Source organism: Geotrypetes seraphini, chromosome 3 (genome assembly GCF_902459505.1).
Source record: "Geotrypetes seraphini chromosome 3, aGeoSer1.1, whole genome shotgun sequence".
NCBI lineage: Eukaryota > Metazoa > Chordata > Amphibia > Gymnophiona > Dermophiidae > Geotrypetes > Geotrypetes seraphini.
The window spans coordinates 55,006,054-55,988,846 of NC_047086.1; the positions used below are offsets into that span (position 1 = coordinate 55,006,054).

Consider the following 982,793-nt stretch of genomic DNA (forward strand, 5'->3'; position numbering starts at 1 on the left):
GTGGCGTACCTAGCATATGTAAATTATACACTTTCAATTGGAAACTGTTGAGATAAAATGATGTTACAGTTGTGCAGGGATAATGAAAGGCCAGTGAAGCTCAATGTTGGCTCAAAAAGAAGGAAAAAGCCTCAGAATGGGCCCTCCCACCACCACAAAGGTGGATATAATAGGTGGTTGAGCGATAATCTCACAGGCAAAACCTTCGTTTGAAATTGAGCACTGCAACACTTGAGCATAAACCGTGCTTCACATAAAAATATATATATCCAGACAGAGGAACAGATTCCACTTATCTTAATGCTGATTGGCACACCTAGCATATGTGACACCCGGGGCCCATCATTTTTTGGCACCCCCCTATCTATATGAAAAATATAATTTTTAGTAACAATCCACATATCGCACAACAAGAATGTACCTACGAAAAGGCAGCATCTTAAACACTGCAGTGAGCACTAGAACACCAACACATACATTGTAAAACTAAACAAGCCAGATCCTGTACAGTCAATTGATCCTGTACAGTCAATGCTATCAGAAAGCCATGCCCCTTTCATACACACAGAAAGATACACCCTCGCCCAATATGAAATAATCACAAACTAAAATAGAAATACAGAAGTCAAAAAACAGGTAATAAAGTCAGTTAGGAAATCCAGCAGTTGCCAGCTCTTAACTACGTCTTACTCTCAGCTTGCACGCCGCCGCCATTTTGACCCCCCCCCCCCTCACTGCAACCTTACATTTTCTCTTAGGAAACACTGATCAGTTCTATTTTCACATCAAGAGATTTCTTTTTTTTTTTGTAATTCTTTATTGATTTTCAAACTATAACAGTGCAATACAAATAAAAGAACAATAAATACTACATACATTGCACTATTAACTGTACAGGTAACATATATATCATTCAAAAATAGTTCAATTTTGTGTAACTATAATAATAATGTTTATTTATCTTTTCTTTCCTTCTGTTAAATTACCTTTACACATCCAGGGGGAGGGGGGTTGGAGGGTGGGGTTTAAATATTGATGGTGACATTTGAGTAACATTTTATTTTCATTTATATTATATAATAGGTTATGTTATTATTAATTGTACGGATTCTAGAAAATCTTAAATGATATATATGTTACCTATATAGTTAATAGTGCATTGTATGTAAAAATTATTGTTCTTTTATTTGTATGGCACTGTCTTCAATTAAAAATCAATAAAGAATAAAAAAAAGGAATCTAAGATGTACCGTCTAGAATAAGAAGGGAAAGAAGACATACGATTCAAAATTTTTGAATAACAGGCAGACTAGAACTAGAATGAAGAACTGAAAGAAGCATTTTCCATAAAAAGAATATATCAGGAACAAGTGAGCATCATATGAAAAAAGGAGATACATTCAAAAGCAATGTAAGGAAAACGCTTTTTGTTTGAGTGTGGCAGACACCTGAAACAGGCTTCCAGCAGAGGCTACAGGAGTCATACATAACAGGTTTACGATACAAGTGTTCATGGAAAAGGCACCGAATGAAGACGACCACAGTTCAAGACAAACCTGTAGCAGTAGAAGCAGACAGATTGGGTCAACCAAATGGTTCTTTTCAAACATGTACTGAGTAGCACTTTCAGAAATCTGTTTTCAAAACAAATGTCAAATTTCATGTTTCAATTTTTGACATTTTTTAGCACATATGTTGCTTCTTAGTCATATGCTGGCAAACCCAATAATTCTGGTTTAAAATCTTCCATGGACTTCAGTGTTAAGGTGGCCTCCTTTGTAAGATTTTGGTCTAGGTTTTCATCAGGAATCATAATACACTTCTCCCTCCCTCCGTATTCGCTGTGATAGGGGATTAACAGAACCGCAAATACAGAAAAAACGCAAATAACTTTTTCATATGTTATTCGCTGTTTTCTATTAAAAAACATCGTGAATGTGGTGAAACCGCAAATAACATGGTGGGAGACCTGGCCTGTTCCTCAAGGAGAGGCAAACCACGGTGAAGAAAGTGCTGGGAATCAGCAATTTTTCTCTGTAAACGCTTGGAATCAGCGATTTCTCTAGGTAAGCTGATGTCATTGGGGGAAGGGGGGAGGAGCCAGCAAGCTAAAAACCGTGACTAATCAAAACCGTGAATGCTGAAACCATGAATATGGAGGGAGAAGTGTATATGCTAGACACCTCAGTCAGGCAAACCTGAATACACCCACCATAAATTCAAAAAACTCAAGTTAAACATAGAGGAGCACCAATAAAAATAATGGAGAAAAAAAAGACCTCAGTTAAACAGCTTCATGGGTCTAAAGAAACCAACAGTTTAGGTGCAACAACTCAAAAAGAGTCCAATAAACAATGTTGAAATGTAGGTAAATCCATGTTATGATCACTGTTATCAAGCGGCCCCAGCACCATTACATCCCGTACCAATTCATGCACCCCACTAAGAACTAGGTCTAGAATTGTTTAGCCTTGTTGGTCCTTGATTTTATCCCTAGCATGCCCTGATGTTACATTTACCCAGTCAATATCAGGGTAGTTGAAATCACCCATTGTTATTGTGTTACCCAGTTTGTTAGTCTCCCTAATTTCTGAAAACATTTCAGCATCTGTCCATTCATCCTGATCAGGTAGACAGTACACTCCTATCACTATACTTTTACCCTTTACACATTAAATTTCTACCCATAGGGATTCCAAGGTGTGCTTCTGCTCCTGTAGAATTTTCAGTCCATTCAATTCAAGTCCTTCCTTAACATATAACACTACACCTCCACCAATTACTTGTAACTATGCATTTGAACTATGACCTAACTGTATTACTAGCAACCCTATTGAATGTCTGTGTTATAATTGTCCATTGTAACTTACTGAGTAACTGACCTTGAACTGAATAGGTAAATGTAGAATAGGTAAATGTAGAATAGAAAACCTGATTAACATATCACCCTATCACAGTGTCCCATTGGTAATCTTTTTCCACTAGGTCTCTGAGATGCCTATTATAGCTATCTTTTTATTTAATGCAATATATTCTAACTCTCCCATCTGGTTTCTTAGGCTTCTGGCATTTGCATACAGACATTTGAAACAAGGTTTGTCACATCTGTTTATAATTTGCTCAGCAGTTAGCATGGATAATTTGCAATCTTTCATATCAGCACCGGAAATGTAGATCTGTAAAAACCCTAGCCTCCATTTCTGGTGCCTATGGTCCTTGCTAGTTGTGATTCTTTAAGCGGTGCCTATCTGTGTTGGACATGCTGCAAGCATCACTTTTCTAGGTGTCTGCCACGTCAGGCATTGCCTACAGAATCAGCCCCTTAGAGGCCATTTCCATGCCAAAAGTTGAGCACTAGTATTTATGCCAGATGAAACTTGGTTGAAGTTCTGGTGCCCAACTAAGTGATTTTTGGTACAAAAATGGAGCTATTCTATAACTCTATGCATAACTTTTAGAAATGTCCCTGCTACTCAATGAGCCACACTACTTTTAGAGTTGTGCACTAGGGGATTTAGGTGTGTGCGGTTATAGAATAGAGTGTGGGGCGATATTATCTGAGGTCCTTGGCCCTCTAGACAGGGAGGAGACCACTGGGGAAATGGTCAGAACAATTACCACAGGACACACTGTCCTGTGAAAGCCTTTTTCGGCACACTAAGCCTGCTTTAGGGTTCAGTGCACCTTAGTAAAAGGGCCCCATAGGTAGTAACTAGACTGTACTGAGAATAATAAAGCGTGACTTCATGTGCATTAATACAGTTTAGTAAATCGAGCCCTAAGACTAAATTCTTTGGCCAAGACAATTCCTCCTATTCTTGAATATAACCTGCCTTAAGTTCCTACTGAAAAGATATGAATTAAATTCCAGTTAAACTAAAAGACATATTTTAACAAAACTGTCAACAAATTTACATGTACTACTACTATTTGGGTATGATTGTATGTGATGATCTTAAGGTGGCCAAACAGGTTGAAAAGGTGACGGCAAAAGCTAGAAGGATGCTAGAGTGTATAGGGAGAGGTATGGCTAGTAGGAAAAAGGATGTATTGATGCCCCTGTATAAGACTTTGGTGAGACCTCATCTATCTCTATCTATCTATCTATACAGTATATATAAAATCGGAGGTATGTATGTGTGTATGTATGTATGTGCCGCGATCACGCAAAAACGGCTTGACCGATTTGAACGAAACTTGGTATGCAGATCCCTCACTACCTGGGGTGATATGTTCTGGGGGTCTCTCGGCCCACCTGCACACATGGGCGGAGCTACAAACAGAAAATCAGATTTCACCCATTCATGTCAATGGAAAAAAAGTAAAAAGCTGCCAACGCAAAAACGGCTTGCCCGATTTGAACGAAACTTGGTATGCAGATCCCTCACTACCTGGGGTGATATGTTCTGGGGGTCTCGCGGCCCACCTGCACACATGGGCGGAGCTACAAACAGAAAATCAGATTTCACCCATTCATGTCAATGGAAAAAATGTAAAAAGCTGCCATTCTCACAGTAATTCCAACTACCTGGGGTGATATGTTCTGGGGGTCTCGCGGCCCACCTGCACACGTGGGCGGAGCTACAAACAGAACATCAGATTTCACCCATTCATGTCAATGGAAAAAAAGTAAAAAGCTGCCATTCTCACAGTACTTCAAAAACGGCTTGACCGATTTGAACGAAACTTGGTATGCAGATCCCTCACTACTTGGGGTGATATGTTCTGGGGGTCACGCGGCCCACCTGCACACGTGGGCGGAGCTACAAACAGAAAATCATATTTCACCCATTCATGTCAATGGAAAAAATGTAAACAGCTGCCATTCTCACAGTAAATCAAAACCGGCTTGACCGATTTGAATGAAACTTGGTATGCAGATCCCTCACTACCTGGGGTGATATGTTCTGGGGGTCTCTTCACCCAAGAATTTATATGTTCTTGCTCCTGGAGGTGAAACTAAAAATGTTGTTTATAATCAAGTTTTGTGTTTGTTGTATTGTATTCATTTTGTCAAATATTTCACATTATAATTTGAATATTGTACTTTTTATAAAGCTGTAAAAAAATAATTTCATTCACCACTATAAAGTATCTTTATTTGAATTCATTTACAGTGTTATTGCTATAATTAAATACCTGTGGAACGCCGGGGCATCAGCTAGTTTAGAATATTGTGTACAATTCTGGAGGCCGTACCTTCAAAAGGATATTAAAAGGATGGAGTCGGTCCAGTTGAAGGCTATGAAAATTGTATACTTGGAGGAAAGGCGGGAGACGTTTAAGTACCTACATAATACAAATGCGCATGAGTTGAGTCTCTTTCATTTGAAAGGAAACTTTGCAATGAGAGGACACAGGATGAAGTTAAAAGGTGATAGAATCTGGAGTAATCTAAGGAAATACTTTTTTTTATAGAAAGGGTGGTAGATGCATGGAACAGTCTCCCAGAAGAGGTGGTGGAGACAGCGACTGTGTTTGAATTCAAAAGGGCCTGGGATAGACACTTGAGATCTCTCGGAGAGCGAAAGAGATAATGGTTACTGTGGATGGGCAGACTAGATGGGCCATTTGGCCTTTATCTGCCATCATGTTTCTATACTAATCATTTCTGTAATGCTACTACATGTACACACTGCCTTAAGGAGAAGTGTGCTGTCCAGCTCAGAAATCCAGCTTTATCAGGCTGATTACTAAGGTAGGTATTGAGATCTACTAGTTCTTGAATAAATATGTATGCTCTAATCTAATCTAATCTAAACCTTAAGTTTATATACCGCATCATCTCCATGAGTATGGAGCTCGACACGGTTTACAAGAACTTAAATAATAGGTAGAGAAGAAGAAAAAGGTTTACATGAACTTATGTGTAGAAGGGGGGGAGGATAGAGTTACAATTTGATGAAAAGCCAAGTTTTCAGTTGTTTGCGGAATAATTGAAGGGAGCTCAGGTTCCGCAACGGGATGGTGAGGTCGTTCCAAAGACCTGTGATTTTGAAGAGAAGGGATTTTCCCAGTTTGCCTGCATAGTGGATGCCGCGTAGAGAGGGGAAGGCTAGTTTATACCTTTGGGCAGTTCTGGAGGAGTCGGGACTGGAGGAGTTGAAAGATAGTGGGATAAGGGGAGGGAGGATGCCGTGAATATAGAGATTGCTTATCTTTGCTAGAGCATTATCCAGTTGTGCCATTTTCAGGTAGACATTGTTTCTTAAGTTTCTCTAAGATACATTTTTGTTTCTATAAAAATTTACAATAATAAAATGTTCATATTAAAAGTTCCTTGTTAGGCTATGGTAGGTAACATAGAACCAACAGTCTAATCCAGTGATATGATCCCTCTTTATTACAGAATCAATTGCAACAAACTGAATCATGTTCTCAAAATAAATGTTATACAATATTTGTTAAACAAAAAACTACCAAAATAAATAAAACATTCTACAACAATCTGTTATCAGCCCAATACCACAGATATCATATTTAAAAATATATGTATAGAATTCATATTTCATATTTAATACAAGTACGGTATCTAAATTAATTATACACTATGGGCTCCTTTTACTAAGCTGTGATAGCGTTTTTAGCGCGCGCTAAACCCACGCTACGCGGCTAGAACTAACACCAGCTCAATGCTGGCGTTAGCGACTAGCGCGCGGGGCAATTCTGCATGCGCAAAAAATGCCATCGCAGCTTAGTAAAAGGAGCCCTATGATACGACAAGAAGAACAGATAAAACTGGTTAATAGATTTTCCTGAAAACTTCAGGCTGTCACTCAAAGTTAAGCATTATTACTGAGCTTTGAAACATGGAAAATAGTTCTCCAAGAGGTGAACATGGTTGAATCTCATTAGGAGAGAAAAATTGAGTATCAAATTATTTTTTGTCATTGAGCTGCAGCTAGAAATCAACATACTTGCAGAGCACCAATTAGTTCCTGCAGCCTAGTTAAGAGCTTTCCTGGTATCAAACACATGGATAATACACGTGAATTAAAATGCAAAGGTAATATAGAAGCTGAACTGTCAGGGCAATATTATCACTACATAACAAAGAAGAACACATCTAATTTTCTACATACACAGCAAAAGCAAGTCAGACATAATAGACATGCTTTAAAAATCAAAGAAAAGCATCTATTCTGTGAAATTTGAAGATTTTGAAATAAAAGGAAACTAAGCAGAACAATAAAACTCCACAAGACAGAATATAATGTCTCTCAAGCTGGTCCAAGCACTTCTTTTCTGTAGTACTGAGAAACAACCATTTTAGCATGAAATAGACTGACAATCTGTGCAAACAAAACATATTTCACTAAGAGCTCCTTTTACTAAGGCGTGCTAGCCGTTTTAGCGCGCGCTAAACGCTAACACGTTCATAGGATATAATGGATGCGTTAGTGTTTAGTGTCGCGCCTTAGGGCTCCTTTTACTAAGCTGTGCTAGCGCGCTCTGCATTGCCGCACGCGCTAGACGCTAACGCCAGCGTTGAGCTGGCATTTGTACTTGCCGCGTAATACGGGGTTGCAGCGCGCACTAAAAACACTAGCACAGCTTAGGAAAAGGACTCCTAAGAGTCACAGCCTACAATTAAAATTAGACTTGTTGACTGGATGATCTGCTGCAGTACTGATCTGAATGTGACCCCCCTCCCCACACTGTGGACATCACAGCAGATCCTTACTAAAAAAAAAAAAAAAAAAAAAAAAAAAAGGACTATTGTCCATTCAGTGCTCCCAGAAACATGTTTATTGAATTAGACTCAAGTTTCAAGTTTATTGAAATTTGGATTTAAACGCAATATCAAGTATTTTCAATGCGTATAACAATAATAATTTGTGGGGGACAAATAAAACAGTTTAAAACCATATACATACAATTTTATCCATAGTTACATTAAAGATACGTAAAGAATTAGAGGTTAAATTACATTTGATTTAAAATAAACAATTAAAATAACTGTTAAGGTGAGACCTGATCTAAAAGTAAATAGGAGAATCAAAAGAATTGTCTGATCTAAGATTCATAAGCATCTTTCTAAAGATAGCTTTTTAGATTACTTTTACATTTTTTTAAGGAGGTTTCAGATTGGAAGTTTGTTCCAAAGCTGAGGTCCGAAAATAGAAAAGGTTGTGGTTCTTCTGGTGCCAATTACTTTCAATGATGGAATGGTCAACAAATACTGATCTGTTGATCTAAGAGAGCTCATTGTTGTGAAAGCAACCATTACTTTTCTTATATTGCATTTTAATAAAAATGTACTTAGGGCTTATTTTACTAAGGTGTGCTAGTGTTTTTAGCGCACGCTACAGATTAGCACGCGCTAACCACGCGCTAAATGAAAAATACTAACGCAAGCTCTATGGAGGCGTTAGCGTTTAGCGTGTGTGGCATTGTAATGCGCACTAAAACCGCTAGCACGGTGATGGGATAATCGCACGCCAGACACCAGCGCGCCGACAAGCCAGCGCTGAAAATTCGGCACAAGAAAGAAGCGAGCCATGGAAAAACTTAATGTTAAAGAGCTCCGACGGGGTGTGTGTGGGGGGAACCCCCCCCCACTTTACTGCATCATGTTCGCGCTGCCGTTGGGGGGTGTGTGGGGGGTGTGAACAGTGGCTCGTGGACTGTAGGGAGCAATAGCTATGGAAAGTATAGTGTGCAGGATATGATGGTGCAGTATTTGTGGAGTTTTTCTACAAAAATGCCTGCTTTTTGTATGGTTCTGGGTAACTCTAGTTAGATACAAGTTTATGTGTTAGTTAAGGCCATGCCCAATAGAAGCGTATGAAAAGTTGGTGAATAAAAATCTGAATATGGATGTAGCCAAGGCCAGAAAAACACACTACAGATTAATATTAAGGAAAAGCATAATAATATTCTCTTTATGTATTTTGCCATTAAGCCAGATCATAGAGGAAATCAAGTAATGCGTAACATACATAAAGGTATTAAGAACTCCATCTTGTTTGATGACTCCATTTTGGGTTTTTCTGGTTTTCTGTCTTTCTGTAAGTAGCTTCTTCTTGGCTTTTACTCCATCTTGGTTCTCTGTGTTTCTTTGTTTAGTTTTTCCCACTTTGAGCCTCTTGGTTCTAATTGATAACAGATGTGCTTGAGCTGGTTAGGTGGAGCACAAACGTGGTATAGCAGAGAAAGTCTTCTTGTATTAAGTATGAATGCAATATACTTAATACAATGTTGTGTGTGAATGGTGCCCCGAATGAATGATGGATGTTATGAAAGATATGTGAAAGAATGGTTTGTACTTAATTTCCAATATTTTATATATTTTAAACCTGAAGAAACTCTAAGGAGAAATCCTGAGGCAACATCTGGAAATGGTTAAGTTAGAGCCAAAGACACTGTACCAGTTTTGCAGAGCTCAGTGCAGGGGGGAATAGCCCCTCCTCCTTCTCTGAAATAAGTTTGAGAATGACAAAAAGAGTATTGGGTATGTTATAATATGTTTATGCATATTCAGAAATTAATGTAAACAAAAATACGATTTTAAAAACTGCTTTTGAGTGTGAAAAACTATGTAAAGGAAGTTCTTTGTTTAAATTAAAGACAGCCTCCGTTAATGGATTGGCTGACAAGTGTGTCATACTGCCTTGTGAAAAATATAAAAGGAATGGACCAATATAGACTCAGAGAGACCATCAGGAGAGGTGCAAATTTCATGCCTGATGGGACTCCATCACACATATGATTTCTGAGACATGTAAGAATAACATTAATAAATAAATTATAATATTGAACTGGTAATATATGTGTGATTGCCATTACTCCTAAGCACCTCTTGGCGCAGAGCGCAGTAACATGCATTAATCGCTATTCAGGTGCAACCCCCCACATTATAGAGAAAACGGAACTTTTCCCCTCAAAAATCAGAAAAAGTTCCGTTTTCTCAATAATGGAGGATTCCAACCCCCCAACCCCCCCCAACAGCAGCATGAACACTATGCAGTAAAGTGTGTGTGTGGGGGGGGGAGGGAGGGTTCACCACTCACACCCCGCTTTGGAGCTCTTTAAAATTAAGTTTTTCCACGGCGCGCTTCTTTCTTGCGCCAAATTGTTAGCGCTGGATTGTCGGTGCATTGGTGTCTCACGCGTGACAGACTATGAACCACTAGCACACCTTAGTAAAAGGATCCCTTAGTGTGCTATGTACAGTATTTAAACACATAAGCATGAATAACCTATATAATAAAAAAAGGTCTCAAAACAAATATAAATAAACTGTAATCAGAACTAAAACCAACTTCCCTATTAAGATACATAAAACTAACATTATTTAAAGACTAGCCTGAAACATTTTATTGTCCTTTTGCTGGCTAAATAATATATGTCTATTCTTTGCTCGATAATTTCAAGAAAATTTACAAGGAACATAACTGAATAAACTGTAAAATGAGACTTTAATCGCCAGGAGTTAATTCACCCAATATCCTTTTGGTCTCTGGAAGGACAATAAAGTCATAAACTATTTGAGCCATAAACTATTTGAGCACCATAAAAAATATTGTCTTAGTCTGAAATATGGTATTTGAAATGTACAAGAGGAAGTATCACCATAAAACTTCTACAAATATCATTCATACTGTACACAAATTTGTCTACAAAAATATGAATAATGTGCATGTACATACATCTCACAGCATCAGTTTACCTTAAAGGAAGTAGTGGGCGGCTTCAGTGATTGAAGGAGATGGTAGCCAATAATTCTTCAGGAAGTTTTGTCAGCATTCTTTCAGAGTGATTGGATGTGGTGAGGGGGTATTTTGTCCCTTCCACCCTCTCACTGGGGTGGAATTATGGTGGGGAAGTTTGTCACAGCTTGGCAGATGTGGAAACATATGCCCTGGAATTATCCAGCAACAAGTGTTAATTGACAGTTGGGCATGGATTATGCATATTCGCTTGCATCACCGCTAGAGAATTAAATTTCTGCTATATTTATTATTTATGATGGCTTAAGATTCAATTGGTCCTTGGTGTCATCACGAGGGCCAAGGATAGTCAAAGAGAACAATATGACTAGGATGGTACCGTCCAGTCAAGCAGATATGTAATTAACAATTTATTTATTTTGGCTGGGAGGGCTAGAAATTTGGTATGTTACATTTATGAATTACAAGTTATGGTAATAAAGCTGTGGCCCAGTTATGCTATAGAATTTGTCTCTTTGTTGTTTTGGAAGGTGAGATGTGGTTGTGATTTGCACACGTTATAGATTGAAATAGTACTGTCCTCAGAGTGTCGGGAACAACCCCAATGCAAGGTAGATTTTTTTCACTTTTAAACTGTCTCCCTTACCTCAGGCATTCTGCTTCTTAGAAGACCAGACTTGGAAGCGAATTGCATGACTTCACTAATGATGACTGCCGATACCATTTGTGAAAGTAACCTTAATGTTTCATGCTTGCCATATTTTGCTCACAGGAAAAAAATCCAGTTGTGTGTACACTGAAAAACCTGCCATAATATGCAGTATATGGTTGAAAAAGTGTATGCTCAGAGACCCAAAGACCAGTTGTGGGACCCGCCCCCCCCCATGTGTTAGGTAGTGGAAACTTTGGTTCAAAGTATGAGGTATCTTGGTAAGTTCTGTTTTAAGGCAGCTATTAAGATACAATTTAAGAGAAGTTGTTGAGCACTTGCATATATTTTTTGTCATTTATGCTATTATTTTTCATTCACGGAGATCAAAGGTATTATAATTATTTTGAATTACTGAGTTGGGTTCCCTGAAGCAGCCTGTAAAGCATGGTCCATGTCGGGACCCAGGAAAACTTTTATGAGATGTGTTAGTTCCTAACTATGTCATATCTTTATGAATGAGAAATATTTAGAAAAGCGAACGAGATTTGCAATATAAATAAGAATCTAAAAGTACAGGGTACCATATGATATGGTCTGCTGGTCTTAGAGTCTGTATTTAATTTCATTGCTGGTACTGTGTTTGCTTTGCAATTTGTTATGCCTTGTTTACTATTATCTGATTGCCTTGGATTCCTTAAAAAAAAAGATTTAAAAAAAACAAAACAACACACTCCTTGATTTTAAATGGTTACAAAACCAAAATTTATTGGAATGCTCTTTCACCTTTGAGGCTACAGTTTTATCAACTCATAAAGTTTCATATGGTATCCGTTGATTACAGGATAAGAACCCACGGGACCAAGAACAAACAAAGCAAAGTGGGATCGGACAATGAGCACTCCAAAAACAAAAAATTAACAATCTTGTTTATTCCAAAACAGACGGATGAACATCATCTGTGGACTCGACACAGTACTGTGTTTCGGCGACACAAGTTGCCTACATCAGGGGTCACTAGCATAAAAATATAACAAGAACATCAAATTACAAAATATAACATAATATATTATAACCACATAAACATACACTTGATGTGCATCCCACCTGTTACTTGGCAAACATCAATGCGATAATCACGCTTGGACCAGACTTTCCTTAAGCATATCCAGCGTGATCGCGTTTATAGCTTCAGTGATGCGTTCCTGCAGATCATCCACAGTTGTGGATAGTGGAGATACCTACACTCTGTCTTTCACGTACCCCCAAAAGGAAAAGTCACAAACAGTAATGTCCGGTGATCTTGGGGGCCACTTGAGGAACACCTGGTCATTTTGTTGCATTGCATTGTCAGAAGATTGTAACTTCTGCACCAATTGCAGCTTAAAAGGGTGAACGTGCAAGCGATTGTGTAAGATCTTGCTAACCGTGCTTTTTGGGACTTGTATTTGCTGTCATCTTATTTATAAACATATTCCAATAAATTTTGATTTTGTAACTATTTAAAATCAAGGAGTGTTTTTGTGGGCACCCTATAGTATGCAATGATTGGATGGTGAGACTTAATACATGGGGGTGTTCCCCTAACTGGTCTTTGGATCTCTGAGCATACACTTTTCAACCATATTTTGCATATTATGACAGGTTTTTTAGTGTACACACAACTGGGGTTTTTTTCCCTGTGATCATAGCTATTTCCCAGTTTTCACTTTGCAGCGAGTATTTCTTATTGATTTTCCCTTGTATTTTTTTGACTGAAGTTGCTGTATTTTGCTGCCCCATTTCCTGCATAACTGTGCAATGTCTATCACATATGTCCCTTGTGCTTGTCAAAGGAAGCTCTTCCGTGATGCTTGAACTGAGCAGTGGCCTCTGCAGCTAATGATTTAATTGGGTGTTAATAAATGAGGAGTCCAATTGGAAGGCAACGTACAAAGCAGATCATCGTGTTGCTCCTAATGAACTTATATCTCCATATTACATGCAAGGGCTGAATGTCTTATAAGAACAATTGGTCTTCCCTTTTTCCCTCTGAATAGACTCAAAAGATTCAGCAAAAGAACATGGTAAACTGGCAAATAGGGGTCCTCTCTCTCACCAGAGGCCTGAGAAAACCCCATTTCCTTTTCCTCTTCTGATGGTAGTAGACTTTGAGGACTTGGATTCATTTCTTATCCTTGGTTTTAAAGTGACATCAAGGTGTGAATATGTTTACTCTAGTTACAGCTGTTAATTGCGGTAGAGGAGAGCAACTGCACATCAGGAACGATTCAAAGAAGTTCATGCATATTTTGTGAAACTGATTTTGTGTTATAAAATTGTGACTATGTGTCAAATTAAAATTTCAAAGAAGATGTGTTCTTTGTGTTTTCTGAGATTCCCATGGCCTTTCATTTATTGCTTTCAACCAAAGTGGTGATATTTTATTTCCTGATACCAAATATAAGAATAGCCTGACTGGGTCAGACTAATGGTCCATCAAGCCTAGTAGCCCGTTCTCACATTGGCCAATCCAGGTCACTAGTACCTGGCCAAAACCCAAGCAATAGCAATATTCCATGCTTCCCCCATGTCTTTCTCAATAATAGACTATGGACTTTTCCTCCAGGAAGTTGTCCAAACCTTTCTTAAAACCAGCTATGCTATCCGCTCTTACCACAAAGTGGATGAATAACTTCCTGCCGGAATTATTTATATATATTCTAAATTGGGTGAACTAATCCCTAAATTATTTAAATCATGATAATTGTCCAAATGGAAATAATAATGGGAATGCATGCAAACCAAGGAAACAAGTGTAAGATCCTTTGTATTGCTTAATAAAAATTCTGTGTCTATGCTGACAAGGCAAGCAAGATCAAGAAAATGTAAAAATATGCAAATAATGCAACTAAAGAAGTAAATCTATCATAGTTAGCCATATGCTTTAAAAAATACCAAATATGTTTTCTAGTGAATAAACTGAAAGACAAATTATGAAATTTGTGAAATATGTATTGAAAAATTTTATGACATTCAAGTGTATCAACATTGTGAAAACCCACAAGCTCTCTATCTGATAACAAAGCTAGCTAAAATCTAAAATTTCCATATATACATATACAGTAGCATCAGATAACTTACTAAATCAGTTTATGTTACGAGATAAATCAAACATTTTTCAAGGAAATCATTTTTCATTATAAGCTTATTCCAATCATGCAGAATCTCCAAAGACAGAACTTTTTTTTTTTGAATTATCACATAAAATACTCCAGCAAACAAACTCTCTCTTAAAAAGAATTTGGTGGAAAACCCATTAATCGACCAGACCCCACAAGCAGTTTATCAAAGAAAACTGCAAACCCTGTAAAGAATTGGGAGCACTGGAACAACTACATCTTCCATATCATTCAAAATGCATATTTGGGCCTCTACTGAGAGCTTCTCATGCCTGTAAGACTCAGATTTCAAAAGAATTCCTCCACTTTCATGTCTCTTGTGTCTGAGTTTCACAAACATTTTTTTGAAAAAATGGGGATGACTGGAAGAATAATTTGTGAATCCATGGAAATCCACTGTTAAAATCTCATAACACCTGCTTTGGATTTCTACACATTTTTAGATTTCCCCTGAGCTGTAGCAGATTATGACATATTTTGCCAAGATTCTCTGCAAAGGTTTGACAGTATTTTGAGCACATTTTCACAGGCTGTATAGGTTTTGGCAAACTCTAGCAATTTTTGTTGAACACAAACCAGGCTACAAGCTGCCTGGATCAAACTTGACTCATACTGTCAAAAAAGTTAAGAGTTTCAGATAAGTTTTAGGTTTTAGAAGTAAACGATTTCCAAGTACGATTTCCAAGTACGAGTATCTAAATTTGAAAGTATTAGCTCTTTGGAATCAAAATTGTAAGAGAATAATTAGTGTTTATAGATATACATTAGCCCTATATATCTCAAACTCTTTGAACTGACACTGCAGGTCTGAATTGAATCCCCCTTTTGCAGCCTGAAGGAGTTGAAACAAGGTTTCCTTGTGAATGTCTACTATTGAAATTTAAAATAACAGCAGGGTGGAGTGCATCTTAAAAAGATGGCATGGACTTTTTTCTAAAAATAATTCTGTAGCATTACAACATTGAAGACAATTTGCCTGGACTCTATCAACTCAGGAGATAAGGTGAAATTATTTCAAGAGTATATTGTATGAATAAATAAGTGCAATAGATTTATATAAGATTTGCACAGATAACTTTTTGAAAAAATAGAAACCGAATGGAGTGCTTTTAAGCAGTGATTCCCAGCCCTGTCCTGGAGGACCACCAGGCCAATCGGGTTTTCAGGCTAGCCTTAATGAATATACATGAGAGAGATTTGCATATAATGGAAGTGGCAGGCATGAAAATCTGCTCCATGCATATTCATTAGGGCTATCCTGGAAACCTGATTGGCCTGGTGGTCCTCCAGGACAGCGTTGGGAACCACAGCTTTTAAGGACACATGAAAGTCCTTTTTTTAATTTGGGTGTGAAGTCCTAGAATATCTGGTGTGAAGAGGAAGATTGTTCTATTTTATTTTTATCAAACTCTCCATCACCATTATACTGAATCCATATATACTGTGGGGTCTAGGTCCAATGGGATGACGATTTTTGACTGCTTCAGTTGTATCTACATTTCTCTCTTTTATAAAAGTTGCACTCTGTTTGCAGATTAAGAAATCTTAGCCAATAAATAGAAGATCCCTAACATACAGTATATGAGCTGAGGATGATTCAGTCACTATATTCAGGGGGGCCGGGGGCAACCATTTATGCAAAGATGATACTAGAAGCTAAATTTACTGTTAGGACACACAGGGGTTCCTATATTTAATCATCAACAACATAGCACATTGTAGTCTATTCTATAAAGAAAATTATGCATATATTTTTCTTTGGGAGTAACGTCTAAAACACTCATAAGATGTAGGCATAATTACACCAACTAAAGAGCAGGCCTAAATATTCACAACAAGATTGTGACAGAACGTGTGTGTAGACCATAGTGTTCTACAACCTATCAGGCTCGTAATAAAAAAACATAGATGTCCAAAATGCAACCTAATCCGGCACTTGGACGTCCTAATCGCCAGGACGTCCAAGTGCCGATAATCAAAACTGTCTTTCTGTACGTCTAGCGAGGTGTTCCAGCTTTTGTACGTTCAGAGCACGAGATGGTTGTGGTGGTGATGTGTTATGGGCAAGCTTTGGGCGGTCTCAAGAGCGGGTTAGACATTGACGTCTTGCAATGATAAACATTTTGCAGGACATCCTGGACGGAACTTATACGTTTGGAACTAGACCTGTTTTAGAAGGGTCTAAGTGCCACAAAGGTGCCCAAACTGACCAGATGACCACTGCATGCATCAAGGTAAGACACCCCCACACTCCCCCCATGCTCATGGACCCCCTCATACCCACAAAGATCAGAATACAAACGTACATACCTGTCTCTAGAATATCAACACCTGGTATAGGAAAGCCTAGTAGAGCTGCACACAGTTGTCTTAAGTAGCCTGATGGATGGGCTAGTGAACCATAGAAAAGAGTAGCAAGTCCTATAAACCACTCTAAGCACTACATTCACGGTGGAAAATGTGAGCCCACCAAAACCTCTCAAAATCCTATTCTACTGCCATATAGGTGCCACCTACAGCCATAAGGGCTATTGGAGTTGTAGACAGGTGGGTATAGTGGGGTTTTGGGAGCTCACCACAAACTATAAGGGAGCTCTGGTGAGATGTTTATCTGGCACCCTTTATGTGAAATTCACAGCAGTGCCCTCTAAGGTGCCCCACTGCTCTTTTGCCATGTCTGGGTGGCCAGTCCATTACAGGACTGAAACCTCCCATGTCTAAAAGGTCTTGTCCTGAGCATTTAGGACTTGGACAAAATTTTGGTAAAAAATGTGGTACAAAGATTGACATCCTGGCTATCTAGATGTCCCAATGGCCTGGCTGTCCAGATAGAGGATTTTCAAAAAAGAATTTCTAGACATATGGTGGATTGCCTTTCGAAAATAGGCATTTTCTTACTGCCGACTTTGATGTCTGTTTAGAATATGCCCCTCCACATGTATAAATGTGCCCTCTGCCCATATTTATGCCTGCCAACAAACTATGAGCTATCACATTTAGATACCATTTTATAAAATACTGCATAGCTCAAATATTAGCATTTATATGTGCGGTGGCTTGAGGACCTGGGGAACTGGATTTGATTGCCAGTGCAGCTTCTTGTAACCCTGGGAAATCACTTAGGGCCAGATTCTGTGATTGGCACCTAATAAAGATGGGTGCCTAAAGTTAGGCACTTAGGCTCAAATTCTGTTACCGGCGCCTAATGTTAGGCACCTGTTTTGGAGGCACCCAACTAGATAGACGCCTATCTAAATTGATTAACAAGATCAATTAAGCTTTTTAATCAACAATAATTGAAACGTAGGCGCCTATCAAGAAAGAGCGTTTCTGCAATAAGGCGCTTCTACAAATGTAGGCGGCCTTCAAAAAAATAGGCGCTGTGCACATTAGGCATGGGGGTGGCTACATGTTAGGTACCTTGTTGCAGAATCACTGCTCTTAAGCGTGCTTAAGAGCTCATATAGGCGCCTAACTTTTAGTTGTGCCTAGAGCTGGCCTATTTATTGAGTGCCTCCAAAATAGGTGCTGCTCAGCATGAATCATTAAACAGCATCCAATTTTACTTGACTCACGCTGAACAGTGCCTAATTCGGCGCTTAACTTTTGGGCACTTCTTATAGAATTTGCCCATTATTTTATGCCAATCACACTTAGGCGCCCCTTACAAAATCGTGCTTAGTGGTGCCTAAATGAAAACTTATGCACCTGTAATGTAGGCCAGGGTTTTAAAGGCCTACATTATAGATGCCTACATCCCTCATAGAATCACACCTAGCGGCGCCTAAGTCATTCTCCACCCCTAAACATGCCAATAGGCGCCTTTCTTATGTAGCATCGCACCTAAGATAGGCACCTATCTCCCAGGTAGATGCTATTTTTTTTTTAAATTATGAGCTTGTTAAAACTCATTAGTGAAGCCAAGTACTAATTAAGGCTCCCTTTTATCAAGCCGTGTTAGGGGTTTTTTAACGGCCGGACGCTGTGGTATAAGCTCCGATGCTCATAGAATTTCTTTCTTATAGAATCACTCCTTTAATGCTGTCAACACAGTTATTAGTAAATGGGTCGCATTGCAGAAATTGGGATCTGCAGTAAATAATGCATGTGCTTAAACCTGTAATGCAATTCTAGCCCTTAGATGCTCATTCGTACAAATGTTTCTAAAATATAAGGGATGTTCCTTCATTAAAACGCATTATGCTATCTATTTGGGATCAACTTAATAATTTATTAGAAAATCCAGTGGCACTATCATATGATACCATTTTATTTGGAACATCTATGAGGGCAAAAAGTCAAATTTCTGTTTATAATAATGGGGATTGCCATGTAGCTAATCTTAAAGAATTGGAAAAATTGGGATAGATTAAATTATTCATTCTGGTGGGAATCCCTATGTTATGTCTTTAAAATGGAAAAGTTTATGGCCATTCAGAAGGGATATTATAAAAAATTTATGGAAGTTTGGGAACCATTAACTAAATATTGTAAAGATTGATTGATTTATATAAATGAGGAAAACATACACATCCTGGGGAGAGGGGTATGTTTTGGCACTGTTTAAGAGGTATGGATAGGTTTTTACAGGTCATTTTATGAGTTGTTGGTCAATTGGAAAATAAGCCTTGTCATTATTTCTATTAACCTTTTCCTATTGTAATAAATTTTACGTTACGCTGGTTCCAATTGTAATTATCGCTACTGCCCGCTACATTTTCTGCATCAAAGTCCGAATCATTATCCAACTCAGACTCCGAACTACTTGGTAATAAATAGATGGGACAAATGATAGGTAGAAGGTGTACTGTATGTCCCATGCCATGGGACATATGATGGCAACAATATTTTTGGAATGTCCCGTCATCCGGGACACACGATAGGAAAAGGTTAAGTTTATTGTGCTATAATGTTTATATTTTATGTAAATGTATCATCTCTTGTGCACAACTGTAGTTTTAAAAATGAATAAAGAATTTAAAAACAAAAAACGTTCTGACAGGTCTTTAAAATTTTTTTTAAACAAAAATGTTTGAAACTAACAGAATAAATGTCCAAAAATCAGGAACAAAAGTTCAAAAATGACATGAAGAGCAACAACAAAAAAGTTTCCCATATACACCCTTATCAAATATATGTAAGTATGCATGTATTTATCTATTTATTATGATTTAATAACCACTTTTATGAAGAGATTCACTCTTTCAAATGCCCAGCTTTACAAACCTATTGTGTCTAACTGAATCCAGGAGTCAGATGTTCATTTGTTTGCTGATCGGCATAATTTTCAACAGCTTTTGGGGTGGCGTAGTGGGCAGCATGCTTGCCCCTCACCTCTGGGAGCAGGCTTTAAATTCAGCTTGAAGTCCCATATAAAATAAGGGTTGTAGTTCTAGAAAAATCATCTTTACAACGATTAGTAAATTACCAAAAGACACTCATATTAAGATTCCATTTAACATAGCAACGCAAAGAGGCACCTGGGTCAACTAACATGAATAATACGCTATATTTGCAGTACAACTCGTCCTTGAAAAATGTACAGTTTCCTTATACCTGACTTAATGAGAACATGCCTCAGACATGGTTGGACCTGCTGGCCTAGAGTCTCTGTCCTACTTCCTGTTACCTCTCACCAGCTAAGAGGGTCACAGGAGGCTATCACTTCAAGTTGCCTGATAAAACCAACCTTCGGTGTCAATGTCTGTTAATGCCTATAGTTTTATGGATACCAATATCCAAACCAAAATAGGAATAATCTTCTTACTTTTCCTCATGGTTAATTGAACCTTAAGCTTTTACTTCTACACCTTCTCTGCTCTTGGGTTATTTCATTTACGCCATGTTCCTACTAATCTGAACCGTTCTTCAGCTTTAAAGTGTTTGTAAAACTGTTGTACAATTTTGGCAGCAATAAATTCACATATATGCTCCCTCTCAGGTAGTTTTTGATGCATTCATACGGTAAATGATTGAGGTGAAGCATTTTGGTGATTGTACTTCAGTGCTGACATAAAGCATGGGCTTCTGTACTCGTATTGTCCCATACTAAAAACGCTTCTCTGATGCAGTCTGGCTCCTCTTTTGCAGCCCTGCACTCTCAGATAGGGAAATGTAAAAAAGAACCCTTCCATTGCTTATTTGCGCTCATTGATAATGTGAAAAAGAGTTTTCTCACAGCTTAAATTAGTTCCATTTGTACTTCAGATGTAATAAAAATCTTATTATAGAGAACACGCCTGAAAATGTTTTTTCCACCTTCAATGCAGCTGCCTGTATACAAAGGTCCACGTGAGACATTTTTCGGCTGAAAAGTCCCTTACGGACTGCACAAGTATGATGAAAACCTGCCTTGCTGCTACACTGCTACATTAAATTTTGACAGCAGACAGAATAAAGTTGGGGAAAGCAGTTCCTATTTTCGGAAGTCCACTTCTGTTCTGTTTATCACTGTGTAAAGTTTACAGTGGGGACACAAACCCTCCTCCAGGTCCAATTTGCATCACTTGGCAGAGACTGAAGGGCTATGATATGATTCACTCTGTCTTTGGATCAGTTGATTATGTTCCATTCATTTGGGACTGCGTTTGAGGCACAGAGTAGTGACAGTCTGCTGGATTGCATCTTCCATTTGGCCCTGGAGGGCCCTGTGAACCCATTAGTCCTGGAGAACCTGTAGGTCCTGGTAAACCTATACCTGTGGAAAAAAAATAAAGGGTCTATATCAGCTTAAAATATAATTACTAACCACTTTTTCCATCATATGATCAAAACGAATGCTAGGAAGTTCTTCTTTACCCAACGTGTGGTGGACACCTGGAATGCGCTTCCAGAGGACGTTATAGGGCAGCGAACGGTACTGGGGTTTAAGAAAGGATTGGACAATTTCCTGCTGGAAAAGGGGATAGAGGGGTATAGATAAAAGATTACTGCACAGGTCCTGGACCTGGTGGGCCGCCGCGTGAGCGGACTGCTGGGCGCGATGGACCTCAGGTCTGACCCAGCAGAGGCATTTCTTATGTTCTTATGAAAGTCATTGAAAATACTGCCAACTCCACTATCTCCTGATCTCTTCCTTCTGCTTCTTGGCCTTCCCATATATGGAAGCTTGATCCCTACTGGTAATACCACAGAATTGGGACTAGAGGTCTAGTTGGACATTTTGAACCAAAGAGCATTATGGCATGAGTGAATGGATTTCACTCCCACCCCAATAGACCTTGAAGACCCCTGATAAGATTGGGATTGGGATTTGGGAGTGGGAGGGGTGAGGGTGACCTGTTTGAGATGAAATGGAGGGGAAGGGCACTATGTGAGAAGAATATCCAAGGGGGTCATCAAGGGGTCTTCTATGGGGGGCTGGAAGCTGACATGGGGTGTTGGTGACACAGGGGATCATGGCTAGGGCCAGATCAAAGGGATATGGTGCCCTGAGCCAACTTTGATGGGGGCACCATACTCCCAAAGCTCAAGCTTTCTCCTATTTTCTCTCAAGTCTTTAGTCTGGCATTGCTTTCTCTCCTCTCTCCCTCCCTCCTTCTTAGCCCATGGTCCTCTAAACATTATGGGGCTCATAATAATAAAAAAAAAAGTCTAAAAAGTGGCCTAAATGGGTACTTGGCCGATCAAAAAGCCTGATCGTCCAAGTACCCATAATCAAAGCTGGTTTTAGACATATCTAAAACCAGCTTAGGCCTTTCCCCTGCCTCTAAATGCACAGAGAGAAAAGAGACATTTTTAGAGGAGGGGAAAGGGCGGGCGGTGGGTGGGAGGTGGGCCAACCTAGACCTAGGCGTGCAGCAGGTATAACCAAAACTTTAGGCAGGTTGCCTAGTCGGCACTTATACGTTTTGACTTAGACCAAGTCAAAATAGGTATAAGTGCCAAAAAGGGGCCGCTGAGCTGATCGTGGCTGCTGTGATCAGCTCTGCGGCCCCAGCAACCTGCCTACCCCCCTACAGCAATGATCGCGGCAGAAGAGATGACCCATCTCCTTTGCCGTGATCCAACCTTTCCCCACCCCACAATGATCAGGGCAGGAGGAAGCCCAAGCCCTCCTGGCCCGCGGCACCTTGACTACGTTCGGGGCAAGAGGGAATCCAAGCCCTCTTGCCCCAGCGGCACCCCGACTCCCTGACTATATTCGGGGCAAGAGGGAGCCAAAGCCCTCTTGCCCCGCGATCCCAACCTCCCCCAGGCTGAGTCCGTTGGGGCCAGGAGGGAGCCCAAGCCCTCCTGGCCCGGCGATCTCCCCCTCCCCCCCACGATCTTAGGCCCCTCCTGTGTGCAGGGCCTTAGGCACATGGACCCAACCGGCCCATATCCCTAAGGCCCCACCCACAGGAGAGGCCTAAGCGGGCCGATTCTGGTTGGCCCAGGCGCCTCAAGCCCCACCTGTGGGCGGAGTTTGAGCCACCTGGGCCAATCAGGCGCTAAGGTCAGCCATTCGGAGATGGCTGGCCTTTTGGACGGACGGGCTTGGCACCCATCCGTCCAACCAACATTTTGTAAGGTATGGGGAATGGGGTGGGGGTGGGGAGGTTGTGGGGTTGGCGGGGGGGTCGTGGGTCAGCGGGGGGGATGATTGGGTGTTCGGGGGGGGCGGTTGTGGGCGGGGGAGGTTGTGTCGAGGGAAGGAGGGCCTGGGATTCCTCCTGCCTGTATTTTAGTGGGGGGTGGGTGTTAGAGGGTGTCACGGGCCAGGAGGGCTTGGGCTCCCTCCTGGCCGGATCATGGGGGGGAAGGGGGCGAGATCGCCGGGCCAGGAGGGCTTGGGCTCCCTCCTGGCCCCAATGGACTCGGCCCGGGGAGAGGGGTTTGGGATCGCGGAGCAAGAGGGTTTGGGCTCTTTCTTGCCCTGAGCAGAGTCGGGGGGGGGGGGGAATTCTGTAACCGGTGTTGTTTTTGACAGACACCGGTTACAGAATCCAGCTTTTAGGCGAAGGACTGGCTCCTCCTTCGCCTAAAAGCCCTTGTTTTGGACGTTTGGGGCTTAGGCTTTTTTTAGGTTGATTATATGGTATAAGTTTAGACGTAGTGGTGGTCTGGGCGTTTAAACAGCTGAACATAGAGGCAAACCATTATCAAAAAAACCCTCCTTTTGGACGTTTTTTTGATAATGGACATTTGCCCTGCTTCTACTTTCAATGTTTAAGGTCTTAGGCCAAAAGGGGACTTAGACATTTTTTTTGATTATGCCCCTCCACGTTGCTTGCTGGTAACAATAGCATGCACAGAAAGCTGCTTTAGGCCAGCACTAGTTCTTACGTCTGCCAAGTCCCACAGACAGGAAATTGCAGGAGAGGAAACAATGCCAGACTTGGGATTGGAGAGAGACTGAGAAAGCTCTGGATCAGGTGAAGCACTGACAGTGAGCTCAGGGGCCAGGGATTTTGGCACCTTGTATCCTCAGCAGAGTCTCATCTGGTCCAATGGTTGAGCCAGTACTAGTCATGGCATTGGGGGTAGAAAGAAAGAGACTTGGAGGCAATCTTAGTTGGGAAAAGAGAGAGAGAGAGATGGAGTGATGCTGAATGGTAGGGAGAGAGAGTGACAGGGTGATATTGGATGTTGGGAGTTGGGGGGGGGGGAGGGGTAGAGACAGAAGGCCAATGCTGGATGAGGGTGGAAGAAAGAGACAGAGAAGAGAGATCCTTGATGGTTGGGAGAACAGAGAGATAGTGAGGGAATGCAATTAAAAAATGTAAGCATGATTAAACAAGTAATTAAAATATTTAATGAATGTGCAATCCAAATATAATCTAACTCATTTGGAAACACTGTCTGCCATAAGAGTTAGATAATTACCTGGTGGACCAGGAGGACCAGGATTCCCCGGAAACCCAATTCCAAATTCACCTCGTTCACCTTTCTGTCCTCTGAAACCTATAAACAAACAAACATAAAAAGATAACCATTTAGTGTGAACATGAAATTTCATGTTCACCATACTGTTGGCATTTAAAAACACAGAAAGACAAGGAAAAAATTAAAAACAAAAACAAAGCAGAGGCTCTTTTTTTCTGAACACTCATCTTTCTATTACAATTCTGCAGTCATAGTCTGTACAGTCCAGATAGATAAAAAGCTCAGAAGTTTTGTAAGCAGGTTGTCAATACTTGCACTTGTCAGTAGGCTCAGTCAGTTGTTCGTACAGGCTATTTATAGGACAGATTTCCAACATGTGCCTCTTTATAGAATTACATATAAAGTTATGTGCCAATTATATGCATATGTCATTAGAATAATGGTATAATACATGCTTATGTTACTGTTACATGGTTAGGTTACTGTTATAGTTGAACTGTTAAAGTTCAAGCTAGGATGTCTCTGCTTCAAAGTATTAAATGGTCTAGCCCCAAAATACATTACAGATCTCTTCTCATTCCCAACCAACAGACATGAAAGAAAAACACACATGAAATTTGTCTCTCCACCGGCTAGAGGGTGCAAATATAAGAGACACCATCAACAACTGCTATCATATCAAGCAGCCATATGGGGTAAAGACCTAGAAAAACTAATTGCACAAACAACTATGAAGAATTCAGGAAACACCTAAAAACTTACCTATTCTTGAAATACCTAGGCAACGAACCGGAACATCAACCCCCCCCCCCGTAACATCATCACATACCTGATCATACCTGATCATGCGAACTGTCAGACCCAACCCCTAACCACTAACTATGAACACTCTATTCAATTTACGGAATATTTCTACTTCTGTGCAAACAGCTTGGCACTTCCTGGCCTTGCAACACACAAACTGTTGCTAACATTATTAATATTATCAGATGTATACTGCTATACTCTTTAATCCATTGTACGAGATGTATACTGCTATACTCTTTAATTCATTGTACGTAAAGTTTCCCTTTATTGAATTGAGATGTACACTGCTATACTCTTTAATTCATTGTACGTAAAGTTTCCCTTTATTAAATTGAGATGTACACTGCTATACTCTTTAATTTATTGTACGTAAAGTTTCTCTTTATTGTATTTACATTTTCTTTCATTGTATTCACAGTTTCTTTTATTGTAAACCGCCTAGAAGTCGGTATATAAAAATAAAGTTATTATTATTATTATTATAGTTCCTCCCACCATTTTCTTTGTTTATGTTTTTTGTTTCTTTTGTTTTCTTTTCTTATTTAATTTGGTTTTATTATCTACATTATTATTTACTCTCCTGTAATTTTTTTCATTTTTTGTTGATCTTATTGTTTTGAATTTTGGAGCCTACTGTCTTTTTTTGACGGTTTGGCCCGCTTACAATGGTCTTAGGGGCCTTCTCCGGTGGTCAAGGTCGGAGGTCGGCAGCGACTGAGTTTAAGCGGCAAGTCATCTCCGCAGCAGCAGCGGCAGCCGAGGGACTTCAGTTACTTGAACCCGCAGTACCTGTCGCCCAAACCCGAACACAACGGCGAGCTGAGGCAGAACAGCACCGACAAGATACTGTCGCACATGGCCGACGAGCTCTCCGGCCATTGTGGTAGCGTCGCCGTCGATGTCCACCACCACTGCCTATCTGCAGGTCACAGCCAAGATCGCTCTGAAGCCCCCCGGGAATCACCTGCTGAGATGTGGCGGCGGGGGCTTAGGAAGCGCAGGTTTCAGCGGACTGCCGAGACAAGAGATGGCAGGCGGCCGGATGCAACGATCGAGCCAAACTCCTGAGGCAAGAGCAGCGCAGATGCCGCACTGCGATCGACGACCTGCAATTGGAGGAGCTGGAGGGAGATCCACTGTCTGGATGTGCCTGATGGATCGTACTGGAATGGGGAACTCGCCCCTGGTGTCCAGATTCGGCGCCCCTTGGTCATTGCGGTCCTCTTCGCCGACTCCGCTTGTCTCCTGCGCACCTGGTTTCAGCGGCGGCGGCCTGTTTGGCGCCAGCCTAGCCCGGAGTTTGAAGACTTCTAACCCGAAATCCCAGCGTCTCTAAATTTCCCCAGAGTTTCATGCCGGTGTCGCACAGTCCGTGCGTAGAGGGGAACGCAGCTACAGCAAGGCAGGGGGTTCCCTGTCAGCCCCAGCTCCTGCGGCACCAACGCACACCGAGATCACCGAAGCTGAAACAGTGGATTGAAAATAATGTTTTATTTTTTTTCCAGATTATGAATTATTTTTAATCTTATTCATTGTTTTGCCACTTGTTTTTGTTTTGTTCTATTTCTATCATTTAAAATTCACCAGAATTCTTTTGTCTAACGGTTCCTCCTTCTGCATCTATTCCTTTCTCTCCTCTCTTCTACCTTCCAAAATACTTAGTTCAAAACAGTCTTGTTAGAATGTTTACTTAATTATTTTTCCTCTATCTCTACTTTTCACTTCTTTATTACTCTCTAGGTACTTTAGTTAGATTGTGAGCCTTCGGGACAGTAAGGGAATTTCTAAGTACCTTTCTTTCTTATAATTTTAACGTATATTTTCTGTAAACCGCTTAGAACTTAACGGATGTAGCGGTATATAAGAAATAAATTACATTACATTACATTATGTGTGCAATACAGGCTTATAGGTTAAACTTCTACCTAAGCGCTATTCTATAAATATATGCCCACAGGTAGGCATACACATAGGCAGGGCTCACATTTAAATGTACAATTTGCAGAATACTTTAAAGTACACACATATCCTCAGAAGTTAGGCGCACACGATTACACCAGCTCTATGGCTGCCATAAAGGAAATGGGATGGGATTGGATATACTACTACTATTAATTATTTCTATAGCGCTACCAGACGCACGCAGTGCTGCACAGAGTCACAAAGAAGAAGAAAACAGTCCCTGCTCGAAAGAGCTTACAATCTAAACAGGCAAGACAGACAAACAGGATGTCATGGATACAGTTAAGGGGAATGGATAATCAGCAGGCTGGGTTGGATATACTGCCTTTCTGTGGTTACAATCAAAAAGATTTACATATTATATATAGGTGCCTATTTTGTACTTGGGATAATGGAGGATTTTGTGACATCGTAGAGTTTCAAGGAGATGCAGTGGGAAGTAAACCCAGTTTCCTATGTTCTCAGGACACTGTACTAACCATTAGGCTACTCCTCCACACTATATATGTGTGTCTATAAATTAGTGCTCATGCCTAAATTGTAGGCACCAGTGACATATCTAGGACTCGGTAGTCTCTGAGCGGAAGGACCAAAATGGACTCCTCCTCCTCCCCCCCCCAGCATGTGCCCCCTGGGTCTAGGCATCCCCCTCCCAGTGCTCAGCTAACTACCCATCCTCTGGGTCCTCCACAACAGAATCAGAGACAGTGCTAAAGTCTGCTTCTCTGGCCCCCGGGATTTTTCCTTTGCCGTGTTCTGCCTACAGGAAGTTGTATCAGCATGTCAGGATGCGGCAGAGGATAAGTGATATCGGCCAGTGACATCGGTCTCTAACGCTGTAGCTGTGGAGGACCTGGTGGGCGGGTAAGTAGCTGAGCACAGGGGTGAAAAGTTGCCCTACCTTGGCGCATGGAAGAGAGGGCTCAGCTGGTGCCAGCCCTGGGCATTTTGCCGAGCATGCTCAGTGGTATCTACACCCCTGATAGGCATATTTTCTTTGTTGTGAAGCTAGTGTTCTATGAAGAAAAGTAAGTGTCCACATTCAATTATATAATATGCACCACTCAGGTACCTTCTGGTGCTCATATACATAGGAGCACAGTTATAGAACTTTCCTCATTGTGTGCTGACATTGACAAACATCACCTGTTTAGTTTAGATCTATTATTCAGGCCTAAACTAAATGGATATTTTTGCTGGATAGTGGCTAAATATATCTGCTATTGTGCTAATTTTACAGCACCTTCTTGGCTATGTTCTTCCTCTGCATCTTCACTCAATGGATTACGTCCAGCCTGTTAGAGATGGCAATGAAGGTATTATTCTCTTTAGTATCAGCCTGATAGGTTTTCAAAACTATGTAATCAGAAAATTCTGTTAATTATATCTATGAGTAATCTGACAAACTATAGATGAAGTCAGATTCATGTTTGACATTTGTTAAAGCTTTTTAAAGTTAATATTTTGCTGCTTGAGTTAATACTTTATTTTCTGAATATCATCTTTTTTGCAGGTTATCAGATTTGTGCTGCTTTATTGAAGTAATGTAGTAGATGAATGGTTGAGATGGTATAATCTTATGATTTTTTGCTACTGTATGTGATTTTTATGTTGTGCAAGTCCTGAAAAGTGTATGTAATACTGTGGATTAAAAATGTTTTAAATAAATAAATAAATAATGAGGGGCTCGGTTCATACTTAGAATAAAATGTGTTTGGATGAAACAGTGAAATGTACTTGCACAGTCAGAGCTGATGTAATTTGTCTTGTTCATCCTCTTTCTTGCTACTCACTCATGAGTTTATATTGCAGCTATTAAGAAAGGAGTATCTCTAAACTCCAGATATCACATAAGCCTATTTTGGGACAAATCCTTAAAAGAAAAGTCCATAAATCAAATGAACACTTTTTTCCAAACATTGCATTAACAACATCCAAAATACATTAAAATAGGGCCCACCTATGTCTAGTCACAGTAGTTGAGCTGATTCTGATATTCCTGGATGAACAATCAAGTTGTTCCTCTAGTATGAAGTGAATTTGAAGCAAAGGTCTAAACATGCTGATGATAGAACTGTTGAAAAATCTCCAAGAGTTATTGAAAGATGCACACTGGAGAAAGGCTTAAGAACATAAGAACATAAGAAATGCCTCTACTGGGTCAGACCATGAGGTCCATCGTGCCCAGCAGTCCGCTCACGCGGCGGCCCAACAGGTCCAGGACCTGTGCAGTAATCCTCTATCTATACCCCTCTATTCCCTTTTCCAGCAGAAAGTTGTCCAATTCCCTCTTGAACCCCAGTACCGTACTCTGCCCTATCACGCCCTCTGGAAGCGCATTCCAGGTGTCCACCACACGCTGGGTAAAGAAGAACTTCCTAGCATTCGTTCTGAATCTGTCCCCTTTCAACTTTTCCGAATGCCCTCTTGTTCTTTTATTTTTTGAAAGTGTGAAGAATCTGTCCCTCTCTACTCTCTCTATGCCCTTCATGATCTTGTAAGTCTCTATCATATCTCCTCTAAGTCTTCTCTTCTCCAGGGAAAAAAGTCCCAGCTTTTCCAATCTCTCAGCATATGACAGGTTTTCCATCCCTTTTATCAGACGCGTCGCTCTCCTCTGAACCCTCTCGAGTATCGCCATATCCTTCTTAAGGTACGGCGACCAATATTGGATGCAGTACTCCAGATGCGGACGCACCATTGCTCGATACAATGGCAAGATAACTTCTTTCGTTCTGGTTGTAATACCCTTTTTGATGATGCCTAGCATTCTATTTGCCTTCTTAGCAGCCGCTGCACACTGTGCCGACGGCTTCATTGTCAAGTCCACCATCACCCCCAGGTCTCTTTCTTGGGTACTCTCATTTAAAAACATCCCTCCCATCGTATAGTTGTACCTCGGGTTTCTGTTTCCCACATGTAATACTTTACATTTCTCAACATTGAACTTCATCTGCCATCTCGTTGCCCATTCCCCTAGTTTGTTCAAGTCCCTTTGCAGTTTTTCACAGTCTTCTTTAGTCCGAGCTCTACTAAATAGTTTAGTGTCATCTGCAAATTTTATTATCTCACACTTCGTCCCTGTTTCCAGATCATTTATGAATACATTAAATAGCAGCGGCCCTAGTACTGAGCCCTGCGGGACCCCACTCGTGACCTTCCTCCAGTCCGAGTAGTGGCCCTTCACTCCCACCCTCTGTCTCCTACCCGCCAACCAGCTTCTGATCCATCTATGTACATCTCCTTCCACCCCATGGTTCTTCAGTTTCCGGAGTAGGCGTTCATGGGGCACCTTGTCAAAGGCTTTTTGGAAATCAAGATATATGATGTCTATGGGGTCTCCATTGTCCATCCGTTTGTTAATTCCTTCGAAGAAGTGCAATAAGTTAGTTAGGCAAGATCTTCCCTTGCAGAAACCGTGTTGGCTGGTTATCAGAAGTTTGTTTCTTTCAAAATGTTCATCAATTTTTTCTTTTATCAGTGTTTCTGCCATTTTCCCCGGTACCGAGGTCAGACTCACTGGTCTGTAATTTCCTGGGTCACCTTTTGATCCCTTTTTAAAGATGGGCGTAACATTGGCTATCTTCCAGTCCTCCGGGATCACGCCTGTTTTCAGGGATAGATTGCAAATTTGCTGCAGTAGTTCCGCTATCTCCTCCTTTAATTCTTTCAGAACCCTTGGATGGATTCCGTCCGGACCCGGGGATTTGTCTGTTTTTAATTTATCTATCTGCCTGTGTACATCTTCAAGGCTCACTTCCATGGTTGTTAATTTTTCTGCCTGATTTCCATTGAAGAATTGTTCAGGTTCCGGAATGCTGGATGTGTCTTCGTTTGTAAATACAGATGAAAAGAACGCGTTAAGTCTTTCTGCCACTTCTTTCTCCTCCTTCACCACTCCCTTCTTGTCACCATCGTGAAGAAAGTTTCATTGTATTTGAGTATACCTTGGGGCTCTGTCAGATCCATTATAGATCATTTTGATCCTGTTTCTCTAACTGAATTTTGTTCTTGTTTGAGTCAGTTGCAAAATGAAGTTGTTCTTAACTTCCTTAGACCAGGATAGTTAATAAAAAAAACAACTTCCTGGAATGAATGATGGAGCATTTAGGCCTCCTTTTACTAAGTGAGGAGTAGTGGCTCGTGGCCAGTAGGGGGTGATGTTTATGGGACAGTAATGGAATGGATATGATAGTGCAGTATTTTTGTGGAGTTTTTCTACAAAAGCGCCTGTTTTTCGTATGATTCTGGGTACTTCTAGTTAGATACAAGCATATGTGTTAGTTAAGGCCACACCCAATGGAAGCGTACGAAAAACTGGTGAATAAAAAAAAATCTAAATATAAATGTAGTTAAAGCCAGAAAAACACACTACAGATTAATATAAGGGAAAGAATGGTGTTCTTTTTATGTACTTTGCTGTTGGGCCAGATCATGAAGGAAACCAGAGGAATCCATTTTGGTTCTCTGTCTTTGCTATATTTCCTCAGTTTTTGGAATCCATTTTGTGTTTCCAGGTCTTTGTTCTCAGCATCGCGGTGTTAATTAATACCATATGTGCTTGCTTAGACTGGTTAGGAATAGTAACATGTCCCAAACTGAGATATAACAGGAATTAAATATAGTTTTGAATGAAAATTATTTATGTATGGAAGGCTTGGCCAAGCAAGTGCTGAAGTGAATTGTATGACTGTGTGTTGAACAAAAGAATGGGTTTTGAAAAAACATATTATATATATATTTGCAACCTAAAGAAATCCTAAAGCAACATCTGGAAGTAATTAAGTCAGAGACTCCTGCTCTAACATAGGAAGTGTGAAACTGTCAGCTTAGGGGAGGCCAGCCCCTCCTCCTCCTCCAGACTAAGGTTTCTGTGTAAGGCTATGTAATTTGAACCTGTCAGGAGAGCTTCTTTTTTCCTCTAAGGCTGAGAACTTTTCAGCATTTTTTTAACAAATAATTTATCTTAATATACTTTTGTGAATATTATGATTTATATTCAGAAACGACTATAAGCAAACAAATGTACTTTTCTAAAACTTTGTCTAACTTTGAAAACGTAGAGGAATTTTCTTTGTCTAACTTTTAAGACCACCCATATTACTTGTTATTGGTTGTCATACTGATGATGTCACTGAGCCAAAAGTATATAATAGAATGACCTGAGATATTAAGATGAGATCGTTATTAGAAGGCCAGCATTTGGTAACCATAACGATCTCCCATTAGCGCAACTGTTAAGCAATTATGCTGTATTCTTTTGATCTCATAATGGAAAAATAGAAACAATAACTCAATAAATCTTAATTATAATTTTTAAAACCTTGCGCTGGTGTCATTTTGCATGTTTTATTATTTTTCAAACCTTGAGCTTCATGAGGGCGTCAAAATTCCTATGCTCATAAGGTGTGCTAGCGTTTTTAGCACACGCAGGATATTACCCCGCGCTACGTGGCTAGAACTAATGCCAGCTCGATGTTGGAGTTAAGGTCTAGCGTGCACGGTAACTCAGCGAGCGCTATTCCGCCCGTTAATGCCCTAACGCAGCTTAGTAAAAGGAACCCTTAGTGTAGATGGTGAATGGCTTTTAGACAACAGTACACAGGCTCCTCAAGATATCCCTCCAACCTCGAATGCTTTGGCTTCTTATTTCAGTACCACAATTAGTAATTTAAGGTTATTTAGCTCAAACTCTGCAGAACTATATGCAGGAACTATAGAAAACCCCCAACATGCTGACTTAGTCTAGAATTCATTTGGACAACCTGACTGGGACCAATTTAGGCAATTATATACAAAATATGCCAACTCTTACCACTCTTTGGACCCTTGTCCTCCTGCAGTTATTAAATCTGCACCTTTAAAATTTCAAAGAGATCTATTCGAATAGTTGTCCTATATGCTTGAGTTAGGAGATTTTCCTGTGAGGGATAGGCTTATTATAATTACACCAATTATCAAGAACTCAAAAGAATCTCCTTCATCAGTTTCCAACTATAGGCCTATTGCATCAATTCCATTTTTTGTTAAAATAATGGAGGGCTTGATTTATCGTCAACTTTTAGATTACTTGGAGCAACATTCCCTTCTACATATGACTCAGTCAGGATTTTGCCTAGAATATAGTACTCAGACAGTGCTTGTTTCTCTTTTGGATCATTTGCACAATTTATTTAGTAAGGGCATAGGGGCATTGATTGCTTAGTTGTCTGGATGTTGTGACAGGCAGGACCCTGTCTCATTCAGAGACTCTGCTGCTAACCATACTCCAGTGCCTATTTCTAGGACCAGAAAGCAAACTGTAAGGTCTGGCAAGCAGACAGCTCACCCACTAGAAGGGCAGAGAATAGGACAAAGTGCAGCAGCAGCTCAGAATTCCTTTGATCAACCCTATTATTCCTTATTCAAAACTACTGCAGTAAAAACTCCTTTCAAACCTGCAGCTTTACAAGCTGACCTACAGAGGGTTAAGGAAAGGGGTGGAGTCAGCAGGGCTGACTTGTATCAAGCAGGGCTAGAGCTGGGAAGAATAAAGTTTCTACAGCTGAGAGCTGGAGGGAAGAGTGGCAGTAACAGGAAGAGCCAGAGCAGCAACAGAAACGGCAAAGCAGAGCTACACAGCTGAGAAGTCTGCCAGGCATGTTGGAAAACCCTGTTTCCATCCCAGTATCACTGCCTCATTTAGGGCTGCCGTCTGCAACTCCCAGATTAGCTTGGGAGGGGGAGGTTTCTGAGGAAAAGTTCAAGCAGGCTGGCTGTGAGACACAAGGTCTTTTACAGAGTGTGGGAGGGGAGCCTCATTGCAGAGAAGTAACTCCTATGGAGGTGAATGAACAAGGAGATGTTGATAATGATACTGTAGAATATAATATGGAGTATAGTTGTCTCCAATCTACTAATTATGACCCCAGACAACAAAATGTTCAGAAAAGAAATAAAGACTCTCCTTTTCAAGAAATTCCTGCAAATGACTTAATACCGCTAGCTCCTTCCCACTTCCCAATACCTTCCCGATTCCATGAAGCAACCTTTTCTACTCTTTATCTCCTCTAGAAATTACCAGATATCTTCTTTTTGTAATACGTATTTTGTAATTCTTTTGTAATCCGCCTTGAACCACAAGGCAATGGTGAAATAGAAATCTCTAATGTAATGTAATGTAATATTGCAGGGGAAGCCAGGTTTAAAACCAAGGCTTTTGCAAGTGTCAAAGTTTGTCTCTGTCGAGAGACAGATTAATTGGGAATACAGAAGGTGTACAGGGTCCATTTGTCTGTATTCAGATGGAGCTTGCTCCTACACCTAATGGCCTAGCTAGAGAGTAAGGTGAGAGAGCTCTTTGGAGCTAGGCACAAGAGAGTGCCCCTTAATTTGACTGTGGAGCAGAGTAGCAGTATGTTAATTTAGTGCAGGAGCACTGTTTGGAGTTGCCTGTGGGCTGAAGAAGCACATGGCCCCATTTGCAAAGGCTGCTTGGACTGAGAGAAGGAAGCAGCCCAGGGGAAAAAGCTGTAAAACCAATTTGCTGTTTTTTTGATTGGAAAAGAATTGAAATCCTGAACTGTGGGAGATTTGTAAAGTGGGCTTTATTTTTGAAGTACGAACTGAGTTGAAAGCCCGGATAGCGGATTTTTTGGCCAGTTGCCCTGTACAAAGCATTGTCAAGGAAAATAAAACTTTTTGATTTCCTTGACAATGAAAGAAAAGACTGTTTATTTGGGAAACCTACACACTTCATTGGTACTCTGTCGGGATTAGATCCGAGCGTGTTTGGCTGAAGCTTGACCCCGCCACAATGTGATAGGTATTTTTGTCAGTCTTTAGATAGTTTCAGGGTTTTTTTGACAATTCATACATACCAGGTGTGCTTCAATAATACTCTTTCTAGAGAATGGAGTAACCCCTGCAGTGTTGCCCAGGGTTCTCCTCTCTGCTTTTCAACATTTATTTGATCTCCTTGCGAACTAGACTGTCTAAATTGGACATCAAATTATATAGTTATGCAGATGATATAATTGTTGTAATTCCTATTACAAGCAACACAGTTAATATCAATAATTTCTACAATAGAACAATGGATGGAAGACTACAAACTGAAGCTTAATATTGACAAAACAAAATTTTTCCTGGCCATACCTGGCAAAAAGAAAGTAGAACTAGATGTAATTTTATACTCAACCCCACAATCAAAATTCTATAGATCATCTTAGATCAAGACTTATCAATGAAAGCTCACAAAAGTTCAAAAAAGTTTCCACACACTGTGGAAATGACGTTGTGTTTGAGCACACTTTAATACTTTTTTCTTTAAATTACTAGTGCAATCTTTGATTCTCAACACTTTGGATTATTGTAACATCACCTATCACGCAGGCCTTGAAAAATATCTTTATAGATTGCGAATGATTCAAAATACTGCTGTAAGATTAATTTTTAATCTAAAGAAATCAGACCATGTTACATCTTACTATTGAAGGTTGCACTGGCTTTCAATTGAGGCTAGAGTAACATTCAAATTTGGATTATTTTGTTACAAGATGTTACATGGTCTCATATCAAATTATATGGTGGATCATTTTACATTTGCCAACGCTAGACGTTCTCAACAGTCCCTCACATTTTATGCCTTTCCTTCAGTTAAGGACTGCCGGTACAAAAAACACTTTAATAGACTATTTTCATTTTAAGCAGCAATAAGAGATAAGGAGTTTAGTCATTTAATTGTTAATGCTTCATCTCATCATCATTTTAGGAAACTATTGAAAACTTATCTATTTGATAAATTTTTGAAAGATTAAGCATTGTAATTCCCTGAATTTGTTCAATCTCTTCAAATTGTAAACCACATAGAACTGAAGGGTAATGCGGTATCCTTTTTATGTTGTGTTATCATGCAGTGGTTCTTAACCCTTTAATTGGCAGATGATGAAACAGCTGCTTTATGTAACTTGATGTTGAACCTAACAGGCATTTGGAGATGCAGATCTCCTATAAGAGCCATAGAAGACATGTTGCTTCTGGGCAACAATGCCAAATAAAGAGTTAAATAAGCCATAATTAGATCATTGCTTAAAAAAAATCTCTTCGTGTACTGTATAAGAGGTAAGGATTTTTGTTCTGTTTTGATCCTAAGATTTCAATTAACTTAGACAAATAGGTAATCACCCAAAAGTTGAGAGATTTTTTTTTGAGGCATCACAGGATCTTTGCCCATCTTTGAGTCAGCCATTTAATCAGGTCATAGGTCAAGATGGTTTGGATCTATGTGAATGATATAGGGGCAGGTGTGGAGGGGTTTTGGCCCTCCTTAATTTTTTGGGCAGCTTTTAACAAGGCTTATTAATGATTTTATTTTTAGCATTGTCAGGGGTAGGAGATAAGGTCACAGGCTAGTTTACAGCCTCAGTGGATACTATAGATCTGCGGATGGGCAGACTAGATGGGCCATTTGGCCTTTATCTGCCATAATGTTTCTATTTTTTAAAGATTTGTTATTGGATTTGAATCATTGCAACAATGGCCACTGGATTTCCCTAGGGTTTCTTCCATCCTGTGCTGTATTGAATGTGTACCTTCAAATGCCAAGTGCTCTTATGAGCCATGGATTGAGGATGTATATTTAGTTATTTCATAAGACATATTAAATTAAATCAGAACATGCAAAAATAGTTCACCTAACAAAGTTCAACTAGCAAATATTTTTTTAAAGGACAATAGAAGCAGAAGGAAAGTGAGAATTCTTAGTAGAGGTTTCTGGGAAGGCATGAATTAATGATGAACATCACATAAAATTGGATGTAGGTTAATTGTTGAAAACTGAACAAAGATAAAACCAAGATCCTTTGAGGTTGTCATTGCATCACTTGTCAGAAGTGAAAAATGTAGGCATTTTTTATTGATTCAAAATTACTTTAGAGAATTAGGTGGCTGTGATTACTAATATAATGTTCCATAGATTAATATTTGTATCTCATCTTGAATTTTTCATCTCTGAAAACAATAATGCAGGGTTATTGTTTTTGACACAGGATTGCAAGGGAAATTGCTGGGGGAAACTTCAAGTGCTTAAAAATATACCTAGGAGAATACATACTGGGAAATGATTAAAAAAGAGCTATAATAATTTGACTTGCTCTTCATATTACAAGTGAAATTTAAAACATTAGCCCTTACCTACTAGGTCATGTGGAGAATAAGACTTTTGTATTTGACTGATATATGCCAACATGGCCCTTATGGTCTAGCCAAGGTTAACAACTGGAGATACTATCAGTTTGTAGTATAATATGTAGTCTAAATACAAGATATTTGATCTTATCAGGGGTGACACCAAGATTTGGAATGCTAGGCTCTGTCTATCAATGTATTAACTTACGGGCTCATTTTAGAAAGCTGCCGTAGAGGTTTCCATTGCAAGCTGGTGATGTAAATGCTCCAATGCTCACAGGAATTCTATGAGCATTGGAGCATTTACCTCAGTGGCCTGCGGTAGAAATTTCTATTGCAGCTTTGTAAAACATAGCATAAATGCAGTTTTAATGGGCTGAAAATGTATTGCTTACATATACTCGCACGCATACTCATGCAGAAGGTTTTGAAAGATTCACAAGCCGTCTTCACTGCTTTTATCTTAATTTTGGCTATTGGTTTTACTATCTAACACTAGCTGGCAGAAACAGGTTTTGGTGGCACAGTATTTGTTTGGATTCAAATCAGAAAAGTGCCAGTTCTGCTCATCATTGTTACATTATCACCTTGGATACTGACCAGTGGGGTACAACAGGGATCTATACTGTCACCAATTCTATTCAATATCTACCTCAGGTTTGCAGCTGAGCTGTTTCAGGTGATGTGTACAGAGGATGCTGGATGCTGATCTGCAGCCACTCATAGCCATAGAACCAGCTTTGAGTAAACTGACTGCCTGTCTAACAGCAACTCATGAAATGGGCAAAAAAACCCAATAAACTCCTTCTTAACCTAAGTAAAAAAAGATTTTATGGGTTCCTAACACAAGTAGACAGATGCCTGACATCAAAATCCTTCTTGAGAACTATGTACTCTTCCTGACATTGCAGGTTAGAAATCTTGGAATACTATTGGATTCATCACTTTGAGCCTCCAAATTAAGGCAACCTTTAAAAACTACTCTGAAATCTTTCTCCATATATCGAGAGTACGTATATTACAGTGGCCCATGGCAAGATGTCATCACTGGAAACTACTGTAATGCCTTGTATCTTCATTTGACCACAAAGAAAATTTTGGATTGACAGACTGGAAGGGCCATTTAGCCTTTACCTGTCATCATGTTTCTATGTTTCTAGACTGAACGTGATCAGGAAAAATAAATCTATAAAAAGCTCAAAGATCTTCATTGCATACTCATTTATCATTCAAAAAATAGGAAGATCTAACTTTATTGCACTATTGGGGATATAGACTGAGTGGTAGCATTATTTAGTGGTGAACTATAATTTGTTCCTGCTTACCACAATGAAGACCCATCTACAAATATAAGTAATAGCTTGATTGTTTGTTAGAGCATGAAAGGAGGTAGGCAGGAGGTGCTATGATGGTTTTAGGTTGTTATTACTAATCCGGATGGTATTAATCTTTCACTGAGCACCATATATATTTGTTATAGTAATCTATGTTCCTAACACATCTTCTCATAGTTATAAATTCACCCTGGTAGCTCAACTGGCTACCAGGGCAAATTTACAACTATTTCTCTGATTTTCAAGGCCAGAATATCTGAAGAACAATTTAATCCTCTACAAATCTTTGAGGCGTCTGAAGGAGCAAACCTAATTATACTCTCAACAAAGGAAATCATGTGATATGTTATCTGCCAATGAACCTCCTCAAAAGGAACTCATTTTCAAGGGACTATACCTTACCCAACACAACCTCTCTTGATACTTCTCCTAAGCATTTAGAGCAGGGATCTCAAAGTCCCTCCTTGAGGGCCGCAATCATGTTGGGTTTTCAGGATTTCCCCAATGAATATGCATTGAAAGCAGTGCATGCACATAGATCTCATGCATATTCATTGCGGAAATCCTGAAAACCCAACTGGATTGTGGCCCTCAAGGAGGGACTTTAAAACCCCTGGTTTAGAGGGACATTCTATAACTGGATACCTATAAATGGCACCTGGAGAGTGCTTGGTAGGAGCCTATTCTGTAAAGGAATATAGGAACCAACTTTCCTTTATAAAATACTAGTATAAGAACATAAGAATAGCCTTACTAGGTCAGACCAATGGTCCATCTAGCCCAGTATCCTGTCTTCACAGAGGCCAATCCAAGTCACAAGTATCTGGCATAAACCCAGATAGTAGCAGCATTCCATGCCACTGATCCAGAGCAAGCAGTGTATTCCCCATATTTGTCTCAACATCAGACTATGGACTTTTTAAAACCAGCATCCTCTGGCAATGCATACCAGAGCTTAACTATTCTCTTAGTGAAAAAATATTCTTCCTATTGGTTTTAAAAGTATTATTCTGTAACTTCATCAAGTCTTCAACTAGTCTTTGTAAATATTGATGCAGTAAAAAATTGATCCACTTGTACCCCATCTACAATACTCAAGATTTTGTAGACGTCAATCTCCCCTCAGCCATCTCTTCCAAGCTGAAGAATCCTAACCTCTTTAGTCTTTCCTCATATGAGAGGATTTCCATCTGATTTATCATCTTGGTCGCTTGTCTTTGAACCTTTTCTGTTGCCACTATATCTTTTTTAAGATAAGGAAACCAGAATTGAATGCAATACTCAAGGTGAGGTTGCACCATTGAATGATACAGAGGCATTGTAACATTCTTAGTCTTATTTACCATCCCTTTTCTAATAATTCCTAGCGTCTTGTTTGCTTTCTTGACCGCTGCTGAACATTGGGTGGAAGGTTTCAGTATATTGTCCACAATGACACCCAGATCTTTTTCTTGTGGACCCTAGCATCTGGAAACTATGATTTGGATTATTCTTCTCAATGTGTATCACTTTACATTTGTCCACATTAAATTCCATCTACCATTTGGACACCCAGTCTTCCAATTTCCTAAGATCTTCCTGCAATTTTTCACATTCCATATGTGTTTTAACTACTTTGAACAGTTTAGTGTCATCTGCAAATCTAATCACCTCACTCATAGTTCCAATTTCCAGATTATTTATAAATAAGTGAAATAGTGCTGTTCCCAATACAGATCCGTGTGGCACACCACTATTTAAAATATATATATACAGGAAATAAGAGAGAAGGTATCTAATTCTATGAAAAATACCTCTCTTTTATATTTTTTTATCTGTGTGTATTATTCTTTTGGAAGAAATGGCTCTAATGTATTGTTGATTATTCAAAAGGGGAACAGGGTCTAAGATCCCCATGTATTGTGAAGTATGTTAACTGAACAACCGCAGTAGAATGGAAGATACCTCATTGGCCCCACTCCTCCTCCTGCCTAATATAAATCGTTCGATGCTGGCTTACACTCTAATATGTTATGTCCTTGGAAACACTTAAATGCCACTATAGTAGATTTCTTTAGCGACATAATTACAGTTATCAGCTTAAATTTGATCATGTTATGATCACAGTTTCCCAGTGTACCTAACACAGTTACCTCCCTCACCTTTCTGGACATCAAGGTGTCCCAGCCTCTTTGCGTCTCGAGCTCATGATGGGCATGGTGGAGGTGTATTATGGGTGGGCTTTGGACATGCATAAGGGTGGGTTAGACTTGGACATCTTGCAGTGATAATCAAATGCTTTGCAAGACATCCTAAACAGAACTTAGAAGTTTGGAACTAGACCTGTTTTATAAGGGTCTAAGTGCCACAAAAGTGCCCAAACTGAGCAGATGACCGCTGCATGCATCAAGGTAAGAAACCTCCACCCCCCTTAGTGCTCACTGACTCCCACCACACAAAAATTAGAACAAAAAGGTATATACCTGGCTCTAGAACAGCAGCATCTAGTATGGGGAAGCCTAGTAGAAAATCAGGTGTGTAGAGTTACCTGGTGGTTGGGCTAGTGAACCATAGAGAGGAGGCCCGAGGTCCATAAGGTACTCTTGACATCTATAGTATTATGTATGAGCCCATCAAAACCTACCCAAATCCTAGTATACTGCTTATAGGTACCACCTGCAGCCATAATGGCTATTGGGGTGATACACAGGTGGGTATAGTAGTTTTTTTTTGGGGGGGTCACCATAAATTAAAAAGAGGTTATGGTGAGATATATATCTGACATCCTTTTTGTGAAGTTCACAGCAGTGCCCTCTAAGGTGCCACACTGTTTTGTTGGGATGTCTATGTGGCCAATCCATTACTATGCTGGTTCCTCCCATGTCCAAATGGTCTGGATTAGGACAATTTGACATCCTAAAGACCAAGATATTTTGACATCCTAAAGGCCAAGACATCCAAATAGGTCATTTAAATTTATTATTTTTTTTTTTATGTCTAGCAGTTTTGTAAATGGATGTTTCCTTGCCTACCAGTTGGCGAAACACTGGTTTAGAAAGATGTTGAAGACACAACTGTTTGTGGAGGCTTTTCTCTGAAATTATGTTGGTAGGCATATTTAATAAGAATCCTGAACTGTGATTGTTGCACTTTATTTTGTGGGGATGGTTGATATTATTTTAAGAGGATTAAATTACTATGCAATTGCAATCAAATTTGAAAGCATTTTGTAAATGTACTGTCCATGAACTATTGTGAATGTTTTAATTGTTAACCACTTAGTTAGAGGTGGTTTAGAAATTTTAGAAATAAATAAATAATAAAGTGTGGGGAGTTTTTGCACTTAATGCACTTTAATAGTAGAATTAGCACATGGCAAGTGCCAAGGCTCTGGGTTAATTGTTGGAGGCAGCCCAGCATGTCCTCTGCATTTATTGCAACAAAGTGTTCCATATCTTGCATTAAGACTATTTGCAATTAGCTTGGATTCACAAAAAAAATAATTCTGTAAACTGGGTGCTAACATTTACTCATTGCTCATGAGCTGTTTAGAATATCAGCAAATATTCATGTATATGCACACTTACTCATATATATGCCAGTATGCCACCTCAGTGTTATTCTGTAAATAAGTGATTATTATGCTTAGCACGTATTTGCAAGAGGTAGGCTTGGGCAGAAGATAGACGGGGTTCCCACTCATAGAATACTTAAGTTACACAAACATGTTCCTGCTACAATTAGGCACACACGCTTATGCCAGCTCAATCGCTGGTATATGAACATAAGAGTTGTCATTACTGGGTCAGACTGAAAGTCCATCAAGCCTAGTATCCTGTTTCCAACAGTGGCCAACCCAGGTCACAAGTACCCGTCAAGATCCCAACGAGTAAAATAGACTTTATGCAGCTTATCCTAGAAACGAGCAGTGGATTTCCCGAAATCCATCTTAATCACGGCTTATGGACTATTGTTTTAGGAAATTATCCAAACTATTTTAAAACCCTGCCAAGCTAACTGCTTAGATGTGCTGATATTGGGTTACACTAGAGTTTTATAGTGGAACCTGGGTACCTAGCTTCCATTATAGAATAGTTTCTTTCTACACAGTATTGGGACCTCTAAATGGAGGTGCTCAGTTACAAAATGACATCATTAATGCCTCCTCCTGTGTGCATGAACCAATGTTAACTGCACAAAAGACAGCACAGTATAAGAACATAAGAATAGCTTACTGGGTCAGACCAATGGTCCATTAAGCCCAGTAGCCCATTCTCACTGTGGCCAATCCAGGTCACTAGTACCTGGCCAAAACCCAAGGTGCAGCAATATTCCATGCTACCAATACAAGGCAAGTAATGGCTTCCCCTGTGTCTTTCTCAATAACAGACTATGAACTTTTCCTGCAGGAACTTGTCCAAACCTTTCTTAAAAACCAGCTACGCTATTTGCTCTTACCACATTCTCTGGCCATCCACACTCATTCTCCAACATAATCACCCAGCTCCTGCCCCCCCCCCCGAACAGCATGTACTAAATGCACAAATTAATGTGCGGAGTCAAGCTATCAGACAGACAATTTCTGTGTTCATGTGGTAGCAGTGCATGCTAATTCACATGTTAACTACTTAGCATACTTTACTAAAAGTGCCCCATAAAGACTGATTTGGCTCGCTAAATGTGAGCTTATAAATTAACACAGAAAAAAGAAGTGTAGAGGTGGACCAGACAAATTCCAGCAAAAGGGTTTTATTTTTAAAAGACTGCACGCTGTTTCTCTGCTGACCTGCTGCTTTTTTGAATAATAATCTTCACGGTGACTTTTTTGGATACAGCTTGTTCTTGTTTCTGCAGTTCATCTGTATGAATAGTGTATGCATCTATACTAAACTAAACTAAAACTTAGCTTTATATGCTAGGTCATCAACCAGAGGAAGCTCAACACGGTTAACAATAATTAATAAAAATAAGCTAAAATTGCAAGGAGATTAATTTTCAAAATTTTTAGCAAATAGAAAAGTTTTTAAAGATTTACGGAAAAATTGGAAATGACTAGGACATCTCAAAGTTAAAGGAAGTTCATTCCATAATTGAGAAAATTTAAAAGCCAAAGAAAGGCTAAAGTCCTTGATTCCTTTAATTCCTTTCCTAGAAGGAAGGGAAAGTTTAAATTGTTGAGTGCCTTTTGCATAAGAAAATCTGTAAACGTTCCATAGAAGAGGAACAAGAGGAATAAAAATACCATATAAATTTTTGAATATAATGCATATACATTTAAATTGAATTCTGAGATGAACCGGGAGCCATTGAATTGTTGACTCCTGAGGCAGACGCTTTTGTGCCAAAACGGAGATCTGTGTCTTGTCTTTTTAAACATAAAAACCCTTTGCTGGAATTTGTCTGGTCCAATTCTACTTTTCTCTTTTTTTTCTGTGGCTGCTATACTTAGAGGTTTGTCTTCTTCACCCAGAGAATGGTAGAAAACTGGAACACTCTTCCGGAATCTGTCATAGGGGAAAACACCCTCCAGGGATTCAAGACAAAGTTAGATAAGTTCATGCTGAACAATAACGTGCGCAGGTAGGGCTGGTCTTAGTTAGGGTGCTGGTCTTTGACTGGAGGGCCACCACGTGAGCGGACTGCTGGGCATGATGGACCACTGGTCTGACCCAGCAGCGGCAATTCTTATGTTCTTAATAACCTGCATGCTCATTTCAGCTCCCCCTCACCTCCACTTAATATTTGACCTTGAAAAAGTCACTCATTTTCCCTATGCCTATAAAAGCCTATTTTGCTCTGGTGTTGTCATTTTATCCCTTTCTTCATCTCACTATAATCTTGTTTCCAAGTTTATTTTGTATTTGATATACTGTCGATTTGCACAATCTTGAGGTTTTGTGTGCTAATTTGAACCTTCCATCCACATTAGTAAAAGGGGTAGCACCTGTTTAGGTTTTGGCAGGGTTGATTTAAGTATTCTAAGGCCTAGATTCACTAAACTAACTGATCTGGATTGTTGTTGGGCGATTCTTGGCCTAGTTTTGCTGATTGACCGATTCACTACAGATTCTTCATGCAAATGATCTGATTGGAAGCACGCCCTAGAGCGATCGAGACACATGCGCAGGTTATCCTTGTTGGTTGTAGATGTGATTTGCACATGCGCTTGCTCTTCACACAAACGAGGTCGAAATAAAGGGGGAGGGGTGGCTGCAGTTTACTTGCTGGCCCTACAATATTCGATATGTGAAAGGGAAGCAGCCAGCGAGGGAGGAGGTGGGACCTCTGGATGAGGGAGACAGGAAGGGAGTGGCGAAAGAGGAAAAAGAGGTGGCTGATAGACTAAACAAGTTCTTCTCGTCGGTCTTTACGAAAGAAGACACATCCAATATGCCGGAACCGGAAAAAATTTTCAAGGGGGATCAAGAGGGAAAATTATCATGCATGGAAGTAAGCCTCAAAGACGTTCTCAGGCAGATAGATAGATTAAAAACTGACAAATCTCCGGGCCCAGATGGAATCCACCCGAGAATACTGAAAGAGCTCAGACACGAAACGGCGGAGTTACTGTGGCATATTTGCAACCTATCCTTGAGACTAGGGGTAATCCCGGCGGACTGGAGGATAGCGAATGTTACACCGATCTTCAAAAAAAGTTTGAGAGGCGACCTGGGGAACTATAGACCGGTGAGCTTGACCTCTGTTCCGGGGAAGATGGCCGAATTACTGATCAGGGAAGGTATCAATGAGCATATAGAAAAAAATAATCTGATGAGAACAAGCCAGCATGGTTTCTGTAAAGGACGATCATGCCAAACGAATCTACTGCATTTCTTTGAAGGGATAAGCAAACAATTGGACCAAGGTGACCCCATAGACATCATATATCTGGATTTCCACAAAGCCTTCGACAAGGTACTGAAGAAACGGTGAAGCCACGAGGTGGAAGGGGACGTGCACAGATGGATCAAACATTGGCTGGCGTACAGGAAGCAGAGGGTAGGAATAAAAGGGCACTACTCTGACTGGAAACGGGTCACGAGTGGTGTCCCGCAGGGGTCAATGCTGGGACCGCTGCTGTTCAATATATTCATTAACGATCTGGAAACGGGGACAAAGTGCGAAGTTATCAAGTTTGCGGATGACACAAAACTCTCCAGCAGGATCAGAACTGTTGATGAATGCAAAGAACTACAGAGCGATCTGAACAAACTGAGTGAGTGGGCAAAAAGATGGCAGATGAGCTTCAATGTGGAGAAATGTAAGGTCTTGCACATAGGGAAGGGGAACCCCATGTACAGCTATACAATGAGAGGGAGGGTACTGGGGGTAGGCAACCTAGAAAAAGACCTGGGGGTATTGGTGGATAAAACAATGAAGCCGGTGGCGCAATGTGCAGCGGCCTCAAAGAAAGCGAACAGAATGTTGGGCATTATCAAAAAAGGTATCACTACCAGAACGAAGGAAGTTATCCTGCTACTGTATCGAGTGATGGTGCGCCCTCATCTGGAATACTGTGTCCAATACTGGTCGCCGTACCTTAAGAAGGATATGGTGTTTCTTGAGAGGGTCCAGAGGAGAGCAACAAGGATGATAAAGGAAATGGAGAACCTTTCATATGCCGAAAGGTTGGACAAGCTGGGGCTCTTTACCCTGGAAAAGCGGAGACTGAGAGGGGACATGATAGAGACTTACAAAATCATGAAAGGCATAGAGAAGGTGGAGAGGGACAGATTCTTTAGACTAGCGGGGACAACAAAAACAAGAGGTCATTCCAAAAAACTGAGAGGAGACAGATTCAAAACGAATGCAAGGAAGTTCTTCTTCACTCAGAGGGTGGTGGACACCTGGAACACGCTTCCAAGTGAGGTGATAGGGCAAAGTACAATACTGGGGTTCAAAAAGGGACTGGATGACTTCCTGGAAGCGAAAGGGATTGCAGGGTACAGATAGAGGGTTACTTTACAGGACATTAAGCGAATAGGGTATGAGCGTTTTAGGTTAGGATCACTAACAGGTCATGGACCTGGGGGGCTGCCACGGGAGCGGACTTCCGGGCATGATGGACCCCTGATCTGACCCGGCAGGGGCAATACTTATGTTCTTATGAATCATTTTAATTTGAACAGCCAGATTATGGAACAGAACACGCTTTGTGCAGCCAGACTTTTTGAACAGAACATGCTTTAATATCGCGGGTTAAAACCATGAGCTAGCAATACGTTTTTTTTTAATATAAAAAGGGAGTTCGTTTGCATATGTACAGTTTTATTTTCTATTGTGATTGTTGTTTTGTAACCTCGATACTGGGATTTCAGGGCGGTAGAGAGCAGGAGAGTTAGCAAGGACAGTAAGCGACTGGTCCTCAGCAGTCGCTTCATTTTGGATTGGCAAACCAATCGGTGTTTCTTCTTCTGCTTAATGAATCGATGCCTTCCTGCTTATGCATGCCATTTCCCCTCATTTGCATGGGCGGATTGGATTGGGTCGGATATTGATCGGGCAAAAGATTAGTGAATCAGGTCAGGGTCGGGGAACGATAGATCAGTTTAATGAATCTAGGCCTAAGATATGTAGTACAATTAGTAATTTTTTATGCTGAGTATTGCTTATATATCCTTTATACCTTTATATTGTTTGTATCTCATAGTAGTATAAAGTTGTTCCTATACATTATAATAAGTAAGGAAAGACAGACCATAGTTGACTATGAATTCTTTAAGATTTCCATAAGCTAATCAAGTTTCAAGTTTATTAGGATTTTATATACCGCCTATCAAGGTTATCTAAGCGGTTTTTACAATCAGGTACTCAAGCATTTTCCCTCTCTGTCCCGGTGGGCTCACAATCTATCTAACGTACCTGGGGCTATGGAGGATTAAGTGACTTGCCCAGGGTCACAAGGAGCAGCGCGGGGTTTGAACCCACAACCCCAGGGTGCTGAGGCTGTAGATCCAACCACTATGCCACACACTCCTCCACATAATCCATACTAAGCATGGTTTCCTGCATATATTAATTCTGAATCTCTGCTAGAATCACTGCTACTATTTTAATGGCTCTTCCTTTCATTAATGTTCACACTTTCTCCAAAAAGATAGCAACCACTAGGAGGTCATATAGTATCAGCAGGGGGCCATATCATACCACAGATATGGTATTGTAGAGGTACTGGTAACTATTATTTATATTGTCTTTCAATTATTATTTGACTTTATCACCCTGTGATATGGAAACACATATGGTGTATAAGTAATTCATGATACACATATACCCTATTGTGTTCTAATTCTTATAAGCTAAATGGAATGATCAGTCTATGCTTAAGAACATGATTGGCTGGAATGCAAGGCAGTCTTCAAGCACTTCACTTTAATGTTCATTTAAAACAACTCAGAAAAAGTAATTTTTTTCATTAAATGCATCATTAAACTTTCATGGAAAATGGTAAAAACTGCTAGCGTACATGGGTTTAGAACGATCCACAAAGCATTATCAAGGCAGACTGTGAAAAACCTCTGGGGGTAAGCAGCCTGGGATTTTGCTACTTTTTTGGTTCCTGCCAAGTACTAGTATAATCCTTGCGGTCTTTTGGTGGACTTTCTGATGTTTTCAGCGCTGCTGTGCAAATGACTACTTACACATTTTTCTATTATATTTCAATTTATTCAGATTAAGATGAAAATTTTTTAGAAAATTTAAGAAGCAAACTGAATTGTACTAGATTTTTTAATAATTCTCAACAGATACCAACATAACGACATTGTGCTGTATGTTTACATTCTGTTTACCATGTACTCTGCATGACCTTGGCTAAGTCATTTTGTCTCCCTGAACCTCAGTTTACTCAATGGCAAATGGAGTGTTTTTCTTTTGTTTATATACTTTACAAAATTTTTACCTGGACCAAATGTTATACCATACTTGACAGAAATAGCTATCTATATTTATCTGATTCACTACATTAGAACAGTGTCTCTCAAACTTTTTTAGCTCTGGCACACTATATGGAACAAATATTTTTTGCAGCACATTATAATTGAAATGATAAAATTGTAAAACTCACAAAAAATTAAATTTGAGCGTTATTTATTTAAAGTTCTTTAAGCTATGTATGGGTAATTATAACAACAGTGAAACTAAAGTAGATAGAATAGAATTGCTAATCAATGCAATGGATGTGCTTGTTTTTGAGTACAAATTAACTCAAAATGCAACTCGATAGTTGACAAGCACACACACATTTCATCATCCACCATCTGCAGTCATTCTCTTTTTTTTTCTATCTAATTTCTGTCAGAGCTGAAAATCTAAGTTCACAAAGATAAGAAGATCCAAACAGTAACAGAGCCTTGATTGCTTTGTTGCTCAAGTTTAGGATAACTACTGCATAAAGAATAAAACCAAAATTACTCGCCGTTAGTTTTCAAGGACTAATCATGTCAACGAATGATGCTTGTCTGGGCGGTTGTATCCTTACGCACACAGATGCTCATAACATGACATTCATGTAATTTATTCTAGTGTTTACTTATGGAAGGAATTTTTTGAAAATAAAGTTCTGGAATCTCTCATGGCACACCCAGACTCTCTTCAGAGCACACCATTGTGCCATAGCACACAGTTTGAGAGAGACTTAATTAGAAAGTAGACTGAGATCCTGTTTGAATGGAAGATGCTACAACTAATTCAAACTGCAATGATAACATCACATTGCTATAGGCATTATTGAATGGAATGGGAAAATGTAGGAAGTATTGCATATATTTTATCATCTATTCGATTTCACTTTAGATGGCTGCTTATGAAATTCGTACAGTCTGTGCAGATTCCATATAAATCAAGTTTGGAGACGAGGATATACCAAGATTTCTGAAGTATAATGTATAGTCAGAAACTGATTCACTGTTTTGTGTGGAAAGAAACATCTTTTCAATAAACTTCAATAACGAAACCTAAAAAACTAGCGTGGATATATCATTGAACAAGACCAACAGTTACATCTATATATAGTATACTCACTCTGTGATATTATGAGGCTTTTTATTTTATTAAATAGCACACACAATACACTTTTCAGAAGTCTGCAGATTAAAACATATTTAAGACTCATAGTATTAATACAAGATTTCTTTGACTGAATTTCCTATAAGTGTTATTTTTTTATTACATAATGTAAACAATAGTGAAAGCAGCTTGGTACTTAATCGATATAAATACATTTCTACAGAATTGAGTATTTAATAATTTAGCATATTTTACATGAGGTAAGTTTGGCTCATTAGAAGGAAGTTAATTTTTTCAATATGAAGCAGGATAAGGAATAGCTTTCTACTTGGAAATACTCCAAGGGTAGGTGAGGGATGAGGGTATGTAGAATACTGCAATGATTTAAGAGTGGTTAGTAAATTTAATTTGGAAAGGTGGTATAGAACTTTTCAAATAAATAAAAAAATAGTGGCCTGATCTGTCTTCTTCGGGTTATAATGATACTGTCATACCTTAGATAACACAGAAGTATATATGTACAATGCAAAAAAAATCACAGTATATGAGTGGGGGTGTCTAGCTCCAGAAGATGGGAACACAAACTTATTTTAATGATTTTCCAAATAACTGTATGAGAATGATAAACGTACTACACAGTTTGCTAAAATAGACATAAAGGGGGATAGGCTACAAACAGCACTGAAACTTAGGTACCAGTAGGCATCTTACCAGCATCTACGTTAATTGGAAAATGCCATTAGAAACAGAAAAATACAGCGAGGTTGAAGTGCCTACCAGCGCCTAAATAAAAGGCACCGGAATTGCACCTATGTAGGCGCTTTAGGCTGCCGAATGCCAAAGTAGGCATGGCCAACAGTGGAAGTGGCACCAGAAATGTAGGCCCAAAAAACCCTGGCTTATATTTCTGGTGCCTATCTTTGCCAGGGGATCCCAAAAATAGTCCACAGCTTGCCATCAGCTGATCGCAGCAGGGGAATCCCCGATCAGCTGAGCCGACAGGACTCCCTGAAACTGTGGCTTTGAGGAGTCCTGCCAACTCAGCTGATTTGAGATTCCCTTGCTACAATTAGCTGAATCATCAGGGAGATCTCTGATTCCTCTCTCCTTTCATCCCATCCACTCACTGATCCCCCCCCAGCACCGCTCCAAAGAGAGCACCCTCCCACCGAGCCCGATACCCCACACATCCCTCCATACTCCCCCAACATCCCCATACACCCCCCTTGTACCTTTGAATGGAAAACCAGCAAGAGGAATGACCACTCCCTCCTGCCGGCAAGCCCGCCTCTTCAAAATAGCAGGCCTTCCCTTTCCCAGTGCACCCTGGGATGCACTGGGAGGGGCCTAAGACTCAAATTGGCCCAGTGTAAAAATATAAGAAATGCAATGCATTAAGACAAAAATGATGGAAAGCCTAAGAATAAGATTTAAAAGGAAGTTAATTTGTCTGTTTTTGATGTACAAAATGTTATCTATTCCTTTAAGAATTCCATTTTAATACACTGAAATGTAAATCTCAAAAGATTAGTATATTTTTTTATCACAAAAGTAATTTTTTTAAATTGCTTATTTATTTTGGGATAATCAACTAATTATGTTGAAATTAGCAGAGTCGAACAATTACCCAAAGCTAAAGTTTTTTTCTGACTGGTGATTACACACTAACCCAATCTTCAGGAGAGCAATGAGACTCTTGTGTTAATTGATCCTGCTGAGGACGTTTTCTTCACAAATTTATCGGAAACAGAGGGGCTCTTTTACTAAGTTGTGGTAAAAAGTGGCCTTAGTGCACCTTTACCCTGGCCTTTCCTGGGCGCCAATGGCATTTTTACCGCATCAGTATAACGGCCGCTATTCCATAATTTGAATTAATGGTGATGAGCTAACATTACCATGAGTGCATGGCTATTAAATTTAATTAGTGCGTGAGCGATTATCGACACTTATTTTGTCAATGATCAGAGCTCTTGTGCTAATCAGTGCATGGTAATGTAGATGCACTAACTGATTTGTGCAGAAAGGCCCCAGAGCCCTGATCATGGCTAGACAGATAGAACAGTGCTGGCTACGGTTTGTGCCCTGAAAATGGCAAGATTAAGTATACTTCAAAATAGGAATTTGGCAAGGAAACTTCAAATCCCCTTTCAAAATCAACCTGACAATCAAAAAAATCATTATTAATAAAAGGACAAATCAGTATGGGCCCAAAAGGTTAAATAAGAAATACTTCGTACTTTTTCAGCCCCAGGCAGGAAACTCATAGGTGACCAGCACCAGGTTAATAACCTAAATAAGTCCTGCCCTGTAAATCATCTAGTCCTGTGAAAATGTGTATAAACTGCCAGTGAAAAGTTTTTAATCAATATTGAAAGGGGAAAAGAAAGAAAAAGGGCAGTTCAAAACCCCATCCCCTAGTGAAAAACTAATTAAAAAAAATAAAAAAAACTATGAAAAAATCAATATCCACAAAACAATGATATTCAAATAGTGTTGTCAAAAAACAGATATCCAAATATTGTAAATCCAAAAACTTTATCTGAAGCATAAAGAGTTCTTGTCACAGTTCGGTGCACGGGGAATTCCTGTCACGGCTCGATAGAGCTCCGTTTCTAAAACCTTCTGAATATTTCTCTCACCTCCAGACACCTGATCTCTATCACGTCCAGCAGTAGCAGCTGAGGAGAGCATACAGTGTTCTGCACCAGAAGAGGTACAGCAGCCCTGCGAAGAAGGTGCACTGCTTAGCAAGGTCTCCACTGTGGGAAACATTTGATGAGCAGAAGTAAATGGCTACCGCATGGTAACAACTTTGGAAAGTACATGGAAGGCTCTACAGAAACATGAAACAACAGTGACTAAATCTGCGAGTGAAGTCTTGGTTCTTGTGAGCAAAATGGACATTAACAACTAATACTGAGGGTGTCAAATGTGAGACTTCTACTCAAATTAAACAGATACAGGAAGAGGTTAAATTCTTGCAAAACTTGTCATCAAATTTTGTGAAGGATAAATGATTTCTACATTGAAAGATTGAACAAACTTTAATAGGAGACTTAATCATAGAAAAATTTTCCTAAATCCCTTGATGATATGTTCAAGAGATACCTGATTAATAATTTGGTTTTTTACCTCAGAAACTATTCCTCCATTTAATCGAATAAACAGCATTATAAGATTGATGTCTATATGAAACACCCAGGTGAAACATCAGGGGTGGACAACCAGGGACAAAAACTAGATTTGAATATTCTATCAGCTTTATTAGAAGAATCTTTGATTGAAGTAGAAGCTCATTTGACTCTAGTTATTTCTTGTTTTTGAACAAGATCTTAATGCAGTAATGAGAACTTATTTTCATGCCTCTCAGCTTATGTTTTATGGCCAGATGATTTGGATATATCCTGACATCACAAAGATGACTCAAGAATGCAGGAAAGCATTTCTGGCCATGAGACAAGAAACAAAAGATCTTGGCACAATGTTCTTGTTAAATTATCCCTGTAAATGTCAGGTGTGATATGCTGGGACTAAATATGTGTTTGTTTGTTTTCACTCCAGAGCAACTTAGAGCTTTTCTGGACTTGAAGAAGTTAACATAGAGGATATTAGGGTTGATATGGAAATGATGGATGATTATACACATTAAGGGCTCCTTTTACGAAGGCGCAGTAGCGGTTTAACATGCATAATAGCGTACTCTAAAACGCCAGATGTGCTAGCCGCTACTGCCTCCTCTTGAGCAGGCGGTAGTTTTTTGGATAGTGCGGGGGTTAGCGCGTGATTAAACGTCACGTGCGCTGAAGCCGCTAATGCGGCTTCGTAAAAGGAGCCCTAAGTCTGTTTGGTGTATTTTCTTTCCCTCTCCCTTTTCAAATTTGCAGTCTAAAAAAGAGAGGACAAAATGCTTATGTACTTTAATAATTAGGTGTCGTTTTTTCTCTCTGTGTTGCTTTAACAAGTGGATACTTGTGAGTGTAATTACTAAATATATAACAAAACATAAAAATATGTTTAGGAGAAGGAGTTTCTTTTCAGGATGACAGAGTCAATAGGGCCTTGAGTTTCAATTAAAAAAAAAACAACAACCTGGGCTATGATTAAGCTGTACAAAGACTATATTTAGAGCATGCATACTCGTACAGTGCTCCTCTGAATATTTTCCACATAGTACGAGAGAGAGAGAGACCTGGGCCAGAGGGGAGGGGAAGAAAGGGGGCAGATGCTGAACAGTGGGGTGGGGGAGTGGACAGAAGAGAGAATGAGAGAGAGAGAGAGAGAGAGAGAGAATGAGACACTGGACCAACTGAGGGAGAGAGAGAGAGATGCCAGACCAAGGAGGGTAGAAGTGTCTGGGATGGAGCTGCAGGAGAAAGGGATAAAAAAGGAGAGAATCTGGACATGTGGTAAGACAAGGACACAGAAGAGATGCAGGCAGTGGACAGTCTAGGGACAGAAATGCAGAGGGGCAATACTGTGCACAAAGGAATATCATGGACAGAGGGACACATAGGAGAGATACTGAACATGGAGAGAGGGAGGGTTTGGACAGGGACACAGGGGAAGACACTGATTAGGATGGATAAGGACAAACAGGAATGATTGTCAAAATGACAGGAGACCCTGGAAAGAGTTGAGAACAACAGAAGAGACATTTGGACCAAAACAATGTTTAGACAATTAGTGCCCATGTTTTCCAGTGCCCATTTATAGACTTCCCCTACTTAGGTGCATCTGAGGGTTATACCCCTAGATAGTTGGAACAATTGAATTATTTGGTCAATAGCTTCCCAGCATTGGCTAGGCCTAGTCCTAGAACCCAGAACCCAAATTCTAGGACCCAGAACACTCAACAGAAGGAAGCTCCAGGAGTCTGAACGTGTAGGAATTCTGCTGTCTTCAGTGGAGATGTCATGAGTGGGTGGAAAGGAACCCAATTACATATAGGGTTCAATCTAGTAAAGGGCCAATCCAGTAAATTAGATGTCCATTCTATAATGGCATTATTGTGCTTAGTTGATTTTATAGAATTCTACCATAAACCCACCTAAATCTAGGAATGGGCACCTATGCCATGTTTGCGCCCAGACATAGGCAGTAGCACTTGTAGGTGATGGTATTCTATAACTTAGCACTAGAACTCCATCTGGAGTTTGTGCTAATGATGTTGAAATATCTGAGAGTTCTAAATGTCTTGGAATTTTTGTGGACTCTTCTTTTCAAATTAAAATCTTGCCCTATTTAAAAAAAATTAAAGACGTTTAATCTTCTGATAATTTCAGGACAGTGTTAATATTTATTAGACTACTGTAACTCTTTATACCTTGATCTTCCCAACAATATGTTGAATGCTTTACAAGTGGCACAGGATGCTGCCATAAGGTTACTTAATAGCTTATCTCTCTTTGATTACATTACTCAATACTTGGTACTTAATGCCAATTTCATACAAATTAAAGAATTTAGTTACATGAGCTCTGTGTGCCCAATGGTTCTACCGACTTTTAGTGTCCTTTATAGAATCTGGGGGATGTTATACAGACTACATGCCAGCTAAATCATATGAGGGGGTACTGAAAAGTTCTCAGACCAACCAACCAACCAATTTTCTAAATTCTGAGCATTATTTTGCCAGTGTAGCTGAAAAGAGTGTGATCTTATTTTGTTAAGTGCCAATTTACAGAAACAAAATTCTCTTTTTTGGCATTGTTTCAGATCATTGATTGAACCATTATCCAAGTCATTCTCTTCTTGGTTGGGCTGAGAACCTTTCAGCACCTCCTCATATGTCATCTCAGAATACAAAATTAGGGGATTTTTGTTCTTTAAAGAAATTTAAAAAAAGCTTCCAAACAGTTTATAATTTTGCTGCCTTTCCTTTGCAAGGCTCTTGCCAATCTTTGTTATGATGTGAAGTATTAAAGTCTGGATGTACTCACACAAAATCACTATAAATAAACTAACTAAGCAATACTGACCCATCTGTTTTTCTGGGCAAAACCCCTCTGTGCCAGAAAGCAGGATGACAATAAAAAAATATATTCAAGTCTAGAGTAGTTAATTTCTCATATATTGTAGCTAGAGTGTACTGCTTTCCAATTAAACAAAATTTGATGTAGTTTTTAAGGTGATTTAGCTTGTATGCTACCCTGCATGGATGTGTTAGGAAATTATATGTTGTTTTTGTGCATTTTGTCTTTGAAATATACTGAATTGTTTTCATTTTCTAGACTTTTAGGGCTCCTTTTACTAAGCTGCGTTAGTGTTTTTAGTGCACGCAGCATTTTAGCGTGCGCTAAACCCATGCTACGGGGCTAGAACGAACACCAGCTCAATGCTGGCATTAGCGCCTAGTGCGCGTGGCAATTTAGCGTGCGCTATTCCATGTGTTAATGCCCTAACGTGCTTTAGTAAAAGGAGCCCTTAGAGAAGTTTTGCTAGCTTGCATAATATGGACACATGATCTACATAGATTGATACCTTACATTGGCCCAAATTGAAAATGATCTAAACCGTTATTGAACATGGACTTTTAAGGCTACATGGATCACATCTTACATAAGAACATAAGCAAAATGTTTGTCTAGTTTTCGTATTAGTTCAGCACATGGTGTGATAACTCTTGAAGGATCCAGATTTGCTTAGGACATCTATTATTCTAATACTCTTTACAGTGATATGTTGAAAATAAAACAGAAATACAGATATAAAAGAACTTGGCTTCCAAGAGTTCTTTGCTTACTTTTCAAATGAACAGATACTTTCCATATTTTCTGGAATACCATGTTGCTAAGTTCACACTGCCCTACTGTTCTTCTTCTATATATACGAAAGCAAAAACTAATTTAAGACTTTGTCATGCTAATCAAGTAGACCCAAGTTTCTTAAGACTACAACTTGCAATAACCTGAGAATGACTCTTCACTTTTAGAACTGTGGTATTTTTTTAATAGGCTGCTATTGGGATTTATTAGCTAGTAAAATGTGACATCAAAAAAGACTGTGGGCTCCTTTTATTAAGGTGCGCTAGCGTGATTAGCGCGTCGGACATTTCATCACGCGCTAACCCCCGTGGCAAGCCAAAAAACTAACGCCTTGTCAATGGCGGCGTTAGCGACTAACGCGGCAGCCGGTTTAATGCGCGGGATTCCGCGCGTTAAACCCCTACCGCACCTTGATAAAGGAGCCCTGTGTCTTAATTCCTTGTCCTTTATCCATATTTCATATTTTTCTAACAATTGTGTTTTCCTCTTTTGCCAGTGCAAATAAGAATGACTGCCACACTTATCTGACATAGTGTTTGCACAAAGGAAATAAACCATATAGCATAAAACATGGGGATGAACCATTTACAGCACATAAAAATGGATAATACGTACAAGCAAAATACTTACCACCCCAATATTCAAAACCATTTAACTGGACAGGAACAGCTCCTGGCCAGTTATATACTATTCTGGTGTCTAACCATAGATATTCAATGTGAAATAACTGGCTATCTCTCGCTGAATATTTGTGGCTGGCTACTAAGCGGCTATATTGCATCAGTCTGCTAAACACAGATATTTAGCACCAAATCAGCTATATTTAGCAGCTAAAATAGGTCACATACAGAGCAGACCTCTCTTTAACCGCTAAGCACTTATTGGTTAGCATTGAATATTGGCCAAAAATGAAACTGAATATTCAACGTCGCTTGATAGAATGACTCATTATTGAATATCTGGGCTTAATGCTAGTGGTAGACAGCAAGGCCCTAATTCTAAAAAAGATGCCACAGTTAGGTGGCTAGATCAATTGCCTGACCATTTTAGGCACCTAACTTACCCTTTAACAAAGCTGCGCTAGGCTCTTTTATATCGCCGACCACATTGGTATTAGCTCCAATGAGTGTCGGAGCTAATAGCACCACAGCCAGCAATAAAAAAGCCTAACATGGCTTTGTAAAAAAAAGGGGGGAGGGTTAATTTTGTTTAATTGGCTTAATCAGTGCAGATAATTGAAAGTGCTAGTAAAAACTAATTAAAATGATTAAAAAAATGAATTTGCTAGTAGGCGCCTACCTAGGGTTACCAGACATCTGGATTTCCCCAGACAGGTCCTCCTTTTGAGGACATGTCTGGGGGTGTGGACGGCTTTTCAAAACCCAGCACTTTGACCGGGTTTTGAAAAGCCTCCTCTCAATTGAGTCAGGCAGGAGGCACTGGGTGGGACTGGGGTAGAGATGGGAGGACGATCGTAAAATCTGGCAACCCTACGCCTACCACTTCGATATAGGCATCTACACCAAGGTGTCTACCAGCAAGTAGATGTGGTTAGGGTTGGATTCAGCGCAGATCTGAGGCAGGGTTTGGCTGTGGACTGTGTTAGGCGCCAGTAGGCACCTATCTTAAGTGCACTCATTTAGGCCAAGAAAACCCTGGCCTAAATGGCAATGTGCCTATAGATTTAATACCTACTGGCACCTAAGAATGTTAGACCGTTTATGCATGAAAACTGAATTCCTTTAAATGAGACTTGTGAACTAGAAACTAAATTTGAGCTTCAGTTTTAAAACGCAAACCTCGTGTCTAATATGGGCTTGATGGGAAGTACTCACTGTCTTCAAAGATATTCCAGGCTCTCTGCTACATAAACTCTCATTAAGTGATCAGACAGTGACACGAATGCCAGCCATTTCCATTAACAGAAGCCTTCATATAAGGAACAAATGATTAGTTCCCGTTATACAAAGCAACATAAGCATATAGTCTCTGTTTTCTTTGTTCACTCTGGCTATTCCAGTCTTTTCTTGTTCTCCTTTTAAACTCATAAAATTTTCAGGCTTCATTCCAGGGTTTGTCATATCAGTATCAATCTTCACAAAGCTCTAGGTTCCAGGTATCTTCATTGGGGCTTTTCTTCATTCCAGTCTGACTTACTCTATCCCAGAGCAGACCAAACTAACAAGAGATAATAAATAAGAACTACCTACAGTATACAGAAAATAAGGAAATGTTTGCGATATAAAACAACAGCTATAATTCATTTGCTCAATTCTCTTGAGTTTATTATTTTAGTCATGTTCCATTAGTTTATCAATAAAGAATTCCACAACAGAGGGACAAGCTATACATAAAACTCAAACATACTAATTAGCTTGCTCTTTAGAGTGTTGCATCAATCGCAAACCATCTCAACTATGAGACCCGTTTATTCTCATCAGTTCCCTACAGTCGACATTGTCTCCTAAAATAGCCTCTGTTATTAGTAAACACTGGAGAGTGGTGTCTACACATGAAAATCTAGCCCAGTTGGACTGCCAACTTTCTTATGCTTACAACAGAAATTTAGCGGATAGTTTAGGTAAATCTTATTTTTGGACTAATTTAAACTTTGCTAATACTAGGCACTATAAGTGTGGGAAATGCTTGATTTGTGACATGAAGATGGAAGGTAACACTTTTACGTGGGGTCAGGATCAATAGATGATGACTATACTTACTTGCATTCCAAAAATGCCCCTGCGATTTATGACATTTGGGACAAACTTCTTGGATATTCAGAATCCAAATGATTGAACATTGCTCATGTGTCAAAAATAAGAGACTGGAAACCCCTTTAGATTGGCACTGTGTTTAATATGAACAAATACAAAATACTACTACATGATAAAAATTCTCAATAATTTGTGCACACAGTAATGAACCACTACTAATGAGTATACTATAAGACTTGAATCTACATCTCTGTGTATAATAGTGTTAAATAGGGGTGAGCACTCGTAGCACATCAAACTGAAAAGAGATTCAATATCCACATCCTGAAGCAGCTGGACTAGTGAAACGCTGGCCATCATCTGTCCACATCCTGAAGCAGCTAGAATAGCGAAAAGCTGGCCATCATCGATGTGACAGATTCCTTTTTCAGATAAGTATCTGGGTGTATTTTCTTATTGACGTATGAGTCACTTGCATTGCACAGGGCCTGATACAAAATAGTGAATACTGAAGGAGGATTTTTAGGCCAATGTGTTTCTCTTCACTAAGTTAACGATCCTCCTTGTCACACTATTTAACACAATTATACACAGAGGCTGTGCTTATTTAGATGTAGACTCTGAGGGCTAGATTCTCAAAACGTCGCAGTAAAAACCGATGGGCCACTGTCACAGCCGTTATTGTATTGATTCCAAAAAGGCAAGTCATTCTCAAAAAACTGTGCATGCAAATGAGGTCGGCAGAGAGTAGTGAAGGTTTGCTAAATTTACATAACATAGCATAAATTTTTATTTATATACCACAAAAGCCTTTCGGTTCTATGCGGTTTACAAAAGAGTTGGGTTGACCATTGTCAGTGAGCTACAATAGATAGAATATTGACATCAACGAGTTAACAATAGTATCACATCAGTATGCTGCTTTGAAGGGATTACAAGAATTTTGAGAACATTTGGGTTTTTAATAGCTTTCTAAAATGCACATATGATGTTGATATTCTAACTATTTGGCCCGTTTCAGGATCCCTGGAAGTGGCTTGGTATGATAAGAGTTGGTTAACGAATCTTTTCCGAGTATAGCCTTTGACTGAATGGTAGGTAAAAAATTATTGGGAACATGTGGAGTGGCTTGGCGATGAGAACAAGAATTGAGCAGTTAGGTAGTTAGGCAGTAGGCCATTCAGGGCTTTGTAGACAAGGCATCCAAATTTGAAGAGAACTCTTCCCTCGATAGGAAGCCAATGTAGTTTTTGGTAGAATGGAGTTATGTGGTCAAATTTTTTTCAGGTTAAAGATTAGTACTGCTAGGTATGAAATGTTGCAATAGTTCAGGAGGCTTAACACTAGTAATTGGACTAGTAATCGGAAAGGTGCAAGTTCAAATAATTTTCTTATGGATCCTAGTTTCCAAAGCATGATGAAGCCTTTGCATACAATTTGGTCCACCTGAATGGTCATAGATAGCTGTCTATCAAGGTGAACTCCCAGGATTCTAATTGAAGGGGTGATGGGAAAGGTATTTCCTCTGAGAATTAGGGAGTCCAAGGTGCAGTTGGTAGAGGTAGCTAGAAAAAACTTTTTTTTCCAATGTTTAGTTTTAACTTGAAGTGTGACATCCACCCTTCTATAGAGGATAAGACCGAATCTATTCTTTGAATCTCTGCAGGTGGTAGGCAGGTGACAGGGAGGACAATAATAATGTTGTCAGCATAACTATAGTGGGTAACATTTAAGATTTTTAGATGAGCTTCCAGGGAGGATAGATAGACATTGAAGAGAAGGGGTGATAGAAGGGAGCCTTGAGGAACACCACATTTGCTGGTCCATTTGTCAGATAGGGTACCTCCAGACTGCACTTGGTAGCTGTGACATTTTAAGAAGCCTTGGAACCATTGGAGGACATTTCCCAATAGTCCAAATGAGTCTAGGCAAAGCAGCAGTAAGTCGTGGTCCACTAGGTCAAATGCACTACTGAGGTCTAGTTGTATCACTAGTGTATTTAGACCTTTACTCAGTATGTCATACATACCATTCAAGAGGGAGGTAATTACAGTTTCAGTACTGAATGATGGTCTAAAGCCTGATTGAGAATCATGGAGTAGGTGAAACTTTTCTATGTGGTTAATTAGTTGGAATTGAACTAGTCCATCCAATAGTTTTATGAAGAGGGGAGTTATGGCAATGGGTCTGTAGTCCTCAATCTGAGCGATTGGTTTCTTCATGTTTTTCAGGATAGATCTGATGATGATGTGGACTCTTTCTTTGGGAAACTCATCTTTATTTAGCGTATCTACTAGCCAAGTGTAGAGATCAGCTAGAAACTTGGATGAAGCCTTAGACATTAGTACTGGGAGGCAGGTGTCGTCAGGAGAGTATGCGTGCACATATTTTTTTGAATAGCTGGTGAAATTATGTTCAATTTGGTTCATTGAAAGAGCTCCATGTCATGTCAGCATGGAATGTATTTTCCATCATATTTACTGGATTGATGTAGCAGGTGGGTTTATTGCTAAGCGAGTTTCTTAAGGCTTGTATTTTTGATTGAAAGTAGAGGGCATGAGCATCCGAGGAGGGATGAGATGAGTTGCCGGTGATAGTGATCGGGATATGCGTACAATACACCACGAAAGAGGCATAAATGTGTGCATGTGCCGGGAAAAGCAATGCCTAAGCGGTGTGTCAATCATGGGCGTGCCAGAGCTATTGGATGAAGGGAAGGGAGGGGAGATGCAACTTTGGCTTTCAACAATTGCCCATAAGATATGCCTTTTCTCCCCCATAAACTGCTATAATTCATGTAAATCTTGTAATTTGTTTTTAATGTAAAATTTTATCATGAACCACAGCCAGAAACAACACATAAGACATGGCTATAATACATGTGCTGAAGAAGTGTGCTTTTCTTCAACCCCCCTTCCCCCACAAAAGACTATAACTTATGTGAATTATGTAACTTTTTTTTTTTTCATGAGCCACAGCCAAAACATGTCAGAGATGCGCTTTTCACAGTACTGGCACCCCCGGACCAGTCGCTGTTCTTGGAGAATCACTTGGCGATGATGATGAATCGATCAGAGTGCTCATTTAAATATTGATGAGCCCAATTGCATGGCAGAATTGGAGATTGCTAGGAAGCTCGGAAAAGACCAAGGTAAGAAGTTTTGATAATTCGCTGCTAAAATACATGCATGTTAAACCGGCTGGACAAAGTTTAGCAACCGCATTAAAGGCAACCTTAAGTTTTAAGAATCTGGCCCTGAGTCTTATAGTCATTAGCAGTGGTTCATCACTGTGCACACAAATAATTGAGAATGTTTATCAAGTAGTAGTGTTTTGTATTTGTTGTAATTAAATTTCTACTTTCTTGAGTGTACAAACACTGTCATGCTTTTGAACAGTTATGTCGCATTGTGATTGACCAGTCAAGATTCAAGTTTATTTGTAGTTTGATATACTGACCATCATAAGTATCTAGTTGGTTTACAATAATAGAAATTAAAAAAGATATTTAAAATATTAAAAATTGCATAAAAAAGGGGGGAAGTTCAGGACAAGACATAGTAACATAGTAACATAGTAGATGACGGCAGATAAAGACCCGAATGGTCCATCCAGTCTGCCCAACCTGATTCAATTTAAAAAAATTTTTATTTTATTTTATTTTTTTTAATTTTTCTTCTTAGCTATTTCTGGGCAAGAATCCAAAGCTTTACCCGGTACTGTGCTTGGGTTCCAACTGCCAAAATCTCTGTTAAGACTTACTCCAGCCCATCTACACCCTCCCAGCCATTGAAGCCCTCCCCTGCCCATCCTTCACCAAACGGCCATACACCGACACAGACCGTGTAAGTCTGCCCAGTAACTGGCCTAGTTCAATATTTAATATTATTTTCTGATTCTAAATCTTCTGTGTTCATCCCACGCTTCTTTGAACTCAGTCACAGTTTTACTCTCCACCACCTCTCTCGGGAGCGCATTCCAGGCATCCACCACCCTTTCCGTAAAGTAGAATTTCCTAACATTGCCCCTGAATCTACCACCCCTCAACCTCAAATTATGTCCTCTGGTTTTACCATTTTCCTTTCTCTGGAAAAGATTTTGTTCTACGTTAATACCCTTCAAGTATTTGAACGTCTGAATCATATCTCCCCTGTCTCTCCTTTCTTCTAGGGTATACATATTCAGGGTTTCCAGTCTCTCCTCATACATCTTCTGGCGCAAGCCTCCTATCATTTTCGTCGCCCTCCTCTGGACCGCCTCAAGTCTTCTTACGTCTTTCCCCAGATACGGTCTCCAAAACTGAACACAATACTCCAAGTGGGGCCTCACCAATGACCTGTACAGGAGCATCAACACCTTCTTCTTTCTACTGACTACGCCTCTCTTTATACAGCCCAGCATCCTTCTGGCAGCAGCCACTGCCTTGTCACACTGTTTTTTCGCCTTTAGATCTTCGGACACTATCACCCCAAGGTCCCTCTCCCCGTCCGTGCATATCAGCTTCTCTACTCCCAGCATATACGGTTCCTTCCTATTATTAATCCCCAAATGCATTACTCTGCATTTCTTTGCATTGAATTTTAGTTGCCAGGCATTAGACCATTCCTCTAACTTTTGCAGATCCTTTTTCATATTTTCCACTCCCTCTTCGGTGTCTACTCTGTTACAAATCTTGGTATCATCTGCAAAAAGGCACACTTTTCCTTCTAACCCTTCAGCAATGTCACTCACATACATATTGAACAGGATTGGCCCCAGCACCGAACCCTGAGGGACTCCACTAGTCACCTTTCCTTCCTTCGAGCGACTTCCATTAACCACCACCCTCTGGCGTCTGTCCGACAGCCAGTTTCTGACCCAGTTCACCACTTTGGGTCCTAACTTCAGCCCTTCAAGTTTCAGCCCTTCAAGACAAGGACATAATTGAGACGGGTGGGTGACAAGAGGAAGGGGGGGAGAGGGAGGTTTCTAATTACATTATGTAAATAAATAAATAAAATAAAAAAATAAAAGGAAGGAAAAAGGGAAGGGATAAAACAGGAGGGGAAGGGGAATGTCGCTTCTTGAAAGCGTTTCTCTATTTATCTATCAGTGGGGAAGTAATTTGGTTTTAAGACAATATGAGCAATGATGGATTTTGAAATTGAACTCTGTTGAGCCAAGGGGACTTAATCCCTTTATTGAATTGAATGCTTTCTATTAAGAGCTATATGCCTTTAAAAGTTTGGATTTTTCTTGATTGGCTGTTTATATCTTAGCATCTTTAAGAATGTTGATATCATTTTCCCTGCCCTGAGCAGCTTTTGAAAGATGTGGATTGTAAGCTCATCCACGTGAAGATGTTTTATGACTTTAGCATCCTGATGCAGCTACAAGCAAAACAAGGGGCCCTTAGCAGGGTTGTCGATCTTTAATGAATATAAAATCTGATGGTAATCATTTCTGGTTGAAGGATCTGTAATAAGAATATAAGAATAGCCTTACTACCATGTTTCTCCTAAAATAAGACAGAGTCATATATTAATTTGTACTCCAAAAAACACACTAGGGCTTATTTTCGGAGAAACACGGTATCTATCTTTGACACTTGCCATGTTAAACCTATCCCTCCCTCCCATCCCTTTGTGTAATGGAACCCCACTGACCCTCCCAACATGTTATACCTATCCCTCCATCCTATCCCTTTGTGCATTGGAACATCACCGGCCGCCTTACATACCTCAGAAGCCTCAAAACCAGTGGCTGCTTCGTGGCTTTCCCTGCCGGGGCCTTCCCTCTTCCGTATCACTGATGACATCATCAGTGATGATGCAGAGGGAAGGCAGTGGCGTGGAAGGCCGTGAAGCAGCCCATTCAGAGCGCTGCACACAGGGATGAGAGGGAGAGATAGGTATAACATGGTCGGAGGGTCAGTGGTGTTCTGGTGCGCAAAGGGATGGGAGGGATCTTAACTAGAGCTTATTTTTGAGGTAGGGCTTATATTAGGACCTACCCCGAAATTCAAGCTAGGGCTTATTTGGGGGTAGATCTTATTTTGGGGGAAACACGGTAAGTCAGACGAATGGTCCATCCAGCCCAGTATCCTGTATTCACGGAGGCCAATCCAAGTCACAAGTACCTGGCAAAAACCCAAATAGTAGCAGCATTCTATGCCACCAATTCCAAGGCAAGCAGAGGCTTCCCCCATGTCTGTCGCAACAGCAGACTATGGACTGGAAAAGCTCCGGTGGAGAAATCACATCTGAGAAGATAAGTACAGATTTTTTTTCAGTCTTTTTTGTGAAGTTTTGGAGAGATTTTTTTACTTTTATGAAGAAGTATGTGCATGATTTATGTTTTTTATTATCCAGTCAAAGGTTTTTTGAGGACAGTTATTTTTTCTAATGGTAATTTGGAAGTTTTTTTAACCTGTCCTTTTTTTTACTATCAACTGGAGGAAAGAGACAAGAATAAACGGGTTTCTGCTGAGATGGTTTGCAATTCATGCAAAACTCTTTGAGGTCTCTATTTATTTTTTTGTTATATTGTACCCTTGCATAACTCTTTAAATTATGGCAAGCTGATTAGAGTGTTTGAGTTCCATTAGTTTATCAGCTATTTTTTCTTCCACTAGGATTATTTGTGTTGATATTTGTGCTCTGCCTTTCTTTATTTCCTGCACTTTATTAATATTTTATTGGTTTTGATTTTCAGTCATAGGAGGTGCAGTATGCATTTTATTGATTGCTTTTGCATATGGTTGGGGGACAAAGGCTAATAGGGATTCACTTCAGAGTTTTAATGTTGGCATAAATCTTATGCAGGTTTATAGCCATAACCCCTAATTTTCTATGGTAACTCAGGAGTAGATTTTATAGTACAAATTAGAAAATTCTGTGACAACATTTCTGAAATTTTATAACGAACTGTAGCATTCAGTTTTCAACCTAGTTCTCGGGGACCACCTGGCCAGTCAGGTTTTCAGGAAAACAATGATTATGAATGAGAGATATTTGCATGCAGTAGAAGAAATGCATGCTAAGATATTTCATGCACATTCATTGCAGATATCCTGAAAACCCAATTGGCCAGGTAGTCCCGGAGAGGTTGAATACTACTGATGTAGCATGCTGATGTGGAGTTGGAGAGGAAAAGGAGATCTCATGGTGGAGAGATAAGAGAGAAGACTACTTGAGGACAGGGAAAAAAGAATGGGGAATTGGGGATGGGACAACAGAAATATAGGAAAGGGAAGCGACAGAAGATTGGAGATGAAGATGGAGAAAGAAATATTGGACTAGAGAGGAAACAACGGAATAAAATAGAGGTTTAGGAATCTTGGAGTACATGAAATGGAAGGAGGGTCAAGGATCTTTGGAGGTATCTAAGAAAGGTGATCCTCCCCTACTCTAGTCTTGCTCTTCATCAACCAATTAACCCTTTATCTCACTTCTCCTCCCAAATTCTTACTACTTCCCATGACCCACTTTTTCATGTGTTTCCCCTCTATCCACAACCCTTTTTCCATGTGCTCATACAGACAATCTCACTTGCTCCCACTCAGGTTCTATGTTCAGCTATACAACCCCCAAGGTTCTTTACACAATTCTCCCATTCTTTAAGTCTTTCTTTCACACAATTCTCCAATTCATTTCAGATAAATCCACATTCATCCCTTTTGTACACATCTCCATCCCCAAGCCCTTTACATAATCCTTTCACCTTTTCCATGCAATATCACCTCCCATAACCGTGTTGATCAGATGGCAGGAAGGAGAGCAGCACCAGCTTGGGCCACATTCATATCTGATATATAGGGCCTCACTGCTTCTTTGGACCATATGGAATACCATATGACCATAGGATTTAGATGTTAGTTTCAGTTCAAAGTAATTAAATTTTGAAAGACAGGTGGTAGGACCCTTCCAAAGAGCGCTTACAATCTAAGTAGCACCTGTGACAATGGAGTGTGAGGTTGTTTGCCCAAGGTCTCAAGTAATATGAGTGGGAGAAGCAGGACTTGAAGTCTGATTCCCTGGTCTTTAGCCTGTGGCTTTAACTCGTAGACTGCTTATCCATTCCAGAGAGGCCTCATGTGGCAAAAGATGATATAGCCTGAGGCACTGACACTCTCCCCCTCAAGTTTCTGCAGTCTGATGAATGTAGGATGGGAAAAGATGTTATAGATGCATCGTTGGGCAGCTTCTGCTTCCAAGACCTAGTTTGGTTCCCAGTCCCCATGTGATTCCACAGGAGCTGACCAATTCCATGAGAAAGGTCAGATTTTATAGTCTTTCCTGCATCCATGAGTTTACAGCAGACTAGTGGACCTGTTTATTGCCTTCAGATCCTATAGGATCAAATTGAGCCAGAATATACAAGTTTCAGCCAACTCTGATTAACAGCCTACATATGGATAGGAGGCTAAAGAAAAAGTTGCTAGAAAGAGGAAGCATGCTCTGGACAGGAAGCAGTCAACCAGTCATTTACAGAGGGACTACTAATACTCTGAACTTGCAGAAGTTCAACAAAAGGCAACAAAGGACTTTCAGATGATTTGAGCTGATTAGTCCTTAATTAATGCAAAATATACACTACAGTCTTTTGGGCCAGAAGCATGATGTGGATTAGTCCAGAATGGTTAATTTTTAAAAACAGCTGGGAGTATGCTGTTTTCCAGTTATTCAAAAGATGATTTGATGGCGGTTAAGTAATTACAAGCTGGGTAATGTACTGCCCTTGATGTGAAGATCCATCCCTATGGACCTAGTCAGGACAGAATCATGCCTTATAACATACATGTGAAATAATTATCTTCTGTCTCTTCTAACAATCAGATGTACTGATTTGCATTTCAGAAAACACATTAATAATCAATAACCAATACCTAGTCCAAAGTATGGCCTAAAAAAATGAATCACTGGGATGTTACTTCACACAAATTTGTTTTCTGATTTCGGTATTAAGTCATAAGGAAATTTTGCTAGAATATCCTACCTTGAGGTCCCTGTGACCCTGGATCTCCTGGTGGCCCTGGCAATCCGTCCTTTCCTGGTGGGCCAGGTACAGCATACCCTCGAGCAGCTAGCAGAGCAGCTGGGGTCTTCAACTGGGACAATATCTCAGCCATTCGGTCTACATCAGTGAAGGACATTACAAAAATACAGTTACACATGTAATTGTATAAAACAAATTAGCTAACATTTCTTCCTTATTCTGAATAGGACAGAAATAATTATATTACAATTTTTTGGTACAACCTCAAAATAATGAGCTTGAAAATCAATGCAAATAAGAAATATTTGGTTATGCTGGTATTCTCTGCTGCTGTTTTTACATATCTTCTGTCTTCTGTATGACAGGTAAGCAATTTTATATCTAGTACTTGCAAGTATTTATTAGTTCCAGGTTCAATATTTGTATTGAAAAATTCAAATACATAAATCCCTGACCCACAGGATATCTTTCTCAAATAATTGAGTTCCCAGCACAAACATTAACAAGTTAACAAAAAACATCCAATGGGGTCACACCCTTTAAAATGCTGAAAGTTACATCTCTTAGCAACAATCACTATTTCATATTTATGAATCAAACAGACAACATTCCACCAGGCATTCACTGATAAAGCAGTACTATCTTTCCATTCTGATAAAACCAGTTCAAACTGTAGCTAACCTAAGGCTGCCAACTGGATCAGATTTGCAGAACAGGGTTGATCCAGTCCTTTGTTTACCAGGTTGCATGCAGGGACTTATAGGTGAAGAATATTTATAGCCTGCCAAATCCCCAAACAAGGTTTACATGTCAGAAACTGACTCATTAATTAGGAAATTGAACAAAATTAAACAGTCATATACCAAAAGATCATAGAATCAAAAAACACACATAAAAATTTAGAAAATATACAAGCACGCAAATTCGTGAAGCGTTCCATATAAAAATAATAATAATAATAATAATTCAATATCTTGCAAAATTGAAAATAATTTGAACACATCAAAATATTCACCAACACTATATGGGTTTATGCCAGTACTGTGACCTGGATTGGCCACTGTTGGAAACAGGAAACTGGGCTAGATGGACCATTGGTCTGACCTAATATGGTTGTTCTTATTTTCTTAATGTATCCCAGCTTTGACCAGCTGATATTTAAAATACTTTTCATATAGAGATACTGTAATTTCTTTATGCCTTTAAAAATAGGATATTGCAAAGCAGAATAACTGCAAGCACGCTTATGAATTTCAAACAATTGTGCAGTAGTTGTGGTTCTGATTTCCCCATTGCATGCCCTACGAAAAGCAAGACTACAAGTCCCAGCATACATTGGGGTAAACCCAGGACTGGGTAAACCCTGTCCTGCAAATCTGGATCTAAAACATAAGAACATAAAAATAGTCTTACTGGATCAGACCAATGGCCCATCTAGCTCAATAGTCCATCTTCACAGTGGTCAATCCAAGTTACTAGTACCTGGCAAAAGCCCAAATAGTACAACATTCCATGCTATTGATCCAGGGCAAAAAGTGGATTCCCCCATATCTGTCTCAATAACAGACTATGGACTTTTCCTCCAGGAATTGTCCAAACCTTTCATAAAACCAGATCTAGTTGGTAGCCTTTAGCTAACTCCATAAGTATATCAAACAACATAGCTTTATCCTTGCTCATAAGAGGAGATAAGACTGCTCATTGCATAACTACTTTTTTATATATGAATTCAATCTGAATATCCTGCACAGTTGTAATCCTTTCCCAAATTAAATCCTTTTTCATGTTTTTCACTTCCTCCAGGGTGTCCACTCTTACAAATCTTGGTATCATCCACAAAAAGGCAACCTTACCTTCTAACCCTTTAGCAATGTTGTTCACAAATATATTGAACAGAACTGGATTCAACACTGATCCTTGTGGCACTCCACCACTCACCTTTCCTTCCTCCAAGTGAATTCCATTAACTGCCACCCTCTGGCTTCTATCCTTCAACCAGTTTCTAATCCAGTTCACCACTTTGGGTCCTAAATTCTGCCCATGTTTATTCAAGAGCCTCCTACTGAGGAACTGTGTCAAAGGCTTTGCTGAAATCTAAGTAAATTACATCTAATGCACAACCTTGATCCAGTTCTCTGGTCACCCAGTCAAAGAATTCAATCAGGTCTGTTTGATACAATTTACCTTTAGTAAAGCCATGTTGCCTCAGATTTTGTAACCCATTGGATTCTATCCTTTCCTTCAGCAGCACTTCCATTATTTTTCTAACAACTGAAGTGAGGCTTACTGACATGTAATTTCCCACTTCATCTTTGTGACCACCTTTGTGAAGAGGGACCATATCCTCTCTTTTCCAGTCCTGCGGAACATCTTCCATCTATAAGGAGTTATTGAACAAATCTTTTAGAGCAGTGTTCTTCAACCTTTTTACACTTATGGACCAGCGGAAATAAAAGAATTATTTTGTGGACCAGCACTGGTCCATGGACTGACGGTTGAAGAGCACTGGGTTAAGTCGTAGGCCAGACCCTGCCCATCTCCGCCCCAGTCCCCGCTCCCATAATAGCACTAATTGTAACACTATTTTTTCCATTCATTTTTCATATATACACACACAATATAATCTTATTAACAACACATAATGGTTAACCACAAAATTAAACTACACAAAACATACTGTATGCTTCTCAACATTCATTCCTACCAGAACACAGATAACCCCTATGCAAATACGGGACCACAAACTAAAAGTACTAATATAATCAAACGAAACCCTAAGATTCAAGACTCTGTATGCAGTACAACCCCAGAGAAAAAGAAACAAATGCACTTCTTCCTGGACAGTGCAAAATATACCGTAGACAGCAGATGAAAATTCTCAAAATTGACACAATTCAATCACAAAATTGAAAATAAAATCATTCCCCTTACTTTGTTGTCTCCCTCCCTCCATGCTGTGCCTCAATAAGATGTCTCCCTCTGTACGCATCTGCTTTCTGACCTCCTTGTCAACGTGCCATCCCTTTATCACGGCAGTTGGGTGAGGCTGGGTGTCCTGCCATCTCTTGTTTTTAAACGCTGCCTTGAGAAAGCCAGCTGTCTCTCTTGTCTTCCTCCCCCTCTGCAATAAACATGCCAGCTCTCCCACATGGCCGTTTTATGCTGCCTGCGGCCAGCTCCCTCTTCCTCAATGCTCTCACTACCTGCAGCCAACTCCCTCTTCCTCACTTCTCCTCTTCCTCACAGCCACAGTTTGCACAACGCCATGTGTGGCGGCTCCTCGCACCTCATCCGGAAGCCTTTCCTCTGACATTGCGACGTCAGAGAGAAGGTTGCCAATTCAGGTGCAGGACATGCGTAGGAGCCACCGCCTGCAGCTTTGTGCACTGATCTCCTCAGGCCCGAGGCATGTGCTGGCTGCGGACTGGCAAGAAATTTCTGCAGACCGGCACTGGTCCGCAGACTGGCAGTTGTAGAACACTGTTTTAGAGGTTCTATCAGAATCTCTTTGAGCTCCCTCAATATCCTGGGATGGATGCTGTCTGGTCCCATGGCTTTGTCCCAGCAACCGTCTATCCCCTTTGTGACCCGATTTTACTTCGGCTCGATTCACTTACCTTTGTGCCGATCCGATTCTGATCCGTGCATGGAATTGAAGGGAACGGCATGCAAAGTAGGTAAGGACACAATTCACTAAAGACACTTTTGAAACCGACTGGGCTGGCCAATCAACACAGGAAGTGACTCCTGGGGACCAGTCGCAAATGTCCTTTCTGACTGTCCTCGGGCCTGAAATCCCAGCCCTGCAGCCCATCTCTGCCACTCTGCTCTCTGCCCTTTCCAGCTGAGCCCTGCTCTTGCCGCCCGACTCTCTTGCTCTCTGCCGCCCTTCCCTGCAGTGCGTGCTCATGTTTTTAAAGCGGGGCTGCACTGCAGGGAAGGGTAGCAGAGAGCAGGAGAGTCAATAATTGTCTGCTTTTAAAAGTCTTGCATCAGCTAAGGGGACTCTCTTGTTCTTATGTTCTTTTATTTATCAGCAAAGTTTGTTCTAAAATACTTATAGAAACATAGAAACATGATGGTAGATAAAGGCCAAATGGCCCATCCAGTCTGCCCATCCGCAGTAACCATTATTTCTTCCTTTCTCTGGATCTCACGTGCCTATCCCACACTTTCTTGAATCCAGACAGACTGTCTCCATGAGCTCCTCCGGGAGACTGTTCTGGACCGTCCTATCCTGGACTTCTCAATTTTGACTTCTATCTCCTGTCTAAAATGGGGCTGCTCATGTCACACTGAAAGGTTTCTGATTTTTAAATGTAATATTAGGCAAAGGGAAACTGAGTAAGCACAAACTGTAACACAATTTTAAAATTGTTACATCATTTATCTGTAGAACAAACTTATCTAACACCCATATCACTCATGTGAAAAAGTAACTGCACCCTAAAGTAATAACTAGTTGCACCACCTTTAGCAGCCAAAATTACAACTGAACTCTGAGGACTTTCTTAGAGAACAGATTCCACAGGTGACCCTTGGGAGGAGGAATTCTGGCCTAGTGCATAACCCCCAGTAAACCTGGTTCTAAGAGAGAGGTTGTAGAGGCTCAGCAACCTGTCAACTATTTTCTGCCTCTGTCCACCCACTCACGCCTAGGACCATATTACTCTTATACTGCTCTTAAATTACCCTCCACATTTCACAAGCTGATCTTAACAAGGACAATCTCCACAAACCTAAAACACCTAACCCCCCAAATCTCACACCAGATATGGAAATTCACCCTTTCCCCACATCTGAAGAGAGACTGAGGGAGGATCTGCTCTGCTAAGGAGAAGAAACATCCACTGGAATATTTTGCCTACTGACATTCAAATTTGGGAAAAGTAAACTTGGGTTTCAGTAGGTCATTGCAGTTCCCTTTTTTAGCTCAGCAAAATCAGTTAGGCAATAGTGTAGCTTTAGAATCTCGGTTAAGGTTTCATACAAAACCATGTTTTAGTCTAGATCAGTATTTTAGGTTGTATTTCAGGGCATAAAACCAGATTAGGGCACAAATAGCTGTTGAGGAAAGTCTCTGTTTGGTTTTAATTCCATCCCACTCACCCCAAGGGGCGCTTTTTGATTTATAGGCTCTTCAGCCAACCAGGAACAGGGCATTGTTTGGTAGGATTTTTCTACTCTTTCTTTATTCTTCCAGGTGTAAGTACTTCTGCAGCCACAGTATGACTGGGAAACATGTCACCAAAGCTGTTGCTCAGGTTACAGCTTCTGTCTCTGTGCAGACAGAAAATGCTACCCAGGTAAAGGGAGTGGTTCCATGTGCAAGCTGTATTCAGCTTGAATCCCTCATGGAGGAAGTAAAGGAACTGAGAGAGAAGGTAGCAAGACTGAGAAGCATCCATGAGCATGAGAGGTACATCGATGAAATGGTTCATGAGGCAAAAAGATTTCCAGCAGTGGGGAAGAACAGCTGTCATGAGTGAAGACAGTTGGACTCAAATTACGGAACTCTGCAAGACTGATACTATGACTCTACCCACTCTTGAACTGAAGAACCGGTATGCTGTCCTGGAAGTGGAGGAGTTGAGAGTATCCCAGGGAGAGGAAGGGCCAATGCTTGAAATCCCCCAAATTACTGGATTCGTGACCACTAGGAGGCATAAGGTAGTGGTGGTTGGCGATTCCTTTCTGAGAGGTACAAAAGTGTCCATCTGCAGACCGGACATGATGTCCTGGGAGGCTTGCTGTTTGCCTTGTGCCAAAATCCAACGTTATGGCGAGCTTGCCGAGACTCATCAAGCCTGATGATTATTATCCGATGCTGCTTATCTATATTGGCACTAATGACATTGCCAGGTACCCCTGCAAATATATCAAAAGTGACTTTGTGGCTCTGGGAGAAAAGGTGAAGCATAGATGGTATTCTTGTTCATCCTCCCTGTCGAGGGTAAAAGCCAAAGCAGAGAAACTCATATCCTGGACATGAATGCGTGGCTATATGGATAGTGTTGTCAAGAGCATTTTGGCTTCCTAGACCATGGGATGATTTTCCAAGGGCTGCTGAGCAGGGATGATGTGCATCTATCAAAGAAAATAGGAACTGTGTTCGGCAGCATGCTGGCTAATCTGTTGAAGAGGGCTTTAAACTAGAAGCGATGGGACCAGGGCAGGATTAATTCTTTGAGGGCCCCTAAGCACACAAGTACACTGGGCCCCCCTGGCCTTGGCCCATCTCTGCCCTGCCCCCCCATTTATCTGTTTTCTTATTTACTTCTTTATTTCCACTTGTATTTTTTTCTTTTTTAATTCAAAACAAAGATAAGCATACCAGTGCACAGTTTTTCTTCTATGCCACCCCCAAACATCTCTGAACATATTCCCCTTCCATCCCTTCCCACCTACTTACCCAGGACTTTAACTCTGAACCCTTTCCATATGTATATAAAAGTGTTCAAATATATTGTAAAGCAGTAATACTATCCGAAATTTAAGTCTATATTAATAACCAAGTTTACAACACCTCTCAACTGCCTCACTCTATGTCGACCAACTATAACTCATATGTATGTATAAACAACCAAATCTGTAACTCCTCTAGTACGTTCCACTCCATGTATGTTAACTTGTAATGAAACAACAAGCCAATCAGTCCACCAAACAATCCAACATGAAACAAAATAAGATCGGCAGACAATAAGGAGATTCAAATCAGGTTTATTCAAGGTGCTCCCAAGAACCATGCTTGATGCATTTCGTCAAACAAGGCTGGTAAACGCTAACAGAAAACCATGTTTCATACACACAGAACACAGATACACCCTCACCCAGTATGGAATAAGTAATCACAAACTAAAAATAGAAATATGTAGATAAAGGTTAAATTGAACAGCCAAGAAACCATACTGCATACAGTGAAACACCACAGAAACAATGACACATAACCTTTTAATACTGTGCAAAATATAAATATAGCAGATGTAAATTTGAAGAAACTGACACATTTTGATCACTATTGAAAATAAAATCATTTTTCCTACTTTTGTTGTCTGGTGATTGCATGAGTCTCTGATTGCACTTCCTTCTGACTGTGCATCCTTTCTTTCTTCCTCCTGCATGCTTCCTCTCCTCCAGAACTCATCCCAACCAACATCTCTCTCTGTCCCTCCATGAGTCCAACTTTTTCTTCCTCTCTCCCTGCCCCCTCCCCTTTCTTTTTTTCTTTCTTTCTCTCTCTCCCTGCCCCTCCCTTTCTTTCTTTCTCTCCCTGCCCCCTTTCTTTCTTTCTTCCTGTCCCCTCCCCTTTTTTTCTTTCTCTCTCTCCATCCCACCCCCCGTGGTCACCGCCACTGCTGCTGATTTCACCATTGATTTCTCCCTGCTTCCCGACACGACGGGCCCACAAGCCTTTCCACCTGACGTCAATTCTGATGTTGGAGAGGAAGTTCCGAGCCAGCCAATTGCTGCCTGGTTGGCCTGGAACTTCCTCTCTGATGTCAGAATTGACATCGGGGGCGGGGAGGGAAGACTTGTGGGCCCGTCATGTCGGGGAAACAGGGAGAAAGCAGACAACCATCGCGGCCCAAAACAGAAGGCATGGGCCCAGGGCAGCTGCTCTCCTTGCTCCCCCCTAATGCCGGCCCTGCCTGCCAATACAGCCGAGAAGGGGGAAAGATGAGGTGTTCCGGCCAGCAGGGGAGGGAAAACTGAACAGTACAGGGGAGGAGGCAAGGCAAGAGATTGCTTATCCCCAGCAGTCAAAATTGTCCTTTTCAGAGGGGCTCTGACACGGCAGCTGTTCTCACAAGCTGCTGGCGGCTGCCCCTGAGTTTTCCCTCTGCAGCAACTTCCCGTTTCCGACAGGGCAGATCGTGGCAGAGGGAAAACTTCGGGGCAGCCACCGGTAGCTTGTGAGAACAGCTGCTGTGTCGTGGTCCCTCTGAAAAGGACAATTTAGGAGTTTAACAAAAAAGTTCAGACCGCGGGGCCCCCTGGATCTGTTGGGCCTAGGGCAGCTGCCCTGTTTGATCCCCCCTAACGCCAGGCCTGGGGCCCCCCTGACAATTCTGGGCCCTAGGCACGTACCTCCTGGGCCTACTCTTTAATCCGGCCCTGGATGGGGCAGGGTGATCAAAGCCCCTGGGAGAGTATAAGCCTTCGGGTAAGTAAATCACTAAATGCCTCTACATGGATGGGAAAAGGGGTCAATGTCTAGAATGTAGTATATACTAATGCTCGAAGTATGGGAAACAAGATTCTGGATCTAGAAGCTGTGATGGAAGAAGATGAGTTGGATATGGTGGAGATCGAGGAGATGCGATTCACAGGGAACCATGACAGGGATATAGTTATATCTGGCTATAATCTGTTCAGGAAAGACAGGGTAGAAAGAAAAGGAGGGGGAGTAGCGTTATATGTTAAAGATTATATTAAAGTCACACAATCACAGGATCTGCAGAATAAGGAAGAGGCACTGTGTATCAATTTGGAAAGAGGGAATGGTAAATATATTTACATTGGTGTGATACCCAGGCCTCCTTCACAGATGGAAGAAGTGGACAGAGATTTAATAGTAGACATTCAGAATACTGTATATCTAAAAAAGGGGAAATTTTACTAATAGGTGATTTTAACATGCCAGATGTTGATTGGGGTATCCCTATTGCGGGGTCTTCTAGAAAGAGGGAGATCCTGGATTATCTACAAGAAGCACTGTTCCAGCATTTGGTAATAGAACCCATGTAGTACTTACAAATGGGTAAAGTGTTTCTGATGTTACAGTGGGTGATCCTCTGGCAACAAGTGATCACTGCATGGTACGGTTTAATATTAAGATGGGTATAGAGAGGGTTTATTCAAAAGTAAAGGCTCTAGACTTTAAAAAGACTAACTTTGTTTAGATAGGGGATGATGTCAAGGAATTGTTATCTGGATGGGAACATCTGGAAGGAGTAGAAATGCAGTGGGCAAAACTGAAAGGCATTATTGTAAGGGCAACAAACTTTTTTGTGAGGCAAGTAAGTAAATGTAAGAGGAAAAGAAGGCGGCTTTGGTTCTCAAAAGTAGTAGCTGAGAAGGTAAGGAATAAGAGGATAGCCAAAAAAAGCAAAGATACAAATGGAAGAAAAAATAGCTAACATGGTAAAATGGAGAGAAGACATTTTTTTAGATATATCAGCAGGGCAGGATTAATTCTTCAAGGGCCCTTAGGCATACAAGTACACTGGGCCCCCTAGCCCCACCACACCCACGCTCCACCCATGCCCCACCCATGCACCGCCCATGTCCCACCCCCAATTATTTACCTGTTTTTTTATTTACTTCATTTCCACTTGTATTTCTTTTTTCTTTTATTATAAAATTCAAAACAAACAACAAACATTACCAAACCCATGCCAATGTACAGTTTTACTTCTATACAAGCCCCAAACATCTCTGAACAAATCCCCCCTTCCTACCCTTCCCACTTACTTGCCCAAGACTTCTGAACCCTTTCCATACGTATATGAAAGTGTTCAAATGCATTGAAAAGTGGTAATACTATCCGAAACATAACTCTATATTAATAAGCAAATTTGCAACTCTTCTCAGCTGCCTCACTCTATATCATCCAACTTTAATCTATATATATGTATAAATAACCAAATTTGTATCTTCTTTAGTACGTTTCACTCCATGTATGTTAATTTGTAACAAAACAACAAGGCAAGCGGTCCACCAAAGAATCCAACATGGAACAAAAGAAGATCGTCTGACAATAAGGAGATTCAAATCAGGTTTATTCAAGGTGCTCCCAGGAACCATGCATGATGCATTTCGCCAAATAAGGCTGGTCAATGCTAACAGAAAACCATGTCTTTCATACACACAGGACACAGAGCCACCCTCACCCAGTATGGAATAAGTAATCAGAAACTAACCCCCCCCTCCCCCCTTTTTTTTTACAAAAGCACAAGAAGAGGTTTTTAGCACTGGTTGGTGAGCTGAATGTTCTGCGCTGTTCTGACAATCATAGGAATTCCATGACCATTGGAGCAGTGCAGAGCATTCAACATGCTGGCTTGTGTTACAAACTGAAGGAACAGTAAAGTTTAGGGGGTGAAGAAACAGTGATGCATATCCCCCATTACTGAACAAAATATAAAGATAGCAGATGTAAATTTGAAAAAAGAGAAATAACAAATCACTTTACAAATAAAAATAAAACAAAAATGGAAAATAAGATAATACCATTTTATTGGACTAATACATTTTTAAATTAGCTTTCAGAGGTCAAAACCTCTTTGCTTAGGTCAGTATTCTATCCTGACCTGGGTAAGAATTTGGTTTCTGAAAGTTAGTAAAAAATGTATTAAAATTAGTCCAATAAAAGGATCACAATTTCTATTTCTAACCATTTATCAAAACAGCTACAATATTACTTTATCCTAAAGCAATAAAACAAAAAAAAGAATTTTTTCTACCTTTGTCATGTGGTTTCTGCTTTCCTCATCTTCTTGTCATTCTCTTCCTTCCATCCAGTGTCTGTCCCTTCCAGAAAATATCTACCTCCCTCTGCATCTCTCCTCCTGCTTCCCCCCCCCTTGGTCTAGCATCTATCAACTTCCCTCTGTTCCCCTCATGGTCTGGCATCTCTCTCCTTCTATCTCTCCTTCTCTCCCCCCTGTGATTTTTAGCATCTCTCTCTTCTCATTTCCTCCACTCAGATCTGATATCTCTGTCTCCTTCCCCGTTTTCTGGCAACCCTCCCCTCTCTTCCCTTTTTCTTCTCTGGTCTTCCTTCTCTATTTTCTGCCTCCGTCTAAATTTAAATTCTTTCTTACTATTCAGTCCTCAGTTTCCCTCTTTTCACTGTGTCTACTCACAGTTTGCCACCCCTTTCCTTCACCCCTCCACTATCTCATTAACTCTATCTTCTTCCCCCCATCTAGCATATGGGAAAGCAGCAGCAGTGGTGACCTCACCGCTGCTGCTTTCCCATATGTGCCTGATGCTGTTGGCACAAGTTCTCCCCACTTCCATCATCTGCCCCCTTCTCCAGTCCCCACTTCTATCATCTGCCCTGCCCTGCCCCGTCTTTCTCTCCTTTAAGTTCTCTCCACTTTCATCATCATCAAATCCCGACTGCAAGCCTACTTTTTCAAGGCTGCTCTTAACTTCCACTCACTTGTAAATTACCCATGCCTATTTTCTCATTCCCTCTGTCTGTTGTAATTAGATTGTAAATTCTACAGCACATGATAGAAATGTGTGTATGCTTGCTGTACTGGTAGAGAGGTTAGTGGGAGATGCTTGGGCAGTACCCTACTGTACCTATTTTTCATTGCACCATAATTCATTTAATCATATTGCCTTCTTCTCCATCCAATCCAGGATTGCTTACCTCCCCACTCAGGTCTTCCACTATCCCTAGGGAGGTACATACAAGCTCCCCTCCCCTTGCAAGTCTAAGAGTCCTTGGCCCTTGCCCTATCTAACACCTGATGCTTGCTTTAGATCCTGGAGTGGTTCCCATAGGCCTCCCCCAGTTAACTTGCTTGTTGGAGGGGTATCCGGTTTTTACTTTCTTTTTTCTGGGGCCAGGCTGAGAGATCAATTCCCAAATCATCAGTCTCCTGGCAGATGACGAAAGCAGCTATGTACCGGGACCCAGGTGGGGGAGGTGCTGCAGAATTTTCCGCCCACTCCAGTGTCTACACTTGGCTCACGCACCGGCTTCCAGCAGCTCCTCCTCCGAAAACTTTCCTCACCTCGGACACCACATCGAAAGTTCGCAGCTGGGCCAAAATGGAGATATACTGGGCAAATGGGATATCCGCGGGGTGAATCCCGCCCCGGATTGGGGGAGGTGCTAAAGGTGCCGTGTTGGAGCGTTCAGTTGGAGCGTTCAGACGTTTTGTTTTTGTTATGTGAATAAATGTGCATTTTCTGTCGCCCCCCCCCCCCCCCCGAGCGATGAAGAGTCAAAGTGGAGGGAGGAGATCCGGGGTTTGCTTTCAGAGGATGCCGGGGGGACCATTGCTGTTTGAAAAAAAAAAAAATAGCTGAGTCGGTCTTGTTACTTGTTTCTTCAGCGGGCTCCCCTGGCAAGTTTGGGCCCTAGGCACGTGCCTACTGGGCCTATTCGTTAATCCGGCCCTGTATATCAGTGCTGGGAGGAAGTGAAAAAGTAGCATTGTGAAACTGAAAGGTGAAGGGGAGAAATATGTAGAAGATGATTTAAAAAAAAAAAAAAAAAGGCTGAATTGATTAACTCTTCTGGATTCATGTCTGAAGCTCCAGGAGCTGAACCACAGAAGACAAACACGAATAGTGATGGAGGCGTGGTAGACCCTGATCGATTTTCAGAGGGTTTTGTTCATGAGGAGCTAGCTAAATTAAAGCTAGACAAAACAATGGGGCTGGTTGATGTACATCCGAGGGTGCTGATGGAACCTAAATTAGAGAATTTCTGGTGGCTCCATTGACTGATCTTTCCAATGCTTCTCTAGAGTCAGGAGTGGTACTGGAGGACTGAAGAAGGGTAGATGTGGTCCCCTCTCCACAAAAGTGGAAGTAAGGAAGAAGTAGGGAATTACAGGCTGGTAAGTTTGACTTCTGTTGTAAGCAAATTAATGGAAATGCTTTTAAAATGAAGAATGGTGAAGTTTCTGAAATCTGGTGGATTACAGGAACAGAGGCAACATGGATTCACTAGAGGTAGGTCTTGTCAGACAAATCTGATCAATTTCTTTGACTGGGTGACCAGAGAATTGGATTGAGGGAGTGTGCTAGATCTAGTGCAAGAAGTAATGATGCTGGGGCCAGTATAACAGTGATCATAACATGATCAGATTTGATATAATTTCTGGAGTAAGTATACACAGAAAATCCAATGTTAACATTTGACTTTCAAACAGGAGACAATGATAAAATGAGAAGAATGGTAAAAATAACAAAAATAAAAAATCCAAACTTAGAGGAGCAGCTTCAAAGGTCAAAAATCAGGCATGGAAGTTATTCAAGAATAGCACAACAAAAGAAAAAAGAGATCCAAGTATCCACAGAAAAATCAATCCAATGATGAAAACAAAAAACTGTGGATACTGATGTTCTGAAATGATTTATTATATACTCATACATAAAACTATAAAAACATAAAAATGCAAATGTAAAAGTCCAACCGGACCCTACACGGTCCATGTTTCAGTGAACACGCCTTCCTCAGGGGCCCAATAAATCTCAAATGCACAGATAAAGAAATGGACGGAAAACAGTCTAATTGTCTTTAAACCTAGACATAAAACACTGCAGGGACGCGTAAATGGCATGAAAAACAGCTATATGGAAGCCCAGACCAGATATATTCCATGTATTAAAAAAATAGGAAATAAAGCCAAAGAACAGCCAGCATGCTTAAAAAAAATGAGATGAAGGAAGCTGAGGTAAAAGAAAATCCTTCAGAAAATGGAAGGATCTGACTGAAAGTAATAGAAAAACAGCATAAGAAATGGCAAGTCAAATTCAAAATGTTGATAAGAAAGAAAAAAAGAAACTTTAAAAAGAAGATTGCATTGGAGGCAAAAATACTACTGAAAACTTGAGGTATATTAGAAGAAAGAAGTAAGTAAAAGAATCAGTTAGACTGCTAGATGACTTAGGGGTATTATTTGCTTTGGTCTTCACTGAGTAAGATGTGGGGGAGATAATGGTGCCAGAAATGGTATTCAATGCTGATGATTCATGGAAACTGAAGATGTAATGGGTCAATTTAACAAACTGAAGAAAAGTAAATTGCTCAGACTAGCTGGTATACATCCCAGAGTACTAATAGAATTGAAAAATGAACTTGCAGAGATATTGTTAGTAATACATCATTTATCTTTCAAATCATGCAAGGCACCAGAAGACTGGAGGGTGGCCAATTTAATGCCAATTTTTAAAAAGGGCTCCAGAGGTGATCTGGGAAATTATAGACTGGTGAGTCTGATGTCAGTGCCGGACAAAATGGTAGACTATTATAAACAACAAAATTACAGAGCATATAAAAACATGGATTAATGACAAATCAAAATAGATTTAGTCAAGGGAAATCTTGCCTCATCATTGCACTACATTTCTTTGAAGAGATGAATAGACATATGGATAAAGATGAGCCAGTGGATATTAAATATCTGGATTTTCAAAAGGTATTTCACAAAGTACCTCATGAATGACTCCTGAGGAAATTAGAATGTCATAGTATAGGAGGTTTTCTTCTATTATGGATTAAGAACTGGTTGAAAGTTAGAAAACAGAGATTAGGGTTAAATGGTCAGTATTCTGAATGAAGAAGGGTAGATAGTGGGGTTCCCCAGGGGTCTGTGCTGGGACTGCTACTTTTAAAATATTTATAAATGATCTAGAGATGGGAATAACTAGTGAAGTAATTAAATTTGCTGATGACAAAGTTATTCAAAATTATTAAATCACAAGAGGATCTTACAAGATAGATGATATTTAATGTTATCAAGTGGAAAGGGATGTGCGTATGTTGGAAAGAGGAACCCAAATAATACATAGTTATGTGAAGCAAGATTCCACATTAGGAATCACCACCCAGGAAAAGGATCTAGGTGTATTTGGTGATATGTTGAAAACCCTATACTTGGTGTGCAGAAGAAAGCAAATAGAAGCCTAGGAACTATTAGGGAAGGAATGGAAAAAAATGATCGAGAAAATAACTCCTTTGGGCATGGGGGGATGGGGGGGGGCTTTCAGCTCTAACAGTTCATGCCTATAAGGCCAATGTAATGAGTGTGCTGAAAAGGAATTCAGCAGTACGGATTGTTGTCTGAATTCTCAGTGCTTCTATCATAATCCATCAATAGAATAAAACTCTTTAACTGACCTCACATGTAGGCCTGCAGACTGGTTGTCCTTTATGTGAACCGTCTGCCTTATGCCACTCTCCAGAGAGTGCTGAAAGATGCAGGAAACTTGTAGAACAAGTGGGAGAATCTGGTGGTAGCAGAAACCCTTCTCTATAAAACTTGGACCCCTCCTTGAAACAGTGTCTCATGCCTTTGACCATCCCAGAGTTAGGGAGAGCCTTCCAGTCTGCCTTACCAATATCTGAGCTAGAAAATCTAATAGCTGTGTCACCCTGCCTGACCAGCAGAGCACTAAGTGCAAAAGAGATAGCTTGAAGTATGCAAGTGTCTGATCCACTGTCCTGTCTGAATATTAGAGGGGTTGGAGACCTCTTTACATCCTTTCATATCTATTCCAAATTAATGGGGAAGGAAAGATTGGCCTATTGGGATATCCAACAAGGCAGCTGAATCATAAATGTTTTAGTTCAGAGATGAAACATCTTATTGCTGAAGAACTAACATGCTTATCACCTCTGCAGGAGAATGTATAGGTTCCAGCACATATAAAGAGATCCTAATCAGAGACACTGTTTGGAATCCAGTCTCCTGGGGGGGGGGGAGGGGGGAAGGGGTTATCGGGAGAGGTGGGGGAGTTTCATCACAAGCATCAGCATAACTATAAGACAGCTAACTGCTAACAGTACCAATAATCTTCCTAGAGGGGACTGATAATTCTATCTGCGTTCAGCAACAGGAACTGTTCTAAGGAGAACTATGTTTGACCCTGCCACTATAGTGGTGGGAATTAGGAGTTTTAAAGAAGTGTGGCACAGTGGTTAAAGCTACAGCCTCAACACCCTGGGGTTGTGGGTTCAAACCCACGCTGCTCCTTGTGACCCTGGGCAAGTCACTTAATCCCCGCCATTGCTCCAGGTACATTAGATAGATTGTGAGCCTACCGGGACAGACAGGGAAACATGCTTGAGTACCTGAATAAATTCATGTAAACCATTCTGAATTCCCCTGGGAGAACGGTATAGAAAATTGAATAAATAAAATGAAATACAGAAGTGAAACACAGGAATGACTTTGTATATATTTCACTACTGTTTCAAAATTTTTGGGGATAGAAGTTGAATTATCTTGCCATTGTTGCAAATATAAATGATTTAAAAAAAAAAAAGACTTTAGTAAATTCTGGTTCAGAGCAACATCCTTGAAGCTGACTGAGTTATTGTGTGGAACATTTTAAAGTCTAAATTGCTTATTTGACCTACTGGATGTTGTGTAGTCTTAGCCTTAGTCTTGAAATCAATAAATTTGTTTATGAACCTGATTCCCACTCCAAGGGCCACACTTTAGGCAATTACCTAGGCAGAGATTCTTAACACCAGGATTTCAAATGTAATTTAGTAATGGAATGCACAGTGCAAAATAGTTAAATGATGCACTCCATTCTGAAGTAAATAAGGGGCATGTGTACTAGGCCATACTAAGCAGCTAGTACAGGTGTTAGTGTGGGTCAGATAACAGGACATACTAACAGTTAACTCACACTACAACTAACTATCATGGTATAAATCCTGTACTGTTTAGAGTGGATTGGGGTGGGGTCCAGATAAGTCATGGCCAGCCTTATAGGATTGCAAATATATCCTCAGATGTGTATCACCTGGGCAATTAAACATATACTCTGTTCTTCTTGGAACCTCAGAGAGTCATGCGATACCAGTGAGGAAGTCTGTTTGTGCATATTACACTACCACACGACTCTCTGAGGTTCCAAGAAGAACAGAGTATATGTTTAACAGCCTTTACAGGAAGCATGTGCAATATTTTTGCACACAAACTGTAAAGGCTGTAAGCATCATGGTGGAACTTAGCATCACCTTAAGAGATGGTGTTATGTAGCAGATACCAGGGTCCCATATATACCAGGATAAGTCACCTGATCTTCCTACATCAATCACCCCTCCTTCCACCTCCCTGAAGTGCATCATGAAAACCTCTCCCTTCTACTCTTCTCCACCAACAACCATTCTGGTACCTCCTGTTCATTCTTTGGTATCTAGGGTCTAAGCAGGGGTTTTTAACTCAGTCCTCGGGGCATACCCAGTCATTCAGGGTTATCAGGATATCCCCAAAGACTAATCTAATCTAATCTAATTCTTAGATTTGTATACCGAGTCAGTTCACACTAAGGTTAGAGATAGAAAAACTAACAACTAATACATCATCCATATATGAGACCAACCAAGTCCACCTTGCAAATAGTTGTATAAAATTGAGTTTAAAAAGTTTCAGAATGTAAAAAAAGTTGAGTTTTTAATGATTTTCTAAAAATTTGAAGGGACGAAGATATTCTAAACTAAACTAAACTAAACCTTGGGTTTATATACCGCATCTTCTCCACAACATGGAGTTCGGCACGGTTTACAGGAGTTGGGATAGAACAGAACTCCAATGGAATTATAGAAGTAAGTATAAAGAGAGGTTAGAGGGCTTAGTGAACCAGAGAGGGAAAGAAAAGTTACAATTTAGAGAATAGCCAAGTTTTCAGATGCTTACGGAATAGTTGAAGGGAGCTCAAGTTACGAAGTGGGGAGGTAAGATTATTCCAGAGCTCTGTGATTCTGATGGGGAGGGAAGACCCTAGTTTACCAACATGGGATATGCCTTTTAAAGAGAGGAAGGGTAATTTTAGTTTTTGGGCGGATCTGGTGGAATTTGGATTTGAGGAATTTCAGGATAATGGAATAAAAAGAGGAAGGATGCCGTGTAGGATCTTGAAGCAGGGCCGCCATCAGGGCAGTACTACCAGTCCTGCATTCAGGGGCCCGGAGCTGACAGGGAGCCCGGGCTCCCCCAGGGTCCTAGGCCACAGTCTAGGGAGGGGGCGGGCCGCCCCAGGTGCACAAGAGAGAGCTGGACGGTGAACCCGCGGAGTTCAATACATCTCAAGCCGCGAGGCTCGTCTTCTGTTCCTACCTGCCCTGCCGCTCACATATAGCCGATCTGAAGTGTTCCCCGATGTCAGTGCTGAAGTCGGAGGGAGGGCTTAAGCATAGCCTGCCCTCCGACATCAGCGCTGACGTCGGAGAATACTTCCGGTCGGCTATTTGTGCGTGGCAGGGCAGGTAGGAACAGAAGACAAGCCTCGCGGCTCGAGCTCCGTTTTGCTGAGAAAGTTGCAAAGACGGGCTGGGAGGCAAACGCGGAAAACAAAAGGGGGGAGGGAGTGCGTTTTGGACACAAGGCATGAACTTGGGAGAGAGGAAGGGAGTGAAAGAGATGCTGAGGTGGGGGAGGGAATGGGTTTTTGGACACAGAAGGCATGGACTTGGGAGAGAGGAAGGGAGGGAAAGAGATGCTGAGGTGGGGGAGGAAATGGGTTTTTGGACACAGAAAGCATGGACTTGGGAGAGAGGAAGGGAGGGAAAGAGATGCTGAGGTGGGGGAGGGAATGGGGTTTTGGACACAGAAGGCATGGACTTGGGAGAGAGGAAGGGAGGGAAAGAGATGCTGAGGTGGGGGATGGAATGGGGTTTTGGACACAGAAGGCATGGACTTGGGAGAGAGGAAGGGAGGGAAAGAGATGGTTGTGTACACGGGGAATAAAAGAAAGGAGAATTTTTGGTCATAGGGAGGGAGTGAGGTACAGATAGTGGCATACCAAGGTGGGGGAGGGTGGGGGGGCGGTCCGCCCCGCCCCGGGTTTACGTCCCAAGGGGGTGCACAGCTGGCCACCCTCCAGTGTTCTCCCTAGGCCGGCAAACTGCGGCTCTTTAGCCACTTGAGTGCCACCGCCGCCATCGGGAACAGGCCGGTGCCAAGTTCTCCCTGCTTTTCCCTTTGGGGCCGACCAACTCTCGCCACTCGCGTCAATTCTGACATCGGAGAGGACTTTCAGGGCCAGCCAATCGCTGCCTGGCTGGCCTAGAACGTCCTCTCCGACGTTATAATTGATGTCGGGTGGCGAGAGTTGGTCGGCCCCGCAGGGAAGAGAAGCAGGGCGAAGTCGGCGCTGGCCTGTTCCCAATGGCGGCAGTGGCAGCCTATTCCCCAGTGGTGGTGGCAGCATTTTCCCAATGGTGGTAGCATAGGGGAGGGCATGGAGAAAGAAAGAAAGGGGGGGACAGGAAGCCAGAAAGAAAGAAAGTGGGCAGGGTGAAACAAAGAAAAATGGGGCACGGAGAGAGAGAGAGAGAAAGACAGACATACAGAAAGAAAGGGGGTATGGAGAGAGAGAGAAAAAGAAAGAAGGGGCAGGGTGAAAAAAAAGAAAAAGTTTGGGAAGGGAATGAGGTCTGGAGGAGAGGAAGCATACAGGAGGCTGAAAGAAGGGAAGAAATATTGGATGCACAGTCAGAAGAATAAAGTGCAACCAGAGACTGATGAAATTCCCCAAGGTAGGAAAAATGATTTTATTTTTAATTTAGTGATCAAAATGTGTCTGCTTTGAGAATTTATATATGCTGTCTATATTTTGCACTATGGCCCCCTTTTACTAAACCGCAATAGCGTTTTTTAGCGCAGGGAGCCTATGAGCGTTGAGAGCAGCGTGGGGCATTCAGCACAGCTCCCTGCGCTAAAAACTGCTATCGCGTTTTAGTAAAAAGGGAGGGGGAATATTTGTCTATTTTTGTATAGTTGTTACTGAGGTGACATTGCATAAAGTCATCTGCCTTGACCTCTTTGAAAACCCGCGGAATATAAATGATAATTAACATTTTCTCTGCGTACAGCATGCTTTGTGTTTTAAAAATTTTATTGTTGGTAGATCATTTTGACTTGGCCACAAAGGTAAGGGGGAGGGAGGGAGGGGAGCTGCTGAAAGACATCTAGTAATCCTTGCAGGCTTGACTGTGCAGGGAATTATTTTGTAAAATCATGTTTTGTTATGTGACTGGCATTATTTAGACTTTAATTTCTATGAATGAATAGAATGAAAATGATATAAATTACTTGCTTGTTTTTATGTGCATGCGCTGAAGGAAAGTGGAGAGAGAGTGGGCTGAGGACACTGAAGGGAAATGGGAAAGAGAGAGTGGGGAGAAGACACTGATTTATAAATTGACAATTGTACAGAATATTGTTTCTTTTTTATATTCATCCATAGCTGCATGTTAACGATGTGCTCATATGCACTTATTTATCATCATAACATATACATCATCATTAACATGCAGCTGTGGATGTGTAAGGACAGGCTGAGGAGGATGGATGGGAAGAAAGGAAGGTGCACATATCAATATATAGTACATTTTTAACATGCATGATGCAGCTATAGGCAAGTTGAGGAGGATGGGATCATACAGATGTGTATGTTCAGATATGCGCTCAGATGTGTATGTTTAGATATGCGCTCAGATGTGTAGTTTTTTCTGATATATTTATTAAGCTTACAGTATTTATAAAAACACATTTAATACTTGTTACAAAAAATATTTTGCAATTGTGATCTACTTCTGGCCTACAAAGGTCAAAAGAAATCCTTAACAGATTTTACATTCAAAAGTGAATTATAACTACTAGCACTATTATTTATTAGTTATTTATTATGCAGATGTTTGTTAGTTTATTATTAGTTCAGTATTAGACATATGTTAGTTTAGAATAGATAGGTATAGATTAGTTTAGTTTAGGTTAGGTTAGGGCCCTGCTGAAAGAGTCTACCTTGAGTGGTTGCAGGTTTACAAATCTTTTGGTCAAAGAGTGCGGCGACATGTGTGTATGTGTGTATTCGGCCCATGGAAGAAGGGAGGATCGGGGGGGGGGAAGGGTTGCGTGGGGGGCCCAATAGGATTGCTCAGTAAGGGGCCCAGAAATTTCTGATGGCGGCCCTGTCTTGAAGGTTAGGCAGGCACATTTAAAGTGGATCCTGGAGATTACAGGAAGCCAGAGGAGCTTGGACAGGAGTGGTGAGACATGGTCAAATTTACTTTTTGAGAAGATAAGCTTATTCCAAATGGATGCAAATAAGTATGAAAAGGATCGAGAAATGTAACTTGTAACTTTTGATCTTCTAATGGAAGGAAAAGACAGTTTATAAATCTGAGATGTCCTAGATTTTAAGGACTGCAAAGAATTCAAAGTGATGTTTCCCAGAGGAATAAAAATACCATGTAAAATTTTAAATGCTATTGTTGCACATTTAAATTGAACTCTATAAACTGGAAGCCAGTTCAGTGCCTTTAAGAGGAGACATGTGATCATATTTCTTCTTTCTAAAAATCTACTAGGTTGAAAAACTATGATCTAAGGACATGAGTGATCTAACTTTGGTTTCACAATGGTGAACTTCATAAGAACATAAGAATAGCCTTCTCACGTTAGCCAATCCAGGTCACTAGTCACTGGCCCAAACCCAAGGAGTAGCAATATTCCATGCTACTGATCCAGGGCAAGCAGTGGCTTTCCCCCATGTCTTCATGGTAAAACTGCTAGGGAGCCAATCTTCCAAATAAGGCCAGTTGCTATTTTTTGTGGCAGGTTGAGCCCTAGTGGTAGCACCGTGAGATTACAACTAGGAGTCATTGACTATTTTGAAACCCAGCAGCAGAGGGGAATTGCTCCTGCCACACTCTGCTAGAATAGGGAGACCCCCCTCAGCTGAGTCCTGAGGAGGGTCAGGTTATGGTGTTTGAAAGACTTTTCTTCAAGGGGGGTTCCTGGTAGGGGATGATTCTGAGGGGGGGGTCTGATCTTGGGGGAGGGAGCCTAGCTTGTTGGCGGGTATTGTTCAGGGGCTCTTCACTGTGGGCAATATTTTCTGAGGGGGGCAGAAGAATACTGTCCAAGGGGTGTCTGGATCAGTGAATTATTTGTATGGAGAGTTTGTTTTTAAAATCTGCTTGCAGAGGACCCACAGAACCTGCCTTCCAGTAGTAGACCTGTACTTAATGCCTCTTCTTAAGTTGGCATTAAGTATAACCACACTATTGACATTTATGGCAGGTATTGCATAGTGGAAAGAAAGCACAAAAAGGCCTCGACAACGAGAGAAGCACAGCGCAACGGAGGAGTCATGAGGATAAGATGTCAATAATTCATCCATGGGTATACAGTACACTTTATTGGCAGTAGCACTGAGAAGATTCAAAGACTGGACACTGACAGAGTTTCGGAATCAATACCTTTGTCAAGAGTCTCGAAGAATGATTTCTCTATCGCATGAATAGTGCATTAGGCACAGGCAAATGTTTGTGACAAGGAGAGACAAAACCCAGTGTCCAAAAACAATGTTAATGGTCCGAGTAACCATTAGCATTGCTTTGGACAAAGGTTTGTGTCTCTGCTCATCACAACAGTCTGTTTTTGGTGTGTTCTGATAGGCTCACACTTTCCACCACAATTGTACTAGTTAGGGTAACATATGGGCCCCGAGTCCCCTTCTCTGCAGTCCACTGCACTGCCCACAGGACTTGCTTGCAGCTCTACTAGGACTGGCCATAGTATCTGCAGCTGTCATAGAGACAGATATGTAATGTTCCATGCAAATATTTGGGGGATGGGAGGGGGTTTGTGACCACTGGGGGAGCCATATTGTCATCCCTCCAGTGGTCATCTGGTCAATTTGGGTACCTTTTTGGCCCTTATTTTAAAAACATCCAAATTGTGCACTAATGTTTGATTATTGCTGTAAAACATCCAAGTGCTAATCCCACCCAAAACACACCTCTAACAGGCCCCTTAATATTTAGACGCACTGGAGACAAAATGACCAGAAAGACTTCTAAAAAAGTCAGTTTTGATAATGCCCACTTGGATGTTAATAATCAAAAAACTAAAACATCCAAAAAACTGCCTAAGTCATCATTCAGATGTCCTAATCACTGGGACATCCAAGTGCTGATAAATGAAACCGTTTTCCTGGATATCTAGCGAGACATTTCACTCACTGTGCATCCAAAGTTTAAGGGGGCATGTTAAGAGGTGTGCTATTGGTGGGCTAGACTTGGACGTCTTATGGGGATAAACATAAGAACATAAGAATAGCCTTACTGGATCAGACCAATGGTCCATCTAGCCCAGTATCCCGTCTTCACAGAGGCCAATTCAAATTACAAGTATCTGGTAAAAACCCAAATAGTAGCAGCATTCCATGACACCGATCTAGGACAAGCAGTGGCTTCTCCCAGATCTGGATGGAACTTAGACATTTTGGGCTAGACCTCTTTTGCAAGCATCTAAATGCCAAAAAGATACACAAACTGACTATTTGACCACTGGAGGGATTAAGTAATGATCCCCCTAAACACTCCCTCAGCGGTAACTGATCCTCTCCCACCCCCCTTAAATCTGAATGAATGAGTACATACACGTCTTTAAAACAGCAGTACCTAGTATGGGAAATCCTAGTAGAGTATCACACTGTAGCCAAGTGTGTGGGCTAGTGAAACATAGAGAGGAGGAGCCAGATACATAAGGCACTCTAACCACATCTATGGTGTTAAGTATGAGCTCACCAATACCTTACTATACTGCCATATATGTGCCTCCTGCAGCCATAAGGGCTATTGGGGTGGTAGACAGGTAAGTATTGTAGGTTTTGGGGGAGTTTTAGAGGTCACACCATAAATTATAAGGGGTATATGGTAAGATGTATATCTGGCATCTTTTATGTGAATTTCACAGCAGTGCCCTCTAAGATGCCTCACTGCTCTGTTAGCGGTAGTCCCTCCCATGTCTAAATGGTACTGATTAGGATGTTTCTAACTTGAATAGTTTTGTGGTTGACAGTGACATAGTTGGATGTCCTGGTGGCCAAGATGTCCAAGTAGATGATTTTAGAATAAAAAATTATTTGGATGTCCTGTTTAAAAATGGACATTTCTGTGCTTCAAACTTTGGACATTTAATGGGAAATGCCCAAGTTGGACTTAGATGTCTATCTTGAAAATGGCCCTTCATGACTAGTAAGACATCTAAATGCCGATTGTTGCCATCTTTTGGACATCTACAGTATGTTTTTCGAAAATAAGTCCCATAGAGGGGCATTTTTGATAGTGCATCGAAGTCCAACTTTGAACATTTCTGGTAAGACGTCCAAATATCAGGTTGGGGAAACATCTGTTTTCAAAGCTGCTAGATATTCAACTTTTTTTTTTTTTCAGAATGACTTATTTAAACATCGTGGCCTGTAGAACATCTAACTTTTATGGCCTTTTTTTGGATACATAACAACATAAGAACTGCCATCTCCGGATCAGACCCATGGTCCATTGAGTCCGGCGATCCGCACATGCGGAGGCCCAGTCAGGTGTACACTTGATGTAGTTTTAGTCACCCATATCCCTCTATGCCTCTCGTAAGGCATGCCTCTCGTAATGTCCATGTTCAAAATGTCCTAATCCAAACTATTTAGATGTGGGAGGGGTCAGCATAGTAATGGTTAGAATGGCTTTTGAGTCTCAGTCCTTCTCTCTGTGGTTCACCAGCTCACCCACCAGGCTACTTAAGACACCTGTTGATGTTCTACTAGACTTTCCTATATCAGATGCTGCTGTTCTAGAGCCAGTTATGCACCTTTTTGTTCTCATTTTTGTGTGGTGGAAGGGGTGTGTGTGTGTGGGGGTGTCTAACCTTGATGCATGCAGTGGTCATCTGGTCAGTTTGGGCAATTTTGTGGCAGTTAGATACTTCTAAAACAGGTCTAGCTCTGGACACTTAAGTTCTGTCCTTGATGTCTTTCAAGACGTTTATCACTGCAAGACATCCAAGTCTAACCCGCACTTATGCACATCCAAAGCCCACCCATAACATGCCTCCACTACGCCCATCTCAAACTCTGGATGCATAGAGGCTGGAAATCCAGAAAGGCAGTTTTGATTATTGGCACTTGGACATCCTGATGATTAGGATGTCCAAGTGCTGATTTAGGATGCTTTTTGGACGTTTATATTTTTTAATTATGAGCCCCATAGTGTGTACTTTTCCAATAATTTGCTTTACAGATGGGGTTTTTCTTGAAATAGCCCAGAAAGTGTTTAATTGAGTAGAACAATTAGTCATCTGATTGAGACCCGTCAGAAAAGTTTTGGGTGGATCTAGGTTACAGTTTTAGTATAAACTATTTTCCGAGATTAGGGTTTTGGGACATCACACTCGTGACAAATTTATACAAATTTTAGATTATATTATTCATCTTTAAAAAAATATTTTTATTTGTAAATTGACTTTTTGTGTTTCTTTGGTGGTACTATACACTTTTAAAAAAAAGCTTCATGTTCACTGTACCTTTTCTAAAATATTAGGGTTTTTCTTAAAATAACACGTACTTAAATATCAGTTTTATTGCCTGGATGTCCTATATGACGTTATCCTTATAGCCAAGGAAAGTTGGCTTATTTCATAGCACAGATAACAGGCTGATTTGGTTGGGGGTCTACTTTGGTAAATATGCTTCTGGAAAATGCATTTGTTTGCTTCTAAGGACACCATTACTGATTCCATTGCTATACTTAGAAACATAGAAACATGACATCAGCTAAAGGCCAAATGGCTATCCACAAAAACCTTTATCTCTTTCTCTCTCTGAGAGATCCCACGTGCCTATCCCAGGCCCGCTTTAATTCAGACACAGTCTCTGTTTCCACCACCTCTTCTGGGAGAATGTTCCATGCATCTACCACCCTTTCTGTAAAAAAGTATTTCCTCAAATTACTCCAGAGCCTATCACCTGTTAACTTCATCCTACGCCCTTTGATTGCAAAGTTCCCTTTCAAATGAAAGAGACTCAACTCATGCATATTTATATTATGCCTTTCTTCCAAAATATACAGATTGAGATCTTTAAGTCTGTCCCCATACGCCTTATCTCAAAGACCACACACCATTTTAGTAGCCTTCCTCTGGACCAACTCCATCCTTTTTATATCTTTTTGAAGGTGCAGCCTCCAGAATTGTACACAATATTCTAAATGAGGTCTCACCAGAGTCTTATACAGAGGCATCAATACCTCCTTTTTCCTACTGGCCATAACTCTCCTTATGCAACCTAGCATCCTTCTAGCTTTCACTGTCACCTTTTCAACCTGTTTGGCCACCTTAAGATCATCATATACAATCATACCCAAGTCCCACTCTTCCGTCATACATGTAAGTTCTTCACTCCCTAAACTGTACTGTTCCCTCTGTTTTTTGCATCCCAAATGCATGACCTTGCATTTCTTAGCATTCAATTTTAGCTGCCAAATTTCAGACCATTCTTCAACTTCGTCAGGTCTTTCTTCATGTTATTCACACCATCTGGCATGTCTACTCTATTGTAGATTTTGGTATCATCCGCAAAAAGGCAAATCTTACCCGACAATCCTTCAGCAATATCATTTATAAAAATGTTAAAAAGAACTGGTCCAAGAACAGAACCTTGAGACACACGACTGGTAACATTCCTTTCCCCAGAGTGATCTCCATTGATCACTACCTTCTGTCGCCTTCCACTCAACCAATTCCTGACCCAGCCTGTCACTTTGGGATCCATCCTAAGAGCACTCAGTTTATTTATTAGACGGCTGTGTGGAATATTGCCAAATGCTTTGCTCAAATCTAAATACACAACATCTAGCGCACATCCTCTATCCAATTCTCTGGTCACCCAGTCAAAGAAATTGATCAGATTTGTCTGACAAGACCTACCTCTAGTGAATCCATGTTGCCTTCAGACCTGTAATCCAGAGGATTCCAGAAATTTGACTATTCTCTGTTTTAAAAGCGTTTTTATTAATTTGCTTACCACAGAAGTCAAATTTACCGGCCTATAATTCCCTACTTCTTCCTTACTTCCACTTTTGTGGAGAGGGACCACATCTGCCCTTCTCCAGTCCTCCGGTACCATTCCTGACTCTAGAGACTCATTGAAAAGGTCAGTCAGCGGAGCCACCAGCACCCTCTTTCAGAACCCTCGGATGTACACAATCCGGCTCCATCACTTTGTCTATCTTTATTTTAGCTAGTTCCTCATGAACACAACTCTCTGAAAATTGATCTGGATCTATGTGAAAGTTATAGGCATCAGGCGGCACGACATGTTTTCTGTTGTGGCTTCCCAATCATGGAACCTCCTGCCTCAATACATTAGAGAATTAAAAGACTTATCTTTATTTAAAAAAATCTTAAAAACATATCTTTTCAAGGATGCATATGATTCTTTGCTTTTCATTTAATAATTGCTATTTATGAAGCTAAATTTACCCTCCCTTGTGTTCTTCCCATTCATGTTTTTCTTCCTCTTCTATTCAAAGATTGTAACTTCCTCCCTTTTTCCCACACGACTCTCGTCAGTTTTAACTCACATTGTCGATTCCATTCTGTACGTCAGCACTTATATGTTATTTGTATATTGTTATTACGTTGTACATCGCTTAGCAAACTAAATAAGCGATCCATTAAGTACGAATAAACTTGAACTTGAACTTGATCAATAGACCCTGATCGATTTTCAGAGGGTTGTGTTCGTGAGGAGCTAGCTAAAATAAAGGTAGACTGTGTACATATCCCTGTTGCCTAGGCCCCCCCTACCCATCATCCAGTGGTATAGTAAGAGGGGGGGGGGCTGACTTTGTTTGCTTCAAATTCCTGCTGGCCTCTTTCCAATCTACCCCGTCTCTTTACCACACTGCTTTACCACCTTGCTGACCTACAAATCCACCCTGTCTCTTTATCACGCTCAATGCTGTACTCAAAGTGCCCTCATTTCTGACTCCTCCTTCACTTTCTCCCCAGACCATGGCTGAATACTTCCATAACAAGGTTCACAAGATAAACCTTGAGCCCTAGACCGAATTGTCACCATCTCTACCTCCTCCTGTCTGTCCCACTGACCCTTTCCACCTTTTCTTCCTTCTCAGAAATCATGAAGGAGGAATATGCACATCATCTCTCCTCCTCCAAACATACTACCTGTTCCTCTGATCCCATCCCAACTCGTCTACTGATCACCATCTCTCCTACTGTCATCCCTGCAATCTGCCATATCCTCAATTTATTGCTCTCTATTGTGACTGTTCCTGTTGCCTTCAAACATGCCATAATTACACCACTCCTCAAAAAACTATCACTGGACTCTACCTGCCCCTCCAATTATTGCCCTGTCTCCTTCTTCCCCTTCCTATCCAAGCTATTTGAATGTGCAATCCTACGCTGTTGTCTTGATTATCTTTAATCTCAACCTATTCTTGACCCCCTTCAATCTGCCTTTCACCCTCTCCATTCCCACCCTTGCTAGAGTATCCAAGGATCTGCTCCTGTCCAAATACAAAGACCTCTACTCTGTCCTCATCCACCTTGATCTATCTGTGTTATTTGACACCATAGATCGCGCATACTTATTGATTTGCTGTCATCACTTGGATTCCAGGGCTCTGTTTTCTTTTGGTTCTCTTCCTATCTTTCCCATCACAGCTTTAGGGTATGCTCTGGAGGATCCTCCTCCACTGCCATTCCGCTATCGGTTGGCATACCGCAGGGCTCAGTCCTTGGACCTCTTCTTTTCTCCATCTACAATTCCTCCCTTGGTACTCTAATCTCCTCCCATGGCTTCCAGTACCATCTCTATACTGAAGACTTGCAAATATACTTCTCTATGCCCAAAATTTCTATAGGCTTCCAGATCTGAGTTTCAGCCTGCCTGTCTGACATTGCTACCTGGATGTCTCACCGCCACTTAAAATTAAACATGGCTAAGATTGAACTCATGTCTCTCCTCTTAAACCTGCCTCTCCCATTTCAGTAGATAACACTCTCATCCTCCTTGTCTTGTCAACTTGCGACTTTGGGATCATCTTTGACTCATCCCTCTCCTTTTCTACGCATATCCAACAAACTGCCAAAACTTGTCACTTCTTTCTATACAACATTGCTAAAATCCTGATCTTCCTATCTGAACATGCTGCCAAGACCCTCAACCATGCTCTCATCACCTCTTGCCTAGATTTCTGCAACATATTCTCACTGGTCTTCCACTAAGCCATCTCTCCCCCCTTCAATCTGTTCAGAATTCTGCTGCTCCTCTCATATTCCTCCAAGGTCGTTATGCTCATTTTACCCCCTCCTTGAATCACTTCATTGACTCCCTCTTCACTACCGCAATACAGTTTAAACTCCTTATACTAACCTACAAGTGTATTTGCTTTGTGGCTCCTCATAATCTTTCCTCTTATCTCTCCCTATACTCCACCCTGGGAACTCTGTTCATTTCATAAGTCTCATTTGTCTGCACCTTTCTCTACAGCCAATTCCAGACTCTATCCCTTCTGCCCTGCTGCACCATACACTTGGAACAACCTGCCTGACTTAGTACAATGAGCTCCATCTCTGGTGGTATTCAATTCCAGGCTGAAGGCTGAAACTGCATTTATCTTAATCTTAGAAATTTGTAAAGCACCACATTTGTTTGTCATTCACTCTGTAGCCCCCCCCTATCCTCTCTATCTCTTCTTCCTTTGCATTTCCCCAAATGAACAGCATATATTGATTTACCATTTTTGACCAGTGTGTCTTTCATAATTAGATTATAAGATATTTCAAGTGGGGACTGTCTCGTGTGTTTAATGTACAGTGCTGTGTGCTTCTGATAGTGCTATAGAAATACAAAATAGTAGTAGGGTACTGAGCCCAGGAAGAAAAGAAATAGCCTGCAAGTGACCAAGTTTCATGTGTGAGAGCTGGGAAATATCCTAAAGAATAGTGTAGGCAGGAGCAAATGAGCAGAACGGGTATGTGAAATAATTTTTATCTGCCAATCTGCCACCAAAATGTTATAAGTAAAGTCAAAACTGTTAAGAAGGTCCCATCAGAGTTCATTGTCATTCTTGTTTCTCACTTACTGATTGGTTTATATCATCTGTGCTGCATTTAAGTTTTAAAAATAGTATGGTATTTACTTTTAAAGCATATGGATGTCCCAAAATGGATGTCCATGTACTTGAAACATCCAAATCCTGATTTTGCAAAGGCGGGATTTGAACATCTGACACTATTGAACATCCAAATATTCAAGGAGGAATGTTATGGGTGTGTTTTGGATGAGACTACCGTATTTTCGCGGATATAACGCGCACCATTGTAAAACGCGCACAGGGGTATAGCGCGCAGAAATCACGATGATATGTACAAAAACTTTTCTATACCGCGCTCAGGCATATAACGCGCATGCTGCCCGACTCTCCTCTGGCCACCCCGACTCTCCTTTCGCTCTCCCCGACTCTCCTCTGGCCACCCCGACTCTCCTTTCGCCCTCCCCGACTCTCATCTGGTTGCCCCGACTCACCCTGACTTTCGGTGCACTGCCCCGACTCTCCTCTGGTTGCCCCGACTCACCCTGACTTTCGGTGCACTGCCCCGACTCTCCTCTGGTTGCCCCGACTCACCGTTCACCCGCCCTGACTTTCGGTGCACTGCCCCGCCTCTCCGTGCCTGTCCCCCTTGAAGTCCTGTCCCCCCTTGAAGGTCTGCCTGTCCCCCCTTGAAGGTCTGCCTGTCCCCCCTTGAAGTCCTGTCCCCCTTGAAGGTCTGCCTGTCCCCCTTGAAGATCTGCCTGTCCCCCCTTGAAGTCCTGTCCCCATCCTGAAAGCCTGATGCCCCCCCTCGACGTCCGATTCTTCTCCCCCCTCGGCAGGACCACTCGCACCCCCACCCCGAAGGACCGCCGACTCCCCGACAATATTGGGCCAGGAGGGAGCCCAAATCCTCCTGGCCACGGCGACCCCCTAACCCCACCCCGCACTACATTACGGGCAGGAGGGATCCCAGGCCCTCCTGCCCTCGACGCAAACCCCCTCCCCCCCAGCCGACCCGCGACCCCCCTGGCCGACCCCCACGACCCCCCCCCCCCCCTTCCCCGTACCTTTGGAAGTTGGCCGGACAGACGGGAGCCAAACCCGCCTGTCCGGCAGGCAGCCAACGAAGGAATGAGGCCGGATTGGCCCATCCGTCCTAAAGCTCCGCCTACTGGTGGGGCCTAAGGCGCGTGGGCCAATCAGAATAGGCCCTGGAGCCTTAGGTCCCACCTGGGGGCGCGGCCTGAGACACATGTTTGGCCCATGTGCCTCAGGCCGCGCCCCCAGGTGGGACCTAAGGCTCCAGGGCCTATTCTGATTGGCCCACGCGCCTTAGGCCCCACCAGTAGGCGGAGCTTTAGGACGGATGGGCCAATCTGGCCTCATTCCTTCGTTGGCTGCCTGCCGGACAGGCGGGTTTGGCTCCCGTCTGTCCGGCCAACTTCCAAAGGTACGGGGAAGGGGGGTGGGGGGGGGGTCGTGGGGGTCGGCCAGGGGGGTCGCGGGTCGGCTGGGGGGGAGGGGGGTTTGCGTCGAGGGCAGGAGGGCCTGGGATCCCTCCTGCCCGTAATGTAGTGCGGGGTGGGGTTAGGGGGTCGCCGTGGCCAGGAGGGTTTGGGCTCCCTTCTGGCCCAACTACACAAAGTACGGGGAAGGCGGGTGGGGGTGTCGTGGGGGTCGGCCAGGGGGGTCGCGGGTCGGCTGGGGGACGGGCGGAGGTTCTTGGGGGGGGGGCGGTCGTTGGGGGGAGGGGGTTTGCGTCGAGGGCAGGAGGGCCTGGGATCCCTCCTGCCCGTAATGTAGTGCGGGGTGGGGTTAGGGGGTCGCCGTGGCCAGGAGGGTTTGGGCTCCCTCCTGGCCCGATATTGTTGGGGAGTCGGCGGTCCTTCGGGGTGAGGGTGCGAGTGGTCCTGCCGGGGGGGGGATGTATCGGACGTCGGGGAGTCGGCCGGGCAAGAGGGCTTGGGCTCCCTCTTGCTCCGATCGTGGATGCGGGTGCGGGTGGGAGCGCGTGCGAGCGGTCGTTCGGGGTGGGGGTGCGAGCGGTCCTGCTGGGGGGGTGAATCGGGCGTCGGGCGGGGTGGGAACTATGTTTAAAAATTTTTGTATACCGCGCTCAGGCATATAACGCGCGAGGGGTATGCGCGGTACGTAAAATCACGTATAACGCGCGCGTTATATCCGCGAAAATACGGTAATAAGGGCCCAAAATCAGAACTACCAACATCAATTACTGAAAGGAAGGAAATGTCCAAGTCTAAAAGAATGACATACTTAGTCCTGTTTCAATCACAGCTTGGTGACAAAAAGTGCTCTGATTGAGTGGATGACCATTTCAGGGATTAAGGCGTGACGCCTCCTTAATCCCCCAGTGGTTGCTGTCCTCCTCCTCTGAATGTGAAACTGGAAAGGAATATCAGGCTTTTTGATAACGTCAGGAATTATGGGCAGCATGCAGATATTTCAGAAGCATTTACTGTTGACTGTTTGCTAATGCATTTGGTGTGGTTAGATTGGAACTATGAGCAGGGGTCTGCAGCCACAAAGAGTAAGAAGTACCTTTTTCTTTTCTATTCTGTTTTGATACCAGAGTTCCTTTCTGTCCTTTAGTTTTTGTTATTATTTTTGTTTATACTCTGCCTTGAAAGTTTGTCTCTGGGAATTTAATAAAATTCAATAAAACCTGAAACCTGAATAGCCTAGTAATGCAGTGGACTGTAGATCAAGGGGCCCAGGTTCAAACTGAGTTTTAACATCTTTTTAAAATTTTTTCTTTTAAATTGTGTGCCCTCTAGGAACAGAAATATACCTACTGGGCCTAAATACAGAGAGGGGCATAATCGAAAAGGACGTCTAAGTCCGTTTACGTCCAACTCGCAAGTCGTCCAAAGTAAAAAACAGCCTAAGACACATTTTCGAAAAATACGTCCAAAATTTTTTTGTTTTGAAAACCATCTAATTATACATCCTGCCAATCTGATCATCCAAGCCGCTAAATCGTCCATCTTTATACCACATTTCCATCCAACTTTTCGTCCAAGTCCAAAACGCCTAGAACAAGCCCTGTTGGACGTGGGAGGGGCCTGCAAAGTGATGGACTGCACACCCAGACATGCCACCTAAATAGTGGGGTACCTTACAGGGCACTGCTATGAACTTCACAAAAAGGGTGCCTTGTCTTCTCCTCACTACAGCTCCCTTATAGGTTACGGTGAGCCCCCCCAAAACCACCTCCAGATTCCCCTAGACCCACTTATCTACCACCCCAATAGTCCTTATGGCTGTAGTAGCCACTTATATGCCAGTAAAAAAAAGGTTTTAGGGGTATATAGGGGAGTGCACAGGTTTATGTATCAATGCAGTGATTACAGGGGCTTACAGGCATGGGTCCTCCTCTCTATGGGTCTCTAACCCACCCCCAAGACGACTTAAGCTGCCTCTGTGCTGGATGACTAGGCTTTCCTATGCCAGGCTGCCAGGTGATGATGGTCTGGAGGCTGAATTTTAAAGGTGTGATTAATATTTTTATGGGGGTGGGGGGGGGGTCGGTGATCACTGGGGTAGTGTGTGGGGGGTCTGTGTTATGTGTTTTCAGTGCTTTTCTGGCAAGGTTAGGTGGGTTTTTGTGACTTAGACCATGTTTTACATGGTTTAAGTCACAACGTCCAAGTTCCATCGATCGTGGGCCTGTATAACTTTCAGTTATACATGACGTATGAGGAGAGACTGGAAGCCCTGAATATGTATACCCTAGAGGAAAGGAGAGACGGGGAGATATAATTCAGACGTTCAAATACTTGAAGGGTATTAACGTAGAACAAAATCTTTTCCAGAGAAAGGAAAATGGTAAAACCAGAGGATATAATTTGAGGTTGAGGGGTGGTAGATTCAGGGGCAATGCTAGGAAATTCTACTTTACGGAGAGGGTAGTGGATGCATGGAATGCGCTCCCGAGAGAGGTGGTGGAGAGTAAAACTGTGACTGAGTTCAAAGAAGCGTGGGATAAACACAGAAGATTTAGAATCAGAAAATAATATTAAATATTGAACTAAGGCTAGTACTGGGCAGACTTGCACGGTCTGTGTCTGTATATGGCCGTTTGGTGGAGGATGGGCTGGGGAGGGTTTCAATGGCTGGGAGGGTGTAGATAGGCTGGAGTAATTCTTAACAGAGATTTCGGCAGTTGGAACCCACACAGTACTGGGTAAAGCTTTGGATTCTTGCCCAGAAATAGCTAAGAAGAAAAAATTAAAAAATTTAAATTGAATCAGGTTGGGCAGATTGGATGGACCTGCTACCTGCATTCCTGAAGGTTATTGATGTGGTGTGTATTCAGGTATAGTAGGGTTTTTTTTGTCTGTTCCTGGAGAACTCACAATTACAAAAAAAAAAAAAGAAAGAGTTAAAGTGGGATTTGATCTTGTTTTTCTTCAAGCTAAGAAGGAAATTAAAGTACATATTGGGGTCCCAGATGATAAAACATTGTAAGGGTGGACTTGGGTATTGGAGGTGGGGACGTGTCCTATGCTTTATGATTGTAATATTTAGAATTGATTTCATCTCCTGTATCTTGTATCCTATTTTCTTGTATGCGAATAGATATAATTATGCAATAGATTGTGTGTAAATTTCCTAAGGATTAACCATTTGCTTTTGTTTCTAATATCACAACTTGGCAGGTCTGTGATTAAAATTAAAATTCAATAAAATTAAAAAAATTTGATCCTGGGTCTCGTGGTTTACAGTCCACTGCATTAACTACTGGGCTGCCCTTGTGCTCTGCATGGATGTCTGTGTGGCCATTTTCTAAGAATGCTGCCATATAGATGTCCATGTTCCCTGTTTCTCTTGTTCATAATGTGGAGGTTCCTGTTTATAAAATGGCTGTTCATGCTTGATATCTGCAGCACATGGATGTATTTTCAAATAGGAAATCTTGACATATTTCTTGTTCGAAAATTTGTGTGAGAGATATCCATTTGGGATGCTCTCATGTGGATGCCCCTATTCTGATGTGGACATCCTTTTGAAAAGGTCCCTCTAAGTAATAAAGATACAAAAGTTAAATTTTCATCAACAACTCTAATTGTAAAGTCTACTGTAGTAGGAAGATGAATCTACCAATTAGATAAAAGATCCAAAGTAATGTAAACAAAAAAGTAAAAGTTCATGATTATAGTTAAATAAACCCCAGTCATTCTTAAGGTAGTGTACCTAAGATGGCCTAAAATGTTCTAGTCTCTGTTAAGCTGTCTTCAGAAACAGGAATAACATCTTTATTATTCCAAAACAAAGTCAATTGTGATAGCTCAAAAAATATACTTGGAACTCGTATTAAAACATACTCAGAGTACACTTACAGGAAAACTTTAAAAGAAAAAACAGGCCCCAAATTAAAGGAACTTAGGCTGAAACGAAAAAAAAACCTGTTTTACCTCCTCTGTGCGGCCTTAGCCACATTCAGAAATGCACATATTTGAGAAGCTAGAAAACACTGTTTCCTATGCCTAAAATAAAGTTTCAAAATATAATTTATATAAATGTTAGTAGTTCTACAGTCTAAGGCAAGCATAAAATATTTCTATGGATATTACATTTTATGGGGGTAATTGAATAAATGATTTTGGGAATTAGTTAAAATTCAAAGAAAGGGTAAAGGGGATGGGACTCTAACCACTGGGCCACTCCTCCACTGACTCAAGAAGTAAAAAATTGACTCTCTCTTCAAACATAAAAGTCCACAAATTTGTAATTTGTCTCATGCAAAATTAACCTGATTTGTATATTGAATGAGACAGTCACATGCCAAAATATAGTTTTTAAAGTTTATTTTCAGCTGTACATAATATGTCTATTACATATACACATATATTTCATATAACATTACAACTTGAATTGGGTTTCTAAACTTTCTAACATTCATTACTAACTGCTAGTTAAATCAGATTTAGCTCATAGCTCTGACACGTATAATGTGCTCAGGTAGAATTTAATACAAACTTGTTGACAGTTTTTGAGGTAATGTTTATACATTCTTATGTCAGGTAAGGGGCAATTCTATAACTGGATGTCTGCAGTTAAGCACCTAACGACACGCTGTAGGAGCCTATTCTATATAGGAACCTAGGCATCTAGATTCCATTATAGAATACTAATGTAACTGACTATCAATTGGCCTAAAATTTATTTATTCATTCAATTTTCTATACCGTTTTCTCCCAAGGGAGCTCGGAATGGTTTACATGACTGTATTCAGGTACTCAAGCATTTATCCATGGAGGGCTCACAATGTACCTGGGCAATGGGGGGATTAAATGACTTGCCCAGTGTCACAAGGAGCAGCCTGGGTTTGAACCCACAACCTCAGGGTACTGATGCTGTAGCTTTAACCATTGCTTGTACTTACACTAACTGAGTTATGCCCATTTCTACCACCTAAATAAGGTAGAAGTGGGCATAATCTACAGCTCCGTAAATCACATGATATGGACTATATTGGCACTGAAAAAAGCACTATGCTATAAACTGCGCATTTCATAGAATAATGCTTATGCCCAGGAACAGTGACTAAATTTAAGTATTGCCATTTGTACCAACGAAAATGTGGTGCAAATGCCTATGCCTACACTTAGGGCTCTTTTTACGAAGGCGCGCTAGCGGTTTAACACGTGTAATAGCACGCGCTAAACCGCCAGCTGCGCTAGCCGCTACCGCCTCCTCTTGAACAGGCGGTAGTTTTCCGGCTAGCGCGGGGCTTAGTGCTTGATTAAAGGCCGCTAATGCAACTTCGTAAAAGGAGCCCCTTAGGCACAGAGGCCCTAATTCTGTAATTACACATGCACTTTAAAGGAATGAACCAATCCGCCCATGGCCCACTTATTTCCACTCCCCATTTTTTGACTCATGCCCAAATTTACATATGTAATTCTTAATTGATTCTAATTAATGCCAATAATTGCTTGTTCAATTAAGTTACATGCGCAATTTGAGTACCTGACCAAAACTGCATGCGCAGGTTTGGCACTTTTTACAGAATTAGGGGATAGGTAGGAGCCCAGCCCATGCTCCACCCATATGCTCTCCCCCTTGCAAATCTGCACCGTTTATGTTAAAGGTTTTTTTGCAGAATAGCACATAAGTGCACAAATACTCGTAAAATTCTAGTGTTCTAAACGTTTATGTGCATAACGTACATCTTAATGTGAATGTCTAGGTTACAGAATTGCCCTAATACACTGTAGATCACTTACATTTCAGTACAGTTCTGCTTTTTACAATAATGCGATTATAGTGAATATTTTTTTGGTTTACATTCACAGCTTTAACAACATGTCCCCTTGCCCACTTATCATATTATTTATTGATGTGCAGAGGGTAATCATAAATTCCAGTGCACTGCTTCTCAATTACTGGAGCATCTGAGCACTTCTCATTTGTAAACAAAACTACATTACGTTCATGGTTCTCCCATTTAATCTGTTGGCAGAGTAGGTTCAAGTTTGAAAGCCATTGATTTTAGGTAATTTACTTTACAAAATGCATTTAAAGAAATGCCTAAAGCAGTAATTACCTCCTATTAGAATACTCGCAGAAATAATTATTTAGCACTAAGATCAGATTTATTTGGTAATTTTCTTCAATGCGCCACCTGGGAAGTAAATTATTTCAAGCACACTGCAATTTAGATACTACAATTAAGCACTACTATCATCATTTGCTGTTTTAAAAATGATTTTTGCTATTTTTTTTTTTATAAATCAGCTGTGAAATTTTATCAGCTACCATGTCCCTCCTCAAATTATTATGGAACCATGTCAGTATTTACAGTTCACTTAATGTGTTCTGTAATTAGTATGTCATTTTAGTACTGTATCCAAGGCCACTTATTGTCTTTTTGGTTATATCAGCCCTTTTATGCTGTACAGTACAGTCTGTGCACCTGTCACATCCTTCCCACCTATGTATAATGAGATCTACTCTGAAATACAAGCTATGACAATTTATAGTTTTCACCCATCACATTTTCTGGTGACATTTAACTCCCCCCTCCCACTTTTTAAAATAGATCTTTTGACAATTTGGATAAAAATGGTCAAGTGTTCAGTTTTTCTTATTAACTGACACTAATCACATTAGTTGTCAAGTATATTTTTTTATGATGAATAATTACGGTACAATATATTTGCTGAGTACTACAGAGATGCTAATAATTTTCCAAGGTGACTAATGGACTGGCCCTGCCAGTTGAATTAAGCTACTTCATCTCTGTCTTCATATTTTACTTAAGTGGCAGTGATTTTGCCACCGTCTGTATACAACACTGCGCTTTCTTAACATACAAATAGTCTTGATTTCACACCTCATGAGGCAAAAGCTTACAGGCCATATAAAACCTCAGGTACAATCTTGCCTTATGTTGAAGACAAGCGACCCTCCAATTTCATTGTGTTTTAACTTCTGCTAGGCACTTAGGAGGCAATTCTATATCAGGGTGCCACCATTTAGGGTCTCATATTACAGCAGTTAGTGAGCCGGTGCTATAAGAACACTTACACACATAAATAAACTTAGAATATTAGCATAAACTCACATCAAAGCGGCAAAATGTAGGTGTGAACATTTAATGACAAGTCTATCGGCTCCTTTCACTAAGCTGCGCTAGCATTTTTAGTGCGTGCGCTAACCCCGTGCTACACATAAAATACTAACGCCAGCTCTATGGAGGTGTTAGTGTATAGCGCTTGCGGGGCTTAGTAAAAGGAGCCCTATGACTTGTATAAATGCTAGCGCATAAGTGTGACAGTTACACTATGTAAATGTTGGCCCTGCCTATGTGCCCCTCTAACAATTTCATGCTATGCTATTTTAGTGCATAATTATAGAACACTTAGGCATTCTACTGCCATTTACACGTACCCGTATGAATGACAATATTCTATAAATTAAAGCATGCATAAAGATGTTTAAATTTAGACCATCTATGGGGAATTTAGGAAACACCTAAAAACATATCTGTTCCTAAAGTACGTAGGCAGCTGCACTGCAAAATCTTTCCCCACAATAACTGACCGCTAAACTTTAACTCTGTTAGTACTACTCAATCTGTAACATTTTTTAATTATTGTAAACCGCATAGAACTTCACGGTCCTGCGGTATATAAACTGTTATAATTATTATAGAATGGGGGAGTTAAGTCTGGTAACGAGCATTTTCCAACAGGAAATATCCAGTATATATAACACAAAAGTGACTAAATAATACATTACTTAATACTGTTAAATGGGAAATCAAGGCTTAATTTAATACAAGCCCTGACCATTAATAGATTCTTCTCATATTTCACCAACAGAAAATTATTGCTGTGATAAGAGTCCAAGATATAGATACCAATAGTCTGTATTAATTACATTAGTGGAAATTCTTACAACAGTTTTTTTTTAGGTGAGGCCTACAGAGATAAGTGGTCAAAGGTATTCAATATTGACATTTCATTGTGCAGCAAAGAACTTTCTTACCTTCAAAAACCCTGAGAACTTCTTGTTTGATATACTTTTTTATATCTTCAAATGAAACAGTGTCAGTCTAAGGGAGAAGCAAGGATCTGATGTTAGTCCTCAAAGATATAAAAATAAAAGAGCACAGATCACAACAGTATCAAGTCTCCAAGCACTGACCTATATTGAGTATCTGGATTTAGATTTAAGAGTTGGTAAGTCATCTTTCTAAATCCAAGCTCAAGAAGTGCAGGAATAACCTAATGGGTAGAGCAGGGGACTGTGATCCAGGTTCAATTCCCAGTCTGGCTTCTAATGAACTTGGGCAACTCACTTCACTCTTCACTGCTTCAGGTATAAACTTAAGGTATAAGCCCTCTAGAGACAGGGAAAATATCTTTTGCATTTGATACTACCACAGTCTATGCTGTAACTCACTTTGAGCTAACGTGGTGAAATGTGTAACCAAAGCCTGTAATCTAAAAGCGAGTGATAGGCACATCCTCATTTCATGATGTTTTGTTAAGTTTATTTTGTGCATGTCTTGTTTTCTTTCTTAAGATGTTTAGTTTTTTAGGCAGGGTATAACTTTTAAAAATGAATGAATGAATAAATATTGCTTTTGTTCACTTTCACACCTATTTATGCATGTTCTATAACAGTTGTCAGATAATGTTTGAGCACAGCACAAATGAATGCTAACCATAAAGAACTAGATTCAGTAAATGCCTCTGAAAAAACAGTGCCAAAAATGGCAAGGAACGCTATTCTATAAATGGTGCTCCGAGTTGAGTGTCCGTTACAGAACAGTGCTTGGAGTCAGTTTCTGTGCTGAATTTTGGTCATGAGAATTTATGCCAACTAAACCTGGTGTGCAAGTTAGGCACGAATTCTTCAGATTCTATAACACTGTGTGCATCTTGAAAGAATGCCCCAACCTGCCCAACCCCCTCCAATGGCCACTCCCCTTTTGGATTGTGTGTCATGTCTTTTGTATGCGCAATGCTAGAGGATAGGCTGCAGCAAGATGCATGTGTAAATCCCAATAGAGGAGAATTTGTCCTTGAAGAAGCCTTGTTCAGGGGAAAAACTGAAGGCCAAGGTAGATTTTGTTTTCAATATTAGGACTCTACAGGGTAAGGCAAATTAAAAAAGTAACCCCTTAGAGTTTTGTTCCTGCTTTCTCAGCACCCACTTGGAATTTCAAAGGAAAACATTTATGCTGAATGGAATGAGATAATCTTTAAAGACAGCAAAGTTACAGACTTTTTAGCATGACCACTCATCAATTTTTGTGCCATTAAAAATTTAAGTTTTGCACGGACGCCTAATGACTCCTACCTGAAAAGTCGGCATGGTCAGGAGTGGAGAATAGGCATGTTTGACTTAGGCATCGCTAGGCATCTGTGTTAGGTGCAGGTAAATTAGGCTAGGAAAACACTGGCCTAATTAATAGCACCTACCACTAGGACGTCTAGTGACCCCTAAGCCTGCTTAGGTGCCATTAGGTATCATTCTATGGTTGATTGACAACTGAGCCAACCAGCGCTCACAAGTTAGGCATCGTTTATAGAATGTTCATAGTGACTGCACGATCCTGATACACTGTTAATTGTAGTGACATTTTATTGTGTTTTAACTTGAACATTTTTAATACACAAAAATCACTAGGTAGTAATGCTAAAATGCCAGTAACATCAACACAGCTTAAGATAGTTAAATGTTGATCAATAGTAATACTAAATATGATGATTATATATGTATGTGAAATTCTTGTTTAAATCCAAAGTGGTGGCTTGCTGAGAAAATGGCAAAAAAAAAATGAACATTTACTTTGTTGCTGAAGATGGAAGATTCATGAGTGCCACTTTGGGGGACTAACCAATACAGATAAGTGCTTTTTTTGGTGTTTGTTAATATGTATATATGTGCTATGATACTAAATCACCTATTGTTAGGCTCACTTTGTTTAAGAGTAAAAGCAGTCAATGTTCACTGTGCAGAGATAACAGATCTCAAGTGTCTGCAGTTAAACCTCAGAGCGAATCTGCCTTACTGATTTTGAGTTGCGTGTGGAAAGCTATACCGCTGCTCGGCACTATGGCAGATCACTGATGGTCTGATAGTGATTATCTTTGACAAAATCCTTTACCTTCTAAAGAAGCCCGATATAATGTGATTTTGGGCGAAACGGAGATCTTCCGTCGGATCGGATTGTATTTACTGAGCGGGCTGGATTGAGACGTTCGACCCAAGTTAAGTACTTTTCTAATTTAAAAATAATTTAAGAAATAAATAACAACGTTAAAATTTTTTTTTTATATATATACAAGCACTTTAATATCAACAATAATTAAATCTGTTCACTAGAACTGTCTCTTTGGATTAACATATGATCAATGATAGTCTGCATATAAGTCCTTCTTTATGATTCGCTCTGAGGTTTGACTGCAGACACTTGAGATCTGTTTTCTGTGCACAGTGAACATTGACTGCTTTTACTCTTAAACAAAGTAAGCTTAACAATAGGTGATTTAGTGTGACTTAGCACATATACAGACTCTTCAAAATATTGTGTATGATAACATTTATCCTTTAAAGATATAAGGAGTCCATTTATAAAACTGCATCAGATGCTCACATATGCTTAATGCAGCAAAAAATACTGTGGGACATGCTCAGGCATCCTGAAATAACCTTAAACATCTGTGCACGCTGTGTGCCAAATCAAGTTTTTTAAAAATTGGATTAGGAGCTGATTTATACCATTGTTTAGTTTTATGCCCAGAGAGAGAGAGAGAGAGAGAGAAAGAGAGAGAGGGGGGGAGGGGCTTTCTTTAAATACTATTAAAGAGTTTAATTTACCTATATCCTGTGGGTTACCCGTATTTATGAAGACTAAGCCCTGCTCATGCTACTACAGTATTCATATTTTAGATGGATCATGAAGATTGCATAGAGACGGTCAGCACAAACATCTTCCTTATCTATTTAGATTTATGATGTTGGGAGAAGACAAGCCATTCATAAATTTGAACACTAATATTGCTTTAGGATTAGGAATCAAATATAAATCAGAATTTTAGACATTCTAATAATTTTGATGAACTAGCAGTAGAATGATCAAAAATGTCTCATATATGCTACTGCTGCAATAAATACTTCAGACAGAGAAACAACCTGTTATAATATATGGACCTGAAATCTGGGGCATTTTATGGGCTGTAACAGGGATAGACCATTTCATATGTTTTTAAGATCATTGCTAGGCCTAACTGTTTCTGCTTAGAATTCTTTTTCTGAGACTAGAAGCAGCATATACTTCAGTTTGGCAGTAGTCCAAAAATAACTCAGTGGTGGATGTATATAATTGTGCAGGAGTTATTCAGACTATCTGATTAGTGCTATACATAGAAGGTGAAGTACATGAAAAGACTTTCAAACCATCTGGCTGAGATAAATCTCTATGCTGAATTCAATATTACATAACAATCACACAATTTTAAACATAGTAATAACAGATAAAGGACATTTGGCCTACTTTGTCTATCCACTTGTCCCTGCTTATATATTTTAAGGATGTTTCTCAGCTATCAATACAAGCTGACCATTTGGTTCTAATCATCACCATTCTTCTCCTGTAATAAAGCATTTTTGTTGGGTTTTGGTATTTTTATTTACCGTATTTTCACGCAAATAACGCGCACCCGTGTAAAACGCGCACACGGGTATAGCGCGCAGAAATCACGATGATATGTACAAAAACATTTGTATACCGCGCTCACGGGTATACCGCGCATGATGCCCGACGCTCCTTTCGCCCGCCCTGACTTTCCGTGCGCTGTCCCGACTCTCCGTTCACCCCCCCTGACTTCCGTGCACTGCCCTGACTTTCCGTGCACTGTCCCGACTCTCCGTTCACCCCCCTGACTTCCGTGCACTGCCCTGACTTTCCGTGCGCTGTCCCGACTCTCCGTTCACCCCCCCTGACTTCCGTGCACTGCCCTGACTTTCCGTGCGCTGTCCCGACTCTCCGTTCACCCCCCTGACTTCCGTGCACTGCCCTGACTTTCCGTGCGCTGTCCCGACTCTCCGTTCACCCCCCCTGACTTTCCGTGCACTGTCCCCCCTTGAAGTCCTGTCCCCCCTTGAAGGTCTGTCCCCATCCTGAAAGCCTGATGCCCCCCCCGACGTCCGATACATCCCCCCCCCCCCGGCAGGACCACTCGCACCCCCACCCCGAAGGACCGCCGACTCCCCAACAATATCGGGCCAGGAGGGAGCCCAAACCCTCCTGGCCACGGCGACCCCCTAACCCCACCCCGCACTACATTATGGGCAGGAGGGATCCCAGGCCCTCCTGCCCTCGACGCAAACCCCCTCCCCCCAACGACCGCCCCCCCCCAAGAACCTCCGCCCGTCCCCCAGCCGACCCGCGACCCCCCTGGCCGACCCCCACGACACCCCCACCCGCCTTCCCCGTACCTTTGTGTAGTTGGGCCAGAAGGGAGCCCAAACCCTCCTGGCCACGGCGACCCCCTAACCCCACCCCGCACTACATTACGGGCAGGAGGGATCCCAGGCCCTCCTGCCCTCGACGCAAACCCCCCCCCCCCCCAACGACCGCCCCCCCCAAGAACCTCCGACCGCCCCCCCAGCCGACCCGCGACCCCCCTGGCCGACCCCCACGACCCCCCACCCCCCTTCCCCATACCTTTGGTAGTTGGCCGGACAGACGGGAGCCAAACCCGCCTGTCCGGCAGGCAGCCAACGAAGGAATGAGGCCGGATTGGCCCATCCGTCCTAAAGCTCCGCCTACTGGTGGGGCCTAAGGCGCGTGGGCCAATCAGAATAGGCCCTGGAGCCTTAGGTCCCACCTGGGGGCGCGGCCTGAGGCACATGGTCGGGTTGGGCCCATGTGCCTCAGGCCACGCCCCCAGGTGGGACCTAAGGCTCCAGGGCCTATTCTGATTGGCCCACGCGCCTTAGGCCCCACCAGTAGGCGGAGCTTTAGGACGGATGGGCCAATCCGGCCTCATTCCTTCGTTGGCTGCCTGCCGGACAGGCGGGTTTGGCTCCCGTCTGTCCGGCCAACTACCAAAGGTACGGGGAAGGGGGGTGGGGGGGTCGTGGGGGTCGGCCAGGGGGGTCGCGGGTCGGCTGGTGGGGCGGTCGGAGGTTCTTGGGGGGGGCGGTCGTTGGGGGGGGGGAGGGGGGTTTGCGTCGAGGGCAGGAGGGCCTGGGATCCCTCCTGCCCGTAATGTAGTGCGGAGTGGGGTTAGGGGGTCGCCGTGGCCAGGAGGGTTTGGGCTCCCTTCTGGCCCGATATTGTCGGGAAGTCGGCGGTCCTTCGGGGTGGGGGTGCGAGTGGTCCTGCCGGGGGGGATGTATCGGACGTCGGGGAGTCTGCCGGGCAAGAGGGCTTGGGCTCCCTCTTGCTCCGATCGTGGGTGCGGGTGGGAGCGCGTGCGAGCGGTCGTTCGGGGTGGGGGTGCGAGTGGTCCTGCCGGGGGGGGATGTATCGGACATCGGGGAGTCGGCCGGGCAAGAGGGCTTGGGCTCCCTCTTGCTCCGATCGTGGATGCGGGTGCGGGTGGGAGCGCGTGCGAGCGGTCGTTCGGGGTGGGGGTGCGAGCGGTCCTGCTGGGGGGGTGAATCGGGCATCGGGCGGGGTGGGAACTATGTTTAAAAACTTTTGTATACCGCGCTCACGCATATAACGCGCGAGGGGTATGCGCGGTAGGTAAAAACGCGTATAACGCGCGCGTTATATGCGTGAAAATACGGTATTTGATTTTGTTCCCCAGCTTGACTCCATTATTGTAGAAAGATTGGATATAAGCATGACATTTATCTTATTTGTCTTTACCTGGAAAATCCAACCAAGCTAGCTTGTGAACACTTCCAGGTAACCTGCCATCTTTCCCAATCATAACTAAAAAATATACAAAGCCCTGATACTGGTGGCATAGCCAGGACTGGTTTTTTTTTATAGAGCCTGAGATTAATATGGCTGAGCACATTTCATACGGATGTTGACACAACAAAACAAAAAGGAAGACCCAATGTTCCACAGTAAAAACAATCCAAAGATAAAAACAAAAGACTGTGGATGTGGATGTTCTGAAAGATGATTTATTATTCACTCTTCATAATAAAAATACAAATAAAAGGCTGAATTTGTAATACACATATGATTGTCCTGCCATACCCAACACGGTCTGTGTTTCGGCGAGACCACCTTCCTCAGGGGTCTAGATGATGTAGGGTACACAGATAAAAATATGAGCTAAAAACAATGTACGTGTCTTTGAGCAGAAAAACAAAGATGGCTTGAAGCAAGCAGAGTGGCGCGTAAAATCGTAGTGGATTTCTATGAACAATTCTAGGAATTCTATGAACATTGGAGCAGCATCCAAGCATTTAACACTCCAGGCCGTGGTAGAAACCTCTACCACAGATTAGTAAAAGTGAGATTTTTCAATGGACAGAAAAGTAGTGCTCCATGTGTAGAATCAGACAAATAATTAATCCTCTGATCTTTCATTGTAACTTGGTCCAGGTTTTTGAAGAGTAAATGTGTGAAGTTTGGAAAACAGCTCTTCATAAGAGGTTAAAATTTATTGTAGGGTTTTCTTTTGCATCCTAACTGGTACAGTTTTATTGTACTATTATGACACATACAAAATGAGTGAATATTTAATGCAATTAAAAATAGATTAGGTTCTTACCTTGAGAATATCTTTTCCAGTAGATAGGAATGGTTTGCTGAACCTTAGGGTACTCTGCCCATTCTCATGAGCATTCTGCAGAAAGAGATCAATCACAGCTTTTGAAACCTCCTCCTTCTCCCAGGAGTCTGCTGCCCACTTCAGTTCATTCCAAAGCATGCAAAAGCTCTAGACAAGATAAGGAGGGCCAGGGGAACTCCCTGAAACCATGGTTTTGATCTGCTTATATAATGCTATAATAGTCAATAATGAAACTGTAATGTATAAATAAATGAACATTAACACTGAACAGTAAAACCCATCAAATAAAAGCAATAGCTCAATTGTCAATTGGAGCTCAATTGTCTCTTTAGATTCTGTTACAAGCTAAATCTGAACCCATAGTCCAACCGACGATACCGGGGCTTTGTTGGGCTCTAGATTCTTCTTATTGCACCAATACTGAAAAGTATCCCACTATTTCTATGGCAGCCACCATTGAGCCCATAACCTGTAGGTAGTGCCACACTGTAGGTGCAGGTTGGGGCAGTAGGTTCGTAATTTTCCCCCAAAGATTCAGTCTGTGTGCCTCTGGTAGAAAAAGTCGACCTTCCACCATGTTGAAGAGAACTCCCATGTATTCCAAAGACTGAGTGGTAACTAATTGGCTCTTTTGAAAGTTTACAATCCAGCCCAGACTCTGTAAAGTTTGCACAACTGCCACCACTGCTCTGTCTCCCTCTTCTTAAGAGGGGGCTCTGAGCCAGCCATCTAGATAATGATGAATCAGCTAGCCCACCCTGTGGAGGTGAGCGCTACCACCACCATCACTTTGGTGAATGTTTGGGGTGCCATTGCCAGCCTAAATAGTAGCTCTGAGAATTGATAGCGATTCTCCAACACATGAAATCTCAGGAACTTTGTGTGCTGGGAAAATTGGAATGTGGAGATAAGTCTCTGTCAAATCCAGACTGGCTAGAAACTCTCCCCACTGGACCACTGCAATGACAGATCTCACTGTCTCTATATGGAAACATGGAACCCTCAGGATCACATTGAAATGTTTGAGATCCAGAATGGATCTCATGAGCACCACGAAGGAATACTAATGGCGCCTAAACAGCCTACACTCCAGCCCCTGACAAGATAGTATATTGAGTATCTGCCCAAGCCTGAGTTTTCTTCTAGAACTGGTTCTATGGCTTGAATATCCAGCAATCTCTTTAACGTTGCCTGGATTTGGACCACCCAATCTGGTTGACCTGCTGGAGAATCCACGAATCAGTCGGACAGAGGGTATACAAATTGTATTTTGTAACCTTCTCTGACAATATCCAAGACCTAAAGATCTGTTGTTATGCTTTCCCAGGCCTCCAGAAAGTCCTTGAGCCTACCCCCAATCTTCTGAAAGGTAGCTGGAGGCCTAGCATCATTGTGGCTTTTTGGCTGCCATGGTTACCTGGAACCTGCTTTTTCCAGCTTCTGGAATATCTCTGTCTGGAACCTTGATAGGTTCTCTGAATTGAGCTTCCTGAGGCATACTGGCAAAAATGTCAGGACCCCCAAAAGGAGCTCTGGTTCAGACTTTTAGCTGCTTAAGATTTGATGTCTGGTAAAAAGACTTGGGATGATGTTCTTGCACACTGGCCATAAGATCATCCAGGTCTTTGCCAAAAAGCATCTGTCCCTTGAAGGGGAGCCTGCTAAGTATAGCCTTGGAAGTTGAATTGCTTGCTCATTGTCTGATCCACAGCAAGGGTTCATGCGGACATAGAGTATGTAGAAACTCATACCATGACTCTAATTACATCATAAAATGCATCAGCCATATAGTCCACCCCTGCCAGCATGAGCTGAGGTAATGGCTCAGCTGCTGTCATGTCCAGGGTTTGCAGCCATGAATGGCAGGCACGTGCTATGAAAGAAGCAGCTGACACCACCTTAACTCCCAGGGCTAGGGCCTCAAACTGTCTCCTGAGGACCATATCCACTCTGCGGTCCTGTGTATCCTTTAGCACAACTCCTCCCTCACTGGATAAGGACATACATTTAGTCATCTGTGTCACCAGGAAGTCTACCTTTGGCACAGCAAACATTTGCTGGAACATTTTATCCAGAGGATACCCCCTAGTGATGGCTTTCACCCCTTTGACAGTGGCTTCTGGGACTTCCCAGGGCTCTAACTAGGAGTTTCATGTCTGGGTGCCACAGAAAGGACATGGACTAAGATTGGACCCCACTCAAAAGAGAACACTGAGATGACTGGGGCTGAGGCAGATCAATCTTGAGCTCATGCAGACTCATTAATAATGTCTGGCAAGGCCAAAGACTTGAACAGCTATCGTGTGGAGGGCTCCTTTCCCGGGTCCATTGCTGGGACTCCATCCTGATCCTCAACATAGGAGGCTGACTTTCCCATCAGGGATGCCTCACTTTGAGACAGTAATGAGATCAAGATTGAACTTTTGTCCCCCGAATCCCTGTCTGACTGAAGATCAGAGTTAGGGAAGAGCTCCGCTACCATAAAAGAAGCACTCTGAGGATTCTTAGAGCACTGAGGGTCGCTCTTCAGTGGACCTAAATTGTGTATTTTGGCAGAGCACATATGCCTGCCAAAGCAGATTAATGAGCTCTGGGGAAAGACCTAAGTAGGCAACTCTTCTTCCTCTTTAGAAGGGAGGAGACACCTCTTTGGCTGTGGAGCCTCTGTGCCACTTTTCCGGGGCTCCTGGAGAAATTTTCATTCCCCTAACAGGATCCAAATCTAAACTTGAATTTCCCACATCCCCGCTTCGCTCGACGCTTCACGTGGCACAAGGATCTTCCGACACCCATTGTTCTCAAACATGGAATGATATAGGGGTATTAGAGTCAATGGACTCCATCGCTGGCACTTTGGAAGCAAAATGAGGTATTTTGGAAAAATTTGATAACTTAGAAAAAAACAGCAGGAAAATCCAAGATGTTCACCACTGGTGAATTTTAGTGCTAAAAAACAGCTTAAAATCACCTCAGAGCTGACCAAAAACTTCAAAAAAAAAATAAGATTTTAGGGGAGGGGACCAACTATAGAAACAGTTAAAAACAGCTTTTGAAGATGCCCCTGGTTCTTCCTACAGGCTATCAAAACCTTACTCACAGACCATGTGCTGGGGAAATGGTGCTGCTGTTGCCTGCTTCAGCTCTTCTCAGGTGTAGCTGCTCTAGGAGAGGCCTTTTGCTTCCAGTTACTCAGTCATTTCACTGGGATCATCAAGCTGCTACTTGGACCTCCACGGACCAGCCTTCAACCCCCTGCACCCCACCCCCCCGGTCTCACAAAAACAGGGGAGACATAACACACCCCGAAGGAATGCTATTAGCGCCTAAACAGCCTGCGCTCCAGCCCTTGACCAAGTCAAAGGGGCGAGCAAACCCAGGGAAATGAACCCTGAGCTCCACTAAACTTCAGCAGGCTGACTAAAACAGACCCCCAAAGGATATACCTGCCAGCTGCAGATTTAAAATATGTTCCTTTCCCCACAGGCAGAGTAGATCCTTACCAAAAAGGATCTCTGAATTCACGAAATAGACCATGACTATAGCAAAATAAAAAAAGAAATAAACCAAGCAGATCAGAAGACACCTTTCATACTCACCTGCAAAAAAGAGAAACTGAAGGGGGCAGCAGACTCCTGGAGAAGGAGAAAGTTTTAAAAGCTGTGATTGGCATCTTTCTGTATGCTTGCGAGAACAGAGTATCCTAAGGTTCACTATACCATTCCTATTGCATTGGAAATAACAAATGTATGCTTTCTAATTACTTTTAAACACTGACGGATGCACAAGTACTTCTTTTAAAGTAGCAAAGATATTTCTTGAGTTAATGAATATTTTATTGCTAGACAACAAATACAGTTTACACTACAGTATGATCATCTGAATTTGGATTACATTACTAACCTTTTCGAAATCTAAGCAGGCCAATTGAAATTCAGGTGCTATCGTTATTTCCTTGTTCAAAGAGCTTACAGCCTATATTGTACATCAGAAGATGGGAGGTAAAATAATTTACTCAAATGGAAGGTGCAAGATTTGAATCCCGCCTTTGCTGTTCTCAGCATACGGCTCTACACTCTAGGCTATTCCTCCATACCACACACATTTACATGCGCACATTTGAACCATTATAATCTTGGTTATATCTAAGGAGAGTCTTATGAGATTATACTGATATCTGTGTGTTTTGTGGTTTGGGTATTGGCTATAGCTTAAGGTACATGCCTGAAATTTTGGGGATGCAAAACGACTTAGGAAGGGATGTGACTTTTGCACTTTGGATGCTTGGGAAATAATTAATGAAGTAGTATGTTGGAAAGAAATGGCGAGAGTAGGAGAATAAATTGGACTCTATGGAGAACTATAAAATCAGGGCAATTAGAATCTGTTAGTTTCTACTTGTATACTGAATATATATTGCTGGTCTGTAGTTATACATAATTATTTAATAACTGGCCTATATTAATATATTCAAGAAAAACCAAAAGTGATTTTTATCAAGTGGAACATATAGCACAGAGAGGGCAATTCTATAACAGTACACCTATATTTGGGGGAAGGTACCTACTTTTCCTGATAGAATACTAGCATGACAGTTAAAATACATACTTATTCCAGTAATAGAGCAGATGTAAATGCTCATGCCTAAACTGCTAATGCACTGGCATTAATCTTGTAGTATTACACATGTAATGGCACAGCCATATTTCACCCATGTGTATGTCAACCTGCAAAGTAAATGCCACGGAAGATAGGTGCATTTTTATAGAATAGCGCATAACCAGAATATTGTCATGTATGTGCGCACATCTGCAGATAAATGATGGTATTCTGGGCCATTACATGTGTACTTGAGGAGAAATTCTATAAACAGCACCCTAACTTAGGGGCTGGTAGATGCACTATTGGTGCCTTAACACAGAACACCATTTGAATTGCCAATTAACTTTAAATTCAAAGCACCTACTGACACCTAAACAAAAGTGCTGGAATTGGGCCTCTGGAGGCATCTACTGGCACTAACGTCACTATAGGCATGGCTAACACCATAACCTTCTGTGTCCTAAAATTCTAATAACAAACATTATGTTGGTTTTATTTTTCAGTGAGTGACCACATTTTCATAAAGATATAAGCAGTGGTACCAAAGCTACTTGTTAGTACTGTATCTTCATAGTATCTTGAAAGTTTAATTTTACCATGCATTTTCTTACCTGAGCACCTACAGGGCCTGGAGGACCTGCATGACCTTGTGGTCCTGGATAACCTCGCTCTCCTGGTGGTCCAAGAGGTCCCATAATTCCCTTTTCTCCTATTGGACCAGGTTTTCCTCTTTCACCCTGTGGTCCTCTATCTCCTGGTATACCTGGATCTCCCTATTCCAATTTAAGAAAATAATATGTAATAAGACAATAACTGTATTAACATGATTTAGTTAAAAGAAGAACTTGTACTTTTGTACTCACTTTGGTCACACCATTTGATATTTCATAGAAACATGATAGCAGATAAAGGCCAAATGGCCCATTCAGTCTGCCCATCTGCAGCATCCACTATCTTTCTCCTCTCCCTATGAGAGCCCACATGCCTTTCCCATGCTTTGTTGAATTTAGTCTTCATCTCTACTACCTCTACCAGGAGACTATTCCATACATCTACCACCCTTTCTGTAAAAAGTATTTTGTTTGGTTACTCCTGAGCCTATCACTTTTTAACGTCATCCTATACCTTCTCATTTCAGAACTTCCTTTCAAATGAATGAGACTCTCCTCATGTGCATTTATGTAGGTATTTAAATGTATCTATCAAATCTCCCCTCTCCCGTCTATCCGTCGATCTTTAACTCTGTCCCCTTATAACGAAGACCACTGACCATTTTTGTAGTCTTCCTCTTAACTGACTCCATTCTGTTTATATCTTGATGGTGCGTTCTCCAGAATTGTACATAAGAACATAAGAAGTTGCCACTGCTGGGTCAGACCAGTGGTCCATCATGCCCAGCAGTCCGCTCTCTCAGCGGCCCCCAGATCAAAGACCAGTGCCCTGAGACCAGCCTCACCAGCATACATTCCGGTTCAGCAGGAACTTGTCTAACTTTGTCTTAAATCCCTGGAGGGAGTTTTCCCCTATAACAGCTTCTGGAAGAGCATTCCAGTTTTCTACCACTCTCTGGGTGAAGAAGAACTTCCTTATGTTTGTACGGAATCTGTTCCCTTTTAACTTTAGAGAGTGCCCTCTCGTTTTCCCTACCTTGGAGAGGGTGAACAACCTGTCTTTATCTATTAAGTCTATTCCCTTCAGTATCTTGAATGTTTCTATCATGTCCCCTCTCAGTGTCCTCTTTTCAAGGGAGAAGAGGCCCAGTTTCTCTAATCTTTTACTGTACGGCAACTCCTCTAGCCCCTTTATCATGCTCTTCTCTGGACCCTTTCGAGTAGTACCTTGTCTTTCTTCATGTATGGCGAAAAGTGTTGGATGCAATATTCCATGTGAGGGCGTACTATGGCCCGGTACAGCGGCATGATAACCTTCTCCGATCTGTTTGTGATCCCTTTCTTAATCATGCCTAGCATTCTGTTCGCCCTTTTTGCTGCTGCCGCGCATTGCACGGATGGCTTCATCGATTTGTCGACCAGTACTCCCAAGTCTCTTTCCTGGGGGGGTCTCTCCAAGTACCGCCACGGACATCCTGTATTCGTGTATAAGATTTTTGCTTCCGACATGCATCACCTTACACTTATCTACGTTGAACCTCATCTGTCATGTCGCGGCCCATTTCTCGAGCGTGTTTATGTCATGTTGCAGATGTTCGCAATCCTCCTGTGTCTTCACTACTCTGAATAACTTCGAATCATCCGCAAATTTAATTACCTTGCTTGTCTTACCTAACATAGAAACATAGAAATAGACGGCAGATAAGGGCCACGGCCCATCTAGTCTGCCCACCGCAATGACCCTCCCCCACCTAACTCAGTGAATAGATCCCACGTGTCTATCCCATTTGGCCTTAAAATCAGGCACGCTGCTGGCCTCAGTGACCTGAAGTGGAAGACTATTCCAGCGGTCAACCACTTTTTCAGTGAAAAAGAATTTCCTGGTGTCACCGTGCAGTTTCCCTCCCCTGATTTTCCACGGGTGCCCCCTGGTTGCCGTGGGACCCTTGAGAAGGAAGATATCTTCTTCCACTTCGATGCGGCCCGTGAGATACTTGAACGTCTCGATCATGTCTCCCCTCTCTCTGCATTCCTCGAGTGAGTAGAGCTGTAATTTATCCAGCCTTTCCTCGTACGGGAGATCCTTGAGACCCGCGATCATCCGGGTGGCCATTCTCTGGACCGACTCTAGTCTCAGCACATCCTTTCGGTAATGCGGCCTCCAGAATTGCACACAGTACTCCAGGTGTGGTCTCACCATGGATCTATACAATGGCATAATGACTTCAGGCTTACGGCTGACGAAACTCCTGCGTATGCAACCTATGATTTGCCTTGCTTTGGAGGAAGCTTGCTCCACTTGATTGGCAGCCTTCATGTCCTCACTGACGATCACCCCTAGGTCACGTTCTGCTCCAGTTCTGTTAGGATCTCGCCATTTAGGGTGTAAGTCTTTCATGGATTTTGGCTGCCCAGGTGCATGACTTTGCATTTTTTGGCATTGAAGCTGAGTTGCCAGGACCTAGACCAGCGCTCCAGTAGTAGTAGGTCGTGCATCATGTTGTCGGGCATTGAATTTTTGTCTGTTGTACTCTTGGCCACTATATTGCTTAGTTTGGCGTCATCGGCGAATAATGTTATTTTACCTCGCAGCCCTTCTGCCAAGTCCCTTATGTAGATGTTGAACAGGAGCGGGCCCAGGACGGAGCCCTGCGGCACTCCACTGATCACCTCCGTCGTTTCGGAGGGGGTGCCATTCACCACTACCCTCTGAAGCCTACCTTCAAGCCAGTACCTATGTCCAGGTCATTTATAAAGATGTTGAAGAGCATGTGTCCAAGTACCGAGCCCAGCGGCACCTCACTGGTGACGCTTTTCAAGTCCGAGTATTGTCCATGTATTTCCACTCTGTTTCCTATGCTCCAGCCAGTTTTTAATCCACATGAGTATTTCACCCTTGATTTCATGGCTCGCAATTTTCCAAAGTAGTCGAACACCTTCTGAAAGTCTATATATACAATGTCCTCTAGTCCTACCATCTCTAAGTCTCTGAAAGAGTTTGTTTGAATATTAATACCTTACAAGTACTTAAAGGTCTGTATCAGATCACCTCTTTCTCTTCTTTTTTCCAGCATATACATATGCAAGTCCTCATGTTTCTTCTCATATGTTTAATGGCAGAAACCCTTATGGCCTTCCTCTGAATCGCCTCAAGTCCTTTTACATCCTTTTAGAGATATATCCTCTAAAATTGGACACAGTACTCCAAGTGGGGGGTCTCATAATACCTTGTACAGAGGCATCAGCACCTCCTCTCTTCTGCTGACTATGCTTCTGTAGCTGAGCATATTTTGGGAATGGCCACCACCTTGTCACATTGTTTCACCGCCTTGATATCTTCAGATGCCATCACCCCAAGGTCTATCTCTTGATCCATACATGTCAGTCTCTCACCTATTAGCACATACTACTCTCTTGGATGTCTGCACCTCAAATGCATCACTTTGTACTTTATTGTATTAAATCTTAGCTGCCATACATTAGATCATTCTTCTAATTTTTGTAGATCTCTTCTCATATTGTCCACACTCACCGAGAAGTCCATTCTGTTGCAAATCTTGGTGGCATCTACAAAAGGCAAACTTTTCTTATCAACCCTTCAGCAATGTTGCTCACAAATATGTTGAATAGGATCAGCCCCATTTCAGATCCCTGAGGTACTCCACTACTTACATTTCAATTTTCTGAAAAAACTCAATTTACTGCCACTCTCTTCTATCTGTCTGTCAACTAGTTCTCAATCCAGTACTTTATGTCCTAACTTTAATCCACTGAGTTTTTTTATGAGCTGCCTGTGAGGGACTGTGCCAAAAGCCTTACTGAAATCCAAGTGGACTACATCCAGTGCATGTCCACTATTCAATTCTTTGGTCACCCAGTCAAAGAAATCGATCAGATTTGTTTGGTATGTTTTTGCTATGGTGAAGCCATGTTGTTTTGGATCTTGTAACCCATTAGGTTTCAAGAAACTCACTATCCTTTCCTTGAGCAACACCTCCATTCCTTTCCAACCACCAAAGTAAGGCTAAGTGGCCTATTGCTTCCTGTCACTTCAGGAAAATGTTAAAGACATATTTCTTCTCTTTGTTGTTCTCCTGATTACCATCCAATTATAGATCCAGAATCTTACTTTAATTGCTCTGGAACCTCTGAAAAATCTTATTGTAAGCTGAATTGAATCCTTGTAGAAATTTTGCAGGATATAAGAAATTGTATGGTATGGTATAGTTTCCCACCTCTTCGCTGTCTCTGCTTTTGTAAAGAAGGATCAAATCCGCTGTTCTCCAAGCCTGTGAAATCTCCCTCATCTTCAAGGACCTACTAGAACCCCTCTGAGCTCTTTCAAGATTCTGGGTTGGATGCCATCTGGCGCCATGGCTTTGCCCATTTTCAGTTTTTCAAGTTGTTAATAAACACTTTTTTCCATAAATGGTGTAGTATCAACTTTAATTTCAGATGCACCTTTTAACAGATGATGGAGGTCATGCTCCTAGATTTTTCTCAATGAAGGCAGGACAGATGTATTTGTTAAAGTACCGCTGCTTTTTCTTCATTGCTATCCACACAGCAATTTACAGTATCTTTCAATCTCACAATTCATTTTCTAGCCTTCTTCCTTTCACTAATACACCTGAATATTCTCATCTTTTAAAAATGTTTTTAGCCATTTGTTCTTCCACCAGAGCCTTCACCAGCCTTATTTCTCTCTTGACTTTCAGTTTTATCTGGTAATCTCTTCTGTTTTCCTCATCTTGCATTCCTTTATATTACATGAATGCCACATTTTTGTTTTTATTTTGTCAGCAACTTTTTTGGTGAACCATATTGGTTTCCTTTTTCTCTTGTTCTTATTAACTTTCCTTATACGAGGGTAAATCAAAAAGTAAAGGCAAAATACATTTAATGACTTTAATAGAAGTAACTGTGAACAATTGAACATATCACTTTTCCTCAGTCCCCATGCAAAACATTTATATTCCACATATCCTACAATTCTATGCGGATTACAAATTTTTCAGGTACTCAAGCATTTTTCCCTGTCTCAGCAGGCTCCCACTCTATCTAATGCACCTGGGGCAATGGGGATTAAGTGACTTGCCCAGCTCTTTCTTCATGAAATGCCTCCATTTTAACAAGTCAGTATATTTAAAATCCAGGATTTTGAGTTTTGTATGACCACGTTCCACTTTAGTCTGTATATCAAACCATACATTGTGATGATCATTATTTGCCTGATGGGACCTACTCTGACATTGGACATACTGTTTACAAGTCAGTTTCAGTAGAAAAATTTCAGTGCTGTGCATGGATCTGACGCCATACTGCATGTTATGAAGGGCATCTACCTTATGTAGGTATTCTGTCAGCTGGGAGTTGGTGTAGAACTCAATCAGTTTAGCAGGACATGGGATTTCCACTACCAGTCTAAAGTTCTCTGGTTGGGTTGGGTCTGAGCCCACTGTTTTGGAGACAGGGGTCAGGGCAATAAGAGAAAGATTCCGGATAGTGACCTTGCTCTAAACTTGTATTGACAAGGTTGGTTAGCCACGCAACAAATGAGTGTGGTGCATGGGACAAGAGATGGGATAGGCAGCTGTTTAAACTGCTTTGCTTCTTCACTAGTCTATTTAGTAGGTCTGAAATAATCTCTGTGTTGACGGGATTAAATTTATCCCAGCCACTATCCGTTGGGATGCCTGCTTCATTGTCCTTAGTTGATTGATCTAGTTCAATGAAGTTTTCAGAAGCAGAACCGCAGAAGGCAAAAACGAATAATTTTCAAAGGACTGTGTGAGGAGCTAGATAAACTAAAGGTGGACAAAATTATGGAGTTGGATGGCATACATCAGAGGGTACTAAAGGAACTTAGGGAAGTTCTGGAGGCTCTGTTGGCTGACCTTTTCAATGCTTCTCTAGAGTCGGGAGTGGTACCAAAGAACTGGAGAAGGGTGGATGTGGTCCTTTTCCACAAAAGTGGAAGGAAGAGTTAGGGCATACAGGCTGGTAAGTCAGGTTTCAAGTTTTATTTAAACTTTGATTAATCACTTAATCTTATTTCTAAGCGATGTACAAAAAATAAAAGTTTTAATAACATTCAGGGTGGTACATACCAATACTTACATTGCCAATGGAGAAGGGAGGTAAGAAATACAATATAAATTAGGAAAGAAACGAATATGGGAAAAACATAAGGTAGGGATTTGAGAAAGGAAAAGGAGAAAATGAAAAGGGTTAAGAAATAGTGTTAAGATTGAAAAGGAGTTTATCCTAGCTTAGAGAGTCAGAGATCAAAGGCGTCCTTAAAAAGAAAACATTTAAGATTGCTCTTGAACCTGTTGAGAAGACATTTCTCTCTTAAATAAGTGGGAAGAGAGTTCCAAGTTTGAGGTGCAGTGACTGAAAAAATATATTGTCATTTTGTATTAATGACTTTGAGAGAGGGGACTGTTAATAATTGTTGATCATTTGATCTGAGTGATCAAATGGGAACATAAGAATTGACGCTGCTGGTTCAGACCAGTGGTCCATCCTGCCCAGCAGTCTGCTCAAGCAGTGGCCCTTAGGTCAAAGACCAGTGCTCTAAATGAGTCCAGCCAAACCTGCGTACGTTCCAGTTTAGCAGGAACCTGTCCAACTTTGTCTTGAATTCCTGGAGGGTGTTTTCTCCTATAACAGACTCCAGAAGAGCGTTCCAGTTGTCTACCACTCTCTGGGTGAAGAAGAACTTCCTTACGTTTGTACGGAATCTATCCCCTTTCAGCTTTAGAGAGTGCCCTCTCATTCTCCCTATCTTGGAGAGGGTGAACAATCTGTCTTTATCTACTATGTAGGATATCAGAAGTCTGTCAATGAAAGATGGGGCCTTGGCGAGAAGTGTTTTAAAAGTTAATAAACAGATTTTATACGTTATCCAATAGGATACTGGAAGCCAAAGGGCTTTCTTAAGAAGTGGAGAGGCATGATCAAACTGGTTGAGTGGAAGTTGACAGAAGGTAGTGATAAATGGGGATCACTCCAAGGATGTGCTGAAAGGTTCGGTTCTTGAGCCTGTCTTTTAAACGATATTGCTGAACGGCTGTCCGGTAAGATTTTCCTCTTTGTGGATAATACCAAAATCTGCAATAGGGTAGATACCTCTTATAGTGTGGATAAATGAGAAAGAACCCGGTGAAGCTTGAAGAATGGTCCAGAATTTGGCAGTTAAGATTTAATGCTAAGAAATACAAAGTCATGCATTTAGGCTGCAAATACTTGAAGGAACAGTACAGTTTATTTATTCAGTTTTCCTATACTGTTCCTCTAGAGGAGCTCAGAATGGTTTATATGAATCAATCATTTTTCCCTATCTGTCCTGGCAGGCTCACAATCTATCTAATATACCTGGGGCAATTTGGGGATTAAGTGACTTGCCTAGGATCACAAGAAGCAGCATGGATTTGAACCTACAACCTCAGGGTGCTGAGGCTGTAGCTTTAGCCACTGTGCTACATTCTCCCCCATAAAAGAGGAGCGGGATTTGGGTGTAATAGTATATGATTATCTTAAGGTGGCCAAACAAATAGAAAAGATGATGGTGACAGCAAGATGGATGCTTGGGTGCATTAGGAGAGGAATGGCCAGTAAGGAAGTAATGATGCCCCTGTGTAAGATTCTGTTGAGATCTCATTTAGATTATTGTGTACAATTCTGGAGACTGCATCTTCAAAAAGATATAAACAGGACGCAGTCAATACAGATGAGTTCTACTAAAATGGTCGGTGGTCTTCGTCATTAAGTTTATGGGGACAGACTTAAAGATCTCAATCTTTATAGTTGGAAGGAAGGCAGGAGAGGTGAGATATGATAGAGATGTTTAAATACCTATATGGCATAAATGCACAGGAGGCTAGTCTCTTTCATGAAAGGAAACTCTGGAATGAGGGGGCATAGGATGAAGTTGAAAGGAGATAGACTAAAAAGTATCCTCAGAAAATACTTTGTCATGGAAAGGGTGGTGAATGCATGGAATGGCTTCCCATTGAAGGTGCTTGAGACAAAAGTGTATCTCAATTCAAGAAAGCTTGGGACAAGTACATTGGTTATCTAAGGGAGAGGAAGATAGCATGAATAGGTAGACTAGATAGGCCATATGGTCTTTAACTGCCTTCATTTTTCTTACTCCACTGGAGACAGAATAACATTATAACCATGGCCAAAAGCAGAAGAAATAAACTTCCTATTAAACCCCAACCATGCCAAGAAACAAGCATGCCTTATTGTAACATCCTTTCAATTATGTTTCCTCTTCTGGTATCAAATAATGAGAGCGGGAGATATAAGGAAAAAGGAAAATAAATAATAAAAACTAACATACACGTTCTCCCTTGGAGCCTCTGTCTCCTGCTCTGCCTGGTGCACCCTGAAAAATAAAATTGTGAAGTTTGGTTGGTAAAGAGTACATCCCTGCTCACTTGTTCAGTGAGGAAATAAATTACGGCATTAATCTATACAAATGACTGGAAAGATTGTTCTACTACTTATCTGTGAAGCATGAAATAAATTAACAATTTAAATTTTACCGTCCTACCTGTGGACCTGGTAATCCATCTTTTCCATGTACTCCCTACAGAGAAATAAAAACATGTTTTAATGACAACTTGTGTTACTTCATGCATAAAAATAAGAAATGAGAAGGGAATAAATTTATCCACTACATTTGTTGTTCTGAAGATAATGGTGCTGCAGGTCACAGTGAGATATGGCAGTTCATATTCTGCTTGTACACCCCTACATATTTTCCTATATTTCTCCTGATGCCATCATCATTATTTCATTAAGCACTGCTTATTCTGTTTCAACCAAAGACAGTTACGTTGCTGAGATCTTAACCTTGGTAGGCAAATGAGTGCTTTCTGGAGAGCTGCTATCTACCCATTAGCCTATCCTGTAGGAGCATGTGTACACTGCAGTCAAATCCATCGAGGGAGTTGGAGCATGAAAAACTTGTTTGTGTGATTCAATTGTTTTCTGGTAAGATTGATGAGATAGCTTGTCACATAAAGAGCTTACAAGCGAGTAGAGGAGAAAATCTTGAAAAATACAGCAATGCTGCCGAGTTAAAGCACTGAATGAACCTTTTCTGAGAGTGACTACAGAAGAAAGTACATGACTTGGCTACTAACGATCTCTGCAGCTCGGTGTCAGAGTGGATTTTGTGAAATGTGTAAATTTCTCCATGCAGCAGACCGAATTCATTCCCTGCAGCTGGTGTACCTAGATACAGAATAGGCACTAATTGGGACATGTCACTGTCAGCAGAGATGAAGAATACAAAACAAGTGGGTAAATACGAGCTGGTGGTGGTGAGTGTTTTGCTGACCTCTCCTGGTGTTATTGCTGGATATTCAGTGCTGAACTGTGTCTAAACATTGGCAATGAATAGCCACTGGTCAATATTCGTAGCAATTTGGCCAGAAATGGTTGCTGACTGATCAAGTCATTTGCTGAAGGCTATCTATTACTTTGTAGTGACATTTAACCAGTTTTTGCTGCTGAAAATTAGTGGCTAGTGCCTAAGAAATAAACAACTATTTTGGGTGTGTCCGGAGGCAGAGTCAGCACTTGGCCAGTTAAGTGCTGATATTCAGCATAACTGCATAAATAGGACCATAAGAAAGTCAGTTCTATCTTTATCTGGTAATGTTGGATATTGACTTAACCAAATATGTGTTAGCCAGCTCTGTAAAAAATTGACATTTAGGCCTGGATTCTCTAACTGGCACCAAATTTTGGTGTCCAAACTCAGGAAAAAACACAGTTTAAATGTTGTTTTTGACTGAGTTTCAAGGCGCCTATAAATCTCGCCTCCATGGGTAATTTGGGCTGCCTAACACCACTGTGGGTATGGTTAATGCCGCAAGTGGTGTTAACCAGCCTAAAGCACCTATGTAGGCGCAATGCATGATAAAGATAGGTGACGGAAATGTAGGCCTGGAAAACCCTATCTTTCCCGAAGGCGCAATTTTTGGTTCATTCCTTTTCATAGCCCATTGGGACAGAGAGGGAAATTACTTAAAGTACCTGTATTCTTCCTAGCAACACCCAACGATAAAATCAAGGACACCACAATACAAGTGAATGGATCGGATTTTCCCCTAGAACAAACCTTAAAAGTACTGGGAGTCACTTTAGACAAACATCTAACCCTGGAGAAACACACCAATCTAATATTTAAGAAAAGCATCTCAGTGCTCTGGAAACTCCGCACCATAAAAAAATACTTCGACGACACCTCTTTTCGTCTGTTAGTACAATCCTCCATTCTCAGCATCCTGGACTACTGCAACATCATTTACCTGGGCTCTTTGAAGAAAACCATCAGGAGACTGAAACTGATTCAGAACACCGCCATCCACCTCATCTTTGGCTTGAACAAATGGGAACACGTCACCCCCTTCTACTATAAATCGCACTGGTTACCATTTGAATCCAGAGTCCTGTTCAAGTTCTCATGCTTCTGCTACAAAACAGTATTTGGCATGTCACCAAGATACCTCAACCCACACTTCAATTTAAACTACAACAATAAGAGCTCCCGCAGAATTCACCTGTTCACCTTCCCCTCACTAAAATTATGTCATTTCAAAAGGTTCCTTGACAAAACCAGGCGGCTAAACTGAACCCATTGCTAGCCCAAATTGTGCTCGATGCCCCCGCCTACCTTGACTTCATAAAGTAACTCAAAACACACTTATTCCACTGGACCGGATGGAATTCACCCGAGAGTATTACAGGAGCTGAAGGTAGAAATCGGAAAAATACTGCAAAACCTTGCCAACCTGTCAATTAGAACTGGACAGATACCAGACAACTGGAAGATAGGGAACGTCACCCCAATTTTCAAAAAAGGATCAAGAGGAGAACCGGGCAACTACAGACCGGTGAGTCTTACGTCTGTCCCTGGAAAGATAGTTGAGGCACTGATTAAAGATAGCATAGTCCGGCACTTGGATACACACGACCTGATGAGAGCCAATCAGCATGGCTTCAGGAAAGGGAAGTCATGCTTGATGAATTTACTAAAATTCTTTGAAACAGTAAACAAACAAATTGATAATGGGGAACCAGTGGACATAATATACTTGGACTTCCAGAAAGCGTTTGACAAAGTTCCACAGGAAAGACTTCTCAGGAAATTACAAAGCCATGGGAGACATACTAAGGTGGATAGGCAAATGGCTGGAAAATAGAATGCAGAGGATAGGCATAAATGGGAAGCTCTCAGACTGGGAGAAAGTGACTAGCGGTGTGCCCCAAGGCTTGATTCTTGGGCCCATCTTATTTAATATTTTCATCAACGATCTAGAAGAAGGAACGTCCAGTGAAATCATTACATTACATTACATTACATTAGTGATTTCTATTCCGCCATTACCTTGCGGTTCAAGGCGGATTACATTCCAACTAAAAAACAGGAATTACATACAAATTAAAAGGAATAGAATAAGCGATGACATAGAATTTTTTTAGGTAATAAACATTGGATAAAGAGTTACCAAAGGGAAGTGGAGGTCTTTAGGAGGTAAGAATATGGTGAAATTATGGGTTTTAGATAGCATTTGATAGGTAAATGTGTTGATAAGAGTAAGAGGTTTTAAGAGTGGGTGTGGTTAGGACTGTTTCAGGGCTTTCTTGAAGAGTATAGTTTTTATTTGTTTTCTGAAAATCTTGTAGTCTGGGGTGGTTAACAGTAGGTTGGAGATTTGGTTATCCATTCTTGCAGCTTGAGTGGCTAGGAGGCCGTCGTATTGTTTTGACCGTTTTACTTCCTTGATCGGGGGAGGTGTGAAAGGGGAGTGCGTTTTTCTATGTCTGGTTGAGGTAGCTTGGATGAGGCGATTGTTTAGGTAGGCTGGGCTGTATCCATTTAGGGTTTTGAATATCATGCAGTAGAATTTAAATAATATTCTTTCTTGGATTGGTAGCCAGTGTGAGTTGATGTAGGCTTCTGTGATATGATCATGTTTCCTCAGTGAGTAGATGAGTCTCAGAGCAGTATTTTGGATTGTTTGTAGTTGCTTGGTCATCGTGGCAGGGCAGGGGAGGTAGAGGATGTTGCAGTAGTCTAGCAATCCTAGGATTAGGGATTGCACTATGAGCTGGAATTGTGATCTTTCAAAGAATTTCCGGACTTGTCTCAGGTTTCTCATTATTGCAAAGGATTTCTGTATGGTTTGCAGACGACACAAAGCTATGTAGGACAATCAGATCACAAAAGGACAGCGAGGAACTACAGAGAGACTTGAGCCAGTTAGAGAGATGGGCAGAGACATGGCAGATGAAGTTTAATGTGGAAAAATGCAAGGTAATACATTTGGGCAGAAAGAACAAGGAGCACGAGTACAGCATGTCTGGTGCAACTCTGGGTAAGAGTGAACAAGAAAAAGACCTGGGGGTACTGATAGATAGGACCCTGAAACTGTCAGTACAATGCGCGGCGGCGGCAAAGAAAGCAAATAGAATGTTGGGCATGATAAAGAAGGAAATCACGAGTAGATCGGAGAGGGTCATAATGCCACTTTATAGAGCAATGGTCAGACCACACTTGGAATACTGTGTCCAACACTGGTCTCCCTATCTAAAGAAGGATATAAAACTGCTCGAGAGGGTGCAGAGGCGAGCAACGAAGCTGATAAAAGGTATGGAGAACTTGAACTACAAAGAACGACTAAGAAAACTGGGACTGTTCTCCCTTGAGGAGAGGAGACTGCAAGGGGATCTGATTGAGACTTTTAAAATAATAAAAGGAATCGAGAAGATAGAGCAGGACAAAAAGTTATTTACGATGTCAAATGTGACTAGGACAAGAGGTCATGGACTGAAGCTGAGGGGGGACAAGCCCCGGACAAATGCCAGGAAGTTCTGCTTCACACAGCGAGTGGTGGACACCTGGAACGCTCTCCCGGTGGAGATTGCTGTGGAACCCACCGTTCTAGGATTTAAGGGCAAGTTAGATGCACATCTCCTCGAGAGGCGCATAGAGGGATACGGATGACTAAGTTTTCACCAGGTTACACCTGGCTGGGCCTCCGCTGGAGCGAATCACCGGACTTGATGGACCCAGGGTCTGATCCGGAGATGGCAGTTATGTTCTTATGTTCTTATGACTGAACTCTTAATACACTTTACTTCTACTTTCTTTCACCACCACCCACTATGGCCAGGAATCTCTTCCTACTCCTTTTTTATTGTACATTCCTAACCGGTTAACTTCAATGACTTCATTGTTTGTACCTCTGATTAACTGATGTGAACTGCCTAGAACTCGCTGGGTATGGCGGTATACAAAATAAATTATTATTATTATTATTATTAGTTTTTATTTGTTTTCTTGTAAACCGCTTCAAAGCCAATGTGATTTAGTGGTATGTAAACTCTGGATTAAATTAAATCTCTGCCCACAGTTGTGGTAAACCCTACCATCTGAATTACCATGCAGTAAATCTTTTTTTACCACAGCGGCAAGTGCGGTGCACCTGCAGTATTGTTTGCCACATGGCATACTGCTCTCCAACTTCGGAAGAAGGTACTATCTTTCCAGACACAGTATTCTCTATTCATGAGGAACTCTTTGACCCAGTTAAGATTAGTTCCCTAATACCTAGTTCACTAAGTTCATTCAGAAGGAGCTTGTGATCAATTGAATCAAATGCAGCTGATATGTCAAACTGCAGGAGGATTGACTGTTGCCATTTACTGAGCATTTGTTGATGTTGGTGTTTAATGTGAGTAGTAGTAATTCAGTGCTGTGCTGGGGCCTGAAACCATACTGAGAGGGGTGGAAGCAAGAGTATTTTTCCAGGTAGGCAGGGAGGGAAGGAGGTAGGTAGGGAGGGAAGGAGGTAAGTAGGTAGGCAGGCTGGCTTCGGGGGTGGGACAAATTCTGGAAAGCAGTGAGGGGGACATGGAAAGGAGGCACTGGGGGCACTAAGGACATAGGAAAGAGGCAGTGAGGGCACTAAGGACATAGGAAGGAGGTACTTGGGGGAACTAAGGACATAGGAAGGAGTACTGAGGGCATATGAAGGAGGCACTGGGGGCACTAAGGCCACAGGAAGGAGGCACTGGGGGCACAAGGCCATAGGAAGGAAGGAGGGAAAGAATAGAAAAGGACAATTGTTGGGCCTGAGTGCAGGAAGAAAGAAATGAAAGGATATACAGAAGGAAACGCAACGAGAGACTCATGAAATCACCAGAGAGCAAAGGTAGGAAAAATGATTTTATTTTCAATTTAGTGATCAAAATGAGTCAGTTTTGAGAATTTATATCTGCTTTTTATATTTTGCATTATATTTGTCTATTTTTCTATAGTTACTGAGGTGACATTGTATATTTTAAAGTCATCTGCCTTGCCATCTTTGAAACCCCCCTAAATATGAAGATAATTAACATTTTCTCTGCGTATAGTGTGCTTTATAGTTTTGAAAAATTTTATGGTTATCATTATGAATTAATAAGATATGTGTGTATGAAAAATGAATGGAAGAAATTGGGGGCGGGACTGACAATAGATGTCCTGTTTTGATGATAAAAATAAATGGTCACGTTAGCAATGGAGGAATAGGTGATTCCATGGAATGTTAGAGGGGCTGAAGAAGTGGCAGGAGCTGGATTAAATGTTGCGCAACGTGTATTTAATGGTTATGCTGCATTGCAGCTAAAGTTTCAGATTAAAGCCCAGGATTGAGGGGGAAAAGTACTGCAATGGTGGAAATTGCTGGAAGCTGGGAATTTGAGTTAAAAAGAAGCTAAGAAGCTGCCTGGTAGTACCTTCTGAAGGTAAAGGTTAGTATTTAAAAGCTACTCAGGGAAGTCTGTTGAACACACTTTGGAAGTAATGCTGAAATAAAATGTTATAACCAAGAAAAGTTCAACTAGGAATTCTGATGTAGCACAATGACACTTTCTAATACATGACCTGTAGGGTTCTTGGGTGGCTACAATCCATTAGAATTATACAGAGAGGTCGAACCCGCTCCTCTGAGCAGTAAAGTCTCAAAAGAAGCATTAGCAGGTTTTTTTCTTGCTAGTGGAAATGGTGGAGTTTATTGAATGCCATCTTCACCATTTATCTGTGTGTTAGAGGCCTATGAGGGAATGTGTGTGTTAAGCCACAGACTAAATCTAGAAGACTGTTGAAATTGAGGCCTGCTTCAAGAGCAGAGGAACAGCAGAAGGATTTGGAACTGTGTAATTCCTGCCCAGGGGAACATAAGCAGTGACTTAGTAAAGCTATTTTCTAGAGAAGCTAATCACTTTAGTTTTATTTTTTTAGTTCATGACTGAGCTGTTGGGGCAAGTGCCCAAAAGGACTGAAAGCTTGAAGTTGAAAGCCAGAGGAACCAGGACCAATGGAGGAAAACTGAGAGTAAAGCCTTTAAGTAAAGATAAAAAGCTTTTCTAGTGAAAATAACTGTTTTCCTACATACACATTGATTTACAGTTTACAATAAAAAAAGAATTGTTCTAAGCAGAAGTGAATGGAATTCTTTTTCCTCTTGTGCATGCCAGTTTTATAGTCCTCTAGCCTCTAAAACTAACCGTTCGGTCTGATTTACCTGTGATCAAACTCTAGGTTGGGTAGTTGCCCAGCCTATACCCGGTCAGTGTGTGTGTGTAGAGAGAAAAAGGACTAATTTGGGGACAGGAAGCGATTAGAAGGGGGTACAAAAGGTAATACAGCCTCTCCTCTATCTGGATACTTCCAAGATTCCAAACCATCCCTCCTTCTTCCCCTCTCCCTTAGGTTCCAAACTCCTTCTCTGCTCTTCCCCCAAATCCCCTTCATATCATGTTCTTGAGCCTTTATCCTTCTCTCCTTCCAGAACTCGTCCTCATTCTTTCTCCTCTATCCATCCTTGATACCCACCTCCTCATCCTCAATCAGCCACATAATCTTTTCCCATTTGCATCCCCAAAACATATGAATAATATACAGATACACAGGAAAGGGTGCAAAACTACGTTCATTTTAAATGATTAACATGCAAAATCATGTAAATTTATGAACTGCACCATAGAATTGTTAAAAAATTTCAGAAACATTGCTACAGACTTTTCTAAATCTTGTTGCTCTTTACTCCTGAGTTGCTGCAGAAAACTGGAGGCTGTGACAGTAATGAACCTCATGCTTCCAGTAATGGTGAACGTTTGCTCTAACTGATAAATAATTCCTTAGATAATTATAGATATTAAAGTACAGTCAGACGTTTGCAGGAGTGAAAACAGACTATTTCCAAATTGCTTTCTCTAATAGCTTAAGGAGGAGTAAAACTTGAAATGAATGTCTTCTAATTGTCTATTTAATATGAGATTTATGTTTTTACATCTCATTGCTTTTGTTTCCACGCCAACACTTCTCAAATATCTTATCACACAATGTCATTTATGATCAGTCAGAAAAGTTTTACAAAGTCATTTCTGCCCTCCTAAAGTTAAAGTTCTGATGAGTTCATCTTTTGCCTTCTAGGCTCAGTTTAGGCTTTTGGAATAAGGCAGATGCTGTAATGTGCATAAAAAAGGACATCTTGACTTTAAACAAAGCTGACTACTGCTGTTCTCTGGAGATAAAGGAACTTACATTTTATCACAGCATATAGCCAGATTGATTGAAGTACAACATGGAGGCAGAAAGGGGGAGACTGTGAACTACCTCATCTCTCTTGTATAAATGGCTTAAAAATAAGCAATTTTGTTAAACCTTTTTTTTTAAAGTGGGGTTTCTAGGAAACCACAGGTTTCAGGTTCAGGATGTGTAGTCACTTTTCTAAATCAGCTAGATTCATTAGAAAACAGTTTGATCATGTACTAGGTAAGCAGCAAGGCATTAAGTGGGAAAGCTTTAGATAGATAGATAGATATAAAAAGTTCACTTCTTTCATGAGCTATCTGATTTTCCTTCAAAAAAATTTAGTAATAACCATTTATAAGCTGTAAAATCATTTTATCTGGCCATGTTTAAAAACAGAATATTCAATAAAGTAATACTCTCAGATGATATACAGTAATGTATATATAATACTGGAAAGCATCCTGGAAGTTGAACATGAAGCATATTGGCCACTAGATGGGGATAATTGCTCTGTACTAAAACCAAATGGACTTGGTGCCACAGTAGAACAGGAGACATACATTATTATTATTTTCTTGCAGCACAGAATTTCATTTTGTTTATAAAGGGCAATATATATTCTCCTTTTCAACCAATAGACATAAAAGAAGCTCCAACCTGCACTTCGTTTCCCCCCCAGTTAGAGGATGCAAATTAAAAATTCATCACCAATATCTTCTCTCTTATCAAGCAGCATTATGGGGCAACGATCTGAAACAACTACTTACGCTTGCCAATACATATAGGGATTTTAGGAGACGAATGAAAACATACTTGTTCTTAAAGTACATAGGTAACTGACTCGCAGAATATCTCTCTCAATACCAGACCTCCAGATCTGCTAAACAATAGACACTAACTATGTCAATTCTATTCAATTTGTAACATTCTCTATAATCATTGTAAAATGCATAGCACTTCACGGTCCTGCGGTATATAAACTGTGTTGTTATTATTATTATTATTATTATATGAGCAGTCTCTGCTCTTTGGGGTGGCTTTGTAGATTATATGTAGTTTAGCTAATAACTGTACCAGGTACTTGAGACCTGGATTGGCCACTGTTGAAAACAGGATGCTGGGATTGATTGACTTTTAATCTAACCCAGTGTAGCAGTTATTTTCTTATCACACACCAAAATCTGATCCCTGGCATTCTGTAAATTTGCTGTGGCACCAATGGCTACAGTGCTGAGATTGCCACAGAACTTGCACAGACTGGGAACAGCACTGAAATAAAATTAACAGCTAAAATGCATGCTATGAACATACTGTAAGGGAGCTTATATATTTTGTGTAGTTTCTCCTTTTCTCCCCCCAACACTTCTGGCTGCTTCTTACTCCTTCCACTGCATGTTCTGATGGGCATAGCAGCCAACTTTTCAAAATTGATGGGGGGGGGGGGGGTGTGTGGATAAACTCAATGGAAATTACCCTATCTTGGACACAGTTAAAGAATTTGTTCAATATTGGGGATGCTCAAGCACTCCTGGCACCCACAGAGCTCGCTCCTAGGCTGATGGTCAGAAGTGGTGATGTGCATCCTCAATGATTTGGATAAGAATATATCTTTTACATATTGCATATATTAAATTGTAAAAATATTACGTTCTTAGTAATTACTATTTAGAATCAGACGTTGATCTGTTATGTTCCAAAGTTTCCCTTTCATACAGTGCTATAATGAAATGTTTTGTAAGGAGACATAAAAGACCCAAGTTGTGGTGTTGTATAGTAACTAAGTGAATGTACTGTAACTAGCACATAGGCAGCAGAATGCTGTTTTGTTTGGTGGGGTGGGGAGCCCAAAGGCTCCACCCTAGCCAGCCGAATCCTGCGGCACATCCTCTCGCCACCTCTGGACTCCTCAACCCAATTCCTCCCGGTGCTATACTTTTAATTCTTCAGTCAGCTGCTGCGCAGTGTCAATGTGCAGACCAGCTCTGGAACCCTTCATTCTAATTCTGGGGCAGGCCTGCTCATTGCCACTGCGCAGTGGCTACCTGAAGATTTAAAAGTACAGCACCGGGAGGGGGTTGGGTGGGTGGCAACCGACCGGTGACCGCCAATCTTTGAGGAAGCCATGGCCCCTGTAGCCTTCCCTGTTCCGTGATGCCCATGAACTAGCTACTGTACTTAAGTAAACATTTTGTCACTTTTACTTGTAAAGAAGTACAGTACAGGATAACATTTCTTATTTTACTTAAGTAATATTAGTTTTACTACTTTTACTCAGTTACATCAGATGCTTGCAGGTAAAAGTAAAAGTGGAAGCAAGGTGCAAATGTTGATTTCTCAGTAAACCAGGCACAGGATTTTGCTATTGCAAACGTGATCACCCAGAGAATCATCTCATCCTAAATTTTGATGATAAAACAGTCTTTGCTATATGGAAGTCAAGAGTTTCAGAGATTCCCTCAATCAAAATCTGCAGACCCAGTCAAAAGACATTGGTAATATTGCAACCTGGCCCGATTAAAGAAACTTGTTATCAGACTGAACAATCCACTTTCTACTAGTGCAGTTGTTGAGTACCTTTTTAGTTATGCTGGATGACTGACTCAGAAGCACACTCATATGAGTGACAGTCATTTTCAAAAATGTAGTTTTACTAACAGCAAATAAACCTCTCCTTTGTCAAAAGCGTAGCGCTGGCCATGGTGTTAGTAGCTGCTACGCTCAAAGAAATTCTATGACCATCGGAGTTGTTACTGCCGCAACTGGAACTAAAAAATGTGTTATGCTTTTGTAATAGGGGGAGGGGAGACATTGAATTGTAACATTAACAATCATTGCATTCAATGCTGTAGCCATTTATGCTGTATATGTATTTACTCAAAGTATTTTATTAGGCAATTTTTTTTTACTTTCAGTGAAGTAACTTTTTTTCTGGTCTTCACTGTACTATTAAGTACAAAAACATACATTTATTTTTACTTTTTATTTAAGTACTTTTGACCAACACTACCCAGTTGAATGTAAAATAGATAGTAGTTTTCCTAAAGGCAGAAGGAACAAAATGTTTCCTACAGCTTGGAAAAGATTCTTATCAAGGCATCTTAGAAGGAACTTAGAATAGATCTTCAGAGTCAGAGTAGGAGATAGAGAGTGTGGGCTAGATTCACTACAGCTCACCTTGTTGGGCGATCCGTGGCCAAGTCTTGTTGGGTGACCGATTCACTACGTGTCCTCATGCAAATTAATTTGATCAGAGGCACGACCCACAGCGACCCCCATGGATCGCTGCAGAGTGATTCAGACGCATGTGCAGACCGCACAAGAAAGGTCAAAACAAGGGGGAGGGGGTGGGGTGATGGCTGCAGTTTTAAGTGGACAGAACACACTTTAGCCAGAACATGCTGCAGCTAGATGGAAGAGAACATGCTTTTAACCCATGGGTTAAAACCACAGGCTCACATTGCAGGGATGGGGAGGCAGAGAGCAAGAGAGTTGGCAGGAAAGGGGCGGCAGCGACTGGTCTTGAGTAGTCGCTTCTTTTTGGATCGACCAGCCCAATTGGTGTTTCTTCTTCTGTTTAGTGAATCACTGCCTTCCTACTTTGCATGCCATTTCCCCTCATTTGCATGGATGGATCGGATCGGGTGGGAGGTTGATCAGCCAGGAGGTTAGTGAATCGAGTTGGGGAATGCTCGTAAACTGGTCGGGACACAATTGGTAAGCTTAGTGAATCTAGCCCTGTGTCTGAATTCAAAAGGGCCTGGGATAGGCATATGAGATCTTTCGGAGAGAGAGAGAGATAATGGTTACTGTGGATGGGCAGACTAGATGGACAATTTGGCCTTTATCTGCCATCATGTTTCTGTTTCTATGTTTCCAAACAGAAGGGAGGATGCTCTTGCTTTCATAATCCTCAAGGAAGGGAAGGATCCCCTCCTTGAGTGTAGAGTTCTACTAGGATACAATAAAGAGGAGTAAACTGATCATCCAAACAGCATAACCTACTGTATATACTGCAATGCTATTCAATAAGGAGAAGAGCTGTACAGCATTTTCTTATCTGTAACAGGTGTTATCTGAGGACAGCAGGCAGATATTCTCACGTGTGGGTGATGTCATCCACGGAGGCCAGTATGGACAGTGCAAAAAGTGTACTGTCACTTTAAGAAATTTCAAAGTCTCGATTCTGCCTGTACTGTGCATGCGCTGGCGCCTTCCTGCCTGATGTCAGCTCATGGGACCTTCAGTTCATTAAAAAAGCTAAGAAGCCAACTAGGAGAGGAGGGGTGGTTTTCAAGTTTATTATATATTTGATATCCCACCTATCATTACGTCTAGGCCAGTGGTTCCCAACCCTGTCCTGGAGGACCACCAGGCCAATCAGGTTTTCAGGATAGCCCTAATAAATATGCATGGAGCAGATTTGCATACCTCTCACTTCCATTATAAGCAAATCTCTCTCATTCATTCTCATTCATTAGGGCTAGCCTGAAAACCCGATTGGCCTGGTGGTCCTCCAGGACAAGGTTGGGAACCAGTGGTCTAGGCAGTTTACAATAAAAATACAGGGTTATAACCAAAGGGGAAAAACAAAACAAAACCCATTACATAACAATACATCATACTAAAAAGTCAATTATAAAAGCAAAAGACAAGAAACATATAGGAGGGAAAGGGGGAAAAAATACAATATTCAAAAAAAGGAAAATAAAGGCCTGATACATTGGGAAGGGGAAAGAGTAATGAATTGCACTACCTACCGGAAGGAATTTCTTAAGAGGCAAAAGCATCCTTAAACAGAAAAGTCTTTAGATTTGTTTTATATATGGATAAGGATGTTTCACTCCTGATATGCCATGGAAGCATGTTCCATAGTGTCGGGGCCACCATAGAAAAATAGTCTTGTGTGTTGTTTCACAGAAAATATAATGAAGTGGTAGAATTAAAAGGAGAGATTTTTGGGAAGATTGTAATGGTCGGGAAGTAGTATGTGGGATCAACAGTTTGGTGATGAAAGCTCGTATGTTTTCTTGTTTTGTTTTGAAGACGAGAAATAAAATTTTAAAGGCGATGCGGTGGGAAATGGGCAACTAGTGTGTGTGTGTTTCAAGAGAGTGGTAACATGGTCGTATTTTTTAGCCTTATAGATGAGTTTTACCGCAGTGTTTTATAAAATCTGAAGGCTGATTTCTTTTTGATTTATATCATGGTAAAGAGAGTTACAGTAGTCCAGATGATTCAAGATCAGAGTGAATAAAGATATTGAGTGATTTTTGATCTAGTAAACTTGAGATGGAATGAATCATTTTTAACTTGAAGAAACATTTCTGGTCTACTGAGCTGATTGATAGAGATAGATCTGGATACTACTGACCTAGCATCTAAAGTGAATCTCTGTATATCAAAACTTCAAGCCTGGGCTCAGTCGGTCCTGATGAAGCTTAATACAATTAAATCCAAATTATTATGGTTAGGCCCAAAATTGGATTGTCTTTCCCTTTCTGTAGCTTTGGTTTCTGGATCCTCCTTACAGATTGAGCTTTCTGCCAAGTTTTTGGGAGTCCTCTTTGACTCCTCTCTCAAGGATCAAATTAACTCTGTGGTCAAGAAATGATTTTTTAACCTGTGTTTGTTGAGGAAGGTCAGACACCTCTTTCATCATCATCATTTTTCCATATTAGTTTAGTCAATTATATTATCTCGCCTTGATTACTGCAATGTTATCTACCTCAGTACCACAAAATCTTGCCTTTATAGATTGCAACTGATTAAAAATACTGCTGCAAAATTGATATTTGGGAAACATAAATTTAATCAAGTGACTCCATTGCTCTAAAGCAGGGGTGCCCAATAGGTCGATCGCGATCGACCGGTAGCTTGCCAAGGCAAAGTGAGTCGATCACCCAGGACTCATAAGAACATAAGAAGAGGTCCATCGCGCCCAGCGTTCCGCTCCCGCGGCGGCCCATCAGGTCTATGACCTGTGAAGTGGTTCCTGACCATTTCTATAACCTACCTCTGCTTCTATCTATACCCCTCAATCCTCTTATCCTTTAGGAACCTATCTAAACCTTCCTTGAACCCCTGTACTGTGCTCTGGCCTATCACAACCTCCGGAAGCACGTTCCATGTGTCCTCCACCCTCTGGGTAAAAAAGAACTTCCTAGCATTTGTTCTAAACCTGTTCCCTTTCAATTTCTCTGAGTGACCCCTAGTACTTGTGGTTCCCCACAGTCTGAAGAATCTGTCCCTGTCTACCTTCTCTATGCCCTTCAGGATTTTGAAGGTTTCTATCATGTCTCCTCTAAGTCTCCTCTTCTCTAGGGAGAACAGCCCCAGCATTTTCAACCTGTTAGCGTATGAAAAGTTTTCCATACCTTTTATCAGTTTAGTCACTCTTCTCTGGACCCCCTCAAGTACTGCCATGTCCTTCTTGAGGTACGGCGACCAGTACTGGACACAGAACTCCAGGTGCGGGCGCACCATTGCACGATAAAGCGGCATGATGACTTCCTTCGTCCTGGTTGTGATACCCTTTTTAATGATACCCAACATTCTGTTCGCTTTCTTTGAGGCTATCGCACACTGTGACGATGCTTTCAATGTTGTATCCACCATCACCCTCAGGTCTCTTTCAAGGTTGCTCACCCCTAGCAATGCTCCCCCCATTTTGTAGCTGAACATCGGGTTCTTTTTCCCTACATGCATGACCTTGCATTTCTCTATGTTAAAACTCATTTGCCACTTTTTTGCCCACTCTTCCAGTCTCGTTAGGTCCCTTTGTAGGTCTTTGCAGTCTTCCGTGGTTCTAACCCTGCCGCAGAGTTTGGTGTCATCAGCAAATTTAATAACCTCACATTTCGTCTCCGTCTCCAGATCGTTAATAAATATATTGAACAGGAGCGGTCCCAGCACTCACTTTGCCTTGGCGATCTATCAGGCCGATCAGTCTTCCTCTCCCCGACGTCAATTCTGCCATCAGAGAGGAAGTTCGGGCCAGCCAATCGCTGCCTGGCTGGGCGGAACTTCCTCTCCGAAGGCAGAATTGACGTTGGGGAGAGGAATGCTGGTCGGCCCGAAGCAGGGAGAGCTTGGGGTGGCGTCGGCGCCTGTTATCCATTGGTGGCGGTTTGGGTCCTGTTCCCCGATGGCAGCGGCAATGGCAGTGGCTTGGGGAAGGGCAGGGAGAAAGAAAGAAAGGGTGCAGGCTGGGAGACAGAAGGAAAGAAGAGAAACAGAAAAAAAGAAAAGGGGCATGAAGAGAGAAAAAAGAAAGGTCAGGGAGAGAGGAAGAAAAAGTTGGGGGAGGGAATGAGGTGTGGAGGAGAGGAAGCATACAGGCTGAAAGAAGGGAAGAAAGATTGGATGCACAGTCAGAAGAAGAAAGTTCAACCAGAGACTCATGAAATCACCAGACAAGGTAGGAAAAATAATTTTATTTTAAATTTAGCAAAGTGGAGGCAATATTACCACAGTTTTCAAAGGAATTTGCCCAAATAACTTAATAGTTAACTGGGTAAATTCCCAGAGATGAAAACTTCTCTTCACTTACTATGCACAGTTCTGAATTTATATCCGCTGTCTATATTTTACAATATGGTCCCCTTTTACTAAACTGCAATAGTTTTTAGCGCAGGGAGCCTATGAGCGTCGAGAGCAGCGTTGGGCATTCAGCGCAGCTCCCTGCGCTAAAAACTGATATTGTGGTTTAGTAAAAAGGGAGGGGGGTGGGTATTTGTCTATTTTTGTATGGTTGATACTGAGGTGACAGTGCATAGAGTCATCTGCTTTGACCTCTTTGAAAAAAACCCTGAATAGGAATGATAATTAACATTTTCTATGCGTACAATGTGCGTTGTGTTTTTTAAAATTTTATTGTTGGTAAATCATTTTGACTTTGTCATTTTAAAAGTAGCTCTTGAGTCAAAAAAGTGTGGGCACCCCTGCTCTAAAGTCTCCAATGGCTCCTGGTTTATGTTAGAGTTCAATTTAAATGTGCTTGTGTTGTTTTTAAAATCCTATATGGTATCTTTACTCCTCTCCTTCCTTTATCTTGGAATGCTTACGCTTACAGACTTTCTTTTGCAAGAGGTAACCAACAATTTAAATTATCTCTTCCTTCCAAAAAAGGGATTAAAGGAGTTTAGATTTTTAGTCAATCTCTGATCTTTAAGTTTTCTCAACTTTGGAATGATCTTCCATTTCTTTTAAGGAGTTCTGGCTCACTTCAATTTTTTCGCAAATCTTTAAAAACTACTTTATTTGCTAAACACTTTGAAAATTAATTTCCCGAAATTTAGTCTTATTTTTTATGGTTTTTATTTGTTAAGTTAATTATTGTAAACCGTTAGATTAGATTAGCTGATGTGTTTGTGATAAGATAATTTGTCATCTAGAATTACACCAAGTAGTTTAATGGTTGTGTCCCTTTCTTTAAAAAAAAAAATTCTTTATTTGATAATTTTAATACAATAATCTCAATGCAAGGCACAATTAGCTTATTGAATATAATTCATAAACTTAATAAGCTAATAAGAGGTTGTGTCCCTTTCTAAGTGCAATATATTTTATGCTAATTTGAGCCTGTATATTTATTTTTTAATTACAGGGGAAGATCATGGTCTTGGATTTAGAGATGTTCAGAGAAAGCATATCATTGAGCCAACAGCCTGCTGTCTTCGGATAACACCTGTTACAGGTAAGTAACTGTGCTTTATCCTAGGACAAGCAGGCAGCATATTCTCATGTGTGGGACTCCCTAGCTCAGGGGTAGGCAATTCCAGTCCTTGAGAGCCGGAGCCAGGTCAGGTTTTCAGGATATCCACAATAAATATGCATGAGATAGATTTGCATCTGAAGGAGGCAGTGCATGCAAATCCATCTCATATATATTCATTGTGGATATCCTGAAAACCTGATCTGGCTCCGGCTCTCGAGGACAGGAACTGCCAACCCCTGCCCTAGCTGAACTATAGGGTTGGTGGGTAGTTTACTTTTAAACAGCGAATACATTTTGTAGAACAGCTTGGCCGAATCAACTACCTCATCTGGAATAACTCTCTAAATAGTGAGATGGGAAAGTATGAACTGAGGACTAGGTAGCCACTTAACAGATGTCCTCAGTGGGAGTGGATCATAAGAACATAAGAATAGCCTTACAGGCTCAGTCCAATGGTCCATCAAGCCCAGTAGCCTGTTCTCACGGCGGCCAATCCAGGTCACTAGTACCTGGCCAAAACAGAAAGAGTAGCACCATTCCATGCTGCCGATCCAGGGCAAGCAGAGGCCATTGCTCTAATTTTATGTGCCATGACATGACCATCCAGTGTTAGCCCAGCCCAAGCATAGCAAAAGGATATGCAGTCCACTAGCCATGTGGAGATGGTTCTCTTGGTGACAGGAGTATCCAGTCTGTTAGGATCAAAGGACAGGAACAGTAGAGTGGAAGTTCTGTGAGGTTTTGTGTGATCCAAGTAATAAGCAAGAGCACGCTTACAGTACAAGCTATGTAGAGCCACCTCATCAGGATGGGAATGTGGCCTTGGGAAGAAAACAGGTAGAACTTGTTGAGATGAAATTCCAAGACTAATTTAGGGAGGAATTTTGGAAGGTTGCAAAGCAGTACTCTGTTATGGTAGAAGAATGGGAAAGGAGGTTCAGAAACTAGAGCTTGAAGCTTGCTGACTCTGCGTGCTGAGGTGATGCAGAATAGAAATACTACTTTCCAGGTTAAACATGAACGATATAGATGAAAGAAGTTTAAATGGTGATTTCATAAGGGCAGATAAGATGACATCAAGGTCCCAAATAAACTGGGCGTTGATTAGAGGCTTGGTGTGAAGAAGCCCCTTCATAAATCTAGACACCATTGGGTGTACTAGTAAAGGTTGGTTATCCAGAGAGATATGAAACACCATTATTGCATCGAGGTGAACGCTGACTGAAGTAGTTTTAAGATCAGAGTTAGATAAGTGTAAAAGGTAATCAAGTACTGAAGAAATAGGACATGAAACCGAATTAAGCAACTTGAGATTGCACCAGGTTAAATGATAACATCATTGTATGGATGGTCTTCTAGAAACTTCAATGATATCCATCAACAGCTTTGAGAGATCTGAAAGTTCTACTGGGTGGGCGACAGATACCATGCTGTTAGAGCTATGGAACCAAGGTTGGGATGTAGAAGAGAGCCCTTGTTCTACATCAGTAATGTTGGGAAGATTGATAGAGAGATGGAATCTTGAACACTGTATTTCAAGAGAAAAAAGAACCACGGCTGATGAGGCCACCATGAAGCTATTAGGATCATGGTAGATTGTTCTTGGTGACACTTGAGCAAAGACTTTATTAGTAAAGGAATTTGAGGAAATACATAAAGAAATTTGTTCTTCCAGTTGATGAGGAATGCATCTGACTCCAGGTAAACATAAGGGTAGATTCTGGAGCAAAATAGTAGAAGTTTTTAATTGAAGGGGTATGCAAATAGATCTATCTCCAGTGTTCCTATTTTTGGAAGATCTGACACAGAGTGTTGGAGTTGAGAGCCAACTCATGTGGTTGAAGTCTGCTCAATCTGTCAGTTAGGATGGTTTGTTTCTCTCTAGGTAAACTGCTTTTAAGAAAACATTGAGATGGATCACCCAAGTCCAGATTTGAGTTGCTTCCTGGCATAGTTGATGAAATCCTGTACTTCCTGTTTGTTCAGTTAGCACATGATTACTTGATTGTCTGTTTGAATCAATACTACGCAGTTGAATCGGTCCTGAAATGTGAGAAAAGCATTCTAAATAGCTTGAAGCTCCAGGAGATTTATGTGTAGAGATTTCTCTTGATTGCTCTAGGAGCCTTGAATGTGATACTCACATCGGTGTCTCCTCTCTCTGATGTCACTTCAGGGCCCCAAGTGACATCAGAGGGATAGCCGACACGACGCAGGCAGTAAGTTCGTGCTGTTGCTTGCACATGGAAAATTAAAAAGGTATGGGGGAAGGGGGGGGGGGCGCACACACAATATTGGGGGGGGGTCAGGAAGGAGCAGGGGCTTAGAGAAGAGGGCGGGGAGGGGCACCACTGCCCTGGACACCACTCACCCTTGCTACACAACTGGTTATCTTACATTGAATACATATTGGATGGGGGGGAAGCTAATTTAACATTAACTTTTACACCATATTAATTAATCATGCTCTTCCTTTTTTGGTTTCTTGCAGGTCTGGTCTCATAAGGACCAATTGGGGTGTGGGGTGGGGGGACATGAACCCTGCAGCATTCTTTTATTATTTGATAACACCATGTGGAATCAAACTGGCAAAATATCATTATGGCATAACGACAAAATAAGAATACAATGATTTTCCCTGAATTGGACATTATGGCAGACATGTGGAATCTGGATCATTCAGTACCTAATTAAGGACAATAAATGGATGTCTTACAATAAATGGATACTTACAATCTCCCTCTGATCCAACAATACAGATGTCTCCAACTGAGACTGCCTGAATTCTATCTACATGGATATAACTACATTAAAGGACAAACCAGACTTGGTATCCAAGATCTCATTGATTAATTTTAAAAAGGATGCTGCCGTAAATTGGTATGCTGAGCTGTAAACAACAGCTGACAACTCCTTAATGAACATGAGTGCTTGGCATAAAGACTTAGACTTGTTGTCTGGCGAAAAGTCTGGTTTTACATTTTTAAGTCTATCTGTTCGGCAAGTGTGTTTTTTTAATATATATATTTCTTATTACATAGAACACATTGGACCCTAACAAAAATTGCAAGAATCTCAAAAGATTCATCTAACCTGTGCTGGTCTTGTGGGAATCAAGAGGGCTCCCTATCGCATATGATATACTACTGTAGCCATTTAACCATATAGTGGGAAAAAGTATGGGAATCTATTTCTTCCATCTTAAATATTCAAGTTCTTCTGCAATTGAAAATCATCATACTTGGGCACTGTGGCCTTTCAAAAACCTTATCTGCTTATAATTTTAGACTGTTTAACATATTACTATATCTGGCTATTAAAAATATATTACACTGTTGGAAGGATCTGTCTAAAGTGGAATATGTTGTATGGTGGAACATGGTGTGCTTAACGACTAAATTTGAAAGCGTCATAGCGGAAAAACACAATGTTGCTCATACCTACCTTACAATCTGGAGCCCAGTTAACTCATACTGTCAAATGAGCCACTGATGTTCAGAACATGATTTATGCTACTTTGAAACTTAATGTCTCATTTCTCCTTGGTGTGAGTCTAGTACCTTTCAATGGGCCTCCTGTGGGCTATTTTTTACCTACCTTGCTGCAATTATATATTTCCTCTGAGACGTGCTGATTTTTCCTTTTCTGTCACATGGTAGACATTGCTCAGCTTGTTGTACCTTTTGCTACTGGAACGTTTATTATATAACATATTTTGTCACCACTTGTGCGATAGGCTGTGTCATGTCTATGTTATCAATTGTTCACTTTATTTCTTGTTGAAAATTAATAAAATCTTTTGAACTTAAAAAAACCCTGCAGCATAATCATGAGTCCTTTTCCTACTACTAGTATGATCCTCTCTTTTCCATGGCTCCTGCTTATTAGGAATACTGCAGACCAGTGACATAGCGAGGGTGAGAAGCGGCTGGAGCAGTGGTGCCCCTTCCCTTGTCTCCGCATCCCATGCTCCTTCCCTGATCCCGCCTGCCTCTCCTGCTCATTCCCCATTCCCACCTGCTTCCATTGTACCTCTAGTTGAAGTTGTTGCTTGTGGTGGTCAACAATGTGCTCCTCGTTACTTCCGACTTCACTTCCTTTGCACGGCACCCGGAAGTGATGTCAGCGGGAGAGCTGACAGGGTCGCAAAGAGCACGATATTGACCGCCATGAATAACAACTTCAACTAGAGATATGGGGAAAGGGATGGGGAGTGCGCATGTGAAAGGGAGGAATGGTAAGAGGCGGGGGGGCAGAGAGGAGGAAGGGTGCTGGTGCCCTCACCAACATGGCACTCAGGGAAGACCGACTCTCTTGCCCCTTTTAGTATGCCACTGCTTCAAGTTTATCCCCACTGAATGCAATACTTGTTGAATTGGAACCACCTAGTAACCACCATCTCTACTGGTTGAATTCACTCTGAAGTAGAGAATGACACGGTAACTGTTTCCCACGGCTAGCAGCAGGTAACCCACAGGAACGGGGGGAAGAAATCAACTGGTTGCTGCGGGTATGGGGACAAGGCCATTTACTGCCCCATAGAGCGGTGAATGGCCTTGTCCCCGCAGTAAAGGATCTGCCATGAGTTGCCTCCATTTCCACCCCTTCTAATCAGCAGCCCCCCTCGTGATCGTGGATGTAACAGCAGCCCCCCTTGCGAGTCCATCAGCCCTCCTCCAATAGCCCTCGCACAACAAACCACTAATGTATGTTAACAACACAGATAGTGCAGATACAGATAACTACATCTTTGAAAGTGTATTTTTACTCTATATCTACTTACCACTATTAGGTACGATTCTGTAATGAACTTAGATGCCTGCAATGTAGGCTAGTAAAACCTTGGCCTGCCTTGCAGGTGCTTAAGTTTTGTGATAGGCACCATAAGGCGTGATTCTCTAAATGACACCTAAGCCTGATTGACATGTGGACGGTGCCTTTTTTCAAGGTGCCTGCTGATTTAGGCACCATTTATAGAATATGGCCCCTTGTGTTCAACTTTGCAAGTCATGTTGTTCCATATCTCAGGAGCTTCAGGCTGCTAATGAGTGACCAAATGCTCTTCGGGGCATCTCAAAGGTGCCAGTGTCCCAAAAGCACCAGGCAGATCTCTTTCCTCAGCCAAGTCCCCATCTTTGACTTTCAGTCAAGCCCCTGCTCCCTCCTAAACATCACCCTCAGGATCTATGTAATTTTCCTAGCTTCCAGTGGCTAGTAGAAGAGCAACTGAACTGGACTGGACTGTTAATTTGTGGATTAGGTGGATCGACACTCCTTTTAAGAATCCTTTCTGATGATCTTTTCTCAGACTACTGATGCAGGCACTGTAGCTGAAACATGGCCTGTTTCAAGTCAGAGATTAGCAATAAAGAGACTACAAGTACCTTTATTGGCCCTGTTTATCATCTCCACTGTGTTGTTGCTGCTGTTCATGTGGTGTGTGGAGATTTGACTTTCTGGTTTGGTTGTATATTATGCTTATGAAATTAATACTTTAAGTGGCAAATATTGTGCGTTATTCCCTTAATGCTTATTAATAACTACACAGTAATTTAGATATTTCATACATTGGTCATCTTCTGAATACTGACCTCAGTATCTATTTTTATCTACAGTATAGTTTAAATAAAGGAGGGTTCTTCTGTAATTTGTCTAATATATAAATACTTACTGGTGATCCTGGATGTCCTTCAGGGCCAGCAAAGCCTATATCTCCTACAGGACCTCTCTCACCCTATAAAAAGAATACACACATCATGTTTATACATATATTGCAGGATTTCTTACATACAATCATGCCTTTTGTTTGCCTGAGGTTCTGCTTCTTTCTGCAAAATTCCTTCTCCTTCATATATGCAACCATTCTCCATTCACTGGCTAGCAGAAATGAAGTTAACCTTCTGAGTCAGTGACGTTATCCTTGTAGAACATGTGTTGAGTTGTCATAAGAGAGACCCCTATAAACTGACTGAGGGGAATATGGCTACAGTTGAGAGAAATATTTGTGCAGACATAGCTGTTTAGATTTGCTATTGAGAAATGTAAAATGATTTGGGTTTGTCTCTCAGTTCACCCGTTTCTGGAACATGACAGCTTAGGTGATCACCGATGCTGCTCCACCCCCCCCACTTGAACCGGCATCGCTCCCCCCACTCGAACTGGCATTGCTCCCACCTGCGAACGTGCCTTCCCCCCGAGAACCGACATCGCACCCCTGTGCTGGAAGCAGCATACCCCATCTGCCCAAACATGCCCCTTACCTCATCTGGCACTGGCACGCAGCACCAACCCACAGGACGTGCCGGTGCCAGTCAGCAAAGATCCCGCCTCTTGCCTGGGTTGGGCCTTGAGCATCTGCACATGCTCAAGGCCTTCTGGCTCTCGTTCTCTCCGAGATTCTCAGAGAGAACGAGAGCCATAAGGCAGAGAGAATGAGAGCCAGAAGACCTTGAGTATGTGCAGATGCTCAAGGCCCAGCCCAGTCAAGAGGTGGGATCTTTGTTGACTGGCACCGGCACGTCCTGTGGGTTGGTGCTGCATGTTGGTGCCAGATAGGGTAAGGGGTTTGTTTGGGAGGGTGGGGGTTGGTGCTTCCAGCACAGGGATGTGATGCCGGTTTTCAGGGGGGGCGTTCGCGGGCTGGAGCAATGCCGGTTTGAGCGGGGGAGGGGATGCGATGCTGGTTGAGCGAGGAGGGGGGGCATTTGCAGGTGGGGGAGAGCGATGCCGGTTTGAACAAGGGTGTGTGTGCTCGCAATTGAATCGACGTTCGGTTTGCAAGTCATGATTTACAAGAATGTTTTACTCGTCTTGCAAAACACTCGCAAATCGTGTTACTCACAAACTGAGGTTTGACTGTATTCCAGACAGGAGAGGGGAGATATGATAGAGACTTTTAAATACCTATGTGGCATAAATGCACATAAGTTGAGTCTCTTTCATTTGAAAGGAAGCTCTAGAATGAGAGGGCATACTTCATAGGATGAAGTTAAGAGATGATAGGCTCAGGATTATTCTAAGGAAATTCTTTTTTACAGACAGGGTGGTAGATGCATGGACTAGTCTCCCAGTAAAGGTTGTAGAGACAAAGTCTATGTCTGAATTCAAGAAAGCATGGAACAGACATATGGGATCTCTTAGGGTGAGGGGGAGATACTGGATGCTGTGGATGGGCAGACTGGATGGGCCATTTGGCCTTTATCTGCCATCATGTTTCTGTGGGTGAAGTGAAGAGGGAAACAGTGGACATTACTCCTCCTTCCCCCTTAATAAAATTGTCTGTCCCAGGCAACTGCTGTGACCCAAGAAAAGTAAAAGGGCCAATTAAGATCTATTTTGCAAAATGATATATTGTTTCTGTTCAAATTATGGTATAGTTAGGATTGTTAGGGGAAATTTTTGCCCTATATCAATTTTGTCAACATGTTGATACATCCATAATACAAATAAATAATGGAAACAAATATAGACAAAGCAACAGTGAATTCTGATTGGTATGCCAAATAATATTGAGTTTTTCATGACTGAATACAGACTCCTGAAGTAGCAAGATATGAAAATATGGCACTGTGTTGGGCATATTTTATAGAAGAATGGTGACCTTTTTGTGAAGCATGTATTATTTTAGTTGCATAACAAATGAGTGATGTTGGGCCCATAGAATTATACCATTTGAGCCTGGTGACAATCCACTTTAAAATAATCCTAAATTTTGTACATTGAATTAATATTCAGCATAACAATTAGTTTAAGAGCTGCCTAGGCCTTTAAGAGCTGCCTAGGCCTTTAGTTGGTATTGTATTAGCGCCTTTATCTTCACTTCCTATTCTTGAGGCAACAGATCAGGTTTTCAGGATATCCCTAATGAATATACATAAGAAATATTTTTATATAGTGGAGGTGGTAAGTAATCAAATTTGTCACATGCATAGTTATTACCAATATACACTATCTTTTGGGACTTATCAGTAAATATCATTAGCTTCAATATATATATATATATATATATATATATATATATATATATATATATAAATATATATATAAATAAATATCAAAAAAATGCAAAAAGCTAATATTTAATAACCTATTTCATTTATTATACATCAAAAATTTATTATATAACTTATCATTTACATCATATTCCACCCATTTGGAAATCTCAACCGCTTTAGCTGCCTGTTGACATGCTGGTATAATGAATAAACAGGAGTGGAGCAGCAACCAATGAAGCTCCTGATGACGCCTTTGTGGCGAAACACGGAAACATGTTGAGCGTGATTATTGTTCATGGCATCCAAGGATTTATGACATTATGGAATGAGAAATTGAATCATTTGAGGAATATCTACAATAAGAAACATCAAGTGCAAATATAGCTGCTGCTAATTTATGGACATATGGGTGAACATTTCTATGCACTTTAACAAGAGATTTTAATTGGGCTAAATGAACTGGAGGGCTCAGTCTTTTAAATGAATTTATGGGTGGAATATGATGTATATGATAAGTTAGTTAATAATTTTTTTTGATGTATAAAAATAAATACATAGTAACATAGTAGATGACAGCAGATAAAGACCCGAATGGTCCATCCAATCTGCCCAACCTGATTCAATTTTAATTTTTTAATTTTTTCTTCTTAGCTATTTCTGGGCAAGAATCCAAAGCTTTACCTGGTACTGTGCTTGGGTTCCAACTGCCGAAATCTCTGTTAAGACTTACTCCAGCCCATCTACACCCTCCCAGCCATTGAAGCCCTCCCTAGCCCATCCTCCACCAAATGGCCATATACAGACACAGACCGTGCAAGTACTGGCTTTAGTTCATTATTTAATATTATTTTCTGATTCTAGATCTTCTGTGTTCATCCCACGTTTCTTTGAACTCAGTCACAGTTTTACTCTCCACCACCTCTCTCGGGAGCACATTCCAGGCATCCACCACCCTCTCCGTAAAGTAGAATTTCCTAACATTGCCTTTGAATCTACCACCCCTCAACCTCAAATTATGTCCTCTGGTTTTTACCATTTTCCTTTCTCTGGAAAAGATTTTGTTCTACGTTAATACCCTTCAAGTATTTGAACGTCTGAATCATATCTCCCCCTGTCTCTCCTTTCCTCTAGGGTATACATATTCAGGGCTTCCAGTCTCTCCTCATACGTCTTTTGGCGCAAGCCTCCGATCATTTTCGTCGCCCTCCTCTGGACCGCCTCAAGTCTTCTTACGTCCTTCGCTAGATACGGTCTCCAAAACTGAACACAATACTCCAAGTGGGGCCTTACCAATGACCTGTACAGGGGCATCAACACCTTCTTCCTTCTACTGGCTACGCCTCTCTTTATACAGCCCAGCATCCTTCTGGCAGCATTAATATTAGCTTTTTACATTTTTGCATATACATATTTATTGGAGATATCCTGAAATCTGACCTGTTAGCAGCCCTTGAGGACTATGAGTGAAGACTAAGGTACTAGAGCAGTGGTTCCCAAGCCTAGTCCTGGAGGTACTGTCAGGTTTTCAGGATGTCCAAAATGAATATTCACAAAAGACTTGCATGCAGCAGAGACCATGTGTGCAAATCTCTCTTATGAATATTCATTGTGAATATCCTGAAAACCTGACTGGCTGGGGAGCTTCTCAGATCAGCTTTGAGAAACACTGTACTAGAGACTACCCCGTTATGGACTCTTAAATGATGAATATTTTTTTCAATAAAAACAGGAGCCGTAACTAGCACTCATGCCTACCGGTTCACCTGGCATTCCTGCAGGCCCAGGAGCTCCAGGCTTTCCCTGTGAAAGAGCAACATTTTAATTGATATAAAAAAGAAAATCTGTACTCCTTCAGACTGTTATGCAGAGATATTTAATACAAAATATTATTTTACTTTTAGTTAAATACACTGATGTCAACAAATGGAAACGTCAGGCATTATTTTATTTGAATCATTTTGAAGAGTCATTTAAAGTGTTGCCTCTTTTGCTCCATTCTGCCATATGTAACTTCTTAAAAATAGCCATTATACTTTGACTATCAGCCTATGAATATTAATCAACCTGTAAAATTAACACTCATTTCAATAAATCATTACTGTATTTTAAAGAAAAATGCATTTATTTCCTTAAACCAATAGTCATATAAATGTATAAATACTTTGCAGCTGTATCCTGCTCATTTGGTCCTTTAGCTAGACTGGTGTTAGTGCTGACATCCTAGTGTCAGCAACTTTCATTCACAGCTATCCAGGTAATTTTCCCATGGATTTCAAATCTTCTGTTCCCCGCCTTCCACCTTAATACACCTAGCGTGGTCATTGCCATGATGGTCCTAGGTTTGGGTTATGGCTGTTTATGTATTGTATTTATTCACTCTAGCTAAAAAGACGAGGGATATAATAAAAACATTAGAGCACAAAAATTTAGGGCTCCTTTTACGAAGGCGTGGTAGTGGTTTAACGCGTGTAATACTGCACGCTAAACCGCCGGATGCGCTAGCCACTACCGCCTCCTTTTAAGCAGGCGGTAGTTTTGGGCCAGCGCGGGGGTTAGCGCGTGATGAAAAGTCGAGCGCGTTAATCCCGTTAATGCACCTTTGTAAAAGGAACCCTTAGAGTTTATAAGCTCATGCAAACAAAAAACAAATCAACTCTTTCAGTGATCTGAAAAAGAGCCCTCTTCACTTACAAACCGAACCCCTGTTTTTAAAATTCAAATCCATCCTTAAAGCTTAATTTTGCACTAAAAAATTTGCCCGTGTTCCAAGATGACTATGATGTCCCCTTTTCTCAATTCTCTACCCTTGCAGTAATATTACCCTTTCACTACCTTGTTAATTTTCTTTCTTTCACTCCCTTCCCCACCTTGTTTCTCTCTTCAGATTACTTTTGCTTAAATTCTACTTCTCTCTTGGATTTTATTCAATTTCCTATGTAACCCAATTTACCTTATGTTTCCATCCTAATATTTAATTTGTAAACCATTTAGATCTTAGTTTTTATTTGCGGTATATCAAATATAATTAAACTGTGAGAAAGATCATACCATAGAAACATAGAGTATGATGGCAGAAACGGGCCGACGGCCCTCAAGTCTGCCCACTCAAGAACCCTCCCTCCTCAAGAAATCATCTTTTAAGCATTCCTCTGGAGAGACCCCACCTGATGGTCCCATCGTCCCTTGAAGTCGAGTGTTGTACTGGCCTCAACTACCTGGTGTGGAAGACCATTCCATTTATCAATTACCCTTTCGGTGAAGAAGTATTTCCTGGTTTCTCCATGAAATCTTCCCCCCTGAGTTTTAGCGGGTGCCCTCTTGTCACTATGGGACCCGTAAGATAAAAGATTTCTTCTTCCACTTCAATGCGTGATGTATTTGAAAGTTTCTATCATGTCTCCCCTTTCTCTGCACTCTTGGAGAGAATATAAACGTAGCCTGTTCAGACGTTCTTCGTATGGGAGATCTTTGAGTCCTGAGACCATCCCAGTGGCCATTCGCTGAATCGACTCCATTCTCTTCATATCCTTTTGATAATGTGGCCTCCAAAACTGAACACAGTACTCCAGGTGAGGTCTCACCGTGGATCTGTATAATGGCAGTATAACTTCAGGATTTCTAAACTAAACTAAACCTTAGGTTTGTATACCGCGCCATCTCCACAAACGTAGAGCTCGGCACGGTTTACAGAGTTAGGAAGAAAGGAACTCCAATGAAGGGTTATAGGAAAGGAAAAAGAAGAAAGAGAGGGACAAGGGTCTTAGCGAGCAGGAGGTGTTAGATTTTTTGAAAAGAGCCAAGTTTTCAGGTGTTTGAGGAAGAATTGGAGGGAGTTTGAATTTCTGAGTGGGGATGTAAGGTTGTTCCAGAGTTCGGCTGATAAAGCTTCTTCTAATGCATCCCAGCATTTGTCTAGCCTTTGCTGAAGCTTTCTCCACCTGATTGGCAACTTTCATATCTTCCCAGATGATTACTCCCAAGTCCCGTTCTGCTGCAGTTCTTGTTAGGTTTTCACTATTCAGGGTGTACGGTCTGCATGGATTTCTGCTATCAAGGTGCATTACCTTACATTTCTTGGCATTAAAATTCAGCTGCCAAGTACTGGACCATTGTTCTAGTAAAAGCAGGTCCTGTTCCATCGTGTCGGGCATGGTTGAACCGTCAGGTTCTGCTGCGCCGCCCACAACGTTGCATAGTTTAGCGTCATCAGCAAATAATATAATTTTGCCTCGAAATCCCTTACAAAGATATTGAATAGTATCGGGCCCAAGACCGAGCCCTGCGGTACACCACTGGTCACTTCTGCCATTTTTGAGGAAGTACCGTTTACCATCATCCTTTGAAGTCTGCCTCTAAGCCAGTCTTCTGCCCATGTCATTAGTATTTCTCCAAGGTCCATCGTGTTCTTCCCTAGTGTGCTTAAGCTTTGTTTCTCCTTCATGTCTGGTTTTTGCACATCCTGCTCCATGTCTCCTAAATGCACATCTCCTGCCTTGGGCTTAACTGTTTTTATCTAGCCTCCAGGTTAGGTGAGGTCCTGACAGCTTGTACTAGTCCAAAACTAGGGGATTAGGTCAAAATGGACTGTCACAGAGACTTTGAAAGCTCTCACAGGAGCCATGCAAGATCTGTGGATAAGGTTTCATACCCTTCAATATAGAGTGACATCCTTCCAGCCCATGGGACATTATTAGGAAGAAGAGGCTGATCCACTTTCAGACATGTCCATGCCAATACTGGAAAAGGTTTGATGACACCAGGGTGAAATTGTGTGGTTTTCTACAGTAGCATATACTCTGGTTATGATTCAATCCATACTTGTCTGATACCCTAAAAATCTAAGATTCATGAAGAAAGCCCTGGCATGGGTCACTTCCAGACTAGAACAGAACAGTACTGAGCTGAACAACCTGGAACACTTTCTGGCTACTCTTTCTCAGGCTTTTGTAGAACTTGATTGAGCTATGATGGCTGAGAACACCAATAAAATACTGAGTGAAGTGGAATGGGTAGACATGAATCACTTATATACTCTTTCCGAAAATACAAGGCTAGAGGGCATGTGATAAAGGTACTAAATAGTAAATTTAAAACAAATCAGAGAATATATTTCTTCACTCAAAATTAAATTAAACTCTGGAATTAGCTTAGGAGGGTTTTATAAAGTTTAGATAATTTCCTAAAAGAAAATCGGTAAGCCATTATTAAGATGGACTTGGGGAAATCCACTGCTTATTCCTAGAATAAGCAGCATAAAAAGCAAGGTTACTTACTGTAACAGGTGTTATCCAGGGACAGTAGGCAGATATTCTCACATATGGGTGACGTCGAAGACCTAATGCGGACAGCTTCCCAAGTAGACTTGCTTGAAGAACTTTTAGAAAGTTTACGACTGCCGCACCCGACGTAGGGCACGCGTCTCCTCAGTTCAGATACCTAGCTAAGAAGCCAACCAGGGGAGGTGAGTGAGTTGTGAGAATATCTGCCTTCTGTCCCTGGATAACACCTGTTACGGTAAGTAACCATGCTTTATCCCAGGATAAGCAGGCAGCATATTCTCACAAGCTAACCAGAATGGGGTGGTGGGAGTGTTGACATTCAGGAGAATAAATTTTGTAATACCTCCTGCCCAAAGTGGCCATCCCATCTGGAAAAAGAATCCAGACAATAATTTAATTTAATTCTTATATACCGCTATACCGTGAGGTTCAAAGCGGTTTACAAAAAAGATACATTAAAGATATAATAAAATAAAATAAATAAAGATAGGTACTTGGAAGTTCCCTTACTGTCCCGAAGGCTCACAATCTAGTTAAAGTACCTGAGAAAACAATTATGAATAGTAAAGATATAAAATATAAAGACAGAGGTAGAGATAGAGATAGATATGAATATTCCAACAAGTATTGAATAAGTAAGTTAAATTAGAATTAAAAAAAATAATAATAAGTAAAATAAATAAAAATAGAGATAAAAAATAAAATAAATAAATTCCAAAAAGCATTAGGATCTGATGTTAGATGATTATAAAGATTACATGCCAAAGAGAAAAAAAGCTGGAATGCTCCTTGAGGCCTGAAGTATGAGACCCCTCACAATAATTCAGCACTAGGTTTCACAGGATGTTAAAATTAGTGCCTAAAGGCAGTCTTGACAGTTGACAGAGAGGTGAATGTATGAACCGAGGACCAAGTGGCAACTTTGCAGATTTCCTCAATCTAAGGAAAGCTACAGATGCCGCCATGGCTCTAACTTTATGGGCTGTGACTCGACCCTCTAGATCAGACATGGGCAAATCTGGTCCTCGAGGGCCAGAATCCAATCAGGATTTCCCTAATGAATATGCATAAGATCTATTTACATGCACTGTTTTCAATGCATATTCATTGGGGAAATCCTGAAAACCTGATTGGATTCCGGCCCTTGAGGACCAGAGTTGCCCAAGTCTGCTATAGATGCAGTCCAGCCTGAGCATAGCAGAATGAGATGCAAGCAGCCAACCAGTTGGAGATGGTTCTCTTGGAAACTGGATGTTCCAACTTGTTTGGATCGAAGGAGACAAAAAGTTGAGAAGATCTTTGTGGCTTAGTCCTTTATAAGTAGAAAGCCAAAGCATGCTTGCAGTCCAAAGAATGAAGAGCTGTTTCTCTAGGGTGAGAATGAGGCTTTGGAAAAAACACTGGAAGTACAATGGATTGACTGAGATGAAATTCTGAAACAACTTTTGGTAACAATTTAGGATGAGTACGGAGGACCACCTTGTCATGATGGAATACTGTGAATGGTGGGTCCACTACTAAAGCTTGTAGCTCACTGACTCTGTGAGCAGATGTGAGAGCAATGAGGAAGACCACTTTCCATGCGAGATATTTCAGATGAGCCATAGACATTGGTTCAAATGGAGGCTTCATTAATTGAGCAAGAACCACATTGAGATCCCAAACTATTGGAGGCGGTTTGAGAGGTGGTTTAACATTGAAAAGTTCTTTCATAAATCTGGAAACCACAGGATGAGCAGAGAGGGATTTCCCCTCTAGTGGTTGATGAAAAGCAGCAATTGCACTGAGATAGACTCGATTGGATGTTGATTTGAGGCCTGATTGAGATAAGTGAAACAGGTAATCCAGAACTGAAGACAAGGAGGTAGACCGAGGCTCCTTGTGATACAGAGTGCACCAAGCAGAAAACCTAGTCCATTTCTGATTGTAACATTACCTAATGGTAGGCTTTCTGGAAGCCTCTAAAATGTCAGATTGAGAAAACTGGAGATTAGCAGTTAAGTTGAAAGGTACCAAACTGTCAGGTACAGAGACTGCAGGTTGGGATGAAGCAGAGAACCCTGACTCTGTGTAAGCAGAGACGGAAAAAGTGGTAGAAGTAGTGGCTCCCTGCTGCCGAGTTGAAGTAGAAGGGAGAACCAAGGTTGTCTGAGCCACTGAGGAGCTATCAGTATCATGGTGGCATGTTGGTGTTTGAGTTTGACAAGTGTCTTCAGAATTAGAGGGAATGGAGGAAACGCATACAGGAATTTGTTCGTCCATTCCAGGAGAAAAGCATCTGCCTCCAGGCAGTGAGGAGAGTAGATCCTGGAGCAAAACTGAGGCAGCTTGTTGTTGTGGGGAGACGCAAAGAGATCTATCTGAGGGGTTCCCCACTGAGAAAAAATGTGATGGAGAAGCGATGAATTGAGTGTCCATTTGTGAGGTTGTAGAAGACGACTCAATTTGTCCACCAGAAAGTTTTTCTCTCCTTGAATGTAGACCGCTTTCAGAAAGATGTTGTAAATAATTGCCCAATTCCAAACCTTCTGAGCTTCCTTGCAAAGGGGGAGGGATCCTCTTTCTCTCTGCTTGTTAACATAGTACATCGAAACTTGATTGTCTGTACGAATGAGGACTACTTGATTGTGAAGAAAATGTTGAAAAGCTTTGAGAGCATTGAGTTTTAACAGATTTATGTGACTCCGACAATCTGTGATGGACCAATATCCTTGAGTACAGAGACTATCGAGATGAGCCCCCTAAGCGTAGGTCAAGGAATCTGTCGTGAGGACCTTCTGATGAGGGGGCATTTGAAACAGTAAACCTCTAGAGAGATTGGAAGATAGCATCTACCAGTGGAGAGACTGTCTCAACGAAGGAGTCATTGTAATGTGCTTAGAGAGTGGATCAGAAGCCTGGGTCCATTGAGGAATTCTGAGGTGAAGTCTGGCAAAAAGAGTCACGTGAACTGTAGAGGCCATGTGACCTAGGAGAACCATCATGTGTCTCGCTGAGAGTGAATTGAGAGATGACACTTTGTGACAAAGTTGTATTAGAGTATCCTGACATTGTTGAGGAAGGAATGCTCTGAGTTGCACAGTGTCCAGTACAGCTCCAATCAACTGCAGAGTCTGAGACGGCTGTAGCTGACATTTTGGAAAGTTTATTTTGAACCCTAAACTTTGGAGGAGCCAAATAGTCCATTGGTCACTACAATAGCCCCCTGAGATGTGGAATCTTTGATGAGCCAGTCGTCCAGGTAAGGAAAAACCTGAAGACCATGGCTGCGCAGAGCTGTTGCTACTAAAATCAGCCATCTGGGAAAAACTCTGGGAGATGATGCCAGGCTGAAATCTGAGAAACTTGCGAGAGGCTAGATGAATGGGAATGTAAGTGTAGGCCTCTGTGAGATCTGGAGAGCATAACCAATCATTATGATCCAGAAGGGGATACAAGGATGCTAGGTCGCAGATCCTCTGTCTTCTTCGGGACAAGGAAGTAACATGAGTAAAACCCCATGCTCTGCTGTTCCAGAGGAACTTCCTTGATGGCACGGAGATGAAGTAGAGCTTGAGCTTCCTGAAGAAGAAGGGTGGTCTGCGATGGATCGGAAGGATACTCTCTTGGGGAAAGATCTGGTAAAACTTGAAGGAAGTGAAGAGAGTAGCCTTCCCTGATTATTGTGAGGACCCAGAGGTCAGATGTCATTAGTTCCCATCACTGATATAAATGATGGAGATGACCTCCTATGGGAAGAGGAGAGGACAGAGGCAGAATGATTGATGTTATGCTCTGTGCCAGATGATCAAAAAGGCTGCGTGGACTTGGGTGTAGCAGAAGTCTGAGGTTTACGCTGCCGTTGTTGTTGTTGTTGCTGTTGTTTCTTAGGAGGCGGCCTTGAATAAGGTGCTGACTTCTGAGGATAACGCCTCTGATAAGATGGAGGAGGCCTATAACTCTTAGCAGTGGAAGGCTTTGGCTTAACTAAAGAGGCAAACGATTTCTCAAGCTCAGACAAGCGTTTTGTAGCTGCTTCAATAGAGTCATCAAACAGCTCATTCCCCTGACATGGGATGTTGGCCAGTCGATAATGCAGATTTGGATCCATATCTATGGTGTGGAACCAGGCTAGACGGCGCATGGCCACTGAAAATGCCGTCACCCTGGAGGACATTTCAAAAGCATCATATGCATACGAAGTTGACCCAGAGTATGATGCATGTGTTGAAACTCTGGGAGTCGATGTTTAAGAAGATGTTAAAGAAAGTAGGCATGGCATTGACCCAATGCTTCAGATAGGATGTGAAGACAAAGTTATAGTTTAAAATCCAATTTGTCATTATAGAAATTTGATACAGACGATGGCCAAACTTGTCCATGGCCCTTCCCTCTCGGCCAGGAGGGACTGTGGCATAAACTTTGGCAGGATTGGTTCATTTTAAAGAAGGCTCCATGAGAAGAGATTGATGGGACAGTTGAGACTTCTCAAACTCTTTACAATGAACCATCTTATAATGGGATTCTAGCTTTGCTGGCACTGTAGGAATAGAATACGGGGTATCCAGATTTCTCTTGAAAGTCTGAGAGAGAATGCCATTCATGGGCAATTTGAGAGAATCCCTAGGAGGATTAGGCATACCCAGCTCTTACAAATACTCCTTAGAGTATTTTGAATCAGACTCCAAGGCGATGTTGAGATCTTTACTCATTTGACATATGAACTTAGTAAAGGACACTGGATCAGAAGAGGGATGGCTCTGATGAGGTGAAGGTGAACGAGAGCCCCTCCAAGTACCCCTTATGGCAGAAAAAGAAGGTGAAGCCTCTCTGGAATATTGGTACTGAAGATCTAAATTCATAGGCAAAGATGAAGATGAAAGTCCACTTCTGAAATGAGTAGAAGAAGCAGAACATTTTCGTTTTGAGGCAACAGCTGAAGAAAACCTTGCAGGAGAAGAACTCAACTGGCAAAAAACCTGTGGCTTCTGGAAGTGAGGTTCCACAGGAGATTTCCTTGACAAGGAAGTCATTGGCCTCGACTGTTCTTGATGCCTCGATAAATGAAGGATGCCTCGAGAAGAAGACCTGGGTCGAGACGAATGCCTCGACAGATGGTGTGGTGATGAACTATGCCTCGAAGAACGGAGCAGTGATCTTGAATCCAGCCTCGATGAGGAATGTCGAGGTGTCCTCGACCTGTTCCTCAAAGAAGGCAATGCCTTATGCTGTGAGGTAGGACTGGAAGTTGAAGATCGAGGTTGAGACACTTGCAAGGACTCAGCTCCTTTTATAGTGTGTTCAGATTGACCTCGAGGCACTATCAAGGACTCGACTCCTTGTAATACTGCTGAGTGCTCAGGCTGGACTGCAGGAAGCAGGGTCGAGGCAAGAGTCAATTTGGAAAGCATGTTACCAAACTCCTGATGCAGAATAGTTTCCAACATATTCTGCAGAGCCGGTACCAAGACCACTGGAGCAGGTACAATTGGTGTGGCTATAGATTCCAAGGAAGACGACCTCAAAGAAGAGTGTTTCCTTGATTTTGAGATACACTTCTTGGGAAGTCTCGAAGCAACCGGTCCCACAAAGGTCGCTGGTGGAATGGGCTGTGACTCATGAAGGACTGGCTTGGGTAGCTTACCTGATGGAGACACTGAGGATAATGGCCCCTCCGGACACGATTTTGAAGATTTCCCCGGGGTAAAGAGTACTTCTTCATCGAGGAAGGTTTCAGCGAGGTCGAGGTTGAAGCTTTGGGCCCAACAGAAGACTTCAACGTCGTTTGAGGGCTTGATTTAGAAGTATAGCACAGCGGGCGCACGACTCCGGTTGATGATCAGATTCTAAACACTGAATACACCAGTTATGTGGGTCAGTGAAAGAGATCGTGCGTTGACACTGGCTACACTTCTTGACCCCCTTGACCGGCCGGGACATGGAATGAAAAAAAGCCGCGGCCAAATCGAAGCCCGCAGGCTGAGGCCACGGAGTAGGCCCCGCCATGAAACAATGAAAAAAAAAATATTTTTCTTTAGACGCTACACAACGACCCTGTAAAATAAAAGAATCACACGAGCCACAGTAAAGAGAAGGCATGAGTTAAGAACTAACTCTCATGCAGAGCCTTGAAATGAGGGCTTCTCAACTCCGCGGAAAACTTAAAACTGAGGAGATGCTAAGGAGACGCGTGCCCTACGTCGGGCAGGATGGCACTTGCGCATACGCAGTACGGCAGTCGCAAACTTTCTAAAAGTTCTTCAAGCAAGTCTGCTTGGGAAGCTGTCTGAATCGGGGCTCCGTGGTTGACATCACTCATATGTGAGAATATACTGCCTGCTTGTCCTGGGATAATCTATTTTACTCTTTGGGATCTTGCTAGGTACTTGCAACCTGGATTTGCCTATGTTGGAAACAGGATGGATGGATGAGTGGTCTATCCCAGTAGGGCAATTCTTATTTTCTTATTAATCTGGGTGCCCAGTAGCCATTCCAGAATATTAGATTGGTGTTATTTATTTTAGTGCCTAAATTTTAGCAACTTTTATAGAATTGCCTCTTTTGAGTACCTAGTGATGCACTTTAGCTTAAGAAATGCCCCTATCTTTTAACACCTGGTCAATGAGATATTTTGGAACTTGTAAAATCCTGTTTGTAATTGCCCTCTTATAATATACAAACAATATCTGATTTAACGATGAGTGATTCAGTAAGATGACTTCAAAAACCAAGTCACTGTGTGCAGAGAAAGTTATTTCTCTCCATTCGATCGAGTCATCTTATTGAATCACTCATCGTTAAATCAGATATTGTTTGTATATTATAAGAGGGCAATTACAAACAGCATTTTACATTAAGGAAAAGACCCCTGAGGGTCTTAAGTGAATAAAAACACTGAGCACCACAGGTCTCCCCTTTTATTTTTCTTTGCACCTACCGTTAGTACATCGTGAGAAAATCTATCTTCCAGCACTTCACATAAAACTAGGTCTGCTGAAAAATTTTGTCAAGTCGATGGACAGAAATGGTGATGCGTTTCAGCACCTACGAAGTACGTTTAAGTTTCGAGAAAAGTGAAGCCAAAATCAAAGAAGGTGTTTTTGTTAGACCCGAAATCTGTTAACTGATCCTTGATGATGTGTTCAAACAGAAGCTGAACCCAGCTGAATCAGCGGCATGGGAAGCATTCATGCTGGTTGCTCAGAATTTTCATGGTAATCACAAATCAGAGAATTATGCTGAGTTTGTGGAGAACATGCGGACAGCATATCAGTTAATGGATGCCAGAATGTCACTTAAAATATACTTCTTACATTCTTACTTCGACTTCTTCCCACCCAATCTTGGTGATGTCAGCGATGAGCATGGGGAAAGATTTCATCACGATATCAAGGTGATGGAAAGCAGATATCAGGGAAAGTTCAATCCTAGTATGATGGGAGACTATTGTCGGTTCTTGATAAGAGAGACAAATATACAGTACGGACCGGATTCTGTAAACAGCATCCTGATTGTAGGCAGCCAACTGCTGCCTAATCAGCTAATCGGGCACACATAAAAAAACCCTCCCAAAGCAGGCTACCTATATTGGAGACTAGGGAGGCACGTAAGATATCTTCTACCTCATGGGACCCTCGACCACCAGGGGGCATCCGCTAAAAATCAGGGGAGGGAAATTCCATAGCGACTCCAGAAAATACTTCTTCACTGAAAGAGTGGTGGATCATTGGAACAAACTCCCACTGCAGGTGATTGAGGCCAACAGCGTGTTGGACTTTAAGAGAAGATGGGATATTCACAGGGGATCCCTAGAGGAGTGAAACCAGAGGGCGGGCATTTGGAATGGGCAGACTTGGTGGGCTATAGCCCTTTTCTGCCGTCTTTTTCTATGTTTCTATGTTTCTATGTTTCTAAGGCTAGGTGTGGGTGTGGCATGGCCTGGAAGTAGCCTTAAGTGGACCTAGGCAGCCATATGCGCCTCCCTAGACAGGGCCGCTGAGCTTATCATGGCAAGGGATCTCCCTACTGCAATAAATTTAACGGCCGCAGCTGCCCATCCCCCTTTACATCACCGGCAGGAGGAATGCCCAGTCCTTCTTGCTGAAACCCCACACCATACATCGCCAGCAGGCGGAATATCCAGTCCCTCCTGCTGAAACCCCCCCACCCTTTCCCATACATCACTGGCAGGAGGGATGCCCAATCCCTCCTTCCGGAACCCTCTCACCCCTACCGAACATCGCTGGAAGGAGGGATGCCCAGTCCCTCCTGCTGGAACCCCCCACCCTCCCTGTACATTGCCGGCAGAAGGGCTACCCAATCCCTCCTGTAGGAACCCCCCCACCCCTACCAAACATCGCCGGCAGTAAGGATGCCCAGTCCTTCCTGCCAGAACCCCCCCTACCAAAAATCGCTGGCAGGAAGGATGCCCACTCTCTCCAGCTGGAACCCCCCCCTACCCTACCCATACATTGCCGGCAGGAGAAATGCTAAGTCCCTTAGATTCATAATTAAGCCTTCAGATTGACCAGTGGCTACATGGAAATATTGAATATTATTTTGGAAATGTTCTTTTGTCTTGCAAAACCAATAATGTCACAGTCCATATGAAAATGAATGAAGTCATGCCTGAGATGGATCACTGGAAGCAAATCAATTGACATTTACAATTTTGGGAAAGATTTTATTGAAAGGACACATTTTATCAACTATCTAAAATCAAGGTGGACCTACATCTTCATGAGACTGTTGCTGCTTGACTTATTTGCAGCACAGATGGCAACAACTGAGCATGAGTTGATTTTTCAGTGGTTTACTGAGTTAGTGTTGAAAACTGATTCCAAATCATTTTTGATGTGGACAGTGTCAAATACTTTACATCGTCCCTTCATGACTTCCAATGACCTCAGGTTTAAAAAGGACAATGAACAAAAGGTACTATTAATAGCAGATCTTTTCATTTCACCAATTTGTAATTTAGGGCTCCTTTTACTAAGCTGCATTAGGGCATTAACGCGCAGAATAGCGCATGCTACAATACCACGTGCGCTAGACGCTAATGCCAGCATTGAGCTGGCGTTAGTTCTAGCCATGTAGTGCGGGTTTAGCGCGCGCTAAAATTCTGCATGCGCTAAAAACGTTATCACAGCTTAGTAAAAAGAGCCCTTAGTTTTACTGACAGAGCTTAAAATCTGATATGTTTAATTGTACATTCTAATATTTTGTAAACCGCATAGAACTTCACAGCCCTGCGGTATATAAACTGACTTATGTTATGTTATAGTAATAATTCATTCCAATATAACTTGTGCCTTGCACTTAAACACCACTGTATATGTAGGCTGCTGCTCGAGCCACACTTCTCATTTAAAAATTCCTCATAGACCTTTATAATAAAATAATTTCGTAATGGAACTCAAGCGCTCACAGTTACAATGCCGTTAATGTATTTTTGGGCATATAACTTTAATGTGAGCTATCATCGGTCCTTTTGTTTTTTTATTCTTATTAATTACTTAAAATTTTATTTTGTTTAATTTTAACTATTAACTGTAGCCATTTACTACAAAAATTTCCTTATATCGTTATTGTAATAGTACTTAGCTTGTGAATACTACACAGCCATCAAGAAACGACGGAAGATCTCCGTTTCGCTCTCTCACTGTAGAACAGAGCTTCTTCAGGTGCGCTATGATTAATCTTATCAGCACTTTTAGTGAAACATTTATTATACGGGCGGTTCAAAAACTCCGGACTCTCAGCCCTTGCTTCAGTTTACACAGCGTCTTTCATCACATCAATTACGAAATTCTTTTATTATAAAGGTCTATGAGGAATTTTTAAATGAGAAGTGTGGCTCAAGCAGCAGCCTACATGTTATGTTATAGTAAACATACTTACAGGTATTCCTGCGATTCCCGGGGCACCTGCCTGTCCTCGTTCTCCCTAGAAAGAAACAGCTTGTTGGGATTTCTTTTTTCCTAGTAATATATAGTCATACAAGTCAAGAAGTAAAACTACAGGTCAGTCCGATACCAAACCGTTAATACTACAATTTCAAGTTTACCACCTCTTTTACCCCTCTACCACGGCTCGGAGTATGAAATGCTCTGACACTGCTCCGACGCTCATAGATCTCGTCCCGGGACTGCTGTAACCTCTACCATGGCTTAGTAAAAGAGGGCCTCAATGAGGTTTATAAACACAGATGAAGAATGCATCTCCCCAGAGGAACAAAAATCCAAGAAAAACTGCATGAGGCAATTTCTTTTAAAGCAATATTTGTCTGTTTTGAATCCTTTGTGAAAGATTTATAGATATTCTGCTGGCTTGAACCAGAGCCAGGTCTCAGATATTAGGCAATGATTTTCATAGGACATTAGAGGTTCACTATCCTTTATTTTTCTTAGGACTAAAATATTGAGCAATAAAAAAAAGAAATGGGACTGACTTCACAAAACCTTGTGAAAGCCAGACAACACCTGTTAAGTTACAGCCCATTATTTTATGGGATGCCATGCTAGGGGTCCACATTTGGAGCTCCCACTGAGGAAAAGGAGTGAGGTATTATTGTGGCCTCTCAATGTCTCACAGAAAATTTACAGTGCCATAACAGAGCCAGATGCCACCGCATAATTTTTGCCACCCTAGACTTAAACCTAGTCCACTTAGTGACAGGGCCAGTTCTGGGTTTGCAAGCGGTAATAATAATAATAATAATTTAATTTTGTATACCGCCATACCCAGGGAGTTCCTGGCGGTTCACAACAGTCAGATGAAAATACATACAGTGCGGTTGGAATTGGAGAACAAAGCAACGCAATCAAAGAGGCAAATTAGTCTTACTTTTACAATTTAGGTGAGGGAAGGGCTATATACAGTGCATGCAGTAAGAGAATACATTGAATAGGAGAGGGAATAAATGCATAAAAAGTAGGATAGGGTAGGGTAGGATTCTGGATGTGTTATTTTTTGTGAAGAGGGGTTGGAGCAGAGGAACAGATACAAGTTTTGAGTATGGGTAGTTTTTTGTCATGGTAAATGGGTGGTGAAGCTGACAATGTTTTAACTGGTGGTACCAGGCACAGTTGGTCCATGCCATTATCATGTTATTTACCACAACTTCTCTTATATACTAATAACATGCAGTAATAGCATTTGCGTATGCTAACGAAATAACACATGTTTGTAACACTAGCTGTGAACTGCTTGTGGTATTGCGGTATACAAAAATAAAGTAATTATTATTATTATAAATACACGTAAGTTCAAAAAATGAGGACAATTACAGGCTGTGCTGAGCCTACGAATGAACCCTTTGGTGCTGTTGCTACAGTGTAGCCTGCTATCCTAGGCAGTGATATATGGAAAGAAGAGATGGATGAGAAATCTGACAGGAAATGAGATGAACATATTTCAGTGTGAGACTGATTGAACTGACCTCTAAAATGCTAAAGCAGGAATATGCTTAAACGGCATGAAAATGAAGATCAGTATGTGACGGCAAACATAACTGTGCATAAAAGTGTAAATCAAGACAGCAACATATAAATACTAGAGCAGCACTGTTAATACCTTCTCTCCTGGCAGTCCTTCTAGACCTGGTAATCCCATAGGACCTGGCTCTCCCTTGGGTGAAAAAAAACCATAATTTAGAATGAAATACTGTATTTGAAAGATGAAGTAAACCATGATTCATGCAGAAAAATATTCATTTTAACAGCTTCATATCTGTGGAACTTCTCAAGTAATAAAAAATAAAGTTTGGTAAAAACGTTTCCAGCTTGTAATTCTCAGAAGAATCTTTTCTGGTTTCTTGACTGTGATGATTTTAATTTCAGGATAACAATCACAGGAATTCTGCATTGTCTGTTACTTCCTACATCTGGGGAAATACACACATTAAGAAGATATAGAGCTCCTTTTACTAAGCTAAGGTAGCGTTTCTAGCGCACGCTGCAGATTAGCGCGCGTTAACCCCTGCGCTATGTGGAAAAACTAACGCCAACTTAATGGAGGCGTTAGCATCTAGCACACGCTAAAACTGCTAGAGCAGCTTAGTAAAAGGAGCCCATAGAGGGCCATTTTCAATTTGATATCCAAGTCCAAGTTTAGACATTTTTTACATGTACATTTATCTTTTTTAAACCATTAAAAAAAAAGAAAAAAATATCCAAAAGAAAACCACACAAAACAAGCCATTGGGATGTAGGAGGAGCCAGCATTTTTAGTAGACTGGCTACACAGACATCCCAGCAGAGCAATGGGGCACAATATGGAGCACTGCAGTGACCTTAACCTAAAAGACCCATGTACACATTTCACCATCTTCCCCTCATAGTGTACAAGGAGCCCTCCAAATCCCACCAAATATCTACTGGACCCAACTGTACACCACACTATTAGCCCTTATGCTTTCAAATGATATCTATATGTTGGCACAGTAAGGTTTTGGCAGATTTTGGTGGGCTCACACTTTCCAGTTCAAGTGTGATAGTGAGAGTGGGATATGGGCTTGGACCTCCTTCTTGGCAGTCCACTGCATTGACCACTAGGCTGTTCCAGACACCTACTTGCTTCTGTACTAGGACTGGGCATAAAATCTGCAGCTGCTATCCAAGCAGGCACTATGTACTATTTCATTTATATCTTTGGGGGATATGAAGGGTTCAGGGACCTTTGGGGGAGTGTGGCTAAGTCTCATTTAGCCTGCTATCTGCCATTTTTCAACACATGATAGCTGGCTATCTCTCACTGAATATCAGGCTTGCCTGCTTAGCCCGGTGATGGTCACTGGCTGGCCATGGCACATGGCTGGGGGAAGGGTTTACACTGGAATGGAGAGCAATATGCATGTGTATTCTTCTGCCTCATATCTGCTGCTTGCAGAAAGACCATGTGCAAAACATGCGAATACTTTGTACCTGCGCATATGGTAAACAGTTTCAAAGCAAAACCAACTGAATAATTTCCCTTTGGAAAATTAGCTATAGGGGGTTCAGGTAGTAAAGTATCCATACACCTGGCAGCTCTATGGGTTCTGATAATTTTCTCCTTTAGAGATAGAAAGATGAAAGGATAGATGCACTATTAACTTTTTATTTTCATTGGAAAAATGCTTAAAACATCAAATACTGAGGTATTTATTGTAACAAGGATGGTGCTATATATTTATCAATGATAAAAATCCATATGAAGAACAAGAACTCACAAATTCATCTGATGATACATGGCAAAGGAATAAATGATTTCATATGCAAGATGAAATATGATATAAAAAATATCTAATCTAATCAGAATTTCTGAATCACACTTATCCAGTACAGTTTGAAGGTGATTTACAAGATAAGAGGCCCCAATAGTGATATGGGGAAAGTTACATCACATTGAGGAGAACAGATACATTAAATGTGTTGCAGGAGGCTGTCCAGATAGAGTAAGACAGATTTACTATAAAATATGTGTTGAAAGTGTGTGTGTATGTGTGGCTTTTGTTTGGGAGGGTGAGGCATGTCTTACATTTTTCAAAAATTAAAAAGGGAAAATATTTTCTTCATATATAGGTAGGTCTTTCTGTCTGTTACTTGGTTGCACCTCAGTCTATATCTTAATTATTAGAAATGTATTAAAGATACTCCTGGTAGTTTCATGCATCTGCACCATACAGACCTTATACAACGTACTGGAGAGGGCCAAGTAGATAGGAGAGACAGCAGTGGAAGAGAATGGCTACATATTGGGTTCCTCTGCCATTCTTTTAAACCATGTGGGATACAACCACATGGTTCAAATCATCAGTCTGAATCCTCTCGGTAGGAGCAGATAATCTGCTTCTCATGCCACATGATCAGCATGGTGTGGGAGTTTACACAAAAAGTAAGCTAGGTATACTTGAGAAGTGGGGTGAAATTACACTATTTGTCGATGACGCTAAACTATGCAGCGTTGTGGGCAGGGCCTCAGAACCTGATAGTGCAACCAGGCCCAACACTATGGAGCAAGACCTGCTTGTATTGGAAAAATGGTCCAGTACTTGGCAACTAAACTTTAATGCCAAGAAATGTAAAGTAATGCACCTTGGGAGCGGAAATCCACGCAAAACATACACCTTAAACGGTGAAAACTTAACAAGAACTACTGCAGAAAGGGACTTGGGAGTTCTCATCCGGGAAGATATGAAAGCTGCTAATCAGATGGAGAAAGCTTCAGCGAAGGCGAGACAAATGCTGGGATGCATCAGAAGGAGCTTTATTAGCCGGAAGCCGGAAGTCATACTACCGTTATACAGATCCATGTTGAGACCTCACCTGGAGTACTGTGTCCAATTTTGGAGGCCACATTATCAAAAAGATGTGAAGAGAATGGAGTCGATACAGAGAATGGCCACTAAGATGGTCTCAGGACTTAAAGACATCCCATATGAAGAACGCATGATCAAACTGCGCTTATATTCTCTTGAAGAACGCAGAGAAAGGGGGGACATGATAGAAACATTTAAATACATCATGGGCCACATCAAAGTGGAGGAGGAAATCTTTTTTCTAAAGGGTCCTACGGCGACAAGAGGGCATCCACTAAAACTTAAGGAAGATTTCATGGTGACACCAGGAAATACTTTTTCAACGAACGGGTGATTGATCGATGGAATGATCTTCCCCACCAGGTGGTCGAGGCCAGTAGCGTGCTCGACTTCAAGAGTCGATGGGACAAACAGGTGGGAGTACTACGGAGTTATGCTCAATCGATAGATACTCCAGGGAAGAAGGGTCCTTGAGTAGGTAGACTAGTTGGAGGGAGGGTTCTTGAGTGGGCAGACTTGTTGGGCCATCGGCCCTTTTCTGCTATCTTATTCTATGTTTCTAAAAAAGCAGAGAGGGGGAAGAAAATTTGGGGACAAATTCTGGGAGGCAGAGACAGAGAAGCTGAAAGGGAAAGAGATGGTTGGAGGTCTTGCTGGGGGAAGAGGAGAGAGAACTATTTATTTATTCAATTTTTTATACCGTTCTCCCAGGGAAGCTCAGAATGGTTTACATCAGTGGTGTCCAACCTGCGGCCCCGTGAAGTATTTTGTGTGGCCCCGGTCGAAGCCGATGCAGTGTTTTCCTCTGCTGCACCCGGGTGTTTACCGTCTTGCTGGCTCCCTCCTCTGTCTTGCTGCAGTGTTTGCGTATTTGTGTGGCCCTAGAAACATTTTTTTTCGGCTAATGCGGCTCAGGGAAGCCAAAAGGTTGGACACCTCTGGTTTACATGGATTTATTCAGGTACTTAAGCATTTTCCCCATCTGTCCTGGTGGGCTCACAATCTATCTAATATATCTGGGGCATTGGGGGACCAAGTGATCTGCCCAGGGTCACAAGGCACAGAGAGCAGAAAAACACTGGGAATCTTTTTTGGGTGGTAAGGAGAGAGGGAGAGAGAGAGAAAAAAAAAAATTAGGTGGTAAGGGAAAAAAACTACAAAGCATAGAGATAAAGGTGGAGGTTGAACCTGCTTGGAGGAAAGAGAGAGGGAGATCATGTGTAGAGTTGGGATCAAGTTAAGCTGGGGAGAGAGAGCTTAAGGGGTTCATATCTTATGATGGGAAATTCAGCCCCAAAATTACAAATATAATAAGCAGAATTCTAATAATGTGATGAATTTTACATTTTTTTTATTTAAAAAATTCTTCCAGAATTAAGTTAATGTTCCAAAACCTAACACTACGCAAGAGTCTTCACATTGTTATTAACAATACAGATAGTTTAAGCATCTCAAGAGTCACATACCACTGAGCCTGGATCTCCTTTTGGGCCCTGTGGAAAAAAAGGAAATATCTGTTAGGATATTGTACGCATGTTAGTAAAGGTCATAATCTATTATACTTTAGATTTCCTTAAAACACTACATCATTTTTTTATTCCAGCTGGCAGCTGAGCAAAAAAATCATCCAATCTTTTTCCAAACTGAATTTCATTTTATCCTCTACTATTTAGTCTATCCCACCAATATCAAAGTAAATTTTGCCATGAACAAGCCATTGTTGCATCAACCTATATCAGAACCCTACAGACATGAACATAGTATAAATATGAAGATGGACATACAAGGGACATAGCTAAAGGAAGATGCCATAGGCTGAAGTCACCCAGCCTTGGTCCCAGAGCTCAGAACTTTAATGCAAATTCTTGAGCATGCATGGCCCTTCCCACATTAAGTGGTCTCCTCAACCATCAGAGAGTTGGGAGGGATTGTGTACCTTATAAATCCTTCTGTCTATGAAAAATATCCATTGTAGGCGAGAAATTATGCTTTTTCAGTTGATAAGGAAGACTGAGTCAGACACACAAATAGTTGACTCAAGTTTAGGGTTGCTCAACTTGATATTGCCTTAGAGGGGCATAATCGAAAGAAACGTCCAAGTCCGATTTGGATGTAGGGCACTAGTTGTCCTGTCAGCAGTCTCAAAAAGTCCATTCTCGAAAAGTACGTCCAAAAGATTTTTTTCCCCAAAAAATCGTCTCTTTGTATGTCCAGGCATTTGATCGACTAGACCGCCAGTACGTCTATTTTTATACCACATTTACGTCCAAATATTGGTCCAAGTCAGAAATGTCCAGAACAAGACTTTTTGGACATGGGAGGGGCATTGTGATGGACTTGCCACCCAGACATGGCAACAAAGTAGTGGGGGCACCTTAGAGGGCACTGCTATGAACTTTACAAAAAGGGTACCACATATACATCTCACCACAACTCCCTTATATGTCATGGTGAGCCCCCTAAAACCCACTATATCCACCTGTCTACAACCCCAATACCCTTATGGTTGCAGGTGGCAGTAGAGTGGGATTTGGGTTTTTTTTTTTGGTGGGCTTACATTTTCTACCATAAATGTAGTGGTTAGAGTGTCTTATGGACCTAGGTTCTTGGAGCTGGTGGAGCAACAGGAGGGTTAATTTCATTTTACTGAAATATGTAGTGCCTCTAAGCGCTATCTTCTACACCATAGGATCTGATCACTTTTCTTTTTGAATTCTATGAATAATTTTCAGTGGAAATTCCTTTGAGTCCTTAAATTGAGTGAAACAAACCCAAATCTTTGCAATAAGTAATTTGGACAGACAGCAATTATTATTTGACAGAAGAACTGCTGCTTAATTTCACAAAAGGAAGAACTATCCTTAAAACTATCTTAGCCCCTAAGATAATGCTAGGATCAAAAAAAATCTTGTCACTAATGCCCTATAAGGTTCTTTGCAACAGACACTACAGAACCGAACTAATAGGCTGTAACAATTGAATTTCAGTGTATGTTAACTTTTTAAAATTGTTTTATCTCTATAAGCAAATCTATTAGCCACATTCAGATGACATTTATAATTAACACTTTTCTATTGGGTTCAGATATTGCAAATATTAACTATTAAAATTCTGACACACTTACAGGAGGACCTGGGGGACCTGAGTAACCAACAGCTGCTCCCCCCTGTCAAAAAAAAAAGTTGAAATGTATTTAAAAGTAGGTTACTAAAAATAAAAGTACAAAATTTAAACCTTTTAATAATAACAAAATGACATACCTGTAGTTTATATAAACTGCCCATTCCATTTCTTTCACTGTTTTGCATACCCTTAAAATGATAGGAAGTTTTAGAAAACATTGGTCACCATTTCTTAGAGCCTCTGTGCAGTGTGTTATTTTGTTGTCAGCATGTAATCATGTCACATAAAACACATCATTTTTAAAGCACTGCTAAACATGGTAATAATGCAGAGTAACCTGTGTCTTACAATGGACATGAAATGCAGAGGGATCAAAATAAACTCTGAAGACATTAAGGAGTGGGGGTTGCACACTGATTACTGTGCACTAAGGGGGAAATTCTATAACCAGCGCCTAAATGTAGGCATCGGTAGGCGCCCTGCCAATGGTCAGAAAAGACAGGGTTGAAGCACCTACCAATGCCTAAATAAAAGACGGCTGAAATGGCCCCAGGAAGCATGGCTAGGAAGTCAGTTGAGGCCGTGGAATGCAAAAGTAGGCGTGGCCAATCCTTGGAGTGGTGTGAGGCGATCTAAAGTGACTGCCCAGCTGTGAATCACGCCAAGATAGGTGGCTGAAATGTAGGCCTGGGAAACCCTGGGGGAGGGGAATTCCCCTGCTGCTCTTGGCTGCTGCGATCTAGCGGCCAAGATAAGTGACTGAAATTTAGGCCTGGTACGATTCTGTAACCGATGCCCTGGAATGATTGACAGGCAATCAGCAGTCGCTTTTAAGGCAGCCACTGACTTGGGTGCTGGTTACAGAACCAAGCCCAGAATGTCAAAGATGTACATTATATTCCTATGGGCATCTTTAGCGTTTAGTCCATGCTAATCATTAGCATACACTAACATGGTAGCGACCATTAACAAATCCCCTCCTAAAGATGAAGATAAGCTGTCATATACCAGGTTTAAAACATGACAGAAATGATAGATGTAAGACATAGTAAACGTGATAGAAATGAAAATAGTTTTGTTTTGGGTTTTTTTTTAAATTCTGAGAGGCCCTTTTACTAAACCATATTAAGGGCCTGATTCTCTAAAAGTGCGTCCCGATTTTAGGCAGCTGTAGATGTCCTACAGCTGTCTAATCAGCCAATCGGGATGTACGTTTTTTTTTTTAAAAAAATGCTCCCCAGGCAGGCCGCCTATATTGAAGGCGAGGCCCGCAAGACACCTAGGCCCTGATTCTGTATAGAACGCCCGGGAGAGGCGTCCTATTCAGAATCGGCCTAAACTAGACACGGCCCGCTACACTTATCGTGGCAAGGGATCTCTCTGCCGCTATAAGTATAGCGGGCCGTGGCCTCCTGACCGATCGCTGGCAGGAGGGTGCCCAAACTTCCTGCCTAAAGACGCCCCCCCTCCCCGACACTACTGACCTCCCCCCCCCGACACTACCGACCGCCTCCCCCGACATTACCGATCTCCCCCCCCCGACAATATCGGTCGCTGGCAGGAGGGTGCCCAATCCCTCCTGCCCGAAGACGCACCCCCCCCGGCGCTAACAACCCCCACTTCACCAAACCTGTTCTTACAGATGGGTCTTGCACATCGAGCAAGCAGGCACGCCTCGTCGAAATGAGGTGGGCCCGCCCCTTCCCGGCCCATCCCGCTGAAGCCTAAGGCCTGATTGGCCCAGGCTCTAGAAGCCTGGACCAATCAGGCCTTAGGCATAGCGGGTCCGCCCATCCCTACTAAGTCTAAGGTCTGATTGGCCAACCTACTATAGAAAATATTGAGAATTTCTCCAATAGGTGCCATAGTAGATTTGCAGTTATTACAGAGTAATTTCCCATGACAAGCCACAGTAATTGCAAATTTTACCATAGGTTAGTAAAACGGCTTTCTATGGACAACATTTCAATATTCTAACTGCACAGCGCCCTGAATATATGACTAGACAAGTGTACTGGTAAAGAGGAGCGGTATTGCAATTGCACCGGAAGTGAAAAAAGAAGTACAAAAAAACGCAATCCACTTTATGACATTCGTAGAAATTTCATCTTTTTTTCTATCAATGCACAGTGAAGTCTGATGAAATGGCTGCTACTCATTTTCATTGGCGTGCGCATTTTCAAGAAAGAACAAAGAATGTGATGCTGAAAAATTATGGGTTTATACTACAAATGACCTAGGCTCTTGGCAGCCTTGATCCTTTGTAAGTGAAATCTACTTTAATTAATATCTTGAGTTTTAGAAAGTAAAACATGAGCAATGTGTTCACAGCTTGATTACTTTCACTAAGCTCCTTTAATAAGTGCCTTCAAATCCTGCTGATTTGTAGTGAATTTTGCTTTCTAACATCATGTTTTCACTCATTTTTCTTTCCTGTGCTGTTCTATACAGTTGGCCTGATACATTAAGGCTCTGTCCATTCTGGGTGTGATTTTACAAATGCACACATTAGTGAAAGTGCACATAAACTTTTCACTGCAGACACAGGCTTTGAGAAAATTGCCTTAAGAAAGCTTTGTATGTATTTACAATATATCTGCTACTTGGCGTGCATAATATTGGAAGGAAAATGTAAGAACTCTGCTATAAATCTCACACAACCTTAGGTCATCCGCTAAATGTATGTGAATGATCCTATAAAGGTAGAGGAAAAGAACTCAGAGGGTTTCTTGCTGAAATGTGTTCTTGTATGCTTGAGTCCTGAATTAAATCGGATATCTTCTAGTCATAGGTATCGGGGGGGGGGGGGGAGGGGGTAGGGGGGGTAGGGGGGTAAGGGGGGAGGTGCACAAAGACCATGGCCTCTCCAAAAATTGGCAATTGGAAATATGGCTCTTCCCCACCTACCATCTCCCCGCTGCTGTAATTTAAAATTTTCAGGTAGCCGGCAGTGCAATGAAGTTAACCTCCCACAATCAGTCTGCCCCGTATGTTTTCTTTCTACAGTGTCCTCCCTATGCAGGAAGAGGAAGTGCTAAAGAAAGAACATTTCTGGGAAAAGCCGATGGCGGAAGGCTCACTTTGTGGCACTGCCGGATGCCCCAAAATTTTAAATTACAGTGGCAGGGAGGTGGTAGGTGGGTGAGTCACTAACTGGGGAGGGAGGTCGCACCACAGGATCCAGCTGAAGAGGGGGTGCTGGGTTGTGAATGAGGGAAGGACGGATGCAACATGGGCTGTGGGAGATGGGACTAGGAAAGCAGGAAGGATAGATATTGTATGGACTGAAAGGGGTTTGGGAAGACAGGGATGAACAAATGCTGCATGGGCTGGGTGTTAAGAAGGGAAGGAAAGAGAGATGCATAGGTGGAGTGGTGGGAAGGAAGGGAGGGAAAGAGAGATGCCAATGAACAAGGGAAGAAAAAAAGAGAATTGTTGATGATTGTGTGTGGAGTGTGAAGGAAAGAGAGATGATATACATGGGAAATGGAAGAAAGAGGGAGAATTGTTGAACATGATAGTGGTGGAGAGGAGGGATGAAGAAATGTTACACTGGGAGGGAGGAAAGATGACTCAAAGAAGGGAGAGATGTCAGATTCCGGAGAAGGGTGATGGAAGGAGGGAAGAGAGAGATGTCAGACCCCTGGAATGGGAAGGAGAGAGAGATGCCAAACCACAGATTGGAAGGGAAGGCGGGGAGAGAGATATACCAGACTGCAGAAAGGAAAAATGCCAGACTGCAGGAAGGAGAAGAGAGAGATACCAGACCATGGAAAGGAGTGGAGAGAAGGAGAGAGATGTTAGATCATGGGAAGAGGGAAACAGAAACATGATGGCAGATAAAGGCCAAATGGCCCATCCAGTCTGCCCATCCATAGTAACCATTATCTGTTCCTCTCTCTAAGAGATCCTACATGCCTATCCCAGGCTTTCTTGAATTCAGACACAGTCTCTGTCTCCACCACCTCTTCCGGGAGACTGTTCCATACATCTACCATCCTTTCTGTAGAAAGGTATTTCCTTAGATTACTCCTGAGGTTATCACCTCTTAACTTCATCCTATGTCCTCTCATTCCAGAGCTTCCTTTCAAATGAAAGAGACTTGACTCATGCGTATTTACATCACATAGGTATTTAAATGTCTCTATCATATCTCCTCTTTCCTGCCTTTCCTCCAAAGTATATAGATTGAGATCTTTAAGCGGGACCAGGAAGTGACGTCAAAGGGAAAGCCAACACCGGCATGAATGCAAGCTAGAGAAGCTGCTTGTGCTGGTGAAGATTTAAAGAAGTACGGAGGAAGGGATGGTGTGAGTGTGGCTTGGGGGGCATGGAAAGGGGCATAGAGGAAGGCATGGGGCACCACTGTCCTGGGAGCCTCCTTCCCTCGCTATGCCACTGCTCTTAGTACAAGTACAGTTTCACATTTCATCTATCCTTTCCTCACTGAACCTTTACAGCAGGACCTCATGCCCTATGTGTCTCTATATTGATGAATCTGATCCATGTATTTCTTGTAATGTCTTGTCCATATTCCAACCAACACCAATAACAAAAACAATATTGTAAAATTTTTTTATCTTAAATCTTGTTCTTTTAAAATGTCATGATGTATGCAGCACATTAAACTTAGTTGGCACATTATTAATAATACATATAAAATAAAGCTGAACAAACATCTACATACTTAACTGTTTGGTAATTATATAAATATGAAATATGTTATGTACAGTTCTTCTGAGAAATGTGAAATAGTGGACTTACAGAAGATCCAGGTGGCCCAGGTCTGCCAGGAGCTCCTTCGTTCCCCTGTTATTATAAAACAAACATTAACTGTTCTCTGGTTTGCTGAACAATAGCCCCTTTCTCGGCATGAGTGCCCACTTTTGGTTATATACATAAAAGATATCAGTGTACATACTGTACATATTGGTAGTAATTCCATATTGAAATTAGAAAGTATGCAAGAAGTATCCACAGGAAACAGAGCATGGAAAATAAGGTATTAACCTATGAACCAATTTTTCAAACTATCAGCTGCAATAGTGAGAAATATCCAGAACTTTAGCCCCACTATCCAGAAAGTAGTAGATGCTGAGTATCTGGATATGGTGGGAAGCACCACAACTCACCTGGATAATGGCAGTACGGTGATACCTTGGAATCTAAACGCCCCAGAACTCAAACAACTTAGAATCCGAACAGAATGTACTGTTATTTTAACTTCTTTAGAAGTCTTGAGACTGCCCATACCATGCATGTGCGAGTGCCTTCCTGCCTGACGTTAGCTCACGGGACCACCAGTTCAGAAAACAAGCTAAGAAGCCAACTAGGGGAGATGGGAGGGTTGTGAGAATATCTGCCTGCTGTCCTTGGATAACACCTGTTACAGATGAAACTGTGCTTTATCTCAGGTCAAGCAGGCAGCATATTCTTACAGACAGGACTCCCTAGTTACCATAAATGGGATGGAGGAAAGTTGGTGACTAAATAGAGAATAAATTTTTTAGAACTGCTTGGCTGAACTGACTATGCCATCTGGGATTTGTCTCCAGACATAAATGGGATATGAAAGTATGGCTTGGGGACCTTGAGTCTGCTTCATAAATTTCCTCAGTGGGAGAGGAACAGAATGAATTACTGAGGCTGTCACTGTTGTTACTTTATGTGCTATAACATGACTTTGCAGTAGAAGCCCTGCCCGAGCAAGGCAAAATGATATATAGTCCGCTAACTATGGAGAGATTGTCATCTTGATTCAGGAGCTCCTAGTCTGTTGGAATTGAAGGACAGGAATAGACGAGTTGTAGTTTTGAAAGGCTTAGTTTGATGTAGATAGTAAGCTAAGGCAGGTTTACAATTCAGTAAGTGGAATACAGCTCTCCCAGGATGAGCATGTGGTCTGGAGAAGAAGGCAGGTAATTCTATAGACTGGCTGAGATGAAAATTTGAGACTACTTCTGGTAGGAAGTTGAGATGAGTGAGAAGAACAATTTTAACATAAGAAAATGTTATGTAACATATTAGAGATTGGAATTCACTGACTCTGTGTGTAGAAGTGATACAAAGTGAGAAGATTACTGTCTAAGTGAGGTGCTTGAGAGATGAAGTTGCAAATGTTCCAAATGGAGGCTTCACCAAGTGAAAAGGATAACATGTAGGATCCAAGAAACTGGAGGAGGTTGGATTGGAGGCTTTGATATCATGAACCCTTTCATGAAGTGTGAAATCAATGGATATGTAGCCAGAGGGTTGGTGCTCAAAGTCACATGTTAGACACTGTTGTAAAAGGTAATCCTGCAATGATGATATAGGACATATGTTTGGAGCTAAGTTTTGTAGGTGACACCAAAAGGTGAAATGTGTCCACATAAAGTGGTAGTATCACCATGTGGAGAGTTGTGCATAAGAAGTTATAGTGGTTGACACTGGAATAGAGAGATTGAAGTTATTATGCATGGGAGCCAGGAACCAGACTGCAAAGTGCAAATACTGTAGACTGGCATCTGTCGCTCTGAGTCAAGACAATTGAAAGGTTTGAAGAGGAATTGGTTCCTCGACATTGAGTTGAAGGAAAGGTAATCAGGGTTGTCTTGATCACCATGGAGCCACGAGAATAATGGTGGTTGGATTCTGTTGAAAACTGAAAAAAGATTTCCAAACCAAAGGAATTGGAGGGAGTACATGAAGTAACTTGTCTGTCCAGTTTGGAAGAAATTCATCTGATTCCAGACAATGATGAGAGAGAAGACAGGAGCAGAAGTACTAAAGTTTGTGATTGTTAGCAGATGGAAATGGATCTAATTGTGGAGATCTCCAAATGAAGTAGATTTGATGGACTAGAGATGAGCTACTACTCGTGAGGTTGAAGGAATCTAGTGAAAATGTCTGTTAGAGCATGCAATTTCCCCATTGGTTTTATTCATTTGGGTAAAGGATGCGAAGGAGCATTCAAGAAGAAAACTGTATCGACTCTCAGCAAGGAGGACGAGAGTCTGTACCTCCTTGCTTGATTCTTTAGTAGATGGCTACCTGAATGCTGTCTTGATCAGAATTAGTTGGTTCAAGATATGATCTTGATAGGAAAGAGAGGCAGTGAAAATGTCTCGAAGGTCCAACAAGGTAATATGGAGGGATGTCTCTTGTAGACTTCAAGTATCCTGAGTGTGGAGGCTGGTCAGGTGTGCTCCCTATGCATAACTGGAGGCATCTGTTGATCATATTTTCTGATGCAGATAACCTGGAATAAGAGGCTATGGATCACTGAAGAGATTGATTGAGTAGGGAGGCAACCTGGAGACACTATGAGAGCGGGTCCGTAGCCTATAACCATTGAGGAAAGAGAAAAAGTCTCTTTTTTCAAATCGTTTTCTTTAGTCACTCTATGGTATTTATTTAGAGTTTATTACCCCTCCAGTATTTTTTATAACCATTGAGGGGCTAGAATGCAGTGAGTAGCTTTTAGATGTAGTCATGGAAATAGGGCTGCATGAGTTGTGGATGCCATGCAATGTAACAGTTGTAAAATCTTTGTAGATCAGAGACTCGTATGGAAAAGTGATGCTGAATGTCTAGATTCCACTGAGGGAGTCCTTGTGAATTCTAGAGTCTTGGTTAGTTGGAGATAGGAATTCTCATAACTGAGTGCATCCCATAGAAGTTGCAAAAGATGTATTTTTAGATAGGTGGCTGATTAGATTGCTTGAGGTGATGACACCTTTTTCAACCAGTTGTTCAGATAGGGGAATGCATGAAAGCTGTAAGAGTGAAGTTTTGCAGCTACAACAACTAAATACTTTGAGAACACTATGAGTGCTGACACTGGGCCAAAAGTCAGTTCACTATAGGGAAGGTGATGCTGGCCTATTTGAAAGCACAGGTACTCCCTGTGGACTTACAGAATGGGGATGTGCATGAGATCTCAAGAGCATAGCCAGTCATTCTTGTCTTGAAGAGGATATGAGGTTGTTATAAAGAGTATGTAGAATTTATCCTTGACTAAGCATTTGTTGAGAACACAAAGGTCAATAATTAGTTGAAGATCCCCCCCCCCCCATCTTTCTTGGTATAAGGAAATACTAGCCCCTCTGTTGAGGAGGTATTGGCTCGATAGCATTGAACTTGCAGAAGGGCTGAGAATTTCTAAAGAAATGGGGAATTCTGCTGGGAATTGAAAGAGAACTTTACTTGTAGTTTGTATGGAGAGAGATCTGGTAGATGTAGCGTGTACCCTTATTTCATCACAGGTAAAATTGAAGTATCAGTGGTGGAGAGAAGTCCTCATTAGTGATAGAGAGTGAGTGGATTTCCAATGGGCCTGGAAGGTGGTTGTAGAACATTCCTGAAGCGCACCAAATGACAGAGTGAACTCCTGCTAAGTTTGAGATTTTTGAGAATATTGGTTTCTAGGGTATTTTAAAACCAGAGTTGTGGAAGATGTTGATGGCATAGTGTAGTGCCGTCTAAAGGATGTAGTCAACTGTTTAGGATCATTCAACTTAGAAGCTGAGGGAGAGATCATACTGTATTCATGCCTGGTGATCTTTTGCATAGCTCTTTCAATGTGATCACCAAAAAGCTTGTCTCCTAAACAAGAGGTATTTGCAAGACGGTCTTGGACAGTGGGGTCAAATGTGTTGCACACAATCATGCTTGCTGTCGTATTGCAATGGATAAGGCTCTGGATGTTACAGCATAATCATCAAAGAATGATCTTGACATGAATTTCCTAGTCTCAAGGAGATCATGTGTAGTCTGTTGAAAATCAGGAAACTGGTCTGCAGAGAGGAATTGTTTGAAGTGAGACAGGTATTGAACTAATTGCTTGAAATAGAAGTACATATAGAAATTGTAGTTGAGGATATGGCTGATAAGCATTGTATTTTGAAATAGCTTACAGTCAAACTTGTCCAAAGTATGACCCTCCCCACTCAGAGGAGTGCTGGCATATGATCTGGAACTAGACAACTTCTTCAAAACAGACACTACCAGGAGATATTGATACTGTAATTGAGGCTTATTAAAGCCAGGACATGATTGTACCCTGTAAAGGGATTCCAATTTTGATGGTGCCTCTGGAATAAGTGGGGGAATCTCCCTGTTTTTCAACATGGATTCTTGCATGTGTTTTAGACATTCCCTAGGGATTTGCTCAAAGTCAAGTGCATCATAAAGTGTAGCTCTTGCTTCTGGTTCAGATTCTATGTTCACAGGAAGAGCTTGACTCATTTGCCTTATGATTGTGGGAAAAGAAAGACTCTCCAGTGGTGACCTATCCCTAGATGGAAGATGAGAAGGATCTGATGAAATCCCATAGAATTCTGGTGCAGAATGTTGTGGGGCAGAGAAATATTGAAGGGATAGATCAAAGTCCTTTTGCTCTTTGACTAGAGATTTAAAAATTTTACTTCCAGAAAGAGTGTGACACTGTATGGTATGGTGGCTAAGGTGCTGATGATAGTGTCGGGAAGGACTCTTATGTCTCCTTTGATGACAGTCCAGAGTCGATGAGGAGGAAGTGCTCCAATGATGGGACCTGGATTTGCACTGAGGAGGAGACTTAGATCTGGTACCATGATGCCTCATTGAGCTGTGCTTGGACTAGGCTAGTACCGGAGGAGTCGATGCAGCAGTTGGCTTTGATTGGCTTTGAAGCATAGCTGCATGCTCCTTATGAAGCAGCTTGGTCCTGATTGTAAGTTGTGGTACTGAGAGAGAAGATGGTACCATTGGTGAAGGGTTTTGAGGCGTTGGTGACCTCGTTGTAGAGGCACGCCTCAGAGGAGACACTCTCTGTAATGATGGAGAGCAAGACTATTAATGACGCCATGTGGCATGCGTTGACTTACTTGATGCCAGAGATGGCGATGTTATGTGGCAAAAGCATGGGAATCCCTTTTAGTCTGTTTACTAGATGGTGTCAGTATTGGCATCGAGGAAGTCAACGCTGAATAATGCAGTGTTTGTGGTGCCAGCATCAACGTGACTTCTTTGACATCCTTGATGGATCTTGGGGGCCAAAAAGTTTCTCCTGCTGTAGATAAAGGGGCCATTATCCAGGTAAGTTGAGCCTTCAAAGAGCATTTTTGTAACTTTGAACAGTTTTTTATCGTCAGGTCACACTTTTTATTTACAGTTCTTGATTTTTATTTTTTATTTCTCTTTTTTTTTTAATCCCTCCCTATTGTAACATTCCTTACTCGTCTTATTTACTATCATACATTGTATTTCTACCCCCACTTCCCTTTCCGTCCTATTTATGTTATGTGATTTGTCTATGTTACTTGTACTGACTCCCCGAACTTGGTGATATATTATTTTTTTTAGATTTGTTCATCGCTTTGCATTAAGATTAAGCAATTCATCACATTTTAAATAAAACTTGATGACAAGAATCTACTCAGTGCTCAGGACCAAGACACTGAAGACATCAATTGTGCAGATCAGTGACTGATATGGCCTTGTTGTACTGAGAACATCTGTTGAAGCCGCTAGAAGAGATTGACATTGAAGGAAAAACCGCCAATGTGAGATTGAAGGAATCAATTTTTCCTCTGATGGTCGAGTGATTTTGAGACCAAAAAAGAGTTGATGCCACTGGCCAGAAATCCAGCTGAAGGAGAACCAAAGGCCCAAAACATGGGAAGAAAAATTTTTTGGGTGAGAAACTCCCAAGAAAATGAAATACTACAAAAGAAAAATAAAAGAAATGAAGAAAATGAACCAGGAAAGCACAAAAAGGAGAAAAATAGTGCAATTGGAGAAACTCTAACAACACATGTCTTCTTAGCTCTGTGGAAAACTAAGGATGGATGGTCCTGTGAACTAGAGAATGACACGGTGACAAAATTCATCACCGTTTCTGTCCCGCGGATAACCACTGGAAACCATCTTCATGTCATTCTTTAAGGAGAGAGGGAAGAATCAGAGTATAATTGGGCACAACCACTGACCCGTAAGTTTTGCTTTGAAGAATGCTGGTGTAGAAGGATTGAGGTTGAAATAGACACTAGAAAATGACATGGGATTATTTCCCACGGTTATCCGCGGGGACGGGAATGGTGATGAATTTTGTCACCGTGTCATTCTCTACTGTGAACTGAGATCAGGCAGGAACGCACTCACACATGTACTGTACGAGCGCTCTTGAGACTTCTAAAGAAGTTAAAATGACAGTACATTTTTGCACTGTCCTTACCGGGGCTCCGAAGATGATGTCACCCATCTGTGAGAATATGCTACTTGCTTGGACTAGGATAAACATTGTTTTTATAAAACAGATGAAACTCCCTCCCCCCCAAAAAATAAATACTCACTTATCTGCACTGGAAACTATGCAGACAAGGAACAGCTCATAGCTGGTTAAATAGTATTTAACCGGCTAACCGCTAATAGTAAGTGGGAGATAGCTCATTATCTCTGCTATTTACTGTTAGCAAATATTCAACAGTGCTGGCCAGCTAAGTTTGGCAGACAAACTAGACTGCATAAATAGCAGTCCTATGTTTGCCTGCTATTAACCGGCTAGCACTGAATATTTGCTTAGCCAACTAACCCCCTCTTTTACTAATGCATAGCATGGGTTTTAGTGCCGGCAGTGGAACTGCTCCGACACTCATAGAATTCCTATGAGCGTCGGCACACTAACCGCCGCTACCGGCGCTAAAACCCATGCTATTGCATTAGTAAAAGAGGGGGTAAGTTAGAGCTGGCTAAAAACCCCTAGATATTCAATGACAATTGCCAGAACAGCCCAGCATTGAATATCTGGGTTGAGCGCCAGCATGAGGTGGACAGTGTGCTGCCTGGCGCCAACTGAACATTGGCCTCTATGAATGTCTCTATTGTCTGTCTCCTATTAAGATTTATGTTAAGTAATTCTGAAAATGTGTGGATTTCAGAGCATATTTAATCAGCGGCTAGCATTGTTCTTATTGTAATGTAGTGGTACAAGCGTTTCCCTTTTGTATCAAATTTGCTAGTTTCTATGGTAAATATAGTGTAAATGGAAGTCTTCATAATAGGAAGTGCAATCTTCTAAATTAATTTCCTATGTTGTTACAGAAACAATAATTATTTTTATTTTAACAGTCAAGTTCTCACACGGATATAAAAAATTGTAACACCTGTCACAATAAAAGGTTATGTTGGCACTAAACATATGCTACAATAAATTAGTACAAGCTACATATAAACAGCAAATGCAGAATACTACAGCAGTAGGTTGGAAATGCCTAAAAAGAATTACGAGGGAGGGCTGAAAAGTTCTCAGCCCAACCGACAAACTTCCTAAATTCTGAGCGTTATTTTGCCACTGTAGCTGAAAAGAGTGTTATCTTATTTCATTAAGTGCCAATTTGCTGAAACAAAATGATATGTTTTTAGCATTGTTTCAGATCACTGATTGAACCGTATCCACATCATTCTCTTCTTGGTTGGGCTGAGAACTTTTCAGCACCCCCTTGTAATGCATAAAATTCATCAACACTTAGTTATAGCCAGAATTCAACTTATTTCCAGCTATTTAAGCAACCTTATTAAACCTCATCAGACCCTCAGTGGCACCACTCAGGGCTCAAACATCTCATCGTCCTGAGCTTTATGTGTCAGCTCGTCACTGGGTCTATTATATTCTTAATAGAGCTTAATTTTATATTTTTGTATTTTTGTAACTTTTCCTCTATTTATAAATTAATACTTAGCTTTAAATTGTGGCTAAGTCTTCTTGGCTAAAGATGTCAGCGCTAGTTAGGGATGTCAAAGCCGACATGTTTTGCCTAGATCGATTCCTCTCTCTCCCTCAATGACCACCTCAACTCCTTGGCAAAATCATGCTTTTTCAGCCTTCACATGCTGAGGAAAGCTAGATCCTACTTCAGCCAACAACACTTTGCCATCCTTGTCCAATCCATCATCCTCTCCAAACTAGATTACTGCAACGCCATCTACTTAAATCTATCAAAAAAAAGTACTCTAAGACTCCAGCTAATCCAGAATACTGCAGCCAAACTGATCTTCTCAAAACGCAAGTCTGACCATGCCTCCCCACTCCTTGCCAAACTTCACTGGCTCCCAATAATCTCCAGAATCCATTTCAAATGTTCCTGCCTGGCTTTCAAGATCATTCACGGAATCCTGCCTCCTCCTATCCCACTGTCTTTCAACTCCTCCAGTCCCAACTCCTCCAGAACTGCCCAAAGGCTTAAACTAGCCTTCCCCTCTCCACGCGGCATCCACTATGCAGGCAAACTGGGAAAATCCCTTCTCTTCAAAATCACAGGTCTTTGGAACGACCTCACCACCCCGCTGCGGAACCTGAGCTCCCTTCAGTTATTCCGCAAACAACTGAAAACCTGGCTTTTCAGCAAATTGTAGCTCTATCCTTCCCCCCTTTCTCTCCCCCCTTCTACACATAAGTTCATGTAATCCTTTTTCTTCTTCTCTACCCACTATTTTAAGTTCTTGTAAACCGTGTCGAGCTCCATTCTCATGGAGATGATGCGGTATATAAACTTAAGGTTTAGATTAGATTAGATTAGATCGCTTTTTCAAGGCTCCATCCCTATTTCCCACCGACAACCACTGTAACCGTGATGGTTACAGTGGTTGTCGGTGGGAAATAGGGATGGAGCCTTGAAAAAGCGATCTAGGCGAAACATGTCGGCTTTGACATCCCTAACTAGCGCTGACATCTTTAGCCAAGAAGACTTAGCCATAATTTTAAGCTAAGTATTAATTTATAAATAGAGGGTAAAGAATTGACGGTTATAGTGATATATGAAAATTGTTTGTATTATGTTTAATTCACTTGTTGTAAGAATTCAAAAATGAATAAATAAAAAAAAAAAAAAAAAAAAAGAAGTGCCACATTAGATTAGCAGTTAGCACATAGGAAAAATTCCACCATAAGCTGTGTTAACTGCAAATCTTAACATACTTTACTAAAAGGGCTCTTAAATTAGGAGCACAACCCCTTTGAATATTAAGCCCTCAAGTTGTAACTATTTTGGAAATAGTATCAGCAACTAGTGACATTTATTGTAGCCGTTGACCTGTTAGTTTATAAATTGTTTGATTGGCTCTTGTGATTGAATCTTTCCTATAATTTTAATGGAGTTTTTAAAAATCTACTTTTAACTTGTAAAACACTGATCTGTTAGCCAAAAATTACAGTACAGCATATTCATAAATAAACCATAAACATAAAACATTTTAGTCTTGCATTCTTATAAACCCAGTATCCAGTAAACAGTGTATTTGATAAATTTTTGCACCTTTTCTCCTCTTGGTCCCATTGGTCCTGGTTGTCCAGTTCTTCCCATTGGTCCCTGTGAACATAAGAATGATTTGGATTAAAAACAAATACTAGAACAATAAGCTTTTGAACTACAATTTAGGTGTGAAAATGAGGACTTTTTGGAAATCATTCTGTCCTAATTAAGGCCTAGATTCTCAAAAAAATGTGTTAAAAAATGACAGGCTGCAATTGTAGCGTGGCAGCAAGAGAGAATGGACATGTCTCCCATTGCTGGGGGGGGGGGGGGTGGAGGGTCTCATGGTGGCATGAGAGAGTGGGCATCACTATCACTGCAGGAGGGGTGTTGTTTGCGGTAGGAGAGATTGGGCATTTCTCCTGCTGCTGGGGGGAGGTCGCTTTGCAGCGGGAGAGATTGGGCATCTCTCCTGCTGCAGGGGAGGGGGTGGGGGAGGGAGGTTTGGGCATCTTTCCCGCTGCCGGGATTTTAAACAGTGCTGTCACTGTACCAGGACCCCTGTACCAGTTGCTGATTTTTGTTGACAAAAGCCAATGTCACTCTTGGAGAATGGCTCGACGATTTTTAAGAATCTACCAGAGTGTTCTTTTCAATATTGAAAAGTCCATTTGCATGGCAGTGTCAGAGACTGCTAGCAAGGTGGTATCTTTGTTTCCTTCCCCCTTTTCTCCCCCAGATCTGGTATCTCTCTCTCCTCTTTCTTACCTGGTCATCCTTCTCAATTTATTTTCTGCCTCCATTTAGATTAAATTCTTTCTTACTATCCAGTTCTCAATTTCCCTCTTTTCACGGTATCTACTTACAGTTTGCCACACCTTTCCTTCACCCCCTCCAGTATTTCACAACTCTAGCCTCTTTTCTTCATTCAGCATGCACCCTTTTTTCTTTATCTTCTCCTCTCCTTCCATCGTGTATGTGCCCTCTTTCTCCCATTCAGCATTTGTTCCCCCCCCCACTGACATCCAATATCTGCCTTCTTTTTTCTCTGCCTTTACTCTACTTCCACCATCTGCCAATTCCATCAAGTATCTTGCCTCACCCCAATTCCATCAAATATTCTGCCCCCTTCTCTCTCTCCCTCCCTCCACCCCAATTCCATTATGTATCCTGCTCCCTTCTCTCTCTCTCTCTCCTTCCATCTCAATTCAATCGAGTATCCTGCTCCCCTCTTCCTCCACTCCAATTCCATTCAGTAGCCTTCCCCCTCACCTCCCTTTCCCACCACTGCTTCTGCTTTCCCACATGCTCAATAAAGGTCAAGTGCCACGTAAACTCTTCCTCTTGTTGGCCCATCTCTCCCCCCCCTTCCCCTTACCTTTGCGGTTACTTTTCCAAATCACAATTTTATTTTTCGGCGGGGCCCCGGCATGGCAGCTGTTTTCATAAGTTGCAGGCAGCAGACTAATCCAAAGCTTTTCCTCAGATGTGATCCACCCAGGTGGTAACAGGAAGTTATGTCAGATGGGAAGTTTTAGGCCGGGCAGCCACCTGCAACTTATGAAAACAACTGCCGTGCTGGAGCCCTGCTGAAAAAGAAAACTGATTTGGAAAGGCAACCATGAAGATGAGGGGAGAGGAGGCGTGGGGAGATGGGCCAACAAGTAGAACAGATGCCCAGAATGCGGGGCCCCCAGGAGCTGTGGGGCCCAGGGCAGCTGCCCTCCCTTAAATTCCGACCCTGGTTGGAATTGTGACTGGTATCTCTTTCGAAGGACAAATTTCATTAAGCCGCACAGCAGCAGAGGAAGTGCCTGTGTATCTTGAGAGCACTGTTCTCTCTTAACTGAGCGGGAGTCCCCCACCTATAATCCTGCCAGTAGAGAGTGCTAGTTCTCTATCACATTTTCAGTAGTGAGAGACAGGAAAGTTCTTCAGGACTCCAGGGAACCTGCCTGTATCTAATGATGGAAGGCATAATATACAGGTTTAAGAGTATAGCTATGCTAGGATTGTTAACATTTACATGCATAACACACATGTAAATGTTAATATCTAGCTTATAGAATTGCTCCCATAGTGTCTTCAAAAATCAGTCATAAGGAATTTAGGCCACACTGCATTTCATTTGAACAACTTCACTCATATGAATTGAAATTTGTTCAGTAAGACTAGGGGACACTCGATGAACTTACAGAGAAATACTTTTAAAACCAATAGGAGGAAATTTTTTTCACTCAGAAAATAGTTAAGCTCTGGAACGCATTACCAGAGGTTGTGGTAAGAGCAGATAATGTAGCTGGTTTTAAGAAAGGTTTGGATAATTTTCTGGAGGAAAAGTCCATAGTCTGTTATTAAGAAAGATACGGGGGAAGCCACTACTTGCCCTGGATCAGAAGCATGGAATATTTCTACTCTTTGGGTTTTGGCCATGTGCTAGGGACCTGGATTGGCTACCGTGAGAATGGACTACTGGGCTTGATGGACCATTGGTCTGACTCAGCAAGGTGTTCTTATACTTACAGGAGGTCCAGAAGGACCAGGGAGTCCTGGAAATCCTTGGATACCCTGCAGATGGATATAAAATATGCCCATGTATTTCTTTAAAAAATACATTTATATCATGATTTTGACTGAAAAAGAAAAACATATCACAACCAGTACTGATAGTCTTTGTTTCAAGTGATCAATTTTGAGGTAAGAAGCAGAATTGACTGAGAAATAAACTTTGAAGATATACAAATCTGATGCACAATCGAGAGGGGTAGTTATTAAGCTGCAGTGAAATATCACATTTTATTACATACCTCAGCACTGCAGGATAGTAACTGACAGTAAATACTGTAAATAACACAACTGCAGATGGGGGGTCCAACATATTCATCCACTCAACAAACTCCTTCAGTTTATTCTCTACATAGAGTGGCTACCGAGGTGGGCCAATGTCACACTCATGGCCACCCCCTGCATTTGTTGATAATATTTTCTCCATACTAAAAATAGTTGTTTTTAATGACCTATTCAGTGAATGTAGTGTCTTTATACACTGGAATCCCACAAGATGGATCACTGGTAGTTATCAAAGAAGTGCTGGATAACAGAGAAGAGCATTTAAGATTATCTACAGGATTTCTGATGAAACTGGCTATATGTAGCATGGTTCGAGTCCACTTATATTTATGCCTCTCAATATTATACGAAAATGATGTTATGGAAAAGTTTTTTAGATGACATGTTTTTTTGTTTGTTTTTTTTGTTTATAATTTTTATTCGTTTTCAAATTTTACATAAAGTGTACAAAATATTAAAATATAATTGATGAATACACAATATCACTTTTATATCTAATACATCATATTATAAATATATTTTTATCCCCTCTCCCTCCCCCCACCCTTCTAGTACTTTCTTATCATACATTACATATTGTATATCATATTATGTAAAAATTATTTTCATCACCCTTCCCTTCATGTGTGTCATAAAGAAGATATTGAAAAGAAGAAAAGAAGAAGAGATGGCAGATGAAGTTCAACGTTGAGAAATGTAAAGTATTGCATGTTGGAAACAGAAACCCGAGGTACAACTATACGATGGGAGGGATATTATTGAATGAGAGCAACCAAGAAAGGGACTTGGGGGTAATGGTGGACATGACAATGAAGCCGACGGCACAGTGCGCAACAGCCGCTAAGAAAGCAAATAGAATGCTAGGCATAATCAAGAAGGGTATTACAACAAGGACAAAAGAAGTTATCCTGCCATTGTATCGGGCGATGGTGCGCCCGCATCTGGAATACTGCGTCCAATATTGGTCTCCGTACCTTAGGAAGGATATGGCGTTACTCGAGAGGGTTCAGAGGAGAGCGACACGCTTGATAAAAGGGATGGAAAACCTCTCATACGCTGAGAGATTGGAGAAACTGGGTCTCTTTTCCCTGGAGAAGAGGAGACTTAGAGGGGATATGATAGAGACTTATAAGATCATGAAGGGCATAGAGAGAGTAGAGAAGGACAGATTCTTCAAACTTTCGAAAAATAAAAGAACAAGAGGACACTTGGAAAAGTTGAAAGGGGACAGATTTAAAACGAATGCTAGGAAGTTCTTCTTTACCCAACGAGTGGTGGACACCTGGAATGCGCTTCCAGAGGGAGTAATAGGGCAGAGTACAGTACAGGGGTTTAAGAAAGGATTGGACAATTTCCTGCTGGAAAAGGGGATAGAGGGGTATAAATAGAGGATTACTGCACAGGTCCTGGACCTGTTGGGCCGCCGCGTGAGCGGACTGCTGGGCATGATGGACCTCAGGTCTGACCCAGCAGAGGCATTGCTTATGTTCTTATGTTAAGAGAAATCTTACTATTTATTCATTGCAATATTTTGTCAATGGCCCCCATATTTTTATAAATTTAGTATATGTCCCTCACATGTTTTTATATGGAAAGGAACAGAGAATAAACTCAAGGAGTCTGTTGAGTGGATGAATATGCTGGATCCCTAAATTGAACGGACCGGGTCATGTTTTCATACTGCACTATATCATAAACCAGTAGCAAGAAACACCTTGCTTCACTTTCTAAGTTTTCACCCATATAGACTTAAGTTTAATCTACCAGTTAGTCAGTATCTGAGAGCTAGAAGGATTTGCTCATCAGACTACAGTTTCAAAGAAGCGGCTTAAGTTTTGCAGAAACGTTTTCTACAAAGGGGATATCCCAAGAAAGCAATTAAACAAGCTTATTTGCGTGCTTGTTTGGCTCAGAAATCAATACTCCTACAAGACACATTGAAACCAACGGAAGAAGATAAGTTGATTTGTGTTCTTCCTTTTTCTGTAGCAGCTAAGAGGTTAATCTCGTTAATAAAGGACAACTGGCATCAAGTACAACTGCATGATATTTTTCCAAATTTATCTATTTTTGCGTTTACTAAAGGAAGATCGATAGGTCAGATGTTTAGTTGTACAAAATTTGATAAAGTTCAAAAAACACCTGGAAAGCATTCTAGAAGTGGCCGATGCCAGTGGTGTTCCTCCACAATAGAGGACGATGAATGGTCTGATCCACAGACTTGAAGACAAATACAGCTATACCAGAACACAGACTGCACCATAGCGTGTGTGGTCTATGTGCTTATCTGTCCTTGCGCTTTAATCTATGTATGACAGACTAACCGAGTACAAATCACATATACGAACAATGAATCTACAAGCCCCTATTGTTCAACATTGGGTACGTTAGCTAGATTGTGAGCACCCCGTGACAGAGAGGGAAAAATGCTTGAGTACCTGATTGTAAAAACCGCTTAGATAACCTTGATAGGCGGTATATAAAATCCTAATAAAACTTGAAACTTGAAAAACTTGAAAAAGGGCATACAATTGAGCAATTACGATGGAGAATTATAGATACGGTACAAAATGGAAATGAGGGTGAGAACATAGAAGAGAGGCTTATAGAGAACAAAAATGGATATATAAATTGAACACTGTTACACAACATGGTTTGAATAGTGAATTAGACTAGTACTCTGTAATACGATGCCTGTAGGGGAGATGGGATAAATTATTGATTACAAAAAATTAAGTGAAGAAAACAATAAGATGAAGTAATGTTTTGGGTCTGTTGTAGATGACCCTTTCCAGCTCAGTTATAGATACTGTGGAGAATTGTTTCTTCTCAGGGTTGTAAGTTAAAGTTAGGGTATGGGTAGTTTCACTTTAAATCTTTAGTGTTTCTTCTACACTTGGCACAGGAGGTTTCCTGTCGGTTTCAAAGCTTAGCCGTGGCAAAATGTTGGAAGCGACAGTTAGCTTTAATAGCAGAATTGTGAACGCTACCACCATTCTTGATCTTAAGAATATAGAGAGAATGGTGGTTCTACTAAATAGGTATGTTGTATTGGAAGTTTTTTCTTTGTTTACTTTTATGTGGCACTGTTAGTTTAGTTTGAGCTTTAAAAGAAAGTTTAATAGAAGTGTTTTTTGGTTTCAGGAAAAAGCCTTGAACAAGTGTATGCAAAATATGTCGGCTATATTTTAACCCCGACTGTGAAACCACAGATACTAAGCTAAGTCAAAGAATGCTTAAATGTATTATTAAAAAGATATAGAATATTTATATGAGAATGAATAAGAATTAATATGAATTAAGCTGAAAGCAATGATAGCTTGAACTTTGAATGGTGTCGCCGTGGTTCAATGAATTGAATGAGCTGTGAGACATGCTGGAGAATACTTATGCATGCATATATTACAGGTGCACTTAAGGCTACCTCAACTGCAACCTTATATGGAAGGATGACCCCCCAAAGTAATACCATCAGACTACCTTTAAGGATCATCTGTGTCATTGGGAACCAACTCCAGGATGGAACCGGGGGAGGAGGGGTTCTGCTCCTGTCTTGGACCACTAAATTAATAGTGAGACCCCTGGTTATGTGTCAGGCAGCTTGAAGGAGTGTCGGAGTGTAGGGGGTGTGGCTTTTTGAGTAGTACTCTGTGGGGGCACTTTTGAGAAGAGTTCAAAATGGATGTAACTGTTCTTTTTTTTTTTGGGGGGGGGAGAGGGGTTTCATACTTCTACTTTGAAATTGCCATAAGAAAACTACATACTTACATTTAAATCTGCTCTTTGGAACACACGATTTTTCAAGGCCCAAATTATGCACATGTGCTTGAATTTTCAAAATATGGCATGTGAAAGCTTGCTCTTACTTTAGTCACAGTAACACCTTTGCTACCTGCTGCCTTTGCTACCCAGATGGTGCACAGTAGGAACCTATTCTATAAAGAAGCCTAGATGCCTAGGTTCAGTGGCATATTGAGGGTGAGTGGCACCCGGGACAATGGCGCCCCTCCTCCGCCCTCTTCTCTGGCCCCCCTATTGTGCATGCATGCCCCTTCCCTTCAACTGTACCTCTTTAACTTTCCTAGCGTGAGCCACAATGGTGTCGGCTCTCTGTGTGACGTCACTTCCTAGGCATGGGACCTGAAGTGACATCAGAGGAAGAGCTGCCGCTGGCACGAGCAACAGGTTGGAGTTGCTGCTCGTGCCAGCGAAGAGCCAGAGGTACAATGGGGGTGGAGGTAGGGAAGTGAAGGCATGTGCGCAGTGAGGGGAAGAGTAGGAAGGAGCGGGGGTGGAGAGGAGATGTGGTGCCGGTGTCCCCACCAAGATAGCGCCCAAGGCAAACTTCCCCTCCGCCTCCCTTACTATGCCACCGCCTAGGTTAATTCATAGAACAAAAGATTAAGTTCTTACCTTTGTTAATATTTCTTGTAAATCCACACTTTATTCCGGGACCAGTGGGTTATTTCCGTCTACCCGCCGTCCTGTAGAAAGCCTCATAACCTCAGAGACTTAAACCTCTTTTCCTCTTACCTCATCACTGTCTCTGTACCCTCAGTCAGTCTTAAAGCAGCCAGGAACATCTGTAGAGGATGATAACGAGAGGGCAATGGGGAAACTCCCCGGCAAGTAAGTCAATTCTGCTCATATCAACAAATGCAAAACAGCAACAATGAAAAATGAGAGAACATGTTATGAAACCTTAGAAATCTGAATGACAAAACAGTGCTATAGGGAGATAGTCTGCACTGTCAGAAGGTGGCACCTGAACCAGGGACCCCCTCAACTAAGTGTTAAACCCATTATGATGGCAGTCTTATAAAGGCTGGTCAGAAAACAGAAATCCAGCTTACCAGTACTTGCAAAGGCAGACAATTGGTGCATCAGCAAGGTATAGGGTGGGTTCCCAGAATAAAGTGTGGATTTACAAGAAAGAAGATTAGCAAAGGTAAGAACATAATCTTTTGTTCTTGTACAATCCCACTTTATTCCAGGACCAGTGGGACATAACAGAGTAGTCCAGAAGCACCAAAAGCAGCATTCTACTTGACTGCCACTTTGATCCTGTAAAACTAGAACCTCATCTTCCAAAATTATTCTTTCATTGTTTGGTAATCTTCCTTCTGTAACCCGTATATACTGATATTCTCGACTGTATCCTGTCATCATTTGATTCTCTGCTATGTAATTCTTTTGGAAAAATCCAGATATCTTATAATTTATAATCCTCTACCAGACCATGTAAAGTACATGAATCACTGTTATGTAATTCTCTCGGTAATCATTGTTACGTAATTCTCTCGGTAATGTCCAGATCTCTTATAATTTGTAATCCGCCTAGAACCGCAAGGCACAGGCGGAATAGAAATTACTAATGTAATGTAATAGAAATCACTAATGTAATGTAATGAATGTAAGCAAAGAGGACCAGTTAGCAGCTCTGCAAATCTCATCCAGAAAAACAGCCAATGACTCTCTGCCCAAGAGGATGAAACATCTCTGGTAGAATGAGCCCATGCCACCGGGGGGGGGGGGGGGGGGAGGGTTTCTCTTCAGTTGCACAGATCCACCTGGAAATGGTGACCTTAGAAACAAGCCGATTGTTGCGGGCAGGAACTGCCAGAGCAAACAGGTGGTCAGAGAGGTGAAACTCATTGGGGACCTCCAGATACTGCAACAAAATGCTGTGCACATCCAAGGACTGCAACACCTGGTCCTGCTCCTTTGAACTAGAGGAAGCAAAAGCAGGAAGCTGGAGTTCCTGATTCACATGGAAAGCAGAAATCACTTTCAGAAGAGAGGAAGGAACAGTACGCAGCATCTGCGGAATCCATAATATGCAGAAAAGGATCCTGGCAGGAGAGAGCCTGAAGCTCTGAAACACCTATGGGCTGATGTAATAGCCACCAAGAAGACCGTCTTGATTGTGAGATCCATCAGGCATACCTGCTCCAGAGGCTCATATGGCAGATGAGTCAGAGAGCAGAGAACAGGATTAAGATTCCAGGTCGGACAGGGAAGGCCCAACGGAGGCCTAAGTTGCAGAGCGCCTCATAAAAAACAAGCCACATCTGGATGAGCTGCCAATGAGCCCCTCAGAGAAGGAAGGCCCATATATGAAAAACGGGCAATCTGCATCCGGTGCGAAGCTATCGCTAGGCTCTTCTTCAGGCCATCCTGCAGAAACTCCAGGACCCGAGGAAGCGATATAACAGACGGGTCCACCTGTCTTGGCACAGCAAGCTTGGTAACATCTCTTCGCATAGGCTACACTGTGGACTTCCTTTTGCTATAAAGCAATGTGGCAATAACAGATGGTGCACTCATGAGCCATGTCGTAAGACCAAAGTGGTCCAGATCCAACATCGCAATTGGACCCTGTGTGAGGAGGCCAAAATGACATGGTAGCTGGAACCCCTGATCCTGCTGGAACCGAATTAAGTCGGCATACCACAGCCACCTTGGCCAATCGGGCGTAACCAGGATCCTATCCACCTCAACAGATGCCCTATTATGGGCCACAGAGGTAAGACAGAGGAGACCTTCCCATGGCCAGGACTGAACCAGAGTGTCCAGGCCTGCTCTGCCGATCCGCTTTCTTGTTGGACGTAGTTGCCATGAGATCGAACATGGGACACTACTATGCAATCAAATGCTCTTTGAGACAGAGACCACTCTTCAGGGTCCAGCGTCTGAAATTGAGAAAATCTGACCACTCCTGCCATGTGCACTGCTGATAGCACCACAAGGAGTCTCTCTGCCTACCAGAAGAACCTCCACGCTCCCTTGCTGATTGATGTAAGCTACTACCGTGGCATTGTCCGAGAAGACACGGATGGCTCAATGACAGAGATGACCCTCGAAGTGGAGAAGAGCCAGCTGAATTGCCCAAAGCTCCAGACGATTGATCGACTATTTGCGCTCTGAGGGCTCCCACTGTCCCTAAACAGGTCATACACACTGTTCCCCAGACTCTGAGGCTCACATCTGTAGACAGAATCACCCAATCCAAGATCCGGAGGGTAAGGTCCCTTGAAAGTGAGAGGGGTCGCAACCACCATGCATGACTATTCCACGCCACAGTTATCCAGGGCAGGGGTGCATGTAATGGGTCCCACTGGAGATTCCAATGCGAAAGCAGAGCATCCTGCAGCAGACGCAGACAGGCTATGGCCCAAGGGACTATATCAATTGTTGCCACCATGATCCCCAGAACCTGGAGGTGCTGCCATGCCATTGGGACTGGAGTGGTAAGTAGGTCCCTGACAATTGGTGCCAATTAACAACAATTGAAGCCAATATTTGATTGTTAACTTCAATTAATAGCCAATTATTTAAAAAAAAAAAATTAAAAAAAATTAGGTTGTTTGTACAATTGACCTTATTCTAAAAATTGTGTGCCCAACTTTGCACTTTAACTATGCACAAAAAAATAGATGCCTGTCTCTTGTCAATCATACTTACTACCTCTTTTACTAAGGTGTGCTAACCAATTAGTGAGCACTAATCAAATTAGCGCACACTAAATACTAGCGCGTCCATAGACTAACTTGCATGCATTAGCGTTTAGCGCACGCTAGATTGATTAGGGTGCGCTAATCGGTTAGTGCACCTTAGTAAAAGAGGGCCTTAGTTGCCTATTACAGAATTGTGCCTAACATAAAACTTAGAGGAGCCTGTAATGTAGGCCAAGGTTTTAAAGGCCTACATTATAGATGCCTAAATCCTTTTGAGAATCGCATCTAGCGGTGCTCAAGTCCTTCTCCGCCCCTTAGCTCTGCCTACTTTGGAGTTAGGTGTCTATCTTTTGTAGAATTGCACCTAAGAAGATAGGCACCAATCACCAAATTAGATTTTTATTTTTCAATTATGAGCTTGTTAAAGCTCATAATTGAAGCCAATTTACTAATTACGTTAGGCGCGTAACTTTAGGTGCTTATCTTTAGGTACCTTTTATAGAATTTCCCTCTAGGCATAAAGTTGGGTGCCACATTAGAGGTAAATGACTAGAATATGTGTGCAAATATGTGTGTAAATGCCAAAATGCTGCTCTATAAATATGTCACTTCAATATCAGACGCCATGAAAAGCGCTTTGATAGAATTTTTCGATGAGTCCGTGAGAAAGTTGAAATTATAATATAAAGAATAAAGAGGACAGTGTTAATTTATCTACCACTCTGGACCTGATGAAGCTCTCTTAATATAAACGAGAGCGAAACGGAGATCTTCCGTCGTTATTGTGATTGTGGTCAGAGGGCCGGGTTTAAAAGACTATACCTGAGCTAAGTATCATTATATTCATATTACATTATAAAATTGAAATAAGGAAAAATTAACTTAATTAAGGATATTAAATAAGTCATACACTTTAAACTGAATAAAAAAAGATATAAGGACCGATGATCACACGCCAAGACTAGTTCTGTTAGCTGGTGACTGCGAGCGCTTGAAATCCTATTTCACTAAATATATTCAATTTAAATTAAAACAAGTGTATGGATAAAATTTCTTTAGGTCTAACATCAGTCTTCTTTGGAAGGCTCTATAAATACACACATACATTATATTCAACAGCATGTAATTACGATGTGAGCATTCACATGGGCAGAGTATGTGTGAGACACACACTTAACACATATAACTTATAGGATACTATGGCCCTGTTTGCTAAGGTGCGCTAATCGATTAGAGCGCGCTAATTGTATTAGCGAATGCTAAACACTAACGCATGCATGTTAGTCCATGGACGCGTTAGCGTTTAGCGTGCACTAATTTGATTAGCGCAACTTAGTAAAACAGGGGGTATAAGTTCAAGTGCTTATCTCAAATGCTAGCACAAGCACTTCAGTTATTTTAGTTTTTACTGTATAAAGCAGGGGTGCACCAATATATCGATCGAGATCGACCGGTAGATCGGGAAGGCAACGTGAGTCGATCACGGAGCCTATCCCGTGATAGACTCGTGTTGCCGTCCCGATCTACCGGCCGATCAGCCTTCCTCTCCCCGATGTCAAAGACGCTGCCGCCGGGCATCCAGTTTAGTCTGTTTTTGCCATTTCGGTGGGGGGGGAGGGGGGCGGTGGCGGTGGTGGCAGCCTGAAAAAGAAATCATCCTGGCAGGGGTCGGTGTCATGCTTTGGAGCTTCTACAGCCTTCCTATCTGACCCTCTCCCTTCTATTTGCATCCGGCCACACCCCCTGCTCCGCGGCTCTCTTCGGCAACTCAGCAGCAGCGATTGACACAAGCTTCTGATGTCGGGGCCTACCCTCTACAAGTCCCGCTTTTTTCAATTTCCTTTTTCTACAAAAGCGGGACTCGCAGAGGAAAGACCTCGATGTCGGCAGCCTGTCTTGATCACCGTTGCTAACGAGTTGCTGAAGAGGGCCGCAGGGCAGGGTGTGTGGCTGGATGCAGGTGGAAGGGAGAGGGCCAGATGCAGGACTCGTGGGTGAGGGAGGAGAACGAGAGAGAGAAAAAGAGAGGGGAGGGAAACAAAAGGAAATATTTCATACCGGGCTGGGCCGGAGTGGAGGGAGGGTGGAAAAATTCTGGCTACAAGAAAAGGGCCGAAAGCTGAAAATGGAGATAGTGACACAAAGAAGAGAAAGGGTAAGCAGGACCTACTGAATAAGGATAGAGATACAGAGGGGACATGAAGAGGAGGTGAAATAGAGACATAGAAGTAATGCTGAAAAAGGGGGGGGGAGATAAAGAGATTGAAAGGGCAAATGGTAAACATGGGGTAAAGACAAGGACAGAGACAAATGAAGATTCTGAAAAAGTGGTGAGATAGGGATATAGGTGAAATGGACACAAAGAAGGGTGATGCTGGAAAATAGGTGGAATGGTAATTCTGACAGACACAGAAGGGAAATGCTGGATCAAGGAGAGATGGGGCCCAGGCTGGATAGAATGGGGAGAAATGCCTGGTTGGCCTGGAACTTCCTCTCCTACGTCATAATTGACGTCGGGGAGCGGAATGCTAGTCAGCACAACGCTTTTGCAGGGAGAGCTTGGGGCTGCGGTGGCTTGGGGGCTATTCCCTGATGGCGGCAAACCAAGTGGCTTGGGGGAAGGGTAGGGAGAAGGAAAGAAAGGGGGCAAGCAGGGAGACAGAAAGAAGGGGGAACAGGGAAACAGAAAGAAAGGGAGGCAAGGAAACAGAAAGAAAAAGTTGGGGGAGAGAATGAGGTCTGGAGGAGAGGAAACATACAAGAGGCTGAAAGAAGGGAAGAAAGATTGGATGCACAGTCAGAAGAAGAAAGTGCAACCAGAGACTCATGAAATCACCAAACAACAAAGGTAGGAAAAATGATTTTATTTTCAATTTAGTGATCAAAATGTGTCCTTTTTGAGAATTTATATCTGCTGTCTATATTTTGCACTATGGCTTCCTTTTACTAAACCACAATAGCGTTTTTTTAGCGCAGGGAACCTATGAGCATTGAGAGCAGCGCGGGGCATTCAGCACAACTCCCTGCGCTAAAAACTGCTAGTGTGGTTCAGTAAAAAGGGAGGGGGTATATTTGTCTATTTTTGTATGGTTGTTACTGAGGTGACATTGCATAGATTCATCTGCCGTGACCTCTTTGAAAAACCCCCAGAATATGAATGATAATTAATATTTTCTCTGCCTTTCAGTGTGCTTTGTGGTTTTTTTTTTAAATTTCATTATTGGTAGATCATTTTGACTTGGTCATTTTAAAAGTAGCTCACAAGCCCAAAAAGTGTGGGCACCCCTGGTATAAAGGAAAGTAATGTCTACTTTCCCATATAGAACAGGCTTCACATAGATGCCCTCTAGGTTTCCTAAATACAGGTGCCCCCTTACAGAATTGTTTTTGTCTATACTTCTTTAGAAAATTGCCAAATGTTCACAAATTAAATGCTCTTTTTGTATTTTTCAAATAGTTTTGGCTGTTTGAGATTACAATAAATTATATTTCTAAGACCTGAACACGTTTACCTCATCACCTTTTTCTCCAGAGAGACCAGGAAATCCACGCTCACCTTTGGTGCCCTAATGGAATATCAAAATTAGAAAATCACTTTGTACCATTCACTATATGTAGATTAGTGTTCTCTCAATTCCTCCTACAACTAGCCTAGTGGTTAGTGAAGCAATCTGAGGACCTGGGGAACTGGGTTCATTTCCTGCTGCAGCTTCTTATGACTCTGGGCAAGTCACTTAATACTTCATTGCCCAGGGTACAAAATAAGTACCTGCATATAATATATCAACTGCTTTAATTGTAACCATAGAAAGGTAGTATATCAAGTCCCATTCCCTTCGCAGACACAGCATCTACTTCCCTTAAGCAGTAGTTGCAAAAGAAAGAAATTAAAACTGGGATGAATTCAACATACTAATAAAATCCCCAATCATTTTTTTCCAAAGACAGGCTTATATTTTGTGTGAAGCTTATCATTTCCACTGCAATCAATAGGTAACTATTGTACCTGAATATAACTGGCACTGAGTACCAACAAAAAAGGCATGAGCTAAATCCAAAGAAATAGGTAGGAAGATACCCTATTAGTAACTCACTTTATAAACTTACCTTTGGGCCCTCTTTCCCAGGGGTTCCTGAAGGACCTCTTGAGCCAGGATCACCCTAGAGTATAACAAAAGCAGACACCAGGGGTAATGAATTACATCAGGATTCTTTGCAGGACATGACATCTTTCCCTAGATCAATGTAAAAATGACCCAAAGTTGATAATAAAAATGAATTTTTGAGATCATATGGGTCTTTACTTTCCATCTAAGTTCACCTACAAAAACATTTTTCAATAGTTCTTCTGCTAATCCAACAATAAGTATCCTAAACCGCCACAGAAATCTAGAGGTAAATATTATATGGCAGAAGAACTACATAACTTTAAAAAAATCTGATATTAGGGAGGTGCATTTGTTTGAAATGTTTTCCATGTTGTTTAATGTTGTTTGAGAGCCAAAATGAGAGGAAAAAAGATCCCAAATTTGAGGTTATTTTTTATCCTTGTATCACTCTTTCAAAAGCAATATATAGAAATAAAACAAAATATAAAAGAACAAACCTGATACTTTTTATTGGACTAAATACAATTTTTATATGTTTTTGAAGGTAACCCTACTTCAGATCAGAACTAAGGAAATGATAAATATCAGAATACATAAGTGAAACATAAAAACATTCCAATGGCAGTCTCACAGGAAGAGAAAAGGGGTGGATAAGGTGAGAAACTTTCACTACCATTGTAAATCCGTTCACTTAATATCTCTCAACTTATCAGCAGCTTTCAACACCATTGATCATAACCTTCTCCTCACTCGCCTTAAAAATTGCAGAATCTCAGATTCTGCTCTTCTCTGGTTTACCTCTTATTTCAAAGACAGAAATTTCAAAGTCCATTCCAAAGGAACTTCCTCTCCCCTAATTATCTAATCCTACGGCATCACACAAGGCTCAATCCTTTCCCCCTTACTTTTTAATATTTTCTTGGCCCCTCTACTGCCCCTAGCCCAATCTATTGGATTCACTACTTTTACATATGCAGACGACATCCAACTTCTACATCCCATCAACCCCATTGACATACAGGAAATAAGCACTAAACTTGATAAAATCAGTGATTGGCTCAGAACAAACAGATTATCCCTCAACATAGTTAAAACACATGGTCTACTTTTTCCAATCAAAAATAATGAAACCTTAAAAGGACATTTTGCACTGAATCCTGTCCTATTCAAATAGAATCAAAAATAAAACTTCTAGGAGTCATCCTAGTTAAAGATCTTTCATACCATGACCAAATCAGCTCTATCACAAAAAAAATGCTTCTATAAACTTCGTCTTATCCATTCCTTAACTTCTGTTCTTGAAACTGCTTCTATCGAAACCATAATTCATTCACTAATCATCTCTCATCTGGACTATTGTAATTCTTTATATCACGGGATCACTCAAAAGGAAATACGTCGTCTGCAGCTTATTCAAAACACAGCCAAACTAATTTACAAAGCTAAAAAATACAACCATGTCACTCCTCTTCTCTGTGAAGTGCACTGGTTACCTGTCTCTCATCGCTCCACATATAAAATTCTTCTGCTCATCTTCAAAATAAAACTCATGCGCTCTCCAGCATTCCTCGATAAACACATCATTCCATATTCTTCAACTAGGGCCTTTAGAGCAGCAGACCAGAACTTACTAACTGTTCCTCCAATTAAAGAACTTTATTACACCAGAAATACAATTTTTTCTGCCACAGCCCCTGTCCTCTGGAATGCCATGCCTTCTCATCTTCGCCATGAAAATTTCTAGATAAATTCAAAACCAAACTCAAAACCTTTTTATTTGAAGACGCATTCCACAATACAAGCTAGTAACCACTCCTCAATCGTAGCATCATTTTATTATAAAGAACCGCTTCTATGTAGTGACCCCCATTCCATGCTGGTTTTCCCCTCCCCCGTACACTCCTTTACTTTTATTTTTATGATGCAATTATCAACTTTCCATACCCCTAACTCCTTTCATGTCCAGTTATGTCCATGTCTTTGTCCTCATTTTGTTTAATATTTGTCCCCATACATTTATTATAATATTTTTAGCATTGTAAACCGGTCATACATGTAGATGGTCAGTATATTAAATCTCTATATATAAAATCGGAGGTATGTATGTGTGTATGTGTGTGTGTATGTGCCGCGATCACGCAAAAACGGCTTGACCGATTTAAACGAAACTTGGTATGCAGATCCCTCACTACCTGGGATGATATGTTCTGGGGGTCTCACGGCCCACCTGCACACGTGGGCGGAGCTACAAACAGAAAATCAGATTTCACCCATTCATGTCAATGGAAAAAATGTAAAAAGCTGCCATTCTCACAGTAATTCAACGATTTGAACGAAACTTGGTATGCAGATCCCTCACTACCTGGGGTGATATGTTCTGGGGGTCTCGCGGCCCACAACTTTATGTTGATTGCTCAAGGGTGGATTCACCCAATAATTTATATGTTCTTGCTCCAGGAGGTGAAACTAAAAATGTTGTTTATAATCACGTTTTGCGTTAGTTGTATTGTATTCATTTTGTCAAATATTTCACATTATAATTTGAATATTGTACTTTTTATTTAGCTGTAAAAAAATAATTTCATTCACCACTATAAAGTATCTTTATTTGAATCCATTTACAGTGTTATTGCTATAATTAAATACCCGTGCATCGCCGGGCCATCAGCTAGTTATAAATAAACTTGGATAAGAGGACAACAAAGCATACTTTTATGAATTGTATTTCAACAGAAACCTCTGACCTTTGTTAAGTCCTATCTGATGGATGTCAAACTATTTTATCATTTTGATTTGAAAGGCTTTATGTTTCTGGATTGTCTTTTTTTTATATAAACTTTTTATTCATTTTTCATTTTACATCAAGTATACAAATAATTAAAACATTTGAAAATTGAATACATTACTTGAATTTCTTTCTATTATATCATTAAATACATAAATTTACTCCCTTCCCACCCACCCTTCCCACTAATATTTTAATCAGAGGTATCATATAAATATAAATATTCTTTTCTATTTAATTAAACCTTTAATAAGACTTAGATCATCCCCCCGTCCCGCATTGTAAATGTACTTTCAATGGAAAATGGCGTCTTTTCATTGCAATAAGTTGTCAATGGTCCCCAGATCTTTTTAAAGTTATTATACAGTGGTACCTCGGTTTACGAGTGCACCGGTTTGCGAGTGTTTTGCAAGACGAGCAAAACATTCACAAAATTGGCGCCTCGGAAACTGAGTGCGCCTCGATTTGCGAGCGCCCCCCCCCCCCCCGTGAACCGGCACCTTCCCCCCCACGTCGAACGTGAACTCTCAAGCCTTGAGCATGCGCATATGCTGATGGCCCAGCACAGGAGGCAGATCTTCGGGCACCGGCACCAACGCACAGGACATGCTGGTGCCGGTGCGGGTGCGAAGGCTACACCAAAGTAAGAAGAGGGTTTGGGTGGGTTGGGGGGACCTCAGGTCGCGGCGGGAGGGTGCCCGATGGTGGCGGGGGGGGGGGTGCCTGATGGTGGGGGGGGTGCCGGATTGCCGGGGGGAGGGTGCCGGTTCGCAGGGGGCCTTCGGGGGGAGCAATGCTCTCGTGGGGGGGGGGGGGGGGAGCAGCGGCTGGCCTTGGAGGAGGGGGTGGGAACATATCAAAGCAAATTTCCATTATTTCCTATGGGGAAACTCGCTTTGATAAATGAGCATTTTGGATTACGAGCATGCTCCTGGAAACGATTATGCTCGTAATCCAAGGTACCACTGTAATTCCCTCTTTGCATAGCAATAGTTCTTTCCATTTTATAAATGTGACACAACGAATTCCACCAGAAGGTATAGTTGAGTCTACTGTAATTCTTCCAATTACTTGTGATATGTTGTATGGCGACTCCTGTCATAATTAATAAAAGTTTATTATTGCTTGATGATAATCTGGATTGTCTTATAATTCCCTTTTAATATTTTCATCATAAAATCATTGATGTAGTGTTCTGGTTTTGTGAAATGTTGTCCTACAGAGGTGACATCCTGGTTGGAATAATGTTTAATATGATATCTCTGTAAATTGATTCTAGTCTTTTGCATCTGGCCTGTTTCTAATGCAGCACCCTTCTTCACACTTTTTGCATTAAATGGTATATACCACATTTGAAGATGAAACATAGAAACATAGAAAGATGACGGCAGAAAAGGGCTATAGCCCATCAAGTCTGCCCACCCTACTGACCCACACCTTTAGTCTATGCCCTAATAACCCAATTCCTTAACTTAACCTTCGTAGGGATCCGACATAGGCATCCCATTTGTTCTTAAAGTCTTGTACGCTGCTTGCCTCGATCACCTGCACTGGAAGCTTGTTCCAATGATCCACTACTCTCTCCGTGAAAAAATACTTTCTGGAGTTGCCATGAAATTTCCTGCCCTTGAGTTTGAGCGGATGTCCTCTTGTGGCCAAGGGTCCTTTGAGAAAGAAAATACCATCTTCTACCTCGACGCGTCCTGTGATGTACTTAAATGTCTCATTCATGTCTCCCCTCTCCCTATGTTCTTCGAGAGTGTAGAGCTGTAATTTGTTCAGCCTCTCTTCGTACGAGAGACCCTTGAGGCCTGTAATCATCCTGGTGGCCATCCGCTGAACTGATTCAATTCTGCGCACATCTTTACAGTAATGTGGCCTCCAGAATTGTACATAGTATTCCAGATGAGGTCTCACCATGGCCCTGTACAATGGCATTATGACTTCAGGCTTCCGGCTGATGAAACTTCTTTTAATACAGCCCATCATACGCCTTGCCTTGGATGAAGCCTTCTCCACTTGATTGGCAGTTTTCATGTCTGCACTGATGATTACTCCTAAATCTCGTTCTGCTGAAGTCCTAGTTAAAGTTTCTCCATTCAAGGAGTACGTCCTGCGTGGATTACCACTTCTGAGGTGCATGACCTTGCACTTCTTAGCGTTGAAGCCTAGTTGCCAGGTTGAGGACCAACTTTCCAAAGTAAGCAGGTCCTGCTCCATATTATTTTTTAAATTGCAATTGCCTACTATATTACATAGTTTTGCGTCGTCAGCGAATAATGTTATTTTACCTCGAAGCCCCTGAGTCAGATCCCCTATGAATATGTTGAAAAGGAGTGGACCCAGGACTGAGCCCTGTGATACCTCCTATGCATGCATTGGATCCCCATATGCTGAATGTTTTTACCATGTGAGTGACTATGAGATCCTGTGACATCTGTAGGCACAATTTACTGCTTGGCATATTGCAAGGACATGTAGTGTCCTCTTCTTTCTAAGCTTCTGTTAGGAGTTTACTTTTCACCAATTTTGTTTCAGATTAGATGCTGTCAGAAGGCCAGCACCGGTGGAACTAGGAATATTTCTTTCAGTAATTCATCCTCCTGGACTAGTGGCTATACATCTTTTATAACTTTCTCAGTTTTTGTAGATCTGGATTGTATATTACTATCAGAGGGACTCTCTCTGTGGGTTTCCTGTCTTTGTACAAGTGCAAGATCCTTTATCCGAAATTCCAAAACCCGATAAGCTCCAAAAACTGAAATTTGACATGGAACAGAAAGTAGTCAATTTCCCCGATGTAACACACGCTGAAACCAACACTGGTACATGCATTTATCCTGATCTCTGAGCAATTCAGGTTTGAGGGCTGGAAAGTGGAGAGCTGCAGATTCCAGGGTGACAGTGAGAAACAGAAAAGGTCGGAGGGCTGGAAAATGGCAGAGAGATGCAGATTCCACTTAGAAAATGAGAGCAGAACCATCTGTGGAAACCCTGTGGCAAACAGCTAAAGGACAAGGCCTATAATAAAATCAGGCCAAAAACAAAATAGATTCTATAAAAACTTCATCTCTTACCCAGATGCTGACAATATCCAAACAGCTACTGGGGAAATTTCCCTGCAGAAGTGCTAGTCACAAGATAGTGACTCATGCAGGACAACATGATGTGGCATGGAAAGATAGTCACAAGGCGGTGACAGAAGAACTCGTATGTTCTGAATACAGAACATGTTGAAAGTGCTGATAAAGGTAACACCCAAGAAGCAGAGGGAGAAGGTCACCAAGAGGGGAGGGGTCCATGTCCAGAGGGCTTAGAGGTCAGCATCAAGGACAAACTGCCAAGGGAGATAGGGAAGTTGTTTTAGACAACACCCAAGCCTTGTAGTGACCTTGTAATAACCTTGCAATGACATAAGCAAACATGTAAAGCAACCAATCAGAATAACACTTTGTAACACAATCAATCAGAATGACTGTGTAACCACCAATCAAAATGGCAAAGCAACATTCTAGGTAACAGAATAAAAGACCAAGAATGAGGAACAGGACTCTTTAGAGAGAACTGGATCTTCTCAGATTACTAGTCTCTGACTGATTCCGTCTCTTTGCACACTGCTGTATAATCATTTTGATGACAATCATGTAAGCTGACTATTGATTTATTGCTTATTAAAACCTCATTAGATACAGCATATGTGTTGTTGTTGTTGTTGTGTGGTCATTATCAAACAGTGAAAGGCAGCAGCCTCCTTTCAAAAGATAAGTTGATGTTAGTTTTACAGTGAGAGTTATGACCAGAAATCAATGAAAACCAGAAAAACACTGCTTAGGGCAAAAATTGAAGATTTAGATTGTGTCCTGAATGAGTGGGTTTGGCACAGAAGGCATGATGAATGCACGCCATTGATGGGTTTGATGGTAATGAAGCAAGCCAACAAAATACCATCAAAAACTGAACACTGACAGTGGTTATTTTATAGACCTCTTATCTTATCTACCCCGAGTCGTTTCTTCTCCAAGCTGAAGAGCCCTAGCCGCTTTAGCCTTTCCTCATAGGGAAGTTGTACCATCCCTTTTATCATTTTCATTGTCCTTCTCTGTACCTTTTCTAATTCTGCTATATCTTTTATTTAGCTAAGGCAAACAGAATTGTACACAGTATTCAAGGTGCGGCCATACCATAGAGCAGGGGTAGGGAACTCCGGTCCTTGAGAGCCGTATTCCAGTCGGGTTTTCAGGATTTCCCCAATGAATATGCATGAGATCTATGTGCATGCACTGCTTTCAATGCATATTCATTGTGGAAATCCTGAAAACCCGACTGGAATACGGCTCTCGAGGACCGGAGTTCCCTATCCCTGCCATAGAGCAATACAAAGGTATTATAACATTTTCGTCTTTGTTTTCCATTCCTTTCCTGATAATTCCTAACATTCTATTTGCTTTCGTAGCCACCACCACACATTGAGCTGAGGGTTTTAATGTATCCTCAATAATGACACCTAGATACTTTTCCTTGGCAGTGACTCCTAATATAGAACCTTGCATCACATAGCTATAGTTTGAGTTCCTCTTTCCCACATGCATACTTTGCACTTGCTCACATTAAAAGTCATCTACCATTTTGATGCCCAGTCTCCCAGTCTCACAAGGTCCTGTTGACAAACTGGAGTAGCAAATCACCTGGACTGGATGGTATACATTCTAGAGTACTGATAGAACTGAAAATAAAGTTGCAGAGATCTTGTTAATAATTTACAATTTATCTTTACTATCTAGCATGATATCCAAGAACTGGAGGATGGCCAATGTAATGCCAGTCTTTAAAAAGGGTTCCAGAGGTGATCTGGAAAATTACAGACTGATGAGTCTGATTTTGGTGCCAGGCAAAATGGTAGAGACTATTATAAATAACAAAATTACAGAGCATATACATAAGCAAGGATTAATGAGACAAAGCCAGCATGGTTTTAGTCAAAAGGAAATCTTGCCTAACCAATCTACTACATTTCTTTGAAGGGGTGAATAAATATTTTTTTTAAATTATATTAGGATTTATTTACCACCTTGTTGAAGGAGTTCACTCAAGGTGGTGCACAGCAAGAATAACTCAAACATAAGCAATAGACAATTACAGCAGTAAAAATAATATTAATATTACAATACAAAGTATGGAATTCTATGGGGCTCATAATCAAAAAACAAATACATCTAAAATCCCACGCAAATCAGCACTTGGATGACCTTAAAGACAGGTCGTCCAAGTGCCAATAATCAAAACAGGTTTTAGATGTATCTAAAAACTGCTTAGACCTTTTCAGTGCTTCTGTACGCCCAGAGCTGAAAGGGGCGTTTTAGGAGGAGTGGTGAGGGTGGGATTTGGGAGGGCCATGGGCTGACCTAGACTTATACTGCAAGTATAACTGAAATTTTAACTAGACTGCCCTAGACGGAACTTATACGTAGTGACTTAGACGAACTAAAAACATATCTAAATGCCCAGAAGGTATCCAAAGTGATAAGATAACCACTGCAGACACAAAGTACAGACCCCCACATACTCCCCCACTGATCACTGACCCTCTCACACTGCCATAAAAATCATACATACCTGCCTCCAGGACATCAGCACCTGGCATAGGAAAGCCTAGTAGAACTGCACAGAGGTTGCTTATGCAGTTTGGGGGGTAGGCTAGTGAACCATAGAGAGGAGAACCCAGACCCATAAGCCACTCTAACCACTGCATTCATGGTAAAACATGTGCACCCCAAAACCCCCCAAACCCTATTGTACTGCCATATAGGTGACACCTGCAGCCATAAGGGTTATTGGGGTGGTAGACAGGTAGGTATAGTAGGTTTTGGCAATGTTTTGGGGGGCTTATCAAGACCTGCAAGGGAGTTGTGATGAGATGTTTATGTGGCACCCTTTTTGTGAAGTTCACAACAGTGCCCTGTAAGGTGCCCCACTACTCTGTTGCCATGTGTGGGTATCCAGTCCATTACTTTGCTGACCCCTCCCATGCCCAAATTGTCCTCTTCTAGGCATTTTTTTACTTGGATGAATATTTGGACGAGAATAGGGTATAAAGATAGACAATTTAGTAGTCTGGACGATCAAATGGCTGGACGCACAAGTAGACGATTTTCGAAAAAAAAATAAAAAAATAAAAAATTTTGGATGTATTTTTTGAGAATGGACTTTGGGCAACTAGCAACTTAGGTCCAAAATGGACTTAGACGTATTTTTTGATTATGCCACTCCACGTTATATTATAGTGTCAACATAATGTGGGATATGTGGATAAAGGTGAGCTGGTTGATACTGTGTATCTGGATTTTCAAAAAGCATTTGACAAAGTCATGGGAAATTAGAAAGTCATGGGATAGCAGGTAAAGTCCTAATATGGATAAAAACTGGCTGAAAGACAGAACACCAAGAGTAGGTTTAAATGGTCAATATTCTCAATGGAGAAGGGTAAATAGTGGGCTTCCTAGTGGTTTGTGCTAGGACCATTGCTTTTTAACATATTTATCAATGATCTAGAGATGGGAATAACTAGTGAGATAATTTACAAAAGTGCAAAAGATGTTTTTAGTGCCGGCTGGCACTCTGAATGCTCTGTGCTGCTCCGACGCTCATAGGAACTCTATGACCGGCGAAGCAGTACAGAGCATTCAGTACACTGACTGGAGCTAAAAACCTCTTCTGCGCTTTTGTATAAGGAGGGTAAATTTTCTGATGGCACAAAGTTGTTCACAGTTATTAAATCACAAGAAAATTGTGGGAAAATTGTGAGAGGACCTTGTGAGACTGGAAGGCTGGGAATTAAAATGACAGATGATGTTTAATGTGAGCAAGTGTAAGGTGATGCATGTAGCAAAGAGGAACTCAACCTATACCTACCTATACCTAAGTGATGCAGGGTTCCACATTAGGAATCACCACCCAGGAAAAGGATGTAAGTGTCATAATTGAGGATATAATAAATCTCTCAGCTCAGGGTGCAGCAGTGACTAAGAAAGCAAACAGAATGTAAGGAATTATCAGGAAAGGAATGGAAAACAAAGAAGAAAATGTTCTAATGCCTTTGTATTGTTCAATGGTGCAGCCACACCTCAAATACTTTGTGCAATTCTGGTTGCCACATCTCGAAAAAGATACAGCAGAATTAGAAAAGGTACAGAGAAGGGTGATGAAAATGATCAAAAGGATGGGACGGCAAGAAAAGCTAAAGTGGCTAGGGCACTTCAGTGTGGAAAAGAGATGGCTCAGGGATGATATATTTATGCTGAGTACAGGGTGGTATATAAAGAACCTGAACAGAATATGATACAGATCTTTTGATTTAGTGAGTCATTCTATTCTGTTATCATGTCTTGAGTCATTGGGAATTACTGGTACTGTACTTAGTTGATTTCAATCATTTTTATCTAAAAGACATTCATCATCATCATCATCATCCTTTTTCTTCCATGTGGTGTACCTTAGGATTCTGTTCTTTCACCTTTTTATGATTCCCCTTGCTTTAAGGATGCAGGAACATCAGATTAAGAGCTATTTTTATGCAGATGATATTTTATTGATTTTTCCACAAAGTTTCCCTACCTCCGATTTAGGACTGCTACAATTATGCCTTGATATGATTGATGAATAGTCTGTAATGAATAAATTAGTATTGAATTTGCAGAAAACTACTGGATTGTGGATTACTTGTTTTGCTAGTGCTCTATCTAATGCTCCTCCTTTGTGTTCTCAACCTATAAGATTGCAGAATACTATGAAATATCTTGGTGTTCAACTAAATTCAGTGTTGATGTTTCATCAACAATTGAATTCAGCGATAAAGGACTTGTTTTTTTCATTATGTGAAATTTGATCAGTGCGCTTTTATATTGATAAATCCAGTTGTGAGACTCTTATGCACACATTGGTCAGCTCAAAGTTATATTATTATAACATCATTTATATGGGGCTTTTATCAGTAGTTATTAAAAGTTGCAAACTGTACAAAATACAGCTATAAGAATTTTAACCAATGCACATAGATATGATCATGTGACTCCTCTTCTTAAAGAGTTTCATTGGCTTCCTGTGAAATTTTGATTAATGTGCAAAGCCTTGACATTAGTATTTAAAGTGCTACATCGAGGTCAACCTGATTATTTGACTAAGCTTTTGGTTTCGTACAGACCAATACGTAATCTGCGATTGTCTGACACTCATCAATTGACTTTGTCATCTGTCCATTTAGTTAACATCTACATGTAATTCTGAGTTTAGAAGCTTACTGAAAACTTATCTTTTTGGTTTAACATTTCCATAAGATATTGAGGGAAGGGTTTCCTTGTAGTCATTTAGATTTTTTTCTCTTTTTGTTTTTAACTTTTCTTTACTATTGATATTGGCGTTCCTTTCTTATATGATTTCATTTTGTAAATCGCTTTGAAGTTAACGAGAATAGTGGTCTAAAAGCAACAATAAACATAAATTTTTATAAAATACTGAGTGGAGTGAGGTGGGTAGATATGAGTTGCTTGTTTACTCTTTCCAAAATTACTAGGACTAGGAGAAATGTAAAGAAGATATTAAACAGTAGATTTAAAGCAAACAGGAGAAAATATTTCTTCACTCAATGTGTAATTAAACTATGGAATTCATTGTCAGAGAACGTGGTAAAAGCAGTTAGGGAAAGAACTGGCTAACTTCTTAAATGAAAAGTCCATAAATCATTATTAAAATGGATTTGAGGAAATCTGTTGCTTATTGCTTGGACGAGCAGCATAAAATGTTTTACTTTGGGATCTTGTCAGGTACTTGTGACCTGGATTGACCGCTGTTGGAAACAGGATACTGGGCTTGATGGACCTGTGGTCCGTCCCAGTATGCAGCTCTTATGTCCTTAAGATTTATTTATGTATTGTTAATCTCATCCACGTTATTTACTCTTGTGCACTTCATTTGACAATGATTTCTGCTGTGCAATACTCTTCAGTTTAACACTGAATCGGTTCTAAACCTTACCTTTCTGCCTTCTTGTCCTTCAATGCCAGGAATGCCTACTGTCCCCTTTTCTCCTTTCATGCCTGGTAAGCCTGCAAGACCAGATTGGCAGTGGCTGCAGACATTCTGCTTGAAATACAAAAAATATTTATTAAAAACGCCAATGGCCACTTTGAAAAGTATATATTAAAGATAGACTTCAACTGGATATTGCATTTATGTTTATTTATTCAGGGTTAGATTTTCATCATGATTTAACCAGGCAGGAGAGGGCCTTGCCCAGTTAAACAACACTATCAAAGTCATAATCAGCAGTACTTACCAGAGATTGCCACTGAATATCTGCTCTGAGTGCTGTGACATTCTCTGATCAGTGCTAGGTAGTCTGTTGGCAGTCAGGGCACATCTGTAAATTATCTGGGCAGCACAGATATTCAGTGCTGCCCAGATAACCAACCTTGAAAGTACTGGAGACTTGTCAACTCTGTTCCCTCCACCTACAGTCCTGCCAGTGAAGGGTGCTGCTTCACTATCATATTTTCAGTAGCAAGGGGCAGGCAAGCTCTGCAGGACTACAGGGAACCTGCCTGTCCTTAGCAATTGAAAACACAATGACCCCCCCCTTCCGCGCCCCCCTCCCCAGTGCAGTTGGAGAACTCCCAGTCAGCTTAGATGAACAGTGCTTGCCAGCTATGTCTGATTGGTTATCCAGCTCCATCACTCAATATTAGTAGTAACTAGGTAACTTCTGGGCACCTTTGAAAACCCAGATATTAAGTGCTGGTACTTGGATTCGACCTGGCATTGACTATCTTACTCCAACTCAGACTTTGGTGGATATTTATTTAAAAATGTATAGCCCGCATATCCAGCAATTGTATGCGGGCAACAATATAACACACATAATAAAATTGCAACCAAAAAACACAAACAGCATACTATCAACAACATATAGCAAAACTACAAAACAATACGCATACACAATCATATACAATAACTTGAATGACAAACAACAACATTCACTTTTACAATTATATAAAATAATTAAAAAAAAACAACAACAAAATAGAAGGAAAAATTTAAAATCACTAACTAAAACCTCACTATAAAACCCTAATCAATGAGTCCTCTCAGAAATTAACAAACAAACAAAATGTCTCACACTCTGACTCATTTAACAAAAGTACATTCCAGCAACACAGTTTTTAATATCTTCCTAAACTGTAAGATACAGAATTGTAATGCTATGTTTTAATATTGTTTCAGATTATTGATTGAATCATATTAATGAAAAGTGTAGAATTCCAAGTCATCATGAAATTCCTATTCCTGCAGAAGAGAACTCCAAAGGAAATTCATGAATGTATGATGCAAACATTGAGTGACAAATGCCTATCATACTCCACAGTGAAGAAGTGGTGTGCAAACTTTCAGCATGGAGATTTAAAGACTGAAGATGCAGCAAGGTCTGGGAGGCCTCAAATGGTGTCAAATGGTGTCCTGAAATTGTTGACCATGTCCGTGGCCTGATTTTGGCTTATTGACAAATATCAGCTAAAACAATTGCTGAGACACTAGATCTATCCAGGGGACGTGTGGGGTGTATAATCCATGAGCAGTTGGGTATGCAAAAGCTGTCAGTCAAGCGGGTGCCTAAATTTTGAATGCTGACAAGAAATGACGTTGAGTGGACACTTCAAAGTTGATTTTGCAGCATTTTCTGTGAGCTGGTGCCAACATTTTGGAATGAATAGTTATTGTTGATGAAATATGGTTACATCAAACAACAGTCCGTGCAATGGTGGCACTCAGTTTCTCCAAGGTCAAGGAAATTCAAGATCCAAAAGTCAGCAGGAAAGGTCATGGCAGTGTTTTGGGCTCAGGAAGATATTGTAATGAGTGACTATCTTCCAAGGGGCCATACAGTTAATTTGCTGTGCTGATTAAAGGAGACATTGAAAAAAAAAGGAGAGGGAAGCTGCAGAATGTTCTTTTTTTGCAAGACAATGCATCTGCTCTCAAGGCTGGCAAACGATGGATGTCTTGATGCAATTAGGATTTCAGTGCATAGACCATCCACCCTACTCACCAGATCTTGCGCCATCTGACTATTTTCTGTTTCCAAACCTTAAAAAGAGTTCGAAAGGTAACGATTTTTGAGTGATTCGGAGGTGATTGCAGCAGGAGAGCAGTGACGAGGCATTAGAGTATTTTGGGGAAGGGTTATTGAAACTTCAGACACGATGTGACAAGTGTTTTGAACTTAGGGGTGAATATGCGAACATAAGAACATAAGAATAGCCTTACTGGGTCAGACCAATGGTCCATCAAGCTCAGTAGCCCATTCTCATGGTGGCCAATCCAAGTCACTAGTACCTGGCCAAAATCCATGGAGTAAATTTCATGTCTCCACGTCATTCCCTTCTTGGTTGGGCTGAGAACTTTTCTATATATAGTAATAAAATATGTTGGCAGAGATGGACTTTTTCTTCATCCGGTCTGCTTAGTTGCCTCTGAAAACATTGCTCTAATCATCACCTATACTTGGTAGTTCCATTTCCCTCTGGACAAATGAGATGCTCCATGTTTGCCAATAAACTTGCTGACCTGGAGCATCTTACTTAGTATCCTCTTCTCCATTAGCTTGGAGTGTAGCCACTCTATACTGCTACACTTGCCAGGAAGCAACCACTTTCTCCCTATTATACTTGAGAGATTGTATTGTCTGTATTGGACAGCTTTGTTACATGCAAATGGTTGAATATTAGCTACCACCATTGCATTACATTGATTTTTTTTTTTGTCTGCTTTCCAACTGTCATGTAGCAATATCTGTAAAAGCTGATGGTTAGCTTTGCTGGCAGGGCAACTTAACCATTAGTTTATGCGGTGTCAGGACTTACTTTGCAGCTGCTGTTTGTGATCTGCTTACTCCACAAGAAAGGGTCTGCAGCAATTTACAATAAGATAGCCAATACAGTAGATTGGGAAATTACATCTTTCCTGAAAACATTTCTGCAACATTAAAATTCTCCTTTATAATAAAAAAAAGAATGTTTTTAAGTGTTTATGAAAGGACAAATAAGACAGCTGCTGTCTAAGAGTCAGAGGAAGATTGTTTCAGCCTGAAAGAAAAGGAACTTTCAAGGCTTAAAAATGCTCAGATGCTAAGCCTGGTAAAACTTAAAACGTAGACAAGTTGTTTTAAAAATGACCTGGACCTGGACTGGGAGTCAGTGGACCTTTATCAGCAGGGGCGAGACCTTGTCAAGTTTCTTAGATCCAAATATCAACATAGCTGCTACATTTTGCAAAAGCTGGTTTCCTCTGCAATTTAGTACTACTGCTGCTACTATTAATTAGAAATCCTAGTGTAAAACAAGTTGTAATAATCCAAATGAAAAAGGATCAAATGTTGTTCTGACAACGAAAAATAACCTTCATCAAAACAGGACTGAACCAATCTGAGTTTAAACAAAGAAAATGTTCCTAAGTAAAGGTCCATTTCACTAAGCTGCAGTAAGCTCCAACTCCCTAAATTCGGAGTGTTATTTTGCCATTATAGTTGGCTGATTGCAGGTTAAAATGCGTTACCGCGGGGCTGCTTAGACATCCAATAGTAGTTTTTGCAGGTGCACATGCTAACCGTGCACTACAAAATAAAAATGATTTTTTTTTAATGCCAGGGGCATGTTTGGAGGCAGAGAGTTGGCACAGTTATGCTAATTGGTTAACACGTGGGCATTGCCACATGCTGATTAGTGCAGAATTAGCATGTGAGCTCCTACCACCTATAAAATAGGTGTTGATATGTGCTCATGAGGTAATGCTCCAAACACCTTGCATTTTTTGACTATTTCATATATTTTAATGTTTTTTTGTTTTTAAATATAGTATGTTTATATATTTACGCATTTTGAACACTCCTGATGCAGGCCATCTGGGCCGTACCACGTACATGTTGAGTCTATATTTGGATGAATAAACAATTATAGCAATATGGTTACTTTTGCTGTTTTCCCATAAGGTAATGGGCACATGCAAACAGGAAAATTAATGTGTGGCCATTATTGCAGAAATAGGAAATTTGGCCATTTACTGGCAGTGCTAAAAGTTACCTTCTTGTAGCAGGAAAGATCCGTGCTGAGGACAGCGCAGGTCACATTTTAGTACTGCTTAGTAAAAGGGTCCCTAAACTATTAATCTAAGATTGAAAAGACAAGAAAGAATTCCCAACTCTGGAGGTGTTCTCCGTTGGGAGACTTTCCTTGTCCCAAAGTAATGGCTGCAGATAAATTTTGTGCAGAGTTGCTTAACCACAGAACTTTAGTTTTGCTTGCATTCAATTTTAGTAAATTAGCATAAGTCCATTTTTTAATCTTATTGATGCATTTTGATATCTTAGCATATATGCACTTCACATCATCTTAAACTGGGACCAACATTAGAATATCATCTGCATTAGGATATAAGCATTCTTCATTATCCAAAACAATAGAATCTAGAGAACTCATGAAAAGGTTAAAAACCGTTGGACAGAGAAATGATTCTTAGAGAACACCATAGGGTGGCTGCCAAATTGAGGAACTTTCCCCATTCTTCAGTACACAATAGCTTTGATTAGCCAAAAATAACCAAACCCAAAACTCCTATTTCATTCAATCTTTGCAATAATAGAGTATGATCTAGTGTGTCAAAGGCAGCTGAAATATCAAAATGAAGGACAATTTGACTACCAAAATTTAATATTTTTCTAATCTGTTATTAGAGCAAGAAGTGATGTTCCCCATCACCCAATTCCCATAGCTGATATTATCAGCACTTAACTAGGAAAGTGAAAACCTTTTGTTCTATATTCAGACAGAGATGACAGAGATAAAGGCACTAGACAAGAAAAGTTGCTGAAGTATTCATGTTTGTAATCCACATAAAGCTATGGGGTATTGCGGACTAATATAAGAATTGTAATGGAATTAAGGATGATCTCTAATCTTCAGAAATCCACTATCCAAATTGAAACAAAAGTTGTCTGCTTCTTTCTCATGGACAGGGGAAAAGAAGGCAGTAAATCCAACAGAGTAGAATGGGAGGTGCTCTCAGTTCCTTACTAAAAAATGTAGGGAACAGATTTTGACAAATATAGAAGTTCTAAAAATTCTTAGCAGGCTAACAGGGAAAATTCTGAATTTCTCTAAGAATGTCCTGTTTCTCATGTGGTCTCTTGTGGCTGTACGTGTCTTATAATTTTTGAACTAAAGTACCATTGGTCCAAAGACTTTGAAAGATCAAATTCTATCACAGAGGGACCATTTGTGTTGATCGAGTCATTTAAGCTTTCTGTTTCCACTGATGATCTGAATCTGTTTTTCACAATATTAATTGAACTGAAAACCTCTTTCACAGCACACAGTGGAAACAGGCAGTAGAAGCATGAAGGACAACAATTTTCCCTAATCAGGAATCTTTCGTTACTAGTCAGTGCTAAATTTAGCATCTCACCAAGTTTTCTCCTTTAAAAGCTTACATTTGGAGTCGGATGACAGCAGCCACCCCGGGAGACCCTTGATAAAGTGCAACGGCGCGAAACATGTCGGGTCAGGCTCCCAGATGTTGGCCGATGCAGAGATAAGTGCATAGTATATATAACAAGATAATTGAAGTAAAATAGAAAATGCTAATTTATAAATCTTTATTCATTTTCTTATGTTACAACAAGTGTTTCAATAAACTCATTAGAAATTTGAATATACACACTTGATTAACTCATATACTAATATCAAATTTAACATTTCATTAGAAATTTAATATTATATAAAGTTATAGTATTATGCAAGAAATCAAAATTTATATAATTCTTATTGGATATAATAATTCCCTTTCCCTCCCTCCCTCCCAATCATTAATACATAAATCAATTTTATTGTAAATTCATTCAAATATTAAATTAATATATAATAATCAGAATTAAAAGCCCATCCCATTCCCCTCTATTCAAATATCTTATCTTGGGAAAAGTTAATCATCCATTAAAGAAATTTGTTAACGGTCTTCAGATTTTTCCAAATTCTATTCATGAGAAAATTTATCATTCTTTACAAAAATCTTTTAATGGTCCCCATATTTTTTGAAATTTATTCATATATCCTTTATGTGTTGCAATAGCGAGTTCCATTTTATATATATGGCATACAGAATTCCACCAGAACATATAATTCAATCTATCATGTTGTTTCCAATTGAATGTGATTTGTTGTATTGCTATTCCAGTTAGGATAAATAAAAGTTTGTTATTACTTGATGAAATTTGGCTTTTTGTTCTCATGGTTGTTCCAAATAATATAGTATCATATGTCAAGGCTACTGGATTTTCTAATATTCTATTAATTTGGGGCCAAATTGATTTCCAGAATGATAAGATAAATGGACAAAAGAATAAAAGATGATCTAATGTCCCAATTTCTATATGACAATACCAGCATCTATTAGACCTTGAGCTATCTATTTTTTGCAAACGAACAGGGGTCCAAAATGCTCTGTGAAGAAGAAAAAACCAAGTTTGTCTCATAGATGCTGATACCGTACATTTTAGCCTCCAAGACCAAAGTCGTGGCCATTGAGATGCACTAATTTGGTGTTTTATCTCAATGCTCCAAATGTCTCTAAGAGCATTTTTTGGTTTTTTATTTATAAATCCAGATATTATTTTATACCACTGTGCGGCTTTATGTCCTATTGAGTCCATCTGGAAACATAAGAATTCCAAACTGTGATATTTAGCGAGGTCTTTCCATTCAGGGAACCCTTTCTGAATAGATTGCTTCAATTGCAACCATTTAAAATATTGTGTTTTATTAAGACCAAATTTATGTTGCAATTGTGAAAACTCCAGCAATTTATCATTTTTTATTACATCACCCAAAGTACGAATGCCTGCTATCATCCAATGTTTCCAGATGACTTTAAAACCGCCAATTTTGATCTTGGGGTTTAGCCATATTGTTTGAGTAGTTGATTTACTAATTGGAATTTGAGTTAGATTACTTATGTATCTTAGAGTTTTCCAGGTATCCATAAATATTTTATGATCTTTGTATAACTTTGGCATTTTGATACTAATTACATGACTAAGACGTAATGGAAATATAAGTCTCCATTCCAGCCAGAACCAGTCTGGAATATTATCAGTGGGCTCTGGGAGGATCCAATACATACCATGATGTAAAATATAGGCTTGATGATACCTATAAAAGTTGGGAAAATTTACCCCTCCCTCCTTAATTGGTTTTTGCAACGACACTAAAGCAATTCTTGGTTTTTTATTAAGCCAAATAAATTTTGTCAAAATTCTATTTAATTTTGTATAAAAAGATTCTTGAAAGAAAATTGGTATCATCCCCATTTGGTAGCAAACTACAGGCAAAATCATCATTTTAACGGTTTGTACTCTTCCCCACTGTCACCTACCGGGGTCTTGGTACGGTTAATAAGACCCCCGATAGGGGGTAGTACACTCTTGACGCGGCTCCCAAAGGGGGAGACCTCACTGGTGTCTCACTATCCGGGCTTTGTTCCAAAATAAAGCACCGGGAGTCAAGTTGAACCAAACATAATGTGTAAAGTTTAATTAGGCACTTAACACACCAACTAGAAATCATATAAGCAGTTATTACAGTTCAAGTTTCCTGGCTTCTTCAAAACAGGGCAAAGAAAGAAAAACAAAAAAAAATGAAATACTTTTAACCTTCACCCGGTCCAGTGAAAGCACAGCAAGCTTTCTGTCAGGAATAATTCCAGTCCAGGTCTTAGTGCTTTCTCTACTTTGCCCCACACAGTCTTTAAGAAAAAAAACCCAAACACAGCACAAGTAGTCTCTTAAGAGATTATCAAGCCGTGAGCTTGAGTCCTGGGCTTACCAATCAACACAGTCCAGTTTCTTCACCAGGTATTTGTGTCCGTGGTTATAAAGTAAACTTTAAGCAGGAACCAAAAAGACAAAACTAAAGCTTTACTGCAGGCTCTTAAAGTGTCAGTCCTAATTAGCTCACAGTCCTGTAGTTCCCCTGGAGCCTCTGCACAGCTGCAGGGTAGCAAAACAATCAAGCTGTTGCAGCACTGCTCTAAGCTTGTTTGTACCTCACAAACAATCAGGATTTAGTTCTTCTAAACTCTTCTCCACTATTATTCAGGTGCAGCTTCGTACCTGCAGTGTTTAGTGGCAAGTTGTCAAGCCCACATCCATGGCTTCTCCCATAACGGTCTCCGGCATACACCCTGCATCCAGCTCCATGCTTTCTGGTGTGTCCAGCTGCTCTGCTGGTACCTGAGGTATTGAAGCCTCACACTTCATTGGCTCTGGAGTGAGGTCTGGCCTTCTCCTGGCCCGGAGAACTCTCTCTCCCAGACTCTCTTGGGCAGCCTCCTTTAATGCTCTGGAGAGCTGCTTAACAGGCTTAGGGCCACGCCCTACACTGGGTGTCTGTGTGCCTAGCTTGTGTGTTCTTGGGCTCCCCCTCAGGCTGCAGGGCAGAATATCACTGGGAACTTGCTTAACTTTCTTAGTGTGGCTGGAGGGTTTCCTGGTCCGTGGAGTTATCCTATATTCTGGGCACTGCTCTAGGTTAGAAGGCTCAGGATAGGCAGCTAGGCTTTCAGGATCTTCTTGCTGATCCTTTTCAGAGAGAGCCTGGTCTCGAGTAAGTGCTTGAGACCGGGGTTTTGCTTTGACATGACCGTCTCGGGGAGTGGAAATGTCACACCACCAAGATAAATGTAAAGGATTCCATTGCTCACACAATTCTGTCACTTTCTGTATTAGACATTTTTCATTAATTTTCATTGTTTCATCTACTGTTTTTGTTATCCAAATTCCAAGATATTTAATAGATTCTTCCTTCCAAACAAAAGAGAATGTATCAAATAAACCTTTTGTACAATATACATTTAGAGGAAGAACTTCTGATTTATTCCAGTTAATTTTATATCCTGAAAAACTTCCAAATTTCTCAATTAGTTCAAGTAGATATGGAATGGTAGATTCTGGATTCCTCAAATATAATAATAAATCGTCTGCATAAGCAGATATTTTATATTCTCTGTCTGAATGAGGTATACCTTGTATCTCCTTTGCTTGTTGGATAGCTAATATTAAGGGTTCTAAAACAATATCAAACAGCAAAGGAGACAAGGGACATCCTTGTCTAACTCCTCTCTGTAGATTAAATTTTTCTGAAAAAGTATTATTGATATATAATCTTGCAGAAGGGGAGCTATACAATGTTTGTATCATTTGTATGAATCCAGGACCTATACCAAACCATTCCATTGCCTGATACATAAAAGGCCATTCTACTCTATCGAAAGCCTTTTCTGCATCCAATGAAATAGCAAAAGTAGGTTCATTCATTTTTTTTGTTAAATATAGCATATGGAATGCTAATCTGGTATTGTGAGATGAATGTCTTTGAGCAACGAATCCTGTTTGATGCATACCTATAATGTGGGGGAGAGCATTAGCCAATCTTAACGCAAGAATTTTTGCTAATAATTTTCCGTCTACATTTATTAAAGATATTGGCCTATAGTTTGAGACCAAAGTGGGATCTTTATTAGGTTTTGGCAAAACAATAGTTAAAGATTCTGATATAGTGCCTTTAATACAACCTTTATTAAGTTGATATTGATAAAGATTTAGTAAATAGGGTAGTAAAAAATTTTGAAATGTTTTATAGAATTCAACTGTATATCCATCACCACCTGGAGCGGATCCAACTCTAAGGGATTTCAAAGCTGTTCCTAATTCTTTTATTGATATTGGTTCTTCTAAACTTCGTTTTATATGTTCAGGAATTTTTGGACCCTCTAACATTTTCAAAAATTCTAAACCATCTTTTTCTTTATTTGTATAAGTCTCGGAAGAATAAAGAGATTTATAAAATTTTAGGAATTGTTTTAATATAGGTTCAATTTGTGTAAATGTGTCTCCATTTTCATCTTTTATAGCTATTAATTTTGTTTTTCTTTTTTTTGTTTTAAGATAGTTTGCTAATATTCTTCCCGACTTATTTGAGTTACCATAATACAACGTTTGCTGAGAGAATAATTCTTTCCTAATCATTTTAGATGAGATTTCATTATATTTAACTTTTAGTTTTAATAATTCTTGTTGAATTGAATATTCCCATTTTTCTATTAATTTTATTTCCAAATTTTTAATCTCTTTTTCTAAAATTAAAAATTGTTTTTTATTTTGTTTTTTGAGAAAAGCCGAATAGGAAATTATTTGTCCTCTAATTGATGCTTTAAAAGCATCCCATAAAATTTCTCTATTAATCTCATCTTTATCATTCATTTGAAAAAATTCTTTCATTTTTATTAAAAGATTTTCACAAAAAATTGGATCAGCCAACAATGTATTATCGAACTTCCAAATTGGTCTATTATTATTTTGATCTATAATTTTAATTTTTATCCATACTCCACCATGATCAGATAAAATAATAGGATCAATGGCTGCTTGTGTCACTTGCTGTGCTAGATGATTTGAAATAAATATATAATCTATTCTTGAAAAAGAATTGTGAACATGAGAACAAAAAGAAAATTCCCGATCATTAAAATGAAGTATTCTCCAAATATCTGTTAAATCACAAGATTGTATCAAATTTTCTAATCCCATAGATTTCATAACTCTACTTGGGTTTTTATCTAATAAAGGATCCATTACAGCATTGAAATCCCCTGCTACTATTAGATTTGAAGTATCTAGTGGTAAGATCAGTTGTTGAAGGGTTTTAAAAAATTCATTTTGGTTCGAATTAGGGGCATATATATTAATCAACATCATGGTAGTATTTCCCATATTCATTTCCACTATTACCCATCTTCCATGAGTATCTGAAGCTTTTAATTTGAATGAAGCAGAACATTTTTTACTAACTAGAATAGCAACACCTGCTTTTTTCCCTATAGCTGGTGAGAAAAAACAGTGTTTGACCCAACCTCCTTCCAGCTTATTAGATTCAATATGTGAAAGGTGGGTCTCTTGTATAAAGCATATATCTGAATTTTGTCTCTTTAAAAATGATAGAGCTTTTTTCCTTATTATCATATGATTTAGACCATTAACATTTAAGGACATTATTTTAAAATCCATTTATTTTATTAAATTTTTTTTTTTTTTGGATAATATACAATAAATAATTTTAAGAAAATAAAAATTTCCCAATCTTTTATATATTTTATATCCTTTCCCTTCCCTAAATCCCTTATTTTCTTATATAATTCCCCTCTATTCCCTCCCATCCCTCCCTTCCCTCCCTTATTAATTACGAAAACTTGGATACGCAGATTGAGGTTAGATTTAAATAACTCCCCCAAGCTATTAATAATTTATCTAAATTACTACCTTTTTTTTTAAAATCAGAGGAGCTTATTAAAAACTTTGGTTAATATATATATATCATCTAATATATAATATATCATCATATTATATAAATGTTTGTATATATTATTATATATGATGAAACAATCTATTAAGATCAATATTTAAATATTCTCTAATATTTTTTTTTTCATATATTTCTATTTTAAAAATATTTGAGATAAAAAAGATTATTTTTATGTATCATTATAATTCTTCTAAATCATCAGAATTTTTCTTTATCCTCTGTTGCAATTTTTCTATATAAAGAATAAACATGGGCCCAATAGAATCCTCAAAACAAAACATATTTAAAACTTATTAGGCAAACTTGCGTCTCAAATTAAGATCTTTTTATTTATTTTTCCTAGTTTATCGTGTTTGAAACGCAATATTATATATTTGAAACGCAAGTTTAGCCGGAAGTACCGCCTTCCACAGGAAATAGCTTGATTGAACCAATCTCTCATTTCCTTCTTTTCTCCACCCCTAGCATTTTCTGTCCAATCAGCATGTCTCTTAGTCTTTTGTATAGGAAATCCTCCTTCGTCATCATTCAAGACGGATCTCTGTCCACTTCGCTTCTCTGCATGTAAGTCTGTTCCGTTTAAAATTCTAGAATTGAATCTTGTGTATTTCTTTGGATTTTTATTTCTTCTCTGCTTCTTAACTAGAATGTTATTTGTTGTTCAAATATTAATTTGATCCTCGTGTATTCTTCTTCCGTTGCTCTGAAAGTTCCAATTCTCAACCGAAGTTTTTAATTTCCTTATTAAAGTTTTGTCAGTCATATAAGTATATATATATTTGTATATATATATTTGTAATTTTTATAAAATAGTCATCTTATCCTTATGTTGTCATTGGTTGCTCATGTTGATTTAAAAATTCCTGTAGTTTTTTGGGGTCATTAAAGTTTTGAGTTTTGTTAGCGATAGTAACTTTCATTACTGCTGGGTAAAGGAGCCCAAATCTAGCTCCTAATGATCTTAGTTGTGGTCTCATGTCCAAAAATTGTTTTCTTCTCGTTGCTGTTTCTTTCGCGAAATCTGGGACAATGTGTATTTTTGAGTCCTGACATTTTAGATTTTTGTTTTCCTTGGCAAGTTGACATATTTCAATTGCTTGTTGATGTCTTAAAAGTTTAAATATTAAAGTTCTCGGTCCCGTTTGAGTGTTATTTCTTTGTGTTGGAATCCTGTGTGCTCTTTCTATTTCTAGTTCTGTTTTGAAATTTAGTGGCAATATTTTAGGTAGAAATTTCTCCAGAAAGGCAATCGGATCATTTTTTTCCACTCCTTCCGGTAATCCAATTATTCTCAAATTATTCCTTCGTTCGCGATTCCTGCTGTCTTCAAGATTTTTTTTGATTTCTGTCACTTCTTTCCATATGATTTTGCTGTAATTCATATCTATGTTTAATTGTTCTGTGTTATCTTCTAATGTTGAAATTCTATTTTCTGTCATGTCCACTCTTTTTGTAAGTATTGCAGCTTCTTCTATCGCTTTTTGTAGTTTTTTGTTACTATCTAAGACAATTTCTTTGATTTGTCTCAGTTCTTCCATCACGTCGAGGTTTTTTTCTGTTGGCAGCGGGGTTTTAGAGGGTGTACCTGGCTCTGGTTTCGACCTCTTGTTGCTTCCCGATATTCCGGCTCCCAAATCAGCTTTATTTTGCTTAGTAGAAGTCATGTTGTATTATATTTTTGTAATTTCTTAAAAAATATTGGTAGTATTTCTTATATATATGCTTGTCTATGTGGAGCTACTCGTTTATCCAACCATCCAAGTTCGCGTCCAAGCCACGCCCCCCCCCCCAAAAAAAAATGCTAATTTAAATGTATAAAATCTAGTCACTAATAGTGGAGCACTGGTTAATGCACATGAGCCAATGATGTAAGTCACCACGTAATTTCTTCCCGCGGTTTTAAATTATAACAGCGGTGGAGTGGTAGGACTGAGGCTTTTGTATTCAACCAACTACTACTTTCTGAGAGGATTTGTTATCTAGTCCTATTTCTTACTATCAAAGCCTCCTTTTCTTGGCATGAATAGTCAGAACAAAAAGGTGATCTGATACGCAATACTCATTGTTAATTTCGAGGTACCAGAGGGACACTCGCCTGACATAAAGCAAATGCAATGCTTTATTCTTTTACTTAAACCTTGTAGGGTGAAAAGCGGACAAACAGACTTCCTGATTGATGTGGAAGGCTGAGACTACTTTCAGTAAGAAGGATGGAACCATGTATAAGAAGACCCCTGTTTCTGTAATCCTAAGGAATGCCTTCCTGCAGGAATGAGTTTGTAACTCGGAAACTCGCCTTCTGTCATGATCATCAGTAGGAACACTGTTTTGACTGTAAGATCCAACAGGGAAGTCTTCCATAAGGGCTCATATGGAGCTGTACTGAAACCTTGCAACACGATGTTAAGGTTCCAGGAAGGGAAAGGGGAATGCACTAGAGGGCGCAACCTAAAAGCACCTTTAATGAACCGGGCAACATCTGGGTGAGAGGCCAGAAAGCCTCTTTCCCTCCTCCCCCTCCCCAAGCTTGGAAACAGGAAAGGCCTCCTATCTGCATTTTCAGTGATTTTACTGAAAGCCCCTTCTGAAGTCTCCCCTGCAAGAAGTCCAGCACTACCGAAATCGAAGCCTGCAATGGCTCTATATCCTTCACTGCACACCAGCGCTTGGAAGGGACTAGAGCCAGAGGTTCGCTGTCTCATATTCCCATTGAACCTCTGCCGTGACCACTGAAAGGATCTCTGCGTCACTTGATCTTGTACGTAAGGATGGAATCTTCAAGAGCCTCAAAAATTCCCACATCCCATACCCCGAGTTATCCGGGGTTTGCAGCTCAGAAAGGCCTTAGGGCGACGGTCCATAATGCTGGCCATCAGGTCATTTAGACCTTTGCCAAGGTCTCTTTAAGTTCTAATTTTATAACATAATGCTTATGTTAGAAGTCCAAGATAATATCTATTTTGTAAAATAAAACACAAACAACACCCCTCCCCCCAAAAAAAGAAGAAACAAAACCCAAAACCCAACCACCTAGAAACTTATGGATTCCTTTTAGAAAACCAACGATTCCTGTGTGGGAAATGAGATGAAGTCCATTCAGTTTCTATGGGCTTCGTCACTTGAGAAACACTAGCTCAGCCAAATAGCATCTGCCAAATAGCATCTGCCCTTGAAAGGGATGCCTGCTCAGAGTGGCTTTAGAGATTGAATCTCCTGCTTACTGCCTGATCCAGAGCATCATCCAAACATAGATGGCATAGGCTGACATCTTGCTCATAACTCTGATGATATCATACAGAGCGTCTGCTATATAAATTACCCCAGATAGGAGCATTTGGGAGGGATTGATGCCCTCCAAAGCTGGGACTTGAGACGGGTGTGACAAGCACATGCCATAAAGGAAGCCACAGCTGCTGCCTTAATCCCTAGGGCCAAAGCTTTACAGTGCCATTTGAGGACCATATCACTTTACGGTCCTGAATATCCTTTAAAATCACACCTCCTTCACTAGGCAAGGAGGTTTGTTTGGTAATCTGCGCTAGCAGTGAATACACCTTTGGCTGAACAAACAATTGCTGGAAATCCAGAGCCATTGTATAAAGCTTGGCCATAGACACTTACAGGGACCTTTCTGGTGACTCTCAGTGGTTCATGATCAGCTTCGTGTTGTCCGGATATGAGGGAAAGAACATGGTAGGAGCAACTGAGCTGCTCATAATTGAGCACTGTGATGAGGGGGCCGGAAGTACCTCCTGCTTCAAGTCTCATAGCAGGACAGAAATAATGCCAGAGAGCTCAAAGGCTTTGAACAGCAGGCGCACTGTGGGGTGTTTCCCCCTGGTCCAGGGCCACTACCACTTCTTGACTGCTGCTTTCATGCATAGAACCAGACTCTGCCAGAGAAACTGTATCCTCAGACAATACTGGCATGAAATCGCACTTTCCATCCTCCTAGTCTACGTCAGACTAGCCCAGTTCTGTGTCTTTGGCTGGTCAAGAAGCATGCTGAGGAGAGATCCCTTGTGCCACCATATCCTTACCCTGACAGCAGATGCTGAGGACCCTTGGCAGTTCATTCCACATAAGGCTCACAAAATCCAGGGTGAAACCTTGTACTGGGGGTCTCAAGGACCCCGGCAGGGACCCTCTGCTGGTCCTCCTAGGTTTTGTGTCCACTGCACATCTGTCCTTGGCCAATGCACCTTCAGGGGGCTCTGGAAAGAGTTTCTTCCCTTGAAAACATACCTCCTGCGGATCTCCAGCCATGAAGGAATTGCAGGAGGCTTAGCCCAAGGCTCTCACCCCTCCACACGCTCTATCACATGCAGGACATGGGTGCTCCTTTAGGGATCTGACCAATCGGAGTCATAGGCCATTCCCAATGCATCCCAGAATACACTGGGAAGGAAGCCTAAGACTCCGTTTGGCCCAGGTGCTCAAAGCCCCTCCTATGAGAGGGGCCTTAGGTGCCTGGGCCAATCAGGGCCTTAGGCCCCTCCCCGGTGCATCCTAGGATGCACCAGAAAGGGGAAGGCCTGCCATTCTGAAAAAGCAGGCCTGCTGGCCATAGGGAGTAGGCAACCCTCAGGTTGGCCTTGCTTATGAAGGTATGAGGGGGGAGGGGTCCGGGTGCACTTTGGGGTGTTGGAGGTCAGGGTTTCAGGGGGTGGGGGATTATGTGTTCGAAGGGTTATGTATTCGGGGGGTGCCAGCAGGAGGGAGTGGGTATCCCTCCTGCCGGGGATGTTGGGGGGTGCTGGCAGGCAGGAGTAGCCATCACCTCCTGCTGGGGATGTTGGAGGGGGGATGCCAGAAGGAGGGAGTGGACATCTCTTCTGCCGAGGATGTTGGGGGGTGGGGTTTCAGGGGTGGGGGTGTTATGTGTTCAGGGATGCCAGCAGGAGGGAGTGGGCATCTCTCCTGCTGGAGATGTTAGGGATTAGGCATTCCTCCTGCCGTGGACAGTGTGTGTGGTTCGGAGGTGGCGGCCTGTGCACTAAGTGAGGGCATTTGCTGACCACACTGGCGTTAAGCATGCCAGCTCTGCATTTACCATAAATTAAGTTTTGCACCACACATAGTAAATACAAAGGTTACCCACTTTAGTAAATAAGCCCTTAAATATGTTAAACTGAGTACATTTGTGGAACATGTCTAAAAAGCCCCTACCAAAGAATATTTACATTTGATTTTATGTTATTGTAGACAATTTACTTGACTTTATTGCCCATTTTTCATCTAACTTTAAATATTACATCAAGCCATTTAGTTGAATGGCAGTGTATACATTTGAATAGTAAATAATTTATGATCTTAAATGGAAAAATACTACCTTTAATAGCATGCCGACATCTCCCAAAAGAGGAAGTGCTATCTGAAACAAAAGATGACATATTGTAATAATCTATAGCAATAGTAACACAGTTCTTAAAAACAATCCTTCCTTTCTGCATCTATGATATAACTCTTTTGGGGACTAGATTGTTTGTATTTTTTTCCTCTTTCTGTACAATTGCTCTAAAACAGATCTATGAAAACTGCTTCGGTTCAGCAGAACACAGATACAGTCAAACCTCGGTTTGCGAGTAACGTGGTTTGTAAGTGTTTTGCAAGATGAGCAAAACACTCCAACAAACTTTAACTCGCAAGATAAACGCTGTCCTGATAAGCGAGCACATACGTGCATGTCACGTGTAAGCACGCACAACTTTGATGATGCGCTCATTGACATTGTGTGTGTTTATACATAATGTGCATGTACAAGATTGTTTATTGGGATGGCGCTCATCTCAAATACTGTATAGCAGCCCGCTCTTCAAATGCCCAGACCAGCTAGTGGCGTAGAAAGGGAGGCTGGTGGAGGACAGAGGCATCGCCCTGAAGCGCATCCATCAGGAGGGCAGTAACATGCAGCGCTGCCTGCAGCTCTATGGGGATCCTGAGGGTTGCCAGCGCCTAGCCACTTACAAACTGCTGAAGAGGCTGCAGCACCTGGGCATCATCCAGACAGGTACCCACCCCTAGGCTATCCCTCACCACTTCCTCTCAGTTCCTTATAGCACCCTTTTTGGGTTGTGGAACGAATCGTCTTGTTTCCATTATGTCCTATGGGGAAATTTGCTTTGATATACAAGTGCTTTGGATTAGAAGCATGCTTCTGGAATGAATTATGCTCGTAAAGCAAGGTACCACTGTATATGACTTGACCGTGTGAATTAGGATTGTGCATACCTTTTGGAAACAATACAACAAGATGTTTCACTTCTGTTTGTAATGAAAGAAAAGATACCACTAATGAAATATTGGGTGGGGTGAAGTGGTGGGGAAGAAGTTCATTTAATTTTGTTATCCTTTAAAATACTTTGGGAATTAAGGTGCATTTTTGAGTCCTAGTTAGATGGGGGGGAGGGGAGAATGGAAGGCGAAGAATCACTACTATTAATTTTTTTTTAGAGCGCTCACTACTGAGCAGTTTATCCATTACATTATCTTAGCTTCCCTATTAGTATTATCATTATTGGGGGGGAAGGGTTCTAATGGAAAAGAATGTAGTATATAAGGCAAAACTGAAATCTTTTTGAGTCATTTGTCTGTAGGATTAAAAAAAAAAAAAAAAAAATTACACACAACTGAAACTCCTGGTTTCTTGTTAGGTAAAAGAGATTCAGGCAGATACATAATATGCTAGGAAAATTTAGGGGGTACTTTTATTGGTCTGGTGGTCAAGAGGGGTCCTATGGGCAGGAATGATGCTCTGCCTACTGGGTCTTGTCATGGCTCCTTTCTCAAAATGGCTGCTGTGGCCTCTAACGGCAGCTTCGTGGTTCTAGCAAGTACTGTGAGACTGCTGCATTTTGAGAATGCAGCCACAATGGACAGGCATAAATGGACATCATTTCTGCGTGTAGGGCCCTGATAAACCACTAGGGATAGCTCTGAGGGACCTATGGGGATGGCAGAGGATTTGGGGAGATCAGGACATGTGCACATTGTGCGGGAGGTGCAGCAGGAATCCTTTAAGCCACTACCTGGGAGTTAACTGAACACTGGTTAGCTCCACAGATAAAGTTAGGACAACCCTTTTGCTGTCCTAACTTTATCTGCTTATTTAATTAATTGTCTGAATATTGCTGCTAACCAGTTAATTCAGATCTGCCATGTCTCTCACTTTCAGTAGGAGACTCCCGCTTTTGCTTGACTTCTCCCACATTCTCACTGATGAGCTGCGATCTCCTGCTGAGTTTTTCCCCATGCTATGGTAGCAGGAAAGACCTTTTGCTTCTGCCTGCAAACGGGTGGAGCACTTGGCCAGGAAGGGCAGAGCAATGGGCCGAGCTGGTTGGAGCAATGAATGGGGTGGGATGGAGCAGGCTGGTCTGGGCTGGACTGTGCTAGGGACAGACCCTGAATCTTTGAAAAATATAATAGTTTCAAAAAGATTTGGGGGCCATTGATTGCATATTCTAATGATTAGACACCTTGGACACCTTTTTATTACGAAGGACTATATTTAATGTGGGGATGGGGAGGTATGTTATGTGATTTAATGGGTTTATTCCTGATGAATGAGATGGGTGGGAGAGGGGTCTTTTTTTATATGCATTTGACAATAATTGTTAGAATGTCAAGTGATTTGTACGAATTATCTGATTGAATATTGTACACTTGTTGCAAGAGTTAAAACTGAATAAAGAATTTAAAAAAAAAGAAAAAGAAAAATACTCTTCTCAAAAAAATCTCAAAATTCTTAATCAAAATTATTCAGAGGTGTTATTCTACTGTGAAAAGCTCCGAAACACCTTAATCACTTTAAGTTATTATCAAAGGGGGCAGAGCCTCTGATCCCCATGTGTTGTGAAACCTTAACAATCACACTAGAAAGGGAATTAACCTCACTGTCTCATGCTCTCCCTCCTGCCCTTCTCTTAACTGTTGTTAAAACATAAATTTGTTCAAAGTTCTTAGAAAAAAACAAGGACTTAGCTTCAAATCCCGGGCAGGGTGTATTGAAAATATCACTCAATCAAGTAGTCCTTTTGCCAACGTTAAGCTAGCTTTCGTTTCGCCCTCAGGCTGCGTCAGGGCTGTGGACCAGTGTTGTGGCGTTATTTTTCACGCTCTACACGGATGGGAAAAGGGGGCAATGCCTGGAAAGCAGTATATACTAATGCTCGAAGTATGGGAAACAAGATTCTGAATCTGTGAAACTGTGATAGAAGAAGATGAGTTGTATACAGTGGCGATCACAGAGACGTGGTTCACAGAGAACCATGGCTGGGATGTAAATATACTGGGCTATAATCTGTTCAGGAAAGACAGGGTAGGAAGAAAAGGAGGGGGAGTAGCATTATATGTTAAAGATCATATTAAAGATAAGAAAAAGAAATCCTTAAAGAGTATATACCACAGAAAAATACTATAATATCAGAGCAATGTACTCAAATTACAAAATTAGAAATATTGTACATATTTATTAATTTAAAATTTGCAAAAATATCACAACATTTTCATAGAATAGCATACACAGAACACCATACAAACAGTGTGTTCTGTGTATGCTATTCTATGAAAATTTTGTGATATTTTTGCAAATTTTAAATTAATAAATATGTACAATATTTCTAATTTTGTAATTTGAGTACATTGCTCTGATATTATAGTGTTTTTCCGTGGTATATACTCTTTAGGGATTTCTTTTTCTTATCTTTGAGATTTACTTTTGAATCCCGTTGTTTATTGGTTGTAGCTCTGTTTTATTTTTTGTTTAAAGATCATATTAATCCACATAATTGCAGGATCTGCAGGGCAAGGAAGAGGCACTTTGGATCAATTTGGAAAGAGGGAATGGTAAATATATTTACATTGGTGTGATATAAAGGCCTCCTTCACAGACAGAAGTGGACAGAAATTTAATAGTAGACATTCTGAATATATCTGAAAAAGGGGAAGTTTTACTAATAGGTGATTTTAACATGCCAGATGTTGATTAGGGTATGCCTTTTGCGGGGTCTTCTAGAAGTAGTGAGATCCTGGATTCTCTACAAGGGAGATCCTGGATTCTCTACAAGGAGAACTCTTCCAGCAGTAATGGAATTAGTCATCAGTTACGTAAAGGGGAAGCGACCAGCGAGAGAGGAGGTGGGGCCGTTGGACGATGGGGATAGGAAGGGAGTGATAAAGGAGGATAAAGAGATAGCTGAGAGGTTGAACACGTTCTTCTCGTCGGTTTTCACGAGAGAAGATATATCTAATATACCGGACTCAGAGGAGCTCATGAGTGGGGAACAGGCTGAAAAACTGGAGCACATAGAGGTAAGTAAAGAGGATGTCCTCAAACAGATAGACAGGTTAAAATGTGGCAAATCACCGGGTCCGGACGGGATCCACCCAAGGGTTCTGAAGGAACTAAGACAAGAAATAGCAGACACAATCCAGCATGTTTGCAACCTATCCTTAAGAACTGGAGAGGTACCAGAGGACTGGAGATTGGCGAATGTCACACCTATCTTCAAAAAGGGAACGAGGGGTGACCCCGGGAACTACAGGCCGGTGAGCCTGACTTCAATTATAGGGAAGATGGTGGAAGCTATGATCAAGGACAGCATTTGCGAGCACATTGAGAGAAATGGCCTACTGAGAAAAAGCCAGCATGGATTCTGTAAGGGAAGGTCGTGCTTAACGAACCTTCTGTACTTCTTTGAGGGAATATGCAGTCGGGTGGACAATGGGGAACCCGTCGACATCATTTACCTCGATTTCCAAAAGGCTTTCGACAAGGTTCCACATGAAAGGCTGCTTAGGAAGCTGTGGAACCACGGGGTGGGAGGGGATGTGCACAGATGGATCGAGCACTGGTTGTCGGGTAGACTGCAGAGGGTCGGAGTAAAGGGCCAATTTTCTGACTGGCGGGGAGTCACGAGCGGTGTGCCACAGGGATCGGTGCTGGGGCCGTTACTCTTCAACATATTTATCAATGACCTGGAAAAGGAGGCAAAGTGCGAGGTTATAAAATTTGCAGATGATACCAAACTGTGCGGCAGAGTTAGCTCCAGGGAGGAGTGTGAGGACCTGCAAAGGGACCTAGACAAGCTGGAAGACTGGGCAAACAAATGGCAAATGCGCTTTAACGTGAAAAAATGTAAGGTCATGCATATAGGGAAAAAGAACCCGTTGTTCAACTACAAAATGGGGGGGGGCATTGTTGGGAAAAAGCAGTCTTGAGAGAGACTTGGGTGTGCTGGTGGATGCATCACTGAAGCCATATGCACAGTGCGCAGCGGCCTCGAAAAAAGCCAACAGGATGCTGGGCATCATAAAGAGGGGCATAACAACCAGGACGCGGGAAGTCATCATGCCATTGTACCGATCGATGGTGCGTCCTCATCTGGAATACTGCGTTCAATATTGGTCGCCGTACCTCAAGACATGGCGGTACTTGAGAGAGTCCAAAGGAGAGCAACGAAACTGGTAAGAGGGCTGGAACACTGCCCATACGCCGAGAGGTTGGACAGGCTGGGGCTCTTCTCTCTGGAAAAAAGGAGGCTCAGGGGTGATATGATAGAGACCTTCAAGATCATGAGGGGCATAGAGAGGGTGGATAGGGACAGATTCTTCAGGCTGAAGGGGACAACAGGTACGAGGGGGCATTCGGAGAAACTCAAGGGAGATAGGTTCAAAACAAATGCAAGGAAGTTTTTCTTCACCCAAAAGGTCGTGGACACTTGGAATGCGCTACCGGAGGAAGTGATCGGGCAGAGTACGGTACAGGGATTCAAACAGAGACTGGACAGATTCCTGGGGGATAAAGGGATCGTGGGATACTGAGAAAGTATAGAAACCCAACCAGGTCGTGCATGTGTAAGACCGGAGGGCTAGGACTTCGATGGGAAGATAAGATTCATCAGGAAACCAAGGTGGCATGGGGGCCCCTTCTGATGATTTAGACAGGTCATGACCTGTTTGGGCCGCCGCGGGAGCGGACTGCTGGGCTAGATGGACCTATGGTCTGACCCGGCGGAGGCACTGCTTATGTTCTAACAGAAAACAGAGGGTAGGGTTAAATGGCGATTTTTCTCAATGGAGGAGGGTACATAATGGAGTGCTGTAGAGATCTGTTCTGGGACTGGGGCTATTTAATGATTCCGCTGAAACAGCAATTGCCTTAATGCAGCAGTATAATTCAAGTCTCACAAAGAATGAGGAGAAGCAGGTCCTCTTTCGCCTTGTTCAGCACAGAAAGACCTATCCAACTTGCTCCAAAGCGACACTGATGAATACTGGCTGAACGAAGGACTACCGTTCAGCATTCACACATAATAAACATTTTGTATTTACTGTGGAATAATATAGAATATGTAGATAAAAATTACTCAGTTCCCCCAGTCTTCCTATTAGGGTGGGCCAAAAACATCATGTTCATGGGACATGACCACCACAAGTCTATATTTGTTCTGTGTCTGGCCACTGTAAATTGTGACAATTTCTAAGCCTTTTGGTAAACATTTAAAAGGTTGATCGACAATTTTTAATTTAATACATAAATGAAAGAACAGAATTTATATTAATTTTCTATCTAAAGCTGAATTGTGAGTAAATGCACATGGAAAGAAGTTAAAATACATACTGTGTTACAGCTGAAAATAGGCTTGTTGGCCTAATGATTTATTATCCATTGTTCAGTGGTGACTTGTAACATGTCATTTCTGTTCCTGAACAGCATGTTTTTAACAGTAATAAAAATTAAGATAATGTAGGTACATACTGGATCTCCAGGAGGCCCAGGCAATCCTGGTTTTCCATCTCTTCCAGGAATTCCCTAGAATCAGGAAGAATATTACATTTTATACAGTATAACAAAAATTTAACAGGAATACTACCGTATTTTCATGCATATAATGCGCGCGTTATACACGATTTTACAAACCGTGCATAACCATGCGCGTTATACAAATTTTTTTTTTTCATTCTGATCCGGCATTCCCCCTGTGAACCGGCATCCTCCCCCCCGCTCACGTCACCCCCCTCCCCCGCGATCCTACATCCCCCCAGCTCCGCAAAGTCAACTCTTACCCGATTGGGCACCGGCACCAGCACCAGCACCAATGCACAGGATGTGCCAGTGCCAGTGCCTGAAGATCCTCCCTCGTTGGGTTGGGCTGGGCTGGGCTGGGCGGTGCGAGAGAGATCCTCCTTCTTCCTGTGCCGGGCTGGACTAGGCTTTGAGCATTTGCGCATGCTCAAAGCCTAGTCCAGCCCGGCACAGGAAGAAGGAGGATCTCTCTCGCACCGCCCAGCCCAGCCCAGCCCAGCCCAACACAACGAGGGAGGATCTTCAGGCACTGGCACTGGCACATCCTGTGCACTGGTGCTGATGCCGGTGCCGGTGCCCAATCGGGTAAGAGTTGTCTTTGCGGTGCTGGGGGGGATGTAGGATCGTGGGGGAGGGGGGGTGAGGCGAGCGGAGGGGGGAGGATGCCGGTTCGGAGTAGGTGGGAGGAGGTTTTAGCATGCGCAGTATACGCGTGTGCGCGCTATATTAAAATTTTATTACATAAATTTCTGTTCCCCGCGCGCTATACCCGTGTGCGTGTTTTACACAGGTGCGCGGTATATGAGTGAAAATACGGTACTACTACTATAATATTCCTGGTCTAAAGAGCTATGACTTACATCATTGCCCGGGGCACCTTGAGCTCCTGGAAATCCTGAGGGACCTCTAAGACCCTAAGATAAAAAACATACGGGTATAATAAAAGATCTTTCCAAATGCTACCTGATAAACAAATTAAGGCAGGGGTAGGAAACTCCGGTCCTCGAGAGCCATATTCCAGTCGGGTTTTCAGGATTTCCCCAATGAATATGCATGAGATCTATGTGTATGCACTGCTTTCAATGCATATTCATTGGGGAAATCCTGAAAACCCGACTGGAATACGGCTCTCGAGGACTGGAGTTCCCTACCCCTGAATTAAGGGGTTCTTTTACTAAGGTGCGCTAACCGATTTATAATAATAATTTTATTTCTTATATACCGCCAAAGCCATAGTAGTTTGAGGCGGTTTACAACGAAGAAGGGCTGGACAATCAGCGAAAATGGTACAATGGTACAATCAGAGAAAATAGGAACAATCAGTGCGCACTAACCGATTTATTGTGCGCTAATTGATTTAACGCGTGCTAAAGATTAGAGTGCGCTAAATGCTAAGGTGCCCATAGAATATAATGGGCACCTTAGCATTTAGCGCATGTTAACTCGACCAGCGTACGCTAAATCAGTTAGTGCGCGCTAAATCGGTTAACGCGCTTTAGTAAAAGGACCCCTACATCTAAATCCAATTTTCAAAATTTCATCATATATAATTTACCTGAATACCTGGTTCACCTGGAAGACCTCTGGGGCCCTGTGAAATGCAAACCAGATGTTAATAAGTTAGAAAATACATTTTAACATGGTGGTTGGATATCAGTGAACTAGGGCAAATGACTGTCTCTAGCTGATAATCTGACTTACAGGAGGGCCTTCGGTGCCTATTCCTTGTTCTCCAATTTCTCCTGGGGCTCCCTGAACTCCCGGTAATCCTCTTTCACCCTATTAAGACCATATGAATGTTAGTACATGTGTTGTTAGCAGAAGAAATAACAGCTTTTTAAAAAATCAACAGTTTACCATATACCTTAGGCCCTCGTGGACCAGAAGCTCCAGGAACACCAGCTGGACCCTAAAATATAATGTATACCATAGTATAAAGCATAATCTGACTAAAGTTAAAACTTTGACAGATACTCATGGTTATGTACCAAAAATTTAATAAACAAAACAAACTGTTTGAAATCTGGTTATAATGCATTAAAACATTTAAAATCAATATTGGAGGAACAAAGATTTCTACATGCAATGGTTCTGTCTGTGTAAGATTATATATATATTTTTTTCTTTTCAGCTACCATGGTCTCTTTAAGTTCTAATTTTATAACATAATGCTTATGTTAGAAGTCCAAGATAATATCTATTTTGTAAAATAAAACACAAACAACACCCCCCCCCCCCAAAAAAAAAAGAAGAAACAAAACCCAAAACCCAACCACCTAGGAACTTATGGATTCCTTTTAGAAAACCAACGATTCCTGTGTGGGAAATGAGATGAAGTCCATTCAGTTTCTATGGGCTTCGTCACATGAGAAACACTAGCTCAGCCTTGTAAAAGGAGCTCCATACTTCTTTGCACAATAGGCTCCCAGTTCCAGCCCTGGTAGCACCTAAATGTTAACACACATTTACAACTGCTCGGAGTCAAGTGTAAATATGCTCTCAGAGATCCTGGAAGCAGCATACATTTAATTATGTGCATATACCACCAGTAAATTTTATAAAAGGTAAAAAAAAAAAAGCTGTATATGTGGGAGAACTTAGAAAATTATCCTCCCCCCACATGTATATTTTTGACTCCAAGTGTCCAAAAGGAAGCTGAGAACTTTTACCTGTGTCCCAGGTAGACCTACTCCTGGAGGGCCTGTCTCTCCTTTTGCACCAGATGGTCCAAGAGGTCCTTCAATCCCACCAGGTTCTCCCTGTAGAATACATCACTACTTTTATTTTTAAAAGTTTACTTGCACGAAATAATAATGCATGTCCACGATTTTTTTTTTCATGATTAGATCAGTATCATATCTTTCTAACTTACTACATAGATATAAACCACACATAAGAAACAATATCTAATGTACCAACTTGCAGGTTAGTGGCCTCCTTCACACATACAATATTTGCTCCCCATGTATATGAGTTGGGTGCTGGGTAGAAAATTTGCATGTGGACTTGAACTACCAGGATGGCCAGAAATAAATAACTTCACTTCACTGACATGTAGTTATCTTTCTTTGGCAAAAAATGTGACTCTGAAAAACATCTTTGCATGCTTCCACTGAATTTTGAGGTAATGAGGTGCTTAACTCAATAGTTCAGAGATTTGGTAAACTTTTTAACATATAGCATATTGCACATTAGCTTTACTTTTAAGTGGTGCCTTCACACAAAAAAGTTGTTCAAAGCCCAAAGCACTTGCATTTTTTGTGTTTAGCAAGTTGTTTTCCAATTTTAATATACATAGTTCCTGTCTGAAAAACTCCAGCAGTTTCATGTATTGACTTCCATGTTTTGGACATATTCATCAAAATGTGCATATTCATAGAATCAAATGCCATTAATGTTGAAAAGTGAATTTCCACACATAAATGTACAAAACATTAACATTAATTTACCTCTTTTAAAAAAGAGCAGGCATTAGGAAATGAAGCAAAAAAGGTACATTGTCAAGTTTTTCATTCATCTTTCAGAAACTAGTTGACTGATATTTGGTAGCAGCAAAGATAGTATTGACTTTTATGTGATCCTGACTGCCCAATTAGCTTTATGGGTACTAACATGAATCACACCAGTGCTTGCATAAGTGTCAGCTCTCCAAAACTTGGTTCACAGACTTCCCTGGCACATTCCACACAGTGCCACTGCAGTAATAGGTGATACTCAGTAGCACCATGCAGTTCAGTGTTTCTGAATTATCTGGTGATGGCCCATTTGTGCATCTTCTATAAATACTACTGGATTAATGATGGATCGTGGCTTGCCAATTAAACTATTCCAATTTGTGATGGATAGGGCACGTTTCAATGGAATACTTTTTTAGAATTTAAAAACACACAAAATAATAATCATATGTGTATTTTATAATAAGATTTGCCAAACTGACAAAGGCAGGCTGCACCTTATAGACTAACCAATTTATAAGGGCATGAGCTTTTGAGCATGAGAGCTACTCCATCAGATGAATAAGGTATAGTTCAGGGATAAATATAAATGAAGATTTCATGGGAGGAGGATACAGAGTATAGAGAAGGCATTTAGATTTCAGCAAAGTCTTTGACACGGTTCCTCATAGGATGCTCTTGAACAAACTTGATGGGCTGAAGTTAGGACCCAAAATGGTGAACTGGATTAGAAACTGGATGATGGATAGATGCCAAAGGGTGGTGGTTAATGGAATTCGCTTGGAGAAGGGAAAGGTGAATAGTGGAGTCTCTCAAGGATCGGTTCTGGGGCCAATCCTGTTCATTATGTTTGTGAGCGGCATTGCTGAAGGGTTAGAAGGAAAGGTTTGCCTTTTTGTGGATGATACTAAGATTTGTAACAGAGTAGACACCTAGGAGGGAGTGGAAAACATGAAAAAAGATCTGCAAAAGTTTGAGGAATGGTCTAATATCTGGTAACTTCAGTGTGAAGAAGTGCAGAGTAATGCATTTGGGGATTAGAAATTGGAAGGAGCCGTATGTACTGGAAGGTGAGAGGCTGATATGCACAGATGGGGAGAGGGACCTTGGAGTGATAGTGTTCAAAGATCTAAAGGCAAAGAAACAGTGTGACAAAGCGGTGGATTCTAGGCTGTAAAGAAAGAGGCATAACCAGTAGAAGAAAGAAGGTGTTGATGCCCCTGTACAGGTCATTGGTGAGGCCCCACTTGGAGTATTGTGTTCAGTTTTAGAGACTATTTCTGACAAAGAACATAAGAAAACTTGAAGCGGTCCAGAGAAAGGTGACAAAAATGGTATGAGGAGAGACTTGAAACCCTGAATATGTATACCTTTAGAGGAAAGGAGGGACAGGGGAGATATGATTCAGATGTTCAAATACTTGAAAGGTATTAACATAGAACAAAGTCTTTTCCAGAGAAAGGAAAATGGTAAAACCAGAGGGCATAATCTGAGTTTGAGGGGTGGTAGACTCAAGAGTAATGTTAGGAAATTCTTCTTTACAAAGAGGGTAGTTAATGCCTGGAATGTGCTTCTGAGGGAGGTATTGAAGAGGAAAATGGTGTGGGATGAACACAGAGGGCCTCTAATAATAAAATAATGGTATATATATCAAAGAACTAAGACCAGTACTGGGCAGACTTGCATAGTCTGTGTCCCGTATATGGTCATTCAGTTGAGGATGGGGTGGGATGGTTTAGATGAACTGGAGTGAGCTTTGACGGAGACTCCAGTAGATGTACAAGTTGATGGTTTTCTTAAAGGATCCAAAATATATGATATTACAGTAGTCTAAGGTGCTTAAGATTAGTGACTGAACCAGCAATCGAAAGGAGAGGAAGTCAAAGTAGTGTTTGATGGTACAGAGTTTCCAGAGAGTGCAAAAGCACTTTTTAATCTGGGCATTGGTATGGTCTTCAAATGTCAGGCATCGGTCCAGGATGACTCCTAGGATTTTGATGGTAGGACTGATTGGGTAGATTAGCCCGTTTAATTTCAGAGAGGTATTCGTTAGCTTGTGATTGGGACTTGCCAGGAAAAGCTTAGTTTTTTTAAAAAATTTAGTTTTAGTTTGAATTGAGTGGTCCATTGCTCTACCTTGGTGAGAACAGAAGAAGTGAGTTGTTCAGCCTCTTGTGTCAGTGAGGTTATGGGGATGATGATTGTAATGTCATCTGCATAAATGTATGATTTCAGATTTAGATTGGATAGCATGTGTCCCAATGTAGACGTTGAACAGAGAAGGAGAGAGAGGGGAGTCCTGTGGAACTCCTCAGGGGTTGCTCCAGGATTGGGAATAGGTTCCATTGCTGTGGACTTGGTAAGTGCATTTTTTTAAGAAGCCTGTGAACCAAGTTAGTCCCGAGATGCCAATAGAATCGAGGCATCTGATCAGAATGTCATGGTCGACAAGGTCAAAGGCACTGCTTAGGTCTAATTGAAGTACCAGTGCGCTTTTTCCCAGAGAGAATAAATGGAAAAGGTGATCAGTCAACGATGCTAAGACAGTTTCCGTGCTGTAATTTGTGTGAAATCCTGACTGAGATTCGTGTAGGACAGAGATGTCCAAAGTCCCTCCTCGAGGGCCGAATCCAGTCGGGTTTTTGGGATTTCCCCAATGAATATGCATTGAAAGCAGTACATGCACATAGATCTCATGCATATTCATTGGGGGAAATCCCGAAAACCCGACTGGATTCGGCCCTCGAGGAGGGACTTTGGACACCCCTAGTGTAGGATGTTAAACTTCTCTAGGTATTTCATAAGATCAAGATTAACTAGGCCTTCCAGTAGTTTAAGGAAGAGAGAAATATTGGCAATGGGTCTGTAGTTGGCAGCCGAAGAGACTGGTTCTTTGTGGGGTTTTGATGATAGGAGTCAAAAGAATATTGCCGAGTTCCAACAGGAAGTAGCCAGTGGACATGCAAAGAGAGACCCAGTTGAAAAGTTCAGCTTTGAATGGGAAGGGGGCTGTTTTCATCATAGTTGGTGGACAATTATCTAGTAGGCAGTTGGATTTTGCATATTTAGAGTAGAGCTTGAGGAATTGGTTCAATCTGAGTTTTTGAAATGATTCTAGATCATGTCAGTGGTTGAGCCTTCACTTTCTGGGACAGATAGATTGATTGAAGGGTCAGTGCTTGTAGTTACAAGAGACGTTTTCAGAGTGCAAATTTTTTGGGCGAAGTAGTCAGCTAGGTTTGCAGCGGAGGGTGGGAGATCTGTGTGGGAACATTTATGTAGATCAATATCAAATAGGGAATTGACTATTTTGAAGAGTTCTTTGCTGTTCAGCGAAGGAGAATTGATTGTTCGGGAGTAATGTTATCAACACTTTTCTTTAAGCATTCTTTTGTACTCTTTAACTTTTAATCGCCAATTGTACCTGTCGTTATCCTTTCCTGATTTGCACCATATTCTTTCTAATTTATGTATGTCACGTTTTAATGCTAGTAGGTGGTCATCAAACCAGCTGGCTGATATACGATGACATTTTACATGCTTTCAATGGTGGAATGTCGTTAAGAACCTGGTTACTGAAATTTTTCCATCCTAGGATGAAATTTGGGTCTAAATCAGGGATGGATATTAGGCTCTAGTGTGACCAAAATTCTACTGGTTTTACTTGTCCTCTAGTCCAAATCATTTTCTCTTTGTGATTGATCCTAGAGTTCCTTTTGGTTTGTTTTTTTGAGCCAGTGTAATTCAAAATTACATAGGAGGTGGTCTGACCAAGGGGTGTTGGTAGCTAAGGTTTGGTAGCACAAAATCTGAGGACAGAGTCCATGTAGCCAGACACTCCTACTGTGATAGTGCTGATGCCAGAAACAAAAGGGTGTCCGCGGTTCCTAAGTTTTTGTATTTGTTTAATAGAAAATGCAAGGTTGAGGCTCTGGGGTATGCCTGGGAAATCTGAGTACTTCAATAGGGAATCCTTTCTTGAAATTGGGTACTTCCTTCTGTTATTCTCCAGTGGGGCCTGAAGGCAAAGCTTTGAAGATGTTGAGTTGAAGAGTTGTCTCTATTGCTTTTCATGTGTAGTTAATCTGTTCATGGCAACCATGGTTTCTCCTTTATCAGTTTCTTTGATACTGATGTCAGAAGTAGAAGATTGGCCTAATGGTTAGCGAAGTGGGCTAAGAATTAAAAACTGGGTTCAATTCTCACTGTGACTCCTTGTGACCCTGGAAAAATCTTTTAACTCTCTATTGTCCAAAGTACATTAAAAAAAACCTTAAGATTGTGAGCCCACTAGTGACAAAGCATCAGTATATAATATGTAAAACATTTTGGTTGTACAATGGAAAGATGGTATATTAAATAAATGACTCAAGATTATTTTCAAAGCTGCAGATGGTGTCCTCTTCCATGTGCCTATGGTTATGGGACACATGGGGCTGTTTATTATCTCCGATTGGGCACAGTTTAGAAATCCAAGATGACAGATGCTAGCTGATCTCTGGTGGGATGTGTGGTTTCTCTGTTAGTTTTCTTTTATTCTTTCCTTGATTAAAGGGAAGTACAAATTTAGCAGCCTTCTTCTTCCTCTCAAATGACTGATCAACTTGTTATGGGCCCAATGGCTCCCCACATGGCTCAAGCTGTTAGTAACCCCTGAGTTGGCTTTGGTTCACATTCCACTGGTGCTGATTCTCCTGAGGGAATGGACAAGCCAACTTTGAGGTTTAATAATAATAATAATAACAGCTTATATACCGCAATACCGTGAAGTTCTATGCGGTTTACAAAAGATTAAGCAAAGGTACAAATTGACTGACTTCAAGAGGGGAAGAGGAAAGAGAAGTAATTAGACAGGAAATTCATTGTTGAGGAGAAAAGGGATCAAAAGGACAATAGGTTGCTATTGAGAGGAAAGAGATAAGAGCCCAAACTCTAGTTCCTCCTCCACGACCTTGTACAGAGAGTTTGCCAGTACCAAATGTCCCATTGCTGATGTGGATGGAAAGTTTAAATCATGGATGCCAGTGTAGCAGGTGTCATGGCAGACGGTGAAGGCTTAACTTTGCCATATCTGTTGGCAGGGATGGCACACCAAGGGGAAAGGGCTCCCCTAAAGCCCTTTGGGACTTCAGAAGGAATGTTGGTTGTTCCAGGTGGGGTGATTATCCCTATTAAAGTTTCATTGCCTTTGTATAACTACAAAAAGGCAGTATACAAGTCCCAATCCCTTTCCCTCTTTATTGCAAACACTTATTACTATGACTCTGGAGACTTATTAGGAAGCAATTACTGATGTGAGCAAAACCATGCTGCTTTTGTTCACTAACTTGGAAAAAAAGGTTAATTTCTAAGAATCTAAATTAGATCAACAATCTCCGGAACTAGAAGACTTTCATCAGTTATCTCAAGTAGAACAATAGCTATACATTCAACAGTCTTATCAAGCTGCAGTAACTGTGTTAACTTTGAGATTAAAACTGGAAGTCACAGATAATCTGACCTACTACTACTTATCATTTTTATAGTGCTACCAGATGCACACAGCACAGTACATTAACACAGAAGAGACACATTGGGCAGAAGATTTCATTGAGCTGGCGTTAGTTCTAGCCGCTTAGCATGGGTTTAGCGCGTGCTAAAATTCTGCATGTGCTAAAAACGCTATTGCAGCTTTGTAAAAGGAGCCCTGTGATTCAGGTTATTCTTCTCAATGTGCATCACTTTGCATCTGTCCACATTAAATTTCATCTGCCATTTGGATGCCTAGTCTTCCAATTTCCTAAGGTCCACCTGCAATTTTTCACAATCTGCATGCGTTTTAACAACTTTGAACAGTTTAGTGTCATCTGCAAATGTAATCATCTCAATTGTCTTTCCAATTTCCAGATCATTTATAAATAAGTTAAATAGCACCCGTCTCGGTACATACCCCTGCGGCACTCCACTATTTACACAGTACATCCATGATTCACCTAAATCTCAAGGGAGCATGTTGGGGCACATTTTAGGCAGGACTAGGACGGGCTTATGATTTGGACATTTTTCAGCGATGATGGAACATTGCAAAAATGTCTAGGGTAGAAATTAGGATGTCTTAGGTGTGACCAAAATGTCGATCGCGATCTATCGGTCGATCACAAAGTCAATGTCAGTGTTCTCCCTAGCATGTTCAGCATTTCCCCAAGGTCACTGTCTCACCTTTAAAGAAATTACGGCAGCCTACAGATTGAACATAGTAGGCTACCGTCAAACTCTGTAGCACGTTCCCTCTGCTGCGGGACCGCGGCAAAGGGAACGTGCTACAGACGCCGACAGCAGCCTGCTACGTTCGCTCTGCAGGCTGCCATAATTACTTTAAACTGTGTTAGTTAGACCCAGAGGGAAAAATGTAGGCAAGAACTGCTCGATGATCCAGTCTGAGGGAAGCAGCGGAGGTAAGGCCCCGCACATCGGAGTAAAACTGTGCCCATCGCAAAGGCCCCAGCGGGACGGGGGTTGGCTTAGAGACGCTGGATCTGGGAGAGGGGGGAAGACAAAAGGACCTTGAGGAGGGGTGGGAAAGCAGCCTTGAACTAAAAGGGAAGGGGAAGACAGGGCAGGTCCTGGACTACTAGAGAGGTTAAAGAAAGGAAATACCCTGAAACGAGGAGAGAGAGATGCCAGGCCCTGGAGAGGGGGAAGACAAAGAGAGTGTGAGAGACAAAGATCTGGACCAAAATTGGGAAGACTCAAAATGTTAGCAGAAGGAAGATAGAAAGAGGGAGAAACCTGAAACAAAGGAGAGGCAGAAGAGAGGGGGGTAGATGTTGGACTATGGGAGGTGTAGACAGAAGAGATAAGAACATAAGAACATAAGCAGTGCCTCCGCCGGGTCAGACCATAGGTCCATCCTGCCCAGCAGTCTGCTCCCGCGGCGGCCCAAACAGGTCACGACCTGTCTGAATCACCAGAAGGGGCCCCCTTGCCACCTTGGTTTCCCATTGAGTCCTATCTTCCCATCGAAGTCCTAACCCTCCGGTCTTGCACATGCACTACCTGGTTGGGTTTCTATACTTATTACCTGGTTAGCTTTCTATACCTGTGTTACATCCCAGCACCTCTCTCAGTATCCCACGATCCCTTTATCCCTCAGGAATCTGTCCAATCCGTGTTTGAATCCTTGTACCGTACTCTGCTTGATCACTTCCTCCGGTAGCGCATTCCAAGTGTCCACGACCCTTTGTGTGAAAAAAAACTTCCTTGCATTTGTTTTGAACCTATCTCCCTTCAGTTTCTCCGAATGCCCCCTCGTACCTGTTGTCCCCTTCAGCCTGAAGAATCTGTCCCTATCCACCCTCTCTATGCCCCTCATGATCTTGAAGGTCTCTATCATATCTCCCCTGAGCCTCCTTTTTTCCAGAGAGAAGAGCCCCAGCCTATCCAACCTCTCGGCGTATGGACAGTGTTCCAGCCCTCTTACCAGTTTCGTTGCTCTCCTTTGGACTCTCTCAAGTACTGCCATGTCCTTCTTGAGGTACGGCGACCAATATTGAACGCAGTATTCCAGATGTGGATGCACCATCGCTCGATACAATGGCATGATGACTTCCCGCATCCTGGTTGTTATGCCCCTCTTTATGATGCCCAGCATCCTGTTGGCTTTTTTCGAGGCCGCTGCGCACTGTGCAGATGGCTTCAGTGATGCATCCACCAGCACACCCAAGTCTCTCTCAAGACTGCTGTCTCCCAACAATGCCCCCCCCCAATTTGTAGTTGAACAACGGGTTCTTTTTCCCTATATGCATGACCTTGCATTTTTCCACGTTAAAGCGCATTTGCCATTTGTTTGCCCAGTCTTCCAGCTTGTCCAGGTCCCTTTGCAGGTCCTCACACTCCTCCCTGGACCTAACTCTGCCGCACAGTTTGGTATCGTCTGCAAATTTTATAACCTCGCACTTTGCCTCCTTTTCCAGGTCATTGATAAATATGTTGAAGAGTAACGGCCCCAGCACCGATCCCTGTGGCACACCGCTCGTGACTCCCCGCCAGTCAGAATATTGTCCCTTTACTCCGACCCTCTGCAGTCTACCCGACAACCAGTGCTCGATCCATCTGTGCACATCCCCTCCCACCCCGTGGTTCCACAGCTTCCTAAGCAGCCTTTCATGTGGCACCTTGTCGAAAGCCTTTTGAAAATCGAGGTAAATGATGTCTATAGGTTCCCCATTGTCCACCCGACTGCTTATTCCCTCAAAGAAGTACAGAAGGTTGGTTAGAGGGGGAAAGACCCTGAGGAAGAACCGAGAGATGCAAGATCATAACAGAGAGAGGGAGACATGTTGCCAATAGGAGTGGAGAAGAGAGGAAGAAAAGCTGGACTCCTGGAAGAATAGAGAGAGATGGTTGGGGAATGAAATGAGGCCTGGAGGACAGAAGAGGTGGGGGTCTTTTACTAAGGTGTGCTAGCCAATTTAGTGCACGCTAAATGCTAATGTGTCCATAGATTATAATGGGCGCATTAGCACTTAGCGCACGCTAAATCGGCTAGCACACCTTAGTAAAAGAGTGTGTATATGTTTAGTATTTTTATTGTTGGTAGATCATTTTGACTTGGTCATTTTAAAAGTAGCTTGCAAGCCAAAAAAGTGTGGGCATCCCTGGGCTAGACCTTTTTCAGATGACCACTGGAAGGATAAAGGTAGGAACCCTCTTAATCCCTTAGTGGTCACTGACTCCTTCCCCCCCCCCCCCACCACCGAGGTGAAAGTGACTGTGCATAACAGGCTGTATGAAAGTTGTAGATGTAATGGCCATTCCTCTTATAGCAGCGAGCAGGTCCTGATGTTTGGCTTTTTGTGCGCAATGCAGTATGCTTCAAAAGTTGTACTTTTATTGATGTTCTTTCAATCAAAATCAAAGTTAGACCCTCCCTCCCCCACTATAGGCTTAAAGAGGGAAATTCTATAAGGGCCGCCTAAAGTCAGGCATCGGCAGGCATCTAAATCATGTCAGCCGGTGCCTAATTTAATTGTTTTAGTCAGCTTTAAGTGGCATGATAGTTCATAGTTTATTAAAAATTTGATTAAACGTTTAACATAACATTCAAACAATTAAAAAGTTGTACAATTAAAAAGTTAAAATATAAAATGGGGGAACAAACAACATAAAGAGACTAAATCTTCATACAATTGAACAGACTTGAATTGGGAAAGGGCGATTGTAAACAAGAAGGAAAAAAGAGGAGAACTACAATTTTTAAGTAAAGTAAACATGAAAGGATAACACAATAGGTTAAGTAGGGATTGGCTTCAAAAATAAAAGACTGACGGATTGCAAGACTCATTGGTAGGCATCTTTAAACAGAAAATTTTTTAAACTACACTTGAATTTGTCCAAACTTTGTTCTGCTCTAATAAAAAGTGCCATTAAAAGCCAATTAAAACCAATTAAAAAAATAAGACCAGTGGCTAACACTTGTGTGCCTAGCAGTGCTTAGTGATGCCACACACCTAATTAGGCATGTTTAGGGGCAGAGTTGGCCTTAGGTGTCATTAAGCACCATTAGGTGTGATTCTACGATGAGCCTAGGCGCCAGAAATATAGGCCTTTAAACCCTGCATCCTAAGATTGTCATTAGGCCAGTAGCTGTGATTCTCTAAGTGGTGCTTGAACATGATTAACATGCGACCGACGCCATTTTTATAGGCACCTGCTCTTTTCAGGCACCACTTATAGAATCAGCCCCAAAATGTTTATTTGCAATGCCTTAGGCCCATAAATTGCATAAAATCATCCTTCTACTTTAAGTGGGAAGATGTGGGGAAAAAATTAAGACTGTGGGGATGGTGAGTAGACAGGAATGAAAAATGCGGGGATGGTGGCAGGGCAGGATTAATTCATCGAGGGCCCCTAGGCACACAAGTACACTGGGCCCCCCTGCCCCGCCCCACCCCACCATGCATCCAGGTGGAAACAGGAAGCTGCATCAGAGGGAGGCTTTTGGCAAGCAGCACCGCTTGCAAAATTACAGTTCCCGTTGCCTTTCTTACCCGCGTTGCTTGCTTGTCTTACTTTCCGTCGATGGGGGGGGGGGGGGGGCACGTTGCTGTTCGGTGGAGTGGCTCGTGTTGCCGATCGATGCTGGAGGGGCCCATCACTGTTTGGAAAAAACAATGTTGATGCCCTCCTTCATCGGGCCCCCCTGACCATTTCGGGCCCTAGGCACGTGCCTACTTGGCCTATTGGTTAATCCTGCCCTGAATGGTGGGGAGACGAGGATGAAAAATGTTTTTGTGCATTTCTTCCTTGGATGTTTTTTGTTTGAAAATGGCCCATAAAGAAAGCTACACTGAGCACAAAAATGTCTAAAATAGGGCAAGTTTTGAGCCCAAAAGATACATTTCTTGTTTGAAAATGTCCATGTTTGGCACTGAATTTTTGGAAGTTTTTTGCAAAGCATACAAAACAGGATTTGGACATCATATTGAAAATACCTCTCCATATCTACTATATTTTATACATGTTATATTATTGATAATGACAAATATATCACTGCCAACAAAATTTCAAACAAAAACACACCTTTTCCCCTTTCATTCCTGGTTTTCCGGGTATCCCATGTTCTCCTGGTAGCCCCTGGAAAATTCAAAAACATTGGTTTTATTTCAGCAACATTCCCTAGATACTTGTAACTATCAGGCACATAGAAACATGGTGGCAGATAAAGGCCAAATGGCCCATCTAGTCTAATCATCTGCAGCAACCATTATCTCTTTCTCTCTCTGTGCCTATCCCACACCTTTTTGAATTCAGACACATATCCCACTATAACTACTACACTTATGGTGGAATATGTAAGCCTTCCAAAACCCACCCCAAACCTATTAGACCAGACTAGATGGGCCATTTGGCCTTTATCTGCCGTCATGTTTCTATATTTCTATATAGGAACCACCTGCAGGTACAAGGACTATTGTTGTGGTATACAGTTGGGTCCAGTAGGTTTTGGAGAGCTCACCATACATTATAAGGGGGATAATCAGACCTTAGACTTAGTGGGGATGGGCGGACCCGTTATGCTTCTAGAGCCTGGGCCAATCAGGCCTTAGGCTTCGCCGGGAAGGGGCGAGCCCGCCTCATTTCGACGAGGCGGGCTTACCGGCTAGACGGGCAAGAACCGTCTGGCCTGAAGAACAGGTTAGTTTGGAGGTTTGGGGGTTGTTAGCGGGGGGGGGGGGTGCGTCTTCGGGCAGGAGGGATTGGACACTCTCCTGCCAGCGATCGGTAGTGTCAGGGTGGGAGGGAGATCGGTAATGTCGGGGGGGGGCGGTTGGTAGTGTCGGGGGGGCGGCGGTCGGTAGTGTCAGAGGGGGGGCATCTGATCGGACAGGCCGCAGCCTGCTATACTTATAGCGGCAGAGAGATCCCTTGCCGCGATAAGTATAGCGGGCCGTGACTAATCTAACCCGATTCTCTAACCAGCGTCTGTAACATGGACGCCGGTTACAGAATCGGGGTTTTAGTGTAGGCCGATTCTGAATAGGACGCCTCTCCCGGGCGTCCTATACAGAATCAGGGCCTAGGTGTCTTGCGGGCCTCGCCTTCAATATAGGCGGCCTGCCTGGGGAGCATTTTTTTTAAAAAAAACGTGCATCCCGATTGGCTGATTAGACAGCTGTAGGACGCCTACAGCTGCCTAAAATCAGGACGCACTTTTGGAGAATCAGGGCCTTAATGTCTCCTGCAGTACCTTATCATGCTGCTTAAAAACCTACAGACCATGGTCTTACCTGAATATAAATTCATTGCCGTCCTCCAGAGATAGATCCGAGTTACGGCACAAAACTGTTTGCTCTAAAAAAAACTACATGAAGAGGCTTCATATATTCTCAGCTCTTATCTCTATCTCTAGAGGAGGCCAAAGAAAAAACCAGACACAAAAGTGTAGTTTTTTCATTCAAGGCGTTGGGAGTTTCTTGGCATCCTACTAACTGATAGGAAATCAACCAAGAATCTCTCTCCGAATTACAACTGACTGACCATTTTATTGGGATTATGACATCATCAATTTATTTATTATTTATTATTACATATGTAGTTGGTACATCTTCCAAGTTAAGCTCTGGAACATGTTGCCAGAGGATGTGGTAAGAGAGGATAGCGTAGCTGGCTTTAAGAAAGGTTTGGACAAGTTCCTGAAGGCAAAGTCCATAGTCTGCTATTGAGCAAGACACGGGGGAAGTCACTGTAGCATGAAATGTTGCTACTCCTTGGATTTTGGCCAGGTACTAGTGACCTGGATTGGCCACTGTGAAAATGGGCTACTGGGCTTGATGGACCATTGGTCTAACCCAGTAAGGCTATTCTTATGTTCTTATGTTAATTAAATTACAATTGCTTCATTAGGATCCAATTACAAGTTGCATAATTTAGCAATGTTCTTATATGTTCTATTTAAGTCACATGGTTTCTGGTTAATCATACTTCATTAGTACTTTTCTTTAGCAACAATAATGACTTAGATATCATATGCTATTGGATCACGAGACATCCCAGCAGACCTATATGCAATACTGGGGATCTCAAGGTAAACAGCTAAGTTTTGCTTCCCAAGCATTGTTAAGGGAACAGTGTGAAACAGATATTACCAGGTCAGTCTGACCCCTAACCTGTTTTCTCTTATTTATAAGTTGTTTATGATTTTCAGCAATAGCCTACTGTTATGTCTGGCACATATTTTAGCCTCTTGCTTTTCCAGACATTAAACTATGACCAAAATCTGATATTTCTCTCTTCTTCACTGGTAACTGTAATGCCTATACTCAGCTGTGCCTATACTATGCCTATGAGCATCAGGAGCAGCGCGAGCCATTCAGCACGGCTCTCTGTGCTAAAAACTGCTAGTGCAGTTAAAGAGAAGAGGGGGATAGTTTTCTCTTTTCTTTTCTAGGGGTCAGTCAGCTTTGTGGGATTTTAAAATATGTTTTAATGACGTTTCTTAGTTTTGTACTTTTCTTGTATGTATTATTGTTTTTATTATGCATATTCCCTTTGTTTCTCACCTAGATTTGTGGATAGGCGGGTTATAAATACTTTTACACTTTTTTTTTTTAAATAAAATAAATAAATAGCAGCCACCTGCCCAGGAAAGTTGAAGCAGAGGGGTGAGATCTGGGGACTGGGAGAGTGGGGACAGACAAGGACAGAAGGAGAGACAGGCACAGAGCCATGCTCACACACTGACTCAACTGAGAAATTGGGAGGAGTTTGCAGCTATTGCCTTGGCAAACAAAACTGAAAGAGTTTTAAAGGTTTCAAAAGACTATCCATTAATGGTTTTCAATATCTGAATTACCGACTAATGTTGTTGAGTTAACTGCTTAAACCTCACTTTTTTTGCCTTGGCTTTCCAATCTGGTTTAGCCATCACTGTTTGGTTAGCTGTGGGAGAGTGGAAAGTAGGCTGGCAATGTATTTCTTCCTCTGTATGTGTCTGTATGATTGGAATCTTTTCTGTCAATTGATGGCATGCCATTTCTTTTTAACAATTTTACTATTTTTATTAATATAAACTGCTGAGATCCTTTGTTGGGAAAAGCGGTATATCAAATAGTAATAATAAGTATCGGTTTAAGTGAGTGAGTCCAGAAATTGGCGAAAGCTGTTTAGGAAAATCTGCTTTATAACGAGGCCTATGTAAAGAGTTAAATAAAACCTGTTTTAATTTATTAGCCAACCTTGTTTACAGAAGTCTTTTTGGATTTTTCCTGTAGGGAGAAGAAGGTAATCCCACCTGCTAACACTTCTTTTCCCCAGGTCGAGGCACAAAGTGCTAAATGAGTGAGGGACTGCAGTGGCGTATCTAGCATATGTGACACCCAGGGTCCATCTTTTTTGATACCCCCCTCATCTATATTGAAAACATGGATTTTTAGTAACAATTCACACATCGCACAACAAGACTGTACCTAGGAAAAGGCAACATCTTACATACTGCAGTGAGTAGAGCATCAATACACCCTTTGTAAAACTAAACAAGCCAGACTAGTACAGATTGATCCTGCACATTCAGTGCTAACAGAGAATCATGTCTTTCGAAAACACAGAACACAGAAAACACCTTCATCCAGTATGGAATATCCAATCACAAACTACCCCTCCCCCCTTTACAAAATCATAGCGTGGCTTTTAGCACTGGCCACGGAATTCCTATGAGCGTCAGAGCTGTTACCACACACTACACTACAGTTTTGTAAAAAAAGGGGGGGGGGGTTAAAATAGAAATATGTAGACAAAAGTTAAACTGAACCACCAAGATACTGGACTCTGCATACAATGCAACACTACAGAAACAGTGATGCATGTCCCTTAATATTGTACAAAATATAAAGATAGCAGATGTAAATGTGGAAAAACAGGGAAATAGCAATCATCACTTTACAATTAACAAATAACCCCCCCCCACCTCCTTTATATGAAGCTGTGTTAGGGATTTTTTATTGCAGGCCATGGCGGTAAAAACTCCAACGCTCATATCAATTCTATAAGCACTGGAGCTTTTACCACCGCAACCGGTGATAAAAAAAACCTCTAATCTGGCTTCATAGCCAACCCCCCACTCCCCAGTTTTATGAAGCCTTGTTAGACTTTTTTATCACCGGCTATGGCAGTAAAAGCTCTGGTGCTCATAGAATTCCTATGAGCATAGGAGCTAATAGCGCCGCGGCTGGTGATAAAAAAGCCTGCCTCTGCCCTCTCCTCCCTGCTTCCATAATGTGTGGGCTATTTTGAATGTAAAAGGGGTAGAGGAGAGCCAACAAATACTGTATGTTCCTACTTTGGGCCATGGCACCATTAACGGTTCTCGTCATTCATTCCTACCAGAACACCTGGCCTTGATCACACATGCAGCAGATCAACCCTATGCAAATACAGGACCACAAATTAAAAGTCCTAATATACACAAACGAAACCCTAATGCCAGACTCTGCAAGCATGTAGTACAACACCAGAGAAATAGAAACAAATGCATAGACAGCAGATATAAATTCTCGAAACCAACATATTTCAATCATTAAATTGAAAATAAAATCATATTTTCTACCTTTGTTGTCTGGTGATTTTATTTTCTACACATGCTTTCCCAGTCTCTAGTTGTACTTTCTTCTGTCTGTGCCCTTAACTCTATTTCCAGGGCCTTATCGATTTGCTGTTTCTCTCTCATTCACTTTCTGCCCTAAATCCAACTTTGGCATTAAATTTCAATATTCAACTTTCTTCAATTTTTCTTCTTACTTCTCAATTCTATCTACTGTTCCATATCTTCCCTTTCCATCTATCCATGTGCACCATCTCCTCCCTCTCTCTGCCCTTCCCCTCCTCTCCATCCATGTGTACCATATTCCCTCTCTTTCCTCTCCCCTATTCCCATCTTGTGAGTCCACCGGGACAGATAGGGAAAATGCTTGAGTACCTGTATGTAAACCGCTTTAAATGTGGTAAAAAAAAAGGCAGCATACAAGTCCCTATCCCCTTATCCCTTATCTTTTCTTAAACAACAATGTTTTTCCATCTATCTTCCCTTTCTCACCCCTCCCATTCCGGCACACCATTTCCTCCCTCTCTCTCCCCTTATTCTCCATCCCTGTGCAGAATCTCCTCCCTCTCTCTCTATCCCCCACTCCTCCTTACTCCTCTCCTTCCCCCAGTCTGGCCTCAATCACTCTCCCATCCTTCTCTTCCCTCATCCCCCTTTGTGGTCTGGCATCTCTTTGTCTTTCTCTTCTCCCTCTCCCCTCCCTCTCTCTCCTCCTTCTCTTCCCTGGCCTGGCATCTCTCTCTCTCCTTCCCTCTCTTTCCAGTAGTCCATCTCTCTCCTTCCTTTCCTCCCTTCTTGTTGTCTGGTATCTCTTCTTCTCTCCTTCTCCTTCTCTTTCCTGCTCCTCCTCTTATTCCCTACCATGATCTGGCATTTCTATCCTCCCCTTCCCTGTCCTGGAAGTCTGGCATCTTTCTTTTTTTCCCTCTCCATCCCTTTGGTCCAGCATTTCTTTAATGCCCCCCATGATCCCCCAGTGACCCGACCCCCCCTGCATTCCTCCCCTCCACAGGATCTGGTAAGGCAGCTACTCTCATCCTTTGGGCAGACAGCAGCACGAGTGAGCACACGCTACCTTCAGCGACCCATAAGCTTTCACTCTGCTACTGCTTCCCATCTTTGAGGAAACAGGCTGTCACAGTAGCAGAGAGAAAGCTTCTGGGCTGCCAAAGTTAGCGTGTGTTCACTCATGCTGCTGGCTGCCCGAAGGATGAAAGAACTGAAGAGATGGATCCTACGGAAGGGGGTGAGGGGTGGATGGAACCTGGGACTGCAGAGAGCAGCTGCTTGGACTGCTCAAGATACATCTTGGGAGGGAGACGGGAAGTGCTGCTAGCCAAGAGCTGGGCTCTGAAGAGAAGTGTGCAGCCATCACCTGCGCAGCTCATAGGGAACATTGCCCTCCACCTCAGTGCCATCCAGTATCATGCCCCCTCATCTCCCTACCACTGCGACATCAGTGAGAAGGCTTCCGGTTCAGGCACAGGATGCACATAGGAGTCGCTGTCCATGGCTTTGTGCACACTGCGGCAATGAGGAGGAGGGAGACAGCCAGATGATAACACCACACTGCAGGCCGCATAAAATGGGCAAGCGGGCCGGATTTGGCCCACGGGCCTTGAATTTGACACCTGTGTTCTACAAATAGTCCTAGAAATATTGATGATAAAGTAGAAATCATGAAATGCATAGCTTTCACTATAAGCTTTTCTTGAAGAAAGAATACTGTAACCAGTGCCCATCTTGCTTTTCCACACAGCTACTACTCACCAGACATTACATAGCTAGTGAGAATTAATTATTATTTATTATAACATGAGAGATTTTTTACATGTTCTGTCTGTTCACCATGCCCTTTTCCCCTACCCCAAGGTATATTAAATATTTTATCCTTTGGGACAGTAGAAAGTATGTAAATTAGCTTGGAGTTACAAAGGAAAATAAGCCACTGAGACAGACACTTTTTGCAAAGAAGAAAGTCATCTGAAAGCTGGCTCTGCTCAGAGCTGATGACTTCTTATGAACCCCAGAGAGCATCTTTCAGTAAATTGGGGCTATGTTTGACAAGCCTAGATTGGACTTGATGCAACATAATAAATGGTATAAATTGTTCTGGCTCCTAGGGGGGAGAATGGCATAGAAAGCCAAACAGAAATATAAATAGGTTCAATTCTCAGACCTGACCTCTACTTTCCAGGCTGACCTGCAATGGCTAGACTAGGTAGGGTATAATAAAACACAGAGCTCTTGGAGAGTTTAAATGAAGGCTCGTGGCACTGTAGCCTTAAGAGCCTGATTTTGTCAAAACTAGAAGTGCAGAGAAGTGGACAGTTCCAGGCCAATATTTTAAAGCAAACATTTTAAAAGTTTTCATTCACAAATATGCTTGAGACTTACTTTTCAGAATAGTTTCTATTATTTTTGTGACTTATGTTAAGTTGTTTTGCCATTCAGAAGAATATACAGTATTTTCAGTTTAGAGAAGTCAAAAGAGTATCTTTTAAGTGACAACAACTGAACCGAGATGCATATGAGCTTGACCAATGTTATACTTAATATCACTTACAATTAAACAACATAATTAAATAAAATAAATTGTAGTACAAAACATACAACTTACAACTTCTCCTTGTAGTCCCCTGGGTCCAATAGGTCCTTGTGGACCCTATAAAATAAATGTTAATTTGATATATGAAAAACAACAATATTTCTATAAGATCACAGTTATATCCAGAGAAAACCCCAAAAAATTAAAATGTAGGGCTCCTTTTTTCAAATCCGCGCTAGCGGTTTTAATGCACGCACCGGATTAGCGCGCGCTAGCCAGAAATCTACCACCTGCTCCAAAGGAGGCGGTATCGGCTAGCGCGTTCAGCAATTTAGCACGCTGTATTCCACGCGTTAAGGCCCTACCTCGGCTTTGTAAAAGGAGCCCGTAATGTATTTGTTGTGGATAGTAATTTGCATATTGTTACATATATTTCTGATTTGAAGAAAGTGTTTATTTCTAAAGCTAATAAAAATGTATTAATTTAGCCCAAGAAAAGGATATCATCATCTTTTCTGTTTAGTTTTATTTCTATTTATTATCTATATTGTTGACATACTAGCATCTCATTAAAACAATGAAAGTCACCAAATGTTTAACTAGCTATGAAGTGTACAAAGTAGCTTTCTAGCTTTTGCTCATTGAAATAACTCATAGGCAGTTTAGGGTCCTTTTACTAAGGGGCGCTAACAAATTTAGCACACACTAACAATTAGCATATGCTAAATGTTAAAAAGCCCTTTTTATACTTATGGGCTTCTTAGCATTTGATATAACACGGTAGCATAGTAAATGATGGCAGATAAAGACCTGAATGGTCCATCCAGTCTGCCCATTAGTTATTCTTATTAAAAATACATGATTAAATTAGCTTGTCTCTTCTTTGATATTTCTGGGCTATAGAGTAAAGTCCACCTGGTACTGTCCTAGATTCCAATTGCTGAAGTTATCATCTAAGCTCACTGCAGCCTATCCAACCATCCCGTTGTTTGCAGGATATCTACTGTAATGTCTGGCCAGTAACGTCCTCATGTTTCAAGTTAGTGGAGTTCTCACTGATGCCCTCCACAGCCCATCCTACACCAAATCACCATATATAGGACACAAACTATACAAGTCTGTCCAATAGAGGCCTTAGTTCTTTCATTTATCTCATGCTTTTTTTTTTTTTTAAATTCAATCACTGTTTTTCTCTCCACCACCTCCCTCAGGAGGGCATTCCAGGCATCCACCACCCTCTCTGTGAAAAATAATTTCCTAACATTACTCCTAAGTCTTCCTCCCTGCAACCTCAAGTTATGCCCTCTAGTTTTACCATTTTCCCTTCTCTAGAAAAGATTTGGTACTATGTTAATACTTTTGAAGTACAGCGGAACCTTGGTTTACGAGCATAATTTGTTCCAGAAGTATGCTCGTAAACCAAAGTGCTCATATATCAAAGCGAGTTTCCCCACAGAAAGTAAGGGAAACTCACTTGATTTGTTCCTGATCCCCAAAACATGCCTATATCTTTTTGTGGTCCAACACTTCTCCCACTCCCTGTTTCAGCATTTCTCCCTCTTCTCCCCTTTCTTTCCATTAACACAGACAATCTTTCCCTTTTCTTATTTCCCAATCATCTTTCTCTCTTCACTTCCCCCCATCCCTCCCTTTTTCTTCCTCACCTCCCTCATGAGTGCCAAAGGTAGCTGTCATTGTCTGGCCAGCAAGTCAAGCAAAAAACTGTCCAAACTGGTTGAAGTCGATGAGCGCCGGCATCCAGGAGCAGGAGCAGGCGCCGCAGCATGCGGCCATCATAATCGAGCAGTGGCAGGGGCGCTTGGGCAGAAGAGGGGGAGGTGGGGCTCGGGGGCAGGCAGCACTGAGCCATTCTCCGGCAGCACATCCTGGCATCTGCGGTCTGTGGCCATCCCGAGCCGGGTATGCTGTGGATTCACCCTCTCTCCTCCTGCTATGGCTTCTTAATCGGCGGCAGATGGCATGGAGGAGGAGGTGTGGCAGATTCCTACCCCCCTCACACCCGAACGAGAGCGAACGCCCAACTTGTACTCTCAAAGCATGACACTGCAGAGGAAAAGCTGCAGCAGGAGCACAGTCTGGCGCATGTCCTCAGCTGGGAAAAGTCAAGTTTGACTAGGAGAGAGAGAGTGGAGAAGCTTTTGGAATAGCAGCTGATGGACTTATCCGATTCCCACTTCAAAGTTCTAAAAGTTTATTTGGCTGTTGCAAGGAGAGAGATTATACGATTGCATGCCTCTCGGAAGTGGAAGGAGACCTGCAGAGCCGGCCTACAGACACACACCTCCCTTTCCGGCAGACCAGGTAGCTCGCTGATTGAGTCAATGCTTAGTTTGTGAGTTAAAGTTTGCTCGAGTGTTTTGCTCGTCTTGCAAAACACTCGCAAACCACGTTCCTCGCAAACCGAGGTTTAACTGTATTTAAATGTCTGTATCATATCTCCCCTGTCCCTCCTCTTCTCTACAGTATACATGTTTAGGTCTTCCAGTCTCTTCTCGTACTTCTTTTGGTTCAAATCCCTTACCATTTTTGTCATCTTCCTCTGGACCACTTCATCTCTTTTTACATCCTTCATCAAATATGGCCTCCAAAACTGAACACAATACTCCAAGTGTGGCTTCACCAATGACCTATATAAGAGCATCAACACCTCCCTTCTTCTGCTGGTTATACCTCTTTCTATACAGGCTAGCATCCTTCTGGCTACAGCCACCATCTTATCACACTCTTTAGATACCTTTAGATCCTCAGACACAATCACCCCAGAGTTCTCTCCATCTGTGCTTATCAGCCTCTCACCTCCCAGCACATATGGTTCCCTCGGATTTCTATTCCCCAAATGCATCACTCTGCACTTCTTTGCACTGAACTTTAGTTACCAAATGTTAGACTATTCTTCTAACTTTTGCAGATCTGTCTTTATGTTTTCCACTTCCTCCAGGGGCATCCACTCTGTTATAAATCTTGGTATCATCTGCAAAAAGGCTAACCTTACCTTCTAACCCTTCAGCAATGTCACTCACAAACATATTGAACAGAATCGGTATCAGCGCCGATCCTTGAGACACTCCACTACTAATGTGTGCTATAGTTAGCCGTGTGCTAAATCCATTAGCATACCATAGTAAAAGAGCCCTTAGTGAGTTACTTTAAACAGTTGTTCATACCTCTGGTCCAGGGTTCCCACTAGGTCCTTCTATACCAGGTTCTCCTTTTTCACCCTATGTGCAAAGTTTGAGAAAATGCTCCATTATAATCACATAATACAAAATATTGATCTGGGATCTAATGAGCAGCATATCATACAATACTTGTTAAACTCATAAAAGTCTCGTAAGATATAGTAACTTAAGTCAGTGTTTTTCATAGCAAGACCTGGGAGCAGAAGCGACCCCACTGACCATGTGTGACCCTTGACTCTTTTCCCTTGTACACTCTCTCTCTCTCCTTTTTGTCCCAAGATTTGCTGTTAGCACTACATTTATAACAGTTGTTCTGTTCTCTACCTGTGCCTTGTATCTCTGTAAGCTTGGTGCATGTACTTCCAGGGCATCATGCAGTTCAAATTCACTGGAAAGTCATCTAGTGCTAAAAGAGAATAGAATTGCTGTTCCAGAGGCCAAAAATCCTATTCAGAAAATATAGAAGGGAGTAATAAACTAGAATGAGGACCAGCTTGAAGGGGTAGAGACAGGATGATTAAGGCTGATTTGTGGGAATGGGAACTGTGACTGGTTGGAATTCAGTTTAAGAAGAGCGTGTTGTGAAGCGGAGCTGTGGAGAACATGTGGGGAGCAATGAACTGGGAGATGGGGATAGAGAATGTATGGAAGAATAGAAATAAAAGAATGTAAGTCACAGGCTGACCACATCTGAGGGGAAGCCACCAGGCCAGCTGTGCTGTTCACTTGGCTTGATGATGATCTTGATTCTCCCATGAAAAAATTTTTGTCCAAGTGGCCCCTGATAATCCCTGACGTATGATCTTCTTTATGTACTGTATAAAATTAGCAGGGTGTGCATGCCAAATCATTTTTAATGTAAGTGGTGACAATTATAGAGCATACTGGTGGTTAATGTGAAGGCACATCAATTATTAATATGTCAAAATATGTGCAGCCTACTACAGGCCCCATTATTTCAATGGGTCCATTTACTAATACCTGATTGAGGGAGGCAATACAACTGGTAATGACCCCCATCCAAATGTTGAAGAGTATGCTACAATGTTCTTAATAGCTGGAGTGAAAATGTGGAATGCACTATCAAGGAACCTGTGGCTCTGTGCCGATCGTGTAAATTTCAAGAAGTTGCTGAAAACAGTTATTTGTTAATACATTTATGTAATATTTCTTAGCAGTTAGTAAGGAAGATGTAAAGTAAGATGTTCTTGTCTTTGTAATGATATTTGTCTTAATGATATGTATGTTTAATTGGAAACTGCTTTGTAATAGGCGGTATATAAATTTTTAAAATAAATAAATAGATAAATACTTTAGGCATTATAATGCTTAAAGCACTTTCATGAATAGTGGCCTATATCTTCATTAATTAAGATGTTATTGGACATTGCTTCTTCTTTAAAAAAAGTCTCTAGTATATACAAGATGGCGGATTATAAATAAACCAATCCAATCCAATATGAAACCCTGGTTGAAACAAGCACTTTTAAAAACACATCTGTTCCTTTCAGATGGAGTGAAACCTGAAGTGGATATTTTTCTCCATACAAGTGTAATGCCTTTGTAGAATGGGGAATATCATATAGATTTCAGTTATACCCTTGAAATTTCTGCATGATATGGATCTCCATGTGTAAATAGCAGCTTTCTGAAATTGCTATTTGCACCTGATATAAACGTGTAAATGCCACTATTTACACATGTGGAACAAAAAGGGAGGAAGGTCCAACCTTGTCTACAGAAAAAACCAACCAGGAACAAACAAAAAAAGGAACTGCAGATATGTACAAGATGCAGGCGAAATTTATTGTGACAAATATAAATATATAAAAACCTTTTTACCAAACAAATGGACCCGACACGGTCCGTGTTTTGGACAAACCTTCGTCGGGGGTCCAAGATGAAAAAAGGTTTGGAAAAATATGCCACAAAAAATTGTAGAGTAAAAAATGTCATAAACTAAAAGGTCCGATGCGCCGAGAATCGCCAACTGCTTTAAAACGTCTCACACTTTAAAGCAGTTGGCGATTCTCGGCGCATCGGACCTTTTGGTTTATGACTTTTTTACTCTACAATTTTTTGTGGCATATTTTTCCAAACCTTTTTTCATCTTGGACCCCCAACGAAGGTTTGTCTGAAACACGGACCGTGTCGGGTCCATTTGTTTGGTAAAAAGGTTTTTATATATTTATATTTGTCACAATAAATTTCGCCTGCATCTTGTACATATCTGCAGTTCCTTTTTTTGTTTGTTACTATTTACACATGTATCTGTTTCTAAAATAATGGCCTGTTTACTTTTGTAAGACTAATTCTTGAAATGAAAGAAATGCTTTATTTTTTAATGCATTCATTAGGTCCAAATCCCAAATAAGCTTTTCCATGTAAAAAGTTATTTTTCAAGGATCAGAAATGCTTTTCCTGTTCAACATTAAAAAAAAAATGCTTTGGTCTTCCTTAATGCCAGTGTTAATCTATATAAAATACATGGCATATACCCTTTTCTATTTTGAGACTTAAAAATCCATTCAGTCATACCCAGAAGAGCGGAACTGTATGGACATTCTGAAGAATTATAGAAATGCAAATCCCTGTCAAGTAATATAGGACTAGTTTCTACTGCAAAATGGGGTTAGAGTGATATATTCCTAGATAAAGGCCTAATCTTATTTAGGATGAGAAAAGATGTACAACTGAAACATAAATCCAGCTCTAGATATGTATAAAAACTGGATGATTTGTTGCTGTTAGGTCCTGAAGAGATAATCTTCTTACAAATGTGTGCCAGAAAATTTGGAATGGTTTTCCACTTGATATTAATGGTATCATTTACTGAAATAACGTGTGAAAGAAACTTGTCTGCACTAGTTTATTAAGAATAGACTGAAAAGCTCTCTTCTTCCAAGACGTCAAGAGACTTTCATTCTAATGGCAACAGAGGAAAGCATTCTCATCAATCTTGATGTAAATTCAGTCATTGATAAAATGGTGAAACAGTGGGAACCTTTATTCAGACAGCTTTGTCTTTAGAAATAATCTACAGTCTTAGACATAAGATGTTACATACTTTATTAGGATTGCTTGATCCTGACAGACTTTATAGCTGCATTTCTTGTTTTTCAGATGTAATATTATAATTACACACAAGAGTAAAAAGGATGCATATACTTTTCACTTAATAGATTTGCCAGGTTTTCAAAGTGAAATATTCCTACCCTTTGAAATTACCCCAGCAAAACTATGCATGCGTATGTAACCCTTCTATTTGAAACATACAATTCTTTTGGGTTAAAATATGTACTGTACATACGTTCAAATTTCTAAAGCATGTGGTAAATACAATCCCCACTGTCCTCTTTTGGAAACATCTATTCAAACAGCAGGTAAACTAGAATGTACAAAATAGAACTGACTTACTTGTTCCAGAAGGTGTAGTTCATGACATGGTAATTGGAAACTAGGTGTTGTAAGAATACTGCTCCTGTCAGTGTTGGATATCACGCTGAGTCTGGGTCCTAAGGATTCTCTCCCCCACAACCTGGATTTCCAGAAAACAGTGAGCAGCGAGAAGAAGCTGCTCCTTGTGACCCCAGGCAAGTCACTTAATCCCCTGTTGCCCCATGTGCATTAGATAGAATAAGAACATAAGAATAGCCTTACTGGGTCAGACTAATGGTCCATCAAGCCCAGTAGCTCATTCTCACAGTGGCCAATCCAGATCACTAATACCTGGCCAAAACCCAAAGTGTAGCAATATTCCATGCTACCAATACAGGGTAAGCAGAGACTTCCCCCATGTCTTTCTCAGTAACAGACGATGGACTTTTCCTCCAGGAACTTGTCCAAACCTTTCTTAAAACCAGTTATGCTATCTGCTCTTACCACATCCTCTGGCAACGCGTTTCAGAGCTTAACTATTCTCTGAGTAAAAAAAAAATTTCCTACTATTGGTTTTAAAAGTATTTCCATGTAACTTCATTGAGTGTCCCCTAGTCTTTATAATTTTTGATGGAGCAAAAAATTGATCCACTTGTACCCATTCTACTCCACTCAGGATTTTGTAGACTTCAATCATATCTCCCCTGAGCTGTCTCTTTTCCAAGCTGAAGAACCTTAATCATTATAGTCTTTCCTCATACGAGGAGTTCCATCTCCTTTACCATCTTGGTTGCTCTTCTTTGAACTTTTTCTAGAGCCACTATATCTTTCTTGAGATAAGACGACCAGAATTGAACGCAATACTCCAAATGAGGTCACACCATGGAGCGATACAGGGGCATTATGACATTTTTAGTCTTGTTAACCATCCCCTTTTTAATAATTCCTAGCATCCTGTTTGCTTTTTTGGCCGCCGTCGCACATCGGGCGGAAGGTTTCATGGTATTATCTACAATGATACCCAGATCCTTTTCTTGGACGCTAACCCGCAAGGTGGACCCTAGCATCCAGTAACTGTGATTCAGGTTATTCTTCCCAATGTGCATCACTTTGCATTTGTCCACATTAAATTTCATCTGCATTTTCAATAAAAATTATTTTTTAAAAAATTTAATCTGCCATTTGAATACCCAGTCTTCCAATTTCCTAAGGTCCGCCTGCAAATTTTCACAATCTGCATGTGTTTTAACAACTTTGAACAGTTTAGTGTCATCTGCAAATTTAATCACCTCACTCGTCGTTCCAATGTCCAGATCATTTATAAATAAGTTAAATAGCACTGGTCCCAGTACAGACCCCTGCGGCACTCCACTGTTTACTCTCCTCCATTAAGAAAAATGACCATTTAACCCTACCCTCTGTTTTCTATCCGATAACCAATTCCTTATCCACAACTGAAGTTTCAAGTTTCAAGTTTTATTAAAATTTGATGTACACGCAATATCAAATATTTCAATGCGTATTACAAATTAAAAAGGGGAGAAACGATAAGACAATTTATTACAAAATAAAATATATACATACAAATTTATTACCGATACAAAAGGAAAGGGGGATGAACTACAATCATTAAAGAAACTTTGCCACCTATCCCATGACTCTTTAATTTTCTCAGGAACCTCTCGTGAGGAACTTTGTCAAAAGCTTTCTGAAAATCTAGATACACTATATCAACTGGCTCACCTTTATCCACATGTTTATTTACACCTTCAAAGAAGTCAAGCAAATTTGTGAGGCAAGATCTCCCTCGGCTGAACCCATGCTGACTCCATCTTATTAAATCATATTTGTCTGGGGGCGCTAGAGAGCCCATTCAAGATAGAGGCATAATCGCTCAGCTCCATTCCCCACGCTCAGATTAATTATCATTTGCTGCACTTATTGAGTCAGACTGGCTACCAACTCTATTCTAACTATGCCTCAACCAAAATCCGGCAAAATTGAGGCGGCATTTGGCATTAATACACACGTGAAGAGGTCTAAACAAGATCCGCTATCACCGCTGAAAGAATCCCATTTACCAACGCCGGAGGACAATATGGTGGAAATGATAGAACAACTTTGCCATATTTCCACAGTTCTTACTGAGAGTCAGACGGATATCAAAGATATCAAAATGGAAATATCTCATCTCACGGCGAAAATGAATACGTTGGATAGCAAATTGGTCACCCTTGAGAAAAAATATAAATTGTTAGACGACGTTGTGATGCAACAGAAGCAGGACGGTAAACTATTAGAGAAGATCTCGGCGTTTTGTGAAGATTTTGGGAATTGTAGTAGAAGAAATAATTTGCGCATTTCTGGACTTTATGAAAGAACTGAGGGAGGACATGCGGTTCTCTTTTTTGAGCAATGGATTCCTAAAGTTTTGAATCTTACCTTTGAGCGTCCGTTCAAAATCGAGCAGGCGCATCGGGTGCCTGCTCGTATGCCACAAGGCAATTAGAAGCTTTGCACGGTGGTGCTTAAGGTTTTGTGCTTTCCTCAAGTAGAGCAAATCCTCTCCAAAATGAAGGAACTTCAATTGGTGCAATGGCAGGGTCAACGTATTTATATTTTGGCTGACTACACCAAAGAAACATCTGAGAAGCATCAACAATTTCTAGCCCTGCGTCCACGTCTTAAGGCTTTGGAGGCCCGCTATGGGTTATTGGTGCCAGCCCAAATGAAAGTTACCTACCAGAATAAGACATCAACGTTTCTGGAGCCGAAAGCCTTACAACACTTCCTCAAAGAAAATAAAGCTCTACTTCAGATGGACACCAGTGCGGCTAGTACTTGAACAGTTTGGTATTTCCAGTTTTCTACTGCTCATACTTATAAGGTTTTCACTTCTTCTACAGATGGAGGGCTGTCTCTTCATATAACTCCACGATTTGTGTTGTGGGCACTTTGTTTAGTGTTTTCCACAATTGTTTTTGATGACTGCACAGTTTTCAGTTCTTCTTGTACTTTGTTTGCATTGCCTACTTTGTCTGTTACACATCTCTTTTGGCATTGTTATGCCTTATGAATACAGCCGTGTCTGCTATAGTATAATTGCCTGTTATGGCATGTTATTGTTGTGATCTCATTTTACTCCTCAGTAGAGGAATTCAATTCTGTCATGTTGCTAATGTTTCTGCTTTGATTTCTCTCACCCGTTAAACTACTCTTCTTTTTTTCTTTCTTCTCCCTAGGGTTTTCTTTTTCTTTACTTTTTCTTTATTCTGTTTTTGTCTATTCTTCGTCACCATGGTTTGCCATACAATTTATATCTAAGTGTGTGTGTGTGGGGGGGGGGGCTGGGTGGTTTGATATGTTCTCCTCTGGGATTTCTCCCTCCATGGGGGGTGCCTTTAGGTTGTATTTTTCCTGTCATTGGTGGGAGGGGGGAGGAAGTATGGTTGGGGGCGGTGGGGGGTTCTGTTGAGGGGGGATGTTTGTGGGATTTTTCCAATGTGGATTGTTTTGTTTATTTTACTGGTACTATTTCTGTTCTCTATTTTCCATACAGTGTTGCTTGGTGGGACAACCAGTCTCTGTATTGTCCTCACTTACAGATCTTTTTTCTTTTGCTTCTATGAGTGCCTACAAACTACTCTCCTTGAATGTAAAGGGTGTTTCTCATCCTATTAAATGAAAGAAACTTCTGTTATATTTTAAACATCTTGGTGCTGCTATTGTATTTATGCAGGAAACCCATTTAAATAGTTCAGAATCTAAGAAATTGCATAGAGATTGGGTTAAAAATTGTTTTTTCCACAGCTCAGGGTCATAAAGGTGGAGTAGCCATCTTATTGTCTAAGAACCTCTTTTACACTTACCATGCACATAGTCATGATGATCAAGGCAGATGGGTTATGGTCACAATTCTCATCAACTCCAACAACAAAGATGAAAAGAACCACAACGACAGCACTCAACTTCAGAAAAGGAAACTACAAGGACATGAGGAAAATGGTAGGATAAAAGCTCAGCAACAGCTCAGGGAAGGTGAGGACCGTAAAGGAAGCCTGGACACTGCTTAAAGGCACAGTGCTCGAGGCACAAGACCTGTGCGTCCCAAGGTTCAGGAAAGGGTGCAAAAAAAATCGAACTAGAAACCCAGCATGGATAACAACTGTAGTTAATAAGGCGATAAGCGACAAGAAATCATCCTTCAAGAAATGGAAAAAGGAACCAACAAAGGAAAACCAGGAAGAGCACAAAAGACACCAGAAAGAATGCCATCGAGAGGTCAGGAAAGCAAAGAGAGAATATGAGGAAAGACTGTCAGGAGAAGCAAGAAACTTCAAACCCTTCTTCAGGTATGTGAAAGGGAAACAACCAGCCAGAAAGGAAGTGGGACCACTGGACGACGGAGACAGGAAAGGAGCGATAAAGGAGGAAAAATATATAGCTGACAGGTTAAACAAATTCTTCTCGTCAGTCTTCACCAGAGAGGACACATCCAATATCCCAGAACCCGAGGTGATTATAAATGGAGAACACGACGAAAGGCTGGTACAACTAAAGGTAAGCAAAGAGGATGTCCTCAGACAGATAGACAGACTTAAGAGCGACAAATCACCGGGCCCGGACGGCATCCACCCAAGGGTACTAAAAGAACTGAGAAACGAAATAGCAGAAACACTTTGCCAAATATGTAACCTCTCCTTAAAAACTGGGGAGATCCCAGAGGACTAGAAAATAGCAAATGTCACACCCATCTTTAAGAAGGGATCATGGGGTGACCCGGGAAACTACAGGCCTGTGAGCTTGACCTCGGTTCCGGGAAAGATGATGGAAGCACTGGTTAAGGACGCAATCTGCGAACACATAGAAAACAATGGACAACTGAAGGCGAGCCAGCATGGCTTCTGCAAGGGAAGGTCGTGCCTCACGAACTTGCTGTACTTCTTTGAGGGAATAAACAGTCAGATGGATAAGGGGGAATCCATAGACATCATTTACATTGACTTCCAAAAAGCCTTCGACAAGGTACCTCACGAACGGCTACTAAAAAAGCTGTGGAACCACGGGGTGCAAGGGGATATCTACCGATGGATCAAACACTGGTTGGCAGGCAGGAAACAGAGGGTTGGAGTAAAGGGCCAATGCTCAGACTGGCAATGGGTCACGAGCGGAGTTCCACAGGGGTCGGTGCTGGGACCTCTATTGTTCAATATATTTATTAACGATCTGGAAACGGGGACAAAATGTGAGGTTATCAAATTTGCTGATGACACCAAACTCTTCAGCAGGGTTAGAAACACGGAAGACTGTGAAGCCCTGAAAAGGGACCTAATGAGACTGGAAGACTGGGCCAAAAAGTGGCAAATGAGTTTTAACGTAGAGAAATGCAAAGTCATGCATGTAGGGAAAAAGAACCCGATGTTCAGCTACAAAATGGGGGGAACACTGCTAGGGGTGAGTAACCTTGAAAGGGACCTGGGGGTGATGGTCGACACATCACTGAAACCATCGGCGCAGTGTGCGATAGCCTCAAAGAAAGCAAACAGAATGCTGGGCATCATCAAAAAGGGTATCACAACCAGGACGAAGGAAGTCATCATGCCGCTGTATCTCGCAATGGTGTGCCCGCACCTGGAGTACTGTGTTCAATACTGGTCACCGTACCTCAAGAAGGACATGGCGGTACTCGAGGGAGTGCAGAGGAGGGCGACTAAATTGACAAAAGGTATGGAAAATTTCTCATACGCTGACAGGTTAAAAACGCTGGGGCTGTTCTCCCTGGAGAAGAGGAGACTTAGAGGGGACATGATAGAAACCTTCAAAATCCTAAAGGGCATAGAGAAAGTGAATAAGGACAGATTCTTCAAACTGTGGGGAGCCACAAGCACTAGGGGTCACTCGGAGAAATTGAAAGGGGACAGGTTTAGAACAAATGCTAGGAAGTTCTTTTTTACCCAGAGGGTGGTGGACACATGGAACAAGCTTCCGGAGGAGGTGATAAGCCAGAACTCTGTACAGGGGTTCAAGGAAGGTTTGGATAGGTTCTTGGAGGATAAGGGGATAGAGGGGTACAGATAGAACTTGAGGTAGGTTATAGAAGTGGTCAGAAACCACTTCACAGGTCGCGGACCTGATGGGCCACCGCGGGAGCGGACCGCTGGGCAGGATGGACCTCTGGTCTGACCCAGTGGAGGCAACTTCTTATGTTCTTATTGGCAAATTTCTTAAAACGCAAACAGAGATCTCCTAAAATTCAGTCTTTGCAGGTGGATGGACGTTTAATCACCAAGACCTCTGAAATTGCAGATACTTTCTGTAAATTTTACCAGCAGTTGTACACGAGTGGGGTATCGCCTTCTCAGGAGCACATTCACTCATTTCTGTCCTTTATTTCAGCCCCTACACTCTCTGCAGAACATGTACAGATGCTTAATTCTCCTATATCTCTTGAAGATATTTTTTACATTACATTACATTACATTAGTGATTTCTATTCCGCTTGTGCCTTGCGGTTCTAAGCGGATTACATTAGAAGATGGCTGGTCATTTCCAGGCGATGACAATGCAATTCTTTGCATTACTTTACAAACTTTGCATACCTAACTTTACATAACTTTTCGTACATAACTTTACAAAACTTTACGTGGAATTACTTTGCATTACTTTACATTATCTTTACAGTACTTGCATAACTTGCATTAACTTTACATAACTTATCATACATAACTTTACAAAACTTTACGTGGAATTACTTTGCATTACTTTACATTATCTTTCCAGTACTTGCATAACTTACATTACATTATTTTACATAGCATAACTTTATATTACAGAAAAGCAGGAATCTGTTTTTAAGTTGTTATATCTGACGTTTTGAGATATTTGGAGGAAACAGTGTTTCCAGATAAGAATTGACTTATCGTCCATTGCGACTAGATTAGATGTTGCCTGTGGAGTGGAATTGCAGGAGGTTGCGAAGGGTGAGAGGATGATGGTAGATTATATTGTTGGGATGTGTTGGGATGTGTTTTTTCAGCTGTACACCATCTTAAATCGAAGAAAGCTCCAGGGAGCGATGGTTTCCTCAGTGAATTTTATAAAACCAATACGGACCTCTTGGCACCCAGATTACTGAAATTATATCAATCCTTTTTTAACACTCAATTCTTAGGAGGTACATTCACGGAAGCCATTATACACACCTTTCCCAAACCAGGTAGAAATTTATTACTTCCCAAGAATTATAGACCCATCTCACTCATTAATTATGATTATAAAATATTAGCAAAAATTTTGGTGGATCGGCTTGCCATCGTTATGCCGAGTTTGATATCTCCCTCCCAGAGTGGGTTTACTCGAGGGCGTATGGCATCTGATAATACCAGAATATTTAGTCATGCTCAATGATTTGCAGCACGATCTCACATCCCTATCTGTGTGGTGGCCCTGGATGCGGAGAAGGCCTTTGATTATGTGGAATGGCAGTACTTATTTGAAACGCTCAGTTGGTTTCATTTAGGGGACTCATTTATCAACATGGTCCAGTTATTATATTTAAAACCTGTGGCCCAAGTGTTTGTAGATGGTGCTCTTACAAAGACTTTCCCGCTAGCCAGGGGCATGAGACAGGGATACCCCCTTTCACCCTTATTGTTCAATCTGGCACTTGATCCCTTGCTACGACATATTCAGTCTAATATGCATATTCAAGGTCTCTTTCTTGGTAAGTCAAGTGGCCCTGAAATAAAATTGACGGCATTTGCGGATGATGTTCTCTTGTATTTGTCTTATCCTGATAAATCGTTACCGGAGGTATTGGCCTTGCTTGAACTGTTTGGATCCATTTCCAGCTATGTGATTAATAGTGAGAAAACAGAGGTCATGCTGCTTAATATTTATTGTACTTCCGCCATGATCTCTTCTATACCTATCCGTTGGAGTAAGGGAGGTCTTAAGTATTTGGGCATAACCTTTCACTCTATTTGGGAAGACACACTCCAAGTGAAACTAAGCAGTGTTAGCTAAGATTTGTGAGCTTTGTAAGTCGTGGTCTCCATTCTGGCTTACTTGGTGGGGTTGCTTGGAGGCAATTCGCATGATGATTGCACCCCAAATTTTGTTTTTGTTACAAATGTTACCCTATACATTCTGAGACTCCTTCTTTAAAACTGTAGATTTCATTCTTATTCAGTTCTTATGGAGTTTTAAGGTATCCCAAATTGCTCTCAAGACCTTGCAACGTTCTAGAATGGCTGGAGGAGTGAACTTTCCGGATTTTCGCACCTATGCTTTGGCTTTTCATTTACACTCTGCCTGCTGGTGGTTCTGGCAGTGATCCGGGGTTTCCCCTCCCTTATGGCTTTTGGTAAAATCAGACATCATTCAGCCTTATCCCCTAGTAGCCTTACTGGGAGCAGTTCGGATTCCCCATATCCAAAGCATTCCTATTTTCCAAACCGGAATTCGGGCTATACAATGTCTGGATCATCTTATGCCGAATTCTGTGAGAGATTCTTTACACTCTCCTTTATGGGGCAATCCTTCTATTTGTATTGGTGGAGTCCCGATCTATTGGAAGCATTGGGTGCTTAAGGGCATTATATTCATACGAGATATGCAAATTGATAACTGTGTGAAGTTCTCTGCTATCTTACAAGCCATGTATGGGCTTTCTTCTAGAAAATTCTTTCAATATCTTAAACTCACTCATAGTTTACAAAGATTCCTAACCGCTAGAGATACTTTACTCAGTGAATCTCTTCCACCTGTGCTTGATCTACTATGTTGTGTAGTGCACATTCCTCATGTAGTGTCCCACTTCTATAACATTTGTCGTATACATAGTACGGCTACCCCCTACCCTGTACAACTGCTGTGGGAACATGAATTGCTGTTTTCACTTTCCGGGAAGCAATGGAAATATTTTTGATCCTGTACTAATCGCCCAATAAATTCTGCACCGATTCTACAATCCTTATACTATTTAGCCCATAAGGTTCTCTGGACACCTATAAAGAATCAGCATGTGAAACAGTCCAATTCTGATCTTTGTTGGAATTGTCAGGGATCTTTTGGAACTTTCCAGCATATGGTGTTTGATTATCCTGGGGTGCGGAGCTATTGGATGGAATTGTGGTTGGTCTTCTCTGACATCTTTACTTTTACTATCCCTATCTCTTATGCTCTTGTTATTCTTAGGTCTCTTCTTTCTACTTCTTTCCTGTCTCCAAAGCATGCCCAATTATTAGATATCTCGTTAGCAGTGGCCCTTAAGGTAGTACTGTTACACTGGAAATCTACTACCCAGGCCATGGTGTCTCAATGGTGGAATCACATTACTCTAATTTATTCCTATCAATATCATCTTGCAGAACGTCAAGGATGTACACCTCGTCACATGGATTTATGGGCACCTTTATTGTCATATTGTTCAGCCCTACAGATTTCCCTCCACCATGGTTGCTGATCATTTTTTCTATTTATTCATTAAGTAGATGAGTACATGTACTCTTATTTATCCTACAGGTTTTTGCTTCTACAGATTAGTCTTTTAACCCAGTATAGGATATAGCACTTCTTGTTAGTTTCTTTCGTTCTGGTACCAGATCTTTTTTCTTGTTTTCATATATTCTGGTATTCCTTGGACAATAGTTGGCGGATCCCTTTCTATGCACTGTACAATCTCCTGTTTTGTATTTGCATGTAAATGCTTTGTATATTGAATTCCACATTTGTATGCATATGTTTACTTGCACATCATTTTGCTGCTGTTTTTCTTTTTTGTTTGCTATCTGTATCCTCTTATTGTATCATGGTTGTCCTCAATATAAGCTTTTTGAACTAAAAAAAAAAAAATCATATTTGTCTACGTGTTCCAAAATTTTATTTTTTATAATCGATTCTACCATTTTGCCCGGCACCGAAGTGAGGCTCACTGGTATGTAATTTCCCAGATCTCCCCTGGAGCTCTTTTTAAAAATCGGCATAACATTGGCCATTCTCCAATGTGAGCCCCCACCAGATCAGATAGGGAAAAATGCTTGAGTACCTGAATGTGATCTACTTAGGCTATAAGTGGTATATAAATACTAAAATAAAAATAAATAAATAAATACTGAAGAAGTTGTAACAACTTGTTTGGAAGGCAGGGTGGCAGCTGCTGTGGCTATTCCCACAATGGTTCCATCGAGTTTGATACGCATTGGTATGGTTTTGTTGTAAAGAGGAGCAGTGGAAGATCATGGTAGCTGTGTCAAAGAAGTTAAAATTGATACTGAAGGAATGGGAAAGTAGAGAAGAAAGAGATATGTGGAGCCATAACACTAAAGGAAATTTGAACTGCAATTGGTTCTATGGAAGGAAAACTGCTTACCAAAATTGATAAAGTTTTGGAAAGGAGTGCCTCTCTTCAAGCACAAGTTAATTCACAAAGTCAAATTTTGGATGCTCAGGAATTATTTGTTCGATTTTTATGTGAGCTTCAAAGGGTCTGTTATAGAAGCCCCCTACAAATTATATCTATATAAAGAAAGGTAAAGTCCAAGATAACATTATTTCTGAGAGGAGGAGAAGAAAAGACATATCTTTGGGAAGGTATACATTATTTTGCTCTGAGCTTTGATAGGTTTGAGGAGAAAAGCTCAATTTTTAGGTTCCCTTCTATAGACAGTTTGGATCTTAAAAGAACAAATCTTACTTAGCTAGTCTCCATAGGATAATACTTATAGTTCTACAGTTTTTTGTAAGATTGAACTTGCTGCTAGAGATAGTTTCTGGCAGGCAGAGCAGGGTCTGGCTTAGTTTCCATTCCCTCCCGCCCTCCCCTCTCCCACCCAACCCAGCTCATTTCTTTACTTATAGTCTTAATTTATTGTCAATTATTCTAATTAGGACAACAAGAAAACTCTTTATATTTCATTACCTGCAAAAAATCAAACACTAAATAAGCATACAATATAACCCTAAGACTATCTAAGCAACAAACACGAAATAAAGCATATTAATCAGCTTGATAATATGATGCAGACACCAGTCCAGCAGCAAGAGGGGTGCTATCCAGTCTTTTGCACTGAGTGTCACATGTATGATTTTCTCCTGGTTGGCGAGAAGGTATATGTGTATGCTTGCTGCAAAGAGCTCATAGCTCTCAGAGAACAAGTACATTCCCTTGAGGCTAGAGTAGCAGACTTGGAGGAGCTAAGGGAGACAGAGAAGTACATAGAGGAGACCTACAGGGATGTTGTAGAAAAGTTCAACTCCAGTCTAGTACCCCTGTGCTGCCTCGTAGGAGACAGCATCACACTGGTGAAGTAGGAAATAATCCTGTAGCTAGGGCCAATATCATCTCGCACTGAAGATGTGTCTCCAGGGGCTTCTGCCCAGTGGTAAAGGGTTAGGACAGCATTTAGATAGCTGGGTGGCTTGTGGGAATTAGGATTGTCTTGTCACTTGCCTGCCTGGTGCAAAGGTGGTGGACCTCATACATCATTTAGATAGGATTTTAGATAGTGCTGGGGAGGAGTCAGCTATCTTGGTACATGTAGGTACCAATGACATAGGAAAATATGGGAGGGAGTTTCTCGAAGCCAAATTTAGGCTCTTAGGTAGAGAGCTGAAATCTAGATCCTCCAGGGTTGCATTTTCAGAAATGTTCCCAGTTCCATACACAGGATCCAAAAGGCAGGCAGAGCTCCGAAGTCTCAAGGCATGGTTGAGACAATTGTGCAGGGATGAGGGATTTAGATTTGTTAGGAACTGGGCAACCTTCTGGGAAAGGGGGAGCTTGTTCCAAAAGGATGGACTCCACCTTAACCAGGATGGACTCAGGCTGCTGGCACTAATGTTTAAAAAGGAGATAAAGCAGCTTTTAAACTGAGATGCAAGGGAAACCCAACAGTCACCCAGGAGTGGATGGTTCGGTGTGAGGTATCCTTGAAGGATACTATTGAAACTGGATGTTTAGGGAGTTAAATGTTAAATGTTACATCGGGGAGTGCTAGGGAGGTAAAATTCCTACACGTCATAAATAACTAATTCTTGAAGCAACTGGTGCAGGAACCGACAAGAGGGGGAACTATTTTATATTTGGTTCTTAGTGGAATGCAAGGCATAGTACAGGAGTTAACTGTGTTGACTCCGCTGGGAAACCAGTGATCATAACGAGATCAAATTTGAGCTGATACTGGGAGTGACATCGCAAAAGAAATCTACTGTAGAGGTATTTAATGTTCTAAATGGCGACTATGATAAAATGAAGAAAATGGTTAAAAAGAATCTAAAAGGATCAATTGCAAAAGTTAAAATTGTAAACCACGCGTGCATGTATTTAAAAATACCATTGTGGAAGCCCAGACCAGATATATTCTATGTATCAGCAAAGGTGGAAACAAGAGGAAACAAGAGCCGGCATGGTTAAAAGGTGATGTGAAAGAGGCTATTAGAGCGAAAAACACATCCTTTAAAGAATGGAAAAAGGATCCGAATGAAGAAAATAAGAAGAGACACAAACACTGGCAAGTTAGATGCAGAGCTAAGAAAGAATATGAAGAGAAACTTGCAAAGAGGCAAAAACTCTTAACAATTTTTTTTAGGTACATCAGAAGCAGAAAACCTGTGGGACCATTGGATGATCAAGGAGCAAAAGGGGTGCTCAGAGAGGATAAGGCTATAGTGGAGAGACTGAATGAATTCTTTGCTTCAGTCTTTAAGGGTGATGATGCAGAGGATCTGAAAGAAACCTTGGTGAATCTGGAAGATGTACTAAGCCAAATCGACAACTTAAAAAGTGATAAATCACCTTGACAGGATAGTATACATCCCAGGGTATTAAAAGAGCTCAAACATGAAATTGCTGATCTGCTGTTAATGATCTGTAACTTGTCGCTAAAATTGTCTGTAGTACTGAAGATTGGAGGATAGCCAATGTTAAATCGATTTTTAAAAAGGGTTCCAGGGGAGATCTGGGAAATTACAGACCAGTAAGCCTGACTTCAGTTCTGGTCAAAATGGTAGAAACAATTATAAAAAATAAAACTGTGGAACACGTAGATAAACATGATTTAATGAGACAGAGTCAGCGTGGATTTAGCTGAGGGAGATCTTGCCTCGCCAATTTGCCTGACTTATATGAATGTGCGATTAAAGGTGAGCCAGTTGAGGTAGTGTATCTAGATTTCCAGAAAGCTTTTGACAAAGTTCCTCATGAGAGGCTCCTTAGAAAATTTAAGAGTTATGGAATAGGTGGCAAAGTTCAGTTGTGGATTAGGAATTGGTTATCGGATAAAAAACAGAGGGTAGGGTTAAATAGTCATTTTTCTCAAAGGAGGAGAATAAACAATGGAATGCTATTTAACTTATTTATAAATGATCTGGAAATTGGAACGACGAGTGAGGTGATTAAATTTGCAAATGACACTAAACTATTCAAAGTTGGTAAAACGCATGCAGATTGTAAAAAATTGCAGGCAGACCTTAGGAAATTAGAAGATTGGGCATCCAAGTGGCAGATGAAATTTAATGTGGACAAATGCAAAGTGATGCACATTGGGAAGAATAACCCAAATCACAGTTTGTTCAAAACAAACTAGACAACATATTTCTTCACTCAACATGTAATTAAACTCTGGAATTCGTTGCTAGAGAATGTTGTAAAAGCAGTTAGTTTAGCAGGGTTTAAAAGATGTTTGGATACTTCCTAAAAGAGAAGTTCATAAACTATTATGAAGATGGACTTGGGGAAAACCAATGATTATTCCTAGGATAAGCAATATAAAATCTGTTTTAATCTTTACGATCTTGCCAAGTACTTGTGACCTGAATTGGTTACTGTTGGAAACAGGATACAGGACTTGACGGACCTTTGGTCTGTCCCAGTATGGCAACTCTTATGCTATGTTTTTATAATAATTTATATTAAAATACTGAGGCCATTCCTTACCAGATCTCCCTTTTCCCCTTTTGAAAATGATTCACCCTGTAAAAGAGCACAAACCAGTATAAATATAAGTATTATAATTTAAGTTGCTATATCACACATAAGTGCAATCATACTTTCTCTTTTAAAAGCTATTGAACACACAGTGCCAGGGAGCAAAATAATATATATTTAAATATAATGCAGTTAGCAATAATAAATTAAAGAACATCATTTTGGCCAACCCTCAGTGTTGGGCTACAATTTCGCCAATAACAAAAAAACAAAGAAATTTTATAAGTTATCAGTTAGTAGAATGAAAATAAATCATATAAAGTACATATAAAGAACATATAAAGTACATATAAACACATAGTGCACATCTGAGCTATGGAATCTGTTGCCAGAGGATGCGGAATACAAATCTCACTGTGACATCTAAACACAGAATAATATGGACAGCTTTTCTTTCTAATTAGAGTTAATGATATCCAGAGAAGGCAAAGAAAGCTCAATGGGCCTCCAAGAGTGGATTTTACATCCAAACTTTAATAAAGAACCCAATATGGGCCATGTTCTGCCGGAACATCTGTGTAAGGGGTCCTCAATAGAATAACATGGGGATACCCTCTGTTAATTAAATGTGGAAGAACACTTCCAAAAAATGCAAAAGTGGAAACAGTACTTTTAGTTCTTTCTGAGTAAGCGTTTGCTGCCTTTATAGATGCAAAGATCTAACCTGGATGGCTTTTCCTGAGTCAAAGCTTGTACTCAGTTATGGGGGCATGTTGTGGACATCCAAACATACCTCCAACATATCCCTTAGCTATTTGGACATAAGGAGGTGTCAGATGTTCAAATCCTACCTTTGTGAAATCGAGATTTGGGCATTTTGAGCACATGGACATCCATTTTAGCATTTTGGGATGTTTCATAACAGAGTCCATCCTGGAGCTTTCTCTTGAAAAGTCTATTATGCTACAGGGTTGTGGAAGTATTCACCCTAATTCTTGTACTCACAATTGCATGTGCAAATATGGGCGTGTACCCAATTTGCATACACAGTTTGGTTAATGTACCAATTAGCATCAGTAATTAGGTACTAATAATCAGTTAGTGGTAATTGGCATTAAATGAAATTTGTATGCACATCTTTAGGATTTCGAGATATGCATATAAACTAAGAAAGAAAGAAAAATAAAAGTGAACATTAGGACAATGGGCTAGATTCACGAACCTGCCTGATCGGGCCCGTTTAGGGCAGGTCCGATGAATTCAGGAAATTTCAATATGTAGATGGGGGCGATCAGAGGAATGCCCCCATCTGCCTGCCCAGATCGCTCTATAGTGATCCCAGCGCATGCGCAGACCATCAGGGCCGGCAGCAATTTGTTTTCTTTTCTTTAATGATCTGAAGCCTGCCTTCAAGAAATTGGAGCATGGAAAACCACAGTGGGGGGCATTGTAGCATTTCTCTCCCTAATCTGGGCGGCAGAGGCACAGAAATGGCTAATGCTGTGCTGAATTGTTCCCCTCCACCACAAAACACAAGCGCGCTTTAAAGTGGAACGCACCAACACCGCTCTCCTTCTGCATTGCATCCAAGCTCCGGTGATTTACTGTTTGGAGACTGCAGATTTGCATAAGCTTTTCTTCGCCAGCATGTTTTCTCCCCGCTTCTTTCATAAGGGTGCACTACGCTTTAAGAACATCCCCAAAGCAGAAGACATGGAGAAAAAATAAAAGCCCAGAGACAGGATTAAAACAAGTCACCATGCTGGGGGGCAAGAGTAGAGCAGCGGGAGAGTAAGGGCTGTAGGCAGGAGATCAGGGCTGTGGGAGATCGGGGCTGATAGGGCAGAGAGCAGGGTGGCAAGAAGGCAGGGCAGTCAGAGAGGTCTTCAGGGACTAGTCCTCAGCAGTCGCTTGGGAGTGATCGGCCAGCCCAGTTGGTGTTGCACGGTTTAGGTTAATTGCGTCCCTGCCTACTTTGCATGCCGTTCCCCTCATTTGCATGCACGAATCGGAGGATGGTCGGCAGAGAGATAAGTGAATAGGGCTGGAGGGAAATCGGGTCGCTAAGGGGTCGCAAATCGATCTGTGCACGATCAGTTTGCTTTGTGAATCTAGCACAATGTGACTTACTAAGAATGTGTCAATCACTGTGAACTTAAGTTGATATGCAAACTCACTGAAGGCTTTTTGGTTAAGGGTATAGAAGTGAAAGAGGCTATCCTACATTATCCCAGCAGGAGGGATGCCCACTATCTCCTGCTGCTGGTGATTCCCACCCCCTAACACCCCCCAACAATACCCCCCAGCAGGAGGAATGCCCACTCCCTCCTGCTGCCAGTGATTCCCACCTCTGACACCTCCCAACAACCCCCAGGAAGGAGGGATGCCCACTCCCTGCTGCCACTGGTGATACCCACCCATTGACACCCCCTGGCAATACCCCCAGCAGGAGGGATGCCCACTCCCTCCTGCCACCAGTAATACCCATCCCTCAACACCCTCCTAACACCCCTGTACCTCTCAGTCCAAGGCTGGCCAAAGGGATGCTTACTCCCTCTGGCCAGTTGGCCCGCCTCTTCAAAATGTTGGGCCTTCCCTTCCCCAGTGCATTATGGGATGCATTGGAGAGAGACCTAAGGCTCTGATTGGTCCAGGTGCTTAAGGCTCCTTCCATAGGGCCAATCAGAGCCTTAGACCCCTCCTTGGTACATTCCAGGTTGCATCAGGGAGGGGAAATCCCACCATTTTGAAGAGACAGGCCTGCCAGCTGGAGGGAGTAGGCATCTCTTTGGCTAGCTTTTGACTGAGAGGTATGGGGGTGTCAGGGAGGGTATTGGGGGTGGGTATCACTGGTGGCAGGAGGGAGTGGGCATCCCTCTTGCTTGGGGGGAGGTGTTGTCAGGGGGTGGGAATCACCGCCAGAAGGTGGGAGTGGGCATCTCTCTTGCCGGGGGTGTTGTTGAGGAATAGGGTAAAATTTTCTGGCAGGTCTGAGCTGTCAAAAGCCTTACTTTCCTGTCAATGCCTGAGCCAATCAGCGTTCAGGCACTGATCAGAAAGTAAAGTTACGACAGCTCAGACCTACTGGAAAAATTTGCCCACAAATGTAGGATAATGAGATTAGGGAATCATCCGGTGATAATAGAGAGTCGCCTGGATTGCTCATTTAAATATTAATGACCTCATTGTAATACATTTGCATGGCAGAGTCGGAGTATACCAAGAAGGTCGAAAAAGACCACGGTGAGCCCTTTTGAAAACTGGTCGGTTGAATACTTCCACTTTTTACCGGCTGGAACTGGTTTAGCGACCATTGTTAAAGGCATGGTGGATTTTGAGAATCTTCCCCACAGTCTTGGCCATGTTCAGTTTTAGAAGGCAGTGAGAAAAATCCTTACATTTATTTTTAGATCAAATTCTCAAGCATGCTGTCTTGTTTGAAAGAAACATATTAATTCAGTTATGTCACTTGCAATAATTTAAGATGAAATGGGTTGTTTTAAAAGTCGAACATTTGGATGCATAAGCAGTACAGTAAAGCAAATGAGTTTAGCCTTTTGGCATTTGGCAGTGATATACTACAAATTAAAGCAATATTTTATGCTTACCATTCCTGATGGGCCAGGTAGCCCTATCGGACCAATTTCCCCCTAAAAATAAAAAGAAACAAAAATGTAAGTTGGCTTTAAACCTGATCATGGTGGATATACTGCAGAGCAAACACTCCAATGCCCATTAAATCCCTATGGGCATTAGAGTGATTTCCGCAGCAGCCGCCACTGCCGCTTTGTAAAAGAAGCTCATAGTTTGCTTTTCATCTCCATGCTCAGCAGTATATTTTTACAGAAGAGATTGAAGTGATATTTTGCAGCATTGATGTTTACAATAAAAGTTTCAGTAACAACTGCATCAGGTTAATATTTTAATTTACAGTATAGTATAAATAAGAAAGATTATAGAGTGGGATGGGTTTATATATAGTATAAATTTATAGATCATGAATAGCAATGATATTAAAAACAGATCCAGTATGTCTTTTCTTTTGTTGAAGGCTGCCTATAAAAAAAAAAAGTCTATATCTATATATCAGAGTCATTCACTCATGAGGAAAATTTTTGATCAAATTCAAAGTAGGCCAACTTCAGCTAAAAAAAATTGTTGCTCTTTGTCTAGTGAATGAGATTATATTTGACCAATTTAATGGGTATGACATGCGCCAGAGATTCGTTGATTCTCAGGAATTCACATAAAATTCACACAGAATTGTATAATTATAATTATCCCCACCCCCCCCTTTTACAAAACTGCGAAAATGGTTTTTAGCGCAGGCCGGCATGTTGAATAGTCTGTGCTGCTCCCGACACCCAGAGTTCCTATGGCCGTTGGGAGCAGCGCAGATCATTCAGCACACCAGCCTGTGCTAAAAAACACTTCCGCGGTTTTGTAAAAGGGGGTATATGTGCTGTTTTATAACCCACATAGATTTTTGGATATGCAGGATATAAATGTTTAAAATAAATATATAAAATAAAATAAATAAATTATCTCACGTCAATTGCATAAAATGGGGGAATGATTTTGGTAAAGATTTGTCTGTCTGGGGAATTAACATTCATGGCTTAATTCCTGGTGGAGTATTCTGTCATCCTTTTCTCTGGACTCCAAGCAGAACCTGTGATGTAGATCAGTTCTACTGTGCTTTCCAAGGAACCAGATATAGTTGGGTAAATATAATGGACCTTCAAACGTTTCCTCTTATAGTCATGGAACCAAAGTGGAATTGTCCCAATCAGATTGGTGTGCACTAAACAAAAGTGTCCTTCAACTCATCTGATAAATCCAAATGCCTTTATTCATCCAAAGCCTCATAAAATTCATCCAAATGACTCAATGACCCGACATGCACATGTTTCGGCCTAACCGGCCTGCCTCAGGAGTCTTTTGAGTCTTTTGTATTTTGAAAAATCTTATGGAATACAGAGATACACGCACCCTCAAAATGCGACTGCTAAAGTGAAAAGTCGTAAAGCAGTAAAAATTGCTGCGACCATGCTGGAAGACTTAAAAGACTCCTGAGGTAGGCCGGTTAGGCCGAAACATGTGCATGTTGGGTCATTGAGTCATTTGGATGAATTTTATGAGGCTTTGGATGAATAAAGGCATTTGGATTTGTCAGATGAGTTGAAGGACACTTTTGTTTAGTGCGCACCATTCTGGTTGGGACAATTCCACTTTGGTTCTGTGCTTTTGAGTTTGTGGTTTGGTTTCCCCTGTTTTATTTTGGGTTTTTGTCCTCTTATAGTCATACCATAACTTTATTGTGACTTATAGATCCTGCAGTATATCATCATAGGTCCAATGTACGCATATGAGGACTGAAAAAGTGCTACATACCTCATTGCTTTATATCACTATGGTCACCTTCGAAGTACTCCCCTTGGGAAGATATGCAATGATGCCAGCACCAAGTCCACCCTTCAAATCAATTTTGGATCTTTTTTCCTGGAATGCCCATCAGAGCTGTCATCATATTACCCTTGATGTCCTGAATGTCATCAAAATGTCTTCCTTTCAATATTTCCTTTATCTTTGGGTAAAGAAAAAAGTCATTGGGGGGCCAGATCAGGTGAGTAGGGAGGATGTGTTCCAATATAGTTATTTGCTTACTGGCTAAAAACTCCCTCACAGACAGTGCCGTGTGAGCTGGTACATTGTCGTGATGCAAGAGCCACAAGGGACCATTTTTGCACACATCTTTCTCATGCCAAGATTTTCAGTTAAGATTTTCCTGTTTCTCTATCAATGTTTATACTTGGTCTGCTATGCTTCTCACAGTCAGCTGACGATTTTGACACACAATTCGAAGTACAAATTTTATAAATATTGTCCTAAACATCGATTGAGAAGAATTTTTTTTTATGTTTATGTTTAAGTTTTTTTTATTGATTTTTTTTCATTTAACAACAAGTGTCATAAATTTTCATACAATTATCTTAATAATACACTTGATATTTCTATAATGTATTTTATACATAACATTTCTTATCTTATATTTCTTATGATTTTATATATCATATAACTGTAATTATTTTTCTTATAAAGTTATACAACATATATATTGTAATGATTTTATCAATTATTTTTTAAATTATTAACCTTTTTCCCCTCCCTTTATTACATTGTTTTCATGTAAGAATACCATCTATTAATAATATTTTATTTATAATTTATAATAAAGAGTATAAATCCCCCTCCCATATCCCCTCCCTCCCTTTCTTCTTTAACTATTTTCTTATTATGGGAAAATGAAATTCAATTATTACAATATTTTGTTAATGGTCCCCAAATCTTTTTGAATTTATCCATATATCCTTTTTGTGTTGCAAATGTATGTTCCATTTTATATATATGGCAAACTGAGTTCCACCAAAAATTATAGTTCAATCTGTCACAATTTTTCCAATTGTGTGTAATTTGTTGTACTGCTATTCCAGTCATTATAAATAAAAGTTTGTTGTTATTTGATGAAATTTGACTTTGAGATCTCATTGCAGTACCAAATAGAATTGTATCGTATGTCAAGGCTACAGGATTTTCTAACATCCTATTGATTTGGGGCCAAATTGATTTCCAAAATGTTAATATGAATGGACAATAGAATAAAAGATGATCTAATGTCCCTGCTTCAAGATGACAATGCCAGCATCTATTAGACTTAGAGCTATCAATTCTATGTAAACGTGTATTTTTTTAAAATTTTTATGCATACATTGGACTTGCCTTGTTGCTTTCCATTGGACCCATGAAGATATAGTACTCCTTTTACAAAGCCATGGTAGCAATTCCCGGTGCAGCAAATGTGACAGAGCCCAGAGGAATGGAATGGGCTTTGTCGCATTTGCTGCACGGGAATCATTACCATGGCTTTGTAAAAGGAGCCTATAAAGCTGAATCTATAAGCCACAGTAAGGCTGTATGATAGGCAATTTGAAGATCCATTACATTTTGTCAACTGATCTGCTTGTATGGACTACTGAATTGATTGAATGGATTTTGAAAATAGTTTTTAGTGAATTGATAGTGTTTATTGCAATATCATTAGAAGGAGCTTGTTTTTTGTCAATTTTTCCAAGGAACTAGAATACAGGTGGGGCTATAAATTAATTACATCTTCTTTTCTATCTGGAATAGACTTCCCGAGTCAGTATCTGAAGCTCCATCTCTGGCCACCTCTGGACAAAACACATAAATCCAGGGACAAGTTGCATGCCCTCCTACCCGTTCCCCTGAAGAAATGAGCAAAGCTAGCATTGATCACTTTGGGGGGGTGGGGGGGGTAGAGTTGGGGGAAGAGAAGGAAGAGGAGCCGATCTGGCAGCATGGGTAAAAGTGCTGTGGCTACAAGTTGATTGCAGCCTCACTGTAACTTGCGGTGTACGCTAAACAAATCTTGTTGCCTGGCACAAATGTTCCAAAAAACGCAATCTTGTGAAATGCTGCACCAATGCTGCACCAAGTTTTCTACTGTACTTGTTTTTTTTTCTTGAAATCTGGGCTTTTCTTTATACCCCTAAGGAAAGCCTTTTGGCCAAAACTGGGGTCCAGTGTACATCATAACCGAAGGACTGGGGTCCAGTATATACAAGGGACTTGCTAGATGCTTGCCACATCTTGCACTGATACATATGTGTATTTGTAATTTAAATTTGTAGATATTTCAATAAATTGATTGTCCTTACAGCAGTTTGAACAGTGTCCCTTCCCCACTTCATTTGTTCTCTATATTGGCAGAATATAAGTCATGCAGCAGAATTGAAAGGGAGAGAGATGATTTAGTAAGAGACCTGTGAGAAGCAAGTTGCAGTAATCTAAGTGTGAATTCAGTTCAGTGTTCAGTTTATTTGATATACTGCTAATATAAAACAAAGTTAAAACCTAAGCAGTTTACATGAAAAAGATTAAGGAGAGGGAAACAAACCAATAAAAACTTATGAGCACAACAACCAAGACAAGGCATAAGAGAAACACATAGGAGAATGCATAAGGAATATTTACAATAGTATCAATGGGCAAAAAAAGAGGGATGGAGAAAAACATAAGAGAGGTAGGGAAAGAAGATTTCAGCTTAAAGTGGTTTGATCATAAGGATGGTACAAGGTCTAGGTGCCAAATGCTAGTGAAAATAATAGGGCTTTAATTGAACTTTGAATTTTAGGGAAATGAACTTTCTGTTCAGAGACAGAGGGGAAGTGAATTCCATAGGATACCAGTCAAAACTGAAATGGACAAATTTCTATGGATGTCTAGGAATAATTGTCTGAAGGAGGGAACCACCAGAAGGTGTTGTTGGGAGAAATTATTGGCCCTTTGTGGGGAATATGGAACAAGAAACTGAACAGAAAAGAAGGAAGACTAGAGGACTGAATCTGAAGAGAGAGCATATTATATTTGATGAGAATACGGTAGGTAACTGGGAGAATGTGTTCGGCTTTTAAGAGAGGGGTAACGTCAAATTTTGAATGTTGATAGAATAGTCTGACTGCAGTATTCTGCATGAGCTGTAGTTAGTGACTCTGATAATTTGGAAGGCTAATGAGAATAGAGTTCTAGTAGTTGAGCTTAGAGAAGACTAGAGAATGAAGACAAATACATAAGAAACCTTGTTGGGAGGAGGAAACAAATTAAGCAAATATATCAAAGGGCAAGGAAAGCGGAGGAAACCACTTTGCAAATGTGAAAATGAAAGGTTAGGGTATTGTTCAATACTACTCCAAGAATCTTTGCTGATGTACTGAATGAGAGAATAGTGCCTTTCATGGCAAAACAGGGTGGGTTTGGAAGGGGGTTACTGGAAGAAAAGAGCTTTACTGCAGTTTTCTGAGAATTTATTTTTAGTTTATTAGCTGTTAATCAGTCAGTAACCTTGTTGAATTCAGTGGAAATGGAGGAATAACTGGAGGGTGGAAAGAGAAAGACTGAGGATATGACATAGAAGGGATGGCAGTAGGAGAGGTAGTGCTGAGTAGATGGATAGGAATAGGATCAGAGGAGCATAAAGTTATGTTATAATTTGGAGGAGGAAAGAACATGTGCAGTTTCCTCTTCAGTGATTTCAGAAATTGAAGCAAAGGTGACAAATTGAAGGAAGATTGACAGAATGGACTGGAGAAAAGAGTGGTGGAAGGGATTTGATTGAGAACTCAAGATTAATCTTGTGAACCTTGCAATAGAAGTATTCAGCCATAGTCTGGGGAGAGAGTGAAGGAGTGTGTATGTGTATGTGGAGGTGAAGGCACTTTGGCCCTGATTCTCCAAAGTGCGTCCCAATTTTAGGCAGCTGTAGGCGTCCTACAGCTGTCTAATCAGCCAATTGGGATGCACGTTTTTTAAAAAAATGCTCCCCAGGCAAGCCGCCTATATTGAAGGCGCCTCCGGGAGCCTAGGGAGGCCTGCAAGACGCCTAAGCTTGCCTAAGGGCCTTAGGCAGGCCTTAGACGAACCTAGGTGGCCCTATGCGTCTCCCTAGTAGAGGAAGAGACGCTTAAAATGTAGGCCAGCAAAATGCTGGTCTACATTGTAAGTAGACGCGACCGCTATACTTATGGCAGCAAGGGATCTCCCTGCTGCTATAAGTATAGCGGCCGTGGTCGCGGCCGCCTGTCCCATCGCTGACAGGAGGATGCCAATCCTCCTGTCGTAACTCCCCTGGAACCCCCCTCCCCCCCAAACTGGTAATTGGCAGGAGGATGCCCAATCCTCCTGCCGGAAAGCCCGACGACCCCTCCCTCCCCCAACTAACCTTTACATGTTAGTCGGCTGGACGGGTCTTGCTGCCGTCCATCCGACGGGTCCGCCTCGTGGAAATGAGACGGGCCCGCCCCTTCCCGGCCCATCCACGCTAAATCTAAGACCTGATTGGCTAGGCACCTGGGCCAATCAGGATTAGTGGGGATGGGCGGACCCGCTATGCCTAAGGCCTGATTGGTCCAGGCTTCTAGAGCCTGGGCCAATCAGGCCTTAGATTTAGCGGGGATGAGCCGGGAAGGGGCGGGCCCGTCTCATTTCCACGAGGCGGGCCCGTCGGCTGGACGGCAGCAAGACCCGTCCAGCTGACCAACATGTAAAGGTTAGTTGGGGGAGGGAGGTTAGTTTTGGGAGGGGGGTCGTCGGGCTTTCCGGCAGGAGGATTAGGCATCCTCCTGCCGGCGATTACCAGTTTTTGGGGGGAGGGGGGTTCCGGCAGGAGGATTGGGCATCCTCCTGTCGGTGATTACCAGTTTGGGGGGGAGGGGGGTTCCAGGGGGTTCCGGCAGGAGGATTGGGCATCCCCCTGTCGGCGATGGGACAGGCGGATATTGCAGCAGGGAGATCCCTTGCTGCCATAAGTATAGCGGCCGCGTCTAATTTAACCCGATTCTCTAACTGGCGTCTGTACCATGGACGCCAGTTACAGAATCGGGGTTTAGTGTAGGACCGATTCTGTATAGGACACCTCTTCTGGGCGTCCTATACAGAATCAGGGCCTTTGAGTAGAGAGTTCAATGTGGCAAAGAGACTGCAAGGCAGTGGCGTACCTAGGGTATGTGGCACCCGGGGCCCATCATTTTTTGACACACACCCCCTGTGTAAAAAAAATATTTTTTGTAATAACCATGAAACAGAATAAATGGTCAGAATAGAAGCAGGCAGTGAAAATTTTCTTTTATTGAACCTCATATATATAACCATTATTCCAAACATAACATAACATAAATTATGTCTGAATTATCATGACATTAGAAGTACATATGGAGTCGTTGCAGGTGATGCTTGGGACATTTTTGATTGTGTTAGTTCTGTTTTATGTGTTTTTTGAATAAAAGGGTTTTTATTTCTTTTTTGAAGGTTTTGTAGTCTGTGGTCGAGGTCAATAGGTTGTAGAGTTGGGGGTCGAGTGTTGCAGCTCGAGTGGCTAGGAGGTTGTCGTACAGTTTTTTTTCTTTTGACATTTTTGGATGGAGGGTGTGTGAATGGTGTGTGGGTTCTCCTATGTTTGGTTGAGGTGGATTGAACTAGTCGATTGTTCCAATAGGCTGGGCTGTCTCCATTTATTGCTTTAAATAGTAGGCAGGAAAATTTGAAGTGTATTCTCGCTTGTATTGGGAGCCAATGTGAGTCGTGGTATGCCTCTGTGAAGTGGTCGAATTTCTTCAGTGAGCAGACCAATCTTAGGGCTGTGTTTTGTATTGTTTGTAGTTGTTTTATCATGGTTGTGGAATCTTGACTGTTTTTCCTCCATTTTCTTTCTAGTTGCCTGCATTGTCTTTTTAGTAGGAGTAGTTCATTACTCTGGGAGTTGGTAAGTATGAGAGAGAAAGATGAATGTAGGCAAACTTGTTGGAGACAAAAGACTTTTCACAAGGTACATGAGAAAGAGAGGAGGAATAAGAATAAGATTGGAAAGGTGGCAATTTGAAACAGTGGGGTAAGAGTTAGGATTGGGACCGATAGCCCAAGCAGAGGAAAACAAACAAGAGAGAGAGTATGGAGAACAGAACGGAGATGGCTGAATGAAAAGACCAGTAAAAGCCATCACATTATTTCAGATCAACTGTGAAAAATATGATCTACTCTGGTATTTGCCAGCTACTTGTGATGCAGACTGCCCAAGGAACTTGGCTTGATATAGCAAGGCTTATCTTAAGAACATGTGAGGAAAGCGGATACTGGGAGTGGTGAAAGAAAGAGGAAGATAGGTATAAAAAAGGAGACATTAAAAAGTTTGGGAACCTCTATTCTAGGGATCCCATACTGTTAGTATATCCATTTTTAATGGCCTGGCATCTGAACACCAAAGTAAACTTATTTAGCTGAAGAAATTTGTTACCCCCCCCCCCCCACCACCACCACCACCACCACCACCACCATTCTACATACATTATTTCTCTTCCATTTTTGTTCCCATTATAAAAAACACTGATAAGTTCCCAGAAAAATAATACATTAAAATAAGAAGTGAAAACAAAGGCCCCTACAGATGAGAACATAACATAAGAATAGCCTAACTGGGTCAGACCAATGGTCCATCATGCCCAGTAGCCCATTCTCATGGTAACCAATCCAGGTCACTAGTACCTGGTCAAAACCCAAAGAGTAGCAACATTCCATGCTACCGATCCAGGGCAAGCAGGCGCTTCCCCCATGTCTTAATAACAGACTATGGACTTTTCCTCCAGGAATTTGTCCAAATCTTTCTTAAAACCAGCTACGCTATCTGCTTTTACCATAACTTCTGGCCACTTCATTTTTAAGCTTAGATCTTTCCTTCCAAACAGAGACCTTGCTAGATGTCAAATACAGATAATTCAAAACACAGCAATAAAATTAATTCATAAAGCAAAAAAATACGATCACGTCACACCCCTAATGATTAAATCACACTGGCTCCCTATTTCCCATCGGATTACATTTAAAATCATACTCTTAGTATATAAAACATTACTTTTTAATGAACCACAATTCATATCCAAAATGATTATTCCATACAGTACATCACGTTCATTACGTTCATCTTCTTCAAATCTTTTATCGATTCCCTCTTTGAAAATCATCGGCACAAGAAGAAACAACATATTTTCTGTTATGGCCCCAACATTGTGGAATTCTTTACCAAACTTTATTAGAATTGAAAAAGACCTTTTAACTTTTAAGAAACTTTTAAAAACTTTTCTGTTTCAAGATGCCTTTGATACATAGCATAATTCATATTAACCCCTTAAATTTTGACCAAGACTAATAAACATTCCAATCCCATTATTCCCTATTGTGTTTTTCCTTAATTGTTAATTTCAATATACAATGAATTGTAACTTTTCCCTCTTTTCCCTCTTATTCATGTTTGTCTCTTTCCATTGTTTAAAACGTCAATAGTTTGTTTTAAAAATTCTATGTGTAAAAACTATATATGTAACCACCATCTGATGGTTTTTAATTTGTACATCGCTTAGAAACTTTGTATAGGCGATTCATTAAATGCTAATAAACTTGAAACTTGAAATACAGCACAAGGTAACTTCACACGGACTTAGCTGTGCAGGAAATGTGAATCTCCCCATACACCCACCATATAGTGCAAAAATGTGCAAAGGTCTGTTTTTTTCTTTCGATCACTACATAGCCTAATGCCACACAAGCAGCGCTGTTACAAACATATTCTGAAGGTCAATGCTAAGGTTAACAAAGTTTCCTTCCTTGGACCACAAGGAGATACTGACAAACCACTGGAAGAGATCCCAAAACAACTACCCAGGCACAATACCCAAAGACCCACTCAGTGTGTGAACCAGTTGAGTGGACTAACTGGTGGGTGGAAATGGGCCTGGAGTTTGCTCAGCAGAATTTCCTCTTCCTCTCAAAACATTGACACGCTGCCACCACTACCACCACTAGGAACACCTCACTGGGTAGGCCAGCAATGCTTATAAACTTTATAAAACACTGGAGCGTAAATGGAAAAAATCGAAATCCCCTTCTGACAGACAATCCTGGAGAAACAATATCAAGTTCTACAACACGGTATTGACAAAAGCAAGAAAAAATTTCTATGGTGACAAAATCACCAGATCAAAAAACCAAACTAGTACTCTGTTCAACATCTGGAGTAGTCTAACCTCAAAAAACGACTCCACCACCCCCCTCTCTTTACCATCTGCTAACGACCTAGCCAAGTTTTTTAACGATAAGATAATTACCATAAGAAGCTCTTTCCCCCCAACTATCTCCTACAACTCTTTACCTGCCAACGACTCCAACCCTATCCCTGCTGATAGATCCTGGACTGCCTTTGAAATAGCCTCCGAATCCCAGATCTCTAAACTCTGTCACAAATTGAAATCATGCAAATGTATCCTAGACCCTTTCCCATCCTACCTTTACGATAACATTCCTGCGCAGGCCATCTCCTCCCTCACCAATCTTGTAAACACTGCCCTACTATCTGGCTTGTTCTCTACAGAAATGGGACACATTGCCCTATCCCCTCTATTGAAAAAAGCTGATCTCGACCCCTCCTCACCATCGAACTACCGCCCCATAGCAAATATCCCCCTCCTAACCAAACTGCTTGAGTCCATAGTCGCTACCCAGCTATCTTCTTATCTAGAGAGATTCTCCATTCTCTTCCCCTATCAACATGGCTTTAGACCCAGCTTCAGCACCGAGTCCCTCCTTGTCTCCCTAATATCAAAGGTGCAACAACTACATTCTCGAAACAAGTTCGCTGTTCTGTTACAATTTGACCTTTCTGCTGCTTTCGATGTCGTCCACCACGACATACTACTTTATCAACTTTCCGAGATAGGAATTGATTCCACCGTTCTTAACTGGTTTTCGCTCTCGCTCCTACACTGTCAACTCTAATGGCACCATGTCCACTCCTTGGTCTCCTTCTTGCGGGGTCCCCCAGGGATCACCCCTTTCCCCTATCCTTTTTAATATCTATATGTCCTCATTGAAGCTCTTCCAGCTTTCCCCCTTTGAAACAATATACACATACGCTGACGATATCCTTGTCCTTCTTGAAACAGACCAAAACCTCACTAACCTCCACGACAACATAACATCCTGCATAAGGAGACTCCACTTCTGGTCCCTCTCGGTACAGATGAAACTAAATGAATCAAAAACAAAATTACTCTGGCTTGGCCCAAAGTTAGAACACTTGCCCACCCTCTTCACACTGCCCTCAGGCTCTGCCTTACACCATGAGTTCTCAAGCAAGGTCCTCGGCATCATTATCGATTCCTCTCTCTCTCTCAATGACCACCTCAACTCCTTGACAAAATCATGCTTTTTCAGCCTCCACATGCTAAGGAAGGCAAGACCCTTCTTCCGCCAAAATCATTTTGCCATCCTTGTCCAATCCATCATCCTCTCCAAACTTGACTATTGTAATGCCATTTACCTTTGCTTAACAAAAAAAAGCCTCCAAAGACTCCAGCTTATTCAGAACACGGCAGCCAAGCTGATTTTTGCAAAACGTAAATCTGACCACGTCTCCCCACTCCTGGCCAATCTTCACTGGCTCCCAGTGATCTCCAGAGTCCAATTCAAATGCTCTTGCCTGGCTTTTAAAATTATTCACGGCATCCTTCCTTCCCTAATCCCACTTTCTTTTAACTCCTCGTACCCCTACTCCACCAGGACCGCCCACAAATCAAAATTATCCTTCCCCTCCCTTCATGGTATTTTCCATGCAGGTAAACTAGGAAAAATCACTTCTTTTCAAAATCACAGGTCTCTGGAATGACCTCACTATCCCGCTGCGGAACCTGAGCTCCATCCATTTATTCCGCAAGAAACTAAAAACCTGGCTCTTCTCTAACATGTAATTTATTTTCCCTTACTTTCCCACTCGATTTATAAACCTATGTAAACCTTTTCCTACCCTTTCTCATTTTAAGTTCTTGTAAACCGTGCCGAGCTCTACTTCCGTGGGGATGATGCGGTATATAAACTTAAGGTTTAGTTTAGTTTAGTTTATAAAACACATTATTATATTTTCTTAAAAAGCACATATTTTAACTGAACTCTCTGACATCCTCAGCCTTGTCATTTGCAAAAACAGAAGGAAGCAAAGTTCCCATTTCCTGCTGTCTCATGTCCCCGGCCTATACAATATTTTTCTTCTGCAGACCCTTCAAAAGTCTGACCAAATCCTCGTTTCACTTGCATTATAAAGTACTGAGGATGCCATCTGTCCCCATTCCCAGATCCTAAAATCTAAGACAGTAGTGCAAACTGGTGCTGCCCGATTCAGGAAAAAAATTTCAATTCGATTCAGCCTATTGAATTGGTTTTTCAATTTGATTCGATTTTCCTGCCCAATTGGGTGTTTTTTATCAAACATCCTGGTGGGTTTATTTTATAGCTTTTTCACCCCCTTTGGCTTCTCCTAACCACACTGGCGCTGTGGTGTAAACCAGTGGTTCCCAACCCTGTCCTGGAGGACCACCAGGCCAATCAGGTTTTCAGGATAGCCCTAATGAATATGCATGGAGCAGATTTGCATGCCTCTCACTTCCATTATATGCAAATCTCTCTCATGCATATTCATTAGGGATAGCCTGAAAACCCGATAGGCCTGGTGGTCCTCTAGGACAGGGTTGGGAACCACTATGCTAGAAGATAATAGTCCCTATGGGGAAGGGAGCTGCTGTGTGGAAACAGAGAAGAAGGTTCTCTTGGCATATTTATACAGTATAATAGATTTGATCATCCTTTTAGTACAGTACCCCTAGACCCTCCATCAGATCTATAAATGTGAATATAGTATTACAAAGATACTAATTTTCATATTACTAGACAGAATAGAAGATACATACAGCACTATAGTGAATCATGCCTAATGACGCCTATCTGGAGCTGACTAAAAAATAGGCCAGTTTTCAGGATGTTTAAGATGTAGGTTTCAATATACAGTATATGCCTAGCTGTGCCTATGGGGAACAATACTGTAAGAGGGCGCCTAACTACAAAATCTCGCCCACGCCTATCTCCACATGCATATGTTTTCTGTTATGGAACCTATAATTTCCTAGGTGACCTTTTACAAATTTGTTAACAGTTGATTGGGCTTATTATTCAATTAATATTGTGACCTAGATGGTTAGCTGCCTCCAATAACGACACCTATCGGTAGGTGCCGTTTATAGAATTTCCTCATTTGCGTCTTTGAGGGCCACAAACAGGTTGGGTTTACAGGCTATTTCTATTAAACCACTCATTATTCCTGGAATCAATAACTATTTGGGTTACTGCCAGGTACTTTTGACCTGGATTAGCTACTGTTGGAAGCAGGATACTGGGATAGACGGACTATTAGTCTGACATAGTATGGCTATCTTTCTGTTCTAAATATGCATGCAATAGACTTTCATGCCTTTAGGTAGTATCCATGCAAATCTATCTCATGAATATTCATTAGGGGTATCTTTTAAACCCAAGCTATTAGTGACCTTCAAGGACTGTCAGCAAATCTTTCTAAGGTGTTCCACATTGATATAAAGAATGCTACAAACGATCTGTTCATTAAAGTACTTAACTCCTTCTTTGGATGTTCCTTTAAAATACCTATTTAAGTGGATTAAAAAGGCAACCACATTTAATACTCATCCTTTGTTCTCGATCAAGAAGACAGAAATGGAATTAAACTGCAATTATCTAGATTGCTGGCAAACATTACTTTTAGGAATTAGCATTTACCTTTTCTCCTTTTGTACCATCTGCGCCAATTTCTCCTTTTTGACCCTAGTGAGAAAATCAATTACAATATTCATAAGCAATACCTTATTTTTTTATAGTGTGTTTGCTTTTCATTATTTATAAGTGCAAACAGAAGTGTCTGGTTTTCAGTAAAACTGTTCATCTTTTCGTTCCTTTCCTACCTTGGTGTGCATTGCAATTTATTCATTTAATACTTTTTCTTTGCAGATATCAAGAGCAACTTGTCTTATAGAGATGTATACAGAAAAAAAAAATACTGGCTCCTGTTTCAGTCATTTTAATTTTTGGATAGTTCAATAAAAACTTTTTAACATGTTTTAATTGACTTAACATGTTATACGAGGGTGGTTTGAAAAGTTTGATTTAAAAAAAAAAAAAAGTAAACAATGTAGTCTTCATCGAGGGCTATATACTGAGTCCAGTGAGTTTCCAGGTTTTTTTTTTTTGTACAATAGGAAAATTAGTTTAAGAAAAAACTGGAAACTCACTAGACTAACACCCCCTTTTACAAAAGCATAGCATGGTTTTAAGCACTGGCTGCGGCAGTAACAGCTCTGATGCTCATAGAATACCTATGAGATTAAGAACATAAGAAGTTGCCCCCGCTGAGTCAGACCAGAGGTCCATCTTGCCCAGCGGTCCGCTCCCGCGGCAGCCCATCAGGCCTAGTGCCTGAACAGTGGTCCCTGATTAATTTTGTAATTTACCTCTAATCCCATCCCTATAATCTACCTCTACTCTTATCTGTACCCCTCAATCCCTTTGTCTTCCAAGTATCTATCCAAAGCTTCTTTGAACCCCTGTAGCATGCTCCTGTTTATCACATCCTCTGGTAGCGCGTTCCATGTATCCACCACCCTCTGTGTGAAAAAGAACTTCCTGGCGTTTGTTCTAAACCTCTCCCCTTTCAATTTCTCTGAGTGCCCCCTTGTACTTATTGATCCCCTTAATTAGGAGCTGTTACCACCATGGCCAGCACTAAAAACCACGCTGTGCTTTTATATAGCCCTCTATGGAGACTACATTATTTAACTTGCTGTTTTACCAAACGTTTCAAATCACCCTCGTATTTCATGACGTAGGCTGGTCTCTGCATAGTGATACACAGCTTGCTTGTAACATTCCCATCCATGTGCTCTCTTTCAAGGATCTGAACCGCAATACTCTTAAGTGCTTTCTGATTTTTTATTCTTAATATCTCAATTGTCTGGCTTTAGGTTTATCTACCTATCTATTCTCTAGACTTTAATTGGTTATTTAATTTATGTTGACTGTGTATCAATATTGTGATGTACTGCTCTGTTTCTAATCTAGACCAAAAACTAAGAAATAATAATAAAAAACACTGTCCCTTTCTGTCTAGTTCTGATACTAGAAAGAATAGACATTTCAAACTGTCTCTTGCCTTTCAGACTGCTAACTCTTGCTGAAGTTTCCTAACTATGTGCAAGATTAGCAAAGATTTATTTCCCAGTGCCTGTCCTAAGTAAGAAAGTAGTTATAGTCTTACAGCTAGTTTAATTTGGAATTACAGATTACAGATGATTAAAGAAACTGCTATGTTTATTGGGAATATTTGGATCTAAAGGAGTAAAGTTAGATTCTAGCATAACTTGATTTTTATATCAAAGTGCCTTATTCCAATCATGCATTCCAAATAAAATGGATTATTAAGTCTCATTGGCCAATACTGCAATATCACTCAGTGTTTCAGGAGTTACTCCGCTTTGCTTACTCTAGAGGTCCAAATCTTAGACAAAAACTTATGAGATCTCAATTTTCATCTGCCGTGTTACCTGCACCTTTGGAAAGGAGTGGTGAGGGTCATTCCCCCTACAGACACTGTAAAATGGGTCAGTATAGTGTACACTATACAAATGCCTAAGTGGGCGCTCAGGTCGTGTGATAAGGGACTTTCTAATTGCAATACCAGTAGTGTGGTGTAAGTTATTCAATGTCCTTGTTTAAAATTATACTTAGGTCTTACCACTAGGAGCATAGAAACATAGAAAAAAAACATAGAAAATGACGGCAGAAAAGGGCCATGGCACATCTAGTCTGCCCACACTAATGACCCACCCCTTAACTTCCTCCGTGAAGAGATCCCACATGCTGATCCCATTTTTTTCTTAAAATCTGGCACGCTGCCGGCCTCAATTACCTGTAGTGGAAGATTATTCCAGCGATCTACCACCCTTTTGGTGAAGAAATATCTCCTGGTGTTGCCATGAAATTTCCCACCCCTGATTTTCAATAGACACATATTGATAAACACTTGAACAGAATTAAAATTCAAGTATTAGAAGCTCCTTTGGTATAACATTGGATCGAGTACCAACATACGCCAGAGGAAGTTCCCTATTTGACAAGAGGTGGTAATATGGCAGAATTTTTATGGAACAGAGAGCAGTGTTGGACTTATAAGTTGAAGACACTGCATCCATAGGGTTTTAACAGTGAGATCGAATGGCAAGCTTTTTTGGTATAAGGTTTCTTTGTAGCACTTTCCTTGGATTTTTCCAGTGTTTGTACAAGTTAAGCTAGTTGCCTTTTTATAATAATAATAATAACTTTATTCTTCTATACCGCCACAGTCGAAAAGACTTCTAGGCAGTTCACAACTGAAGAAGTCTGGACAATCAGCGAATTACAGGATGCAAGAAGAGACGATACAACTTATTATATAAGAGATAGATGAAAGGCTAAAAGGACAGCATATTACACCGAGATTGGTAGAGGGAAAAATACCATTGTAACATAGTAACATAGTAGATGACGGCAGATAAAGACCCGAATGGTCCATCCAGTCTGCCCAACCTGATTCAATTTAAATTTTATTTTATTTTATTTTATTTTTAATTTTAATTTTTCTTCTTAGCTATTTCTGGGCAAGAATCCAAAGCTTTACCCGGTACTGTGCTTGGGTTCCAACTTCCAAAATCTCTGTTAAGACTTACTCCAGCCCATCTACACCCTCCCAGCCATTGAAGCCCTCCCCTGCCCATCCTCCACCAAACAGCCATACACAGACACAGACCGTGCAAGTCTGCCCAGTAACTGGCCTAGTTCAATATTTAATATTATTTTCTGATTCTAAATCTTCTGTGTTCATCCCACGCTTCTTTGAACTCAGTCACAGTTTTACTCTCCACCACCTCTCTCGGGAGCGCATTCCAGGCATCCACTACCCTCTCCGTAAAGTAGAATTTCCTAACATTGCCCCTGAATCTACCACCGCTCAACCTCAAATTATGTCCTCTGGTTTTACCATTTTCCTTTCTCTGGAAAAGATTTTGTTCTACGTTAATACCCTTCAAGTATTTGAATGTCTGAATCATATCTCCCCTGTCTCTCCTTTCCTCTAGGGTATACATATTCAGGGCTTCCAGTCTCTCCTCATACGTCTACTGGCGCAAGCCTCCTATCATTTTCGTCGCCCTTCTCTGGACCGCCTCAAGTCTTCTTACGTCTTTCGCCAGATACGGTCTCCAAAACTGAACACAATACTCCAAGTGGGGCCTCACCAATGACCTGTACAGGGGCATCAACACCTTCTTCCTTCTATTGACTACGCATCTCTTTATACAGCCCAGCATCCTTCTGGCAACAGCCACTGCCTTGTCACACTGTTTTTTTGCCTTTAGATCTTCGGACACTATCACCCCAAGGTCCCTCTCCCCGTCCGTGCATATCAGCTTCTCTCCTCCCAGCATATACGGTTCCTTCCGATTATTAATCCCCAAATTCATTACTTTGCATTTCTTTGCATTGAATTTTAGTTGCCAGGCATTAGACCATTCCTCTAACTTTTGCAGATCCTTTTTCATATTTTCCACTCCCTCTTCGGTGTCTACTTTGTTACAAATCTTGGTATCATCTGCAAAAAGGCACACTTTTCCTTCTAACCCTTCAGCAATGTCACTCACATACATATTGAACAGGATTGGCCCCAGCACCGAACCATGAGGGACTCCACTAGTCACCTTTCCTTCCTTCGAGTGACTTCCATTAACCACCACCCTCTGGCGTCTGTCCGACAGCCAGTTTCTGACCCAGTTCACCACTTTGGGTCCTAACTTCAGCCCTTCAAGTTTGTTCAACAGCCTCCTATGAGGAACTGTATCAAAGGCTTTGCTGAAATCCTAGTAAATTACATCTAGCAAAAAATTCAATCAGGTTCGTTTGGCACGATTTACCTTTTGTAAAGCCATGTTGCCTCGGATCCTGTAACCCATTAGATTCAAGGAAGTACACTATCTTTTCCTTCAGCAACACTTCCATTATTTTTCCAACAACTGAAGTGAGGCTCACCGGCCTGTAGTTTCCTGCTTCATCCCTGTGACCACTTTTATGAATAGGGACCACATCCGCTCTCCTCCAATCCCCAGGAATCACTCCCGTCTCCAGAGATTTGTTGAACAAGTCTTTAATAGGACTCGCCAGAACCTCTCTGAGCTCCCTTAGTATCCTGGGATGGATCCCGTCTGGCCCCATCGTTTGTCCACCTTCAGTTTTTCAAGTTGCTCATAAACACCCTCCTCCGTGAACGGCGCAGAATCTACTCCATTTTCTCGTGTAACTTTGCCAGACAATCTCGGTCCTTCTCCAGGATTTTCTTCTGTGAACACAGAACAGAAGTATTTGTTTAGCACATTTGCTTTCTCCTCATCACTCACCATATATTTGTTCCCAGCATCTTTTAGCCTAGCAATTCCATTTTTTATCTTCCTCCTTTCACTAATATATCTGAAAAAATTTTTATCTCCCTTTTTTACATTTTTAGCCATTTGTTTATCCGCTTGTGCCTTCGTCAAACGTATCTCTCTCTTGGCTTCTTTTAGTTTCACCCTGTAGTCCTTTCTGCTCTCCTCTTCTTGGGTTTTTTTATATTTCATGAACGCCAACTCTTTCGCCTTTATTTTCTCAGCCACTAGGTTGGAGAACCATATCGGCTTCCTTTATCTCTTGTTTTTATTGATTTTCTTCACATAAAGGTCCGTAGCCATTTTTATCGCTCCTTTCAGCTTAGACCACTGTCTTTCCACTTCTCTTATGTCCTCCCATCCTAACAGCTCTTTCTTCAGGTACTTTCCCATTGCATTAAAGTCCGTACGTTTGAAATCTAGGACTTTAAGTATCGTGCGGCCGCTCTCCACTTTAGCCGTTATATCAAACCAAACCGTTTGATGATCGCTACTTCCCAGGTGAGCACCCATTCGAACATTAGAGATACTCTCTCCATTTGTGAGGACCAGATCCAATATCGCTTTTTCCCTTGTGGGTTCCGTCACCATTTGTCTGAGCAGAGCCTCTTGAAAGGCATCCACAATCTCCCTACTTCTTTCCGATTCCGCAGACGGAACATTCCAGTCCGCATCCGGCAGGTTGAAATCTCCCAACAGCAGAACCTCCTCTTTCCTTCCAAACTTTTGGATATCCACAATCAGATCCTTATCAATTTGCTGCGATTGAGTCGGAGGTCTGTAGACTACACCCACATAGATAGAAGTTCCATCTTCTCTTTTCAGAGCAATCCATATTGCTTCTTCCTCTCCCCAGGTCCCTTGCATTTCAGTCGCTTGGATATTGATCTTTACATAGAGAGCTACTCCTCCACCTTTATGACCATCTCTGTCCTTCCTAAAAAGATTATATCCCGGTATGTTTGCATCCCATCCATGTGATTCACTGAACCATGTCTCTGTGATAGCAACAATATCTAGATCTGCCTCTAACATCAGGGCTTGCAGATCATGAACTTTATTGCTTAGACTGCGAGCATTAGTGGTCATCGCTTTCCAGCTATTTTTCAGCGATAATCTCCTTTATCGTATGGATTTTTGTGTCGTTTCACTTTCCGTTGCAATACTAAGAAATGAGTTGCTGATATTGCTTATGTTGCAGCCTTTACTACTATCACATCTTTTCTGTTTAGGAGAAGAATTTGTCAAAGAGTGCAGTTTTGATTGATTTTCGGAATGCACCGTAGGTCAGCCTGGCTCCATTGATATAGGCACCCAGCCAGGACTGCTGTTTTTTTTCTTGGAACATGAAGGACCTGTCCAAGAAGGATTTGTATCTGCAGCCTGTGATCTTTGGGTATGTAAATATGTTTCGGCTTCTGGTTGGTCGTGTAGGATTGTGCAGTGTGAAATGAGGTAATAGGTAAAAAGGTGCTTGTCCCCAGGTTTGCTTGTAAAAAATACAGGCAAACTTGAACAGTATTTGCGCCTCCATTGGCAACCAGTGCAACCTTTTGTAGTAGGAGCTAATGTGATCGTTTTTCCTCAATCCAAAGATCAAGCGGACTGCAGTATTTTGCACTATCCTCAGTTTTTTTACTGTTTTCTTTGGGATTCCTAGATATACAATATTGCAGTAGTCAAGTATTGATAGGATCATAGACTGTACCAGCAATCTAAAGGATGTAGTGTCAAAGTATTTTCTAATGGTCCTTAGTTTCCACAGTGTGCAAAAGCATTCCTTCACCACTAAGTTCGTGTGATCAACCATGGTTAGATGAGTGTCTAGTGTGATTCCCAGTATTTTTATGGTTTTGAAGATTGGGTATTCATGGCCGTTTAGTTGTAACGATGTTCTGGTGACAGTGGCGTACCAAGAGGGGGGGCGGGAGGGGCGGTCCGCCCTGGGTGCCAGCCCTGAGGGGGTGCTCCCGGCCTTGCCGTTCAGTCCCCCCCACCCCCGAAGGACCGCTCGCCCCACTGACCTTCCTGCACCACCTGTGAAGCAGCCCGCAGTGTCAGCGATCCCTGAACTGCTTGGGCGCTGCTTCCTGTGCCGCGGTCCCGCCCCTCCTCTGATGTCAGAGGAGGGGCGGGACCACGGCGCAGGAAGCAGCGCCTAAGCAGCGCAGGGATCGCATCGCGATCCTGCTGCGGCTGCTTCATAGGTGGTGCAGGAAGGTCAGTGGGGCGAACGGTCCTTCGGGGGTGGTGGGGGGGGACTGAACGGCAAGGCCGGGAACATAGTTAGTGCTGCTTCATAGGTGGTGCAGGGAGGCCAGGGGGCGAGCGGTCCTTCGAGGTGGGGCGGGCGGGCAGGCAGGCAGGCTTTCAAGGGGGAGGGGGGTGACAGGCAGGCAGGCAGGCCTTCAAGGGGGGGGACAGGCAGGCCTTCAAGGGGGGAGGCAGGCCTTCAAGGGGGGACAGGCCTTCGGGGGGGTGTGCAGACCTTCAAGGGGGAGGGACAGGCCTTCAAGGGGGGGGCAGGCAGGCCTTCAATGGGGGGACAGGTCTACAAGGGGGTGGGACAAGCCTAAAAGGGGGTGGGACAGGCCTTCAAGGGGGGGGACAGGCTCTCGGGGGGGGTGCAGGCCTTCAAGGGGGGTGCAGGCCTTCGGGGGGGGGTGCAGGACTTCAGGAGGTGCAGACCTTCAAGGGGGTGCAGGCCTTCAAGGGGGGGACAGGCCTACAAGGGGGTGGAACAGGCCTTCAAAAGGGGTGCAGGCCTTCAGGGGGGGTGCAGGCCTTCGGGGGGGTGCAGACCTTCAAGGGGGTGCAGGCCTTCAAGGGGGGGGACAGGCCTTCAAGGGGGGGGGACAGGCAGGCAGACCTACAAGGGGGGACAGGCCTATAAGGGGGAGACAGGCAGGCAGGCCTTCAAGGGGGGGGACAGGCCTACAAGGGGGTGGGACAGGCCTTCAAGGGGGGTGCAGGCCTTTAAGGGGGGACAGGCCTTTGGGGGGGACCCTGGTTTAGAAGTACACGGAGGGAAGGGGGTGTTCAAAGAGACGTGCATATGCCAAACTTTGGGGGGGGAGGAAGAAATAATGGGTCTGAAAATAGAGGAGAGGGAGAGAGATGATGGACCATGGGATTTAGGGAGGGAAGGAACAGAAAGGGAGGGAAATTGGACACAAGGGATGGTGTGGAGGAGTGATAGAGATACTGGTTAGGAGGGTAATTGGGAAAAGAAAGGGAGAGATGGTGGACTCTGGGGTGGTGGGGAAGGAAGGAGAGATGCTGGATGAAAGGGTAGTTAAGAAAAGGTGGATCTGTGGAGGGAGATGAAAAAAAGGAAAGATACCAGACTTCCTGGGGAGGGAAGGGAAATAGAAAGGAAGGACAGAGTTGGCAGATGGATGGTTAGCATGCAGAAAGAAGAAAGAAGGAGACCCTGGCAAGCAAGTTATCAGAAGAAAACCAGAGCCTTGGACCAACAAGATTTGAAATATAACCAGACAACAAAAGGTAGAAAAATTAATTTTATTTTCTGTTTTGTGATTATAATATGTCAGATTTGAAATGTGTATCCTGCCAGAGCTGGTGTTGGACTGCAAACGTGAGCTAGGATTTAACAGAGAGGAAAAGTCCTTTTTGTTTCTTTATTTTATTTACACCATAGCGCCAGTGTGGTTAGGAGAAGCCAAAAGGCGTGAAAAAGCTATAAAACCCACCAGGAGTTTTGAAAAAAATCACCCAACTGGGAGGAAAATCGAATTGAAAAACCAATTCAATAGGCTGAATCGAATCAAAATTTTTTTTCCTGAATCTGGCAGCATTAGTTTGCGCTACTGTCTTAGACTTTAGGACCTGGGATTGGGTAGAGATTGCATCCTCAGTACTTTATAATGCAAGTGAAAAGAGGATTTGGTCAGACTTTTGAAGGGTCTGCAGAAAAAATATATTGTATAGGCCGGGGACATGAGACAGCAGGAAATGGGAACTTTTCGTCCTTCTATTTTTGTGAATGGAAAGGCTGAAGATGTCAGAGAGTTCAGTTAAAATATGTGCTTTATAAGAAAATATAATAATGTGTTTTATAAAGTTTATAGCATAGCTGGCCTACCCAGTGAGGTGTTCCTAGTGGTGGTGGTGGCAGCGTGTCAATGTGTTGAGAGGAAGAGGTGGTCTGGAAAATTCTGCTGAGCAAACTCCGGACCCATTTCCACCCCCCAGTTAGTCCACTCCACTCAACTGGTTCACACACTGAGTGGGTCTTTGGGTATTGTTTTGGGATCTCTTCCAGTGGTTTATCAGTATCTCCTTCTGGTCCAAGGAAGGAAACTTTGTTATCCTTAGCATTGACCTACAGAATATGTTTGTAACAGCGCTGCTTGTGTGGCATTAGGCTATGTAGTGATCGAAAGAAAAAAACAGACCTTTGCACATTTTTGCACTATATGGTGGGTGTATGAGGAGATTCACATTTCCTGCACAGCTAAGTCCATGTGAAGTTACCTTGTGCTGTATTTGACATCTAGCAAGGTCTCTGTTTGAAAGGAAAGATCTAAACTTAAAAATGAAGTGGCCAGAAGTTATGGTAAAAGCAGATAGTGTAGCTGGTTTTAAGAAAGATTTGGACAAATTCCTGGAGGAAAAGTCCATAATCTGTTATTAAGACATGGGGGAAGTGTCTGCTTGCCCTGGATCGGTAGCATGGAATGTTGCTACTCTTTGGGTTTTGACCAGGTATTAGTGTCCTGGATTGGCTACCATGAGAATGGGCTACTGGGCATGATGGACCATTGGTCTGACCCAGTTAGGCTATTCTTATGTTATGTTCTCATCTGTAGGGGCCTTTGTTTTCACTTCTTATTTTAATGTATTTTTTTTCTGGGAACTTATCAGTGTTTTTTATAATGGGAACAAAAATGGAAGAGAATTAATGTGTGTGGGATGAGGGGGTAACTAATTTCTTCAGCTAAATAATTCAATCCACTTCAAACAGACATAGGAGAACTCACGCACCATTCACACACCCTCCAACCAAAAACGTCAAAAGAAAAAAACTGTTCGACAACCTCCTAGCCATTCGAGCTGCAACACTCGACCCCCAACTCTACAACCAATTGACATCGACCACAGACTGCAAAACCTTCAAAAAGAAATAAAAACCCTTCTATTCAAAAAACACATAAAACCGAACTAACACAATCAGAACTGTCCCAAGCATCACCTGCAACTACTCCATATGTACTTCTGATGTCATCACAATTCAGACATAATTTATGTTATGTTATGTTTGGAATATAAGAAAATTTTCACTGCCTGTTTCTATTCTGACCATTTATTCCGTTTCATGGTCATTACAAAAAATATTTTTTTACATGGGGGGGGGGTGTGTGTGTCAAAAAATGATGGGCCCCGGGTGCCACATACACTAGGTACGCCACTATCTGGTGATTTTGTCTTTGGGGTTTGCCAGGAAGACTTTTGTCTTTTCTGTGTTTAGTTTGAGTTTGTAGCCGATTGTCCATTTTTCGATTTTGGTCATTGTGTGAAAAAGGTGATCTATGACTTCATTTGTTATGTCATTTAAGGGGATTAAGATGGATATATCATCTGCATATATATAATAGTTTAAGTTTAGTTTTTGCAATAGGTGACCTAAGGATGAGATGTAGATGTTGAATAGTGTGGGTGATAGAGGGGAGCCCTGGGGAACCCCTGAGGGGTTTTTCCATGGGTTAGAGTAATTCCCGTTGCTGGCCACTCGGTATGATCTGTTTGTTAGGAATTCCTGGAACCATTTCTTTACTTTTCCCAAGAGCCCCATTGCGTCTAGGTATAGTAGCATTATTTTGTGGTCTACTAGGAGGGTAGTGCTGCCGAGCATTCAGATGCCTTTCATTCAACTGTCATCCCAATTGGATTGACAGGATTTACGCCTTCACGTGGTTTTTACTTGAAAATGTGTCTTGCCCTTTAATAATATGTGACCAGTGGCATTTTTCACTGGTTGCATGCAAGTTGGAAGCTCAGCTTTTGAAATCCCTATTGAAATATTTTTTGTAAGTTGTTCTATGCTACAGATACCCTCCAATTTAACCTGAAGGATATGTAAGAGTTTTTGAGTCTGTTTAAGGATAAGTAATACCATTTTATATTTTTTTGTTGTAGCTCATAGAGTCCTGAGTTCATAAAAAAAATTTGACACTGAGTTACTATCATTATCCCTGAAGCAGGATCAAAATGTGGCCATCGGTAGCCTAAAGCAAATAAGTGTGTTGTTTTAAATCATTTTTGCTGTGCAATTTAAAGAGACTATTCACATTGAGTACCATGAAGAAATATGCAATGATTGGGTGGTGAGGTCACATTTGGGGCTTGTCTCCTTTGACCTCTAGGTCTCTGAGCATATATACTTTCACTACTCTACATTATACAAACAATTGATATAGTGAGAAGCATTTGTGAATATGTCTGCTTTTGTACAAGGGAGCATTCTTTAGCTGTTTTGTCATTTGAATTTTTCTCCCTTTTTCAAGAATTATTTCCCCTATTTTTGTGTGAATGGTCAGAAAACCAGGCATAAAGCTCTCCCTCTCCCTCTAGTGGGCAAGTTCAGGCAAGAATATCTGAAGGAACAGGAAGTAAGTAGGAATAAAAAGGGCAGGGCAAAAAGCAGAAAGAAAGAGCCCCAGGAGGACAAGGACAAAAGTAGCCTGAAGAAAGTGCTGACTAGTTTTCTTTTATTTGACTGCAGGACTGAGAGTGAAGTAGGCCTGTAGTTGGAAGCTGTGAATTGCTGGCTGTTCATTTTCTCTGATTTTTGGAAATTGCTTGAACTGCTTTTTTTTAAAATTTTTGGATTCCTGACTGCTGCTCTTGCTTTTAGAAGGCCTGAGCTGCTGTGTCCATTTGTTTATGGACTTTTGGCTTAGTGTTGTGCTTGAAATACTGTTTATTTTCTGATACCTGTTATAGTAAACTACTGGAATTCTGCTTCAGTTTATGAGCACAGTGTGATCTGCCCAAAGTTAGGAAATAAACACTGGTTTATACTAAGTGCTTGACTGTTGCAACATGTTTATTCACACCTTCAAAGAAGTCAAGCAAATTGGTGAGGCAAGACCTCCCTTGGCTGAACCCATGCTGACTCTGTCACATTAAATCATGTTTGTCTACTCTTTGATTGTAACCAAAGAGAAAAACAGTATATCAAATCCCATTCCCTTTCTTCTCTTAGACTCAGTTCTCCACTTACATTTCAGCAGTCCCCAGTCTCTGTTCCCATGTGTATATGTTTGTAATTGTGCAGGAAACTCCTTTCAGCAACTCAAAGAGAAACAACTGGCAGTGAAGTTTGCCTGCCTTCAAAACTGATTGGCTGAGAAAATACATTATGACATCAGTATCTTTTTATGATATCAAAACCGACAGACTCTGGCATTTACTACATGATAGGGTATTTATCACATAAACAGGAGTCTTGGAAAATTAAAATTTTTGGAAAAAATGTGCTATGCTGCCTACAGCAATATTGAAATAGTGATTCATTTAGCTCACCTCAAGTTTCTGTAATTGAAACATTAAAAAAACATTTGCAGCCTGGAAATGAAACATCAATCTGAAAGTTGTCTATCTAGTCTCATTAAATGACAAATTCTGACCTTTGCCACAAAGCTCCCTTTTGCCACAACAGGTACAAGCTGAAAATCATTTACAATTTTATCACTATTCCATTTAATATTTTAGTAGCCTGACAGTTTTGTGACATTAGGTCACATGCTTTGACAATGCATATGACATTTTTTTTTTCATTAATAGCATATCCTGAATAATAATTAGTGCTCAGCTCTACTTATTAAATTCAACCTACTGACCTGGAACCCAGAATAGTAACAAAGAGCGCTTTCTATGTTTTTAACAATTTATTCCAATCAAATATATGTTTGCTGCTATTTCTGAGACTGTTCTGAGATTTTGCTTAACTTCACTGGCTTAAATGATCTAAAGTCATGAAAACATCAGTTGGCAGAAATAAAATATACTACATTGCAGTTCTCCCAACTCTAGTTTCATTTCCATAGGGCTGCTAAAAAAATGACCTGTCTACTTCTAAGTGAAAGGCAATAGATGTTTTAGGATTTTGATGCTGAAAATATAGCCTGCACTCATACATCACAGTCTATTATTTATATTCCACACTAGGGGGCTCAGTTTCAAAACACACAGACATCTCAAAATGGCAACAATAACAACAAAACGTTCATCTGCCAAATTGCAAATGTGGAACTGCAGAATTTGGACATTCTACTCTGCGGTTCATTCAACGAGCAAGGGGACATGATGGGGGTGTCTTTTTGGGTGAGACTAGGGATAGCCCAAAATTAGGACATTCAGCAGCAATAACTGAATGGGGAGAAATTTCCAAGTCTAAAAAGAAAAGGGATGTTTTTATTTAGACCTGTTTCAAACATATCTAGGATGCCAAAAGGTGTCCTGATTGAGCAGCTAACCACTGGAGGGATTTTGGCATGAAGCCATCATGAATCTCCCAGAAGTTACTGTTCTTCTCCCTCTCTGCTGAAAGTGAAACCAAAACGGAATACCAGGCTGTAAGACAAGAATCAGGTATTATGAGCATTCTGAAGCAAAAACAAAACAAAATAGATTTGAGGAGGATGCGGGTTCAGTTCCCATTTCAGCTCTTTCTTTTCCACCTTAAATTGTAAGTCCTCCAGAAACAGGTGTATACCTATTGTACCTAAAGATTTATACCATTAGCATATCTGAAGGCTATTAAGGTGGTGCACAGAGAGGTACAGTAAGTACTTCCTGGAGGGTTCAGCATTTAAATAAAAGAGTTGTAGGGAGATATTAACCTACAGTAGATGCCCTGGTTTACAGTTCACTGCACTGACTAGGCTGCCCTTCTGCTCTGAAAGGATATGTATGGCCATTTCTTTAAAACTGCTGCCAGACAGATGTCTTTATCCTAGGAATTTTGGCGTTCATAATATGGACATTTCAGTTTGTAAAATTGCTATCCATTTTTGATGTTCTAGTGTACTTTTGAACAGGAATTGCCAAAGTATTTCCTACTCAAAAATGGCTGTGAGATGGACATGTTTTGGGACATTATAAGTAGGAGGCCCCAATTTTGACTTGGACAGAAGCAGATGGTTTGGTGTGGAGTATCCTTGAAGGATACTATTGAAACAGGATATTTAGGGAATCCCAACAGAGAGATTTCAATCATGGTGAATGAAAGCCAGGAGTGTTTAAGAGGAAGGCAGAATAAAGAACTCAAATTATCCCTGTCATCTTCTCAGCAGCCTTTAGAAACAAGGAAAAAACGCAATTTGAAGTGTCTGTATACAAATGTTAGAAGCCTAACAAATAATATAGGAGAGGTGGAGGGCCATTTTTGAAAAAGATGTTTAAGTCCGACGTGGATGTTTCACGTAAGACATCCAAATTCAGAAATGGAGAAACGTCTATTTTTTTTCAAGAATCATCTGCTTGGACACCTTGGCCGCCAGGACGTCCAACCTTAGGATGCCCTAACTTTATTCCCCATTTTTGACCACTAAAAAGTCTAAGTTGAAAATGTCCAAACCTAGACCATTTGGATGTGGGAGGAACCAGCATTGTATTATACTGGCCATATAGACATGCCAATAGAGCAGTGGGGCACCTTAGAGGGCACTGCTGTGAATTTCACATAAAGGGTGTCAGGTACATCTCATTATAACCCCTGTAAAATTTATGTTGAGCCCTCCAAAACTCTCCCAAAATCTACTATACCACCCCAATAGCCCCTATAGCTGCAGGTGGCACCGACAGTATATGATAGTATAGTAACATTTTGGTGGGCTCATACTTTCCACCATAAATATACTGATTAGTGGGGATTATTGGACTGGGTCCTCCTCTCTTGGGCTCATTAGCCCATCCACCAGGCTAAGACACCTGTGTGATGCTCTACTAACCTTTCCCATACCAGCTGCTGCTGTTCTATAGACAGGTACATACTACTTTATTCATATTTTAGGTGGATGGGAGGGGGTTAGTGACCACTGTATGGAGAGGTCATACCTTAATCTCTCCAGTGGTCATCTATTCAGTTTGGATACCCTTTTGGCACATAGATGGTTTGAAAAAAAGTCTACCTCAGAATGTCTAAGTTCTGTCCAGACATCTTGGGAAATGTTTGATTATAGGTGCAGGATGTTGGTATCAAAAATTTTATATACAAATACAGGATGTCCAGTGCAGTACTCGGAGAGACTCCCCAGGAAAGAGGCTTGGGAGTACCAGTAGACAAGTCAATGAAGCTGTCCACACAATGTGCGGCAGCGGCATAAAGGGCAAACAGAATGCTAGGAATGATTAAGAAGGGGTCACAAACAGATCAGAGAAGGTTATCATGCCGCTGTACCGGGCCATGGTACGCCCCCACCTGAAATACTGCATCCAGCACTGGTCACCATATATGAAGAAGGACATAGTACTACTCGAAAGGGTCCAGAGAAGAGCGACTAAAATGGTTAATGTGCTGGAGGAGATTAGAGAAACTGGGCCTCTTCTCCCTTGAAAAGAGAAGACTGAGAAGATAAAATGGATTTAAATAGAAACTTTCCAAAGAGATAAAACCTCATAGTAACAATTTTTTTAAGGTACATCAGAAGCAGAAAGCTTGTGAGAGAATCCATGGAACCATTGGAAGGAGCAAAAGGGGGTGCTCAGGGAGGATAAGGCCACAATGGAGAGACTGAATGATTTCTTTGCTTCAGTCTTTATGGAAAATGATGTATGAGAGATACCTGAACCAGAAATGGATTTCAAGAGTGATGATGCACCAGGAAGGAAGCCTAAGGCCCTGATTGGCCCAGGTGCTTAAGGATGGCCTGCCGGATGGGTGGGCTTGGCACCCGTCCATCCGGCTAACATTTAACAGGTATGGGGGGTGGGATTGTGGGTGGGGCGAGGCGGCGGGTCAGCGGGGGGGTCGTGGGTCGGTGGGGGGGGGGGGCCGATAGGGGGTTTGGGTAGAGGAGTGATGGCATCACGGTAGGGGAGATGAGGCACCTCTCCTGCCGTGATCATTGCTGTAGGGGGTAGGCAGGTTGCTGGGGCCGCTGAGCTGATCGCAGCAGCCACCATCAGCTCAGCGGCCCCTTTTTCAGCACTTAGACCTGTTTTGACTTCGTCTAAGTCAAAACGTATAAGTGCCGACTAGGCAACCTGCCTAAGGTTTTGGTTATACCTGCTGCACGCCTAGGTGTAGGTCGGCCCACCTCCCGCCCTTTCCCCTCCTCTAAACATGCCTCTTTTCTCTCTGTGCGTTTAGTGGCAGGGGAAAGGCCTAAGCTGGTTTTAGATACGTCTAAAACCAGCTTTGATTATGGGTACTTGGACGATCAGGCTTTTTGATCGTCCATGTAGCCATTTAGGCCACTTTTTAGACGGTTTTTTTTTTTTTTTTAATTATTATGAACCCCTCATTGTTTTTAATGAATATAATGGAAAAATGAAGAAGAAATTTAGCTGTAATTTTTAAGTGTTGTTATCTGCCTAGAATCTATTTTTGAGATTAGAACAGGTTGTAAATTTTATATAGTATAGTAGTCCCCTGTTCAAGGTTTAAGGCTATGAAACCAGAACTTTTTGATGAAGTATACTGCTTTCCACTTTACCTTATCTCCTTTCTGTCCAGATGATTCTTTGCCATCTTGTTTTCCCTGTTAAGGGTTAAGAGAGAAAACAGTATCAATCATGCGAGCAATATAGTCTGTTCCTGTAGAAGAAGGTAAAAGGATAAACAGATACAAGACAGATACAAATGCATGAAGAAATGAAAGTGAACTGCCTCACTAAGCTGCTGTTCTGAGAAACAGTGGGAATGTGCTGCTATAATGTCAACTCTGTGAGAAAGATATTGCCAGTCTCCATGTCTCCACGCCACCTGCATGTGAAGGCCACTCTCCCTCCTGATGTGCCCTCTATATTCTTCATGCTGTTCTAGCCTAAAATGGATATTTGTATACCGTGCACTTTAAATCAGAAAATATTTTTTTTTTCTTGTTCAGAACAAAGATAGTCAAAGCTTTAAAGAGCTAGGGGCTGTTAGCTTTGGATGTCTAAGGGCTCCTTTTACTAAGCTGCGCTACCGGTTTTAGTGCACGCTACAATGCCGCGCGTGCTAGACGCTAACGCCTCCACCGAGCTGGCGTTAGTTTTTCCGCGTAGCGCGTGGGTTAGCACCTGCTAATCTGCAGCGCGCGCTAAATACGCTACCACAGCGTAGTAAAAGGAGCCCTAAATGTGAACGCATTCGTAGCATATGGGAACCAAAGTACTTCTGTTTTATGGTGGTTGAACACATCTGAAAATAAAACTATCTCCCCGCATTATGGAAACGTGGAAATACATCCTATGATAGCTGACGAAGACACCCAGTCTGACAATTAGCCTATTCAAATACTGCAATGTTAATTTCCAATCATTGTGCATTTATTGGATTTATATACAACTTTTTGTAATCAAATCCGATAAAAAAGTGGTGCTCAACAAAGAATCATTTCCTACAATACAATAAAAAGCTAAAATTACAATAATTAAAACTTAGGGCATTTTTACTAAGCCGTGTTAGGTGCTAATGTGTACCTAACACAGCTTAGACTGGCATACCGCAGGATGCAATCGGGCATCCTGCAGCAAGTGTGAAATCTGCACATGCTAAAAATATTTATATATTTTGAGGGGGGAAAAAGTGGTCGTTCTAGACTAAACCCCGCTTTTACAAAGACGCACTAGCGGCTGCTGTGCAGCAACGGCCCCAAAGCTCTTTAAATCTCTACGGGCTTCAGGGCAGTTACCACAGCGGCCTGCGGTGTCAGGTCAAAAGTGCGCCGGGACAAAGGCGCGGAGGCGCGCGCCGTAGAAAATTACTGTTTTTAGAGCTCCAACGGGCGGGCGTGGGGGGGGGAACCCCCGCACTTTACTTAATAGAGATCGCGCCGCGTTGTGGGGGGTTGTAACCCCCCACATTTTACTGAAAACTTTACTTTTTCCCTGTTTTTAGGGAAAAAGTTAAGTTTACAGTAAAATGTGGAGGGTTACAACCAGTGTTCCCTCTAAGCGGGCGGGTGTTGTGAGCAAACTTTTTTCACTGTGAGCTAAAAATATCGGGCGCCAGCAAGTTATGAGCCAAATAAATATGTTGTCAAAGTTGCTGATACATGAGGACGAGGTATTCAAAGGAATTTTAGGCCTACACGCTAAATTAAATAACGTTAAATAATATTTTTAAGAACACAGAAATTGTAGGGATGAAATGATATCTTAATAAATGTTTTACAACAAATGTAGTTATGTCTGTTACATCCATATGTGTAAACTGTAAATTAAAAACAGTCCAGAAGACAATACGTTTGATGCTTTCAATTTCTAGACCAGTGTTTTTCAACCTTTTTTGGGCAAAGGCACACTTGTTTCATGAAAAAAATCACGAGGCACACCACCATTAGAAAATGTTAAAAAATTTAACTCTCTGCCTATATTGACTATATATAAAGTAATTCTCTTGAATAGGAATCAAATAAACACAAAGAAAGTATTTTATAATTACTTTATTATGAAATAAAAATTATAAAAATTATAAAATACTTTATTCAGTGCGAAACCTGGGCCTGTTTGGCTGAACACAAAGCTGATATTCTGGCTGGAATGGAAGAAAGACACACACGTAGCTCTTCGTCAACAGCTCTCAGTCTCTCTCTGTATTTGGTTTTTATAGCATACAAAAATAGACAAATATACCCTCCATCCTTTTTATTAAACCACAATAGCAGTTTTTAGCGCAGGGAGCTGCGCTGAATGCCCAGCACTGCTCTTGACGCTCATAGGCTCCCTGCGCTAAAAACCACTATTGCGGTTTAGTAAAAGGGGACCATATTGTAAAATATAGACAGCAGATATAAATTCAGAACTGTGCATAGTAAGTGAAGGGAAGTTTTCATCTCTGGGAATTTACCCAGTTAACTATTAAGTTATTTGGGCAAATTCCTTTGAAAACTGTGGTAATACTGCCTCCACTTTGCTAAATTTAAAACAAAATCATTTTTCCTACCTTGTCTGGTGATTTCTGGTTGCACTTTCTTCTTCTGACTGTGCATCCAATCTTTCTTCCCTTCTATCAGCCTGTATGCTTTCTCTCCTCCACACCTCATTCCCTCCCCCAACTTTTTCTTCCTCTCTCCCTGACCTTTCTTTCTTTTTTTCTGTTTCTCTTCTTTCCTTCTGTTTCCCTGCCTGCCCCCTTTCTTTCTTTCTCCCAGCCTCCTGTCCAGCAGTAACTCTCTTCCCTTCCTCCCCTCCCAGCAGCATCTCTCCGTCTCCCTCTCCAGTAGCAGCTGTCCCTTTTTTTTCCTAGCCCAGCAGCTTCCCAGATTCCTTTCCCTCCTCCCCTCCCAGAAGCATCTCTCCTTCTTCTCCTTATCCAGTAGCAGCTGTCCCTTTTTTTCCTGGCCCAGCAGCTTCCCAGATTCTTTTCCCTCCTCCCCTCCCAGAAGCATCTCTCCGTCTCCGTCTCCCTCTCCAGTAGCAGCTGTCCCTTTTTTTCCTAGCCCAGCAGCTTCCCAGATTCCTTTCCCTCCTCCCCTCCCAGAAGCATCTCTCCTTCTTCTCCTTATCCAGTAGCAGCTGTCCCTATTTTTCCTTGCCCAGCAGCTTCCCAGATTCCTTTCCCTCCTCCCCTCCCAGAAGCATCTCTCCTTCTTCTCCCTCTCCAGTAGCAGCTGTCCTTTTTTTTCCTGGCCCAGCAGCTTCCCAGATTCCTTTCCCTCCTCCCCTCCCAGATGCATCTCTCCTTCTCCTTCTCCCTCTCCAGTAGCAGCTGTCCCTTTTTTTTTCCTGGCCCAGCAGCTTCCCAGATTCCTTTCCCTCCTCCCCTCCCAGAAGCATCTCTCCTTCTCCCTTTCCAGTAGCAGCTGTCCCTTTTTTCCCCTGCCCAGCAGCTTCCCAGACTGATAGTGGTTTTCTCCCCTCCCAGCAGCTCTTCTTACTTCCCAGCGCAGCGATTCACGAAGGCAGCCTCGGGTCCTTTGTTGTGTCGCGCCGCCTCTGAGGAAAGAGGAAGTTGCATCATCAGAGGCAGCCGCGACTCAGCAAAAGCCCCGAGGCTGCCTTCGTGAATCGCTGCGCTGGGAAGTAAAGGAGAGCTGCAGAGAGGGGAGAAAGCCACTGTCGGAGGCTCCCCAAGATCTCTCCGGCCCAGCGCACGCTTCCGATGCTGATCTTGCAGAAGTTCAAATGAGTCAATCTTGCCGGTCCTGCGCTGTGACGAGAAACTTGTGCGCTGCGACCTAATATTTTGTGCGCCAGCGCACGCCAGCGCAGCTTAGCGGGAACACTTACGCCGGCACGATCTTTATTAAGTAAACTGGGGGGGCTCCCCAACAAAACCCCCCGTCGGAGCCCCTAAAAACTGTAATTTTCTTTGGCGCGTGCCTCCGTCTTGCGCTCAGTTGTCGGCGCACGCCTTTGTCTTTCGCGGGGTTGTCTATGAACCATGGCCTGCACTAAACGGCTTCATAAAAGAGGCCCTCGCTGGTTATCATAGCAACATTACCGCATGCCCACTGGTTATTGCATGGATACTGCATAAGTCTTTACCACCTACAAATTGGTGGTAAGTACACACATGGTAATTTTTCAAAATGGTCATGCACTAGAGAGGATCGTTGAAGCAGCGGCTCATTTTTTGTCAAAGAAATTCCCCTGATGCAGCACAGCCGCGAAACAGGGCTGTCGGGAATTTTTTGGCTATCTTCAGAGCTTTGTTAGACTAAATGCAACAGCACCGAGTGATTTGCTTCACTGCGCTGCAGTGATCTTGCCTATACCAGAGGACAAAAAGATATTCTTAAAGATAAGTGCAGTTTTTTACCTAAAAGTTTTTGGAAATAAATATTGTTGAAAATAATTTATTGAACGGAGTTTTTCAGACCAAGGATGTGTTTCATATGACAATTTTATAATTGCCATAGAAGTTCCCCGTGTTTGCCTCTTGGAACACTGAGGTCTTTTCTCTGTATATTCTAGATACCTGCTAGATTGAAGTCTCTGATAATGAGCTTTAATATATGAATATTTGTGTAGTGGTTCCATGCATTAACATCAACATTAGCACATGGCCATTAATCGTACAAAAAATTATACAGCTGTAGTAAAAATGGCTTTATTGCATGACAAAGACATGCTAATTCCAATGTTTACCACAGTTAAAGCTAGGCACCGTTAATGTCTGCCAGGATTTTAAAGGCCTACATTATTGGCATTTATCTTTGATGGAAAATCACACTAATGGTGCCTAAGGTCATTTCTGGCCCAAACCACACCCACTTTGACCTTAGGTGCATCTGTAGACATTATTCAGGTGACCTTTTTGTAGGTGCCTATATTTTTTTAACAATACTTTAATTGGTTTTTAATCAGCACAGTTAATTAGTGCACCAAGTAAACCAATTAAAACAGGTGGCAATAGGGGGTGACGGGACTAAGTCGCGCGAGACAACGGCGCGCCGACAACTGAGCACAAGGTTGATGGCGCGCCGAAGAAAAGCACTATTTTAAAGGGCTCCGACGGGGGGCGTGGGGGGGAACCCCCCCACTTTACTTAACAGACATTGCGCTGCCGTTGTAGGGGGTTTGGGGGGTTGTAATCCCCCCACATTATACTTAAAACTGAACTTTTTCCCTAAAAAACAGGCAAAAAGTTCAGTTTCAAGTATAATGAGGGTGGTTACAACCCCCCCACAATGCCAGCGCGATGTCTGTTAAGTAAAATAGGGGGGTTCCCCACCAACATCCCCCGTCGGAACCCTTTAAAATAGTGCTTTTCTTCGGCGCGCCATCAACCTTGCACTCAGTTGTCGGCGCGCCGTTGTCTCGCGCGATTTTGTCTATGAACCCAAAAGGGTGCCTACTGCTGCCTAACTTATGATGCCGTTTGTAGAATCTGCCTCTAAGGGCCCCTTTTACAAAGTTGCAGTAGTGATTCTCCCCTGGCACATGCACTGAAGCCCATATGAATTGAATGGGCTTCGCAGCATTTATCATGCCACCCTAAGTATGCATCCAACCAGGAGTTATTTTAATTATAAACATGTATATATGGTAACATACATGTGAAAATGACCTTATAAACTCACAACCAGTGTAAAAGTATGCACATTGTTCAAAGCCACATACTTTGACAGTGGGTGAATGCATGGGTGACATGGACAAGTACAAGCCTAAACTATAAAATACTTTAAATGTGTCTTCTTAACATCTAGATACAGGCATTTACACCAACTCTAGGGTTGGTGCAAGTGATCATGCCTTGAATTAAGAGCATGTTTTTGGTAACACAGTTTTGGTTATCTTTCTGTATAAAATAGGCTTGAAATAGGTGCTCTAAATGGTCATTTTAGTAGGCACCTTATAAAATTACCCTTGAACTGTGCAATATGTAGTTCATGGTCGTGCAGGTCCTTATATGTGTTACTAGGGTTACCAGACGTCCAGATTTTCCTAGACATGTCCGGGGATCCGGACGACTTTTCAAAACCTGTCACTTTGTCTGGGTTTTGAAAAGCTTCCCGACAAAATTGTATCAGGAAGGGGCATCTCCACGTGCACGGATGCAATGCGAAACTGGGCGATCCTGGGGGCGTGGCCATGGGTCCGGATTTTTATTTGGTGAAATATGGTAACCCTATGAACATATGAACATAAGTTTAGCCTTACTGGGTCAGACCAATGGTCCATCAAGCCCAGTAGCCCGTTCTCACGGTGGCCAATCCAGGTCACTAGTACCTGACCAAAACCCAAGGAGTAGCAATATTCTATGCTACCAATTCAGGGCAAGCAGTGGCTTCTCCCATGTCTTCCTCAATAACAGACTATAGACTTTTCCTCCAGGAACTTGTCCAAACCTTTCTTAAAACCAGCTACACTATCCACTCTTACAACATCCTCTGGCAATGCGTTCCAGAGCTTAACTATTCTCTGAGTGAAAAAAAAATTTCCTCCAATTGGTTTTAACTTCATCGAGTGTCCCCTAGTCTTTGTAATTTTTGACGGAGTGAAAAATCGATCCACTTGTACCCGTTCTATTCCACTCAGGATTTTGTAGACTTCAATCCTATCTCCCCTCAGCCGTCTCTTTTCCAAGCTGAAGAGCCCTAACCGTTTTAGTCTTTCCTCATAGGAGAGGAGTTCCATCCCCTATACCATCTTGGTTGCTCGTCTCTGAACCTTTCCTAGCGCCACTATGTCTTTCTTGAGATAAGGAGACCAGAAATGAATGCAATACTCCAGGAGAGGTTGCACCATGGAGTGATACAGGGGCATTATGACATTCTTAGTCTTGTTAACCATGCCTTTTTAAATAATTCCCAGCATCCTGTTTGCTTTTATGGCCACCGCCGCCGCATATTGGGCGGAAGGTTTTATCATATTGTCTACAATCCTTTTCTTGGGCACTAATCCCCAAGGTGGACCCTAGCATCTGGCAACTGTGATTCAGGTTGTTCTTCCCAATATGCATCACTTTGCATTTGTGAACATTACATTTCATCTGCCATTTGGACGCCCAGTCTACCAATTTCCTAAGGTCCGCCTCCACATTTTCATAATCTTTGAACAGTTTATTGTTATCTGCAAATTTAATCACCTCACTCGTGTTACTATGTGCATTATACTGGGCCGGAATCTTTTTAGGAAAGACAGGTTAAGAAGAAAGGGAGAGGAGTGGCCTTATATGTTAAAGATAATAGTAAAGCTAGTGTGTGGTGCAGTGGTTAGAGCTACAGCCTTAGCATCCTGAGGTTTGGGGTTCAAATCCTGCACTCCTCCTTGTTACCCTGGGCAAGTCCCTTAATCCCCATTGCCCCAGGTACATTAGTTAGAGTGGGAGCCCGATCAATGCATTTAAACATGTCCCTTGCTGTTTTCACTTATCTTTTTCATCATTCCTTCTGGGTTCTGATGCATTTCGCCAAAGGCTGCTTCAGAAAACCTGAATGCTGGAGAACACTCCATTAAATTAATGGTCTCTGTCTTAAACTAGTAACTAACTTAAAATAGTAACAAGCTCGTGTGTAGTGACAATAAAACCAAACAAAAACTGTTTCCCAGTTTTTGTTTGGTTTTATTATCACTACACACGAGTATCTTGGGAGACCGCCTAACGCTACAAAGATTCAGCTTTCTCCATACCAAGCTAAGTACAAAACATCCGTACTGATATTTTTTGGCGGTTCAGGACCCCTAAAGTGCTATGATGGTCCTGTTGCTATGTTAGCTCGAACTCATTGAGCACAAGGGTAAGGCCTGAGCACTTTATGCACAATAATATTTTTTATTGTTTTTACTTTATTTAAATATTATTGTTTATTGATTCTGTGTTTTTTTAGAATGTAAGTTTGGTTTCTATTGTTGCCTTCTAATAGTGTCCTTTTCTCATGTGGTAAGGGAATGGTGCTCATGGGTACAAACTCCATTTTATGTGGGCTACAGATCCCTTTTAAGATGATTGTGGTTTCTGCCATGTGTCATGGTCACTCCATCTCTCAGGGGAGAGGGGCTGTGTGTGGCCCAGTTGGCAGCTCGAGCATATTTTTGGGCCTCGGCTGTCAGACCTGTGCCTTTGGTGGCAGGTGTGTACCTCCTGTGTCTAGAGGGCTCCAGCTTCACATTGTCCCCTACTGCATTGCTTTGGCCAGGGGATTATAGTGCCTGCTCAGTCCTTACATTATAATGACATGTGTGAATGCTATGTCATCCAACAGCACAAAAAAGTCGGCAATATTGGAGAACGTGAATAGTAATGAAACTCAGAAAAACCTGCCACCCTTTCTCTTACACATCAATCAGTGGATTATATTTCTTGCTGGATCCATCAGAATATTTCAATATCTAACCCGTTTTGCATCATTCTGCAATTGGACAAACTCTTATTCATTATCAAACCAAATATTTATTTCTTCCTTACTCCTAATTTTTAATTACTTTCATGCCTAATTTTCTAATTTTATTTATATTAAATGTAAATAAAGGAGACATCTTTAAAATAGCAACATGAGGCAACTAATGCTAACATGAATTCATGTTTCGTGATGTGGCTACATCTTAGAGTGAACTGCGTGAGTGAACCTAGAAAACTGTTAAGTCAGGCCAAGCACATTTAACTTCATTGGGGTGTGAATTCTCTCACCCTAACCGAAAAGCGCTCCTCAAGGAGAGATCTATAGCTGGTTTCAGGCTCTTAGTTTGAGACTGAACTCTGAGGACTTTTTTAGAGATCAGACTCCACAGGTGACCCTTGAGGTTAATTCTCTCCTGCCCACCCCAAGACGGAGCTTTATTGGCTCTTCAGCCAACTATGAACAGGGCATTGCTTTGGTAGGATTTTTCTGCTCTTTCTTTATTCTTCCAGGTGTAAGTACTTCTGCAACCACAGTATGGCTGGGAAACATCGTGTCACCAAAGCTACTGCTCAGGTTAACACTTCTGTCTCTGTGAAGACAGAAAATGTTACCTAGGCAGAGGGAGTAGTTCCATGTGCAAGCTGTCTTCAGCTTGCATCCCTTATGAAGGAAGTAAAGGAACTGAGAGAGGAGGTGGCAAGACTGAGAAGCATCCGTGAGAATGAGAGGTACATCGATGAAATGGTTCATGAGGCGTCAATGATGATCACCCACTGTTACATCAGAAACATTTTCCCTCTTTGCAAGCACTAAGTCCAGTATGACCCCATCCCGCATGGGTTCCATTATCTTTAAAAAAAAAAAAAAAAAATTTATTTACCAACTGCTTGAACAGTTCTCCTTGTAGAGAATCCAGGATCTTCCTACTTCTAGAAGACTCCACAACAGGGATATCCCAATCAACATCAACAATAGCAATAGCTCTCAGTCAATGGCCTCTAAAAATAATTTCCTCTGGAACTTTGTGTACACCTCAAGTCTGGTCAGTGACTATTGCAGGATGGCTGAAACTCCCTCTCCTTATGGCTATAAACACTACGTGACAGAGTTAACAGAAATCAAATTTGGGATTCTTCAAACCTGGCCTTTTAGCATGACTGCACATGACACTGTCCCAAGGCCTTAGGCCACATTTTTGATAGCTTTTATTAAACCAACATATATATTCATGCTAGATTAACATAAATGACAGTTGACAGATGATCTTCAAATCATGTAAAACTATTAATAAAACTGAAGAGAAAAACAGAAAACACTCAGTTTCATCATATTTCTTCATACAAAGCAAGGTGGCTAGGAAAAGAACAAATTCTGTGGTAGCTATTGGTACAGCTCATATTTCAAGAGGCAGTAGAAATCTTTAAAATAAACATTTGTTTGAAGCAACAGTCATTGGCTTTGCTTTAAATGATGATCTTGGATATCGTTGGCAATTCCGCATTCACTAATATTTATCAACAATGCTCCATCTAAACTGGAGATGACAGAAGAGTTATATAATGTGATACTTTTGTATCATGGTACCAAAGAAAGAGGGCATAAATATATTGTGATGGATGGTTGAAAGCAGATTGATACAGCTCCCGAGCAAATAAAAGCACTCGTGAGTAATGGAGCTCCAACAATGACTGCAAAAACAAATGATGCAAGTACCTTGCTGAAATAACAAGAGAACTAATATGAAAGTCTTCACCTGACATTTTTCATCCCCAATTGCTTTCCGAGTTCTAACAAGAGTAGAAGAGGGTCAAAGTGCATCAAATGAACGATGAACAAAAAGCACGAAGAACAACAAGCACAAAGGGCCAACCAAGTATGGAGCAATCAAACCAAATTTTATTGTTGGACACAACACAGGTTGTGTTTCGGTATGAACTACCCGCATCGGGGATAATACAATTGATTGCATACAACAAAAGTGTAGCTCCATTGTGAAACTGTACAAAAGATATCAAAGAAAATAAGAACCTCTTTAGTCTGTGAGCAACCTCCCGATTGTAGAGCTGAAGGTGCCAAAGGGACATGAAATGATGACTTAAAATTATAACTGTGAATTTGATGATGTGCAAATGGCATTTGCAATTAGATCAAGCAGAGGAACAAAGCACAAAAAAATATCATAAAATGCATGCAACAGAAACAGAGAACAACTATTATCTAAAAGAAAAGATAGCTCCACAATCAAGAGGATGCTCATAAGCTACAGAGGTTCTTATTTCCTTTGATATCTTTGGCACGGTTTCACAGTGGAGCTACACTTTTGTTTGTAATCAATCAAGTTGTGTAATCCCTGACACAGGTGGGTCATGCAGAAACATGGCCTTTGTTGGGTCTAACAAGAAAATTTGGTTTGATTGCCCCATATTTGGATAGCCCTTTGTGTTTTCTGAATTCTAAATCAAGAAAGATGCAAAGAACAAATTGATCACAGATGTTATTTGGGGGCAGAAACTTTCCAAGCCTATGAGCAGGGTCCTTTAATTTTTCTCTTTTGCTTTAATAAGATATATTAAAGAGAATTATTATCTCTTCAAAATGTAAATCAGAGATATACTGTACATTTGATAACTCACCTTCCATTTATTATCACACCTTAAAAGATGTTAATGCATATTAAAAATGTTTTGTTAACATGAATATGTGAAATGTCCAAACATCTGAAAACAAATAGGTTCTTCAAAAATGGCACTGGCCGCATGTCAGATCACAGGTAGATACGGTTAACAGAATAGTGGCTACTGAAAAACTTAGGGCTCCTTTTACAAAGGTGCGCTAGCGTTTTTAGCGCACGTACCTCTATAGTAACATAGTAGATGACACCAGATAAAAACCCAAATGGTCCATCCAGTCTGCCCAACCTGATTCAATTTAAATTTTTAAATTTTTTTCTTAGCTGTTTCTGTGCAAGAATCCAAAGGTCTACCCGGTACTGTGATTGGCTTCCAACTGCCGAAATCTCTGTTAAAACCTACTCCAGCCCATCTACACCCTCCCAGCCACTGAAGCCCTCCCCAGCCCATCCCCCACCTAACGGCCATACATAGTGCGTGCTACCTGAAAAACTACCGCCTGCTCAAGAGGAGGCGGTAGCGGCTAGCGCGCACGCTAAAACCACTAGCACGCCTTTGTAAAAGGAGCCCTTAGGCATCGGTAATGTAGGCCAGGATTTTAAAGGCCTATATTACCAGTGCCTAAGTTTGATGGAGAATTGTGCATACAAGGTGTGATCAAATACACGGTGAATGCTGCTGCCGAGCATCATCCATTGGAAAGGCAGGGATCTTCAATACGGGAAGTGGCAAGTCAAACCTTAGTAACAGTGTGTGACAAGTTTCAACTTGTTAGGTGCAGTCAATTGGTTGTGAGCTACAGTTGAGAGAAAGTGTGTTTTAAAGAGTACCATAAATCATGGATCACAAACAGCATAAAATTTTGTTTAAAATTGCAAAAAAGTGCTAAAGAAACACACAAAATGTTAAAATTAGTTTATGGTGATGCAGCAGTGAACATGAAGACAATTTACAAGTGGTTTGAACGATTTCTTAAGGGTTGTGAATTGATTGAAGATAATATCAATATCATAAACCCAAGAGAATATTGAAAGAGAAAGGGAACTGATTCAATTAAACAGGTGATTGACTATTAGGGAAATTTCTGAGGATCTGAACATCGCTTATGGCTCCGTTCAAAACATTTGAACATTGAACATGAGGCAAGTGAGTGCAACCTGAGAAAGGGGCAAACGGTTTCTTTCTCCATCATGACAACGCTCCGTATCACACTTCGCTTCTGGTATGACAATTTCTGTCAAATAAATACATTATGGCGTGTCCTCACCAACCTTTTTCACAGGATCTGGCACTGTGCGACTTCTGGCTCTTTCCCACAGTCAAAATGGCCATGAAAAGTAAATGTTTTGAATCAATTCAGGATATCAAGCCAGCCATGACAGTGCAACTAAAGACAGCTCATGAAAGAGGACTTACAGAACTGCTTCAGAAAGTGGCAAGAATGATAAAATAAGTGTGTTCAATGTAAGTGGGAGTATTTTGAGGGGGATTAATAGCAATGTGTCTTTTACTGTAATAATTTTTTAAACTTTAAACATTCACCATATTTTTTTTATCACACCTTGTAGCGGTACCTAAGGTGATCTCCGCCTCTAACCATGTCTATTTTGAATGTAGATGTCGCTAGGAGCCATGCTTAGTTGCAATTCTGGTGCCAGCTACTTTTTTAAATTAATTTTTAATGGCATGGTCAATTTCTGTGCCAATTAAAACCAATTAAAGCAATTAAGTTAAGTGGTAGAAGGGCACCTACTGCTGCCTACCTTACAGTGTCATTTATAGAATCTAGCACACAATGCACGAACTTATAGTCTGATTCAAGGGTGTTATATCTATAATATCAATCTTCCAACCAGATAGTGTTTTTTTTTTTTTTTTGGTTTTTTTTTACTATCTGCTGCTTTGCAACCCTATATTTTTCATTTTTACATTTTTTCAGGATCCTCAGCGCCACCACTCAGAGCTCAAACAGGTCTCTGGCTAGGGGAAACATCACGCCAACATGTTTCGCTATTACAGCTTTATCAAGGCTTAACCCCTTAGTTTTTAACCGCCAAAATCTGCGACCACTCTAAGGGGTTTAGCCTTGTTAAAGCTATAATAGCGAAACATGTTGGCGTGATGTTTCCCCTAGTCAGAGACCACAAGATAAAAGCTAAGTACATGCTTAAATATTGATAAAATAATTAGATTATACAAAAGCAAATAAGCTCACATAATATATGAAAATTAGCTAAAGGACCCGATGAGGAGCTGGCACGTAAAGCTTAGAGCAATGAGATCTGTTTGAACCCTGAATGGTGGCGCTGAGGATCCTGAAAAAATGTAAAAATGAAAAATATAGGGTTGCAAAGCAGCAGATAGTAAAAAAAAACCCACTATCTGGTTAGAATATTTATAGAATCTAGGCCATAATGTTTTTCCTTTGCCAGAGTGGCAAATCTACAGAGGGGGGTTTTAAGCTAAGACTGTGCTGCATATGTCTAGCAGCGCTATAGAAATGCTAAATAGTAGTAGACAATGTATAGTATTGTAACTGCTTTAGCAGATTTGCAGTAATGAGCAGTCTTTGTGGTCATAGAGAGATCTTATCATTCAGCTTGATCCTAGTGCAGATATGCTCAATGCTCATGCTTCCCCAGCATCAGGCAGTTGCCCAGAATGGAGAGTTAGATAGTTAATGTTCCAGGTATTATAGACTGTGAAGGCCCTTCCCAGGGTGTGAATGTTCAGGTGAGTAGAAGAATCAAAAATAGGGATTATGGGGCTTTATGCTTTACTGATTGGGCCATAATCAAAACCTGAGATGTCCATCTCCTGAATGTTCAAATACCTGCAGCTGAGCTGTCCAGAAAATGCTAGATAAATGTCCTGTAGGGCAGTGGTCCCCAACCCTGTCCTGGAGGAACACCAGGCCAATCGACCATCTTCTCTTTATTAATGAGAACTCACTCCTTCTCCCCTCCTCGTGTTCTTCCCTTTTTATGTCTGCTTTTCTTGTAATTATTGTATTTCATCTATACTTGCCCATTGTTTTTGTGTCTAGTCAAAATTTGTCTTATCGATATGCCCTTGTAAGTCTCCCTCTTGTTTTTAACATTGAAAAAATGTGTGGAAGGGCATAATCGAAAGGAACATCTAGGTCCGTTTTCGTCCAAGTTGCAAGTCGTCCAAAGTAAAAAATAGCTTAGGACACATTTTTGAAAAATACGTCCACAATTTTTTTCGTTTTGAAAATCATCTAACTATACGTCCTGCTGATCTGATCGTCCAAGCCGTTAAATCGTCCATCTTTATACCACATTTTCATCCAACTTTTCGTCCAAGTCAAAAACACCTAGAACAAGCCCTGTTGGACGTGGGAGGGGTCTGCAAAGTGATGGACTGAACACCCAGCCATGGCACCTAAATAGTGGGGTACCTTACAGGGCACTGATGTGAACTTCACAAAAAGGGGGCCATGTCTTCATCTCACTACAGCTCCCTTATAGGTCATGGTGAGCCTCCCAAACCACCTCCAGAATCCCCTAGACCCACTTATCTACCACCCCAATAGCCCTTATGGCTGCAGGAGTCACTTATATACTAGTAAAAAAGGGTTTTGGGGTGTATAGGGGAGTGCACATGTTTCAGTATCAATGCAGTGATTACAGGGGCTTATGGGCATGGGTCTACCTCTCTATGGGTCCATAACCCACCCCAAGATGGTTTAAGACACCTCTGTGCAGCACAACTAGGCTTTCCTATGCCAAGCTGCCAGGTGATGATGTTCTGGAGGCACAATTTTCAAGTTGTGATTAATATTTATATGGGGGGGGTCAGTGATCACTGGGGTAGTATGTGGGGGTCTTTATTATGTGTTTGCAGTTCTTATTTGGTCACTTTAGGTGGGTTTTTGTAACTTAGACCATGTTTTAAATGGTCTAAGTCACAACGCCCAAGTTCCATCGATCTTGTGCTGTATAACTTTCGATTATACATGCAGTACGACTAAGTCTAAGCCTGCCCACGTCCAGCCCAAATCCCGCCCTCAACACTCCTCCTGAAATGCCCCATTTAACTATGGTTGTTCAGAGTCACTATGAAGGCCTAGGTCATTTAGAAATACGTCCAAAACCCAGTTTGATTATCGGCACTTGGACGTCTTTCGTTTATGATCATCCAAGTGCCGATTTAGGCCGGTATTTGGACGTTTTTCTCTTTCGATTATGAGCCCCTTAGAATTTATGATAGGCGTTTCAACAAATTTTAATAAAACTTGGAAACGCCCCTTCCCTTTCCTTGTTTAAAAGCAGACTGAAAACTCACTTTTTTGATTTAGCCTTCAATCCATAACCCTACTCCCCTCTGCCCACTGCTTACCACTCTAGCCAGCAAATTAACCATCCCTCCTAACTGTAACCCCTCCCTAGCATCCTGCTTGTCTGTCTTGTCTGTTTAGATTGTAAGCTCCTTTGTGACTCTGTACAGTGCTGCGTACATCTGGTAGTGCTCTAGAAATAATTACCGTATATACTCAAATATAAACAGATTTTTGGGCAAAAAAATTGGTCAAAAAATGAGGGTCTCGGTTTATATTTGGGCCAGCACCCAGCGCTCCCCCCTTCCTGGACTTGTTGCAGGCCTCAACCGGCCACCAGACTCTGTACCCTGTCTCCCCTCCCTGCTTTGTCCATTGTACCTTCTCTCTGCCAATATTCTGCATTCCAACGCGCCTTCCGCATGACCCACGTATCTGGAATCCCTGGTGCTCCAGAGGTGTAGCAGGCAGGAGCGAGTTTTCCATGTGCCTATCCCATTGCTGCAAGTTCTGGCGGGTCAGCTGTACCGAGCAGATGTGCGCTTCACATGCTGCTGATTAGCATTGAGCAGTTTTCTGAATGGCTGTGACGAGTCTCACGAGAATTTGCGGGAGCCATTTAGGAAGCCGCTCAGCACCAAGCAGCAGCACAGGAAGTATGTTCCTGCTCGGTACAGCTGAACCAGCAGAAATTGCAGTAGTGACTGACTCAGCAGTGGGACAGGAATGCTCCTGCCTGCTACACCTCTGGACCACCAGGGATTCCAGGTACATGGGTCATACAGAAGGCACAGTGGTATGCATGATATCGGCAGAGAGGAAGTACATTGGACAGGGTGCAGAGGCAGGGAGGGAAGGGGGACAGGATGCAGTGCCTTGCAGGGAGGGGGCTGGGTGCAGTGCCTGGCAGTTAGGGGGATGGGTGCAGAGCCTGAAAGGGGGGAGGAGGAAAGGGGGCTGGGTGTAGGGCCTAACAAGGAGGGGATGGTTTCAGAACCTGACAGGGGAGGGGGGGGGGGAGCGCTGGGTTAGGTTAATTTTTTATTTATTGTTATCTTTTTTTCACAAATAAATATAGTAGCTCAATTTGTTTTGGGAGCTCCCTCAAACTAACATGAGGGGCACCTTAACAGGAGCTGAGCCTCTCTCCTGAATCCTTTAAACTGAGAATGGGGAATCTAGCTGGAAGATTAATGTGGGGATGAGACTCTGGCACCTACCACTGCAGTGGAAAAGGACTCAGGAGAAAAGCGCAGTACTTTTGTGGCCAGTTTTTGTGACACAGGCACTACGGCTTATAGTTGACCTGCCCTTCCAGTCTTCAGAGATGTGGGTATTTGGGGAAGAAAAGGGATATGGCACGGAGAGTCGCAATTGTATGTGGAGGGTTAATGGGCAACATCTCTGAATTTGGCTTTTTATGGAAATTTAGGGTATCAGAATTAGCATAATAGGCCCATATACATCATTACTGTGGGATATTGGGGGAGGAGGGAAGAGGCAGCTGGCATAGTTTGACATTAGTGTGGGCTATGTAAGAGGTAGGGGCAGACATTACTAGGGATACCTCATTACAGACAGATCAAGATTGAAAAACTGTGCTGTGGATTGAGGGAGAGGAGACACAAGTTTAATTATTTGATGCTGAAGCTAGAAACAACCTGAGCAGTTAAAGAATAATTAGGAGACATACAAATGTGATCTATTAGTGTTGGTTTAATATTATGGAGATGTTAATAAAGTTGTAGCCAGTTTCATGTTACATCAGAGTTTTGTGGATGGATTGTGTGGGGGGGGGGGGGAAGGGGGGATTGGGGAAGAAGTTGGGAGGATGAATTCCTATGTTAAAGCGTTTTCCTTCTATATCAGTAGTTCTCATTCTAGTCCTCTGGGATGAAGAAATTTGTCCTTGAGAACAACAAATAGATCTGGTTCTCGAAACATTTACAATAACCATTCATGAGCACCCAAGAAGAAGATCTGAGTGTCATCATAGACAGTACGCTGAAACCTTCCACCCAATGTGCAGTGGTGGCCATAAAAGCAAATAAGATGCTAGGAATTACTTTAAAAAGTAAATAAGACTAGGAATGTTATAATGCCTCTGTATCGCTCCAAGGTGGGACCTCACCTTGAGTATTACGTTCAGTTCTTGTCTCCTGATCTCAAAAAAGATAGTGGCACTAGAAAAGGTTCAAAGAAGAGCGACCAAGATGATAAAGGGGGTGGAATTCCTCGTATGAGGAAAGACTAAAGAGACAGCTGAGGGGAGATATGATTGAAGTCTACAAAATCCTGAGTGGTTTAGAACGGGTACCGGTGGATCAATTTTTTACTGCATCATGATTTACCAAAAGTGAACACTTGAAGTTAAAGTGTAATACTTTTAAAAGCAATAGGAGAAAATATTTTTTCACTTAGAGAATAGTTAAGCTCTGGAATGCGCTGCCAGAGGATGTGGTAAGAGCGGTTAATGTAGCTAGTTTTTAAAAAGATTTGGACAAGTTCCTAGAGGAAAGGTCCATAGTTTACTGTTGAGACAGATATGGGAGAAGCCACTGCTTACCCTGGATCAGTAGCATGGAATGCTGCTACTATTTGGGTTTTTGACAGGTACTTGTAACTTGGATTGGCCTCCATGAAGATGGGATACTGGGCTAGATGGACCATTGGTCTGACCCAATAACGCATGAGGGGGCTGGGTGCAGAGCCTGTGTTCTTATGGTTGCTCTGAATGATTTTTATATGCTTGCTTCCAGCAAATAATAATTTCTCTTTCTTCAGGATCCTGAATATTACCAGGTTTTTTTTTCATTTAGAAGTCTATTTGACACTAAAAATAAATAAATAAATAAATAAAACAAAAATAATAATGTAGAAATACACACGGTGTGGCTTTCATTACAGCTAAGCACTCAGTATCCTCATCAGATTGATTAATGAGTAATTGCAGACTGAATAGCACACCCTTACCACTAGATGGGGAGCTTACATAACTCTTTCATTTTAGATAGACAACAAATATGTTCCCGAGTTTCCACAAATGTGAGCTTTATTTTCTCTGAGAAGTTCAGCCACTTAGCACTTTCCTTTTCCTATACTATATTTGCAGTAATGAAATTCAGGTCTTCACCATAACATTTCTAGAGCTTATGCAGTAACATAGTAAATGATACCTGATAAATACCAGCATGGTTCAGATACCTAGTCTACCTGCCCAGGTGTCAATCTGTGCAGATTATTCTCTATTTTGTTTTTGTAGTTGAATCTGCTGCTTTGTGCAGATTTCTCCTTTGTAAAGCATTTTTAAAAAATGTGAGTCACTAGATTTTTTTTTTAAAGTGGAAATATTGAAGCACTTGGCGAGACACATTATAAGAAAGCACAAGCAACAGCTATTTCAGAGGCGAGACCAAGCTTACTTTCCGTCCACAAATAAGTGCTCTGGTTAAAAACTGTTTTTACAAACTAAGAATGATTCGATCATTGGCCCCTTTTCTTGACACCAGTTCTCTTAACATTTTGATTCATTCACTCATAATTTCAAAAATAGATTATTGCAATTCGCTTTTAAAAGGCATATATCATAAAGATTTGAAACGTCTGCAGCTAATTCAAAATACGGCCATCAAGATAATTTCCAGAGCAAATAAGTATGACCATGTTACCCCTCTGCTAAAAGACGCCCACTGGTTACCAATCTCACACAGGATAACTTATAAGATAGCCCTTTTGACATTCAAAACTATGCAGACTAATTCCCCAGCTTTCATAGATAGAGTATTGATTCCATATGACCCACCGAGATCTTTGAGATCCATATCCCAGTCTAATCTAGTTATTCCTTCCTTAAAAATAATTGGCACACGTCGAACCTCCATTTTCTCCGTAACAGCTCCTACGATTTGGAACGCTCTTCCACTGTATCTAAAAACGGAAAATACTTTAAAAACATTCAAAAGCAACTTAAAATGTTTCCTTTTTAAAGATGCTTTTAACTAAAGTTTTATTATTCTTTTTTTTTTTTAAGCTGATTTTAACTAAAGTTATTTTAGTCTTCCTTTTTTCTATTAATTCCTGCCCTTTTGTGCTTACCCTTAATGTTTCTCTCATTTACTATAGCTATTGTATTTCTTCCCTTTTTCCTTCATGTGTCTTTTGTTCGTTCGTCCTTAATTAACCTAGTATGTGTAGTAGTTCGTCTTAAAGTTTTTTTTCGAAAGTATGTTATATTGTAATTTATGTTTGTTGAAATGTTATTTTATTTAATACTTTGTACAACGCTTTGCAGAATCGATAAAGCGTTTAATCAAAAACTAATTAAACAATAAACAATAAACAATACGATATCTGAGATTGTGTAAAGATGTGATGTTTTTTCAAAACAATTGAAGACTTATTTATATGTCAAAGCTTTTTATTAGCTGGGTAATGCTAGAACTGTTTTTAAAGCTCCGTAAAATAACATTTTTTTAATTTTTTTTTTTTTTAAATTAGTGTATGCTATTTTTAGCGGATTTGGTTAGGGTTGATGGAGAGGAGTCTGGAGGTCATATTTGTATGTTTTTGAATATGTATGTTTCTACTGTAATTTGCTTAGGTATTAAGCGGAGAAGAAATTTTTTTTATTTTTTTTATTAGTGTATGCTATTTTTAGCGGATTTGGTTAGGGTTGATGGAGAGGAGTCTGAAGATCATATTTGTATGTTTTTGAATATGTATGTTTCTACTGTAATTTGCTTAGGCATTAAGCGGAGAAGAAATTTTTTTTATTTTTTTTTATAATTATTAATTGGATTCTATCTCTTGCCATCTCTTCCATCTGTGTGCTATCTCATGGTTTTTGGGTTGTTTTTTTTTAAATTCTGTCTCAGCTTTTGTCTTCACCATCTACAGCTGGAGGGCTCTCCAGGCATCCACTACCCTTTCTATGAAGTACTTATAGTTCCTGTTTTCTTTGTTTCCCCTCAATAATAGGGGGAAGGTCAATAGTGGAGTATCACAAGGATCTGTATTGGGACTGGTGCTTTTTACATATTTATAAATAATTTGGAAATTGGAATGATAGTTGAAGTGATCAAATTTGCAGATGATATGAAAATATTCAAAGTTGTTAAATCACATGTGGACTTCAAGAAATTGCATGAGGACCTTGGGAGGCTCCAAATGGCAAATTAGGTTTTACATTGGGAGTCACCACTGAGGAAAAGGATTTAGGCGTCGTCATATCAATACATTGAAATATGTAGTAGTGTCCAACCCCCCCCCCCAAAAAAAAAATAAAAATAAATAAATAAAAATGTTAGGGATTATTAGGAAAGAAATAGGGTGGTGTCAGGGAATGGGTGTAAAAGCACTACTCAGCTAGAATGCTAACATTACCAGCACACACTAAGGGGGAACTTCTATAAGTGGCACCTACAATAATAAAATCAGTTTCAAAATTAAAGTTAATGGTGTAATTGAGTTTTAACAGGCTCATAATGACAAAAAGATTAATGTTAATTGGGTGGTAGGCACCTACATCCAGATGCTTAACACCACATAGACATGACTAGTGGCAGATGGGGGCATTTTATTTTAAGTTACTCGCTACTAGGTGTCATTAGGCACTGATAGGCATCTATATTAGGTGCCTCAATGCATGTGAGGTAAACCTTGGCCTACATTAGAGACACCTACAATGTAGGAATTCTGTTAGCAATACCTAACGTTTGATTGACACGTCTAGACATTGTAGGCGCCAACAAATGTAGGAGTCCTTAACAGAATCTGGCCCTAATTGATTACCTGCACTAAACACAGGAGCCCTTAAATAGGAAGCGCTAAGTGCTCCCATATTCATTTTTTTAATGGCCAAGTGCTAATGCTAATATTAGTGCAAAACAGAAATTCTACAAATTGAAAAAAAATCTATTTTATGAGTCACAGTAGAAATAGCATGTGCGAAAGTCCTGTATTAGGACACTCTAAGCCATTTACAAGCATAGCTAAGTAAAAGGGCCCCTAAGTTTCTAATAGGGCCTGATCAAAGGATCGGTGGTGCAAGGTATAAGCAGATCCTGAAGGAACACATGTCAAACAATGAGATCGGGGAGAAGAAAATGATCCAAAACATAAAGCAAACACAACAATAGAGTGGCTCAGTAAGAAGAAAGCAAATATCCTTGCATAGCTCAGTCAAGAGAGAAAGAGAGGAAGTCATAATTATGATAGAAGGTGGTCCTGATCCATGAAGAAGATGTCATAAATATGTGTCACTGAATACTTTTCATTTTTTGTGTATTCACATATTAGCTGAGCCTAGGTTGACTGTCAATCTAGAAGAGGTATGCAGGCAGATTGATATGCTTAAAAATGATAAATTCCCTGAACCAGATGGCATCCATCCGAGGATAATCAAGGAACTAAAAGGGGTTATAGCTGAACTGCTTCAACTAATAAGCAATCTGTCGATCAAATTGGGAAGGATTCCGGAAGATTGGAAAGTGGTGAATATTACGCCGATCTTCAAGAAAGGTTGGAGGGGAGATCTGGGAAACTACAGCCTGGTGAGTCTGACCTCAGTACCAGGAAAGATGGTAGAGGAGCTGATAAAGGACCACATCATTGACCACCTTGACGGACACAATCTGATGAGGACCAGCCAGCACGGCTTCAGCAAAGGAAGATCTTGCTTGTCGAACTTGCTGCACTTCTTCGAGGGAGTTAACAGGCAGATAGACAAGGGTGACCCAGTTGACATTATATATCTGGATTTTCAGAAGGTGTTCGACAAGGTCCCACATGAACGACTACTTCAAAAAATTGCGAGCCATGGAATCGAGGGTGAAATACTCACATGGATTAAAAACTGGTTGGCTCCTCTCTCTCTTTAAAGGATCAAATTAACTCTGTGGTCAATAAATGTTTTTTTAATCTACGTATGCTGAGGAAGATTAGACATCTCTTTCATCATCAACACTTTTCCACCTTAGTTCAGTCAATTATATTATCTTGCCTTGATTATTGCAATATTATTTACCTCATTATCACAAAAACTTGCCTTTATAGATTGCAATTAATTCAAAATACTGTTGCGAAATTGATTTTTGGGAAACGTAAATTTGATCACATGATGCCATTACTTCAGAGTCTTCATTGGCTCCTGGTTTGTCTTAGAGTTCAATTTAAATGTGCCTAACATAGAAACATAGAAGATGACGGCAGAAAAGGGCCATAGCCCAACAAGTCTGCCCACTCTATTGACCCACCCCCCTTGATTTTACCTCTTTAGAGAACCCACGTGTGTATCCCATTTCTTTTTAAAATCCGGCACACTGCTGGCTTCAATCACCTGAAGTGGAAGTTCATTCCAATGATCAACCACCCTTTCGGTGAAGAAATACTTCCTAGTGTCGCCATGGAATTTCCCACCCTTGTTTTCCCACCCTTGTTTTCAGCGGATGCCCTCTTGTGGCCGAGGGTCCTTTAAGAAAGAAGATATCATCTTCCACCTCGATATGGCCTGTGATATATTTAAACGTCTCTATCATGTCACCTCTCTCTCTACGTTCCTCGAGCAAGTATAGCTGCAATTTATTCAGCCTTTCCTTATATGGGAGATCTTTGAGTCCCGAGACCATCCTGGTGGCCATTCGTTGTACCAACTCAACTCTCAGCACATCTTTTTGGTAATGAGGTCTATGTTGTTTTAAAAATCCTATATGGTATTTTTACTCCTCTCCTTCCCCTATCCTGGAATGCTTATAGATTCTCTTTTGCAAGAGGTGACCAACAATTCAAATTATCTCTTCCTTCCAAAAAAGGGATTAAAGGAGTCAAGTCTTTTAGTCAATCTCTGATTTTTAAGCTATCCCAACTTTGGAATGATCTCCCACTTCTTTTAAGGAGTTTTGGCTCACTTCAAGCTTTTCGCAAATCTTTAAGAACAATCTCTGATCCCGTATAGGGAGGAGCGCGGCCAAATCGGCCGAAGCCAGAGCGGAAAAAATGGGAGGGGGAAGGGAGGAGAAGGAAAGGCCAATCAACGATGGAAGCGGGGAGGGGGTTAGGAGAAGAGTGGGAAGCAGAAGGGAGGTCGCCCTTTCCTGACGGAGATCCTAGGAGACAGACGCGGCTTCCCTCACCTGGAAAACTTTTCTCCCAATGGCCCATCTCCAGCGACTTTGCCGTATCGGCACTGACCCCTCTCCTGCGACTCGGCTACCAGCGTGTGCTCTCTCGAGGAGACACGCTCAGCGAGAGTAGCGTGAGCACGTCCCCCCCCCCTAAGCTACCGGAGAGTCCATAGTGCCTTGAACGGGCGAGGCCCACCGTGACACCATCCCAATCTGACCCAGTGTGCACCCAAGGAGCCGGTAAGTGCCACAGCAGATGCGGCCATTTAAATCCGCATTATCTCTGGTAGCTCACTATCGAGGGCTCCGGCGGGAATGGGAGGGGGTAGATTGTGCGCCACGGCCTGCTTTACGCCGCAGCACACGTGGCCATTTAAAGTGTATTTCTCGCCAGGGAGGGCTCCGGCGGCCGCGAGTGAACGGGAAGGGTCCGGTGAGCCATGATTGTGAAGACCTGCAACGTGACATAAACACGCTAGAGAAATGGGCCGCAACATGGAAAATGAGGTTTAACGTGCATGCATGTCGGTAACAAAAATCTTATACACGAATACAGGATGTCTGGTACGGTACTTGGAGAGACCCCCCCCCCCCCCAGGAAAGAGATTTAGGAGTACTGGTCAACAAGTCGATGAAACCATCCGCGTAATGTGCGGCAGCGGCGAACAGGGCAAACAGAATGCTAGGAATGATTAAGAAAGGGATCACGAACAATTCGGAGAAGATTATCATACTGCTATACTGGGTCATGGTATGCCCCAACTTGGAATACTGCGTCCAGCACTGGTCGCCGTACTTAAAGAAGGACACAGTACTACTCGAAAGGGTCCAGAGAAGAGCAACTAAAATGGTTAAGGGGCTGGAGGAGTTGTCGTACAGTGAGAAATTAGAGAAACTGGGCCTCTTCTCTCTTGAAAAGGACATGATTGAAACATTCAAGATAATGAAGGGAATAGACTTAGTAGATAAAGACAGGTTGTTCTCCCCCTCCAGGTAGGGAGAACGAGAGGGCACTCTCTAAAGTTAAAAGGGGATAGATTCCGTACAAATGTAAGGAAGTGTGGTGGAAAACTGGAACATTCTTCCGGAAACTGTTATAGGGAAAAACACCATCCAGGGATTCAAGACAAAGTTAGACAAGTTCCTGCTGAACCAAAACGTACGCAGGTAAGGCTAGACTCAGTTAGAGACTGGTCTTTGACCTAAGGACCGCCACGGGAGTGGACTGCTGGGCACGATGGACCACTGGTTTGACCCAGCAGCGGCAATTCTTATGTTCTCTTAGCTGGCATATAAAGCAATATAGGGAAAGAAACAAATGCAGTGAGCTTATGGTTGAACAAATATGAACAGCAAGACATTTTCAGCCTGAACATAATCTCTGACTGAAGCAGGGTATAAAAGTCAATAGGCTTTATGAAGTATAATTATATTGCATGTTTTAGGTGGTTTATACCATTTGGTTTACCAATTAAAATCTTCTTGTATAAATGGTTCACATTTGTGGAATCTCTTGAAAGATCCATTTTGATGTATCCATTGGAGATTGTAATACATTACATACAGCTCTTTCATCATCTCCTACTTCAACCTTGAAATAAAAAAAAAAATACTGTCATATTTTACCAAAAGCATTAGGAACCTGCAGAAAGTTTTATAGTATGAAAGCCTTAGCTTTCCTTCTATCTTTCCCATTAAACATCAGGTTGGTAGATCCTCCTCTCTCTGCATGCCCTGGATAGGTAGCATGGAATGTTGCTACTCCTTGGCTTTTGGCCAGGTACTAGGGACCTGGATTGGCCACCATGAGAACAGGCTACTGGATTTGATGGACTATTGGTCTGACCCAGTAAGACTATTCTTATGTTCTTATCATGACTGAACTTATATTTCCTCAGAAACTCACTTCTCTCTTTCTATATTTTTTCTGTATAATTCTCTCTGTCTCTCCTTGGCCCAGAATCTTGAGGTTGTCTTTGACTCTTCTCTTTTCTACTCACTTTCAAAACATTGTTAAAAATGTCATTAATTTCTGTATATAATATGAAATCTATCCTTTACTTTTTGAATGCACTACCAACTCTTAGTCACTTTCTTATTATCTCCGTTTTGGAACATTGCAACTTCCTCCTCGTGGGTTCTCAGTATTCCTCCTTTACAGCTTATCCAAAATTCAGCTGTACATCTTGTCTTCCTCTAGACTCATTATGATTATGCCTCTCTTCTCATAGTTCTACAGGTCACTTCACATTTTTTTGTTTGTTTTAAACATTTGTTTTAATGCAATTTTTCAAAATGCATGTTATAGTTTTCAGCTTACTTATTAAATGTAGAGGGGCATTTTCAATATGATGTCCAAATCCAGGTTTGAAACATAAAAAAAGCACAATGGGCCTTCAAGTTCTGGGTAATTCTGCTTTTATGATGGACCCAAAAGATCAAAAAGCTCAATAATCAAAATTTTTGCCCAAACTGGTGCCACAAAGATCTGAGCTGCACATGTGGAGGGGCATAATCAAAAAAATGTCTAAGTTCGATTTGGACATAGGGCACTAGTTGCCCCAATTTGGCAGCAGCATAATGTCCATTCTTGAAAAGTATGTCCAAAATCTTTTTTTTAATCGTCTATATGTCCAGGCGTTTGATTCTCCAGACTGCCATTAATGTAGTGGTTAGAGTAGCTTATGGGCCTGAGTCTTTCTCTCTATTGTTCAGTAGCCCACCCCCCAGACAACTTAAGCCATCTCTGTGCAGCTCTACTAGGCTGTGATGTCTGTGTGGCCAGTCTACTAAAAATGCTGGCCCCTCCAACATCCTAACGGCTTATTTTGTGCAATTTTAATTTGGATGTTTCATTTTTCAAAATTGGTCAAAAACTAAGGGCTCCTTTTACGAAGGTGCATTAGCGGTTTAACGCACGAAATAGCGCATGCTAAACCACCGGCCGCGTTAGCCGCCACCGCCTCCTCTTGAGCAGGCAGTAGTTTTTCGTCTAGCGTGGGGGTTAGCAAGTAATTAAAAGTCACGCGTGCTATCATTCTATACCTGTAAGATCCAAGATGGCGGAAGGGACGGTTAGCTGAGCATCTTGGCACAGGTGTTCGAGCGAGTATCTGCTTTTTTTTCGATCCTAAGAAGAATTTTATACCTTGCAATGCCGAAAAGAAGAGGCCATAGCGCTGCTGCAGCCTCGCAGCATCCCAGCCCAGCAAGATTCAGCAATATCAACGAACTTCTTCACCGGATGCAGGAAGTGTCGGTGGCAGCGTCGGCATCCCCATTGGAAGCACTCGGTAGCGAGTCAGAGGTGGTTTCCCCGGGACTGGAGATCTCGTTGAGCCCTGACGCCAGAGCACCTCCCCCTCTTCCTCAGACTGCTAGCTCCCCGTGGGTGTAGGAGCAATCGGAAGGCGGTGAGCTCTTCTCTCGGGAGGCTTTGGATATCAGAGGGGGGAGTTTGGAGCTGGATTCCCCTTTGAAGAGTCCCATGGAGCCTGAGGTTTCCAGCAACAAGAGGGAGTACTGCATACGGGAGAGTCGCCAACAGGAGGAGAGGTCAGTTGAACTGAATACAAAAAATGAGCCTGAAAAACTTTCCATAACAGAGAAACCCCGAGAAGTAATCCTAGATGCAATTTGGGATCTTGTGGCGGATCTGGCTAAATCTATTAAGCCTCAATTGTGTCAAATAGAACAAAAATTAAATACTCATGAAACATATATTAAAAATCTTCAAACTGAATTACAAGATCTTAAAAACTCAAATGTTGCCTCTAAACAGATCATAGAAACATTAATGAGAGATAATATAAATCTGAGAAGGAAATTAGAAGCATTAGACAATATTTCTCGTAACAATAATCTCAGATTAATTAACTTTCCTAGAGTTGCAACAATACCTCCGAGAGATATGTTAAAACGCTATATGATGGAAATACTGGAAATTTCAGAAGAACTGTTGCCACCGTTTACCCATGTTTATTATCTACCTATACGAAAAGAAGGACAACACCAAAAAACACAAAAATTACAAGAGGATCAACAGCCACTAAACATTTCAATGATGTTGGAACGTTCAGATAGGGAAATGGCGACACCAACAACATTGCTTCTTATAGTTGCCTTAGCACCAGATAAAAACTGGTTGCTGAGAATTTTCTTTAAAAATAAACTAAAAGAATTCTTGGGATACAAAATATGAATGTTTCCAGATCTGGCACGAGACACTCAAAAACGCCGTCCTGAATTTTTTATTTTAAAACCGGGAGTTATTGCTCTTGGAGCAACCTTTTTTCTGCGTCACCCATGTAAATGTGTGATATTGCATCAAAGGCAAAAATATGTTTTCTTTGATCCTACTCAACTGACAACCTTCTTGTCGGCTACACGTCTGAAAGCAGGGACATGAGTGCTTAATGTTTAATTTGGACACTTTCCTCAGATGATTGAATTCCCTGTTTTCTTCTTTTTTATATTTCTTTGATTTATATTTAGCAATGCTCGCTGATCACACTTCTTGGATCTACGAATTGAGGACTTGAGCTGAAGTTAAGTTTTATTTTCTTAAAAATCTCTTGACTGTGGTTATATATATAACTGGTAATATTTTGTTCTTTAATTAGCTTCATCTTTCTGTACAAGTGGATACTTGATATGTTTATGGAAAATATGATAAATAAATAATAATTAAAAAAAAAAAAGTCACGCGTGCTAAAGCCGCTAACGCGGCTTCGTAAAAGGAGCCCTAAGTGCAAACACATCTAGACAGGTCATTTTTTTTTAAAAAAGAAACATTTTGCAGTTTCAAAAATGACCATGTTACATAGAAACATAGAAACCTGATGGAAGATAAAGTCCAAATGGCCCATCCAGTTTGCCCATCCACAGTAACCATTATCTCTTCCTCTTTATGAGATCCCATGTGCCTATCCCATGCTTCCTTGAATTCAGACACAGTCTCTGTCTCCACCACCTATTCAGGGAGACAGTTCCATGCATCTACCACCTTTTTTGTAAAAAAGTATTTCCTTAGATTACTCTCGAGCATATCACTTCTTAACGTCATTCATAGCTTCTTTTCAAATGAAAGACATTCAACTCATGCTCATTTACGCCTCTTAGGTAAACATCTCTATCATATCTCCCCTCTCTCGCCTGGCTTCCAAAATATACATATTGAGATCTTTAAGTCTATCCCCATACGCCTTTTGATGAAGACCATGCACCATTTTAGTAGCCTTCCTCTGGACCGACTCCATTCTTTTTATATCTTTTTGAAGGTGCGGCCTCCAGAATTGTATACAATATTCTAAATAAGGTCTCACCAGAGTCTTATATAGGGGCATCAATATCTCCTTTTTCCTACTGGCCATACCTCTCCCTATGCACCCTAGCATTACAGTACATTACATTACATTAGTGATTTCTATTCCGCCAATACCTTGCGATTCAAGGCGGATTACATCAAAGTTTTCAGGAATTACATAAAAGTTTACAGGAATTGTGACATAGCATAAGAGATGTCATAAGAGTTAGATAAGAATTACCAAAGAATTGTCGAGATCTTAAGGTGATAAAAGTTGGGTAATTAGAAGTATATTAGAATTTGTAGGAAAATTAGAAGCATATTAGAGTATATTAAGGGTATAGAGTGAGTAGGTGGGGTTTGGGTAGGAACTGGTTGTGTTAAGTAGGTTTTATGTATTTTTTGAAGAGTAGGGTTTTAGTATCTTTCTTGAAGGTTTTGTAGTCTGTGGTTGATAACAGAATTGTGATTTGTCTGTCCAGTTTAGCTGCTTTGGTAGCTATTAGGTTGTCATATAGTTTTTTTCATTTTACATTTTTGGATGGTGGGTGTGTGAATAGTGAGTGGGTTCTCCTGTGCCTGGTTGAGGAGGATTGAGTTAGTCGGCTGTTCCAGTAGGTTGGGCTTTCTCCATTAATAGCCTTGAATAGTAAGCAGTAGAATTTGAAGTGTACTCTTGCTTGTATTGGGAGCCAGTGTGAGTCATTGTATGCTTCTGTGATGTGGTCATATTTTTTTCAATGAGTAGATGAATCTTAGGGCTGTATTTTGTATTGTTTTATCATGGTCACTGGGCAAGGGAGGTATAGTATGTTGCAGTAGTCTATTAGTCCAAGGATAAGAGATTGTACCAAAAGTAGGAATTGTTTCCTGTCAAAGAATTTTCAGGTTTCTCTTAGATTTCTCATGGTCACGAATGATGCTTTTATTACTTTGTTGATTTGTGGTTGCATGGTACAGCCTCTGTCAATTAGTACTCCCAGAAGTTTTAGTGTGGGTTGAATGGGGTATGAGATCGAGTTTATTACTAGATTTGTTAAGGTAGGAGTTTTATTGTTTTCTAGGAGGATGAAGTTTGTTTTGTCAGGGTTAAATTTTAATTTGTGCTCTGTCATCCATATTGCTACTGTTTCGAGTGTTCTGTGTATTGTGCTTGTCATGGTGGGATCTGGGTGGTTGAAGGGGAGGAGAATAGTGATGTCATCTGCATAGCTGTATGAGGTTAAGCCATGTTTGTCTAGGTAGGAGCTAGGGGGGCTATGAATATATTGAATAGTGTGGGTGATCCCTGGGGAACTCCGCAGGGGTTGATCCATGGTTCTGATTTTTTCTTGCTTTGTTTTAACCCTGTAGGTTCTGGATTGTAGGAAACCTTTGAACCATGAAAGTACCTTGCCTGAGATTCCTATGGAGTCTAGTGTTTGTAGGAGAATGTCGTGATCAACCAGGTCGAAGGCTGCGGAGAAGTCTAGTTGTATGAGCATGATTTTCTTGCCTGTACAAAAGTGTTGTCTGGCAGTGTCCATTAGTGTTCCTAGTAGGGTCTCCGTGCTGTAGTTGGCTCTGAAGCCAGACTGTGTAGGGTGGAGTAAGTTGTGTTTATCTAGGTATGAGGTTAAGGTTTTGGCTATGAGGCCTTCCATCAGCTTGATGTACAGTGGGATTGAGGCTATGGGTCTGTAGTTGGATAGCTGGTCCGTTGCTCCTTTGGGGTCTTTTAATATCGGAGTTATGATGATTTCGCTGAGCTCTTGTGGGAAATGACCCTCTAATAGTAAAGATTGTATCCATTGTAGAAGCAGGGAACAGAATAGTGTACTTGAGGTTTTCAGTAGGTATGGGAGGCAATGGTTAAGGTCGCAGGCTGAGTGGCTGTATTTATTATATAGATTGTTGAAGTCTGCCCATTGTATGGGTGAGAAATGGGATCAGGTTCTATCTGCTGCAACTGGTTCTTTTTCTGTGGGGGGAAATGAGGTCTCTTTGTGAGTGGGGATTCCGTTGAACGTGGCTCTGATGTTTGCTATTTTGTTTTTGAAGTATGTGGCTAAGAGGGTGGCTGATGGAGGGGGGAGTTGCTGTTGGCTAGGTAGGGTGTAGTGTCTGTGAGATCTTTTAGTAGCTGGAATAGCTTTTTTGTGTCTTGGGGTCCTTCTCCTATTTGTTTTGAGTAGTATGTCTTTCTTTTTTCTTTCAATTTTTGTTTATATTTTCGGTTTATTATTTTCCTTGCTGTTTTTGCAGACTCTTGGCTGCTTTTTCTCTATTTTCTTTCTAGTTGTCTGCATTGCCTTTTGAGTTGGAGTAGTTCATTGTCGAACCACTTGTCTGATTTTCTGTGGATTTTGGTTTTGGGTTTTTCTGGGGCTAGTTCGTCCAGGGTTGCAGTACTTAGATAGTTCCATTGTGAGATGAAGTCTTTGGGTGTGTAGTATTGGATTATGGTGTCTGTTTTTGTCCAGAATGTGGTGGGATCCATATGTTTGCGTGAGTTGTAAGTTGTTTGTTGAGTAATTGGAATGCTTTTGTTACTGGTCCAATTGATTTCGAAGGAGTATGTGTAGTGATCAGACCAAAGGGAATGGTTCCATTTTCCGTTTGACGTTTGGATCTCTTGTTGTGTGGGCTGTTGGGACATGTAGGCTGCGATGTCGAGTTGGTGTCCTTTTTTGTGTGTGGTTTGAGGATCTAAGATTTTATATGTTAAGGCCTCGAGATAAGCTAGTAAGGTTTCTACATTTTTGCAGGATTGGTTTTCAAGGTGGAGGTTGAGGTTTCCTAGAAGTAGGTTGTAGGTTGTCGTTAGAGAGTTTCGATATATAAATTCTTCAAATATTGGTTTAGCTGTGTTTCAGTTACTTGGGGTTATGTAGCATAGTATGCATGTTAGTGTTCCTTTAAGTGATGTGCTTGAAAGTTGACAGGCTAGTACAGGGGTAGGGAACTCCGGTCCTCGAGAGCCATATTCCAGTCAGGTTTTCAGGATTTCCCCAATGAATATGCATGAGATCTATTTGCATGCACTGTTTTCAATGCATATTCATTGGGGCAATCCTAAAAACCCGACTGGAATACGGCTCTTGAGGACTGGAGTTCCCTACCCCTGGGCTAATAAATCCATGTATTAGTTGGTTGTTTTGTCTTATATTTTTAGGTTTATGGTGTTTCTGGCTATGATGGCTATTCCTCCTCCTCTTTTATTTTCTCTGCAGATTAATGTTAATTTGTGGCTTTTTGGGCACACTTCAGTTATTCTGGGGTCAGAGTCAGAGGTAAGCCATGTCTTTGTGAGGAAAAGGCAGTTTTCCTCTGTGAGGAAAAGGTAGTCTAGCATCCTTCTGGCTTTCACCATCACCTTTTCAACCTGTTTGGCCACCTTTAGATCACTTACAATCACACCCAAGTCCCGCTCTTCTGTCGTGCACATAAGTTCTTTACCCCCTAAACTATACCGTTCCTTTGGATTTTTGCAGCCCAAATGCATGACCTTGCATTTCTTAGCATTACATTTTAGCTGCCAAATTTCAGAACACTCTTTAAGCTTCACTAGGTCTTTCTTCATGTTATTCACACCATCCGGGGGGGGGGGGGGGGGAGGGAAGGGGGGAGTCTACTCTATTGCAGATTTGGTATCATCCACAAAGAGTCAAATCTTAGCTGACAGCCCTTCAGCAATATCACTTATAAAAATGTTAAAAAGAACAGATTCAAGAACAGAACCTCAGAGTGATCTCCATTGACCACTACCCTCTGTCTTCTTCCACTCAACCAGTTCCTGTCCCAGCCCATCACTTCGGGGCCCATCCCAAAGGTACTCAGTTTATTTATTAGACGTCTGTGTGGTACACTGTCAAAGGCTTTACTAAAATCTAAAGACACCACATCTAGCACGTTCTCTCTATCCAATTCTCTGGTCACCCAGTCAAAGACTTTTGGACATACTTCACAAAATATTTAAATTTAGACTTAGGCGTCATATCGAAAATGCCCCGCCATGTGTTCCAACATTTAGGCATACACTATTTATGCCAGGGTTTTCGTGACCTAAATGCCTGTGCCTAATTTGTGAGCAAAACAGTGCCTATGTTAAAGACATGCGCCTAACTCAAAAACATGCCCACAATCTGCCCCTAACCATGAACACAAACTTTGAACTACGTGCATATGTTTTTATAGAACTGCACTTTATGAGTTCTGTACCTAACTTTAAATTAATGTCAATTATGAATTAATTACTTATAATCCACACCAATTAAGCCTTTCTAATTGTTAGGTACCTATATCAGCTAGACGTAATATAGGTGCTTAACTTTAGGCAGATTTTATAGAATTTGGAGGTTAGTGCCTTAATTGTTCCTGCTTTAATATTTTTGCAGGTCTCGTGCACTAATGGAAAAATTACTGTAGCATGGGATCTGCAAAAAGATAAAAGCCCTGTTTTACAAACACAATGGAAATGGGCTTAGCACAAAGGAAAGTCCCATGTTAAAATGCGCTAAGCCCATTTCTTAGCACATCTCAGTAACAGGTTGACTAACTGGTAGTATATTTTTTTTAACTAGGTAAAATCTGTCTTTTTGAAGTTTTGGCTGCTAAATAGTTGTGAATCCTTGAACAGTTAAAATTTATAGGAACACCGGAGAAAACATTTGGCTTCATACACAGTCAGATCAATAGAGGGAGCTACTGTCCTGCTAATCAAATTGTTGGCAGGGTTGTCTTCAATAAAAATTACTGTGCATTGAAGTGTGACAAGAAGGCACCCTGTTCAGCTAAGCTCTGTCACTGAAATAATGAAGACCATGCTCAAGCAAACATCAAGAATCATGTTCCACTGAAAAATAATACTACAAGAAAAATAGTGCACTTGCCAAAACAGCAAGCTTAAGATAACCATTGTTTGTAAAGATAGTCCAAAGGGAACATATGGGTCTTGGTGCTGCACACATGCAAAGGTTGGATGCGTGCAATTTGTTACACTTCCTGGCTGATGTAATACATTCTAAAATCCATTAAAACATATTTTAGTTACAATTACAGTGCGTCTGTAATTTTTAACAAAACAAAGGTAATATTAGCACTCATTTAGTAGCATTATAGTTAGGGATTCATAATTTCAAAATATAAATGGAAATATGAAAAATTATTAGGAAGAGATGAGTAGAGCACTTTGCCACAAAAATGTATCTTCAGAAATAACTATTTTTGCTTTTAGTCCCAGTTTAGTGTAAAAGTATAGGAGTATTGTATAAAAATGATGTTCCTAGTCTATACTCATGTTTTATAAAGCAATAATGCTGAAAGACTTTGGGATGAATCAATTTCTTTTCTGCTACCTGAAAATTTACATTTTATCTAGTGTGAAAAGGCAACTGGTATGCCAGTTTCCAGTTTACCATTCTCCTTCATCCTCATTAGAATTTGCATGAACATTGTCCTTCTCTAGGTGGTCTTTGAACAACTCTCAGCTCATATTAAACAGACGGGCTGGATTTTGAAACTGTTCTGGCCACCCTTCAAAGTGAACTTCATGCCACTGTCAATTCCTGCAATATTGCTGTAGTTGTTTCTCTTGATTTTTCTGTTGCTTTTGGCTTAGTTGATCACTCACTCCTGCTAACTCATCTATCTCAGACTGGGCTACCAGGGGCTGTTCTAAGCTGGTTCACCTCCTTTCTACAGGATCATGTTTTTACTGTCAATTTCTAATCTACTGACTCAATAGCTCATCTTATCACATATGGGTTTCTATTTTCTTATCACATATGGGATTCTATTTTATTTTATTTTTAAAATTATCTATTTTATCCTCCTGGCTATCCTGATCCATTCCCGTAATATTAAGACCTTTCTCTATGCTGACAATAGCAGTTGAGTGCCAAACAGCAAATGCTCCAATGCCCATTCAGTTCCTATGGGCGTTGGAGCATTTACCATGCCGGCCCGCACTGCCGGATTTAGTAAAAGAGGAGTGGAGGTGGTGGTGGTTATATTTTGCTAATTTTTTACAGTTCACTAATTCAAATTAACCTTGATTCCTTACAACTTTTTCTTGAATCCCTTGCCTCTTGGCTAAAAGACCATAGATAAGTTCGTAATTTTGACAAAATGTTACTTGTTGGGTAACCAGTCTCTTACCCCAACCATTTTTTTATCCCAGTTCTCCTTAATCTTCAGTTCCTACTATTGCCTATTTCCATTATCTCAACCTATTTCATTGCAGTCTTGACATACTATATCATTATAATTCAGCAGGATCTTCAGAGCGCTGTTAGAAGCTACAAAGTTTGCATCATACAGCCAAGGTCTTCATTGATCCAAATTACATGTCTTCATTTTAACATTTACAGTATATTTAAATTTTCAATTATTAATAAAGTGCTCTTCAAAAAAACTTTTATTTTTATAACTTATCTGAATTTCTTTGGAAAAATAGTTGCACCCCTCCCTAAGGAGGAAGCAGGGAGGGGTGCAACTCATTTTTCCAAGGAAATTCAGGTAAGTTGTATAAATAAAAGTTTTTTTGGAGAGCACTTTATTAATAATTGAAAATTTAAATATACTGTAAATGTTGAAATGAAGACATGTAATTTGGATCAATGAAGACCTTGGCTGTATGATGCAAACTTTGTAGCTTCTAACAGCGCTCTGAAGATCCTGCTGAATTATAATGATATACTCCCTCCTTTATAAAGCCGCGCTAGCAAGCATTTTTAGCACCAGCCGCGGTGGTAACAGCTCTAATGCTCATAGGAATTCTATGAGCATTGGAGCTGTTACCATGGCAGCCAGCACTAAAAACACTAGCATGGCATTGTAAAGGAGGGGGATAGTTTGTTAAGACTGCAATGAAATAGGTTGACAGTAAGTTGTTATATATATTAGTAGCCTTCTTTTTGGAAGTGTATCTTAGACTCCAGACTATTTTTTAAGTCTCATTTTTCCATGTGATCAAGCTTGGTATTCCTGCCCTATATAGACTATGGGGCTCATTAAAAAAAAAAAAACCCCAAAAAGTGGCATAAAGTGGCAGATGGATTGATTTTTTTTTCCCCTATGGTTTCAGTTAGATTCTCATTCATTGCTCTTCTCAACAAGGGGAAAATCATTCCCTTCTATCTAATATAATAAAATGCTAGGCCGCGCATGCGCACTAAAAAAAACGTGTTCCCTGATCCGTCCCGAAAACACGAGTGCGCATGCGCACGTTTTACGTCATCACCTACTCTCCACCTCGCGCCACCTATCACTGTCATCACCTGCTCTCCACCGATCACTGTTCCTCCTGCACCATGCCACAGACATGTCCGCAGCCGGCCTCGAGCTCCTGGGGGCCGGCGGCGCTGTGCTGAGGTCCCGCCTCCCGCTTCTGCACTACACGGCGCCGCCAGACCCGGCCCTACACTGAGATCCGCGATCGGGTTGCCATGGAAACCCCGCCGCAGCCTCGCAGCTAGGTAGGGGGACAACAATCGCGCTTATGTTCAAGCCGCCGCCACGACTCCCCTCTCGAACCGCACCAGGATCGAGAGAGGAGCTGCGGCGGGGGCTTGAGCATAAGCGCCATTGTTGTCCCCCTACCTAGCCGCGAGGCTGCGGCGGCCTTCCTCACCCGGCTCACATTGAATCCAAGTACACAACCGGGGCTGCCTAAAGAAACAAAGTTTCACGGTGCTTGGCCCGCAAAACAATTCCTGCCGTTGCCAAAATTTGGCCCACCGTTCCTTCCCTTCCTCCATCAGGTACAGTTCAGCTCCGCCTATGTTAAAAGGAGCTGCTTTGAAATTGGAGCCCTGCCGCCACCGTAACACATTCCCTCTGCCGCGGTCCCATATGTCAGAGAAGGGGCGGGACCAAGGCAGAGGGGAATGTGCTACAGCAGTGGCAGGCCTCCGATTTCGACGCGGCTCCTTTTAACATTGGTGGATTCACTGCACCTGATGGAGGGAGGGAAGGAAAGGTGGTTGGACGCTGTTGAGCCCCTCTTTAGCCTTAGACCCTCTCCTAACTGCTCCCTCCTGTTTCAGACCACTGGAGCACCTGATGGAGGGAGGGAAGGAAAGGTGGTTGTGTGCTGTTGAGCCCCTCTTTGCCCTCAGACCCTCTCCTAACTGCTCCCTCCTGTCTCAGACCACTGGGGGGAGGTGCCTGTCTTCAGCTGCAGGGATGGAGGGAGGGAAGAAGAAAGAAGGGGCCCTGGCAAGCGAGTTATCAAAAGCCAACCATAGCCTGGGACCCCTACATGATATGAATAATGACCAGACAACAAAAGGTAAGAAAAATAATTTTATTTTCTGTTTTGTGATTACAATATGTCAGATTTGAAATGTGTCTTGAGGGAGGCTTCCGCCGCGGCTTTGGACAGAGGGGTACCATTTTCGTGGGAGCCGGCCTTCGGAGAGGCTTGGGACACGGGGACGGATGCGGGAGGGGCTGCCGCTGCAAAGGGCTTTGGTGGGGGAGCCGGCCAGACCACAAGTGTGGGGACGTTGTAAGCGCGTATTGGTCAAGGAGCCGCCGCTGCTGAAGCTTTGAAATTGCTCTTCCACCGTCACTCCCTCCCGCCCCGGCTCTGCCTCTGCCCCTGCCCAGGTTCAAAAGCAGGAGACATCTAGCACCCGTTAATTTAACGGGCTTAAACACTAGTTACTTTATAATTCTGCACCAGATAGCCATCATCTCCAGATACTCTGCACATTGGCAAATTTTTGATTGTAGTCTCATATTTCCAAAGTGCTTATTAAACTGTTAAGGACTCTTTTGTCTCTGGTGCACCTAACGTATTCCTGCATCTCCTCATTTGACTTAATATTTCTGAAGCTCTGCCACTATATCTGTATTATTTCTCATGAGACACCCCTCATCTACAACTCTCTAATTTTGATTACTTTCTTCCCTCAACTTCCATGGCAGCAACTTATTTGACCCATTGCCATGTTCTAGAAAACCTCTCAGCTAATATTTTAATCTCTATGGCATATATAGTATTTTATCCCTTGTTTCCATCATCCTCCTGTATTGCCTATTACAGTTCTCTGTTGTTTCCCCTGCTACATTTTTATTTCAACGTGCCTCTTCCCTATCTCTTCCATCCTTTTTTTCTTCTTTCTTGTTGCTATCTTTATGTTTTGCATTCCAGACCATTCTTCCTGGGGTTTCTCCATTATTATTTATTTGTATATATCTCTCCCAAGCTTTCCAAAAGGCCTCTTTCACCTCTTTCTTCTGCAACAAATCCATATTCACTCACCATTTGTCCTCCTGGATTTCTCCTATTTTTTTTAATGTTATTTGTATGGTCCAATACCACAATGGGGCTAATGTTCACTCATTTCACTAGAGGTCCCATTTCCTTTTAACTAAAGGATAATACATTCATTAATATAATATATTATTCTGCAAGAGACAGGCAGTGTACATTCCCCTCCCTTTGGATTTTCCTCCTTCCATTTATCTATCAAATTCAAATCCACCGTATATTTCTTCAACTCTCCATTCTGTTTCCACCTTTTACTTGATATCTCAGCACATTCAATTTCCCTGCAGTACAATATATATTGCATCCCCCTGCAACAAGATGATACCAAACTGTCCAAAATGTTAAATTCAGAAAAAAAAAAATGAAAGTAGATAAAGATTATATAGCTTATCTAGTTTATCTGTTCCAGAGCTTAATTATTCTGTGGGTGGAAAAATGCTTTCTCCTATCGGTTTTAAAAATATTTCCCTGTAAACCTCATTGAGTATCCTCTAGTCTTTGTAGGTTTATTAAAGCAAGAAAATTGATTCACTTGAACCCGATCTACACCACTCATGATTTTGTAGACCTCAATTATATTTCCCCAAGCGGTCTCTTTTCTAAGCTGAGGAGCTCTAATCTCTTTAGCCCATCCTCATTGATGAGTTCCATCCCCTTTATCATCTTGGTCATTTTTCTTTGAACCTTTCCTAATTCCACTATATGTTTTCATGAAATATGGCAACTAGAACTGAACACAATACTCAAGGTGAGGTCACACTATGAAGTAATACAGAAGCATTATAATATTCTTAGTCTTATTTACCATCATTTTTCTAAAAATTCCTTGCATCGTATATGCTATTTTGGCCACCACCACATATTGGGTGGAAGGTTTCACTCTATTGTTTAGGATGACACCAAGATCTTTTTCTTTGGTGCTGACCCCTAAGATAGACCCTAGCATCTGTTGTTAACTATGATTTGTATTATTCTTCCCAATATGCATTGCTTTGCATTTGTCCACATTAAATTTCATCTGTCATTTGAGTACATAGATGTGTTATGAGAAAACTGCAAATATGATGCCACTTCGTAGGTTTGAGACCATCTGTAGTTCACACTGACAGCTTCGCACTCTGGCCTGTATTTGTTGATAAGAAGAGAAGATGCAAGTACCTAGGCTGTAATGGCACCCCAAAAGTCAAGTGTGAGAAATGTGATGTCTACTTGTGCTTTCCCCCAAGTCTGTTTCCAGAACTTCCATCAATATTACGGAACTAGCTTATGTGACTGCATAGATATATATGTGTAGGGCAGGGATCTCAAAGTCCCTCCTTGAGGGCCGCAATCCAGTCGGGTTTTCAGGATTTCCCCAATGAATATATATTGAAAGCAGTGCATGCACATAGATCTCATGCATATTCATTGGGGAAATCCTGAAAACCCAACTGGATTGCGGCCCTCAAGGAGGGACTTTGAGACCCCTGGTGTAGGGCATAGCTGCATGTTGTTGTCCTGAACCAACCGGAAACAAACAAAACAAGGTCCCTTGATTGGTAAAAGGGTTTTATATAATTTAAGTTTTTAATTTGTCACAAATAAATTTTGCCTGCATCTTGTACACATCTGCAGCTTGTTTTGTTTGTTTCCGGTTGGTGTTTTTAATGCAGATAAGTTTGGACCTTTCCCCTTTTTTTGTTTTTGTTGTCCTGAAGCAACACACCTAAAATTCTCATAATTTACAAAATTTTAAATATTTTAGGAAACAGAATTATGTTTTTGTTGTATTTTGAATATATTTATGGGTTCAAAAATGTTTTGTGTCAAACTATAAATTTCTGCACTATAGGGTTAATAAGTGACATGAAGAAAGCTATCAGGGCTAAAAGAAAATCCTTCAGAAAATGGAAGAATCCATTTGAAAATAATAGGAAACAGCATAGTAAGTCAAATTCAAGGCACTGGTAAGGAAAGCAAACAGACTTTGAACAGCAGATTGTGTTGGAGCAAACACACATAGTAAAAACATTTTGGGATACATTTATTAGAAGCAGGAGGCTGGTAAAAAAATAATTTAACCACTAGATGACTAAGGAATAAAAGGGGCACTCAGGGAAGACAAAGCCATAGCAGAGAGATTAAGGGGGGTAATTCATGAAAGAGCATTAAGCACATTAGTGCATACTAACTGCTAAAGATGCCCATAGAATATAATGGGTGTCTTTTGCAGTTAGCGTGCGCTAACGCAATTGTGCGTGCTAACACATTAGTATGCACTAATGTACTTAACGCCCTTTCATGAATCCCCCTATATGAATTCTTTGCTTCAGTCTACACCAAGGAAACCATGGGGAAGATACTAGTGCCAGAAATGGTTTTCAATGCTTGTCCTGGATCTCCCAGAGAATCCCAGTCAGTATAAACAATACCATTAAGTCAGAGAAGCTGAAACAAATCTCTGAAAACCTAGAAGATATAATGGGACAATTTGAAAAGTTGAAGAAAAGCAAATCACATAGATTGGATGATAGACATCACATGGATTGGATGGTACACATCCCAGTGTACTGATAGAATTGAAAAATGAATTTGCAGAGCATTTATTAGTAATTTGTAAGTTATCTCTAAAACCCAGGAAAATCATGAGGAAAAGCTAAAGCAGCTAGGGTTCTTCAACTTAGAGAAGAGATGGCTAACGGGAGATATGAGAAAGGTCTGGTCTATAAAATATTTACAGGAGTAAATGGGTAGAGGTGAATTGCTTGTTTACTCTTTCCAAAAACACTAGGACTAGGGGACATGCAATGAAACTCCAAAAATTCACACAGATAGAAATGCCTTAGGCAGCTGAGCCAATCAGGCCCTTAGGCCCCTCCCCGGTGCATCCCAGAATGCACTGGGGAAGGCCCACCATTTTGCAGTGGCAGGCCTGCCGGCAGGAGGGAGTGAGAATCACTCTTGTTGGCCATCAGATAAAGGTATGAGGGGCATTAGGAGGGGTGGAAGGGGGCATCAGGGGGATCTTAGGGGTTTTGGAAAGTTGTCAAGGTAGAGTCAGGGAGTGGCAGGGGGATCTTGGGGTTGTCAGGGTGGAGTCAGGGAGTGTCAGGGGGATGTTGGGGTGTTGGGGAGTGTCCGGGTGGAGTTGGGGAGTGTCGGAGTAGAATCGAAGAATGTTTGGAGGGGTTTGGGGGATCATGGGGCCAGTGGCAGGAGGGAGTGGGCATCCTTCCTGCCTTGGACTATTTCAGGAAGATTTGCTGTTGCAGCAGGAGGAATTGGGTACTCCTCCTGCCATGGACTGTTGGGGGGGGGAGGCTTCGGGGGTTCCAGCAGGAAGGAGTGGGCATCTCTCCTGCCTTGGACTGAGTTGGGAGGGTTTGTGCGGCAGGAGGAATTGGGCACTCCTCCTGCTATGAACATTCGGGGGGGGGGGGGCTTCAGGGGTTTTGGCAGGAGAGAGTTGATATCCCTCCTGCCAGCCGAATTTGTGGGGGGATGGGTTCCCTGCTATGGTCGCTCATCCGATTGCGACAGAGGAATTCTCCCTCCCCATCAGCTGGGCGGCAGGGACTCCCAAAAGCCGTGATTCTGTAACTGGTGCCCTAGATTGATTGACAGGCAATCCGACTTGGGTGCCGGTCTGGGTCTAAATTTCAGCTGCCTATCTTGACTGAATAGGTGTGATTCTGTAACCGGTGCCCTCAAATGATTGACAGGTAATCGGTGGCCACGGAGGCTACTGACTTGAGCGCTGGTTACAGAATCCGGCCCATACTGCCTGCTTGTCCTGGGATAAAATTTTCTTCACTCCACTTGTAATTAAACTCTGGAATTCATTGCCAGAGAATGTGATGAAAGCAGTTATCTTAGCAGGGTTTAAAAAAGATATGGATAATTTCCAAAAAGAAAAAGTCATAAGCCATTATTAAGATAGATTTAGGAAAATCAACTGCTTATTTCTAGGATAAACAGCATAAAATCTGTTTTATTCTTCTGGGATCTTGTTAACAATCCCACAAACCCCAAATATGCCCCTCAAATACCCCCGAGAGTGTAGCGCAATGGTTAGAGCTGCAGCCTCAGCACCCTGAGCATGTGGGTTCAAACCCCGTGCTACTCCCTGTAACCCTGGGCAAGTCATATTAGATAGATTGTGAGCCCACCAGGACAGATAGGAAAAATGCTTGAGTAGCTGTATGTAAACTGCTTTGCATGTGATTGTGTGACTACAAAAAGGCGGTATACAACTCCCTATCCCCTATCCCACCAACAAACCTGCCATATACTGCTCAAAAACAAAAAAATTCTACTAAACCGAACCTGCCCCAACAGCCCAATACTCACCCCCAAACCCTAAACACTGCCAAAATCCCAGTCACACCGATGGGCTTCCTAAATCCCCACAATCCACTTTCTCAGAGTATCCCAAATCTTGCCCATACTGCTGCACAAACCTTTCTCTTGCAGCCGACTAGCTCTTCAGCCGCAATAGCACCGAGACCCAACACTGCCAACATGCCACCGGTGCATGTCCAGGATCTGTACACGTGCACAAAGTAGGACTTCTCACATTGATGCACCTTTAGCCACTCCACCAGAAAACAACAACTGTGGTAATCACCAATCACACTACAAGCCTGCCCTGTTATTGAATCATATGGGCCCAATCGCCCCAATGTCAAATAAAATATCTGTCCCACTGTTACTCATTCCACCAGTCAACCTCCTGAGAGAACTACTGATTTCAATACCTGCACCTCTCCAGACCTCTGAAGAAGTCATCCCCCCCCAACACCCCCAGATAAGAAATCCACATGATTTGGAACAACAAATTCTGATCCCAATTCTCAAATTCCCTCTCCCCTCAGACTTCCCAAATTACCTTCTATCTTCCTTCCTCTCTCCATTTCCCCTTGCTCCTAACACCAAACATGGGCAACTCTGGTCCTCGAGAGCCGGAATCCAATTGGGTTTCCAGGATTTCCCCAATGAATATGCATTGAAAGCAGTGCATGCAAATAGATCTCATGGATATTCATTGGAGAAATCCTGAAAACCCAATTGGATTCCGACCATTGCCCATGTCTGGTCTAGCTCCACCAATCAGCTTCCCATATCACCAACTCCCCTACCTTCCTGTCACCTAACTCCTTTCTCATCTCTTCCTATCAAATCTCTCTCTTTTCTGGCCTTTCCTTTGCTCAATGTTATTAGCCACCCAGTTTAACCTGTATGATTCCCTTAACCTGGTTTCTTGTCTATGGAATCTGCCCTGAACTGTTAAGGTAGTAGTAGAATCGAAGACTAAACTAAACCTTAAGCTTATATACCATATCTTCTCTATAGAGATAGAGCTCGGCAGGGCATAACAAAACATTGCTTTAATTTGTTTTGCACCCTTATTTCTATGCTTCTATAGTCTCCTGGTAGAGGTGGTGGAGATAAAAACTGTGTCTGAATTCAAGAAAGCATGAGACAGGCACGTGGGATCTCTTAGGGAGATGAGGACATAGTGGATGCTGTGGATGGGCCATTTGGCTTTTATCAGCTGTCATGTTTCTATTATTGTGCTTCACATTTTAGGCATTGTCCAGAGTTCCCTCCTATTCTTCTGCCCTTTAGGTGCTAAGATTAAAAGGGATTTCAGATTCAGCCAGGAGCACTGCTTGTTAGTCTGCCAGACCAATTAAGTACAAAAGGGGACACATTTTATTTTAGTTTTAACTTAAAGCTTCACTGAGCCCAGAAAACCAGTTCTTACATCATTATCACAAAGCTTAGACCAAGTTTTTCAAATTAGTGAGCTCTGGATTTGTCATTCATTATCTAAACTTGAAATAGGAAATAATTGGAATAAAAAAAAGCTATAACCAGCTGTTCATTTTTCATATTTACTATAACCATTCAGAAGTACTTCTATTAACTAATTTAATCTGGAGTACAGGGATTCTTTCCATTATTTGCTAACAGTGTTAGGGTATAATCCTCTTAGGTCATTGGCAAGCTCACTGTGTATCTCTTTATCTTTCAAATTCCCCTTTGAGAGTGCATGCTATCCATGCTACAATTACAGAAGTAGTTTGAATTTAAAATGTCAGACCATGGAACATTTTACATTTGTTCCTATAAGTTACAATACAGCTAAAATTGAAACTTATAGACTGAGGAGGAGTCCGTTGCATTTTGAAGATGGCAAAGCTGTTTTACAGAAAGCAGAGAAATTTAGCTATTCTTTCTATAACTTATGTTTTCAAGTCAAAAAGCATGAATAGCAGATAAAGTATTATACAGCTTAAGAACATAAGAAGCGCCATCTCCGGATCAGACCTTTGGTCCATCAAGTCCGGCGATCTAGCAGTACACCCAGGTCCTTTTCTTGTTCACTCTTACCCAGAGTTGCACCTGACATTCTATACTCGTGTTCCTTATTCTTTCTGCCTAAATGCATTACTTTGCATTTCTCCACATTAAACTTCATCTTCCATTTCTCTGCCCATTTCTCTAACTGACACAATGCACTCTGGAGTTCCTCGCTATCCTTCTGCGATCTGATTGCCTGGCGTAGCTTTGTGTCTGCAAACTTGATGCTCTCACTGGATGTTCCTTCTTCTAGGTCATTGACGAAAATATTAAATAAGATTGGCCCAAGTACCGAGCTCTGGGGTACACCGCTAGTCACTTTCTCCCAGTCTGAGAAATTCCCATTCTCTGCTTTCTGTTCTCCAGCCATTTGCCTATCCATCTTTGTATATCTCCATCTATTCCATGGCTTTGTAGTTTCCTGAGAAATCTTTTATGTGGAACCTTGTCGAATGCTTTCTGGAATTCCAAATATATTATGTCCACTTGTTCTCCACTATCAATTTGTTTGTTCACGGTCTCAAAAAATTGAAGTAAATTCGTCAAACATGATTGCCCTTTCCTGAAGCCATGTTGATTGGCTTTCATCAGGTTGTGTGTATCCAAGTGCCAGACTATGCTATCTTTAATTAGTGCTTCAAACATCTTTCCAGGGATAGACTTTCGGGTGAATTCCATCCAGTCCAGGCGATTTATCACTTTTAAGTTTGTAGATCTGGTAGTCCAAGTCCACTTCTACGGTGGTGAGGCTGTCTTCTATTACTCCTTTGAACACTTCCACTGCTTCTGGTATTGTTAGTGTCCTCCTTCGTAAAGACGAACGCAAAGAAGGAATTTAGTCTGTCTGCAATTTGTTTGTCTTCCTTGATGTACCCTTTTCTTCCCTGGTCATCCAGCGGTCCCACCGCCTCTTTTGCGGGTTTTTTCCCTTTTACTTATCTAAAAAAGGGCTTAAAGTTTTTGGCCTCTTGCGCTATTTTCTCCTCATAGTCCTTTTTGGCATCCCTCACTGCCTTGTGATATTTCTTCTGATCATCTTTATGTTTGTTCCAAGCTTCGGTTGTTTTTGTGCATTTCCATTTTTTAAGAGTCCTTTTCTTTTATGGCTTCCTTCACCTGTCTGGTAAGCTATGCCGATTCTCCTTTGACTTTAGTTCTCCTTTCTTTGGAAATCGGCAGAATGTAGAGATTTTGTGCTTCTGTGATAGTATTTTTCAGTAGGGACCATGCCTGATCTACTGTTTTAACTTTATCCATCTTTTTCTTGAGCCGATGTTCCACCATGGCTCTCATGCGATCATATTTACCCTTTTTGAAGTTTAAGGTTGTGGCAGTGGCATACCAAGGGGGGGGGGGGGCGGTCCGCCCCGGGTGCATGCCCCAAGGGGGTGCACAACTGGCCACCCACCGGGGAATAGGCTGCCGCCGGGGAAAGGCTTCCACTGCCATCATCGGGAACAAGCAGGCCGAGTTCTCCCTTCTTTTTTTCCCTGCAGGGCCGACCAACTCTCGCCACCTGATGTCAATTCTGACGTCAGAGAGGACGTTCTGGGCCAGCCAATCGTTTCCTGGCTGGCCCGGAACGTCCTCTCCAACGTTAGAATTGACGTCAGGCAGTGAGAGTTGGTCGGCCCCACGGGGAAGAGAAGCAGGGCGAACTTGGAGCCAGCCTGTTCTCGATGGCGGCAGTGGCAGCCTATTCCCCAGTGGTGGTGGCAGCATTTTCCCAATGGCGGTGGCATGGGGGAGAGGAGGGGATGGAGAAAGAAAGAAACGGGGGGGGGACGGACAGGGAGCCAGAAAGAAAGGGGGCAGGGTGAAACAAAGAAAAAGAAAAAAATGGGGCATGGAGAGAGAGAGAAAAACAGAGAGAAAGAAAGAAAGAGGGCATGGAGAGAGAAAGAAAGAAGGGGGCAGGGTGAAAGAAAGAAAGAAATGGGGCACGGAGAGAGAGAGAGAAAAAGACATACAGAAAGAAAGGGGGCATGGAGAGAAAAAGAAAGAAGGGGGCAGGGTGAAATAAAGAAAAAGTTTGGGGAGGGAATGAGGTCTGGAGAAGAGGAAGCATAAAGGAGGCTGAAAGAAGGGAAGAAATATTGGATGCACAGTCAGAAGAATAAAGTGCAACCAGAGACTCATGAAATTACCAAACAAAGGTAGGAAAAATGATTTTATTTTCAATTTAGTGATCAAAATGTGTCCGTTTTGAGAATTTATATGCTGTCTATATTTTGCACTATGGCCCCCTTTTACTAAACCACAATAGCGGTTTTTAGCACAGGGAGCCTATGAGCGTTGAGAACAGCGTGGGGCATTCAGCGCAGCTCCCTGCGCTAAAAACCGCTATCATGGTTTAGTAAAAAGGGAGGGGGTATATTTGTCTATTTTTGTATAGTTGTTACTGAGGTGACATTGCATAAAGTCATCTGCCTTGACCTCTTTGAAAACCCGCGTACAGTGTGCTTTGTGTTTTTAAAATTTTATTGTTGGTAGATCATTTTGACTTGGCCACGAAGGTAAGGGGGAGGGAGGGAGGGGAGCAGCTGAAAGACATCTAGTAATCCTTGCAGGCTTGACTGTGTAGGGAATTATTTTTGTAAAATCATGTTTTGTTATGTGACAGACATTATTTAGACTTTAATTTCTATGAATGAATAGAATGAAAATGATATAAAATTACTTGCTTGTTTTTATGTGCGTGCGCTGAAGGAAAGTGGAGAGAAAGTGGGCTGAGGACCCTGAAGGGAAATGGGGAAGAGAGAGTGGGGAGAAGACGCTGATTTATAAATTGACAATTGTACAGAATATTGTTTCTTTTTATACTTTAATATAATAAGTTCAATATAAAACAATTCAAGGCTTGTGTGGATGGAATCAGGTGGTTTGCGGGGATGGGGACCAAGCTTATGGGGATTAGTCCAATAAAATGGTATTTTCTTATTTCTCATTATTTGTTTTATTTTTATTTGTTAATTTGTAAAGTAGTGATTGTTATGTATCAGTTTTTTCAAATTTGCTTCTACTGTCTTTATATTTTGCACAGTATTAGAGGACATGTATTACTGTTTTTGTGTTGTTGTAGTGTTGCATTGTATGCAGAGTCTGGTTTCTTGGTGGTTCAGTTTAACTTTGTCTACATATTTCTATTTTTAGTTTGTGATTATTCCATATTGGGTGAGGGTGTATCTGTCTGTGTGTACAGGATCGATTGACTGTGCAGGATCTGGCTTGTTTAGTTTTACAATGTATGTGTTGGTGTTCTAGTGCTCACTGCAGTGTTTAAGATGCTGCCTGTTCCTATGTGGATTGTTACTAAAAATCATATTTTTCATATAGATGGGGGGGGGGGTCAAAAAATGATGGGCCCCGGGTGTCACATATGCTAGGTAAGCCACTGGGTCGTGGTTAGGGTTTTGGTACGTTTCCCTTTCCCGATGTCAAGTTTAAAGTTGATCATGTTGTGATCACTCATCCCCAGCGGGACCGTGACTTCTACTTCTTTTATCGGTCCCGTAAGGCCATTTAGGACCAAGTCCAAGGTGGCGTTTCCTTTTGTCGGCTCTCTTACCATTTGTTCCAGGAAGCAATCACCTAGCACCTCCAGGAACTTGGCCTCCTTGCCGCAGTTGGAGGTTCCCAGGTTCCAGTCTATCCTCGGGAAATTGAAGTCTCCGAAGATTATTACATTGCCTGTCTTACATTCTTGTTTAATTTCCTCTATCATTTCTGAGTCTGTTTCCGTCTGTCCTGGGGGGCAATAGTAAAGGCCAATTTTTGTGTCCATGCCATTGTGTCTAGGAATCTTGATCCAGAGGGACTCCAGCTTCTCTTTCCTTTCCGTCGTAGCCTCTCCAACAGATTTTACTCCTTCCTGATCATATAGGACAATACCTCCACCTTTCAACCCTACTCTATCTCTTCTGTATAGTTTGTATCCTTGTAGTACTGTGTCCCATTTGTTTTCTTCATTCTACCATGTTTCTGTTATGCCAATGATTTCCAGTTCATCTTATCTTGCTATTGTTTTTAATTCACCCATTTTGTTTCCCAGACTTCTAGCATTCATATACATACATTTGAGTTCTCTTTGTGTTACCTTCTTGGACTTTCTAAGCTTAGCTGTCTCTACTGTTTCTTTCATGGTATCCTTTTCTGCTCCTGTGTTGTCTCCCTTATTTGCTGTGTGGTTGTCCCCTCCTGTGTCTGAGTCGTCCCTTCCTGCCTTGTCTCCCTTATTTGCTGTGAGGTCGTCCCCTCCTGTGTCTGAGTAGTTGTCCCTATTTCCTTCTTCTGGGCATCCTGTCGCCCGAGCCATCGACTGGTGGTCGTCTGTCGGCTATCTCCTGTCCTTTAGTTTAAAGCCTTCTCGATGGCCTTCTTCAGGTTGCCTGCCAATACTCTTGCTCCTTCATTGTTGAGGTGTAGTCCGTCCTTTCGGTAGTATTTGCTCTTTCTCCAGAACGGCGTCACACAAAGTCAAAGCCCTCCTCTTCACACCATCGTCTCATCCATACATTGATCGCTTGCAATTCTCCTTGTCTCTTTCCGTCCGCTCTTGGTACCGGGAGGATCTTGGAGAAAGTCACCTTCACCTCCCTGATCTTCAATTTTCTTCCTAGTGAGCGGAGCTGGCCCTTCATCTTTTCCCTGTCGTACTTCCGTCCACTCACATCATTAGTTCCCACGTGGATAAGCACAGCAGTGTCCTCTCCTCCTGCACTGTCTATTATCCTGGAGATCCTGTTGGCCACATCCTTCACTCTTGCTCCAGGCAGGCAGGTGATGATTCTGTCCTCTCTTCCTCCTGCGGTGTGGCTGTCCACATGACGTATAATGGAGTCGCCTACGATGATCCCCATCTTATTTATTCGGGGGTTACTTGGGGGTCGTAAGTCCACGTCCATGATGTAGAGCCTATCTTCTCCCTCCTGCGATACGCTTGAAATTTTTTTCAGCTCTTTGTGTGGGGGGAAGTCTTCCTGCATTCTCTCTCTTTCTCCTGGTGTGCAGTCGTTCCTTATCTCAGCTTCAGTTTCTTCTGAATTTGCAGGGGTGTCTTCTCTCCTCTTGTCCAGGCCATCTTTTTGGGTTGCTTGGGTACAGCTTTCTGGCCCTGGGATCTCCACAGTTTGCTGGTGAGCTTCCTCGATGAATCTTTCCAGTTCCTTGACCCCCTCGTTTGGACAGAACTCCACTAGAAACTTCTCCTGTTCGCGGATTCTATCTTCAAAGATGAGTTCTTTTAGTTCTGTCACTGTCTCCTCTAGTAGCCATACTTGCCGTTTCAAGCTATCCAGCTCCATGCACCGACTGCAAATGTATGCCCGGATCCCCGAAGGGAGGTAGTCATCCATATTGCAGCCGGTACAGAAGACAGGAAAGCTCATCTTCTGACTTCCTTGGACTTCCATTTCTTGCTTCCCTTCTGAGTTGTCCGAGTGATTTGTTGTGAACCTTCTGTCTCTGTTGACTGGTTGTTTTCTGACTTCCTGTCTGCTGTCTTCCTGTTTGTAGTGAGTCTGTTGGTGTTACTGTGTTGGGACCTTTGTGTGTTTGTTTCCCTTCTAGGTGTGTGGTACTGTGCCTGCCTCCCCCTTACCTTCCGTGCCTGCCACTTCCTTGCCTTGCTTGCCTTGCTGCTTTTCTTGTGTGTGCTGTCTTCGCTCTACCTTACCTTGATTCTGCTTGTGAGGGTTTGTTCCTTCTATGTCTGTCTCTTACCTTACCTTCTTGCTGCTTCTTTACCTTCCCGTCCTCCTCTGGTGTTCTTGGTTGTAGTGACTTGGCCTTTCCAAAGGCCCTTATAAAGGCCCTTCGCAAAGGCGCTCTCACTAAGGCGAGAGCCTTTGCCGCTTGCCTTTACTGCGCGCCGAATGGCTGCGTGCCGTTGGCTCCTCCCATTTTTAAGGGAGAGTCTGGCACTGCCTCTGATGCGGTGGGGGTGGGCGGAGCGTACTCGCCGCTTCCCCGAGTCTTCTGCTCCCTCCTCCCTCCTTCTCCTTTACTTTCCCCGAGTTCTTTCGCTTTCCCTGGCTACCTCAGCACGCTGCTCCTTTCTTCTCCTGTGCTCGGCACCAGCACTGCGTGTGCTGCGTTTGCTCCTCCCCTTTTTAAAAGGGAGTCCAGCGCTGCCTCTGACGTGGTGGGGGTGGGCAGAGCGTACTCTCGCCGCTTCCCCGAGCCTTCTGCTCCCTCCTGCCTCCTTCTCCTTTACTTTCCCCGAGTTCTTTCGCTCTCCCTGGCTACCTCAGCATGCTGCTCCTTTCTCCTTCTGTGCTCGGCACCAGCTAATTTATCCAAATGGAAAGCGATTTTATAATGGCACCTTTATGTCAAAGACTGTTTTCAGCATGTTGTATGAATACACATACGTGCCTATGTATCTTTCCTCTTGCTATCTCTATCAAATTTCTAGGAGTAACATTAGATCATCATCTAACTTTAGAGGATCATACAGAGTTATTGATTTAAAAATGTTATGCTCAAAAGTTTGGGCACTGGCACCGTCAACAAGCATGAAACATGTAATGGTGCACATAAAAACCGTTCCAGGTCAAACCAGGTTGGTGAGTCTTGGGTACTAGGGTTAATAATCCAATAGGCTCCATATTTGGCCAATGATGCGATATAATAAAAATGAAAATCTGGTACATTCAAACCCCCATTAATTTTAGAGGCTTTCAGCTTGTCGAGAGCAATACGAGGTTTTTTGTTATTCCACACAAAGTCAGATATTTTCTTATTCAACCAATGAAAAAATTTCTTCTTGCATAAGGAGGGAAGCATTGAGAGGGTATAGTTTATCTGAGGAGTAAGGGTCATTTTGATAGAAGCTATTCTGCCCCACCATGAAAGGAAGAGTGGAGACCAACGAGACAGGGTGTTAAGAACTAAACTTTTAATTTTAGATATGTTTAGATCTTGAGTTTGAATCGGATCTTTATGTATTAACACTCCCAAGTATTTTACAGCTCCGTGTGACCACGTGAAGGGAAATTGGGCGAGATCTGAGGGGTAAATGAGATCATTAAGAGGGAAAATTTCTGATTTTTCCCAGTTAACTGAGTATCCAGAAAGCTTGGAGTAATGAGAGACAATATTAACGAGTGAGGGAAGGGAAGCAACAGGATCTCGGATAAAGAGAAGGACATCATCAGCGTATGCTGCTAATTTGATATGACAATAAGTGGTTTCAATTCCTGTTATTGTTGGGCATTGTCGGATAGCAGAGAGGAGAGGTTCCAACGCTAAATTAAATAGCAGCGGCGACAGAGGGCAGCCCTGGCGAGTGCCTCTATGTAGGGAGAATTTGTTGGAGAGAGAATTATTAATTAAAATGCGAGCTGTGGGTTGATGATATAAAGTTTTAATCCAATCTGTATAGAACGGGCCAAAGTTGTACCACTTTAAAATTTGGAATAGAAAAGGCCATTCAACTCGGTCAAAGGCCTTTTCGGCATCTATGGCCAAACCGATTACGGGATCTGAGAGTGTTTTAGCATGGGCATTAATATGATGAAAGAGGCGTATATTGTCTCCTATAAACCTTTGTTTAATAAACCCCGTTTGATCTTTGTGAATAAGAGAGGGGATCACTTTGTTGAGTCTCAGTGCAAGAAGTTTTGCCATGATCTTGTAATCTAAATTAAGAAGAGAAATGGGGCGAAAGTTTTTAACCAAGGTAGGGTCTCTGTCAGGTTTGGGAATGACTACTATAGTGGCCTCAGTGAAGTTGAATTGTTTGTCTGGATCAGAGTGGAGGAATTCATAGTAAGAAAGAAGATGAGGAGCCAGAAGATTACGAAACTGCTTAAAAAATTCATTGGTAAACCCGTCAGGACCTGGGGCTTTGCCGGTAGGCATAGCTGATATTGCGGCTTCTATTTCAGATACAGTAATGGGAGAGTCCAGTTTCAATTTCACAGAGTCCGATAAGGTCGGATGAACCAAAGAAGCAAGAAAAGAGTCTATCCCCGATTCTGAAGCAGAAAAATCAGATTTATATAAAGTAGTATAGAAGTTTTCAAACTGAGAGGAGATCAGAGACCGGGTTTTAACCATCTGCCCCAATGGGTTTTGAATGGCTGTGATATGTAGGCGTTTGGATTTAGTTTTAAGATATCTAGCCAAAGGGCGTCCCATAAGGTTGTCTCCCATATAATGTCCAGAGGTTGAGATAAAAATATCCCGTCTAGCAGTACTGGAAACTAAAGTGTTAAATTCGTATTTAAGATTTTGTATACGTTGAAAAATGGATCATGTAAGTGGGCAGACATATGTTGTAGTTCTAACTCTTTGATAGAAGATTCTAAGTCTTTCTCTTTTTTCATGGATTGTTTCTTTTTCCAAGAGGCGAGATTGATAAGTTCACCCCTAAGGGAGACTTTATAAGCCTCCCAGACAATGGATGGGCAAATTTCTGGATCTTTGGAGTTAAGTTCGAAGAATTCAGCAGTGAAAGATTGAATTTTGTCAGCTATTTCTGAGTCTAAGAGTAAAGCATTGTTTAGTCTCCAAGAAGAAGATTCTTTGCGGGGGGCAGAGATAAGTAGGTGTAGGGAGGTGGCCGCATGATCTGTAAGAGAGATTGGGTGAATAACATTGTTTGCCAGGTCCTGAATGAGAGAGGAGGATATAAGAAAGAAGTCTATTCTTGAGTAGGTATTATGAGGTGGTGAGAAGTGAGAGTATTCTCTACCCTTTGGATTAAACAAACGCCATGGATCTACAAGGGAGAAGGCATCTTTAAGGGCATGTAAGGCTGTGAATGACTTGGATTTGGAGGGTTTGCAAGAAGATGATCTATCAATATAAATATCTTGAATTTGATTGAAATCGCCTCCAAGTACTAAAGGGCAAGAACTGTATTCTACTAACGCCATCTGAAGGTCTTGGAAAAATTCTGGGTGGTCTAGGACTGGAGCATAAATGTTAAGGAACACAAAGTTCACTGAGTGCAACGCAGCGTGCACCAAGCACCATCTTCCATCCTTGTCCGTCGTAGAAGAGTGAACTACAGGAGAGAGTTTATCATGGAAAAATATTGAGACTCCATTTTTCTTACGCTGGGTCGCAGGAGAATAAAAGTGAGAGGAGTATCCCTTTAATTGAAATTTTAAGGCAGCAGCGAGAGGCAGGTGAGTCTCTTGTAAAAAAACCACATCAGGGTGCTTATTAAAAATATAGTTAGCTATCTTTTTCCTCTTAATGGGATGATTTAGTCCATTCACATTAAAAGAAAAAATATGCAAGTCAGCCATAATCTTTTAAATACATTACTATATTGCAGTATATTTTGCACATGTTCAATGTGTGTATATAGCAAAGAGAATGTTTAAGGTAGACACTCCTGTCAGAAAGTAAAAGAAAGAGCATATAGGTAGTAGAGAAAAAGTAAAAAATGTCATCACAAAGGATCACATTCTCATACATAGAGTTAAAAATTTTTATGGGTGCTCCTGTGAGCATAAAGATATAACACAAATGGGAAAGCTAGCAAAGAACCCCACACCCATACAATATCAATAACTTGAAAATTGGTGTGCTTATCAATATTTGCGATATAACTGAGAAACAAGTGAGTATGTTTGCAGCAAATCATGTCAGCGCATTTTTAAAGATTCCAGAAATGCAACTAAGTCTTTAGGGTCAGTATATGAAGATGTGCGGTTGTTGTAGGTCACTTTCATCCTTGCTGGGTACATAAGACCATACTTGGCTCCTATATCTTTAAGCTCCTGTCGATGGGAAAGAAATGCTTTTCTCTTCAAGGCCGTGGATTTGGCCAGGTCTGGAACTATAAAGAACTTTCTACCTTGGTGGAGAAGTTGAGGTTTAGATTTTGCAGCTGTTATACTCCTTATTGAGTGCAACGCAGCATGCCCTTCATATACTAGACGTAATCGCAGAGATTTCAATTAAAGACAGTCCACTCTTGTCCATTTGGAATAACCCCAAAATCCAAATCAATAGTAAATCTCTTTCATGGAAAAGGTGGCAGCGGGCTGGTTTGTGGTCTCTCCATCAGATAACCACTCTCACTTCGTTTGTTCCCTTTGTCACAATTTGCTCTACTTACTCATTGTCTCCTTCTGCTTACTCACAGTGGCTTTCTCTTACTAAGACGTTATCTTCTATGTCTATACGCTTTGATTATATGACATCCATTCACACTTTGTATCACTGGTCCACATTGGCTATATCAAAAGGTAAAGCGATATCTCTCTTCTATAGTATTCTAAGAGATCACTCTTTCACATTTTCCTCTCATTCCATGAAACATTGGGAATCTATGCTGACAACCTCACTTACTGATGTTGACTGGGAACTCTTCTGGTCATCGACAAACCGACCTCTTTTATCATCCAGAGTCTCACAATCAATGTTCTTCATTATGTGGAATGCGGTATGGACACCCTTTCGGATGTGGAAAGCTAACCTAAAACAAGACTCTATATGTTGGAATTGTATGAAAGAAGCTGGGACTCTTGATCACATGCTTTTCCACTGTGCTAAAGTTCGTTCCTTTTGGACATGCATTTGGGACACCATAAAGTCTATTACCAATTGTTCAGAAGAAATTTCCTTTGACATTATAATTCTCCGATCTCAACACCCTTGTTTTACACAGTCTAACTGTCCTCCTAAACTCATTGATGCAATGTTTGTGACTGCCCTTATGCACATCTTGAAAAATTGGAAGTCCTCTTCATTACTAAACTATACCTTTTGGTGGAATTCTTTGAGCATGTATCATAAATTTGAATCATATGCTTATGAAAAGAAAAATATAATTCAACTTTCCAAAAGTTTGACACAATGTAAATCACCCTGGAAATTCCTAGACTCATATGTTCAATCTATTTCATAGACACTCCTCTCTTCTTCTTCTTCTTTTTCTTTACCTTCATCTTTTTCCTCATTTTATTCTTTTTCTTTCTTCCTTCAATTTCTCTTTCCTCTTATCTTTTCTTTTATTATCTTTTCATGAACAGTCCTAGTACTTTAGATCTTTTAAAACGATTCAATTCTACATTGCACAATATAACTGAATATTTGTTATACTAAATGTTTTGTTTTATTTTTTGATACCCTGTACTTGAACTGTTTCTTATATTTTTTCAAAAAACTCAATAAAAAATATTGAACTCAAAAAAAAAAAAAATGTTATGCTATTTTTTGGAAACTACGATCAAAAAATATTTTGATATAACATTGTTCAGATTAGTAGTTCAGACTTCTAGCCTATCAGTTCTTGATTATTGTTATATAATCTATTAAGGGTCCTATAAAAAGATTTGTCACAGATTGAGTTAAATACAAAATACAGCAGTTCATTTGATTTTTGGTCTGAGAAAGTTCGATAATGCGAGTCCTTTTTATCAAAAGCTACATTGATTGCCGTTCAAGGCGAGAATTCTGTTTAAAATTAGATGTATCTGTTTCAAGGCATTATTTGGCTTAGTCCCTGAATATCTTTCCTCTGAGTTTAAAGTACATATTTCTAATAGGAATACTTGAAATAATAACATGTTTATCCATCTTTAAAATCTGTTCGATATAAGAGATTTCATGAATGAACGTATGCTTTCCAAGCAGGGAAAATGAATGCTTAGTTGAGCTCTCTTATTCCTTTAGTCAATTCTTATTATTCTTTTAGGAAGATACTAAAAACTAAATTATTTGAAAAAAGTGAAATTTGATGAACTCTTTAACTATTTGTATGCTTTGCTGAATGTATAGCGTTCATTTTCATGTAAATTGATGTTTTTTTTAAATTATTTGTATGCATCACTAAATGTCTAGTGTTCTTTTATGTTAACGGCTCAGAACTTATGGTAAGGCGGTATATGAAAATAAAGTCATTTATTATTAATTATTATTATTAAATCCTGCAGGTCATGTATAAATGAACCCATGTACATTTACACCTGTTTGGCAGCAGATGTAAATGCTTGTATATATAAAAAGTGCACAGATTGAAAGATTAGGTTCTTACCTTTGCTAATCTTTCTTGTAAATACACACTTTATTTCTGGACCAGCGGGTTATTTCCGTCTACCCGCCAGGTCTTTGCAGGAAGCCTCAAACTTCAGAGGCTTAAAATCCTCCCCCTTATACCTCATCACTGTCCCTGTGAACATCAGTTAGTCTTAAAGCAGCCAGAATCACCTGTAGAGGATAAGAACAAGAGAGAAAGGGGAATAGGGACACACCTCGGCAAATAAGTCAATTCTGCTCATATCAACAAATGCAACAATGAAAAACGAGAAGAGGTCATAAAACATTAGAAAGCTGAACAATAGAACAGTGGTACAAGAAAACACAGCCTGTACTGTCAGAAAGTGATGACTGAATTATGGACTCCCCAAAACTAAGTGCTAAACCCATTCTGATGGCACTCTTATAAAGGCTGGTCAAAAACAGAAATCCAGCTTACCAGTGCATGCAAATGTAAACAATCGGTGAATCAGCAAGGTAAAGGGTGGGTTCCTGGAATAAAGTGTGGATTTACAAGAAAGAAGATTAGCAAAGGTAAGAACCTAATCTTTTGTTCTTGTACAATCCCACTTTATTCTGGGACCAGTGGGACATAACAGAGCAGTCCTGAAAATTCAGGGTGGGACTGATGAGCCCACTGCCAAAACAGAGGCACGAAAAGCAACATCCTTCTTGGCCATCACATCGATCCTGTAAAATTTGGTGAACGTATGCAAGGAGGACCAGGTATCAGCCCTGCAAATCTTGGCCAGAGAAACAGCTGACGACTCTTCCCAAGATGACAAAACACCTCTGGTAGAATGAGCTCAGAGACATGGGGGAAGCCACTGCTTGCCCTGGATCGGTAGCATGTAATATTGCTACTATTTGGGGTCTGCCAGGTGCTGGTGACCTGGATAGACCGCTGTGAGGCTACTGGGCTGGATGGACCATTGGTCGGACCCAGTAAGGCTAGTCATGTTCTAATGTTTTAGAGCTGGAGGAGTATCTAAGTATTGCAAATAGGCTACTGATGAAACCACGTGTTAATTGACACTTAATTGGCACGATGTTAATTGGCACTCAATACAGTGTGCCTAATCCATGGCAATGAGAGCAGCATGGGCATGTCAGGAGTGTTACAAAAAATTTTTGTGCACAGAGTGCTGGGTAAACGCACCTAACTTAGGCACCAGCATTTACACCAGGTTTCAGCAAGTGTAATTCTGGTGCCCATAGTTAGGCAAGAGATCTGTGTTTTTCTTTAAAGAGCTTAGCACCAATTTTTTTCAGTGTCTGATTTTAAGTGAATACTAGGGGCAAAGTAGCAGAAATTGTAACTAGACTGAAGCCAAGAAGCAGGCATAAAGGTAAGTAAAGTATGCACATACTAACAATGCTTGTAAATTGTAAATGTGCCCCAAATTTGGCCTAAACACATCTACATGCTGGTTGCATAAATGTATTTATGTATTCAATTTTCTATACTGTTCTCCAAGGGGAGCTCAGAATGGTTTACATGAATGTGTTCAGGTACTCAAGCATTTTCCCCTGTCTGTCCCAGGGGCTCACAATCTATCTAATGTAGCTGGAGCAATGGGGGCATTAAGTGACTTGTCCATGGTCATAAGGAACAGTGTGGCTTTGAACCCACAACTTTAAGATGCTGAGGCTGTAGCTTTACCCACTGCACCACACTCTCCCCTTCTTATCCTTTGCATGCAAAAAAAATCTCTTATAAAATTACCTCCACAGTACATAATAATATAAAGTATTTTTCCATGTAAACTAAACCTTTATACATGTATGAAAAGCAGGCATATTGAAACATGTGCCCAAATTTATGTGAGCTGTATGTAGGCATTCCCAGGGGCATAGTGTAGGTAGAGTTTGGGTGGGGCTGTGAAATACAGTATATACATATATGCACATGTAGAATACACATAAATAGAAGTATATCTTCTTTGAAGCAGCTATAAATTTGTGCAACAGTATTTGTGCCCTACCAAGGCTGATTCTGGGTGCCTGTTTTATAAAGGTATGCTGCCTTTATAGAAATAGATGGATGTTTTGGGGGATTTTTCATGTAGGTACCCATTTGTAAAATTTTCCCCTTGAAGTTATACAGATAGATTTGCTGATGACATTTGCATTTTTGTTCTCTATGAATAGATGCAAAACTTTACATGGATAAGTTAATCATTTAAACTTTTAAATATGGTACCATGCCGTTGACAGAACGAAACACCTGTTTCCCACATTTATTACAAGTCTATCCAACCACTTTACACACTACAAAATCATTTCTTCAAGGTGTTTTTCTGTTTAGTTATGTCTGGCTAATAATGTGACATAGCAAGGTATGTGGCAATGGGTAAGATGGTAAAAGTGCTTCTACTTACAGGTGGTCCTGGAGGTCCTGGGTTGCCAGGGGGTCCTGCTTTGCCACGTCTCCCCTTGAACCAAAACAAACAAACAAACAAACCTTCATAAGCATCATAATTCTACAAAAATTGATGGCTGTATTTAACAAGTAAAAATTCAAAATCTTTCTAAGCCATTATTCTATGTACCATATTTGTGATTCATTTGTTGCACAATTATAGCTTGAAAAATCAATAAAGATTTATTTTAAAAAAAATGCTATGTACCAATGACTGCGACGACTGTCAGCTCTCAGCTTCAGGACAATTCTCAGTAACTGTAGTAAGCAACACATTTGCAACAAAGCAAGTTTTTGGCAGATTTCTTCTATTTTGCATAATAATAATAGCTTTATTTATATTACATTACATTACGGATTTCTATTCCGCTTGTACCTTGTGGTTCTAAGCGGATTACATTGGAAGATAACTGGGCATTTCCAGGAAGTTACATTACATTGGGAGATAGCTTGACATTTCCAGGAAGATACATTGGAAGAAAGTTGGACATTTCCATGAAATGACATTACATTAGAAGGTAGTTGGTTTCAAGTTACATAGTGAGGTTTCAGGTTATTTTGTGACATAGAGAAGAAGATTCCAGCATGATGGGATTCATGTTAGGTTAGGTTAACCGAATATGTTTTTTGAATAGTAGTGTTTTTATTTCTTTTCGGAATGCTTTATAGTCTGTTGTTGTAGTCAATAGGTTGGATATGAAGGGGTCAAGCTTCTCTGCTTTAGTAGCTAGGAGGCTGTCATATAGTTTTTTGCGTTGGGTACCTTTGAGTGCTGGGTAGGAGAATGGTGTCTGGGTTCTCCTAATTCTGGGTGAAAGGTTTCGATTTAGGCGATTGTTTAGGTAGGTAGGCGCAGTTCCGTTTCTTACTTTGTATAATAGAATGAATAATTTGAATTGGATTCTGGCTTGTATGGGTAGCCAGTGTGAGTCTAGGTAGGCATTGGTGATGTGGTCAAATTTTTCGAGTGAATAGATTAGCCTGAGAGCTGTGTTCTGAACGGACTGTAGTTGTTTAATTAAGTTTATTGGACAAGGTAGGTAGAGGATGTTGCAGTAGTCCAATAGTCCTAGTACAAGGGATTGGACAATGATCCTGTATTGTTCAAGACAGTATACAGTAGTTGATAGTTGCAAAGTGGGATTTTGGGAACAGTTATCAAAATAGGTAAGGGGTAGGGAGTAGAGGGGAAGGAAGAGAGAGGTGGATGCAGAGGGGGGGGGAAAGGTGGGAGAGAAAAATGAGGGGAAAATGATAGGACATTATTATCAAAAAGATCAAGCTTCTTCATGTTAATCTTAGAAACAATTTGGATTTTTTTTCCCATTGTACAGGACAATGATTTTCAATTCTTGCTCTCAAGGGTTGTAAATGTTTTGGGTTTTCTGGGTATCTTTAATGAATGTGCATTAGATAAAGTTGCATAAAGTGGTAGTAATATGCATGCAAATCAATACCATGCATATTTATTCAAGATATCCTGAAAATTTCACTCTCAAAGATTAGATCTGACTATCGCTGGTCTGGAATATGTCAGCAAGACAGTAATCATCTTAACCATGTCCAGGAGCCCTATTCTCCTGCAGATTGTTACTTTTTAATGAAGCCCATTGGGCTCAGAGAGATCATGGTAGCAATCTTTGAAGCATTGGGCATTTTGGGATTGATTCTATAAAGGGCGCCTAGCAGCACCTAACTCCTATGCACCATTTGGTACAGTTGTCAATCAACCTCTAGGCATTATTTATAGAATCACACCTAGCGGTGCCTAACTCAAACTTAGGCACTGGTATATATTAGGTCAGGCCTAATTTAATGGCGCCTAACACAGATGCCTACTGACACCTAAGTCATATCTAGGGTTATCAGACGTCCGGATTTCTCTGGACGTATCCTCCTTTTTGAGGACAAGTCCGGGGGTCCGGACGGCTTTTCAAAATCTGGCACTTTGTCCGGGTTTTGAAAAGCTTCCCGTCAAAATCGTGTTGGGAAGGGGCATCTGCGCATGCGTGTATGCAACGCGGTGACATCATGTGCGTGAAAGCTGTCTGGGGTAAGGCTGGGGGCGGAACAGAGCATGGCACAGGCGGAACAGGTCGGAACTGGGTGGGCCTGGGGGGGCGTGGCCATGGGCCTAGACTTTCCTCTGGGAAAATCTAGTAACCCTAGTCATACCACACCTATTCTCTGCCCATAACCATGTCTACTTTTCAGGTAGGCACCTCGATGTAGGCGTCAGTAGGTGCTATTCTGAATTCCATCAGAATTCGGTTAGGTACCCTTTGGGCCTGATTCTACATATGTCGCCTACAAAATCAGCAGCAACTAGTGCAATATTAAGAGCAATTCTGTTAAAGTTATGTACACTATTTAGAATCATGCTTTCAGGGTTTTCTTGGCCTAAATGCCTGCACCTAAGTTGTGCGCACTTCAGCGCACAAGTTATTAACATGCATATAACTTGAACACAGTGCAACAGAAAGGCAAGGGAAGCGTCCTATCAGCCAACAAAACAGTCTTTATTTCTGTTGCACTGCTGATATTTCTTGTATAACTTGAACACACCCATGATCCGCTCCTAACCAAGTCCACTTTTAGGTACATGCCGTTGCGCTATGTGCCTACCAAGCTGTGTGCCTAACTTACAATTAACTCCAATTAAAGTCAATTATGAGTTAATTGCCAATTATCAGCACCGATTAAGCCTATTGATTAAGTTGTGTGTGTACATTGGCTACACACACTGATATATGCGTACAACTTTAGGCGCATTAGCTGTGAAGGCAAATTCTTGAATGATTTTTGATCACATGTCCTCAGATTCTGTATAGGTCAGCCAAATTTGGACGTGGATTCCAGATCTGCATTTTAACTAATTAATCAATTAGGAGTTAATAGAAACTTAATTTGTCAGTAATTAGGAATTAAGTGTAGATCTACTCTATGCTCTACTCTATTATGCATGCTGGCCTTACCATTTTTACGAAATTGTGTTGTACTATGTTAACCATGCTTTGTAGTACTATGTTTGCTGTGCTATGTTTCACCATACCATGTTTTGTCATATTATGTTTTACCATACTTTGTTAACTTATGTTTTGCCATCTCTGTCAGACAATGTTTGCCATTCTATCTTCTACCATACTATGTCTGAGTATGGCGCAGGGTACTGAGCTACAGCCTCAGCACCTTGAGGTTGCGGGTACGAACCCACACTGTTCTTTGTGACCCTGGACAAGTCACTTGGTCCCCTATTGTCCCAGATATATTAGATAGTGAGCCCGCCGGGACAGACAGGGAAAAATGCTTGAGTACCTAAATAAATCCATGTAAACCATTCTGCGCTCCCCTGGAAAAACGATATAGAAAATTGAATAAATAAATACATTTCATAGCATGCAACTCAAAGTGGGATATGGGCAAGTCAGGGATGCTTCTAGAAATTAGGTGCAATATTTATTCATTCTATACTGTTCTCCTAGGGGAGCTCAAAAACAGTTTACATGAATTTATTCAGGTACTCAAGCACTTTTCCTTGTCTGTTCTGATGGTCTCACAATCTATCTAATGTACCTGGGGCAATATTAAGTGACTTGCCCAGGATAACAAGGAGTAGCATGGGTTTAAACCCATAACTTCTGGTGCTGAGACTATGGGGCTCATAATCGAAACAGAAATACTTCTACAAACTGGCCTAAATTGGCACTTGGACGATCAGTAAGACAAGTCGTCCAAGTGCTGATAATTGAACCAGGTTTTAGAGGTATTTAAACAACTTAGGCCTTTTCAGTGCTGCTGTACACCCAGAGCTAAAAGGGGCATTTTAGGAGGAGTGGTGAGGGCGGGATTTGGGCGGGACGTGGGCCAACCTAGACTTAGTCGTGCTATAAGTATAACCAAAAGTTTAACGAGGCTGCCCAGACGGAACTTATACATAGCAATTTAGGCGATTGAAAACCAGGTCTAAGTGGCAAAAAGGTATCCAAAGTGACCAGATAACCACTGTAAGCACAAAGTACAGTCCCCCACACACTCTCCCAGTGATCATTGACCCATCCCCCCACCGTCATAACTATCGCAATAAAAACTTTATATATCTGCCTCCAGAACATCAGCACCTGGCATAGGAAAGCCTAGTAGAGCAGCACAGATGTAGCTTAAGTAGTCTAGGGTTATTGGGATTGTAGACAGTAGGTTTTGGGGGGGGTTCTCTGGGGGGCTCACCATGACCTATAAGGGAGTTGTGGTGAGATGTGTATATGGCACCCTTTTTGTGAAGTTCACTGATGTGCCCTGTAAGGTTCCCCACTATTGTGTTGCCATGCTTGGGTGTCCAGTCCATCACTTTGCTGGCCCCTCCCATGTCCAAAAGGTCTTATTCTAGGTGTTTTTGGATGAGAATGGGGTATAAAGATAGACGACTTAGTGGTGTGGCCGACCAAACAGCTGGATGTATACTTAGACGATTTTCAAAAAAGAAAAATATTTAGGATGTATTTTTCGGGAATGGACTTTAGACACTGCCAACTTTGGGCAACTAGCAACTTAGCCCAAAACGGACTTAGAAGGTTTTTTTTTATTATACCCCTCCACAGCTTTAACCACTGTACCACACTCTCTCCCTTATAGCATACCTGAATTTCCTTGCCAAAGTGCCATCATTTGGGTATAAATATTTACACCAGTTTTTATCAGTCAAAAGAGCTTGTATTCATAAGTGTGAGAAGTGCGCCAAGCTAGTATTCTGTAAAGGGTGCATTGTGTAGAGTGCCCTTTACAGAATACTATCTTAGGGTGGATCTTAACAGCATCTAACTTTGAGCACTAAAACATAGTATTACCATGTAACACATTCTGGGCTCCTTGAGGAACATAGGATATAAATTGAATTAAATAAATAAATAAATTATGGGAGCTGTCAGTATTGTAGCAGAAGACTAATCCACTATTGTGCATATCAACTTGGTTTTAATTCGAAAGTTTACGATTTTATATGACGCTGCACAGGATATAGGCAGCTGAAACACGGTCCTTGTTGGGTCCTTAGTACATCCATTCATCTGGATTTTGCTGCTTCATTTTTCATGTGGAGGGACATAATAATAATAATAAAAAGTCTAAGTCTAAGTTTCGGCCTAAGGTCTTAGGCGCCCAAAGTCGGCAGCAGGGAAATGTCCATTCTCGAAAAAAACATCCAAAATGATTTTTTGGTTTTGTTTGAGAATGGCCTACCTTTGCGTTCAGGCATTTAATTGCTCAGACTGCCACTAGGTCTATCTTTAAAACATATTCTCAACCAAAAATTTGCCCAAATCCCAAACACCCAAACCAAGACCTTTAAGGTGTAGGAGGGGCCAGTCCTTCACCTAACAGCATGATTCTCTAACCAGTGTCTGTCATAAGCACCAGTTAGATAATCAGGGAACCTGCCCTCCCCCCCCCCCCCGTGAAGAGTATAGCAAGAAGGATGCCCAATACCTCCTGCCGGACACAACTGATGCCACCCGCAATGGTTGCCGGCAAGAGAGATGCCCAATCTCTCATGCTGGACACCCCCCGAACTGTTGAAAGTTCGCTGGAAAGAGGGATGCCCCACCCTCCCAAAGGTAGCCCACCTGGACCCCCAAGCCCATCTGCACTGGACCCCCCCTAACCTTTTTTAAATGGCCGGCTGGATGGGCCCTTCCTGCGTTCGGCTGGAAAACCCATCTTCACTGGAATGACAGGCCTGCCCATCTCCCAATGCATTTTGGGATATGCTAGGAGTGGCCTACGATTCCAATTGGCCCAGGTGCCTAAGGCCCTTCTTATGGGAGGGGTCTTAAGTACCTGGGTCAATCAGGGCCTTAGCCCCTCTCCGGGTGAGGAAGAATAAGCCTACCTTATCAGGGGCATTCCAAGATGCACAAAGAATGGGCAGGCCTGCCATTCCAGTGAAGGTGGGCCTGCTGGCTGTACACAAGAAGGACCCATTCGTCCAGCCATCTAAAAAATGTTAGGGGGTCCGGTGGGCTTGAGGGGTTGGGGTGGGCTACTTGATTGTCTGTGCGACTAAGGAGTACTTGGTTGGAAAACTTTTCTTGAAACGTTCTTAGAGCAGGTTAATGTGGAATGTCTTTTCTTGAGCAGACCACTGACCCTGCATCTTGAGACCATCTAAATGAGCATACCAAGTGTGCCTGTGTTATTTTCAAAATTCTCTTTGGAATTTTCTCTTCACTAGTCCCTTTATCTTGGAATCTTTATAGATTCTCTTTCACAAAGGGCGATCAACAATTTAAGCTATCTTGTCCAACCAGTAAAGGTATCAAAAGAATCAAAGCTTTTGGTCAATCTCTGCCCTTCATGTTTACCCAACTTTGGAACGATCTTCCATTTTCTCTACGAAGTTTTAGTTCTCTTTCATCCTTTCATAAGTCTTTGAAAACCATTCTGTTTACCAAACACTTTGGTAATTAATTTCTTTTCCATCTCTGCTACACTGTTATTGGTATAATTTAATTCACTGTTTTATATTTTTATTATCTTATCAACCAAGTCGAGCTTTCCCAGGTTGAGGACCCGGTATACAAAACTAAGCATTACTTTACATTACATTACATGTACATGGTGAGTACTTTCTGATGTAGAGTAATGTGAAACAGCAGACCCCTGGAAAGATTTGACAAATCCATCCACTACTGAAGGGATTGACTAAGGCAGGGGTGTCCAATGTCGGTCCTCGAGGGCCGCAATCCAGTCGGGTTTTCAGGATTTCCCCAATGAATATGCATTGAAAGCAGTGCATGCAAATAGATCTCATGCATATTCATTGGGGAAATCCTGAAAACCCGACTGGACTGCGGCCCTCGAGGACCGACATTGGACACCCCTGGACTAAGGAGAGGTTACTGTGATCTTCGAGTTAAGGGATCAAGAGCTTGAGACCATTGAGATGCTAGAGTCTAATGAGCTGTTCTGAGATGAAGTCTTGTGAAGGGGGAAACATGAACTGTGGAGGCCATGTGACCCATAAATTGCATTTTCTGTCTTGCTGAGATGGATTGCAGAGTAGAGACTTGAGTGCAAAGATGAAGCAAAGTGTCTTGTCTTTATTGAAGTAGAAATTCTCTGACTCAAACAGTGTCTAACAGGGCTCTAATAACATAAGAACATAAGAACATAAGCAATGCCTCTGCTGGGTCAGACCTGAGGTCCATCATGCCCAGCAGTCCGCTCACGCGGCGGCCCAACAGGTCCAGGACCTGTGCAGAAATCCTCTATTTATACCCTTCTATCCTCTTTTCCAGCAGGAAACTGTCCAATCCTTTCTTAAATCCCAGTACCATACTCTGCCCTATTACATTCTCTGGAAGCGCATTCCAGGTGTCCACCACACGTTGGGTAAAGAAGAACTTCCTAGCATTTGTTTTGAATCTGTCCCCTTTCAACTTTTCCAGATGCCCTCTTGTTCTTTTATTTTTTGAAAGTGTGAAGAATCTGTCCCTCTCTACTCTCTCTATGCCCTTCATGATCTTATAAGTCTCTATCATATCCCCTCTAAGTCTCCTCTTCTCCAGGGAAAAGAGACCCAGTTTCTCCAATCTCTCAGCATATGGAAGGTTTTCCATCCCTTTTATCAGACGTGTCGCTTTCCTCTGAACCCTCTCGAGTATCGCCATATCCTTCTTAAGGTACGGCGACCAATATTGGACGCAGTATTCCAGATGCGGGCGCACCATCGCCCGATACAACGGCAGGATAACTTCTTTCGTCCTGGTTGTAATACCCTTCTTGATTATACCTAGCATTCTATTCGCTCTCTTAGCGGCCACTGCGCACTGTGCCGTCGGCTTCATTGTCATGTCCACCATTACCCCTAAGTCCCTTTCCTGGGTACTCTCATTCAATAACATCCCTCCTATCGTATAGTTGTACCTCAGGTTTCTGCTTCCCACATGCAGTACTTTACATTTCTCAACGTTGAACTTCATCTGCCCTCTCGTCGCCCATTCCCCTAGTTTATTCAGGTCCCTTTGCAATTTTTCGCAGTCCTCTTTAGTCCGAGCTCCACTGAATAGTTTGGTGTCGTCTGCAAATTTTATTATCTCACACGTCGTCCCTATTTCTAGATCATTTATGAATATATTAAATAGTAGTGGCCCGAGCACCGAGCCCTGCGGAACACCACTTGTGACCCTCTTCATTTTATATACCGAATCTACTCCCTAAGGAGCTCAACTTGGTTTACGGTTCGTTAAAAAATGAAACATAACCAGTAAAAACTGTGGGATAAAAACAGAAATTGGTTAGATTAGATGGATGGAAATAGTCAGAAAAAAGGTATGTTGAATTGCTTAAAATTATTATTCGACAGCTAAAATCAAATTAACTATTGTGAAAACAACCAGGTTTTTAAACTTTTTTGAAATTGATATAATTGATCTACCAGTCTTAGAGAATCTGGAAGTCCATTCCAAATTCTCACCAATTTAAATGTAAAAGATTTACTAAGCTTCCCAGTGCATTTAATACCTTTCAGAGAAGGAAATGCTAATTTGTGAATTGTTGTAATTCTTGAATAGCAGGATCTAAAGGAATTCCAACTAAGGTGAATCAAAAAGTCAAATATTCCATAAAGGAGTTTGAAAACCACACATGCACACTTGAACTGTATCCTATGAAAAGAAGCAGTTGAGAGTGTTGAAGCTGTGACTTTGGGAAGTTGACTTCGAACCCTAGCAGCTGAAGAAAAGTTATTGTGAACTATGTTGCCAATTGTACTGCTGGAGGAGATGTGACTTTTATCAGCCAGTCGTCCAGATATGGAAACACTTGTAATCCGTGAGATGAAGCCAGGCCAAATGGCAGAACTTTGTACTAAAAGTGTTGATGAGCTATCCGAAAATGCATAAATTTTCCATGATGAGAATTTATGGAAATGTGTGTGTAAGCCTCTTTGAAGTCTAGGAGAGGGCTTAATATCCCTAAAGATAGCATGCAAAACTTCTCTCTGACCAGATATTTTTTTTAAGTCTTGGAGGTCGAGAATTAGTCAAAGACCTCCCGTCTTCTTTGGAATTAGGAAATACCTGGAGCAGAACTCCTGATTTTTTCTGATAAGGGGGAACCAGTTTTATGGCATTTAATTGAAGCAAAGCTTCGATTTCCTGAAGAAGAAAGACTTCTGCTGTGGTACCATGAGCCGGCGTTGGGTGGGAAGGCATTCACATGAGTGGTGCAAGCAGTTGCAAACTTTCTAAAAATCTTAGTGGCAATACACTTTTACCACTGTCTGTACCGGGCTCTGTGAATGATGGCACCCACATGTGAAAATATGCTACCTGCATGTCCTAGGATAACATAAAATATATTTGTTTACGAATATTTTTGTATAATATTGATGGCAAGTGCTGTAGAATTGCACCAAATGTTATGCAGATTTAATTCAAGAAATCCATTTTATTAAGTTAGCTCTCATGTACAATTTGTAAGAAACTGTATTTAAAAAATGGAAATTACATGCTGGGAGACATGAGAAAAGCTGAAGACAACTGGTTTAAAACATTAAACAGAGGCAATTTAAACATCAGTGCAGGAGGCCTTGGACAATTACAGCAGAAGGATGCATAATATTGCAAATAATTTTAAGAACTGAATGATAAGGTAGGTAATGAGACAAAATAGACACGAGTAATTTGTGCTGAATTTTCTACTTACAAATGAATAGTTTGGGAAAATACTGGCTGATAAATTGATCTTTGTGAAGCTTATACTAGTAAATTACAATAAATGATTTGATTTTCTTCCAGGCTATAGTCCTGCAAGATTCAGTCTGGGGGGTATTACAAATACAATATCCAGATAATTGCACTGACAGGAATTGCCTGCAGATATTTAGCTTAACAGATTCAAAACTCACCCTGAAAGAGAGCTTTGTTAGCATTATATGAACCATTTGAATATATATATATATATATATTTATAGCTATCACAATTCTAACTTGATAATGATACAGTATATGATGGATCTTCAAAACAAAAATTGTTCCACCAATTACAGAGCTGTAGTTAAGGTATGGCTACCTGAAATCACAACTCCACCTCTCCAAAGCTCTAATATCCATCATTGATACTACCATCATACGAGATATATAAATGCCACAGTGTCCTATAATATTAAAAGCCACAGTGACAATGCCCAATATAAATGTATGTACCTGCCATATTGGAAACATGATGGAGAGGAGAGCATTCCATTTGAATTAGTGACAATGTATATAAGAAATGTATATAAATAAATATATTGAAGGGAATTTACTTAGTAGAGAAAGATCAATTGTTCACCCTCTTCAAGGTGGAGAGAACGAGAAGGGCACTCGCTAAAGTTAAAACGGGATAGATTCCGTACAAATGTAAGGATGTTCTTCTTCACCCAGAGAGTTGTAGAAATCTGGAATGCTCTTCCGGAGGCTGTTATAGGGGAAAGCACCCTTCAGGGATTCAAGAAAAGGTTGGATAAGTTCCTTCTGGAACAGAACATATGCAGGTAAGGCTAGACTCAAATAGGGCACTGGTCTAAGTCACAAAAACCCACCTAAAGTCACCAGATATGCAATGCAAACACATAAAACAGACCCCCACACACTACCCAGTGATCACCGACCTCCCACACCCCCATAAAAATATTAATCACACCTTTAAAATTCACCCTCCAGACCATCATCATCTGGCCGCCTGGCATAGGAAAGCCTAGTCGTCCAGCACAGAGGTGGCTTAAGCCATCTTGAGGGTGGGTTAGGGACCCATGGAGAGGAGGACCCATGCCCATAAGCCTTTGTAATCACTGCATTGATACTTAAACATGTGCACTCCCCTATACACCCCCAAAACCCTTTTGTACTGGCATATAAGTGGCTCCTGCAGCCATAAGGGCTATTGGGGAGGTAGATAAGTGGGTCTAAGGGATTCTGGAGGTGGTTTGGGGGGCTCACCATGACCTATAAGGGAGCTGTAGTGAGATGATGACATGGCACCCTTTTTGTGAAGTTCACAGCTATTTAGGTGCCATGTTTGGGTGTTCAGTCTATCACTTTGCAGACCCTTCCAACATCCAACAGGGCTTGTTCTAGGCGTATTTCATTGTACGAAAAGGTGGACAGAAATGTGGTATAAAGATGGACGATTTATCAGCTTGGACGATCAGATCGGCAGGATGTATTATTAGACGATTTTCGAAACAAAAAAAATTTTGGACATATTTTTCGAAAATGTGTCCTAGGCTGTTTTTTTACTTTGGATGACTTGCGAGTTGGACGTAAACTGACTTAGACGTCCCTTTCGATTATGTCCCTCCACATGTATTCAAAGATTAGCATCTTTGTTATGTATGTATAAAACTGAAAATTGTTTTCTAAGTTAAATAAATTTTTTGCATTAAATTTGTTTAATTAGTTATTTTTAAAAAACTTTTACATCATCAGTTTTATTTAAGAGGCAGCAAGTATGTTATAAGAACAAACAAAATCTTGCTCTTCTCCCTGCTGTGGATAAACTGAATCTAGCTAAATTGAGTTCATTGTGTTAAATAGTATTAGAGAGTCTTTAAGTCCCAGGAGAGCGGAGCTTATCTAAGATGGCAGCTTGATATCTTCGTGGAGAAGCTGCCGTGGTTTATTTGAAATCTTTTCCTATTTTACCTGATAGTAAAGAGAAAATCAAAGATCCAGGTTTTCCCGGATGAAGCTACTTTGCAGACCATTCCGATGGATGTTTTCATGGAGCGCAGCTTGCAAACAGCACAACCGGAGGTATCCTCAGCTGGAGAGAGCACGCATGCTAAGGTGCAGGAATTCTCCTTTGAGGTTGCCACTCTATCCCCAGAAGAGCACAGTCTGCCATTTCGTCCCGAGGCAACGGAGGAGTTGATGGGTGTGGTGCCAGCCTCGGGACGTTCTCTGGTCACCGTACATGAAGAAGGACACAATACTACTCAAAAGGGTCCAGAGAAGAGCGACTAAAATGGTTAAGGGGCTGGAGGAGTTGCCGTACAGTGAGAGATTAGAGAAACTGAGCCTCTTCTCCCTTGAAAAGAGGAGACTGAGAGGGGACGTGATTGAAACATTCAAGATAATGAAGGGAATAGACTTAGTAGATAAAGACAGGTTGTTCACCCTCTCCAAGGTAGAGAGAACGAGAGGGCACTCTCTAAAGTTAAAAGGGGATCGATTCCATACAAATGTAAGGAAGTTCTTCTTCACCCAGAGAGTGCTGTTATAGGGGAAAACACCCTCCAGGGATTCAAGATAAAGTTAGACAAGTTACTGCTGAACCAGTACGTATGCAGGTAAAGCTAGTCTCAATTAGGACACTGGTCTTTGACCTAAGGGCCACCGTGTGAGCGGACTGCTGGGCACGATGGGCCACTAGTCTGACCCAGCAGTGACAATTCTTATGTTCTTGCCAGCACAGCAGAGCGGGAGGACCGACCCTGGATGGAGGCAGGAGGAGTCTTTAAACCTACCATCTCAGCAATCGACAGACAGATCACAGCAAGCTCATGAAATTGCCTTGATAACCACTGTGGCTACAGGTACTTTGGTTGATACAGGGGGCTCCAGAACTGAGTTTACTCCCCTACAGAGTCTCGAGGTCTTCAATTTGGAATCAATTTCTCACTGGGGAACCAAATGCAGCAACTTTCCACACAGCGCACGATGGTACTTTCAGAAAATCTGGAACTTAAAAAGAAAGTAACAACCGTGGAAAGTAAATCTGGTGATTTTGAAACGTGGATAAAAGCTTTGGAAGCACAAGCTTGAACCTGGGTTAAGGACAGTGCTAGTTTACACTTTAAACAAGAAATGCTGGAAAACTCCATTAGAAGGTGTAATCCTTGGATTATTAATTTTCCAAAAGTTTTTCCTATAACTGCTCTAGCTAGGTTCAAAAGATATAGGAATGAAATTCTGAAGGTACTGGAAACCTTTTATCCACTTCTCTCAAAAATATATTATGTTCCTAGGTGAGTTAAGTCTCAAAATCCTAATCAGCAGAATTTATCTGCTGATAGTTTGGATTTATCCAATTTCCTGGAGAGGTCAGATACTGAGGTTCAGGTCTCTGCTACATTGTTAGTACAGTTTGCTATTGATTCTGATAGGGAATGGATGATAAATTCCCCGTTATATCTTCATGCCAATTGACTTGGTACTCTTTTTACAATAATAACAGCCATGAGTTCTCTAGGATAAGTTTCTTTCAACAACTTGGGAAAATATTTTTAAATTGCTGTATTCACTGATCAGCAATAGTTAGTGTCAGCTTATTTTGGAAATAAATAAGTATTTATATAAATAAAAATAAAATGAAAAAATAATAAAGCAAATAAATGTGTGGCATAGTGGTTAAAGCTACAGCCTCAGCACCCTGGGGTTGTGGATTCAAACCCACGCTGCTCCTTATGACCCTGGGCAAGTCACTTAATACCCCCATTGCCCCAGGTACATTAGATAGATTGTGAGCCCACCAGGACAGACAGGGGAAATGCATGAGTACCTGAATAAATTAATGTAAACCGTTCTGAGCTCCCTTGGGAGAACGGTATAAAAAATTGAATAAATAAATAAATAAAACAAATAAAGTTGTTTTTTAAACATTAAGATTTTCCCTTTCTGACAAATCCTATTAGAATGCTTCCTGATGTCTCTTGTCCCACCCAGAAGAGAAGGAAACAGTTTCTCATTTTGAGACCCAGGTTACTCAGTGGGGGGCAACTTTTGCTCTGAGATACTCCTGCAAGTGCGTTTGGGTATATAGAGAAAACAGATATGCTTTCTATGAGCCAGAGCAACGATCGAAATCTATTTCCGCTAAGAGAAATGTGTTGATTTCAACATGAGTATTTGCTGGTTTTCAGATAGCTCAGAAAGAATAAGGCAATAGTTCAAAGGCAGTCAGGACACATCTTTTCCTTTTTTCTTATTTGTTAAATAATTATTCAGCTTATCTTCGGCTCCGCTCTCATATACTCGTAAAGGGTAGACTAACTATACTCTGTAATATGATGTTTAAGTCACTCTTTTTTAATAGACATTGGGCTCCTTTTACTAAGGTGCGCTAGCGTTTTTAGTGCATGCAGGATTTTAGCGTGTAGTAACCCCGCGCGACGCTTCTAGAACTAATGCCAGCTCAATGCTGGCATTAAGGTCTAGCGCATGCGGCAATTTAGCGCACGCTATTCCGCGCGTTAACGCCCTAACGCACCTTTGTAAAAGGAGCCCATAATGACATATTAAACAGAAAATATTTTTTGCATTATCCCTCACAAAATATATAAATAGATTGTCTGATCAAATGAATCAAAGTTGCTCTGAGTATCTGAGTCGCTGTCCTGATCTGAACTATGCTAGAAGGGATTTGTTCATTTCTAGCTTCCCACAGAGAAAAGCAAATCAAAGATAACCTTGATAGGGGACTAGGGGCTCCTTTTACAAAGCCGCGCTAGGGCAGTAATGCATGGAATAGCACACTTTTGAGCAGGCAGTAGATTTCTGGCTAGCGCGTGCTATAGCGTGCACTAATCCGGTGCATGCGATAAAACCGCTAGCACAGCTTTTTAAATGGAGCCCTAGATGTCTCAAGGGACCTGGCATAGTATTATGAAGTCTTTCATCTCTCAGTCAGTAGCTCAATTGCATTTCAGGGTGCAGAGACTTAAAAAGGTAGACAGGTTCTAACAACCTTTTAAATTTGACTCCTCTACAGGGTCCATGGGAGCAACTAAAATTACGTTCTTCTTGATTATTTCTCAGCCTTTGCAAATGTAAGGCCTGAATCATGGGCTGAGAACAATCCCGTCTGCAACTTTGTCTGAGATTGAAAATTTGTATAACATGGGGATAAAGACGATGAGGTAACAGATAATACTTTCTCCCTTTCCCCTCAGCAACCTTTATTGACCCCCCCTCTTTTACTAAGCCGCAGTAGGGGTTTCTATCGCAGCCCAGAGCGCTAAATGCTCCGACGCTCATAGAAAGAGATTGTAAAGGGTCAATATTCAAAGGGGTTAAATTGAGCAGGAAAGGCCCACTGTTAAACCCAACTGAGCTGGATGGTTACAGATATTCAGCGGCACTTAACCAGATAGTGCCACTGAATATCATTGTTACTAGCTATCCCCTAACTGGTTAGGTTAGAAACAGTCCAGGTGCAGAGTTTGGGCAGGGCACACTCTATTTTTGGGGGGAAGATCATGTGTGAATGTACTTATTGCAAAATAAATAAATAAAAAATCTATGTATATAATGTGGGAGCACTTACCTCCTTCTTATGATGTGATAAGTGCTCTCATGTTAACCCTGTGTTATCCCATTAGTGCATGCTAATGTGAATGTATTAACTGGATAACACAGGAACGACGACTCTCTGCCTCTGACATGACCCATTTTGCAATAGCCCATTCTTCCCACACTTGTCACATATGCCCTTTAGCAGGAGGCCCCTATATGGTGATCATAGTGTATGTATATGCAGTGCCGCTGACTATCCAGATAGTGATGCTGAATATATATGGCAAGTATTTAAAAATATATGATCGCTGCTCAGACTGAAAATTGACCAATAAATTCTTATTATTACCTGATCCCACTGGGGACATGAAGCTGTTTCCATCCTTAGCAAACTGGGGGATTTAAACCTCTCATAAAAATAAGATTTTAACAGAATATATTTAGTTGCTTAAAAGCATTCTAGAGTATAATCTCAGTGGACTACCGTACTCTGTTTGGAATGTGCAATATATTACCCTAGGCCGACTGTTAGAATCAGTGTATGTGACTTTCTTAAACCAGATATAGGATATACAAAGTTACTGCAGACATGTGATTTTAAATGCAAAGATTACATTTAAAAATACAATGTTTCAGGATCACAACTCCAGTGGAAGAGACAGGCAAGGATTTACGAAGATGTGAAGCAAAGAAAAAAAAAGAAAGAGCAGGAAGAGTTTGGGAAAATGCACAGCTTCTGATAATGTTTGAAAGAGTTGAAGGCACATAGGGAAGGCTTTTACTTGTATAGGTATCATGCTCGTACATCATACAAACACTGTGTCTCCAGGTTGCTGTCTGGTAAATATTATGTTCTTTGATCCAGGCTTGGTTTTACTAGTGTGGGTCAAGACCACAAGTTCTTATAGACAGTTGGGTAAACCCAGAGTGAAGCAGCTTGTTCGTAAAAATGAAGCCAGCTGGCAACCTTAGGATTATAACATATCAGCCAATGAAGATAAACATCTTAGGCAGCAGAATGGAGTGGGTCACTGTGGCCACAGCCTAATATTTCATCCAACAATAGCATCAGTAATTAGAGATGCTATGAGGTGAGGTAGGAGATTGTTTGCTTGGCATCTCCAAAAGGTGCTCTACTGCCTCTGAGGAAACCAATAGCATGAGTGACTCTGCCAAGCGTTTTGTCAATACAAAGAAAGAGTTTGAACTTGAGCAATGCACTCACTTGCCTTTTAGTCTTGGCATTTAACTAGCTTGAAACATTTCTGAGTTTGCACTCTAGTTTTAGTTTGTCTCTCATGTTTAAAACTTCAAATTAACGGAGTATTTCATCAAACATCATTAGAGATTTCAGTCACGGTGTGGAGCACAAGAAGCAGCAACACTGGGTACATGAGGGAGATGTGATGAAATGAGGGAGGAGATGAGAGAGAGGATGACACTGGATGGAAAGGGGGAGACACTAGGAGATACTGATGGAAAGGGAGAGAGCTTTATAGAAAAAGGGACGCAATAGGGCAGATGGTGTGGGGAAGAGACAATCCCTCTCATCACACTTTTAACTGCTCATGCAGAAATCTCAAAAGGATCCAACTGAGCCTCCCCTCGACAAAAAATCTCAAGTACAAAAGAATCTTCCAATCCATGTTCACCTTCCTCGGAGTCACAATCTGGAACAACCTCATAGAGACTATAAGAACGGAAACCAGCCATACCCAATTTGAAAAGAAACTGAAAACTTCACTCTTTGGTAATTAATCCCCCTAATATCTTCTTAAGCATCTGACCCTATTTAACTCGCCCAAGTTTTAAGTTTCCTGTCCCTTCTTCATCCCTCCTCTCCTTCCTTCTACCTTGACCCTTCCCTTCCTTTTCCCCTTCCTTTCCTCCAGTCACCTAGAGCTTGTATAGGCTTGCGCGACTCACAAATATTAGATTAGATTAGAAAATGGAAGGGGTACTGAAAAGATATGCTGGTTGGGAAGGAGAGGGGGCATGGCAGAAATGGGAGTAGAGAGTAGAGATAAGAACATAAGAATAGCCTTACTGGGTCAGACCAATGGTCCATCTCACTGTGGCCAATCCAGATCACTAGTACCTGGCTAAAACCCAAGGAGTAGCAACATTCCATTCTACCAATACAGGGCAAGCAGTGTCTTTCACAATAACAGACATAGACTTTTCCTCCAGGTGGCCAACACTGGTTAAAAGGGTAGACAGACAGGAGGAAAAAATGGAAGAAAGTGGAGAGGGGGCAGGTGCTGTATAGAAGTGGAGAAGAAAGATTCTTGATAGAAACAGAGGACAGAGAGAGCAGATGGGGGGGAGACTGAGAAGAGGAAGATGACAGAAGGGAGGAAGAGAAAGGGGAAATGCTGGAAACCAGAGACTGGGTGGGGGACTAGTTGAAATATGCTAGACCATGGGGATGGGGAGGAAAGGGAAAGAGAATGATGTCAGACCTCCTGGGGAAGGAAGGAAAGGGAAGGAGACAAAGAAGCTAGAATAGGGAATGGAAGGGAAGGAGGGGAGAGACATATGCAAGACTGCAGGAAGGGGGGATAAGTAGGGAGATGTTGGACCACTGGAAGGGAGAGAGGGTAGGGAAGGAGAAAGAGATTCCAGACCAGGGAAGGACAGAGAGATGCCAGGTCACAGTAGGGGGGGGGGGGGGGGTGGAAAGAGAAGAAGGAGATGTCAGACTGTGGGAAGGGAAAAAAGGGAAGGAGAGAGATGTCTGACTACTGGAAGGGGGGGTGATGACAGAAGGATAGAGAGATGCCAGACCAGGGAAGGGAAGGAGGATAAAGAGATTCCAGACTAAAGTAGGGGAAAGGGGGGAGGGAAGGACAGAGATGCTAGATCATGGTAGAGAGGAGGAAGGAAGGGAAGGAGGGGAGAGAGATACCAGACCACAGGAAGGGAAGGAGAGAGATGTCAGACCATTTGAAGGGGGAGAGGGAGGGAAGAAGAGAGATGTCAGACCAGGAAAGAGAAGGGAAAAAGGGGAGAGAGATGCCAGACTGTGGGAAGGAGAGATGAAAGATAACAGATCATAGGGAGGAGACAGTGCACAAGGACAGGTGGGGAAGGGAAGATAGATGGGAATGGGGAGAAGAAATAGGGAGGAGTATTCAAATCCATGCGCAAAGCTCACTTCTTTGAAGCTGCTTTTCAATTCTTAACTCCAACTCATCTGCTAGCACCCATCTGCCTTTCATTCCCTTTGTAATTTCTCATCTGATCACTGTATATAGATACAACTTTTTTGCCCAGTTTGTCTGTCCTAACTAGATTGTAAGCTCTTTCATGCAGGGACTGTCTATTTCATGTTTGGTGTACAGCGCTGCTTATGTCTAGTAGTGCTACAGAAATGATAAGTAGGAGGAGGAAGAGATGATGCACATGGATAGATGAGAAGGGAAGTCTTAGAAAAATAGATAGATTTGAGAAGAAAGCAGAAAAAAATGGAAGAAAGTTGAACGGTAAAAATTAATGGCAAAGATGGATGTAAATCAGTGGTCTCAAACTCGCGGCCCGAGGGCCACAAGCGGCCCGCCAAGTGCTATTTTGAGGCCCTCGGCATGTTTATCATAATCACAAAAGTAAAATAAAAAAGTTTCTTGATCATATGTCTCTTTAGCTATAAATTACAATATCATTATTAACACTTAGCCAAAAGGAAAGATTTATAAACTATAAAGAGTTTTGCCTCATGCAAAATTGTCATTTCTTTAATAAGACATTAACTATTTTTTCTATGGCCCTCCAAGTACCTACAAATCCAAAATATGGCCTTGCCAAGGGTTTGAATTTGAGACCACTGGCCTATAGGAAGAGGAGATGCAAATGTTAAAAGCCTTAGCCAATAGGGAGAGGAGGAGATAGTGGATGCTCTGGATGATCCATTTGGCCTTTATCTGCCATCATAAAGTTCTATGACATCACAATGCAGGTGTAAAGAGCCTTAGCCAATAGCAGTGGTCTCCACTCGTGGCCCGCCAGGTACTATTTTGATGCCCTCAGTATGTTTATTATAATCACAAAAGTAAAATAAAAGAGTTTCTTGATCATATGTCTCTTTAGCTATAAATGACAATATTATTATTAAGACTTAGCCAAAAGGAAAGATTTATAAACTATAAAGAGTTTTACCTCATGCAAAATTATCATTTCTTTAATAAGACATGAACTATTTTTTCTGAGGCCCTCCAAGTACCTACAAATCCAAAATGTGGCCCTGCCAAGGGTTTGAGTTTGAGACCACTGATGTAGATGGATGTAAATTATATGGAGTTGACATCCCAGTATACATATAATATAGTACAACGTATGATTAATAGATTAAAAAGGATTACATGTTAAGAGCCAGTGATGAAAGGACACACAAAACGTATCACTATGAAAGTTTTTTGAGTGTCGCTGAGGCTTTGTTAGAGAGAGATCTTTATATGCATTATGGCGCTCATAATCAAAAAATAAATGTCTAAAAACCCACCTAAATCAGTACTTGGATGATCTAAAAGACAAGTCGTCCAAGTGCCGATAATCGAAACGGGATTTAGACGTACCTAAAAACTACTTAGGCCTTGTCAGTGCTGTTGACCCCACTCACATTCAAATGGTGTTGTTCTGGGTGTTTTTGACTTGGACAAATTTTTGGACTAGAATGGGGTAAAAACGATAGACGACTTAGTGGTCTGGACGATCAAATGGCTGGTCATCCAATTAGACGATTTTCAAAAAGAAATTATTTTGGACGTATTTTTCAAGAATGGACATTTTACTTAGCCAACTTTGGGTGACTAGTGACTTAGGCCAAAAACGAACTTAGATGTTTCTTTCGATTATGCCCCTCCATATGTTTTTGAACTTGGGGGAGTATTGGTGAATTATTGTTGAAAAGATTGATGTAGGGCAGAAAATGAAAGAGAAAAAAACAAAAACAGCAAATGGATAAGAAGGCCGTGGAAAGAGAGTTAAGTGTACTGACAGAAGGAAGTGCAACCAAAAATTAAGAAAAGATGCTTAGAAAAATAAAATGACTGGAAACCAAATGTAGGAAAAATAAATTTATTTTCAATTTAGTGATTGAAATGTGTCAGTTTTGAGAATTTTCATCTGCTATCTGAGAATATAAGAATAGCCATACAAGGACAGACTGAAGGTTCATCAAGCCCAGAATCCTATTTCTAACAGCGGACACCACCTAACTTCAGATAGGGAACCACATTACCAGACACTCCCAACTTCAAGCAACACCACACATATCAGCAAATACCACCCTGCTTAAGTCAACAGTGCCTCCCCCCACATCACCCGACACCCCTGTACACCCCTGCAAAATTGGTAGGAGAGAAGTCCACACCCTCCTGCCTAAAGGGCTGCATGCTGGGAACAACGGGCCTTTCCCCTCCCAATTGCCATTTTGAGCTAATATCACTTGCAAAAATGTTATAAAGAACAGGCCCTATAACTGAATCTTGAGGAACACCACTGGTAACATCCCTTTCCTCATAGTAATCTCCGCTGTCGTCTTCCACTCAACCAGTTCCTGACCCAGTCCATCACTTTGGGGCCCATACTCAAGGCACTCAGTTTATATATTAGATGCCTGTGTGGGACACTGTCAAAGGCTTTGCTAAAATCTAAATACTCCACATCTAGTGCACTTCCTCTATCAAAGTCTCTGGTCACCCAGTCAAAGAAATTAATCAGATTTGTCTAACAAGACCTGCCTGTAGTGAATCCATGTTACCTTGGGTCCTGTAATTGTATGGCATCAGTGATGGCACTTTGAACCACTGATAACTGTGTTTAGTGGATCAAGGGCTGGATTTCTATAGTTGGTATGGCTTGGGGATCCCTGTGAGCTACAGAAAGGTGTGTCCTACTGTTGGGTGGGCCTGAGGCAAAATTGGATTAACCCAGCCCACCTGTGACTATACACCTGCTATAGGACTTTAATATTTTCTTAGCCTGTCAAAACACCAACATGACTAATATAGGAAAAAAAACCTTTCAGTGCATTCTGTACAATCAGCTTGAATACTAATTTTGGGTGCTTCTCTCTCTCTTCATCAGGTGATATTTGGAATGTGTTTTTTACTTAGCCAAACTCTGCCGAATAGAACTTAAAAAGTAAAATGAATAATTATTAGATTGTTCAACATTGTCTTGATAATGAATCTGACTGCTGGGCAGACTTGATGAACCACGCAGAAGCTGCCGCCATTTACTATGTTACTAGGGGGCTCATTTTCAAAGCACTTAGACATACAAAGGACTGCAGGTTGCTGTGGTACTTTGTCTATCTAAGTGCTATGAAAATGAGCCCCTATGTTACTATGTTATGGGATCTTCCCCTCAACTGTGAACAATGAAGGTAATTTTATAACAAGGTGTCTGGGTTAAGTAAGCAGGAAGGTTCCTATGTTGGTGATTTTTTTTTAAACAGATGGAAGGGCATTTTCGATAAGTTGTTCAAATCTGAATTGGGCTGTTTTGCTCATTATATCCCTTAAAAAGTCCATCTTAGAGCCATTCTTCAACTGGAAAAACATCTGAGTTTCCATTTCAAAAATGGCTAAAAGATGGATGTTTTTCCAAAGAAGATGTCTAAAAGTAAGACATTTTCCAAAGTGACACATCCAACTTATAAATGCCAATAAAACAGGTAAAAGAACATCTGTCTGAAATTATTTTGAAATAAATAGCCACACACAAGTCCTCATAGACTTTTTCACAGTTTACAGCACTGACCACTAGGTTACTCCTGTAGAGTTGCTTGAGACTCTGTTGGGTATGCTCATAATACCTGATGCCTTAATCCCTCCAGTAGTCAGTAGGTCAATCAGTGTATCTTTTTATTACTTGGATGTGATTGAAACAGGTCTAAATGCAAACATACATAACATAACATAAAAACACAATTTTATACCGCAAAACTGTTAAGTTCTATGCGGTTCATAAAAGATTAAGGATCTACAAAATAAGTGGAATAAGGAAAATATATCTAACTTCCAAACGATTTAATAAAAGATAGGTTTTTAAAGCACGTCTAAATTGGTGATAGGTGTCGGAGGACCTAATTAAATGATTCAAGTCCCAAGAAGCTGCTTGAAAGGACAAAAGACGTTGATGAAACGTCCTTCTTTTTTGACATGGAGGTGTCTCCCTGTTCCATTACTGCTGAAAGATGTCCTAATTTTGGGACTGCCCTAGGCATGCCCAAAACATGTCTCCAGTACCCTTCCCCTCCCCCACTATACTATTTTGATGAACTCGGTGGAAAACGTCCAAATCCTGCCTTTTCAAAAATCATGATTTAGACATTTTCAGTGGATGGATGTTTTGGACTTTTTTTGAGACATCTGCTTTGAAAATGAGCTTCAGAGACACCTTTGTGACTGTAAAATGCTAGTGGGAAACCTACATTCAAGAATTAGACATTACACCTGCTGAGAGCAGATATAAATATTAGTGCATACTTTATGTACATGCATTGTGACTCTGCTCATGTTCTTCCTTAACTCTGTCCTTGTGAAAACCTACTGTAACAGTATGCGCTGTCTTGCACTACTTGTACTTTTAGGTGTAACCTAATTTTATAAGAGCTCATTTCCTAGTACAATAGGTGAGTCATTTTAGACATGCGGGTTATCTCCTAATGGCTGCGAGCCATTTGCAGAAGGAATCCATTCTGGATTTTTTTTCTCTGACCCTCCTCTACTTCACTGAGAGCTCTACTGCCACCTGTAGTTTTTCCCTTCTGCACTTGATCCAGAAGGAGCGGTTTGTTTGGGTTTTTTTTTTTTTTTGGGGGGGGGGTCTTGATCTTGAGGGTCGGTGAAGTCAGCCTACGCTAGATTTTTGGGACTGCTTTTGTATATCTCACATGTCTAGAATGACTCACCTGTTGCACTGGAAAGAGATTATGTCCTTACCTTTATAATATCTTTTCCAGTAGATAGGTAATTTTAGACTCCCGCCCTGTCTTTTTTTAACTGCCTGCTGTCGCATTCTGCTTCTCTAAGTTTGCTTCTTGGATGCCAAGCCAACCCCTTTTGGGCCTTGAAAAATTTTATAAACATGTTCAAAGCGCATGCAGGAGTACTTCCTGAGCTCCTTTGATGCATTTGTTGGCTGCTTGTTGTTGGTTCTTGAGAATACTCCTATTGGTGACCCTACTTCACATACCATTGTTGGAGCTCTTTATGCTTGGGTACTAACTACAGGGGTCAGTAGAACTATCAGTGAAGTAGAGGAGGGTCAGAGAAAAAAATCCAGAGTGGTTTCCTTCTGCAGATAGCTTGCGGCCATTGGGAGATAACCCACACGTCATTATCAAGGTAAGGACATAACCTGCCATTTCATATGCAAAACTGGTTTACAGTATAAAATTACTGTCAATGAGTATAAGTATAAAAGTCACATCTATAACTCACATACCTAGAGGATACGATCACAACAGAAGGTTTGGCCTTGTTTAAATAATAGATAGAGTTTCTATGCCTGTCCCTTGCACATGCATAGGTATGATATCTTGCCAAGGTCCAGTTTTACTGAGCATTTTGCTTACACCAAAAGAGAAAAATTATTCTAATTAGTTATACATGTGATTTGATTTTGTTATGAATTGCTAACGCCTGACTCATGGCTCACCATTCATAACTGATAGCTGTTCTCAACTCATAACATAAAAATATGGAGCAGCTGTCACCACTTAAAGCTCCCTAATTTTGTTATTAGCATATTTTACTTCCCACTGTTGGATAGTGTACTCCCTAGAAGGTGCATGTCAAAGAAATATGGTTCTTATAACTGAAGAAGGCTCATTACCATGACCTTCCCCTTTCACTCCAAACACAGAGCCATGTTGATAGCATATCAGGAAAGTAAACTTGCTCTACTACATCCTATTAACATATGAAGTCTAATTACAAAACTCTTTTCTTGTAGAAATAGAATAAAAGACAGGGTGGGGAGTATGTGGCGCAGTGATTAGAGCTATAGCCTCAGCACCCTGAGGTTGTGGGTTCAAATCCCATGCTGCTCCTTGTGACCCTAGGCAAGTCACTTAATCCCCTCTTGCCCCAAGTGCATTAGATAGATTGTGAGCCAAACAGGGAAAAATGGTTGAGTACCTGAATGTAAACCACTTAGGCTATAAGTGGTATAGAAATATTTAAAAAAATAAAGCAGAGCCTGAAAAACTTGGAATAATTACCATAATCTTTGGATTTTGGAGTCTGGCAATTTCTCTCTCTCTCTTTCTTTTGTGCTTCTGGTTCAATCAGAATTGATCTTCCTTTTGGGCCATGTACTTGAGGGTTTCCCCAGTTATTATATACCCCCCACCTCCAACTCTGCCCAGTCAGTGCAGCAACACTCCTTGTTCAGAAACCACATGCTACACTTCCCTCTAGAAATCAAGTAATATGAAGCCTAAGACCGAGGTTACTCACCTCCCAAAGGGGCTGTAACCATTGCCTTCATTTATCCCCTAGGACTACTGCCAAGCTAAACAGTACCCCTGGAACAATTTCTGCTCCTTACACAGATCTTCTGTGTCTGAATTCAAGAGGGCCTGGGATAGGCACGTAGGATCTCTCAGAGAGAGAAAGAGATCATGGTTACTGCGGATGGGCCGACTAGATGAGACATTTGGCCTTTATCTGCCATCATGTTTCTATGTGATTCAATAATCAGCTCTATGAAGCAAACAGTGAAGGAGAGAGAGGCATTGTCATCAGAGGGATACATTTTTCTCTCAATGTTACTCCCCTCCCCCATCCTGGTTTGGCGCTATAAACAAAAATTCAGCCTGTCCATTCCATGAAATGGTTTAGGCTTTCTCATCCTTAGCTAGCGCAGAGAACACAAGTCTGACCTGGGCATCAAATCCATGTCCCTCGCAACTACTGAGCTACTGGACAAATAAGTATTTGAATAAATCTTAAGTTGATGTATGAGAGAGACTGAAAGGGTGGCAGGTACACATTTCACATTGAGTTTAGCCTCATATAGTATCACAGCTTTTCTTCAGCAATATAAATAAGTGTCTAGGCCACAAATACACAAAGCTTCCTTCAATAGTAAATATACAAAGTGTATCGCTAAGAAACTCTAATTAGGAATCCAGCTTCAGCTGAATTCCAGCTGTTCTGTAATGCCAGAGGTATGCAATGCCAGACTAGTGCAAGTGGCAGGTTACTGATTAGAAAAATAACTGAATTATACAGTATGAACAAGCTGTACACTGAAGGGAGATTCTTGTTTTCTGTGACAGTTCAATAAAAGAAGCATAGGATTATGTTTTTCTATTTAACCCAAACAATACATTTTCCAGGGCTTCCCATTCCTTGCCTGGCAATCAGAGTTTCAGGATAACTATACTGATTATGCTAGACTCCACCTTGGGAATTAGCGCCCAAGAAAAGAATCTGGGTATCATCGTAGACAATATGATTAAACCTTCCGCCCAATGTGCGGTGGTAGCCCAAAAAACAAACAGGATGCTAGGAATTATTTAAAAAAGGGATGGTTATAATGCCTCTGTATCGCTCCATGGTGCGACCTCATCTGGAGTGCTACATTCAATTCCGGTCTCCTTATCTCAAGAAAGATATAGTGGCACTAGAAAAAGTTCAAAGAAGAGCGACCAAGATGGTAAAGGGGATGGAACTCCTCTCATATGAGGAAAGACTAAAACGGTTAGGGCTCTTAAGCTTGGAAAAGAGACAGCTGAGGGGAGATATGATTGAAGTCTACAAAATCCTGAGTGGAGTAGAATGGGTACAAGTGGATCTATTTTTCGCTCCGTCAAAAATTACAAAGACTAGACAACACTCTATGCAGTTACAGGGAAATACTTTTAAAACCAATAGGAGGACATTTTTTTTCACTCAGAGAATGGTTAAGCTCTGGATCGCGTTTGCAGAGTATGTGGTATGAGCGGATAGGATAGCTGGTTTTAAGAAAGGTTTGGACGAGTTCCTGGAGGAAAAGGCCATAGTCTGTTATTGAGAAAGACATGGGGGAAGCCACTGCTTCCCCTGAATCAGCAGCATGAAATATTGCTACTCATTGGATTTTGGCCAGGTACTAGTGACCTGGATTGGCCACCATTAGAACAGGCTACTGGGCTTGATGGACCATTGGTCTGACCCTGTAAGGCTATTCTTATGTTCTTAAATATGCATCACGCATGGACTACTGCTATTCAACGGTCTCACAACGAAGAACGTACAATATCTCTGACGTGTAAGAAATGCAGCAATCAGACTACTGAAAAACCTCCATACCCGTGACCCTCCTCTCACTGGCTACCCATAGCCAAATGTTGTGTCTTCAAATGCCTGATGCTAGCTTTCAAATCCTTACATGACCTGCCACCAGGCTACATGACAGCCAAGCTTGCTCAGTACGTCCCAGGATGAAATACGCCCCCTGGTTGTGCCCTTGAACTGCAAACTGCCAAAGGACGTTCTTACTCCCATTTCATACCGAACCACTGAAATCGACTGCTGCCACCGATCAGATCTCTTGAAGGACTCCTCAACTTTAGGAAAGCAGTAAAAACATAGCTCTTCACCTAACATGCACGCATTAGCATTTAGCGCGCGTTAATCAGTTAGAGCACCTTAGTAAAAGAGGGCCTAAAAGTGTTTGACAGTTTAAGGTTAAACCAGGCACATTATGCAGATACGGGGGTGGCTGCTTTCTCAGCAGCTGGTCTATTGTTATGGAATCAGCTGCCCGAATATCTGCATTTTTGTGCAAATTTGACTCATTTATTTCTTCTTGCTTATCCTAGCGTTTAAAAAGGGTATTTGTTAGTGCAAGTAGCATTGTTGCAGGATATTGTTAGTTCACAGTGGGGTATGTATTTGGCATATGCTGCAATGTGTGATGTTTGTATTTTCAATTATTGTTGTACTATGATCCACCTGGTTATAGGTGGAATAGAAATGCTAAAAAAATAAATAAGTATTTAAACTCTGTGGTCAGTGTTGCTTCAATAAGATGACCATGAAGTTTAATTGTATACCTGGCACTGAACATTGTCACAGGGAAACCTCTGTGAACCACTTTCAGACCCCAAAGTGGCAAATGCTAACAATAAGCAGCTGACTTCTAAGCCCAGACTCTCAAAGGAAAGGAGGCAAGAACAGGCTCAAGGCTAATACCTATTTATCTTTTTCTAGGGAAGCAGCTAGGTTCAGGTACGGCCCTAAAAGCTAAATAGGGAATTCCTGAACTTAAAGCTAACCAATGCCCTATCCTGAAAGCTGGGTCTAATTACTCCCCAGAAGTCCCACCAACGAGAGCAAAGCCCTCTCCTGAAGCTGGTCTTAATTACCCTAGCAAAGTAATCCAGAGAGACACAGTACAAGAAAGGAGCTGGAAGTAACAACACCCGCATGCCAAGCCTCACTGGTTAATGCCAAGGATAAAGCTGAGAAGGTCCAGGTATCTCATAGAGCCTAAAATAGACTGTCCAAAGGTAGAATACGAGGAAAACCACATGTTGGTGTGTCCTGAGAATGATATAATTGAAGATGAACCAATGGATGGCTGCAGTAGCTATGCTGAATGTATTCCTATGGAGAGCTGATTTAAAGTAGGAAAGACTACAATATTGAAATAGATGTGTTTTGCCAGAAGGAATGTTTGGAAAACATAAAGCACTGATTCTAGGGTGGAAACTGAACTGGTGGAGAAATTGCAGCCTGTGCAGTGGCTCAGTAGCTAATGTTGCAGCTGTGATTGACCAACACTTACCCCCGGTGTCAGGTCAAAAGAGCGCCGGGACAAAGGCGCGCCCAGACAATTGAGCGCAGTGCGTGCCGCTGCGCCGCTCTAAATTACTGTTTTTAGTGCTCCGACAGGGAGGCGTGGTGGGGGAACCCCCCACTTTACTTAGACATCATGCCGCATTGTGGGGGCGTTGTGGGGGGTGTGGGGGGTTGTAACCCCCCACATTTTACTGAAAACTTCACTTTTTCCCTGTTTTTAGGGAAAAGTTCAGTTTACAGTAAAATGTGGAGGGTTACAACCCCCCAAACCCCCCATAACGCCGGCGCAATGTCTATTAAGTAAACTGGGGGGGTTCCCCAACAAAAAACCCTGTTGGAGCACCTAAAAACTGTAATTTAGAGTGGCGCGTCAGCGTGCGCTTTTGTCTTTCGCGCCGTTGTCTATGAACCCTTACCCCCTCTTTTACAAAGAGATTTAAAGGGCTTGGGGGCTGTTGCTACGCGGCTTTGTAAAAGAGGGGGTTAGTTTAAAAAAGCTCCTAAAGTAAAAGGCTTGGAATAGGGCAGACTAGGCTCTGTATAACGTCCAAAGAGTATTCACATGGCAGTAATGAATTAGCACTTTGCTAGCTAACAGCTGAAGAGCGAAGCAAAAGAAAAGCATAAATTCCTTTAACCAGAAGACTACTTAATGATGATGTAGTAACATGAAGTTTTCTCACATTATAACCTGGGGGTTGGATGGGTTTACTACATCTAAGATTTTGGGTGGCAGGACCCCCCTCCCCCACCCTTGAGCTTTCTTTCAAAAGGGCTCAAGGGTGTTTTCAGGTTTGCTTAGTAAAGCAGCTGAACGAGACAGACTGGTGGTGGTTGTTGTGGAGAATTTGCCGCCACAGCTTAAGGAAGTACATTGGACTGGCTGAAGCCAGTGCCAAAGTTTGGCTGTGAGGCTACGAAGGAAAAGTGTTTTGAACTGTAAGTGTAAAGTGATGGCAGAAGCTTAGTTAAGCTGGTGGCCTGCCATTCCTTGTAAAGAGCCCAGAACTGGTTTAAGTCAAGGACACTGGCTCCTAAAGCCTAGCTGAAATTGAAGTGCTAGGTCGACAGCATAAAAGAAAGCTTTTGGGTTGTTTTTTTATTTTCTTTTTGGTTTTGTGACAATAGAAAGGCAAGAGGTAAAAAGGACTGATTGAAGCTCAGAGATATTGAGTAACATTATTTGAAGGACTACTGTGAGTACTGTCTCTCAACCATATATTTTGTTTGTCTTTAATAAAAAAAATTTGCTGCAGAAAGAACATTAGAAGTGCTGGAATTCTTTCAATAGGCTTACCTTTACTCTCTACCAGCCTCTTTTATCTGCTCGGTCAGTTGCATGTTCTGGATTGACCCTAGGCGCAGCTTCCAACTTGCCTATATGCCCGGTCACAATGTCCAGATATAAGTCACCCTCCCAGAACTTATCTGATATGGCATAAAGCTGCCCTAACTTATCCAGATGCTTTTCTGGATACTGCTGCTCAATACTTAGAAGTACATGGTTGGAAGGCTCTACCCTTGGCTCTACTCTTAACAGCTTTGGTGCTATCTAGATAGCACCGGGATGGTCAATAATGATTTTCATTGGTATACCACCACTAAAAATCAGTGGCTGCCCCAGTGAACAGCAGTTATCCAGGTAGGGGCCACTCCTACCAGGAAAAGGGCCTCTGAAAAGTATGAAAATTGTTTTGTAGAAATTGCACATTAGCAAAGAAGTTCTCCTTGTATAGATAGGAGGCAATTTTTAAAAAATGGTACCACTATTTAGGCATGCTGATGCCATGCGTTGGATGCCAATTTTATAATCTAATCTAATATAATAAAATGATAGGATGCGCATGTGCACTAAAAAAACGTGTTCCCTGATCCGTCGCAAAAACACGAGTGCGCATGCGCGGATTTTACATCACCGAACTCTGTTCCTCTTCCACCATGCCACGCCAGCCATGTCCGCTGCCGGCCTCGAGCTCCTGGGGGCCCCATGTCCGCCGCCGGCCTCGAGCTCCTGGGGGGCCGGTGGCGCGAGCCGCCCCTGCCGGTGCTGAGGCCCCACCTCCCGCTTCCGCCCTACACGCTCTTCAATTCCTCCAGGCAGTGGCAGACCAAACAGGACCCGATCGGACACCAGGATTCTACACACTCACGGAACCCATAATGTTCACAAAGAAGTTATTTTTAAGTTCAGCAGACCCCAAGGTAATGTTGTGGCCGAAGTTATTTTTTAAGTTCTAAGCCGCCGCCGCGGCTCTCACGAGCCGCACCTGCGTCGGAGAAGGCTTCCAACGCAGGCAGGGATCGTGAGAGAAGCAGAACTTAAAAATAACTTCGGACACAACTAAGGGAGTCATGGCTACAAAGCATTGGGCATTACTTGCGATCCCGGCCCTCCTCACACCCACTAGCCTGCAAAACAGCTTCCCACGAGGAAATAAACAAAATGGCCCTACACTCACAGACCCGCGAGCAGGGTTGCCATGGAAACGCACTCGCAAGGGTCAGTGAGAGGGGATCAGGAGCGACATGCACAGCAGGGGCTTAGAGGGCAATAGAGTTGCAGTTGGAGAGACTGAGGAAGGGAATGTTCAGATAAAGAACTGAGACTGAAGAAGGAATTAAAAAAAAAAAAAAGGAAGAGACACCTATAGGGAAGTTTGCAGGAATCAGGAACAGGACAGGGTAGGTAAAAGGAAGGGAGAATGGACAGGGGGAGCAGGCAAGGGGTGGTGGTGGACAGCCAAGGAAAAAGAAAGATAGAAAGCGCAAAGGACAGACAGAGAGAGAGAAAGAATTAAAGACAGACATAAACACATATATTCTAGCACCTGTTAATGTAACGGGCTATAAGACTAGTAATAATAATAACAGTTTATATACCGCAGGACCATGAATATGTTTATTAAAAACTTTATATACCACATAATAGCCAAAAAAGGATCCAAGCAGTTTACAATAATAGTGTAAATTGGCATTTATACCATATAAAAAGCAGGTGTAAATGGGTACACCTACATATACCAAGGGCTCCTTTTATCAAGGCGAGCTACAGGGCGCATCGGACATTTCATCACGGGCTAACCCCCTTGGCAGGCAAAAATCTTAACGCCTCATCAATTGAGGCGTTAGGTACTAGCGTGGCAGGCGGTTTAACATGCGGTATTCCGCCTGTTAAATCGCTACCGCGCCTTTGTAAAAGGACCACTAAGTGACATACATAAATGATAGTATTCTATAAATTATGTGTATCACTTGGAGAAATGCCCATGGCCCACTCACTCACCTTCTGCAATTAAGCACTATAGCATTAGAAGTGACTTTACAGAATAATGCCTACTGTACATTTGTGTATAACTACCAATTATTCACGCCTATGATATATGTAAGTGGCATGTACATCTAGGTGCTTATAGAACTACCTTCATAAAGAGTAAATACCCCAAGCTGTGTTATTATGCTATAGTACTAAATATATATTAATTTGTTTCAAGTTCTAGCAGCCATGTTGGTCCTGAACAAAACTGGATTTGTGAAACCTTTTAACTAATTCATTCATTCATTCAATCTTCTATACCGTTCTCCCAGGGAGCTCAGAACGGTTTACGTAGATTTATTCAAGATGGTTTTATTGTAGTATGTATTTCAAATGGATGATTCAGCCTAAACGTTCTAATACATGAACACTGCAGTCACATCTTTAGAAGTACCTGTACAGTCTTGATAGCTCATGCATGACAAGATCTTTTTTTACTGCCTTACTAAGGCTCTGTTATTTTTTAATGATATTTCACAATACTAAGTCCATTCATTGGTTGGTGCTAGAAGACTTTTTTTTTTTTTTTAGTAAAATTAACTTTCTTCCTGGTATAAAATCAATGAACTGGCATTCCCCTGCCATGACCATAGCCTTCCAGTTCATGTGAATGCACTCCACTTTTCAAAGGTCAACCTTGTCTATATAAATTTCATATGCTTGAAGGATGGAGATTTTCCCACTGGAAAGTGATGAAGCTATTTCACAGTAATTCCCAGTAGTGATGTGAGCAATGAGAAAGTATAAATTTGTCCCATGCTGTACCAATGATAAAGAAAGTGTTTTAAGGGGGAATGGGTGGGTCCTTTACTAAAATACATTTTAGCAAACTTTGTTTTTAAGATTTGCACTGTGATATTGCATTGTGATTAATTTTTGGTCTAAGAAGACATAAAAGTGTTGCATTAGCATATAAAAATTTTCATTGGTTAGCAGTTGAGAGGCAAATTAAGTTTAAATCGGCGTGCATAATTCATCATATATTACAGACTGACTCTTCAGATAATCTGATTTTGCTTTTTTCGCATTTGCATTCTTCCACCAGATTATGTGGTATTTTATTTCTACATTTTCCACAGATTAGAGTACAATATAAATGACAGCTCAACTCCTCTCTTGCTTATGCTGCCATTACAAATGGGAATAATCTACCTATTTACATTGGGATGGATATCAACGTTTCATGAAAACTTTTTTACATGACTTGTAATATTCATGTTATGATATTTTATTGATTACTTTTGTATTTTCCTGTAGATTTTATGGCCTCATTGAATGCAAATCGCCTTGAATCTTTTTAGTATAGTGCGATTAATAAATTGTAGATTAGATTAGAACAGCTTTCTGATATCTCATTGTTCTAACATCAACATTTAATTGGCTGCTTAATTTTTTCTTTAAGGGAAGTTCTCAGGTTGGATAATAAATCAAATAACTACTGAACTGGCTGGCCAAATGGCACTTTTAAAATTCAACACTTCATTCTCCTAGAATGGTGAAGAAAAACAACAGAGATGAGTTCAATGTGTATGACACGTGGCACAAGAACACTCTGGAGATGCTAAATTTGTGCAATCCTGACAAGAATTCATATCAGGAGAGCCCAAGGACTCCATCCCAGTTTTGAAGAAGCAGGGAGCTTTTGAAAAAAAAAGATTGCTAAAAATCTAAGATGACCACCGCTATGAAATTCACACCAAATCACAATATTTTTCATACTTAAAAAAACAAGATTTGGGGATTTTTCAAGTGGGGGTATATGTAGGAACCTTAAAAATCTCACTTTTCAGACCTCTCCCAAGTCACCTCACAGGCTGTATCAGCCTATACTCACTGTACCTGTTTGTAGAACTGTGCTGCAGCCTAACTCAGCTCTCTTGAAGTAGCTGAATCAGAGAATCACTGTCTCAAGCTGGGAATGCCTCTACAATGCTGATATTTGGGCTACCAGTCAGATCCTAAGCCTGACTGCACCTTCACCCCTGACGCCAGAATGGGCAGAGGTGAGAACATAAGAACATAAGAATTGCCGCTGCTGGGTCAGACCAGTGGTCCATCGTGCCCAGCAGTCCGCTCATGTGGCGGCCCCTAGATCAAAGACCAGTGCTCTAAATGAGTCAGCCTCACCTGTGTACATTCCTGTTTAGCAGGAACTTGTCCAACTTTGTCTTGAATCTCTGGAAGGAGTTTCCCCCTATAACAGACTCCGGAAGAGCATTCTAGTTTTCTACCACTCTCTGGGTGAAGAAGAACTTCCTTACGTTTGTACAGAATCTATCCCCTTTCAACTTTAGAGAGTACCCTCTCATTCTCCCTACCTTGGAGAGGGTGAACAATCTGTCTTTAAGTCTATTTCCTTCAGTATTATAAATGTTTCAATCATGTCCTCTCTCAGTTTCCTCTTTTCAAGGGAGAAGAGGCCCAGTTTCTCCAATCTCTCACTGTATGGCAACTCCTCCAGCCTCTTAACCATTTTAGTCGCTCTTCTCTGGACCTTTTCGAGTAGTACCGTGTCCTTCTTCATGTATGGCGACCAGTGCTGGACGCAGTACTCTAGGTGAAGGCGCACCATGGTCCGGTACAGTGGCGTGATAACCTTCTCCAATCTGTTCTTGATCCCCTTCTCCAATCGGTTCTGGCACCCTTCAAGACCCTGCAGAGCCTCTTAAGGGCAGCTAACAGTCTGTGCTCAACCCCCTTCTTAACAGAAGGTGAGACAACTTCAGGGACAGCCCTGAACTCCAAAGAAAACTAAGCAGGCTGGATAACAGGTATCCACTGGGATTGGTCTGTCAGCTACAGACTGAAGTCTGTGTGTTCTCAATGTAAAGCTGAAGAAATGCTTCAAGCACAAAAATCCCTCTAAAAAGACTAAAAACAAGAAATAAAACAATAAAGAAGAGAGAGCAGAACAACACATTCCTGCTAGCATGTGTGCAGAAGGAAAAAGCTGTAGGTGGAGCTAGTGAGCACAGTGAAGTGCAGCAGATGCACAGAGAAAAAAATCTGGTTTGGATTCCTTCTGCAGATGGCATGTGGTGTGATATTCACCCCATGCCTGCTAGCTGTGTCCCTGAGGCAGTGCACACACAGGAGCCTGACACCTATACCATTCCAGAATTTAAAACACCATTTAGACAGTCTTGAGGGAGTAGGAGTACAGGACTGCCTGAATCCAATAGTACAAATCATGCTAAAATTTTTCCCTCTAGTCACATTGGGGAAGAAACTAGAACTATCTGGGAATCTTCTTCACCTGGAGGTTTGGGGCATAGCTGTACCTGCTTGACACAAGAAAGCTGAGCAGCTAGAACAGAAAAATGCCTGGCTGGAAGAGCTGAGAGCTCTGAATGGCTTAGAATCACCAGAAGCCATGGAGCTGAGGTTGCATGAACAGGAAATGACTGAACCCGAGACCCTGATGGAACAGTTCATGGAGGTGGAGGTGGAGCCGGACGAGAGCCTACTAAGCCAAGAACAAGATATGGAGGTATGTTGTTCAGTAAAAGCCAGCAAGAAATAATGTTTAATTTTGAAAGGACTCTTCAAACTGTGTGTTTTTTATTTTCTGAAGAAGTTGAAAAGACTGTTGGTTTTATACTGGTAACCCTTGCTAAAGGCTGAGAACTACAAAACCTTGGAGAAAGCAGGGAAGGGTTGTTTTTTTTTTCCTTACTACTAACGTTTGTTTTCCCCTGTGTGAAGTGCGGGGTTGGGCAAGCGGAAGCCCGTTGTGAGAGATCACCTGCTGGTGTCCAGTGTCCAAAGACGGCCCCTACCATCTGGAATTCAGCACCAAATTATATAAGAGAAATTACATCCCTTGATAAATTTAAAAGTAACTTGAAGGCTTTTCTTTTTAAAGACGCATATGGTGTAAAATAGTCCTTTTAAGGACAGTAATGGAAATCTGTTCCTTGCCATCTTTTAATCATTTAAGCTTATTTTATATAATTCTAGACTTTTTATGTTTTGTTCCCCTTTATTTTGTCTTGATCCCTCTTCCCCTCTCTTTCTCTTCATACAAATTGTATTTCTGCCCTTCTCCATCTTGTAGCGGTAAGTTTATGTTCGTCAGGCTCCAGGATGGAGATAGCAAATTACAGACCAGTGAGCCTCACATCAATAGTGAGCAAACTAATGGAAACCCTAATCAAACGCCAATTGGATAGGATCATGGACGAGGAGAATCTACAGGATCCCCGCCAACATGGATTTACTAAAGGGAGATCCTGCCAATCCAACCTGATCAGCTTCTTTGACTGGGTGACGAGGAAGCTGGATGCTGGTGAGTCCCTGGACATCGTCTACCTGGATTTCAGCAAAGCATTATTTGACAGCGTACCACACCGTAGGTTGCTGAGCAAGATGAGTTTTTTAGGATTGGGCGACACATTGACCAAATGGGTTGGGAACTGGCTTGGAGGTAGGCTTCAGAGGGTAGTGGTGAATGGCATCCCCTCCGAAATGTCAGAGGTGATAAGTGGAGTGCACAGGGCTCCGTCCTGGGCCTGATCTTGTTCAACATCTATATAAGAGACTTGACAGAAGGGCTCCGAGGTAGCCACATTATTCGCCGATGATGCCAAACTAAGCAATGTAGTGAGCAAAAGCACAACAGACAAAAATTCAATGGCAGACGATATGATGCATGACCTACTTCTACTGAGTGCTGGTCTAGATCCTGGCAACTCAGTTTCAATGTCAAAAAATGCAAAGTCATGCACCTGGGGAGCCGAAATCCATGCAAGGTTTACACCCTAAAGGCGAGATCCTGACAAGAACTGAAGCAGAAAGAGATTTAGGGGTGATTGTCAGGGAAGACATGAAATCTGCAAACCAAGTGGAGCAAGCTTCATCCAAAGCAAGGCAAATCATAGGTTGCATACGCAGGAGTTTCGTCAGCCGTAAACCGGAAGTCATTATGCCACTGTATAGATCCATGGTGAGACCGCACCTGGAGTACTGTGTGCAATTCTGGAGGCCGCATTAGCGCAAGGATGTGCTGAGACTGGAATTGGTCCAGAGAATGGCCACCAGGATGGTCTCGGGACTCAAGGAGCTCCCATATGAGGAGCGGTTAGGGAAGTTGCAGCTCTACTCACTCGAAGAACGTATAGAGAGGGGAAATATGATCGAGACATTCAAGTATCTCACGGGCCGCATCGAGGTGGAGGAAGATATCTTCTTTTTCAAGGGTCCCGCGGCAACAAGGGGGCATCCATGGAAAATCAGGGGCGGGAAACTGCACGGTGACACTAGGAAGTTCTTCTTCACTGAAAGGGTGGTTGATCGCTGGAATAGTCTTCCACTCCAGGTTATTGAGGCCAGCAGCGTGCCAGATTTTAAGGCCAGATGGGATAGACATGTGGGATCTATCCGCAAAGATAAATAGGGAGGGTCATTAGAGTGGGTAGACTTGATGGGCCGTGGCCCTTATCTGCCGTCTATTTCTATGTTTCTATGTTTCTATGATTGTCTGTAATATTGTTTGTAATTTTGTTTTTAATATATGTTTTTATTATACTTTGTTTTTATATTATGTAAAACCACTTTGAATTTTTAATAATGCGGTATATCAAATTTTTAATAAACCTGAAATCTGAAACCTAAATGTTACACAAGCCTTACTTCAAACTGGGAAGGAACTGTTTCTTCACTGTTGTGAACTAGAGGCTTGCTGAAGCCGTTTAGAGCAACAAAACTTACCTGAATGAAAAGTGTTTAACCATTGTGGGGGTTTTTATTTTTCCTCTAGCTGAGGACAAAAGCAGGGCTGGATTGTGCATAAACTGAAGGACTCTTTTGAGAGCTTGTTTTCTAATTTGGGTTTTCTGAAAAGCCATTCATTATAAGGAACATTCTGACAAATTTGATTCCTAACAATTCTGTTTTGACTTTTTGATTTTGCTTTGCTGATGAACTGTGCATTGTGGTTTGTGAGCCAGAAGCCTTATTTTCCTTTTTATTTTGCTGAGAATAATAAAGAATCATCAGTACCAAACTGCACTTCTGGTAGTGTCTGAATTTTGTGCTCACCGTGCCTTCCTGAAATTCCTGTGGTCCAAATTGGCCCATAGGCAAACAAAATCATGTCACAGGTAGTCCTAAGAGCTGCTGCCCTGAAGGCGCCTGTGACATTACCCATTTGTCTAGAATATCTCATCTATTGCACTGGAAAATTTGTTACCTCATGAACACTGGAGATAAGATAAATACTTATAAATCTGTATGCTTTATTATGAGAATAAGATGTAGAATTGGGAGCAAAATTAAATCTTTTTGATGTTAGCCCTCTGAAACTAAACCGCAAAGGTCATCACAGTTTTCACTCCTATGTAAGTATGTTTTAATTTCTTCTTTACTTATTAGTTAATTATATACTATAGACCTCATATAAGATGACTCTATAAAACATAGGATCACTTATAACATAGTCAAAGGTTGAACTCTTTGTTTTATTATTAATACTACACTACACAGTAGACCTGATATACCTCAGAATCATTTATAAAGTGGCCAAATATTTTGGAACTGACGCCCATTAAATGGTGTCTATAGTATGTTTGGCTAGGCAACTTCATTGATAGAGCCAGATTGACTTACGGCGCCTTTCGGAAAATAATTAAGACTGCTCTGTTCAATAGATTTATTTCCTAGTCAAAATACTCCCTCCTTCTAAAACTATTACTCTTCATGCTGATACTACGCTCCCTCACCAATTATATTCTGTACTCTCTGTCTGTTCTGTGTCTTCTTCTCCATTTGTATTTTGTAATTCGCTGGTCATCCAGCCCCTTCACATGTTAATACTATATTATAGTTCGCTGATTGTTAAGATTGTAATTCATTGATCTTTAAGATTGTAATTCGCTGATTGTACAGCTCTCTTTACTGTGAACCGCCTAGAAGTCATATGATTATGGCGGTATAGAAAAATAAAGTTATTATTATTATATACCTATTTGTTTGTGAGAAGCCTAAGCAAGCTATATAGTGACATTGGACAACAAAATAACTTGGAATTCTCTTCCTGTAAATTAGACTTTTAGAACCATTTTTTAGAGCATCTTCAGTTAGATTTAGGGGGTTAGTTATTATGTGCATAAGGGCCCTGTTGCATATTATTTGCCCCTTAATGCCTGTTAAAAGACAATAACATGTTATATTATCATGAACAAAACTATATAAAAATATCTAAATCCACTCAAATGGAAAAGTGCATTCTATAGCAGCAAACCAATTTCTGCTCAATTGCACAGGAAAAGGCCTCAGAAATGGAGCCTACGCACAGTCATAAACTGAATAGATCAGCGTAGCTAGTCAGCTCCTTGCTCCACTCATTGGCCAAAAATCTGTGTACAGAAACTCTTCCTATCAACTTAACACTCGTGATTTTTACTAAACTTTTTTTATACTTTTTTATAGCTTTTTTTTTTTTAACTTTTTTAAAAATAAATAGTTATAAATACTATTCTTCAATAAACTTCTTTAAATGTTTAAAGCACTCATCCACTCCACTGAAAAAGGTGACTAAAGTCAATTATTTCAAAGCAATGTTGAAAACAGCCACTTATCTGAAAGCAGTTTTAGCCTCTGGAACTGCTGAGACAATATTCACTCAAAAAAAATGGTATTTTTTTTGAGTGAACATTGTCTCAGCAGTTAGGAAGTAGATATCTGGTATGATAAAGGAAGTAGATATCTGGTATGATAAATTTATGGGACATTGTGTATGATAAAAAAAAATTTTGTTTAAGGTTGGAATACTGACAATTTTAAAGAAATTGTAGATGTAAAAAAAAAAAAAAATGTTATCTGTAGACAAATTTATTTTTTCTTTTCAGCAAGGGCAAATATAACCATGGGTTACAAAATAAATATGTTATAGTTGACCCAGGGCAGGAGAGACCTGACAGAGGTTATTTTCCCCCTCCTAATATTTTAAAGTTTTTGTTGTTGTTGTCCAGCAAAGATAATGTTGTTTGCATGACTGATTGTTGGAATTCTAGACTGCTGAAGTCTGCAACAGGTCTGATGACCTCATGTAGAAGTCAGAAGTGCTGGGGAGGATTCTAAAACTGCCAGGGAGAGCAGTTGGGTGGTTATCAGTCTGGAAGACAGGTTGGTCTTGGTTGCCTGCGAATAGAAAAAGGTTTAAAAAATATATTTTATAGTGGATTTTTGGCTAATGTTAATTAAGTTCAAGTCTGGCCTATTTTTGTGGCAAGGGCTGTGTTTGGTTATGTCATACAGTGATTTTCTGTCACTTTTGTGTTGAGGTGCAGAGCTCTTGTATTTAAATGGAATGTAATACCAGTTAAATTAATTTTGTCCTGGTTAACATTAAGAAAACAGGATAGAAAGTATCTTTTTGAGGTTGTAAGAAGTAGTGCTGAGGAAACATATATTGATGAGTTCTGGTTATTTATAAAAACCAGTTGTGAACTGGAGTAAATTCTGTCACTAAAATATTTTGGTTTAGATAACCATTTGATTTATAACCTTGGAGATAAGCCTATGATGCATTGTGGGTGGGAAAAGGTTTAGGGAAATTTTAATTATCCATTATTTCTCTGGGTAGCTAGTAAAAAACAAAACAAAAACCAATTATAATTTTCAGGGAGTCATAGGGTTTTGCTTCCTTTGGGTTTTTTTTTAGTTAGGGAGTAGGTACTCCATTTATTGAAGCTGAATCTCCAGAAAGGAAGAAGAAGCGCTGGTATCCAAACAGCTCTGCAGAAAAAAAGAACACCTGAACCCTGTGATAAAGAGTTTACACCTGGATCCTGTGAGGAAAAAATTATTTCAAAGAACTAAATTCTTGGAGAAAGATTTTATATGGAATCTTATTCTAAAGTTATATAGATATATACATTTTGTTAGATTTGTAAAAATAAACTAACAAAAACTTTTTAAACCAGTATCTTTTATTTAGGGTAAATTTTATATTTTATGCTAACTTTTCCCTCTTTTTAGAAACATTCTCACTTTGGAACTTGTAAGGTAACCTGACTACAGAAGGTGAAGAGAGTGAGAATTGATAATCAAATAGGGAGGGGTTACATTTTGAACAATCATCTTCGTTATACTGGGGTGGATAGATTTAAGAAAACCAAATCTGCTAAGTTAGTATAAACACTGGCTGATTCTGGTCCAAAACTGTCACTGTCCCAAAGTATTAAAGATCAGCAGGAACTGAAGACCTCTGGATGATGTGCAATACAAGGACTGGAGATGCCAAAACCATACATGCAGTTCTAAAAGTAAAAATAAGAATTCATCATACTGGTACCAATAATCAAATACAGTGGTGCCTCACACAACGAACTTAATTGGTTCCAGGAGCAAGTTTGTTATGTGAAACGTTCGTTATGTGAAACGCGTTTTCCCATAGGAATACATGTAAAAAAAAATAATTCGTTCTGCAGCATAAAATATGCTAAGATGACATAAAAAAGATAAATTTTTTGTTATTATTTTTATTTAGATACATCTAAAAACATACATCTCCCTGTCCTTTTACTTCCACTATCTTCCTATCCCATCTCTATTCCCTTTTGTCCCTCTCCCCATGATCAATCATCTCACCACCTCTCTCTGCCCTCACCCTCAGGGTTCAAGATTGCTTCCACTCTTTTTCCTGTTGTTCTCTCTGCCTGTCACCCTATGATTTAGCATCCCTTCTGCCCTTGTCCAATATTTCCCCTTCTCTCCCTCCCTCTCATCCCCTGCTCCAACATGTGCTTTCAGCGGCCTTCTCCCCCCTTAAGCGTCTTTTCTTCTCCACTCCACCTTTCCTCCCTCCCTGCCTCCACCTTTGTGGCGCTTTTGCACCCGACCGACAACAGAACAGGCCCGGTCGGACAAATCTCCCTGTCCTGTAGCCGCGAATCTAAATTACCTTCTTACAGCAGCTGGATTATTGAAGCTGCTGTAAGAGGTAATTTAGATTCGCGGCTACAGGGCAGGGAGGTTTGTCGGCCGGGCCTGTTGTCGGTCGATCGGGGGACCTGACCAGCTGTGCACATTCTTCGGGGCGGACCGCCCCCTCCCCCCTCTTTCGTTCGCCATTGCCTTCTTCCTACCTGCCCTGCCGCAGCCGCACACAGCCGAACGGAAGTCTTCCTGATGTCAGCGCTGACGTCGGAGGAAGGGAGGGCTTTGCTTAAGCCCTCCCTCCGACGTCAGCGCTGACATCGGGAAGATTTCCGTTCGGCTGTGTGCTGCGACAGGGCAGGTAAGGAGAAGGAGACTACCCTCGCGGCTCGACCAACCCCGCTGCGATCCAACCCCGCAGGAACCCCGGACTTCGTTGTGTGAAACGAAGTCCGTTGTACGAATCAAGACATAAAGTTCGTTGTGCGCAGCGTTCGCTGTGCGAGGCGTTCGCTGTGCGAGGCACCACTGTACCACCAAACAATCATCAAAAAAACTCAAACACCTGTCCAGCAAACCAGATAAAATAAAATACCGCCAAACATGCAATTTAATAAATTCTGCATACAGTGTAGAGTCAACGCAAAGGCTAGGCGAAATAAAATTGCAGAGGCAAGCAAAAAGTCACAGTGGTTTGAACCAATTTGAAGGCAAGTTAGAACAAAATTGGAAAAGCCCACCAAAATCACCAAATTCTTGACACTTTGTTGTGTCTGCCCTAAAACATTTAATGAAAGTGAACTATAAAGCGACCAACGACCAATACGGTAAGTGTATTCAGGTAAAGCCTGGTGAATGGATATCACCCGGAATATAACACACTTCTAAGGGATGTTGGGGCGGGGGCAGGAATGGGTGTTTCTGAGAGGCAGGAGACTAAGTATGACGCCGGGCCTGTGGCATATCATCACGGGGCGTGGGCAGTGGCCCCCTGGGGTACCCACAAACTATTGACACGAAAACAACAAGCGCCCCAATACACCCACAGGCAGGGAAAAAAGACAGGCAAAGAATCAACAGTGGCAGCAAGCCCTCAGCAGACGACCTGCCAGCATGCACTCTCTCCTAGCGACGGGGCGAGCTGCTGGAGAGATGGAGCCAAGACATACTCTCCTGGTTCTGCAGAAGATGACTGATGGCCATGCACATGTGAATCAGGCCAGAAGGCAGTTGTGCATGCATAGTCGGATGCTGCTAGAACTTTCTTTAGCTAATACACAATGGACTGTGTTGGATGACATCACCCACATGTGAAAACACAACTGGCCTGCTTGTCCTTGGAGAATATTAAGTAAGAGAAACCTATGCACAGTAAAAAGATAATTTGGAATCAAAGATTTTTTTGACATAAACAAATACTAACACATTTTAACAATCAAAATAAGTATGGTACTTTTTGTGTTTAGGCCAGTATAACTTTGCATGAACAGGCTCTATAGAATTAATACATATTGTAATTATCTATTAAAGTTATTTTTGGAAGGAAGATATAGCTGTCTTTCTGGGAACGGAAATCTGGCCTCTGCTGTTCATTTCAATGCCCCTTCGTGCAGTTATACTTATTTTTTTAAAAGCTGCTATTTTGAGCATTTTGAGAAGCCAGGTCAGGCAGCAAGTGCTGCATATTTTTGGAAGTCTTGATGGAAAATTACTTAAACATTGTAGGGAAACCATGACTACTCTAAAACTGCTTTTCATTTGTTTTTTAAAGGCTGCCATTTTACCAAGCTACATTCAGACAAGAGAATGCAAGAGATGGTTCCACTATGAATAATAAAGCTGACTCATTTGATAATTTGTAGTCAACTAGGGGAAAAGATGCAGTGATAGCTCTAGCTGTTCAAAGTAAGGTACCAAGCCTTTACAGTTCCTTTCCCCCATGCATTGTTTACAATTGAATTCTTGAGGAACAAGCTTAGGGGAAGATTCTCCAAATATTTGCAGTAAAATTTAACGAGCAGCTGTTGCGGATGCTACTGTAACAATTTGAAAAGGTAAGTCATTCTTAAAAAAACACGCATGCAAATGTAGAGTCGTGGAGGGTTGCTAAATTTGCATGTGTCGATTGCTGGTGATAGTCTTCAAGGTACATATTACAGGTTTGCCATCCTATCTCTCCAGATATCTAACTCCTTACTGCCCCCTTAGAACAATAAGATCCTCACAACAGAATAGACCCATTGTACCATGCTTCTACAAAATTGTTTCAGATATCATACACAATTTCCATCTTTTCTGTACAAGGCCTCAAGCTGTGGAACGTTTCCACATCACCTCAGGCTACAGACGTCCCCTGGATAAGTTTTAAGGTCTGCCTTGAATTTTTCTTTACTAGCATGCCTATCACTGACCCTCCCCACCCTGCTTTATAAGAGCCATGTGAGCTTCCTGGATGCTCAACTTACCTATTGTCCTTTTCCCTCCCCCCACCATCCTATCAACTTGTTCTACCCCCTCCCCCACTACTCATCTCAAATTTTCAACATGACTCTTAAATATCATATAAGCTGTTTAAACATTTTATTACTAGTAGCATATGTAGCATATGATAAATACAGACTGACAATGGGGCTGATCCCTCAAGCTGTCAGGGTATTAAATGGCCAGAACCCCAAGCTAACGGCTAGATTACCTCTCCAGTTCTTCATTTGGTACAAACGGCACAACTAGAAATAATCTAGATCAGTTATCTTCATTTTAAGCTGGGGCTACTTTGGATTCTAATGAGCTAAAGGAGGGCTGCCAAATATCTTCCCATGTGAAGCCATGACACTGTGTCAATGATATCCAATGTTCCTATGTTCTTATCCCTGTCCACCTTCAAATTCCATTGAGAGGTATCCTAAAGGTTGTGAGTATTTCCAAATGCACTCTCTTTTGTCCATTGAGAGATTCCTTGTCCTTCAAGCATGCAGATCTTCACACCATCCACTTTTCCCTTTCTATCCTGAGTTGGTTAAGGAGGAAGAATTATATAAAAAAAAGACAATGGGAGCCACTACAGTGGTCCTTGGGGGCAGCCATTGGCCCCAGAATCTTGCATTGAAGAACACTGCTCTAGATTACTTGGCTTTATGAAACTTCACTGATAACTAAAGGGCAACACTTATCATTGATTCATACATGATCACATAGTTGAGGTTGATATTCAACTGGTGGCTTTATTCCTCGATATTCAAGGCCGGGCCATGTCTGGGGACACCATTATTAAATATCCAGGCATATGCAGTTGGCTAAAACACTGTTCTTCAACTGCCGGTCCGTGGACCGGTGCCGGTCCACAGAAATTTTCTGCCAGTTCACAGGGCCAGCACGTCCATCAGGCCGGCTCCCTGAGTGCTGCAGTGCGAAAAAGCTCCTACGCACGGCCTGCGCCTAACCTGGAAGCCTTCTATCTGACGTCGCAACCCCAGAGGGAAGGCTTCCGGAGGAGGTGCGGAATGCGCGTGAGGAGCCACTGCCCACAGCCCTCAGGGAGCTGGTGACCAAAGGCGGCCACTCTGCGTTCAATGCAGAAGTCGGGGCCTACCTGACCGAACCAAACATGAAGGTTCCTTTGACCCACACGCTTTCCCCTCACCATCTCAAAGCCTGAAGAGCCATTTTCCTTTTGGAAGGGGCCAGACTGGGCACGGCCCCAGAAATTCCTGGGAGGCAGCTCCCAGTATGGAGCAAACTGCTTGACTGTGGCCAGGGAGGGGGTCATTTCCTTTGGGTTTAGCCCCCCCACACACTCGCACCCTTGATCCCAAATACATTGACCACGGCTTTCTGAGTTTTGTCCTGGCTAGGTACAGCTAGCAAAGGGATGGAAGGGCCTTTGGGGGCTCAGATTGATTTCCCACATGTGATGGTGTGTCCCTGAAAACGAAGGGGAGAGCGGGATGACGCTAGCATTTACCGGGTACATTTTGCCCAGGATAATTGGACTATAGATTGGATTTATGAGCTGATTACCTCTTGGACAGGCCAGAAAGCAAGGCACAGCATGGAGGGAGAGAGACACCAACGGTAGGGGGAATGCTTTTATTGTTTTTATTTAGTGATTGATTTGTCTGTTCAGGAAGAAATTCATTTGTTTCTTTTCCTCGGGGGTTGTACTGCTTGAGGAGTCTTGCATCTTAGGGTTTGTTTGTAAATATTAGTACTTTTAGTTTTTGGTCCTGCATTTACATGGGGCTATCTGTTTTCTGGTAGGAATGAGTGTTGAAAAGCAAACAGTGTGCTTTGTGCATTTTAATTTTGTGGTTAATACAATTATATTGTGTGTGTATATATGAAAAATGAACGGAAAAAATGGTACAATTAGTACTATTATGGGGGCAGGGTCTGGGGTGGAGATGGGCATGACTTAGCCCAGTGTTCAACTGCCGGTCCGCGGACCGGTGCTGGTCCACAAAATAATTATTTTATTTCCGCTGGTCCATAGGTATCAAAAGGTTGAAGAATACTGGGCTAAAACATAACCAAATATTCAGTATGTAAATGGTAATGATGAACCACATAAAGATAGGATTATGTTTTATGCAGTCCTATTTATGCGGTTATCTTAGCCAATATAGGGCTTAAAAACTGGCAATTAAGTGGCTAAGAGGGCCATTTTCAAAAAGGACGTCTAAGTCCAAATTAGACATTTCCTGCAAGACGTACAAGGTTGGGGGGTGGAGAACTGTCCATTTTTGAAACTGCTGGACATCCCAAAAAAATTTTTCAAATATTGTTGACTTGAACATCTTGGCTGCCAGGGTGTCCAACCTTAGAATGCCTAACTTTATTCCCCATTTTTGACCACAGAAAAATCCAAGTTGAAAATATCCAAATCTAGACCATTTGGATGTGGAAGGGAACCAGCATTGTAATGATCTGGCCACATAGACATGCCAATACAGCAGTGGGGCACCTTACAGTAGAAGGCACTACTGTGAACTTCACATAAAGGGTGTCATGTGCACATCTCATTACAACACCTTTATAATTTATGACGAGCCCTCCAAAACTCCCCCCAAACCTATTATACCCAATAGCTCTTACCAATCAGCTGAAGATAAGTTGAAAATATTTTCTTCTATCTTTTTTTTCATTAAGCGAAGCACAGCATAAGGCTATAATTATATTGAAGGTTTTTTGCCAATGAGGTTACTGCTCAACCACCTTTAACTAACCACTTTGGTGTAGGTGGGAGGGCCCTTTTCTGAGGCTTTTTCCTTCATTTTGAGTTACTTAATAACCTATGCTGTCCTTTATATCATACCATAGGACATTACAGCATCAACCATTATTGAAAGTGTTTATTATTTTAAAATATGCAATGTCACCTCAGTAACTATAGAAAAATAGACAAATATAAATTCTCAAAACAGACATATTTTGATAACTAAATTGAAAATAAAATCATTTTTCCTACCTTTACTGTCTGGTGATTTATGAATCTCATGTTGTGTTTCCTTCTGACTGTGCATCCTTTCTTTCATTTCTTTCTTTCTGCACTCAGGCCCAACAGTTGGCCCTTTCTATTCCCTTCCTCCTTCCTTCCTATGTCCTCAGTGCCCTCAGTGCCTTCTTCCTATGTCCTTAGTGCCCCCAGTGCCTCTTTCCTATGTCCTTAGTGCCCCTTCCTATATCCTTAGTGCCTCGGTGCCTCCTTCCTATGTCCCCCTCACTGCCTTCCAGCCTTTGTCTCCACCCCCTCCCCTATGCTCTGGCATCTCTCTCTTCTCCTTTCCTTCCTTCCCACTCCACCCCATGGTCTGGCATCTCTATCTCCTTCCCATCTCTCTCCTCTCCTTCCATCTCCCCCTCCCACTCCATTATCTGGCATCTCTTCTTCCTTTCTCTCCTTCCTTCCTCCTGGTCTGGCATCTGTCTCCTCCCCCGCCCCCATGTACCCTGACATCTATCCCCCCTCCATGGTCTGGTAGCTTCTTTCCTTTCCCTCCCTCCCATGGTCTTGGCATCTCTTTCCTCTCCTCTCCCTTCCCTGGTCTTCCTTCTCCCCTCTCTCCCCAATTGGGTGCAGCAACAGCACTTCCCTTCCCCTATCCCCTCCCCAATTAGATGCAGCAGTAGTAGCACTTCTCTCCCCCCCCCCTGGGTACAGTAGTAGCAGCTTTTCTCTTCCCCCCTCGGGTGCAGCAGCTTTTCTCTTCCCCTCTCCCCCCTTGGGTGCAGCAGCAGCAGCTTTTCTATTCCCCCCTCTCCCCCTTGGGTGCAGCAGCAGCAGCTTTTCTCTTCCCCTCTCCCCCCCCCTTGGGTGCAGCAGCAGCTTTTCTATTCCCCCCCCTCCCCACCTTGGGTGCAGCAGCATCATTGCTCTTCCCATCCCTCCCATTGATAGAGTCGCAAGCTTCCCTCCATCGCTGACCTATCTTCCTTAGGTCAGCGATGGAGGGAAGCTTATAACTTGCTGCTCTTCCTTGCTTCGGGCCTTCCTCGTTGCCAAGTCCTGCCTTCGCGGAAACAGAAAGTAGGCAGGAATCGGACCCGTCAGTGAGGAAGGCCCGAAGCAAGTTGTAAGCTTCCCTCCATGTTTCCCTTAGTTTCCCTCCGTCGCTGCCTGTAGTGAACTCCTGCTTCGAGGTTCTTCTAACGTGTGCGTGCCGGTTTCCCTTCTCTTCTCCTCCCCCCGGGATGCAACTTCTGGTTTTGGAGGGAAGAGAAGGGAAGCCTGCACGCACACGTTAGAGCCCCAGCGCATGGGTTCAATTTGAATGCTGGAGTCAGCCCGGGAAGGAACATCAACGGCAGCAGCAGGATTAGGGCGCGGAGAAAATGGCAGGAAGGAGGCGCAGAGAACACTACGGGGGTTTGGCGCTGGACCGACCGTCCCCTTGTCTCCGCGCACAGCTTCGGGACGCTATCCCTGAAAACGGGACATTTTGGCATCCCGAAGCGGTGGCTCGAGATAACGGGATGGTCGGTCCAATAACAGGACTGTCCCGTTGAAAACGGGACATATGGTCACCTTACCTATACAAGCAATTTAAATGGTCAGGAGTTGTTTCTGGCTGTTTAACTCACTTTGAATATCGACCTTATTGAAAATAGTATGGACTTATTGACATCTAGGGATGCAATCAACTCTCTAGATAAGCAATGAATGCTGGTAGCAGGCTTGTTGTGAACATGATGACATCACAATCCTTCTTTATTTCTGGTTCATTTCCTAAAGTATGGGTAGGCTAAAACATCTGGTTCAAAATGAAAAAAAAAGCCCCTATTGTCTGACTGAGAAGAGCAGATTAAATTCCTGCATGCTTCCAGCTTTTGGCATTGTAATCCTGTGTGAGTCACTATGTCCTGCTTAGAGGGGGAAGGGTGAAGAGTGTTTAATATTTTTGCACAGTGATCCTCAATATCAATCCAAAGAGTGAAGACAGGCATCAAAATTCAAGAGAAGCAAAACCTCCAGTGATTTATCTCACTTTGCAATTCTCTATGGTGCCATTTGTGGCAGAAGAATTTATGAGCTACTGGTATTACAATAGCATGTTCTACTCTAACAGTAAAAGAAAAAAAACATGTTTCTAGCATTCATATTACAGATCTTTCTTAAGTTGAGGGAAGGGTTTAAAAACATTTGGAGTAAGGGGTTCTTTATGGTGACAGTTTTCAAGGAGGTAATCGCAGGAAAAATCTAACTGAAACTTGTCGCCTTCTATGTGGGGAAAAGCACATGCTCTGCTCCTAGCACACACAAGGGACAACATCAGGGGAGGGTGTTTAGGACATATCCATAATTAGGTGTGAGGTTTTCAAAGGGAAACTCTACTGGGAGTTTCACTTATCAGTTTACAGGTTTATGGGCAATTTTGAGCCTCTCTGGAGGCACAATGAGGAGACTCAATATTGATCCTCTATTGCAGTGTCTCGCAAACTTGTTTGAGCTGGGGCACATTAAACCTAGTGTCCCCAGCTCGAGACACCCGGAAGTGCGCTGGTGTCAGCGTGATGACATCATGCACATGTCAGCGTGCCGCCATTGGCACATGCGCAAAGGCCCTTCACACGGGCCTTGCACCGAGAGAAAGACTCACGCTGGAGAGAAGGGCCGGCAGAGAGAAGAGGTGCTGGTGTCGGGAGATTGCTTATAGGATGTGCCTATCTTCGCGAGAGGCACGTCCTGTAGACAGTCATCCAGTGCCGGCACCTCTCCTCTTCCCCAGTGTACTGCAACATACCAGAAATCTCAGGAGGCAAGCAGTTTGTGATGCACTGCTCTGTTGAATAGGATGTTAATTTTAAAACGTTCCAACTATTTCAGAAAATTTGTATAGTTGAAGTTTCCTGAGATTTTATCGAGTAGTGACTACTTCACATATTTGCAATGATGGTCTTTTCAGGGACCAAGACAGACAAGATTTTAAAACTAATCTATAAAAATTAACTGAGGAGCCAATGCAGAAAGCTATCATGGGCTACAGTGCACCCTTCATAAGCAGTTTATCTGCTTGTTAATGGCCGCTGCATGTTAAAAGGGATTCTGGGCTGAGGTTTACTCCTGTGGTAGATAGTGCACAACATATTAAAATGCATGCTAAAGAGCCTATTGGCTACCCTGCAACCTACCAGGTCTCAGCCTGACCATGCAGCTCCTGCGATCAGCATCAACCCCGTCTCTCTCCACCATATCAAAAAAGAATTTTGCTAATGCTTTTTCCCCTGCTGTGACTTGTGCCCTCCCTCCCTCCCCAGCTTCCCCACCTCGGATATTGTGTGCAATTCTGGTCATTTCATATCAAAAAAGATATAGCTGAATTAGAAAAGGTATAGAGAAGGGCAACAAAAATAATAAAGAGGATGGGAGGACTTCCCTATGAGGAAAGTCTAAAAAGGATAGGGCTCTTTAGCTTGAAGAAGAGATGTCTGAGAGGAGATAAGAAAGTGGCCTATTAAAATCCTGAGTGGAGGGCTAGGGGGTACATAATGAAGCTACTTAGTAATAAATTTAAAACAAATCTGAGAAAATATTGGTTCACTCAATGTGTAATTAAACTCTGGAATTCATTTCCAGACAATATGGTAAAAGCATTGACCGTAGCAAGTTTAAAAAAGGGTTGGATAATTTTCTAAAAGAAAAACCTATAAGCAATTTGGGATAAAGATTTTAGTCATTTGATAGCTAGTTCTGCTTCCTACCAGCATATTAGGAAATTGTTGAAGACCTATCAGTATCTATAATAATAAAACGCTAAGCGCGCATGCGCACTCTCGCCGCGTGTTCCCTGAGATCTAATCTGTTGGGATGTGGCCGGTAGGAGTGCGCATGCGCGCCAGAGAACATAAGAACATAAGAAGTTGCCTCCGCTGAGGCAGACCCTAGGTCCATCCTGCTCAGCGGTCCGCTCCCGCGGCGGCCCATCAGGCCCATTTCCTGAGCAATGGTCTATACCTATCTATACCCCTCAATCCCTTTTTCTTCTAGGAATCTATCCAAACCTTCTTTGAAACCATTTAATGTTTTCTTGTCTACAACAGCCTCTGGAAGCGCGTTCCACGTATTCACCACCCTCTGAGTGAAAAAGAACTTCCTAGCGTTTGTTCTAAACCTGTCCCCTTTCAATTTCTCCGAGTGCCCCCTTGTACTTGTGGCGCCCCTTAATTTGAAAAATCTGTCCCTGTCTACTTTTTCTATGCCCTTCAGGATCTTGAAGGTTTCTATCATGTCTCCTCTAAGTCTTCGCTTCTCCAGGGAGAAAAGTCCCAACTGCTTCAATCTTTCGGTATATGGAAGTTTTTCCATTCCCTTTATCAGTCTAGTTGCTCTTCTTTGTACTCCCTCAAGTACCGCCATGTCTTTCTTGAGGTACGGCGACCAGTACTGGACGCAGTACTCCAGGTGCGGCCGCACCATTGCACGATATAGCGGCATGATGACTTCTTTCGTCCTGGTTGTAATACCCTTCTTAATGATACCCAACATTCTGTTTGCTTTCCTTGAGGCCGTGGCGCATTGTGCTGATGCCTTCAGTGTTTCATCTACCATCACTCCCAGGTCTCTCTCCAGGTTGCTGACCCCTAGTGATGTTCCCCCCATTTTGTATGTGAACATCGGGTTCTTTTTCCCCACGTGCATGACCTTGCATTTCCCCACGTTGAAGCTCATCTGCCATTTTTCGGCCCACTTTTCCAGCTGTGTTAGATCCTTTTGAAGATCTTCGCAGTCTTCCCTGGTTTGAGCCCTGCTGCATAGTTTGGTGTCATCTGCAAATTTAATGACCTCACACTTGATTCCCGCCTCTAGGTCGTTTATGTAGATATTGAACAGGAGCGGTCCCAGCACCGACCCCTGCGGAACTCCGCTCGTGACCCCTTTCCAGTCTGAGTAGTGGCCCTTTACGCCAACCCTCTGCTTCCTGTTTGCCAGCCAGACCTTGATCCATCGGTGGACCTCCCCTTGTACCCCGTGGTTCCATATCTTTTTAAGCAGTCTCTCGTGTGGCACCTTGTCGAAGGCTTTTTGGAAGTCAAGGTAAATGATGTCTATAGATTCCCCTTTATCCACCTGACTGCTCACCCCCTCAAAGAAGTACAATAAGTTAGTGAGGCATGACCTACCCTTGCAGAAGCCGTGTTGACTCGGTTTTAGCTGCCCATTTTTTTCGATGTGCTCACAGATGCTGTCTTTGATCAGTGCCTCCATCATCTTTCCCGGAACTGAGGTCAGGCTTACCGGCCTGTAGTTTCCCGGGTCTCCTCTTGCGCCCTTCTTGAAGATGGGCGTGACATTTGCTATTTTCCAATCCTCCGGGATCTCACCGGTTTTTAAGGATAGGTTGCATATCTGTCGAAATGGCTCCGCTATTTCGTTTTTTAGCTCCTTGAGTACCCTTGGGAGAAGCCTCCCTGCTCTCCACCTTGCGCCGCTGCAAGGATTCCGAGGAAAGAAAAGATGGTGAGGGGAACCACCGTGGCAAATTCAAAATTAAAAATAAACTTCAGCACCACACTCGCACCAGGCGGGGATCGACAGAGGAGCTGCAGCATCTGCCGCCGCTGCACCTTTTCAAAACCTCCCCAGCACTGCCGCCATTGTTGGTAAGTTTTTAAAGTCCTGAAAAGCTGTCAGCCGTGAACTATGCAGGCGGCATACTTCACGGCCAATGGCTTTTCAAACCCCCCCAGCACCGCCGCCGCTGTCCCTTTTAAAACCCTCCACCCACCCCCAGCACTGCCGCCATCGTTGGTAAGTTTGTTTGTTTTTTTAACTTGGTGGTCCAGCGGTATCCCTACCTCGCTAGAAGCGCTGTGCCGGCATGAGTGCGCGGAGTGGCGGCTGCTGGGAGGAGGCTGTCGGCGATGCCGAAAAGGAGGGCAGATGCCGAAAAGGGCTAAGAAGCCGGCGGGAGCAGCGAAAGCACGCAAGGCATCGGGCCCCCCTACTCTCTACCTCACACCGCTGCAACTGAGGATAGCCACCATGGCAACTTAACATAAGAACATAAGAAATGCCCTCACCGAATCAGACCGAGGTCCATCAAGTCCGGCGATCCGCTCACGCGGCGGCCCATTTAGTTCTCTATTATGAAAACCTGAAATTACCGTATCCCTCAATATGATTTGCAAGAAGGTGTATATCCAACTTGTGCTTGAAACCCCGAAGAGTAGTCTCCGCCACAATACCCTCAGGAAGAGAATTCCAAGCGCCCACCACTCGTTGTGAGAAACAGAACTTCCTGGCATTCGTCCTGAACCTGCTGCCACCCAGTTTCAGGCTATGACCTCTTGTCCGTGTCACATCTGAAAATCTTAGTAATGCTGATTCTTGGTCTATGTCATCAAATCCTTTTAATATTTTAAAAGTCTCTATCAAATCGCCTCTCAGTCTTCTCCTCTCGAGTGTGAGCAGTCCCAGTTTCTTGAGGCGTTCTTCATAGCTCAACTTTTTCATACCTTTGACTAGTTTCGTGGCTCGCCTTTGCACCTTCTCCAACAGAGTTATGTCCTTCTTAAGATAAGGAGACCAGTGTTGGACACAGTACTCCAAGTGTGGTCTGACCATTGCTCTATAAAGCGGCATTATGACTTCTTCAGATCTACTCGTGATCCCGTTCCTAATTATACCCAATATCCTGTTTGCTCTCTTCGCTGCTGCCGCACACTGTGCCGATGGCTTCAGGGTTCTGTCAATCAGTACCCCCAAATCCCTTTCCTGTTCGCATTTTGCTAGTGTTACCCCAAACATTCTATACTCGTGTTCTTTATTCTTTTTTCCTAGATGCATCACCTTGCATTTATTAATGTTAAAATTCATCTGCCACTTTGTCGCCCATGTTTCCAGCTGTCTCAGATCCTTCTGAAGCTCCTCGCAGTCCCTTTGAGAGCCAACTGCCCGACATAATTTTGTATCATCGGCGAACTTTATTATATTACTTGTTGTTTCCTCCTCAAGATCATTTATAAAAATATTGAACAAAATAGGCCCAAGAACCGAGCCCTGGGGCACTCCACTAGTCACTTTCACCCAGTCCGAGAATTTCCCTTTTATGTTAACCCTCTGCATTCTGTTCTCTAACCATTTACCGATCCATCTATGCACTTCTCCCCCTATACCGTGGCTTAGTAATTTCTTCAGTAGCCTTGCATGCGGGACCTTGTCAAACGCTTTCTGGAAGTCCAAGTAAATTATGTCCACTGGATCTCCAGTATCCATATGTTTGTTCACTTTCTCAAAGAATTGTAGTAAATTTGTCAAACAAGACTTCCCTTTCCTGAAGCTGTGTTGACTAGCCCTTATTAGGTTGTGATCCTCCAAGTGTTACACAATGCTGTCTTTAATAAGTGTTTCAATTATCTTCCCAGGAACCGATGTGAGGCTCACAGGTCGGTAGTTTCCTGGATCACCTCTTGATCCTTTTTTGAAAATCGGGATGACATTTGCTGTCCTCCAGTCTTCTGGTATTTGCCCTGTTCTAATTGATATGTTAGCTACAGTTTGTAATAGTTCACCAATTTCCACCTTAAGTTCTTTTAATACTCTCGGGTGAATTCCGTCTGGTCCGGGGGATTTGTCGTTTTTTAGTTTGTCAATCTGAACGTATATCATGTCCAACGTCACATTTACCGTTTCGAGGTTGTCCTCTATGCCTCCGGCTAATATCCTCCCTGTGTCTGGCACTGATGAAATGTCCTCATTTGTGAAGACTGAGGCAAAGAATGAATTTAACCTATCGGCAATCTGTTTGTCCTCTTTGATTGACCCCTTCTTTTCTTGGTCGTCTAGAGGCCCCACTGTCTCTCTTGCTGGTTTCTTTCCTTTTATATATCTAAAAAGGGCTTGAAGTTTTTGGTTTCTTGTGCTATCTTTTCTTCATAGACTTTTTTGGCGTTTCTTACCACTCTGTGACACTTTTTCTGGTCAATTTTGTGACAGTTCCAGGCCTCCGTTGTTTTTTCCCTTTTCCATTTTTTAAACGAGTTTCTCTTCTCTCTCACTGCCTCTTTCACCTCTCTGGATAACCAAGCTGGTTCACCTTTGTTCTTTTTTCGCTTTCCTTTGGATATGCTCGGAATGTGTAGATTCTGTGCTTCTGTGATGGTGTTTTTCAGTAGAGACCATGCTTGATCGACTGTTTGGTATTCCGCTTTGCCCTTCTTGAGCCGTTTTCTGACCATGGTTCTCATGCTGTTGTAGTTCCCCTTTTTGAAGTTAAAGGCTGTGGATTTAGTCTTGATTGGTTTCCCCTTTCCGATGCCAATGGTAAAATTGATCATATTGTGGTCACTTGTCCCTAGCGGAGCCGTAACCTCTACATCCGCTGTCCTTCCAGTAATGCCATTTATGACCAAGTCCAGGATTGCAGTTCCTCTTGTCGGTTCTACTACCATCTGTTCAAGGTAGCAGTCTCCGATCATTTCCAAGAATTTTATCTCCCTTCCACAGTTAGATGTTCCCAATTTCCAGTTTACTCCCGGATAGTTGAAGTCTCCCATAATTGACACGTTGCCCGATTTACAATTACGAATAATTTCCTCCATCATTTCGTTGTCTGTTTCCTCAGTCTGACCCGGGGGTCGATAATAGAGGCCGATATGTATGTCTGCTTCTTTTTGTCCCGGAATCATTATCCAGAGTGACTCTAGTTTACCATTTTCTTCTGTATCTCCTTTTCTAACAGACTCTATGTCATCCTGGACACAGAGAGCAATACCTCCCCCTTTTTGCCCAATCCTATCTCTTCTGTATAGTTTATATCCTTGCATTGCTGTGTCCCATTCATTTTCTTCATTCCACCATGTTTCTGTTATTCCTATGATATCCAGTTGTTTCCTATTTGCTAATTCTTCCAGCTCGCCCATTTTGTTTCCTAAGCTTCTGGCATTCATATACATACATTTAAGTTCTATTCATGCCAATTTACTGAATTTAGTGGTCCTCACATCCTTTTTTGTATCCATTTAATCTTTTTCTTTGCCTCTCGTGTCATCATGATCTTGCCCCAGATCTGTGCTTGAATTTACCTCCTCCTGGTATCCTGGTGTCCGGGCCATCGACCGGTTGTCGACTGTCGGCTCTCCCCTGATTTTTAGTTTAAAGCCTTCTCAATGGCCTTTTTAAAGTTCTCCGCCAGGACTCTCACTCCCTCTTTGGCGAGGTGTAGTCCGTCCTTTCTATATAACCTGCTTTTACCCCAGAATGCCGTCCAGTTTTGCACGAATTCGAAGCCTTCATCCTCGCACCAATGCCTCATCTGCTGGGCCTTGAGCATCTGCATAAATCAAGCCATGCTTGGTTTCTGAAGCGCCGATTTTGCAAATGTTTTGCTCGTCCTGCAAAACACTCGCAAACCGGTGCACTCGTAAACCAAGGTACCACTGTACTTTTTGCTGTATTTGGAATCAACCTCCAAAGAAACATCCAGATCATATGCCATCTGTCGTAAAAATTTGGAAAAAGAAAGTTTTTCTGAAGGAGAAGAAGCTCTAATAGGTGAACGTCGAGGTGATCCAGAAGCAGAAGAGTCCACATTAGTAGTAGATGACATTTCCGGCTCAATATCTCCCAATAAATCTGAATCTCTGAAAAGAGAATGATGGGATCAGTGTCGAAGGTTCAGTGTCGAGGTCTCCAAATGTTTAGATTTACAAGAGACTTTGCCTGACCATGCCGGAGTAGCCTCTCGAGATGTAGGCGAGGAGGATCAGTGCCGAAGTGGAATGCTTGAGTCCTGCGTCAAGGATATCCACACCAGTATAGCAGTGAGAGGAGTGGTTGGTGCCTTGAGCAACTCAGACTGGACCGGCTCCTGGAGAGTCATAAGAACATAAGAATTGCCACTGCTGGGTCAGACCAGTGGTCCATCGTACCCAGCAGTCTGCTCACATGGCGGCCCCTAGGCCAAAGACCAGTGCCCTAACTGAGACCAGCCCTACCTGCATACATTCCGGTTCAGCAGGAACTTGTCTAACTTTGTCTTGAATCCCTGGAGGGTGTTTTCCCCTATAATAGCCTCCGGAAGAGCTTTCCAGTTTTTCACCACTCTCTGGGTGAAGAAGAACTTCCTTATGTTTGTACGGAATCTATCCCCTTTTAACTTTAGAGCGTGCCCTCTCGTTCTCTCTACCTTGGAGAGGGTGAACAACCTGTCCATATCTACTAAGTATATTCCCTTCATTATCTTGAATGTTTCGATCATGTCCCCTCTCAGTCTCCTCTTTTCAAGGGAGAAGAGGCCCAGTTTCTCTAATCTCTCACTGTACGGCAACTCCTCCAGCCCCTTAACCATTTTAGTCACTCTTCTCTGGACCCTTTTGAGTGGTACCGTGTCCTTCTTCATGTACGGCGACCAGTGCTGGACGCAGTATTCCAGGTGAGGTTGTACCATGGCCCGGTACAGAGGCATGATAACCTTCTTCAATCTGTTCGTGATCCCCTTCTTAATCATTCCTAGCATTCTATTTGCCCTTTTTGCCACCGCCGTACATTGCGTGGACAGCTTCATCAACTTGCCAACCAGTTCTCCCAAGTTTCTTTCCTTGGGGGTCTCTCCAAGTACTACACCGGACATCCTGTAGTCGTGTATAACATTTTTATTACTGGCATGCATCATCTTATACTTATCCACGTTGAACCTCATTTGCCATGTCGCGGCCCATTTCTCAAGAGTGTTTATGTCATGTTGCAGGTCTTCGCAATCCTCCTATGTCTTCACTACTCTGAATAACTTTGTATCGTTTGCAAATTTAATCACCTCACTCGTCATACCAATTTTCAGGTCATTTATAAATATGTTGAAGAGTATGGGTCCAAGCACCGAACCTTGTGGCACTCCACTCGTGATACTTTTCTAGTCTGAGTATTGTCCATTCACCCCCACTCTCTGTTTCCTACCCGCCAGTCAGTTTTTAATCCACGTGAGTATTTCACCCTTGATTCCATGGCTCACAATTTTTTGAAATAGTCATTCATGTGGAACCTTGTCGGTGCCATGCTTGCCAACAGGTGAGCCGGCGCCATAGGGTAAAGTGCTCTCCTAACTCCTCCCAAAGCAGGTTGTCAATTTTCTGCTTAAGGGAGAGTGCTGGTACCGTTTGCTTCTTTTTGGCTGCTACAGATGGCTTTTCAACACAGTCTGGAGATGATGAAGCCAAAGAGGAGGCACTCGCCAATATCAGAGCTGTGCATTTGCGGGACTTACGTGAGGTCAGCAGGACTTGACTCACTGCAGCTTGGACCTGCGTCCCAGAAAGGGTAGTGGAAGGCTTCTTAGCCGGCTTACCCAGAGTGAATTGTGACATCGGAGTCAAAGTTGGTGGATCCACCCTCGATGTTGTCTTGGTCGGTGCGCTCTTGGTCGGCGCAGAGGATGTCAGAGACGAACTGGGCTCTGCTTCCATTGTGGCACCGAAGAGCTGCTTTTGTTGAAGCAACCAATTCTTGAGAGTGCACTTCTGAAGGGACGAGCGGCGGGAGTAGAAGTCAGGACAGTGCTCGGGTCCCAGACAAGTGCCAGTGGCGAGGGTCGGTGACAGAAATGGCCCGAGCACAGCAATCGTACTTTTTGAAACCTGTTGGCGGGCGGGACATGGACCGGAAGACAGCTGTTGAGAAATTGAACTCGATGGCGAAAAAGAGTCCATAAGGCCCTGCTGGGCCAAAGCCCACGACGGCAAAAGAAAAATAAAAAAAAAATGTTTTAAAATTTTTTTTAGATGGATAAAAAATGGGAAAAATGAAAGAACTGTGACAAAACAGTCACAATCCGCGAGAGCAGGAAGGCGAGAGAAAAAATTCAGTAGGTGTTGAAAAACGTGTCTGACTAGCTCTGCAGAAACTAGAAAACTGAGGGACCGCACGCCTACGTCGGGTGGGAAGGCACTCGTGCATGCACAGTGCGGGCTAATCGTGAACTTTCTAAGCTTAAAGTTGCAATTCACTTTTCAAGTATCCGTACTGGAGCTCCATTGGTGACGTCACCCAAGTGTGAGAATATGCTGCCTGCTTGACCTGGGATGAAAATGGTATTACAATTACAGTAGTACTATTATGGGGACGGGGTCTAGGGCAGAGCTTGCTTGCTCCCCAAACAAAAAAGCATTCCGCTGCCTATGGTTGGTATTATATATTGTTAATAAGATTATATTGTATTTATATGAAGAATGAATGGGGGAAATGTCATTACAATTATTACTGAAAAAAGGAAAAGTGGGGAAGAGGCTGTATATATTAGCCTAGGACAATATGCTCTTGTATGTTAAAATATCAATTCAAGTTTATTAAGACAATAAAATATATATATATAAATATCAATATTAGAACAGAGTTTAAAAACTGTGAGCAATCTATATCTAATTGGATCAAAGAGTCCTAAAAAGTGCTGAAGCCAGTCTGTTTGGTGGATACTATGTTAAAGGCATGTGTTGTAGACCACAGGTATGTATCGTACACCTGACACGGTCTGTGTTACAGCACAATGGCCTGCCTCAAGGGCACAGTTAAAGTCTAGTAGATTGGAATCTTATAACTATGACCATTGGACATATGTCATGAAGGAATCTTAACATCTCTCCAGCATAAAACATTTGTTCAGCACGAAAAACTATTATACAGCATTTTTGTTGAAGGTAGACAGTAATGCTTGCACTTGGCTATTATTATGGGGTGGGATATAGGGCGAAGCTTGGACACCCCAAACAAAAAAGCATTCTGATGCCCCTGCGGTGGTGTATGCTGTTTTTTCTGTTATCAGATACTTAAGAATATAAGAACATAAGCAATGCCTCCACTGGGTCAGACCTGAGGTCTATCGTGCCCAGCAGTCCGCTCATGTGGCGGCCAAACAGGTCTGTGGAGTTTTGTGTAAAGCATAAACTGCTATTGATGGTTTATTTGAGTCTTAACCAAATGTCATTGGCTGTTCCTACTCAGGAGGCTATAACCAATATATTGCGTTCACCTCCTTCTTGAAATATTTTCCTATTTACTCTCTTTCCTTAGCTTTTAGTAGAATTACAAGGAGAGCTATCACATATCAGACTACATCCTTCTTTTGAAACATGGGATTCTACGTATCCAGTATGGTTGAAATTTATCAAGAGCTAGCAAAAGAAAAGGATGCAACCAAGCATGTGGCTACTCTCCTCTTTAGTTTCTTTTGTAGAAGAGAGAGAGAAGAGAAAGAAGGAGGGTAAGCTGGTGGAAAGGGTTGTATACATTTGCTTTCTTATGTCTGTATGTGCACAGGGGGATGCACTCCGAGTAGGAGAGGATAAAATAAGATGGCAAATTTTGGGAGAAGGGATCTGGGTGGAAGAGAGCTAATGCAGGTGGTGGAAGGCAGCTAATTCAGGCAAGTGGTGGCTGAATGGGAGAAAGCTGGCTAGTGGGGGGGGGGTATAAGTTGGCTGAAAGGGAGCTGATGTGGGCATGAAGGTGGGCAGGTGGGGGGAAGCAGGCTGGAATGGAGCTGATGCAAATATGTGGGCAGGTAGGAGTGGTGGAAGCTTTTTGAAAGGGAACTGATATTTGAAGGCAGTGGCTGAGAGTTCATAAAGTTAGGGACTGGGGTAAAACCTGGGTGGGTGGATGGATGAAAAGGATCCGAATAGGGTGGGGGCTGCAGATTGGGAAGCTAGTTGCAAGGGTACTGATTTGGGCAGGGGGTTGAGAGGAGCTGGCTAAATAGAAGCTGAAGCGGGTGCAAGGGGGTAAACATGGATAAGGGAGAGGGGAGGGATGCGAAGGCAAAAATTGGATGAGGGCATCACAACCCTTGGACTGGCCCTGCCAAAACATTTGAGAAAAAAGGATTGGGAAAAGTTCCTGGGTTATTTCCTGCCTGTATACAGGCTTTTACTTACATTTCTATGATTGGCTTTTCATTTAAGTTATTTCCATAAGAGTACTTGATCTCTTCTTTTTTTTCTTGGGTGTGGCTCTTAACATCTCAACACTGTGTTTTTCTCTGAGTAGATTTCTGGTGCATTTGAACTAAGATGACTACCAAGTATAAACTGCATTATTGCTTTAAAAAATCATCCAGAATGTCAAATAAACCTTATTGTGTGGAATATTTTACAAGGATTATAAATAGGTCTTCATATTTTAATGATTCTATTCTAGGTATAATGGTCTTTATGCATCAGGATGACTATGCAAGGAAAGAGGTTAATTAGAAGTGTCTCAAGCATATGTCATTGCATTTTGAACTTTTCCCTGGGGAGAGAATAGGAAGTCATGTATTAAGGCTTAACTACTTGAGCTATCTTTGATGAATGAGCAATCTGTCAACTGGCTGACTGAGGTAAAAGAAGATACCCTTGGAAAAGAGAAGCTTGATGATAAAGACTCCTTCTTCTTAAGTAATGCCGCAAGCAGCCTTTAGGTGAGAAAATGCATGCATTTTGGTAGATATCACCCACTGTATATTGTAAAGGAAAATGTCAAGATTATATGTGCCTGCCTAACATTGGCATTATGCAGATCTTATTACTGTGACATTTTCTATGACCCAATTACAAGCTACAGGCTGTGTTTTTACAGTAGTATGATTAAGAATGTGACTTTGGCTTTGGGAGAGAAGGTGAAGCAGTCAGGTGCGCAGGTGGTATTCTCGTCCATCCTCCCTGTCAAGGGTAAAGGCCAGGGCAGAGAAGCTCGCATCCTGGAGATGAATGCTTGGCTACGTGGATGGTTTAGTCGAGAGCATTATGGCTTCCTAGTACTGCAATCGCTCAGTACTATGTAGTCAAGATGGGCAATTTTGAATTGAGAGACAATCCCTGTATATTAGTAGCTCTTTGAAGCAATAATACTGCATGGTTTTGTTTGCCCTTACACTGCAACAGAAATGGTTTGAATTGTGGGGCACTTGGTATGATTCTCACTGCAGCTTCTTGTGACTCTGGGCAAGTTACTTAATCCTCTACTACCACCACAAAATAAGTACCTGTATATAATATGTAACCCACTTTCATTGTGTCCACATAAAGACAATATAACATAAGTGTTGCCATACTGGGGCAGCCCAAAGGTCCATCAAGCCCAGTATCCTGTTTCCAATGGTGACCAATCCAGGTCAGAAATACCTGGCAAGATCCCAAAGAAGTTAAAAAAAAAAAATCTCAAAACTTTTTTTTTTTTCTCCATTAATGTACCAGCTAGCTTCAAATCTGGGATACACAAGATTTAGAGGCAGCCACTTTCCAGGTGGAGTTATTCTAGGTCACAATTCTACCAAATAATATTCCATTTGCTACTCTAGTCTGTCTATCAGGGCAGGAATTTGAATAATATGCTATGTATATGGCTTTAAAAGGATGGAATCTTCATAAAGCTTTTGATATTGCTCCTCTTAAGAGGCTTAAGAATAAACTGGACTGGATGGTATACACCCCAGAGTACAGAAAAAGCTCAAACATGAAGGCTTGATGGTCCGCTGATAGTGATGTACAACCTGTCATTAAAATCATTCATCGTACTTGAAGATTAGAGGATGGCTAATTTAATGTTGATTTTTAGAAAGGGTTCTAGGATGATTCGGGAAACTACAGACTGGAAAGCCTGACTTCAGTTCTGGGCAAGATAGTAAAGAATACAATTAGAGAACATGTACACAAATACAGTTTAATGGGACAGAGTCAGCATGGATTAAGCCATAAGAAGTCTTGCCGCACCAATTTGTTTTATTTTTTTGAAGGCGTGAATAAGCATGTGGTTAAAGGTGAACCGGTTGATGTAGTGTATCTAGATTTTGACAAAAATCTTTATGAGAGACTCCAGAGAAAAATAAAATCATGGGATATTGGAAAAAGAAGGTAAATAAGACAAAGAATATTATAATTCAGGGATGGCAAAGTCCCTCCTCGAGGGCCGCAATCCAGTTGGGTTTTCAAGATTTCCCCAATGAATATGCATAAGATCTATTTGCATGCACTGCTTTCATTGTATGGAAATAGATCTCATGCATATTCATTGGGAAAATCCTGAAAACCCGACTGTATTGCGGCCCTCAAGGAGGGACTTTGACACCCCTGTTATAATGCCTCTGTATCACTCCATGGTGTGACTTCACTTTGATTCTAGAATACCCCCGCAAAATCGCAGTTCACAGTTCGCGCCTGCCCCGGCAACACCCCCAAACCTCCAGATCCCCAACACCCACCCCAAACCTCTAGACCTCCACCCTACACTCCTAAGACCATCCCAACATCCCTCACTCCCCTACCTTTAATGAAGAAAGGCTGGACAGAGGGATGCTTACTCCCTCCGGTCGGCAGGCCTTCCTCTGTAAAATGGTGGGCCTTCCCTTTTCCAGTGCATCCTGGAATGGAATGAGTGTAGCCCAAGTCTCTGCATGGTCTGGGAGGGGCCTTAGACCCCTCCCCAATGCATCCCAGGATGCACCAGGAAGGGAACAGTCCACCATTTTGCAGAAGCGGGCCTGCTGGCGAGAGGTAGTAAGCATCCCTCTGACTGGACTTTCTTTATTAAAGGTACGAGAAGTGTCAGGATGGTCTTAGGGGTGCGGGGTGGCGGTATTTAGGTTTGGGGGATGCTGGGGGATCTATAGGTTTGGGGGTGTTACCAGTTGAGGGTGGCAGGGGTTCTGCTTGGCTACTTTCCTGGGGTGATCAGAGGGTTCAGGGAGGTGCCAGCAGGAGTTAGTGGGCATCCTACCTGCTGGGCTACTTTCTGGAGGGGGCGAGTTCTGGGAGGTGGCAGAAGGAGGGAGTGGGCATCCCTCCTGCCTATTTTGGAGATACATGTTGGGGGGGTCCCCTGCTGCAGCTGCTCAGGGAGGCCTGCTGGATCAGCTGATCGAGGAATCCCTTGCCGCGATCAGTTGAGCCAACCATATCTACCTTTAGGTTTTGAAATGTAGGCCAACATTTTGCTGGTCTATATTTTGAGCGTCTGTTGCAGTCCTAGGGCCATTTAAGCTCACCTAAGGACACTTCCGGGCAAAACCACACCCAGCCTTTGGCAAGCTTAAGTGTCTCTAGGCATCTCCCTGCACTCACGATAAACGCCTACAGTGTAGGCTGCCTGCCATGGGTTTAAAAAAAAAAAAAAAAATCATCCATCCCAATTGGCTGCCATACAGCGATAGGACAACTACTGCTACCTACAATTTGGATGCCTGTTTATAGAACCTGCCCCTTAGTGCATCTGCTAGGGGAGCACATTCCGTTTGGTTTAGGTGCCTAAAAAGTAACTTAGGGCTCCTTTTACAAAGGCGCCCTAGGGCCTTAACGCGCGGAATAGCCACTTGCGCTAGCTGCTACCACCTCCTTTTGAGCAGGCGGTAGATTTTTGGCTAGCGCGCTAATCCAGTGGGTGCGGTAAAACCCATAGCGCACCTTCATAAAAGGAGCCCTGAATGCATAATTGATTTAATGAAAATTAGTCTACAAATCAAAGCAAATGCATTCAGTTTCAGTGGTTCAAAAAGTTCTAACATGAACCACATATCAAATTACATCATTTCCAATGCTATAATCGGGTCCAGAGAAAGGGTCAGTGGGATACCAGTATTTCAAAAAGTATTTCTTCTAAGTTAATCTGGCTCCAAATTAATTATTGCAACACATACATCCCAACTATTTGAATCCCCCAAACAGTTCAGTATAAACATACATGGAGTTACCTCTAGAATGTCTGAATTAAATCATATTATTGGCATCTAAATAGTCATATTTATATGCAAAATAGAGAAGGAAGAAGATATAAGTATTCTTTATGATATACAGTGGTACCTTGGTTTACGAGCATAATTCGTTCCAGACGCATGTTCGTAAACCAAAATACTCGTATATCAAAGCAAGTTTCCCCATAGGAAATAATGGAAACTCGCTTTGATATGTTCCCCCCCCCAAGACCTCCTCCAAGAACCAGCATTGCTCCCCCCTCGCCATCCCCCTCTCGTTTCACCCCTCCCGCAATCTGATGACACCCCCCCGTGATCCAGCAACCCCCCCCCGCTCGCGTCACACCCCCTCCCCACCACGATCCGGCATCCCCCAGGCATCCACCCACCCACCCGATCACATTTCTTACCCCCGTTTGATACCAGCACCCGAAGATCTGCCTCCGTGCTGGGCCTTGAGCATCTGCACATGCTCAAGGCCTTCGGGTTCCCATTCTCTCCGGAATCTCGGAGAGAACGGGAACCCGAAGGCCTTGAGCATGTGCAGATGCTCAAGGCCCAGTGCAAAGGAGGCAGATCTTCGGGCACCGGCATGTCCTGTGCGTTGGTGCCGGTGCCAACGGGGGTAATAAATGTGATCGGGTGGGTGGGTGGATGCCTGGGGGATGCCGGATCGCGGTGGGGAGGGGGTGCGGCGTGAGCAGAGGGTGCCAGATCGCGCGGAGGGGCACTCGTAAATCGAGGCATACTCAGTTTCCGAGGCGCCGATATTGTGAATGTTTTGCTCGTCTTGCAAAACACTCGCAAACCGGTGCACTCGCAACCCGAGGTACCACTGAAGCACAATAAGCTAAAACATGTACAAAATCTTGCAGATCATAGTATATTTAGACCTGCATTCGTAGAGCACTGATCTAACCCAAATGATTGTTTCTTTTTTGAATTCAATTTTAAGATATTTTTGAGGGACAATAAAGGTACCGGTAATTAGAACAATTAAAACAGTTGTGATTTTGTGAATGCTGTTGAAAATCCAACTGTATGCCGAATGGGGAAAAAGTTTGCTTGATAGCCCAGCAGTCATTGCCAAGCTTACCATCCACCATCCACCATCCATTAATACTGCAACCATATTAACTGTCAGCGCTCAATATTACTAAAACCATAACCCTGTAAAATTTTGCTGGTATAAAGATCAAGTGATCATCAATCATGCTCAAGTTAATCTATAAGCAGCATCTCATTTGTCTCCAATGCTGCAGAGCATAGTTTTGAAAATGACCAGACAACACACAGCTAGTGCTTTCTCTACCACTCTGAATAGTAAATATAATGCAGAATGTTCTAGAGTCACAGGAACATTTGACATGGTCCTCAGAATGCTGTAACATATCAATGGATGTGATAAAATCAGCTGAATTTAACTATGCCATTAAAATAGTAAACATTCACCTTATTTATAGATTTCCCATCACACATTTTTCTTTCATAGGAAATAATAGGGTTATAACATAATGGGTTATGTATTGGAAATGTTGGAAATTTACTAACTCTGCTTGTTTTATAGCTCTTGCGTCAATTTACTATGGATGCATTTAAGGCAATATGTATTTGGCTTTTTAAATCAAATTGAGTGTGAAAGGTTAAACCAGACTGGTATCAGTTTACAACCTTATTCTTCTATGAGGAACAACCAGCTTAAATACATATTGTGAAGAAAGATTGCATTCGATGTAACACTTGCAGTAATAGTTTAATAGCTCGGAAACCTGGCAAAATGAGTTCAGTCAGGGCTGGATAAAAGAGTAAGCAGCACTTGAAATGAAATTATAGACAGAAGTATCATATATCAACAGCTAGCAGGCTAACCGGCCTGTATGCCGGTGAATATGTGCCTAAAATGGAAGAGTGAGCCAAAACAACTCATTCGTGACCAGGAATGACTAAAGTCTTCACTACTTCCCCTCACTGTATGACCTACCCTTCTTTGTAAATCTCCTCGATCTACTTCACATTGATCAAGTTCTCCCAAAACCTTCACTGCTTACCCCTCTGTACGACCTGCTCCCCTTTGACTTACTCTTATTGTAAACCCGTCCCTACAAGGTTACCTTACTCTATACAAACAGCCATGTACTCAAAGACTTCATTATTTCTTTTTCGCTGTATGTCCAGCTCTTCTATACTGCACTGCATTGTATTGTACTCAAAGACTTCATTGTTTTTTCGCTGTATGTCCAGCTCTTCTTTATTGTAAACCGCCTCGAACTACCTTGGCTTTGGTGGTATATAAACAATAAATTATTAATATTATTATTATTATCATCTCATCAAGCAACAGTACTGGCTGGAGGAAGCACAGTTCTATAAAAGGTGTGCACTCCTTGTAGAATCACACTAAGCGCCATTCTAACGTTCTAGGTGCCATATATAGAATATGTAGGGTTACCAGATTTCCTCTTTAAAAAAAAAAAAAAAAGAGGACACGTGGCCCTGCCCAATTCCGCCTCCAGCTCTGCCCTCACACAAACCTCGTGTCTCATTCCATGAGCTCCAACCCGTGTCTGAAGGGCTTCTGAGCATGTGTGAATGTCAACCCAATGATATCACGCTCATGCATGACATCACATCAACATGCGCAGAGACCTCCAGATGTGACCCCGAGCTTGGGGTCTTCCAAAACCCAGACAAACTGCTGACAAATATCTTCCTACTTGGGGCCATGACACCAATAATGCTTCACAACATTCATTCCTACCAGAACACCTGACCTTGCCCATACATGCTGAACACAGATAAATCCTATGCAAATACAGGACCACAAGCTAAAAGTACTAATATACACTGTGACTGACTGCCTATCGGGGATGCAGATTCAAACCAAGACATGTAGTAGTAATTTTTCTAACCATCAGGAAGGGAGATGTAGAGCACAAAAGATCATATCTTCACCTGGAAGTTTGGGGCATGGCACACAGTTCTTACATAAGAACATAAGAATTGCCACTACTGGGTCAGACCAGTGGTCCATTGTGCCCAGCAGTCTGCTCACTTAGGTCAAAGACCAGTGCCCTAACTGAGACTAGCCTTACCTGCTTACGTTCTGGTTCAGTAGGAACTTGTCTAACTTTGTCTTGAATCCCTGGAGGGTGTTTTTCCCTAGAACAGTCTCCGGAAGAGCATTCTAGTTTTCTACCACTCTCTGGGTGAAGAACTTCCTTACGTTTGTACGGAATCTATCCCCTTTTAACTTTAGAGAGTTCCCTCTCATTCTCTCCACCTTGGAGAGGGTGAACAACCTGTCTTTATCTACTAAGTCTATTTGCTTTATTATCTTGAATGTTTTGATCATGTCCCCTCTGTCTCCTCTTTTCAAGGGAGAAGAGGCCCAGTTTCTCTAATCTCTCACTGTACGGCAACTCCTCTGGTCCCTTAACCATTTTAGTCACTCTTCTCTGGACCCTTTTGAGTAGTACTGTGTCCTTCTTCATATATGGCGACCAGTGCTGGACGAAGTATTCCAGGTGAGGGCGTACCATGGCCTGGTACAGTAGCATGATAATCTCCAATCTGTTCATAGCAGCAGAGAGGAGGCACTGGGAATAGGGCAAAGATTCCACAGCGCTGATGGACCCTGAAGTTGAGCTCCCTAAATTGATGTAAGTTGAAGAAGGTAAAGAGGAGACCACAACTTTTGAGAGTAACTCAAGGCAGCCAATGAAAGTGGATGTTGGCTCTGACCTGCTGAGCAATGGTATACAGAACATGCATACTATTTACCTGACTACTGAATGCATAGGAGGGGCCTTAAGCAACTTGGGCCAATAAGATCCTTAGATGCATCCAAGGATGCACTGGAAAGAGGAAGGCCTGCCATTTTGTAAGAGATGAACCTACTAGCCGGAACAGGAAGGCATTCTTCCAGCTAGACTTCCTGTACAAGGTAGGGAGGGGTGGGGAGGGGTCATTTGGGACATGGGGGAAGTTGTTGGGGGGGGAGTGACAGCGGGAGAGAGTGGGCATCTCTCCCACTGTGTGGGGTATGTGTGTATGTGTGTGTGTGTGTGTGTGGAGTCCGGGGCATGGGGGGAATTGTTGGGGGGATAGAGGCTGGAAGGCGGTGGGAGAGAGTTGGCATCTCTCCTACAGATTTTTTATTTTGGTTGTTTGTGTTTTTAAAAATTTGTGTGTGGGGGGGGGTGAGTCTGAGCTGTCATACCTTACTTTCTTATCAGTACCTGAGCCAATCAGCACTCAGGCACTGATCAGAAAGTAAGGCTAGGACAGCTCAGACCTGTCAGCAAATTTAGGCCGCAAATATGGCACAACGAGTTTAGGGGATCACTCGGCAATCATAGAGAATCGCTTGGAGTGCTCATTTTAATATTAATGACCTTGTTGTACTACATTTGTAAAGCAGTATTAGAGACTGCTAGAAAACTCGGAAAAGACCATGGTAAGCTGTTTTGATAATCTGGCGCTAAAATACATGCACGCTAAACCGGCTGGAACTGGTTTAGCGAGCACATTAAAAGCACATTTAATTTTGAGAATATTCCCCTGGATGTTTATAAGAGTGTACTTGAGAAAGAACTGTCTATCCCCAAGGTAGGACAATCCTTTTCAAGCGTTATTGACAACAAACACAGTTGTGAAGTGTGAAAGCAAGCCAGCTTAGATGCACGCATCTCTAAACTAAACTGAACTAAACCTTAAGTTTATATACCGCATCCTCTCCACGGAAGTGGAGCTCGGCATGGTTTACAAGAACTTAAAATATATGAAGAGAAAGGAAAAGGTTTACATGAGCTTATATACAGAATGGAAGAGTAAGGGGGAAAATAGAATTACATGTTAGAGAAGAACAAAAGAGCCAGGTTACCTACAATAACTGATTCTTGGACTGTCAGTCCAGGAGATGGATTGAAGTTGAAGCTTAAGAAAATACAGAAATAAAGCTTAAACTTTTGTGACATTCTAAATTAACAGAATCCTGGATAAGGGATTTTATGAAAACTTGATAGTATTGTTCTTTGTGTTGTAGATTTTACCTTTTATTATTCTTAGGTACATTTTGCTTGATGTAAGATGGGCCTAACAGTAATCAAAGGTGTATTATTTTTCTTTGTTTCTAAATTAACAGAATCCTGGATAAGGGATTTTATGAAAACTTGATAGTGTTGTTCTTTGTGTTGTAGCTTTTACCTTTTATTATTCTTTGGTACATTTTGCTTGATGTAAGATGGGCCTAACAGTAATCAAAGATGTATTATTTTTCTTTGTTTCCTACTGTTGTTTTGTTAGAATCTAACTGGATTGTTAAGGTTAATGATACATTGCATGAAATTTTGCATTTATCTGACTGTTGGTTGTATGTACATGGGCCACCATCATCCCATGCTGGCGTTCCTCTGATTAGTGTACCTTTGCATTCCTTTGAGATAGCTGGAGGGATACTTGCATGGGATCTAAAGAAATTGTCTAGTGTTATGGTGACTTGGAGTGAAGCCCTGAACAATACTCATGATTATTTTGACTTATTGGTTAGTCACACATTTAAAAAAAAAAAAAAAAAGGCTACATACTGCCAATATTTTTATGAAATAGTACTAATTATGTATGGACCACAGAACTAGATTATAACTGACTACATTGGAATGGAACTGAACTTATTCAATGGTGTGAATATTATTGATAAATACCAGGGGGGATTATTATAATCCATTGGGAAGTTATCCACCCCCTACTCCTAATTGGTACTTCTCTAGGACTTGAAGCATTGGCAGGACATTACTTTGTATGTGGTAATAAGACCTATACAAAGTTACCTCCAACACCTTCCACAGTCTCATTAGTCTAATGTCACCAGTTTAGTTGGGAATGTACCTCTGTAACCCTAATCCAATGGCTCCAGTATATTGTGAATGTGCCTCTGTAACCTACTCTGGACTCCTGGGGTGGACAGGCTATTAAACTAACTAACTAACTAACTAGGAGTTCGATATGTGATTTGAGCTATTTACTTCCTCCAATTTCCCTTTATCAGGAATTTTCTAGACTAGCGCCCAGTGCTACCTATCCTCCTTCTCAGAGTCAGAAGCAACAGGACCTGGAAGAAGCGCTTAGACTGATAACATAAGAACATAAGAGATGCCGCTGCCGGGTCAGACCAGTGGTCCATCGTGCCTAGCAGTCCAATCACATGGCGGCCCTTTTGGTCAAAGACCAGCGCCCTGAGACTAGCCCTACCAGCTTACGTCCTTGTTCAGTAGGAACTTGTCTAACTGTGTCTTGAATCCCTGGAGGGTGTTATCCCCTATGACAGCCTCCGGGAGAGCATTCCAGTTTTCCACCACTCTCTGGGTGAAGAACTTCCTTACGTTTGTACGGAATCTATCCCCTTTCAACTTTAGAGAGTGCCCTCTCATTCTCTCTACCTTGGAGAGGGTGAACAACCTGTCCTTATCTACTAAGTCTATCCCCTTCAGTACCTTGAATGTTTCAATCATGTCCCCTCTCATCACAAAACCATTGAAAGAAACATGATCATCAGAATCACTAATATTTATACCTTTTGGAACCACTGCTGCATTTTCAGCACATAGATGAGCCATAAGCAAGCTGCAGGTAACTATAGAGATTCTAGGTGAGGAAATGTCTAAGGATCTTGGTGCTTTAGCAGAAGAAGCTAAGCAGACAAGGAAAATAGTCCTGCAGATCAGAATGGCATTGGACTATTTGATAGCAGTCCAAGGGGGAATCTGTGGAGTGGTGAATGTCTCTAAATGCTGTGTGTACATCAATGATAATTATCAGCTGCTGAAGAATTCTGTGCAGTATATTCACAACCTAGTTTACATTCTGAGGCATGATTCTGCTAGAGGATGGGGATGGGATTGGTCCTGGTTGTTTGGTTTGTTATTTGATTTGGGCTCAAGGGAAAGAAAATTAGTTCAAATATTGGTAATAATAATTATAATTATTCTTATGCTTTGCTGCTATTGCCAGTGTTTCTCTGTCATAAGAATAGCCTTACTGGGTCAAACCAATGCTCCATCAAGCCCAGTAGCCCATTCTCCTGGTGGCCAATCCAGGTCACTAGTACCTGGTCAAAACCCAAAGAGTAGCAACATTCCATGCTACCGATCCAGGTCAAGCAGTGGCTTGCCCCATGTCTTTCTCAAAAATAGACTATAGACTTTTCCTCCAGGAAATTGTCCAAACCTTTTTTAAAACTAGCTACACTATCCACTCTTACCACAACCTCTGGCAATGTGTTCCAGAGCTTAACTATTCTCTGAGTGAAAAAATATTTGAGTGTCCCCTAGTCTTTGTAATTTTTGATGAGTGAAAAATCAATCCACCTGTGCCCATTCTACTCCATTAAGGATTTTGTAGACTTCAGTCGTATCTCCACTCAGCTGTCTCTTTTCCAAATTGAAGAGCCCTAACCATTTTAGTCTTTCCTCATATGAGAGGAGTTCCATCCCCTTTATCATCTTGTTCGCTCTTCTTTGAACCTTTTCTAGTGCCACTACAGTACCTTGGACTTTTCCTCTCTTTATATACGAGTGATTTGTAGGAGACTGCTACAACAGACCCTTTATGGGACTGCTACAATAGACTCTTTATGGGTAAGTGCATGACCACATTGCCTCAATTGTATACCTCAGAACAAATGAGTACTGCAGTAGTAAAAGTAGCTATTGATGAATTTAAGAGGTTAGCAACCTTGTTTGGTCCACAATGCTCTTTACCAGGCTTTTGTCCAGAATTCAGATCATACTATGTCTGCTTTTAAGACTTGTATGTTCTCATATATCGATATATTAATAAACAATTGTTAATTCAGAGCACAAGCTAGTGTTTATTTATTTAGAGTTTCCACATCTTGACTTTAACAAAATTCCTGCTGAAAGAGACATCTGATGCTTGAGTGCTCTGATTAAACAGAATAAACTAATATGCTAGATGTGTTAAACTTTTGCATTTGCTGGATTCCACTGATTTTTGTCTAGTCATTTCTGCTTGGTAAATGCATTCAATAACACAGCGATGCAAATTTTGCCCTTTGCAGGTCATTTTCAGATTACAGAATTTAGATTAATCTAATCTAATCTAATGTTCAGTCTTGTATACCGGATCATTCCCCTTGGGGACTCGACCCAGTTAACAAACTTTAAGTTAGTAATACATTAGTGAAACAGTAATAAAAATAATGAATATTAACATTCATCGATTAATTAGAGAAATTCTTAAAGAAACAACCTCTTTCAACTATCTGTTAGGAATTTCTTAAACAGATACGTTTTCAGAATTTTTCTGAAATGGGTCAAAGATAAAGAAATTCTAATGATTGAGGGAAGATCATTCCAAGCTTTCACCATAGTATATGCCAAAGAACGTGAGAATTTACCTAAAGTTTGAATCTCTCTAACAGAAGGAAATTTTAATTTAGATTTATGTAAATTCCTAATAGACTGAAGATGATGCGAGTTAAAAGAAAGAGGAAACAGTGGGGGAAAAAAATCCCATATAAACTCAAAAACAACATTAACACACTTAAACTGAACTCTCCAATAAATCATAATACAATGCAATGCCCTCAACAATGGTGTAGCATGGTCAAATTTATTTTTACCAAAAATCATTTTGGCAGTCGTGTTCTGAATAAGCTGTAATCTCTTCATATTACATTTGCTTAAACCGATGTAAAGAGAATTAGCGTAGTTTAAATACGCTAAAATTAGAGCCTGGACTAAAATAACAAAGTGATGCTTATGAAAGAAACAACAAACCCTCCTTAGCATCCGTAGATTCAAAAAACACTTTATAGATATGTCATTAATCTGATTAGTCAAAGAGAGGGTGGGATCTAAAACAAATTCAAGAATTCTAGATGAAAATTCAGTTTTTAAAGAATCACCCAAATTTAATCTTCTAGATAAAGGTAAATTATTTAGGGTAGGACCAAACCATAATAGTTTGGTTTTAGTGGCATTTAACTTCATACGCACAAAAGAGGCCCACTCTTGGAGTCGTGAAATACAAGAATTAATATCAGCTGTTAAATTTGATAATGATGGATCAACTTCAAGTAAGATAAAAATGTCATCAGCAAACGTAAAAATCATTTCTGAGGGTTTGGATTGTTTTCCTAATCATGCCCATGCCTGGCATTATTGTTACCACTGTAAATCTTTTACTCCTCACTAACATTTCTATTCAGTGATGGCACAGGAAATGCCTAAAAACATACCTGTTCCAGAAATACCTAAACAATTGACCCGCGCTCCCTCTCCCTCCCCCCTCCCTATTCCACCTGAACTTACAGCACTGTTATAAATATAACCTGCTATCTTCATCTTATCGTAACTTTACGTTGCTATTTATCCCCAACAGGTCCTGTCGGACATTACCTACTAAAATGTACATATTACATTTTCGCTCAGCAAATTGTATTTCTCTGATCTCTGTATTTCCTCTGAATATCTACTTATTGTATTTCGCTGAATGTCCAGCACTCTTGATTGTAAACCGCCTAGAAGTCGCAAGATTGTGGCGGTATAGAAGAATAAAGTTATTATTATTATTATTACTTTAGTTGAAATGAGTCAAAGGGTTTTCCTGTGTGTTCTCTTTCTTGTTATTCTTTATGCACCTGTTTTATTCATATGAATTCTGGAAATATTCTAAGTAGTACATATTACTTGCCCTTGTCAAGCATAAATTGAGAGATCACAGCATGGGGTTCAAAGCGATTGCATCTAAATCCATTTCTAACATGTCCCCATAACAGCTCACATTTGGCTTCCAGAAATGCAAACAAGAATTATAAGGCTATATATTTAGGTTTCTCAAATTTCCGTCTTACTGCTCTGTCCAGTCTCCCCCTCAGACATTTATATTTTTAACCTTTATAACACTAGGATTACTCAAATAATAACTCACAGTGCAAGAAATGTACTGCTTATAATTCAGATACAACCACTGTTAGCACATGCTTTAAAATAATTGCTTGACACATTCCCCTTGGATATAAAAAGGTAACATATGGTGTTTGTTCACCTCCTGAGCGTTTAAGCAGTATCAACACTATGTTTATCAATGTACAGCAAACATTTAACAGTTTGCTGTGTTCCAAATTGCAAATTTAATCAGAGAAAGTTCAAATGGTCACCGGAGAAGGGTTGGATACAGCCAAACAATGAGGCATCTTGACAGTGATATACTGGATAGAACTCCTTGCTAAATTAATTTGTAAAATCAGACACCCTCTCACCATCTGGATCATGGCTGGTTAAGTTTTGGGATTTTCCAGAGTAATATAGGGTGTCAGCCAGGCAGAGATATCAAAGGAGATTTATTTGATAAACTTGATTATTTGCCATTTGCAAAATAGCATCAATGTGTATTACAATGAATAAGACCAGTGTTACAATAAATATGCTGGAGTTCAGGACAGAATAAATTAAGGAGCAAGGTCCTGACCCTCAGTTCTCCCCTGTAATTTCCTCGCCTCCATATCCCCTTTCCTCTCCATCCCTTGCTGTAGTCACCACATGAAGGTCATTATTCAAAATGATTTAATGACAGAAATAGCCACTGACTAGCTAAATCACTTGTTGGTGGCTATCCAGACATATTCAGTGGTTATCTTAGCTGAAAATGATTAATTAACACCTAAGTGAAAACTGGCTATGTTGGGGGCATTCTGGGGCGGAGTCAGCATTTGTCCATTTAAGTTCTTATATTCAGAACTTAACCAGCCAGGTTTAGTGCATAAATATTAATGCAGAAATCATAGTCCTATCTTTATGTGCTCAACTATGGCTGGTTAAGTTCTGACTACTACTTCTACTATTAATTATTTCTATAGCGCTACCAGACACACATAGCACAGAGTCACAAAGAAGAAGAAAACGGTCCCTGCTCGAAAGAGCTTACAATCTAAACAGCCAAGGCAGACAAACAGGATGTCATGGATACAGTTAAGGGGAACAGTTGATCTGCTGGCTGAGTTGGAGGGCAGAGGGGAATACAGGACAATCAAGCCATTGTGACATCACTGATGAGGTTGGCTCTTATTAGTAGAATGAGACATTATGACATCACAATCTCAACTCTAGTTACCAGAGACAGAAACTTTTCACACTACTACTAATATTAATAATTTCTATAGCGCTACCAGACGTATGCTATGCTGTAGAGAGTCACAAAGAAGAAGACAGTCCCTGCTTGAAAGGGCTTACAATCTAAACAAGCAAGACAGCCAAACAGGATGTCATGGATACAGTTAAAGGGAATTGATAATATTGACTTAACTGGTTATGTGCTAGCCAACTAAAAAAATTCCCAGATATTCAATGCCAAAATCTGGACTCACCCTTGCTGTCTTCTTCTTGCTCCTTCTCAGTCCTCACTGTGACCCAGCTGTTCTCTCTCTATCCTTCTCCTCAATCAGCTTTCACAGTTCATCAATCCTTATTACTCTTACCAGCATCAGCAAACCCTTGCTGGCTGGGTGGAGTGTTTTAAATAGATATGTTTTGCCATACTAAGCTTATCATACTATGTCTCACCATACCATGTTTTGTCATGATATGTTTTACCATACTTCAACTATATTTTACCATCTTTGTCAGACAATGTCCTGCCATGCCATTTTTGCCATCACTTTGTATAAATACACTTTATTATGTATGTGACCTTGTAACCTGTTCTGAGCTCTCCTGGGAAGATAGGATATAAAACCAAATAGGTAAATAAACAGATAGATAGATGACAGCAAAGAAACTAATCAGCCCATCCCAAATTGTCCAATTATTCTGCTCATACTACTAAGGATTCATCTCCGTGTTCAATAAACATCCCCACATCTCAAATCTCACTATTCCCCCTCACCTTCCTTTGCTGAACAGAGGCAACGTTTCAGAGAAACTTTCTTCCTTCCTGCTCCTTACTGGTGGAAATCTAGTTGTATAGTACTCCTGTCCTAAAACAAATTATCCTAGGCTAGGTTGTAGTTCATCTTCCTTTCTAGTTTAATTTGTGGATGGGGCATGATTTTGGGACAAAGGCTGGAAGGCAGGGAGGGGAGCACAAACTCGGGATAGAGAAGGAAGGGAAGAGCCATGAACATGGGATACAGAAGGGAGGGAGGAAGGGGCACTAACTTGGGACATAGGAGGGAGGGAATAGAAAGGGAGAATTGTTGGGCATGAGTATATGAGTGAAAGGGAAAGAGATGGTGCACATGAGGAAAGGATGAGATGCATGGGGAAGAGAAGAATGAGAGAGAGAAATGTTGGGTATGATGGTGGATAGGGAACAGAGGGACAGATTGAAAGGGATGCAAGAGGAATGTTGGACATAATGATGGAGGGAGAGATGTGGCATGTGCTGGAGAGAGGTGATAGAAGGAGAAATGGGCATGGGGCTGGTGAGCAGTGGTGAAAGATGATATATATGATCTGGGGGATGAGAGAGGGAAAAATGTTGGATATGGCAGTAGAGGGAGTGGAAAAGATGCACCTTGGATCTCTCTCTTTCTCTTTTTCCCCACTCCCTTTGCAGCAAGGGAGGGATTGAAAGACATATGGACAGTGAGAGAGAGAGGGGGAAACATGTTGCTAATAGGGGTGGAAGAGAGAGGAAGAAAAGTTGGACTCTGGCTGGGGAAGAGAATGAGGTCCAGAGGAGAGGAAGCATGCAGGAGGCAGAAAGAAAGAAATATTGAATGCACAGTCAGAAGGAAGTGCAACCAGAAATTAATAAAATCACCAGACAACAAAGGTAGTGAAAATGATTTTATTTTCAATTTAGTGATCAAAATGTGTCAATTTTGAGAATTTATATCTGCTATCTATATTTGCACTATATTTGTCTATTTTTCTATAGTTGTTACTGAGGTGACATTGCATATTTTAAAGTCATCTGCCTTGACCCCTTTGAAAAAAACCCTGAATATAAATGATAATTAACATTTTCTATGCAATGTGTTTTTTAATTTTATATTTACCATTATATATTGTTAATAAGATTATATTGAGTGTGTATATGAAAAATAAATGGAAAAATTGCATTACAATTAGTACTATTATTATGGGGGTGGGGTCAGGGGCAAAGCTTGGGTGGGTCTAGGGTAGAGCTTGGATGGGGGTACTCTGTTGATATTTGTAAGACTTAGGGGGTACTTGGCTTGAAGAAGTTGAGAAACTCTGTCCTAGGGCCTCTGCTGCTGAGTGGCATCCCTGGGATTGCTGGAAAGAATTTGGCTGGAAAAGTGTACCTATGCTTTTGAGAGTAGTAGGACTTCTTTTGAGCACCACCCGAGAACCTCCAAGAAGTGGAAGCCACAGAAGGAAAGAGCCAAAAAAAGTGACTTCATGGTATCAGTTCTGTTCTGATGAGGTCAGCAAAAATAATGACATGGGAACAGATTTGTCCACTTCCTCTCAGGAACTCAATTTCCCCGTCCCGTCCCCATGAGTTTTGTCGCTGTCGCTGTCCCTGCCCCATTCCTGTAAGTTCTGCCTTAACCACACAAGCCTCAAACACTTATGATTTTAAAGTGTTTGAGGCTTGTGCAAATGAGGAAGGAGCTTGCATAAATGGGTCAGGGACAGGAAAAGAACTCATGGGGACAGGAAGGGAAAATGAGTTCCCGTGGGGATGGGGAAAAATTTGTCCTTGTGTCATTTTCGAATTGTCTCCTCAGTAAGGAACATCTTTTAGCTTTTCCTAAACTTCTGATTCTAGGTCTAACACATACAGCCAGGTGATTCTGTCCATTCCAATACCTAAGGCTAAAACTTTGGATGCCATATCAAAAGCATTATAAGTTGCCCAGGCCCAGTGCTTTCAACATTCCTTCTGCTTGGCTATTAAAGCACTGAGTTCTGCAGTTTTGTCTGAGCACAGATAGTCTGTAAACTCCGCTACACTATGCATCAAGTTCCACATGTAGATGCTCATGTAGAGCTGATAGGACTGAAAGCGGGCATAGAGCTCTGATAAATCTTCCTCTCAAAAGACTCTAGGTTCTAGCATCTCACCCCAGGGGCATCAAGGCAAGGATCCTAGAATTCTTAGCTTTCTTGAGATTATATTTGACTACCATAGAATGGTGCGGCAGCTGTTTTTTTTTTTTGAAACCAGGAGCCTTTTAGATTCTATACATAGAGATTGCCTTCTGAGGAACAGGCTGCACAGAAAGAGGGGTCTCCCTGTTCTTCTCTTTGTCTGCCAAAGGATGAAATGCTCGGGCACTTTTCCAGGAAGATCTTCATAATCAAGGACATCTAAAATCTTGGCTCTAGGCTTGTCCAACTTCCAAATCAAATGGGATAGCCTTAGCCATCTTCCTAAAAAAACAAACAAAAAAAAAACCCAACTGACAAGAGTTTCTGTAGTGGAAAGGGATCAGATGGTAGACCAAGGGAGCCATCTTCTGAGATCTTCTCTGGTTCAACTTCAGACCCCCAAGAGTGGTATGAATCAGACGCTGAGTCTGTGCCTACTTCATTCTATTGGACTCATGGCCAGACTCAGAATGAGAGTGCTGAAGGACAGACCCATTCCTGGACACCAGGAGAGTTTCCTCTGTCATGGACTGGAGAGGATCCCACCTCTACTGATACTGGTGATGGTACTGGTGTCGGTGAACAGGCAACAGACAAAGAGTGGGCCTCAATAATCGGTTGGGTTAGAGCCATATTCAGCATTGATACCCTCTAAGCTTTGGCATTTCATTGAGTTAAGATCCACTCCAGCTCATCCCGCAAGAGGACCCAGAGCGGTTTCTTTGTGCAGGCATAGGCAGGGTCAGCATCAGTAGGGGAACAGCCTATGAAGATAACAGAGCCAAAGAAAGTATCAAGGTGGGCAAAGATGGGTTGATTTACCACAAGTAGTGCTATTGTACCACAATTTTATACAATGAGGCCTAATTATTAATAACCCAGGTTAACAGTCTCTTTCAATTGAAAGGAAGCTCTGGAATGAGAGGGCATAGGATGAAGTTAAGAGATGAAAGGCTCTGGAGTAATCTAAGGAAATACTTTTTTACAGAATGGGTGGCAGATGTGTAGAACAGTCTACAGGAAGAGGTGGTGGAGACAGAGACTGTGTCTGAATTCAAGAGGGCCTGGGATAGGCACTTGGGATCTCTTAGAGAGAGAAAGGGATAATGGTTACTATGGATGGGCAGACTAGATGGGCCATTTGGCCTTTATCTGCTATCATAGTTCTATGTAAACCATTTTAATAGATTTATCAAGGTAGCCCACCTTGATAACTTCCCTCCTTATCATAAGGTTTTACAGTTAGCAATTTTTTCCACTATTAGATCAGTTGCTTTTCTTTCCACCAGGGCATATGCTTTGTTTTAGGATAGTAATTTGTTAAATATCTCATTATTGCATTACAGATAACACATGGACATAAATTTTCTATTATAACCCCTGAATGTTGGAGTTACCAGAGTTTTTAAGAGTAGATGGGCCTGCATGACTTTTGTAAAAATCTGAAATGTTAATGGTAGTTTGTAATTAATGGAGTTATAATGTTCCGGTTTTGTTGTATGATTACTATTCAGTGTATTGTAAACTGCTTTGAGTACATCTCTTCATGAAAAAGGTGGTTAATAGATCCCAATGCAATTTTGTGAATGCTTTTTTAATTTATTCTTATTTGCTTAGAACTCGATTGGTGGATTCTAAGAGGTACATAATCAAAATGAAAATGTGTCTAAAACCCTGCCTAAATCGGCACTTGGACGATCAAAAAGACAAAACATAACATAAGAACATAAGCAGTGCCTCTGCTGGGTCAAACCAGAGGTCCATCATGCCCAGCAGTCCACTCATGCGGTGACCCATCAGGTCCAGGACCCTTCTATCCCCTTTTCCTTCAGGAAATCATCTAATCCCTTCTTGAACCCCAATACCGTACTCTGTCCTATCACACCCTCTGGAAGTGCATTCCAGGTGTCCACCTTTGGGTGAAGAAGAACTTCCTAGCATTAGTTCTGAATCTGTCTCCTCTTAATTTTTCCGAATGCCCTCTCGTTCTTGTAGTTTTCAAAAGTTTGAAGAATCTGTTCCTCTCCACTTTCTCTATGCCCTTCATGATCTCGTAAGTCTCTATCATGTCCCCTCTAAGCCTCTGCTTTTCCAGGAAAAAGAGCCTCAGTTTCTCTAATCTTTCAGCATATGCGTCGCTCTTTTCTGAACCCTCTCGAGTATTGCCATATCCTTCTTAAGGTAGGCGACCAATATTGGACGCAGTACTCCAGATGCGGATGCACCATCGCCCGATACAACGGCAGGATAAATTCTTTCGTTCTGATTGTAATACCTTTCTTGATAATACCTGTGCACTGTGCCGACGGCTTCATTGTCTTGTCCACTATTACCCCCAAGTCCTTTTCTAGGGTACTTTCACCCATTACCAGCCCTCCCATCGTATAGCTGTACTTCAGGTTTCTGTTTCCTACATGCAAGACACTACATTTCTCTACATTAAACTTCATCTGCCATCTCGTCGCCCACTCTTCTAGTTTGCTCAGGTCCCTTTGTAAATCCTCACAGTCCTCTTTAGTCCCAACTCCACTAAATAGTTTGGTGTCGTCTGCAAATTTTATTACTTTGCACTTCGTCCCTGTTTCTAGATCATTTATAAATACATTGAACAGCAGCGGTCCAAGTACTGACCCCTGAGGAACACCACTCGTGAACCTCCTCCAGTCAGAATAGTGGCCCTTCACTCCTACCCTTTACTTCCTACCTGCCAACCAATTTTTGATCCATCTATGTACGTCTCCTTCGACCCCATGGTTCTTCAGTTTCAGTAGTAGGCATTCATGGGGTACCTTGTCAAAGGCTTTTTGGAAGTCTAAGTATACGATATCTATGGGGTCCCCTTTGTCCATTCGTTTGTTAATTCCTTCGAAGAAGAACAATAAGTTTGCTAGGCATGATCTTCCCTTGCAGAAGCATCAGATTATTCCTTTCTAGATGCTCATCGATGCTGTCTTTTATCAGCACTTCCGCCATCTTCCCCGGAACTGAAGTCAAACTTACTGTAGTTCCCTGGGTCACCTCTCGATCCTTTTTTAAACATGGGTGTAACATTTGCTATCTTCCAATCCTCCGGGATCATGCCTGTTTTCAGGGATAGATTGCAAACCTGCTGTAGTAGTTCCGCTATTTCCTCCTTTAGTTTTTTTAATAACCTAGGGTCCAAATGCCGATAATTGAAAAGGGGTTTTAGACGTATCTAAAAACAGCTCAGGTCTTTTCAGTGCTGCTGTACACCCAGAGTGAAAAGGGGTGTTTTTGAAGGAGTGGTTAGGGCGGGAGGTAGGTGGGATGTGGGCTGACCAAGACTTTCTTTTGAATTACGGGGGCATAGGATTGTCTTGGCTCCAGCATTTTTCGCTCTGCAAATTTGTATTTGATTACTAGCAACTGTATATCAGCGTTTATACATCAAGCACTTGTAAATAATATATCTTTGTGTTTGAAGACTCACCAGACTCCTGAGGCAGGCCAGTTTGGCCGAAATATGTACATGCCGAGTCATTGAGTTTTTTGAGCTATTGTTGGATAAATAAAAAGTATGTTTTAGAATCAAATTGTGTCCACCATCTTTTCAGGACATTTCCACTCCTAGTTTTACTTCTTTGAGTTTGTAGATTTGGTTCTCCTGTTTTATATTTAGTTTTTTTTTTGTTTTTTAGGCGATTTAAAAACAGGTCTAAGTGCCCAGAAGGTATCCAAAGTGACCAGATAACCACTACAGAGACAAAGTACAGACCCCCACATACACCCCCAGTGATCACTGACTCCCCCACCAACACCATAAAAATCGGAATAAAAAAGAACATACCTGCCTCTAGAACATCAGCACCTGACATAGGAAAGCCTAGTAGAGCTGCACAAGAGGTGTCTTATGTAGTCTGGGGGGTGAGCTAGTGAACCATAGAGAGTCCATCACTTTGCTGGTCTCTCTTACATCCTAAAGGTCTTGTTTTAGGTGTTTTTGACTTGGATGATTTTTTTGGACGAGAATTTGGTATAAAGATAGATGACTTAGTGGTCTGGACGATCAAACAGTTGGATATACCAGTAAACAATTCTCTAAAAATATATCTATATTGGACGTATTTTTTGAGAATGGACTTTGGACGTTTCTGACTTTGGGCGACTAGGCCCAAAATGGACTTAGACTTTTATTATTATTATTATTATGCTACTACACGTGTTTTAAAATAAATATCTAATTTTGGGACAACAGAAAACAAAGCAAAAGATTGTGCCTTGGCAATTAGATCATCTGCCTGAAGATGTATTTCTCCAGAGAACTACTTCACTACTAACTTTTCTAGTGTGTCTATTTTCTTCTCACATGAATTGTAAGTTCTTTAAGGATGTGAATTCCTTTTTTAATTGTTAATCTTTATGATCTATGGTAATTATGCAGTGTCCTTTTATTGACCAACTTATGTCCATTTTGTACAGAGTGGATTGTCTTTTCGGTATTATGTAATAATTATAGTGAAAGGAAACTCTCTCCTCCTCCTCTAAAATCCACCAGTAAACATGCTGTGAGGATTATGTAATAGTTTTATAAGGCAGCGTTCTTGATAACAGTGTTTATGGTTAATATTATCTGGTTTTCTTCTATACGCTCGCATAGTTGAAAGACTGGTGCCTACATAAATCCCCAAAGGCAAAGACGTTTGAAATTTCATCAGTAATTTGCAGAAAAGGGCACATAAATTATTATCCAGTTTGCTAACCATTGTGTTCTTCTCTATTAAAGAAAATTGCTGATCATATTATCTCATGATTTTTTTGTTCATGTAGGTATTAGTCCCAATTTTTTAGGTGGTTTTGTAATTATGCAGTGTCCTTTTATTGACCAACTTATGTCCATTTTGTACAGAGTGGATTGTCTTTTCGGTATTATGTAATAATTATAGTGAAAGGAAACTCTCTCCTCCTCCTCTAAAATCCACCAGTAAACATGCTGTGAGGATTATGTAATAGTTTTATAAGGCAGCGTTCTTGATAACAGTATTTATGGTTAATATTATCTGGTTTTCTTCTATACGCTCGCATAGTTCAAAGACTGGTGCCTACATAAATCCCCAAAGGCAAAGACGTTTGAAATTTCATCAGTAATTTGCAGAAAAGGGCACATAAATTATTATCCAGTTTGCTAACCATTGTGTTCTTCTCTATTAAAGAAAATTGCTGATCATATTATCTCATGATTTTTTTGTTCATGTAGGTATTAGTCCCAATTTTTTAGGTGGTTTTGTAAGTTATTTGGTATCTGAGTGATACTTTTGATTTGACCTTTCATTAAGAGGTATTAAATCCTCTATTCGAAATTCTGAAAAGCTCTGAAAACTGAAATCTGACACTCTATTTATGTTTGAAGGTATTGCTCCAGTTCCATAGTTTGGACCATGTTTGTGTTTGAAGTGTATGAAGTATTTAATGTTTGCCTTATTTTGAAATAAAAGTCTGGTGACAATTTTATGGTCTGTCTTTTTCAGACTTAACATTACCAATCCAAAAGTTCCAAAAACCAATATATGCCTGGTCCCAAGGATTTCGAATAAAGGATCTTGTACCTGTACCAATGCAAATTAACGAATATGCCCCTCCTTTACAAAGCTGTGCTAGCATTTTTAGTGCTATCCGCTGTGGTAACAGCTCTGACGCTCATAGAATTCCTATGAACATCTGAGCTGTCACCACCATGGCCGGCGCTAAAAACGCTAGCGTGGCTTTGTAAAGGAGGGGGGTATATTTACAGAATGCTTTTGTTAATTGAAAACTGGCCTATAAATGTAAAAAGAAAGGGATGCACACAGAAAAATAAGATAATTGTTGGACATATTAATGTTTTCTGTTTCTAAATCTGTTTCCCACAAGTAAGGATTTGTTTGATTTCCCATGACTCCTGGGATTTCAATAATTCAGAATATGTTTCAGCTTCAATTTTTATCCAATAACACAACTACCCGAAAGAGTAGAACAACTCAATAATGAATAAACACTTCTACTATTAACAATGCATGAGAAACGTGAGAATCGGAATGGAAACACAACTCTTCTAAACTCGAGCCTAAACGTGAACAAAATCTTGGAGGAAAAAGCCTCAGAATCCCGTTTCTATCCTACAGAGATTGGATGGTAAACATAATGGGGCAAAAACACCTCATGGGTATAAGAAAACCTCCAATTGTTTGAACACTGTTTGAAGGCTCTGTGCAATGCAAAGAAACATTATGTCCTAAATATATATGCTTTCTACTGTTACCCGCTTAAGTGTTAAGTAGGGAAGACATTTTTTAAATAAATAAATAAATTATCATATCAAGTGTTAAACATTGTGACCACCACTGGGGTCCGCACGGGACTCCCCAGCACCTCTAGTGGTCACAAGAAAAATTGCACTAGCGTGTGACCCGGCCTGGAGTCACCCTGCAGGCCTGGATTGACACCCGAAACACCAAAACAACATAATCCTTCCAAAAGGTAATAAATGCAAATGCTTCACTTTTATTCTTGGGGTAAAGCATAAAAGTCAGGTAATTATAGGTCCAAGCAAATCAGGAAAGTTGATCACAAAGTTTAAACAGTCCAAACTCAAAAGAAAAAAAACAAACAGTGCAATATAAAGTCCACACTGTTTTTCTTCCTCTTTCTTCTCCCCTGAAGATGGGGCTCACCTCAGAGCTTAAATCAGCCTGCTCCTGAGCAGAATATTTAGTTAAAAAAAAACAAAACAAAACACCATAGGGTTAAAGGCACTGTATACCCTATTCACAGTGCTTCAAGGTGAAGCCTCTGGCAGCCATACAATTCACTGCCAGGCAATGGAGAGTGCCTCAGGTTTGCTTTAAATTAGCTAATAATAGCCTCAAAATGCCCTCCCAGGTAATAGCAAACCTCTCCCAAGATAACAGACACTATCAGCTTCCACAAAACCCAAATGCAAAATAGTAAAGAAAAACCAAAAAATCCTCAAAGGTTCAGCTTCCATAAAATAGTCTCTCAAACAATTCAAGCTGAACAATACACTCACTGTTTCTTCAGTTAGCAGTTGCAGCTGGTGGAAAAGCCAACCTCCATGGCTTCTTCATCAAGACTTATTCCCTCAGGCAGGTTATCCAGCTCCATAGGGAGATCAGAAAAGGCTTCCTCCAGCACTTCCCCGGATTCCTGCACCTCCATAGGTGAGGCTGTGTCACCCTTGCTTGGCCCGAGGAGACTCTCAGGGAGGAAAGGTTTGAACCTACTCCCTAGCCTGCCTACTTGTTTGCTCTCGGCTGCTGGTTTATATATTCTAGGGCCACACCCTGGCTGACTCAGCAGGGAATAACTTAGCTCTAGGGCTCCTCCTGTGGTGACCTAGATATGGCTCTTCCAGGAGATCCTGGGAGATTTCAGGCTCCCCCTGGTGGTTAACCTGCAAATCACCCCTAGAACAATCCTTGTCCATTCCCTTCCGGGTTTTCTTTTGTACTTTTACCCCTGGCCTAACTGTGACCTTGGCAGAGCCCGGATCTGACTGGTCACAACATTTAAATAAAAATCACACTTCTATGTGCAGGATCTATACAGGATCTCTTCATACACTGACGACGGCCTATGTTGTGGAGGATTTTTATGCCTATGAGGTATCTTTGCCCCATTTTGTTTACTACTTATTCTCTGTAGGACAGAAACATGGTTCTGAGGCTTTTTCCTCCAAGATTTTGTTTGCGTTTAGGCTCAAGTTCAGAAGAATGGTTAGAGCAGAATTAGTTTCCATTCTGATTCTTACATCTTTCTCTTGTATTAATGATAAAAGTGTTTATTCATTCAGCTTCAATTTTTGCCAATCAGGGGGATGTCTGAGTTAAGGTATAGGGGCTTTCATTCAGAACCACCTCGCTATTCTCATTTAAAACCAGCCCACCATCTCTCTACAAGCTCCATGTCACAGAGAGAGAAGTTCTTTAGCCTAAAATCAAGGTTTACTTCTCCCCAGAGAATGCAAGACAAGCATGGTGGTAAACCAACTAGCAGGTATAAACTTATTGGAGAGCTCACAGCTTTCATGCTTTGTTTTCTTACTTTCATATACAGTGGTACCTTGGTTGTTAAATAAATCCAACCTTCAGAGTTCAAAGGTCTGATTATAAAATCTATCCCTCCCACTCAGCTGCTGGACTCTTCTCTCTTTTTGTTTGGAAAACACTTGGCAAGGTCAACCTCAACACTCATCAGCTGCTAACATTGTTTACTCACCCTCTGTCCCTCTCGTCCAGATGGACCTGGAGGACCTGCTGGCCCTTGAAGACCCTGTGACATAAATAATATAAATATCAGCAAATATAACTGCTCAAGTATATCATAAATGCATTTTGTCTGCCCTGTAATTTGTCACGCCTGTAATCAAATCTATAGTTCATCTCATGCAATAGTAATCGCATATCCCACAGCAAATGTCTTGGTCAAAGTTTCATTCTTTATATGATTAAGATTTACTAGTATTCTTAATTATGCTATTAAATCACCATTAAACTCTGGCATATAAAGGTAAATATGACTACATAGTTCCTGATTTCATTGTAGATTGTGTAAATGACAGCTATTTTACAGTCACTGTTGTAACTAAGGCCGCTCTTACGAAGACAATTTGGGAATAGTTTTCAAATACTCCACATTGGATCAAATTATGTATGTATTTATGCAAACATTGCATTCATTTTCAAAAGGGAGGTGTACACATACTTTATCTTTAAACATCTCAGGAGAACAAAGTACCTAAGATATTGGCACCTATTTTTTGTTTATGTAGTTTTTTTTCTTCTTCATGGAAAATAACACATATAGAATTTAAAATGCATTCTAAGCACATTTTCTTACCTCAGAAAAGGTACCTCTGGAATACCTCCTCTAAATGTGGCTGAAAATAGCCCTCCTGATATTAAAATGCTGTGGCCAGTTTTGAATTAAAATGCTGCCTAAGGTGTTTAAATCTCTACCCATCTATTAAGCGGTAACTGATACTGACTATGTATTAATTTAAATGGATAACTACTTTGTTATTTTTCAGTCAGTTGCATATCCTTGGGGGGGTGGGTGCCTTGAGGGGTTGGGCTGCTATTTTGGCTGGTGGGGGTCCCAAGTCCCACCAGCAGAAGTTCTACTCTATACAAAGCCATTTCTGGGCTGCCATCATGCTGCCCCCTCCCAATATAGGCTTATTTTTGTGAAACTAAGCATGTGCAAGGGAGTCCAGCCCCCCTCCCACGCTTATGCAAAGATTGAGCATGTACGGGGGTGGGGGTGGGCCTCTCGTGTACACACTCAGTTTCACAAAAAACAAGCATGCATGGATGAAGTTGCCAGTACAGCAGCGACCCAGAAAAAGTGTCACTAACTGCCAGGTTTAAGATAAAGAAGGGCTTCCATTGGTAGGGCTCAACTGCCGGTACCATTGGTGCAGCAGGTTATCTTGAAGTGGGCGATCTCGATAAGGATGCACACTGTGAAAGAGAGACAACCTGCGAAGCTAGAGTATGGTGGCGTATGTGTTTGGTCTGCATCAATAGACTCTATGCTGTAAAAACCTATGACGCTTTCTGAGAATGCACCATTACCAATAGCTCAACAGCCAGTTGATGCAGCAGGTTGCCTCGAAGTGGGTGACCTCGATGAGGATGCATACTATGAAGAAGAGACAACTTGCGAAGCTTGAAAACATTGGTGCCAATGTCTGGTCTGCATCAAGAGACTCAATGCTGTTGAGACCCTTGATGCTTGCTGGGAAGTGGATGGCTTCTGAGCTGGTTTCCTTGATGCTATTCGTTCTTCCGATGTTGATATGATGCATGAGTTTTCAATGTCGATGGCTCCGAAGATTTGGCGATCCATGGCCGAGCCAAAGAGCTTGTCCTGTTGAATACGATGAGCCTTGAAGAAGTGCTGTTGTAAGGTATAACATCGAACAGAAGACTCAGCTTGGTGTTCAGGACCCAAACACAGTAGACACTAACTAAGATTGTCGGTGATAGAAATAGGCCACTGCACCTAGAGCACTTCTCAAAACCTGTCAACGGTTTCGACATAGAGGGAAAATAATTTTGTCAGCGAGATTATACTCAATGTAAAACAGAGGGAGAGACCCATCGAGGAAAAAAATCGAGGAATGGCTTTGTATAGAGTAGAACTTCTGCTGGTGGGACTTGGGACCCCTCACCAGCCAAAATAGCATCTCATCGAAGCCTGAGTTTGAGAGAGAAAAAAAAGACGAAAATATATTTTTTAAAAAATTACATTTTCCTTTCTTTTTATAGTAAAGAGAGAGAACAATACTAATAAGAAAAAATATAGAAAAATGGCATGAGAGCAGGAAGGCAACACAGACTGAACAGAGTTCAGTCAAAAAAGTACTTTGCTCTGTGGAAAACAAAGAACTGAGGTACTGTGAGCCTACGTCAGGCGAGAAGGCACTTGTGCATGTGAAGTGCGGGAAGTCTCAAAGTTTCTTAAAACTTAAACGTGACAGTACACTTTTAATACTGTCCATACTGGGGCTCCATGGATGCTATCACTCACATGTGAGAATATGCTGCCTGCTTGTCCTGGGATAATTAAGAAATTCCTTCCTCTTTATCTGCGTCCATCTTGAGACATCAGGAAATATATATATAGCAGACCTGTTTAAGGTTATAATATAATTTTAAGACCATCTCTTTATCTTGACAAAAAATAAAAGAAACCAACAATGTTGGTCACCCAGAAAGTTTAATATCTGATGATTCTAACAAAGCAGATTCGTCTAACATTTTCCTATCCTCTTTAAGATCTTTCTATAGTTTTTTCAAATAATAAATCCTCTGTAATGGAGGAACGTCAGACTCCGAAATCTTTAAGATAGTAATCATGAAATTTTTGAAAAGTTCTTGAGGTGATATATCTGGAAATAGGGCAATTAAGAATTCTTAAGTTTAAACTTTTAGTTAGATTTTCAATTTTTCTCAAAATTAAAGCTTTATCTGTTATTTGTTGAACAGTAAAATTTTTCATCTCCATAGATGTTTTTTTCCAATCTTTCTAAAGCCACTGTGTTTTGCTGAGTTACCATCTCATCTTATGAACATAATAATAGCCATACTGGGTTAGACTAATGGTCCATCAAGCCCAGTAGCCCGTTCTCACGGTGGCCAATCCAGGTCACTAGTACCTGGCCAAAACCCAAGGTGTAGCAATATTCCATGCTATCAATACAGGGCAAGCAGTGGCTTCCCCCGTGTCTTTCTCAATAACAGACTATGGACATTTCCTCCAGGAACTTGTCCAAACTTTTCTTAAAACCAGCTACACTATCCGCTCTTATCACATCCTCTGGCAATGCGTTCCAGAGCTTAGCTATTCTCTGAGTGAAAAAAACTTTCCTCTAATTGGTTTTAAAAAATATTTCCCTGTAACTTTGAATGTCCCCTAGTCTTTGTAATTTTTGACGGAGTGAAAAATCGATCCACTTATACCCGTTCTACTCCACTCAGGATTTTGTAGGCTTCAATCAAATCTCCCCTCAGCCGTCTCTTTTCCAAGCTGAACTTGTTGCAGGTTAGTGGAAAGATTCAAGGAAATTGAGACAAAGTTTGTGCATACCAAGTGTAGGTTCTCAATGGCGTTCCAGAGTGAGTCAAGAGTCTTTCCAACGGTTGCTCCAGTAAGCACTGGGCCTTGTCTTCCCTCCTTCTCATCACCATTTGATGCAACTGGAGCTAATCACCCAGAAAGCACCGAAGCTGTAATTACCTTCAAGACATCCATCATTCCTCTGGGTACTCAGGGTGGATTAGATCCTCCTGGGTTCAATGAAAAATCATTGTCAAGGAGGGTTCTTCCCTTAACCCAGCAGCAGAACTGCCTGCCATTTCTGTGCTGACTGTATAAGCTGTTATATCAGTCTGGCATGGTGATGAGGTAGCAGGATTGGATGGAAGGGTTACTTTCTGCCTCCCTCTTCTTTTAGGCATTGAAGGAAACAAAATTCAGGCAAAATTCTAAAAGAATTATCCCATGAGCTGGAAGCTCTCATCTACACGCCCTGTTCAGACATCATCTTGTCCCCGTGTTCTTATTCAAATCACTTTTTTACTCATATTTATCAAATTGGAGGAAGGAGAACAACAACAGGCCACTATAGAAGCTTATAAAATCATGAGTGGGTTAATTGGTTAAATAGAGGTGGTGGTTTAACCTTTTGAGCAACACTAAAATAAGAGGAAGCTCCATGAAAATTAACCAGCATCAGACTGAAAACACATTGTAGAAAATATTTGTTACACAATGCATAAGCATCTGGTCCCAGATAATTTGGTCAAGGCAACTAACATAGAAGGGTTTTTAAAAGGTTTGTTCAAGTTCCTAGAGGAAAAATCCACAAAAAAAATTATTATCCATGTAAACTTGAAAAATCTATCCCTTTTCCCTGGAAATGAGCTATTAGAATTTGTTCTACTTTTAGAGATCTTTTAGATACTCGTGACCTGGACAGGCCACTTTTAGAGGACAGGATGACAGACTTTGTTGGCCTGGATCTGACTCAGCTTTGCTTATCCTCTGTTCTTAAACAATCTATTTCATCTCTTCTGAGGGTCCTTCTACTAAAACTCCTGCAAAAGTGGCCTTAGCATGCCCCATACACAGGTATTTCCTGTGTGCTAAGACCACTTGTGCTGTGGCTGGAAAAGGGCGCATTTTCTGAATTAGTGGCCATGTGCTGATTTTGCCATTAAAATATTAAATGTATGAGCCCCTACAACACCTATTTTGTAGGCAGTAAGGGGGAAATTCTGTAAATAGTTCCTAAAAAGATAAGTGCCTAACTTAAAACATATGAATGAAAATATCAAAAAACTGGACTAGTGCATAACAATTTCAATAACAATGCTTTCAATTTTTCATGAGTATGCCTCAGCCCCACCACTCCACCGCTGTGCTATCTTGTGACTGCGTGGAGATTTATGTGGCACTTCATCATCGGCTGCTCATATATTTTTGATTTTTATAGAATCGTGAAAAATCCTTCATATATACTTGAATACTTAAAAATGTTTTTCTTAATATAAAGAGTGGTGTAAATACTTAGCTCTTATCAGCCAACGTCTGGGACTCCCAGACGATGGCTGATAAGAGCTAAGTATTTACACCACCCTTTATATTAAGAAAAATATTTTTAAGTATTCAAGTATATATGTTAGTTATTGAAATTGTTATGCACTAGTCCAGTTTTTTGATATTTTCATTCATCTTCACATTTTGGGACTGGTACAAGTATTTACTACTTTAGCCATATTTCAGGTAACTTAAAACATAGGCACCTGTAATGTTAGCCAGGGTTTTAAAGGCCTACATTTTAGGCGCCTAAGTCCTTCTCCACCCCTAAACATGCCTACTGTGAAGTTAGTCACTGCTAGACGCCATGCAATAGATGCCTATGTTATGTCGAATCACACCTAAGAAGATAGGTGCCTATCGTGCAATTAATTTATATGTTTTTCAAATGATTTATTTATTTATTCAATTTTCTATACCGTTCTCCCAGGGGAGCTCAGAGTGGTTCACATAAATTTATTCATTTTGACCTGTTTGTCCCAGTGGGCTCACAATCTTATCTAATGTATCTAGGGCAATGGGGGGATTAAATGATTTGCACATGGTCACAAGGAACAGCTTGGGTTTGAACCCACAACCTCAGGATGCTGAGGCTGAAGCTTTAACCATTAATTAATTTAGGCGCCTAACTTTAGGCACCTTTAATAGAATCTTCTCCTTAGAGCCTATGCACTAATTCCATTTTAATCAATTAACATACATTTATACCTCATACACTGATTTAGCACTGTCACACCCATTCTCCACGCCTGAAGATGTCCTCTTAGAAAAAAGTAAAAAATATTTTTCTAGCATATAGGGCCTGATTCTGTATAGGACACCTGGTTTCAGCAGCTGCCTAAGCGGCTTTTGAGAATTGCACACTGGCGTCCTATATAGAATCACGTCTGCCCAACGGTCAGACCCCAATTCTCTAACTGGCATTTATATCACAGGTGCCAGTTAAAAAATCACAGTAAGGGAATCTCCCTGCCACAATCGGCTCAGCGGCAACTGCAGTGGCAAGGAAACACCCTTCCTCCCCCCCCCCCCTCGGCAAAGTCAGGTGGCAGGAGGGATGCCCACTCCCTCCTTCCGGAACTCCTCGAGCAACCCTCCTACCGGAACCTCCCCGAATCACCACCACCACGATAGGCAGGAGGGATTCCCACTCCCTCCTGCCAGAACACCCCCCAAAACCCCCTTTGTGGGGGGGATGCTTTGGGAGGGGGTGGCGAGTTCCCTGCCGCGGCTGCTTAGCTGATCATGACAGTGAGATTTCTTTGCCGCAATCAGCATAGCGGCTTTGTCTATTTGAAATGTAGACCAGCTTTTTGTTGGCCTACATTTCAGGCGCCTATTGCTGCCCTAGGGAGATATGTAGGGCCATCTAAGCTCGCCTAAGGTCACTTCCGAGTGAAACCACTCCCACGCCTAGCCTTAGGCGAGCTTAAGCATCCCTATGCGTCTCCCTCAACTGTGACAGATGCCTACAGTGTAGGCAGCCTGCCTTGGGGTGTTTTTTAAAAAACGTTCATCCCAATGGCTGGTTAGACAGCGGTAGGATGCCTACTGCCACCTACAATCGGGAAGCCGTTTATAGAATATACCCCATAGTGTACATGTACAGAAACATGAATTTATCGCAGGAAGCCAGTGCATGTCCCAAGGTAAGCCTTTTTAATTCGTAGTAAATGTGTACTATCAGTTACCACAATTTAGTAAAAGGACAACTAAGTCCTGCATTATTCAGATTCTGCTCACTCACCTTTTCCCCATCCTTGCCTGCCAGTCGAATCTACAAGAAACAAAAAAGTACAATCTGGTCAGAAAAAGGCTAACATTACCACAAAATTTATTGCACTATCTAAATTTATAGCTGCTTACATTTTTTCATACACTAGAAAATATCCCAAAACTCTAGTAGCGGGTAATTAACTTGTGTGTAACGTATAAACCCGCCTATAGTCCAACAAGATGGGAGGAATACAGGATACATTGCTACTAACTGTGAATAAATTGGAAGGGTTTCAATGAAGGACCATTCAGGTCCATAAGCAATCTATATAAAATGACCACAATTTCAAGAGGCTAAACATGTGAAATTAACTAAAAGTGTGAAAATGCAAAATTCAGATTTAAATCCTGTATTTAATCCCTCTTGGATAACTAAATAAAATTGTTTTCATAAAAATTCAGGGGTGCCTATCAATATTCAAAAGCAAAAACGGTATCTCAAAAATGCTGCACTGGCTCTTTTAAATATTGAAAAGCAAACATATGATCAGTAAATCATTCTATAGGACTCAACACTTATCTGGGAATATGTTGCTTTATTTATGTGGATGGCATCACAATTTACGGTATATTCCATTTGCTAGCTCCATTGAGAACATTGTTGGGGAAGGGAAGAGATAGTATTAGGGCAATTGAAATATGGATGAGCATTCATTGCCTGAAATTAAATAATAACAAAACTAACCCCCTCTTTTACAAAACTGCGATATCAGTTTCTAGCGCAGAGAGCCGCGCTGAATGGCCCGCGCTGCTCCCGACGCTCAAGGAACTCTATGAGCATCAGGAGCAGCACGGACCATTCAGCGCAGCTCCCCACGCTAGAAACTGCTATCGCAGTTTCATAACAGGAGGCCCAAATTGTTGGTATTAGGTAAGGTTCATAATATTGATCTTAGGGGTCCTTTTATTAAGGTATGATAATCGATGTAGTGCGCGCTAAAGATCAATGCACGCTAAATGCTTAGACATCCATTATATTCCTATGGGTGTCATAGTATTTAGTGTATGTTAAATTGGTTAACGTACCTTAATAAAAGGACCCCTTAGTCTCAAATTTATGCTAGATAATAAGTTATTTCAATTGGAATCTCATAAGAAAGTTTTTTTGAGGGGGTCACATTGGACAGACTTCTGAAAGTTGATAACATATTAAAAACATAACAGGGAACATAACATAACATTGTACTATCAAAGTTTGAAAATCAATAAAGATTTAAACAAAAAAAAAAAAAATACATAACAGGGAAGGTATTTGGGGTGCTGAGAAAATTAAGAAGAGTGATAAATTGTTAGTATGTAATAAATTATGATATCGAGCATTCTAGCAAGCTTGGCTTTTCTGTTCTCCATAGTATGTAAAATCTATTGTTAACTTTGGTTGCAGAGATAAGAACCTCCCTTAGCAAAAGACAGGCTACAGTTCTTTTATAATTTGTCATTTCTGCTGCTTTTGACACTATAGATCACCGTGTCATGATTTTCAGGCTGAATGAGTTAGGTATTATAGGAACCGTCCTGGCATGGTTGACTGAATTTCAGTGTAAATTATCATACAGAGTACAGAAGAAAAGTACGGTAAATTTTCTGATCTTTGGCAACCAGAATGTGGAGTTCCACAGGGCTCACTTCTTTCTCCTTTACTATTCAACATTTACCTAAGATCATTAGGAGACTTCCTAACTTCCTTAGGCCTATATGTATTGTCATATGCTAACGACATTTTCCTGCACTGGACTCGTACACCAAGACACTTGAATCTCTATCTAAGGCTATTGGAGTGGTAGACAGCTGGGCTACAGACAATTTTCTCTAACAAAGGGCCATAGAATAAAAGGGCCCAGGTATTCCACAGTGAAAGAACGGAAGTCCATTCATAAAAGAAGAAAAGACTGTGGAATGCAATGATCTTGACAAGGTGTTTAAGACAAGTCAAATAAATTAAAATAAAATGATCTCCACTTCATGAATGACGTATGATGTAATACGAACCCTACATGGTCCACGTTTCATCAAAAAGCCTTCTTCAGGGGTCCAGGTCAGTATTCACTCAATATTATAAAAGATAGATAACAAATATGGATAAAACCTTGTCCGCGAGTCGCTAAAATAAAGCACTTCTGCGAACTTAAGATCTTACTATTATAACTTCACATTGAGTCGGATGGCAGGAAAGGCTGCGGGAGACCCTTGATAAAGCATGGGGAAGTGAAACATTTCTCCTGAGTCATGTCAGCTTTAAAGATAAGTGGCTTTAAGTACTAAATGGTGCTAATAAAATCTTAAAGATATAAATAAATTAAAATAAAATAGACCAACATAAGAACAAAAATAGTACTAGTAGGCTGGTAATGAGATCCATGTAGTATTTGCCGGCGTATAAGACGACTTTTCAGTACCTTAAAATCCTCCCCAAAGTCGGTGGTCGTCTTATACGCCGGGTACTGTTTACATCACAGTTCTTCAACCGCCGGTCCGCGGACCGGTGCCGGTCCGCAGAAAATTCCTGCCGGTCCGCACAGGACCGGCGAGATGGACCCGTTAAATTTTCTGCTCCGATGGTGTTTGCAGAAATCTTCTGTTCCTCCCAGCCTCGGGCGATCAAGACAGGCGGTCATTCCCTCTGTGAGTCTCGCCTATGCGGAAACAGGAAGTTGAAACAAAATAGGCGGGACTCAGAGAGGGAAGGTCCCGACGTTTGCAGCCTGTCTTGATCGCTGCCCCTGCTGAGTCGCCGAAGAGGGCCGCGGGGAAAGTGCAGGCAGAGAGAAGATGGTCAGCGTGCGCGGGGAGGTCAGCGTGTCGATTGGGGCCATCAGCAGCGTTTGTGCTGAGTCTGCCCACGTGCAGGATGCGGCGGGTAGGGGCCTCCAACTCGTCTTGGGCGACTGGGCCTGCGGTGCAAAGCTGTTTTTGCCGGCTTGGGGGGGGGGGGGTCGCGAATGTGCAGGGCACAGCAGGAGTAAGATCATGGGGAGCCTTCAACAGTGGCTGTCTCCTCTCCTAGCAGCTCTGTACTTACCAGGGCAGCGATTCACTTTGGCAACTTCCCCTTTCCTCAGAGGCGGCAACGGACCCAAGGCTGCCTAAGGAAATCACTGCTGCAGGCAAGTACTGAGAGCTGCTGGAAGGAGAGGAAGCCACTGTTGTAGGCTGGGAAGCTGATGGATAAAGGGAGAGCTGCTACTGCACCTGGAGAGAGGTAGAAAGAGAGATGCTGCTGGGAGGGGAAGAGGGAAAGAGTTGGGAAGAGAGCTACTGTTGGATAGGGGGGAGGAGGGAAGGGAGAAGGTAAAAAGGAAGGAAACAGCTGGCAGGGAGATTAGAGGAGGGAAAGGGGAGAGACAGGAATGAGAAAGTAGAGAGAGATTGATGCTGGAAATGGGGTCAGCAGAGAAATGAGAGAGGGATAAAGATGCTAGATCTGGTGTAGGAGAGATAAAAATGAAGAAAGCAGTGAAGCTGGAATGAATGATGTAAAAAGGAGAGAGGAGGCACAGGCTGGATGGAAAGGGGAGAGGGACATAGAAAGAAGTCAGATACATATGGAAGGGGGAGAGGCCAGACAGTGGATGGAATGGGCAGATGCTGGAAGGAAGAGTGGAAAGAAGATGAAAGCAGAGACCACAAAAGGTAGAAAAAAATCATTTTATTTCTATTTTGTTATTACAATATATCAGATTTGAAATATATATCCTGCTAGAGACATAACTGTGGACTGCAAAGCCTAACACTATTCCTGTCATGTGTGACTGCAGTATTCTGTTAGCATGATATTTCTGTGTAGCATTCTGTAATAATTTGGCTTGTTCAGTTTTCTTGATAGTAGAGGGGATATATGTGAAGGGGAGGGGAGACAGGGGTTTTGTTGGTCCTTGTTCTGAATATTTATATTTATAAAATGACAATTGTACAGAATATTGTTTCTTTTTATACTTTAATAAAATACGTTCAATATAAAATCATAACTGAGGCTTGTGCAGATGGGATCAGATGGTTTGTGGGGACCGAGCTTGCGGAGATGGGGCGAAAATGTGTTTTTTAAAATTTCGATCTTAGTAGTTTGTCGGTCCACAAAATAATTATTTTATTTCTGCCGGTCCTCGGGTGTAAAAAGGTTGAAGAACACTGGTTTACATGCCCTTACTTTACATGCCCTAACATCTCCTTCCTTACCTCCTTACGGTGCTTACGGTACTAGTAAACCTGCCGGGACATCAGCGGGGCCATGGCGGGACATCAGTGTGACAAGGGTGCCAGCTCCTTCATCCTGCGCAGCGGGAAGCAGCGGCGCTCTGGCCCCACCCCTTTTCTCTTTACTACGTCTCTCGCACATGCGGCCGTGTGTGGAGTCTAGCCCTTAAGGAAGTTGCGGGGGCGAACAGGAGGCTTTTGAAGGCTTTTAAAGGGAAACTGTCATGCCAGCAAACTTGCTAGGGACTTGCCCGGCACTTGCTCTCTCCCTCTATGTGTTATCTTCCTTCTATCATTGACAGTTTCAGTTTGGTTAACAGTTTAGAAAACAAATAGCATGGCAGCTCCCATGGGTTTATTGTTCTATTCAGCTTTAGTGAATTAATTAAAATTGTTGAAATAAATTCTGATGTTCTTTTAAGTTTTATTTGTTGTGCAGAAGGTGTGCGGAAGAAGGGGTAGTCTTATATGGCGAGTATATAACAAACTCTATATTTTAACTGTAAAAGTTGGGGGGTCGTCTTATACGCCCAGTCGTCTTATACGCCGGCAAATACGGTAATTCTTCCCGCTACTAAGAGACATTTAGCTGTGGAGTGGTGGGGCTGAGGCTTTTAAGAATATTAAGTTTATATTCTTTATTCAGTATTTGGATTTGTATACTGAAGATTGTTGATACTATTCTGAATTAAACTTAGTTACACACTTTACATCATTATTAAAGAGCTTGGAGAAATGTGCATGTCTGATATCTTATATTTGGTTTCTATTTCAGTTTCTATGTACTGTAGATGCTTTGTGCATGTTTTGTTTATTAGTATTCTGGATAGGTTCCCTTTCTTTCTCTCCCACCCATGTCTCTTCTACCTTGGTAGAAATGGTATTAATGGCATCCCATCTTAATTCTTGCATTAGGGCTCATTGACTGGCTTATGTTACACATGGGTGTTAGCATCTAACTTAATACAGATATTCAATGCTACTACGTATATTGTATACATGAACAGTGGCATTGAATATTTGGAGAGTACATTGCAAGGTAAGCAGACCTAAATTAAATCTGTAATTTACTAAATACTGGCTGAATATTTCTGCAGTCTGGATAATTTATTAGTCTTCCTTTGCGCCATCTCTTTTACACAGACAGATTTTTGACTAGATATTGTCCACATAATATTTGAAAACATATGGCTATGCCAATTATATGCTCATTGGTGAATTATATGTTCAATGGTAAATGTGTAACTGTTTGAATAACTGTAACTTTCTAAGAAATGTATATTTAGGAGCTGAATTTGGAAAGAGCTACATAAGTACATGTAGATACAATCTGTATACACTTTTGAAGAGGCAAAGCACTAATTTAACACCTGAGATAACAAAACATTAACATCTCTTTTGAGATAGTAACATAAAACTATGTTTTATGTTACTATCTCAAAAGAATTAATGACATTAGAGTACTGAAGGAAGTATTTGTGGGTATGGGTAAGGATGGAGAAGATTAATTGTGAGGATAGATGAAGATGGAATGGATCTTAGTGGGTATGGGAGGGTATCTGTTAGATTCCATTAGAGACAGGCGTGGATGAGTGAAATTTCTGTGCCCCTGCAATTCTCTAATGTGAAATTTGCCAAGTTTATGCCATTCATTTCTTCAACATGTTTCTTTATTAAATGGCTGCTCCCACTGCATGTGATGGCACGGATAAGTTCACTCCTGCAACATTTAAAAAAAAAGGCTCTGTGTTGGTATATAATTTTGTAATATTCAGTGCAGTTATGACATTTGAAATACATATATTATAATTATTTTGGTTTCAGAATTAGGTATTGCTCTGCATAATATTCTGTTTAACTGCAATGGAAGTTGTATGTACATAGAGGCTGCCTTTCATTTTGTTATTTTTATATTTTTTGCCTTTATATCTATTCCACTAGAAGGGCAGTGACCATTACTAAAAATAAATCATATCATAAAAGTTTTGCTAAGTTCAAAATTATTATCTACTCTGATTTTTAACTATAAGTGCTTATTCTGATTATTAATGTATGCATAATTTCCTGCACTTTGTATTAGCCTTGAAAACTTAATAAAGATTTTTTTTTTTAACTATCTTTCCTTTATTTTCTGTTTCACAAAATTCCATAAAGTAATCCAAGCTGGGATGTCAGGGACAGCTGTTGTGTGTACAAACATTTGACAACTCAAATGCCAGCTGTAGAACTGTAAGGAAATACTGTCTATGACAGTACTTCTTAATTGAAGAAGACTTTGTGCAAAGCCCAACTCTGAAAATACTTAGGGACTGGCTCCTAGGGATAAGAGTGCTCTGGTTTCCATGCATCTTATCCTACAGACACATGATATGACAAGTGTGTTCAAAATAATACAAGACTTGGTGCTTGCTGTTTTTTCTTCTACCGTTATTAACCCCTTTCCTTTCCTTCCCTTCCTCCATCCTTCAGCTCTTTTGTGTAACACCTACATGTGCTTCTGGTTGTCACATATCTGAAAGAATGCATGTGGATAACCCCCTTCCTAGGGCGCCAGCAGTCACTGAAACCATCTTCATTTTCAGCTGATATGCCAGAGATAAAACGTTTAATGGGCCACAGGGGAGCAGGGTTTATGCTGGGTAATGAACCTTGATACTGGGAAGAGAAACAAATATTTGGCAAAGCTGAAAGCAGCTAACAGGATGATCTATTCCAAGCTTCTAAGGTTTCAGAAAGTGTGCCACATTTCATGCAGCTTGCAAATGTACAGGAGAAGGATCCTGGCATGTGCCTTTGAAATTATAAATGTTAGGTTAAAAATTTGCTTAGTTTTATCCCATATTTCAGTAATCAAAGGAGCTATATTTTGAACACATTCACAACACATGTGTTTTCTAGATCCATACCCCCAAGTCATTCCCAAACAAATACAGCAGTATTCATAAGTTAAACAAGGATAACACTATATAACAAAATAGGTAAAAAGTGTTCTTTCTTAATTGTCTCTGCCACAAAAGTATAGAAAAATGGCTATCATACCCCCAGACTTTGCTTTTCTGGCCAGGACATCGCCATTTTGAAATTTACCTTTTTTGCAGAATATTCCAGATCGATTCCAAGCTGAGTAAACTTAGGGGCCCTTTTACAAAGGTGTAGTAGGTTATTGCCATGTGGCAAACAATACCACAGGTTCATCATACTTGCTACTGCTGTAAAAATAGATTTAACATATGGCAATTCAGACAGTAAGGCTTACCGCAGCAGAGGGCAGAGAAGGGTGAAGGAAGGTGCGTGTTGTGGGAGTGCATACCCGCAATGCACAGGCATGCTACTGTATTACTACACGGCAAAAGACAGGCGGTAAGGGCTTTTCAGACACGCTGTTACCACAGCACGTGTGGGTGGATGCCTGCCTCTTGGCAAACACACTTATAAGCTGTGCTTTTCTGACCCATGGTAATTTCTGAATTGCCATGGGTCAAAATCGGCTAATTTTGCCTATATTCCTTAGTATAAGGGCCCCTTAAGAGTAACTTCATGAACTTTCTAGAACTTTCCATCGATATAAATAGTAGTACAGAATAACTATAGAAATCTTAAGCCCACCATCTCAGTTCAGTTCCAGCTTCCTAAGTGGTAACATATCTGCATTGTTTTAAATGGCATCCAGAGGCTGCAAACATCTGGCAGATGCATTTTGGTATGTATGCTACCAATTTATCAAGACAAGAGGGAAAAAGTAATATATAAAAGCATCTGCTAAGATGTGCGATGCCTACAAGGCATATTTTGGCATTGGGGATCAAGACAAACTTTGGGCACCTCACTTCACATGTGAGCCCTGCCAAAAACACTTTGGAAGGTAAGACAATTTGGTTTCTCACTAGGATGGTGGAATTTTCTGCTGCAAAATTTTTTAGAATGTTTAATTTTTAAAGATGTTTAAATTTTAAAATTTTCAGTGTTATTTGAAAATATATCATTCAGTTATCTGGCACCCATGGGGTTTGGTGTAGTTTCTGAGAGTTACTGTACAAATAATTTGTCTCCCTTCCTACCTCATTCTATCATCTCCAAACCAACATTTGTAGGTTCAGCATCTGTTCTTCCCTTCTTTCTGAGTCACTTTCTCTCCCCCCCTTTTCTCCCACAGTCTCCCCTCCCCCTTCTCCCCCCACTTATGGGTCCAGCATCCATCCATCTCCACTTCCCTGCTGGACCCTCCACCCACACACACTTCTGGTCCACCTCCCCCACCCCATCTACCTTCCCTCCCTCCTTCCGTGTGGGTCTGCCCCCCCCATTACCTACTGAAGTAGCAGCTGGTCAGCATAAGCAATGCTGAAAACAGGCTGCACAGAAATGACATGTCAGAGAAAAGACCCTGCTGGGCTGACTGTTTGTCACTGCTGCTTAGTCTCAGTTAGGGCACTGGTCTTTGACCTAAGGGCTGCTGTGGGAGCGGACTGCTGGGCAGGATGGACCACTGGTCTGACCCAGCAGCGGCAATTCTTATGTTCTTATGTTTGGTGAAGAAAAGGGGCTCAGGACTGCTGCTGTTATTTCGGGGCTGAAGGAAGGGCTGGATGGAGGGGGGTTCGTGGTTCAGGACGGCTGCCATTACTTCAGGGCTGGAGGAAGGTATAGAGAGAGAGGGTTCATGGCTCAAGGCCACTGTCACTGCTTCTTTGGAGACAATTTGTTTTGTTTTGCCAGTAATTTTTTTTGCTGGTTGGTTGAGAGTGCCGTATATGAAATATTTTGTGAGAATCTCATACACATTAGTCATAGGTGAAATAAACTTATTGTTTTCATTACCAGAATTTCATTTTATTCTCCTACAGGATGGTACAGAGGGGAAAAGAGAGCCATGAAGTTTGCTATTTAAAGAATTTGGCGAGATCCCACTGACTACTCAAGCAACTGCTGCTTCTGCATGGTGGATCCTTCCAAACGTCAAACTGACAAGCATGCATCTGCAATCACATATCCGGCCATTCCTTTATCCATCGCCCTAGTGTCTCATTGCACTGAGCTTCCCAAACCCACACATCCAGAGAAAGAGCAGCTGTCTTCAGAAAAGAGCAGCAAGTCAGAGAGTGAGGGAGACATTGTAGATCTAGTTTACAATATCAATGGTGCAGCTGATGAGAGAACCCATGCTATCCAAAACAAAAAGACGTCAATGACTTGATCACAGATCGTGGCCTCACCAAGTCCTATGCTGAGTTTTTGATGTGTAAGCTTAAGAAGTGGAACTTGTTGGATGAAAGTGTGCATATCACAGATCAGAGGATGCATCACCAAGCTTTTTCCCTCTTCTTCACCCATCAAGATAGGTTCTGCTTCTGACACAATGTGATCAGTTTCTTTAAGGCAATTGGAATCACTTGTAACCTGAAAGAGTGGCATCTCTTAATTGACAGCTCATCCAGGAGCATCAAAGGCATGCTGCTCCATAACAGAAACAAGTATCTCTGGCTCATTCAGTGCACCACAGAGGATTACAGCATCAAGGCCTTACTAGGCACCTTGAAGTATGATTAGCACGGCTGGGAGGTCATTGGAGACTTCAAAATGGTGTCATTCCTAATGGGTCTCAAAGGTGGTTTTACCAAGCTTCCCTGCTATCTCTGCTTTTGGAACAGCAGGAACACAAAGGTGCACAACCAAATGTGGGAGTGGCCACAGCAGTTGCAGAGAAACAACATCAAATGAGTCCCAAGTGAGGAGAAACAACATCAAATGAGAATCACTGGTGGACCCCTGGAAGGTGCTAATGACACCACTGCATATCAAATTGGTCTTAATGAAATAATTTGTCAGAGATCTAGATAGTCAACAGCCTTCAAGTACCTTCAATACATTTTCCCTAATCTGCCTGAGCCAAAAGTCAAAGCTTGTATCTTTGTCAGACCACAGATAAAGAAGATTATGGAGTGCAAGAAATTTCCCAAAAGATTATGGAGTGCAACTAGGAAGGAGAAAGCAGCTTGAACAGCTTTATCACAATGTTTTGGGGCATCCTGGGCAATCACAAGGTCAAAAACTACGTGGAGTTGGTTGAGAATCTGGTGAAGAATTATAGTAAAATGGACTGTAAGATGTCTCTCAAAGTCTATGTCCTTGATGCTGATCTTGAGACATTTAAGAAGAACACGGCAGTGGTGTACCTAGCATATGTGACACCTGGGACCCATCATTTTTTGACACCCCCCCATCTATATGAAACATATGATTTTTAGTAACAATCCACATATCGCACAACAAGAGTGTACCTACGAAAAGGCAGCATCTTAAACACTGCAGTGAGCACTAGAACACCACACATACATTGTAAAACTAAACAAGCCAGATCCTGTACAATCAATTGATCCTGCGCAGTCGATGCTATCAGAAAGCCATGTCCCTTTCATACACACAGATACACTCTCGCCCAATATGGAATAATCACAAACTAAAAATAGAAATATGTAGACAAAAGTTAAACTGAACCACCAAGAAGCCAGACTCTGCATACAGTGCAATACTATAGCACCACAAAAACAGTAATTATTGTAACCTATGTATATCTTTCCTCTTGCCAATTTGCACCATGTAATCACTGACCACCCAGTGACCTCTTCTTTATCTGTACACTGTAATTCGCTGACTGTATAGCTATTCTTCACTGTGAACCGCCTAGAAGTCGCAAGATTATGGCGGTATAGAAAAAATAAAGTTATTATTATTATTATTATTATTATTAATACTGTGCAAAATTTAAAGACAGTAGATGTAAATTTTAAAAAAACTGATACATAACAATCACCACTTTACAAATTAACAAATAAAAATAAAACAAATAATGAGAAATAAGAAAATACCATTTTATTGGACTAATCCCCGAAAGTTCGGTCCCCATCACCGTAAACCACCTGATTCCATCCACACAAGCCTTGAATTGTTTTATATTGAACTTATTATATTAAAGTATAAAAAGAAACAATATTCTGTACAATTGTCAATTTATAAATCAGCGTCTTCTCCCCATTCTCTCTTCCCCATTTCCCTTCAGCATCCTCAGCCCACTCTCTCTCCACTTTCCTTCAGTGCACGCACATAAAAACAAGCAAATAATTTTATATCATTTCATTCTATTCATTCATAGAAATTAAAGTCTAAATAATGCCAGTGACATAACAAAACATGACTTTACAAAAATAATTCCCTGCACAGTCAAGCCTGCAAGGATTACTAGATGTCTTTCAGCAGCTCCCCTCCCTCCCTCCCCCTTACCTTCGTGGCCAAGTCAAAATGATCTACCAACAATAAAATTTTAAAAACACAAAGTACACTGTACGCAGAGAAAATGTTAATTATCATTTATATTCCGTGGGTTTTCAAAGAGGTCAAGACAGATGACTTTATGCAATGTCACCTCAGTAACAACTATACAAAAATAGACAAATATACCCCCTCCCATTTTACTAAACTGCGATAGAGTTTTTTAGCGCAGGGAGCTGCGCTGAATGCCCCATGCTGCTCTCAATGCTCATAGGCTCCCTGCACTAAAAACCGCTATTGCGGTTTAGTAAAAGGGGGCCATAGTGCAAAATATAGACAGCATATTTAAATTCTCAAAACGGACACATTTTGATCACTAAATTGAAAATAAAATCATTTTTCCTATCTATGGTAATTTCATCAGTCTCTGGTTGCACTTTATTCTTCTGACTGCGCATCCAATATTTCTTCCCTTCTTTCAGCCTCCTGTATGCTTCCTCTCCTCCAGACCTCATTCCCTCCCCCAACTTTTTCTTTCTTTCATCCTGCCCCCTTCTTTCTTTCTCTCTCCATGCCCCCTTCCCTTTCTGTATATCTTTCTTTCTCTCTCTCTCTTTATGCCCCATTTCTTTCTTTGTTTCACCCTGCCCCCTTCTTTCTTTCTCTCTGTCTGTCTTTCTCTCGCTCTCTCCATGCCCCATTTTTTCTTTTTCTTTGTTTCACCCTGCTCCCTTCCTTTCTGGCTCCCTGTCCCCCCCCCATTTCTTTCTTTCTCCCTCCCCTCCCCTATGCCACCGCCATTGGGAAAATGATGCCACCGCCGCTGGGGAATAGGCTGCCACTGCCGCCATCGGGAACAAGCCGGCTCTGAGTTCGCCCTGCTTCTGTTTCCTGCGTGGCCAACCAACTCTTTGCTGCCCGATGTCAATTCTAAAGTCGAAGAGGACGTTCCGGGCCAGCCAGGCAGCGATTGGCTGGCCCAGAACGTCTTCTCCGATGTCAGAATTGATGTCGGGCTGTGAGAGTTAGTTGGCCCTGCAGGGAAGAAAAGAAGGGAGAACTCGGCTGGCTTGTTCCCGATGACGGCAGTGGAAGCCTTTCACCGGCGGCAGCCTATTCCCCGGTGGGTGGCCAGCTGTGTATCCCCTTGGGGCTTGCACCCGGGGCGGACTGCCCCCCCTTGGTACGCCACTGGAACACGGGAGCATACAAAGGAGCAAAGTGAGTGCTTCCACCAGGATATACTAGATTTTGAATGCCGCTCCAAAGGACAATACAATGACAACACGATGGGAAACTATATCCGGGGGCTGATTCATAAAAGCAACTTATAATTGCAAATCTCGAAAAACTATTCACTTCTAAATCTTCTGTGATCATCTTTGTATAACTTCAATATAAATGCATGTTAATTGTAATTCATATGTTGCTTTTTATGACTTTATAAGAATGAAAAGATAAAAATTCAGCGTTATTTAGGTAAATTGCATGATTTGATTATCCTATTCACAATCAGAGGCAGCAAATGCAAAAAGTGTATGATGGCCCACTGGCCACGCAGGCAGCGAAATTTGACCACCAACTATCCAATCTACTGATCACGACACCAGACTACAAAACTTTCAGAAAAGAAATAAAAACCCTGCTATTCAAGAAATCCATCAAGACAAACTAACTCCGCAGGAAGCATTTCAATCCCCCGAAGTAACTTGCTCAACTATGTAACTCTTCTGGAAATGTCCAGATAACCTCATATGTAATCCGCCTTGAACCGCAAGGTAATGGTGGAACAAAAGGCACTAATGTAATGTAATGTAAAGCAAAGTTTTATGGAAATAACATTTTCTATACTTTTGAGTCATGAGCAATTAGAAAATTACATTTACTGCCCAGAATCAATATTTATGTTACATAGTGCAAAGGAATAAAGTAGAAGTTATTCAAATGACTTTATCTTCAGCTTTTTTAAATCTATATAAAACATAGTTCTTTGCTCTGGCTTTACAGAATTAGGTCTTTAGCCAATGTGAGAGGCATTGCTACTATGATTTCACCTTTTTTAAAAATTTCAATTTTCATGTTTCTCATGAAGGATGCATAATGGAATGACAGTTAAATAAATCAAGACTGCTGTCTAATATCAAATAATCTGCTTTAATAAAAAAAAAAATCAAGTTTAGTTTTACTATCTTAAAAATTACTCAAAGTACATTTAGAAGATTTTGAAAGATAAGACAGGGAGATCTATGAACAGGATGTAATATGAGGAATGTTCACTAATTTATCTTCCCAAGTATGAAAGAAAGTAGCAAGTGTGTTAAAACAAGTTCATGCATGTTGTGACATGTCTCAAGGTTATTTATGCACAATTTCAGCTCAGTGCAAGTCTAAAATTCCAAGAGACAGGATGTTAGGAGATTCCTTTTGCAAATCAAGTATGAAATTGCTAGATTTGGAGCACTATTCAGTGATAAAATTTCTTACAAAAGGAGGGAAAAAGTCAAAGGAGATCCACGAACACATGACTGCAGTTTATGGTGAGTCTGCTCCATCATCATACAAAGCAAAATTTTGGAGCAAGTAATTTAAGTGACCCTCGCACTGGACAGCTTGTGGAAGCAACTTCCACAGAAATTTGCAAAACAGTTGAAGATTTAATTTTATCAGACAAATTAAGGTTTTACAAATACCTGAAGAAATGGGCATCTTAGCAGGTAGTTTGGAAAATAATTAATGAAAATTTGGGCATGTCCAATTTTAGTGCAAGATGAATTTCAAGAGTGCTGATGCCATGTCAGAAGGCCACAAGGCTCCTGTGCTGCCAGGAGAACTTGGAGATGCTGTGAAGACAAAGTGAATTTTTTCACTATTTGCTGACTGGAGATGAAACTTTGGGTCTATCACAGAGATCCTGAGTCCAAAATGGAGTCAATGCAGTGGAAACACAAATCATCCCCCTCTCCAAAAAAGTTCAAGACAGAAAAAGTCATGGCAACTGTCTTCTGGGATGATGAAGGACTTTTGCTTCTGGAGTTCATGCCAGAAAAGACAACAATAACTCGGAAGCATTATGCAAAAACAATGATTGCTTTGTGGGAGTCTATCAAGGAGAAAAAATGAGGAAAACTCACAGCAGGTGTGCTGCTTTTTCACAACAGTGCTCCGGTACATGTCATGATAATCATAGGCTGCCATTCGAGAATGTGGGTTTCAGCAGCTGAACCATCCACCCTACAGTCCTGACCTGGCTCGCTCAGATTATTTCCTGTTCCAAGTTTTGAAGAAATCTCTCCATGGACAGCAGTTTTCAAGTAATAAAGATGTCAACGAAGCTGTGAGGTTCTGTTGGGTTTTTTTTGCAATTGTTTATTTATGACAAGAAAAAACAGCACAGAAGAATTCTTTTCAAAGGGGTTAAAGTCATTGCAGGAAAAGTGGATGAAATGTATGGAGCTTTCAGGGGACTATATTGAAAAATAAAATAAAAATATTTTGAAAATTTGTTTCTTTCCTGAGATAAATAAATTATCAAATGCTCCTTATATTTGCATATCTGCCATCATGTTTCTATGTTTCTATATGGTTACTGTGGATGGGCAGAATAGATGGGCCATTTGGCCTTTATCTGCCGTCATATTTCTGTTTCTATATGGTTACTGTGGATGGGCAGACTAGATGGGCCATTTGGCCATTATCTGTCATCATGTTTCTGTGTTTTCTATATTAGACTGGGGGTAGAGGACTTATCAATTTGTACTACTGTTAAGATTTGTTATATTATTGTTAACCTTGGTTAATTGTAATGAGGTTTCATTTTATAATAGGGACCTGTGCTAAAATAGCATTGTTTGGAGGGGATTCATTAAAGTATGGTAAAATGTTCTCCTTTTACTGTACCTTGATGCTCTAAGAGATTCAGCAACCTGTGGGATGCTGAATTTTGTTTTAGAGGAATAATGCTGCAAAACACATGATAAAATAACGCCAGCTTTTTGCTGGAGCTATTTTACCATTCAGGAACATCCAGCCACAAAGCAATGGCCTAATGATCTTGGGGCTGTAAAGCTGTTCCACCAGGCGATGGTAAACCTCCCTGTCTTCAGCTAACCTCCCCAGAGGGGATACCTTTCAATTTCAAGTCATGTTAGGGTCCTTGCACAGTAATGAAAACATTCATTTGCATATTTTACATCTCATTACTGTGTAATCTGTGACAATTTTTCTTATCAAGCAGCATTAGGGCCTTGTGAATTCCCCCCTTAGTGGTAAATTAACATGTCTTAATGGTAGACCATGTTGATAATTTCCTGTATGAGTCACATTAAGGGCTGGATATATATGTATTGTGGCCCTTAAGTTGTAACATTTAAGAGGTCCCCCTTAATTAAGAAGGAAGTGAATTTTAGGTATAAAAATGTTACATATAGTGAAGTGAGGTCCTGTGCCCTGTGAGGCCCTAAGATATAGCTTGTCTGAATTATACCTAAATCAAGCCCAAGTCACATACACAAGGAAAATTTCACTTCCAATATTACACCAGATACAAAATATAACAGTTATTTACTGTTACACAAAATGCTACTGTTGTAATTTCTCCTACTGCTGAAACAAAATTCTGAAGCTAGAGATGTGTGAAAATTTGAGCGAGGAAAATGAAATTATAAGATGGCTTCATCTCTGTCCTTACAGTGGCTGCGTTGTGAGTAATGCCAAAGGGATGGCATTCTTTCCAGAAGATACCAGTCTTCCTGTAACTTAAAATTTTAAGGAAAACAAACTCATCACCTCATGATCTAATGCTGAAATGAAATTGACTCTTGGCAGCAGTACCCTCCAGTGTTTCTCACGTGTCTCCTGCCAACAAAACATCTGGATCACAAACTAGCAGTGAAAAAGACTGTAAAATAAAGTAGTGGATATGTGCAGAGAGGTCAAAAGCTTGTTTTTTAAACAGAATTGTACTAGATGGGCCATTTGGTCTTTATCTGCCATCATGTTTCTATGTATCCAACTTCATTTTGATTTCAACGGGGTAAAAAATTATTTGAGATTTGAATAATTTTTCCCCCTTTGAAATCAAAATGAAGTTGGATACATAGAAACATAGAAACATGATGGCAGATAAAGTCCAAATGGCCCATCTAGGCTGCTCATCCACAGTAACCATTAGCTCTTTCTCTCTCCGAGAGATCCCACGTGTCTGGGATAGGCAGACTAGATGGGCCATTTGGCCTTTATCTGCCATCGTGTTTCTATGTATCCAACTTCATTTTGATTTCAACAGGGTAAAAATTATTCAAATCTCAAATGGAAACTTTTTTAAGCACAGATCTGAGAAATATTCTACAACAACAACAAAAAGAATTGATAGTCAAGAGAAAAGGTATTTGGAATCTACAAGTGTCAAAATCATGATAAATGGTCCATTTACACCCTTCACTTCACCTAGAGGCATGCCTATAATACCTTATTACTCCTTTATTAATTTCCAGGAGCTATCAGACAGAAATTTATTTATAAATCTGCTTAAATATTACCTTACCAGGGGGTTCTTTTACTACGTTAGATGGGAGAAATTTGATGAAATCAATGTACAAGATATAGAACATGTTGTTAAATCTATGACTACCTGTCGTGCCAGTTTTCAGCTCAAGGAGGGGATTGTAAAAAGCTTTAAAGTGAGCCACACCGGTTCCTTGTTCTTTTTCCTCTTGGATCCCTTGTTGATTTGCGGTATATATAGATTTTGCACCTCAGTGACTGTATCCTTAAAAAGGGACCATGCTTGCTCTAGCGTCTTTACAGTGCTTATCCTCTTCTTTATCTTCTTCTCCACCATGAGTCTCATCCCTTCATAATTCCCTTTTCGGAAGTTCAGTGCTGTGGCCGTCGTTCTGGATCGATGTTTTGCCCCTGTGTCCAGGTTGAAGCAGATCATATTGTGATCACTGGTTCCCAGCGCCCCTTCAACTTCTACACCTTGCACCGGTCCTCGTAGTCCATTTAGAATTAAGTCCAGAATTGCATTTCCTCTTGTATTTTCCTTGACAAGTTGTTCCAGGAAGCAATCGCCTACAGCATCCAGGAACTTGGTCTCCTTACCATAGCCAGAGGTGCCTAGGTTCCAGTCTATCCCCGGATAATTGAAGTCACCCATGATAACTGCATTGCCTCCCTTGCAGTTGTATTTAATGTCGTCCGTCATTTCTCCATAAATTTCTTCAGACTGCCCTGGGGGTCGGCAGTAGATGCTGATCTTCGTTTCTGTTCAATTTGTTCCCGGAATTTTGATCCATAGTGACTCTAACTTATTCTTCATGTTCTCTCTGGTAGATAAAATTGCCCCACTTCTTACGAAGTTGGTGAATCAATCTTTCATTGAAGGCTTGTTTCCAGATAGCTGTAAGGTAGGCATGATAAGACCAATTTTGAAGAAATTAGATCTTGACAAACAGTTCATGTCAAGTTATCGGCCTATATCCATTCTGCTTTTTGTAGCTTGGGCGCTTGAGAAACTTGCATTAACTCAGTTAGAACAGTTTATTGAGCGAGCTGTCTGTTTAGACAAGAACTAATTTGGGTTTAGAAAGAATCATAGTGTGGAAACATTACTTATTGTGACCGTTGATGAGCTACTTTTAGGTGTTGATCAGGGTCATTGCTTTTGTGTAGTATCCTTTGATATATCTGCAGCATTTGACTTTCTTAACCACTGCAGGTTATTGGAAAGATTGAAAGAGATTGGGGTGGATGGCCGAGTATATGAGGGAATGCACTTTTGGGTGTTTCTTATAGAATGTATGCAGATGACATCCAGTTTTTCTTTAAAGTACAGGGATGGGGTGATCAATTGGTAAATGAGTTAAATGGATATATGGAAAAGATTATAAAATGGATGAAAGGTAGAGGCTTTGAGCTAAATGTTAGAAAAACAGAGATCCTGATTGTGGGTGAGATGAATGAGCATCTGTGGCCTAAAGAGATGAATGTTTGTGAACACTTGATTAAGATCTGTGAAGAAATTAAAGTACTTGGTGTGAAGGTAGTTGTGCCAAATTATTTTGCAAAATGCCTAACATTATATACTCCACCAGAGACACATCAAAGGGGAATATTTTACAACATGTATAGACCAAAAATTCATGTTTCTCTATAGCTGGACCATTTATGTGGAATTGCATTGTCTGGTACTTTACGGTTTTGTAGAAATCTATTGCAGTTTAGAAATTTGCTTAAGACTCATTTGTTTATTCAAGTTTTTTTAAGCTAATATTCTGCTTCTTGAGTTAATATTTTACTTTCTGAATATCATCTTTTTTGCAGGTTATCCCATCCCATTTCCCATCATGCAATTTGCCATAGGCTTAGTGCTTAATTTGTAGACAACAAAAGATGTAGAACTATGGAGACATGTAGAGGGCAGGCCAAGTGCAGGAGGGGGCTGGATTAAAGAACAGAGTAGCAAGGGCTGGCCTAATAATTAGGTAAGACTAGGCAATTGCAGTAGGTTGCTTTTTTATTGGGGGGTGGGGGGACGGAGCTGCTGCAGTCAAAGCAAATAAATGTGCCTTGATAGCCTTGGGCTCTTTAAGTACCATCAGCACTAGGGTAGGAATTTTTCAAATAGCCCATTTGCCCAGGTATATGATTTTTGGAAATAGCCCGGCAGCAGCAAATCTTATGTTCTTATGAAAGTTAATTGGAGAGATAGGGATAAGGTTAAGGCTGAAGGCTCACTTAGGAACATCAATACTATTATATCGGGCCTGTTAGCTCCAGGCTCCCCCTAACCCAATCTTTCCCTGATCTGCAAACTACCTGGAGCACAACACCCCTGAAGCTCCTTTTAGACTAGAGTCTAAAAAAAAGTGATAGATATGTCTTTCAGCTGTTTCTTAGAAATTAAGCCGTTCTCAAGCTTAATTAAAATCAATACGTATTACAGTGTGACACGGTAATGGGGAAAGTAGTATTACTCGCAGTAGTATCTTGGGTATAAGGATGAACTGCAGGGAATTACCATGGTATTAGAAATAATGAGTATGGTTTTACTACAAGGATGGAGAGCATTAAAGTGATAATACCTCCAAAAGGTCTGATTTGGGAATGGGGAAAATATTGTTAGGATGGGCAAAGAACGGGGACTATTTTCACTACTGTGCTACTCTCTATACTGTATCTGTTATAGCTTATGAGCTTCAGAATAAAGCTCTTTAGTATATTACAAGTACTGAGGCAAACATTAGCAGTACGTTTGAGAGACAGATCATACGCCAAATATCCTAGTTTAGGAGTGAGGTTCATTATCGCCATGGCAATAACAAAACTAACTAATTTGGAGGCATTGCTTCCAAAAGAAGTATGTAAAAGGATCCTGCTTTGAAGAATTATTCCTAGCTGTATTGAACTTCCATGAAAATAAAAGTATTTAGAAATCAACTGTATATATCTCCACTCTTAACAATAAACAGAACTCAGGAAAAAGGAGTGAGTCAACCAGCCAGCTGTTTTATCCCATTATTTTAATAAACAAAGAAAGCTTTCTGTTATTGAAATGCAACAAAACTCTCCTGTGTGTGGATCAAAAACAATATATATGTTATATATATATAATATTAATTATATAAACAGATAACACTGTCTGACTGATGTCTTACCACAGCTGCAAATGGCCTCAGAGAACATATCTTGACCTGAATAAGTAGCTAGCTCATTGCTGATAGAGAAGCATTAAGTCTAAATCTGTGTTTTCATTAAGCTTGATTTAACTATGCCATGAAGAAGTGGCATTCCAAGTATCTGTCTAGTAAACAAGCCTTGGCTAGCTCTGGTTTCATATGGCTAAGTATGTTATCATTTGCAAAAAGAGAGATGATCAGGGGAACACAGAAATGAACTCTTGTTCTCAGGAACTGAAGTGGCTGATTGGGTGTCAAAAGGAACAAGTTTCGTTTATTTTATAAGTAGAATTGCAGCACTACGTTATGTAACGTGACATTGTTTTGAACCTAGCAGTTTAGATAAATAAAAGAGCTATTTGAAACTTCCAACCATGTGTGCATGAACTAGAGCAGGGATTACACCACCTCATAATGTTTTGCAATTTTAAAGCTATTCATGAAGAGTACCCACCAAAAAGAAGATGCAAGTTTCTGTGGACAATTTTTCATTAGGCAATTTTCAAAATGAAAGTATACTTCTCCCTCTCTATTCACGGGGGTTAGGGGCAGAGCCGGCTCATGAATAGGGAAAATTCACGAATAACTTTTGGGCTGGCTCTGACCCACCCCCGGACCTTACCTGGCGGTCTAGCAGTGACACGGGGCAGGAGCGATCTTCCTACACTCCTGCCCCATGCAGAGCCAAGCTGTGAGTTTCCGTGGTCTCACGAGACTACAACAGGAACTCACAACTAGGCTCTGCACGGGGCAGGAGTGTAGGAAGATCGCTCCTGCCCCGTGTCACCACTAGACCACCAGGTAAGGTCCATGGTCCTGGGGCGGCTGCTCACCAACTCCGCCTCCGATCACTCCCCTCTACCTCCAATCGCCTCCTCCTCCAATTACCCCCCTCCTCTTCCTCCGATCGCCTCCCTCCTCACCTCGATCCAAGTCCCGGGGCTGTTTTTTTTCAATGCAGGCTGCCAACGAGTGATTCTCCGAGGGGGGAATTTGCGAATAATCAAAACAGCGAATAGGAAGGGAGAACTGTACACGCATACAATACTTTCACTTTGATATAATTGGTATGAAAACCACAGGTAAAAGTACCTATGAACTTTTCAGCCACTTGAATAGTTTGAAAACCACCTTCAAAAGAAGCAGCAACTACATTTGTCAGTTCACTCTGATATTCAACTGGAGATATGTATAAGCTCCTGGATTCTCTAAAGCAGTGGTTCCCAACCCTGTCCTGGAGAACCACCAGGCCAGTCGGGTTTTCAGGATAGCCCTAATGAATATGCATGAGAGAGATCTGCATATAATGGAGGTGTTAGGCATGCAAATCTGCTCCATTCATATTCATTAGGGCTACCCTGAAAACCCGACTGGCCTGGTGGTTCTCCAGGACAGGGTTGGGAACCACTGCTCTAAAGGATCAGCATGCAACTTGAGTGCTGATAGATAATTTAGGCACTCAACAGCTGGAAGTGAACTAAGTGGGATAGGTTTGTGTGCAGGCACATCAGAAGCAGAGGCAACAGAAGAAAGAGACAGAGGCCAGGTGCAACAAGTCTACAGGCCTAAGAACCAGATCCATAGACCTGTTTGATGAGCGATGTGTAGCTTGCTGCTACTTCAATAAGGAGACCATTATGCACTTGTGCCAGCAGATGGAAGAGGACTTGAAGCCTAGCATTTGGAGGGGCCCTGCCCTGCCATTGCATGTTAAAGTGATCACAGCCCTGGTCTTTATGTCAACTGGGAGTTTCCAAACATCTCTGGGAGCTGCAGCAGGTATTAGCACTGTATCTGACATTCAGGTGTGGCTGATTCAAATCCCACTACTCATTCAGAACACCACCATCTGCCTCATCTATGGCCTCAAAAAGTCAGACCATGTTAGCCCTTTCTACAGAAAACGTCATTGGCTTCCAATTGAAGCAAGGGTCATCTTCAAATTCGCCTGCCTCTGCTTCAAAACCTTAACCGGCTCATCCCCGATATACCTGTCACGCCACTTTGTGTTCCCAGGCTCCAACCGTACACGCAATGCCCACCTGTTTGCCTACCTATCCCCAAAAGGATGTATCTACAAAAGATTCCTGGATAAAACCCTCTCTTTGCAAGCTGGCAAATGGACTGACTGCCTGACTACCCTCATCTCTCTTGTCCCATCTTACCTATCCTTCAGGAAATCTCTCAAATCATACCTCTTTGATAAATTTCTCTAACTCCCTCCCCCCCAATTCACTAATCTCTACCCCGCCTCCCTTCCTTCCCTTCCTCTCCCTTCTTATCTACTTACCTCTTCTCCTCCGGTTTTTCCTCTCCTCTTTCTGCTCTCCTTTGCAAGTTATCAGATTATTATGGTTTTTAATAGAAAACAGCGAATAACATATGAAAAAGTTATTTGTGTTTTTTCTGTATTCATGGGTCTATTAATCCCCTATCACAGCGAATATGGAGGGAGAAGTGTAGTACCCTGAGAACCAGGGGAGCCATATTCAAATCCCACTGAAGTTCCTTGTGACCCTGGGCAGGTCACCCAATACCCCCCACCCCACCCAGCCCCAAAACAAAAGAATACTACTTACCTCCCCTTTTAATTGGCTTTGTAAATGAGGGCCTTAGATTGTGAGGCCATTAAGGATAGAAAAAGTACCCTTATATAATATGTAAACCACTTTGACTGTAACAACAGAAAGTTGGAATGTCAAATCCCATCCTCCTCATGTTAGATGGGATTTTAAATCCACTGGAGACATAACTGTATCTGAATTTAAGAAAGCTTGGGACAACTATTTAGGAAGTCCCTGATTGGTCAACGCAATAGCCAATCAGGAACTTCCTAAGGCTCAACTCTATGGAAGCTCCTGATTGGCTCAGGCGCCCCAGGCCCTTCCCAAGGAAGGAAAGAGGAGAGGAAAAACTGAGACAATTAGGGCCTTAGGCTCCTCCCCATGCATCACATGATGCAATGGGGCGGGGCCTAAAGCCCACATTAGCGGTGCATCATTGAGGAGGGCAGGAGCAGGAGGACTTTTCAGTTCCTCCTGCTCCCTGAAGACAGCACTGGAGGCCTAAGGATCAGGAGGGACTGAGCACCCCTCCTGCTCCCAACATGTAGGTACAGGGGAGGTGTCGGGTTGGACTGGGCCCGACCACAGGTGGGCCGATCAGGGGGGTGAGGTGGGCCGGTGGGGGGATCAGGCCTATGGAGCAGGAGGGTCTGAGAACCCCTCTTGCTTGCAACTTTTACGAATGGAGGGAATGTCGAGCCGGGGGTGGGTGGGCAATTTTTGATTCTCCTGCTCTCTGCCTCCCTTCCCCTCAGCGCAGCCCACTTTAAAACCACGGGCTCACAATGTGGGGAATGGCAGCAGAGAGCAGGAGAGTCAGGGCAGGCAGAGATCAGGTCTAGGCAGAAAGCAGGAGAGTCGGGGTAGGCAGAGAGCAGGTCTAGGCAGAAGTCGCTTGTTCTTGAATGGCCAGCCAGTCGGTGTGTCAGGAGAAAAGTTTAGTGAATTGCGTCCCTGCCTATTTTGCATGCGTTTCCCCTCATTTACTTGCATGGATTTGAAGTGGATCGCAGGACAGGTTTGTGAATCGGGCCGGAGGGAAATCTGCTCACTAAGGGCTCGCAAACCAATCGGTACACGATCAGTTTACTTTGTGAATCTAGCCCATAGTCTCTGTCTCCATCACTTCTTCTGGGAGACTGTTCCATGCATCTACCAACCTTTCTGTAAAAAAGTATTTCTTTAGATTATTCTGGAGCCTATCACCTCTTAACTTCATCCTATTCCCTCTCTTCAGGAGCTTCCTTTCCAATGAAAGAAATTCAACTCATGCACATTTACACCATGTAAGTATTTAAACATCTCTATCATATCTTCCCTCTCCCACTTTTCCTCTAATGTATACATATTGAGATCTTTAAGTCTGTCCCCCATACGCATTATGACGAAGACCACACACCAGTTTTTAGCAGCCTTCCTCTCGACCTTTTTATATCTTTTTGAAGATGCGGTCTCCAGAATTGTATACAATATTCCAAATGAGGTCTCACCAGAGTCTTATACAGGGGCATCAATACCTCCTTTTTCCTATTGGCCATACCTCTTCCTATGCACCCTAGCATCCTTTTAGCTTGTGCCATTACCTTTTCAACCTGTTTGGCCACCTTAAGATCATCACATTCAATCACATCCAAATCTTGCTCTTCTGTCATGCACATAAATTCTTCACCCCTACACTGTATCGTTCCTTCGGGTTTTTGAAGCTCAAATGCATTAAATTTTAGCTGCCAAATTTCAGACCATTCTTTAAGCTTCACTAGGTCTTTCTTCATGTTATTCACACCATCCGGGGCATCTACTCAATTGCAGATTTTGGTATCATACACATAGAAGCAAATCTTACCTGACAGCCTTTCAGCAATATCATTGATAAAAATGTTAAAAAGAACAGGCCCAAGAACAGAAACTTGAGGCATACCACTAGTAACATCCCTTTCCTCAGAGCAATCTTCTTTGATCACGACCCTCTGTCATCTTCTACTCAACCAGTTCTTGACTCAGCCAGTCACTTTGGGGCCCATCCCGAGAGCACTCAGTTTATTAGCTGTCTTTGTGGAACACTGTTAAAAGCTTTGCTAAAATCTAAATACACCACATCTAGTACACTTCCTCTATCCAATTTTCTGGTCAAAAAGTCTCATGCACTTTTACATTATGTAGGTATTTAAATATCTCTATCATATCTCCCCTCTCCTGCCTTTCCTCCAAAGTATACAGATTGAGATCTTTAAGTCTATCCCCATATGCCTTATGATGAAGACCAAATACCATTTTAGTAGCCTTCCTCTGGACCGACTCCATCCTTTTTATATCTTGTTGAAGGTGAGGCCTCCAGAATTGTACACAATATTCTAAATGAGGTCTCACCAACGTCTTATGCAGGGGCATCAATACCTCCTTTTTCCTACTAGCCATACCTATCCCTATGCAACCTAGCATCCTTCTAGCTTTCACTGTCACCTTTTCAACCTGTTTGGCCACCTTAAGATCATCACATACAATCACACCCAAGTCCCGCTCTTCTGTTGTGCACATAAGTTCTTCACTTCCTAATCTGTACCGTTCCCTCGGGCTTTTGCAGCCCAAATGCATGACCTTGCATTTTTTAGCATTAAATTTTAGCTGCCAAATTTCAGACCATTCTTCAAGCTTCGCCAGCTCTTTCTTCATGTTATTCACACCATCCGGCGTGTCTGCTGTATTGCAGATTTTGAAATCAACCGCAAAGAAGCAAATCTTACCCTTTAGCAATATTGTTTATAAAAATGTTAAAAAGAACAGGTCCAAGAACAGAATCTTGAGGCACACCACTGGTAACATCCCTTTCCTCAGAGCGATCTTAATTGATCACTACCCTCTGTTGCCATGGACACATTGACATTGTGAGCAGTGGCATGACCCTCCAGAGTCAGCCCAGCCTGGGCATAAGTAAAGGAGATGCAATCTGCTAGCTATTGAATAGAGTATGTTTAATGATGGCTGCCATCATCCTGTTTGGATCAAAACAAACAAAAGGCTAGGTGAACTGTCAATGGGCTTTAGCCTGCTTCACATAGAAGGCTATGATTTGTTTGCAGTCCAAAGTGTTCAGTGTGTTTTTCACCAGGATAGGCATGAGGATTCAGAAAAAAATGTTAAGATGATTGACTGATTAGGGTAGAAATCCAACACCATCTTAGGAAGGAATTTAGGATGTGTACAAAGAACCACTCTATTGTGATGAAATTTAGTAAAAGGTAAATCAGCTGCTAAGGCCTGAAAATCACTGATCCTGTATACTGAAGTGACCACAACCAGAAACACGTCCTTCCATGTCAAGAACTTCAGATGACAAGAGTCAAGTAATTTAAAAGGACCTTTCATCAGCTGTGTAAGGATGATGTTGAGGTCCCATGACATTGCATGAAATATGATAGTGGGCTTAATCAAAAACAAACCACTCATTAAATGGACATCTGGAGGATGAAGAGAAATGGGTTCACCTTCTATATGGTGATGGGATCATCTGCCTGATTCTACCCATTGAAATCAGTGCTGCAGGTCCCATAATGCAACAGGATGAGGCTGGCAGAAATCTAGGACTGGCCTAAAATCTCCCTCCTGAAACTGGTCACTTGGAAGCTCTGATATGTCATTAGAATTGTTTATGCTATCTAATATTTTACTTCGAAAGTTGTCTGTTCCAAAAAGCCAACTTTCTTACATTGACTGAGCTTGAGGATCAAATTAATAAAACACTTCCACATAATTGAGAAAAAGGAAACAATACAGATGTCACAATTGCTTCAGTTGTGGTAACATGATCATAGGCCATTGTCATCACCCTTGCAATGGAAAGCCCAATAAAATAAGATCAAATAAGTTATATAATTAAATTCTTCTATGGTTTGGTCTGGTTAGTGAAAACAACCAACACATTAACAGCAAGAAATAGTAAATACAAAAGCATAATTAGGACCAGAAAGAAAACTATTCTAAATGTGAACCATTCATTCTCTCAGTGAAATTTATAATTCTTTAGAAATTATTAAAATACATCTTTAGGCTGACAAACATTTGTTGCAGAGGGAAACATGCTAGATTTATGACTGGGGACAATAGTACAGGGAGGAATTAACAATAGTTTGGACCTCAGATATGTCCCTGAAAAGGTTAGAGTTGATATGGAGAGACTACTCATTTTAGGGAATGACCGTTTTACTGTAAAACAGTTTTTTGTACCTCATTTAGTAACCAAATTGAAACAAATTAATTGATTCCATAAGTTGTTTTAAGTAGACTCTCTTGGATATCTGTCCTTGGTTGTTTTAATTTTGAGAATAACTCACAGTATAAGAGATTAGTCCAAAAACATGACAAAGATTACAGATGCATCAAGCAAACATTCAAAAAGGAGAAAAAAAAAACCCTCTTTAATTGACCTTAGAATAGGTTTACTGAGTAGATGAATCAATCACCAGTTCTAAAAAAAAAAAAAAAAAAGGGGAGGGGGAGGGGAGAGGGGAATCAGTGATGTAGTGAGCCAGGAGGTAGCATTCCTCTAGAACAGTGTTCTCAAACTCAAACCTTTTGCAGGGCCACATTTTGGATTTGTAGATACTTGGAGGGCTTCAGAAAAAAATAGTTACATTACATTAGTGATTTTTATTCCGCCATTACCTTGCAGTTCAAGGCGGATTACAGAAGAGGATTTCTGGACATGTCCAGAGGTGTTACAGAGTAGAGCGGGTTGCTTCAGAGGAGTGAAATGTTTCATAAAGTGTTAGTCTTCATGGATTTCTTGAATAGCAGGGTTTTTATTTCTTTTCTGAAAGTTTTGTAGTTGCAATTAGTAGATTGGAGAGTTGGTGGTCTAGTTTAGCGGCCTGTGTGGCTAGAAGGCCATCGTACAGTTTTTTTCTGTTTGATGGGCTCTGATTGGAGGATAATGTGACCAATCAGGCTCCGGGCCTGCCAAGATCCCTATGAAAGCTGGAAGAAAGGGTGGCAAGAAGCCCAAAAAGGGGATTGCCAAGGCCAGCTCCCAGTACCAATCTGCCCCGCTTGAGGATGCCACCGACCCAGAATGGGGGGCAGATGAAGCCCTGCACAATCACTACCATCCACATAACAGAGCTAGGAACATAGATTTTAAACCTATTCCTAGGAATAGGGAGGAAGACTATTGCCCAAGTGTCCACCGGGGGAGTCAGAGAGAAGCCCAGGTGAGGGTAGGGCATGGCTCCCCTCTTGAAAAGCCAGTGGATGTTAGCAAGCTACTAGGCAGGTTAGGGAGGAAGCTCAGGTCTCTCCCTAAAGAAGAGCTTCCTAGCTCAAGCACAGGTAATACCTGTGACCCCCATGGAAGTGGATGAGGCTGGACCCACTTCAGAGTTGCTGGAAGCAGACCAGGAGATGCCCATGGAGTTGCAAGGAGAGCTGGCTCTTGAAGATTTGTATTCAACTCTTGAGCCGATGGAAGTAGGCTTGGCAGCCATTTGCAAGGACTGAAAAAACTGTGAGGTTTTTTTGTTGTTGTTGCTATTGTTGGCTGAGGATGTTTTGTTTTCCAGCCACTTTCATTGACTGCTTAAACTGTGGGATTGTTTTCCTATTTTGATTCTCTGCACATTTTGTTAAGAAGCTGGGAATGCTTTTGTGGGGAGAAGTTTGCTAACACCTGGGAGGGATTTTGAAAGTTGTTTTTTGAGCTTTTGTCAGGCAAACTTGAGGCACTCCCCTGGACCCAGCAGTACTATAAACTAGCTGGAGGCTGTCTTTTTTGTTGAGACTGATTGAATGTTGGTGTAGCATAGCAGAGAATTGAACTTACCTGGGACCTGCTAGGAGCAGGCTCTGATAGCCTCATTGCAAGAAGTTCTGTAGTAGATAAAATCACAGAGCAGATTATTGCCTTTGGTGAGGAGAAATCCTGAACTCACCCAGAGTTTTCTCTTTGGGATATTTTTGTTTTGCAAGTTACATTGATTTGGATTCGGCCATTTTGTTTTCTTTTTTGTTTGAACATTCTGACATTAAACTTACTTGTGAAAACTAAACCCTGGAACTTTGTGGATAAGTTTTTCTTTTCTTTGAATATAATTTACAGTGTCTGCAGGGTGACTCCACACTGAGTCACACACCGGTGACTCAGTAACCACTAGGGGCACTGAGGAGTCCCGTTGCTAGGCTCTAGTGCCAGTTACAATATGTGAATGGTTTCTGGGCTCTCCTGTGTCTGGTTATGGTGGTTTGGATTAAGCGGTTGTTCAAGTAGGCTGGGCTGTCACCATTTATGGATTTAAATAATAGACAGTAGAATTTAAATAGTATTTCTGCTTGAATTGGGAGCCAGTGTGAGTCGAGGTATGCCTTGGTGATGTGGTTGTGTTTTCTTAGTGAATAGATTAGTCTCATGGCTGTGTTTTGTACTGTTTGTAGTTGTTTTATCATTGTTGCGGGGCAGGGGAGATATATGATGTTGCAGTAGTCAAGGACACCTAGGACTAGGGACTGGATCATGAGCTGGAATTGTTTTCTGTCAAAGAATTTTCAAACTTGCCTTAGGTTTCTCATGACTGCGAATGATTTCTGTATTGTTTTGTTGATTTGTGGTTGCATGGTGCAGCATCTGTTTATCGTCATTACTATTGTATCTAGTATTTGTAGCATGATGTCGTGTCAAATGCTACGGTGAGATCTAGTTGAATAATCAGCTTTTTTTTGCTTGTGCTGATGTGTTGTCTAGCTGTGCCCAGAAGGGAGCCTAGTAGTGTCTCAGTGCTGAAGTTGGTTCTGAATCCAGACTGTGTAGGGTAGAGCAAATTGTGGTTTTCTAGGTAGTTGGTGAGGAGTTTAGCTACGAGGTCTTCCATTAGCTTGACATATATTGGAATTGAGGTAATGGGTCTGTAGTTGGATGGTTGATCTGTTGCTCCTTTTGGGTCTTTTAAGATCGGGATGACGATGATTTTGGAGAGGTCTTATGGGAAAAGGCCATCTGTGAGCATGGTTTGTATCCATTGCATGAGGAGAGTGTGGAATTTTAGGCTGGAGGTTTTTGATAGGTATGGAGGGCATTGGTTGAGGTCGCAAGCTGCATGCCTGTATTTTTTATAGAATTCATTAAGGTCAGACCATTGTATTGAGGAGAAGTGGGACCAGGTTCTATCTGTTTCAGCTGATTCTTTTTCTGTGTGTGTGGGGGGGGCATTGTGATCTCTTCTAGGTGGGTTGGGGTTCCTGCGAAGTTTGTCCTGGCAGTTGCAATTGTGTTTTTAAAGTATTCAGCTAAAAGGGTGGCTGAAGGGGGACGGTTGTCGTTTTTGGCTAAGTAGTGTTTGGTGTCTGTGAGTTCTTTTAGTAATTGGAATAGTTTTTTGGTGTCTTGGGCTTCTTTGCCTATTTGGTTTGTGTAGTATGTCTTTCTTTTTTCTTTTAGTTTTAATTTGTATTGCTGGTTTAGTTTTTTTCCATGTTGCTCTTGTGTGTTCTTGGTTACTTTTTCTCCATTTTCTTTCTAGTCGTCTGCATTGTCTTTTGAGTAGGAGTAGTTCATTGTCAAACCATTTGTCTGATCGTCTGCTGATTCTGTTTTTTGTTTTTATTGGGGCTAGCTCGTCTAGGGTAGTTGTACTTATATTGCAACACTGTGAGATGAAGTCTTTGGGGTCACATTCTTGGATTGTAGCGTCTGTTGTATTCCAGAATTTGGAGAGGCCGATATATGTACATGATTTGTAGGTTAAGCTTTGGGATTTTGGTTTGGTTTTGCCTTTGGCCCACTTGATATTGAAGGTGTATGTGTAATGGTCTTAATGTCTGATTAAAGAAATGACAATTTTACATGAGGTAAAACTCTTTATAGTTTACAAATCTTTCCTTTTGGTTAAGTCTTAATAATAATATTGTAATTTATAGCTAAAGAGACATATGAACAAGAAACTGTTTTATTTTACTTTTGTGATATGATAAACATACCGAGGGCCTCAAAATAGTACCTGGTGGGCCACGAGTTTGAGGCCACTGCTCTAGAGTGTAGAGCTGTGGACCACAACCCTATCCTGGAAGTTTTAGCCCTAATGAATATGCATGGGGCAGATCTGCATTCCTATCATCTTCATTACATGCAAATCTCTTTCATGCATATTCATTAGGGCTATCCTGGAAACCTGACTGGCTGGTCCTCCAGGACATGGTTGGGAATTACTGCTCTAGAGCTCTTAAAACCTCTCAAATAGCATAGTCCCTCTTGTCTAATTTCTGCCTATTTGGATCCCTCCTGGAGTGTTTACAAATGGGGAAGTTTCTATGGTCAAATTTCTTTGCAAAAGTCGCAGAAATGGCTACAGTTTTTCTCTGTTGGGATTAGAATTCAGTTCAGCGAATTGAGACAGCTTCCAGCTACATTTTTGTTCATCCTGTATTTTGGGATATGGGAATATGACATCAATTCTCCCCTTTCCCTTACCCCTTTTTAGTCCTAGATGGCATCTTGTAGCCACATTTATGAAGCAGCAAAATACCACTGAGATGGTTTTTGACAACATAGGTACGTTTTAGTGTTTTTCTCTTTACACAATCTCTTTACACAATACAATCAATATATATTTCAGCACTTATGTGTATGCTTGTATCAATTTTCTGAAAGCATTTTGGTCCTTGCTGCTAGGTCTGCGCAGTGTGTTCATACCCTGAAGTAGCCATGTCTGTGAAATGCTGGCCATCGTTGGTGTGGCAGACCTTTCCTAACGCAGATAAGCCTGCTATTTGTTAATCTTTGAAATTTCAGTGGATTTACTTGCATTGCACAGAGCACCAATTTAATTTGCATATAAGGAGGGGTTTTTTTTAATGCCTATGAGGTTTACCCTGCTGTATCTGCCACTGTAGGGTGTAGGTTGGGATCCGAGGTAGAGAATGACATGGTGACTGTTACCTGTGGATAGCCGCTGGAACGGGGAAAAAATCAACTGCTTACCGCGAGTACAGGGACAAGACCACTCACCGCCCCATGGAGCAATGAATGGCCTTATCCTCGCAGTAAAGGATCTGCCATGAGTTGTCTCCCTTCCAACCCCTCCAGGTCAGCAGCCACCATCCCTCCCTATCACGGATCAAAGATTCCCCCATTCTCGCACCTAATGCATTTGCCACTGCCGGGGATCCCATTTATAAACAGGCCTCCTTCCTGCCCTCCACCCGCATGCCCCCCTCCCCCCTGCCAAAGCCAACCCAGAAGGCTTCCCTACAATGTCAGAGCTGACATCAGAGGGAATCCTTCCATGTCAGCCGGGGATCCCAGTTACCTCACTCAACAGTTCTCCTTCAAGCTGGGCTGCTCCTTCCTGATTTCAGCTGTACTTGTTTGCAGGGACACACTGCAGGCAGTGGCTCTTGCACGCTACATGTGGCTGACACAGAAGTCATTGGCCCTGAAGGGAACAAGTAAGGGAGAGAGGGGATATCAACATGGGAGAAAGGGAAAAAGGGGGGGGGGGAAGGAGTGCGTTGGGACATGGGACGGGCATGAATTTGGGATAGTGGAGGGGATATTTGTGAAGGGGAGGGGCGACATAGGTTTTGTTGATCCTTGCCCTGTATTATTTTTGTTTATAAAATGACAATTGTACAAAATATTGTTTCTTTTATACTTTAGTAAAATACAGTAAGTTCAATATAAAATTATAACTATGTGAGGGTTGTGTGATGGGATCAGATGGTTTGCAGTGACGGGGACTAAGCTCGCAGGGACAATGGAGATGGGGACAAATTTTCCCCCCATGTCATTCTCTAATCTGAAGCTTTTTCCTCCTCAATTTTTATTTTATCGGTTGCTCTTTTCCTCTGAGCACTTTTTACAGTGCTCCTGTATTAGTGTTTGTTGTATAAGTATGTACCTGTTTTGTTTTTGATGACAAGTAGAAGTGTGTTTGGTTATTAAAGAAACAGTGAAAACAGATAAATACATACTTCAATGATTCCAAGATGGCAGAATTAGCAGCATAACACAAATGGATTCTGGCCCTCAAGGACCGGAGTTGCCCGTCCCTGTCCTACCCCCTCTTTTTAGAGATCTTTGACTTCAAAGTGCCTTCACAGTTAGACTACAGTCAATTGTTATTTATTGGCAATTTTATAGGGTATTCTGCAATTACGTCTGTTGAGTGTGATTGTGAATGTGATTGCAAGAGTGACTGTGACTGGGAATGGAATAGGGAGAGTTGTTTTCCAATATGGGGTGATATTTTTGTTTATCTTGGGTCTACATGGTTGAGAGGGTTAGAATGCATATACAGCAGTGATGTTCTATGTGATGGGTTACTGTTTGTCTGGGAGTTGGGAGAGGGAGGGAGGGAGAACACAAGGGGGTTCTAGGTAGGGTATTGCAGTAGCCAGGTATATGGACAGGCACGTGCTTAGTTGGTGAGGATGGAAAAATTGATTGGACATCACAGGGGTATAGGCTGGGGCCCCTCATGGGGATTTTCTTTGTAATATTATACACAATTGGGGATAACATTTTTATCGCTGACTTTACGTGACATCTAAACCAATAAGAGTAATAATGTCTTGGAATGTAGCTGGAGTTGGTTCACCTATCAAATGAAATAAAATTCCCAAGCACTCTGTAGACATAAGGCAGACATTGCTTCTATCCTTTAAATCTGCATCTCCTCATCTAAATACAACTACTTTGGCCTGAGATCGTATGTGCTCTGATTGTGGCCTGGGGGATCTTACTAGAATATTGCAGATAGAAAGCTAATTGGATGGTTTTCATAGTGCACAAACAATATTGAATAATCTATTTTTTTTTTTTTTTAAATCTTGAACTTCATTAATTTTATTATAAGACAAACAGGTTTGAGAACAACCCCAACAAGCTTCTAGTAAATCTTACAAAATCCTGAGTAAGACCACACTTCACTCCTGAATTAAAAGATAAAATAGGCTGCTTGCTTAATAAACCAGCTGAGCTAGAGAAAGTTTTCTTGTCATTTCATAAATCCTTATAAAGCTCAGAGGTCCATTGTACAGAAGGAGAAAGGGGTTTAACCTTCCAGATGTTTTCCCCGACCTATCACCTGAGACGCAGAAGCGTAGACGTGAGTTTCTTCTCCTTAAACCAGGTGTCATAGCTTTAGAGGCTACATTCTATTTAAGACATCCCTATAAGTGTATAGTGTATCACCGTGAAATCAAGTATGTTTTCTTCGAACCTTTTCAATTAACTACCTTCTTGTCACTATCTCGTTTGGAGAAAGAAAAATCTTCAGCTCTTTAGATTGATTTAGGCATTAGCTCTCAGCTCTATAGCCTTTGATATACTTTGAATATTTACCCATGTTTCTCGCTGTTTGTTAAATCTTGGATCCCATTAGAGGACTTGAGCAAAGTTAAACTTATGATTATGTTCTTCTTTTCTTTCATTGTTAAAGTGGCAACTTTAATGGAAATTGTTCCTGTTTAACTTCTTTCTGTACAAGTTATAATGCTTGATATTGATGTTTAAAAATGATAAATAAATATGACCTGCTGAGGTGGCTGGCTGGCTGTCGATATTCAGCGATACTCAACTGGGCAGTACTGCTAAATATCAGCTCTAACCGGTAATTTCCTAAGCAAGATAGTGACAATATTCAGTCTGCTAACCAGCTACATAAGTGAATAAAGTTAGGCCGGCAAAAAGGCTGTTTTAACCTTATCTGTCAACTTAACTGGACACAAGTCTGAATATTGTCCATTGCCCGTTTTAACTTCCAGGTTGCCAAACTAGCCTGGATATTCATTTCCGGAGGCTGAACATGTTCTGGCATTAAGTATCTGGGATTAATTCAGCCTGCAGCTGGGAGTGGGTTACAAGCCACTTACTGCTGCAAGCTGAATATAGGGCCCAATGATTTTAGCTGAGTCAACAAATGTTTAGGCGACTTATCCATAATCACCAGGTGCCACAATGGAATTTGAACTAGGTTTCCCTGGTTCTCAGCCCTCTTATTTAATCATTAGGTTATTCCTCCTCCATGTATGGACTTATAGTCCTGAATTCCCGATTAATTTCCTTAAAATGATGAGAACTGCAGGTCTATGAATACAATGGGGCAAAACTAGGGCTGGTTTAGCCTGTTCTTAAGGACCTGGAGTCATCTGGTCAGCGGCGTAGAGAGGGAGTGGGCAGAGGTGGTGGACCACCTTGGGTGCTGTCTTGGCAGAAGCGCTAGCACGTCTTCTCCTCTCTACCTACCTTTTCAATATCATTGGCGGTAGCAAGCAGCATCTCCTAACGGCTGCTCACACCAACCTTAGCTCTTCTTCTGATGTAGGACCAAGAAGTGATGTCAGAGGGAGAGCTGAGGTTGGTGTATGGGGCAGCTAGGAGATTTTGTTCACTGCCATTGAAGATTTTGAAGAGGTTTATGGGGGGAGGGGGCGCATTGAGGGGAAAAGTGCAGGGGGCTCACAACACCAGCTGTCCAGGTACCTCGTTCCCTCACTACACTACACTACACTATACCTAACGTGACCATTTATTTTTTTTCATCAAAACAGGACATTTATTAATTTTCAGTCCCGCCCTAGCCCCATCCAAATCCCACCCTAGCCCCGCCCCCATCCCACCCCCAATTTATTCCATTCATTTTTTATGTACACATAATATCTTATAAATTGATAATGGTAACCATAAAATTAAAAAAAAAACCACAAAGCACACTATATGCAGAGGAAATGTCCTTAGTGTCCCCAGTGCCTCCTTCCTATGTCCTTAGTGCTCCTTCCTATATCCTTAGTGCCCTCAGTGCCTCCTTCCTATGTCCTTAGTGCCCCTTCCTATTTCCTTAGTGCCCCCAGTGCTCCTTCCTAAGTCCTTAGTGCCCTCAGTGCCTCCTTTCTATGTCCTTAGTGCTTTCAGTGACTTCTTCCTATGTCCTTAGTGCCCCAGTGCCTCCTTCCCATGTCCTCAGTGCCTCCTTTCTATGTCCCCCCTCACTGCCTTCCAGCCTTTGTCCCACCCCCTACCTCAAAGCCTGCCTGCCTGCCTACCTCCCTCCCTGCCACACCAAAGCCAGCCTCCCTCCTTCTCTCCTGTGCCCGATTCAAACCCTTCCCCCTCGGGTCCGCTGCCGCTGCTTTCCAGCTTCTATCTTTACCTCCCTCCAGCGCCGATTCAACCCCTCTCCCCCCAGTCCGCTGCCGCTGCTGCTAGCCACCCAGAAGCCTGGCTGGCCCGGAACTTCCTCTCTGATGTCAGAATTGACGTCAGGAAGAGGGCTACTGGGCGGCAAGCAGTGGCAACGGACTGGGGGGAGGGGTTGAATCTGGCTGGAGAGAGGTAAGAGAGGCTGGCAAGCAGCAGCGGCTGCGGACCAGGGGGGGTTGAATCGGGCACGGCAGGGAGGGAGGGGCAGTGATCACCTGTCCCGTTGGCCCCGCGCACAGCTTTGGGACACTGTTCCTGAAGACAGGACATTTCGGCATCCTGAAGCTGTGTGCGGGGACAACAGGACAGAGGATCTAAAAACGGAACGGTCCTGTTCAAAATGGGACGTATGGTCACCTTATGCATACCTGAAATGGTACATATGTACATTAAGGGAAGTTGAATCAAAATTAACAAAGGTAAATAAATTAAATAGAAACCACTGTAACATGATGATTTAGCTATAAGGCAAGAAAGGTGGATTTACTATGTTACTATACAAATGGTATAAATTAAAGAACTAAGGCCGATAATGGACAGACTTGTATGGTTCGTGTCCCATATATGGTGATTCAGTGTAGGATGGGCTGGGGAGCGCATCAATGGGAACTCCACTAACTTGGAACATGAGGACGTTACTGACCATACTTTACAGTAGATATCCTGCAAACAACGGAATGATTGGATAGGCTGGAGTGAGCTTAGATGGCAACTTCAGCAGTTGGAACCTAGGACAATACCAGGTAGACTTTATGGCCCAGAAATATCAAAGAAGAGACAAGTTATCATGTGTTTTTAATGAGAATAACTAATGGGCAGACTGGATGGACCATTCAGGTCTTTATCTGCCGCCATTTACTATGTTACTAGAGGTTGCTTATATTTACTTAAGGTGTGACTCCTCCAAGGTTAGTGGTGAATAGGAATATCTCACTGTTCCAGCATGGACTGATTGGATCTGCCTATTATCCTGTTAATGGAGACCGTATGCTGTTCAAAGTGGTGTTAGTGCCTTTGCCAACAAGCAATGCCAGGAAACAAAACAAATGATACCATCTGTTTCTCTCCATGAATAAAAACAAGCTTATGTATGATTCCTCCAAGGAAATACAAACTAAATGTGACCATCACTAGGAAAAGGTGAGTTATAGCCTCAACACACTAAGGTTGGGGGCTCAAACCCACACTGCTTCTTGTGACCCTGGGCAAGTCTCTTGATCCCCCATTGCCCCAGGCATATTAGATAGGTTGTGAACCCACCGGGACAGAAAGGGAAAATGCTTGAGTACCTGAATAAATCCATGTAAACTGTTCTGAACTTCCCTGGGAGAACGATATAGAAAATTGAATAAATAAGTTCAAACATGTAACTTTTAGGACCCATAACATGAAAAATTGGCCATTCTCAACATTTTGGATCAACTGTGTTAGTCACCTTTCCTAGAGATGGTCACAAAGTCTTAGCCTTTGCAACCTACTTCCACAGAACCCCTAGATGTGCTGGTAGTTTCTAATTAGCTGACTGTTATAGTCATCTTATTTGAATAAAAAAAAAATATTGTTTCAGCTAAAATGGCATTAAATCATATTAACAAGGGCTATCTCATGGCAGATTTCTAGTTCTATAGCATTTGGTAAAATTAATCACTGCCAAGGCATTTATTTATTTAATTCATTTTCTATCCTGTTGTCCCCTAAGAGCTCAGAATATCAAACAGGTTAAACATATATAATTTCAGTACAAGTTTATGATACAAGTTTTTATCCAAACTTGATACACACTAGGGGGCTCATAATAATAATAAAAAAAAGTCCAAAAAGCAACCTAAACCAGTACTTGGATGATCAAAAAGACAGGTCGTCCAAGTTCCGATAATCAAAACTGGTTTTAAACGTATCTAAAACCAGCTTAGGCCTTTTCACTGCCTTTGTATGCCCAGAGTGAAAAGGAGAATTTTTGGAAGAATGGATAGGATGGGAGGCGGGTATGAAGTGGGGCGTCAATGAGCATTGGGAGCAGCACGGACCTTTCAGCTCGGCTCCCCGCACTAGAAACTGCTATTGCAGTTTTGTAAAAGGAGGCCTTAGTCATCTGGCAGCCATAATCAAAAATGTTTGATAGGTTGCCAGACAGAAGTAATATGTTTTGACTTAGACCGAGTTCCGAATTGGGCCGCTGAGCTGATCGCGGCTGCCGCGATCAGCTCAGTTGCCCAGGCAACCCATCCCCACACACCGGTAACGATTGCGGCAGGAGAGATGCCCAATCTCTTTGGCCACAATCCCCGTGACACCCCCCTCCGAATCTTCCCTGGCAGGATAGATGCCCAATCTCTCCTGCCGCGATCCCCCGCGACCCCCCAAATCTTCCCCGGCAGGAAAGATGCCCAATCTCTCCTGCCATGATCCCCCGAGACCCCCCCCCCCTGAATCTTCTCCAGCAGTAGAGATGCCCAATCTCACCAAAAGCCACAACCCCCCACCCCCACCCCCGAACACCCGCATGATCACCGGCAGAAGGGTGCAAGCAGTCAGTCTAGGAGGGGGGATGGAACAGGGGAGTAGGAGTGCCTAGCAGAGGAGGACTCGAATATAAATTGAGATCCCCATTTTTAACCCCCAAATCTCAGTTTATATTAGGGTATATATTGTATGAGTGTTTATATACTGTATATATGTATAGTGTATATATCATATATACTCGAATGAAGGTGTATTGGAAAAGAAAGAAATGATATAGGTTCACAGTCATGCCCACCTAGTGTCTAAGCTAAGAAGCTTAGGACTGAAACTGGCTAAAAAGGTTTTTGAAAGTGTTAAATTTGAACTGAGAGTTAAAGGTTCAAGAGACTACATACAAAGGGTTTGAATATCTTAGTAGTATATAAACGGTGTTGAATTAACTGCACTAGTATTGGTTTAAATGTGGAAGTATTGGTATTGTTAAAAGCTATTCTTGACAATTTGTTTTATGATTAGGCCTATGTACATAGTTCAAATAAATCAGTTTATCATCCAACCTTGTTTACTGAATTTTTTAAAAAAATTTTCCTGTGTGTGGAGGGGGATGAAGAGGTTGAATCCACCCGATAACACTTCTTATCCCTAGGTGGAGGCACTGAGGGACTGACAGAGACTGCCTTCAGTGGACCCCAGCCAGGTCAGTCCCCAGAGCCGCCCTAAAGGAGGCGTTACATATGGATCTCCAAATCTTTCTCTGTCTCGGATGCCTTCTCACTATACTAGATCTCAGTCTTTTTCTTGCTTTAGGCTTCATCGGTGGAATAGTATGCCTTTGCATATGAGGCAAGAACAAATGTACTTAACTTTAAAAAAAAAGCTAAAATTTGGTAGTTCATCCTAGCCTTATGCCCTCGTGTTTCTACCATGAGAAATACTGCAGGTTAAAGTTGTCTGAATTCTCACTGCTATTGCCTAATTCATTTCAGTGGCAGTGTTCTCACCAGTGGCCTATATAGGATGAGAAGCCAGCTAGCAGCACTATCTCTGAGGCATATCCTAGCTGTGGTCTGTTGCTGAAATCTGGTATTTTGTGCACTTGGCCAACAAAAACCTAAATATGTACCTCACTCGCTCCGCTCAACAGGTCCTGTTTCAATGCCCTCATCAGGAGGGAGGAATAATCACCGAAAAACATTAAATAAATGGATGTCCAAGGAACCAGAACTTAATCAAAGGTTCAAGACGCCCACGGGCAGCGGCATAATCACTTCTTATATTACATTTGATTGTGGACTCTTTCACATTTATACATTTTTCCTTTTTGGGGGGTACATTTATTCCGTTGTGCATTTTTTCATTATTTTTTTACTTTCTTGAGTTTTTCACTGGTTGTACTGTGTGGATTTTGGATTTCCGGGGGATTTTTTTGTTTATTTTTTGACCCCGGTCTTCAGTTTATGGTTATTTTTGGACTTATATATATTTTTATGAGAGTTCCCCTGGCAGGGCTCTTTCTATCATCTCCTTATATGTTGATATTTTCCCCTTCTGGTACCTCTTTGGTGGCGTTCATGCACTTGATTATTGCACCAGTTTATTTATTACATTTTATAAGTGGCATGATGATGTACGGGACAGAATTTATTTAGATTTCAGTCTAAAGTGCTTGTCACTCAATAAATACCTGCCTGGAGTCATTGGTCTTCTTAAGGATTCCTGCGGGCTCGTACTGAATAGTGCCTTTTCCTTGATTGAATTTTCCTAGGATTTAACTGGCAGTGCACTTACTCATACCATCGATGGTTAAGAATTGTACGGGGATCATATCATTTCTGTACCAGTTTTTAATGTTTTGATTTACATTTTGTGCACTTGTCAGGAAGGCATCAGTATGGCACCAGAGAGGAGTAGAACTGCAAAGAGCATTCAAGAGCTTTCTGTAAGCTGGTAGGAAAGAGTGCCTTATTATAATCAGAGGGAAGGGCCTAGTGGCAACATTAATCTCCCCTCCCCAACTATATACGACCACTCTGTGTTTCCAAAATTTGTCTTAGGGCCCATCTCCCACCTCTGACCTTCATTCAGAGGGAGATTCCTTCTACAATGCCTACAACAGCATCTTGAATGAGGAATCAGCTGTCATACTCCCAAGGCTTGGCAACACAAAGACACTTGCCTCAGAGCAAAGATTCAAAGAGATTAAGGACAAGAACCAGAACTTATACAGTTGCTGCCTTGTTTTAGTGTGCTGAAATGGGGAACTACTACCGGTATATCAGTGCAAAATTCTAAGATAGGAAAAGGAGGTCATTTCAAGGTTTTGTAAGCCAGGCACCTTATCTTCAAGGCAGAAGGGTTAACAGCTTCTATTAAATAATACCATCAAATGGGGGATCCAAGATGGTGGATGCATGCTGCAACACACTCTGATCTAACCTCTACCTGTTATTTCTTCAAATAGAAGCTGTCTGTTTGTGGTGAGGTATTTTGCCTCAAGTGATTTTTTTTTTTTTTAATGGGGAAGAGAAGAGGACAGGCTCATACTTAACCCACAGACAAGACTGCCCCAACAGTTTGCAGTGACTAACAGATGTTCCAGGTGCGTTGCAGCAGGAGGAGACGGGGAAAGGAGAGCCACCCTTCCTGCTTGAAACTGACACCTCGCTAAGTATGGAGTCAAGGGACCCACTGCAGAATCCAGCTGAACACCCAGAGAAGCATGGAGCAGCGCCAGAGCTAGTGAGAATATTTGATGCCTCTACTTCTCCATGAGTGACAGTGGAAAGGGAAATCTCGGCTTTTCAGCCGATGAAGGAGGCATCAGCTCCCTGCGGTTGGAAGGACTTGAGGCCTGCGGAGGACTCCTAAAATGACATTCAGAAAGCAGTACAGATTTTGGATGAACTGCATAGACCTGCATTGCCTGATAAACCTAAACTGATTACACTTGAATTATATGAGAGGCTTTAACCAAACTAGATATCGTACTTCTTTTACAAACAAGTTGGAACTTCTGGCTTCTCTATTATCTTATGATCAAGGTTCACTATTGGAGATTCAGAACAAGATTTCTAGTGTGAAACGGACTTAAATCCTCTTAAGTCAGTGTTAAAAGTTGTATCTGATACTCAATCTGGGTTAATTAAAGAAAATATGCTTCTAGATCACAAACTTAGAAAATTTATTGCATTGGAAAATTTTAAGATTTGTGAATTTTCCAAAAGTAGTTGCTGTGGCTCTATGATTATTATTAAAGTTATTTTTCTGAAGTTTTAAAAATACCGGAATAATCTTTTCCTCCAATTGCAAACACGTGATTATTTACCAAAGATGATAAAAAAAGGCTATGATATTGCACTTGGGATGGATATTTCCTTTGATGAATTACACGTGACTGAGATTATCACTGTTGAAGATCAAGAAGCTATTCCAGATACTTTATTTATTTTGTTTATATCTCATTTATCATTTACATGCAACAAGGCAAATTATGGAAGATGGAAAGAAATAAGCAATATATAATCATTCAATGTAATATACTGTAACAATGCATAACTAGGAAAAACAATTAAATCCATATTGTAGGATGACCAGCTCAGATGCTTATACTGCTAACAAGAAAATAGCCACACACACAAGTATATCCTACTATACCAACTTAAATGCTCTTTTTAAGGACTTCTCAGATATGACCACTGTCAATAAAAGTTCATACAGATTAACCTGGTCAAATATCACTTCCTCATGTTTCCAAAAAGCATTGTGAGTTCATCTTAGTCATGTGCATTTTATTTATCACAATTAGTTTTATAATTATTGTGCTTTAAGCTGAAATATTCAAAAATAGCAAAACATCTTATTTAATCATGGGAGAGCCATTTCTCCCTTCAGCTCTGAGTTGCTCTCCCATGCTCCTCCCCCCTCCAGCTCCATAGCTATTTTTAAATTATTATTTTGGCTGCTTTTGGCCCACCCTTAAGTACTTTGACCTAGTACTTTGAACAACACTGGTTGATAATACATTGAAACTCGCTGCTCGGTGCGCAGTGGTGGCTAAGAAAGCAAATAAACAAGTCCTTTTAAAAAGTCATGCAGGTGAGTGCCGCAAAACAAATGCTACAATGCCCATTCAATCTCTTTGGGTGTTGGAGTATTTACTCCGCCAGCCCGCGCTATCAGACATGGTAAAAGAGGGGGAGAATGTTCAGAATTATTAGGAAAGGAATGGAGAACAAAACTGAGAATATAACACTCTTGTATTGCTTGATGGTGTGACCACACTTTGAATATTGTGTCAATTTTGATATAGCAGAAATAGAAAAGGTAGAGAGAATGGCAACAAAAATGATAAAGGGAATGGGGTAACTTCCCTATGAGGAAAGGCTAAAGAGGCTAGGGCACATCAGCTTGCAGAAGAGATGGCTGAGGAGAGATAGAGGGCTCTAAAATACTGAGCGGAGTGGAACAGGTAGATGTAAATTGCTTGTTTACGATTTCCAAAAATACAAGGCTAAGAAGCAAGTAATGAAGCTGTTAAATAGCAAATTCAAAACAAATAAGAAAAAACTATTTCTTCACTCAACATGTAATTAAACTCTGGAATTTATCACTGGCGAATGTTGTAAAAGCAATTAGCTAAGAAGGATTTAAAAAAGGTTTAGACAAGTTCTTAAAAGTCCATAAGCCATTATTAAGATGGACGTGAGAAAATCCTCATATAAGCAGGGTAAAATCTGCTTTACTATTTTATAATCTTGCCAGGAGCTTGTGACATGGATTAGGAACTAAGGGGTTAATTCTACAAACGGTGTTCCGATTGTAGGTGGTGGTAGACGTTCTATCACTGTCTCACCAGCCAAACAGGATGCACTTTTTAAAAAATCCATTTTGCGAAGGACACCTACAATATAGGCATCTGACTCATGCCTACTAAGGCATCTAGGCATGCCTACTGTGCTCTGTGCAGTCCAGGAGTGCCAATTGAAAAGCTCTGCTTTCCTCAGCCCCTGAAGGTGAAATACTTGGCCATCATTGGTGGGGATAGGAGCCTGGCTGCCTTTTCATAGTTTATATAGTTTATTAAAATATGATTAAATGCTAAACATATAATTCAAAGCATTGTATATTAGAATAATAAATTGGGGAATTAATATTAAAACAAACATGACTTAGCATACATCTACTAACATAACATATGATAGGATATACAACAAGAGGAAAAGGGGGGAGAACTCCATTATAAAGAAAGTTTGTAAAAGCAGTTCTTAATAAGAACACTAATTTGGGGACGATAGGTTAGTTGATTGTCAGTGATGATACCTAAAATTTTAATTGATGAAACTACTTCGATTGGGGTATTTTGGATGGATAATGGAGCTGCAAGTTGAGGATTATCTTTCCACGGAAAAAGGACACTGCTGGTTTTTGTGATGCCAAGAAATAGCATATTGTTATTTAACCAATCTCAGATTTTTTCTAACTTAGAATTGATGGTCATAATATCATTGAGATTGGAAGGATCAATAGTGTGAAGAATTTGAAGACTGTCAGCGTAAGCAAAAATTGAGAAGCCAATTGATTGACAAAGAGTTACTAGCGGGGCAAGATAGATATTAAAGAGTAATGGAGATAAAATAGACCCTTGTGGAATACCGAAGTTATTTTGTAAAGGAGTAGAAATAGAATTATTGAAATGTACTGTTGAAGTCCTGCAAGAAAAATAGGAACGAAACCATTTACGAAATTGGTCTGTAATACCAATAGAGACTTTTTTTGAAATAAAAGTCGATGATCTAGAGCAGGGGTGTCCAACCTTTTGGCTTCCCTGGCCGCATTGGCCGAAAAAAATGTTTCTTGGGCCGCACAAACATGCAAACGCTGCAGCAAGACAGAGGAGGGAGCCGGCAAGATGTTAAACAAATAGGGGCAGCAGAGGAAAACACTGCATTGCCCTCGACCGGGGCTGCACAAAATACTTCACTGGGCCGCATGTGGCCCTCGGGCCGCAGGTTGGACACCCCTGATCTAGAGTATCAAATGCTGCTGCGAGGTCCAAAGAAATAATTTGATTTATGTTGATCAAGGTAGTATTGGATAGTTGTAGTAAGGCCCAAAAGAGATAAGTTGTTATATCTTTAAGGCAAACTTAGCTGTGGAGTCAGCAACTGCATGATTCATGTTCTGCAAGTCCCATATAGCATAAATTGGAGATATACAATGTAAAACTCAATAAAATTTCATGGGACAAAAAATAAAAATAAGTTATTATATCTTTAATATTTGGCACAGTGACTGCCTTGAATGAATAGTGCCTGTAAAGCATTTAACTGTTCTATTAACTGTTTGTGTACCTATTTCACTTGTCTTTGTGGTCAAACGGAGGTTTTATACCTGTGAGGTTATTTGCCCTTTCCAGTTAGAAGAGGGCTTCCTCCCTAATGGGGCTCTGAGGCTTTTCCTCCTAAACAGCTATGGACTTGCTATAGCTGGTTTTCACTATCAAGATTTTTCACAACTTTTTGTTTATATGTTTGATTGAATCTTAGCTGTGTAGGTTATTTGTTCATAAGATTTACTGAACCCCACTATTTACCTTTCTCCATTGAGTAAACCCACTCTCTGTTTTCTCTTTTGATCAGTTCTTAAGCCATAAAAGGACATTACCTCCTATCCCATGACTTTCAATTTCCTCAGGAGTCTTTCATGAGGTATTTTGTCAAATGCCTTTTGGAAAATCCAGATACATAATTACATTACATTAGAGATTTCTATTCTGCCATTACCTTGCGGTTCTAGGCAGATTACAAAAGAGTTAAAGAAGGTGGGTTACAGAAGAAGAACATTGGTCATTTCTAGTAGCAGTAAAGAGTAGATCAAGTAGTATCGGTGAGTCGGGAAGAAGATGGGAAGAGGAAGGTATTCGTGGTGTTAAGACTTTTTCAGGGATTTCTTTTCTGAACATCTTGTAGTCTGGGGTTGTTATCAGTAGATTGGAGATTTGGTTATCTAGTTTTGCTGCTTGAATGGCCAGGAGGTCATCGTATAATTTTTTTCTATATAACTTCTTTGATTGGAGAGTGAGTGAATGGAGTGTGTGTTTTTCTGTGTCTGGTTGAGGTAGATTGGATGAGGCGGTTGTTCAGGTATTGAATAATATAAATTGAAAAGAACTGAAAAAACTTATCTGTGTCTTGTGAGACAAATCCTCTGTCTGACAAAATGCTTTGTTGTAGTCCTTTCTCGGAGACAGAGAGAAAACTCTCACATACTGCATCAACATTCTCTGGAACCCGCCAGGAGCGTACCCTTACAACTCGTGTTTGAAGGCACCCATGACTGGCCTGCAACTTTTCTCCTCTATGAACTACATCTCTGTGATCACTAGTAAATTCACTACAACTTATAGATCCATAATTCTATTTCCTATACTACAAGCATTAGTATACACATCTTTTCAAGTTGTTGCTCCTTCCTCTCCCACCCCATGCCCACCCCCATTTATATAGAGGTATTTAATAATTAGAATTGGGTAAATCCCCTGTGTTACAACATGAATCAAAATAACTGAATTGCTAGACACAAGAAATGAAAACCAGGAAATATAATAGTAAAGCAAACAAAATCTTAATGCTTTTTATTGATAGTTAATATTTAATAACACTAATAAAGTTACATAAAACTATGATGGAGCAAACCAGTACACACATAACATAACAGAGTAAAGGGACATCCATCAATCCAGAAAAAACTGCCCTACCGGGCATACAGAGAGCAAAGGTCATAAACACAACCAAGATCAGATGTCTCAGGAACAAGAGGTGCGCAATACAAATTTCCATGTAAAACCCTCGGAAAACCCCCCCCAGGACATATCTTAGCACCCCAATACTATAACATACATTAGAATACACCGTAGAAAACCGGATCCACTGGTTTGCTCAATAAAGAAATATTATATATATTAAAAAAACTATGATGGAAAGCTATGTGATATCTTGAGATATTCTTGCCATTATACCCATGAAAATGAAATACAAAAATGTTCAAAATTGCTTTGTTAATGCTGCAGATTTCAAGAATTCCAAACTTACTGTTCAAATAATATTTCATATACCTCTGATAGATCAATAGTGTCTAAGAGCTGTTGGCTAACTTTTTTCTTCAAAACTGCAATAAGATAGCTTTAATTTGCTTTTCTTTTTAATTTTTTTTCTATTTTCTTGAAGTCTTTTTATTTAGCATTCAACTCAGTTTTTCTGGCAAGATGTATAAAGGGCCTGGATTCACCACTTTAACAAGTGCTTGTAACACATTAATACCTATAGTTTAACTAAGGGTTAGAGAACTGCAAAAATCAAAATATAATAAATTATTTGTAACATGATACTTACAGGTAAAGCAGCATGTCCTGGAGGTCCTACATCCCCCTGTTAAACAGGGGAAAAAAGGAAAAATAAGATGCATTATAGAAGAAAAAGCTAATTATGACATTTCACATTTCTATTGTGCTTTAGTTTCATTGTTAAAGTTAATGCATTTTATCATTTGACTGGTGGAAGACGAAACCTAACAGCAAAATTCTACAAAATGATACACATTTAGGGGTTGTTTTACTAAGATGTTCTAAGTGTCATACAACCTATGTTATGGGCTGCATAGTATTTAGCATGTGCTAAATCTGCTAGTGTGCCTTAATAAAAGGACCCCTTAGTCACTTGTTTTAAATGTTTTGAAGGAATTTCAGTTCCTGGTAGTCGAGTGATCTTCATGAAAGAAGCAATGCTCAATCATTTCAGGCTGGTTCTACTATTACAAATAATAATAATCCCTTCTGAAAACTTGTGAAACACACTATTAATCTTCAATAAAGCAGGCTGATGCTAGACCCCAAAAGTCTGTATACTTAAAATTAAATTGAATTAAACTGAGATTTTTTGGATCTCAAGTGCTCGCAACCATGTAGCCCGTTGAACTAGTCTTGGCTCATAACTATCTTGCGAGCTATCATCGGTCCTTTAAACTCTTTTTACGTTATTCCATTTAATGTATATGGAACTTTTATCTTTTTGTGTAATTCGCTTATACCGTATTTTCACCCATATACCGCGCACCCGTGTAAAACGCGCACACGGGTATAGCGCGCGGGGAACACAAATTTATGTAAAAAAAATTTAATATAGCGCACACACGCATATACCGCGCATGCTAAAACCTCTTCCCGCCTACTCCGAACCGGCATCCTCCCCCCCGCTCGCTTACCTGAGAGAGCATTTTTTTTTTCATTCGAATCCGGCATTCCCCCTGCAAACTGGCATCCCCCCCCCTGCTCGTGTCACCCCCCTCCCCCACAATCCTACATCCCCCCCCAGCATCTCTTACCCGATTGGGCACCGGCACCAGCATCAATGCACAGGATGTGCCAGTGCCAGTGCCCGAAGATCCTCCCTCATTGGGTTGTGCTGGGCTTATATCGGAGAGAGCGAGACCAGAAGGCTTTGAGCATGCGCAAATGCTCAAAGCCTAGTCCAGCCCGGCGCAGAAAGAAGGAGGATCTCTCTCACACCGCACCGCCCAGCCCAGCTCAGCCCAACCCAACGAGGGAGGATCTTCAGGCACTGGCACATCCTGTGCATTGGTGCTGGTGCCAGTGCCCAATTGGGTAAGAGATGTTTTGCGGTGCTGGGGGGGATGTAGGATCACGGGGGAGGGGGGGGTGCGAGCAGGGGGGAGGATGCCGGTTCGCAGGGGGGATGCCGGATCGGATTGAAAAAAAAAAAGTTGTAAAACGTGCTCACACGTATAATGTGCACGGTTTGTAAAAATCGTGTATAACGCGCGCGTTATATGCATGAAAATACGGTAATTCATTTTCATTTCAAGTTCCATATACATTAAATGGAATAACGTAAAAAGAGTTTAAAGGATCAATGATAGCTTGCAAGATAGTTATGAGCCAAGACTAGTTCAACGAGCTACATGGCTGCGAGCACTTGAGATCCAAAGAATCTCTTAGTTTAATTCAATTTAATTTTAAGTATACAGACTTTTGGGGTCTAGCATCAGTCTACTATTACAAATGGCTTCTGTTACCTCTATTGGCAGTCTTCTTGTGATGCAGTAGTATTGTAAGTCTGCTGCTAGAGGTTGTGGCACAGTGGTTAAAGCTACAGCCTTAGCACCATGGGGTTGTGGGTTCAAACCCACAGTACTCCTTGTGACCCTGGGCAAGTCACTTAATCCCCCCATTGCCTGGGAATAACCAACCTGAAAGGCTCCCCTAGTTTCAGGGGGACCACCCCAGAAATAAGCATCACGCCACTACCTGGCCGCCCGTGGCGCTCTTGGAGGGCACAGGTGTGACAGCACATAAGCTCTTCACTCCCTAATATGAGCTGATTTTGTGTTGACAGTGTATTTCTCTATTTTCCAATGTACTGTTTATAGAATTATTAATGCTAAAAGTTCTAATTAAAACATTTGTAATAAAAAAATAATAAACACTTATGCCAGGCAGCTTTTAGATGGCAACTAAAAACATGAGAAAGCATCTGTGTGACTCAGGATTGGAATTGGATGCGTTGTATAATTTGCAAGTCATTATATGCAATGCTAAAACCATAAATTTTACATTTCTTCTAATGCAGTTTTTCTCCAGGGTGGTAACAAGAAAAACAATTTGCCATTACAGTGCAAAGCTCTTGCTGTAAGTTAATTTGGCTCTACAGAGAAACAGAGCTGAGTTTAAGAAGATGGCCAGTCCAGGCACTCCCTTTGAATATGCGATGACTTACCTCAATCTCACTGGGAAATTCTAGTAACCCAGTGCTTAAGAGTTCCAATTCAGAATCTAAATCCAGATTTCCACAAGGTTTAGAACAATACATCTAGTAATTTATCTGATTGGTTGAAACTGAAGTAAACACGTGGAGGGGCATAATAAAAAATAATGTCTAAGGCCCTAGGTGCTCAAACTAGGCAGCAGGGAAATGTCCATTCTCGAAAAAACCATCCAAAATGTGGTTTTGGTTTTCAAGAATGGCCTACCTGTACATTCAGGTGTTTAATCACCCAGACCACCACTGTGTCTATCTATAAGTCCTATTGTCGAAAAAAAATTAGCCCAAGTCCCAAATGCCCCAAACAAGACCTTTTAGGTGTGGGAGGGACCAGTCTTTCACCTAAAACCATGATTCTCTAACTGGTGACTGTCATAAGCGCCGGTTAGAGAATCGTGTTCCCCCCCTCCCCGCAACAATCATGGCAGGAGGGATATTCAGTCCCTCCTGCCCGAACCTGCCGTGATCCCTCGCAATGTTCCCTGGCATAAGGGATGCCTAATTCTTCCTGCCCGAACCTGCTGCGACCACCAGCAGAAGGGATGCCCAATCCCTCCTGCCCGAACCTGCCGCGATCCCTTGCAATGTTCCTTGGCATAAGGGATGCCCAATTCCTCCTGCCTGAACCTGCTGCGACCACCAGCAGAAGGTATGCCCAGACCCTCCTGCTGGGCACCCCCAACCCTCCCACAAGCATCGCTGGCAGACCCACCTTCACCAAAATGGTGGGCCTTCCCCTTCCCAGTGCATTGTGGGATACACCAGGGAGGGGCCTAAGGTCCTGATTGGCCCAGGCGCCTAAGGCCTAAGGGATCTGGCCAATTGGAATCTTACACCACTAATAGCACATCCCAGAATGCACTGGGAATCAAGCCTAAGATTCCGGTTGGGCCAGGCACCTAAAGCCCCTCACTGGTACATCCCAAGATGTACCGTGGAGTGGAAGGCGCACAATTATGGTGAAGGCAGGAAGGGTCCCTCCTGCCTACAAAAGGTAGGGGGGGTTCAGGTGGGCTAGGGGAGGTTCAGGTAGGCTGGGTGGGGGGGGGGAGTTATGCTGGGCTGGGGTGTGGGGGTCAGGCAACCTACCTTGGCAGGGAGGTTTGGGGTATCCGGTAGGAGGGACTGAACATGCCTGCGGGGGATCGCGACAGGTTTGGGCAGGAGGGATTTCTCCTGCCGGGGAATGTTGCAGGGGATCGCAGCAGGTTTGAGCAGGGGTAGACTGGCCATCCTTCCTGCTGTGATCATTGCGGGGTGTGTGTGTGTAGGGGGGTTGGGGTAATGGGTTTCCTGGGCCACTGAACTGATCGTGGCAGCCGAGATCAGCTTAGTGGCCCAATCCAGAACTTATACCTGGTTTGACTTGGTCTAAGACAAAACATATAAGTTCTGTCCAGGCAACCAGTTAAACTTTTTGATTATGGCTACCAGACGACTAAGTCAAGGTCAGCCCACATCTAGCCCACCTCCCGCCCTACCCATTGCTCCACAAATGCCCCTTTTCGCTCTGAGCACACAGAGGCAGTCAAAAGGCCTAAGCTGGTTTTAGATACGTCTAAAACCCTGTTCGATTATTGGTCCTTGGACAACCTGTCTTCTTGATCATCCAAGTGCCGATTTATGCGGGTTTTAGACGTATTTTTATTTTGATTATGAGCCCCTTATTGCTTTTTATATGTGCTCTACCTACGAACTGTGATCATATAGCTTTTTAGCGTTTTATTTTGGATGGAGCATTGTTCTGCCTTCCTTTGCCCCTGACAATCTCCTCTAATAAATAAGATATAAATCTGTGTTCTGCTCTACAGTGTGTGGAAGGATGATGTATTTATTAAACAAAGTGGTTAATTATCTGCATGCGCTACCTTTTCTCCCTTGACACCAATGGGGCCTTGTAAACCTGGATCTCCTTTCAGACCCTGAGAGAAAGAAAATAAAAATATATTGAAATATAGATACTACAATAGATTAGTTCTTGAATTATTAACTTCAAACCAGTCATGAAAAAGATTTAGATGTGCAGTGCCCTCCAATTTCTATTCCATAGTTTGCTGTAAATGGAAGGATAGAAACAAACTGGCACTAAAGTGATAAGCAACATCTGTGCCATAGTAGGCACTGAAACATTAAATTTGTGAGTGTTCTAAATACTGCATAACTGTGCAACTTCACTTCCTGCTAAAATTACATCCATTTGCCATCTGGAAGTAACATCATTTAGAATTATATGAGCTCTTAAGTACCCACTTTGGATTAAATTTGTGAGTGTTGTAAATACCACTGATTTAGCTTTGATTTGGCTTTCATTAAGCCTGCCTAAAGAAAATCAAGAGTTAAAGCAGAAATATCATTTGTCCATCTTGAAAGTCTAATATGACATTAAAATGATCATGATTGACAGAAAAATGATAAGGATTACGAGGTTCTACCATATTGCCTGTCCTCGTGGTTATTTCTTCTATAGTTAATACATAATAAATAAATAAGACTAGTGCTTGGCCTCAAGGTTTGATACTTGGCCCTGTTCTTTTTAACATTTTTGGAAGTGATATTGCTGAAGGCCTGTCAAGTAAGATTTGCCTCTTTACAGATGATACCATAAGGCAGGAGAGGGGAGATACGACAGAAATGTTCAAATACCTATGTAATAACTTAAACAACACCTAAGTGCACACTAAAGTATAGTTAGCTGCAGCAGGATCTTCAGAATACCAGCAGAGTAATATAACTCCCACTGGCTGGACTCCTCATTGATCCTTATGCTGTATTATATCAATTTCATTTTCCAAACATGCTTATTCTTCTTTATTTTATATATGCTTTAAAAAAATTTTTTTTTTGATTTTCAAAATATAATATTTTCTGAATGGGGTTGTAATATTTAATCAATTACTTAGCTTTGCATCGCCACCTCCTCCTTGAAGAATGGTCTGAAATTTGGCAACTAAGATTGGTGCTAAGAAATGCAAGGTCATGCATTTGGGCTACAAAAACCTGAAGGAATGGAACAGTTTAGGGGGTGAATAATTTTTGTGCTTTACTTATGAATTTGAGGGTCATTGAGCAGTGCGGTTCCCGAAGAAGGGGGCGTTCACCCCCGAAACGGAGTCCGTTGGACGAAGACTTTGTTTGCTGCTTGTGGATTATCACCTCTACCACACACGGAGAAGCTAAGTTCTTTCAGACTGTGTATTTTTGAGTTTGGTTGGATTTGGACACTAACTTTCCTGCTTGGCCCCCAGCTTAGGGGGAAGAGATGAATTCCTTCTTTATTTTGATAGTGTGTGTTTTTTCCATTTGAGTTTTTCACTCATTGCACTTTATAGGCACTTTAATTATTATCCGGAGCAAGCCCGGGGATGTTTCGCAGTTAACACCTTTCTGGGTGCAAACCCGCGACAGCTTTTCTCTGGAGATTCCAGAGGTTGCTGTGTGACTGAGGGCTTGTCCGTTTAATACTCTTAAATTATAGATTTCTCTTTGGATTTACCTTAGTTTGGAGTTGGACTTCATCTCTTTCCCCTAACCTTTGTAGACTTCTTGGGGTGAGGGAGGTTCTTTATTTGTAACCTTGCGTTTTGTACCTCCTCGATTTAGGGTTCTACTTTTGTTCTATTTAGTAATGTGCAGCATGGTTCCTTTTCTGAGCCCATCCCCCACTATCACTTTTCTGTGGCTCCTCACCGTTTTTCTTTTAATCACAGCTTACTGGGTATGCTAACTTGTATGGCTTTTGACCTGTTAGTTTTTCAATTAGGTTTTCAATTTAGCCTCTTTATTGGAAGATCTCACCCCCTCTTTTTTACTGCATGGCCCCCTTTTTGCTATCATCTATATCTGGTTTAGGGTTTTAAAATATTCTACATAGCTTTGTTAAAAACATTCTATATGGCTTTGCTAATATGTTTAATCTTAAACTTGGTAGTAATATAGAGTTTTACATATGGTTTTAACTTCTGAAATTTTAAATTCAATATTATTTTAGTTTCCCACGTACACACTTTTATAGGACCCCCCAGGGTATGTATTCCTCTTCCTTTTTTGTCCTTTACAGTTCCCTTTGTGTCTTTCTAGTTTAAACATAAGTATTCACTGATCATTTGTTGAGCATGGTCTTCGCATGTTCACCATTTTTATAATGCAATTAAGTTTTTCACTCCACTCTGCATTTTGCATAGATCCAAATATTTTCTGTTTTCACATTTTTATGACATTTATCACCTTTTGTAACAGAATAGACACCGAAGAGGGAGTGGAAAATATGAAAAATGATCTGCAAAAGTTAGAGGAATGGTCTAATGCCTGGCAACTAAAATTCAATGCAAAGAAATGCAGAGTAATGCATTTGGGGATTAATAATAGGAAGGAACCGTATATGCTGGGAGGAGAGAAGCTGATATGGACGGACGGGGAGAGGGAACTTGGGGTGATAGTGTCCGAAGATCTAAAGGCGAAAAAACAGTGTGACAAGGCAGTGGCTGCTGCCAGAAGGATTCTGGGCTGTATAAAGAGAGGCATAGTCAGTAGAAGGAAGAAGGTGTTGATGCCCCTGTACAGGTCATTGGTGAGGCCCCACTTGGAGTATTGTGTTCAGTTTTGGAGACCGTATCTGGCGAAAGATGTAAGAAGACTTGAGGCGGTCCAGAGGAGGGCGACAAAAATGATAGGAGGCTTGCACCAGAAGACGTATGAGGAGAGACTGGAAGCCCTGAATATGTATACCCTAGAGGAAAGGAGAGACAGGGGAGATATGATTCAGACGTTCAAATACTTAAAGGGTATTAACGTAGAACAAAATCTTTTCCAGAGAAAGGAAAATGGTAAAACCAGAGGACATAATTTGAGGTTGAGGGGTGGTAGATTCAGGGGTATGTTAGGAAATTCTACTTTATGGAGAGGGTGGTGGATGCCTGGAATGCGCTCCCGAGAGAGGTGGTGGAGAGTAAAACTGTGACTGAGTTCAAAGAAGCGTGGGATGAACACAGAAGATTTAGAATCAGAAAATAATATTAAAGATTGAACTAGGCCAGTTACTGGGTAGACTTGTACGGTCTGTGTCTGTGTATGGCCGTTTGGAGGAGGATGGGCAGGTGAGGGCTTCAATGGCTGGGAGGGTGTAGATGGGCTGGAGTAAGTCTTAACAGAGATTTCGGCAGTTGGAACCCAAGCACAGTACCGGGTAAAGCTTTGGATTCTCGCCCAGAAATAGCTAAGAAGAAAAAAAAAAAAATTTAAATTGAATCAGGTTGGGCAGACTGGATGGACCATTCGGGTCTTTATCTGCCGTCATCTACTATGTTACTATGTTACTATGTTTTTCACCAACTCATTTTTATTAGTGCCATTTACATCACTGTGTCCTTTTATCACACATCTTTCATACTCTTTACATGCCAGATATCATTCACAGTTTCACATTTTATCACCACTACTATTCATAACTTACATGCATTCTTAATGTATCCCTCATTATTTATAGGACCCCTGAAGAAGACTTTTTGTCGAAACGCGGACCGTGTTGGGTCCTGTATCCCTAGCAGACTAGGTCCTTTAAGGCTCTTATGTGGATGATTTACTTTTTTGTGGATGGAATTATTTTATGTGGATGATTTTAGTGTACCTTTGGAACTTTGATACTTTCAAATAAAGTCCATTTAGGAACATCATCACTCCACAGAGTTTTTTTGGTTTGTTTTTTTTTGTTTTCTCTGGAACAAATTGCCCAAAATCTCTATGGTGGGCTCAGTCTCTGGCAGTGTTCAAGGCCCAGTTAAAGGCCCACCTCTTCAAGAGTGCTTTCAACTCTTAACTCCTCTCACCTTGGGTTCTGCATCTCCAACCCTATATGTCATGTCTGTCTGTCCAAGTAGATCGTAAGTTCTTCTGAGCAGGGACTGTCTATAAATGTCAATATGTACAGCACTGAGTATAAGTGATAAGTAGTAATAGTAATAGTAGTAGGATAGTTTAGAATGAGCCCTAGTAGCTCTAACACTCTCCTTCATTGTTCTCTTCACCAGCCAATCTTCTAGGTAGGGAAACACATGGATCCCCAGTCTGCGTAATGATGCTGCAACTACCACTAAAAATTTGGTAAAGACCTTGGTTGCTGATGCGAGGCCAAAGGGCAACGTGCAGTACAGGAAATGATGTGTTTCCAACTAAAATTGGAGATACTGTGGCTTGGAAATATTGGATTTGCATCCTTTAGTGCAAGCAGGTGGGGTTGGGTTCTTACTCTCACCCTTCTGTAGACTTAAACCTCTTCATCTACCTCATTCTCACTGCTTCTCCTCCTTTGAAGTCCACTCTGTCTTTCTAGTCGCTCCCTTTCCTATCCAAATTTATCAGCCTTCTCACAAATCACTTTCTCACTGGCCTTGATTCCTGGCTCTCCATCTTTCTTGAACCTTCGACTCCTTCCCTTGTCCTTGCTGATTTCAACATTAATACTGAGGACATCTCTGACTTCTACACATCAAAGTTTCTTGCTTTAATATCCTCATTCAATCTTCAGCTATGCTCCACCACTTCCACGTATGAGAATGGTCACTGCCTTGATCTTGTCCTCTTCTCTCATTCCTAAATTGCCAACTTCACCTCAATTCTTCCATCATCTGATAACCTTCACAGCTCAACATCTTCCCCCCTTGACATGTCTGATCCTCACTAAAATATTAAGGAATCCTCTACTCTAATTCCTAAATTGCCAACTTCACTTCAATTCTTCCATCATCTGATAACCTTCACAACTCGACATCTTCCCCCTAGTCTGATCCTCACTAATATATTCAGGAATCTTCAGGCTATTGACCCATACAACCTCTCTGCCAAGGTCTCCCCCTCCTCTCAAGTACTATACTATGCAAAGCTGTCAATGAAGAAGTCTCTTCTTATAATACTATTTTCCTCCTCTGCTCTTGACATCGTTGCTCCTCCCATGACATGTCCTCTAAGGCGCACCAAACCCCAGTCCTGTCTGACTTCTAAGATCCACTACTTATGTTCCTGTGCCCAATCTGCAGATGGCTGAAATCCTGCACTCATGCTTTGTTCATTTCAAATTATTGCTGAACTCCTTCCAATCTGCCCTTTCACTTGCAAATCAAGACTACTGAACCCACTTGACTGATTTTCTTGTATCCAACTCCTGCCAGCTCTTTACCATGCTCAACTTCCTTCTCAAAGTGCCCTTACTTCCAGTTCCTCTGCTTTCTCCACAGATCACGACTGAGTACTTCCACGACAAGGTTCACAAGATTAACCTTGAGTTCTCCACAAAATCATCTCCACCTCTCCCATCTCTTGTACATCCAGCTGATCCATGCCACCTTTTCTTCCTTCTCTGAAATCATGAAGGAGGAAACTACACATTTTTCTTCCTCCAAGCTCACTGCCTGTTCCTCTGATCCCCCACCTGTCTACTGATCACCATCTATCCTACTGTCATCCCCACATCCTTAATCTATTGCTGTCTGCTGTGATTGTACCTGATGCCTTCAAACATGTCATAATTATGCTGCTCCTCAAAAACCCATCACTGGATCTTACCTGCCCCTCAAATTATTGCCCCGTCTCCCTCCTCCCCTTCTTATCCAAGCTACGTGACCATGCTTGTGAGAGACTAACCCAGTTTTGCTGGCAAGCCTGGCTTGCCCAGAGAGGTCAGCACACATATAGCCAAGACATAATTGCATATAATGATAACACAGGTCAGCAAAAAACCTTTTGTAAAAGCTGTTTTGGTTATTCCACATAATCTTTATGTTTTTTAATGCGCTGAATCCAAAGATGACCTCTATTTTGTCATAGGACATCACGTTTCATGACAATTTAGGTAACTATGTTAAATAAGGCAATACCTCAAAATAAATGGAAATAGACTTCTAAAATTAAAGTTTTATTACAATTTTTTTCATGAAAATCCTTTTTTGAACTGAAATGAGCTCACCTACACACACTATACTCGATTCTTCTTCCCTGTGAGGCTCCTCTTGGTGCATTTACGCTTGTGAGTAGCATCTGGAATGCCTCTCTGAAGCATCCAACTGTAGTCTGCCATCATTATAATGCTCCATTTTCCCTGGTATCTCCTCTCCATCTCTTTAATGTCTTGATGGAATCGTTCACCTTGTTCCTCACTCACAACTCCCAAATTTTCAGGAAAGTAGTCAAGGTGGGACTGGAGGAGCGGGACTTCGATCCAAGATGGCGACTGCATAGGTTGGAAGTGAGTTTGCTCCTGACAACCTCCTCGAATTAGTGATTTTTTCTTTTAGCAACTTTATAATTACCTACTGAGAATGCCCAAGCGGAGAGGCAGAAACGTCGCTGGCACCTCGCGACGATCCGGGACTCCCGCGGTCGGCACTATAGAGGAGCTTATCCGGCGCATGCAGGGCACGTCAGTAGAGACAGGGCTGTCCCCGCTGGAGACGCTGCAGGGGAACGGCGTGCAGCAGTCCTCCTTGGGGCTTGAGACAACTTTCAGCCGTGAAACACGAGCACCGCCCCCACATCCTCAAACGGCCAGTACCCCGAGGGAGGGGGAGCTTCCGGGAGCCGGAGTGCTTCCCTCCTCAGAGGCAGCAGAGATCGATCCGGGGAATGGTGATTCAGGCTCCCAGCTTTTGCTGGGGAGCCTGAACATGGAGTTGGAGGCTTCAATGTCTGTGGGAGCTGGTTTAACACAGCCTGAACAGCAGCTGGAAGACTTGCCAGTGGGTGAGCATAAAACTTTACATTTAAAATTTCCTCAACTTATTAAACCCCAGGAAGTAATGTTGGACGCCTTGTGGGACTTGGTAGCTACTATACCTAAAACTATAACCTCTCAATTTAATCAAGTGGAAGAAAGGCTCAAAGAGCATGATAAAGAAATTTCGGGATTACAGAAAATTGCCTCTGACTTTAAATCACAATTTGAAACTCAACAGCAAAATATTAAATCCTCCAAAGTAATACAGGAGGCGCTAATTAAGGATAATACTAATTTAAGAAGAAAGCTTGAATCACTTGAAAATTTTTCAAGAAACAATAATCTTAGATTAATAAATTTTCCTAAGATCTCTACAATAACTCCTAGAGATATGCTCAAACGTTACTTAGTGGAAATACTTGAAATTCCTGAGTCTTCTATTCCACCGTTTACACAGGTTTACTATTTGCCTGTCAAAGATACCAGTGATCAAAAGAATTCTCAAGAAGTGAACCAAAAAGTGATTCAAGAACCTTTGAATATAACTGCCTTATTAGAGTCTTCAGACAGGGAAGTAGCCATTCCGGCTACTCTGCTTCTTTCAGTTGCACTTAATCTGGATAAAACATGGTTATTGAAGTTATACTTTAAAAATAAATTCAAAGATTTTTGGGGACTAAAAGTTCAAATGTTTCCTGATTTGGCTAGGGACACACAGAGGCGTAGAAAATAATTTTTGTTGTTAAGACCAGCAATTACTGCCCTGGGAGCTACCTTTTTTCTCCAATACCCTTGTAAATATATTGTTCATTATAAATTGCATAAATTTGTTTTCTTTGATCCTTCACAACTGACAACATTCCTGTCTCTGTCAAGGTTGGAGAAAGCTCATGACGAATAGATGACTGCCTCACTACAGTTTCAACGTATAATTGTTTTTCCTTTTTAACTGATTACCTTAAATTCCGTTTAATTTAATCTTGGATCTTATATGAGGACTTGAGCGAGATCTAAGATAGAATTATTTTTCTTATTGGAATGTATGTATTATGTTGGATGTTTTCTCTTTATTTCTTGGACCTTGCTTTCTGTACAAGTTTCACTTGATTGATTATATTTGAAAGTTTATAAACAAATAAAAAATAAATAAATAAATAAAAAAGGTGGGACTGGAGGAAATGCACTTTCAAACTCATCAGGCAACCTAAAGCTTGAAATGCTTTCAGCATTCGTCCGACGATCTTTTTGTAGTGAGGATCTTTGTTATTGCCTAAATATTTCTATACGACTTCTTTAAATGCATTCCACCCTTCTTTTTAAGGATCCGTCATGGTATTGACATACTCTTGATCAACTATAAGCCTTCTAATGTCTGGTCCGACGAACACACCTTCCTTTAATTTTGCCTCCGACAGGCCTGGAAACTTGGTGACCAAGTATTTGAAGCATTCTCTATCTCTTGGAAGTGATTTTACAAATTGCTTCATCAATCCCAATTTTATGTGGAGAGGCGGTAGAAGAACTTTATGGGAAGGTACCAAAGTTTCTCGGAGGACATTTTTTTTACCGACTGTTAGCACCCTCGGCTGCCAACTCTTCTTGGTCCAGTGATTTTTTTCAGTCTCGACTGTCCTATAGACACAGAAAACAAGGGTATTTGGTATACCCAGCTTGTTGCCCGAGCAGCTAACACAAGACCTTCAAGTCCCCACACACTTGCCAACCATGATCTTCGTATTTAAGTTTATGAAGAACCAATTCCAAGTTCTCTTAGATTTCCTTCAAGTGTACGGAATAACCTACAGGTATGGAAGTGTAAAAACCACCATTGTGGAGTAAAACTGCTTTGAGACTTCTTTTTGAAGAATCTATAAAAAGACGCCATTGCTTTGAATCATATTGAATTTTAAATTGACCCATCAGACCTTCAACATCGATGCAATAAGCCAACTTGTCTTCCTGGGTGAAGTAAGGAACGAACTCCTTTTCACGATGTCTGAACCATGAAGATGATACTCCTAGCAACAATAAATTCCTGCTTTTCAGCCTTGATCCGAGTAACTCAGCGGCATCTTTGGGAAGATTCAAGTCTCTTACCAAATCATTCATCTCCTCCCGAGAAAACAATTTTGGTCTTGTATCATCTTCAAAGTAAGAACTTGATTCATCATCTGGTTCAGGTATGACTTCACCTTCATCGGAGCTAGGTATCTCTTCCAAGGTAGCAGGGGACTTGGGTACTGGTATATCTGTGCCATGAGGGATGGGACGAATTGCTGAGTGAAGATTGGGGTATGAAATGGAATGCTTCCATTTGGAATTACACCCTTTCACATCGCATGAACAAAAGTAACAGTCGTTACTATGGTTCTTTTGTTCTTGCCATACCATAGGAATCCCATAACGGAAAGATTTTTTCTTACCCTTGAACCAGTTTCAGAGGTCCTCAACACACCGTTTGCACACTTTATGAGGCGCCCAAACTTTATCTTGATCTCCAATTTTTAGTCCAAAGTATGTGAAGTATACTTTTTTCACAAAGTCTGTAATATTCTGCTGTTGCTTCAACACTGTATATTCACCACAGATGAAACAGAAACTGTCTGGCGAATTAATACACTTTCGCAGAGCCATAACATAATGGTTGATGAATGACGAGTTAACACGAACTGCGATAAAAAAACCTAGCACCAAGAACCTGATGATGATTCGTGCACACGTGCAGGACAGGATTAATTTGTCGAGGGCCCCTAGGCACACAAGTACACTAGGTCCCCTGCCCTGCCCCACCCCACCATGCGCATGCTGTTGACAAGAATGAGTGCACTGGGGCTGGCCTTGTTTGGCAGGGCAAGAACAAGGAATATACCTACACCTTTGAAAGTAGTAGGATGTTTGCTTCTTCTTTTTTTTAATATCCTTTTTATTAGAATCAACTAGAGAAACAGGCATGATACAGTAAAAACAGATGCAATAAAGAAACAGCTGGTACTAGTTATTCAAAATCCTCCGAAATGAGGGAATAGAGAAGGTGCTCACTGGGAGAGAGTGTTGCTAGTATCATTATGATATTTGATAAGGTCTGCATCCTCTTTCACTTTCTCTCCAAAAGTGTTATTTCCTCAGCAAATAGCATCTGCCAATTCTAAGTCAGAGACATTCAGCCATGAGAGTCTGTGCATCGCTAAACTTTGTGCAGAGATCCAGGATGCCACATCAAAAGTATTATAGGTGCCCCTGGTCAAGAGATTTTTGCATATCTTCTGCTTTTTGACCAACTGATGAAGCAACCCAGCTTGCTCCGGTATAAATCTAGCATAATGTGCACTAAGAACTGCAAGTAGATGCTCATGTAGAGCTGGTATGACTAAATGCGAGACACCAGCATAGATGCCTGATATATCTTGCAACCAAACAAATCCAAAGTTCTAGCTTCCCTGCCTGAGGGCATCAATGTATATAGTCTCTAGAGTTCTTGGCTCACTTGAGCATAGATTCTACTACCAAGAAATGATGAGGCAACTGAAGTTTACCATATCCTGGTGGTACACTCTGAATCCGGTACATGGTGTCAATTTCTTTTAGGAAATACCGGGACCATCAGAGGGGACTCCCAATTTTTCACTTGAGCATCTTTTAGGATCCTGTGAAGAGGGACAATCGCAGCCTCTCTAGGAGGTGACTCATAGTCTAGGACAGGGGTAGGGAACTCCGGTCCTCGAGAGCCGTATTCCAGTCAGGTTTTCAATATTTCCCCAATGAATATGCATGAGGTCTATTTGCATGTACTGCTTTCAGTGCATATTCATTGGGGAAATCCTGAAAACCCAACTGGAATACGGCTCTCGAGGACCGGATTTCCCTATCCCAGTCTAGGACCTCAAACATCTCAGTCCTGAGCTCATCCTCCAACTCCAAAGGAATCAGGATAGCAGCCACCATCTCCTTGACAAAAGGAAGGAAAGGCTTCAGGTGGAGATCATCTTCTTTCCTCGGGAGGGGGTCTGAAGGTCTTCCATATACTCATCCTCCAAGAAGTAATGATAATATCCATCAGGCCCCCACAAATGATCCAAATGAGTGTCAGTCAAAACTTCCTCATGGGAAGGCTGATACCGTGTCTGCCTCAGCTTGGAGGATCAATGTCCTGTATTATAATGGCACTGAAAACCATGTTCTCTCCTGGACTCCAGCGAAGTTTTCTCTCTACCAATGTTGGAGTCCCGGCACAGGCTGTCATTGACGCCAACACTGTAAGTGATGCCGATGCTGAAGTCTGTATAAGTTGCATGGCTGGCACCAACACCCTTGATGCCAATGCCGTGTGCATAACTAGTAGACCCACCAAATGCTGCTGGAGCATGACACGCATCCATTTGTCAATGTCCATCATCAATGAAGGCTGAGGCATTGGTGTGGGAGCAACCTGCAAATTTGTAGGTGACACTGCAGGTATCTGATCCCAGCTAGCAGGATATCTACATATCAACACCTATTTAATGTAGGGGAGCAGTTCTCCTGGCATTGACACTTTTTGGGTACTGCTTGCATCAGTTCCCTGATACGCCTGGCAATGTGCATTGAGGGAGAATGATGCTTTTGCTTCTTGGCCTTCACCTGATGCACAGCATTAATGACCCTTGGTACCAATGAGGAGAACATTGAATCTCCATGCTAATCAGTTCTAGTGGCCCTGCTCAGTTACCAGCGTCAAGGCAGATGGAGACCTACTCAATGTGTGATGGCTGTGATCTGGCTCCAAACACTGAATATACCAGGAATGGGTGTCAGAATCAGAGATTGTCCTAGTGCATTAGGTGCAATGCTTGAAGCTACAGGGAACCTTTGATGGCATGGAAGAAAAAATGCCAATGGTTAAATCAAATGACTTGATGGTGAAAAAAGGGGACTCACTATATAAAAAATAATGTAAGGGGATACACTAGCTGATGCTCAGGTGTAAATGGGCTATGAGCCATAAAAAAGAAATGAAACTTAAAATATTGGGCAAAGTTCTAAAAAAGTAAGGGAAGGATAGAAAAAAGATCCTGAAAGAAAATCCTGAAGAAAATTAGATTGGAAAGGCATCCCATGACAAAAAATACATCTGTGAAAAACAGGGCTCAGAGGAGTCGCTAACTATGATGTCTGCCTCTCTGCAAGCAGAAAATAAAAACTGTGGAACTGATGATCTTGATAAAAACTTTATTTGATCAAGGTGCAAAAAATAGCAAAATAAAATATCCAATTACTCAAAGAAGGCCAGCAGAAAGGTACCTGTGCATGTGCAGTGAGATGCTGACTTCAACTTTTAAAGTGATACACATGCTATTCAGGTACGCATCTGGGGCTCTATGGATACATCATCCACATGTGAGATTTTACTGGTCTGCTTGTTCTTGGAGAATAAACAGTATCGGAAGAAAAAAGGAACTACATTCTCTGATAGGACAAAAATTAGAGAAAAGAGCAGATTGAAATAACTGTGCCTTGCAGATCCTAGCTTGACACATGCATTATGAATGTCCATGAATAATTGAGAAAGAGCACCACTGAAGAGATAAATAGGTAAAAACATAATTTAAGAGGAAATTCTTCAAGCCAGCTTTCAATTCAAGGCAGGTCTCTAGCTGTAGATAAAGTGGGAGGATGTTCCAAAGGGTGGAGCCAATAACACTGAATATGGTGCTCCAAGAGGTATTGTATCTAACCTGCTTAAAAGTAGAACTTATTAGACCATTTCCAGTTCCTGAGCAGTGGAGTAGGGAATCGGTGTGAACAAAAGGAAGAGTGGAAAACATGAATGATGGATTTTAAATACAAAGAGTATAATTTTATCTTGTTCAGCAGACTAAAGAGTCTACATAGGTCTTTTTCTGCTATCATCTACTATGTTACTATTAGGTGCATTTTCAAAACACAAAAATGTCCAAAACTCAGCACTTGAAATTTTTCTCTGCAAAACATCCAAGTGTTGATAATCAAAACAAAGAACTTAAGACATTTTACGGGACATTCATCCTCCAAAATGTCAAACTCAGAAAGGGCCATGTTAGACGTGTGTTTTTGGTGGGATTTGGGCGGACTGTGGGCTGGGCTAGACTTAGACATTTTGCAGTGATAACTGAACCTTTAACAAGAGGTCCTAGACAGAACTTAGACATTCTGAGCTAGACCTGATTTAGAAGCATCTAAGTACCAAAAAAAGGACCCAAACTGACCAGTTGAGCACTGGAGGAATTAAATAATGACTATCCAATACTCCCCAAGTGGCTACTAGCCCCCTCCCACCCTCCAAAATATGAATAAAACAGCAGGTTCTGGTATGGGAAAGGTTAATGGAACATCACACGGGTCTTAAGTAGCCTGGTGGATAGGCTAATGAGCCATAGAGAGGAAGACCCAGGCCCCAACCACTATATTTATAGTGGAAAGTGTGAGGCCACACACATTGAAAACGTCCAAATCTAGGCCATTTGGACGTGGGAGGGGCCAGCATTGTAATGGACTGACCACATAGACATCCTAATAGAGCAGTGGGTCATCTCAGAGGGCACTGCTATGAACTTCAGATAAAGGGTGCCAGATATACATCTCACCATAACCCCCTCATAATATATGGTGAGCCTTCCAAAAGTTCCCCCAAATCTACTATACCCATCTGTCTACCATTCCAATAGCCCTTATGGAAGTAGAATAGGATTTTGGTGGATTCACACTTTCCACCATAAATGTAGTGGCTAGAGTGCCTTATAGGCCTGGGTCCTCCTCTCTATGGCACATTAGCTCATCTACCAATATAACTTGACATTAGAGGAAAAGTGGGATTGAAAGTAAAGGGCATTATGAATTATAACACCAAATGCCTTAAGTGAATAAACAATAAAGACCTGGGGACCTGAAATAAGAAATGGGCCAGAGAAGACCATAATGCCTTATCCTGATATTAGGAGAGCTTTTGAATTATTTGGGTTAAGTTTCATACTATTCTTAGTCAGCTAATCAACAATAGTGATGAGCTCATTGTTAAGGCAATGAATTGCTAGGGAACAGAAAAATCCAGGCAGTTAAGAATTTGAATGTTGTCTGCATAAACATATAGAGTCAAGTTTAGGGGTTATATGAGAGGCAGTAGAGGGGCCAGGCAAATATTGAAGATAATTGGAATATGGAGTCCTTTAGGATTCCATGTGTTAGGTTGTAAGGCTCCAAGAGGGCATCTTGCCAGTGAACTAAATAAGCTCTGTTGGACAAGAAAAACCAGATAAGTACGCTTCTGATAGCCCTATATTTTGTTATCTATAGAGAAGAAAATAATGATCAATAAGATCAAATGATGCTGGTAAATTGATAAAAGAAGTTCCGGTTTTACTCCTTGGGATCTTGCCAGGTAATTGTGACCTGGGTTAGTCACTTTTGGAAAGAGGATGCTGGGCTTGATGGATCTTCGGTCTGTTCCAGAATGACAATTTTTATGTTCTCTAGGTGCAGGTTATCCTGATATAGGTTATATTGGATGAAGGCGGCAAAGTCTCTGCACTATGGTGCTGTCTGAAGTCTGTCTAGTTGGGGATGCAGGATATTTGTGTTTTTTTTAAATATATATATATATATAATTCAGTTGAGAAAGAACAATATTTTCAGTGATTTTGTAAATAAAAGGAAAGGTTAGCCATAGGACAGTAGTTTGAACAATTCTGAAATATAATAAAGGTTAAAACATTGTATGTACTTTATATCTAGATTTTCAGATTTTAGATTTTAACCAATAAAAGCCAAAAAAATTAACACCCCCCCCACCCCCACCCCCTTTTATGAAGCTGCTTGAAGGAGCTTTTACCACTGCGGATGGCATTAAAAAAAACCCTAATGCAGCTGCTTAAAAGGGGGGGGGGAGAGAGGGTAAAATAGGTGTTTATTGGCTAAACCCTACAAAAACACTACATCCTCAAATCATCACTCACCTCTCCCCTGACTTGTTCTTTATCCTCCACTCAGTTTATATGCCTTTTCTGTACTGACTCCTAAGTTTCACAAAAGTACATTTTTTGATGCCACTGGAAACAGTGCTATCGGTAGTACTTATGGCATGAAAACACTGATAAACACTCATTTTTGTTCTCTCAAAGAACACCTAATTAGCTGGAAAATAAACAACTATTTATACCCAACAGCTATTTATACCCAATGCTGGACCAAAATACATACTGCACATTTTGAGCACCGACAAAGCTTCCTATGTTATTTTTAATGAAATGTGCCTGCAAATATAGGCTGCCTCTAGAATACACTACAGGAGCTTCTCTTTACCAAGTAATTTTTTTTTTACATGCCTCAAACAGAAGAGCAATCTGGCCAAGAATAGATCTGTAGTTTTATCCCACAGCAGCTGTTCTGCTCCTGAATGTGGTGACTTAGTAGGGCTAGTTAATTGCCAATAGATATAGGACTGATTTTCAACACTATGACTTAACTTTAATTCTGCTGCATCAATTATCATGTTAGCAACTCCCCTTAGGGGAAAGTAATCAATTTCCGAGTACTGGATACATTACACAAACTCTATATATGTTACATGAACAGAAGCTGATTGTATTTTTGCATTGATTAAACAGCATGTTGTGTCAGTGTTTTAATTGGGATTTGTATAGTATCAGCAGTAGAGTAGGGAATTTTTTTTCTCATGGGAAAGTCAGTTCTGCATAACACTGGTTAAACTCTTTTTCTGCTTTTAACTCATCTTAATTTGCTGTCTGGGTTCTTATCTTGCCATATATTGTTCCGCCTGGGACAATTCCTCTGTATATACAGTATAATACTGAATACAGTTCTCTAATGCTCTCAACCTTTTTCCTAATCCACATATTTTAAAGAAGTCTCTCAAACTTTTTTAGCTCCAGCACAATAAATGGAGTAAATGGTTTTTGTGGCACACTAAACGGGGCAAATGTTTTTCGCAGCACGTTATAATTGGAATTATAAAATTGCAGAACCAACAAAAAATTTAATTTGAGAGTTATTTATTTAAAGTTATTTAAGCTATGTCTGGGTAATTGTAACAATGGTGAAACTAAAGTAGCTAGAATTGCTCATCAATGCGATGGATGTGCTTGTTTTTGAGTGCAAATTAACTCACAATGAGACTCGATAGTCGACAAGCAAACACGCATTCCATCATCCACCATCTACAGTCATTCTCTTTTTTTCAATTTAATTTCTTTCAGAGCTGAAAATCCAAGTTTGCAAAGATAAGAAGATCCAAACAGTAACAAAGCCTTGATTGCTTTGTTGCTCAAGTTAAGATAACTACTGCATAAAAAATAAAATTGCTAGCCATTAATTTTCAAGGACCAATCACATCAAAAAATTATGCTTGTCTGGGTAGTTGTATCCTTACGCACACAGATGCTAATAACATTGACAGACTCTTGCTTACTCAACGTACATGTCATCTATTCTAATGTATACTTATGAAGAGAATTTTTAAAAATAAAGTAAAATTCTGGAATTTCTCATGGCATACCCAGAATCTCTTTGGGACACACCACTGTGTCGTGGCATACAGTTTGAAAGACATTGTAAAAGCAAAAAAATAATGAAATATACTAGATGAAATGAACATTTGGCTAACTCAAACAATTTTTCACAAGAACAATAGATAGTAGGAGTTGCTGGCTAAAATGTTTATGAATCGCTAAAATGTATATGAATCGCAGGTATGTCATTCAATAATATATATTGAGGGAATAGGTCCTATTTTGGCAGATTAGATGGACCTTAAAGTATTTGTCTGCTCTCATATTGAATTGTGAGAGCTGCCAAAGGGCAAGAACCTACTCATTAATGCATATCCAACAGAAACACCAGATAACTCATCACCCTAGATTCTCTCTTAGATGATGGGGCATTTTATTAAATCCCAGTAGATGGTCAAAATCAAAATTCACAGTGGGGGAGGGGGAAATGACATCTTGAGCAAGGAATTCCAACTCCAGAGCAGTAAAATCAACAGAACACATGTACCCAAATGACAATCATGATTCTCTATTACTGGCTGAGACAGTCAGGTCGATCGAACAGCTTACTGAATGTTGATAGGTAAAGGCAAACCAGTGAATCTGATGGAGTTCTCCCTCATGTCAGCCAGGAGTGAGGTATGTGCAATGGGAGAAAAATGTGCAGAGAAACCAAAGCATGCAGCAGTCATCATGAGGCTGGAGAGCAGCGGGTCCAGCCTAGTGGGGCTGTGTGATGAATTACATGGCTAGCTTAAGGAATTAAAAAAGGAACTGACAGTGGTTAAAAGAGACTTGGCTGAGATGTTAAGAAGAGAGTCATTCAGATGTGGTAGAGCTAGGTAGCAGAGTGGAGGAGACAGAGTGGAGGGGAAATTGAGCAGCATGCAGAAGAGCACCAGTCTCAACCTAGTCCTCGGTACACATCCAATTTTCAGGATACCCACAATGAATATGCAAGAGGAAAATGAAGGTGGTGCATGCAAATTTATCTCTTGCATATTTATTGTGGATATGTTAGTAAAGATATCAGAAGTTTACTCCTCCATGCACCTTTGGGTCAACATACCTGTGAGCTTGGCATCTCCTTCCTCTGCTTCCATACTCAAAGGAGAACCAGAAAGCAGTCAGGCAGTAGCGAGGATTCAGCAGGTGATAAGCCAAATGTTTGAAAGACTGTTGTTAGAACACAGGGCTAGATTCACTAAGAGCATGGATCGGATCCAATCCTTGAGGAATCCGATCCGTGTCCAGGGGGCTGATTCACGAATCATGAGGGCGATCAGAATCACACACCCAACAGACTGAATCAGATTGATGAACAGTGATTCTTGAGCATACGCAGACCATCTGTGCTCGGCAGAGCAGGAAATTTCTTCTTTTTTTTTTTTTTTTTCCTTCCCACGGGCTTGCACTGCAGGAGAGTCGGGGCTGTAGGAGTTTGGGGCAGGCAGGAAATCGGGGCTGCAGGAATTCGGGGCAGAGAGCAGAAAAACAGGGCAGAGAGCAGGGCGGCATAAGGCAAGGCAGTTGGAAAGGACCTGAGAGACTGGTCCTCAGCAGTCACTTGTTTGTGATCGGCCAGCCCAGTCGGTGTTGCAGGTTTTGTGTTAGTGAATCGCTGCCTGCAATCATTTGAATGCCGTTCCCCCTCATTTACATGCGCGGATCGGAGGATGATCGGGACACAGCTTAGTGAATCGGGTCAGAGGAAAATCAGGTCGCAAAGGGGTCGCAAACCGATCGGTACACGATCGGTTTGCTTAGTGAATCTAGCCCATAGTTTATTGAACAATAGAATACCAGGCAGGCAAAGCTTAAGGGTGAATAAGGGTGTGAATGGGGAGAAGAGGGAATGATTAATGAGGGATGAATTATACATGAGGATGGCAGTAGAGAAGAAAAATCTAGGGTCCAGATAAAAGTCAATGGGAAGAGGCACAAGAAAAGACAGGTTTGCCCTCGGTTACACCTTTTATTTGTTTTATTATTAGAGCACTTTGGGGTAAAAATAAGGGAGGAAGGGCTGGATATCAAGAGCACAGATAAAACGGAGGAGGTATACAAAACAATGCTGTATGGAGAAGATATCCTGTCCTGTTTATTGTGATGCAACATAGGCTAACATTACTACTTTTGACACAGAGTACTCAGGATCGTGGTTAAATAGTGGAATTTAAAATTAATATCAGTTAAAAGCCCATCTCTTTGAGAGTCCTTTCGACTCCTAACTCCTCTCACCTTGGGTTCTGCATCCCCAACACTATATAATAATAATAATAATAATAACTTTATTCTTATATACCGCCACAATCTTGCGACTTCTAGGTGGTTCACAATGAAGAAAAACTGTACAGACAGCAAATTACAGAGTATAGCATTGAACATCTTGTGATAGTACAAGGAAAATTACAGGGTCAGTGAATTACACGGTTTCACAATGAGTAACTTTATACAATCGGCGGAAATTGAGAGCATAAGTAGGAAAGGAGAAAGGAGATTGCGCGGTCAATGAGTTACAAGGTGCAAGACTGAATAGATGATAAAGATAACTTAAGAATGTTGATGAGAACTAATTTGTTATCTTGGTACATTAACGGAGGACGGGCACCAGTGAGCAAACTGGTAACAATTAAAGGTGGAATTTTGGCTGATGAGGGTGGACAGGCTTCTTAGGATGGGAGGAGGCTCTGATTTTAGGGGGGGAAGTCTGGTTAGGTTATGAATTTCTGTCTCTCCAAATTAGATTGTAAGCTCTTCCGAGCAGGGACCATATATAAATATCAAATGTACAGCGCTGCAAATGCCTTTCAGCACTATATAAGTGATTAGTATTAGTTGTAGAAGAGAAGTTCCAGAGGAGGATGAAGTAATACAACGGGCATTCCCTTTCTAATGGCCACGAAGCTGTCTTAAATATATTGAACACCAAGCTGTTGTATAAATCCCGCTTTGAACCATTATTGAGAGGATTGCATAAGGTTCCCAACTCTGTCCTGGAGGACCACCAGCCAGTTGGATTTGAATATGCATGAAAGAGATTTGCATGTAATGAAGATGATAGGAATGCAGATCTGCCCCATGCATATTTATTAGGGCTATCCCGAAAACCCGACTGGCTGGTGGTCCTCCAGGACTGGGTTGGGAACCACTAGCATAAGGGACTGGAGAAATGGCAGGGTTTAATCTGACTTGGATGGGGAGAATAGCTATTATGAAGATATGTTCTACTCCCTCTCTACAATGATACCTAATTCCCCTCTGTGCAAGATAACATGTTAGGCTCACCTTGTACCTAGATCCTATGCCTATGGAATCTGTGCATTGTTCTTCGATGATAAATTGTTAGTCTTTAATATTGTACTTAGGTCCCCTTGTTATTCTCTTACCCTTGTGGTTTTTCTGTTAGTTCGTTCTCAGAATCTGTATTTCTTCTTCTGTTACCCAACCTGAGCTTTCTGGGAGGGTGGGAAATAAATCTAAATAAATAAATAAAATTATCCAGGGGCTGCAAAGAAGAGCGTGTGAGTTTATCTGGTGAAATAGACCACCACGAATGAGAAGAGAAGTGCTATATAGTGGTAGGGATAAGGGCTCAGATTCGGGCAGTATGGGAATGGAAAGGGGCAAAAAAAGGGAACAGATGAGGGTGAAAATGGAGCAGAAATACATCAGCATCACCCCTGTGGAGGAAATGATAGGGTTTCCAAGGAGGACAGTAATGTTTTTAAAACCAGTTTATCTATAACGGAACCTTCCTGCAAGGGAAGGTGCATAGAAGATTTGGGGCTTGGGAACAGAAGGAGATAAACAAAATAGATAAGATTTCTGCTGCAACCAGATGACCAACTTTGGAGTTTTGAAGGTCTATGCAGCTTTACATTTTGGTTTTTATGTATTACAAGCAGGTGTAAAATTAAATAGGAACAGAAAGAAGGCTACAGCCTACTTTAGGGAAAAGCATGACACTAGAAGAGTTATTTATGGAAGAGGTGGTGGAGACAGAGACTGTGTCTGAATTTAAAAGGGCCTGGGATAGGCACATAGGATCTCTCGGAGAAAGAAAGAGATGATGGTTACTGCGGATGGGTAGACTAGATGGGCCATTTGGCCTTTATCTGCCATCATGTTTCTATGTTTCTATATAGGCATGGGAATGGAATTTAAGAATAGAGTTGCAAAAGGAGAAGTGGGCAAGAATATTTTTGAGAGCTATGAAAATGAATGATTCCACTCAATTCCAAGAAAACTGATGTACAGTATTTTGGCAATGGGTGCTAGACGGGATGGGGTGTGAGGAGAACGGAGGCTTCCTACACATCTGGTGGACTTGCCTGAGGACACATCATTACTGGGATAGAAAAAAATACATGGAGTTAAGAACATAAGAATAGCCTTACTGGGTAAGACCAATGGCCAATCAAGGCTAGTAGCCCATCATCACGGTGCCCAATCCAGGTCATTACCTCACAAAAATCCAAAGAGTAGCAACATTTCACACTACCGATCTAGGACAAGCAGTGGCTCTTACAAGCACTTTAGAACTCAATTGAAAACTCATCTTTTTTCAAAATATTTAGTGAAGTAATTTAAATAATCCTTAGGTTATGTTATTTTTAATCTTTTGTTCACCGCATTGAATTTACGGTTATGCGGTTTATAAGTATGATGTTATGTTATGTGTTCCCCCATGTCTATGGACTCTTCCTCCAGGAAATTGTTCAAACCTTTCATAAAACCAGCTGCGCAATCCGCTCTTACCTCAACCTCTGTCAATGCATTCCTGAGCTTAACTATTCTCCGAGTGAAAAAAATTTCCTCCTATTGGTTTTAAAAAAGTATTTCCCTGTAACTTCATCAATTGTTTGAAAGACAACCAAAACTGTGTTTACTGATGTTAATACTGCTAGAGCATTCAAACACGGGGGTGAGCAAGTCCTTGACCTAATACATAGTTTTAGCAAGAGACCTAATAGCACGCCACTGGAAACACATTTCTACGTCGACACAGGAAAAGCTATTAGGCAGATTATGAGAAAAGCTTTATGGGTAAAACCACAGCAGCCAGATACCACAAACTCGGAAAGCACAGAGCTACGCAGGATTTGAAAACTGGCATAAGGAAACTCGAGTCCCTGGAGCAGGATGACAGGGTCATAATACGCTGCATTATGCTCTTTTTGTCTGGGTAGGATAAAGAGCATAGAGGGGGGAGCATGGAGTAGCTGTTAGTGTATGGCATTTGGGATTGGAGAGACAGCCTTCTTGCTGCTTTCTAGTGGGAAGTGGGCATATGGAGGATGAGAAGGGAAGTAATGGGGAGAATATGTTGAACAAAGATTGCAAGTTATCCCATGATCATTATGAAGCCATTATTGATGTTGGTTAAATTGTAGTGTGGCAGTTGAACTACAGTTTTGTGTAGGTTGGGGGTATATGCCCCAAACTGAGGGCTGTACATTATTGGCAAGTGAAGTTTATTGTGGCTAAAAGGATCGGACTTGATATACGTTGTGTGTTGTTTTTTTTTCTGTGTATTTACAATCACAGTGGTTTACATATTTTAGACAGGTACTTATTTTGTACCTAGAGCAATGAAATGTTAAGGGACTTGCCAAGAGTCACAAGAAGCTGCAGTGGGAATCGAGCTTACAACATCATAGTAGATGACGGCAGATAAAGACCCGAATGGTCCATCCAGTCTGCCCAACCTGATTCAATTTAAAATTTTTTTTTTTTTTTTCTTCTTAGCTATTTCTGGGCGAGAATCCAAAGCTTTACCCGGTACTGTGCTTGGGTTCCAACTGCCGAAATCTCTGTTAAGACTTACTCCAGCCCATCTACACCCTCCCAGCCATTGAAGCCCTCCCCTGCCCATCCTCCTCCAAACGGCCATACACAGACACAGACCGTACAAGTCTGCCCAGTAACTGGCCTAGTTCAATCTTAAATGTTATTTTCTGATTCTAAATCTTCTCTGTTCCTCCCCCGCTTCTTTGAACTCAGTCACAGTTTTACTCTCCACCACCTCTCTCGGGAGCGCATTCCAGGCATCCACCACCCTCTCCGTAAAGTAGAATTTCCTAACATTGCCCCTGAATCTACCACCCCTCAACCTCAAATTATGTCCTCTGGTTTTACCATTTTCCTTTCTCTGGAAAAGATTTTGTTCTACGTTAATACCCTTTAAGTATTTGAACGTCTGAATCATATCTCCCCTGTCTCTCCTTTCCTCTAGGGTATACATATTCAGGGCTTCCAGTCTCTCCTCATATGTCTTCTGGTGCAAGCCTCCTATCATTTTCGTCGCCCTCCTCTGGACCGCCTCAAGTCTTCTTACGTCTTTCGCCAGATACGGTCTCCAAAACTGAACACAATACTCCAAGTGGGGCCTCACCAATGACCTGTACAGGGGCATCAACACCTTCTTTCTTCTACTGACTACGCCTCTCTTTATACAGCCCAGAATCCTTCTGGCAGCAGCCACTGCCTTGTCACACTGTTTTTTCGCCTTTAGATCTTCGGACACTATCACCCCAAGGTCCCTCTCCCCGTCCGTGCATATCAGCTTCTCTCCTCCCAGCATATACGGTTCCTTCCTATTATTAATCCCCAAATGCATTACTCTGCATTTCTTTGCATTGAATTTTAGTTGCCAGGCATTAGACCATTCCTCTAACTTTTGCAGATCCTTTTTCATATTTTCCACTCCCTCTTCGGTGTCTACTCTGTTACAAATCTTGGTATCATCTGCAAAAAGGCACACTTTTCCTTCTAACCCTTCAGCAATGTCACTTACATACATATTGAACAGGATTGGCCCCAGCACCGAACCCTGAGGGACTCCACTAGTCACCTTTCCTTCCTTCGAGCGACTTCCATTAACCACCACCCTCTGGCGTCTGTCCGACAGCCAGTTTCTGACCCAGTTCACCACTTTGGGTCCTAACTTCAGCCCTTCAAGTTTGTTCAACAGCCTCCTATGAGGAACTGTATCAAAGGCTTTGCTGAAATCCAAATAAATTACATCTAGCATATGTCCTCGATCCAGCTCTCTGGTCACCCAATCAAAAAATTCAATCAGGTTCGTTTGGCACGATTTACCTTTTGTAAAGCCATGTTGCCTCGGATCCTGTAACCCATTAGATTCAAGGAAATACACTATCCTTTCTTTCAGCAACACTTCCATTATTTTTCCAACAACTGAAGTGAGGCTCACCGGCCTGTAGTTTCCTGCTTCATCCCTGTGACCACTTTTATGAATAGGGACCACATCCGCTCTCCTCCAATCCCCAGGAATCACTCAGGATTCTAGGGCAGCTGCTCTAACCACTATAAATGAAAACCAACAGAACTGTATAATTACTGAATTAAAAATAACTTTTTATACATGCATATTTTAGCCTTACGTTTGGCATTAAACATTCTAATTAATGCTGTGTTAAAAGAAAATCACAAAGTACTAATGCTACATGTGTTTCTGTAACTTTTGGCGATATACATGACTTTTCTTATGATATTTTAAAAGCAAAGTGGGCAATTTTATACAGATCTGCTTAGTTTTAGGAGCTAAGAAAGCAGACAAAGGTCAATGTGTCTGAAGTTTATTATTTATTTATGTGCTTAAATGGTCACCTGCACAAGATCAATTTCAAGTTCAACTTTATTTGATATACCACCATAGAGAGCATGCCCTATGCTCCCCATACAGCAGTTTACAATTTGCAAACAACAGGAGAAGTGCAGTAATGAGAGGAGCTTCAATTTAGATAGAAAACAAGAAACGATCAGAAAACTATTTATCTGCAGATATGCAATTAAGTTCAAAGAGGAAGAACTAGCAGACTCGGTGCACCAAGCAGAGTTCCCCCTCCCCCAAAGGCAAGGGCAAGGAAAGGAGGTTCAAATAGCCAAATTCAGGAGGCAGACTTAAATACTTCCCTAAATAGGTGAGTTTTAAGCATTGCCTTAAAATATGAGTGAGACTGTAGCACACACAGTCCAGGAGGAAGATCATTCTAAAGAACAGGGCCTGCAACATTAAACACTGTTTTTTCAAAAAACACTCAGAAAAATCGTATTAAAGGAGGGACTATACAAAACATGATGTTGCAAAGATTGAAGAGGGTATCCATAGGAATAGAGGATCAAGTTGTTTGCAAGAACTGGAGATTGACTCACAATGAATTTTATGGACAAGCATGAGGAGTGCTAATATAGTGGTAAGGATAATGGCTCAGATACAGGCAGTATGGGGTTGGAAAGGGGCAAAAGGGGAGCAGACATACATGGGCATCAACCTTGTGGACATTTTGGTAATCCCAATAGAGAGATTTCAACAATGGTAAAACAAAGCCAGGCATATTTAAGGGGAAAGCAGAGTAAAGGATGAAAATTATCCCTGACAACTTCTAGTGCAAGGAAATACACAATTTCAAATCTGTATACAAATGCTAGAAGTCTAAAAAATATGATGAGAGAGTTAGAGTATATAGCACTAAATGAATAGGTAGATATAAAAGGCATCTCGGAGATCTTGAGGAAGGAGGACAATCAATGGAACATTGTTTTATCAGGGTATGAGCTTTTGGGGCAATGATAGAGCATAGGAGTGGGAGTTGTGCTATATGTTAAAAATGGAATTGAGTCGAACAAAATAAACATTCTACATTAAATGAATATCAGTGTGGAATCCTTATGGATAGAAATTCCATGTGTGAAGGGAAGGAGTATATTGATAAGGCTGTACTACCATCAGCTGGGATAGAACGAACAGATAGATGCAAAAATTAGAAAAGCTGGCAAATTAGGTACAGTCTTATAGGATAGGAATGCTGCTAATGAGAATTGGAGTCATTTAGCATGAGGCCTTGGTAAATGCATTGGCAGGTGGTATGGATACACTTATCCTGAGCCAACCCAATTATTAGGCAACAGTAGGTGGTAGCCTAGGGAAGCCACTTCTGAAGGGTGGCACAAGAGTAGGTGCAGTCAAAAAGCAAAACAATAAGACCTGACAGTCATACAAAGGCAAAGAACCATCAGCACATTCCTATCGGAAGAGTAGGCAGTTTTCAAAAAGCCCTTTTACAAGCATAAATGACTTTTGGAAATTTCTCTCATTACACCCACACATACCATACAAATAAAGCAAACTTTAACATTTAAAAGTACTATGTCCAGGTGTGCAGTTTTACAGAATTCTGGTAGAATGGGATAATTATAAGTTTCAAATTTATTAAACATGTCAATGAGGCCTGAAATATAATTGAAAGGAAGGAAGGAGTTGTTTGCCTAGACCAACCAATACCCTTCTCTGTGTGGTAAATGCAAGGCAAATGCTGGGCACACCCCAAATATTAACTGCATAGGCCTTGCCCTTACTAGTGTTATTTTTTGCTGTTATCATATGGCTCCAGAAAAAGGAGGATAGATTGAGACACCGGGATTTACTTCCATTGCTTTCAATGAAAGTAAATTTTGGATCTCTCAATCCGTCCTCTTTTTTTCTGGAGCCATATGGCAACCCTAATAGTAAACAGGGTCCTAAGTACAGAAGCTTTGCACCTGTCTGCAGTTCTCGTAAAGGGTAATAGATTTGGTACACCACCTTGGTTCATTATTATATGCAGGTACTTTCTCAGTCCCTATTGGGTTTACGGTTAAAGAGGGAATCAAACCCAGTTCCTCAGGTGTTCGGTCTACTGCACTAATCACTCAACTACTGCTCTGCTTCTACAACCAGATGTTTGATTGTATTTATACCTTATCAGTTTCTTAAGAACCATTCAAAAGAGCAGAAATGTATATCAATAAACTTACATCTTTTCCATGAAGGCCATCTGACCCCGTTTCTCCTTTCTCTCCTTTTTCACCCTAGATAAGAAAGAATAGTTGATGCTTAAAAGAAATATGAATATTCATTTTAACAGTAATGTGATTTACATAAAAGGGGTAATTTTATAAATATTTTCCATACCTAGAGAAGGTTTTACATATAGAAAGCAGCTCTTATAAAATGGTGCAGGGATATCCTTGGCTATAAATGGTTGTGCTTTATTCATATAAACTATGCATAGATGTTCCTCTGACATAACTTGAAAGACCATGGGCATAATTGTGGCATAAATGCATGGAGGAGAATATTCGATAGGATGTCTAATTCTGACTTTGGACATTTCCTGGAAAATGTCCAAATATCGGGCATAAGAAATGGCCGTTTTCGAACCCACAAAACACCTTTTTTTTTTTTAAATGACCTGCTAGATGGCTTAGCCTAGCAAGACATCTATATTTTTTGACCATTTTTGAAAAATAGATGAAACACGTCCAATACAAGCTATTTGCATGTAGGAGGGAGCCAGCATTTTTAATGGACTGACCACACAAACATGCCAGCAGAACAGTGGGACACCTTAGATGACACTGCTGTGAACTTCACATAAATGGTACATCTCACCATACTTCTCTTAATACATAGTGAGCTCTCCAAAATTCCCCCCAAACCTACTATACCTACCTGTCTACCACCCCGATAGCCCTTAGGCTGCAGGTAGCACCTACTATATGAGAGTACAGTATATACTGTAGGGTTTCGGTGGAATCACACTTTCTACCATAAATATAGTGGTTAGAGTGAGATATGTGCCTGGGTCCCCCTCTCTATGGTTCACTATAGTGCCCACCAGGCTACTCTAGACACCTGTTTGCTGTTCTATAAGGATTTCCCACACCATGTGATGCTGTTATAGAGACAGGTATGTACTGTTTCATTCATATCTTTGGGAGTTGGGAGGAGGTCACTGACCACTGGGGGAATATGCGGGGGCCATATTTTCATCCCTCCAGTGGTCATTTGGTCAGTTTGGGTACCTTTGTGGCCCTTATTTATTTTAAAACAGGTAGGTCTAGCTCAAAATGTCCAAATTGTGCCCTGAACATTTTGTAAAATGTTTGATTATCGCTGTAAAGCGTTCAAGTGCTAAGTCCACCCTAATCCCACCAAAACACACCTCTACTGGAGACAAAACAACCAGATAAATGTCTAGAAAGTCAGTTTCGATAATGCCCATTGGGGCATTTTGACTAGTAAGACATCCAAGTGCTGGTTTATGCTGCCTTTTGGACATCTTTTTTCTTTTTTTAAATGAGCCCCGTAGTTTATACAATTTGCATGGACATGAAAGGACATGCAGATATTTACCTTTTTCAGAACAGGTGTAAATTTATGCCATAGAATTTATGTAAACTCTGATTAGCAAAAGTCTTATTTTTGACATAACACAAACAAAAAGATTAAGACCTCTATTTTCTAAGATTTTGCAATTATCATGCAGTAATTTCCAAAACTAATGAAAAGTAACTGCAAATCTCCATGTTAACTGTTGAGGGTTGTTCCAGCATTTTGGGGAAGTTTGCTATGCAGCTGACAACAAAGGTCACTACTGCACCTTAACTGTACAGGAGATAAGTAATGAAGTTAGCTATCCTTCTTGAAGTGTCATTAACTGCTCCAGATTATCTGCTTTGTTAATAGTTAACATGTGATAAGGACCTCTGTGTCAGCTGTAAGGTGTGGTCACCATCCATACTAGAACCAATCTATACCTCCAAACACTTGGATTTCCAAGGTGCCAGTGCTCAAAGGTTCATGGTAGAGTCCTCATTCTATCTCAGACTTGGTGGGAAAAAATAGTCATGGTATGCTCAAATTAATGAGTATGAAATTACTGCCTCGCTAAAATGGTGGCATTAATTTTTGGCTTAGTACAAAATGTCAAGTTTCTTGTCAGTGGTCATTGGATCATGCACTGACAGGAAATTTGACACATCCCCCCTCCCCCGCCACACACACATATGTTGTAAAATGGTTGGCCTGACTACCCCCCCCCCCCCAAATATTAAAAAAGATTCCCAAATGGTCTAATGGCCCTCAGGCCCCTTCTCTCCCAACTACACACAAATCACTAGTGTAGTGGTCTTCACTCCTCATTCTTTAACAAAACCCTCTTTCGTAGTTTAGTGCCCCTGCCATTCCCATAAAATACTTCCCTGGCAGATGCACTGGATGGGGTCTGTTTGACATATAAGGAAGAAACTCTGGTTCCTTTTAAAAATATACAGATAAGAAAATAGTGCATTGTCCATCTGACAGCCAACACATAATTAATTCCCTTTGAATATTGGACCCTGTGTTTTAAACTTTTTTCTAAAAATGTAATGTGTGTGACTTACTTTGTCTATGGAGTTAAAGATCATATACAAGGTTTGAAATGTTATTAGTTGTTTTAGTGTTGTTCTGCTATATATTTAATTTTGTCTTCCAACATTGCATTATTTACTACTGCCCTCTTCTCTCCAAATGATTTGCAATTATGAAAATTAATAGTACTTCCAGTACACAGAATTTTGCAGAAATTGAACTGAGCTGGTATTCAATCATATGCCACCCAGATGTTCCTTGACTATTCAGCTTAAATGTATCAGGCTGTTTGCTGTTTACCCTTAAGCTTGCTTGAGGCTGTTTACCACTTTTCAACAGATGGCAGTGTATTTGCACTTTTTTTTCTCTTCTAGGTAGGACATGTTCTGTAAATTATATCACTGGACTATTGTCTAGTAGAAAGATGGATTATTTAGGAATACATTAGTTTCATTATCTAAATCACACATGTCAAACACCGGGCAGTTTTATGTGGCCCTCAGTGACTGTGCTGCATCTAAGTGCATGACTGTGCAGCCCCGGTCCTAGTGGCGCTCCAAGCTTCTCACCGTGCTGCCTCAGTACCTATTTGCAGGTAGAAGGACCCAGTCCCAATGTAAAAGCTAGGTTGGAGCAGGGTGCTCCACACAAGTACCTGACCGTGCCACAGGTATCTCAGGGTGAGAAAGGATCTATATTTCTACTAAGACTAGGGGCTCCTTTTATCAAGATGCACTTCGGGAGTTAGCGCGTCAGGTGTTAGCGACTAGCGCGGCAGGCGGTTGAACGCACGGTATTCCACGCGTTAACCGCCTACCGCAGCTTGATAAAAGGAGCCCTAAGTATCTTAATAAAAAATTCAGCCCGCAACTTAATCTGTGTTTCAGATTTCGGCCCCTTATGTGATTGAGTTTGACACCCCTGATCTAAATGATTCACTGGATAAAAATCATTCATTTGGATTTATTTCACCACTGCAAGGTAGAATTTCTTTCTCAGGTAAATAATTCTACTTTGTGCAGTAATCTAATCTTAGCTGCACCTCTTTCCTTTTTCATAGTAATTAGATTAATTGGCCTTAAAATTGATCCAAAACAATTTGTAAAGTAAACAATTTTCTAGATACTTCATGTAGGCTAGAAATACAGTACCGAAATCCAGTTATTGGTGCAAGATGGTACTTTGAACGTCTTGATGGGTTCTACTGTTTCAGGACAGACAAATTCAATCCTGGTGATTTCATTTATTTAAAGCACTTGATATACAATATATCCCCTTGCTCACTGCCCACATAGGACCAGCTTTGATAAAGACTATTACATATCGCTCCTACTTGCAATAACATCATTATTACACTGTGCTCTGTTTTAATGTGGAAGCAACCTTTCACCATAATTATTAAACCCAGATCTAAGCACCAATACAATACTTGCCCTATGATTAAACCAGGGCTTATTAACCCTTCCAGGTGAACCCACAGTTAGATTTTCAGGAAATTAGCAAAGAATATGCATAAGATCAGTTTGCATACATACAATGGATACAGTGTATGCAAACCAGATGCACCTACAAATCCTAAATGGTGCCAATTAATGTCATTTGGTTGTTAGTGTCTAATTATTGCTCATTAATGGCTTGTTAGCCAAATAAGATGTGCATATATCTTGACAGCACACCCACATTTGGACATCATGCATTGAATCTGGGGGAAAATGATTTTATAGATTATTAGCATTTTAGGGGCCAGTGTTTAAAATGATTTAGCCAGCTGCTGACCAGTTAAATTGCTTGGTTGGGGCTATCTGCTAATATTCAGTGCCACTTAACCAGATAACACTGATTTTACTAAACGGCGCTAAGGTTTTAAATGGCCGGCTAGGTAAATGCTCCAATTCTCATGGGAATTCTATGAATGTCGGAGCATTTACCTTACTGGCAAGCATCTTGAGGATGAGAGGGATTGGAGGCAATGCATAGAGAAACTTGTGTGTCCAATCCAGAAGAAAAGCATCCGCTTCCAGACGGGGAGAATACTATCTGGAGCAATATTGGGACAGCTTGTGATTGTGGGGGATGCAAACAGGTCTATCTGAGGAGTCCCTCAAAGAGCGAATATGTGATTCAGAACTGCAGAGTTGAAAAAACCTGCTGAGTCTGTCTGCGAGAGAATTTTGTTCCCCTTCAATGTATACTGCTTTCAAAAATATGGTTGTGAGGTTGGATCTTTGATCAGCCAATCATCCAGATAGGGAAACACCTGCAGACCCTGAGCCCACAAAGCTGCTGCCACTACAACCAGGCACTTGGTGTATACTCTGGGAGAGGATGCAAGGCCAAAGGGTAGGACTCTGTATTGGTAATGGTGCTGTGCTACCTGAAATCTGAGGAATTTCCTGGAGGTCGGATGTACTGGAATATGACTATAAGCTTCTTTCAGATCTAGAGAGCATAGCCAGTCATTGCGATAGGATTTATTGTAAGGCCAGCCGCCCTCAGAGCTCCCAGGACTGCTGTAAGGTGTTGCAAATGTTGTTCCCAGTACCGGCATAGGTATTTGTCCACCAGTCGTAGGATTCAGCAATTGCGCCATCAATTGAGATTGCTGCTCCATAGCTCTCATACAGTCACTGTGATGACGTTCACTAGCCTCCTGGCTTGCCTGCCATAGTCCATGACTAGTCTCAAGAACTTTCTTTAGGTCCTCATTCTGCCGCTGTCGTTCTCCAGCCACCACTGCTAACGCCGCCGGCTCCATGTTGGCTCTGTAGGGAAATCACAAACACAAAATCCAAGTGCGATACCACTCAGTTTTTTCCCCCCAGAACTGTCTCCACCAGACCCTCTGTCAAGTATGCTTACCAGAGGTACTGAGTAAATATCACAGTCTGTTCTCTTTACATCAGTCGCCTTTCTATATCCAACAGTTTAATGACTGATGTCTCCCCACCTCTATAATAACTATTGGTGTTCATTTTTTGCATTTTTTAACGGGTTTCAGACATGCCATTATTGTACGCCCACATTTTTTGGCGATACAAAATCTTCCTTAGTGGCTATGGCTGTTGGCTTCTTCATTCACCCATGTTTTTAATACGTTTTTTTTATATACGTTTTTTTATATACGTTTTTTATCTTAAATTCTTAAAGTGCATGATATCCTCATAAATATTTGTGAATAAAAATATTCTTGCTATAAAATTCAACTTATCTTAAGCATTCTTTAGTTCCTTTATAGGATCAAATATCGGGTCGGGGCTTGTCACATCGACATGTTTCGCCGTGAAGGCTTTATCAAGATTATTACCCCCTTTTTTTGTTTGTTTTAACCGACCATCCCGATGTCAAAGTTTTCTGCTCTACCAAAGATTTAAGATAAAAAAACGTATTAAAAACATGGGTGAATGAAGAAGCCAACAGCCATAGCCACTAAGGAAGATTTTGTATCGCCAAAAAATGTGGGCGTACAATAATGGCATGTCTGAAACCCGTTAAAAAATGCAAAAAATGAACACCAATAGTTATTATAGAGGTGGGGAGACATCAGTCATTAAACTGTTGGATACCAGAGGTACTGATGCATCTTCGCCTGCGTGCTCATTACAGGGTGCACCACCCTTCTTCAGAGACCTCCTGGTCCCCCTCTGGTTCCTCGCCAGCTCCGGACGATGGCCTCGTCTCCTGGTCTGCTATCCGCACCTCCTGCAGCCGCCAAACTCAGGACACTGGAACCGATATCCTTGCAGTGTTAAGCCGCTTCCATACAGCAGAATTTGTAATCCCGGTTCCGATGAATCAATCAATGTTTCCAACCAGCACAGGTAAGATGCAATGGCAATCCACTCAAGCAGTTCACAACATAAAACCAAAACAGGAGTAGAATAATAAAAAAAAAATTTCCACCTTTGCACTCCCAAAACTTCACCTGAAGAGGTACCAGATCCGCACTCCTGATACCAAATCTGTCACCAACACTCCTCAGCGCAGAGCTATCGTGTGACAAACACTGGGATTCTGGCGTGTCCCCTTTAACCAGGGGTATCCTCAGGACTTTTTGGTTGGCACTAGGCGACTGCCTAGGCTGGGGAGAGAAAGGCAAGTATGACCTCATAAAACACCACCACTCAGACAAAATGCTCCAAGGCAAAAAATAAGGTGTTTATTCTGACCCCAGTGGTCAAAAAGGTGCAACATAAAACAAAGTCACTGTAGCATTTCATTCAAAACAAAGTCCATTGCAAAAATAAAGAAATACCAAAACAGAAATCTCATACAGGTGGTTTTGCCTGAGATCTTGTACTCTGATTCAGAAATGCACTTTATAATGGTGTTCAAACACAATTCAAATTTTCTCCCAACAATATTTGTTAGAGGCATGAAACAGATAATTTCAGCAGTCGGGCAAAGTTTAGAACAAAACCTTGCCACAGCTTTGCAAACAGCCCAGCGTTTCTTCAGCCACCTCATGGAAGGCAAAAACAAACAGCTGAGGGAGATAAGCTAATTAGCTTCCCAGGAACGGGAGCCACAGCAGGATTTTCACAGTTCAAAAATAAACTTAAATATTCAACCTTTAGGTTCTTTTGCTCAAACTTGGCTTTAAGTAAATCCAGTAGTCAGTATTCAGGTAAGTATTGTACTTAAACCAAAAATCATAATAAAGCCCAAACACATAGCAAATTCTTCAGGCTTTTTCTCACTCAGAAAGAAAGCATGAGAGAGGAAAAAAAAACCACCAACTGTTTCACAGTTACTCACTCTCTCTCTTTCTCATTCAATGGTCTGCCTGGCTCTCTATCACAGGACCAGCAGTTTGTACCTCCATGCTTTCCACACCATTAGGAAACTGGAAGCCTGAGATGGGGAGGAACTCTTCCACCTCCTGCATAGGCCAATCTGGAACTTCTGGCTCTGCTGCCTGACTCCACAGCTCCTGCCCTGCCTTGGGCTGTGGGAGTGACTCACCCTGGTCACTCGCTCCCCTCCCTGCTGCTTGCATCAGTCTGCTCTTAAGCAGCTCAGAGCCAATCCCCTTCAGCCTGTAGCGGGGGATGGGCTTTGGTTCTAAAGCAGCTTTTCTCTGCCTGGGTTTATTCAGTGCAGCTACATTCCTTGTGGCTTCTCTAGCTGCCCAAGGCTGCTGTTGCCAGTCTGTCTGCCTCTGTTCCATACCATTATCATTCTGAATATAGGGGCAAGAGAGGTCAGCCTCGAGTTGACCGCCAGAATCAACTTGGTCAGCTCTTCTGCACAGGATCTTACCAGAGTCAAGACTAGAGCTGATGCTGGGTTTGTCACACCAGCAGCCCCGAAAAGAAGCGATGGGTGTAGATATTTGGGGCATACACATTACAGAGCAACAGCTTGTGTCCCCAGAGCTCCCCGAGGACCAGTATATATCTGCCCTCCCCATTCTGAATGACCCTGTGCATGTGGAAAGGCAGTTGCCTATGAACCAAGATGGCTACTCCATGGAGCCGACCACTATACGAAAAGAAATACACCTCTCCCACTCAGTCCTGTCTCAATTTCTCATGTTCTACAATAGTGAGATGTGTTTCTTGAAGGAAGGCAATATCAACATGCTCCTTGCGAAACCATGTCAACACCTTCTTTCGTTTAATAGATGAATGGAGCCTGTCCACATTAGGTGTAGAAAGTTTTAAATTAACCATACTCTACTGGCCCATCAATAGAGAAGAAGAGAAAAAAGAAGAAAAGAAAAGGAAAAAAAAGAGTGTAGTCCCAGAAATATTGGGAAAGGGACCCCCCAGCCAGGCCCCCCTCTCCAAATAGCAATAAAAGCATGCAATCCAAAAAATCTCAGACTCCCAAGCAAAATTGTATGCACGCCATACTCTGCTCTCTCAAGCCGTCACACGTACACCAAACATTCTCCCCCCCAGTCAAACAACTCCAGACACTCCCCACCCGACTCACTCACCCCCACCCGCTCCCAACCGGTTCACCCTCCCAAAATCCCATCCACAATACAATCTCCTAATTCATCCTGCAAACTGAAACACAACTAGAGGCCCCCAAGCCCCCCTTCCTCCCCCCCACCCCCCTTTCAAAAAGAAATACAGTCTTGTCAGCAATCAAGAAGTCTGTCTCCCAAAGAAAACCAGTAGGAGGTACCTATAAGGAACATTGCCCTTCAAATCAGGCCTAGCTGGTCTCTCTAGAAAAATACACAGGGACTACATGGCCTAGCATCCCGGAGACAGTGATAGGTAGCGGCGCCCCTTCTAATCAGAACTGACAACACTGTCCAGAAAAACAAGGCCATTGGAAAAATCACAAGGTACTGGGTATCAAAGAATCGAAGGTTTCCCAGGGCCCCGGCACCACTGGAACAAGCTTCAACCAGGGATCACCATGCACATGGTTCACAGAACACCCCCTCACGGCGCTGGCAATTTGGCCAGGAAGGATTGAAGGTCCGCAGGGGTGTCCAAAGTAACAACCCCGTTGTTATGATGGATGCAGATTTTAGTGGGATATTGTAGAGCAAATTTAATCCCCTTGGAATGCAGCTGAGTGCAGTATGGTGTCAGGGCCTGGCAGCATTTGGAGAGCTGAGCAGAAAAGTCCTGGAATAGCAGTAACTTGGTGCCCTGGTAATCCAGGGTCCGAGTCCGCCGGTAAGCCTCCATGATTCGTGCCTTATTAGCATAGCTAAGGAAATGGGCTAGCACCGGTCTCGGTCTGGTATCCGCTGCCCGTGGAGCCCCGATGCGGTGGACCTGCTCCACGGGTACTGGGCCCAAAGAAGACGCCAGCCCCAGGGTCTGTGGCAGCCATGTTTCCAACAAAGCATGCAACTATGCATTTTGTACCATCTCCGGCAGCCCAATGATGCGGAGGTTGTTTCTGCGGCTATGATTTTCAGCATCCTCACCCTCTCCGCCAGGTTTTTCACTTGGGTCTCCAATGCAGCGATACAATGTGCTGCCTGCTAGATGCGAGGTGCATGGCCGGCTATGCTATCCTTCACTTCCTCTAGCACGGCATGGAGTTTAGATAGTTTTTCATCTAGCAGGGTAGAGAGGTGACGGACAGAGACCTGCATGTCGGCCTCATGCAGGGGCGTACCGCTAGGATCCGGAGCGGCAGCCGCCATGATGGAAGGCTTGGTGAGTTTTTCTTTTCCTGGCCACGACGCTTTAATAGAACTCTAGCCTTCCAAGCAGGTCATCTAAATGACTAGCTGTGCAATATTTTCTCACGCTCCTCATCCTACCTAAATTGCAGAAAATTATTAAAAACTAATCTATTTAACCGATTTGTAGCCCAAGACCCCTACCCTTGTCCCCTATATCTCCTTTCTCCTCCTACCCGCTCACCTTACTCTTGACCCCTTATATTGTACCAGCTCCCCTGCTTACATCTATTAATTGTATCTATTTTGCTGATTGTTCCCATTCACCGATTGTATTTGCTGATTGTACCCCTTCTCTGATTGTACCCATTCGCTGATTGTCCAGCCCTTCTTTAATGTAAACCGCCTCGAACTTCTATGGCTTTGGCGGTATATAAGAAATAAATTATTATTATTATTATTAATAGGCATAACTGCCTGGCCGGGACAGCGGAAGCTCCTCAAAGAAAGCGAGTGCTAATCAGGAAAAGAGAACGCTAAAAGAGTGCTGTAGTAAAGCTGACAAGCGCTACATTGGGGTTTTTTCTCGGAGGAGAGTCGGAGCTCGAGCAACAAGCATCCAATCAGAGTGTTGTCATCAAGTGACCACCCCCCTCCCATTTTCTTTGGAATGAGGAAATACCGGATATAAAATTCCCGATTCCTCTGGAGAGGTGGAACTTTTTCTATTGCTTTGTGAAGAAGAAGAGATTCTATCTCCTGAAGAAGAAGAAGAAGGGATGTCTGCTGAGGGATGATCTGGAGGCATAGTGATGAAGTGAAGAGAGTATCCCTCTTGAATGACTTTTAGAACCCAGAGGTCGGTGGTTATCATTACATTACATTATATTACATTAGTGATTTCTATTCCGCCAATACTTTGCGGTTCAAGGCGGATTACATAAAAGTTTTCAGAAATTACATAAAAGTTTACAGGAATAGCATAAGAGAAGTCGTAAGAGTTACATATGAATTACCAAAGAGTTGTTGAGATCTTAAGGTGATTAATGTTTGGGTAATAAGAATTACCAGAGAATTGTTGAGATCTAAGGTGGTAAGTGTTGGGTAAATAGAGGCATTTAGCATTAGTTGGGTAGTTGGGGGCATATTAGAGTATATTAAGGTTATAGAGTGGGTAGATGGGGTTTGGGTAGGAACTGGTCGTGTTAGATAGGTTTTATGTATTTTTTGAAGAGTAGAGTTTTAGTATCTTTCTTGAAGGTTTTGTAGCCTGTGGTCGATGACAACAGAATGGTGATTTGTCTGTCCAGTTTAGCTACTTTGGTGGCTATTAGGTTATCATATAATTTTCCTCGTTTAACATTTTTGGTTGGTGGGTGCCTGAATAGTGAGTGGGTTCTCCTGTGCCTGGTTGAGGTGGATTGGGTTAGTCGGTTATTCCAGTAGGTTGGGCTTTCTCCGTTGATAGCTTTGAATAGTAGGCAGTAGAATTTGAAGTGTACTCTTGCTTGTTATCAATTTCCAACAACAATAATACAATTGGAGCGGACTTCCGATTGATTGAGGAAGAGGCTGGGGAAGAGGAACAGCGGCTATGCTCTCTAGAAGTTTGTCAAAATGACTGAGCAGACTGTGCAGGAGTTTAAAAGATTTAGAAGTTGAAGGTTTAGGCTTGGATTTAACCAAAGCATCCCAATATTTCTCCTGGTCAGTGAGCTTTTGTGTAGTGTTTTCAATAGAGTCACCAAAAAGCTCATCTCCAAAGCAGGGAATGTTAGCTAATCTGTCCTGAAGATTAATGTCTACATCTGAGATTCTTAGCCATTCGAAACATCTCATGGCCACTACCATAGCTGAGACTCTGGAAGATAATTCAAATGCATCATAAGCAGATCTTGCCATATACCTTCTAGCTAAGGTAAGGTTGCGAAACATATGATGAAATTCTTGTAGAAGGCAATTTCTGAACTAGATGCATGATATAGCAGGAGATATAGAAATTGTAATATAGTACTCTGTTTGCCAACATGGAATTTTTGTACAGGTAACATCCAAATTTGTCCATAGTGCACCCTTAGGCCCTGATTCCATAAAGGGCGCCTAAGTCATGTCTAATGCTGAGCGGGACTTAGGCGTCCAAACTAAGTGGTTAATGAGCCATTTAAGGGTCTTAATGAGCTATAATTGGCACATGGATGTCCAAAGGATGTGGATGTCACTTTGTAGGTGCCTCCACAATTTCATGGACGCCCACTGGGAAAACTCACGCCTAATGGAATAGGTGTGGGCATGGAATTGGCGTGGTTTGGGCGAGGCTTCAATATGGGTGTCCTTTGATTCATTTGTATAATGCTGAGTGACCTAGGGTATCCATCTTATGCCTATATTGTATGCGAATGAAAACCAGGTCTACTTTTGAGTATAGTTTAAGCTTCAGATAGAACTGAGTTCTATGGATGGAAGTTAGGCTCAGTTTGGACATCCTTAATGCAATCTGCTAAATAGCTCTCTGGGTTTTTATTTTTGCTTTATTAAGCTCAAAATACATTTAATAAGGCCCCACATAAACAGGGCACATCAAAACAGATATATTGCTTGCAAAACCTTCTATTTTTATGGACAAACAGCAATGTTATTTGCTAATTAGAGGAAAACATCAATTAACTGAAGCAGAGCGTATGAAAAAAACACAGCTTTAGGTTTCTTGCTAAAAAACTACCCTTTTTTCTGACTAAACAGTGCTCTAATCAGCTCACTCTTGAAAGCAAAGAAAGTGCATGAAAAAATATATATGTTACATACATAACTTCATTTGCAAAAGCTTAACAAAAGAATAAATAGATACAGACCTTAGCATGGTGGCAAGTCAAATGCGCGCAAGACAAGTGAGCGCAAGACAGGTGAGTGTAAGACATATAAGCGCAAGACAAGAGAGCGTAAGATAACTGCACGAAGACATAAGCGCGCGAACAAATGGGAGCAGACAAATTAGCGCAAAGACAATTGAACGCAAGGCAAGTGAGTGCCAAGACATGTGTGCGCAAGACAATTCAGCGCCAATGATTTCTAGTAAAAAGTACAAGCATGACATTTGAACGCAAGACAAGTGAGCGCTGGCCACGTGCTTTTGTCCCGTCACAAGCTAATCTAGTAAGGTTTTCAATCAAATGCTAATGTAACCATGCCCCATTCAGTAAGTACTGTTATTTACATTATTCTTTTTTTTTAAAAAAATTATTTATTCATTTTTAAACTTTCAACAAGTGATTTATAATACAATCATATACACTCTAAAATCACTTTTAAATCACACATATATTGAATCATAATATAATTCCTTTCTTCCTCCCTCCCTCCCTCCCTCCAATATAACATTATAATTTCAAATATTTTAAAATTAAAACCCATCCTCCCCCCACCCTATACTTCAATAAATAAAAGGGGAACAAATAATTATTAAATATCATCAGTCATTACAGTAATTTGTTAATGGCTCCCAAACATCAATAAATTTTTTATAACGTCCCTGCTGAATAGCTAAAATTTTCTCCATTTTAAAAATATGGCACAATGAATTCCACCAGAAACTATAACTAAATCTATCATAATTTTTCCAATTTTTTGTAATTTGTTGAATGGCAACTCCTGTCATTATAAGTAATAATTTATTGTTTTTAGAGGATATTTGACTCTTTTTCTTCATTGATGTACCAAATAATATTGGATTTGTCTGCGCGCTTATGTCTTCGCACAGTTATCTTATGCTCTCTTGTCTTGCGCTTATATGTCTTGCGCTCATCTGTCTTGCGCTCACTTGCCTTTGTGCATTTGTCTTGCTGTTCCAACCACGTAAAAAAGGAGCTTACGTAACAATCACAAAGAGGCTAGCGGGCTGGCCTGAGCACGAGTCTTTGCGCTAATTTGTCTGCTCCCATTTGTCCGCGCGCTTATGTCTTCGCGCAGTTATCTTTGGCTCACTTGTCTTTGTGCTCATTTGTCTTGCGCTTAGATGTCTAGCGCTCACTTGTATTGGTGCTCAATTGTCTTGGTGCTCACTTGTCTTGCGCTGAATTGTCCACACCCATTTGTCTTGCGCACATTTGACTATGAACCCCTTAACATGGCTTCTACTTCATTGCAAATGGAGGTGTGCAGCCGCACAATGTTGACCTCATTGTGAAATCATCAAGGTGCACCTGCAAGGTAGAATGACACAATTAAAATATGTGCTGGGATTTGAACCCAGCACATTTGACCACTGGAAGATTGGAAGAGAGCTTTTACCCACTGAGCCACAGCAGCTTTCACTAATGTCCTTCTTCCTCACATCTGACATAATAGCTTAGGGATCTGCTAAGCTATGATCTTGTTCAGGTATTTTCACCTTCACATGGCTAGGATCACTAAGTTCTCATGGTAGGAATGCCTCTATTTTGTACAACTTGTGATAGACGTGGTGTGGGTTTGGATATAGCTCTGGTCAGCTTTCGATTATCAGCACTTGGTTGTCCTGTCTATTAGGACGTTCAAATGCCAACGTAGGCATTTTTTTTAGACATTTTAAAGTTTTGATTATGAACCCCTTAGCCTCTCCATCTGTGCATCAAATAAAAGCAAGCAGAGCTCAATCCATCCTGGATAAAATAGAGCCAGTTGGCAGTCCTAGTTGGGAAGCAGTTTTAGTGCCACAACAATATGCTTTGCCAAGCCTGTTTCTGAGTTTTACAGCCACTCCAGAGAAGGTTTGCCACTTAAATTGTTTCTTTTTTAATGTTTGTTTTCTACTCTGTATATATTTTTTATAATTTTATATTGAAATAGCCATTGCAATTCTATCAGGATTCCATCCTACTTAATTTGCTGTAGACAGAATCTTATCATAACATTTATATGCAGATTTGTTTTATTAGCTAATAATGAAAATGTGTCATGGTTTAAATGAAAGCAAATTAACTCTGTGCTGCTTTCTTGTGACTTTTTTTGTTCCACTGTTGTCTTGGAAGCAGCCATTTGAACCAGAGTATCCTTCACATCCACTGTGTCTTGGACATGAAGAAGCTCCAGTCTTTTTTTCACGACCTAATGATGATGAAATTACTACTGTCCATGCACTTGACCCTGATGTTCCACCAAATAAGAAAAATAAATGCAGGCAAGGCTTGCAGCTGTAGCCAGGAAACTTAATGCATAAAGCAATGTGTTACAATGTAGCAGCATTTTCTCAGATTTCTACTTTTAACAGATTTAGGGTACAAACTTCGCCTGCAGTTATTATTCCCCTTCAGAACTATAGATGTGCAAATCAGTTGAACTAGCTGAAACCTTAGAGTGGCATTTTCAATATTACGCCTAAGTACGAGTTTGGACGTTTTGTGAAGTGTGTCCAAAAATCAGGTAGAGAAAATGGCCATTTTTGAAATTGCAAAACATCTATATTTTCTTTTCTTTTTTTAAAAATATTTTTTATTCATTTTCAAGATTACATTAAGTGTTAAAATATATTCAATCATATAAACAATAAATACATCACTTAGAAATAATCATTGACACATCTTACAAATTCTTATACCCTTCCCTATCCCAACCCTCCCTCCCATATATTTCATTATCATATAAAACATGTGATATTAAAATACCCCCCTCCCTGCACCTTAAATTAACAAATAATATAAGGGAACCAATTTTAAATTAATCTTTACAATATTTTGTTAATGGTTTCCACACATTCTGAAACTTTTTAAGATAACCCCGCTGTATTGCAATAAACCTTTCCATTTTATATATATGGCATAAAGAGTTCCACCAGAAGTTGTAATTTAATCTCCTCCAATCCTTCCAATTAAATGTGATTTGCTGAATGGCAACTCCAGTCATTATAAGTAATAATTTATTGTTATTTGCAGAAATCTGACTTTTGGCTCTCATTTCCATACCAAATACCAAATATATATTTTCTTTTCTAAAAAATGTCATTCTAGATGTATTCACTCTTAGTGCAATTTATCTTTTTTTGACCATTTTTGAAAAACAAACATCCAAATGAAAAATGCACAAAACAAACCATTTGAAAGTAAAAGTCAGTATTTTTAGCAAACTGGTCACACAGACATTCCAACAGCGTAGTGGGGGCACCCTATAGGGCACTGCAGAAAACTTCACATAAAGGGTCCCAGGTATATATTTCAGCATAACTCCCTTACAGCATATGGAGATTCCTCTAAAACTTACCAACACCTACTGTACACAAAAGTATACTACTCCAATAGCCCTTATGCCTGCAGGTGTCACCTAAATGTCAGTATAGCACAGTTACTCACCGTAACAGGTGTTATCCAGGGACAGCAGGCAGAGTGTGGTGCAGTGGTTAAAGCTATAGCCTCAGCACCCTGAGGATGTGGGTTTAAATCCATGCTGCTCCTTGTGACCCTAGACAAGTAACTTAATCCCCCCATTGCCCCAGGCACATTAGATAGATTATGAGCCTGCCAGGACAGATAGGGAAAAATGCTTGAGTACCTGAATAAATTCATGTAAACCGTTCTGAGCTCCCTTTGGAGAACGGTATAGAAAATTAAATAAATAAAATATTCTCATATGTGGGTGACATCATCCACGGAGCCCCGATGCGAACAGCTGCAAAAACGCATTTGCTTTAAGAACTTTAGAAAGTTTGCGACTGACCACACTGCGCATGCACGAGTGCCTTTTCGCCTGACGTAGACACATGTCCCCTCAGTTCAGATAGCCAGCTTAGAAGCTAACCAGGGAGGTGGGTGGTTTGTGAGAATATCTGCCTGCTGCCCCTGGATAACACCTGTTAAAGTAAGTAAATGTGCTTTATCCCAGGACAAGCAGGCAGCATATTCTCACATGTGGGTGACCTCCAAGCTAACCAGAATGGGATGGTGGGAGTGTTGACATTTAGGAAAATAAATTTTGTAATACAGTTTGGCTGAAACGGCCATCCTGTCTTTAATAGAATTCCAGACAATAGTGGGAAGTGAAGGTATGAACCGAGGTCCAAGTAGCAGCTTTGCAGATTTCATGAATAAGGGTAGATCTAAGGAAAGCTGCTGAAGCTGCCATAGTTCTAACTTTATGGGCTGTGACTCGACCTTCCAGTGACAGCCCAGCCTGAGCATAATAAAATGAGATGCAAGCAGCCAACCAGTTGGAAATTGTCCTCTTAGAAACCGGATGCCCCAACTTGTTTGGGTCAAAGGAAACAAAAAGTTGTGGAAAAGATCTATGTGGTTTAGTCCTTTGCAAGTAGTAAGCCAATGCACCTTTGCAGTCCAAAGTATGATAAGCTGTTTCCCAGGATGAGAATGAGGCTTGGGAAAGAACACTGGGAGAACAATCGATTGGTTGAGATGAAATTCTGTAACAACTTTGGGTAAGAATTTTAAATGAGTGCGGAGTACCACCTTATCATGATCGAATACTGTAAATGGTTGGTCCGCTACCAAAGCTTGAAGTTCAATAACTCTGCAAGCAGATGTGAGAGCAATCAGGAAGACTACTTTCCAAGTGAGATATTTAAGATGAGCCGTAGACATTGGTTCAAATGGAGGTTTCATTAATTTAGCAAGAACAACGTATGGGGAATTTAGGAAACGCCTAAAAACATATCTGTTCCTGAAGTATTTAGGCAGCTGACCTGTACAATTCTTACTCTAAAATAACCGTTAATCAATACCTGTTAATCACTAGCTCTTAACTTTGTTTATTTCACCCAAGTTGTACCATCTTTTAATCATTGTAAACCGCATAGAACTTCACGGTCCTGCGGTATATAAACTGTTATTATTATTATTATTATTAATATCCCAAACCACTGGAGGTGGTTTGAGAGGTGGTTTGACATTGAAAAGTCATTTCTTAAATCTGGAAACCACGCGATGAGCAGAGAGAGGTTTCCCATCTAATGGCTTATGAAAAGCAGCAATTGCACTGAGATGGACTCTAATTGAGGTGGATTTGAGGCCAGATTGAGATAAATGAACTGAAGACAAGGAGGTAGACTGAGGCTCCTGGTGATGAAGATCACACCAAGCAGAAAACCTAGATCATTTCTGTGTATAACATTGTCTGGTGGTAAGTTTTCTGGAAGTATTCAAAATGTCTCTGACAGATTGAGATGGATGGAGCAAGTAGGATGGATATGTGAGTGTATGCTTCATTGAGAACTAGAGACCTAGAGAACAAAGCCAATCTCCCCTTTTTAAGAGAATCCTTCTTCCCGTATAAAACGTCTCCTTAATCAAGTACTTATTTAGACTTTGGAGGTTGAGAATGGGTCAATAGCCTCTGGTTTTCTTTGGTATTATAAACCACTTTGAATAGAGCCCTCAACCTCTCTCTTGAAATGGAATGGGCTCTATTGTTGAAATGGAATGGGCTCTATTGTATTTTGTTGGTGAAGGGTCAAGAGTTCCTGATGAAGGAGGGTCTTCTGGAGGGAGGGCAGATGCGAGGAGGCAGACCGAGCTTCAAGCAACAAATGGATGGCTAAGGCGATGGTGTGACGAGAAGGGTTTCCTCTTTGTACGGAACTGGTCAACCTTCCTGGGGAAAAGCAAGCTCTACAGGAGAGACGGATTGCATTTGAGCACGGCTGGGACGAGGATGCTGGCACGTAACATCCAGACCTGCATAGACTTGACTTTAAACTGATAACAAGGGGAAAGACAGACTAAAGAGCGACAAATCACCGGGCCCGGACGGCATCCACCCAAGGGTACTAAAAGAACTGAGAAACGAAATAGCAGAGACACTTCGCCAAATATGTCACCTCTCCCTAAAAACAGGGGAGATCCCAGCGGACTGGAAAATAGCAAATGTCACGCCCATCTTTAAGAAGGGATCAAGGGGTGACCCGGGAAACTACAGGCCTGTGAGCTTGACCTCGGTTCCAGGGAAGATGATGGAAGCAATCGTAAAGGACACAATCTGCAAACACATAGAAAACAATGGACAACTGAAGGCGAGCCAGCATGGCTTCTGCAAGGGAAGGTCATGCCTCACGAACTTGCTGTACTTCTTTGAGGGAATAAACAGCCAGATGGATAAGGGGGAATCCATAGACATCATTTACCTTGACTTCCAAAAAGCCTTTGACAAGGTACTTCACGAGCGGCTACTTAAAAAGCTGTGGAACCACGGGGTGCAAGGGGATATCTACCGATGGATCAAACACTGGTTGGCAGGCAGGAAACAGAGGGTTGGAGTAAAAGGCCAATACTCAGACTGGCAATGGGTCACGAGCGGAGTTCCACAGGGGTCGGTGCTGGGACCTCTACTGTTCAATATATTTATTAACGATCTGGAGGCAGGGACAAAATGTGAGGTTATCAAATTTGCTGATGATACCAAACTCTGCAGCAGGGTTAGAAACACGGAAGACTGTGAAGACCTGCAAAGGGACCTAACGAGACTGGAAGACTGGGCAAAAAAGTGGCAAATGAGTTTTAACGTAGAGAAATGCAAGGTCATGCATGTAGGGAAAAAGAACCCGATGTTCAGCTACAAAATGGGGGGAACACTGCTAGGGGTGAGTAACCTTGAAAGGGACCTGGGGGTGATGGTCGACACATCACTGAAACCATCGGCGCAATGTGCGACAGCCTCAAAGAAAGCAAACAGAATGCTGGGCATCATCAAAAAGGGTATTACAACCAGGACGAAGGAGGTCATCATGCCGCTGTATCGCGCAATGGTGCGCCCGCACCTGGAGTACTGTGTTCAATACTGGTCGCCGTACCTCAAGAAGGACATGGCGATACTCGAGGGAGTGCAGAGGAGGGCGACTAAACTGATAAAAGGTATGGAACATTTTTCATACGCTGACAGGTTAAAAATGCTGGGGCTGTTCTCCCTGGAGAAGAGGAGACTTAGAGGGGACATGATAGAAACCTTCAAAATCCTTAAGAGCATAGAGAAAGTGAATAAGGACAGATTCTTCAAACTGTGGGGAGCCACAAGCACTAGGGGTCACTCGGCGAAATTGAAAGGGGACAGGTTTGGAACAAATGCTAGGAAGTTCTTTTTTACCCAGAGGGTGGTGGACACATGGAACGCGCTTCCGGAGAATGTGATAGGCCAGAACTCTGTACAGGGGTTCAAGGAGGGTTTGGATAGGTTCCTAGAGGATAAGGGGATAGAGGGGTACAGATATAACTTGAGGTAGGTTACAGAAGTGGTCAGAAACCACTTCACAGGTCGCAGACCTGATGGGCCGCCGCGGGAGCGGACCGCTGGGCGAGATGGACCTCGGTCTGACCCAGTGGAGGCAACTTCTTATGTTCTTATGAGTTGAAAGGAGACTCTTTTATTGGAAGGTTGGGGGGATTTGGTGATCCAACATAGTGTGTAGCCTAGAGAAATGACCAAAAGTACCCACTAGTCCATGGTGATGATGCCAGCAATAGAGCTAGTACACTATGGGGCTCTTTTACTAAACACTTCAGAAAATAGGGAACAATGGGAAATATAACATCCAATACCAAAAGGACCCACTGAAATCAACTTCCCATCAATACCTGTAATGGTAAAAGCAAAATACATTTAATGGCTTTAATACAAGTAACTGTGAGTAATTGAACATATCACTTTTCCAAATAGTGCACATGCATGGCAATGCATTTGTTGTATCGTTCAACTAGCTTCTGCATTCCTGCAGAGAAAAATGTTTTCAGCTGCTCCTGAAGCCAGGTGAGCACTGCTTCCTTTACTTCATCATGCTTTGCCTTATACTCTCCGTGTCTTAGTAATGTGCCCATTTCTTATTGTCGGTGATAATTGTCTCCAGAATACTCGGATCTTCTTTATACCATCTCATGAACTGGGTCACAACCTTCACATGCTGTTCATTGTGCATATCAGTAGGCTTTCTTGTATCCCAAGTCATCATGCATTATAGCAAATGTAGATCCATAACTGATATCCAAAGTTGCAGCCAATTGAGACACCGTTATTCGTCAGTCTGCTCTAATCAAGGCATCTGCCCTGTCAATGTGCTCTTCTGTACGCAATAATAATAATAACAGTTTATATACTGCAGGACTGTGAATAATTAAAAGATGGTACAACTTGAGTGGAATAAACAGAGTTAAAAGCTAGTGATTACAGGTATAGATTAACAGTTATTTTGGAGTAAGAATTGTACAGGTCAGCTGCCTAAATGCTTTAGGAACAGATATGTTTTTAGGCATTTCCTAAATTCCCCATACGTAGTAGGCGTAAGCAATTGATCCAGATCTTTACCCCATAATGCTGCCTGATTTGAGAGAAGGTGTTGATGATGCAGCTGTGTTAGGGATTTTATCACCAGCCACGGCAGTAAAAGCTCCAACACTCATAAAATTCCTATGAGTGTCAGAGCTTTTACCACCATGGCCTGCGATAAAAAATCCTAATGCGGCTTCATAAAAGGGGGGCAGGGGTTAAACTTTTTTTTCAAATTATTTCATCTCTTGCAGCATACAATATCAATAATTTAGAGCTTTCACTTATCTTTCATAGTTGCAGCACCGAGCAAAAACATCTTAATCCTCTTTCACTCTCTTCTACTAATCTCTGATGCTGTAAGTTTTTTGCTATGTCAGGAAAAAATTCTCAAACTAATAAATGACTTCTCCACTGCAAAGCTCTTCATGGAAGTGCTCTTCAGCCACTTCACTCTCACTGCTATCACCAGGGGAGCAGTCAGTTATCAGACTAAGGATTTCTCCCTCACGAAGCGACCAAGGAGTGGCGAAATGCTGAGAGCGTCAGATGTTAGGAAAATAAGAAATGTAACCTTAGTGAACCCCTTATGCAAGCCTTTCCTGTGTGTTAAGGCCATTTTGTTGCAGCAGAAAATGGCTGATTTTTCCATTTTCTGAATTAATGTTCACATGCTAATTTTACCATTAGCGCACAACTATTTTTTAAAAAACCTTACTGACTGAGCCAGTACATCACCTATTTTATAGACAGTAAGAGTCCCCATTCTAACCCCATGCTAAATCAATTAGCATGCAACAGTGTCCCATGCTCTAACTGATTGATGTTATCATACCCACTCTCCACTCCTAACATGCCCCTTCCAAGAAAATTTAAAATATTTTTAGTGTGCAGTGCACATGTTCAAATTGGCCATTTTACTGCAGGACCCCAGCACACATCCTGCAGCAAACCTTTTTAAGGTACAGTAAACACATGCTAGTACATACCACAGTTTAGTAAAAGGACCCCATGTGAATTATGTGCAGAGATACAGAATAGCACTTAGATGGAATTTTGGTATTTACAGGCAGTTCCTGGGTCAAGAACAACCAACTTGTGTCAGATTCATACTTCCGAACCAGGGTCCTGCCTCTCTTTTCTGGTACTAACTCACCCCCTATTTCTCTCTTTCTGTCTAAACACAACCCTCTTCCTCCCTTCCGTGTCCCAACATGTCCTTCGTCATCCTTCCCTCCATTCTGCATCCCAAATTCGTTCTTCCCTCCCTCCTGTGGGTGTTTACCTCCACTGGCCAGCTGCCTCCTTCCAGCTGCACTTCTCTTCGCAAAGCCATGAGCAGCGGCCCATAGCTGACCTGGAAGCTTTCCCTCTGACATCAGAGGGAAGGCTTCCAGGTCAGATGCTGGATGTGTATAAGAACCGCAGTGATGACTTTTTGAAGAGAAGTGCATCTGGGAGGAGGGAGCCGGCCTGAGGAGGTAAGCACCCACGGGAGGGAGGCATAAATTTGGAACACAGAATGGAGGGAAGGATGACAAGGGGCACATTTGGATACAGAAGGGAGGAGGGTCATTTTGGGACAGGGAGGAAGAGGGAGTGCATTGGCACAGGAAGGAGGAGAGTTGCTTTGGGACACAGAAAGAAGGGAAGGAGCACAAACTTTGAACAAAGGATGGAAGGGAGGAAGAAAGTAGGGAAGGAACATGAACTTAGGACACCGAATGGAGGGAGGGAGGGATGGGGGCATGAACTTGGGACATAGGATGGAACAATGGATGTAGTGAGGGAAAGAGATGCTGAGGTGAGGAGGGAATAGAAAGGGAGAATTGTTGGCATGCATGTCTGAGTGAGAGTTAAAGAGAGATGGTGCACATGGAGAAATGAAATTGTTGGGCATAGGGAGGGAGAGAGAAATATTGGACATAGTGGTGGGAAAGGCGTGAGGTACAGATGCATGGGGAAGAGAGAGATGAGAGGGAGAAATGTTGGATGGGGAAATGGTGGAGAGGGAACAGTGGGGCAGATGAAGAACAAAAGTATGTGTAAACCTCTTATCTTTTCTTTCTATTTAAACTACAGTACTTTAATGTTTTTATAGACTGAATACTGTAAGGATCCAAGTTACATACAAATTCAACTTAAGAATGTTTTAAAAAATAGAACTTGTTCTTAACCCGGATGCCATCATTCTAAATCTTTACTTGTGTAATTGGCATGTAAATATTAGCACCCTTATTAGAGAATTACCCCTACATTGGCTATAAAATATTACAAATTATTTCAATGAATAAAAATCTGTTTTTCATGTAGAAATGGCTTTTACAATTTTTCTCCACATGTTGTTATCCCACTTATGGTCATAAGCGCTCACTGTCACACCACCATTCTGGCAAAGCACCAGATTCTTTTAAATGGTCTAAGAGGTCATGCCTGGTTATTAACAAAATCAGTTCTGCTATGTCAAATTGAAAAGTCAACCAGCTAATTTTCCTGTAAATGGATACATGTTTTTCTATTGTTAGTTAAAGGTCTTTCAGCTACAAGGAACACAGATCCATTCCCCTGCATAACTAACATAAATGGATGTCAAATAATCCCCCTGTGGATGCCTCACTTTGTCTGAAAAGTACAAGAATTCAGGTCAATCTGGGAGATGTGACAGGAGTCATTTAACAAAATAGAACAGTGGTTCCCAACCCTGTCCTGGAGGAACACCAGGCCAATTGGGTTTTCAGGCTAGCCCTAATGAATATGCATGAAGCAAATTTGCTTGCCTATCACTTCCATCATATGCAAATCTCTCTCATGCATATTCATTAGGGCTAGCCTGAAAACCCAATTGGCCTGGTGTTCCTCCAGGACAGGGTTGGGAATCACTGAAATAGAAAATACAGATAGCACTACAATGTATGTACCCAAGAGGTGAAAAGAGAGCAGAGAGGAAACGACAAAAATGTTCAAATAACCCAAGAACAAATCATATACAAAACTCAAACATTCTTTGATGGAAAGGATGTTCCAGAAAAAAAAGAGGTTATTGAAGAGTCACAACTTGGCATGTAATCACACAGGCCAAGTGTATTGCCTATTCCATCCGGATCCCCGTATTTCTCTTACATTATCATCTGTGCTCTGTTTCCCAGTACTGGGGGGGGGGGGGGGGGGTTAAACTTCTTCCCTCCTTCCCATATTAATCCTCCTTCCTCTCACTCTAGATCAGGGCTGTCAAAGTCCCTCCTCGAGGGCCGCAACCAGTCGGGTTTTCAGGATTTCCCCAATGAATATGCATGAGATCTATTAGCATACAATGAAAGCAGTGCATGAAAATAGATCTCATGCATATTGTGACAGGAAAGCCCCTGTCACTGGTTTAAAACCTGCCACTAAAGAAAATGTGCCTATTCCTAAGCCAAGGAAGCTGCCCATTAATCCTGTTCCCAGTGCTAAGATCAGACAGGCAGGGCAGAACAGAGAAGGGATGGCAGAGAGGAACAGAATACCTGTTCCAAGTAGAGAGTTGCGCGGGGACAGAAATCCCACCCGTCCCCGCCAAAATCCCACCCGTCCCCACCCATCCCTGTGAGGAATCTCTCCGTCTCCACCCGTCCCCGTGAGGAATCCCTCCGTCCCCACCCGTCCCCGCGAGGAATCCCCTCCGTCCCCACCCATCCCCGCGAGGAATCCCCTCCATCACCATCCTTCCCTATAAACTTCAGAAATAGTTATTTTATTTAATTATGCTACTGAATTAAAGGCTCTGGTAGAGACCCATCTAATATAATAAAATGCTAGGCCGCGCATGCGCACTAAAAAAAAACGTGTTCCCTGATCCGTCTCGAAAACACGAGTGCGCATGCGCACGTTTTACGTCATCACCTACTCTCCACCTCGCGCCACCTATCACTGTCATCACCTGCTCTCCACCGATCACTGTTCCTCCTGCACCATGCCATGCCAGGCATGTCCGCAGCCGGCCTCGAGCTCCTGGGGGCCAGCGGCGCTGTGCTGAGGTCCCGCCTCCCGCTTCCGCACTACATGGCGCCGCCAGACCCGGCCCTACACTGAGATCCGCGATCGGGTTGCCATGGAAACCCCGCCGCAGCCTCGCAGCTAGGTAGGGGGACAACAATCGCGCTTATGTTCAAGCCACGACTCCCCTCTCGAACCGCACCAGGATCGAGAGAGGAGCTGCGGCGGGGGCTTGAGCATAAGCGCCATTGTTGTCCCCCTACCTAGCCGCGAGGCTGCGGCGGCCTTCCTCACCCGGCTCACATTGAATCCAAGTAAACAACCGGGGCTGCCTAAAGAAACAAAGTTTCACGGTGCTTGGCCTGCAAAACAATTCCTGCCGTTGTCGAAATTTGGCCCACCGTTCCTTCCCTTCCTCCATCAGGTACAGTTCACCTCCGCCTATGTTAAAAGGAGCTGCTTTGAAATTGGAGCCCTGCCGCCACCGTAACACATTCCCTCTGCCGTGGTCCCATATGTCAGAGAAGGGGCGGGACCAAGGCAGAGGGGAACGTGCTACAGCAGTGGCAGGCCTCCGATTTCGACGCGGCTCCTTTTAACATTGGTGGATTCACTGCACCTGATGGAGGGAGGGAAGGAAAGGTGGTTGGGCACTGTTGAGCCCCTCTTTAGCCTTAGACCCTCTCCTAACTGCTCCCTCCTATCTCAGACCACTGGAGCACCTGATGGAGGGAGGGAAGGAAAGGTGGTTGTGTGCTGTTGAGCCCCTCTTTGCCCTCAGACCCTGTCCTAACTGCTCCCTCCTGTCTCAGACCACTGGAGGGAGGTGCCTGTCTTCAGCTGCAGGGATGGAGGGAGGGAAGAAGAAAGAAGGGGCCCTGGCAAGCGAGTTATCAAAAGCCAACCATAGCCTGGGACCCCTACATGATATGAATAATGACCAGACAACAAAAGGTAAGAAAAATAATTTTATTTTCTGTTTTGTGATTACAATATGTCAGATTTGAAATGTGTCTTGAGGGAGGCTTCCGCCGCGGCTTTGGACAGAGGGGTACCATTTTCGTGGGAGCCGGCCTTCGGAGAGGCTTGGGACGCGTGGACGGATGCGGGAGGGGCTGCCGCTGCGAAGGGCTTTGGTGGGGGAGCCAGCCAGACCACAAGTGTGGGGACGTTGTAAGCGCGGATTGGTCAAGGAGCCGCCGCTGCTGAAGCTTTGAAATTGCTCTCCCACCGTCACTCCCTCCCGCCCCGGCTCTGCCTCTGCCCCTGCCCAGGTTCAAAAGCAGGAGACATCTAGCACCCGTTAATCTAACGGGCTTAAACACTAGTTTACAAATAAGCAAAGAGACTTTATTAATTTGGAAATATTAATTGGGAAGAATACATACATTGTAAATGGGTTTCTACCAGAAGCTCTAATGTAAATATAAAATATAAATACTCAGCTAATGAGAACCCACAAACTGTCAGCTGAGGACTTCCTTTGCAGTTGGCCGGGGGTCCCTTTTGCCAAGCTTGGCAGGCAGCAGTAGCGTCCCTGAGTCACAGATGCTGGCACCTCAGTGGCTCATGGATGCTGCCAGCGACTGCTGCGCTTGGTGGTGGAGAGTTCTGGCCATCTCTAGAGGAGGTCCTCTGCTGGCGGTGCTTGGGGATCCCCACCAGACACAGCAAGGGTCAACAAGTACTTCAACACTGTAGAAATAAAACCAGAAATGCATTTCCTTTTCTTTTGAACACAAAACAAAGACATCTGCCATATACATTTCCCAAAGCTAACATATTTTAGTCAATAAATTCCGTTTTTTACCTTTGTTGTCTGGAGACTTATTTTTCCATAAAGTTGGTCCCAGTTTCTTTTTTCCGCTTTCCCATCTTCTGTAAATTCTTCTGTTGCTGTCCATTGGTTCCCCCTACCATGGTCCAGCATTTATCTCTTTCTCATCTTTCGTGCCTGCCCACCAGCCCCATGCCCAACATTTCTCCTTCTATCACCCCTCTCCAACACTATGCCACATCTCTCCCTCCATTCCCTTCACCACTGTCCAATATTACTCCCTCTTGCATCCCTTTCAATCTGTCCTATTGTTCCCTTGCCACATTTCTCACTCTCATCTTTTTCTTCCCTATCACATTCTGTACCTTCCTCCCTACGACCAAAAATTCTCCTCTTTCTTCCATTTGCCGTGTGTACACAACCATCTCTCTTTCCCTCTCATTGACACACCCACACCCAATTCTCTCTTTCTATTCCCTCCCCACCTCAGCATCTCTTTCCCTCCCTTCCTCTCTCCCCAGTTCATGACTTCTGTGTCCAAAAATGCACTCCCTTCCACCACTTCATTCGAGTCCAGATAACAGCAGGGGTTGGAGGCAGCCTGCAGCAAGCCATATGTAGCCGACCCAGAAGTCTTCCCCCGAAGTCAAAGCTGACATCGGAGGGAAGGCTTTGCATCAGTCTGGCGGTGGCTGAGGTGTCAGGTGGGAGGGGGTAGATACTGGATGTAGGAGGTGAGAGGAGACAGACTGTAGATAGAAATGGGGAGGGATCAGACACACTGGATGAAAGGGGAAAGATAAGACAAGCTGGGGAGAGAAAAAGACAGATGATGGATGTAAAGAAAAGGAGAAGGGAGGAAGACATTGAATGGAAAGGAGGATAAGGGGAGGATACAGATGGAAGGGAGGAAAGAGAAAGATGGAGCAGACACTGAATAGAAGGGGGAGAAAGAGAAATGAAGCAGATGCTGGGCTGAAAGGGGGGGAAAGATGGGCAGATGCTGGATGGAAGGGGGAGAAAGAAGGGTGGATGATGGATGGGATGACAGAGGGGGCAGAAAGGAGGAAGAGAGGAGACAGATCAGATGCTGGGCAGAAGCAGCAGACAGAGGGGCAGATGCTGGATGGAAAGAGGAGGAGGGGCAGATGCTGAATGGAAAGGGACCTCAGGTCAGCATCTGAATGGCCGTGCAAGTCTACATGGGTCCAAATGGTGCCACACACTGCTAGACCCCCCCCCCCCCCCACCAGTCCATTGTGCTTTCTAGAAGCCAGTATTGTGGTGCAGCCTGGTCCCTGCTAGGTTTTCTCCCCCTAGATTGGGACAGACTGTGCTTTTGCAGGCAGAGGCAGAGTGGTGAGCCTGCACGATGGCGCAAACTAGCCCTCCTCCCCACCCCACCCCACCCCACAAGTGTCCTCCACCCAGAACAGGACCGAATCTGGGTTCCCAGTGGCTGAGCAGTGAGCCTACCAAGGCATCCCCTACCGAGAATGGAACCAACTCTGCATTCCCGGCCTTTGTATGAGGGAGGTCTGGTGCCCCAGAGTAAGAAGACTTAGAGCAGGGGTGCCCACACTTTATGGGCTTGCGAGCTACTTTTATAATGACTAAGTCAAAATGATCTACCAACAATAAAATTAAAAAAAAACACAAAGCACAATGAAAGGCAGAGAAAATGTTAATTATTCATATTCCGGGTTTTTTCAAAGAGGTCACGGCAGATGACTATGCAATGTCACCTCGGTAACAAAATACAAAAATAGACAAATACACCCCCTCCCTTTTTACTAAACCACAATAGTAGGTTTTAGCACAGGGAGTTACGCTGAATGCCTCGCGCTGCTCTCAATGCTCATAAGCTCCCTGCGCTAAAAAACGATATTGCGGTTTAGTAAAAGGGAGCCATAGTGCAAAATATAGACAGCAAATATAAATTCTCAAAACAGACACATTTTGATCACTAAATTGAAAATAAAATCATTTTTCCTACCTTTGCTGTTTGGTGATTTCATGAGTCTCTGGTTGCACTTTCTTCTTCTGACTGTGCATCCAATCTTTCTTCCTTTCTTTCAGCCTCCTGTATGTTTCCTCTCCTCCAGACCTCATTCTCTCCCCCAACTTTTTCTTTCTGTCTCCCTGTTCCCCCTTCTTTCTGTCTCCCTGTCTGCCCCCTTTCTTTCTCCGTGCCCTCCCCCAAGCCACTCGGTTTGCTGCCACCGCCATCGGGGAATAGCCCCCAAGCCACCGCTGTCCCAAGCTTTCCCTGCAGAAGCATCACGCTGACCAGCATTCCGCTCCCTGACGTCAGTTCTGTTGTAGGAGAGGAAGTTCCGGGCCAACAAGGCATTTCTCCTCATTCCATCCAGCCTGAGCCCCATCTCTCCTTGATCCAGCATTTCCCTTCTGTGTCTGTCAGAATTATCATTCCACCTATTTTCCAGCATCACCCTTCTTTGTGTCCATCTCACCTATATCCCTATCTCACCACTTTTTCAGAATCTTCATTTGTCTCTGTCCTTGTCTTTACCCCATGTTCACCATTTGCCCTTTCAATGTCTTTATCTCCCCCCCCCCCACACTTTTTCAGCATTACTTCTATGTCTCTATTTCACCTCCTCTTCATGTCCCCTCTGTATCTCTATCCTTATTCAGTAGGTCCTGCTTACTCTTTCTCTTCTTTGTGTCACTATCTCCATTTTCAGCTTTCCCCCCTTTTCCTTTGTTACTGCACCCGGTAGCCAGAATCTTTCCACCCTCCCTCCACTCCGGCCCAGCCCAGTATGAAATATTTCCTTTTTTTTTCCCTCCCCTCTCTCTTTCTCTCTCTCTTCTCCTCCCTCACCCACGAGTCCTGCATCTGGCCCTCTCCCTTCTACTTGCACCTGGCAAAACCCCCCTGCTCCGCGGCTCTCTTAAGCAAGTCGTCAGCTGCGGTGATCAAGACAAGCTGCCGACATCGAGGCCTTCCCTCTACGAGTCACGCTTTTGTGGAAAAAGGAAGTTGAAACAAGCGGGACTCGCAGAGGGTAGGCCCCGAGGGTAGGCCCCGACGTCGGAAGCTTGTGTCGATCGCTGCTGCTAAGTTGCCGAAGAGAGCCACGGAGCAGGGGGTGTGGCCGGAAGCAGGTAGAAGGGAGAGGGAGATAGGAAGGCTGTAGAAGCTCCGGAGCATGACACCGACCCCGGCCAGGATGATTTCTTTTTCAGGCTGCTGCTGCTGCCGCTGCGTCAAGTTCGGTGTCGCAGCGGGAAATAGCCATGCTGAGCAGTGAGCTCAGCACGTACACAGATGAAAGCCTTGCTGATTGGTCCGGCGGCACGGCGGGGCGGGGCCGCCGGACCAATCAGCAAGCAAGGCTTTCATCTGTGTACGTGCTGAGCTCACTGCTCAGCATGGCTATTTCCCGCCGCGACGCCGGACTTGTAAGCTGCATGCCTGCATCGCCAGAATTTAGGTAGGCTGTTTTCATCCCCGTGGGAGTCCCGTGGGCCAGGGGGCGTCCCCGTGGGAGTCCCGTGGGCCAGGGGGGCATCCCCGTGGGAGTCCCGTGGGCCAGGGGGCGTCCCCGTGGGAGTCCCGTGGGCCAGGGGGGGAACCCGCGGGAATCCCGCGATCCCCGTTCCCGTGCAGACCTCTAGTTCCAAGTCACTATAATCCCTTTTATAAATCATCTGTTAATTCTCTAGCTAAACCTCTGGTCAGGCAATCTGACACAGTAAGGGTTAAGGAAAAAAGCCAGCTGAGAACACACACAAGCAATCAGGAACATGGAGGGAAAGACGTTCCTCACAGAACAGGGAACTGAAGGCTAGGAGCTCTGACTTACTGCCTTCTGCTAAGAAACTCCCTGTCCCACAGCACTTCCATACTAACAAAACTTTGCTTTCCAAGCAGAGGCTAATTGGAAGTGCAAAGCTCCATGAGCAGGGCTTGCCAAATGCTGCTTCAGAGGATAGCCTGTATCCAGCTTCAGAGAGTGAGGAATCTCTTATGGAGGTAGAGGGAGATATCTCTGAGGGAAATGAAATGGAATGCAGCCCTGAAGCTGTGGACTATATGTATGAATGCAGCATGAGTGAATAAGGTACTATATGGGGGAAGGGAATGAAAGTTTGTTCTATAACAATGGTCTAAAGTACTTATAAGGAACATTTCTGTCCTTAGGAGGGACTGTATAATGAATGAGAGTTTGATGTGTGAATTGAGGATTGCCTAACAGCAGAAATTAAACCAGAATTCCTGTATGCACACAAAGCATAGTGAGTGGGGGATGGGGAATGCTAACTAACCTTTAAAGGAGTGGATTCGGTGACCTGATATTTGCACATTCCTAATAGTGGGAACTTTTGGGAGGGGAATCTTAGACCATTAAAACAAGGGTGGATGGTTCCCAGCCCCCTGCCCAGAAATAAGAAGGGTAGTGGGGGTATTTATACTTCAGGTAGTCAGGTGGGAGAACTTCCTGAAGAAACAGTGGGCTCAATACGATAATTGTGCCAAGCCTGAAAAGAGTGGAGCTAAAGCACAGGGCTGGCTGGTCCACAAGGGCTCTTGTATATAAGTTCTTCAAATCAGAATGCTGCCCAGAACTGTGCAAAGCATGGCAGCTGAATTGTGAGAAAGAAATCCTGCTTTAAAGGAAAATATTTGGGGGGTATTTTTCTTTCCTGCTTGAAGCACGGATTTGCTATAAAAGAGAACTTTGGTTTATGATAAATCTTTTCCAAGCCTCTTCAGCCAGTGTGGCTGCCTTAGAACCAGTGCAATTGAACTGGATAATAAAACTTGGAACTAGCATTTATTAGTGGAAAGTTTTTTTTTCCTCTGCTGTGTTTATTCCAGAGTGGCCCTCCAAAAAGCACTAATACGTGCGCCTGGGGCGGGAGCCGAGTTGCCAGTGCTAGGCTTACCCCCTGGCCCCGTCAGAATATTCATTGGGGAAATCCTGAAATCCAGACTGGATTGCGCCCCTCGAAGAGGGACTTTGACACCCCTGCTCTAGATGATAGGAGGAGAGATTCCCCTCTCTTGGTTTTTATTAATTGTCAGCCTATTCTTGCATTTCAATCATTTTTCCACCACCAGAGTGGGTGTCCTTCCTGCTCACTTCAATAGTCTTCGATTATGCAACAACACTAGATAAGGGATGATCAAACTGCAGCCCACATGCCAAATGCTGCCTGTCATTGAATTGAGAAATATACACAGAAAACATCATTAACTAGAGTTTTGATGATTTTAAATACTGTCCTTTGCAAATATTTTCAGAACAGCCATTCTAGCAATTAGTTTCCATCGTTCTCAGTCACATTTTTACTTCTTTTTTTTTTTTTTTTAATCACAGAAGGTCTATGAAGTTCTGTACATTTCAAGTTCTGACATTATATAACGTTGTGGCCCACTAACAGCGGTACAGTCATTTATGCAGCCCCTGCACTAGGGAGTGGCAGACCCAGGGCTAATAAAAAATTTAAAAAAACACCAAATATTGTCCACAGAAAAGGTGGTGAGTATATGGAATAAAGTCTCAGTGGTGGCTCTGGTCGATGTCCTGAAATTTCAAAAGGCATATCACAAGGTCTTCCAAAATAAAGTAACCAAAAGAGAGAGTAACCCTGCAGCAAGATGTATGATTGGAGGGATTAGATGGAGTATATTCTAAATTGTTATATTATTTAAAACTGCTCATTTTCTAAATGGTTTATTTTCATTAATATAGTAAAAGTCTGTGTAGTAAGAAAATTACATGTCCACAGGGATCCCAAAGAAGCAATGAAATATACACAGCAATATAATTTATCCATCCATTTTAACAAATAGAATTTTGGAAATAATTCTCCTATAATTAATAGACACAGTGAAATTAGCATTACAATACAGGCTTAGGGAGGATAATTTTATAGCAGGGCTTCTAGGCAGGGAAAGAAAATAAGTACACATATTTGATTTATTTTATAAAGGCAATATATGTATAAAATTGCCTTCCTGAAAGCTCTTCTAGAAAGTTACACCTGCTCAAATTGCTTATAAAATTATTAGTATGTAAAGTCCTTTCAAACTGTTTACATTCTATGATTACTTTCCAAATTAACTACTGTACTGCTCTGAACTCCCATTGTGACTCATGTGCATGGGTTCTCCAGAACACTAAAAAAAAAAATCCTGAGAGAAAAAATGTATATAAATCATATAGATTCACAACTAATCAAACACATTAAATCAAGAGAATCCACTATTCAAAATAGCAATATAAATACATTTAGATGATGCAATAAACTTTATATCAGGCAGACTAAGAGGGCTATCAAAATTCGTATTGCCGAGCACTTAAGTTGTATCAGAACCCAGAAGACTGATTTTCCTTAAGTGGATCACTGGGTTCAATTCCATCACTCACTGTTTGATTTGCGATTCTGTGTTTTTAAACAATTTGTGTTAAGGAATGGTGGAGATATTTCTCGGCTGCTTACCTACCAGGAGCAGCGTCTGATCTTTTCATGGCATACAGTGATTCTTGATGGTCTCAACAGAGAGACTGAATGGCTGGTGTCCTACTGAGCCTTCTTTTTTCTCTCTTTTTTTTCAGCTGCTGGTTTAGATTTGCCTCTAATTTGTTGCAGCTGATTTCTACATCATTACGTAGATCATTATTTACATTTGAGTCCATGACGTTCTGGCGATAGTTCTGACTGCTGCTCCTGGTTATGCTAACTTCTACTTCCTACCTGGTATATTTGCCTTTATGCATTTTATCTTATGGATAATATATGTTGTTTTTGTAATTTCTGTCATTTTTTTGTTATGTGTTGATAGTTTGCTAGTGTTTGTGTGTTTTCTTCTCCCCAGCGCTGTTCTTCCTCTTGATAAAGAGTATTATCGAAACACGGCTCGTGTTGAGGGAGTTGAAATTGATATGGAATGTCTTTGTACTCAACATTCAATGTTTTTTATTGGATAGTTTCACCATTGATGTCTTTGAACATGATTTGATGATACGATCACATGATTGTTGCACCTGCACTTTATCCTGATACACCTAGGGATTTGATTGCAATGGACTTATGAATTATGAGGGAGTTGAAATTGATATGGAATGTCTTTGTACTCAACATTCAATGTTTTTTACTGGATAGTTTCACCATTGATGTCTTTGAACATGATTTGATGATACGATCACATGATTGGTGCACCTGCACTTTATCCTGATGATACACCTAGGGATTTGATTTCACATGGACTTATGAATTATGGACTGTGAACACTGACTTTCCTCGGATGGTTAAGGATCTCCATTGGCCTTTTTATATCTCCTTGGACTTTAGTTTGGAGTCTGAATGAATTCAAGTTAAGTGAGCTATTCTGGTATATGTTTGTATTGTTCATTGTTTATGCTCACTATTGTCCTCTTTGGAGATTTGCGAATGTGATGATAATTTGTATTCCTTCCTCTAAGTTTGGAATCTATTTTAATGTTTTTGTTTTGTTTGGTTATCACTAAATTATTGAATTAAAAGATTAAATTATTGCATCATGTAAATGTAATTCTCCAGAACACTTCCACTTAAATAGTTTATGGTCAATCAAGACAGGCTCCTGTCCCTGTGCTTCTGATAAAATCTCTTTTCACCAGAAATCAGCATATCTGTTCCTGAAGTATTTAGGCAACTAACCTGTACAATCCTACTCCACAATAACTGATCTCTAGCGCTGTTAATAACTAGCTTCTAACCTTGTTAATTCTACTTAATTTGTAACATCTTTTAACCACTGTAAACCACATGGAACTTCATGGTCCTGCAGTATATAAACTGTTATTATTATTATCATACAGAATGTACTGAACACTACGGAAAGATATCAGATCACCAAGGGAGCAAGTATAGAGAAAGAAGTAGTCTTGAGGTATACCAACTAATAATGTGATAGCAGTGGGAAAGGATCCACAAGAACTTTAAATTTTGATGATCATTTTAGAAGTGTTATTTATGCTTTAAACATCCCAATCCTGGCACACTATTAAGTAATAGCAGCCAAAACATACAAGTCAGTATTTTATAAAAGGGCAGAACAAAAACATTTAGGGCTCCTTCTACTAAGGTGCGCTAGTTTTTTTAGCGCACACACAAAATTACCACATGCTACACTGCGCGGTACACTTCTAGAATAATGCCATCTCAATGCTGGCGTTAAGGTCTAGCGCGTGCGGCAATTTAATGCGTGCTATTCTGTGCATTAAGGCCCTAATGCACCTTAGTAAAAGGAGCCCTTAAGCCACAAAAATGTAAACAGATGGTGGAAGCACATTGAGAGAATACAGTATCAAGGGTGGCACAGTCTCAGTGATGTGTATCCCTCATTCCAGATAGCACGCCAACGTACATACAATGCCAGATGAAGGTCAGGATTTAGACTACCTTTTAATCATGAATAAATGCCGCTTAAGCATGCTGCTGTGATAAATGAGATATGCCGCCGATGAAACTTCAATATCAGGATGCCTGACAATTTTAAATACTGTGTTTCACAAATATTTTCAGAATGGCCATGGTAGCAGTTTGTTTCCATCATTTCTGTTAGATTTTTACTTATTTATCACAGAAGATCTATGGAGTTCTGTATATAACCATGGTCTCACTCATACACAGTTTTGGGGCGCCGGTTAGCTCTTCAGGTTGGGAACCCATGACCAGGGCTTAGAAAAAGAAAAGTTTATTTATTTCTTGAGCCGGACATAGGCAAGAGCTGGACTTAATCCAGTAGGCTGAAGGATCACTTTTCTGGATTTAGTCACCACACTCAGTACTTCCTTAAACTCTTATCGAAGGAATCAAGCTGAGACTAAGGTACAGTTGATAACTAGAACTTTACCTGAACTTCATTGCAGAGTTAATTCAAAAACTATTTACAATTCACTCTTTTAGAATCTGACACAGTTTTTTAAATTTATGATAAAGAATTAAGGAACACTTTCCTTATGTTCCCCAATCTCTTCTTTCAACTCCTTTTGAATATGCAGTGAGTCATTCCAGGTCTCACCCTCTTTCCTCAGCCCAGCTGAAACATTCCACACCAGCTCTGCAATAAGCAGGGTCGCACACTCTCACAGTGGGAAAGCAATATCCCAATTAATTTCCTTGATGAGCCTCTCCAAGTCATAATCTCACTCTTCACACTCTGTTGTCTGCTCTTTTGGCAAATCTACATGGAGGAATTTAAGATGAGCTGGCGACATTGGTTCAAATGGAGGCTTCATTAGTTTAGAGAGAACAAACATAAAGATCCCAAGCCACTGAAGACAGTTTGATAGATGGTTTGATGTTAAAAAGACCTTTCTTAAATCTAGAAACAAGAGGTTGCAAAGCCAGAGATTTGTTGTTGATCTGAATATGGAACTCACTGATAGCACTAAGATGAACTCTGACTGAAGTAGTTGTAAGACCTGAGTTGGATAAATGCAGAAGATATTCCAACACTGAAGAAATGGAGGAGGATGAAGCATCATGATGATGATGAGCACACCATGCTAAAAACCATGTCCACTTCTGCTGATAACATTGCTGAGTGAAAGATTTTCTGGATGCATCAAAAATGGCTCTGACAGGATCAGAAAGATCATTGACTGTTGAAGTCATGCTGAAAGGTACCACTGTCAGGTATAATAACTGCAGATTGGGATGTAAAAGTGACCCTTGACTCTGAGTGAGAAGAGATGGGAAGATCTGCAGGGTTATTGGATCTTTGACCTTGAGCTGAAGCAGGAGGGAAAACCATGGTTGCCTGGGCCACTGAGGAGCTATTAGAATCATGGTGGCTGACTGTTGCTTGAGTTTGACCAGTGTCTTGAGAATGAGTAGAATTGGAAGGAATGCATAGAGAAACTTGTCTGTCCAATCCAGGAGAAAAGCATCTTCCTCCAGCCGATGAGGAGAGTATTGTCTGGAACAGAACAGAGGCAGTCAGTGATTGATGTGGGAATGCAAACAGGTCTATCTGAGGAGTTCCCCAAAGGGAGAAAACCTGATGTAAAAGTGAAGCGTCCACTTGTGTGGCCGAAGATATCTGCTGAGTTTATCAGCAAGAGTGTTTTGCTCTCCTTGAATATAGACTGCTTTAAGAAAGATATTCCGAGGAATCATCCAGTTCCAAATCTTCTCGGCCTCTTGACAGAGAGTTAGAAACCCATGCCTCCATGTTTGTTTATGCAATACATTGCGACTTGATTGTCTGTGCGAACAAGGAGCACGATATTAAATAATACTGTGTTGAAACGTTTTCAGAATATTTCAGACTGCTCTGAGTTCCAAGAGATTGCTATGGAGCTTCTGTTCTTGAGCAGACCAGTGGCTCTGTGTCTGAAGACCATTCCCATTCAGATGAGCACCCCACGCATATATGGAGGAGTCCGTGGTCAGAACTTTCTGATGCGGCAATATTTGAAATAAGAGCCCTCTGGAAAGATTGGAAGAATTCATCTACCACTGAAGAGACTGACACAATGATGGTAAAAAGGATAGAGAGCCTGAGACCATTGAGACGCTAGAGACCACTGAGCTGTTCTGAGATGAAGTGTCATGAAGGGAGTAACATGGACTTTAGAGGCCATATGACCCAAGAATCTCATTATGTGTCTGGCCGAGATGGTTGGAAGATGAGAAACTTGATTGAATAGTGGAATGAGGTCATCTTGTCTTTGCTGTGGTAGAAATGCCCTTAGTTGTATGGTGTCAAGCAGAGCTCCTCTAAACTGTAGAATTTGAGAGGGTTGAAGTTGTGATTTGGGGAAGTTGACCTTGAACCCCAAATGTTGAAGAAAAAGGATTGTTGACTGCGTTGCCAAGCGTATATCTTGTGGAAAAGCATCTTTTATCAGCTAATCATCGAGATAAGGAAAGACTTGAAACCCTTGACTTCTTAGAACAATGACAAGGCACTTGGTGAAGATCCTTGGAGAGGAGGCCAAGCCGAAATTCAGGATCTTGTATTGAAAGTGTTGGTTGGTATGTGGGTATATGCCTCTTTCAGATCTAAAGAGCATAGCCAATCATTGTGATATAGATATAGAGTTCCTAGAGATAACATTCAAAATTTTTCTTTTACTAGAAACTTGTTGAGATGTCAGAGGTTGAGGATGAGGCGCAGACCTCTTATCTTCTTTGGGACAAGAAAATACCTGGAATAGAATCCCTGATTTTTCTGGGAGGGAGGAACTACCTCTATAGCATTTAAATGAAGCAGGCCTCCATTTACCTTTTTCTGAAAAAGGACTCTCTCAGTGGATGATTTGGAGGCATGGAGAGAAAATGGAGAGAGTAACTGTCCTTGATTACTTTGAGAACCCAGGAATTGGTCGTTAGAGTCAAACGTTGGTAACAAATTTGCAGACGACATCTGACTGGTTGAGGAAGAGGCTGTGAGAGAGGAACAGTGGCTATGTTCTCGAGAAGTGCATCAAAAAGAATGAGCAGGCTTCTGAGGGGCTGCTGATTGAGACTTTTGAGTGCATTGTTGCCTTTGCTTCTTCTGAGGAGGCTGTCTAGAGGCAGGTTGTTTAGCAGTATAGCACCTCTGATATGAATAAGAAGGCTTGGTTGACTGCCTTGATGTGGAAGGTTTAGCCAAAGCATCCCAACTGGTTTCATGCAATGTTAACTTTTATGTAGCTGCTTCAATAGAATCTCCAAACAACTCATCTCCCAAGCATGGAATAATGGCTGATTGATCTTGAAGATTAATGTCCATATTATAAAGTTTTAGCCAAGCCAGGAGTCTCTTAGCAACTGATGTAGCCGATGCTCTGGAACACATTTCAAATCATAGGCTGACCTCGCTATATATTGTCTAGTTTGTTTAGAGTAGATATAATCTGATGATAGTGTGCAAGGCATTGAGAAGGAATATACTGGTCAAAATTAGGTAGCTGATTGACCAACTGTTTCAAATAACAGGGAAAATAAAAAATATAATTGAGTATCCTGTTAGCTATCATGGTATTTTGGTAAAGTCTATGACCAAATTTGTCCATAGTCTGACTCTCACGTCCTGGAGGTATCAAAGCATAAATTTTGGTAGTAGAAGGCTTCTTAAGGGTTGATTCCACCACTAATGACTGATGCTGAAACTGTGGTCTATCAAACCCAGGAGAAGAAACAATTCTGTATAAAGAATCAAGCTTCATTGGAGCCACCACAATAGATAAAGGTTTTTCCCAATTCTTAATCAGAGTCTCTTTGAGAATGCCATGAAGTGATAGCTTGAGGAGCTCTTTAATAGGTTCATCATAATCCAAAGCCTCCATGTTCTTCGCACTCTGGGCCGTATTAGCTTCCAGTTTAACAGGCAAAGCTTTGCCCAACTGCCTGATGTATTTGGCTCCAGATTACATATCCTCCCAATTTCAGTTATATAAGTCGAATAAAAATACTCAAAATGACTGTTTGATTATGTATCCATCTGTATGTTGGAATGTTACACAAAGGAAACACACACACGCAGTCTTAGAGTCAGGAAGGAGGCGCTAGCAGGGGCTAGCTCCGAGTTCCTTTTTATTATGCTTCTAAGCTAATGACATCATAGTTACTCCCTCGTTTACACATCTCATGATTGGTGGGTACAAAGGTACATGGTTTTACATTGGTGGATACAAAGATAGGTACATGCTTATACATCGTGATCACCCTCCCTTTACCTCGTGCTTTTGCCTCGTGATCATCCTCCAACTCAGCACTTAGTCAAGGGCCTGATTAACACATGAACAGAGCCTGAGTCTTTGCACGTCCTCAAGGCCTGTCAGCTGATGTCCTTTCCTAATAAGGACTGCTCAAATAAGATAAGCATGTGACAGTCCAAAGGTTATAATGCATACTTCTTAAGCTTTCTTGATTAGCCTTAAGTCAAGGCCTGCTCAGGCAGTCTGATTGTTGCCCATATAAAGGATGCTTAAACAAGATAAGGAATAAGGGTAAATGTGTGTAAGGTTAATATGTAACAGGAAGGGAGGAGGAATGCCTCAGCATTCTGTCACAAGGTGCAAACCTTGTCCTTGCTTAGAATGTATACGTGACAGGAGGGAGAGGGAATGAGAAACAGGGCCTCAGATCCAAACACAGGCCTAGATCCATACACAGGGCCTAGGGCAGTGTGCCAACCTGGCCTGGTTCCGAACTGCCTGTGTACTTGACCTTGCCTGTGTTCTGATGCCCTGGATCAGAACTTATCAGACTTCCATCCCTATATCTGTAAAAGCTTGTCATTATAAAACATGTTTAGATAAGACTTTTGCTTTCCAGTTAGGAAAAATGAATTCCTGGTTAAGTACTTTGATTCCTCAAACGCAATCATATTATACCTTCAGAAAGTTGTTCAAAACTTACTTGTTTGATAAGTTTGTAACATGATTATTGCTGTATCTCTATTTACATGTATGCTTTCACTGATTGTACAGTCCTTCTTGATTGTAAACCGCCTGGGCAGTATTCAAGAATGAAGATTATTATTATTATTATTTGGAAAAAGAAAGTCTCTCTGAAGGAGATTTCCTCTAAGGAGGTGATTACTGTGGAGACTGTTGTGGAGAAAAACTACACGAGTCAGGATCAGACAAAGTAGGTGAATAGTCTGAGAGACAACATAAATCTGAATCATAAAGAAGGTTTGGAGATGGAAAATGATGAGGACGATGGTCATGAGAACTCTTCCAACGTCGTCAGTACCAATTCCTCAAAGATGATGACGAGGATCGATGTATATTTCATTTGCGCTTTGATGCATGAGATCAATGAGAAAACCTTGAAGAGGAACGTCGATGTCTCAAATATGATGTTCAATGCCACAAAGATGAACATCAATGAGATGATCTGGAACGAGGAATAACGGTGCATCACAGGAGATGATTGATGCTCCACTGAACAGCTGGCATTGGTACCTTCAGGCTCAAGCTTGAACATACTATTCAGCTCCCTCTGGAAAGACTCATCGAGACTTTCCCAAAATAATGGGACCAGTACTGAAGGCTGAACAGCCAATATCAATGGTGCAGCAGGTTGCCTCGATGTGGGTGACCTCGACGAGGAAGCACACCTTGGAAGTGAGACAACCTGCGAAGCTGGGGAATGGTGGCATTGTTGTTTGGTCTGCATTGACTGACTCGATGCTGTAGAGACCTGTGATGCTTGTTGGAAAGCAGATGGCTTCTTAGCAGGCTTCCCCAATGCCGGTATATCCTGTGATGCCGATATTGATGCCGATGCCTTTGATGTCGATGACTGTGAAGACTTGGCATCTTCCATGAACACACTGTAAAACTGCTCTAGAAAAAATTGCAAATGAAGACAAAGAAAATGATGTGAACCGAAAAGCTATCAATCTGAAGAAATTTGATAACCCAATGTAACATCGTGAGCCCCCTACCGCTAAGGCGGGGGAGTACTTCCACGGAAAGGTTGTTGTTATTTTTTTTAAGAACCCCATCAAATTGAAGAAAAGAAATGTAGAAAAGTAAAAAGAAAATATATAGAGAAAAAAGATGTGAAGCAGGAAGGCAAGTCAAAAACTGAACAAAGTTCAGGAGAAAACTTCTTTACTCCACGGAAAACGAAGAATGGGGGAGCCTCACACCTTGGTGGGCAGAAAGGCATTCACGCATGCATGGTACGGGCAGTCATGAAGTTTTTCAAACTTAAAGTGACAATTCACTTATCAGACTATCCGTAACGGGCTTCTGTCACCCATATGTGAGAATATGCTGCCTACTTGTCCTAGGATAAATAGAAATAAATTATTGCTAAATATTTTTTTATGATCTTTATCATACTCATAAGGGCAAAGGTAGCCAACTTATCTTTGCTGAGTTTGTCTTTGCAACGGCACATCTTCTGACGTGATACACGTTTCAAGCTTTCTTCAGGGATACGGTGATTAGAATTTGTAATTGTGCATAGCACTAACACGTCTGTCTATGTGTTGCAAGTTTGCCTTGTTCATCTATGATCTAGGCACATCTCTAAACAGGTTGCCGCATCTTTTCTTTTTTTTAATACAGGAGAGCAAATGGAGGGGGATGCTCATATCATCAGCTTATTTAGTAATATTTATAAAACATAAGAACATAAGAACTGCCATCACCGGATCAGACCTTCGGTCCATCAAGTCCGGCGATCCGCACACGCGGAGGCCCCACCAGGTGTACACCTGGCGTAATTTATAGTCCACCATATCTTTATATGCCTCTCTTAAGGAGATATGCATCTAGTTTGCTCTTGAAGCCTAGGACGGTCGATTCCGCAATAATCTCCTCTGGGAGGGCATTCCAGGTGTCAACCACTCTCTGAGTGAAGCAGAACTTCCTGATATTAGTCCTGAACCTGTCCCCCCTCAGCTTCATTCCATGTCCTCTAGTCCGTGTCAAATTGGACAGTGTAAATAATCTTCTCTGCTCTATTTTGTCGATTCCTTTCAGTATTTTGAAGGTCTCGATCATATCCCCACGCATTCTCCTTTTCTCAAGGGAGAACAATCCTAGTGTTATAAGTCTATCCTCATATTCCAGTCTCTCCATACCCTTCACCAGTTTTGTTGCTCGTCTTTGCACCCTCTCCAGCAGTTTTATATCCTTCTTTAGGTAGGGAGACCAATGTTGGACGCAGTATTCCAAGTGTGGTCTGACCACAAATTGGAGAAAATATTCTTAAACTCAACCCATAGTTAAGCTCTAGAACTTGTTGCCAGAGGATAAGGTAATATCCATTAACATAGCTGTATTTAAAAAAAAACCCAAAAAAAACCAACCCAATGTTGAGAATTCCTGGATGTAAAGTTTATAAACCATCAAGGAAGGCCTGGGGAAAATCACTGCTTATACCTGAGGGTAAATAACACTGAATCTTGATCCATTTTGTGATTCTGCCATGTGTTGTGACCACTGTTAGAAGCAGCATTCTGCGCTAAAGACCCTGTATGGAAATTATTATCTCTAAGAATAAGAGAAAGAAAACAGGTAAGTATTATTAGAAGAGAGATTGGAATGTATCATCTTTGGCAATCTTACAGCTTAGTAATGGAAGAAATATATTTATGATTTTGTCAGTGTTCCATTACTCATTGTCTAGTGCTTTGGAATTTCCATTAGTTCTTGTCTTCATGTTTCTGTTTCTAATCTGTAGTTCACTATTATGTATTAGAAAGTGTTTGGTGTGTGTTCTCTGTGTTTGACTGAGGTATAGGAGTTCTGCTGTGTAGGGATCTGCGGAGGTTTGGTGTGTTTTCTTTTCATAGTAGAAGGTGTATCGGGATTCTATGGCCTGATCTAATTTTTGCTTTGCTGCCTTTTCATAAACATTTCTGTTGGCTGAGGGTCCAATGCAGTACACTGCACTCTGCTTCAGCACAACATAAGAACAAGCAATGCCTGTGCTTGGTCAGACCTGAGATCCATCAGTCTGCTCACGCGGTGGCCCATCAGGTCCAGGACCTGTGTAATAGCCCTCTATCCCTTATATCCCCTTTTCCTTCAGAAAATTGTCCAAACCCTTCTTGAACTCCAATACCGTACTTTGTCCTATCACTCCCTCTGGAAGTGCGTTCCAGATGTCCACCACCTGTTGAGTGAAGAAGAACTTCCTAGCATTGGTTTTGAATCTGTCCCCTTTCAACTTTTCCGAATGCCCTCTCGTTCTTGTAGTTTTCGAAAGTTTGAAGAATCTGTCCCTCTCCACTTTCTCTATGCCCTTCGTGATCTTGTCTCTATCATATCCCCTCTAAGTCTCCGCTTCTCCAGCGAAAAGAGCCCCATTCTCTCCAGTCTTTCAGCATATGAAAGGTTTTCCATACCTTTTATCAAATGTGTCGCTCTCTTCTGAACCCTCTCGAGTATCGCCATATCCTTTTTTAGGTACGGCGACCAATATTGGACGCAGTACGCCAGATGCAGGCGCACCATCGCCCAATACAACGGCAGGATAACTTCTTTCGTTCTGCTTGTAATATCCTTCTTGATTATTCCTAGCATCCTATTTGCTTTCTTAGCAGCCACTGCACATTGTGCTGACGGCTTCATTGTCATGTCCACTATTACCCCCAAGTCCCTTTCTTGGGAACTCTGACTCAATAACAGCCCTCCCATCGTGTAGCTGTACCTCGAGTTTCTGTTTCCTACGTGTATGATTTTAGATTTCTCACTGTTTTTGCTCCTAAAGCAGAAAGACTTCTAGCTCTGAAAATATAAGAACCTGTTTTAAACCCAGATATACTAACTGTTGCTACCACATGCTTCGCAAATGAGTTCCAGAGCTTAATTATTCATTGAGGAAAACAAACATTTCTTCTATTTGATTTAAAAGCAATACCATTTTAAAGCTGTGGCAAACACACATTAGTGCTTACCGCTGCTTAGTAAAAGGGCCCCATCAATGCCAGTGATATAGTCTGAGTGATGTCCTCTGTTCTTTCAAAATCAATGCCAACACACATAAAAACATAAAAACTAGAGAACACAAAAGGAAATTTAAATTAAGAGGTTGAAACCAATTACAATAAAATGTATATATAAAATAAAATAAAAGGTAGAAGCTGATTAGCATAAAATAGGAATAATTAGGAATAATACTGCCTGAATTTCTATACTTATATAAAAAATTTTACTCCTCACCTCTCCTTTTTACAAAACTGTGCAAGAGATTTTTAGTGCTGGTTGACGCACTGAATGCTCTGCACTGCTCTGACGTTCATAGGAACTCTATGACCACTGGAGAAGAGCAGAGCATTCAGCATGCCAGCCGGCACTAAAAACCTCTTGCGTGGTTTTATATGGGAGCGAGGTTAATTTGGAGATTTTTACATTTATATAAGGCTTTAGAAAGAGACTGGACCACATGAAGTGAACAAAAGGCGTGAGAAAATCATTTAAATGCAAAAATATTGTGCCAGTCCAAGAAATGTGCATACAGATAGAATGAGAAAAATGAAAAATAGACTGTTTCAAAAATATAACCTTACCAACATTGTCTCACAAGTAAGGACAACATCACTACCAGGGCTGCCTATCAAAGTAATAAGTACAGGACAAACTTAAGAAATTTGAATATTAAGTCCTGAGGAAACAGGGTTTAAACAAAGCAAACAATGTAGGGTCGATATTCAGTGCTATTTAGCCACCTGGGAACAGCTCCCGGACGTCTAAATAGCACATAGCTGGCTATCCGCCAGTATTCAGCTGAGGATAGCCAGCTATCTTACAAAGAATATGCCAGACAGTCTTTGGATTGGCTGGTCACCAGCTATGTCATGCACCATACCCAATCACTGCCAATATTCAGCGGCTCGCCAGCTAAGTTCAAAGGTCAAAGAAAACTACCTGATAGGGTGATATATCTATGGCTACTGAGACTCAGCTGGCTAACTGGCTATTTCCTGGTGAGCCAAATAGATGGGAAATTCAATGCCGTTGAGCGGATATGGCGCCAGCATTGAATTTTCTTCCAGTATCGCTATGAACTGCAGGAGATCACCAGTAATCTCCTGCGGTCTGAATATGATAAGAACAGAAGAATTGCCATATTGGGACAGACTGAAGGTCCATCAAGCCCAGTATTCCATTTCCAACAATATTTGAAATGCATTATTAAAAATCAAAAGGGATAATGGTTTAGAACCCCCATAAGAGGGAAATCTCTCTCACACAAGGTGATTGGAATGCTATGAATAACAGTTGAACAGTAACAAAAATGACCTGATGCAACAATTCAATAAAAACCTCTATTTTCTAAAACCTACATTTAAACATTACTAAAGAATAGCACTCTAAATTAAAATTAAAAAAAGTTATTAAACATAATAAACAAATGATGACTACACTTTTTGCCACTGTAGCACTTAGCTTTAGCCCAAACCTTTCTACATAATCCCTGAAGCACTCCAGTAATTAGTCATCTTTTCACAGTGTCATCTGTTAACCACCATCATCTGTTGTCATTCACTTCTGTGGGTTTATTTTCTCCATCAACAAATCAGGGGGCCTCAGAGAAACAGGATACATAAACAGGTTCCCAGGGGAAAGAAACAAGTTATAGAAAGTAAAAAGAGAAAGAGAATCCAGCAGAGCTCTGAGAAGTAGAGCTTTAAAAAGAGGATGGGCCCATAACACTCAAACCATTTATAGAGAACTAGAAACAGAGAAGAATAGAAAGTTAGGGGAACCGATAGGGAAAGGGGGAGAGAGGAAATGGAAGGAAATGTAAAATATAGAACCAATCTAATAAGGTAAGAAGCTTTCAGGTGGACCACCTTACATACTTAAAAATGTTAGAACTGCCTAGACGAGCAGCTTTTTCCCTGGGTAAAGAGAGGAAAGAAGCTGAATTTATCACCTTGGGCAATAAGAACTCCACCCATTTGGGAATATTAGCTTTTGACAGTAGGGTAATGGTACAAATAGATCAAAACTGGCTGAGGAGAATCCCAGGATAATGATTGGAGCAGCTGGTAAGTGGCCAACTAAAATAGGGTTACCATATAGCTCCAGAAAAAGGAAGACGGATTGAGACATCCGGGTTTTACTTCTGTTGAACACAACTGAAGTAAACCCAAATGTCTCAATCTGTTCTCTGTTCTTCCATTGCTTTCAATGGAAGTAAAACCCAGTGGCAAGCCTTTTTCTGGAGCCATAAGGTAACCCTACACTAAAAGCTTTATTTAGTTTAAATAATTATATTTATTTAATATTCTGCTTTTTCCTAGGGACAATCAGAAACAGGACTAGAACCCTTGAAAGCAGCTACTGCCTCTCTCACAATCATATCTTCTGAAACACAGCATACCAGTTCCACTCCCTGTAGTGTTGTATGATAGATGCCTAGGGGAGTTCTTATGGAACCTTCAAAATGGTTCAATCAGCTCCTAATCTCATCCTTCACTTTGAAGCACACCCCCTAGGCTGCTCAGTTTAGGTGTTTCAATCAAGATGAACATGATGGCCACATTTCCTGGGCAGTGATCAGCTGAGTGCATTCAACCAATTAAAGGACAACCTATACAGCATGCCTCCATATTGGCATAGTGGTTAGAGCTAAAGCCTTCAACTCTCTGAGGTTGTGGTTTTAAACCCTGTGCTGCACCCTGTGACCCTGGGCAACTCACTTAATCTTTCACTGCCCCAGGTAGATGTGATTGTGAGCCCACCAGGACAGATAGGGAAAATGCTTGAAGTACCTTTCTATAAATCACTTTGAGTGTGATTCTATAACTACAAAATGGTGGTATGCAAGTCCCAATCCCTCCTCCCCCCCCCTATATGTATTCATCCTACTATACTTTTGGTGCATGATGACTGTGGATGCCACACAAGCCAGACTCCAATTGGTGAATACATCAAGCATGTACTTTTATTAAACTTTCTGTCAACCAGACACACCGGGAGATGAAAGGAAAAAGGCTGGCTAATCTACTAAAGAGGGCTTTAAACTAGAAGTGATGGGGCAGGGTGATCAAAGCTCCCGGGTGAGTATAAGCCCTCAGGTAAGTAAATCACTTAATACTTTTTCACGGATGGGAAAAGGGGGCAATGTCTGGAAAGCAGTATATACTAATGCTCGAAGTATGGGAAACAAGATTCTGGATCTAGAAGCTGTGAAGGAAGAAGAGAAGTTGGATATAGTAGCAATCACAGAGACATGGTTAACAGAGAACCCTGACAGGGATGTAGTTATTCTGAGTTATAATCTGTTCAGGAAAGAGGGTAGGAAGAAAAGGGTAGGAAGAAAAGGAGGAGGAGTAGCGTTATATGTTAAAGAACATATTAAAACCCAGGAAAGAGACACTAAGGATCAATTTGGAAAGAGGGATGTGATATACAGGCCTCCTTCACAGATGGAAGAAGTAGATAGAGATTTAATAGTAGACATTCAGAATATATCTTAAAAAGGGAAAGTCTTGCTAATAGGTGATTTTAACATGCCGGATGTTGATTGGGGTATCCCTATTGCAGGATCTTCTAGAAGTTAGGGAGATTCTGTATTCTCTACAAGGAGAACTGTTCCAGCAGTTGGTAATGGAACCCAAACAGGATTGGTTCATACTGGACTTAGTGCTTACAAACGGGGAAAGTGTTTCTGATGTTACAGTGGGTGATCATCTGACATCCAGTGATCACTGCATGGTACAGTTTAAAATTAAGATGGGTATAGAGAGGGCTCATTCAAAAGGAAATATTCTAGACTTATAAAAAATCTAACTTTGATTTATATCAAGGAATTATTGTCTGGATGGAAACGTCTGGAAGGAGTGGAAATGCGGTGGGAAAAACTGAAAGGAGCGATTATAAGAGTGACAAACCTTTTTGTGAGGCAAGTAAGTAAAAGTAAGAGGAAAAGAAGGCCACTTTGTTTCTCAAAAGTAGTAGCTGAGAGGGTAAGGAATAAGAGGTTAGCTGTCATAAACTGCAAAAGATCGCAGAAAGAGGAAGACAGGCAAAAATATCTGGAAAAGTTAAGAGAGTCTGGTCTTGTAGTCAGGAAAGCAAAGATGCAAATGGAAGAAAAAATAGCTAACATGGTAAAACAAGACATTTTTTAGATATATTACTGATAGGAACAAGTGCAAAAATGGCATTGTGAGACTCAATGGTGAAGGGGAGGAATATGTAGAACTTGATAAAGAAAAGGCCGAATTGCTTAACAGATATTTATGTTCTGTGTTCACAGCTGAAGCGCTGGGAGCGGGACCACAGAAGACAAACGTGAATAGGGATGGAGGAGTAATAGACCCTAATCGATTTGCACAGGGTTTTGTTCATGAGGAGCTAGATAAAATAAAGGTAGACAAAGCAATGGGGCCGGATGGTGTACATCCTAGGGTGCTGAAGGAACTTAGGGAAGTTCTGGTAGCTCCGCTGACTGACCTTTTCAACGAGTCCTGAGGACTGGCAAAAGGCAGATGTGGTCCCTCTCCACAAAAGTGGAAGTAAGGAAGAAGTAGGGAATTACAAGCCGGTAAGTCTGACTTCTGTGTAAGCAAATTAACGTAAACACTTTTTAAACAGAGAATGTCCAAGTTTCTGGAATCACTAGTGGTAGGTCTTGTCAGACAAATCTCTGGTGACCAGAGAATTGGATAGAGGATGTGCTCTAGATGTGGTGTATTTTGGTTTTAGCAAAGCCTTTGACAGTGTTCCACACAGACGTCTAATAAATAAACTGAGTGCCCTCGGGTTGGGTTCAAAATGACAGGCTGGGTCAAGAGCTGGTTGGGTGGAAGGCAACAGAGGGTAGTGATCAATGGAGATCGCTCTAAGGAAAGGGATGCTACCAGTGGTGTGCTTCAAGGTTCTGTTCTTGGGCCTGTTCTTTTTAACATTTTTATAAACGATAGGCACATCGGCTCTCTCGAAAAAGAGATAATGGTTACTTTGGATGGGCAAACTTGATGGGCCATTTGGCCTTTATCTGCCATCATGTTTCTATGTTTCATTGTTCTATATAGTGCAGGAGAATACCGCCAGAACAGTGCTGAAAAATAACTTTCTTATGTTCAGCACTAATAGCGTCCGGTATTGATGTAATTTCTTCAAAAGTTACATCCGTTGTGCTCCTCATTCTGAATAGTTTTACCCAGATCAGCGGCACTACCTCAGACTTAAAAACTTTCACTGTCTGAGGATTTTCGTCACTGGATCTTTGATTAATGTTTATTTATATTTTTTTATTTTTATTATATGTTTAATCTTTAACTTATAACTTTATACTTATATACTTTATGAGTACTAAGCTTTATGGTCTTTTAACTTAGGGATCATTGAACCAAAATATTTCACCATTTAGTTTTTCTCAAGGCTTTCATCCCTGAAAAAGAGAACCGAATAACTATCTTGCAGTTCCTTTAACAAAAACAGCTACAAACTTATTTCAGTCTTGTTAACAAGTATAAGTTGATACTACTTAAGTATAGGTTAATATTAACAACTTTTACTGGATTAAAGTCTTACCCAAATTTTTCACACCAGCTCCACAGACCATAATGGCCAACAAAGATGGCGGGAACTTTTTCAAAGTAGTGTAAATACCCCCACCAGCCTCTCAGCTGGGACCATTTCTCCTTTTATCACTCCTCTCCAGCACCATGCCACATCTCTCCCTCCATCACTGTGTCCAACATTCCTCCCCTCCTTGCATCCCCTTCTATCTTTCCCTATGTTCCCACTCCTTCACCATATCCAACATTTCTTCTTCTCATCCTATTCCCCGTGCATGTCTACCTAACTCCTCTCTCTCTATGCCCAATTTTCCTCTTTCTTCCTTTTCCCGTGTGCACCATTTCTTTCCCGCTCACTAACAGACTCATGCCCAACAATTCTCCCTTTCTATTTCCTCCCTCCTATGTCCCAAGTTAGTGCCCCCTTTCTCCCTCCCTTCTGTGTCCCATGTTCATACCCCCTCCCTTCCTTCTGTGTCCCGAGTCTGTGCCCCAACCCTGCCTTCCAGCCTTTGTCCTATAATTGTCCCAATGCACTCCTCTCACCTACATCCTTTCACCCTTTGTCCCTGAAAGATCATGTCCTCTTACTTGCCCGAGTCGCACTCACTCCTTCTGCCTTCAGCGGCACTTGGAGGGACATGCAGGCAGCGATTAACACACTGCATGTAGCTGACATCTGAGGGAAGGTTTGTGGGTCAGCCACGTGCAGCAGGCGTAGGGTTCTCAGTTACCTCCTTGTTTGAGCTGCACTCGCTCCTTCTGCCTTCAGCAGCACTTGGGGGGATGCACAGGTAGCGATTAACATGCTACACATAGCTGACGTCAGAGGAAAGGTTTGTGGGTCAGCCACATGCAGCGTGTTAATCACTGCCTGTGTATCCTCCTCCCAAGTACTGCTGAAGGCAGAAGGAGCGAGTGCGTCTCAAGCAAGGAGGTAACTGGGAACCCCACCCCTGCTGACCCAGAAGCCTTTTCTCTGATGTCAGCTCTGACATCGGAGGGAAGCCTTTGGGGCCAGGCAGGAAGGAGGGATCCCCACCAGTGGCATTTTTACGGACGGGCAGGCAGGGAATATTCTCTGCAGTAGCCAGGCTGCGTACCTCCAACAAGTGGCCCACATATCCCTAAAGATACACATAAAACGTGTTGAGAAACAGTGCTGTAAATTATTCTTCTATGATAATGTAACTGTAATTCCTCATTTTTTTATGGTTCTCTTAGTTGTAAATTGATATACTTGATATCTCCCCACAATTATGTAACTTTACTTATTAAGATAATGTAACTGTAATTCCCTAGATTACTATATGGGCTTTTTAGCTTATAAATCGCCTTGAACCTGTATTGAATAAGTGTGATACAGAAATTTAGATTAGATTAGTAACATTAGTAATATATCCCTCAGTGATATGCCATAATAAGGAATTCTTCAAATTCTGGATGCAATTGCAAAATTTGTCAATTACAAATGGATTGCACAGTCAGATGTAAATGAGAGGAGTATAGCAACATAAAGATTAATCTACCCACAAGTTCTGTTGATGCATGCTATATAATAAAAGCTCACGGTTAGCATATCTGGCCCTTTGGCATGCACATTTTAATACTACTGCTGGATAGTCCTTACTTTACCTTCCTATTCAAAATCCCCCTTCAATGTGTAAATCTGTCTACTTTGCAAAAAAATTGACTGATTGGTAAGCTTGTCTTCAAATAAGGATAACTCTAGAATCAAAGATAATTATTATGGTCTGAAATCATCTTGTACAAGGTGGCCACAAAATGAGTCTCCCATTTAAAAATACTAAGGTTCAGAAAATCTGTACCGCTCTGATTACAAAAGATGGTAAATATTCAAACTCATTCTTAGTACTGTTCCAAATGGAATAAACATCAATCAGAAACCTCTTTCAGAGTACTATTTTATTAAACATCGCTATAGGATATAAATAGTCGCCTTCAAACTTCACCATCACCACATAAAAAATGGCTAATGAGGGGTTAATAATGTAGCACCCATAGTTAATCCATGCTGTTGTCCATAAAACTGGCCTTTGTTGAATTCAGCTGGGTTGGTTTTACTGGTTTGGGCCAATTTACAGATCTTTCTGAAATGTTCTCCTAAATTTTGATGGTCCTATTAAGAGAGTTAGCTGAAGAGTATAGGACTGGCCTTAATATAATAGCTGTCTTTTTTTCAGATATTTCACATAAATGTAGTGTTATGAAATGACTCTTTGTATGAATTTCCCCTGAACATACCTTATAATTATTTTCATTGAAAGTGCATAAATATGAAGTACTAACACATGCAGCAGATATTGTGAAAGATCCATTGCCTTTATCATCATAATATAGAAAGAGTTGTATTTATTATTTTCTACTTTGTGAATTTTTGTGTTAGTGCATAAAAATTGTAGGGTTGTATTAAATCACTCTAATAAGAAGGCATAATAAAATATGTCAATATGGTTAATGCATCCTGATATTTCTTGCAATTTATTACCGTTGAGTGGATTTTTCTGGTAAGAAAGGAGACCTGAATAAGTTGAAACTGATGGTGGTTCTTGTAACATTTATAAACTGATGTACTAAAGGTTCCTGAATTGTAAAACTTGCAGAATTGTAGCCCAGAGCTTAGCAAATACATGCTTATCTTTTAATATTATTTCTGCAGACCTACAAGATCACCTCAGCAAGCTATTTCATTGAAGCAGAGAAAAAACCTGGCATAAATGATCATGTCCACCAGGCCTATTCATTTGTCTTTCTACTTAGCAGTCACAGGACTTACTCTATCTGTGGTCATCCTTTCAGATCCCTTTCAGTCTATCCTTTGCACACTTGAATTTAACCAGTGTGTTGGCTCCTATAACCTGCACCTAAGAAATGTTTTGCAGGAGTCCAGTGTTCTGTTTTCCTCACCTTCCTTTTGAGCTTTCCTCTACATTGGAAGATTCGATTCTAAAATACCAAGGGAACTTGAGAAGTCCTAAACTAGATTCTCAATTCCAAATTGTATGTCTTTTCTAAAATGCTGCTCTATACCTGATAATTGACAAATTTGAACAATAAAAGTATTCTTCCCGTGTATCTTTGCCCCTGTAATTAGAGCCATAGTTGGAAACTTAACACTGTCATTGTTTTCCTTGTAAGATGATAGCACCTCCCAGCCATTGCAATATCAGTTAGGCAATTAAACTGCAATTCTCTCCCTTTTTCTCATTAGGCTGGTGACATGTTTAGTCTCATTATTTCCCCACTGTGACTCTAGAAACCCATCGGTGCAGCTAATTTTCATTATAACCGGGCATAATAGAAATGTCTTTAATGCTTTTTTTCTCCAGGGCTGTGGTGGTATGTGCATTCTTATTATTTCTCAAACCTCTTAGAGCTTATACAATTTCTTTTTCTTGAATTAATTATTCTGAGATGAAGAAAACAAAAAGGTGTGGCAGAAAGTGCTGTGCTCTTTAGCTGCAGTGGCAGACCAATTAAGGACCCGTTGAAACATTTGCTCTCATTGTTAAGGACATCACTTCTGTGTTCAGTTGAAGATAAGGAAAACAAAATATTGCGCAACCTAAAATCCTTCACATTTAAAACAATAATTTAATATCTATAAGAGCTGCATCTTCAAAGATGCATGCAGTAAACTCTCACATCATATTTTTGGGAGTAACCACATTGCAATCGTCATTGATCCATTTTTTAAATTACTCATTATCATAATCTCTTTTAAGAGATTTTTAAGTTTTTCAAGAATCAACACTTATCCTTCATTTATTAAATTGCTGTCAACTAAAGCCGACATGTTTCGCTGTGAGGCTGTATCAAGGCAACAAAATATTCTGTGTTACTACATTCCAAATAATTCTTACAATTCCACCGATATCATTGTTTTAAATCACCACAGTAAAACTTTCTTAAATTCAGTATCTCTGTAGCTAATCATACTGCGTACTGCCGTCTCAAATATCTATGCTCTAAACCTCTTCCTCCTTTCTATTCAACACCCTTACTCTGTAATTTCCTTGCATCCTCTATATAAGCATCCCCTGCTTCTACTATGTAATCATCCCCAAAAAAGGCAACTTCTTGGCAATGTCCAGCTACCTTATGCTGTAAATTGTAACTTCCTGGAAATGTCCAGCTACCTTATACTGTTTTCCATCTATCTTATACTGTAAATTGTAACTTCATTGGAAATGTCCAGCTACCTTACTCTGTAATCCGCTTAGAACTGCAAGGTACAGGCGGAATAGAAGTCACTAATGTAATGTAAGATGGCAGTGGCGTTGAAGTCTATGCATTAGTCTAGTTTGATACAATGGTTTGTAAAACCAGCTTTGCAGGGTAAACAATTTTTCTGTCCTGCAGGTCGATATTCAGAACCTAACGCAGGTGCTAGAGGCAATCAATGCTGGACTTTGGCCGGCACTAGCTTGCGCACATGTTCAGCGTGCATGAGCGCAGGGAACAGTTTGGGAACTGAAGATCAGAACAAATATCATGTAAATCAGTGGTTCCCAAACCTGTCCTGGAGGATCCCCAGGCCAGTCGGGTTTTCAAGATAGCCCTAATGAATATTCATGACAGAGATTTGCATATAATGGAGATGCCAGGAATGCAGATCTGCTCCATGCATATTCATTAGGGCTATCTTGAAAACCCGACTGGCCTGGGGGTCCTTCAGGACAGGTTTGGGAACCACTGATATAAATGAAGTCAAATGAGCTACTTAGCCATTCCCTCCCAATACTCAGAAATAGTGACCCTGCAGAAACTGCCCTACTGTGGGAAACCTAATGCCAGCTTGGATCCCTAAGACTCATCCCTAGATCCTATTTGGCTGACATCATGGGAACTGCATTGCCACATCAGCTCACAACCCCCCTCCCCCCCCATCCCCACCACTACCTGGGCAAGCACATAAGAGCTTTGCTAACGGCGCAGCTCTCCTGTTAGGGATACCAGACATCCAGATTTCCTCGGACATGTCTTCTTTTTGAGCACATGTCTGGGGATTACATTACATTACATTAGGGATTTCTATTCCGCCATTACCTTGCAGTTCAAGGCGGATTACAAAAGAATTATCCAAGATGTATTACAACAAGAACTTACAGAAAAAAAAAAAAAAAATTGGTCATTTTCAAAGAGAGTAAGAAATGGGTAAGGTTATTTGTTTGGGGTAGTTGGCTTTAGTGAGAGGTGGAGTTTGAAACTTGCGGTATTATTTCTTTTTTCAGAGTTTTCTTGAAGAGTATGGTCTTTATTTCTTTTCTAAAATTCTTGTAGTCGAGGGATGCCATCAGTAGATTGGTGATTTGGTTGTCTAGTTGGCTGCTTTGGGTTTTGGCACTTTGGGTTTTGAAAAGCTTCTGGCAATGAGCGACATCGGGATGGCATTTGCGCATGTGTGAATGCAACATGGTGATGTCACACACATGCGCATGACTTCATCGTGTCACACCAATGCATGCGCGAATGCCATTCGATGTTGCTCGTTGCTCATGAAGGTCGAGGGGGATGGGGCGAGGGGCAGGCCTGGGGGCAGAACAGAGTATGGCCAGCTGGAACGGGGCAGGGCCATAGGTCTGGATTCTATGTTTGGAAAATCTGGTAACCCTTTCTCCTGTGTATGAGCCAGGCTGGTTATGAAAAATAACTTCCCAATGCTCAGCACTAACAGCATACAAATCATATGCACGCTATTAGTGCTGGACAATCAAATTATCTTGTAGCACCTAATTTTCACAAAATAATCTTTATGAGGACACTATTATATCATCTGTTATTGATGTAATTCCTTCAAAAGTTACATCCGTTGTGCTCCTCATTCTGTATAGTTTTACCCAGATCCTCAGCGGCACTACCTCAAACTCAAAAACTTTCACTGTCTGAGGATTTACATGTCTTTTCGTCACTGGATCTTTGATTAATGTTTATTTATATTTTTAGTATATGTTTAATCTTTAACTTATAACTTTATACTTATATACTTTGAGTACTAAGCTGTATGGTCTTTTAACTTAGGGATCATTGAGCCAACATGTTTCATCATTTAGGTTTTCTCAAAGCTTTCATCCATGAAAAAAAGAACATAAGAACATAAGATTTGCCGCTGTTGGGTCAGACCAGTGGCCCATCGTGCCCAGCAGTCCGCTCACGCGGTGGCCCTTAGGTCAAACACCAGTGCCCTATTTGAGTCTAGCCTTAACTTCATATGTTCTGGTCCAGCAGGAACTTATCTAATATTTTCTTGAATCCCTGAAGGGTGCTTTCCCCTATAACAGCCTCTGGAAGAGCATTCCAGATTTCTACCACTCTCTGGGTGAAGAAGAACTTCCTTACATTTGTACGGAATCTATCCCCTTTTAACTTTAGCGAGTGCCCTCACGTTCTCTCCATCTTGGAGAGGGTGAACAATCTCTACTAAGTCAATTCCCTTCAATATCTTGAATGTTTCGATCATGTCCCCTCTCAGTATCCTCTTTTCAAGGGAGAAGATGCCCAGTTTCTCTAGCCTCTCATTGTATAGCAACTCCTACAGTCCCTTAACCATTTTTGTCGCTCTTCTCTGGACCCTTTCGAGTAGAACTATGTCCTTTTTCATGTTCGGCAACCAGTGTTGCACGCAGTATTCCAGGTGGAATAAGGACATAGTATGAAGTTAAGGGTTGACAGGCTAAGGAGTAATCTAAGGAAATACTTTTTTATAGAAAGGGTGGTAGATGCGTAAAACAGTCTCCCAGTCGAGATAGTGGAGACACTGTGTCTGAATTCAAGAAAGTCTGGGATAGGAATGTGGAATCTCTTAGAGAGGAAGAGATAATGATTACTGCGGATAGACAGACTGGATGGGCCATTTGGCCTTTATCTGCCATCATGTTTCTATGTTTCTTTTCCTCTTACTTTTACTTACTTGCCTCACAAAAAGTTTTGTCGCTTACAATTACTACTTTCAGTTTTGCCCACTGTATTTCTACTCCTTCCAGTTGTTCCCATCCCAACAATTCCTTGAGGTAATCCCCCATCTGAACAAAGTTATTTTTTTTTAAAGTCTAGAACCTTTGCTTTTGAATGAGCCCTCTCTATACCAATGTTAATATTAAACTGTACCATGCAGTGATCACTGGATGCCAGATGATCACCCACTGTAATATCAGAAACACTTTCCCTGTTTGTAAGCACTAAGTCCAGTATGACCCCCATCCCGTGTGGGTTCTATTACCAACTGCTGGAACAGTTCTCCTTGTAGAGAATCTGGAATTTCCCTACTTCTAGAAGACGCCACAATAGGGCTACCTCAATCAACATCCGGCATGTTAAAATCACCTTTTAATAAAACTTCCCCTTTTTTAGATATATTCTGAATGTCTACAATTAAATCTCTGTCCACTTCTTCCATCTGTGAAGGAGGCCTATATATCACACCAAAGTAAATATATGTACCATTCCCTCTTTCCAAATTGATCCACAGTGTCTCTTCCTTTCCCTGTAGATCCTGAAATTGTGTGGCTTTAATATGATCTTTAACATATAACGCTACTTCCCCCTCCTTTTCTTCCTACCCTGCCTTTCCTGAACAGATTATAGCCGGGTATAACTACATCCCATTCATGGTTCTCTGTGAATCACGTCTCAGTGATCACCACTATATCCAACTCATCTTCTTCCATCACAGCTCTCGATCCAGAATCTTGTTTCCAATACTTTAAGCATTAGTATATACTGCTTTCTAGACATTTCTCCCATTATCCATCCGTGTAGAGGTATTCAGTGATTTACTTACCTGAGGGCTTATATTCACTTTCAAGAAGCAATTGAAAAGTCACCTATTCGACAAATCCCTTTCAATATAATATTACTAACTTATCCCAGACAATGAAGATATACTCCACAGCCATCTTGGCAACCTCCCTGTGAACAAATGTATCTTTCTTCCTTAATGTAAATTAGTAAGACTAGTATAACTCTTCCCCCCTCTGAAGATGTTTACTTGAGGCTACTGTTGATTTCAGAAAATCACGTCTGTTTGATAAGTTTTAATTCTTATATCATGTTATTGTTTTAACTTATCATGAATTCTAAAAGCTGTTTATATCTTAATTATGCTCCTGTCTTAACGTTTAGATTTTAATCAGATGTATTTTTAATGTTTTATTGCATTTTAGACTGATTGTTTTATTTTGTACCCCAAATATTTATTGTATTTTTTCTGTTGTGAACCGCTTCGAACTTCTGGTATAGCGGTATTTAAGAAATAAATTATTATTATTATTAACTTCCTCCCATGACTCTGCATTGGATTCTCTCCTTGTAAATCACCTTCTGGAAAAGTGTGATCAGGAAATCCTGATTAGATTAAAATACTGTGATAGTTGTAAACATCCAGACATGAACACCCTTTTTTCTACCTAAATAATTTATACAAAATCAGCTTTTCCACTATTCAGGATGTTTGTAAAGACCAACATTATCATACCCATTTTTGATTCAAAAACATTTAATCAAGGAAATTAGCAAATCAAAATTCCAGCAATGCCTTCTTATTAATGCATTAAAGATTCCTACTTACCAATTCACCCTTATCTCCTTTAGTACCATCAAAGCCACGTTCTCCCTAACACAGAAAAAGGACACTTATTTTAATGATAAATTTTTCATGTTAGAAATTTTTTTTTCAAATTCTTTATTCATTTTTTAAAAATTTACAATGTGTAACAGCATTTATAACATTTTAAACTCAAATACAACACTTAATATTCTGTTAAAATCCTTATCAAAATGTATCTCCCCTCCCCCCTAACCAATAACTATGCCCAAGTGAAGCAGGAAACCAATAAAGAGTTAATAACTATTAAACAAAACCAAGACCAACTGGTTAAAGATAACTTAATTATGAGGAGGTAATTGGAACCTCTGGAGAACAATACTCGGGCTAATAACTTGCGGATTATAAACTTTCCTAAGATTCTATCAATTTCCCATCGAGATATGATAAAATGATATTTTATGGAGATACTTAAGATACCTGAAAATTCTCTACCTCCCCTTACAAGGGCTTATTACCTTCCTGCTAAATCCCAAACTCTTCTAAAAAAAAAAGTTGAGGAACCTCAGGAACATCCATTGGATATTTCCGCTATATTGGAACAATCGGACAGAGAAATGGCTACACCAGCCACTTTTTTGCTGACCGTGGCTCTGGCTCCAGATAAGGACTGGATCCTAAATCTTTACTTCAAGAATAGATCCAAGGATTTCCTGGGTCTCCATATTCAAATTTTCCCAGATATCTCTAGAGAGACTCAAAAAAGAAGAAGAGAATTCCTAAATCTGAAACCTGGAGTGACTCAAATTGGAGTTTTTTTTTCTTTTTAAGATACCCATTTAAATGTGTCGTTAGATATCATTCTTTAAAATATGTATTTGTAGATCCATCTCATTTGATAATATTTATCTCAATGAAATGCCTTGAGAATGAAGTAACAACAGCGCCTATTGATAATTAGTTCTTTGTTCTCTGTTCAGTAGTAGTTAATGTGCTTCTGTATAATTGTTTGAATTTAATTAAGCTACTCTTTAAATCTTGGATCTAATCGGATTTAGAGGACTGGTGTGTGATCAGCAAGAGTGAAAGGTAAGACCTCAACAAAACCAATGTATATGGAAGCTGTGAAATAGAAAATAACCTCAGAGTGACAGGCAAAACTAAGACTAGGAGAGGGAGATATCAAAAAAATCTAGGAAGAAACAGTAGATTGGATACTGGAAAGAGGCACTAATAAGAGCGACCAGATCAAGAAACTAGTTGAAGCCATTCTTGTCCCAGGTCAACAAAGATGGGAAATGAAAGGGAAAAAATGGCAAAGCAATGAAAATGTGGTTCCCATTGATAGAATAATGTTGTAGGAAGAAATAGAAAAGAAAAAACATAGGAAGGAGAAAAACTCTGCAACTATGGATGGGAGGATGTGGAAGAAGTTGGAAAGGAAGAGTGGCTGACTGGGGGTAAGGCCCTATGTCAGCAGTACTCCCCCTAAAGGTTGTCTGAGAGCTCTGGTATGTCTTATAAAGTGAATAGAGCCAGAGTTCAAGGTTTATCGAGTATTAAGAGTGCAAGGAAAGAAAAGAAGTAGTAGTACTTCTCAAGAAGTTACTGAAGAAATAGTAAAGTGGAGATAGAAGTCATTGAATGCTTCCGTTAATGAAGTAAAAAAAGGAAGCTCAGAGAGAAGAATATAAGAACATATGAATAGCCTTACTGGGTCAGACCAATGGTCCATCAAGTCCAGTTGCCTGTTCTCATGGTGGCCAATCCAGGTCACTAGTACCTGGCCAAAACCCAAAGAGTAACAACATTCCATGCTACTGATCCAGGGCCAGCAGTGGCTTTCCCCATGTCTTTCTCAATAACAGACTATGGACTTTTTGTTCAGGAAATTGTCTATAACCTCTAGCAATGCTTTCTAGAGCTTAACTATTCTATGAGTGAAAAAATATTTCCTCCTAATGGTTTTAAAAATATTTCCCTGTAACTTCATCGAGTGCCCCCTAGACTTTGTAATTTTTGATAGAATGAAAAATCGATCTACTTGTACACATTCTACTCTACTCAGGATTTTATAAACTTCAATCAAACGACTGGCTGCGAGGATGGTGCAAGGAGATGAACTTCGGGTTCCTGCACCATGGAGAAGCTTTGCAAGGATTACAGGGACACGACGGCTTACACCTGACCAGAAGAGGGAAGAATGTCCTTGGACACCGTCTAGCCCGCCTACTTCACAGGGCTTTAAACTAGGTAAGTCGGGGGAGGGTACAGACACAAACAACATACCTGGCGAACTAAACTGCAAATACTGTTTTGAGGATGTGGTAAGTAGTCACCGAAAGTCTGGGTCAGGGGCGAGTACACACACCTTCGAGTCGGGGGTAGGTTCACATCATAAGTATGGGCCACATTGTAATTCTGGGTCTTTGGGGAGTACACATTGTAGTTCTGGGTCCAGGGGGAACATATACAACGCAAATTATGCTGAAGGTGTTCAAGTAGCTCAAGCAGGTATATCCCCACTGATACATAACAAAAATACAACTTGGAGGGCTATGTACGTCAACGCACACAGTTTGGGAAACAAGATCCTGGAGTTGGAAAAAATCAGAGGCGGGAAACTACGAGGTGACACCAGGAAATTCTTTTTCACTGAAAGGGTGGTTGATCGTTGGAATAGTCTTCCACTGCAGGTGATTGAGGCCAGCAGCGTGCCTGATTATAAGGCCAAATGGGATCGACACGTGGGTTCTATTCACTAAGCAAAGGTAGGGGAGGGTCATTAGGGTGGGCAGACTAGATGGGCCGTGGCCCTTATCTGCCATCTATTTCTATGTTTCTATCATATCTCTCCTCAGCCGTCTCTTTTCCAAGCTGAAGAGCCCTAATGTTTGTAGTATTTCTTCAAATGAGTGGAGTTCCATCCCCTTCATCATCTTTATCACTCTTCTTTGAACCTATTCTAGTGCAGCTATATCTTTCTTGAGATAAGGAGACCAGAATTGAACACAATACTCCAGGTGAGGTCACACCATGGAGCAATACAGAGGCATTATATCATTCTTAGTCTTGTTAATTATCTCTTTTTTTAATAATTCCTAGCATCCTATTTGCTTTTTTGGCCACCACTGCACATTGCGCAGAAGTTTTCATTGTATTGTCTACATACAATGACACCCAGATTCTTTTCTTGGGCACTAACCCATAGCATCTGGTAACTGTGATTCGGGTTATTCTTCCCAATGTGCATCACTTTACATTTGTCCACATTACATTTCATCTGCCACACAATTTCTTACAGCTGAAGGTAAGCTTTCTTCCTTTCAGGCTCTCTGGGCGTCCTGGTCCTTGAGTGCTACTGATCATTTCACCTACCGGCAACTCTCTCACTCTTTGGCCTCATTGTCTGAGGGGTCCCTTAGCAAGGACTTTCTTGCTACTCTGCAAGATTTATTTATTGATGTTAACTGGGATTGGCTTTCGGTATCTCGGTATCATCGCCGAGAATGATGTCAATGTAGACATTGATGTACACCAGTACTAAAATGAATCAGTGCCACAGAAAAGACCAATTTGCTGTGTACAGTTAGTATTGAATATGGTGAAGTGGATGCACCGGTACCGTATGCTTTGAAGCCATACCATAGATGCAGCGGGGTGTTGAAGCGTTGGTAACCCCAAGAAGAAGCACACTTCAGAAATGACAACCTGTGTCAATGGATGATGGCATCAATGCAAGTGAGTCGATGCTGAAAATGCCTATGACGCTAATGATAATATTGATGACGATGTCTATGTCCACCGGCCCCAATAGGAATTGGTACTGCATAGAAGTCCAATATGCTAGGTACCCGACCCCAGGCCTAATGTTTTCTTATAAAGAAAAATATGAAGAAACAAAAACAAAACATTTTGGTGTTTGTTGGCGAGTTGTTGTTTTGGGTTTTTTTTTTGATAGCCTTGGAAGAATGGGAATAGTTCCAGCAGGAAAGGAAAACTATAGAGCACCACGGATCGAGGTAAAAGAAGGCTGAAAAGTCATTGATGCCAGAGGTAGAGGCAAATGCTTCAAAACTGCTTACAGGCCCCAAGGTGAACATAAGGAATTTTTGATTAGAAAATAAAAGGATTTAAAAGAAAAAACAACTAATAAGAAGACAATGAAATAAGTAAAAAATGAAGTGGGAAGGTAAACTTGACTGGACGAAGTCCAGATACGTCTTCTTCCCTCCACAGAAAACAAAAAACTGACCATCTTGTGAGCCAGCATCAGGTGGGAAGGTACCCTTGCATGAATAGTGCGGGCAGTCTTAAAGCTTTCAGAAGCTTAAAGTGATGGTACACTTTAGCACTGTCCGTACCGGGCTCTGTGAATTTTCATTATTCTGCCCAATTATACATACAGTATAGTCATGATATTCAGCCCCAATATCTGTAGAGCTAAGAATTGAGGTTTATTGCTATCCTAAATTAAACAGCTTAGCTCTGTACATAGCTAACAAAATATCATTGATATTTCTAGAGCGGCTTATATTTAACCTCACCATTTCTATGGATAGCAGCATTGAATATTCCTAGACTATTTTAAGCACTGTCTGCAGTATTCGAATAACTGGCCAATAAAGTAACTCCAGTATGAAGGGGTGCTGAAAAGTTCACAGCCCAAACAAAACTAGAATGACATGGATATGATTTAATCAATGATCTGAAACAACGTCAAAACATAGAATTTATTTTCTGCACATTGGCATTTAATGAAATAAGATAACACACTTTCTAGGTACAGTGGCAAAATAACATTCAGAATTTAGGAAGTTGGTTGAATGGGCTGAGAACTTTTCAGTACCCCCTCGTAAATGGCAGATAAAGGTCCCAGTCTTTCCAACAATCACATTCTTTATCAATTCATGATTGAACTAACAATCCAACAGTATTACTAACAACATTTTACTTGTATTCCAGTTTAAAATGTTTTCTCCTCCTCCTACTAATCATATCTATAGTGCTACTAGCCATGCACAACACTGTACATCAAAACATACATACGACATATATACAATATGAAAATATACATATTTGATCCTGATTTAGCCTTGCCATTTTTAAGGCTTAGACTGTATAAGTCTGCCCAGAGGTAGTGAGATCAAATCCTGGTGCTGCTCCTTGTAACCCTGGGCAAGTCACTTAATCTAGTGCCCACCGCTTTGAATGTCAGCTTTGAAATGCCAAAGTGCAAAAAGGCAGTATACAAGTCATCATTCCCTTTCCCTACTTCCCAAATAATGGACCTAGAGGTTCATATTCAGTATGGGTCGGATTCTATAAATTGCACCATCAGCATTGGCCACCTAAAAACAGCCACTGATCACGTGTCAGTCATGCAACAGTGCCATTTATAGAATCACGGCTTTGTGAAAGGTAGGAACCAGAAATATAGGTCAAGGTTTTCAAGGTTTTCATGTGAATCGTGGCTACGATGCCTAATGCCACTTCTAGCATTAGCCACGCCTTCAGTGGCATTACATGTTATAAAGTGTCTCCAAAGCCACGATGCTGGTGCTGATTTTTGTAGGCACCAATAGATGCCTACATATTTTTTTTTAAATGATATTGTTTTTAAATGGTGTTTTCCACTTAAGTTAGGTGCAAGTAGAGCACCCACCAGCGCCTAACTTAAGGCACTGTTTATAGAATATGGCCTAAGTTACTAAGTAAGAAACTTTTTCCAGTTAACTTTTTCCACATGTTCAGCTTTTATCCACAGACAGATAACTGGAAAAAATTCCATGCAACAAATGTGACATTGCCCATTCAATGGAGGGTGCGAGCATGGTGTGGAGGAGGCGGCAAGGTGCCAGCACCCCAATCAAAGACGGTGTCCAGGATGGTCCCCCCACCCCTTTACTATGCCACTAATTGGAGTCAAGTATAGCATAATAAAAGAATCTTTCCTCTTACTAATGGAGTGGGAAGAGAGGAGGGATGCTGGTCCTCAGCGGGGTAAGAGGTAGGGTGACTGTCTTTCTGCGCTGATTAGTGTATGGCAGTGGTCTCAAACTCGTGGCCTAGGGGCCACATGCGGCCCGCCAGGTACTATTTTGAGGCCCTCAGTATGTTTCTCATAATCACAAAAGTAAAATAAAATAGTTTCTTGATCATATGTCTCTTTAGCTATAAATTACAATATTATTATTAAGACTTAGCCAAAAGGAAAGATTTATAGTTTGAGACCACTGGTATATAGAATACACAACTCTAGATATGGCTTAGTGATTCAGCCACAAATAAGAGGAAAATATTGGTTCATCCAGTCCAAATATTTTAGAAAGTTGTGCATAAATAAGATATAACAGCCTTCTATATCATGAATGTATATTTAAAACAAAACTAGAAGATTACACCATAAAAGTTTTTTTGTGTGTTTTTTTACCTTTGGTCCATTGAAACCAGGATGTCCAGGAGCACCCACTAAACCAACTTCTCCCTGAAAGATAAGTAAAAATAAAAATATATTTCCATATTTGAAATCATCCTAGAAATATCAAGTTAATGCTGTATGCATTTTTATTTAAACAATAGCCCCAGCAAGTTGAAAAAAATTGTTGTATTAGGGTAGTGGTGTGTTAACTACCATATATACTTGAATATAAGTCGACCCCCAAAAAGGACCTAACACCTAAAACATAGATATTGCAAAAGCAGTTCTACTTTTGAGCGTGAATTGGCCTAAGTTCTGGCTTCAGCCGCTGTCCACCTAACTCAAGCCTATTTAGCATCCGATTCACACACAAAATTAGAGCTGCTTTTGCAAGGAGTCCTCTTTCCACCAAAAAATAGAAGATTTACCCCCTCTTCTACAAAGCCGTGCTAGCAGCTGCCGAGCAGTAACGGCCCCAAAGTCCTTAGTAATTTATAGGGATTTGGGGCTGTTGCCGCACAGCAGCCTCTAGCACGGCTTTGTAGAAGAGGGTTTTTTTCATGTTCTTTGATTGAGGAATATAGAGGCCAAAAGAAGAACTGGACAAGTGTTGAAGGTACATGTTTTATATTTATCCTAGAGAAATGACTGCTTATAAATCAAGAGGATATAAGCTTGGCTTTGGAATTGACAGCAGTTTACTATCTGAGTGTGTAGTACAGTGGTTAGAGCTACAGCCTTAACACTAGTTAGCAGCTTCATCGCATTCCCCTAGTCCTAATATGTTTGGAAATCGTAAACAAGAGATTCACATCTACCTTTTTCACTCCACTCAGTATTTTAAAGACATCTAATATATCTTTCCTGAGTTGTCTTTTCTCTAGGTTGAAGAACCCTAGCTGCTTTAGCCTTTCCTCATGGGGAAGTCGCCCCATCTCTTTTATCATTTATGGCGCCCTTCTCTTGAAAAGAAGGGATAATCAAGATTTTGGGAGAGGAAGGGAAGGAGCATCATGGCTGTATTAGGAGGGAGTAGAGCACATATAACTGACAGGGAGGGAGAATCTGATTTTTAAGAAATGGGAGAGTAAGGAAGGGTTGGGGGAAAAAAATCAAGTCTGTCAAGACAGAGAGGGTTGAGAAACATCATAAGTGTCACAGGAGATAGAGAAGGTATTATAGCTGTCAAGAGGAGAGAAGCTCAGGAAGGTGCCATAAGTGTCTGAGCAGGAGTGGTCAAGCAGTTAGAACTACTGTCTCAGCACTGTGAGGTTATGGGTTTGATCCCAGTGCTGCTCCGTGTGACCCTACGCAAATCACTTAATCTTCTTATAGTTGGATTGCGAGCCTGCCATGACACAAAGGGAAAGGCTCTGACTACTTGATCAATGTAAACTACTTAGGCTATAACATAACATAAAAATGTACTCCTATACCGCAATACAAATACAGTCCACACTCCTGCTAAAGTGCCACAATACAAATACAGTCCACACTCCAGTTAAAAGCCTTACAGTTTCCCAACTAGAATTCACATTTATTTTATATATTTTTCTACCTTTTTCTTTTCTATTTTACAAGGAGGAAAAAGGCCTCAGAAGCCATGGGGATCAACGATGTCCCAGGGCTATGTGGGAGGGAGGTATGACAAACGCATTAACTCCCCTGCACACTTTAGTCACTGGCTGTAAAAAACCTCCTTTGAATCTTAAATACTTTAGCGTGTGACAACTATAGAAAAGTGCATATCTTAATGAAGTTCCATTCAGGATCAGTTTTCACAGTGCTTTGCCATTTAACTTGCTTCAGCCTGTGTTCATTTTCAGCCAACAGTGGCCATCGTTTCACAGTATGACAAACCGTTTCTTCAGGGCACGCTGCAATGCTTTATGCTCAGCACTTTAACTGGAGTGTGGACTGTATTTGCCTTTGTGTACTCCAGTTCCTCCTAGTTATTTAAGGTTTGTTTCTATACCGCAGTACCATTAAGTTCTATGTGGTTTACAAAATATAAACAATTACCTATCTGATTCTAACAAATGTTGGCATTGTAGGGATAACTTAGGTGACTTGCAACATATGATTTATGATTGTCCAATTATTCAACCGTTTTGGTGTTCTGTCTGGAAGACTATGGGCCTCTTCTATCAAGCTGCACTAGCAGTTTGTAGTGCGGTGAGCAGTGCTAAATGACCCGCCCTGCTCCCGACGCTCATAGAGTTCTTATGAGATATATAGAGATTGAACTGCTCCATTACTTGTTCAGCAAACATTATGTATAACAGGCTTAACGTCGGTGAGCAAATGAGAGAATCTCAGAGCTCCATTTATAAATATGGACCCAGTGTTTTTCACAGCTTAAATCAGCACCTGCTTTGGAGCCAAAACACCTTCACTAATCTCAAAAGCCTCTCTGAATATATTACTACCCATGAAGTGTAAAACAATGGCAACTTCGACTGCCAAATCTAAGGCAAGCTGCCAATGAACTTCAGATAATAACCACATACCTCAATGCCAACTGGATGAAAACAAACCTTCCATTGAGCCAGACAACTATGGAGAAAAGGCAGGTATCCCACAGAAGAACAAAATGTTCTCTAACTCACCAGCGACTATGTTGCTTCTCCTATGAACATGTTTATACAGTACATTCTTTTACTGTATTTGATGAATTATGGTAAGTTACAATTGAAATTTTCTTGATATATATTTTTTTATGGTGACGTAGAAATAAGGCTAAGGTGAAAATTAAAATGATTCATAGGAATGAGATCCTGCCAGAAGGATTTTTCATTTCATTATATTTGATACCACCTGCTGCCATAAAAAGCATATAGGTGACTTCAAAATAAAATGTAAATGGAGGCCATTGTGTCATGTTACAGACCAAGGCCAATATGTATTTTACACAGTTTCTTTCTTTTAGAGATTAAGACAGGGGTGCCCAATAGGTCGATCGCGATCGACTGGTAGATCGCCAAGGCAAAGTGAGTCAATCGCGGAGCCCATCCCGGGCTCCATGATAGACTCGCATTGCCTTCACAATCTACCGGCCAATCAGCTTTCCTCTCCCCGACTGCCTGGTGAAGACAGCTTCCCTCCCTTCAATTCACACGCTGTCCTCTTGCCCACAAGCGAACTGAACTCAGGCTGCGGGGCTCTAACACTGCGTGCGCTGGCTTTCCTTCTCTGAAACAGGAAGTTATGTCATTCCTGTTTCAGAAAAGAAGGGAAGCCGGCGCGCGCAGTGTTAGAGGCCCCCCTTGCGTGCTCCGAAACAAGAATGATGCACCCTGCAAACTCTGGCCTCGGGACGTGACACTCTCGGTAGCTGGCTGCAGCCGCAGATGCATCCCGCGTGACCACAGTGGCATGTATCTGGACTGCCAAAGGAGCAGGGGCAGGACGCGGCAGCCCTGCTCTGAGCATCGCCTTCCCTCCCTGTGTAAAGTTTCCGCTCATGTCCGCCCCCAAGGAGAGCACCGCTGAACATAAATGGGTGAATTCCTCTCTCCCCACCAACTTTTCTGTCACCCTATCCAGCATCCCCAGAGCCAGAGAAGGCAAGAGGCTGTGTCCCGTTCCTTCACTGGGGCTTCTCCAGAAGGCAGGGCAAATAGGGATTAAAAATAAAACAAAAAATATTATAATGCATCTATATTGCTTGGCCACTAGCCGGCAAGTCTGAGACGTCCAAACTGGACCTTGTAACATGTGGGGTGATGCCGCCCTTTACCTCTAGCCTGGCTACCAAACACGGAGGCAGCAGCAGAAGCACAGTAAATGCCACGGGCTTCTGAGAGAAGGGGAAGGAAAAGAGAAACCAGACCATGGAAGGAGACAGATGCTAGACCAGTGGCAAGGAAGGAGAGAAAATGCCAGATAATGGAGGGGGGAGGGAGAGATAGAAGAGAAGGAGAGCAGAAAGATGCCAGGGCATGGGGGGAGGGAAGGGAAATTAAGGAGACAGATGTCAGACCAGAGAGAAAGGAAGGAGAGGAGATGCCAGGCCATGGGGTTGAGTAGGAAGGAAAGGAGGCATGAAGAGAGAAAAAAAAAAAAGAAAGGGAGGCAGGGAGAAAGAAAGGGCAGGGAGAGAGGAAGAAAAAGTTGGGGGGGGGGGAATGAGATCTGGAGGAGAGGAAGCATATGGGCTGAAAGAAGGGAAGAAAGATTGGATACACAGTCAGAAGAAGAAAAATTGGAGCAAATACAAAACTGGTTGAATACAAATAAACTGGCCTTAAACATTAACAAGACCAAATCAATCCTTTTTAATTGGAAAAAAGACATTTCACTCATAAATCCGTTTTTCTTTAATAACACAATAATAAGTATGGTCCCTTCAACTAAAATTCTTGGAGTTGTAATAGATGATAAGCTAACTTATCACGAACATATTTCCTCTATTGTTAAAAACTGCTTTTTCAAACTACGGCAGATAAGATCAATTGCCAAATTTCTTTACCCATCATCTTTAAAAATATTGATTCACTCCTTTATTATAGCTAAAATTGATTACTGCAATGCTTTACTTTTAAACATTACCCAAAAAGAAAAAAGGAGACTTCAAATTATCCAGAATACATCCATCAAACTGATTTATAATGCAAAAAAATTCGATCACGTTTCCCCATTATTGATAGACGCTCACTGGCTACCGATTAGCCATAGGATCCTATATAAACTTATGTTTTTAATTTTCAAGACCCTTTCCTCTAGCGAACCGCAATTTATATCAAAATCTTTGATTCCTTATAAAACTCAACGATCTCTGCGTTCCTCTGAGCAAAGTTTATTAACAGTTCCTTCATTAAGGACCATAGGGACACGTAGGGCTGACATGTTTACTGTCGCTGGGCCACAATGGTGGAATACTCTCCCCCAGTACATTAGAACAGAACAAGATATGGCAAAGTTTAAAATTTTTTTAAAAACCTATTTATTTAAGGATGCTTTTAATCTCTAAATAACAGATGATTACGAAATGTGCTTTGGTAAATTTTATACCCCTCCTTTTGTTCTTCCCTTTTCTCACCATACCCAAAAATGTAACTTTACCCTCCTTCCTATTACTCATGTCAGTCAGAATTGGAAAACATTGTTATTTTACTAAAGTTTCTTTATAGTATTTTATTGTACCTTGTACATCGCTTAGAAATTAATATAGGCGATTAATCAAAAACAGAAATAAACTTGAAACTTGAAGAAAGTGCAACCAGAGACTCATGAAATCACCAAACAACAAAGGTAGGAAAAATAATTTTATTTTCAATTTAGTGATCAAAATGTGTCTGTTTTGAGAATTTATATCTGCTGTCTATATTTTGCACTATGGCCCCCTTTTACTAAACCGCAATAGCAGTTTTTAGCACAGGGAGCCTATGAGCATTGAGAGCAGTGCAGGACATTTAGCGCTAAAAACTGCTATCGCAGTTTAGTAAAAAGGGAGGGGGGTATATTTGTCTTTTTGTATGGTTGTTACTGAGGTGACAGTGCATAGAGTCATCTGCCTTGACCTCTTTAAAAAACCACGGAATATAAATGATAATTAACACTTTCTCTGCGTACAGTGTGCTTTGTGTTTTTTTTTAATTTTTTATTGTTGGTAGATTATTTTAACTTGGTCATTTTAAAAGTATCTCGCAAGTCCAAAAAGTGTGGGCACCCCTGCTGTACAGTCTTTACTGCATTGTTTTGCAAGTGTACGCTTGTGGCTTTTAGCAAGACTGGACCCCGGAAGAAGGTCATTGTCACGACCAAAACACGGCCCTTGTCGGGTCTATGCCACATTCACATTAGGTCCTTTGTATTATTGTACATTTTATTGCAAATGTTTTCTGCACCATTTTTCAAATTAATTGTATATCAAGATCATCTGTTCCACATTCTTTTGTGTTTTGCTCTGCGATAGTTGTTGTGGAACTTCGGTGGACCTTGTTTGTGTTTTCTTTCCTATGTGACTCATTGACCCTCTCCTGACTTTTATTCATTCTATATTTAAAGTAGTCTTTCCTTTAATACTCTCCCATTCACCTGGAGTAGACCTTGTTTTTTTCTTGCCTTAAAATTCTAAGACAGAAGTCCTTTCACCTTCTAATTACTGCCCCTTTTCTAACAATCCTTTCCTAGCAAAATTAATTGAAAGGATTGTTCTTCACATTTGTCTGACTACTTGGATAAAACCAATACACTGCACCCAAGAGAAACTTTTTCATATTCTACTGAGTCTCTTTCATTTGAAAGGATGCTCTGGAATGTAGTAGTAGATGTGTGGCACAGTCTTCCGGAAGCGGTGGTGGAGACAGAGACTATGTCTGAATTCAAGAGAGCATGGGATAGACACGTGGGATCGCTTAGGAAGAGGAAGAGATAATGGTTACTGTCAATGGGCAGACTAGAAGAGCCATTTGGTCTTTATCTGCCATCATGTTTCTATGTTTCTATACCTTCATTGGTCTTTAGGATTTTGAACAATTATACCTTGATAGTGGTAATGTTCCTCTGGTTTTCCTTGATCTCACTGCAGCTTTCAATATGGTCAATCATGATATTCTTTTTGCAGCATCATCGACTGATATTCTCTTGGTTCTGTTCCTATCTTGCACCCAAATCTTTATAACCTCTGGTGTCACTCAATGATCCATCCTTGGACCTATACATTTTAACATCTACCGGGCTCCCATTGCACTTATCATCCAGTTACTGGACTTTACCATTTTTATATGGTTGATATTCAGTTATTTTACCCCCCTTCTAGCCCATTCTTCTGGCTGTATGACTGATGTTTCTTCTAAATTCACCCTCATGATCACAATGACCTTCTAAAATAATTGGTTAAAACTCAATTCTGCTGAATCTGAATATATTATCTTCTTTTGGTATTCTCTTACCACAATATCACAGAAAAAGATATATTAAGATTCAGAGTGTCATTTTTGATGAGGTCTTAAATTTCTAATTTCACAAAGAAAAGTTTTTATGCTCTCAAATAAATCCACTCTTCATTCTTTGTGTACTACACTTAATACTGGTTATTTTAAAAAATAGATTACTCTAACTCTATCTACCAAAGCTGGCCCAGAACCATCTCTCTGATGTCAGAATTGACATTGGGAGGAGGGCAACTAGCCTGTGTCTGCCTGGAGTTGTGACGGCGGCGGGTGTGTGTGTGTGTATGTGGAATGTGTCAAATGGCAGGGTTGGCTTCGGGGATGGGGGGGTGTAGTGGGCGGGGAGGCAGAGAGGAATCGGTGGAGGCATGGGTGGGTCTGGGGCGGAGATTGGACGGGTCTGGGGTAGAGCTTAGGTGGGGGAACTCGGTTGGTATTTGTTAGGCATAGGGGTTACTTGGCTTGATGAAGTTGAGAAACACTGCTATAAATGACACTCAATAAATGGACACTGAAAAAAAATTGACACTAAGGGCTATTTTCGAAAGGGTGCACACAGTTTATACAATACTGATTGCTGCCCATTCCTGTACCCTGTACTCTACCTTTGTACAGCTGGTGTAAATACTAGCAACCAAGTTGGGTACACTGACTCAGTATGCCATAATTATACATGTAACTTTTTGGAATGCCATGCACCTCCAATGGCCATGTCCTCTGAGATATTCTCTATGGTGCTCTGCCTTATAGAATAGTGTGAAGCCAGGTGCAAGTGCAAATTTTAACAGGTACCAATTAACATCAATAATTGGCTGTAAGCATCCAGTTACTGATGGTTCAGAGATCATTATCCAAATCATTTGCATGCAAATCTAAGTACCACATATAGGCCTGGATGCACTAAAAGTACCAACTGGATTGCTGTTGGCCGATTCTGGATGAGCGATCGATGCACTACCAAGTTTGCATGCAAATGATTTGTGCAGAGGTGCATATAATTTGCATGCAAACCCAACAGATTAATTGCTCAGTGAGTGTTTGACACATGTGCAGAGCCCTAACAGTAGTGACAGGAGAAGCATTCTTTTTTTTAATGGCACAGATGTGTGTGTGTTACACATGCACAATATTCCCTGTTAAAAAAAAAGAAAAAACCGGCACACTGATGGCCCTCCACAACAACCCTCCCATGAAATGGCACCGCACTCCACCACAGTAGTGAAAATGGCAGGAGGGATGCCTACTCCCTCCTGCCTGGCCGAATACCCAATGCCCCCACCCAGTCCTGGACCCCCTTTTCCACCAATCCCCCCCAACCATCCCCTACCCCCCCTTCCTCCTGAAAAAATTCAGGAGAGCTGCCCACTCCCTCCTACCACCAAATGCTCCCCCAAACCCTGATCCCACTCCCCAACCCCCCTTCCCCTGTACCTTTGTTAAATGTTGGGAACTGGAGGGAAGCACAGTCCCTTAAGCTCCGAGTCCCACATGTTGAAAATGACAGGCCTTCCCTTCTCCAATGCAACATATGATGCACAGGGAGGAGCCTAAGGACCTAATTAGCTCAGATTAGGAGGGGGTCTTAGGTATTTCCTCCCTCTGTATCCCAGGCTCCTCCCTCTGTATCCCATCTGATGCACAGGGCGGGGCTTAAGGTCTGACATCTGAGCAAATCAGGGGAGGGGACTTATGCATCTGAGCCAATCAGGGCCTTAGGCTCCTCCCCATGCATCACATGGTACACCAGAGAGGGGAAGGCTTGCCATTTTCAATAGGCGGGAGTAGGACCATGCTTCCCTCCAGCTCCCAATGTTTAACAAAATACCGGGGGGGGAGCATGGGGTGAGGGTTGGAGGAACATCCAGTGGCAGGAAGGAGTGGGCATCCCTTCTGCCTTTTTTGGGGGGGAGGAAGATGGGAGGGTAGAGGATAGTTTGGGGGGCCCTCCATTGGCAGGAGGGAGTGGGCATCCCTCCTGACAATTTTCTCTCTGGGAGGAGGGGGAGATTTCCAGTGCCGCATTCGTCAGGGAGGGCTGTCTTCAGTGGTGGGGGAATTTTTTTCTTTTGTTTTTATGTGACAGATATTTTGCATGTGTAACACATGTAAAATATATGTGCCATTAAAAAAAAAAATAATAAAATAACAATACCCCTGGCAGACCTATCGGTAATACAGTTACTGACAGGTCTAGCTAGACCTGTCTAGCTGTCTAGGTCTAGCTAAACATGTTGGTTTTTCTGATTGCTAAAACCCCCATTTTTAACATTTTTTAATTTTTTTGAATAGCCAAGCGATGTTAATGCATCAATTGCTTGGCTATTTTGCATGGAGTTTTACCTAATTTGCATGGCCAGATCAGAAAATGGGCGATTGAGGGGAAAAACACACGGTGGAAAGTTTTGTGCACTGGGTCAGTAAAAGTGATCGTAGCTAAAGCTGTGAAAACAGGTTTAGCGACGATTGCTGACTTTAGTGCATCTGGCCCATGGAATCTTGGGGGATAGCATATAGCAATGTCAATATTAAATTTTTAAAGTGTCACAGTCAAAAAACGTGAAGAAAATATTCACATACCTTCTCTCCAGAAGGACCTAAATTCCCCTTTTCTCCCTGGATACCTTTTTCACCCTAAAAAGCAAAGTAAAATTATAAAATGTTTCCTTCAACTATTCAGAATTGCAGGGTCTGCTTAATCACTAGGCAAAATGGTTGGTCAATTAACACAGTAGCTTCTGGGATGTGACAAAGAGTAGCTGCAGTCAAAGTAAAACAATAAGGTCCTAATGGTCAAACAAACACTCAAAATATCAGCACAGATCCATGGTGAGATCTCATCTGGAATATTGTCTACAATTCTGGAGACCGCATTATCAAAAAGAATGGAGCGAATGCAGAGAATGGAGTCGGTTCAGCGAATGGCCACCAGGATGGTCTCAGGACTCAAGGATCTCCCGTATAAGGAAAGGCTGGGTAAGTTGCAGCTATACTCACTCGAGGAGCATAGAGAGAGGGGAGACGTGATTGAGACGTTCAAATATGTCACGGGCCGTATTAAGGTAGAAGAGGATATCTTTTTTCTTAAAGAACCTACGGCGACAAGAGGACATCTGTTGAAACTCAGGGGTGGGAGATTTCATAGTGATACCAGGAAGTACTTCTTCACCAAGAGGGTGGTTGATCATTGGAATAGTCTTCCACTGCAGGTAATTCAGGCCAGCAGCATGCTGAACTTTAAGAGAAAATGGGATAAGCATGTGGGATCACTTCAGGGAAGAATTTAGAGGGTGGGTCATTAGAGTGGGCAGACTTGTTGGGCCGTGGCCCTTTTCTGCCGTCATCTTCTATGTTTCTATACCTGACCCTCAGGAAAAGAAGGGACTCTCCTATTCCTCATACACCCCCACAACAACAACAAAAAAACCATATTTATCACCCTTATAAATGCAGACCAGTAAATAACAAAGACATCACACTAAAAGACCTCACAGATAAAAACTGGGACATATTCCTGACTACTAAAACCTAGCATAAAGACAATGATAGTTACACCAGGTTACACTATCACATTTTAGCAGGATCCTGTATGCACAAAGGAGTAACAGCCTTTACCTCCCCATGACAAATAGATTGCAGAGAAATGCATATTGGTACTAGATCTCAATATGTGTCACATTAGGTTAAAAACTTATAATGAAAAAACATGCACTGCCAAAGGATAACCTGGAAACTCTAGTATCAAGCTAGGATACAACCTTGTATAGTAAACTTGTTCTGTAATTATGTCAAATTGTAACCTTTCAACTATATTATTATCATCTTTGGTAATTTACTATTTTTAATCAATTCATTTCTGATAAATTCATTGTGAACTCATGATTCTAATGTAAACTGATTGTCTTAAACTGAGTTTTTTTACCTAAAAAATCAGCGGATGTTCGCCATTTTTCACAGCAGCGCATCGAGGGAGTTCATCTCCCCGTAGGGCGATTTAGGCGGAGCATGAGGCTAAAGTGAGTAACTAATTAATATGGTTAAAATTTGGTTAACTTTAGGCATTTTAACCTTAAGCATGTCAATTGCAGTGGTATGTTTGCTCAAGTAGGCATTAACATATAAGGGAGCTGGCTATTAGTAGGTTTTAATTTGATTTCATTCAATTTATTTCATTACAATGTACAAAATGAGAGTGGATCCTTTTAGCTTAAACCAGGTTTGCCCTTTGTAATGGATGGTTTCCTTTTTCTAATAGTGATGGCTAAATGAGAATGAACCACTAGCTTGTAGAGCTGAATATCTCCTGAGAAAGCTCTTATTTGAGTGAAATGGAGACGCTCCATTGAGCGAAGCATAATACAGCAAGGAACCCAGCTGAGAGCTGTTAATATCAGCTGAGTTATCCCCAAAGCCATTCTGCATAGCTAAGTGCTGCCAGTACTGCTACTACAAAAAAGCTAAGTACTTTAGGCTTCAAGAAGTTATTAAGCCTGAATATTAAAGCAATCCCTATTATGATTCAGTTCTGGCTATTTCACTAAGGGCCTGTTTTACAAAGCCACGTTAGCGGCTGTGCTGTGGTAACGGCCCCGAAGCCCATAGAGATTTAAAGGGCTTCTGGGTCATTGTCGCGCGGCAGCTTCGTAAAACAGGTGGTAAGTTTTGAAATTTGAAATTTAAAAGTTTTTAAAACAAAGATATTAATTAAAAAGACTTCAATAGTGATAAGAGATAATATAAAAAGAAAGGTAAATGAGACTAATGATAGTTCACAGATGGCCCCTCTGACAGGACTTGTTCCAAAGGCAAATGGCCATGAACACTTGAGGTCTTTCCACCTTTCTAAAAAAGTATATATATATAAAAAAGTACATAAAATATTACCATTTATGGTTAAGAAGATCAAGAAGTTTTATGAAAAAGATTCCTTTTTATATTCAACATAATTGCAGGGTTATTGGACTATATAATATGTACAGTATGTTTCCAGCATTTCTCTCCTTCCCAACTCCCCCTTCCCCCTATCTCCAATATCTTCCTCTTTCTAGCTCCCCTGAAATGGTTAATTATGTTACTTCCCTCCCCCAAGCAGCAACCTCCAATGGGCATAAAACAAAAGCATTGGGAAGTTCAAAGCTGGAAGGAGCCAGAAAAGCTTTGGGTGTGGAGCACTACGCATCTGCATATGTTCACCAACCCCAACTGATGCTGCAGGATGTTAATCCAGTTGGAGCATCGCCATTCTAAGGGAGGAAGCTAAGAAAGAAAACATCTCATTGAGAAGGGGGAGTTGGAGAGAAGGACATTTTGGAGATGCCATGGTACCCGTGGCTCCCCCTGTTCTGATGCTTACAAGGGGCCTCTGAAAAGTTCTCGGCCCAACCAGGAAGAGAATGAGGTGGAGCCATGAAACTTACAAGTTATTCCACACTTTTCTTGACACTTAATTTCAGTGATATGAAATGAAACAAAATGTGTCAAGAAAAGTGTAGAATAACTTGTAAGTTTCACGGCTCCACCTCATTCTCTTCTTGGTTGGGCCGAGAACTTATCAGCGGCACCGTGTATGCAATAGATGTATGTATCTATCTCAATTAAATATTTAAAAGTAGAAAGGGCGATTAAAATAGGGCATAAGTGTACAAAATATTGTACAGCATAACACCTACGTGCTGTTCCATAATGTTGGGCTTAAATGGCATAATGTGTAAATGCAAGGGGGTGTCTACATGGGTGGATCATGGGGGGGCATGGCAGAGCTAACATATATATTTATGTGTTTTCACAGGATTGATCTAAGAGGGGTAGTTGTTGAGGTAATCCTGTTTTTTTAGTTTATCAAAATCTCTTACTTTCTCTCTTGAAGGGCCTCACAGGGAACATTATTCATTTTTGTGAGTCAGTAGACTCCTTTAATTAAACCAGCTGTACATTTCTATGAATGAATGAGATGGTGTAAATTTTCAGCATCATTTATCTAAGTAGCATGTCCTGCTATCCAGATATAGTACGTAACACTGACCAGGTTTGTGTCCATATTTTCAGCAGCATTAGTCAAATAATGCCACTGAAAATAATAATAATAACAGTTTATATACCGCAGGACCGTGAAGTTCTATGCGGTTTACAATGATTAAAAATGTTACAGATTGAATGGAATAAACAAAGTACAGACTTAGTGATTGATAGTTTTAGCGATCATTTGTTGAGGACTAAGATTGTATAGGTTGGTTTCCTAAATATTTCAGGAACAGATGTGTTTTTAGGCGTTTTCTGAATTCCCCATAGGTAGTAGGCATGAGCAATTGTTCAAGGTCTTTACCCCATAATGCTGCTTGATGTGCGAAAAGATGTTGGTGATGACTTTTAAATTTACAACCTCTAACTGGTGGAGAAACAAAGTTCGGGTGTGAGCTTCGCTTGTGTCTGTTGATTGTGAAAGAGAAAAGGTCTGTTATGTATTTAGGGGCTAAGCCATAAAATACCTTGAAGCAAAAACAACCAAACTTGAATTTCACACGTGCCTCCAACGTCAGCCAGTGTAAAAGTCGATAGGAAGGTGTCACGTGATCAAACTTCTTCAGTCCACAAAGTAGTCTAACCGCTGCATTTTGAACTAGTTGCAATCGCCGCATATATGCCAAGTAGGTGATGTTACAATAATTGAGTTGACTCAGTATAAGGGATTGTACCAGAATTCGAAATGATGAGACATCGAAGTAAGCTCTGATGGACCGAAGCTTCCAGAGGATGAGAAAGATTTTTCTGATCGAGGAGTCTACCTGGTCTTTTATGGTCAGGTTCTGGTCCAGTGTTACTCCCAATATCTTCATAGTGGGTTGAATGGGATAACTAAGGTTATTGATGCACATTGGTGCTTTAGTGTCAAGTGGGTATGGCGATGCTATGAAAAATTTTGTTTTCTCTGAATTTAGTTTTAGTCTGAATTCAGTCATCCATTCAGATTGTCCTGGATTTATTAAGATAGCATTAGGGTGAAATGGGAATTAGCCAGGGACCAGCAATATTCAGCACTGGTATAAGGATGCCTCAATTATCTGGATAAAACCAAAAGCAAAAAAGTACTGTGGAAGGTATTTATTCAGTCAATAAACGATGAAATCAACAGTTCTCAACAAAGGAATTTGCATATACAATAAAAGCTGTGGACCTTTCAGGCATTTATTCAGTCAATAAATGAACAACATCCATTTCCACAGGATTTTTTTGCTTTTGGTTTTACCATTTTACTCTGGAACCTTTGGGTTTTCCTTTTGCTTTAAGTTATCTGGATAATCATGATTCTGTTCCTTATACTCAGTGGGGGAAGTTACTTCTTCATGGGATCAGTAGCATAGAATATTGCTACTATTTGTGTTTCTGCCAGGTACTTGTGACCTGGACTGGCCATTGTGGAAACAAAATACTGGACTAGATGGACAATTGGTCTGACCCAGTATGGCTAGCTATTCTTATGTTCATATTCAGGCCCAATATCAAGATAATTAGTGGCGTACCAAGGAGGGGCGGTACGCCCCGGGTGCACGGCCCAAGGGGGTGCACAGCTGGCCACTCACCGGAGAATAGGCTGCCGCCAGGGAAAGGCTGCCATTGCCGTCATCAGAAAGAGGCCGGCGCTGAGTTCTCCCTCTCTGCTTCTCTTCCCCGCGAGCCAACCAACTCTAGCCGTCCGACGTCAATTCTGACGTCGGAGAGGAGGTTCTGGGCCATCCAATCGCTGCCTGGCTGGCCCGGAACATCCTCTCCGACGTTAGAATTGATGTCGGGAAGCGAGAGTTGGTCAGCCCGCGAGAAAAGAAGCAGGGGGAACTCGGCACCGGCCTGTTTCCGATGGCCAGTGGCAGCCTTTCCCCAGTGGTTGTGGCAGCAGTATGTTTCTCAATGGCGGTGGCATGGGGGAGAGCAGGGAGAAAGAAAGAAAAGGGGGGGTAGATAGGGAGCCAGAAAGAAAGAAACGGGGGGGACAGGGAGCCAGAAAGAAAGAAAGGGGGGACAGGGAGCCAGAAAGAAAGAAAGGGGGCAGGGTGAAAGAAAGAAAAAAATGGGGCAAGGGGAGAGAGAGAGAAAGACAGACATAGAGAAAGAAAGGGGGCATTAAGAGAGAAAGAAGGGGGTAGGGTGAAAGAAAGAAATGGGGCACGGAGAGAGAGAGAAAGACAGACATACAGAAAGAAAGAGGGCATGGAGAGAGAAAGAAAGATGGGTACAGGATGAAACAAAGAAAAAGTTGGGGGAGGAAATGAGGTCTGGAGGAGAGGAAGCATACAGGAGGCTGAAAGAAAGGAAGAAATATTGGATACACAGTCAGAAAAATAAAGTGCAACCAGAGACTGATGAAATTACCAAACAAAGATAGGAAAAATGATTTTAGTTTCAATTTAGTGATCAAAATGTGTCCGTTTTGAGAATTTATATATGCTGTCTATATTTTGCACTATAGGCCCCTTTTACTAAACCGCAATAGCAGTTTTTAGTGCAGGGAGCTTATGAGTGTCGAGAACAGCGTGGGGGCATTCAGCGCAGCTCCCTGCGCTAAAAACGCTATCGCAGTTTAGTAAAAAGGGAGGGGGTATATTTGTCTATTTTTGTATAGTTGTTACTGAGGTGACATTGCATAAAGTCATCTGCCTTGACCTCTTTGAAAACCTGCGGAATATAAATGATAATTAACATTTTCTCTGTGTACAGTGTGCTTTGTGTTTTTAAAATTTTATTGTTGGTAGATCATTTTGACTTGGCCATGAAAGTAAGGGGGAGGGAGGGGAGCTGCTGAAAGACATCTAGTATTTCTTGCAGGCTTGACTGTGCAGGGAATTATTTTTGTAAAATCATGTTTTGTTATGTGACTGGCATTATGTAGACTTTAATTTCTATGAATGAATAGAATGAAAATCATATAAAATTACTTGCTTGTTTTTATGTGCGTGCGCTGAAGGAAAGTGGAGAGAGAGTGGGCTGAGGACGCTGAAGGGAAATGGGGAAGAGAGAGTGGGGAAAAGACGCTGATTTATAAATTGACAATTGTACAGAATATTGTTTCTTTTTATACTTTAATATAATAAGTTCAATATAAAACAATTCAAGGCTTGTGTGGATGGAATCAGATGGTTTGTGGGGATGAGGACCGAGCTTATGGGGATTAGTCCAATAAAATGGTATTTTCTTATTTCTCATTATTTGTTTTATTTTTATTTGTTAATTTGTAAAGTGGTGATTGTTATGTATCAGTTTTTTCAAATTTACATCTACTGTCTTTATATTTTGCACAGTATTAGAGGACATGTATTACTGTTTTTGTGATGTTGTAGTGTTGCATTGTATGCAGAGTCTGATTTCTTGGCAGTTCAGTTTAACTTTTGTCTACATATTTCTATTTTTAGTTTGTGATTATTCCATATTGGGCGAGGGTGTATTTGTCTGTGTGTATGAAAGGGACATGGCTTTCTGATAGCATCGACTGTACAGGATCAATTGACTGTGCAGGATCTGGTTTGTTTAGTTTTACAATGTATGTGTTGGTGTTCTAGTGCTCACTGTAGTGTTTAAGATGCTGCCTTTTCCTAGGTACACTCTTGTTGTGCGATATGTAGATTGTTACTAAAAATCATATTTTTCATATAGATGGGGGAAGGGGGGTGTCAAAAAATGATGGGCCCCGGGTGTCACATAAGCTAGGTACGCCACTGCAGATAATGGACAAGTATAACTTCTAACACCATAGCTAGCATTTAAATTGAACACCAACAGTGGAGTGTGAAAATTGATCCAATTCAGTTTAACAAGTCTTGGGTAGCTTTCTCTTTAGTCATGATTCTCTAAGAACAAGAATCACAAAGAAATTGTTCTTTCCTTACAGAACCTCTCTCTTCCATTATTAATGCCTGGGAAGGAACATAAATCAGTCTTTAGGCCTTTGAAGCTGCCTGTGTTTTTCTGCATTATTTCTGTGTAGATGAAATACAAAACATTCTCAGCTGAATAAGTTTTTTCTTTAATATTTCTCATATTTTTGAGTTGTAGAATAGTAACTTTTGCTCCCATTACTGATTCCTTCAAACTTTTGTTCTTTTTGATTTGTGTATGTACCTTATAACTCTCTTTGGTTAAAATGTCACATGCAAATGGGCTCTTCAACATTGAAATGAGCCCTCTGGTGTATTCTTAAAAAATGCCAAGCCATTTTCTAAAAGCGTTGTTCACTTTTGGCGACAAAAATAAGTAACTGCTCCGGGGGTACCGGTCAGTGTCAGAAACTGCTGTGTTGTGATGCAGCGGGATAGATGCCCATTCTCTCCTGCTGCATCACAATACCCCTCCCCTATAATGGAGGCGAACACCCCCCTTCCCCCCCAGAACAGTGACACCCCCCTGCAGTGGGAAAGATGTCAATTTTTTCCTGCTCTGAAGAAATCTATGCTACCAGCGAACACCCCCCCTCCCCAGAACAGCAGTGATTCTCCCACCTGCATTGAGGGAGATGCCGATTCTCTCCCACTGCAAAGAAACCCATGCTGCTGGAGAACATCCCCATCTGGAACAGCAGTGACACCTCCACTTGCAGCAGCAGAGATGCCCACTCTCCCCTACTGGCAAGTGACCCCCCTCCCCTGCCATAGAACACCTCCCCCACCTCCAACGCCCCTTCCCCTTACTTCCAAATAGATGCACGAAGAGATGCATTTTGGAATGCACTGGGGAGGGGCTTAAGACCTTGATTGGCCCAGGCACCTAAGGCCCCACCCATATGGAGCCCTAGGTACCTGGGCCAACCAGGGTCTTAGGTCTCCTTCCCTCTGCATTCTGGGATGCACTAGGAGTGGCCTAAGACTCCGATTGGCCAGATCCCTAAGGTCATCCCCTTGTATATATAGCAACCCTCAGAAACTACAGAATTTCAGTCACTAGGTGCTACCATACAAAATAACCATATAGACAAGTATGGACCATTATTTTAGAAACATATCCACATATAAATAGCGGCATTTATCACACTAGGGTTACCATATGACTCCAAAAATGGAGGTCAGATTGAAATGTCTGGGTTTTACTTCCATTGAAAGTAAGAAGGACAGATTGTAACATCTGGGTTTTACTTTTATTAAAAACAATGGAAGTAAAACATGGATGTCTCAATCCATCCTCTGTTTTCTGGAGCTCTACAGTAATCGCAAATACATGTAATTCTGATTTCAAAAAGCTATTATTTATATGTAGAAATCCATATCATGCAGAGATTTTAAGGGGATATAGTTTGATTATGGTTTGGGAATGTTTTTTGTTTTATTTTCAGTTGATCTAAACTCTATACATGTATTCTCCATTTATAAAAGTACCGCTCCATAAGACACACTTTTTCCCCTCCCAAAATGGGTGGAAATAAGGGTGCATCTTATGGAGGGAATACCCCCCCCCCCCCTCAGCATCAAAAAGCACAGCTCCAGTCGTCGAAGCAGGGAGGAAGGAGCCCTCTCAGATTATCTGAGGGAACAGCATTGACCGGCAGCCAGCGGAGTCCATTGCGAGGCGTGTCCGGCCTGATTTCCATTGATTGTGACCCACAACCACTGCCCACCTATCTCCATCTGCCTCCACTTGGCATTCATACCGGCGCATGAGCGACCATTGGGAGAGGCTTCTGCAGCTGATGCCAGGTCTGAGCTAGCCCTCGTGGCTTTCTCGCTCGGCCCATGAGGAGGAAGAAGAGGTTATGGTAGTAGGGGGAATGGCACCAGGCACAGGCAGCACCAGTAGGCTAAGGCTTGGAGGGGGGCACAGCGCCTCTATGATGAAGTTTAAGCCTAACCAGACTCGGACTTATGACCAGGAAGGCTTTAAGAAACAGGTGGCCTGCCTGCGTTTCAGTAGAACTGAGCAACCATTCAGAAGTGGCGCCTGCCCACGCAGCAGCCCCGATGTGCCAGTAATCAGCAGGCAGCAGCCCTGCGAAGCACCAGCGACCAGCCCAATTAGGGAAGCGTCCGGGCCCAGGCATTAGCGTGCTTGTGCGCTGCGGGCCCCGACAAGCAACAGGCAGCTGTCCACCGACATCCAGCATTTATAGGTACCGCTGGGGTTTTTTTTTTTGTGTGTGTGTATTTGCTTCATAAGACGTACCTTTATTTCCGCCCACTTTTTTGGGGGGAAAAAGTGTGTCTTATGGAGCACAAAATATGGTAGTATTGAAGTATGGCCATATCACAGAGTGATACAAGGGCATTATAACATTTTCATCTTTGTTTTCCATTCCTTCCCTGATAATTTCTAACATTCCTTTCTTAGCCACCTCTGCACATTGAGTTGAGGGTTTCAACATATCCTCAATAATGACACCTAAATCATTTTCTGGGCAGTGACTCCTAACGTGGAATTCGGCATCCCATAGTTATAGTTTGGGTTACTCTTTCTCATAAACATCACTTTGCACTTGCTCACATTAAATGTCATCTGCAATTTTGATGCCCAGTCTCCTAGTCTCCCAAGGTCCTCTTGCAATTTTTCATAATCCTCTACCGATTTAGCAATTTTGAACAGCGTTGTGTCATCAGAAAATTTAATTATCTCACTAGTTATTCCCATCTCTAGATCATTGATAAATATGTTAAAAAGCAGTGGTTCCAGTACAGATCCCTTGGGAAACCCAACTATTTACAACCTCTCTCTGATGACATTCAAAAAGTATGTAAACCCCCAATCATTCAAGTCCCGACTCTTTTAGGGATAAGAAAAGTTAAAGAAGAAAATGGTTAAAGATGGAAGGTAGGCAATCAAATTTAAAGGAGCCATCAAAACACAGCGTATTGAAAGGCATTCAACTGAAACAAAATGGAGTAAAATGTACACCAAGGAGAAGTTTTCAAGATACTGTAAATAACAAGATTCTATGAACATTTTAAACAGATTAAGCATTTGATGGTGTGCATTCAATATAATAATTAAGAAGGGGATGGCAATAGGAGGTTGTTGTTTTTCAGTCAATGATGTTTGTTCCATTTCTAGTCTGTGTGCATGATTCGTTCAGGCAGCAGATGGGGATCTGAGGCTTTTTCTTCTTTTAAATATTGCCTACCTTCCATCTATAACCATTTTCTTCTTTAACTTTTCTCATTCCTAAAAGAGTCAGGACTTGTATGATTGGGAGTATACATACTTGTTGAATGCCATTAGAGAGAGGTTGTTTTGATTTATAGATGATTCTGAATCTCTCAATCTGTATTGGTTGCTTAAACCCCATTATTTACCCATCTCCATTGAAAATATTGACCATTTAAACTAACTGTTTTCTGTCTTTCAACCAGTTCTTAATCCATAATAGGACATGACCACTTATCCCATGACTTTCTAATTTCCTCAGAAGTTTTTCATGAGGTACTTTGTCAGATGCCTTTTGAAAGTCCAAATACACAATATCAACTGGCTCACCTTTATCCATATGTTCATTCACCCCTTCAAAGAAATGCAGCAAATTGGTGAGGCAAGATTTCTCTTGACTAAATCTGTGTTGGCGTTCTCTCATTAATTCATGTTCTGTCATTTTATTCTTTATAAAATAGTCTCTACCATTTTGTCAGGCACCAACATCAGACTCTCTGGTCTATGATTTACTGAATAACCTCTGGAACTCTTTTTAAAAATCGGCATCACATTGGCCTACCCTCCAGTCTTCCAAGTTCTATGCTGGATTTTTAAGAAAAAATTACAAATCACAAATAATAGCTCTGCAAGTTCATTTTTCAATTCTGTCAGCTCTCTGGGAGGTATACCATCTGGTCTAGGTGATTTGCTACTGTTCAATTTGTCAAATTGAACCATTACATCTTCCAGTGTTACAGAGATTTGTTTGAGTTTCTCTGATTTATCAGAATTGAATACCATTTCTGGCACTGGTAAATCCACCACATCATCTTCGGTGAAGCTCAAAGCGAAGAATTAATTTAATCTCTCTACTAAGGTCTTGTCTTCTTTGAGAGCGCTATTATCCCTCAGTCATCTAGGAGGTACAACTGATTCTCTTCCTGGTTTGTTGCTTTTAATATACCTAAAAAAAGTTTTACTGTGTGTTTTTGCTTCCAATGTAATCTTATCCAGGTCTCTCTTTGCCTTCCTTATTAGTACCTTGTATTCCTTATTAGTACCTTGTATTCCTTGTGCGGTTTACAATTATTTTAAGTACCATCTGGTCTAGGTGATTTGCTACTGTTCAATTTGTCAAATTGAACCATTACATCTTCCAGTGTTACAGAGATTTGTTTGAGTTTCTCTGATTTATCAGAATTGAATACCATTTCTGGCACTGGTAAATCCACCACATCATCTTCGGTGAAGCTCAAAGCGAAGAATTAATTTAATCTCTCTACTAAGGTCTTGTCTTCTTTGAGAGCGCTATTATCCCTCAGTCATCTAGGAGGTACAACTGATTCTCTTCCTGGTTTGTTGCTTTTAATATACCTAAAAAAAGTTTTACTGTGTGTTTTTGCTTCCAATGTAATCTTATCCAGGTCTCTCTTTGCCTTCCTTATTAGTACCTTGTATTCCTTATTAGTACCTTGTATTCCTTGTGCGGTTTACAATTATTTTAAGTACCATCTGGTCTAGGTGATTTGCTACTGTTCAATTTGTCAAATTGAACCATTACATCTTCCAGTGTTACAGAGATTTGTTTGAGTTTCTCTGATTTATCAGAATTGAATACCATTTCTGGCACTGGTAAATCCACCACATCATCTTCGGTGAAGCTCAAAGCGAAGAATTAATTTAATCTCTCTACTAAGGTCTTGTCTTCTTTGAGAGCGCTATTATCCCTCAGTCATCTAGGAGGTACAACTGATTCTCTTCCTGGTTTGTTGCTTTTAATATACCTAAAAAAAGTTTTACTGTGTGTTTTTGCTTCCAATGTAATCTTTTCCAGGTCTCTCTTTGCCTTCCTTATTAGTACCTTGTATTCCTTATTAGTACCTTGTATTCCTTGTGCGGTTTACAATTATTTTAAGTTGGATCCTTCTTCTACTCTTTGAAGGATTTTCTTTTAGCTCTAATAGCTTGTTCACTTCACTTGTTAACTATACCAACTGCCTTTTTCTCTTCCTTCCTCCTTTTTTAATACATGGAATATATCTAGTCTGGGCTTCCAGGATGGCATTTTTGAATAACATCCATATCTGACGTAAATTTTAGAACTTCTGAAAATGCTATCCTAGAGGTTCTGGAATTTAACTTCCTACCTAAGAGTCAAAATTTGGTTCCAGAACTTCCCTACCACATTTCCCTATGTCATTGGTACCCACATGTACTAAGACAGTAGGCTCCTCCCCAGTACTGTCTAAAATCTTAACTTGCTGACACATGAGGTTTGGCACCTTTATACCAGGCATTTAAGTGTCGAAGCAATCTTCATGTCCACCAGCCACCCAGCTATCTACATGCCTAGTGATTGAATCTCTCACTATATTAGCTGTCCTAGCCCTTCCCTACAGGGTAGAAGCCTCTGGAGACACATCCTCTGTGCGAGAGGACATTGCATCCCCTGTTGGGAAGGTCCTGGCTTTAGGATTGCTTCCTAATTCATCAGGATGATGCTTTCCTTTAAGAAGACTTCCCCTCTCTGAGGAAGCACAGAGGCTGTCAGACTGGAGATAGGACTACTCTACAATATTCCTTTAGGTCTCCTCTGTGTATCTCCCTGTCTCTCTCAGCTCCTTTAAGTCTGTTACTCTAGTGTCAAGAGATTGGACCCATTCTCTGTGTGATAGGAGCTCTTTGCACTGAGCACACACATAATTCAGCTGTTCGCCTTCCCCTCCTTAAAACTATGTCAGCTCAAAAGATTCCTCGACAAAACCTTCGCCTTCCATGCTGCTAAGCTGAACCCTTGGTTAGCCCAATTGATTCTCGAGGCCTCGACCTACCTCGACTTTAGAAAACTCCTCAAAACATACCTTTTCCGCGAACAGGATCCTTAACCCTCACTCCCCTGCTATAAGCCAACTCCCGCCCTCCCCCCCCCCACTCTCCTCCCCCCCTGTGCTTCTCTCTCCCTCCCTCTTCCAGGCCAATCCAACCTGTCGCCGCCTGTAACTTGGATAAATTTCTGCTAAAATGTACCTACATTCCCTTCCTCGTCGCTTGCAACGCCGACAAAATGATGTAAATCTGTGTGCAGATCGGATCCTAATTAATTGATGTGAACCGCCTAGAACTCACTGGGTATGGCGGTATACAAGAACATAATAATAATAATAATAAGACCTCTCACCAACTGTAAGATAATCTAACTTGTGACACTCAGTGTAAAAAAGACTGAATAGCCTCCATATTGCTGCTGGCCTGCTTCCTGCTTGCTGCTAGACTGCTTCCTGCTTACTTTGTTAAGTTGATAAGGAAGTTGGAAAATGTACAAAAAGGTCCACTAAGATTGGTAGTTAAATATTAGGTTATGTATTTCTGCAGTTTTCCCAGTGGCATACCAAGGGGGGGGGGCAGGGGGGCGGTCCACCTCGGGTGCAGCCTTAGTGGGGGTGCACAGCTGGACAGGTCCGGAAAATTCCTGGGTTGTGACAGCACTCAGCGGCATCGGTGTCCCCCCCCCTCCGCGACGGCACTCAGCAGCATCGGCCGCCCCCCCCCCCCCCCGCCCTGCGACAGCACTCAAGTTCAGCCTCCTTCTCCTGGCATCAGCAGGACTTCAGATTGGCAACAGGTGCTCAGTCAAAAGCTTCCCCTGACTCAGCTTTTTGTTTCCGCCCAGGCAGTTCAGTCAGGGGAAGCTTTTGACTGAGCACCTGTTGCTGATCTGAAGTTCTGCTGATGACGGGAGAAGGAGGCCGAACTTGAGTGCTGTTACGGGGCAGGGAGGGCGCTGATGCCGCAGAGTGCCGTCACGGAGGGGGGGCGCCAATGCCGCTCAGTGCCGTCGTGGGGGGGGGGGCTTTGCCGATCTTGTTGCCAAAATCGGAAAGGTGAGGGAGAAAGATGGGCCTGTGGTGGATGGAGAGATTGAGAGAAGGGGACACATGATGGAAATGGGCAGAAGGGGCAGATGATGGAAGTGGGGAGAGAGAAGAGGGCAGATGATGGAAGGAGGGGGGAAAGAGAGAGAAGGGGCAGATGATGGAAGTGGAGAGAAGGGGGAGAGAGAAGAGAGCAGATGATGGAAGTAGGGGAAAAGAGAGAAGGGGCAGATGATGGAAGTGGGGGAAGAGAGAGAAGGGGCAGATGATGGAAGTGGGGAGAAGGGGCAGATGATGGAAGTGGAGAGAAGGGAGAGAGAGAAGAGGGCAGAGGATGGAAGGAGGGGATAAATAAAAGGAGGGCACATGATGGGAGAAAAGGATTGAGTTAGGGAAATATTGGAGGGGGTGAGGGAAAGAGGTGGCGAGATGTAGGTAGACAGTAGAAAAGGAAATTGATGAGAGGGTAGTAAGAACGTAATCTAGATGGATGCAGAAAATAAATTGAAAAGGAAAATGAGGGAAGAAAGGGATTGCAGAAGAGAGGTGTGGGAGAGGGAAGGAGAGGAGAGAGATGCCAGACCAATGGGGGTGAAAGGAGAGATGGAAGGGGGAGGCATACAGTTTCTGGAAGGGGCATAGAAGGAGAGAAGATGCCATATAGGGGCAGAGAGATGGCAGACAATGGATGGAAGGAAGAGAGTAACAAGAAGATAAGGAAAGCAGAAACCAGAGAAGACAAAGGTAGAACAAAAATTTTCTATTTATTTGTTGCTTTAGGAGACATGTGTCACTGTTTCTGTGGTGTTGCATTGTATGCAGAGTCCAGCTTCTTGCTGGTTCAATTTAACCTTTGTCTATGTATTTCTATTTTATCCCCCCTTTTACAAAACTGTGGAGCATTTTTTAGTGCCAAGCCGTGGTGGTAGCAGCTCTGATGCTCAGAATTCTATGAGCGTCAGAGCTGTTACCACCGTGGCTAAAATCCACACTACAGTTTTGTAAAGGAGGGAGGGGTTAGTTTGTGATGACATATTCCATACTAGGTGAAGGTATTTTCTGTGTTCTGTGTGTTCGAAAGACTTGGTTTTCTGTTAGGATTGACGGTGTAGGATTGATCTGTACTAGTCTGGCTTGTTTAGTTTTACAATGGGTGTATTGCTGTTGAACTGCTCACTGTATATGTAAGATGCTGCCTTTTCCTAGGTACTCATGTGTGACGTGTGGCTTGTTACCAAAAATCATGTTTTTCGTACAGATGGGGAGGTGCCAAAAAATGATGGGCCCCAGGTGTCACATATGCTAGGTATGCCACTGAGTTTTCCTACCTGGGCTGTTGTGGGAGGTCTGGATTTGATCATTGGGGGTACAAAGAGACTGGGTTTGATCATTAGGGGTGCGGGGGTTTCCAAGTTTATTAAAATTTGATATACAGTACTGCTTATATAATGTCTAAGCAGTGTGCATAATTAAAAAGACTAAAATATATGCAGAAGAGTGAAACAAGTGGGATACCCCATGAAGTTGAAGGTGTACCTACTATATTTTACACCCAGGTCTAATCATGTTTAACACCTCCCTTCACTATATAAAATATTATTTTTAATAATAATCTAAGAGTCACAAAACAAGAGTGCACCTAGGAAAACGCAGTGTCTAGTGCTCACTGCAGTGTTTAAGAACTTTAACTAAACAAGCCAAATTAATACAGATTGATCCTGCAGAGTCAATGCTAACAGAAAAGTGTGTCTTTTTCATACACACAGAACACAGTTATACCCTCACCCAGTATGGAATAAGTAATCACAAACTAAAAATAGAAATATGTAGACAGAAGTTTAACTGAACTGTCAAGAAGCCAGACTCTGCGTAAAATGCAACACCACAAAAACAGGAACAGTAATATGTTCCTTAATGCTGTGCAAAATATAAATGCTGTCTTTTAGTTTTGTAATTTCTAAGAAAAATATTCGTAGATTTGGTTGGCTTTATTTTCCTTCAGCAAATGCATGTCATTACAATAATTTTTTGGGATAGGACCTTAGCATTCCAAGCAAGTTTAATGAATTCATGTTTGAATCTTCTTGTTTCTCCATTTCTTACTTGCCATCAATTTCAAAAAGATCTTAAAACCCACTTCTTTAAACAATATAATATACATTATTGATTTTCATATTATCATGTAGTTATAATGTACTTTTTATCAATACTTATTTTAGTTTATATTGTGTTTTCCTAATTCATTAGTTTTAATGCTTGTATTAGCTACTTAGAATTTTATTATGTATGATGTTATTATTATAGTGCATGCCGAGTACCTACTGTGTAAACTACTATTAACTGCTGGTTAGGCAGTATAAAAAAATAAATAATTATTATTATTTATTATTATTATTATTACACCATGGTAGAGCTTCTCACCATGGGCCGGCAAGTTAAATGCTCCGATGCTAGTAGTATAATGGGTACACCTCATGTCAAACTGATTGACAGGTGAGATAAGATAAGGATCGACCAATCAGCGTTCACTTCTGGGTTAAGCCCCGCCCATTGTCCCGCCTTAGTCTCCGCCCATGGCCCCGCCCCCACCCATGGCCCCGCCCTAGTCTCCGCCCATGGCCCCGCCCCTCCCATAGGAATGAATGGTGGTAGCCCCGCCCATGGCCACACACCCCCGCCCATGGCCCCACCCCACCCTTCACCTAAGCCCCGCCCCTCCCATAGGAATGAATGGTGGTAGCCCCGCCCAGAAAAGAAGCGTCTTTATTTTAACAGTTTTTAGTTAAAAGACAGGGTTTAAGAGCTCACAGATAGAGCAGATCACAAAACAAAAGGCATTCACAAAATCTTTCCTGTTTTTAAAACAGAGTAGGGGCAGAAACAAACGAGAAAAAAAAAAAAAGTTGCATTTGCTTTTAACACCCTTTTCAGTAGGAATTCTGAGCTAATGGTTAATGGGTCAGCTCCCCTATTGTCATGGTAACAGCTGATAAGACCCTTGCAACACCCCTCCCCCTGATAAAACCAAGGGGAGAGATGTGGAAGTGTGTTTAAACATGTCTGAACTTGTCCCGGCCCCCCTACTGTTGTCTTAACAATCTGAAAAAAAAAAAAACAACACAAAAGCAGCTGTCACCTAACAGGGCTCTGTTAAAAAGGCAAAAGTCTTTATTGAAGCAAATTTATTATGATCCACACGCGGCAGGAAGCTATGGAGGCATTAACCCTCTACTTCAAGCGGCTAAAAAGAGTGATATAACAGTCCGGAGAAAAGATGTGGTGGATTGGGTCACCGGTCAAAACGCATACAATTTACACAGACCGGCTAGTATCCATTTAAAAAGAAATAAAACAAATGTGTCGGAAGTTGACAGACAGTGGCAAAGTGACTTAGTCAACATGTCAGCCTTTGCCCCCTTATAACAACGGTTACAAATACATCTTAACGGTAATAGATAACCTGTCAAAATATGCACGGGTCGTTTCTTTAAAAACAAAAACCGGTCATGAAGTTACCGAAGCCTTTGAAACAATATTTAATTTAGGGCGTACACCTGAAAAACTTCAAACAGACAAGGGTAAAGAATTTTTAAATAAGTCTCTGAAGAATTTATTAAAACAAAAAGGTGTTAGCCGTTTTGTGACCCATAATGATGTTAAAGCAGCTGTAGTGGAAAGATTTAACAGGACTTTAAAATCCAAAATGTGGAGATATTTTACAGCCCATAATACCTTTACTTACCAAGACGTCCTACAGGCTATAGTGCACATCCGTATGGGAACACGTTTCCTGTTGCCGCACGTCGGCACACGCACGGCACAAAGGAAACATAAGTTTACACCCCACCCTGACAGGTAACACCCCGGAAATACGTTTTCTGATGACATAGGTGGAAATAGGGTAAATGACGCGGCGGAAATGCGCTTTTCTGATGACATAGGCGGAAATAGGGTAAATGACACGGCGGAAATGCGCTTTTCTGAACACGTAGGCGGAAATAGGGAAACAGACTTAGTCAAAACCCCCACCCGGAAATGAAGTGGGGTTTAAGAGCTCACAGATAGAGCAGATCACAAAACAAAAGGCATTCACAAAATCTTTCCTGCTTTTTAAAACAGAGTAGGGGCAGAAACAAACGAGAAAAGTTGCATTTGCTTTTAACACCCTTTTCAGTAGGAATTCAATGTCTGTCACGAAGGCTCGTAGATTGAGTTACTTTCTTAAAGATCGTGATGTAGAAAAAGAGGGTTACCCAAAGACCGAAAAACTGTACGAATCAGACAAAGAAAATATGGATCCCTTTAACACGCAGGTAACTGAAAAAAGGCCTACCAAGAGGCCTCGTAACTTTCTTAAAGACTGTAATGCGGAGAAAGAGGGTTCCTCACCGTCTGAAAAACCGATTGACTTGACGGCAGATACCGGGGAGCATACGCACGAATTAACAGATTCTGAAATACAAGAGTTTCCAGATGCTCAAAAGCTATATGATTCAGACATAGAAAATGAAGATGTAGGCTATGAACTACCAGAGGATAATGCTTCAGATATTGAATTTTATGAAGCCGCTGCTGAAGCCGAAGCAACAGACATGTTGGAAAAGCCAGGATCTTTCACGGTAAGAGAGAGAGACACACACACGCACTTTTTATTACCAGTGGTCGTTGAAGGGGTTTATGAAGCTGTATGTGTTCATGTGTTTTAAAAAGGAAAATTTATTTCTGTATGTTTGTTTTTTTTTGTAGGGAAGTGGCGGATCTTCACGATCACAGAAACCTATGGACAAGGCGTACATGCCGATGATAAATCTATCATGTTTGTGTTTTTTCTGCTCGTTTCAAAGAGAACCGGCGGGGAATGTGCGTAAACCTGAAGATTCTTGTGATTATGGACTGTGGACCGGCATAGGCCTTTCCAAAACACCAACAGAACTTAAATCAGTTATAAAGGTCGTTGTATACTGCATTCTAAATAAATGTCTGCAAGGCGTGAAGGATGAAGATTGTGGAGCCTGCTTAATACGTGCTGGGGGGCAAAAACACCACGATTGCTTGATATGGGGACATAAGGAAATACAGCAGAAACTCAAAAAAACTTGTGACATGCTATGCCTAGGACGTGTGGTAAATGTAGTCACATTTGTAGGCTATAAAATGAAAATATTGATGCTTTGTAATGAAAGCATTAATATAATCATTGATTTAATCAGAGATATTAAAGCCTCTATAAATGGGCCACGGCTACTCAACAGATTGGTCAATGTCATGAGAGATGGTACATATGTAGAGATTGTAAATGATTTAATCCGTGACACCGATTATAAATCATTCTTCAAAAGAAATGCTTTTTAAAACATGTTTTGTTTTTTTATTCTCGGGATTGTGGGAAAAATACAATGTGTAATGGTATGTTTGTTTGTATAAAAGTTTAAACATTTTATTGTTGTAAAATAAAGATTTTCTTAAAAAAAAAAATATATATATAAAATGTGTGGTGTGTTTTAGAAATGTATTATCAACCCAAACTAAAACAATAGAAGGTGTGACAGGTTATAAGGAACTAGGTTCTAGACACGTAGGGGTCATTTTGGTGTCTAAATTGACTAACCAAGACAAACAAGTTCTATCAGAGGTCTTAGACATACAATAAAGCCTTTGTGAACGGATAACCTCTATAGAGGGGATTGTAAGTGTATAAAATAAACTATGAGAAGACCAGCAAGCATTCTGGTTTTTGTGGGTGCTACGCCGGGCCCCCGGATGCATCAACTGCTAACATGGTGTGTAGAAAAGGGGCTTTTATTTTTGGTTTTAGGGATATCGTTTTTTCTTTCTCTGAATCTATCATTGCATTTAAAAACAGGAACGGGGATCTGATGGTAGAAATAAAACTATCTCTTACCAGAAAAAAGACAACAGATATTAAACAGTAAGTGACAAATGTATTATATGGCACATATGTTGGTTTTTAAAAACAGCATCTACAAAACATTCTTTTTTCGTTATGATTAGACCAAGAAAACGGCTGGAGAGCCGACACCTTCTACATCGACAAGTTCTAACCAACAACCGGCTCCTTACCGGAAGCCAAAAGATAAACGAAATAGTAGGTATCCTGGTTTTGTAAGGAGACTAGGGTTAAAAGAAAATGTCATTACTTTTATAATGGTTGATAGGGAAAAAGTATTAACGGTTATGCTATGTTATAAAAATGTAGATCGGGAAAATGTTAGAAAGTCGCAAGCAGATACCATGAACCTGACGGAAAAGTATAACAGGAAAAGATCGCATAGTAAAAGCTTCTTACACGGGGAACCAGAGTCCAAAGCTGCTTACAGGAAACCAAAAGATAAAACGAAATAGTAAGTATTCTGATTTTGTAAGGAGACTCGTGTAAAAGAAAATGTCATTACTTTTATAATGGTTGATGGGGAAAAAGTATTAACGGTTATGCTGTGTTATAAATTGTAGATCGGGAAAATGTTAGAAAGTCACAAACAGACACCGTGAAGCCGACAGAAAAAGTTTAACAGCACAGAAGCACAGCCGGACAGCACAGAAGAAGGAGAATGTTATGAAGTTGATAATTATTCTGATAGCAGCAAAGTGTCAGAGGATGGTTCAAATAAGGGTGCATTAGGTCCTTCTGAAGATTCAGAACCAATCAACTATGTCCATTTTGTGAAAAGATGGGATCGTAAACTGGACAAGTTTCATGGTGTGCTTTATTCAGAAGAATTTCGTTTCATTAATTTAGACAGGATAACATCATTAAGTGATGCTCAAAATGCTATACGCCAAGGCATCCAACATATCCTGGACGATGTTAGCAGCAGTGTATCGCCCGGTGACTACGTACAAGTGTACCTACATTCGTCACTTTTTTCACAACTCCTTGTTTTCTGGTAAATTAAATCCCCGAATCGCTAGATGCTGATGATTTCTTAGACCAGGTTGCTAAAACTCCTTCAAAGTCACAGAGAAATACAGGTCTGTGATTTATTCCGTGTTGTTGTACTTGTAATAAGAAACAAGGGTGGTGGGGGGTCGTAGGGTGTTAAAATCTATACTGTTTAGCCAGTTTTTGCAGAAAAAAGGATGTATTTAATAGATTTGAATAACACAGGCAATAACCTGTGTTTTGCCGGTAGCCTTACAGCCCTTATATCCCCCGTAAAACTCACAGATGCTGAACTGTTAATAGGTGCTGAAAAGCTACATAATGATTTGGGGTGGTCGGTACATAAAAAAGTCATGCTCGATGATGTAGCAACCATAGAACAACATTTAAAGATAAATATAAGAGTTGTGTTTTATACAAACTCGTGGTGTTGCTTTAAAACATCAGACCAGCCCATTTATCCAAAAACGGTTTTCTTATTGCTACATGACGATCATTTCTACGGCATAACCGATGTCAAAAAATTCTATGGGGAGCGTAATTTCTGTACTTTTTGCCAGAAACCCTATAGTCACGACCACTCCTGTACATTATGGTGCCGTCTTTTGTTCGACACAGACATGTTTGAACAATGACGGTATACAGCAGAGGTGTCCTAACTGCAAGATGTGTTGTCGCTCTAAAGACTGTTTAGATAGACATACGCAGCTGGCACAGAAAAAAGAAGTGGAGTGTTTATCTAAAACACTGTGTCTGAAATGTGAGTCCTATGTGAACGAAAAACATAAATGTAAGGGTAGGATGTGTAAGCTATGCCGTGAACCCTTAAGCGGTGATGACATACACTTATGTTTTATGACACCCATCGATAAACTCAAAACATCTGAAAAGTATATTATTTACGATTGCGAATGTATGCAGGAAACAGGCTGGCACATTCCTAATTAAATATATGCCGAGGACTTTTACGAAACAAGAAAATGGGAATTCAAGGGTCTAGAGTGTATTTTTGCTTTTATACAGGTTTTTTGTCACATTCGCAATCGTAAATAATATACTTTTCAGATGTTTTGTCACAAAAAACCTGTATAAAAGCAAAAATACACTCTAGACCCTTGAATTCCCATTTTCTTGTTTCGTAAAAGTCCTCGGCATATATTTAATTAGGAATGTGCCAGCCTGTTTCCTGCATACATTCGCAATCGTAAATAATATACTTTTCAGATGTTTTGAGTTTATCGATGGGTGTCATAAAACATAAGTGTATGTCATCATTATTTTAAGTACCATCTGGTCTAGGTGATTTGCTACTGTTCAATTTGTCAAATTGAACCATTACATCTTCCAGTGTTACAGAGATTTGTTTGAGTTTCTCTGATTTATCAGAATTGAATACCATTTCTGGCACTGGTAAATCCACCACATCATCTTCGGTGAAGCTCAAAGCGAAGAATTAATTTAATCTCTCTACTAAGGTCTTGTCTTCTTTGAGAGCGCTATTATCCCTCAGTCATCTAGGAGGTACAACTGATTCTCTTCCTGGTTTGTTGCTTTTAATATACCTAAAAAAAGTTTTACTGTGTGTTTTTGCTTCCAATGTAATCTTATCCAGGTCTCTCTTTGCCTTCCTTATTAGTACCTTGTATTCCTTATTAGTACCTTGTATTCCTTGTGCGGTTTACAATTATTTTAAGTACCATCTGGTCTAGGTGATTTGCTACTGTTCAATTTGTCAAATTGAACCATTACATCTTCCAGTGTTACAGAGATTTGTTTGAGTTTCTCTGATTTATCAGAATTGAATACCATTTCTGGCACTGGTAAATCCACCACATCATCTTCGGTGAAGCTCAAAGCGAAGAATTAATTTAATCTCTCTACTAAGGTCTTGTCTTCTTTGAGAGCGCTATTATCCCTCAGTCATCTAGGAGGTACAACTGATTCTCTTCCTGGTTTGTTGCTTTTAATATACCTAAAAAAAGTTTTACTGTGTGTTTTTGCTTCCAATGTAATCTTTTCCAGGTCTCTCTTTGCCTTCCTTATTAGTACCTTGTATTCCTTATTAGTACCTTGTATTCCTTGTGCGGTTTACAATTATTTTAAGTTGGATCCTTCTTCTACTCTTTGAAGGATTTTCTTTTAGCTCTAATAGCTTGTTCACTTCACTTGTTAACTATACCAACTGCCTTTTTCTCTTCCTTCCTCCTTTTTTAATACATGGAATATATCTAGTCTGGGCTTCCAGGATGGCATTTTTGAATAACATCCATATCTGACGTAAATTTTAGAACTTCTGAAAATGCTATCCTAGAGGTTCTGGAATTTAACTTCCTACCTAAGAGTCAAAATTTGGTTCCAGAACTTCCCTACCACATTTCCCTATGTCATTGGTACCCACATGTACTAAGACAGTAGGCTCCTCCCCAGTACTGTCTAAAATCTTAACTTGCTGACACATGAGGTTTGGCACCTTTATACCAGGCATTTAAGTGTCGAAGCAATCTTCATGTCCACCAGCCACCCAGCTATCTACATGCCTAGTGATTGAATCTCTCACTATATTAGCTGTCCTAGCCCTTCCCTACAGGGTAGAAGCCTCTGGAGACACATCCTCTGTGCGAGAGGACATTGCATCCCCTGTTGGGAAGGTCCTGGCTTTAGGATTGCTTCCTAATTCATCAGGATGATGCTTTCCTTTAAGAAGACTTCCCCTCTCTGAGGAAGCACAGAGGCTGTCAGACTGGAGATAGGACTACTCTACAATATTCCTTTAGGTCTCCTCTGTGTATCTCCCTGTCTCTCTCAGCTCCTTTAAGTCTGTTACTCTAGTGTCAAGAGATTGGACCCATTCTCTGTGTGATAGGAGCTCTTTGCACTGAGCACACACATAATTCAGCTGTTCGCCTTCCCCTCCTTAAAACTATGTCAGCTCAAAAGATTCCTCGACAAAACCTTCGCCTTCCATGCTGCTAAGCTGAACCCTTGGTTAGCCCAATTGATTCTCGAGGCCTCGACCTACCTCGACTTTAGAAAACTCCTCAAAACATACCTTTTCCGCGAACAGGATCCTTAACCCTCACTCCCCTGCTATAAGCCAACTCCCGCCCTCCCCCCCCCACTCTCCTCCCCCCCTGTGCTTCTCTCTCCCTCCCTCTTCCAGGCCAATCCAACCTGTCGCCGCCTGTAACTTGGATAAATTTCTGCTAAAATGTACCTACATTCCCTTCCTCGTCGCTTGCAACGCCGACAAAATGATGTAAATCTGTGTGCAGATCGGATCCTAATTAATTGATGTGAACCGCCTAGAACTCACTGGGTATGGCGGTATACAAGAACATAATAATAATAATAATAAGACCTCTCACCAACTGTAAGATAATCTAACTTGTGACACTCAGTGTAAAAAAGACTGAATAGCCTCCATATTGCTGCTGGCCTGCTTCCTGCTTGCTGCTAGACTGCTTCCTGCTTACTTTGTTAAGTTGATAAGGAAGTTGGAAAATGTACAAAAAGGTCCACTAAGATTGGTAGTTAAATATTAGGTTATGTATTTCTGCAGTTTTCCCAGTGGCATACCAAGGGGGGGGGGGCAGGGGGGCGGTCCACCTCGGGTGCAGCCTTAGTGGGGGTGCACAGCTGGACAGGTCCGGAAAATTCCTGGGTTGTGACAGCACTCAGCGGCATCGGTGTCCCCCCCCCTCCGCGACGGCACTCAGCAGCATCGGCCGCCCCCCCCCCCCCCGCCCTGCGACAGCACTCAAGTTCAGCCTCCTTCTCCTGGCATCAGCAGGACTTCAGATTGGCAACAGGTGCTCAGTCAAAAGCTTCCCCTGACTCAGCTTTTTGTTTCCGCCCAGGCAGTTCAGTCAGGGGAAGCTTTTGACTGAGCACCTGTTGCTGATCTGAAGTTCTGCTGATGACGGGAGAAGGAGGCCGAACTTGAGTGCTGTTACGGGGCAGGGAGGGCGCTGATGCCGCAGAGTGCCGTCACGGAGGGGGGGCGCCAATGCCGCTCAGTGCCGTCGTGGGGGGGGGGCTTTGCCGATCTTGTTGCCAAAATCGGAAAGGTGAGGGAGAAAGATGGGCCTGTGGTGGATGGAGAGATTGAGAGAAGGGGACACATGATGGAAATGGGCAGAAGGGGCAGATGATGGAAGTGGGGAGAGAGAAGAGGGCAGATGATGGAAGGAGGGGGGAAAGAGAGAGAAGGGGCAGATGATGGAAGTGGAGAGAAGGGGGAGAGAGAAGAGAGCAGATGATGGAAGTAGGGGAAAAGAGAGAAGGGGCAGATGATGGAAGTGGGGGAAGAGAGAGAAGGGGCAGATGATGGAAGTGGGGAGAAGGGGCAGATGATGGAAGTGGAGAGAAGGGAGAGAGAGAAGAGGGCAGAGGATGGAAGGAGGGGATAAATAAAAGGAGGGCACATGATGGGAGAAAAGGATTGAGTTAGGGAAATATTGGAGGGGGTGAGGGAAAGAGGTGGCGAGATGTAGGTAGACAGTAGAAAAGGAAATTGATGAGAGGGTAGTAAGAACGTAATCTAGATGGATGCAGAAAATAAATTGAAAAGGAAAATGAGGGAAGAAAGGGATTGCAGAAGAGAGGTGTGGGAGAGGGAAGGAGAGGAGAGAGATGCCAGACCAATGGGGGTGAAAGGAGAGATGGAAGGGGGAGGCATACAGTTTCTGGAAGGGGCATAGAAGGAGAGAAGATGCCATATAGGGGCAGAGAGATGGCAGACAATGGATGGAAGGAAGAGAGTAACAAGAAGATAAGGAAAGCAGAAACCAGAGAAGACAAAGGTAGAACAAAAATTTTCTATTTATTTGTTGCTTTAGGAGACATGTGTCACTGTTTCTGTGGTGTTGCATTGTATGCAGAGTCCAGCTTCTTGCTGGTTCAATTTAACCTTTGTCTATGTATTTCTATTTTATCCCCCCTTTTACAAAACTGTGGAGCATTTTTTAGTGCCAAGCCGTGGTGGTAGCAGCTCTGATGCTCAGAATTCTATGAGCGTCAGAGCTGTTACCACCGTGGCTAAAATCCACACTACAGTTTTGTAAAGGAGGGAGGGGTTAGTTTGTGATGACATATTCCATACTAGGTGAAGGTATTTTCTGTGTTCTGTGTGTTCGAAAGACTTGGTTTTCTGTTAGGATTGACGGTGTAGGATTGATCTGTACTAGTCTGGCTTGTTTAGTTTTACAATGGGTGTATTGCTGTTGAACTGCTCACTGTATATGTAAGATGCTGCCTTTTCCTAGGTACTCATGTGTGACGTGTGGCTTGTTACCAAAAATCATGTTTTTCGTACAGATGGGGAGGTGCCAAAAAATGATGGGCCCCAGGTGTCACATATGCTAGGTATGCCACTGAGTTTTCCTACCTGGGCTGTTGTGGGAGGTCTGGATTTGATCATTGGGGGTACAAAGAGACTGGGTTTGATCATTAGGGGTGCGGGGGTTTCCAAGTTTATTAAAATTTGATATACAGTACTGCTTATATAATGTCTAAGCAGTGTGCATAATTAAAAAGACTAAAATATATGCAGAAGAGTGAAACAAGTGGGATACCCCATGAAGTTGAAGGTGTACCTACTATATTTTACACCCAGGTCTAATCATGTTTAACACCTCCCTTCACTATATAAAATATTATTTTTAATAATAATCTAAGAGTCACAAAACAAGAGTGCACCTAGGAAAACGCAGTGTCTAGTGCTCACTGCAGTGTTTAAGAACTTTAACTAAACAAGCCAAATTAATACAGATTGATCCTGCAGAGTCAATGCTAACAGAAAAGTGTGTCTTTTTCATACACACAGAACACAGTTATACCCTCACCCAGTATGGAATAAGTAATCACAAACTAAAAATAGAAATATGTAGACAGAAGTTTAACTGAACTGTCAAGAAGCCAGACTCTGCGTAAAATGCAACACCACAAAAACAGGAACAGTAATATGTTCCTTAATGCTGTGCAAAATATAAATGCTGTCTTTTAGTTTTGTAATTTCTAAGAAAAATATTCGTAGATTTGGTTGGCTTTATTTTCCTTCAGCAAATGCATGTCATTACAATAATTTTTTGGGATAGGACCTTAGCATTCCAAGCAAGTTTAATGAATTCATGTTTGAATCTTCTTGTTTCTCCATTTCTTACTTGCCATCAATTTCAAAAAGATCTTAAAACCCACTTCTTTAAACAATATAATATACATTATTGATTTTCATATTATCATGTAGTTATAATGTACTTTTTATCAATACTTATTTTAGTTTATATTGTGTTTTCCTAATTCATTAGTTTTAATGCTTGTATTAGCTACTTAGAATTTTATTATGTATGATGTTATTATTATAGTGCATGCCGAGTACCTACTGTGTAAACTACTATTAACTGCTGGTTAGGCAGTATAAAAAAATAAATAATTATTATTATTTATTATTATTATTATTACACCATGGTAGAGCTTCTCACCATGGGCCGGCAAGTTAAATGCTCCGATGCTAGTAGTATAATGGGTACACCTCATGTCAAACTGATTGACAGGTGAGATAAGATAAGGATCGACCAATCAGCGTTCACTTCTGGGTTAAGCCCCGCCCATTGTCCCGCCTTAGTCTCCGCCCATGGCCCCGCCCCCACCCATGGCCCCGCCCTAGTCTCCGCCCATGGCCCCGCCCCTCCCATAGGAATGAATGGTGGTAGCCCCGCCCATGGCCACACACCCCCGCCCATGGCCCCACCCCACCCTTCACCTAAGCCCCGCCCCTCCCATAGGAATGAATGGTGGTAGCCCCGCCCAGAAAAGAAGCGTCTTTATTTTAACAGTTTTTAGTTAAAAGACAGGGTTTAAGAGCTCACAGATAGAGCAGATCACAAAACAAAAGGCATTCACAAAATCTTTCCTGTTTTTAAAACAGAGTAGGGGCAGAAACAAACGAGAAAAAAAAAAAAAGTTGCATTTGCTTTTAACACCCTTTTCAGTAGGAATTCTGAGCTAATGGTTAATGGGTCAGCTCCCCTATTGTCATGGTAACAGCTGATAAGACCCTTGCAACACCCCTCCCCCTGATAAAACCAAGGGGAGAGATGTGGAAGTGTGTTTAAACATGTCTGAACTTGTCCCGGCCCCCCTACTGTTGTCTTAACAATCTGAAAAAAAAAAAAACAACACAAAAGCAGCTGTCACCTAACAGGGCTCTGTTAAAAAGGCAAAAGTCTTTATTGAAGCAAATTTATTATGATCCACACGCGGCAGGAAGCTATGGAGGCATTAACCCTCTACTTCAAGCGGCTAAAAAGAGTGATATAACAGTCCGGAGAAAAGATGTGGTGGATTGGGTCACCGGTCAAAACGCATACAATTTACACAGACCGGCTAGTATCCATTTAAAAAGAAATAAAACAAATGTGTCGGAAGTTGACAGACAGTGGCAAAGTGACTTAGTCAACATGTCAGCCTTTGCCCCCTTATAACAACGGTTACAAATACATCTTAACGGTAATAGATAACCTGTCAAAATATGCACGGGTCGTTTCTTTAAAAACAAAAACCGGTCATGAAGTTACCGAAGCCTTTGAAACAATATTTAATTTAGGGCGTACACCTGAAAAACTTCAAACAGACAAGGGTAAAGAATTTTTAAATAAGTCTCTGAAGAATTTATTAAAACAAAAAGGTGTTAGCCGTTTTGTGACCCATAATGATGTTAAAGCAGCTGTAGTGGAAAGATTTAACAGGACTTTAAAATCCAAAATGTGGAGATATTTTACAGCCCATAATACCTTTACTTACCAAGACGTCCTACAGGCTATAGTGCACATCCGTATGGGAACACGTTTCCTGTTGCCGCACGTCGGCACACGCACGGCACAAAGGAAACATAAGTTTACACCCCACCCTGACAGGTAACACCCCGGAAATACGTTTTCTGATGACATAGGTGGAAATAGGGTAAATGACGCGGCGGAAATGCGCTTTTCTGATGACATAGGCGGAAATAGGGTAAATGACACGGCGGAAATGCGCTTTTCTGAACACGTAGGCGGAAATAGGGAAACAGACTTAGTCAAAACCCCCACCCGGAAATGAAGTGGGGTTTAAGAGCTCACAGATAGAGCAGATCACAAAACAAAAGGCATTCACAAAATCTTTCCTGCTTTTTAAAACAGAGTAGGGGCAGAAACAAACGAGAAAAGTTGCATTTGCTTTTAACACCCTTTTCAGTAGGAATTCAATGTCTGTCACGAAGGCTCGTAGATTGAGTTACTTTCTTAAAGATCGTGATGTAGAAAAAGAGGGTTACCCAAAGACCGAAAAACTGTACGAATCAGACAAAGAAAATATGGATCCCTTTAACACGCAGGTAACTGAAAAAAGGCCTACCAAGAGGCCTCGTAACTTTCTTAAAGACTGTAATGCGGAGAAAGAGGGTTACTCACCGTCTGAAAAACCGATTGACTTGACGGCAGATACCGGGGAGCATACGCACGAATTAACAGATTCTGAAATACAAGAGTTTCCAGATGCTCAAAAGCTATATGATTCAGACATAGAAAATGAAGATGTAGGCTATGAACTACCAGAGGATAATGCTTCAGATATTGAATTTTATGAAGCCGCTGCTGAAGCCGAAGCAACAGACATGTTGGAAAAGCCAGGATCTTTCACGGTAAGAGAGAGAGACACACACACGCACTTTTTATTACCAGTGGTCATTGAAGGGGTTTATGAAGCTGTATGTGTTCATGTGTTTTAAAAAGGAAAATTTATTTCTGTATGTTTGGTTTTTTTTGTAGGGAAGTGGCGGATCTTCACGATCACAGAAACCTGTGGACAAGGCGTACATGCCGATGATAAATCTATCATGTTTGTGTTTTTTCTGCTCGTTTCAAAGAGAACCGGCGGGGAATGTGCGTAAACCTGAAGATTCTTGTGATTATGGACTGTGGACCGGCATAGGCCTTTCCAAAACACCAACAGAACTTAAATCAGTTATAAAGGTCGTTGTATACTGCATTCTAAATAAATGTCTGCAAGGCGTGAAGGATGAAGATTGTGGAGCCTGCTTAATACGTGCTGGGGGGCAAAAACACCACGATTGCTTGATATGGGGACATAAGGAAATACAGCAGAAACTCAAAAAAACTTGTGACATGCTATGCCTAGGACGTGTGGTAAATGTAGTCACATTTGTAGGCTATAAAATGAAAATATTGATGCTTTGTAATGAAAGCATTAATATAATCATTGATTTAATCAGAGATATTAAAGCCTCTATAAATGGGCCACGGCTACTCAACAGATTGGTCAATGTCATGAGAGATGGTACATATGTAGAGATTGTAAATGATTTAATCCGTGACACCGATTATAAATCATTCTTCAAAAGAAATGCTTTTTAAAACATGTTTTGTTTTTTTATTCTCGGGATTGTGGGAAAAATACAATGTGTAATGGTATGTTTGTTTGTATAAAAGTTTAAACATTTTATTGTTGTAAAATAAAGATTTTCTTAAAAAAAAAAATATATATATAAAATGTGTGGTGTGTTTTAGAAATGTATTATCAACCCAAACTAAAACAATAGAAGGTGTGACAGGTTATAAGGAACTAGGTTCTAGACACGTAGGGGTCATTTTGGTGTCTAAATTGACTAACCAAGACAAACAAGTTCTATCAGAGGTCTTAGACATACAATAAAGCCTTTGTGAACGGATAACCTCTATAGAGGGGATTGTAAGTGTATAAAATAAACTATGAGAAGACCAGCAAGCATTCTGGTTTTTGTGGGTGCTACGCCGGGCCCCCGGATGCATCAACTGCTAACATGGTGTGTAGAAAAGGGGCTTTTATTTTTGGTTTTAGGGATATCGTTTTTTCTTTCTCTGAATCTATCATTGCATTTAAAAACAGGAACGGGGATCTGATGGTAGAAATAAAACTATCTCTTACCAGAAAAAAGACAACAGATATTAAACAGTAAGTGACAAATGTATTATATGGCACATATGTTGGTTTTTAAAAACAGCATCTACAAAACATTCTTTTTTCGTTATGATTAGACCAAGAAAACGGCTGGAGAGCCGACACCTTCTACATCGACAAGTTCTAACCAACAACCGGCTCCTTACCGGAAGCCAAAAGATAAACGAAATAGTAGGTATCCTGGTTTTGTAAGGAGACTAGGGTTAAAAGAAAATGTCATTACTTTTATAATGGTTGATAGGGAAAAAGTATTAACGGTTATGCTATGTTATAAAAATGTAGATCGGGAAAATGTTAGAAAGTCGCAAGCAGATACCATGAACCTGACGGAAAAGTATAACAGGAAAAGATCGCATAGTAAAAGCTTCTTACACGGGGAACCAGAGTCCAAAGCTGCTTACAGGAAACCAAAAGATAAAACGAAATAGTAAGTATTCTGATTTTGTAAGGAGACTCGTGTAAAAGAAAATGTCATTACTTTTATAATGGTTGATGGGGAAAAAGTATTAACGGTTATGCTGTGTTATAAATTGTAGATCGGGAAAATGTTAGAAAGTCACAAACAGACACCGTGAAGCCGACAGAAAAAGTTTAACAGCACAGAAGCACAGCCGGACAGCACAGAAGAAGGAGAATGTTATGAAGTTGATAATTATTCTGATAGCAGCAAAGTGTCAGAGGATGGTTCAAATAAGGGTGCATTAGGTCCTTCTGAAGATTCAGAACCAATCAACTATGTCCATTTTGTGAAAAGATGGGATCGTAAACTGGACAAGTTTCATGGTGTGCTTTATTCAGAAGAATTTCGTTTCATTAATTTAGACAGGATAACATCATTAAGTGATGCTCAAAATGCTATACGCCAAGGCATCCAACATATCCTGGACGATGTTAGCAGCAGTGTATCGCCCGGTGACTACGTACAAGTGTACCTACATTCGTCACTTTTTTCACAACTCCTTGTTTTCTGGTAAATTAAATCCCCGAATCGCTAGATGCTGATGATTTCTTAGACCAGGTTGCTAAAACTCCTTCAAAGTCACAGAGAAATACAGGTCTGTGATTTATTCCGTGTTGTTGTACTTGTAATAAGAAACAAGGGTGGTGGGGGGTCGTAGGGTGTTAAAATCTATACTGTTTAGCCAGTTTTTGCAGAAAAAAGGATGTATTTAATAGATTTGAATAACACAGGCAATAACCTGTGTTTTGCCGGTAGCCTTACAGCCCTTATATCCCCCGTAAAACTCACAGATGCTGAACTGTTAATAGGTGCTGAAAAGCTACATAATGATTTGGGGTGGTCGGTACATAAAAAAGTCATGCTCGATGATGTAGCAACCATAGAACAACATTTAAAGATAAATATAAGAGTTGTGTTTTATACAAACTCGTGGTGTTGCTTTAAAACATCAGACCAGCCCATTTATCCAAAAACGGTTTTCTTATTGCTACATGACGATCATTTCTACGGCATAACCGATGTCAAAAAATTCTATGGGGAGCGTAATTTCTGTACTTTTTGCCAGAAACCCTATAGTCACGACCACTCCTGTACATTATGGTGCCGTCTTTTGTTCGACACAGACATGTTTGAACAATGACGGTATACAGCAGAGGTGTCCTAACTGCAAGATGTGTTGTCGCTCTAAAGACTGTTTAGATAGACATACGCAGCTGGCACAGAAAAAAGAAGTGGAGTGTTTATCTAAAACACTGTGTCTGAAATGTGAGTCCTATGTGAACGAAAAACATAAATGTAAGGGTAGGATGTGTAAGCTATGCCGTGAACCCTTAAGCGGTGATGACATACACTTATGTTTTATGACACCCATCGATAAACTCAAAACATCTGAAAAGTATATTATTTACGATTGCGAATGTATGCAGGAAACAGGCTGGCACATTCCTAATTAAATATATGCCGAGGACTTTTACGAAACAAGAAAATGGGAATTCAAGGGTCTAGAGTGTATTTTTGCTTTTATACAGGTTTTTTGTCACATTCGCAATCGTAAATAATATACTTTTCAGATGTTTTGTCACAAAAAACCTGTATAAAAGCAAAAATACACTCTAGACCCTTGAATTCCCATTTTCTTGTTTCGTAAAAGTCCTCGGCATATATTTAATTAGGAATGTGCCAGCCTGTTTCCTGCATACATTCGCAATCGTAAATAATATACTTTTCAGATGTTTTGAGTTTATCGATGGGTGTCATAAAACATAAGTGTATGTCATCACCGCTTAAGGGTTCACGGCATAGCTTACACATCCTACCCTTACATTTATGTTTTTCGTTCACATAGGACTCACATTTCAGACACAGTGTTTTAGATAAACACTCCACTTCTTTTTTCTGCGCCAGCTGCGTATGTCTATCTAAACAGTCTTTAGAGCGACAACACATCTTGCAGTTAGGACACCTCTGCTGTATACCGTCATTGTTCAAACATGTCTGTGTCGAACAAAAGACGGCACCATAATGTACAGGAGTGGTCGTGACTATAGGGTTTCTGGCAAAAAGTACAGAAATTACGCTCCCCATAGAATTTTTTGACATCGGTTATGCCGTAGAAATGATCGTCATGTAGCAATAAGAAAACCGTTTTTGGATAAATGGGCTGGTCTGATGTTTTAAAGCAACACCACGAGTTTGTATAAAACACAACTCTTATATTTATCTTTAAATGTTGTTCTATGGTTGCTACATCATCGAGCATGACTTTTTTATGTACCGACCACCCCAAATCATTATGTAGCTTTTCAGCACCTATTAACAGTTCAGCATCTGTGAGTTTTACGGGGGATATAAGGGCTGTAAGGCTACCGGCAAAACACAGGTTATTGCCTGTGTTATTCAAATCTATTAAATACATCCTTTTTTCTGCAAAAACTGGCTAAACAGTATAGATTTTAACACCCTATGACCCCCCACCACCCTTGTTTCTTATTACAAGTACAACAACACGGAATAAATCACAGACCTGTATTTCTCTGTGACTTTGAAGGAGTTTTAGCAACCTGGTCTAAGAAATCATCAGCATCTAGCGATTCGGGGATTTAATTTACCAGAAAACAAGGAGTTGTGAAAAAAGTGACGAATGTAGGTACACTTGTACGTAGTCACCGGGCGATACACTGCTGCTAACATCGTCCAGGATATGTTGGATGCCTTGGCGTATAGCATTTTGAGCATCACTTAATGATGTTATCCTGTCTAAATTAATGAAACGAAATTCTTCTGAATAAAGCACACCATGAAACTTGTCCAGTTTACGATCCCATCTTTTCACAAAATGGACATAGTTGATTGGTTCTGAATCTTCAGAAGGACCTAATGCACCCTTATTTGAACCATCCTCTGACACTTTGCTGCTATCAGAATAATTATCAACTTCATAACATTCTCCTTCTTCTGTGCTGTCCGGCTGTGCTTCTGTGCTGTTAAACTTTTTCTGTCGGCTTCACGGTGTCTGTTTGTGACTTTCTAACATTTTCCCGATCTACAATTTATAACACAGCATAACCGTTAATACTTTTTCCCCATCAACCATTATAAAAGTAATGACATTTTCTTTTACACGAGTCTCCTTACAAAATCAGAATACTTACTATTTCGTTTTATCTTTTGGTTTCCTGTAAGCAGCTTTGGACTCTGGTTCCCCGTGTAAGAAGCTTTTACTATGCGATCTTTTCCTGTTATACTTTTCCGTCAGGTTCATGGTATCTGCTTGCGACTTTCTAACATTTTCCCGATCTACATTTTTATAACATAGCATAACCGTTAATACTTTTTCCCCATCAACCATTATAAAAGTAATGACATTTTCTTTTAACCCTAGTCTCCTTACAAAACCAGGATACCTACTATTTCGTTTATCTTTTGGCTTCCGGTAAGGAGCCGGTTGTTGGTTAGAACTTGTCGATGTAGAAGGTGTCGGCTCTCCAGCCGTTTTCTTGGTCTAATCATAACGAAAAAAGAATGTTTTGTAGATGCTGTTTTTAAAAACCAACATATGTGCCATATAATACATTTGTCACTTACTGTTTAATATCTGTTGTCTTTTTTCTGGTAAGAGATAGTTTTTATTTCTACCATCAGATCCCCGTTCCTGTTTTTAAATGCAATGATAGATTCAGAGAAAGAAAAAACGATATCCCTAAAACCAAAAATAAAAGCCCCTTTTCTACACACCATGTTAGCAGTTGATGCATCCGGGGGCCCGGCGTAGCACCCACAAAAACCAGAATGCTTGCTGGTCTTCTCATAGTTTATTTTATACACTTACAATCCCCTCTATAGAGGTTATCCGTTCACAAAGGCTTTATTGTATGTCTAAGACCTCTGATAGAACTTGTTTGTCTTGGTTAGTCAATTTAGACACCAAAATGACCCCTACGTGTCTAGAACCTAGTTCCTTATAACCTGTCACACCTTCTATTGTTTTAGTTTGGGTTGATAATACATTTCTAAAACACACCACACATTTTATATATTTTTTTTTTTTTTTAAGAAAATCTTTATTTTACAACAATAAAATGTTTAAACTTTTATACAAACAAACATACCATTACACATTGTATTTTTCCCACAATCCCGAGAATAAAAAAACAAAACATGTTTTAAAAAGCATTTCTTTTGAAGAATGATTTATAATCGGTGTCACGGATTAAATCATTTACAATCTCTACATATGTACCATCTCTCATGACATTGACCAATCTGTTGAGTAGCCGTGGCCCATTTATAGAGGCTTTAATATCTCTGATTAAATCAATGATTATATTAATGCTTTCATTACAAAGCATCAATATTTTCATTTTATAGCCTACAAATGTGACTACATTTACCACACGTCCTAGGCATAGCATGTCACAAGTTTTTTTGAGTTTCTGCTGTATTTCCTTATGTCCCCATATCAAGCAATCGTGGTGTTTTTGCCCCCCAGCACGTATTAAGCAGGCTCCACAATCTTCATCCTTCACGCCTTGCAGACATTTATTTAGAATGCAGTATACAACGACCTTTATAACTGATTTAAGTTCTGTTGGTGTTTTGGAAAGGCCTATGCCGGTCCACAGTCCATAATCACAAGAATCTTCAGGTTTACGCACATTCCCCGCCGGTTCTCTTTGAAACGAGCAGAAAAAACACAAACATGATAGATTTATCATCGGCATGTACGCCTTGTCCATAGGTTTCTGTGATCGTGAAGATCCGCCACTTCCCTACAAAAAAAAACAAACATACAGAAATAAATTTTCCTTTTTAAAACACATGAACACATACAGCTTCATAAACCCCTTCAACGACCACTGGTAATAAAAAGTGCGTGTGTGTGTCTCTCTCTCTTACCGTGAAAGATCCTGGCTTTTCCAACATGTCTGTTGCTTCGGCTTCAGCAGCGGCTTCATAAAATTCAATATCTGAAGCATTATCCTCTGGTAGTTCATAGCCTACATCTTCATTTTCTATGTCTGAATCATATAGCTTTTGAGCATCTGGAAACTCTTGTATTTCAGAATCTGTTAATTCGTGCGTATGCTCCCCGGTATCTGCCGTCAAGTCAATCGGTTTTTCAGACGGTGAGGAACCCTCTTTCTCCGCATTACAGTCTTTAAGAAAGTTACGAGGCCTCTTGGTAGGCCTTTTTTCAGTTACCTGCGTGTTAAAGGGATCCATATTTTCTTTGTCTGATTCGTACAGTTTTTCGGTCTTTGGGTAACCCTCTTTTTCTACATCACGATCTTTAAGAAAGTAACTCAATCTACGAGCCTTCGTGACAGACATTGAATTCCTACTGAAAAGGGTGTTAAAAGCAAATGCAACTTTTCTCGTTTGTTTCTGCCCCTACTCTGTTTTAAAAAGCAGGAAAGATTTTGTGAATGCCTTTTGTTTTGTGATCTGCTCTATCTGTGAGCTCTTAAACCCCACTTCATTTCCGGGTGGGGGTTTTGACTAAGTCTGTTTCCCTATTTCCGCCTACGTGTTCAGAAAAGCGCATTTCCGCCGTGTCATTTACCCTATTTCCGCCTATGTCATCAGAAAAGCGCATTTCCGCCGCGTCATTTACCCTATTTCCACCTATGTCATCAGAAAACGTATTTCCGGGGTGTTACCTGTCAGGGTGGGGTGTAAACTTATGTTTCCTTTGTGCCGTGCGTGTGCCGACGTGCGGCAACAGGAAACGTGTTCCCATACGGATGTGCACTATAGCCTGTAGGACGTCTTGGTAAGTAAAGGTATTATGGGCTGTAAAATATCTCCACATTTTGGATTTTAAAGTCCTGTTAAATCTTTCCACTACAGCTGCTTTAACATCATTATGGGTCACAAAACGGCTAACACCTTTTTGTTTTAATAAATTCTTCAGAGACTTATTTAAAAATTCTTTACCCTTGTCTGTTTGAAGTTTTTCAGGTGTACGCCCTAAATTAAATATTGTTTCAAAGGCTTCGGTAACTTCATGACCGGTTTTTGTTTTTAAAGAAACGACCCGTGCATATTTTGACAGGTTATCTATTACCGTTAAGATGTATTTGTAACCGTTGTTATAAGGGGGCAAAGGCTGACATGTTGACTAAGTCACTTTGCCACTGTCTGTCAACTTCCGACACATTTGTTTTATTTCTTTTTAAATGGATACTAGCCGGTCTGTGTAAATTGTATGCGTTTTGACCGGTGACCCAATCCACCACATCTTTTCTCCGGACTGTTATATCACTCTTTTTAGCCGCTTGAAGTAGAGGGTTAATGCCTCCATAGCTTCCTGCCGCGTGTGGATCATAATAAATTTGCTTCAATAAAGACTTTTGCCTTTTTAACAGAGCCCTGTTAGGTGACAGCTGCTTTTGTGTTTTTTTTTTTTTTTTCAGATTGTTAAGACAACAGTAGGGGGGCCGGGACAAGTTCAGACATGTTTAAACACACTTCCACATCTCTCCCCTTGGTTTTATCAGGGGGAGGGGTGTTGCAAGGGTCTTATCAGCTGTTACCATGACAATAGGGGAGCTGACCCATTAACCATTAGCTCAGAATTCCTACTGAAAAGGGTGTTAAAAGCAAATGCAACTTTTTTTTTTTTTCTCGTTTGTTTCTGCCCCTACTCTGTTTTAAAAACAGGAAAGATTTTGTGAATGCCTTTTGTTTTGTGATCTGCTCTATCTGTGAGCTCTTAAACCCTGTCTTTTAACTAAAAACTGTTAAAATAAAGACGCTTCTTTTCTGGGTGGGGGTTTTGACAAAGTCTGTTTCCCTATTTCCGCCTATGTGTTCAGAAAAGCGCATTTCCGCCGCGTCATTTACCCTATTTCCGCCTACGTGTTCAGAAAAGCGCATTTCCGCCGCGTCATTTACCCAATTTCCGCCTATGTCATCAGAAAAGCGCATTTCCGGTAGGGGCAGGCACTCCCATTTCCGGTGATGTCATCAGAAAGCGTATTTTTGGGGTTAAACACGCCCCCATTTCCGGTGATGTTATCAAAAGTGCATTTCCGGGGCGGGACATGAGGGGGCGGGGTTATGGGTGGGGACGTGGCTTGAGGGGGGTGGGGACAGGGGTGGGGGCGGGGCTTGAGGGGTGGGGCCATGGGCAGGGGTGTGGCCATGGGCGGGGCTACCACCATTCATTCCTATGGGAGGGGCGGGGCCATGGGTGGGGGCGTGGCCATGGGTGGAGACTAAGGCGGGACAATGGGCGGGGCTTAACCCGGAAGTGAACGCTGATTGGTCGATCCTTATCTTATCTCACCTGTCAATCAGTTTGACATGAGGTGTACCCATTATACTACTGATGCTCATAGGAATGGAATGAGCATTGGAGCATTTAGCTTCCCAGCCCACTGTTAAAACCTCTATTGTGGTTTAGTTAAAGGTGCCCAAAGATAGTAAATGTAAATTTGAAAAAACTGAAAAACATCAAATCACCACTTTATAAATTAACAAATACTGTAGAATTAAAGTAAAAAATGGAAAATAAGAAAATACTATTTTATTGGACTCATTTTTTTTCAATTAGCTTTCAGAGGTCAAATCTTCTTCTTCAGGTTAGTACAATATTCTGCTGTTATGGTATCCTATCCTGACCTGATGAAGGGTGTTTTGATCTCCAAAAGTTAGTAAAAAAAATGTATTAAAATTAGTCAAATAAAAATATTATCTTATTTCCATTTTCTAATTATAAATGTTTATCAATACAGCTACAATACTATTTTAAAATAAAAAATATATATATTTTTTCTACCTATCATTATCTCTGGTTTCTGCTTTTCTCATCTTCTCTTCCCTGTCCTTTCCATCCAGCATCTGCCCTCTCTCTTCCCCTTCCATCCACTGTCCACTATCTTCCCTCTTTCTATGCCCCTTCCATAAACTGTCTAGCTTGTGCCCCTTCTATCCTTTATACATGATTCATTTCAGCTTCACCCCCTCTCCTTTTTTCTCTCTGTCTCTACTTCCCCATGCTCTGGAATCGCTCTTTATTTCCTTTCCTTCCTTCCCTCCATTCCATACCACCCCATGCTCTGGCATCTCTGTCTCTTTCCCTCTCTTCCCCCCATATCCTGGAATCTCTCTCCTCTCCTTCCCTTCCATGTTTCCCTTTCCCTCCCCTTCCATACTCTGGCTTCTCATCTCCTTTTCCCTCCCTTCTTCATGGTCAGACATTACTCTCTCCTCTCCTCTCCCTTCCCTTCCTTCTCCCTCCCTCCCCCCCCCCCCAATTGGATGTTGTTCTTCCTTATCACTCCCTCCCTCCAATCAGGTGCAGCATTTCTCTACCCCCCCCTCTCAATGAGTACCTTTCTCTCTCATCATCGGCAGCCTTTACAACTCATCACTCTTCAGGCATCGGGCCTTCCTCTCATGCCGGGCCCCACCTACTTCCTGTGTCTGTGAAAGCATCATCCGGCAGAGAGGAAAGCTCGATGCTGACATAGTAGTGAGTTGTGAAGATTGCTGCTACCAAAAGGGGACATTCCCAGACCATGACACTGTCCCCTGGGAGCCCCCCTTATGGCCTGCACCCGAGGCAGACTGCTTCATTTCCCCTTGGTATGTCACTGGGTCACGCCCATGCTATATGCATCTGATTTAATGCAGTGCTGTGCAGTAAGCATCTGCCCTGTGTGGTAAATAAAGAGCAGATGCTGCACATGTCCACTGCATTTATTGCAAAAGCTTTGCAGTTACTACATGTTAATTTTTACATTAAATGTGTAGCAACTGCAAAACCTAGTGCACTTTAGTAAAAGGGCCCCTAAGTCTCATTGCATCAAATCTGACCTATGCTAATATAGCATGACTTACTATAAAATAAAGTATCTTAATGGAGGCCCATATTGATAACTACTCCCTTTATAACTTTAGGAAGGAAGTTACAAACATGGATTATTGTTAAGTATGGTTATTTTACTGCTAACCCCAGTTATTAATATAATGAGACCTGTGATAAAACATCATCTCTTAATTGTGGTTCATATTGATAACTATGTCCCTATGGATTATAAATTTTGGAATTTAATTAAATTGTTCCCAAATTTATCTACCCCAGTCCTGCAGTTCTAATATGTTAATGAACATGTTCTGCTTCTTTCAGTTAATTGTATAATTATGGATTACAATAAATATAATTTATTAGTTAATGTTGCAATTTTGAGGCTTCATATCTGACTCCAGTTCTAGAACTGCAGTTCTAGTTCACTTCCACTCATTACTCCAGCTTATACCATTTGCAAGAATAAACAATCATTCCCTCTTTATCTGTTCCACCCCACAAGTTTTATCGATATTATTAATATCCCTCTTCAACCATCTCTTCTCCAAACTATAATTTATTTATTAAGATTTATTAACTACCTTTCTGAAGAGATTCGCCCAGGGGGATAAGCAACTGGGGAAACACAGCTTACTTTGAAGTAACAGTATAGCTAACATAAAATAGGCAGGATAGGGAATGTGCAATTTGGACAAATAGCAGTGGTTCCCAAACCCGGAAACCTGGAGGCACGCCAGCCAGTCAGATTTCCAGGATATCCACAATGAATATTCATAAAAGAGATTTGCATGCAGTGGATGCAAAACATCAGTCTTTATTATAATTCCTTATAGTATCTGTATAACTCATCATTCTATTAAGGTCTCCTCTTAAAGTTACAAAAGAACAGCAGAAGAAGGGGGCTAGCCTCGAGAATAAAGCCAAAACAACAACAAAAAAAGAGGCAAGAGAGATGTCTAAACCAACCAACAGTTACATTTATTCAAGGCTACGATCATTTAAATATAGTCCTAGGTCTTTGAAAAGACCATATGAAGTCCCAAAAAGTGGAATCCTAGGAAAGTCCCAACCAGGATCCAGGATTCAGCAACCAAAGTTGCCTTTCTCAGGGGACAACAATGCAAAGAACATCAATAAATCAGTCGTGGGCCCACACGCCGGCGATGGATTTATTGATTTTCTTCGCATTGTTGTCCCCTGAGGAAGGCAACTTTGGTTGCTGAAACCTCGATCCTGGTTGGGACTTTCCTAGGATTCCACCTAGTCAAGCAAATTGGTGAGGCATGATTTCCTTCGGCTGAACCCATGCTGATTCTCATTAAATCATATTTGTCTGTGTGTTCCACAATTTTATTTTTTATAATTATTTCCATCATTTTGACTGGCACTGAAGTCAGGCTAACCGGTCTGTAATTTCCTGGATCTCCCCTAGAACCCTTTTTAAAAATCAGCAAAACATTGGCTACCCTCCAATCTTCAGGACTACAGATGATTTTAGCGACAGGTTACAGATCACTAAGGGTCTCTTCTATCAAACTGTGCTAGCAGTAGCGAGCCATGTTGAATGTCCTGCTCTGCTCCTGATGCTCATAGGAACTCTATGAGCATCGGGAGCAGCGTGGGCCATTCAGCGCGGCTCCATGCGCTAAAAACTGCTAGCACAGTTTGATAGAAGAGGGCCTAACAGCAAGTCAGCAATTTCATGTTTGAGTTCTTTTAGTACCCTGGGATGTATACCATCCAGTGCAGGTGAGTTATCACTTTTTAACTTGTCGATTTGGCAGTATCTTCTCAGTAACTGACCCCTCTTTATGTAACCAACTCCCTTCTTATCCTAGATTGGAACCATCATTACCTCGATTTAAAGCAGCCCTTAAAACATTTTTATTTAAGAATGTCCTCTCCTTAGATCACTCCCCTCCCACCTTCATTAGATGAGATTTATAACAGCTCTTAAAACTTTTTTTTTATTTCAAATTAAAGATGCCATGAACTAAACTTCATCTTCTTAGTGCTCTCCCTTCTCTCTCTCCTTCAGGTGCAACCGTGATCACGACCTGCACAGACTACCTATACTGCTTTCTTTCTGTCCTAACCATTGTTGTAGTTTCTCTCTGTCTACTAATTCTGTCCCTATCACTTTCCTCCTATTACTTTCAAGCATAATTGATTGTATGTAAACTGCACACATGCTTTGTGATGTGCAGTATATCAAGACTAAATAAACTTGAAAGTTGAACTCGAGCAGTGCACAAAACAAGCTATTTAAAATAACCTAGACCAGGGGTCTCAAAGTCCCTTCTCGAGGGCCGCAATCCAGTCGGGTTTTCAGGATTTCCCCAATGAATATGCATGAGATCTATGTGCATGCACTGCTTTCAATGCATATTCATTGGGAAAATCCTGAAAACATGACTGGATTGTGGCCCTCAAGGAGAGACTTTGAGACCCCTGGTCTAGACAGACCCTGGAAAAACTGCAATTCCCAACAGACATAAACATGCATTCTGAAATGGGGAATGCACATGTATATACTGTAATAGCCCCACACTAATATAGCCCATAATGCACCTCAACTATACTCCCTTGCTATATGCATTTATTCATGATCTGGACCTATGTATCCTTGCTTTCTAAAATCAAGATTTAGATGTATGTGAGATATGCATGCCTAAATACTAGTTTATGCCTATCCAACTTATGAATAAGGATTCTAACAATAATTACTGTAGTATCCGATATTATTAATCTTCAACCTCATTTTTTTACACTTCTGGCGTTCTTGTATAAGCAATTTAATGTATTTTATTTGTATTCACAACCCGCCTAGCAGTTGATAGAAGTAATTTAGAGCCATTCACATTTGTCTTCTCTTTATATATGTGAATCTGTCTATGCTATTCCACCCTTTATCAAAACATCTCCATCAGGATATTAAATGGAATCCCTCCTGTCTCTAAAATATTTCCAATTTCTAAGAAATCTAAAGTTCTCTTTCTTGTACTATTATCTCAACTATACATTTAGATGGAGCATTTCTGAAAATGCAACTCTAGTGTTTCTGGTTTTCCCTTTTTAAAAATCTGTAAGTTTGAATTTGGTTTCCATATCCTCCCTGCTAAACCTTTCTTGCTATTGGTACCCACATATACAATTTCAACTGGCTTTTCCCCAGTATTCTGTAATCCTATTTAGCAGTGTTTCTTCAAGCCAACTTTTTCAAGCCAAGTATCCCCTAAGTATAACAAAAATCATCCAGGTACCCCTGTCCAAGCTCTGCCTCAGATCCACCCAAGTTCTACCCCCAGACCCCGCCCCTATAATAATAGTACTAATTGTAATGTGATTTCTTCCATTCATTTTTTAAATACACACAATATAATCTTATTAACAATACATAATGGTAACCATAAAATTAAACAACACAAAGCATACTGTATTCAGAGAAAATATTAATTATCGTTTATATTCTGGTTTTTTCAGAGATCAAGGCAGATAACTTTAAAATATGCAGTGTCACCTCAGTAACAGTTACAGAAAAATAGGTAAATATAGTGCAAAATATAGTCAGCAGATGTAAATTCTCAAAACTGACACATTTTGATTACTAAATTGAAAATAAAATCATTTTACCTATCTTTGTTGTCTGGTGATTTTATTTTTCTAATCATCCTTTCTCAGACTCTGGTTGCAGTTCGTTCTATGTTCTTAACTGTGTTTCCAGGGTCTTCATATTCATTGACTGTTTTTTTCTCCTTCACTTTCTGCCCTGCATCCATCTTTGGCATTAACTTTTAACATTCAACTTTTTTCCATTTTTCTGCTTTCTTCTCAAAATCTACTTTTCCATGACTTCCCTTCCCTTCCTATTTCTGTCCTCTCCCATGGTCTGGCATCTCTCTCTCTCCTTCCCTCCCCATTTCCATGATCCAACATCTCTCTCCTTCCCTCCTTCCCCCAGTAGTCTGACATCTCTCCTTCCTTTCCCCCTTCCCACAGTCTGACATCTCTTTTATCTTCTTCCCACAGTCTGGAATCTCTTTCCTCTCCTTCCTGCAGTCTGACATCTCTCTCACCTCCTTCCTTTCCATTTCCTGTTCTGGCATCTCTCTCTCCTTCCCTCCCCATTCCCCTTCCATTGGTTTGACATCTAATCTAATCTTTTTCTGTGTCGCTCATACCTAGGCAGGCTCAAGGCGACTTATAAAGATGGGCAGGGATGGAGAAGGGAGAGGAGTGGAAAGGGAGAAGAGAAGAGGTAGGAAGGAGGGTGTGTGTGGAGGGGGAGAAGAGGGTATGGTGATTAAGTGTCAAATAGATGAGTTCCGGAATATGGTGTGATTAGGTTCTGTTCTGGTCGTTTCTGTAAGGTCATTCCAAGTATTTACTCCTAGAAAGGTGAACATGGAGTGGAAAACATGTTTGTATTGAAGATTTTTTGTGGAGGGGAGATTTAGAAGTATTCTGTTGAGGGTTTTGAGGGAAGTAGACCATGCCTTGGAGAAGAGCTGGATGAGAGGAACAGCGGAGTTTCCATAAATTATGTGGTAAATGATGCATGAAATTTTGAAGGTTATTTGTGATGGGATGGGTAGCCAATGCAGTTGCCTGGTGAAGGCTTTAATCGAGTCATATTTTCTCAGGTTGAAGATTAGTTTAACAGCAGTGTTTTGTATGAGTTGCATTTTGTGGATTAGAGCAGTGTTGATTCCCATGTAAATGGAGTTGCAGTAGTCCAGTTGTACAATTAAGGAGAAGTGGTGTTGGTGAAAGTATGGTCTGATTAATCTTAGTTGTCTCAAAGTATAGAGGGATTTCTTTCAGAGACTGGAGATTTGTGGTTCCATGGTAAGTGTGGAGTCCAGTATGCAACCTAGGATTTTGAAGGATTCTTCTACAGGGAATATCTTGCCCGATCGAAGAGTGATGCTTGTAGGTGCCGTCTCTTGAGGTGTGTGGAAGTATAGAACTTTGGTATTGGTTGTGTTTAATTTTAGTTTGTTGGTAGTTGCCCAGATTTTGATTCTTTCAATCCCTCCTAGGTCTCTGCACCTCTTATCCTTCCCTCCTCTCCAACCCATAGCCAAGGCTTTCTCCTCTCTCCAGGCCCCAACCCTAAAATCTCCCTCCTAAACTCATGATTCCTCTCTCCCCCTAGGCCTACCAAGGTACCTGGTGGTACAGTGGGGCTCTTTGTGGCAGAAGCGTAGCCCATTCACTCCTGCCTCCTCATGGCTGCCTTCTAAAATGGCTGCTGTGACTTCTCAAGGCAGCTTGCGGTACTACAGGAAATGCCGTGAGCTGCTGTGAGAGGTCACAGCAGCTATTTTAGAAGACAGCCACTAGGAGGCAGGAACGAGAGGACTGTGCTCCTGCCACAAAGATTCCCGCTGGACCACCAGGTACCTCGGTAGGTCTGGGAAGGGAGTTGGAAGGGAGATTAAGAGGTCGGGGCCTGGAGAGCGATTACATCAGGCAGCCTCAGGGCCTTTGCTAGGCTGGCCGCCTCCGAGGAAAGAGGAAGTTGCATCATTGGAGGCAGGCCAGCCTAACAAAGGCACCAAATTTGCTTGATGGAATTGCTGAAGTAACGCTAGCAGCAGCTGTGTGTGGAGGCTAAGACCATAGTGAGCTGCCGCTGCTAGTCTGGGAGGACTGGGGCGAAGATGATGGTGATAAAATATGCAACAGCAGAAGGAGGGTGGGGGACTTACAGCCGCACCGCATACCCCCTGACAATGGTATGCATACCTCCTGTGGTATGCGTACCATGTTGAGAACCTCTGCTATATAATCAATGCATAAAGTTCATTACGTTTTTACTTTGCAAGCAGGCTACTAAGCATATTTTACTCAATTAGCTATCTACATTCTTTATGATCAAATTGCCGATTACAACTGCATTCTTAATCCTTCATTCCTGGAGACATGGTCCTAGAGACACATTCTTGGTGCAAGAGGATACTTGGAGGGCAGGTTCGAGCTCAAGAATCAGTTCCTTCTGTATCAAGATGATGCTTTCTTTTCAGTTGATCTTGATCTTCTAAAAACAGCACAGGAGCAGCCAAATAGGAGATGCAACCATTCTACATTGACTTTAAGGGCTCCTTTTACAAAGGGGCGCTAGGGCCTTAATGTGCGGAATAACGCAAGCTAAATTGCCACATGCGCTAGCTGCTACCGCCTCCTTTTGAGCAGGCGGTAGATTTTCAGCTAGCACATGCTATAGCGTGCGCTAATCCGGTGCGTGCGTTAAAAACACTAGCGCACCTTTGTATAAGGAGCCCTAAAGGTTTTCTCTGTCTGAATCAGCTCTTCCAAGTCTGCTCTTCTAGAAACCAGAGATGATGCTAATTCTTTGAGAGCTAAGAACTCTGCTCCAAGTGCACACACAATAATCATAAATATGTACTCACAACCTCTCATCAATAAGTACGTAATCATAAAACATGGCATTTGATGTACAAAAAAAAAAAGGATAGCTCCACCAATATCTCGCCATTTAAAAAGAAGCAATCTCCTTCCCATGAGAACGGGCTACTAGGCTTGATGGACCACTGATCTGACTCAGTAAGGCTATTCTTATGTTCTAAATATTTGGCTGTTTAGGTTTTTCAACTTAAGGGAAGATTCCAGGCCTCTACTAGCCTTCCAGCACTGAACCAGTTGCATTCTCTGGATTTGTAACCTATTGTTGGCTGCCCCATGGCCAGTGGTATCACTAGGTTATGCTTCCTTTTTATATCTTCTGGCCCCAGGGAAATATAACTGCAGCAGTTACCTGAATTGTTTCACATAGCCATAGCTATCTGAAAATATTCATCAGCAGTGGTTAAAGCTACAGCTTCAGCACCCTGAGGTTGTGGGTTTAAATAGAGAATGACACGGTGAGAAAATTCATCACCGTTCCCGTCCCCGCGGATAACCGCGGGAAATAATCCCATGTCATTTTCTAGTGTCTATTTCAACCTCAATCCTTCTACACCAGCATTCTTCAAAGCAAAGCTTGCGGGTCAGTGGTTGTGGCCATTCATACTCTGATTCTTCCCTCTCTCCTTAAAGAATGACATGAAGATGGTTTCCCGCTGTTATCCGCGGGGATGGGAACGGTGATGAATTTTGTCACCGTGTCATTCTCTAGGTTTAAACTCATGCTGCTCCTTGTAACCTTAGGAAAGTCACTTAATCTCCCCATTGCCTCAAGTACATTAGAAAGACTGTGAACCCACTAGGACAGACAGTGTAAAATGCTCGAGTAGCTGAATAAATCCATGTAAACCATTCTGAGTTCCCTTGGAAGAGTATTATAGACAATTGAATAAATAAATTAATTATCTGGACACTGAATAACCTTACAGACCACCTTGGCACTATTCTGTTATCTGGAACTATCCCAGGTGTCTGGTTAGAAATGATATCTTGTCCACTAGTCAGATAAAGATAAGCCAGTAAAAAGTCTGTCCTAACTTTAACTTTATAGCCATCTGGATAGAAGACTGAATAAAGCCACTGACAAGATAACAGTAGTGTTCATAGCTCTGTCCAGATATCCAGGGCTAGCCACAAATCAGATATTGGCATTAAATATCCAGATTTATTTTGACTACTGCTGCTGGATTTTAAGAAAAATACCTGCTGTGTTTCTTCTAACCTTGTTGAATTATATCTAGTCACCATCATCTACATGCTGGCACTGACTTGGATGTACTGTATTTGGAGGAGTTTTAACTTATTAATACCAATGTAGCTACCCCATGGCTTTTATTACTAAATCATGCTTATTTTGTCTGCCCCTAATTTTTTTTTTTTTTTTTTACTACTTTGCAGGATGATAACTTACTGCTAGCATTAATGTAGCTTGTTTCTGATGAGTTTAAACCTGCTGATATCAACCTAGTTAATTTCTGAAGTCTTGTAGTATGCTGAATCTAACCTGGCTACCCTCAGGTTATACTTCCTATATTAGTCTGTTGTTTTCTATATATCTCATTTCCCCTTGCTTCAAGGAAGTGAAAAGTAGAATTTTTGCAATACTGTTATCCCCAAACCCTTCCCTTACTATTTCTTCTAAATCTGCTTGTAGCATGTTTGAACTGTTTCAGTGCTTATTTTAAAATCTCTATTGGAAGGTTATTCCAAGTAGAGAATGACACGGTGGCGGTTTACCCGCGGCCACCGCATTTTAGCCGCGGGTCACCGCCGAAAACGGGGAAGAAAACTAGCAGTCGCTGCGGCGACGGGGACAAGGCCATTCACCGCCCGCGGGGCGGTGAATGGGTCTTGTCCCCGCAGTGAGGCATGAAGGATCGCGCGGTCCCCGCAGCTCACACCCGCCTGCCCAATCGATTCTAGTGTTTAGCCAGCTCTCTCCCTTCTCCTCACCTTAGTTTGTAGATTTTCTTTTTCGGCGACCCGCACGCTATCAGAGAGCCGCGCACCCGCTGCTGCTCAGTTTCGATCTTCTGCTCTGACGCAACCGGAAACAGGAAGTTGCAGCAGAGCAGAAGATTGAACACTGAGCAGCCGCGCGTGTGTGGCTCTTTGGGAAAGCGTGCAGGTCGCTGAAAAAGAAAGCCTGCAAATTAAGGTGAGGAGAAGGGAGAGAGCTGGCTAAACACTAGGATCGATTGGGCAGGCGGGTGGGGGCTGCGAGGACCGTGCGATCGCTAGTGTTCCCGGCTCAGACTGTAAGGAGGGAGTGAAAGGGAAAAGGATTCTGGGCCAAGGTGATGAAAACGGAAAGAAAAACCCACAGCAGGAAAGAAAGGGAAGGACAGGCAGGTGAGCCAGATGCTAGAAGCAGGGGGGGGAAGAAAGAGGGAAAAAAGCTAGATGGGGTTGAAAAGAAGAGACACACTGGTATGGAAGAGGAAGATAGGGGAAATCTGGACACAGGAAGGTAACAGAAAGAGGGGAAATTATGTGCATTGGGGCATAGGGACAGAGACAAAAAGGGGACATGCCATGTGGATGGAATATGGACACAGGGGGGGGCAATGGCAGATACATAGGGGAGATATTAGAAAAGTATATAAAATCGTACCCGTTTGAGGCTTTTATGTATGCAGCAGTGACGGTGACGGGGCGGTGAATGGGATGGCAGTGGCGGTGACGGGGCGGTGAAGAGGATGGTGAGACGGGGACGGGGCGGTGACGGGGAAGGTGAGACGGGGACGGGGCGGTGACGGGGATGGTGAGACGGGGACGGGGCGGTGACGGGGACCAATTTTTTCACCGTGTCATTCTCTAATTCCAAGCATCCACCAGCTTCTCAGTATATATATATTCCTTATGGGTCCTCTAAACCTCTCTCCCTCCAGTTTATTCAGAGCATTCCTGCTATGGGAGCTATAGTGGTTGGAATGACAGTTGGTCCATTGTTCAGGTTGCTAGGTAACAAAGACAAGAGTGAGACAGGACTGTTTATAGAGAAAAGGATGATCTTTTGTAAAAGAAGTGATTGAGACCATCTTTGGAGATTTCTTCCAGTGGGAGAAAGGGAGTAAAGGGGGGAAAGAGATGATAATCCATGAAAACATCTCCAACCTAGTCAGTGGCTGCAAGTATTTAGACATGGGAGGGATTTGGATGCTGGACTTTTAAGAAATAATGAGGGAGACAAAAGTATCCATAATGGCCTACCAGTATAGGTTGTACAGATCAGGACAGATATGGAGAGCAATGGTAGGAACAGAATAGACAGTTTGGTGGACTCTTGGATGATTTGGAAATGGAATTCATAGGTTTCTCTATCCAAAATAGTTTTAATAGAGCTGAATACCTGAAAAGGGATCAAGAGGTGACCCAGGGAATTACAGACCGGTGAGTCTGACCTCAGGTCCGGGGAAAATGGCGGAAGCGCTGATAAAAGACAGCATTGATGAGCATCTTGAAAGAAATAAACTTCTAATCACAAGCCAACATGGCTTCTGCAAGGGGAGATCATGCCTAACAAACTTACTACACTTCTTCGAAGGAATTAACAAACGGATGGACAAAGGGGACCCCATAGACATCGTATATTTAGATTTCCAAAAAGCCTTTGACAAGGTACCCCATGAACGCCTACTTTGGAAACTGAAGAACCAAGGGGTGGAAGGAGATGTACATAGATGGTTGGCAGGTAGAAAGCAGAGGGTAGGAGTGAAGGGCCACTACTCGAACTGGAGGAGGGTCACAAATGGTGTTCCGCAGGGGTTGGTGCTTGGACCGCTGCTATTCAATATATTTATAAATGATATAGAAACAGGGACGAAGTGCAAAATAATAAAATTTGCAGACGACACCAAAGGTGCTCGGACTAAAGAGGACTGCAAAGAATTACAAAGGGACCTGAACAAGCTAGGGGAGTGGGCGACGAGATGGCAGATGAAGTTCAATATAGAGAAATGTAAAGTATTGCATGTAGGAAGCAAAAACCCGAGGTACAGCTATACGATGGGAGGGATGTTATTGAGTGAGAGTACCCAAGAAAGGGACTTGGGGGGAATAATGGATAAGACAATAGAAACATAGAAACATAGAAAGATGACGGCAGATAAGGGCTACAGCCCATCAAGTCTGCCCACACCATCGACCCTCCCTTTTAAGTCTAATGTCCCCTTCAAGTAGAATAGTAATAATGCCATTCTACTGACCCGCTCTTTCAAGTCTATACCCTAGTGATCCTATCCTTTGGCTGACCCTCGTAGTGATCCTACATAGGTATCCCATTTATTCTTGAAGTCTGGGATGCTGTGTGCCTCTATCACCTGCATTGGAAGCTTGTTCCAATGCTCAATCACTCTCTCCGTGAAGAAGTACTTCCTGGCGTCTCCACGAAACTTCCCTCCCCTGAGTTTGAGCGGATGACCTCTTGTGGTCGAGGGTCCCTTCAGGAGAAAGATATCATCTTCCACCTCAACCCGTCCCGTGATGTACTTAAATGTCTCAATCATGTCTCCCCTCTCCCTACGCTCCTCGAGAGAGTAGAGCTGCAACTTGCTCAGTCTGTTCTCGTACGGGAGACCCTTTAGCCCCGAGACCATCCTGGTGGCCATCCGCTGAACTGATTCAACTCTGAGCACATCTTTACAGTAATGTGGCCTCCAAAATTGCACACAGTATTCCAGATGAGGTCTCACCATGGCTCTGTACAATGGCATCATGACTTCAGGCTTCCTGCTGACGAAGCTTCTCCTGATACAACCTATCATCTGCTGCGCTTTAGATGAAGCCTTCTCCACTTGAGTGGCAGCTTTCATATCAGCACTGATGATTACTCCTAAGTCTCATTCTGCCGTAGTTCTGGTTAAAGTTTCTCCATTCAGGGTGTAAGTTCTGCAAGGATTTCTGTTTCCGAGATGCATGACCTTACATTTCTTGGCGTTGAAGCCCAGCTGCCAGATCGAGGACCAGCTTTCTAAAGTACGCAGGTCTTGCTCCATAGCATCCTTTAGATTATAGTCGTTTACTATATTGCATAGTTTGGCATCATCAGCGAATAAGGTTACCTTGCCTTGAAGCCCTTGAGTCAGATCCCCAATGAATATGTTGAAGAGGAGAGGGCCCAGGACTGAACCCTGTGGCATTCCGCTAGTCACTTCCGACATTTTAGAGAGGGTACCATTAACCACCACCCTCTGAAGTCTGCCACTAAGCCAATCTTTGACCCATGTAGTTAGAGTCTCTCCCAACCCCATCGATTTCATCTTGTTCAGCAGCCTGCGGTGTGGGACGCTGTCAAACACTTTGCTGAAGTCCAGGTACACGACGTCCAAAGACTCGCCTGAGTCCAGTCTTTTTGTTACCCAGTCAAAGAAGCTGATAAGATTGGACTGGCATGACCTACCCTTGGTGAATCCATGTTGGCTGGGATCCCGGAGATTTTCCTCATTTAGGATCATATCCAATCTATACTTAACCAGTGTCTCCATGAGTTTACACACTATTGAGGTGAGGCTTACCGGTCTATAGTTCGCAGCCTCAGCCTTGCAACCCTTTTTATGTAGAGGAACGACGTTGGCAGTTTTCCAGTCCAATGGTACTTTCCCCGTGCTTAGTGAAAGATTGAAGAGCACTGCCAACGGTTCCGCCAGAACATCTCTCAATTCTCTGAGCACTCTTGGGTGTTGATTGTCCGGTCCCATGGCTTTGCTCACCTTGAGTCTTGCCAGTTCGTTGTAGACGTCCCCAGGTGTGAACTCAAAATTCTGAAACGGGTCATCCACGTCTTGTTTCTCTTTCAACTGTGGTCCATGTCCTGGTGCCTCGCAGGTGAAGACTGAGCAGAAATGAAGCCATTGGCACAGTATGCAGCGGCTGCTAAGAGAGCAAATAGAATGCTAGGTATAATCAAGAAGGGTATTACAACCAGAATGAAAGAATAATAATAATAATAGTTTATTCTTATATACCGCCATACCCAGCGAGTTCAAGGCGGTTTACATCAAATTAGATTAGGATCTGCATAGACAGGCAGATTTACAATTATTTATCAGAAATTACAGCTTTAATCGAACAAGACAGAGGATGTGGAAAGTAGGGAAAAAGGGAAGGCCTCATGAGGGAGGCGGAGTGGGAGGCGGGGAGTTATTGTCGGGGGGGGGAACAATTCGGATCTTGTTTGCTGAATAGGTAGGTTTTAAGTAATTTTCTAAAGCCAAGGTAAGTGGGGGCCTCGAGTATCATTTGTGCTAGCCATGGGTTCAGCTTAGCTGCTTGGAAGGCGAAAGTTTTGTCCAGGAATCGTTTGAGGTGACAAAGTTTGAGCGAAGGGAAGGCGAACAACTGAATACGACGGGATTTCTTGTTGGTGCGATAGAAGTTGAAGTGGGGGTTGATGTAACTTGGTGAGGAGCCATTTACAGCCTTGTAGCAGAAGCATGCGAATTTAAAAAGGACTCTAGACTCGAATGGCAGCCAGTGAAATTGGTGGTAGAAAGGGGTGACGTGTTCCCATTTCTTTAGGCCAAAGATGAGGCGCACGGCGGTATTTTGGATTATTTTAGTCTCCTGGTTGTTTTCTTCGTGGTGTTAAGGTATATGATGTTGCAATAATCTAGAATGCTGAGGATGGAGGATTGTACAAGAAGGCGGAAAGAAGTGTCATTGAAGTATTTTTTTATGGTGCGAAGTTTCCAAAGTACAGAGAAGCTTTTCCTGACGATGAGGTCGGTGTGATTTTCTAAGGAAAGATTTTTGTCCAGCGTGATTCCCAGGATTTTTAAGGTTGGTTTGAGGGGGAAGGTCATTCCTTTCAGTTGAATTATAGCTTCCTTGATTTTGTCATTGGGGGTGGCTAGGAAGAATTTTGATTTGTCGGGGTTTAGTTTCAATCTGAATGATAGCATCCAGAGTTCAATCTGGTTGAGAATGTTTGTAATGTGGTCGAGTATTTCTTGTGAGAAATTGGTTAGTGGGATGGATATTGTGATGTCGTCTGCATAAATGAAAATTTGAGCTTGAGGTTATGAAGAAGGTTACCTAGGGAGGCCAGGTAGATATTGAATAGGGTGGGGGATAGGGGGGAGCCCTGCGGGACCCCGCAGGTGTTGTCCCAGCTATAAGAGAAAGAGTTGTTTTTGCATACCTTGTAGGATCTATTTCTTAGGAACCCCTGAAACCAGTTAAGGACCTGGTCTGAGATGCCAATGTGAGCCAGGCATTCAAGGAGAATGGTTTGGTCTACCAGGTCAAAAGTGCTGCTCAGGTCAAGTTGTATGATCAAGGCACTTGAGCCCTGACTAAAGAGCGTGTGGAGGTGGTCGAGAAGGGAGGCTAAGATGGTTTCAGTGCTGTGGTCCGTGCGAAAGCCTGATTGATAGTCGCTTAGAATGTTAAATTTATCTAGGTATGCAGAGAGTTCCGCCTTTACCAGCCCCTCCACTATTTTGGTGAATAAGGGGATACTGGCGATCGGTCTATAATTAGATGGGGAATTAGGTGGTTCTTTCGCATTTTTTATAATAGGGGTGATCATAATATGACCTTGCTCAGACGGGAAGTTTCCTGAGGATAATAGGTAATTAACCCATGTCATCATTTTTGCTTTGAAGTGGGGGGGTGCAGTTTTCATGATATTTGGTGGGCATGTGTCCAGTTATCCTGCTGTTGTATCGGGCGATGGTGCATCCAATATTGGTTGCTGTACCTTAAGAAGGATATGGCGATACTCGAGAGGGTTCAGAGGAGAGCAACACGTTTGATAAAAGCTATGGAAAACCTTTCATACACTGAGTGCCTGGAGAAACTGGGGCACTTTTCCCTGGAGAAGAGGAGAATTAGAGGGGATATGATAGAGACTTACAAGATCCTGAAGGGCATAGAGAAAGTGGAGAGGGACAGATTCTTCAAACTTTCGAAAACTACAAGAACTACAAGAGGGCATTCGAAAAAGTTGAAAGGGGACAGATTCAAAACCAATGCTAGGAAGTTTTTCTTCACCCAACGGTGGTGGACACCTGGAATGCGCTTCCAGAGGGTGTGATAGAACAGAGTACAGTATTAGGGTTCAAGAAGGGATTGGCCAATTTTCTGAAGGAAAAAGGGATACAGGGGTACAGATAGAGAACTATTACACAGGTCCTGGACCTGTTGGGCCGCCATGCAGGCGGACTGCTGGGCACGATGGACCTCTGGTCTGACCCAGCGGAGGCACTTCTTATGTTCTTATGGATCTACTTGTCATTATCTGTTCTCATTAATATATATAGGGCTCATTTTATGAAGCCGCACTAGTGTGTTTAACACACGTGATTTTTCATCACGCGCTAACCCCCGCGCTGGCCGATAAACTACCGCCTGCTCAAGAGAAGGCGGTAGCAGCTAGCACGGCCGGCGGTTTAGCGTGCGTTATTACGCACGTTAAACCGCTAGTGTGGCTTTGTAAAAGGAGCCCATAATTTTATATATATATATATTTTTTTGCTGGAAAGCTCGCAATTGATAGAGATAATTTTGTTTTGATAATTCACTGCAAAAATATGTACAGGCTAAAAAATGTAACGCCGTTGGTAAACAGTTTAACAACAGCATTAAAGTTTTGAGAATCTGGGCCTAAGTGACTTGCTCATGGTCACAAAGAGCAGCATGGATTTAAACCCACAACCTCAGGGTGCTGAGGCTGTAGCATTAACTACTGCACCACACTCTCCCTATTAAATCCAAATTATGACCTCTCTTATGTGATTTGGCAAACTTTGAAAGAACATAATCTAATGATAGAAAAAATTCTTTCACATCTCTTACAGCTACATCATCCTCAACTTCTAAATGCAGATTAATATCTCCTAGTAATTTAGAGTTGCATAAAACAAACTCAAAAATCATCTTGTGCATTTACCCAACTACCTGGCGTTACATAAAATAAAATGCACGTTAAACAATCTTTCAAATTCAGATTACTTAATTTACAGGATAAAGTTTCCAAATCCTTGGTCTGCCTTGAATCCAAAAGAGTGAATTCAAAGCAGTCTTTTATAAACTAAACCACTTCCCCATTTATTTTCTCTGCATAAAGAAATAATTCTATAGCCAGGCGGTAACAAATCACCTATTATAGGATTATTCTTAGATAATAACCAAGTGTCTGTTATAAATAAACAACCTGTTTCTCAGCAAGCCAATCCCTGATTAACGATGCTTTGTTTCTTACAGATCTAAAATTTTAATAGGCACAATGGATATTGTTGAAATCAGCAATAGATGGTACATTTATACATTTTACTGATTTCAGCTCTCACAAACCTTTAAAACAGCATATATAGCTCAATGCTAAAAGTGTCTTGACGTAGAAAAAAGGCAGAGCTTGCTCTCATGCCCGAACAGACGCTGGACAGGACAGAGTGACAGGAAAGAGATGGTAAAGTTCTCCCACTCTGATGATTTAAATGCTCTAAGTGTCTGATGTAGATAATAGGCAGAGCTTGCTAAACTAAACTAAACTAAACTAAACCTTAAGTTTGTATACCGCATCATCTCCATAAAGATGGAGCTTGGCATGGTTTACAGGTAATTCAATAAATGAGGGAAGGACGTAATAAGAAAATAGAGGTTATAAAGAGGATAGCTAGCTTTACATTTTAAATAGATAGCTTTACATTTTGGAGAAAAGCCAGGTTTTCAGATGCTTTCGGATGCTCCCATGCTGTATAGGTCAAAGTGCCCTGGATGTTTTCTACAATGTTTGATTATTGCAGAAAAATGTCTAAATCATAAGCCTGCACTAGTCCCGTCCAAACTACCCCCTTCAGATTTAGATGCCCTGCAGACACCCACCCTAGGAATCTGTCGGGGTTTTAGCTCTGGCTGTTGAGGTATATGCTCCGAAGCTCATAGGAATTGAATGAATGTCAGAGCATTTACCTCACTGGACAGCGCTAAAACGCTCTACCGCAACTTGATAAGAGGGTCTAAGTTTCCCTAAATTTCTTTTGTCATTTAGCTAAATTATAATATCTTTTCAAGGCCCTAGTGATTCCAGATGAAATGCTACTCTCAATCGTTAGATGTTATTAATTCCCAGTGAATAAAAGAGTGAGCGATGAAGCCAGTGAGGTGATGGAGATCTGTGTATAAACAGTCAGAACCTCATATAGAGTTTAGAAAGGTCATTAGAGAAGACTTCTTGGAATCAGATCAGACATGGTCCTTAAACTATTTTTGTTAAGAAATAAATGGAAGCTGTTTTGGAGCTGCAAAGTCTGAATATGCAGAAGCCTGGAAAAATTACACTAAAGAAGAGGAAACAATTTTGTTAATGTGCCAGGAGATCCTTTTCTTGGGTGTGGATTTTTCTTGTAAATGTCCGATTAAAGTAGGTAGGAAATAGTTTTATTTTGTATGAGCCTATTTAGTTAAGAGATTTTCTCGATTCCCATGTACAGAATGCTGTTAGCTAAGCTTGATTTGATAATACATACATGTGGTTGGACATTATCAAGTTTATAACACAAAGTCTTAGTGGTATGTCTACTAAAGTGCCCTAGTAAATGGACGTGAAGGGGCATTTTCAATATGATGTCTAAATTCAAGTTTAGATGTTTTACAGAATATGTACAAATATACAGAAAACAAAGTGCCAGTCCCTATGGTTAAGCCCCAAGATCATGACAGGCATTCAAAGATCCTTTGGAAACATGGCTAAAAACAGGCATTCGAACCTTAAATGATGTCATTACGGATGATAATTTGGTCTCTTTAATTCAATTACAATCGTTTAATATTTCAAAAACTCAAGGTTTTAAGTGGATGCAATTAAAACCAGCCATTCAGAAAGGGATACCTGAATGGCATACTTTGGTAAGCCAACACAGTCTGCCAGCCATATGTTTCCAAGTGGATTTTCAGGGTCATCAGGCTGCCAAATGGTATAAATTAATATGTGAATATCTTTCGAAAACACCAAAAACAAGCTTAAGAGATATTTGGAGCATAGAAACACAGCAGAATATTTCCGCTATTCAATGGTCACGGATTTGGACCAGACAGATGAGTTGTACAGCTTCAGCATCTATGAGGCAAAATTTATTTTTCTGTTATATAGAAGATTTTGGACTCTAGTTCGATTGCAAAAATTGGATAGTACAAAATCTAATAGATGCTGGCACTGTCATCTTGAAATTGGGACATTGGACCACCTTGTATTTTATTGTCCGTTGATACTTAACTTCTGGAAGTCAATTTGGGGAAAAATTAATTTTGTTCTAGGAGTGAATATTCTGTTGTCATATGATGTCATTCTATTTGGAACATTGTTAACATCTAATAGTCCAATTGATATACATAAAAGTAGACTTCTTATAATGACTGGGGTGGCCGTTCAATTGATCACGAGAAATTGGAAAAATTTGGACCATTTAAATTTTACCTTTTGGTGGGAAACACTTTGGGCTCCTTTTACAAAGGTGCGCTATGGGTTTTACCGCACGCACCAGATTAGTGCGCGCCATAGCGCACGCTAGCCAAAAATCTACCGCCTGCTCAAAAGGAGGCAGTAGCGGCTATCACACGCAGCATTTTAGCGTGCTATTCCATGCATTAAGGCCCTAGCAAGCCATTGTAAAAGGAGTTCTTTGCTTATACTATCGTTACAAAAGAATGTTAAATGGAACAATTTGGGAAAAGTAAAAACTTTAAAGAAATTTGGAGTCTATTAGAGTCCTTTGTTAAACAAATTAATGATTAGTAATTCATTAGATTAAGTTTTCTTTGCACACACATCCAGGGAGGGAGGGTGGGATGGGTAATTTATTTTAGTAATTTGCAAGTATGTAAGTGCTGTTTTGTTATATTTTTAAAATTATGTGAATGTATACTGTTTGCACTTTTTATCTGCTTAGAAAATCAATAAAGATTTACAAAAAAAAATCCAATATGTACAAATATCCAATACCAAACATGCCTATCTTATTTTTTCAAAAATAGATGCACTAAGCACAAACGCATCCATCTTTTTGAAATATTTTTTTTAAAAACCAACACATCAAAAAGAAAACCACAAAGAACAAGCCATTGGGATGTAGGAGGGGGCCACACAGATATCCCAGCAGAGCAGTGGCGCACCCTAGGGGGCATTGCAGTGAACCTCACATAAAATGTCCCAGGTACACTACGCATCTCACCATAATTTCCCTATATCATATGGTGAGCGCTCCAAAACCCACCGAAAATCAACTGTTTGCAACCGTATACCACATCAATTGCCCTTATGCCAGCAGGTGATATCTATATGTGGGCACAGTGTGATTTGTATGGGGTTTGGAAGGCTCACTTTAACCTGCTTTGCAGTAAGCATTTACAAGTATGATGAGTGTGTGTCAGGGCTTAATCCCCTTTAGAAAACATATCCCTTGGAGTTAATTTATTACTTTGCTAAATATTCTAAGCTTCCTTGAAGACCTCCGCCTTTAATCTTGAGGAGCTGCATATTTTATTTTGATTGTTGCAGTTGTCTGGGTCTTGACATGTCTAAGTAAGTGCCATCAAGCTACGGACCTGAAGAAAGCAAAACCTGGACAACCACAACAATCATTACGCCAACCGAAGAAGACTAAGATACCATATTTTATTGTGCTTTGTTGTTTTGCTTTTCATTTTTTCCAATAGAGGACTTGTTCACTTTTTCTTTTATGTTGATTCCTTTTATTATTCTCATTTGGCTGTGTGATGATCTCAGTATTGAATAGAAATATCACTTCTCCCCCTAAAATAAATTTTGCACGTGCTTTTTGTCATCTTTTTGCAATCCTTTTATTGGAATTGGCACATTTCCAGAAAGTAGCCATATCTTTAGACAGAAGCTGATAAGGTTTAAGCAGGGAGGTCTTTCTAATAATATGAAACAGCAGGCTAAATTTAGCCTGGACAAGCAGATACTGACACATGTTTGAACTCCTTGACATAGACTTGCATGGACTTAAAACATATAGTACATTTCAATATCCCATTGAAATGAATTACAAGACCCAGATTCTTAAAATACCTAAAATAAAAAATAAAAATAGTGTACAAAATGAAATATGATGGCATTTTCATTTTCTGGGTGATTAGACAACCTAGCACACAGAGTGAAAATCACCCTGTTCTAAATCCTCATATTGCTGATGGCTTGATGCTATCCATATATTACGCCAAGGATAAAAATAGCCTACCCCAGCCTTACTCCCGAAAACACGTTTATTTTCATAAGAGCTGATTCCTGCACAGTCTTTTATAAAGCTTTTTCTTTTTAAAGGAACACTTTGTGGTTTTATGTTTTGCATGTTTCACTCACTTAGTATGTAAGAAGACTGGGCCAAGCCTGTTGGCCGGCTCTTGTGCTAAATGAAGTTAGTTTACTCTAAGTGTCTGGCCAGATGAAGTGGTGGGAGGTGAATGGCAGAGCTATTGAAACAGTTCTGGCCGACAGAGCAGAAATATTACTAGGATCAAAAGAAAAATAACAATGAGAAAGAAAGCCCCTTTTTTATTTTTAAAAAACCCAAAACACTTATATTTGTAGAAAAACTTGGGGGGGTGGGGGAGGTAAAGAGGGTACATATCCTTACAACATGTCATTTTATATTCTGACAAAATTTATTACACATTTCTTATTTGGAAAATAAGATATTCTACACACGTGGAGGGGCATAATCGAAAAGGATGTCAAAGTTTGTTTACGTCCAACTCGCAAGTCGGTCAAAGTAAAAAACAGCTTAAAACACATTTTTGAAAAATACGTCCCAATTTTTTTTTTGTTTCAAAAATCGTCTAATTATACGTCCTGCTGATCTGATCGTCCAAGCCGCTAAATCGTCCATCTTTATACCATATTTTCGTCCAACTTTTCGTCCAAGTCCAAAACGCCTAGAACAAGTCCTGTTGGACGTGGGAGGGGTCTACAAAGTGATGGACTGCACACCCAGACATGGCACCTAAATAGTGAGGTACCTTACAGGGCACTGCTGTGAACTTCACTAAAAGGGTGCCATGTCTTCATCTCACTACAATTCCCTTATAGTTCACGGTGAGCCCCCCAAAGCACCTCCAGAATCCCCTAGACCCACTTATCTACCACCCCAATAGCCCTTATGGCTGCAGAAGCCACTTATATGTCAGTAAAAAAGGATTATGGGGGTCTATAGGGGAGTGCACATGTTTAAGTATCAATTCAGTGATTACAGGGGCTTATGGCTTAGGGCCTCCTCTCTATGAGTCCTTAACCCATTCCCAAGATGACTTAAGCTGCCTCTGTGCTGGATGACTAGGCTTTCCTATGCCAGGTGGCCAGGTGATGATGGTCTGGAGGCTGAATTTTAAAGTTGTGATTAATATTTTTATGGGGGAGGGGTCGGTGATCACTGGGGTAGTGTGTGGGGGTCTTTTTTTATGTGTTTGAGGTGCTTATCTGGTGACTTTAGGTGGGTTTTTGTGACTTAGACCATGTTTGGTACCTGATTGTCCCAGGTACCAAAGGCCTTCCTATGGAATGTAGGCGTCCTTCCTTGCCTGAGTTTATTTAGAAAAACGTGCATCATGATTAGCTGCCAGATGGCAGTAGGATGCCTACAATTGCTTAAAATCAGGATGCACTATTAGAGAATCATGCCCATAGTTAATTTTTGAAAGCAAAAATGGTTTATAATTTGGTTAGAATGCTTACCAAAATTAAGGGGTCCTTTTATTAAAGCTTAGCACACACTAATGGGCATTATCATGTGGTAAGTGTATTGTGGCCCTCAGATATCAAATAGGACAGTGGTTCTCAAACTTGCTCTGAAGGACCATCAGCAAGTTAGGTTTTCAAGATAGCCCTAATGAATATGCATGAGGAATATTTGCATATAATGGAGGTGACAGGCATACAAATCTGCTCCATTCAAATTCATTAGGGCTATCCTGAAAACCTGTCTGAGTGGTGGTCCTCCAGGTCAGGTCTGAGAACCAATGAAATAAGACATGCAGCATTTAGCATGCTCTAATGTCGATTAGTGCACGCTAAGGTTTAGTAAAAAAAATGGCCCCTTAGTGAATGAAGCTCAATGTAAATTATCCAGCACATTTCCATATCTTTTTAACATTGGGTATAATGTCTATTCTGATCATATCTTTCCTGGACACTAAAGACTCAGACTGCAAAATATTAGCACACTCTTTCCCGCTCTCTCTGTCCCCTAGTCTCTCTGAAGTAATATCTATACAGACCAAAGATGTTTCTTCAAAAGAGATTGCTTAATTATTTAAAACAGAGTGGTAGAAATCCATGCACAAGAGAAATAAAACTGTATTAATTGTGGAAAAACAAAAGTAAGATTTTTTGATCTTGGATGGCAAAATAATATATGGCAAAATACTAGATGCTAATAATATACTGTGGTCTGCAGCAAAGTACTAAGGGAGTGTTCTTGTAATATGGAATAGCATGGACTAATAATATATCCTGTTTAAGTTAATCAGATAACTTGTCCCAAAAAACTAACCAGATACATCTTCTGAATATGAACTTCATGGTGTCTAAACACTAGCTCCCTCATTCTATAACACTAAATGCAAGTACCAGTTGTGTATGCAAGTTACAGAACAGAACTATGTGTGAGGCTGTTCCAGTTCAACAGGCACGTGCTAAATGGTGTCCTGTACTTTTAGAGCACAGGTGTCAAAGTCGGTCCTTGAAGGCCACAATCCAGGCGGGTTTTCAGGATTTCCCCAATGAATATGCATGAGATCTATTAGCATACAATGAAAGCAGTGCATGCAAATAGATCTCATGCATATTCATTGGGGAATTCCTGAAAATCTGACTGGATTGCGGCCCTCGAGGAGGGACTTTGACACCCCTGCTTTGGAGCAAACTTACATAGGGCCTGATTCTATAAAAGGCACTTGCCATACATAAAATCATGCTTAGAGGCTGAACGCAACATAACATCTAGGTGCACCCATTTAGGCCAAGAAAAACCAGGCCTAAATGCCGACACTCAAGTTGTGTGCAGATCAGGTGTTTTCTGTAAAAGTGTGCCTAACTTTTAGATTGCCCACGATCCACCTCTGCTCCTCCCAGTGGCATACCTAGGGTATGTGGCACCCGGGGCCCATCATTTTTTGTAATGACCATGAAACAGAATAAATGGTCAGAATAGAAACAGGCAGTGAAAATTTTCTTATATTCCAAACATAACATAACATAAATTATGTCTGAATTGTCATGACATCAGAAGTACATATGGAGTAGTTGCAGGTGATGCTTGGGACAGTTCTGATTGTGTTAGTTCGGTTTTATGTGTTTTTTGAATAGAAGGGTTTTTATTTCTTTTTGAAGGTTTTGCAGTCTGTGGTCGATGTCAATTGGTTGTAGAGATGGGGGTCGAGTGTTGCAGCTCGAATGGCTAGGAGGTTGTTGAACAGTTTTTTTCTTTTGACATTTTTGGTTGGAGGGTGTGTGAATGGTGCGTGAGTTCTCCTATGTCTGTTTGAAGTGGATTGAATTATTTAGCTGAAGAAATTAGTTACCCCCTCATCCCACAAACATTAATTCTCTTCCATTTTTGTTCCCATTATAAAAAACACTGATAAGTTCCCAGAAAAAAAATACATTAAAATAAGAAGTGAAAACAAAGGCCCCTACAGATGAGAACATAACATAAGAATAGCCTAACTGGGTCAGACCAATGGTCCATCATGCCCAGTAGCCCATTCTCATGGTAGCCAATCCAGGACACTAATACCTGGTCAAAACCCAAAGAGTAGCAACATTCCATGCTACCGATCCAGGGCAAGCAGACACTTCCCCCATGTCTTAATAAAAGATTATGGACTTTTCCTCCAGGAATTTGTCCAAATCTTTCTTAAAACCAGCTACACTATCTGCTTTTACCATAACTTCTGGCCACTTCATTTTTAAGTTTAGATCTTTCCTTTCAAACAGAGACCTTGCTAGATGTCAAATACAGCACAAGGTAACTTCACATGGACTTAGCTGTGCAGGAAATGTGAATCTCCTCATACACCCACCATATAGTGCAAAAATGTGCAAAAGTCTGTTTTTTTCTTTCGATCACTACATAGCCTAATGCCACACAAGCAGCGCTGTTACAAACATATTCTGTAGGTCAATGCTAAGGATAACAAAGTTTCCTTCCTTGGACCAGAAGGAGATACTGATAAACCACTGGAAGAGATCCCAACACAACACCCAAAGACCCACTCAGTGTGTGAACCAGTTGAGTGGAGTGGACTAACTGGGGGGTGGAAATGGGCCCGGAGTTTGCTCAGCAGAATTTCCCAGACCACCTCTTCCTCTCAACACATTGACACGCTGCCACCACCACCACTAGAAACACCTCACTGGGTAGGCCAGCTATGCTATTAACTTTATAAAACACATTATTATATTTTCTTATAAAGCACATATTTTAACTGAACTCTCTGACAACCTCAGCCTTTCCATTCACAAAAATAGAAGGAAGAAAAGTTCTCATTTCCTGCTGTTTCATGTCCCCGGCCTATACAATATTTTTTTTCTGCAGACCCTTCAAAAGTCTGACCAAATCCTCGTTTCACTTGCATTATAAAATACTATGGATGCCATCTCTCCCCAATCCCAGGTCCTAAAGTCTAAGACAGTAGCGCAAACTAATGCTGCCAGATTCAGGAAAAAAAATTTCGATTCGATTTAGCCTATTGAATTGGTTTTTCAATTCGATTTTCCTGCCCAGTTGGGTGATTTTTTTCAAAACTCCTGGTGGGTTTTATAGCTTTTTCACCCCCTTTGGCTTCTCCTAACCACACTGGCGCTGTGGTGTAAATAAAATAAAGAAACAAAAAGGACTTTTCCTCTCTCTGTTAAATCCTAGCTCACGTTTGCAGTCCAACACCAGCTCTGTCAGGATACACATTTCAAATCTGACATATTATAATCACAAAACAGAAAATAAAATTAATTTTTCTACCTTTTGTTGTCTGGTTATATTTCAAATCTTGTTGGTCCAAAGCTCTGGTTTTCTTCTGAAAACTTGCTTGCCAGGGTCTCCTTCTTTCTTCTTTCTGCGTGCTAACCATCCATCTGCCAACTCTGTCCTCCCTTTCCATTTCCCTTCCCTCCCCAGGAAGTCTGGTATCTTTCCTTTTTTTCATCTCCTTCCACAGATCCACCTTTTCTTAACTACCCTTTCATCCGGCATCTCTCCCTCCTTCCCCACCACCCCAGAGTCCACCATCTCTCCCTTTCTTTTCCCAATTACCCTCCTATCCAGTATCTCTATTTCTCCTCCACACCATCCCTTGTGTCCAATTTCTCTCCCTTTCAGTTCCTTCCCTCCCTAAATCCCATGGTCCATCATTTCTCTCCCTCTCCTCTATTTTCAGACCCATTATTTCTTCATCCCCCCCCAAAGTTTGGCATATGCACGTCTCTTTGAACACCCCCTTCCCTCCGTGTACTTCTAAACCAGGGTCCCCCCAAAGGCCTGTCCCCCCTTAAAGGTCTGCCTGTCCCCCCTTGAAGGCCTGCACCCCCCTTGAAGGCCTGTCCCACCCCCCTTGTAGGCCTGTCCCCCCCTTGAAAGCCTGTCCCTCCCCCTTGTAGGCCTGTCCCCCCACCTTGAAGACCTGCCTGCCTGTCCCCCCCTTGAAGGCATGTCCTCCCCCTTGAAGGTCTGCACCCCCCGAAGGCCTGCACCCCCCTGAAGGCCTGTCCCACCCCCTTGTAGGCCTGTCCCCCCCTTGAAGGCCTGTCTCCCCCTTGAAGGCCTGTACCCCCCCTTGAAGGCCTGCACCCCCCTTGAAGGCCTGCACCCCCCTTTGAAGGCCTGCACTCCCTTGAAGGTCTGCACCCCCCGAAGGCCTGTCCCCCCCTTGAAGGCCTGCCTGCCTTTCCCCCCTTGAAGGCTTGTCCCCCCCTTGAAGGCCTGCACCCCCTTGAAGGCCTGCACCCCCCCAAAGGCCTACATCCCCCCGAAGGCCTGCACCCCCCCTGAAGGCCTGCCTGCCCCCCCTTGAAGGCCTGCACCCCCCCCCCCGAAGGCCTGTCCCCCCTTGAAGGCCTGCCTGCCTGCCTGTCACCCCCTCCCCCTTGAAAGCCTGCCTGCCTGCCCGCCCGCCCCAACCTGAAGGCCTGATGCCCCGCCCCACCCCGAAGGACCGCTCGCCCCCCTGGCCTCCCCGCACCACCTATGAAGCAGCCGCAGCAGAATCGCGAAGTCAGCGTCAGCGATCCCTGCACTGCTTCCTGCGCCACGGTGCCGCCCCTCCTCTGATGTCAGAGGAGGGGCGGGATCGCGGCACAGGAAGCAGCGCCTAAGCAGCGCAGGGATCGCTGACGCTGACTTCGCGATCCTGCTGCGGGCTGCTTCACAGGTGGTGCAGGAAGGTCAGTGGGGCGAGCGGTCCTTCGGGGGTAGGGGGGGACTGAATGGCAAGGCCGGGAGCACCCCCTTAGGGCTGGCACCCGGGGCGCACCGCCCCCCCGCCTCCCCCTTGGTACGCCACTGGCTCCTCCCCTGGCAATGCCCCCTTTTGGGATCCGCACACTAGAACTAACATGCACAACAGAACCTACTCAAATGACCACAGAACATATACATAACCATGGATTCATGAGATAAAGCCAACATGGGTTTAGTCAAGGGAAATCTTGCCTCACTAGTTTGCTACATTTCTTTGAAGGGATGAATGAATATGTGTGATAAAGGTGACCTGGTCAATAGTCTGTATTTGGATTTTCAAAAGGCATTTGACAAAGTACCTCATGAAAGACTTCTTAGGAAATTAGAAAGTCATAAGATAGGAGGTAGTGTATCCTATTATGAATTAAGAACTGGTTGAAAGACAGAAAACAAGAGTAGGTTTAAATCAGTGGTTTTCACTAATTTTTAAGTGAGGGCCATTTTGGGGCCGAAAAGGGCTGATGGAAAGCCGGCATATATCTTCCTACTTGTGGCCATAAGACCAATGAGGCTTCTCGACATTCATTCCTACCCGAACATCTGGCTTTGGTCACACATGCAAAACACAGATAAACCCTATGCAAATACAGGACCAAAAACTATCCCCCCTTTTTTTTACTGAGCCACGCAGCCCGGGCACTAAATGCTCCGACACTGCTCTGATGCTCATAGAATTCCTATGAGCGTTGGAGCATTTAGCACTCTGGAACACAGTAGAAACTCTACCAAAGAAGGCCTAAAAGTCCTAATATACACAAATGATGCCCTAAGATTCCAGACTGCTTGTAGTACAACAGAGAAATTGAGAGAAATTTCTTCCTGAGCAGTGCAAAATATAGATAGCAGATATAAATTCTCAAAACTGACATATTTCAATTACTAAATTGAAAATAAAATAATTTTTACTACCTTTACTGTCTGGTGATTTTATTTTTCTAGTCATCTTTACACTGTTTCTGGTGTTTCCAGAGCCTTCTTATCCATTTGCTGTTTTTCTCTCCTTCACTTTCTGCCCTACATCCATTTTCACCATTAACTTCAAACATTCATTCTTCCAATTTTCGGTTTCCTTCTCAAATCTACTTTTCCATGTCTTCCCTCCCCTCTCCTCCATCCATGTGTAACATCTCCTCACACTTTCTGCTCTCCTATTCCCATCAATTAATAAACAGCATTTCTTCCATCTCTCTTCCAATCCCTACCCCTCCCATCCCTGTGCACCATCTCTTCCCTATCTCCCTTCCCCCTTTTTCCTTCCTGTGGTCTGGCATCTTTCTTCTCTACTTCCCTCAGTCTGGCATCTCTCCCCCCTCCTTCACTTCCCTCCTGCTCCCTACTATGATCTGGCATTTCTCACTCCTTCCCTCCCCCTTCCCCTTCCAGTAGTCTGACATCTCTCTCCTTCCCTCCCCTCCCCCCTTCCTGTGATCTGGTATCTCTCTCCTTCCCTTCCCCCTTCCTGTGGTCTGGTATCTCTCTCCTTCCCTTCCCCCTTCCTGTGGTCTGGTATCTCTCACCTCTCCTTCCCACAGTATGGCATATCTCTCCCCCTTCTTCTCTTCCCTCCTTCCCCTACTGTGGTCTGATATTTCTGTCCTTCCCTTCCCCTTCCCCATAACTTAATCTGGAATCTCTCTCTCTTCCTTCCCTAGTCTGGCATCTTACCTCCAGTGGTCCCACATCTTTATCCTTCCCTTTCTCTCTTCCTGTGGTCTGGTATTTCTCTATCCTTCCCTTCCCCCTACCTTAATTTAGAATATTCTCTCCTCCTTCCCTGGTCTGGCATCTCCCTCTCCTTACCTCCACCTCTCTTCTAGTAGTCCCACATTTTTCTCCTTCCCTTCCCCCCTTCCTGTGGTCTTATATCTCTCTCTCCTCCTTCCCTTTCATTCTCTGGTCTCACATCTCTCTCTCCTTCCCTTTCCCCCTTCTGTGGTTTAGCATCGCTACCCTCCCCTTCCCTTTCTTCCCCAGAGGTCTGGTATCTTTTTCTTTCCCTTTCCTCCCCATCCCCATGGTCCAGCATCTCTCTACTACCCTTGAGGACAGGAAGCTGTAGCAGAGGGAAAGCTTCTGGGCTGCCAAAGGCAGCATGTTTTCTTCACTCATGCTGCCCATGGCCTGAAGAGTGAAAGAGTGCAGTGCCGCTGAGAACAGGAAGAGAGATATTATAGAGGTCTATACAATACTGAGTGGAGTGGAAAGAGTAGATGTGAATTGTTTGTTTATTCTTTCCAAAAATACTAGGACTGAGAGGCATTCAAGCTACTAAATTGTAGATTTAAAACACCCAAAAAGCCAACAGAACTGGGATCAATAGTTCTTTATTTTGATCCCTTTTTTGTGTTGGACGTAGATTTAAAACAAACCAGAGAAAATATTTCTTCACTCAACTTGTAATTAAACTCTGGAATTCATTACCAGAGAATGTGGTGAAATCAATTAGTTTAGCAGAGTTCAAAAAGGTTTGGATAATTTCCTAAAACAAAAGTCCATATGCCATTATTGAGATGGACTTCAGAAAATTAATTGCTTATTCCTAGGATAAGCAGCATAAAATCTGTTTTACGCCTTGGAGTTTTGATAGGTACTTGTGACATGTGTTGGCAACTGTTGGAAACAGGATATGGGGCTTGTTAGACCTTTGGTCTTTCCCAGTATGGCAACTCTTATGTTCTTATGTATGCTTTATAGAATGTACCTACCAAGTCGTGCACATTACTTCCATTTAGTGCCAACTATGAGGTATTAATTCCCAATTAGCAGTGATTGGTCTTGTTAATAAAGTTATGCATCAAATCAGCAATGCAGGTTAAGGGCTAGATGCACTAAAGTCAGTGATCGTCACTAAACCTGCATTCATAGCTTTAGCGACAATCGCTTTTACTGACCCGATGCACAAAATGGCCCACCGTGTGTTTTCCCCCTCAATCACCCATTTTCCAATCTGGCTATGCAAATTAACTATAACCCCATGCAAGGTAGCCAAACGATTGATGCACTAACATCGTTTAACTATTCCAAAAAAAAGGGGTTTTAGCAATTGAAAAAAACGACTGATCTAGACCTGTCGGTAACTGTGTCCTTTGGTATCCTGTGTCCCTCAGTATCTTGTGTTACACACGCAAAATATATGGCTCATTAAAAAAAAATTTAAAAAAGTCCCCCCACTGCCAATGAAGGCCCTTCCCGATGATCCCTGACAAATGTGGCATGAGAGAAAATTGGAAGGAGGGTGCCTACTCCTTCCTGCCATGCAAAACACCCCTGCGCCATGGCACAGTGTGCCAGGCACCCCCAAGCCACTGTCCCTCCACTCCAAACCCAATAAAAATGACAGGAGGGATGCCCACTCCCTCCTGCCACTGGACGTCCCCCCATTGAACATAAGAACTGCCATCTCCAGATAAGACCTTCAGTTCATCAAGTCCGGCGATCCGCACACGCGGAGGCCCAGCCAGGTGTACACCTGGCGTAATATTAGTCATCTATATCCCTCTATGCTTCTCATAAGGAGATGTGCATCTAGTTTGCTTTTAAATCCTAGAATGGTGGATTCTGCAATAACCTCCTCTGGGAGAGCATTCCAGGTGTCCACCACTCATTGCATGAAGCAGAACTTCCTGATATTTGTCCTGGACTTGTCCCCCCTTAGCTTCAGTCCATGTCCTCTTGTCTGTGTCACATTGGACATTGTAAATAATTTTTTTTCCTGCTCTATTTTGTCGATTCCTTTCAGTATTTTGAAAGTCTCGATCATATCCCCTCACAGTCTCCTTTTCTCAAGGGAGAACAATCCCAGTCTCTTAAGTCATTCCTCGTATTCCAAGTTCTCCATACCTTTTATTAGCTTTGTTGCTCGTCTCTGCACCCTCTCCAGCAGTTTTATATCCTTCTTTAGATTGGGAGACCAATGTTAGACACAGTATTCCAAGTGTGGTCTGACCATTGCCCTATAAAGCGGCATTATAACTTTCTCCGATCTACTCGTGATTCCTTTCTTTATCATGCCTAACATTCTATTTGCTTTCTTTGCTGCTGCCGCGCATTGTGCCAACGGTTTCAGGGTCCTATCTATCAGTACACCCAGGTCCTTTTCTTGTTCGCTCTTACCCAGAGTTGCACCTGACATTCTATACTCGTGTTCCTTGTTCTTTCTGCCTAAATGCATTACTTTGCACTTTTCCACATTAAACTTCATCTGCCATTTCTCTGCCCATTTCTCTAACTGACACAAGTCACTCTGGAGTTCCTTGCTATCCTTCTGCAATCTGATTGCCCGGCATAGCTTTATGTCGTCTGCAAACTTGATGATCTCACTGGATGTTCCTTCTTCTAGGTCATTGATGAAAATATTAAATAAGATGGACCCAAGTACCAAGCACTAGTGTACACTGCTAGTCACTTTCTCCCAGTCTGAGAACTTCCCATTTATGCCCACTCTCTGCTTTCTGTTCTCCAGCCATTTGCCTATCCATCTTAGTATATCTCCCTCTATTCCATGGCTTTGTAGTTTCCTGAGAAGTCTTTCATGTGGTATAATCAAGAAGGGTATTACAACCAGGACAAAAGAAGTTATCCTGCCGCTGTATCGGGCGATGGTGCGCCCACACCTGGAATACTGCGTCCAGTTTTGGTCGCCGAACCTTAAGGATATGGCGTTACTCGAGAGAGTTCAGAGAAGAGCGACACGACTGATAAAAGGGATGGAAAACCTTTCATACGCTGAGAGATTGGAGAAACTGGGTCTCTTTTCCCTGGAAAAGAGGAGACTTAGAAGGGATATGATAGAGACTTATAAGATCATGAGGGGCATAGAGAGAGTAGAGAGGGTCAGATTCTTCAAACTTTCAAAAAATAAAAGAACAAGAGGGCATTCGGAAAAGTTGAAAGGGGACAGATTCAATACAAATGCCAGGAAGTTCTTCTTTACCTAACGTGTGGTGGATACCTGGAATGCGCTTCCAGAGGACGTTATAAGGCAGAGTACGGTACTGGGATTTAAGAAAGGATTGGACAATTTCCTGCTGGAAAATGGAATAGAAGGGTATAAATAGAGGATTTTTGCTCAGGTCCTGGACCTGTTGGGCCGCCGCATGAGCGGACTGCTGGGCAAGATGGACCTCAGGCCTAACCCAGCAGAGGCATTGCTTATATTCTTATGCTTATGTTCTTAACCTTGTCAAATGCTTTCTGGAAGTCCAAGTATATTATGTCCACTATCAATTTGTTTGTTCACGGTCTCAAAAATTGAAGTAAATTTGTCAAACATGATTTCCCTTTCCTGAAGGCATGTTGACTGGCTTTCATCAGGTCGTGTGTATCCAAGTGCCGGACTATGCTATCTTTAATCAGTGCAAACTTGATAGTGCATCGATCGCTGCTTGAGAATCGGCCAGAAAATCAGCCAACAGTGATCCAATCTTGTGATAGCAGGAGGATATTAACGTCCATGAAGGGAGTACGGCTCAAACAATTGGTATTAGAACCCACTAGGGCCCAGGCCATCCTGGACCTGGTACTTACGAACGGGGAAAGCGTCTCAGAGATCTCGGTGGGAGAACCACTAGCCACCAGTGACCATAACATGGTATGGTTCAACCTTAGGAAAGGCTTCCCTAGATCACAAACAAAAACAAGGGTACTCAATTTCCGGGGTACTGACTTCACACACATGGGAGACTTCGTTCATCAGATGCTTCAGGTTCAAGAAGTAACGGATAATGTGGAGGTTATGTGGTCAACCTTGAAATCGACCCTTCATGAGGCAACTATCCGCTACATAAAATCAGTAACTAAACAACAAAGAAAAAAGAAACCCCAATGGTTCACTGATGAGGTCTCGTACCTCGTCAAGGATAAGAAAAGAGCGTTTCTCTTGTACAAACGCACGGGGGAAAAAGAAGCAAACATTGAATACAAGACAAAGTCTGCAGCGGTCAAAACAGCAGTCAGGGAGGCCAAACTTCGAATGGAAGAAACTCTAGCGAAGAACATTAAAAAAGGGGACAAATCCTTCTTCAGGTACATTAGCGACAGGAAAAAGAAAGCAGACGGGATAGTACGCCTTAGAACGCCAGACGGGAATTATGTGGAAACAGATTCTGAAAAAGCCAAACTACTGAACGATTACTTCTGCTCAGTCTTTACCTGCGAGGCACCAGGGCACGGGCCACGGCTGGAAGCAAAAGAAAGCAAGGAAGACCCATTTCTGAATTTTGAGTTCACACCAGCTGATGTTTACAGAGAACTTTCAAGACTCAAGGTGAACAAAGCCATGGGACCGGACAATTTGCACCCAAGAGTGCTCAGAGAGCTGTGCGATGTTCTGGCGGAAACCGTTAGCCATGCTCTTCAATCTCTCCCTAAGTACGGGGAGAGTCCCCCTGGACTGGAAAACAGCCAACGTCGTTCCTCTGCACAAAAAGGGTTGCAGAGCAGAGGCTGCAAATTATAGACCAGTGAGTCTCACATCAATAGTGTGTAAACTCATGGAAACTCTACTTAAAGGTAAATTAGACACGATAATGGATGAAGGGAATCTAAGGGATCCCTGTCAACATGGATTCACCAGAGGCAGGTCATGCCAATCCAATCTTATAAGCTTCTTCGATTGGGTGACAGGAAAGCTAGACTCGGGAGAGTCTCTGGACATAGTGTACTTGGATTTCAGTAAAGCTTTCGACAGTGTCCCACACCGTAGACTATTAAACAAGATGAAATTGCTGGGTTTGGGTGAGAAACTAACTGCATGGGTCAGTAATTGGCTGAGTGGAAGACTTCAGAGGGTGGTGGTCAACGGCACCCTCTCTGAGACATCGGAGGTGACTAGCGGAGTGCCGCAGGGCTCAGTCCTGGGACCATCCCTTTTCAACATATTCATAGGGGACTTGACCCGGGGGCTTCAGGGTAAAGTAGCACTGTTCGCCGACGATGCCAAACTGTGTAACATAGTAAGTGAAAGCAACCTCCAGGATAGTATGACACAAGATCTGATCACGTTGGAAAGCTGGTCCGCGACATGGCAGCTAGGCTTCAACGCTAAAAAATGTAAGGTCATGCATCTCGGCAGCGGAAATCCATGCAGAACATACTCCTTGAATGGAGAAACACTAGCTAGGACTTCAGAGGAACGGGACTTGGGGGTAATCATCAGTGCAGACATGAAGGCTGCCAAACAAGTAGAGAAGGCCTCATCAAAGGCAAGGCAAATGATGGGATGTATCAATAGAAGCTTCGTCAGCCGTAAACCTGAAGTCATAATGCCACTCTACAGAACCATGGTGAGACCCCATCTGGAATACTATGTGCAATTCTGGAGGCCACACTACCGGAAAGATGTGCTTCGAGCTGAGTCGGTCCAGCGGATGGCCACTAGGATGGTCGTGGGGCTCAAAGGTCTCTCATACGAAGAAAGACTGGGCAAACTGCAGCTCTATACCCTAGAGGAGCGCAGGGAAAGGGGTGACATGATTGAGACATTTAAGTACGTCACGGGTCGTGTCGAGGTGGAAAACGATATATTCTTTCCCAGGGGACCCTCGGTCACAAGAGGGCACCCACTCAAACTTAGAGGAGGGAAATTTAGTGGTGACACCAGAAAGTATTTCTTCACAGAAAGGGTGGTAGATCACTGGAACAGACTTCCGGTGCAGGTGATAAAGGCCACCAGCGTGCTCGACTTTAAGACTAAATGGGACATCCACATGGGATCCCTACGAGGGTCGAGTTAAGGAACTAGGTCATTAGCATTCAGACTTAATGGGGTGGGTCAATAGAGTGGGCAGACTTGATGGGCTGTAGCCCTTTTCTGCCGTCATCTTTCTATGTTTCTATGTTTCTATCTGTATCTTTAATGCATCTAGCCCATTGATTTGTGCACACAATTTATGGTGCTACATATAGAATTTGGGGATTTGTTTGTAAATGTAAGAGGGCATGCACAGGAAGGAGGCACATAGCTTGGTCCTACATTTTTACATGTAACTTATAGAATACTGTAAGTTATTGCTAAAGTTCCACATTTAAGTGCATGAATTTATGATTCCTATGGACATGTCTACATTCTACAACAGAATCTGGTTACTCATATGCTATTTTAGAAATGACACTTAGGGCTCCTTTTACAAAGCTGCGCTAGGGCCTTAATGCGCTAGATTGCCGCACGCGCTAGCTGCTACCACCTCCTTTTGAGCAGGCGGTAGATTTCCGGATAGTGCACGCTAATCCGGTGCGTGTGATAAAACCGCTAGCGCGGATTTGTAAAAGGCCCTGTAGTGTACTGTATCGTGATATCTAACCTTTGGAGACCTTTATAGTATTGCACCCTTTCGGCTAAATAATCAATAAAGATATTTGGTAGCCACATATTTGGCTAAATTTAGGAACATTTTCAGTCCCAAGCCAGCTTGCTTGGTTTTTGGTTGAAAATTACCCTTAAGTTAGCATAGCTGCCTATAATCTAGCTAGTTAAGGTTCTGTCTAAAATCTGGATTATGCAATCACCTTTGCAGCCTTCAACACCTGATCATCTCTCTTTGTTTCTTTCCCCCACTATACTAGACTGGCAGTCTGCTGAATATATGACAAGTACATAAAAATAATATACTGGATGAAACCATTGGCCAATCAAACTCAGCAAACTGTCTGTGGCAAACTGGAGTGACCTTAGGTATGTGGCCAATCTGAGACTTAGGCCACTCCCAGGGAAGGAGGCCTAAGACTCCGGTTGGCCCAGGTGCCTAAGACCTCTCCATCCCAGGATGCAGGAAAGGGAAGGCCTGCCATTGTTAAGAGGATGGCCTGCCAGCCAGAGGGTGTAAATATCCCTCTAGCTGGCCTTACAGCCAAACATACATGGGGATAAGGGGGTCGGGGGTATCAACATTTAGGGGGAAGTCATGGGTTCAGGGGGGAGGAGCTTTGGGGTATCGGCAGTTGGGGTGGGTCATGGGTTGGGAGGGCCTGCAGGTAGGAGGGAGTAGGCATCCCTCCTCCTATCATGTTTGGGTGCTTTAAGGGTTCTAGCAGGAGGGAGTGGGCATCCCTACTGACGATGGCAGGGGATTCCCCCCGCCCCCCCCGCCCCAATATACAGTAAATCCCACCAAAGGGTGTTCAAAAGAGATCGTGGAGGAAAATGGTCTCAGAAACCTACTTGGATACGAATATTCCAATCCGAGGATATTTTAATCCAATGCCAAGTTAAGGTTTATAACTTCCATCACTGACCAAATTACCTCCACCTCCCTATTTGTGTAAACCAAATTGTGCTGTATCATACATTAATTTTGGTTTTTTTTTTCTTTTCTTACAAACAGCAAAACATCACTTATCTTTAAAGTGTGCAGAGCACTGCTTTAGGGGTTCTGGCTGGAGGGAGTGGGCATCGGGGAGCACTGCTGGCTCAGCTGATCGGGGATTACTTCCCCTCCACGATCAGTTTATGGTTGCTGCGGCCTGACTTTAGGATCCTGCGGTGGCATAGATAGGTGGCTGAAATGTAGGCCAGGGTTTTCCAGGCCTACATTTCAGCCGCCTATGCTGGCTAAATTTAGGCACGATTCTGTAACCGGCACTGTTGTGTGATTGACACACGATTGGCGGCCACTTTTTATGCGGCCATCAACATAAGTGCTGGTTACAGAATCCAGCCCTTAGGCGCTATTCTGTAAGTGGGCATGCAAGTGTCTTTTCTCTCTGATCTGCAGTTTCTGTCCTGTTTCAGTGCCTTGCATCCATTAGAATGCTTTTCCATGCCAAATATTTGGCACAGAAGTAACGCCTAATGTTCAGTGCTATATAGAATTTTCCCATTAATGCAAGGACTAGCATGCACTAACTTCTAAACTACCATGGGAACAGTTAGTGCACTTATGAGTCAGCAGTTATACAAATTTGCAGGTTAACTGCTCAAAATACTTTAGTAAAAGAGCCCCTAAATTAACTCCATTTTGTATAAGAAATGCATGTTGAATTGTAGTATTATGTGATAAAACTGCTCACTGTTTGGGATTGTAAACATACGGTAGTTCTGGATGAAGGTTTCCTCTATAAAGTCCTATACATCCTTTGGGAATGGGTAGATTAGTGGCAAAGTTGATTCATTTTGGAGTAAACATAGAGACATATTTAAGTTACAAGAACAGATTGATAGAATGCAACTGATTGGATCAGTGTGTTCTCTAGACTTGCAAAGAAAAAGGAATTATGTTGGACAACACACAAGATGAGAATTTAAAGTCAGATTGACTGTGTCAATGGTGGTATGTTTTTAAACAAGGGGTAGAATCGACTGAAATTATTCCTGGCACAATTATAAAGTGTTGTGTCCTATATTCCCCAAAAGATATAAAAGGTTTGTGGGAGGGTAGCAAAGTAATGTATGAGGGGGAGGAATTTGTCTCCTACTAAAAGACTATTGGTTTTATTTTTGTTTTGATGGCTGAATAGAGACATGGCTAAATTGTACAAATATGTTAAGAAGTAAATCACAAATCTTGCAGGGAATCAGTTTATCCCAAAGCTAGTAACAGAACAAAACCATAATTAGAGAGAAATTAGAAAGAATTTTTATCATTTCCAGGAAAAGGATATATATAAAATAAATGGTAGAATAAACTTGGCTAGATCTTTGGACAGGTTTAAAAGGAAATTGCAGAACTTTATGGAGGACAGAAAGATCAGCAAACATGAAGATCTCCACAAGTTTTAGGGCCAGTTCCAAGTTATTATTTTAGAGTTAAGAAAACAACTCTTTCACAAGGAGACAAGAACTGACATTCAACTCTGGATCACATATCAGCTGCTGAAAAAAGTAAAATACAAACTGAATATAGAGCAGGGGTCTCAAAGTCCCTCCTTGAGGGCCTCAATCCAGTCGGGTTTTCAGGATTTGTCAGGATGCTTTCAATGCATATTCATTGGGGAAATCCTGAAAACCCAACTGGATTGCGGCCCTCAAGGAGGGACTTTGAGATCCCTGATATAGAGAGACTAATTTTCAAAGTGATTTCCATTGATACATAGAGCATGTATTCATATAGAGAAAGGATCTTTAAAAATGTATCTGCACCCTCAGTGGCAAAAAACAGATAGGTTGGGAACAGTACTAAAGCAACCCCAGAAAGGCAAGCACAGAGATTTCATTTTGAATTCTCCATGCCTGTTTTTCATAGACTTAACCTTCATGCTTTTCACCTGTACCTGGTTTAATAACAAATTGGTAGTAAGAATATAAGAACTGTCTGAGAGATTCAGGGGTTTTCCCTCACTGAAGATGCAGTTATAACCCTGGGCAGCAGGGGGTGTTAAACAAATCTGGAGGAACTACCTGTCCCAGAATGCACTGAATTTTGCAGCTCAGGGCTAAAACCCATTAAGGATGTAATACAGCCCTGTTGAGTCAGAGGGGCGGGACTCAAGCAAGGAGAAAGATATATGCCTAGCTTAGAGTTATTCAGGTGAGGTCATTGAGAGAGGAGGTCCCAGGAAGCTCAGTAAGAAAAAACTTTTCCCTAGCTAAGGGCTGAGAAAACTGAGAAAAGGCTGCCTGAGGAGGAAGCCACTAAAGTGATGGAGTTGACACAGCAGCAACAAGAGGTCCAGGAGTTGACAGACCAAGTCAGCCTGTTGACATTCCCAATCGAGCCTGGCTAGAGTGTGCCAGGCTATTGTAAGTGATTGGGTTACTGGCTCAGCAGTTGGCAGATCTGCAGGAGATAGAAGCTCTGTGAATGTAGTGCTCAGAGGAACCTTAGCACAAAAGGATCTGGAGGTTATCAGCCGGGTAAACCAGATGACTCTGATGGGATCATCACTAGAAAAGTTGACAACAGAACTGGAAGGGAAGAAATGGACAGAGTGCCGAACTGCAGGAGCTCTGAGAGAGGAGGGTAGTGCTAGAGAGCACTGTACAGACACTGCATGGCCAATTGGCCCAAGTCAAGCACAGATGACCTAGATGAAAGTCTTCAGGGGAAAGATTTTAAAAGAGTGGAAATATATGGTTACCCAGCACCAGAAAAAAGTTCATAAAAGAGTGCATTTAGAGAAACATCTTAAGGGTATTTTGAAGAGAATGATGAAGGAGCAAGTAGAAAGAACCCAGGCTGTGGCCCAAACCTGAGACATGTCTTTGCAGGTGACAGACTTACAGAGACAACTAGACAAAGAGTATGAAGTTAAGAAGGCCATGGTGGGGACCTTACAGATGAGCAGCTGAGGCCTGAATCAGGTCCAAATAGAGTAAGGGCCAGAGATTAGGACCAGGCACTAGGAGTTGCTAGATCACATAGTCATAGAAGTGGCTCAGTGGCAAACCATGTAGGACCCAAGTGAGCAGTCAAGAATGGAAGGCCACAGTGAATAGAGAATATCATATCCCATTTTGAGAAGAAATGGCAGTTCAGTGTCCCAGAATTCTGGAAAACTGTCACTAGGAACACAGAATCCCTTAGGGAGCCATCAGGAAGCAACAAACGAACATTACCATGAAGCACACAGATAATGGGGAACCAATGAGCTTTGTGTTGGTGGTTCACCCAGAGCCTATACAAGATTTGCAGGGTAAAGAAGGACAAGTAGCAGAGGCACAGGCTGCTAGCCCAGAGTTTACGCTTCCTCAAGAATGCTATATGATAGGACCCAGAGAGCACCTGGGTATTGCAGACCCAACATCAAGGATATCTGGATGAAGAGGAGAAGCCACAGTATTCTTTGCTCAAGGAGTTAGCAGACTGCAGGACAGTGATTGCCTCAGTTCCTGGGAGCAGAAGAACTGGATTTGGACGGAGCTACAATGTCCCAGGCGAAGGTGCCTCAAGAACAGATGAGAGGGTCAGCGAAGACAGCAGCAGAGGATCTTGGAGTGCTAGGAATCAGAGGAAGCAACTCCCAAGGGGGTCGATGAACAGTCAAAACCAAAGATTGCAAAGCCATTGATGTGACGGGGCCCAATGGCTGCTGTGTTTACGTTGCCTGTTCACACAGGTGTGCTTGAGGCAGGATGTGGGCTGGCTGGTGATGTGACTGTGGTCCTGGCATCTTGGAGATTTCTAGTAGTGATTAGGATCTTAGGTGCAGAAACAGGTACTCAGCCTATTAGGGGTTTTCCCTCACAGAAGTTGCAGTTATACCCCTGGACAGCTGAAACCCATTAAGGAAGTAATACAGCCCTGCTGAGTCAGAGGGGGCAAGACTCAGGCAGGGAAAGAGATATATACCTAGCTCAGAGTTTATTTGTTTATAGTGTTTATAGCCTAAGTGGTTTATATTCAGGTACTCAAGCATTTTCCCTATCTGTCCTGGTAGGCTCATACTATTTAATGTACCTGGAGCAATGGGGGATTAAGTAACTTGCCCAGGGTCACAAAGAGCAGCATTGGACTTGAACCCACAACCACAGGGTGCTAGAGCTGTAGCTCTAACCACTGTGCCAAATACTCTCCACACTCCATTCAGGAGAGGTCCCTGAGAGAGGAGGACCCAGAAGGAACTCAGTAAGAGATAACTTTTCCCTAGCTAAGAGCTGAGAGGAGCCTTAGGAAACAATGGAGTGAGTGAGAGAGTGACAAGGTGAGACTGCTGGTGATTAAGTGGCTGAGATAAGCCCAACCTTATTATACTGAGGATTGTGGAATATGGGACCAGCCCTTAAATATTGCTTAAGAAAAACTGTTTATCTTTCAGCTGAGAAAGGGTTTTGCCTTACCAGAGCCTGTGAGGTAACAGTTTCAGGTCTGTATTTATTTTTTTTTTTAAACCTATTATACTTGCACAAGTGTCCAAGCTGTTGTTGAGAGTGGACATAGGGTCCAGGGGAACCCAGACATACTGTCATAATGGGACAGACTGAAGGTTCATCAAGCCCCATATCCTGTTTCCAACAGTGGCCAACCCAAGTCCCAAGTACCTAGTAAGATCCCAAATAGTAAAACAGATTTTAATCTGCTTATCCTAGGAATAAGCAGTGGAGTTCCCCAAGCTATCTCAATAATGGCCAATGGGCTTCTATTTTAGAAAATTAGCCAAGCCTTTTTTAAACCCCACTAAGCTAACTGATTTTACCACTTTCTCCGGCAATGAATTGCAGAGTTTAATTACATGTGTGAAGAAATATTTTCTCTAGTTTGTTTTAAATCTACTACTTAGTAGTTTCATCGCATGCCCCCTAGTCCTAGTGGTTTTTGGAAAGAGTAAACAAGCAATTCACATCTACCCTTTCCACTCAGTATTTTATAGGCCTATATCATATGACTCGAGCTATCTCTTCTCCATGCTGATGAGTCCTAGCAACTTTAGCCTTTCCTCATAGGGAATTCATCCCATTCCTTTTATCATTTTCGTCGCCCTTCTCTACCTTTTCTAATTCCGCTATATCTTTTTTGAGATACGGCGACCAGAATTGCATATACCGTTTTAAAAATTATTTGTTGATTCATTTCTTTGAGCATTTGACCTATTGCAAGGATTGAATCTTTCTGCTTTTGTTTTTTTTCTGTTCAGACCTGTTTCAATATTTTATATATGTAACTTTATTGTAAACTGTTTTGGAATAAAATGGTATAGGATTTTTAAAAGTGCTCATTTTCAGTATCCACTATTCCCTGGGGCCTCATCCCATTTCCTCCTTCATTCCTAATCCCACCCTGAAGATTCCTTTGGTATTTTATGTCATCAGCAATCTGTAAAGGAAAAAGGAATGCTCCTTGTCAGTTCACTATGCTAAAATGGCACTGACTGACCCAAGGCTGGTATTGTTTTCAAGAAAGTGCATTCTTGGATCAGCCAGCACCTTTTCCTATACAAAACTAGTGACACTAGGGGCTCCTTTTACTAAGCTGCATTAAATCATTAACACACTGAATTGTCCCGCGCGCTAGACCTTAACGCCAGCATTGAGCTGGCGTTAGTTCTAGCACGCGGTGTAATGCACGGTAATATCCTGCGTACGCTAAAAACGCTCACGCACCTTAGTAAAGGGAGCCCTAGGTGTTACCATACAAAATAACCATAAAGACAAGTATGGACCATATCCACATATAAATATCAGCATTTATTACACTAGGGCGACTCCAGAAAAGGGAGGTCAGATTGTAACATCTGGGTTTTACTTTTGTTAAAAACAATGGAAGTAAAACATGGATGTCTCAATCCATCCTCTTTTTTTCTGGAGCTCTACAGTAATCGCAAACACATGTAATTCTGATTTCAAAAAGCTATTATTTATATGCAGAAATCCATATCTTGCAGAGAGGGGATATAGTTTGACTAGTCTTTAAGCCCGTTACATTAACGGGTGCTAGAAAGCAACCCCCTTTCCCTCTCCCCCTCCAGTTCCTCCCTAACTGTCTCTCCGTAGCCCCCTTTCTGTCTTCCCCCCCTAAGCAAAATGATCTGCCTCCCAGCACACCCCTCCCCCCGAAGCAGCCCCCTTTCCCTCTACCCCTCCAATTCCTCCCTGACACTGTCTCCGTGGTCCCCCTTCTGTCTCCCCTCCCAAGCAAAGCTGTCTGCCTCCCAGCACACCCCTCCCCCCAAAGCAGACCCCTTTCCCTCTACCCCTCCAATTCCTCCCTGACTGTCTCTCCGTGGCCTCCCATTTTGTCTCCCCCCCCCAAGCAAAGCTATCTACCTCCCAGCACACCCCTCCCCCAAAACAGACCCCTTTCCCTCTGGCCCTCCAGTTCCTCCCTGACTGTATCTCCGTGGCCCCCCTTCTGTCTCCCCCCCAAGCAAAGCTGTCTGCCTCCAAGCACACCCCTCCCCCAAAGCAGGCCCCTTTCCCTCTTCCTCTTCCTTCTTCCCAGTTCCTCCCTGTCTCTTCGTGGCTCACGCGATTTTCTCTTCTCGCGGTCTGGCCAGCTCCCCTAGTCCCTTGCCGCCGCCGCCACGCACTTCCCTTCCCGCAGTCGACAAACCTCTTGCCTCCAGCAGCTGCCGCAGCACTGTAAACACGCTGCTTCGCGGCCTCTACTGCCCCGATTTGTTCTTCCGTGTCCCTGATGACGTCATCAGAGAAACGGAAGAGCAAATGAAGGCAGTAGAGGCCGCAAAGCAGCGTGTTTACAGTGCTGCGGCGGCTGCTGGAGGCAAGAGTTTTGTCGACCGCAGGAAGGGAAGGGGGTGGCGGCGGCGGCAAAGGACTAAGGTAGCCGGCCAGACTGCGAGAAGGGTGGGCTGAGAGGAACCCGGGACCGTTGCAGAGGCTCGTTGCACAGTGTAAATACAGTTGCTCAGTGTGAGGCTTCCTTCGCTCTTCCGGGTCTGCATTATGACTCCTCAACGCACCATCTAGCGCATGCGCAGTCATGTGGCCACATCCCGATAGAAAAGGGATCAGGGAACACGTTTCGCTACTGCGCATGCGCGGGCTAGCATTTTATTATTTAAGATTATGGTTTGGGAATGTTTGTTTGTTTTTTTCAGTTGATCTAAACTCTATACATGTGGGGATTGTTCCTGCCAACTTTAAAGATCACAGATGAGGTAAGATTGTTGGAAAGGAAGCAGCCCAAATACCTGGGGAGACAGTAGCAATAGGACATTTTGATCATTTTGGCAGTACAATACTGTAAAATAGTGTGCAATATAAACCAAACAAAATGAAAAAAAACTAGAGAAAACAAATTGAAACAGAAAACAAAATATAAATGAAACAATAAAAGGCCTGTATACCCATAAGTAAAACAGAATAACTCATTCTATGCCAAAATAATTTCTCAAACCACAGTAATATAGTTCAAGTTTCAAGTTTTTTTATTTTTGATATACCGTCTATCAAAACAAGTGTCTAAATAGTGTACAATCTGCTCAGTTTTAAACATGAATATTAATGAGTTGCCCATGTCATATAAATCAATCATATTGCGTTCCTCTAATCCAGATATATCAATACCACCGTTATATAAAAAAAATATTTGATTTCATGATTGCCTTAGCTATCCATCATATTGTTTCCAATTGGAAAGACAATTCTAGGTGGTGGAATCACCTTGGAATAGCGCACGCGAAAATGCCATGCAGGCTAGCCGCTACTGCCTCCTCTTGAACAGGTGGTAGTTTTTCAGCTAGTGCGCGTACTAATCCGGTGCGTATGCTAAAAACGCAGGCGCACCTTCATATAAGAAGCCCTATATTTTGCATATTATTATGCACATTTTGGTATCTGCAGCTTATTGGTTTGTTTTATTCTTATACTTTTGTATTCGTAAAATTTCAATAAATAAATAAATGGTGCAAAATATAATGAGGTTAAAAAAGAAATAAAAGAGGTACATTAAAAACAATATCTTATCAAATATTAAATATTATATTGTTTAGACATAGTAGATGACAGAAGAAAAGATCCCCTTGTATGGTACTTAGGATTCTAATTGTTGCTTCATTCAGGCTAACCCTCACATAGATTAAGCAACACGCAAGCATACACACAAACATTTATGTCTTTGCTCACCTTTTCTCCCGTTTCTCCCTTGGGACCAGGTAACCCTGATGCTCCTGGTATGCCTTGTTCACCCTGAATGAGAAAAAGGTTGAGAAAACAAAAAATATCAGACTTTCCCATCACAAAAACTAGGTTGTCATGACTTAACTGTAAGCCCTCACGGAATAAAGTGACACAATGATGTTATCTGCAACCACAAATCACCAGCGTTTATCAACCCTGCCTCATGATATGCGCTTGCAGGCCTGCACGTTTATTTATTTCTTTGGTTTACTATCCTGTCCTCCCAGGACGTTTTTATAAGCGATATTGCTGAAGGGCTGTCGGGTAAGATTTGCCTCTTTGCGGATGATACCAAAATCGGCAATAGAGTAGACACGCCGAATGGTGTGAATAACATGAAGAAAGATCTAGCGAAGCTTGAAGAATGGTCTGACATTTGGCAGCTAAAATGTAACTCTAAGAAATACAAGGTCATGCATTTGGGCTGCAAAAACCAGAGGGAACGGTACAGTTTGGGGATGAAGAACTTATGTGTATGACAGAAGAGCGGGATTGTATATGATGATCTTAAGGTGGCCAAACAGGTTAAAAAGGTAACAGCGAAAGCTAGAAGGATGCTAGGGTGCATAGGGAGAGGTATGGTCAGTAGGAAGGAAGAAGGAGGTACTGATGCCCCTGTATAAGACTCTGGTGAGACCTCATTTAGAATATTGTGTACAATTCTGGAGACCTCACCTTCAACAAGATATAAAAAGGATGGAGTCGGTCTAGAGTAGAGAGTTGCGCGGGGACAGAAATCCCACCCGTCCCCACCCGTCCCCGCCAAAATCCCACCCATCCCCACCCGTCCCCGTGAGGAATCCCTCCGTCCCCACCCGTCCCCGTGAGGAATCCCTCCGTCCCCACCCGTCCCCGCGAGGAATCCCCTCCGTCCCCACCCGTCCCCGCGAGGAATCCCCTCCGTCCCCACCCGTCCCCGCGAGGAATCCCCTCCGTCACCATCCTTCCCTATAAACTTCAGAAATAGTTATTTTATTTAATTATGCTACTGAATTAAAGGCTCTGGTAGAGACCCATTTACAAATAAGCAAAGAGACTATTAATTTGGAAATATTAATTGGGAAGAATACATACTTTGTAAATGGGTTTCTACCAGAACCTCTAATGTAAATATAAAATATAAATACTCAGCTGATGAGAACCCACAAACTGTCAGCTGAGGACTTCCTTTGCAGTTGGCCTGGGGTCCCTTTTGCCAAGCTTGGCAGGCAGCAGTAGCGTCCCTGAGTCACAGATGCTGGCACCTCAGTGGCTCATGGATGCTGCCAGCAACTGCTGCGCTTGGTGGAGGGGAGTTCTGACCATCTCTAGAGGAGGTCCTCTGCTGGCGGTGCTTGGGGATCCCCACCAGTCACAGCAAGGGCCAACAAGTACTTCAACACTGTAGAAATAAAACCAGAAATGCATTTCCTTTTCTTTTGAACACAAAACAAAGATATCTGCCATATACATTTCCCAAGGCAGATGACTCTATGCAATGTCACCTCGGTAACAAAATACAAAAATAGACAAATACACCCCCTCCCTTTTTACTAAACCACAATAGTAGGTTTTAGCACAGGGAGTTACGCTGAATGCCTCGCGCTGCTCTCAATGCTCATAGGCTCCCTGCGCTAAAAAACAATATTGCGGTTTAGTAAAAGGGAGCCATAGTGCAAAATATAGACAGCAGATATAAATTCTCAAAACAGACACATTTTGATCACTAAATTGAAAATAAAATCATTTTTCCTATCTTTGCTGTTTGGTGATTTCATGAGTCTCTGGTTGCACTTTCTTCTTCTGACTGTGCATCCAATCTTTCTTCCTTTCTTTCAGCCTCCTGTATGTTTCCTCTCCTCCAGACCTCATTCTCTCCCCCAACTTTTTCTTTCTGTCTCCCTGTTCCCCCTTCTTTCTGTCTCTCTGTCTGCCCCCTTTCTTTCTTTCTCCGTGCCCTCCCCCAAGCCACTCGGTTTGCTGCCACCGCCATCGGGGAATAGTCCCCAAGCCACCGCTGTCCCAAGCTTTCCCTGCAGAAGCGTCGCGCTGACCAGCATTCCGCTCCCTGACGTCAATTCTGACGTAGGAGAGGAAGTTCCGGGCCAACAAGGCATTTCTCCTCATTCCATCCAGCCTGAGCCCCATCTCTCCTTGATCCAGCATTTCCCTTCTGTGTCTGTCAGAATTACCATTCCACCTATTTTCCAGCATCACCCTTCTTTGTGTCCATCTCACCTATATCCCTATCTCACCACTTTTTCAGAATCTTCATTTGTCTCTGTCCTTGTCTTTACCCCATATTCACCATTTGCCCTTTCAATGTCTTTATCTCCCCCCCCCCCCACTTTTTCAGCATTACTTCTATGTCTCTTTTTCACCTCCTCTTCATGTCCCCTCTGTATCTCTATCCTTATTCAGTAGGTCCTGCTTACCCTTTCTCTTCTTTGTGTCACTATCTCCATTTTCAGTTTTCCCCCCTTTTCCTTTGTTACTGCCAGAATCTTTCCACCCTCCCTCCACTCCGGCCCAGCCCAGTATGAAATATTTCCTTTTGTTTCCCTCCCCTCTCTCTTTCTCTCTCTCTTCTGCTCCCTCACTCACGAGTCCTGCATCTGGCCCTCTCCCTTCTACCTGCACCTGGCAACACCCCCCTGCTCCGCGGCTCTCTTAAGCAACTCGTCAGCAGCGGTGATCAAGACAAGCTGCCGACATCGAGGCCTTCCCTCTACGAGTCCCACCTTTGTGGAAAAAGGAAGTTGAAACAAGCGGGACTCGCAGAGGGTAGGCCCCGACGCCAGAAGCTTGTGTCGATCGTTGCCGAAGAGAGCCGCAGGTAGAAGGGAGAGGGAGATAGGAAGGCTGTAGAAGCTCCGGAGCATGACACCGAACCCGGCCAGGATGATTTCTTTTTCAGGCTGCTGCTGCCGCTGCCGCTGCCATCCCCCACCCGAAATGACAAAAAACAGCCTAATGCCCGCGTCGGGAAATAGCCATGCTGAGCAGTGAGCTCAGCACGTACACAGATGAAAGCCTTGCTTGCTGATTGGTCCGGCGGCACGGTGGGACGGGGCCGCCGGACCAATCAGCAAGCAAGGCTTTCATCTGTGTACGTGCTGAGCTCACTGCTCAACATGGCTATTTCCCGACCCGACGCCAGACTTGCATCGCCAGAATTTAGGTAGGTTGTTTTCATCCCCGTGGGAGTCCCGTGGGCAAGGGGGCGTCCCCGTGGGAGTCCCGTGGGTCAGGGGGGCATCCCCGTGGGAGTCCCGTGGGCCAGGGGGCGTCCCCGTGGGAGTCCCGTGGGCCAGGGGGGGAACCCGCGGGATCCCCGCGGGACCCGCGGGATCCCCGCGATCCCCGTTCCCGTGCAGACCTCTAGTCTAGAGGAAGGCTACTAAAATGGTATGTGGTCTTCATCATAAGGCGTATGGGGACAGATTTAAAGATATCCATCTGTATACTTTGAAGGAAAAGCGGGCGAGAGGAGACATTTAAATACCTATGTTGTGTAAATGTGCAGGTGTCAAGTTGCTTTCATTTGAAAGGAAGCTCTGGAATGAGAGGACATAGGATGAAGTTTAGAGGTGATAGGCTGTGGAGGAGTAATCAAAGGAAATACTTTTTTACAGAAAGGGTGGTAAATGTATGGAACAGTCTCCCTGAAGAGGTGGTGAAGATAGAGACTGTGTCTGAATTCAAGAAAGCATGGGATAGACACTTGGCATCTCTTAGAGAGAGGATGAAATAATGGCTACTATGGTTGGGCAGACTGGAAGAGCTATTTGGCCTTTATCTGCCATCATGTTTCTATGTTTCTAAGTTCACATACATAACAAAAACATAGCAAACATGACAAACATGGTATGGTGTGACAGCATGACGAACATTGTATTATATATACAAGCGTGTGTGTCAGTGTATTGGCTGTATCTGTGATTGGCAGAAGAGAGAAGAGAGGGGCTGGGGCACCTTGAAAAGGACAGTTCTCCAAGCAGCTGTGTTTCACTTTATCAATGTTTCTCTGTTAAAGGATCTGGAACTCTCCCCTAGAAAAATGCAATAGGCCATATTTGGGGATTTTTATTTCTCTTGAACTTGCTGTTCAAACTGGCCAATGTTCAAGCTCGGTGTGTTTTTCCCCTGATTTTTTTTTCCCACACTCTAAATTTGTTCCCATGCCATTAAGTTTTTGAAGTTATTTTGCCCCCAGAGAGATGGCAGAAGAACAGAGAGGTACTTTTGAAGTGCTATGTATAATTTCTTTCCAACATTCCATTGGGTTAGAGATAGTAAATAATGAAAAGCGTACACCAATCAGAAATAGCATGCTTGATATTATTATGTTACACTATAAGACCTTTATACTTAAAGGGTGTTAAGCATTAATGTACACTTGGGGATAAATTCTATAAATGATGCCTATAAACCAGTGCCGAATAAAGCTCTATTCTATAAGTCATGCTTAAAGGTAGGCATGGTTTATAGAATAGCGTTTTATGCCCAGAAACTGAACCTTACTTTAGGCACAGATTGCCCTTATTCTATAACGATGTGCATAACTTACATGCGTAACTTGTAATCAGTTCTAATTAGTGCAAATAATTGCTTGTTGAAATACCAATTATTGATACCAATTAGTTTGTTTAAGTTTGTGCTGTCAAATTGGCCAAACATCCAAATATCAGCACTTTTTATAGAATAGGGAGTTAAGCCTGGATTCTATAAATGGCGCTGTTATTGACGGCCACCTAAAATACGGCCACCAATCATGTGCCAATCATGAACAGCGCCATTTGCAGACTCGCAGCTGCATGAAAGGTAGGCACCAGAAATTTAGGCCACGGTTGTAAAGTCCTACATTTCCGATGTCTACTTTTCACAAGAATCGCACCTATGGAGGCGCCTTACGATGCCTAACGCCTCTTTCAGCATTAACCATGCCTACAATGACATTAGATGTTATAAGGCACTTCCGTAAGCAGGATAACGGTGACCTTTTCGGATGCACCCTTAGGCACCATCATTTTTTTAAAATTGAGTTTTAATTGCTTTATAATTGGCACAGCTAATTAGTGCACCAATTAAACCAATTAAAGCTAATTAAGTTAGGTGGTTGTAGGGCATCTAACTTTGGGCGCTGTTTTTAGAATCAGGCCCTTAGTGCACAAGAATGTATTTTGCAGTAATAACTAAACTAGACTAAACCACGGAAGTGGAGCTCGGCACGGTTTACAAGAACTTAAAATTTAAGAAGAGAAAGGAAAAGGTTTACATGAGCTTATATATAGAATGGAAGAGTAAGGGGGGGAAATAGAATTACATGTTAGAGAAGAGCCAAGTTTTCAGTTGCTTGCGGAATAGTTGGAGAGAGCCCAGGTTCCGCAACGGGATAGTAAGGTCGTTCCAGAGACCTGTGATTTTGAAGAGAAGAGATTTTCCCAGTTTACCTGCATAGAGAATACCGCGTAGAGAGGGGAAGAAGGATAGTTTATATCTTTGGGCGGGTCTGGTGGAGTCAGGACTCGAGGAGTTAAAGGATAGTGGGATTAGGGGAGGAAGGATGCCGTGAATGATCTTTTTTTTTTTTTTTTTTTGTAAATTATCTTTATTAACAACTGCAAAAGAACAAGCCAGGCAGGAGCATTTGAAATGGATTCTGGAAATCACTGGAGCCAGTGAAGATTGGACAGGAGTGGGGCGACATGGTCAGATTTGCGATTTTCATAACCCCTGAACTGCACACTAACCACATGTTTTGTAATATATATTTGTAGAGGGGGTATGTCATGGGCATAGAATGGAACATTAACCAGCTAGCTTGTTCTCATTAGCATCCAGTAATTGGTTAATGCTGTGTTAACGTGGAAGGACTAAGCACCTCCTAAATAAGAGGCAGTAAGGGCCAGGTTCTATAAACAGCGCCGAGCAGCACTGTTCAGCACGATTGTCAATCAAAAACACGGCACAATTTATAGAATCATGCCTAGCTACGCCTAAGCAGACTTAGGCATCGCTAGACATTCTAGATATAGGTGCCATTCCATTAGGCCAGCTTTTCACTCGCCTAATTTGGCAGCATCTATATCAGATGCCTAATGACGCCTAACTCAACCAAGCCTATTCTCTGCCCATAACCATGTCTACTTTTTAACATAAGCGGCGTTAGGTGTCATTAGGTATGGGAGAGCGCCTCAACTTAAGCATCATTAGGTATTGTAAGAGTTCGGCGCTCAAATTGCTTAATTTTTTTTTAAGTGCCTGAAAACTGGTGGGGTTAATTACCATGCCAATTAAGTCAATTAAAAAATAAAAGTTAGGTGCCAATCTCAAACTTAGGCATCGATTGGTGGCACCTACAGCGCCTAATATAGGTGCTGTTTACAGAATTCATAAGAACATAAGAATAGCCTTACTGGGTCAGACCAATGGTCCATCAAGTCTCACTGTGGCCAATCCAGGTCACTAGTACCTGGCCAAAATCCAAGGTGTAGCAATATTCCATGCTGGAAAAAACAAGCCAAAACTGCAGATATGTACAATGATGTAGGCAAAATTTATTGTGACAACCAAACTATATGTTAAAACCTTTTTACCAAACAGCGATTACATAACATCAGTTTGGCTTTATTATATACATTTGTTGTGACATATGTTTTTTTTCCTTTTTCTACCATGGACCCCTTATGAAGGTTGTCCGAAACACGGACCGTGTTGGGTCCCCTGTTTGGTAAAAAGGTTTTAATATATAGTTTGGTTGTCACAATAAATTTTGCCTACATCGTTGTACATATCTGTAGTTTTGGCTTGTTTTTTCCTGGTTGGTTTTTTCACTGCAGACAAGGTTGGACTCCCCTCTTTTTGTTTCTGTTGCAATATTCCATGCTACCAATACAAGGCAAACAGTGGCTTCCCCCATGTCTTTCTCAATAACAGACTATGGACTTTTCCTTCAGGAACTTGTCCAAACCTTTCTTAAAACCAGCTACGCTATCCACTCTTACCACATCCTCTGGCAACGCGTTCCAGAGCTTAACTATTCTCTGAGTGAAAAAATATGTCCTCCTATTGGTTTTAAAAGTATTTCCCTGTAACTTCATCAAGTGGAGGGAGCAGCACAGAGCGTTCCAAACCAATCCAATCTTTTGGTTTATATACCTGATCATCCTCCAGTCAACAGAGGCTCGACTCGGTTAACACAGTAAGAGGTTGTAATAGTTTCTTCAAATAAAATTACTTATATAACAATTTTTAGCCTGCGCTAAAAACTGCTTCCACGGTTTTGTAAAAAAAGGGGGTAAGTGTGTCCCATGGATAGGCTAATAACTGCTAGTCTAGATTTCTCAAAATAGCATTTCATTTGCATTTCTATATTTTCATTCCTTTGCAATCTTCATTTTTTTTTTTATCCCAATGCTTTACATTTACTGGAACAGCTAAAATAAAATAAAAACTCCTCAGCAATATCATCAGTTGCTTATACTCTGTGAGCCTGATAACCAAAGGCTTTTAGTGCATCCCATACTAGGCCATTTTTGCCATTTTAAATGTTCATTAGTGCTTAATACAGCTTAATAAAAGGACCCTAATACTGACCCTTTTGTTTGCATGAAGTTTTAACATATTTCTGCCTTCATAAAACACAAATGGGAACAAAATAGGCGATCTGAGTGGCAACTATCAATTAAATAACTTCTCCCATAGTATTTAAAACTGTATATTATCAACATAAGCTACCATTACAATGTGTTATTTTATTGTTGACCCCCAATTATTAGCAACGGTCTCACTGCATAAAATGGGACCTGAACTAAAATAACATGAGGTAGTGGTAAAATGGGTGTTAATGAAAACTGGTTGGTTTGTTTTTAAACAAGTTCTGCATGTATAAAAAATTATTTGTAGAAATAAGTTCTCCTACCTTGTTTGCAGGGCACTGGCATTTGTCAACAGGCTCCTGAATTTCCAATGGGAGCGCTTCTATTTTGCCAAAATGATGAGTTATAGTAATAGAAGTATTAGTTCTGAAACTGTCTTCTGGTGGGCACTAAAATCAAGACAGAATAGTATGAAATATTAGTTAACTCAGGGTGGTAATCACTCAGTAAAAATTTAGCTTTGGCTTGTTGGTGCTTCTATTAGAGGAACATAGCAATTACTATCTTTTTCGTACTATAAGACACACCAGACCATAAGTCATACCTAGGCTGAGAGGAGTAAAACCAAGAAAAAAAACATTATGAATCAAATTGTGTACTAATGTATTTAATAAAATATACCATGCTCTGCACCCAGCCACCCTCACTCCTTGCCAAGCTCTGCACCCTGTCCCCCCTCCCTACCAGGCTCTGCACCCTGTCCCTCTTCCCTACCATGCTCTGCACCCTGTCCCCCCTTCCCTCCCTCCTTGACAGCAGCCATTCAGGGAGCGGCATGGGGCCAGGCTGGAGTGCAAAAAGCTCGCTCCTTTCTTGTACGCCACAAGATATGATGAGGCAGCCATCCAGTGAGGGAGGGGAAGAAGCATGGAAAGCTCACTCCTGCTAAGCAGAATTTTAAAAGGTACTGGGGGGGTGTTAAAAAATTATTATATTTGCTCCATAAGACGCACAGACATTTTCACCCACTTTTGGGGAAAAAAGTGTGTCTTATGCAGCGAAAAATACAGTACCTACGGAGATATACAAAATGTTTATAGTCTAATACTTCCTAGCATATCCCTACCAAACACTCCCCCCCCTTACTAAGCCACAATAGAAGTTTATACCATGGCCCAGAGTGCTAAATGCTCTGACCCTCCCAGAATAAGCAGTGGATTTTTTGTTTTAGGAAATTAGCCAGACCTTTTTTTAAACCCTGCTAACTGCTTTCACTACATTCTTCAGCAATGAATTCCAGGGTTTAATTATGCATTGAGAGAAGAAATATTTTTTTCGGGTTTGTTTTAAATACACTACTTAGTAGCTTCATTGCATGTCCCTTAGTCCTAGTATTTTTGGAAACAGTAAACAAGCAATTTATATCTACCCTTTCCACTCCACTCAGTATTTTTAAAGATCTCTATTGTATCTCCTCTGAGCTGTCTCTTCTCCAAGCTGAAGAGCCCTAGTTGCTTTAGCCTTTCTTCATAGGGAAGTTGTCCCTTTCTTTTTATCACTTTTTTCATCCTTCTCTGTACCTTTTCTAATTCTGCCATTTCTTTTTTGAGATATGGTGACCAGAATTACACACAGTATACAAGGTACGGCCGCACCATAGAGCGATAAAAAGGTATTATAAAATACACATACAAGTTTACTAGATGTTTATATACCACCTATCAAGGTTTATCTAAGTGGTTTTACAATCAGATACTCAAGTATTTTCCCTATCTATCCCAATGTGCTCACAATCTATCTAACTTACCTAGAACTATGGGTACCTAGAACTATGAGTGACTTGCCCAGGTCACATGGAGCAGTGCGGGGTTTGAACCCATAATCCCAGGGTGCTGAGGCTGTAGCTCCAACCACTGCGCCACACACTCCTCCATGAGGAGAAGATTAAAAAATTAAGGTGAATTTTTACTGCTGTGATGCTATACTTAAACTGATCTTATTAACTGACTCCCCATCTTGAATATGTATAAAATAGTACCATACAACCCCCCTCTTGTACAAAGCCGTGCTAGTGTTTTTAGCACCAGCTGTGGCGATAACAACTTGGACGCTCATAGGAATTCTATGAACCTCAGAGCTGTTACCGTGGTGGCCAGCGTTAAAAACCCTAGCGTGGCTTTGTAAAGGAGGGGTAATGTGTTTTGAGGGAGTAGAAAACTTTAAACTGTTCTACAGCTTTTTCAATGCATTCTTTTCTACAATTAAACTGATAATAGACTACTCCATGTATAGAGTTAACTTTTTTAAAGGATACCATCTCATTTAATAATTGACACTTGGAAACTTATGTATACAAAAAAAAACAACTACCGTGTTTCCCTGAAAATAAGACCTACCCCGAAAATAAGCCCTAGCATGATTTTCTGGGTAAATCTTAATATAAGCTGTACCCCTGAAAATAAGCCCTAGTCGCTGGCAGCAGCGCATCTCCCCACTCCCACCCCCCAGCACGCCCCTGCCAACCCTTTCATCTCTCCCTCCCATGTGAGCCCCGACTGCAAGCCAAAATACCTGGATACAAACGGCAGTGTCAGCAGCACAGTCTGGATTGTGGCCTGACCTTCTCACGCCCGGCTGTTCTGTGCTGCGTAGCTGATGACATCATCAGTGATGCGGCAGAGAAACGCCCGGACGTGAGAAGGGCAGGCCACGATTCAGCCTGTGCTGCCGATACTGCTGTTTGGTTTCAGGTATTTCGGCTCATGGTCGGGGTTCTCATGGGAAGGAGAGATGAAAGGGTTAGGGGGGGGGAGTGCGCGGTGGCGATGGGTGGGATAGAAAAATGATGCACAGCGGGATGGGAAGAAGGGATGGATAGAAGCTTCAAGGGTTCTGCTGCTCAAGGGATGGGAGGGAGGGATGGGAGGGATAGAAGCTGCAAGGGTTCTGCTGTATAAGGGGAGGAATAGAAGCTGCAAAGGTTCTGCTGCACAGGGGGCTGGGAGGGAGGAAGGGATAGAAAGATAATGCACAAGGGAATGGGTGAGAGGGAAGGAAAGATGCTGCACATGTAGGGGAGCGAAAGGAAATAGGAAGAATTGGGGTGGAGGAGAGGAAGGGAGAGATGATCATTGTACATGAAAAAAAAATAAGACCTACCCCGAAAATAAAACCTAGTGCCTTTTGTGGGCCCCAAATTAATATATGACAGTGTCTTATTTTCGGGGAAATATGGTAACAGTTGAGATTACTTTCACAATATCAGTTTCTATCATTTACACAGAGAAGCAACACATGGTACATACCTTATTTATTGTTATGCAAAGGTCAAGGATAAACATCTCACAATTCTAACTTAGCCCCTCAAACAAAAAGCCTATCATCTCAAAATCTTCTCTCAGAAAATCAAATCCTCAATCAAAATTCCCAGGGAAAACCTAGTAAATGCAAGAGAACTATCGTAAAATACAGCCCAAAGCAGAAAAGACTCCCCCCCCCCCTTTTTATGAAGGTGCGTTTGCATTTTTTTTATCACCAGCCGTGGCGGTAAAAGTTCTGATCCTAATAGTAATTCTATGAGTGTTGGAGTTTTTACCACCGCAAAGATCGTATTTTGTCTTGTATTTATTATACTAAGTGATGGAATTATTAGAAGGTTTTTGTCTTCCGATCTCAAACTTCTAATAGGAATATATGGAATAATATACCTTTCTAGGAATGATGGAGCTTTAGTTGTTAATATTTTGAATGTTAATAGTGCTATTTTATAGGAGATTCTGTGGACAATTGGAAGTCAATGAGCTTCTTTGAGCAGAGGTGTCACATGGTCAAATTTTTTCTTATTTGTTATAATTTTAATTGCGGTGTTTTGAATTAGTTGTAGTCAACAGATTTCTTTAAGAGCGATTCCTTTGTAGAGCGAGTTGCAGTAATCTAACTTTGAAATGATCAGTGAATGTACAAGGATATTCAGTGACGATGAGTCCAAGAATGGAGCAATTGATCTGATCATTCGTAACCTTTGAAAACACCCTCTCACTACTGCACTAATCTGATTGTGATATGTAAATTTTTGGTCAAGAATAACCCCCAACACTCTAATCTTAGTGACTTTCTGTAATTGGATATTATTTACAGTGGAACCTCAGTTTGTGAGTAACCCGGTTTGCGAGTGTTTTGCAAAACGAGCAAAACACTCAGCAAACTTTTGCCTCGCAAACCGAGCATGTTCCGATATGCGAGCACCTCCCCCCGTTCTAACTGGCAACGCACCCCCCGAACCGGCATCGTGACCGCCCCCCCCCCCACGAGAACCGCATTGCACCCCCGTGCTGAAAGCGGCATCCGCCCGCCCTTCCTCTCAAAAATGCTCCTTACCCCTTCTGCTGGTTGTGAGAATGAAAGCAAGCTCCCACCTCTTGCCAGGGCCGGGCCTTGAGCATCTGCACATGCTCAAGGCCTTCTGGCTCTCGTTCTCCTATGGGGAAACTCGCTTTGATATACGAGTAACTTGATTTACGAGCATGCTTCTGGAACGAATTATGCTCGTAAACCAAGGTTCCACTGTATTTTGATTGGGGCAGTGAGTTTTAATCCTTCTTTCCAAGGGAAGTGTATTATTTTTGTTTTGTCTGTATTCATTACTAGTTTATTTTCGTCAAGCCAGTCTGAGATTATACTTAATTTCTTATTGACATTTTGGAATTCCTCTGTGGAATATGAGTCTAATGGAAGTAAAAGTTGAAGATCATCCACGTAGGCAAATGCTGTAAACCCAATAGACTGACAGAGAGTTAGCAGAGGGGCTAAAAAGATATTAAAGAGTAGGGGGGGATAATATTGACCCTTGCGAGATGCCAAAGTTGGTAGATATCATGTCTGAGGATGAATATGCAGGAGACGCTCTTGGTGTTCCACTTTAAAGTCTGATCAGTCGAGATACACCCTGAGGCAGCAGATTTGTGAAATGCTGGCCACCATTGGTGTACCGATCAGCTGCAGATAAGTGGAAAAGTTTTTCTTCTATATTTTGTTTTTTTGTTAGCAAAGCACAGCATAAAGCTTTTACTTTACTGAAGGTTTTTTGCCAATGAGGTGACCGTTCAACCACCTTTAGCAAACCACTTTGGTGGAGGTGGGAGGGCCTTTGTCTGAGGCTTTTTCCTTCAGTTTTAACCATTTAATAGCTTATGCTGTTCTTATACTATACCATTGGACATTTCAACATCAGTTGCAATTGAGAGTGTATATTATTATATATATATTGTTTTTTCATGATATCTGAGTTATTTTGTGCATTTAGGCCTGTGGTCTTAAAACTTGTGGCCCGGGGACCATATGCGGCCTGCCAGGTACTATTTTAAGACCCTCGGTATGTTTATCATAATCACAAAAGTAAAATAAAACAGTTTCTTGATCATATGTCTCTTTAGCTATAAATGACAATATTATTATTAAGACTTAGCCAAAAGGAAAGACTTATAAACTATAAAGAGTTTTACCTCATGCAAAATTGTCATTTCTTTAATAAGACATTAATTATTTTTTTGGAGGCCCTTCAAGTACCTACAAATTCAAAATATGGCCCTGTAAAGGGTTTGAGTTTGAGACCACTGATTTAGGCCATAAATGGTATAGAAATTCTTAAAATAAATAAATAATGGCAGATTGTGTAGGCAGCCTTGCACTCTCTTCTTTGAGAACAGCAACCCTGCCCAGAGTTTCAACTGATTCCCAAAGCAGTTCATCTTGAACGCAGCAGGGACAAGTTCCACTCGCCAGTGATGCAGCTATACTATTTTGAAAAATGGTGGTGCCTGATCCCTAGCAGTAATTTAGGCATGCATCCATAGGAGTCAGGTGCTGCCATTTTCAAGATGATGGCACTAGAGCACTATTTAACTGGCTAGGGGCCATTCCTGGCAGGCTAAATAACACAATATCAGACGGTCTAAAAATGTTTAAAGAAAATATTGTTTATTGAAAAAAATAATCATATATTCTACGTTATCTCAAAAAATTCTTAGCAGATTACACATTTACATGTATAAATAACTTACTGGGCCTTCTGGTATCTCACAGCAAATCTCTTGAGCAACAAAGCTTGGGTTGCAATATACCGTTATCCTGAGAAGTTCAATCTAATCAAAAGGAGAAAGTACAACTTTATTATGTATAAACATGGATTTTTTTTGCACATTATGATACCTTCTTTTTTTAATTTAATTTTTATTGATTTATCGTAAAACTACTTTCTCCAGAAATTCAGAGTCATATCCAAACTTAAACATTCCATCAAGAAACAATATTTAAAAGAAAAGGAAAAAAAAAAAAAGCATTTGAATTTTAACTCTTCCTTAGACCACAATGTTCAACGTGAGAGAGAAATAGAAATTAAAGAGAGAAAATTATAATAATACAATTCAAGGCAAAGGCTATTATATGGCTAAAACCCCTTGGGTTGTTATAATTTACTGGACCCACAAAAGAAGAAAATAAAGATGCTGTAGCCCATGAGCTTTAAAAGACCAAATTCTTCAGATAGAACCCTTAATACTAAGCAGTTACTATTCAGCGACAGCGATTCCTACACAATTAACTTCTGCTGAACAGGTCCCCACATGACATTCAGCAGCAGCTAACTTGACAGTGCCACTGAATGTAATGTCTGCCGCAGCATTATTTGGTTAATTCCAGGGTGGTCCAGAGGCGGAGGCAAAGCATAGGTGGAGCCAAACGTTATCTGGACCCTGCCACTATTCTGTCCATTGCCCAAATAACCGTCTGGGCACGTAGTACCACATAAATAGCATTCTCAACTTGCTCAGATAACTATTGGGTACTGGCCCTGAGTATGGATGGCACACAGATAACGTCCAAAAACTGGATGTTCAGTGCTGCCTGGCTACTGATAGTCAATAAACCTGTCTTCCAGAAATCTGTCCCGGCCTTTGTTAAATCTTCCAATGTATTAACTTGGACTATACACTACAGCTTAATAATCTATTGGTAGAAAAAAATAGTTAACTCCTCCCTCCTCCCCCCCCCCCCCCTTTTATCAAGCAGCACTGCTGAGCAGCATGAGCTAAATGCTGAGTCACCCATAGGAATAGCATGGGTGGCTCAGCATTTAGCTTGTGCTGCTTGGCAACCCTGCTTGATTTAAGTGGGGTATGTTTTAAAGCAGCTACTACTCAATTTCATGTTTTATCCCTTAGTTCTCATGGGGTTAGCATTCAAAAACTTTGTCTAGATAACTCTGAGACATACCAAGATAATTCTTTAAATCTGAAAAATGAGGCTCACATGCCGGTTAAATTTTGTCTGGATAACTCATAGGGCTCCTTTTACTAAGCCGCGTTAGGGCATTAACGCGCGGAATTGCGTATGCTAAATTGCCGCGCGGTAGAAGCAAACGCCAGCATTGAGCTGGCGTTAGTTCTAGCTGCATAGTGCTAAAAACACTAACGCAGCTTAGTAAAAGGAGCCCATAATCTGGAAGAAATACAGATATGCCAAGCCTACCTTACTATGGCTATTTGACTATACCGCTGCAACTATTTGGTGATTATTTTTTTTTTTAATCCCCAATAGTTTAGGATGTGTGTGCATCACTTTTCTCTGTATTCAATTTTAACTGGCATTTAGATGCTCAGTTTCCCAGTCTTGCAGTATCCTCTTGTTTAAACTATGTTGCCTAATGTTGGTGTCCACAGTATATAAGTGGAGGAGGAACATACAGACAGATGAGACAGAGTAACAGGAGTTACAAATGGAAAATAAGGGTGACTAACTTAAGGAAAAATAGCAAATAAAATCAGAAAAGGTGCAAGAAAATGATCTCAACTATACTAGGAGTAGATAAGCAAGTTCTGCTACAGAATGTATAGCTTATGCATATACCGTATTTTCCAGTGTATAACACACAAACCCTTTTAAGAAAAAAAACAATTTTCTACATTCCTCTCTGCTGCCCCGTTTCCGTGTTCTTTAGCATACGCAATCACTCGTAGCTTGAATGCAATATCATAGCAGAATCTGCATTGTTTTTGAGCCATATTTTACCGAGATATCTCAACATAAAATATCACAGAGCACCGATGTTCTGGACAAATCTACCAAGTTCAAAGTACTGTACTGTACTATAGAACAGTCAGCATTAGAAAGAGAGCAGAAACAATGTGGCGTGTGTGTACAGTGCGTACTTGTGACACCTCACATTGTCCGAGAGAGAGCAGAAACAATGTGACAGTATATTAATATAAACCAGAAGTTTTAGAATGATTGAAATTTCAGCTCATAATTTTGATTACCGGTAAGACGCACCCCATATTTTAAGAGTATTTTGAGGGGAAAAAAGTGCATCCTATATGCCAGCAAATACGGTAACTAGCTTGTTAGTTGCGTATGCTGTTAAAGGTTTGTGGAGAAGAACCAAGCTTTCACCTGCTTCCTAATATAGATATAGTCTTGCATTAAGTGAAGCCCTCGGTTCCGGGGAAAATGGCAGAAGCACTGATAAAAGACAGCATCGATGAGCATTTTGAAAGAAATAAACTTCTAAACACAAGCCAACATGGCTTCTGCAAGGGGAGATTGTGCCTAACGAACTTACTGCACTTCTTTGAAGGAATTAACAAAGGGATGGACAAAAGGAACCCCAAAGACATCGTATATTTAGATTTTCAAAAAGCCTTTGACAAGGTACCCCATGAACACCTACTTCGGAAACTGAAGAACCATGGGGTGGAAGGAGACGTACATAGATGGATCAGAAATTGATTGGCGGTAGGAAGCAGAGGGTAGGAGTAAAGGGCCACTACTCGGACTGGAGGAGGGTCACGAGTGGTGTTCCGAGGGGTCGGTGCTTGGACCGCTGCTATTCAATATATTTATAAATGATATAGAAACAGGGACGAAGTGCAAAATAATAAAATTTGCAGACGACCCCAAACTATTAAGTGGTGCTCGGACTAAAGAGGACTGCGAAGAATTACAAAGGGACCTGAATAAACTAGGGGAGTGAGCGACGAGATGGCAGATGAAGTTCAATGTAGAGAAATCTAAAGTATTGCATGTAGGAAGCAGAAACCCGAGGTACAGCTATACGATGGGAGGGATGTTATTGAGCGATAGTACCCAAGAAAGGGACTTGGGGGTAATAGTGGACAAGACAATGAAGCCGTCGGCATAGTGTGCAGCTAAGAGAGCGAATAGAATGCTAGGTATAATCAAGAAGGGTATTACAACCAGAACGAAAGAAGTTACCCTGACATTGTATTGGGCAATGGTGCGTCCGCATCTGGAGTACTGCGTCCAATATTGGTCGCCGTACCTTAAGAAGGATATGGTGACACTCGAGAGGGTTCAGAGGAAAGCGACACGTCTGATAAAGGGTATGGAAAACCTTTCATACACTGAGAGACTGGAGAAACTGGGGCTCTTTTCCCTGGAGAAGAGGATAATTAGAGGGGATATGATAGAGACTTACAAGATCATGAAGGGCATAGAGAAAGTAGAGAGGGACAGATTCTTCAAACTTTCGAAAACCACAAGAACAAGAGGGCATTCGGAAAAGTTGAAAGGGGACAGATTCAAAACTAATGCTAGGAAGTTTTTCTTCACCCAAAGGGTGGTGGACACCTGGAATGCACTTCCAGAGGGCATGATAGGACAGAGTATGATATTAGCGTTCAAGTAGGGATTGGACTGTTTTCTGAAGGAAAAGGGGAAAGAGGGGTATAGATAGAGGACTACTACACAGGTCCTGGACCTTTTGGGCCACCGCGCGAGCGGACTGCTGGGCACAATGGACCTCTGGTCTGACCCAGCAGAGGCACTTCATATGTTCTTATGCTCTTTCTGGGACTACATTCCATAGTATAGGGGTTTCTCTGGCGAAAGTTCATTGGTCAATGTCGCATCACATCATTTCCTTTGGAAATGGTATGGTGGTTAGGGAGGACCTTAGTGACCTTGGAGATACATAGAAGGGGATCCTGTTCTGAAGTACCCTGACTTATTCACTTTAAGAACCTTGACAGTTAGAATTTTTAAATGTAGCCTTATATTGTACTGGTGCCAATGAAGTTTTTGCCAAAATGGATTGATGTGATCATGACACTTACAACCTTCCATCAATCACGCTGCCACATTTTGAATCAATTGAACCTGGTGCAACCCCTTTGTAGTTAGACCCATGTAGAATGCATTACAGTAAGGTTTAGGGTTCATTAAATGTTATATTCTGCCTTTCATCATTATAAGTAAATAGTCAGTTTACATTTGAAAAGAATGAAAAAGTATCATCAGTATACAGAAGAGAAAGATACACATAGCAAGACAAGTTATAGTAGGAATCACAGAGAGAGAAAGAGGAAAAAAAGGTCATTAGTCCAATAGAAGAGAGAAACTGGAGAGGAAGGACCAAGATATCATGTCCCTGAGTGCCGCTCACTACCAGCTGAGGAAAGAAAAGCGTGGAGAAAAAGGTATGTTTTAACAACATCTCTAAATTTAGAAAACGATAGTTCCAGGTGCAATTCTCTAGAGAGAGAATTCCATAGAGAAGATACAATCCCCCCCCCCCCACACACACACACACACCCAACAACAACAGAAGATCAATTACCAAGTAGACCGGTGGGAGAAATAAATAAACTTTATGTAACAAACATTAAGTTCTAACAGGGCATAAACAAATGTTGATAACCTCCTTTCAGTTCCTTCTTTAAAAATTATAGGCTCAAGGTGCAATGAAATTTTTTCATTCACCACACCCCAGCTTTGGAATCTATATTAGTCAAATTTAAGTCGTCTTTTAAAACCTTCCTATTTAAGGATGCATTTGAAACCTAATTCTACTTTCCTTTAGTATATGAAGTCTACCAATTATGTTGTTCCATCGTATTTTTCTGCTATTCTTCAAATGTTACTTTCATTCAGGCTTGTCCCCCTCCTTTCATTCTTCCCTTTCATGTGATCTTTCTTTATTATATTGTAGTTCTGCCCCTCCATTCCATTTGTACCAGTGAGTCGCTGTCGACCAAATGTTACTTAAGTCTTCTGTATCTAATGAAAATTGTTATGCTCTGTGTGACTATTGTAGTTGATTGCGTATATCTGCTTCTGTAATGTTACTTATTACAAAAAAAATAAAACTTTTTGAACTTAAAAATAAAATGTACATTTTTGTGAACTTTTTGTACCACCATTTTAAATTGTACAGCGCTTAGATTTTCTTAAACGTTTTTATCAAATGTTAAATAAACTGTAAACTGTAGATAAGAAGGTGTCTGTTATATAATATTTTGTGGGTAAGTGTTAACATTTTAAATTGAACTCTACAACAAGTGGGAAACCATTGGTATTGGATCAACAGCAGGTTGGCATGATCTTATTTCCTGTGGAACTCTTTGGTGGATTTGTTTGCTTGTTTTGCGCTCATGATCTTATTTATTAGCATTAGAGAGAATCATTGGTGAAACACTGTCAATATCCTAGGAATTAAAAAAAAAAACAGGAGATAATTACTTCCCAAAATTTGGAAACTGGAAAACATACTGCGAAGACGACTCTGGTACTCAATGTCTTTTATTTATATATCGTGACGATATATAAATTAAAGACATTGAGCACCAGAGTCGTCTTCGCTGTTTGTTTTCCAATATCCTAGGAATGCCTTATTTTCTTCATTTGTCAACTGCATTGTACTCATGCGGCTTGTGTAGGACGTAAATATCTGATATAATGTAACGTAATCCTAACTGATGCATTTTCCACTGTTTGGAGTCATGTTAGTTAGGTACAGGGGAAGACCAGAGTAAATGGCATTGAAGTAATCAGATGCTACTAAAGCATAGAGGAAAGTCAGTTGAGAACTTGATGTAATAACAACATACTGTTTTGAATTGGTGGAGGATGAAGAAGCATTTTTTTTTTTCACTTTCATCAAGATTTGATATTCAAAAGAAAGACACTGACCAAGGTAAACTCCGAGATATTTAAACTGCTCCAAGCGAGTAATAGGTTTCCCATCAATCAATACAATATGTAAGGTGAAGATGCACAAGAGGAGTTCCATCCTCTTTATCATCTTGGTCACTCTTCTTTGAACCTTTCCAATTCAGATATATCTTTTTTTGAGATATGGTGACCAGAATTGAACCCAATACTCAAGGTGAAATTGCAGCATGGAGCGATACAGAGGCGTTATAATATTTTTAGTCTTATTTACTATCCCTTTTCTAATAATTCCTAGCATCTTGTTTGCTTTTTTGGCTTCCGTTGCACATTGGGTGGAAGGTTTCAGTGTATTACTCTACTTGTCAATTTGTCTCAGTATATCTTCCAGGTTCATGAAGATTTCTTTCCTTTCCTCTGCATTGTCACCCTTGAAAAACATTTCTGGTTCAGGTAGATATTTACATCTTCTTCTATAAAGACTGAAGCAAAGAATTAATTTAGTCTCTCCACTATGGTCTTATCCTCCCTAAGTGCCTCTTTTGCTAATTGATGATCCAACGGTCCCACAGATTCCCTCACAGGCCTTCTGCTTTTGATATAACTGAAAACGTTTCTACTGTTGTAACCCCTGGCCTCCTATGGTTGGTTATATGCAAAGGAAGCAGGCTAGAAGGACAGTATAAGTTAACAAGAGGCTGAATAGAACAAATTTCTCCTTTACCAGTATATCGGGGTTCTGGGACAATGATTCCCAGAGCTGTATGTATAGAGGTAGATAGCTATTTAGAGAAATTTTCTGCCAGCTCCCACTAAACTATTAAACAGAGAGAAACAGGTTGTTTCTCCCTACTCCAAACTGCTCCTTTCTCCTTCTCACTTCTCATGTCAACTGTTCTCTGTGTTTTTGGGGTTTTTTTTTCCTCTACACTGTTTCTCAGGCTGATTAAAAAAGAAACTCTGGATCTTTCAAAACAGCCAATAATAGCTTTCTGCTCTTGGCCATGGGAGGGGTCCATATAATATACAGACAGTTTTCCTGTTGCTATGACATTACAGGCCTGCAGTGGCGTACCAAGGGGGGGGCGGGAGGGGCGGTCCGCCCCGGGTGCCAGCCCTGAGGGGGTGCTCCCGGCCTTGCCGTTCAGTCCCCCCCCACCCCCAAAGGACCGCTCGCCCCACTGACCTTCCTGCACCATCTGTGAAGCAGCCCGCAGCGTCAGCGATCCCTGAACTGCTCGGGCGCTGCTTCCTGCGCCGCGGTCCCGCCCCTCCTCTGACATCAGAGGAGGGGCGGGACCGCGGCGCAGGAAGCAGCGCCTAAGCAGCGCAGGGATCGCGTAGTGATCCTGCTGCGGCTGCTTCATAGGTGGTGCAGGAAGGTCAGTGGGGCGAACGGTCCTTCGGGTGGGGGTGGGGGGGGACTGAACGGCAAGGCCGGGAGCATAGGTAGTGCTGCTTCATAGGTGGTGCGGGGAGGCCAGGGGGGCGAGCGGTCCTTCAAGGTGGGGCGGGCGGGCAGGCAGGCAGGCTTTCAAGGGGGAGGGGGGTGACAGGCAGGCAGGCAGGCCTTCAAGGGGCGACAGGCCTTCAAGGGGGGGACAGGCAGGCCTTCAAGGGGGGAGGCAGGCCTTCAAGGGGGTGACAGGCCTTCGGGGGGGTGTGCAGACCTTCAAGGGGGAGGGGCAGGCCTTCAAGGGGGGGCAGGCAGGCCTTCAAGGGGGGGACAGGTCTACAAGGGGGTGGGACAGGCCTACAAGGGGGTGGGACAGGCCTTCAAGGGGGGGGGACAGGCCTTCGGGGGGTGCAGGCCTTCAGGGGGGGTGCAGGCCTTCGGGGGGGTGCAGGACTTCGCGGGGTGCAGACCTTCAAGGGGGTGCAGGCCTTCAAGGGGGGACAGGCCTTCAAGGGGGGGACAGGCCTACAAGGGGGTGGAACAGGCCTTCAAGGGGGGTGCAGGCCTTCAGGGGGGGTTCAGGCCTTCGGGGGGGGTGCAGGCCTTTGGGGGGGTGCAGACCTTCAAGGGGGTGCAGGCCTTCAAGGGGGGGACAGGCAGGCAGGCCTTCAAGGGGGGGGGACAGGCCTACAAGGGGGTGGGACAGGCCTTCAAGGGGGGTGCAGGCCTTTAAGGGGGGACAGCCCTTTGGGGGGGACCCTGGTTTAGAAGTACACGGAGGGAAGGGGGTGTTCAAAGAGACGTGCATATGCCAAACTTTGGGGGGGAGGAAGAAATAATGGGTCTGAAAATAGAGGAGAGGGAGAGAGATGATGGACCACGGGATTTAGGGAGGGAAGGAACAGAAAGGGAGGGAAATTGGACACAAGGGATGGTGTGGAGGAGTGATAGAGATACTGGATAGGAGGGTAATTGGGAAAAGAAAGGGAGAGATGGTGGACTCTGGGGTGGTGGGGAAGGAAGGAGAGATGCCGGATGAAAGGGTAGTTAAGAAAAGGTGGATCTGTGGAGGGAGATGAAAAAAAGGAAAGATACCAGACTTCCTGGGGAGGGAAGGGAAATGGAAAGGAAGGACAGAGTTGGCAGATGGATGGTTAGCATGCAGAAAGAAGAAAGAAGGAGACCCTGGCAAGCAAGTTATCAGAAGAAAACCAGAGCCTTGGACCAACAAGATTTGAAATATAACCAGACAACAAAAGGTAGAAAAATTAATTTTATTTTCTGTTTTGTGATTATAATATGTCAGATTTGAAATGTGTATCCTGCCAGAGCTGGTGTTGGACTGCAAACGTGAGCTAGGATTTAACAGAGAGAGGAAAAGTCCTTTTTGTTTCTTTATTTTATTTACACCATAGCGCCAGTGTGATTAGGAGAAGCCAAAGGGCGTGAAAAAGCTATAAAACCCACCAGGAGTTTTGAAAAAAATCACCCAACTGGGCACGAAAATCGAATTGAAAAACCAATTCAATAGGCTGAATCGAATCAAAATTTTTTTTCCTGAATCTGGCAGCATTAGTTTGCGCTACTGTCTTAGACTTTAGGACCTGGGATTGGGTAGAGATTGCATCCTCAGTACTTTATAATGCAAGTGAAACGAGGATTTGGTCAGACTTTTGAAGGGTCTGCAGAAAAAAAATATTGTATAGGCCGGGGACATGAGACAGCAGGAAATGGGAACTTTTCGTCCTTCTATTTTTGTGAATGGAAAGGCTGAGGATGTCAGAGAGTTCAGTTAAAATATGTGCTTTATAAGAAAATATAATAACGTGTTTTATAAAGTTTATAGCATAGCTGGCCTACCCAATGAGGTGTTCCTAGTGGTGGTGGTGGCAGCGTGTCAATGTGTTGAGAGGAAGAGGTGGTCTGGGAAATTCTGCTGAGCAAACTCCGGGCCCATTTCCACCCCCCAGTTAGTCCACTCCACTCAACTGGTTCACACACTGAGTGGGTCTTTGGGTGTTGTTTTGGGATCTCTTCCAGTGGTTTATCAGTATCTCCTTCTGGTCCAAGGAAGAAAACTTTGTTATCCTTAGCATTGACCTACATAATATGTTTGTAACAGCGCTGCTTGTGTGGCATTAGGCTATGTAGTGATCGAAAGAAAAAAACAGACCTTTGCACATTTTTGCACTATATGGTGGGTGTATGAGGAGATTCACATTTCCTGCACAGCTAAGTCCATGTGAAGTTACCTTGTGCTGTATTTGACATCTAGCAAGGTCTCTGTTTGAAAGGAAAGATCTAAACTTAAAAATGAAGTGGCCAGAAGTTATGGTAAAAGCAGATAGTGTAGCTGGTTTTAAGAAAGATTTGGACAAATTCCTGGAGGAAAAGTCCATAATCTGTTATTAAGACATGGGGAAGTGTCTGCTTGCCCTGGATCGGTAGCATGGAATGTTGCTACTCTTTGGGTTTTGACCAGGTATTAGTGTCCTGGATTGGCTACCATGAGAATGGGCTACTGGGCATGATGGACCATTGGTCTGACCCAGTTAGGCTATTCTTATGTTATGTTCTCATCTGTAGGGGCCTTTGTTTTCACTTCTTATTTTAATGTATTTTTTTTCTGGGAACTTATCAGTGTTTTTTATAATGGGAACAAAAATGGAAGAGAATTAATGTATGTGGGATGAGGGGGTAACTAATTTCTTCAGCTAAATAATTCAATCCACTTCAAACAGACATAGAAGAACTCACGCACCATTCACACACCCTCCAACCAAAAACGTCAAAAGAAAAAAACTGTTCGACAACCTCCTAGCCATTCGAGCTGCAACACTCGACCCCCAACTCTACAACCAATTGACATCGACCACAGACTGCAAAACCTTCAAAAAGAAATAAAAACCCTTCTATTCAAAAAACACATAAAACCGAACTAACACAATCAGAACTGTCCCAAGCATCACCTGCAACTACTCCATATGTACTTCTGATGTCATGACAATTCAGACATAATTTATGTTATGTTATGTTTGGAATATAAGAAAATTTTCACTGCCTGTTTCTATTCTGACCATTTATTCCATTTCATGGTCATTACAAAAAATATTTTTTTACATGGGGGGGGTGTCAAAAAATGATGGGCCCCGGGTGCCACATACCCTAGGTACGCCACTGCAGGCCTGTTTGCTGAATTTCTGCACTTTGAAAGATTCAGTGAGCACAGAAATCCTCCTCCTCACACTCTCCCTCTGCTACAATTGGATGGGTTCCCACATCCACATTTAAGGCAAGTGTGGTAAGCACTGACTAGCCAGTTGAACAGATTTACTCAGAAAGTCAAGAACTTTCAACCTATCAGCAGAAATTTGTATAGACTGATTAGAAGAGGTATCCAATTCATCATAAACAAGTTTTGTGACTGGCTTATGAGTCCTGTCTGACCTGCATACCACTACAATATAATCAGCATGCTGACCAAATGAGTCGTCTAAAATAGTAGGCATATTTTTACTATCAGCTGTATTTTCCTCAGTTATACCAATTAAAGGTATGGGAATATTAATATCTGCCAATATTCCCATGTAAGGACTGTTATCATAGGCTTGTTTGTTGAATTTCTGCACTTTGAAAGATTCAGTGAACACACTGAGTTTTTGCCTCTTTATCAAGTTTCTCTTCTAATTTTTTTTTTTTAGCCTTCTTTATCAATGTTTTGCATCTAACTTGCCAGTGCCTATGTTGCTTCGTATTTTCTTCATTTGGATCCTTTTTCGATTATTTGAATGATGTTCTTTTGGCTCCAATAGCCTCTTTCCCTCCTCCATTTAACTATGTTGTTTAAAAAAAACCAAAAGATCAATACTATGGAAAGGAACTACAATATAAATAGGAAAGAAAAGAGGGAATGCAGAGAAAGGTGTTGCATAAACTTTGAAACAGTCTGAGGATTTAGAGGAAAAGGCATATGAAATGGGTGAACTCAGAAATGGTGTACGGTAATCAAATGTAGAAGGCAGCAAAAAAGATATGAGGCTTAAGCTGAATCATCTAGGTGAAATTACTTCAGATTTTCAGGAAATAGTACAAGAGATCAGGGGAACAAGAGGATGACCCAGAAAAATTAAATATGCTGGAATTTCAAAAGGTCCACAAGGTTCGGGACTCCAAAGATACGATTTGACCATGGCATATTCTAGCCTGTTTTGCTAAATCTAATCTAATCCTTAGGTTTGTATACCGCATCATCTCCACGTTCGTAGAGCTCGACGCGGTTTACAGTAGGAGAAATAGGAAGGAATTACAACAGAGGGTTAGAGGTAGACGTGTGAAGAAAATTTAGAGGACTTGGGATATCAGAAAAAGAGACTGTGCTGCTGGCAACTTGACTAAAGGGTCTCTTACCTGGGAGAGCACTGAAATAGAGATTTTCACAGATATTTATTTACCACTTATATCCTAAGTGGTTTTACATTCAGGTACTTTATCATATTTCTCTATCTGTCCTGATGGGCTCAAACTTTATCTAGTGTACCTGGTGCAATGAGGGGATTAAATGACTTGTCCAAGGAGCAATGAGTGATTTGAACCCACAACCTCAGGGTTCTAAAGCTATAGCTCTAACCATTGTGCCACTTAGTCCCACTGGATATCTCTTCCAGAACTCTGTGCAGGCAAAGGGAACATAAAGAGAGTATGTAGAGGTTGCAAGAAGAACATGTTCTCTACAAGCGTTTATCTTTGATTTGGTCTCAGCTTCTTGATTAAAAGACAATGATATAAAACGACTTCAGTGGCAGAAGCCATGCAACAGCTTCAAAACACTAAGATAGCTGGATCCCACCGTACAAATTCTGCATTGTGCACTAAGAAGATAATAATTAATTTAATCCGCTAGAGCACAGGTGTCGAAGTCGGTCCTCGAGGGCCGCAATCCAGTCGGGTTTTCAGAATTTCCCCAATGAATATGCATTGAAAGCAGTGCATGCACATAGATCTCATGCATATTCATTGGGGAAATCTTGAAAACCCGACTGAATTGCGGCCCTCGAGGACCGACTTCGACACCCCTGCGCTAGAGGAACAGGTGGTAAATGCTTGAAACCATAATTCCCAGTGGGGATTTTCTAAACACTACTCCAGTGGTGGTTGTAGAGACAGTTCAGCAGGGCTGGAGGATATCAGATACACATTAAAGTGCAAAACCTGATTAAGTGGGCACTTGTGGAAAAGTATAGTTTGGACAAAAGACTCACTGTTACTTGGGACTTGTAGAGTGCTTTGGTTTTACTTACACTGCAGAGTTATAGCTGTATAATTAATAATGTGGGAACAGTTGGGTAGGGCAGAAAGGAGGTGCATCAATTCTCTGGATGGATGAGGAATACAAAGGCTAGCATATATGTGGGAAGGTGGTTGGGAAGGGGTGGGAGCTAAAGGAGAGGAAGGGAAGGATGGAGTGAATGGTTAGTGAATTGTGGGGTTCTTTTACTAAGGTGTGGTAGCGATTTACCGCACACTAAAAATCAGTACATGCTAAATGCTAATGCGTCCATTATATTCTATGGACGCGTTAGCATTTAGCACGCGCTAAATCAGCTACTGCACCATAGTAAAAGATGGGGTGTGGGTATGGAGAGTGAGTATATAACTATTTACCAGCATGGAAATTTAAATTGTTATAACTGCTTATGTAAGTTTCCATGAAATTGAGGGGCCTAAATGCCCCTACAAAGAGACAAATGTAGTTTAGACAAATTACATAAGAACATAAGAATAGCTTTACTGGGTCAGACCAATGGTCCATCAAACCTAGTAGCCTGTTCTCATGGTGGCCAATCCAGGTCACTAGTACCTGGCCAAAACCCAAGAAGTAGCAATATTCCATGCTACCAATACAGGGCAAGCAGTGGCTTCCCCCATGTCTTTCTCAATAACAGACTATGGACTTTTCCTCCAGGAACTTGTCCAAACCTTTCTTAAAGCCAGCTACGCTATCCGCTCTTACCACCTCATCTGGCAACGCGTTCCAGAGCTTAACTATTCTCTGAGTGAAAAAAAATTTCCTCCTATTGGTTTTAAAAGTATTCCCTTGTAACTTCGAGTGTCCCCTAGTCTTTGTAATTTTTGACGGAGTGAAAAATGGATCCACTTGTACCTCTTTCTACTCTACTCAGGATTTTGTAGCCAATCATTGACCCAAACTAACGGCATGGGTCAATGATTGGCTGAGTGGAAGACTTCAGAGGGTGGTGTTCAATGGCACACTCTCTAAGACATCAGAGGTGATTAGCGGACTGCTGCAGGGCTCAGTCCTGGGACCATCCCTTTTTAACATATTCATAAGGGACTTGACCTGAGGGCTTCAGGGAAAAGTAGCGCTGTTTGCCGACGACGCCAAACTGTGTAATATAGTAGGTGAAAGCAATCTCACGGATGGTATGGTGCAGGATCTGATCAAGTTGGAAAACTGGTCCTCAACATGGCAGCTGGGCTTCAACGCAAAGAAGTGTAAGGTGATGCATCTCGGCAGCAGAAATCCATGCGGAACATACACCTTGAATGGAGAAACACTAGCTACGACCTCAGAAGAACGGGACTTGGGAGTAATCATCAGTGCAGACATGAAGGCTGCCAAACAAGTAGAGAAGGCCTCATCCAAGGCAAGGCGGATGATGGGATGTATCAATAGAAGCTTCGTCAGCCGTAAACCTGAAGTCATAATGCCACTGTACAGGACCATGGTGAGACCTCATCTGGAGTACTGTGTGCAATTCTGGAGGCCACATTACCGTAAAGATGTACTTCGAGCTGAGTCAGTCCAGCGAATGGCCACTAGGATGGTCTCCGGACTCAAGGGTCTCTCATACGAGGAAAGACTGGGCAAGTTGCAGCTCTACTCTCTAGAGGAGTGCAGGGAGAGGGGTGACATGATTGAGACATTTAAGTACGTCACAGGTCGTGTCGAGGTGGAAAACGACATATTCTTTCCTAAGGGACCTTCAGTCACAAGGGGGCACCCGCTCAAACTCAGAGGAAGGAGATTTGGTGGTGACACCAGGAAGTATTTCTTTACAGAAAGGGTGGTGGATCACTGGAACAAACTACCGGTGCAGGTGATCAAGGCCACTAGCGTGCTCGACTTTAAGAATAAATGGGACATACACGTGGGATCTCTACGTGGGTCGAGCAGCACTCTGACTTAATGGGGTGGGACAGTAGAGTGGGCAGACTTGATGGGCTATAGCCCTTTTCTGCCGTCATCTTTCTATGTTTCTATGACTTCAATCATATCTCCCATCAGCCATCTCTTTTCCTAGCTGAAGAGCTCTAATCTTTTTAGTCTTTCCTCATACGAGAGGAGTTCCAACCCCTTTATCATCTTGGTCACTCCTCTTTGAACGTTTTCTAGCACCACTATATTCTTCTTGAGATAACATTTTATATATTTTTTAACATGCATAACTTGTTCTTTCTTAAAAAATACTAGCTGGGGTACAGAAAAACATGCACAGTAAAAATAAAAATAGACAAAACATAAAAATATCATCAAATGACATCAAGAACAGTTCAGTTTAGCTTTCACTTGCTGCTACTGTCATCCATTTAGAAAAAGAATTTAAATTTCATCAAAAGCTTGCTGAAATAAGAATGTTTTGAGGAATGTCTTGTAAATAAGTTTTTAATAGACCTCATATTAGCAGATAAATTGTTCTATAAATTTGGGCCCACTATGTAAAAAATAGAATTCTGATATTCATTCAAGACCTAAGGAGCTTGGTCAATCAATATGTACATAAGCTTGAGACAGTTGCAACCAGGGTGGTGTTAATTAGAGAAATTAGTATACCTGAGTCAGTATGTCAAGCTCCATCCCTGTCAGTATTCAAATCCAGACTAAAAGCCCACCTTTTAGAGACTGCTTTTATCTTCTAACCCCCTCTTGCTTGTATAGTATCCAAGCACGTCCGATCTTATAGAGCAGTGGTTCCCAACCATGTCCTAGAGGACTAACAGCCAGCCAGGTTTTCAGGATAGCCCTCATGAATACGCATAAAAGAGATTTGCATGTAATGAGGATGATAAGAGTGCAGATCCACCCCATGCTAGGGCTATCCTGAAAACCCAACTGACTAGTGGTCCTCCAGGATAGGGTTGGGGACCTCTGTCTTAGAGAGAGGAAGAGATAATGGTTACTGCGGATGGGCCATAAGGCCTTTATCTGCCATCATGTTTCTATGTTAAGCCTGAGATACTCCTTAACTCCCTACTTATCTGTTTATTAAACTGTAAGCTCTACTGAGAAGAGGCTATCAATTGAATGTTTTAATGTACAGCGCTATAGAAATAAGTAGTAGTAGTAGTAATGCCATAGAAATTTCCATGGATAATTTGTGATTCTAAACATCTTAAGAGAAAAACAAGTAGGGTAGGAATAATTATTGCTTAGAATATACCTTGTAAAATAAAACAAATAATCAAGAATAAAGAGGGTAGATAATAAATAGTTATAGTTTCCATGTATGAACAAATATTCCAGTGGTCTCCACTTCTATCTAAAATTACAATTTAACATAGAAATGCAGCTCACATCTACAGGTTTGCCATCGGCAACATTGGCGGCAATAAGAGTCCTTCCTTGCATGTCAATGGGGGCCTTTTTATCCGTCTGTCTTCTTTCAATTAAATTGCAGTCCATGTATAGCGAAATCACTGTTGATTGAACACCGATGCCAAGTTTGTGCCACTGTCGATCAAACAATGAGTGAAGTTCACGATTTTTGAACATGTAGTGTAACATATTTCCTTGATCATCTTTGGCAATAAAGTTCACAGCTTTCTTTGTGCCATCAACAATTATGGACATCTGCAAAAAAAAAAAAAAAGCAAAATGATTCCTTAAATGCAAAATGTTAATCAGCTAGAATCAAGTTTAAGCTTTATTTCATATGTTCATAAAATTCTGTATACTTTAGCATCAGAATATCTTTCCTGATTTTATCTCTCTGTAACTCAGGTTTAGGTTTCAAGTTTATTTAAAAATTTGATATACCGCCTTATCAAAATTCAAAACTAAGGGCTCCTTTTACTAAGGTACTTTAGGGCTTTAACGCACGGAATAGCGCACTAAATTGCCCCGCGCGCTAGACCTTAACGCTAGCATTGAGCTGACATTATTTTAGAAGCGTACTGCATAGTGTAGCGCGTGGTAATTTTGTGCGTGCAATAAAAACAATAGCACACCTTAATAAAAGGAGCCCTAAATCTCTACATTCATCTCAGGAAATTTGTTTAACAATTCCTTCTAACTCTCTGAGTCAGAAAGCAACTACTAGACTAAAAACTATAGTAGTCAGAGGACCTAAATTATGGAATATGCTCCCATGAACTATCAGAGAAATTGATGATTATTTTACATTTAGATGACATTTGAAAACCCATTTATTCAACCAGTATTTATTCAACAATAGCTTTTTGATTATTACATGAAACTCTTGGGACTTCTGGCTTCTTGATTATTATATCTAAATTGCACCCTTGGAACTTTGCCCGTTTGTTTTCCTATCTTATTGTGATCCTCCTTGAGCTGTTTTGAGGTTAAGAGGAATATAAGCAATTAGTTAGAAAACATAAAACTTGGATCACTATCCAAATTAAGATAAACCCAAAAGCAACCTCTCTTGTCCTAGCTCAAATGTCAAATATCGCAAAGTTGGGCAGACATATTTTATCCATACAATAAAAATATGGCTTACCTCAGTTGTGCTTGTTCGACTTAAGCTCTGCCATATGTACCACCGTTCTTTTTTGGTGCTTCTTCTTACACGGAATGTGGCTACTAAAGAATATTCTTCTGGAAGACCATATGAAAATATATGTCTATAAAAGGAAAGCAAAACCTGATGTAGCTCTGATATTTAAGGAACAGATGTTTAAAAAGGGGGGGTAAAGAGTGTGTGAGAAGGAGTGATAAACAAGATGGGATATAGCAAGGATTCAGCATTATTTTTAAACTCGTCTGTACAAATTTCTTCCCTAAAAGGTTTTGCTCCTCTTGCTAGGGGGTATTTTCCTAAAAGAGGTATTTTGCAAAAGGACGTTCTAGGCTAAGGGTTTTGATAGTCCAGGACACCGAGACACTGGCACTGTCTTATGATTAGAGGTGTTTTGTGAGTGCATCTCACAGGGCTTACAGGCAGACATTTGCAGTTGCTTGGCCAGAGACCCAGAGGAGAATGGAGAAAGAAAGAAAAAGGAATTTATCCAAGAGGATACCATTTCTTGTTTGAGGACCTTGAACTAAGACTGCTTTTCCTGGATTTTGATATTTTACTCTGCATTAATGTTGTATATACCTACTTTGGAGATCACAAATAATGATATTTATCTGGTGTCTTATCTGTTTTTTGAAATGGGTTATTTGTGTAACTCACTGTAGCTTAGGCCTTGAGAGTTTTCTTCTTCTCAGCCACCTAGATCCCTTAATTTAAAATGCACCCGCTAATTTTACTGCTCCCTCTCCCCTGTTTTATATGTGCCAGTATTTCTCTCTCACGTAGTGCCTTTGTAGTCGCCCTCACTCTCTTATAGAGAGGTGTAGCTATATTACCATTTCCTATTCCTATTCATGTTTCTTCTAAGTGTTTTTTTTTCTCAAAGCAGAAGTGCCCTAACCTATATTGTCTTCATCATAACATAATTGTTCCATCCGTTTATGATCCTCTGTGCCTTTTCTTTTTCTTTTTCTTTTTTTTTTAATGTCTTTTCATCTAGCTAGGGTTACCATATAGCTCCAGAAAAAAAGAGGACGGATTGAGATATCTGGGGTTTACTTCCATTGAAAGCAATATAAGTAAAACCCAGATGTTTCAATCTGTTCTCTTTTTTCTGGACTCTCAGACTACACTCTCGACCTGGTTCACAGCACAGTGACCATATAAACATAGACAACCAGAGGAACCGTAGAGAAGATATTGAATGTTGCTGAGAACACTGGAAGTTGAAATCAAAAACGGACAACCCTCAGCCTGCACCCCAAAACACTTCTTCCCTGAAAATTATCATGAGGTAGGTAAAAGCCTCAGATCCCACCCTCCACCAAACCCAATAGTCCAGGTTATAAATAAATAGGTGGAGGCTAACCGGGGTATATTAAAGTCATTGGCATAAAATACCTCCTCAAATAGTATTTCACTATGTGAAAAAGCCTTGTGCAATGCAAGTGAGTGAGTGTCCGTTTAACATTCAAAGCACCATAAGAATAGGTAAACACCCGCGGAGGACTGGAAAATGCATATCATGGTTGTTATTGCTGTTGTATTTACTGTTGCTTAATAAAATAGATTTGAACATAAGAATAGGTAAACTACCAGTGCTCGCAGCAACACTAGGAGCAGAGCCCCACCAAGATGGAAAACAAAAGCACACCACACATCGACGATGGCCAGCGCTTTGCTAATTGTAAGCTGAGAGTATACTTGCTTTTTCGAGTGGGCTTGTGTTGTATTTGCTCCTTTTTCTGGAGCCATATGGTAACCATACTTCTAGTTCTTTTTTGAGGTGAGTAATCTGAAACTGCATATGGTACTCAAGATGTGGTTGCACCATAGATCTGTACAGCAACCATGCTTTTATCAGAGCGGTGGGTTGAGAACCAGTGAAATCAAGGTTTAAGTCATGCTTCTCCCACTGTTATTTATTTTGACCTAGGGCAAGTCCGGAGTAATCTGAGGAAATACTTTTTTATAGAATGGGTGGTAGAAGCGTGGAACAGTCTCCCAGAAGAGGTGGTGGAAACAGAGACTGTGTCTGAATTCAAGAGGGCCTGGGATAGTCACGAGAGAGAAAGAGATAATGGTTACTGCGGATGGGCAGACAGGATGGGCCATTTGGCCTTTATCTACCATTATGTTTCTATCTCAGATAGCAAAAAACAAAAGGAATTGACCCCAAAATATCCACAAAGAAGAAAATCCAGAGAAAACCAAAAAACTCTGTGGAGTGACGATGTTCCTAAATGGACTTTATTTGAAAGTGTCAAAGTTCCAAAGGTACACTGAAATCATCCACATAAAATAATTTCATCCACATAAAAATAAATCATCCACATAAAAGCCTTAAAGGACCTAGTCCGCTAGGGATACAGGACCTAACATGGTCTGCGATTCGACAAAAAGTCTTCTTCAGGGGTCTCTGGGGGTCCTATAAAGGTGAATACGTGGGAAACAATTATGTGGATTATTTATTTTTATGAAGGAGTTTTTTTGGTTTTCTCTATCTCAGATAGTACATTAGGGCCTAACTTTTTATAACATGAGTTAATGTGCATTAATTTAAGTACATACCCCCCATTTATCAAGCTGCGTTGCCAAGTAGCGCAAGCTAAATGCTGAGCTGCCCATTCTATTCCTCTGTGGCTCTGTACTGCAGCTTGGTACATGCCATCATGTTTCTATGTTTCTTTTACCATGTTACTGTGTTATTACACATTAACACCTACCCCTGAGCAGACATATGCCGAGTCCTGCAAACTAAGCATCATTTCTGCAGAATTTGTGTTATCTTATAAACACACATACTGTAGTTACTTACACGTCTTTATAAAATTCAGTCTAATACTGCATTTTGTTTTAAGATTAGAAAGCATTCAGTGTGATATAAGATGCAATAACAGGGGAAATCAGGAGGGGTGGGACTTTTTCACATCACTATAGGCTGCAAATAGATGCCTTCCTGCCCAATTAATCTAGGCACCCTGTTATAAATATGATCTAAATACTAATGAAAAAATTGGCTAAACCTCAGATTTTGGTAATATTATAGAGGAAGAAGCGACAGGTTTTAGCGATATGTTGTATATGATCTCACAGAAGGCAAGTTTATAACTATGTGGATGGGTAAAAAACACAAACATACTTTTTCTTTGTGGATTTACTACTACTAATCACTTATATAGTACTGAAAGGCATATGTAGCACTATACATTTTGACATTTATAGACGGTACCTTCTCAGAAGAGCTTACAATCTAACTTGGACAGACAGACATGACATATAGGGTTGGGGATGCAGAACCCAAGGTGAGTGGAGTTAGGAGTCAAAAACATTTTCAAAGAGATGGGCTATTAAATGGGCCTTGAATTCTGCCAGAGACGGAGCCCACCATAGGGATTCGGGCAGCTTGTTCCAAGCAAATGGTGCAGCAAGGCAGAAGGGATGGAGTCTGGAGTTGGCAGTTGAAGAGAAGGGCACAGATAGGATGGAACTACCAGCTAAGCACAGCTCGGGGGGATGGGGGTGGGGTGGGAGGGTATCATAGGGAGAGATAAGTGAAGAGAGATAGTGAGGGGCAGCTGAGTGAGTGTATTTGTAGGTCAGTAAGAGGAGTTTGAATTGTATTCAGAAATGGATGGGAAGCCAAATGAAGTGACTTCAGGAGAGGGGTAATGTGAGTATAGCCACTCTCCCGGAATATAAGTTGTGCAGCCGAATTCTGGATGGATTGGAGGGGAGAGAGATGGCTAAGCAGAAGGCCTAAAAGTAGCGAGTTGCAGTAGTCTAAGTGTGAGGTGATGAGGGTGTGGATAAGTGTTTTGATAGTGTGCTCAGAGAGGAAGGGTCAGATTTTGGTAATATTATAGAGGAAGAAGCGACAGGTTTTAGCGATATGTTGTATCTGGGTGGTGAAGGAGAGAGAGGAGTCAAAGATGACCCCGAGATTACAAGCAGACAAAACAGGAAGGATAAGAGTGTTGTCCACAGAGATGGAGAACGAGGGAAATGGAGAGGTGGGATTAGGCTTGAAGATGAGCAGCTCTGTTTTAGCCATATTCAACTTTAGATGACGATGAGACATCCAGGCGGCAATGTCGGACAGGCAGGCTGAGACTCTGGTCTGGGTTTCAGTAGAGATATTTGGTGCAAAGAGATAGATCTGGGAGTCAACAGCATAGAGCTGATACTGGAAGCCATGGGAAGAGATCAGTGCTCCAAGTGTGCAAGTGTAGATTGAGAAAAGGAGTGGTCCCCAGGATAGAGCGTTGAGATACACCAATTGATAGTAGGAAGGCTGTGGAGGAGGAACCACCATTGCATACACTGAAGGTGTGATGGGAGAGAGAGGATTTCACCAGATTTCTCAAAAATTAAAAGTATTAGAAAAGGCTATCATTTTGCAGTCATATAGGAACTGTCAATGACATACCTTGTGTCATTATATGTTGTTAACAAATGAAAATGAGCAGAAAAAAGCATGACATTTTGGACTAGATTCAATAAAAGGTGATTATAGTTAGGCACTGGGATGAACTGCACTAAGCAAATATTCTGTAAAGGGCAGGGCAGGATTAATTCGTCGAGGGCCCCTCGGCACCCTTCTATTCAAAAAACACATAAAACCGAACTAACACAATCAGAACTGTCCCAAGCATCACCTGCAGCTACTCCATATGTACTTCTGATGTCTTGACAATTCAGACATAATTTATGTTATATTTGGAATAATGGTTACATATATGAGGTTCAATAAAAGAAAATTTTCACTGTCTGTTTCTATTCTGACCATTTATTCCATTTCATGGTTATTACAAAAATATTTTTTTACATGGGGGGTGTCAAAAGATGATGGTCCCCAGGTGCCACATACCCTAGGTACGCCACTGCTGAGACCTTCATCTGAGGTAAGGAATAGACAAGAGACTTGCCTCATACCACAAGGAGCACCATTGGAATTGAAATTTGACTTCTTGGATCTAAGCCTACTGCTTTAACTAGTAGGCTACTCCTTTATTCAGTATAAGTGACATCTGCCAACAAGATACTCAGTTCTCCAATCTAGCAGGGAAGTTCCTCATAGTCTGTCTGTATTTTGACTACTGTGAATATTGATGTATAGTGCTGCTTTTTACATCTCACAAATGAATAAATTAAATATTGGTACCAGTACAGATCTTTGAGAGAGTGATATTTACCATTTTCCACTGGTTAGTCCTGCTCTGTTTCTCATCTTTAACTAGTGATTAATCCATAGTAAGACACTGCATCCTATTAGTAGAAACAGAGAAAATGATGGCAGATAAAGGCCCTCACCTGGAGTACTGCGTCCAGCATTGGTCGCCGTACATGAAGAAGGACACGGTACTACTCGAAAGGGTCCAGAGAAGAGTGACTAAGAAGGTTAAGGGACTGGAGGAGTTGCCGTACAGTGAGAGATTAGAGGAACTGGGCCTTTTGTCCCTCGAACAGCGGAGATTGAGAGGGGACATGATCAAAACATTCAAGGTACTGAAGGGAATAGACTTAGTAGATAAGGACAGGTTGTTCACCCTCTCAAAGGTAGGGACATGAGAGGGCACTCTCTAAAGTTAAAAGGGGATAGATTCCGTACAAACATAAGGAAGTTCTTTTTCACCCAGAGAGTGGTAGAAAACTGGAACGCTCTTCCAGAGTCTGTCATAGGGGAAATCACCGTCCAGGGATTCAAAACAAAGTTAGACAAGTTCCTGCTGAACCAGAACGTACGCAGGTAGGGCTAGTCTCAGTTAGGGCGCTGGTCTTTGACCAGAGGGCCGCCGCATGAGCGGACTGCTGGACCACTGCTCTGACCCAGCAGGGGCAAGTCTTATGTTCATAAAATGAATTTGGAAAACTCTATGCTTACTACCTAACCTAAAAACTTTAAAATGGAAAAATATTAAAGAAACAGTAATAGCAAAATATTTGATTAAGCAATAAGCATGGTGCTCAAGAAAAAGAAGATTTGAGGGGCCAGAGATTATATACTTAAATATAGGGGAAATATCAAATTTCAGTTACTTATGCACCCATATACAGTACTAATGAGTATTATAGTACATGCCCCTATTAAACACATTTTAAGGGCATTAAATGACACTAATGTACTAACTAAGCGCATGCATTAGCCAAAATATAGAACAGTGCCAGGAATTTTTAAGCAGCATTATACTACAGGAATATTTAGGGCTCCTTTTACTAAGGTGCACTAGTGTTTTTAGCGCGCACAGGATATTACTAACGCAGCTTAGTAAAAGGAGCCCTTAGCTTATGGGGGAGGAGATATGGCTTAATGCCAGGCATAAATATATCTTTTTCTTCTCTTGTCCATCCATTAACATATTTTTATTTCCACTGACTAAAGTGCACTATGGATTTTGTATAGTACAACCAAAGTTGTGCATGCAAATTTGTATGAATTGCCTGTTTGAGTGTGCAACTTTAATTAACAAGCTAACCAGTGCTGATAATTGGCAATGAGCAAGTAATAATTGGCACTGATTAGAATATACGCACATAACTTTCTAAGAGTTGTCTGGTGCACAGATCTCCAAACAGAGTGTGGCCAGAGGAGGAGCATGGGTGGGTTGTGGGCATTCCTAAAAGTTAGGGGCAGCTGGTTCTCTAAATATGACATAGAAGTGGCAGCCTTCTATAACTATTTGCAACATATGGACTAAAGTTGCCCTTTCTATTGCCTTTCTTTCTTTTTTTCTTTCCTATGGAAACCAGTATTCTTTTTTATATGAATTTTTTACTGCATGCTGTGAGCATGGACCAAATATGAAAGGATGTCTCAGTTACCATCAAACAAAGACTGATCACTGACATATTTTTAATTGCAACACCTTTGAGCTGTAATGCTGAAGAAGACTTCTACATATCCCATGGACAGCTAGGATCACCAACAAAGATGTTCCTGATCATATTTTTTTTAAAAATAATAATTTATATTCTGCATATCCTACAATTCTATGTGGATTGCACATTATTCAGGTACTCAAGCATTTTTCCCTAACTGTCCCAGTGAGCTCCTACTCTTTCTAATGTACCTGGGGCAATGGGGATTAAGTAATTTGTCCTAGGGTCACAATGAGTAGCGTGGGATTCAAACCCACAACCTCAGGGTGCTGAGGCTGTAGCTCTAACCACTGCACCACATACTCCCACAGTGTTGTTCCTGGAAGGCAAAATTACCAAACAGAAACTGACCTGATTCTGATTCCAGGAGAGAGAGGAGGAAGGGAGACAGCTATTGTCCCTCCTCTCTCCACTTGGGGATTCTCAGCTGAACTGAGTCCCCACCTTCTGGGCCTGATTAAGCAGCCCTTTAAAGGGCTGCATATCAGGTAGGCCTTCGCAAATGGCAGGCCAAGTAAGACCAAGCTAAAACCTCTGTCCAGCTTCATCCATAAGTAACAACAGTCTACAAAGCTGTTTAATTGAGGACCAATGAGGAAATCACTCTTCGAATCCACCTTCAAGTTTCAAGGCCCCAAAATTTGGAACTGTCTCCCAACCTGCTTACATCAGACCTCTTCCTATCTTCATAACATAAGAAAATAAAAATAGCTTCACTGGATCAGACCAATGGCCCAACAAGCCCAGTAGCCCACTCTCATGGTGGCCAATCCAGGTCACTAGCACCTGGCCAAAACTCAAGGTGTAGCAATATTCCATGCTACTGATACAGGGCAAGCATTGGCTTCCCCCGTGTCTTTCTCAATAACAGACTATGGACTTTTCCTCCAGGAACTTGTCCAATTCTTTCTTAAAATCAGCTATGCTATCCGCTCTTACCACATCCACTGGCAACGCGTTCCAGTGCTTAACTATTCTCTGAGTGAAAAAAAATTTCCTCCAATTGGTTTTAAAAGTATTTCCCTGTAGAGTTCCTTCTATAAATCCAAGGGAAATGATAAAAAGGTATTTCATAGAGATTTTGAATATTTCCGAGGACTCAATACCTCCCTTTACTCGGGTGTATTATTTGCCAGGTAGAGTATTAGAAAAGCAAGTGGAGGATCAGGCTGAGCAGGAACCTCAATTAGACTTGACCGCAATGTTGGAAGTATCTGATAAGGATTTGGCTAAACCAGCAACTCTTCTATTATCTGTGGCATTATTGCCAGATAAAGAATGGATATTAAAAATGTTTTTTAAAAATAAATTCAAGGAGTTTCTAGGTTTGAAAATCCAAGTTTTCCCAGATGTTAGTAAAGAAACTCAAAATCGTAGACGTCAATTTCTTTTATTGAAACCAGGTGTTGCTCAGCTAGGTGGTATTTTCTTCTTACGTTTTCCAAGTAAATGTGTAGTAAGGTACCGAGATAATAAATATGTGTTTTTTGAACCGGCTCAACTTACAACTTTCCTGACACTGAAACACCTGGAAAAGGAAGGAACAACAATGGCTAGCTAAAGTAGAAATATAAGCCCCTTGAATAAGCCACCAGATATCTCCTTTCTTATTTTGTTTAAAGTTTATTTTTTGAATTCACTCATAGAGTCTTGGATCAATTGAGGACTTGAGAATGTGTGAATAGAGTGAAGTTATTGAAATGAATTTTTCTTATTTGTCTTTATAAGGCGTTGTATTCATATAATCTTTCTGTACAAAATGTTTGATTTTGTTAAAATGTAAAACTGATAAATAAATTTTTTTAAAAAAAGTATTTCCCTGTAACTTCTTCGAGTAATTTTTGATGGAGTGAAAAATTGATCCACTTGTACCCATTCTACTCCACTCAAGATTTTGTAGACTTCAATCATATCTCCCCTCAGCCGTCTCTTTTCCAAGCTGAGGAGAGAAGTTCCATCCCCTTTACTATCTTGGTCACTCTTCTTTGAACCTTTTCTAGTGCCACTATATCTTTCTTGAGATAAGGAGACCAGAATTGAACGCAATCTTCAGTTTAGGAAGGTGCTAAAAACACATCTGTTTTCATTATACTCTTGCTATGATTCATAATGTCTTTGTTGCTAACCTTATTAATCTTGTGTAGGCCGCAATAATTCCCAGTTGTCATTTGTGGGGTATAAGAAACAATATGGTATGATATTTTGGACATATGATGAGGGTGAATTCACTAGAAAAGGAGGTGCTACTCAGAATGGTCACTATTAAAAGGAAGCAGGGGAGACCAAAGGCCCATTGGCTGGATACCATCAAGAATTACATGGAAATGAAAATCGCACAATTGAAAGAAGCTGTGGAAAACATGGAAACATGGCGAGGTCCGGCCTACAGAGTATCCAAGGGTCGGACATGATTGAATGGATAGTAGTAGTAGTAGTAGTTTTGGTATTATTTAAGGAAAGACAGTATATTTAATAATGCAAACTATAAACCATAGTCTCTTATCACATGATAGATCTTCCAAAACAGCATTCAACTGTCTACAGCATCATTTGTTGCTGAGAGGGTAATGAATGTGATACCAGCAATCTTACCTTTCTTAAAGCTATCCTGATAATACCGAATAAGACTCAACGACCTGACCTGTACATAACAAGCCAAGTTTGTTGCAGTTTCAGGGTCTTGCTGCTGCTGAAAGGCCCGGAAAATTGCAACAAGCATGAAGCTAGCCGCTGAAACCTAAGAGAATGTAACAAGTCAACGTGTTTCCTCGTGGGGCAACAGTTGGTTAGTTGTTTTTAGTCTGTAGCAAAAAGTTTGATTCTGCCACCTGCAATCTCATTGAGGGCCTATTCATATTTAGAGAATGTTTGAAAATTAGTAACTCTCCTTAATACACTTACAAACTCAAGCCTATAAGTCTGCAAAGAAAGTTTATATTTCACTGTAACTATCACTAATCCACATGTTTCTTCTAAAAACAGTAATAAATCCAAAGAACTACTGTATGTTCCATGTGCCTCGGAGGGCTCTTAGAGGTACAAAATTGCTTTCCATCTTTCCGCCAGCACCACCATAGAAGGAGGTCAAGTCCCCTGAGAAAAGAAGAGGCATTACTGAAACATTCCAGCATTCCAAGAAATTACAAATGTGAACTGGATTCACTCAAATTCTTTGTTAGGCTATTATGAATAGCAACTGTTGTTGTAAAAGAAGACATTCACAAGATATTTAACAAAAAAAAGAAAATGAAATGGTAAATGCCTGAAAAATGATATTCGAGAAGAGCTTTCTATTAACACCTTTGCTCTACCCATAAATATTTATTCACCACCAAGAGTCTTCTTCAGAAATGAAGGTATATCCAGGCTAAAGCACTCCAGTGTATAAACACTATAACATTGCTGTATCTGAAAGGCTGGGATCACAATCCTGACGTAAAACATAAGAATATATTGTCATATGGGTCAGATCAAAGGTCCATCTAGTACAGTATCCTTCTTCCAACAATGGCCAATTCAGGTCTCCAGCACTTGGCAAAATCCCAAGAAGCAGCAAGATTCTGTGCTACCAATCCCTAAGGATAAGCGGTGGCTTTCTCCAGATCGATTGAACAGAACATGAAAATCATGATGATTTTTTTTTTTACATATACAATAACTCTTTGTATGTAGAACACTGGTTCTGTGATATTCTCATGTTTTTTGTTTATGGTTTATGGACCTTAATATGATACTGAAGGCCAAAGTACCCCTCAAAAGCAATTATGCTGAGAAGGGAAAAAAGGGTCTGAAAGACTAGCAATAAGAAGGATCAATATAATCACAACAATAAATGTTCCATTAAAAAGCCTCACACAGCACAGGAGATGAAAACCAATGGAATTGGATGGAAACACTTTTTATTCAGTATCGCCATCTGACTCGACAAGAGTCGTGTTTCGACCAAACACCTGCATCATGAGTCCAACACTTGCGAATATTCAAGGATGTTCCAAGTTGTGATTGAACATCCTTGACTATTCCCAAGCTTTGGACTCCTGATGTAGGCCTTTGGCTGAAACATGACTTGTGCCATCATATTGTGATACTGAATACAACGTTCCCCCTCCAATTCCATTGGTTTTTGTCTCCTGCACTGTGCTTTTGTGTGCTTGTATTGTGCAAAGGATTTGTTGTTTTCTGTTTTTGTCCATCCATTAAAAAACCTCTACATACAGACAGAAGAAGGAAGATCTGGGGAAAGCCAATCTAAACAGTTATTAGGAGTCAGCTTCAAATTGACAGCAATTAATAATGTGATAGTAGTATTAAAAAAAATGCATGCTCATTTATATTGTATGAATTTTTTCTTAATACAACTTCTAGCAAGCACAAAACTGGTGAGCATCTACTTCTTCAGAATCTCAAGCCACTTAAGGGATAATGCATGTCCAACGCAGGAAAAATGGCCTAATGCAGAATACACTAAAGCGTTCTGATTTAACTTTGCCATCTGTGTGTGTTAGGCACATGGGGGCCTCATTTTCAAAGCACTTAGACACACATGGCACTAAAGGTTTTTGTGATACTTTGTAGGGCAGATTCTATATAGGACGCCAGTCTCAGCAGCCACCTAAGAAGTGGCTGAGAATTACACACTGGTGTTCTATACAGAATCGCATCTGCCCTAATGGACAGATACCTAACCCCACCTAACCAACCTAATTCTCTAACCGGCCCCCATGTCACAGGTGCCGGTTAGAGAATCACACCTGATCCCTTGCCATCAGCTGATCATGGCAAAGGATTCCCCTTGTGAGTAGCTGCAGCAGGGACCCCCCCACCCCCCGCAAAGGACCCCCCCCCCCCGCAAAGTCCCCTGGCAGGAGGGATGCCCACTTCCTCCTGCTAGAATGCTAAACCCCCTGGAAGTTCCTGCCCCCCCCCCCTGGCACCCTTAATTCCCCCATACCTCTGCAGTAGAAATTCTGGTTGGAGGGATGCTTACACTCGCTAGACAGCAGGCCCGCAACTCCAAAATGTCAGGCCTTCCCAGTGCATTCTGGGATGACCTGGGAAGGGGCCTAAGGCCCTGATTGGCTCAGATGCCTAAGTCCCCTCCCATAGGAGAGGTCTTGGGCCCTGGGCCAATCAGAGTCTTAGGCCTCCTTCCCAGTGCATCCTGGGATGCACTGAGAGAGGCCTAGGACACCGATTAGCTAGATATGTAAGGCCCTTCACATTCTGGCATTAGTACTATTCTTCAGGGGTGTATAAATGAAGCCCAGTAGATGGCACCAAAATGCAAAAAATGAAACCAAAAGGAATACTCTCGATGTCCAGTTAGGAACCTGCTGCCAGACACGATGCCTTAAAAATGCAATGTAGAAGAACGCTGCAAACTGAAAGGCGTCGCTGCTGAATCAGTTTGCAGCGTTCTTCTAGATTGTGTTTTTAAGGCACTGTATCAGGCAGCAGGCTCCTAACTGGACAGCGAGAGTATTCCTTTTGGTTTCATTTTTTGCATTTTGGCGCCATCTACAGGGCTTCATTCATACACCCCTGAAGAAGGCTACCTTAGCCAAAACACGAAACGTGTTGGGGTCCAGTATAAAAAATGATTGAAAGATTCCTTGTTATGCCTGCTTTGTTTTATGTAAATGTTCACATATGTATCATTGATTTATATTGTTAAAATAAATTGTCCCTGAAGTTGATTGACTGTGTCCCTTCCCCACTTCTTTTTTGGTTTATACTTTCACACGTTGTGTTGCGTTTTTTTCCTTTGTGTTGTAGGATACACTATTTTTTATGCACCATGAAACAGTACATCACAGTTTTGTATTAATTAATTTGAACAGCTCAGACTCATTTATATAAGAAGCTGAAGCTCTATGGCTTATAATGAGCACAGATACAATCCAGAAGTGCCATTATGAAACATATAGTACATTGTTTATTTTTAATTCTTCAGTGAAAAAAAGTGGCAGACAACCTGAGTAGCTATACTGTACATCAAGCATTTCAAACTCAAAGGCTGACACGGGTCAAATAAACAAGGTTTAAGTTATGGGGGCCATAAAAAGCAAAAACATCATTTTTCATAGAAACTTAGGTTTATTATGAAAAGTTGTTTTTTCCGGCAATTGAAGGAACTACAGAAGTTAGTTTTGACAGAGGTAAATTGTATTTTTGCAAAAGTTCAAAAACACAATTTAATATATTTTGTCCTGTTGTAGTGCCATGCATCGGTAACTTACCAGACAGAATAATTGCACAAATTAATAAGTGTAACATAAATAAACCTATACTCATATTTTTATTGTAATCCAAAGGCGAAATATTTCCTGTTAGGTGTACCAAGCAATTCAATACAAGATTAATGGCATGGTAAGTATTATTATCGTCTGATTGACTGCTAGTATTAGTTGGGGGAAATGGTGCATTATGACTAGAGCCAAGAACTTGTCTCAGGTATCAAAGGCATCCATATCATAGTTCTTAATAAGAATAAACAACTGGTTATACTCGTATATTGTATCGTTAGGCTGGATGGTCGACAGGGGTGTGTCCGGTAGGAGGGACTGGGCATCCTCCTTCTGGTGAAGAGCACGCCGGTTCGGGGGGGAGGGCAGGAGAGATTGAGCATCTCTCCTGCCGCAATCGTTATGGGTGTAGGGGGACGGGCTGCCTGGGCCGCTGAGCTGATCACAGAAGCCGCGATCAGCTCAGAGGCCCGATCCGGAACTTATACTTGTTTTGACTTTGTCTAAGTCAAAATGTATACATTCCTTCTGGTAGCTGTCAAACATTTTGATTATGGCTGCCAGATAACTAAGTCTAGGTTGACCTACATCCCACCCATCTGCCACACTATCCTCTCCTCCCAAAATGCCCATTTTCACTCTGGGCGTACAACAGCACTGAAAAGGCCTAAGCTGGTTTTAGATATGTCTAAAACCAGTTTTGATTATCGATACTTGGACGACCTGTCTTTTTGATCGTCCGAATACCGAATTAAGCCGGTTTTTGGACTTTCTTTTTTTGATTATGAGCTCCTTAGTGTGCAAAATCGATGTAAATGAAACCCATTCCGAAACAATTATATCAAGTATCAATAATCAAAACTGGTTTTAGACATATCTAGATATGCTACACACCATCATAGGACCACCAATGTGTGTGTATGGCGCTGCCTGGCTGGCCCAGGGCTTCCTCTTGGCATCGGGGTTGACGTTGGGGGGAGGGCTTCTGGGCCAGTGCCTGGGCGTGCCTTTCCTGCATTTGTTGGGCAGGCAGGAAGTAGCAGCGGGCACTGCAGCAGTGGCGGATGGGGGGAGCAGAAGAATCATCAGTAGGCTTCGGAGGGAGGGAGGCAGGCTTTGGAGGGAGGGAGGCAGGCTTCGGAGGGAGGAAGGCTGTTGGTTGCTGAGCTTTCTCATATTCGGCGTGGCAGGGAGGGAGGGATGCTGGCTGGCTTTGGGGGAGGGGTGGGACAAAGACTGGAAAGCAGTGAGGGGGAGGCAGGCAGGCAGGCTTTGGCAAGGGAGGGGTACTAAGGACATAGGAAGGAAGGAAGAAAGGAGGGAGGGAACAGAAAGGGACAATTGATGGCCCTGAGTGCAGAAAAAATGCATAGTCAGAAGGAAACGCAATCAGAGACTCATGAAATCACCAGAAAGCAAAGGTAGGAAAAATGATTTTATTTTCAATTTAGTGATCAAAATGTGTCAGTTTTGAGAATTTATATCTGCTGTCTATATTTTGCGCTATATTTGTCTATTTTTCTATAGTTACTGAGGTGACATTGCATACTTTAAAGTCATCTGCCTTGACATCTTTGAACCCCCCCACCAAATATAAATCATAATTAACATTAAAAAAAAAATAGTGAGGTAAATCAATCAATAAATAAACAGTGCTGGTGATATATACTTTTGAATTCAGACACAGTTTCTGTCTCCACCACCTCTTCTGGGAGACTGTTCCATGAATCTACCACCCTTTCTATAAAAACGTATTTCCTTAGATTACTCCGGAGCCTATCACCTCTTAACTTCATCCTATGCCCTCTCTTTGCAGAGTTTCCTTTTAAATGAAAGAGACTTGACTCATGCACATTTTTTATGTAGATATTTAAACTTCTCGATCATATCTACCCTCTCCCGCCTTTCCTTCAAAGTATACAAATTGAAATCTTTAAGTCTGGCCCCACATACCATTTTAGTAGCCTTCCTCTGGACCGACTCCATTTACACAATATTCTAAATGAGGCCTCACCAAAGTCTTATACAGGGGCATCAATACCTCCTTTTTCCTAAGAACATAAGAAACGCCCTCACCGGATCAGACCGAGGTCCATCTAGTCTGGCGATCCGCACACGCGGCGGCCCATTTAGGTACTCCTTTTTGGAGACCCGGATTTACCGTATCCCTCAATTTGATATGCAAGAAGGTGTGCATCCAACTTGCGTTTGAATCCCAGAACAGTAGTCTCCTCCACAACCTCCTCCGGGAGTGCATTCCAAACACCCACCATGCGCTGTGTGAAACAGAATTTCCTGACATTTGTCCTAAACCTGCTGCCACTCAGTTTCAGTCTATGTCCTCTTGTCCTCGTCACATCAGAATATTTCAGTAATGCTTCTTTTTGGTCTATTTTATCAAATCCTTTTAATATTTTAAAAGTCTCTATCAAATCCCCTCTTAGTCTTCTCTTCTCAAGGGTAAACAGCCCCAGCTTCCTGAGTCGATCTTTGTAGATCAAATTTTCCATTCCTTTGATAAGTTTCGTGGCTCGCCTCTGCACTTTTTCCAGCAGAGTTATATCTTTTTTAAGGTATGGAGACCAGTGTTGGACACAGCATTCTAAGTGCGGTCGGACCATTGTTCTATAAAGTGGCATTATGACCTCTTCCATTCTACTCGTAATCCCCTTCTTAATTATGCCCAACATCCTGTTCGCTTTCTTCGCTGCTGCCGCACATTGTGCCAATGGTTTTAGGGTACTGTCAATCAGTACCCCCAAATCCCTTTCCTGTTCGCTTTTTGCTAACTTCACCCCCAACATCCTGTACTCATGTTCCTTGTTTTTCTTTCCTAGATGCATCACCTTGCATTTGTTTATATTAAAGTTCATCTGCCACTTTATCGCCCACGTTTCCAGCTTGTTCAGATCTTTCTGGAGGTCCTCGCAGTCCCTTTGAGAGCCAACCGCCCGACATAGTTTTGTATCATCTGCAAACTTTATTATATTGCATGTTGTATCCTCTTCCAGGTCATTTATAAAAATATTGAACAAGATAGGCCCAAGAACCGAGCCCTGGGGCACGCCTCTAGTCACTTTCTCCCAGTCCGATGGCTATACATCTCCCTATGCAACCTAGCATCCTTCTAGCTTTCACCATCATCTTTTCAACCTGTTTGGCCACCTTAAGATCATCACATACAATCACACCCAAGTCCCGCTCTTCTGTTGTGCACATAAGCTCTTCACCCCCTAAACTGTACCATTCCCTCGGGTTTTTGCAGCCCAAGTGCATGACCTTGCATTTCTTAGCATTAAATTTTAGCTGCCAAATTTCAAACCATTCTTCAAGCTTCGCCAGGTCTTTCTTCATGTTATTCACACCATCCGGTGTGTCTACTCTATTGCAGATTTTGGTATCATTCGTAAAGAGGCAAATCTTACCCGACAACCCTTCAGCAATATCATTTATAGAAATGTTAAAAAGAACAGGCCCACCACTGGTAACATTCCTTTCCTCAGAGTGATCTCCATTGATTTCTACCCTCTGTCGCCTTCCACTCAACCAGTTCTTGACCCAGCCCGTCACTTTGGGACCTATCCCGAGGGCACTGTAAGTCAATATGATCGGCTAATTAAACTGTGCAATATCATTTATTTTTTGTTCAACAGAGCTCAGTTTCGAGAATCACCCCTTTATCAGGAACCCCCCAAATTTCCAAGTCAAGCCATAAGCAATTGTGAACTCTGTTAGCTCTATTACCCCTACCACCAACTCCCACTGTACTTCCCTTTTAATTTTTGTAAACCGTGTCGAGCTCTATATTTATAGAGAAGATGCGGTATATAAGCTTAAGGTTTAGTTTAATTGGTGGTAACAAGTGCTCCCGGAAAGATTAGAGAACTTTGTTGCTAATTGTCATTTAGAGTGTTCTTCAGCTGGGTTTTATTGAATTGATCAATTTACCTATTATTGGATTGTGAAAGCAGTGTATTAATTTTTTTAATTAAAGTTACTCACCCAGTGGCAGCAGGAGAAGGAGAATGGGTTGTTTTATTTTTGTGGCCCGGATGCCTTGCCTCTCTTTTGGGCTCCAGGTCAATGCTGTGTTCTGAGTCTTTTGGTTGGTTTTATTTCAGGGGCAGCCAAGGCCTTTGAATTTGTTGAAACCAGCCGCTGGAGGTAGAGGGGGTGGGGCCAACTCGCAATGCAACTCCCGGCAGCAGCATAATTGTTATGAGTGCCAGCCAGGAGGGAAGAGAGGAGCCCATTTACACATGTGCTGCGCAGAAGACTGGTGGATATGACTGGTGCGCCCGTAATGGGTGCACGCACCGGCATGCCGAAGATGGGGAGAAGGCCTGTAGACCAGGCAACGGAGCTGGGCTGCAAAGATATTTGTTGTGGGCTGCAAGTTTAACATGCTTGCTGTACATATTTCCATCACCCAAGTTTGGGTGGGTTCTGACTAGAGAATGACACAGGGACCATTTACCATGGTAAACCGTGGTCACCGCAGTAAATATGCAGAAATGGAGATATTTGCAACTGGTTTATTGCAGGACAAGACCTTTCACCACCCCGCGGGAATGGTGAAAAGTCTCGCTTCTGTGGTAAAAAAAATTGCGCCCGTGTCAGACTCGGCATCTCCTCCCCAGCTCCTCTTGTGCCTATTTTACCTTCAGGAGCCAGCCATGCCATTGATGAACACAGAAGGAACCCAAAACCAAAACCTGAGACCAATGTGATTTGAAGAATAAAATTACCAGACGACAAAAGGTAGAAAAAAATTAATTTATTTTATATTTTATGATTAGACTATTTCAGATTTGAAATATGTATCCTGCTAGAGCTGGTATTAGACATAACTGGGGACCGCAAATTCCAGGCTGTGCTTCTTTAGCTTCCAGTTGGCTTAGGGCTCTCTCTCTGACTAGGGAGATGTTGCCCTACTTGCACTCCCCTAACATTATTCCTGCCATGTATGACCGAAGTATTCTGTTAGCTTGATTTTTCTATGTAGCATTCTGTAGTAATTTGGTTTGTTCAGTTTACACAGTAGTGGAAGGGATATTTGTGAAAGGGAGGGGAGACAGTGTTTTGTTAATCCTTACTCTGTATTAATTTTGTTTATAAAATGACAATTGTACAGAATATTGTCTCTTTTTATACTTTAATAAAATAAGTTCAGTATAAAATCATAACTATTCAAGGCTTGTGCGGATGGAATCTGACAGTTTGCAGGGTGGAGATGGGGACTGAGCTCGCGGGGACGGGGCAGGGACGGGGACGAGCTCACGGAGATGGGGCAGGGACGATGATAATTTTTTCCCCTTGTCATTCTCTAGTTCTGACTACCCAGAACCCCAAAGGAATAGCACAAAGCTATTAGGTCAAAATACATAGAAGCCCTACCTTAAAAAGAAAAGTTCTGGAAGTCTACTCTGGAGAGAGGCAGTGTAGATAAATTTAATGCAATTGTGTTTCATTGATCTGTCCCAGTTCCAGAGGAACTACAGGACAGGAATCAATATGAGGAAATACCTATTTTAGCTAGCTTTAGAAAATGGAAAGCAGGATATTATATTGTTGGTTCATAGTATTTACAAGGAAAAGAGGGCATAGTTCCCACACAGAAATAATCCTTTACGAAATACATTGAAACAGCCTGAGGCTCATTCTTCTGGGTTTTTTTTTTTCTCTCTCTCTCTGTGAAAACAATGGGGCCTATTTACTACAGGTGTTTTCCCATTTTCTGTGTATGGGAAAATTTTTAGGCCATAGGGCCCTGTCTGCACTTCAAAGCATCCTGCTACGAGTTATGTTTTCCCATAGCTAGATAAAACAAGCGATTTTAAAGACGGATGTCACTTCATCCATAATGCAAGGTGATTCATGTCAAATCCCCTTTGTTACAGTCAATTTTTAAACTGTTTAGGTGCCCTACTTTGAAAGATAGGAATTAATTCTCGGAGAAAGTGGGAGCCAGAAGGCCTTGAGCATGCGCAGATGCTCAAGGCCCTGCAGCAGCCTAGCAGAGATCAGCGGCAGGCGTGCAGGCTCTTTCGGCAATGGCACGTCCTGTGGGTTGGTGCTGCGTGCCGGTGTCCTGTCCACTCTAGATAAGGGTTTGGGCTGCGGGTGGGGGGGAGGGGGACGAGGCTGGTTCTCGGGGGTGGGGGCTCGCATATCGAGTAACTGCTTGGTTTGCGAGTCAAAGTTTGCAGGAGTGTTTTGCTCATCTTGCAAAACACTCGCAAACCGTGTTACTCACAAACCGGTATTAGCATTTAGTAATTTCTTATTAGTTTATATACTTTATACATGGTAGCAATTTATATACATACAGAGAGAGGATAGATTCAACATTCTCCCTGAATTATCAGTGTCTTATAGGTTTGCTTACTTAATAAGAGGTAGCAGTTTACATGCATAGTAAAAGCAGTTTTAACAATTGCTAGTGGCTTAACATGGGTATTGGTTCAGTAACTTCTATTTTATGCAGTTTCTTTTACATATTGTGTCGCAATTCTGACATATTTCCACAAGCAACATAGATGGTGGGACGTGGTTTCAAGATAATTAACAGGAATGATGTACGTGAGTAAAGAGTTGTGGAAAGGCTGGTTCACGTTGGAGCAGGAGCAGTCTATGTGACTGTACTTGGAATGAAGTGGGTTTTACCAATTTCCTGAAGTTGAGCAGACTGATTATTGATCTGATGGCAGGGGGATTTGATCCATAACCAGGGAATTAAGTTAGAATAAGTGTGCCTGTGGGCAGTTTCCAGTTGGAGGGAGGTGCTGGTGGAATAGAGTCTTCTTAGAGGCCTGTTTAGGATATATGTTGATAGTTTTCCTGACATGTAGGCTGGGAGCATATTGTCGAGGAAATTGAAGGCTAGTGTTAGGGCTTTGAAGATGCATCAGTTTCTAATGGGTAACCAGTGTGCTGCGGCCAGTACTGGAGTGATGGAGTCACAGATATTTCAATTTTTGAATAGGCGAACTGCTACATTCTGCATACGTTGTAGTCATTGCATGATCTTTGTGGATAGCCCTGTGAATGATGAGTTGCAGTAGTCCTTACAGAATTATTACAAAGGCGTAGAGTAGTTGAGAGAATTTTGTTTCGGAGAAGTATGCTCTTATTTTTCGTAATTGGTGCAGGTAATAGAAAGAGGTTGATACAATCTGGGAGATATGACTTGTGCGTGCTAGGTCAGAGTCAAGAATAACTCTAAGGCTACGTATTTGGTTTTTGGCTGTGAGAGTTGTGCTATCCCAGGAGAGAAAAGGGTGAGGATGGGTACAGCTTTTCTTATGAATCCAAAGTAGTTCTGTTTTGGATGCATTTAGTTGAAGTTTCAGCACTAGGGACCTAATCAAGGGCCCCTTTTACTAAACTGTGGTAAAATTTGTAGTTACCATGGCTTAACTTGGGAATATAGGGGGGAATTCTATAAATGGTGTTTGAAAGTAGGTGCAGAAAAAAACGTGCATTAAATCCTATTCTAGAAAGGGTGTGTGCTATTTATTGAATTTCACATAGCGCCAGTGGCGTAGCAAGAGGGCGAGTTGCGCCAGGCACCATCTTTGGAGGGGGGGGGCACTGGCACATCTCCTCTCCACCCCCACGTACCTCTTTAAATGTTCTCTGGCATGAGCAGCATCTTCCACTTGCTGTTCGTGCCAGCCTCGGCTCCCTTCTGATGTCACTTCTGGTCACAGGACCAGGATGTGATGTCAGAAGGGAGCTGAGGCCAGCGTAAGCAGTGGGTGGAAGATGCTGGTGAACATTTCAAGAGGTACGCAGCAAAGAGTGGGGAAGAGTGGAGGGGGGCACCCAAGCGGTGGGAAGAATGGGGGCGTATGGCATGGTGATGCCGGGCATCACCCTCCCTCGCTATGCCACTGTAAAGCGCTGATTCCCAGACTTGTGCCTGCTGAAACCTAATGTAAATGCTGGTGCCCAAGCTAGGCTTTCTGAGGCAGTGTTCTTTAACTACATGCATAATGTTCTGAAATGCCCCCTTTTGAGATATATGCTAAAGGAGTTAGGCCCCCTGCCTTATAGAATAGCATGCAGCTAGATGCATGTACATAATTTAATGAGTGCTAATTCAATAATTGGTTTTTGGCAGCTTAGAGTAAGTTAACCAATTACTTTGGGTGCCATATATAGAAATTTGGGGGATATTGTGCGGTAGTTGCAGATTTTATACAACATCCCATGGGGGCTGAACCAGCAATTGTTAATGCTGGTCTTGCATTGAAGTGACAATTAGCATGTGGTCCCTGGTCACAGTTAATGTGGGAAGGTGTTTAAGTGCTCCTGCATTAACTCTGGGTGAGATGCACTAAAGCAGTGAATTGCAAACTGTATGCCGCTGCAAGATTCCAGGTGTGCATCTCTCCTCCTCTTTGCCCCCACATGAACCTCGTCTCGATTTCCCTGAGCTTGAAGGCCTCTGAGCATGTGTGGATGTTGATGGGATGTTGATGGGATGATGTGTGCATGCATGCAACATCATTGCATTGATGTCCATGCACGATCTTTTTCCATTCTATGGATTTTCACAACAAAACTCAAATTTCTGACCAACTGACTTTCCCGCCAAAATTCAAATTGGTAGACTGCCCTGTACCCAATCAGGTCATTGAACCCACTATTTACAAAGTCACACTGCAGACTTCAGAGCATAACCTGAAAAAAGCCGCAGCATGGTGACTGAAACATCAGTTTCTACCTGACAAACACACAGCGAGACCCGAATACTTGCAACAAGCAAAATGAGACAAGTTTCCTGTGGGGTGGGGCTGGGGGCTTGGAGTGGGGCGAGGTTGTGGGTGTGCCACAGAAAAACATTTCCTTTGTTAGTGTGTGCTGGATTAAAAGAAAGTGTGCGAGACACAGCACTAAAGTCTCCGATCATCACAAACTGGTTTAGCAACCAATCATATTTGCCAATACAATACACAAAACAGCTCACCGCATGTTTTTCCGATCTGGCCATGCAAATAGGTCATTAATATTAAAATGCCATGCAAACTAGTCAACCGATCAATGCTCTAACATCACTTCACCAAGCACAAAAAATAGCGTTCACTTCAACTGACCCGAAAAATACTGACAGGCTAGACCTGTTGGTAACTGACAGGTCTGCCATGTTTTGATTTTTTTCATTTTTTTAAATGGCACAGATGATGTGCCTGTGTTACATATATACAATATCTGCCTCATTTATAAAAAAAAAAACAAAAAAACCCCCATGAGCCAAGACACCCTCCATCTCCACTGATGATGAGCTGCTACACCCCCGACCACAACCATGGGCCCCGATACCATCCATGCACCCCCAGATGATGATGACTGCCCCGTGACAGCGATGCACCCAGAGAGACAGGAGGGATGCCCACTCCCTCCTGCATCAGCAACCCGGTTACGCATTGGTGCCACCTGGACCCCCCCGACACTCCCCCAACTCTCCCCCCAGGCACTCCCCCATGTTCCCCCTGATACCCCCCACCCTACTCCCCTCCCACCACCCCACCAACAAGACCCCAAAAGACAGCCCTGGTGGACTGGGAGGGGGTCAGCTCAGAATTGCTCCAACTCAAGCACCCCCCATCCCTTTCCCATACCTCATTGTAGAGATGGCAAGAGGGCAGACCCACTTCTTCAAAATGACGGGGCTTCTAAGTGCATCCTGGGATGCACCATGGAGGGGTCCAAGACCCTGATTGGCCTAGATACCTTAAGCCCCTCCTATGGGAGTGACCTTAGATACCCATGGCCAATCAGAATCTTAGGCCCCTCCCCAGGGAGGGGCTTAAGGTATCCAGAGCAATCAGGACCAACAGCAACCCACTTGGCTAAAGTGACAATTTTTAGTGCATCTAGTCCCTCTGTGTTAGCCATTAGCATGTGGTAAGTTTAATACACTAGCTGGCTAACACTTCCACACATACTCTCTATTCATATCCCACCCCCTGACAGAAACATTTTGAAAAAATTGAATAACATATGGTTAAACACAAGGAAACAGGCAAACTACTGAAAACCCCATTAACAAGAGCTGTGAAACATATTAGCCATATGTTTGCTTAATTCACTTTTGTGAAAGGGCCTCAAAGAAAATTTCAGACCTTAAGTTTCTAGTTTCCAACTTTTGGTGGTTTTCAGCTGGTTACTTTTTCCTGAAAAACTACTTTTTATTTTCCTAAATTTTTTGAAAATTCACCACATAGAAATTGCCTTTATATCACAGAAACAGAATTTATTGAAAGAAAAGATAGTAACATAGTAAATGACAGCAGATATAGACCCGAGTGGTCCATCCAGTCTGCCCAACCATCCATGCTCCATAAATGAATTATTTAGTTTAAATGGCCCTTTTTCTTAGATATTTCTGTGCCAGAAACTCAGAGCCCTGCCCTGTAGTGTGCTTAGGTTCCATCTACTGGAGTCTCCATCAAAGCTCACTCCAGTCCATCTTAACCATCCCAGCCATCGAAACAATCTCCAGCCCGTCCTCAACTGAATGTCCATACAAGGGACACAGGCCATGCAAGCCTGCCCAGTACTGGCCTTAGTTCCTGCAATGTATACCCATTATTTTCTGATTAGAGATCCTCTGTGTTCATCCCACACTTGTTTGAACTCTGTCACCGTTTTCTTCTCCACCACCATCTAGTCTGTCCAGTCTCATTCCCGAAGTGATCCCTGCCTTTCTTGTTCAGGAGAGATTACAATTACTGTAAGAATTTTATGTAAGAAAGCAATGTACAAGAAACATAAAAGGAGCATCTTCATACAGGTTTTCATGGTGCTACATATATAATAATTAACAACATCCATATGCATGCAGTATTTTGACAACTTTGAACAGTTTTGTGTCATCTGCAAATTTAATTACCTTACATGTTCCATATATAAGCCATTTTCCACATATAAATCTGCTATTTATTTATGAAAATAGTGCCTAAACTTACTCACATTACCTCCTAAATATCTAGCTAGTCACAACCAGGAAAGGGCCTACGAAGGAAAGCTGATGTCATAAGGAAAATGATTACTAATGGTAACAATACTGAAGTTCAAACCTGCTGCAACTTCAGTCTCCTGAAGCTTAAGAGAAAAGTACTAAATTCTCAGAAAAACTAGAGGCTACTGGCATTCCTGTCTTTCATGAAATTAAGTAACAATGAGGGACACAAGACAAAAAAAAAGCAATTTTTTTAGTTAAATCACATGTTTGCAAGGAGCCAATAATAAAAAGATTTGCCTCTAGTCCCATAGAAAAGCAAATCTTTCTCCTTTCTTGTGTGCAAATTTGAAATACCAAGAAAGTAAGAATGTGGTAATATTTTTAAAATGAATAGGAAGAAATATATTTTCACTCAATGAATAGTTAAGCTGTGGAACTTATTGCCAGAGGATGTGGTTACACTAGTTAAGTGGTTAGCATATCTGGGTTTAAAAAAGGTTTAGAGAAATTCCTGGAACAAAAGTCTCTAGTCTGCTATTGAGACATACATGTGGGAGCCACTGCTTGCCCTGGGGTCATGGAATCTTGCTACTATTTGGGATTCTGCCAAGTACTTGTGACTTGGCTTGACCACTGTTGGAAGCAGGATACTGGGCTAGACAGTATCATTAGTCTGACATAGGATGGCTATTCTTATATTCTTAATCTCAGCACACAGTCACCATCAGTGTAGTTTGCCTGCTACTTTTGGGGGGTATATGGTAAAGATATCATTCTGGAAGCAGGACAGGAGGATCATATCAGTATTAGTATCCACCGGTCCCCCATTCCCACTTCAAACTATAATCTGACAGTCACGATCAGGATCCTGTATGGACTTAGCCAAAGGAATGGCTCCATTTATCATTTCTCCTTGGTATTGTTCCATGAAAGCAGTAAGATTCATAAAGACAGTTGATATCCAGGGATCCTGTTCTACCATCCATCTATAAGATCTTTGAACTCTCCCCTTTGGCCTCCCCCCACCCTGATATATATGAGAGCCCAACAAAATGTGGGTAGTTTTAGCAGAAATTTTCAGTATCTGTCTCATATATTTTCCCAGCATGGCAGCTGAGGAGACAGTAATAGACCTTGGGAAGTTGATCAATCTCAAATTTCTTCTTCTGGAAGCATTCCCAGTTACTCAGTTTTCACATGGAGAGCCAAGTTATCCTTTACTAACACAGTATTACACTTCTGGGCCAAGGAAGCCTATTTCCCAAAAGTTGGGAGGGGAGTGTGGTGTAGTGTTTAGAGCTACAGCCTCAGCACCCTGAGGTTGTGGGTTCAAACCCCATGCTGCCCTGTGACCCTGGGCAAATCCTCCACTATCCCAGGTATATTAGATAGATTGTGAGCCCACCAGGACAGAGAGGGAAAAATTCAAGTACCTGTAGGTAAACCACAATAAATGTTTAGAAATAGAAACTGGAAATACGGTAATCATTTTATTGGACTAATTTTAATACATTTTGACTAACTTTCAGAGACTAAATTCTCCTTCCTCAGGTCAGGATAGGATACTGTAACAGTAGTATACTTTACTGACCTAAGGAAAGAGGGTTTGACCTCTGAAAACTAATTAAAAAATGTATTAGTCCAATAAAATGGTATCTTATTTTCCATTTTTTGTTTTATTTTTAGTTGTTAATTTGTAAAGTGATTCGTTATTTCTCTTTTTTTCAAATTTACATCTGCTATCTTTATATTTTGTTCAGTATTGGGGGATATGCACCACTGTTTCTTCACCCCTAAACTGTACCATTCCTTCGGTTTGTAGCACAAGCCAGCATGCTGAATGTTCTGCACTGCTCCGATGGTCATGGAATTCCTATGATCGTCAGAACAGTGCAGAACATTCAGCCCGCCAGCCAGTGCTAAAAACCTCTTCCATGCTTTTGTAAAAAAAAGGGGGGGGGGGGGCGGTTAGTTTGTAATTACTTATTCCATACTGGGTGAGGGTGGTTCTGTGTCCAGTGTATATGAAAGACATGGTTTTCTGTTAGCATTGACCAGCCTTGTTTGGAGAAATACATCTGGCATGGTTCCTTGGAGCACCTTAAATAAACCTGATTTGAATCTCCTTATTATCTTCTTTTCTTCCACGTTGGATTCTTTGATGGACCACTTGCTGTGTTGGTTTGTTGCAAATTAACATGCATGGAGCGGAACATACCAGAGGAGTTACAGATTTGGTTGTTTATACATACATATGGGTTAAAGTTGGACGATAGAGTGAGGCAGTTAAGAGGAGTTGCAAAATTGGTTATTAATATAGATTTATGTTTCAGATAGTATTACTGCTGTGGTGTCAGGTAAAAAGCGCGCCGGGACAAAGGCGCACGCAGACAATTGAGCGTAGCGCGGAGGCGCGCACCGCAGAAAATTACTGTTTTTACGGCTCCGACGGGGAGGCATGGGGGGAACCCCCCACTTTACTTAATAGAGATCGCGCCGCATTGTGGGGGCGTTGTGGGGGTGTGGGGGGTTGTAACCCCCCACATTTTACTGAAAACTTCACTTTTTCCCTGTTTTTAGGGAAAAAGTTAACTTTACAGTAAAATGTGGAGGGTTACAACCCCCCAAGCCCCCCACAACGCCGACGCGATCTCTATTAAGTAAACTAGGGGGGGCTCCCCAACAAAACCCCCGCCTCCGTCTTGCGCTCAGTTGTCAGCATGCGCCTTTGTCTTTCGCGGGGTTGTCTATGAACTGCTGTACAATGCATTTGAACACTTTTATATACGTATGGAAAGGGTTCAGAGTTAAAGTGCTGGGCAAGTAGGTGGGAAGGGAAGGAAAGGGGGATTTGTTCAGAGATGTTTGAGGCTTGCATTAAACTAAAACTACACTGGCACTGGTATGGTAATCGTGGTTGTTTGTTTTGAATTTTAAAAATAAAAGAAAAAAAGAGATACAAGTGGAAGTAAAGAAGTGAATAAGAAAACAGGTAAATTAATGGGGGTGGGATGTGGGTGGGGCAGGGGGTGGGATGTGGGCGGGGCAAGGCCAGGGGGGCCCAGTGTACTTGTATGCCTAGGGGCCCTCGAAGAATTAATTCTGCCCTGGTGATGTTTTTATATAGTGAGTTCCCTATTTACCTTTGTTCTCTTTTCTATTACAGTATTGTAATTTCTCCCCATGTTTCTTCTTATTTGCCTTCCTGTCCTCTTTTAACTCTTGTTATATTATCTCCCTAATTTATAATTCTTTTGTTTGATTTTTATTTTTTTTTTTAATAATTGTAAACCGCTCAGACATTTGATGTGCGGTATATCAAGACCAGAGGGTGGAATGCACTACAGTCAGGCACTGAAGGAGACTCTAGCTTAACTATGAGGCCATGGAGCATGAGAACACATTGCAAAGACCTGAATATGGAGATTTCTCTAAGCTCACCGGCTCATACTCCCCCATCATTACTGTCTGTTGATGCTATTTCAGGCACTTCCGTGATATGCATATGAATCCCAATCATGGGGAAAGTATACATTACTAAGGATAGAGTTCCTGGACTGTTTTGGAAAAACAGAAGGAATATCCCTCAGCTAGAGGTGGCAATAGTTTTTTTTAGGTATTGTGGGTCATATTCACACTGGAAACAATGGAGCAACAGGCAATATAAGTATGATTGTTGCTGTTTTTCGAGTCTCGCCGCAACTAAAGAAAACCACAGCATGATGACTGAAACGTCAGTTCTACCTACCCAGATGCGGTGAGACCCGGAAAACAGCAACAGTCATGATGCCAGCTGGGGAAACCAAGAGAACAATAGAAGTGCGAGTTTGTAGGTTTTCAAGGCTATGAACGTCATACTCCAGGAGATTATTGCAGTCCCAAGGGGAATCGGTATGGATTAGATCTGGTCTGTCATATGGATAATGTATCTTGATTCATATAAATGAGCTCTTACAAATTACTTTGGAGATTTCATCCACATTACAGCTTCAGGATTCTACCACTGTAACAAATAAGCCACATCAGGGGATGGAAAAAGGGACTGGAACTTGTATACCACCTTTTTGTAGAATTTTTTCACCCTTTGTCATGTGGTTTCTGCTTTCCTCATCTTCTTGTCATTCTCTTTCTTCCATCCACTGTTGGCCCCTTCCAGAAACTGTCTGTCTCCCCCTGCCATCTCTCCTCGACACCCTCCCCCCCCTTTGGTCTGGCACCCATCATCTTCCCTCTGTTCCCTCAAGGTCTGGTATCTCTCTCCTTTCATCTCTCTTTCCCTCCCCCCTGTAGTTTTTAGCATCTCTCTCTTCTCATTTCCTCCGCTCAGATCTGATATCTCTGTCTCCTTCTTCGTTCTCTGGCATCTCTCTCTCTCCTCTCTCTTTCCTTTCCTTCTCTGGTCTTCCTTCTTTATTTTCTGCCTCTGTCTAAATTAAATTATTTCTTACTATGCAGTCCTCAGTTTCCCTCTTTTCATTGTGTCTACCCACAGCATGCCACCCCTTTCCTTCACCCCTCCACTATCTCACTAACTCTATCTTCTTCCCCCATCCAGCATATGTCCTTTTTCTTTATCCTTCCTTCCATCTAGTATGTGTTCTCTTTCTCCACTTCCATTCAGCATTTGCTCTCCCTTCTCCCCACTTCCATCATCTGCCCTTTTTCTCTCTTTCCCCAACTTCTATCATCTGACCTCTTCTCTCTTTCCCACCACTTCCATAATCTGCCCCTTTTCTCTCTTCCCCCCACTTCCATCATCTGCCCTCTTCTCTTTCCCCCCACTTCCATCATATGCCCCTTTTCTCTCTTTCCCCCTCTTCCATCATCTGACCTCTTCTCTCTTTCCCTCCACTTCCATCATCTACGCCTTTTCTCTCTTTCTCCCACTTCATCATCTGCCCTTTTTCTTTCTTTCCCCCCACTTCCATCATCTGCCTCCTTTTCTCAATCTCTCCATCCACCACAGGCCCATCTCTCTCCCTTACTTTCACCTTGCTTTCCGATTTTGGCAACAAGATCGGCAACGGGCCTCCTCCTCCCCGGCACTCAAGATCGGCAACGCTCCCCCCCCCGGGCACTCAAGATCGGCAACAGGCCTCCCCCTGGCACTCAAGATTAGCAATGCCCCCCCCTCCCTGGCACTCAAGATTGGCAACGGGCCTCCTCCTCCCCCGGCATCAACATCACTTCAGATTGGCAACCCGGTGCTCAGCCCAAAGCTTCCCCTCTGACTCGAACTGCCTTTGGGCTGAGCACCGCATTGCCGATCTGAAGTGCTGTTGATCCCCGAGGAGGAGGAGGCCCGTTGCTGATCTTGAGTGCCAGGGAGGAGGAGGCCCGTTGCCGATCTTGAGTGCTGGGGTGGGGCCGTTGCCAATCTTGAGTTGCGTCGAGGGGGGCGGTGGCAATGCCGATGCTGCCCATCGCCGTTTAAAAAAAAAAGGCTCTCTCTTTGCCCTTCTTCAGCGGGTCCCCTAACAATTTCGGACTCTAGGCCCGTGCCTATTGGGCCTATCCTTTAATCCGGCCCTGAACATTACAAAGATCCAACTAAAATGCTTGCAGTTAATCCAGAATGCATCTATAAAACTCATCACTAATTCCAAAAAATTTGATGATGTGATGCCCCTTCTACAGAATGCCTACTAGTTGTCAATATCCCATCGGATTACTTATAAAATAATCTTGCTTTGTTTTAAAATACGATAATCAAACTTACTAGATAAACTCTTAATACCATATATAAGTGGTTGCAGTTGAAGCAGGCCATTCAGAAGTGGTTCCCTGATTGGTGGAATTTAAATAATCAGTATAGCTTGCCGAGCCTATGCTTCCAGACAGATTTGCTAGGGCATCAGGCCGCCAAGTGGTATAAATTAATCTCAGAATACTTGAATAAAAAACCAAAAACAAGCCTAAGGGACATTTGGAGCATTGAGACAAAACAACTTATTTCTGCTACTCAATGGCCACGGATTTGGACTTGGAGGATAAGATGTACAGCATCAGCATCTATGAGACAAACTTGGTTTTCTTCTGTTATATAGGATTTTTTGGACCCTGTTCATTTGCAAAAACTATATAGTACCTCCCATACCACAGAGAACTGAAACAGAAATGCCGAGCTCTGGAACGAAAATGGAAAAAATCTAAATCCCCTACAGACAGACACTCCTGGAGGGTCAATATTAAATTCTACAATACCATTCTAAAAAAAGCAAGGAAAAACTTCTACGGTGACAAAAACTTCTACGGTGACAACCAGAGTAGCACATTATTTAACATCTGGCATTCCTTAACCTCCAATAATGCCTCCATCCTCCCCTCCTCCCCCTCAGCCGATTCTCTGGCAAAGTTCTTCAGCGACAAGGTCTCCACCTTGAGGCGCTCCTTCCCTCCTACAATGTCCTACATTCTGATTCCAATCGACCCCAACCCTATCCTTACAGACTCCTACCCTATCCCAGCTGACAGATCCTGGTCTTCCTTCGAACTTGTTTCTGAATCCCTGGTCCATAATCTCTGCCTCAAATTGAAATCCTGCAATTGTACCTTAGATCCATTCCCCACCTACCTTTACGAGAACACTCCCCCTCAGGCCATCTCATCTCTTACCATTCTCATAAACTCCACCCTCCATTCAGGTCTATTCTCCCCAGAAATGGGCCATATCTCCTTAACCCCACTACTGAAAAAACCTGATCTAGACCCCTCTACACCATCCAGCTACCGACCAATAGCAAACATTCCTCTCCTTACCAAGATTCTAGAATCCATCATATCCACTCAACTATCTTCCTACCTTGAAAAATTCACCATTCTGCTACCCTACCAATACGGCTTCCATCCCAACTTCAGCACCAAATCCCTTCTGACCTCCTTAATCTCAAAAGTTCAACATCTCCATTCTCGCAACATGTTCGCTGTCCTTCTTCAATTCGACCTCTCTGCAGCTTTTGATGTCATCCATCATGATATCCTACTTTACCAACTCACCGAGATAGGCATTAACTCCATAGTCCTTGACTGGTTCTCAAAGTTCTTACACTCCCGCTCCTACACAATCAACATGAAGGGCACTTCTTCCTCCCCCTGGAACCCGATCTGTGGAGTCCCACAAGGCTCACCTCTCTCCCCTATCCTTTTCAACATTTATATGTCCTCCCTTAAACTACTCCATCTCTCCCCCCTTGAAGCACTTACGCAGATGATATCTTTGTCCTCCTTGAGACCGACTGGAACCTCACCAACCTCTCTGCGAACATATCCTCAAGTATATCGAACCTTCAATCCTGGGCCTACACTGTGCAGATGAAATTGAACGAATCCAAAACAAAACTTCTCTGGCTCGGTCCAAAATTGGACCAACTGCCCACCTCCATCCCTCTGTCCTCTGGCCCCACTCTGCATCTTGAATATTCAAGTAAAATTCTGGGAGTCATCATTGACTCTACACTTTCCTTAAATGATCACCTCAACTCCCTAATTAAAAAATGTTTCTTCAGCCTTCACATGCTGAGGAAAGTAAGAACCTGTTTCCATCAAAAACACTTTGCCGTCCTTGTCCAATCCACCATCCTTTCCAGACTGGACTATTGCAACTCTATCTACCTAAGCCTAACAAAGAAAAACCTCCAAAGACTCCAGCGGATTCAGAATGCCGCTGCCAAGCTAATCTTCGCAAAAAGCAAATTCGACCACGTCTCACCGCTTGTGTCCAAGCTCCACTGGCTTCCGATAATCTCCAGAGTTCACTTCAAATGTGCCTGCTTTACTTTCAAGATCCTACAAGGCCTCCTCCCCCCCCCCCTTTATTCCTCTTTCTTGGAATTCCTCTAACCCCAATTCTACCAGATCCACCCAAAAACTGAAACTCTCCTTTCCCTCTCTAAAAGGCATCTCCCTTGTAGGAAAACTAGGTTCCTCCCTCCCTTTTAGAATCACTGAGATCTGGAAGAACCTTACCTCCTCTCTTAGGAATCTGAGCTCCCTCCAACTCTTCCGTAAATATCTGAAAACCTGGTTATTCTCAAAAAGGTAACTCTTCCTCCCTCTCTGATTATTCTAGTCCTCTAAATTTCCTCTTCATCCTTTCCCTCATCTGGAATTCTTTTCTACCCTAACTCCTGTTAACCGTGTCGAGATTTGCGAATATAGAGATGATGCGGTATACAAACCTAAGGTTTAGTTTAGTTCAAAATCTAATAGATGCTGGCACTGTCATCTGGAAATAGGGACACTGGATCATCTGTTGTTCTATTGTCCCTTGATACTCAATTTTTGGAAGTCTATATGGAGTAAAATCAATATGATATTGGAAGCTTCAATTCCATTGTCATATGACATAGTATTATTCGGGACTGTCAAAACCTAAGAGTCCATTAATGCAAGTAAGAATAGATTACTTTTGATTATGACAGGAGTGGCTTTGCAACAAATTACAAAAAAATGGAAAAATTAAGATAAACTAAATTATATCTTTTGGTGGAAAACAGTATGCCAAGCTAATAAATATGAGCGAATGCACTTGGAACAATCAAAGAGATTTGGGATCCTTTAGCAAAGTTTGTAAAGAATTGATCTCTAGTATAAGCCTCTGATTTTTGAATGAATTTTACACACATCCAGGGAAGGGAGGAAGGAGGGGTGATATGTAATTATATTATTATTTGGTAGATATAAGTGCTGATTATTGTATCATTTGTTCATATATTCTATTGCACTTTATGTTTGTTTTTGAAACTAATAAAGATTTAAAAAAAAAAAAAAAAACCATATACACCACTGAGAACTTTATGATCTGCAGATCACAATTTATTTGTAATTCCCTCCCTAAAAGTCATTAATACTCGAAGAAATGAAATATTCACAATTTATGCTCCACAGCTATGGAATACTTTACTCTCTTATCTTAGAGAAGAACAAAAGCTCGATCGCTTTAAGAGCAGCTTAAAGTCTTTTTTATGTAAAGATGCTTTTCCCACTTAAGTATCAAATGTATGAGATTCCCCCTGTCAACCCTTTATGTGCTTCCCTAGACTCCTTTCTTTACTATAACTATTGTAGTTCAACCCCTTTCCCTGTTGTATCATGTTGGTCCTTGTATGATTTGAGATGCATTCTTATTTTATAATAATGTACCCGTTTTAAAGTGTACATCGCTTAGAAGTATTATAAGCGATATAATCAAATTTTAAATAAACCTGAAACCTTAAAAATAGGCATTCCTTATTTACCCCCTCCTTTTCAAAGCCACACTAGCATTTTTAGTGCCAGCCGTCGCAGTAACAGCTCAGATGCTCAAAGGAATTCTATGCTATAGTATTACTATCAGAGGCTATTCGTAGACCAGACTCTAATAATAGTTTCACTATATAATATCCAGTCTTTATATCATCATTATTCCCAATAGTTATTTATATAAACTTATCACGATCCTCAGAGGGCTAAAGAATCCCATTGGTCCATGTGAATCCAATCACTGAACCCAATCATCATAGAATCAAGAGTTTATATATTGTTTTGCAGTTATAAATTAATTATATTTTTCTAAAACCTTTTATAACTTATATTTAACTTTTTTTTACTTCATTATTATATTAACTTTTGCATAGTAGTATACTTAACTTAGCATTATTAATCAGCATTTAGGAAGCGCCTCTACCAATATGTACACGTTTCAAGATAAATTTTTCGTCAGGGTTGAGGATCCCATGATTGATCTAAAAACAAACATCAAAAATATTTCGTCTTAGCCAAATGGTATTCTATGAGCATCAGAGCAGTTGCCACAGCGGCTGGTGCTAAAAACGCTAGCACAGCTTTGTAAAGGAGGTGGTTAAGTAGATAAAATATTTTAAATAGCCTCATATGGCATATCATATGTATCTTTGAATAATAAGGCTTTAAGGTTGGATTTAAATCTGTCTAAGATAAAGACAGAAGAACGTTCTAAAGTGTAGGGGCCGTTATAGAGAATATAAATGCATGAATGGCATCGTAGTTGACGTGCCGAGCTGTGGGTATAATTAGAAGAATTTGTGGACTAGAACGAAGTGTCCTTGTTGAAGTATAAGGCAGGACAAATGCTGGGGTATGGTTTTGCCTAACTTTAAATGTCAATGTCAATCGATCTGTAATCGGGAACCAATGTGCCACAATCAAAAGTGGAGTGACATGATCATATTTTCTGGCTTTTTATATAAGTTCCACTGTGGTATTTTGCATTATCTGTAATCAGCGGCGCTCTTTTTGCTTCATACTCTGATATAGCACTTTACAGTAGTCAAGGTGAATGAATCAAATATTAATAGAAGAAGGGATGAAATTGATCGTATCATTCACAGTTTATAAAAGCATTTTTGAGCAATTGTGCCTATTTGTTGATGAAAAGTTAATTTATTATCAAGAGTTACTCCTAACACTTTGATAGTGTTTGCCTTCTTAACTGGAATAGTTTGAAGGTATATCGGGGTAATTAGTTTTTCTTTTTCACTGCAAGGAATAAAAGTGCTCTTGATTTGTCAATATTTAAAGAAAGTCTTACAACCAAGAGCTGATCAGTTCCAAACCTTGATTTATCTCTTATATGTCAAGAGTTTTGTGAATTTAAGGAGTGTAATAGTTTTATGGCATCGGCATATGCAAATACTGTAAATCCTATGGACTGAGCTAATATTAGAAGTGGTGAGAGGAAGAGATTAAATAGGATAGGGGATAGAATGGAGCCTTGAGGCATTTCAAAAGTACTAGATATTGATTCTTGATAGGTTCTGTTTGAGAAGTAAGAAGTAAACCAGTCAATGGCCATTTGAGATTAAGGTCCAAATTCTGTAACCAGCGCCTTAAGTTAGGAAACTAGATAGGCACCTATCTAAATTGAATAACAAGCTCAATTAAGCTTTTTAATCAGCACTGATTGAAACATAGGCGCCTATCAAGAAAGCGCGATTCTGTAACAAGGCGCCTCTAAAAATTTAGGCGGTCTTCAAAAAAATAGGCGCTATGCATGTTAGGTTTGGGCGTGGCTACATGTTAAGTGCCTTGTTGCAGAATCACTGCTCTTAAGCGTACTTATGCGCTCAGTTTCAAGTTTCAAGTTTAATAATTGTTTTGATTAATCGCTTAATCACATTTCTAAGCGATGAACAAATTAAAATTACAATTTATGGGAAACAATACATTACAGAACAATACATAATGACATTTGAAATTAAAAATTTAACTTTACAAACTTATATACACAAGGAAGGGGGGGAGATGAAATACAAAATCAATATAGAAAAGTAGAACAAAAAGGGAAAAATACAAAATGAGCAACAGAAAGACAATATAATATAGAACAATAAAATAATCTGAGCTGCGGAGAGTTTTGTTAATTACCAAAAGCATCTTTAAAGAGAAATGTTTTTAAATTACTTTTGAATTTCTCAAGATTCTGCTCTTCCCTTAAATAAATTGGAAGGGCGTTCCACAACTGAGGTGCGGTAACAGAGAAAATGAATTGTCGTCTTGTATTGATAACCTTAAGAGATGGAATAGTTAGTAAGTTCTGTTCGTTGGATCTCAGAGTTCTGTTTGGAGAATATGGAATTAATAGTTTATAAATAAATGCTGGGGTTTTATTAAGAAGGGCTTTGAAAGTGAGTATGCATAGTTTGTATGTTATCCGATGGGTGACTGGAAGCCAGTGCGCATCTTTTAAGAGAGGTATTACATGATCAAATTTCCTAGTTTTAGTTATAAGTTTAATGGAAGCATTTTGAATGATCTGTAAGCGTTTTATTTCATTTAAAGAGATTCCTTTAAAAAGAGCATTACAATAATCAATTTTGGAGATCACCAAAGTGTGAATAAGAATATTAAGTGATTTAGAACATAAAAATTTTGAAATTGATCGAATTTGTCTTAGTCTATAAAAGGTTGTTTTAATAATGTTACTAATGTGATCATGAAAATTCAATTTGTGATCAAAGATCACCCCTAAAATTTTAATATTACTAACTATTTTTAGGGGGACATTTTTTATAGAAATGGGAGCAACAAGGGAAGAACTGTCTTTCCAGGGGAAAAGCATCACATTAGTTTTTTTTTATATTAAGTGCTAATCTGTCTAGCCAATGGTAGATTTGATCGAGTTTCTCATTGATCGCCTATTTTTTGGGTGCCTCCAAAATAGGTTCCGCTCAGCAAGATTCACTAAACAGCACCCAATTTTACTTGAATCACGCTGAACAGTGCCTAATTAGGTGCCTAACTTTTGGGCGCTTCTTACAGAATTTGCATGTTTGATTGGTTTGTTCAATAAAATCAGAAAGTTGTGAGAATACCATCTTTTCTGTAAGTTTTGCTAAAAATGGAAGGTTAGCTATTGGCCAGTAACGTAAACATTCTGCTTGCAGTAGTTTTGGGTCCTTAAGTTTACGATGAATAGAAGCAGATTTCCAGGATGGTGGTACAATCCCTGTAGATAAACTTTTAGCAATTATACTTTGGATATATGGACAAAATATGCACCCCCTTTTACAAAACCGCAATAGCGGTTTTTAGTGCAGGCCGGCGCTCTGAATGCTCCGTGATGCTCCTGACACTCATAGAGTTCCTATGAGCATCGGGAGTAGCACAGAGCATTCAGCGCACCAGTGAGCGCTAAAAACTGCTATCACAGTATTGTAAAGGGGGGGGGGGGGATAGTGAAGTGATGTAGGGATGGAAAAAGAAGAGAAATTACTTACAGGCAAATGTATACATTTGATTGGGGAGTCAAACATTTGAGGGATATTATTAGTAGTGAATGTATTCCGTAGTCTCAGAGGTGTAAGTCCAGGATCTCCCTCTATGTTTAACCATGTTGAAAGTTAAAAATAGAGGTTAAAAAATGGGAAGATTCTATATTACCCTCTCAGCATTTCTGGTTTAATAAAGTCTGGCATATTGCTGGAATGGAAAAATTAATATGGCTTCAAAAATAGAAATTATGGAAATACGAATTGTTTTGGGTTCCTCTCTTTCAAACTACTTCAATGTCTCTAAATTCCTCTTAAATCTTCTGCATTATCTGCACTCTCCTTTAACCCGCTATATATGAACATAAGAATAGCCTTACTTGGTCAGACCAAAGGTCAGAACAATGGTCCATCAGGCCCAGTAGCCCATTTTTTTTTTGGGGGGGGGGTTGTTTTTGTTTTTTGTCCTTCTCTCTTCTTTTCTTTCCTATGATCTCTGGAGTACTGTTCCTGTTCTAACATTTACATGTGACCTTTTTATGATCCATTTCTTGGTTCCTGAGCTTGTTGCTCGATTATGGTCATTGACCTGATACTTTTATGCTTACAACTTTGCCCATTTGATATGGTCTGTATATTTGGTATATATGGTCTGTAGTTATTCAAACTGTGTATTTGACATATGTAATGTAATGTAATGTAATTTATTTCTTATATACCGCTACATCCGTTAGGTTCTAAGCGGTTTACAGAAAATATACATTAAGATTAGAAATAAGAAAGGTACTTGAAAAATTCCCTTACTGTCCCGAAGGCTCACAATCTAACTAAAGTACCTGTAATTGACAATTCACTATGTATTATGTAGTCTATATACTACAATAAAAATTATTTGAAATTGAAAAATAGAGGTAAAAATAAGACATTGAGCAACTGAGTGGAATTTGAGCAGTCAAGTGTGCTGGATTGTCAGCCATCTTGGATCTCTCCATTTTGAGTCACACAACATAAATGTGAAATATTTAGATGTCTTTTTGTTCACATCTGTCTTTTAGCTATTAGGCCCTCTTTTGTAAACCGCAATAGAGGTTTCTACCGCAGCCCAGGATATTTAAATACTCTATGTGCATAGGAATTCTCACAAAAAGCAACCTAAAGTTAGGCACCAGGATGATGAGCAGTAAAGCACTGATTCTATAAATAGTGCCTGAATTAGGCACCTAGATCGGTGTGCTTAGCTGATCTAGGTGCTTAACTTACCCCCTCGTTTACAAAACCACGATAGCAGTTTTTAGTGCAGGCTGGCATGCTGAATGCTCTGCGCTGCTCTCGACACTCGCAGAGAGCATTCAGCGCACCGGCCTGTGCTAAAAAACACTATTGTGGTTTTCTAAAAGGGGAGGGGTTAATTATTTGATTAGGCTTAATTAGAACCATTAATTGAAAAGTGTCATTAGAATGTAATGTAATTTTATTTCTTATATACCGCTAATCTGTTAGGTTCGAATCGGTTTACAGAAAATATACATTAAGGATACAATAAAAATAAGATAATTAAAGATAGGTACTTAGAAATTCCCTTACTGTCCCGAAGGCTCACAATCTAGCTAAAGTACCTGGGAAAAACAATTAGTAAATAGTAAAGAAGTAAAAATAAAGACAGAGGTAAAAATAAGATTTGAAACATCCTAACAAGAATATATTGATCTCTCTAAGGCCGCACTTTTAAAGCAAAATGTACATCCCAACAATAATATATTGGACAAACTAAAAATTAAATTAAAATTTTTTTGAATTAGAAATAAAATATGGAAATGTAAAAAGAAATAAATGAACTTTGGAAGTATGGAAAAAGGAATAGAGAGGGAATATGAATAGAAGGAGAAACCGTTAAACAATGGAATTCTAAGGAAATTTAAATGAAGAAATAAAACAAATGGGTAAAAAACAATAATAAAAAAAAAAAAAGATATAGTATACATGATAGTATAAGAGTCAGGAGGGTCTTAATTTCGCTTCAGTCAGACCATCAATATCACCATCCCAAGCGCATCAGCCGTTTCAGCCGGGCAACTGCCATCATCGACCTCTGCGCACCAGCCACAGGTCACCTCCCTCGGTGCAATGAGAAACATCCCTCGATCTCCAGATCACCGGCCATTGCACTGAACAGCTCAGCTTCCTCACAGTTCCTGCCGACTTCATTCCTCCGCTCCTTGGTCTGGACTGTGTATCTTTCTGCCAGCCCTCGTACTTGCTGACACCGCCCCTCACAACACCACTCCCATGTTGGTGGTGGAATATTGGACGTGGCGAGACTCCAGGCATGATGAAAAATTACTTTCTGAACCTCCCATCCTGCCGATGTCACTCTGCTAGGAGGAAATCTAGAGCTGCATCCATGCCGATAATTGGAGTTCGCGCCGAGCACCTCAAACATGGCGCATCCAGGTCTCGATAGCCACCGCCTCCCGATGTCTCAGTTACCCTCCACCGACATCAGCGCCGCTCCCCTTTTGACTCTCCATCACCAGTTTCACTTGATATGGCTCAGCCGCCAGGCACAGCTCAGACCTGCCAGAGGTGCAAGGAACATCAGGTAGGAAGGAGGCCTTTCGACTGATTAGACCAAAACCAATGGTCAAATCAGAAAGCAATCAGTCCAGATTTCAAGAGTGGAAGCCCAAAACCAATATAATAAGACAAAATAAGATTAATAAAAAATAGATCAAAACAAAAAATAAACAACTAAATAAAACAAAACAAAGCAATAAAAAAACAAAAATAAAAGGGAAAAGGGAGACAGTGCAGTTGATGACCTAACCGGCCACCATCTTGATGTTAGAAGTCCGCAGAGGCAACAAGCCAAGAAAAGAAAGAGGATCCAGCTGTCCCATCAGCTGCAAGCCGCATCAGCACCACCATCATCCTCGGCGCAACAGCTGCAGGTGCCGGCCGCATCTCCCCAGCACATTGGAAGCCCTCGCAGGTCACCTCTCTCCTCTCGGGCCAGATCTCGATCTCCACCGCAGCGCCAGCCGATCCTTGTTGGCACCCCCCCCCCCCAACATTAAGCGTTGCGCCCCGCTCGGCGGGCCAAACCTTGATCTCCCCACTGGCCTTCGCGTCCTGCTGCAGAAGGTATTAAGCATTTCCACTGCCATTAAGACCGTTAAGCCCGCAGAACCAACGGTCATTTGAGAGGCATGCAAGAAGATAGATAAATGAGTTTTAGGACCAAAATATAAGTCCGATCAAAAAACAAACCAAACTCAAAAGGGAAAATTAAAGAATAATGCTAAAATAAGCAGGAAAAACTTAGAAATAAAAGCAAAAAGAAAATAAGGGCTGGGAGACGGCACAGCTAATAACTTAACTGGCCACCATCTTGTTAGAATTTATTCTATGAATAATTCTATGAATGAGCATTTAGCACTCTGGACTGCAGTAGAAACCTCTATCGTGGCTTAGTAAAAGGGGGAGGGGGTTAATATTTTTGTAAAATCTCATATGTTCATGACTCTGATACAGATAAATTGTTATAGCCAGAACTGACTTCTGTGTTTCTGTGAGTATAATTCTTACAATTTGAAAGTTTAAAACTTTTCCAGTTTTTAATTTTTTTTTAAATTTCAAACAGGATTTATTGATAAGTTTTATCCCCCCCAAAAGAAGACAATATTCTGTACCAGTTTAAATTTTAAACTTTACTTTAAAACTTGGAAGCATTTTTAACATTAAACTTCTATTGTAAAGCAAATAATCTCTACTAACATTTATGAATATGGAATAAAAGCTTTCTGCCTTGACAATGTTTAGCATTTTATCTGTGCAGGAGGCTTTCTATTGTCTCATGTTCAGTACCGATGCAAATGGGAGTAGCATTTTATAATACAGCTTCCTGTATAGAAGAACCTTTCCTAGGTGCCAAGGACTTCTGTCATATGATATAAAGAGACCGTTCATAATTCATAACTAGAATCTATGAAATGCCAGAGTTCAATATCTATACATGACTAATGACCTTCTACATAGTCGCATAATGGAGTGTTATTTTATCCATGGAAAATTAGGAAAATGAAAAAGCAGTTATTGGAGGTTAAATTTAACTAATTCAGGGCTTAAATTTTAAGAAAATGCTTCCCTTTTTCCCTTTTTATAAAGGAACAGCTTATGTAAGGCAATCTGTTATTTATAATTTAGATTTGCTGCTATAATGCAGGTGATGGAAAAAAAAGATGATACTATTTTTAAATGTTCAGCGCAGGCCAGTCAACTAGTCTTTGCACGGAGAGGAAGAGCATGGCAAAGTTTAGGATGAACTTCCGTATTTACAAGTATCAATGGGGCCCATGACTTGCTAAATGTGTTCCAGGAAGAGAAATATAATCCAGTTTACATTTCCTGAGCGTGAAGTGAGAGATGCTTGGAGTTTATAAGTCATTTCATTTCCAGCTGACATAGACCATCATCTGTCAAGCAACAAATAATTTAATGACCAGTGTACTGAGGGTGAGCTAGAAACTCATGTCTTGTGATGGGTGATGATGTATTCGCTAGTGAATCCAGTGAGACACTGAAATCCATTTCATTGGGGTTACCTTCTATGTCTTCAGTGGCAAGATGCCTTATGCTCTTAAATGAGCAGCTTCCAGCTAAGGGTTATTCTGTTGGTATGCACTTTGTGGATGGGTGATCACAAGGGTGGAGTTTGGGCAGAATGCATAATTATGCCCGTTGATTAAAAAAATCTTATAATCTACAAATAGTCTTTCACAATCTAGATGTGAGCATTTGCACCAGTTCATTGGCTGGGGTTTTTGTACATTTTTTAGTTTAAGGGCTCCTTTTACTAAGGTGCGCTAGTGTTTTTAGCGCACAAAATTAGCGCATTACCGCCTGCTTAAAAGGAGGTGGTAGCGGCTAGCACACGTGGCATTTTAGCGTGTGCTAAGCACATGCTACAACCGCTAGCGCGCCTTTGTAAAAGGAGCCCTAAGTTTTCAAGTTTCAAGTTTATTAGCTTTTTTATATACCACCTATCAAGATTATCTAAGCGGTTTATACAATCAGGTACTCAAACATTTTCCCTATCTGTCCCAGTGGGCTCACAATTTATCTAACGTACCTGACCACTTATGCTGGCAGTCTACAGAACAGGCTTCATAAATCCATGGGCCTCCTTATAGAATTACTCCCATTATTTAGGCCCTGATTTTGCAAATGGCGTTCCTAGGTGCCATTCAGCATGGTTGTCAACCGCGAGATACCATATATAGAAATGCGCCTAGCAGTGCCTAAGCATTCTTAGACACCGGGAGCTATTTAGGTGCACTGCCATTTAGGCCGGGTTTTCACGACCTAAATGCTTCACCTACCGGCGCCTAAGTCATTCCATGTCCAAACTCCACCCTGAATGCATCCTTATCCACATCTAATTTCTGTGTAGGCACTGGTAGGTGTCTCAGTTTAGATGCCTACTTCAAAGTAGAAGGTGTCAACCGAGTTAGACACCTACCAGCAAATGAATTTTTTAAGCATTTTTTAAAATTGTTTTTTAATGACACTTTCAGCTCTCAGTTGTGATTAAGCCAGTTTTTAAAATTGACCCCCTCTTTTACTAAGGCGTGCTAGCTAAATGCTAATGTGTCCATAGAATATAATGGAAGCATTAGCATTTAGCGCGTGCTAATATTTAGTGCACGCTAAATCGGCTAGCGCGCCTTAGTAAAAGGGCCCTAATTTAGGTGCCTAGTTTGGATAGGCATGTCGACCAAGGCGCCTAACTTTAGACAACATTTAAAGAATCGGGGCCTTAATGTCTTAAACTTCTTGCAAGCTATAAAATGGTAGGGTTGCCAGATTATATTCCTGTAAATTCAAGACCCGTGGCCCCGCCCCCCCCAGGCACGCCCAGTTTCACACAGCCCCGCCCCCTCAACCTGTTCTTGTACTCAGAGCCGCGTCGGGAGGGCATCTGCACATGCATGGGTGTGACGTGATGACATCACATGCATATGCTCATGTGCGTGATGCTACCGTGTTGCATCCGCGCATGCGCCGATGCCCTCCCAACGCGGTCCCAAGCTGGAAGCTTTTCAAAACCCAAAGTGCTGGGTTTTGAAAAGTCATCCGGACACCTGAACATGTCCTCTAAAAAGAGGGAATCTGGGTAAATCTGGGTGTCTGGTAACCCTATTAAATGGTATTTTCCTGACTCCGGTGGGCTCACAATCTAAGTTTCTAACCGAGATAATGGAAGGTAATAACAAGAATATCAAGATTCGATCATATAACACCTTATCTCCAACAATTATATTGGCTGCCAGTTGCCCTCAGAATTCAATACAAAGTGGTAATGATTTGTCACCAATTCCTTTATGATATTATAGTACTCCCCCGATATTCACGGGGGTTCCATTCCAGGAACCTCCGCAAATCTTCAAAAACCGCGAATACGGTTTTTCGTGGGGGAGACTGAAGAGGGCAGCGGGAGAGGCAGGAAAGAGAAGCCAGAGCGCCAGCGAGTGAAGGAAATCACTCACTGTATGCTCCGACCGCCTCTTCCTGCACTAAAGTCGGGCCTGGCCAATCAGGAGCTGCGTGTCAAAGCAGCTCCTGATTGGTAAGGCCCAACTTTAGTGCAGGAAGAGGTGGTCGGAGCATATAGAGAGTGATTTCCTTCATTCGCCGGCGCTCCGGCTGCTCTCTCTTGTCTTTCCAGCTGTACTCTCCTGGTCAGCGGTTTGTGGTCAGAAAATACCGCGAATGACCGGGGGAACCGCCAACCGTGAATGACCGGGGGAACAGTGTATACCTGAATTATTCAAGAAAAATATGATTATTTATTTACCAAATAGTTCACTACACTCTGAGAATTCAGCCTTATTAAAGGCAAATGTTACACCAAGATACATTGAGACCAGGTCAAACCGTGGAATTCACTTGTGAGTCAAATCCGAAAATGTGGTGAAAAGGGCACATTTAGGAAATTACTAAAAACACAATTGTTTGTAAATGCCTTTTTCTAGATTCTGATTCTCCGTGATGTTAATCTTTGAGCTCCATAGGCCTTTTTAATATTGATTCCTTTATTGCCGATTCTCCGAGAATTAGTCTACTCATGTTTATGAGCTTTATTTTTTGTTCTACAAATTTAAATATGTATTATTATGTAAACCGTTTAGGTTTTAGATGGTATAGATATTTTTAAAATAAATGACTTGCTCAAAATCACAAAGAGCTGCAGTATGATTTTTCATTTTTTTTTTCCATTTGGGCTTCCCTTGTTCTCAGCCTGTTGCTTTACACATAATGCTACTCCTCCACTCCACTCCAAATACTGAGGGTAGGAAAAGGAATCATGGGAGCTGGCTCCACTGATCCCTCCCATTTTATAGAATGCGTGGAAATTCAAATTAATGCTGATAATTACAGTCAAACCTCGGTTTGCGAGTAACGCGGTTTGCGAGTTTTTTGCAAGACAAGCAAAACACTCCCATAAACCTTAACTCACAAAACGAGCACCGTCCTGATAAACAAGCACATACACGCGCATCACATGTAAGCACGCACAAAGTCGATGAGTGCTCTGTGCTATGCTCATTGATGTTATGCGTGCTTACACGTAATGCACGGGTACGTGATTGTCGGGATGGCGCTCATCTCAAATTGCCCGCCTGCCGTGTCGCACCAGAAGACCCCTTTCACAGTCCTCCATTGAGGAGTACACCAAAATGATGCCCTCCTATCCCTTCCTATGGGCAGCGCCCTAATGGCACTCTGCCTTCATGCCCACCCATTCATACCCCAATGAGTGTTTGCCCGACGGCTTCAGCAAGTTGTGGACCAATGGGGCCAACCCCAAACTTTCTGTGGAGAGCAACGAGGGCAAGCTGCCCTGTGCCGACTACATTAACATGTCCCCAGCCAGCGGTTCCATGACCAGCACCCCCTCCCGATTGCTACCTAAACCCAGCCGACCCGCACAAACCCGTCTACTCCTACTTCTCCCTTCCCTGCTCCTTCAAGCACATCCACCGCCAGAAGGCTCCGGACAGCCTGGACAGGGCTTCTTAACAGGGCATCATCGAGAGGGCAAATGAACGAGGACCCCGAGGGTTGCCAGTGCTTGGCCACCTGAAGAACATCACTCTGCTGAAGCGGCTGTGGCACCTGGGCATCATCCAGGGAGGTATCCACCCCTGGAATGAATCATCTGAGACCATAACAAGCGCCTTCCTAAAATTTCACAGATTACTGATCATTGGTGATATTAATCTCTACCTAGACGACAACACCAGCAAGGATGCAACTGAATTCAACAACTTTCTCACTTCTCCAGGTTTCCCCCTCCTTCATCCTCTCCAACCCACAAAAAAGGGCATACACTTGACATCATCAATTTCCTCAACTTTACCGATCACAAAACTACTGCCGAAGATGCTCATTGGGAACATGTCCCTTCGTCCGATCACTTTTTAGGTTCTTTCTGTCTCCTCATGTTCATTGGCTTTCCACCCCGTGCCACAAATTCCATTACCTTCCGCAATAAAACTGCAAGCGAACTGTTCTGGACCCAATTTCTTAACCAGCTTCCCTCCTATCCTAATCCTGTAGACCCAGAAACCAACTGGCACAACTGGGTAAACCTCTCTGAGACTACTTATTGTGCTCTTGCTCCTTTATCTACTAAATCTATCTCTTACTTCCACAAGGCCCCTTAGTATCTTCCATGCCACAGAGAACTAAAGCAGAAATGTTGAGCACTGGAGCGTAAATGGAAAAAAACTAAATCCCCTGCAGACAGACAGTCTTGGAGGGACAATATCAAGTTCTATAACACAGTACTAAAAAAAGCAAGGAAGAACTTCTATGGCGATAAAATCTCCAGATCCAACAACCAGAGTTGTTCAACATCTGGCGCTCCTTAACCTCTAAAAATGACTCCACCATTCCCCCCTCCTCCCCATCAGCAAACGACCTAGCAAAATTCTTCAACGAAAAGATCACTACCATAAGAAGCTCCTTCCCACCAGCAATCTCATACAATTCTCTGGTTCCCAGCGACTCTAATCCTATCCCAGCCAACTCTAACCCTATCCCAGCAGACAGATCCTGGACTGTCTTTGAGCACGTATCCGAATCCCAGATCTCTAAACTCTGCCTCAAACTGAAATCCTGCAAATGTGCCCTGGATCCATTCCCTTCCTACCTATACGAGAAAATTCTCGCAAAGGCCATCTCATCCCTCACCAGACTTATACTGCTTTACTATCGGGCCTATTTTCCACTGAAATGGGACATATTGCCTTGACCCCACTACTGAAAAAAGCCAATCTTGACCCTTCCTCACCATCTAACTATCGTCCCATAGCAAATATCCCTCTCATGACCAAAATGCTTTAGTCCATCATATCTACCCAACTCTCGTCTTACCTAGAGAGATTCTCCATTCTCTTACCTTACCAACATGGCTTCAGATCCAACTTCAGCACTGAATCCCTACTGGCCTCACTAATTTCAAAGGTGCAACAACTACATTCTCGTAATAAGTTTGCTGTCCTATTACTTTCTGCAGCTTTTGATGTTGTCCACCATGATATTCTAATTTACCAACTTTCCGAGATAGGCATTAACTCCACAGTTTTAGAGTGGTTCTCAAAAATCTTACAATCCTGTTCCCACTCTGTTTACACAAATGGCACCACGTCCTCTCCTTGGAAACCGACTTGCATAGTCCCACAGGGATCACCTCTATACCCTATTCTCTTCAACATCTATATGTCTTCCCTGAAACTCTTCCACCTATCCCCCCTTGAAACTCTCTATACATATGCTGATGACATCCTTGTCCTTCTCGAGACAGACTCGAACCTTACCAACCTCTCTGAGAACATAACATCATGCATAACGAAACTTCAATCCTGGTCCCTCACAGTACAAATGAAACTGAACGAGTCCCAAATGAAACTACTCTGACTCAGCCCAAAATTAGAACAGCTACCCACCCTCATTTCACTGCCTTCTGGCGCCACTCTGCAGCTTGAGTTCTCAAGCAAAATTCTAGGCAACATTATAGACTCTTCTCTTTTCTTCAATGCCCATCTTAACTCCTTGCTAAAGTCATGTTTTTTTAGCCTTCACAAGCTCAGGAAAGTGAGATCCTGCTTCCACCAACAACACTTTGCTGTCCTAGTACAATCCTCTCCAGACTAGACTACTCTAACTCCATCTATTTAAGTCTAACCAAAAAATGTCTCCAAAGACTTCAGCGAATTCAGAACACTGCGGCCAAGCTGATCTTTGCAAAAAGCAAATTTGATCATGTTTCCCCACTTTTGTCCAAACTTCACTGGCTTCCAGTAATTTCCAGGGTTCATTTTAAATGCGCCTGCCTAGCTTTTAAGATCCTACATGGCATCCTCTCCCCCTAATACCACTATCTTGGAATTCCTTGATTCCTGATACCACCAGATCCTCCCAAAAACTTAAACTATCCTTCCCCTCGCTAAATGGTATCCTCTATGCGGGAAAATTAGGGAAATCTCTCTTCTTCGGAATAACCTTACTGCCCCACTTCGGAATCTGGGCTCCTTCCAACTATTCCAAAAGCATCTAAAAACTAGGCTATTCACAAAAATGTAATGCTCTCTTCCACCCTACTCAACCTCAACTACTAAGTTGTTCCTTCCTTATATTAAGCTCTTGTAAACCGTGCCAAACTCTATAATTATGGAGAGGATGTGCTATGTAAATTTAAGGTTTAGATTAGATTAGATTAGTCTATGGGGAAATTTGCTTTGATATACGAGTGCTTTGGATTACGAGCATGTTTCTGGAACGAATTATGCTCGTAAACCAAAGTACCACTGTACTTGTTACTTACAATTATCGGCACTAACTAAGTGGTATGCACAAATTGGAATATGCACAGATTTGCACACACAACTTTAGTGGCAATATACAGAATCTGGGGGTAGCTGCCTTTTTATAGAAACGCAGATAGCTATATTATTGGCATTTATCAGTGTTGTTCATATAAGCATACATACACACATGTGTTATTCCGATCATATATGTGCATACTTTTAAAACCAATAAGAGGAAATGATTTTTTACTCAGAGAATAGTTAAGCTCTTGAATGCATTGCCAGAGGTTGTAGTAAAAGCAGATAGCATAGCTGGTTTTAAGAAAGGTTTAGACAATTTCCTGGAGGAAAAGTCCATAGTCTGTTATTGAGAAAGACATGAGGGAAGCCACTGCTTGCCCTGGATCGGTAGCATGAAATGTTGCTACTCCTTGGGTTTTGGCTGGTTACTAGTGACCTGGATTAGCCACCGTGAGAACAGGCTATTGGGCTTGATGGACCATTAGTCTCACCCAGTAAGGCTGTACTTGATGCTTAGGTGTTGCAATGTTAAAAATTCATGTACGAGGGGGTGCTGAAAAGTTCTCAGCCCAACCAACCAACTTCCTAAATTCTGAGCGTTATTTGGCCACTGTAGCTGAAAAGAGTGTTACTTTATTTTGTTAAGTGCCAATTTGCAGAAATGAAATTCTCTGTTTTGACATTGTTTCCGATCATTGATTGAAGCATGTCCACATCATTCTCTTTTTGGTTGGGCTGAGAACTTTCCAGCACCCCCTCGTACTTCCAGGACAGCAATTAGCCAGATTGTTGTAATTTGCAGGCACATGTGTTTATGCATGAACAGGCTGTCTATCATTATGCAGCTCTGTATAGAATTACAAGTACCTCCTAAAACTATTACTGAGATCACGAGGCATTCTTCAGTAAAGATGCAAGAAGAACAATTCTAGCTCAGCCAGTTTAAAGAAAGGATCATACGCTAACCCTATATAAAATAACCAGGCTCCAGAACTACTACTGCTACTAATTTGCATAAGTACATGGTGTTACTAGGTATATGATGTACTTTACAACTACACATTACTACTATTTATCATTTCTAAAGTGCTGAAAGGCATACACAGCGCTGTACATTCAGCAAGTAATAGATGGTCCCTTCTCAGAAGTGCTTACAATCTAATTAGGACAAACAGACTGAACAAATGGGAGAGATAGGGGTTGGGGAGCTCCTTGCAGAGAGGATGGCCATAGGGTTAAACCTGGAATGCTCCCACTTACTGCAAGATACCTATTTCAAAAACTGTTTTGTTTTTCACTCATGCTTAACTGAAGTAACATAAGAATATATTATTGCTATTAAGCAATATATAGCATTGCATGTATATAATATTGCATGTATATAACATTGCATATATAACATATATATAACATTGCATATATAACACTAAACCTGTTGTATTACTTATATGTCTAGTTACTCTCCACTGTGTATGTTCATTTGTAGACCGTTCTGAGCTACTGGGAGGACGGGATAAAAATCCAAATAAATAAATAAAATAAATAATAAATAAATTGCATGTATAAAACACATGCATAAAGTATAGTATATACTGTATATCATTAATACCCATAAACAGTGATACAAATTGTGTGATATATCAATAATGTAAATTCTATAAGCTCAGTCTTTTTGTGTTACATACAGCCTTAAACTATTTTCATTTGGAAAAGATTAGTAATGCAACAAAGTGATGATGCTTTAGGGCAAAGTATTTCTCTGCTGAACACTGATAAACCCTGATTTATCAGCTAAAGCCAACAGAAATAAGAAACAGCAACTATGCCAGCCGAAAGCAGTGCCATTTTGGCACCCAGTGCATGTTTACTGTATGAAATATGTCTCCCGCTGTTTGAGAATTTCATGCAAGTGGTTTTTGTAGGAAGACTTCAAATATCTTTAGCCATTTATATGTCGGCATGTTCTCCTGCTAGGAAAGGCGTTCCAAAGAACTGAGATATGAAGGTCAGTACAAGCTGTTTCTGTTGTTCTAAAATCTCTTGGAATAGTTTGGCACTATATAACAGTATTAATAAGTGCATTCAGTTGCAGTCACCTGGAAAAGCAGACAGTGTTGGCATTAGGTAGAGATCCTTAGTGATCAAGAACAATTGAAGCTCTGTAAATCTGACACAGGCAGACAGACACCAAAAGAGAGAGGCTGATAGTTTTAGCAGGATGTGATCAGTTAAACAATGTTTTGTATTGTATCGTAGCTTCTCATCGCTGAGGGATTATTAAAATTCTCACTGCATTATAATTCAAGCCATTCCAAATTATTAGGGTGAGTTTAGCTTTCATGTCTAACAAGGAAAGAGGCTTTTAGCTTTACCTGTTAGGGTTAAATAAATAAAAATATGTGCATATACAGTACATATAACTAATTTAGGGGTTCTTTTATTAAAAAGCATTAAGAAATGGGCTTACTGTGTTTTAATGCAAGACTTTTCCAAAGATTAAGACAATTTCTAATGTAGCCCAAAAATAGGGTTTGTATCAATTTTTTTTTTTTTTAAATCTTTGCAGATCCTGTGCTAATTCTTCCATTAGCATGTGAGACCTGCAGATATTAGCACGAGAGCACTTAGGGCCTGATTCTGTATAGGATGCCCAGTCTCAGCAGCCGCATAAGCGGCTTTTGCGAATCGAACAAGGGCATCCTATACAGAATCGCCTAACCACCCCAATTCTCTAAACAGCATCCATGTCACAGGTGTTGTTTAGAGAACGGCGTTGCCACTAAGCTGATCGCAGCAAGGGAATCTCCCTATCATGATCAGCTGAGCGGCAGCAGCAGGAAACCTCTTACCCCCCCTAGTTGGCCAACAGGAGGGATGCCCACTTCCTCCTGCCAGAACACCCCCCCCAACTGTCCTCAGCAGGAGGAGTGCCCAATTCTTCCTTCTGCCATTCCCCCGAAACATCGCCCCCCCAAGCATCCTCTGGCCACCCTGTGACCCCCCACCCCCCATCCAGGCCCCTACCCATCCACCTAGAGACCCCACTCGGCATCTCCTCTAACAGGAAGCCCACCCCTCCTCTTCTCCTCGTACATTTTAAAATGAAGGTCCAGCAGGAGGGAGGCATACACCCTCTGGCCGGCAGGCTCGCCACTGCAAAATGGTGGGCCTTCCCCATCCTAGTGCATTCTGGGATGCACCAGGGAGGAGCCTAAGGCCCTGATTGGCTCAGATGCCCAAGGCTCATCCCAGAGGGGAGCCTTAGGCACCTGGGACAACTGGAGTCCCATGGGAATGACTTTAGGGGTCTTGCCAATCAGAGTCTTAAGTCACTCCCAGTGCATCCCCAAATGCACTGGGAAATAGGCCTAAAACTCCAGTTGGCTCAGGTGCCTAAAATCCCTCCTATGGGAGGGGTCTTAGGCACCTGGGCCAATCAGGGCCTTAGGCACTCCCTGGTGTATCCCAAGCGGCGGGAGGAAGTGGGCATCCCTTCTGCTGGATGACTTACGGTGGGGTTCGGGGGTTCCCTGCCATGGCCACTCAGCTAATTGCGGCAGGGAGATTTCCTTGCCACAATCAGTTTAGTAGCCACGTCTATTTGAAATATAGGCCAGCATTTTGCTGGTCTACATTTCAGGTGCCTATTACGGCCCGAGGGAGACGTCTAGGGCTTTTTATGCTTGTCTAAGGCCACTTCCAGATGAAACCATGCCCACTTCCAGCCTTTGGGAAGCTTAAGTATCCCTTTGTGCCTCCCTGCACCCGCAACAGATGCCTACAGTGTAGGCGACCTGCCCCAGGTTTTGGAGTGTTTTTTTTAGAAAACATATGGCGCGATTGGCTGCTTAGACAGTGGTGTCAAAAAATTAGTCAAAAAACATTGCAAACATTCTATAAACAAACCAGAAATACAGGGGTGTCCAATAAGAATGCAAGATTTGAATTGGACGCCATTTCCATTGTGAAAGCAGGACTGAAAATTTCACAGCTGGCCTAAATTCTCAAAACTGCACCAAAAGGTAGGTAGCGGTAGGTGCCCTACCACCGCCTATCTTGTTTTAATTGATGATAAATGGCGCTGTAATTGATCACATCATTTAAAACTAATTAAACTTTAATTTTAAAAAATGTAGAAACTTATAAGCGCTTACAAATGATGGTGACCAACTCCCAACCAAAGTAAGCATGGTTTATGCCAGAAGTGGACATAGGTACCGGTAAGCATCTCTATGGTCATGATTCTCATCAAAAGTATGTACCAGAAATGTAAAACTGGCCGACATTTCCAGAGCTTACTTTTGATGTGGCCACAATTCTCTAAACAGTGCCATTGCATGATTAACATGAAATCAGCATCACTTTTCTAAATGGCCACCTCTAACGGCACCATTTAGAGAATCCAGCCAATTGTGATTAGTAGTCATGGATCACTACACGGACAAACGTGTTATTATTGTGAAAACATTGCGAATGTGGGGGAAAGTTTTGCTGAAATAGTTTGCAAACTGCCCACAATTTTCAGTCAACAAAATGGACCAAATCAGTCTACAGTTAAAAGATTGATCAACATATTCATGCAAACTGGTTCAGTTGTGGATGTGAAAATAGCAGGGCACCCTCAAACTGGCAGGTCTATTGAAAACATTGCTGCAGTTAGTGAAAGTGTTACTGAGTGTCCAGGAACATTAGCTTGCCATCGTTCACAGCAATTGGACATTTCGAGAAGTACCATGCAGCGAATACTCATGAAAGATCTGCATCTGCAGTCTTACAAGGTTCAATTGGCAAAAAACCGCAGCCAATGGACCACCAGGCATTTGTCAATTGGGTTTTGGAAAGCCAAGAAGTGGACAACAGTTTTTTGGGAGTAAATGATTTTTAGTGATGAGGTGCACTTTCACCTTCATGGATATATGAACAAACAAAACTACCGGATTTGGGCTGAAGAGACTCCTTGAAAAGACACTGTTTGGTGCGGATTTTGAGCTGGTGGAATGATGGAGCTGTACTTCTTCAAAAATGCAGCCGGCGATGCACTGACAGTGAATGGTGAAGGTTATCACAACATAATGAAGGAATTTCTATGCCCTCAATTGGATGGCATGGATCTAGAAGACATGTAGTTCTAGCAGGATGGCGCAACCTGTCACACTACATGTGAAACAACTGAGTTGTTGCAAGAAAAATTTCTGGCCGTGTCATCTCATGCAATGGCGACCAGAATTGGCCACCAGGATCATGTGATCGGACACCATGCGACTTTTTCTTTGTAGTTCTGCAAAGTCTCGCATCTATGCCAACAAACCAACAACAATTCCTCAGCTGAAGGAGGAGAATTGATGTGTCAGTGCAAGAATTAAGCCACAATTATGCAAAAATGTAATTGAAAATTTCATCAAAAGAACAAGAGTGTGCCAGCAGAGTCGTGGAGGACATTTGTCAGATATTGTATTTCACAATTAATCACAATGTGCGTACTTTATACAAAAACAAAAATATCAGCACTTTTCAAATAAATGAAAAATTAAATCTTGCGCTCTTATTGGGACATTCATTACTTCTGTGCATCTCTCTAGCTCACAGTAAAAGATGTCATGTAAAAAGAGTCTCTTTATTTGCTTGTATTCACATACTCCTCCCTTTCCTTCTAATCTTACCATCGAAACACAAATATTTGACATCAGATAAAGAGTCTTTTCTATAAGCAAAGAATGAGAAAAAGCTATTTCTGACTAGTGCCCAAGAGAAAAACATGGGATAAAATAAAAATCAGATGGCTACATTTTGGCAGAATGCCTGCATTATTGAGAATCAAGTATTCCTTAGCTAGTAGATCCAGAGTGAGTCAGTTACAGATTTTTGAATTTTAAAAAATCACTGTGCATGCTAGCAAGCAGATTCTGTAAACATTTGCCCCCCAGATTCTATAAATGGCATGCAAATTTCCACATGCAAAACTGCATGCTCTCTTGAGATGATCATGCAATTAAATTGGCCAAAGAGCCAATTTTCACCAATTAGATCTCAATAAGCGCTATAGTGCCTAACAGCAGATATTCAGTGGAAGATAAACAGTTATCTCTCACTGAATATCCCCAATTAGCAACTAGCCACTAACCAGCCATATTGCACAATTTATCTGGTTAGGTGCTGATATTCAGTACCTAACCAGATAAGTTTAGCGGTCAAATAGGTCCACATAAATAGCTGTCCTATCTTTAACTGCTAAAGTTAATTAGCATAACTAATTAACTTTTTAGTGGTTAAAAGAAACCCCAAAAATGCTGATCTGCTGAAATGGCCCATCATTCAATATCTGGGTTTAATGCAAGTGGTGCACAGCGAAAGCACTGCCTGCCACTGGCTGAATATTGAGCCCTGTGTGCCTAAATTGCTTAGAAGGGAATTCTATAAATGGCGCTCAAAATTTGGCACAGTAAAAAAAAATCAGCACTAAGCATAATTAGTGGAGAAGAAAATGGTGATGGAATTTTACAAAAGCATGGGATGAACACAGAGGACCTCTAATTAGAAAATGAATGGTATAAAATGAACTAAGGCCGATACTGGTCAGACTCGCACAGTCTGCATTCCGTGTATGGCAATTCGGTTTAGGATGGTCTGGAGAGATTTCAATAGGAACATAAGGACAGTGCTGGGCACTAAAATTCAGAAAACCTCTGTTTCGAAGTATTTTCAGAGAAATCTTAGCTTTCTCATCACAAGGAAAGATTATTTTATTATTGACTGTGCATGACTCTTCATGGTTATCAATTTCTACTCCTAAGGGATTGCAGTTTTAATGGAAAATATGTGTCATCTAATGCAGTGGTTCCCAACCCTGTCCTGGAGGAACACCAGGCCAATTGGGTTTTCAGGCTAGCCCTAATGAATATGCATGAAGCAGATTTGCATGCCTATCACTTCCATCATATGCAAATCTCTCTCATGCATATTCATTAGAGCTAGCCTGAAAACCCGATTGGCCTGGTGTTCCTCCAGGACAGGGTTGGGAATCACTGATCTAATGTAATCCTTGGAGTGTAGCATGGGTCAGGTGAGGATCCTAGACAAAGGAATTTGGTTATGTTCTTATTTAATTTGAGGTGGTAGGTTTGAGGCCCAGTTATCTATGATGTGGACAATAACACACATGGTTTACTATTGAACTAGCACTAAAGGGCTCCCTTACTCCCGCAATGCACATAAGTATCTACCCCCCTAAATGGGTAAAATTAGAACACAAACAGTTAATGTGCACCGACTGCCCCAGAAAGTCAAACTGGAGAACAAATAAAAAGTTATGCCATGTTGGTCCTCCCTTATCTTGAATCCCACCACTGTAGGTTTCATTCCACAAACACCCATTTGGATACTTGAGAGGAAAAATAGAGCAGGTTCAAAAACTTGAGCAATCCCTTAAAAAATCAGAAACTTTGACCCTTATTCTATAAAAGGCACCTAACATATAGGCGCTGAGGAGCGCAAAGGTCAATCATAAGCTAGGCACTGTTAGTAGAATCATGCCTAGCAGCGCCTAAAGTAGTCTTAGGCAATTGGTAGGCACTGAAATCATAGGTGCACTTCATTTATGTCAGGGTTTTCTTGACTGAAATGAGTGCACCTATGTTGGCCGCCTACTGATGCTTAAGTCAAAACATGCCCAAAATCCTCTTCTAACCACGTCTACTTTTTGCTAGGTGCCGTGGAGTAGACATCTGTCTCAAAATGGTACGCACTTACCATTTAATTAATTGCGATTTGTTTTTGTTTATTGTAATTTTCAACTAACGATACCGATTTTCAACTAATGGTGCTGCTTATATCAGGTAGCACTCTAGAAATATCTTATATCCCACCTAGAACCTAAGTGGGTTACAATAATACATACCTAAAAACAAATAAAATCAATAACTTAAAAACAATCACTGACATAAAATTCAACACCTTGCATCTGCTGCTCTTTATTAAACAGTAACATAGTAACATGGTAGATGACGGCAGATAAAGACCCGAATGGTCCATCCAGTCTGCCCAACCTGATTCAATTAAAAAAATTTTTTTTTTTTTTAATTTTTTTTTTTCTTCTTAGCTATTTCTGGGCAAGAATCCAAAGCTTTACCCGGTACTGTGCTTGTGTTCCAACTGCTGAAATCGCTGTTAAGACTTACTCCAGCCCATCTACACCCTCCCAGCCATTGAAGCCCTCCCCAGCCCATCCTCCACCAAATGGCCATACACAGACACAGACCGTGCAAGTCTTCCCAGTACTGGCCTAGTTCAATATTTAATATTATTTTCTGATCATATTTTTTTTTAAAAAAAAAAGCTTCCAATAGTAGTAATTAATACCCCCGCTCCCCTCCTTTTACTAAGCCACGCTAGAGGTTTCTGCCATGGCCCAGTGCGCTAAATACTCTAATGATCATAGAAATCTTATGAGGGTCGGAGCAGCATCAAAGCATTTAGCACCCCAAGCCATGGTAGAAACCTCTTAGTAAAAGAGGGGGTAAGTTAGGTGCCTAGGTCAGATAAGCATGCCAAACTTTAGGCATCTTTTATAGAATCTGGGTCTTTGTAATATTCTCAAACAAGGAGAAACTTAAGGTTTCTGGAATTTTCCAAAGTTTCTGTCAGTACTTGATGTTGATGTGCACTGTAAATGTAACTGTTATCATTATATTGGCTTTATAACCATTTGGGAACGTTAGAATAAGTTTTCTAGACAAATATATTAATAAATATATCAGATGTTCTCTTTGCAGCTTTTATATTTTACTCTTCATCCTGTGTAATGAAAGGTGAATTAAGGCAAAGGATAGGGAAGGCCCCTCAAGTCTCATTAGATGCCATTAACCTTTCCAAACCATCGGAGGAATGTAATGGTAACATGGCTAGCAGGCCTACCTTGAAAATCAATTTCATGTTACAGTCAGACAGGGAGTGATTCCCAAACATATATTTTTATCCTATGAATGGAATATTTATAAGAGTGCATGTTTGGGTATTCCCTAATGTTTCATGGTCGATACAAAAAAAGAGAAACTTTTTTTAGAACTTGAGCAAGAGGTTTACAATCAGGAACACTTTTTCTTTTGAAATTTCCTAGCAAATGTCTAATGGGGCAAGAGGGTAACTAAGCTTTTTTTTATTCATTTGTTCTAGAACAGTTAAATAAGATTGTGAGGGATGAGGCCTGTATAAATTGTGTTTTTCAAATAAGGCACACTCTTTCAAAACAATGCACCTTATGGTCACACCCCCTTTTGGGTTGTGAGCTAAGGGATTCAGGGACCAGCATTATAAAATAGTATACAGCCAGACGTGTGTGCAAATCCTAATTGTTGGCAATTCATGTCAATAATTGGTTGTTAGCATCCAATTATTGATGGTTAAAAGTTTGCTAGCCAGTTGAGTTGCATGCACATCTCAGGAGTGTGCTCAAATCTGAACAAAAAAATGAAAGGAAAAAGGAGCAGGGAATCAGACAAAGTCCCACAATATCACACAGAAGTGAGAAAAGAAACTACACTAGTCTCCAACAGGAGTCATAGGGCTAGATTCACTAACCTCCTATCCGTGCCCGATCCATGGCCAATCCTTGCAGGCCCGACCAATTCACAACACAAAAAAATTAAAATGAGGGCAATTGGAGGAGCGCCTCCCTCCAACTGCACAGATCACTAGTGTGCGATCCTGACGCATGCGCAGACCATCTGCTTTTCCTGCATATGGTCTGCGTATGCATTTTGTGTCTGGTTTGTTTGTTTTTTATGGGCTAGACTCTCCTGCTCTCCCAGGTAAGGGCAATCCCCGGAGGCAGCAGCCTCTTCCCCGTCGCCAACACTGCCAGAAGAATGCTGGGAGGCATAACCAGTAGAAGAACAAAGGTGTTGATGCCCCTGTGCAGATCATTGGTGAGATCCCTCTTGGATCATTGTGTTCAGTTTTGGAGACCATATCTGGCAAAGGTTTGAAGCGGTCCAGAGGAGGGCAACAAAAATGATAGGAGGTTTGTGCCAAAAGACATATGAGGAGAGACTGGAAGCCCTGAATATGTATGCTTTAGAGGAAAGGAGGGACAGGGGAGATATGATTCAAATGTTCATATACTTCAAAGGTATTAACATAGAACAAAATCTTTTCCAGAGAAAGGAAAATGTTAAAACCAGAGGACATAATTTGAGGTTGAGGGGTGATAGACTCAAGAGCAATGTAAGGAAATTCTTCTTTACGGAGAAGGTAATGGATGCCTGGAATGTGCTCCCGAGAGAGGTGGTGGAGATGAAAATGGTGACGAAGTTCAAAAAAGCGTGGGTTGAACACAGGGCAAACAGAATGCTAGGAATGATTAAGAAGGGGATCACAAACAGATCGGAGAAGGTTATTATGCCACTGTACCGGGCCATGGTATGCCCCCCCACCTGGAATACTGCATCCAGCACTGGTCGCCGTACATGAAGGACATTGTACTACTCAAAAGAGTCCAGAGAAGAGCAAGTAAAATGTTTAAGGGGCTGGTGGAGTTGCCGTACATTGAGAGATTAGAGAAACTAGGCCTCTTCTCCCTTGAAAAGAGGAGACAAAGGGGACATGATCGAAACATTCAAGATAATGAAGGGAATAGACTTAGTTGGTTGTTCACCCTCTTCAAGATAGAGAGAATAAGAGGACATTCTCTAAAGTTAAAAGGGGATAGATTTCGTACAAATGTAAGGAAGTTCTTCACCCAGAGAGTGGTAGAAATCTGGAACGCTCTTCCGGAGGCTGTTATAGGGGAAAACACCCTCCAGGGATTCAAGATAAAGTTAGACAAGTTCCTGCTGAACCACAACGTACACAGGTAAGGCTAGAATCAATTAGGGCACTGGGCTTTGACCTGGGGGCCGCCGCAGGAGCAGACTGCTGGGCACGATGGACCATTGGTCTGACCCAACAGTGGCAATTCTTATGTTCTTATGTTCACTGCCCGGTTAGATTCACTAGCTCAGCTCTCTGCCCCTTCCAGCGGAGCCCTGCTCTTGCTGCCCCGACTCTCCTGCTCTCTGCCCTCCTTTCCCGTAGTGCAGCCCCACTTTAAAACCATGGGCTTCCACTGTGGGAAAGGGTGGCAGAGAGCAGGAGAGTCGGGGTGGCAAGAGCAGGGCTCGACTGGTAGGGGCAGGGAGCAGAGCGGCATCTGCAAAGACCAGAAGGAAAGAAGTTAAAGCAAACAGACAACTCTGTGGACGGCATAACATGTGGTTCTGTTCTAAAACACCTGAATTGTGGAACTTCAAACCTCAGACAACTTCAAACCTCTGAGCCAATGCCAGACCCACGGCCTAATCTTAAGTACTAAACCAGCCACAGTTTCAATCCAAAATTCAGAACTGGCTGCCCAAGAGGGATTTCAGGCCAAGGACAGTGGGAAAGGACGTTTGCGACTGGTCCCCCAGCAGTCGCTTCTTGTGTTGATCGGCCAGCCCAGTCGGTTTCCTAGATTTCTTTAGTGAATCAAGTCCCTGCCTAGTTTGCATGTCGTTCCCCCTCATTTGCATGCACGGATCGGAATTGGATCGGCACAGAGGTAAGTAAATCGGGCTGGAGTAAAATCGGGTCACAAAGGAGTCGCAAACCAATCTGTACACGATCGGTTTGCTTAGTGACTCTAGCCCTATAGATGGTAATCCTTTATTGAGAAATACATGGAAGACTCGACACAGCCGTCTTTTGGCAAGAGTACCTGCATCAGGAGTCAACCCTAAAGGGAACACCGATATATTGTATATAAAACATAATGTGGAAAATAATTAATAAAACAATAAATAAATAGTTAAACACACCGACCAAGAGATAGATACAAAAAAGAAAAATATACTTATTGATGATATTAATAGGAAGCTTGAAAATGATTAAGAATTACGAGGGGGTGCTGAACCAAGAAGAGAATGATGTGGCCACAGTTCAATCGATGATCTGAAACAATGTCAAAACATAGAATTTTGTTTCTACAAATTAGCACTTAACTAAACAACACCCTATTCAGCTCTGAATTTAGGAAGATGGATGGTTGAGCTGAGTACTTTTCAGCACCCCCTCACAGCGCTAAACCAGACACTGAACTATAATAAACTATAATAAACCATTACATGAGAACAATTATAATAATATACAGCTTTAAGGCACTATACGGTTTAGCCCCTAAATATATAACTGACCTCTTCTCCTTCTCAACCAACAAACATAAGAGAAGCTCACACCCAAAGTTCGTCTCCCCACCAGTTAGAGGATGTAAATTTAAAAGACACTATCAACATCTCCTCTCTTATCAAGCAGCATCATGGGGCAAAGACCTGGAAAAATTACTTAGGCATACAAACAACTATGGTGAATTTAGATGAATTACCTAGGTAGCTGATCTGCACAATCTCTCCCACAACAACCGCTCTCATATTCTGTTAGTCACTAATCTTCAACTATGTAAGTTCTACTCAATTGTACATTACATTACATTAGTGATTTCTATTCCGCCTGTGCCTTGCGGTTCTAGGCAGATTACAAATTAGAAGAGATCTGGACATTACCGAGAGAATTACATAACATTGATTCATGTACTTTACATGGTGTGGTAGAGGATTATAAATTATAAGATATCTGGATTTTTCCGAAAGAATTTCATAGTAGAGAATCAAGTAATAACAGGGTACAGTGGAGAATATCAGTATATACTGGTTACAGAAGAAAAATTACCTAACAATGAAGGAGGAAGTTTGTTGGATACTGAAGGTAGATGCTTATTTAGGAATCAGAATATTTTTGGAAGGTAAGGTTCTAGGAGTTGACTAATGTGTTAGAGGGTGAGCTTGTGCGAAGGGGGAGGAGATTAGTTAGTGGGGACGTGTTTTTTAAATAGAAATGTTTTGATTTTTTTTTCGAAACACTTTGATGTCTGTTGTTTTGATCATCAGTTTGGTGATGGTGGGGTCAGCGGTATATAAACTGCTATTATTATTATTATTATTATTATTAAAGGTAAAATTTAAATACTTAAATGTCCCAAAGTGGCCCACTTCTGTGTTGATATTGACATTTTAATCTGGGCACCATATATTGAATCCAGGGGTATATAACTTTGCTATTACAATTAAATAGGTCCTAATGGAAGAGAAACTAATCAAATTCATCAATATACCTCTTGCAGTTCACGTTATTCACAAAACAAAATTCATGAAAAACACTTTCAGTCAGAGACTGTACTTTGTCAAGGGAAAAAGCTTCCGATCCCCGCACTCCACCAGAGCAAATCTTGTGGCGATGCTGGAAAGGAACGTTACATCATAGGCTGAAAAACCCCCAAAGAATTAATCTTCATTGATGTAATGCATTAAGGAAAATTAACTGACTTTGACTTAATAAAGAACCAAAACGACTTATAGGAAATCGATCGTGCTGCCGGGTTCACGCTGCTGTAATGTAGGTGTGGTTAATATATTCCTTGCCGATGAGGCATGCCACCATTTTGCTGCACAGTTATGTGCCGGATCAGACTTCCTGCCCTGACGCAGACGTGCAGTAAAACGGCGGCATACCTCATTGGCAAGTAATACATTAACCACACCACACCCTTTCCAGCACTGCCACAAGATTTGCTCTGGTGGAGTGCGGGGATCGGAGGCTTTTCCCCTTGACAAAGTACATTCTCTGATCGAAAGTGTTTTTCACTAATTTTGTTTTGTGAATAATGCGAATCGGAAGAGGTATATTATTGAATTTGAGTATATAACTTTGCTCCCATGATAACAAAAAAATTGCCAGATGAAAACAATCGAAGCACTGATTTCTGGAAATGATAGGGGAAACAAAACAAAACAAAACGAACATTTTCTAGCTGGCCATTTCTAAAATTACATTACATTGGTGTCTTCTATCTCGCCAATACCTTTCAGTTCTAGGCGGTTTACAACAAGAAATTAGCCTGGGTATTCCCAGGGAGATTACAAGGTTGATAGCTATAGTATGCGTCGGGATCTGGGAAGGGTCGATATGGTTTGGTTAGATCATTTGACAAATTTCTTGAATAGTATGGTTTTCAGTTCTTTCCTGAATATTTTGTAGTTGGGCGTCGTGGTCAGGAGAGTTGAGAGGTGACGGTCTATTTTCGCTGCTCTGATGGCTAGTAGGCCATCATTTTTTTTTTTTTTTTTTGCATGTCTTTGATTGGGGGATGGGCAAAGAGTGCTTGAGTTCTCCTTGGTCTGGATCTGTTTTTCCCGAGTAGGCGGTTGTTCAGATAGCTTGGTCCATTTCCATTTAGAATTTGTGTTGTACTTGTACTGGGAGCTAGTGCTTGTACTCGGAGCCAGTGTGAGTCTTGCAAAGCTGAGGTAATGTGGTGGTATTTTTTTCAGCAAGTATATTAATCTTAGGGCTGTATTTTGGACTGTTTGTAATTGTTTTAGCATGTTGGCGGGGCATGACAAGTAAAGTATGTTACAGTAGTCCAGGAGTCCTAGGATTAGAATGTAATGCTCTGTATTTATTTCACTTTGGGACTGGACTGCCATCTCAATAAATATCGTTGATCTTATTAATCAAAATTTGAGGTGTGAAAAAAGGAGTGTGATATTTCCAATAACACTGCTGCCAGCTGTGTTGGTGTCAATTTAACTGATGAAGATACAAAAAAGGAGGCAAAAAATGTCAATAAGGACTCTATGAGTGTGTCTATCAGCTAATCACTCCTAACAAACCAAACCACACAGGTACCAAATATCAATTGAAGAATAGGGGCGCCCCTATTCTTCAATTGATATTTGGTACCTGTGTGGTTTGGTTTGTTAGGAGTGATTAGCTGATAGACACACTCATAGAGTCCTTATTGACATTTTTTGCCTCCTTTTTTGTATCTTTTTAAGCACCTTTCGGCAAACTTAGAGGAGTTTATAGTTTAATTTAACTGATGAGGCATGCCATCATTTTGCTGTTTAGTTTATTTTTGAGATACTCCCCCTCCCCCTTTACAAAACCATGGGAGGACGTTTTTAGCACCAGCTGGTGTGCTGAATGCTCTGCACTGCTCCCAACACTCATGTCGGGAGCAGCGCAAAGCATTCAGCGTGCCAGCCTGCGCTACAACCTGCTTCCACTATTTTGTAAATGGGGGAGGGGGGTATTAGATATTTTGATTTCTTAGATACTTTTTTTTTTTTAATATTTATTCCTTTGTCTCTGCCATATTATTTGTAATTTGACATTTAAATTTTAAATGTAATAAATAATCATAAAGAAATCTTGAGCGACTATTAAGGCTGTACAGTCAACCTTGTCAGAGATTGCTTATACTAAATGCCTATACTGAACAATATTACTGCATAACCTTTCTTCTCAAAAGTATTAAAATGTTGTAGCAAAATTGAAGAAACTGAAAAATAGTATTGATTTAACATAAATCCATTTCTTTGTCATGGAGTCTTGTCTTTAAATTGGCATTTTTGACGCTTAAAACTTACTGTGACAGATCTAGATAACCTTCTGAGGAAGAGTTTATGCTTCAATGAAGCTTAGTATCTGACATCAATTGAATGCTAACATTTTTGCTCTTTTATTTTCTTCACTGTTAGGCAGTTTCATCCTTTAGCCGTAGGTATTAGTGTGGCCTGCTAAGAGTCTGCATTTATGGCTGATGCTGTCTCTATGTTGAGCTTCTCTGTTGGTGATAAGCTTTAAGAGAGATTTTCTTCCTCAGAAATTGTTTTTCTAGGATGTACAACTTAGGCAGAATACAAAGCACTGGGCTGAACACTAGTTCAAAGGTTCTTTCAGACTTACCCATCCTTAGAATTAAGGGACAGATGGATTCGAGCATTTTGCCCTGCTAAAAAGCATTGTGAGCCCGTGGTTTTAAAGGGCAGAACAGGGCAGGAGAGTTGGCAAGGATAGAAGCGACTGGTCTCCAGCAGTCGCTTCTTTTCTGATCGGCAAGCCCAATCGGTGTTACAAAAATTGTTTAGTGAATCGCTGCTTTCCAAAATTTGCATGCCATTTCCCTCATTTGCATCCACGCAATGTGCAACGGCGGCGAAAAGGACGAACAGAATGCTAGGAATGATAAAGAAGGGGATCACGAACAGATCGGAGAAGGTTATCATGCCGCTGTACCGGGCCATGGTGCGCCCTCACCTGGAGTACTGCGTCCAGCATTGGTCGCCGTACATGAAGAAGGACACGGTACTACTCGAAAGGGTCCAGAGAAGAGTGACTAAGATGGTTAAGGGATTGGAGGAGTTGCCGTACAGTGAGAGATTAGAGGAACTGGGCCTTTTGTCCCTCGAACAGCGGAGATTGAGAGGGGACATGATCAAAACATTCAAGGTACTGAAGGGAATAGACTTAGTAGATAAGAACAGGTTGTTCACCCTCTCAAAGGTAGGGACATGAGAGGGCACTCTCTAAAGTTAAAAGGGGATAGATTCCGTACAAACATAAGGAAGTTCTTCTTCACACAAGAGAGTGGTATAAAACTGGAATGCTCTTCCAGAGGCTCTTATAGGGGGAAACACCGTCCAGTGATTCAAGACAAAGTTAGACAAGTTCCTGCTGAACCAGAACATACTCAGGAAGGGCTAGTCTCAGTTAGGGCGCTGGTCTTTGACCAGAGGGCCACCACGTGAGCGGACTGGTGGGCACGATGGATCACTGGTCTGACCCAGCGGCGGCAATTCTTATGTTCTTATGCTACACATGTTAGTGAATTGGGTCAGAGGGAAATCGGGTCGCAAAGGGCTCGCACACCAATTGGTACACGATAGGTTTGCTTTGTGAATCTAGCCCCTTATGAGCATCTTAGCATTTATTCATGCTAATTGTTAGCATGTGCTAAATCGCTTAGCACCCATTGATGAGGAGCTCATGAGTGGGGAACAGGCTGAAAAATTGGAGCACATAGAGGTAAGTAAGGAGGATGTCCTCAAACAGATAGACAGGTTAAAATGCGGCAAATCACCGGGTCCGGACGGGATCCACCCAAGGGTTCTGAAGGAACTAAGACAAGAAATAGCGGGCACAATCCAGCATGTTTGCAACCTATCCTTAAGAACTGGAGAGGTACCAGAGGACTGGAGATTGGCGAATGTCACACCTATCTTCAAAAAGGGATCGAGGGGTGACCCCGGGAACTACAGGCCGGTGAGCCTGACTTCAATTATAGGGAAGATGGTGGAAGCTATGATCAAGGACAGCATTTGAGAGCACATTGAGAGAAATGGCCTACTGAGAAAAAGCCAGCACGGATTCTGTAAGGGAAGGTCGTGCTTAACGAACCTTCTGTACTTCTTTGAGGGAATAAGCAGTCGGGTGGACAATGGGGAACCCGTCGACATCATTTACCTCGATTTCCAAAAGGCTTTCGACAAGGTTCCACATGAAAGGCTGCTTAGGAAGCTGTGGAACCACGGGGTGGGAGGGGATGTGCACAGATGTATCGAGCACTGGTTGTCGGGTAGACTGCAGAGGGTCGGAGTAAAGGGCCAATTTTCTGACTGGCGGGGAGTCACGAGCGGTGTGCCACAGGGATCGGTGCTGGGGCCGTTACTCTTCAACATATTTATCAATGACCTGGAAAAGGAGGCAAAGTGCGAGGTTATAAAATTTGCAGACGATACCAAACTGTGCGGCAGAGTTAGCTTCTGGGAGGAGTGTGAAGACCTGCAAAGGGACCTAGACAAGCTGGAAGACTGGGCTAACAAATGGCAAATGCGCTTTAACGTGAAAAAATGCAAGGTCATGCATATAGGGAAAAAGAACCCGTTGTTCAACTACAAAATGGGGGGGGGCATTGTTGGGAGAAAGCAGTCTTGAGAGAGACTTGGGTGTGCTGGTGGATGCATCACTGAAGCCATCTGCACAGTGCGCAGCGGCCTCGAAAAAAGCCAACAGGATGCTGGGCATCATAAAGAGGGGCATAACAACCAGGACGCGGGAAGTCATCATGCCATTGTATCGATCGATGGTGCGTCCTCATCTGGAATACTGCGTTCAATATTGGTCGCCGTACCTCAAGAAAGACATGGCGGTACTTGAGAGAGTCCAAAGGAGAGCAACGAAACTGGTAAGAGGGCTGGAACACTGCCCATACGCCGAGAGGTTGGACAGGCTGGGGCTCTTCTCTCTGGAAAAAAGGAGGCTCAGGGGTGATATGATAGAGACCTTCAAGATCATGAGGGGCATAGAGAGGGTGGATAGGAACAGATTCTTCAGGCTGAAGGGGACAACAGGTACGAGGGGGCATTCGGAGAAACTGAAGGGAGATAGGTTCAAAACAAATGCAAGGAAGTTTTTCTTCACCCAAAGGGTCGTGGACACTTGGAATGCGCTACCGGAGGAAGTGATCGGGCAGAGTACGGTACAGGGATTCAAACAGAGACTGGACAGATTCCTGGGAGATAAAGGGATCGTGGGATACTGAGAAAGTATAGAAACCCAACCAGGTCGTGCATGTGCAAGACCGGAGGGCTAGGACTTCGATGGGAAGATAGGACTCATCAGGAAACCAAGGTGGCATGGGGGCCCCTTCTGGTGATTTAGACAGGTCATGACCTGTTTGGGACGCCGCGGGAGCGGACTGCTGGGCGTGATGGACCTATGGTCTGACCCGGCGGAGGCACTGCTTATGTTCTTATGTTCTTATGAATTCCCCCACTAAACCTGCGAATGCTGCTGAAAATGAATCCCCCTGAATACCACAGCAGCTTAGAATGGTTGGATAGTGGGGGATTTTTAATTTTTTTTTTTTTTAATAAATAAGCTTAGTACTAGAGTGGTCTGAGACACAGTCTAACTTTACCTGAGCAGTTATCTAGGCACCAATCTGAATTATTTGCAAGCATCCAGATATTCAGTGCCTGTGGCTGGATTAGGCCCACCATAGATGCATAGATGCAATTCACCAAATAAGGGTTAGTGTAGTGGCTGAGAACCAGGGGAACGGAGTTTGATTTCTTCTGCAGCTCCTTGTGACTCTGGGCAAGTCACTTAACCCTTTATTGCCCCAGGTACAAAATAAGCACCTGAATCTATATATATAAAATCGGAGGTATGTGTGTATGTATGTGTGTATGTGCCGCGATCACGCAAAAACGGCTTGACCGATTTGAACGAAACTTGGTATGCAGATCCCTCACTACCTGGGATGATATGTTCTGGGGGTCTCGCGGCCCACCTGCACACGTGGGCGGAGCTACAAACAGAAAATCAGATTTCACCCATTCATGTCAATGGAAAAAATGTAAAAAGCTGCCATTCTCACAGTAATTCAAAAACGGCTTGACCGATTTGAACGAAACTTGGTATGCAGATCCCTCACTACCTGGGGTGATATGTTCTGGGGGTCTCGCGGCCCACCTGCACACGTGGGCGGAGCTACAAACAGAAAATCACATTTCACCCATTCATGTCAATGGAAAAAATGTAAAAAGATGCCATTCTCACATTAATTCAAAAACGGCTTGACCGGAGGGGCGTGGCTTAGCGCGCACACAAAATGGTCGTGTGATCGCAGTGCTCCTCTTACCTGGGCAACCGTTGAATAAATAAAGATTTCCTTTTAAACTGTTTTCAGCTGAAAACATCGGAGAGGACAGCGGGAGCATGGTGAGCACCCGACAGAGTAAGAGTGAAACCGGAGGGGCTGTGAAAAGGCAGAAGCAGGATCAAATTACCCCGAGTAAGGTTCCTCTTCCTGCTGATGTATCAGAGGAGTTAAGCAAAGCTGAAGTTATGGGGGAACTGAAGCAAATCAAACAAATGCTGACAGAGACTGTGAGTAATATGGCAGAACTGAAGGAAGAAATCCTGAATATACACAGACAAATGGAAGTAGCTAATAAAAGAACAACAGAGTTAGAAGTTAAAATGGAGAGCTTAGAATGTGAAGGAAAAAGATGCAAAAATGACAGTTTGGAAATAATTCAATTGAAAAGTCAGCTGGAAGATTACGAAAACCGTGGAAGAAGAAAGAATATAAAACTTTCAAACAGCCTTTGGAAATAGAACGGGCACACAGGATTCCAATAAAGAGTCTGGAAAATCAAGGGAGACCAAGACCATTAATATTCAAGATGTTAAGATACCAGCAAGCAATAGAAATTTTAAATGCTGCCAAAAAAGATAAAAACTTAAACTATAAAGGATCCAAAATATGGTTTTTACCAGACTTTGCTAAAAGTACAGCAAATATTAGGAAGAAATTCCTTGATCTGAGATCTCAATTAAAGGAAAAAGGATATAAGTATGGGTTATATTACCCAGCAAAAATGAGGGTATCTTGTGGGGATAAATCTTTGTATTTTGTTGATCCGGAAAAACTAAAGACCTTTCTTTCAAAATCAGAACCTATGTCATTTTAGCACAATGGGTGTTGAAATGAAGGGATAAATACTAAGACTGGATTGGTGGATATTGAACAAAAAATTAAATATAAAGAACTATGGGACTTTTGTTTGTTGGAAAAAGAAGAATATGCAACAAAGAACAGGAAATAAAAATGAACAAGTGAAAAAGAAAATAAAAGAATGTAAAGAAGAAAGTAGAAAGAAGGATAGACTGGAAAGACATTAAAGTGAAGTTATTAGACTGAACTTTTAGGAGACTGAAAGATGGATGGTTGGAGTAAAGAATGAACAAGAAGGATTAAAGGACTGGACAAATTAACACAAAAGGAAAAGTGAAGACTGAATAGGAAAATAAATAGATGTGAAGAAGAAGAAAGCAGGACTGATAGACTAAAAGGATATTATTAAAAAAAAAAAATGAATGACAATTGGCAGTCAAAAGTCTTTAAGAGTGGATGGATGGAGATAAGAAATAAATATGAAAGTTCAGTTTATTTAATAAGTCAGAAAAGGAGAAAGTAAAGAATGAAAGGACAATAAGGAAAAGATTGCAGAATGGACTAATGATAGAAAGGACAAGTTATATGATATTTAAATGCAAGTAAAGGAAAGGAAAATGAATAATATAAAAGAATGATACATAAGAATTTATTGGTAGCTGAAGGAATGTAAAGATTGATGTTGTGATAATATAGTTTTAAAAAGATTGGATTTAATTTGGAGAAGAGGAAATATAAAAAGGGGGAAAAAAATTATTTTGAAAATGAAATACAAATGTTTAAATACAAATAGGGGATAAAAACTTATAAAATTGAATTTTTTTTTTTTTCAGAAATATATGAAGAGATGGATATTTGTTGTTGGATATTTAAAGGAGGATAGGAGAAGATGGATTAGATCACAGTTCTTCAACCGCCGGTCCGCAGGAAATTTTTGCCGGTCCGCACAGGGCCGGCAAGATTGACTCACTTCAACTTCCTGCCGGTCCGCGCAGGGCCGGCAAGATCAACATGTGAAGCGTGCGCTGGGCCGGAGAGATCTTGGGGAGCCTCCGACAGTGGCTTTCTCCCCTCTCTGCAGCTCTCCTTTACTTCCCAGCGCAGCGATTCACGAAGGCAGCCTCGGGGCTTTTGCTGAGTCGCGGCTGCCTCTGATGATGCAACTTCCTCTTTCCTCAGAGGCGGCGCGACCCAACAAAGGATCCGAGGCTGCCTTCGTGAATCGCTGCACTGGGAAGTAAGAAGAGCTGCTGGGAGGGGAGAAAACCACTATCAGAGTCTTTTACAGTGTTCCCTCTAAGGTGAGCGCATGAGCGATCGCTCACTATTTTCAGTGGCGTCGCTCATACTTCTTCTGGTGTCGCTCACTCGAGCGGAGGTGAGAGGAAGCGGCGGTGGTGGCGGTCTGCCCTGATCGCCTAAGATGCAGCAGCGGTGGTTCCTTTCATGATCCCCGTAATCAGTGGCGTATTAAGTGGGGGGCGGTCCGCCCCTTGTTCTCATTGGTGTAACGCCGGCCCTGCAGCTCCGGACTTCCCCACACCTGCCCCCCCCTTCGGATCGCTATTATTTTAAATGTTGGCGGCGCTGTATCCATCAGTGGAGACGTCTAACCTCGGCCTGCCCCGGAACTCTTACTGCAACAGTGACTTCCTGTTCCTGCCTAGACGGGTGGCTGCTGCAGTAAGAGTTCCGGGGCAGGCCGAGGTTAGACGTCTCCACTGATGGATACAGCGCCGCCGCTATAACATTTAAAATAATAGTGATCCGGGGGGGGGGGGAGTCTGGAGCTGCAGGGCCGGCGTTAGAGGGAGTAAGAGCTGATGGTGCCGCAGGGTCCCGCGGGGGGAGGGAGGAAGGAAAAAGAGGAACCGAAGCATGTCAATTTTGGGAGAGCAGGTGTGGGGAAGTCCAGAGCTGCAGGGGAGAGTGTTGCGGTACCCAGCTGGAGGGAGAAGGAAGATGAGGGAGGGAATGAAAGGAGATGCCAGGGCTTGGAGGGAAGGAGGAAGGTATGCCAGACTAAGGGAAAAGGAAGGGGGAGATGTGAGAGCATGGAGGGGGAGCGAAAGATGGAAGAAAAGGAAAGGAGATAGATGCCAGAGAATCAGGGAAGGGAAGATACCAGACTATGGGGTGCAAAGGAAAGAAAGGAGAAGAGAGAGATGCCAGAGCATAGGGGATGGGTGGTGACAGAGAAAAAAATGGAGAGGTGGCAGAGCTGGCTGGCTTTGGGGGTGGGCAAAATCTGGAAGACAGTGGGGGGACATAAGAAGGAGGCACTGGGGGCACAAAGGACACAGGAAGGAGGCACTGGGGGCACTATGGACACGGGAAGGAGGCACTGGGGGCACTATGGACATGGGAAGGAAGGAGGGAGGGAATAGAATTGAACAATTGTTGGCCTGAGTGCAGAAAGAAAGAAAGGATACACAATCAATTAATAGATGTCCCCTTTTGATGAAAAAAATAAATGGTCACGTTACCACTGACTTACTTTCTCTTCAGCAGAGTCAGCATCCGCACTGAGGTGCAGGAAGGTCCCGCGATGTCTCGTCTGCTGGTTCTGCTCTGGAAGAAGTAAGTTACGTCGGAGGGGGTGGACCCGGCAGACGCAGTCATTGCGGGACATTGCCGCAACTCCCTGCGTCTGCCGGGTCCACCCCCTCCAATGTAACTTACTTCTTCCAGAGCAGAGCCAGCAGACAAGTCATCGCAGGCCCTTCCAGCATGCGGCTGATGAGTCCGCTCTAGAGCAAATACGTCGGAGTGGGGTGGATTGGCAGCAGGCAGCTACAATCATCACGGGACCTTGCTGCATGAAGGGAGAGAAAGGAGCAGGACTGCTGGAATGGAAGAGTGGTGGAGGGAAAGAAAAGGGGCAGGGTGGTATGGAAGGGTGGTGCTGATGGAATTGATGTACAGAGATAGGGGAGAGACATAAGGGGGAAGGATATTGGAGGGAAAGAAAGGGGGAAGATGCTGATTGAAGAGGGGTGGATGGAGGGAGAAAGGGCAGACATTGGATGGTAGTGGGGAGCCTATGCTGGATGGAAGTGCAGATGGGAGAGATAAGGGAGCAAATGCCAGAAGGAAATGGGAGGAGAGAAAGAGGGGAGCAGATGCTGGATGGAAGTGGACAGAGAGAGGAGAAGGTACTAGATGGAAGGGTTGGAGAAAGAGGGTACATGATGGAAGGAGGGGATAAATAAAAGGAGGGCACATGATGGGGAGAAAAGGATTGAGTTAGGGAAACACTGGGGTGAGGGAAAGAGGTGGCAAGCTTTAGGTAGACAGTAAAAAAGGACATTGATGAGAGGGTAGTAAGAACATAATCTAGACAGATGCAGAAAATAAATTGAAAAGGGAAATGAGGGAAAAAAGGGAAAGGGATTGCAGAGGAGAGGTGTGGGAGAGGGAAGGAGAGGAGAGAGATGCCAGACCAATGGGGGTGAAAGGAGAGATGAAAGGGGGAGGCATACAGTTTCTGGAAGGGGCATAGAAGGAGAGAAGATGCCATATAGGGGAAGAGAGACGGCAGACAGTGGATGGAAGGAAGAGAGTTACAAGAAGATGAGGAAAGCAGAAACCACAGAAGACAAAGGTAGAAAAAAAATTTCTATTTATTTATTGCTTTAGGAGACATGTGTCACTGTTTCTGTGAAGCATTGTATGCAGAGTCCAGCTTCTTGCTGGTTCAATTTAACCTTTGTCTATGTATTTTTATTTTATCCCCCCTTTTACAAAACTGTGAAGCGTTTTTTAGCAGCAGCCGTGGTGGTAGCAGCTCTGATGCTCAGAATTCTATGAGCATCAGAGCTGTTACCTCCGTAGCTAAAATCCACACTACAGTTTTGTAAAAGAGGGAGGGGTTAGTTTGTGATTACATATTCCATAATAGGCGAAGGTGTGTTCTGTGTTCTGTGTGTTCAAAAGACATAGTTTTCTGTTAGGATTGACGGTGTAGGATTGATCTGTGCTGGTCTGGCTTGTTTAGTTTTACAATGGGTGTATTGATGTACTGTTCACTGCAATATGTAAGATGCTGCCTTTTCTTAGATACTCATGTGTGACGTGTGGCTTGTTACTAAAAATCATGTTTTTCGGACAGATGGGGGGGTGCCAAAAAATGATGGGCCCCGGGTGTTACATATGCTAGGTACGCCACTGCATTATGTAAAGATACCAGAAAGCTGGCGAAGCAAAAACTTTAAGTAAATTGTTATTCTTCTAAGTTTTGAGTATTTAACCCTCCCACAATCTCATGGGCACTCGTTTCAAGTTTCAAGTTTCAAGTTTATTGAGATTTTGATTTAAATGCAATATCAAATATTTTCAATGTGTATAACAAAAATAAATTTTGGGAAATAAATAAAACCATTTGAACAATAAACATACAAACATATCCATAGATGATTAAAAATACATAAGGAGTACAAGGATAAACTACATTTGTTTAAAAATGCGTCCTCCGTGCCTGCTCATAAATTTGTGGAATATGTAACTTGTCGCTCATGCATATTTTTTTTTGCACACACCTCATCAATCCTTAGAGGGAACATTGGTCTGGGAAGCTGCTGGGCAGGGGGAAAAAGGGACAGCTGCTACTGGAGAGGGAGAAGGAGAGATGCTGCTGGGAGGAGAGGAGGGAAATGAATCTGGGAAGCTGCTGGGCAAGGGAAAAAAAGGGACAGCTGCTACTGGAGAGGGAGAAGGAGAAATGCTTCTGGGAGGGGAGGAGGGAAAGGAATCTGGGAAGCTGCTGGGCAAGGAAAAAAAGGGACAGATGCTACTGGAGAGGGAGAAGGAGAGATGCTTCTGGGAGGGGAGGAGGGAAAGGAATCTGGGAAGCTGCTGGGCAAGGAAAAAAAGGGACAGCTGCTACTGGAGAGGGAGAAGAAGAGATGCTGCTGGGAGGGAAGGGAAGAGAATTACTGCTGGACAGGAGGAGGAGGAAAGGGAGAATGAAAAAAGGAAGGAAACAGCTGGCAGATAGATTAGAGGAGGGGAAGGGGAGACACAGGCATGAGAAAGTAGAGAGATTGATAATAGGAAGGGGTCAGCAGAAAAATAAGCAGAGAGGGACAACGATGATAGATCTGGTGTAGGAGAGATAAAAATGAAGAGAGCAGTGTTAACTGGAATGAATCATGTAAAAAGGAGAGAGGGGGCACAAACTGGATGGAAAGGGGAGAGGGGCATAGAAAGAAGACAGATACCATATGGAAGGGGGAGAGGACAGACAGTGGATGGAAGGGGCAGATGCTGGATTGAAGAGACAGAGAGGGCAGACGCTGGAAGGAAGAGAGTGAAAAGAAGATTGAAAGCAGAAACTAGAGACGACAAAAGGTAGAAAAAAATAATTTTATTTCTATTTTGTGATTAGAATATATCAGATTTGAAATATATATCCTGCTAGAGCTGGTGTTAGACATAACTGGGGACTGCAAAGCCCAGGCAGTGCTTCTTTAGCTTCCAGCTGGCTTAGGGCGCTCTCTGACCAGGGGGCAGTTGCCCTAGTTGCACTCCCCTAAAACTATTCCTGTCATGTGTGACTGCAGTATTCTGTTAGCATGATATTTCTGTGTAGCATTCTGTAATAATTTGGCTTGTTCAGTTTTCTTGATAGTAGAGGGGATATATGTGAAGGGGAGGGGAGACAGGGGTTTTGTTGATCCTGCTCTGAATTATTTGTATTTGTAAAATGACAATTGTACAGAATATTGTTTCTTTTTATACTTTAATAAAATACATTCAATATAAAATCATAACTGAGGCTTGTGTGGATGGGATCAGTTGATTTGTGGGGACCGACTCGCGGAGATGGGGCGGAAACGGGGTTTTTAAATTTTAGTCCTAGTAGTTTGCCGGTCCACAAAATAATTCTTTTTTTTCTGCCGGTCCACGGGTGTAAAAAGGTTGAAGAACACTGGATTAGATAATATAAGATTTAGGAAAATGATACTTTTTATTAAATATATGACTATGATAGAATTTTCTTGAATGAAATAAAATGTTGGGGGAATGAATTAGAGATTGGTGAAATGATAAAAATGCATTTATGGAATGTTAGGAAATAAATATGGTTATGTGACTAAAGGTTAAATAATAGATAGAGAAATTAATTACTTTAAAATGGAAAAAGAAAAAAAGAAAAAAGGTTTTATGATTAGAAGAGAGATATAATTAGATATATTGTGGAGAGGTAGTGAGTTTGTCTCAATAAAGGATAAAGGGGTTATTAATAAATATTGGTTGCCTGGGGGGGAGGGGGGAAGTTGGGATTACTGTCCAATGTGTGTCCTTAAGCAGTCATTATATTGGGGGGGGGAGGGGGGGAAAGAAGGTGGGTATTAAAGATATTACTAGGATGATTAAGGAAAAGATTAATAATGGATTGGGTAATTTGGAGATAAGAATGTGTGCCATGGGGAGAAGTTTTTTAGATCTTAGTTATAGAAGAAGGGAAGAGGAAGATTATGATAAGAGTATAAAATATATTATGTCTTTTAAGATATTTTCTATTAATGTCAATGGCCTGAATCATGTAATCAAAAGGAAAAAGGTATTATCATTTTTAAAGAAGCAAAACGCGGATGTTTATTGTCTGCAGGAGACCCATCTTAATATAAAGTAATCACAGAAACTAACGGGTGGGTTGGTGAAAGAATGTTTTTTTGCTCCAGCAGAGGGTAAAAAAGCAGGAGTAGCAGTTCTTATAAATAAAAAGTGTATGGCCAATTTTAAGATAGTAAATTCGGACCCACATGGAAGATGGCTACATGTTGATATAAGTATGGGAAATAATGCCCTGACGTTGTTCAATATATATGCCCCTAATTCGAATCAATCAGAATTCTTTAAAAAATTGCAGAGTATGTTGTTACCACTGGCTGCTTCTAATTTAGTGGTGGCTGGAGATTTTAATGCTGTAATGGATCCATTAATGGATAAAAAACCAGGTAAAAGTATAAAATCTTTAGGTTTAGATAATTTGGTTCAATCATGTGATTTGAAGGATATATGGCGTATTCTTCATTTTAATGATCAGGAATTTTCATTTTGTTCACAGGTTCATAAATCATTTTCAAGAATAGATTATATTTTTATTTCATCACATAAGGTGCAGCAAGTGATTAAGGCTTCCATTGATCCCATTATCATTTTGGATCATGCGGGAGTATGGATAGATTTACAATTAGATCAATTAGAAAATAGAAGACCTCTTTGGAGATTTGATAATGCATTGCTTGTGGATGAAAAAATTTTTGGAAAATTTTAAAACACAAATTAGTGATTTCTTTCAAATTAATTTAGTGGAAGATACATCTATTGAAAATGTATGGGACGCTTTTAAAGCGACTATGAGAGGTCATATTATATCATATTCGGCTTTTGTTAGGAAACAGATTAAAAAACAGTATATAGAGTTAGAAAAAGAAATTAAAATACTAGAAACTAAATTGGTAAGCAAATGGGAACATGATGTATTACAAGCTCTTTTGAAAGCAAAAGGTAAATATAACGAATTAGCTTCAAAAATGATAAGAAGAGACTTGTTTTCCAAACAGACAATGTATTATGGAAATTCTAATAAGGCGGGAAGATTATTGGCAAATTATCTTAAAGCAAAAAAAAGAAGAACTAACATTAATGGGATAAAAGATGATAATGGTATAATAGCCAATCAAACGGATATAATTTTAAAGCAATTTCTAAAATTTTATAAGGACATGTATTCTTCCGAGCCTTATTTGGAGAGGCAAAAAGATGGTAAAAAATTTTTAGATTTAATTATTGGACCTAAGGTTCCTGATCATATAAAACGGAGTTTAGATGAACCTATATCATTAAAAGAATTAGAAACAGCGTTGAGATCTCTTAGAGTTGGATCCGCTCCAGGTGGTGATGGTTATACAGTAGAATTTTATAAAACATTTCAAAATGTCCTTTCCCCATATTTACTAAATTTATATCAGACACAACTTATAAAAGGTGATATTAAAGGTACTATGGCTGAATCAATAGTAATTGTTTTGCCTAAGCCAAATAAAGATCCTACTTTGGTTTCAAACTACAGGCCTATATCTTTAATAAATGTGGATAATAAACTTTTGGCGAAAATTTTGGCTTTGAGATTAGCCAAAGCTCTCCCACGCATCAGACGGGTTTCGTTGCTAAAAGACATTCCTCTAATAACTCTAGATTATTGTTTCATATGTTAAATTTATCAAAAAAAATGGATGAACCGGCTTTTACAGTTTCCTTGGATGCAGAAAAAGCGTTTGATAGGGTAGAATGGAATTATATGTATCAGGCTTTAGAATGGTTTGGTATAGGTTCTGGATTTATACAAATGGTAAAAACATTGTATAGCTTCCCGATTGCAAGATTAAATTTTAATAATATGATATCTGATGGTTTTCAATTGCAGAGGGGAGTTAGACAAGGTTGTCCTTTATCTCCTTTGTTATTTGATGTTGTATTAGAACCCTTATTGTTAGCAATATAGCAAGCAAGGGGGATACAGGGTATTCCATATTCTGATATGGAATATAAAATTTCGGCTTATGCGGATGATATTTTACTTTATTTGAGGAATCCAGAGTCTACCTTATCTTGTCTATTGGAATTAATTGATATGTTTGGCAAATTTTCAGGTTATAAAATTAATTGGAGTAAGTCTGAACTTATACCTTTAAATGTTCATTGTGTAAAAGGATTATTTGACGCTTTTCCGTTCATATGGAAAGAAGAAGGATTTAAATATCTTGCCATTCAAGTTAAAAATACAATTGAAGATACAGTAAAAGAAAATGAAAAATTTGTATTGAAAAGAGTTACAGAGTTATGAGAGCAATGGAATCCGTTACATCTTTCATGGTGGGGGAGAGTTCAAACTATTAAAATGATGATCTTGCCTGTAGTTTGCTACCAAATGAGTATGATACCTATTTATTTTCAGGGGTCCTTTTATAGAAAGCTTAATAGCATTTTAACGAAATTTCTTTGGCTTGGTAAAACGCATAGAATAGCTTTGATATCTTTGCAAAAATCAATTAAGGAGGGAGGGGTAAATTTTCCAAATTTTTATAGGTACCATCAAGCCTATATTTTACGTCAGGGTATGTATTGGATCCTCCCAGAACTGATAGATAATGCACCGGATTGGTTATATTTGGAATGGCGCCTTATGTTTCCCCTAAATTTAGTTCATCTTCCAAGTATCAACATGCCTAGAAGATACAGAGAAAATAAGATATTAATGGATACTTGGAAGACGTTGAGGTTTATTAGTAAATTAACACCTGTCCCAATAAACAAGTCAACTAATCAGTCTTTATGGATAAACTCCAAGATTAAAATTGGCGGAGCTCAAATCCTTTGGAAGGACTGGATTATTGCAGGCATTAGATCTCTGAATGATGTTATTTCGGAAGGTAAACTGATGGAATTTTCACAATTGCAACATAGATTTGGTCTTAGTAAAAAACAAAGTTTTAAATGGTTGCAATTGAAGCAGGCCATTCAGGTTGGGTTCCCTGAATGGAAAACATTGAATAATCAATATAGTTTAGAGTTCTTATGCTTCCAAGCAGACTTCCTAGGGTATCAAGCCGCATTGTGGTATAAATTAATATCTGGATATTTGAATAAAAAACCAAAAAATGGTCTAAGAGACATTTGGAGCATTGAGATTAAGCATCAAATTACTGCATCTCAATGGCCACTAATTTGGTCTTGGAGAATGAGATGTACAGTGTCAGCATCTATGAGACAAACTTGGTTCTTTTTATTACATAGAGCTTTTTGGACCCCTACACGTTTGCAAAAATTAGATAGTTCTAAGTCCAATAAATGCTGGCACTGTAATCTGGAACCTGGGACGTTGGATCATTTACTGTATCATTGTCCCTACATTAAAAGTTTTTAGAATGCAATTTGGCCACAAATTAATAAATTGATGGAAAATCATGTAGCAATATCATATGATACAGTGTTATTTGGAATGATGATGAGAAAAAAAAGTCAAATTTCACCAGAAAATAACAAGCTTTTACTAGTCATGACGGGGGTTGCCATTCAGCATATAACCAATAACTGGAAGAATCATAGTAACCTTAATTATACATTTTGGTGGAATACAATTTGTCATATATTCAAAATGGAAAGAGTAATAGCAATACAAAGAGGGACATATCCTAAATTTATAAAAATATGGGGGCCATTGACAAAGTATTGTACTGAATGAATAGTAGGATTTATCTTCTTCTTTTTGTCTTCTTTATGGCACACATGGAGGGGGGGTAGTGAAAATAATTTTACATAACATGTTATAATATGGTATACAATATGTATAAGGTATTGGAAAGTACTTAAAGGGTGGGGGGTGGGAGAGGGGATAAAAAAATTTGTTCAGAATATTATGTAATAGATATAAAAGTGATATTGTGTTTTCATTAGTTGTAACTCAATATTTTGGACACGTCATGTAAAATATGAAAATGAATAAAGAATTATATTAAAAAAAAAAAAACCGCTTGACCGATTTGAACGAAACTTGGTATGCAGATCCCTCACTACCTGGGGTGATATGTTCTGGGGGTCTCGCGGCCCACCTGCACACGTGGGCGGAGCTACAAACAGAAGATCGGATTTCACACATTCATGTCAATGGAAAAAATGTAAAACGCTGTGGGACCGATTTGAACGAAAATTGGTATGCAGATCCCTCACTACCAGGGGTGATATGTTCTGGGGGTCTCGCGGCCCACATGCACACGTGGGTGGAGCTACAAACAGAATATCAGATTTCACCCATTCAAGTCAATGGAAAAAATGTAATAAGCTGTGGGACCGATTTGAACGAAACTTGGTATGCAGATCCCTCACTACCGGGAGTGATATGTTCTGGGGGTCTCGCGGCCCACCTGCACACGTGGGCGGAGCTACAAACAGAAAATCAGATTTCACCCATTCAAGTCAATGGAAAAAATGTAAAAAGCTGTGGGACCGATTTGAACGAAACTTGGTATGCAGATCCCTCACTACCTGGGGTGATATGTTCTGGGGGTCTCGCGGCCCACCTGCACACGTGGGAAGGGTGGGTTCACCCAAGAATGTATATGTTCTTGCTCCTGGAGGTGAAACTAAAAATGTTGTTTATAATCAAGTTTTGTGTTAGTTGTATTGTATTCATTTTGTCAAATATTTCACATTATAATTTGATTATTGTACTTTTTATAAAGCTGTTTTTAAAAATATTTTCATTCACCACTATAAAGTATCTTTATTTGAATCCATTTACAGTGTTATTGCTATAATTAAATACCCGTGCAACGCCGGGGCATCAGCTAGTATAATATGTAAACCTCTTTAATTGTAACCACAGGAAGGTGTTATATCAAAATCCATCCCCTTTCCCTTTAATCCAGGGATCTCAAAGTCCCTCCTTGAAGGCCGCAATACAGTCGGGTTTTCAGGATTTCCCCAATGAATATGCATTGAAAGCAGTGCATGCACATAGATCTCATGCATATTCATTGGGGAAATCCTGAAAAGCCGACTGGATTGCGGCCCTCAAGGAGGGACTTTGAGACCCCTGCCTTAATCCATTAAGAGGCTCGCTTAATATGCTGCATTAGATGTTAGGGAGGTTAGCACATGAAATGGGTGAAGAATGGGAACAGATTGAACAGGGGGGCTAGTTGTGCTTACAACATCACATTTAAGGCTACAAAATAAACCCTCCCCCATTTTTTTTCTTTTTAAAACTTCATGTACATTACTAATAGAACCTATTGTTCAGTTCTGCAACACCATTGGATGGTTGAATGTGTAAATAGGTCTGTTTATCTGGCCATGAAGTCATACAACCCTGTTGCCTGCTTTGGAGTATATCATCTTGTTGTTTTGGACGGGATACATCAGGACTAAAGTAAGTAAAAAGCTTGAAATATTTTTTTATGTGATCATTAATATGTGTAGATCATGCAGATTTTATGACATCATTGAATATACTGATTTTAAGAGATTTAGAGCTGGTTATTTCTATGTTGTAATTTTACAACAGTGGGTCAAAGTGATAGCAAGGTTTTGTCTGCACTCCCCTGAGACCCAGTGTTGTAATATTACAACATCACATTTAAGGCTACAAAATAAACCCTCCCCCATTTTTTTTCTTTTTAAAACTTCATGTACATTACTAATAGAACCTATTGTTCAGTTCTGCAATACCATTGGATGGTTGAATGTGTAAATAGGTCTGTTTATCTGGCCATGAAGTCATACAACCCTGTTGCCTGCTTTGGAGTAATGATGTCCATTCCCTCTGCACACCACTGGAGTACTTTCAGAAGTTTGTGACAGAAGATATGATCAACGCTCTGGCAGATAACACAAATCAGTACAGTTTTCAGAAGAAAGGATCATCTATAAACACAAACACAAAGGAAATAGAGCAGATGATTGGCATGTATCTGAAGATGGGTCTTGTCCAAATGCCTGGAGTCCGTATGTACTGGGAAGCAGACACAAGATACAGTCCTGTCGCTGATGTAATGTCACGAAACAGATTCCAGTCTCTGTTGACATCATTACATTTTGTGAACAATCTAACCGTGTCTGAGATGGAACAAAAAAGTGACAAACTCTGGAAACTCAGACCATGGCTTGATGCTTTCAGAGAGAAATGCCTAAAAGTGGTCCCTGAAGAACATAACTCTGTTGATGAAATGATGATCCCTTTCAGGGGGAAATTCAGCAGCATCAAACAGTACATGCGTGGCAAGCCAAACCCATGGGGGTTCAAGCTGTGGGCAAGGACTGGAATCTCTGGTATACTTTGTGATTTTGATGTGTACCAAGGCAGTGTGAATGGAATACGGGCAAGATCTGAACTTGGACTATCAGGGGATGTTGTGATGAAACTTGCTTCCACACTTCCACATAGTCACAACTACAAGATCTATGCAGACAACTTTTTCACCAGCATCCCATTGATAGTTAGGCTGCTGGATTGTGGAATTCATTACACAGGAACAGCCAGACAAGTGCGCCTTCCAAACTGTAATCTTGAGGATGAGAAAAGCTTGAAGAAAAAGGGAAGAGGAAGCTTTGATGTCAGAGTGGAGTCAAATCACAACATTTGTGCTGTGAAATGGTTTGACAACAGACAGGTTACACTTGTGTCTTCCTTTGCTGGCCCACAACCAGTGGAGAAGATTCAACGCTGGGACAAAACTGCCAAAAGATTTGTTGAAGTTGAGAGGCCTTATATCGTGGCTGCCTATAACAAATTCATGGGCGGAGTGGATTTGTTAGACTCATTTGCAGCAAAATACAAGTTTCCACTGAAGTCCTACCGCTGGTACCTTTACATCTTCTGGCACACCATTAACCTAGCTGTGATCAATGCTTGGCTCCTGTACAAAAGGGACTGCAAAGCTTTGGATATCCCAAAGAAACAGATGCTAAACAGGAGAATGTTTCAGGCCCAGTTGGCATCTTCTCTTATCCTGATCGGAACGGCTGGGTCAGTGTCAAAGCGAGGGCGACCATCTGCAAGCCCAGTTTCATCAAGAGGGGGCACCTTGACTTCCCAAAAGAGGCAGTTTACAGATGATGGAGGTTCTTCAGCTGCCATGACAGCCAAAAAGTCAAATGCACACCCTCCAAAGGAAGTTTGCAAGGACATGATTGGACATTTTCCCATCAAAGCCGATAGAGGACGGTGCCGACACTGTGCAAAAGGCTATACCAACACACTTTGCAGGAAGTGCAATGTTCGCCTGTGCTTTTCAGAGCAAAATAACTGTTTTTGGAACTACCATAACTGAATAAATGAACAAATAAAACATGCACATATAGGGCTCGATTCACAAAACCGTGCTATGAAGATAGCACAAGTGCTATTTCATAGCGTGGCCGTTTTTACCCGTATTTGCGCTAACATGAAATTTTTTGTGCAAAAACACGAAATTTCTTGATTACCGCTGATAGAAGTCAATGGGCGCTTCACAGGGAAAAATTTGCGTTTTTATATGATACTCATTTTTTGTATTAAATTGATAATAAAAATTACTTTTTTCTTTATTATACTATTGTTGTTGTGTATATACATAAACTTAGGTGGGTCTTTATAAGCTGTAAAGTACAAATAAACTTTTAATTATTCCTTACATGTGTTCAGAGAGAGAGTGACACTATTGAAATTCTGCTACCTTACAGGCCCAGCGTTGCAATTTTACAACATCCTCCCCAAAAGTTACTAAAATGTCAAAATAAAAAAAAAAAACACTGATTTAGGGATCACAAGCCTCCTATAACAACATGTGAACGTTCGAAAACATTTTTTTACGTTTTTTTCTATATTTGGGTCTCTGGGGGTTAATTGCTAACGCTGCAAATAACACGACACGGGGCCTGGTTCTTTATGTGCCAAACAAGCACACACATGATTGGAATAATAAGATATGCAAGTGTGCACATATGTGTGCAAATGCTAACATTCCATCTTAGTGCCATTCTGTAAATATGCACATATCTTACACAGACTATTTGACAGATGGGCATTTATATAGGAGGAGTCTGAGCGGATCTTGTGTTGGACTCACACTTATACACAAAGGCCTATATTCTATAAAGGACGCCTACCTATTTAGATGCGTCTAGACTCACTGAGCGCTGCTGAGCGCGATTCTCTATAGTGTGTCTATGAATTATAGAATCGCCCTCAGCTGGACTTCCAAACGACGCTTAAATGTAGACGTCCTTTACAGAATTTACCCCAAAAGGTCCGATATTCAGCAGGCATTGATCAGTGTTTTGTTGACTCCACCTGTGTTATCCTTGGAAATTCAGTGCTGGGCCATATCCGGGCTGCACATTGAATTTCCAGGTATACTGCAGTGCCAAAAGCATAGCCGGTTAAGTGCAATTTTTATCTTTTAACTGGCTATGGGTGACCAATTATGCAGCCCTATTTAAGTGGTTATTTTGGATGGTTAAGTGCTGACTCCACCCCATGAAAAAGGTCATACATTGGATCTTGTTGCTTTTGTAGATCATGCTATTCAACAAACCTCTATTGATATTGTTCGCTGGCAACAAGTCCCCTGGATGACCATTTTCTTGGAAAGAGCAAATTCGACCATGTGACTCCTTCGCTTTTCTCTCTCCATTGGCTCCCGGTTTATTTTAGAATTCAGTTTAAGTGTTTATGTATTGTTTTTTAAGATTTGACATGGTATCTTTGCTCCTCTTGTTCCTCTGCTATGGAATGTTTATAGATTTTCATATGCGAGAGGCATTCATCGATTTAAACTTTCTCTTCCTTCTAGGAAAGGAATTCAAGGAGTTAAGAATTTTAGCAGCTCTCTGGCGTTTAAATTTCCCCAATTATGGAATGAACTTCCCCTGACTTTGAGGTGTCCCAGTTCCTTCCAATTCTTCCATAACTTCTAAAAACTTTTTTATTCGCTAAACATTTTGAAAACTAACTCTTGTATTTCAGTTTACTTTATTTTTAAAAATTTATTGTTCACCACGTCGAGCTTCCTTTGGTTGAAGACCCGGTATATAAGGTTAAGTTTTAGTTTCGTTTAGTAACATCCCCAAAATAGCCAGTTTCAGATTGGGTGCTACTGGGACATTTTCAACAGCATTTTCCAGTTAGGTACTGCTCAATATGCCCAGTTAACCCCGGATAGGTTACTCTTGGAAGAATTCTGCACATGCAAGATAACGGTTCGCATAAACAGTCAAGTCTAAGCCAGCACAGGAGGAGGGCAAGACCCGCTGTGCAGTGGTTCACTTCCTCCTCTAGCGCCCAGGTCTGTACTAATTGTGCACCGCATTTGTAGAATTCTATGTGTCCCAATGGGGAGAGGAATTCTGCACAAACTCTGCACTTGCAGAATTTCACCTTTTTAAATGGCCAAAAGCCTTTATAGAATATTATAAATTAAGTACGTATCTCCAGCTTTTACGCTTATGCACTTTAACCGGTAGAGGGAGAACATGCAGTTTCTTTTTTGTTTGCCCATAAATACTATAACTTTAGAGTATAATTCACACCTTTCTTTAGGACGCTGTTTTGTCCCCCAACTTTTAAGCTTTTAGGATGCTTTTATAGAATAGATACTGTATTGACAAACTGTTATAGAACTATCCTCTTAATGGTAATAGGATAGATGCAGCAAAAGCATAACATTATCTGCAATGCAATTACCCCCCTTGTAGCATGTTTTTTAGCGCTGGCCACAGTGATAATAGCTCCAGCGCTCATAGAATTCCAACCGCGCTACAGTTTTGTAAAGAGGTGTGTGGGGGGTTTTAATGTACTATAATGACATTTGCCTTTACTTATTAGTAAAGTGTTGGGGATCCTCCCTCTCCCAATTGTCAACACTAATGTTTTGCAGTTACTGTTTGTTAATTTTGATGATTAAACATGTAGAACAGAACCTGAGTATTTTTCCCATGGGCACAGCAACAATGGGCCAAAAACAATGGCCAATCAGGGACTTCCTTATACTCCTTCATAAGAAAGTCCCTGATTGGCTGAGGTGTCCCCAGGCCCCTCCCAAGGGAGGTGGGGGAATAGTAGATATGGCAGGAGGGAGTGGGAACCCTCCTGCCATAAATTTAAGAGCTGCGGTTTAAGGTACGGGGAAGGGTGAGCCAGGCCCGGCTGGGCCTATGGCGGGTTTGCGATGGCAGGAGGGAGTTGAAATTAGAGAATGACACGGTAACAAAATTCATCACCATTCCCGTCCCCGCGGATAACCGCGGTAAATCATCTTCATTTCATTCTTTAAGGAGAGAGGGAAGAATCAGAGTATGAATGGCCACAACCACTGATCCGCAAGCTTTGCTTTGAAGAATGCTGGTGTAGAAGGACTGAGGCTGAAATAGACACTAGAAAATGACATGGGATTATTTCCCGCGGTTTTCTGCGGGGACGGAAACAGTGATGAATTTTGTCACCGTGTCATTCTCTAGTTGGAATCCCTCCTGCCATAATTTTAAAAGTGGCGTCGTATTTTTGGGTTCATGGAGGGAGGGGGGAAGGGGCACTTGTCAGGAGAGGGAGGGGGAGATAATATTTTTTTTTAATCGGGCTATTTTGCGTGTGTAAAACACGCAAAATATCCACCCGATTAAAAAAAAAAATTAAAAAGCTGGCAGAAGTCCTGACAGCAGTGACAGGAGGCTGCTTCTCCTGTCACTACTGTCAGGGCTCTAGCGATCCGTTCCGTCAGTTGGGAGCGTGTTAACGATTGTCTCCATTTGCATGCAGGCCTTTTGTGAATTTGTTGGCCTGCATGCAATTGGACATGGATCGGATACAGATCGGAGGTTTGTGAATCTAGCCTTATGTTCCTACAGGCATGTTTGCATTTAACTCATGTTAATAGTTAGCATGTGCTAATGCAATTAGCACGCACTAAATCACTTAGCACTTGATGAATTTCCCCCTAAACGGGCTACTGCTGCTGAATATGATTCCTGACTACCACAGCAGCTGTGTTCTAAGTTCACCCAGGCCTTTTGGGTGTTGCAATTTGGGCACCACTGTTAGGGCACTGGACTTATGACTGACAGACTTTTGACCATTGGACTTTTGGTCACCCAAAACATAGTATCTGAAAGTCATCTCTCTACTTCCCTCCCCCCCCCCCCCCCCCCCCCACACACACACATACACACTAACCTTCAGTACTCGTCAGTGGAGGTCACTCACTGTTGTGACTAAGGGGTCTTTGGAGAAGATGGGGAATGTGAATTGCCCCGGGTGGTGCCTGTGAGGGAGGATGGTTCTTCAGGGAACCTGTTTTGTCCTCCCTCACAGGCACCACCTGGGGCAGTTCACATCTCCCTTGTGCTCCAAGGACCCTGGGCTGAAGCGGCAAGCCCCATGGACCCTGCTTTTCCAGACCAGTAGTGGAGGCCAATGCAGAGAAGTAGAGAGAGGATACCACTATTTAGTCACCCAAAAGTCTGCCCCCCCCCCAATGGTGGCACCAAGAAGTCATGGGTGCCTATAAGGCAGCACCTAAATGGTGGTGACAAAACAGTGCCCAAAACTCACATTATGGCATAGAAATATAATGTAGGTCTAATTCAGACCTCCAAAGACAAGCATAGCCCCACTTCTCCACACAGGCAAATTTTTGCACTTTCTCTTCAAGCCCTTATTGGAAAAATATCTGCTATTCATTCAGTTCATGTTGGCACCAAGTGAAATCTTTTATCCTACCACAACAATTTGCTGTGCGTTATCATTTATTTTGTAAACAGTCTCAGGGAGTTCTGCCAGAGAAAATCAGAGCTAAACAGTCACTCCCAGTTCATGAGGAAATCCGGTAGCACAATCTATACTCCAGTAAAAAAGGCCTTTTCCATTGAAAGGATGACAGAAATCTTTAGTGAAAAGAGCTCTGTGAAAATAAAGAAAAACGGTCTGTGGTAGGTAGGTAGGTAAAGAACGGAGAAGCGTGATCATTTTTTTTATTTGCTCAACCCCCAAAGGCATACTGCAGAGGTAGAAATATCAAATATTAGAGTGGGGGAAAACATCTATTGATCGAAAGGCTTGATTCATGTTTTTGGTCAGGGCACTGGCTTCAATTCTCTAGCTCTGGGAAATGGGAAATTCTTTGTCAGCTGTCTGACAGCTTTCCATTATCCTCACAGTGCCTGACAGTGAAATGTATCCTAAATTGGAAGTGACTGTTGGACCTGTTCCTAGCATATCCATAGTGCCAAAAATGGAAATCATATTTTCATTAAAACAGATACACTGGAGCATGCACTTAGACCCACTGACCCATAAAGTGACTTGCAAGCATTTAAAAGAGATGTCATGCTTTTTCCCACTTTGGAATTAGGTTGAGTGTTAACGGCCTCTGGTGACAGCGAGGGAGCATTTCCTCCTGGCAGAGATTAGCATTATAGAATTCAGACGTAGGAAAATAGCTCCCATTTTAGCCTAAAAGTGCCACTTGCATTTCACCGCGATCATGTTTAAGATAGCTTATTTACAGACAGCTAAATAGGTGCAGCATTACCCTAGCTCCCACTGAAAGTCAAAATGGCACTGCAGAAAAAAATGAGTGATGATGGCTTAGCGTACTTTGAGCCCTAGGTTGACTAGATGCATGACATGTAACAAGAGATGTGAATGAGTACTTGACACTTGCTCAGTCAGCTCAATTAGATACCCGCCATTTCCTGTAGCAAGGCTACCTGTGGCCTGCCACCCACAGCTCAAAATGTCCATTTACATTTCCTCTGAGATAAATCTGTCACTCATATTGCTCTAGGGTATGCAGGAACATAACAGCAGAGCATGATATGAATTTTACCGAAATGAAACATTTTGCATACTCTGCCGTGTTAGTCCACTTTCCAAGGTAGTATAAAGAAATAGAAACCAAAGGAAATAAGATGATACCTTTTTTTTGGACTAACTCAATGCATTTTATGATGAGTCTTCATAGGTAACCCTTCTTCTTCAGATCAGAAATAAGCAAATGTTGACAAATATCAGTATTCTGTACATGAGGAAAACATGAAATCATTTTGGGGATAGGAAGAGGGAGGGTGGGTGGGAGACAGAAAGATGGCAGAGCAGTTGTGTCTTTATAGTGGGAAAGAAAGCCCAGATTTCTGTTAAGACCTATCTGGTAGGTTTCAAAATATCTTATAATTTTGATTTCAAAGGTTTTATGTTCTTCGATTGTCTTAAAGTTCTCTTTTAGTATTCTCACCATAAAATGATTGGTGCAGTGGTCAGTTTTTCCAAAGTGTTGTCCGACAGAGGTGACACACAATACTACCGCATCTGCCCTGGGAAAGACATTCAGCACAAAGGGATCCTTCACATGTTCATCTTCATTCAGTGCAAAGAGGCATGTTAAATCGGTGAAACAAGCCAAATGCTTAAGACCAGAATCAATCTACATAGATATCATATTAAGAATTGCAATACCAACCAGGAAGTCACCGCTGTCGGACAACACTTTGGAAAAACTGACCACTGCACCAATGATTTTTGAATTCCATCAACATTTTCCTCTCCAATTTATTGGACTAATACATTTTTCAATTAGCTTGCAGAGGCCAAAACTTATTTTCTCAGGTCAGTAAAGTATACTGATGCTGTGGTATCCTGTCCTTACCTGAGGAAGGGGGTTTAGGTCTCTGAATTAGTCAAAAACAAAATACAATTAGCCCAATAAAAGGATCACCTTATTTCCATTTTTTATTTATAAATATTTATCAACACAGCTACAATACTACTTTATCCTACAGCAAAAAAATAAATAGAAAATTATTTTCTTTGTCTTCTCTGGTTTTTGCTCTCCTCATCTTCTCGTCACTTTCTTCTTTCCATCCACTGTATGCCCCTTCTATATGGCATCTTCTTCCAGAAACTGTCTGCCTCTCCTTTCCATCTCTCCCTCCACCCCCATTAGTCTGGCATCCATCTTCTTCCCTTTCCTCCTCTCTCCCAATGGTCTGGCATCTCTCCCCTCTTCTTCCCTTCCCTCTACCACACCCCCATGCTCTGGCATTTCACTCTCTCCTTTCCTTCCCTTCCATCTCAATGACTCACCCCCATCGTCTGGCATTTTACTCTCTCCTCTCCTCTCCCTTCCCTTTCCTTTTCTTCCCTTGTCTTGTTTTAAATTTATTTTCTGCATCTGTCTAGATTAAATTCTTACTATCCAGTCCTTAATTTCCCTTTTCACTGTGTCTACTTACAGCTTGCCACCTCTCTCCCTAACCCCACCAGTATTTCACTAACTCTATCCTCTTCCCCCATCCAGCATGTGCCCCTTTTATTTATCTCCGTTCCCTCTTTCTCTCCCCCTTCCATCCAGCATCTTCTCTTCTCTTTGTCCATTTCCATCCAGCATCTTCCCCCTTTCTCCACTTCCATTTAGTGTCTGCTTCCCTCTTTCTGTCCATCCTACTTCCTTCCTGCATCTGCTCCCCTCTTTCTCTCTCTCCTCCCCACTTCAACCCAGCATCTGCACCCCTCTCTCTCATCCCCCCTTGCATCCAGCATCTACACCCCTCTCTCCCATCCCCACTTTCATCCAGCATCTAAAACCCTCTCTCCCATCCACACTTCCATTCAGCATAAGCGCCCTCTCTCCCTTTCCCACTAACATCCAATGTCTGCTCTTTTTCTCTTTCCAGCCACCCCTCTTCCATCAGCATCTTCCCCTTCTCTCTCCCTTCACCCCACTTCCATCAGCATCTATCCCCTTTCTCTTCCTCCAACCCAATTCCATTCAGTATCCTTCCCTCTTCTGTCTCTCTCTCCCTCTCCCTATATTCCAATTCCATAAGCATCTGTCCCCCCTCTTTCCCTCCATCCTACTTCCTTCTTCCTCCACCACCCTTCTATACCACTTCCTTCTTCCTCCACCACCCTTCTATACAAGTATTCTGTGCCCTACTCTATCCCACCACCCCAAAGCCATCCAGGATCTTGCCCCCTCACTTCCTCACCGCTGCTGTATGCTTCTCAGACCAGCAGCAGTGACTGTAAACTTAAATGCAGTCATCGCAGGACCTTGCTGCACCTCCCTGCGGCTGCTGACTCTGCTCCAGAATAAGGAAGTGACGGCGGAGAGGGTGGACCGACAGCCACCTGGAGGTGTAGGAAGGTCCTGTGATGACTGAATTTAAAGTTTACTGCCGCTGCTGCTGGTTCAGGAAAGCAGCAGTGGCAGAGTAGGGTGAAAGGTTCCAGACCCAGTATGCCAACTGTGCACCTACTTAAAGTGTGCACCTGGAGCAGACTGCCTCCCCCCCTCCTTGGTATGCCACTGATTGGGTAATAATCAGTAGACTGGTGGTGACTGAACCTTGGCTCACATTTCTCGCGCCTATGTTTGAGATAACCGCATTTCTACAAATGGCACTGTTGCGTGATTGACACACGACTGGCAGCTCTTTTTTAGGCAGCCGCCAATATCGGCACTGTTTGTAGAATCCAGCCCTTATTTTCCTGTTCATCCTCTACACAGATTAGGTTCTCTTCGACACCCATGTCTGAAAGACAATCCAATTACCTTCCCACTTGATGTAAAAACATAGGCAACTGAATCTTTGGGCAATTTGAACTAAAACCAGATAGAAATGGAAGGCTCTATTTGTGATTTATAAACCATTGTACAGAATTTTGCCCCTTTTTATACTTTAATAAAAATATTTAAATATAGAATCATAAGAGTTCAAGGCTTGTGCAAATAAGGACAGAGTCCGCAGGGTGAGGCAGAACTCACGGGGATGGGGTAGGGACAGAGATGGAGCCCGTGGGGACGGGACAGGGACGGGGACAAACTTTGTCCCCATGTCATTCTCTACTTCCCTAAGGGTGTACTTAAAGGAAGGTTGCTACATGCATGTCTATTGTCTAAAACATATAGGCACATGCACAAATGTACACCTTCTTCAGAACAGGTATGATCGGAGCCAGTTCTTAGTGCTTTTTTAATAAAGATGTACAGGTTCCTCTGCTGCCTTTATAAATAAGCACCTTTTTGTTACTTTGACATAAATGCTGTCTTCTAAAATTACCCCCAAGTAAATAATCCAATTATTTTTCTTACTCTGTAACTCTCATCAGAGGTGTACTTCCATGTTTAAAGCATGTTTTTTCACCTCCACAAGATACCTGCTTCAGGGAAAACCTTTCTGTAAGTTCATAGCCTGAAAAATGAGATAGAATGATGTTAGTTTTTAGTATTAAATATCTTTTGTCAGTCCAAGACAAGTTCAAAATTTTTAATAGGTTCACTGTTCTTTTCTATATTCTTCCAATAGCAATATTAAAAACATTTCCAGGTTTTATTTTATCAGTGAGCTATAAAAGCATAACTATGCGTGACTTAGAAACTTCTAAGCAGGGTTGCCACCTGGCTATTATTACACACAGGCTAATCCAGACCTGGCTTAACTCTGTCTGATTGGCTAATCCAGACCTGGTTTAACTCTGTCTGATTGGCTAATCCAGACCTGGTTTAACTCTGTCTGATTGGCTAATCCAGACCTGGTTTAACTCTATCGTAAACACTGATTTGTAAGGGAAAAAGGAAAAGAGAATGAGACTTTCTGTGGTAGATCTTAATTCTCTCATGGAACTCAGTAGGATATTTAAAGCTGCAAATCCGGTAGGATAAGACCAGGATCGTATTAGCCTCTTTCTTATGTCACGAGGTCAGCGTCATCCTACTTGTTGTTTTATGTTTTGTTTTTTTCATTTTATATAGAATTTACAACTCAAACAAATTAATTCCCTCTTATACTAACGGTACACAGGACAATAGCGCCCCGACAATTGCACGCACAGACAAGTGCACGCATGACAATGATGCCCCTTAAATTGCCAGAACTTCCAGAAGTGGATATCTGTAAGGCCCTGATTTGCTCAGACTCCTCAGGCCCCTCCCAAGGGATGGGGCCTGAGGAGTCTGAGCAAATCAGGGCCTTCCAGACATGAGTTATGTAAAGGGTTCCCATAATCATATGTACACCTTACCCTAAAATAAGATAGGAAGTGAATCTTGTAAGTGTAGTGTATGTGTGAGTAGGGGGGTCTCCCCTCAAAAAATAAGGTTACTTTGTAACCCTCAAAAAGACAAAATAGTATCTACCTTCGGGGCGCATTTGATGTGTGACCTCCCATTCAGTGCACGCATTTGTCCTGCACACAATTGTCGGGGTGCATTTGTTGGAGCACTATTGTCATGCGTGGGTTTGACTAACACATAGCGTGGGTTTTAGCACCGGCAGCGGTGGTAACTGCTCCAACGCTCATAGGAATTCTACGAGGGTCATTTCATAAATAATGCACACTATTTTTTTTTTTTTACATGTTTGTTTGTTTTTTTCAAGTATTTCATTACAATCCTTTGCAATGACAGAGTCCCAACATCCAGGAAGCTTCATTATTCCATCCAAGACACCCTTTTTGTTCAGTTGCCCGAATGGCTCGGGTACTGGCGGAGCCGGATCCTCCCACAATGCTAGACTCTGTCCCAGGCTCTTCGCCACCGAAGCACGCAGAAAGGACCCTCCAAGACTAAGCACATAATGGCGAAGTTGCATATAGCTAAAGGCATCCACTCGATCCAACCCATATAATAACGCCAACCCAGTAGTAGAGAGAAGTACCCCGCGATCATCGAGGACATCCCCCACCCTCTGGATCCCCCGTGCATGCCAAAGCCGAAAAACTCGATTATCACTGCCCGGACTAAACTGCAGATTCCCCACAAAGGGTAACATAGGGGAGACCCCATAATTAACCCCCAGATGTTTACAAAGCAATTTCCAGATAAGTCTCATATAAGATAAGTCTCATTTTCCAGAGATGCAAAACAATGTCCACGCATAGGTTGTTTCAACTTTGGAAAAAGGTTGAAGGCTGGTGGACTCATGTCTGGACTGTAGGGAGCATGAGGTAACACCTCCCAGCCGTATTAGCATAGTTTTTCAATGACGAGTGGAGAGCTCCATCTTCCCCACGACCAAAAAAATTTCAACGAGCTCAATCAAAAGTCAAACAAATGATGATTTTTGCTTATGATCATGAAAGCATCATCATCACAGACAAAGTTCCATGTGGAAGAAGTGTCACAGCAGTGTATTATGATTTTTTGCAAAAAAAATGCACAGAAAAATGCTCAAAACCCAACCTCAGTTGCTCTTGGCTTAACCAATCATTCTTCAGGACAACGTTCGCCCGCACATAGGGAATGTCTTTAAAAACTATATGAGTACGGCTGGGAGATGTTACCTCATGCTCCCTACAGTCCAGACATGAGATCTCCAGACTTTGACCTTTTTCCAAAGTTGAAACAACCTCTACGTAGACATCGTTTTGCATCTTTGGAAGAGCTTTCTTCCACCGGTACCCAAGCCATTCAGCAATTGAACTAAAAAGGTGTCTTGGATGGAATAATGAAGCTTCCCAGATGTTGGGACTCAGTCATTGCAAAGCAGGGAGACTATACTGAAGGATTGTAAAGAAATACTTGAAAAAAACAAACAAACATGTTAAAAAAAACATAAATAGTGTGCATTATTTATGAAATGACCCTCGTATGAGCATTGGAGCAGTTACCACTGCTGCTGGTGCTAAAACCCACACTATGCGTTAGTAAAAGATGGGGTAAAGCAGAATCACAAACCAGACAACGTAATTTAAAATATTAACTTTCAAAACTTGTCTAATTTACATAGGGTATTCATTAGAGAGAGAATAAGCAACTTCATTTGCAATAACTTGAAGTTACATAGGGTTCCGGAAACAACGGAGTATAAAAACTCAGAGGATGTGATCAAGAGATTGGCAAGATGGCTTGAGTAGAAAAATACCTTTAACCTACCTCTAGAGAGGGCACATTGACCTTTGGGACCCTGAGCAATTGACAAACCTAGGGATATTACAGTTTGTATCCAGAGTTTGCTGATGGTGAAAAATGGAAAATATTTGCCCCTTCCTTAGAGATTGCCTTTCTAAATATGCAAAGGGCTGGATGAGGAAAGGATAAGTTGTCCAGGAGGAATAGCAACACATATAGCCTTGGCCTCTAACTGGAATCAGTCTGATCCTTAGACTGGTGAAAGGAGGTAGTTAAATTGGATGATGGGTATGATAGATACAAATGACTGTGATTAAGCACAGTGTTGATAGATTCTTTGAAAGACACTGGATAGGCTTTCAGTTGTGGAAAAATAGTAACTCATATAGTGTGGGGGTGGGGATTAAAGTATCTAAATCTATATATAATTCCTATTGTTTCTCTTAAGGAGTGGGGAAGCTTTAAGGGTACTGCTTTAGTTTTGGAATATTCTAGCAGATACAGAAGAAATTACATATATTCACTGAATGCTACCAGCATTGTGTTGAAGATTATTTTGTATAATATGAAACAATAAAAATAAGAAGAAATAAATAAACAAATTAAACAGTCATTCCAAATAAGTATGTAATTATGTAATTTGTTATAGTGTGTCCTTGAAGTGTTTTGTATGACAAATAGAAATGTTTTATTTTGTATGTTAATATGTAACTCGCCCTGGATAAGAGCGGGTGAGAAATAAACAAACAAATAGGAAATTTTTGAGATGTATCAGGTCCAGTAAAACTTATTTCCTTTAATCAAGAGTAAATGTTTACAATGAATTTCTTTTTAAATTGCACTCAGGGCTCTTACAAGGCTTCAGCTGGAGGAAAGACTTCGTTTCAGCTTGTATTGCCTTTGGGAATGTTTCAGTTTCTGTTCATTGTGATTCTTATTTATTTATTTATTTACCTGCTTATACCTAAGCGGCTTATAACTGTACAATCATAATAATAAGACATACATACAAGTAACATACACTAATGTCTGTATACAATTAAATTATTTCATTTAAATACCTCCCCATCCAATAAAGTTAATATCTCCATAAAATATTAATTCTTGCTATTCCACCCTTCTGAAGGACAATCAGGGCAGTTTGCAGACCAGTGTAAAAGTCAGAAAGAAAGCATATCAATTAATAGGAAAGAGAAGGCATTAAATAAGGAAAGAGGGGGCAGGAGGGACTAGGCTGTTCCACTATAAAGGCCATTATTACCCTGAGACTGTCCCTGAGGGAAGTTCACAGAGAAGATGGATTTTAAGAGCAGTCTTGTAATTAGGGTAAGAATGCTATCTGTGAAGAGAAAGGGGGAGGGCATTCCAGAGAAGGGGGAAAAAGAAAGAAGAAAGAAATTTGTCATGTGAAGGCGAATTGGAAGTTAAAAACAGAGGAAATACAGCAACTGTGTTTGGTGTCAGAGCAGAGAGCCCTAGATGGGGTATAAGGGAAGATGGGGTATCCTCGGTGACTTCTTTTGACTCCTATATGTCCAAGATTCTCACTCTAACGTCCTCATATGACCTCCAGCTGTGCTCCATCGCCCCTATTCACCAGAAAGGCCACTCACTGCCTTGACCTCGTTCTCTCCTCTAACTGCTCTATCACCGAATTCTGTACCTCAATTTTTACCATCTCCGATCATCAGCTGTTAACCTTCACAACTCATCACCCTCCTCCCCAACCCCAACCGATCACTACCCATACATTTAGGAACCTTCAGGCTATTGACCTTGACACGCTCTCTACCACTGTCTCGTCTTTCCTTTCTACTACTATGTCAAACAAGTCTACCAATGAAGCTATCCTCTCCTATAACTCAATTCTCTCATCTTCTATCGATACCCTTGCCCCTCCCATCTCCCATCCTGTAATACGTGCCAAACCCCAGCCCTGGTTGACCCTGTGCTCCTGTGCTCGAGCTGCTGAGTGTCTTTGGCTTAAATCCCGCACACTTGCTGACTTCATTCATTTCAAATTCATGCTGACATCCTTCCAATCTATCCTCTCGCTTGCCAAACAGGACTACTACAACCATTCAACTAACTCTCTTAGTGCCAACCCTTGCCACACTCAACTCTCTATTCAAAGTGCCCCCACCTCCTATCCCCTCTTCGCTCTCTCCCAGACAATGGCAGAGTTCTTCCACGACAAGATTCACAAGATCCATCTTGAATTCTCAACAATGTCACCTCCCCCATCACCCCTTCTGACTGTCCACTCCATCAACCTCCATTCAACAACCCTTACAACCCTTTTATCCTTTTCTGAAGTTACGGAAGAGGAAACTGCTCATCTTCTCTCCTCCTCCAAACCCACCACCTGTTTCTCTGATACGATTCCTGCCTGCCTCTCATCCTCAACCTTTTGCTCTTCATTGCTACAGTTCCTGATGTCTTCAAACATGCTGTAGTTACACCCCTCCTTAAAAAGCCCTCACTAGACCCTATATCCCCTTTCAACTACTGCCCTATCTCCCTCCTCCCCTTCCTATCCAAACTACTCGAACATGCTGTTCACTGCCGTTGTCTGGAATTCCTTTCTTCTCATAATATTATTGATCCGCTTCAATCAGGCTTTCGCCCTCTCCACTCTACAGAAACTGCCCTTGCTAAAGTCTCTAATGACTTGCTCCTGGCCAAATCCAATGGACTCTACTCTATCCTCATTCTTCTCGATCTGTCTGCTGCTTTTGACACTGTTGATTACCACCTCCTCTTCGACATGGTGTCCTCACTGGGATTCCAGGGTTCTGCTCTCTCCTGGTTTTCTTCCTATCTCTCTCATCGTACCTTCAACGTAATATGGTAAATCCTCCTCTGTTGCCATCCTGCTGTCTATCAGTGTACCCCAAGACTCTGTCCTGGGCCCTCTCCTCTTCTCTATATATACCCACTCTCATGTTACGCTGATCTCCTCTCATGGTTTTCAATATCACCTCTATGCTGATGACTACCAAATTTACCTCTCCATACCGGATATCTCTACGGGAGTTCAGGCCCAAATTTCAGCCTGCCTGTCTGACATTGCCACTTGGATGTCTCACCACCATCTCAAACTGAATATGGCTAAAACTGAATGCCTTATCTTTCCGCCTAAACTTGCCTCCCCCTTCTCGCCATTCTCTATTTCTGTGGATAACGTTATCCTCCTCCCTGTCTCGTCGGCTTGCAACCTTGGGGTGATCTTTGACTCCTCTCTCTCCTCAGATCCAACAAACTGCCAAATCCTGTCATTTCTTCCTCTATAATATTACCAAAATCCATCCTCTTCTCTCTGAACACATGACCAAAACCCTTGTCCATGCTCTCGTCACTTCGCGCTTAGACTACTGCAACATACTTCTCTCAGGCCTCCTGCACATCCATCTCTCGCCTCTTCAATCCGTTCAAAATTCTGCTGCACAACTCATATTCTGTGAGAGCCGCTATTCTCACATTACCCCTCTCCTCAGATCACTTCATTGGCTCCCCATCCATTTCCAAATACAGTTTAAACTCCTCTTGCTGACTTACAAGTGCATTCACTCTGAAGTCCTCCAATATCTCTCTTCACTTATCTCCCCCTATGCTCTTCCCCGTGATCTCCGTTCATTGGGCAAGCTCTTCTTGTATGTACCCTTCTCTTCCACTGCCAACTCCAGACTCTGTCCTTTCTTTCTTGCAGCGGGCTGCCTGAATCAATACGTTGTGCTCCATCCCTAGCAGAATTCAAATCCAAGCTAAAAGCCCACTTTTTAAAATCTGTTTTCAACTCTTAACTTCCACTCACTGATGTCAGATACCTATACCCACTGTATCATTCCCTCTACCATAATCTCCCCAACCCTGAAATGTCCTGTCTAAATTAGATTGTAAGTTCTTCTGAGCAGGGACCGTCTATTGTATGTTAAAATGTACAGCACTGCGTACACTTTTCAGCGCTATAGAAATAATAAATTGTAGTAGTAGATGGCAGAGTTAGATAGAGTGGCAACCAAGTGTGTAGGGCTTTATGAGTAAGGGAAGACATATTTGGAAGATATTATATAACTGTGTGTCTATATAGTATATTAACATTCAAAGGTTGTCTGATAGGAACATATTCTATAAAGGAAAGTCAACACCTACTTTTCTTTATAGAATATTAGCGTAACTGGATATATATTTTAATGCACACTTAGATTTAAGTAATTACGGCAGCTGTAGAGCTGGCACAAGTATTTGCTTCTATATTCCAAAGACACACGTATAACTTATAGTATTCTATATGAAATATATGTAACTTTATGCCCAGTCTATGGTCTGTACAAATGCCACCCAGTATGCCCACATATAAACCATGGGCTATTAGAGATAAGTGTATAATTACAGAATAATATTTAGGTTGTTTATTGGCATAGATACTGTATATTGATGTGCAAAAGATTTACATGTGTCTGTGGCTTCAAAGAAAGAGTAGGGTCAGAAAGATGACATCACTTGTTGGTACAAAATCCAACAAGTCTAGTTTATTATATCATCCCATGAGGATTCATAACCCAACATGATACCATATTTTGGCAAAAGTACATCTTCTTCTGGGGTTAACAACTAGAATCTAATGCTATGTGCAAGCAGACATGTTCAAAAAAAGCTGGATAAAACCATCCACCAAAGGAATTAAGCAGCAGTTATTTGGTGGAACAGCTGATAGTTTTACCTAGCTTTTTTTTAAACATATCTTCTTATACACAGCATCAGATTCTAGTTGATAACCCCTGGAGAAGGCATACTTTTGCCAAAAACATGGTATTATGTTAGGTTATGAATCTACATAGGATGGTATGATAAACTGAACTTGTTGGATGCTGTACCAGGAGTTAAGTCATTTTTGACCCATTTCTTTGTAGCTGTGTGGATATACGTAGGGATATTGTTTTGTGTGTCCCCCCCCCCCCTCCAGCCTGTTTACATTACTGCCTCTGCAGGTCACTTGGTGGGCATTTGGATGACCAGATGTAGGAGGATGGGAAGTTAACAGAGAGAGAAAGATGCTGGACCTAGATGGGAAAGAGTGCATAGAGATGGGGAAGAGAAGGGGGAGAGAAGAGATGAGAAGCTGAACCTAAGAGAAAGGGGAGAGAAGACAGAGAGAGAGAGAAATATCTCTCCCTCTCCCATTCTTTGGTTTGACATATTTGCTCTGGTTTTTGAGGGGGCAGGAGATAGAGAGAAGGAGAGATACTGGACCTGGGGTATAAAGTGCAGGAGGAAAGGAAGAGAGGGGATAAGCTGGCCTTGGAAGGACCAGGGATGCTGAACATGGAGGGAAAAGAATGTCAGGGACACAGAAGGGCAATGCTGGAACAGGGACAGGGGCAGGGACACAAAGGGGAGATACTGGAAAGAATGAATAAGGGACACGGAGGGAAGTTGGATAAAGAGAGATGACGGAACTACAATCAATAAATGTATGGATGAGGAGATGGTACGAGGAAGAGGGGTTCCACTTCATGAGAAACTGGACAACGTTTTGGGGCAAGAATAAGCTCTTCAGGAGAGATGGACTACACCTGAGCACGGTGGGAACTAGACTTCTAGCAAGCAACGTCAGGAGAGGAATAGAGCAGGCTTTAAACTAAGAAGAAGGGGAAAGCCGACAGTCGACCAGGTGTCGATGATTCGGAAGAAGGTATCCCGAGAAGATACTGAATTGGAAAAATGCTGGGAAGACACAACAAGTTTCAAGTTTATTCGAAATTTGATGAATCGCTTATACGTGAAATACTAAGCGAATTACATTAAAATCCAAATTTATACATACATTAAAATAAAAATGAATGATTAGAGCAAATCAAAAAAGGGGGTAGACCTACAGACCAACAGACATAACTGGATGTGGAGGGATGAGGGGATACGGTTACAATATTAGTAATTTAAAAAAAAAGGAAAACAATAAAGGGAGACACATTAGGAAGGGTATCTCTTTTCTTTTTTTTTTTTTTTTTTGAAGGGTCTACTGCACTGTGACTTATCCATTCAGAGGGTAAAAGCATCTTTAAAAAGGAAAGTTTTTAGATTAGTTTTGAAACGGCTAATATGTTTTTCGTCTCTTATATATTGAGGAAGAAAATTCCATAGTTGGGGGGCTACAATCGAAAATATATCATGTCGTCTGGTGCCGATCACTTTTAAAGAAGGGATTACCAGGAGACCTTGGGTCGATGAACGAAGGGGGCGAGAAGAGTTATATGGAATAAGTATCCTGTTTATAAATTGCAGTTCGTTTGTTGATAAGGTTTTAAATACTAAAAGTAGAATTTTAAAGATAATGCGATGGTTAATGAGAAGCCAGTGTGAGGCAACCAGAAAGGGGGTTACATGGTCATATTTTTTCCCATTGTGAATAAGTTTAACGGCAAGATTTTGAATTATCTGTAGACGTTTCATTTCTTTTTGAGTAATGTTTAGTAATAATGAGGCAAACAACAAGAGCTGACGGAACAAGAGAACAATAAGAAGAACGTAGCACAGGGGGAAGACAAAATGGGCAAAAAACAAGAGCTGACAGGACAAGGAAAGGATAATAAGAAAAACGTAGCACAGGAAAAGAAAATGAAGACCAGAAAACACCAGGACTTCAATTGCATGCATACTAATTCAAGGAGCCTAAGAAACAAAATGGGAGAATTAGAAGTCATGGCCAAAAAAGAGAACCTAGACATTATTGGGGTCTCTGAAACATAGTGGAATAAAGAAAACAAATGGGACATAGTATTGCCGGGGTACAAACTCTATCGCGAAGACAGATCAGGTCAGAAAGGAGGAGGAATAGCCCTATACATAAAGGATAACATACACTCGACCAGAGTGGACACAGCAGCGACGATCGACAAATTGGAATCACTATGGGTTAAAATACCAGGAGGAAATGGGCCCAAAATAAAGATGGGCCTATACTATCGTCCACCTGGCCAAACCAAAGTAGACAACGAAAAAATGGAAGCCGAGATGAGGCGGGAATGCAAAAACGGTAACACCATTGTTATGGGAGACTTCAACTATCCCGGGATAGACTGGAGTCTTGGATACTCAAAATGCGCTAGGGAAACCGGATTCCTGGAGGCTATACAGGACTGCTTCATGGAGCAGCTTGTCAGAGAACTGATGAGAGGGAATGCCACTCTGGACCTAATCCTCAATGGGCTAAGAGGACCTGCAAAGGAAGTGGAAGTAGTGGGACTGTTAGGAAACAGCGATCACAATATGATCCAGTTCAAAGTCGAAGTAGGAATATCGACGGGGAAGAGAACCACAGCGACAACTTTTAACTTCAAGAAAGGAAACTACCAAGTGGTGAGATTAATGGTAGGAAAGAAATTTAGGAACAGCTCAAAAAAAATCACAGACTGTGGAGCAAGCTTGGTCTTTATTAAGGACACGGTGAGCGAAGCATAAAATCTGTATATCCTCAGATTTAGAAAAGGATGCAAAAAGAACAGACCAAAAGACCCGACGTGGATAACTAAAGAAGTAAAGAAAGCGATAGGAGATAGGAAAAAATATTTCCGGATGTGGAAAAAGGACAAAACTGGAAAGAGCACAGAAAGCATCAAAAAGAATGTCACTGAGTGGTTAGAAGAGCAAAAAGAGAATATGAAGAAAGGCTAGCTAGGGAAGCATGAAATTTCAAACCATTCTTCAGATATGTTAAAGGGAAGCAGCCGGCAAGGGAGGAGGTGGGACCGCTGGATGACGGAGATAGGAAAGGAGTAGTGAAGGAAGAAAAAGAAGTGGCGGATAGACTAAACATGTTCTTTTCGTCAATATTTACAAAAGAGGACACATCCAACGTGCCAGAACCTGAAAAAAATCTTCCAAGGAGATCAAGCAGAAAAATTAACATCCATAGAGGTAATCCTTAAAGACGTACATAAGCAGTTAGATAGATTAAAAACTGACAAATCTCCGGGCCCGGATGGAATCCACCCTAGGGTTTTGAAGGAACTAAAGAAGGAAATAGCGGAACTACTACAGCAGGTTTGTAACCTATCCCTGAAAACAGGAGTGATCCCGGAGGATTGGAAAATAGCTAATGTTACGCCCATCTTTAAAAAAGGATTGAGAGGTGACCCGGGGGAACTACAGACCGGTAAGTCTGACTTCGGTCCCGGGGAAGATGGCCGAAGCGCTGATAAAAGACAGCATCGATGAGCATCTAGAAAGGAATAAACTGATGCAAACAAGCCAACATGGCTTCTGTAAGGGAAGATCGTGCCTAACGAACTTACTGCACTTCGAAGGAATTAACAAACAAATGGATGAAGGGGCCCCCATAAACATCGTATACTTGGATTTCCAAAAAGCTTTCAACAAGGTACCCCATGAACACCTACTATGGAAACTGAAGAACCATGGGGTGGAAGGAAAGGTTCATAGATGGATCAAAAACTGGTTGGCGGGGAGGAAACAAAGGGTGGGAGTAAAGGCCACTACTCGGACTGGAGAAGAGTCATTAGTGGTGTTCCGCAGGGGTCGGTACTCAGACCGCTGCTGTTCAATGTATTTATTAATGACCTAGAAACTGGGACGAAGTGCGAAATAATAAAATTCGCAGATGATACCAAGCTTTTTAGTGGGGTTGGGACTAAGGAGGAGTGTGAGGATTTACAAAAGGACCTGAACAAACTGGGAGAGTGTGCAAATAAATGGCAGATGAACTTTAATGTAGAAAAATGTAAGGTCTTGCATGTGAGAAACAGAAACTCAATGTACAGCTATACGATGAGAGGGCTGGCAATGGGTGAAAGTAGACTAGAAAAGGACTTGGAGTACTGGTAGACAAATCAATGAAGCCATCGGCACAGTGTGCAGCGGCCGCTAAGAAGGCGAACAGAATGCTAGGTATTATCAAGAAGGGTATCACAACCAGAATGAAGGACGTTATTCTGCCATTGTATCGGGCGATGGCGCGCCCGCATCTAGAGTACTGTGTCCAGTACTGGTCACCGTACCTTAAGAAGGATATGGCGATACGAGAGAGAATTCAGAGGAGAGCGACACGACTGATAAAAGGTATGGAAAACCTTTCGTACACTGAAAGATTAGAGAAACTGGGCCTCTTTTCCCTGTTGAAGCGGAGGCTTAGAGGGGATATGATAGAGACTTACAAGATCATGAAGGGCATAGAGAAAGTGAAGAGGGACAGATTTTTCGAACTTTCGAAAGCTACAAGAACGAGAGGGCATTCGGAAAAACTAAGAGGGGACAGATTCAGAACCAATGCTAGGAAGTTCTTCTTCACCCAAAGGGTGGTGGACACCTGGAATGCGCTTCCAGAAGGTGTGATAGGACAGAGCATGCTATTAGGTTTCAAGAAGGGATTGGATGCTTTTCTGAATGGAAAAGGGGATTGAAGGGTATAGATAGAGAAATACTATACAGGTCTTGGACCTGATGGGCCGCCGCGTGAGCGGACTGCTGGGCGCGATCGACCCCTGGTCTGACCCAGCAGAGGCACTACTTATGTTCTTATGTTCTTATAATCGAAGACCCTTGAAAGTGAGTTAAGAAAAAAATGAAAATCAGTAAATCTAAAGCAATGCTAATACAACAAAGGTAGAAAAATGTATTTATTTCTGTGTTTATTAAATGGAATATGTCAGCTTTAGGAAATGTGCACTTTTGATATCTTATATTTCAGTTTCTATTTCTAGTTTTATGACATGTTTTTATATGCCTCGGGAGAGATGGTATTATAGGGAGGCCATCTTATTTTTTCCAATTCAGTCCTAACTATGTCACTGTGTGGCATCTAATATTAGGCAGCCACCATGCATGTATCCATAAAAATTCACATCTTTCTTCTAAAACTAAGGTTTCAGCACTCTTATATTTTCTAAAGCGAAAACACAGAGTAACTATAGTAGGAATTGCCTTTACTGAGGTCTTTAAGAAAAAAACATCTGGACTGGTTGGTACATTCATCATATCCAGCCCATTTTCAGCATCATTCCTTAGCAAAGTATTGAAAGAAACATTGGCATACCTATAACTAAGGTTTCACGAAAATTCAAAATGTCAAGCAATACCACATGTAAAGAAGCCCAGTATCCTGTTCCAAAAGTGGCAGTGGAACTCCTCCAAGTCCACCTTAATAATGGTTTATGAACTTTTGTTTTAGGAAATTATCCAAACCTTTCTTAAACCTTGCTATGCTAACTGCTTTCACCGGAGAATGTGGAGGGGAGCAATTAGCATAGCAGGGTTTAATAAGGTTTGGATAATTAAAAGAAACATCCATAAGCCATTATTAAGATAGACTTGGGAAAATCCACTGGGTTTTTTTTGCCAGGTTGGCCACTTTTGGAAACAGGATACTGGGCTTGATGGACCTTTAGGGCCTGATTCTCTTTAGGATACTGATCATGGTGGATACTTAAGAGGCAACCGCCGATCACATGTCAATCACGCATCAGTGACCTAAAGAGAATTGTGTCTGCATCACTGAATTTTGTAGGCTTATATTTAAGGCACCTGTCTCCCACCTATGGAGATGCATAGGGACGCTTAAACATGCCCAAGGCCACTTCTAAGTGAAACCATGCCCACATGCTTAAGTGTTCCTACACATCTCCATAGATGCGCGACACATGCCTTCAATGTAAGTGTCCTTCCACCACCACCACCACCCCCCCCCCCCTTTTTTTTTTTTTTTTTACATGCGTTCTAGTACATCTAGTACCGCCTACCATCAGGATACGTGTTTGTAGAATCAGGCCCTCAGTGTGTCCCAATATGGCAACTCTAAGTTCTTTTGTTGGTAATTTCTACTGACCATCCAAGAAAGTTTGACAAAAATAAATCATTTGCAAAATCCTAGTTGTTTTTTAGTTGCAAGTATCTATTCCAGGATAACTTTTGAAATCATGATAGAGAGAATGGCCTAAGTCTACTTTCATTAACAAACAAATGATCTTCTTATTACCTACCTGAGGTTTCAGCACTTTCTTTCTCACTCTGTCTGCGCTGAGACCTATCAGGTCTAATAACGGGACATACTGTAGCTGTAAGGAAACACAAAATAACATAAGCAATTACATGTATTCAAGTTGGAAACAAATATATTAACACTGAACTATCCACTATCCTATTAATTACATATGTGATAATATCAATTGTATTAATACAGTAATCTGATATTAGCAATATGCAGGAGGTTTGGGCCTAGAACACATTTTTGGATTATGGAGTTGTCTGTCTTGTTAAATCTAACAAAACTGCAAATTTGTATGCAAACCATGTTGCTGATATAATAACTCAAATTAAATTAGCAACATCCATATGCTAATACCTTCATTTGCATGTAGAATATGATTTAATTTAAACAGGAAAATAACCCATAAAGAAAATAAGGTTATTACAACTGAACCTTTTCTTTTGTTACTGAATAAGTGCTACTAAGATAAATAAGGCACATTTTAAATTCCATTCCAAGGTCAGTGTCGGACAATAATTCTTAAAAGAATAAATTAAGAGTGCACAGAAAAATAAATAAGGCAACATTGGGCTTAAGAAGCTTACATTTATCTGGTTGCCTAATAGCCCTTTACTGATTATAGTTCATTATGCAAATTAAAATTTAGATTAACAAGAATAATGGCAAGATTTTTCATAGTCGTAAGCCAGCTAATATAGATTTGTGCTCAAAATAATTCCCCCAGCTCTCTTTTTACCCCTTTACCGAACGCTATCACTTTTTCTTCAGTTTCCCAATACTGTTTCCATCACTCTCTTGTAACCCCTCCCCCATCCCATCATCGCCAATTTTTCCCCCCCACTCAGTGCGTCTCCACCATTCTGTGTTTTGATCTCAACTTTCTCCGCCACTCTATCTCCTCCCCAAAATCTTTTCCTAGCCCACTCTTTGTGTTTAACTCCTTTTCTATGACAAGGATTTCAAACTGCAATATTGGAGGAATGCACTCCAGTCAGGTTTTCAAGAAATTCTTACTAAATATGCACAAAATGGAGGCAGGGCATGCAAATATTTCTCACGAGCATTCAGTAGGGACAGCCTGAAAACTTGCCTGCTTTGCAGCCCTCCAGGGTTACAATTTGAAATCTTTATCATAGAATAAGACTTGTTCTATGATATCGCTAACTTATTAAGGGACCCTTTTACAAAGCCGCGGTAGCAAGTCCTGGTATTGCAAATGTGACGTAGCCCTTAGGAATTGAATAGGCTACGTCACGTTTGACATGTAGGAATTGCTACTGCGGCTTTGTAAAAGGGGTAAGGTTCCTATTTATTAAGCATTTTCTCATAGAATTAAATGGGAGAAAACTTGGTACATAGACCCCCAAGGTGATTAGTTATCAAGATGCATTACACCTATTCCACAAATTACCTGTTCCTTAAGTTTTATTTATTTATTTATTTATTCAATTTTCTATACCATTCTCCCAGGAGAGCTCAGAACGGTTTACATGAATTTATTCAGGTACTCAAGCATTTTTCCCTGTCTGTCCTGGCGGGCTCCTGGGGCAATGGGGGGATTAAGTGACTTGCCCAGTTGAACCCACAACCCCAGGGTGCTGAGAATGTAGCTTTAACCACTGTGCCACACTCTCCCCTCATGTTACAGGGCTCATAATATAAGCTGTGGTGCCTCAACACAGCATAGCAAAGTTACTTACCTGTAGCAAGTGTTAGAAACATAGAAACAGGATGGTAGATAAAAGCCATGCTTTGCTATCCAGTCTGCCCATCCACAGAATCCACTATTTTCTCTTCTCCCTAAGAGATCCCACATGCCTGTCCCACGCTTTCTTGAATTCAGACATAGTATACAATCAAGAATCGATGATATTGGAACAATAACAACCCAGACAATACACATATGAAAGACCCAAGTAGGTGGATTTCTACAAAGCTGCACTGCTAAGCAGCACATGTTAAATACGAAGCTACCTATAGAAGCAGAATGGGCAGCCTTTGTAAAAAGACCCAGTAGTCAACATACAATAATATAACCTGAAGACAAAATACTGCGGGATACAAAAAGAAAGAAAACCAAATATAGAAACAGAGAAACATGAGGGCAGATAAAGGCCAAATGGCCCATCTAGTCTGCCCATCCGCAGTAACCATCATCTTTTCCTCTCCCTATTGGCTAAGGCTCTTAACATTTGCATCTCCTTTTCCTATAGGCTAAGGCTCTTTACACTTGCATTGTGATGTCACAGAGCTTTATGGTTATAGAAACAGAAATATGTTGGCAGATAAAGGCCAAATGGCCCATCTGTAGTAACCATTATCTCTTTCTCTCTCCGAGAGATCCCATGTACCTATCCAAGGCCCTCTTGAATCCAGACACAGTCTCTGTCTACACCACCTCTTCCGGTAATCTGTTCCACGCATCTACCACCCTTTCTATAAAAAAGTATTTCCTTAGATCATTCCAGAGCCTATAACCTCTTAACTTCATCCTATGCCCTCTCATTGAAGTTTCCTTTCAAATGAAAGAGACTTGACTCATGCACATTTACATTATGTAGGTATTTAAACGTCTCTATCAAATCTCCCCTCTCCCGTCTTTCCTCCACAGATTGAGATATTTAAGTCTGTCCTCATACGTCTCATTGATTGTGTACCAAAAGGAATTTTTATTTTTAATAAACTGAATGCACATACTCAACTGACGTATTCATTTGATAAATTGTATATTACTGTAACAAACTGCTATCATGATTTGAGAATTTGCCATCAGGATTACTAATCATAAATAAACAAAAGGAATTCATTAAAAATGATGGGGGGGGAGGGGGCTGGGGAAACTGTATAATCTGTCAGTATTGTCAGTTTGAAATTGCTCTGTTTTATTTATTGTAGAAATTTTATTTATATTTTAAAAGTTTTACCCCAATTGTACATTTTATGTAATTCGCTTAGAAAAATTAAGCGAACCATCAAATTTAAATAAAACTTGAAACTTGAAACTTGAAACTTAACAAAGATTACATTGTGATAGATGATAAACAGTGTTAGGTCATCATATACAGGTATTTGCCCATCTCTTGCTCATACTACTGTCACATTATAAATCTCACATTACATTAAATCTATTATTTCTTCATACGTTTGTATATTTTGAGGTTTTATAATGTTCTTCAATAGTGTGCCAGGCTCACCAGCATGCCAGAAAACATCATCTAGCACATTTCTGTCAATGACATGATTTAATGACTGCATTCCAAATTTTTACAAGAACAAGGTCTGTGATTTTTTTTTTTTTTCTTTCTTCTTTTGTACTTGGCCAGTCAGGCTGATATGTCAGGACAAAGTCAGCACCAGAAGGTTACTCACCACAATATCTCCCTATCGGGACTAGTGCTTGCTTGCATTTGTCAGTGTTTTTCAGCCTCCGGGAGTGTTCCTGCTTCTCCTGTGTTGGACAGTATGAGGTCCGCCCACTGTGACATCACAGTGCAACGACAAGGATATCAGGAAGTAGACAGCACTGGAGGCACAGCATGCCGGAGGTAACACATAGACTCTGTCACACCGATGAAGGAGCACGACAAAGGAGTGCTCCTTTGTGCTGACTTTGGAGGACTGAGGATGAATTGTTTTAGTGTTTGATTTTTCGAAATGCGGTTGGGATCAAGTGTAGAACTGTTTAAGATGGGTAACATTCCAGCTTGCATTGGGTACCCTTTTATTAATAAACGGATTAGGAAACAATATTCTGACTTGATTCAGGTCAAGGTTCAGACATTCCCTGCCTAGCACAATGTTTACATGCTTTGAATGTGTGTGTGGTTTTTTTGTTTTGGTTTTTTAATTAATGCATGATCTGTAAGAAACAAGGTACGGTAGATATTTTAGATGACCTTCTTCTGTCTTGTCGTCCTGATTTATCGTGCATTAACTGAATCATGGTTGCTTGATTCTGATGGGGTAGTGTTAAATCAACTGGTCATTTTGTACTATATGGCATTTTCTAGGCTGCGATTGGGAAAGAAGGGTAGCGATCTTTATATCTTCAACTGTAGACTTTGAGGGCCAGACATCTAAAATTTAGGCGTTGTTTAGACCTCCAGCAGTAGAATGCTGAGTGCGATTCTATAAGGCATAGATATATTATAGAGAATCGTGCTCAGCACAGCTCAGCAAGTCCAGACGCATCTAAATAGTTAGACATCCTTTACAGAATCGCCTTTTAGGCGTCACATAGTCGTCTTCATAACATCTATAATATTATCGTGTCTCATTATTATGACATCATTAGAATGGCGATTTTATATTTTTTTTCATTAAAATTGTATGCAGTGAAATGCTGGCACCACTGTTATATTTTATTTATCTTTTAATCCTTTTTTAAATTATTTTGCTTCTGTCATAGGGAGTAGAGTGAGATTCGAATTAACAATGTCAGGGTGCTAAGGTTGTAGCTTTAACCATTGCACAACACACACTCAGATAGTAATAAACCACATGTCAGTTCCAAAGCCAAGCTTATATCCTCTTGATTTATAAGCAGTCATTTCTCTAGGATAAATATTAAACATGTGGCTTCAACACTTGTCCAATTCCTCTTTTGGCCTCTATGTTCCTTAAAGTACAAGAATAAATAAATAAATATATATATTGCATACTAAATCCTCTATTTTTTCATAAGAGAACCACTTGGAAAAGCAGGTCTACTATTGAGGATGAGTTGGGCGCTAGATAGGCTTCATTTAGGAAGATGTGATTTAGGCATCACGTAGGCGTGCTTAAGGCGTCCACATATAGGTGAACGGGACTTCTATTTTTTTATGTTTAATAATGCATTACTTAAGAATTTGACCCTGAATGCATTAGTGGTTTTGAATTTCTGTTTCACAGCTCAAAACAGTTCAATATTTTGTTGATTTATTGTCCCCCTGGGTCTTTACTCTTAAACTTTTCTACTTTTGTGGACTTATTATTGTCTAATAAGATCAATTCTTGTAATACTGCGTTGCTAGGCGATTTTAACATTCATGCAGATCTAGCAGATTCTGACCCTGAAGTTGCTACTTTTTTGTGCCTGTCCTAGAAGGTCTAGGTTGGTCTCAGATTTTACATGACTCTACATCAGGCAGGGTATATTTTAGATCTATGTTTTGTGGATTCTATAATTGCAAATTATTCTGGCTTGTCCACTCAAACTGATTCTGTCCCATGGTCCAATTACTGTTATAGGGGAAAACACCCTCCAGGGGTTCAAGACAAAGTTGGACAAGTTCCTGCTAAACTGGAACGTACGCAGGTGAGGCTGAACTCATTTAGAGCACTGGTCTTTGACCTGAGGGCTGCCGCATGAGCAGACTGCTGGGCAGGATGGACCACTGGTCTGACCCAGCAGCGGCATTTCTTATGGTCTTATGCTTAATTCAAGTTGATTCTACCATTGAGTAGTTGAAGATCACATCATTCTGAAACATCTAGTTGTTTTTTTAAAGATGGATCAAATTCAGAGAAGTTAAAACAAATTTGGCTCCCAAAGTTGGAAAACCTGAGAGCCTTGACATTATGACCTGGTTTGATACCTTATTGAACTGTTTGGACTTATTGGTACCCTTAAATGAAGTAAGGGTAAAGCAAAGAAATGATGTTCCCTGGTTTTCTGATCAACTTGGCGCAAGTATCCTGACAGATTTACATGACAGTATATAGAGATCAGTTGGACAAATATAAATGTGCTACCTTAGAAAACAAAAATTTATATTTTTCAAGAAAATCAGGGAAGCAGCATCTTCTAGAGAACTGTTTAAGGTTGTCAGGAAATTGACTACAGTATCTCCATCACTTAATGGTTGTTCCTTTTCAAGTCAAACTTTTATTTTCTCATTCTCTGCAAAAGTGAGGAATATCTGAAATCCCAAGATGTACCATTATCTGCTGTATCTTGAACTGTTATTGAACGTTGGACAGAATTTAAATCTGTTTCCATTAAACAGCTCGAGACAATTATTTACTATTTAAATAAGTTATCATGTTCTCTTGATCCTTGCCCGATTGGAATACAGTATATTTGTCCTTGAAGGAGGTATTATTATCATTGCTGACTGTTGTGACTAGTTCACTGAATGAAGATTGTGTAGACAATGACACAGTGACAAATATTCCACGTCCCTGCATAATCTATCTATCCCTGCCCCATTACTGCAAGCTCTGTCCTCATCTGCACAAGCCTCGAACACTTTATAATCATTTGTGTTTAAGGCTTGTGCAGTTAAGGCAGAGCTTGCAGGAATGGGACAGAGACATAACACACGGGGACGGGATGGGAATATTGAGGTCCCGCAGGGAGCTATTGTTCATCCTTTATTAAAGAGCCTGCAAAATGCTAATGTTATTTCAAATTATCATCCCATTTCCTCATTAGGATTTCTTGCGAATATCCTTGAGAAGGTTGTATTGCTTCATCTTCAGGATTTTGGGAATGAATATAGTATTTTGGATGATTATCCATTTGGATTTCGCCCTAAGCATTCAACTGAGTTGTTGCTTTTGTCCATTCTCAATCTGATATGGATATGATTTGATCATGGGGAATGCTATTTGATGATTTTCTTAGACATTTCAGCAACATTTGATACTATCAATCATCAGATTTTGTTGTTGAGGTTAAGATCATTGAGCATTGATGGATGGGTGTAGGAGTGGCTTAGTTCTTTTCTATCAGATATGAGTTTTCAGATCCAGTTGTCTGATTGTTCCAATTGGTTCCCAGTTTCTGGAGGCATGCCCCTTTGGATCAGCTTTGTCAATTACCATTTTCAATATTTATTTGGTACCCTTTTGCCAGGTTCTTTCCCAGTTGAGTATTAGCCATCAGCTTTATGCCAATGACATACAGTGTTTTGTCCCAATTGGGAATTCAATTTCTTGTAGTTAATGATTGGTTGTTTATAAACCAGAAACAAAAACATTTTCGCCTTTCCTAAAATTACTGGCTGCAAATATAAATCCTACCTTGACAGAACCTTCATGTTCCAAGCTAACAGACAACAATCCTGGCTGGGAAACTACATAAATAAAACCAGACAGACCTACAACGCATTCCGAAAATCTATCAAAACCACTCTGTTTGACAAATTCATCACCTAAACAGCCCAATCCGCGCTCTCTACGCTTTTTCCCCCTACAAATCCGAAGCAATCTTCAGGCAATTCCTATCCCTCTCACTTTCCCTCCCCCTTTCATCCCCTCTTACATTCCCTCCCCTACAACCCTTTTCTTCTATAACTTTCCCCTCATGCATTTGTAATTCACTGAATGTCCAGCCTTCTTTCGATGTGAACTGCCTAGAAGTCGTCTGGCTATGGCGGTATAGAAAAATAAAGTTATTATTATTATTAAATCATCTAAAGCTTAATGTAGGTAAGACTCAGATTTTACATTTAGGATGGAGTTCAAAGTTAGATGAGTTTCCTTCAGAAGTAGTTTTCAATGATGCTAAAATACCTGTACATGCTCAATGCAGATATTTGGGAATAGTTCTTCACTCGACTCTCATTTAAGCCCCAGATAAAAGCAGCAGTATCTAAGGCTTTTCTTCAGCTGAGAATTTTGAGGGAGCTAAAAGACTATTTATCTGTAAGTAATGCCACTGTGAGTAATACCACTAATTCATGACTACTGCAATTCCATATATTTTGGCTTGCCAAAATATGTGCATTACCCCTCTGAAAAATGCCTCTGCCATAGAGACAGTCAGTGGATTTTTCAGGAGGACACTAAGGGCTCCTTTTACTAAGCCGCGCTAGTAGTTTTAGCACGTGCTTAGTGCACGCTACAATGCCACGCGCGCTAGATGCTTACACCTCCAGTGAGCTGGTGTTAGTTTTTCCACGTAGCGTGGGGTTAGCTTGCGCTAAAAAAGCTACCGCAGCTTAGTAAAAAGAGCCCTAAGTGGTGAACTAGGCAAGCCAGTCTAGTAGGAGGTGTAGGAGATCTCTTTTCCCTAGTGGGGATAGGGGATATATAAAAGGACAGGACAAGCAGAAATCAAGGCTTATGCTTATCCCGTGCTCCTGCCAAAGTGGTTTACAGACAAATAAGTTTAGAGAAAAAAGAAAGGGTTATAGAAGCACTCCAGGGCTCCCACCAGAGCCCTGTATACTGAGGGAGCCCCCCCACCCCCTTTTTGACCCTGGTAGGGGGAGGGGGGAAGGACCGAGACTGAATATTTGAAAATGACAGAAAGAAGAATTGAGAGTAAGAAATTGGGAGAACTGCTATGAAAAGTCTTTTGCATCTGCTGAGTGCTAAGCATCCGAGAAGAAATTGTAAATAGTTCTGCAGTTGACTTAACATCAAAGTTTAATAAAGAGTTCAGCTACATCTTGGACTTAGGCTATTTCTTCAGCTTGAGAGCAGTGCCTGGCCTGAGGGAGGTGACTGATCCTTGGGATTACGCCTCCTCCGGGCTACCAGATCCTTCCCTGGCCTACACCCAAGCTCAGTAAGAACTATGAGACTGTGAGGGCCTTATTCTGTATAGGATGCCGGTCTCAGCAGCTGTCTTAGAAGCAGCTGAGAATTGTGTATTGGCGTCCTATGCAGAATAGCTTCTGCTCTAACAAAGACACCTAACCTCCTGATTTTCTAACCAGCATCCAGTGTTGGTTAGAGACCTTTACCCATCCTAAAAGTAGACACAACTGGCTGAGATGATCACAGCACAGGAATCTCTGATCAGCTGAGCCAGCAGGACTTCCCAAAGCCACGCTTCAGTCCTGCTGGCTCAGCTGATTGGGGGGAAAATACCCCTGCCATGATCAGCTGAGCTGGCTGAGGCATAGCCCCACCCCCCTACATGCACCCCTAAAATCGGCAGGAGGGATGCCTATTCCCTCTTTCCTGACACTACCTGACCCCCCCCCCCCCATTACAATTGACAGGAGGGATGCCCGCTCCCTCCTACCACCAGTCCCTTTGACCCCCCCAACCCCATCCCCCAATCCGAAATTGGCAGGAGGGATGCCCAATTGGGGTTGGCCAATCGGGGTCTTAGGCTATGCCCTTTGCATCACAGAATGCACCAGGAAGAAGACCTAAGGCCCTGATTGGCCCAGGTGCCTAAGGCCCCTCCATGCCCAGCCTTGGGCGAGCTTAAGCATCCCTACCCTTCTCCCTAGACCTGCAACAAACACCTAAAGTGTATGTGTCCTGCTTCAAGAAGTGTTTGTCTAAAAATGCAGCAAAATCAACTTGGAAGTGTCCACTCAATGTCATTTCTCATCAGCATTCAAACATTTGGACACCTCTCGGATGACAGCTTCTGCATACCCAGCTGCTCGTGGATTATACACCCAACACGTCCCCTGGATATCTGTAGTGTCTCAGCAATTGTTTTAGCCAATATTTGCCAATAGGTCAAAATCAGGCCATGGACATGGTCAACAATTTCAAGAGTTGACACAATTTGAGGCTTCCCAGATCTTACTGCACCTTCAGTCTCGAAATCTCCACACTGAAAGTATGCTTACCAGTTCTTCACTGTGGCATATGATGGGCATTTGTCACTCAATGTTTGCATCATACATTCATGGATTTCCTTTGGAGTTTTCTTCTGCAGGAATAGGAACTTCATGACAGCTCGGAGTTCCACACTTGAAAATTCCACACTTTTCGTTGACATTGTTCAATCAATGACTTGAAAAAAATGTCAAAACATAGCATCACAATTCTGCAAATTGCCACTTTGCAAAATAAAATAACACTCTTTTCAGCTACAGTGACAACATAATGCTCAGAATTTAGGAATCTGGTTGGGCTGAGAACTTTTCAGCACCTATACATTTTAATAAAGGAGCTGGAAAATGAAATGATGGGTGAAGGGGTCACATCTGCAAATGACACAAAGCGGTGAAAATGCATGCAGACTGTGTAAAACTGCAGAAGAACCCTGAGAGTTTGGAAGATTGGGCATCCAAATGGTAGATGAAAATGAATGTGGACAAGTGCAAATTGATGCACATTGGGAAGAGAAACTCAAATTATAGCTACCTGATGCAAATTTCCACATTAGGAGTCAGCACCGAGAAAAAGGATTTAGGAGTCGTCATGGAAAATACATTAAAATCTGCTGCTCAGTGTGTGGCAGTGGCCTAAAAAACCCCAAACAATGTCAGGAATTATTAGGAAAGATAGAAAATAAATCAAGAATATCATAATGCCTCTATATTGCTCCTGGGTGGGAACACAGCTTGAATATTGCATGCAGTTCTGGTCACTGAACCTGAAAAAATAAAAGTGCAACTGAGAAAGCTACAGAGAAGGATGACCAAAATGTTTTAGAGCAGGGGTGTCAAAGTCCCTCCTCGAGGGCCGCAATCCAGTCGGGTTTTCAGGATTTCCCCAATGAATATGCATTGAAAGCAGAGCATGCACATAGATCTCATGCATATTCATTGGGGAAATCCTGAAAACCTGACTGGATTGCGGCCCTCGAGGAGGGACTTTGACACCCCTGTTTTAGAGACTGGAAATACTTTCATAGGAGGATAGGCCAAAGAGGTTAGGACTCGTCATCTTGGAGAAGAGATGGCCAAAGGTGAGACACAATAGAGATCTATAAAGTCCCGAATAGAGTGCAAAGAGTAAACATGAATCAATTATTTACTCTTTCAAAAAAATACAATGACTAGGGGACTCTCCATGATGTTACATAGTAGCACAATTAAAACAAACTGGAGAAAATATTTTTTTTCACTTTCCCCCTCTTCTACAAAGCCGCGCAGCAACTGCCCCAAAGCCCTTTCAATTTCTATGGGCTTCGGGGTCGTTACCACGCGGTTTTGTAGAAGAGGGGGGTTAATGATAGTTAAGCTGCGGAACTCATTGCCAGAGCAAGTAGTAATGAAGCTGGGTTTAAGAAAAAAAATTGGATAAATTTCTGAAGGAAATTTCAATAAATCATTATTAAGGTAGATCTGGAGAAAGCTACTACTTATCTTTGGGACTTTGCCAGATACTTCCTGCTGTTGAAAACAAGATGCTGGTTTACATGGATCCCTGCTCTGACTCAGTAGGGCAGCTCTTATGTTTTTAGGATGATGGTATTGATGCGTTATTACTGGTATGCCTCAGTATGACATCATTTATATTACTTTATTAAAAGTTGTATAGGATTAAATAAGGACACAATGGGGTAGAGAATATGAAAACACAGTAATTTGTGGACTGTTATTCTTCAATAGAATGATTTGGAATGCTCTCTGTACAACTATCTATTATTTATAAAGCGCTACCAGTTGCATGCAGTGCTGTACAACAAGCATGCAAGAAATGGTCCCTGCTTGAAAGAACTTACAATCTAATTAAGTGGTAGGGCAAAAACAGTGATGGAATTGAAAAAGGTATAGGGTAAACTCAGAAAAATTATAGAGCAAGAGGACAAAATCAAAACAAAAACAGATGACTTTCACATTTACCCCCTTTCCCTCCCCCCAGCAAAAAAAAAAAAAGGCATGAAAGAGGTAATATGCAAGAGCAGCAGGTATGACTCTAGCCACCTTGCTGGGCAGATTTGATGGTTCATGCTGGTCTTTATCCTCCATATCTTATCAATCTACTATGTTAATGAAAAGGGGTCTCTTCTAGTTTTACATTATATATATCAAGTTAGTAGCAAGCCTAGTTCACGTTTATCCTAAGATTTCTCTCTTTCATTATTTATCTAAAAAATTAATTACCTGCTGCATCCAGCAGTTCTTTGCGGGTTACAAAAATGCATATAATAAAATCACATAACATCACATCTTAAAAAAAAGAAACAAATACAGATTTCAATCATATAATTCACTGGTGAGTATGATCAAAAAAGAGCTCCGGGATATAAATTGAAATAAATAAAAAAAATAGCCCCTCCCCCCCTTTTACAAAACCATAGCATGGTTTTTAGCGCTGGCCGTGGCAGTAACAGCTCCCCACTCTCCCCTTCACTTTTCAATATCTACATGGCATCATTGGGAAATATGCTATCTGATTTAAAATTGAAATCATATATATATGCGGATGACATCACAATAATTATTCCCATAACCTCAATAACCCAAGAGACAAAACAATTCATCTCACCTGTCCTTACAAAGGTAGAACACTGGACTATGCAATTTAAACTAAAACTGAATCTAGAAAAAACTAAGTTTTATTTGGCAAGTCCCAATAACAAGATCACAAACACTTCTCTGAGATTAAACGGGTCAGCCTACCCAATTAACTCTACAATCAAAATCTTTGTTGTCATCTTGGAACAAAGTCTGACTTTTGAGGATCACACCAACGCTCAAGTTAAAAAATGTTTTTTCGCCTTATAGAAACTTCGTACCATTAAACATTACTTTGATTTCCTCTCTTTCGACTGCTGTCACCTTCCACTCAACCAGTTCCTAACCCAGCCCATCACTTTGGGACTCATTCCAAGGGCACTCAGTTTATTTATTAGATGCCTGTATGGAACACTGTCAAAAGCTTTGCTAAAATCTAAATACACCACATCTAGCACGCATCCTCTATCCAATTCTCTGGTCACACAGTCAAAGAAATTGATCAGATTGGTCTGACAAGACCTACCTCTGGTGAATCCATGTTGCCTCCGGTCCTGTAATCTACAGAATTCCAGAAACTTCACTATTCTGTGTTTTAAAAGTGTTTCCATTAATTTGCTTACCACAGAAGTCAGACTTACCGCCTGTAATTCTCTACCTCTTCCTTACTTCCACTTTCGTGGAGAGGGACACATCTGCCCTTCACCAGTCCTCTGGTACCACTCCCGAAATAGAAAATGGACGGAGCAAAATCTGGTGAGTAGGTTGGATGGTCTACGCACTGAAACCTCAATTGCATGAAAGCATCCATTGTTTTGACAGCCTTATGAGCAGGTGCATTGTCTTGCAAAATATAACGTCTTTCTGCAACTTCTCTCTCCTCTCCTTTTTTCTTTCAATGCTTCCTTTAATCTGCATAGCAAGTTACAGTAGTATTCTGCATTAACTGTTTGGCCCCTTGGAAGATAGTCAGTCATTACAACACCTTTCTGATCCCCAAAAACTGTGGCCATGACCTTTCCTGCTGACTTTTGTATCTTGAATTTCCTTGGCCATGGAGAACCTGAGTGCTGCTATTGCATGGGCTGTTGTTGTGTCTCAGGATCATAGTAGCATAACCATGTTTCATCAACAGTAACTCTGAGGAAAGGTATGTTATCAGTGGTTTGCCTCAAGGTTCTGTTCTTGGGCCTGTTCTTTTTAACATTTTTATAAATGATATTGCTGAAGGGTTGTCGGGTAATATTTGCATCTTTGCGGTTGATACCAAAATTTGCAGTAGAGTAGACACACCGGATGGTGTGAATAACATGAAGAAAGACCTGGCGAAGCTTGAAGAATGGTCTGAAACTTGGCAGCTAAAATTTAATGCTAAGAAATGAAAGGTCATGCTTATAGGCTGCAAAAACCAGAGGGAACAGTACAGTTTAGGGGGTGAAGAACTTATGTGCACGACAGAGCAGCGGGGCTTGATTGTATGTGATGATCTTAAGGTAACCAAACAGATTACATAAGAACATAAGACTTGCCGCTGCTGGGTCAGACCGGTGGTCCATCGTGCCCAGCAGTCCGCTCAAGTGGCGGCCCTCTGGTCAAAGACCAGCGCCCTAACTGAGACTAGCCCTACCTGCGTATGTTCTGGTTCAGCAGGAACTTGTCTAACTTTGAATCCCTGGAGGATGTTCTCCCCTATGAAGAGCATTCCAGTTTTCTACCACTCTCTGGGTGAAAAAGAACTTTCTTATGTTCGTACGGAATCTATCCCCTTTCAATTTTAGAGAATGCCCTCTCGTTCTCCCTACCTTGGAGAGGGTGAACAACCTGTCCTTATCTACTAAGTCTATTTCCTTCAGTACCTTGAATGTTTCAATCATGTCCCCTCTCAATCTCCTCTGTTCGAGGGAGAAGAGGCCCGGTTTCTCTAATCTTTTGCTGTACGACAACTCCTCCAGTCCCTTAACCATCTTAGTCACTCTTCTCTGGACCCTTTCGAGTAGTACCGTGTCCTTCTTCATGAAATGTGATGGCAAAAGCTAGAAGGATGCTAGGTTGGATAGGGAGAGGTATGGCCAGTAGGAAAAAGGAGGTATTGATGCCCTTGTATAAGACTTTGGTGAGACCTCATTTAGAATATTGTGTATAATTCTGGAGGCCACACCTTCAAAAAGATATAAAAAGGATGGAGTCGGTCTAGAGGAAGGCTATTAAAATGGTATGTGGTCTTCATCATAAGGCGTATGGGGACAGACTTAAAGATCTCAATCTGTATACTTTGGAGGAAAGGCGGGAGAGGAGAGATATGATAGAGGCATTTAAATACCTACGTAATGTAAATGCGCATGAGTCGAATCTCTTTAATTTGAAAAGAAACTCTGCAATGAGAGGGTATAGGATGAAGTTAAGAGGTGATAGGTTCCGGAGTAATCTAAGGAAATACTTTTTTACAGAAAGGGTGGTAGATGCGTGGAACAGTCTCCCGGAAGAGGTGGTGGAGACAGAGACTGTGTCTGAATTCAAAAGGGCCTGGGATAGGCATGTGGGACCTCTCGGAGAGAGAGATAATGGTTACTGCGGATGGGCAGACTAGATGGGCCATTTGGCCTTTATCTGCCATCATGTTTCTATGTTTATTACATTTTCCATGTTCAAGATTTCTTTCATGTCTTCCTTATCATTATCCTTAAATACCATTTCTGACACAGGTACATCCTCTTCAGTAAAAAACCAAACCAATAACTCCTATCTCCACCATGGATTTGTCCTCTTTTGAGCACTCTTTTTATCCCATGATGAATCTGATGGTCAAACTGAGTCCCTTAAAGGCTTTCTGCTTCTAATATACAGTACAAGAAAAAAAAAATCTCTAGGAGTGTTGGTTACTTTTTTATTTCTCCCTCAGTGGCTAGCGGTTTATAAATTTTTAAAATAAATAATAATAAATAAACCAAACCTAATAAGGAGCTACATTCAATGTTTACTCCCAGTTCTCTACAGTAAAGTGCTTTGTTTACTTAAGTCTACCAGACCAAGATGTCTAGAATAGGTCCAGTTAGTGAATGTTTCAGTAATATGATCATTGTGATACTGAAACTTCAAAAGGATTAAACAAAGGGGATTGCCCCTTTGGTAGAAAACTAGGAAGACTGAAGGTAGTGGCTGGAATATAAGGGGCTCAGAAAGAATTGTTTGGGAGAGAGTATATATCATTTGATTATGTGAGGCATAATAAATTGTTAGGGCTGTTTACTTTTTTACTTACTGTTTTATATTTTATTTGTTCAATTGATGTACAGTGCAGGTAAATTAAAATTTACCTGCTGTGAACCACCATGGGTTTATTATAATTTGTATTCAAATGGTTATTTTAAGTCTTTTATTTTTTTACTTTCCTTACGCTGATGAAGTTTATTTTCCTTTACATTTTGTAAACCGCTATAAACATAGTAACATAGTAGATGACGTCAGAAAAAGGCCCGAATAGTCCATCCAGTCTGCCCAACTTGATTCAATTTAAATTTTTAAAATTTTTCCTTCTTAGCTATTTCTGGGCAAGAATCCAAAGCTCTACCCGGTACTGTGCTTGGGTTCCAACTGCCGAAAACATAAGAATGAAAGATGTTTTATGTAGACATTTTCCAAAGTTATTTTTATTTTAGAGACTCAAAAAAGCCTTTGGACTTAGTAACCCTTTCTTTAGAACAATGAAAGAAAAATCCTAGCAAATGCTGCTTAATTAGATGCGCAAGACATTATTTACAGACACTCTGTTTTAAAAGCACTGAATTGTTGGTATTTCTCTGGTCCAATAAAACATTTCACAAGCTGCAGGGAATCCACTTTTGTCATTTAAAATCAAATATATCTTGGATCATTTAGTGTTACATTGTGTAGTCAAGCTTTTTTCTTTGAAAATAAATGTAGGCCTGAATGAACTGTCACTTTGCACTTAAAGATAGAATTAGTAAATATACCATTTTGTATTATCTAGGTCTTAAGATACTTGGAGAGGAAATGTAAACTTCTGAACCCACTCGAGAACTTGCTATCTGCCATGTGAATAGAGATTTGATGGGTTGTTTTCCTTGTTATTCAATTGCAAAAAGAAAGAAATTTCATCTTCTAAACACCATTACTGTGCTTGGCTAGATATTTTAAATATTGTAAAGAAGAAGATATATTTTATTACATTTTCTTGTTTAGTTCAATTACTTTATTAGCAAAGAAAACAAACAATACAGCCCCCCCCCTTTCCCCCCAAACAACCTAGGGTTATACCAATACATTAAGGGCTCATTTTATGAAGGTGCGCTACTGGTTTTAGTGCATTCAGAAGATTAGAGCGTGCTAGCTGAAAATCTACCGCCTGCTTAAAAGAAGGCGGTAGGGGCTAGTGCACGCTATTCAGCGCGTTAAGGCCCTAACGCACTTTCATAAAAGGAGCCCTAAATTGTCCCATATTACAAGTCAGCTGAGACACAATAAGGTCTATGTTGCTACAACCATAATAATAATAAATTTATTTTTATACCACAATACCTTACAGTTCAGAGCAGTTTATAACAAGAAAAGCTGTGAAAACACAGTGAAATTACATCAAAACATGTTATAATAAAAAAACCGTTGAATAATATAATTAAACAAATTTATCAAATACATAGGTTTTCAATGATCTTCTAAAAGCTTGATATGAGAGAAAATTCAAAATCAAATCACTTAAACTCCTATTCCATTTCCCTGCTTGGAAAGATAAAGTCCTATCGAGAAATCTTTTATAGATACCGCCTTTCAAAGATGGAAAAGAAAAAAAAGCGGCGATTAACCTCTGATAAATCAAAATGATTCAGGAGATAGTTCGGAGCAAGGCTTGAGTCTTGGTTTGAGTTTTTCCTGAGGGGGAGACAGCAGGAGGTGCTTATGGGTGAAAACCTGTCACGCCGTAAGGAGCTTAAAATAGGGGTGCCGCAGGGATCTGCTCTTTCTATGGCCTTGGTCAATCTATATTTTGTTCCGCTGTGGAACCTGGATGTATCATACCGACTGTACGCTGATGACATCCAATTCTTTTTCCCCATTGAAGGGGAGTTTGATGGGGTTTCAACACATTTACAGTCGATAGTGGTAGCGATTAAACACTGGATAAACCGTAACAGGTTGAAGTTAAGTATTCGGAGGACACGGGTGTTGTATGTTACAGGAACCCTGGGCGCTAATGTTCCAGAGACAGTTGAGTTGCTGGGGAACAGAGTATTGATAAGGCGTGAGGTGAAGTATCTTGATGTGCTTTTGGATTCAGAACTCACTATGAGAGGGCAGGTGCTTGCTGTAGTTCGGAAAGTGTATTTTCATCTTCGCTTAGTTAATGGATTGAGACCTTATGTAGCGGCCATATTGTTTAGAATGGTGTTACAGTCGATGGTTTTGTCCTTTTTTGACTATTGCAGTCTTGTGTTCTTGGGAGTACCAGAATCAGTCTTGGGGGCGCTTCAGGTGGTCCAAAATTCAGTGGTGCGCTCTCTGTTTAAATTGGACAGACGTGAGCATGTAACAGAATATTTTATAAGGTTGTATTAGCTGAAAGTAAAGGATAAGATCCAGTACAAGCTACTGGTGAATGTCTTTATGTTCTTACAGAAGTTGGCCCCTAAATACTTGGTCCAGAGCATCTTGTCGCATGAGCCGGCTAAACTGCTCTGCTCAGTTGAGCATTGTGATCTGTCTGTACCATCTGTACGGGAGTTAGAAACATAGAAACATAGAAGATGACGGCAGAAAAGGGCTACAGTCCATCAAGTCTGCCCACTCTGCTTACCCACCCCCCTGTCTATGCCCTAATGATCCAATTTCCTTATCTTGACCTTCGTAGGGATCCCACATGGGTATCCCATTTATTCTTAAAGTCTGGCACGCTGTCTGCCTCGATCACCTGCACTGGAAGCTTGTTCCAATGATCAACCACTCTCTCTGTGAAGAAATACTTTCTGGTGTTGCCATGAAATTTTCCGCCCCTGAGTTTGAGCGGGTGCCCTCTTGTGGCCTTGAGAAAGAAAATATCATCTTCCACTTCGACACATCCCATGAGGTACTTAAATGTTTTGATCATGTCTCCCCTCTCCCTACGTTCCTCAAGAGTGTAGAGCTGCAATTTGTTCAGTCTCTCTTCGTACGAGAGACCCTTGAACCCCGAGATCATCCTGGTGGCCGTCCGCTGAACCGATTCAATTATGCGCACATCTTTACTGTAATGTGGCCTCCAGAATTGCACACAGTACTCCAGATGAGGTCTCACCATGGCCCTGTACAACGGCATTATGACTTCAGGCTTTCGGCTGACGAAACTTCTATTGATACAACCCAATATCTGCCTTGCCTTAGATGAAGCCTTCTCCACTTGATTAGCAGTTTTCATATCTGCACTGATGATTACTCCTAAATCTCATTCTGCTGAAGTCCTAGTTAAAGTTTCTCCGTTCAAGAAGTGCGTCCTGCATGGATTTCCGCTTCCGAGGTGCACGACCTTACATTTCTTAGCATTGAACCCTAGCTGCCAGGTTGAGGACCAACTTTCCAATGTAAGCAGGTCCTGCGCCATATAATTATGTAAACTGCATTCACTTACTATATTACATAGTTTGGAGTCATCGGCGAATAGTGTTATTTTACCTTGAAGCTCTTGAGTCAGATCCCCTATGAATATGTTGAAAAGGAGTGGACCCAGGACCGAGCCCTGCGGCACTCCACTGGTCACCTCCGATGTTTTAGAGAGGGTACCATTAACCACCACCCTCTGAAGTCTACCACTCCAGAGGGTAGTGGTTAATGGTGGTTAAGGCTTTCCTCTTCCAGAAACAGTGTCTTTCACTGCATTGGCCCCTGGGAGTGGAATAATCTTCCAGGATACATTCGCCAACTGCAAAATGTTCAGAACTTTAGGAAATTGCTGAAAAGGAAATTTCTGTAAAATGAAATATAGGGTCTGAGTTTGGCTGAGGGAGAAGGAATGATGACTCTTGAGTGCTGGTCATTGAGGCGTTCGATGGTCTGGTTTGTTTTACAGTATTTGGTTTAATGATGTCTGTTATTGAGGCATCTTGTATAACTTATGGAATTTTATATTTTGATGTATGTGTGGATTTGGCCAGTTTTGGCCTTAAATGATATTTGTTGTTGATGCAACATGTATGTTATAGGTAATTTGTTATAGTGTGTCCTTGAAGTATTTTGTTCAATAATTGTAAATGTTTTATTTTGTATGTTAATATGTATCTCGTCCTGGATAAGGGCGGGGAGAAATAAACAAACCAAAAAGTCTTAACAATTTTTTTATAACATATGCAAGCAAATTTGAAAACTATTCTCACCTCCACTGGAAGCCAATGTAATTTTTTATAATATGGTGTTACATGTTCTGACTTTTTCAAACAAAAAAATTAAATGTATTACTGTAGTTTGAATAATTCTCATCCTCTTAATAGTTTTCTTATAAGATCATAAAAAAATGATATTGCAATAATCTAAAGTACTTAGGGCCAAAAACTACACCAATAATCTGAAAGATGAAAATTCAAAATAGGATTTTATGGTGCAAAGTTTCCACAATATGAAAAAACTTTTTTAACCATAGCATCAATTTGAGCATCAAAGGTTAATGAACGGTCTAAAGTAACTCCTAGTATTTTAATGGTAGTATCAATAGGATATTCCATTCCATTCAGTTTCAAAGAAGTCTCTTTAATTCTGTTAGTTGGACTTGCCAAAAAGACTTTCATTTTTTCTGTGTTTAGTTTTAATCTAAATTCTTTAGCCCATTGTTCTACAAGCCCAAGTATAGATGATATAAAATGCTGTGTTTCTAAGGATAAGGAAATGATAGGAATTATGATGGTACTATTGTACGCATAACTATATAATTTCAAGTTCAACTTTGACAACTGTACAGTATATCCAATGACGCTGCATAAACGTTAAAGTGGAGAAAGTGGAGAATCCTGAGGAACTCCACAGGTATTATTTCAAACCTGAGAATATACAGTACTTTTTCGCTATAGACCAGATAGGTTTCATTTTTTTTTTTTAAACCTTCAAACCAACTTAACACACAGTAGTTAAACAATAAGCATTCCAAAAGTAGAAAGAAAAAAGATTTCACAAAAAGAGACAAAGACTTAAATCCAAAGATGATAAATAAGTGACCAACGAGAGAAAGAATAAACAATCCTCATCATCCCCCCCAACATACCGCATTACCAATCCCCAAACTGTAAAACATAAGATGCAGAAACAACAGCATTATCCTTTAAGGGGGGAAGGGGAAAGGTATCAATGCTGGCTACTCTTAAGACGTGTTATTATACTGTTAACCCTAGGTATTAGTAAGTAGGTCTTATTGCATATAATCAGACCTGAGCTAAAAAAAACAAAAACAAAAACATGAATTAGTGGCAAAATAACACTTCTTTAATGGTAGTCAGCATTAATAACTATAACCCTACATCTAACAAAAGCCTTTCTGTGGTAAAGATCATATTTTTCTTGATCCTGCACAGCTTGAGAAACTAAGCATTTTCAAGAAAACTTGAGGAAAAATGTTTCCCATAGAGAGACTAAAAGCAAAACAAAAAAAAAAAAAAGCCTTCCTGCACAGCTGAGTGGCTCATTGCATCCAGAAAAGTGTGTATATAACAGCTCCAGAAACACTGCATCCTTTTTGTTTTTGAAAGATGACCTCAAAACCAAAAGGTTTATCAGCCTCTGAGAACAAAAGTAACTCAGAATGTAGCCTTTGTTGTAATATTATACTGGGAATCCTATAGAAATCTTGACAAGTTTATGCAACCCTGAGGCATCAAAACATCCATCGTACGAGAACATATATCCAGTTCTCAAGTTTCAAGTTTTATTAAAAATTTGATATTCGGATTTTTAAGCGATGTACAGATAAATATATATTAAAAAGTAAAATCAGGGGACATGGACGATATGACAAACTGACATACTGGTACTCTAGGGAAGAGGGGTAGAACTACATGGCCTATAGGAAGCTCATCAGAAACTCATTGCTTATTAGGAATACGTATAATAACAACAGCTAGAGACAGGAAAGCTTTTTGCATGCTCAAGTGCTAAGACTTCCATTAAGGGCTCCTTTTACTAAGCTGCGCTATCGGTTTTAGCGCGCACGCTAGACGCTAATGCCAGCATTGAGCTGGCATTAGTTCTAGATGCGTAGCATGGGTTTCGCGCATACTAAAATTCTGCGTGTGCTAAAAACGCTATCGTAGCTTAGTAAAAAGAGCCCTACATATTTCTTAAGCAAAATCTGAGATGATAGTTACATTTTTCACATATCATATTACTTTTGTAAATGCTTGGCCCTTGATCTACCCTCAAATGACTCTAACTGTGCATGAAGAAGCAAAGAATCCATAGTAAAAAAGAAAAATTAGAGGCTGCCTGAACTGATGATATTTTAGCATCTAACATAGGCAAGCATTTATCGGTGACATTTAATTACTTATGAAACAATAGAAGACTGGGAGGTCCTTTTACTAAGGCGCATTAGCTGTTTTAGCACACGCCAAACGCTAACGCGTCCATTATAGTCTATGGACACATTAGCATTTAGCGCACGCTACTATTCAGCACGCACTAAAATGACTAATGGGGCTTAGTAAACGGACCCCTGAGATTCCAAAGAAATATATTTTTTTAATGGACCAGTTAATTAAAGTGTGACCAGATTCATAAATGTAGCAAAAACCCCAAGACAAAATATCCTTAAAAGACACCAAAATATAAGTTGGGCATGCCCTAGGGCAGTGGTGCCCAACCCTGGCCTGGAGGACCACCAGGCCAATCGGGTTTTTGGGATAGCCCTAATGAATATACGTGGAGCACATTTGCATGCCTGTCACTTCCATTTTATGCAAATCTCTCTCATGCATATTCATTAGGGCTATCCCAACCCTGTCCTGGTGGTCCTCCAGGACAGGGTTGGGAACCACTGCCCTAGGGCATTGCAGGAAAGCTAACTCCCTAGACTCCACCAAAAATATATAAACCTCAAATCTAAAATTTTAAGATAAGGAGCACCCTCAGCGTGAGTTTGAAAGCTTTAAAGAGCGACTCTTTGAGTCGCTCTTTAAAGCTTTCAAACTCACACTGAGGGTGCTCCTTATCTTAAAATTTTAGTGCTCCTTTTACAAAGGTGCACTAGCATTTTTAGCACACTCACCGGATTAGCGCGCATTACCTGAAACACTACCACCTGCTCAAGAGGAGGCGGTAGCGGCTAGTGCACGGAGCATTTTAGCGTGCGCTAAAACCACTAGCGCACCTTTGTAAAAGGAGTCCTTAGATTTCAGGTTTATATATTTTTGGTGGAGTCTAGGAAGTTAACTTTCCTGCAATGCCCTAGGGCACGCTCAGATTCATAAATGTGACAGCATGTGTAAAAATTATAAATATTCAGCTTGAAGTGATGAGCAACTTATAAGCTACTTCCAGCTGTGGGATGACATATGCCTGGAAATTCAATGTTGGAGCATGAACAACTCCAGGCACTAAAAATCCAGGTATGAGTGCCAACCTAAAAGTTAACTAGGCACCGGCTGATATTCAGATTGATGCTGACTGAGTTAATTCAACCTTCTTTCTATCCTAACTTTTGCCCCCGTTTATGAAGCTGTGTTAGGCTTTTTTTCTTTTTTTTTTAATCTTTATTAATTTTCAAAATTAATACAAAGTGCCAGGAATTATACAGACATTAATAATCAATGTAAGCACTTAAATTCTATCAATAACAATGCAGAAGAAAAATATCCCTCCCATCCAACAATTTAATCAAGAAATAAACCCCACCCGACCCGTCCTGAATATGAATAGAAATAAACAAAATAAATAAAAGACAACTATGTTGAAGTAACAAAGGATGTCAACGGGCCCATATGTTAGGCTTTTTTATTGCCGGCCGTGGCAGTATTAGCTCCAACGCTTTTAGGAATTCTATGAGCATCAGAGCTTTTACCACCATGACTGGTGATAAAAAAAAAGCCTAACGCAACTTCATAAAAGGGGTGGAGTTGGGGAGGTGTTTATGTAGTTACTTAGCCCTTACCTTATTTAAAAGCAGACTGAAAACTCACCTTTTTGATATAGCCTTCAAACATAACTCTACTCCCCACTTCCCACTGCTCATCACCCTAACCAGCAGATTAACCATCCCCCTAACTGTATCTCCACCCTGGCATCCTGTTTGTCTTTCTTGTCTGTTTAGATTGTAAGCTCTTTTGAGCAAGGACCGTCTCCTTTGTGACTCTGTACAACGCTGCATAAATCTGGGAGCGCTCTAGAAATAATTAACAGTAGTAGTAGTTATTGATAGCAATTTGAACTGTATGTGAAAGCGGATAGGGTGCCGGTGAAGTGATTTGAGGAGAGGGATGAGGTGAGTATAGCGAGGTTGGCAGAAGATAAGTCGTGCAGTAGAGTTTTGAACAGATTGGGGGGGGAGAGAGAGGCAGTTCAGCGGGAGATCTGTTATCGACTGATAACATTGAGAGTCGCATTTTTATAATTGTCTATCCATGACTCATATTCAAATCAAACTCAAGACACCAAATTGTAATTAAATAAGTGACAACGTATTGGCTGCAGCTCTGTCATTCATCAACCAAAACCATTTCATATAACATCTAATTCATGTAAATGCTTAACATTGTAAATATACAATTTTCCAGAGCAGTCTTTTACCTCCACCCCATGACTAGGTGGTAGCAAAGTCAAATTATCATAATTAACTAGGCAATAACATTAGTAACAGCATGACTTGTGGTTTCACCAAGTCAAGTAAAAATCAGTGGCTGTGGCACCCATGAGTGTCTCCCCCTCCCTTCCAATTACTATATTCTTTAACATTGATATTGTTTCCTTAGCCTCCCTTTGGCCTCCAACTGAACCACCATTCCCACCCACTCTCTAAGCCACAGGTGTCAAAGTCGGTCCTCAAGGGCCAGAATCCAGTCGGGTTTTCAGGATTTCCCCAATGAATCTGCATGAGATCTATTTGCATGCACTGCTTTCAATGCATATTCATTGGGGAAATCCAGAAAACCCGACTGGATTCCGGCCCTCGAGGAGGGACTTTGACACCCCTGCTCTAAGCTGTGACTTGTTCTAAGCCTCCCAACTCTGTGCACAGGACTACATAATGGATGCTGCAAACCAAGATAACTCATACTAGGTCTTCCATTGAAAAACCAACACATCTTAACATCAGAAAACAATTGAAGGAAGTTGGGATTAATTCTACAGTAATCCTCAAATCACTCCTATAACGTGACATTCAACAACACATCTAATGGATACACCAATACACACAAAATTCCACAGAGCTCCATATTATCCCTTCTTCTCTGCAATGTCTTTTTGGCACCACTAATGACACTTAGGGCTCCTTTTACAAAGGTGCGTTAGGGCCTTAATGCGTGGAATAGCGCATGCTAAAATGCCATGTGCACTAGCCTCTACCACCTCCTCTTGAGCAGGTGATAGTTTTTCAGGTTGCGTGCGCACCTTTGTAAAAGGAGCCCTTAGTCAGTCAATTGGATTCTCTGCATACTCATACGCGGATAAAATACAACTTTTGTATCCATTAGATACCAAAAGCCCTGAAGACATAAAGAGGATTAACCAGAAGATCAAAAAAATTAGTCAGAGGCTTAAAGACAACATGCTGGCCCTAAGCATATCCAAAATAAGAACCATGCTACTGTCATGGAAAGAAAGACCATCTATGATCTCTCCAATTCATCTTGAAGACACCCAATTACAAATGGTCACTAACATTAAAATCTTAGGTATTATCATCAACCAAAAACTCTCCTTTCATAATCAAATCAGTATAGTTGTCAAAAACTGGTTGATTAGATCATTAGCAAAGTTCTTAGAACCAACCTCACTAAACATCCTGATCCATTCTTTAGTAATCTCCAAAATAGATTACTGTAACTCGCTCTACAAGGGCATTACACAAAAAGAAATAAGAAGGCTTCAAATTATCCAAAATAAGACGATAAAAATCATTACAAATGCAAAAAAGTATTACCATGTAACACCTGTTCTTAAGAATGCACATTGGCTCCCAATTACCTGTAGGATAATGTATAAAATAGACCTAATTATCTTCAAAACTGCGTTTTTAGATAAACTCCTCATACCCTACTCTTCATCTAGATCAGGGCTGCCCAAGTCCAGTCCTCGAGATCTACTAGCAGGCCAGGTTTTCAGGATATCCACAATGAACACGCATGAGAGAGATTTGTATACCAAGAAGGCAGTGCAGGCAAATCTCTATGATAGAGCAGTGGACAATCAATTTTAAATTGAAACTTAATGCAGAAAAGACTAAACTTTTTCTAGTCAGCCCAAATGACAAAATAATTAAACCATCACTTTGTTTAAATGGCTATGACTACCTGATTTCAAAATCTATAAAAATATTGGGAGTCACATTAGACTGTCATCTAACCATGATAGAACACACTGATTCAGTGATTTAAAAAAAAAAAAAATGCTTCTTTGCACTATGGAAACCAAAGACTATAAAAAAAATACTTTGATCCTCTATCTTTCAGATTATTAGTGCAGGCATTAGTTCTATCCATACTGGATTATTGTAATATTGTTTATTTGGGAGCTCCAAAGAAAGTACTGAGAAAATTGAGAATAGTGCAGAATACGGCTGTTCGACTGATATATGATTTGAAGAAAAATGACAATATTAGTCCTTACTACCAATTGCTGCATTGGTTACAGGTGGAGGCGCGAATACTATTCAAATTTCCTTGTATCTGTTTTAAGTTGATTTGGGGACTGGCCCCAACTTATCTTTTATCTCAATTTGTGTTGTACAGTCCAACGAGGAAAACTAGATATTTTCATTTATTCGCATATCCAAAAATTACTGGTTGCAGATACAAGACTTTTTTTGGATAAGACTCTTGCATTTCAAGCGGGTAAGCAGCAGTCCTGGTTCGGCAAATGCATTGGTGGAGCTATGTTGTCTTATGGTGCATTTCAAAAAGGAATTAAGTCAGCGCTGTTTGACAAATTTATTTCCGAACTGTGGGTACTATTGTTACCAAAATTTTACACTATGTATATGTAAGAAACTTGTCGTATTTTTAATCAATTGTATTTCGCGGATTGTCTAGCCCTCTTCTGTGTAAACCGCCTAGAAATCGTTTGGTTATGGCGCTATAGAAGAATAAAGTTATTGTAACCCCTCCCTCTTTGACTTCCAATTCCCACTCTCTTAACCTTTAGTCTTAGGTTACCTAACAAGATAAAGTAAGAATTATAACAAAAAGAGGGAAAAGTTAACATCAAATATAAAATTGCCCTAAATAAAAAATACAAGGAATAAGAGTTTTTGTTGGTTTATTGTTACAACTCTAACAAAAGGTATATATCTAAATAACTTTAGAATAAGATTTCAGATAAAGTTTTCCTCAAAGAATTTAGTCCTTTCAAATAATTTTATCCTCACAGAGTTCAGATGTAAATTTTTCTCACAGGGTTCTGTTGTTTTATTACACAGCCGTTGGGTACTAGCGCTTCTTCTTTCCTCAATGGAGATTCAGCTCTAATCAATACTTCCTAACTAAAAAAAAATCAAAGGAAGCAAAACCCTATCACCCTGAAAATTATATTTGTTTCTTTATTTTTTTACTAACTACCCATACAAAAGAATGGATAATTGAAATTCCCTAAACTTTTTCCACCCACGATGCATCTTAAACTATTCTCAAGCAACCCCAAACCAACCTGTCTTCCAGACTGATCACTCCCCAACTGCTCTCTCTGGCAGTTTTAGAATCCAGACCAGCACTGCCACTTCTGCATGAGATCATCAGACCTGATGCAGACATCAGCATTCTAGAATTCTTACTGTCAGTCAGGAAGACCTGGGTAAACTATAACATATTACAAATTTATTTTGTAACCCATGGTTACATTATGTTATGTTAAGGGATGATACAGTTTTGGAGAGATTTAAAGGATCTCTACAAAACTTTTGAAACTTAAGAAATTAGATATGAATACTGTAGGAAACTTCTCCTTACATCTAGGACTATCTTTTATTCTAGTCTTATAGTTCTGGTTTCAAATCAATACCCCTCCTATTTGTCCTTCCCCTACATGTTCTTATATACTATATTTTATTGTAGTTCTTTCCCTTTACTTTCCTGATTGTGAAGTAAGTTTAGTATACGTCTGATTGTATTTGTTGATGTTTATTAATTTCCCCTTTTTTAAAATATTGTATATCGCTTAGATAACTGATAAGCGTTCATATCAAATTTTAAATAAAACTTGAAAACTACCTCACCTTACAACCCATATTCTCCCTATCTTACAGTTTACTCCCACTTCTTTCCAAAGACAAAATTTCACCTCCTACCCTTGCTGACTCACCACTTGCCCCACCAATCCAGTCCCTTCTTACCCTGGAATCATTCTTGTTGTTAACCTGCCATGTTCTGTACTTTCTTATTTCTCCTATCATCTTCTCCATCTCATATTTCACATCCTCCCCACCCTATACTTCCCTATATCTGAAAGTGTGACATAACATAAGAGCATAACATAAGCAATGCCTCCGCTGGGTCAGACCTGAGGTCCATCGTGCCCAGCAGTCCGCTCACGCGGTGGCCCAAAAGGTCCAGGACCTGTTCAGTAATCCTCTATCTATACCCTTCTATCCCCTTTTTCAGCAGGAAATTGTCCAATCCTTTCTAAAACCCCAGTACCGTACCCTGCCATATTACATCCTCTGGAAGCGCATTCCAGGTGTCCACCACACATTGGGTAAAGAAAAACTTCCTAGCATTTGTTTTGAATCTGTCATTCGTGTGGGGGCTCATCTGCCATTATCTGCCCTTTCCTTAGTACTGAAGGCACCCAAATCACCGCCAACCAGCTAAGTTTCCATTCCATCTTAAGTCCGCCTCCAGACTGCCCACAAACTAGCCAGTTTCAGGATGGGCAGTTAGAGAGGATAGTCAGTGGCTCTATGGCACTATCCAGATAAGTTCCACCATAGGCTTCAGGATAGGAGAGGCCACAGGGACCATTGCCTCCCCAAAAATTGGCTGTCAGAAGAGTCAGTTATGGCTCTATTCCCCCACCCACTTCCTCCCGGCCACTGTAATTTAAAATCTTTGGGCAGCCGCTACACAGTGTCATTGAAAAATGAAGACTTCTGGGGCAGGCCTGCTTGTTGATGCTGCGTGACGGCTGCCCAAAGATTTAAAATTACAGCAACTGGGGAAGGTAGGTGGGGGGAGTCGGGAGCTGGAGAGGTTGTGCCACAGGTTCCTGCTGAGGCTAGGGCGGAGCATTTGGGGCCCCCTCAAACCAAAAAGTGTTCTACTTCCTGAGTGCCACTGAATATTCCTGGATAGAAAAGTGATTTAAAGCATTGTGAATATTAATGGCTCTGTGAATATTAATACCTCTATGTTATTTGGCACTTTTGTACATGCCATTTCCCTATTGCAAACCCATTTGCAAAACTCACACAACTGCTAATGAACTGAGACATCATGCAAATCAGCTCATTGTTGATTCTGCATAAGCAAAATGTGTCTGGAAAACTCATGCAAATGGGCCATTTTTTGCCAACATTTGCTGTATCTCAGGAAAGTGTAGCTGTTCATGGAAATTTTAACAACCTCTCAAAACATTTTTGAATGGGCATCATCATGACAGCCATTTGCATACATGAACAAAACATCTCACAGTTCAGGCTATTCCTCTGGTTAATACATTAGTTTCTTGGTAGTGAAAAATCTGCATGGATTTTCTGGTATTTTTCGACTTTTCCTGTTTGTCTTTAACATAATACAGGGTGAAGCTTTGCATATTTTGTGCTGGCCACTATGAAGGCTATTGTGTCTCTTGATGGTATTTCAAAATGAGATCATTTCAAAGCTTAACTGTAGACAGGTGTGTTTACCTGTACGTTGATAAAATAGTTTCACTTGGAATTAAAGAGAGAGACGCTTTTAGTTCCAGGTTGACTCCAATCTATGAGGTAGTTAGGGATGGCCGCCAGTTAATTATATGCTAAATGGGGCAGCAAATTTAAAAATAAAACCCTGTTTCATAAGAAGAAAAGCAAGCAAGCCTCCAAGCCAGTCTATAAGACTAAGAAAGGGAACTTCCCAGAAGATAGCACAGGTGAAATCTGACAGAGCAGAAGTGAGTGCCAAAGAAAATCAAAACCTCCAGGTAAATCAAAGGAGGGTAAGAGCAAAGTCTAGGTCAAAGTACTCAAGTGAAAGAAAATGCCTGCTTAATACTTAAGAAAAAGTATAATACAGATAACACATTTTTTTTTTATTTAAGAAAAAAAAGTAATTGCCTATTATAGGGATCCTTTTACTAAACCATGGAAGAGCTTCTTATCGTGGGCCGGCGAGGTAATTGCTCCCACGCTCATTTAATTCCAAAGAATGTCAGAGCATTTACCTCGCCAGTCCGTGCTAAAAAGCTCTTCTGTGGTTTAGTAAAAACCCAGCAATAATTTTTGGAGTAAAACTACCATAACTACAATATGCAACTTCTGTCAATGATTTTATCCCAACTTTTATTGTTCTTAAATTCAATCCACTCATTTGTTTTCAGTCAAACTATATTAAATTCTAAAAATGACTGTCAATTATGTGGGTGCACTTGTCATTATTAGCACACCTTTCAAAGGCAATAAACAATTGCACTGGCAGGAAGTGTAATGTTCAGTTAGAAAAAAAGTTCCTCAAATCAGGTAAGGTGCAATCTGATTTATATCTTTTTGACTAGATCTGCAGGTACTGATCAAGGAAATCTCTTTGTGAAACATTTGTCTAACTTATTGCAAAGAATGCTTTATCATCCACTCTGCGTGAAACTTGGGATGGCAAAACTGTTGCTGCAATTGTATCAGAGTCGCCAAATAGATCAAAAAAGTGTTGAACAATTGCATTTTCTTGAATTCAGATACACTTTTTGCCTTCACCACCTTCACTGGAAGGCTATTCCAAGCATTCGCCACCCTTTCCTAAAAAAAGTAATTTCTGAGGTTACTTCTGAATCTATCCAATTTTACCTTCATCCTATGCCCCCTCGTTCAAGAGTTTCTTTTCAATTGAAAGAGATTCACTTCATTCGCTTTTATGCCACTTGGGTATTTAAACGGCTCTATCTTATCTCCCCTCTCCCGCCTTTCCTCCAAAGTACAGTGGTGCCTTGGTTTACAAGCATAATTTGTTCCAGAAGCATGCTCATAATCCAAAGCACTCGTATATCAAAGCAGCTTTCCTCATAGAAGATAATGGAAACTAAAACGATTCGTTCCACAACCCAAACAATGTAAGGCTAACTGCGTCTACCACTCTGTCTTGGGTCATCATTTCCTCTGTAATCCTTGCACACTATTTCCTAGTCTGCCCCCCTCCCCTCCCCCCCAGTCCTACTCCATCACGCTCTGGTACATAGAAATACCATCATCTTCATCCAAAACCTATATGATTTCCTCCAGAATGAAACACACATTCTGCCTGCGCGTTCTCTGCCTCTACTCACAACGCTCAACTTCACACCCCCCCCCCAGCCCGTGGGAGCGGTGCAGATCGCTTCATGCACTTACTGTCTTTATTAGCCATTCTCTCGCGCGCCGTCTCAGGCCTGTGTTCCCTCTCCTTCAGCACAGGATCTGTCTGCCGCCAGTGGCTGGGGAATGACAAGCCGGCCCAAGTCAGTCTTCTTCCCAGCTCAAACGTAGGTCATTCTGGAACCCCTCCCCAGATATCTGAGCTGATTTGAGTGCCACTTTCAACACACACCTCTGTCTGGTACGCTTCCAACTGCGCATGCACCCACAGAGCCAACATCGGGGGACGGATGCTCTCCACTAATCAGAGGCCGCCGAAAAAAAGGGCGCGAGAATTTGAAGGTGGGCTTCAAAGGGAAGGTGATAGTAAAGCGCGCATGTGACTTTTCTTTAATTGACCACGTTGGGAAATTTGACGCATGTGTCTTTTAACTCTTCTCTGTGGTTTGGAGGATTTGTTTACCGAGGCAACGCTCATTTTGCAAGACACAGTTTGCTGGAGTGTTTTGCTCGTCTTGCAAAACACTCACAAACCGAGTTACTTGCAAACTGAGGTTTGATTGTATTGTGATCTTTAAGTCTGTCCCCATAGACCTTATGACATAGACCACCAAACATTTTAGTAGCCTTTGGACCGACTCCATCCTGTTTATATTTTTGAAGGTGTAGTAGTCTCCAGAATTGTACACAATATTCTAAATGAGGTCTTCTAGAGTCTTATACAGGGGCATCAATTCCTCCTTTTTCTTACTGGCCATTCCTCTTCCTATGAACCCAAACATCATTCTAGCTTTTACCGCCACCTTTTCAACCACCTTACAGTCATCACATACAAGTCCTGCTCCTCTTTCATGCATAACATTTCTTCATCCCTAAACTATACTGTTCCTTTGGGTTTTTGCAGCCCAGATGCATGACCTTGCATTTCTTAGCATTCAATCTTAGTTGCCAAATTTTAGATCATTCATAAAGTTTTCCTAGGTCCTTCCTCATGTAATCAACACAATCAGGGATGTGTACTAATGCTGCATGATTCACAGATTTGAATCAATTCATTCTCTGAAAAAATTGCACTCACCAATTCAGTGATCACCCCCCACCCTCCCAACCCAATGAGACCTGACATATCTTTGGGCCTCCTAAAGCAGCAGCAGCAGTGTCTGCCAGCAAAAACAGCACTCTGAACAAGCTGGTGGTTGCAGCCTGCCCCACTGGTGCCTTACCTCTGCTGCGTCACTGATGATGTGGCATAGGGAAGCCCAGGCAGAACAGGCCACAAGCAGCCTTTTCAGAGTGCTGCCTCTGCTGGCTGGTCACCATCACTGCTGCTGCTTTAGGAGGCCCAAAGGTATGTCAGACCTCACGGTGGGGTGGGGTAGAGGAGTCAGTTGGGAAGTGCTGCTCAGGGAGATAGGAGAGAGGGAGGGAAAACTGCTGCACGGGGGGGGGGGGGAAGGAATAATTGTTGGACATAGGGTGGAGGATAGGAATGGGGAGATGCAATAAAGAGGTAGAAAGGGGTGAGCGGGAGAAATTTTGCATATATGATGGAGGGAAGGGAAACATTCATGGAGAAGAGAGCGGGAGAAATGGTGGACATAGGGTGGAGGGCGGGAAGAGAGAAAGAAATGTTATACATGATAATGGAGGAGAGGAAGGGAGAGATGCTGCATGGAGGGGAATAGAGAGGTTTGACCCAAGGCACAAGGCCAGGGATAGAGAGAAAAAAGAGAGAGAGATGGTAGATAGTGGGAAAGAAGCAGACATGTTGAATATGGCAGTGGAAAGGAAGATACAGAGATGGAAGATGGATGATGAGCATGGAGAAAGAAGAAAATGTCAAATGGGCAGGAGACACTGGCCAGCAAGTTAACAGAAGACGAACAGAAACCAAAGCCTGGGACCGACATGATTAGTACTCTAGTTCACCGCCTTGAGCAACAACTCGCGACTGTGTCATCTCTCCTGCTGACGTCAATTCCAGGTGCTGCGCTTAGAAAGTGACATCAGCGGGAGAGACGGCGGGGGTCACCAGGAACACATTGAAGTACTTGTTGCTCACGGCGGTTAACAACTAGAGGTACGGGGAAGGAAAGGGGAGACACGTGTGCAGCAGAGGGGATCAGGGAAGGAGTGGGGGGCGGAGTTGAGGGCAGGGGAGGGCGCCCCCGCCCCGGGCGCCTCTCACCCTCACTACACCACTGTAAAGTGCCACTGAAAATGCCTTAAATAACCAAAAGCCCCACAGTTACAACAGAATTGCTAACGTTTGGCCTCGGGAGCAGGGACAGGTTTAGACTTGGTGAAGCCCTAAGCTATAGAAAGTTTGGAGGCCTCTGTTAATAAGTTACATCTTATCATATACTCTAGAAACAATACATAAATTGTGGGGGGGGTTTATTCTTTTTGTTTAATTCTTTATTAATTTTCAAGCTTTGACAGTGTATTACAATTAATATAACTTTAACAGATTGCATAAAATACACCATATTACACACATTATTAAAGAAAACATCCATCTTCCCCTCTCCTCCCAATTATTAATATATTAAATCATATTATTTATTACAATATTATATTTAAAGATTTTTAAACTCTTCCAAATACTTTCCCCTCCCCTTCCCCTACGCAACAATACGTAAATTGAATTTTGAAAATAATTTTAATGTACACCGATACTTATTTATTTATTTATTTTTAAGATTTATATACCGTTTTATTCCCAAAATGGTTTACAAATAGTTACGTGCAAAAAATATTATAGAATTCAGACCAAGGTTAAAACAAGACAAACAGATTCAATCCTTACATAAAATCAGTTTCTCAGAGAAATGTATCTACATATAGGGCTCTTTTTACTAAGCTGTGTTAGGGCATTAATGCGCAGTATAGCGCACACTGAATTGCCACGCACGCTAGACCTTAATGCCAGCGTTGAGCTGGCATTAGTTCTAGCTGCATTGCGCACGGTGTAGCGCGTGGTAATTTCCGTGCTCTAAAAACGCTAGCGCACCTTAGTAAAAGGAGCCCATAATTGTGTTTTCAGCATTTTCCTAAATGAGCTCTTATCTCTACATTTTCAGGTTTGACCAACCAGGCTAGTCCACAATTTAACCCCTGCACATATATATTCATTACATATGAAGCCATTTTAAAAGTACAGATGAAAGTAATTGTACCTTGCGAATATTTAAATAAGTGTGATAAAAAGCCATATAAAATTTTCCGAGCTCCCCCCCCAAAATTTCTGAACTTTCGTGAGATGAGGCCTTAAGTTGAAGCTTATAAGTAAACCCAGCACTGCTCAGGAGAGGGGCTCTCGCTTTCTCCCAAATGATACACGATTGATGTCTGATGAAGAGATCCATGGGATCTCAAAGCCTCATATGCAACAACACCTTGCTGTACTCTTGTACCAATGCAGTCAATGATCCAAAGAACCATTTTTCCACAAAAAGCCTCTGATATTTCATTGTATTTGATGTCTCCACTTCCCTCAAGAGTATTTCCTGTGCGCATGTACACAATTGCAGAGAACAGTCAACTCCACTTAAGTGCGCGCCCTTCGGAGGGTGCGCTTAGTAGGAGTGGGGGGAGGGGAGGGGGAGGCTGTAGCTAAGCCGACTCAGTTTAAATATGGCGCGTGGGCTGCTGGAACCTAAAGTACTGGAAAGCTATGCCCTACAGCTTGAGTAGAAGCGGAGCACTCACTTTCCCAGCTGTCCCAGCGCTTAAGCTGCTGTGTGAAGCCTAGCCATTCCCGGTCAGAACGTGATTGCATTTAACCAGAAGGAAGATAATGTGAAAGAATAGAGGTGGGACCTATGACATTAATGCGCATAAGCGGATTGTGTGCTTATCCGAATTGCAAATATTCGGAGTTTACATCCATTAACTTTAATGTAAAAAATACGGGACTATGGTGGTAGGCTGCGGATAACCGAAGCGTGCGCTTAACCGACATGCACTTAGATGGAGTCGACTGTAGCTTGAAAAAAAGACCTTGAATGCAAAAATCCTATGTGCTATGGAATTTTCTACTGCAGAGTATACATGTTTCTAAATAAATCAGTAAATCAAGAAAGAAATATTAGGGAAACCAAGCCTAGAAAATGAGTAAAATGCCCTTATGTTAATGAATCAATAATTTGATGATATGAAAACAACCAGGAAAGGCAACTTGATCTGCAGAGTATCCTAGTTGAACAGAGATTGCTTTCGGCACTTGTCAGCCTTCGAGCTGTAATCCTATCTCTTATTTTTATTTTTAGACGTAATCGCTTTCCTCCTGTAAAATAGCTAGATACTTAGTACACCACCTACTGTGTGTAAATGAAAACTCGGTGATATTTTTAGCTTTTCTGGAGTATATGAAGGAAGAAAGGATCACCACAGTTATGCACCCAAAGCGATTAAGGTCCCCGTGGTATGTAGCTTGCAATCTGTTATTCAACGTGTTATCTTACAAAATCAACTTCAGGTCTTTCACGGAGAAGCATGTCCAGTCACAAGATTTGCTTCATAATCTCCCAAGCAATTCATTCTTCAGTTTTAAAGCATTAAAATTTATGATTATCTGGGTCTCAAGTGTATAAGGGCTGATATTACAGGACCTAGCCTAATGTTACATGACTCTCTCACTAGAGTGTCAGCAGTAAACAGGACAGCTCTTAAGAATGTGAAAGAGGGAAAGCAGGCCTATTGCCATGGCACCGGTGTCTCAGTAGGTCCCCTTAGCAAGGATCAGTGACATTACTAAGACAATAATAATAATAATAATAACTTTATTCTTTTATACCGCCATAAACTGGAAGAGTGGGCAAATAAATGGCAAATGCGATTTAATATAGAGAAATGCAAGGTCATGCATATAGGGAAAAAGAACCCGATGTTCAGCTACAAAATGGGGGCATCGGTGCTAGGGGAAAGCAACCTTGAAAAGGACTTGGGTGTGCTAGTGGATACAAGAAGGTAGACAGGGACAGATTCTTCAGACTATTGGGGACCACAAGTACAAGGGGGCACTCGGAGAAGCTGAAAGGGGACAGGTTTAGAACCAATGCTAGGAAATTCTTTTTCACTCAGAGGGCGGTGGACACCTGGAACGCGCTGCCGGAGGTTGTGATAGGACAGAGTACACTACGGGGTTTTAAAGAAGGATTGGATAAATTCCTGAAAGATAGGGGGATAGAGGGATACAGATAGAGGTAGAGATGGGATATAGAGAGAGTATAGATAGAGACCAAGGGGGATTTAAGGGTTCAGACAAAGATCACCGTACAGGTCATGGGCCTGATGGGCTGCCGCAGGTGCGGACTGCTGGGCGTGATGGACCTCTGGTCTGATCCAGCAGAGGCAACTTCTTATGTTCTAATAACCAAAAGTTCTAGGCGGTTTACACTAAAAAGAGTTTGACAATCAGTGAAATATAATAATACAGTAAAAAATACAAATATTTGTAAAACTGAATTTCAATAATAAAACTCACTAAGTAATAAACTTATTGAACAAAGTGGTCTTAATTAATTTCCGAAGACTGCAATAGGACAACATAGCTTGCTGAATACATTTACCTAACCAAGATTGTTGCCTACCAGCTTGAAATGCTAGGGTCCTATTTAAGAAGGTCTTATATCTAAACCCATTAATTTTTGGATAAGCAAATAAGTAGAAGTTTCTAGTTTCTCTTGATGGTCTATGCAACACAAAATGAGGAAAAAGTAAGCTGGAGACAATCCCGATATCAGCTTAAAGCAGATACAGGAAAATTTGAATAATACTCTTGCCTCCAAAGGCAGCCAATGAAGTAAAAGATGATATGGACTAATATGGTCGTTCTTTTTTAAACCAAAAATCAATCAAACAGCTGTATTCTCAATTATCCTTAATTTCCTTAGAATTTTTGGGGGTGCTCCTACATAGATGATGTTACAATAGTCTACACTAGATAAAACTAATGCCTGCATTCATTTCTATCCTGGGCCTCAAGGCAGTGGGGAAAGGAAAAGTGGGATTTTTTTCCTTTTGTACACTTGGATCTTAACCAAAAGGTGGAGAAGCCATAGGAACCTCACCTCACTGAGTCCATTCTATAGATCAGGGGTGGGCAACCTGTGGTCCACAAGCTGAATGCAACCCACGAGACCATGTAAAACATAACAAAGAAAATATCACGAATCACAGTTCGGGGGATTTTAAATGCAGTATTTCATAAATATTCTCAAAATAGCCACTCTAGCAGTTTGTTTCCATCATTTTTTAGTTAAAATTATTTCATAGGTGATCTATGGAGTTTTGTTGAAACCCTCAGTTCACTGTGCAGCAGCAGCAGCTAAGAAAGCAAATAGAATGTTAGGGATTATCAGGAAAGGCATGGAAAACAAAGATGAAAATGTTATAATGCCTTTGTAACACACAGCCACACCTCAAATACTGTGTGCAATTCTGGTCGCTTTATTTAAAAATATATATATAGCGGAATTAGAAAAGGTACAGAGAAGGGCAACAAAAAATTATAAAAGGGATGGGATGATTTTCCTATGAGAAAAGGCTACAGCGGCTAGGGTTCTTCAGCTTTAAGAAGAGACGGCTCGAGGTAGATGTAATGGAGATCCGTAAAATACTGAATGGAGTAGAAAGGGTAGATGTGAATCGCTTGTTTACTCTCCAAAGCTACTAGGACTAGGAGATATGTGATGAAGCTATTCGAGTAGTAGATTTAAAATAAACCGGAGAAAATATTTCTTCACTCAATTTGTAATTAAACTCTGGAATTCATTGCCAGAGGACGTGGTGAAATCAGCTTGCATAGCAGGGTTTAAAAAAAATGTTTGGGTAATTTCCTAAAGGAGAAGTCCATAAGCCATTATTAAGATACCTTGGAGAAATCCACTGTTTATTTCTAAAATAAGCAGCTTAAAATCTGTTGTACTCCATGGGATCTTGCCAGGCAAATGTGACCTGGGGTTGGACACCATTGGTAACAGAATACTGGGCTTTGGTCTGTCCCAGTATGACGACTCATGCTCTTAATGTTGCAGTCCGCTAGGAGTAGTGCTGACATTCATGCGGCCCTCTGTATATACAGGTTGCCCACCCCTATTATAGAAGTATTTATCAAAGCAATGTAAAATCTAAGAATTTGTGCGTTCTTCAAGGATGCAGAGCTTCGTTTTCATAGAGAATTACCTAGACATATGTACATGGCTCATATTTGCAAAGGAGACACATGGGGGGGAGCCTGGGCAGAGCATGGGATTGATCCACACTTAATCTTACAAAATCCTTCAAACCATGGCAAGTGCATGCAGTATAAAATGCATTTGTAACTCTTGTCACAGCAAGGTGTTGTACAGTAAATCAGTGATGTAGTAATTTCAGAAAAGAAATTAGCCAGCAGAGTCCACACTTTGTGTGCCCACCAACCTAGCCAGCAGATTAACCATTTCCCTTACTGTATCTATTGTTTGTTTAGATTGTAAGCACCTTTGAGCAGGGACTGTCTTCTTCGTGACTCTGTACAGCGCTGTGTATGTCTGGTAGCACTATAGAAATAATTAATAGTAGTAGTGATTGTGGAACAGTATCTCTTTTTCCAAAGCCAGAGTCTCTTACTTATTATGTGTGAGACAGACTTGACCCCCACCCAGCACAGAAATGGGCACTTATTTAATATTTACTAGCCACCCAATATTCAGCACTATTGAACCAGCCAGGAACGGCTCCAAGTCAGTAAAATAGCACTAGGCCGGCTAAGCACTAACAGTCAGCATGATATGGCTACTCAATATTAGCGGCTAGCCAGCTATCTGTGAAATTTAAAGTGCTAGCCAGATAAGTTTAGTGGCCAAATCGGGCCACTTAAATAGCTGGTCTATTTTTGTCCACTCTAAACTTACCCCCCTCTTTTACTACGGTGCGCTAATCTAATTAGTGTGCGCTACACGCTAATGCATCCATAGACTAACATGCACACGTTAGCGTTTAGCGTGCGTTAATCAATTAGCGCACCTTAGTAAAAGAGGGCCTTAGCCAGACAACTCTGAATATCAACTTAGACGGCTATGTTTAAAGCAGCCAAAAGTAAACCAGATATTCAGTGCCAGTCACCAGCAATGGCCCGCCATTGAATAACCGGGCTCAGCACTGACTGCAAGATTCAGTCCGGCTAACTCCTGCGATCTGAACATCGACTTCTAGCTGACTAGCTTTATCAAAATGTCCTGCAATGTTTTGCTCTTGATTTCCAAAATTTGCACGATCCATGCTCAAATTAATTAGTTTATGAGCTAATTAATTGCAATTAATTGATGTTAAAGGTCAATTATTGAAGATAATTGGCAATAATTGAAACTTGCATGCACATCTCGCCACACCCTATTCTATAACCCCATGCACGTTAAATTCCCCCAGTGTGCAACTGAAAAGGGGAAGCGGCCAGGGGAGTGGAAGGAACCGTATATGCTGAGAGGGGAGAAGCTGATATGCACAGACGGGGAGAGGGACCTTGGGGTGATAGTGTCCGAAGATCTAAAGGCGAAAAAACAGTGTGACAAAGTGGTGGCTACTGCCAGAAGGATGCTGGGCTGAATAAAGAGAGGCGTAGCCAGTAGAAGGAAAAAGGTGTTGATGCCCCTGTACAAGTCATTGGTGAGGCCCCACTTGGAGTATTGTGTTCAGTTTTGGAGACCGTATCTGGCAAAGGACGTAAGAAGACTTGAAGCAGTCCAGAGGAGGGTGATAAAAATGATAGGAGGTTTGCGCCAGAAGACGTATGAGGAAAGACTGGAAGCCCTGAATATGTATAACCTAGAGGAAAGGAGAGACAGTGGAGGTATGATTCAGACGTTCAAATACTTGAAGGGTATTAACGTAGAACAAAATCTTTTCCAGAGAAACATAATTTGAGGTTGAGGGGTGGTAGATTCAAGAGCAACATTAGAAAGTCTACTTTATGGAGAGGGTAGTGGATGCCTGGAATGCGCTCCCGAAAGAAGTGGTGGAGAGGAAAACGGTGACAGAGTTCAAAGAAGCTTGAGATGAACACAAAGGATCTAGAATCAGAAAATAATAGTAAATATTGAACTAAGGCCAGTACTGGGCAGACTTGCATGGTCTGTGTCTGTATATGGCCGTTTGGGGGAGGATGGGCTGTGGAGGGTTTCAATGGCTGGGAAGGTGTAGATGGGCTGAAGTAAGTTTTGATGGAGATTTTAGCAGTTGGAACCCAAGCACAGTACCAAGTAGAGCTTTGGATTCTTGCCCAGAAATAGTTAAAAAGAAAAAATTTAAATTGAATCAGGTTGGGCAGACTGGATGGACCATTCGGGTCTTTATCTGCCGTCATCTACTATGTTACTATGTAAGTGCTCCTAAAGTTCATATATCAAATCTCTTTCCTTTTTACAGTTTCTGGTTAGAGCATTGGTGTTACTGCACGCAGCTTGTTTTACACTTGTAAGAGATTGTAGCATATAAGCTACAAAACTTGTGGCAAAACTTGTGATTTAGGAGGAAAAAAACCACTAAACCAACATGCATGCTTTCTTAAAATTGTTGTGTTGCCATACAAACTGAGATTTGAAATACCATTTACACCAATCATCCAGATATTTTGAAGTGTTGGAACCCCTGATGCAGGCATTTTTGCCACAACTCAGCTGTGTTGGGTCGCTTTTAGAATAAAAGGTAACCTTGGTGATGATTTGGTATCCTTCCATCACTTTTCCTGGCTCCCTCTGTTTATGCAATTTGCTTTGTGCATAAAGCCAGGGAAAGCTGGCAAGCAAATTGTCCATTGGAGTACATGCAAACGAGCAATGCAATAAAGGGATTGAGTGTGAGCTTACCTTAAAGGCATAAATAGCTGCAATTGCATTCAAATGAGTGCATATGAGGCCATCAATTATGCCATAATGATACGCAAAAAAATAAAAAAAGATGGCCTCTGATGCACAGTTCCTGGGTGATTTTTTTTTTTCACCAGGTAGGACTTTCATTTAGGTGTATAACTTTCATAATACTGTAATTTATCACATATCACTGGAAAATAGGTACACATATTTACACCTTCTGTGACTAGGGTAACTGTATGTGTATGACTATGTATAAAATGGGCATGTAAATACCTACTTTTCTTTATTGAATGGGTGCCAACATAAGGTGCATTTAATAAATTAGCTCCATAGTTCAGATGTTCAATGGCCCAGACAAATGTAACCTGAAGCATCTTACTTGGATGTTCCAAGTTGTTCCAACTGTTCATTCAATTGCCCTGCCTACTGGATAGTATGTATAATTTGGAACTATTTAAATTAGGCATTTCAAAGTATATGAATCTGGTGCTGATGGCTACAGATAACATTGTCATAAAAACTTAAGAATTGCCATACTGGGTCATATCAATAGTCCATCTAGCCCAGTATCTTGTCTTCCCAGTGGCCAATCCAGATCACAAGTACTGTGCCTTGCAAAAACCCAGATTGTAACAACATTCCATGCTACCGATCCAGGGCAATCAGTGGCTTCCTCTATGTCTGTCTCAATAGCAGACTATGGACTTATCCTCCAGGAACTTCTCCAAGCATTTTTTTAAAACCAGCCATATTAACTGCTCTTACCACATCCTCTGGCAATACATTCCAGAGCTTAACTACTCTCTGAGTGAAAAAAAACATTTCCTCCTATTGGTTTTAAAAGTATTTCCCTGTAACTTCATTGAGTGTCCCCTAGTCTTTGTAATTTTTGATGGAGTAAAAATCAATTCACTTATACCTGCTTTACTCAGGATTTTGTGGACTTCAATCATATCTCCCCTCAGCCATCTATTTTCCAAACTGAAGAGTCTTAACCTCTTTAGTCTTTCCTCATATGAGAGGAGTTCCATCCCCTTTATCATCTTGGTTGCTCTTCTTTGAACCTTTTCTAATTCCGCTATATCTTTTTTGAGATACGGCGACCAGAACTGAACACAATACTCAAGGTGAAGTCACACCATGAAACAATACAGAGGCATTATAAAATTCATAGTCTTGTTTACCATCCCTTTTCTAATAATTCCTAGCATCTTGTCACAATATACAGGCAAATTGTGGGCTAGACTACAATGGTGGTGATGTGATTCTTGTTTTCAAAGTTGTTTTTGGACAGCCAAATAGCGCTGAATATCAGGTGGTTTATCTGTGATTGTATCACAGAAAGGCAGTACACTTCTCCTTCTGAATCCATGAGGGTTAGGATCAGAGCCAGCCCGCGAATATGGAAAATCACAGATAACTTTTAGGATGGCTCTGACCCACCCCTACCTCCCTCCTATGTCCTGGACCTCCCCAGACCTTACCTGGTGGTCTAGCGGTGACATGGGGCAGGAGCGATCTTCCTACACTCCTGTCCCATGCAGAGCCGTCATCAAAAATGGCTGCCGTGAGTTCCCGTTGTAGTGTCGTGAGACTACAACTATGGCTGCTATGACTGGAACTCATAGCAGCCATTTTTGATGATGGCTCTGCACGGGGCAGGAGCATAGGAAGATTGCTCTTGCCCCACATCACCACTAGACCACCAGGTAAGGTCTGGGGAGGTCCAGGACGCAGTGATTCAGCCTTGTAAAATTAGGGGGAGGTCTGGGGCAAAAAATTGTGAATAACCGAATTCGCGGGTACTAAACCCACGGATTCGGAGGGAGAAGTGTATATCAAATCCAATTACCCTTACTCTTTGAACAAATTGGTATGGAAGTTTGGTTCAAATCATTTTTTTTTCAGGAAGACTGGAGAAAAAAGTTCTAAAACAATTATTTCAAACTTTGCTAAATTAATAGCTAACTGATTGTCTTGAATCCAGTCATAAATCTGAGATTAACAAAATTTAGATTTATTGAATTTATAAATCATCTTATAAGGGAAAAAAAAGAACAAAATATTGTCGTCATATAGCCAATAATATACCTTAAGATCTCCTGACAACTTACAAATTTGGTAGCATATATATAATGAACAATACAGCTGACAAACACAAGCCCTGAAGAATGCCAATAACAGTAAGAAGAATCTCTTCAGAAGAATCATCTGTCACATATTTTTGTGTCTTCTTGTGACCCTGGGCAAATCATTTAATCCCCCATTGCCCCAGGCACATTAGATAGAGTGTGAGCCTATCGGGACAGATAGTGAAAAATGCTTGAGTACCTGAATATAAACCACTTAGACTATAAGTAATAATAATAACAGTTTATATACCGCAGGACCGTGAAGTTCTATGCGATTTACAATGGTTAAAAGATGTTACAAATTAATTAGAATTAACAAGGTTAGAAGCTAGTTATTAACAGTGCTAGAGATCAGTTATTGTGGAGTAGGATTGTACAGGTTAGTTGCCTAAATACTTCAGGTGTATATAAATAAATACATACATACAAATATGACTAAAACCATTCCAAAACCATTCAAAATATCAAAGGCAACACTAATATCAAGTGCTACCAGTATAAACTCCTCAACTTATTCAAAACCAAGACTAATAAATTTTCTGTACTGTGGGACTTCCTGAACCCATGCTGATGGGAATCCAATGTTGCATTAGAGTTCAGGAAATCTATCAACTGTTTCAAAACTGTCTTCCTCAAAATGCTAAAGATGGCACTGAAGATATAGGTTGGTATGGTAACTCACCCGATCGTTCATATCAGAACTTTTTTAAGACTGGGCAAAACCATTGCTCTTATAAGCTGCAGTAGAACCTGCCCAGAGTACAGTAATACTAGCTATTAATCAAGCCCACATAAAAAGGGCAAGTTCTTCCTTTATAGGTTTTACAATACCAGAGGGACAACTGTCCAACAAAGAACTTTGGCACTGACAGAATCTATAACAGAAATTATGTCTGATGGCGATAAATATGTGGAAGGCCATAATCAAAAGAAACGTCTAAGTCCGATTTGGACGAAGGGTGCAAGTCACCCAAAGTCAGCACCGGTAAAATGTCTATTCTCAAAAAGTATGTCTAAACTATTCAGTTGTTTGAAAATCATCTATCTGTACGTCCAGACATTTCATCATCCAGACTGCAAGTATGTCTATCTTTATATTGCATTCTCGCCCAAAATTTTGTCCAAGTCCCAAACACCCAGAACAAGACCTTTTGGATATGGGAGGGGCCAGTATTGTGATGGACTGGCTACCCAGACATGGCAACAGAGCAGTGGGGCACCTTACAGGGCACTGCTGTGAACTTCACAAAAAGGGTGTCACATAAACATCTCTCCAGACACATAAACATATCGCCAGAACTCCCTTATAGGTTATGGTGAGCTCCTCAAAACACCCCCAAAACCTATTATATCCACTTGTCTACAACTCCAATAGCCCTTATGGCTGCAGGTGGCACCTATATGGCAGTACAGTAGGGTTTTGGTGGGCTCATATTTTCCACCATGAATGCAGAGTTAGATTGTCTTATGGGCCTGGGTCCTCCTCTCTATGGTTCACTAGTCGTCACCCCAGACTACATATGCCACCTCTGTGCAGCTCTACTAGGTTTTCCTATGCCAGGTGCTGATGTTCTGGAGGCAGGTATGTACAGGGCCGGATTTTCCTATATGCTAACTAGGCTAACTAGGCTTCAGCCTAGGGCCTCAAGATCCGTGTCACATTTTTTATAAAGGTTAGTACCAATAACACCCTATTGCTCAGATCTCTCTAACACCTAACTCCTAACACCTAACACCTAACTCTTCAACTTTACTCCTCAGAGGCCCTAACCTCAGAGGCCCTAACCTCACATACTCTCATACCATCTCTCATACTCTCATATTATCTCTCATACTCCCATACTATCTCTCATACCATCTCTCTCTCTCACATTTACTGTCTCATACTATCTCTCATACTCTCATACTATCTCTCATACTCTCATACTATCTCTTATACTCTCACATTTACTCTCTCCCTTTTTGTTGTTATGGCAGGGCGGACAAGGAGTGTGAAACCTACAAGCAAGGTCGGCATCCCCTGCACTGAGGTCATCCGGGAGATGACCTCAACCTACGTACAGACGGAGGAGAACACAGCACCAGGAAAGGACGTCTCCGTGCAGACCGAGACCATCCCACAGCAGTACATTACGACCTCCACACAGACAGAGGAGGTCAGCCAGCAGGATGACGACATCATGCAGGAACTCAAGAGCCTCAGGGAGGAGGTAAAACGTCTAAGAGGCATTAGAGAGGACGAGGCCTATATCGATGGGATAGTGCAGGAACTGTCCCAAATCACAGAACGGGCCCGTGACGGATCTCCCATGGTGACGCCAGGGCCGTCACCACAGAAACCAACTGTTGGAGTTCAGGAGATGGATGGAGACACTGACTCCTGGCAGTTGGTGACCTCATCCACAGGTAAATGTAGGAGACCCCGCCCCCAATTTACAAACTCTTCACCTTCTTACTCTTTCTCTCACCAGGACAGCTTCACATCGACTCCACATCTGAACCTGAAGAACAGATTCCAGGTCTTGCAGGAGGAGACTACCGACGTGGAGCAAGACCAGGATCAACACATAGCTCCTTCTCCGGGGACAATGGATCGACACACCCAAAAGAAGCGTAGAGTCATAGCCATTGGGGACTCCATGTTGAGGGGCACCGAGGGACCAATATGCAGACCAGATATGCAGTCGAGGGAAGTCTGCTGTCTTCCTGGAGCCAGAATACGAGATGTGACCACCTGTCTTGATAGACTTCTCAAGCCCCAGGACTACTTCCCCATGCTGCTCATCCACGTCGGAACGAATGACACTGCCAAGAACACCCTGGAGGACATAGCCAGAGACTTCGGAGCTCTGGGAAAGAGGCTGAAGCAGACAGGAGCACAGGTAGTATTCTCTTCAATTCTTCCTGTTAGGGGCAGAGGAAGGGACAGGGACGAACGTATCGTGAAGACGAATGAGTGGCTACAACGATGGTGCCGGGAGATGAACTTCGGATTCCTGAATCACGGAGAGACACTACAGGGACTACAGGGACCAGACGGACTCCACTTGACCAACAGAGGTAAGAACGTCTTCGGACACCGACTAGCCCACCTACTTCGAAAGGCTTTAAACTAGGTAAGTCGGGGGTGGGTACCCACTTTTACACCAGAGCAGTAAGTAACAATCCTGATGTGGTGAACCAAAACTCCGCTTCTAAGTCTAAGGTAAGTACCCTTACTGCAAAAGAATTGCTAGGAGACACTTTAACTCAAATGGGTGGTTCTCTGCATGAGCTTAGTAAACAAAAAGAGTGGAGAGCTATGTATGTTAACGCACACAGCCTAGGGAATAAATTTCTAGAACTGGAAACAGAAATAGTTAATGCAGACCTAGACGTAGTAGCAATTTCAGAAACATGGTTCACAGACTCTCATGTGTGGGATATAACTATACCAGGATACAACCTGCTTCGCCAAGACAGAGAGGGTAAGTTAGGAGGAGGGGTAGCACTTTATATCAAAGAAAACATCAAGACAACCAGAATCACAGATATCAAGTATACTGGGGAATCCATCTGGGTAAACCTGGCCAGAGGCGGAGAAAAATGCCTGTATCTGGGTGTCGTGTACAGACCTCCAAGACAATCGGAGCACAAGGACATTGAATTAATTGAAGACATTGAGAATATCACCTTACGGGGAGACGTTGTTCTGTTGGGAGACTTTAACATGCCTGATGTAGATTGGAACACACTCTCAGCGACTACTTATGATAGCAGGAGGATATTAACGTCCATGAAGGGAGTACGACTCAAACAATTGGTATTAGAGCCCACTAGGTCCCAGGCCATCCTGGACCTGGTACTTACGAACGGGGAAAGCGTCTCAGAGATCTCGGTGGGAGAACCGCTAGCCACCAGTGACCATAACATGGTATGGTTCAACCTTAGGAAAGGCTTCCCTAGATCACAAACAAAAACAAGGGTACTCAATTTCCGGGGCACTGACTTCACACGCATGGGAGACTTCGTCCATCAGACGCTTCAGGTTCAAGAAGTAACGGAGAATGTAGAGGTTATGTGGTCAACCTTGAAATCGACCCTTCATGAGGCAACTATCCGCTACATAAAATCAGTAACTAAACAACAAAGAAAAAAGAAACCCCAATGGTTCACTGATGAGGTCTCGTACCTCGTCAAGGATAAGAAAAGAGCGTTTCTCTTGTACAAACGCACGGGGGAAAAAGAAGCAAACATTGAATACAGGACAAAGTCTGCAGCGGTCAAAACAGCAGTCAGGGAGGCCAAACTTCGAATGGAAGAAACTCTAGCGAAGAACATTAAAAAAGGGGACAAATCCTTCTTCAGGTACATTAGCGACAGGAAAAAGAATGCAGACGGGATAGTACGCCTTAGAACGCCAGACGGGAATTATGTGGAAACAGATTCTGAAAAAGCCAAACTACTGAACGATTACTTCTGTTCAGTCTTTACCTGCGAGGCGCCAGGGCACGGGCCACGGCTGGAAGCAAAGGAAAGCAAGGAAGACCCATTTCTGAATTTTGAGTTCACACCAGCTGATGTTTACAGAGAACTTTCAAGACTCAAGGTGAACAAAGCCATGGGACCGGACAATTTACACCCAAGAGTGCTCAGAGAGCTGTGCGATGTTCTGGCGGAACCGTTAGCCATGCTCTTCAATCTCTCCCTAAGTACGGGGAGAGTCCCCCTGGACTGGAAAACAGCTAACGTCGTTCCTCTGCACAAAAAGGGTTGCAGAGCAGAGGCTGCGAATTACAGACCGGTGAGTCTCACATCAATAGTGTGCAAACTCATGGAAACTCTACTTAAAGGTAAATTAGACACGATAATGGATGAAGGGAATCTAAGGGATCCCTGTCAACATGGATTCACCAGAGGCAGGTCATGCCAATCCAATCTTATAAGCTTCTTCGATTGGGTGACAGGAAAGCTAGACTTGGGAGAGTCTCTGGACATAGTGTACTTGGATTTCAGTAAAGCTTTCGACAGTGTCCCACACCGTAGACTACTAAACAAGATGAAATCAATGGGTTTGGGTGAGAAACTAACTGCATGGGTCAGTGATTGGCTGAGTGGAAGACTTCAGAGGGTGGTGGTCAACGGCACCCTCTCTGAGACATCGGAGGTGACTAGTGGAGTGCCGCAGGGCTCAGTCCTGGGACCATCCCTTTTCAACATATTCATAGGGGACTTGACCCGGGGGCTTCAGGGTAAAGTAGCACTGTTCGCCGATGATGCCAAACTGTGTAACATAGTATGTGAAAGCAACCTACAGGATATTATGACACAAGATCTGATCACGTTAGAAAACTGGTCCTCGACATGGCAGCTAGGCTTCAACGCTAAAAAATGTAAGGTCATGCATCTCGGCAGAGGAAATCCATGCAGAACATACTCCTTGAATGGAGAAACGCTAGCTAGGACCTCAGAGGAACGGGACTTGGGGGTAATCATCAGTGCAGACATGAAGGCTGCCAAACAAGTAGAGAAGGCCTCATCAAAGGCAAGGCAAATGATGGGATGTATCAATAGAAGCTTCGTCAGCCGTAAACCTGAAGTCATAATGCCACTCTATAGAACCATGGTGAGACCCCATCTGGAATACTGTGTGCAATTCTGGAGGCCACATTACCGGAAAGATGTGCTTCGAGCTGAGTCGGTCCAGAGGATGGCCACTAGGATGGTTTTGGGGCTCAAGGGTCTCTCATACGAAGAAAGACTGGGCAAACTGCAGCTCTATACCCTAGAGGAGCGCAGGGAAAGGGGTGACATGATTGAGACATTTAAGTACGTCACGGGTCGTGTCGAGGTGGAAAACGATATATTCTTTCCCAAAGGACCCTCGGTCACAAGGGGGCACCCGCTCAAACTCAGAGGAGGGAAATTTAGTGGCGACACCAGGAAGTATTTCTTCACAGAAAGGGTGGTAGATCACTGGAACAGACTTCCGGTGCAGGTGATCAAGGCCACCAGCGTGCTCAACTTTAAGAATAAATGGGACATCCACGTGGGATCCCTACGAGGGTCGAGTTAAGGAACCAGGTCATTAGCATTCAGACTTAATGGGGTGGGTCAATAGAGTGGGCAGACTTGATGGGCTATGGCCCTTTTCTGCCGTCATCTTTCTATGTTTCTATGTTTCTATATTTTATTATCTCTCATGTAATTTACAAACTTAAAAATGGGAGGTGAAAGGGCCTCATAAGTGGAATAGCCTAGGGCCACTTTTCATCTAAATCTGGACCTGGGTATGTACATTTTTATTCTGAGCTTTGTGGGGGTGCAACGGGGTCAGTGAACACAGGGGGGGGGAGTGGTGGTCTTTACTTTGTCTCTGCAGTGATTATCTGGTCACTTTCGATCACTTATACCTGTCTTTGCATTGTCCAACTCACAATGTATAAGCTTTGCCTAAGCTGCCTCAACAAACATTCAATTATCCCTGGAGGACGACTAGGGGCTCCTTTTACTAAGGTGCGTTAGGGCACTAACGCGCAGAATAGCGTACGTTGAATTGCTGGGCGCGCTAGACCTTAACGCCAGCATTGAGCTGGCGTTAGTTCTATCTACGTAGCGCACGGTAATATCCTGCATGCGCTAAAAATGCTAGCGTACCTTAGTAAAAGGAGCCCTAAGTCTACAAGTGGGTCGGCCCACATCCTGCCCACATCCCGCCCTAATCACTCTTCCAAAAACACCCTTCAGCTCTGAGCACACAGCGGGCTTCAGAGGCCTAAAATGTGCCTGGATACATCCAAAAAGTCATTTTAATTATTGGCACGTAGACAAACTGTCTTTTAGATCATCCAAGTGCCGACTTAGGCAGGTTTTTAGACGTATTTAAGTTTCAATGAAGAGCTCTAAACTGTATTTACAGTGTGCTGAAAATGGTACCAAAATACTATGGGGCATATATGAATACTAAGTAGTCTGGAGGGTGGGCTAGTGAACCATAGAGAGGAGGACCCAGGCCCATGAGCCACTCTAACTACTACATTCATGGTGGTGCCCACCAAGAGCCTCCAAAACCCTACTGTACTGCCATATAGGTACCACCTGCAGCTATAAGGGCTATTGGGGTTGTAGACAGGTGAGTATAGTGTATTTTGGGGAGGCTCACCATAACCTATAAGGGAGTTTTGGTGAGATGTTTATGTGGCACCCTTTTTGTGAAGTTCACAGCAGTGCCCTGTAAGGTGCCCCTCTGCTCCGTTGCCATGTCTGGGTGGCCAGTCCATCACAATATTGGCTCCTCCCATGTCCAGGGACTTGGCAAATTTTTGGTCAAGAATGTGATGTAAAGATAGACATAGTGGCAGTCTGAACGATCAAACGCCTGGACGTTCAGGTAGATGATTTTTGAAAAACATATTTTAGACATACTTTTTGAGAATGGACATTTTGCCACTGCTGACTTTGGGCAACTAGCGCCCTATGACCAAATTGGACTTAGATGGAGCTTTTTTTATTATTATGCCCCTTCACTTACTAAAAAAAAAATAAAATTCTAACCCAGTTAAATCTAAGCATGTTACAAAATACATACTTAATCATCAATAAATCAATACATCAACAGACCACACAAATTCATCTAAACACTCCCAAATAATATAATGATCATTCAATAGAAAGCTGCTATTAAACAGTCTAATTCTTTTGTTATGCTTTCTACAGGATCAAATACCTGTGTTATTAGATAGTATCATCGAATGGGAAGCAGGAAGCTGAATTTCCATGCAAAGCAAGACAATCCAGGTTATTGTAGACTTCATTGCTTCTGGGACTCATGTGACCTCGCATCCAAACACTTCTGCAAGAAAATTGGAAGTCATAAACCACCAACAGTGAATAGCGTCAAACTCTTTTTGTGGAAATGGTATGCAAAGAAAGAAAATGTGGTTATGCAAAGTGCAAAACTATGCAACAGGCTGGATTATCTATGGAAATTTGGGGTAAAACATTCCCACTGATTTGAATGCTGTTTTTCTGTGTTTGGTATTCTTTCCATCTTGAAGAACAAATCATTTTATTTCAGGCCATGAAGCTACCGTTAAACAGGCACCAATGGTGAACTTGGTAAGCAATGTCTATGCACTGCTGTATTGAAATCAACAAATTGTGCATTTGTTCAGTTCTGAATACTATAGTTTGACTATTTTTTTCATTATAATAACTGCTATAATAGTCATAAACTGAAAAGGAAAATTGAATTTATAAGCAAGAAGTAAACCAAACTTTTGCTTTGCTCCCTTCTCCCTACCAATTTGATTTCCTATCCAAGTTCAACTTCCAGTTCATGCCTCTATTTTTTTTATTTGCGTCTTGGTTATAATGATGAATTTGTTTGAAGCACAGAATCTATGGAAAGCTGTATTGTAATAAGCATGTAGAAATTTTTTGATTCACTCCTGTAACACCAAGCATTATTTACTGCTGCTCTCATGATTACTAAAGGAACCTATTCACTGATAAGAACATAAGAATATAAGAATAGCCTTACTGGATCAGACCAATGGTCCATCAAGCCCAGTAGCCTGTTCTCACTGTGGCCAATCCAGGTCATAGTACTTGGCAAAACCCCAAAGAGTAGCAATATTCCATGCTACCAATCCAGGGCATGCAGAGGCTTCCCTCATGTCTTAAAAACAGACTATGGACTTTTCCTCCAAGAATTTGTCCAAACCTTTCTTAAAACCAGCTACGCTATCTGCTTTTACCACAACCTTTGGCAATGCGCTCCAGAGCTTAACTATTCTCTGAGTGAAACAATATTTCCTCCTATTGGTTTTTAAAGTATTTCCCTGCAGTTTCATCGTGTGTTCCCCTAGTCTTTGTAATTTTTGACGGAGTGAAAAATTGATCCACTTGTACCCGTTCTATTCCACTCAAGATTTTGTAGGCTTCAATCCTATCTCCCCTTCAATCATATCTTTCCAAGCTGAAGAGCCCTAACCTTTTTAGCCTTTCCTCATACGAGAGAAGTTCCATCCCTTTTATCATCTTGGTCGCTCTTCTTTGAACCTCTTCTAGTGCCACGATATCTTTCTTGAGATAAGGAGACCAGAATTGAACGCAATACTCCAGATGAGGTCGCACCATGGAGTGATAGAACGGCATTATAGCATTCTTAGTTTTGTTAACCATCCCTTTTTCAATAATTCCTAGCATCTTGTTTGTATACTTGTTAGCATACTTGGGCCAGCCAGTGCACATTGAGTAGTTAATAGAGTCAACTAAAAGCATTTTTCTAGGAAAGCCTATGCATTGTACCGGTCGGTTCAGGGAGGAGCAGCTTTAGAGCACCAGGTTCTCAGTTCAAATCCTGCTGTTGCTCTTTGTGATCTTGGGCAGGTTGCTCAACGTTCTTTTGTTTCCACCAAGGATAGAGAAATACCAAATGTACATCATTGGGATTTACTTTGAGCTGCTGCTACTACCACTGAAAAAATAAATGTCACTCCTACTGAATGTATCAGGTTACAAACAAAGAGGCCCTTTTACTAAGCTAAATTTGGCACTAATCCACATCTAGCATAGAAAAATGGTTTAACAGAATAAGGTAAAGCATTTTGTATTAGTTTTGCCATCTATTTTTTTTTTTTTTTTTTTGGGGGGGAAGGGGAGAATCAGGGTTGGAGGATGAACGTGGATGTACTAATCAGCTAGTGCACTGATATTACCACTACACTAACTGGTTAGCCATCCATAACACAGGAGGCCATAGTGTCTCCTACAAGGGGGTGCTGAAAAGTTCTCAGCCCAACCAAGCAGAGAATGACATGCCTATTGTTTCAATCAATGATCTGAAACAACATCAAAACATAGAATTTTGTTTCTGCAGATTGGCACCTAATGAAATAAGATAACACTCTTTGCAGCTACACTGGCCAAATAACGCTCAGAATTTAGGAAGTTGGTTGGTTGGTCTGAGAATTTTTCAGCACCTCCTTGTAAATAGGAGGCAGTAATGGCCTGATTCTAAAAACAGTGCCACTCTGTGCATTTGTCAATCAACCACTAGGCATCCGTTATAGAATCACACATAATGGCACCTAACCGGACAGGCACCTTTAAGCATCCTAGAGGTGGGTGCCAGTATTTATTCAATTTTCTATACCATTCTCCCAGGAGAGCTCAGAACGGTTTACATGAATTTATTCAGGTTCTCAAGCATTTTTCCCCATCTGTCCTGGCGGGCTCACAACCTAGCTGATGTTCCTGGGACAATGGGGGGATTAAGCAATTTGCCCAGGGTCACAAGGAGCAGTGTGGGTTTGAACCCACAACCCCAGGTTGTTGAGGCTGTAGCTTTAACCACTGCGCCACACTGTCTCTAATTTCCCAGCTCCTACCTCAGCTTTTAGCAACGCCTAAGTCAACCACGCCTATTCCCTGCCCCTAACTACGCCTTCTTCTTAAGTAGGTGTCATTACACCTAGCAGGGCACCTCAACTTAGGTCAACATACCAACCACATAGGTTCTCTTATTACAGCAATGGAAATACAGTTAATTAACTCTGGAAGGAAAAGAACCTCAGAAACCCGCTTAGAATCCGGCACAAGGTAAACTTAGTCTGAGACTTATCGATTCCGGCTTTCTATCATAGATGCTGAAAAACCTTCCAGTATCTTAACGAATTAACGCAGAATGTGGTGAGGTATTTAATAAAATTTGGTCCCATTGACTAAATTTGTAAAAACATAATAATGTATTTTTCTTTTCTTTGGTTTATTTATCTTTACACATCCAGGGGGGTGGGGGGTTGGAGGGAGGGGAATAAATATTGATAGTGATATTTGGGTAACTTTATTCTTTATTTGTATTATATATTAGGATATATTATGATGTTATTATATGCAGGAAAATGAAATTATTGAATGATATTTATGTTACCTGTATAGATAATAGTATAATATGTGGAATATCTTTTGTTCTTTCATTTGTATGACACTGTTTTTGATTAAAAACCAATAAAGAATTAAAAAAATTAAAAAAGAAAAACCTTCCAGGATCTTTTTTTAAAAAAAATCTTTATTCATTTCAAATCTTAAATCAAGTATAATATTGATATTTATTGATTAAGCATTCAAATACACCAACAAGACCCATTTTGCTGAGCAAGTCGGTTCATCTGGGAAACCACGGAACAGCTTAATTCAGGGGTGTCCAACCTGCAGCCTGAGGGCCGCATGTGGCCCCGTGAAATATTTTGTGCGGCCCCGGTTGAGGGCGATGCAGTGTTTTCCTCTGCTGCCCCCGGGTGTTTACCGTCTTGCCGGCTCCCTCCTCTGTCTTGCTGCAGCATTTGCTCATTTGTGCGGCCACAGAATCATTTTTTTCGGCCAATGCGGCCCAGGGAAGCCAAAAGGTTGGACAGCCATGGCTTAATTCATTGCTATAATCAATGCAAGGAAATAGTTCAGTAACTTAAACCATTATTTGAATTCACCCTTTCCTTGCTGTATGTGGCACAGTTGAAAAATGGCGTCAATGGAAGTAGCATGAAGATAAATGCGATAAATAGTTTACCTCCTGTCCAGAAGTTCAAGGGCATGAAAGCAATATTAAGATTGTGTGATTTAAGGGTATATCCAATGTAGATATTTAATTTTTAGACGTGTGCATGTTAGATAAGCAGTGCTCTACACATTTTTAGGTGTTATATAGAGGAAACAGTTGTACCTCTATATATAAAACCCTAAGCGCGTATGCGCTGTTGAAACTGCGTGATTCCTTGTGCCATGAGGTATGCTTCTGTGGCAGTCCTCACGGCGCCTGCGCTAACTGGAGGCACGTGTGCCAGCGACTCCTCCCTCCCGCTGCCGCTCCTCTTCAAAGTGGCCTGCTGAGGTTCGCCAGCCGCTGTAGCGAACCTTGCAGGCCGCTCTCCACCTTCCCGACGGCGAGCAGTACTGGGGCAGGACGCCGGGCCTGCTGCACGATGATCTGGGCCGAGAGGACCAGCTCCAGTTGGAGGCATGGAGGGAGGGTAAGAATGGGAGGGGGGTGGAAACGGAAGGGGGCCACGGAGTAGGCAGGCATTGCACAACAGGGGACCAGGGGGAGAGGGAAAGGGGGCTGCTTTGGGGGGTAGGGGGCCACGGAGCACACAGGCATGATAGAACAGGGGACCAGGGGAGGGGGAAAGGGGGCTGCTTTGGGGGGAGGGGTGTGCTGGGGGCAGACAGCAATCATCGGGGGGGAGCAGAAGGGGGCCACGGAGCACACAGGGATGGCACAAAAAGGGGAGAGGGAAAGGGGACTGCTGGGCGGGAGGGGGTGTGCTGAGGGGTATAAAACAATTATGCTTTGCTCTGGGAAATGGGGGGACACAGAAGGGGGCCACGGAGATACAGGCAGGCATGGCGCAACAGAGAAATACAGGTAGGCAGGGGGCCAGGGAGAGACACAGACAGAACGAATGACATACAGACAGCATCCAAGGAGAGAGAAACAAAGAAAAACCCCCAGACAAGCAGACATCTCTAACACCCGTTAATGTAACGGGCTTAAAGACTAGTTTATTAATATTCTCCTATAAAAATTCACAGCATTGGTATAGTAAAAAACTGGAAGGTTTTTCAGGACTTATGATAGAAAGGCGGAACCGTTAAGTCTCAGACTAACTAGTCCTTTTACTAAGGTGTGGTAGCCAATTTAGTGCGCGTTAAATGCTAACGTGCGCCAATAGGTCCATAGGATAGCGCGTGCTAAAATGGCTAGTGCGCCTTAGTAAAAGGACGCTTAAGTTTACCTTGTGTCGGATTCTGAGCGGCTTTCTGAGGTTCTTTTCCTGCCAGTGTTAATTCACTGCATTTCCATCGCTGCAATAAGACAATGAAGGTATTGGGTGTAACATTGGACCAGAGCCTAACCATGAAAGACCAGGTGGACTCCTTAGTTAGAAAGGGCTTTTTCACTCTCTGGAAGCTTCGGTCCATTAGAGCATATTTTGATGCGTCATCAATTAGAATTCTGGTACAGTCCCTCGTACTGAGTCAACTTGATTATCGCCTATTTGGCAATTTCCCAGAAGAATATGCGGTGATTACAACTGGTGAAAAATTCCACGGTCAAGCTAGTCTAGTTAGGATAAAAACTTGTTCTGAAAAAAACTTTCGCTGTTCATGATAACTATGGCAAATTGTAACCTGTAAACTCTCTATTATGTTTATTGGTATTAGACCCCCCCTAGTATGTAGCGAATTAGGACACAACCTTGTTTCATAAACTTTATTCTTTATTTAAAATATTTGATTAAACGCTTATCCAACAATACAAAGCGTTGAACAAAATTTAAAAATTACAGAAAGACAGACGTATCTGCAATATTAAACATATATGTATTAAATTGTTAGACAAACAGGACTAAACAGACAAACACTAATCTTCAAAACAATAGGGAAAGGGGCGGAAATACAATTTTATAGCAAAAATATATTAAAGGGAAATACAATAGGAGAAGGGAATTAAAATCATGAAAAAGATTAGAAAATTAGTGGCCTGAAAATAAAAAACATTTAGATTTATTAAGGTAGGTAGCTAACTCATTAGCAATTATATGCATCCTTGAAGAGAAAACACTTGTACTGTAATTATGTCATATTGTAACCTGTTAACTATAATTTATGTATATTTAACCTGTAACCCTTTTTGAGCTCCTTGGGGAAAACAAGATAGAAAGCAAATTAACCCTCCCACCCCCTTTTACTAAATCACGATAGCGGTTATTAGTGCAAGGAGCTGCGCTGAATGCTCCGCGTTTCTCCCAATGCTCATAGAGTTCCTATGAGTGTCGGGAGCAGCGCGGAGCATTCAGCGTGACTCCTTGCGCTAATAACCGCTATCACGGGTTAGTAAAAGGGTGTGTGTGTAAATAAATAAATATGCAAAAACTAGAGTGGAATTGTCCTAGTCAGAATGATGTACACAGAAACACAAATGTCCTTTAACTCATCTGATGGTTCAAATGACTTTATTCATCCAATAACTCAATGACTCGACGTGTACATGTTTCGGCCAAACAGGCCTGCCTCAAGAGTCTTGAGAGTCTTCAAAGTTATATCGAATAATGTTATGAATGAATGTGTGGGCGTCGCTCATATGTTTGCTACAGAATGAGCACTTCTGGCACAATGCTTGGAGCCTAAAGACGTGTCAGGCGTTCTGTGGCAGAAGTGCGCATTCTGTAGCAAACATATGAGCGACGCCCACACATTCATTCATAGCGTTATTCGATATAATTTTGAAGACTCTCAAGACTCTTGAGGCAGGCCTGTTTGGCCGAAACATGTACACGTCGAGTCACTGAGTTATTGGATGAATAAAGTCATTTGAACCACCAGATGAGTTAAAGGACATTTGTGTTTCTGTGTACATCATTTTGATTAGGACAATTCCACTCTAGTTTTTGCATATTTGATCTTGTGGTTTTGTTTCCCCTGTTTTATTCCTAAATAAATAAACATAATGGCATGCCAAGCCCATTTCTTAGCGCAGCTTAGTAAGAGAGCCACAAAGAGAACCGTGTGAAAGTACCCTTGACTCTTTTGGGAAAGATGATTCATTATCCATGAGCGCATGAATATATATACTTATTTATTTAAAAAAATTATATACCGTCTAAAATGGTTTACATGACTTACATACACAGTGTTAAAATGACAACAAGATAAAAACAAATGCATAGTAAAATAGTCATCTAATAAAAGTAAAATTACATACAATCCTCAAGAAAATACCATAGAGTGAATAGCAGGGCTCTTAGATAATTCATCAATTTTAACGGCATCTACGAAAAGCTGCATCTTTAGTAATTTTCTAAACCTACCTTTTTCACAGCAGTTTCGTATCTGACCTACTAAGGAGTTCCATAACTTAACTCCTGCACAACAGAAAGTCCTTTTACTTGTCTCAACAAGTCTTGGATTAACGGACGTCTTCAGTAAGGACAAACTCTCAGAACGCAGAGATCTCATTGGTGCATAGCTGAGTATGTTACTTTTACATAGGTCCCATCTAGAGCATGTATGGCTCGCTGAAGCATGCACCTGCCTTTGTTTCATGAGGAATGGAAAGCACTGCGCCCACAGGCCGATAATGGAGTGTTAAACACAACAGTCTAAAAATCCCAAATCTCTTCTGGCAGCAGTCAATTCCAGCAAGTATCCCAGCATCCGTTACCATAAATATCTCTGAAATGTGATGGCAGGACAACTAGGCAGACAGGCATCGATCAAATACTGTTCTCACAAGATGTCACATGGAATGGAGGTGAATTCCCGAAACCTGAAATTCTCCCTGCCCTTTAATACTAATTCAAGCTGATCCAATCAGATAAATCACACATGAAACTGAGACAATACAGTTAAGGCAGAACAGTGAAACAGATTTTAATTCTATTAGTTTTTGAAAGTCAAGAAATGGCATACAGATTATTAAAGTAGTCCTAGCCAAGGAGTATCAGGTTCTGTAACACAGTAGAAGTATGAAAAGCCACAGGAGGGAAAAATGAGGTGAAGCTTATTCAATGACCCAGTATGGCTTATTTATTTATTTATTCAATTTTCTATACTGTTCTCCCAGGGGAGCTCAGAACAGTTTGCATGAATTTATTCAGGTACTCATGCACTTTTCCCTGTCTGCCCTGGCAGGCTCAAAATCTTTCTATTGTACCTGGGGTAATGGGGGGGGGGGATTAAGTGACTTGCCCAAGGTCATAAGGAGCAGTGTGGGTTTGAACCCACAACCTCAGGGTGCTGAGGCTATAGCTTTTAACCACTGTGCCACACTCAGCTGCTGTCTCTATGTGTAAGTTGTCACAACAACAGTCTCAAAAAAATTTACCAGGGTAGTTTTCAAATTTGGCTGTTTTTTTGTTAGAAGTTGCTTTATGGTATATTGCTATGTTATCTGACTGATCAATTTGCTTTCAAATATATTGAGGTACCCTTCATATTTTTCAGATTTTATTATGTTTCCTACTGTAATATGTGGAAAAGATGTTGGCTTTTACGGGTGCTATTTGGGAGAGAAAACTAGGCCCTATAATATGAGCATCTGTATCTTATGATCAGTAAAGAAAAATTTTAAAAACTTACTCATTTAATTGATTGGGGGGGGAATAATGTAGATGTAATATATGTTTCCATTGTTATGTTGTAATTCTTGGGGGGTCTTTTACTAAGGCGTACTAGCCGATTTAGCGTGCGCTAAATACTAACGCGTCCATGGAATATAATGGGCGTGTTAGCATTTAGTATGCGCTAAATCGGCTAGCGCGCCTTAGTAAAAAAAGCCCTATATGTTAACCACATAGAACTGCCAAGGTGTTTGCAGTATACAAATGGAGTATTATGTTATGTTCTCAATTTTTGAGGCTTAGTTCTGCAGCAATTTTGAAGAATTTGAAAAGCAAGTAAAAGAGATGAGTAAAAGATTTTCAAAAGAGGTTACTCTAACAGACATACATATAATGGAAGGCTTAACTACATAGTAACATAGTAGATGACGACAGATATAGACCCAAATGGTCCATCCAGTCTGCCCATTCCCTTCAGCGTCTTCTCCCCACTCTGTCTTCCCCATGTTCTTTCAGCGTCTGTTCCTCTCCACCCCCTTTCAGCGTCTGTTCCTTTCCTCTACCACCCTTCCCTCTTGCCACCTCACCGCCCTTCGGCACCCCTCGCGCGGCCCCCTCCCTCCTCCCTCCCACCTGAATCCATCTATCTCCCTCCTTCCCCCTCACCCTCCCGGCACACTTTGAGCAACCCCCACAAAGCCGTCGGAGCCCGCAAACAGCAGAGCTGCTGAAGAATTATTGATTTCAAAGAAAACAAACAAACAAAAAAAATCCCCTATGTTCTATGCACTTTGAGATTCTCTAGGTTTTTCAAAGAGATATATATATATATATATATATATATATATATATATATATATATATATATATATATTGCTTATACATTTGCACATTTTAGAAGAAGATGTATGCTTCCAAAACAAATCTTTGACAATAACCTACAATAGGGACAAAAATATTAGAGATATCATCGCTCTTTCAGCCTTAGGTCCTGTCATTTCTACGTCTTACTCAAGAAAGGGTCATATGACATTTGGCACTCGCACTGCTTCAGGCGCGCACACCCATCTCAAATCCCTTCAACACCTCCAGTAACGGATCCAGACAACTTTCTATAACATAAATATTTTTGGCCGCAGCTTTACTGAACACTTCCAAGTAACAAGTCAAAATTCAATTTACCCATCCTTGCAGAGTAGCTTCTTAATTTCCTTCCCTGTAGGCTAGTCGATAACAACCTAGCTGCCTGTCAAACCCAGTAAGTGTATTCACACTCATATTAAGCTAAATTCTACCCCCTCCCCCCAAGATCTGTGGTGTCACCCTTATCCCACACAAGTATACCGCAACAATAATTCTTTAAACTCTCACCCGATATTGTTGGCCACCTGAAGAACCTCCTTTTCTCCCCACAGCTGTGACCCCTCTACCCAACCCCAGCAACTCCATCAAAACCTTAACAAAATACACTCCATTCCCTCCCCAGCTTCCACCAACCCCAACTCTCCATCACACAAAACCAAAAAGAGGTGGGAATGGGCGGGCAAACTTTCGCACACCACCACCTCACTTTCCCACTCCAAAGCCCACAGAGCCTAACACACTGACCCCACAACCTCCCACCGCCCAAAACAAGAAAACTATAGCCTTTCCTTCTGAGAACAACTGTTCCCAGACCAATCGGAATTCTTCTCCCAACATCCACTTCTTACCTCTCTTTATCCCTAGCAACTACTGTACAAATCACAGCACACAAACCCCTGAAGTTGCCCCTTGCCATCCCTCTTGCAATCCTCCTGCAGCCCCTCCCCCCCCAACCAACCAGTTCCTTTAAATACCAGCCTTTGTCAGCAGCTCAGCTAATGTTCACAGCCCACTCCTCAGTTCATGGGCTTTCCATAAATGTGGTCAAAGTTCAGTTTGTTCAAATTCACTTAATACAGAACTTTTTTATTCATCCTGTTACTGGTAGAAAATATCCATTGAATTGTCTTTCAAAATGCAATTCACAAAATGTTGTTTATATTATCATATGTCCCTACAACCTACTATATGAGGGGCAGTGGAAAAGTTCTTAGTGCAACCAAGAAGAGAATGATGTGGAGCCATGAAACTTACAAAGTTATTCCACACTTTTCTTGACATTTTTTGTTTCATCTCATATCATTGAAATGAAAAGTGTGGAATGACTTGTAAATTTCATGATTCCACATCATTCTCTTCTTGGTTGCACTAAGAACTTTTCAGCGGCCCCTCATATGTAGGTAAAACAACAAGAAATAATTAAAAATCAGGATTCCGGAACGCAAGAGTAAACTCAACACAAACACAGCATTACGGATCAGCCATTGTCTGTCTCTGAAGCATAGGGCTCCTTTTATCAAGCCCTGCTAGCGGGGTTATTGCGTGTGACGTTTCATCACGCGTTAACTCCTGTGCTGGCCTAAAAACTACCGCCTGCTCAAGGGAGGCGGTAGCAGCTAGCGCAGCCGGCGGTTTGGCGCGCAGTATTATGCACGTTAAATCGCTAGCACGGCTTGATAAAAGGAGCCCATAGTTTTGCTGAATTAGGATTTGTTGTTTTCAAGACATTATTATATGCCTCTTGGAGAAGAGGCAACTTAGGCAAGCACTTTTTGGCCTAGATACTTTGACACAAAATGATTTAAACCAGGGGTGTCCAACCTTTTGGCTTCCCTGGGCCGCATTGGCCGAAAAAAAAATTTCTGGGGCCGCGCAAACGCTGCAGCAAGACAGAGGAGGGAGCCATCAAGACGGTAAACACCCGGGGGCAGCAGAGGAAAACATTGTATCGCCCTCGACCAGGGCCGCACAAAATACTTCACGGGGCCGCATGCGGCCCTCGGGCCGCAGGTTGGACACCCCTGGTTTAAACAGTGATATTTATTACACAGTACTTTTGTAAACATTGCTATTATTCTTTGCATGGCATGACAATCACTATTATCTGTGTGTCTCAATACATCATCAAAAATACCTGATTATTTTTATTTTGATGATGTTACTATCAGGAAATGGTGTTTATGCTTATTTTTTTCAATGCTATATAACATTGTGGTATTGATTTAATTATTTTCATTTTTTTACTATTTGCTGTTTTTAGATTGTCATTTGCACTAATAGTGCTTTGTATTTAATGGTAGGATGCCAATAAGCAGCATCTGAAAGGGGGTTTTTTTCTCTTTTACCCCCTCATTTACTAATGCGGAGCACGGGTTTTAGTGCCGACAACGGCAGTAACTGCTCCGACGCTCATAGATTCCTACGAGCGTCGGAGCAGTTACCGCCGCTGCCGGCGCTAAACCCACGCTACACGTTAGTAAAGGAGGGGGTTTGTCTTCCTTGAATAACAGGGTATAGAAAAATTTTCCTTTTAACGATTCAGAGAAGAGGTTTTGTCTTTTTACAGCTAAAATAATTTTTGCTAGATTTTTAATTGCCATGAAACCCAGTGTTCTCAAATTTTGTTATATGAGGGACCGCTGAAAAGTTTTCAGCCCAACCAACAAAGTTTGGCCAGTCTTTATTGAGGGCTTTACACGTTTGTCCTGTGTTATTCCACTTTTTTTGTTCAGTTGGAAAAATACGGAACAAAAAAGTGGAAAATCACTGGACTAACCCCCTCTTCAACAAAGCCGCGCGGTAACAGCCCCAAAGCCCATAGAGATTTAAAAGGCTTCGGGGCTGTTGCCGCATGGCAGCCGCTAGCGCAGCTTTGTTTAACAAGCCTTAAGTGTATAACCCTCGATGGAGTCTGCCCCAACTTTGTTGGCTGGGCTGAGAACTTTTCAGCAACCCTCGTATATATTTTTTGATAGCCATTGGCATGATATATTTAAAATAAACTATGCCATCGTATAGAGATTTCAATATTAATCGCGGTTTGTGCCTCCTGCCTTCTTTCAAGCTTTGTGCAAGATGGGAATCTACAGTATATTTGGATAAGCTACCTTTGTTATGCATTTATAATATTGGTCTAAGGAGCAGTCATTGAATAAAGTTTGCCTCCTCATAGAATTGGCTCCGCCTCATTGTTCCACCTGTGGCTTTTCATACTTCTATTGAATTTTGACCTTAGATGATGTTGTTTCCCTCTGATTTACATATGAAGTTCTGTGCCAATTGAATTAAAAAACAGGAAGGGAATGGGGGGGAGGGAGAAATCTGATCTGTCAGCCAGTGTTTCATCTCCCTGACTGTGCAGGACACTTTGATTTGGATTTTAGATGCACGTAATTATTCATCTTCCAAAATCTTATTTATTTTTCTATCATTTTTATATGCTGCCAAATTGAGTGGCCAAAAGTGGTGAACTGAATTAAAAGCACAAGCACAATATATAAGCAAAGGCAAATAAGTTACATTCAATATAATTAGAGCACATCCAACCAGGGCAGGATTAATTTGTCGAGGGCCCCTAGGCACAAAGTACACTAGGCCGCCCTGCCCCGCCCTATCCCACCATGCGCCCAGGCAGAAACAGGAAGCTGCGTCAGAGGGAAGCTTTGGGCAAGCAGCACCGCTTGCACAATTACAGTTCCTGTTGCCTTTCTTACCCGCGTTGCTTGCTTGTCTTACTTTCCGTCGATGGGGGGAGGCCACATTGCCGATCGGGGTGGGGCCTGCATTGCCGATCGATGCTGGAGGGGCCCATCACCATTTGGAAAAAACAATGTTGATGCCTTCCTTCATCGGGCCCCTCTGACCATTTCGGGCCCTAGGCAAGTGCCTACTTGACCTATTGGTTAATCCTACCCTGCATCCAACCCATTCATAACATACAAAATAAATTGATCCCCAGGTGAGTTATATTCGTACAAGAACAGTAGGTGAGCTAGTGGTCTTGTCACTTGTGCTTTCCCTGGTTCCCTCCATGTGAGGAATAGTGACACTGACAGAGCACTTTCTGATGGCCACTTTCACCCTGAACTCCTAATCCTAGGTCTAGAGTGGCCCAATCTTAAACGGAGAGCTAGCAGCAGGTACCTTCTTCAAAATGGCACTGCCTAAACCCCAGCAATATGAAAGAAATGTGTTTTACAGTTCACGTACTTCAGAATGTACTGAGAGGGCTCATATTGCCCTTATTTGGCAATAGAGAGTTAAGTGAATTGTCAAGGTTGCAAGAAGTATCAGTGGAAACACTCATACTTGTTAATTATGAATTATAAACTTTGAATTTTTTATTAATGTATATCTAGTTAACTAACCCCCTCCCCCTCCTTTTTTTTACAAAAGCACACTAGCATTTTTAGCGCCGGCCACGGCAGTTACAGCGTCGACGCTCATAGAATTCCTATGAGCGTCGGAGCTGTTACCCGCCACAGCCGGCGCTAAAAACGCTAGTGTACTTTTGTAAAAGGGGGGGTTAAGTCAGATCATGGGGGATTTGAATCTTGGGTTCCCTTGTTCTTAGCCCGCTGCTTTAGCTTCTAACCTACCTTTCAACTCTGTTTTCGTTGCTCCCACCTCTACTCTTCCCCTTATCGATGATTTTTCTCTAGTTTCTAAGCATGTCCACTGTCCTTGCAATTTCGGTCATCTAACCGTCCCTTGCTTCCTTCTCCTTGTAAAAGATGATCATCGCCTACTGAAATTGAACTTGCAATCTGGTTAGATTTTGATTCAGTCTACTTCCTGCATGTGGCATAAACTCTGTGGCAGCAGTAAATGATGATTGGAGAAGCGTGTGAGGATCCAGAGAAAAGGCTGGACACATGGCAAAGAACCAAAATTCTTAGAAATGCAAAAGTCACTAAGACTCTTTCGCAGAACTATTCAGTAGCATTCTTTCAGCAGGCACTGTCAAAAGTCAGAAAACCCTCAGCATCCGTTTTCAAATCCAGCTGGCATCTATGTGATGGACGCTTGGAAATATGTCCTGCATATGCATGCTTCACATAAATCAGTTACACACAGTGTCCTTATGCTATAATATTAACATAATCTCTATATGTCCATAGGTGTCTGGAAAATCATGTCATTCCAGGCATCTGGAGACAGCTTTACCAGTATATCTTCAGGAAGATTAACGTGCACATAACTTTAGTTCTTCCCATTAATATTTTCAGGCAGCTTACGTTTCAAGCAATAACTGTTTAAAAGAAAAGACCTTTATCTAGCCAATATTTTCTTTGACTCATCTACTTTGAAAGGACAGCAGAGTTTGTCAGCTGGGAATCAAGATGCAGACAGAGTTCGGAAAACTTATGTGCTGTAATTCTGGAGCTGAAAGCAGACACGTCCCCCTCCCCCCCCCCCCCCCAGTCTCTCTCTGCTAGCTCAAGGTGCCCATCTGAGACGTAGCAGAACCTTGTGATTTGACAGATTCTTGTTGGTTTTAGTCTGTTATTTGACTCTAAAACTCATCTAGTGGAACTTCCATAAAGTGTTGTCAGAAGTCTGCTGACTACAAATTTAACTCAGAGGAGAACAAGTGTCCTATGTCAAACACATCCAGAAAAGTATAGAATGCATTCAAACGCAGTACAACAGACCCTGCCAGCTTCTCTGAATAAGAGAGTATGTAGCACACATTACATCCAGAAGTCTATCTCTTGCCTGACCTGCTTTCGGTGCCCCCTCCTCCCAAGTAAAATGAATTATTGACTTTACAGCAAGACCTCAAACAATGATTTGAAATGATCCCTGGAACCAATGATTTGTGCACATGTTAAAGCACCTATGGCATGTTTATGTGTAAACATGTGTGTGCCAGAGAATATTAACAGGATGAAAAACAAAACACAAACTTTACTGCCTATAAACCTAAACATCGTACAGAGAGATATGCAGGCATGAAAGCGAACCCCCACTGACTAACATGAAGAGCTTACCTTTAGGGCTGTGCTTTAATAATCCCCCCCAGGAGCAAAGGAATGAATGATATAGCGAAAGCTGCTGTAGTGCTCTTGAGGAGTTACTAGACTGGATCTCTCAAAGAGTGGGCGAGGGGGAGGCAGCTCTGCCCTTATTAGTCTCACCGAGGGCGACCCTCCCACTCAGGCAGCAGAGGAAACACTGGAAAGACAGGACAGCCGCCAGCAAGCACGCACTCAGGCTTTTCACGGCAGGAGCATTCCAAGACCCAGCAACCCTGCTGCTGCTGCAGGGGTGCCATTAGCACTGTCAGTATATGAATGAAAAGGCACTTCTTTCTCTCTCTCTTAACGGCAGAGGTTGAACTATGTTAAGAGTTAGCAGAAGAGGCGTCTTTCAAAACCCTTGTTCATTATATCTGAGCTCATATTCTTCAGTGTAAGAGATATGTTTAAAAAAAACCAGAGACAGAATCTTCATGTCCTATTGTAAAGCACTGTAGAATGTTGATATTTATAGATATAATACTTGCTAAAAAAATTAAAAAAAGAAATGACAGGATTTTGCAAGTTAAACATTTCATGGTGTAGAGTAGAGGGATCTCAGATAGAGGAAGAACAGTGGGGGAGGGAGGGTAAGGTGGAATCAGCTGTGGGCTACACCTCTCCTACTCTCTCACTCACAAGTTTAGGAAAATGTAGCCAGTAGGTTAAAGCGGTGGTTCCCAACCCTGTCCTGGAGGACCCCCAGGCCAGTCGGGTTTTCAGGATAACTCTAAAGAATATGCACGGAGCAGATTTGCATGCCTGGCACCTCCATTATATGCAGATCTCTCTCAGGCATATTCAATAGGACTATCCTAAAAACATGACTGGCCTGGGGGTCCTCCAGGACAGGGTTGGGAACCACTGGGTTAAAGTATTTTTAAACGGGATATTCAGCACACTAACCTGAGAGTGCCTGAGAATGTCCTTAGAGACATCCTTCCCACCACCTAGACAGTGCCAGGGCAGTCGCACAACTTATCTAGATAGTGACAATATCCAGTCTGCTATCAGGTTAACTTAGGATAAAATGCTGTCCTAAATTATGTTAGCAGATTAGATATTGTCACTACCATATAAATTGTGCTGTTGATGGTCTTATCTGAATATTCCGGACAGAGGCACCGAATGGCTGAATATTTGTTGAATGCTGGACCCTGGCAGCTAAGTATTGATCCAAAAGTATCTTTATGCTTTATTAGGGGACTTCCAGGCAATAGGCTTTATTCTAGATATGATGCCTACAAAAACAATTGCCACTGAAAAGGACAGCGCTTGGTGTGATTCTGTAAAACACCTCCAAAGTTATGCACAGTTTATAGATTCATGCTTAGTATCCATATGTGTGATTATCATTTAGGCCAATGAAACCCAGGCCTAAATACCGGTGCCTATGTTGTGCATGGACGTATTCTATAACAATGCTCCTAAGTTTTAGACATGCACATGATCCACTCATGCTCCACCCCTGGCCATGCCCCCTTTTGAGAGTCACACAATAGAATTTATGCGCACCACCTTTGAGGAATCCTCATCCGCGCATAGTTACGTTTTAGTGTCGTTTCCAGTTTTTAATCCACGTGTTTTCATACCAGGACCTCTAGGGACTCCTGAGGAAGACAGCATTGTCGAAACACGGACCATAAGAACATAAGAATTGCCGCTGCTGGTCCATCATGCCCAGCAGTCCGCTCACGCTGCGGCCCTCTGGTCAAAGACCAGCGCCCTAACTGACACTAGCCCTACCAGCGTACATCCTTGTTCAGCAGGAACTTGTCTAACTTTGTCTTGAATCCCTGGAGGGTGTGTTCCCCTATGACAGACTCCGGAAGAACATTCCGGTTTTCTACCACTCTCTGGGTGAAGAAGAACTTCCTTACGTTTATACGGAATCTATCCCCTTTTAACTTTAGAGAGTGCCCTCTCATTCTCTCTACCTTGGAGAGGGTGAACAACCTGTCTCTATCTAAGTCTATTCCCTTCATTATCTTGAATGTTTCGATCATGTCCCCTCTCAGTCTCCTCTTTTCAAGGGAGAAGGGGCCCAATTTCTCCAATTTCTCACTGTACGGCAACTCTTCCAGCCCCTTAACCATTTTAGTCGCTTTTCTTTGGACCCTTTCGAGTAGTACCGTGTCTTTCTTCATGTACGGTGACCAGTGCTGGACACAGTTGGTAGTCTCACACTTTTCACCATAAATGTAGTGGTTAGAGTGGCTTATGGACCTGGGTTCACAACCTCTCCTGGGTTCACTAGCCCATCCTCCAGAACTTCTTTGCATTGAATTTTAGTTGCCGATCCTTTTTCATATTTTCCACTCCCTCCAGGGTGTCCACTCTGCTATAAATCTTGATATCAACTGCAAAAAGGCAAGCATTACCTTCTAACCCTTTGGCAATGTCGCTCGCAAACATATTGAACAGAATTGGCTTCAGCACTGATCCTTGAAGCACTCCACTACTCACCTTTCCTTCCTCCCAGCGAATTCCATTAACCACCACCCTCTGGCAACTGTCCGTTCACCACTTTGGGTTCTAACTTCAGCCTGTCAATTTTATTCAAGAGCTTCCTAAGATGAACCATGTCAAAGGTTTTTATGAAATCTAAGTAAATTATATATAGCGCATGTCCTCGATCCAATTCTCTGGTTGCCCAGTCAACAAATTCAATCAGATTCATTTGGCACAATTTATCTTTAGTAAAATCGTGTTGCTTTGGATCTTGTAACCCATTAGATTCTAGGAAATTCACTATCCTTTCCTTCAACAACGTTTCCATTATCTTACCAATAACTGAAGTGTGGCTTACCAGCCTTTACTTTCCCGCTTCATCTCAGTAACTACTTTTGTGAAGAGAGTCCATGTCCACTCTTCTCTAATCTCATGGAACATCTCCTGTCTCCAAGGACTTTTTGAACAAATCTTTAAGAGGACCCACCAGAACCTCTCTGAGCTCCCTCAGTATCTTGGGATGGATCCCATCTACGTAGTCCCATAGCTTTGTCCACCTTCAATTTTTCAAATTGTTCATAAACACATTCTTCTGTGAACAGTGCAGTATCCACTCCATTCTCACATGTAACTTTCTAGCCAATAATGGTCCTTCTCTAGGATTTTCTTCCATGAACACAGAACAGAAGTAGATGTTTAGCACGTTTGCTTTTCCCTCATCTCTCTCCACATAGCAGTTCATAGCTTCTTTCAGTTTTGCAATTCCATTTTTTGTCTTCTTCCTTTCACTAAATTTGTCTCCCTTTTATACATTTCTAGCCATTTGCTCTTCCACTTGTGCTTTCTCCAGACATATCTCTCTCTCTTGGCTTCTTTCATCTTCATCTGGTATTCCTTTCTGTATTCTCTTCTTGAGGGTTTTTAAAAAAAAAAAAAAAATTTCATGAAAGCCTGCTCTTTTGCCTTTATTTTTTCCACCACTAGTTTGGATAACCATATTGTTTTCCTTTTTCTCTTGTTTTTATTTATATATCTCACTTAAAGGTCAGTAGCAATTTTTATTGCTCCTTTCAGCTTGATTGCCTTGATTGTTATATGATAAATTTGAATATTTTTTTTTACCAGGACCCTTATAACTAAGTGGGTGAGTTCCAAGTACTATTCAAATTTATGAAGAAAAATTATTCAACAGAAATGTACACTGGTAACTTCCTCACAGGAAGTTAAACTTATTTGTTCCCATGACCTCTGAGACAGACTTGGGAGCACCAAAAGGAATCTTGCTTGTTTTCAGAGCTGCAGTGACAAGCAAGGGAATCTTAAAACATGGCTATTGTCAGATCTTGTCACAACAGACATATAATTTTCATTTTAAAACTCAATTTGCAAAATTTTATCAAGAAGAAAAATAGAAAAAATATTTTTGATATAAGAGCAATGGTGGACTCTGTGGCTATTTGATTATAATGTCATACAATACTGCTGTTTCTTATAGGAATAATTCCACTAAACCAGAGCTTCCCAAACCTGTCCTGGGGACTCCACAGTTCCATGAACACATTGAGGCTCATTTTCAAAAAAGATAGACGTGTGGGTGTCTTTTGTGGAGGTCTTCCGTTTCTTATAAATAGGCCCATCTAAGTGTCATTGTTCATTTTCACTCAGTTTGTAAGAATGACACAACATCTGTCAAGAGGCCAGTTTATATGGGACTGAAATATAACAGATCATGCCATGTATGCTTTGGTCTGTATGTCAGTTGCAGTGACCTGTATTTGTTATGTATGTTGCTTAGTTAGTTACTGTTTAATAATAAGATGTCAATTTCAAAATCTCTGCTGCTTGGAGCTTGAGTGTACTTGGTTGAAAGTTTTTCGATCTAGGGGGTACTTGACTTGAAGAAGTTGGGAAACATTACCCTAGAGTGCCCCTCTGCTGTGCTCAGCTGTCTGTTGCCAGTTTGCTAATAATGCTGGCTGTTTGGACATCCCAATAGCTTGTTTTTGTGCATTTTTCATTTCGACGTTGGATATGGTCCGTGTCAACAAACAGATTGCAACATCATGAATCACAACACAGGCATTGACCGTTGATGATATGTTGCACTTCTCAATCAGCACTCAGACTCCTGAGGAAGGCCTCTTTTGGCTGAAACATGATTGTGTCAAGTCTTATTACCCAATACAGTGACTGAGCACCAAAATAAATGCCACACCTTCAGGTAAAGAGAAACAGCCTTTCTGTGGTTAGAATCGAATAAGCGTCTTGAGTTTTGGGGTTTTTTTCCTTCATTTTGGGTTAGGGTTTTTTTAGAATTGTAATTTTCCCCCTTCTATCCTTTTTGTTCTACCCTTCCCCCCCCCTAAGTAAGTCTGTTTTCGTACTGTTTTTGTCTTGTGTTTATTTTTTATTTTAACTGTACAACGCTTTGAAATGTTAAGCATTTTATCAAATTTTTAATAAACTATGAAACTATAAAAAAATGTCATGAGCTAAATCAAAAATTCCTTCTCTTCCCCTACTGTAGAAGAGATGTATAAGCATTTGCCTTCTTCTCATAGTGCATAACCCCTGTGGTAATTATATAAAAAGGCCTTTGTTCATGAAATATTTAAATAATTACTCCAGTGTCTGTATATGTTAATAAACCAGGGTCTAAAGACCACAAACAGAAAGGCTCATTAAATTAATCAGTTCCATAACTTAGGCATTCACACTCCTTTTTTCCTAAGCCAGACCTACAAATCATTAATAGAAAATATAAACAACCTGCATGTGGCAAAATGAACCGCCCACAGTTTTATTAACTACAAGCATGTCCATAAATTCCCCACGACTGAAATAACGTGTCACAGACACTGATCGCCATTTTAAAAAACATAAAAGAAAATAGTCATGCTGGGTCAGATCAATAGTCTTTCTAGCCCAGTATCCTGTAATTCTTTTCAAAGTTTGCGATAACGTAGAACCCTGACCTTGCCCAAAGGCTCATGATGGTACTATACATGAACCTATCTTCCCTCATTACCCCTTCAAATATCATATAAACATTTCCAAATCACCAAAGATACCATTCAAGGGGAATGATCACTGACTTTCCACACTATAAGAGATGACAGTTCCCCCTCTCCCCTCCCCCTCTTATTTTATTTTTATCTCGATGTAATTTAACTCCCTGGTGTTTTTTCCTACTTTCCATGTAAGATTTGTTTGTCAGGGAAAAAACACCTTTTAAAAATTTTATTTTACAATACCTTGTTTTTATGTTTATTTTAACTTATATTCTATAAAACTTATTGTAAAAAACCATTTAGCCAATATTTGATAGATGGTATATCAAAAATTAATAAACTTGGAAACTAGTCACTGTCCCCCCTCCCCCCTAAAAAAAACTGTGGGCTAATGCTGCTGCATACATGCTTCTAAAAATTCCTGTAGGGAAGACAAAAATAAATTTAAACCTATATCTGACAGGTGAACACAATCAGATCTATACAAAACCAGGACAATCAGAGGTCAATAAATCATGTAACCCCCGTAATTTGCCAACAAAATGAGACACCTTAGCATTCACTCTATTATATAATTTTTCAATTGCTTTCACATGCCTTTCATGGTTCCAAATGAGCCTGGGAATGATTTGAGACCAGATAAGTTGGGCATGAGGAAAATAACAGTGAGCCACTAACAGAACTTTTTTCTTCTGCAAAATCAGTTCAACACCCTTGACAGCACTGAGGTTATTTTCACCCAAATGAATCAAAATGAAAGGTGGCTTGGTAAAATGATGGGATCAAAGCAAAGAAGGTAGAAGTTGCCCCCATCACATGAAACTCAACCAAGCCAACGTATTCACACTCCAGAATGAGTCAGGTGCAAATGAAGGCCTCAACAGGATTGTTCTGCTTCCTTCTGTGCTCAGAAAATAAAGGGGTGTTTACATAACCACACAATTTCTAGAGGCATGGATCCTGAAAGACAAACTGAGAAAAAACAGGGTTAATAACATTATAGAATTGCAAAATGGCCAAATCACACCCTTACATAACTCATATGATGATTAGATGTCCATTGCCCCATGCTCTTAGTTTGGAAAAAGACCCCCAGCTAGCAGCTGAAATAGCAGTCCCTATCTAAAAGGAATGAGTCCCAAAATCTTGTGTATGCAACCTGGCTTTTAATAAGCACTGCTTCAGTACTGCACTAAGGACTCCTTTTGCTAAACCATAGTAGAGCTTTTTACCATGGGCTAGTGAGGTAAATGCCATGATGCTCATTCAATTCCTACCATGCTTTAGTAAAAGCCACTGTAAATTAAAATCCGGTCAGAGGTATTCCATTTGTGTGGACCAACCAGAATAAGACCAAAGGTGGTTGCAATGTTGCAAACGAATAGGGAATCTGCCAAGGGCATGTAAGCAATCCTATCATTTTGCACAATACCTCCCACAACTCTTTACCTAGCTGGATCATCACATATGCAAATATCCATCACAAGTTCACTTACCTGGAAAGTCTTGTACAATACCAAAGATTAAGCTGCTTGGAATAATTTTTTGTATTGGGATTGACATATAAATGGCAAAATATGGCTCCCAGATGCAAGTACCCCTCAAATTTTACCATCTTAGCTTGCTGGCTTCCTGGTCCCGTGATCTCCAAATTGAACTGCCTACAGATACTGTCTTGGCAGCTATTAAGAAATTGCCTGCACTGCAGAAATATATGTCATTCTGGGAACATCACTATAAGTTGGTGTTAAGCCTTTACATCTCGCCGAAGAGGGCTTATCTCTCTTGGTTTTGGCCCACAGCTGCCTGTCTTAAATGTGGACATAGTGAGACCAGTCTTGGCCATATGTTTTGGTCTTGTCCCTCTGTTACGACCTTTTGGACCTGCATATTTACTTTTGTGGGCACGATCTGGAAGATGACTGTTTGGAGTTCTCCTTTGATTTTATTTGGTATTCTTTACCTGAACAAACAAGGCCTATCCTCTTATAGCTATGCTGATGACATCACCATCCTCATTCCTTTCGACCAACCAATGCTCTTAATGTCAGACACACTACACAGAACTCTAGCTACAGTTATGACTTGGATGAAAATTCTTCGATAAAACACAACTTCAGCTCCTAGTACAATCTCTAATCCTAAGTATCCTAGACTATTGCAACATCCTCTACCTCCCCTGCCCTGCAATAATGATTAAACAACTACAGACAATTCAGAATACAGCTCTGAGACTCGTCTATTCATTGAAAAAACATGATCACATTACTGAGGCATTCATCAATTCTCATTGGCTTCCAATCCAGGAAAGAATACAATTTAAATTCTACTGTATACTATTTAAAACTATAAATGGAGACAGCCCAACCTACCTAAACGACCGCCTCATCCAAACCACCTCTACCAGGCATAGAAAAACACACACCCCATTCACTTACCCCCCCCCAATCAAAGAAGTAAAACGGAAAAAACTATACAACGGACTACTGGCCACTCAGGCAGCGAAGATAGACAACCAAGTCTCCAACCTATTGACAACAACCCCAGACTACAAGATGTTCAGAAAGGAAATAAAAACTATACTCTTCAAGAAATCCCTTAATAAAGCTTAATACCATGATAAAGCTTAACCCCCCTCTTACCATCCCTTCCCTAACCCCAGATCCTACTTTTCCCTCTCTTGGAAACCTTCTCTGATCTAACGTTGTAACCCTTCTTCCACAACTCTTTTTGTAATCCGCTTTGAACCAAAAGGTAATGGCGGAATAGAAATCTGTAATGTAATGTAATGTAATTCTTCCAGCTCACCATCCTAAACAGAGGGGCATGACCACTTTTCTAAAATGGACTGTTCTGGTTGCCTTGAAATGCATATTACTTAAATGGGTGGATGCTGACACTCCCACCCTTTCGCTTTAGAGGACCCAGTTGATTACCCTGCTGATGTGGGAGTGTCGGGATATTACTGACTTTTCTTCAGCACGAGGAGTTCAATTCCAAAGGACTTGGGAGCCCTTCTGGTCTACTATGACTCCCTTTGCACGTAGTCGACTTTGAATTGTTGATGATGTTGATTTCATATTATTCCTTGCATTTTAGTTTTTATTGTCACATGTGGTGTTTTTTTGTGATTTCTTTTTAGACTCTGGAGAGGGATCTGGGGGTGGGGGATGGGTGGGGGGGTGTTGTTTTCTATATTGTTCCTTTATATAAAACTGAGCTTCATGTTATTCTTATGTATGATCCTTTGCTGGACCTGGCTCAATAAACATAATTTAACATAATATATAGCTTAGCATGCATAAACAGGGAACATATTGTAGAATGCTTTGTGTTTCTGCAAGAACTTGATTTCATGTGTTAACCACACCTTAAATGGTTACCATACCACTTAAATAAAAGAGCCCCTTAGCGTTTTTAGCCCACGTAGCATTTTACCGTGCGCTAAACCCACTCTACGTGGCTAGAACTAGCGCCAGCTCAATGCTGGCATTAAGGTCTAGCACGTGCGGCAATTTAGCGCGTGCTATTCCACTCGTTAAAGCCCTAACGCGGCTTAGTAAAAGGAGCCCTTAGTCTTAGAAATCAATTCTCTTTTGGTTAGATAAAAAGAAATAAAATCTAGGTCCAAGTTTCAAGCTTCAGGCTATAGACAAATAATTTCCCTTGTGAGGTCTAGCCACACCAAGGAAAATGGCAAACTGAAAATATATCCTGTTGAAGAAAGTTTTTCAGCAGAAAATGCCTATGGATATTGAAAAAGTAAATACCACAATTTAAATAGCTTTAAAAGAAAGGAAACTTTCAGATATCAATCTCATAACATACAGCTACAGTTACAATACTAATATGCACTATTCTGTTAACACTGACAGTATTTCACTTGTGCTGTTTCAGGATAATTTGCCTCAATGATATTGTACCTCTTGGAAGAAAAACACATACAGAAATACTGTACAAAAATCTGTTTTCCCTTTTCCTAATTTCATGAGTGACTGCATCTCTTTATATTCACTTTTTCCAGATAACAAGATTTCTTGACTTGTCCTTCTGTCTGTCTGACCTATCACTGTAAATTCATTGCTTGGTTTCTCTCTCTCATATGCCTTTCAAAATGTCACTCATATCCATTTATAGTAATGCACGATCTTTCATTTAGAGATCCCCCACCCAGCCCTGCTCCATACCTGGATTCAAACCACTCGGTCATAAACTTGCAACCATGCTTCCCCCTTCTCTCCATCCGCACTCATGTGCGGCCCATACTTTTTTCCCCCCATGCCTCATCCTCTAGTGTCAGTTTGAAAATCCCATTACTATTAGAAATCTATTTCATAGTTCCAAATAACTGACTTTGATTCCTACAAAGATCTCTCAAGGAAGCCCAGCTACATGCCTAGCCCTAACCAGAGCTATAAAGGGCTTCAGGTGATACATCCCCTATTTTATTCTGTAAAGGCTGGTCTATTAAGCCACACCTAAATGGCTGGTTTAGTTTACCATTCAACATCCACCACTAATCTGATCCAGACCGCAGAATCTATCTACCCAGTCACAGCCCCCCAGCTGTAGTCACTGAACCAGTTAGTCTACAACTTTGTATACCACTTTCTTTCCTCAGTGCCATCTGACTTTGCACCCAGGCCTCATGTCATGGGACTCTCCTTTTCCTGCCATCAGAAGAAACACCTCAAAAAACAAACAAAATAGATAGAGGGAAGATAATTCAATAAATGTATGAAATGATCAATTCTTTATATATATATTCTTTACATCAATTTATCAATTCTTTACATCAATTAATCAATTCTTTATATATATATTCTTTACATCAATTAATCAGGTTTTATTCACATGCACTTTATGTATTTCAGAAATCTTTTAAGTCTATAAATTTATTGTATTTTAACATAATAGAAATTTAAAATGAATCAATAATTTAGGTTTTCTTTACACACATTTTATTCCACATTTTAAAAGTATTTAAGATTAGTGTCTATAACAATAGTAAATCTAATAAACTGAGTGATTATAATTATTATAGGGTATTAAATGTAATTAAATCAAATAGATTAAAAAAATTTTTGTCGGTAGGGGGTGGTGAACATAAATAATTACAACAATATACAAGACAGGAACTTGTAATGGTATATATCAGTGGTTTCCAAACCTGTCCTGGGGGACCCCCAGCCAGTCAGGTTTTCAAGATATCCCTAATGAATATGCATGAGAGATATTTGCATATAATGGAAGTGACAGGTATGCAAATCTCTCTCAGGCATATTCATTAGGGATATCTTGAAAACCTGACTGGCTGGGGGTCCCCAAGGACAGGTTTGGGAACCACTGGTATATATCATAAGAGGTTCCAAAGATTGAAATCTGTATAATTTATGATATGTCCACCATAGTTTTCTTCAAATACTCAATAAGGATTATGACTCAATTTCAATTATAATTTGAACATTTATGATGATATTTTTAAAATATTTTGATTTAGATTTGTTATATCAGATGCTATTATGGCCTTTATTTCAGTTATGAATGGTGCTAGAATTGATGATTTGATCATTTCATACATTTATTGAATTATCTTCCCTCTATCTATTTTGTTTAGATTTACAGGGTTGATATACGTTTAAGACCTTTCTATATAATATCTATCAGAAACAGCTCAGGCATCTTTGCTTAGCCTACCCACTGCCACACTGATTTGTCTTGTAATCCTTTGCTGCTGCTGCCTCATCTCCTCTTACCCACTGATCCCACGGAGACGCGTTAACGAGTCCCATAGCAAAAAGTTTCCGATCGGGCAGGCTACATATACCCTAAGGCAGCAGAATTGTGAAACTCTGGCCACCGCTGGTGTACCGATCGTGGAGATAAGTTTAATTTCCTTACCTATCTTAACTATTGCACTGCATAGAGCCAATAAATATTTCAGGGGAGGTTTTTTTGATGCCAATGAGGTTTGTGCCCGACCACTTCTGTGGGGTGGGAGGGTTTGTTTCCAAAGCTTTTTCCTCCTTTGAATTTATTTATGCTTGTATTGTTTTCACCTTGCACTGCTCATGTGAATGTGTTACATATTATTATTGGAGGCTTTTTCACTATATCTGTGTTGTTTAGACACACTGATCCCATACCATTCCTGAGTCCTACTGCTTGTGTGGCTACTCCACTCCAGATACATCCAGTCCTCTTTGTAATTCCACTCAGTGCCAGCATTATAGAATTATTCCATTTCACCTGTTCTAATCATGTTCCCAAGTGCATATTGCTGACTACTTCCTGCCTTCTGGATTTCAATGATCAGCCTACAGTAGGCAAGCCCCAATCCACCCACCAATGCTGCTTGTAACACTGACTACTCCCTCCTGCAAAGTTTGTGTAGTCTCCCCTCTCGCATGCCACAGTATCCCTCAGCTGTTAAAAGGTTTTAGGTTGCAGTCCAGCAGTCTCTAATGTCTTGGCCATCAGCTAACACAGTTCTTCTTTTTCCTGTATCTCTTCGGCCCTAAACATGCAAGATTCTTTCCTCTTTTTTTCCTGATCAAATTTCTCTCTAGAGTTCATTTTAATTATTCCCTTGAAAACTTATTCCCTTGACCATTCAATATCCAACACTCCCTGGGTAGGAGGTTTATATAGACAGTTGAAGCTTATTAACGGTGTGTTCTGAAGTTCCATTTTTATATTACTGGTACATCCAACTTCAGAAGGAAGAAATTATTATATTAGAAACACAGAAAAATGAAGACAGATAAAGACCATATGGCCTATCCAGTCTGTCCATCCATGCCATCTAATCATCCCTTTTTCTTTCCTAGAGATTCTATGTACTAAGTTGTGTTATGTACTAACATGCACTCAATGGGCAGAGCACACTACATTGTGTGGTATTTAAGGGCTTACTCCATATTCAGTCCCCTAGTGCCCTGAATGCATTATTCGCATTTGTTCGAATACAAATAATACATTTGAGGCACTAGGAGGCCAAATATTTGATACAGCCCTAATTTATTTATTTATTTTTGGAAGGGGCAGAGAATGGTCATGGAAGTGCTATTTAACTAACAGGCTAACATTACCAGCACCCTAACTAGTCAGTGCATTCATAACATGGGAGTTCTTAACACCTCCTACATAGGAAGCAGTCTCTGTCCCCGACACGTTTCGTTTTACTTTTTCAAGGCGGGGAGATACATTATTTTTGGCTCAACAGCGGCAGTAATAAGATAAGCAAGTGCTAATGTTATAATGTATCTCCCCGCCTTGAAAAAGTAAAACGAAACGCATCGGCGACAATGGGGGACAGATACTAAAAGCTAAATACCTGTAGTACTAACATGAAATAATAAAAAATAAAGTAAATAAGAAAACAAAAGTAAATATATTATAAAAATTACATAACTTCAGCAGACCAATGAGGATGTAAGCCACTTGAAGTTATATTACACAGGGCTGCTTTTACTAAGGTGCACTAGCGTTTTTAGCGCCCGCAGCAGATTAACGCATGCTAACCCCATGCTACGCAGCTAGAACTAATGCCAGCTCAATGCTGGCATTAGCGTATAGCACGCGGGGCACTGTAGAGCTTGCTATTCCGCACATTAATGCCCTAACGCAGCTTAGTAAAAGGAGCCCTTAGTGACAGTCTGAAGGTCTTCAAAGTCTGGAGTGTTGCCAGTGGATACAATAGGGAATGTGTATAATATGTTCTCTATACCCTACATGAAGTCAAGCTATCCAGTGTAAAAGAGCAATTAACAGACTCCGATGGTATTTATGACCAACAATTCAGTCATTTATGGACCAAAGTAAAAATTCATTATACAAGAAATAGCGGCAGACAATGAATGCATGGGCTTTCCACTCTGCCCTAGCTCCTTCTATCATAGTTCCACAGACTTTAACTGAATTGCCACTGATTCATTACTGTTACTAATAGCATTTGCAACACTCTAGAGACACATATAATTGAAAGCATCTACTCCTTAAAACTATTCAATGTTTGGGTTTCCAGAATTATCTATTATTACTATTATTATTAGCATTAGCATTATAAACTGCAAGATTCTGTAAGACAGGGACCTATTTACTATGATGCAGTAAAATAGGGTTATCTAGCATGTAAATTATCGTGGGATTCATCAAACTATAGTACCTACAATCTAACTGTGTATATAAGCCAGTAGAGCTTGAAGTGATTTACCCAAAGATTCAAAGAGTTTTGTCAGGGCCTGATATTTGAACCCCAGTAGTCCATGGCTTAAACTACTAGGCTATTTCATCACCTTAAAAGCTCATACTTTAATAAATTGGTCAGTATATAAGGTGGCACCAGCCTTTGTCATTTGAGCTAATTTCCATTGACCACAATGCGACTATCTTATAATATAGGGCTCCTTTTACAAAGCCGCGGTAGAGGTCTCTACCACAGGCCAGCAAGGTAAATGCTTCAATGCTTATAGCTGAGTTAGCAGGGTAGCCCCAAACAGCTGAGTGGCAAGGGAAGTGGCTTCAGGGAGTCCTGCTGGTCAACCAATCAGGGATTCCCCTGTTGCAATCAGCTCAGCCAGCAGGCAGGGAGAGGAGCAGCAGGATTTTTTTTTTTTACAGGAGAGGTTCGGAAAGGAAGAAGGAGGACATGTGCTTGTGATTGCTCTTCTGCACAAATAGCATGCATACAATTTGCATGCTGTTCCTGCAGAGCATCACCATAAGGGCCTCAGTTCTTTAAAAATGACAAGAGTTGCACTATAATTAACTGACGTCATTAAGCTACTGTTACAATGTTGTTGATCACGTGTTGTCTTGTTTTTCTTGGCAAAATGATAAGAACAGCCACTCAGATGAATCTTATCCCTTCCTTTTAATGGCTTGTAAACTTCTATTCCATGAACTGAAGAGGTTCTCTTTTTTTCTAACAGGAATTAACAAGTGGCACTTAAAAGTCACATGCATAACTGTGGTCGCAGATGCTGGACTGAAACAGGACTCAACAAGTGGTACTTAAATATCACACACTAATTTGAGACCTGCATAAATGATGCATACTTAATTGATATGAATGTAGCCCTGGTCTCCCGCCCTGCCACATGGCAGGACTCCAGCCAGCTCTTTGGGGTTGAGGGGGTTCGCCCACCCTGCACCAGAGCTCACAAAAAGTTGAAAATTACTCACAATCACAGTCACTCACAGTTCTTACACAAGCTTGGGCGCAGGTCGGAGCTGGATAACGCCGGTAGGCCAAAGGATTGGCAGATTCCAGGGCCTCACTCACCCCACACAAACTCTTCACTCTCCCTTTCAAATGAAGGATGGCTCAGTCCAAGGTGTTAGTGGAAACAACTGGAACATTTATTAAACTTGATTGCAGAACAGCCTTTAACTATTTACAGTCTCTATCAATATTAGTAGTCAGAGGTTTCAAAGTTCTTACAGCAACAGTCACCTTCAATCCATTTTATTTTTTTTTTGTCTCTACCCTCTTTTGAGATCCAATGAGAAATATCATCCTTTGCTACTCTGTTCTTGCTACCCTGGTGCCCTATTCTCTCTTGGTGGTTTGCTTGGGTCAACCAGATCAGGACTTTCTCTCCCACTAGAATCCAGCTTCAGGAATTTCCCTCTAGGTTGGAGCTCTGGCAGGATATTTAGACAACCAGAGACTTTGTTTCCCTCCCAAACTTCTTCAGGAGCAGGGTCGGATTTTCCTATAGGCTAACTAGGCTTCAGCCTAGGGCTCAAGATCAAGAGGGGCCTACATTCAAATTGTTAGCAAAATTAAAATTACACTATTCTAAAAACAGTGAACACTAAAACACTGAACCGAAAATAAGGAGAAATTCTACGCTTCGGGATTGGAACCGGCTCTGGTCGCAACGGGGCGCCGACTCGGCTTCTCCCTTTCTTTTTCTCGCCCTGGGAGGGGGATCGGGGAGGGAAAGACGTCAGTCTGGAAACAGCTGGGAAAAGCCCAGCCCCGCGGGGAGAGAGGCAAAACGTGGATCCATCAGGACAGGGCGGCCCAGACTGGCATCGGAGGGGGGGAGTGGGGGGGGGGTTAATGGAAGGCAGGCAGGCAGGATGGCATGGGGGGTGTTCAATGGAAGGGGGATGGGAGGCAGGTGGGCATCGGAAGGGGGTGAGGTGAGGAAGGACGCACGGGGGGCACTATGGACATAGGAAGGGGCAATGTTGTGTGCTATGTTTGATTAGTTATTGTTACAAGTACTATATATGGTGCTGAGAATAAATGTCCAAATAAGTGTTCTCGACTTTTTTTTATTTATTATCCTTGTCACATTTTTTATAAAGGTTAGTACCAATAACAACATGTTTCATTTAACATATTGATATATATCACAGTAATGATGTATTTTATTATCTCTCATGTAATTTACAAACTTAAAAATGGGAGGTGAAAGGGCCTCATAAGTGGAATAGCCTAGGGCCTCTTTTCATCTAAATCCGTCCCTGTTCAGGAATCTCCCTTGGTCTCAGGAATCTGGCAGGAGAAAGAAACAACCAAAAGCCTTGAATTTCTTACTCACTCCTCTCTTATACTCATTCTCTCTCTCTCTCCCCCCCCCCCCCCACCTCCAACAGACAGTTGGCAACAGGGGACCTCCAGCTCCTTCCATAGGTCTTCTCTATCCCTGGGGACTCAACTTTGTACCAGTGACCCTCTGAAAATCTATAGTCTCTGTCCTTATGGCAGAGGAGATTTTCAAAGGGGAGTCACATGCACTTAAATGATGCAGTAGTTTAAGTGACGCCAGGTTTAACTGATGCAAGTAACACCATACCATCGCCTTTAAAAAAAAAAATCTATACCAGCCCTGAGGTCCAGCGCAGTTAGAAATGTAGGGTAGGGTTTTAAAGGCCTACATTTTTGGTGCCTACCTTTGACAAGAATCACATCTAAGGAGATGCCTTAGAATGCCTAAGGTCATTCAGGTATTCTAAGGCACCGCCATAGATGCAATGACGGCGCCATTTTTCTAGGAGCAAGTAGGCACCTACTTTTTTTTTAACAATTTTTAAATTGTTTTTAAATGGCTTTATCAATTAAGTTAGGCTCCATAGGGGCCTACTGGTGCCTAACTTAATGTACTGTTTATAGAATATGGGCCTAAGTATTTTCTCTATCTATCAATTTAACTATAGTATCTGGAGCAATGGAAGGTTAAGTGACAGGGAGTGGTGTTGGGATTGAACCCACAACCTCAGGGTGCTTAGGCAGCAACTCTAACCACTAGGTTCAATGCCTTTAAAATTTTGCTCCATAGATCATAGGGTAGAAAGAAGAAAGTTTAGAAGCTGCCCTAATTGCATACAGAATACACATGTTTTCTTACACATGCACCCAAAATCCTACCTTACTGGTATATGTGTATCTAGATAGTGAGTCTCCAGGGCGGACAGAAGTTAGTTTCAAGTTACATTTATGTTTCACTGCAGGGGAAATTTAAGAGTTTTTAATGAGTTTCTAATTTGTCTTAATGCTACAGGATGAACTGATGATCTCTGTGTAAAGAACAGTATGGCCTACTGGATTTTGCACCAAAAGCAACATGTTAAAGCTTGTTCCTTGGCCTCAAGTACTGCCTCAACTTGGCCTCGCCTTCTATGACCAAAAAAGGTGAGAACTAACGAATGCCAGAGGTTGTCTTGCCACAATACTGATATTTTTAATCCTCTGAGTTCCTTGTTTTCCTCTTAACTCTTTCTTTACACATCTGAGGTATATTCAAATATACTAATGATAAATATCTAGTGATAAAGATAGGACTGCTTTACATAAAACAAAACTGCATATCTTTGTGATCCCAAATGCAAAAACATTTTTTCTCCCAGAAATGCAGCAGTTTGTAAATCTTGTCAAAGTACATTGTTGCTATTAGAGATATCCAGTTTCTCAATATACTTAGCTTTCAGAAATCTATTGCTGCAAATCAGCCAAATGTATTGTGCATTTCTATGCAAGATTATTTTAACTAAAGCAGGTGTTCTCAACCAAGTCCTCAGGACACACCTGGCCAGTCATGTTTTCAGTATATTGTATCTACAATGTATGTACTGCCTCTGTTGTATACTGTATATGTGGGGATTGAATTGTCACTGAAAAATTCAAACAACATAAACCTCATTCCAGTCTACTAATCTGCATTCAATTAAACTTCAATTGTTGGTGGAAAAAAATTCAGACACCGGCTCATATGTCAATCATGGGTTAAAAAACCACCACTGCCCATCAAGCTCTGCAATATCATGCTTCACGCAGTTTTATGGATCCCACCAACAATTAGGTGGTGTAGAAATTTTTAAAATAAATAAATAAATTAAATAAATAGTAATGGAGAGCAGTGCACTCAATTGCAGCTAAAGTACCTAAAGGTGCTCAATTGCTACTGAAGGTGCCTTAAGGCAGATAAGTGTTTCACCTTTAAGCACTTTAGTAGCAATTGACTGCCCTCTCTTACTATTTACTGTATTTGGTTTTAAAATTTATACACTGCCTAATTCCTAGGCGGCTCCCATAAAATTAAACATACATAAAATCTTTAACAGACAAAACATAAATACATAATACAAGAGCTGTCTTCCTGCCAACATGTACCTTCCTTCTGCATGTTAAATTATTCACATAAATGCTTCATTTATTTTGTGAAGTATGATACTGCACAGTGATGATTTGACATCTACCTGCTTAAGATTGCCATAAGCAGAAAGTTTAATGATGAATGGGGCATGTGCACGGGTGTCTGAGGTTTTTTCACCACTTTTGAAGTTTAATTTAATATAGATATGTAGACTGCAATTAGGTCATGTCTGATTTTTCTGTGATAATTCAATTCCTACATATAGTATATTTATTTTGTTTAGAACAACAATTTTTTTGTAGGTTTCCCTGTTTTGGATATCAAGGATTCTGTCTCTATTGTATGCAATTCTATGTCATGCATATTCGTTGAGGGTATCCTGAAAAAATGACTGGCTAAGTATGTTCCAAAGACTGGATTTTTTAGAATCCCTGAAATAAAGTGTTATAGGTATTTTTATTATTATTATTTTATCAATTTTCTGTACAGTTAGAACATGTTTTATATATGTTCATTCATCTTTATACTTTTTATCTTTTTCAACCTGATTACTCCTTTATGTACCATTATCAGCAAGGTGATGTACTGTATAGAGAAGAATCAAAGAATCCACATAGGGATAAGTAGCATCAGATATCTTGAAAAGTACTATTTACTGTTTTCTACAATCTGGAGAACCTCTGTGGATGGAAAAAGCTGAGTGATGTTATAATACCTCTGTATCGCTCCATGGTGCGACCTCACCTGGAGTATTGTGTTCAATTCTGGTCTCATTATATCAAGAAAGATATAGAGGCACTAGAAAAGGTTCAAAGAAGAGCGACCAAGATGATAGACTGGAGTCTTGGAAATTCAAAATGTACAAAGGAAATGGAGTTCCTGGAGGCTGTACAGGACTGTTTCAAGGAACAACTTGTCAAGGAACCAACGAGAGGGTCAGCAATTCTGGATCTAATCCTCAACGGGCTGAAAGGACCCGCAAAGGGAGTGGAGGTCGTGGGACCACTAGGAACCAGTGACCACAACATGATCCGTTTCAAAGTAGAAATGGGATTACCAAAGGGGAAGAGAACCAATGCAACAGCGTTTAACTTCAAGAAAGGGAACTATGATGCCATGAGACAAATGGTGAGGAAGAAACTCAGAAACAGCACCAAGAAAGCACAGACTGTGAAGCAAGCCTGGTCTTTATTCAAAGACATGGTAAATGAGGCACAAAACCTGTATATACCCAGATTTAGGAAAGGATGCAAGAAGAATCATACAAAAAACCCAGCATGGATAACCAATGAAGTAAAGGAAGTGATAGGAGACAAGAAAAAACCATTTTGGAAGTGGAAAAAGGATAAAACTGATGAAAATTGGAAGGAGCACAGGAAGCAGCAAAAAGAATGTCACCGAGTGGTCAGAAAACCAAAGAAAGAATACGAAGAGAGACTAGCCAAGGAAGCACAAAATTTTAAACCATTCTTCCGATATGTGAAAGGAAAGCAGCCGGCAAGGGAGGAGGTGGGACCTTTGGACGAGGGAGACAGGAAGGGAGTGGTGAAGGAGGAAAAAGAGGTGGCTGACAGACTAAACACGTTCTCATCGGTCTTTACAAGAGAAGACACATCCAACGTGCCTGAACCAGAAAAAATCTTCAAGGGGGATCAAGAGGGAAAATTATCATACATGGAGGTAAGCCTCGAAGACGTGCTCAAGCAAATAGATAGATTAAAAACTGACAAATCTCTGGGCCCAGACGGAATCCATCCGAGAATACTGAAAGAGCTCAGAGACAAAACAGTGGAGTTACTGTGTCAGATTTGTAATCTATCCTTGAGAACAGGGGTAATCCCGGAGGACTAGAGGATAGCAAATATTACACCTATCTTCAAAAAAGGATCGAGAGGTGACCCGGGGAACTACAGATTGGTGAGCTTAACCTCAGTTCCGGGGAAGACGGCTGAATCATTGATCAAGGAAAGTATCAGTGAGCATCCCATATGAAGAACGTCTGACCAGATTGCGCTTATATTCTCTCGAGGAGCGCAGAGAAAGGGGGGACCTGATAGAAACATTCAAATCATCACGGGTCGTATTGAAGTGGAGGAAGAAATCTTTTTTCTTACGGGTCCCAAGGCGACAAGAGGACATCCGCTAAAACTCAAGGGGGAAAGATTTCATGGTGACATCAGGAAATACTTCTTCACTGAACGGGTGATTGATCGATGGAATAAACTTCCATGCCAAGTGGTCAAGGCTAGCAGCGTGCTCAACTTCAAAAGTCAATGGGACAAACAGGTGGGGGGGTTACAGAGTTATGCGTAAAAGATGGATACTCCAGGGAGGGAAGGTTCTTGAGAGGGCAGACTTGTTGGGCCGCTGGCCCTCTTCTGCCCTCATACTCTATGTTTCTATAGAAAAAAATAATCTGTTGAGAACAAGCCAGCATGGTTTCTGTAAAGGAAGATCATGCCAAATGAACCTACTGCATTTCTTTGAAGGGATAAGTGAACAACTGGACAAAGGTGACATCGTATATCTGGATTTCCAAAAAGCCTTCGACAAGGTACCCCACGAGCGCCTATTAAAGAAGCTGTGGAGCCACGGGGTAGAAGGGGATGTGAACAGATGGGTCAAAAATTGGCTGGCAGACAGGAAGCAGAGGGTAGGAGTAAAGGAATACTACTCTGACTGGAAAGGGGTCACGAGTTGTGTCTCTCAGAGGTCAGTGCTGGGACCGTTGCTGTTCAACATATTCATTAATGACCTGAAAAACAGGGACGAAGTGCGAAGTTATAAAATTTGCGGATGACACAAAACTCTCCAGTAGGGTCAGAACTGTTAAGGAATGCAAAGATCTACAAAGTGACTTGAACAAGCTGGGTGAGTGGGTGAAAAGATGGCAGATGAGCTTCAATGTAGAGAAATGTAAAGTCTTGCACATAGGGAAAGGGAACCCGATGTACAGCTGTACGATGGGAGGGAGGGTACTGGGGGAAGGCAACCTAGAAAAAAACTTGGGGTATTGGTGGATTCAATGATGAAGCCAGCGGCTCAATGTGCAGCAGCCTCAAAGAAGGTGAACAGAATGTTGGGCATTATCAAAAAAGGTATCACTACCAGAACGAAAGATGTTATCCTGCCGCTGTATAAAGCGATGGTGCGCCCGCATCTGGAGTACTGCGTCCAATACTGGTCGCCGCACCTTAAGAAGGATATGGCAATACTTGAGAGGGTCCAGAGAAGAGCAACAAAGATGATTAAGGGCATGGAAAACCTTTCATATACTGAAAGGCTAGAGAAGCTGGGGTTCTTTACCCTGAAAAAGTGGAGTACTTCAGGATTAGGGCATAAACAATTTAGGTGGTGGAGAACTTACAGGTCATGGACCTGGGGGGCCACCACGGGAATGGACTGCTGGACACGATGGACCCATTGGTCTGACTCGGCAGAGGAAATGCTTATGTTCTTATGATAAAGGAGTTAGAACTCCTCTCATATGAGGAAAGCCTTAAAAAGATTAGGGCTCTTCAGCTTGGAAAAGAGACGGTTGAGGGGATATATGATTGAAGTCTACAAAATCCTGAGTGGAGTAGATTGGGTACAAGTGGATCAATTTTTCACTCCATCAAAAATTATAAAGACTAGGGGACACTCTATGAAGTTACAGGGAAATACTTTTATAACCAATAGGAGGAAATATTTTTTCACTCCGAGAATAGTTAAGCTCTGGAATGCATTGCCAGAGGTTGTAGTAAGGGGGATAGCGTAGCTGGTTTTAAGAAGGGTTTGAACAATTTCCTGGAGGAAAGACATGGGGCAAGCCATTGCTTGCTCTGGATCGGTAGCATGGAATGTTGCTACTCTTTGGATTTTGGTCAGGTACTAGTGACCTGGATTGGCCACCATGAGGCTACTGGGCTTGATGGACCACTGTTCTGACCCAGTAAGTCTATTCTTATGTTCTTATGAGCTAAGAAAAGAGGGTTGTGCTAGCAGAAAGGAATGAAGAAATGAAAAGAAAGGTAGACAGATACTGTGGTTGGGAGAACAAGGACAGATGAAGGGGAAAGGAAGAATGAATGCTAGTATAAGGAGGAGAAAGAGAAAAGTCAATTAATATTAGGGAAGGAAATTGGTAGATGCTGAGGAAGGGGAAGGCAGTATGGGATAACAGCAGGGGCAATGAATACTGGCAAAGAGGAGAAAAAGATGCAAGAGAGAAGATACTAGGGACATGGGGATACAAGAGAGCAGGGACTCAGACTTAGGCAGTGATACTATAGTAGGACTGAGCTGAAGTTGCAGTAGACAGCAGACTCTTAACACTGGCTGGATAATAGGAGCCAGATTCATTAAATTGTGGTCAAAGTTAAGGGTCATTAAGATCCATGGTAACCACCAATTTTATAAAGGTTAATTAGCGCTAAGCGACTTTTAATAATAATAATAATAACAACTTTATTTTTCTATACCGCCATAGTCAGACGACTTCTAGGTGGTTCACATCGGAAAGAAGGCTGAACATTCAGCAAATTACAAATGCATGAGGGGAATGTTAAAGAAGAAAAAGGGTTGTAGGGGAGGGAATGTAAGAGGGGTTGTAAGGGGGAGGGAAAGTGAGAGTAGGAATTGCCTGAGAGATTGCTTCGGGTTTGTAGGGGGAAAATGCGTAGTGAGCGCAGATCGGTCTGTTTAAGTGATGAATTTGTCAAATAGAGTGGTTTTGATAGATTTTCGGAATGTGTTGTAGGTCTGTCTGGTTTTATTTATGTAGTTTCCCAGCCAGGATTGTTGTCTGTTAGCTTGGAACATGAAGGTTCTGTCAAGGAAGGATTTGTATTTACAGCCAGTAATTTTAGGATAGGCGAAGATGTTTTTGTTTCTGGTTGTTCGTGTGGGGTTGTGTAGAGTAAAGTGTATTTGAAGGTAAGAAGGTGCTAGGCCCCAGATTTGTTTGAAGCAAATGCATGCAAATTTGAACTGTATTCGCACTTCCATTGGTAGCCAGTGCAGTTTTTTGTAGTGTGGGCTAATGTGGTCTTGTTTTCTCAGTCCAATGATTAAGCGAACTGCAGTGTTTTGTACTAATCTCAGTTTCTTTATTGTTTTTTGTGGGATACCCAGGTAGACGATGTTGCAGTAGTCCAGGGTAGATAGGATCAGCGATTGCACCAGTAACCTGAAGGATGTTGTGTCAAAGTATTTTTTAATTGTCCTTAGCTTCCATAGTGCATTTCTTCATTGTTAAGTTTGTGTGGTCAGCCATGGTCAAGTGTGTGTCTAATGTGTTACCCAGAATTTTTATAGTTTTGGAAATCAGATATTCTTGGTTGTTTATTTTTAATGATGTTCTCGTTATTTTGTTGTTGGGGCTTGCCAAGAAGACTTTTGTTTTCTCTGTGTTTAGTTTCAGTTTGAAGTTGGTGGTCCATTTTTCGATTTCTCTCATTGTGTTTGAAAGGTTGTCTATAATTTCAGTTGAGATTTCATTTAAGGGGAATAGGATGGATATATCGTCTGCGTATATGTAGTGTTTTAAGTTTAATTTTTGTAGTCAGTGACCTAAGGATGCTATGTAAATGTTGAATAATGTAGGTGATAGAGGGGAGCCCTGGGGTACCCCTGACGGGTTTTTCCATGGGTTGGAGTGATTTCCATTGCTGGCTACTCGGTAGGATCTGTTTATTAGGAATTCTTGAAACCATTTCTTTACCTTTCCTGAGATTCCCATTGCATCAAGGCACAGTAGCATGATTTCGTGGTCTACTAGGTCGAACGCACTGCTAAGGTCTAATTGCAGGATCAATGCGCTTTGGCCTTTGCTGAAGAGATCATAGAGGTGGTTTAGTATGGAGGCTATGACCGTTTCTGTGCTATATCCTTTCCTGAAACCTGATTGATGTTCGCTGAGGATGTTAAATTTGTCTGGGTAGTTTACCAGTTGGAGGTTGACCAATCCTTCCTGTAGTTTTGTGAAGAGGGGAATGCTTGCTATGGGTCTGTAGTTGGATGTTAGTGCTGTAGAGGTTTTCTGATCTTTGGGGATTGGTATAATCAGTATGTCTTTGTTTAGTTCCGTTTGTAAGGGCCATTGTTAGCCAAGTGAATAGTTCCATTTTGAATTCTGGTGGAGCAGTTGTCATGATTTGGGGGGGACATTCATCGAGTAGGCAGTTTGATTTGTTGTATTTGTTGAATAAATTTAGTAACTGATGCCAATTTGGGAATTCAAAGTGGGCCCAGACAGTGGCGTACCTAGGGTATGTGGCACCCGGGGCCCATTATTTTTTGACACCTCCCCATGTAAAAAAATATTTATTGTAATGACCATGAAACGGAATAAATGGTCAGAATAGAAACAGGCAGTGAAAATTTTTTTATATTCCAAACATAACATAACATAAATTATGTTTGAATTGTCATGACATCAGAAGTACATATGGAGTAGTTGCAGGTGATGCTTGGGACAGTTCTGATTGTGTTAGTTCGGTTTTATGTGTTTTTTGAATAGAAGGGTTTTTATTTCTTTTTGAAGGTTTTGCAGTCTGTGGTCGATGTCAATTGGTTGTAGAGTTGGGGGTCGAGTGTTGCAGCTCGAATGGCTAGGAGGTTGTCGAACAATTTTTTTCTTTTGACGTTTTTAGTTGGAGGGTGTGTGAATGGTGCGTGAGTTCTCCTATGTCTGTTTGAAGTGAATTGAATTATTTAGCTGAAGAAATTAGTTACCCCCTCATCCCACACACATTAATTCTCTTCCATTTTTGTTCCCATTATAAAAAACACTGATAAGTTCCCAGAAAAAAAATACATTAAAATAAGAAGTGAAAACAAAGGCCCCTACAGATGAGAACATAACATAAGAATAGCCTAACTGGGTCAGACCAATGGTCCATCATGCCCAGTAGCCCATTCTCATGGTAGCCAATCCAGGACACTAATACCTGGTCAAAACCCAAAGAGTAGCAACATTCCATGCTATCGATCCAGGGCAAGCAGACACTTCCCCCATGTCTTAATAACAGATTATGGACTTTTCCTCCAGGAATTTGTCCAAATCTTTCTTAAAACCAGCTACACTATCTGTTTTTACCATAACTTCTGGCCACTTCATTTTTAAGTTTAGATCTTTCCTTTCAAACAGAGACCTTGTTAGATGTCAAATACAGCACAAGGTAACTTCACATGGACTTAGCTGTGCAGGAAATGTGAATCTCCTCATACACCCACCATATAGTGCAAAAATGTGCAAAGGTCTGTTTTTTTTCTTTCGATCACTACATAGCCTAATGCCACACAAGCAGCGCTGTTACAAACATATTCTGTAGGTCAATGCTAAGGATAACAAAGTTTCCTTCCTTGGACCAGAAGGAGATACTGATAAACCACTGGAAGAGATCCCAAAACAACACCCAAAAACCCACTCAGTGTGTGAACCAGTTGAGTGGAGTGGACTAACTGGGGGGTGGATATGGGCCCGGAGTTTGCTCAGCAGAATTTCCCAGACCACCTCTTCCTCTCAACACATTGACACGCTGCCACCACCACCACTAGGAACACCTCACTGGGTAGGCCAGCTATGCTATAAACTTTATAAAACACATTATTATATTTTCTTATAAAGCACATATTTTAACTGAACTCTCTGACATCCTCAGCCTTTTCATTCACAAAAATAGAAGGAAGAAAAGTTCCCATTTCCTGCTGTCTCATGTCCCCGGCCTATACAATATTTTTTTTCTGCAGACCCTTCAAAAGTCTGACCAAATCCTCGTTTCACTTGCATTATAAAGTACTGAGGATGCCATATCTCCCCAATCCCAGGTCCTAAAGTCTAAGACAGTAGCGCAAACTTATACTGCCAGATTCAGGAAAAAAAATTTTGATTCGATTCAGCCGATTGAATTGGTTTTTCAATTCGATTTTCCTGCCCAGTTGGGTGATTTTTTTCAAAACTCCTGGTGGGTTTTATAGCTTTTTCACCCCCCGAAGGCCTGCACCCCCCCCCGAAGGCCTGTCCACCCCCTTTAAGGCCTGCACCCCCTTAAAGATCTTCACCCCCCCCGAAGGCCTGCACCCCCCTTGAAGGCCTGTCCAACCCCCTTGCAGGCCTGTCCCCCCTTGAAGGCCTGCCTGCCTGTCCCCCCCTTGAAGGCCTGTCTCCCCCCTTGAAAGCCTGTCCCCCCCTTGAAGGCCTGCACCCCCTTGAAGGTCTGCACCCCCCCCTGAAATCCTGCACCCCCCGAAGGCCTGCACCCCCCCTGGAGGACTGCACCCCCCCGAAGGCCTGCACCCCCCGAAGGCCTGTCCCCCCCTTGAAGGCCTGTCCCACCCCCTTGTAGGCCTGTCCCACCCCCTTGTAGACCTGTTCCCCCCTTGAAGGCCTGCCTGCCCCCCTTGAAGGCCTGCCTGCCCCCTCCTTGAAGGCCTGTCCCTCCCCCTTGAAGGTCTGCACACCCCCCTGAAGGCCTGTCCACCCCTAGAAGGCCTGCCTCCCCCCTTGAAGGCCTGCCTGTCCCCCCCCCCTTGAAGGCCTGTCCCCCCCTTGAAGGCCTACCTACCTGCCTGTCACCCCCCTCCCCCTTGAAAGCCTGCTCGCCCCCCTGGCCTCCCCGCTCCACCTATGAAACAGCACTACCTATGCTCCCGACCTTGCCGTTCAATCCCCCCACCACCACTCCTGATAGAGAGAGCCCTAAGCCACCTGGAAGCTAAAGAAGCACAGTCTGGGCTTTGCAGTCCCCAGTTATGTCTAATACCAGCTCTAGCAGGATACATATTTCAAATCTGAAATATTCTAATCACAAAATATTTTAAAAATTATTTTTTTCTACCTTTTGTTGTCTGGTAATTTTATTCTTCAAATCACATTGGTCTCAGGCTTTGGGTTTGGGTTCTTTCTGTCTTCATCGTAACCAAAATTACCAACTTCCTAATGTCACTCGACTTCCCTATTCCAGACACAGAGATAACCCATGAAAAAGGCCACAAACTTGACATAGTTACCTTCTCTCAAAAAGAAATCCTAGACCCCAAAATACAATATCATACAGGGTCCTAGGAAAAATGCATCTGGTCGGACCACTATATTGACAATTTCCACTTACACTAGTAAAACAGAATTCCCAGCCGAAACACAAAAGCAAAAACACGAAAACAATAACCAGCCGAAGCACTATAAATCCAACTGAATTCTGGGCCCACTATGAGCTTTGCCCTATAACCAATGAAATACAGGAATTCCCTACAAGATGGAAAAAGTTTTTTAAGATACTTTTTATTTCTGTACACCGCCTAGAAATTTGATTAAGTGGTATAAGAATTTTTTAATAAACTTGAAACTTAACTATTCAAGGCTTGTGTGGATGGGATCTGTCAGTATGCAGGGCGGGGAGGGGGCAGGGATGGGGACTGAGCTCACAGGGATGGGGCAGGGACAGGAACTGAGCTCGCAGGGACAGGGCAGGAACAGTGATACATTTTTTCACCATGTTATTCTCTAGTCTGCATGCATTTTAACAACTTTGACAGGTTAGTGTCATCCAAAAATATTAATCACTGTAAATTTAATAATGTCTTTGTATTACTATTTTGATTCAATTATATGCTACTATTGTTTGTATCATTATAATAGGAAAATTCAATAAACTAAAGTGAAAAAAAAATGAATAGTGGGTGGTCTATTCAAGGACAGTAGCCCAACAGAATGGAAGCAGTAACTTTTGGAGTGAAATATAAAAACCCTTAGCTCAAGGAGCCTTGTCTTCCTCCCCCAGGGAGTCCACAGCATGAAGAGAAGTAAAATTACAGGAGATGGATTTCCTCATTGTGGGGCCCATTGTAGCACTGGATCCCTGTTCCAAGAACTATTAGGATAGGAGAAAGTATGTGGTGGTATGATGACAGCTTAGGAACAGTGCCACCAGCTTCCCAGCTTAAAATCAGGCATAATACCATAATGTTGGAAATCTGCTGTAGTGAGACCAGTTCTAAAAAAATCCACCATGCTGGAAAATCCAAGCAGTTATAGACCAGTCTCAAAATACTTGAAAAGATAGTACTCACACAGCTAAGAGACTTCTTAGAAACAAATGCCAGTCTCTCCATCTTCCAATCAGGATTTAAGAAACACCACAGCACAGAAATAATACTACTAGACATAGTAGACGACTGCTGGAAAATTCTAGCTGAAGGGAAAGATGCATTATTGGTACTATTAGATCTAAGTGCCGCCTTTGAAACTATTGACCACTCACTTCTTCTATACAGACTACAATCTATTGGAATCAACAATATCGCACTAGCTTTGCTCTCCTCCTTCCTTAATGAAAGATCATAGAGAGTACTATTAGGTCACTACCGGAGGGCGATGAAAATGATAGGAGGCTTGCGCCAGAAGACGTATGAGGAGAGACTAGAAGCCCTGAATATGTATACCCTAGAGGAAAGGAGAGACAGGGGAGATATGATTCAGACGTTCAAATACTTGAAGGGTATTAACGTAGAACAAAATATTTTCTAGAGAAAGGAAAATGGTAAAACCAGAGGATATAATTTGAAGTTGAGGGGTGGTAGATTCAAAGGCAATGTTAGGAAATTCTACTATACGGAGAGAGTGGTGGATGCCTGGAATGCGCTCCCGAGATAGGTGGTGGAGAGTAAAACTGTGAGTGAGTTCAAAGAAGTGTGGGATGAACACAGAGGATTTAGAATCAGAAAATAATATTAAAAATTGAAGGCCAGTACTGGGCAGACTTGCACGGTCTGTGTCTGTATAGGGCCTTTTGGTGGAGGATGGGCTAGGGAGGGCTTCAATGGCTGGGAGGGTATAGATGGGCTGGAGTAGGTTTTAATGGAGATTTTGGCAGATGGAACCCAAGCACAGTACTGGGTAAAGCTTTGGATTCTTGCCCAGAAATAGCTAAGAAGAAAAAATTTAAATTGAATCAGGTGCCCCAAGGTTCATTGTTATCCCCACTCCTCTTCAACCTCTATGTCAGACCAGTACTCGAAATTGCAGCAAAATACCAAATCAAAATCCATTCATTTGCAGACGATATACAGCTCTTCCTTCTCTTAGGCCAACACCGAGACGCACAAATCATAAAACTCCATAGCTGCCTAACTTAAATAAAGAACTAGATAACTGCAAATAAACTACAACTTAATGCCTCAAAGACTGAACTCCTCTGGATACACAAAGACCCCGCTCATCCTTTTCCTGGGGAAACAACACACTTACAGCTAAAGATAACGTCCGCAGCCTAGGAATGATCCTGGACTCAAATCTATCACTCTCAAATCACGTATCAAACATAGTATCTTCATCCTTCTACTACCTCCGTCAAGTGAAATTCATCAGTCCTTTCTTTTCAGAAACTGATTTTGCTCAACTACTACATGCGTTTGTATTATCCCGCTTATACTATTGCAATGCACTACTAGTGGGCTCACCCACAAAAACCCTCTCCTGCCTCCAAGGTGTACCAAATGCAGCCATTTGTCTCCTGAAAAACCAAGGCTTCCGAGATCATGTCACTCCAGCACTTATGTCAATGCATTTGTTACCTATCCAGACTGGTTATATTTAGAATGGCGGCTCCTGTTTCCATTATATCCGGAACATCTTATAAGTATAACAATGCCCAAAAAATATAAAGATCACAGAATTTTATTAGATACATGGAAAACATTAAGATTTATTAGTAATATTACACCAGATCCAATAGCAAAATCGTTAAACCAATCCATTTGGGTGAACTCCAGGATCAAAATTGGTGGATTCAAAATAGTATGGAAGCAATGGATAATTGCAGGTATACGGTCTTTAAATGATGTTATAGTAAATGGATCCATGCTTAGTTTTTCACAATTGCAACAGAAATTTGGATTGAACATAACACAATATTTTAAATGGATGCAATTGAAGCAGGCCATACAGGAAGGGTTCCCTGAATGGAAGAATCTTAATACTCAATATAGTTTGCAAATCCTTTGCTTTCAGGCAGATTTTTTAGGACACCAAGCCGCAAAATGGTATAAATTATTATATGGATTTTTAAATTAAAAAAAAAGAACAGGACTTAGGGACATTTGGAGTATTGAGTTAGGACAGACAATTTCTGCAACTCAATGGCAAAAATTTTGGTCCTGGAGAATACATACTACAATGTCAGCATCTATGAGTCAAACATGGTTGTTTTTATTACATAGAGTTTTATGGACCCCTACTAGGTTACAAAAAATAGATAGTTCTAAATCTAATAGATGCTGGCATTGTAAAATAGAAATAGGGACATTAGATCATTTAATCTATTTTTGTCCCTGTATAAATGCTTTCTGGAAAACAATTTGGCCCCAAATTAATATATTATTAGAAAATCATGTTGGACTTACATATGACACAATTTTATTTGGAACAGCAATGAGAACACAGAGTCCAATATCAGCAAATAATAATAAACTTTTATTGATATTAACAGGGGTCGCCATACAACAAATTACTCAAAACTGGAAAGATCATACAAAATTAAATTTCACTTTTTGGTGGAATTCTATTTGTTATATATATAAGATGGAAAAAGCAATAGCGTTACAACATGGTTATATTAAAAAATTTAATAAAATCTGGGGACCATTGGCTCTTTTTTCTAAAGATCAGATATCATAGCACAAGGATAGAACATATAACAGGGGTTAGGGTGGGTACATAATTATAAGAATAGATGATTTAAAATTTATTACAAAGGGGATTTTTCTATATGTTTGTATTAAAATAAATATTGTTGGATATTCAAGTGTTAATTGAAAATTATATGTATTATATATTTATCACTTGATGTAAGAAATTTAAAATGAATAAAGAATTTAAAAAAAACAAAACAAACAAACAAAAAAAAACGCTGCGCCTTTAAAGCCTCGGTCCTAGTCTTTAAGACCTTCCATAAGCTGACACCGAACTACATGACATCAAAACTACAAATTTACGTCCCAAACAGACCACTGAGATCTCAAACAGAGAGATGGCTCACATTACCACCTGGTCATTCACTCAAAACTGAAACAGTCCGCAAATACTCTTAGTCACAGTTTATACCCAGATTCTGGCACATCATCCCCATATCCATTAGATCACTAGACAATCTATGGAACTTCAGGAAGACCGTGAAAACCTTCCTCTTCACAAATGTTCAACGTTACTGACGAGCTCCAAAATGACCACTGCTACTCATGGGACCTAAAATGCCGACCACCAATCATGTACTCGCTTACAGTATTAAAACTTTAGTACAATTATGTTATGTTCTGTTAGTACAGTAAATGTTCTCCTAAATCTATACTATGCCATGTAATATCTTCTACGAATGCCACAAATTCTTCTAAGCTATGTCTGCCAAAAATGTCTTTCAATAATTTTGTCCTTCTATACTGTGAATGTACCTTTGTAACCTGTTCTGGGCTCCTTTGTGAGGACGGACTGAATGAATGAATAAATAAATAAAAGAGGAAGTTTTCAGCTGATAGGGTTTGGGGATCCCAGCCAGCCACAGCAAGGTGTACCAACTTTGAGGGGCCTAATCCCAAATGGGCCCATCTATGGCTTTGCCATTCACAGAGACTCTACTTAATTTGTGCATTTGCACCTGGGAAATCCCTCAGCGCCACTGGTCTAAACCCTTATTTACCAGGAAGATAGATGACCAGCATCTTTACCCTATAAATTCCACTCCAATTAATTTCATGATTTTCCCACACCAAATCACAATATTCCTCAAGGACTCCAAAGGAGAGTTTCATTTTTATCATGCTTTTCTGGATACACACCTGTGTCTTTGCATTGCAAGGCAACTGGTGTTTTATAGAGCTTTTCTAGCACGTTACTAACATCACACAGAGCATCCCAGGTATCTGTATGTTGACTCCCACAGGAATGATGATGGCAACAGGCCCATAGTTTCTGCTCACACTGAGACTGCTGACCAAATCTTTCTGTATCCCTAGCACTTCAGCTTTAAAAATAATGGTATTGTTCTCTGGTTATATAATATATGCCATATTTGTTCTTATGCTGCCCCCCCCCCAAAAAAAAAAAAAAAAGATTCTAGATGTGACTTCATAGGAAGGTAGCAGGAATTGGATTATGTCCTCTATAAATTTACTCCTTGTTCATAATTTTTTAAAGAGTGCCAAGAGATTTTAATACAGATTTAAAGTTATTGTAAGTTAATATTGCAGGTTGTGAGGAAGATCATTCCAAGATACTGAGCCAGCACAAGTAAAACATGTTTTACTTAATTCAATGTTTTGTCTGTAGTTACTTATTGTTCTTCATTTCTTGGCCTTAGACAGTAAACACTTTGTTTAGGAAGTATAAAAGAATTTTAAAGATGGAACTATCTAGACCAGAGTACTTTTGTATGCCAAACTGAACCTCAGATTTTCTCATCTCCTTCAATTGAGCATTGTCTATTTAACATTATACAGTGAATTGTGGTACATGAATTTTAGAGCATTAGGAAGAAATCTATAGATTCTATTCTACAGTAATTACAGTCCTCACATGACCCGTTTGTATCATAATCAATTGTTAGCAGTATAAGTTGCTGGACAACATTTTGCCTTGAGGCTGCTATGAAAACAAGTGTGCTAGTATGTGATAATGAGAGCGAAGACAAGAATGACAGCGAGCATAATGGCATCTGGAAGTGTGGAAAGTCAAGTATCAGAAGTGCCACTGATGACATTAATAGTCTGCACACCAGCTTTGGCAAAGATTAAGATAAAACTCTCTCCCACTGCCCTTGACAACTCTACAAACAGTTACATCAGAAATATCTATTGCCAATGAAAATAAGCATTTCCACATTAGAATGCTACTTCATATCAATTAAGATTTAACTTATTTAAACCCAGTTGGGAAAGGGCTGATGGACAAGTAATAGAAATTACCAATATTTCTCTCTCTCTCAGAAATTTTCATGTGCTATTGTGTGGTAGTTTATGATTGCAATAATATGTTGTTTGCATTTGGGTAGGGCAGGGGTAGGCAATTCTGGTTCTCGAGAGCCGGAGCCAGGTCAGGTTTTCAGGATATCTACAATAAATATGCATGAGATAGATTTGCATCTCAAGGAGGCAGTGCATACAAATCCATCTTATACATATTCAATGTGGATATCCTGAAAACCTGACCTGGCTCCGGCTCTCGAGGACCGGAATTGCCTACCCCTGGGGTAGGGTGATTTTTGAGCTGGGAAATAAATAATGCTCCAAAGCCCATTCAATTCTTATGGGCTTTGGTGCATTTGTCATGGGAGAATGAATCGTTACTGTGGCTTTGTAAAAGAGGCCCTATACCAGTGGTCTCAAACTCAAACCCTTTGCAGGGCCACATTTTAGATTTGTAGGTACTTGGAGAGCCTCAGAAAAAATAGTTAATGTCTTATTAAAGAAATGACAATTTAGCATAAGGTAAAACTCTTTATAGTTTCTAAATCTTTCCTTTTGGCTTAGTCTTAATAATAATATTGTAACTTATAGCTAAAGAGACATATGATCGAGAAACTGTTTTATTTGTGACTATGATAAACATACCGAGGGCCTCAGAATAGTACCTGGCAGGCCGTATGTGGCCCCCGGGCCATGTGTTTGAGACCACTGCCCTATACGAATAGACTGCAAAAATATGTTCTAAATTAAATCGCAAAGCTGTATGGGTACCAGCTAAATGTATAACTCTGTGTCCATCAGTACCATGATAGATGTTATACAAAAAAGTGTTTTTGAATATTAGCACCTCACTATCCCCCTCTTTTACGAACGCTGTGGGGCTCATAATCAAAAGAGAAAAACATCCAAAAACCACCCTAAGTCGGCACATGGACAAACATTGTCAAAATACATCCAAGTGCCAATAATGAAAATGGGTTTTAGACGTATTTCAAAACGACTTAGGCCCTCATGGTGCCGCTGAATGACCAAAGCTAAATGGGGCATTTCAGGAGGAGTGTCGAGGGTGGGAGTTGGGCGGGATGTGGGCCAGCTTAAACTTAGTCGTACAGCATGTATAACCAAAAGTTATACAGCCCAGCATAGATGAAACTTGGACGTTATGACTTAGAACATTTAAAACATGGTCTAAGTCACAAAAACCCACCTAAAGTCACCAGATAAGCACTGCAAACACATAATACAGACCCCCACACACTACCCCAGTGATCACCGACCCCCCCAACCCCATAAAAATCGTAATCACACCTTTAAAAGTCAGCCTCCAGACCATCATCACCTGGCAGCCTGGCATAGGAAAGCCTAGTTGTCCAGCACAGAAGCGGCTTAAGCCATCTTGGGGGTGGGTTAGTGACCCATGGAGAAGAGGACCCATGTCCATAAGCCCCTTTAATCACTGCATTGATACTTAAACATGTGCACTCCCCTATACACCTCAAAACCCTTTTGTACTGCAATAATGATTAAACAACTACAGACAATTCAGAATACAGCTCTGAGACTCGTCTATTCATTGAAAAAACATGATCACATTACTGAGGCATTCATCAATTCTCATTGGCTTCCAATCCAGGAAAGAATACAATTTAAATTCTACTGTATACTATTTAAAACTAAAAATAGAGACAGCCCAACCTACCTAAATGACCGCCTCATCCAAACCACCTCTACCAGGCATAGAAAAACACACACCCCATTCACTTACCCCCCCCCCCAATCAAAGAAGTAAAACGGAAAAAACTATACAACGGACTACTGGCCACTCAGGCAGCGAAGATAGACAACCAAGTCTCCAACCTATTGACAATAACCCCAGACTACAAGATGTTCAGAAAGGAAATAAAAACTATACTCTTCAAGAAATCCCTTAATAAAGCTTAATACCATGATAAAGCTTAACCCCCCTCTTACCATCCCCTCCCTAACCCCAGATCCTACTTTTCCCTCTCTTGGAAACCTTCTCTGATCTAACGTTGTAACCCTTCTTCCATAACTCTTTTTGTAATCCGCTTTGAACCGAAAGGTAATGGCAGAATAGAAATCTGTAATGTAATGTAATATAAGTGGCTCCTGGAGCCATAAGGGCTATTGGGGTGGTAGATAAATGGGTCTAGGGGATTCTGGAGGTGGTTTGGGGGGCTCACCATGACCATGATAAGGGAGCTATAGTGAGAAGAAGACATAGCACCCTTTTTGTGAAGTTCATTGCAGTGACCTGTAAGGTACCCCACTATTTAGGTGCCATGTCTGGGTGTTCAATCCATCACTTTGCAGACCCTTCCCACGTCCAACAGTTTCTAGGTGTTTGTTCTAGGTGTTTTTGACATGGACAAAAATCTGGACGAAAATGTGGTATACAGATGGACGATTTAGCGACTTGAACGATCAGATCGGCAGGATGTATAGTTAGACGATTTGTGAAACAAAAAAAATTTTGGATGTATTTTTCGAAAATGTATCTTAGGCTGGTTTTCACTTTGGACGACTTGTGACTTAGACGAAAACGGACTTAGACATCCCTTTCAATTATGCCCTTCCATGTGTGTTTGAGCGCCGGCAGTGGCAGTAACTGCTTCAATGCTCATAGAATTCCTATGAGCATCGGAGCAGTTACCGCTGCTGCCGGCACTAAAACCCGCAGTATGTGTTCGTAAAAGAGGGGGGTGTTTTCATTTTAATTGAATTTCAAAAAAATCCCAAAATAGATTTACTTCAGGTGAAGAACTTTCAATTCTTATAATACCTATGATATAGTAAACATTCCAGTCAATATTCATCTGGCAGCTTAAATAAAAAATAATAATGCTAGATTAGGCCCCAGTATTTAATACCAAGTTGCATCTAGTCACTGGCATTAAATATCCAGTTCTGACCAGACATGTACAGGCTTCCAGAACTTTTGTAGGCCTCAGCCAATATTCAACCAGGATCCAAATATGGGGTTTTATAAAGGCTTCGTAACCTCCCCTCTTTCTGGTACTGAATTCCCCTTGCCCCCAGAGCATCTGTGCTATTCCAGATCCTCACCCCCCCCTCCCAATTAGCAGCCCCAATTCAGACCCAGCTTTCACATCCGTAACTGGAGGGGAAGGGAGGGTAAGTTATTTATCTATTCTATATCATTGAAAAGAATATCTAAAAGTGAAAAATAAGCTGTATAAACTGCAAAAGAAACAAATGGGTAACAGTTCATACATACACAATTATAGCAGCTTTACATACAATACAAATAAATCAGACAATAAGAACCTTTCAGTGACCAGTGCTTAAAGTTATCATAAGAACTTAATTCCCATATTTCATCTTACAAAATAGGAACTTCTTCAGCTCACGTATGTATTTAGGAATCTCATTCCATGCTTGTTGTCCTATACAAGAAAACATGCTTATCCTGGACACTTTCAACTGTAATTGCATAATAGGTGGAACAAACAGTTCAGCTTGCTTACTAGAACACAATTTCAGGAGCAGAACATATGGCAGAATACTATCCACTAGGTACTTTGGCGCTAACCCATGTACATACAAGTATACCATTACCAGCAGTAAAATATGAAAACATTAAGATAAATGGATCGGTGAAGAACATATGCTTTTCTCTTTAGTGGGAAAGGAGTTATACCGCTACTGAGTAACATCGCAGAGATCCGAGAAAAATATAAAAAATTGATTGATTTACTTTAATTTGAAGAATTTTATTGTGCTGATCTATGTTTGGACTTTGATACTCATAAAATATACCCCTCCTTTTACAAAACCATAGCGTGGTTTTTAGCGCCGGCCGTGGCAGCTACAGCTCTGATGCTCATAGGAATTCTAGGAGTGTCAGGACTGTTGCCGCCGCAGCCAGCACTAAAAACCATGTTATGCTTTTGTAAAAAAAAAAAAAGTAGAAATAAAAAAAAGTAAAAAAAATAAAAAGTTAAAAAATAGTAGAAAAAACTATAACTTATCTTTCATGTTTTATGTATAAAAGCTGTAACGGGGACTCCGACATGAAGCAAGGACTGTATATTGAAGCAGGGTAAAAATGACATGTCATAAGCATGAAGGAACATTCATATAACACAGATATGATGCTTTCAATGTCAGCACAATGCAAATGGCATACTTTAATAGGCATATCCAAGTTAAATTGGACTATGATGCTTGTTATGACCTGGTTAAATCTCCATATAAAAAAGGGAAGAAAATAATTTGGCATAAAGTCTTGCAAAGATCAAATCAAAGTGCAAATCCAGTTTTACTGCACGCCGTCACTCTGCAAACACACATTATTGCCATGATCAATCGGTGAGAATCCTGCATTTCACATAGAAACATAGAAACATAGAAAGATGACAGCAGAAAAGGGCCAAGGCCCATCAAGTCTGCCCACTCTATAGACCCTCCCCTTAATACTATACAATGTTTTACCCTGACCCACTTAGGGATCCCACATGGGCGTCCCATTTATTCTTAAAATCTGGCACGCTGCTGGCCTCGATCACCTGTACTGGAAGCTTGTTCCATTGATCAACCACTCGCTCCGTGAAGAAATACTTTCTGGTGTCGCCGTGAAATTTTCCGCCCTTGAGTTTGAGCGGGTGCCCCCTTGTGGTTGAGGGGCCTCTGAGAAGGAAAATGTTATCTTCCACTTCTATACGTCCGGTGACGTATTTAAACGTCTCAATCATGTCTCCCCTCTCCCTGCGTTCCTCGAGAGTGTAGAGCTGCAAATTGTTCAGTCTTGCCTCGTACGAGAGACCTTTAAGCCCTGAGACCATTCTGGTGGCCATCCTTTGGACCGACTCGACATACAGTACATTTCTATTGATAAACATATTGGGCTCAGTCCTGAGCTGGCACAGTAACTGATTGAGTACCTGATTGTAAAAACCGCTTAGATAACCTTGATAGGCGGTATATAAAATCCTAATAAACTTGAAACTTGAAACTTGATTTAAGCTAAATGTCAGCCTGCGAGCACAGTCACAGAGCAGCACCTGCCATAGTAAAAACAATGCCAGCAGAATTGCCTTACCATCCTGCAGGTTATGGGCCAGAGCCGCTGCTCCTGCCTGTTGTTTGACCCCACTTCATTCTTACAGATGTACTCATCGCTTGCATTCATGAATTCCCTGTTGTTACAAAAGGAACAATCCAGTACTGAAGCAAGTAAGTGTGACAGAATGTCAGCTGCATGACAAGCAAACACAAAGCCAAGTGTGGGTCTAGCTACCTGTGGCATTAGGCAGTAAACAGCTTAAAGGATACAGCTATAGATCAGTGATCCCCTCCATAAATTCTGAAAATGTTGCACATAACGCTGGCAGGAAAGCAACAAAACAGAGAAGAAAGGCCTGACAGTTTTTACACAAAAAACAGAAATTGCCCAAGGTCAGTGTTAATATCACTGCATCTCAAAGAAGTGCATCCAAATTAAAAGGACCAGTAAGGATTGCTGGAACCCAAAACACTTGACAAGGAATTCCAAAGCATATGGAAACAAAACAAAAAAGACAAACACAGAAAAATGAAGGCAGATAAAGACCATATGGTGTATCTAGTCTGCCTATTGTAAATAGAGGAGGATAGAGGCAGAACCGGCTAAAAGGGCAAAGAAGCCAGAGAGGCCAATCAGAAGCTGTTATTACAATTTTCTAAAACCTTGTCCCATAAATTACTGTATATGAATCAAAGTTCCTAAAACTGACAAGCAAATGACATCAGGGCAGGCCCACACATTACAAAAATAAATGTCTTATTTACAAGCAAATAAAGTAACAAAATATAACAGAGGTACCATATTTTTCGCTCCATAAGATGCACTTTTTCCCCCCATAAGTGGGTGGAAATGTCTGTGCGTCTTATGGAGTGAATTTAACAATTCCACCCCTATACCTTTTGAAATCCCCCTTAAATCCTGGTGGTCCAGCAGTGTATCGGCAGGAGCAAGCTTTTGCGCTCCTGCCCCTCCCTCGCTGGACGGTTGCCTCATTAGGTCAGGGCCAGCGGCACACAAGGCAGGAATGAGGTTTTCGTGCTCCAGCCTGGGCCCGCACCGCTCCCTAAATGGCTGCTGTCAGTTCTCACGGGACTCGCAAGAACTGACAGCAGCCATTCAGGGAGCGGTGCGGGCCCAGGCTGGTATTAACATAAGAACAGCCATACTGGGTCAGAGTAATGGTCCATCTAGCCCAGTTTCCTGTTTCCAACAGTGGCCAATCCAAGTCAGAAAACCAAACAGTAGCGACATTCCATGCTACTGCTCCATGGCAAGCAGTGGCTTCCCCTATGTCTGTCTCAATAACAGACTTTATATTTTTCCTCCAAGAACTTGTCCAAACCTTTTTTCTTAAGCTTTGCTATGCTGACCAATGTAATTACATCCTCTGGCAATCAGTTCCAGAGCTAAATTATTTATTGAGCAAAAATATATTTCCTTCTATTTGTTTTTAAAATATTCCCATGTAATTTCATTGAGTGTCCCCTAGTTTTTGTACATTCTAGAAAGTGTGAAAAATTGATTCATTCTTACCTTACAGTCCCCTCTCTGAAAATTATTGGAACAAGAAGAGCTGACATATTCTCTGTGATGGAACCTCAATGGTGGAATGCTCTGCCACAATACATTAGAAATGAAAAAGATGTTACAACATTCAAAAAACTTTTAAAATCTTATTTATTTAAAGATGCATTCAATATTTAAATGTTTAGTGAGATTCCAAATTATGCTGTGGTTTAACTTCCCCTTACCCTCTTGTTTTTTCCATTCCTTCTACCTTAAATTGAAAATTGTAACTTTTATTCTTTTCCTCCCAACTCATGTTTGTTTTTGATGAAAGTACACTATTAAATGTTTGTTTCTTTTTATTATACTCTATTTTGATTCTGTACATTGCTTAGTGATTCTAATAGGCGATTTATCAAATTTATTAATAAACTTGAAACCTATTCTGCACCACTCAGGATTTTGTAGACCTCAGTAATATCCCCCCCTCAACTGCCTGTTTTCCAAGCTGAAGACCCCCATTCTCATTAATCTTTCATCATACAAGAGGAGTTCCATCTCCTTTATCATTTTGGTTGCTCTTCTTTGAATCTTTTCTAATTCTGCTATGGGGCTCATTTTCCAAAAACAAACATGGCATAACAAGGAGATGGAAGGCCATCTGTCCAAAAAAATGGACAAAGCATATAATAAAAAAACTACATAACAAGTGCCTCAGAAAGCTAGTTACTGAAATCGAGACATCTGCAAGGTGGGTGTTCTATGCGCATTACGTAAGGTGTGATATGGGCAGCATCAGGGGATATGCATTTTGGCATAACAGATAGCAAAAATGATTCATATAGGCATTCTAAAACATGCCCAGACTTAGACCTGCTTTAAAAGTGAATAAGGTGAGCAACAAATTGTCTTTTGACCCACTAGCAATTTGATTGTGTTGAAGATTAGAGAGCATGAAGCAAGCATTTGTCTGAACTGCTAGAGAGATGCTGAAGGCTGAATTGCCTGTGTCCCTGTATGAATCCTCATCTAACCAGCCCTGATCCTTTGCCTGCCACCTCTCTGTACCTACTCTCCCAGGCAGGGAAAGGGCACCTATGTGAGGGTCAAGTTTCATCCTGACTGGCAGGAAGTGTGAAGCTCTTTAGCTTTGTCTCATACCTATGAAACTACTGTGAACCCTGTACCTGCAAGTAGCTATTGCCTCTCCCCATTCCCCTCCCAAAGTGTGTACACTGCCTCCCCACACCTCCAGGTTCCCTACAGCCCTATCACATTTCTTCTGTCTTTCCTCACCTTGATGTGTTGCTGTCAGGCACCTTGACATATTAGTGACACAGTTCACCTTCACATTTGGCTCTGGCAGGTGTGCATGTAGGGACAGACATCCTTGGAGTATATGGCACAGCTGAGGACTGGAAGGGCACCTGGAGGGGCAAGGACAGGAATGCTGGTGAGCTGTGATAGGTTAGAGAGATAGCCAAGACTCACATCTCCTTCCCTTTTCCCATGCAGATGATGATCACTCAGAGTTGGGTGCAGGAGGCAGTAGCCTGCCTGCAGGAGGCCAGGTCATAGGGCCAGGTCAAAGGTGATGTGGTGGCAGAGAGTCCTGTTGCAACTGGTAGATGCATGGAACGGTCTCCCAGAAGAGGTGGTGTGTCTGAATTCAAGAAAGTGTGGGATAGGCACATGGGATAGATATGTGAGATCTTTTAGAGAGAAGATGAGATAATGGTTACTGCGGATAGGCAGACTGGATGGGTCATTTGGCCTTTATCTGCCATCATGCATCTATGGAGCAGCTGCAGAAGCAGAGAAGGCAGCAGGTGTAATGGGGGAGGCCAACCAGTCGGAGCAGCAGCAGCTTGTCTCCCCCAGTTCTTGGATGAAGGAGGGAGCCGTTGAGGGTATTCAGCCTACCCAAAGGGGACCCCAATGACCCCTGGCTCAGAAGCTCCTGGGCTATGTTTCTCAGGCTGACTACTGGAGGAGGCCAGCCTGAGACAACTAACTAAGCAGCAGCGCCAACTCCTCCAGGCAACAGAGCAAAGGAGGGAGGTGTTGCATGAGTAAGGTGAGCACATCAGGCACCAGCTGCTGAGATTACGCACAGCTATGGAGGTCCAGAGTGCCAATCACATGGATGCTTACCTATGGGAGGAGGCTTTGGACCATCTGCTCCACTGTGGGAAGGTCTGACATGTCAGGACCTGGAGGTCTGTCGCAAGCCTTGTGGCAGACATTCCTCTTCAGATGCCTCCATTTGCACTTGGAGTTCTCTATTTCCCTATTATGGTGGACTGCATTTAGGGGCTCCCAAATGGCATCCCACTCTTTTCCCTTAGTGTAGGCATACAGCCTTTGTCCATTGGTGGCAAACAGACATTTGTGGTGTGCTTGTGCTTCCTGCATCAGCATCTCAGACTCTGGGTCAGAGAAGCTGATCTTGTGGCTGGGAGGCTGGAACTGCTTTTTTGAGGCCATCTCCAATGAATGCTGAAAAGGTTTAAAAATCTCATTCAGGGAGTCGTAGGATCTCCAGCTTATCGAGTGTATATTATCAAAAGCTTCACTGGCTACTGTTTGAGGCTAGAGTGCTATTTAAATGTGGATGCATTTGTTTTAAAGTTTTATTTGGCTTAGCACTGGCTTACCTTATTTCTAATTTTTGTTTTTTTATTTCTAAGAAAAATATTCATAGATCTGGTTGGTTTTATTTTCCTTCAGCAAATACATGTCATTACAAAATGTTTTTAGATAGGACTTTAGCATTCCAAGCAGGATTAATAAATTCATGTTTGAATCTTTTTGTTTCTCCATTTCTTACTTACTATCAATTTTGAAAAGATCTTAAAGCCCACTTAGTTAAACAATATAATATACATTATTGATTTTTATATTATCATGTAATTATAACGTACTTTTAATCTTTTTACCTATACTTATTTTAGTTTATATTGTGTTTTCCTTTTTCATTAGTTTTAATGCTTGTATTGGTTACTTAGAATTTTATTATGTATGATGTTATTATTATATTGTATGTTGAATACCTATTGTGTAAACCGCTATGAACTGCTGGTTAGGCGGTATATAAAAATAAAATTATTATTATTATATTATTATCCTGAGGATTCCTTGAGGCTGCCGAACCCTTCTGCAGTTCCAGTATTCAGGTAGTCTACAATCTCTAATCAGACTGGTCCCCGTGGTCCAGATCCATATTAACATTGGACTTCTTGCTATATTACAGCATCTAGCTGCTGGATAGGAGAAGCAACATCCTCTAGCTGCAAAGGAAGCTGTGGATCCTGATACCAATACCAAACTTCCTCCCCCTTTGTTTGTCTTATGCCCCTCCTGGTATAGGGGTTAGGGCTGAGGTACACCAGAGGCACAGCAATGACCACTATCCGAATCCCAGGGCCACCCTCACAAAACAAGGGTGGGCTGCTGCACCCCCAGCTGACACAACTTCATCTTGCAGGCCGATGTCCTGGTTGTCATGGTGTACTGGAGTTGAAGTGCTCACAGATGGCCATTCACTTATTTCCCATTCTACAGGGGCTTCCTGGCTGCTGCCCACTCCATTCCCCCTGCACTCAGGCCCAACTCCTGATATAAGGGTTAGGGTTGAGGTGCACCAGAGGCAGAGCAGTGATCACCATCCCTGACCCTTAGCTGACACAACTTCCTCTTGCAGGCCATGATGTCCTGATTGTCATGATGTACTGGGCTGAGGTGCTCACAGATGGCAATCCACTTATTCCCCATGCTACAGGGGCATCCTAACTGCTGCCCACTCCATTCCCTTGCACTCTGGTACACCTAGTAGAACAATGCTACTACTCCACACATTGCCAATGTAGTGACTTCACATTGAGAGTTCAACTCATAGGAACATAAGAGTTGCCATACTGGGACCACCTACAGGTCCATCAAGCCTAAGTTCTTTGAAGATCCCAAGGTAAAACAGGTTTTTTTCTACTTATCCTAGGAGTGGATTCCACCAAGCCTTCCTAATAATGGCTTAGGGACACTTGTTTTGGTAAATTAATCAAACCTTGTTTAAACCCAGCTAAGCGATGGAGCTGGATGGTATACATTCGAGTGTACTCTCAAGTGCCCTTACATGGTCTCCACTTCTTACTACTATCTTCGCCAGCTCCAAAAATCAAACCTTACCTTTCAAAAACAGATCTGGCTAAGCTCCTCTATGCCTATATGTTCTTGAGGATGGACTACTGCAACGCTATCTTCAATGGACTCACCTCAAAATATCTGAAATGCCTTCAAAAGATACAGAACTCAGCAATCCGCCTCCTACATGATCTCAACTTCCGTGACCCTATTACTCCAGAGATGCACTCTGGTTACCAGTTAACAAATGTTGTGCCTTCAAAGCCCTAGTAACAGCACATAAAAGTTTCTACCACAAAAACCCAACCTACATAGCAGCCAAATTACAGCTATACTTTCCCAATCACTCCCTTTGCTCCGACTCGGAGAGACAGCTCTTTATTCCCACAGGAAGATCTCTCAAACTAGAAACAGCAAGCAAACACTCATACAGCCACTTTATCCCTCGCCTGTGGAACCAACTATCGACCCAGATCAGGTCACTGGACTCGATAATGGACTTTCGAAGAGCAACAAAGACCTTCCTTTTTACCAAAGATACTGGCTCCTTGTAAACTTACCCCTTGAAAGCTTCTATCTACTCCTCTCGCCTCTATTTAGTTAGGAAAATGTCTCCTTGTATGCTTCCATCAATATCCCCTCTTCCTTTTTAATACTTTTGCCCTCTGTAATCCCTGTCTTTAACTTCATGTTCATCTTCTTCACTGTGAATGTGATTTTGTAACCCGTTGTGAGCCGTTGGGAGGATGGGATATAAATCTAAATAAATAAATAAACTTAGGGAAGTCTTGTGGCTCCGCTGACTGACCTTTTCAATGCTTCTCTAGAGACAGGAGTGGTACTGGAGGACTGGAGAAGGGTGGATATGGTCCCTCTCCACAAAAATGGAAGTAAGGAAGAAGTAGGGAATTAGAGGCCAGTAAGTCTGACTTCTATGATAAGCAAATTAATGTAAACATTTTTAAAATAGAAAATGATGAAGTTTCTAGAATCTGGAGGCTTACAGGACTTACTAGAGGTAGGTCATGGATTCATTAGAGGTAGGTCTTGTCAGACAAATCTGATCAATTTCTTTGACTGGGTGACCAGGGAATTGGATAAAGGGAATTCGCTAGATGTGGTGTATTTAGATTTTAGCAAAGCCTTTGACAGTGTTCCACACAGATGTCTAATAAATAAACTGAGTGCCTTCAGCATGGGCCCCAAAGTGATGGGCTGGATCAGAAACTAGTTGAGTGGAGGATGACAGAGGGTAGTGGTGAATGGAGATCACTCTGAGAAAAGGGATATTACCAGTGTTATGCCTCAAGGTTCTGTTCTTGGGTCTGTTCTTTTTAACATTTTTATAAAAAATATTGCTGAAGGGCTGTCAGGTTCGATTTGCCTTTTTGCGGATGATACCACAATCTGCAATAGAGTAGACATCCCGGATGGTGTGAATAACATGAAGAAAGATCTAGCGAAGCTTGAAAGAAATGGTCTGAATTTTGGCAGCTAAAATTTAATGCAAAGTGATGCATTTGGGCTGCAGAAACCCAAAGGAACAGTACAGTTTAGGGGGTGATGAACTTATGTGTACGACAGAAGAGTAGGTATCGGGCATGATTGTATGTGATGATCTTAAGGTGGCCAAACAGGTTGAAAAGGCGATTGCAAAAGCTAGAATGATGCTAGGGTGCATAGGAAGAGGTATGGCCACTAATAAAAAGGAGCTATTGATGCCTCTATATAAGACTCTGGAGAGAACTCATTAGTGGGTCAGACCATTTAGAATATTGTATACAATTCTGGAGATGGCACCTTCAAAAAGATATAAAAAGGATGAAGTTTGTCCAGAAGAAGGCTACTAAAATGGTGCGTGGTCTTCGTCATAAGACATATGGGGGGGGGGGGGGGGCGCTAGTGAGCACCGAACAGCATGGCTGCTTGATCCTTGTGCTCCAGCGTGTTTCAAACTAAAGCCTCGAATTTCGCCAACCCATCAGCGCTCTAACCCGTGAAAATCGCCGGCCCTTTTTCCTCAACTACATGGCTACTAGCAAAACGGGCAAACGGCGTAACACGGACCCGGTTTCGCCAGCTAAATCTACTGCAAAGATTGACGACGACACGGCCTGCACCATATTGGAGGAGATTCGCGCCATGCGCTCCTTAATGGCCGACATCAAGACGGAACTTGAAACGTTCAGGGCCGAACTAACGGATCTAAACCGCAGAACAGAAGCGGTGGAAATAAAAACAAAAGTTAACGCTGAAAACATCACTACCTTATTAAAGCAGGTAAAAAGAATTGATCGCCTGGAGCTGGAATTAGAATACGCGAATAACCGATCCAGAAGGAGTAATTTCCGGATCCTCGGATTACCGGAGGCGCGGGAGGGCAGGGATATGATACAGTTCCTAACCTCCATGATACCTAAAGTCCTCGAAGTTGAATTCCCTCAGCCCTTTGAGATAGAAAGGGCACATAGGGTTCCTTCTCAGCAAAATCTCAATGAAAAGTACCCGAGAGCTGTAGTGGTCAAACTGCTCCGGTACACACAGGTCCTAGCCATCATGCAGAAAGCACGTTTGCTCTCACCAATAAAATATGAAGGACATAAGACATATGGGGACAGACTTAAAGGTTTCAATATGTATACTTTGGAGGAAAGGTGGGAGTGGGGCGATGGACCGGATGGACAAGATGATATACATCCCAAGGTACTAAAAGAACTCAAACATGAAATTGCTGACCTACTGTTAGTGATCTGTAACCTGTGTCTTAAATTGTCTGTAGTACCTGAAGATTGGAGGGTGACCAGTATTATGACGATTTTTTTAAAGGGTTTCAGGGGAGATCCAGGAAATTACAGACCAGTAAACCTGATTTCAGTGCCAGGCAAAATGGTGGAAATAATTATAAAAAAATAAGAATTCAGATCCATATTATCCAGTTGTTTGGGGGGAAGGGCGTATAAAATTACCAACTGTATATTCCAGAGTGCTCAACAAAATATATAGTATACTGTTACACCTTATTGCGCCCCAACACTGCCAGTCTAGGCAGTCACCTGTAATTGATTCCTTACAGCAGGGCTGCCCAAGGCCAGTCCTCGAGATCTACTGGCAGGCCAGGTTTTCAGGATATCCACAATGCATATGCATGAAGAGAGAGATTTGCATACCAAGAAGGCAGTGCAGGCAAATTTCTCTCATGCATATGCATTGTGGATATCCTGAAAACTTGGCCTGCCAGTAGATCTCGAGGACCGGACTTGGGCAGCCCTGCTTTACAGCTTTATGGAGCAGCTAGTCTTTGGTGGAATGCAGGACTCTGTGCAAGATGTAAGTGCTAAGTTAATAACTGGAATGAAAACTCTAAAGAAATCTATATTGTCAGCATTTAACTTTTGAAAGGGCAATTATGATAACATGAGGAAAATGGTTAAAAAATTGCTTAAAGAAGAAGCTGCAAAGATTAGGAGTTTAAATCAGGCATGAATGATGTTTAAAAATACAAGCTTGGAAGCCTAGACCAGATGAATTCCATGTATTAATGAGGTAGAAGGAAGGCCAAGTGATAGCCAAATAGTTAAATGGTGAGATGAAAAAAGGCTATTAGAGCCAAAAGAATATCTTTCAAAAAATGAAAAAAGGATATGAATGAAGAAAAGAGGAAGTAGCAAAAGCACTGGCAACTTAGATGCAAAGCATTGGTAAGGCTGGCTAAATATGAATTTGAAAAGAAGCTTACTGTAAAGGCAAAAATTCCATAGTAAAAAAATGAATTCAGATACATTAGAAGCAGACTATGAGGGAATAGTTGGGACTGTAAATTAAGAAAGGGATTCTTGGGGAGAGTAAGGCCATAGCAGAAAGAATAAATGAATTATTTGCTTCTGGCTTTACTGAGGAAGATTTAAGTGTTCTACCTGTGCCAGAAATGGTTTTAAAGGATGACAATATGATGGATCTGAAGCAAATCTCAGTGAACGTGGAAGAAGTAAGCCAAATCAACAAGCTAAAGAGCAGTAAATCAGCTGGAGATACTGAAAGAATTCAAAAATGATATTGCTGATCTGTTAATACATTTCTAGCCTATAATTAAAATCATCCATGGTATCTGAAGATTGGTAGGTAGCCAGTATAATGCTCATTTTAAAAAAGGTTTTGAGGGCAATAGGGGAAATAACAGGCCGGTAAGCCTAACATCAGCACTGGGCAAAATGGCAGAAACTCCTCTCAAATGAGGAAGATTCTTTAAGAGGTTATGGGGTTCATAATCAAAACTACCAGACATCCAAAAACCCACCTTTCAGCACTTAGAAGTCCTAATTTATAGGACGTACAAGTGTAACGTGACCATTTATTTTTTTTCATCAAAACGGGACATCTATTAATATTTAGTCCCGCCCCCAATCCTGCCCTAGCCCCACCCCCAATCCCACCCTAGCCCCGCCCCCGATTTCTTCCATTCATTTTTCATGTACACACAATATCTTATTATTTCATAATGGTAACCATAAAATTTTTTTTAAAAACACAAAGCACCCTATACGCAGAGAAAATGTTAATTATTTATATTTGGGGGTTTTCAATGATGTCACCTCAGTAACTATAGAAAAATAGACAAATATAGTGCAAAATATAGACAGCAGATATAAATTCTCAAAACTGACACATTTTTATCACTAAATTGAAAATAAAATCATTTTTCCTACCTTTGCTGTCTGGTGATTTCATGAGTCTCTGGTTGCATTTCCCTCTGACTGTGCATCCTATCTTTCATTTCTTTCTGCACTCAGGCCCAACAATTGTCCCTTTCTGTTCCCTCCCTCCTTCCTTCCTATGTCCTTAGTGCCCCCAGTACCTTACTATGTCCTTAGTGTCCCCAGCACCTCCTTCCTATGTCCTTAGTGCCCCAGTGCTTCCTTCCTATGTCCTTAGTGCCCCCAGATCCAGTCTCAGTTCTCCTTTGTACCTTTGTTCCAGGTCTCCCTTTCTCTCTCTCTCTCCTTTGTTATGATCTTGCCTCTCTCTGCTCTTCCTCAGGGACTCTCCCCCTCTGTCTGCACCTTCCAAAGTCCTGCTTCTGCCTCCTGTCTTTCCCCTTTGGTCCAGGCCTTTATCTCTCTAGTCTTTCTTCTACTTACAACCCTCCCTCCCTTCTCTGCCGTTTTCTCTCCTTCCTTCATCCTTCCTTTCTATGTCCCCTCACTGCTTCCAGCCTTTGTCCCACCCCCTCCCAAAAAGCCTGCTGGCATACCTCCCCAAAGCCAGCCTTTCCCAATGCCAGTCTGCTGTCTACCTACCCCAGAGCCAGCCTGCCTGCCTACCTCCCCCAGAGTCAGCCTTCCTGCCTCCCCCAGAGTCAGCCTTCCTGTCTCCCCCAGAGCCAGCCTGCCTGTCTCCCCCAAAGTCAGCCAGTCTGCCTGCCTACCTTCCCCAGAGCCAGACAGCCTATCTGCCTCCCCCAGAGCCTGCCTGTCTGTCTCCCCCAAAGTCAGCCAGTCTGCCTGCCTACCTCCCCCAGAGCCAGACAGCCTATCTGCCTCCCCCAGAGCCTGCCTGCCTACCTCCCCCAAAGCCTGCCTGCCTACCTACCTCCCCCAGAGCCAGACATCCAGCCAGCCTGCCTGTCTACCTCCCCCAAAACCTGCCTACCTCCCTCCCTCCCCCAGAGTTAGACATCCAGCCAGCCTGCCTATCTACCTCACTCAAAACCTGCCTACCTACCTCCCTCCCCCAGAGCCAGGTAGCCAGCCAGCCTACCTCCTCCCCCCCCCTACCACGGAAAACAAAAGGGTCCACCGCCGCTGCTCCTCTGCTGCAAACTGCTGGAACCCAGAAGCCTTCTTTCCAACGTCAATTCTGACATCGGAGAGGACATTAAGGGCCAGACAGGCAGCGATTGGCTGGCCCGGAACGGCCTCTCTGACGTCAGAATTGACGTCAGAAAGAAAGCTTCCGGGTTCCAGCAGTATGCAGCAGAGAAGCAGCGGCGGTTGACCTAAATCGGGCCTGGAGGGAGGCTTTTGGTTTGTTTGTTTTTTGGTGCGGCAGGGGAGGGACAGGAAGCGATTGCCTGTCCCGTTGTCCCCGTGCACAGCTTCCGGACACTGTCTCTGAAAACGGGATACAAGTGCCAAGTTTCAGAACCAACGTTCTGGATGTTCAGTAGGACTTCTAAGCTGCTGTGCATCCAGAGCTCAAAGGGACGTGTTGAGAGGAGTGTTATGGGCGGCATTTGGATGGGCTCTGGGCAGGCTTAGACTTTGACGTCCCACAGGGATAATCAAATGTTTTGGCAGATGATCTATTCTAGATGGAACTTATAGGGTTTGAGTTAGACATGTTTTAAAAGGGTATAAATGTTAAAAAGATACCCAAAGTGATCACATAACCACTGCAGCGATAAAGACCCACACACACTTCCTCAAAGCTCACTGACCCCCTCTCACCCCACAAAAATCAGAATACAAAAGTACATATCTGTCTCCAGAACAGTAGTACCTGGTTTAGGAAGGCCTAGTAGACTTACATACAGGTATCTTAAGTAGCCTGGTGGGTGGGCTAGTGAACCATAGAGAGGAGTAGCAAATCCCATAAGCCCTCTAACCACTACATTAATGATGGAAAATGTGAGCCCACCAAAACCTACTGCACTGCCTTATAGGTGACACCTGCAGCCATAAGAGCTATTGGGGTTGTAGACAAGTGGGTATAGTGGGTTTGGGGGGGGGGGGACTCACCATAACCTATAAGGGAGATCTGGTGAGATGTTTATGTGGCACCCTTTATGTGAAGTTCACAGCACTGCCCTCTAAGGTGCCCCACTACTCTGTTGCCATGACTAGGTGGTCAGTCCATTAAGACTCTGGTCCCTCCCACGTCCAAGTGGGCTTGATTTGTACATTGTGAACATGGACATTTCTTGTATTTGAAAATGGCCCAAAAAAGTTGGCATGACCAAAACATCCACATAGGTCATTTTCCCAAAAAAAAACCCACAACATTTGGTCTTCTAACAGTTTAAAAAATGGATGTTTCCCACCCAACTTTTGGACATCTCACAGGAAATGTTCAAAGTTGGATTTAGACACACTATCAAAAAAAACCCTCCATAGCTCTTCAGCTTAGAGAAGACACAAATGAGGTGTGATATAATAGACATATACAAAATCTTGAGTGGAGTAGGAGGGGTAAAAGTGAATTCTTTATTCTTTCAAAAAATGCAAAGACTAGGGCCACACCGTGAATTTACATACTAATACTTTTAAACAAATATGAGAAAATATTTTTTTCATATAACAAATAATTAAGCTCTGGAATTAGTGGGAGGATGTGATAAAAGCAATTTGCACTACAGAGGCTTATCCCAGTGGTCCTGACTTAAGCTGTGGATTAGACCTATTAAAGATTTGGCTGATTATGGCCCAGTATCAAGTCCTCTTTATGTAGTGTTTTTCAACCTTTCAGTCAGGAAACACCTGGCCTGATCTGCTTGGGGGGGGGGGTTTGTTTTGTTTTTTACATATCTATCTGCAGCCTCTATTTAATGTTCTTTCACAGTTAGATGTTATGTGGATGATACAATTTATGTGGATGATATACAATTTGTTGTTCCAATTCTTGGGACAATTTCAAATACCCTACATCATTTGAGTAATTGATTTGCATAATCAATGATTAGATGGTTAGTAAACATTTGAAGCTGAACATCAGTAAGATCCGCGGCAGATGCCTACAATGTAAGCAACTTTCCTCACCTGAGTTTTTTTTTTCTAAAAATGTGCATCCCGATTGGCTGCCAGATGGCAGTAGGATGCCTACTACCACCTATAATCGGGATGCCCATTTGTAAAAACAGCCCACTATTCTCTGTTTTTAAAAGTGTTTCCATTCATTTACTTGCCACAGAAGTCAGACTTAACTGGCCTCTAGTTTCCTACTTCTTCCTTTCTTTCACTTTTGTGGAGAAGGATCACCCTACTCAAGTCCTCTGGTACTAGTGCTGCCCAATTCACGATTTGAATCAATTCACCGATTCACTTCAGGTGAATTGATTCGAATCGATTAACAAAAAAAAAAAATTGGCCTCAGGGGAGTGGCTAAGATGGCGGCATCGACCAGACGCTGAGATTGAGCTCTCGTCTTTGCTAAGTTTGGACGCTAATGAAAAATATGCCACATAAGAGGAAAGGGAGTGTTAAGGTGCCAGTTTCCTCGATGCCTACACCCCCGATACAGCAGCAGACGATTGAGCAGTTACTGCCTGGAATCTGCATCCAACTCGGCAGAGCTAGCCCTGCGGTGGGAGAGGGTAAAGAAGGCCTTACCTCACAAGGGCATGAAATCTCGCTCTCGCCTTCAAGCACCGAATCACCTCTTTGTTCAGCTGAAGCAACTGCCTCGGAAGTGGGAACAGACAGAGCTGCCGAAGTTGCATCGGGAGTCCCTACGGAGGAAACGTCCAGGGCAGATGAGCTTCTGTCGATGGAGGCTAGCAATGGGGAGAGAACCCCTTCTAGTGAAATGACCCTAACAGCAATTTGGTGTATGCTCCAAAAGTTGGACAAGGCTGCTTCCAAGACGTCAGAAGAGGTAAAATCTTTGGCTAACAAGATTGACGACATTTCCAGAGCCTTAGAACACTCGAATACTGAGGTAAAAAAATACTATAAAAGAAATGCACTCAGAAATTAAGTCACTTCAGGATTATAGAGCAGCAGCGATTACGGAATCCACAATGTTCCATCTAAAAATTGAAAATATTGAAAATTTTAATGCCAGACGTAATCTTCGGATTTTGAATTTCTCCAAAGTATCTGTCTACGAGATGTTTAAGAGAAAACAAACCAAAACTGCAGACTTGTACACGGTGCAGGCAAATTTTATTTTGACAAATAAATCTTAACTAAAAACCTTTTACCAGACAGGGGACCCAGGGGACCCAACACGGTCTGTGTTTCGGACAACCTTCATCAGGGGTCCATGGTAATAAAGGTAAAAAGAAATATATCACAAAAAGAAGCCTGGAAAAATAGCGTTTGGTAGCACACCAGTGAATCTCTGAAATGCACTACAAGTTCGTCACAGTAAAGAGATGTTTAAGAAATATTTAGTGGACGTGCTAAAGTATTCTTCAGAACTTATTCCTCCTTTGAGCAAAATTTACTATTTACCACCTTCCACTAAAAACTAGGTTACAATGGCTGAAGAAAAAAATCCAAACTCCGCAACTGGATATAAATAATATATCAGTAATTTTGGAAGAGTCTATTTCGGACTCTTCAGTAAGAGAGACACTTTTGGTCTCTTGTTTTCCAGCAGGATTTGGGTTCCTTTATGAAATTATACTTTCGTTTGTCAAAAGAATTGTTTTATGAAAAAAAATATGGGTTTACCAAGATGTAACTAAGATTACTCAAGAGAATAGGAAGCTTTTTTTGTCTATGAGATAGACCAGGGTTCTGGGGGCATATTTTTTGTTAGCATACCTTTGTAGATGTATATTTAAATATGCTCAAGTTAAATATGGTTTTTTTTAAGCTGGAACAGCTAAGATCCTTTTTGGAGCTAAAGAAAATTGCTGTAGGTTAACGGTGGTGCTTTTTGTTTGTTTGTTTTTTTTTTAAAAAAGGAAAGTATGCAGATTATGTTAAAGTCTTTCATTGTATTTTCTTTTGCCTACTTGTTTAAATTTCTTATTTGTTGATTGCAAACTCCCCCTTAGGACTCTTTTTGTGGTCTACGGAAGCATGGAAAATTGTTATTGAATATGACTTTGTTTCCTCCTCTTATTTTTTGCTGTATTTCTTTAGCAAGAATGTATATCTTCTTGTAAAATTTGCAAATTGACAAATAAATAAATAATAATACAAAAATCTGCCTCCTAATTCAGTGACTGACCCTCCCCCCTCCAGCAGGAGCGGCAGCAATGTCTCTTGCTGGCCAGCCTCTGCCGCTCCTGCTTTAGAAGGTGAGGGGGAGAGTCTGTCAGGAAGTGCTGCAGTGTCCGGCTTCCCTCCTGGCCTCCCGAGCATCCATTTACCTAATTCCAGCAGCGGAGCAGCCTGCAGAGAGGATTGCCGGTGCTAGCGATCTTTGCAGACTGCCATCAGCCTCCAGAGCTGTTGTTTCCTCTGCCGCAATCCTGCCTCTGATGTCAGAAGAGGGGCGGGACCGTGACAGAGGGACGACAGCTCCGGTGGTCGATGGCAGCCTGCACAGATCGCTAGCACCGGCAATCCTCTCTGCAGGCTGCTCCGCTGCTGGAATAGGGTAAATAATAATAATAATAACTTTATTCTTCTATACCGCCACAATCTTGCGACTTCTAGGCGGTTTACAGTCAAGAGAGCTGGACATTCAGCGAATTACAATATGCAGATAGTCAGAGGAAATACAGAGAGCAGAGACTTTAAGAAAGCAAGAATATAGAAATACAATTTGCTGAGCAAGAGTATAAGATATACAGTTTGGTAAGTAATGTCCGAGAGGACCTGTTTGGAATAGGCCGCACATTTCATAAAATACAGCGAAAAATTACGATATGATAAAGATAACAGTTTATATGTATCACAGTACCGTGAAATTCCATGCGGGCTTAGGAGGGGAGAGAGGAAAAGGGTAAGAGGTCGGGGGGACTGTTATTGAGGAGAGAGAAGGGAGAGCGGGTCAATTGTTTAGGTATTTCAGGAACAGGTATGTTTTTAGGCGCTTCCTAAATTCCCCATAGGTAGTGGGCGAAAGCAGTTGATCTAGGTCTTTACCCTATAAGGCTGCTTGGTGAGAGAGAAGGTGCTCGTGATGTTTTTTCAGTTTGCAACCTCTAACATGTAAATGGAAGAGTGAGAAGCCAGGGGAAACACACAGGCCTTTGGGGGGGGGGGGGGGTGCAGGCCTTCAGGGGGGTGGTACAGGCCTTCAGGGGGGTGCAGGCCTTCAGGGGTTGGGGTGCAGGCCTTCAGGGAGGCCAGACCTTCAGGGAGGGTGCAGGTCTTCAAGGGTGGGGTGCAGGCCTTCAGGAGGGGACAGGCCTTCAGGGGGAATGCAGGCTTTCAGGGGGGACAGGCCTTTGGGGGAGGGGGGGCCCTGGTATAGAAGTACACAAAGGGAGGAAGGGAAGGGGGTTCAAAGAGACGTGCATGTGCCAGACTGGGGGGGGGGAAAGAAATAATGGGTCTAAAAACAGAGGAGAGGAAGAGAGATGGGATTTAGGGAGGGAAGGAACAGAAAGGGAGAGATGGACACAAGGGATGGTGTGGAGGGGGGATAGTGATACTGGATAGGAGGATAGTTGGGAAGAGAAAGGGAGAGATGATGGACCCTGGAGTGATAGGGAAGGAGGGAGAGATGCTGGATGAAAGGGTAGTTGAGAAAAGGTGGATCTAGGGATGGAGACGAAAAAAGGAAAGATGCCAGGCCTCTGGGGGAGGGAAGGGAAATGGAAGGGGAGGACAGAGATGGAAGATGGATGGTTAGCACCGAGAAAGATAAAAATGACAAATGGGCAGGAGACCCTGGCAAATGAGTTATCAGAAGACAACCAGAGCCTGGGACCAAAATGTTTTGAATAATGACCAGACAATAAAAGGTAGAAAAATTAATTTTATTTTGTGATTACAATATGTCAGATTTGAAATGTGTATCCTGCCAGAGATGGTGTTAGACGTGAACATGAGCTAGGATTTGTCAGAGAGAGAAAAAGTATTTTTTTGTTGTTTATTTTGTTTACACCACAGCACCAGTGTGGGTAGGAGAGGGCAAAGGGGATGAAGAGGCTATAAAAAGGGTGAAGAAGCTATAAATTAAACCCAACCGGATGTTTGAAAAAAATAAATAAATACCCAATTAGGCAGAAAAATCAAATCAAATTGAAAAATTGATTCAATAGGCTGAATCGAATCAAAAATCGTTTTCTGAATCGGGCAGCACTATCTGGTACTACTCCCGAACTCTAGAGGAGCATTGAAAAAGGTCAGCCAATAAAGCCATCAGAACTTCTTTCAGTACCCTTGGATGTATGCCATCCAGTCCCATCATTTTGTCTATCTTAGTTTAGCTAGCTCTTCAAAGTCCTCTGAAAATCACTCAGGATTTACCACACCTCTGTTCCTATTTGTGTTTGTCTTCTGCAGTCCTGGTCCCAGTGCTTCAGCTGTAAACACAAAACTGAAATATTTGATAAGCAATTCAGCCTTATCTTTATCAGCTTCTGCATATTCCTCCTCTTCACATCTGTCACTTTTGTACTTCTTCCTGTCAGTAACTATCTAAAAAATCTTATTCCCCTCCCCCACCCCCGATTTACCATGTTGTCTATTTTTTTCTTCCATTTACATCTTTGTTTTCCTGAGTTCTCTTAATTTTTACAGATATTTTAGCCTGTCTTCCTCTTTCTGCAATCTTTTGTAGCTTCTGAAAGCTAACCTCTTTTTTTCTAACCTTTTGAGCTACTACTTTTGAGAACCAAAGTGGCTTTCTTTTCCTCTTACTTTTCTTACAAAATGATTTGTTGCCCTTACAATAGCTCCTTTCAGTTTTGCCCACTGCTTTCCTATTTCTTCTAGATGATCCTATCCAGACTCATTGACATAATTCTCCATCTGAACAAAGGTAGGTTTTTTTTTTACATCTAGAACCTTCACTTTTGAATGAGTCCTCTCTACATCTATCTTAATATTGAACCACACTATCTGTTGATCATTAGATGCCAAATGATCACCCACTATAACATCACAGTCTGGCCCCACCCCATGTGGGTTCCAGTACCAAGTGTTGGAACAGTTCTCACTGTAAAGAATCCAGGATCTTCCTACTTCTAGAACACTGCACAATAGTGATAATTAATACCTGGCATATTAAAATCATCTATTAATAGTACTTCCCCTTTTACAGCTATATTTTGAATGTCTTCAATTAAATCTCAGCACACTTCTGGCTGTGGAAAAGGCATGTATATCATACCAATATAAATGTTTTCTATTTTCTCTTGAGATGATATTCTGAAGTGTACAGCTAATATGTATATGTGTTTTATATTTTGTATCATATGTATATTTTAGTTGTACTTTTATGTACTGATGATTTCTTTGCTATCATAATATATATATATATATATATTTAGTATACATTCCTTTTTATGAATTTTATAAGATTTTATGTGACATTATTATGTTTTTAATTATTTTATATGTCCATATTTGTATTTGTAGACTCCTGAGGCGGGCTGGTTTGGCTGAAACATGTACATGTCGAGTCATTGGATGAATTTATGAGACCTTGGATGATTAAAGGCTTTTGAACTATCAGATGAGTTGGAGGACACTTTATTTGTGTGCATCATTCTGATTGGGACAATTCCACTCTGGTTTTTTTTTGTGTGTGTGTTCTATTTTCTCTTTCCAGAGTGACCCACAGTGCCTCTTCCTTACCCTGTAGGTCCTGCAATTGTGTGTCTTTAATATGATCTTTGACATAGAATGCCACTTTCTTTCCTTTTCATCCTACCCTTTCTCTCCTGAACAGATTATAGCCCGGTAAAACTACTGTATTTTTTGCTCTATAAGACGCACCTAGGTGTAGAGGAGGAAAACCCAAGAAAAAAATATTCTAAACCAAATGGTGTACCCTGTCCCACCTCCCTGTCCTGTACTTTGTCCCCCTCCCCCCTCTGGTAGTCTAATGGTAGGCCAGAACAGGGGAAGATGTGCCACCTTATTGTGCCTTTATGTATAGGAATTTCCTGGCATCAGAAGTACAGTAACTCTTTCCAGCTCCAGGGTTCTTTGCTGTCTCATTTTTTTACCCCCCCCCCCCCCCCCCCCCATCATCTAAGAATGCACATCATTGTTGGTATTTTCATGTTTTTTATCCCCACCCCCGTACCTTTTGAAATCCTGGTGGTCCAGCAGTGAATCGGCAGAAGTAAGCTTTCTGCGCTCCTGCCTGGACCTGCGCTGCTTCCTGAATGGCTGCCATTAGTTCTTGTGAGTCCTGCAAGAACTGATAGAAGCCATTAAGGGAGTGGCATGGGGGTCAGGCAGCAGCGCGGAAAGCTCACTCCTGTTGATTCACTGCTGGACCACCAGGATTTTAACAGGCGGGAAAAAGGTAATATTCGCTCCATAAGATGCACAGACATTACCACCCACTTTTTGGGGAAAAAAGTGTATCTTTTGGAGTAAAAAATATGACATATCCCAGTCATGGTTCTCTGTTGAGGCAGAAAAAGTAAAATATGTGTGGCCATCTAATTGCATGTGCAGTGTTACTTGATTTTCTTCAGGATACTGTAATTGTGAGACAATGAATGAACCCTAAGTTCTATTCCAATTTAGTTTCCAAGAAAAATGCATAGAGCATCAGCAGTGGGAGAAAAAAAAACAGAATTACATTTATCTCACATAATAACAGTCTAGTTGGCAACAATGTAAAGGAAAGCTGCAAAAGAGAAGTAAATCTGGAATACATCACATGGATGCACATTATATGTTTCTAAAAAAAATGCAAGAAAGAGACTAGATAGCCTAACAATTAAATTCCCTGGTCACTGCCTGCCTAAAATCTAGCAACTGGTCTTCTGGGATTAAAACTTGGATAAGGATGAATACTTCTGGTAAGCATTCCTGGGGTGAATCTCCAATGTCTTTAACCCTTCATACACACACACAAACACACATACATTTTAGTGTATACAAAAGTTTACAAAAGCACACACTAAAACCAAAACTATACAAACTGATTTTTTAAAAGCTCTTCCCATTAATTTCCTCTCAATATATTCATCAAAACCCTTCACAGCTTCTGACCAGAAACAGCCCAGTCCATAGGTAACCTAGTGGCCACTGGGGCCACAGCCTAACCTACTTTTGTCCCACATGCCATCAGCAACTAGGGAGCTTGGGGGCTAGGAGTAAATGTGTCTTCTTGGGATCCCTCAGTCAAAAATGTTACATTGCCCAAATCCTATTTACTCCTATCCAACCAGTGTTCTACTTCAAAATGGTACTGGCTAACCTGAGTCCAATGTAAATGTTAGTGCACAAAATTGGCACCAGCCTCGATTCAGCCAGATCCATTCTGAAATATGACAGCAGCCATTCCCTATTCTATTTAATATTTTCTAAGCTCTGTTAGTGGAAGATCTATGAAGTTGAGAGTTAGCAGTTTGGTACTATGGCCCTAATAAAACAAAGTGAAATACTGGCCATAGTTGGCCATGGGCTTTTGCAGTTGTGGACACTGATAGGTGTCTAAAGAGAAATCTATGCATATTAATAGCTAAGTACTTTTTAATATAAATATAAGAACATAAGAACATAAGCAATGCCTCTGCTGGGTCAGTCCTGAGGTCCATCTTGCCCAGCAGTCCGCTCACGCGGCGGCCCAACAGGTCCAGGATCTGAGCAGTAATCCTCTATTTATACCCTTCTATTCCCTTTTCCAGCAGAAAAATGTCCAATCCTCTCTTAAATCCCAGTACTGTATTCTGCCCTATAACGTCCTCTGGAAGCGCATTCCAAGTGTCCACCACACGTTGGGTAAAGAAGAACTTCCTGGCATTTGTATTGAATCTGTCCCCTTTCAACTTTTCCGAATGGCCTCTTGTTCTTTTATTTTTTGAAAGTTTGAAGAATCTGTCCCTCTCTACTCTCTCTATGCCCCTCATGATCTTATAAGTCTCTATCATATCCCCTCTAAGTCTCCTCTTCTCCAGGGAAAAGAGACCCAGTTTCTCCAATCTCTCAGCGTATGAAAGGTTTTCCATCCCTTTTATCAGACGTGTCGCTCTTCTCTGAACTCTCTCGAGTAACGCCATATCCTTCTTAAGGTATGGCGACCAAAACTGGACACAGTATTCCAGGTGTGGGTGCACCATCGCCCGATACAGCGGCAGGATAACTTCTTTCGTCCTGGCTGTAATACCCTTCTTGATTATACCTAGCATTCTATTCGCTCTCTTAGTGGCCGCTGCGCACTGTGCAGTCGGCTTCATTGACCTGTCCACCATTACCCCCAAGTCCCTCTCTTGGGTACTCTCATTCAATGACATCCCTCCCATCGTATAGTTGTACCTCGGGTTTCTGCTTCCCACATGCAATACTTTACATTTCTCAACGTTGAACTTCATTTGCCATTTTGTCGCCCATTCTCCTAGTTTGTTCAAGTCCCTTTGCAATTCCTCACAGTCCTCTTTAGTCCGAGCTTCCCTAAATAGTTTGGTGTCATCTGCAAATTTTATTATCTCACACTTCGTCCCTGTTTCTAGATCATTTATGAATATATTAAATAACAGCGGCCTAAGCACCGAGCCCTGCGGAACACCACTCGTGACCCTCCTCCAGTCAGAGTAGTGTCCCTTCAACCCTACCCTTTGTTTCCTACCTGCCAACCAGTTTCTGATCCATCTATGTACGTCTCCGTCCACCCCATGGTTCTTCAGTTTCCGGAGTAATCGTTCATGGGGCACCTTGTCAAAGGCTTTTTGGAAATCAAGGTATATGATGTCTATGGGGTCACCTCTGTCCATCTGTTTGTTAATTCCTTCGAACAAGTGTAGTAAGTTGGTTAGGCACGATCTCTCCCTGCAGAAACCATGTTGGCTGGTTATAAGAAGTTTGTTTCTTTCCAAGTGATCATCGATGCTTTCTTTTATCAGTGCTTCCGCCATTTTTCCGGGAACCGAGGTCAGACTCACTGGTCTGTAGTTTCCCGGGTCACCTCTTGATCCCTTTTTAAAGATGGGCGTGATGTTGGCCGTCTTCCAATCCTCCGGGATCACGCCTGTTTTCAGGGATAGATTGCATATTTGCTGCAGTAGTTCTGCTATCTCCTCCTTTAGTTCCTTCAGAACCCTTGGATGGATTCCGTCCGGACCTGGAGATTTGTCTATTTTTAGTTTATCTATCTGCCTGCGCACATCTTCAAGGCTCACTTCCATGAATGTTAATTTTTCTGCTTGATTTCCATTGAAGAATTGCTCAGGTTCCGGTATGTTGGTTGTGTCTTCGTTTGTAAATACAGACGAAAAGAACATGTTCAGTCTTTCCACGACTTCTTTCTCCTCCTTCACTACTCCCTTCCCGACTCCATCATTCAGCGGTCCCACCTCCTCCCTAGCTGGCTGTTTCCCTTTAACATATCTGAAGAACGGTTTGAAATTACGAGTCTCCCTCGCTAACTTCTCTTCATACTCTCTTTTAGCTTTTCGAACCACACGGTGACATTCTTTTTGATACTTCCTGTGCTCTATCCAGTTTCCTTCAGTTTTGTCCTTTTTCCATCTCCTGAATGAATTTTTCTTATTACTTATCGCTTCCTTCACTATTTTAGTCATCCATATCGGGTCCTTTATTCGACTCTTTTTGCTCCCCTTTCTGAATCTGGGGATGTAAAGATTTTGCACCTCGCTCACCATGTCCTGTTCTACCATCCTCCATTTCTTGGAAGTGTTCCTAAGTTTATTCCTTACCATTTTCCTCATTGCTTCATAGTTTCCTTTTCTGAAGTTGAAAGTTGTCGCCATGGCTCTCTTTCCTTTTGGTATTCCTGCTTCAACCTTGAAATTGATCATGTTATGGTCACTGTTTCCCAACGGTCCCACTACTTCCACTTCCTTTGCTGGTCCCATTAACCCATTTAGGATTAGATCCAAAGTGGCATTTCCTCTCATCGGTTCTCTAACAAGCTGCTCCATGAAGCAATCTTGTGTAGCCTCCAGGAATTCTGTTTCCCTAGCGCATTTTGAGTTTCCAAGACTCCAGTCTATCCCGGGGTAGTTGAAATCTCCCATAATAACTGTGCAACCGTTTTTGCATTCTTGTTTCATCTCGGCTTCCATTTCCTTATCGATATCTCCGGTTTGCTCGGGTGGGCGATAGTATAGGCCCATTTTTATTTCATGTCCCTTTCTTCCTGGTATTTTAACCCATAGCGATTCCAGCTTGTTGGTCGTCTCCGCTGTGTCTATTCTTGTCGATTGTATGGTTTCTTTTATGTATAGGGCTATTCCACCTCCTTTCTGTCCTGACCTGTCCTGGCGATAGAGCTTAAATCCCGGCAGTGCTGTATCCCATTTGCTTTCCTCATTCCACCATGTTTCAGAGATTCCAATGATGTCTAAGTCTTCTGCATTGGCCACGGCTTCTAATTCCCCCATTTTGTTTCCTAGGCTCCTTGCATTAGTATATATGCAGTTTAGATCCTGGCATTTAAGTGTCTTCATTTCCTTTCCCTGTGTTTCGGTCTTTAGTGTCTTCTCTTTTGGTACACTCCTTCTAACCACTTCTTCTGGGTTAGTCGACTCCTGTAATTTGTCCTTTGTTTCTTCCGAGCCTTGCATTCCCTTAGTATCATCACGTGATACCTTCTTCCGAATCATCGACGCTAGGTCGACTGTCGGCTTTCCCCTTCCTCTTAGTTTAAAGCCTGTTCTATTCCTCTCTTGACGTTGTTTGATAGAAATCTTGTTCCCGCCGTGTTCAGGTGCAGTTCATCTCTCCTGTAGAGCTTGCTCTTGCCCCAGAACGTTGTCCAGTTCCTCACGAAGTGGAATCCTTCTTCCTCACACCATTTCCTCATCTACGCATTTATTGATTGTAGTTCCTCCTGCCTTTTCACATCTGCCCTCGGTACCGGTAGGATCTCTGAGAACGCTATCTTCTGGGTCCTCATCTTCAGCTTCATTCCCAGGATCTTGAACTGTTCTATCAGTGTGCTCCTTCTGTAGTCTCTCCTGCTGACATAATTCGTCCCGATGTGGATCATCACTGCGGTCTCTTCCGTCTCCGCTCCTTCCAGGATCTTCCCAATTTTGTCCACGATGTCCTTGGTTCTTGCTCCTGGGAGGCAGGTCACCAGTCGATTCTCTCTCCCTCCTGCTATGTGGCTGTCCACATGCCTTAGGATCGAATCTCCCACTAGGATTGCTGACTTTCCCTTCTTCAATTTTCGCTTCGGTCTCAGGTCAATGTCCCCGGTGTGCTTCGCTCTTTCTTCTTCTGGGCATCGATTAGCCAATTTCTCTCCTCTGTGGGTGTCTTCTTTGGGGTCATCTGCTTCTTGTTCTCCCTTCCGTGTTGGTGTTGGTATATCTTCATCTTTCATCTGAAGTTTATCCTCTTCCACCCTCCTCCTGTATGCCTCCTCAATGAAATTCTCGAGTTCTCTGACTTCCTCTTCGATGTGTCTCTCACTCATGAAGTCTTCAGCTGTCTTGACTGGGTCCTCCATGGTGTAGAGTTCTTCTAGCTCCTGTATCTTGTCCTCTAGTCGCTTGACTTCCTTCTTCAAGCTTTTCAGCTCCTGGCACCGACCGCATACATATGACTGTCTCCCCGAGGGGAGGTAGTCATACAAATGACAGTCCGTGCAGAACACTGGAAAGCTCATCTTCTGGTTCCCCTCTGCTTCCATTGTCGTTCCTGCTTAAAGATAACAGTTAAGATTACGTGTTTCTTCTATGCCTGCTTCCTGTCTTCTTCCTGTGTGTGCAGCCTTTGCTATACCTTACCTTACTTATGCTTATGTGTTTGTTCCTCCTGTGCCTGCTTCCCTCAGTACCTGCTTCCTGTCTTCTTCTTGTGTGTGCTGCCTATTCTTCTTATGTGTGCTGCTGTTGTAATACCTTCTTCCTGTGTGTTCTGCCTTTACTCTACCTTCTTCTTGTGTGTGCTACCTGTGTTCTACCTTTGTCTTGTGTGCTGCCTTTGCTTTAGCTTTCTTACTGTTGCTTGTTTGTGTTTGTTCCTTCTGCACCCGCTTCTTCCTTACCTTTCAGTCCTTTCTTGATGTTCTTGGTGTAGTAACTTGGCCCTTCTTGAGGCCCTTTGCAAAGGCGCTCTCGCTAAGGCGAGTGCCTTTGCTGCGCACCTTCGCCGGGCGCCAAACGGCTGGGCGCCGTTGGCTCCTCCCCTTTCAAGGGGGAGTCCGGAGCAGCCTCTGACGCGGTGGGGGTGGGCAGAGCGAACTCTCGCCGCTTCCCCGAGCCTTCTGGTTTCTGTCTCGCCGCTTCCCCTGCTGTGTTCAGCCCGACGCTGCTCCTCTCTTCGGCTGGAACACAGAGAACCCTGGCGCTGGTCTTCTCCTCTCCTCTGCTCTCCTCTGCCGCGTGTGCCGCGCTGACTCCTCCCCTTTCAAGGGGGAGTCCGGCGCAGCCTCTGACGCGGTGGGGGTGGGCGGAGCGAACTCTCGCCGCTTCCCCGAGCCTTCTGGTTTCTGTCTCGCCGCTTCCCCTGCTGTGTTCGGCCCGATTAATAAGCAATAATTAATAAGCAACTGAAGGATGGATAAATGGCTGGTATACAAATATTGTTTGGGGAATGTGCACAGCACACGCAAACTGGATATAGTATGCCCTTCCGCCGCTAGAGGTGTCTAGCAGTATGCTTTGTGAATCAGTGTGCCAATGGGCGTGCAGCTGAGTGGTTGCATTGTTTTGTTCTGTGCAATTTTGTACGGTTGTGTTTTAGTGGCTCAGCAGATTTCAATATGATGGATTTTACTGAGCAAAGAATCTGCATCAAATTTTGTTTAATACTTTAAAAAACTGCTGCAGAAACCCATCGCATGCTCCAGGAAGCCTTTAGAGATAATGCCATGTGCCAAAGCAAAACCTTTCTTTAGTGCAAACACTTCAAGGACAGACGAACATCTGTCCACGACGATGACCGTTCTGGACGACCATCAACAAGCAGAACACTGGAAACCATAGCAAAAGTTTGTGAGACTATCCTTGTAAATCGTAGCTAAACCATCCACGATGTTTATGAGATAGTAGGACAGTCATAAGGGACAGTTCAACGAATTGAACATGAGACGCATTTCTGCTCAGACAAGTGGAAAAACAAAAATTGGTTGCTCCACCATGAAGGTGGACAAAGCGATGGGACCAGATGGGATCCATCCCAGGTTACTGAGAGAGCTCAGAGAGGTTCTGGCGGGTCCTATTAAAGACTTGTTCAACAAATCTCTGGAGATGGGAGAGGTTCCTGGGGATTGGAGGAGAGCGGAAGTGGTCCCTATCACAAAAGTGGTCACAGGAATGAAGTGGGAAACTACAGGCCGGTGAGCCTCACTTTGGTTGTTGGAAAAATAATGGAAATGTTGCTGAAAGAAAGGATAGTGTACTTCCTTGAATCTAATGGGTTACAGAACCCGAGGCAACATGGCTTTACAAAAGGTAAAGCGGGTCAAATGAACCTGAATGAATTTTTTGATTGGGTGACCGGAGAGCTGGATCGAGGACATATGCTAGATGTAATTTACTTAGATTTCAGCAAAGCCTTTGATACGGTTCCTAATAGGAGGCTGTCGGACAGACACCAGAGGGTGGTGATTAATGGAAGTCACTCAGAGGAATGAAAGGTGAGTAGTGGAGTCCCTCAGGGTTTGGTGCTGGGGCCGATCCTGTTCAATATGTTTGTGAGTGACATAGCTGAAGGGTTAGAAGGAAAAGTTTGCCTTTTTGCGGATGATACCAAGATTTGTAACAGAGTAGACACCGAAAAGGGAGTGGAAAATATGAAAAAGTATCTGCAAAAGATAGAGGAATGGTCTAATGCCTGGCAACTAAAATTCAATGCAAAAAAATGCAGAGTAATGCATTTGGGGCTTAATAATCGTAAGGAGCCGTATATGCTGGGAGGTGAGAGGCTGATATGCAAGGACAGGGAAAGTGACCTTGGGATGATAGTGTCCAAAGATCTAAAGGCAAAAAAACAGTGTGACAAGGTGGTGGCTGCTGCTGGAAGGATGCTAGGCTGTATAAAGAAAGGCATAGCCAGTAGAAGGAAGAAGGTGTTGATGCTCCTGTACAGGTCATTGGTGAGGCCCCACTTGGAGTATTGTGTTCAGTTTTGGAGACCTTATCTGGCGAAGGACGTAAGAAGACTTGAAGCGGTCTAGAGGAGGGTTACAAAAATGATAGGAGGCTTGTGCCAGAAGACATATGAGGAGAGACTGGAAGCCCTGAATATGTTTATCCTAGAGGAAAGGAGGGACAGAGGAGATACGATTCAGATGTTCAAATACTTGAAGGGTATTAACGTAGAACAAAATATTTTCCAGAGAAAGGAAAATGGTAAAACCAGAGGGCATAATTTGAGGTTGAGGGGTGGTAGATTTAAGAGCAATGTTAGGAATGAATTTACGGAGAGGGTGGTGGATGCCTGAAATGCACTCCTGAGAGAGGTGGTGGAAAGGAAAATGGTGACGGAGTTCAAAAAAGCATGGGATGAACACAGAGGATCTAGAATCAGAAAATAATAGCAAATATTGAACTAAGGCCAGTACTGGGCAGACTTGCAAGGTCTGTATCTGTATATGGCTGTTTGGTGAAGCATGGGCTGTGGAGGGCTTCAATGGCAGGGAGGGTGTAGATGGGCTGGAGTGAGTTTTGACGGAGATTTTGGCAGTTGGGACTCAAGCACAGTACCGTGTAGAGCTTTGTATTCTTGCCCAGAAATAGCTAAGAAGAGAAAATTTAAAAAATTTAAATTGAATCAGGAAGTGCAGACTGGATGAACAATTCGGGTCTATATCTGCTATCATCTACTATGTTACTATGACAACGCACCCGCTCACACATCACTCGTTGTTTGACAATTCCTGACTTCCAGAAACATTACAGTGATTATGCATCCTTCCTATTCGCCTGACCTTGCCCCCTATGATTTTTTTCTATTCCCCAAAATGAAATTACGATTGAACGGGCACCGTTTTAACACAATTGAAGAGATCCAGGCAGAATTGCAGGAGGTCCTCAAGGCACTCACCCAAGATGACTTCCATAGATGTATGGACTCATGGGAAAAATGCTGGGATCACTGTATACATTCTCATTCTTCGAAGGATACGGTGGAAACTAGGAGTTTCAGTAAGCAATTTCTATTTAACAATTGAATTCCCTGAACTTTTGGGTAGAAGGCTTTTTGTGCCAATAAGTTTTCTTTAGCTCCATAGACTGTTTCAGGCTTGGGGTTCTTTGAGACTTTTTTTCCTTACATTTTTTTTAGAAAGTAATGAGAGCTATCTACTGAGAAAAGTCAAAGCTGGAAGTCATAACATGGGATTAGAACTAAACATAAAGAAGATGAAGATCATGAACACAGAAAATGATGAAGATTTTGAGCTTGAAGGCGATAGAATTGAAGTTGTAAGGGATTTCAATCTTCTGAGCTCTTTTATAAACAATGAAGCAACTAGCAGGGAGGAAATATTCTGAAGAATAGCACTTGGTCACTCTTCAATGAAGGCTCTCGACAAAGTATTCAAAGGCAAGGAGGTAACATTCCAAATGAAGATCAGACTTGCCCACACACTCATTTTTTCAGTGATCAAGACAGAAAGCAGATTGACTCATTTGACCTTTGGTGCTGGAGAAGGATTTTAATAATATACACAATGGCTAACCTTCTACTGGAATATAATCCACATTAAACAGAAATAAACAATAATCCATTTATCATTATAAATCAATTATAATTTTTTGGTAGATCCTCAGTGGGCTCTTCTTTTGCCTTTTTTGGTTATGCAACAAATTGCATGAACCACAATTGTCATAGGATCCGTTTTCAATTTTAGTTTTCAATTTTAACCAATAAATAATTCTTAGCATCAAACAGCACTTATTGAAATTTTCATTGAAAGTTTCTTTCAGGGAGTGCCTCTACCAACGTTCATGTTTCAGTAGTTTTTCTTCAGGGTTGAGGCTCTCAATATCATAAACTATAAGAGAAACAATTATTAATGAAAGATCCTTTTAGGAGTACAGAGGAAATATTTCTGTTATTCAACAATAGTAAAAAAAAATCCCGCTAATTCAAGACATTTAATATTAAACTAACCAATTAGCATGCACTAATTGATTTAGTGCGCTCTAAATGCTAACATGTGCATGTTAGTTTATGGACGCGTTAGCATTTAGCGCACATTTAATAAAAGAGGGCCTAAGTAGTTAAATATAGTAGGTGCTTACTATCATGTTTTTCTCAAAAATAGTTGCTTCGTTCCACAGGTTTTCATTACTTTGACACCTGAGGAATAAAGAGAAGAAAAAATGTTCCTCTTTTTTCTTTTCTTTTAAAAAGAAGTAAATTTAAAAATAAGAAAAAAATAAAAAAATGCGTGAGCGGGAAGGCAAATGACAAAAAACTGAACAACGTTCAGAGACACGACTTAGCTCAGTGGAAAACTAAGAACTAAGGAGCTACAAGCCTGCGCTGGGCAGGAAGGCCCTTGCGCATGCATGGTGCGGGCAGTTCGCAAACTTTCTTAAGTTCTTAAGGTAGTGTTGCACTTTTAAAGCTTTCCATATTGGGGCTCCATGGATGACATCACCCACATGTGAGAATATGCTGCCTGCTTGTCCTGGGATAAACAGATGCACCCCCAATAGGAGACAGAAGACAAGTTGTAATGTGCAATTATGGACAAAAATTCCATGGGTAAAGGGAGAGTAAATAGTATTGGGGTATACTACCATCCACGTCCTCTCTGATGTCAGAATTGACGTCGGGAAAAAGGCTTCTGTGCGCGATTAGCAGCAGGGAGGTAAGCAGAGCAGCAGCGGACTGGGTTTTTTTTTTAAATCAGGCCTTGTGGGAGGGATTTTTTTTTTGCATGGCAGGGAGGGAAGGAGGTAGGCAGGCAAGCTGGCTGGCTTTGGTGTGGCAGGGAGGTAGGTAGGTAGATAGGCAGGCAGGCAGGCTGGCTTCGGGGGTGAGGGTGGGACAAAGTCTGGAAGGCAGTGAGGGGGACATAGGAATGAGGCACTGTGGGCACTAAGGACATGGAAAGGAATCACTGGGGGCACTAAGGACATAGGAAGGAGGCATTGGGGGCACTAAGGACATGGGAAGAAGGCACTGAGGGCACTAAGGACATAGGAAGGGGCACTAAGGACATGGGAAGGAGGCACTGGGGGCACTAAGGACATAGGAAGGAAGGAGGGAGGGAATAGAAAGGGACAATTGTTGAGCCTGAGTGCAGAAAGAAATGAAAGGATAAGCAGTCAGAAGGAAACACAACCAGAGACTCATAAAATCACCAGACAGCAAAGGTAGGAAAAATGATTTTATTTTCAATTTAGTGATCAAAATGTGTCAGTTTTGAGAATTTGTATCTGCTGTCTATATTTTGCACTATATTTGTCTATTTTTCTATAGTTACTAAGGTGACATTACATATTTTAAAGTCATCTGCCTTGACATCTTTGAAACTCCCTCAAATATAAATGATAGTTAACATTTTCTCTGCGTATAGTGTGCTTTGTAGTATTTTTTTTTTTTAATGGTTACCATTATGAATTAATAAGATATTATGTGTACATGAAAAATAAATTGAAGAAATTGGGAGGTGGGGGGGGGGGCTAGGGTGGGATTGGGGGCGGGACTGACAATTAATAGATGTCCCCTTTTGATGAAAAAAATAAATGGTCACATTAGTTATGATGCAGGTGCAAGAAAATCATGTCCAACTGCATTAATACAAACTTCTATTCAAGAAAGACCCTGTAAGAGAGATGCTTCAAAATTAATCTCCAGGCCATGCTATAAGCAGAAATAAACATTTTCATTCTTTCTGGAACCAGCTTACTAGCTGTGACCCAGTCAATTCTGGCTCCGCACTCCAGGATAAATGCAACTTCTACTTCCTATTTGTAAGCACAGGAAATTGACTAGATCCGTGGAGATTTTGGTAAACTTGATCAAAAGGGGGGAATTCTGCCAAGATAGCTGAATGCAGAAGTTGGAGAAAGGGACTGTTTCTCCAAGAAGAGAGTTCCTGTCAGGGCCAGTACAAGGGAAGTCTGACTCTGTATGCAGATGAGAGGAAAAGGAGAGCTTTTTGCCTAGTTGCATCCTATTTAAAGTATAAACTGAGCATGCAGCTGAGGAGACTGTCATCCAGACAAGACAAGGAGAGAATCCATACTTGAATGTCTAGATAGACACAATCCCCTTCCTTTCCTGTAAGTGACACATTGCAGGGTAACCACATAAAAACTAAAGGGTGATATTCCAAAGTATAAGCTGGTAGGAGCAAAATCACCCATATAAAATAAAATTTGTATTAGATATCTGTATAACCTTCACCATTTTAATCATTGTACAAATGGAAGTGGTTTGGGGAGGAGAAAGGCTTTCTGAAAAGTTCTACATTCAGCAACAAAATTAAACCACTGAACACATGAGGCCAATATTCTGAGAACAGTACAGACTTCTAACTGTTCCCCCCTTTTACAAAACCGCAGAAGCGTTTTTGTTTTTTTAGAGTCCTGAGTGTCGGGAGCAGCACAAAACATTCAGGGGTAAATTCTCTATTAGTACGTCTAACATAGGCGTGCTTCAGACGTCCGGGAAACGCAAGTGTCAATCAAATGGTACTTAGGCGTGCGGTAGACGTCCCTACAACCTCTTTGCGCAAAATAGACGCAGGTTTCTGAAACGTCATTAAGACGTCTCCAATGGACCCGTGATAGACGTGGGTACGGTTTTGTTTTTTGTTTTTTAAATTATACTTTATTTATACTCTTTATTATCACTCATTCAGCATTGTAAGTATAGGATGATGAAAAAGATAACTAAAACACAGTTTTGTAAACTATATATTAGTTGATCTAGCAATATCAGTGAGGTAGGGAATGGCAGACAAAGAACACTGCTGTGTTGTATCTTTTTCCTCTAGGATATCAGAATTGTACAGTTTACCATTAATACAAGGAAAAAAAAAAATGTTATGTTTCAAAGGAGAACTAGAAGATGAAACGTACCGAGTGGGTGTTGAACTTACATTATCAGTATGGAAGGTGGGAACTGGTAGATGTATGCTACACAGAAAGCTGTACAGAAATGTCATACTCACCTCCTATTAGAAGTGGAAAGGATAGGACTTTGAACACCACATAAACTTTGTTTAAGTTCCACAAAGACTGGCAGGAAAGGCACCCTAAGTCATCCAATAAGTTTTCTCTCGATTTCCCAGAGACATTATTTCAGAGAGGATAGTTTAGAAGTGATATCTTGCTCGAAAGAACACTCTCCTGGTCTTAAAACATTGCAACAATCAGCTCATTCTTCAGAACAAAGGTAAATCCCATAACTTTACACTGGCCCAACTTAGAAACAGAATCAAAACACAGATTAGACCTGAATGTGGCTTCTCGTTCACAGGAAGAAGAAGTAGCAAGCAGCACAATGCTGATCTCATTGTGACATCATCAAGGTGCACCTGGAAGGTAGATATGCCACAAGTAAAAGACAAGCCGGGAGTTGAACTCACAACCTACAGATGATTGATATAGTGCTTTTACTCACTGACCTACACCTGTGTCTCTGGTTCCCCTGTCATAGCATACCTTAGTGATGTGCTAAAGTATACTCTACTTAGCTATCATATCACAGTCAGTTGAGGTAAAAGACTGGTAGCTCAATGGTGTAAAGCACCGTTGTCACGGATGCAACACCCATATTCTTAAGTATGGTTCAATAAATGTAATACAGAGTCAAAATTATGCTGTTTATTTTATCAAACCCAAGCTCAACTTTGTAATGTATTGTGTATAGTCTCGCTAATGTGTTTGTGATGAAAATGAGATGCGATAGGTGTATATCCTATATAATAAAACCCTAGCCGCGCATGCGCACATAACTGCGTGCTTCTGTGATCTCTGCTCTGTGATCAGTAGGTCTGTGGCCAGCAGGAGTGCAGATGCAGCAGCCAGGCGACTCCCCCCTCCCGCCCTCACTCACCACCAAAACCACCACCGCCAAAGTCCCTAAAAAATTAACCTTTTCATCTGAGGCGCGAGGCTGCGGTGACCTTCCTCCCCCGGCTCACTAAGGTTTCATCTTAAGAAATTCAAATGCATTGTTGAAAATGCAAGTAACTATTCTCTGTCATCCTAGACACCCCTGCAACACCCCAACAACACACTTCTGCAGCATAAACCCCTCATGTTATAATCAAGTAAAAGGCAAGCCGGGAGTTGAACTCACATCCTATGGATAAGAACATAAGAACATAAGAACTGCCATCTCCGGATCAGACCTTTGGTCCATCAAGTCCGGCGATCCGCACACGCGGAGGCCCTGCCAGGTGTACACCTGGCATAATTTATAGTCCACCATATCTTTATATGCCTCTCTTAAGGAGATATGCATCTAGTTTGCTCTTGAAGCCTAGGACGGTAGATTCCGCAATAATCTCCCCTGGGAGGGCATTCCAGGTGTCAACCACTCTCTGAGTGAAGCAGAACTTCCTGACATTAGTCCTGAACCTGTCCCCCCTTAGCTTCATTACATGTCCTCTAGTCCGTGTCAAATTGGACAATGTAAATAATCTTCTCTGCTCTATTTTGTCGATTCCTTTCAGTATTTTGAAGGTCTCGATCATATCCCCACGCAGTCTCCTTTTCTCAAGGGAGAACAATCCTAATGTTATAAGTCTATCCTCGTATTCCAGTTTCTCCATACCCTTCACCAGTTTTGTTGCTCGTCTCTGCACCCTCTCCAGCAGTTTTATATCCTTCTTTAGGTAGGGAGACCAATGTTGGACGCAGTATTCCAAGTGTGGTCTGACCATTGCCCTATAAAGCGGCATTATAACTTTCTCCGATCTACTCGAGATTCCTTTCTTTATCATGCCCAACATTCTATTTGCCTTCTTTGCCGCTGCCGCACATTGTGCCGACGGCTTCAGGGTCCTATCTATCAGTACACCCAGGTCCTTTTCTTGTTCACTCTTCCCCAGAGTTGCACCTGACATTGTATACTCGTATTCCTTATTCTTATTGCCTAAATGCATAACCTTGCATTTCTCCACATTGAACTTCATCTGCCATTTCTCACTGAGCTACTGAGCTACTTAACTGTAGCCCTAACCCTAACCATAAAGTAGCATCTGACATCATAGAAGCCGTTAGAATTTTGAAATCGTTTTGGACGTTCATTGGGTGTTCTCAGATCAAATACACCTGTAGATACTTGCAATGATTACCCCTTGTCAAAGCTTGTACCTAAAGCCATTTCTGGATACTCCTATTCCCAAGTCCCCAACATAGCTCAGTGCTTAAAAGCACTGCATGTATCTTCCAAAGGTCAGGGTTTCAAGTCCTGACTAAGGTTACCAAAGACATAATATTCTTTTTATTTTCCACCCACCCAAACATGCATAGCTAAGCTAAAATATGTGAACCTCACTTCCCAATCTTCATTTATTTAATTTATAACTTGTCATTGTGTTTGGGGGAGGTGAAGTTTCATTAGGTTTACATGGTAAGCTTCTAAGCGATCTGCTATACTTTTTTGTATAACAGCGATATCGGCGTGGTTTAGGATGTAATCAACAGTGTTGATGTAGCGCGGAGCAGCCACTGCATGCACGCCTAAGCGGCACAAAAACGTCATCGCGTTTTTTTTGCATTGTGACGTCATAGAATCGCCTGTTCTTCATACGCAGTTATTTCTCATAAAATGGCTGCCAGAAGACTGCCCAACTTCACCACTGAGGACACCAATCTCCTGGCCAGATTGTTTTTGCAGCATGAGCACCATTATTTTGTTATGCCAGGACATCGTAGGACATACCTGCAGTTCAGGCAATCCTGGACCCGCCTAACCCGGCGATATAATAGAAGAGCCTCATGTCCCCGGGAAGTAAGTATTCCTAGTGAGGCTTTCACAAGTAATGATGATGGAAACCTGTCTCAATCAAATTGGTCATGTTATTGTGGGTAAATCTTGATTCCTTTTAAAAACTACAATTGTGCATAATAAATCTTTTACATTGAATATTGAAATTAAAGCACATCCCAAAGAAGCAGTAGTAGGATTTTAAATGACAAATTCAGCTCCTAGAAGGCATCTATTCCATTCACAACATGCACACAACTAATTTTTGGGTCATGAACATCGCATTTGTAATAGAAACATCTTGAAATCAACTTTGCCAAAGGAAAACAAATATATTAAAGTGCTGCTATGTCATTTCAAATACCTTCAACTTTCCTGTATCAATCTGCTGGTCTAGGGAGATAGTGGCATGACGTTTAAAGTGACAGCGTCAGTACCCTGACGTCAGGGGTTTCAAGCCACGCTGCTCCTTTTGACCAAACTATTTTATTGCCCCTGCTGCATTGCCCCAAACTGTACAACTTTGCTGTGTAGCAGAAAAATAAACTTTTTCCCCTTCCATGCTAAGAATTTGAGTTCAACTCATCTTATATTTCTCCTTTTAAACATGGCATACTTTGTTAGTTTTTATCATGGTAAAGTATACATTTCTGAAATGGTGAAGAAACAATAATATACAACTGCAGTGTTTTGTCTCTTAGCAGAATTAACGGCCTATAAGAAGCGGTATAAGCAAATCCAAACTGCTATAAGCACAAGAAAGCATTTCTAGCTCAACACGGTAATGCTCCTGTTCCGAGCTCTGACCTCTGAAACTCCCCGGTTTGACTCCCACCTTTGCTCATTTTAATAAGGTCCTAGTTTTTTCCTATTAGCTCTTATAACAGGGTCTACATGGTGGACTTTGCCATTTGTAAGGTGCACATTTCCCTTTCCAGGCAAACCTATTTTCAACTTACCATGGCTCGGACATCCTAAGCAGTGATGAGAGCAAATTAACCAGGCGATCCACAAATGTCATCTTGCTGTCAGAGGAAAGGTTTCCTCTCATCAATGCTTAGGATGTCCGAGCCATGGTAAGTTGAAAATAGGTTTGCCTGGAAAGGGAACTGTGCACCTTACAAATGGCAAAGTCCACCATGTAGACCCTGTTATAAGAGCTAATAGGAAAAAACTAGGACAAAGGGAAAAATGAGCAAAGGTGGGAATCAAACCGGGGAGTTTCAGAGGTCAGAGCTCGGAACAGGAGCATTACCGTGTTGAGCTAGAAATGCTTTCTTGCGCTTATAGCAGTTTGGATTTTCTTATACCGCTTCTTATAGGCCGTTAATTCTGCTAAGAGACAAAACACTGCAGTTGTATATTATTGTTTCTTCACCATTTCAGAAATGTATACTTTACCATGATAAAAACTAACAAAGTATGCCATGTTTAAAAGGAGAAATATAAGATGAGTTGAACTCAAATTCTTAGCATGGAAGGGGGAAAAGTTTATTTTTCTGCTACACAGCAAAGTTGTACAGTAATGTTATATTCAACTCCTATAAGAAGTGGAAAGCATCATCAAAGTGCACCTGGAAGGTAGATATGCTACAAGTAAAATACAGGCTGGGATTTGAACCCTCAAAGCCCAGAAGATTGGTAGAGAATGCTTTTCCTCACTGAGCTACAGCAACTTTTGCTCCAATGTCTCTGGCTCCCTTGTCATATCATATCTTAGTGAAGTGCTAAGGGAAAAGGAGTTTAGCTATAATGTCATAGTAGGCTGAGACAAAAGCGTGGTAGCTCAATGGTTAAAAGCGTTGCTTTCACTGAGCCCCAAACCCATATTCCCAAGTGTGCTTGAATGCATGTGAGGTGGAGCTCCATTTTTCTCACACGCTAATCTTCATTCTAAGCACTGTACTAATGGATATATGACTGTAAGTAATCTGTTCCGTTTAGGCGTCATACCGGAAAAGTTGTGTTTTTTTTGCCCTTACCGATCAGCGTCATTTGAGCTGCAATTCTTTAATACATATTTGATATTTGTTTTCTACTTGAAAACCTTCCAAATCTTTAGGCATTCCTTTGCTTAAACTTATTTGAGTTCATCCTGATATGATAGCTAATGAGCATAGTCAGCTCAGTCAAGTATGATATGAAAGGGTGGTGAGATAGACTTAAGTAGAAGCAGCTGTAGCTCTATGTGTTAGGAGCCAGCCTGTGCTCCTAACATCCAGAGATTGTGAGTTCTACACCCAGCACATCTTTTAATTATGGCATACTACTTTGAAGGTGCAGATTGATGAGGTCACAATGAGGTCAGTTTTGTGCAACTGAAGACCTCTATTTTGCAATAAGGGAAGCTGAATGTTAAGGTGTGTATCTGTTTATTCTCTTTTTAAGTGCTGATAATGTGTGCTGTTTTTTCTTTGCTTTCAAAAGAGAGCCGATTGCAGTGCTGTTTGTTGAGAAAAAAAAGGGGGTTGTAAAAGCCATGTGTAAATTATATTATTGTTCGGGCAGAAATGTGGTTTGTTATCCATGCAATATAATGTGTTCCATTGACATTATATTTATTAGGACAGAGAAAAGATGAAAATTACCTATTCAAACTCACTATTGGAATTATTGATGAAAAACACAGCGAACGTCTGCCTCGCGTCTAACAAAGAGCCGCAATTACGAAAGTTGAAACGGCATTGAAATCCAAGTTAGACCAGGGTTTCTTACGTCTACATAATACATGATATTTAGACGCAGGCGTTCGCTCAGGTAGCGCCTATCTAGCGTCCCCATTTGGCACACCCACGGAACGCTCACGGAACGCCCACGTCCAGAGCTGGAGACGGGACTATGCTTTCTGTAGACGTCAGTCCGTCAACTACCTCATAGGGACGTCTATGTGTTGTTTATTTCCCAATTAACATTAATTAAAACCCTTAACTCCGTAATTATTCACTTACATCGGACGTCCAAAGCACGCCTAAGTTAAACGCAGTAATAGAGAATTTACTCCTCAGTGTGCCGTCCTGCGCTAAAAAACGCTTCTGCGATTTTGTAAAAGGGTGTGTGTGAAAGTTAGCCTCCTAAACTAGTTTCCTTGAAAATCTATTAGGAAAACTTTGGCTATACTTAAGTTTTCATCTTTCAAAAATAATTCTTATAGAAAATAATGGGAGCTGCAACATTTCTCTGAACTGTGCTATATTTATACCAATATTAGGCAAAAAATTCATGCAGCTAATAAAACATGAATATTTATGTGGGTACAGAGTAGAGTAGAGGGGAAAATGGAATAACTGAAGCATTCTCTTATGAATTCAGATGACTTTGCTTTTTTTTTCCTATTGGTTTTTATAGAATGAAAAGAATTTAGATGAACTGAGCCCCAACTGATTCAATAAGAAAAAAATAACTTAAAGAGAATTTCTTTGAATGTCTAAATTCATGCTTAATTAGTCATCAAGACTGCAGCAATAGTTTATATGATGGAGAAACTGCAGATTAATGTGAAGCTTTGTCCACGACACTGCCAATATGAGGCTTTGTGTTGAGGATCATTAAACCAGCTCATATTCCTATTTTAATACCATTTTATGATCACTTGTATGACTCTGTTATAGCTTAAAGAACTTAAAAAGTACTTAAAATGACATAAGGTCAAGTAAAAATGTCAGTATCAGTTAATGTAATTAACGTTTAAAAATAGGACATGGGTTATAAAACTTGATATTAATTCTTCTTAAACAGAATTTTTTTTAATTACTACTTTATCATATTTTTAACCATGATTCCTTTGGAGTCAAGAGTGCTAACTAATCTATTTCAAAATCTGAAAGGATCTCCTTCAGCTACTCCATAATGCACAACTATTTTCTATATTTATCGCCACGTGCCTAATTTATATTGCACAAGCAATATGGAATCATTTTATTTGTAGATTTTAATTGTTATATACTGTATCTAAACACATACAAGATTGACATTGAATATCAGTACTTCAAACACATAAAAAAATATACATATATGTGATAACCCTAGGCCAACTTCTTAGAGATGAAAGGTAGTAACTACTTACCTATCATCAGGAACTGTCACTAGACCCAAATGCTCTCATCTAGGGTCAGTAGTCCATAAATCTGGATACTGTTAAAACTTTGGCTAAAGTGGGATACAAATGAATAAATGAAATGATGGCAGGTAAAGGCCAAATGGCCCATCTGCAGCAACAATGATTTCTTCCTCTCTCTAAGAGATCCCATGTGTCTATTTCACACTTTCTTGAATTCAGACACAGTCTGTTTCCACCTTTTCTGGGAGACTGTTCCATGCATTTACCACCCTTTCTGTAAAAAAAGTATTTCTTTAGATTATTCCTGAGCCTATCACCTCTTAACTTCATCCTATGCCGTCTCATTCCAGAGCTTCCTTTCAAATGAAAGAGACTCGACTCATGTGAATTTACACCATATAGGTATTCAAATGTCTCTATATCTCCTCTCTCCTGCCTATCCTCTAAAGAAGTAGTCTCAAACTCAAACCCTTTGTGGGGCCACATTTTGGATTTGTAGGTACTTGGAGGGCCGCAGAAAAAATAATTAATGCCTTATTAAAGAAATGACAATTTTGCATGAGGTAAAACTCTTTATAGTTTATAAAACTTTCCTTTAACAGTTAAAAGGAAAGATATATAAACTATAGAGTTTTACCTTATGTAAAATTGTCATTTCTTTAATAAGACATTAACTATTTTTTTTGCGGCCCTCCAAGTACTCTATTTTTTCTGCAGCCCTCACATTTAAAGTTTAATATCTTTTCTTTCTCAAAACTGACACATTTCAATCACTATATTGAAAATAAAATCATTTTCCCTACCTTTGTTGTCTGGTGACTTTATTTTTCTGTGCTTTCAACTATGTTTCCAGGGCCTTCTTGTCCTTTGACTGTTTTTCTCTCCATCTTTCTGCCTTGCATCCATCTTTGGCATTAACTTAATGTTCAATTTTTCTGCTTTCTTTTCAAAATCTACGTTTCCATGTCTTACCTTCCCTTCCTCTCTCTCTTCTTCTGTCCTATTTCCATGATCTGGCATCTCTTTCCTTCCTTTCTCTCCCTCCCTCCCTCTTTCCTTCTTTTCCCCTGGTCTGGCATCTGTCTCCTTCCCTTCCCCCATGCCCTGGCATCTCCCCCTCCCCCTCCATGGTCTGATATCTCCTTTCCTTCCCTCCCTCCCATGAACTTGGCTTCTCTTGTTCCTCTCCTCTCCCTTGTCCTCCTTCCCTCTCTTTCCCCAATTGGGTGCAGCAGCAACAGAAGCAGCATTTCCCTTCCCCCTTTCCTGTGCAGCAGAAGCATTTCTCTTCCCCTTTCTCTCCCTCTCCCTTCCCCTGTACAGCAGCAGCAGCAGCATTTCCCTAGGGTCCCCCTTTCCTATGTAGCAGAAGCATTTCTCTTTCCCCTCCCCTTCCGTTCTCTTCCTTGTAGAGCAGCAGCGTGTCTGGCCAGCTCAGTTGATCGTTCCGTTCAAATCCACGGGCGGCAGCTCCTTGCGAGATCCGCGCCTGCGTCTGAAGCCTCTCTGATGTTGTGACGTCAGAGAGGCTTCTGATGCAGGAGTGGATAGTGTGAGGAGCCGCCAACCCACGGCTTTGAACGGAACGATCGACTGAGCCAGCCAGACACGCTGCTACTCCAAAAGGAAGGAAAGGGGGAAGAGAAATGCTATTTTGATCGCGTCCAGACTGCGGGCCGCAAAAGTAGCACCTGGAGAGCCGCATGCGGCCCATGGGCCGCGTGTTTGAGACCGCTGCTCTAAAGTATACATATTGAGATCTTTAAGTCTGTCCCCATACGCCTTATGACGAAGAACACACACCATTTTAGTAGCCTTCCTCTGGACCAACACCATCCTTTTGAAGGTGCGGTCTTCAAAATTGTACACAATATTTTAAATGAGGTTTCACCAGTGTCATATACAGGAGCATCAATACCTTCTTTTTTCTACTGGCCATACCTCTCCCTATGCAGCCTAGCATCATTCTAGCTTTCGCCATCATCTTTTCAATCTGGCCACCTTAAGATCATCACATACAATCACACTCAAGTTCCGCTCTTCTGTCATGCACATTTTTTGGGGGGACATAGTGATCACACTCCCACTCTTGTGCACTTATGGCACTATTCCAACTTTGAAATCTCACATACACAATCATTGGGCACCTTTGCATCACAATCAATTTCTTCATCCAACTTGGCACCATTTGCTTGCACCTTTGAACATTAAAACACATTACACTCTCCTATAATTAATATCTCAGAATACCTGAGGAAAGCGTGTTTTGCCGAAACATGTTCAGTATTGAGTCCTCCAAAGACAAATGTGGACAGTGTTTTCAAGGATTATCTGAATAAAGGGAGAGCCAAGAACATTGGATTTCCACAGTTTCATTTGTTTTGGATGCAAATAAGTTCTTCACCCCCTAAACTTTACTATTCCCTTGGATTTTAGTAGCCCAAATGCATTAAATTTTAGCTGCCAAAATTTCAGACCATTGTTCAAGCTTTGCTAGATGTTTCTTAATTTTATTCACACCATCCAGTGTGTCTACTCTATTGCATATTTTGGTAACATCTGCAAAGAGGCAAATCTTACCCAAAAGTCCTTCAGCAATATCGTTTCTAAAAATGTTAAAAAGAACAGGTCCAAGAACAGAATTTTGAGGCATACCACTGGTAATATCCCTTTCCTCAGAGCAATCTCCATTGACCACTACCCTCTGTCGCCTTCCACTCAACCAGTTCCTGTCTCAGCCCGTCACTTTGGGGCCCATCCTGAGGGCACTCAGTTTATTTATTAGATGTCTGTATGGAACACTGTCAAAGGCTTTGTTAAAATCTAAATACACCACATCCAGCGCACTCCCTCTATCCAATTCTCTGGTCACCCAGTCAAAGAAATTGATCAGATTTGTCTAACAAGACCTACTAGTGAATCCATGTTGCCGACGGTCATGTAATTTACTGGATTCCAGAAACTTTACCATTCTCTGTTTTAAAAGAGTTTCCATTAATTTGCTTACCACAGAAGACAGACTTACCAACCTATAATTCCCTACTTTTTCCTTATTTCCACTATTTTGGAGAGGGACCATATCCACCCTTCTCCAGTCCTCTGGTACCACTCCTAACTCTAGAGTAGCATTGAAAAGGTTAGTCAGCGGAGAGACCAGAACATCCCTAAGTTCCTTCAGCACTCTTGGATGTATACCATCCGGCCCCCTTGCTTTGTCTATCTTTATTTTATCTAGCTCCTCACGAACATAACCCTCTGAAAATCTATTAGGGACAATCACTCCTCCATGCCTATTCGCATTTGTTTTCTACAGTCCTGCCTCCAGCGCTTCAGCCGTGAACACAGAACAGAAATATTTGTTAAGCAATTCAGTCTTTTCTTTATTAGCTTCTATATATTTCTCCCCTTTGAGTCTCACAATGCTACTTTTGT

The 982,793-nt window shown here is 41.5% G+C and overlaps 1 protein-coding gene across 5 annotated transcripts; it reads right to left on the reverse strand.

The window, feature by feature from the left end:
* Positions 1 to 16,776: 16,776 nt before the first annotated feature.
* Positions 16,777 to 902,118, reverse strand: COL19A1 (collagen type XIX alpha 1 chain). 5 transcript variants are annotated; one of them, XM_033936698.1, is made up of 54 exons: positions 901,954 to 902,118; positions 886,699 to 886,821; positions 836,259 to 836,333; positions 822,508 to 822,607; positions 731,772 to 731,895; positions 730,607 to 730,882; positions 714,716 to 714,796; positions 708,980 to 709,105; positions 701,023 to 701,085; positions 617,114 to 617,167; positions 607,653 to 607,706; positions 601,244 to 601,288; positions 543,240 to 543,293; positions 517,070 to 517,123; positions 512,757 to 512,792; positions 465,996 to 466,025; positions 459,362 to 459,415; positions 372,600 to 372,653; positions 313,980 to 314,024; positions 297,572 to 297,616; positions 283,939 to 283,980; positions 280,340 to 280,375; positions 263,011 to 263,064; positions 259,898 to 259,942; positions 252,762 to 252,815; positions 241,416 to 241,505; positions 240,611 to 240,655; positions 240,448 to 240,525; positions 240,302 to 240,337; positions 239,607 to 239,660; positions 238,699 to 238,752; positions 232,270 to 232,311; positions 215,512 to 215,616; positions 203,698 to 203,751; positions 203,103 to 203,156; positions 191,807 to 191,851; positions 189,347 to 189,400; positions 179,838 to 179,882; positions 175,211 to 175,261; positions 175,075 to 175,116; positions 173,417 to 173,443; positions 169,226 to 169,279; positions 167,552 to 167,596; positions 154,149 to 154,193; positions 150,071 to 150,133; positions 127,641 to 127,676; positions 127,428 to 127,472; positions 119,075 to 119,236; positions 117,461 to 117,496; positions 113,844 to 113,918; positions 107,134 to 107,200; positions 68,001 to 68,138; positions 24,291 to 24,368; positions 16,777 to 21,180 (listed from the first exon to the last, which is right to left on the reverse strand). In XM_033936698.1, the coding sequence occupies exons 2-54, from the start codon at positions 886,784 to 886,786 to the stop codon at positions 21,044 to 21,046; spliced, it is 3,546 nt and encodes a 1,181-aa protein (XP_033792589.1). In that variant the 5' UTR covers positions 886,787 to 886,821; positions 901,954 to 902,118; the 3' UTR covers positions 16,777 to 21,043. The 5 variants fall into 5 exon arrangements, with proteins under 5 accessions (XP_033792589.1, XP_033792588.1, XP_033792590.1 ...); XM_033936697.1 differs by having other exon boundaries at positions 886,699 to 886,824; XM_033936700.1 differs by lacking the exons at positions 16,777 to 21,180; positions 24,291 to 24,368 and adding an exon at positions 57,634 to 58,488 and having other exon boundaries at positions 886,699 to 886,824.
* Between the last annotated feature and the right edge of the window lie 80,675 nt (positions 902,119 to 982,793).

Coding starts and splice junctions, on each gene's coding strand:
- COL19A1 (XM_033936698.1), bottom strand. CDS start 886,786: ATGAAGTCTACAATAACCTGGATTGTCTTGCTTTGCATGGAAATTCAG. Junction 459,416..465,995: donor CAGGCAAGGATGGGGAAAAG/GTGAGTGAGCAG, acceptor TTTATGTCACAG/GGTCTTCAAGGGCCAGCAGG. Junction 297,617..313,979: donor CTGGACAGAAAGGAGATAAG/GTAAAGTGGAAA, acceptor TTTTCTCACTAG/GGTCAAAAAGGAGAAATTGG.